This window comes from Dendropsophus ebraccatus, chromosome 2 (genome assembly GCF_027789765.1).
Source record: "Dendropsophus ebraccatus isolate aDenEbr1 chromosome 2, aDenEbr1.pat, whole genome shotgun sequence".
Taxonomy (NCBI): Eukaryota; Metazoa; Chordata; class Amphibia; order Anura; family Hylidae; genus Dendropsophus; species Dendropsophus ebraccatus.
In genome coordinates this window covers 147,301,829-148,454,927 of record NC_091455.1, presented here as the reverse complement: position 1 = coordinate 148,454,927, position 1,153,099 = coordinate 147,301,829, and the positions used below count along the sequence as shown (strand labels likewise).

General features: G+C 42.5%; 4 protein-coding genes, 1 non-coding gene and 1 pseudogene across 15 annotated transcripts; 2 read left to right on the top strand and 4 right to left on the bottom strand.

The window, feature by feature from the left end:
• Nucleotides 1-203,940: 203,940 nt before the first annotated feature.
• Nucleotides 203,941-204,954, bottom strand: NEUROD6 (neuronal differentiation 6). Its single transcript, XM_069960361.1, has one exon. It carries the CDS (start codon nucleotides 204,952-204,954, stop codon nucleotides 203,941-203,943), a length of 1,014 nt encoding a protein of 337 aa, XP_069816462.1.
• A 33,435-nt stretch (nucleotides 204,955-238,389) lies between these two features.
• Nucleotides 238,390-238,502, bottom strand: LOC138785028 (U6 spliceosomal RNA; annotated as a pseudogene).
• Nucleotides 238,503-335,213: 96,711 nt separating this feature from the next.
• Nucleotides 335,214-452,191, top strand: ITPRID1 (ITPR interacting domain containing 1). 2 transcript variants are annotated; one of them, XM_069958469.1, is made up of 16 exons: nucleotides 335,214-335,289; nucleotides 335,390-335,537; nucleotides 382,047-382,184; nucleotides 385,043-385,144; nucleotides 387,321-387,352; nucleotides 394,981-395,032; nucleotides 399,753-399,833; nucleotides 401,999-402,201; nucleotides 404,171-404,715; nucleotides 415,078-415,132; nucleotides 434,465-434,541; nucleotides 436,069-437,256; nucleotides 439,290-439,417; nucleotides 440,068-440,179; nucleotides 441,692-441,922; nucleotides 449,886-452,191. In XM_069958469.1, the coding sequence occupies exons 4-16, from the start codon at nucleotides 385,071-385,073 to the stop codon at nucleotides 449,919-449,921; spliced, it is 2,814 nt and encodes a 937-aa protein (XP_069814570.1). In that variant the 5' UTR covers nucleotides 335,214-335,289; nucleotides 335,390-335,537; nucleotides 382,047-382,184; nucleotides 385,043-385,070; the 3' UTR covers nucleotides 449,922-452,191. The 2 variants fall into 2 exon arrangements, with proteins under 2 accessions (XP_069814570.1, XP_069814571.1); XM_069958470.1 differs by lacking the exon at nucleotides 385,043-385,144.
• Nucleotides 452,192-479,543: 27,352 nt separating this feature from the next.
• PPP1R17 (protein phosphatase 1 regulatory subunit 17) lies at nucleotides 479,544-489,335 on the top strand. Its single transcript, XM_069960360.1, has 5 exons — nucleotides 479,544-479,651; nucleotides 480,559-480,659; nucleotides 482,032-482,184; nucleotides 482,632-482,781; nucleotides 489,125-489,335. Exons 2-5 carry the CDS (start codon nucleotides 480,581-480,583, stop codon nucleotides 489,187-489,189), a joined length of 447 nt encoding a protein of 148 aa, XP_069816461.1. The 5' UTR covers nucleotides 479,544-479,651; nucleotides 480,559-480,580; the 3' UTR covers nucleotides 489,190-489,335.
• Nucleotides 489,336-495,075: 5,740 nt separating this feature from the next.
• PDE1C (phosphodiesterase 1C) lies at nucleotides 495,076-1,048,120 on the bottom strand. Of its 10 annotated transcripts, none has more exons than XM_069958459.1 (20): nucleotides 1,047,918-1,048,120; nucleotides 933,110-933,160; nucleotides 915,402-915,567; nucleotides 760,267-760,293; nucleotides 659,073-659,186; nucleotides 655,561-655,623; nucleotides 650,916-651,098; nucleotides 647,906-647,972; nucleotides 637,912-638,028; nucleotides 597,909-598,049; nucleotides 581,752-581,852; nucleotides 555,916-556,044; nucleotides 553,203-553,304; nucleotides 550,970-551,090; nucleotides 542,868-542,949; nucleotides 538,373-538,493; nucleotides 537,586-537,761; nucleotides 534,772-535,062; nucleotides 502,331-502,396; nucleotides 495,076-497,264 (listed from the first exon to the last, which is right to left on the bottom strand). In XM_069958459.1, exons 1-20 carry the CDS (start codon nucleotides 1,048,000-1,048,002, stop codon nucleotides 497,095-497,097), a joined length of 2,373 nt encoding a protein of 790 aa, XP_069814560.1. In that variant the 5' UTR covers nucleotides 1,048,003-1,048,120; the 3' UTR covers nucleotides 495,076-497,094. The 10 variants fall into 10 exon arrangements, with proteins under 10 accessions (XP_069814560.1, XP_069814561.1, XP_069814563.1 ...); XM_069958460.1 differs by having other exon boundaries at nucleotides 534,772-535,056; XM_069958462.1 differs by lacking the exon at nucleotides 655,561-655,623.
• On the bottom strand, nucleotides 856,271-856,461 carry LOC138785086 (U2 spliceosomal RNA). The gene has a single exon (XR_011362060.1). It is a non-coding gene; the product is annotated as a U2 spliceosomal RNA (small nuclear RNA).
• Nucleotides 1,048,121-1,153,099: the final 104,979 nt, after the last annotated feature.

The window sequence follows — 1,153,099 nt, the reverse complement described above, 5'->3', positions numbered from 1 at the left end:
TAGTTTCACAATTTATAGGATCTGTTCTCCTCATTACAGGAAGAAACTCTTTCAATTTAGTAGCCAAAATAAACCAGAATTTAGAAGTTCATTTAAGAATTATACTTTAAAGTTCTTCCTCAAGCAATGAACCGTGGTTAGAAACAATATAAAAAAAAAGAAAAAAAAGAAAACTGTCCCTAACTTTCAGCAAAGGAACATAGATTTTATTTGTACTGTTCTTCATATTACCAACCTGTTTACCAGTGACATTTTCAAAAGAGATCACATATTACTGATACAGTGCTCTCTGCTGCCACCTATGTCCCTGACAGGAACTGTCCAGAGCAGGAGAGGTTTTCTATGGGGATTTTCTACTTGTCTGGACAGTTCTGTTACAGAAAGAGGAGGCACCACTTCCTGTAGGGCATACAGCAGATGATAGGTACTACAAGACTTGAATTTTTTTAAATGGAAGTAATTTAAAAATATTTTTTTTTCTCAGTTAACACCAGGGAACGATGCAGTTTGCCTTAATGATCTCCTTTAGTAGTTGATGTGACATTCAAATCATCATTCAACCCATTAGGCAATGTATAAGGCATCTGTACTTACTATGATCTCTTTTTGATTAAAAAAAAACTGATATTTTAAAGCTAATGTACCACCGGTACATCACTTTTCCATTTTTACCTTGAATAGACCGGCGCTGCCACGAGGATGCTGGTGCCGTGGTTCATTTTTTGAACCACGCCCAATTTCGGCGCATCTATTACTAGGCACGGGCTCGCCCTCAGTGGGAGAAAACCCCTTCCCTCTATGATGCAGCTCCATTGTTTCTAATAGAGCCGCATCAAAGAGGGGAGGGGGTTTCCTGCGACTGCGGGCGGGCCAACCCACCTCCAGTGCTTCAGGCCAGACAGGTGCTCAGGGCTCTATTCATGGAAAAAAAACAGAAAAGAGATGTACCACTGGTACATTTGCTTTAAATATGCTTTCATTAATCCCTTCCTGGACCCCCAGAATTTCATTGTGTGGCTTATGTTTTCGTACTTATCACCTTCTAAGGAACCTATTGGACAAAACGATTTTTCATTTTTGCCGATTAATGAAAAATGATTGCAAACAAGTGTTTTTGGGAATGACCTGAAATTGTTAGTTTTGATTGTTACTAAGATTGCTTACACCTTCTGCTCCCAACAAAAGAAGGAACAATGTGTACATACACATTTGCTAATCTTGTGTGTATGTGTCCATACACATAAGATTAGCAAATATTTAGTCAACGATTAGCAATGATTTTAGACCATTGCCTGCATACACACGGAACAATTATTGTTCAAATTCAATTGGTATAATGATTTTCTCCATGATAATCGTCCAGTGTAATAGGCCTTAGACCCATAATGAGCCATATGAGGCCTTTTTTGTGAAAGTTGCACATTTTACACCGAGACCCTTTTTTAAAATAAAAAATAGACATCCTGAGGACAGAAGAAAGTATAAGTAGGATGGAATTTATTAAATATGCAATTACACAAATTTGTTAATTAATTTTTTTCTGAATTCACTGCATGATAAAAATTTATTTTACAGTTAGAATCCAAACTTTAAAAAATTTACTTTGTTCCCCCAAAGTTCTGTGCATTGCCATGTTCTTGCCCTATAACTTTTTTTTTGCACCTGTGAAGCCATGTATCAGCTTTTCAGCTTAAATATGCAATTCTTTTTTTTCAAAATTTTACTTTTTGATCAGCAATAATGTTGCTGTTGCCAATACAATAATGTCCCAATAAACATGTCCCTGTGTGTTTTATAGGAGAGGAGGGGACTAATCTCCCTTTGGTGGTGAACTTTTTGGAAAGCACATAACTTATACCTATCTTATACCTAAGTGTGAAGTACCCGGCTCAAGGACTGTATAAACATAGTGGAAAACGAGACATAAGTGCAGTATTAACCCATTATACTGGCTTTAGCTGGGCTAAGTACATAAGAACAGTGAGGCACCAAGTGGTGAGATAGAAAAGTATAAGTTATATACTTTCCACTAACATACTGCAACAAAGAGGAATGCCCAGTAAGTTCTTTCTATGCCATGCCCTTTTGTGTATCCCATGTCTGTCTCATGATCAGAGGCACTTCTGCCACGGGGTAACTTGAAGTGCCTGCCTCAGGCGGAGCCATCCCCTGATTAATGGGGGCGGCAGGGCCAGTGTAAGCACCCTGGCCACACGGCTGCTCCTGGCCCTTTAACTGTGCACTTGTACAAGCAGGATACCTACATGGGGGAATGCCTACAGGGGAATATGTCAAATACGCCACATGCCAACTAAGCTTTGCTGGGAACTAACTACCAGGGGGATATTAACTACTGGTGAGTACTAACTACTGGTGGGGAAGAGGGAATTGCTACATGGAGGATACGATCTACTGGGGGCCTACCTCAACAGTGGAGCCAACTACTACCTAGAAGCGCAGAGGGGGCCTAACTACTATATGTTGGCACAGAGGGGACCTAACTACTATGTGGTGGTACAGAGGATGCCTAACTACTATAGAAATTATGTTGGATGAGAACCAATGGGTCTCAGTGCTGTTCACTGATGTGATGGCCACCAACAATATTGGGAGTACTATGAATCCTCCACTGTTGTCGCCAGATGAGCCTTTGGTGGGGGTTTGGGCAGGTCTGTCTTGTGGGCTATCGCTAGCTTAGAAATTGATGCCATCTACCAGACAATGTGCACTACTAAGACACATGTAAGTAAAGAAAAAAAAAATTATTGCATTAACCCCCTGAGACAACCTTGTTAACCATTTTATTAAGCACTATGAAGCAATCTCAGGAGCTCAGGCCCTCACTGATAATGACAGGCTGCTGAGATTGTCATTAACCATTTGAAGTGTTAGAGTGTTACAGGCCGGGGTCTGCGCCGTCACCCTCCTTTCCCCATTTTATAAATAAAAATAAATAAACATGTTTGGTATCGTTGCGTGCGTAATCACCTGAACTATTAATTTATTTAATTCCTGATCTCTCACGGTAAATGACGTAAGCGCCAAAATATCCAAAGTGCTAAATTGTGCATTTTTGGTCTGTAACTGTGCTCAGCCAATCACTGCTGAGCAGCTGATGACACGGAAGAGGGGGGCCAGCATGAGGGACGGCTGGAGCGGTTCGGCCGTCCTCCCAAAGCTGACGTCGTGCGACCCAAGATGGCGGCCGGGGTCAACAGTAATCTGGTGAGTATACTGCACCACACTTCTGGGGGTGGGGGGACGGGGAAGGGGGCCATTCGCTTACATAACACACATTACAAAGTTGTATAACTTTGTAATGTGTGTTATTTAGTGAATAATTTTTAAACGCCGCACTACCCCTTTAATAAAACAAGCCCTTACATGGTTCAGTAGATAGAAAAGTGTAAGCACTACAGCTCTTAGTAGGCGAGGAAGAAAAAACGAAAATGAAAATCGGAGTCATTTAGGTCATTTTGGGCTGTGTCATGAAGGGGTTAAAAGAAAAAAAAAAGTTAAAGAGAAAAAAAATAAAAACCAAACACTTACCTCTTCAGTATTTTCTCTGCTTACTGCCACAGGATTTCCTGGGCAGATGCAGAGGGATTTGGCAAAAACTTTTTACTTCTGCCTGGGAAACCCTGTGGCAGTAATCCACTGACAGCAAGTCAACACTCTATACGCAACGCACTTTGGCCCTGATAATTTTTATAGCGCCCCTAGGCTCACAGTGTAGGTTGCTGTGGAAACTACGTAAAGGGGAATGAATGGCTGACAAATACAGATGTTCCTACTCATATTACAGCTCTGTTTCTATGCAGCAAATCTGGCATATCAGGGTAATGTGCCAAAAAACTCTGCACCAGCAAGTTCAGCAAATGTGCCAGGCTAGGGATGTTCTTCAAACCATTTCCCCCCAAAACTGCTACCAGATTTCGTCTATAGTTGCACACCACCTTGCTAGGCTTCAGGTTCAGCGGCAGCAATCACTTGTGTGCCTGCTGCTCCTGCATGGTGTGGGGTGTGTCCCCCATGCAGATAACAGTCTGTTGTCACCTCCCTCTTGTGCTAAAATCAGTGGTGAATGCAGTACGCTGGCTGGATGAGCAGGTGGCAGGGGAGGAAGCAGAGTAGGAGGAGGAGGCAATCGGCGGCAAGGATTGCCATCCAGCAATCCTGCATGGTAGTAGGAAATGTGTCCAAGGTCGTCCCCACATCAGGCCCAGCCACCACAACATTCACTCAGTGGGCAGTTGGGGAGATGTAACATCCCTTGGTGCTTTAGCCAGTACCAGAAGAGGTACTGGCCACGGGCCATCCTCTGTCCTTTTGCCCCCTACTCCCTTTTTAACTCTGCTGCTGGGACTGGGTGACCATCCCCTCTTCCTCTGTCATGGACTTCAGTCCATGTGGGATCTAAAACGTCATCATCACCTTCTCACATTGTCTTCCCCTCACTCCTCACCGCCTCTCTAAGGGTGGTATTACACGGGCCTAGCAGGGCCCGATAATACCTGTAAACGAGCGCCGATCTGCTAGATCGTTGCTCGTTTACTGGCTTTATTACGCGGTCCGATAATCGTTTGACGAGGTGCAAGGACATCGTTACCGATTTCCTTGCAGCCCTTGCTAAACTGGCATACATTACCCATCCATGTTCCAGGGCTGCTCCTGCCGTCCGCTTCTCCCGGGGTCCCGTGCGCGCTCTAGCTTCACAGCGTCCTGTCAGCTGGAAGGCCGCTCAGGCAATCACAGGCCGGGACCGTTGCGGCCTGTGATTGGCTGAGTGGCTTATCAGCTGACAGGCCGCTGTGAAGCTAAAGCGCGCACGGGACCCCGGTAGAAGTGGACGGCAGGAGAAGCCCTGGAACGTGGATGGGTAATGTATATCGTTAGTCCCCGGCCACGCACCGCTATTACACGTAGCGGTGCGCGGTTGGCGCCTGACAAAAATAGGGTCTAAGGGTACTATTACACGGAACAATAATCGGCCGAATTGGCCCGATTCGGCCGATTATCGCTCCATGTAATAAATGCAACGATCAGCCGATGACAACGATCATCGGCTGATCGTTGATATAGGTTAGACCCTATTTTTGTCGGGCGCCGACCGCGCACCGCTACGGCGACTAACGATATACATTACCCATCCACGTTGCAGGGCTTCTCCTGCCGTCCGCTTCTCCCGGGGTCTCGTGCGCGCTCTAGCTTCACAGCGGCCTGTCAGCTGATAGGCCGCTCAGCCAATCACAGGCCGCAGCGGTCCCGGCCTGTGATTGGCTGAGCGGCCTACCAGCTGACAGGACGCTGTGAAGCTAGAGCGCGCACGGGACCCCGGGAGAAGTGGACGGCAGGAGCAGCCCTGGAACGTGGATGGGTAATGTATGCCAGTTTAGCAAGGGCTGCAAGGACATCGGTAACGATGTCCTTGCAGCTCTTGTCAAACGATTATCGGACCGTGTAATAAAGCCAGTAAACGAGCAACGATCTAGCAGATCGACGCTCGTTTACAGGTATTATCGGGCCCTGCTCGGCCCGTGTAATACCACCCTAACCTATATCAACGATCAGCCGATAATCGTTGTCATCGGCTGATCGTTGCATTTATTACATGGAGCGATAATCGGCCGAATCAGGCCAATTCGGCCCATTATCGTTCCGTGTAATAGTACCCTAACTCTGTAACCCCTGCCTCCTGCTTGCACAAGAGGAAGGTGTTATAGGTGTTATATTTTCTAGCATAGCAGGCACAGATCTCCCACATCGGCTCCCTGCAGCAGCCTTGAGCATGCTGGGATTGCTAGGCAATGCTGTCGCAGTAAAGTTTGCTGATTGGCTGCTGAGTTGCAGCTTACATTAGACATACTCCCCATGTTTTTTTTTTTTTTTTACCATATTATTGAGTTACATTTTTTAATACAATTTTTCGACTTTTTTTTAACACTTTTAAAGTACAAAAATGTAAAATGTTGAATGGATTCAGTGATATACAAAGAAAAGAGAATTGCATTTCAATTATCAAAATTTGATGTTTGAGTTTTGTTCACATTAGGACTGAAGGGTCCTGTGCATAATTCATTTTTCATAACTCACTAGTATAGAGGCTGCTTGTATGGTTTTTATGGCTTAAATAGATTTGACACACACACACACACACACACACACACAATGTACTGTACTTTCTCTATAGTGACCAAATTCTGGCACTTTTGCTTAGTAAATTCTCAGTTACCCTTTATAGTTGTTGGTAAGGGAAATCTGTCAGCTGTTTCATGCTGCCTAAACAGTATGAAACTGGCACCAGCACCCTCACTACAATAAACTATGATTTGCTGTGAGATTGCATAGAATGTGTAGTTTTAAAGATGAGCAGGGAACTGTGTTTGCAGTTAAGAGACAACTTCTGCCACTGCTCCTCTCCCCCCTTGGCTTTACTAAAAGGGACCCTATACCTTCAATAACTTTCAGCCGACAGTTACAGTGGGGAAAATAAGTATTTGATACACTGTTGGTTTTACAAGTTTAACCACGTACAAAGAATGGAGAGGTTTGTAATTTTATTGTAGGTATACACCACATATGACAGACAGAATGTATTTTTTCTTCTTTTTTTTTTTCTTTTTCTTCTTTTTTCTTCAAATCAGTATAATTACAACGATGGGCAACTTATATAACTTTTATTTTATTTGACTGCTTTTAAAAAACTATGGGGGAGTTTTATCAAACATGGTGTAAAGTGAAACTGGCTCAGTTGCCCCTAGCAACCAATTAGATTCCTCTATTGATTTTCCAAAGAGTCTGTGAGGAATGAAAAATGAAATGAAAAAACTGGCAACTGAGCCAGTTTTACTTTACACCATGTTTGATAAATCTCCCCCATAGTTTTTTAAAAGCAGTCAAATAAAATAAAAGTTATATAAGTTGCCCATCGTTGTAATTATACTGATTTGAAGAACATAGATAACATGTCAGTTTTACCATAGGGCAAACGGCATAAACATGAAATTCCCCCCCCCCCCCCCCCCCCGAAATGAATAATTAAATAAATTTCACAGCACTAATCATTTTTTCCAGTTTCGCAGCACCTTTTACGAAAAAAATTAGGCCTGTCGTTGCAAAGTGAAGTGGTGTAAAAAAAATAATAAAGGCTCATGTGGGTCTGTAGGTGAAAATATGCAAGAGCTAGTGCCTTTTAAACACGAGGAGGAAATAACAAAGTACAAAAGTACAAAACTGAAAATTGGCATGGTCATCAAAGGGTTAACTGCTGCAGGTTTTTCTGCTGTAGATATTAAAGTAGTACTCCGACGAAAATCTTTTTCTTTCACAAAAAAAACGTTTTCAGAAAGTGATATAGATTTGTAATTTACATAGTAAAACTTCTATTTACTTCTATTTAAAAATCTCCAGTACTTATCAGCTGCTGTATGTCCTGCAGGAAGTTTTCTTACCAGTCTGACACAGTGCTCTCTGCTGCCACCTCTGTCCGAGACAGGAACTGTCCAGAGCAGGAGAGGTTTTCTATGGGTTTCCCTACCCAGGTCCCGTTCCTCCCACGCTTCTTGAAACTTCAGTTTATCTTCCCTATTTGTGGTCAGGAGCAAGATGTAAAATAGCGAGACCATGTGATGGGACGCCTTAGATGTGACGCAGAATTGTTCGAAATCAGTTAGGTCTCTATGGAGATTGCATTGCGTCTTAAGAGAGTCATAAAAATGTTTCAGTTGTAGATACTGCAATATAGAAGATGAGGAGTGTGCCTGTTCAGGGATCAACGTACCAAGGGGATGATGGAAGATGAGATTTTTAAATATAAGGAAGTTACAAATCTAAATAACTTTCTGAAACCAGATGATTTGAAAGAAAAATACTTTTTCTATGTAACAGCCTAAAATCTGCAGCTTCAAATTTGCTGCAGATCCTGTATGTGTGAATGGACCCTAAAAGTAGTTCTTATGTAGTGCCAGAACTTAGAACGCATTAGTTTCTATTCAATATAAAGAACTGCCAGTAGAGGTCACTTTAACCAAATACTGTGCACAAACACATATATTCTTTTCTCCACAGCTTTGTAAAGCACACCAATTCTCTTCAATGAAAATTCCCTTAGAGTTTCATAAATACAGTTGTGTCCAGAAGTATTGGGACAGTGACATGACTTTTATATGTTATCTCCTGTACATCTCTATCCACCCATACCTACACATATACATACACATTATTTGAACCAAAACCATCTATATTGGATTGAAGTGTGGACTTTTAGCTTTAATGTAAGAGTTTAAAAATATTGTAATACTTGTGTAAATTACAACTATTTTTTACACTGCCTAATTTACCAGAAGCATATGTACAATAAATGACTGTTAAGCAGTTACTGGTCTGCTGTGGTCCAGGGGCATTGCTAGGATCTATGTAAACATGTAGCTACACTTCCTCATCTGGGTATTACTGAACCCATATGTCAACACTGCCTCTATAGTATATCTCCTGCACTCACAATGGCCAAATAACCTATACATGTCATCAGGGCCGGACTGGGACTTAAAATCAGCCCTGGCAATCAAACCCCAGCAGCCCTCAAACCATATCATGGATAGCCGTGTAAAATACGTGCTGTAGCAAATTTTGCTTCATTTAGCCGTGTCCCCACTACTCCCTTAAACATGTGAACCCCACCATCAGCACCTAAAAATAATGCTATAACATGATCTGCTGTGGATTTGATGCGGCATATTTATGCATTCATTTCAACTTATTAAATCAGAAGCTTCAAATCCGTATTGGATTAGGTATGAACGTGCCCTTAAAGGGAACCTGTGAGATCTATACCAGGTACACAGCTGTAGATCCCAGCGTACAGATCAGGGACTGGACCTTTAGTCCAGTGTAAACCTCTATAATCATTCTTTTCATTACCAGCTGAAGTGTCACAGAGGTGGAGTCACAGCAGCACCCCTGCCTGCTCTGACTGATGGACGTATAGGGTGCTGCTGCTGCTGCTGTTGTGAAACTTTAGTTGGTAATGAAAAGGACAATTATATAAGTTTACACTGGACTAAAGGTCAGTGATATCTGCCTCACACCTGTCTGCTGAGATCTACAGCCCTAGACCTGGTACGGACCTCACAGATTCCCTTTAAAGGAAAAAAAACATGGCCATCTTCTTCCAGAAACAACGCCACACTCTTCTTCAGTTTGTGTGAGGTATTGCAGCTCATCTATCTATCTATCTATCTATCTATCTATCTATCTATCTATCTATCTATCTATCTATCTCAGGTATAAGTAGGGCTTCAGGACAAATTTTAGGATATATAATGGTAGCATAGGTAAAAATTTTCTGCGCATAATACTGTCATAGTTAATAACACCTGTAAGCAAATATTATCCCCATACTGTACACGTTACTGCCATACTGTTACTAAGCAAACCCACCAATATTGCCAATACTACCAGTATATAAGTAACAAATAATATCACCCCACCATGAGCACGGCCATTACCACCACACTATGAGCACTGCCATTACCACCACACCATGAGCACGGCCATTACCACCACATAGTGACTAATACCGCTACACTGTGACTGAATACAATCCACTATATAAACCACTAATATTACCAATAAGACCAGAATACACAGGACGAGTAATAGCATCACACCATGGCCTCTACTCTCAGCATACGGTGACTGGATAATACCACTATACTGGCACCAAATAACAGCTATATAAAGATCATAATTCTCCCAAAGCAGTGACAATAGAAAACAGGTGTCACACTCCGTCCCTCCAGCTGTTACAACACTACAATCCCCATCATGACTGGACAGCTAAAGCATGATGGGAATTGTAGTTTTGCAACACATGGAGGGACGGGTTTGACACCCCTGATACAGAGGTAGATCCCAGCTGTATAAAGGTTCTGCAGACCTTATAAGTGATGATAGTGCAGTTACATCCTGTCACTCACAGTAGGTGTCGTCTCTGCATGACGAGACGTCCACTTTTCCTTTTCTTCTCCATCTGGCTCCGGCCATCATGAAGGCTTCTCTGGCCATGACTCCTCTCCACGGGATCTGTCAGACAGACATTTTAGGCTTCTTGCTCCAGCAACATCCTCATCTATCCTTCCCCTCATATAGAATAGCCCACCCTGCACATCCCCGCATATAGAATATCCCCCCCCTGCTGCACATCTCTCCATATAGAATAGCCCCCCCCCACTGTACTTCCCCACCATATAGAATAACCCCCTGCTGATGTACAACCCACCATAGAGAATAGCCCCATTGCTGTACATGTACATCCCTCCCATATAAAATAGCCCCCCCCCTGCTGTACATGTACATCCCCCATATATAATAGCCCCCAGTGCATTCCCCCATATAGAATAATCCCTCCCTATAAAATATTCCCCCATATAGAAAAGCCCCCCCTGTACAATCCCCCCATATAGAATAGCCCCCCTGTATAATAGCCCCCCTTTGCAATCCCCCATATAGAATAGCCCCCCCTGTGCAATCCCCCATATAGAATAGCCCCCCTGTGCAATCCCCCCACATATAGAATAGCCTTCCTGCATCCCTTCCCCCTCCCCTCATATAGAATAGCCCCCCTGTGCAATCCCCCCATATAGAATAGCCCCCCCTGTGCAATTCCCCCACATATAGAATAGTCCCCCTGTATAATAGCCCCCCCTGTGCAATCCCCCCATATAGAATAGCCCCCCTGTGCAATTCCCCCATATAGAATAGCCCCCCCTGTGCAATCCCCCCATATAGAATAGTTCCCCCCCTGTGCAATCCCCCCACATATAGAATAGCCCCCCCTGTGCAATCCCCCATATATAGAATAGTCCCCCTGTATAATAGCCCCCCCTGTGCAATCCCCCCACATAGAATAGCCCCCCTGTGCAGTCCCCCCCATATAGAATAGCCCCCCCCTGTGCAATCCCCCCCATATAGAATAGCCCCCACTGTGCAATCCCCCCCACATATAGAATAGCCCCCCCCCTGTGCAATCCCCCCCATATAGAATAGCCCCCACTGTGCAATCCCCCCCACATATAGAATAGCCCCCCCTGTGCAATCCCCCCACATATAGAATAGCCCCCCTGCATCCCTTCCCCCTCCCCTCATATAGAATAACCCCCCTGTCGCTGTGTGGCCATGTGAATTAAAAAAAAAACAAACCACACTCACCTCACCTCGTTCCCAGCAGCTTCTTTCTCCGGATCTCCGGTCCACAGCTGCTTTTTCCTCCTGCAGCGTGGCGGCGGCTCTCCTCGCTCTACTCCCAGGTCCTCAGCGGCGCATCAGGGAAGTGACGTCAGCCGCTGGGGGCCTGGTGTAGGTGCCCGCAGATGTGCCTGCGCGCGGCACATCTGCGGCCTCAGCACTTGGAGGGGGGGAATCAGGCGGCCCGGAAGGGTGAATAGCGCAGCGGCGGTCGTGCTATTCTCTCAGTCTCAACCACCGCAGAGGGCCAGCCGCAAGCAGCACATTGCCCCCAGCCCAGCCTACCCCTGAGCGCGCGGTCCCGGGGGCGAAGACACGCCACCTTAGCCCCCTCCCGTTACCGCAGCCCGCTCCTCTTGGCCCGGCTCGCCCTCTCCTGATATACTCCTCTAATCCAATCAACGAGGGGCCGCAGCGGCCCCACGCTCCTACTCGTTGATTAGATTGGATGAGTATGTTAGGAGCGGGTGGGCAGAGAGAAGCGGGCTGCGGTAACGGGAGCGGGGGCGCAGCGGTGATTTTTTTCTTTCTTATTATGCGGCCCAGGGACTGGTAATCTGGCCAGCCCAGCGGGCATTTGCCCGGCTTGCCAGATTACCAGTCCGGGCCTGCATGTCATGACCATTTAAAATGTATCTACAGCACATGCCTTGGCCCGAAGTGTTGTATGGTGTTTTTTTCTGGTTTACTTGTCACGGTGGCGAGGAGTGACGATACCCACCTATGACACATGGGCAATGGCACTTAAAAAGAGTAGCACAATGTGTCCAGTACTTAACCAGGTGTCAGGTACTTAAAGTGACACTGTCTTCCCCTTTTTGCATTCTGACTCCTCTACACAGGTGTAAAGGGTAAATTTAGCAGTTTTCATACATGTACCTTATTTTACATCATACGTCATGGTGCTTGTTCAAGTATAAAGTGATCTTTTATCATCTGCAGATTGTGCTAAATGCAACCGCGCCACCTTTTTTCTCTGTATTGCTCGCCCTTAAGGATTAGGAATATAGATTGTCACAGCGACTGGAATGGGAAGAGGCGACCCTGTAAATTGGTGACTGTCATTATGGTGAAAGTTATTTGCTAGTTTATGAAAACTGTATTTAGGAGGCTGGGGCAGTACCCAGATTGTATAAGATATCTTGTGGCCAAGATCACATGGGGTGTGATGGGCTTCAAAACGTGGTGCCCTCAGGCTAGGTGTCTGGGACTGAGGGTAAAGTTGAAGACCTTGTTGCTGATTGGAAGATTGCAGAGAATAGCGTCCTTTTAAGTAATAAAGTAATAAATGGCCCCTACAAGAATTATGGGGAAAAGATGTTTCAGGTAAAATTCCATCAAAAGACAAAGGGGCCTCTGCCTGGAGAAAAAGAAAGATTCACTCTCCAGAGGTGACAAGCCTTCTTTACCATAAGAACAGTGAATCGGTGGAACAGTCTACCTCAGGATCTGGTCACAGCAAAAACAGTGGAGGGTTTCACAACAGCCTTAGACAACATTCTAAACCAAAATAACATATATGCATATTTTTAGAATGTAGAATTTATTCACCCGTTCCCTTTACCCATCTCCTCCTTGGCTGAACTTGATGGACATGTGTGGCTATGTGCACACTTAGTATGAGACCAGCCGTTCCGTGACCCGACCGGGTCACAGTACGGCCAGTTTTAAAAAAGATCATCCCAGCTGGTACTGCAGTATTGGCCAGATGATCTTTAGTGCCACAGAGTTCTGATGCTGGCGCAACCGTGCGCCTGCATCAGAACTCCCCACTACACACAATGGAGTGTTCAGCTGGAGCCGCTCGCTTCACAGTGTGCACTGACAGGGTTTTCTGCAGCCGCTATTCAATGAATAGCGACCACAGAAAACTGCAATGTTAAGGGGAATAAATAGTGAGTTCCATTTCTCAGTTAGTATTTGCTTTGTTAGGAGAAAAAATGGATAAAATAGAACATCTGCCAAAAAAAAAGAAGACATTTTTAAACTTCCCCTCCAACTTGCTTAAACTTATTAAATGTTTTTTTGAATACTTTGAGGTGTTCGATTTTAACAGTGGATGGATTTATGGGGGTAACTAACATTCAAGCCCCACAAATCTACTTCAGAATTGAACCTTCAGTATTGGTCCCTAATAAAATCAGAATTTGAAATTTTCATTAAAATTTGAAAAATCGCTGCAAAATTTTGAGGTCCTCTAACATCCTAAAAAGTAAAAGGACAATCACCAAATGACGTCACCATGAAGTAGACATGTTGTAGATGTAGCATTAATAATTAGTTCATGTGTTATGATTATCTTTCTTAGGAAAAGAGAATTTTGAATATAAAGAAATGTAAATGTTTAAAATTTTTGCGCAAATGTGTTTTTTTTTTTTTTTTTACAAAAAACTACTGAGTGTATCAACCAAAGTATACCACAAACATAAAGAGGAATATGTCACGAAAAAAGAATCTCAGAATAACCATGATAGTTAAAAGCATCGCAGAGTTATCACTACATAAAGAGAGACTGGTCAGATTTGAAAAATAGGCCCTGGTCATTAAGGACAAAACAGGTTGCGGAGGCAAGGGATTAATAGCCCCTGCTGCCTCTCGAACCTTTACTTTGTAATACTACCACCAATATAGGCAGGGCCGGACTGGAACTGAAAATCAGCCCTGGCATTTCCGAGCACACAGGCCCACTCGCCGCGCGGTGATAAGTTATGGGACAATGTTGTGAGCGCAGCATGGCTACATGTTGTATCATCACGGCCATGACTGGAATTACAGATAATAACACAGTAAATGGGGTCAGAAGCTTCTGTCTCTGTACTGTGTAGCTGTGCTGCAGTAACTGGTCATCACCACTACACAGTGTACAGAGGCAGACTGCTTCCGGCCCCGGTCACCATGCTGAGTTTAACACCACCATCACATACCTCCACATACTGACTAATGTCACCACATACTGACTAATGCCACCGCATACTGACTAATGCCACCGCATACTGACTAATGCCACAGCATACTGACTAGTCAGTGTGTGGTGGCATTAGTCAGTGTGTGGTGGCATTAGTCAGTGTGTGGTGATATTAATGTCACCACAAACTGACTAATGTCACCACATACTGACTAATACCACCGCATACTGACTAACCCCACCGCTGCTACTGAATAAGATCCTCTGTACACAGATCACTATCACCTCATCCACTCATATAGAGGTGGACGCAGCTCTACACAGGTTCTGTACTCAATATATTACACTGCAGTTATATTAGGTGACTCACAGGGGACGTCTTCTGTGATCGGAGTTCTTCCCTTTTCATCTTCTTCTCCATCTGTCCTGGGCCGTTAGAACTTCTCCGAGCCACAAATCCACAGAATCTGCCAGACAGACATATTAGGCTCCTCACTCTGGCACCATCCTCATCTCTCTACACACTGCACACCTGTATTGTCCCCTTTACACTCTCCTTTAGTGGGTAGGCTGACTCTATGTGATCCCATTTTACATAGTAACATAGTAACATATCAAGTCCCGGCTTGTGTAGGGCGCAGGTGTCGAAGATACCATAGAATGAAGTGGTTATTTCATGGAAAGGATATTTATTTAAAAACGACGCGTTTCGGCCGCCAAATACAAGGTGGCCTTTCTCAAGTTTACACAGAGTGATAGTAAGTATGGGTTTAAATGATGTGTGGTCCGGTCAAATGGATCATCACTTCCGGGTCAATTACATAAATATGGGAAGTGCCCTGAGTATGGACAGATCTATCAATATATCAAGAAAAGTACAGATCACATTTTAAATAACATATATAAAAAGCAAAGTCCATAACTTACATTTCCCGGAGAGTCCGGAGGACAGCGTCTGCGTCCGGCTAGGTCACGTGAGCGGCCGAGCGTCATGACGTCAGTAAGGACGCACGCAGCGGCATCATGTGATTCCGGAGTTCCAAAGACGTGGCCTACGGAAACTGCGCAAGACAAATACAGAATAGTAAAACGGCGTAAATGCCGGGATTCAGGCACTGTAAATGTAAGAGATACAAGGAATACAATAAATACAATGAATACAATAAGTATACATGTAGCTAATAAATAAGTAAATAAATGATCTATTACAGAACAAATACCTGAAAAATATCTGAAAAATATGGAGAATAACTAAAAAATGTGAGGGATGTAATGATGGCTAGAATGTTCTCATCGCCATCTAGTGGTTGAAAACCAATAGGCAAGAAAGTTGGGAAATCCAATTAAAAGCGTGTATGAATATATATACATGTGAGTATAAAAATATGAGTGTATATAAATATGTAGATAGAAGGGTAATGTGTATAAAAATACATAAATAAGGTGTATGAAAAAATATATATATAAAATATATAAATAATATATATATATATATGTATATAATGGATCTTTTTTGGTGGATTATTAATATGTATATCTCAGACTCAATCTGTGAGTTCTATACATTCGTTAAGGCCATCGGGTGTTAGAGATTGTACCCGATAGATCCAGAAGGATTCACGTTTACATAAGGATGACCACCGATCAACATTGGTGGCAGGAATCTGTTCGATCGGATATATCTTTATATGAGAAAAGTTGCTATTATGATGCTCTGTGAGGTGTTTGGATACACTTTGTTTTAAAAAGCCTTTGGCAGTATTGTGACGATGGCCATTGATTTTTTTATGTAAAGGCTGCTTGGTGCGTCCGATATACTGGAGGCCGCAGTCACATGTGAGTAGGTAAATAACATAATTACTGGAGCAATCGAGTCTTTGCTTAATCGGATATGAAGCTCCAGTAACGTTTGAATTAAATGTCTTTTCACCATCGGCTATGTTGTGGCAACACAAACATAGGGGTTTTCTACATTTAAAAATCCCTTTTTCGTTTTTGTTATTACCATTTTTATTTTTATTTGTATCATTATTTTTCTCTATGGGTTGTATTGGGCGACCCATAGAGAAAAATAATGATACAAATAAAAATAAAAATGGAACTCCGGAATCACATGATGCCGCTGCGTGCGTCCTTACTGACGTCATGACGCTCGGCCACTCACGTGACCTAGCCGGACGCAGACGCTGTCCTCCGGACTCTCCGGGAAATGTAAGTTATGGACTTTGCTTTTTATATATGTTATTTAAAATGTGATCTGTACTTTTCTTGATATATTGATAGATCTGTCCATACTCAGGGCACTTCCCATATTTATGTAATTGACCCGGAAGTGATGATCCATTTGACCGGACCACACATCATTTAAACCCATACTTACTATCACTCTGTGTAAACTTGAGAAAGGCCACCTTGTATTTGGCGGCCGAAACGCGTCGTTTTTAAATAAATATCCTTTCCATGAAATAACCACTTCATTCTGTGGTATCTTGGACACCTGCGCCCTACACAAGCCGGGACTTGATATGGTCCCAAAGCCCGCAGCAGCTGGCAATCTATACGTTTTACTGTACGACTTCCTTGGAAGTACCCCGGCAGGAGCTGCGGTGTCCTACCTTCCATGCCTGCTATATAGTTGTGCCTATAATCCAGCACAACTCTCTTAGGTGAGTGCAACACCCCCTTTGTGTTTGACACCTTCTACCATCATTTATTGCACCAGGAGGCGCCCCCGTTTCTCCTTTTCTTTTCTTCCTACATTTTAGTATATGGCCCTCCTCTCTGTCGCCCTCCTTATAGATCTTGTATAGGAGGAAACCACGGCACTCGATGTTGCAAGAATAAGTGAAGATTTTTATTTAGCAAATAGATACAAGGTATTTACTCCGACCGTACATAAGAAATGCAAGAGATGAGACCAAATAACATATGGTGCGACGTTTCGGTCCGTTATGGTCCTTCCTTACGAGCTCGTAAGCGGTCATGTGATCTCGCCCGCCTCCATTTAGTCCGTCCGGCGGTGCCTTACACACACTCCACCGACCCTTCTCCCTGCATACAGCACATGAGAGACCGTATTGCCTGAGGAAGGTCTATAACGGACCGAAACGTCGCACCATATGTTATTTGGTCTCATCTCTTGCATTTCTTATGTACGGTCGGAGTAAATACCTTGTATCTATTTGCTAAATAAAAATCTTCACTTATTCTTGCAACATCGAGTGCCGTGGTTTCCTCCTATACAAGACTTATGGTTGAAGAAACTAGTTACCACTGAGCACCAGCTTTACAACTTAAGGTAGAGGTGTGCAGCACTGATCCTACACAGCCCTCCTTATAAATGGCCCCCTATGTTGCCCCCCCCCCCTATAGATGGCCCCTCCTATGTTGTCCTCTTATAGATGGCCCCCTCTCCCCCATTGTTGTCCCTTTATAATCCCCCTATGTTGTCCCCCTCTCCCCTATGTTGTCCCCTTATAGATGGCCCCCTCTCCCCCTATGTTGCCCCCCCCCTTATAGATGGCCCTCTTTCCCCCCATACCTTATAGATGGCCCCTTCTCCCTCCCTTATAGATGTCCCCCTCTACCCCCTTCCTTATAGATGGCCTCTTCTCCCCCCCTTATAGATGTCACCTTCTCCCTTCCTTATAGATGTCACCCTTGCCCCCCTTTCTTATAGATGGCCTCTTCTCCCCATCCCCCCCTTATAAATGCCTCCTTCTCCCTCCCTTATAGATGTCCCCCTCCCCCCCCCCTTCCTTAGAGATGGCCTCTTCTCCCCATCCCCCCCCCCTTATAGATGCCCCCTTCTCCCTCCCTTATAGATGCCCCCTTCTCCCTCCCTTATAGATGTCCCCCCTCTCCCCCCCTTCCTTATAGATGGCCTCTTCTCCCCACCCACCCCCTTCTTATAGATGCCGCCTTCTCCCCCCCTTCCTTAGAGATGGCCTCTTCCCCCCCCCCTTATAGATGCCACCTTCTCCCCCCCTTATAGATGCCATCTTCTCCACATCCCCCACCCCTTATAGATGCCATCTTCTCCCCCCCCTTCCTTATAGATGGCCTCTTCTCCCCATCCCCCCCTTATAGATGCCCCCTTCTCCCTCCCTTATAGATGTCCCCCTCTCCCCCCCTTCCTTATAGATGGCCCCATCCCCCCTTTATAGATGCCATCTTCTCCCCCCCTTATAGATGCCATCTTCTCCCCATCCTCCCCCCTTATAGATGCTATCTTCTCCCCATCCTCCCCCCCTTATAGATGCCACCTTCTCCCCATCCCCCCCTTATAAATGCCATCTTCTCCCCATCCCCCCCCCTTATAGATGCCATCTTCCCATCACCCCCCACCCCCCTTCCTTATCGATGGCCGCTTATCCCCAAACCCCCCCCCCCCCTTTTGTGGAAAGCAGGATTAAAAAACAAAAAAAAAATCACCTGACAACGCGCTCCCCCGTCGAGCCTTTGTCCTGCAGCCTCCGTCTGATGCACGGCTGCTGGGGGTGTCGCATCCTATCCCCGGCAGCGCGCGTATCATAGAGCTCTCTGTGGGCTTGTGCTGCGGCCGCGACTTCCGGCATACGTCTCTGTGCCGGAAGTCGTGGCCGCAGCACAAGCCCACAGAGAGATCTATGATACGTGCGCTGCCGGGGATAGGATGTGACACCCCCGGCAGCCGTGCATCAGATGGGGGCCGGACGGATCGCTGTGGGCCGGTCCCGTGCTCCTCGTGGCCCAGTGACTCCTTTTCCCTATGGTTGGGGAAAGGAGTCACCGGGTGAGGAGGAGCACGGTACCGGCCCCCGGAGGCCACCGGCCCTTCTGGCATTTGCCAGAAGTGCCCTATTGCCAGCCCGGCCCTGAATATAGGAATCTATCTCCTATTATAATGTGGTTCGTTTTCGTTCAGTTAACCGACCGAACCAGACTTTTCGCTCATCTCTAATATTCATCAGCACACGTCTGTGTAAAGCACACATTAAACCTTTCTCCTGAAAGGGACAGAATTGTAAAGTACCACTATGCCTATATACATACATATATACATACAATATATGCATTTAGGCTATGCCTACACAAACATCAAGACTAGAGATAAGCAATTACTAAAATTCTCAGGTGCTCGTTACTCGAGATGAATATTTCCAGATGCTCGGGTGCTCATTTTGAGTAACGAAGCCTATTGAAGTCAATGGGAAACTCGAGCATTTTTGCAGGGGACAAAAGTTCTGCAAAGGGAAGGTTGCGTGAAAACCTGGAAACCTCAGAAAATGATGGAAACAACATGTAAATGGACAGGAAAAAGCAGGGGCAGCAAGCATGGATGCCTCTGGGGCTGGCTAATCGCTACACTACGCCAAATTATGGGCTTCCGGCTTCCCCCCCATGTTCCTGTACCTCCTTCTTCGCTCCAACTTCTGTTCACTGTCGGGCCAGTAATCCCCGGAGTTGATTGATGTCTATCAGGGGTCAGAGTACAGCCTTGGACACACTGATGCAGTAGCTGTACTTCGCTGATCCCTGTCTCTCTCAACACGTGCACAGGACACAGCACAGTGAGGATAGTTATAGCTGAACTACAGATCCAAGTCAGCCTAGAGAATGTCAGCAACAGGACAAATTGACTACTGACAGCAGATTTGGGGGTAGTCGTTGTAACGCCCGGAGTAGTGGATCCACTGGACCGGCACCAGCGATGGCACAAACCTCACCAGGGAGCGGAGTCTAAGGGGCCGCTGGTTTTCACCAGAGCCCGCCGCAAGGCGGGATGGACTTGCTGCGGCAGGCGACCCCCAGGTCGCTACCCCTGGCTTGGTTGCTGGTGTCGGCAGGCGAGGCGTGGCAGGAGATGGCACAGGCAATAGTCTGCAGATGAGAGAGCACGTGACAGGCTGGACACAGGAACAGGTGGAGTGACAGGGGAACAGGAACCAGGAACAGGGACTAGGGACCAGGTAACGGACAGGACTCAGGAACAGGGACTAGGGACCAGGTAACGGACAGGACACAGGAACAACAGGGAGCTGGGCCAAACGCTATGGGAAGCATGTAGAGGCTCCAACACCTGTAGTGGGGCAGGGCTGGAATAAATAGGGAGTGATTGGTGCAACTGGCCAATTAGGTGCGGACTGGCCCTTTAAATCTGAGACAGCCGGCGCGCGCGCGCCCTAGGAGGCGGGGACGCGCGCGCCGGCCGGCACAGACGGAGGCAGGAGCGGGACCAGGTAAGGCGCCCCCCGGGGCCGAACATGTAGCAGCGCCGGGTCCCTGCACCGGGACCCCGGCAGCTGCATGAGATGGGGGGAGGTCGCGGCGGCGGCCCGGAGCATGGGACGCCGCCGCGGCCGTGACAGTACCCCCCCCCTTTGGCCTCCCCCTCTTTCTAACCTGCAGGAACCTTTTGATGAGATCTTGGTCCAGGATGTTAGCCTCGGGTTCCCAGGACCTCTCCTCAGGACCAAATCCTTTCCAGTCCACCAGGAAGAACCTTCTCCCTCTGACAGTTTTCATGGCCAGAATGTCCTTAACAGCGTAGACGTCGTCAGAGACGGCTTGAGGAGTAGAGAACGAAGATCTATCGGAGAACCGGTTCAGGACCACTGGTTTTAAGAGGGAAACATGGAAGGAGTTCGGAATCCGCATAGTGGGGGGTAGGCGGAGTTTGTAGGTGACAGGGTTGATGCGTCTTAGCACCGAGAAAGGACCGAGGAATCGAGGACCCAACTTGTAGCTGGGGATCTTGAGTCGGACATATTTGGCCGAGAGCCAGACTTTGTCACCTGGGAGAAAATTCGTGGCAGGTCTCCTCTTCTTATCAGCCTGGTCCTTCATGCGTTCAGAGGCTTTGAGTAAGGACTGTCGAGTTTGTTCCCAGATCGATTGCAGGTCAGATAACAACTCCTCCACGGCTGGGACTTCAGAGGATGGAGAGAGAGGCAGAGGAGGACGAGGATGATGCCCGTAGACCACATAGAAAGGGGACTTGCCTGTGGAAGTCGAGTCCAAATGGTTATATGAGAATTCTGCCCATGGGAGTAGATCGGACCAGTTGTCTTGGCGGCTTGAAACAAAATGGCGTAGGTAGTTGCCCAGAATCTGATTGACTCTCTCCACTTGCCCGTTAGTTTGAGGATGATAGGCCGATGAGAAGTCCAGCTTCACTTGGAGTTGCGAGCATAGGGCACGCCAAAATTTAGAGACAAATTGGGAGCCTCGGTCGGACACAATGTGAAGAGGAAGTCCATGCAGGCGAAAGATGTGTCGGAAGAACAACTGAGCCAGACGAGGAGCAGAGGGCAGACCAGGAAGGGCCACGAAGTGAGCCATTTTAGAAAAGCGGTCCGTCACCACCCAAATAACTGTATTGCCCGCAGATGGAGGTAGGTCAGTGATGAAATCCATCCCAATGTGGTGCCAGGGATGATCCGGGACTGGCAAGGGCAATAGTAGGCCGGCAGGTCTTAGACGGGGAGATTTATTCCTGGCACAGACTGCACAGGAAGCCACAAAATCCTTGACATCCTGGAGGAGATTGGGCCACCAGTAGTGACGGGAGATCAATTGCCCGGTCTTTTGGGCTCCTGGATGCCCGGCTACCAAAGAGGAATGCCCCCACTTCAAGATGCGTTTACGGAGTGCGGGGCGCACATAAGTCTTCCCGGGAGGCAGTCTCTGCAGAGCAGAAGTGGCAACTGGTACTAGGCGGTCGGGAGGTATTATGTGACGAGGAGATTCCTCTTGCCCCATGACATCGGATGCTCGGGATAATGCATCGGCCTTTAGGTTCTTCTCGGCTGGACGGAAGTGGATGGTATAGTTGAACCGAGAGAAGAAGAGGGACCACCGAGCCTGCCTGGGGTTGAGGCGTTGAGCCGATTGGAGGTAGAGGAGGTTCTTGTGGTCCGTGTAGATGTTAACCGGGTGTTTAGCCCCCTCTAATAGATGACGCCACTCCTCCAGTGCCAACTTAATGGCCAGGAGTTCACGGTCCCCAATGGTATAGTTCCTCTCGGCAGGGGAGAAAGTCTTAGAGAAGAACCCACAGGTTCTGGTCTTGCCTGATGTGTCCCTTTGCGAGAGAACGGCTCCTGCGCCCACAGAAGAAGCATCGACCTCGAGAGAAAACGGCCTGGAGACATCCGGGCGGACCAGAGCAGGAGCAGAGGCAAAGGCAGACTTGAGGCTATTGAAGGCTTGTTCGGCCTCTGGAGGCCAACGTCTGGGGTCCGCCTTCTTTTTAGTGAGGGCCACTATGGGTGCGACCAGGGTAGAGAAGTGAGGGATGAATTGCCGATAATAGTTGGCGAAGCCAAGGAAACGTTGGATGGCTCTAAGTCCCACAGGGCGTGGCCATTGAAGGACAGCTGCGAGCTTGGCTGGATCCATTTGTAGACCCTGGTCGGAAACGATATAGCCAAGAAATGGAAGACTGCGCTGATGAAAAACACACTTCTCTAGCTTGGCGTATAGATGGTTAGCCCGTAGTCTTCGTAGGACTTGACGCACTTGTGCCACATGAGTCTGCTGGTCCGGGGAGAAGACCAAAATATCGTCCAAATAGACAATGACGCAGACATAGAGGAGGTCTCGGAAGATATCGTTCACGAATTCCTGGAAGACCGCTGGGGCATTGCATAGGCCGAATGGCATGACCAGATATTCGTAGTGCCCATCTCTGGTGTTGAAAGCGGTCTTCCATTCGTCTCCTTTACGAATACGGACCAAGTTATACGCTCCCCTGAGATCCAGCTTGGAGAAGATCTTAGCACCACGAAGACGGTCGAATAGTTCAGGAATAAGCGGCAGAGGATAGCGGTTCTTAACGGTCACCTTATTCAGGCCCCGATAGTCTATACATGGGCGGAGGGAACCGTCCTTCTTCTGAACAAAGAAAAATCCAGCGCCAGCTGGAGACGTGGATTTACGGATGAAGCCCTTTTGTAAGTTCTCCTGGATGTAGGAGGACATGGCTTCAGTCTCGGGCACAGAGAGAGGGTATACTCGACCACGTGGAGGAGAAGCCCCTGGAAGAAGGTCTATAGGGCAATCATAGGCTCGATGAGGTGGTAGTGAGTCCGCCTCCTTGGCCGAGAAAACATCGACAAAGTCTTGATAGTCCTCTGGTAGCCCGGATAGAGGCTTGACATTAGCAGGTGACCTTGTAGAGCACTTGGATTGAGGGGATCTCAGACACCGGTTATGACAGTCCTGGCCCCAGCTGAGAACCTCCCCAGTTCTCCAGTCCAGCCTAGGGGTATGGAATTGCAGCCAAGGAAGACCCAGCAGGAGGTTGGAAGAGGAATGGCGCAAGACATAGAAGGAGATCTTCTCCTGATGTAAGGCTCCCACCTGGAGGACTAGGGGTGCCGTCTGGCTGTACACCGCTTCGGTAAGAACCTCCCCCGTAACCGAAGAGATAGACCGGGGTTGGGCTAGCTGGATCACGGGTAGCCGCCATCTTTGGACCAACGAAGCAGAGATGAAACTGCCAGCAGAGCCAGAGTCGATGAGGGCAGTAGTCTGGAAAACTTGCCCAGAGGGTGTCTGGATGGAGACGGGCATAGTCAACCTTGGAGAGGTGGCATTCACACCTAGGGAGGCCTCTCCCACCGGACCTAGGTGCGGGCGTTTCCCGGACGCTGAGGGCGTTGGGGACATCTCTGTCGATAGTGATCCGCGCCACCGCAATAGAGGCAGAGATTCTGGTCCAGTCGACGGTTCCTCTCATCAGTCGTCAGGCGAACACGTTCCACCTGCATAGGAACCTCTGGAAGCGACTGGGACATAGGAGCAACAGGATTCTGGAACACCGGTGCCAGCCGAGGATGGCGACGGGGCAGACTCAGACGCCGTCCTTGCCGGACCTCCTCCTCTCTCTCGGAAAACCTGGTGTAGACTCTGGTAGCCAGTAGAATAAGATCGTTCAAGGAGGTAGGCAGATCCCGGGCAGCGAGCACATCCTTCACTTGGCTGGACAGGCCCTTTTTAAAGGTGGCAATCAGAGCGGCCTCATTCCAGTCTAGTTCCGCAGCCAGGGTGCGGAACTGGATGGCGTAATCACCAACGGAGGAAGTCCCTTGGGATAAATTGAGGAGAGCAGTCTCAGCCGAAGACGCACGGGCAGGTTCCTCAAAGACAGAGCGGAACTCGTCCAGGAAGATTCGAAAATTGGCAGCAACCGGATCATTACGGTCCCATAGTGGCGTGGCCCAGGCCAGAGCTCTTCCCTCCAATAGGCTGATAATGAAAGCCACTTTAGAGCGCTCGGTGGCAAACTGACTGCTTAAAAGTTCGATGTACATAGTGCATTGGGTCAGGAACCCTCTGCACAACTTGGGGTCACCTCCATATTTACTTGGGAGAGCCAGTCGTAGTTTTGAAGAGGCTGCCGGAGGTGATGACTGCTGAGCTGTGGTATGCTGTTGAACGGCTGCAGTCAGTTGTTGAATCAGCTGTGACTGTTGTTGAATCTGTTGAGCCTGTAGGGCGACCACTCGGGCTACCTCGCGGATATCAGGCACCTCGCCGGGATCCATGGTTGGAGCCTACTGTAACGCCCGGAGTAGTGGATCCACTGGACCGGCACCAGCGATGGCACAAACCTCACCAGGGAGCGGAGTCTAAGGGGCCGCTGGTTTTCACCAGAGCCCGCCGCAAGGCGGGATGGACTTGCTGCGGCAGGCGACCCCCAGGTCGCTACCCCTGGCTTGGTTGCTGGTGTCGGCAGGCGAGGCGTGGCAGGAGATGGCACAGGCAATAGTCTGCAGATGAGAGAGCACGTGACAGGCTGGACACAGGAACAGGTGGAGTGACAGGGGAACAGGAACCAGGAACAGGGACTAGGGACCAGGTAACGGACAGGACTCAGGAACAGGGACTAGGGACCAGGTAACGGACAGGACACAGGAACAACAGGGAGCTGGGCCAAACGCTATGGGAAGCATGTAGAGGCTCCAACACCTGTAGTGGGGCAGGGCTGGAATAAATAGGGAGTGATTGGTGCAACTGGCCAATTAGGTGCGGACTGGCCCTTTAAATCTGAGACAGCCGGCGCGCGCGCGCCCTAGGAGGCGGGGACGCGCGCGCCGGCCGGCACAGACGGAGGCAGGAGCGGGACCAGGTAAGGCGCCCCCCGGGGCCGAACATGTAGCAGCGCCGGGTCCCTGCACCGGGACCCCGGCAGCTGCATGAGATGGGGGGAGGTCGCGGCGGCGGCCCGGAGCATGGGACGCCGCCGCGGCCGTGACAGTCGTATAGAGTATGTGTGTACCTGGTGCTTTTTTTTAAGGCACCACGTGCACAGGACACAGCACAGTGAGGATAGGTATAGCTGAACTACAGATCCCAGCCAGCCAAGAGAATAGTAGCAACAGGACAAGTTGATTACTGACAGCAGTTTTGGGGGTAGACGTATAGAGTATATGTGTAACTGGGGCTGGTTCTTTTTTTAAGGCACCTGTTGCACAGGACACTGCACAGTGAGGATAGGTATAGCTGAACTACAGATCCCAGCCAGCCAAGGTAATGTCAGCAACAGGACAAATTGATTACTGGCAGCGCAGTTCATCATTGATTTTGCATTAAGATACGCAGAAAACCTACTGCAGCTCTCAACTGGCGTAGGTTTTCTGCCGTGCGCACCGGCGTACGCCTCTACATAAATCTCCGTAGTGCCGGAGCTGCGGGGACATTTTTAAGTCGGCGCAGAAAACGTCGGACTTAATAAATGTCCCCCTATATGTGTAACTGGTGGTGTTTTTTTTAAGGCACCACGTGCACAGGACACAGCAATGTGAGAATAGGTATATCTGAACTATAGGTCTCAGCCAGCCAAGGTAATGTCAGCAACAGGACAAATTGACTACTGACAGCTGCACTACAAGTCCAGGCCAAGAGTAGCAAAAAAAAAAAAAAAATGTTTTGAAAATATTAAGCCCTGTTGGGTTCTTCATGTCGGATTCCTGCCTAACAGACACTAATTCCTTGCCTAACACTCTCCCTGTCAGACAGCAGCTCTCTAACTATGCTCATCCAGCCTGCGTCTGAAGTGAGCATCACGGGACCTGATTCTTATATGCCCAGGTCATCTGATCTGGCCAGCCAATCACTGCTATCGACATGTAGGGTTCTCATGTGATGCTAGGAGGTCCCAAAGACTCTCCTGCATAATGATTGGGTGAAAAAAAGCCGCCAAACATGCAGGGAGAGGAAGATGGCATTGTCTCGAGTATCGTGAGATGTTCGTCCGAGTGATGAGCACCATTGAGTACCCTAATACTCGAACGAGTACCAAGCTAGAACGAGCATGCTCTTTCATCTCTAATCAAGACTTATATTCATAATGATGTATGGCAGATGCAAGCAGTGACCAACAAACAGCCCCCACCCCGACATATAATGGTATCAAATTAGATACCATACATTGCACATAGAGAGAAGTGGCTTCTACTTGACTTCTGTTTCTCCATACACACCCTAGAAAGCAGCAGCAACATGGAGGATATAACATAGTAGTAGTAAACAATCTACAGTATGTTGTCAATCAATGACCTCTATTACCTACAGTTAGCTCTTGAACAGCTCTTGATGGAAATTGGCTTTTTTCAGAGTGCATGACAACTAGGGTGTAGGAGAAGCTTAATAACAGGAGACAGAGGCAGTTTTGTCTGAAAATATATACAGTATTACAAATGTTTGCTTGTCCTATTGGTTTATGCAAACTGTGGAAATTGTATGATCATTGAATTGTTCCTATCATTTGTAGGAGGTAACATTTAACATACATACAACACCATTGTGAAGTTGTTGGCCCTTATAAGCCTACATATTGCACAGCATAAATGCCCGTTTGTAGTCTACCTGGTGGAAGGCATATTTTTATTTCTAGTGACGAATTCTACCCTGTCTTTTTCTGTCAAGCAGCTGTCCCTTTTTAAGCCTAATGGTTGAAGTAAAGAGGATAGTATGAATAAGTAAGACTGTTTCTTTTTTTTGTGAACAAGGTCATTCCAGTTAATCAAGAAACACCAAATGTTCTTCCATTTTGCCTTCTGTCAGATTCTTTTCAGCTTATCATCAAGAAAGAGGCGTTCTATGCAAGATAGCATTTCAAATAACATTGTAACAGATTGGATTGCTATGAGATGAAACTAGCTTGTTGCCATGGTTGGATCCTAGAATTTACCTCCAAAACTTAAACCACATTTTTTTGGAAATATGCATAAATTTCAATGGAAACATTAACATTAAACATTTTTTACCCTTTATTTTAAAAGTATATGAAATATTATACATTGGTTGCACTACAGAATGACTGCCTCTCTTCCGGCAACGCCATCTGCTGCAGCGGAGACTTGAGGGAGTGTTAGCGGCTAACAGAAGTGAGCTGTCGGAAGATAATTTCTGTGCCTTCTGTTTCCTTCTTATTACTTCTGTCCTCAAACTTCCAATTATTAATTAACACATTTTTTAGTTAGAATAACAGGAAAATAAGCAGTTTTCTATTCCATTTAAAATTTCAGTAAGAAAATGGCATCATTAGCAGGGTTGCTAGTGATCAGGTAATGTGGCCTAAGAGATGATTTATTATAAATCAATCACATTCTCCTATACTAGTAAAGGACATTTAGAAAGCAAACATTCCAATGCTTGTGTTTTATACTTTCTATAGGGTAATAAGCATTAAAACTGCTTCCACTGCTGGTGAAAATTAGGCCAGCAAAAGAAACAAACACATTAGACTGGTATACACCCTTTTCAGCCAATCACAAGGCATTTAGTAGGCTATGATGTCATTAGTGAGGATGTGGCTGCTGGACACAAGATTGCCAAGTTACAGAATAAACATTCATTGATTCTGCAGTGGGAGAGAGAGATATTTTTTTTATGTCCTACATATGGCCTTGCCTCCTGAAGGTGATTCCATTCCAGCTATGTTGCTTCTTATGCCTATTACCACAATAACAGTATTATAATGCTTAATTATACCTACAAACTATATAATATTTACTGTGAAAGGCATGATACTAAAGCATTTTAAAATATTAATGGGAACAGCTTATGTTACAAAAAAAACCCCAAAACAAATAAAACCATATTGACACCCCTAAATGCTTCATGACACTGGTCTAGTGACCTCTATTGACTTAGCTTAAGTGATGACATGCTATACAGATGCATGACCCCAGCATTAAATCTGGTCTTAGATGTCACAAACTGTTCTGACATCACTGCTGCATCTACAGATGATCCCTTATTGCTTAGAAAAAGAAATCTCTTTAAGGCTGCGTTCACACTACATATATTTCAGTCAGTATATGTATATTTCAGTCAGTATATTTCAGTCAGTATTGCAACCAAAACCAGGAGTGGATTAAAAACACAGAAAGGATCTGTTCACACAATGTTGAAATTGAGTGGATGGCCGCCATATAACAGTAAATAACTGCCATTATTTTAATATAACAGCCGTTATTTTAAAATAACAGCAAATATTTGCCATTAAATGGCGGCCATCCACTCAATTTCAACATTGTGTGAACAGATCCTTTCTGTTTTTTTAATCCACTCCTGGTTTTGGTTGCAATATGAGGAACACAATACTGACTGAAATATACAGTGTGAACCCAGCCTTAAAGGGAACCTGTCACCCCCCGTGCCGGGGTGACAGGCTCCCGACCCCCCATTAGAGCCCCCTATACTCACCTAATCCCGCCGGGTCCCGCTTCTGGATGCGGTCGGGTGATGAAGATCTCAGCCGCTGCAGCCCGGAGTGTGCGCTGAGAGATGAGTCCAACACCCATAGAGCATGACGGAGAGTCCAGCGCAGTATAGGGGGCTCTAACGGGGGGTTGGGAGCCTGTCACCCCGGCACGGGGGGTGACAGGTTCCCTTTAAGGTGTGTTCACACGTACAGGATGCGCAGCAGATCTGCAGCAGATTTGATGGTGCAGATTTGATGCTGTGTTCAGTTATTTAAATCAAATCTGCTGCGGATCTGTTGCGGATCCGCAGCAGTAAATCCACAGTGTGTGTGAAGCTACACTTACCAAATATGCACATACTTTTATAACTTCTATTAGACTTAGATTCTAGTGTGCACTGTTAGGCTATTTTCACACTATGTATCTCTGCGGCTGTATTTTTTATGCGGCTGGAAATGTGCGGCCTTTTTTTTTTTTTTAAATAAATGAATAATTTAAAAAAAACGCATAGGGTCCCCCCTATTTTTATAACCAGCCAGGTTAAAAACCAAGCAACAGCAGCCTGGTAACACCAGGGTGGGAAGAGCCATTGGTTAGGCCCTCCCCAGCCTAAATCTTACCAGCCTGCAGCCGCCCCAGTCCAGGAGCGCCAATTTTGACGCTCCGGGACCACTGGCACCCGGCTCTTCCCAGTACCCTTGGTGGCATTGGGTACTGGAGTAATAATGGGGGGTTAGTGTTAGCCATTTTATACCGGTTAACACTAGGCCCCGACTTAGTAATGGATTCCATCTATTAGACGGCTTCCACTACTAAGTCTATAAAGTAAAGAAATAAAGACAACACACAAGTGAAATTTTTTTTTAATTCAAATAAAAACACCCCCACACCCCTCATTGACCATTTTATAAAAAAAAACACACCAAACAACCGCTGGTCATCGACGTAGTCCATGGAATCCGACGTAATCCACAGGATACCGATATCTGAAAAACAAAAAAGGAGAAACACACAAAAAACACACAAACAGGAGCACAACACCCATCATTGTGAGCGGTGTTGTGCACCTTACAGTATGCAGCATCTTTACAGATCGCTGCTTACAGTCTGGCCCCCAAGGGGTTAAGGGAGGATGTATTGCATCCCCCTTAACCCCTTGGGGGCCGGACTGATGTCAGACTGCACCCATCCCAGCAAGGAAGGGGTTAAGTGACCCCCCTTCCTTACTGGCATGGGTGCAGTGCTGGGGAGGGGGTTGGGAGAGCTTTATACTCACCCCGATGTGTCCTCTTCGCTGGTCTGCAGCACAATGAAGTGACTGTACTGCGGACCGGCTCTTTATATGTGCGCTCAGCACATATAATTCTAAATGTTTCTTCTAATAATGCTATTGTGATAACATAATTAGAAGAAACATTTGATGTTTTCATTAAAGTAGTGTTGATTAGTACAGAATGCTCTATTACCGGGAATATGAATTAACGGCTTAATGGAGCTTCCTGTACTAATTAATATTTAATTAATAAAACACATTTTTGTTGTAATAAAATCTGTTTCGTTGTTCAATAATTTTATTCTAACGAATCCATCATTGTGCAATTAAATATACTGTCAAAAAATAAATATATATATAAATATACATTTATTTATATATATATATTTATTTTAACAGTATATTTAATTGCACAATGATGGATTCATTAGAATTTAATTATTGAACAACGAAAGGGACTTTATTACAAAGAAAATGTGTTCTATTAATTTAATATATTAACTATTAGAGGCATCGGCATTCGGCATTATTGCCGGCTATTTTTGAAGTACTCCGTACGGACCGCCTGTCAATCCACGGCCGTGAATTTGCACAGTTCCAGCCGCAAACAATGGTCTTGTTCATTTTTTACGGGTCCGTTTACGATCGGGCCCTAGGCTCATACATAGTGTGCACTGTGCAGCCGTATATTGTATACTTTCCAGCATACGCATGAACCGGAAAAATACCGCTGATGATTTACAGCTCGCAATACAGCCGCACAGATACATAGTGTGAACATAGCCTTAAAGGTATTGTCCCATGATTATAAATTAATCTGAAACTATCATATACACCATATCTAATTTTTAACAAGTCATGCAAATAAAGGAGAATACTGGTGTCTCACAGGCACTTGGTGGGACTTTCAATTTCAGGCTCCTGTAGTGGGAATTCAGGTGTCTTATAAGAAAAAAAAATTTCAGTGCAGATTGTGTATCTGCTTTAAGTGCGAATTTGCTTAGGTTGTGGCACTAATGTAATCTTTATTTTTGCTGGCAGGCTTGGCTTAGCTGGTAAATGGCCTTCCAGCAATTGCTGGGATTCCGATCCCTGCAACACAAAAAGAAAACTTTAAAAGTTGACGCTATTCCTAGTAATGCTGGTGATAGTGATCAAACAATTGGTAAACATCTTATAATTCTTAACATAGATATAAGATTTCCAAAGAATAAATACAGTGGTGCTTATTGATGTCTTTTCATAGCATCTCATAACCACTTTTTTAAAATTCTAACATGAATCCTACCCAACCCATCCTATATTTATACTTACAAAAAGCTTTATTTATATATACTAATGTTACCTTTACAAATGAAAGATTTTGTAACACCTTTCTATTTTTTACACAGTGATACAAAAACATATTTTTTTTATAAGTTAATTTGAAAATATGTGTATATCTGATCCCTATTTGAGACCCAGTAGTCCCCATGCTTCTGTGGATCATAGATGTCTATTGTTTTTATAAATATTTATGTTGATCGTGCCCTTGTTCAGATTTTTTTTTATATATTGTAACCCTACACATTTTAACACTGTACTGTCTCCTCTTTGGATCTCATTTACATGTTTAACTGATCTTGGCCAACCTTTTCCAGTTGTTATACCTTTCGTGTTCAGAGAATCTTTGGCATAGGGGACATGTTCTTTTTCCAACGTAACATTGTCTAAATGTACAAAAGATATCATACGGTATCCAAAATACAGTGTTTTACAAGTAGTGTACAGTACTCATAAACTACAATATGTTTACTTCCCCAAAGTTATATTTCTACCACTCTGTAAACAATTACAATATCTACAGTGATCACATTTATGATTGATTTTATATTACGACTTTTTTTTAGCCAATTATTTTAATTTTTTTTCTCCTTTGGGGAGTCAACCTTTTACCAACACATGTAATTATCTACAGCTCTTTCCAAAGTCTTACCTACAAAACTAAATTTGAATGGCAAAATAAGTACACTTCATGGATTGTAAACTCTGCGAATTATAGTCATGGCCAAAAGTTTTGAGAATGACACAAATATTATATTGTCACATGATCTGCTGCCCTCTGGTTTTTATGTGTGTTTGTCAAATGTTTTTATCTCATACAGAAATATAATTGCAATCATATTATGAGTAACAAAAGCTTATATTGACAGTTAGAATTAGTTAATGCAGCAAGTCAATATTTGCAGTTGACCCTTCTTCAGGACCTCTGCAATTCTCCCTGGCATGCTCTTAATCAACTTCTGGACCAATCCTGACTGATAGCAGTCCATTCTTGCACAATCAATGCTTGCATTTTGTCAGAATTTGTTGGTTTTTGTTTGTCCACCCGTCTCTTGAAGATTGACCATAAGTTCTCAATGGGATTAAGATCTGGGGAGTTTCCAGGCCATGGACCCAAAATCTCTATGTTTTGTTCCCTGAGCCATTTAGTTATCACCTTTGCTTTATGGTAAGGTGCTCGCTTGTTGATCGCCAAACTGCTCTTGGACGGTTGGGAGAAGTTGCTCTTGGAGGACATTCTGGTACCATTCTTTATTCATGGCTGTGTTTTTAGGCAAGACTGTGAGAGAGCCGATTCCCTTGTCTAAGAAGCAACCCCACACATGAATGGTTTCAGGATGCTTTACAGTTGGCATGAGACAAGACTGGTGGTAGCGCTTACCTCCTCTTCTCCGAATAAGCTGTTTTCCAGATGTCCCAAACAATCGGAAAGGGGATTCATCAGAGAAAATGACTTTACCCCAGTCCTCAGCAGTCCACTCCCTTTACCTTTTGCAGAATATCAGTCTGTCCCTGATGTTTTTTTTCTGGAGAGAAGTGGCTTCTTTTCTGCCCTCCTTGAGATCAGGCCTTGCTCCAAGAGTCTCCGCCTCACAGTGTGTGCAGATGCACTCACACCTGCCTGCTGCCATTCCTGAGCAAGCTCTGCACTGCTAGTAGCCCGATCCCACAGCTGAAACACTTTTAAGAGATGGTCCTGGCGCTTGCTGGTCTTTCTTGGGCGCCCTGGAGCCTTTTTGGCAACAATGGAACCTCTCTCCTTGAAGTTCTCGATGATGCAATAGATGGTTGACTGAGGTGCAATCTTTCTAGCTGCGATACTCTTCCCCTCTATAATGGCAATAATGACTGCACGTGACTGGCAATAATGACTGCACGTGTTTCTTTAGAGATAACCATGGTTAACAGAAAAGAAACAATGATGCCAAGCAACAGCCTCCTTTTAAAGTGTCCAGTGGTGTCATTCTTACTTAATCATGACAGATTGATCTCCAGCTCCACCTGTGTTAATGGAGCAATCACTGAAACGATGTTAGCTGGTCCTTTTAAGGCAGGGCTGCAATGATGTTGAAATGTGTTTTGGGGGATAAAGTTAATTCTCTAGGCAAATATTGACTTTGCAAGTAATTGCTGTTAAGCTGATCACTCTTTATAACATTCTGGAGTACATGCAAATTGCCATTTTAAAAACTGAAGCAGTAGACTTTGTAAACATTAATATTTGTATCATTCTCAAAACTTTTGGCCATGACTGTATGTTTGCAAAATGTTGGAATATAAATTGACTTTTACAAATTGTACAAACTGCAAGTGGGTGTGTACATGGGAATGTCAATAGCCCTAACACTAGCTTAAAACCATTTTAACGGTCTTTGAAGAGAAAAAAGTATTTCATTACAACAATTGTTTTGCTAAACATGCCTGGGAAAAACCTATATCTATCCTAACATAATAGAAAAGGAAATACTAAAGGGCAGACTAGATGGACCAAGTGGTCTTTTTCTGCAGACAATCTACTATGTTTCTTAGCGACACCTCAGTCTGTACCTGCTTTTCATTGATAATAGTGTGGAATGGAACAAAAGGGCATTTTGTACAGTATCTTGTACAAAACAGATAATGTTATTTAATATCCATTATGGTGGCACAGCATTAGCTTTTTTGACATTCAATTAATAAAAGATGGGTCCCTTTTAAACATCAGGATACAGAAAACTGACATCAGTCAATTCATTACTTGTATTGAAAAGCTACCATCCTTGACATGAACATCAATCTTTCCCCATAGTCAATTTATCAATTTACGAATCATAAATAATGTAAATGCCCAATTTGAGGTATAAGAGTAGGAATTGAAGATTTACTCAAAGGGTACCAAAAAAAAGGCAGGGGAGGTGTTTTATTTATTTATTTATTTTCAAATTTTGTTCTCTGTAACTTATCATACATAATTCTATATGAAATAACTGGCTATTTTTGTAAGCAGTCAAGACATTGGGAGGAGCGGTAAATTAAAAAAAAGCATTTTGAAGAAAAAAAACTTGTGACTCCCCAAAAGAGAGAATAAAATTAATAGGCTAAAATAGGAATCATAATTGTGGTCACTGAAGATATTGTAATTGATTACAGAGTGTTAGAAATATAATTTTAGGGGTTAACATATTGTAGTTAATCCAACAGTACCACAAAGAGAAGCAGGGTGGGCACTCAGACACAGTGTACTGGCGGCTCACCGCCTCAATCATGGGTCCAGGCTAGGTCACTATTATGGTGGTGCTCTACTTCCAATGAGCAGTAATACAGTTCAGTAATGTAGATATGACAGTGGCACTCACCGAATCCATAAAAAACGATGCTTTATTTCAGGTCTGATACAGAGCAACAAACAAATGCATTCCACAGGATGGAGCGACAATCGTCTTGCGCTACTGCGCTTCGACTGGCTCACAGTCGATTGGGTGGGCCAGTCGAAGCGCAGTAATGCAAAACGATCATCACTCCATCCTGTGGAATGCACTTGTTTGTTGCTCTGTATCTGACCTAAAATAAAGCATTGATTTTTATGGAATCAATGATATTGTAGTTTATGAGTTTAAAATTTGTACTACACAGCATGTTGTATATGTTAGCTTTAGTACATGTGGACAATACTATATTTGAAAAACAATAAGTCACCTATACCAACGATTCTCTGAACACGTAAGATCTACAACAGGCATGTCAAAATCTGGATTTTTGGCCCACCAAGAAAGTCAATTGGTTTCCTTAAGCTGCCGCGCAGAACATCAAAGCAGATTATAATATGGGCGGTCCAGAACGCCCATTTTATAATATTCTAGGCCAAAGGCAGTATCAGTGCAGCATGGTGAAATCATCACACATTCTGCATTGGGCACTTTCTGCAGCCAGGGAAGCTGCATCGTGGGGAAGTCCAGCCCTTTCTCCCGGCATGCAGGGGGGTTAGGATGTGTAACAATGTGACACTTCTGGGGGAAATAACTATTTGTTGAGCACTATTGGGGGGATAAACTATTTGTAAAGCACTATTGTGGCACTATAGGAGGGAATTTAAGTTTTAGGGCACTATTTTGGCACTATGAGGGGAATAAACTATTTTTTTTATCTGTGGTATTAACTTTGTGGAACATTATTGTGGCACTATGAGGGGGTATTAGCTATTTTTGGAGCACTATTGGGGGAATTATCTGTTTGTGGGGTACCACTACTGTGACACTATAGGATGGAATTAATAATTGTGAGGCACTATTCTGGATTTATTGGGGGAATTAACTATTTGTGGAGCACTATTGGGGGAATTAAGTACTATATGGGGCACTATTGAGGAAATTAACTACTTTATAGGGCACTATTGGGGGAATTAAGTACTATATGGGGCACTATTATGGAATTACTGTTTTGGGGAAATAATGGGGTAACTACTGTTTGGGGGCAACTACTTTATGGGGTTTTATAACAATTTATTAAGGGAAATAATACTGCATGGGCTACAGAAGGGGGCATTATTACTTTTTTGGGCACTAAGGATGGGGAGCTTGTTTATAGGTGGGTAGGAGGGGCTATAAAACTTCAGAGCCTATGATGAATTATGGCATGTGGGGGCAAATTCTTTTAATAGCCTGGGGCCCATGGCACAGTTAATCTGTCACTGACGTCCACAACACTGCCATACATACCACTCATGATGCTGGATGCTTCCTGCTATAGAGAAACAAACATACTAGACTGCAGCCCAGCCATCCCCATAGGATGCCAGTACGTGTGTCATGGGTGGTACATGCAGCAATCATGTGGTCGCTTCCCCCCCTAAACTTTCCTTCACCCTGTCCTCTACATTCTTATCCTATACTTGTAATGTCACAGCAATTTATGATGTAATTGATCAGTGCTAAAAGGGAAAAGGGGCAGAGACCAAAGGACAGCTAGCCACACAGTTTGGCTTGTAATCAACAGTGTCATAGACAAGCCAGGGAGGCCAGGGTGGAAGAGGTAATATTGGTCTTGGTGATACTGGGTTTTATTCAGTATCAGTATATGGTGATATTACTTGGTCACCATACTAATATATGATATTGTAATATTTTTGTCCCTTACGAAGTGATTTTGTTCACAATGTTGTCATATTTGTATACTGCATGTGTTCAGTTACAATATGGTTTGAATATGTAAGGTGAGAAGTCTTGTTCCTTGTAGATATTTGGTAACTGTATGACACCTTTTTACAGATATACAGCGTATATATATATATATATATATATATGCAAAGAAGGGGTCAGTGGAGTTGTGACTTTCAAAACATGGGAATAGCTAGATATCCCTCTCTCCAGAGAAGGAAGCCTGTTGCCAAGGGGGGCCTCCTAGTGGGGAGAGCACCAAACCACCCTGATGCGTAGTCCCTCAGGTCCTCACTCTGTTGCGAGCTTTGGGACCTAAATAGGGAAACACCAGGGTGGCCCCACGGACCCCTTCTTTGCATATTAAAATTTTGTAGGGGGCAATCAGCGGAGACTCGTAAATGAGTACTCCATTGGATTTTTTTGCTGTTCTCCCTGAGTTCAGTGATTGTTGTGTTTTGTTGGTCTATTTTTCATTGCCCCCGGTAGCCAGAATCCTACTCCACACTGACGAGGGGCAAATACCCTGAAACTGCAGTCTGTGGATGGATGCCTAGCCTTGGTAACCCTTGTCTTATGTCATTATAATCGCCACAGAGTTAGACTTTGACTTACAGGGGCCAACCTGGTGTTTCCCTATTTAGGTCCCAAAGCTCGCAACCCCACTTTACTGGTACTATACTTCAAAAGTTTTTGATCGCAGAGGGTCTCACTGCTGATACCAAGTGCAATCCAGAGATACAGCAAGAGGAGTGTGTGGCAGTGCGTTCTACTCCCTTTCCAGCCATAGATCTGCCTTTATAGACTGTAATGAATTGAGTTGAATTTGATTGTCAGCCAGGGAGAGGTGCTCGCTGCCACACTTTCTCCCAGCTGTAGCTCAGGATCGTTGCCGGTATCATTAGGGGACCCACTGTGATCAATTATGTTTGACATGCCCGATGAATCTAACCTGCTGATAGCTCCCCATTGCGCACAGGACACTGAGGATGAAGTTATGTCTCCTATATTTATCCTCTGCACTGTTCTGTGCAGTTTGTAGTGTTAACCTGTGTCTGATAAGGCTGATCTGATCTGGCCCGCTCCTTCTAATGATTACAAGTGGAGTGGACTGGCTGTGGGTGGGTCAGATTGGTTCTTTGGGGTGGTAGCCCCACCCCCAGTGCACCAAATGCTCTTACCAGACACAGAATTACACTACAAACAGCACAAGACGGTGCCGAGGACAAAGGTAAGAGACATAACATATCCTCAGAGCCCCGTACACAACAGGGAGCTATCAGCAGGTTAGATTTGCCTAACCTGCTAATAGCTCCCCTTTAACTACACTTGAAAACAAAAACATCCCAAAAAAATTGTGTATACTCTAATTCTAGAATGGAAGGCAATGTATGATGTATTCCATTGTATGCCTTTATGTTGGAGGTTTCTTTCAGAAGGATACATTGGGGAACACTTCTGATGTATATCTTCAATTGAAACAAACAAAAAAAGTACAAAGTACAGATTCCAAAATGTACTAAAAAGTAATTAACAACAATATACTTAATATTCCAGGAACGTGTCATTAAAATCAAACGTGTTCAGATGTTCTGTTATTGCTACTTGTCTCTAATTATCAAATAAGGTGAAGGAAACAATATCTCGCGCAAACTAGTAATTTCTAGAAGCAAAACAATATTTATATGGGTCAAACTACATCATTAAATCTGGCCTTTTTTCTGCAATCCTTGGCAACATATGTACTGTTAAGTAGACATATTTATATACATATGTATTACTTATTCTCTGTCAAAATCATTTGCTAAGAGTTGCTATGACAACTGTTGTGTAGTTAATTAATTCTCTAAAATGCCAGTCATTTGGACATGCTGGAGAAAAAGCTATAAATACTGTACATTCATTTCAATATTTAATTAAAAAGCTTATTCGGTAACTTGTCACTTTGGTTTAAACTTTGTCAATTCCAGTTTGAAGTACGGCAGTCCACCTTATGTAATTAACCGGCTGACAATAATGATGTAAAGCCACGACTGCTGCAGTATGTTGCATGTTTCTATTTATAATGTTACTTTCCCAGAGTAGGAGGAATATGTTCTCACATAGAGGGAGATTTATCAAGTAGGAATGTTACCCATAGCAACCAATCACAGCTCACCTTTCAAATATTCATGAGCTCTGGTAAAAAGACAGCTGAGCTGTGATTGGTTGCTGTGGGCAACAGGGAAACTTCTCCCCTATAGTTTCTGAGCTGCAATTTGTGGTTGTTGACTGCCAAAAATATGTGCCCAAATGCAGCCTAGGCTACATTAATACATGTTGAAAAAAAAGGGCCCAACACTATTTTATGGAAGTAAAATTAATATGTGCTTAAATAAACAGATGGATTCAGCAAGATCCAATAGAAAACATAGGGCAGTTTTTGAGTCATGAAACCATCATTTTATGCTTGTTTTATTGTCTAAATCACTACTTAAAATGCTTATAGTGGTATGTCAGCTAATATTTTATTTGTAGGACTTTTTAAGACAAATATTTTGGAAAACAAAATACATTCATTTTTTCAAACTACCCTCCTTCTTCTGATTAGAGATGAGCGAACCTGCCGGATTTCTGGTTCGTACTCCCGTTGTCTGACGGCTCCGTGCAGCGGGTGGATACAGCCTTAGGAACGCCTAGAAAACTGGGATACAGCCTAAGCCATAGGCTGTATCCCAGTTTTCTAGGCATTCCTTACGCTGTATCCACCCGCTGCACGGAGCTGGCAGACAGCGGGAGTCAGATGCCGAGATTTCTGGTTCGTACGAACCAGAAATCCGGCAGGTTCGCTCATCTCTAATCAGAAGAAGGGGGAGATTTATTAAAAGTTGCAGATGGGCCGGATCGGTGTAAAAATATTTGCAAATGATCTACTTGTGAATATATTTTCTTTGCATCGGGCCCATCTGTGCCGCCTGCACCACTGGGGCGGGGAGGAGGCATTACATGGGGTGCGGCAGCATGCAGAGGGGGCGTGGCCTTAGCATGCGCCGCATTTATCTGAACTGGTGCAGGTTTCACTTTGTTCGCACGGACAGGCTCTGTGCCCATGGGATTTATGTAGAGGCAGTGCGCATGGGTTTATGTTGAGCTGCGTGCCATTACATAAATCTGGGTGAATCTGAGCTGCCCATGTTACAGTTTGGAGGTGGCATAGATTACAGCTACAGTGTACACCTTTATGCAGGCACAAATTGTAGTAAATTAGACCTAGGGGGAGGACAAGCACCTTTCATATCATGCTATGCCTCCTGCCCACCCACCAAGCGTGAGCAGTGCAGATCCCTGCAAAATGTCATAAATTGTGTGCAAATGTTTTACTTGTTTATAATTTCCTATTTTGTGACTTTTGCGGTCAAAATTAATTCACTCTTTTATTGAATATTGCGTAATGTTTGCATTTTAGACTGTTAGGTTATGTTTATCATTTATCGGAAAAGGCAGCCGTATATTGGTAATGCTGGCTGCAAATATTGATCATGATCACTATTTGCATCATTAACAATAGGCAGTGAGGTCTAATTTGTAAACAATAGGAAGATTTGGCTTTACCTGACTGCTCTTTTTACTATATTGCCTCAACATTTACTAGAATTCTGGATTGCTTACACCATGGCTTGCTTACTCCAAGCTTTGGGTACAACTTGAAAGATCTCTCTCTAATATAGACCCCACCACTATACCCTAAGCAGAAATTCAGTAAATGATGATGGGCAGCCACCTTCACAGAGTTGTTGTTAACAGCATTTAGAGACATTCTCTACAGGAGCTACATGGACCAGAGGAACCTGTGAACAGGGTATGATTATTGACTTCTTTTGGAGACATTCTCTGCATTTTCTGTATATATCTCTATTACTGCCTTGCCTTGCAAAGGTATGCACCCCTCTTGTGTTTTTGGTTTGCTGCATTACAACCTAAAATAAAAAATTAAAGCATTCCATTCTGGCGGCAAGTATGCTGTCTGTGTAAGCACCGTTGACTGCCTTGTAGGTTTATGCAGTTAATGGCACTTATGGAAGTATTCTATCTCCGGCAGGACCCTGCTGCAGCTTTTGGGAATGCAGAGCAATCTGTTCCCAGCAGTTAAAGGGATACTGTCATCCCCTTTCTGTATGAGGACTCTACACAGCTGTAAAGCCTAAATTCTGCCGTTTTCATACCTTATTTTATAATAGTTTTCTTGGTGCTTGGTCCAGTGAATAAAGCTTTTTATCATTGGTGGATTGTGCTTCACGACTGCTGTGTCACTTCACCCCACCCACACCATCACTGTAGGCCCCGCCCCTCCGTAATGTCATTGCCACATAGGCCCCAACCCCGCTGTGGCCATTGTGATGGGATGGCCTAGAGGGGGTGGAACCTAGACCTCTAGGCCAGCCCATTCCAATGGCTTTGGAGGGGATGGAGCTTAGATGACGTTACAGAGGGACGGGGCCTACGGTGCCAATGTAGGCGGGGTGAAGTGGCACAACAGAAGTGAATCTCTGCCCAAGTATACTCAGCCAGCTGGAACCACACCCGCCCTGAATATGCTCCTCCCTGTGCAAGGACAATGTGAGTCTCATCTACCAACAAGACCTTCAAAAGTAACCTGAAAACTAGGGATGGTCCGAACCCGAACCCTCGGTAACGGCCGCGCGGCCCCGCTCTGAACAAATGTAGGCGGCCCTTGACGTACGGGTACGTCCATGGTCGTCTAAGGGTTAAAATCCACAAAGTGGGGGAAAAAATCTCCATTTCCCATTTATTGCTTAAACATATGAACAATTAAAGTATACATAAATAGTATTGACTTTTCTTTAAAAATTTGATCTATTTAAATAACTTGTAGTTTATCCCAAGAAATACACTGCACCCCAACTGCAAGGTGCAAATACTCTACACCCATATAGAGACATGTAATGCTGCATTTACACAGAATGATAATTCGCCCGATCGAACGATTAACGATTTCGAAGTAACGATTTTTTTTTATAACGATCAGCGTTTACATGGAACGATATATCGTATGGAAAATTCGTTTTGCAATCGCTTAAGACTATCTAGCACATAGGTAAAATCGGTGAACGACTGTTTACACGGAACGATCTGCAAATTTTTTGCAAAGGAGGAACGACGATTTAAGAACATGTTCAAAGATCGAAATGAACGATTTCTCACTCGTCGTTTGATCGTTCGCTGCGTTTACACATACGATTATCGTTCGAATTCGATCGTTATCATGCAAATTCGAACGATAATCGTTCCGTGTAAACGCAGCATTATAAACATCAATTATCTCAGATTGTCTCAATTAACTGAAACTTTGTGCTATAATATTTTAATCCATTTTCCTTTTTTCACATTAATTTTTTGTCCCCAGGACCTGTATCCAAAATAAGATATTCTACCACTTGTTAACAGCCTTAATTATTTGCATCATCTCGTGTTCCAGAAAGCCATGTCACAGTGTCAGTCTGAAAAAAATGCACTTTCACAGGACTTGATTGAAATAGGCTTTGACAGGAGATAAAACACTCAGCCCATTTGTTAACTTATTAACCCACATAACCTAATTATCCATCCAAAAATGCAAATCAGAGCCAAGTAAACCTTTTAGCCTTGCAGTTTACAGTCACTGTTATTTTGCATTCTGAATGCCAGTGTGCTTGTGATAAAAATTTAAAGATCTTCGATATTTCATAGAAACAGATGCACACATTAAGCTGTGGTATTACTATAATTGGAAACCTCTGTCTTCTGCCACTTGTGCCCTCAGCAACATTCTCAGAAATTCTGCAGCTCAAAGCACCAGATGACACAAGAAGCAAACATAGCGGCATCTGATGTGTATGAAGTGTGTGCCTGTGTACATTGGGATATGTGCTTGTCTCTGTGATCATCACTGAAAGTATTTATTGTTAAATAGCATGGGCAGATGAATGGTAGAGTAGCAATTTTATTCAAATTCAGAGTACCAAGCATACACTGATCAGCCAAAACATTAAAGCGTAACGTGAATAACAGCAATTGGCATCTGCCATGGGGTGGAATATATTAGGCAGCAAGTGAACAGTCAGTTTTTAAAGATGTTTGTTGGAAGCAAGAAAAATGGCCAAGCATTGTTTGACTTTGACAACAATTAAACTAAGACTGCTAGATGACTATATCGTAACCCCTCCAGTCCAGTGCTCAGTAACTATGAAAAGTAGACTATGGAAAAAGAGCCAGTCAACCAGCAACAGAATTTTGGCATAATTTATCTGGCGTAGGTTATGTTGAATCCACTGAGGCACTGGAGGCTATATCCTCCGCAACATTGCAACTTTTTGCACAAAACATGGCTTGCACAAAAATCTGTGATTGGTGCACAACCCCCCTAGTGTATCACCAGTTAGAGTGGCCAGTGTTCTTACAATGGGCACAAAAGCTTCAGAACTGCATCACGGAGCAATGGTAGAAAGGGGCACTGTGTGAGTAGACATTACAAGGGTGGACATGGAATGTACATTGGAAACAAGGCAAGCTAAAAAGGTAATTCTGATGCTCATGGCAGTGTTCTGATTGGAAACATCCAGGAGGAGCTAAGATTTCTAAAAAGTATAGAGAAAAAAATGTGTTATGGTTATAGTAGCGCAAACTTCCGGTCACCAAGAGGGTGAGAGCCTCTATGGACTTGAGGATATAAGGAGCGTCGCGGCTGCGGCATAGAGACCGGCCTCCCGTCTACAACGCTGTGGTGATTTAATTCTGCTTATGGCATTGTATTTTGCATGAAGATTTTCAACAAAGAAACAATTTTGAGGCAACTTGTGTTTGTCCTGCTTTACTTAGGCTAGGTTCACACTGCGTTTTCTGCATCCGTTTAACGCATCCGTTTTTTGAAAAAAACGCATGAAAAACGGATTGCAAAAAACGGATTCATTTGTGTGCATCCGTTTTTCCATTGACTTCCATTATAAAAAAAAACGGATCCGTTTTTTTTGGCGGACCAAAACGGACCAAAAAACGTTGCTGACCCTATTTTTCTGGACGTTAAAAAAAACGGATCCGTTAAACGGATGCTAAAAACGCAGTGTGAACCTAGCCTTACTTGACACATTTGAGATACTGGGACTAGCGACCCAGAATAGGACATTGTTCACACAGTGTTGAATATGGCACAGGACAGTTTTTTCTAAATATAGTTGCCAAACTGTTCGGGTTCGGCAACGTTTTTTGAGCCAAAAGCTTGGAATTTGACTCCTGGCATCTGGACAACTTAGATGCCACCCTAGGGAGCCCTGAAAAACATAGATATATCTTTTTCTTGCAGCAACTGCTTTTTTGGTTAACAACTGAAGAGTCAAACTGGAGGTGCTGAGTTGCAGCAGCACATTTTCCTACTCCACCTCCTGCCCTACTTTAACTAATTAACATACAGGGCTAGAAGCTGAGCCAAGCTCATCAATTATGCAGGATGCAGATAAAGAGGGGGAGGTGTACTATATCTCAGCACCACCAGTTTGACTCCTTAGCTGCTAACAAAAAAAAACACTTTTATAACTTTTAACTTATAACTTTAGCAAAACTATAGGCAGAGTTCATTTTAACCCCCTAGTACCCATCTGCCAGGATTTGCAGTTCCATATCTTGTGCTTGTGATCCGGCATCAGGGTCTCCAGTCCTCTGGAACACAGAAAAAAAAGGAAAAAATTGGTCAGCTCTCCTAGAACACTGTTCACACTAGGCAGGAGCACGTTGCCATGGCTGAAATTGCAAACACACAAAAACACAGAAAAATGCAACAGCTCACCGCAACAGCAAGATACAGACCCACCATAGACATGAAAATAATTAAAAGCAGCCCCCCCCAACTGCCCAAAAAATTCCCACAAAAATAATGAGTCTCTTGGTTACTATTTGCAAACAGCGTAAACTGCCTCACCACGATAAGGTGGACTCATATCGAGCTGACCAATTTTTTCCTTTTTTTTCTGTGTTCCAGTTGGGGGAGTGGCTGCCTCTATTTGGTCGTGCACTCCACCTGTGTCACCCAGGTGATGCAATTATTTTTGCAGGTATTAGACGGATCTTGCATGCCCAGAGCATAGGCGTATTATACGCCATGGAGAGGCCATAGTGTACATACAGTGTAGGGTCTGCCTCGATATGAGTCCACCTTATCATGGTGAGGCAGTTTACGCTGTTTGCAAATAGTAACCAAGAGACTCATTATTTTTGTGGGAATTTTTTGGGCAGTTGGGGGGGCTGCTTTTAATTATTTTCATGTCTATGGTGGGTCTGTATCTTGCTGTTGCGGTGAGCTGTTGCATTTTTCTGTGTTTTTGTGTGTTTGCAATTTCAGCCATGGCAACGTGCTCCTGCCTAGTGTGAACAGTGTTCTAGGAGAGCTGACCAATTTTTTCCTTTTTTTTTCTGTGTTCCAGTTGGGGGAGTGGCTGCCTCTATTTGGTCGTGCACTCCACCTGTCTCACCCAGGTGGTGCAATTATTTTTGCAGGTATTAGACGGATCTTGCATGCCCAGAGCATAGGCGTATTATACGCCATGGAGAGGCCATAGTGTACATACAGTGTAGGGTCTGCCTCGATATGAGTCCACCTTATCGTGGTGAGGCAGTTTACGCTGTTTGCAAATAGTAACCAAGAGACTCATTATTTTTGTGGGAATTTTTTGGCCAGTTGGGGGGGGCTGCTTTTAATTATTTTCATGTCTATGGTGGGTCTGTATCTTGCTGTTGCGGTGAGCTGTTGCATTTTTCTGTGTCTCCAGTCCTCTGGCCGCCGGCTGTATCTTCAGGCCCTGCCTCCTCCAGAATAATTGACAGGCAGAGAAGGCAGGGCCTGAAGTAACAGCGAGTGGCTGGAAGAGTGAAGACCTGGATGCTGGTTTACAAGCAGTACACATGTTAAGTTAATAGTGATATCTCAATATTTTTGAGATATCACTATTACATGTCAGAAATATAAAAAAATTATAGGTATTTAAATTAGTCATATGCCCTCTCCTTACCTATTTTTGGAAATAGTTGCATTCGTCATAAAATATAATTTCTCAAAACTCTGTGTTGTGCTGATCCTTACTAAGGCTGTGTTCACACTTTAAGGGTGCGTTCACACCTACCGCATCCGCAGCTTATTTTTCCGCGGAAATCCGCAGGTCTGGTAGTGCAGATTTCAACCTGCGAGAAATCCGCGTATGTGTGCGTTTTGCGGTTTTTCCGCAGCAAGTTTATCGCAACTGAAATGTCAGTTTAAAATGTCTCTCATTCTAAACTGACATTTCAGTTGCGATAAACTTGCTGCGGAAAAACCGCAAAACGCACACATACGCGGATTTCTCGCAGGTTGAAATCTGCACTACCAGACCTGCGGATTTCCGCGGAAAAATAAGCTGCGGATGCGGTAGGTGTGAACGCACCCTAAAAAAGCAGTGTGTATAAATAGATTGAGGCAATGTCTTGGTCCCACACGTCAAGTAACATAAAGGGCAAAAACTAGTAAAGGCGACAAACGTGGTCGACACAGTTCGATAAAGTAAAAAATGCAATTAGGATTTATATATGAATAAATTATTTACAACATATTCATATTCCTGTTTGAAGTACACAGTAGATGAAATTTGGTCACAAGAGTTATTCATAGTCAGAGTTGTAGGCCTATTACACCCTATCTAACTAAATAGGAGTTATCCCTTCTACTTCCAATGTTTCAAGTCACAGTAAGAAGTCCGAAAGGAGAGGTAAGCAAAGTTTTCTTTTGGTGGATAGAGAGATAATTATGCTCGCCTAATAAAGGTCTCTATTGAAGGGTTAGCTCTAAAAGTCTAATAGATCATTGAATTACTATTCTAAATGACAAAAAATTGGTTGTCTTTTGTCCACTTCCTTTTTCTGCAGCTTCAGTCGGGATGTGGGGAGAGGGTAAAAGACTCTACACACAAGGGAAACTACAAGTCTGACAGCATCTGCATGCTGATTTAACCCTTTCTAGAATGCACTAGAGATGAGCGAACTTTTCAAAAGTTCGGTCCGACTGGACTTTCAGATTTTTTCGGAAAATTCAGTTCGACCAAATTTCGAATTTCTTCGGATTTCATAGTTTAAAGCATCTATATGATACAGGGGTAGTGTCTTTGGTTGAATTTAGGGCTCTACATGTCAGTAACATCATTATCTTTTTGATATCGCAAAGTAATTTTTTTTTTTTTTTTTTTTTAGACTTCAATACTCACTATTACAGGGTCTATGCAGGAAATTCACCATTACAGGGTCTATGCAGGAAAAAGGTCACAAATGCAGTGAAGGAGCAGCAGTAGTCATTGGAGGCCAGAGGAGGTCCAGCAATAGTCATTTAAAGCCAGTAAAGGAGCAGCAGTAGTCAACATGGAGGCCAGGCAGGAGCAGCAGTAGCCAGCATGGAGGCAAGGCAGGATCAGCAGTAGCCAATATGGAGGGCAGGCAGGACCAGCAGTAGCCAACATGGAGGGCAGGCAGGAGCAACAGCAGCCAACATGGAGGCCAGGCAGGAGCAGCAATAGCTAACATGGAGGCCAGGCAGGAGCAACAGTAGTCAACATGAAGGGCAGGCAGGATCAGCAGTAGCCAACATGGACGCCAGGCAGGAGCAGCAGTAGCCAACATAGAGGACAGGCAGGAGCAGCAGTAGTCAACATGGATGCCAGTAAAGTCCCAGCAGTAATCAACCTAGATGCCAGTTAAGGCCCAGCAGTAGCCAACATAGAGGCAAGGGCAGGCACACCAGTAGTCAACCTAGATGCCAGTTAAGGCCCAGCAGTAGCCAACATGGAGGCAAGGGAAGGCACACCAGTAGTCAACCTAGATACCAGTTAAGGCCCAGCAGCAGCCAACAAGGAGGGAAGAGCAGGCACACCAGTAGTCAACCTAGATGCCAGTTAAGGCCCAGCAGTAGCCAACAAGGAGGCAAGGGCAGGCACTCCAGTAGTCAACCTAGATGCAAGTTAAGGCCCAGCAGTAGCCAACATGGAGGCAAGGGCAGGCACACCAGGATTCAAACTAGATGCCAGTTAAGGCCCAGCAGTAGCCAACAAGGAGGCAAGGGCATGCACACCAGTAGTCAACCTAGATGCCATTTAAGGCCCAGCAGTAGCCAACAAGGAGGCAAGGGCAGGCACACCAGTAGTCAACCTAGATGCCAGTTAAGGCCCAGCAGTAGCCAACAAAGAGGCAAGGGCAGGCACACCAGTAATCAACCTGGATGCCAGTTAAGGCCCAGCAGTAGCCAACATGGAGGCAAGGGCAGGCACAGCAGTAGTCAACATGGAGGCCAGTTAAGGCCCAGCAGCAGCCAACATGGATGCCAGTTAAGGCCCAGCAGTAGCCAACATGGAGGCAAGGGCAGGCCCAGCAGTAGTCAACATGGATGCCAGTTAAGGCCCAGCAGTAGTCAACATGGATGCCAGTTAAGGCCCAGAAGTAGTCAACATGGATGCCAGTTAAGGCCCAGAAGTAGTCAACATGGATGCCAGTTAAGGCCCAGCAGTAGCAAACATGGAGGTGGGGGCAGACACAGCAGTAGTCAACATGGAAGGCAGTTAAGGCCCAGCAGTAGCCAAAATGGAGCAAAGGGCAGGAGCAACAGTAGTCTACATGGAGGCCAGGCAGGAGCAACAGTAGCCAACATGGAGGCCAGGCAGGAGCAGCAGTAGCCAACATGGAGGCCAGTACAGGAGCAGCAGTAGTCAACATGGAGGCAAGGGCAGGCACAGCAGTAGTCAAAATGAATGCCAGTTAAGGACCAGCAGTAGCCAATATGGAGGCCAGTGAAGGCACAATAGTAGTCAACATGGATGCCAGTTAAGGCACAGCAGTAGCCAACATGGAGGCCAGTACAGGAGCAGCAGTAGTCAACATGGATACCAGTTAAGGCCCAGCAGTAGTCAACATGGATGCCAGTTAAGGCCCAGCAGTAGCCAATTATGAGGCCAGTGAAGGCACAGCAGTAGTCAACATAGATGCCAGTTAAGGCACAGCAGTAGCCAACATGGAGGCCAGTACAAAAGCAGCAGTAGTCAACATGGATGCTAGTTAAGGCCCAGTAGTAGCCAATATGGAGGCCTTTGAAGGCCCAGTAGTAGTCAACATGGATGCCAGTTAAAGCCCAGCAGTAGTTAACATGGATGCCAGTTAAGGCCCAGCAGTAGCCAACATGGAGGCAAGGGCAGGCACACCAGTAGTCAACCTAGATGCCAGTTACGGCCCAGCAGTAGTCAACATGGATGTCAGTTAAGGCCCAGAAGTAGCCAACATGGAGGCAAGGGCAGGCTTAGCACTAGTCAACATGGATGCCAGTTAAGGCCCAGAAGTAGTCAACTTGGATGCCAGTTAAGGCCCAGCAGTAGCAAACATGGAGGTGGGGGCAGACACAGCAGTAGTCAACATGGAAGGCAGTTAAGGCCCAGCAGTAGCCAAAATGGAGCAAAGGGCAGGAGCAACAGTAGTCTACATGGAGGCCAGGCAGGAGCAACAGTAGCCAACATGGAGGCCAGGCAGGAGCAGCAGTAGCCAACATGGAGGCCAGTACAGGAGCAGCAGTAGTCAACATGGAGGCAAGGGCAGGCACAGCAGTAGTCAAAATGAATGCCAGTTAAGGACCAGCAGTAGCCAATATGGAGGCCAGTGAAGGCACAATAGTAGTCAACATGGATGCTAGTTAAGGCACAGCAGTAGCCAACATGGAGGCCAGTACAGGAGCAGCAGTAGTCAACATGGATACCAGTTAAGGCCCAGCAGTAGTCAACATGGATGCCAGTTAAGGCCCAGCAGTAGCCAATTATGAGGCCAGTGAAGGCACAGCAGTAGTCAACATAGATGCCAGTTAAGGCACAGCAGTAGCCAACATGGAGGCCAGTACAAAAGCAGCAGTAGTCAACATGGATGCTAGTTAAGGCCCAGTAGTAGCCAATATGGAGGCCTTTGAAGGCCCAGTAGTAGTCAACATGGATGCCAGTTAAAGCCCAGCAGTAGTCAACATGGATGCCAGTTAGGGCCCAGCAGTAGCCAACATGGAGGCAAGGGCAGGCACACCAGTAGTCAACCTAGATGCCAGTTACGGCCCAGCAGTAGTCAACATGGATGTCAGTTAAGGCCCAGAAGTAGCCAACATGGAGGCAAGGGCAGGCTTAGCAGTAGTCAACATGGATGCCAGTTAAGGCCCAGCAGTAGCCAACATGGATGCCAGTTATGGCCCAGCAGTAGCCAACATGGAGGCAAGGGCAGGCACACCAGAAGTCAACCTAGATGCCAGTTAAGGCCCAGCAGTAGTCAACATGTATGTCAGTTAAGGCCCAGCAGTAGCCAACATGGAGGCAAGGGCAGGCATAGCAGTAGTCAACATGGATGCCAGTTAAGGCCCAGCAGTAGCCAACATAGAACCAAGGGCAGGAGCAACAGTAGTCAACATGGAGGCCAGGCAGAAGCAACAGTAGCCAACATGGAGGCCAGGCAGGAGCAGCAGTTGCCAACATGGAGGCCAGTACAGGAGCAGCAGTAGTCAACATGGATACCAGTTAAGGCCCAGCAGTAGTCAACATGGATGCCAGTTAAGGCCCAGCAGTAGCCAATTATGAGGCCAGTGAAGGCACAGCAGTAGTCAACATAGATGCCAGTTAAGGCACAGCAGTAGCCAACATGGAGGCCAGTACAAAAGCAGCAGTAGTCAACATGGATGCTAGTTAAGGCCCAGTAGTAGCCAATATGGAGGCCTTTGAAGGCCCAGTAGTAGTCAACATGGATGCCAGTTAAAGCCCAGCAGTAGTCAACATGGATGCCAGTTAAGGCCCAGCAGTAGCCAACATGGAGGCAAGGGCAGCCACACCAGTAGTCAACCTAGATGCCAGTTAAGGCCCAGCAGTAGTCAACATGGATGCCAGTTAAGGCCCAGCAGTAGCCAACATGGTACCAAGGGCAGGAGCAACAGTAGTCAACATGGAGGCCAGGCAGGAGCAACAGTAGCCAACATGGAGGCCAGGCAGGAGCAGCAGTAGCCAACATGGAGGCCAGTACAGAAGCAGCAGTAGTCAACATGGAGGCAAGGGCAGGCACAGCAGTAGTCAACATGGATGCCAGTTAAGGGCCAGCAGTGGTGAACATGGATGCCAGTTAAGGCCCAGCAGTAGCCAACATGGAGGCAAGGGCAGGCACACCAGTAGTCAACCTAGATGCCAGTTAAGGCCCAGCAGTAGTCAACATGGATGACAGTTAAGCCCCAGCAGTAGCCAATATGGAGGCCAGTGAAGGCCCAGCAGTAGCCAATATGGAGGCCAGTGAAGGCCCAGCAGTAGCCAAGATGGAGGCCAGGGCAGGAGTAGCAGTTGTAATGGAGTGACATGAGCAGCAAAAGCAGAATAATAAGGTCAATGGACAGGCAAGAGGTAGCAGGGCAGCAGGAATGGTGGAATGACCAGTAAGGTCTAGTTCACATATAGGCCATAATAGATGCAGAAAAGGTCCTACATCTTGGTGACAACATGACCAAATCCTACTCTGTGGTATCAGGAGCAGGTGTCACAAAGTCCTTATCTATCCATGTGGTGTTTATTTTGATGAAAGTCAGACGTTCCACATTATCACAGGACAATCTGGTTCTCCTGGGACTGATAATATGACCTGCTGCGCTGAAAACTCGCTCAGATGACACACTGCTGGCCGGACAGGAGAGTATGCCCAAAGCAAATTCAACGAGTTGTGGCCAGACATCTAATTTTCCCACCCAGTAGTCCAGGGGTTCCGGCACATTAGGTGGCAACGTAGAGTCCAAAAACACCTGGACTTGCTGTTTGAGGTGTGCCGCCATGTCCTGTTGCTGTGCGAGTGCTCCTATTACCCCGGCCTGTGGCTGCATGAAAGCGTGCATCATGGACATTAGGCTCAGACTGGTTCCGCTGCTCATGCCCCCCCAAGCTGCTAAAGGAAGATGTGGAGGAGGCAGTGCTGCTGGTGTGGCCCTGGTGGGAATGGCGTGAATGAGTGCGCCATGTTCCAATGGCTGCCACTAAGTGTGCACCCAGCTCCTCTCTATAATAATTCATTTTTTCCTCCCATTGGTAAGGGTGAATGGGTTTACACAGCTTGTTGAGATACCTTGGGTCCAGTAGTGTGGCCAGCCAGAACTCGTCCCGTTGGCGAATCCTTTGCAAGCGTGGGTCAGCCCGAAAGCATATCAACATGCGCTTAGCCATTTCCACCAGGGAGTGGGAAGGAGTCCCCACCTCCATCTCCACAGCATACTGCCAATGGGTACTGCCTCTATGCTCCTCATCCTCCTCATAGCCCTGCATACACCCTCCTCTGGCCCCCCTCTGGTCTGGCAGGAAGTCTCATCTCCTTCTCCTCCACCCGTCTCCCCTAAGAGTTCCTGTGCGTTCAGGTCCTCCTCCTCCTCCACTTCCTCTCCCTTCTCTTCCGCCAAGCCTTCCTCCAGCGACCTAGGCTGCGACAGTGGCAAGACCTGTTCCCCCTCGCCACTGAGTCGCATCAGCATCAGCTCCAGTACATGAAGCATGGGTATGATGGCGCTCAGTCCTGTGTCCTGCCCACTGACCCGAAAGGTGGCCTCCTCAAAGGGTCGTAGCAAGCCGCAGGTGTCTCGCATGAGCTGACACTGGCCGCGCTCCAGGTTACACAGGGGAGTCAGTCAAGGCCTTTCTCTGCTCATAGATCCAGTCCACCACGTGGCTACATCGCCAATGAGATGATGGTTGGGAAGACCATTCCTCTGTTGCAGGTCAAGGAGGATGTGGTGAGAGCGACTTGAATAGCTGAAATGGTGATACAGCTTTCGAGCCAGCATAGTCTATAAATGGGATGAAGACTTTAGAAAGTGTGTAACTATTAGGTTTAAAACATGTGCCATACACGGATCGTGCCTCATACCTCCTTTACGCAGCGCCGAGAGAATGCTGCTCCCATTGCCACTCACCACCGTCCCAACTTTAAGATGGTGTGGAGTCAGCCATGAGAGGATTTCCATCTTGAGCAGGCAGTGCAGCTCTTCCACTATGTGTCTCCTTCCACCCAGGCAGGCTAGATGCAGCACAGCGTGACACCTCCGTGCTACACCCAAGTGGTACAAGGGAGGAACACTGGCGTTTGAGGAGGTTTTGGACTACTGAAGGAGGTGGAGGAGGACCGCGACACAGAAACCCTGCTGTGAAAACGGGGTGGTGTCATCGCCCTTCCCTGGTTAAGTTGCTGGGGGTCCGCCGGCCATATTACATTTACCCACTGAGCAGTAATGGACATATACTGCCCTTGCCCGTAATTACAGCTCCAGATGTCTGTGCTCAAATTTACATGTCTGCTCACTGAATGGCTCAGCGAGTCAGCAACCTTTTCGCAAACATAGCTATACACGGCCGGGATAGCTGTGTTGGAAAAGTAGTGTTGGCACCTTCCACCGTGGCTCCGCACACGACATCAGTTCACTGAAAGGTGCCGAGTCGACAACTTTAAATGGCACAGGGTATAGGGACTCCATGATGACACAGGGGCCTCCAGCTGAACGTGGTGCCAGGATGGCAACTCTTGCCTCTTTTAATGCGCCTGTCGCACAGGCGACAGATGACCACATAGGTATCCTCCGGGCACTTTTTAAAAAACTGCCACACAGGCGAGGTTTAGAGTCTACTACAGACAGGCTGAGAGGATGTGCGGGCGCTGCCGATACTAGGACCTGCAGTGGAGGAGGTTTCCCCAGTGGTCATCTGCTTGTCCCAGCTACGCTTTCAACTTGTTAGTTGACTACTGCTGCCTGTCTGCTTTTTAGTTGTGGTGGGCCTGCTGGCGGACGGATTTCCGGTTGACGAATCCGTCGAATAAGCCAAATCCTGCCGTGGATCCCAAGTAACATCCGATGTAGCATCATCCTGTTCCAGAATGATGCTATCATCCTTATTAGGCTCCTGCCTAGCCCTCTCTCGTCTACTGCCTACTGCTCTCCTGCCAGGCCTAACATGGTCCTGCTCTGATATCGCCTCCGACACAGCTATGCCCTGCACTTGATTGTCCCCTGTCTCTTCCCCCACGTGCTCATCGTCATCAAAGAGCAGTTCGCTGCTCATAGACGCCAACAGTTCCCTTGCAGGTGGCGAGTCAAAAGTTAGCGGGATGTTGCTGAGGATGTCAAATGGAGGACGTGGGGGAATTGCTGCGTTCCCGTGCCAAGTCAGGGTCGTGTCCGAGGTACCCACAGATACCTGGCTGGCTGTCTCACTACTCATCCTTGTGGATGTCGAAGTGTGAGCCAGCCACTCCAGGACTGTGGAATTAGACGTGTGGACACGACCCTGGTGTGACAAAGGAAGCTCAGGCCTGCCGCTGGACCCTCTATCTGCGCTGCTTCCTCTTCTGCCCCTTGAGCCAGACTCTCTGCCCTGCCCTCTGCCTAAAACGCTTTGTGAGGTTTCCTGCTGCCGCTGTGCCATGACTTTATATTCAAATTCTGATTGCTACACTTGGTAGATGAGAACAGTATTTTCTGTAATATATAGGACTTTTTTGTCTCTCAGGATAAGACGGATGTGATATACACACTATCAGAAGGGTCCAAGTATAGAAATTGTCTATATATAGCACTTTTTTAAAGATATTGGGGGACATGTATCATCCGGCGTACGGATGATTTTCGGCGGAAAGTGCCGATTTGCGCATTATTATATGCGCAAATGGCCGATTTGCGAATAAAATATTCGCTAGTGACGGTACAACCTCCATCATGTCCTGCTCTCATTTTATGATGGGAGTTTAAACAGTTATTAGAGAATGGCATATAGAAAACCAGTGGTACAGTACATAGGGAGATTTTTTTGGCCTCTGACTGCGCCTGATCAGGTGTGGGGGGGATGGGGGGGGGGCAAGCTAAAATTTTGCACCAGGGCCCATCAGCCTTTAGCTACGCCCCTGGCTGGAGGGCATGAGTTTGACACCTGTGATAGTATGTGTATAGGGATACCTCCCAACATTTTAGACGGCCAAAGAGGGACACATGGTTCATTCTGGGAAAATTTTACAGACATTTTTTTTTCATTCAAGGGTGCCCTTGCACATACAGGATCTGTTGCAGATTGATGCATTTAGTTACAATGATATCTGCAAATCTGCAGCAGATTCTGTATATGTGACTGCCTCCTCAGGTCCCAGTCACACATCAGTAACCTTGTGTGTAATTACGGACCCACAACTATGGACAGGATTACAAATGCGATTCAGTTACTGTCTGAATTTGCAGGGACCCACTGTCATATAGGTGACATGGACACACAATGGCTTTATCGTTTTGTTGTAGCATGGATCATGCCCCCAAATGGATCCAAAACACCTACAGATGTGCGTATAGGGCCAAAGGACTCAATGAGTCTGCATATGTTAAAGGGGCCACAATGTCACATGATTCATCTGAATATAACAATTTTTAGAATCCAACTTGCACCATATGATGGAATAATATGCAGGTTTGGGTCTATTACACAGTAAGAAGCCAGACACTTTCTAGAGCAACATAAAAAGTTAATTGATGCAAATGTAATTCCTAGGTCAAACATGTAAGGGGCAAAATGGGACAGAGGGACGTGGGTCAAAAGTAGGGACTGTCCCACAAAAAAAGGGACACTTGGGAGGTATGGTATAGGTAGTGGGTGGTTGTGCTACAGTGGCCTCCTCCGGTTGTCAGTCGCTCTGGAGGAGGTGATCGGCTTGAAGATACAGCAGTGGCCAGAGAGCAGGACGGAAGCTGATGGGGTCCCAGACCCACCTCTGTGACACAGTTAGCCCGGAATAAAGAATGTTTTTTAGGAACATGCCAGATCACACTACAAGCACTGTACTATTATGGGGGTCACCAGAGTAAATGAGGTACATAAGTCTCCAAACTGTTTGCTACTAAATAAATGGTAGGGTTCATATGACTTGCCGACTTCTGACTGTTATAACGGAAATTTGGCTATTATATTGCGTATGACCTGCACTGAGGTCAATCCTGGCAAAGTTGCATTTCACCTATAACCAAAAATCCATCAGATTTGGACTTTGGGTGGTTGTCATAGTCGTTAAATGTTGCATGTTTAAAGCAGTGGCGTAGCTATAGGGGGTTGCAGCGGTTGCCATAGCGACCGGTCCCGTCTTGTCACACTGCAGTTCTTCTGAATCATGTGTGATAATGGCAGCTGGTTCGGGAGGTTGCTGTCTCTCCCTACGCAATTGCTGATACAACAGAAAAGACTCCTGGGAGTCCTGCTCTGTGTAATACAGGCTGAGCAATTAGCTCCGCCATCATACAAAGCAGCCAGACCTGACCAGAGGAGCCCAGAGCCCCAAGAAAGAGCAGGAACCTGGACAGGTGAGATTATTATGCCTAGAACTACAACCCCTATCATGCCCTGCTAACAGTTTATGATAACAGTTGTAGTTTTGCAGCCTGGGGCTCAGAAGGTTGCAGAACTACAACCCCCATAATGCCCTGCTGGCTGTTCATGATGGGAGTTGTAGTTTTGCAGTCTGTGTCTCTCCATGTTGCAGAAGTACAACTCACATCATGCCCTACTGGCAGCCATGATGTGAGTTGTAGTTTTTCATCTGGAGAGTCAAAGATAGGAAAAGAATGATTAGAGAATGACACAGTACAGTCCATTCATTATAGGGGACAGTGGTGCAATACATGAGGGGACACAGTGACAGTTCCTTAGAATGATTGGAAATTATTATTTTTTTTGGCCTCTGACTGCGCCAAACTAAAATTTTCAACCAGGGCCCACCAGCCTTTAGATATGACCCTGGACCCGGTTGTAGAACCGCTAGTCACATATATTGGGCTATAAAAATCTGCAACATATCCTCCATCACTCATCCTACTTCATTCTGAGAGGCCATAAAAGCCTATTTCACATCTGATATTGTATAGTGGGTGACATGGCAAATAGGGCTGCAGTGCAATGTGCTCCAACCTGAAACAACAACTTCCATCATGACAACCTGACATGTCAGGACACACTCATTACATCACTAATACAAGCAGTGACATAACATAAGTGATTTAATTGGTGATGTCATCTCAGGGCCCTATAAAAGAGCTTCAGACTCTCTGTTTTTAGGGACTTACTAGCGATCCCACTGTCTGTACTACCTGTGCATTCTGCCTGCGTATACTGCCAGTTTTTTCTAGTGGTTCTGATTTTTGGCAGTCCATGGAGAGAGAGGAGAGGATTGACAGGGATCTTGCCATTTTTGGGAACCTCCTGTGCTATTTGATTCCAATCCTGCTGGGCTGTCTTTCCACCAGACAACCGCTCACCTTGATCAACCCGCTGAGCTGGGGCAATTCCATCAGCGACCCGCTGAGCTGGGACAACATCACAAGGGGCCTGCAGTGACTGAACAGTTCCATCAGAGAGCAGCCTGGTTCTCTGATGAAGAGTCCAAACAACATCAACTGGAAAAGATGACCAGTGACCTAATTTCCATCCAGAGCGCAGCAACTGTCTTCACTGGCCTGCTTAGGCTGGGTTCACACTACGTTTTTGCAATCCGTTTTTTTTTTTAAATGGATGCATGTGTGTGCATCCGTTTTGATCCGTTTTTCCATTGAATACCATTATTTAAAAAACGGATAAAAATGGATCTTTTTTTAACATAGACAAAAACTTACTTGACCTCATATTTGTGTCTGTTAAAAAAAAGGCAGTCTGTAAGTTCATAGATAGACTTAGGAAGAGATGAACATTGATAATAGGGACAGTGAGTTTAAGGTGATATTTATTTAAAGAGAAGCTATCACCTTAAACTCACTGTCCCTATTATCAAAGTTCATCTCTTCCTAAGTCTATCTATGAACATACAGACTGCCTTTGCAGTCTGTATCTTATACTTTACCTAATCCTCTTTTTCGGTGCAGGAAGGCCGTGCGCCGCCATCTTGATGACGTCACTTGTGTTCCACTGCTGGAACGCAAGTGACGTAATCAAGATGTCGGCGCCCGGCCTTTCTGCACCGAAAAAGAGGATTGGGTAAGATATAAGATACAGACTGCAAAGGCAGTCTGTATGTTCATAGATAGACTTAGGAAGAGACGAACTTTGACAATAGGGACAGTGAGTTTAAGGTGATAGGTTCTCTTTAAATAAATGTTTTTCTTTTTGCCAAAAATGTGTTCTTATTATAAGAAAATAGACATAGGGGGAATTTAATATATTGTCTTTTATTATTTTATATGTCTCTATACTTTGGAGTAAGGTGTCCATGGGTGTAAGTGTGTAAAAATGATAATGTGGGACACTATAAACACCATACAGCACCTCACTTACACTATACCTGTCAGCTCTGCTCCCCCAAAGATGGCCACTCTTCAGTACTCACCGTTATTGTGTGAGGTGAGGAGGAAATGTGGTGTCCCACTAGGGGTGTTACTGTTACATACACCCTTCACAAACGTCTGTACTTTTTGTGGTCTTACTATGATGAAAGTAGTATTAAGAGTTGGCTACTAGATGTCGCTGTATTGTGTATTGGTGTATGGAAGCTGCACAGCTGAAGGATCGCAAAAGATTATTTTGTTTATGAGTTACCAGAATCTGTACACCAGAAGGATTTCTGCTTTCCTCTTTCCTATCTTTCCTATCACCTCTCCTCTTTGTTCCTCTATTGCACTCTTTTCACCCAATCACAGCACACCCTACATGCTGTAGAGGAAGTTAGTCCCATGGGTGGGGTAGGAGCAAGAGTCTTCTGTTCGGGACGGTTTGGAGAAAGGACACAAACTAGACAGCTCTCCACAGCGGTCCTATCTGGGCCCTGGCCCTCTGCCAGGTCCCCAAGTCGTCAGTCTTAGCCATTACCCCACATGGGTAGGACGCAGGACAGTACACTGTTACCAACCTTCTCACAAGTACCTACACCAAGCACTATGCAGTTTTAAACATCTCAGGAGAGGACTAGTCAAAAGATAACCTCAACCCACGCTGTGGACAAGGGGAAAGTCACAGAGCAGGACAGTATTCACTATAGAGCCATAGAGCCAGGAACTGGTCCGGACAGTGCAAAGTTGCAGTAAGCCCATAAACTCTGTCTCGCAGCGCGAGTGTCAGCAGGGAACCCTCAGCATTCCGCTCAACCCAGGTAACAAGGTCTGGGGCCTGTGTCCCCTATTAGTACGGTTCGGCTAACGCTATTTGGCATAAGGTGGTGTGAAGACTGAAGTCAAAGGTTAATACACAGGCACAAGTGTTCTTCTTCTTCTACCTCATCCTCCATCATCCCGGCAGAGCACATTACTACATGGGTTAAGAATGTCACAGCATCCTCCTCTCTGCTACTCTACTTCAACACAACTCTATCTACACGACTATCTCCTACACTGCACTTCTACTACAGATCTGGTCATCTTATGTTCAAGTCTTTATTGGAACTTTATCAAGTGTATATCAGAGACCTTCTGTATTACCTGTTACACATTTACAGTAGTAAACCAACTCAACGTTACTCCAAGAGTCTGTAGTCATTCATCACAATCTACACAGCCAACACACTGCAACCTGGGGACACTTCCCCTTTTTGTGGGTGGCGGGTCATACTATCCGGGAGGGTCATTATACCGCTCTTGCCACCTGTGATTACATCATCTGTGACACTATCCCAAGGGACCCGGTAGCAACCCGACAGGACACTGACCACAGGGGAAAAGGGTATAACCGGCCTTACACACTAAAAGCAGACATGCCATCACACCTGTGTGCCCACCGGGCACTGGCGTCATGTGACAACCCATTAAGGTCCGGCTGTATCTCAGCTTCCCACCACGGGATTGGTGTCACACTATAACACCTAGAAAGTGACCGGCTGTGCCTTCGATATAACACCTCTGGGGGTACACCACAGAAAGGGGAACTACATCCAAGGTGGGTGGCACACAGGAGCTGCCCCTGCTGGTCACTCTCCTTTTCCAGCTCTTCTCTCTCCCACTGACTATAGGAGTATAGGCTGCCCAGACAAAAACACTCAGTGGGGTCTTGGTAGATTTATCACCTTGTTTCCAGATAGTAACCAATCACAGCTTAGTGTTCACATATTATTTGCTCTTTTAAAGTAAGCTGTTAAGGGGAGCTGTGATTGGTTGCTATGGGCTACTAAAGGAAATGTATTGTGCTGCTAAGAGGCCCATAGAAACCAATCACAGCTTAGCTTTCAACATATTATTTGCTGTGGTAAAGTTAAAGGGAACCATTCACCCCGTGGCCCCCGGCAGAAACTGACATACAGTGACATAAAGGTCAATATACTTACCACATCACTCCCAGTCCCGTCCCGGATCCCGTTGTTGACACAGAGAAATCGCCGATTCTTCTTCTCCCGCCCATTATGGTAATGAGCTGAGATGAGTCCAACGTCCATAGGAAACGACGGACGAGTCCAACCTATTCATGAGGTTCTCTTCTCGTCGCCGCCCATCCACGCCTCCTGGAACTTGATCGACGTCTTCAGTCTTCAGTCTTCTGACGAATTCCCGTGCAGGCGCCGTTGCGATGGTCTCGTCACCTCTTCTGCGCCTGTGCGGTAAACAGGATACGTGTTCGAGACAATCGGCGCACACGCAGTAAACAGTGAAGCTGCGGAGCGGCTTCAATTGTGAACTGCGCATGCGCCAAAAACGACTGTCACGGCGCCTGCGCGGGATCCGGCGAGAAGAAAGAAGACAAGGAGGAAGAGGACTTGGCGTCAATCAAGTGTCGGAGGCGGGGAGAAGGCTGGACTTCAGAGAAGAAGAATCGGCGATTTCTCTGTGTCAACAACGGGATCCGGGACGGGAGCGGGAGCGATGTGGTAAGTATTTTGACCTTTATGTCACTGTATGTCAGTTTCTGCTGGGGGCCACGGGGTGAATGGTTCCCTTTAAAGGGGAGCTCTGATTGGTTGCTATGGGCTGCTAAGGACACTAAGGAAAATTTATTGTGCTTCAGGGGCGCCTGGGGTGGGGGGACAAACAGGGCTATTGCCCATGGCCCCCTTCCCCGCAGGGGCCCCCTGTGGCTGTCATAGTGCCAGGAAATCTGAGACTTTAATACTTTAGGGGCTGTCTATAAACAGGAAACCTTACTGCAGCTTCACCATAGTGTGTGGCTAGGTCCACCTTAAAGTGACTGTACCATCAGGCCCAGGCTGAAGCACTGGAGGCGGGCCGACCCCCCCTTAGTGGGAAGAAACTCCATGACGTGACTCCATTAGAATCAATGGAACCCTATCATAGAATGGCTAGGGTTTCCTCCCACTAAGGGTGGTTTGGCCTGCCTCCAGTGCTTCAGCCTGGGCCTGGTGGTACAGTCACTTTAAAAGTTCTCCCTTAACATCCCTGGCCCCTTCACCTCAGCTGCCAGCCTCTGGCTTCTGGTCTCCTCACTGCTTAGTGTCTCAGGTCGGGAGGTGCAGGGAGGGCAGGAGACTCTGCAGACACCATGAGGCTCCATGACCCTTTCCTGCTACATGATGCTCCTTCCTGCTACAGAGATCATACATGTGTGATAATGTATGCTATATACATGGGGTATGTGTGATAATGTATGCTATATACATGGGGTATGTGTGATAATGTATGTTGTATACATGGTGTATGTGTGATAACGTATGCTATATGTTACATACATGGTTTATGTGTGATAATGTATGCTGTATGTTATATACATGGTGTATGTGTGATTATGTATGCTGTATACATGGTATATGTGTGATAATGTATGCTGTATAAATGGTGTATGTGTAATAAATGTATACTGTATGTTATATACATGGTGTATGTGTGATAATGTATGCTGTATACATGGTGTATGTGTGATAATGTATACTGTATAAATGGTGTATGTGTGATATATGTATACTGTATGTTACATACATGGTGTATGTGTGATAATGTATGCTGTATACATGGTGTATGTGTGATATATGTATGCTGTATGTTATATTCTTAGTGTACGTATGATATATGTATACTGTATGTTATATTCTGGGTGTACGTATGATATATGTATAGTGTATGTTATATGCTTGGTGTATGTATTTTACACACGTGTAAATGTGTAATGCTAAGTTCACATTTCCACCAGAGCTCTCTGTCGGAGAGTGTATTCGCTACAGAAAGGAGCTGGATAATCTGTTCAAGAACAAAATAATTTCTACCTTATGTCCCTTTATTTTGGATTACTATATATATATATATATATATATTTATATATATATATATATATTATACATTTTTTTTGGGGGGGGGCTTTACAAATCTTCAACAGAGCTCCCTAAACTAAAGTGTGAACCCTGGCATGCATACAGATTTTGCACAAAGTGGTTTACTTAAAAATGTGTGCTTTTTGCTAATGTACGTCCTGCTCACCTGGTGGACCGGCAGGGGGGCGCAGCAAGGGGGGGAGAGGCACAACGTTTTACCACTTTTTACCAATTTATTTTGATTTTTGCATATGTCCACTTGTAGAATATGGTCTTCCACCTTTGTGCATTCTGCTACCTGTCTGAGGCATTGCTACTGTGTGATGGCAGAATGGGGGATAATTTTTGTTATTTTGCTTAGTGGTTTTTATTCAGTAACAGTATGGTGCCCCTATCGATCAGCTGTTTGGTGCCTGCACTACAGTGAGCACCGAACCCAAACCAGTTGGTTCTGCTCCCTGTAGCAGCTACTGCAGTAACCAATGTCACCGCTACACAGAGAGCAGAGCCAAATGGTAATGGTTTCGTTATCACCGTATTGCGGGCGCTGAATAGCCGATCGATAGAATGTCTAGGGTCAGCACCCTACCAATCAATAATTGATAGCCTATTTTGTGGACTGGCTATCAATTGTAATCAAAGGTAACTGTTTGATTGGTATTGGTAGATTGGTGGTGCAGGTATCACATCACTTCCAACATACATGACATAATTTTATGAAGACATAGTTTGTTTATGATAAGAATAGGAAGTTGCCTGATGGTGACAGCGATATTCCTCCTTAAATGTGTATGACCAAATGACAAAGGTTCCCCTCGTTGTGGGGTTAGGTAAGGATAGGTGACCCGGTCCCTTATAAATGCACATTCAGGGGCAGTAACATAGGAAAGTAAGCCAGGAGAAAATGAGGTCCGGTCCAGGGTGTGTCTAATTTCCTTAATTACAATGGCAATGTAATTAGAACCTTATTCCTTCTAGAAATGTATAAAAAAAAAATGACATATGTGTGATTCCATTCCCTTGTCAAGGAGGCAAGGACTCTACCCGCTCTAGCACTGTTAGCACTACTTCCCAAATGGTAACACCCAAGTGTCAATGTATCCAAAAATTTCTAGGAGGAGGGATATCACAATGTAAAGTTCTAAGACTCATCCAGAGTACTTATTTTACGAAGAGCACAAATACAAACAAATGAAATGTGACAAGTCCTTTAAAAAAAAAAAAAGTAATTTTTCTTATTGCTCAAATCTTTTTCATTCTGCTCATGGAACTTCTAGCAAATCTTGTTGGCAGGCAGCTTTACGCATAAAGAGTAGTCAAATTAAAAGACTTTTAATAAGACCATAATGTGGAAATTAATAATACATCAACTAATTACATGCATCATATTTATGTAAACTTCCACAGACAAGCATTTAAATTAAATTAATCATATCTCGTTGTGTTTAAAATCCCTGGCAACAGAAGGGAGGGTTGGATTGGACCCCCACCGTGCCACATTCTTGTTGTGTCACACATTAAGATACTGATAGAATATCATCCATCATTTCTACAGTATGATGCTGTCATTCACTTGTGACTGCTAGGCCATCCGAGGCTCTCATTAACGCACAGATGCTGTGCAGAACAAATGCCACGATGAACAGAACATGGTAAAGAACTAATGGCTCAATTTGTTTCTAATATCCTTAAAATCAGATTATATTTCCCTTGAAATTAAGAGAGAAATTCTGTTTCCATCATATCAAAATTGGCATAACCTAGAACATTAAAGCACAGCATTGCCAGAACAGCAGAGTGTTAGGCAAGCAGGTTTCTTAGCCTTTTTGCAGACTTGGCAAGGTTTATTAATAAACACATGCACATTTCCATATTACACTTATGTTCTTCCAGAAATTAAAATATGAAAAAGGAATGCCTTTTGATTGAGAAACTGATGCAGAGATACCTGCGATCGGTGCTATTTGATAGTGGTGAAGCCCATTGTGTAAATACTGCTTGTTATATACTACCTTTGGACTGCACCATGCATACTGGAACTGCTTTCAAATTCCGCTAAACATTGGACAGTTTCCTTTCATTCATTTGCTGCCTGAGCCATGGGGTTTTGTCAGACACTGAGCCAGACTGGGCACTTGCCTCAGTTCTTTGGGCCAAACCACTATTTCTTGCTTAAACAAGCTTTTTCAATGTGACCAGGAAATATCAAATATAAGTGACCCAGAGGTAAATTTGTTTACAACAAAACGGATATATTATTACAGAACCCGACAATAATTATCTCCTTATGTTTGTAGTAAAAGGTAATTTTTATTATAGGCCCACAGTTATGCCTAGATTGTGTCACACTGAGGAGCTTACAATAACCAGCCAGTTCGGTACAGTATGCCAAGGAGATTCCTTGCTATATTTTATAGGTATATCTTACTGTATGATTCCTTTTATACATAGCCAAAACAAGGGACCCCTTTTACTCTGTAGAACACTGGTTTCAAATCTGCCTCCCCCTCTCAGTGTTTGCAAAACTACAATTCCCATCATGTCTGGAACAGCAAAATGTTTGGTTTTGGGTGTGGAGGTATGATGGGAATTTTAGTATTTTAGCAACTGGAGGGCTGCAGGTTGAAACCTGTGCTGTAGAGGGATTTATGTTTGATCCCCTGGGCAGTATGGTGGCTCAGTGGTTAGCACTGTTGCCTTACACTGAGCTCACTGCATACAGAATTTCATTATTTTCTCTTTGTTTCATTTTGGATGGATAATCCATGTGCAGTTAACATAATCCTATACAGGCAGCCAGAGATTTGTCATGTAACTCTGACCCCTATAAATATATGTTTTTAAATTATGATGAACAATAACGTTAAATGGGATCGGTCTAGCAAGTGATTGGACCGAGCTCACAGAACACAAACTGACAAGGCCAAGGATGAGTGAAAAGGCAGGATGCTAATTACATAGAAAAACAAAGATTAAAGGGGTTGTCCAGCGAAAAAAATTTTTTCTTTCAAATCAACTGGTGTCAGAAGGTTATATAGATTTGAAATTTACTTCTATTTAAAAATCTCAAGTCTTCCCATACTTATAAGCGACTATATATCATGCAGGAAGTGGTGTTTTATGTACATTCAGACACAATGCTCTCTGCTGACATCTCTGGTCAAGACAGGAACTTTCCAGAGTAGGAGAGGCTTTCTATAGGAATCCCCATGTATGCTAGATGTAGTCACTGCTATCTCTATATCTATATTATAAAAATCAAAGTCTGTCTGTCTGTCCTTCTGTCTGTCTGTCTGTCTGTCTGTCCTCTATGGACTTCCAAACGCCTAAACCGTTTGACCCCAAATTTGGCACACAGATACATGGGGTGTCCGGAAAGGTTATTGCGAAGGTCCCGTCCCCACCAGATGTACAGGAGGGGAGGGGGAGGGGAAAGAGAGGCGCCCCATAGAGATGAATGGGAAAATCTCCTCACTGCAAACACAGGTGATATAATTAGCTGCAGCAGACACGGCAGTTGGAGCCTTAGCAACCAATAGGATTACTGCTTTCATTTTCAAAGGGAGCAATGGTTGCTAGGGAAGCTGCCTCACAACATCCACAGTAATAACTGGTAGACCCCCTACTCCATCTATACAGGACATGTATATACAGGACCCCCTACTCCATCTATACAGGACATGTATATACAGGACCCCCTACTCCATCTATACAGTACATGTATATACAGGGCCCCCTACTCCATCTATACAGTACATGTATATACAGGACCCCCTACTCCATCTATACAGTACATGTATATACAGGACCCCCTACTCCATCTATACAGGACATGTATATACAGGACCCCCTACTCCATCTATACAGGACATGTATATACAGGACCCCCTACTCCATCTATACAGTACATGTATATACAGGGCCCCCTACTCCATCTATACAGTACATGTATATACAGGACCCCCTACTCCATCTATACAGTACATGTATATACAGGACCCCCTACTCCATCTATACAGTACATGTATATACAGGACCCCCTACTCCATCCATACAGTACATGTATATACAGGACCCCCTACTACATCTATACAGTACATGTATATACAGGGCCACCTACTCCATCTATACAGTACATGTATATACAGGGCCCCCTACTCCATCTATACAGTACATGTATATACAGGGCCCCCTACTCCATCTATACAGTACATGTATATACAGGACCCCCTACTCCATCTATGCAGTACATGTATATACAGGGCCCCCTACTCCAACTCCATCTATACAGAACATGTATACAGGACCCCCTACTCCATCTATACAGTACATGTATATACAGGACCCACTACTCCATCTATACAGGACATGTATATACAGGACCCCCTACTCCATCTATACAGGACATGTATATACAGGACCCCCTACTCCATCTATACAGTACATGTATATACAGGGCCCCCTACTCCATCTATACAGTACATGTATATACAGGACCCCCTACTCCATCTATACAGTACATGTATATACAGGACCCCCTACTCCATCTATACAGTACATGTATATACAGGACCCCCTACTCCATCCATACAGTACATGTATATACAGGACCCCCTACTACATCTATACAGTACATGTATATACAGGGCCACCTACTCCATCTATACAGTACATGTATATACAGGGCCCCCTACTCCATCTATACAGTACATGTATATACAGGGCCCCCTACTCCATCTATACAGTACATGTATATACAGGACCCCCTACTCCATCTATGCAGTACATGTATATACAGGGCCCCCTACTCCAACTCCATCTATACAGAACATGTATACAGGACCCCCTACTCCATCTATACAGTACATGTATATACAGGACCCACTACTCCATCTATACAGTACATGTATACAGGGCCCCCTACTCCATCTATACAGTACATGTATACAGGACCCACTACTCCATCCATACAGTACATGTATATACAGGACCCCCTACTTCATGTGTACAGTATATGTATATACAGGGCCCCCTACTCCATCCATACAGTACATGTATATACAGGGCACAACAGGTATACCAAACTGTGACTGGGTAACACTGCCACACCAGACATAACCAATACCGCCATACTGTGACTGGATAACACTGCCATACCAGACCTGACCAATACCGCCATACTGTGACTGGATAACACTGCCACACCAGACCTGACCAATACCGCCATACTGTGACTGGATAACACTGTCATACCAGACCTGACCAATACCGCCATACTGTGACTGGATACCACTGTCATATAAGACCTGACCAATACCGCCATACTGTGAATGGATAACACCGCCACACCAGACCTGACCAATACCGCTATACTGTGCTGGATAACACTGTCATACCAGGCCTGACCAATACCGCCATACTGTGACTGGATAACACTGCCATACCAGACCTGACCAATACCGCCATACTGTGCTGGATAACACTGTCATACCAGACCTGACCAATACCGCCATACTGTGACTGGATAACACTGCCATATCAGACCTGACCAATACCACCATACTGTGACTGAATAACACCGCTATACCAGACCTGACTAATACCACCATACCGTGACTGGATAACACCGCCACACCAGACCTGACCAATATCGCCATACTGTGACTGGATAACACCGCCATACCAGACATGACCAATACCAACACACTGTGACTGAATAACACTGCCATACGGGTAAATACAACCCTGCAGGTACACAGGACACTACAGGTATAAGGACCTCCACAAAAGGTATACAGTACCCCAAAACTATACACTACAGGTGCACAGGACCTCCACAAAACTATATACTACAGGTATACAGGACCCCAAAACTATATACTACAGGTATACAGGACCTCCACCAACTATATACTTCAGGTATACAGGACCTCCACCAACTATATACTACAGGTACACAGGACCCCAAACTATACACTACAGGTATACAGGACCCCAAAACTATACACTACAGGTATACAGGAACTCCACAAACTATATACTACAGGTATATAGGACCCCAAACTATACAATACAGGTATACAGGACCTCAAAACTATACACTACAGGTATACAGGACCTACACCAACTCTATAATACAGGTATACAGCACCTTCACCAACTCTATACTACAAGTATACAGGACCCCAAATATACTACAGGTATACAGGAACTCCACCAGCTATATACTACAGGTATATAGGACCCCAAACTATACACTACAGGTATACAGGACCTCCACCAACTCTGTACTATAGTTATTCAGGACCCTCAAACTATTTACTACAGGTATACAGGACCCCCGAACTATATACTACAGGTATACAAGACCTCCACCAATTATACACTACAGGTATACAGGACCCTCAAACTATAAACTACAGGTATACAAGACCTCCACCAACTATACATTACAGGTATACAGCACCAACTATTTACTACAGGTATACAGGACCCCGAACTATACAGTACAGGTATACAGGACCTTCACACTGCAGGTATACAGGACCTTCACACTGCAGGTATAGAGGACCTCCCTCAACTATACACTACAGGTATACAGCCCCCCCCAAATACACACTACAGGTATACAGGACCCCTCCCCCCAACTATACACTATAGGTATACAGCCCCCCCAACTATGCACTACTGATATGCGAGACCCCTAAAAACTATACATTGTGGGTATACAGAACCCCTCCAACTATGCACTACAGGTATACACTAATTCCACTGATTAACTCAGATGAAACAATACCTTTAGCTTGGCCTCCTGGGCACCTTAGAACAAATCTAATTAACACACTAACACTTTATACCCGGGCAGCGCCGGGTACATTTTCTAGTATAGTATATATATCCCCCTTTGTGACCTCATATAGTATATATACTCCTTCTTGTCCCCATATGTAGTGATGTGAAGTCTCTTTACACATGCATTTAGCATGAACATAGAAGGTGGCGTTAAATTTGTTCTAAAAAGGAAGATCTTTGACCCATATTTGAAGGACCTGATTTTCACTCTCTTGTCTTTTGTTTTTTGCAGGTATGTGAAGTAGATGTGTGAAGAATTTTGCGCCCTTATATGTCAACTTATATTTGTGATATTGGGAATGTGAGATTGTGGGAGATGGATCTCATCCAGGGGATTAGGGAATCATCTTCTGGATAAGATGCATACTATGAAATCTTATTTATTTAACAGGGGAGAAAAAAATGACTGAATAAGTTCCTGACTAACCTAAATATGAATATAAAGAACATACACATGACCTGGGAGATATCACATCATGCAAATTTTCTGTATCCACAGAACTGCGCCGGGCCTCAGCACCACACTGACACTGATCAGGGCTCGGCAATACATTGCTCTGGGCTGCAGCAGCCCAAAGCAATGTATCACTGATCTAATAGATCATATATACACAACATTGATCTCTATGAGAAATCATTGCTGTATGTATAAACATCCCCCAGGGGGACTTCTAGTTAATCTAAAAAAAAAAAAGTTTTTTTTTTTAATTAATGAAAAATCCCCTCACCTAATGAGAGTCCAAATCACCCCTTTTCCCCATTTTATAACTAAAAATATATAAATGAATTAATAAATTAACATATTTGATATTGCCACATGCGTAATCGCACAAACTATTAAATGATCACATTCCTGTTTGTGCACGGTAAACGTTGTAAGCGCAAAAAAATTACAAAGTGCAAAATCACACATTTTTTGTTGTATCAAATCCAGAAAAATTGTAATAAAAAATGATCAAAAAGTTTCATATATGCAAACAAGGTATCGAAGTAAACATCATGGCACAAAAAATTACACCTCACACAGCCCCATAGGCCAGTGATTTTCAACCAGTGTGCCGTTTGTCTTACTACACTACACAGCAGCAGAGGGGGCCCCTGATCGCGCTATCCGTGAAGTCCGCCGTGGCGCCGCCCCCACGGCGCACTTAGTTCTCTGACCCCTGCCGTGCGTACGTACGCTGCGGCTGTACGCTGCTCCAGGTGGGCGGGCCTTGAGGCACAGCGCAGCGTTGAGAACAAGTAGTCTGGCATCAGCTCAGCTGTACCGTGCACCGCCGTCTGCCGCCGTTGCCGAAGACGAGGTGAGCAGCCGAGAACAGCAAAGCAGAGGAGCTGCCTGTGCCTGTCTAACATGTAAGTTGAATTAGGCACTGGGGGGACCCGGACCAGGTCGGAAAATGGATGGACCGTTTAGGGCTGAGGGGAGGGGAGGCTGTCTGGCAGTAGGACTGGGCCCAGCGCACAATGAATTTTGGGGCAGGGCCAGGCTGCATAGGGGGGCCAGATGGCCATATGTTTATAAAGGGCAATAAGTAAAAAAAAAACAAGATGTTAATGGGGGAGGGGTTGTGACCTGACCTCCCCTATAAAATTAGCACCTTCCTCTCCTGACATCCTCTGTGCTGCTGTGACCTCCCCTATAAGATCAGCACCTTCCTCTCCTGACATCCTCTGTGCTGCTGTGATCCTGTGACCTCCCCTATAAGATCAGCACCCTCCTCTCCTGAAATCTTCTGTGCTGCGGTGACCTCCCCTATAAGATCAGCACCCTCCTCTCCTGACATCCTCTGTGCTGCTGTGACCTCCCCTATAAGATCAGCACCCTCCTCTCCTGACATCCTCTGTTGGAGTTCCCCATTCTGGCCAACAAAGCTATTTTGACATTGCTCCCATTTTCAACCACATATCTATGTGAGCTGGGCTTCTCAAGCTTGACTGCGATAAAAACTAAAAACAGGGAGAGACTGAGAACTGTTGAGGAAGAGCTTCATGTGTGTCTTTCCACCATTCCTGCCAGGATATCCCTTTTGTGTTTATCGAAACAGGCCCAGGCTTCACACTGAGTGAGTATAAATACATTTAGAATCTACTGCATATTATTAACTATATGTATAATATGTACTGTTTTAGTGTCATTTTGTGCCATTTTGGTTGGTGGTGTGCCCCGGGATTTTTTAAGTATAAAAAGTGTGCCGCGGCTCAAAAAAGGTTGAAAATCACTGCCATAGGCCAACAACTAAAAGCGTTATAAGCATGGGAATAGAGCAATTTTAAACACATTTAGTTTTTTTTTTAAGGTTTAAATTTTTTTAAAGCCATCAAATAAAATAAAAGTTATGCAAGTTACATATAGTTGTAATCGTACTGTTGTGAGGAATATAGAAAACATGTCAGTTCTAACATAGGGTAAAGGGCATAAACACAAAACTCCCTGAAATGAGAACAAATTCCTTTTTTTTCCAATTTGATTTGTGCAAAAGATTTTTTTTTTCCGGTTTTGATGCATATTTTATGGGGCCAAAATATTCAGCAATTTTTTTTAGTACACACATAGTGGTTCATAATTATTCGTGACTTTGTGAAATGAAGGTGTGAAGTTCTAGTTATCTGAGAGTGGCCTGCGCCCAAAAGGAATACGATATTGGTTTGATCCAGTCTACCTTCCTGTGCAGTTGTCTACGTTCCAGCAGCTGGCTGCAACGGTCCCAGGCAAGCAGCGGCGATTTGATCTTTATTTGAAGCCTGTCAGTAGTGTTGTGTCTAATTATGCACAACCGCCGAAGGTGAGTGTGTGTGTTTCATACACTGCACTGATGATCAGGACCCGAGGATACTGCACCCGCTTGTGCTCTCCCCCTCCCTCTTGTGTTTTGCTACATCTTTTATACAGTATATTTATTAGTTTCACACCTAGTAACCTATTTTCTTTACTTTAATCATGTCACACTTATATCATCCATTTGTTTCATCACACCTATAACAATTTCCAAATTGTTTTCTTTCTTTCAATTTTTTTAACATGCACTTAACACTTTGATTATAGTTGTCACAACATTTTCAGTATATGTTGATTCACTGTATTTTACCTAATCTATGTTTTGCACTTTTTCACCTTTGGGCACTGCAGCACTTTTTGTTTGGCACTATGGCATTTTGTCACAGTAGTTTTTGTATTTATTTTTCACATGCACTGGTCATTTTAAATGTTCTTCTGTAGGCTATGTTCACACAATGTTAAAAAACTCAGTTATTGCCGCGATTTAACTGACTGCAGTGCAATGCATTGAAGTCAATGGAGAGATTGATGTCCAATGCACACAATGTATTGAATAACGGACGTTATCGCCGCGGACGTCGAAACAATGATCATGACAATTTTTTTTTAGACGTCTTTAGCAAACAGAGGACGTTTTTTATTAATTGTTCACACACAGGTTTTCATTTGTTACAGTTCTTTCTGCATTTTTACTATTAAATTTAATGGACTTTTCAATTAAGCCACACCCAAAGGCCAATTAGTAACCCAAACTAGAATAATGTACCAGCAGCCAGTCATTGCACTAAGGGGAGGTCCGGCTACTAAATGATGTCGGTTTTTTTACTCAAAATGACAGACATAATTTTAGACGGAGGTGAAAAAGTGTTGTGTGAACATAGCCTTAGTGTGGATTTAGCAATTTGTACATACATAGGCTCTAGCATTCGTTTCCTGCAGCATAATTACCTCTTGGCATTCCTTCACACTTCTAAGATAGCATCAAGACTGTGTGCCTGTTTACTGACATTGCTTTTGGATTCTTATTTTGAATTATAATTCAATTATAATTGCTTTTTCTGCCCTTATTTTTTCATTCTGGCTTGTTTTTGTACACTCTTTTTGTGCTCTAATTTTGTCCCTGAAATTGTCTGTCTGGTTTGACCCAGTCTTTCTAACTCTTCACATAGTGTAAGTGCAGTTAGTCAGTGAAGGGACCATCATTCAGTTGGGGGCTGTTAGTTAGGGCTGATCATCCAAGTAGGTAGGGACAGTGGCTCATATGAGAGCAAGTCTGCACTGTCCCCTACCTATTGAAATGGATGCACCTTAAGAGTGCTGTCATATTAACTGTCTTTTCCAATATAACAGTAAAGACTATTATCTCATATGCATGAAGAATATTTCGAACACTCTGAAAAGGTTTCTGGTCAAAGTGAATCTCGTTTATTCAAAATTGGCAGGCAGTATAAATATATTTATGTCCTAGAGGTGGGTGTCCTTCTCGTAGAGCTTGTGTCAGTACTTCATTGGCTAAGGTACAAAAATAGTTTTGCATGCACTAGTGTTTACGTTTTCATACCCTACTTTACATCATACGTCATGGTGCTTGTTCAAGTAAAAAGTGATCTTTTAACAGCTACAGATTGTGCAAAGTGGGCGGGCAACTGTGTCACTTAGCCCCACCCACAGTGAAATCGTAGGCCCCGCCCCTATGCACATATTCGCAGACCATTGGAACAGGCCGGCCTAAGGTCTAGGGCCCTACCAGTCGGCATTGAGGGGCAGCCTAAGTGCCAATGACGTCACAGAGGGCGGGGCCTATGGTGGCGTGGCGGGTGGGGCTACATGGCACTGTTGCCGTAAAGCCCCGCCACTTAGCACAATCTGCAGATAAAAGAGCACTTTTTACTTGAACAAGCACCATGACGTATGATGTCAAATAAGGTATGAAAACTGGTAAATGTACCCTTTACACCTGTGAAGAGGAGTCTGAATGCAAAAAGGGGGTGACAGTGTCACTTTAAGGAATGTAAATACTTCTATGTGTTCAGAAGACCAGGCTGTACTAAATATACAAAATATAACATCCTTAACAGTCCTCCCCTTTGAAGCCATTTTAAAAGCAGATTACCTTTATTTCTATGACAAAAGAACAACAATCTGTTCCAGTGTGTGTATGTGTGTGTGTGTGTGTGTGTGTGTGTTCTGAGGTCTTCACTACTTTGGGGGACAATCTTTTAATGGGAATACACAAAGGAAGTTCAAAAGTAAGATTGTAGTCTATTCCTTTCTAATATGAAGGGTACGTGGTGGCTTCACTTTTTTTAATTCATTGGCTTCAGGCTTTTTGGTTCTTCTTAATTGTCTGAGAAGTGAAAATCAGCATACAAACTTGAAGTTTCTTTTTCAACATTTGGAATGGCTACTATAACATCTGTATGTTCTTCTGAGACGTGTTGTCCTTTCTCCTGGACAAATATCTATAAGAATCAAGTTAGTTTCAACCACTGATTCATCACCCTCAAATACAGGTCCTTATAAAGAGCTGATAGTTAGTGAAAATTGGGCTTCATTCCCGGTTCAGTGGTTGGCTGAAGAACATTTATCAGAGGGTCGCTGTTAATGGTGCATCTTCAGAGACTGGCTACACATGGTGGCTACAAGGATCTGTTCTTTTTAATATGTTTGTGACATATAAGAAGGTTTGTCTGTTTGCTGATGACACAAAATTTTCAAAACAATAGAAACTGCAGATTAATGTTTCCAAATATAAAATAATGCACTTTGGGAGGAGGAATCCTTTAAATCAAATTGGCAGTCCTGTGTAAGCAAAGACTTTAGAAGCGAAGGATGTAGGGTAGTGATTTCAGATAGCCTTAAAATGAGTCACCAGTGCAAGAACGCAACACAAGAAAATATTCTTTTATTGAAAGAGTAGTAGAGGCTTTTGTATGTAGTAGGTAAATCTTCAGTAAATGAAAGGAAATACTAATAGAGCAGAATAGATGGACCAAGTAGTTTACTGCAAATAATCTTCAACCTATTAAAAAAATGTGTAAATATATATTAATCAGCTTGAGGCTAGGTTCACACTACGTATATGTCCGGCCGCATATTTTTCGCGGCCGGACATATACGTATGAAACTCCGGCCGGGACTTTACGCAAGTTGCGGCCGGATACGTACGGACCGCGAACTTACGCCCGTAGCGTACTTACGCTTCCCGAGCGCTCTTCGTAGCGATCTAACAGCGGTCTTTTACTTGGAAATCTTCGCCTAGCCCCGGACACCCCACAGAACCTTTTGGATCGGAACAAAAAGCTGGCAAAATGAAGAAATCACCACTACGTACGGGACCGCATGTTACGCTACGGGCGTAAGTTATGGCATTTCCGTCCGGAAACAATGGTCTGGTTCATTTTTTACGGCGCCGCATACGATCCGGGCGTAAGTTCGTACGTAGTGCGAACTGTGCGTCCGTAGATCGTATACTTTCCATTGTACGCAAACTACGTAAGTTTCCGGCCGCTTATTCAGGGAACGCGCTACGGCCGGAAACTTACGTAGTGTGAACGTAGCCTAAAGGGGTATTCCCCCAAAGAGATGAAAAATGAAATGCTCCCAAACCTAGATACTCTTACTCACCAAGTCCCAGAGTATTTTGAGCTGCCTCTCGTCTTTCTAGCTACCACCATTCCTGAGTTCCAAGATTTTTTAAAAGCCCACCTATATACAAGATGGCGCAGGCCCAGAAATTACATTTTACAGCATGCAGTGCTTCTCCACTGCTGGTTACTACTATGTTGCACAGTAAACAAAGGATTGACACCCCATACAGCCCCATAGGTGAAAAACTAAAACCGTTATAAGAGTCACAATAGGGCCATTTAATTAATAATTAATTGCAAAAAAAAATGATTTCATAATAAAACAAAATTAGAAAATCTGCGTAAATCTGTATATATAGATAGATAACTAGACGAATAAGGCGGCACTCCAGTATAAAGTGAAGAAAAGTGACTTTATTCACCCATCAATGTGTAATGTTTCGATCTCTCATTGAGATCTTTTTTAAGCAACAGAAAAGAGATCTCAATGAGAGATCGAAACGTTGCACATTGATGGGTGAATAAAGTCACTTTTCTTCACTTTATACTGGAGTGCCGCCTCGTTCGACTAGTTGTGGATTTGGAAGCCTGGGTCCGGCTACCTGAGTTTGTGCACCCACCTGAGCCTTTGAGCCTACACAGTGCCGTCTTGCAACCCTCTTTTTCTATAGATAGATAGATAGATAGATCTTCCCAAAAGTTACAATATTGCATAATTTATTTCTAATTTCACCCATTTTAATTTTCATAAATAATATTTTGGGGGTTCCGTCATGCATGTCATGAAAGATTGAAAGGTGCCATTATCTTACATGGCCCTGTAGATAAACGAAAGTGCTAAGGGGAGGAGGAAATAAGGAAACAAAATGCAAAAATGAAAATTGGCGCAGTCATATGGGATGGGTCATGAAGGGGTTAACTAAAGGGTTTAATTGTGACATTGTTTATTTGTATATTTACCTGCTAAATGCACTTAGTTTTACATGAAGATCAGATAAAAAAACTGATCCAGCCCTAAAACCCATTGTCCAATTTCTGCAACAAACTTCTGACATCTTGGGGTATATCTGGTGTGTGGTGCTTGCATATACTGTACAATGATTAGAAATAAACAAACTTTTAGAAGTTTCCTTCAGCAGGGTTCACTGAACTGAACTGAAAAGCTTGGTTTTGTCCCAACCAAACCTTAAAGCTGAGGAGCATCTCCAACATTGATTTGACACGGAAGAGTGCATTTTATTTTCAGGAGTCCTATACCAGTGAGTCAGGATTTTATAGTTAAGTTCCTGAAGTCTACTGGAAACAGATAATTTATAAGTCAAAATAAAGGATTTTGACCATTCCACCTCAGTAAGATCTTTACCAAGCTCCCCATGCCAGGTAGTTTGGAACCCCAAGGGCAGGTCCTCTGTCCCCTCAGAGATGAGAATGCCATGAATCAATGAGATCGTATGCGTAGGGGCCTCAGAGGCCACACATAGTTGTTCAAACGACGTTAGGGGAGCTGTCAGCACTGATAGTAGAGCCAAGGACCTAGCCTGCCTTCAAAGCTGGAGAAATTGGAGCCACATGCCCGCCTGCATAGGCCTGTCTTCTCTAAGGTCGTTAAGAGTTCGCACCCCCGTATGCCCCATCACATCTCGGATCCTTGGAGTAAGTACCTCTGTGCTAGGAAATAGTGAGGAGCCACCAGAGAACTGGGGGAAGTGTGGGTTACCTAGCAATGGGGTAAGCGGCCCAGGGATAGTGGCAAGGCCCGAACAAGAACCATCAACATGGGTGATAGCCCCAGGCCCCAGACGGCAACCGTGTTAGGAAGCCAAAAGACTCCTCTATAACAGTGCGAATTTAAATGAGCCACACTAAGACAGCTAAAAGATTGCAGGCATTTAGCTGTTTTATTGCGGTTCAGCAAGTGGTGTCCCCCATTGATTGCAGCCATCTCCACTTCCTTACTAAGGAGAGAGTGACAGCCCGCGTAGCCAAGGCGCTGTTCCGTCTCAGTCAGTCAGTCTTGTCTCGGGAGTGACATTCTGCTAAGCCAATCACTGACAGAAACGGGACAACACCACCAATCACTGACTGATAAAGCACAGTGGCCAGTGATTAGCTGAGCGGGGTTTTACTCTCGTCCCATCTCTTGGCTAAGCAGGCTGGAGAAAGTTGTGATCAGCGGGGGACACCAGAGACCCATAGTAAGACATGGGGAATGCAAACATGTGAGCCTACCCTTTTTTGTTTTCTATGTGTATTAAATTGTCCCTATCTTGGACTAGGTTAGCTTCAAACGTTGCAAAAGGTTTGGATCGGTAGCAAACCAGCCTTTTTGCAAAGTTCATAACAAATCTCAGTTTGTGAAGCTTGGTTCGCTCATCTCTAACAGTGATCTATTTTGGCATGGCTTTACTACTAATAAGCTGCTTTTACCTTCACTGCTGATAATAAGGTGTGAGTCCAGCTCAGCTCGTAAGAGAGGGGAAATTGGCTATAGATACGACAAACAAACACACAACAGAAAAAAACGGGGCGCTATATAGTGTAGTAGGCCAATGTATAAAATCTAGATATCAATCGACTATGAGTCAAACTGGCCTAGTGGAGTTGTGCAATAAAATAGGCACCACTCTATGGAGAGCAGACTGAGATGAATGCAGCCAGACTATTGATCCTGGCGATCAGCAACTGTCATGATGTGATATTCCAAATGTGCACATAGAAATCTCTGAATCTGGATCATCCAGGTAGTCTTGGCGCAAACAAGTAGTGGGTACCAGCTTCTTATTAGCAAATACTTTTATTTTTCAGGTACACATAAAAAAGCACCATTGTGGTTGTGAATAGAGCAAAGCATTTCCTTGCCAGTTTGACGTCTTCCTCAAGCTATGAGGAAGACGGCATGCTATGAAAATGTTTTTTCTTGTACAAGCATTTAAAAAGTGTGTCTTAGGGGGTCTCCAGGATTAGAAAATTACTTTCTTGCAAAAACAGCACCACCACTGTCCTGAGGTTCAGTATGGCATTACAATTCAGCTCAATTCATGTCTATGGATTACCCCTTTAAGTAATGCCAGGAAACATAAGAGAAACCGTACAGAATGAATCTTGCTTCATCCTGCCAACATAGAGTAATTAATATTTTTTCCTGTGTGAGTTTATATATAAGTAGAATTGGTAATCACTCTGTGTGGGCAGAAGGTTTAGCTTGCGGCTGATTTCTAGGTAAATGAAAAGCTTTACTTTAGCAAAACAACAAAACGCAGAATATGGTGTCTTATGATAAAAAAAAAAAAAAATGTTTCCCTATATAATGCCCTGATAGGAAGGTTAACAAACAGGGACAACATTTTAAAAAATAAAGCTCTTCTAATAATTTATAAATGAATTCAGAAATAATGCAAATGGCCATCACTGTGTTTTCTTTCTTCTATGTATTTAATAACACATTAAAGCAGACTGATTTTTTTTTTTTTTAAGAATGAGAACATATAGCTTAAAAAAATAAATGAAATGAAAACTTATCATGTTATCTGTAAAGGTTTATATTTAAGTAATAAATAAAAATAAAAAGTGGACAAAAAGTAATGTTAAATAGCATGGAGCATGACTAATGGCACAAGCATGTTAAAATCATTGGGAAAATGTCCTTGGAAGACAAATGAATTTTCAGCAGAATAATTAACTTAATTAACAAATTTGCATGCATATTCATCAGGCTATTGAAGTCTTTCCAGCACAGCTTGATGAGCATTGGTGTAATAATTGTCTCATTTACATTCTGCAGTCTACTACAATTTAGGGCATGAAAAAAAGGAATGGAAGAAAAAAAAAAAAAGGCACCCCATCTCGTTGACTTTCCTTAGGACCTTGTTTTCAAATAAGCAATGTGAATGGCCATTACTAGCCACTGGAAGCCTGTGCTATATTTTCACGATACCTTTTATCCTGAGCTTCCGACTCCCAGTTTTCCTTTTTTTCCTTTGGCCCAGCCTTTCTGCTCTGCCTCTGCCTGCTCTCCTGGGTAAAACTTGGCACCAGTTCTGACTTTAAATCTCTAGGGCTGCCAGACTGCATCATGTAAAAATTGCCATTTTCCTCTATCTCTGCAGGGCAATCTTTAAAGGCAGTAAGGTGTGACGCCCCAGACTGGCAGCTTGGCAAGAAAAAGCCCGTAGATACCAGCACATAGAAATCTAGAGTGCTTACTTTGACAGCCAGTCAGCTTTAGAAACAAAAGAAATGAAACAATAAAATGTATTTATATATTCTACAGACATATATCCACCAGACCAGCAGAAATAAAAAAGTAATTACTACTCACTTGATGTTGTTCACTAAGGAAAGCTGGAAAAAAAAATATATAGAAAGCGTATACACAGCAGTATTTAGTCTCTTCTGATTAAACTTTTCACCTCACAGAAGACATTTAAATTAAGAGAGCTTCACGCAGCAGAAAGGATTGTTCTTCTATTGTTTGTGATAGAGGTGATTAGCTTTAGGTTTTCCCTGTCTGCTCTTTGGACTAGTATTAGGAGATAGTGTTTACATGCATTACCGTACATTTCTCCATAATATAATGGAGCTCAGCATGGTTAGTCCACAAGCGCCAGAATATTTCTCTTAAATCTGCAGCGATTTCACAGCAATATCTATATGCATTAGATGCAGATTGTGCTCTGATTTTCTCTCCTATACATTTCTGTGTTTTCATGGTTTTGGCTCCAAAATGACTGACAGAAATACTAGTTGTGAACATAGCCTTAAAGTGGAATACTGAGTTATCTTTATCGGACCTGCCGGTTTGCCACACATTCACTATGTTTCAGAAATGTGTGAACATAGCCTAACAGGTCATTTTCCTGGGTCATGGACTGAGTATAATTGACACTGAAATCAGACAGGGACTAAATTTTGGCTTCACTGTTCAAAATACATGCAAATGTGGTAATGACATGGATGATAAGAGTTACGTCGCCTGCACAGGAAATGGGAAATAATAGAATTACAAAATGAGTCTACAGCTCCCCGGTTCCTGCCTCTCTTAGTGGACAACAATCTTCTAAATTCCCAGAATGCATTGCTTTCTCTTAACTGTTCATCACAGTTCTCCCAACATGCCTACTCGCCTCCCCCAACACTCCAGCCAACTCCCCTCCCAAAGCTGTTGCAGACATCCCATTTCACTGCAGACTTTTGCACAGTGAGCTGGGTTCACACTACGTATATTTCTGTCAGTATCGTGGTCCTCACATTGCAGCTAAAACCAGGAGTGGATTAAAAACACAGAAAGCATGTGTTCACACAATGTTGAAAGTGAGTGGATGGCCGCCATATAACAGTAAATAACGGCCATTATTTCAATATAACAGCCGTTGTTTTAAAATACCAGCAAATATTTGCCATTAAATGGCGGCCATCCACTCAATTTCACCATTGTGTGAACAGATCCTTTCTGTGTTTTCAATCCACTCCTGGTTTTGGTTGCAATATGAGGACCACAATGCTGACTGAAATATACGTAGTGTGAACCCAGCCTGAGGTTGTAGCACCTGCTGCTACATTCAGCACAACAAGGCAGCTTGCTCTTATCACACCTCACTCTCCATAAGGCCATATTCACACATAGGGCCACATGTATCATCCGGCGAACGGATGATTTTCGGCGGAAAGTGCCGATTTGCGTATTTTTTTATACGCAAATGGCCGATTTGCGAATAAAATATTCGCAAATCGGCACTTTCCGCCGAGTACGCCAGGGGGCGGAAAGGGGGCGGAAGAGGGGCGGAAAGTGGGCGGAACGGAGGGCGCGGACTCAGAGTCCGCGCGATTTACCATCCGTTCCGCCAAAATGTACGCCGAAAACCTACTCCAGTCCTCAGCTGGCGTAGGTTTTCGGCGGTGCGCAACGGCGCGCACGGGATTTATGTAGAGGCAGTCCGCCTCTACATAAATCTCCGTAGCGCCGGAGCTGCGGGGGCATTTTTACGTCCGGCGTAAAAAACGCCAGACTTAATAAATGCCTCCCTCAGTGTTTTTGTTCTACCACTCAGTAGCGGATTATAACAGGTCCGTTTCGGGTGGTAGCCCGGGGCCCTGAGCTCCTGGGGAGCACATGGCCACCCAAACAGACTTATACTTTTAATGTCTCCTATAAAAAGGACATTTATCGTGTTCAATATCAATAAACTTTATTTGTCAAATTTCATAAAAACATGATTTATACATTCCTAAAAGAAGCCACATAGCCATGCACATAAGGACAAAAAATTCTTAATCCACAGGAAATCAATAAGTAGTATTGCACAAGAATCAATAAATACATTTAGTAGTAGTCTATTAATTAATGACTCATTGCACAATCCCCTTAATGTATAGTACTGCACTCAAGCCCAGTGGCCTAAAATAGTAAACATGGGGAGAAGACAAATCACATATAGATCATACTACCTATGGCTGGCAGTGTGTGCACGGATTATAACAGGTCCGTTTCGGGTGGTAGCCCGGGGCCCTGAGCTCCTGGGGGGCACATGGCCACCCAAACAGACTTATACTTTTAATGGTGCATTGTCCTATTACACAGAGTGATAATCTGGCTAATTAGGCAAATTCAGCAGATCATCACTCCATGTAATATAGACAATAATCGGTTGATGACACAGATTATCGACTGATCATGCCTTTACTCCTGACCTTAAATCATCAATGCTATATGTAATAGTGATGCGCGGCCAACAGCTGACGACTGTGTAAAAAAAAAATAAAAAAATACATAACTCTCTGCTCTCCCTGATGTCCTTCTAGCTTTGGCCCGCTTCAAGCAGTGTCTGAAGTGACAGGCTGGTGAGCCAATCACTGGTTGTGGCACTGTCCCAACGATTGGCTGAGCAGACACTGCGAGAAGTGGGTTGAAGCTAACCGGACATTAGGGAGAGAAGAGAGGTATGTATAATTTATTATTTTAGGGCTGCACAGATATTGGTAAAAATTTAAGTGCAGCCCTTGCTGCATGAATATTGGGCCGTATATATGGGCTCAGTAAGCAAGCACTGATCTAGCAGATGAGCTTATTTATTTACATAAAACATACATAAGAGTATGGGGGAAATATGTGAGGACAGCAAAAGTCCCAAGGGGGTTTTGTGTACGAATCTTTCCCACATGGGAGGTTACTCCAGAACTTAAAACCAATTGGGAATAAGGATTGTTGAGGTGTTCATCCATTATTCTAAATATACCTATAGTTCATGAACAACAGTTATTACCATAGATTAACCCCTTAAGGACCGGGCCTGAAATGGCCTTAAGGACCGGAGCAAATTTTATGAATTTGACCAGTGTCACTTTATTCATTAATAACTTCGGGATGCTTTTACCTATCCGGCTGATTCTGAGATTGTTTTCTCGTGACATATTGTACTTCACATTTCTTGTAAATTGGAGTCGATACCTATAACGAATCTTTATGAAAAAACCCAAAATAGCGTAAAAAATTGTGAAAAAATGCATTTTTTCAACTTTAAAACTTTTCTGCTTATACAGAAAATGGTTATACCACATAAATTATATATTAAATAGCATTAGCAACATGTCTACTTTATGTTGGTGGCATTTATTAAACTATATTTCATTTTTTATAGACAATAGAAAGCTTAAAACATTAGCAGCAAATTTCCAAATTTTCAGTAAAATTTCAAAAAAAGATATTTTTAGGGAACTGTTCAGGTTTAAAGTGTATTTGAGGGGACTGTGTGTTAGAAAGCCCCACGAAGCACCCCAATTCAGAAACTGCACCCCCTAAACTCTGCAAAAGCACATCCAGAAAGTTTTTTTAACCCTTTAGGGGAGTCACAGAAATAAAAGCTAAGTGTGTAAGAAATTTGAAAATTTTAATTTTCTGTGCAGAGATTTTATTGTAATCCAATATTTTTCATAATTATAAGCTTATTACCAGAGAAATGCACGCTAATATTGATTGCCCCGTTTCTGCAGTTTATAGAAATATCCCATATGTGGCCCTATTGCGCTATTTGACGCAACCACAAGCCTCAGATATAAAGGAGCGCCTAGTGAATTTCAATGGCTCCGTTATTTTTGGTCATTTTTGACTGTACCACTTCAGGTTGGCAGAGGCTCTGGGGTGCCAAAACCTAAAAAACACCCCTAAAGGGACACCATTTAGAAAACTACACCCCTCAATGAATGTAACAAGGGGTACGGTGAGCATTTGGACCCCACAGGTGCTTCACAGATTTTCCGAACAATATAGCTTGAAAAAAGACTAAAGTATTTTTTACACTAAAATGTTGTTCTAGCCTTCAATTTTTCATTTTCACAAAGGGATAAAAGGAAAAAAAAAACACAAAACATGTAGCGCAGTTTCTCCCGAGTACAGAAATACCCCACATGTGGACATAAAGTGCCAAGCGGGCGCAGGACGAGCCTCCAAAGGGAAGGAGCGCCAATTGGCTTTTGGAAGCTGGATTTGGATGGAATGGATTTCAAGGGCCATGTCGCATTTACAGAGCCCTCGTCCTGCCAAGACACTGGAAACCCCCCACAAGTGACCCCATTCTGGAAACTACACCCCTCAAGGAATCTAACAAGGGGTGCAGTGAGCATATGGACCCCACTGGTGACGGGCACAAATGTGGAAAAATGTGACGTGAAAGTGAAAATTTTCATTTTTTCACTTTCATGGCACAAATGTGCCCGTCATCCAGGGGTCCATATCCTCATTGCACCCCTTGTTAGATTCCTTGAGGGGTGTAGTTTTCAGAATGGGGTCACTTGTGGGGGGTTTACAGTGTTTTGGCAGCACAAGGGCTCTGTAAATGCGACATGGCGTTCATCATCCATTCTAGCCAAATCCAACCTCTAAAATCCAAATGGCGCTCCTTCCCTTCGGAGGCTTGCCCTGCGCCCACATGGCGCTTTATGTCCACATGTGGGGTATTTACGGACTCTGGGGAAATTGCTCTACACATTTTGTGTTTTTTTTTCTCTTTTAACCCCTTGTGAAAATGATAAATTCAAGGCTAGACCAACATTATAGTGTAAAAAATTTAATATTTCATTTTCACGCCACATTGTTCCACATTTGTGCCCATCACCAGTGGGGTCCATATGCTCACTACAACCCTTGTTACATTCCTTGAGGGGTGTAGTTTCCATAATAGGGTCACTTGTGGGGGGTTTTAACTGTCTTGGCAACACAGGGGCCTTTTGAATGCAACATAGCCCCTCGAAATCCATTCCATCCAAATCCAGCCTTCAAAAACCAAATGGCGCACCTTCCCTTTGGAGGCTTACCCTGCACCCGCATGGCGCTTTATGTCCACATGTGGGGTATTTCCGTACTCAGGGGAAATTGCTCTACACATTGTGTTTTTTTTATCTTTTAGCCCCTTGTGAAAATGAAAAAATCAAGACAAGATCAATGATTTAGAGTAAAAATTAAAAAAAAATTACACTAAATGTTGGTCTAGCCTTGATTTTTTTCCATTTCCACAAGGGGTTAAAAAAAATAAAATAAAAGCAAAACGTGTAGGGTAAATACCCCTACACGAAAATACCCCACATGTGGACATAATGTGCCATATGGGCACAGGGCAAGTCACCAAAAGGACAGAGCGCCATTTAGAGGCTGGAATGGAGGATGGAGGCCATGTCGCAATTACAAAGCTCCTGTGCTGCCAGGACAGTAGAAACCCCCCACAAGTGACACCGTTCTAGAAACTACATCCCCTAAAGGAATCTAACAAGGGGTGCAGTGAGCATATGGACCCCACTAGTGATGGGCACATGTGTAGAACATGTGCCGTGAAAATAAAAAATACCATTTTTTTCATTTTCACGTCCCAAATGTGGCCGTCACTTGGGGGCCATATACCCGCTGCCCCACTTGTTAGATTCCTTATTGGGTGTAGTTTCCAGAATGGGGTCACTTGTGGGGGGTTTCTACTGTCCTGGCCGCACAGAGGCTTTGTAATTACATCATGGCATCCTCTAATGGGAATGGCGGCCATACCTACTTAGCTGGGAAAAAGGGACAATTCTAATTTATTTGGGGGTATTAGGCCAATTATTAGTTTATAAGGTTGGAAATGACAGGTGTCCATCAAACTCAACCTGTGTTGATCCAGAGGAAGGCAAAAACCCCTCGTGAGGCAGACGACAGTAGCCTCATCACAGGGGAAAAATTCCTTCCCGACTCCATAATGGCGATCAGAATAATCCCTGGATCAGGGTGACCCCTGAAATAGGAATAAGGGACAGAATTTAGATAATGTAGAACCCCAATGACGTGTAGTACGCCTTGAAGCGATCCAGTATGCAGAGGCCGGGGTGATCAGGACAGGTGTCACCCTGGAAAATGGTGTCCTTCCTGATCCCCCTGTTACTCCACACTCTGCACTTCTTCTGGGGTCTCCCGTTCTCCAGTGTGGGGGACGTCACCTGGAAAATGTTGTCCTGGTGCGATACGGGTTCCTTCATATCCAGAAGCGCTGGGTCCGCTCCATGGCTGCTAAATATTAGGGCTCTATTACTACTTCTGATATGTTCGGATTGTGCCGCAAGCTACAGTAGCTCGGGCAGCGAGGGACCAGAAGAGGGGGTCGCTGGTATAAAAGTTATCCCCGTACAGGTGGTGACCTTTATCCAGCAGTGGGAAGATCAGTTCCCGGACGATCTTCCCACTAACTCCGAGGATGGGGGGGGGGAGTGGGCATCTGGGGGCTGGATTTGGGTGTCCCTCCCTTCATACACTCTAAGGGTACGTGCACACTGCGGAATCGCGAAGGATAACCCTTTGTGCATTCCACAGCTGGCACCCGCCGGTGGACTGATGCAGGCGCACGTCTCCGTCCGTGTCGTAGACTCCATTCTATGCACGGGCGGATTCCGCTCTCCGTCCAAAGTGTTGATGGAATGACGGATGATGGAATCCGCCCGTGCATAACATGGAGTCTATGACACGGGTGGAGACGCGCGCCTCCATAAGTCTGCCGGCGGGTGCCAGCTGCGGAATGCACAAAGGGTTATCTTTCGCCATTCCGCAGTGTGCAGGTACCCTGGATCTGTAAGTGTACCCTGAGGTACGCTCACAGAGTGTGTAGAATTTCACACCATACAGTCATCTCTTATTGGGACGGTACTGGCGGAAAAGACGTGTCTGGGGGGCAGCGTACGCTACGCTACCCCCAGACACGTCACTGGATGATGAGGATGAATGGAGGAAAGAAGGACCCCCCATTCATCCTCACTGGCTGTTTCAGTGTCGGAGGCAATAGTAACGTATGCGTCCGATACCGAAAACACGCGGGGGGCCACTTTTATATAGGGATTGGTATATGGGGTATGTAGTGGTGTAGTGTAAAACTTTATTCAATGTAGTGTAGTGTGGTGTAATGTAGTGTTTTTTTATGTGTTTTTTACAGTAAGTATAAAAAAAAACCTACGCCAAAAATGGTGTTGCTGATAAATGCCGCACTTATGTTCGGCACTTATCAGCAGACCGTGGCAGTAGGATATAAAAAAAACCCCACCCTACGCCAAAAAGGAGGAGTTGCTGATTAGCAGCGCACTTTCATGCGATGCTGATCAATACTCAGCGGCGATGGGGTGCGGAAAATAGAAAAAAAAAAATTGGGAAAAAAATTTTTTTTTTTTACTACATTCTGAACATCCCTGTAGTGGCTGATACGTGTATTACACTTATCAGCTGCTATGGGGCAGCAGAGCGCAAGACCTGAAAAAAGACGACGCTTGAGCCGGAAAAATACGAAAAAAGACGACGCTGGAGCCGAAAAAAGCCGATCGGGACTCACGGAAGAAGCCGAAGACCCGACAAGATGAAGAGGACGCCGGGAACCCGGAAGACGCCGATCAGGACCCCGGGACAGGTGAGTAATGTACAAATACCTGCTCTGGACCCCTCAGCTACCTAGCTGAGGGGTCCGGAGCAGGTATTTATTACTTGTGGGGACTTTGATCGCCGCGAGCAGCCGGCCGGCCGGCCCTTCACGGCGATCGGGACGGTGGTACCGTGACCACCATTACTTTTTACAGTAATGGCGGTCGGTGCCGTCCTCGGACAGCACCGACCGCCATTTTTTTCCGGGTCATCGGGCCACCGATGGCCCGGAAAGGTTCCGATCGCCGCTATGGGCTTATCAGCCAATATCGGCGATCGTCGGCATGGGGGGGGTTAACAACCCTCCATGCCGACAGGGAGAGATGGCCTGCTATGTATTATAGCAGGCTATCTCCCCCGATCGGGACCCGGCCGGCCGCGGCCCCCTCTTAAAGGACCCGCGTACCGGTACATCATGGGTCCTTAAGTGACAGTGATCCATGACGTACCGGTACGACATGGGTCCTTAAGAGGTTAAGGCGTGTGAAGGCCGACAGAGTGCTACAGTAAAACCATTTCAAAACAAACTTAAAGGGGTTATCCAGCGCTACAAAAACATGGCCACTTTTTCCCCTCTCTTGTCTTCACTTCAGGTGTGGTTTGCAATTAAGCTCCATTTACTTCAATGGAACTGAGTTTTAAACCCCACCCAATCTGGAAACAAAAAAGGGGGGAAAGTGGCCATGTTTTTGTAGCGCTGGATATCCCCTTTAAGGAGTTGGTTGAAGTGTATGAAAAGGAGGAAATTGCTGGTAAAAAGAAAATAATTCTTAAGAGATAAAAAATATTTTGAATCAGGGTACATTTTCAAATGGAAACATGTCAGGAATAGGCCTGATAGAGTCAAAACAAAGTCAGTGCAGGGTGACATCTCTGAAGTGACCGACACGCAATCAAATGATTTTTGGTTAATGGACAAAAGCGTCTTGGAAGGAGGAGGACACATCAGGGGAGACGTAAATCCAAACAAGATAGGACAACGTTACAGGGTCAACACACCTCCACAGAAACAGGCAAAGAACAGGACCGAGAAATATTAACGGGAATTGTAGAGAGATCTGGGGACACCAATTTACAGATTATTAATTTGTACACATAATTTTCAACTGATGCAGAGAGGTTGGTGCTACAGAAAGGTTTGACATTTGCACCCATGAAAAGATTGAATAAATATGAGGTAATTAAAGACCTTAACCTTTTCTGCAGACTCACCCCTAAAATACTACATCATCATTCACTATCTACTATGGATAGCTCATCTGAATTGGATCGATGTGTCCTACAGGACTTGATGGAATCACTGGGTGATAACGAGATTGGGGAGACTGTCAGGGATAAGGGAAAATTTAAACAAAGTCTTTCCTCCCAGGCCACTCCTTCTTTCAAATTATTTATCAGATTTTTTTTTTTTTTTAAACTTATCCAGATATTAAAAATCTGGTTTTGAACAAAAATCAGGGGAAAATCTATCTAGAGAGGAGAGAATGGCATTGGCAACACTGAACGACAATGATTCCTTTACATTACACTCTCTTACCCTCTGACCCCACAGATGTTTGGAAGGACAGGTTCATTGCGGCTGGAATTGGGAGTTTCTGTGAACATGTTTGTGTCCATATAATATTTTTTTTTTCTGCAGCCTCTGGTAACACAGTTAGATTCCTATGTCTGGGACTCAATGCATCTGATGGAAAAATCTGAGGATGTGCTAATGCCCCCAGGTGCCCTCTTGGTGACTCTAAATGTTGAGTCCTTAATATACGAACATTGGTCACGACCAGGCAATAATGGTATAATGGGAGCTGAGGCCTCCTTCCTACAAACATAGGTAGGGATAGAGAACACAATCAATTCCTGTAAGATTTGCTATACTTTGGTTTGAACCACAGTTACTTTATTTTTTTTTTTTTTAATAATTGTCTTTTTATTAAAGATTTTCAGTATAAGACAACACAACAGAGTTAAGCAAAATGAAGAAAAAGCTGGCATAGTCATGGGTAGTAAGCATAGTCAGGAAGTCCATGGGGAGAGTAAGGAAACATGACTAGTAAGCAAGCATAACAAAAACAATTTGCAAATTTAAACCAAACAGTTGCCCGGAGAAGGGCCCGTAGAAGGTGCCACCTAGGCTGATAGGCACTAAAAGAGTGCATGACCCGGTGGGCCGGGCGGGTGTGGGCCAGGGACGACCCAGTGATTGACAGCAGGGCATAAGGAGAACCCTAGGCTCCGCAGGCAATGCAGAGTGAGGATGGGCCCGAGTCCGGGGTAGGATTCGGATAAGAAGAGGATAGAAAAAGAGGGGACAGAGTAAGAGATGGGGTAGAAGGAAGATCAGAGGGAAGGGGGGAAAGAGAAGGGTAGAAGGGGAGGGTTATCTCGGACGTCTGTCCCAGAACGCATCCCATGGCGCCCAGACCTCACTGAACCTATCCACTGTGTTATTCAAGATGGCCGTAAGGGATTCCATACTGCGGACATCTCTAATCCTCGTCAGCAAATCCAGCGAGGACGGGGGGGAAGTACTCTTCCAATGCAGGGAAATAAGGCATTTCGCCGCCGTAAGAATGTGGAGGAGGACCTTGGCAGTGCGTGCCCCAATAGACCTCGGGGGGATATTAAAGAGGAAGTGTAGGGGGGTCAGTGGGACCTGTATCTCGAGGGCCTCTCGTATGGTGCTTTGCACCATCGCCCAATAAGGAGCGATCAGGGGGCAGTCCCAGAATATGTGGAGTAGTGTCCCAGGGGCGGACAAGCACCGCCAGCAAGTGTTGGGGAAAGCGGGGTTAAATTTATGGAGGAGGTGAGGGGTGTGGTACCATCTCATGAGTAGTTTGTACTGGGCCTCCTTGTATTGTGTGCATAAGGAAGAAGTGGCCGCTTTACGCCACACTACCTGCCACATAGATGGCGTGATCGTAAGGCCCAGGTCTCGCTCCCATTTGCGCATATAACCATGCCCCGAGGGGTCAGCCGGGAAGAGCAGACGGTAAAGGTCTGAAATCAGCCCCTTGGAGGATGCACCTCTCAAACAACAGAGCTCAAATTGGTTAGGGCGGGGGCAGGTCAATGAGCCCAAACGGGAGCGGAAGAGGTCACGGATCTGTAAGTAGGAAAAGTAAGTACGCTGTGTCAAACCATATTTCTCTTGCAAGGCTGAGAAGTCTGGGAATTTCCGGGAAACCGGATTGACTAGGTCATAGAACCTAAACAGGCCCGCAGAGTACCAGGGTTGAGTCATGGAGGAGGTGACACTGACAGGGAAGTCGGGGGTGAAGAGGAAGGGTTCGAGCGGGGAAGAGTGGGCAGAAAGATCATATTTGGAGCGACACTGGGACCAAATCGATACGAGAAAGGCCATGGTGGCTAGAAGCGCCGAGTCTGACAAGACACGGCGTGGTGCCCAAAGGAGGGCGCAAGGATGAATAGGGGCTATCCAGAGCTTCTCGATCTCCACAAATCTCTTGTAGGAACGGAGGGACGCCCAGGCGGGGACAGTGCGCAAATGTGCGGCCAAATAGTAGCGAGATATATCAGGTAGCGACAACCCGCCCCTATGAGGTGGCGAGGTGAGGACCGAGAGAGGAATTCTGTGGCGCCCCTCCTTCCAGAGAAACCTGAGGAAAAGAGCCTGGATACGTCGGAGGGCGGGGCGGGGTACCATAACAGGGAGAGTCTCAAAGAGGTACAGGAATTTGGGTAAGATCGCCATTTTTATCGTGTTAATGCGACCTATAAGGGAGATAGGTAAGTGCATCCACGAATTTAACAGCCGGGAGACCTCAGCGATTAAGGGAGTGAAATTGGCCTGGAACAGGAGGGAGTATGAGGGAGTTAGCTTGACCCCGAGGTACGAGATGGAAGAGGACTGCCAAGTATATGGGAAGGACTGTTGGAGGGAGGCCAGGAGAGGACTAGGGATGTTAATGGGGAGGGCATCGGTCTTGGAGGTGTTAATTTTATAGCCGGACAGCTTGCCAAAGGAGGAGATAAGGGCGTGTAGGGAGGGCAGGGAAATCAGTGGTTGAGTGATGGTAAGGAGGACGTCGTCTGCGTAGAGGGCGATTTTAAATTCCCTGTCGCGCAAGCGCACCCCATGGATGTCCGGATGAGCTCGGATAGCGGCCGCAAGGGGCTCTATACACAGAGCGAAGATCAGCGGGGACAACGGACATCCCTGGCGTGTGCCGTTGCACACAGGGAAGGAGGAGGATGTGGCGTGGGGGAGTCGGACTGCAGACATCGGGGTGGAATACAGACCATGAAGGGCAGTAATAAACTCACCCCGGAAGCCCAGGTGGTCCAAGGTGGTGAAAAGGAACGGCCAGAGAAGGCGATCAAAGGCCTTTTCGGCATCGAGACTCAGGAGGAGCATGGAGGAGTTTTGTCTATCGGCAACATCAATCAGGTCAATCGTCCGGCGGGTGTTGTCTCCTGCTTGGCGGCAAGGGACAAAGCCCACTTGATCATGATGAATGAGCTGCGGAAGCCAGACATTGAGGCGGTTGGCCAGAATTTTAGCAAAAATTTTTAAATCAGAATTGAGAAGAGTGATGGGCCGATAGCTAGCACATGCTGTGCCGTCCTTTCCCGGTTTAGGGATAACAACAATGTGTGAGTAGAGCATAGTGTTTGGGATGGGGTCCCCTTGGAGAAACGAAGCAAACAGTTTCAGGAGGTGTGGGTTGAGGACCTCTCCAAACGATTTGTAGTACAGGTAAGGGAACCCATCCGCACCGGGAGACTTGCCGTTGGGCAGAGCTTTAATAACCTCCTCCAGCTCCTCGGAGTCAATGGCTGAGTTCAGGTGGTCCCGGGCCTCCGAGGGGAGGCTAGGGAGGGGGAGAGTAGAGAGGAACGAGGAGATAAGTGACTGCCTTTCGAGAGGGTCTTCGGGCAGGGCGGAGGGGAGAGAATAGAGAGAGGTATAGTAGTCTCGGAAGAGGTCCGCGATCCCATCCGGGTCGTAGACCTGGTTGCCAGACGGGGAGCGGATACTAAAAGGAGTAGTCTGCGCCTGGCGGTCCCTAAGCTGTTTTGCAAGGAGTGTATGGGCCTTATTACCCCTCTCGTAGTAGAGGCGTCTAGAATAGTGCATGAGCTTTTCGACCTGCGACATGGCCAAGTCTTTGAGCTTTGCCCGAATTTCTACAATCTTTCGCAGGACCGGGAGCGTGGGGCGTAGAAGCATTCGAGTCTCCAAGGACTGAAGGCGGGCCCGCCAGTGGGCCTCCTGTTCTATCCTATTTTTCCTGAGATGGGACGCCAGGGAGATGCAGTGACCCCTCATGACCGCCTTGTGTGCCTCCCACAGTGAAGCAATGGAGGAGACAGAGTGATCATTAAGGGAGAAATAGGCAGACAAGTGTCGCTTCAGGACGTCTCTGTGTTCCGGGACCTTAAGAAGCCTCTCATTCAGTCGCCAATGGCATCTACGCGAGGCTCGGTGGGAGACAGCTAGGTTCAGGAGCACAGGTGCGTGGTCCGACCAGGTGATAGGTTCAATGTGGGAGGAGGTGAGGGTGCGTAGGGCGAGTACGTTACCAAAGAAGTGGTCCAGCCTGGTATGCGTCTTGTGGGGTAGCGAGTAGAAGGAGTATTGACGGGCAGAGGGGTTGTGGATTCGCCAGAGGTCGAAAAGCTGAAAGGCGCGGACGGCTTGACGGAAGCTTCGCGACTGCTGGGAGATCCGAGGGGGGAGGAGCGGGGAAAAGGGAGCGTGTCTGTCTGCAGTGGGAGAGAAAACAAGGTTAAAATCACCACCAATTATCAACATAGTGTCACGGAAAGGCTCAAGAAGTTTACACACCCTGCGGAAGAAAGCTACTTGTTTGACATTAGGAGCATACAGGTTACAGAGAGTGAGCTTGGTTCCGGAGAGTGAGCCGTGTAAGATAACGTATCGACCCTGTGGGTCGGTGATGTCTTTAAGGACTTGAAAAGGGCAAGAAGTCCCCAGCAATATGGCAACACCCGCCCTTTTTGTGGAAAGGTAGGCATGATAGGCGCGGGGGTACCAGCGCTTAGCGAAGGCAAAAGAGGAGCTAGCCTCAAAGTGCGTTTCTTGCAAAAAAGCGATGTCCGCTTTAAGGCGGCGCAGTTCCTGAAGGGCGAGTCTGCGTTTAGCCGGGGAGTTCAGGCCCTTAACATTGTGGGTGACTAGCTTAACCATTGTCAAAGGGGCGAAGGAATGGTGTCGTGTATGGGTGAGGTGGTCCCAGGGGGGGGGGTGTGGAGCAAGTGAGGACCCATAGGAGCCAGAGAGCCCTCCCATAGTGAAAGAGGCCAGCAGAGCGAGGAGAGACAGCGTCCGAGAGGGAAGTAGAGGAAAAGAGGGCGGGGGAAAGCAGAGAAGAAGAAAACATGGAAAAAAGAAAAACATAGAAAACAATTAAGTAACCATACGCCAGGCCAGGCGTGAGATACCAGACCATGGCTGAAAAAATGTCAATCAGCTACGAACACAATCCACAATAGTGGAAAATAAGTAATGAGAATGAACAGAGTGGTCCACTTGTATCCAGTGGGGAACGTGGGAAAAGCCGGGGAGCTCAACAACAGGTCAAGCCCCGGGCCGCCCGTTAGGGCATGCAATATTATGAGGAGGGGCAGCCACGGCGCCCGGCACCAAGTGACGGGGCGCCATGGGTACCCCCCAAGGCAAGGGTAGAAATAACCTGCAGCACCGCTATAACAGCAAAATGGAAAAAAAAAACAGTGCAATGTAAAAAAGCAAATAAACCCCTAAAGAGGTATCCAGATAGGGGTGGGGCAAAAAGGGAGAGGTGGGTAGGGTAGGAAGGGGGGATGGAAGCGGGGGAGCGGGGGGCTGGGTAGGGTTCAGCTTAAATAAGAAAAACTAACCATGATGCAGAAGAGGGGGGGAGGGGGTGGGGAGGAAGGTAGGGAGGAGGGAGTAGGGTAAGGCACAAACTAAAGGGAAAAAAAAAAAAAAAAAAAAAAAAAAAAAAAAAGGGGACAACATAGGACAACACAAGCAGCCCGGTAGGCAACCACAAATAATGTAACCGGAATAAGCAACAGTCATGGACCCAGAGAGACGGGTCTTGAGAAGGAAGGTGGGGACTCCTAAGGAGTCACCTCCCTACAGTTCCATCCAAGGTCTCCCATCAGTCAGGCTGGATCAAGGCGGGGGGGAGCAGAGCTGCGGGTCTTCTTCCCCCTGTGCCGAGCCGGAGTCCAGACACGCGGCAGCGGGGGGGGCGGAGCGAGCTGATCCCAATCTGGCAGTGATGGAGGTGAGATCTGGAGGGTATCGCAGAATTTAGGGAGGTCCTCAGGGGAGGAGAGGGTGGCAGAGCGTCCGTCCTTTCGGGCCGTGAGAGAAAAAGGGAAGCCCCAGCGATATAGAATCCCGCTGTTTCTCAGGGTGTCCAGAAGAGGGCGCAGGAGGCGCCGTTGCAGAAGAGTAATGCGGGAGAGGTCCGGGTAGAGCTGAACTTCACATCCCTCAAAGACAATGATGCGTGACAGTCGCGCTTTGCGCATTATGTCCTCCTTTGTAACGAAATCCGTAATACAGCAAATAATATCACGGGGAGTGGCAGAGCTTCCCTTTGGGCGCAGGGCCCTATGTGCACGATCCATTTTCAGGGGGGAGTCTGCTGGGAGACCCAGGATTTGGTTAAACAACTTTTGGAGGGTAACATGTAGGTCCTCGGTTCCGGACGCTTCGGGGTAACCCCGCACCCTGATGTTGTGGCGGCGGCCACGGTTGTCAAGGTCCTCCAACTGTCGGCGCATTTCTCTAATAGCTTGTGTCTGAGCCTCAGAGGTGTTGCGAAGGTTAGATGTCAGCGCCCTGGTTTGCTCGTGGTCAGTTTCAAGCAATTCCACACGGTCAGCAATGGCCTTAATATCATTCCTCACAGTAGCAATTTCAGCCCTACACGCAGAGCTGACCTCAGATATCAGAGCCTGGAAGTCCTGCTTAGTGGGCAGATTTTTTAGGTATTGTGCCCAAGGGGCAGAGGCATCAGGCGGGGGAGCAGGGAAATCTTCCATGGAGGAGTGAGAGGAGGGGGAAGACCAGGGGCCACCTGGAGTCTGCAAAATGGCGGGCGTCAGTGTAAAGTCAGCAGGGGACAGGTGAGGTGAGGATGCAGGGGCGACAGGTGGAGGGCCCGGCTGGTGCTGAGCTGTGGCACTGTGTATGGCAGCCCTCTCCTTGGATGCCTGCCTGCGGGTGAAGGGCCGTTGCTCCAGCGGCGGGTACTGCGCCTCATAGTCAGAGCACGTGGGGCCGGGGGAGAAGAAAATGGCGGACTCACCCCTGATGTCTTGCAGGCTGTCACCCTGCCGCCCGTGACCGGTGGAGGTAGCGGGAGCTGTGCGGTCCCGGGAGTCTGCGGGGTCTTGTTGCGGCTGCTGGCCGGCAGAAGCGTCCACCTCAGGCCTCGCCGACGTCACCGGCGGATCAGGCGCCATGTTGGAGCGCGGCGCGGCGGGTGAAGACTCCGGGGCCAGGAACCGGAGGAGCGTCGGTTGCGCCGAACGGCTTGCCCGGGAGGTAGGGAGGGTCTTGGGGGGCTTCTGGTGTCGCCTGTTCCCCATAAGAGAGCGGGGACCAGGGTGCTGCAGGCGTGTGAAGACAGGCGGCCCGGGAGCTCAGAGGAGACGCGTCTTCACTCCATGAGCTTCAGGCCACGCCCCCCCAGTTACTTTATTTTTGATGTCTGTTTTACAATGGTTCAGGTACAGAGATGAGTGAACTTTTGAAAAGTTCAGTTCGAATGGTTCATCATATTTTAATGCAAAGTTTGGGTTTGTTTTGAACTGAACCAAAATGAACCTCATTATTATATTAGGAGGATTGCAGCTATATTAGTGGTAGTATTACAGAGTATAGGTTTGAGAGGCAGGATTTGCTATTACAGTGGAAAAAAGTTTTACAGTGCCAAAAATGTTATTACTTAGGCAGGGTTCACTTAGATTTAAAGGACCAGTGCACCCTCGATTGCCTGCAGCTTTTCCTTATGTAAACCCTGGTTTCACCTGGCTATCCTTTCAGAGGCTTTAATATTGCAACCTTGCATAGTTTACTTGCAACCTTGCATAGTTTTACTGCCAGTGGTTCCTGCTCATGACTCCTATCCGTGGTTTCTGCCCATGGTTCCTGCCCTCTGTGATTGTTGCCCAAGGTCCAGCCGTGAGTTCTGCTACAATCCTTAATTATTTATTAAATAGGAGGGCTTTGGGATACCTTTTAAGTCTTCTATTAGGCACTTGTGCATAAGCATCCATATTAACACAGAGCATTCCGGCAAATAAAAATATAAATATGCCTACCTGTCTGGCCCATGAGGCCCTTTTTACTCCTGCTGGTGATGGGGATCAAAAGGCTATAGATGATGATAACTTAGGCCCAATAGGAGCCATTTCTCCCTCGGATCCTGCACGGTTTTCCTCAGCAGATGGGTGGTCTATGAGACATCATCCTGCACGGTAGGAAACGTCCAAGATAGAGTAGTAGATGGCGTCATCTCAGCAAATGTGCATAGGGCTGAGGTGCGAATATGTGTGATATCCGGGGCTGATGACTTCGAGGAGGTTGAAGCATGATAAGATGGATCCACTGAAATGGGCAACTGTCGAGGATTCTCTGGAATAGGTGTTAATGCCTGGGCTTGCTGTTTATAAATTCTCTTCCCACTTTTGAACCATCATGGCAGAGGGCGATGGGGGTGTACTCTCCATCATCTCATTGTATCAAGTTGTGAAGGTGTTCAGGGAGATGGTCTGACTTTACCAAGCTGCAGCTCACAAATAGGGTTCCCCAATGTTTTGTTTTTCTTTTTAAATCTTAGATGAAATAGTACCCCTCTCTCCACTCCAGGGGTGGCTCACTAGAACCGGGCATTCGGAGCAGCCTACTCATTTCCCATTCCTGCTCCTTACTAGTTTTCAACCAACCCTGATAGTTCTCGTGCGGCCCCGCACAATGGGATGCTGAGGTTCTCTTCCTCCCCAAATAACCATAAGTGAACAAGGGTGTCCTCCAGGCTTTGAGACCTCAACTTGCATCTGCGTGGCTCCAAAGGTTGCTCGGGGGAATTCTCTGGGTATTCACGACCTCAGTGGACTGTAATTGCTGAGCCTATGCATTGCGAGCGGAGCATATTGGCTGCACTGCTCACTGTTCATCACACTGGTGGAACTGAACACACTCCTACTCTCAAGACGAGGTCATGATCTCTCATGAGAGAGTAGGACTCCCTGAACATGGCGGCGGCCTTAGATCCGGAAGTTCGGGCAGTGAACTTCAGACCCTGGGTGGATGTAGGAGAGAAGTTTGGTTCCAGTCTTTGTAAACTTTTGTTTCCTTAAGGGTAGGCATGTCTTGGTCCTTCCCTTGCTTTGAACAAACCTTACATTATATTGAAGCGGAGTTGGAGACTTTGAGCTGTAATAGCACTGATAAAAGTAATTAGGGATAATCCCATGATCCCATTATTATTTGGACTGGTTCTGAGGTGGAGTGTATACAATTCATTGAGGAATGATAACATGTTCAATATTCACTTGACATTCCATATTTCACAGATAACTGCCGATTTTTGAGACCCCTCTATTTCGAAAACAAAGGGAGAGATTTATCAAACTGGTGTAAATTAGAATTCTTAGTTGCCCCTAGCAACCAATCGGATTTGCTTTTCATTCCTCACAGCTTCTTTGAAAAATTAAAGGTGGAATCTGATTGGTTGCTAGTTGCAACTAAGACAATTCTACTTTACACCAGTTCGATAAATCTCCCCCAAAGTTTTGTTACAGAAAGAATCCAGGTGGATTTATGCATTGAAAATCTTACTCCAAAAGGCTTGAATGAAAATTTGTTGCTTGTAGGATTTTATGAAATTTAAGAAGAAATTGATTGTTACACATTATTTCTTTAACCCCTTCCCCCAATATGACGTCCAGGGACGTCATGAAAAGCAGTGCCAGAATGCATCATGACGTCCCTGGACGTCATGCCTTTTCTGCCTCCCCCCGCTCTCCCTATCTGAGATCGGGCAGCGGGAGGAGGCTGTGTAACACAGTCTCCTCCCGCTGCCACTGCCCGGAGGGGAGCCGTGCTCCCCCCCGGGCAGTTAACCCCATAGACGCCGCGGTCGTTGCGACCGCTGCGTCTATGGGGAGATCTGATGCCTCCGGCTGATCAGGGCGGCATGAGGAGGCTACGGACATTGCCTCCTCCTGCCACCTCTGCTGATCTCCTCCCCCAGCCTCTATCCTTCCTGCTCTGACCCCGTGCTGCTCCCCCCGCCCCAGTCAAGCTCCCTCTCCAGCTTCCTCTCCGTGCTGCAGCTCCCCCCGCCTCGATCCTGCTCCCTCCTCTTGCGATCCGGCCCCCCTCCTCCACCTGCGATCCGGCCCCCCCCCCTCCTCCCCATGCGATCCGGCCCCCCCCCTCCTCCCCATGCGATACGGCCCCCCCCCCCTCCTCCCCATGCGATCCGGCCCCCTCCCCTCTCCATCCATGAGATCAGTCCCCCCCCCTGCCCCCACCTCCCCCGATCCGGCTTCCCATTCATCCACTTTTTCCTCCCCCCCTCCTGCTCCGGCTCCCCCGTTCCCCGTCCCCCCCAGCTCCCTCCCTCTCCCTCCCCTGGCTCACCCCTGCCCGGATCCGGCTCTGGCTCCCTCCCCGTACTCAGCTTTGAATGAGCTGTCAGCTGTAAAGCTGACAGCTCATTCACTATATCATGCATTACAGCACACACCATGTGCTGTAATGCATGATATATATATATCTGCAAAAGTAAACACACACAAATACATTAATTAATCAATTAATTACAAATTAATTAAATAAATACATAAATAGTTAAAATAAATAAATAAATAAATATACACATTCACCAACCCTACCTTTATAAACGACCCCCTATAAATAAGATACACATATTTGGTATCGCCGCGTCCGTAATGACCCCCTCTTTTAACCTGTACATTAAATATACCACCCGATGAACACCATTAACCCCTTCACGTCAGCAATCTGTATATATATGTTCTTATTGCACATGCCCCGTGCAGTAGGAATGTACATATACGTTCCTGTTACTGACGGGGGTTTGTGATGAGAACGGGATCACTGCAGGGACAGCGATCCCGCTCTCATCTGAGTGAAGCACCGGAGATAATGAGAATCAGCTGCGATCTCGCAGCTGACCCCCATTAACCCCTTAGTGACCGCCGAAACGGCGGTCACTAACGTGCCGATGCCGTCGCTGCATTTCATCTCCCCCCACCGTGAATCCACGGTGGGGGGAGATGAAATAAGTAAAATCAGACCCCAGATCAGCCCCCCTAGTGCCCCAATCACTAACCCCCCTCCCCGCGGCGGCCATCAGATCCAAGATGGCCGCCGCCATCACTGTGAACAGACTGTCTGTTCACAGTGATCTAAAGTAAAAATGAATGAAAGCCCCATGCTCTCCGCCACCGGAGGAAGCGGAGAGCATGGGGCAGTGATCGCTTGTACCATGTGCTCCAGGCACTTTTTATCCCCTGTCACCATGAATGATTGGTGACAGGGGATAAAAAGTGATAGCGTCTCCCACCACAACCAGCCAGCTCTGAAAATTTAAAGTGACAGAGACCAATTTGGTCTCTGTCACTAAACTATGATTACTGTGATAGAAAATATCACAGTAATCATAGTAATATAGTGAAAATGAATGTATAAAGTACAAAAAGTGACAAACATACCAAAAATAAAACACACTTTTTATTATAGTAATAATTGCAGTTTACTCCCAAATTACCCCTAACCCCCCCAGATTACCCGTACCCACCGCACGTTGCCCGTAACCACAGCACGTTGCCCGTAACCACCGCACGTTGCCAGTGACCCCCTCCAGATTGTCTGTAACCACAGCAGGTTGTCCGTATCCACCCCACGTTGCCCGTAACCACCCCAGGTTGCCTCTAACCACCCCAGGTTGCCTTAACCACAGCAGGTTGGCCGTGACCACCCCATGTTGACCATATCCACCCCAGATTACCCGTAACCACCCCAGATTAGCCGTAACCACCTCAGACTGTCCGTAACCACCTCCAGATTACCCGGAACCACCCCAGACTGTCCGTAACCACCCCACATTACCTGTAATCTAATTTTTTTATTTTATTTTAGTAACTGCGCTATTCTAATAACTATTACTAGCTGCGGTTTTGCTCCAGCAAATTGGCACTCCTTCCCTTCTGAGCCTTGCTGTGTGCCCATACAGTGGTTTATGCCCACATTATGGGGTACCGTTGTACTCAGGAGAACCTGCCTTACAGATTTTGGGGTACATTTTTTCTCCTGTTCCTTGTGAAATTTAGAAATTTCAAACTAAACCAACATATTATTGGAAAAATTAGAGTTTTTCATTTTTACTGTCTAAGTTTAAATACTTTCCTCTAATACCTGTGGGGTCAAAATGGTCACCACACCCCAAGATGAATTCTTTGAGGGGTGCACTTTCCAAAATGGGGTGACTTTTGGGGGGGTTCTCTTCTGCGGACACTACAGGGGCGCTGCAAATGCACCTGGCGCTCAGAAACTTCTTCAGCAAAATCTGCATTAAAAAAGCTAATTGGCGCTCCTTTCCTTCTGAGCCCGGCTGTGTGCCCATACAGTGATTTATGCCCACATATGGGGTACTGTTGTATTTAGGAGAACCTGCTTTACAGATTTTGCGGTACTTTTTTTCTCTTGTTCCTCGTGAAATTGAGAAATTTCAAACTAAACGAACATATTATTGGAAAAATTCGTGTTTTTCATTTTTACTGTCTAATTTTGAATACTTTCCTCTAATACCTGTGGGGTCAAAATGCTCATCCTACCAAAAGATGATTTCTTTGAGGGGTGTACTTTCGAAAATGGGGTGACTTTTGGGGGGATTCTGTTCTGAGGACACTACAGGGGCTCTGCAAACGCACCTGGCGCTCAGAAATTTCTTCAGCAAAATCTACATTAAAAAAGCTAATTGGCACTCCTTCCCTTCTGAGTCCGGCTGTGTGCCCATACAGTGGTTTACGCCCACATATGGGGTACTGTTCTACTCAGGAGAACCTGCGTTACAGATTTTGGCATGCTTTTTTTCTCATGTTCCTTTTGAAAATGAGAAACTTTAATCTAAACGTTTATATTATTTGAAAATTTTCATTTTCGATTTTTTACGGCCTAATTGTGAATACTTTCCTTCAGCCCCTGTAGGGTTAAAATGCTCATTATACCCCTAGATTAATTCTTTAAGGTGTCTATTTTCCTAAATGGGGTTACTTATGGGGGTTTTCAGGATACCAGACTTCTAAATCCATTTAAAAAAAGAACTGGTCCCTAAAAAAATCAGTTTTGGAAACTTTCACAAAATGTGATAATTTGCTAATAAATTTCTAAGCCTCATAACACCCTAAAAAAGTAAAATATGTTTTCCAAATTATGCCAGAATAAAGAGGACATATCGGTAATGTGATTTATTGACTAATGTATATGCTAGGACTTCCTTTTTTAGAAGCAGAGAATTTCAGAAGTTCATAAAATGCAATATTTACTAATTTTTCATGATATTTTGATGTTTTTCACAAAAAACACACAAAGTAGTGACCAAATTTTGCCACTAATATAAAGTGCCATATGTGACGAAAAAACAATCTCAGAATCGCTAGCATACATTAAAGCATCACTGAGCTATAAGCGCATAAAGTGAGACAGGTCAGATTTCGAAAAATGAGCTTGGTCATTAAGGACAAAACAGGCTGCGGAGGCAAGGGGTTAATGTTTGTTTTGTTTTTTTGTCACTTATATTCTTTAACTTCATGTTTGTGTCTTTCCTCTGTTGTGCGTGTGATGGGGAATCGGCAATCCAATAACTGGGCTTCCTTTCTACTTTGGTCATGTTCGTTCTTTTTTTCTTTTACCCTCATATATATTTTACTTTTTATGTTTATTTTATCTTTTCATATCAGGCTCTTGATGTCCTCTGTGTTTGTTAGATGAATTACACTGAAAGTTTGTGGGGTTTTTTTGGTCTATCAAGCTCTACCATGAATCACTTACGTTGAAGTGAGATTGGATGAAAGAAAGGAAAGAAAAATGGAAATGAATAGGAACAAACAAGCACATAGAGGAAGGAAAAAGGAATGCTAGAATAAATGAAAAGGAGAATAAGAAGAGCTCACTTACAATGTTGCCTCCTTATGGACTCCTTGGGGCAGTTAGCTCTAATGCGGTCCAATAAATGTAAAATTGTATGCATTCCCTGTAATATTTTTGACACTTGATTCACGAGTAGCCTGACTGCTCCCTACGGACTTATTTGCCTCCATGAATATATTAATTGATTTTATGGGTTTCTTCGCTTTGTATATATTCACATGTATTTTGTATATGTATTGTAAGTGACATCCTAACTAGCCTCATCCCCCCGAAAATAAGGCACCCCCCCCAAAAGTAAGAAGCCCCATGAAAGTAAGGCCGTCCACCACCACCCTGCCTGCACTTTTACTACGGCACTTTTTTGAGATGGCACTTTACACATTTCATGTGTTTTTTTTCTTACAAATTTTTCCACTTGTTTATGCCGTATAACTACTGTACATTTCAGCTTATTATTCAATGATCAGAGTTGGACTACTTGGGGGTTATATATTTATATTTATTGTGGGTTCTCACTATGTGGTTTTGTTTGTGGTTTTAATTGTTTTCAATTTATCTTGGTATGTCTTTGTTTGCATAATAAACGTATCATTTATATATTGTTGTGAACTGCAGCTTCTTTATATGTACACATCTCTTTGTCTTTTTTTTTTCTTTTGTTACATGTGTGCAACAGTGTACTTTATGGGTTTTTTTCTGCACCCACAGACATATATTTTTGTTTGTGGTGCCCACTCAGTGTTTACCAAAAAATGGACTTTACGGTCCTGAGACTTTTTTTTAAGAAGGTATGCATTGGTGTGTACAGAAAGGTAAGACAGTGCTGATCCTGTATGTAGAATCTTGTGTACTGGCCGTCCAACCAATTTATAGCTTCTTGAAAAAGATCTCCAAAACATCTGTTTTTGGTATACAGTGGGGCCTTGGATTACAAGCATAATTCGTTCAGGAACTGTGCTTGTAATCCAAATCCACTCTTAAACCAAAACACATTTTCCCATAAGAAATCATTGAAATGCAGACAATTGGTTCCATACCCCAAAAATATGATTTTTTTTTTTTTTTATTCTAAATAGCATATCAAAACAAACATTCTGAAACAGCTGAATATTTCATACTGTAAGTTACTGTACAGTATAGCAATCAGCATGTGGAGTATAATGTACAGTATAGTATGTAGATAAACCTCAAAACACAGCCTCAATTTGTCAGAGGTCTCTGTGGTCACATGACAGCAATGGGGAAAGAGCTGTGCAGGAGGACAGTAACAGAAACTTTTCTATACAGCAGTGTGAATGGTGTGAATGGATTGTAAGTGCAGGCACATTATAGCAGAAGTGTGTATAGCTGAGTGTGAGTGCATACACATTATAGCACGAATGGAGAGGATGGGAAACACAAGGACTGACAGAGACTGTCGGGAGCATGAAGGAATGAGCAGGGCATATGTGGTATAGTATATCAGCACTCTCTGTCCAGAGAGAGAGGGGTTACAGCTATGAGATTATGCTATGAGCTAAAAGATAACCTTCACATTCCACTTCCCTGATGCAAGCCCCAGCCTCAAGTGGATCTGCCATGATTTCGAGGGTGAGGGAGACTTCCTGGGTCAGAGTACAGTGCTACAGACCAGCTGTAGACAGGAAGCTCTTATACCAAAGCAATGCTCTTAAACCAAGTTACAATTTTGAAAAACTGTGAGCTCTTCTTGCAAAACGCTCTCAATCCAAGTTACTTTTAAAACAAGGTACCACTGTACTAACAAATGTATACAGCAATTTCTTTGTTATTAAGATTCATGGGATGTTATATACGGAAGTCTGAACTTTTTTGTTTAATGAAATGTATGTTTTACATAAAGAAAAATGTCTAGAGTGTAGTTGATATTTCTTTTATGAGATTTTTGACTGTATTACTGTATTACTGTATCTGTATTACTCAAAAATACCCCCAAACCTGCTGAACTGTCTGGAAGTTCTTCTTATATATCCTTGTTCCTGGGCTAGCCTTGTCTCCTGATGCCTATAAAAAACGTCCTTTATTCTGACGGTGTGGTGTCAAAGAGGCAGGGCCTAGAGTATCCGTGCCCTAGGTTTGCAGCGCCTCTCTTTCTTCCTTTCTTCTTTGTAAGAATGCCCCTGGGCTGGATCTTCAGCTTCGGCAGACCTAGGGCACAAATGCTAGGCACAGATCCCAGGTTTGACACTGTAAAGAAGTTTTTAACCCGAATACCGGCACCAGGAGGCAAGGAAAGCCCGGGACCAGGCATGGATAGAAAAGAGCACCACCAATAGACGTGTGCAGTCATGTTTTATACATAAATCACCCTCAACCATGGCCGGCGTTAGGGGGGGGCAAGCAGGGCAAATGCCCAGGGCCCCCATCCCCCAGGGGCCCCCTCCCGCAGTTCCAGTAGGAGAGGAGAGCACAGGCAGCGTCCTGCAGCGTCTGGCAGTGATCCCCGGCTGCTGCCATCAGGGGTCACGCAGAGGCTGCAGGACGCTGGGCTGGTGTCTGCTCCGTGTGTGTAGCTCCCCCTCCCCCTCCCTCTCCCTCCAGCTCCTCTCTGCACGTGACTTCCTGCTCTGGTGTGGAGCTGTCGGGACGATGGAGGAGAGGGCTGCCGGGTGAGGATGAGAGCCTGCTGCTGCTGCAAGGTACATGAGGGGGATGTACCACTACACCCAGCATGCTAGAGGGGGTAAGTATTCTGTACATGTAGTGTGTAATGTGTATGAATGTAGGTGTATAATGGATGAATGTAGTGTGTGTTACATGTCCTGTGTATAGTGTGTGGACTGGATGGTTTGTATCTGTATAATGTGTTTTCATGGATGTGTGTGTGTATATATATATATATATATATATATATATATATATATATATATATATATATATATATATATAATGGTGTGTGTGTGTGTATATATATATATATATATATAGCTGTGTGTATATATATATATATATATATATATATATATATATATATATATAGCTGTTTGTGATTGGGTGAATAAATCCTCACTATACACTACTGGAGTGCCGTCCTCGTGTTCAATTTTTTATATATATATATATATATATATATATAATGGTGTGTGTGTATATATATATATATATATATATATATTATATATATATATAATGGTGTGTGTGTATATATATATATATTATATATATATATATATATAAAATGGTGTGTGTGTGTGTGTATATATATATATATAATGGTGTGTATATATATATATATATATATATATATATATATATATATATATATATATATATATATAATGGTGTGTGTGTATTAGCACTGCTGACTCCAAGTGTTGAGGTGAATAGACTGTATATAGGAGCTGCAGCCATTCTCTGGCCTCATCAGTCCTATGTAATTGCTGCAGGTGATTGGCTGCAGCTCCTATGTATATAAGGCAATACGGTGAGAAAAAAAAATAAGGTGGTATTCAGTCCTTAGGTGGTGGTCACTGTATGGCGGTAATATTGGTCTGTATATAGAGTCATTATGTGGCGGTCACTCTTTGGCATTAATATTGCTCTGTATATAGTGTATATATAGTCATTACTGCCATAGATTGACTACCACATAATGACACTATATACAGACCAATATTACCGCCATACAGTGACCACCACATAATGACTATATACACTATATACAGACCAATAGTACAGCCATAGAGTGATCGCCACATAATATTGGTCTGGATACAGAGTCATTATGCAGTGGTCAATCTATGGCGGTAATATTGGTCTGTATATAGTGTGTATATAGAGTTATGTGGCGGTCACTCTATGGCGGTAATATTGGTCTGTATATAGTGTGTATATAGAGTTATGTGGCGGTCACTCTATGGCGGTAATATTGGTCTGTATATAGTGTGTATATAGAGTTATGTGGTGGTCACTGTATGGCAGTAATATTGGTCTGTATATAGAGTTATTATGTGGTGGTCAGTCTATGGCGGTAATATTGGTCTGTATATAGAGCCATTATGCGGTGGTCACTCTTTGGCAATAATATTGGTCTGTATAAAGTGTCATTATGCGGTGGTCACTCTTTGGCATTAATATTGGTCGGTATATAGTGTATATATAGTCATTACTGCCATAGATTGACCACCACATAATGATATTGCCAAATTGCCGCCATACAGTGACCACCACATAATGACTCTATATATAAACTATATACAGACCAAAAGTACAGCCATAGAGTTACAGACACATAATATTGGTCTGTATACAGTGTATATAGAGTCATTCATTATACAGTGGTCAGTCTATAGCGGTAATATTGGTCTGTATATAGTGTATATAAAGAGTCATGCGGTGGTCACTCTATGGCGGTAATATTGGTCTGTATATAGTGTATATAAAGTCATTATGGGGCGGTCACTTTATGGTGGTAATATTGGCCTATATATAGTGTGTTTTCTTCAATAACGGTATGGAGGTAATATTTGGTCCTGATTATAGTGATTTTTTTATTTTATTTTTTTAATGCAATTCATATAAATAGTTCTTGTGTTTACACCACTAGCGGCAGTCCTGGCATGTAGTGGCAGTCCCATAATGTAGCGGCAGTCCCAGAATGTAGCGGCAGTCCCAGAATGTAGCGGCAGTCCCAGAATGTAGCGGCAGTCCTGCCATGTAGGGGCAGTCCCATAATGTAGCGGCAGTCCCGGCATGTAGGGGCAGTCCCGGCATGTAGCGGCAGTCCCGACATGTAGCGGCAGTCCTGACATGTAGCGGCAGTCCTGACATGTAGCGGCAGTCCCGACATGTAGCGGCAGTCCCGACATGTAGCGGCAGTCCCGACATGTAGCGGCAGTCCCGACATGTAGCGGCAGACCCATAATGTAGCTGCAGTCCTGACATGTAGCGGCAGTCCTGGCATATAGCGGCAGTCCCGGCATGTAACCTTCTGAACTGAGTAAGGGCCCTAATACATGGAGCGAAAATTGTCCGAATCAGGACGCTATCGCTCTGAGAGGACACTGGGGAACATGATCAGGTAGTATATATCACAGACAAGGCCTGAGGACACTGGGGAACATGATCAGGTAGTATATATCTTTATTGTTTACTATATACAGCAAGGATTGCACACACATCACTAATGATATACTGTATATATACACATAGGGGGGGAAATTTATCAAACATGGTGTAAAATGAAACTTGCTCAGTTGCCCCTAGCAACCAATCAGATTCCACCTTTCATTACTCACATTCTAAGTAGGTGGAATCTGATTGGTTGCTAGGGGCAACTGAGCCAATTCTTCTTTACACCAGTTTGATAAATCTCCTCCATAGCTTTTGCTGTAGTAGGCTCTCTAAGCGAGCTCCATTCTACCAGATTGGCGCTCGCTTCTGCGGAATATCAGGCCGTGTAATACGGCCTTAAAAGTGGCCGTACACTTCCAATAACTGCTGGCTGAACAATCCTTCAGCTGACAATTATCTGTCCCATCCGGTCCCGTCCTCCCCATACAGAGAAATTTGGCACATCTGAGTGTTCCTGTGTTCTCTATGAGAGGGGAAAGCCATAGCCATACAGATCTGATGCCGGCTTATCTCTCTGAGAACAAAGAGGTTGGGCGTTGATTTTCCATCAAGCTCGACCCCCTATGTCCACTGATATCATCTGTCAGAGGACTGTCCAGAGAGCCCCATACACCTTACGCTGATGGCCGAACCCACCAGGAGCAACAGGTACCACCAACAAAAGAGTAACATGTATGGGGACCTTAAATTGTTGCTAAAATATTTCAGCATTTGGGGCCCCACCTTTAACTTCGCCCAGGGCCACATCTAGTCTAAAACCGGCCCTGCCCTCAACATGTCACAATCACTGTTGATTATGGCATCTAAAAAGTTAAACTGCTGGCAGTTGCAGTAATATACAGCCTGCACCTGCCACATATGGAGCAGGCTCAGCTCCTCAGTCATATGCCAAGCCACCATAAATAGGCATATTAGCAGTCACCAAGGGTTTAAAGAAAAAAACTATTAGTTATACCTATCCTACAGTATTTAAACTCTACTTGATCTAGATCTACTCAGTGGTGGGCCCTGAACATCATTATATCATCACATAGCTGGGTGAACATCATTAGTTGAGACTGCAGGTCATTTCATGTACACATATTAGGAAAGTGCAGTAGGAAATTTAACCAAATCATACCAAGGTTTGCAAAATTTCATTGGTTGTATGGCAGCCACAGTATTTATATATGCTTTTGGATGCTGTTGTATTGCTTATACAGACTTTGTTTACATGACATTTTTTTCTTTTTGTTTTAATATTTTTTTAAATTGGCATTTTTTTTATTTAAGTTCAAATTGACATCAGTCATTTTGTGTTTTGGAATTACAATGATGGCTGTTGGTACATTATTCTAGTTCAGGTGGACTGTTTGCCCTTTGGGCGTGTCTTTAATTGAAAAGTCCATTAAATTTAATAGTAAAGACAGAGGAATTTTTTTTTTTTTTAAGTGAACAAATAAAAAATATCTGTTGTATGTCATGTTGTCATGAACATTATTTTGCTGTCCACGCAAACAATGTCCATTATTAAATACACTGAACTCCCCATTCAGCCAATCAGTGACTGCAGCCGTGTCCCGCCTCAGCCACTTCCTGTAAGTTTGGACGCTATTTCTCTCAGCCAATAAACATGCAGGACACTCTTTGGTATATCCTGCGATCACGTGGGACACATACATGTCGATAGCAGCGTTTGGTTGGCCAAATCAGATGACCATGCCATATAAAAAGCACGGCCGGCAAGGCTCGGCTCACATGCATGCTGGAAGAGATTAGGGACAGAGCTGCTGCTGGTCAGGGAGAGCTTTAGGGAGGGAATTAGCGTTTCAGTAGGCAGGGAATAATAGCGAAACAACCAAACAGCCCTTGTAATGGCTTCAAATCGTTTTTAAATTGTATTACTACAGACTGCTGGCTGGGACATGCAGTGCAGCTATCACGATTTCAGCAGCACACTGTGGTGATCGGCTGCTGGCAGAAAGGGGACATTAGATGTTGCATACAGACCCCTAAGAAGTGCTCAGTACTATATTATTCACTCAACAATATTCATTTTTTAACCCTTTCACATCAGCAATATGTAAATATATACGTTCCTGCTGCACATACCCTGTGCAGCAGGAACGTATACAGTGGGCAAAAAAAGTATTTAGTCAGTCACCAATAGTGCAAGTTCCACCACTTAAAAAGATGAGGGAGGCCTGTAATTGACACCATATGTAGATCTCAACTATGGGAGACAAAATGAGAAAACAAATCCAGAAAATCACATTGTCTGATTTTGTAAGAATTTATTTGCAAATTATGGTGGAAAATAAGTATTTGGTCAGTAACAAAATTTCATCTCAATACTTTGTTATAAATCCTTTGTTGGCAATGACAGAAGTCAAGCGTTTTCTGTAAGTTTTCACAAGGTTGGCACACACTGTTTTTGGTATGTTGGCCCATTCCTCCATGCAGATCTCCTCTAGAGCAGTGATGTTTTGGGGCTGTCGCTTGGCAACACGGACTTTCAACTCCCTCCAAAGGTTTTCTATAAGGTTGAGATCTGGAGACTGGCTAGGCCACTCCAAGACCTTGAAATGCTTCTTACAAAGCCACTCCTTTGTTTCCCTGGCGGGGTGCTTTGGATCATTGTCATGTTGAAAGACCCAGCCACGTTTCATCTTCAATGCCCTTGTTGATGGAAGGAGGTTTGCACTCAAAATCTCACTATACATGGCCCCATTCATTCTTTCATGTACCCGGATCAGTCGTCCTGGCCCCTTTGCAGAGAAACAGCCCCAACGCATGATCCCCCATGCTTCACAGTAGGTATGGTGTTTGATGGATGCAACTCAGTATTCTTTTTCCTCCAAACACGACAAGTTGTGTTTCTACCAAACAGTTCCACTTTGGTTTCATCAGACCATAGGACATTCTCCCAATACTCTTCTGGATCATCCAAATGCTCTCTAGCAAACTTCAGACGGACCCGGACATGTACTGGCTTAAGCAGTGGGACACGTCTGGCACTGCAGGATCTGAGTCCCTGGTGGCGTAGTGTGTTACTGATGGTAGGCTTTGTTACATTGGTACCAGCTCTCTGCAGTTCATTCACTAGGTCCCCCCACGTGGTTTTGGGATTTTTGCTCACCATTCTTGTGATCATTTTGACCCCATGGGGTGAGATTTTGCCTGGAGCCCCAAATCGAGGGAGATTATCAGTGGTCTTATATGTCTTCCATTTTCTAATTATTGCTCCCACAGTTGATTTCTTCACTCCAAGCTGGTTGCCTATTGCAGATTCAGTCTTCCCAGCCTGGTGCAGGGCTAAAATTTTGTTTTTGGTGTCCTTTGACAGCTCTTTGGTCTTCACCATAGTGGAGTTTGGAGTCTGACTGTTTGAGGGTGTGCACAGGTGTCTTTTATACTGATAACAAGTTTAAACAGGTGCCATTACTACAGATAATGAGTGGAGGAAAGAGGAGACTCTTAAAGAAGAAGTTATAGGTCTGTGAGATCCAGAAATCTTGATTGTTTGTAGGTGACCAAATACTTATTTTCCAACATAATTTGCAAATAAATTCTTACAAATGTGATTTGACAATGTGATTTTCGGGATTTGTTTTCTCATTTTGTCTCTCATAGTTGAGGTCTACCTGTGATGTAAATTACAGATGCCTCTCATCTTTTTAAGTGGGAGAACTTGCACTATTGGTGACTGACTAAATACTTTTTTTCCCCAGTGTTTATACGTTCCTGACTGTCAGAGGGGTTTGATGTGTGCGGAACCTATGCAGTGAGAGAGGCTCTGAACTCATCAGTGTCCCGAGAGGTGAGAATAATTACAGGCATGCACAGCGATAATGGCGTTTAAGGTAGTCAGTGACAGGACATGCCCCTGTCACTGACTGATCAGGACCCCTGCAGTCAGGTAAGCCACTTACCTCTAATCTGTTGGATCGGCATTCTGTGCAGGCTGTATGCACAGATTGTGGATAACACTGGCATAGCATAGACTAGTATATGCAATCTAGGATTGCATGTTTTACTGTAAAATAAAAGTTTTTGGTAAATATAGTTTTATTAGAAAAATTAGCACAAAATAATCCAACAGACATCAATGGTCATCGTACAGAAAGAAAATTATTCACATCCACAACTAACAGTCTTATCTAGTCACAGATAAATAAAACACATGAGAGTTCTTTGGGAAAAGGTGGGTAGTAAATAAAACACTGTAGCACACCGAAGGCCAAGCAAACACGGAACAGACCTTATCGTATAGAGCAAAAACCAACTTCCAAAAGGGTCCTATCACTCGGCAAGACCACCAGATGTGTTCCATACTACCACTCTCTACACCACAATGCCAGCAATTAGAGTCAGCCATAGGGAACATTTTATGTAACCTCTCTGAATAATAGTACCAGTGCGAAAGAATTTTATAATTCTTCTCCTGGGTATAGCTCGACAGGGATGTTTTATGTACCAGCTAAAAGACGGTAGTCCAGTCTTCTGCTGACAGAGTCCGTCCTAGCACAGACTCCCACTTGGCAACAAACTGAAGTATATATGTTTCATCTCTAAGGTTGAGGAACAAGGTATACAACAAAGAGATGGTATGTTCAGAAAGCTTAGTTGTAGAATGTATGGAACCCCAACTGTCTTTTAGTGTAATTTCTCATAAAGCAGCCATTCAATAGATTGGAGGATACAACAAATTCTGCGAAGAGGTGAATGCCCTCTATGGTGCAAACATGTCTTAGATGAAGATCAGTAGCATTCGCAGCAGAGCGCATAAACCTAAAACTCAATTTGGGGTTCAAAATTCCTGTACCAAGAACTGGGGTTAAAGGGCCTGGTCTGACGAAAAGTCCATGCGCTGATGCGAACCTATCACTAAACCCTATAAGAGTTTTAACTAATGCTGGGAAATGACCCAACATAGGTCTATTTCCCGGTGCACACCACGTTAAAGTTAATGGAGGGCCCACAGAAAGGTCAGCCAACAACGAAACGTGGAAACGTGGAAAAAAATATAGTACTCGTGGAAGGATATCCATTTTCACAGCTGGCAATCTCCCAAACCATGAAACATTCAGTTGACGCCATTTACTCAGATCCTTCTCTAGATCATGGAGTAAAGGGAGAAAGTTGGCAGAGAACAGGGATGTGGGATCCTGAGTTATGTGTATTCCTAAATATTTTAGGGAGTGTACTTGCCATTTAAATGGGAACAAAGAACGTAAATGGGACACGGCAGGCTCGGTAGAGGGAGATATTAAGAAATTCAGATTTAGTAGTATTAATTTTAAAATTACACACTGCGCCATAAGCTCTTATTTCAGCAAGAATATTGAGGATACTAACTAATGGCTGTGAGACATACAACAGGACATCGTCAGCAAACATGGCCAATTTCTGTTCTTTCCCTCCCACTACAGGCCCATGAATATTATCATTGTCTCTAATAGTCACTGCTACATGATAAGAACTGTGAAATTGCTATTTCCTCTCCTGACACCTTACTTTTTAGCATTTTTCTTTTGTTAGCAATATTCGAACAGGTTTTACACACTATTTTTCCACATTTGTAGATCCCTGAATTTTTTTTTAAAAAAACTCCCATTTTCAGATTTTTGGGGTTTTAAATTGGGATAAGATGGAGCTATCAGTTGTCTGCTTATCATGTAGCAGTGACTTTGTTATATACGTACTGGAGTGCCCTTGTGGCCTACAATACGTAGGTAGGACGTGTCAGACTCTGAGGAAGCGAGTAAATACACACAGATTTAACATAGGACACAAATTTGCCAAGCATAGTGTATCACGGCATTTTGCTCAGTTCCACAATGCCGACGCCAGCCTGCTAAAAGTGTATCCAGTAGAAAGAATAGAAAGCCAGTTACATAGATTTGCGAAAATATGCAAACGAGAGAGTTATTGGATTTTTAGGCTAAACACACTAACACCAAATGGTCTAAATGAAATGTTGGAAAGAGTGTAACCACATTGATAAGAATAGAGATTTTTATTGTTTTTATGTATTTATACCTTTTTAACATTGTGCCTTTTTTTTTTGTAAAATGGTTCCAGTATGACGTCATGAGGGGGAGGAGCAAATGGAGGGCTTTTTAAGCTTGCATGTTTGTTTGTTGAACATTGTCTTTGAGAAAGAGATTTGATATCTCGATACGCGTTGGGCTATGAATAAAACCTAGTAAAGTGTATACAGAACCCTTAATTTATTTGAGAAATCGATACAGGAATCCCAGTGTTTCTCCCCAGATGCTGAAAGGTAGTTACAAGAAACAAAGACTGATCTGGATGCCTGCTAAGATCTTTCTGAAGGAGAACCTGGAGGTGGAGGGGAGCGTTCCAAAACTCCCCTCCTCAGCGTGAGTAACATCTGTGCTCCCTTTTTTAACGATACATATTTATCATTTTATCAGATGTAAAGTTCGCTCTCCTTTTTTTTTATATTTTTTTGTTTGGTACTTCGGAGAACGGGGAACTGTGAGTTCACACCGGGAGGATCGCAGCGAGCCTTACATAATTATCTTTGGGCATGTTACTTTTAGGAGTGGTGAAATCCTCACCACTCACCAAGTGTAAATTCACCATTTCTATGGACTAGTTCACACAGAAGACGTTACCGCTCCCAAAGTTTTTTTCTTTCTTTTCTATCATTGTCTCTAATGTATTAAATGTATTAGAGTGGAGATAAGGGACAACCCTGCTGTGTCCCGTTTAGGATTGGGAAAGGAGAAGATAATGTCCCATTTACCTTGACCTGAGCGGACGGGTTAGTGTATAAGGCAATGACCCCTCTCTGCATGATGGGGCCCAGGCCTACGAACTGTAGTACCGACTCTAAGAACCCCCAGCTTACCCTGTCGAAAGCCTTTTCGGCTTCTAGGGACAGGATGCACAGGGGGATCCCAGCCGCTCTGGTTCTTTCCACCAGAGTTAGCATACGGATTGTATTATCTCTTGCCTCTCTCTGCCTCACAAAGCCCACCTGATCATTAGAGATAAATAAGTGCATAAATGGACTCAATCATTGGGCTAATATTTTTGAATATAGTTTAATAAGGGATATGGGCCTGAAGTTACTACAAATATCCGGGGGCTTCCCAGGCTTAGGGAGAACTGTTATATGAGCCAAAAGGGCTGGGGAGAGGAATGTACCCCCATTAAGAACATCATTAAAGGCAGAGAGAAGCACAGGAGACAATAAGACACCAAGTGTCTTATAAAACCCTGCCGAGTAGCCATCTGGGCCCAGACTTTTCCCATTCTTAGATGCTTTAATACCCTCCTCCAACTCCACAGCAAATATTTTCTTTTCCATAGTCTCTCTAACTTAGGGAGGGAGAGTAGAAATCGGATGGGATGCCATGTAGGCCTGGATTTTGGTTTGCAAAGTGAAGCAAACTTGCCTTGTATAGAATAGAGGGCAGCATAATAATCCCTAAACATGCTGAGAATATCTTTTATAGCATGCACCTTATTGCCCAGTGGGTTGTGCAGAGAAGAAGCATGGGGAATACACAGCCTAGGATGAAGAGCCCTTGAAAGCAATCGACCACTCTTGTCTCCAAACACATAGTAATAGGCCTTCATCTTAGCCCTGAAACAAGCCGATTTCTGATCTAGAATTTGGACCAATTTAGCTATATGTACAGCTAATTCCGCATATGTGCCTAGAGACAAAGAGTGATTATGTCTTAAGTCGGCTATCTTCTCTAGGAGCTTACGGATATCTTCCACACGTTCCTTTTTGAGGCGTGAGCCATGAGAAACAAGGATTCCCCGCAAGACTGCCTTAAGAACATCGCATTTCATCGGAGAAGGAGTATCATCAGAACTATGCACTTCCCTAAAGTCTGCTATTGCTTTTTTAAAATTAGCTAGGCCTACATATTATGGTAGAATGAAAGACGCCATTACAAAGTACATATATTCTTGAAAAAAGCCCTTACATGTCTCTGTAAATAGAAAAATGAAAGTGCTAGAGCTCCTAGAAGAGAGGAAGTAAAGATGAAAACGCAAAAATGAATATTGGTGCGGTCCACTGGGTCATTTTGCGCTTGGTCCTCAAAGGATTAAGGACCGGGCCAATTTTCATTTTTGCACTTTCATTTTTTCCTCCTTGTGCTTAAAAGGCCATAGTGCTTGCTTTTTTTCACCTAGAGACCCAAATGAGCCCTTATTTTTTGCGGCACTAATTGTCCTTTGCAATAACAGGCTTAATTTTTGCATAAAGTATGCTACGAAACCAGAAAAAAATTAAATGTGTGGTGAAATTAAGATTTTTTTTTTTTATATTTGGGGAGGTTTCATGTTTACGCCATTCACCCAAGGGTTAAACTGGCTTGTTATACATGTTTCTTAAGTTAGTACAATTACAACCATATGTAACTTGTGTAATTTTTTTTTTATTGAATGGATTTTAAAAAATTAAAACCTTTTTTAAAAAATAAATGTTCCTTAAAATCTCTCTATTACCTGAATTTAGCGCTTTTATCCTTTGGTCTATGGGGCTGTGTGAGTTGCGCCATGATCTCTACTTTTTATCGGTACCTTGTTTGCGTATATGAGACTTTTTGATTACAATTTTATTACAATTTTTCTGGATTTGATGCAACCAAAAATGCGCAATTTGGCACTTAGGGCAATTAAGCGATAACAAATATGTATATTTATTTATTTTTATAAAATGGGGAAAGGGGGGTGATTCACACTTTTATTAGGGATGGGGATTTTAAATAATATATATTTTTTTACACACTTACTAGAAGAACACGCTATTGCCGTGATCCCGAGATTGCAACGGTTCAGAGCGGGGTCGTTGCGTGGCTCCCCTTAAGGACGCCAGGGCATACATTTACGCCCTGTATCCTTAAGGGATTAATCACATTAGCCAGCAGGATCTTGGCCCGGACATAATTTGATTCATCTGTGCCATTTAGTCTAGTCACTAAGCTTACAAAATAATTTAAAGCTCAAAAATGGTAATTCCTATTGCTTTTCGAATGTAGCGAAAAAAAGCAACTTACACAAAAGTTTTATGATTTTTTTTCCAAAACAAGAGCAGATGTTGTACTAAAGAAAGTGATCATAATGTTAGACCATGAAAAGTTTGTAAAAGCAGACTTTCTGTCACATTAAAGGACTTGGCACAGCTTCAAGTCTTTCTAATGCCATTAGAACTCCATCGGATTGTATTGGTAATAAACTCACTACAGCTTTTTTTGCTAGGCTTTTTTATTGTCACAAATGATTGCGAAAATACTTACCCCTGCTGATAATTGAAGAGCAAGGCAAAACTTAAACATCTATACCATTTTGCCTCCCCAAACATTTCAGTTGAATCAAGTAACAACCTTATTACGTATTCAGGATCGTGTTTCTCTCCATCTCTTCCTTTTTTGATTCAGCATTTTCTTCTTTTCCTTTATAAGAGCAGAAATTAACACGCTGCTGGGCTGCCACTGAGATTTCGACAGCTGGAAAGTATCTCATTCATTATATACATTCCAATCCATTATGAACACCCCACAATCTAGAGGAACACATGCTCCACTGTAAGCAGTGCTTAAATCAAATGGGTGTATGTATGGCTTGCCACCACAGGACAGTCTCATTGGGTGGTTGCTGCGGTATACTGTTAATAATTATTTATACATTTTGTAAGTTTAAGATGATAAACTTTGGTAACATTGATAAAGTGCCTGTAAATGAGAGGGAACCAGACGAGTTTAAAGATTTTGCAGTATCTAATGAAATGATAATTTTGTGCAAATCCAAGTTTATATTTGGAATTTTTTTGAAGGAATTTAAAAGGATAAAACAAGTAATAAAAATGCATTCCAGTTTGCAGTCAACATGTTACAGCAGATGGCTTAATGTATGCTTTTGTATAAATTCCCAGGATTACTTGCTATTTATTCATGTTATATATTAATATCTGTTAATTCTGGGAGAAGTAGCCAAGTGGGCAGCTCTCTCTCTCTATATGCACAGTTATACACAGATTGCTGTCAATCACTAAGCAGGACTGCCCACTTGACTACATAACAGAACGTAATCCTCCAAGAAGCACAAATGTATCAGGCGCAGGTCATACGCAGAAGAACAGTGTAGCAAAAAACAAATAAAATGTATTTTGAAACAAATTAGGTAATATGTGTTTCAAAGCCGAACCGGCTTCTTCCCCGAGTTCTCGGGTTCTCAGGTTCTTGCACGTAAGAAGAAGCTGGTTCAGTTTTGAAACGCGTATTGCTTTATGTGTTTTAAAATACATTTTATTAGTTTTATGCGGCACTGTGCTCCTGCATGTGACTTACGCCTGATACACCTGTGATTCTTGGAGTGGGGGATTATGTCTTGTTACTTACCCTGGCATGGGTTAACAGGAAGGCTGCGGTCTGTAGCATACTTCCTCTTTGCGGTCTTGAGAATTGTGCCTCACCATTACACAACAATATCAGATAAGGGAATTTTCTGAGATTTTCTCTTGTTTTTGGTGATATACCTAAGATGCACCATGGAGCGCTGTCTATTTGTATTTCATTAGATTATGTTAGAAAGACAGAGAGCACCGGCGGACGCACATAGCGTGATACTGTATTAAAACTGAATAATAAAAAGACACATAAGATGTCGCTCACCTACGGCGGACGAGCTTCGAGCCCGACACCGCCTTGCGCAGATTAGTAGAAGCCGTCTGCAGCCTGTTCTGGAGCTCTGGATAACCGGTAGAAGAATGCAGATTGGAGATCGCTGCGGGGAGTCCCGACAAGCAGAGTGACCAGGAATATCAGGCGCTGACCAGCTGTCCATTGGCTACTCCCCAATGGATGATAGGAGACGTAGTTAAGGATAAAATTATTTAATAGTAGATGGATTACGCGTTTACTGTTGTATCAAAGCAAGTGAACGCTAAACGATTTCTCATTTTGCTACTATTTTTGCTACTAAAAGTGGGCTGAAGCCTGATCTACTTTAGGACATAAACATCGGGGAGATATATATATATATATATATATATATATATATATATATATATTGTTAGGGACTTACCTGTCTGTACAGCACCTGTTGGAGTGATCATGTTCAGGTTCATGTTTAGGCTATGTTCACACAACGTATCAGACCGGCCGTTCCGTGACCCCAGCTGGGTCACGGAACGGCCGGTCTGTGCCCGGATCATTGAGGCCGGTACTTAGGTACCGGCCGGATGATCCATCCGGCCGCAGAGCTCTGATCCGGCCGGAGCCACTTGCTTCTCTGTGTGAACTGACAGGTCTTTCTGCGTCCGGAATTCACTAAATTCCGTCCGCAGAAAACGGAGTGTATACAATGTGTATATGCTCCGGCCGGGATCCCATATCAAATAAGGTTATGTTGCGCTCCGCAAACATACGGCTGTACTATTACGTAGTGTGAACATAGCCTTAGGCTGCATAACCCATAGATGAGCCAGGTCTGTTAGAGTAAGGAACCATTTCTCCTTTATCATAACAGAGGTTGGCCCAGCCTATGGCTGATAAGAGCATGTTATGTGTTAACATGTTTGAAGTGTCTGTAAATTACTATTAGATCCAGTTTTTTTTTAACTCCATATATACTATTTATTGGATATTGCTTTATTCCTTGATAATAGAAATCAAAAGGCTTGTCTAGTCTGAGAAAAACATGCATGCTGAGGAAAAGGTAAAAACATTTCCGTAAAATAAATAGCAAATTCAAATGCATCAAGTGCACTTTGCATTCCATTTGCCTCTTGGTCTTGAACAAATGAGCTTCTACATTATGTGTGTTTGTATTGCTGCTAATTTCTCTCCTCCCCTCCTGCCTGAAGGTTATTGAATACAGTGGGGGGCAAGGAAGGATAATATAATTTGTCTTCTAAAGCCACATTTAACAGTTTCCACAATTGCATTCCACCATGTTACATAGACATTATTATAACATTTTAAAACTAAGAACTTTAATTAGAAAAAAAAACAATTTTCCTGTTCCATACATTTCCTCCCAATCCTCCTTGAAAACATACGATTTATATGAGAAGAGCGTGAATACCATAACTATATTACAGTTCTGATATCTGCACAGGTGCATCAATAAATTGTCTGACTTATTGAAACACTTGTCACCAATAAAACAAATTAATTGGCATATTCCTCTTTAATTAAGTTTAGAAGGCAGTAAATTGGTTATTAAAGTATTTTAGTGGCATCCATAGAGACAGTCCTCTGCAAGATTACTAAACAGAGAAAGTCTTGACAGTGGATGTACAACACATTACACAAGCATCTCATGTTTATTCAAGCTCTTTACCTTGCAGCAAAACTGAGTTTTCTATTAAGTACACATGCACATAACAATATTACAGATCCATACATCCCCAAATTTTACTTAGTTGTAATAGGGAACCCACAAACTTCTATAGGGCCTCATTGTCCCATAGCAGAAGTTCTATTTTAGATACATATCTGTAAACATCCCTAAAACCACTGACTGAGCCTGGACTCTGGAAAAGGCGAACTGTGCATGTCACATGTGCTATGTATTTTCCTCTTTAACCCTTAGAGGACCGGGTCAATTAAAATTTTTGCATTTTCATTTTTTCCTCTTTGTACTTAAAAGGCCATAGCACTTGCATTTTTTCACCTGGAAACCCACATGAGCCCTTATTTTTTACGCCACTAATTGTACTGCATAAAGTACAATGCAAAACCAGAAAGAAATTCAATGTGTGGTGAAATTGAATTGTTTTTTTTGTTGTTGTTGTTTTTTTACGCTGTTCGCCCTGGGGTAAAACGGTCTTGTTTAATATGTTCCTCAAGTCGTTACATGTCGTTGTAATTGTATAACTTTTATTTTATTTGATGGCTTTTAAAAAAATCTATCTATTAAATATATGTTCCTTAAAATCGCTCTATTCCCAGGCTTATAGCGCTTTGTACTTTCTATCTGATGGCGCATATGCGACTTTTTGATTACTTTTTATTACAATTTTTCTGGCTTTGATGCGACCAAAAATGACCAATTTTGCACTTGGCTTACGCCATTTACTGCGCGAGATCAGGAATGTGATAAATTAATGTTTTGGCTGTTTACGTACGCGGCGATATGAAACATGTTTGTTTATTTATTTTTATAACATGGGAAAAGGGGGGTGATTCACACTTTTATTAGTGGAGGGGGATTTTTATTAATAATAACAGGGTTTTTTTTACATTTCTAGTATAAGTACACTGATCTCTCATTGAGATTTATGCAGTATAGTAATACTGCAAAGATCGATGAGATAGGCACTCTATTGTCGAAAAGCCGAAAGCAATAGAGTGCTGAGCTGGGATCAGTGCCATTACGGTGCAAACCCCGGCCCAGGTGAGAAGCAGGGATCACCCCTCCGCATCGCATCACGTGGGGGGGGGGGGGCATCCACCCACTAGACACCAGGGAATAGGCTGAAATTAGTATACAGATGCAGCTGTCAACTTTGACAGCTGCATCTGAATACTTAATTAGCAATCATGGCGATCGGACCATGCCCGCTAATAGCCGCGTTCCCGGGCTACAAGCGGCACCCGGGACCGTGGCGATTCAGGGATGTCATGATGCGTTCTGGCACTGCTTTTCATATTGGGGGATAGGGTTAATTTTTGATGACTTCGTATTCAGGCACACCTGTACACCTGTGTGCGCCCGCATCCCAATTCACCGCTGCACGCAATGGAGCGTGAGAATAGCGGTCGCAGAGAACTGACATGTCAGTTTTCTGTGCGGCCTCTAGCGATTCCAGGCGGAGCATATTCTATGTGTATACACTCCGGCCGGCATTCCCTCTAGCTAGTTAGGTATTAATCATGACCGTGTTGCAAATCAGCGACAACGGCCATAATTTATACTTAACTTACGTTGTGTGAACATGGCCTAACTTTGTATTTATTTATTTATTTTTTTTTACATACATCTGAAGTAGAGCAAAAACAAGATAAGACCAAGCCTTAGCTTTATTAATTAGATCCCATGGTTGTAACCATACAGTGCAATGGATATTCTCACAAAGATTTATTTTAGAGGTCTTGACAGGACATAAGCTACTTCTAACACTAGTAAATTCCAGTGGAGAAATGACTTTCATCTCTATTCCATCTGTGCTAATTGAATGCCATCTGTAATATCCTTTCACATTAATGTATGGTGTATTTTATTATTTTCTTATTTTGTTGTATATTGAATTATTGATTAAATATATGCCTGCTAGTCACCAGAGGTAACATCTTCTCATTCCTTATTTTTTGTCAGATACCAGAATCTGCTTTCTGGTAAACCTATTGCAGTCGCAGGTGACCCTCCATGTGAAAATGGTATCATGTACAAAATATGTACGGGTGTATATGAAGATTTCTTACAAATAATAGATTAATCTTTAGGCTATATTCACATATAGTATTTTGGTCAGTCTTTTGGTCAGTATTTTTCAACCAAAATCATGGGTGGAACCGAAAGGGCAAAATTATACTGGGAAGATTTGCAGTTTCTTTGTTTCTGTGTTTGTGTTTTTGGTTGTAAAAAATACTGACCACATTCCCTTTAGAGCACAGCCAATTTTGGGGGGTTTAACTTTTTAGATTTTTGCTCCCTTCCCTTTCAAATTCATCTACAGCCATACAAAAGCTTTTTAATAGGACAAACTGTACTTTGTATTTCCAGAAAATATATTGCAAATACTTGTATGTATAATTAGTAGGCTCTCTAGCAATACCCCTAAAATATTATCTCGAAGTATAATTAAATCACAAGTAAATATGTATATATAACACTTTATCTAAATCAAAATTAAAATTCATAAAAACATATAAACAAATGAACATGTAACTACACGCTTACAAAAAAAAAAAAAAAATCTCTATATAAATCTCATGCGGTTGCAAATGGTATAATACAGGATATAGGCTTGATTATTTGTAGGTTAAAATACATATAATGCGGTTAAAATTAATATAGTACGGTTAAGGCCGCATGTAGTTGTTGCATACGGTACGGTTAAAACCGCATGCGACTAGTGCAGGGCCCTTGCAAGTCGCCGTGGTTTATTACTACTATATTTGATCAAGTCAGTTATCACTGTTCTGTTTCAGTTCAATATAAATTGCAGCAGTTAGTGGCGCTTATTAGCGTTTTCACAGAAATATGTTAAAATAGATTCGGTGGAAATCCACCTCTCACCGGTCTGAAGACTCTGATTCTATGAGGTCTGCGGCCGCAGACTGGTGGGAGCAGACAGAGGGTTATTTACTTGAAGATGTCGTCAGGAGCTCTCCTCATGTTCAGTGTTCCTCGTGTCGTGTGCACGGGGTCTTGTTTAGAGTACTTTCCGGTTTGGAGCTGAATGCTCAGTGCTCGGTTGTCTCTCCTGACATCAGATGGGTGTTTACCCTTAAGAGCTGCTCCCTTGTTCTCTGTCAGCATAGGAGTATTTGTATGCATTCATTATGCTGTGAGCTAATAAATGGTGGGACCTGTGGTAGGTGGTTATGGCAGTATATTTCTGCAGTATATTCAATAGTAGTAGCAACTCTTTATACGCGTTTCAGAGCACTGCTCAGCTCTTTCCTCAGTAATGAGTTTTTTTTTTTGCAACTCATTACTGAGGAAAGAGCTGAGCAGTGCTCTGAAACGCGTATAAAGAGTTGCTACTACTATTGAATAGATTACAGAAATATACTGCCATAACCACCTACCACCGGTCCCACCATTTATTAGCTCACAGCATAGTGAATGCATACAAATACTCCTATGCCGACAGAGAACACGGGAGCAGCTCTTAAGGGTAAACACCCATCTGATGTCAGGAGAGACAACCGAGCACTGAGCATTCAGCTCCAAACCGGAAAGTACTCTAAACAAGACCCCGTGCACACGACACGAGGAACACTGAACATGAGGAGAGCTCCTGACGACATCTTCAAGTAAATAACCCTCTGTCTGCTCCCACCAGTCTGCGGCCGCAGACCTCATAGAATCAGAGTCTTCAGACCGGTGAGAGGTGGATTTCCACCGAATCTATTTTAACATATTTCTGTGAAAACGCTAATAAGCGCAACTAACTGTTGCAATTTATATTGAACTGAAACAGAACAGTGATAACTGACTTGATCAAATATAGTAGTAATAAACCACGGTGACTTGCAAGGGCACTAGTCGCATGCGGTTTTAACCGTACCGTATGCAACAACTACATGCGGACTTAACCGTACTATATTAATTTTAACCACATTATATGTATTTTAACCTACAAATAATCAAGTCTATATCCTGTATTATACCATTTGCAACCGCATGAGATTTATATACAGAGATTTTTTTTTATTTTTTTTTGTAAGCGTGTAGTTACATGTTCATTTGTTTATATGTTTTTATGAATTTTAATTTTGATTTAGATAAAGTGTTATATATACATATTTACTTGTGATTTAATTATACTTCGAGATAATATTTTAGGGGTATTGCTAGAGAGCCTACTAATTATACATACTAATTAGGTCATTTGGTGCCAGCCAAGTAGTGCACTCGCTATACACCCATTCCATAACTGCACTAGAGGTAGAGTTCTTACACCAGAGTTTTTCCATTCACATATTGCAAATACTATTGCTATGCGTGATTTTTGGCCAATTTGTATAGTTTTTCCCCCCATATAATTAGTAGTTTTAAAAAATTGTGCTGCTCTGCTTTTTGGGGGGGAAGGGGGGGAACTAATTGTTTGCAATGTGATCTCTCATTTAACTGGCACTGTTTTAATATATATATAAGACCCCTGTTAATTTCCTGCTGAACTGACCACTGTACCCCTAGTGCCATAGCTATAAGGGATGCAGTGGTCATAGCTGCGTTTGGTCTAATAAATCTGAGCAACCAGAGGCCCTCACCACCATGTTAAAGCTATGCTAGACCTGGTGAAACAGACAGAAGCAGATATGTCACATAGGTTAAACTAATGATGCCTATGGCCAGGGCAAGATTAAAATTACAGTTCCTGAACCTCCAGCTCAGGGCCCCTAGAGGAGAATGCATTTAGGCAGAATGGATGCACTTAACTTCCAGCTGAAGTGGGAAGCTAGGTATCAATTCCCTATAATTATCACTCAGAATTTTGGGTAAATTTTTAAACCATAAAATGCCCATAACAGAAAATATGTATTTAGGTAAGTATTTTGCACCATAAATTACTTAGATATGATCCAAATGAAATTGGCTGCAAAAATAATAAAAAAATGGGGAAAGAAGTAAAAAAACATGAATAATAAAAAGAAAACAGCTGTTTTTGAGCTGTTTAATGATGTGTGAATATTCTACCAGAAGAACTAATATAGAAATTTGAGGAATTAAAAATTGGGCAACCTTAAATTATAAAATAAATAGCCTTTATTGCTGACATAGTAATTCCCCTTTAAGGAAAAGACAAAAGGTCTATACATTCCAGCGCACAAAAATTATTTGATATACTTTAAATTCAGCACTCATAGCATGGCATATTGATGGAAATAATGATGGAGGGCATTGATGAAGACTCTAGAGACATGTAACGCCATTGTTGCTTTAAAAATCTTGGTGCTTTACTTTTACCAATAAAATCCAGAAATTTGCAGTCAGAAAACAACACATGCTGCAGATTGCTATTCCATAATGCTATGATGTCCCGAGGTCTTTTATATATCCCTAGTGCTGACTAGAAGGCAGGCATCAAGCAAGGGCAGCTGCTTTCAGGCCTCAGGAGACTTTTCCTTGACGTGATAAAAGAATCGCTGAAAAGTTAAATACACTGAAAAGAATACTTAACTGATCCCAGGTTTACAGTAAATCTCAGTTGACAACGAAGGACTGAATTAATTAAATTAGTTCATGTTTATTACAAGCTAGCAGTAAACACAGATTTTTCAAAATACAAATGCCACATTGTGACAGGCCTGTAGTTTTTCATCTGCAGAAAAGCAAGAAAAATCTGAGCAGTTCAACTGTTTATTCTGACAACTTTATATGTTTATTTTCCACTGAGAAAAAGTTCACAGTATTTATAAATTGTGAGAATAATAAAGGTTGCTTTTAGACCACATTCACAATTTTAAATGCTATGGTCATCCTTTGAAAAGTAATTCTTTTATTTCTTGCTTTGTACTTATGTCAAAATAATTTTCTGCAAAGGTCTTTATTAAAAGTTTGATTAGTTTTGTTTCTAGAGTCTATACAGCTTCTGTATGAGCACTAATTTCTCTCTAAACTTGTGCACAGTCTATACAATATTCTCCTGCAGACTGCCTTGTACCTGCTCTCCTCTAACCCGGTCTGTGTGAGCTGCCCTCCAAGGATTCTCTCCCCCTGTCCAGAAAGTCTGTTATTTGCATTTATGCAGGGCTGCATCTTTTACTTGGCCAAATGAGTTTAAAGTCTCAGCCTCCTACTTCTACACACCACTGGCTTGACCCCATGACCTGCAAATCACAGCTGGACACAGATGTTGGGGGGAAGCACCATTTTAGGTTTCCATGTCAGACAGCTGAAAAACGAGAACTTTCCTGCATTTATGTTATTTCTTTCTGCGTAGATTAAAGGAAATGCATCTGCAATTTTTTTTTGTACTGGTACAATTACAATAGTCAACTGTTACATAAGCTTGAATAAACTTTCATAAAATGTTGCACTTGAAAACCACAGCATGCTTTATACTTTGGGGAGTCTGCACTGTTTTTTCCTCATTGACCACCAAGTGAAAAAATTAGACTTCTGCCACTGTAAATCTGTTTAGGGTCCTTTGAATAACAAGCCCTTTGTTGTAGATAGGGGTCCTCTAGCACATAGCAGGTAGTCTCCATAAGAGTTTCCATATAAAATACATAAGAAGAGCATGTGGAGCCTCATTGAAGAGTATTGAAACACAGGACTAGCCAGATATCACTCTGAGAAGGACCCAGCCAAGGGGTGGCTCCTGTAAGGAAATCACCAAAACCACCATGTTAAGTTGCCCTATAAGTCAATGTAATGACAAGGGATAAACCAAGGCCAGGTAACCATCCACATACAGCTGTTTCGGGATGTTGCCCCTCATCAGTGTGGAACAGGATTCTGGCTAGGTGGAAGCAATGCCTAGTAGAGCCATAAGAGAAACAGATTGCTAATCTCCCTGGCTCCCACCTAGCCAGAATCCTGCTCTAACACCCCAAAACAGCTGTATATGGATGGTTACCTGGTCTTGGTTTTTCCCTTGTCATTACTTTAACTCATAGGGCCACTTAACATGGTGGTTTTGGTGGTTTCCTTACAGGAGCCACCCCTTGGGTGGGGTGGGTCCTTCCCAGAGGGATATCTGGCTAGTGTTGTGTTTCAAGACTCCACAGGCTCTTCTTTTGCATTTTCATGTTTCCCAGGGGGCAGCGATCTGTTTCCATATAGGATAGTCTTGAAACATGATCCTTTACTAAAAACAAAAACAGCAGTAGCAATCACAGTAGTAGTGTGTTCTTAACACACTAAACCCCAACAAAGCTACCCCCCCACACCATAATAGTAGGCAGTTTTGCTGCAACATACATGGTGTAAAGACTAGGTACATTTCTTAAATTGGACTTACATAACAGAAAGCTGTACGACCTAAAGGTTGCATAAAAAAGCTCTCTAACTGTCTCTACTGGATGCGTCACTTATGCAGGGAAAAGAGAGCTTGACCTGTGGACCCTGAGACATCTGGGCATCTAATTATTCCTGATTGCACACACACAGTTAAGAGTCTGTGGATGTAGATGTGGCAGCCAATATGGTTAAATATACCTCCTCTGGTCCTGAGGGAGAAACTGCCTCTATAAAGTATGGTGAGATGGTGTGTCTCAACTTAGGAACTTCTTATAAAGCGGAAGGCGAGATGATGTGATGGTGACTGCCACTTGAGAAGTTGAAATTGTGTCTGCCGACTTGGGCACTGTCACTAGAAGAGAAGATAAGATAGTGTCTTCTGACTTGGGGACTGCCGTAGAAAGAACTGGCAAGGTGGATTGGGACACTGGATGGATGGCTTCTGCTTCTGGTGAATGTGTTAAATGCAGACCGTCAAGCAGGGCTTGTGCAGGCTGTTGTGACCCTTCTTCCTCCCATACCTCAGGTTCTCTTGATAATGAAGGAGGTTTCCAAGGCAACACACTTGGCCGGGTGAAGGCAGCATCCCACAATCTGCATGGACCCTACATAGGGGTGTACTTCACCTCCTAATGAGGTTTAAGGTTATGCATGCAATCCTGGAGGTAGTCCCTTTAAACAAAGTGGCCACTCAAAAAACAGAACGCCCATTTTTTAGTTCCTTGACAAAGCCACATCCTTTCACTGTATCAAATTCCAGGGCCACAATTTCTCTCTGTTCTTCTGGGTTTGGCCGTTCCATTCATCTTTGGACTGCCTGCTTTTGCACTTTCTTTTCCTTGAGCCAGCTCCCATACTTCTGAGGTGGAACGTTTTGGGGAAGGAGTTCCCCTTGCTCGTGAGTAAGGGGGGTTCCTCCACTGAAAAGTCGTGTGGCAGATGGGACACATGCCTACTCTGTTGAATGCACACCATACAGCCCTATTAGTACAATAAAAAGACCATGAATATAATCAATAAAAAAGCATAAAGACAACATAACCGTGAGTCCTTCTCTGGTTGTTAGTGTATGGCATATTAAGATAGTTTGAGTGCTCCAGTTTAAATGTTGTGAAGGTAGTTACAGAGCAGCAAGCTGAAGTCATACAGATGTAGAGCATTTGAGCGTCATTAAGACTGTAATCCAATTCATATACTCACAGAGAAAACATTAAACTGTTTCCAAATACCTAAACACTTGGATTTGCTGCTATGTAATCTATAAAATTGATGTCCTATTACACTTCTTATATACTTTACAGAGTCTCCTCATTAGGGTCCCCTCAAAAGTTCATCTGGGCTGGTAAGCTTGTCAGAGTTGCCCATTTGTTACTCTATCTGCTTAAAGTGTACAGCTTTGCTTAACAGCATGATAAAAAAAAAAAGAATGTATATTGCAAACTTGCTTTATTTCATATCTACTGTTGATTTAGATTTTGAAAGTTATAATGACAGGTACACTTTAAGTCTCACGGGGCCTATAGGGCTACCAGACTTCCACAACTACTATATTTTTTTAATGCTCCAAAGGGTTCCCTATTGGCAACCCATACTTCCCACCTACTTAAACCACTTCTTTAAGCCTTTCATTTCTCCCTCTCGCTTGCCCCTTTTCCCAATACTGAAGAACCTGCAATACCACCAACATAGGCAGGAATAGAGCAAATGAAGGGGGAAGCAGACTTGGGTATGTCTTCTTTAAAACCCTGAATGGATACTGTTAGGACTAGGTTGCTGGGGGCGCGACGACGGCGTCCATAGCAGCCGGACTGCTGTGCATGGTTTTTCACTAACTCTGCTCTGCTACTCCTTGTTGAAGCAGTGGCCAGGGTGCTCTCCCCTGGCTGATCAGCATAAGCTGTAGTAGGTTTCACTGATTGTTGATTGACAGCTGACACACCAGTCAGCTGTCAGTACCTGGGCAGGACCTGGAGCCTCAGCCCCTATCACTCCTGGGGGCTGGGACTACAGGTTGCATAAGTATCCTCCTCTGTCTTCCACCCCCTGCCTGTGAAAGTGCCTATTTCGCTAGTGTATCTGGATCAAGTGTTTTCCCTGCTTTGTATTTCTGGTAACTTGACTTCTGGCTTCTGACTTATCGACTACCCCTTGGACACGTTTTGTACTGCTCTGCTCGACTGTTACTGACCCGGATTCCTGACCTTGCTCTCATTGTGTTTTGTCTGTCTTGTTTCGTTTAGTGTTGCACTTTAGTAGATCAGGGACTGCTGTCCAGTTGTCCGTTTGCCACCTAGGGCATCTGAGGCAAGCAGGTAGGGGCAGCGGGGCAGGTGCCAGCTTTAGGGCTCACCTGTCCTTGTGTCTCCCTGTCCCTATCCTAACAGATACGCCTTTTAAATTCACTCATATGTTTTCTTCAACACAGACAAAAAGACAAAGTCCACTATCGCAAGTTTCAGGAGGCAGGATACACATTGAGAGGTGGTATTACATCCCCTCCAAGCTGTATGAACTTTTTCCATAAGCCACAAGTCTATGTTGGAGATGAACTCCAGAGGTTTTGGGATGACACTATCTTTACCTTACCATAATGAAAAAAAATCCTGGGTTCAATTCTAAAAAAGGAAAACATCTACAACGAGTTGTATGTTCTCCCAGGGTTTCCTCCAGATACTCAATTTTTCTCCCACATACTGTGTACAAACATACAAAAGGTCAAATTGGAATTTAGTCGACCAGCAAGAATGTTCACTGACACTACAGCTGCCAGCAGACATAGATATCAGGTCCTAAATCCACATATGATCAATTGAGTGGTGATCAGCTTAGTTATAAGACAGTTCATGAATGAATAAGTAAATAAAGATAATGCCTAGCAACACTCACCATCAAATCTGATCTTTATTCAGTATACAAAAGCCATAAAAAACAGGAAAATGGAGACTCCTCTCCTTATGGCCTTAGCCAAATCAAATTGGAATTTAGATTGTGAGTCCCAATGGGGACCAATATGATTAATTTCTGTACAGCACTGTGGAATTAGTTGGTGCTTAATAAATAAAATAATTCTTATTTATTGTTATAAACAGATATTTATTTTCCCTTTTCTTAATTTACCTACATGATGCACATGGAATGCCTCACTGGATCGTAAAGTAGAGGAAATTTATCAGATGGAGGAAATGACCGCATCACTTTACAATGAGACAGACCGATTTATTTTCACTTGAACCTCTTGATTGCAGTGGTTTAGTTTTGAGGATGGGGGTGTGAAATTGCATGCCTTACTGGTTCTATCCTGCATTCAACTGTATCTGTGTCCACAACTCCCTTGTAAATAACAAGCTTTTATTTAAACCTCATCTCCCAGAATACACTAAACTTATTAAGATCTCAGGAAATGCTGGGAGTCGTATTTCCCCCTTACACATTCCCCCATCCTTTGACCCATATAGAGGTAGATACCAATGGTACACAGGCTCTGCACACTATATAAGTGATTAAAGTGCAGTTATATCCAGTGACTGACAAAGGGACAGCTTCTCTGATTAAAGTGGCTTAGTTTCCTTGTCTTCTCCATAAAGACTTTTCCTAGGGATGACTCATCTGTCAGGATGGTATCTTTGCGGAATGTTATGCGTCCCTCTGCTCGTGCTGTGCGGCCGAGAAGGCGCTGATATTCTCTTATTCTGTTCTGTGTTTTGTTTTGCTGTGTCTGAACACTGGTTTATTTGCTCTCTTTGGGAGACACACCCGACTTCACCTGCTGAGTTCTGTCTGGCCATGTCAGGGTTAATCTGTGTTTTGGTTCTGCTGTGACTGACAGGTCTTCCTGCCAGTGGATCCGTTTTGTTCTCAGGTGTCTGTGCTTGGAGATCAGGGGGATGGTCCAATTATGTTCTGGATCAGAACCCTGGCCTCCTATATAACTACCTCAGTCTTGGATATCATTGCTGGTTATTGAGCTTGTCTCTGCCTGGTTCTGTGTTTCTATTCTTGCTCTGTTGGTTCTGACCCTGCTTTGCCTTTCTGACCATTCTTGTTTGCTGCCTGCCCCTGACCATACTGCCTGTATATTGACTTTGCCTTCGGATTGTGATTTTGTACTTTTGCTGCCCGTTTGTTGTGACCCGGACTGTTGACCATTTGTTATTGTGTTTTGTCTGTCTGTCTTGTCCTTGTGTCCCACCTAGCCAGCGCAGGGACTGCCGCCCAGTTGCTCGCCGCCATTTTAGGGCGGATTGTGGCAAATAGGTAGAGGACAGTGGGCGGGGCTGAGCTTAGGGCTCACTGTTTGTCTTGTCCTGCTGTCCGGTTCCTAACATCATCTCTGCAGAATCTGTAGGAGAAATATTTTATACTCTTCACTCCAGCATCATTCTTACTTCTATAAATTCCCCATCCGTATAGTTTCATCTATACATCTAGAAGATAAACCCTCCATATAGTAGTTAGGCCCCTCTGTGCCTTCATATTATAGGCCTTCTCTGTTCCCCTATATAGTGGTTAGGCCCTGCTGTGCATCTAGATACTAGATGCCCCCCATAGGATGCCCTCTCCATGTGTAATCCCCCCAGTAGTATGCCCTTAGGGGCAGATCTATCAATGATGTACCCGTAGCATACGCCAGGGAGAAGGCACAGATTCATGCTTTCTCCATGGAGTATGCCAGCTGTAACCCCCACTCACTCGATGGGCGAGCCAGGGCATGGCAAGGTGGAGTGGAAGCATGGCCTCTTCCTGTACCAGAGTTATTGTAATTTATGCCCGCTCACGGGAGTAAATCATGATACTAATCTACACTTGCTCCCGAGCAAGTGTAGATTTGTGCCAGACGCAGGGTTGGCTGGCTTTACTAAGAGGCGTACCCCTCTTAGTAAATCCAGACATGGAAAAGAGGATGAGGCTCTATTTAAGGCTGGCATATGAGTATGCCACGCTTAAAAAGATATCCCCACAATAGTATCCCCATGTTCATGTCCCTGTAGGTAACCCCCCTGGTAGTTACCTCTAGTGGGTATTATCCTAGAATTGGCATCCCTTTGGTAGCTAGCACCTTTGCAGTATATAGTAATATGATTCTGAGGAGATGATTAGAAGAAGTATTCATGGGCATCTGGGATGGATAGACTCCAAGAACATTCCATGTGATGGATATAACTGCACTGTAATCACTGATATGGTCTGCAGATCCTGTGTAGAGCTTATCACTACAGTCACTATATGGGGTTGAATATTGGTCTATGTATAATGCTTTTTATGCAGGGTCAGTATTATTGTATTTTCCAGTCACTATTTGGGGGTAATGTGTGGTTATATTGTAGTGGAATAATTGTCCCCTGGTATTATTGGAGACATTGGCCTGCATATATGATTTTTATTTAACAACAATATTAACCCCTTCTCGTCAGTAATCTGCATATATACATTACTACTGCACATACCCCATGCAGTAGGAATGTATATATACGTTCCTGCACTGATGGGGCTTCCTGATGTGAGCGGGACTGCTGCAGTGAGAGCCAATCCCCCTCACATCAGTGTCCAGGGCCGGAGGTAATGAGAGACAGCTGCAATCCCGCAGCTGCATCTCATTAACCCCTTAAACGCAGTGATCTACATCGATCACGGTGTTTAAAGGGAACCTGTCACCCCCCGTGCCGGGGTGACAGGCTCCCGACCCCCCGTTAGAGACCCCTATACTCACCTAATCCCGCCGGGTCCCGCTTCTGGAGGTGGTCGGGTGACTGAGATCTCAGCCGCTGCAGCCCGGCGCGCGCGCTGAGAGATGAGTCCAACACCCATAGAGAATGACAGGAGAGTCCAGTGCTCCATCATTCTCTATGAGCGTTGGACTCATCTCTCAGTGCATGCGCCAGGCTGCAGCGGCTGAGATCTCCGTCACCCGACCACCTCCAGAAGCGGGACCCGGCGGGATTAGGTGAGTATAGGGGGCTCTAACGGGGGGTCGGGAGCCTGTCACCCCGGCACGGGGGTGACAGGTTCCCTTTAAGGTGCTCAGTGACAGATGAAGAATCTGTCACTGAGTGTTCGGGACCCCCGCAGCCATCTGTCCTGTTGGATGGGGGATCCATGTATAGAGTCTGCTCTCAGGCAGGCTCTATACATAGATCGCAGATAACAGTATATGCAATCTAATGATTGCATATTTTACAGTGAATAAAAGTGTAAAAAAAAAAGTGTAATAAAAAAGTTTTTAAAAGTATTAAAAAAAACCTTATATACCCCCTACCAATAAAAGTTTAAAAGACCCCCTTGCACATTATAAAAATAAAAATACTAAATAAATAAATAAACATATTACATATCGTAGCATGCGGAATTGTCCGATCTATTAAAATATAAAGTTATTGTTTCCGCATGGTGAACAGCGTAAATGGAAGGGGGAAAAACACACACACAAAAAAATAATAAAAAGCAATGAAAATTTTTCTGTTACACCAATATAAATATTAATAAAACTTAAAGATCATTGTGCAAAAAATGACACCCCAACCAGCCCTGTAGGTGGAAAAATAAAAGCACTATGGCTCTTAGAAGGCGGGGAGGAACATTGCATTAATCTGCTCCGGACTTTTCTGCATTAAAGGGCTCTTTCTTAAAGGGGTTAATTAATAAATAAATATTTAGTCAATGCAGTGTTAATATGTGGTCTGGTGTTGGGGTATTTTTTTACTATCATTTTTGGAAAAATCCTGCATAAGCCACTAGGCAGCAGTAATGCATAAAGTATATGCATTGCCCCTCATCCATCCTTTACATTCACAGGATGGGAGAGCACAATACCATGAATTGCCCTGGTCATTGGCAACTCACGCTACACACCATTGGTAAACAGCACCCTATGGAATGAACATTGGCAGGAAAAAGTTAGAGAATAACTAGATTGATATACCACGTAAATTTTATCCCATGGTGTCACATAAATAGTCATGTACTATATCATCATTTGTAAACCCTGACATCCTTGTTATGTCAAAACAAGAAAAGAAAAAAGATTTATATGAGGTATTTTGGTATTTTTCAACTATGTGCTGTTACATTAGAACTTTATAGAACTTAATGTTTTCACTGAAATGTGTCTATTGTTGTAACATGTCACATATACTAAAAAAAATTTAAACTAAATCCAAGTCAGAGTAACTTTGTCTTCTAAAATAATGTTTTAAACCTCCAGAGAGTGAAACGTAAGTCTTGCATGATAAATGATACAGCAGACGATCTTTCCGAAGCAAGCCCATATATACAAGGTAAGAAAATCATGATAAACTAAACATGAGTGGACATATGGTTGCTAAGACAGAAAATTAAAATATAGCATGTTATACACAATTGAAATGACGTTTTAGGCTTATTTTTCATGTAGCATCTCCTTTTACTGTCCTCCAGTGAAGGGCCTTTAAAACATTTCTGTAAGTATGTAAGTTATAAAACAGCAATATGGCTAAATGGCAGCTGTTTAAAGGGGCTTTTCAGTCTTAAAGACAAACTCTATTTTCTGATCTTAAAACAGAAAAAATGCAGCATATCGTTAGAAGGTTGCACAACATTTTAAAGTACAATAAATAAGCTATATTCACAAAAAAATGGAAAACTACCTCATGGTTTACCACATGAGATCAATATCTGAGAAAAATACTTGTTATGGGATGCATTAGTCTTTATGTATAATTCTTAAAGGACAAGTGCCATGAACAACGTTTTCTCAGTAATTGAAGCACATTACAAAGTTAAATAACTCTGTAATGTGCTTCAATCACCTATCTGCCTCCCTTCCCTGTCTTTTCCCCCCTCAACCCCCCAGCAGGAAGTGTAAGAAACTCACAGATACCTAATTACTGTCGTCACCAAGCTGTTCTCTTGGCTTCTTGTGACGATGAGTCATCAGCAGGAGGGCTGATCTAGCTCCTGTTACACCAGCCTCCCCCTCCCCTGCCTTGTCAGGTGACTCAGCTAGCTCAGCTCTGATTGGCTGAACAACTGCAAGCCATCTGAGTTATGTCACTTGCTTTTCTTCTCTCCGACTGACTCCCAGCACATAGGTAGCCTCCCCCCTCCCCTCATACTCTATTCTGCTGCCGAGTGGACTCAGTGAGTGAAGGAGTCATGTCACTAGGGAAGATAAGCAAGTGACATGGACTCAGATGGCTTGCAGTTGTTTAGCCAATGGGAGCTGAGCCAGCTGAGTCACCTGACAAGGCAGAGGAGGGGGAGGCTGGTGTAACAGGAGCTAGAGCAGCCCTCCTGCTGATGACTCATCGTCACAAGAAGAAGCTGAGAGAACAGCTTGGTGACGACAGTAATTAGGTATCTGTGAGTTTCTTACACTTCCTGCTGGGGGGTGGAGGGGGGAAAAGACAGGGAAGGGAGGCAGATAGGTGATTTAAGCACATTACAGAGTTATATAACTTTGTAATGTGCTTCAATTACTGGGAAAAAGTTTTTCATGGCACTTTTCCTTTAATTAAGCTAACAATGTTGTGTATTTTTAATCCAGGTTAACATTTTTTTGATGATATAGTGCTGTGATAGCGAACCTATGGCACACTGCCAGTGGTCACGCCCAGAGTTCACTCTGCTGGCATTGATCAAATGCTAATGGAGAATCCAGGACAGGACAGATTCCCTGTGAGCTAGTCATTTTTTTCAAGGTGTATATGCATTTGCACATACACCTGACGACTGTACATGTAGGCTGCAACCTCTGTCCCAATGCAGACGGGATGGTCACCCAGTGGCTGGAGGTCCAGGTATGTGTAACACGGTAAGTCTAGATGCCTAGCATCACCACTTACCTCCTGGGGCCCTGCTGGAAAGTTGGGGCTCCAGTCATAACCATCAATTACCTGCTTTATACAGGGTTTCCCACTTAGGGGGTAGAAAGATACATAAACTGAGCAGACCCTGGGCCATAGAGCTAAGCCTGCTTTGCTTCACACTCTACACCTGGCGCAAGAAGAAAGGGGTTAAGAACTGATGCATCACTAATTAACCTTTTTGGGGCCAAAAAGTAGAGCAGCAGATTACCTGTCAGAATGATGGGCATACTGTTCCTCTTTAACTCTCATCCTTCCTAGATCCGGATTTATCTCCATCTTCAGGAATTTACAACAGTAGGTACTAGCCACAACCACTAGCAAAGCAAATCCTTTATTTACTAATTTATTTTTTCAGATACCGGTATCCTAAGTACTATGTTAAATTAGTGCACTACATCGATGACCAGTGGATCAGCAGTGGACTACATTGATGACCAGCAGATTGCTTTTTTTTTACAGGCTTAGTAGTGGATGCTGTGTGGTGGGCTGTATTCATTACTAAGCTCGGGTTTATAGCCTGTAAAACAGCTATCATTAACCCTCGAGTTGTTACCAAAGTACCCACCACCACAGGGGTACTAGGAAGAGCCAGACCCTGGGTCTGAAGTGGTATCAGACTGGTATTATTAGGCTGGGAGGGACAAAATAAATAACAATTTCTATCCTAGTACTACTAAGCTGCTGCTGTTTGATTTTTTTACCTGGCTGGTTATGAACTAGAGGTGGGTTTTGGTTTGCAGCTTGGGCAGTCTGTCGCTAAAAGGTTTGCCATCACTGATATAGTGGGTCAGTTTGAAACTGTCTGCCAAACATAGAGTCCAGGTGTCTGCAAATGTATCACTTTGCAAGTGAATTTCCCAGCCAGACATCCATAAAAAAAAAAAAAAATCACGGGTTTACAGTTGTATTGGAAAGCATAATTGACTGGACTTTCAACACAGTTAAAGCATGGGGTTTGCAATGTATACCATCCACATGTATGCCCAAAGAGTGTTTCGTCTGTGAAAGTCTATAGGCACATGAAAAATATAAGAGGGGAAGGATAAATCTAATTTCTCTTTTAAGGTTGGTCACCTTTTTACAAGTTTGTGGCAAACCATTTTTATAATTATAATGACCCCACACTGATCACTCATCCATAACATGACTGCCTATGGAAAATAATGTGATATATTTGTTACTCTACCTCTACAATAGTGGAACACTGCATATAAGCAGTAGAGTTGATCGAACATCGGAAAATCCTACATTCGATTGAACTCGAACACTCCCGAACTTTCCGCATTAGATTGCTGATGCCTTCCCGGTCCGTGGGAAAGGAGAAGCTTGCCCGGGGAACGCCTGGAATTTCAGGATTCAGCCTCTTACCTAGGCTGAATCCCAGAATTCCAGGTGGTCCCTGGGCACTCTCCTCCATCCCCACGGACCGGGAAGGCATCAGCAATTTAGTGCGGAAGGTTCAGGAATGTTCGAGTTCAATCGAACCTAGGATTTTACGAGGTTCGATTAACTCTAATAGGCAGGTGCAGTGGAGGAGGCAGCGTGACCTGTATGACACATGCTCCTTAATAGGCAGACATTTTATGGATGGGGAAGCTATCCAGCTTAAACACACAGATTTGTATGTGGAGGTGGCGATCACTTAGTGACTACTGAACGTGTGCACATAAGGGGAAGGGCTTCTTTTCTGCACTTTGTGTCCTAAATATCAATGAGGATATAGAGAAAATAGCTGCATTACAATATGTAAGTGATAAATCATTGAGAACAGCATCAGAGTAGAGCGACCCTGTCTAATCGTTCGGGTTTGTCAACGTTATCTAAATCAGATTGCTCGGTGTTTGATTCCCCAGTCTGTGGCGATATCCATCTTTTCGAGGACTACCAGAAGAGTGGCATCCAACTTCTGCAACCATGGGGAATTAACCCCTTTGCGTCCCATGAGGAACCTCATACCAAGGAACCAAGGGAGGTTCCCTTTAGCACGTCCCTGGTGCCAGATAGCATGATAGAATGAAAACAAATTACTTTTTTTTTTTTTTCAATTTGACAGTACAAATTATTTTTTCCAGTGTCACAGTCTATTTTATGGGGAAATTAAGTCTCATTGCAAAGTACAATTGGTTTTACAAAAGATAAGGGCTCATAAAGGGCTGTCGGTGAAAAAATGCAAGCGCTTTGGCATTTTAAACAATTGGCAACTTCTGACAGCCATCAATCATATTGACCATTGCTGGCTACACAGTGAGGAGAGAACTCCGATGCAGGAAGAAGGAGGGGGGCAAAGCACAACTACTAACAGTGTATGCAGTGCTGTGAGTCTCCAACCTTGTGCAGACCTTTGGTTCCCTGCAAAAATGCTCGAGTTTCCCATTGACTTCAATGGGGCTCGTTACTGGAAACGAGCACCCGAGCATCAGGAAATATTCATCCCGAGTATCAAGCACCCGAGCATTGTAGTACTCGCTCATCTGTAATTAAGATCCTCTGAAGTCTCTAGCTCATAGATTGGTCAAGGCAAAGAATCATAAAACAGTGGCATGAGGCATACAATCAATAGAGACACCAGTTAACTAGAGATGAGCGAACATCGAGCATGCTCGAGTCCATCCGAATAGCTTATGCATATGGCGGTTTTTAGTGGCGCTTTTCAGGGAGAAAATGGGGTTAACTTATCCCTCTGTGGACCAGACTGTGGTCCAGGGGGTGACAGTAAGGTCCACAGGAGTTAATTTAACCCCCTGTTGACCGGCCTTTGCCATTCTGCATCCCCCCCCCCATGTCTGGCACCCGCTTTAGCAAGGGAGGGGTCAGTTAACCACTTCCTTTCTGGAGCGGGTGCATTCAGGTCGGCACGAACATGGACTTCAGCCTTGTGCATAAAAAACCCATCTCGCACCCTGATTGTTTGACAGAAGCACCATAGATATATGGCAAATGCCAAAAGGCGGGTAATAAAGGTCTACCTGTGTTTTGCAATGGGGCTCTATGTTTCCTGTGTGCTCCTAAAGCTAAGGAATAATTCTCATACACATATATGGAAATCTGTATAGATTTTTCATTCCTGAACAGTTGTGGAAGTATATTTGTGATCTGTGTCCTCTCAGCATTCCCCTACATAGGCTATATATAATAGCAATCTAATGTTTACAAGCTATAGATTACTGGTGTTCTGTATATTGAGGAATGCCGAAAGGGCCACCTAGCATCCATCTGGACCATGTGACAGTAAGTGTACCACAAGGGATTAAGGTCAACAATCCTAATTGAAGTATAAAAATGTTGTGCTTTTAGAAATTAAAATGAAACAATGTCTAGTGTTTTATTTTTTTAAGGCGCAGATTTCTTCACCATGAACGACCAGAGCTAAAAATCTAAAAACAAGTGTTTACAAAATAACCAGACCTATGAGATCTAAAGTCCCTCAAATATAAATGGTAAAATGTAATTTCAACAAGCATCTTTCCCAAGACATTTGATAAAGTTCTTGGTGCAGAGAAACACCGTAATGCACAGAGGGGTTTTATTACCTCTATCCATTATACACATACAGTGAGTGATCGTGCTACCAGCCATCTGTCATCAATTTCATTTGCATCATCAACACCTGCCATCCTTATTTTCTACCTTCTCCTGCAATCGAGATTTTTTACATTGATTTAATAAAATAATACTGGTATGTTATTGTTTAGAATCAATTCATTTACAATCCTCATAAGAGAATTTCATTCCTTAACATTCAGTTTGTTTTCTAATGATGTTCTATTTCACAAAATGGCTTAATTTCTATGTCAAAGGAGCTTTATTGTGCTGTAGGTGCTGCATCAAGTACTGCTGAGGTATGCAATGTGCCAGCGTCAGACATTAATCATGTTATGATGCATTTTTCTTTTTAACTCTTCAAAGAACCCAATAATCACTCAATTAATGAAATATGTGATGGGTTACTCAGCTATTTCATCTGTTAAAATCTCTGTGTTTTTTTAATTCATGGTCCACTGCTCAAAAACTGGTAAGAAAAGAAATGGAATCTCTTATTATTTTGCTATTTACATATACTGGACAGTGTACCCTCTACTAAGAATTGTAACAATATTTTAATAATAATAATAATAATAAAAAAAAGCATAGGGATAGAGACAAAATGGCTTTTTTAAATTTATGCCTGGTGCCTTTTTCTAGCCAATAACTAAGCGGGGGAGACAGGCCCTGGGAGCATGCTGGCATTGCGAGAACACCTTGAGATAGCTGCATTTATTCCAAGATCTGTCCTGGGGTCCATTCGGCAGGTCATGCAGTTATTGTCCAAAAAACAACTTTTAAACTTGCAACCCTGTGTCAAATTGGCGTGGCCTAGAATGTATGTACCCTAGGCCTGCAACACCCCTCCATCCCTCCTACCCGCCCTTCTCACCATTAGAAATGCCCCCAGAATTTTCCTATTCACCTATTTATCACCTGTCTGAACACTGCACATGAGCCCTAACGATCCAGCACATGTGCAGTGTTCAGACAGGTGATGAATAGGAGAAATTGTTCTAGGGGCATTCCTAATGATGAAGAGGGCGGAGAGTGTTGCAATCCAAGGGCATGGGTACTCTAGGCCATGCCAATTTGACACAGTGGCGCAAGTTTAAAAGTTATTTTTTAGGACAATAACTGCATCAACTACTGAACGGACCCCAGGACAGATCTTGGATTAAAAGCAGCTACCCGACGGTACAGGCGGTTAGGGGGTACATTATGGGTATAGAGTTGCTTTAAGTCCTTCACCCAATTACAGGGCTAGCATCAACATATTTGTTCAGGCTCACTTGGAGCTACCTGTTCCACTCCTGGAAAGCATTGCATCAACGTACACATGTCTGCAACGTTTTGATTGCCCTCTTTCTCATGCTTGAGAGGGTGGTCATCCTCGAAAACATCACAGGCGTTGATGCTAGCCCCCCGATGGTATATTGTATTGCGCACTGTGGTGATGTATATCTTTGTAACAGGACTTTAATGTGCAAAATTATAGTAAAGAATTTCGTAACAATATAAGTGGTGGTGTGTATTGTCTATCAGCTAAATTAAATGAAAGGAGAGAACTTAAAAATCATGAAGAGTTAATACAGAAAGTATATTGGGAAATAGCATAATTTTTGGTATACAAAAAATATCTTTAGTTTACTAAAACCATACAAATAAGAGTGAGCTTAGCTTAAACCTGCATGACTGTATATGATGTCCTAAAAAAAACTATTGAAAGCTACAGTACTAGGCTATGTTCCCACTGTGTAAGACACCGGCCATTCTGTGACCCGGCCGGGTCACAGAACGGTCGCTGTCAGAGAAGATCATCCCGGCCGGTACTGCAGTACTGGCCGGATTATCTTCACTTCTGATGAATTTGGATGTGGGCGCACCTGTGTGCGCCCGTGTCCCATTTCGTCGCTGCTCATAATAGAGTGTGCAATCCATTGTGTGAACTGACAGGTTCTCTGTGGCGGCTATTCAATGAAGACATGTCAGTTTTTTGCAGCGCCGCTAGCGATCCCAACCGGAGTGTATACTATGTGCATACAATCCAGCCGGGATTCCCTCAGCTGCAGCACAATGTAAGTTCTGTTGTAATCACAGCTGTTGTTGAAAATCGGCAACAACGGCCGTGATTACTACTGAACTTACGTTGTGTGAACATGTCACTAGGCTGCAAAAAATTGCAACTTTTTCAGTTGGTACCTTTTGGCTGTGATGGAAAAAGCAAGCATCACATTGGCATGTGTGACACAATAGGTACTGTATGTGTTTGGGCACTTTCCATTAGGGTGCTTTCACACGTACAGGATCTGCAGCAGATTTGATGGCACAGATTTGAATCTGCAGCAGATCCGCAGCCTATCTGATGGCCCAGAGTTACTTTGCATTGAATCTGCAACTTCAAATCTGCGCCATCAAATCTGCTGCAAATCCTGTACGTGTGAACGCACCCTCACTATGTAATATGGCTTTTCATAGTTGAATTATGTTCCTATTATATTTCGCTCTTAACTCTGTTCTTTATCACATTGCAAAAATTTATTAGGTGTAGTTTTACTTATTAAATATGCCACTGTGCTTATAATGGCTGTTCACAATAAATGAGTAATACCTGCATCTTGTATGTTTACCTCTTTATGATAGGAACTACAGTGTCTGTCAGTTTCTATATGTCCGTTTGACACAGTGACTCAGATTCTTTTTGCATATTTGTATTTCCCATGGGGCAATTTCAATGCACCTAGGTTTTCACTGTGTTGAGCAGTTTTACTAGCAACCTACAATGTCTTCTTCAGCTGTCTCCCTGAAATTAGTAAGCATTTTACCATGGTGGTCTACTAGGCATTGCTCCCACCTGGATAGAATCCTACTCCACACTAATGAGGGGCAACACCCTCAAACAGCTGTGGATGAATACCTGGCATCCACAGTCTGTGGATGGATGCCTGGCTTTGTCATATCCTTATGGTGTGTTTACACAGAACGATTATAGTTCGAATTTTCACGATAACGATAGCATTTGTGCAATAAACATCTCGTATAAACACAGCGAACGATCAATCTACGAGCGAGAAATCGTTCATTGTGATCTTTCAACATATTCTCAAATCGTCGTTGATTGTTTGCTAAAAATTTGCAGATCGCTTCATGTAAACAGTCTTTTACCGATTCACCCTATGCGTGAGATAGGCTTAATCGATGTTAAAGCGATCACAATAACGATTTTTTTAAACTATATATCGTTCCGTCTAAATGCTGATTGTAATAAAAAACACATTGTTGCTTCAAAATCGTTCATCGTTCGATTAGGCACATTATCACACCGTGTAAACGCAGCATTAGACTAGTAAATCGAGTTGGATATTAACTGAAAGCGTCACTTAAAGGGGTTGCCCAGTGAAAATTTTTTTCCTTCAAATCAACTGGTGTCAGAAAGTTATATAGACTTGTAATTTACTTCTATTAAAAAATCCCAAGTCTTCCAGCACCTATTAGCTACTATAATGTTCTGCAGGAAGTGTTTTGTTTTTTTCAGTCTCGCTGGACAGTCCCTTTAAAATGGTGGTTTTGGTGGTCTCCTTACAGGAACCACCCTTAAGCTCGGTCTTTCCCTGGAGGGATATCTGTGTAGTCCCGTGTTTTTAGACTCTCAAACGAGGCTCAGTAGACTCAGTGGACTCTGAAAGCAGTATATAGATATGCTCAGGGCCGATTCTGGGGTTTCTGCCGCCTGAGGCAAACCTCAGGCGGCCGCCCCGAGTGATGGCCGGCATCCCCCCCGCAACCCCCCCCCCGCAGCCAGCGGCTCACCTGTCCCACGCCGCAGCCGGCCGGCGCTCTCCGCTGTCTCCACATCCCGTCAGGTCCCGCGATGTCACCCTGCAGCTGTCACGGACCTCCAGGCTGTGGTGAGTGAGTGGGGTGATCGGGTCGCGCAGGGCGGCCCCGTGCGACCCGATCACCCCAGCGCGTCCCCCACCGACCCCGGGCACTCACCACAGCCTGGAGGTCCGTGACAGCTGCAGGGTGACATCGCGGGACCTGACGGGATGTGGAGAGCGCAGGCGACGGGACAGGTGAGAGGCCGCTGTCATTTTTGTTAAGTGATACTTAACAAAAATGACAGCAGGGGGGACATAATGCCGCCCCCTGCCGGACCGCAAAATCTGCCGCCTGAGGCGGAAGGCTCATTCCGCCTCATGGCAGAAGCGGGCCTGGATATGCTACTGTCATTTTAGAAAGCTTACAGTTCAATCCCTGAAGCATAGTGCCAGTACTATTTACTGTATGAGATGCTGGCTTACCCCGCCCACTCACTACTGATTGATAGCTCTCTCAATATGCAGTGATATTAATAAACTGTGAGTTCTCTAGGACTACTGAATATTTTACACATAAATGAGTATACTTTATGCTGCTCTCAGAGAAGGAAAATATATTTATTTTATATTCAATACTTATACTCAAGCTATTAGGCACTTGTACTTTTGAATATATGTTTCTGTTAACTCTTTATAACCAAATATAATAAGTCTGGCTTGTGACTTCCTTGTGTCTGGCACATTAGTATCTTTCTACTAGATTTACTTTCTTCCTTTTGGGTATTCTAAAGAACTGTGTATACAATCTATAAGGTTTACAGATACAGTTATTATTTCTTTTTTAAAGACAATAAAACTTTAAAAAAGGCTTTTTTTATGACTACACACTGTGCAATGGATTCTGCTAGGTTCTCATTTTAATTAAATTCTTTTTTTTTTTTTTTTTTTTTTACCATTGTACAATGTCTACTGTACCAGTAGAAAAGAATAGAATACAATGGAGGGAATGTTAACCATGACGATTTATGAATTCTGTGGTTTTTTATTTTTTTTACTGTCACTGTCTAGCTAGAATTCACTAATTCAACCAGGTCTTTAAGTAAGCCTGTTTTTATATTGAAGTGCTCTGTTTTTATATGTAGTGAGTATTTACCATAAGCATCAGGGAGCTCCCAGGCCAGCATACTGTACATATGGTATAGGTATACATTGACCTCAACTAAAAATGTGAAGTTTTGGTTTCTATTTGGTGGGGAAGGGGGTTACGTATTTTTTACTAAATGTTATAGCACAGCTGGCTCCACCATTCCATAGAGAGGCATGCAGTAAAAAATTAACACAGCACGGTATACTTTTTTTTAACATTGGGGCCTGTGGGTGCCAGAAGCCACGAAGTAGAATCCATCAAAGGTATTCATTCGATGTATGCATCAGGGGATCCTATCTATGGACTTTCCCAGACACAATATAGAAAAAGCCTAAAACAAGCCAAGGCATTAACTTGCATAGACATGCAAGGAACACAAAATTCCTCTCTCGCAAGTATTTCTGTAGTGGCAATGGGACATGAAAGCATAGTTTACATTACAAAAATAACATTTTGGGGAAATTAGCACAATTGGATCTTGTATAGAATGATAGGGCTGGGTGCAGTTTTGCTGTGGATTATGAGAAAGTGTATTATAACCATAGATCACAAGAGCCAGAAAAGCAGTTTGGCAAGATTGCACACCTCTAGCCACCTCTTTAGGAAGCTCAACAAAAGAAATCACTAAACATATGGCACAATCCAAGAAGTTGAAACAGCAGCTTGGCCCAGAGGCAGCCAGAAGAGTGTTGATGCTTGCAGTTTCCAAATGTGTATGTTTTAAATGTAAAATTAGCCAAATGGATTATTAGAAGCATGAGTATAGTGTTTCACTGTTTGAGGTTTTTATATATTATAGAGCCTTACTTGATTTTTTTTTTCTTTTCATACATTGTGTAGGCCTGTATTACACATATAACAGTAAGAGGTCTACACTTTTCCTAGCAGTCCCTTATTGTCTCATATTATTAAAAATGCATGCACCTTTTTTATAGTTCCATCAGTAACACTTACTTTTTGTGTTATCTTTATATGCGAAGTATGAGAATGGGCACAGTGGGAGTCTTTGTACGTCTGTAAAAGCATGGACATTTTAGGAGCATTCATGACCCTAAATATCTGGTAATGCTTTAATGCCATTTGCAACTGTTCAGAAACTTGTTTAACACTGGAAATTATGTTACAGCCTCAGATTTTTTTTCAGGGGATTGTTATAGTTAAATCAACCTTGTCTGTTAAGGGGGATGCCTGGACTTCTAAATAATATTTCTATGGTTCCAGGATTGCCAAGTGTTCACTCTCTGGCCACAGATGCATTTAATGCAATGCAGGGCATCTACATACTTCTTCAAAACAATGTTTTATATATATATATATATATATATATATATATAATGACAGAGGTGGGATCTGAGCGGACTTGAAACGGATCCCGCCTCTGTTACTGACAGGCTGAGTGGGCTTGAGACGTCACGTCTTGGGCCCGCGTTAGACACCAGGAAGCGGCCAGGATGCGGGGACCGGAGCGTCGCGATACGGGACCCGCCGCTGAAACCGGGGAGGTGAGTGGACGTCTTTTCTGCAGCTGGTGCATATAAAACAAAAAAACATTCTGGGAGTGATTTATCCGGCATTTTTTACGCTGGGCTTACAAATGTCTCCGCAGCTCTGGAGCTCAAAGGATTTATGCAGAAGAAAGTGCGAACAAAGTGAAACCTACACCAGCTCAGACCTAACATAGGTTTGACTATCATTTTTCCGGAGGAGAAAAATGCGGCGCTTGCAGAAATCGCGCCCTCTCCATGTGGTGCCACACCCCTCGTAATGCCCCCTCCCCACCATTATCTTTACCTGTCTGTGCTCCTCCTCTGGTGCCGCTGGGTCCCCTACTGACTGCAAAGCCTCCACTGGCTCTTGTTTTTTGTCATTAGGGTAAAGGTAACTCAGTTAAGTGTCACGCTAGAGGATGAAGCTGTCTTTTGCACTTTTACCACTTGGTGTCTCTCTTTCCCCTATCTGTAAGAGCGCAGCTGAAGGAAAAGGGTTAACTACTGTGTTTTCTATGTTCACTGTTCTGACCAGTCAACTACATTATTTCCATCTTCTTTCTTTACACAGCCCCACTAATGGCCTGGTCACCCCTATATGAGGATAGCTAGTTCCTGGTGGGAGTTTTGTTTGTCAGTGGTTGGTCGGAATGAGATTAAGACAAAGCATCTGTTTTCTTCTCCAAGATACTCTAGTTAAGATGCAGTACTGAAACCATCCTCTAGGGTAACCTTGTTTATGCCAGGGATTCTTTTTCTTCGTCATGACAGTCTACAAGTGTCGAGACTGATCCCTAGTAGTGATGAGCAAATAATATTCAATTGAACAGCTATTTGATCGAATAGCATGCTATTCATGCCATTTGATTGTGTTTGAATATTCGAACAATAACGCAGTAAAAATTCGCAGTAAAAATTTTCCAGCAAATAAACATGCAGGGAGTAGGGACAGGAACTAGGAATAGGCAGGACTTAAAAAAAAAACTCTAACTGTGATTGGCTGGCTAGACTATGTCTCCTGCCTGGCCATAGGCAAAAAAGCCCCTCAGCCCGGAGTACCCCTTTAACATATGAGGATCTTGTGCTTTGTTCCTGTACCCATATCCAAGCTAATGTACTTTAAGGCTGGGTTCACACTACGCATATTTCAGTCAGTATTGGGGTCCTCATATTGCAACCAAAACCAGGAGTGGATTAAAAACACAGAAAGGCTCTGTTCATACAATGTTGAAATTGAGTGGATGGACGCCATATAACAGTAAATAACTGCCATTATTTCAATACAACAGCCGTTGTTTTAAAATAACAGCAAATATTTGCCATTAAATGGCAGCCATCCACTCAATTTCAACATTGTGTGAACAGAGCCTTTCTGTGTTTTTAATCCACTCCTGGTTTTGGTTGCAATACTGACTGAAATATACTGACTGAAATATACATATACTGACTGAAATATACGTAGTGTGAACATAGTCTTAAGGTGTTAAGTGGCTGAAGAATCTTGGTATCATCTTTCATGTAATACCTTTCTTCTGTTATATGTTCTCTCTTATAGAGAAAGTTGATACCAGTACATAGATAGCAACAGTATATTAGCAGCTCCCTCTGAAATTAACTCTTCAAAGGTTACAGAGTATGCTAAGTAACATTCACATATCGCATTTATCTTAAGGGGACAGGTCTTGTCTACTGCATGTCCATGAGGCTTGCTGTAAATCATGTCACTAAATGCTCAGACACAGTGTCTGGTTTACAGTAGTAAAGATATAGAGATGTCAGGAAAACATGTGTGGGGGATGTAAGCAATGGAGTCCACTCCTCTAGCCTTGTTCAATGTAGGTAGGGTTGACACCATGACTGGACTGATAATCTGGTGGACCAGGCAAATGCCCTCTGGTCTGGTACCCTCCGGAACATACACTACTGGCCTCACTCCCCCCCCCCCCCCTCCGGAAAACCCAAGGGCGAGCTCTCCAAGGGTGGATCTCTTCAAGGCTGCTCTGCCTCAATTAGCTGATCTAAAGTCCACTGAGCTTTTGGGACAGGCCGGCTGATGCACAACGGCCCCGGTAGCTCACTGCTCCAGCCCCACATGCCTGCACCTCTCTCCTCTCCTGCAGACCCGTGACTTCGGCCGTTACATGTGCGCCGCTGAGCAGGAGAGAAGTGCAGGCGCGCGGGACTGGAGCAGTAAGCTTCCGGGGCCGTTGTGCATCAGAAGACCTGTGCCAGAGGCTCAGTGGACTTGGCAGAGGAGCTAATGGCACTGGAGCCCCAAGAAGAGAGATGCTGCTGTTTTTCGCAGGGGTAAGTATACTCCCCCCCCCCCCCCTTACCTGCAAGAATGCTGCTGCACAGCGCAAGCTAAACAGGGGACCTATGCTATGTTTGGGTTACAGAGGAGGGTCGATACTATATGGGAGCTAAACAGGGACCTATACTATATAGGGTTTATGCTATGTGGGAGCTACACAGTGGACTACAAAGGGGCCTATACTATGTGGGGGCTATACTATGTCAGGGCTGCAAGGGGCTCTATGCTATGTTGGGGATATACTACATGGGGGCCTATATTATGTGGGACTGCAAAGGGCATTCATATTATGGGGGGGCGATGGTTATATTATTTGGCAGCTGTAGGAAAGGCCTGTGCTATATAAGGACTGCTGAACAGGGGAGCCTACTATAGGGAGGCATAGAGAACATAAGCTGACCACACCTTGTAATGAGTAAAAGTTCAAGAGGGAAAAATAGTAGTTGCTATCTTCCAAAAACAGTGCCACCCTTCCTCTTAAGTTGTCTATGGCATTACAGCTTGGCTTCATTAACGCCAATAGAACTGAGCTGCGATATCACACAAGGACACAGTGTATTATGGTATGTGGGCTGGAGGGGCGTGAGTGCCAGGGCTAATTTTAGTTATATATATAAAGCTAGTGGGCACCACTAATAATCATGGAGTGCTAAACCAATGCATATAAGTAGTACATTATCCTCTCAAAAGAAAAAAAAAGCATATGCACAAAAAATGGTAGCACATCACAAAAATCTTTATTATAACACTGACATAGATACAAAAATACCACATAAATATATGAATGTACAGGAGTAGTAAAATGAGGGAGACAACACCCCAAATACTGCTCTACATTAAAAACACTAAAATGTCACCATAAGTCCTGCTGGTGTTCCAGCCAGGACTAATCTACCAATCTGACTCTGGACTGTATGAACAATAACAAAAATCCAACATCTCTACCTAGACAGAGACCCAGTAAAACTAAATATAACCACAAATAATGGAGCATAGGAAAATTGAAAAAGATCACCATATACAGTCCCACAGAATGAGAGTCAGATGGGATAAGAAATCACCCTAATTTTAGGACCCAGTCAGGCCCTGGTTGACAAATTCACAATATGCTTCGCTAAAGCAGTCTTCACTGGTTGCTTCCCAGTGGGTGGTATTAGGAAGATTAACACAGTGGCACCCAAGGCAAGGCAAAGTATTGCACCCCCCTCCATGTCCCATCAGTGTAGGTAACCCTAAGACCCAGAAACAAAAACAAGGCTGAGCAGAAAATTAAATCACTGACATCAAACATGATAAACTCTATGGGGGACATTTATGGTTTGGAGTGACCATTTGCTAGCGTAAAGGAGCCAGATGCAAATAAATTTATTTGCATCCGCTTGTTGTGCAAATAAGTTTTCGCATTGGCCCCTCTATGTCTGTTGCACCAGAGGGGTGCGGAGGGGGTGGAGAGAGGATGGCACAGGGGGCGTGGGCTCTGTGTCTGCTCAATTTAACATTTTTCTCACTGAAAAATGTTAAAGAAACCTATTCCAGCTCTGAGCTGGTGCAGGACTCACTCCGTGTGCGCACTGGTGCGCACGGGATTCATGTAGAGGCATTGCACCTCTACATAAATCCGCGGAGCATCTGTGCTGTGGGGACATTTTTAGCCTAGCGCAAAATACGTTGGACTAAATATGTATACTACATGCACCTGTGACCTGAGACTTTTTATTGAATTGCTCAAAATTATATATATAATATATATATATATATATATATATATATATATATATATATATATATTCTTGTACACATATATTAGCACAGGTACACCCAATGGTTGCACAACTTTGTATTTGGAGAACTCAGTTTTAGCAGGTTCTCTATATTGCTGTAAGGTAGTCAACAATGCTAGAGTAAGTGATGCTTTATATAGTGCTGAGGGGGGGGGGCTATCTACAGTTCCTGGGGGAGAAACACTATGTTCACACTATCAGAAACAACGGCCATACTCTATGCAGTGTTAAACACTGCCTATTCCTCTATGGGATCCCGGCCGGAGTGTATACACATCATATACGCTCCGGCCGGGATCCCGTGCGGACCCGAAAATAACTGACATCAAAACTGTGCGTCCAGAAAGATCATCCGGCCAGTACCGGACGGCATTATCCGGGCAGAGACCGGCCGTTCCGTGGCCAGTCTCATACGTAGTGTGAGCATAGCCTAAAACCTCAAAAATAAGATGGGATAATAGAATGAAATTAATTTACAGATACGAAGCACTGGGCATATAAACATTTCAGATGAAAGCCAGGAATCAATAACAAATCATACACTGGTCAAATACCATTAATACATACTACCCATGGATCATGTCCTCAGTGCAACGACCACCGCACCACTCACCCAACGCTCGTTTCGCGTTTTGATTTATCGAGGGTGATATGGAAGCTTAGGATACTAGGTGGTAACCGTAGCAGATACTTGCGGTCAACCACTCAGATCAGAGGTAACTCCAGTCTTAAAGGTAAAAGCTGTGGTCCTAATAAAATGACAGTAAACTGAAATACAGTATTTTCCTGCGTATAAGACTAATTTTTAACCCAGGAAAATCTTCTCAAAAGTCAGGGGTCATCTTAAAAGTCAGGTGGCGTCTTATAGGGCGGATGCTTAAAAATTTCGGAACTGGACTGAAGAATATGCAGTTACTGCATACAGTGGGGGAGCTAAAAAATGGCCACATCCCCACCATATGCATTGACCATATGAAGGGCAGAGCAATCTGCAGGTGTCCTGGGTATGGAAAAAGGAGATACGATAAAGTGGCACTGTGCCCAGAAAAACACACCTCTTTCACCTGTGTGGCCCACCTTTGTATACTACCAGTATTACTTTACCTCCTTCTCTGCCTCTCAGATCTCGCTGCTGTCTGATGCTTTTTATTAATTTTTATTTGCTGTGCGTTGAAAAAGGCGCAGTCTTATATGGCGAGTATATCCCTAACTGGAAAAGTTAATGGTCGTCTTATACACCCAGTCGTCTTTTACGCCAGAAAATACGGTACTCGTACATTAGTATTACATTAGTGTGCTGCACACGTGATCACACAGTCAAGCCCCCTAAGTAACCTAACAATATAATGTAAACATAAAAAAATATATATATACACACACATATCCCCATAAAAAAAAATATTAATCGTTATGAGAAATTTGAGGAAATGTCTAAACTATCATTATCATATATGATAGGAAAATCACTTGACATACCAAAACATGGTTTAAAAAGCAGTCAAAAAGCCACATCTATCCAAAAATGGCACCAGCAAAAAATAAAGCTCATCTCCAGAGACAAAGAAATAAAAAAGTTATAGCGATGAGAATTGTAGTTTTTTTAAGGTTTTTTTTTTTAAATGACTAAATATAACTGTAGACTGTGTTGATCTGTTATTGATGTAATTATACCGGCAAAATGTTAAATAAAAATCATTTATAGTACAACTTGTCCTTTGAAAAATATGCCATCAGAGAGCTCTATCAATGGGAAATTTAAGCAAATGTGTCGAGTTACGGCTCTTAAAATCTGAAGAGGAAAGAAAAGAAAGTATGAAAATCTCTGTGGCAGGAAAGAAGCTTTTGTGATCATTTATTCCAACGTCACCCATTGATGGTTAGTAGTTTTCCAGTTGTTGGGAAGTTGGCCACACAGCTGGAGTGAACTCAGCAATACCCCTAGTCAACTCAGCAGCAACTCAGCATGAGGCCATAGTGAACAACGAAAGGCAATGATAACTTGGCAAGCTATGTTCAAATAGAGGGCCTGAGTATCTCATCAAAACTAGACAAGGGTGAAGTGTTGAGCTGGCATGGAAATATTATGCAGGGAAGGGAGGCAGCACATTTACATTTGGCAGGAGCAGCGATATGGTATCACAACAGGGCCAGCATTGCATTGGAAATATGTATGACGCATAACAGTACATAAAACAGTACAAAAACTGTTACTCTTACTTTGAACTTACATTAAAAAAATCCATCATGCAGCAATTCCCGTATGTTGCGCATGGTTGACAAGTTTGACTTCTTGACAACAGAAGATGTAAAACACTTGAATGTTGTACATCCTATATTTGCAAGGAGAATATATCCATTTGCTTTTAGATGAGGGTTAAGCTCTCTAATCTTGCTACGCCTAAAATGTAATCCTGAACTAATCTTATTTTTATATGGCACAAAATTCCTGCTTACAGCTCTGACTGTGCATCATCATTAGATTCGGGAGATATGCCAAACCAACTCTAATCTAATATGGAAATGAGGTGTTGGCCTTGATATTGTGTCATTCTGCTGAATGGAATCACCTGCACCCATCTCTCTTTGGAGACATTTCAAACAGAGTTAGCTCCTTAAACCTTCTAATTAAAATGAGAAATCCCCAAGCTTCCATGACTGAGCTTAGAAAAAGATTATTAGGAATTTAATAGAGAAAATATCACAGCCCAGACCATCTGTGACCCTGTGTACGATGAGAATTTAAAGAAAACTGGAAGGAGGAAGCATACACTTCAACGAATGCTTCAGGAGAATGGCTATAGAGCAGCAATAAATCAACATACTTAGAGTACAACCTTTTTCAGATTTAATTACTGTTACATAATTATTAGCAAAGCATTTGCTTCTGAAACTGTAAAACTCATTACATCAAAAATCCCCAAGCTCCCTATGAATTTCATAAACTAGTTTTCTTTTTTCAGCTGTGGGAAAATTCACTAGAGTAGATTTCAATTGTAAGGCTGGCCTCAGAGAGTCATCTGTGCTCAGGCTGTGCTTTCTTTTCTCATTGGAACGACTTGACTAGGGCTCTTCAGCGGAAAACCAGGGACTTCAAGATTTAATAAAAGAAGCATTTCCTGAACATATGACACAAAGTCTGTTTTGCTAGTCTCAAGGTGAATGCAGATTGGAGTGAAGATCAAATAAATATTTAATTCAAAAGCACTTTTGGCTTTAAAGCTATGTGATAAACCAACCTACTGCATAGTATTGCTGTAAGCTGTGTGTAGCTTGTCAGAACACTCAATGATCTCAATGTAGTCTTCAGACAGAGTTTATGAATGCTAGTGTAACCCTGCAAGACTCTGAGGTTTACTGTTTACAGTGAGAAATGCTAAACTGTTTTCCCTGTAAGATATCCTATGTCAAAAGTTTTCATGGGGCAGCTCTCACTGCTGATGCCCAGACTGATCAGGAAAACAAGTCAGAAAAGAAGAATTGAGCAGTATTGTGCTTCATTTTTCTGCTGTCAGTCAACTCTGTCAAGCAGCCTCATAGACTTACAGTGGTTTGCAATAAATTAGAATATATTCTATAGAGTCATTACATTTAGAGTAAACTTTTTCAAGTGTTTATTTCTGTTAAAGTTGACGATTATGGATTACAGCCAAGAAAACCCCAAAAGTCAGTATTTCAGAAAATTAGAATAATTAACCCAAAACACCTGTAGTGGCTTCCTAAGTGTTATAAAAGGTCCCTTAGTCTGGTACAGTATGCAACACAATCATGGGGAAGATTGCTGACTTGAGAGATGTCCAGAAGGCAGTCATTCACACAGCCCCAACATTTCATTGCTAAAGAATCTGGCTGTTCTCAGAGTGCTGTATCAAAGCATATTAATGGAAAGTTGAGTGGAAGGGAAAAGAGTGGTAGAAAAAGGTGCACAAGCAACCAGGAGAACCACAGTCTTAACAGGATTGTAACAAAAATGCCATTCAAAAATTTAGGAGAGATTCACAAGGAGTGGACTGCTGCTGGAGTCAGTGCTTTAAAAGCCACCACATCCAGACGTCTGCAGGACATGGGCTACAAGTGTTGCATTCAATGTGTCAAGCCGCTCCTGACCAATAAACAACACCAGAAGCGTCTTATCTGGGCCAAGGAAAAGAAGAACTGGACTGTTGATCAGTGGTTCGAGGTGCTGTTTTCAGATGAAAGTAAATTTAGCATTTCATTTAGAAATCAAGGTCCCAGAGTCTGGAGGAAGAGTGGAGAGGCACACAATCCAAGCTGCTTGAGGTCTAGTGTAAAGTTTCCATAATCAGTAATGGTTTGGGGAGCCATGTCATCTGCTGGTGTAAGTTCACAGTGTTTCATCAACACCAAAGTCAACGCTGCCGTCAACGAGGAAATGTTAGAGCTATGGATGAGCAAACCGAACCATAACGAACCAGATTCGTTACGAACTTTGCAAAAAGTTCGGTTCATCACTGAATCGAACTTTGAGAAAGTTCGTAACGAATCTGGTTAAAATAACAATAACAAATAAAATCACAGAATAGACAAGGATACATGGGATTATTACTCCTATAATCCAGTGTATCCTGGTTTTCTGTGAATATCAAGATGTGTGACGTAACCCCTGTTAGGGTGAGACCCTAAAGTATTCTCCTCAGACATACCTGGGTGCTGCCTAATCAAAAATGTAATGTGACAGCTGTCTGTGAGTATCAACCAAGACACATGAAAGCAAATTCAGTGTTCAAGCTGATCTACTTTATTAAGTGAAAATTTCAGTTCATATCTTTACAATAAAGGTTAAAAAAAAATAGGAGAGCTCCGTTTAGCTGGAAAAAAAAAAAAAAAAAACTGTTAAAAAAAGTCCCATCATTGTCCCAGGGAAAAAAAGTCTGATCAGCTGTCACATCACTGCACAGTTGTAAAGAAAAATGTTGGCGACTCATTGGGATTTTTGGTGTCCAAGACCGTGCACCCCAGTGCTGATGTCTGGTCCTTTAATTATGGGCAAGGGCAGTACATGTCTGTTACTGCCCATTGGGTCAACATTCCCCCAGAAGACCATCAGAAAGTTAGCCCATTCTTGCCACTGTCACTTCCCCGGTGCTTTAGGGGGCCAGTTCTACAAAATTTCTGCGTTCACCAGCTTGCAACCATCCACCGCTCTGACTGAAGTCCAATCTGCCCCGGTGTCTTACCAACGATGTCAGGCCTGGCGGTCTCAGGCTGTCCTCCATTTTGTGAGCCTCGGTGAACAGAGCCACAGTGGGCAGGAGCTCCTCCAGACCATGAGGGAGGAGATATATGAATGGCTGACCCCACGTCAACTAACAGTGGGAAGTGTTGTAGCCCACAATGGGAGGAACATTGTCTCTGCATTGCAGCAGGGAGGGCTGAGTCATACACCTTCTACGGTACATGTGATAAACCTAATAGTGCACAGGTTTCTTCGAACATTTCCTGCCAATTGTTGATCCCTTTTGAGGACGCGACTCTGTGAGCAGGCATGACTATGGATTCAACGACATCATCCCACTCGTCTGTTTTCTGGAAACTGCGCTGAACATCAACAGCGAGGATTCCCAGGCCACCACTCCAAGGTTGAACATCTTCCTCCTACTCCTCTGCAATCAGGTACTGCCACCTCCTCCTTCTCAAATAGTCTGTTCTCAACCATACTGGGCTGGGTGCAATCAAGTGGTGCCAACTCCTCCAATAGTCTCTTCCCAACCATATTGGGCTGGGTGCAATCAAGTGCTGCGGCCTCCTCCTCCTCCATCAATTGTCTGTTCTCAACCATACTGGGTCCAATACAGTACTATTATTGGTTCTGGTTCCACTGTCAAATGTCTGTTTTCCACCCTACTGGGTCCAAGGAACTTTGTGTCCTATGTCCCGTGTAACCTTACACCTTGGCAAATTTTTTTTCACTGTTTTTGCACTTTGATTTTTTCCACTTTTTTCATTGTAATAGCAACTGCAACTAAACAAAACTATACCCTATCAGACTCCCACTATTGTAGCTGAGTAAAAAGAACAAAAAGAAGGCGCAGGCACCTCGTGCGTTACCCGAGGCACAGTGAAATAATGAGGGTGAAGTGGTGTGCTCACCTTGTAGCCACTTGGGCTTGATGCATATCACCCATTAGGGTACAGTGGATGAAGGGATCCTTGATTCTGGACTGGAAGAAAACAGGACTGCAAGCTGGTAATACCTTCATAGCGGATGCTTCCGGGAACGGGGGCCCGCAATGGTTACAGGCAAAGTAAAAAAGCAAAAAAGGAAAGGTATATGCAAGGACCAGCGCTGTCACTGAAGGAATTCAAGTCTTGTAGCCGATCTGAAGATAAAACTTCTCTTTAATGTAGGCACAGCGTTAACATGTTTCGGGAGATAGCTCTCCCTTCCTCAGAACAAATGTGCATGGTGAGCTATAGACAAGAAGGATTCTAAATACAAGAAAAACCCACCAAACACACCCCTTAGGGGGGGGGGAGGGAGGGCGGGAACAATGGAAAAAATCAGCATATATGTATAAACAATTTTTGCAAAAAATGATTACAGGTTACAATCAGGTAATGAGATCACAATGATTAATGATCAGCGGCTCTGAGACCTCCCAAATGATGACATAGTCAGACGGCCGATATGCGTTCCCCATATCGCCGTCACGGAGTTCAAAAGGGGCGGGCTGAACTCTAAAGCCGGAAAGCTGGCACACATTCTTACATGCTGTCAAAACGGAGTAGAAAAAGGGGCGGACTCGGCAAGATGCAGGGCCGCTCTGATAGGAAGTTGATGAACTGAGAGCTGACAGGAGCGATCGCTTACCCTGTAAATTAGCAGGAACGGAGCTGCTCATAAAGATAGAAACAATGTTGTGTGTCTTGTGAGCGATTGCTTAACCAGTAGCATAGTAGGAGCGGGGCCACTCATAGAAGTCGATAAAATGTTAATACCCCAATAAATGAATTTGTAAATAGATGATAAAAATAGATTAAGTGAGGTGGTGACTAAGATTATGTGGATACTAATAACGGTACACAAAACGGTATACGCAATATATTCATATGAAAAGTATTACCTACCATATATAATGGACCATAAATCCAATAAAAGGACCTTAAAAATTACGATGCATAAATGTTAAAGTGCTATATGGGAGACTGAAACAGTTTTTGATTAAAAATACAGTAATAGTAAAATTACATAAAAGATTTGGATAAATAGAAAAAATATAACTAAAAATATATAAATACAAGTTAATTTTGTATATTGTAATGAAATGAAAGAGGGTTTTAGGCTTATACCGACTACATGATAATACAGGGCACAAACGAGTGTGCGTGCACGCATGAAAAAATGCCTGACTGTACACATGTGTATGTACATGCCCATGCAAAGCCCACAATACGTGCGTACGCTCACCTATATGTAAGTGTAGATGACACGGGGACAATATGACTGATAGTCATATTATTTGTGGACATTTTCGATGTACTCGTTGAGGCCTTGAGGTGTAAGTGTCTTCATTTTAAAAATCCAGTAGTTTTCGCGTCTGCGCAATTTCTGGAACCTCTGTCCTCCCACTGTTATATATTCGATGGTAGTGATGGTGAAGGAGGAGAAGTCACAGCCTTTGGTGGTGGCATGTGGTGGCATGACGAGATACGCTATGAAGAGCAAAACCTCTCTCAACATTCGACCTATGTTGGTTCATCCTAGTGCGTAAGGTTTGTGTTGTGCGGCCGATGTATTGAATACCACAAAGGCAAGTAAGTAAATATACCACAAAGGTGGTGCTACAGAATAGAAAAGATTTGATGTCAAACGTGGCACCAGTAGTGAAGGATTGAAAAGCGGTGATCCTATGCGAGATATTGTTACAACATTTGCACTTACTGATACCACATTTAAAACTCCCAACAGGTATTACCAGCTTGCAGTCCGGTTTTCTTCCGGTCCAGAATCGAGGATCCCTTCATCCACTGTACCCTAATGGGTGATATGCATCAAGCCAAAGTGGCTACAAGGTGAGCACACCACTTCACCCTCATTATTTCACTGTGCCTCGGATAACGCACGAGGCGCCTGTGCCTTCTTTTTGTTCTTTTTACTCAGTTTACTTCGGGGACCCTATTGGTATCCCCCTATCTTTGGAGCTGCTCGACTGCTTCTGAAGGCTGATGGCGACACATGCATCCAAAAGCATGAACTTCAAGGATGAAAGACTATGCCAACGCAACCTCCTTTTCACCAGTAGAGTGGGGACTGCAACAACCACACAGCCATCAACCACTCACCAACGGTCCGAGGATATAGAGACACAGTTCTCTGAAATGAGAAGTTTTTTTTCAGTAAGTCTGAGATCATACTTCAACTTGACTGTTTTTTCTTAAAATCTGGTGGCCGTACTGATGGGGCGGGTGTCCAACCATCTGCTAGTAGTGCTTACACCTGCCAACAGTCCAACTCATCACAACCCACATCGACCACTCGGCGGTATACCAATAAACCTAACTTCACACCCGATCCCCATAAGGCCTGGACATTTGTTAAGAAACAGTCCTCATCTAAACGGTCGCCGTGGAGCACGTGGTCTGACTCGAGGTGCCCCCCCACAATAAACACATGACTGCTCATTTTTCAGAGACTCCAACCCAACCATTGCAACCACCCATACCTAAATCTCGTTTGGGGCGCTTGTCTGGACCTACACCCAAGCCCCGTTCCATACACATAAAGGATAATCATATTGAGGGGACTATTAATCCTGTCTCCTCTCGCACCTTACCCCTTATCTCGAATTCCACCTCGAATTCCATTCCTCAAAAATTATTGGATGTGCTTCCCCAGGGTTCACATCTCCCTCCACCTCTCCCTTCAGGACGTTTTGAGTAAGACTCTATTCTTGAAGATTCCTTACTCACGATACATCCTACAGCAAACATGTCAGTCGGTGAAGAGACTGAACCAATTTTCTATACCCCCCTGAATGAATCCAAAATGCCGGATTCCAACCATCACACCATTCTAGATTCTAATCTCACATTTCTTGATAATGTGTCTTTTTGTGCCTTCCTCAACTTCCACCGCCTCCATCACTAACACCAGCGGTAGAGATTGTACATAAAGCACCACCACTGAACGGAAAAAGAAAAGAAAGAGAGGATCCAGAGGAGGGGTGCCCAAGAGACACAAGAGACAAAAGAAACAAACAGGAGTTGTAGGTTCGTCTACATCGACCAATCCTATTGAAAAAGTTAAGATCTTCAACCTTTCGAAATATAGTCTGAATGCTATCGAACTTAATCTATTGAAAAGGGGCCTTAACTTCTGTCCAACATCCAGAAGTAATATTTACAGAAAGTGCACAAAAACATCACACGACCCCCAGGAAGACCCATCATATCAGCAATTAATTCACTAACCTCAAACTTGTCATGGTATGTCGACACCTTCCTTCAGAAATTCGTCCAGACTCTACCATCCTACACACGAGATTTATCCCATTTTATTGAGCAAATTACCATCCACTCCTGGGAGGAGAATTTCCTGTTCCTGACCATGGACATTTCGTCTTTATATACGGTTATAGATCATACCTTGGGAGGAAGAGCTGTAGGAGAATTTCTTAGCAAGGACTCCAGCATGCCGGAAACCCAAAAGGAGTTCATATTGGAGGCAATAAAATTCATACTACAGCATAATATATTTCATTTCAATCACAAAATATATAAGCAAAACAAAGGGACGGCCATGGGCAGCACGTTTGCTCCGAGTTTTGCCAACTTATTTGTTGGTTCTTTTGAAGACAAGATCATCTACCAACATCCGTTATTCGACAAGTGTAGACATTACTGCCGATATATATAGATGACATTTTCATCATTTGGGAAGGCACTGAGGTTGAACTAACATCATTTATCAAGAACATCAATAATAATACTTGGGGTCTAGAGTTCACCCATAATGTTTTCCAGAACTATGCTGAATTTCTGGATATCGTTTTATTTCATGAAGAAAAATGTATACTTACCAAAACCTTCTTTTAAAGCGTAGATAGTAATAGCTATCTTTATTACAGTAGTGGCCATTACCAAAAATGGCTGAATAACATCCCTTTCTGGCAATTTCGAAGAATACACAGAAATTGCACTCGAAATAGTGATTACCGAACTCAAAGCCAAGTCCTTGCAAAGTGCTTTATAGCAAAAAAATATCCAACCTCCCTGATACACAACTCTCGGAAAAAGGCAGGTTGTCTAAGCCAGACCCAGTGCCTTCAACCTGGAAAGACTAAACAAAAGAGTGAACAGAATAATTTAAACACCAACTTCATCACCACCTACTCCTCTGATCATAAGGAGGTTAGAAATATCCTGGGAAAACATTGGAAGATTCTTATGTCGGACCAATTTCTCAAAGACGTTTTACCAATTCGTCCAGGTGTAACTTTCCAAACAGCCCGATCTCTGAAAAGTATTCTAGCACCTAGTCGATTAATGGATGTTAAAAACACGGACGAAGCCTGGACCTCACAGTTCATACTAGCAAAACCTGTTGGGAGTTTTAAATGTGGTATCAGTAAGTGCAAATGCTGTAACAATATCGCATAGGATCACCGCTTTTCAATCCTTCACTACTGGTGCCACGTTTGACATCAAATCTTTTCTTTCCTGTAGCACCACCTATGTGGTATATTTACTTACTTGCCTTTGTGGTATTCAATACATCGGCCGCACAACACAAACCTTACGCACTAGGATGAACCAACATAGGTCGAATGTTGAGAGAGGTTTTGCTCTTCATAGCGTATCTCGTCATGCCACCACATGCAAAGGCTGTGACTTCTCCTCCTTCACCATCACTCCCATCAAATATATAACAGTTGGGAGGACAGAGGTTCCAGAAATTGCGCAGATGCGAAAACTACTGGATTTTTAAAATGAAGACACTTACACCTCAAGGCCTCAACGAGTACATCGAAAATGTCCACAAATAATCTGACTATCAGTCATATTGTCCCCGTGTCATCTACACTTATATATAGGTGAGCGTACGCACGTATTGTGGGCTTTGCATGGGCATGTACATACACATGTGTGCAGTCAGGCATTTTTTTCATGCGTGCACGCACACTCGTTTGTGCCCTGTATTATCCTGTAGTCCGTATAAGCCTAAAACCCTTTTTCATTTCATTACAATATACATAATTAACTTTTTTTTTTTACATTATTTTTGAATATTTTATTTGTTAAGTCTTATTATCTCTGGTCCCTATTGTATATATGTTCATCTATTTAGATCTACAATCACATTCATATATTTTTAGTTATATTTTTTCAGATTTATCCAGATGTAATTTTACTATTACTGTATTTTTAATCAAAAACTGTTTCAGTCTCCCATATAGCACTTTAACATTTATGCATCGTAATTTTTAAGGTCCTTTCATTGTACTTATGGTCCATTATATATGGTAGATAATACTTTTAATATGAATATATTGCGTATACTGTTTTGTGTACCGTTATTAGTATCCACATAATCTTAGTCGCCACCTCACTTAATCTGTTTTTATCATCTATTTACAAATTCATTTATGGGGGTATTAACATTTTATCGACTTCTATGAGTGGCCCCGCTCCTACTATGCTACTGGTTAAGCAATCGCTCACAAGACACACAACATTGTTTCTACCTTTATGAGCGGCTCCGTTCCTGCTAATTTACAGGGTAAATTAGGATCGCTCCTGTCAGCTCTCAGTTCATCAACTTCCTATCAGAGCGGCCCTGCATCTTTCCGAGTCCGCCCCTTTTTCTACTCCGTTTTGACAGCATGTAAGAATGTGTGCCGGCTGTCCGGCTTTAGAGTTCAGACCGCCCCTTTTGAACTCCGTGACGGCGATATGTCATCATTTGGGAGGTCTCCGAGCCGCTGATCATCAATCATTGTGATCTCATTACCTGATTGTAACCTGTAATCATTATTTGCAAAAATTGTTTATACATATATGCTGATTTTATGCTGAATGAATGGCAATGAATTTGTTTATTTTAAACCTTTTCCATTGTTCCCGCCCCCTCTCTCCCGCCCCCTAAGGGGTGTGTTTGGTGGGTTTTTCTTGTATTTAGAATCCTTCTTGTCTATAGCTCACCATGCACATTTGTTCTGAGGAAGGGAGAGCTATCTCCCGAAACATGTTAACGCTGTGCCTACATTAAAGAAGTTTAATCTTCAGATCGGCTACAAGACTTGAATTCCTTCAGTGACAGCGCTGGTCCTTGCATATACCTTTCCTTTTTTGCTTTTTTACTTTGCCTGTAACTATTGTAGCTGCAATTATTTAGCCATTATAGCAAGGTTAGTTTAAGGTTCGATTCATACGAATCCGAATTTCACGAAAGTTCGCCGGATCGAACCAAACCAAACTTTTCAAAAGTTCGCTCCTCCCTCATGCTTCCTTGTGCTGAAAAGATTTTTGGAGATGGAGTTTTCATCTTCCAGCAGGATTTGGCACCTGTCCACACTGCCAAAAGTACCAATACCTGGTTTACTAACCACAGAATCACTGTGCTTGATTGGCCAGAAACACGCCAGACCTTAAACCCGTAGAGAATTTATTGGGTATTGTCAAGAAGAAGATGAAAGACATCAGACCCAACAATGCAGACAAGCTGAAGGCCGCTATCAAAGCAACCTGGACTTCAATAACACCTCTGCAGTGCCATCAGCTGATCTCCTTCATGCCACACCGCATTCATGCAAAAGGTGCCCCGACCAAGTATTGAGGGCATTTACTGTACAGACTTTTCAATTGGTCTACATTTATGTGTTAAAAAAAAAAAATTCAGTTGGTTTTATATATTATTCTAATTTTCTGAAATACTGACTTTAGGTTTTTTTTGGCTGGAATCCATAATCATTTACTTTAACAGAAATAGACACTTGAAAAAGTTCACTCTGTATGTAATGACTCTATGGAATATATGAGGTCACTTTTTGAATTAAATTACTGAAAAAAGAATACATTTTTATTGACATTCTAATTTATTGCAAACCACCGTATAATTGGGCTAATGCTTGATTCACCCTGCTTGTTCTCCTGATCGCTGGGAGCCTCTGCAGAGAGACATTGACCCATCAAAACTTTTCACATGTCCTGTGACATCAGAAATAGAGATCTAACAGCATCCATAGCTGAGAAACTTCAGCTGTTTATTTGATCAACAAGTGTATACGTGCAACATTTTAACCACACATGGTCTTTGTCAAGCACTGCCTAATGGAATATGTTTTCAAGAAATACTGGAATAAATCCCCAAAACAGTTTTCCTGGAGTTCACTGCATTCATATCCAAAGTTCCACAATGTGCATAGACTCTAAAATTTGAGTAATAAATACAAAAAATTATTACATGTTAAAAAAAACAAACAAACAATATTCAATGTCAGGTCAGTGTATATGACTACATTTTTATCTACTTGCCTACTACACTGATGAAAAACGAAAAAGACACAACTTTATTTTATATTTCACTTAAAGTGTCTAAATCAACAGTAGATGTAATATAAAGAAAGTTTGCAATTTACATTTATTTTTATTTCTTTTACTGTTATCATGGAAAACACGACGCTTCGTGTTTTCTGATTTTTTTCTCAAAAAACTGGAAACAGAAAACACGAAGTCCTGTGTATCCCAGGCAATCTAAGCATTCACAGAGAGAAGGCAGTCATGTGACTGATGGACACATTGAACTGTGACTGTCTGAAAATCTGCCTTCAGGCGACTGGACCTGGATTTCTGGTAAGTTTAGCTTTGTTTTACAGCATGATAACAAAATAATAATAATAATAATAATAATAATAATAATTAATGTATATTGCAAACTTGCTTTATTTCACATCTACTGTTGATCTTTGATCAGTCAACAGTCAGCTGACAAATGTGGAGGGGGCAGGGGTGCCATTTAAATTTTCGCCTCAGTCACTAGAATCGTCCCTGGCTATAAGCACTAATGAGTGCTTATAGCTAACAGTGTACTGACCACAGCAGGGAACAATATGCTCCCTCTGTGACAGCATCTCTTGTGGCTGTAGGCAGTATCGGCCGGTGTTTGTGAAGATCATCCCAGCCACAATAACGCGTTTAACACAACTTTTTAATTGTTTTAACATAGTTCCCTGACAAAATTGTTGCCTGGCTACAACTCATGTTAAAGGGGTAGTGCGGTGCCTCACATATATTTACTAAATAACACACATTACAAAGTTATACAACTTTGTAATGTGTGTTATTTAAGTGAATGGCCCCCTTCCCCGTGTTCCCCCCACCCCCGGAAGTGTGGTGCATTATACTCAACGAATTACTGTCGACCCCGGCTGCCATCTTGGGACAATGACAAAATCTTTGAGAGGCCGGCCGGACCGCTCCTGCCATCCCTCATGCCGTCCCCCCTCCAGTGCATCATCCGCCGCGATTGGCTGCTTTTAATGGGCCTTCGTAAAAGGGCCTCAACACAGAAACCCCGGCTGATCTTATCTTTTGTGCCAAGGGTAAAATTTGTCAATATTGCCCACACATCTCACTGCAATATATTTCAATGGCCACATGAACAATACAATGATCGTTCGTGTGGCCCAGCTGCTCAATCGGACCTTGTGAGGGCACTTCAAATGAGCGTTGGGGGTATTGTATGTGGGCTGGTAGGGCTTTACTGCCAGGGCTGCTTTTTAGTCCCAGTCTGGTCCTGTAGTCACACATTCATGTCATGTCATGTACACACACAATCGACTGGGAAGTGAATCATCCTATATGGGGGGGAGGGGCTGACATCACAGTAGAGCATGCAGGTGATTGGATGAGGTGCAAGGGATTATGGAAAATCCCTTGTGCCTGCCAAATGACAGTACTGTAAACTAACAAGTGCGGTCACCATCTTGGTGCCATGTTTAGCAAATTCGGTAACTAATCTCTGTGAATTTGCTTTTCGCAAAGCAAATTGATAGCATGATTCAAAGGGAATCTTTCTTCACCAGATTCGCTTCGCTCATCTCTAATTACTGCATGAATGATGTCCCCTGGCCCCTATCCGAAATTGGGGGTGTCTCTTACACATCCACTTCTTGCCTTCTCTTCAATCATACCCAGCATGCCTAAAAGATAGGCTTTAGTCTACATTTAAAGAGCTATTCAGTATCGCATTATGCCTGCCCTTGACATATCTCAGTCCAAGTGGCGTAGCTACCATAGAGGCAGGTTAGGCAGCTGCTATGATGGGGGGCCCGGGGATGCACAGGGAAGATAAGAGCTGCCTGTGTCCTTCTGCTTAACCGCTAATGCATTGCAGTGACCCAAGGTTCATTTACAAGCTGCAACTCAAAAAAGGGGTTAAAAGCAGAAGAGAAGGAGATCTCTGCTTTACTGCTCTGATAAACCCTGACCTCTGTTCTCTGAGCTCCTGCAGAGGTCAGGGGTAATCAGTGCACTAACCATCTCTTTCTATTCTGCTTTTAACCCTTTTATGTGCTCCAGCATAGAATAAGGTTTGTGTCACTTACACACTGCAGTACATAAGGCGTTAGGCAAAAGGTAGTCTGCTCCTGCACCTATGTATTTAACCATAATTATTCCTAATGGGCCCTTATAGTTAAATACAGTGGACTGACAGAGCAAGCAGCCAATGGCTGCATGTATATATACAGTGCTTTGTGTTGTGCGCTGGGGGGAGGGGTGCTCAAACTTTTTTTTTGCTATGGGGCCCTATAAATCCTAGCTACGCTCCTGCTCAGAGACATGGTTAACACTGAAGCATAATTGGTGCTCTGAGGTCAAACCACCAAGGGCAACATCTGCATTGGCTATTTAACATGTGCATTTAGACTAGAATATGATTGGTGGAAACCACAAGGCAAAAAAAAAATCTGGTGAAGGCCTCCATAATTTTATACCAGGTGGTATCTGCAAACATATTAAGTACTGCATATTTTAGCTGTTGTAATCCTACATCCCACTACTATGTGCATGCTACAAGTTTTAATCCTGGAATACATACATGCAATACTGATCTCAGGAAACTTGCTAGTAAATTTTTTGCAATCACAACCCCTGTTGATGTCCTAAAAAACTTTTTCTTCACAACAGTGCCTCTTAAAAGCGAATATACCTTCTTCTGAATATACCTTCTAATGATTGTCAGTGGAGCACACCGGATTGGGGCTCTGTGGGGCAGTAGCCCCATCCCCAGTGCTCCAAACGGGTTTACTACACACGCCGCCGGACTTCCCGCATTGCTCCGCTCCGTGCCACACCTCCCAGGATGTGGGAAAAAGCAGGATTCAATCCTGGGAAACTTCTCTACAAACTGTCATCCATGGGCCCACTACCACAGGACACAATATTGGCCACCATGGATGTAGAATCTCTGTATTCAAACATCCCCCATGAGGATGGCATTGCTGCCTGCCAACACTTCCTTCAGAAACACATTAAAATCCATGGAACCAACAACACAACTCATCAGGTTTGTGCTTAACCATAACTATTTTTGTTTTGGGAAAGACATGTATCTGCAATGTATGGAAAGTGCTTTGGGAAGCAAAATGTCTCCTCAATATGCCAATCTCTTCATGGCCAAATTGGAGGAGGAGTTCCTAATGACTTGTATGGTCAAACCTCTAGCATATTTCCGGTATATAGATGATTTACTCATAATTTGGACAGCATCTGAAGAGGAACTGCTTACCTTCCACAGAAACTTTAATAACTTCCATCCCACCATCAAACTCACACTTAGCTACTCAAAATCCAAAATACATTTCCTGGACACAACTATATCTATAGAGAACAACACCATACAAACCTCGATCTACAAGAAACCTACAGGCCCCCCAGCAGTGGCGTAGCCACCGTGGTCGCGGGGGTCGCCGCCGCGACCGGGCCCGCCACAAAGGGGGGCCCGCGGGGCTCTCAGGGCCCCGCAAGGCCCTCCCTTTCAATGACTCTTGTGACCGCAAGCATTGTTTTGCTTGCGGTCACAAGAGTCCGATTCTGTCTTCCCCCGGCTGCTGCGCAGCTGCCGGGGATGTCGCGTCTTATCCCCGGCAGCGCACGCATCCCAGAGCTCCCTTGGGCCCTGACTTCCGGTTCCGGCGCGCAGGGAGCTCTGGGATGCACGTGCTGCCGGGGATAAGACGCGACACCCCCGGCAGCCGCGCAGCAGCCGGGGACAGACCGAAGGAGTGAGGATCAACGTGGAAGCGCGTTGTCAGGTGAGTTAAGTTTTGTTTTTTATCAGCCTGTACGGGTGGGGGGAAAGAGGGGGGCATCTATGAGGGTGGGGGGGAAAGGGGGGCATCTATGAGGGTGGGGGGGAAAGGGGACCATCTATAAGGGAGGGGGGGTGAAGGGGACCATCTATAAGGGAGGGGGGGTGAAGGGGACTATCTATAAGGGAGGGGGGAGAGGGGGCCATCTATAAGGGAGGGGGGGTGAAGGGGACCATCTATAAGGGAGGGGGGGGGGTGAAGGGGACCATCTATAAGGGAGGGGGGGGGGGTGAAGGGGACCATCTATAAGGGAGGGGGGAGAGGGGGCCATCTATAAGGGAGGGGGGTGAAGGGGACCATCTATAAGGCAGGGGGGTGAAGGGGACCATCTATAAGGGAGGGGGGGTGAAGGGGACCATCTATAAGGGAGGGGGGGGGTGAAGGGGACCATCTATAAGGGAGGGGGGGTGAAGGGGACCATCTATAAGGGAGGGGGGTGAAGGGGACCATCTATAAGGGAGGGGGGGAAGGGGACCATCTATAAGGGAGGGGGGGGAAGGGGACCATCTATAAGGGAGGGTGGGGGGAGAGGGGGCCATCCATAAGGGAGGGTGAGGAGAGAGGGGGCCATCTATAAGGGAGGGGGTAAAGGGGGCCATCTATATGGAGGGGGGAGAGGAGGCCATCTATAAGGGAGGGTGGGGGGAGAGGGGGCCATCTATAAGGAGGGCAACATGGGTGGAGAGGGGCCATCTATTTGGTGGGGGCAACATAGGGGGAGAGGGAATACACAGAGGGGGGCATATATTATTAGGGGGTCACATAGAGTCAGGCTACCCACTAAAGAAGTGTGTAAAGGGGACAATACAGATGTGCAGTGTGTATATAGATGAGGATGATGCCAGAGTGAGGAGACTAATATGTCTGTCTGGCAGATTCTGTGGATTCGTGGCTCGGAGAAGTTCTCATAACGGCCCAGGGCAAATGGAGAAGAAGATGAAAAGGGAAGAACTCCGATCAGAGAAGACGTCCCCCTGTGAGTCACCTGATATATCTGCACTGTAATGTATATGGTGTATAGAGCCTGTGTAGAGCTGGGACCACCTCTATATGACTGGATGAGGTGATTTAGTGTACTGGATTTGGTCAGTAACAATATGGTGGTGATGGTAGTGGTTGTGGTGTGGCAGTAATGTTCCCTTCCTATATACTGGTATTACTGGTAATATAGGTCTCAGTATACAGGATTTGGTCGGTAACAGTATGGCAATAATATGTACGGTGATAATACTTTCTCTTCCAATATGCTGGTGTTAGTGGTAATATCTGTCTTGGTGTGTGTGTGTGTATATATATATATATATATATATATATATATATGTATATATATATACACACACACCAATAGCATCACTTGGTCGTGAAAGGAGGGGGGGGGGGGGCCCAAGTTGGCCTCTCGCACCAGGGCCCAGGAGACATTAGCTACGCCCCTGCCCCCCAGCATACTTAAAATGGAACAGCTTTCATCCAAATCACACACAAAAAGTCCATCATCTATAGCCAGATACATCAGGATTTGCTCTAATCATAAAGATAGAGAACAATACCTATCATCTTTAAGAGAGACATTCTTTAAACAAGGCTACCATTCAATAACTATAGATGAACAGATCCGCAGAGCCAAAAGAATTCCAAGACAAAGCCTCCTGGAATATAAGCAAAAGGAGAAGAACAGCCGGGTACCTTTGGTGGTCATATGGAGATCCTAAAAAAGATTGCTGCTGAAATACAGCCAATATTCCAGAGGGACAACAGACTAAAAGAGATTTTCCCAGAATTACCTCTTTCATTGAAACAGCCCCCGAATTTAAGAAACCTCCTTGTAAAAAACGCTCTGACATCAACAACAGAGACTGGCACCTTCCCCTGCAACAACAGAAAATGCAGCACATGTCCCCACATACTACAATCAAATACAATCCGCACCCCCAATACACAGCGGGACTACATTGGGGAAACAAAACAGAAATTACAAACTAGAATGAATTTACATAGACATACAATAAAAAGAAGTCTCAACAGCCCTGTAGGCCAACACTTTTCAGGACTGGACCATAGAATAACAGATTTAAAGGTTATGGTCCTCAAAGGTCACTTCCAGAGTGACAGAGAGAGGAAAGTGTGGGAATTCAAATTGATAAAAACCTTCTAGTCATTAACACATGGACTAAACCTGGCACCTGAATTTATGACCCACTACATGGACACACTCCACAGATAAGACTGAACTGACCAGGAATCTTGGACTTCTACATAAGCTTTAATTTACAGCAAGTCCTTTTTATTGCCCTGGCTTATCTATGTGATGCATATGCCCCCTCACCCCACCCCCACCCCCAATTCACAGAGGTCTCTCCCTTCTTGTTTGTAACATGCCTAAAATGTTGTGCTGTTTCTGTAAGTCAGTCATTTGGGAACTTGTCTGATGAAGGCATCTTTTGAATCCCGAAAGCTCACAGCTCTAACAATTTTTTGTTGACCAATAAAGGTATCACTCCTAAAATACTTTGATCACAAGTATTTACCATGTTATATAATATTTTTCAAAGATTTTTTTTCACAGAGACATGAGCTTTATAGCATTGCCTAGATTAGCGAGATCATTGATCTGCTAATAGAGTCTACTTGAGACAGAAAGGTATGTATAGACTTCCGGCTGAAAACATTATCCGATCCATCACTACCCCACGGCACCTGTGAATTCAACCATTTTAATGCCACAATTGAGGGTTAACAGAAAAGCTGTATGGCTCACTTGAAAGGAGTTAGACAAATCTAACCTGCTGATAGCTCCCTATTGCGCATAGGGCTACTGCCCCCAGAGTGCTGATCCAACCCCAGCTGACCCATCCCTTATTATTATCAGAGGAGTGGGCTGGCCATATTGGTGCCAGATCCACCAGAAGACTGCTGTGTAGGCCATTTGACTGATTTCTTCTGCTCCTAAATGGTAGTAAATTTCCAATAACAACAAAATGACCAATACACCAGGGTACCAGGGGAAGTTTATAGTTAAGAAGAAGAATTGGAAAACCCCTTTAAGGTAGCCATACACGTTATAAAAGTTTGCTGATTGTTTATTGACAGCTGAACAATCGTCTGCTTATCATTTTGCAAACAGTTTATTATGTTCTTCACAAGCAACAAGAACAAGATGTCCATCATAGTGATCACAATGTACTCACGTATGCTGGCATTGAATAGGTTAACTCATGGACTCCAGGCATGGACAGGCACATATTACTATTAAGGAAGGAAAGATGCGCTAGGAGGTCTAAACAAGCAAAATTAGCTTATTGCATTTCTGTAACTGTTTGTTACCGTAATAACTTACTCTTTCTCTGTATCTTTCTATTCATAAACTGGCCTACTGCAGAGCCATGGAGTATCCATTGTAACACCACCTCTTAGTACTTGATTGAATAACAAGCCACTACTATGACACTACTCATTACTGTCAATCCACTTGTTACAAATGCCGTTTGTACACATTCATAAAATTCATGACCGTTACCGCTCATCTGAACTTTAGTTTAGTTATAGTTTAATTAACAGGACATTTCATTACTTTGTGCTTTTCTATTTGTTATGTTTTTTTTTTTTAATGTGGTAATGTTAGAACGTGGGTGCTGTATTGTAAATGACACCCGGTTTGAAGCTCTGTGGCCAGAGGAAGCAAAACAGTTTTAGCTGGAGTGCACAGCACCTAATGGACTTATCTCTTCCTGCCCCAAGCCCTACAGTAATAAAGAAAGCAACTTTTTGAACATTGGTGAGTGCCAATGGTTATTCATTCTTTTTCGCACTGGCTGGTGCTTAGTTTATTATGTTGCAGTTGTTTAAACTTACAAACTTTTGGTGAGGTTCAATGAACTTTGAAGGAATATTCTGGTTCATCCAAACCGAACCTTAAATGAACTGCACTAATGGTGCGTTTACACAAAGTGATAATTTGTCCAATCAATTGTTCTAAGCAACAATTTGGTTTTTATAACGATCAGCGTTTAGACGAATAAATCGTTAGAAAATTCGTGAGAAAAAAACGTTATTGCGATTGTTTTTAAGATCGCTTAAACCCATCTTTCACATAGGGTGAATCTTTAAAAGACTGTTTACACAAAGCGACCTGCGGATTTTTAGCAAACACCGATTTGAGAACATGTTGAAAGATCAAAATGAACGATTTCTCGCTCATCAAATGATCGTTTGCTGTGTTAACACGGAACGATTATCAATCAAATGCGATCGTTATTGCAAAAATTCGAACAATAATCGTTCTGTGTAAATGCAGCATTAAACAGCTTAAGGATTACAGGCGTTTAGTTGCTTTAGTGTGGTTCAGTAAGTTCGCTCATCACTACTACTTGTTCGTGTTTCCCCGGTGTCCCCTTCTGATCCAAGCCACCTCCACCTCTTGATTAAGACGAGAGTGACAGCCTGCTCAGCCAATCAATGGTCGTGGCACTTTCATTTTTTGATCTGATTTTTTAATGTATATATATATATATATATATATATATATATATATGTATATATATATATATTGTGGGGGAAAACAGGCAGTTCACAGTTCAAATCTTAGTGTTTATTCACACCATAAAAACAAATGTAACAAAAATCCAGCATTACCTTCATGCCGCCATAGCACATAACTGTACAGACCCAGCTTGGCCTTTCAGGCAGTAGCGGAGTCACCACACAAAGTTCAAGGAGTTTCTTCACACCTTATAGTAGCTGCTGCATGGTACATAGTACATGTGTCTGAACACGTTCCAACCAGTCCACCTAGACAGGTCACATATGTGTACTCCACACTCTTAGACTAGAGCACACACCAAATCTCCCTTGCCTCCACTCCCAGCTGAGCTTTGTATGCTGGGCAACGCCTAAAAATCTGGAATGGCCTATTAAAGGGGTATTCCCCCCAAGAGCTAAAAAAATGAAATGCTCCCAAACCTAGCTGGCCTTACTCACCAAGTCCCCCTGAGTATTTTGAGGCATCTCCCATCTTTCTAGCTGTTTCCATTCCTGAGTTACAAGTTTTTCAAAAAGATGTTCTATTATCAAGATAGGAAACTACATTTCCCATCATGCAATGCTTCTGCCTGATGATGGTGATGTAGCAGAACTGAGATGGCAATGTGGCAATGTAGCAGAGCTGAGATGACAATATAGCAGAGCTGAGATGGCAATGTAGCAGAGCTGAAATGGCAATGTGGCAATGTAGCAGAGCTGAGATGGCAATGTAGCAGAGCTGAGATGGCAATGTGGCAATGTAGCAGAGCTGAGATGGCAATGTAGCAGAGCTGAGATGACAATATAGCAGAGCTGAGATGGCAATGTAGCAGAGCTGAGATGGCAATGTGGCAATGTAGAAGAGCTGAGATGGCAATGTAGCAGAGCTGAAATGGCAATGTAGCAGAGCTGAGTGAAATATTGGACTTTCGAGAATTCAAATCAATTAGTCACCGAGATTTCTCTATTCGAATGAATATTTGATCCCATTATAGTCTATGGGGAAAAAAATCCAAATTCGACCTTTTGGAGGTCACCAAGTCCCCCATGAAATCTCCCTAGACAATGCCAACACCTCCAGAATGACACTAAGACATAAGGGGAGCATGCCTGGGTGCACCCAACACCCCAAAATCGCAGTATAATGCCACTCTCTGCAGTTGCGAAGGAAAAATATTTGCGAAAGCTTTACAAACGCTTACGGCAATGTTCACACATTTTGTTCATTTTTCTAGCGCAGTTTTAAACACGTGATTCCAATGTGCGTCCGGAGAGCGTCATGTTATTCGCGCATATCACGTCTCATGCTGTACGGACGTTAGGCTGCAGCAGAGCAGAGCATGGGAAAGGCTAAAAAATGTCAAGGAAATTGTCAGGATTCGAGCCGCGCGCCGCCGGCTTCCCTAGCAGCCAGCCTGCTGTGATGACTGAGCCACGCTCCTGGCTCTGAGTCATCAGGAGCGCGCGCCCGGGCTGGGAGAGACGCCTGCGGCGTCCTTGGTGCAGGACTGCTGTTAGTGCTCCGTGGCACTTTGATAGCCGCAGCTGGGCTCATTATGTGACTGACGGCTGATTGCCCCAGTCAAAACACCTTTCTGCACTGAGCCTGGAGTCTCAGCTCCAATCAGGGTGGGGGATGGAACTCCAGGCTGTATAAGTATTGTTCCCTGTCCTCATTTGAGCGCCTGCGATAGAGTCTAGTACTCCTTGTGTTTTCTTGCCCTTCCCATTTTTCCAGACTTTGCTATTCTTGTTTACCCGACCATTTTGGCTTGTATCTTGACTATCCCTTGGATCTCGATTTTGTACCTTGTTGACCGGCTGTTACCGACGGGGACCTCTGACCTCCCCTTTTTGTCTGTACGTCTTGTCTTCGTTTTTGTGTATTCACTTACATCAGGCTAGGGCACGGCTCCAAGTTGTCCTCAGTCATTTAGGGCTGTAGAGGCAAGCAGGTAGGGCCAGTGGGGACGGGTGTCAGTGTCAGGGCTGCGCTCGTCTGTTGTCGTTCCAGAGCCCCCTTCCTGACAGAAATTGTCCCCTTTTGGCCAAGAAGAGCTGAAGCTCATGGTCCAAATTATGGATGAAATGGATTATGCCCTGGAACATGTCCCTGTCACTAACCCCAACACACATAAAAGGTATATCCTAAGCCAAGTGATACGTGCCCTCTAGCAGGATCTGAACAGGTGAAGGACCAAAAAATCCCCCAAAAATGGGAAAAATACCTTAAGTACAAAAGTCCCCGCAAAATTGCTGAGATTTGTGCCGACATACATCACGGTGAGTAATATGCTGTGAACCTGATTGTGGGATGTGTAATATACTGGAGTCGTGATACGGGGATGTGTAATATACTGGAGTCATGATACGTGGATGTGTAATATACTGGAGTCGTGATATGTGGATATGTAATATACTGGAGTCATGATACAGGGATGTGTAATATACTGGAGTCGTGATACAGGGATGTGTAATATATTGGAGTTGTGATACGTGGATGTGTAATATACTGGAGTCATGATACGGGACGTGTAATATACTGGAGACGTGATACGGAGATGTGTATAATATACTGGAGTTGTGATACGTGGATGTGTAATATACTGGAGTGATACGGAAATGTGTAATATATTGGAGTCGTGATAGTGGGAACGTTACACATAGTGTTCCTATAGCCCACTGAGGGCACATGTGGGGATCTGAAACAACTATGAACAAGGGTAGCACAAAGAGAAGGGGCAGTGTGTAGGCACAAGCTGCGTTCAAGCACCCGGACAATCAATGGCTGCTGCTATGGGGCAGGCAGGTTTAGGTTAATGCAACATCCCTCAGTTCCTTTACCAGCAAGGCGGAGGGTGGAGTACACCACTGTTAAGGCCAGATCAGCAGGAACAAGTGGTCAAATGGATAGCCAATAATGTTTCCAACCATATATCCACCACCACCCATTCATCCACACAGTCCAGTCTCGACGGCAGCCAAGAGTCTGGACTGCAGAAACCTTGCTGTGACCTTCTTTCCTCCCAATCTGCCCAATGTTCCCAAGACATTTATCTCACCTTTGCCCACTCCAATTAGCTTAATTCTGGTCCTTTTCTAGCAATGGAACTGCAAGAATCCCAGGAGCAACCTGAGGATTGTATATGTAGTGATGTAGTGAAATCAGCAGAGATGATTATGATGATGATGAGACACAATTTCCATTAGAGGAGGCTATGGGTATGTCCATTGGAAAGGAGAAAAATCACAGTGTTGAAGTTGAGGATGAGTTAGTGACTGACCCTACCTGGCCTGGGGAGTCGTCCAGCGGGGAAAGTAGTGGAGTTGCGGAGGCCCGTGCAGCCCCCCGAGGAAGAGGGGTGTCCAGAGGCAGGGGACACTCAATAGAGAGAAGGCAGGCGAGAGGCAGCAGAGCGGAAGCCCGCATCAGCCCCCCTCGCAAAGCTTCCATCTCAAGGGGCCGTTTTTCTTTGGTTTGGATATTTTTTTATGTTTGCGCCGATGATAAATGGAGCGCGGTGCGCTCACTGTGCCATTTAAAAATCAGTCGGGGCTCTGAAAAAAGCAACCTCACCACTCCGGGAATGTGGCGTCATTTGGAAGGGAAGCACTGGGCTGAGTGGGAGAGAGAGAGAGCAACATCACCAATGCCTGCAATTCCACCTATTACATGTTGTCCTGGGTGTGTGCGCAACAGAGAGCTCTGATGGAGTACTAGCTCCAAAATCTGCGTGCCCACCTACCATTTAGCTACCTCAGTTTACCAGCCATGACTGGGCATTGATGGCAGAGATATTTGAAGTTTTGTGCATATACTAGGAATCCACCCAGAGGGTCAGCTACCATGATGTTATAGTGAGCGTAACCATGCCTCTCCTATGCGTCATCAAACAATCCCTGCTCTCCACAAAGCAGAGCGAGTTGTGTGGGGATGAGGAACGTATAGCAGGAGATGTTTTGGAGCGAAACACAGAGCACACTGTTGTCAGCTTCTAAGTGGCAATGTCAGGAGGAAGAAGAGGACGACGACATGGAGGAGGATGTGGAAGAGGAGGAGGGTGCACATACTTTTGAGGGTAGCACTCACAATGGGTGTGTACCATGGGTTAAGCGTGGATGTGGAAAGGAGGAGGCTGAGGAGGAAGAGGAGGAATGGGAGGGTTATGTTTCTGGAGGGGACAGCCCATTGTTGCTTGTTCAGAGTTTGGCACACATGGCAGACTTCATGTTGGGCTACTTTGTAAGAGATAAACGTATTGTCCGTATAACGGATAGTAGCCGATACTCGATATATGCACTCCTGGACCCCCGGTATAGAGAACAGGTTTCCTCTCTCATTCCCCGGAGGAGAGAACCCAGCGGATAAAACAATACAAGGGGGAACTCCTGCAGATGATAATGGAGATCTTTCTGCCCACCATCGATGGCGAAAGACAGGAGAGTTCCTGCGGGAATGTTACACCATCTGCGAGGTCCACAACCAAAAAGGGAACACTGTTCAAAGTGTGGGACAATTTAATGGCACCCCAGCTCCAATCATCCAGCAGTGAGGTGCCTACAACCAGCAGGAGGGAAAAGTACTGGCGGATGTTGCAAGAGTACATGGCAGACCGTAACCCTGTCCTCCCCGATCCCTCGGCTCCATACACTTATTAGGTGTCGAAGCTGGACACATGGCTTGAGCTTTCTTTGTACGCTTTGGAGGTGCTGGCCTGCCCTCCCGCCAGTGTGTTATCAGAGAGGGTGTTCAGCACAGCCGAGGGAATTATAATGGATAAGTGCAGCTGCCTATCGAGGGAAAGTGATGACCGCCTGACGCTGATAAAAATGAACAGCCACTGGACTGACCCACACTTCCAAACTTCTCCTTCACCAGAGCAAAGCAGACAAAAGTGAAGTGAAGTGCCTTGTGCCTGACCCGCTCACATTACCTCCTACTCTTCCTCCTCAACCACTGTACCACTGCACCTGTAGGGCCTACTAGACCCATTTTTTCCGGGGGCTCGCCTCAAGGGCCCCCAAGTAATTTTGAAAAGGCATCAAATGTAGGCCCTAATAAGGACTTTTTTTTTGGGGGGGGGGGGGGGGGTGGAGACACCTTTAGGGCCTCAAATCAAATTTTTGGAAGGCTCAACTCAATGGCCTGCCTGCTACCCTATTGTTGGAAGGCTCACTTCACGGGGCCTTCAAATCAATTTTTGGAAGGCTGAGCTGAAGTGCCTATAGGGACACTATGTATAACGTGCCCGCAGTGGGCTATAAGGACACTGTGTATAACGTGCCCGCAGTGGGCCACAAGAACACTTGCTATATTTTGTGCCCAGTGCCCACACTGTACAATACGGACACTATTAGTCTGGTGTACAGTGTACACACTGAGTACTGAAAACTACTGCTGCTGCTAAGTTCTATGTAGTAGCACTGAGAAGTGCTTTGGATTGAAAGATGATTTTTTCACTGTGTGGTATCACTTGCCCTCAGCAGGCTTCTGGAACAGTATTAATCACGTGCCCTTAGTGGACTTCTGGAACAGTATGTATCACTTGCCCTTAGTGGGCTACTGGAACAGTATGTATCACGTGCCCTTAGTGGGCTACTGGAACAGTATGTATCACGTGCCTTTAGTGGGCTACTGGAACAGTATGTATCATGTGCCTTTAATGGGCTACTGGAACAGTATGTATCACGTGCCCTTAGTGGCCTACTGGAACAATATGTATAACATGCCCTTAGTGGGCTACTGTAACATTATGTATCACGTGCCTTTACTGGGCTTCTGGAACAGTATTTATCACATGCCCTTAGTGGGCTACTGGAACAGTATGTATCACGTGCCTTAACTTGGCTACTGGAACAGTATGTATCACGTGCCCTTAGTGGCCTACTGGAACAGTATGTATAACGTGCCCTTAGTGGGCTACTGTAACAGTATGTATCACGTGCCTTTACTGGGCTTCTGGAACAGTATGTATCATGTGCCCTTAGTGGGCTACTGGAACAGTATGTATGATGTGCCTTTGCTGGGATACTGGAACAGTATTTATCACATGCCTTTAGTGGGCTATTGGAACAGTATGTATCACGTGCCCTTAGTGGGCTACTGGAACAGTATATATAATGTGTCCTTAGTGGGCTACACCAGGGACACTATAAGTTACTTGTACACACAAGGTACTGGAATGAATAAACCTGCTGCTGCTATTATCTATGTCTTAGCACTAAGAAGTGCTTTGGATTCAGAGATGACTTTTTCGCTGGATCTTAGCCCTTAAAAGGACTTTTGGGTTCTGTAGTAAGCCTGCCTGACCAAAACGCTACTAAAAAACCTTCTCTCTCCTTGCTCCAAGATCTTTCCCTGGTTAAGTTGAAAGCGCATGTGCGGTTGAGAAGCGGGAGCTAAGTATTTAAGATTTGAGGTCATGTGGTTCAGCCATCCAATGAGGGTAGACGCCGTTCTTGCGATGCGTGCATACTCCCAGGGTCGCTCACAGCCTCCCTGCTTGGTGATTGGATTAAAAAAAAGCGCCAAATGCGATGGGAGGGCTTTCGAATGTTACCCACGTATTCGCCACACTATTCAATTGAATTTGAGTCTTTCGAATACTGCAATATTGGATCGAATACCATCTCGATCAAATCATATTCGCTCATCTCTAATAGTTTCAAATATTAATGCACCAAATAGTACACAATAATCCAATCTAAAACAAAAATGGGGTGCCGATCCCCTTTGACATAATTAGACTTTTAGCTTGTTTACGCCTCTTTGTACTTTTATGGAATCAACCAGAGTATCTTTTACTTTATAATCTCCTTGATCTTTATTCCCTTTGTTTTCCAACCCCCCTATCTATTCTCTCCAGCTCTTTGAGACTTCCCCCTCCTCCGCATAGATGAATTCTTACTTCATCTTTAATACCACTCCCTATTACCATCATTAAATCAACCTGGGGTACATGGTATTCTAGTGGGGAGGAGTTCTAATTAGGGATGAGCGTACCGAACCGTTACAAACCAGATTCGTTACGAACTTTGCAAAAAGTTCAGTTCGGTACCGAACCGAACTTTCAAAAAGTTTGTGACAAAGTTCGTTAAAATCTCAACGACGTCGCAAAACTGTACTTTAATCAGAGAATAGAACAAGCTACAAGGGATTATTACTCCTATAATCCTTTGTATCCTGTTATTATGTGAATATCAAGGTGTGTGACGTCACTCCAGGAACAGGAAGTGCCTGAGCGTCCATGCTCTTTCTCATTGTGTGTCTAGACTGCAGAGAGAGAGAGGAGGTGTACGTTAGGCAGAGAGGGAAAACACATAGATTACATATAAAAACAACTGGATAAGTACAGGGAGAGATAGAGAAGGAGTATATATTGTTTGTGAGAGAAGCCGGAGAGAGGAAGATAAAAAAAAAAATCGCAAGATACAGGGAAAGCTTGTTAAGCTCATACATAGTGAAAGAGGCTGAGAAATCAAGAGTTAGGTAGAGAGAGGGAGAGATAGCCATCTAACTCAAAAATCGTGATATCTAGGAAGAGGTAGGGAGATAAAAAAAAGAAATAGGGAGAGAAAAGTGAGAAGAGTCACTCAGGAGTCAGGACACGTAGCATTGAACCAGCTACTGTTCCGTGACAGAGAGGAGACGCTATTTTTTTTTTTTTGGGGGGGATAATCTGTAAATTTCTGCTTTGCTGGGTGCCTCCAACCCACAAAGCAATAGTCACTGAAAATTTGTGCCTTCTGCCCAATAGATTATTTCCTTTTCAAAATTTACAGCAACCAAAGAACTATGTCCAAGCGTCCTACTTCCAGCATTTCCCAGGCAAGGACTGCAACGGCATGCGGTGAGGGTAGGAGAAGTGGCAGCACCAGGCCCGGCGGCATCCGGGGCAACAGGCGTGGCAGCAGGGTGCAGCTACCCCAGACACCCAGTGGTTCTGTAAGAACCACACAGCCAGCGGTTCTAGATTGGCTTACCCAATCCTCCACTTTCACCGCCCAAAGCTCCCAAACGAGGTCGGCTGGATCATCCGACACCACCCTTACATGGGAGGGTCAGCGACAGTCCTCTGCCCCGTCCCCTTTTATTACTATGCCACCCACCTCTGGGGCACCTTCTGCCAGGGAACTGTTGGCAAATCTTGATCTGCCTTTGGATTCTCTACCACTTTTTAGTGATGATGAAGAGGATTAGGTAGTCCACCAAAGGCAGCAGGTGGAACGTGCAGAGACTGCAGAGGAGGTGGTGGCTGTAAGCCAGGGAGGGGCATCCAGTGCCACACCTGAGATCCTGTCCCAGCCACTGGAGGACAGTAGCAGTGGTGGTGATGATGATGTCGCCGATCGGTTGTGGCGCCCCCAAGCACCATTATCCTCAGTGTCATCAGGGGAGGAAAGTGAGGTGCTACCGAAGCAGCAACATCCCACTGCTGCAAGGAAGCGAGGCACAAGAGGGAGGGGTAGAAGACAACCTACCAGGCAGAGTCACTTACCTCCAAGCCTTGGTCCTGAGAAGGAAATTGATCAACTGCTGCCTCCTCCAGCTGCTCAATTAGTCTTTTTTTAATTATACTGGGCTGGAATAGATCAACTGCTGCCTCCTCGTCCTCAATTAGCCTCTCCTCCATAATCCTGGCCTGGAATAGATAAACTGCTGCTGCCTCCTCCTTAAGTAGCCTCTCCTCGATAATACTGGCCTGGAATCAATCAACCGCTGCCTCCTCCTGCTGCTCAAGTAGTCTGTTTTTAATTATACTGGCCTGTAATCGATCAACTGCTGCCTCATCCTCCTCAAGTAGCCTCTCCTCAATAATACTGGCCTTTAATTGATAAACTGCTGCCTCAGAATCCTCAAGTAGCCTCTCCTCAATAATACTGGCCTATAATCGATCAACTGCTGCCTCATCCTCCTCAAGTAGGCTCTCCTCGATTATACTGGCCTGGAATCAATCAACTGCTACCTCCTCCTGCTCTTCTAGTAGTCTCTTTTTAATTATACTGGCCTGTAATCGATCAACTGCTGCCTCATCCTCCTCAAGTAGCCTCTCCTCGATTATACTGGCCTGGAATCAATCAACTGCTACCTCCTCCTGCTCTTCTAGTAGTCTCTTTTTAATTATACTGGCCTGTAATGGATCAACTGCGGCCTCATCCTCCTCAAGTAGCCTCTCCTCAATAACACTGGCCTGTAATCGATCAACTGCTGCCTCATCCTCCTCAAGTAGCCTCTCCTCGATTATACTGGCCTGGAATCAATCAACTGCTACCTCCTCCTGCTCTTCTAGTAGTGTCTTTTTAATTATACTGGCCTGTAATCGATCAACTGCTGCCTCATCCTCCTCAAGTAGCCTCTCCTCGATAATACTGGCCTGGAATCAATTAACTGCTGCCTCCTCCTGCTCTTCTAGTAGTCTCTTTTTAATTATACTGGCCTGTAATCGATCAACTGCTGCCTCATCCTCCTCAAGTAGCCTCTCCTCAATAATACTGGACTGGAATCAAACAACTGCTGCCTCCTCCTGCTGCTCAACTTGTCTCTTCTCAATAATACTGGACTGAGAGGCGAGCAATCTACTGCTGCCTCCTCCTGGTTCTCGACTTGTCTCTTCTCAACAATACTGGCTAGGGTGCAATCAAGTGCTGCCGCATCCTCCTTGTAAACTTTTTTTTCCAATATTTTTTTCACTATTTTGGCACTTTGATTCACTATATTTTATTAATTTTATTCTTCTTCTTATTATTTTTTTATTTTTTATTTTTGTTTCTCATTATTTTTGGAAAAATTTTTCCCCACTTTTTTTCATTGTAATGTCAACTGCAACTAAACGAAACTATACCCTATCACACTCCCACTATTGTAGCTGCAATTATTTAGCCGTTAGAGCAAGGTTCTTTTTCGGTTCGGTTCGGACCGATCCAAAATTCACGAAAGTTCGCCGGATCGAACAGAACCGAACTTTTCAAAAGTTCGCTCATCCCTAGTTCTAATGTGTCTTAAACACGACGTGGCAGAGTTAACGGAGTGTAGCAGAGTGGTGTTACACAGTATGGTTGGTTAGTACACAATATAGCCATGGAGTTGACAGCTTCAGCTTTGCCATTCTACTTCACCTGCATCCAGAGTGTCCCTTTCTTTCTTTTTTCTTGCAGCATTAAAGCCGGATGAACAGGATCTCTGCATTGGCCGAATAATCATCAATGTGTAAATGAATTTGTAACCTTATGAAATCCCAGGTCACAATTGCAGAATAATTCATCTGATAAGAATAGTCAGTAGATAAATACTTGATTAATGAGGTAATAATTTTTTTTATTATACGCACAGCTATGCTTTTGTGTAGTTTTTTTTTTTTTTTTAAACCCTGCTTAAGTTTTTTACAGCTGTCACTAATGGGCCTTTTTCCAATCCATAAATCTTTTTATGGTAGGCTCAGAATACGTTAATGCTGCTCTCCCACGTCGCATTACACTAGATTGGCTTTCAGTATGACAGCCAGGCTCCTGCTGTAACTGCCCAGAGCTGAGTATCCTGGTTAGTTTAACTCATTACATGCCGCTGTAAAATCATGCCAGTGGCATATAGACAATTATCAGTTGTTCACTTACCCACTGGCTGCTGATCAGTGTTCATGGCAGCCTGGGGCCTTCAGGGGGCTGCCATGTAATACCTCTAAACAGTCATAATGCTGACAGTAAGATAAAACCTAAACCCCAAAAAATATACATGTTTGGTATCATCCATACAAATTATACCATCATTTATACCTGCTTTGAAAAAACAATATGAAAAAGATAAAGAAAAGTAAAAAATAAAATAAAAAATAAATAAATAATATATATATATATATATATATATATATATATATATATATATATATCAATAAAAATGATATATCTATGAATTGTTGAATGTGGTGACAGTTTTTATAGTTTTTTCCCCCAGTAGGATTGTTTCTAAAGTGGTAATGTTAAAAAAAAGTATACAAATTTGGTATTGCTGTAATTGAAGTGGCCCGGAGAATATATGTATTATATTATTTGTACTGCATACTAAATAGTGTAAATTTAATATTTAAAAGTAGAAAAATAATAACAAAAAAAGGTTTAATTAAAGTTAATCTATAAGTTACAAAATCCCTCCAAAAAAGAATAAATGATGCCAATAAAAAGTAAAAAGTGTCCTGCAAAAAAACAAGCCTGTATATGACCAAGTTGGAAAACATAAATAAATAAATAAATAAATAAATAAAGGTATGGCTCCAAGAGGGCAAAAGAAACAAAAATGCTTGGTGACTGTGGCCCATCCATAAGATTACATAATATATACATTTTTGATCATTTTGTTTCTTTTCACTGTTCTTTTGACTATACTGTGTTACATGAAGCTGTTATTTATATTCATTCTATGGGCATGATATATTTTTTAATAACTCTGAAATAATTGAGCTGTTTTATATCAATATACTATGGTTTTTTTCTAGAACTGTAACCTGATAATTAGTTTACAAACACTGACCTTTTTGTGGGGACTTGTGCTCTATTACTGTTTTCATAGTTTGGGAACTTTAGGAATACATAGAGCAAAAGTGACCGTCTCTTTATATAGATGGCCGCTAATAAAAATCATGATCATTATTAGTGGCCGTCTGTATAATATAGCCATACTCTATAATTGATTGGTTTATTGGTTCTTTGAAAGCACTGAACAGGCTTGAATTGTACTGGGCTGATGATATTAATACAGTACACTACAAGCAGTGACATGTGAAAGGAGAAGGGGTTACAGTGGGTTTGCAAGGTGATATGTGAGCAGAAATGCAAAAAACAAAAACAGCAGCAACAAAGCAAGCAATGAACCCTAGAACTCTATCTTTCAACTCTAAATGAATACTTTAAGGGGGTCAGTTTCAAAATTGACTTATTTCTGAGGGGTTTCTATTATTCTGGCAAGTTCGGCAAACTTGGCTTGGTCAAAATAAATGTAAAGATTGCTGCCAAAATAAATACATCTGATTAACTATTTGTACAGTATATATGCACATATGTGACTTATTATAAAGAAGGAAAGGTTTTTTTTAATTATGTTGTACAACAGGAATAAAGATGATGCGGCACACGTCCAATACTTGCTGGTGATTATTTATTTATCACATGCTCGTGGATACAAACAAGTCATCAGGCTACGATCGTTCACGCTCTCACCGCGCTTCCTCTAGGCCCATGGTATTCCTGTTGTACAACATTCAGAGATCTTTTCTGAGCATGCAGAGCACCGTTCATATGTGTCCAGTGGAATGATAAGCCGACCAGCTACCCACAGAGGTGATTGAGCCGAATTTGGGCAGGTCGGAGGTACGTTCTGTTGGAGCTTTTTTTTGATTATACACCAATTTTTGTTTTATATAGAAATTATACTGGTCTGTTTTTATCACTTAAAAAAGTACAATAGGGGGATTTATCAATCCTGTGCCAGCACACATCTGCAAAAAGTCATATGCAAAAGTCTTTTTGATGATATATGCCATGCTCACCTGACAGGCTGTTTGATAAATCTGTTGTGTTCTTCAACTGTTTAAGTTTTAGTTTAGGTTTTTTAGTGTCCTGTTTTTTCATCTTTAAAAAATAAATGTTTGCATCCATTTTATTTAATTCCTGAATGCAAAAACCCCTTTAGGGTAGCTTCACATGTACCGAAAGTGAAAGTGATCTGCCAGGACTGCCAGGACCTAGGTCCTGGCAGATCACTTTCACTACATACACGCAGCGGTCTGAACGACCGCTGCGTGTATGTAATTCTGCCGGCCGCTTAATCCCTTCAGCTGCCGCCCGGCTCCCGCTCTGTACACATTACCTGTCCTCGTTGCACGGGGTCCCGGCGTACTGCTCTCCCGCCCGGCCAATCAGTTGCTGCGACAGGGAAACACACTGATTGGCCGGGCGGGAGAGCAGTACGCTGGGACCCCGTGTAGCGAGGACAGGTAATGTATGCAGAGCGGGAGCCGGAGCCGGGCGGCAACAAAAGGGGTTAAGCGGAAGGCAAAATTACATACACGCAGCAGTCGTTTATACACCGCTGCATGTTTGTAGTGAAAGTGATCTGCCAGGACCTAGCTGACTTGCAGCGTTATTAATGCTGCGAGTCGGTACGTGTGAAGCTACCCTAAAGGGGTTTTTGTATTCAAGAATTAAATAAAACGGATGCAAACATTTATTTTTTAAAGATGAAAAAACAGGACACTAAAATAGGATGCAAAATCATGATGTGGATGATTATGTAAAAATGACAGCCATCTTACATAATAAAGGGTATCACCACACAAATAAAGTCAGTTATTTTTTAAATTGAAGATGTTATTTGCACAATGATGTTAGCCATACTCTATCAATCTATCTATCTATCTATCTATCTATCTGTCTGTCTGTCTGTCTGTCTGTCTGTCTGTCTGTCTGTCTATCTATCTATCTATGCACTGCAATACTTTAACATTTAACAGTTCAGTAGTAACATTTGACTATGGAACAGCTTCCATCACATTATAATAAAACCTTGTCCCCAAAGTGGCTCTGATTACCGCTTTGGAATGGTTCTAATTATTCTACTCCTGGTTGGACACTGTCTATTACAACTATAACATATCAGCACTTCTGAAGTGGATCACCAGCTGCTGGGCCTTAATGTGCCATTATTTCCTTGACAGTTTACTAAAATTATTACAAATTAAATATAATATAAGTAAAGAGGTGGCCAGAGAGTATCACACATATCATAGGACATATGCTGACACTGTAAGATTGTCTCTAAATGCAAATTAAACCATATCAGGATTGCTGGCCATTCTGGTCTCACTTGCAACAGTGGAATGATACATAATGTACACACTGAAAATGAATGATTAAAAATAGGTGACAAGCTTACATATTAGCTAAACCCTCTTTGTTGATCAACATTTTGGGTGGTAGAGGGTTATAGTATATAGTTAGCAGATGCTTCTGGGAGACCTGACCCCCTAGATTTTTTGTCGCTACTAAGTTGTCATCTTAGGGGTTAAAAAAGCAAATTGAAGAAAGGGGAAAGTAGAAGGGTTACAAAGGGGAAACCCTATAACTGCTGCCCTTGGGGAATGAGCAGGTGCCTATTTACAGCATAATGACGTTTCTATTTGATTATTACTATGCATTGCTGTCATAGGAAGCTTTAAGCTAAGCATGAAATATAATTTTTTTTTTTGTGACAAGTGACAAATAAAAAACATATATTTCCTCAACTTTATGTTTCGTATCCAGAATTTATGGTATAAAAAATAAAAGTCAGCAGCAGGTTTTGCTCAATGAACCTGTTGATATGCCCCCAAAGCTCTTCATCCTATGGCTGGGTTCACACTATGTATATTTGAGGCTGTATTTGTGAGGCTGTATAGCAACCAAAACCAGGAGTGGATTGAAAACACAGAAAGGCTCTGTTCACATAATGTTGTAATTGAGTGGATGGCCGTCATTTAATGGCAAATATTTGCTGTTATTTTAAAACAACGGCTGTGGTATTGAAATAATGGCCGTTATTTACTGTTATATGGCGGCCATCCACTCAATTTCAACATTGTGTGAACAGAGCCTTTCTGTGTTTTCAATCCACTCCTGGTTTTGGTTGCTATGAGGACCTGACATGAGGACCAAATACAGCCTCAAATATACTGTGTGTGAACCCAGCCTATAACTGCAAGTCTATTAATGATTCTTCTTTTCTCATCTGCATTCTGTAGATATTCGCTAATTGCCCCATTATAATCAGGGGCTTTGGAGCATTTGGGGCGTTGCTGGACAGGCCGGAGCGCCATCTCGGCGCTCCCAGCCCAACCCCTCCCATGCTGCTCACTTGTGGGCGGCCGGGAGCAACCCGCTCGGCATGCCCAGCATGCCCCCTCCCGTGCTGCTCAGCCTGCCCCCTCCTGTTTCACTCACTTGCATAGCTGGTGCTCTTGGCCATCGACCGAAGCCCCCAAATACTCCTAAGCCCCGGATTAGCATAGGGGCAATTAGCAAATATCTACAGAAAAAAGAATCATTAACAGCCCTGCATTTATAAGGTGAAAAGCTTCTGGGGCATTAAGCAGATTCATTGGGCAGAACCTGCTGATAGTGCTGCTTTAAATTGTCACTTCAAACAACTACTATCTATGTGATCTGTAACTTAATAACTAAATAACTTCCTTTACAAAAAAAAAAATTCTTCCTAACAAGAAAAAAAAGCTCAAATGTTTTAGCCACTAGGGGGTACATTTACTAAGGAGTCTAATTTGTGTGACTCTTCTAATGGGGATTGGTGGATATTTTGTTCCTATATCTTGTAGATTTATCAAAATGTAGCACTGCCATAGTCAATGTATCTAAGTAAAAAGTCAGAGAAAAAGTCACAAAAATGCAAAAACTATGCAGTCATATTTACCTGGTACTGACCAGATGTAAGCCTGCACCTGTTTGTGCGACTTGTGCGATAAATTGGGCGCTAATCGCGGATTATGCAAACTTTTGGGTAAATACTCAAAACAGGCAGATTAAAAAAAAAGTTGAATCTAAAAATATTCCCATGGAATACTGGTTTATAAATAGAACTTTGATCAAAAATGGATGAAAAATCCAATTATTCACCTAAAAAAAAGTGCAAAGCCCTTGGTGTCTCATTTCTTTGCAATCGGCTGTCCACTGTCTGTTAGAGGAAATATATTTCTAGTAACAGCTAGATCAGAAAATAACACAAGACATATGGATGGGTTTAGCATGTGCTACCTGCAGGAGAGAAGGAAAGAGTCTGAGAAAGCCTGTATAGCTGCTAAACAAATCAAAGGAATGTTGGTATTGATACTAGCCAACCTCGCCATTAGATACATACATGAGCAAAAAATACCCATCACAGAGGCATATCACAATCTGAACTTTCACTTTAACAATCTAAAATGTCACTATGAACAGTTAAAAGTCTAAAAATGCCATAATACATTTTACACATATGGCCATCTATAATGGCCAGGTGTGATAGGGTCCAAAAGAAAGGAAAAATTATGGTCACATCACAATGAATTTATATGGACACTATTTACAATACATAATCCAAAAAAGCAATAATTATACGATGACCATATCCAGAAAGGAATAACCCAAAGTGTCTCCCCACATAAGTCCAATACAGTTCATCGGGAGATTATTGGTCAATTTTCTCTTACTGGGATATCAATAAGGTGCTACAATAACAATGTATACACTATTTCCAAAAATATTACAGTATCAATTCAAGAGGTGACAAGTTACGCTGATTAGCATGATATAATGCAGAGGGCTGAATAGCATGATAAAGTGATGTGGGCAGCTGCCCAAAACACCTAAACAGTCAGCACTCAACTTCTGATAGCGGGTCATTCAATTCATTGCACAAGCACCACCAAAAGCACCTTTCACTATTTCAAGACCATGCCGCCTAGTAAACTGACAGCATTTGTGTGGAATGCATGGGTATTCCTAAATTTTTAATTGATCAAACTACTAAAAAGACTGCTGAGTATGTTTACCCATTTTATTATATCACTATGAAGGCTAATCTCCAAAATATGCATAAAGACTAAGTATCTTATATTTAAAAAAAAAATCATAGTTAATGATTTGATAAACATTTAATAAGCTGCCTCTCTCTCAGTTCCTATGCTTACCTAGTTCTTGCGAATTATTTCTTGTCTTTTTACTATAGTCACCTTGTGAATGGTTTAATCTCAAATCCCAAAGCTATTGAAAACCTTCTCAAATTCCCTGTAACAAGAGCACAAAAGTATAGGAGAAGGCAATTCTTCGCATTTGATCACAGCATGGTAGATGGGACTTGGAGCAACAACAGATGGCTGTAAAAATCTGGATGCATTTTTAAAATGATAAAAGTTCTTAATTTAGGCTTTATTGATCACTTTTCTGGTGTACATACTTTAATATGCTGTGTATTCTGCAATTCTGCCCATAAAGTGTAAATCCATTCACTGGTCCTTCTGTTCTTGCTCTGCAAAAATATATCGTAAAACAAAGCAAGATAAATAAATGAAAATAATGTACTATAGGAAGTGTTATTCGTGGACAGATGTCTGGTAAACACACAGTGCATAGCCATACTTCCATCACTCAAATGTTCTTTTTTGAGCGCTTATAAGAAACATACAGCTGGTTTTAAAGTTGGTGTTGCATGTAATTTTTAAGGGAAACTATCAGCAGGTTAAAAGCATCTAGCCTGCTGATATCTCCCTATAGGGCACTGAGGATTAAGGTAAGTTTCTTAGGCTAGGTTCACACTGCGTTTTCAGCATCCGTTTAACGCATCCGTTTTTTGCAAAAAACGCATGAAAAACGGATTGCAAAAAACGGATTCATTTGTGTGCATCCGTTTTTCCATTGACTTCCATTATAAAAAAAAACGGATCCGTTTTTTTTGGCGGACCAAAACGGACCAAAAAACGTTGCTGACCCTATTTTTCTGGACGTTAAAAAAAACGGATCCGTTAAACGGATGCTGAAAACGCAGTGTGAGCCTAGCCTTACCTTCATCTTCGTCGCCATTTTCAGGATATTAGCCGTTTATTTATTATGCTAATGAGGAGTTTTGGTGCACTGGGGTACGGCTACTGCCCTAAGTGCACTGATCTACCCTGGCTGGCCTGATGCTCTTAAGCAATGATGGGGCACTGCTCTATGCTGCTTATCTAGTATCAATTAGGACGGGTTGGCAGGCCCGCCCCAGTGTGCGAAACACCTAATTAGCATGTTAACTGAGAACATATCAGCAGGTTAGGTGCTTCTTAACTGCTGATAGCATTCCTAAAGGTAACAATGGCTATATGTAAAATTATATTGCTCATTTTGCAAACTGCCCGTAGTAATAGCATAGCAACCACAGCTCAGCTATTATCTTACCATGGCTGAAAGCTGAGCTGTTATTGGTTGCTATGGGCGGTTTACACCAGTTTCTTATTTGTACACTTTGCCAAACCGGTCATGCTGAAGGATGTTGCAGGCAGCAGATCGTTTTCCATGGCATCCCCAAACTCAGCTTTCATCTGTGAAGAGCACAGGGTGCCAGTGGCGAATTTGCCAATCCTGGTGTTCTCTGGCAAATGGCAAGTATCCTGCATGGTGTTGGGCTGTGAGCACAACCCCCATCTGTGGACGTCGGGCCCTCATACCATCCTTATGGATTCAGTTTCTAACTGTTGCACACATTGATAAGTCGATGCCTATATCTTTTATGAGGGTTAATATCACATAATATATTTTACATCCAGATCCACTAAGCCGCAGCTATACCACCTAAATTCCGTCTTCCATTGAACACTATGTTATGTCTCTTAAATGGAATGTATTGCCTAGTTTTCCCTTTTTTACCAATGAGAGCCAGATACTAAAACATGTTTTTTTCCTATCTATTTCTATTTTCTGATTTTGATCTGATCTGTTTCATTTTTGTACGTTGGTTATGGGGGCAGCCATTTTGCCTCAGCAGTTATTAACAGCATTTATTGATATGTTTTACAGCAGGCCCAATGGACATAGACAGGATCTGTCCCAGTGCAGTGGGCTGATTATGAAACATTACTGAGTGTACTCAAGAAGTCTGAGCTTAGTTTTACACCTAGTGTTGGGAGGGAAAATTTCTAGATTTTAGGATTAATTTATAGTAAAGACAGTAAATTAGAAAAAAATTATTTATATATACACATATATATATATATATATATATATATATATATATATATAATACATATGAATGATACTGGCATATATACATATATATCTCTCAAAAAATAAGGGGAACACTGGAATAACACATCCTAGATTGGAATGAATAAAATATTCTCATTGAATATTTTGTTCTGTACAAAGTTGAATGTGCTGACAACAAAATCACACAACAATCAAATTTATTAACCAATGGACGCCTGGATTTGGAGTCACACAAAAAATTTAAGTGGAAAAACACACTTTGATGTAATGTCCTTAACCCTTAGAGGACCCGGCCAGTTTAAATTTTTACGTTTTCGTTTTTTGCTCCTTGTGCTTAAAAGTCCACAGCAATTGCATTTTTTCACCTAGAAACCCACATGAGCCCTTCTTTTTGCACTACTAATTGAACTTTGCAATGACAGGCTGAATTTTTTCATAAAGTACACAACGAAACCAGAAAAAAAAAATCAAAGTGTGGTGAAATTGGAAAAAAAAAATGCATTTCTTTTCTTTTTTTTTTTTTTTTCCGTTTATACGCCGTTTGCCCTAGGGTAAAACTGACTTGTTATACATGTTCCTCAAGTTGTTACGATTACAACGATATGTAACATGTATAACTTTCATTGTATCTGATGGCCTGTAAAAAATTCAAACCATTGTTAACAAATATATGTTCCTAAAAATCGCTCCATTCCCAGGCTTATAGCGCTTTTATCCTTTGGTCTATGGGGCTGTGTCAGGTGTAATTGTTTGCACCATGAAGTGTTCTTTCTATCGGTACCTTGATTGCGCATATGAGACTTTTTGATCGCTTTTATTACAATTTTTCTGGATTTGATGTGACAAAAAATGCGCAATTTTGCATTTTAGGATTTTTTGGCGCTTACGCCATTTACCGTGCGAGATCAGGAATGTGATAAAATAATAGTTTGGGCGATTACGCACGCGGCGATACCAAACATGTTTGTTTATTTATTTATTTATTTGTTTATTTTTATTTATAACATGGGAAAAGGGGGGTGATTCTGACTTTTAATAGAGGAGGGGGCTTTTTATTAATAATAACACTTTTATTTTTACTTTTACACTTATACTAGAAGCCCCCCTGGGGGACTTCTAGTATAAGTGCACTGATCTCTCATTGAGATCTATGCTGCATAGATATGCAGCATAGATCGATGAGATAGGCACATCGATTGCTTCCGGCTGCTGCAGCCGGAAGCAATCGAGTGCCGAGCAGGGATCAGCGCCATTACGGCACTGACCACGGACGGGGTAAGATGTGTGGATCACTCCTCCGGGACAACGTCCCAGAGGAGCGATCCTCCCCACTAGACACCAGGGAAGTGCTGCAGTAAGTAATCGCATCCGATTACTTTATTAGTGGGCACGGCGATCGGACTGTGCCCGCTAATAGCTGCTGTCCCGGGCTACAAGCGGCACCCAGGACCGCGGCGGTTCAGAGCACGGCCGCCGTGTGCCCCTGCTCTGAACGCGTGGAGGTGGCCCTGGACATACAGGTAAAATGGGGGCAGAAATCAATAGTACAGGCGATTTTAAGAAAACTTTGTAATTGGGTTTATCAGGCAAATATGCCATTATCTGCATTCCTCCCCTCCTCTTTCTCTCATTATCAGGAAATCTCGACTCTTTTACATCAGTCGAATCCTGTCTGTTCTATGAAGAGGGGAGGGGGGAGAAGGGAGATTAGTCGGCAGCAGAGAGCAGAGAACAAAGGATTACACAGCAGGGAGCTGTGAAGCTGGTATTCAGAGGTCAGAGAGGTCAGTGCTGATGTCAGAGGAGATAGCCCTGTGATGTAGCTGTAAATTAACTGTTTGTTGTCCTGTTTTGGTGCCTCATCTCCCTCAACCCCTCCCCTCTCCATAGACAATCATGAAGACAGGGGGGAGAGCTTCAAACTGCTTTTTCATGATAAAAATGCATTTGTCAGCTAATAAACCCAATTACAAAGTTTCTTAAAATCGCCTGGACTATTGATTTCTGCCTGTATGGTGGATGGAGCAAGACATGATGTCCCAGATGTGCTCAATCTGATTCAGGTCTGGGGAACGGACGGGCTATTCCATTGCTTCAATGCCTTCATCTTGCAGGAACTGCTTACACATTTAAGCCACATGAGGTCTAGCATTGTCCTGCATTAGGAGGGATCGAGGGCCAACCGCACCAGCTTATGGTCTCACAACGGGCTGAGAATCTCATCTCGGTACCTAATGGCAGTCAGGCTACCTCTCGCGAGCACACGGAGGGCTGTGCGACTCTATAAAGAAATGCCACCCCACACCATTACTGACCCACTGCCAAACCGGTCATGCTGAAGGATGTTGCAGGCAGCAGATCGCTCTCTATGGCGTCTACAGACTCTGTCACATGTGCTCAGTGTGAATCTGCTTTTATCTGTGAGGAACACAGGGCGCCAATGTCGAATCTGCCAATCTTGGTGTTCTCTGGTGTGAGGCTCCTGCTTTTCGTCAATCCCTATCAGCCAATCAGTGCATAGCAACGCAGTGAATGAAAATTCCACTAAGGGTATGTAACCCCATTGAGCTTCACACTACATGGATTCGCAGCGGATTTTGCTGCAAACTCGCATCGTGAAACCCGTTGCGAATCGTGTGAAGGCACCCTTATAGGGATTGTCCTTATTGTTCTGCTATTTGCCTATGATTTCTACCTGTTAATGGTTCTATTTGCACAAAAGCAGGAGAAATATACAGTAGTATAAAGTTTTGTAGAAATTTCGGATTCACACACCATCCCAATGCTTACTTAAAAGGTTTTTATCATACAGCGAGAGGAACAATCAAACTATGTTTTCGGGTACAAGCACAGGATGTGAAAAGCTTTAGATATATGTAAGACAACAGTGCATTAAGCGTTTCTTGCTGTATTTTTACTTTATTACCCTATATTTTGGTTATTGGTTTTCTTTAATGCCTGTTGTGAATGCTACTTTAACCTCTTAAGGATGGAGCCAATTTTTGTTTTTGCGTTTTCATTTTTACCTCTTTGTGTTTAAAAGGCCATAGCACTTGCATTTTTTGCATTTTGCATTATGCCACTAATTGTACTTTGCAATGGCAAACTTTTTTTTTGCATAAAATTTGCTGCAAAACCAGAAATGAATTATATGCGTGGTAAAATTGAAAAAAAATAAAAAATTCTTTTTCTTTGGGGGGTTTTCGTTTATACGCCTTTCGTCCTATGGAAAAACTTACATTTTATAAATGTTCCTCAAGTTGGTACGATTAAAAGGATATGCTACTTGCATAACTTTTATATTATTTGATGGCTTTTAAAAAATAAAACCTTCTACAGCAAAAAAATGTTTCCTAAAATTGCTCTATTTCCATGCTTATAACGCTTTTATCCTTTGGTCTATGGGGCTGATTGAGGTGTCATTTTTTGCGCCTAGGGGACTTATAATACAGCTACACTGATCTCTCACAGAGATCAGTGTAGCTGTATAATACAGCACCGATCCATCAGATCGGTGCTCTATTGCTTTGGTCTGGCATATTTGATGAGAAGAAAAGAGAACATAGTCATAGACAAGAAATATCCCTGTTTTCTTTATCTGTGTATATTATATTTCAAAATTGTGAAAGTTTTAAGTTTCAAAAATAATGAGAATATACGAATTGGAATTGGATCTGTTCAATTAGCTGAATCAAGAACAAAAGTTTGTAATAATTATGGGACAAAAAGAAAAAAAAAGGGTGTATAGATTTTATCGTAAGTCTGTAAGTCTATAAAATCTGTGCACTGCTCATGGTGCTCTCAGAAAAATACTGAGCAGAAGCAAATAGGCAATGCTTCTTTCCACTGCTTTTAACAATCTGAATGGGTCTCAGTACCTGGACAGCCAGTGATCAAAATCTCTGACATGTCATTATGAGTTAAAGTGATATTCATACCGTAGTTACTAGAAATGAGCGAACCGGGTTCGGGGTCGAGTCAATCCGAACCCGAAGGTTCGGTATTTGATTAGCTGGGGCTGCTGAACTTGGATAAAGCTCTACGGTTGTCTGGAAAACATGGATACAGCCGATTACTATAGCCATGTTTTCCACATAGCCTTAGGGCTTTATCCAAGTTCAGCAGCCACCGCTAATCAAATGCCGAACGTTCGGGTTCGGATCGACTCGAGCATGCTCAAGGTTCGCTCATCTCTAGTAGTTACCCTTTCATGTTCTCTAATATAAACAGTGTTTCCCTGAAAATAAGGCATCCTCCTAAAGTAAGACACCCAAACTTGTCTATTAAGTAGGCCAAAGTAAGGCATTCCCCCGAAAATAAGACACCCCCACCCAAAAGTCAGGTGTCCCGTAAGTCTGTCCACCACCACCTGCCGCCACTCACCCCTCCCTTCCAGTGATTGTCATGTGCCTCTGACATCAATCCCTCCCTCCCTGTGCTGCTCACATCAATCCCTCCTTGCTCACATCAATCCCTCTCTCCCTTTGCCACTCACATCATTCCCTTCTGGTGCCGCTCACATCAATACCTCCCGGTACCACTCACATCAATCTCTCCCTCCCTGTACCGCTCACATCAATCCCTGTGCCGCTCACCCCTCTCCCTCCCTCCCAGTGCCACTCACCAATCTCCCTACCATGTCCCGATGCACGCCACCGCCCATCCTGCTGCTTATGCCCTCTTGTGAGTATTCCGGGAAGGTCTGGGGTGGGGTGTCTTATTTTTTCCTCCAGCTGGGGGGAGAGAAATAAGACATACCCCAAAAATAAGACATAGTGCCTGTTTTTGAGAAAAAATAAATATAAGGCATTGTCATGGTAGTAATGTCCTTTCTTTTACCATGTATCAATACGGAACACTTTCCGTTATATCTTTCTGTTTTTCTCAGTATCAGCATGGAGTAAATGTAATCACTGTATGTTGGTACTATTTATCATCAACAATGTTATAAGATAACTATGTATGTATTGGAAGTAGAGATGAGTGAAGCAGCTGAGAATTTATTTTGCGAGGTTCACAAATTTTGGGTTGGATTTGTAAAAATTTGTGAATCGAATACAAAACGGCCAAACCATAGTAGCTACAACAGTGGGACTATTACAGAGTCATAGTGAGCCAATCATTCAATTTCCATCATGGACAGCAGTGGACCTTTGTGGATCAGCGGCATACAGTAAAATCAGAAAGCTTTCAAATAAACATTTAACACGTTCCAATAACCCTTCAAATACCTTTCACCTCTTCTTGTGTGACAACCTTTGTCTCCCCAGTCAATTTAAGTGACTTCTATTTAAGTGTAAATTTTATTTCAATTTCAATTAATTATTTCAATTTGAAGTTGTTTTTTTTAAATTAGTTTAAATTTAATTCAAAGTTTTACTGGACTTTAAATTTAATATTTATATAATTTTAATTTCAAGTTTTATTTCAATTCGATTTGAATTTATTATTTTTTATTAAATTCAATTTCAATTTAATTAAAAGTTTAAATTCAATTTAGTTCATATTAATTTAGTTAATTGTTATAAACATCCTGTGTACATTGGTTATGCCATCATCCCCTTTTTAGTGCTGCTGCAGAAATGCAGCACAGAAGTCACAACACTCTGGACTCCTAGGTTAAATTGGGGCAAGTATTCAGGTGGCTCATCATGTGCCTCCAGCACCTCACGCCCAGTTAGCACCCAGTGACTTGGTATAATGCACATCTAGAGAACTGGTATAATGGTATGCCAATACCCAGTGACTTGGTATAATGCACACCTAGAGAATTGGTATAATGCTACACCACCAACCAGTGACTTGGTTTAATGCACATACACTGTGACTTGGTATAATGCCACACCAGCACACAGTGACTTACTATAATGCCCAGACAGCACCCAATGACTTGGTATAATGCACACACAGTGGCTTAGTACAATGCCCTTAAAGCATCCAGTGACTTGGTGTCCAGCCAGCACCCGATCACTTACTATAATGCACAGAACCAGCACCCAGTAACTTGTTATGCCCCCCCAGCACCCAGTAACTTGTTATGCCCCGCCAGCACCCAGTGACTTGGTATAATGCCCAGTAAGCATCCAGTGACTTGGTATAATGTCAAGCCAGCACCCAGTGACTTGGTGTAATGCCCAGCCAACACCTAGCGACTTGCACACACAGTGACTTGGTATAATGCCCAGCCGGCACCTAGTGAGTTGGTATAATGCACACCTAGAGAATTTGTATAATGCCACACCAGCACCCAGTGACTTGGTATAATGCCAAGTCAGCACCCAATGATTTGGCATAACACCCAGCCAGCACCCAGTGACTTAGTATAATGCCCAGACACCACCCAATGACTTGGCATAATTCACACACACAGTGATTTAGTACAATACCCTTCAAGCATCCAGTGACTTGGTATAATGTCCAGCTAGCACCCAGTCACTTATAATGCACAGAAGCAGCACCCAGTAACTTGTTATGGCTAGCCAGCACCCAGTGACTTGGTATAATGCCCAGTAAGCACCCAGTGACTTGGTATAATGCCCAGCCAGCACCTAGTGACTTGGTATAATGCATAGACAGTGACTTGGTATACTGCCCAGCCAGCACCCAGTGACTTGGTATAATACACACCCATTGACTTGGTATAATGTCCAACCAGCACCCAGTGACTTGGTATAATGAGCAAAACCAGCACCCAGTTACTTTGAATACTGGCTTCAAACCTGCCATAGAAAATTGCCCACAATCCACCCTCTTGTCCTATGCTCTCTGTCCCTATCTCTCTGTATTTCTATCTCTGCTCTGCTCTAAAAGCCCTATTACAAGGGATGAATGTAATTGTAGGCAACAATCGAAAAATCATTCGTTTGTCATTGATCGTTGATTTAGATCTGAACCTAAAATTATCCTTAATCGTTCGATGTAATTCCGCATTTTTTCACTATTTGTTCAGTGTAATAGCACATTGCCCATTGTTTTCCTTAGATCAGAAGGAATAAACAATCACACGATCGTATCTAAAGACCACCGTTCTGTGTAATATGGTGAACGATCTCAGGTTAACGATAAACAATCTTGTTTGCGATCGTTTATCGTTAGTCGTTAATCATTAAAAATCGCTCTGTGTAATAGGACCCTAACTGCCTGCTGCAACCTACAGTACTCTCCACTACACACACAGCTGACTGCCGATCTCCAAGAAGCCAATCACCCTATATAGAGGGGGAGATGCTGACATCACAGTGGGGCCTGCAGGTGATAAGACAGGGTGCAAAGGATTATGGATAATCCCTAGTTTCCGTCAAATGACAGTACTGTAAGCTAACATGTGCATCTGCCATCTTGGCCACTATGTTTAGCAAATTTGGTAACAAATCGCTGTAAATTTGCTTTGCAGATCAACGAAAATTGATGGGGCAATTTTTAATTGGCACACTTGATATTGTGTGTGGGCACTTTGAGGGCATGCTATGTTAAGCACTAAAGGAGGCTATATACTGTGTGGGGTGAGTTAGAGTATGTCCTTAAAGTGGTTTATGTGGGCAATAAATATTAGTGGTGCACTCTCTACACAGTATATGAGCACATTCCCTGTATACATTGTGGTTTCATGTCCTGCTTATTCTTAGCATTGTGCCTCCGGTGAGGGGCTCCCAAAGCAAATTCCCTGCCATCGAGGGCAACATTTACCCTAAGTGAACTCCACTTACTTCTTCTGGTTTTCTCAGAATATATACTTCTGCATGCCTGCATGCAATGTCCAATAGCTGCCCGATATTGCTGAAACATCGGTAACATCAGGCAGCTACTGGACATTATGTTTATGTTTAGTTTCACCCTTACTTGATGCTGATAAAAAGCATCCTCTGCTCCAATAGTCTCAAAAGAGTGTGCAGGTACCCTTGAAGAAAAATATACCACTTTAAGCTTTAGCCTATGTTCATACTACGTGTACTTTCGTAAAACTACGGCTGTTGTTGCATATTGCAACAACGGCCATAATTATTACGAAAATATACGTTACCTTGCCGTCTATGCGATCCTGGCCAGAGCGTATACACATGGTATACGCTCTGTCCGGGATCCCTAGCGGCGCCGCAAAAAACTGACATGTCAGTTTTCTCCGGCTGCTATTCATTGAATAGTGGCCGCAGAAAACCCTGTCAGTGCACACATTGGAGCGAGTGGCTCCGGCTGCACACTCCCTAGAGTGCATTGAAGAGTTCTGATGCGGGCGTGCAAGGATGAGCTTATGTTGAGCCTACACAATGGGCATGCTCAGTGATCAGCAGGAAGCATATATCCATCTGCACAACACAGACAAGATGTTGTGATACTAGCGAGCATCAGAAGATTCCATATGTGCATTACAAAGTCATAATCCTGGTGTCAGGACCTTGTGAGTTAGTTTGGGTGTGTGGCTTGTATGCTTGGTCAGTCTGGGCCGGTTATAGTTCCTAGAATTAATGCTGTTTTAAAGGCAAAGAGTTGTCACACCAGATATTGATTTAATTTAGATTGCTCTTCTGTTTATTCACTCTTTATTTTGTTTATTGATAAAAAAGAGAAAAGAAAGCCTTTTTACTTGTGATGCATGTTTTCTTTATCTACCTAAACTTTTGCACAATACTGTATCTCCTACAGAGAAAATAGAAAATTGTCAAGACTTCTGGAGCAGGGGCATAACTTATAATGGCTGGGCCCCATAGCAAACTTTTGATTGGGCCCCCTCCTTGACTGAACACAAACCAGTCAAGTGTAGTCATAACCTTTAACATTTAACTGCAAGTGCTCATCAGGAGCGCTTACAGTTAAAGGGACATTTGCAGCCCCCTAAAGGCCTGCTTGGGCACCCGGTGCTGCAAATGATGATGGCTCAGGGGGCCCAGTGTATTACAGGAGTGGGCCACCAGGCCCCTTGATACAGTGGGCCCCCATAGCAGTCCGTATTGCTGAAAAAGTGGTAGTTACGCCCCTGTTCTAGAGGCATCAAGTAATATATCTCTTGTAAGCACTGATATGCATATCTTGACATTCACAGACACCTTGCTGCAGGGGGCACAGCCCGGTACAGGCAAATACCAAGCCATAAGTCAAATGAAGATTCAACACTAAAGCAGTGGCCAATACATTTCTAGGTATTATATATATATATATATATATATTTAAATGTTAGTTATTATGTAAATGTACTTCATTTCGATTTGTAAAGTGTCTTCCACTTAGAGAAAAAGAAAGTGAACTAAGTTCTTGAAGTCCTCATCTGCTACGGTAAAACAGTTGTTATGAGATGGAAACTTAAGTCAGAAAACTCCTTGGGAAAAGCACATTTCAACAAGGAAAATGATCTTACAGGAGAAGATATTCAAAACTGACAATTGCTGACATTTGAATATGTCGCGGTGAATGAAAAACACTGAAGCCATTTCCTTCTGGCAGGGAACATATGTGCAGAATTTGCTGATTAGCTGTTTATGTGGACGGAAAATAATGCTTACTTATAAATTATAATTCTTGGTGCATTTTGGGCAGCACAATTGTGATAAAATATCATAAGAACGATAATAAATGTTAAGGCAAAATTAAAACCAAAATTAATGTACTATATGTCCGCTGAATATAGCACAGCAATGTCTACAATTAACTTAATATTAAATTAATTTGATTGTTTCACCCTTCTTCATTTAATATAAATTAGTATTTTGTGAACAACAGTCCCAGTGCCTATGAAAGTAATAGGAGCATTAATGAGGCTGTATTCCAGTGTTACTGTCAGAGGTAGAGAACACAGCAGATGGAGTCAACCCAAATTAGCATTTTAACTTGTATAGGTATGCTTTACATGGGAATTCATTGCACTTGTACCAACTACCAAAACAATTCTTAAGCTGGTTGGACATACTATGGGGTTAATTGTTACCTTCCTCATGAAAATGCACATTTTTTGCAACATTTTTGACCATTTCTCTTTAAGCCCTTTAATAATGAAATTAAAACACAGTTATAATAATAATATAAGAAGCTAAAATATAGCATACAGCTAGGCATTCAGTTACATGTGCCCACCTCATGCCTGGAAAAAAAAGAAACAAACAGAAGCTTATTTAGAAGGTACAACTGCTATTTGTTTTTTGCCTAGTGAGTTCTATCAAACACCACCTTACTGTGGAGGAATCTTAATAATTTCCAAAACTGACCCATTATTTGATTGAAGTACAGAGCATAATATCTCTAACTACAGCTAGAATCATACACTATCTTATTATAGAGAGGCACATTATGTAGTATGTAATTTTATACATTTTGATATTTTACAAATTATTAGGAGATTCAATAAAATAATTTATTTCTCTCAATAAATTTTAATACTCCTTTACGTATTTGTGGAAATAATATATTATCAATCTAATGTATTCTATACCACAATTCATTCATGTCTATTTAATAAGGATATATGTTTTTGGACATTATCAGATTCAAATGCATACATTTAATGAAGGAAACAGTACTGGGGACACTTTTCATGTCTTGTTATTAAGGTGTACATGGAAAAAACTGTCAGAATAACTGGTGGGGATATGCATTATTGTTTATACAGAGATTTTTATATCGATATATTTATCTCCTCTATCCATCTATTCTATCTCTCTCCATCTATCTTCTATCTATCTCTTTTCTAACTAATCTTTCTATCTATTTTATCTATCTATCTATCTATCTATCTATCTATCTATCTATCTATCTATCTATCTATCTATCCGTCCCATTTTATGACTTACATTACGTCTGAAATTCAATAGTGTTCTCTCTCTCTAACTATTATTTTCTAATACAAAATAAAATATACAAAATAAGCTATGCAGAAATTTTCATATTTGGAATTACGATGTTAACGTTAAAATTCTTTACTAGATTAAGTAACTTAATATATTATGAAAATCCTGAGCAGGTTTCACGTCATTACTTACTATAAAAATATTGCCATTATATTATTGACTCTATTATAAACTGGTAAAAATGTAAATGTAGTTTGGTGTTTTATATTACACTGTAACTGTACACTGGGTACTGAGTGTGTAAATAGTTGATTAAGTTTCACAGGAATCAAAGGCAAACACTTGTTACTTTCTTAGGCTGATGTCCAAAGAGAAGTGCAAAAATACAAGTTATTTTCCAATATTATCTTCCTCAAGATGCATTGAGAAAGATCAATATACAAAATGTATTAGCATGTTATCACCTGTTAGCTACTAGCTTCTAGAACTGAAAAAGCTAAATCCATAAATGTTTATCCATAAAAGTCTAAATAAATATTGTTAGAAATAAAACTATACTCACTTGCCATTGGTCAACACTTTAGTTAAATATGTGAACATTTATTTTTATGGAATTTTCAGACTTTTTAAATTTATTTTTTATGTCATCCGCTATATACAACATATTTTATATTGTCTGCTCTATACAATATACAGTTGTAACCCATGTCATATATTGGGCTGCTGTTAATATCTAATATTGCTTGGATTCAAACTTGGCATCAAAAATGTTTTGATGAATTAGCAGCGAAACACATGACCTCTCTATGGTTTGTTGTAGCCTGTAGATTAGTGTTTTCAAACTTTTAGAGCCACAAATATTTCAACATTTAATGTATGTGCATTTACATATATCCTGATCTCCTTTCCTATTTTACTTACCTACTATCTTCTTTCAGTGTACTTCAATGCTATCAGTATGATTAACATATCACCTTCATATCTAATACTAAGTATACTTCCTGATATTATAACTTTAATGATACCTAGGTAAGATTGAACAATTTTATTTCCTAATTATTTCCAAACCAAAAATCTAATTCATATCTCACCCAACACACATATACACTTGTGCATCTACTGTATATATATATATATATATATATATATATATATATATATATATATGTATATATATATATACATAGAGAGAGAGAGAGATTTGCTCTAATTTCATGCACTTGTGTTGATAAACATAGTACATAAGCAATGTTAAATCTATTGCTTATGCCATCTAGAAGTGAATGCAAAGTTTAGTAAGAAGGTAAAACCCCTATGTAGAATGTTTGGCCTTCTATAATAGTATTGGCAGGGTTATGGCTATAAAAAGTTGCAGGGGTTATTACTATTCTCCTACAATTCAGACATAAGCCAAAACCAACATTTTTGATCAGAACAGTAAAAAGCAGAAGCAACAACTTTGTAAATGTAAAGATCTGCCAGTAATTTTATATTTTCAGTCATAGCAAAGCTGAATATGTTTTTTCTTTTTTTAGCAACAAATTGTTTATGCACTGTTATACTGTTATGTCAGAAAATAATGCAAGAAAGTTTGCCTGATAAAATGACCAGAAACTCACAATTAATTAGGAAAGAAAAACCCAGCTCTTCTATTTCTGTAATATTCCACTACTTTAAAATACATTACCTTAACAAACAAGAATCAGTTCAATCATTTCAGATATGAGAGCTTTTGGATACATAGCTGATATTTTTGTTTCAACTTTAAATTGTTTTAAAAATGGCAAAGAAATTACCAGTTAATAAGTTTAAGTAGTAAATGATTTTAGTAGAATTTTTGTGTATAATGGTCAGATTATAATATCAGATAGATATTGAATGCATTTTTATTCAGCTCTTCTTTTTTTTTTTTTTTACATTGGAATTACCATATGTTAAAGAGCTAATATGAGTAAAAAAAAATCCTTGTAGTTTACATGCACATATGTTGTGAGAGTGATGCCAAAGTAAACTCCTAGCGGTGTTTTATATTTCATTTAATCTATGCAGCGTAGTGATGCATTTTAGTGAGATGGTCTGTAACACCTATTAATTAAAAATTCAGAATCTTACACTTGATCCCCAGCCATCTGCGTCCACTGATTTACTATTCTGAGAATAACAGGTTTTTTCTTTTCTAGACCTTTTTTGTTTGCCGGGAACAATTCCTCTTTTTTCAGCTACTCTTAAAAATGTCGCAATTTTCAATGATTTTGAACTTTTCTTGTACATGGTCAACTTTCCCATTCAGGATCTAATGAGCTTGAATTGTGTATTGTTATGTAGTCACTAATCTGCTGACTGACAATAAGGCCTGCCTGCAAGGCATTTCTTTTCAATCGTTTACAGGCCCTTCTGGCAGCAAACGTCTTGCCTTGTGATCGCTTTGAATTGTCTGTGTGTAATTAATATAGACATAGGAATGGTGTAGTGTACATTTCTTTATTTTATCACGTAATCTTAACAGATCGCTTAACAAATAAACATAAAATACGGCTTTAGTGCAGGGCTGAATCACAGTTTTCAACTAATAAAAGGATCAGGTGTGATGGGTTTTTGTTTAAATATGGCAGAAAATGTGGCTTTTTACAAAGAGGGAAAGAAAAATCAGACAAACCAACGAACAAACTAGAGTACAGAAGTTTAAAACACACTTTTAGGACGGTGGTGATACCTTAATCGAGCCGTGTCAATTACTGTGTGAACAAGCATCTGCTTTATCTTAATTAGTTTGGGGGAGGGAGGTGAATGACCACTGTTTATATTCATTTTCCTCATTAATTATGAAAAACTGCATTTAATTCATCTTGCATGGCGAGAGACTGGCTGCGCAGATGGAAGTCATAAGGGAAGTGGCTGTCTGTAGACAACCTGAACATAGAGCTCTGCCCGAGGGGACCCCTGCCTGGCACTGCACAGTAATGCATGCCATAATTGTAATTTTTCCCATAGTCCAAGGCCTCTTCTTGCTTCAGGGAAAATATCCCATTATAGTTCATAGAGGGAGGGCTTAAGGGACCTTCAAACTGAGGGCTGGTGCACTCAGGGGAAGTGCTTTCATAAAAAGATTCATAAGCACTACAGTAATTATACGGCTTTCCTGTCTTGGAATTGTCAAGGCTCCCATGACCTGGTGGGGTGCTAAGCTCAGGGCTGTGATATGGAGGGTAAATAGAAGTATATGGGGATCTTGCATGATGGACTGCCTCACCACTCTGACCCATAAGAAAACTCCTGGCGTTGAGCTGCAGGCACCCAGCCACCAAGTTTGTGGTGGGCTGGGACAAACCTTTGCATAGGTTTTGCACAAAGGTGAGCAGATCTGGTCTCTTCCCAATACGCAAGATCTCAGACAGAGCCCAGATGTAGTTTTTGGCCAGCCTCAAAGTTTCTATTTTAGACAGTTTTTGTGTCTTAGAATAGCAGGGCACAACTTTCCTTAAGTTGTCCAGGGCATCATTTAGACCATGCATTCTCCCCCTTTCTCTTGCATTGGCCTCTACTCTTCTTAGTTTAATCCTTTCAATTCTAACTTTGGTCATCTTTTTTTTCCTTGGACCCCTCCTTCTTGGCAATCCATTTTCATCCTCTTCTTCCTTGTCCTCCTCCTCTTCTTCTTGCTCTGTTTCCTCTTCAGGTGTTCTTTTGATATTTTTCCCATGGGATACTATCTGTTTAGCACAGCCTTCTACTTTCTTTACAGGTTTTTGCTCCTCATTTTCCCGTACATATTTTCTACATAGCTGCGACTCCGTCATAACAACAGATTCGTCAAATGGAAGTGTTAACATTTCTGCTTAGGATTGAATCACCTGAAATGATAGAGCAATATTTACACACATTACTAATAAACCTAACTAATAAATCCTTCACACGTTTCATATAACCCCCTAATTTTTAGAACATTTCATTCAGTTAAATATCATCATACACACAATTTAGATATACATGTAGTTAGTAGCATAAAAACTGTTGTCAATTTTTTAAAATTGTCTAAAGTATGCCCATAAAAAATTGTAAGAAATCTATTTTTATAGTACATTTATAACTAGACACATACATTAACTTTGCCTTACCCACAGCAATCGGTACAACATTTTAAATATTGTTTTAATTTGCAATGAAATCTAAATATTTAGAACAAAATTTTGGGGGAAAAAACCAAACATTTGAGGAAAAAGACTAATTGTGAAAATCATACAAAAAAAAGAAAAAAGAAAAACTTTATTCTTATTTCGATCATTTGAAACATTACAGTAAAAGAGAAAGGAAATGACGAGTGGCTTATAACAAGCATTTATGGGATCTCTTGTTTGCTGCTTACCTAGATGCATTCTGGCACTGTTAGTCTAAATACTATATTGAAATATTGGCTAGGTGGAGAAGAGGATGAAAAGGAAATCTGTATATAAAGTCAGAGCATAAGGCAGCATGCAGTGAGAAGCACATGAATACCCCTCGTGCCTAAACGAACAAGCAATTAGTAACACAATCCCTTCATTATGCAATTAAGAAAGCATTCTATAATAGTGATGCAGATTAACCTACATGACTACCTTGTGTCATGATATGATGGAAAGAAAGGACATGATATTGAAGAAAGTAAATAAAGTAGAACAATGCATGCTAAGAAAAAAAACTGCAGTATATGTAAACATTACATCCATTAATTCATATAGCACAGCGTAAAAAGGTTTGTTACCTTAAGATTTCTTCAATCAACATCCAGATTTCATTTTTTCGCCTTCAGAGTAAGTCCGAATGTCGCATTGTCTCCAGGAGTCTAGATATGTGTGTATCTCATTGATCTCTAAAAAAGTGACATTGATGCCAACTGCCAGAGCTGGTACCCATGCCATCTGCTAGTGACGTCACAGGGCAGAGAACCACATGATGCGTTCCCTTGGGACCTTCATTCTGCACTGATCATCTGGCATCCCTGTAAGTGGGTACCAGCATTCATGTATCAACACAGAAGGTTAGACTGATAAAAAAAAAATCTGCACTAGCATCTCACATACAGGCTATGCAGTTCCATCAGAGCGACTCCTTTTTTTCCCAAGGAATCTTAAGGGACACATTAAATAGAAGGCAGTGGTGCCAATGCTAAGTTCTCATCTCCAAACGACACAGCATGGAATGAGGTGTATTCATTCCTCTGATGATATGTTCACTTGCTTACGTGAAATTAACCCATTATTGATTCAGTGTCTGATGTGTTACATAATAAGTGATGTGTGCTAAAAATGGTTTAGAACATGGCTATAGAACATTCTGAACAATATAGGAAAATGTAATTTATCACTGAGAAAATAATTATGTGCATTAAACAGCAGGGACATAAAAAGAAAGTACATGGAGATAGGTTTAAAAGTTCATTGTATTGATAATTTAGAAAACCTTGCCTCACCACTGACTATGTAAGAAGCACAACTACTATATACAGTTCATACTCACACTATAGAAAAGATTATGCTGATTTAGGCAATTGTTTCTGCTACACAGTATTCTAGATGCAAGCATTGTTGTAATGGAGCTATTATTATTTGTTTAGTGTTGCTGCTAATAAATATTCTTGGTATTATTAATACTAGTCTTTTATAATAATATCATGACTAGCTCTGCATTTATTGTTCCTTGCTATAACATACCCACATCTATATGGTGCACATAACATTTTCCGGTTATGTTTACATCAGTCTTTTAGTCAGTATTTTTTTCATCAAAATCCGGAGTGGAACTAACAGGGCAAAATTACAATGGAAAGAATTGCACAGTTTCTCTGTTTTCAACCCACTCCTGGTTTTGGTGAAAAAAGACTGACCAAAAGACGGACAGAAATACTATGTGTGAACATTGCCTCTATCTGAATTCCCCCTATCAAAATGACAGAAAGGAAACATTATATGAAAAAATAAAAAAATAAATTCATAATAACAGTGATCCCATAAGGTTTTTAGTCTTGCTAAATACACATCACATTTAGTGGACTACATCATTTGCACTATGAACGGTGATGTTCTCTAAAAGGTGTTGAGTTGCTCTCTATAGTTTGGTAATTATATTGACAACATGAACAAATTAATATTTTGTTTTTAGAATTTATTATGTTTCTATAATTCCACTTGCAGGTAATTTACCCACAGAGAAATGCACTGAAGTCATTAAAGAAGCAGCCAGGTATCCAGTATCACTAAGTGATGCTTGACCAGAGACAGGACTTCTTGGTTTGTGGTTGGGTGCCTAATTAGTTACACTTGATTCCAGGTAACCACTTTCCTGTTTGGCGCAAGTGACTTCCTGTCTGTCGGACTGACTGAACAAATACAGTGCAGACATATTGGTCTGTGCCAGAAAATGTTTTATTGTATAATTCTAAGCACAAAACTGAAATTACCCAACTTTAGTATCATAGGATTCATAATAACATGTAGAATAAATTTAGTACACTCATTTTACCACATGGTGAACATGCTGTCCCACAAATTTACGTAATTGCATTTAAAAAAGATTCCGGCTTTGTACTATATTTTATGGTAAAGTAAAGAAAGCCAGTAAAAAGTACAACTTGTCTCTCAAACAATAAAAATAGTATGTATCTTAGAAGGTGAGAAGGGAGTAAACATAAGCTAAAAATCTAAATTTAAGGGGTTGGAAAAGGTTTGATACATTTTTCATATCTTTGGCTGTTTGTGCACCACAAACCAAAATCTGTACCAATTGTATGATGGCATACATTTCATTATAATGTATGCAGATATTGTGGTTTAATTTTGGTAAAATTCTTGGTCTGTACTAAGTCCTGTCCGATTTTTAAAAGTGTCAGGAAATCGAACATAATCACACATTTCTTTTTGTGTAAAACAGGTGTCCATATTTGTTGACCTTTTTAACCAAATTGTCAAAAAGCCCACAGAGAACTTCCCTATTGAGTCCAATGATAACATTATTATTACACAATTATGTCCTAGGTATAATCAGGGAAGCCCTACCCCCAGCCAGCCTCCTATGGCTTTAACTATAAACACTCCTAATGAACGCTTATAGATAAATTTTAACCTGATATTGGGGTCTATAATATGATCAGGTCCTAATACTAGGGTCTATAATATGCTAGGGCCTGTTACTGGGGTGTGTAATATGCTGGGGCCAGATACTGGAGTCTTTAGTATACTGGGGGCCTGATACTGGGGTTTTTAATCTGATGAGGGCCTAATACTAGGGTCTATAATATGCTAGGGCCTGATACTGCAGTCTTTAATAAGCTAGCGGCCTTATACTGGGGTCTATAATATGCTGGGGGCCTGATACTGTAGTCTGCAATATACCGGGGGTCTGATACAGGGGTCTGTAATATGCCAGGGGCCTGACACTAGGTCATTTAATATGTTGGGGACCTGATACTGGAGTTTGTAATATACTGGGGGCCTGATGCTGGGGTCTGTAATATGCTAGAGGCCTACCACTAGGTCATGTAATATGCTGGGGACCTGTTACTGTTCCCATCACTTAATGGCAATTAACTGCTGTTGTTTTAAAATAAATAAAATTAAATGACGCCCATCAACTAAGTTTCAACAGTGTGTGAACATAGCCTTTCTGTGTTTTTAATCCACTTCTGGTTTTGGTTGCAAAATACTGAACAAAATACTGAGCAAAACTACTGTGTGGGAACATAGCCTAAAACTGTAAAAAAAAAAAAAAGATCAGAAAAATCTTCTAGTGGCAGCTGCAGACAGACAGAATTTTTTTTTAACTCAAAGTAAAAGTCCTAAGAGGCTCTGCACCATACTGCTAATGGTGTTTTATAGTTTAAAACGTTGTTAAAGGTGATTGTTGAAAGAAGAAAATGTAAACAAATCTGATTTTTGGTTTGCAGTTCAGTCAAAATATATGAATATAAACAATTCATTAACATGTGACCAAAATTGGTATGAAAAGACAGCATCACTAGTGTCTGTCTCACATCAAACCTTTGTTACCACCCATCACCTATGCACCACCTTTAGGCAATGTTCACACAACATTTTTCTCTCTCAGTTTTTTTAAAAGAAAAAATGACGTCTGTCATTTCGTTGTTTGGCTGCCCTTCAGTGCAATGGTGGCTGTTGGTACAATATTCTAGTTTAGGTGGACTAATTGGCTTTTGGGTATGTCTTTAATTGAAAAGTTCATTGAATTTAATAGTAAAAATGGTGAAAGGACGGTGAAAAAAAAACTGTTTGTAAACAACTAAAAATTAATGTCCAGTGTTTGCAAAAGACGTCCAAAAATAATTGTCATGATAATTATTTTGACGTCTGCACAAATGACATCTGTCATTTTATAGGCTGTGTGCATTGGTTGTCCGTCATTCCATTGACTTCAATACACTGCATCGCAGGAATAAGGGACATCTTTTTAAATAGAAGAAGCAGATGCCTTTTCTCTTTTATTGACGGGTGCACCCACATCCGAATTCAGCAGAAATGAAGATCATCTGGCCGGTACTGCAGTCCTTGCCAGGATAATCTTCTCAGACACCGACCATTCTGTTATCCGCCCAGATCACAGGATGGCCGGTGTTATACATAGTGTGAACATGGCCTTATCAGGTATTTGGTCTTTGCTAAGGTTGACTGACATCTACATTATCTACTATTTTATATAGTCTGTTCCTAGAACCTAAGAGATAAAATTAAAAAGGTGGACTACTTTATAGTAAAATAGGTCAGTGGGTCAATGTACAGTATTAGTAAGTGTACTCCCTGCACTTACTGACAGCAGCACCCTGTGTACCTCATAGAGCTAAAATCAGACTTCCCTCCTCCAGCAGGCTGCTCTGTGGTGATTCTGTCCATAAGATGGCCGACATGGAGGAGCACGTGACCATGTCCCACCCCCAGTATTCTCCATAGGCATATACAAGCTCAGTGTTAGACACTTGGGGGCGGTGCGGGGCATGGTCACATGCTCCTCCATGTCAGCCATCTTATGGACAGTCTCACCACAGAGCAGGGCAGTACAGCCTGGAGGAGGGGAATCTGATTTTAGCTCTATGAGGTACACAGGGAGCTGCAGTCAGTAAGTGCAGTGGGTACACTTATTAATACTGTACACTTAACAATTTTACTATAAAGTGGCTAGCTCCTTTAATAGTGATATGCATACATTCAATCCCATGGCAATAACACCACTGCATAAAATATTCCTATTATACACATTACTATCTAAAAGGCTTTCACCATTTTACTGAACATAGCATACAATCCAATAAATCCATTGTTTATTTGTATTTCCCCAATAATCTATTTGCCCTTAATCACCGTCAGGAGTAAAGGATATAGTTAAAATGTGATTCACATATATTTTTTTTATGTTATGGGCGCATTCTGTAGTGCTGTATAATACCCGCTTTGTTTTTCTTCCCCAGAAACACCCTGTCTTTGCTCTTTTCTCCCTCCCTTCAAGCATTTTTGCTCAAATTAATCTTTGTTGTTGTCTTCAGCTGTTTTTTCCTCACTTGCCATCTGTTTTTCTCTTTTTTCCAACTACATTATTTTTACTTTCCTGCTTATTCATTGTTCTTATTTCTATACTCCTTTACATGAAATCTCCAGCAACAAATGTACATTTCCCTTATGGCTGATATTTTAGGGTATATCCTCCTCTATATTCTACTGTAAGAATTATAGCTAATAATTAAAAATCTGAAAATAATGAACTAATTGTTTAGAATCCAGTAATAACCCCTTCATGACTACATAGCTATAGCATTTGTATTTCTCTATCTACAGGGCCATGTAATGGCTTGCTTTTTTCAGGAACAAGTGTACAGTACTTTGTTAGGCTATGTCCCCCCCCCCCCCCCACGTTTTTTCTTGTCCATTTATCATTTTTAAAATGACATCCGTTATTTTGAGGATTGGCTGCCCGTCAGTGCAATTACATCTGCTGGTACATTATACTAGTTTGGGTTTACTAATTGGCCTAGGGCATGAAGGGAGTTACAGTTTGAAAACAGCTGAAAAGTTGGGAAACTGTGATTTGGGGACAGTGTGTTTGTCCAGTGTTCTCTAACATGTGATTTCCCAGTTTCTGAAAAACTACAACTCCCATCATGCACTGCTTGTAGGGCATAATGTGAGTTGTAGTTTGGCAACAGCTGAAAAGCCAGTCATTGGGAAACAAAGATTTAGAACAGTTTATTTAGTCCAGTGTTCTCCAACAAGTGCCTCACTCTCAAGTTGCTGCAAAACTACAACTTCCACCATGCACTACTGTAAAATAACAAATAGAGGTAGTGCACATCCAAAGATCAGAGAAAAAGGAAAAAACTCCATTTACCGCGTGATAGGGGGTGTAAGAAGCCCCCACATCACCAATAAGCCAAGTCAACGTAAACTAGTAGTCCATTATACAAAGATATCTGTAACGCCTGGAGTAGTGGATCCACTGGACCGTCACCAGCGATGGCACTAACCTCACCAGGGAGCGGAGTCTAAGGGGCCGCTGGTTTTCACCAGAGCCCGCCGCAAGGCGGGATGGACTTGCTGCGGCAGGCGACCCCCAGGTCGCTACCCCTGGCTTGGTTGCTAGTGACGGCAGGCGAGGCGTGGCAGGAGCAGTAGGCAGGAGATGCAGGCAGAGAATAGTAGACGTGCTCGCAGGTGGCGGACAAGACTCAGGAACAATGGGAAGGCATCGGGCAAGGACTAGGGACAAGGACTGAAGACAGGAACAAGGGACAAGGACTAAGGTCAGGAACAACAGGGAGCTGGGCCAAACGCTATGGGAAGCATATAGAGGCTCCAACCCCTGTAGTGGGGCAGGGCTGGAACTTATAGGGAGTGATTGGTGCAACTAACCAATTAAGGGCGGACTGGCCCTTTAAATCTGAGACAGCCGGCGCGCGCGCGCCATAGGAGGCGGGGACGCGCGCGCCGGCCGGCACAGACGGAGACAGGAGCGGAGGAGAGTTGAGGCGCCCCCAGGGGCCGAACTAGCAGCCGCGCCGGGTCCCTGCACAAGGACCCCGGCGGCTGCATGGGGCAGGAGGAGGTCGCGGCGGCGGCCCGGAACACGGGACGCCGCCGCGGCCGTGACAGTACCCCCCCCCTTTGGCCTCCCCCTCTTTCTTGCCTGCAGATGGAGGCATCAGGCAAGTCTTGGTATTCCGCCGGTAGGCCGGACAAAGGCTTGGCGGGCTCGGGTGACAACATAGAGTATTTGGGCTGAGGTGACCTCAGACACTGGTTGGAACAGTCCTGACCCCAACTGAGAATCTTCCCGGTTCTCCAGTCCAGCGTAGGGGCATGTAATTGCAGCCAAGGGAGTCCCAGAAGGATGGTGGAAGAAGAATGGGGCAGGACGTAGAAGGAGATCTTTTCCAGATGTGAAGTGCCCACCTGGAGGACTAGAGGTGCGGTCTGGTAGTGCACATGATCGGTAAGAATCTCGCCCGTGACCGAGGAGATAGTCAGGGGTCTGGTTAGTGGGGTCACGGGTAGCCGCCATCTCTGGACCAATGTAGCTGCAATAAAATTGCCTGCTGACCCAGAATCGAGAAAGGCAGTAGTCTGGAGAGTTTGTCCTGAGGGTGTCTGGATGGAAACTGGCACTGACAACTTTGGAGAGGTGGCATTCACACTCAGGGAGACCTCTCCCACCGGACCTAGGTGCTGGAGTTTCCCGGACGCTTGAGGACGTTGGGGACATCTCAGCCGAAAGTGATCCGAACCACCGCAGTAGAGGCAGAGATTCAGCTCCAGACGACGAATTCTGGCGTCAGGTGAGCCCATTCCACCTGCATAGGAATCTCAGGAGTCGACTGGGACTCCGGAACGTCAGGATTCTGGAAGACCGGCGCCAGCTGGTGATGACGACGGGACAGGCCTAGTCGCCGTTCATGCCAGACCTCCTCCTCTCTCTCAGAAAAACGAGTATCGACCCTGGTGGCCAGTAGGATGAGTTCGTTCAGGGAGGTAGGTAGGTCTCGGGTGGAAAGCACGTCTCTCACCCGACTGGACAGGCCCTTCTTGAAGGTGGCTATTAGAGCGACCTCATTCCAGTCTAATTCTGTCGCCAGGGTGCGGAACTGGATGGCGTAGTCACCAACAGAGGAAGTTCCTTGGGATAGGTTGAGGAGAGCAGTCTCAGCCGAAGACGCACGGGCAGGTTCCTCAAAGACAGAGCGGAACTCGGCCAGGAAAATTCGGAGATTAGCAGCCACAGGATCATCACGGTCCCACAGTGGTGTTGCCCAGGCCAGAGCTCTACCTTCCAATAGGCTGATGATGAAAGCCACTTTAGAGCGCTCGGTGGCAAACTGACTGCTTAGAAGTTCGATATGCATGGTGCATTGGGTCAGGAATCCTCTGCACAACTTGGAGTCACCAGAGTATTTACAGTCGAAGTGTAGAAAAAGCAGCAGGAGGTGGTGAGCGCTGGGCTGTAGTATGCTGCTGTAAGGCGGCAGTGAGTTGCTGGATCTGCTGCGACTGTTGCTGGATTTGTTGCGCCTGTTGGGCGACCACTCGGGCTATGTCACGGATATCAGGCACCTCGCCGGGATCCATGGTTGGAGCCTACTGTAACGCCTGGAGTAGTGGATCCACTGGATCGTCACCAGCGATGGCACTAACCTCACCAGGGAGCGGAGTCTAAGGGGCCGCTGGTTTTCACCAGAGCCCGCCGCAAGGCGGGATGGACTTGCTGCGGCAGGCGACCCCCAGGTCGCTACCCCTGGCTTGGTTGCTAGTGACGGCAGGCGAGGCGTGGCAGGAGTGCAGGCAGAGAATAGTAGACGTGCTCGCAGGTGGTGAGGAACACGGGCCGCCACCGCGGACGTGACAATATCCTATAGTGTCCTATGCGTGACGCCAAGAAAAATTATCATGTCCCTTTGATGGTATTATGGTAATATACTGAGGGTATTGTGTTGCTGGGTGGTGTAGTGCAACCTTAGGGCTCACCTTCTGAAACCTTCCTGTCACGGTGGGGTCCGAGGGTGCTGGGGCCCTTGTCTTCTTCAGCATACAAGCAGTGACATATAATTTTTAATAAAAGTCTTCACACAATAGCGGTGAAAGTATATAGTATATAGTATTAGTCCTTATGGCTGACTGGAAACAGGTTTCCCTGAAGATGGAGTCTGACAGGATCACCGCGGTGTCGTAGGGAGGTTAGATGTGACTCTGGCAATGCCAGACTACCAACTGTCAACTGACAAGACCGCACAGCCCTTCTGGATAAAAGGTGGGCGGAGCTAGCTTTCCCCTAGCCAATCACTAGAATGTGATAGGTTGCAGGGGAGGAGCACTGATCAAGCTCAACACTTGTATCATTAGCAATTAATACATAACAACATAATAAATAAATACATAGCAGAAAACAATACCACTACAAGAGAGCTAAGGAAGAGCAGCAAATACATAGGCCCTAATACAGGCAGTCTAGGGTTGCCAATAGCAACAATACATTTCCAGACGCCTGACAATAAATACCGTTCTGGGCCATTACAATCCCATAGGGAGAGCAAGCAGGTTCATATCCCAACAGCAGAAGAGAAAAAAGTTAAGACAAAAAAGGGGACCCGCGCTCAGAACTACTAGGGTGAAGTAAGGGAAAAGGGGGTGAGCGTTTGAAGCTGCAGTTATACTCACTCCACATTGGGGGACAGATAGCAAATCATCTGAATCGCCTTCTAAGTTAGCCTTTAGAAAGTCGATCCACAGATAAAGTGGAAGCGGTTTATTCAGTTTTCAGGTAGTCACAGGCAACTGGGTGGTCAAAGAGCCACCTTTCTTAAAACACTTGTGTCTCTAAGTTGTTTCAGAAGCAGGACTAGAGGAAGTGACAAAGCCACCCCAGGTCCCCAGCTTCTGCCCCCCACAGAGTGGAGTGCAGAGCACAGGATAATGACATATAGCCTTCCACCCTGGAATTTTTATCATGTTTTTATTATGCACTACTGGTAGGTTATGATAAGAGTTGTTTTAGGCAACAGCTTAACAGCCACTAGTTGGAAAATAATGATTTAGGGGGCCAGTGGCACAAATTATAAAGGGGGCAGTAACACAGTGTATGGAGTGGGGCAATGGCCCACTTTATTAAGGAGGCATTGGCACAGTTATTAACCCCTCCACATCAGCAATCTGTATATATACGTTCATATTGCACATACCCCGTGCAGTAGGAATGTATATATACGTTCCTGACTGACAGGGGTTTCCTGATGAGAATGGGATCGCTGCAGAGAGAGCTATCCCACTCTCATGTATGTCCAGCACCGGAGGTAATGAGAGTCAGCTGCGATCCCGCAGCCGACCCTCATTAACCCCTTAGTGACCGCTGATACGGTGGTCACTAATAGGCTGGTGCCGCCACCGCATGTCACCTCTGACCACCGCTGGTTGCCTCTGACCATGGCACCTTGCCTCTGACCACCGCACCTTGCCACCGACAACTGCACCTTGCCACTGACAACCGCACCTTGCCTCTGACCATCACACCTTGCATCTGACAACCACACCTTGCCACTGACCACCGCACCTTGCCTTTGGCCACCGAACCTTGCCTCTGACCACCGCACATTGCCTCTGACCACCCCAAATTGCCAATGACCCCCTCCAGATTGCCCGTAACCACACCAGATTCCAGTTACCCACCTCAGATTACCTATAAGCACTTTAGTTTGTCCGTAACCACCCCAGATTGTCCGTAACCACCCCAGATTGTCTGTAACCACCCCAGATTGTCTGTAACCACCCCAGATTTTCCGTAACCACCCTATGTTTCCCGTAACCACAGCAGGTTGCCTGTAACCACCCTAGATTGTCTGTAACCACAGCAGGTTGTCCGTATCTACCCCACGTTGCCTGTAACCACCCCAGGTTGCCTCTAACAACCCCAGGTTGCCTGTAACTACCCCAGGTTGCCGTAACCACCCCACGTTGTTCGTGACCACCCCATGTTGACCGTATCCACCCCAGTTTACCCGTAACCACCCCAGGTTGCCCGTAACCACCTCCAGATTACCCAGAACCACCCCAGACTGTCCGTAACCACCTCCAGATTACCCGGAACCACCCCAGACTGTCCGTAACCACCCCACACTACCTGTAATCTCATTTTTTTAATTTTATTTTAGTAACTGCGCTATTCTTATAACTATCATTAGCTGCAGTTTTGCTCCAGCAAATTGGCACTCCTTCTCTTCTGAGCCCCGCTGTGTGCCCATACAGTGGTTTATGCAAACATATGGGGTACCGTTGTTCTCAGGAGAACCTGCGTTACAGATTTTGGGGTATATTTATTCTCCTGTTCCTTGTGAAATTTTGAAATTTCAAACTAAACCAACACATTATTGGAAAAATTTGAGTTTTTCATTTTTACTGGCCAATTTTGAATACTTTCCTCTAATACATGTGGGGTCAAAATGCTCCCCTCACCCCAAGATGAATTCTTTGAGGGGTGCACTTTCCAAAATGGGGTGACTTTTGGGGGTTTCTATTCTGCAGACAAAACAGGGGCACTGCAAACGCACCTGGCGCTCAGAAACTTCTTCAGAAAAATCTTCACGGAAAATGCTAATTAGCGCTCCTTCCCTTCTGAGCCCGGCTGTGTGCCCATACAGTGGTTTATGCCCACATATGAGGTACCGTTCTACTCAGGAGAACCCGCGTTACAGATTTTGGGGTGAATTTTCTCTCCTGTTCCTCGAGAAATAGAGAAATTTCAAACTAAACAAACATATTATTGAAAAAATTTGAGTTTTTAATTTTTACTGTCTACTTTTGAATACTTTCCTCTAAAACCTGTGGGGTCAAAATGCTCACCACACCCCAAAATGAATTCTTTGAGGGGTGCACTTTCCAAAATAGGGTGACTTATGGCGAGATTTTACTGCGCTGGCACTACAGGGGCACTGCAAACACACCTGGCGCTCAGAAACTTCTTCAGCAAAATCTGCATTGAAAAAGCTAATTGGCGCTCTTTTCCTTCTGAGCCCCACTGAATTCAAGATGAATTCTTTGAGGGGTGCACTTTCCAAAATGGGGTTACTTTTGGGGGGTTCTATTCTGCAGACACAACAGGGGCACTGCAAACGCACCTGGCGCTCAGAAACTTCTTCAGAAAAATCTTCACGGAAAATGCTAATTAGCGCTCCTTCCCTTCTGAGCCCGGCTGTGTGCCCATACAGTGGTTTATGCCCACATATGAGGTACCGTTCTACTAAGGAGAACCCGCGTTACAGATTTTGGGGTGAATTTTCTCTCCTGTTCCTCGAGAAATAGAGAAATTTCAAACTAAACAAACATATTATTGGAAAAATTAGAGTTTTTGAATTTTAATGTCTAATTTTGAATACTTTCCTCTAATACCTGTGGGGTCAAAATGCTCATCCTACCCCAAGATGAATTCTCTGCTGACACTACAGGGGCTCTGCAAACGCACCTGGCGCTCAGAAACTTCTACAGCAAAATCTGCAATGGAAAAGCTAATTGGCGCTCCGCTGTGTGCCCATACAGTGGTTTACGCCCACATATGGGGTACCGTAGTACTCAAGAGAACCTGCGTTACAAATTTTGGGGTGCTTTTTCTCTCATGTTCCTTTTAAAAATGAGAAACTTTAATCTTAACGTATATATTATTGGAAAATTTTAATTTTTCATTTTTTTACGGCCTAATGGTGAATACTTTTCTCCAGCCACTGTAGGGTTAAAATGCTCTTTATACCCCTAGATTAATTCTTTAAGGTGTGTAGTTTCCAAAATGCGGTCACTTATGGGGGTTTCTAGTATACAAACCTCCTAAATCAACTTAAATAAAGAACTGGTCCCTAAAAAAAATCAGTTTTGGAAACTTTCACGAAAATGTGGTAATTTGCTGATAAATTTTTAAGCCCCATAATACCCTAAAAAAGTAAAATATGTTTATGAAATGAAGCCAGAATAAAGAGGACATATCGGTAATGTGACTTAGTAACTAATTTATGTGATACGACTTTCTTTTTTTAGAAGCAGATAATTTCAAAGTTCATGATATTTTGATGTTTTTCACAAAAAACACAAAGTAGTGACCAAATTTTGCCACTAATATAAAGTGCCATATGTGACGAAAAAACAATCTCAGAATTGCTAGCATACGTTAAAGCATCACTGATCTATAAGCGCATAAAATGAGACAGGTCAGATTTTGAAAAATGAGCCTGGTCATTAAGGCGCAAATAGGCTTGGTCTTGAAGGGGTTAAGGGCAAAGTGGCAGAGTTTTTTTTTGCACAAAGAGATGGCCTAACAGATTAAAGCAGAAAGAGGGGCTCACCTACAGATGGGGGGAACAAAGGGGGCCTTACTATACATATGGGTACAACTACAGATAAGGATACAAAAAAGAAGGCCTGACTACAGATGGGATCCCAACTACAGAATAAGGCATAAAGAAGGGCCATAACTTTAGACACAGGCACAAAGAGGATCCTGTTACTGTTTGGGGGCACAATGATGGGAGTTTGTATAGAGGAGGGGAAGGTGCTGAAAGTGCCTAAGATGTTTGTCTAGAAGATCCCGTGGAGTTGAATTGTGACTGGAAGAAGTTTTCATTATAGAGATGAAAAGGTAGTCTATAATGGGGACTACACAAAAAGGGGCCATCCTTACGGGACTACACGGAGGAGGGCCATCAATAAAGGACATGCTGTTTTACTGTCTCCACATGATTTGCTCCACAAAGGAGCCCACTGAGTCTCTGTCATCCAAGGGGACACAAAAACCTTGAACCATAGTTACATAGTGAGGCTATGTTCACACTACGTATGAGACTGTCCGTTCCATGACCGGTACTTAAGTACCGGCAGGGTTCTGATGCGGGTGCATCAGCGCGCGCCCGCATCAGAACCTCCCACAGCACACTATGGAGCAAGTGGCCAGAGCCGCTCGCTTCATTGTGTGAACTGACAGGGTTTCCTACGGCCATAATTCATTGAATTGCGGCCGCAGAAAACTGACATGTCAGTTATTTGCGGGTTCGCCCGGCCGGGATCCCATAGAAATGTAGGCAATGTTCCACACTGCATAAAGAACGGACGTACTTTTATGTAGTGTGAACATAGCCTTAATACGGTTGAAGAAAGACAAATGTCCATCATGTTCAACCAAAGAGGGGATGGATGCAGGGAAGGGGGGTATACAAGAAGGGGAAGGATACAGGGAAAAGAACAGATGATGATAGATTTTATACATATGCATTTATGTTATTTTGGGCTAAGAACTTGTCTACACCTGTTTTGAAGCCCTCTACTGTTTGCTGTGACCAGATCCTGGGGTAGACTGTTCCACAAATTCACAGTTCTCATTGTAAAGAAGGCTTGTTGCCTCTGGAGATTGAACCTTTTTTTTCTCCAGACGGAGGCAGTGCCCCATTGTCCTTTAAAAGGTTTTACCTGGAACATCTTTTCCCCATATTTCTTGTAGGGGCCATTTATACATTTAAATAAACTAATCATATCTCCCCTTAAACGTCTCTTCTAAAGACTAAACAAATTTAATTATTTTAATATCTACTCATAACTAAGATGCTCCATTCCCTTTATTAGTTTAGTCTTTGTACCCTCTCCAGCTCTAGGACAACCTTTCTATGAATCGGATTCCAAAACTGGACAGCATACTCCAGATGAGGCCGCACCAAAGCTTTATTAGGCTGGGTTCACACTATGTATATTTGAGGCTGTATTTGTGAGGCTGTATAGCAACCAAAACCAGGAGTGGATTGAAAACACAGAAAGGATCTGTTCCCATAATGTTGTAATTGAGTGGATGGCCATCATTTAATGGCAAATTTTTGCTGTTATTTTAAAACAACGGCTGTTATATTGAAATGATGGCAGTTATTTACCGTTATATGACGGCCATCCACTCAATTTCAACATTGTGTGAACAGAGCCTTTCTGTGTTTTCAATCCACTCCTGGTTTTGGTTGCTATGAGGACCTGACTTGAGGACCAAATACTGCCTGAAGTATACAGTGTGTGAACCCAGCTTAAAGCGGTAATATTATATCCCTGTCCCAAGAGTCCATGCCTGTTTTAATGCATGACACTATCCTGCTGGCCTTAGAAGCAGCTGACTGACATTTTTTGTTACTGCTTTTAACTGAAGGTAGTCTGCAGCTTTTTTAATTAGTACTCTACTATAGGAGGCAGTTAGGAGATACCTAGTAGAGGAGCCTGTCTTGAGCTTTATCGCTCCTCTGCACATAAAGGTTGATAGATCGCAAGAGGTGCCCCCTCTGGTGACCCTTCCCCCCCTCCCTTCCTGTTCTGGTGATCTTTTTAGCTCCAGTGAGTTAATACTATTGTAACTGTATTGTAATCACTTTATTCACAATGCACACATTTTAACCAAATGAAAAAAGTAAAATGTTATACTATGTTAAGCCACTGGGGAAAGAGGGGTGTCGACTAAGGAGAAATCCTTATTGGTTGCAAAACTAACATATAGGAGGTGCTCCCTTGGAAGAAGAACCCCTGCTTGCTTCCAAGACACAAGTACATATACCCCTGCCAGATAATCCCCTTTCCACCCTGTGGGTGGTCCTAAATTCCTCCCCCTTGGACTGAAAGCAGAACCCATACAATCCTAAGAGGGGTCATAACCTTGCAATATGGAGTCATAGGAAGTTCTGGCACATCTTAATCCAGCTGGGCTTCCAGAAAGTTTGGCGACCAAATATGTCTTCTTTACCCAACTTTTACTACTAGTTCTGCATGTCTCCCTACCGCGGGGTGATAGAGAGGAGTGAGACTTCGGGGAGGCATTTGGCTAGGTCCAGTATTTTAGAAAATGTGACTGTTATGTGGCCAGAATGCATGGTACCTCCATAACCCATTATGGAATTACGGATCCTGGTCATCAACATGTGCTCTCTAATCCAGCACAAGTTTGCTCAATTGCCACTGTAAGGGACCTGACCATCTGAGCTGGCCCCCTTGAAGCCTGCATCCTGAGCAGAGGGCCTGAAGTGGTACAGCTAATAAATCACTATATATCTTAAAGAGACAATATTCCCTACTCCTCACAGCACAGTAATAATAACCTTTAGTGATTGCTGATTTCTCATATTTTGTAGGAGTGCATTTACAAAATATTTTTTTCCATTAACAGAGAACCATAAGATTTAACCTAGTAAAAGCGATACACCCACCCAACATGAAGCTCCTCTGAGTATTAGTCTATGGTGCCTTAATACCGCTGATATTTTCTCTTGGAAAAGAATTTGTATATAACAGATGTTTTCCTAGAAGCAACCACCTAAGAATGCCTATCAGTGCCCCAGGATAAAACAATACAAAAATATTCTTAATGAGCTCTTGAGCCTTATTTAATTTTTCATAGAAGTAGACCCATAGGCTGAAATTGCTCAAGCACCCTTGCAGAACGATTGGGCAAGCTTTAATGATATAGATGTTCTAGACGATTGCTGGTAAACTTGACAAAGCCATCTGTTGTGCCATTAGTACAGCTAAACATTTCCACAGCTTATAAGACCATACTTACCATCCTTCTACGGCAAAATATGATACTTAATATCATTTCAAAAGATATCCTAGGAAATTCATTTAATATTTGCTAGTAATGCAGTTATTATGCTAGAAAGAAAACCAACAAAATAATAAAACTAATCCTGCTCTGCCACTACAAAATTCTGGCTATTAAAAGTATGTATCAAAATACAGAAGTCATCTTTATTTATTTAGATTTGTCACAATATTTAATTATTTGTGTTACAAGCCAAAACTGGGGTTCATATGCTGATAATGTCTCTAAGGAGTGGTCTAGGGAGACATCATCAGGGCTATCAAAGACATTGCAAATTGAAGAACAATTTTAGCTTTTGAATTTTTTTTCTTTTGTTTTTTCTTTTCCTATGTTATGTGTCCATTATTAGTGAGATGGGGTTTGCAGATGATCGTGTAGTGCAGGCTTGGTAGATATTGCGTTACCACACTGTGGCTTCTCTCAGGGACACTTTATTCATCAGATTTTTAAATTGACTCTCTAACTACCAACCCACCCCACAAAACCGTAAGTACCATCTGTTTGATGAGAGTAAATCCATACTGGTGATTTCTTTTAAAATGCGCCTGGTGCCTTGGTTAGAGCAGAAATGGTCTTAAACTTGTTGCACTGTGTCATACTGATGTAGCCTAGAGTGTCTGTGCCCCAGGTCTGCGAGTGTTAAGTAAAGAAAAAACACCCGTAGTGGGATACTACACATAGAAATACAGCAAACCATGATATACATACATGAAATCCCCTCTAGAACTTAGTAATACAGTAACAAGTTTACTAGCATGTGAAATGGGATTCTGGGACACTGCATTTCTTTATTTCCCAGCATTGACAATCCCTGAGGGATATCTGGCTAGTCTTGGGTTTTGAGACTCTTAAATGAGGCTCCACGGGCTATCTTTGTTTGCAATAAAAATAAAATCACCCCCATCCCTTTATATAAATAAAACATATAAAAATAAATAAACAAATAAACAAATTATATACTGTGCGTGCATAATTGTCCGATCTATTAAAATATAACAATAGTGATCCTGTATGCACGGACGTATTTACCATTAAGCACCTGTGGTTAAGCACCTTGCAGGGGGGCAGCCCCAGGGAGCAGGGGGACTGAAAAAACATTTTTATTTGTTTTTATCTTTTTAGTTTCCTCCTCCCGTTCAGACTTGCCAGTAAATCTGGTGTCTTTTCCAGGGGGGTGGAGGGTATGGTGGTATTGGTCAGGTCTGGTATCGCCATTAGGTGCGTGAAGATGGGGCGTCTTCAGGTTTAGTGCCTAGGGCAGCAGCAGCTGTTATTACAGCCCTGCCTGTATGGTGAACAGTGTAAACGAAAAGAGGGGGAAAAATGCCAGTATTGCTGATTTTTTGTTACATTATATATAGAGATGAGCAAACCGGGTTCGGGTTCGAGTCGATCCGAGCCCGAACGTTCGGTATATGATTAGTGGCGGCTGCAGAACTTGGATAAAGCTGTAAGGTTGTCTAGAAAACATGGATACAGCCAATGACTATATGCATGTTTTCCCCATAGTCTTAGGGCTTTATCCAAGTTCAGCAGCCACCTCTAATCAAAAGCCGAAAGTTTGGGTTCGGATGGACTCGAGGTTCGCTCATCTCTAATTATATATAAAAATTTTATAAAAAGTGATCAAAACGTCTGATCTACACAAATATGATACAAGTAAAAACTTGAGAGCATTGAGCAAAAAATGACACCCCCATAGGTGAAAAAATAAAACAAATTCTACTAATAATTATTGGGAAAAAGAAAGAGAAGACAGGTGGCTAAGTTAACAATCCCTCCGCCCCCCCATTGTCTGGATCAGCCCCCCCCCCCCCGTGTCTGACATTCTGACGTGTCTGCATTCGGGTCAGCATTCTGACCGGAACATGGATTTTAGCATTAAAGTCCATGTTCAAGGGAAAAACACTGGGCCAAAAATAAAAATGCCCATAGGGCCAAAAACCCGGCTAAAGCGTCAGAAATAGGCCATGCACCGCATTAGCATTTTTTGTGCCACAAAAACACTATGACAGATGACATTTTGAGGCCAAATAATGAAATAATGCACGTTAGTTCATAATGACATTATGTCATTATGAAATAACGCAGGTTATTTGGACTCAAATGCCGGCTGTCCTAAAAGAAGGCCATCAAACAATCCATAAAAGAGGGTATGTGAATATAGCTTTAAAGTAACAAGAGAAAATAAATCAACCTTTTAAAATCACCTGGATTTCTGCTTTGATTACTAATACAGTGTAGTCTGATTGTTCTCACTAATACACAATTAGAAACAAACACAATCTAAACTTAGGACACACAAAAGTTGTACTGTTCATCTGTGCCATTATATAAGAACACACAAAGCTTGGATACTAACAAATCTGTTCTTTATAAGAAACATTGGCCTGTGAAAACTATGTAAAAACAATTTTAGATCCCAGAAGACATGTTATAAAGATGAAAAGGTTACAAAAGAATTGCTTAAACCTCTTTGTTCATCAATCTATGGCTAGACAAATTGTCTAATATGTTTCCACAATCTGATGCAGGAGATTCCTACCTAAAGGTTATTAAATTCATAGGTTTACTTACTTTTTAAATAAAGTATACATACCAAATCACTGTCAACCCTGTCCTCTTCTCCCGGTCGCCATCTTGGTTCGATGTCGTCACAGCAGGGGGCGGTCCTTGTCTCCTTCCTCTTTCACAGCAGTGAATGGGAGAAGAAAAGGCTGCTGGTGCACATGCGTACCAGCAGCCTTTTCATTGGCTGGAGCGCATTACATAGCTTCCAGCTTGCTCAGCCCTGATTGGCTAAGTTTGCTGCAAGCCATGTGATGTGCTCCAGCCAATGAAAAGGCTGCCAGTGCGCATGTGTACCAGCAGCCATTTCTCTGCCATTCAGTGCACCTGGACCTGGAAGCGAGGATGGCGGGGACGTGGCCGACGGGAAATTTGAACGGCGATCGTCACCAGTGGGATGGTAAGTATATTTTATGTGTGTGTCCCTTTAATAAATGTCCCCCAATGTGCTCAGTAACAAAAATGTTATGCACTGTATATAGTAGCAGTGAATCTACTTCATCACTTCTAGTCATTGACGAGGCTGTATGCAGGGTTAATGGGGATAAGGCAAACTTCTTCTTTGAACCCCTTCAGGGAGCCATGGACTTAACTGCAGGGAATTCCAAGGTTTGTACCATCCAGAATAGCATGGATTGGCCAGATGAGAGCAGAGAAAAAAATATAGTCAATAAGCATGGGTCCAGTGGCGTAGCTACTAGGGATGAGCGAACCGGCCGAGGTTTGTATGGGTTTGTATAAACCTGAACTATTGGCTTCTGATTCTGATTGCCACTCCGTGGAGAGGGTGGATACAACCTTGAGGACCGCCTGGAAAACTGGGATACAGCCAAAGACATAGGCTGTATCCCAGTTGTCTAGTTGGTCCTCAAGCTGTATCCACCCTCTCCACGGAGCGGGCAGACAGCGGGAACCAGAAGCCGATAGTTCAGGTTCATACGAACCCGAACCTCGGCCAGTTCGCTCATCCCTAGTAGCTACCATAGAGGCAGGTAAGGCAGCTAAGGTAAGCTCAGCCAGAGTACGGATCTCTAGGGGGGCGTGGCCAGCAGGGATGGACAAATAATGCAGAGGCTGACATAGGACAGAGAGCACATTCAGCCACATGTATTAGAAAAACGGTCCAATTTAGCTTATTATTGTATATTGCAAAAATTCTTAACATGGCCTTAACTAACTAAAACTAAATGGTCAAAATATTTTATAGTTACACTTTAAAGCCCATGGCATTGTGGCTAACCTCCCTAAATGTGGACGGAAAAGAAAAATTGACAAGAAATTTCAACAAAAGATTGTGCGGATGGTGGCTAAAGAACCTCGACTAACATCCAAACAAGTTCTAGCTGCCCTGCAGTCCGAGGGTACAACAGTGTTAGCCCATACTATCCACCGGTATCTGAATGAAAAGAGATTTTATGGTAGGATGCCCAGGAAGACCCCACTTCTGACCCAGAGACATAAAAAAGCCAACCTGGAGTTTGCCAAAACTTACCTGAGAAAACCAAAAACTTTTTGGAAGAATGTTCTGTGGTCAGATGAGACAAAAGTAGAGCTTTTTGCGAAAAGGCATCAACATAGAGTTTACAGGAAAAAAAAGAGGCCTTCAAAGAAAAGAACACGGTCCCTACAGTCAAACATGGCGGAGGTTTCCTGATGTTTTGAAGTAACTTTGCTGCCTGTGGCATTGGACTGCTTTACCGTGTGCATGGCATTATGAAGTCTGAAGACTACCAACAAATTTTGCAGCATAATGTAGGGCCCAGTGTGAGAAAGCTGGGTCTCCCTCAGAGGTCATGGGTCTACCAGCAGGACAATGACCCAAAACAAATTTCAAAAAGCACTAGAAAAGTATTTGAGAGAAAGCACTGGAGACTTCTAAAGTGGCCAGCAATGAGTCCAGACCTGAATCCCATAGAACACCTGTGGAGAAATCTCAAAATGGCAGTTTGAAGAAGGCGTCCTTCACATCTCAGGGACCTGGAGCAATTTGCCAAAGAAGAATGGTCTAAAATTCCAGCAGAGCATTGTACGAAACTCACTGATGGTTACCCGAAGTTGTACTATCAAGTATTAGGCTGAGGGTGCCAATACTTTTGTCCGGCCCATTTTGGGAGTTTTGTGTAAAATGATCAATGATTTGACCTTTTTTTTCATTCTCTTTTGTGTTTTTTCATTGCAGGCAAAAGAAATGAAGATATTATTACTAAAGCATTTGTGATTGCAATCATTTTCTGGAAGAAATTGAGTATTATCTGACAGAATTGCAGGGGTGCCAATACTTTTGGCCAGCACTGTACACACTACAGTACATAAGGGGTTATGGAAAAGGTAGTTTGCTCCTGCACCTTCGTATATAACCATGAGGCTCCTAATAGGCTGTTATAGTTAAATAAGAGTGGATGGACAGAATAAGCAGACCAGTCACTGTTGTGGCTGCACACAGGATTCTGCCTCTGGCCACAAGAGATTTATTTTTCACCACATCAATGAATATATATATATATATATATATATATATATATATATATATACAGTGGTGCCTTGGATTACGAGCATAATTCGTTCCAGGACCACGCTTGTAAACCAAATCCACTCTTAAACCAAAGCAAAGTTTCCCATAAGAAATCATAGAAATGCAGACAATTGGTTCCACACACCAAATATAATGATTTATTATTCTGAATAACATGTAAAACTGATGAAACAAATATTCAGAAACAGCAGAATATGTGATATTATAAGTCACTGTACAGTATAGCAATCAGCATGTGGTGTATAATGTAAAGTAAGTGCATAACCCTGATAACACAGCAGCAGTGTGTATAGCTGAGTGTAAGTGCCGACACATTATAGCAGTGTGTATAGCTGAGTGTAAGTGCAGGAGCATTATAGCAGGAATGAAGAAGATAGGAAACACAAGGGCGGACAGAGACTGCAGGGAGCATAAAGGAATGAGCAGGACATATGTGGGCACATACATGCAGCGCTCTCTGTTTGGGGACAGAGGGGTTACAGCTATGGAGAGATTATCTCTACAGTCCTGTCCCCTGATGGAAGCTCCAGCCTGAAGTGGATCTGCTATGATTTGGAAGGTGAGGGAGACTTCCTGGGTCAGATTACAGTGCTGAAGACCCCACTATGCAGACCATGCCCCTCCTCCACTTGCGCTCCCACCCAGTATAGGGAGCTCTTAAACCAAAACAATGCTCTTAAACCAAGTCATATTTTTTAAAAACTGTGAGCTCTTAAACCAAAACGCTCTTAAACCAAGTTACTCTTAAACCAAGGTACCACTGTATGTATATATATATATATATATATATATATATATATATATATATAAATATATATATATATATATATATATATATATATATATATAGTATGTAGGGGAGGAGGGCCCAATAGCCCCATACAGCTTTTTGCTATGGGGTCCCATGAATCTTACCATGGGTCGGCAACAAGAAGTCATCAAAGGAACCAAAAGAAGCGTGTAAAGGCCCTATTACACACCGAGATTTATCTGATTATTGAAGCCAAAGACAGAAATGAATTTGGAAAGAAGAGAAATCTCAGTCTTTACTTTATGACCCGTTCTCTGTTTACAGACACACAGGCATCAAACCCTTGTTTGGGACTAGTGTAAGGTGCCGGTGTAGATGCAGCAACAAGGATAGGCAAAGTCCTACTTAAACAGAAACTGAAACTTTACTCGGAGGCTTAAGTGCAGGACAAAGAATACAACAGTGCTTTACGTACTTAGTGCAAAAATGTATCAAAAAGTAGAATAGAGGTAACTTGAGGTAGAGCAGTTGAGGTGGAGTAGAGGAGTAGACAGTAGACAGGGGCTGGGTGGGAGCCCTCACCCAATTAGTATGAGCACTGTGCTCTTGCGATGTCCTGGCCCCTAGGGGCCACTCCGCAGTATAGATGTTGCTAACAGGCAGGAACCGGGGCAGCTGTAGGATATAGGGTTGTCACGGTGTAGGCACAAGGGTGATACAGCTGGAAACCGGGCTCCTGACCCTGCGGGAATACTGGGCATGCGATTCTTCGTTGTCCTTAGTCAGGGCACCAATTATCACACCAATGCCAAGGTTCAGAAACAACGGTAGCTGTATATTTATTGTAACGGTGGTAACTAGTAGCAACAGTCTCTCCGGATGCAACCGGGAATAAGTCAATCTTGAATAAGGCAGAGTAATGGGTGATGCTGCAATAGGCTGTGAGAGTAGCGTGCTGAATAATGGGAGTAGTAGTTAAACTAAAGTTGAGATGCTGGGTGGAATGAGACTTGAATGAAATACTTGCTGTTGATGATTTGAGAAGATGATGATGAGAGGAACTGAAGAATGACTAAAGAATCGACACCCAGATGAGAATCTTGAGACTTGAGACAGGAACACAGCCAGCGGACTGGAGCAGCAGAGCACACGCAGGTCTCTCTCTTAGCAGGGAGAGAGAACGGACACAACTTGTCTCCTGAAGGTGGAGGACAAGACTGAGGTAGCACAGGAAGTCACATGGTAACCCCAGCCAAAAGCTCAATGACCATTGGTGTTACCATAGAAGCAGGGCACAGTCACGTGACATCCAGCCATTGCATCATCACACCATTAGGCATATACAGAGAAATATACATGAGGAGTACCATCCTTGAACACTAGGAGGCGACATAATACCTTTAGACACTAACACCTGAATACACATGCAATAAATGAATGAAATAGCAGACCTGAATACTGAGAAGGGTGACACAATACACGCAGTTTGCAGTGGACCATAGCTTTCCAGAACAGAACCAGTTATAATAAAAATACGAGCATAAGAAGGGTTGTTCTGGGACACTGCATACCTCCCTACTAGAAATGAGCCGACCTCGGCGAACCACAAGCTGAGGTAGATGTGGCAGAAAGAACATAGAGGACCAGGACAACAAGACAAGAGAAAAGGAATGTTAGTGTGAGTGAATATGTAGATGTGTGTTTCCCACGCTCAAGGCACAGGTGACAAGACATATGAATAGAAAGAAAACCCTAGTGGCAGGACTTCACCTAGGGGTGCCTAACGTACTCTGGTTACAGGTAGTTAGTGCGTGGACCATCTGACATGGAAGCCAGGACAACTTAACTGCTGTCGGGGGACCCTCAATATTCCAGCCAGTTAGACAGTAGGTTTCCAATGAAATGAGTTACCCTACTGGAAAGAAAACTGTGAAGACCTGTGTACTACCTTGGGTGTCTGTGTGAAGTGACTTGGACACCTGAAAGAGAAAAGAACAAAATAATAAAAGCAAACATACATGGGGGCGCCTTACATACCGGTCAATCATACAACAGAATTATCCAATAGGCCAAACACACGAAAAGGTATCCAAGGTGCAATATGTATGGACAAGTGTGAATGTTAGGTAAGACTATTTGTAGCAACTACTATGTTGGGACAAGACAGAGGTGAACAAACACTGGAAACAAAAGGAAGGGAAACACAAAAGACAACAAATACTGCGAGGTCTGAAGGAGGATTGGCTCACATAACTCTGAAGACATCTGAAGAAAACTGGCTCCAATAATCTTTCCAGCTGTAGATATAATAGGTACAATAATATTATACATGGAGAAAATAGAAGATCCTTCTGAAAAATACACTCTTTATTAAATACTCCTTTAGAAAATATACTCTTTTAGAAAATAGACTTTCTCTGAGGCTATAGATATAAATATGTACACTGACTTCTTTCTCAGAGGAGGAGGAAACTTTCTGACTCTGACATGAAAATATACACTGTGAGAAGAAATACTTTTTCTAAAGACACACTTACTCTGAGACTATCTAAACAACTTTTCTGCTTACTCAGAGGTAGGAAAATATATATATATGTATATATATATATGACTCTGTCAAGAAAATAGACTTTTGACTACTGAAGTGCAATCATGAAATACAATAATAAACCTCTGACAATCACATAATCATGAAAAGTGCTTTAGGAAGAACTGGATAAGTGTCTCTGTTTGGTAGAGTCTCTTTAGGCAATGTAGACTATCGTCCATGTAAAGGCTCTGGGACAGGCACTAGAGAACAGTTTGGTCAATGAGTGTCCATCAGCACATAGCTGGGTGATAATAAGGAAACATGGTCAGGAGGACCAGGCACGAACCTTGAACGTTGCAAACTTCTATCACACAATGGAAAAAACAAGGAACAACAAACAGTTAACCCTCTAAGGGCTTAGCTCTTGTATGAGGCTTAATAGGAGGCAGCAGAATCTCCAGCACCCTTCCCCTTCTTCTCCCAGCGGTACCTATAGCGAGTAGGTGCGGGAGCCGGAACATCGCTGGAGGCGGTGGTGACCACAATACTTGGGGTCACAGTGGTGATCGGGGAAACAATGGGAGCTACGTGGTAGGTCACCGACGTGGTGGTGGTCTCAGCTCTAGCCACAGCAGTGGTGCGGTTTCTGGGAGTAGTTGATCCCGAGGGCTGTGATGAGGCCTGGATAGAGCCCAGGGGCTGAAAATCTTCCCAATCCTCCTCCCAGTCTTCAGAGGGAGTAGGAAGAAAAGGCCGTTGCACAGGGTTAATAGGCCGGGTGATGGCAGTGGCCCAGGGACCCTTCTTGGAGCCCACTAGGGTGTACTCCACGACTTCACCAGCCGAGAGTTTGTTCAACCATGCAGGGTTGTAGCCCCGACTGACGGCCCGTCGATTTATCAGGACCAGGAGGCCATTGAAGGCATCCATAATGAGACCGTATCCCCGCTTCTGATCGAACTTAGTGACTGTCCCCCTGCGCCGTTCCAGTGGTACCTCTCCAGGCCGGGGTCTTTCTAGCTTCCTAATGAAGACCCGCTCCGTCTCAGCACTGGACTCAGCATATGGGGTATAGGGATGGCCCCACAGGGAAGCATACTCAGGATACGGGACAGCAGGGGATCCCTCCGGCACTAGGCCAGACTTGGCAGGCATGCCCCCCTTAGTAGTGGGTGGCTGAGCCGTAGTGGAAGTGGAGGCGACGGTACTAGCCATAGCGGAGGCGGCCTTGGTCACCGGAGGCAGGCGGGAGAGGGCTTGCTGAATCTCGTCCGCTATTTTCTTTATAATGGGGTCATCACCAAACACCCACCCGGCAGGGAAGGTGTCTCTGGCCCGGGGAGTCGCCAGGGGCTGGAGAAACAGGAGGCCTTCGGGGCGATCCCTTTGCTAGGGCCGGGTAATGGGGTGTCCGGAGGTCCGGTACTCACTATCTCGTTGCCTTCAGGTGAAGTCGATCCTCCGGTGGAGAATGCGAGACTGGAACCGCTGGAGCGATCCTGCTCCGGTGACAAACTGCAGTCGGAGGATGCACCAGACGCCGGATGACCGGGCTCGGAACAGGCAGACCGGTCATACTCCGATATCACGGAACTCCAGCTATCGTCGTCCGACGGTAGTGGCACTAGCAGACAGGCCGGGTCCAGCTCGGGCAAGCAGGACGGAAATTCCGGTAGCACCGCAGCGGCAGCTGTACACATGTCTTCCGTACTCGCCGCCATCTTGCTTTCCAGTGCCCGGATCTTGTAGCCGGAAGGGGAGGGGTAGAGGGCTGGAGGATCAGGTTCCAGAGTCTGCCCGGTAACAGTGACGTCATCTGGCGCAGGCAGCCAATCAGGAGCAGTCAAGGCAAAGTCTATAGCGCCGGGCGATTCCCACGCTTTGGCAGCATGGCAATTAACCCCCTCCTCTCCGGGGTATGGCGCAGCCAGAAATTGAAGAAGACGGCGGCCATCTTGTGTACAGTCTAAGGCCCGAGGCACTTCAATTACACCCATGGTAATATGGCAAAGTCTCTTTGGGGTTACGGCAGAGTCTTGGGGGGCACACAATGTAAACGTAATCCTGTTCGTGACACCAAATGCGATGCCCTGGCCCCTAGGGGCCACTCCGCAGTTTAGATGTTGCTAACAGGCAGGAACCGGGGCAGCTGTAGGATATAGGGTTGTCACGGGGTAGGCACGAGGGTGATACAGCTGGAAACCGGGCTCCTGACCATGCGGGAATACTGGGCATGCGATTCTTCGTTGTCCTTAGTCAGGGCACCAATTATCACACCAATGCCAAGGTTCAGAAACAACGGTAGTTGTATATTTATTGTAACGGTGGTAACTAGTAGCAACAGTCTCTCCGGATGCAACCGGGAATAAGGCAATCTTGAATAAAGCAGAGTAATGGGTGATGCTGCAATAGGCTGTGAGAGTAGCGTGCTGAATGATGGGAGTAGAAGTGAAACTAAAGTTGAGATGCGTGGTGGAATGAGACTTGAATGAAATACTTGCTGTTGATGATTTGAGAAGATGATGATGAGAGGAACTGAAGAATGACTGAAGAATCGACACCCAGATGAAAATCTTGAGACTTGAGACAGGAACACAGCCAGCGGACTGGAGCAGCAGAGCACACGCAGGTCTCTCTCTTAGCAGGGAGAGAGAACAGACACAACTTGTCTCCAAAAGGTGGAGGACAAGACTGAGGTAGCACAGGAAGTCACATGGTAACCCCAGCCAAAAGCTCGATGACCATTGGTGTTACCATGGAAGCAGGGCACAGTCACGTGACATCCAGCCATTGCATCATCACACCATTAGGCATATACAGAGAAATATACATGAGGAGTACCATCCTTGAACACTAGGAGGCGACATAATACCTTTAGACACTGACACCTGAATACACATGCAATAAATGAATGAAATAGCAGACCTGAATACTGAGAAGGGTGACACAATACACGCAGTTTGCAGTGGACCATAGCTTTCCAGAACAGAACCAGTTATAATAAAAATACGAGCATAAGAAGGGCTGTTCTGGGACACTGCCCTCTACTGTGGCATAGTCCCTCTGCCTGTGATTCTAGGGGGTAACTGTCCTGACAGGAAATCCCTACCTTGTGGTGTGACAGGAGTTGCAGGAGGATAGAGGGAAGAAGTGTACAAAGTGTCAGATATTAAATAGAGTACACAACAATATAGATTGAAGGAGAATGTAGACTAAATTTTTTATTAAAGTATTGTATTGCACCCCAAAAGTTATACAAATTACCAATATACACTGATTACGGGAAACGCACATAAAGTGCTTTTTTTCCCTGCACTCACTACTGCATCAAGGTTTCAATTCCTGAATAAAATGTGATGTCACGACCCAACTCTCAGAGCTGTGCGGGCTGTGGCTGCTGGAGAGGATGATGGCAGAGGGATGCTCAGTGTCCCCTCCAGTGCCCTGTGCACTTAGTGTCCCTCTGCTATCATCCTCTCTAGCAGCCACAGCCCGCACAACTCTGGAAGTCAGGTTGTGACATCACCATTTTATCCAGGAAGTGAAGCCTTGATGCAGTATTAAGTGCAGGGAAAAAGCACTTTATAAGCATTTTCTGTAGTAAGTGTATATTGGTGATTTGTATAACTTTTGGGGGGCAATACAATACTTTAATAAAAATTTTCGCTGGACTTCTCCTTTAACCTTTGAATACACTGCAGCTGTGCCCAGGGGAAGTGAGATACCTAGTAGCTGCAATAGAGAATGCAGCAAAAATCACTGCAAGAATTACTTTACCTAGGTGTGAAGACAAGAAGAACCACCCGTAGCGAGACACTGAAGCAGTGGCGTAGCTACCGTGGTCGCCATGGTCGCCATGGCGACTACACCCGGGAGCTGGGGGGGCCTTGATAGGTAGTGATTCCCCCCCTCCCTTACCTACTCACTGTTCCTATGCTGGGGTGGCCAGTTCCCGCCCACTGTGTGTACAGATCTCCTCTCACCCAGGACGCTGTGCAGGGCCCAGGCCCCTCCCCCAGGCCGTACAGTAAGGTAGGAGGTTGTGTGTGTCCCTGGCTCCACACATGAGGGGAAGTGAGAGCTTTGCCACAGATGGCTCCTCCCAGCCTGCAGGGGGCACAGGCTGAGCATTTCTTCTGAAGCTGGAGAGTCAGCAGGGACAGCAGGTGAGTGTACTGTGTCACTGTGTGTGTGTGAGGTAGAGCAGGAGGGCAGGGCAGCTGTGATCAGTGTTATGTCCTGTTCTCCTGTGATCAGTCATGTTTGGTTACCCTCCCCCCCTCCCCTCATCTCCCCCTCCTCTCCCCCTCCTCTCCTCTCTCCTGTTATACATGGCTACTTTGGCCTGGGTAACATCAGTCTTATGTGGCTGAAGGTTCGGTCAGGGGAAGTGAGGATGGGGGAGGATCAGGGGAAGTGAGGATGGGGGAGGATCAGCGTGTACTCTGTTACAGTCTGTGTGAGTGCAGAAAGAGCAGGATCCGGGCAGTGCTGGCTCCATAGTCCTGTCCTGTACCCAGAGACCCCCAGCCCCCTCACTGCTCTCCTAAAGATGGATCCCAGAGCCCCTCAGCAGGGTGGTGGCTGTGCATCTGTACTGTGCCCTAGTGTACATGGGGAAATACATGTCATGTAGGTTATTACAGGTGTGCATGTATGTAATGCAGATGGCCCCAGTATGATGGTATATGTACAGTGAGGATAGATACCCCCGCTATGATGGTATATGTACAGTGAGGATAGTTACCCCCCGGTATGATGGTATATGTACAGTGAGGATAGTTAGCCCCGGTATGATGGTATATGTACAGTGAGGATAGATACCCCCGCTATGATGGTATATGTACAGTGAGGATAGTTACCCCCCGGTATGATGGTATATGTACAGTGAGGATAGTTAGCCCCGGTATGATGGTATATGTACAGTGAGGATAGATCCCCCCGGTATGATGATATATGTACAGTGAGGATAGTTACCCCCCGGTATGATGGTATATGTACAGTGAGGATAGATGGCCCCCTGGTATGATGGTATATATACAGTGAGGATAGATACCCCCTGTATGATGGTATATGGACAGTGAGGATAGATGCCCCCCGATATGATGGTATATGTACAGTGAGGATAGATCCCCCCGGTATGATGGTATATGTACAGTGAGGATAGTTACCCCCCGGTATGATGGTATATGTACAGTGAGGATAGGTAAATGCTTTATTCTTATTTGTTGTTATCCTGTTCCTCACCTTTCTGTTTTGTTTTATTTTCATATTTCCCACAATTGACCTGCAGGGGGACCTGTAGTGTACCAGTACGGGTGGTTCACCAAGTTTTATGTCACCCGGGTAAAGGTAACTTTGTAAGGTGTCGCACTAAGGGATGATAGATGCCTTTACCACTTTTACATGCTGTGTCTTACTCTCCTCTGTCTGTTTGTCAAGGCACAGCTATAGGGTAAGGGTTTACCTGCTATATTTCACTGTTCAGCCAATGACAGGTGCAGGTGCCTCACACACCATACAACCAACTACACTTTTTCCCTCTCTTTTCTTCACACTGCTCCACCAATAGGAGGTTAGACCCGGTCGCCCCCATATAAGGATAGTTAGTTCTTGGTGGGAGGTCTTTTGGTTGGTCTGAGTGTTGGAGATAGAGCTTCTTCTTCTGCAAGAGACTCTAGTTATAATGCAGTGCTAAACCCACCTCTAGGGAAACCTTGTCTATGCCAGGGATGCTTCTTACGTTTGTCAGTACATTCTTCAAGAGGCAAGAGACTGATTCCCATTAGAACAAAGACTTTAAGCTGTCATATCTTATTGATACACTCTCGACTACCTTGGCAAAGGCTCGAGGAGATAGCTATGCCCAGTTATATAGGCCTGGCACTCGTACTACCAAACCTGGGAGAGAAAAAGAAGAAAAAAGCGGGCACCGACGCCTCGTATGATACCTCAATACACCAAGGATAAGGATTATGTGAGAAGGTGCTCACCTAGATGCCACTTGGGCTTTGTGCATATCACCCCTCAACAGGGTACAAATGCGAATCCAGGAGAGAGTAAGTGAATAAAATAAAAAGGAATTAAGGTACTCACGGTCAGCGCTGTCCACATAGAGAAGTGGCCGAAAGCTTAAAGGGGTAGTCCACCCAAAAAATTTTTCTTTCAAATCAACTGCTGCCATGAAGTGACAGAGATTTGTAATTTACTTCTATTAAAAAATCTCAAGCCTTCCAGTACTTATCAGCTGCTGTATGCCCAATAGGAAGTTGTATTATTTCCAGTCTGGAGAGCAGGAGGGGTTTTCTATGGGGATTTGCTCCTGCTTTGGACAGTTCCTGACATGGACAGAGGAGGCAACAGAGAGCACTGGGTCAGACAGGAAAGAAAACACCACTTCCTGCTGGACATACAGCAGCTAATAAGTACTGGAAGACTTAAGATTTTTTAATAAAAGTGAATTACAAATCTCTGGCACTTTATGGCACCAGTTGATTTGAAAGAAATTTTTTTTGGGTGGACTACCCCTTTAAATAAATGAATTTAATATAGTAAAAAATATATTTAATATAGCACAAATATGATGCATTTTGAAGACATATGTCCTCTTCATCAGATAAAACAAAGTGCATAACATAGGATAGCAGGTGGGTAACTTAAATAGGCTCAGGTACAAAAAAGAAACACCCATTAGGGGCGTTTCCAATTGAATAAGAAAAGTGTATACAATATACATAAAATCATGATGCATAAAATCAATAATAAATAACAATACATAACATAACATATATCATATAACTGGTACCATCAGAGGACACGCATAAAAAAGTTTAAAATAATGACTGGGATATAGATCGCAACATTGCACAAGATGCTGGGCTAAATAAACCATATACAAAACATTACACAAGATGCTGGGCTTCAAAAACCATATACAAAACCAAAATAACATTGCCTCTATTGAAGCAAAGGTCTGTATATCTTTGCTTCAAAAGAGGCGATATTATTTTGGTTTTGTATATGGTTTTTGAAGCCCAGCATCTTGTGTAATGTTTTGTATATGGTTTATTTAGCCCAGCATCTTGTGCAATGTTGCAATTTTGCGATCTATATCCCAGTCATTATTTTAAACTTTTTTATGTGTGTGCTCTGATGGTACCAGTTATATGATATATGTTATGTAATGTTATTTATTATTGATTTTATGCATCATGATTTTATATATATATTATACACTTTTCTTATTCAATTGGAAATGCCCCTTAATGGGTGTTTCTTTTTTGTACCTGAGCCTAATTAAGTAACCCTCCTGCTATCCTATGTTATGCACTTTGTTTTATCTGATGAAGAGGACGTATGTCTATGAAACGCGTCATATTTGTGCTATATTAAATATACTTTTTACTATATTAAATTCCTTTATTTAAGCTTTCGGCCACTTCTCTATGTGGACAGCGCTGACCATGAGTACCTTAATTCCTTTTTATTTTATTCACGTACTACCAAACCTGGCACTCTCTGATCTGGTTTGGCAAAAGGCAGTCTTCTATGTATGGTGCCTCTGACCAGGGCCGTATTAACAGATGCTGCTGCCCTAGGCACTAAACCTGAAGACGCCCCATCTTGAGGAGCGTGGGGGAGCCTGCTTTCGGCCACATGCATTTCTCTACATGTATAAACATTGTCTGAATTGTGTTTTCATGGTTTTTAACTGCATAACACATAAATTTCCACATTGAATCAATGATAACAGCAGCCTGCACATTGTCTGAGGGAATTCTCACCACAGGATTGGTAGATTGGTAAGTAATAGCTCCAGGCGTCACAGCCATATCAGACCGGAACAACACCACCACACCAGACCTGATCATACCTACCCCCCAACCCCCCTCAAAAAGACATCAGATTTACTGGCAAGTCTGATGGGGAGGTGAGAGACTAAAAAAATAAAAACAAAAAAGAAGTTGTTACCTTCCTCCTGCTCACTGGTGCTGCCCCCCTGCAAGGTGCTGCCCTAGGCACCGGACCACGGGTGCCTTGTGGTAAATACGGCTCTGCCTCTGACCGTGAGTATGAGTATTCTTCACAAGTACTATGTATTTTCTCTTAACACAATCACGCTAGAGTACTTTCTACATTAGACAAGGCCTCTAATACAGTCCCCTGTGCCTAGTCCAAGTAAAGCTACAGTACACCTTCCTTAAGTCTTACTGCACTTCTTCTATCAACCCGCTGCTTGTTATACTTGTATTGCCTTAAAGATTTCCAGTAAAGTCTCCATTTGGTTAAGTACTAGACTCTGTTCTTGTGCAGGGGCCATGCTAATCTTCTCGGTATCGTTCCAATTTTAGTATATGTGCTGCCGAAGTGAATATAATACTGGACTCTGTTCTTATTTTTTCACTGCACTTGCACCCCTTACAGCTGTGCTACCCTTACAAGTGCCAGTGCCTGTGTGTTTGGGGGTGGGTAACACCACTTTTGGCCACCTGACCAGCCAAGAAACACCAAAAGCCCACATGCTGCATAACTTCTCAGCACCCCGGGCCATGGCAAATCTGAAGACAAAGCAACCTGTAAGTTGACTGCTGCAAATTTGACCTCTACCCTCTACCTAGTGCCTGTGTGCAAAAGAATATATACCACTGTGTGTTGCCATTTTGTTGGTGTCTGCACAGTAAGAAAGTACAGCTGGTGCACTTTAAAGGGGTTATCCAGTGCCACAAAAACATGGCCACTTTCCCCCTACTGTTGTCTCCAGTTTGGGTGGGGTTTTGAAACTCAGTTCCATTGAAGTAAATGGAGCTAAATTGCAAACCGCACCTGAACTGGAGGCAACAGTAGGGGGAAAAGTGGCCATGTTTTTGTAGCGCTGGATATCCCCTTTAAGGCCATGTTCACACATTGTCACAGAATGGCCGGAGTTACTGAAGATCATCCGGATGATCTTCATTTCTGATTAATTGAGATGCGGGCCTATCAGTGTGCGCCCACATCCCTATTCATCGCTGCACACAATGGAGCGTACGGCCAGTGTGAACTGACATGTTCTGTGCGGCCACTATTCAATTGATAGCAGACGCACAAAACTGACATGTCAGTTTTTTGTGCAGTTGGTTAGAATCCCTGCTGGAGCGTATACTTTGTGTATATGCTCCGGCCTGGATTCCATTCATGCACATAGAACATATGTTTTGTATAAATCATGGCTGTTGTTGCAATTTGCAACAACTGCCGTGATTTATACAAAACATTCGTTGTGTGAACATGGCCTAAAGGTTTATTCACACCAAGTTGTTCTGTTGTAGTTATTAAATGGTTATTTTGCAGACAGAAAATCCACAGTATATTCCAGAAGCAAAAATGTAACATTTTAACAAATGCTGCAGTAACATCTGCACCACAACTAACCTGCAATCTATATAATTTTTTCTTGTTTGTGCGTTATTTTCCCTCCTCACATTCTAAGGCCTCATACGTCTGAAAAATATGTCTGTAATTGTGGATCCACAATTAGTCTATGTTCAAACGTCAAAAATAATGAAAAGGTGTCCGATTTTGACATTTAAAAAAAACGTCCGTTATTGCCGCAATTTAACTGACTGCAATGGCATTGCATTAACCCCTTAACGACATCGGGCATAAATTTAAACTGCGCCGGTCCCGGGTGCCGCGTGTAGCCCGGGACCGTAGGTATTAGCGGGCACGGTCCGATCGCCGTGCCCGCTAATACAGTAATCAGATGCAGCTGTCAAACATGACAGCTGCATCTGATTACCGGACGCAGCGTCATCCCTGGTGTCTAGTGGGGAGATTGCTCCTCCGGGATGTTATCCCGGAGGAGCGATCTCCGTAAATGAAGCCGGCCGGGGACCGCTCCAAGATGGCGCCGTCCCCGGCTCGGCACTCGTTTACTTCCGGCTGCAGCAGCCGGAAGTAAACGAGTGCCTATCTCATGGATCTCTGCAGCATATCTATGCTGCAGAGATCTCAATGAGAGATCAAAGCACTTATACTAGAAGTCCCCCAGGGGGGCTTCTAGTATAAGTGTAAAAGTTAAAAAAAAATGTCATTATTAGTAAAAAGCCCCCTCCCCTAATAAAAGTCTGAATCACCCCCCTTTTCCCAGGTTATAAATAAAAGTAAATAAATAAATAAACATGTTTGCTATCGCCGCGTGCGTAATCGCCCGAACTATTAATTAATCACATTCCTGATCTCGCACGGTAAATGGCGTCAGCGCAAAAAAATCCCAAAGTGCAAAATTGCGCATTTTTGGTCGCATCAAATCTAGAAAAATTGTAATAAAAAGCAATCAAAAAGTCGTATATGCGCAATCAAGGTACCGATAGAAAGAACACATCATGGCGCATCATGACACCTGACACAGCCCCATAGACCAAAGGATAAAAGCGCTATAAGCCTGGGAATGGAGCGGTTTTAAGTGTCGTATATTTGTTGACAATGGTTTAAATTTTTTACAGGCCATCAGATACAATATAAGTTATACATGTTACATATCGTTTTAATCGTAACGACTTGAGGAACATATATAACAAGTCAGTTTTACCCCAGGGCGAATGGCGTAAAAACACATTTCCCCCAAATAAACAAAATGCATTTTTTTTTTCAATTTCACCACACTTTGAATTTTTTTCTGGTTTCGCAGTGTACTTTATGCAAAAATTCAGCCTGTCATTGCAAAGTACAATTAGTGATGCAAAAAATAAGGGCTCATGTGGGTCTCTAGGTGGAAAAATGCAAGTGCTATGGCCTTTTATGCACAAGGAGGAAAAACCGAAAACGCAAAAATCGAAATTTGCTCTGTCCTTAAAGGGTTAAAGTCAATAGAAAGATGGAGGTTCAATGCGCACAATGTATTGAATAACGTTTGTTTTTACCGCGGACGTCAAATTAATGAACATGATCATTATTTTCAGACGTCTTTTGCAAACAGCGGACGTTTTTTATTAGTTGTTCACACACAGTTTTTGTTTTGTCACCGTTCTTTCTTCTTTTTTACTATTAAAGGGGAACTCCATGTAGAGGTAAAAAAAAGAACCTTCTGCAGAAATATATAGCATTACTTACCCATTTATCCCAGTTTTGAAACTACCAAAAATACATTTGTTTGGGGTGGGGAGGGGGGGGGGGTTGCCTATGGCTGCCAGGAAAATGAGTATACAACCATATATACCTGTATCCATGTCTTCTAGGACTCCCTAGAATGCTGAGAGTATGGTTTTGGATAATGTTTTTGAGCCCAAACATTTTGACAATTGGCTAAACACTACCCATAGCATTATTTTGACATCTACAGAGCTATATGGGGGTTTATCGTTGCAGGGCAACCTGTACTTATTGCCATTCTTCATTGTACCATATGATATAATGCAAAATTAAAAAAAAAAAAATGTAAAAAATGTAATGAAATTGCCACAAAAAAAGCAATTGTGCATTTTTGTGTCATTAAAAAAAGAAGAAAAAACTACTTTTGACATGTCACAGGGATATGCCAACAGTTTTTATCAGTGGGAATGTCACTGCTGAGACCCCCACTGATCAGGACAAAGTGCCAGAAGTTTTATTACCTAGCGTGCAGTGTTCTTCTACCAGGCAGCTCCATTATAAGTCTAGTGCTACATACGCTCATTCTCCTAATAGAGGATGAGGGTGTCAGCATTGAGACCCTTACTGATCAAGACTTTTGAAATTTCCCTGTGACATGTGAACACTTTAAGGCCATGTTCCCACTGCGTAAGTTTCTTAATAATCATTAATTAATAATTGTAACAACGGCCGTGATTACTATGCAACTTACGTAGTGGTACCATCTAAGGAATCCCGGCCAGAGTGTATACACATAGTATTCACTTCGACCGGGATCCCTAACAGCGCCGCAAGAAACTGACATTCCAGTTTTCTGCGGCCTCTATTCATTCAATAGCGGCCATGGAAAACCCTGTCAGTGCACACTGTGGAGTGAGCGGCTCCGGTTGCATGTTCCATTGTGTGCAGTGGGGAATACAGAACGGCCAGTGTCTTACAGAGTGGGAACGTAGCCTAAGGGTGGACGCAGACTAGGTGTTTTTCAGAAAAATGGCGCATGATGTTTACATGGCAATGGGGGTAAATAAAATGCAATACCACTAGGACATTTTTTGTTATAGTGTTTTCCAAGGGTAGCTTGGTATATATATATATATATATATATATATATACACAGTGGTACCTTGGTTTAAGAGCTCACAGTTAAAGAGCATTGCTTTGGCTTAAGAGCTCCCTGTACTGGGTGGAAGCAGGAGCAGGGGAGGGGCATGATCTGCATAGCGGGGTATACAGCCCTGTATTCTGACCCAAGAAGTCTCCCTCACCTTCCAAATCAGAGCAGATACTGGGGCTTAGATCAGGGGACAGGACTGTGGGTGTAATCTCTCCATAGCTGTGACCCCTCTCTCCCCAGACAGAGAGTGCTGCATGTATGTGCCCACATATGTCCTGCTCATTCCTTCATGCTCCCTGCAGTCTCTGTCAGCCCTTGTGTTTCCCATCCTCTCCATTACTGTACAGGAACTTATAATATCACATATTCTGCTGTTTCTGAATGTTTGTTTCATTAGTTTTACATGTTATTCAGAAAATTAAATCATTATTTTTAGGGTGGGGAACCTTCGGTGAAAAAAAAAACCTTATTTTAGTCATTGCATATAAAAAAACGACGTTTCGGCTCTAACAATCCTGAGCATTTATTTATTTATTTTAAATTATTAATAAATAAGAGTAATGAACGAATAGTATTCAATCAAATAGCTTTTTGAACGAATAGTACGCTATTCACGCTATTCGATTGTGTTCGAATATTCGAACGATAACACAGTAAAAATTTGATTGGCCCTCGCACCTCCCTTGGCGCTTTTTTCCAGCCAATTAACATGCAGGGAGGAGGGACAGGCACTAGGAGTTAAAAAAAACCCTCTAACTGTGATTGGCTGGCTAAACTATGTCACTTCCTGAGTATACGAATAGGGGATTTCAGATTTGTGTCACTTGCTGGTTTGAGCTAGAGAGGGACAGACTGTATACCAGGGAGAGAAAGCTTTTAGGTGAAGTTAGGTAGGAAGGGACCCCCAAAAGCCCTTGTTAGGGCTAAAAGTATAAGAACCATATATGTAGAAGATGTTGTGAGACAGGCAGTTTGTTCAGACATCTACTGATAGTGTATACGGCTGTTTACTGTAACTGCGGGATAATACCTATTATTTTGCTACTACTGATGTTTGGCAAACACAAACTGATCACGACTATTTTTGTTGTTGTACGTGTTCAGGATCCAAACCAAACATTGGAATGTTCGCTCATCACTATTGTTAGGTCCCCCCAGGCATGCTTCCCCTGCTGTCCCATATGCATTCCAGAGATGTTGGCATCATTTTCAGGAGGTGACCTCCTGGTGGCCGAATATTGATTTCCAGGTCCCAAGTATTTTTCTCCCATAGACTTTAATGGGATTCGATATTTGTTCGAATTTCAGGAGCTATTCTAATTGAATTTCGAATTATCAAATATTTCACTATTCGCTCATCTCTAATTTGAAATGAAATTTTTTGCCATTAGACTTCTAAAGAGGGGTAAAAATGCTGGGAAAAAGTCATGCCTATATGCATGTTGGGGTTTATTTATAAAATTCCTCAATAGAAAACCTGGAGTCACATGACTTGTAAAGAAAAGCTGTTTTCAGCTTTTGGGGCACTTTTTCAGCCCCCAAAAAGCCTGTACCATACATACGCACATACAAGAAGGTTAAGTATCGAGACAGACTTAAAATAAGTCTGGAGTTAGAATGAAATCCTGACATGGCCATATGTAACACAGATCTATATAATACATTTATCCTTTGTCAGTGAATGTTATAAAAGAGGCAGTGCATATGCAGTGTACTAACATTTGGTAGGAATGGGTTAACACACTGACAGCTTTTATCTTTATTATTCCTGTCAGTTTCTTCCTCCATCCACTAACTGAGCTAGTATCCCCCTGTCCCAGCATGAACTATACTTATATACATAGACTCACATGTATAGGGGAGGGAGATTTTCACAGGTGCATCCCAGCAACAGCCTGTTTCTTACCAATAAGTACTTCTTAGGATGTTTATCCTTGACCTGAAGAAGTACTTATCTGTACAAAATAGGCTCTTTATTTTTTCTATGTGGGGATAACATGACTTTTATTAGCTTTAGCTCACCATAATCAGCAGTTCGATGGATATATCGTCTTGCTCTGCTCCTCCAAAGCTGCAGTGTCTGGATTATTACCATAAGTCATATGCTTTTCGTACAGCAGAGAATTTTGCTTCACTAGTTCATATTGCTAACCATTGGAATAAGTAAGCCATCAATCAGGACCATGAGGAAAATAAAAGTAAAATATTAAATACTAATCACAAGTTAGAGAATAATAAGTAGAGGTGGAGAAAGGTAGAGAGATGCATGCTACCTGTAAACAAGCACCAATGTAACCAATAATACCACTTTGCGGTGACTATATATTGGTCAGAGTATTATCATGCTGTAGATTATCCAAGCGAATGCAGCTCTGATCAGATGTAGTCACAGGCAGAATACAGAACAATTAAAGGGAATCTGTCAGTAAGTTTAAGCAGCATAAAATAGTCATGGAGACTTTGATTACAACAATGTGTTATATCTTTTCATGCAGATAAAATTGCTTATTTATTCAAAGTAAGCCAGGTGCTGTGCTGCTTCCCCACCCACCCACTGCTGACTGACAATTGCCTAGACACAGTACAGACAAGGCTGTCAATCAGCAGCTCATGGCAGGGGCTGCTCATGAATATCCAAGTTTTAGGTCCACTGTGTGACATAACTGTTTTAGTGAAAACTTCTATTCCCCATGAAATAACAATTCCAGAAAATATAGCTCCGCACCGTGCCATTCTTTGATTATTCCTCCTGGAAATTTATGAATAAGTGACAACTGGGTGTTTCCATTCCTACTGCAGAATCTGTTGGACAAACATCTTATGGTGTGTTTACACAGATAGATTTATTTGACAGATTTTTGAAGCCAAAGCCAGGGATAGATTTAAAAAGAGAAATCTCAGTCTTTCTTTTATTACCTGTTCTTTGTTTTTTGTCTGTTCCTGGCTTTGGCTTCAAAGATCTGTCAGATAAATCTCTCTGTGTAAACGCACTATTAGGCTCTGCTCTTTTTCCAACATCATCTTCGCCTTTCCCTCACCCAAAGTACCCTAAATGCCCCTCTTGGTAGATAGGTGCCCTATAAGATATCTACCCTTAATAGGTAGCTAACAAATAGAATTTTTATGGCAATTTTGCACAAATCAGGACATCATGAATTTATCTATCCTGTACTATGAACGCCAGGCTAGTGCTTCCATAGTTACAGTGGGGTGGGGGGGGGCCCAGGCTTGGTGAACAGCCCGGGGCCTATGGTAAAGTTAATCCGCCCCTGCATTGTAATGGCGTCTTTCATTCTACCATATCATGTACTGTATGATGGAACCCCAAAGTTATTATTTATGAAGATATAAATAAGTGAAATTGTAAAAAAGAATGCAATATGGTAACTTTTGGGGGGTTCCTGTGTCTACGTAATGGACTATACGGTAAAAGCGACATGATACCATTATCCTATACCATAATTATGTGCAGGCTCAGTGAGTAGATCGCCGATCGGACCACACAGAGGCAGGTATAAGAACTCCGGCAGTCCGTTTTAACGATCGGGACCCCGGCAGTCACGCTGCCGGGGTCCCGATCGGTAAATGACAGGGAACTCCCCCTGTCACTTACACTGAAACGCTGCGGCATTTAAGGAGTTAATGGCACGCTGCAGCGCGATCGCTGTAGCCTGTCATTAACGGTGAGGTGCCGGCTGCTCACTGGAACCGGCCCCCACCTCCTATGAAGCCCGCTCCGGAGTGCGCTTCATAGCTCAGGATGTACCGGTCCTTGGTCGTCTGGGCACAGAATTCTAGGACGTATCGGTACGTCCTAGGCAGGGACGTCTCTAGGACCGGGCGGGCCGACCCGACCCCCCGCACTCACCACATCAACAGTGCCTTCCTCACCACAACAGAGCGCCCTCTGCCAGGCCCCCTTCCCAATCCCCTCCCTGAGGCCGGACCCCAAAAACCTGTGAGTTGATGTTGTCATCAGCCGGCACGACATACTGCACGCTGGAGACACGCTTCTCCAGTGACGCCATCCGGCACTTCATTCATTGGACGCACGGACGCAGAGGCGCTTCTCTTCTGCCCTACATCACCAGTGTGTGTGCGGGGTCGCAGCCAGGGCGGGGGCATTGGTATTTTGTCTGTTGGGATAGCGACCGGGGGGGGGGGGGGGTTATATTGTGTGAAAGGGGCTTGGGTGGTATATACTGTGTAAAGGGGGAGGTCAGGTGGTATATACTGTGTGAAGGGGAAAGTCAGGTGGTATATAGTGTGTGAAGTGGGGAAGTCAGGTGGTATATAGTGTGTGAAGGGGGGAGGTCAGGTGGTATATAGTGTGTGAAGGGGGGAGGTCAGGTGGTATATAGTGTGTGAAGGGGGGAGGTCAGGTGGTATATAGTGTGTGAAGGGGGGAGGTCAGGTGGTATATAGTGTGTGAAGGGGGAGGTCAGGTGGTATATAGTGTGTGAAGGGGGGAGGTCAGGAGGTATATAGTGTGTGAAGGGGGAGGTCAGGTGGTATATAGTGTGTGAAGGGGAGGTCAGGTGGTATATAGTGTGTGAAGGGGGGAGGTCAGGTGGTATATAGTGTGTGTATGGGGGAGGTCAGGTGGAATAGTGTGTGTAGGGGGGAGGTCAGGTGGGATAGTGTGTGTAGGAGGGGAGGGCAGGTGGGATAGTGTGTGTAGGGGGGGAGGTCAGATCGCACATCGTATACGCTCCGGCCGGGATCCCAGGCGGCGCCGGAAAAAAACGACATGTCAGTTTTCTGCGGCTGGAATTCAGTGAATTATGGCCGCAGAAAGACCTGTCAGTTCACACGGTGAAGCAAGCGGCTCCGGCCGCTTGCTTCACTGTGGGCTATGGGAAGCTCTGATGCAGGCGCGCGCTGATGCGCCCGCATCAGAGCTATGTGGCCGGACGGATCATCCGGCCAGTACTTAAAGCGTAACTGTCATTTCAGGGTCATTTTTCTGAAAACATTAAATATCAACAGTACAAGCGATTTTAAGAAACTCTGTAATTGGTTTTATGTACTAAAAGAGTTTCCTTCTGGACTGAAAAAGCAATCTCCCAGCCTCCCCCCTGACTTCAGAAGAAGCAGGATTTCTGTCTCCATTATGTGGCTATGGAGAGGGGAGGGGCTGTTAGGAGTGACTGAGCACGGAGCAGTCTTGCAAAGCACAACACCCTGCAATCTTCTCTCAGTAAGTTCATAGATAAGCACTGACCTTTCTGACCCCTGAATCCAGCGTTTTAGGTGCCCAGAGAGTCTACAAACAGCTGACCTTCATGTCACCTCTTCCTGCTCCCTCATCTCCCTCAGCCCCTCCCCCCTTCATAGGCTTACAATGGAGAGAGCAGAGCCGTCTTCACTGGCTTCTCTGTAATGAAGACGTGTTTGCCTGATAATGCACAGATAAGAAGTCAGGGGGGGAGGCTGGGAGATTGCTTCTTGAGTATAGAAGGAGGCTTTTTTGGCTGATGAAACCTATTACAGAGTTTCTTAAAATCGCTTATACTACTGATTTCTGCAATAAAAAAAAATGACAGTTACGCGTACCGGCCGCGATGTGTGTTACGTAGTGTGAACATAGCCTTAAAATTTATCCACAAAGTGGGGACACAAACAGTTCCAACAACAGTCCTTTGTGATAGCAGATCATTGAAGGGGTCAGTTATAAAGTCAGGAAAAAGTCCATACACTGGATGTCTTATGAAGAGCTGGTTAGTAGCCAGTCCTGACTATACACAATCCTGGTTGAGACCAGGAAATTAGGAAAAACTGAGTATTTATAAACTTCCTAATCGAGTTACCCAACTAAAGATTTGCAGTGATTCTAGCAATAAGGTATAGCGGGTTAGACTACAACAATGCTCTCTGCTCTACTAGAGAGTTCTAGGGAAATTTGGCAAAATAACACAATAATGGCATACATCTGGGGTGGAAGTAGAAAGCAGAAAGTGTAAATGTGTGAATAAACTGCTTGATTACCATTTTCTTATAAATATAGTAGTTACATACTAAGTGCAATATAACAACTTTACAGTACATTTTACATACAGTCAGGTAGTACTTCAAACCATACAACTGGAGAGTCAAGGCACAGCACATCAGATGCGAATCTGATGAAGAGGCTGTGCCTTGAAACGCGTAATTCCTGCAATAAAACTTTAATTTTACATCAAGCTTTGATTTTACATCAAGTACTACTTCTCCCATCATTGAAGGAGTTGAAGGATGTTTATCATTGAAGGATGTTTATCTGATGCCGTCAGCGCCACTAAAAGTCCCGGATCTTCAAACCATACAAAATATACATTGAACTGCATACCCGGTTAAATACCCGGTCTGGCCCCCTTCCCCCACTTTCCGACCCCCGACCCCCCACCCCGGAAGTTAAAGAATGTATACATTACCTATTACGGTCGTCACGGTCCTCTTCTCCCGGGCGGCATCTGGTGACGGGTGATGTCAGAGCTCTTCTTCCTCTTCGGCGTCTTCATTGAGAGTGAATGGGAGAGAAAAGGCTGCTGGTGCACATGCGCACCAGCAGCCTTTTCATTGGCTGGAGCGCATCACATGGCTTCCAGCTTGCTCAGACCTGATTGGCTGAGCTTGCTGGAAGCCATGTGATGCGTTACAGCCAATGAAAAGGCTCATGGACCCGGAAGCAAGAGACATCGCTAAACGGCGGTTGCAGGTGACGGTGAGGCGGACGGCGGGCGAATGGAGTGGCGATCGTCACCGGAGGGATGGTGAGTATGGTGTCTGTGTGTGTCTGTGGTTTTTTTTTTTGGGGGGGGGGGTCCCGCCGGAGTTGTCCTTTAATAGCAATTATTTGTCGTTAAATGATGGCTGTCCGATCAAAATGACCATAGTTTCAACACTGTGGGAACATAGTATAAATAAAGGTGATGTGTGAACAAGCATTTTATAGTAATAGATGTGTATCCATTTTAAAGAGTATTTCAATCGGAAGGCTTTTATTCACTGGGAGAGGGCGGATGAAAACAATTACTTATCTTCCCAGCTGCAGCCTTGCGGCCCACATCCCACTTCTTCAGTCCCCTGGTCTGAAGGAGCTTCCTGGTCTGAGATGGGGCTTAAGGCAAGATGGTTAAGGCCCCCTCAGCCATTTGACAGAAGAGGTGAAACCCCGCTACAGCTGCTGCATGGCTGAGTGGGCCACAACATCAAATTTCAAGCCCCGCTTCCAACCAGGAAGTGGCAGGAGACTGGGTTATTGTGGCAGCTGGATTCGGCCAGAGTACCCTTTCAAGATTACAACAAGTATTACAGTTTTAGGAGACCTCATGCAATACAGGAAATAGACAAGCTAATGGGCATAACAGTGATCCAGCAAGACAGAAAGGACGTGTTAATCACGAAACCATTTCAATCATGTAGGAGGTTCAGAAAAAGACATACAAAATATTATTTGTGAGATAAAATTGAAAAAAGAAAACTAAATAAAATTTGGGGTGTTTTAGGGGGTTCTTCTTATACACTGTTTACTCTTCTGTAGATCTATTATTCTATCTTGGTTATTCAGGTCTGTACAGTTTTGCGATCACATATACCGATAACGACATTGAAAGGAATTGTCCTGTCAAATTAAAAAAAAAATGCTGGGCTGCAGGGGGTGCTGCAAACATAATATACGAGTGCCACTCTGGTCCAGCGCGGCCACTGGTCCACAGTTCTCTCACAGTCACCTGCTGGTCTCCTTGTTCCTGTGATGTTACTGGCCCACAAGAACTGACCACTTAGCCAATGAGTGACTGAGGCAGGACACTGCTACAGCTACTGATAGACTAAGATGTCAATTCCTGTGGAACTGTGCCATCACCGAACAGAGATAGGGAGACAGGGAGCAGCAACATGGCTAAAGTGCTGGACCGGAATGAGTGAGTGTCTACATTTATTATATTTGAAGCACCCCTTGCTGTCCAGAATTTCTTCATTATGCTCGGTGAACCCCTTTAAGTTGAACTTTAAGGTCTCCCTGTGCCCCCACTTAATAATTAGGTATGTTCTGTGCCCCAGTATAGTAGTAAGGTATATAGGCACCTCTGTGCAGTCCACATGTAATAAAGACCACTGTGTGCTGCCCTCAGTAGTATATACCCTTTGTGCGCTGCTGCCAGTAGTATATACCCATTGTGTGCTGCCCCCAGTATTATATACTCCTTGTGTGCTGCCCTCAGTAGTATATAGACCCCTGTGTGCTCCCCCAGTTATATATAGACCCCTGTGTGCTGCCCCAGTAGTATATACCCCTTGTGTTCTGCTCCAAGTAGTATAAAGACCACCCTGTGAGCTCCCCCAGTTATATATAGACCTCTGTGTGCTCTTTCAGTTATATATAGACCCCCTGTGTGCTGCCCAAGTTATACATAGCCCCACGTGTGCTCCCCCAGTATACTATATAGACCCCCTGTGTGCTGCCCCAAATTGTATATACCCCCTGTGTGCTCCCCCAGTTGTATATGCCCCCTGTGTGCTCCCCCACTAGTATATAGCCCTCCTGTGTGCTCCCCCACTTGTATGTAGCCCCCCTTGTGCGCTCCCACAGTAGTCTATAGCCCCCCTGTGTGCTCCCCTCGTTTATATAGACACCCTTGTGTGCTCCCCCCGTTTATATAGCCCCCTGTGTGCTCCCCTCCCATATAGTATATAACACAAAAAAACAAAACACTTATACTCACCTGGGTCCGGGCATCTCCTCTTCTCTTCACTCTTGCGGCCGCGGGAAGTGTTTTCCCTGCGGTCACAAGAGGCCGCTCTCCCGTCGTCATGGCACTGGCGCTCCAGTGACTCCTCTCGAGATCCGGCCCCAGGGACACAGAGCGGCCTCTTGTGACCGCAGGGAAAACACTTCCTGCGGCCACAAGAGTGACTGACAGGGAGGGAGCCAATGGCTCTCACCCTGTCAGTGCTGCTGCTGCCTGTAACTATGTGCGCTCGTTACGAGCGCACATGATTACAGTTGAGATCGCAGCAGCAGGGCAGCGGTCTTGGGCACCAGAGCGGGGCCCCTCTGGATGTCGGGGGCCCCACGCAATTGCGTGGGATGCTTGGTGCCCAAGACCGCTACTGCCTGTCTATCCCAGTTTTGAAACTACCAAAAATCCATTTGTTTAGGAGGGTTTTGTTCTGTATTGTGTTTTTGTCCTTCCTGGTACAGCAGTTCCCAGAATGCAATGCTTTCCCTCAGCTGATCATCACCATGCCCCACCCATCACAATCAGTAAAATTAGTGCTGCACCTGCTTCTGACCATTCAGAGATGGTGGATCACTCAGGGGATTGGGGGATCCAGCCAGAGGCATGGGATATTTGTCTCCTAAGGGGGGATAGCAGAAGGAGCAGGAGAGAATGTGAATTAGCACAGGGGCCATTTTTTTTCACTTCCTGGATTTCTATCAGCTACCAGTGTGGCAAAACTGCACTGCACAGATACGGTAATACATTATATAGACACATCTATACATCTACTTTTTATTCGGAGTTCCCCTTTAAGTCTTTTAGTACTTATCAGCTGCTGTATGTGCTACAGAAAAGTGGTGTGTTTTTTCCAGTCTGACACAGTGCTCTCTGCTGCCACCTCTGTCTGTGACAGGAACTATCCAGATCAGTAGCAAATCCTCATAGAAAATGTATCCTGCTTTGGACACTTTCTGTCATGGACAGAGATGGCAGAAGAGAGCACTGTGTCAGACTGGAAAGAATACAACACTTCCTGCAGGATATACAGTGCCTGATAAGTACTGGAAGACTTGAGATTTTTTTTTAAAAAAGTAGTCATTTACAAATCTGTATAACTTTCTGGCACCAATTGATTTAAAAAAAAAAATCTCCAGAGTTATCCTTTAAGAAAATAAAAAGCACCAATTTCTGATTTAGGTGGATGTTGAGTTGGATTTTTTGGGGGCTTGAAAATTCCACAAATTGCTCCTCGTGTTTGGTGTATATAATGAGCCTAGGCACTTAATCCATTGAACTATAATAACAATAATAGTAGACAGTAAACTGTGGTGGTAGCTGCATGCAGCAAGGATGTTAATGTTTTGCATATATGGCTAGGCAGGGAATTTTAAGCCCCATATCTGAAAAAAGCTCTTACTATTATTAAAATGTCTTAATCATCTCTAAATAGAGCAACATAGTATTCCGACATTCATTGAAATTATGAATGCTGCAAGACATGAAATAGATATAATAGATAGCCAGTATGAATGAAAAAACACATGGTTAGTTAACCAGAATTCTGTATCATAGCAGTGTGATTGTCAACTTAAAGTATTAATATCTGATTAAAAAAATTAGATGTGTTCTAAATAATGAGAAAACTTTGCATATTGCAATAACCAAAATCAAAGCAGGCAAAGCTAATATTTGCAAAAGAAACGCATCTTCAATCACAAGCCCAGAACTCTTTGAGACTAAACCGAGACTCTCTGCTTGCTCTTCTAACAAAAGACTCCTGAGCTCAGCATACACATGCTTATTCCACCCTTTTTCGCCTCATCTGGCAGCCGCTTTCCGGTCCAGCACACACTAACATTTAATGAGTCAAACTTCCCATTTTCAGACTAATCAGTTGACTGCACTAATTGCAAATGCAAATATGCAAATTTATATTAATTAATTACTCTGCTAATTAGTTCTACGGTCTCTTTTTTTTAGGGGGGTGTATGTGTGGAGGTAATAAATCACTTTGCAGTGAAAAGAAAACGTGTTTCATTCCCATCTCACTCCCCATAAAAATTTAATGTACTCATTGAAGTAAAAAAATGTATATAAGAGTATGTAAAAAATATATGTGTACATATAGTCTAATTGCTGCTCTTCCTGATGAGTCCCCTTTAGGAAGGTGCAATTCTGAGTCGACTTTCACGTCTTTGGCAAATGCCATCACTAAGTTGGCTGTTAGCGGTTTAATTATCACATTATGAGCTTCTACAAAAGCAACTTTCCTGTGCTTCAGGCTGTGACTTCAAGCACAGCAGTTCACACATACTGAAAAAACTTCTTATAAGTAGGATGCATCTCTAAAGGCATTTTAACCTTCTCAGTTTTAAGTTTTGTAGAAACAGGACAAAGAAAACAATGGAGGAGATTTTTAACAGTGTTGTAGCATGCATTAATTTATAAGATAGCAAATACAGCACAAATGTTGCCAAATTAAACAGAATGGGAGGGTAGACATGATATAGCTGGAAAAACCTGCAAATGATTGTACACACATTCTATTCTTTATACTATCTAATGTCTTCCATATACATACTCCATTATTTTGCATCACACTTACATCACATTGGCTCCTATGATTCTAGTCATCCTCTGGCTAGTAAAGAAGCCCTGGAGTAAAACTAACAACATTGTTTGCAGTTTTGTGTCCGGTAGTTATGATGTAGAATGTCCACCATTGGCTTGAGAAATATTGAATGCTTTCTTGGCATGCACTCCATAAGCAAAAAATAAAAATAAAAAATTCCAGTATGACAGCTGATTTCCCCCTGTAACTACCTGGAGTAGAGAATCCTCCGCTCTGCGTAGCTTAACCCATTAAATGCCACTGTCAAATAAAGACAACGGCATGCAACAGGTTCTGGTGGCCGCAGGGCATACTCACGTGATGTCCCGGAACACCTATAAAAGACCCCCGGGATTACCATGGATATGCCTCTGCTCAGCCATTCCATAGGCATAGTTGTGCAGAGGCAGTAGTAGTGCAATGTATTGTATCAGTGATCAAAGATCACAGTTTAGTATTACACTAGGGTACAGTAGTGTACACTAATGTAAAAGTAAAATAAAATAAAATTCCCCCCAGCCCTCCCAATAATAAAAGTGCATTACATTCCCTATATACAATAAACCATTACATAAAAATATAAAACATATACATGTTTGTTATCATCACGTCCATAACAACCCAGTCTATAAAATTATACAGGCAAAACAAGATTCTGTGGAGCCTCGGTTGCGAGTCTCAAAACACGTGTTTTTTAGACTCACAACCGAGGCTCCACGGACTTGTTTTGCATATTTTAATTTTTGGGGGCATCAGTGGAGACTCTTGACTGAGTACTTCATTGTAATTTTTTTCACTGATCTCCTTGAGTTCAGTGATTACTGTGTTTTGTTGGTTGATTTGTCATTGCCCCAACCAGCCAGAATCCTGCTCCACACTGACGAGGGGCAAAAACCCCGAAACGGCTGTCTGTGGATGGATGCCTGCCTTTGAAAGCCCTTGTCATGATCGCAATACTCGCACCTTGAGTTAGACGTTGACAAAAAAGTGGCACCCTGTTGTTTTTCTATTTATTTTCCAATACTCGCAACCGAGTGGGACTTAAGGGGCTATCAATCAATCTCCCCATCATGAAGGCACCCCGTGGTAACAAGCTAGAGATATTTGGCTATCCCGTGTTTTGAGACTCGCAACTGAGGCATATTTAAATTTTTGGGGCATCAGTGGAGACTCTTGATTGAGTACTTCATTGGAATTTTTTCTCTGATCTTCTTAAGTTCATTTGTTACTGTGTTTTGTTTATAAAAAAATATATATAATTACTTAGATTGCACAACATAAGCTGTAAAAAAAAAAAAATTTTTTAAAAAGCACCAGAATTGCTGTATTTTATCAATCCGCTTCAGAAAATACATCCTTAATGAGATCATAAAGTCATATATATGTAAAAACTTGTAATAATCAATAAAAACTACACATCGTCTTGCAAAAAATTAGCCCAAAACAAGTTCTGTCACGCAAAAAATAAGACCGCTATGGATGCAATGTGCGACAGTTTTTGTGGGGTTTTAGTAGAAGAAAGTCCAGTGATGGGTCAGCACACCTTAATAAATGTGGATATATGTATCTCCTTTGAGCAAATTGCCTGGGTGGAGCTCGACAGACCAGAAAAGTACCCCGGACCTTGGGGCGGTATATGTATGTATTGCAGAAAAAGAGGAAAGTCTCCGGCTCTCATAAAATAACCAATTCTTTATTATAAATTCATTTAAAAGGCCTTTTAAATGAATTTATAATAAAAAATTGGTTATTTTATGAGAGCCGGAGACTTTCCTCTTTTTCTGCAATACATTTGTGGGGTTTTGTTAGGAATATAGTTTCTATTGTGGTAATAGTTAAAAAAAAACTATACAAATTTGGTATCGCTGTAACCACAGTGACCCAGAGAATATTTATTATGTTATTATGTTATTTTTTACTGTACACTGGATAGTGTAAGTCAACTATTTAAAAAATATTTAAACATAAATTACTTTTTTCTATAATCCCTCTAAGAAAGGGTTAGTAAAAAGTAATCAATAGGTTTTATGAATCTGAAAGTGGCGGTATTAAAAAGTATAAGTTGCCCCGCAAAAACCAAGACCTCACATGGCTATGAGGGCAAAAATAAAACAACGCTTTGACTCCTGAAAGGCGGCAATGGAAAAAAGTATGAAAATGGCTTGGTCATTTAGGTCCAAAATAGGCAGGTCACTAAGGGGTTAAAATGACTTGGTAAGCACAAAAAGTTTGAACACGCATAGTGCATTTCTATTAAATTTCTGGTCCTTTTGTTAAAAGAGAAATTCTTCATATAGTATAATTTGAAATGGTAAATACTAGATAATACAAAGGACAAGCCTCTCTTATGTCGTTTTACTTTTTTTCATTATTACCCTGATATTCTGTTCTCCAGCTCCCAATGACCTGCCCCCTTCCTAGAGTATAATTTAGGCATTTTGAGAAGGACCAATGTATGTGTAACTTGGCTTGGCTGGTGAGTTATACCAGAGTCACAAATTAATTGCGGGGCCTTGTCTACTGTCAGACGAGGTGAGCACCTTTGTTGAAGCACATAGTTCTTTTGTAGAATGTAGCACAATCGTTTTGGAATGGTTATTTCATTTTTTTCCCTCCTATTTTCTTTTTATGACTTACATTGTGATACTGATGTGGATTCCTAAAATGGCTAAAGTTTATTAAAAAAGCTTTATTTAAATAAAAAAAAGATACTGACATATTTTCTGCTTTGTTGCAGTGAATATTGTTCAAAAATTATATTAGAAAATTCAGTCAAATTGGCCATAACTATTATATTATCTGTGTTTAAAACATACCAAAGTGACAGATTATTGTAGTTCCTACACCACTCCATACTATTATGGCATGGGGATGGTTGAGGACCAGAAACTGTGCCCAAGTCAGCAGCAGTGATTCTAAACTGTATTATACATTTGGGCAATTTCCAAAACATATACATTTGAGAAATAGATTAAACATAGTAACCAGTAGATTACATTTAATCCATTAAAGTTGCTACTTTCCTTTTTTTCTTCGAGTAAAAGAAAAAGAAAGAACTGAAGTGGATAGGAAGGCATCCAACCGAGGCTGCAATTGGCGTACTTTTACTTCTTCTTACACTGCAATTCACAATATTATTATTATTATTATTATTATTACAATTTTAATGGGTTGTCAGGGAAGCAGATTATGGCTGCTGCTTTTTGCTACCTGGTGCTCAATTCCACTCAATTTACACATCTTAGAAGTATACTTTCTTGGACATGAGGGGCAAATCTATATCCCGCTTATTGTGGTTATGCCTACAACCGAGAGCTGAATGACATAGTACAGTCATGTCAAACTCTGGCCCGTGTGCCATTATTTTTGGCCCGCCAGGCAATTCAGAGTTTTAATTACATCTGGCCCACCATGGCTACAATATAAGAGACTATGGGGGAGGGCTGACTACTATATGAGGCTACTTGGGGGGGGGGGGGGTGCTACTATATAAGACTATGGGGAAGGGCTGGCTACTATATGAGACCATGGGGGAGGCTGGCTACTATGTAAAACTGCTGGGAAAGGCTGGCTACTATATAAGAGACAATGTGGTGGGCTGGCATCTATATAAGAGACTATGGGGGAGTGCTAAATACTAAATAAGACTATGGGGGGAGGGCTGGCTACTATATGAGACTATTGGGGAGGGCTGGCTACTATATGAGACTATTGGGGGCTGGCTACTATTTGGACACTATTGGGAGGGCTGGCTAATATGTGGGGCAATTTTGGTTGTGTTGGCTTCTACATGGGGCAATATTGGGGTGGTTGGCTATTATATGGGTTGAATAATAATCATGTTATAGCAATTTATCATAGTGCACAGTGCTGGGAGTCGCATACCACTGATAGTGGCAGGAATGTTGCATGCTGGGCTGACAGTGCCAGGACGGCGGTATTCGTGCTTCAATAATTATCAAGATTGGCCCGCGACTTTGTCCAATTTTTTTGTAATTTTGGCCCACTGTGTATTTGAGATTGACACCCCTGACATAGTACATTTTGAATTAGAACCCAGTGTAGTTGATTTCTTTTGGATTTCTAACATGCAACTCTTCTGACTATCTTCGAGTGTTGAATAAACCTTCTTAGGTTTAACACTCTGAAAAAATAATATGTCTATATGACTGAGTGTGGTGGGACAATACTGCAGACAGCTACTCCTAGATGCTGAGAATAACTATAGAGGGTTTGCAGCAGGAGGAGCCCGACCACATGACCCAAATACTGTATGTGCATCAATACTGTTGCCCAGGAGACCATTTCTATTTTATTACTGTATGTGATCCTCAAGTATATTTGCCTTTCTTCTGCAAAAACAATTAAGTTGTTTGCACTCATAGGCTAGATTAACGCAATTTACAAATAATGGTTGTCTTTCATAATAACGGCAGTCCATTATTTTAAACTTGCCAGCCATTATTTCTGCAATGATGGCTGTTATTATGAAAGATGGCCATCATTTTTACATAGTGTGAACCTAGCCATACAGTAGTTGTAAAAGGGGGAAAGCCCCCCCACACACACACACACACACACTACATATGCAGGAAGTACAAATTGTTTGTCAGCAGATGGAGAGGGTGATTTATTAAATCAGATTATCTCTGACAACTTGCAAGTTCACCTTCACTTTTTTCAGCTGTTTTTGAGTGTTATTTTTTTATGCCCAGACAACTGACAATAGTGAGGGTTAATATATGCACACATTAATAAACTACACTACACTAATCTATGTAAGACACTATTTATTATATTTATAATGCATTGTAATAAAAATGTGGACAATCCCAGATAAGAAAAATACTTGCTGATAGTAAAGCTACAATGTAACCGTGAGTGGCCCAAAACACAGAACAAGGTGCAAGTATCTTCATCATTGCTTTTATCTTTTCCACTCATCATAATTTGAGATGATCGAACATCAGGATTTTGCAGGTTCGATTGAACTCGAACGTTCTCGAACCTGCAGTGGGGAAGGAGGAGACAGCCCGGGTACCACCTGGAATTCCGGCATTCAGCCTAGGTAATAGGAAGGCATCAGGAATCAAATGCTGCAGGTTCGAAAATATTCGAGTTCCATCAAACCAGCAACATTCTGATGTTCAATCATCTCTAATCATAATAAGGGCCGCAGTACTGTGTGTGAACCCCACGTGGATATACATAAGCAGGAGGTTTGTAATTGGGCAACTTGACACTGTTTTCACACATAGGAACTTTTTTTCTTATGATTATTAAAGTATTTACATTGCACACACTTTACCGTTCCATAGAATTCGTTGCGGTCAAAATTGACAAAACTACAGCCTCTCAAGTTGTTGAAAGCATGTTTGCACCAGTACCAGTGAAAGAGCACCAGTATTAGTGAAAACCATTAAGGGTACGTTCCCACTTTGGAAACATATCGAGCAAAGGCATCAGACATATAGACATCAGATAGAATAATCGGATGTTCTGTATTACACTTCGTGGGCCTAATTGGATAGTAACAGGAGTGTAGCTCCAGTCAATGACTTTAAGGGTACAAACCCACTTGACGTATTTGCTGCGTGAATCAGTCTTAAAAATAAGCAGGCAAAACGCAGGTTGGCTTTATACGATTGTTCTGCATTAAAATACGCAATTGCGTATTTTTGAAGCGTGAAGCTACATGCGTTTTTCACACAGGTTGTTAACAACTGATGCTTTGCTAACAACAAGCTTCACGCTTCAAAAATACGCAATTGCGTATTTTAATGCAGAACAATCGTATAAAGCCAACCTGCGTTTTGCCTGCTTATTTTTAAGACTGATTCACGCAGCAAATACGTCAAGTGGGTTTGTACCCTAAAATGCCTTTCAAAGAACAGGGTCAATTTTACCCCAAGGGAGTAGAGTTGTAGCACACATGCTAAAACACTGTTTTATTCATTCTCTGTAAGACCTCCCATGATTGCTGAGTGCTGTACTTGACTATGTTTCATAGACAATAAACCATGCAGTAACCAAGACTACATGCTGCTTATTCATTTACTGGGGGTGGTGTCTGGAGGGACAATTGATCTCTCTGTTCTTGCGTGTTGAAAGCAGTAAACCCAAACAGATCAGCTAGTTATCCCCTATCCTGTAGATATCCCCTTTTAAAACTTTATTCACACATGCCATCTGTGGAAGCCCTGTAGTCGAGCCCCCCACCCCCGCCCCCATCTACCAAAATGATGTGAATATTCAAAGACATTGGCCTGCTCCCAGCATCTTATTGGTGGATGATGCCATGGATCTCCACTACATGGCGTCCATAGACAGCATGTCCATTAATGACGGAACGTGTGCATAAGGTCTTATTCTGCTCTATATATGACATGAAATTGGAGTTTTGTACAGATTTATAATAGACCAGGACAAATATTACATAACAGAAGCAAAAAACAAAGTGGTGTACAAGAGTAGAAATCTGTTATTGTACCTTAGAAACCCTGGAGACATATACAGTACAATATTAGTATGATACATCTTTGCATTTACTTACCTTTCAAATTATTAGTATTTGGCTAATAACAAGGAATGTTAATTCTGCTTTCTAGAACCAAGTCCTGTAAAACAATGATATTTAAATGACCCCAGCAACTCAGTTGTATATTTATGCCAATTATATTTCTGGTAGAGAGACCTTACCCTGAAGCTTAGCATTTTTGCTGCCAATATCCTGCAACTATTCTATGTCTAAAAACAATCTGTTGCCAAAGACATGTCGCTCTAGTCCTTGGAGGCAAATCAGTTTGGAAATACAATTTTTATTTTTTAATACTTTTTATTATTCAAGTTCAAAGGTTAAATACTGTAATTCATAAAATTTGCAACTTTATCCTAAAATGACTCAACAAAGGAATATTTAAATAAGCATTAGAGTGGTCGTACAGTAATAAAATACCTGGCTGCCTGGCTGCTATCTACAAATAACAGTGCCACTGTTGTCTACAGGTGTGCAGTTCCAATCACCTTAAAGGGGTAGTGCGGCGGTAAAAAATTATTCACAGAATAACACACATTACAAAGTTATACAACTTTGTAATGTATGTTATGTCTGTGAATGGCCCCCTTCCCCATGTCCCACCACCCCCACCCATGTACCCGGAAGTGTAGTGCATTATACATACCTGATCCGTGCCGACACGCGTCCGCCATCTTGTGCCAAACGTCATCTTCGGCCGGCCGGCCCGAACACCTTTGATCTTCCCGAGTGCCGGCCACGTCATCAGCTGCTCAGCCGCGATTGGCTGAGCATAACTGTGCTCGGCCAATCGCGGCTCAGCGGCTGATGACGATGAAGAGCTGAGGGGGCCGGGGGGAGCCGCGGGGGAAGGGGTGTGTGTGTGTCTGGGGATCGCTAGATCGTCCGGGCAGCCCATAGACATGTTGACAGACAACGACAGACAAGGATCAGCCGACATCATTCATGTTGGCTGATCAATGTCTTCTTTTACACTAAGCGATTATCGGCCAAATACGGTCGATGCTCATTTCATGTAATAGGGCCTTTAGGCTATGTTCCCAATACGTACAGTTGAGAACAAACCACGGCCATTGTTGTAATACCACAGCTGGAATTAATGTTCGTGATCATTAATTCCGGCTGTAGTTTTACAACAACGGCTGTTGTTCAGTGTTAAACAACGGCTGTTCACTAAAGAAAGGCCATTGTTAGTACATAGTGGGAGCCTTAATTTTTTATCAATATCTTAAGAAATCATGTCTCTGGTAAAATGGGCCTGCAGCTGGGCCGTAATGGTGTCTTGTAAGGACAAAAAACAGCACCAGAGACAACAGACAAGAATGGATGAGTAAGCATGGCCCCCTGGTGCATGCCACCTGAAAAAAAGGGGGGTGGGGTTCATCCTCAAGTTAAAAAAGGCACCTGGAGAAACAGCAACAAGACAGCTGTGTTAGAGGGGTGTTTTTATCCTAATTGACATATGACATATCATTAGGAAATCACTTTATGATTTTTGAGCTGTAGGACCTCCAGCACTCCTGAGATTAAAGAAGCTGCAGTGCTGATTCAGTTCCACAGTCCTTTGTTCAGTTGGGTAGCCAAGAGCACCAATGAAGGGGCTGCAAAACTAAATTAGTTATGTAATTTATTTATTTTCAACATAGTTGGAGTCTACTTAGATGGCTAAGGGCCCTGTTACACAGAGCAATAATTGGCTGATTATCACTCCGTGTAATAGAGACAACGATCATCAGCTGATTGTTTCTTTTCACCCTGACCTTAAATCACCGGGCGCCCACAGCGCATCGATACGTGTAAAAGCGATGCGCGGCCAGCGACTGATGATTAAACAAACTGTTTTTACATTACCTATCAATCTTCCCGGTCTCCTCCTGCGTTCTGCATGCTTCCTCCCCGGTCCCGCACACTGCAGCTTTAGAGCAGCCTGTCTAACAATCTCCGTACAGCCCTTGCTAAGTGATTATTGGGCCGTGTAATAGGCCTACTAAAAGAGTGCCAATCTAGCAGATCGGCACTCATTTACAGTACTGATCTGGCCTTCATCTGCCTGTTTAATAGCACCCTAACAGTCTAGTCTATATGGGAAAACCCCTTACAGCACTGCTCCCCAAACTGTCGCTTCACAGCTCCTGCAAAACCTTCATGTCTGGCCATGATGGGAGTTATAACAGCAACAGCTGGAGAGCTATAGTTTTAGAAGCAATGCTGTGGAGTGGGGTTATGTTGCTGTAGAGACTTTGTTTGATTGCAGAAGTGAACAAAAACATCTTGTCAGTGATGTGCAGAGGTTATGCTGCGTTTACACGGAGCGATAATTTGCCCAACGTACGATTAACAATATCGAAAGAACAATGTTTTTTTTTAGAACAATCAGCGTTTAGACGGAACGATATATCGTACAGAAAAATCGTTTTGTGATCGCTCAAGCCTATCTCGCACTTGCACATAGGTAAAATTGGTTAACGACTGTTTACACGTAACGATCTGCAAATTTTTTGCAAACGATGATTTAAGAACATGTTGTAAGATCAAAATGAACGATTTCTCGCTTGTCGCTTGATCGTTCCCTCCGTTTACACGTACGATTATTGTTCAAATTTGATCATTATCGCGCAAATTCGCACAATAATAGTTCCATGTAAACGCAGCATTAGAACAGGTTATGTTAATCTAGGCAAGATGAAGACCAAAAAGAAAGAGAACAACTCCAGAGAGCATCTAATGTGTATTACAAAATTTCATAGTTATATATTCTGTCTGGGATTGCATCTGATCAGTGCTGTAGTCTTTAGTATATTCTGCAGGGTGAAAATATTTTGTGACTGGTTATATAGAACTGGTATACGGCCTATATATTCTTACATACAGTGGCACATTTATTTGCCATTATTTAGCATTTATTTTTATTTATCAAATGTGCAATTTTGGGTAAATTGTTTGGTACTAGCAAAATGGCAATCACTAATGGGGAGGCAGATTCTAAAGGGGTGTCTGCATCTGGGAGGAGTGATGTAAGTGTGAGACTGAAAAGGGAACAGGTAATATTTTCCAACAAAACTGTGCATGAGCCCTCTCTGCTTCTTCTCCTCTATAATAAGCTGCCCGCAGATTCGACTGCATGTTCAGTGTGACAGGTTACCTTTTATGCTAGTCCCCACCTGTTTAGCCCGGCACATGGGCTGGATCGTTAAGGACCTGTGCAGTGTTCAGCATGTATAAAATGTTCCAGTGGCATTCCTAATGATAAAGAGGGTGGGGAGGAGGGACGGAGGGGTGGTGCAAAGTTAGGGCACAGATACTCCACTTTGGCACGGGCTTCAAATTCAAGGCTGGGTTCACACACAGTATATTTCAGGCAGTATTTGGTAATTGCAACCAAAACAAGGAGTGGATTGAAAACACAGAAAGGCTATGATTACATAATGTTGAAATTGAGTGGATGGCCGTCATTTAATGGCAAATATTTGCTGTTATTTTAAAACAATGGCTGTTATAATGAAATAATGGCAGTTATTTACTGTTATATGGCGGCCATCCACTCAATTTCAACATTGTGTGAACAGATCCTTTCTGTGTTTTTAATCCACTACTGGTTTTGGTTGCAATGAGGACCTGACATGAGGACCAAATACTGCCTGAAATATACTGTGTGTGAACCCAGCCTAAAAGTATTTTTTTTAGGAGAATAACTGCATCACCTGCAAAACAAACCACAGGAGAGATCTTGGATTAAAAGCAGCTATCTGAAGCTACAAGTGGTTTGTGGGGGGGTCAGATTGTGAGTACAGAGTCGCTTTAAAGCAAGTCATGTGACTAAGGCTCAACTTCTCTGCAATTTGGCTATTCAGCTGAAATCAGCAGCATGCGGTAAAATCTGTGAGGATTTTGGTAACACTATTCTCTTAATTTGCATTGTAGTATACTGCAGATTAAACATCTCTATACTATGTAGATTACATGCATTTCATACCTTAAAATACTGGAAAATAATGAGAAAACAAAAGCTACAATTAAAGAATACAGTTAGAAACCATAAGAACTACAAGATGTAGGGAAGATAGAGCAACAGGTAGTAGTATCAGGAGTATCAGCTACCGTATACAGTACATGCACCAGGGGGGTTCCTTTACTTTGAGGTAGACCATGGAAGGTGAAGTTCAGAGAGATAAACCACTTAATTATTACCTATTCGCAAAAAGGGCTAAAGCTGAACAACCGTCAATCAGAAGGGTCCATTCCCCATATGGTAAAATATTTAAAGTGAGAATATGAGAAGAAGAGGGTTTGGGGTAGATAGTGTATACAAACACACAGACACACACATGTGCATTCAGTTCTAGTTTCTATAACATGTTTGTTCTTTTTTTCCCCTATTCTGGTAGTGGAAAGATGTTTTCATTATGTGACTCCATATTAGATGTGACCTATAAAAGAGGACACATTCTAACAAGTGGGATCCATTAGCATCTCGATATATATTACATTCTACAGGTCTTAGACATGTGATATATAGGCTATTTTCACACTAAGTAAAAAAAAAAAAAAAAGAGAGAGAGAGAGAAAAGGCATTTGCATTTTCTCTCTAAAATGACATCCATTGTCACTGCATTTGATTCACTTCAATGGGAATGCATTGAAGTCAATGTAATGATGGACATCCAATGCACACAGTGTGTGAAATGATGGACTTTGTTTGCTTCAAAATAATAATCATGTAAATTATTTGTGGACATCTTTAGCACACATTGGATGTTATTTTTTTACATAGTAACATAGTAAATAAGGTTGAAAGAAGACAAGAGTCCATCAGGTTCAACCTACGGAAACCCTACTTTGTTAATCCAGGGGAAGGCAAAACCCCCTATGAGGCAGATGACAACCGCCCCATCACAGGTAGAAAACACCCTCCTGACTCCAATGGCAACCAGAATAATCCCTGGATCAACGTATCACTGAAAATCTAATGCCCATAACTTGTAATATTATGTTTTTCAAGAAAAGCATCCAGGCCTCCCTTGAACTTATGTAATGAATCAGGCATGACAACATCATGTGGCAGAGAGTTCCACAGTACAGTAAAGAACCCGCGTCCATGCTGATGCTGAAATCTGCTTTTCTCTAAATGTAGAGGATGCCCCCTTGTCAGAGTTTCAGACCTAGGAGTAAAAAGATCACTATAAAGACCTCTGTACTGTCCATTCATATAGTTGTACATTGTGATTAGATCGCCCCTAAGACGTCTTTTTTCTAGCGTGAATAACCCCATGTAACACATAGTTTTCTTTTTTCATTGTCCTTTCTCCGTTTTTACTATTACATTCAGTGGACTTTACAATTAAAGACACACGCAAAGGGCAATCAGTCCACCTAATCTAGAATAATGTACCAACAGCTGTCATTGCACCGAGAGATGATGAAACATACTAAACCACAGACGTTATTTGATACTCAAAATAAAAGCCGTTATTTCAAGCATCAAACAAACCAAAAAAAAAGTCATGTAAAGCCATATTGTGACATCTGTAAATGAGCAGCCCTATATCCTGACTCTCGACGTTTATAAAGACGTGTCAAGATTGAGAAGCTGCCAATGAGTACAATATAATTTACTGACTCTTGTAGCACAGGATGTTTCATTCTCACCCAATATTTATTTTTTAGAACAAATTCTGCCAATTTGTATTTAATAACGTTAGATTTCCCACCCACCGTTAAATGGGGAAATTTGTAGGTTTTAATTTAAAGTAAAATAAACACTTAAACCTAAACCGAGATTAGTGCGGCAATTTCGCTTTCCTTCAGCCTCACTGCTGAATATTTTATACCTATTCTGTTCTATTTCACAATTATATTTTGGTTTATTTTGTTATTGCATTAACTTGGATGTAAATCAGTACCTATTGCGATAAGTGGAATGCAGCAAAATCTTTGCAGGGGAAGCAGCGGGGAAGAAATACACAGTATCTGCCATTGAAAGTACGGTTTTATTATACCATTTCTCAAAGAGAAAAAAATCTTACAGTTTCAATTTCTGTTTTCCAGTGTGCCAGATGGTTACAGACGCGCCATGTCTCTGCAAGGGAAACATTCTCATCTCCAGCCCTAGCTTGACATTTTCCTGTGCTCTATTGGAATTTTTCAGACCTGATAAATAGCTCTATTCAGTGCTGCCCCCAGGAGGATTGCGAACATTGTATCAAAAGTGCACACAATCTTAATTCTATGTCTGCTGAGCGACATTATCCCAGCCAATATTCACATGCTCATTGAAGTAAATGGAAATGGCCATATTATAAAAAAAAATCTATCTTTAGTTACCCATTCAACCAAAACAAGTATGCTCTTAATGTTTTTTTTTTTTTTTTTTAGAAAAGTCAGAGTGGGGAAATGTATACAATGATAAGAGGACAGAGCAAACCTACTACCAAACTATAGACATGCCACAAATCCCTGTACAGTTCCTGCATAATGCAATCTATTCATTTATGCGAGAAAACACCACTGCATTCATGTCAGTTTAGCAGCACGCAGGTAGAGCTGGATCTATAGCAGTCTGTATTACCCACCCGTAATATGGTTGGCTGCATTAGTCCTTATAGAATTATTAGCAGTAAAAAACATACAGTTCTGAAAATTTTAAAAAGATATTTGACACTTTCAATGCTTTAGATTTCCAAGTCAGCAAATTTTCAATTTGCAATATGTGAATGAGATTTTGATAAATGTGACATCTGGATATAGGAGAAAAATGCTAAAGTGTTAATTCGGCAGAAATTTGGAGCAGGAAATTTGTTTATAAGTTGCATGATAGCATAGGAAGAACCGCAGCCAATATGTGTTACAATGGATGTCGGCAAGGTAAGTGCTTAGCTTTCTATAGGGCCTTATAAAAGGGCAGCTTTAAACAAAAATATATATTAAAAGCCCATATGTACCACCAAAGTGCATGATAAAAAAAAGTGCAGTGGCAGTGTTATAAAGTTAATCTATTCCAAGCCCTCTCCAAGACAAGATTGGCACAACAAAACTTATCTTTCCCTTTTTGATAGAAAGGCTGAAATGGTCTCTGAGTATATGAATTGTCCCCAAAAAGACAAAAATGACCCCCAACAGCTCAAACTAAAGACTAAAAGCTTGCCTGTCTCTGTATTTTGCTCAGACCTTATATGTGGCTACCATTGGCCCCAGGTCAAAGGTTTATTTTAACTGTAGATACTCAATTTTAAAATATATTATATTAGTTGTGACACCCAAAGTGACAGTGACCCATACGCTGGATTATTGCTTCTAACTATTGGGTTACTGTCATGTAAAATATATGCCTATGTACATCAGCGCCGCATGTCACTTGTGGTTCATATAAATAGAATGGGCTTGTATAGTAATGTCACATATTATAAATTACTACTAGAGAACATAAAGGCGAGACCCACTTGTCTGTCAGATTGTGCAGAACATCACTGTCTCTAAACATTCTGTAAAACACTTGAGCAGGGTTAGTAAAATTTAAAGGCTCTGAAGGGCTGCCCCAAATCAGACAAAATCAGACAAGGTAACACTATAAAACCTCTATAAATATGGACGTTGATCACAGAGATTGGCACTCATTATCTGGAGCCTGATGCTCTGTGTAAAGGGGCCCTAAATAGCTTCTACAAAGGGCACTGCAGCTGCTTGATCAGTAGAACAAACAAGGAGAGATACACACTGCTGTGCACTCCCTACTCTGTATCTATTATTTTATATTACTTCTATAATATAAAATCAAGCTTAATTAAGCGTTATCAGCTGATGTATGTTCTGCAGGAAGTGGAGTTTTTCCAGTCTGACTAAGTACTCTCTGCTCTTGCCCCTACCCATGTACCCATGTAAGGAACAGTCCAAAGCAGGAAAGGTTTTCTATAAAATAGGATACTGCTCCGGACAGTTCCTTTTATGGACAGAGGTGGCACCACAGGACACTGTGTCAGACTAAAAAGAATACACCACTTCCTGCTGGACATACAGCAGCTGATAAGTACTGGAACCAATGAGATTTTTAGATAGAAGTAATTTACTAATCTGTATTTGTAAATTACTTCCTGACATCAGTTGATTTAAAAACAATTTATTATTATTATTATTATTATTATTATTATTATTATTATTATCATTATTTTCATGAGCTGTGTAACTTTTTTTTTTCTTTCCATCACCATAGCCATATGAGGGCTTTTTTTGTGGGACAGGTTGTATTTAAGCAAATTTTAGGTTCATATATTTTATTGGTTTATCTTTAACTCTTTAGGGGAGATTTGTTAAACTAGTGTAAAATAGAATTGTCTCAGTTGTCCCTAGCAACCAATAGATTCCACCTTTCATTCCTCACATAATCTTTGGAAAATTAAAGGGGGAATCTGATTGGTTGCTAGGGGCAACTAAGACAATTCTACTTTACACCTGTTTGATAAATCTCCCCCTTTGTTTTAATACTCTACATTTTAATAGTGCTGCTGACAGCTGAGCTCCCACGATCTCTGCATAGGACCTGTTTGAACAGAGCCTCAACATTACACAGGTTTCAGGGGTTGTGTGCCTAGTGGGTGGGGTCCAGGTTCCATATACAGGGCTTAGGTAGATCTTTTTGTATATGGTGTGGTTATACAAGGTTTTGAATTTTGGTTGAATATTGGTTTATATTTGTTCAAGGCAGAAGGCAGTTCTCAGTGCTTAATAGCTGTACCTTGTGTTTGTGGAATAAATAAAGAAATTAATTAGATGTGCAGTCTATTCATGCAGTTTTTTTTCTTGGTTTTATATGTCTGTACATCAATCTTAAGATAAAAATAAAAAGGACATATTATAGAGCATATTAGATGGACCATGTGGTCTTTTTCTGCCATTATTTTTTTCCCACAAAGTAAATATAGTAAAGTATGAAATAGAAAAGGTTATGTTCAATTCACCAGCTTATGAATAGTAATGATTTATGATTTATGTAGATGAGGGAACTGTAAAAGACATTTCCTGATACAAAGTCTTACAGGATGCTGTAAATAGAAGATGAATCCTCAATGGGCGAAGCAATGTTCTTAATTATTCTGGGTAACAGATATGGATCATGTTCATCTTTGTTTAAACTGCTGTCATTTTAGGCTCCTAATTGATAAGAAGAAAGAAAGAGAAGTCTGTTCTACATGGAGGGGATTTCTATTGATTTTATCAAGAAAAAAGCAAGTCTGCATAAAAAATGAACTCCATCTGCAGTTTGCTTTCATCAAAAGAGTCCTTACCTTACACATAACAGCTACTGTAGCATGCATCAATGCCCAAGGGGTATGTAAAGGCTGTCAGAAAACTAGATGTACTCCACTTCATTTGGGAAAGTAACTCTTTATTTTAGTCAAAAAGCAGGTGTTTTATGGAATAGATTTCTCTTTAAATACTACAAGTTCTATTATTCACAGCTTATATACTTCTTTCATTTAGCTTTCGTTAATACATTTGTAGTTGACTGCAGCTTTTATACCAAGAAGATAGTTAGATAGATAGATAGATAGATAGATAGATAGATAGATAGATCAGCATTTATATAATGCCAATATAATGCCTTCCTATTTACAATCATTCAAATCTGTCAATTAGGGAAAAGTATTTCATTCCTGTCTCTGTGCTTATTTATTTGTGGTATTTAACAGTCATTATTTAGTAACAAAACCTGTCTTTTTGTCTATCAGTAGAAAGTCATGCCAGTGTACACTATAGCATACACATATAAGGCCCAATGGACAGATATTGGCCTACTAGTGATTATGTATAGTCCATTTCCAAGCGTGCACTGATTAGCTGTTGAAGACTGACGGGAGCTGGGAGCCTCACATGCAGCCGCTGTGCTGAACAGGTAATGTATGCTCCGGGCTCGGGCTGCCGGTGGCGGGGGGTTAAAGGGGCCAGATTACATAGTCGCAGTGGAATGAAAATTCCGCTGCGGGTATGTAACCATATTGAACTTCACACTACCAGAATTTGCAGCGGATTTTGCTGTAAACTCACAGCATGAAATCCACTGCGAATTAGGTAAGTGTGAAGCCACCCTAAAGAAGCAGAAATGTAGGCAAACAGTGAATGTGGTGCTGGGCTATAAGAGAGAGCAGCGGATAAGGTAAAGTATGCTCCGGCCGGCAGGGGGTTAACGGGGCTGTCACTTACATACTCGCAGCAAGATATCAATCCCGCTGCGAGTATGTCTTCCCATTGAGAATGACTGGCAAGGGATCCGCAGCGAATTCGCAGCGTGAAATACACTGCAGATCCAGCGTGTGCTTGTAGCCTTAGGCTAAGGTCACACAACATAAATTTTCTATTAATCATGGCCGTTGTTGCCGATTTGCAACAACGACCGTGATTAATAGAAAATTTATGTTGCACTGCAGTCAACGGGATCCCAGTCGGAATGTATACACATAGTATACACTCCGGCCAGAATCCCTAGCTGACAGATCACACAATGGTAAGTGTAGCTCCGGACCCACTTTCCATTGTGTACTATGGTGAATTGGGAAGCAGGCGCACACGGATGGGATAGGATGGGATGGTCTTCACTGACACTGGCCGTTCTGTGACATGGCCGGGTCACAGAACGGCCTTGTGTCATAAGCTGTGTGAACTTGGCCTTAAGTGTATCTGTCATAGAGACATGTAACAAGTTTTATTCAATCAGGGTCTGGTTGTTCAGACTACCAGCGATCGCTAGGCTGTGTCACTCCCCATCTCACTGCAGGAGATGGGCTCCATATCCATAAACTTATAATAGAAGCAAGATAGGCATAGGCGATTTTTTGATTTCACTGATTAATGATAAACAATTGCAAATGAGAGCAATTCACCTGAAATCATTCACTATAATACATTGAACGATAGTTGTTAGTTATGATCACAATACGATCGCTCGTCTACTCTAGTCTATGAATGTTAGTAATTACGAATGAACAATGTGTGCATACAGCGAAAGATTAGCGAACGATTAATGATGAATTTATGGTCAGCACACAAAATGTGATCAACGACATACAAACAAATTTTTGTTAGTTGTTTAATTGTTGCCTGCATGCACACAGAAAGATTATCACTTAAATTCGATTAATTGAACATTTTTTCCCACAATAATCTTTCCTTGTAATAGGGCCCTTACAATAGATAAGGAGAACAAGATTAGGGGAGTAGCAAGCCATAGATAAAAGTGCTCAACCAAACTCTTCTCCCAGCATGTTCTAGCAATCAGTGGAAGTCTGAACATGTCAAAAGTTATAGTGACAGAGACACTTTTAAGTGTTTGTCCTCAGCATGAAAGAAGGCTATGTCTCCTCCCTGCCTGGTGAGCAGGGGTTACGGTAGATTGAGAAGGTAAGAATCTGTGCCTTCTCAATGGCATACACCAATAGTTCAACCAATGGGCTGTCAGAGAAAGTAAACACTAAAGACAAAAATAACACCTAAATAGGTGTAAATTAACAGTAGGAGACCCACCTTGCCATGCTGTTATTTTAGACATACTTAGCTGCTATTTCTGTTTTATAAAAGTCATAAATGCTTTGCTGGCTTAATAACTTTACAATTCTAAATTTCACCTTGTACTAAAAAGACTGCACAAACTGTGCACCTGGAGGTTCATGACGTGGGTTTCTATGGCTGAGCTGCTGCATGCAAGTCATCCTCAAGCACAATGCTGAGTGTCAGATGAAGTGCTGTCAGATGAGTCTGGCAAATGTCAGGAGAACATTACCTGTCTTTATGCATTGTGCCAACTGTAAAGTTTGTGGAGGAGTGATTGTGTAATAAGGTTATATTTCAGGGGTTGCTGTGTGTAACGCCTGGAGTAGTGGATCCACTGGACCGTCACCAGCGATGGCACTAACCTCACCAGGGAGCGGAGTCTAAGGGGCCGCTGTTTTTCACCAGAGCCCGCCGCAAGGCGGGATGGACTTGCTGCGGCAGGCGACCCCCAGGTCGCTACCCCTGGCTTGGTTGCTGGTGGCGGCAGGCGAGGCGTGGCAGGAGCAGTAGGCAGGAGATGGTACTGGCAGAGGTCTGTAGGCGTGACCGCAGGTGACCGGCTGAACACAGGAACTAAAGTGTAACGGGGAACCAGGAACAAGGAGTAGGGACCAGGTAGCGGACAGGAATCAGGAACAAGGACTAGGGAGCAGGTAGCGGACAGGAATCAGGAACAACAGGGAGCTGGGCCAAACGCTATGGGAAGCATGTAGAGGCTCCAACCCAAGGGACAGGGCATGCTGGGATTTATAGGGAGTGCTAGGTGCAATTAACCAATTAAGGGCGGATTGGCCCTTTAAATCTGAGACAGCCGGCGCGCGCGCCCTAGGAGGCGGGGACGCGCGCCGGCCGGCACAGACGGAGACAGGAGCGGAGGAGAGGTGAGGCGCCCCCAGGGGCCGAACTAGCAGCAGCGCCGGGTCCCTGCACAGGGACGCCGGCGGCTGCATGGGGCAGGAGGAGGTCGCGGCGGTGGCCCGGAACACGGGACGCCGCCGCGGCCGTGACACTGTGAGCCCCTTAGTTCCAATGAAAGGAAATCCTAAAGCTTAAGATACCAAGATATTTTAAACATTTTTCAGGAACCTTGTTGGAACAGTTTGGGTCTATGAAGGCAAGGCTGGAAGAACTTTGAACTGGCCAACAATGATTTTCTAGATTAATGAGCACAAATTAAAAGTAGAAAGTAGAAAATCTTCCCATAAAAGTGACATCTGTTATAACTGTAAAGTGGGCACCAACTGTACTTTAATGAGATGTCCTAGAGGCTTGTGTAGGTTTAAAGGGGTTGTCCAGCCAGAGGAAAGTTTTGCTATATAGCTGCGGTTATACAGAAAATAATAAACAACCTTTGCCTACTTCTCCCTGCTCCCCTAGTGTCCTTCTACATCATCTCTGGTGTCCCATGCTGACGGCAGCCTTGCCACTTCAAGACAAGACCAGTTGCTGTCTGTGTGACTGCCCTGTCTTAGTCACTGATTGGCCCCCCAGAAAGTTATTATTTTCTTTATAATAGCAGCTATATAGCAAAACTTTTCCCAGGCTGGATAACCCCTGGGGTCAATGTGTAGATGTCCCAGTACATATAGACCATATAGTGCATTTGAAGATCTATTATAACTTGCATTAAACTGCCACATGTGAACATACTTTTAATGTAAGGGCTCTATGCATTGTCATTGGTCTTAAAACTTGACTTAAATACTTTCCTTCGATCTTAGGCATCACCAATGTAATCTCTCCATATGCATCAATGACAAACCAAAATATTATTTTAGCTGAATTTCCTTTTCAAAAATAAGAATACTGTGACATGTATAATTTATTTCTATCTCCTATCTTTCACATCTACATTAGGGTTGAGCAAAACTACAGTAAATTCTATTTTTTGAAGTACCTAATGCTTGGCATTTGACTCCAGGTGGATGCAGCCCTAGAGTTGCCTGGAAAACATGAAAATATGACTGCACCATCTGGAGTCAAAGGCAAATCATTTAGCGTTTTACGAAACTGAACTTTATTTTTGCTCATCTCTAATCTCTAATGTTGCTTAAAGGAAATAATATATTATGCTGAAGAATACATGACAATTACAATCAAAGAGAGTCCTACATGTTTCATTATTTAAAGTTCTATGTAATCTGAGACAAGACAATGCCTTAACATGAATAAAGGATGCACCTTTCACTTCCTTTTTCTATTTTTGTTTCTGTTATAAAAAGCTGCAAATAATCAGAGAAGAATTTCAATGAAAAACTATATAAAATATTCTGTGATAAAACTGTTCTTTTTAATATTTCAAATGCTTAAAAGGCAAAACTTCAGAAGACAGAAAGCCATCAAAAACATTCAAATGATCTTGAATACTTCTAAGACTCAGCAATAAGCAGTGTTCCTGTACTGGGATCTTTTATGTTTGATATATGTTTTGCAAAAAAATATGCACTGCATGTCTTTGCTATTCATTGATCAAACTTTTATTGTGCCAGCTGTACTTCACAGACTTGAAAAAGAAACATGAGCAAAACAAAAGAGAATATAAAAACATGACTTGAATGGCTCCAATTCCCAGAGAGACGCTATTATTTAAGTTTGGTTCCAAGGAGATGGAGACTGGACTGTATGGATTACAATAAACACAATGTTCACGTATTAAAATTGATGGGGTTATCTTAGGCAAATATAATACCATGTATAATTAATGGCATCCTTAAATAAAACCAATGTTTAACTCTCTTTGCCGTAAAGCAATAGTACAAGCTGTGCTAAGAATATTTGAAGTATCTTGCTGCAGAAAAACACCTTACTCTTCCTTCCCACTCCACCCCAACACAACCTCAATCCCCTCAAACCCCCCTTCCCCCAAATACACTTCCTACACTGATTATTCTCTCCTAATTTACTGGTAAAGAAAAGGCCCTATTACACAAAGCAATTATTGGGACATGATTAAGCGCGCATGCGCAAAACGCGTCATCTAGCTGCTAGCACCTTTCAACATAGGTCTTATTTTTAACTAGATTATAGGAATAAAGTTAAATGTTTTAACAGTTAATATTTTTCTATTGAAAAGTGCTGGATCCACCAATTTTTTCGTTTGTGGAACTTTATAAAGCAATTATTGGACGATAATAGTTTTGTGTAATAGAAGACAACCATCAGCCAACATGCATGATGTTGGCTGATCTTTGTCTTCCAACAGGCTGAAACGGCAATGATTAACCTGTTAATGATCTGCCGACGTTGCCCCTTTGTGCTGCACGAATGAGCCACCCTGCAGCTTCCCGCGCCTCCCCCCCCCCCCCCGGCTCTTTCCCACTGCTCCTTGATCGCTGTCGGCACGTGTAATAGTGCTGGCAGCAGGCAGGGGGATGAGGAGCGGCACTATTACACGTGCTGACAGCAATCACGGAGGAGCGGGAAAGAGTTGGGGGGCGGGGAGCTGCAGGGTGGCTGTGCCAGATAAACCGGTCATTGCTTGCTTGCTCTCCACATTGCCCCGTGTAATAGAGCATTAAGTCTTTTGAGAGATGAGATGAGAATTACCAGCTTATCAGGGGATCAGGTTACAGCTGCCAAGATAATTCTATGATGAAAGTAGGAGGAGAAGTAGACAGTGGCAGACACACATGCAGAGGCACTGTGGCTTTTACTCATTCTAGCACTGCTATTTTCTGCTGTAATATGTCCTTCATTTTAAAGGTGCTTCTTTGACACAGTAAAATAAAATAAAAATATGACCATATTATTGAAAAAAAAATACAGGCATATTTTTAATATGTTAATGCACTTGATTGAAGTCAATGGAAAATTGGATAGCAGTACATGTAATTGATTATGACTGTACAAATAATAACCATTTAGCCTGTGTAATACTGAATCTAGCCTTAGGCTATATTCACACTACGTGAACATCCGCCCGTTCCGTAACCCCGGCCGGGTCACGGAACGGCCGGTCGTAGCCCGGATCATCACGGCCGGTACTTAAGTGCCGGCCGGATGATCTTTCCTCCGTGGAGCTCTGATGCGGGCGCATCAGCGCGCCCGCATCAGAGCTTCCCATAGCACAGAGTGAAAGGAGCGGCCGGAGCCGCTCGCTTCACTGTGTGAACTGACAGTGTGAATTCTTTGAATTCTGTCCGCAAATAATGGACCTGTCAGTTGTTTGCGGCGGCGTATGGGAACCGGCCGGAGCGTATACGATGTGTGTACGCTCCGGCCGGGATCCCATAGCAATTAATGCTATGTTCCCCCCCCCCGCGCAAATCTACGGCTGTAGTTCTGCGGCGAGAACTACGGACGTAGATTTACGTAGTGTGAACATAGCCTTAGAGTGCGATGCTGAGAGTTAGTAGATCAGGATCTCCTCTTCTCTGTGTACTGTGTCTAGGAGACATCATAGCCGCTAGTCTTCATCCACTAAGTCTTCACAATGTTACCTCTAAGGAAAACTGGCCAAGATAGATAATCCTGCAGAGGGTGAAAACTGATGATGATCAGAATACAAAGATATAAAATACATCTGTTTTCTTACTTTATGACAAAAAAAAATTATAGAACTTAAAGTGTCACTGTTGTTTAATTTTTTTTTTTTCCTGAAATCAATAGTACAGGCGATTTTAATAAACTTTGTAATTGGGTTCATGGTATGGGAGGGTACTGAAAAGGAGTTTGCTGATTTCCTCAGTACCTCAAATACCATGAACATGTCCTTTACTGGTGATTTTGGTGATCTCAGTCTTGAGTTCTTGGAGTAATGGTTAAAATTGAAGATGATGCAATCGTAATATCAGGGTATAGGAAACCTACAATCAGTAATATATTGTTACATTTCAAGAACTCACACCCTCTAGCAGTGAAAAAGCCATACCTTAAAAAAAAGCCAACTGCTGAGGTTAAAAAGACTAAATAGTACCATCGAAGGTTATCATATACAAGCAAAAGAATTTATGAACAGATTAGAAGAGAGGCAATATCCCGAAGAAATATTAAAGACAGCTTATAAAAGAGCAGAGAAGAAACAAAGAAACCAGCTGCTATACACCAATAGAAGACAGAATAAAAATAAAGAGAGTAGGTTCTGCTTTTCTTTTGATAATACACCAATGAACAACACTATCAGAAATGCTATAAATAAATACTAGTACATTATAGAGAGCGATATGACACTCAAAGAGAGAGCTAAAAGGAGACCCATAGTGACTTATTAAGCGTAATCAGACTTTGGCAGACAAACTAAGAAGTCAGAGTGGTGCAGATAGACAGGAAACCTGGTTGGGGAAATATGTGCCAAAAGGTAACAGAAAATGTCATAACTGCACACACTGTGAAAAAATAATAAATACTCATTATCTGAAGCTTGGAGGAAAGGAATGGAATGTTAAGGAATTAATTACCTGTAAGAGTGACTACATAGTATACGTTCTGTTATGCCCATGCCAGTGATTCTATATCGGGAAAACAAAAAGACAGTTAGCTACGCGATATAGAGAACATTGCCATTCAATAGTCACAGGGAAGGGGTTAGCAAGAATGATAGCTGATATGAGAGAAGTGCACCACGGTGATCGCAATGTGTTGCGCTTTGCAGGATTGGAAAGAATTGGTGTCAGCAAAGATGGTGGAGATAGACACCGTAAATTACTATAAAGCGAAGCCTATCTCATTTCTCATTTTGAAGCACTTGGTCCTCTTGGCCTAAATGATAAAAACGAGCTACACGTATTCCTTTAATGGTTTTAATATGTTGTATGTTGTATTCACTGTGTTTTTTACGTCACTTAGGGGAGGGGTATTTACCACAGGGAGTGCAGCTGGACGCTGTCAATCATCAGCTACAGGAAGTGTTTGTGTAACACAAAACGTGCGTCGCTGAGACCTGTTTGCCATGCTCCCTCTCCCTGCGTTTTTATGATTTATCGTTGGAAATAAAGAAGAAATTTACACGTTGATGGGTGAGTGCCTGTTTTTTTCCTTACTGGGTCTTTAGTAATTGGGTTTATTAGCCGAAAAATGCATTTTTATCATGAAAAACCAGTTTGAAGCTCTCCTCCCTGTCTTCATTGTTCTCTATGGAGAGGGAGGCACCAAAACAGGACAACAAAGAGTTAATTTACAGCTACATCACCAGGCTATCTCCTCTGAGGACAGCACTGACCTTTCTGATCTCTGAATAGCTGCTTTCACACAGTTGCTGCTGTGTAATCCTTTGTTCTTTGCTCTCTGCTGCCTATTAATATCCCTCCTTCCTTCTCCCCTCTTCATAAAACAGACAGGATCCAACTCATGTAAACCAGTCGAGATTTCCTGGTAATGAGCAGTGAATGAGAGAGAGGAGGGAGGGGGGGGACGTTTCTTAAAATCGCCTGGACTATTGATTTCTGCAAAATAAATAAATAAATAAATAAATAAACGACAGTGATACTTTAAGGCCAGAGACACCAGTGCAAATGTTTTTTCTTTTAAATTATTATCATTTTTCTTCCTTAAAGGGCTACTCCGGAGGGAAAAAAATATTTTCAAATCAACTGGTGTCAAAAAGTTATTTAAATGTGTACATAATTCTCTTTAAAAATCTAAAGCCTTCCCCATATTATCAGTTGTTATATGCCCTTAAGGAAGTGCTGCTTTCTTTTCAGTCTGACACAGTGCTTTCTGCTGCCACCTCTGTGACAGGAACTGTCCAGAGCAGGACAGATTTTCTGTTTCAATATATTTTATTGAATTTTTGTCAATAAGTTTTTTTTTTGCAAACAAAAGTAAAGTTTGGCAAACAAAAGTATAACAAGAGTACATCGAAAGTACAACAGATAAAACAGTTTTCACAAATGAAATAAGAAATAGAGCTGAGGTAAAGTTAACAATAACGTAACATGTTTAAGATAGCATGTCTATCAAAATATGCATGAGGATATAGTGAGTTTGTATGTGATATCATCGTATATGTAATTATAGCTTATTCAGAAGACAGATAAGAAAATAAACAGAAAACTTAAGGTGAAAAACGTGGACTAGATGTCCATAACGACCACATCTCTCTAAATTTTTTTATTGTATTGTTGCCATAGGCTATAGCCTCCTCGTATTTATAAGTTATATTTAACTCTTGTACCAGTTCCGTTTTAGTAGGGATGTTGGATGTTTTCCAACGTCTGGTGAGTAGTAATTTTGCTATTGTCGTAATCAGGCAGAATAATATCCTGTGTTGAGGCACAATGTGCTGTATTCCTAGACCAAGCAGTACTAATTGAGGTGTGATGGGAATTGGATATTTAAAGATCTCGAGAATCAAATCTGAAACCTCCGACCAATAATTCGTCACGAGAGGGCATCTCCACAGAATATGAGTCAAAGATCCCTCACTGCCGCAATTCCTCCAACACAACTGCGACACGGATGGGAACATACTATGTAATCTCAGAGGAGTATAATACCATTGTAGTCTAGATTTAATGTTGTTTTCAACATGTGAAACACAGTGGACAGCTTTGTCAGACCAGTAAAATGCTTGTTTCCAGTCGTTTTCAGTAGGTGAGATATTTAGGTCTGATATCCATTTTGCAAATGGACCTGTAGGTTCAAATGTTACCAAGTTGCCCAACAGATTGTAAATATGTTTTATACCTTTCGGTTGTAGTTTAAATAATTGCATAAGCTCAGTACTGTATTTTAGTGAGGTGTGTTTCTTTGACATGAGATATTGTCTCACTTTTAGAAATTTATAGAGATCTTCTTTAGGTAAGTTATAAGAGTTTTGTAAGTCTAGATATGTGTGGAGAATGCCCTCTCGGAACAGCTGGTTCACCTCTAACAACCCCTGGGTCATCCAATTAGATAAGTCAATTGTGGGAATAGCAATGTGAAGTATGTCCAATGGCAGGTGTGGCAAGATAATATTTTGCCTTGTCCCTATAGCAGTATGTGAAATGATCCATGTTTTTAGGCTTGCCATTGTAGTACACGAATAGATTTTTGGGGTGGGTAAGTGCCACAGATAGGCATACAGTAATGATTTGAGTGAGTGTGGCTTAACTAGATATTGCTCAATACTCATCCAAGGAGGGATTGTATGACTTTTAAACCAGGAGTATGTCTGGGATAGGATTATCGCTCTATGATATAGTTCAATATCAGGTAACCCAATACCACCTGCAATTCTATGTTTGTAGAGCAATTTATAAGAAATCCTGGGTCTTTTAGAACCCCATAAGTACGACAATAAAACAGTTCTAACTGAGGAGAAAAATTTCTTTGGCACACATATGGGGACAGTTCGGAATATGTACATCAATTTGGGAAGGAGGAACATTTTAAAAGAATTAAGTCTTCCTAGCCAGGACAATTCTACCTTATTAAACTGGGTTATGTCTGAACGTAATAAATTAAGGAGTGGCACATAATTTTCATTATAAAGATTGCTAATTGGGAATGTTAGGGAAATACCTAGGTATGATATTTTAGATTTTTGCCAATCTAGGGGATATAGGAGTTTCAGTCGGTTAGTTATCTCTATAGGTATGTTAATTGGGAGAGCCTGCGTTTTGTTAGTGTTTAATTTATAATAAGAGACCAAACCAAAATTTTCCAAAGTTAATAAGATATTAGGGAGAGAGACCAAGGGATCAGATACTGTCAAAATAATATCATCAGCATAGAGAGAAAGAGTATGCTTTTCTTCACCTATGGCAATTCCCCTAATATTTTCAGAAGATCTTAGCATAGCAGCCAGGGGTTCTAAAGTCAAAACAAAAAGGAGGGGTGACAGTGGGCATCCCTGTCGGGTACCGTTCAATATTTGGAAAGGGGATGATAAAGAGCCATTAGCAAAAACCTGAGCTGATGGAGCAGAGAAAATAGCACCAATAGCCCTGTCAATGGATCCAACAAAGCCCAATTTCCGAAGAACCGAGAAGGCATAAGACCAGTTAACCCTATCGAACGCCTTCTCGGCATCCAATGAGAGGATCAGAGATTCCTCCCCAGTTTTTTCTAAATAATGTATAATGTTAATTAGGCGTCTTGTATTTTCTGTGCCTTGACGGCCTTTAACGAAACCGGTTTGGTCGTGACATATTAGTTTAGACATTATGGGAGCCAATCGCAAGGCAAACAGCTTTGCATATATTTTCATATCGCTGTTTAATAATGATATCGGGCGGTAATTCTGAGGAATATCCTGGGCCTTGCCCGGCTTTGGAAGTGTGACTATTAATGCCCTTTGGTTTTCTACTGGGAATGATCCCTTACTCACCACATTTAGAAAAAAATTATGTAAGGCAGGAGATAAAATGTTGCTAAATGTTTTGTAATATAAGTTTGTAAGTCCATCGGGACCAGGGGATTTCCCCAACGGAAGTTGTCTTATGACATTTTGGATTTCCATCAGGGCAATAGGTGCGTTCAAAGTGTTTAATTGTTCACTGGACAGTTTTGGCAGGTCTATTTTCTCCAAAAAAGAATTAATTTCATCCTGGGAGGGGTGGTGTAGGGATGGATCTGAGTTGAGATTATAAAGTTTAGTATAATAATCTCTAAACAGGTTAGAGATCCCCTGTGGGTCTATAACTTTGCCCTTACCCGAACCATCTATCATGTAAGGGATTTTTGTTTTTCGGTGTTTTGCCTTTAGCTGATTGGCCATTAGTTTATTCGCCTTATTACCCTGAGAATAATATTTAATTTTCAATTTTTTCATCTGCTTTTCAAAGTCAGATAAGAGACAGTCAGCTAATTGTCTCCTTAAAGTGTTGAGTTTTTCAAGATGATGTAATTCTTGTTTCTTTTTATTTGAAGTTTCTAGTTGTTGAATTTCCTTTAGTATTGCATTAAATTTTTGTGTTCTTTCCTTTTTAATCTGATGTCCCAATTTAATGAATGTTCCTCTAATAAACGCCTTATGGGCGTTCCAAACATAATCTGGGCTAATGTCATCAGTGGAATTAATGGAAAAATAGTCAATCAGATCAGATTCTATTTTTTTCTTATAATGGGGGTGTGACAAAATAAATGAATTACATCTCCATAGATAGGTTGGGGCAGTATTGGTGAGTTCATGAATGGATAAAGTTATTGGGGCGTGGTCAGACCACGAAATATCTCCTATTGTGGTGTCCTTTATCTGATATAGTGTATTCCTATCAGTTAAAAATAGGTCTATACGTGTGTAACTATTGTGGGAGCTAGAAAAGAAAGTATAGTCTCTTTCGCTACTATGTTTAGCTCTCCATGGGTCAAATAGATCCTCTTTCCACAAGAATTTACCAAATTCATGTGAAGAGTGATGGGTTATAGAAGTGGAATCAAGATGAGGGTCAGGTATTAAATTAAAGTCCCCACAATATATAACTCTTCCCTTTTGGATTTTAGATACATGTTTATGGATTTTTTGAATGAATTTAAGTTGATGGCGGTTGGGGGCATATAGATTAACTAAGGTATATAATATATTATTAATGTTACATATTAAGATTAAAAATCTACCATCAGGGTCCTTTTCTATCAAAATCGGACTGAATGCTACCGTATTACGAACGGCTATGCATACTCCTCTCGACTTTGAGGAAAAATGAGATTGATAAATATACGGAAATTGGGAATTACGCAGCCTATAAGCATCTTCTTTCAATAGGTGAGACTCCTGTATACAAATTATATCACCTTTGAGAGTCTTAGCTTCCTTCCAAAGGTAATTTTGTTTTTGGGGGCTATTTAAGCCTCTGACGTTCAAGGATACAATCTTAAGTACCATAATAAAAATACCGTATGATTTCCATTGAGGCAACATTATCGGAGAGATGTGGTCGTAGCATGAAATGTAACCAATTCACCTTCATAAAAGAATGTAAGAACCTGTGAAAACAGAAATACAATAAACAGTTTAGAAAACATAAAAAAGTTAGAAAAGTTTTTCCCATATAACCTGGGATGGAAAAATACATGTTGTATATTAGCAAGAATACAACATCATTGGGGTCATAAAGTTCACTATGAAACCGAGAGTCAGTTAACATGAAATAAAGTCAAAGAACGCAGGTGATATTACTCCAGATTGTTTCAGTCGGGATCTCTACGTGGTCTAACTCTTTCCCAGGGACCCTCCATGCGAGACGGTCGTGATGAGGGTTTTTTGTTAGTGGCCAAAGGTATGTCCATGCTGTTGAGGAATTCCATCCCTTCTTCAACTGTTTTTATGACAGTGGTTTTATTGTCCCTTTGGATCAAGAGACGTACAGGGAATCCCCACCTATACAAAATATTGTGCTCTCTGAGTGTAGTGGTGATTGGTGATAGCTGTTTACGGAGTTGCAAAGTAGCTGCAGACAGATCGGCATAGATGGTAATCTTTTTAAATTTGTCCGGTAGTTTTGGTTTGTTTCTCATTGCTAGCATCACTGCTTCTTTGATGTGAAAAAAGTGGATTTTTGCTAGTATGTCCCTAGGGACTTCTGAAGGTAAGAAGCTGGGTTTCGGGATTCTGTGGGCTCTATCAACAATAAGGTCTCTGTTTGAGCAGGATGGAATCAGAGTCTTAATGAATTCTTGGATAAACCTAGTGATATCTTTAGGCATTATGGTTTCAGGTACTCCTCTGAATTTGATATTATTGCGGCGAGATCTGTCCTCCAGGTCTGCCACCTTCGCTTTCAGAGCAAGAAAGTCCTCCTCCAGTACCTCGTGTGAATCTATGAGGTCATTATGCGAAGAAGCAAAGTCACTCATATTGTTTTCTACTTTATCCATACGTTCTCCTAAGTCGTCCACGGATGATTGTACAGAGTTTATCATGTCAGCCATGTCCTTCTGCAAAGACTGTCTCAGGGCCAAAAGCATGTTTCTCATGGATCCTTCTGTTATGAGTTCGTTTGAAGATGGCATTTCTAATAATGAGTCTTTACATGTTGTATTTTCTGTCTTGTCACAATTATTTTGAGCAGATGTTGTTTCTGGCACATCCTCATTTAGTTGCATTCTTGGTCTTTGCTTTTGTGGACTCTTGGAATTAGGAGATGATAATGGAGAGGTATGATCAATTTGTTTTTGATAAGATGGATGAATAGTTGTTTCACTATCGCTGTATGCATCTGCAGCATTACTGTTTGTGTCTTCATCAGATTCATGTTGTGCAAAAGCAGATGATGGAACGGAATTACTCCTTCTTCTTGGAGATATTCCTGTATTATCAGATGTTCCTATTCCAACTGAGTTGGGGGAACCCGATGATTTGGATAAAGCATTATTGCAGGACAGATTTTCTATGGGAATTTTCTACTACTCTGGGCAATTCCTGTCATGGACAGAGGTGGCAGCAGAGTGCAATGTGTCAGACTGGAAAGAATACACCACTTCTTGCAGCACATACAGCATACAGCATGATAAGTACTGGAAGACTTGAGATTTTTTTTTTAATAGAAATAATTTACAAATCTGTATAACTATATACATATCTGTATAACTTTCTGACACCAGCTAATCTGAAAACAAATTTGTTTCACCAGAGGACCCCTTTAATGGGAATCTGTCATAAACATGAATGTTTCAACTAAACACATGGCCAAAAGGCCTTCCATGCAGGAAATGCATACAGTAATACATTTTCTGAGCCATATAAATACCATTGCAATCACTGACAAGGACCCATAGGAAAGTGAGAATGAGACTTCTGGACACTTGTGGCATTCAGGAACTTACTACAAATGTTTCCCCCTTAATTTGCACGTTAATAAACCAATTTATATATTCACACGAACGGGCTCGCAGCGAGATTCTCGCTGAGAGCCCGGCAGGTCCTGGCAGTTCCCATACACTACATACTTGCTGCGGTCTAAACGACCGCAGCGAGTATGTAATTATACCGCCCTTAACCCCTCCTGCTCCCGCCCGGCTCCCCCGCTGTAAGCATACTTTACCTGTCCTTGCTGCACGGGTCCGGCGTCCTGCTCTCCCAACCGGCCAATTAGTGTGTTGCCCAGCCGCAGCCACTGATTGGCCAGGCGGGAGAGCAGGACGCCGGACCCGTGCAGCGAGGACAGGTAATGTATGGTTACAGCGGGCGAGCCGGGAGGGAGCAGAAGGGGTTAAGGGCGGTATAATTACATACTCGCTGCGGTCGTTTAGACCGCAGCAAGTATGTAGTGTATGGGAACTGCCAGGACCTGCCGGGCTCGCAGCGAGAATCTCGCTGCGAGCCCGTTCGTGTGAATATACCCTAAAAGTTTAGCCATTGAAAGGTATGATAGTGACCCCGTTGTGCTTAGTTTAACTACATAAATGTGATGTGACAAATTCCCTTGAAAAAAAAAAATAAAATAAACTCTAACATACAATTTTTTAGTATTTTGTGTTTGCTTTTAAAATTCCCCCCCTAAGTTCTGTGGTTTTGTATCTGCTGCTTTAGATTTCCTAATGCTAAAATTATTGGACTCAATGTTGTTGACCTTGAAAAATAAACAGCTCAGTAAAGAATCTTGCAACTAAAGCTTTGTAATTTTTACCCAACAGTGAGAATGGATTTTCTACCTACGTGTTCAGGCTTCAAATTCATAAAGCTGCACTTGTCTTAATAGAACTGTCTTATCCTAATTTGTATGTCTAGATTTTCATTGATATTATTTCCTTTCTCTGATTTTAAATTCATGGATAATGGCAAGAAGTCTCTAAAACTGCTGGACTGAGAATGAAATATGTGGTAGCTGCAGGCTACATCCTCCTTTCTGTTGCTAGGAAGTGCTGTCAATATAATAGCTCTTATCTGGTAAAAGTACTGCACAGGCAAACATAAAAAGGAGGAAAACAAATGTGTATCTGTTTGTGTTTTCAATAAAATCATTTTTTCTATGCAAGCAATCAGGATATATAGATGCAGACATCTTATTTGATGTAATTGTCTTTTTATATGCCAATGGTTTAAAATTAATTGAAATCTTAAAGTGCTTGTGCAATTCTGTTAATTCTTTTTGGAATGTACCTTGCGCAGGCAAGTAGTTCATGTGTAGTTCACATACAGCACAACTAACAATTTTAGCTACACATAATTATTAATCTAAGGAATTTTAATGCAGAGATAACAATACATGTTATATTGAGTTTTGCAGCGGTTATATATTGTGGACACTTTGATTGGCATGAGCCAGAAGCATAAGCAGGAAAAGAGGAGGTAATACATTTATCAGTATGAACTACATTTCTCCTCAGATAATTTAGTTTTTTCTCCCCTTTCTTAAACCTGGCAGATTGGTATGTATAGAGGCTGTATGGGGGCACATGAAGTACCTACTGCAGAACTGTAGACAGCTAATGTAAACATCAAAAATATAATTCTCCTCCCACCAGGGATATTTTTGATATTTTTGATGTTTGTAACCCGTTCAGTCAGGGCATTGTTTGGTATGGCCGCTACATTGATGATGTCATCATTATATGGCGTTCCGATGTGTCGGCCATACCGAACTTCTTGTCCTACTGTAACAATAACCCTTTTGCTTTACGTTTTGCTTATGACTGGCATAAAAATGAAATACCTTTTTGGACATAAAATTGAATGCTTCTTCTGACAGAATTCACACTACAAACTACAGAAAACCCACAGCGGGAACACTCTCCTACGGGCAGACTCATGTCATCCCAGACATACTGTGAGACGTCTCCCCGTGGGAGAGTGTATTAGAATACGTAGAAACTGCTCATCTGAACAGGCGCATAAACAAGAAATGAATTCTTTGATGTTGCGTTTAAAAAATAGGGGCTATCATGATAGAGATATCAATAGGGCCATTCCTATAGCTGGCCAAAAGGACAGAAAGGATTTGTTATATGGCCCTGGCAAATCTGAAAAAAACATCTAAAAATAATGACAATTTACTTAGTTTTGTGACAACATACTCTAAACAATATCACAAAGTTCGTAATATTGTTGAAAACCACATACCTATCTTGACCCAGGATGTGCATCTGAGAACTTTGGTACGGAAAGGGTGCAGATTTTCCACCTGACGCCCACCCACACTTGGTTCCATGCTTTCTCCGTCATATGTGAAAAATGAGCAAATATCAGCCACTTGGCTGGATACTAAAGGTAACTTTAAATGTGGGGGTAGAAAGTACACTTACTGCAAGCACATAGAACAAACGCAACATCTGCACAGTAACATAGATCATCAAGATCATCAAGTCCGTAGCTCTATTAACTGCAACACCACTTGGATTGTATACTTCATTAGGGTGCATTCACACGTACAGGATCTGCAGCAGATCTGCAGAAGACTTGATGGCGCAGATTTGAAGCTGCAGATTCAAAGCAAATCAATTCAGGGCCAACAAATCTGCTGCAGATCCTGTACGTGTGAACGTACCCTTAAATGCCAGATATGTAACATTGGATATGTGGGCTTTACTAAACGAAAAATGAAAGATAGATTAAGAGAACACATTTATGGAGCAACCCACAATAATGTTAGAAATACTTTTAATGTTTCAAAACATTTTTCTTCCATTCATGCAGGTGATGTGTCTGCACTAAGTATCACTGGCATAGATAGAGCGTCCAGCCCTGACCATGGAGGAGATAGAAGACAAAAATTACTTAATCGGGAAGGGTATTGGATACTTATGCTAGCTACATCTTTTCCAAATGGCTTAAATCATAGAATGGATCTTTTACTAAACTATTAGATACTTGTATTTATGTGTATTTTATACTAGTTTCGTATAAGTGTTTATCTATGTAAAGCGTTTATTAGCCAGCAGGTGGGAGTGGGAGGGGAGGTTCCCATTCTCACATAAATTCCATGCTTGACCTTATACACACTATCTATGATTAAGGGTCGGTAAGGCAAGAAACGCGTCAGACTGTGTGTCCTGTATGCATTTTCATGGACTTTTATGGACGTTTGTGATGACTTTTTATCAAGAGTATAAATAAATGGAATTTTTTTTACCAGCAAGTGCCGACTCCTACAAGTTCCTTCATTAACGCTGTACTCTCTACCTGTAATGCCACACAGCACACTGTGTTCTCTACCTGTAACACCCTACAGCACGCTGTATTCTCTACCTGTAACACCACATAGTACGCTGTATTCTCTACCTGTAACACCCCACAGCACACTGTATTCTCCACCTGTAACACCTTACAGCACGCTGTATTCTCTACCTGTAACACCACATAGTACTCTGTATTCTCTACCTGTAACACCCCACAGCACGCTGTATTCTCTACCTGTAACACCACACAGCACACTGTTTTATCTACCTGTAACACCACACAGTGCGCTGTATTCTCTACCTGTAACACCACACAGCATGCTGTATTCTCTACCTGTAACACCACACAGCGCACTGTATTCTCTACCTATAACACCACACAGCACACTGTATTCTTTACCTGTAACACCACACAGCACACTGTATTCTTTACCTGTAACACCACACAGCTCGCTGTATTCTCTACCAGTATCACCACACAGCACTGTATTATCTTCCTGTAACACCATACAGGACACTGTATTCTCTACCTGTAATACCACACAGCATGCTGTATTCTCTACCTGTAACACCACACAGCACACTGTATTCTCTACCTGTAACACCACACAGCACACTGTATTCTCTACCTGTAACACCACACAGCACGCTGTATTCTCTACCTGTAACACCACACAGCACAGTGTATTCTCTACCTCTAACACCACACAGCACACTGTATTCTCTACCTGTAACACCACACAGAACGCTGTATTCTCTACCTGTAACACAACACAGCACACTGTATTCTCTACCTGTAACACCACACAGCACACTGTATTCTCTACCTGTAAACCACACAGCGCTGTATTCTCTACCTGTAAACCACACAGCACACTGTATTCTCTACCTGTAATACCACACAGCACACTGTATTCTCTACCTGTAACACCTTACAGCACGCTGTATTCTTTACCTGTAACACCACATAGTACTCTGTATTCTCTACCTGTAACACCCCACAGCACGCTGTATTCTCTACCTGTAACACCACACAGCACACTGTTTTATCTACCTGTAACACCACACAGTGCGCTGTATTCTCTACCTGTAACACCACACAGCATGCTGTATTCTCTACCTGTAACACCACACAGCGCACTGTATTCTCTACCTGTAACACCACACAGCACACTGTATTCTTTACCTGTAACACCACACAGCACACTGTATTCTTTACCTGTAACACCACACAGCTCGCTGTATTCTCTACCAGTATCACCACACAGCACTGTATTATCTTCCTGTAACACCATACAGGACACTGTATTCTCTACCTGTAATACCACACAGCACGCTGTATTCTCTACCTGTAACACCACACAGCACACTGTATTCTCTACCTGTAACACCACACAGCACACTGTATTCTCTACCTGTAACACCACACAGCACGCTGTATTCTCTACCTGTAACACCACACAGCACAATGTATTCTCTACCTCTAACACCACACAGCACACTGTATTCTCTACCTGTAACACCACACAGAACGCTGTATTCTCTACCTGTAACACAACACAGCACACTGTATTCTCTACCTGTAACACCACACAGCACACTGTATTCTCTACCTGTAAACCACACAGCGCTGTATTCTCTACCTGTAAACCACACAGCACACTGTATTCTCTACCTGTAATACCACACAGCACACTGTATTCTCTACCTGTAACACCACACAGCATGCTGTATTCTCTACCTGTAACACCACACAGCACGCTGTATTCTCTACCTGTAACACCACACAGCACACTGTATTCTCTACCTGTAACACCGCACAGCACACTGTTACTACCTGTAACACCACACAGCACGCTGTATTCTCTACCTGTAACACCACACAGCACACTGCATTCTCTACCTGTAACACCACACAGCACACTGTATTCTCTACCTGTAACACCACACAGCACGCTGTATTCTCTACCTGTAACACCACACAGCATGCTGTATTCTCTACCGGTAACACCACACAGCACTATGTATTCTCTACCTGTAACGCCACACAGCACACTGTATTCTCTACCTGTAACACCACACAGAACGCTGTATTCTCTACCTGTAACACCACAGAGCACGCTGTATTCTCTACCTGTAAACCACACAGCACACTGTATTCTCTACCTGTAAACCACACAGCACAATGTATTCTCTACCTGTAACACCACACAGCACACTGTATTCTCTACTTGTAACACCACACAGCACACTGTATTCTCTACCTGTAACACCACACAGCATGCTGTATTCTCTACCTGTAACACCACAGAGCACGCTGTATTCTCTACCTGTAACATCACACAGCACACTGTATTCTCTACCTGTAAACCACACAGCACACTTTATTCTCTACCTGTAAACCACACAGCACAATGTATTCTCTACCTGTAACACCACACAGCACGCTGTATTCTCTACCTGTAACACCACACAGCACACTGTATTCTCTACCTGTAATGCCGGTACTGAAATAAAGTTTTATTTGATCATTATGACTTTTTTTTCTTCTCATCTCCACACATGTATTAGGATCAAGCATCATTGTCTTTGTTTAGTACCACAATAGGGACTTTATCAGTGAAATTGCAACTGCATCTTTCACTCCTTGTCTGCTCTGGTGTAGGCTGAAGAGGCTGGTCACAGATGGTGAATCACTAAGGGGGATGGGAGAAAAGTTCCAGCCAAGCTTCCTTTGACATCAGATTATGATGTTTTGTCATTAAGAGAGGGAGAAGCTGGGATTAATACAAATTTTTTAGTCCTTTTATTTTCCATTTCCTCTTAGTGGTGAAGCACAGAAAAGCTACTGAAGCGAGTACTATTGGTAATAACATTATAATGAAAAGAACAATAAATAAAATTTTCTGATACTGGAGTACCCCTTTAATATACCTCTCTGATGCAATTGCATTAGGGATCATGGTAACCATGTCTTAATTTGTAGCTCCATTTTGCAACCTTCTTTCTTGTATGTCAACATTACAGAGCATAGAAAAATCTTTATACATCTTTTGGATATATAAGAATAAAATGTAAAATATTGTCTTTGGCCTCCAGCTCTTCTAGGAACCTGACAATGCTCCTGACATTCCTGGATGCTCACACAAAAATGTCATGTTCATTAGGAAAGTTAATTTGCAAAATCTTTCAGCCTTCCATGTTTTCCATGTTTGATTTTCTGTGGTTTATGATCCTCCTCATTTTAGAGAAAAAAAAAACAATAAGTATGAAGATTTAACTTCAAGAACATCTAATTGAGTTATACACCTTTTCAGAAAGGACACAAATAGCGGTAATGTTATACAATGAACAGAACAAATATCACTATAATGCAAATTTTACGGCATTTTTTAATTACCAAGCTTTGCTTCTAAAGGGTAATATTACCCTCTGGTAACCTGGGTATAGATAACTAAATTCCATTAAAGTCAATCTGCTTCACTATTAAGGTGTCTTTTAAGACTCTGCATTTATGTGTTTATGTGTAGCTGTATAACATAACGTACCATTCAGCGCATTCACATAATATGTTTACATACGTTTATAATTATTTTGTTTCTTTTTATAATAGTTGTTGCATAATAGTGATGGTCATAACTACACATATTAGTAATGTAAACATCCTCCTCTGCTACCCAATGAAGTGTATTTGTGGCATAATAACTTTCTACCTAATCAGAGCAGTAGAATTTATTGGTGGTGTGATAACTTTCTACCCAATCAAAGCAGCAGAAGCTGTATTGGTTATATGATAACTTCCGACCGAATCAGGGCAGCAGCAGTTGTATTGGTGGTAGGATAACTTCCTACCCAAATAAAACCAGTTGCAGATATTTATTATTTTGAGCATAAAGTAAAGCAAATTAAAGAATGATATTTTGAGAAGATACAAAATCTTCACTATCTTGTCCATTTTCAAGAACTCAGAAGTAAATACATATTCATATAGCTAATATGTGGGAAAAATTATACACACTATGGCCCCGTTCACACAGAGCAACAACATCGGAATTTCGTAGCGGAGCTCTCTGCTGCGGAATCCCGCTGCGCTCAGTGTGCTGCTTGGAGTGAGAGGGCGCACGCTCGTTCGCTGCCCCCGTTCTCCGCTCAAAGAAATGAAATGTCGTATTGTGTTACCTTAAAAACCCCAAGGTTAGTATCGTTCCAGTTACCGTGCGTGTCTTAAAAAATTAGATAAGAATGGTAAGATTCCTCGGCACAATTGCCAGGTTTGAAATCCCATGGCTATGTTTAACAAGAAGGGAAGTCATAAGGATGTGTGTCTGGATAATGCCGATCTTGGGGCATGGGTTGCACACTGGACTTGGAAAATGAAAGTTGGAAGCTGATTGGTTGCTAGGGGCAACTGAGACAATTCTACAATACACCTGTTTGATAAATCTCTCACCGGGTTTTTAAAATATATATTAATTATTAAAATATATATTAATTTACCAAAGGAAATTTGGTAAAAGACTATACTAATAATTTAACCCCTTCCCTCCCTGGTCAATTTTCGTTTTTGCATTTTTTTACCTCCTCGTGTTTAAAAGACCTCAACACTTGCATTTTTTTGCCTACAGACCCAAATGAGCCCTTATTTTTGGCGTCACTAATTGTACTTTGCAATGACAGACTTAAATTTATGCATAAAATATGCTGCAAAAATATATGCGTGGTGAAAAAAACTGATATGATAGTTATATTCCTCAAGTCTTTACGATAACAATGATATGCAACTTGTATAACTTTTATTTAACAGCTTAAAAAAATGTAAAACTTTTAAAAAACTAAATGTTCCTTAAAATTGCTTTTTTGCACCATGATGTGTACTTTCTATTGGTACCTTATTTGCATATATGCAACTTTTTGATTGGTTTTTTTTTTATCCCAATTTGATGCAACCAAAAATGTGCAATTTACACTTTGCAATTTTTTTTGCGCTTGGGCCGTGCAAGATCAGAAATGTGATAATTTAATAGTTTGGGCGATTACCCACACAGTGATACCAAATATGTTTTTTTTTTTTATGGAAACTTTTGTTAGGGGAGGGGATTTATTTTATTAATAAAACACTTTTTTTCCACATACAGTAATTAGAAGGTCTGGTCTATTGGTCAGGTCTGGTATCGCCAATAGGTGCGTGTAGATGGGGCGTCTTCAGATTTAGTGCCTAGGGCAGCAGCAGCTGTTAATACACCCCTGCATGCAGGGAAGAACTGCCACATCGCTGAGCGCAGTCTGTGGTTCTGAGGTGGCACACTACAGGGCTCCTCCTCATAGTCAGGGACAAACTTGTCCTCTCCTAACCCCTCATCAGCAGCCATCCAGTACAATATAATCCGAAAACAATTTAACCACCAAGACCGTATATGCAATATGCTATAAATAAAGATAATCAAAATTTGACATGTGTCTAAATCAATTCTTTATTGTTTAAAATAAGCAGTAGGAAATGCCAAAAATCCACACATGGAAAACGACACCCCAGGCAGAGCATAATAGGGCGACCTCATGATAAAGTGAGCGTGTGCGTTGTAAACCTTTAGTAAACAAATACACCAGTATTCACAATTAAAGGAATAACTATGTAAACCATAATATACTAAGCAAACCGCCTAATATACAATCATAAGTAAGGTGACTGGTGCACAGTATGATCGACAAACGCCAAGTGCTCTACATACCCATAGTCAGTACACTGCTCCCCTGGGATGCCGCCAAACCCCGACGTACGTTTCGTCTCCTTCATCAGGGGGTGACGTCATCCCAGCAGGACAAAGATTATATAGTGGATCCCCACCAATAGTATGATGGTAAACATACCTGTGGTCATTACATGGCGCATGTCGTGTGTAGTTCGGGTTGGTCCCTCCGGATGTGACGTCATAGGCGCGCGCCCGGCGAAGGAGGCGGACCGCAGCGAACACATCACCGCGCTACGCCGCCACCACCACAGCACACCTGTTGGAGACGCCCACCCGGTCAGTACATTCCCCCTTCTCACACCCCGCATGCGCACTGCCAACAGTCTGATCCTCAATAATAAACAATAGTATGCAGTACTGAATGGGATACTGGCAGAGAGAGAATAAATAACAAATTTGTTTATAATAATAAGATAATACAATCACATTTTAGGTGAAGTGCTACCCCATAAAAAGTCAAAGAGACACAATTCATTGCATGAAAACACATCAAAACATGAAAGAAACTCAAATATAAAAAATACATATATATTATAAAATACATGTAAAAAACTTGATGTGTAAAATGTCAAAAAAGTGCAAATGTAAAGTGCATCAAGGGCTATACATGTGCAAAAAAAAAAACCGCATCAAATGCAGAAAAAACGCATATCAATGTGAACATGGTTCAAGTGTTATTTAGCTAAAATGTAAATGACAATTAGTGATGAAGTGCATTACTGCTGTGCAAATTAAACAGAAGTGAACTGTAAATAAGATGTGATAAAAAATATTGGTGAGTGAGTACATAAAGTGATAAAAGTGTCCATTTCATAATATCGCTTCTTCGCTTTAAAAAGCACTCTCCTCTCCCCCAGTCTCTCCTCCTGCAATTTTTTTTCTTTTATTCTACAGCACTGGAAGCGATCGTTCATCCAGCATCTATTTTCAACGTAACGGACCACTGATATTACTATGAAAAAATAAAAAAAACTGTTAAAATCATGCATAAAAACAGCTGTTAAAAACAACCTGCTGAAAGGTTTTTAAGTGCTCAGAGAAATGGCGCAAAGCTCATTACTTCATTTAAACCTTGGGGGTGTAATGTCTTAAGTTTCCAAATCCATTTACTTTCGTATTGGCCCAATCTTTTGGCAATGTCGCCTCCTCGTATATCGCAGACAATCCGGTCAATACCCTTGACCCGAAATAAAGTGGGATCACAATTATGATGTAATTTAAAATGTCTTGCCATTGGTTTTAATACCTCCATATCATTTTCATTTTCGGATCTCAATATATCTCGTACATGTTCACGTACCCTTACTTTAAGTTCCCGTGTCGTCCTCCCAATGTAGATCATGGGGCATTGGCAACTTGCGTAATATATCACGCCTTTTGTGTTGCATGAGATCGTTTGTGTGATCCTAAAGACCTTCTCACCTGTGGAGTCAAAAAAGTTCTCTGCTTTAGTTATGTTGGGACAGGCCACGCATCTCCCACATGGGGTACACCCCCATCTTGGACCTTTAGTCCCGAATTTCTCACCTGGTTTCAATGGTCTGTAATGGCTATGGACCAGCATATCTTTCAAGTTTTTTCCTTTTCTTGCTGTTATGGCCGGTTTCTCAGTCAGATATTTTTCCAGTGTGGGATCTGTTATAAGGATTGGCCAATATTTGGTTAGTTTTTCTTTCATCATATTCCATCTAGAGTGATATTGGGTAATGAATCTCACCTTTTTATCATTCTGTCTCTGCCTTTTTGCATGTATTAATTCCTGATGACTTGTTTGCTGGGCTCGTTTGTACGCTCTTTTGAGGCATCTTTTCCCATATCCTCTTTCTTCAAATCTCTGTTTGAGATCCTGTGCTTGCTTATTAAAATCAGTGTCTGTGGAGCATATCTTCCTCATTCTTAAGTATTGACCAATAGGGATAGCTTGGATAGTTTGTTGTGGGTGTGCTGAACTTGCGTGCAGAAAAGAGTTAACCGAGGTCTCTTTACGGTAAACATCCGTCTGCAAATAACCAGATGTATCTTTTTTAATGATAATGTCCAAGAAGTCAACACTTTCCTTGCTGCTTTTATACGTAAGATGTATATTCATATCGTTACTATTCAGATCCATCAAAAAACTTTTGAGCTGTTCTTCTGTTCCCTGCCAGATCATAAAGATGTCATCGATGAACCGTGCCCAAAAAATGACACGGTCCATCGATGCCACACAATCTGACAGGAACAGGTCCCTCTCCCACAGCCCCAGGAATACTGTGGCTACAAGCTGCCCCCACCTCGCTCCCCTCACTGCTATCTGTTCTTTCATGGGCTAGCTCACCATCCTCTGCGTTCATGAGATCCTTAACATCTAACGTGCCTGGGTCCAGCCATTCTGACAAACTTTTGAGCAGTTGCTGTACAGATAGCTCTGGCACTGCAGTGCCAGGAAACTCTATTGGACCCACAGTTGCACCCTGGCTGCTGACACTGGCTGAAGGGTCTGATTTTTTTTAAAATCTTTTGACAAAGTGGTCAATCAGGTCACAATCTGGCCACAATCTACCTACAATCTGCCCTCCTATCCTCTACTCTACTCTTGATGCCTATATGTCTCTTTATTTCTTTCCCTGCTCTTTTCTCGCTGTCTGCTCCACTACACACACACACTGGCCTCCAGTAAATGAACCACCTTATAAAGACGGGGAGGTGCTGACATCACAGAGGGGCCTACAGCTGATTAAACGAGTGCTTCGCTCCAAATCTTGCTTTGCCAGATCTGCTTTGCTCATCAAAATATTTTTTATGGTGAATGATTTAAAAAAAATCTATTTGAAATTAATTTAACTTTGTTCTTCCTCTAAGACACTTGAAGCAGTGATCGCTTACATAATGTTTTGTTTCAGTTCACATTTCTCTGATCCTATTACAGTAAAATCCAGCTGTCAATCACTGCTAGCTTCAATGGTGATTGTACCAGCACAGCTTTTGTGCCCATGGGATCACTGTCACTTACATGTACAGCAGATTGACTAAACTGAATACTTTCTATTACATTAAAGAAACCAAGTATCTTGCTTTATGAAACTACTGTAAAGTCATCAATGTTCTCATTGCCTCTTACATTGAGTGTTCTATCTTGTAAATAACCTGATTATATTTGTGGCTCTATAACATGGCCATTAAGCAGAGAACTCATCAAATAATTTTGCCACCATTAGGCATGCATATCACTAAAGAACTACATTTAATTTAAATAAGATTGAATTTTGGATTCTCTGCTGAAAAGTAAATACAACTCTCATAAATTGCCTACATTTAACTGTACTCATTTCTCTCATGATACATCTTAAACCACATATTATAATCTCTTTATAAGACTTTAAAATGCTTCATTTTAGAGGATGATGATGTTTACATCTTTGGGATTTTTGTCTTTATTCATTAAAGTGTCAACTTTGTCAAGAATGAGGAGCCAAACAGCATCTATATGCAGCTAATTTATTAAAGGGTAACTATCTTCTGACATGTCATAGTGACACATCAGGAGTTTTGCTAAAATGAATAGGCAGAAGCGCTCAATTGATTGCTGCAAAGTTTTCTTTCTATTTGACACTGCTCATCTCTTAGAATGTAAACCATGTGGCGTTTCGATTTATAGAAAGACTTATAAGGTAGAATTTATATACCGCCTATGCAGGGGCGTAGCTAGGGGTTAAGCCTAGGGGGTGCGAGTGAGTCTCAATGGGCCCCCAACCAATTATGTTACCCATAGGGAACATCAGTAAATGGCAATGCTTTCCGAATAATTAAGGGTATTTTCTACCACATTATTCTTAGTGAACAGGGACTGAGAACAGTGGAAAAGACTTTCTACATTTCACATATATGACCATATAAAAATTAAAGGGGCTATCAAGCTCTCCAAAAAAAATAGCTGCCTTTTTCCAGAAACAGCACCACTCTCCTTCAAAGCTTGGATGTGGTAGTGCAGCTCAGTTCCACTAAAAGAGAATGGAACCAAGTTGTAATACCGCACACAACATAGAGGAAGCTACGGCGCTGTTTTTGTTTTCTAATTAGCCATCCATCCATTCTTCTGTCTCTTTATCTCATATCTATCTGTGTAATATCTATTGGGCAGCATGAGGACTACACCACAGCTGATGGTCAATGACCAAATTAGTAACATCCGAAGGGTTTTCCCGCAGTACCTATGGAGTAAATGTATAGTACAAATGCTGGGTAATAACAATAAATAGTCCCATGCAGTTCAAGGCAACTATACTAAATATTCTATATGCAAATAAAGCTACACTACTGCAACATAACTAAATGGAATAATTATTTTATTTATCCATAGAAACAATACATGACAATACATTATAATGTAGGAGAAATCAGCCCCGATAATCATGGTGTACAGGGTATATGAGAGCAGCCAATTTATGCCTCCATGTAGTATTTAGACCCAGTTTTAGCCCTCATATAGTTCGCAGGGTCCCTCTATGCTATCATATAGGAAAAAGGCCACCATCTGTACCCTAACATAGTAGATTATCCCTCCTTGTTGCTCCATATAGAAGGGCACCTGTGCACCCCCATATAGTAATCAGGCCTCTCTGTACCTTTATGTTGAAATTCAGTTTCTCTGTGCATTCATATGGTAGTTAGGCCTTTTGTGCCACAATATAGTAATAATTTCCAATTTCCCTCTGCTTCCATGTAGTAGTAGTTAGGGCCCTCTGTGCCCTCCTATAAAAGTCAAACTCCCCTCTGTGCATCTATCTAGCATTTAGACCTCTCTGTGCAGGCAATCCCCCCCAAAAAGGTAGTATCCTCCATGTAGGCATCCCCACTAGCACCATCTCATGTAGGTGATCCCCCCGGTATGTATTCCCCATGCAGCCACCCCCTCCCCCAGCAGTAATCTCCCTGGTAATCCTGGTGGTTAGACAAACCCCACCACCAATGTGAGTAGACTGTACCTCCAAATTAGTTACCCCCTTTTAAGCTAGCCAGCACATCCCATACCCCAACCCTCAAAGATAACATCCTTCCCAAGAGTTAGCCCCACCCACATAGGTCTCCTCCTCTATAACTAAGAAAAAAAAGCAATACTTACCTGGTGTGTGGTTACAGTACTGTAGTCTTCTCATGTCAACTCTCTCCTTGCTCTCTGAGTGTACAAGTGACATCACTCATGTTCCACAGCTCTAAGAGAGGGAACGGTCTCTTGTGGCCACAACAGCTCGAAAGCCAATGTCAATCATTCTGCTGCATTCAACTGTATGTTCTCCTCGCATACAAGCGCATACAGCTAAATGGTCAGACACAACATTCAGTAGCCTTGTGGGCCCCCCAAGAGCACTGGTTGTTGGCCAGGGGCCACCTAGAGCCCATAGACATTTGGTAAGTCTGTCTGCAAAAGCAATAGCTTTTGCAGACAGCATTAACTGGCCAAATCTTCAGTGAGCCCCCTGCCTGTGTGGCCCCGGAGCTGCCGCCCCCTCTACCCCTGCCAAATTACGCTACTGCATCTATGCATTCCGTTTGCAATGAAAAAGTCAATAAATTTTGCCCAAGCTTGCTATTACATTTACATTATGGGGCAGATTTATCATCTTCACCCCTGTGATTGACTCAGTGGCTTTTCAGGTCAGAGACCAGCTCTGAATCTACAGCTGCATCTCTGGGAAGCGAGTAGAGGACAGAAGAACATTGGGGACAGTCGACAGGTAATGTAAACATTTTAAGGGCAAGGGCTACACGGACATTGCTAAAGATGTCTGTGCAGCCCTTAAAAGATTATCAAGCAGTGTAATAGGCTCTGTAACTCACAATCCCCATCCCTTTTCTATGTTTGTCATACTCCCTCCCAGGGGCATCCTCCCCAGCCATAACCAGATGGCACTCATATGGTATTCAAAGTATCTCTGACCTCCTGGACAAGAATCACCTGAGATTGTTTCAGGACCTATCGCACTTATATAACATCCCTCAACGGGATTTTTTCCTCTACCTACAAATCAGGCATCTACTCTCTGAGCTGCTGCCAAAGAAGACTCACTAGTGTTCTCAACTTACCACTGTATTCCCCCTAAAAATCAAGGGCCTTAAGCCACTATGTGCGGTAGTGAGTGGCATTGATACACAGGGGAAGACACCATACATGGCCCTTGGGAGGAGGCCCTTGGGAAATCATTCTTATATAAGGAGTGGGAGAAGGCATGCCACGATTCTTTAAGATCGGTGATTAGTACTTCTCAACGAGAAGCCATATTAAAGACAAGACTGAGATGGTACTATACGCCACAGAAGCTACAATTTATGTACCCAAATGCAAGCCCGCTGTGTTGGAGGGGATGTGGACACGTAGGTTCTCTGCACCACATTTTAGTCCAAGTCCATTTAAGTCCAACATATTATCTCTACCATAACTGCCAATCAAATTACCTTGTCACCGGCAATGGCCTTGCTATACTTGGACATGGGGCAGATCCCCCATCCTCACCGCACACTAGTCTGCAAAATTATTACATTGGCCCGCCTTGCGATCACGAAGGCCTGTAAATCCACCACACCCCCCATAGCATATATGATAATCCCTGAAATCAAACGAATCCATACCTTGGAGAAATACATAGCATTTCGAAGGGGTACCATGTTCTCATTTGGCAAACAATGGGCTGGTTGGGAACAATCTCCATACCATTCGCCTGATGACCCATCAGTCCTCCCACTAAGTCGCACCAGACTTAACCAATCTCACTAGATGTACCTTTAGGCCTCACACCACATCTCTTGGCAAACTCCGGAGCAGGAGAATACACCTGGACCAACCTTGCCAGTTACTCTGAGCTTATTTCTCATACGGGTGCCTGCCCTACAACCCACTGCAATACACTGCATTCATTTCCCCCCTCCTCCTGTTAAGTTACTTCTTTGTTATTTGTTATTGAGGTAAGAGACAGATATATATTGAGCGAAAGCCCCAGTACGATCGGGACTAGCTTAGTCCAGCTGACTAATCCTCCTTTCCAACTGTCTCCTTTACTGTTATTCTTACTCTTTGTTGACACCTATGTTAAGGTTTATGTCTATACCAGTTTGCAACCTTGATATATGCTTATTGATCACATATATGCGTGACCTTGTTTACTTCTTGTTAACTTTTTGTTGAAAAATTGCAAAAACTTTCGCAATAAAAAATGATTGAACCGTAATATGCTCGGTAAGCACAGCCAATCTAGCTAATCGGCACTCGCTTTCAGGAGGCATCCGCTCTTAGACTCTGAAAGTTATAATGACAGTGTCCATTTAATGTAAAAAGCCAAGCAGTGGACACCTCCTCTTGGGAGAAAGATAAGAAAGTAGCAACATCAAGAGCTAAGAACACCTAAAACTGTGGATTACCCTGCTCCATTCTACCTACCAAGCCTACATGTATTTTCAAGTTCAATGACTATGCCTCCCTTGTGGGAGTCTGCTGCTACAAGTACATTTTTATTGCAACCCCTGTCACTGTGCCAGCCAGCCCCTGTGAAGACTACAAATCCCAGCAATCCCACATGCGACTATCATTAGAGGCTGCAGGACACATGAAGACATAACCAGAAACTTGGAATGTTAAGTTACATCTCCCCAAACGAGAGCAGAATACCCATTATTTTGACAGGTGTTCTGCTCCTCCAAGAGAGTAAAGTGAAGATGCTGTACATGTTTATCCACCTTCCAAGCTGAACTGAGTACATTGCACGCCAGGCCCAGTGCCATTAGGGTTAAGTGGGGAGAGCACAGCATCCCCACTTAACCCCTGCCTGACAAACTGAGCAGCAGCACTACTGAAACTAGCCTGTTTAGTTTTCCTGTTAATACTTTCTACTCCCCACTCCTCTAAACAATGGTACACTTTCAACAACTTCAGGCATCATCCTGGGGTTGTTCAGAAACAAAGACACAGTTGTATGTCCTTTCCATAAAAACAAAAAATAAATAAATGAAAAAGCTTGAAAAAAAGGTTCCAATGGCAGAAACATTTATGCAAGTTTGCCTGTTAAGTAGATATTTATTTTGAGACTTTTGAGATGTGGATATGCCATTGATTCTTCAAACAAATAGGAATGCTCCTTTAATAAAATGTATGTGTTGATAACATAATATACAATAGCTTATATTAACAATACTGACTGTGTTGACCTTGAACAGTAGAGGGTACCTCAAATTCTTCTGACTTACTGAAACTTCTGCATGAATTAAGTACATGCTGAGTAGGATATCAGCTTGCTTCCTAAAGCAGCTGAATTGGGAGGAATTATGAGTCCTGCAATTAAAAGCGCATGATAAATGACTTACTTAGAAGAAGATTCATTAGTGTATGCTTAATAGTTGTCTCATTCTGTAGCCTTTTAAAAAACAAACACTCCATGAACAGAACAATAGAAGTACTGAACAAAACATTTTATTAATCTGTCATACTGAAATAAAATTATCCGAGTCAGTCATTTAAGATGATTTATTTAACAAAGGTTTAAAAATTATTTTTTTATCATAGTTACACAATATCCGGACAGGTAATCCAAGATGTGAGAGATATTTGTTACGAAGAAAGTAAATGTCTTCATAGGGAATCATTACAATTTAAATTGTCACTATTAATTCTTCACTATGTAACATTATGAATAATGAAAAAAATCATACAGAGATACTTCAAATCAATTATCTGCTTTCGGTGCCATGTTACTGTTATTAAAAAAAAAACTTTTGACTTGTCATAGAGACAGTCTTCTCAGTGCAGAAGATTGCTTCTATAGAAAGTCTATGGGGGACATTTACTAAGGAGTTGAATGTATGCAACTATTCTAATGTGGGTTGGTGTGCATTTTCTTCTAATATATTTTGTGTGATTTATGGAAAAATTTAATAGGAAATGTGTCATCATGAAATCGTCATAGGAAATATGTCTAAGTAAAAAGGCTGCAAAAAAAGTCACAAACAAATTCATCTGGTATTGACTTTTTGGTAAATATTTAAAACAGGCAGATTAAAAAAAAAAGTAGCATCTATAAAATATTCCCCTGTTAAATACTCGTTCATAAATAGAACTTAAACCAAACGGTAAAAAATTAAATTATTCATCTAAAGGCTGTGTTCACACAAAGTAAAAAAAAGAGAAAAGGCATCCATTATTGCCACAATTTAAAGGGAACCTGTCACCCCCCGTGTCGGGGTGACAGGCTCCCGACCCCCCGTTAGAGCCCCCTATACTCACCTAATCCCGCCGGGTCCCGCTTCTGGAGGTGGTCGGGTGATGAAGATCTCAGCCGCTGCAGCCCGGCGCGCGCGCTGAGAGATGAGTCTAACGCTCATAGAGAATGACTCTCCTGTCATTCTCTATGAGCATTGGACTCATCTCTCAGCGTGCGCCCCGGCTGCAGCGGCCGAGATCTTCATCACCCGACCACCTCCAGAAGCGGGACCCGGCGGGATTAGGTGAGTATAGGGGGCTCTAACGGGGGGTCGGGAGCCTGTCACCCCGGCACGGGGGGGTGACAGGTTCCCTTTAATAGATTTCAATGCAATGCATTAAAGTCTATGGAATGACCGACGTCCACTACACACAATGGGGGACTTTTATCAAGTGTCCACCCGAGGCATACGCCAGGGAGAAGGTGCAGATTGCGTATGATGGGCTGGCTGGGGGAGCTTGGGGGGGCTTGACGAGGTGGAGAGGAGGCGTGGCCTCCTGCCGCACCTCATCTATCATGATCCAAATCTACACCTGCTTGGAAGCAGGTGTAGATTTAATATGCCGGGCGCAGGTTCGGGTGCCCGCAGGCCAGATTCACTAAGAGGCATGCACCCCTTAGTGACTCCTGACGTGAAAAAGGGGGCTGGGGCCTAATATAAGACCGGCATACTTGTACGCCGGTCTTCATAAATACCCCCAACGTATAAAATGACGGATGTTATCTGCACAGACGTCAAAATAATGATCTTGTCAATTATTTTCACACAGTTTTTGTCTTTTCACTGACCTTTCAATGTTTTTACTGTATAATTAAATGGGCTTTGTAATGAAAGACACACCTAAAGGACTAGAATAATAAACTAGAATAATGTACCAACAGCCGTCATTTGCACTGATGGGCAGCCAAAAAGCGAAATGACAAATGTCATTTTAAACTCAAAAAACATGAAAAGAAACATTGTGTGAACATAGCCTTATATAGACACAAAGGGGGGCATTTACTAAAAAGCCTGTACGGAGGAGCATTTGGTACGTGTGAACGCACCCTAAAAGTTCTATTAAAGACTGTAACACATAACATTTTGACTACAGATAGAAAGATTTGATGTTGGAACAAGGAATATTATAAAAATGTTTATAAGAACTGGTCAGGGGGTTGTTATCTCTAATATCAGATGCCACATATTGCAGCATAATGTATAGCCAAATTAGGCTATGTTCACACAATAAGAGAAACAGATTGCAGATCTCAGGGAGACCAGCCAAATGATAACCCTGCCAGCTGCTAGTGAAAGGGCTCAATGCAGTGAAATCCTAGGTGCATTGCCCTCTGGGAAACATGAATATGCAAAAGAAGAGCCCGTGAAGCCTTATTGAAGAGTCTCGAAACACAGAACTGGCCAGATATGCCTCAGGGTAGGACCCAGCCAGGGGGTGGCCCCTGTAAGGAAACCACCAAAACCATCATATTAAGTGGCCCTATAAGTCAATGTAATGACAAGGAAAAAACCAAGGGCAGGTATCCATCCACATACAGCTGTTTCGGGGTGTTGCCCCTCATCAGTGTGGAGCAGGATTCTGGCTAGGTGGGAGCAATGCCTAATAGAGCCATAAGAGAAACAGAATGCTGATCTCAGGGAGACCAGCCAAACAATAACACTGCCAGCTGCTAGTGAAAGCGCTCAACGCAGTGAAATCCTAGGTGCATTGCTCCCTGGGAAACATGAATATACACAAGAAGAGCCCGTGGAGCTTTGCTTATGTAATAACATATTAAAAAATAGATTTGTCAGTTTTCCTTTAATGTTTGGGACATTTTTTGGCAGCTATTATTTCGCGAACAATGGCCATTATTTTAAGTTCTTCACACACAGATTTTTTTTTGTTTGTTTGTTTTCCTTTCACTGTCTTTTCAACAAAATGTTGTGGACCTTCAAAATAGTGGCAATCATTCAATTTAAAGTTAAACAATCTACCAACAGCCATCAACGACGGCTGCCAAAGTATGTTAAAAAAAAGGCTGTTAAAATAACACCCATTATTTTGAGTACCAAAAAAAGTCTGTTGAAAATTGTTGTGTGAACATAGCCTTAGGCTTTGTTCATATTTGGTAAAATAAAAGCTGAATATGGCTGGAATTTTGGGTGAAAAAAACTATGTGTGAACAGGTGGAACTGTAAAAAATAAGCATGATCATTACGGTTGTAATAAATTAATATTATTTTACTGTTTTTGAACAAAGCCTTACCAATAAATTGTCTATTCACCACTGTATCTGGACACACTGATGTCCACATTAAGCAGCTACAGTGTAAGAACTGTATTTAAAAAGGGGGAATAAGCATGTAAAACTGCATGAAAACGGTTTTCTCCTCTTTGGATTTTGGTGCACATCTCAGTAAAAACCCTGTTTGATTATGAAGAGGAAAAAGTTTTCATGCATGAAGCCATGTTCCTTTTTTGTGAACCAGCCAGACTTGTCAGGAAAATTACATTTTACGGCTATGTTCACACATTGTTAAAATTACTGCTGTTTTTATTGGATGGCTGTCATTCAACAGCAAATAACAGGCGTTATTTTATAATAGTGTCCATTATTCTTAAAACGACGGCTGATATTATAAAATGATGGCCATTATTTGTTATTAAATGACGGCTGTTTAATGAAAACAGCTGTCATTTTGACAATGTGTTAACATAGCATTCACGTGAAAATGCTTCAATTTACTCATTTACTTTAATGGAACCAAGCTACAATACCATAAAAAAGCAAGGACAGATGTGGCGCTATTTCCAGAGAAAAACAGTTATATTTTTCACACAACGTCAAAAATAGAGAAAAGGCGGCCGCTTTTGCTATTTAAAAAAACATCCGTAATTGCCTCGATGTAACTGACTGCAGTGCAATGCATTGGAGTCAATGGAAAGACAGACATTCAATGTGCACAGTGTATTGAATGACGGACGTTATTGACACGGACATTAAAATAATGATCATAACACTTATTTTCAGATGTCCTTTGCAAACAGCGGACGTTTTTTATTAGTTGTTCACAAACAGTTCTTCTTTTGTCACCGTTCTTTCTTCTTTTTTGCTATTAAATTCAATAGACTTTTCAATTAAGCCACACCCAAAGAATAATGTACCAACAGCCATTACTGCCTGGAGGAGTGCCGCGCTCCGCCATGGACAGTTAACTCCATAGGTGCCGCCGTGTCTATGGGGAATCCGGAGGGAGATACGCTCCCTCTGACCCCCCCCTTCAGCCCCCCATCGGAGCTGTGTGAGCGATCTTTTGAATGAGGTGTCAGCTGTTACAGCACTGATTTTGGTGTGCCCCTGAGGTGTTATGTCGGAGGAGCAGTCAGTCACTTGCTAGGTGGTGAAGTGTGACGCCACTCCGGTGGTGGTTGGCCGAGATACAGCCGGGCCTTAAGATGCTATGTTGTGATGTATTGCCGGTTGGGCACACAGGTGTGATGGCACACCTGTTTTTAGTTTAGAAGGCCGGTTGTACCATATTCCCCTGTGGACAGTGTCCTGACAGGCTAGTATGGGGTCCCTTGGGATGATATAACGGTTGGCCAGAGTGGTGTAGTGACCCTACCGAACTGCCACCCATAGAAAGGGGAAATGTCCCAAGGCTGTAGGGTACACTGTGTCGGTGTGAGGTGAAGGATCACAGAGTCTCTTTATCATCAATAATCTCGGTTTATATAATACTTGTGTGCAGCAAGTTATACAGCTTTGCTTTGACAGGGTACGGTACACTTGATAGTTCCCTTGATAAAGCACTTGATAATACAACAACCAGATCTGTGATAGGAATACAGTGAAGAGTACAGTTGTGCTGACTGAGTAGTGTGTCCTGAGATACATTGATGCAGAGTAGCAGAGAGGAGGATGTCGTGAGAGTCCCAACCCAACTAGTACTGTGCTCTGCCGGGATGTTGGAGGATGAGGTAGAAGAATACTTAGAAGAAGAAGAGAATACTTGTGCCCGTGTATTGACCTTTGGGTCTTCGCACCACCTATTGCCTACCAGTGTTGGGGGACATTGTTACCTGGGATGAGTGGAATGCGGAGGATTTCCTGCTAACAACCACGCTGCGAGATAGAGTTCATAGGCTTTAGCAACTTTGCTCTATCCGGATCAGTTCCTAGCTTACTGCTGTCTGTGGATACTGTCATGCACTGTAACTCTCCTAGTACATGGCGTGGGTTGGGGTTGCCTCTGATTTGTAATCTCCTGTGAGGAGTTTAACACTGCATAGTGTTGTGTAGAATAGACTAAGAAGAAACAGTGAGCTGTGTCTTGTCTTGCTTCCTACCCATACAGGGATCTAAGACTGACCTACTCTGGTCTTAGAACGTGTTTTTCTGGGGGTAGTATTGTCGTGTGTGCACTGTAGAGTGGATTAGGGATGCACGATGCACCGAAATATCGATACTTCTATCGATATTTCGGGCAATAATATGGTTTGGTACCAGGATTTCCTGGTATTGATACTTTATGTTAAGATGCCTAATAACGCAGCTTATCATAAAGTATAGAGCAGAGAACACGGTGGGTGGCTGAGTGCCGGCCATGTTCTCTGGGTGCTGACCCCTGCCCCATAGTGTCACCTCTCTCCCGCCCCTCCCTCCGCTCACAGCAGTGATAAGTTATAGCTGACACAGCGATCGCTTGTGCCGGCTATGTAACTGTGCAGATGCCGCTGTCACAACTGAGATCAGCATCTGACCCCTCCTGAGCCGCTCCAGAAGCAGTGGGGGTCGGCTACTATGTGTAACAGACCCCCGCTGCTAATGACCCCAGCCCGTCACACCTCAGCCTCTTGTCCTTCCTGGTATGCAGCCGGTGTGAGGAGCTGCATCTGGGAAACTGACCTGCCTGGCGAGTAACCCTTTCCTGTCTGTCCCTCTTCCTCCCCAAGGCAGTCCACTCTTTTGCAGATCCTCCTATGGCCAGCTTTTCCCACCTGTGTGCTTTCAGACGGCCTTGCGTGCCTCTGTCTCCAGCTGCTACTCGAGTGTGAGCCGTGGCGTAGCTGGCAGAGTCGCATCGGTCGCCGCGATGGGGGGGCCACCGCACTGCGCCCCCTCCCCCGTTAATCACTCTTGTGGCCGCAAGCATTGTTTTGCTTGCGGTCAAAAGAGTAGGCTCGTCCGGGCCCCCGGCTGATGCGCGGCTGCCGGGGTGTCCCGTCCTATCCCCGGCAGCGCGAGCATCAGTGAACTCCCTGTGTTGCCTGGGGCCCTGACTTCCGGCACAAAAAGTGCACATCAGAGACGCTTTCTGAACCGGAAGTCCTAGCCCCACGGCACAGGGAGTTCACTGGTGTGCGGCGCTGCCGGGGATAGGACGGGACACCCCCTGCAGCCGTGCAGCAGCCGGGGGCCCGGGCGAGCCTTAAGAAGGAGAGGATCGCCGGGGAAGCGAGTTATTAGGTTTGTGTTTTTAAATTGAGTTGTTTTTTTTTTTATTCTGCTTTGCATAAAGGGAAGAGGGGGCCATCTATAAGGGGTGGGGGAGAAGAGGGGGCCACCTATAAGGGGTGGGGGAAGAGGGGGCCATCTATAATGGGGGAGAGAGGGGGAAATGTATAAGGGGGGCAACATGCAGTGGGGGCCATCTTTAAGAGGGGGAGAGGGGGCCATCTATAAGGGGCGGGAGAAGATGGGCCATCTATAAGGGATGGGGGGAGAGGGGGCCACCTATAAGGGGTGGGGGAAGAGGGGGCCATCTATAATGGGGGGAGAGAGGGGGCAATCTATAAGGGGGAGCAACATGCAGTGGGGGGGCATCTATAAAGGGGAGAGGGGGACATCTATGGGGGGGAGAAGAGGGGGGCCATCTATAAAGGATGGGGGGAGAGGGGGCCACCAATAAGGGGTGGGGGAAGAGGGGGCCATCTATAAGGGGGGGGGGCAACATGCAGAGGGGGCCATCTATAAGGGGGGAGAAGAGGGGGCCATCTATAAGGGGGGAATAGGGGGCCATCTATAAGAGGGGGAGAAGAGGGGGCCATCTTTAAGGGGAGGGGAGAGGGGGCCATCTATAAGGGGGGAGAAGAGGGGGCCATCTTTAAGGTGGGGAGAAGAGGGGGCCATCTAGAAGAGGGGGCCATCTATAAGGGGACGGGGAGAGGGGGCCATCTTTAAGGGGGGGGCAACATGCAGTGGGGGCCATCTTTAAGGGTGGAGAGGGGGCCATCTATAAGTGGTGGGGGGAAAGGAGGCCATCTATAAGGGGGGGCAACATGCAGTGGGGGCCATCTATATATACTATAAGGGGGGTCACATAGTGTCAGGGCTACCCACTAAACGAGGGTGTAAAGGGGCCAATACAGATGTGCAGTTTGTAGAGAGGTGACTATGGTGCCAGTGTGAGAAGCCTAGTATGTCTGTCTGGCAGATTCTGTGGATTCGTGGCTCGGAGAAGTTCTCATAATGGCCCAGGGCAGATGCAGAAGAAGAAAATGAAACGAGAAGAACTTTGATCAAAGAAGTTGTCCCCTGTGAGTAGAGATAAGCGAACCTGTTCGGCCGGTATGGGATCCGGGTCGGATTTCCCCAAAAGTCAGATTCCGGTCGTATTCGGATTTTTGGAAGTCCGCTCTGATTTTTTTTCTTGCTTTCTAAAATGACAGCCGCCATTTTAGAAAGCAGAAAGTGTTCCGGGCGGGAAAAGCGCTTTCCCATGATGCCTGAAACACAGCCAATCAGCAGGGATCTTGCACTAGCCCACCCCCTGTGTGACGTCGGTATTGCTTTAAGAGGAGCGGTCACATGACCGCACCACCCAGTCTGCAGAGAGGAAGGAGTCTGTTACTGCACACAGCTAGTCAGTGACAAAACGCTGCTGCTGCTGTACTGACTACCGAGAAGATATTTACAAAAGCAAAGACCACAAGATTGTTAGGAAAGCGGAGAGACATATACTGATTGAGAGAGAAAAATAGAGAGGGACAAAGATAGATAGATTAGGCATAGGAGAGCAAAGGGTGCACAGAAGAAAAACGTGCTCTACAGATATGTATAAGTACTATACTGTCACCCTTGTGAGAGTGTATATGACATAGGTGTTATCCTGAGGCACAAATATACCTTGTGCATTTGTGAAGAATAAAACTTTAAAAAAAGTGCTCTACAGATATTCCAAGTACAATAGTTGGCTCCTTGTGAGAGTATATATGACATATGTGTTCTCCTAAGACACAAATAGACTTTGACATATTGAAAAGATAATGATGTTACTGGCACGTAGAGCCCTAAATTCAACCAAATACACTACCCCCGTATCATATAGATGCTTTAAACTATGAAATCTGAAGAAATCCGAAATTCGGTCGAACCAAACTTTTTTTTAAAAAAACGGAAGTCCGGTCGGAACGAACTTTTGAAAAGTTCACTCATCACTACCTGTGAGTCACCTGATATAATTGCACTGTAATTTATATGGTGTATACAACCTGTGTGGAGCTGCGTACACCTCTATATATAACTGTATGAGGTGACAGTAATCTGTGTACAGTGGATCTTATTCAGTAGCAGCGGTGGTGTTAGTCAGTATGTGCTGGTATTAATCAGTATGTGGTGGTGTTAGTCATTATGTGGTGGTAATATTTGTTACTTGTTATCTGGTACTGTGTTTTATTGGTCTTAGTACACTGGATTTGGTCCATAACAATATGGTGGTGATGGTAGTGGTTGTGGTGTGGCAGTAATATTTTCCCCTTGTTTACTGGTATTATTGGCAATATTGGTCTCAGAATACAGGATTTGGTCTCAGAATACAGGATTTGGTCTCAGTATACAGGATTTGGTCAGTAACAGTATGGTGGTAATATATATGGTGATTTTATTTTCTTCTCCTATATGCTGGTGTTATTGGTAATATCTGTCTTGCGGTACATATATATATATATATATATATATATATATATATATATATATATATATATATATATGGCCTTACTTTGCTGTACATTGAATGGGGGGCCCTACATGTAAATCCTGTAGTGGCAGTTAGAGGTGTTCCCATGCAGCCATGTGTTGCATACCATCAGGATCTGCTATATATATCCAGTTATTGCCGGTGCCACCTGGGACCAGCACAAAACATCTGATCCCTGGACCCCTCCTGGGTACAGCATCCTCATCTGCTCCCTAATCACCTCTAGACACCACAACCAGGCCAGAGCTCTCTACCCATTTTCAGCCCCTCTTATCCCTAGAGATCCCCTGCCATTTTGTGCTCCCCTCCATGGAGCATCCTACTCCCTCCCCAAATGCTCCTCCACCCCTTATTTCTACCTTGTGTCTCTCTGTTTCAGACTCCCGTCACTTTGTGCCCCTTCTTTTTCAATATAGTTCCCAAACAGTCCCTGTCTTCTTTTCTTTTTCTGCTACTTTCCCAATCTGCTCCAACCATTTGTCTCCCCTCTGCTGTCTCCTACTCAATCCCTCAGACAAACCCCTACCACCTTGCGACTCCTACTTCCCCACCCACACAGTTTTCTCATACAATTTTATCACAAAGCTCACTTGCCATCTTGTGGACACACCTTGTCCCCTCTAAGCCTCCTCTCACTAATAAAGGGGGGGGGGGGGGGTCTAGGGCAGTGCTTCACAAACTGTGAGGCGGGCCACGCCAGTGAGGTGCCCCCTAGTTGTTGGTGAGGCCCAGCTCGGGAGCCAGTTTTCACAAAAGTAACTATGATCTGCACAGTCCTCCATAATCTCCATTTTAGCAACATTATTAATTTATTTCATACTTGCTTTATTAGTATATAGAGCTTGGAAAATTAGTGTAAGCTAGCCCTAGCATTATTTTCAGCTTTTAAATGGACTTCCACCACACATAGTGAGGCCCAGCATCCTCTTGGCCAGTCTGGTGAGGCCCATGCATTGCCTTGGTCTGTTGGGTGAGGCTCCAGTAGAAATAGTTTGAGAATCACTTTTCTAGGGAAAATGCCCATAACCTGCTATCACCGTAATAGTGCAGACCTGAAGACCTTAACGCCGTATAAACAGTTGGGGGGTGAAGCTTTTTCTCATACTTAGGCATGGAATTAGTATCGGGTATCCAAATAAAAAGTCGAGTATTGGTATCGAACTAAAAATTTTGGTATCGTGACATCACTAGAGTGGATATGAATAAATTTTATTGAATTCATCGTTTCCTGCAAGCTGGACTTTCTGCTCATTCATTCAAGTTTCCTGCACCTGTTGGAGTGTGAGCCTTTTTATTAATATCATATTGGTGTACCAGAAAAATTTTGATCTGAATTTTTTCTGATATATAATTTTAAAAAATCTGCAATTCTGGTGTGTTTTTTTTTTTTTTTTTTTTTACGCTAATCACCGTGCAGGAACAATAATTTAATATATTAGTCCAGGGAAAATTTTTAATAAAGTATTGTATTTCGCCCCAAAAGTTATACAAATCACCAATATACACTTATTACGGGAAATTCACATTAATGGTGCGTTCACACCTACAGGATCTGAAGCTGATTTTCTGCAGCAGATTTCATTTAAATAACTGAACACAGCATCAAATCTGCTGCAGATCTGCTGCAGATCCTGTAGGTGTGAACGCACCCTAAGTGTTTTTTGCCCTGCACTTACTACTGCATCAAGGCTTCATTTCCTGGATAAAATGGTGATGTCACGAACCGAGTCCCAGAGCTGTGCGGGCTGTGGCTGCTGGAGAGGATGATGGCAGAGGGATGCTCAGTGTTCCTCCAGTGCCCTGTATCCTTCAGTGTCCCTCTGCCATCATCCTCTCCAGCAGACACAACCTGCATATTTTATCCAGGAAGTGAAGCCTTGATGCAGTAGTAAGTGCAGGGAAAAAAACACTTTATGTGCATTTCCCGTAATAAATGTATATTGGTGATTTGTATAACTTTTGAGGGACAATACAATACTTTAATAAATCCTACAATATATAATATGTTTAGTTACTTTTTTTATATTTTTATTTTTATAATGGGCAAGGGAGTATATTTAACTTTTATTGTTTTTTTTTTTTTAAATAATTTAAAAAACTTTTTTACTATATTTTTTTTTAAACTTTTTTTTCACTGTAAAACATGCAATCATTAGATTACATGTACTGATCTATGCAATGCCAGAGCATAGCATAGATCAGTGTTATCGGTGATCTATGCATAGATCCTTAAACGCTGCGATCGCTATACATCGTGGTGTTTAAGGGGTTAATGAGATGCAGCTATCACTGCAGTGGTCCTGCAAACATCAAACCCCTTCAGTGTCAGGAACGTGCATATATGTTCCTGCTGCACTTGGTATGATGTGAAGGAGTTTAACATGTCTGGGATAAACACAGGGCCGTTTCTAGGTAATTTTGACTACAGGGTGAATATTGCTAAAGAAAAAATAAAATACAATTTTAAAGTCATTCAGCGACTCACAGGTCTGAGGCGTCATTTTCCTTTTTCTTTCCTTCTGATCCAGAAAACCATGATGATTTCTTTCAGCTGCAATTCATCTCTTCTGAACCTGCCAGACAAACGTCTTAGGCTCCGCATTTTTACAACTTCAAGTCAGTAGGTATGTAGGTTGCCCCCCGTATATAGGATCCCCTGCTGTGCCTCATATAGTAATAATGTCCCCTGTTGTGCCTCCATATAGTAATAATGTCCCCTGTGCTCTGTCCCCATAGTAATAATCCCCCCTGTGCTGTACCCATAGTAATAATCCCCATGTGCTCTGTCCCCTTAGTAGTAATCCCCCTTGTACAGTCCCCATAGTAATAATCCCTGCTGTGCTGTGCCCATCGTAATAATCCCCCTGTGCTCTGTCCCCATAGTAAGAATCCCCCCTGTGCTCTGCCCCATAATAATAACCCCCTCCCCCCTGGGCTGTCCCCATAGTAATAATCCCCCCACTGTGCTCTGCCCCATAGTAATAATCCTCCCCTGTGCTGTGCTCATAGTAATAATTCCCCATGTTCTTTGCCCCATAGTAATAATCCCCCTGTGCTGTCCCCATAGTAATAATACCCACCTGTTCTGTACCTATATTAATAATCCCCCCTCCCATGTTCTGCCCCATAGTAATAATCCCCCATGTTCTGCTCAATAGTAATAATCCCCCCACCCATGTTCTGCCGCATAGTAATAATCCCCCATGTTCTGCTCAATAGTAACAATCCCCCCTCCCATGTTCTGCCCCATAGTATTAACCCCCCCTCCCATGTTCTTCCCCATAGTATTAATCCCCACTCCTATGTTCTGCCCCACAGTTTAAATCCCCCTCCCATGTTCTGCCCCATAGTTTTAATCCCCCCTTTCATGTTCTGCTCCATAGAAACCCCCCCATGTTCTTCCCCATACTAATACTGCCCCCCCCCCCTTCATTGGCAATCACAACACACACACACAAAAAAACCTTTATACTCCTTCTTGCATACAGCGTGTCCCTCTCTGTCTCTTGATCTTCTCTGGCCAGCAGGCACAATGACATCATGTCAAGGCACCTGCTGGAAAGAAAACCGGGGGTGTGGGCGGTGGCCTGTCAGGAGATGGGCGGCTGAACGCTGTCCGGGGGGGGGGGGGGAGGAGAGCTGCGCTCTGGCAGGTGACGGGGGAAGGGGCAGGTGGTCAGAGCGTGCGAACGGAGAGGCAGATGATGCGGCGGGCAGAGGCGCGCACTGCTAAGTGAGGTGCCACAAGCGCCCCATAGCTGTTGATGCCAGCCTGCCGCTAGAAACGGCGCTGGATAAACATATATCTATCCTAAGTTAATAAGAAAGTATGAACGGTATTCCAGTTTCTGAAAATAAAAGATGTTCATTGTAAAATGAGACCTATGGTCATATTCAGATGACCAGGTCATATTTTAGTTCCCTATATAAAGGTACTAGTTGGTCTACATCTTTTTCAGCCTTAGTATGAATGAGGGATCGTTGTTTGCTTTGAGAGAAACAGAAAGTATATTAAAAAAAAATCTTATAAAATAATATTTTTATTATACAAATTATTTCATTTATTTTACTATCCTTATAGCTTTTTACCTTTCTTTTTGATAGTCTCTGAATATTATTATTATAATTATTATTATTATTATTATTATTATTATTATTATTATTATTATTATTATTATATAATAGCTGTTTCAATGTCACATTTTTATAGTCAAGCTTGAATAAGGAAATCAGTAACTATATACAATGGATGATAACAATAATAGTTCTAACAGGAACAACAAACTGCTTTAGTAACAGATAGTCTGCTGTGCTGGTTTTCTAGTTATACTGAGAAAATAAAGTATACTTACTGCTCCACCTTGTGGACAAAGCTAGGCTACTGCACATAATCAACATGCCAGAATAATCCATGGAGTAACATTTTCTAAGTCAGGTCACCAAAAGAGTAGCACCATTGTTTTGTTGGTCTTATTATCACTTTTGGGCAGTGTTTATATAACTATATTAAGGATCCATGAGTACAGATCAGGAATACAAATACAAATCCAAAGAATTCTGTGTGGATGCATGCCTGATTTTATACAAAGATACAGAGATTCTTTTCCCTCAAAGATAATGTACACAAATAAAGGGAGCACTCAAATAACACATCCTAGATCTGAATGAATGAAATATAAAAAATGAAATCCTTCATTTTTTTGAGCAGTGTATATATATATATATATATATATATATATATATATGTCTAATGCTCTGACCACTCCGACCACTAGATGTCACTGTGCCCTATGTACTGTTTAGCACAGCTGAGGAGAGGAACTTAGCGTGGTTCATCACTTTATAGTGAAATTGTTTAATGTACTGTATTAGTAAGTGTACTCACAGTTTTACTGACAGCAGCTCCCTGTGTGTCCAATAGAGCTAAAATCAGACTCCCCTCCTACAGCCTGTGCTGTCCTGCTCTTTGATGAGTCTGTCTATAAGATGGTCAACACGGAGAAGAATGTGACCATGCCCCACCCCCATTGTCCTTCATAGGCATATATAGGCTCAGTGTTAAACACTAGGGGACGGGCATGGTCACATACTCCTTCATGTCGGCTATCTTATAGACAGAATCACCACAGAGAAGGACAGCACAGCCTTGAGGAGGGGAGTCTGATTTTAGCTTTATGCAGGACGGTATTTACCACTAGGCACCCATGGTCCGGTGCCTAGGCAAGCACCTTTCAGGCTGGCAGCACCAGGGAGCAGGGGGAAGGACACAACCTTTTATTTTATTTTTTTAATTTTTAGCCTCCCACCTCCCATTCAGACTTTCCAGTAAGTCTGAAATCTTTTCAAGGGGGGGAAGGGGGGGGGGCGGTATGATGGTATTGGTCAGGTCTGGTATAGCGGTGTTATCCGGTCACATTATGGTGGTATTGGTCAGGTCTGGCAAAAACAAAACCGATTCCAAATGGGAACCTAATTTATAACAGGGAGTGCAAATAGTTTTAGTGGTGCTCACTCTTGTGAAGACAAAAATAAAGTCATGATCCAATACTTAATAGAAAAAATGTTAAGAGGGCACTCACCATTATAACCAAGAAGCTTTAGTTTATTATCTTAAAAACATCCATAAACCAGGAAATGAGGGCGTCAGCACCAGAATGATTGGGAAAAAAGCCTTACAGCTGTTTCACACGTGAGTCGTGCTTCGGCTGCATGTGGTGGCGTACAGTAAATGTGGGAACGCGGCCTAAGACTGATCAGATATCAATATGATGTTCAGAAACTAGAAAATCCTGAAGCTAATTGATGAGTGAAGATGGGGTGTCTTCAGGTTTAGTGCCCAGGGCAGTAGCAGCTGTTAATACGACCCTGGCTTTATGAGGTACACAGGGAATTGCTGTCAGTAACTGCAGTAAGTGGCCATTACCTTAAAGTGACACTGTCACCCCCATATATCATTTTTCAATCATCATAGACATTTACAAGCCTCAATTAGCCCTCTGCATACCTTATTTATTTATTTTTTTCCTCACGCTGGTTGATGAGAAATTGTTACTTTGATGAGGCGCTTCTAGCGCGACTGGGCGGGGCTTAGTCCCTGAAGCGCCACATAGCCCCGCCCATTACAGCGCCGTTGACCCCGCCCCCTTGGGCTCTGTGTTTGAGGCCTCCCTGACGTGCGCGTCCACATCTCCCGCCGTCTTCCGCGTGCGGGATTGTCATGTGGCGCGCAGGCGCAGAAGGTGACCGCCGGGTCACCCACAGCCGGGCTGTGCGTGCGATCGCACAGCCCGCCGATTACACCGGCCGCACCGTCCCTTGTTGCGTGGGACTCTCCGGATGCCTCGCTGCGGCTGTGAAACCCTCCTCACAGCCAGCAGCGAGGCGCAGACATAGAGCGCAGGCGCACTGCGGCGGTCCTTTTCGGCGCATGCGCAGTGCGCGGCGGACGCCGCGGTGCGCCTGCGCTCTATGTCTGCGCCTCGCTGCTGGCTGTGAGGAGGGTTTCACAGCCGCAGCGAGGCATCCGGAGAGTCCCACGCAACAAGGGACGGTGCGGCCGGTGTAATCGGCGGGCTGTGCGATCGCACGCACAGCCCGGCTGTGGGTGACCCGGCGGTCACCTTCTGCGCCTGCGCGCCACATGACAATCCCGCACGCGGAAGACGGCGGGAGATGTGGACGCGCACGTCAGGGAGGCCTCAAACACAGAGCCCAAGGGGGCGGGGTCAACGGCGCTGTAATGGGCGGGGCTATGTGGCGCTTCAGGGACTAAGCCCCGCCCAGTGGCGCTAGAAGCACCTCATCAAAGTAACAATTTCTCATCAACCAGCGTGAGGAAAAAAAAATAAAAATAAGGTATGCAGAGGGCTAATTGAGGCTTGTAAATGTCTATGATGATTGAAAAATGATATATGGGGGTGACAGTGTCACTTTAAAGGGGTTAATTGTCTATTTTTCTCCTTGTCTATGCCACTGTTGCATGGGGTGATTCGCTCCTAACCAATCCTTGAGCTGGGTACCTCACACTATCCCACCAATTACAGGCCAGAGTGAGGGCTTTCCAGTTTGTTCCTGCCCAATCACAGAACAGTATATACCCTGAGGGAAACTAGTTAGTCCAGTTCCAGTCAGGATTTCTCTGAGGAAAGGGTGTTCCAGAGAAAGCTCCTTCTTTATTTCTTTTCTGAATGGGACTGTGTCTCAAAAGATTTCCCTTTATATCTTCTCCCGTAACCCAATCTTGCCTAGGATTGAGGGTATATGCACACTAAAGAATCCTCGCAAATAATTCCGCCGCTCGTCACTGACCATTCTTTGGGTGGGCAATGGACTCTGTCTGAGTGGAGTCTATGGGATGGGTGGAAAGTGAAGCAGGGGTGCGTAGGGATGAACGTCGAAATCCTTGGTGAATCCCTTAGTGTGCACATACCCTAAGAACCTCTTAGAGAGTGAAGCTGAGGTGAAAAGGGCAAAAATGGGATAACTATAGGTTGGGCGGCTCAAGAATTCTTGTGAAGAGTGTATCTATGTCTATCTGTTTCTACTATTTGTCTACTACTACTACTACTGAGAAAACTGTAAAGAAGACTATCCTGTGACTTGGACTGTATTGGAGAAAAGACTCTGTATTATATACTGCACCAAAAAAAGATTCCTACAGTAAAAAGTTTTCCCTGTTTAAGTTTACCTGAGACTCTGTGGTTACCTGCACTACACCAGTTCTATTTAAAAAGTGTGTGTTGGTATATTCAGGGGTGGGCACATACCACTCCTGACCACCGTGACAAGTGCCTCCATGGCACACCACCATGCCTAAACACCACCTGGCCAGGGCCAGGACAAGGAGTTTTTGTGCCCTAGGCAGAGAAGGCTGATTGCGCGTTTCCCCTCCCCCAAACCCAGTGTTATCAGAATCGGTGCACCACAGACAGTATAATGCCCAGAAAGTGCCCCCACACTGTATTATGAGCCCCAATACATTCGGTAGTTATCTTATAACGTTCTTACCACCATAAGGTGATTACATATTACCTCTAAACAAAACCGAAAGATATCACCAATGATACCATTGAATAATACCGCCACACCATGACCACTGTCACTACAACTCTATAACAGAGTGTAGTTACATCCAGTAACTCACAGGTGGCCCTTTTGTGCTGCCCTCAGTAGTATATAGACCCCCTGTGTGCTCCCCCAGTAGTATATACACCCTTGTGTGCTGCCCATAGTGTTATATAGACCCCCTGTGTGCTCCCCCAGTAGTATATAGACCCTTGTGTTCTGCCCCCAGTAGTACAAAGACCCCTTGTGTGCTGCCCCCAGTTGTATATATATATACACAGATTCGACATTAGATGGGTTTATTCTGGCCTGGATGGATATAGTTTGACCTAGGCTATTTTACACCCCAGGGTATAGTTTGGCCTAAGCTATTTTACATCCTGGGATATAGTTTAGGCTAGGCTATTTTACAACCTGAGGTATTGTTTGGCCTAGGCTATCTTAAATACCAGGGTATAGTTTGGCCTAGGCTATTTCACACAAAAAATTAACTCATGACTACCTTCAGCTATGCATATAAAAAAGGACACAGAAAACACTAACACCTAGTGGGGAAACTTCTTTCATCCACCACTTAACCTGAGAGAAAAAAGGCTTTTTTGACGGGTGCACAGGCGAGAGAAAACCCCAGTGGTGAGACACAAACTACATCCAGTTATAATCTGTAAGGGGGTACTTTGGCCTACTACACTGGGAATATTCGACTAATGTGCATATTAGAGCCGTGCCTGAAGCATGACACATTTAGGTGAGCTGCTTCTGTATAATTTTACTGCCATAATTTCAACATATCAAATTATATCAATTTTATCGAGTTTGGCCTGGGCCAAACTATACCAAGGTTCGACATTAGATGGGTTTATTCTGGCCTGGATGGATATAGTTCGGCCGAGGCTGTTTTACACCCTGGGGTATAGTTTGGCCTAGACTATTTTATACTCCATGTATTTTCTGGCCTGGATGGGGTATAGTTTGGCGTAGGTTATTTTACACCCCACGGTATAGTTTGGTCTACACTGGGAATATTTGACTAACGTGCATATTGGAGCCATGCCTGCAGCATGTCACATTTGGGAGAGAGGCTCTTGTATAATATGTATTGCTATTTCTTCAATATATCAATTTATATTAGTGCTGCAGTGTAGTTAACCTGAATTCCCCCCCCCCCCCCCTCACCCCCACCCCACCTCCTTTTTAGTTTCTCCACAGCATGAATCTGACTGTGTAAATCTTCCCTTAGAACTGTGCACTATGTTATGTTATGGTATAGCTGAATGTGCCCTGTGCTGTGTTTGTCTAGAAAAATAAGGAACATTTAACTCTTTGTGTTAGTACTACTGGCAAATAGCCCAGATCTGCCCCTGCCCCTGAATAGAGAGAATGAGAAATAGCTGTGCATCACGAAGTGGATTCTCAGGGGCTCAGTAACAGTAGAGACTGCATTAAAATCACCTTATCACCAGTCTGAAGGGTTAATGTAACTAAATCATGCACGATTTTTAAAATCTTTTCAAATTACTGGCACACTTAAAATAAAATATTATATCAGAGAAAGTAGTATAAGATACTTTCCTGAAGTCAGATGTGCTGTTCAAACCTTACTGCTTTGAATAGTGTTCTAATAATAGCTTTGCTCTACGTATCATTGGCGGAGAATCATATATCAACATTTCCTCTCTGCTATTATTTGCATAGAAGGTGTAGGCCTCGCCACCCTTTGCATGTGTAGTAGCATTGGGAAAAGAAAGAAATATTTTAGTGAAGCAGACCGGAGATTAGGTAATATAGCAGTATGTTATTTGTCTCCTGCAATAAAAAGTTGAGTAGAAAGTCAGGTGATATACAACTTGGCAACACAGGGGGCCATGGGCCCAAACAAACCAGTATATCCCTGAATAACAAATAAAACGTAACTTTTATTAAATAATAAATAGAAATATTGACGTGAAAATATGTGATTAAAACTACTACCATACAGTCACAGATCAAGATATCTATGTTCACTATCAAGTGATACACGTAAGGCTCAAATTAGCTGCAGACTAAGCTAGATATGACTGTATAGGTAGACTTAAAATCAAAACACCGCCTCCACAACTAGTTTCACTCCACAACGGAGCGTCTTCAGGTGTAGGGCAAATGGCCCTACATCTCCATCCACCATTTACCAGTGTGACACCTATCCTGATCGCCCCGGCCTCTGCATAAAGGATTGCTTCAAGGCGTACCACAGGTCATTGGAGTTCTAAATTTTCTAAATTCTGTCCCTTATTCCTATTTCAGGGGTCACGTTGATCCAGGGATTATTCTGATTGCCATTATGGAGTCGGGAAGGAATTTTTCCCCTGTGATGAGGCTACTGTCGTCTGCTTCACAAGGCTTTTTTGCCTTCATCTGGATCAACACAGGTTGAATTTGATGGACTCTTGTCCTTTTCAACCTTATAAACTAATAATTGGCCTAATACCCCCAAATAAATTAAAATAGTCTCTTTTCCCCAGCTAAATAGGCATGGCCACCATTCCCATTAGAGACTTGCCATAATGCAATTACAAAGCCTCTGTGCAGCCAGGACAGTAGAAACGCCCACAAGTAACCCCATACTGGAAACTACACCCCATAAGGAATCTAACAAGGGGTGCAGCGGGGATATGGCCCCCTGGTGACGGGCACATTTGTGCCGTGAAAATGAAAAAAAAAATGTATTTTTCATCTTCAAGGCACATGTTCTACATAAGTGCCCTTCACCAGTGGGGTCCATATGCTCACTGCACCCCTTGTTAGATTCCTTATGGGGTGTAGTTTCCAAAATGGGGTCACTTGTGGGGGGTTTCCACTGTCCTGGTAGCACAGGAGCTTTGAAAATGTGACATGGCCTCCATCCTCCATTCCAGCCTCTAAATGGCGCTTTGTCCCTCTGGTGGCTTGCCCTGTGCCCATATGGCACATTATGCCCACATGTGGGGTATTTTCGTACTCAGGGGAAGTTACCCTACACGTTTTGCATTTATTTTCTCTTTTAACCCCTTGTGGAAATGAAAAAATTTAAGGCTAGACCAACATTTAGTGTAAAAAAAAAATAAAATTTTTACACTAAATCATTGATCTAGTCTTTATTTTATTTTTTTTTACAATGGGTTAAAAGATAAATAAAACACTAAATGTGTAGCGCAACTTCCCCCAAGTATGAAAATACCCCACATATGGACATAAAATGCCAGGCGAGTGCAGGGTAAGCCTCCGCAGGGAGGGAGCGCCATTTGGCTAGAATGGATGGTGAATGCCATGTCGCATTTACAAAGGCCCTGTGTTGCCAAGACAGTGGAGGCCCCCCAAAAGTGACCCATTCTGGAAACGTCACCCCTCAAGGAATCTAACAAGGGGTGCAATGAGGATATGGACCACTTGATGACGGGCACATTTGTGCTGTGAAAATGAAAAAACAAAATTTTTCACTTTCACGTCACATTGTTCCCCATTTGTGCCCGTCACCAGTGGGGTCCATATGCTCACTGCACCCCTTGTTTGATTTTTTGAGGGGTGTAGTTTTCAGAATGGGGTTAGAAAGGGGCTTTGTAAATGCAACATGGCCCTTGAAATTCATTCCAGCCAAATCCAGCATCCAAAAGCCAAATGGCGCTCCTTCCCTTTAGAGGCCCGTCTTGAGGCCGCATGGCGCTTTATGTCCACATGTGGGGTATTTTCGTACTTGGGACAAACTGCTCTACACGTTTTGTGTTTTTTTTTCTCTTTTCTCTTTTTTTCTTTTATTTTTACACAACATCATTGATCTAGTCTTGACATTTCTCATTTGCACAAGGGTTTAAAAGAGAAGAAACAGAACAAAACATGTAAAGAAATTTCCCCAGAGTACAGAAATACCCCACATGTGGACTTAAGGCGCTATGTGGGTGCAGGGTAAGCCTCCAATGGGAAGGAGCGCCATTTAGCTTTTTGGGGCTGGATTTGGGTAGAATGGATTTCGAGGGCCATGTTACATTTAAAAACTCCCTGTGTTGCAAAAGCAGTGAACCCCCCCCCCCCCACACAAGTGACCCCATTATGGAAACTACACCACTCAGGGAATGTAACAAGGGGTGTAGTGAGCATATGGACCCCACTGGTGACGGGCACAAATGTGGAACAATGTGGCGTGAAAATGAAATATTACATTTTTTACACTATAATGTTGGTTTAGCCTTGAATTTTTAATTTTCACAAGGGGTTAAAAGAGAAAAAAAAACACACAAAATGTGTAGAGCAATTTCCCCCGAGTCCGTAAATACCACACATGTGGACATAAAGCGCCATGTGGGCGCAGGGCAAGCCTCCAAAGGGAAGGAGCGCCAATTGGCTTTTGGAAGCTGGATTTCACTGGAATGGATTTCATGGGCCAGGTTGCATTTACAGAGCCGTCATGCTGCCAAAACACTGGAAACCCCCCACAAGTGACCCCATTCTGGAAACTACACCCCTCAAGGAACCTAAAAAGAGGTGCAGTGAGGATATAGACCCCTTGATAACAGGCACATTTGTGCCGTGAAAGTGAAAAAATGAATTTTTTCACTTTCACATCACATTGTTCCACATTTGTGCCCGTCACCAGTGGGGTCCATATGCTCACTGCACCCCTTGTTAGATTCCTTGAGGGATGTAGTTTCCAGAATGGGGTTTCCAGTATTTTGGCACCCTAGAGCCTCTGCCAACCTGAAGTGGTACGGTCAGAAATGACCAAATATAACGGAGGCGTTGAAATTCACTAGGCGCTCCTTTATATCTGAGGCTTGTGGTTGCGTCAAATAGCGCAATAGGGCCACATATGGGGTATTTCTATAAACTGCAGCAACGGGGCAATCAGTATTGGGGTGCATTTCTCTGGTAATGGGTTTATAATTATGAAAAATATTTGATTATAATAAAATCTCTGCACAGAAAATTTAAAATTTAAAATTTCTTACACACTTAGCTTTTATTTCTGTGACTCCTCTAAAGGGTTAAAAAACTTTCTGGATGTGCTTTTGCAGAGTGTGGGGGTATCAGTTTCTGAAATGGGGTGCTTTTTGGGGCTTTCTAACATACAGTCCCCTCAAATACACTTTGAACCCGAACAGGTCCCTAAAAAAATCTGATTTTGAAATTTTGCTGAAAATTTGGAAAATTGCTAATGTTTTAAGCTTTCTATTGTCTAAAAAAGATAGTTTACCAAATGCTGCCAACATAAAGTAGACATGTTGCTAATGCGATTTAATATATAATTTATGTGGCACACCATTTTCTGTATAAGCAGAAGAGTTTCAAAGTTGGAAAAATGCATTTTTTCACAATTTTTCACGTTATTTTGTTTTTTTCATAAAGATTTGTTATAAGTATCAACTCCAATTTACCAGAAATGTGAATTACAATATGTCATAAAAAAACTATCTCAGAATCAGCCAGATAGGTAAAGGCATCCCGAAGTTATTAATGAATAAAGTGACATAGGTCATATTCATAAAATTTGTCTCTGTCTTTAAGGCCATTTCAGGCTCTGTCCTTAAGGGGTTAAAGGAAAACTTTGTAGTTTATTAGAAATGCTAATGAGGTGGTTTGTTGCCCTGGTGGCGGGCCTAACACCCTCAGTGCACCTTTCTAATGAGTATTGGGGCGGTACTCTGCAGTGACATTACTCTGGAGTTTATCACTGCAGAGCGCCAAATGGAGCCGGCAGCAGGGGGGGATCAAAGTGTAGTAGTCCCACCCCCAGTGCACCAAACTGCCTCATTTTACATATCTAATAAATAAGAAAGTTCCGCAAAATGGCGCAGAGGATCAAGGTAAAAAAATACTCAGTACCCATACCTTATAAGGATATAACAGCAGGTTAGATGCTGCTAACTGATAGTTTCTCTTTGAAGCTGTACTGTTGTAAGCGCAGAGCTTGTTAGTGTGGTATCCCACCACTGGTGTTTTTTTCTTCTTTATATTGATATTGATATGCCTATTTGATACTATGTATATTGCCTTATTTTAACCCATGCTGTGCCTTAACTTTCCGTCTAACTTTACTCCAGGTGCTACGCTCTGGACGGCTTTTCTCAAGTGGGGTAGTATGTGATGTCCCACCACTGGTGTTTTTCTCTTCTGTTATGCACTTGTCAAAAAGTTCTCAGGTTCAGTGATGCATGAGGTATTTTATGGTTTCGCCAATAGGTGTCAGTGTTTCTTAGGTTTATATGTCTTCTAAAGACAATACTACTTACACGATGCAGTGCTAAGCACAAGTAAGAGAGAGTAGCCACCAATGAACACCCTAGCCCACACCACGAACACGTCTACAAAGTGCAGGACAGACTCCTGAAGAGATAAGAGCTGGTCTCAGTAGGACAAAGCATCCGTAAAAGTTAAGGTCTACATATTCTACTGCGCAGTGCAGGTAACTGGGACACCTTGGACACCTAACTACACGCAGGTAACCATGGCTGGGGCTTGTACTACCCTTACAGGACAAGTAGCTCACAACTATAGGGCAGAAGAAGGTCAGACAAAGTTTAAACGTGAGTACAAGTATCACTTCACTACTAAAGATATTTAACAAGGTTCCAGCAGAGTACAAGACTACACTGGGCAAAGGGCTCCTATGGCAAACTCCTATTCTCTCTCTACTTTCTACCAAGCACTACTACAACTACTTCTTCTGCTCCTCTCAAGCACCTACTTTTATCTGTGAAACGTGTATTGTAAACATGCCAAAGTTGTACAGTAAATTTGATTTATTTTTATACCAAACACATGGGACCCTGCCTTTCTCTACTTGCACCAGCACCCATACACACACCACCCCAGGCATTATGCTGCCTGCGGTCACAAGAGTGATTGACAGCATGGGGCGCCATTGGCTTCTTGTGCTGTTAATCAGGGTGACCTATTTCAGGGCTTCTCAAACGTTTTGAGTAATTCATGTGGATATCTGGGCCTCACCAACAAACACATACTACAGAACAGCTTCAAATACCGCCAGGTAGTGCACATAATATTCTCTTGTAGCACCAAACCAGCACCACAGTGCTGCAATATATACTTCTCTAAAAGAATTTGGCAATACTGCTCCACCTGTGGGAAACCATTACGGCAGTGTAGAAATAAATAATGCTCCACCTGTAGCAAACTAACATGGCAGTACAGAAATACATACTGCTACACCTGTAGGAAATCAACACCACAGTGCAGAAATAAACACCACTACACCAGTAGGAAACCAACACGACAGTGCAGAAATATACACTGCCACACCTGTAGGAAACCAACACCACAGTGCAGAAATACACACTACTGCACCTGTAGGAAACCAACACTGCAGTGCAGAAATACACACTGCTACACCTATAGGAAACCAACACCACAGTGCAGAAACACATATCACTACCCCTGTAGGAAACTAACACCGCAGTGCAGAAATACACACCGCTACACCTGTAGGAAACCAACACCACAGTGCAGAAATACACATCGCTACACCTGTAGGAAAACAACACCACAGTGCAGAAATACACACTGCTACACCTATGGGAAAGCAAACCCGCAGTGCAGAAATAAACATCACTACACCTGTAGGAAACCAACTCCGCAGTGCAGAAATACACACCGCTACGCCTGTAGGAAACCAACACCACAGTGCAGAAATACACACTACTGCACCTGTAGGAAACCAACACTGCAGTGCAGAAATACACACTGCTACATCTATAGGAGACCAACACCACAGTGCAGAAACACATATCATTACCCCTGTAGGAAACTAACACCGCAGTGCAGAAATACACACCGCTACACCTGTAGGAAACCAACACCACAGTGCAGAAACACATATCATTACCCCTGTAGGAAACTAACACCGCAGTGCAGAAATACATACCACTACCCCTGTAGGAAACCAACCCCGCAGTGCAGAAATACACACTGCTACACCTATAGGAAACCAACACCACAGTGCAGAAACACATATCACTACCCCTGTAGGAAACTAACACCGCAGTGCAGAAATACACACTGCTACACCTGTAGGAAACCAACACTGCAGTGCAGAAATACACACTGCTACACCTCTAGGAAACCAACTCCGCAGTGCAGATATACACACCGTTACACCTGTAGGAAACCAACACCACAGTGCAGCAGTCCTGTTCCCATTCCAACCCCTCTACCTATAAGATGGTTTGAACCCCTCTCTACCTCCCTCCACACTAATAGCAGCAGTGGCTGTTCCCACCTCTCCTTCCAGTGGAAGCTCCTGTTTCCTCTTTTCACCCCATTTCTCCCACAGCCACCCCCACCTCCACATCATTATCCCTATTCACAGACAGGGTTATCTCCCTGGTAATATGCTGTGCACTGAATCTCTTCTTGTCTTCACCAGCTCCCCTGTGCATTCCATGTTCTCCACTTTGTTATACTGCCTCCTATGTAAAGGACCTGGGAAATCATGAACATGTGACAATGATAAAGACATTATCGCACGTCCTTTACACATTGTGAGTATAGAGTCTACAGTGATTATTCGAAGCTGCCATTATCCATGTCTGGAGCCCCTGCTATGTGCTGATATCTTGAAGCTGGAGCATAACCTGGATACTGGCGCCCCCTTTTGAGTTATAAGGGGATGTGCTCTGTGCGATCACACATATTGTACACCCCTGGTGGGTCTTTATATTTAGATTTATAGGGGCATTTGGATTTGGATTGACACAGCTTATGTGTTGTCTCATCACATCGATTGGGGTTGGAGGGGTCTTGGAGTTGGAACAAGACTATGGGACTACTGGAAGGTAAGAGAGGGAACTAATGGCAGGCTCTAAACTTCCTAGTTGATTATCGGGTCTATGATGGTGGCCACAGAAACCCTATTTGGGGTGGGGGACTTAGTCCCTGGGTTACAAATGTATATACTTCGACCACAGGTGTTTATTCCAGGTGCCTCTGAGCCTGTGTGAACCATGGTGGTACATCCTGTAGCCATGGATAGTAAAATGTTATGATTTTATTAATAAACCGACTGCTGTGACAGATAAACATCCAATGCCGTGTAGGGTCTTCATTGGGAATACAGGGATTTACATTGACTCATAAATTAGATACCCTATGCCCTCACAAAATGCACTGCCGCAGTGTCAGATATGTTTCTGGTAAATAAATAATGTAAATGTGTTTCATTGGTTCCAGTACTCACCAATAATTGTAACATTTTTCCCAGACTCCTAACCTGGATATCCTGTCTTGTAGTCTGGTCTTGACATTCCATCGTTTTATTCAGAGACAAAGACTGGCCATTTAGTACTGTAGGTTCTTCCCAAAATGTAAGCAGTAGTACAACTAGTCACGGTGTCTATATGGTACACTTGTAGAACTTGTTTGTGATGCTTTATACAGTAATTCAGCCTAAAAAAAGTCCCTGTTAAGCAGACATGTGGCCTGGGATGTATTTTCTAGCAAATTACATGAACAGACCAAACTCTTTTACAGATAAATAGCTGTTCAGATTGTGAAACACTGTTGTTACTCCTTCTGGGCACATTGCAGGCTCAAAGCACTACAAATAACAGGTCAATGTTAGCAGACCGTGGTGATGTGGGTGCCGCAAGCCACTGGAAGGATTGCAGTTGTTGTACGGAGGGCCAAGTTCTTATGCTGCTTAGTGACCCAATAGATGACTAGGCCAATTTTTTATATTTTTTTCCATGTACAGCCCCATGTAAGCACTAAGTGTACTTTATAATGTCTTTCAACCTACCATACAATGTATGACTAAACCCCAAAATATTATTTATGGAGTGAAAAGGAAATTATTATTAAAATTGCTCTATTGTGACTGTTCTAATACTGTAGTTTGGCTTTTTTTTTTTTTTTTTTTTTTTTACCTATTGGGCTTTTGGAGCATAATTTTCTGCACCATGATCTCTAGTTTTTATTTTTTATTTGTGTAAATATGATATTTTGATCACTTTTTATTAATTTCAATTTAATAATTTTATATATAATGTAACAAAAAATCAGCAATCCTGGAACTTCTTCCCTCTTTTTATTTGCAGTGTTCACCATATGGTAATAATTGAATGATTAAGAGTCCCAAGAATCCAGGGATAGTGAGAGGTTTGTGTAGTCATTCCAGTGTGGCGTGACAAGAAAAGTGCTACGCACACTTGGCCATTTCCATTTCACCCAAAGATTATAATAGATATTGTCTGTGCATGCTCATTTGCACAGCAACCAGAAGTTTATGAGATCAGTGTCAGGTCTAATCCCATTATCGAGAATTTTTTAGCCTATTCCATGCATACAGTATGTGAAGGAGGTGGCATGATATTCTGCTAAGAAAAAATACATAATTTTAGCCACACCCCTTTTCGAGAAACAAACCTCTAAAAATGAAAGTGTTGCTCAGTGCACATTATTAGCATATGGCGTGTACCTGCCATGCACCAGACTTAAAGGACAACTCCCATGAAAAACTTTTTTTCCAGTAATTGAAGCACATTACAAAGTTATATAACTCAGTAATATGCTTCAATCACCTATCTGCCCCCCTTGCCTGTCTTTTCCCTCCTCCACCCCCCACCAGGAAGTGCACTAAACTCACACAAACATAATTACTGTCGTCACCAGTTTCTTCTCTCAGTTTCTTCTTGTGATGATGAGTCATCAGCAGGAGGGCTGGTCTAGCTCCTGTTACACCAGCCTCCCCCTCCCCTGCCTTGTCAGGTGACTCAGCTTGCTCAGCTCCCATTGGCTGAGTAACTGCAAGCCATCTGAGTCATGTCACTTGCTTATCTTCCCTCATGACAGACTCCCGGCACATAGGCAGCTCACCCCTCCCCTCATACTCTCTCCTGCTGCCGAGTGGACTCAGTGGGTGAATGAGTCATGTCACTAGGGAAGATAAGCAAGTGACATGGACTCAGATGGCTTGCAGTTGCTCAGCCAATGAGAGCTGAGCAAGCTGAGTCACCTGACAAGGCAGGGGAGGGGGAGGCTGGTGTAACAGGAGCTAGACCAGCCCTCCTGCTGATGACTCATTGTCACAAGAAGAAGCTGAGAGAAGAAACTGGTGACGACAGTAATTAGGTATGTGTGAGTTTCCTTCACTTCCTGGTAGGGAATTGAGGGGGGAAAAGACAGGGAAGGGAGGCAGATAGGTGACTGAAGCATATTACACAGTTATATAACTTTGTAATGTGCTTTAATTACTGGGAAAAAGTTTTTCATGGGAGTTGTCCTTTAAGCATTTGACAGGACAAAATGTGATGATTGGGCAATAGTAAATCCAACCCATTGTGGTTTCTTCATTACCTACTTAGCACAAAACTGTACATTGGATAGCTGATGTAATTCACACCATTGAAGTAAATGGGACAAGCTGTCACTCAGCGTAATGAGCCCATTCAATCAGCAAAAATCCAAAGCATTTTTGCATTAAAATCCGTAGAGAATTTAATGCTCACTTTTCGCTGTTGATTTTGGCACAGATTATGTAAAGAATGGAATTGGCTTTTGATCCAGGGTTTCCGTAGCAAAATCCACAACAATGGATTTACTACCTACTTTGACTTATACCAAAAGACAATAGGAGAAAATCTGCAATGAGTCTGGTGTTTTCTGACACCAACCAACTAATTTATAATCTGCGGATTTGAAATCCCCACTGCAGGTTATTTTCATGTGCATTTGTTTGTACTGTATATGCTGCAAATTTTCTACCGGAAATTCTGTGTAGAAAATATACAGCAAATATGATCCATATGACTTTACCCTACCACATATATCCCTAACATACATAGACAAAAACAGATAGGTACATACTATACATGTATAAACACCATTTACACACATAGATACATAAATATACCCACACTTACACTTACAGAACCTCATACAATTCCTCCGTCCCAGAATGGCAGTAAAAGGGGACAATTGCATGAAAAGAATGTAGCTTTGTGTATCATGGACTCTCTCAACTCTGAAAGAAGAAATCCTGTTTATTTTAGGCAAGTTTCAGACGGGTGAATTATGTGGCATGACAAAAGGTCTAAAGACACGAATGGACACCTGTCAGTTCTTACCATCAAGCCTGGTAAAAAAAATATTAATGCCGAAGAAAAACAACAAGTTTTACCAGCTTCTTCCAGTAGAGGGAAGCATTAGGTTCCAGAATTCTCCAGAAAACTTCAGAGGCGTTGCGGACTATGGAACGTCATCACTATTGATGTTCACAGGAGCGTAGCTATAGACTTGTGGGCCCCCTTGGGATGTTTTTTAACGTTATGCATCTCACTGTGCAACGTTATGTTTTCACAGCCTGCTCTGTGTGGTTAAGATAACACTGTTTTCAACACCTTTACAAAATAAAACCATTTTTTATGCACAGGTTTCTGTTTATTTTGATACACTGTTTCTCACTTAGGCTTGGTTCATTCTGCACTTTGGTTCAGTTGAATGTATGTTTTATACGCTTGGAAAGGAAAAAACGTACGCTAAAAAAGAATTCTGCTGTATGCTATAAAGCAAAATCTGATTTGCATTTTTTTTTTTTAATGGATTGCAGTGTATACAATTTTCTTCATATACAATAGCATTGCTAACTGCAGCAAAATGAAATGCACTGTAAGCCTTTGTCCCCACAATGTAAAAATAAAGGCAATAATGGCAAAAAATAAGGGATGTTACTACAAAATAACGGATGTTATTTGGCCTCAAAATTACATACGTTCAAAAAGACAGATGACAAATTGCCAAAAAATGATGGTGTGAACCTAGCTCAATTCAGTCAATAGCACAGAGGGCTTAAATTCTAGCTCTAATAAAATAGAGGATAAACTCTATGGGGGGCATTTATTAAGTCCGGCGTTTTTTACGCCGGACTTATAAATGCCCCCGCAGCTCCGGCGCTACGGGGATTTATGTAGAGGCGGACTGCCTCTACATAAATCCCGTGCGCGCCGGTGCGCACCGCCGAAAACCTACGCCAGCTGAGGACTGGAGTAGGTTTTCGGCGTACATTTGGGCGGAACGGATGGTATATCGTGCGGACTCTGAGTCCGTGCCCTCCGTTCCGCCCACTACACGCCCCCTTTCCGCCCCCCCTGGCGTACTCGGCGGAAAGTGCCGATTTGCAAATATTTTATTCGCAGATCGGCCATTTGCGTATAGAAAAATACGCAAATCGGCACTTTCCGCCGAAAATCATCCGCCGTAAATTTGTAAGTATTTTTTTTTCTTGTATCCGGAAATACTTTTAAGAGTATGTTCACGCAAATTTCAAAGGCCATTATTTGATACTCGAAATAACAGCCTTTATTTTGAGTGCCAAATGTGCATATATCCTTTGTTTAACATACTTTGTCAACCATCATAGCAATGACAGCCATAGGTACATTATTTAAATTTAGGTGAAATGATGGCTGCCATCAACACTCTTTTGGGTGTGGCCATTGGTGCATTGAATTTTGTTGAAAAGACAGAAAAAGGACGGCCCAAAAAAAAAGTCTGTGTGCGAACAACCTAAAATAACGGTCAATATTGGCTAAATAAAAGCCACCAATAAGTGTCCTGACATTAATTTGATGGCCACTACGAACAACAGCTGTAATTCTATAAATTGTGTGAACTAATGGTCGTTGTTTCCAAAGACTTCAATGAAAAAAACAAAATATTTCAATGTGTGAACATCACCATATACTAAGGCCTCCACGCAGTTTCTTTGTGTTTTTCTTGTGTTTTTCATTGTTGTAAATACAATGAATCTTGTGTTGTGCAGCAACATGTTCATTGCTCACATTCCTTCGTAATTATTCATAAATTGTTGCAAAATGTTGTTTTATTTTCAGTCTGACACAGTGCTCTCTGCTGACATCTCTGGCCGAGACAGGAACTCTCCAAAGTAGGAGAAGCTTTCTATGGGAATCCTCATAGAAAACTCTCCTACTCTGCACAGTTCCTGTCTCGGCCAGAGATGTCAGCAGAGAGCACTATGTCAGACTGAAAATAAGACAACATTCTGCATGACATATAGTAGCTAATAAGCATGTGAAGACTTGAGATTTTTTTATAGAAGTAAATTACAAATCTATATAACTTTCTGACACCAGTTGATTTGCCAGTTGATCAGCCAGTGAGTTAGTGGAGTGGCCACTAATATTGTGGGACTATAAAGGTCTGCCTAGAAAGCAAGTCCAGCAGCATCCAGAGTACAGGAAATCTTTAATTCTTTATTGAGCTCACAGGCAGATATGACGTTTAGACGAGTCGAAACGTTGTATATAATTGTGAACTCAATAAAGAATTGAAGATTCCCTGTACTCGGCATGACGTTGGACTTGTTTTCTTTACTGTTCATCTGTGCAGTCACTTACGCGCTTACAGAGGGATCAGCCAGTGATGCTGGACACCACATCATATAAAAGTCTGGCTGTCATTGTTCTATGTGGACTGTTGTGGACTGTTGAAATGGTTTACTGATAAGTGTAGTTAGTTTAGGAATGGACAGCACAGGTGAATCTGCTGGAGGCTGTAAAGATTGCTGAGCATAGTGGATGTGTTGTGCTCAAACCTACATTTTAAATTATTCCTTCTTAAGAACTGCTATTTTTGTTATGTAGTCCAATTTATTAGTAACAAATTAGCAATATTTTTAACCTGTTCATTTTTCTTGTTCAACAAATGGAACAAGTCTATGTGTGAATTTTGATTTGTACAGCATTGCGCTTCGCAAACACCTCTAAGCTTTTTCAAAGTCCCTAGCTCATGTGAAAGTAATTGGTAAACATTTTAGAACCTCTGTTTCTCTTAAATAGGTACACTCATACTGTACCTCTGTTCTCAAAGGGATTCCCCACTCCTGTAAACAGTGGTGCCCGAATACCTTCAATAACCATTGGCTGAACAACAGTTTAGCCGGCAGCTATGTCCCCCAATTTAGTTGGGATACCTAGCAAAGTTCTAGTACTGAACAAAACTGTGGTCTGAATAATAAATTATTCGAACACTGAAGTGTTCAAGAACTAAAATACCTCTTCCCTGCACCCACCCCCAAGATCTCACCCGTGTTCTGGTTTAGCAGCTGGATTCACAGCTTAAACAGGTCAGTACTGCTTTATAATGTTCTCCAGGTATCTTTTTATGGTGGGAAGACATAGAAGAGCAGTATCTTGTGTGCATGTTCATGTGTGTGTAGTGTTTGGGAGCAATTAAGGAAGCAGGTAGGCATTAACATTCGGGACAATGCCCCAGATAGGAAGGTCACTGCCCAAAATCTTTTGCTTAAGGACATGCTGCATACTGTAATGGTATGTGCCCGGGTCAGGACTGTTCACACACCACTCCTACTATATGGGAGCACAGAGAGGGCATATAAAGCACAGAGGGGGCAGAGAAGAGTTGTGAATTAATAAGAAAAAAGAAAGCGTGCAACTCTGATCAGAAAAAACATCAACTCTGAGTCACTATTTATAAGTCACTATTTCAAATACTAGCCTGCTTGACCATCTGTTAAAAATACTGTGTATATATATATATATATATATATATATATATATATATATATATATGGAGAGAGAGAGTGAAAAAGTAAATGCACATACATATAGATATATACTATTTACTTATATCAACCCAGAGGGCCCATGTACCGGATGTTTTAGGACCCTAGCAACACCCCTGCTTGCATTAACTGGCTCTTTGTTTGTAATCAACCCATGGGGTGGTCTTTTCAGATAAAATGGGCACTGTGGATGATGTATGGTGGACTGAAAATCTGCTACACAAGATCTGTTCTGGATATAAAAAATGTTAAAAGTTGACAAACAATAAAAAAAAACGTAAAGTAATTACATCAATTGCCGCGGCACAGCATCGTTCCGGTCCCGCGTCGCTGTTCAAATCCGGCGCGCACTCACATCATCCACTGCTGTCACCTCTCTTCTGTCTCTTGTGATTGAACACCGGAAGTCACACGCTGCCATAGAGAATGCATTGTAAAGCATGAATTCCGGCGTTAATAACAGGAGACAGAAGAGGGGTCACATCAGTGGAGGATGTGAGCTTCAAATCCGGCGCCGCAGGACCAGAACGAAGCCGCGCCGCCGGCTTATAGCTATGGGAATGTAGAAGACAAACATGGAAATAAAAAAAAAAATACAAAATCCACAAGGCTTATGTTATGGCCACAAATGGCTTTTTCTGTTGTGTGATAAGTCGGGTCCATGCTGGGCAATGTGAAGACGATTTGTGATGCTTAATACACGTTTGCTTGGAGATGACAGTATAATCTTACAGCTATGAACATTAAATGAAGCATTTAATAGCAGTTAAATATCTGTAGCTTCTGTTTCCCTTTATACAGACTGACAAGTGAACACATTGGAAGCTTTGTACAGTTCCCAGCAGACAGGCCATATTTTATCTACCTGCTCTGGTTCCAGTCATTTTGTCAGACTACTGTAAACTACAGTCATCTTCTTTTCTGCCCCTCCAGCATGTTCTGGTTTCAGCTGCTGGCTATGTTGCCTTTGTCTGTCTCGTAAATGGAATACCCACTGTTTACCTTGAAAAACAGGTTTGCCTTATGTCCAGTGGGCGGGAATATGGAAATACACTCTAAGGTTAAGCAAATTGATTTTTTCTTTTTCTTTTCCCTGTTTCGTGCAAACCACTAGTGCTACGCAATGACCTGGGAAAACATTACAGCTCTGTGGTGTCAGACATGAGCTGAGCAGAATTCAATGGCTTCCATCAAAAGTTTTCCTCAGCAATCATATTTTTTCATGGTTAACCAACATGGGGCAAATCATCATACATCACAAGGTAAGAAAAGTTTACAGTTCTTTTTTCAGGGTGTAAAACACAAATAAGACAGTTCCATGGTGGTAACATCCCTACTAACTACGGTTAGAAACTGCAATACACATCTTTATGAATAATTGTTACTATTATTGTTACTATTAACATCTGGCTGAAATCTGTTCTATTACTAGGCACATAACTTTTGGGCAAGTCTGTAGTTCAATCTCTACATATTTGCCTTAAGCAGAACATATATTTATATAATTAATAATACATGTGCTACATACACTATCATCTATAGATACCCTAACAACCCAATTCTTTAAGATGGACAATTTACCTGGTTATGGAAAATACTCATCTTTTTGTAAATCGACAGAAATATTTAAAGATCGTCCACTTAACCACAGGGTATGCATAGTACAAATACCAGTTTGACACTTGAAGGGGAAATGGTTTTAAGCCATCTCCTCAGCTGTAATACATAGTGAACCTATCTGCAGTAATGCAGTAATCTGATGAATTTTAATCACTTATGATTCACCTGCCAACCTGGTTGTAGACTGGTTTACAAGTAAACAATTCAATTTATGGAGGATAAGCTAGCACTCTATTATGGAATTGCTATTCATGCGAATGCACTGTTCATGCACACTGTTAGGCTGGGTTCACACTACGTATATTTCAGTCAGTATTGTGGTCCTCATATTGTAACCAAAACCAGGAATGGATTAAAAACACAGAAAGGCTCTGTCCATACAATGTTGAAATTGAGTGGATGGCCGCCATATAACGGTAAATAACTGCCATTATTTCAATACAACAGCCGTTGTTTTAAAATAACAGCAAATATTTGCCATTAAATGTCATCCACTCAATTTCAACATTGTGTGGACAGAGCCTTTCTGTGTTTTTAATCCATTCCTGGTTTTGGTTGCAATATGAGGACCACAATACTGACTGAAATATACGTGGTGTGAACCCAGCCTCAAGCGGTTCATCTGTGGTCAGAAAGTTATTAAAATTTGTAAACTGCTACTTAAAGGGGTTATCCAGTGAAATTTTTTTTTTTCTTTCAATCAACTGATATCAGAAAGTTATATAGATTTGCAAACTTCTCACATTAAAAAACTCAAGTCTTCCCATACTTATTAGCTGCTGTATGTCATGCAGGAAATGTTTTATTTTCAGTCTGACACAGCGCTCTCTGCTGACATCTTTGGCAGAGACAGTAACTTTGTCTCGGTTTTCTATCAATTCCTATAGAAAATCTCTCCTGCTATGGACAGTTCCTGTCTCGGCCAGAGATGTCAGCAGAGAGCACTGTGTCAGACTGAAAATAAAACAATATTTCCTGCATTGCATATAGTAGATAATAAGTATGGGAAGACTTAAGATTTTTTAATAGAAGTAAATTACAAATCTATATAACTTTCTGAAGCTAGTTGAGTGGAAAGAAAATTTTTTCGTTAGACAACCTCTTTAATCTCAATTCTTCAAGTATTTATAAGCTGCTGTATGTCCTGCAGGAAGTGTTATATTCTTTCCAGTCTGTGCAGAGCAATACAGGTTTTCTTTGGGGATTTGCTACTGCTCTGGACATTTCCTGTCACAGACAGAGGTGGCAGCACAGAGAGCACCGTGTCAGACTGAAAAGAATACAGGATTGAGATGTTTTAATAGAAGTAATTTACAAATTTAATTAACTTTCTGACACCAGTCGATTAGAATAAATTTTTTTCCCACCAAAGTACCCGTTAAGGGTGCTGCTTCTGCTACTTTAGACACTTTTCCCTTTCGAGCGCTTATCTCATGGATTTGGGCATTTCCACATGAGAGATTGCTGGATTGTTTGCACGGCTCTTAATTTCCATCATTTGTTGGTTACACTTCACCCAGGGATGTGTTCGGCTGAGAAACGAAGATTTTTAGTGCACTAAACTAATGTGATTAACTGACAAATAACCTTTTGCTTGTTTGTTAGGTGATTGGTGGGCTTATAACTAATGGAAGTATCAGTCTGTTCGGTCAATAACCTTATGCCGGCCTTGGACAACCCCTTTAATACAGTTTTTACTTATCTTGAAAGGAGAAGTCTGGCCAATTATAAATTCTCACAGCCAGCAGGGGCAGGGGGAATTGAGCAGTGAGCAGTAGGACCGGCCTTGGGACCCACAGCGGAAGGCATGATGATGTCATGATTCCGAGGAAAATGTCTGTTCCAGCTGATGGACTCGCCGCTCAGCCAATCAGTGACTGGAACGGTGTCCCACCCCAGTCACTGACTGGTTGAGTGGGCATTCCATCAGCCGGGTCGTGACGCAGAGATACACCATAACACACCATCCTTTTTCCTTTTGGGGAATATTTTTTGGTATAAAATGAACAAGATATGGCACACACTCTCCACATGATGGTTAACTATTCAAATAAAAAAGAAACAAACTGTTTTATGCACAAATGATAATTCAGTAAGTAATGGAATGCTGGGTTTCTATGTTAGTCCCATTTGTAATGGTGAAAAGTTTATCTAAAATTGAATTTTGCCCATCCTGCTGTTTTTTTTCCTTACTGTAGTGGAATTCCATGATGAGAGGACACATGTACACTGAACTTACTAATGCAATAAACCTTTCAACAGGCACTCAAAGGTGGCCATATACAGCTAAATGCTAATTGTTCATTTGGCCAACAACAATTTCTTCTAATCTTTCCACAACTGTGAACGTTTACCATGGCTAAATATTAGGGCTGCACAATTAAAAACCAACACGCTGACCCTTCTCTCTCCCAACATCATCTGATAGGCTATGTTCACACTGCGTAAAAGTACGGCCGTCGTTGCCATCGGCAACAACGGCTGTACTTTACACGTGCGTGCGCATTGCCTCTGCTGCTATCAGATCCCGGCCGGAGCGTATACACATCGTATACGCTCTGGCCGGGATCCTGCACGGGGCCGCAAAGAACTAACATGTCAGTTTTCTGCGGCCGCAATTCAGTGAATTGCGGCCGTAGGAAACCCATGTCGGTTCACACACAGAAACGAGCGGCTCCAACCGCTCTCTTCACTGTGTGGTATGGGAGGTTCTGATGCTGGCGCCCGCTGATGCGCCCGCATCAGAACCCTGCAGCCAAAAGATCATCCGGCTGGTACTGCAGTACCAGCCGGGATGATCCGTGCAGAGACCGGCCGTTCCGTGACCCGACCGGGTCACGGAACGGCCGGTCTCTATACGTTGTGTGAACGTAGCCTTAAGGGGTGAATCAAGAGGCCACCATTTGCTTTAAACATCCAGCCAGTTTGGCCAACATTTGCCCGTAGTTTGTGGGGACCTTAATTTATTTTTTTTTCCTTAGAAGACTACAATAGTCTTTAGTTCACTAACCGACTGTTTCTAATATGGCTATTCCCTTTAATGTCCAATCAATGTGGGTCTCACCTTTGTGTTGCCCCTACTGAAGCTGGCCTGGGAACTGAAAAGTAGCTGTTTTAAGCAGTTTGCATAACTCCAATTGACATTAATAGAAGTTGTGTAAACACAATAGCATCGTAATATGCTGTTGTATTAACCTCAGAGTTATGAAAGACGCTTTGCTAACCTAAACTGCATAAAAAAAGCCCAATTAGTTATTTTTTATTTCTCGACCACCTCCCATGGTGACAAGCAGAGAGAGGGGGATTGGCAAACCACAGATTTTGAGATAGGTGTAAGTATCAGAGATCAGAGGTAAAACCAAACATCATAGCATAGCTTTTATGGCATAACCTGAAATATGTAAATTGCCTCTAAAATTACTGATATCTCAGTATAGACTTTACCTGGTCTAGTTAATATGTATATATATATATATATATATATATATATATATATATATATATATATATATATATATATTATATATATATATATATATTTTTTTTTTTTTTTTTTTTTTTTTTTTCTCTCAACCTAAAGACACCTGGCTAGATAATTACTGTACTTACTGGGGCAGTAAACAGCTACACTCCTTACCCCATGTCAATTGTAAATTATCTTGTGTTTCTATTATATTCCTTGATATGCCAGGTGTACATATGTGTAACACTAACATAAAATATTGGTATAAGGGCACTGTAACGCTGGGAGTAGTGGTTGCTCTGTGCCATCACTATCGAAGACATAAGCCGCACCAGGGAGCGGAGTCTAAGGGGCCGCTGGTCTTCACCAGAGCCCGCTGCAAGGCAGGAAGGATTTGCTACGGCAGTCGACCTCCAGGTCATTACCCCTGGCTTGGCTTGCTAGAGGCGGTGGCGAGGTGCAGCTGGAGACTAGACAGCAGTCAGATGGCAGGAACCAGGAATGGCTCGAACCGCTGGGCAGGATACACAGGCAGGAGTATACGACAGGATACACAGACAGGATACACAGGCTGGATACAGGAGAGCTGGGCCACACACTAATGTGAAGCATGTAGAGGCTCCAACACCTGTGGCAGGGCAGGGCTGCAATTTATAGGAGAGCTGCAGAGCAGCAGCCAATTAAAGGCACACTGACCCTTTAAATAATAGCAGAGCCTGTGTGCGCTCTCCCTAGGAGACAGGGACGCGCCTGTCGAGCTGACAGGGAGCCGGAGGGGGAGGAGCCCAAGCACAGAGCAGGAGATGGGGCAGCAGCGGCGCGGCGAGAGGTATGTGCCGCGGCCGCGGATGTGACAGTACTCCCGTCCCCCTTGGGCCTCCCCCGCTTTCTTGCCTGCAAGAAGTTCTTAATGAGATCCCGATCTAAGATTTTGGCTTTGGGTTCCCAGGATCTCTCCTCTGGGCCACAACCTCTCCAGTGAACCAAACAGAAGCATCTTCCTCTAACAGTCTTCATTTCCAGGATGTCCTTAACAGAACAGATGTCATCGGAGACTGCTTGTGGAGGAGAAGAGGAGAGTTTACTAGAAAAACGGTTGAGGACCACTGGTTTTAAAAATGAGACATGGAAAGAGTTCGATATTCGCATGGTAGGAGGCAAGCGTAGTTTATAGGCGACCGGATTAATTGCCTCAGAACCGTGAATAGACCAAGGAACCGTGGACCCAACCTGTAACAGGATCTTCAATTGAATGTGCTTGGGCGACAACCAGACTTTATCACCTGGAGTGAAAGTCATGGCAGGTCCCCTCTTTTTGTCTGCCTGTACTTTCATCCGATTGGTAGCATGTAACAAGGATTGACGTGTCTGCTCCCAGGTGGACTTAAAGTCTTTTACCAATTCATTTACAGCTGGTACCTCTGAGGAAGTGGGGAGAGGCAACGGAGGCACAAGTTGTGGTCCATAGATGATGAAGAACGGGGAATTGCCTGTGGAAGAAGAGTCTAGGTGATTGTAAGAGAACTCAGCCCATGGGAGTAGACTCAACCAATTGTCCTGGCGGGCAGAAACAAATTGACGAAGATAGTCCTCAGAACCTGGTTGACTCTTTCTACTTGTCTGTTGGTCTCTGGATGATAATCTGAAGAGAAGTCTAGCTTGACCTTGAGCTGTGAACAAAGGGCACGCCAAAAACTCGAGACAAACTGAGGACCCCTGTCAGAGACAATATGCGGGGGCAGGCCATGCAAACGGAAAACATGTTGGAAGAAGAGGCTGGCCAGACGGGGAGCAGAGGGCAATCCGGGAAGAGGTATGAAGTAAGACATTTTGGAGAACTGATCCGTGACCACCCAGATGATGGTGTTATCCTGAGAGGGAGCAAGATCGGTAATAAAGTCCTTGGCTATATGTGTCCAAGGAAGATATGGGATTGGCAAAGGCTGAGGTAGACTGGCTGGTCTCTGACGAGGAGACTTGTTTTGAGCACAGGTGGAACTGAAAGCCACAAAGTCCTTGACATCCTTGGATAGTTTGGGCCACAAGTAGTGACGAGAGATTAGCTGTCTGGTCTTATGGGTACAAGGATGTCCAGCGACCAAGGAAAAATGCCCTCATTTTAGGATTTTCCTACGGAGTGCAGGGCGAACATAGATCTTCCCGGCAGGAACATTTTGAAGAAAAAAAGTGGCAACAGACATCAGACGTTTAGGTGGTATAATGTGACGAGGAGCGTCCTCATGTCCCAGGACATCTGATGCCCTCAAGAGAGCATCAGCTTTCACATTCTTCTCTGCTGGACGGAAAATTACCTGGCTAAATCTGGACGGGAGAGAACTGGAGCAGAAGCGAAGGCTGCCTTCAATTTAGAAAATGCTTGTTCAACCTCAGGTGGCCACTGCTTAGGGTCAGCTTTCTTCTTAGTAAGGGTCCCGATTGGCACAACCAAGGTGTAGAAATGTGGAATGAATTGTCTATAATAATTGGCGAACCCCAGGAAACATTGTATGGCTTTGAGCCCAATGGGGCGTGGGCACTGAAGGACTGCCAAGAGTTTTGCTGGATCCATCTGTAGACCATGGTCTGAGATTATGTACGCAAGAAAGGGAAGGCTGGACTGATGGAACATGCACTTCTCCAATTTGGCATACAGACGATTAGCCCTTAGCCGTCGCAGTACTTGGCGTACTTGAATCACATGGGTCTGCATATCAGAGAAGTAGATCAGGATGTCATCCAAGTACACAATGACACAAACGTAGAGGAGATCTTGGAACATGTAATTGATGAACTCCTGGAAGACCGCTGGAGCGTTGCAGAGATCAAAAGGCATGACCAGATACTCGTAGTGCCCATCCCTGGTGTTGAAGGCGGTCTTCCATTCATCGCCATTTTGGATTCTAATTAAATTGTAGGCCCCCCTGAGGTCCAGCTTAGTGCAGACTCGAGCTCCTCGGAGGCAATCGAATAACTCCAAAATCAGAGACAAGGGGTAGCGATTTTGCACAGTAACTTTGTTGAGTCCCCTGTAATCAATACAAAGACGGATCGATCCATCCCTCTTCTGGACAAAGAAGAACCCGGCACCGGCAGGAGAGGTGGACTTATGGATGAAGCCCCTCTGCTGGTTCTCCTCCTTAATATAAGCAGCCATGGCCTTAGTCTCTGGAACCAAAAGGGGATGCCCGGAAGAAGATCAACAGGACAGTCATATGGGTGATGAGGCGGTAGAGTGTCAGCCTCCTTCTTGGAAAATACATCTGCCTGGTTTTGGCAGGCCAGGCAGAAGCTTGGATGGATCTGATGAAGAAGACACTGGCTATGGCAATCCAGGCCCCAAGACAAAATTTCGCCAGTCTTCCAGTAAAGGTTGGGGGTGTGAAGCTGCAGCCAGGGTAGACCCAACAAGATGGATGAGGAAGAATGGGGCAAGACATAGAATGACATCTTCTCTGTGTGTAGCTCTTCCACCTGCAAGGTCATGGAATTGGTCTGGTACCGGACGACATCGCTGAGGGTCTCGCCAGTGACGGAGGATATAGTCAGTGGTTTGGCCATGGGAACCACAGACAGCTGCCCCCCTTTTACCAGCAACGCAGCAATGAAACTGCCTGCAGAGCCAGAGTCCAGGAAAGCAGTGGACAGAAATGGCTGACCAGCTGTAGAGAAGACCGTTACTGGGAAGCATATTCATGGAGAGGAAGTGCACACACCTAGGGAGGCCTCTCCTACTGGACCTAGGTGCTAGAGTTTCCCGGCCATTGAGGACGCTTAGGGCAGTTTAGAGTAGACGGAAATGGTCAGGGCTGGCATAATAAAGGCACAGCTTTTGCTCCCGATTGCGACTTTTTTCCTCTGAAGACAAACTGACTTTCTCCACCTGCATAGGTTCCTTAGGCTGTGGCAGGGGCTCAGAAGCGGATGGCCTCTGGAAAACTGGTGCTAGATGACAGGTGCGGCGAGGACGATGTGACTCGCGTTCTTGTCGAACCTCCTCCTCTCGCTCGGAGAATCGGACGTCTATCCGGGTGGCGAGATGAATGAGGTCATTCAGAGAGGTTGGGAGGTCGCTGCAGGATAGCACATCCTTCACCCAGGAAGATAGACCCTTTTTGAAAGTGGCCACCAGGGCGGCATTGTTCCAGTCCAATTCAGCTGCCAATGTGTGGAATTGTACCGCGTACTTCCCAACAGAGGAGTTCCCCTGGCATAGATTGAGGAGGGCGGTCTTAGCAGATGAGACTCAAGCTGGCTCCTCGAAGACACACCGGAACTCTGACAGGAATGCCTGGAGATTTGCAGTAATGGGGTCATCTTGGTCCCACAATGGTGTTGCTCAGGCCAAGGCTTTCCCCTCCAAGAGGCTAATGACAAAAGCCACCTTTGAGGGCTCAGTGGTAAATTGGTTTGCCAGGAACTCAATGTGCGTAGCGCACTGGGTGACGAACCCCCTGCACATCTTGGGGTCTCCAGCAGACTCGGACGGCTGCGCAAGACGTAAGGTCAGACCAAGAGAAGAAGTCACTTGCATCAGAGGTGGAGACACTTGTGGAACCTGTTGATGCTGCTGTAAGGCGGCTGACAATTGCTGAATCTGCTGTGACTGCTGTTGAATCTGCTGTGACTGCTGAGTGAGTACTTTCACGATGTCGCGGACATCAGGCACCTTGCCGGGATCCATGGTTGGAGCCTACTGTAACTCTGGGAGTAGTATTTCCCCTATGCCACCACTAGCGATGACGTAAGCCGCATCAGGGAACGGAGTCTAAGGGGCCGCTGGTCTTCACCAGAGCCCGCTGCAAGGCAGGATGGATTTGCTGCGGCAGGCGACCCCATAGGTCGCTACCCCTGGCTTTGCTGGTGGCGAGGTGCAGCTGGAGACTAGTAGGCAGGCTAAAACTCAGCAGGAGGCTCGGTTGGAACTGAGACAACAGTAAGATGGCAGGAACCAGGATTGACTGGAACCGCTGGGCAGGATACACAGGCAGGAGTATACGGACAGGCTACACAGACAGGATACACAGGCTGGATACAGGAGAGCTGGGCCACATACTAATGAGAAGCATGTAGGGGCTCTAACACCTGTGGTGGGGCAGGGCTGCAATTTATAGGAGAGCTGCAGAGCAGCAGCCAATTAAAGTCACACTGACCCTTTAAATAATAGCAGAGCCGGAGCACGCTCCCTAGGAGACAGGGGCATGCCCGTCGAGCTGACAGGGAGCCGGAGGAGGAGGAGCCCCGGCACAGAGCAGGAGATGGGGCAGCAACTGTATTCAAATGTTTGCTCACGTCACTTGCTTAATCCTTCACCTTTAACTCAGTACAGCACAATGTATTACTAAGACAACATCAAATACTTCCTTACATTAAACACTTTACATTTTAGATTTTGTTAAGAATATTTCATGGATTTAAAAGCATTGGAGTGTGGTAGTCTTAACCATAAACAAGAAAATTACAGGTGGTGAATATGAAAACAGAGACATCTAAACTATTGAGATCTATAGATCTGGTTGAACAGCTAATGCTCATTAAAAGGGTTAATGGTCTTGAAGGAAAGATGTATATCCTGTACAAGAATATAAGTGCTCTGAAGTCTGCATTTAGATTTTGCCATTACTACTTGAGTACATTCATGCTGTTAGGTACGTCAAAAAACATCAGCAGTATGTACTGTACATTCAGTAAATTCTAAAGTTAGTTTATCCATGTGTCTCTTCCATTGTTGACTGCTTGATGCCTTAAAGGGGTACTCCCAAATTTTTATTTTATTTTTTTCAAATATTGCTGCCCTTATATACAACATAATGAACAGCCTATTCTTACCTCAACATGCTCCCCCCGGGGTACTTCTAAGGCTTGTTAAGGTCCCGCCACCTTCTCCTTGCTAAAACAAGTAAATGGTGAGGGTCTCAGCACTGACTTCCCTACCAAATAAGACTTTTGACAGGACATGTTAAAAGGTTTTTCAGCAACAGCAATGCTTTAAACTAGCTTTAAAAAAAGTCTTTATTTGGATTGTTGATTTTTTACACATTTGAGGCTGTCGCTAGTGCTGCTACAAGTTACTAAGAAAACTTTACATAAACAGGTAACTTAAAACTGCCCCCTCTTCCATCCATAGATATCAATAATGACAGGTGCAGTATCCCTGAGGTGTGCACTGATTATAGAAGCCTTAGCCTGCCTGAAGACCTCAGTAAGGTCAGAGGTCAAATACCATGTAGTTTAATGGAACTGTGACATGATTGTTGCAATTTCCTGGTCCCATACTGTAAAAGGCTACTTGACTCCTTCATTCTTTCAGCCTCTAATCGCTTCATTCGCCACACTATAACGTATGTAAAAGATCATTCCGGCTGTAACTAGTAATGTAATGTGCAATGTTTGACAACCAATGAGAAGACAGGTAAAACAGCGGTAAAGAGCCTAATTTACAGCAAAAAAGATGGAGATGCAGGCCTTTTGAGATAACTTTATGATGCCATGTGTCCTTAAGAAAAGAAACAAAGGGGGAGATTTATCATCATTATAGACCTTTTTTTTGAGTGAAAATGTCGCAAAATTTTGCACACCCGCATAGCTGCGCAAAATTTTGCGACATTTCACCTACTTAGACTGATCATGCCTACTTCAGCTTAAGCTGAAAGTAAGCATGATTTATCATGTGCGACTATCTAAAATAGTCGCACATGTGTCGCAAACTCACTCCACACTAGAGGTGGTCTATTTCACCACCTATACTGTGGAGCGAGTTTGCTCCGTGGGTCGGGTGCAGTGCACCCGGTCCACGCAGTGTAAAGGGTTAATTAGTGATGCAGCAGCATCACTACTAACCCCCTGGGGCTGTACAGTAAGGAGGGGTGCTTAGCGCACCCCTCCTTACAGTACAGGAGCAGGGAATCCCCTTAATTAAGCCGGGATTCCCTGCCTACAGGGTTTCCCACCCAAAAGCAGAAAGCAGTCTGCTTCTGGGCGGGAAATTTTAAATCCCCGCACATAAGTTACAGTCTGGCTCCCAGGGGCTTAAGCCCTTGGGATCCAGACTGTAACTGCCATGCCCATGCTGGAGGTCACCCAGCTTTCCAAGCATCCTGTAAGGTTAAAGGACAAGTGCCATGAAAAACTTTTTCCCAGTAATTGAAGCACATTACAAAGTTATATAACTCTGTAATGTGCTTCAATCACCTATCTGCCTCCCTTCCCTGTCTTTTCCCCCCTCCACCCCCCACCAGGAAGTGTCCTGACTCACACAGACCTGATTACTGTCGTCACCGTCACCAAGCTCTTCTCTCAGCTACTTCTCCTGTTACACCAGCCTCCCCCCTCCCCTGCCTTGTCAGGTGACTCTGCTTGCTCAGCTCCCATTGGGTGAACAACTGCAAGCCATCACTTGTCACATGTCATGCTTATCTTCCCTCAGACTGACTCCGGCACATAGGCAGCTCCCCCCTCCCCTCATACCCTCTCTCCTGCTGCCGTGGACTCAGTGAAGAAGTCATGTCACTAGAGAAGATAAGCTGAGCAAGCAGAGTCACCTGACAAGGCAGGGGAGGGGGGAGGCTGGTGTAACAGGACCTAGAGCAGCCCTCCTGCTGATGACTCATCCTCACAAGAAGGAGCTGCCTGGTGACGGTGACGACAGTAATCAGGTCTGTGTGAGTCAGGACACTTCCTGGTGGGGGGTGGAGGGGGGAAAAGACAGGGAAGGGAGGCAGATAGGTGATTGAAGCATATTACACAGTTATATAACTTTGTAATGTGCTTCAATTACTGGGGAAAAGATTTTCATGGCACTTGTCCTTTAACCCTTACAGGATGCTGGAAAAGTTGGGTGACCTCCAGCATGGGCGTTACATTCTGGCTCCCAGGGACTTAACCCCCTAGGAGTCAGACTGTTCTGGCAGTGCCCCCTTCCTTCCTGGGGCAGATGCAGTGCGATATCCAAGGAGGGGGGGGATAGGAGCTGGGGGTTACCTGTTCCTGCTTCCTCGCTGTCCCGGTAGGCTCCGCCTCCATGACAGTATGCCCCGCCCCCATCACGGGTCGGTACAGGGGCTGGGCTTACTGGGACTGCCGAGGAAGCAGCAACAGGTAACTCCCAGCCCCTACCATCACCCCCCCCCCCTCGGATAGTGCACTGCACCAGCAAGGAAGGGGGTGATGGTAGGGGCTGGGAGTTACCTGTTGCTGCTTCCTCGGCAGTCCCGGTAAGCTCCGCCCCCGTACAGATGGGGGTGGGGCTTACTGTCATGGAGGCAGAGCCTACCGGGACAGCGAGGAAGCAGGAACAAGTAACCCCCAGCCCCTTTCACCCCCCCCCCTCATTGGGGAGCGCACTACATCTGCTCTAGCAAGGAAGAGGGCACTTAACCCCCTTCCTTGCTGGTGCAGGTGCAGTGCCAGAACAGTCTGGTCTCCAGGGGGTTAAGTCCCTGGGAGCCAGACTGTAACTCCCATGCCCATGCTAAAGATCACCCAGCTTTCCCAGGATCCTGTAAGGGTTAACCTTACAGGATGCTGGGAAAGCTGCGTGATCTCCGGCATGGGAGTTACAGTCTGGTTCCCAGGGGGTTAACTACTTCCTTTTTTTCCCCCAGATACCGACATGCAGAGGATTACCTTTGGACTACGTCGATGACCGGCGGAGTTTAATGTTGAATAAAATGGTCAAAGAGGGGTGTGGGGGTGTTTTTATTTGAATAAAAAAAAATTCTAGGTGTATTTGTGTTTTCTTTCATTACTTTACAGACTTAATAGTGGAAGCTGTCTGATAGACGGAATCCATTACTAAGTCAGGGCTTTGTGTAAGCCGGTATAAAATGGCTAACACTAACCCCCCCCCCCCCCATTATTACCCCAGTACCCAATGCCACCAGGGGTACTGGGAAGAGCCGGGTGCCAGTAGTCCCAGAGCATCAGAATTGGCTCTCCTGGACTGGGCAGCAGCAGGCTGGGGAGGGCCTAAACCAATGGCTCTTCCCACCCTGGTGTTACCAGGCTGCTGTTGCTTGGTTTTTAACTCGGCTGGTTATGGAAAAGGGGGGAATCCTATGCGTTTTTATTTAAAAAAAAAAACTGCAAAGGATCCCCCCCTTTCTCCGGGACTACTGGCACCCGGCCCTGACTTAGTAATGGATTCCGTCTATCAGACAGCTTCCACTACTAAGCCTGTAAAGTAATGAAAGAAAACACAAATACACCTAGAAATTTTTTTTTTATTCAAATAAAAACACCCCCACACCCCTCGTTGACCATTTTATTGCACATTAAAGTCCGCCGGTCATTGATGTAGTTCAAACGAATCCGACGTAATCCTCTGCATGCCGGTATCTGAAAAAGAAAGGGAGAAGAAAATGCTCATTACCTAGGAGGCAAATGCTCCTGTACACGAAAATCACATTAAACAGCTTGTTCCTTCTCAGCTGTAGTTTGCAGTTGGTGCGCTGCCCATGCTTTGACCTTGTCTGTCCTTGTCATGGAGGCATTTAACAACAGGAAAAACTGGCCCTTCTGCTCATGGCGACCAATCACAAATGTTTAAATATTTTTCAGAGTAATTGGAGAAATGAAACTAGATCTCTGATAGGTTGTTTAATGCAAGTCATCCCACAGCAGGGGAGCCTTCGGCCCTTCAGTTGTTGCAATTCTACAACTTCCATAATGCCTGGACAGCTAAAGCATTGGCTGTCCAGACTTGATGGCAATTGTAGTTTTGCAAGAGTTGTTTTCAATGAAAATTGCATTGATTTCAAAGCAGAACAGCTAGAAATAATTGACATGTCAAACAACCAAACAATGGCCGTTGTTCAATACACTGTGTGAACAACAGCCATTGTCTGAATTGACTTTAATGCAACACATTTTTCTATGACAAGAATGGCTGTGGTTTTACTTGCAAACAACGGCTGTTCTTGTCATAAAAAAATGTGAACATAGCCTAAAGGACGGTATGTATACCAGTTCTGGTTGCATATCTTCCTAATTAACCCCTTCCCTTCACAGGACGTACCAACACATCTTGCGCGGGGGGGGAGTTTCAGAGAGGGGCCGCGCCGCAACCCCACTCTGAACCACCGCAATCCTGGCTTCTTTCTGCAGCACTCTATGTATCTAGTCTAATCCAGACCAGTATAATAGAACACTGATCTGATGGATCAGTGCTCTATTATATACACAGCATTGATCTCAACGGGAGATTAGTGCAGTTTATATAGAAGTCCCCCAGGGGGCTTCAAATTACTGTAAATGGAAATTTAAAAAAATGTGTTTTTATTAATCAAAAATCCCCTCCCCTATTAAAAGTGAGAATCACCCCCTTTTCCCATTTTATAAATAAAAATAAATAAATAAATAAAAACATATTTGGTATCCCATTATCCCATTTCTGATCTTGCAGAGTAAATGGCATAAGCGCAAAAAATTTCCAAAGTGTAAAATTGCGCATTTTTGGTCACATCAAATCCAGAAAAATTGTGAAAAAAGCGATCAAAAAGTCGCATATATGCAAGTAAGAAACCGATAGAAAGTACACATCATGGCGCAAAAAATGACACCTCACATAGCCCCATAGACCAAAGGATAAAAGGGTTATAAGGATAGGAATAGAGCAATTTTAAGGAACATTTACTTTTTATAAAAGGTTTTAATTTTTTAAAAGCCGGCAAATAAAAGAAAAGTTTATAAAAGCAGGTCCTAAGCATGAAACAGAGATATCTGGACTATGTAGTTGACCATTTTAAAATACTGTACGTTCATTCCCAATAACTGACTGTGAAATAGATGGCAATCAACTGTCAGCTGATTGTATCATTTATGCAGGCCTTAAAATCATTTCTAGCCCGCATATCACTGTGTATAATCAGGGATGTGTGGCCGGCAATAATAAAAGTGAAGGGATTGTGATGTGTCCCTGTCAGGGCTGGGTAAAAGGCTGTGATTGGCATGCATTACAGTCTTGCATTGGCCTTAAAGGACTTGTCTGGTTCAGAAACCCAATTTTAAACACATTAATGGGGCATTCTGAGTTAGTAGAGCAGTGTCTCTTATTCATAGCCTACACTGAATATCCAGAGCAGCGTGCATCTACACAGTCTCCTTCTTTCTGTAGAACCTGAAAGGTTCATGCGTCATACAATAAAAGTACCATGTAATGTTGATTTATTCCGTAGCTGAGTTGAAGGGCAACTGACACTTGCTGCTGGATTCTTTTGCACTAGAACATCCTGTCATCACTACTATATACTTTTTTTCTAACAACTCCTTTTAAATGGGGATTTAGAAAAAATTCTAGGTAGCAAGTTGATAGCACAAGTAAACAATCAAGAGTCTCCACTGATGCCCCCAAAAATTTAAATATGCAAAACAAGAGTCCGTGGAGCCTCAGTTACGAGTCTCAAAACACGGGATAGCCAGATATCTCTAGCCTGTTGCCAACGGGGTGCCTCCATGATGGGGAGAGCACCACACCACCCTGATAAATAACCCCTTAAGTCCCACTCGGTTGCGAGTATTGGAACATAGACAGGGAAACAACAGGGTGGCCCCTTTTGTCAATGTCTAACTCAAGGTGCGAGTATTGTGATCATGACAAGGGCTTGCAAAGGCAGGCTTCCACCCACAGACAGCCGTTTCGGGGTTTTTGCCCCTCGTCAGTGTGGGGTAGGATTCTGGCTAGTTGGGGCAATGAAAAATCAACCAACAAAACACAGTAATCACTGAACTCAAGGAGAACAGCGAAAAAAATTCCAATGAAGTACTCAATCAAGAGTCTCCACTGATGCCCCCAAAAATTTAAATATGCAAAACAAGAGTCCGTGGAGCCTCAGTTACGAGTCTCAAAACACTAGATAGCCAGATATCTCTAGCCTGTTGCCAACGGGGTGCCTCCATGATGGGGAGAGCACCACACCACCCTGATAAATAACCCCTTAAGTCCCACTCGGTTGCGAGTATTGGAACATAGACAGGGAAACAACAGGGTGGCCCCTTTTGTCAATGTCTAACTCAAGGTGCGAGTATTGCGATCATGACAAGGGCTTGCAAAGGCAGGCTTCCACCCACAGACAGCCGTTTCGGGGTTTTTGCCCCTCGTCAGTGTGGGGTAGGATTCTGGCTAGTTGGGGCAATGAAAAATCAACCAACAAAACACAGTAATCACTGAACTCGAGGAGAACAGCGAAAAAAATTCCAATGAAGTACTCAATCAAGAGTCTCCACTGATGCCCCCAAAAATTTAAATATGCAAAACAAGAGTCCGTGGAGCCTCAGTTACGAGTCTCAAAACACGGGATAGCCAGATATCTCTAGCCTGTTGCCAATGGGGTGCCTCCATGATGGGGAGAGCACCACACCACCCTGATAAATAACCCCTTAAGTCCCACTCGGTTGCGAGTATTGGAACATAGACAGGGAAACAACAGGGTGGCCCCTTTTGTCAATGTCTAACTCAAGGTGCGAGTATTGCGATCATGACAAGGGCTTGCAAAGGCAGGCTTCCACCCACAGACAGCCATTTCGGGGTTTTTGCCCCTCGTCAGTGTGGGGTAGGATTCTGGCTAGTTGGGGCAATGAAAAATCAACCAACAAAACACAGTAATCACTGAACTCAAGGAGAACAGCGAAAAAAATTCCAATGAAGTACTCAATCAAGAGTCTCCACTGATGCCCCCAAAAATTTAAATATGCAAAACAAGAGTCCGTGGAGCCTCAGTTACGAGTCTCAAAACACGGGATAGCCAGATATCTCTAGCCTGTTGCCAACGGGGTGCCTCCATGATGGGGAGAGCACCACACCACCCTGATAAATAACCCCTTAAGTCCCACTCGGTTGCGAGTATTGGAACATAGACAGGGAAACAACAGGGTGGCCCCTTTTGTCAATGTCTAACTCAAGGTGCGAGTATTGCGATCATGACAAGGGCTTGCAAAGGCAGGCTTCCACCCACAGACAGCCGTTTCGGGGTTTTTGCCCCTCGTCAGTGTGGGGTAGGATTCTGGCTAGTTGGGGCAATGAAAAATCAACCAACAAAACACAGTAATCACTGAACTCAAGGAGAACAGCGAAAAAAATTCCAATGAAGTACTCAATCAAGAGTCTCCACTGATGCCCCCAAAAATTTAAATATGCAAAACAAGAGTCCGTGGAGCCTCAGTTACGAGTCTCAAAACACGGGATAGCCAGATATCTCTAGCCTGTTGCCAACGGGGTGCCTCCATGATGGGGAGAGCACCACACCACCCTGATAAATAACCCCTTAAGTCCCACTCGGTTGCGAGTATTGGAACATAGACAGGGAAACAACAGGGTGGCCCCTTTTGTCAATGTCTAACTCAAGGTGCGAGTATTGCGATCATGACAAGGGCTTGCAAAGGCAGGCTTCCACCCACAGACAGCCGTTTCGGGGTTTTTGCCCCTCGTCAGTGTGGGGTAGGATTCTGGCTAGTTGGGGCAATGAAAAATCAACCAACAAAACACAGTAATCACTGAACTCAAGGAGAACAGCGAAAAAAATTCCAATGAAGTACTCAATCAAGAGTCTCCACTGATGCCCCCAAAAATTTAAATATGCAAAACAAGAGTCCGTGGAGCCTCAGTTACGAGTCTCAAAACACGGGATAGCCAGATATCTCTAGCCTGTTGCCAACGGGGTGCCTCCATGATGGGGAGAGCACCACACCACCCTGATAAATAACCCCTTAAGTCCCACTCGGTTGCGAGTATTGGAACATAGACAGGGAAACAACAGGGTGGCCCCTTTTGTCAATGTCTAACTCAAGGTGCGAGTATTGCGATCATGACAAGGGCTTGCAAAGGCAGGCTTCCACCCACAGACAGCCATTTCGGGGTTTTTGCCCCTCGTCAGTGTGGGGTAGGATTCTGGCTAGTTTTTTTTTTCGCTGTTCTCCGTGAGTTCAGTGATTACTGTGTTTTGTTGGTTGATTTTTCATTGCCCCAACTAGCCAGAATCCTACCCCACACTGACGAGGGGCAAAAACCCCGAAACGGCTGTCTGTGGGTGGAAGCCTGCCTTTGCAAGCCCTTGTCATGATCGCAATACTTGCACCTTGAGTTAGACATTGACAAAAGGGGCCACCCTGTTGTTTCCCTGTCTATGTTCCAATACTCGCAACCGAGTGGGACTTAAGGGGTTATTTATCAGGGTGGTGTGGTGCTCTCCCCATCATGGAGGCACCCCCTTGGCAACAGGCTAGAGATATCTGGCTATCCCGTGTTTTGAGACTCGTAACTGAGGCTCCACGGACTCTTGTTTTGCATATTAAAATTTTTGGGGGCATCAGTGGAGACTCTTGATTGAGTACTTCATTGGAATTTTTTTCGCTGTTCTCCTTGAGTTCAGTGATTACTGTGTTTTGTTAGCACAAGTAAAGGAATGAAGAACCTGTGGAGGTCTGATTATTGATTCCTTCTCTTGAAGCTTTCTTTATATATTTAAGAAGCTAAGATTATTGAAATATACCAGAACTGTTGTTTTCAGTATAATTGTGTTTACCTAGTTTTACCCATTCATATTAATTGCACTTCTTTATTAGCTCATTCAAATGATGTCATCGCTTTGTGTATAATAGCTACAATTCAGTATATATTCTTGTGTAGTTATAAAGTAGTTGATAATAGTTTGTTAGTTAATGAGGCTGGACACCGACCAAGGTCCAACAATATCCACCTGTAATAAATGTAAGAGTGTAATATTGATCCGTCACCCAGTGAACCATCTGTTATTTTAACATTAAGAGGGGAAATTTCAGGCTGAAATGCAGTAATGATGATTGCACTGAATAAGATCATATGGTCCCAATACCCATATTTACTAGCATAATCCTTGTAATCCAAATCCACTCTTAAACCAAAGCAAATTTTCCAATAAGAAATCATTGAAATGCAGACAATTGGTTCCACACCACAAAATAATGATTTTATATTCTGAATAACATGTAAAACAAATGAAACAAAGATTTAGAAAATGCTGAATATGTCATATGTCATTATAAGCTACTGTGCAGTATAGCCACCAGCATGTGGAGTATAATGTATAGTAAGTGCATAAGCCTGAAAAAAAGCCGCAGTTTGTAGATACAGGATGGAGCTACAGATCCCCATAATGCAGTAGCGTAGTACAACAGGCTAAAACAGAGAAGCATGGCTGCTATCAGAGGTCTGTGTGGTCGAATGACAGCAATGGAGAAGGGGGTATTTTCAGCATGGACCAATCAGGACTGACAGAGACTGCAGGGAGCATGAAGGAATGAGCAGGACATATATGGGCACATACATGCAGCGCTCTCTTCCTGGGGAGAGAGGGGCTACAGCTATGGAGACATTACCTCCACCGTCCTGTCCCCTGATGTAAGCCCCAGAATAAGTAGATCTGTAATGATTTGGAAGATGAGGGAGACTTCCTGAGTCAGAGTACAGTGCTGTAGACCCCGCTATGCAGACCATGCCCCTCAACAACTCGCCCTCTCCTTTTGGCAGGACATACAGCATCTGATAAATACTAGAAGACTTGAGATTTTTAAATAGAAGTAAATTACAAAGATACTGTATAAAACTTTCTGAAACCAGCTGATTTGAAAGAAAAATATTTAAATTTCACTACATGAACAAGGTTGCTTAATCAGATTTTCATTCGTAACATGGATTCAGAACAGAGCATTTACTATGCTGGATTCACTTGGAGAACCTTAACCCCCAATTTTTGTGTTTTTGTTTTTTCCTCCTTGTGCCACAGCACTTGCATTTTTCCACCTAGAGACCCACATGAGCCCTTATTTTTTGCACCACTAATTGTACTTTGCAATGACAGCCTGAATTTGTTCGTAAAGTACACTGCAAAAGCAGGAAAAAATTCAATGTGTGGTGAAATTGAAAAAAAAAAAAGCATTTCTTTTATTTGGAGGGTATTTGTTTTTAAGGCCGTTCGCCCTGGGGTGAAACTGTCTTGTTATATATGTTCATCAAGTCGTTACGATTACAACGATATATAACATGTATAACTTTTCTTGTATCTGATGGCTTTTAAAAAATTCAAACCATTGTTAACAAATATATGTTCCTTAAAATCGCTCTATTCCAAGGCTTATAGCGCTTTTATCCTTTGGTCTATGGGGCTGTGTGAGGTGTCATTTTTTTGCGCCATGATGTGTACTTTCTATCGGTACCTTGACTACGTATATGCGACTTTTTGATCGCTTTTTATTACATTTTTTCTGGATTTGATGCAACCAAAAATGCGCAATTTTGCACTTTGGGATTTTTTGCGCTTACGCCGTTTACCGTGCGAAATCAGGAATGTGATACGTTTAATTTTTTATTATTTTTTTTTATAACACGGGAAAAGGGGGATGATTCAAACTTTTATTAGGGGAGGGGGCTTTTTATTAATAAAACCCCTTTTTTTTTGTTCACATATATAAGAAGCCCCCCTGGGGGACTTCTAGTATAAGCACACTGATCTCTCATTGATCTCTCATTGTATAGTATAACTATACTGCATAGATCAATGAGATCGGCACTCGACTGCTTTCGGCTGCTGCAGCTGAAAACAACCGGGTGCCAAGCCGGGATCAGCGCCATTTTGGCGCAGACCCTGGCAGGTAAAAGACACGGGGATCGCAGACAGCGGGAATCAGACGCCGAGAGTTCTGGTTCATACGAACCAGAAATCCGGCGGGTTGGCTCATCTCTAGTGACCACATGACCTTCTCCTATGCCTCCTATGGATCATCCAGACGATTATTGGTGAACTTCAAACAGGCCTGGACATGTGCTGGGTGAGCAGGGACACCTTGCATGACCTGCAGAATCCATGACAGCATAGCATGTTACTGGTAATCTTAAAAACTGTGGTCCCAGCTCTCTTCAGGTCATTGACAAGGTTCTCTCATGTAGTTCTGGGCCGCTTTCTAACTTTTTTTAGAATCATCCTTATCCCACAAGACAAGATCTTGCATGGAGCCCCAGACTGAGCAAGACTGATAGTCATCCTGTGTTTCTTATGTCTTCTAATCATTGTGCCAAGAGTTATTGCCTTCTCAACAAGTTGCTTGCTTATTGTCCTGTAGTCCATTCCAGCCATTTTGTCCCTGGTTTCCCCAGATACCTATTTGGTCTTAACCATGGTGGAGAGGTTGCAGTGTGAATGAGCATTTAATATGGATATTGAGAGTGCAAAGTAGGTGGAGATTCATTTAAAAATCATACAATTAATTTTCTAGAATAATTTTTTATATATTCAGTCACTCACAATTGAAGTAAGTGTACCCACGATAAAACCTCTCCATTCTTTGTAGCTGGTAAAACTCATTCATATATATATATATATCATTTTTGGCTTGTTCAGACAGATCATATAACAGCGCACACAATATCTTTAGCAAGGAAGGCAGAGATTGTTTATAAGAGACGTCTCCTGAATATTAACTTTCCATTGCCATTCCTTTGGTTTAGTTATTTTGCAAAGTAAATAGGAGAGTGTTAATCCAAATGTACCATAACCATGGAAACGCCAAAAGGAAGTTTTGCTACTTCCTTGGGTAAGTCCAATGTTTTTTTTCTTTTCTTTAAGGCTGTGCCAATTTGTGAAAAAGGAGCAATACAAGGCTAGAGAGTAAATGAAGTATATGACCCTAGTAATCTGGCCTTCCTCCCTGTTATGCCTTTTTTGTGTAATTCAGCAATGCACTATACTATTTCACTCTTTCTTTGCTACTTGTCTCGTGACATTCTGACTGTGAGAATCTCTGATGTGGTTATATAAATGAAACATTAAGACAGCTTGAGGATCTGTAATGTTACAAGGAGAGCTAAGAGTAGCATCTCGTGAGTCTGTTCCACTGGCCTTGTGAAGAAAAGAACTTTTCTTCTAAGAAATTGCTTGGAATTACTGTCCTGCCGTGGTTCACTAGCAGGTAAGACTGTATGAAGTATTAATCATGCCACTTATCTTTTATTGTTTTTATAAAAATGTGTGTGTAGTAATATTTAACTTTCTTGCAACATAATTGCGAATAAGATCGGGTTTTTCCAAAAATTATTTGTGACTGGAAATCAGGAAGTTGTTATGTGAGGTGTATGGTACAGTGAATATGTCGACTTGTTTCCTGTTTAAAGAGATATCATCCCCCTCCCCCTAACTTGTGACATTCTAAAATAAACTCACATTACCATGGGTTTTTATTTCCTTTTGGGAATTCTGGATAACCACCCATATAACTTCCTTTAAAATTGATTATGAAACTTGACAAACTTACAAAATCCCTTTAACTGTAGTATTAATACATCTTATAACAATAGAATTAATTTATCGCTGCTGCTTTGGGCCCATATCCAGTATTGTTTATCATTATTTGTGTAAGGGGATAACTTTATTTGTGGAGTGAAGCGTCTTCTTTTTGTTCAGTGCAAGTTAGGATAAAAGTGACGTTATCCATTATCTGTACTCTCAGAACAATTACAGTCCTACCCAACATATTTAGATTTTGTTTTATTTGACTACTTAAAAAAAAAAAATATATATATATATATATATATATATAATGCAAACAAAAATTAGCAATTTTGTTACATAGTTAATAAGGTTGAAAAAAAGACAAGATTCCATCAGGTTCAACCTATAACCCTGCGGTGTTGATGCGGAGGAAGACAAAAACCCTCATGAAGCAGACGCCAATTGCCCTATAAAAGGGTGAAAAATTCCTTCCTGACTCCAATAAGGCAAACAGAAAAATCCCTGGATCAACATCCTATCACATGAAATCTAATGCCCAAACTTGTAATATATTTATCACGAAAAGCATCCCGACCTCCCTTGAACTTATTCAATGAATCAGCCATGACAACATCATGTGGCAGAGAATTCTATAGTCTTACCACTCTTACAGTAAAGAATCCGCATTTGTGCAGATGGTGAAACTTTCCTCTAGACGTAGAGGATGCCCCCTTGTCATGGTTACAGACCTAGGAGTAAAAAGATCACTATAAAGATCTCTGTACTGTCCATTCATATATTTGTACATTGTAATCAGATCGCCCCTAAGACGTTTTTTTCTAAATTAAATAGCCCCAAGCTTGATAACCTGTCTTGATACTGTAGCCCTTTCCCTTAATAACCCATCCCCTTAATGACCTTGGTTGCCCTCCTCCGCACCCGCTCCAGTTCAGCCAGGTCCTTCTTATATACGAAGAATTATATATAGAGAAAATACAGCAAATTTTATTCCTCTTCACTGCACTTTGCTGCTGCTGAATAAAATAAGGAGTCTGTAATCCTTATGTTTAGTCTAGAAATAAATAGATAATTAAATTCAGCACCTGCACTTGTCAGGGCATTGTCACAAACTATATAGTCCTCGCTTATTGAAAGTGCATTATGGCTTCTCTACACAGGTGTAATGGGTAAATCTAGCAGTTTTTATACCTTATTTTATATCATACGTCATGGTGCTTGTTCCAGTAAACAGTGATCTTTTATCAACTGCAGATTATGATAAGTGGCCGGGGCTTTACAGGAACAACGCTACTTAGCCTTGCTCACAGCACCACTGTTAGCCCCGCCCATCCGTGACGTCATCTGCCCATAGGCCCCACCCCCTCGATGCCCATTAGGCCAGCCTGTTCCAATGGTCGCCGAGGGGGCAGGGCCTATGTGCCTATGACGTCATGGAGGGGCGGGAGTGTTACTGTGGACGGGGCTAAGTGGCACTGTTGCTGTGAAGCCCCGTCCACTTAGCACAATCTTCAGTTGATAAAAGATCACTTTTTACTGGAACGAGCACCATGAAATATAATATAAAATAAGGTATAAAAATTGCTAATCTTACCTTTTACACCTGTGTAGAGAAGTCAGAATACAAAAAGGGGAAGACAGTGTCATTTTAATGAAAGTTTCCCGAAGTTTAATGGTTTTGTTGCCTCCCTTTTGGCATTTAAATAGAATGATCTGCAAATTTTTTGCGAACGACGAACAACGATTTAAAAACATGTTGTAAGATCAAAATGAACGATTTCTCGATCGTCGTTTGATCATTCGCTGCCTTTACACGTACAATATCGTTCGAATTTGATCGTTAACGTGTAAATTCGCACGATAATCATTCCGTGTAAACGCAGCATTAGCGTGCTCTCTGATATCAATTACAGCAGTTGTTAGTTGGATACAGCAGCTGGCCCCACCTATTGAGCCCACTTCATACACCCCTTTATGAACGCCAAAAAAAACACACACATGAAAGGGTTAATAAAGAAGATATTTCTGGTTAGGGCCATGTTCAGACCTTGTAAGAGACTGACTGTTCCTTGAGCCAGGCGGGTCACGGAACGGCCGGTCTCAGAAAAGATCATCCTGGCTGGTACTGCAGTACCAGATGAATGATCTTTAGTGCTGCAGATTTCTGATGCTTGCGGCCAGAGCCGTTCGCTTCATTGTGTGCACTGACAGGGTTTTCTGCGGCCGCTATTCAATAAATAGTGGCCGCAGAAAACTAATATGTCAGTTTCTCACGGCGTCGCTAGGAATCCCGGACAGAGTGTATACTAAAATATACCTAGTGTGAACATAGTCTAATAATGGATGCAAGTACATTTTAGTGCTCATAGTCAGCATATAGTCACATTCCCCCCCCCCCCCTTTTTTTTTGTTTTAGCTAAAAATCCTTTATTATGCATGCTGGGTTATTAAATGGGTTATTAAATTCTCTTTTATTCTAGAATCCAATACACTATACATTAGAGCATTGGACTCCAAACTGTGGCCATCCAACTGTTGCAAAATCACAATTTCCATCATGCAGGGACAGCTATAGCTTTGTATTTGGCTGTCCAGGCATAATGGGAAATGTAGTATTGCAACAGGTGGAGGGCGCAGTTTGGAGACTCGTGCATTAGAGACACCATGAAGCAATACACTAAGAATGATTTATTTAATCAAATGCTGTGGATATTTAGATTAAATGGGTTTCTTCATTTTAAAATCTTGTGTTTATTACTGTTTTTAACCATATGTAAAAAAAAAAAAAAAAGTACCTATAATATGACTCAGTTAGTTGTTAACTAAAGAGTACTTGTCATGAACAAAAACTTTTGACATGTCAGAGAGGCAAATTAAAGGAGTTATCTAATGAAAATCTTTTTCTTTTTTAAATCAACTGGTGTCAGAAAGTTATATAGATTTGTAATTTACTTGTATTAAAAAAATCTCCAGTCTTCCAGTACTTATCATCTGCTGTATGTCATGCAGGAAATATTGTTTTATTCTCAGTCTGACACAGTGCTGTATGCTTACATCTCTGGCCGAGACAGGAACCGTCCAGAGCAGGAGAGGTTTTCTATAAGGATTCCCATAGAAAACCTTTCCTACTCTGGAGTTCCGGTCTTGGCCAGAGATGTAAGCATAAAGCACTGTGTCAGACTGAAAATAAAACAACATTTCCTGCAGGACAAACAGCAGCTGATAAGTGAGGGAAGACTGGAGATTTTTAAATAGAAGTAAATTACAAATCTATATAACTTTGTGACACCAGTTGATTTGAAAGAAAAAGATTTTCGCTGGATAACTCCTTTAAAGGTTTTTATCATCAGGGTCTAAGCATTCAAACCTTGAATAATCAACAGGATGAGCAGGGAGAGATTTGTGCTCCTCTCCCTGCTGCTAGTCTGAGACCTAGGTGGCTGTATAGACTTGCATTGGGATTGCATCCAGTCATGTAGTGCTGCCAATAATCCTAACAACATTGCACAGCGATTGGTGAAACCTCTGCTTGTGAGAATAAAATCCTTGAGCTAAAACAGTGCTCCAGTCTGTGTTAGGAACTGTCTAAGGCAGAAGAGGTTTTGTATGATTTTCTACAGTTATGGAGAATGCCTGACACAGACAGAGATGGCAGCAATGAGCACTGTGTCAGACTGGAAAGAATATACCACTTTCTTCAGGAAATACAGCAGCTAATAAGTACTGGAAGGCTTGAGAGTATTTAAATAGAAGTAACTTATAAATCTGTATAAGTTTCTGACACCAGTTAATTTGAAACCATTTTTTGTCTCTGTAGTACCCCTTTAATATCACCACATTTGCGTTTGGTACAGAATTACAGTACAGCATGTATTGTTGGTCCTACCACACTGCAGACACTACAATAGTTCATATGACATACTCCTAATGATTATATAACTATGAACTTAAAGCGTAATAGGTTTCATTAGCCAAAAAAGCCTCTTTCTGTACTCAAGAAGCAATCTCCCAGCCTCCCCCCCCCCCCAGCCAGACTTCTTATCTGGGCATTATCAGGCAAACATGTCTTCATTACAGAGAAGCCAGTGAAGACGGGTTCTGCTCTCTCCATTGTAAGCCTATGAAGGGGGGAGGGGCCGAGGGAGATGAGGGAGCAGGAAGAGGTGACATGAAGGTCAGCTGTTTGTAGACTGTCTGGGCACCTAAAACGCTGGATTCAGGGGTCAGAAAGGTCAGTGCTTATCTAGGAACTTACAGAGAGAAGATTGCAGGGTGTTGTGCTGTGCAGGACTGCTCCGTGCTCAGTCACTCCTAACAGCCCCTCCCCTCTCCATAGCCACATAATGGACACAGAAATCCTGCTTCTTCTGAAGTCAGGGGGGAGGCTGGGAGATTGCTTTTTCAGTCCAGAAGGAAACTCTTTTGGTTTATAAAACCTATTACAGAGTTACTTAAAATTGCTTGTACTGTTGATATTTAATGTTTAAAAAAAAATGACCCTGAAATGACAGTTACGCTTTGGATATAAATTCAGCATTAAGAAGAGATGAATTCTTTCCACACAACTCCTCTCTGTCAGAATCGGAACTCATTTTACTAGTGACGTCACTACTGTACTTTGAAGTTGCTTTATTTGAATTAAGCAAATAGTCTGTAAATTAACCCAGTAAAGACTATAGGGGGAATTTACTAAAGAGTTTGCACCTGCTTTTAGCATTTTTTTCCCTGGATTTTACTCTTTATATATTTTTAAAACCAATTGCTGCATTTTTTTGCAAAATGCTGGTCATTTTTCTCTTGTAAATCTGCATTTTCATGAAAGTCCTTGCTGCAACGTATGCATTAGAGCAGTGTTTCTCAACCTGCGGTACGCGTACCCCAGGGGGTACGCGCCGCAGGCTGAGGGGGTACGCCGGGAGGTGGGGGAAAAAAATATTTTGGGTGCCGGGACACTGCTATCACCCAGCAATGTCCTGACACCTGTCCCCGCCGCTGCTCTCACATCCTTCCCCCAGCAGCCTCACCAGCTTTCTGTACAGGACATGGTGAGGCTGCTGGGGGAAGGATGAAGTCCGAGGGTACAAACCAGCAGCCTCTCAACTCACTGTCTCTGAGGCCCTGCTGGTCCGGCCGCCTGCGGGGACATCAGCCTGCTGCCGCCGCATCTCCTCTCCTCTCCGCCGGGTCACCTCAGGCAGCCTGTTCGGGATTCGTCCCCAGGCTGCCGCATATCCTCCTGGAGCCCTCGGCTGGACGCTTCAACCCCTGCAGCCTCACGCTCTTCCCCCGCGGCTCCCGGATCGGGTTGCAGCGTCCAGCCGGGGGCTCCAGGAGGATATGCGGCAGCCTGGGGACGAATCCCGAACAGGCTGCCTGAGGTGACCTGACGGAGAGGAGAGGAGATGCGGCGGTGGCAGGCTGATGTCCCCGCAGGTGGCCGGACCAGCAGGGCCTCAGAGACAGTGAGTTGCGAGGGGGTAGTGGTGCAGTAGATTGTGGACCAGGATATGGGGCGCCCCCCATGATCACCTGCCGCCGCTTCTCCCCGGTCTCCCCTACGGCTGACGCTGCTTCTCTCCGGTCAATCAGTGGTTTGTAGACCGGGAGATGGGGCCTCTATCGTCCTACGGTTGCCTGTGGAAGTGGGGTGCCCCATCTCCCGGTCCACAATCCACTGCAGCAGAAGCCCCCGGCGCACCACTACATCATCACCTCTCTCCCCCCTCCACCTCCTCTCTACCCCCATCATCACCTCTCTCCCCCCTCCACCTCCTTTCTACCCCCATCATCACCTCTCTCCCCCCTCCACCTCCTCTCTACCCCCATCATCACCTCTCTACCCCCATAATCACCTCTCTCCCCCCTCCACCTCTTTTCCCTCCATAATCACCTCTCTCCCCCCTCCACCTCCTTTCTACCCCCATCATCACCTCTCTCCCCCCTCCACCTTCTCTCTCCCCCCATCATCACCTCTCTACCCCCATCATCACCTCTGTACCCCCATCATCACCTCTGTACCCCCATAATCACCTCTCTCCCCCTCCACCTCCTCTCTACCCCATCATCACCTCTCTACCCCATCATCACCTCTCTACCCCCTCCACCTCCTCTGTACCCCCATCATCACCTCTCTACCCCCATCATCACCTCTCTACCCCATCATCACCTCTCTACCCCCATCATCACCACTCTACCCCCATAATCACCTCTCTCCCCCCTCCACCTCCTCTCTACCCTCATCATCACCTCTGTACCCCCTCCACCTCCTCTCTACCCCCATCATCACCTCTCTACCCCCATCATCACCTCTCTACCCCATCTTAACCTCTGTACCCCCATCATCACCTCTCTCCCCCTCCACCTCCTCTGTACCCCCATCATCACCTCTTACCCCCCCCTCCACCTCCTCTCTACCCCCATCATCACCTCTCTACCCCCATCATCACCTCTGTCCCCCCTCCACTTCCTCTCTACCCCCATCATTACCTCTGTACCCCCATCATCACCTCTCTACCCCCATCATCACCTCCCTACCCCCATCATCTCCTCTGTACCCCCATCATCTCCTCTGTACCCCCATCATCTCCTCTGTACCCCCTCCACCTCCTCCCTACCCCCACCACCTCCTCTCACCCCTCATCACCCATCACCTTCTCTCACCACCATCACCACTCTCCTCCTCTGTCCTCCTCTCTCCCCTGTCTTCCTCTCCCCCCTTCACCTCCTCTCTCTTCCTCTCCCTTCTTAACCTCCTCTCTCCCCTATCTTCCTCTCCCCCATCACCTCCTCTCTCCCCTGTCTTCCTCTCCCCCATCACCTCCTCTCTCCCCTGTCTTCCTCTCCCCCATCACCTCCTCTCTCCCCTGTCTTCCTCTTCCCCATCACCTCCTCTCTCCCCTGTCTTCCTCTCCCCCATTCACCTCGTCTCTCTTCCTCTCTCCCCTTCACCTCCTCTCTCTTCCTCTCCCTTCTTCACCTCCTCTCTCTTCCTCTCCCTTCTTCGCCTCCTCTCTCTTCCTCTCCCATTTCACCTCCTCTCTCTTCCTCTCCCCCCTTCACCTTCTCTCTCTTCCACTCCCCCTTCACCTCCTCTATCCTCCTCTTTCCTTCTTTTCCCCCTCAGACCTTACTCTCCCCTTAATCTCCTTGTGGCTCAGAGGCTGGAGAAGAGAGGAAGACCCCCCCCATGGGCGGATATTGTGAGTATGAATTTTTTTTGTTTGTTGGGGCAGGAGGGGGAGGGAGTAGAATGGTGGGCATTACTATGGGGGCAGGGCAGGAGGCATTATTACTATATGGAGGGTCATGGAAGGGGATAATATTTTTAAATGAGGGATCCTAAATACAGGGATAACCCACACACCTACTCACTTTACAGCGCATTACACCAAACAGTGGAATTATTACTGTATGGGAGCCTATAGGTAGGAAAAAGGGAGGGAAGTTAAAGGAAAACTGTGACGCCTAAGATGTTTGGCAGGTTCTCTGGCAAGAGGTAAATTGTAGCTGCAAGAAATCATCATGGTGGTCTGGGCCAGATGGAGAGGAAAAGGAAAAGTGATATATGGCTACATGGGGAGGTATCTGGCTATAGAAGGAGGTATCTTAACTACATGGGGAGATGTCTGGCTGCAAGGGGGTAGGTATCTGGCTACATAGGGGAGTTATCTGACTACATAGGGGGAGGTATCTGACTACATGGGGAGATATCTGACTACATGGGGGAGGTATCTGGCTACATGGGGGAGGTGTCTGACTACATGGGGAGATATCTGACTACATGGGGAGGTATCTGACTACGTAGGGGGAGGTATCTGACTACAAGGGGAGATATCTGACTACATGGGGGAGGTATCTGGCTACATGGGGGAGGTGTCTGACTACATGGGGAGATATCTGACTACATGGGGAGGTATCTGACTACATGGGGGAGATATCTGGCTACATGGGGGAGAGATATCTGGCTACATGGGGGAGAGGTATCTGGCTACATGGGGGAGAGGTATCTGGCTACATGGGGGAGGTATCTGGCTACATGGGGGAGGTATCTGACTACATTGAAGAGGTATCTGGCTACATAGGGAGGTATCTGACTACATGGGAGGAAGTATTTGGCTACATGGGGGAGGTATCTGACTACATGGGGAGGAGGTATCTGGCTACATGGGGAGATATCTTGCTACATATAAGGGGTATCTGGCTACATAGGGGAGATATCTGGCTACATAGAAGAAGGTCTCTTGACTACATGGGGGAGGTATCTGACTACATGGGGGAGATATCTGGCTACATAGAAGAAGGCCTCTTGACTACATGGGGGGAGGTATCTGGCTCCAGGGGGACATATCCATCTCTGTGGGATATATCCCACCTGCTTCTCTGGCACCCGGTTTACTGACGGCCTGCTCAGCCAATCAGTGCACAGTCCCACCGTAGCCACTGATTGGATGAGCGGGCTGTCAGTGAGCTGGGAGCCAGAGAAGCAGGTGGGAGTACAGGGAGGTAAGTATGATCTGTTAAGGGCCGGCAGCTAATTAGGTAAATAGGCAGCGGCTACATTCTCGCAGCAGATTGAAAATCCTCTGTGAGAATGCAGAGCCATAGGCCATAACAGTACAGAGTATCGCAGTGGATTTTGCTGTGAAACGTACATGTAAATCTACCCTGGGCAATGTTATTAATGGATGGCATCCTTGGGGGTACTCGGCTGGAGCATCTTGTCGCATGGGGGTACTTGGCCTAAAAAGGTTGAGAAACACTGCATTAGAGCACTTAACTTTTCAAGGGTGGGATGAAGCCAAAAACAGAATGCCCCAAAAAACATTTATTGACTTGCAGGATGTAGATCCACAAGAAGTGCTGTTGGGGTCAGTACTGTTAAGGCCCTATTCCACGGAACGATTATCATTCATAATCTCGCTCCAAGATCACTAAACAATTTTTTCAGCGAACGATAAAACATAACACACATGGGAACGTGAACGATATATGTAGTGTAACGATTATTTTGCGGTTGTTACATGGTCGTTTAAAAAATTCGCTGGGGTGATCATGACCATACGACACAGCTACTTTTTTTAAAACCTTTTTACGAACGACTGAAAGATTTCCAATTTTCCGAACCGATTAGCGAATTATCTTTCAAAGGCCAACGATTTTTTTTCGACATGCTGAAAAACCATTTTGAACGACAATATAACGATTTTTGGTACATACTGAATATAACGATTTTGCCTTTGTTGTTCGCTCGTTTACACCAATTCCACAAAGCGATTATCATTAACGAGCGGTCGTTGGAGCGAGTTTATGATTGTTAATCGTTCTGTGGAAAAGGGCCTTTACGAGTAGGGAAAGTGTGGTAAGGGTGCACTGGTGATATTTCGTTGGACACCTTTGTAATCATTTTGTTTCTGAGTGCTATTTAACTCTTCACAGTTGTATCTAAGGTTCCAGCTTCAGGCTATGTTCACACTACGTAAAACTACGGCCGTAGTTCTCGCTGCAGAACTACGGCTGTAGTTTTGCGGGGTGGAACATAGTCCTATTTTCAATGGGATCCCGGCCGGGGCGTACACACATCGTATACGCTCTGACCGGATCCCATGCGGCGCCGGAAAAAAACTGACAGGTCAGTTTTTATGTAGCCGGAATTCAGTGAATTCTGGCTGCAGAAAGGCCTGTCAGTTCACACAGTGAAGCGAGCAGCTCCGCTTGCTTCACTGTGGGCTATGGGGAGCTCTGATGCGGGCGAGCGCTGATGCGCCTGCATCAGAGCACGGCGGCCGGAAAAATCATCTGGCCGGTACTTAAGTAACGGCCGAGATGATCCGGCCAGAGACCGGCCGGGTCACAAAACGGCCGGTCTCTTACCTAGTGTGAACATAGCCTCAACATGGATTGTCTTTTGAGGTCCAAGTAGAAAACATTTAAGAAGTCCTGAGCTAGCTAACAACCCGTCCATGTGCGCAGCAGCCGAGCAGAGCCAACTAGCAAGCTATGTCACTGATAACAAAGATAGTGAATGGTACTGTCCTTTAATATACATAAATTACAACCTCCACCCTGCACAAATTCAATGCATCATGTTGGGGATTGTAGTCCATGTAAGTCTGTCCAAAAGGAACAATGTTTATGCAGCATTTGGACGGTCTAGATCAGGGGTACTTAACAACTTTTAGAGAAGGTCCACTGACCGGGGTCTTTTGTCAGGTGAAGGTCCGAGCTGAACATAAGAAGTAAACCTGTTTTGTTAACATTTCACAAACGTCGTACTTACATACAGAATTGATGCTTATTAGTGGGAAAACTAGCATTTTTTTTTCTCTATCACCAGCCCTTATATAGTCCCCCAGTAGTATATAGCCCCATGTGCGCTCCCCAAGTTGTAAATAGCCCCCGTGGGCTCTATCAGTAGTATATAGCCCCTCTGTGCGCTCCCCCAGGAGTGTATAGTCCCCCTGTGTGCTCCCCCAGTAGTATATAGCTCCCCTGTGTGCTCGCTCAGTAGTATATAGCCCCCCTGTGCGCTCGCTCAGTAGTATATAGCCCCCTGTGCACGCGGCCAGTTGTATATAGCCCCCTGTGGGTTCCCCCAGTAGAATATAGCCCCCATGTGGGCTCCCTCAGTAATATATAGCCCTATGTGCGCTCATTCAGTTTTATATAGCCCCCCTGTGCGCTCTCTCTATAGTAAATAGCCCCTCTGTGCGCTCTCCCAGAAGTATAAAGTCCCCTTATGCACTCCCCCAGTAGTATATAGCCCCCCATGCGCTCCCTCAGTAGGATATAGCCCCCTGTGCACTCCCCCGGTTGTAAATAGCCCCCCTGTGTGCTCCCACAGTAGTATATAGTCCCAATGTGCCCTCCCTCAGTAGTATATAGCCCCATGTGCGTTACGCAAGTTGTATATAGCTCCCCTGTGCGCTCCCTCAGTAGTATATATACTCTTTGTGCGCTCCCCCAGTAGTATATAGTCCCCCTGTGCACTCCCCAAGTAGTATATAGCCCCCTGTGTGTTCCCTCAGTAGTATATAGCCCCTCTGTGCGCTCCCCCAGTAGTATATAGCCCCCCCTGTGTGCTCCCTCAGTAGTATATAGCCCCCTGTGCACTCCTCCAGTTGTATATAGCACCCTGTGCGCTCCCCAGTGGTATATTGCTCCATGCCCGCTCCCTCAGTAGTATATAGCCCCATGTGAAGTCCCCCAGTATTATATAGCCCCCCTGTGTGCTCCCTCTATAGTATATAGCCCCTCTGTGCGCTCCATCAGTAGTATATAGTCCCCTTATGCGCTCTCCCAGTAGAATATAGCCCTGTGCACTCCCTCAGTAGTATATAGCCCCCTGTACACTCCCCTAGTTGTATCTAGCCCCCTGTGCATTCCCTCAGTAGTAAATAGCCCTTCTTTGTGCTTGTCCAGTAGTATATAGCCCCCCTGTGCACTCACCCAGTAGTATATAGCCCCCTGTGCACCCCCTCAGTAGTTTATAGCCCCCTGTGTGCTCCCCCAGTAGTATATAGCTCCCATGTGTGCTTCCCCAGTAGTATAGAGACATCCTTTGTGCACCCCCATTTGTATAGAGACCCCCTGTGTTCTCCCCCTGTTTATAAAGACCCCCGCTGTGTGCCCCCCAGTAGTATATAGCCCTCCTGTGTTCCCCCTCCCATATAGCATATAACATAAAAAAAACAACCACTTATACTCACCTGGGTCTGGGCGTCTCCTCTTCTCTTTACTCTTGCGGCCGCACCGCAACTGTCGGCCACAAGAGTGACTGACAGGGAGGGAGCCAATAGCTTTTCTCTCTGTCAGTGCTACTGCTCATAGTTACTGTGCAAAGGGGAGCAGCGCAGCTCAGTTTACAGGTATACTGAGATGCAGCGGGGGTCCACTAGTTGAGGACCCCTGGTCTAGATTAAAACCTAATTTTTAAGAGAATAATTTTGTACTGTATTTTTTTTTTATTTCATATTTCAATGATCCTCAGCAGAAACAAGGTTACCCAATCCTGCATATAAGGTGAGACTATCCTGAAGTAGTTTTAGATTACGTAAGTAAGATTCCAGCATTGGTAGCCTTTTTCTTACATAGATTGCAGACACATTAATTTAACATTTTGTGAAACTGGATGTAAGTAAGTGAATAAGTAACTGCAAAGAAAATATATCTTCCATCAAACCCCACAAAAAAGCTTGTGCTTTAAGAACTATGTGGGTGTTGGGTGCGGGGTATAGTGGCAGCACCATCAGGGGCAATGTTGTAGATCTAGAAAGACCTAAAACAGACACCTGGAAGTGGCAGCTTCAGTAGTAGCACTTTTATAGACCCAGAGAGGCCTACAACATCTACCTGTAGGTGGCAGAGGCCGCACTCAGACACTCAGCACAAGTTGGAGAAGATCTTCCCAATGTAGTGAAACTTCCTTAAAAAAATATGCTGCAAATATTGGGGGGGATTTACGAAGACCGGCGTACAAGTACACCACTCTTATACAGTATTAGGCTTCGCTCTCTTTTCCCTGACAGGATTCAGCATGCCTCCTAGTGAATCCAGACGGCTGGGCCCCCGAATCTGTACGAAGTCTACACCTGCTTCTATGATAAATCCTGATAAATATACAAAAGAGGAGCCCGTGGAGCCTCATTGAAGAGTCTCAAAACACAGGACTAGCCAGATATCCCTCCGGGATCCTGAATCCTGATAAATGAGGCGCGAGAGGAGGGCATGCCTCCTCCCCACCTTATCACACACCCGCAAGCTTTGCCAGTCTGCCCATCAGGTGAGCAAGGGCGTAAGGGAGGCGTACGTCAGGAAGAAGGGGCGAATCTGCACCTTCTCCCTGGCATGCACCTCTGGCATACATTTCATATATCCCCCAATGTGTTCAAAAACCTTGCTGAATCTAGGCCACTGGCTTTTTCCAAAACATGCATACATATCAACACCAGGTTAACAATTCAATAAAGTGCATGCATCTATTGGGGGATTTAGGCTGTCTGTAGCTCAAGTGAACAGGAAAGGGTGATTCCCCTAAAGGGGTCTGGGAGTGACCCTCCCACCCTTGCCTTGGTCACTCCCAAAAAAACCTCATGGAATGGTGCATTCACCTGTCGCTCCTGGGCTCCTGTCGCTCCTGGGCTCCTGCCGCTGCGTAAAACCATCAGCGGATTTTTATGTTGGCCAGTACTATGTAGAGTTTTGAAAATACGCAGTTTAAGGCTACGTTCCCACTACGTAAAACTACGGCCGTAGTTTTGAGGAGTTGAACATAGCCTTATGTGCAATGGGATCCCAGCCGGAGCGTACACACATCGTATGCGCTCCGGCCGGGATCCCATGCGGCGCTGGAAAAAACTGACACGTCAGTTTTCTGCGGCCGGAATTCAGTGAATTCCGGCCGCAGAAAGCCCTGTCAGTGCACACTGTGGGCTATGGGAAGCTCTGATGCATCAGAGCTCTGCGGCCGGACGGATGATCCGGGCACAGAACGGCCGGTCTGATACGATGTGTGAACATAGCCTATATGTTGAGCTAGGTAGTTCTGCAATGAACTTTGTATTATCCCGCCCCATAGTACTGATGGTGACTGAAAAACTGCTCACATCCACTACAGGTTTTAGTCAGCAGTCACCAAAAAACAACCATTCACGGATGAATGCACTATAAAAAAGGCAAGGCAATCTGCCTATTTAAACAACGGATAGCTGCTGGTAGTAGCTTTAGAAGTTTCTTATATAACATTTACTGTGCATCATCCTCCATGACAGATACCTCATCAAGAACCCTTCCTATAGCTTTAATAAACCACAAGAGCCATTACAACGTCACACAACCCTATTAGGAATCATCTAAGTACCCTTGTGATATCTTAAAATCCCCAAGAAGAGTTACTGTATTGTCCAGTTACCATGCGTGTCCGGAAAAATAGGACACCAATGGTAAGATTCCTTGGCACAAATGGAAGGGTTGAAACCCCATGGCTATGGTCAACAACAAGAAATGTCCTCTCTGCGAACCAGTCATGGGGTTCATGTCTGCATAATCCTGTTCTTCGGGCTTGGGTTAGACATTGTCTTTTGGTGAGGCATTAAGCTGGTGTGGATAATATGCCTGTTTTAGAAATGTTTTTATTGTTATACAGCATGGGCACTAAATTTAATGATGGGGTTGTACACCTTCACGACCTAGGACATAACTGTACGTCCTGGGTCGGGTAGGGGAGTTCAGAAGGGGGCAGCGCGGCGACCCCGCTCTGAACTGCTGCGATCCCGGCTGCTGTTAATATGATAGCTGCATCTAAATACCTCAGCGGGCGTGGCGATGGGACTGTGCCTGCTGAGCCATTTAGATGCAGCTGTCAAAGGCATTTCTATTTCTCCCCCTTTGTGGTGGTCTAGTGGATGGATTGAATTTTTGGCATAAGGGGTAAGATAACTTTATACTGTATTTAAAAAAAAATTAAAAGATTACTTAGGGTGGGTGAATATTTTATTGGGGACTTAACTTTGGCAGAGACTGGCACATGCCAAAATGCTGGCTTCAAGCTGTTTCAATTGTCAACATTAGGTACGAGAGGGGTGAAATACATTCCTATCCAGGCTTGATTCATCTTGAGGAATGTAAGTCTCTCCACACTAAGGCAAGACAGCCTGGGATTCTGTGGGTAACAATGGCCCCTGCTGCACTGAACACCCTCTTTAATGCAACACTGCTGGTTGGACGTGACAACAGGGTGAGAAAGAACTCTTCCAGCTGAGGAAAGATGTCCAGCTTTTCTGCCCACAATTGCACCGGGTTAGAAATATTCTGGGGCAAGGGTGATTCCAAGTAGGATTTTACATGAAACTTCAGGTGCTGCCTGATGGACACTTCAGTGTGGGGTTGGCAGGTTTCTTCCTCAGTTGGCTTGAGGAAGTCACTCATCATTGACCTGAGGTTCAACCGGCTACCGTGGCTACGGCTCTACCTCACGACCCCACTACCAGCCATTGCTGTAGAGCGACCAAGGTCCTCATGAATTTTTGGCATTGCATTGTGGTGTTGCTGATAAGCCTTAAGCAAATGACGGTGCAGTGTCTCTGGAGTTTGAGTTTGGTATCCCTGTCCATCGGTTTAAAAAATCTGGCATTTATCTATTAGAATGGCCAGCCAATATTTGTCCCTCTTACGCATTTCCTTTGCATGTGTGTCATAGCGCAAACACTCCAACAAACGTGTGGCCATATGGATGAGGTTCACTGAGATTCTTCCTTCTGCTGTGGTGTTTCCTCAAACGGTGCCAGCAATCGGCAGACATCATGCATCATCTGTACTGGTGACGAGGAAGTTAAAGTTCTGCGTGAAGCTGCCAGAATGCGTGACGAGGAAGTCAAAGACTGTCAATCTCTGTTGGTACAACCGATCCAACATGTTAAGGGACTAGTTCCACTACGTCAGCACATCACAGATCAGCTGATGTTCTTGCAATCCACATTGGCATTGTATCTTGCGGAGCCAGGTATGAGTGGCTAGAGTGGTTACATGGTTTCCTTGCTATCTTTGGGAGATCCTTCAGTCCTAAGAAGGATGAGGTTCAGTATGTGAGCCATGCATGGAATGTGCGGGAGCCCTCTGACACAATATTCCTGTGCCCACATGATATTCCCGCCATTGTCAACTTCTACGGTGGCCACCTGTATATGCTTAGGGGTCAGCCACTTGGATATGTTGTCCTCAATGGCCCGAAGAAGTTCCTTCCCTGTGTGGTTCTGTTCACCCAGGCTGCGCATGTGAAGGACATGGACAGGAACGTGTAGTGGCATCATGACCAGTCGAGGTAGTGGAGGCAGATGATGTGGTCTCAGGATAATTGACACACTAAAACCCAGAGGAGGTAATGGTGTGACCTCCATTGCTTTTTGTTGCCACTGCAGCTCTCCCGGAAGGACATTTATTTAGTAGGCAGTCACGGATAAATTATGCCTCTGGCCATAGCTCAAATTCCATACATCCGCGCCTAGGTGGACCCGATGAGAGAAATGCCAACCTTCTTCTGCAGATATACATGCAAGGGAATAGCCTTGTTGGCAAAAGAATGGCGATTTAGCACTCTCCCTCTTGATTGTGCACAATCCATCAGGCAGTGTCAAAATGGGGTACCTTGGACCCACCAAAGAATTTGATTCTAGGGGCCCACCCTACATACGCCAGATACAGTATAACCAGCGCAAAACCTTTCACATTAATATAGCTACTTTTCACAGAGCTGTGTATGTGACTAGTGATGCTATCTTACTACTAGTAACTAGTCAGTCTCTCTATGCAAACAGCACAGCGTGTCTCTTAAGTCTCTTGGAAGAAGGAGATCCATGAAACTAACAAATCTCAGGCAGGAAGGGGAAGCAGGAACATAATAAAAAAATATACATACTGTCCCTGCGCCCCCATGGTGCAATATCCGATGGTGCAATAACAATATCCGACAGCTGCTGGCCTCCTGCAGCTTCTCCAGCTGCAATGTCACGGACCGGCTGATGGATTGCCCGCTTCGCCAATCAGTGAATAGAGCAGGAGACCGCTTCAGTCACTGAATAGCAGAGCGGGCAATCCATCAGCCAATCCATGACATTGCAGCTGGAGCTGGGGCTGTGACATACACAGAACCGGCCGAAAATTACTTCCAGTACCTGTGAGTGAGACCTGAGAGCGACGCTACAGGGACTGGTAAGTCTGCTTTCTTTATTATGTCCCCACTTTCCCCCCGAATACATCTCTTAGGCTACAAACGCACGCTGGATCTGCACAGGATTTCACACTGCAAATTCCCAACAAAATTTGCTGTGGATCTATGGCCGGTCATTCTCAATGAGAAGACAGTATATAAGGAGACAAGCCTGTTAACCCCCGCCGGCCAGAGCATATACTATATATACTATACCTGCTCCAGGATCCGTCTTGCTTTGGGGGTTCCTGGCTGGATGTCCCGCTCAGCCAATCAGTCTGCTGCGGCGGAGCAGTACACTGATTGGCTGAGCAGGACGTCCAGTCAGGAACCCCCGAAGCAAGCCAAAGCGTGGAGTAGAAAATGTATGATCAGGCCAGCGGGGGGGGGGGGGGTGTTAAGGGGGCCGTCACTTACATACTCACAGCGGGATGTCTTCTCATTGAGAATGACCGGCCATAGATCCGCAGCGGATTTCTCTGCGAATTTCTATTATGAAATCCGCTGCGGATCCGACGTGTGTGTTTGTAGCCTTACAGGGAATCTAACAGCTGTAATTCATGTTCCAAACTTGACACTGTGAGATGCTGTTAGGTCAAGAAGGGCGTACAATCTTGGCTTGCAACGATGGGCTGTGTGGTGGTAGCTGCAGCCGTTTGTTGTTCTCGCCAAAAAGTGGCATCGATGTCCTGATTCTTACAGGCAGTGGGGTGATGGCACTCCATATGTTAACGCACAGAAGTGATGCCTAGGTTTAAACATAACCTGGATCCACTTTATCGTCACAGATGCTGCAGATGGCTACATTGTCTTTGCCGCCACTGACACACTGATCGCAGTGAGCAATTCTTTGTAGCAGGCGCACTGCTAGTCTGTTGTGGAGTGCCGCTGCTACAGTTGAGAGCCAGCAGACGTCATCAAGGCCCCGGCAGACGCTTTACACCTACCCCTTTTTCCTCCGGACCCACAAGGTGTAAATGGGACCTGACACTGGTTCCTTGGAAGAAATACATCATCCCATGGTAATGACGCCGAAGATGACATCTGTGGACTGAGATTCCACATGCCCCTCATGCTGCTCCCCGCAGTCTTTTCCACTGTTCTCTGCTCTGTGGATGTAATAGCACAGGCAGCAAGCGGGGAATGTGGGGAAAGCAAGCGCTGACCTGTCAGGTAGGCGCTCGCTTCCCCCTTATATTGTGACATGTAATAAGGAGCTGTACTTGCCCCAAGTTATCTAGAGACTTTTGCTGTTCTCTACTAGGCCAAAGCTGAAGCTTGAGATATCCTGATCATGGTTTGAGCTTTCTTTTATTGTTATTAGATAAAAGAATAGTGGTTTAGCAAATGGAAAAAAATCTTATCTTAGGAAGAAATACAGAACGTACAGTTTTTTAAAAGTGAACAAATAAGCATGTTACCTGTTAATGGCCTCTCCTGCCAATCATCCCCGCAAAGCGCAGTGACAGGCAGAGAGCAGTTACTAGTCACAGATAGATCTTCGTCCAGGTAACTAGTTGCCGCCCCCTCCCAGCCTCACAAGCCCAAATAAAAAATGTTTTTCTCTGATATAAAGATAATGTTGTACACATGGCTGGTATGGTATGGGAGCTGCTATAGAGATCTATTGTTTGCAGCTGGGAGCTATATCAGCACATTTGTGCTGATTGGTTGCCTTTAAGTAGAACGGGACAGTGACAGAAGAGTTATTATATCATTTCATGAGATAATTCAGATGACTTTAACAAAGAAGGCTTAACAGCAAAATGAATGTGTTTAACAAATTTCTAAGGGTTTTAAGTATTCACTTTCTGTTTATCTATTAAAATCAGTAGTCCTGCGAGACTTAACCTCAAATGGGAAGGCATGTTATGCACGCAGCATTGTACATGGCACTGCATACTAGAATGTGCTTTCTAAACAAATCACAGTGGTTGTAATGATCTATCTCTAACCACTCTTATGTTTGCATGCCCACTGAACCACAAGATTTTTTTAACAGCTGACATTTTTTCTAAAGGAAAAAAAAATCTAGTATTTTAAGTGTGAAATTTCCTACCGGTTTCGCTAAACTAACATAAAAGTCTCTTGCTGAGAAAAAATGTGAAACTTTTCAGCTTGTAATCACAGATTTAGCACCCATTAAATGAACGTTCAGGGCAATAACACTATTGGCGTCACACGCTTAATGTTTGATCAGCACTCAACAACATTTATATGGTGCGCCAGTTTCTGTATCTGTATTTGTTTAACATAAGTGCTATACCACATTTCAGCTACAAGCTCCTTTAACCCCTTAAGGACGGAGCCAGTTTTTATTTTTGCGCTTTCGTTTTTTCCTCCTAATGTTTAAAAAGCCACTGTGCTTGCATATTACCCCCTACAGACCCACATGAGCCCTAATTTTTTGAGACACCAATTATACTTTGCACATACAGACTTTTTTCTATAAAATATGCTGAAAAGCCAGAAAAAAATTATATGTGCAGTGAAATTTGAAAAAAAGGTGCAATTCCTTTTATTTCGAGGGGTTTCGTATTTACGCTGTTCACCCTATGGTAAAACTGACATGTTATCTATGTTCCACAAGTCAGTACGATTACAACGATATGTAACTTGTATAACTTTTATATTATTTGATGGCTTTTAAAAAATTTAAACCTTTTAAGAAAAACTAAATGTGTTTAAAATCGCTCTATTCCCATCCTTATAACGCTTTAATTGTTTGGTCTATGGGGCTGTGTGAGAAGTCATTTTTTGCGCTGCGATCTGTTCTTTCGTTTGGTACCTTGTTTGCGTATATGTGACTTTTTGATCACTTTTTATACATTTTTTACACAGCACTGATCTCCCATTGAGATCAATGCTGTGTATATAACAGAGCACCGATCCATCAGATCATTGCTCTATTATAATGGTCTGCAGCAGACCATCTAAATGGATTGCCGAGCCGGGATCAGCGTCATTCCGATGCTGAGCCCTGGCCGGCTTATTACAACGGACCTCTCCTCCGCGATAGCATTGCGGGGGGGGGGGGGAGATCCCCCACTAGACACCAGGGACAGGGGCCACCACCACTATACAAATGCAGCTGTCAGCTTTGACAGCTGCATTTTAATAGTTATTTAGCCCGCTTATATCCGCGGTCCCTGGCTGCACATAGCAACTGGTGACCGCGAGCTACAGAGAGGGCTGACACCGGGAGCCCTCTCTCACCTCCCTTAAAGGCCGCATGACGGGTTAAGTAACTTTTTATTTAACTGCTGTGTTTCCCCCAAAATAAGACAGTGTCTTATATTAATTTTTGATCCCTAAGATGCACTATGTCTCATTTTCAGGGGATGTCTTATTTTTCCATGAAGAAGAATGAAGAATCAACACTTGTTGTTGAACAAGAATTAAGAACATTTATTGTATACTTTATAGAAGTTGTCATCACAAATGAGTATAACCAGACAAAACCAACACCACCTCCGCCCTACCTGCACCCCCCCCCCCTTTAGGGCGTGACGGTAGGGGGGGTCTTACTTTTGGGTAGATGCCTTATTTCCAAATGTAAAATAATGGGGGAATCCTCTATCCGAGTATCACATCGGCAGTACTGTGTTGGAAAAGACTTCAGAAGAGAAGGATTTAGGGGTAGTGATTTCTGACAGCCTTAAAATGAGTTACCAGTGCAACCAGGTGGTGGGGAAAGCAAATTGTATGCTGGGCTGTATAGCAAGAGGTATAACCAGTAGAAAGAAGAAGATTGTATAGAGCTCTAGTGAGACCACATCTGGAATACTGTGTCCAGTTCTTGAAACCTCAGCTAAAAAAGATATTGATAAAATACAGCGGGTCCAAAGACAGGCTACAAAAATGGTGGAGGGTATCAGGCATAAACCATATCAGGAAAGATTTAAGCATTTGAATCTGTATAGTCTGGAGGAAAGAAGGGAAAGGAGGAATGATTGAAACCTTTAAGTATGTAACCTTTAAAACTGAACTCAAGAACTCCTAAGATAATAAGAATGGAAATACTAAAAGGGCAGACTAAATGGACTCAGTGGTCTTTTTCTGCTGACAATCTTATATGTTTCTATGTAAGCTATCCTGTAAATCCTGCACTATGCCCAGAGCATGTCTAAAGCCCCTATTCCACAGGTCAACTGTGAGGAGCAAACGAGCGCTGTTAGCTCCTTGTTCCCCTCGCTCGCTGCCACTGCTATTACACAAGGCAGCAGTGAGCGGGTGAGTGTGGGAGGGGCCGCGGGGGCTGGGGGGGGGCTGCCTGGGGGATCACTGGATCGTCCATCCTGGGCAGTCCATAGGGGACAGTGGCGGTCTGCTGCCACCGCTCCACAGAGCCACTGCAGCAGATCGCTGCTATCACAATCTTTCGTTTTTCAACATGGTTGAAAAACAAACGACTGCAATGATCAGCCGACATGAACAATGTCGGCTGATCGTTGCCTCCTATCTCATGGGATGATTATCGGCCGATAATCGTTCCATGGAATAGGGCCTTTAATTACAGGGAAACAGGGTATATTTATATTTAAATAAGCCCCTAATTATTTATATTAAACCAGTTCCCCCAGCATACATTCTGAGCCTTAATGGCCAAGTATTTGTCCAACTTGCTGCACAGGGTCCCAGCTTCCTGCTCTCCCACCCAGCCAATCAGTGGCTGTGGCTGGGCAATGCACTGATGGCTAGGCAGGAGGGCATGAAGCCTGGGCCCTGTGCAGCAAGTCGGATTGAGAATTTCCGCTGTGATCTGTCCTATGTGAAGCTGCCTTTATAGAGAATTTCTAGTGTTACACATTCATAGCATATGTTACAAGTTTTATACTTGTGTTTGACATCTAAGAGTTTTCACGTTATACGGAAAACATTGGTCTCCCAGCAGTTTTAGCAACTTCCATAGGCTATATTCATATGACATTTTTTTCTTTCCAAATTTTTATTTTAACTACGTCTGTCATTTCGAGTTCCAAATTACATTTCACGTTTTGGTATCCGTCATTACAATGACGGCTGTTGGCACATTATTCTAGTTTAGGCCCTTTTGGGAAAGTCCATTGAATTTAAGAGTAAAGACGTTAAAGGAATAGTCAACATAAAAATATGTGTCGACAGCTAAAAATTGTTATTTACAAAAAACGTCTGCAAATAATTGCCATGAACATTAATTTGACTTCTGCACAAAAAACGTCTGTTATTCAATATTCTATGTGTATTGGGCGGCTATCACTCCATTGACTTTAATGCATTCCATTGATCTCGATTATAATTTATTTATTTATTTATGTTAAGCAAACACCTTTTTGCCTTTTCACTTAGTGTGAACATAGCCATAGACTGTAATGGAGTGGAACACAAATGCGTCTGCATTGAATCTCCATCTAGATAAAGCTGCTGCCAGCTTCCTCTCCTTAAAAGATGAGGCCAGGGGATTTTGGAGATCGTTCACATTGCTTTTTGTAACGCCTGGAGTCGTGGATCCACTGAACCGTCACTAGCGATGGAACTGACCTCACCAGGGAGCGGAGTCTAAGGGGCCGCTGGTTTTCACCAGAGCCCGCCGCAAGGCGGGATGGACTTGCTGCGGCAGGCGACCCCCAGGTCGCTACCCCTGGCTTGGTTGCTTGTGACGGCTGGCGAGGCGTGGCAGGACCAGTAGGCAGGAGATAGTGCAGGCAGAGGTCTGTAGGCGTAATCGCAGGTGGCAGACAGTACTCAGGAACAATAGGAAGGCAGCGGACAGGGACTAGGGACCGGGAACAGCGGACAGGAACAATGAACAAGGACTGAGGTCAGGAACAACAGGGAGCTGGGCCAAACGCTATGGGAAGCATGTAGAGGCTCCAACACCTGTGGTGGGGCAGGGCTGGGATTTATAGGAGAGTGTGTGAGCAGTAACCAATTAGGGGCGGACTGCCCCTTTAACTCTGAGACAGCCGGCACGCGCGCGCCCTAGGAGGCTGCGACGCGCGCACCGGCCGGCACAGCGACGGACAGTAGCGGGGCTAGGTGAGGCGCCCCCAGGGGCCGAAGTGGCAGCAGCGCTGGGTCCCTGCATGTGGACACCGGCGGCTGCAGGACAGTGTAAGGGGGTGCGGCGGCGGTCTGGAGCGCGGGACGCCGCCGCAGTCCTGACACTTTTGTAGATTATAGATTGATTATATTGCCTTTTTGGATTTCTTTGTTTTTCTCAGTAACAATATACAGTTTGTAAGCCAAGTCTGGCAACTGGTATCAGTGCTTATCATGGACTTAATCTCTAGACATATGCCCTGGGCAAACAACTCATGATTTAAAGCAGAATAAATACAAAGTACCCAACCACAACCTTTATAAATAGCTGGTGTATGACATCAGAGAGAGCTAGACATAATCCTTTATTTATTCAGTGTTTACAACATCATATAACAACAAGTAACAGGCAAGGAAAAAAGGTCACACTGCTTTTATTTCTCATTAGTACTATAAAAGGTAAGTGTCACAAGTACCTCTATCAGTTGTGAATGTGATACTCAGCTTTAATGAACAAACTTTCACAAGCTAAGACACCATTGACACAATAGCTTTGTTTGCATGTCAACATAGCCTAGACTTCCTTTTGTAACTCACACTTGTTGGACATGTATAACGTAGTGGGGATTATTTTGTTAGAAGAACCTAACCTGCTTCAGAGTGGTTTCCATGTTATTAAGAGTTTAATCCCTATGCTAATTAGATGTTTTGGGGCATAGGGGGTGGGTCTACTGCCCCTAGTGCACTGATCCACCCCAGCTGTCCCGTTCTGCTTATAGTCATTAGAAGGGGTGGGCCAGCCAGGGGTAGATTTGTGCACTGAGGGATGTAGTACCAAAATGCCTAATAAGCCCAGGGACATAGGGACATATCAGCAGTTAAGAGTCTTGCTAATAGTTTACCTTTGAAGAGGTTGTCCGACCGTTAAGAGGTATCTCTTTCCTTAAAATAGGGAATAAGTATAAAAAGTGGGAGGAAGGGAAGTGACTACTAAAACCACCTGCAATCTCAAGTATGAGGCCACAAGACTCCAGTCGGATAGGCCTGTCAGTCCATCTTGTGCACCACTACCCCATTCATTATTTCTGGGAGCTGCTGGAGTGTTTCATTAGTGTGATAGAGGGCGATTGTCAGTTAGTGTTTCAGTTTCCCTGTTTGGATTCCTAATGAAAGCATGTTTTTTTCTCCATAGAAATTATTAAGAGGTTCAGAATTAAGTGCACTCAACTTTTTCTTAGGATAGGTTGACTGGAGTAGTAGAATCACATCTATGATACTTTATTGTGTATCAGATTTATAGGTTGTAGAGATGAAATGTTTTGAGTGGTAAAAAAAATGTTAACCCATTCAAAGGGAACCAATCAGCCCAATTGGGCTGATTTGGTTCCCTGGAGCACAGTATAAAGCTCCTGTGCAGCTCGCGGGGAAGTTTAATCCCCCCATGCGGCAGGGAGAGACGTGGCAGGTAGTCATCTGGATGGCTCCCTACTCATGTCTAGTCATCGCCCTTTGCCTGTCAGTGAGCTTGGCGAGGATGAGTGACAGGCAGAGAGGTCTGCTACTGGCGCAATTACCCAATTAATTTGAGAGAATATCGTCAAAAATGTCTTGACTTTTCATTAGAGATTTTTTCCACTGCTGAACAGGATTATCATATCTGTAATGCTAATTTTAAGTGTACATCATAATGCTATCAATCTTGAATCCTTTTTTTTCCCAGAGCTATAGAGTGACATGGCTGCAGAGCTTTCTTGTCATGAGATAAAAGAACTTTCAATATTCGGCCATAAAGAACTTTTGATATACTGTGAACCACGATGGAAGATCCTGAACTTGGCTGCCCAAATGGGACAGAAAGGTAAGAGTATTATATATATATATATATATATATATATATATATATATATATATATACATATATTTTATGCCATGACACAAATTTATTAATGCTTTCATCAGAAAACCAGTGTAAAATAATTGCAATTGCAATAATTTTTTGTGCAACATTGAAAGTTTTTGCACATTGTTCTCACAGGAAAAGATACAATTTTTTGAGCAAATTACCAATGAGCATTGTATCATAAGTGTAAAATCTACACAAATGCTACATTCTGTTTTTTAATTTAACAATATTAGATTGGTGGGGGTCCCAACCTAGCCACAGCTATCAATTAGCCATAGGTGCCATTCTTGAACAAGCTTTACAACCATATTATTATTTACAACTGCTTGTTCCAGGGCACAGGCAGAGGTCAATCGGCAGAGAAATAGGCTTTTATAGTCTTTATAGACCAGCATTATGGTACGTTTACACAGGCAGATTTATCTGACAGATTTTTGAAGCCAAAGCCAGGAACAGACCATAAACAGGGAACGGGTCATAAAGGAAAGACTGAGATTTCTGCTTTTTTTTTCAAATCCATTGCTGGCTTTGGCTTTCAAAATCTGTCAGATAAATCTGCCTTTGTAAACGCACCATTAGGAGACAAGATTAGGGAGATGTGGAACGCTGGCAGCGGATCAGACTAAACTGGTGCTTTAGTCTGCAGAAAGTTCACATATGAAATACAGAACTGTGTCTCCTCACACTTGTTTCCCTGTGGGAAAGAATCCCCAGGTCACAGGAAACTGTTGGAAGTATCACATGTGTATATTATTTCCGATTTAGCGATAAGTGAGAGAGGACCTATCAATAGTACAAAGAAAAACCTAGCAACCTAGCAACCTGGGAGGTTCTAGAGCAAGTCTGTGGAGTTCAACTCCTGCAACAAGCCTAAACAACAGGACTCCAGCTGATCAAAACGTTTGACATGTCTGAGTTAGGCTATGTTCACACAACGTCAAAAATAGAGACAAGGCGGACGATTTTCTTATTTAAAATAACGTCCGTTTTTGTCGCGATTTAATTGACTGCAATGGCAATGCATTGGAGTCAATGGGAAGACGGACGTCCAATGAACACTATGCATTGAAAAACGGACGTTTTTGCCTCGGACGTCAAAATAATGAACATGAACATTATTTTCGGACGTCTTTTGCAAACAGCGGACGTTTTTTATTAGTTGTTCACACACAGTTCTTCTTTTGTAACCGTTCTTTCTCCGTTTTTTCTATTAAATTCAATGGACTTTTAAATTAACCCATAGCTGCACCAGGACGTTACTGAACGTCTTCGTGCCGCTATGGGAGTTCAGAGGGGGGTCGCGCGGCGACCCCCCTCTGAACTGCCGCGATCCCGGGTGCCGCATGTAGCCGGGGATCGCGGCTATTAGCGGGCACGGTCCGATCGCCGTGCCCGCTAATTAAGTACTTAGAAGCAGCTGTCAAAGTTGACAGCTGCTTCTAAATACTTGCTCATCTCCATCCCTGGTGGTCTAGTGGGGGGATCGCCCCCCTGCGGCGTGATTGCGGGGGGCGATCCCTGCATCCTTCCCAGGCCGGGATCTGCGCCGTAATGGATCTCATGGATTCATGCAGTATAACTATACTGCATGGATCTCTATGAGAGATCAGAGTGCATATACTAGAAGTCCCCCAGGGGGGCTTCTAGTATATGTGTAAAGTAAGAGAAAAATGTATTTTTAATAACACAAAATCCCCTCCCCTAATAAAAGTCTGAATCACCCCCCTTTCCCCATTTTATAAATAAAAATAAATAAATAAATAAACAAACATGTTTGGTATCGCCGCGTGCGTAATCGCCTGAACTATTAATTAATCACATTCCTGATCTCACACGGTAAATGGCGTAAGCACAAAAAAATCCCAAAGTGCAAAATTGCGCATTTTTGGTCGCATCAAATCCAAAATAATTGTAATAAAAGCGATCAAAAAGCCGTATATGCGCAATCAAGGTACCGATAGAAAGATCACATCATGGCGCAAAAAATGACACCTGACACAGCCCCATAGACCAAAGGATAAAAGCGCTATAAGCCTGGGAATGGAGCGATTTTAAGGAACATATATTTTTTTTAAAAGGTTTTAATTTTTTACAAGCCATCAAATCAAATAAAAGTTATACATGTTACATATTGTTGTAATCGAAACAACTTAAGGAACATATATAACAAGTCAGTTTTACGCTAGGGCGAACAGAGTAAAAACAAACCCCCCCAATAAAAAATAAAAAAAAAACATTTTTTTTTTTCAATTTCACCACACATATAATCTTTTTTCTGGTTTCCCAGCACATTTTAGGCAAAAATTACATCTGCCATAGCAAAGAACAATTAGTTGCGCAAAAAATAAGGGCTCATTTGGGTCTCTAGGTGGAAAAATGCAGGCGCTATGGCCGTATATACACGAGGAGGGAAAAACGAAAGCGCAAAAATGAAAACTGGCTGTGTCCCCTAAGGTTTAAGACACACTCAAAGGGCAATCAGTAATCCCAAACTAAAATAATGTGCAAACATCAGTCATTGCACTAAGGGAAAGAAGGCTGCTAAAAACGTCCGTTATTTTAGACTCAAAATAACGGACGTCATTTTAAACGGAGCTAAAAAAAACGTTGTGTGAACATAGCCATACATGTCAAAAGTTACTATAAACTGACAGTATCACTTTAGGTATAAGTTCAACAGAAAAATGTGTGTACACAGAAGTGTGTACTGTACCTGTTTTTTCTCTGGTAATAGAAAAAAATGAACAATGACTGTTTTGGTACAATGATACTTTTAGTCTGTTTTGATGTTATTTCTGTTCATTTACTTGAAGGAAATCCGTTTCTTCATGAAAAGTTAACATGGCCTCCTTACTACCCTATCTGAAGATTCTGAAGGCCACCAGATACATTTCAAAACCTTTGTGTTACCTAATGTATGTAGAAATTGATTCTGATTACAAACAATTGCTTCTTTTTTTAAATTCACTTTAATTCCACTTTAAATAAAACATACAACCTTAAGAAAACGGAAGAATAGTAGTATAATTATAATATAATAATTAGTGTTAAAAAACAAACGTGAAACAAAAAAAGGGTTACAATCGTTTAACTCAGTTCAACTAATCCAAACACCATTTATTAAATATATGAAACATATGGTGCGTTTACACAGGCAGATTTATCTGACAGATTTTGGAAGCCAAAGCCAGGAATGGATTTGAAAATAGGAGAAATCTCAATATTTCCTTTATGACCGGTTCCCTGTTTATACTCGGTTCCTGGCTTTGGCTTCACAAATCTGTCAGATAAATCTCTCAGTGTAAACGCACCCATAAGAAATACAATTGTGTCTGTTAGGTAACCATCCAGAATCCTACAATGCTCTGTTTTTGCTGCCTGACACCCTCACATTACTGCAGCAAGCTTACTCCTGGTCCTTTTCTAAAAATATCATTAGCTTCTGCTTTTTAAAGGGGTAGTGCGGCGCTCAGAAATTATTCACAGAATAACACACATTACAAAGTTATACAACTTTGTAATGTATGTTATGTCTGTGAATCGCCCCGTTCCCCGTGTCCCCCCACCCGTGTACTTGGAAGTGTGGTGCATTATACATACCTGATCCGTGTCGGGTACACGGGTGGGGGTGGTGGGACACGGGGAAGGGGGCCATTCACAGACATAACATACATTACAAAGTTGTATAACTTTGGAATGTGTGTTATTCTGTGAATAATTTCTGAGTGCCGCACTACCCCTTTAAACTCAGCCAGGTCTCTTACTTAGTGACTGAAGGTCAATTTACAGACTTAACCTCTAGCATGATGTATACCTATACTGAACTGTATATGAACCTGCTTCTCCCACATTTTAGCTATTGTCCTAGTCTTTGGAGTACCACTGCACCAATATTTGCTGTTTTTTGTTCCTGGCCTGAACTTTTAGGGTTTGTTTACACAGACAGATATTTCAAGCCAAAGCCAGGAACAGACTATGAACTGAGAACAGGTCATAAAGGAAAGACTGACATTTATCCTCTTTTAAATTCATTCCTGGCTTTGGCTTCAAAAATCTGTCAGATAAATCTCTCTGTGTAAACGCACCATAACTCTCTTTGTTTCTCCTTTTGGATTGTCTAGTTGATCTTCTTGTTCTGACTGACGGTTCTTTCGGAACACTCTCCAGTTATGTCATTGCTGCCTTGTCTTACTATTAACCAGTTATTATGTGACCGGGGGAACTGACTCTGGATCTGGTCCCAATTTTAAGTTACGTTTACTAAACGTCTTAGGCTACATTCACATCAGCGTTTGACCATCTGGCACCATTCCGTCTTCCTTTTCCGTTTTAGAGTAAGCAAAACGGAAACTGTCGGATCCGTTAAAATCCCCATAGATTCCCATGATATTTTATTGTGCTCCGTTTTCCCTAATTGTGCTCCGTCTGCATGCAATCCGTTCAAGATCCGTTTTTTTGAACGGAAGAAAAAATTGTGTTTGCAGTATTTTTCTTTCCGCTTAAAAAAACGGATCACGAACGGAAAGTGCACTTCGTTTTTTTTTTTTACATTGTAGTCAATGAGGACGGATCTAAAACGGAAGGTATTATTGTTCACATCCGTTTTTTTAATCCGTTTTTGCACTGAGCATGCGCAGAAGCAGCAAGAAATTAAAGAAGAAAAATAAACTGATAGAAAAACGGATGCTGACTGATGCAAACTGATGTACAAAAGTCAGTTTTTTTAAGCCAAAATACAAACGGACCATTAAAAAAACATGAACATTTTGCAATCAGTTTGCATCAGTCTGCTCATCAGCTTATGCTCATCCGTTTAATTAATATGGACGGATCCGTTAGAAACAAAAAAAACGCTAGTGTCGCTGAGCCCTTACCTTTATACCACATTGTAACAATCTTTGTGCACAGGAAAGTCTGGTGATAAACACTTTGCAACCCTATTACAGAGGGCAATATCTTACATTTTCAGCTCTGCTAGTATAACACTTGAGAAAACTATAGTCACAAAAAACTTTTGTTTACATTAACACAGTGAATTGTACAACAGACTGTAACAAAAGTCTTATCAAACCAAACTTTTTTTGTTTGCAGTACACCAGGGCTGGAAAGCAAGAAACACGCAGGTAAGATAAAAATAAAAGAAAGATTACTGATGATGTGCAAACAGAAATCTAGATCAATTTCTTTACTTGTGATTGGAAGCTATAGAAAAAAATAATATGTACATAATATAGACACTTACATAGATAAAAATGTTTCCGGATAAAAAAAAAAAAATCATAGCCACCTGTTACTGGTTATTACTGTGTGTGCTGGAACCCATGGAAACCAATCAGATAACAAAGTTAAGTGTAGTCAGAGACCAATTTTTACTAATGGAAAAACAGAACACAAGCAGAGATTGTTCAAAGTGTTGTGTCCCTTATAATGGCTGTAAGCACCTTAAGTCTTGGCTTCTGCTTTGCCTGTGTTGTGGTCTTGGTGTAGTGTGAGAAAGGGCCTATGTGTGCAGTGGATAGCAGCTAGTCTCCACCAACTATGGAGCTGAGCTCAGAGAAATCTTAGATGTACCTGACAGAGGAAAGCTAAGAAATGCTAAATCCTAGTAATATAATGCTCAGAAATGCTGCTAGTCCTCAGGTAAACATATCAGCTTATTTGGAAAAGTCATGTAAAAGTTTAGTTGTCAACAGAAAAAGACCATATGATCCATCTAGTCCGACCTTTTTTTTTAATCTTAGGATAGTTATGTTTATCCCAAGCATGTTAAAATTCAGTTATTGTAAATTTCCCCGTTTCTTCAAGTATCTACTACTCTTTCAGTTAATATTTTCTTATGTTACTTCTAAACTTTTCCCTAACTAACCTCAGATTGTGTCCTCTTCTTCTTGTGTTCACTTTCTTATAAAAAACAACACTTCCCTCCTGGACCCTATTTAGACCTTTAACAAGATTAACAGGGACACATTTAACACTTTGGACATTAAAGGGCTACTCAAGCCAAAGCTCGCTTACTGTGTAGCTCTGGCCGTCGGTAGTGTTGACTTGTGAAAATGCTGCCCATCTGGCCCGACTGCATTTCAGCGCCGTCATATTTTGCTGTTACATCATCTTGGGTGTCTTACAGTGGGCGTCTCTTCTTACAAGATGAGCTGCCCTCCTTTTCACAGACAGTGCTTGTATGCCGTACTCTTGAAAGTACAGCTGACAGGGCAGAGCCACTGGCCTCACCTTCCCCACCTACCTCTGAACGTCACTGGGGAGCAGGGGCCAATGGCTCTGCCCTGTCGGCTGTACTCTTGCTTATCGTGAGAGTATGACATACCAGTGCTGTCTGTGAAGCGAAGGGCGGCACATCCTGCAAGACACCCAAACTGACATGATAGCGCAATATTGCGGCGCTGGTACACAGCTGGACTGTGATGTGAGCATTTTCACAAAAGTTAACACTTCTGCCGGTCAGAGCTGCACAGTAAGTGAGATTTGGCCGGAGTATTCCTTTAAGTATTACTCCTGTCACTCATTTTCCTTCAGACTATACAGATTGTGTTGCTGAAAGGGGCATTCCCATAGCAACTAACATAGTTTAAAGCGTTGTCTGGTGTAAAATTGATAATTTATCATACTGCAGGAGCTACAGGGAACATAACAGATGTGTATCCTTACCCATCACGCTCCTCTGCAGCTGCTGCTTCCGAGACAGCCCAGTGTCTGTGTGGTGCCCCACTATGGGTGTCGCTATTGGTTACACCCTTCATAAAAGCCTGTGCTTATTGTACTTGAGTGGTGATGAGTAGTGAGAAAGTTTGCCACTAGAAGTCTCTGTATTAGGTATGTGTACTCAGATGCTGCACGGCTGAAGTATGTAAAGGGTTATTGTTTATTTGTGTGTTACATGGATCTGTGGACCTATGGGAATCTTTTCTTCTTCTATCCTATAATCTCTCACTTTACTTCTCCTACTGCACTCTTTACCCACTCAAAGCGCACCTTAGATACGCTGAGGAAGGAAGTCACAAGGGTGACAGGAAGTTTAGTTCAGTGCAGTGTTAGATTCCTCACTGGAGAGGACAAGTCAGAGACAAACCCAACCCATGCCGTAGAGTAGGAGAGTCACAGTGCAGGACAGTATCCACAGGCCGAAATAAGCTGGGAACTGATACGGATAGAGCAAAGTTGCCAAGGCCTATGAACTCTATCTCGCAGCGCAGTTGTCAGCAGGAAATCCTTAACATTCCGCTCATCCCAGGTAACAAGGTCTGGGGCCTTGTGTCACCCTTATAGGATGGTTCAGCCGACACTGGTGGACATTTGGTGGTGCGAAGACCCAAAGGTCAATACACGGGGACAAGTATTCTCTTCTTTTGCTAAGTATTCTTCTACTTCATCCTCCAACATACTGGCAGAGCACAGTACTACTTGGTTTGGGACTCTCACTACATCCTTCTCTCTGCTACTTTGCTTCTCTGTATCTCTTGACACGCTACTCAGTCAGCACGACTGTAATCTTCACTGTATTCCTATCACAGATATGGTTGTTGTATTATCAAGTGTCTTATAAAGTGGTTTATGAAGGGAACTCTCAAGTTCCCTGTGAAAGCAAAGCTGTATACCTTGCTGCACACAAGTATTTCTCAAGTAAATAAAAAGATTATTTATGATAAAGAGACTCTGTGATTCTTCTCCTCACACCGACACAGTGTACCCTACAGCCTTCGGACATTTCCCCTTTCTGTTAGTGGCAGTTCCAAAAGTCCGGGAGGTTCACTACACCACTCCGGCGAACCGTGACTACACTATTCCAAGGGACCCCGTAGCAGCCCGGCAGGACACTGTCCACAGGGGAACAAAGTACAACCGGCCTTCTAAACTAAAAGCAGGCATGCCATCACACCTGTGTGCCCAACTGCCACTGGTGTCAGGACATAACATCCTAAGGCCTGGCTGTATCTCGGCCAACCACCACCGGAGTGGCATCACACCACCACCAAGTGACCGGCCTTTCCTCCGACATAACACCTTGGGGGTACACCAAATCTGCCCCTGTCCTCTTCTTCAAAACTTCCTCAGTCGTGCTGTGCAGATAGTTATTGACCGCTCAGCATAAACAGCATAGAGATCAGATCTAGTGCAGATTTGTTGCTGCAAATTTTATGTAACTAAATGAACACAGAATAAAATCTGCAGTTTTGATTTTTCTGCAGATCTTGTACATGTGAATGTATCCTTAAACAGTAGGTTACTCAGCTATATTCTTCCTCCTTTGATATCACCCCCTGCACTCCTGCAAAACACCAGTACCTGTCTTTATGCCATCTCTAACATTATGTCCTTACTATTCCTAAAACTCAATCTCGCTAAAACTAAACTTCTTCCCTCTGCTAACTGTGTGCGCTATACAAATAAAAGCATTATTATTATTATTATTATTATTATTATTATTATTATTATTATTATTATTATAAGGTACAGGTGCAGAGTTTGGACATGTGCAGGACACATGTAATACTCACATCTATAATCACAGATATGTGTATATATCTGACCGCCTTCTGCCTACACAAGTTCAGAGACCACCATATGAGGTAGTACGAGTCCCAGGTCTCTTTCTCTGGATTAATCTGCCACTGAAGATTTCCCCAGGTAGACGAGCGTGTGTCAATAAGATGTTTCGGCCCTTAGCAACTGTGCCTTACTGGGGATCAGTCCCTCTGCCTTTCCTTAAGAGGTCACTATCCTAACTTGGTGTGAATCCTCAGTGTAGGTAAAGCTTGGTCCTATTCCTCTTGTTACCCCACTTCTGTAGCTTAGAACTACATAGCGGGTGCAAGTCTAGCCTAGACTGGGCACTTCTCTCCCTTCTCTGGCTAGATCACAACTAACTTCTCACAGGAAACCCCAATCTGTGCCACATAAACTAAGGGTAAGAGAGTGCAACAAGGGAAGCACCTGCGATTGGTTAGACAACATAACATAGCTAAAACCTGGTGAAGTACTGCAGCTGTGCACAGGGGAGAGTGAGACACCTAGTGGCTGGAGTCGAAAAATCACAGCTGCCAGCACTTGGTGTGACACCTAACATATATACAGTACATTCAGATAGGTGGAAAAAACTTAGTGACCCCTGTACCGGGACACTACATAATCATAATGTTTGGCTCTGATCTATCCTTATCCTTATCCCCATATTCAATGACTTTCACATTCTTGTCACCTCCATCTAAAAATCATAACTAAAATCAGTCCCTTCCTTACTGTTAAATCAGCTAAAACTCTCGTTGTCACTGTAATTCATTCCCGTCTTGACTAATATAATTCCTTATTGATCGGCCTTCCCTTCGCTTAACTCCCCTCCTCCAGTCTATTCTTAATGCAGCAGCCAGGCTCATCTCCCTATCCAGCCACCATACCAATGCATCCCTCTTGTAGCAGTCACTACTTTGACTCCCTATTAAGCAAAGAATTCATTATAAACTGATTCTGCTCTCCCACAAAGCTCTCTACATGCCTTTATATCTCCTCCCTCATGTCTACCCTACCTGTGCTTAACGCTCCTCTTACAACCTACATTTAACATCGTCCTCATTTCGCATCTTGTGAGCAGGGCCCTCACTCGTGTATGGTTTGATAATTATATGTGTATCTCTGTAATGTCTGATTTTTTTATGTATGTACCCCCAGAATTATAAAGTGCTGTGGTATCTGTTGGCATTAATAATTATCATTATTAGATTGTTTTCTGAGAAAACATTCCCTTTAAGCCATAATTCAAGGCAAAAAAAATAAAATAAAATAAAAACTAATTTGAATCCTGGCAAAAAGTTTTATTGCTGCAGATGTCAGTTATTGATGTACCACATACGCTGTTTATCTAATCTTCTGTTAGTTTAGTTAGAGGCACAATGACAAGGCGTATGATCATGTGAAAACTCTTTGCTCACAGTCATAGTAGTGCAGGAAGTGGAGAAGTCTGGCCATGGTGAAATTCTGAGAGCCGACAAGGGCAAGGGACAAAATAACATTCAAGGATTGCTCACCTCTCCCTGTGCCTGTGATGGGCCGCCTGACCGGCTTCCGGACCCCCACCATGTCTTCACTTGGGGGAAAATGCCTGTCTCAGCTGATGGATTGTGTGTTCAGCCAATCAGTGACTGCAGCTGTATCCTGTCCCAGTCACTAAGCGACCAGACCATCAGCCGAGTCATGACATCGGCTCTGCTGAATATCCCGGAGTCCAGGGGGGATCCCGGAACGGCAATCCAGCATTGGAGAGCCACAGAGGGAAGGGAGTTAATATTGTTTGTTATGTTCCCCCGTGTCCAGCCTTTTGAAAAATTGCTGTGGCAATTTTCCTTTAAACAACTTCAACTTCACAGATTAAAAATCTAAATAAAATAACGCTAAAAATCCTTGTAATAGGAAAACCATATACTCTGGATCCTTTTAGCATAGAGTAGTTGTGTTATCACTTTCATGTTGGATGATGATGATGATCATGATGATTATTATTATTTGTATTATGATAATTTGTCTTCATATTGTTATTAAATAATATACTAGTGCTGTGCCTGGAAAGTCCAAGGGAAGCCCAGATGAACCCAATGCACACATTGTACAATGACATAAAAAAACCTACTCTCCACATAAAAATGAGAGATTGTAGATGAGGAAAATGCTACTGTATATACAAATTATATAATGATCAGAAACAGTGCTACTCCTCATGTGTCCTAAAAAGTCTACTGAAAAAGCAACTATGGTTTAACAGATCTGCTGGTTATGTCTTGGATTCAGGTACAGTATAAGGGAACACTTATTTGTTCTTTTTTGGCCATTCAAAAACTGCAGTAGCGGCCAGATGATCTTTTCGGCCACAGTGTTCTAATGCGGGCGCATCCGCGCATGCCGACAATCAGAACTCCCCACAGCACAATGTGCAGTGACTTGGTTTTCTACGGCCGCCATTCACTGAATAGCGGCCGCAGAAAACGGACATGTAATTTGTTTTTGTGGCGCCGCAAGAGATCCTAGGATTCCTAGGCAGCAATGGACGCATATTTCCATATAAATCACGGCCGTTGTACAACGGCAGTGGTTTTACAAAAATATACGGTGTGTGAACATAAGCCTAAGTAGGGTTGGCAGGAAAGCCACCACTAATTTGCATATATATATATATATATATATATATATATATATATATATATATACATATATGCACAGTGGTGCCTTGGATAACAAGCATAATTTGTTCCGGAACCGAATTATGCTCCGGGAATCCAAATCCACTCTTAAACCAAAGCAAATTTTCCCATAGGAAATCGCTGAAATGCAGACAATTGGTTCTACACCCCAAAAATGATGATTATTTATTCTGAATAACATGTAGAACAGATGAAACAAACAATGAGAAACAGCGACTGTAAATAAGTCGTATAAGTTACTGTACAGTATAGCAATCCGTATGTGGAGTATAATGTATAATAAGTGCATAAACCTGAAAATACAGAAGCAGTTTATAGATACTGGATGAAACTGCAGATCCCCATAATGCAGTAGCCTAGTACAACAGGCTAGAATAGAGAAGCAAGGCTGCTGTCAGAGGTCTGTGTGGCCACATAACAGCAATGGGGAAGGGGGTGTGTTCAGGATGGACCAATCAGGAAGTGAGAATCACATAGCTGTGCAGGAGGACAGTGACAGAGACTTTTCTGTACAGCAGTGTAAATGGCTGAGTGTAAGTGAAGGCACATTATAGCAGCAGTGTGTATAGCTGAGTGAGTGCAGGCAGATTATAGCAGAAATGGAGAGGATGGGAAACACAAGGACTGACAGAGACTGCCGGAAGGAATGAGCAGGGCAGATGTGGGCACATACATGGAGCACTCTCTGTCCAGGGAGAGAGGGGTTACTGCTATGAAGAGATTACCTCCACAGTCCTGTCTCCTGATGCAAGCCCCAGCCTGAAGTGGATCTGCTATGATTTGGAAGGTGAGGGAGACTTCCTGGGTCAGAGTTCAGTGTTGTAGACCACTCTATGCAGATCATGCCCCTCCCCCGCTCCCCCTCCCACACAGTACAGGGAGCTATTAAACCAAAGCAATGCCTTAAACCAAGTTAAGTTTTGAAAAACTGTGAGCTCTTCTTGCAAAATGCTGTTAATCCAAGTTACTCTTAAACCAAGGTACCACTATATATATATATATATATATATATATATATATATATGGTTCTGGAAGGCTTGGATTCCTAATTTGTAGAGATTCAACATGTTAATCACTGCAATGTTTTTCAGCTATACCTGATTTGAAGCCTACTGTAACAGTAGCCACACAGATGAGATATTAGATTATTATAGGGATAGTGTTGGTGGAATGTATCAATGCTTTTACCGGATAGATTGTATTAAAAAAAAAATCACTCACTTTTGCACATTGCTGTCAATTTTTGTTCAATGCTCTAAATTTTTTGTGCAAAACATGGGAAAAGTAGCAAATTTTTCCCAAGTAAAGCAATTGCTCAAAATTTCTTACATGTTTACACCAAAACCTACACAAAACCATTGATAAATTCTCCCATTTTTTCTTATTTCTATTCTATGAACCTGGGTGCATGCTGTAGTCCAACAATACAATAGTATAATAACAACAATAGAGTTGGAGAATATTCTAGTGAAAATTTGTAATGTACCTATAGTAATAACATACAGCTCTTGATTAATATTTGTTAATTTTCCTGCCTCACTATACAGGTTCCATGTGCAGAATGGGGATTATTAATTTATCTGTGAAAGACTATATGAGGTAAGGAATATTTTTTAGAGTTAAGACACAACACATAAATGTGTTGTCTTGCATTTAGTTTTTTTTTTTTTTTTTAATTCTGAAAAATAAAACAAAAAAAAACAAAATCACCTTAGTTCCCTTATGCTCCTATTCCAACTCATAGTGGGCCCCCTACCAGTCTCTACTCCCTGGTCCTTCTCAACATGGAACATTTAACAGCTGCAGCTGATCATTGGCATTAGTGGGTCATTTCCATGGCTGGTGATTTGCTGCAATAGTCACATGCCTGCTGAAAAATCTATTTCTATCTGGGGTAGTTATGCCCTATCCACAGCATAAACTTAGAGATTGAATGTGGGCTGTGTGTACTGCATTCGGCTTTCTTTGGCAGCTCTGTAGAAAATGAATGGAGCTGCAGCACTGTAGTGGGAATTTACGATCCCGTTCTTGAACTCAAGGGGGTTCTAATGGTCAGACTCTCTGCGGTATTATAGTTATTCCCTATCCTGTTATCCTGTGCATATCCCTTTAATATATCTGTAATATGTCTATAGCAAAATTATTTATAAACACATTACTTAAATGGCAAAAAGGAAATATGCGAGTCCTACACTGACAGATGTAAAAGGCCCATACAGGAACTGCTGACACTTCAGATTAGAAATATCTGTTGATGCTATACAAATTATTATTATTATTATTATTATTATTATTATTATTATTATTATTATTATTATTATTATTATTATTATTATTATTATCCCAGCATTGGAGTCAGAATGTTTAGATTTTTGGTATTATGAACATGTTTTCTTGCTTCTATTATATCATATTATAGGACTAATGTAAAAAAGAGGTCATACAGGCTCCCTGTTATCTCTCAAACTGAGCTCTATTGGGGAGATTTCTCAAACATGGTGTAAAGTAAAACTGGCTCAGTTGCCCCTAGCAACCAGATTCCAGCTTTCATTCCTCACAGACTCTTTGGAAAATGAAAGGTGGAATCTTATTGGTTGCTAGGGGCAACTGAGCCAGTTTCACTTTACACATGTTTGAGAAATCTCCCCCTATGTGTTTCCTTCGCCATTTTTTTCCCCATCCAATTTAATGGCTTTCTGTCTGTAGCCCAACCACATATAACATCTTCCAGTTATAACATTTTTCCCTCACAATCTATTTAGCAAACATGTAGCCCCTATCTGATATCTGCACCCACCTCACCTACATCAGGCCCTAATCATTTTTCACCTAGACTACTGTAATGTGCTGCCCATTGGCTTTCCACTAAACAGACTTTTTCCTCTTGTTCAGTCCATTGAGAACATAGCAGCCAGATGAATCTTTCTGTCTAGTGGCTATGCTAACCTCTCCGCTCTTGCTCAGTCATTATGCTGGTTAGCAGTTTCTTCAAGGATTACATTTAGGATTCTTATATTTCATTGTAAGGCAATGTTTAAACAACATCTTTATTAGGTGAAAAAATACCAGTTTTTTTAAATGACGGCCATAATAATGTATATGGACATTATTTGTGGACGTCATTATAATACTAGAGCAGTTATTTTGAAAACAATGGCTGTTATTTTGAATAAAAAGACGTTGTGTAAACATAACCTTACTTTGTTTTACTGTCTTGCAAGATTTCTTGATTCTTAATTCTTTTGCTAACTTATATGTAAACTGAGAACAAGCATAACACCAAATAAACTTTGATTAATGTTATTTTGTTAGAGTAAGGGGAAATTTCCCACTGCATGCTTCATTTTACCCTACATGTACTGTTTTGTAACCGGTAGCTACAGTAGATTGTATTATATTATAATACATTTACTAATAGTTTAAATAATCTAAAACTAAACAGTGTTTTATAGACTGTAATTAAGTTTCCCTTTGATAATAATACAAAATGTTATTACAGCATCCTCTTCCACAGCAACATATTATATTACAGTATTGCATTGCCAAGTATTCACTCCTTAACAGTGTACTTTGCTATCCATAAAGCCACAATATTTCCCTATTAGGATATTTTCCATAAAGAATGACTTTGGTAGCTGACAGTCACAAGTCACATCTGCGTAAGTGCCTTCTATTTACATCTTGTACAGCTTAGGTAGCCCAGGAGATTTGGAATTTTCTGTGTCTAATTCTTCTTAGTGTTTGTTTCAAGTACAAGCATTCATCACTAAATTATTTTCCTTCCATTCTCTGAATAGAAGCATCATGAATGCTATGCTAAGCCCTAAAAGAATATTTTTTACTTACATGGTGAGAAATTTCCAAATCGGTAGACTAGTAAGTAAAATATATAGCCAGAGCTCACAAGGTCTGCTTTTGCTTTTGTAGGAATTACACCCCGTTATTTTGGTCTTCAATATTTCCCCTGACTTTGAGTGTGTATATCTTCTTATTTAATACTAGTAAATTATTCAGCCATTAAAACCATCCACATCACTCAAACTCTGCTGTATCTGTACAATTTTTGTGTAGATTAAGTATGCCCCCGTTTAGAGAGTGGCTAACCTACACTTTGGGTGCTGGCGCGAAGTTCCAATAAAAAAAATGATACATAGAAACCAATCTGCTTACTTCTTTTATTTCTAACCCTGAGCTGGAACAAGATAAGAGTGCTCTGCCACCGTCACTAGTGGTCTGCTATCCTCCTGGTTTTGACCCTTTGCCTGCCTCCTCCTGACTTCTGTTTCTGAATTAGTAATTGGGATACTGTATGATCTCTTGCCTGTTTTCTGGTACCATCTCTGTTCTTGTATTGCTACTCCAGGTTTGACCTCTGGCATGTTTTGCAGCTTTGCTTTGGTGTTTTGGTTAGGCCTATGGCATTACTGTCTGCTTTTTGACTAGTATTATTTACCTTTTTCTTTTCCCTGACTGGCCACTGTACTTAGTAGTGTAGAGACGAGAATGCACTTGGTAGCTGCTTTTGTGGGGCAGATAATACAAGTAGGCAGAGACAGTGGATTGGGTTCAGTTCAGGGCTTACTGTTCCCCTCAGATGTTCAATTCCAAGGTTTCTTATTAAAATGGTTGTCCAGGATGACAAAAAAAAAAAAAAAAGCAGATAATTTCTTGCAAAGTGATGCTGTTTCTGGAAGAAAGCAGCAATGTTTTTCCAACATTAGACAGCCCCTTTGATAAATTTCACAGAAAAAGCACTTCAATAGCACTTGTTTCTTTTAAAATGTATTTGTTTACATATTTGAAACTTTTAGCTTAGATTTGTTGCAAGGCGTCATTTGCATTATTATTGAAACAGTTTAAAACAAATTGGCAAAATATTTAATTTCTCTTAGATTTTGTAAACCAAAACAGTTTTTGAATTGGAATTATTAAAATATGTTCCTGTGTCTGTTCCTGCTCTTAGAATATCTTCCTGCCTTGACCTTCTTGTACAAAGGGACAGATTTATTCTTGCAATTTTTTTTAGGTCAGCCAATACAAATCTTTTTTAATCCCCCTGGAGGACTTGTACATGTACTTGTTATAATGCTTGTACAGTACACTGCAATGATGATTATTTGCAATGTACTTTTGTTTTCACAATCTCTTTAAAGGAGCACACACATGACAACCATAGGGGGGCCCCACAGGAAGGCAACTAGAAGCTTGACAAGTCAATCTAGGGGCTTAAATGGCTAGCATCAATGGCTTATCATTGATGACCCATGACCGTGGCTGTCAGTATCAAATATCAGCCGGTACCGCTGGGTAGGAGCCTGCTCCATACCGCTTTAACCTACATTTGACTTATTGTATATGTTTGTCAAATGTTGGGATTTTAATATTTGTTAAAAAAAACTGCAATGATTTGTGTTAACTAACAAAGAAAGGCAATATTTAATTGTGGGACAAAACCTTAACCAAAACCAAAACATGGACCTCACATTTATATCCAGGTGAGGTTTACTTTTCCAAAAACATCTTATTGTTCATGCTCGAGACTGGATGAAAAATCTCAACATGGACTACAATAGTAGCAATACCTAAGAATAAATTGAGGAAATAGGATATTGATTCCTTTGGAATTCCTTTGACATGCAAACACTTAGCAAAGGGCTGGGATATGTTAGTAAAGGCTTATTTACAGGTATGTTGCTTGTATTACAATGCTTACCCTTGTAGTTGGCCAAAGACTAGAAACTTTAGATAGCTCATTAAAAACACACAAGTTACATTTTAACAGTTTTGCTTTAACTTATTAAATATATTAAAAATAAATAATATTAAATATTTTTAAAGCATTTTATTTCCTTAGTTTCATTAAATTATTAATGGAAGCATGTTAAGAGTATCTGATCTTGTAGGCAATTTGATCTTTGTCATTCATATAGCAAAAAAGAACACAATTTCAGAAAAAATATATTTTGAAAGTCATGGCTAAAGAAGCTGTGTTCCCTGAAGGTTAGCAGCTGATTCACCATCTGTCATAAAGCAGGATACCTTCTGTCTCATTTACAGTATAATTAGCATTTGCTAACACCTAACACCTTTATTCTCACACCTACAATATGCTACCATATTTTGTTTTCCAACGTAAGATGCTGAGACTTGAATTAGACACATCTTATTTTATTTTCTCATTCTATTTCTATTTTTTCCTTATAATATGCTTAATTTAAGAGTAAATTAAAAAAAGAAAAAAAAGAAAAATGTTTGATCATGAGAACCATTGTGACATATAATTAAAATGAATTAAGTTATTTGTATTTGTCTTTTCTAGCTCTCTACATAATTATATAGAAACATTTTCAACAGCAAAGAGTGATGGATCCACCAAATCTGCTCGAAGTCTTCCAACAAGGTTCATTCCTTGCTAATTTTAGAAATATTTCTTTAAATTACTAACACTAATGACAAGTATTAAGGTTGTGCAATAGTGTGTTCAATAAAAGACCCTTTGTGCATTTAAACATTAGGCTGGTTTATGACACTGTATCAGATGCCCTTCCTGCTTTATATGTGATAACATCTAGCACTTACAAGAATCTAACCTGCTGTTATGTTTCTATAAGATCGAAGATATTGAGAAACAAGTAGGGATGGTCCGACCTGCCGAGAAAAGGGAGGACCGCCTGGAAAACCGGGATACAGCCACAGCCATAGACTGTATCCCAGTTTTCTAGGCTGTCCGCCCGCTTTATCCACCCTCTCCACAGAGGTGGAAGACAGCGGGAATCATTGCAGAGAGTCCGGGTTCGTCGGCAGGTTCGGACCATCCCTAGAAACATTGTAATTTTCTTACCTTCACCCTGAGCACCATTTTCCTGCACCCCTTATTAATATGTTTATTGGATGGTTTGGTGCACTGGGGGTGCTACTACAGTCCTTGATGCACCAATCCACCTGCCCCTACTACAATCTATGGTGTACTTATCCACTGCAATGATGATCAGCTAGGGTGAAGTCAACGCAGAGCTGCTTGAATATGTAGGCTGTAGATCCTTTGTAGCCTCACTAGACACACAGTACTTTACTAGTTTCTGCCAGAATCTGGTTGCAAGAGTTTTGTTTATATCTTCTACTTGCTAAATGCTTGACCACAGGAAACACTGACAACCTGTGTGTAATGTTGTATCCACTGACCTATAGACCAATAGTGACCCAAAGCAGGAAGTCACTATCTCTGCACTCTTCAGTGGCTGCTCAATATTGACTTAATCTTGACTGACTTTTGCTGTGCACATAGTGGGACACTGCACAGACAGAGTTCAAAAGGGCTCCCGAATGCCTGTCAAAGATAGAAAATAACCTATGGGCAAAACATTAATAAATGTATTAAATGGGTTAAAAACAGAAATCACTAATGACAAAAATCATGGGTACGTTGGGGGAGTAGGTAGGATGAAATGAAGTAGACTGCATAGGGCTGCCTAAATCAGTGCTAGGTTTTGGTTCTTTGGCTTTGTGCACTCAATAATTATGCAGGAAAACAGTGGCACATAAGCCTCATAGAAACATCAGACAAGGGATAATATTTTGGACTGAACGTATATTAAATTAGATAGACACTGATTATATATCCTATGATATAATAAGAAATGAAAAATATTTTTTGTAAGTGATGTCAAGTACAGTTAAATCTTGCTGTCAACTGTGTCTTCTGTGACCTTTGCTGACTTCTGTAAAGCAGCAGGGAAGCTCCTCCTAGACCTAGCTGTGCATCCTCCTGATAGGAGGCATTAGACTGCCAGTGTATGTTTCTACATTGGCCTATACACTAGTACTAGACATGGGGGTACTTAGCTTGGGTACATCTCTGTACTAAATTTGTCAGTATTTGGGTATGTCAACACAGGCAAGGCAAGATATAGTGTATTTCCCACACCAAATCGTGCAGATTTTGTTACTGATGTTTGCCACTGTTCATTGTGGTGTAGAATCATTTTTAGGGTACATTCACACGTACTGGATCCGCAGCAGATTTTCTGCTGCGGATCCTTAGCAGATTTTATCTAAATAACTGAACACAGCATCAAATCTGCACCATCAAATCTGTTGCGGATCTGCTGCGGATCCTGTATGTGTGAACGCACCTTTAGTAAATGTGTATTTAAAAATTTGCCAATTTTGTTGCAAAACAAAAGTTTTATTTGCAATAAATGCAATGTGTATCCAGAACATAAATAGTGATGCTACACATTTAAAATCCACATCAAAGGTCAAATTCTGATGAAACAATATCTACAAATCTCATCAAGTTTGCTGCTACTTTAATATGCTGATGGTCTTCTACACACATATGTATATCAGAAAATGCTCAGTGTATCGATCCCATGTAAACATACCCTTACAGTGTAGATTAAAGCCTGCTGAGGTGGTAATCCACTATAATGGCCTATTGGGTTTAGGGCATGTGGGACCCTAGATGCAAGGATCTACTACTATTAGAAGTCTACAGACTTAGTACTATGACCCAGAAAGAGTACTGTATGTCATGTATAATATGAACATGTTTTTTTCTTACAGCATCTCAGAAATGTTGAAGCTATGTGAGGCAGACCCAGTGGATCTTCTTATTGACCTTGGATTTGGCATTGATGAACCGGATATCTGCAATAAAATTCCTTCCCGTTTCATCATGACACCTTCTGAAGCTAGAGGAATTAACACTCAAGTATTTTTAGAAGCACAGAGGAAAAGGTTGGAAATTGAGAATCCTAATTTGTGTGGTAAGTACAATATATAGTGAAAAACAAACTGAGGATATTTATTAAAGCTAGTGACCTTCCTGTTTACTTTGGGCACTCTCTGATGTTTTTTCCCTATGCCATTTCTTTAGAATTATTCGGGACATTGGGTTCCATAGCAAAACTTTGTATGGAATCCTGCCTAGTGCTTCAGCAATATTTGCTAATTTTTATTTAAAACAAAGGAATTCTTCACTTTGGACATTGATTACTTGTTAGAATGTATGATGCCAGTAGTTGGCACCTGTGTGGATTGTCCTGGCACTCACTGCCTCAAGATGTCAGTTGTTGCTCTTCTTCCCTGCCACCAGGCCCACACACTTTCCATCCTCTTTGTACTATGGCTCCTAGTCTAGCCCATTAGGTGCATGGCCATGCTCTTACTGCAAGATCAGTTGCATGCACTTCTAATCACTGCTTCACCTCTCTATGTCTGCTCTACCAGTCACCTGTGCCTGAAGAATTTTGTGATTTTTCCATAGAAAATGTTAGTGTGTTCTCATTGGACAAGCTTCCCCAATCTCTCATTTAATATAAACTGCAGATGCTAGGCATAGCTAGAGATGAGTGAAACTAGAGTTAGTTCAGATTTGCAAAACCTCTTAATAGGGCTGGGCGATATTGGCCTAAATCAATATCGCAGTTTATCATATATGTAGCTGCGGTAACGATAATTGGACGATAACTATGACACGCCCCCTTTGTAATACAGTTAGTGGGCTACTGGAACAGTATGTATCACTTGCCTTTACTGGGCTACTGGAACAGTATGTATCATGTGCCCTTAGTGGGCTACTGGAACAGTATGTATAATGTGCCCTTAGTAGGCTACTGGAACAGTATTTATAATGTGCCCTTAGTAGGCTACTGGAACAGTATGTATCATGTGCCCTTAATGGACTACTGGAACAGTATGTATCACGTGCCTTTTACTGGGCTACTGGAACAGTATGTATCATGTGCCCTTAGCGGGCTACTGGAACAGTATGTATAACGTGCCTTTTACTTGGCTACTGGAACAGTATGTATCACGTGCCTTTACTGGGCTACTGGAACAGTATGTATCACGTGCCTTTACTGGGCTACTGGAACAGAATGTATTAATGTACCTTTACTGGGCTACTGGAACAGTGTGCATCACGTGCCCTTAGTGGGCTACTGGAACAGTATGTATCACTTGCCTTTACTGGGCTACTGGAACAGTATGTATCATGTGCCCTAAGTGGGCTACTGGAACAGTATGTATAACGTCCCCTTAGTGGGCTACTAGAACAGTATGTATCACGTGCCTTTTACTGGGCTACTGGAACAGTCTGTATCAAGTGCCCTTAGTGGGCTACTGGAACAGTCTGTATAACGTGCCCTTAGTGGGCTACACCAGGGACACTATGAGTCACTTGAACACACAGGGTACTGGAACAAATACACCTGCTGTTGCTGCTGCTATCTTTGTCTTAGCACTAAGAAGTGCTTTGGATTCAGAGATGACTTTTTTTGCTGGATCTTAGCCCTTAAAGGACTTTTGGGTTCAGTAGTAAGCCTGCCTGACCAATAATACTATAAACCTATCTCTCCCTGCTCCAAGTTCTTTCACTGGCTAGGTTGAAAGTGCATCTGCGGTCAAGAAGCGGGAGCCAAATATTTAAGATTCGAGGTCATGTGGTTCAGCCATCCAATAAGGGTAGACGCGGTTCTCGTGATGCAAGCGTACTCCTTGGGTCCCTCACAGCCTCCCTGAATGGTGATTGGATTAAAAAAAGCGCCAACTGCGATGGGAGGGATTTTAGACGTTTCCCGCGTATTCGCCACACTATTCGATTTAATTCGAATCTTTAGAATACCGCAATATTTGATCGAATACTCGATCGAATCGTATTCACTCATCTCTAGTCCAAACATGTTCATGTTTTAACAATTAAACCAAACTAAAATATATTTTCTTATCTTCTAGGCCGTTTTCGCCAGTTAGAAGTCTTGGAACAAGTGACAAGTGCATTTTCCTCATTGTTGAATAATATTCATACTATTAAAAGTAATGACAGTCAAAATTCAAGTTCTGAGAGAAAATCAGCACTTACTCCGGAAAAGAGAAGACGAATACGACAGCTTCTTTGGAAATTCTCTAAGCAAGTGAAAATAGTGGATGAGAACATAAGCCCAACTATCATTAAAGCAGAAACAGAAATACCTAAGGAAGACCAAGAGCCTCCAGGGCCATTAAAAGATTCCAGTAGCTTAAATGTCTTCAGAAAGCGGAAACATAGTATTGACGACAGCCATTTGGTAACTTTGTCAGCTGAGGGCTATGAAAACACACCATCTGATGGGCAACAAGCTGAAGCCAGTTCACTTTCTGTACCGAAACAATGCAGTCATAGTGACATGGCCGTCAAAATCAGAACTCTTAAGGGTTCCAAAGTGCTTTCCAAAACATTGAAAAAAACTGTTCAACAAAGACTTCAGTCTCCAGATCCAGAGTCATTTGAAATGGAAGAGGTAAGTTCAGCACAATATGCAAGTTGATGATAATATTCAGGCTCCTTTTTTCATCCACTTTAGCATAACACTGGGGAGTTTAGGTCCTCATTGAGGAAAACCTACTGGATTATGGAGACTTACTCCATTGAGAAGAGTGTGCAAATTAGCACACCTCCAGATGGAAGAAAACCCAGTATTGGACTGAGGTGTCTAGGGCACTTCAGAGAAATTAACCCCTTCCCCCAATATGACGTCCAGGGACGTCATGAAAAGCAGTGGCAGAATGCATCATGACGTCCCTGGACGTCATGCTTTCCCTGCCTCCCCCCTCTGTCCCTGGGTGAGATCGGGCAGCAGGAGGAGGCTGTGTCACACAGCATCCTCCTGCTGCCACTGCCCGGAGGGGAGCCGCGCTCCCCCCCGGGCAGTTAACCCCATAAACGCCGCGGTCAATGCGACCGCAGCGTCTATGGGGAGATTCAGTGTCCCCCGCCGATCGGGCGGCGGGGGGAGGCTGCAGAACGCTGCCTCCCCCCACCGCCACTAACAGTGTGTCCCCCGGCCCACCTCCCCTCGTCCTCCGATACCGGCGGATCGCCGCTACTACCTCTTTAGCGGCGATCCGCCGGTACCGGGCATTACCGGCGCCGCCGATAGCTTTCATCTCCCCCCACCGTGAATCCACGGTGGGGGGAGATGAAAAATGTCCCCTCAGACCCCAGATCAGCCCCCCGATCAGACCCCAGATCCCCGTACCCGGGCGGCCATCAGATCCAAGATGGCCGCCCCCATCCCTGCGATGTTTGTTCGCAGGGATGGATATAAAATAATGATCAAAGCCCCATGGTCTCCGCCACCGGAGGTAGCGGAGAGCATGGGGCAGTGATCGGGGACCCCCCCGTGTGGTCCCGGAGCAGGCGATCGGCGGTATATACTATATACCGCCGATCGCCTGTTCCCAGTGCTGCCGGCACTTTTTATCCCCTGTCACCATAAATCATTGGTGACAGGGGATAAAAAGTGTCACTGTGCCCCCCCCCCAAGTCGCCCCCCACCCCCCCAGTCACCCCCGTCCCCCAGTCAACCCCCCTTCCCCACATACGTTACCTGATCCACGGAGCTCCGTCCTCCTCGACGTCCAGGCTGATTCTGAAGTGCGCATGCGCTCCAGAAGCAGTTAGCTCTGAAAATTTAAAGTGACAGAGACCAATTTGGTCTCTGTCACTGAACTATGATTACTGTGATAGAAAATATCACAGTAACCATAGTAATACAGTGATAATTAATGTATAAAGTACAAAAAGTGAAAAACATACAAAAAAATAAAACACACACTTTTTATTATAGTAATAATTGCAGTTTACTCCCAGATTACCCCTAACCACCGCACGTTGCCCATAACCACCGCACATTGCCCATAACCACCGCACATTGCCCATAACCACCGCACGTTGCCACTAACCACCGCACGTTGCCACTAACCACCGCACGTTGCCACTAACCACCGCACGTTGCCACTAACCACCGCACGTTGCCCATAACCACCGCACGTTGCCACTAACCACCGCACGTTGCCACTAACCCCCGCACGTTGCCCATAACCACCGCACGTTGCCACTAACCACCGCACATTGCCACTAACCACCGCACGTTGCCCATAACCACCGCACGTTGCCTGTAACCACTGCACGTTGCCTCTAACTCACACACGTTGCCAGTGACCCCCTCCAGATTGCCGTAACCACCCAAAATTACATGTACCCACCCCTGATTACCTATAAGCACTTCCGTTTATCCGTAACCACCCCAGATTGTCTGTAACCACTCCATGTTGCCCGTAACCACCGCCGATTGTCTGTAACCCCCCCAGGTTGCCCCTAATCACATGTAATTCCCCCCAGATTGCCTCTGACCACCGCACGTTGCCTCTGACCACCGCACGTTGCCTCTGACCACCGCACGTTGCCTCTGACCACCGCACGTTGCCTCTGACCACCGCACGTTGCCACTAACCACCGCACGTTGCCACTAACCACCGCACGTTGCCCATAACCACCGCACGTTGCCACTAACCACCGCATGTTGCCACTAACCACCGCACGTTGCCCATAACCACCGCACGTTGCCTGTAACCACTGCATGTTGCCTCTAACTCACACACGTTGCCAGTGACCCCCTCCAGATTGCCGTAACCACCCAAAATTACATGTACCCACCCCTGATTTCCTATAAGCACTTCCGTTTATCCGTAACCACCCCAGATTGTCTGTAACCACCCCATGTTGCCCGTAACCACCGCAGATTGTCTGTAACCCCCCCAGGTTGCCCCTAATCACATGTAATTCCCCCCAGATTGCCTCTGACCACCGCACGTTGCCTCTGACCACCGCACGTTGCCCCCGACCACCACACGTTGCCCCCGACCACCGCACGTTGCCCCCGACCACCGCACGTTGCCTCCGACCACCGCACGTTGCCCCCGACCACCGCACGTTGCCCCCGACCACCGCACGTTGCCCCCGACCACCGCACGTTACAGGTTCCCATCCCAGATTACCTATAAGCACTTCAGTTTATCCGTAACCACCCCACGTTGCCCGTAACCACCCCACGTTGTCCGTAACCACCCCAGATTACCTGTAACCACCTCAGGTTGCCCGTAACCACCGCAGATTATCCGTAACCACCCCACATTACCTGTAATCTCATTTTTTTTTTGTATTTTAGTAACTGCGCTATTCTAATAACCATTACTAGCTGCGGTTTTGCTCCAGCAAATTGGCGCTCCCTTCCTTCAGAGCCCTGCTGTGTGCCCATACAGTGGTTTATGCCCACATATGGGGTACCGTTGTACTCAGGAGAACCTGCGTTACAGATTTTGGGGTACATTTTTTCTCCCATTCCTCGTGAAATTGAGAAATTTTAAACTAAACGAACATATATTGGAAAAATTCGAGTTTTTCATTTTTACTGTCTTATGTTGAATACTTTCCTCTAATACCTGTGCGGTCAAACCGCTCACTGCACCCCAAGATGAATTCTTTGAGGGGTGTACTTTCCTAAATGGGGTGACTTTTGGGGGGGTTCTCTTCTGCGGACACTACAGGGGCTCAGCAAACGCACCTGGCGCTCAGAAACTTCTTCGGAAAAATCTGCACTGAAAATGCTAATTGGCGCTCCTTCCCTTCTGAGCCCGGCTGGGTGCCCATACAGTGGTTTATGCCCACATATGGGGTACCGTTCTACTCAGGGGAACCTGCGTTACAGATTTGGGCATGCAGCTTCTCCCCTGTTCCTAGTGAAATTGAGAAATTTCAAACTAAACAAACATATTATTGGAAAAATTCAAGTTTTTCAATTTTACTGTCTTATTTTGAATACTTTCCTCTAATACCTGTGGGGTCAAAATGGTCACCACACCCCAAGATGAATTCTTTGAGGGGTGCAATTTCCAAAATGGGGTGACTTATGGGGGGGTTCTCTTCTGCGGACACTACAGGGACACTGCAAACGCACCTGGGGCTCAGAAACTTCTTCAGCAAAATCTGAACTGAAAATGCTAATTGGCGCTCCCTTCCTTCTGAGCCCTCCTGTGTGCCCATACAGTGGTTTATGCCCCCATATGGGGTACCGTTGTACTCAGGAGAACCTGCGTTACAAATTTTGGGGTGCGGATTCTCTCATGTTGCTTGTGAAATTAAGAAATTTTAAACTAAACGAACATATTATTGGAAAAATTAGAGTTTTTCATTTTTACTGTCTAATTTTAAATACTTTCCTCTAATACCTGTGGGGTCAAAATGGTCACCACACCCCAAGATGAATTCTTTGAGGGGTGCACTTTCCAAAATGGGGTGACTTATGGGGGGGTTCTCTTCTGCGGACACTACAGGGGCACTACAAACGCACCTGGCGCTCAGAAACTTCTTCAGCAAAATCTGAACTGAAAATGCTAATTGGCGCTCCTTCCCTTCTGAGCCCCGCTGTGTGCCCATACAGTGGTTTACGCCCACATATGAGGTACCGTTGTACTCAAGAGAACCTGTGTTACAAATTGTGGGGTGCAGATTCTCTCATGTTCCTTTTGGAAAGGAGAAACTTTAATCTAAACATATATATTATTGGAAAATTAAAATTTTCGATTTCTTTAAGGCCTAATTGTGAATACTTTCCTCCAGCCCCTGTAGGGTTAAAATGCTCATTATACCCCTAGATTAATTCTTTAAGGTGTCTAGTTTCCAAAATGGGGTCACTTATGGGGTTTTACAGCATACAAGCCTCCTAAATCAACTTAAAAAAAGAACTGGTCCCTAAAAAAAAATCAGTTTTGGAAACTTTCACAAAATGTGATAATTTGCTAATAAATTTCTAAGTCCCATAACAGCCTAAAAAAGTAAAATATGTTTCCCAAATTATGCCAGAATAAAGAGGACATATTGGTAATGTGATTTAGTAACTAATTTATGTGCTATGACTTCCTTTTTTAGAAGCAGAGAATTTCAGAAGTTCATAAAATGCAAAATTTTCAAATTTTTCATGATATTTTGATGTTTTTCACAAAAAACACACAAAGTAGTGACCAAATTTTGCCACTAATATAAAGTGCCATATGTGACAAAAAAACAATCTCAGAATCGCTAGCATACGTTAAAGCATCACTGAGCTATAAGAGCATAAAGTGAGACAGGTCAGATTTTGAAAAATGAGCCTGGTCATTAAGGCCAAAACAGGCTGCGGAGGCAAGGGGTTAATCCTGGGAGCCCAAGCTACATCAATATAGAAACAGTACTTATATTCAAAGCGTTACTGTCATTTGTAAAGCTGAGAAATCACCAAAGCGGACACCACCAATCCACAAATAATGCTAATACTCAAGTGCTAGCCCCTAGATCCAAAATAAACAAGTCATAGAAGAAGAGGAAAAGGGAACTAGAAAGGGGACTGCACCTCAAAGGATTATGTAGAAAAGTTGCAACAATACTTTATTAAATGCAACCAAAAAAACAAACAGACAATATAAAAACATTTAAAAACACAAGACAAAAACGACACGGAGCCTTGTAAGGTTCAATGTGTACCATATAACCTCCTAGAAAAATAATATTACCAGGGAGCCCAAATCAATCAATGCCACAGATGGTCTCAAATCAAATAGTTTGTGTAAATTAAAGCCGACAAGCAGGTGCAAGTGCAAGTGCTCTAAAACAACAATAAAGTGTAATATATCTAAATATATGATATATAAATAGAATACAAATGTATGTATGGCCTGTTTGTATGGCCTTTAGCAATGTATAGGGTATATAACATGACAGTGGCTCCCAGGATGCGTTCCGTCCATCAGGGCCTACATATATCTTCTCTATATTCTTTTTTTTTCCCCTATATTTATTGCACTGGTCACTTTATTTTTGTTTTATAGCACTTGCACTTTTGCTTGCTGCTTGTCAGCTTTGATTTACACAAACTCTTTATTTGATTTGATATAATCTGTGGCATTGTTTGATTTGGGCTCCCTGGTAATATTATTTTTCTAAAAGGTCATGTGGTACACATTGAACCTTACAAGGCTCTGTGTAGTTTTTGTTTTTGGTTGTGTTTAATAAAGTATTGTTATAACTTTTCTACAAAATCCTTGAGGTGCCGTCCACTTTCTAGTTCCATTTTCCTCTTCTATGACTGTCATTTGTAAAGACATTTCACATGTCATACAGATGTGTCAAAAACTTTTGATCAGTTAGTTTCCTAGCGCTGAGATCCGCTCCGATTTCTACACATAGCCAGGAGAAGTGTGCAGCAGTCTGCTTCCCTCAGCATTTGCTGTCAATCAGTACAGGATATATGCTCTATTATAAGCCCATAAAGCCCATCTCCTGCAATGAGATAGATTGTGCACCAACATAGAAGTGAAGCACACTGCCTCGCATCTCCTGGCAATTTCTAGTGATCATGAAGGTGTCAGCAAGACCACGGCCAATCAAAACAGTTAACATGTCTGTATGAAATAACTTGCTCTTTAAGACTCATGCACATCAACTTTGGCATCTTAACACACAATACAGTGATCTAAATCAGGCTATCTTGTAAACTGCAGCGTATCAATGTGATTTCTTAAAGGGATTATCTCAAAATTGGAACTTATCTCCTATCCACGATAAGTGTCTAATCATTGAGGGTATGACTGCTGGGACATGGCCCAGTGACATGTCCTTTTGATTTTATTAAAGAGGGGTATGCTTTTTAAAGATAATCTATAAGGTACTGCAGTTCTTTTATCATTCTTCATCATTTCAAAAACCCAAAATTGTATTTTTCTATTGTTTGATGTGTTCTTTATTTATTTATTTTTTTTGTTAAGTTTGTTCATTTAGCTTGTACTTTCCATCTGTAGTTTTCACTTTTTTAAACCCGAGGTGTCAGCAAGTGCTTGCAGCTATGTGCTTATATAGCCAAGTAAAATTAGATGACCTAGTGGCTTTATATTTGCATTACTTGCAGCTGACAAACTCACTCAGCTTAAACAAATGACAAACATGTAATTCACAGTTTAGCCTAATTCTGGTGTCTTACATTCTCATTAATTTTCTGCATTAATTACTTCATGAAACTATACAGGATTGCATTACTAATTCATTGATCTATTCACCTTGTATGTCAAACCTAAAAGGGATTCTCCTAAAAACATAAACAAAAATGTCTTCTATATCAAATGCAAAAAATGTAAGGAAGCGTAATGCACAGCCAGCCCCAAAACTGGAGAACCAATGCTACTAGTTCCTATTGCCACTTATCATTTTATATTAAATTTACTTATAAAATGTAGTCCAACTGAACTTCTTTCAGCGACGACTTATGACTGATGAATCAGCTATACAATCATTTCTGACTCCTTATTTTACCAGCATCCTACTGAAGACACAGATGTAGTTCAAAATTGGTGCTCCAGTATCTGAGGCTTGTGCCTTGGATTTTCTTAACATATGGCAGAGCTTACAGGAGAGCTCAATAGTTTACATTATCTGCCACCCACTTAGTGAATGTAGCAGAGATCAGTAAAAAGTCACAAAATGTTGTGCAAACCACATGGTTCATTGTGTATGGAGAGGAAAAGGGGAGTTGTGACCACCACCTATCGTGAATGCTCTGATCTTGCCATACTTCTGTCACCTTTCATTGTAAGGCTATATTCCCAATGCAAAATAATTTTGTATAATAAGTGTATAAATAGTAATAAGTTTCAGCTTATTGTTAGACCTAGTGGCTAGAGTAAAAACAACAATATTTCAGTATAATTTCAAAATATGGTTATTAAAAAAATGTGTAAACATATCACAAAAACATAAAATCATAAAAACTTGTTGACACATTTCCTATAAAGTTGAAAGTCTATCCTGCAGGCCAGCTGAGGTAATGTAAAAATCTTTGCAGCTTCCCTATTAGCAGAACATAAACTGGTTTACAACATGTAGTCTGTATCATAGTATAGACTTTCCCTGCCACTATAGATACTTTGGCATTAGAATATAGAAGAAGAGGCAACAAGGATGTTTACATAAGAAAGCTTCTTTGAAAAGGTAATTCATGAAGAATAATAGAATGATATCATGTGACATACACAAGGTTAACTATTAACGCTCAACCACATGATGTAATATTTGTTTTACCTTACCACAGGTATCATAAATTGGATTACATCTTCGCTGACTAAACAAAGAAATATCAATGACTCACTTTCTATCTTCTATCTGAGAACAGTTTAAAAGGAAGAGCAAAATGAAAATGAATTTTAACTTGATTTACTAGTAAACCCATATAAACAGCAATATTACTGAGTTAGAACCTGTATATAATTGGGGAACGTTTAACAAGACAAGACTAATATTAGTATGCTAGTCTAGATAAAGCTTTGCCCACTTTTCCCAACTGGATTAACAAAGAGGTGCACGCCTCTTATTAGATGGTTGGTGCAAGCATTGCGCAGCAGATCTACCCCTGCTTGGAAGGAGGTGTAGATATGTGCCATGTGCCATGTGCCATTCATCATGATAAATCAGGCGCCAGGGATACAGATGGCATGCTCTACAGAAAAGAGAGATCTATCATTAATGCACCTCAAACATACACCATGGAGAAGGTGCAGATTGTGGCCTTCTCCCTGGCGTATGCCTGCCATAACCCCCGCTTGCCTAATGGGCGGGCTGGGTGGTGCTAAAGGCAAGAAGCATGCACGGCCTCCTCCCAGCCTCATTTATCAAAGTTTACACCTAGAAAAAGGTGGAGACCAGGAAAAAATTTACACCTGTTCAAGAGCATACATTCCTCCTCAGCGTCCCCAGTGCTATAAAGCGGTTAGATGGTTAGATTTGTCTAACCTGCTGATAATTCCCCTTTAAATAAAGCCAACCTAATAATTAGCTAATCACCTCAACAGGGAAGACAGTGGCCAACTATACATTTTCTTTGATTCCTCAAGTGACTGACTGCCCACGTTACATGAAAAGTTGGGTCTAGAAATAAGAGTCACCATCTCCACTCAAGCTTACAGAGGGAACCAAGCAATGTCCATTACAGGACATAAGGAATAGATCTGTGCTGTTTAAGCATAAAGTGGATATTAATGTATTAGAATGCTTTAGGCTGGGTTCACATACAGTATATTTCAGGCAGTATTTGGTCCTCATGTCAGGTCCTCCAAAACCAGAAGAGGATTGAAAACACAGAAAGGCTATGATCACATAATGTTGAAATTGAGTGGATGACCGCCATTTAATGGCAAATATTTGCTGTTATTTTAAAACAACAGCTGTTGTTTTGAAATAATGGCAGTTATTTAACCGTTATACAGTATGGTGGCCATCCACTCAATTTCAACATTGTGTGAACACAGCCTGTCTGTGTTTTCAATCCACTCCTGGTTTTGGTTGCAATGAGTACCTGACATGAGGACCAAATACTGCCTGAAATATACTGTGTTTGAACCCAGCCTTATAAGGCTGCGTTCACACAACGTTTATTTCAGTCAGTATATGTATATTTCAGTCAGTATTGCAACCAAAACCAGGAGTGGATTAAAAACACAGAAAGGATCTGTTCACACAATGTTGAAATTAAGTGGATGGCCGCCATTTAATGGCAAATATTTGCTGTTATTTTAAAACAACGGCTGTTATATTGAAATAATGGCAGTTATTTACTGTTATATGGTGGCCATCCACTCAATTTCATCATTGTGTGGACAGAGCCTGTGTTTTTAATCCACTCCTGGTTTTGGTTTCAATACTGACTGAAATATACCGACTGAAATATACGTAGTGTGAACGCAGCCCCCGGGTGCGTTCACACCTACAGGATCCGCAGCAGATCTGCAGCAGATCCGCAGCAGATTTGATGGTGCAGATTTGATGCTGTGTTCAGTTATTTAAATGAAATCTGCTGCGGATCTGCTGCAGATCCGTAGCAGAAAACCAGCTGTGAATCCGGTAAGTGTGAACGTACCCTAAGGCTATATTCACACTGCCTATGAATCCGTCCGTAGATCGTATATCGTAGATCGTACATGTGCGGCTGAAACTATGGGCGTGGGAAAAATAGACATGTGGCCGGATGCGTACGAACCGCGAACATACGCCCTTAGTACAGTTATGCTTCCCTAGCTTGTTTCGAAGCGATCTGAGGCAGGTCATTTACTTGGAAATCTTCGCCCAGCCCCGTAAACCACATAGAACCTTTTGGATCGAAAAATCAAGTTCAATTTGGCTGAAATAAGAACTTCGTACGGGACCGCATGGAAATCCACGGCCGTGAGTTTCAACATTTCCGTCCTCAAACAATGGTCTTGTTCATTTTTAACGGCACCGTATACGATCCGGCCATAAACTCATACGTAGTGTGCACTGTGCGGGCGTATATCGTATGCTTTAAAGCGAATGCATCAACCTTAAAAACTACGTGCGTATATTCGCGGTTCGCACTACGGAGGGATTCATACGCAGTGTGAACATAGCCTTAAGGTGTATTCCCATTTCAATTATAGTTATAATTTATCATTGATTTACCAATTATGTCTCCTTCTCCTGATATGCTGCACTTTCCCTTTCATTGTAAATAACTCATTGTCTAGGTTACTGACCACCGCTCTGCTCTAAAAGCAATGGTCTCAGTGGTGTATATATAGCTATAATGTAGATGTATAGAGAGAGTGTGTGTGTGGGTGGGTGTGTGGGTGTGGGTGTGGGTGTATAAAAATCTTACAAGAATAACTATATTATTTAAGGAAATACCCCTTTAAATACATTTTCAGATGGAAATGATCTTAAGATTTTTAACTTAAACACACAAAGAAAAAATATGATTGATCTAAACCACTTTTGTGTATTGTAGGTACTGAGTTTTGAAGAAGATTGCCCTAGGACAGTAAATCAGGACAGCATATCTGGTCAGTACATTTTTTTTTATATTTAAATTGAACAGACAAATAAAAAGTAGTCTGCAATAAGATGCCCAAAATTCTAAGGTAGGCAGACATCAAGAGACAAATGGTGTAAATATCAAGAGAGAGATCTTGAATTGAAAGCAGCTATTCGACAATCTAAGTGGTTGGGGGGGGGGGTAGATTGTGGGTGCAATCGCTTTAAGCTCAAGCTTGATGCAGTAGCAGAATCTGTCTATCTATGTAACATCTATCTCTATCTATCTCTATCTATCTATCTATCTATCTATCTATCTATCTATCTATCTGTATCTGAGATACAGTAGCCAATGGCAGCACAATTTTGCCTCTTGTGGCTTCACCCATATAGATTTGCAGCATTTGAGTTGTGTGTTCTGTTATTTTGCTGCAGCTAGAACAGATACAGTACTAACAACTACATGTCAGCCAGTCTGTGAGCTGTTGCTGTGATGGATACTGCCAGACACAAGCTGTGGGGCCCTTTGGTATTTTCTGTAGACTGCCACAATGTAGTGATGATCAAAGTTGCCAAACATTTCCCGTGGCTGAAGAAGTTAGATGCAGTCCTAGTGAATCCTGGAAAACATGGACATAGCTGCATTCTTCAGCAGGTGGGAGTCAAATGCTGAGCATTTCGGTTCAGACTAACCCGAGCATTTGGAAAGTTTGTTCATTACTAGTCACAATATAAACAACAAGCAGGCTTAAGATCTTCCAAGACAGGAGGCACGCATTTGAAGATCTTTGCGCTCTTGTTTTTCTCTCCTCCCCTTCTAAGAGCTCTAGCACTTTCAGTTTTCTATCTACAGGCCATGTAAGTGCTTGTTTGTTACAGGAATAGTTGTACTTTGTAATGGCGTCTTTCATTTTACTATAACATGTATGACGGAATCCCAAATATATTATTTATGAAGATATAAATAGGTGAAATCGTAAAAAAGAATGCAATATGGTAACATTTGGGGGGTTCCTGTGTCTACGTAATGCACTATATGGTAAAAGCGACATGATACCATTATTCTATAGGTCAGTCCGAACACAACTATATGCAGGTTACACAGATTCTCTAATGTTATATATTTTTTTTAATCCTTTTTTTGGGCAATTAATTATTAATAAAATGGGCCTCTTTTGACGCTTATAACGGTTTTATTTTTTCACCTATGGGGCTGTATGGGGTATAATTTTTTCCGCAATGATCTCTAGTTTTTATTAATACCATATTTGTAAAGATTGGATGTTTTGATCACTTTTTATAATTATTTTTTTATATATAATGTAACATAAATTCTGTAATCCGCACACTTTTTTCCTTCTTCTCGTGAACGCTGTTCACCATTCGCAATGACGCTTGCTATATTTTAATAGATCAGACAATTACGCACGCTACGGTATATTATATGTTTATTTATTTATTTTTATATGTTTTATTTATATAATGGGAAAGGGGGTGTGATTTAAGCTTTTATTGGGGGAGGGGTTTTGGGGTAGTGTGTTAGTGATTTTAACTTTTTTTTATACATTTTAAGTCCCTTTAGTACATACATTAATTTCATTTTATACACTGATCATTGCTATTCCATAGGCATAGCATTGATCAGTGTTATCGGTGCTCTGCTCATTGAGCCTGCCTGTGCAGGCTCAGTGAACAGATCGCCGATCGGACCGCACGGAGGAAGGTGAGAGACCTCCGGCGGTCCGTTTTAATGATCGGGAAAAAAAAAACATTTAATTATACAAATATGTGTTTATCTGTTTAACATTATATAAATATGTATATATGTGTTTAACATTAAGGCTGGGTTCACACAGCGTAAGACACTGGACATTCTGTGACCCGTGACTGTGACTACAGTACCGGCCAGATAAACTTCATTTATGTTGAATTGGGATCTGGCCGCACCCGTGTGTGCACGCATCCCAATTCACCGTTGCACACAATGGAAAGTGCAGCCAGAGCCGCACTTTCCATTGTCTAAACTGACAGTTCTGTCATGTCAGTTTTCTTGCGGCCACTAGGGAACCTGGCCAGAGTGTATACTATGTGTCCGTCCAGGATTCCATTGATTTCAGCGCAATGCATATTTCGAATTAATCAAATTGCAACAGCAGCCGTGACTAATTGAAAATAAACATTATGTGAACGTGGCCTAAAACTGCACTTGGCATAGATTTGACAAGTCTATAATTGTATAATTCCACAAAATAAACATATAAACAGTGAACATAGTAAAAACAAATCTCAAAAATACATCAAAAGCGAATTTTTTTTTCATCTTTCCTTAATAATAATTTAAAAAAAAAGTAAAACTAAAATGATTTTGCATCTTCCAAAAAGCATAAATAACTTCTACAAGCTTCAAATCATGCTTTGTCCTTAAGAGATTAGGATCAATATAATGCGACTGATATGAAACCGAAGAAATAATAAAGATGTCAAAACTTTTAAAAATATTGTAAAATATTGACCAACCAAAACTAGACAGCATCTTAATTGTTAGTCACTGTAATGAAAAATAACTTTTAAAGTATTATCAGGCATGTCAAATGTTATTGATCACAATGGGTCTCTCTTACTGCTGAGAGCTGCTGTGATTAGGAGATATAGTTGGGGGGTGAGCACAGCAGTAGGGTAATCCATTTCCCAGCTGGCCACAAATTCCGACAACGTAGCCTCATAGACTTACATTGGTTGGAATAAGCCATTGTCTCAGCAGTGAGGCAGTGTGCTCAATAACCTTTGACATGCTTGTCAAATGTTATTATTCATGACGTAAATAACAATAACATTTGTTATTTATTTGGGATATTATGTATTTTTGGTTTGTTTTCATGGCTCACTCATAACCTTTAAAAGCCTTTGTGCAATGTAGTTTTTCTCTGTCATGGGAGACAAAACTTTTCTGTAACAAGTGTTACAGTTCTTGTTTAGGTTGGGGCAGGGGTATTTACCTTATAATGATGGATGAGGTGGAGAGCAAATAACATGTTTTACCTCCCAATTTACTTGTAATCTTAAGATCTGTTTCCAGTATAAATGCAGCAGTAAACATGGCAATTTTATGACCTCTTAAAGGTAACATTTTGAAAGAATTGCTTAAGCGGGTTGTTTCATCAAGGCAATCCCATCTTAAATAAAGCTATCATCACCACAGTAGTTTCTTTCTAAAATCATGCGTATTGCCTTCTAAATAAACTTGGTTGCCACCCACTGGAACAGTATGAAGAACTGACGCCCATAGCCTGTGGCTCCAGGATGACGCAGGAGGACATGAGTACTATGACAACCAGATGTAAGCCTGGATAGCAGTATACCACAGAAAAATGTACAGTATAATACACTGTATAAAGGCAAGTTATAAAGTCACAAGTATAATAATGCAAGGAAAAAAGGCACAGCCATGAGGTATTAAAAAAGAACCTTAACTTCACCATAACTTCCCTCATACTACAATGGTTAGTACAGAAGAAGTAACTTGTAAAACCTTTTATGACAGACTATTTCTGCAGGAAGATAAGTATATATCATCTATATAAACCCACTAATCTTTTTATACATGTTCTATTCTGATGTCTGAAACTAAAAATACTTCTCTGCTTGTGCCTGATACTGGGTGTGTATAACACCTGGACCAGGACCTGGACAGGTGTCATCAGCCCAGGGATTTTAATGACCTTTAATGGCCTTCTACCTTTTACCTATTTTCTGTTCTGTGCTACTTTATTATGCCCTTATGGGCTGTAATTGACTGTTTCTCAATACGGCTCTGTTTCTAGGAATATACACTACTGTTCAAAAGTTTGGGGTCACCCAAACAATTTTGTGTTTTCCATGAAAAGTCACACTTATTCACCACAATAGATTGTGAAATGAATAGAAAATAGAGTCAAGACATTGACAAGGTTAGAAATAATGATTTGTATTTGAAATAACATTGTTTTTACATCAAACTTTGCTTTCGGCAAAGAATCCTCCTTTTGCAGCAATTACAGTATTGCACACCTTTGGCATTCTAGCTATTAATCTGTTGAGGTAAGCTGGAGAAATTGCACCCCACGCTTCTAGAAGCAGCTCCCACAAGTTGGATTGGTTGGATGGGCACTTCTGGCGTACCATACGGTCAAGCTGCTCCCACAACAGCTCAATGGGGTTCAGATCTGGTGACTGCGCTGGCCACTCCATTACTGATAGAATACCAGCTGCCTGCTTCTGCTGTAAATAGTTCTTGCACAATTTGGAGGTGTGTTTAGGCTCATTGTCCTGTTGTAGGATGAAATTGGCTCCAATCAAGCGCTGTCCATTGGGTATGGCATGGCATTGCAAAATTGAGTGATAGCCTTCCTTATTCAGAATCCCTTTTTACCCTGTACAAATCTCCCACCTTACCAGCACCAAAGTAACCCCAGACCATCACATTACCTCCACCATGCTTAACAGATAGCGTCAGGCATTCTTCCAGCATCTTTTCATTTGTTCTGCGTCTCACAAACGTTCTTCTTTGTGATCCAAACACCTCAAACTTGGATTCATCCGTCCACAACACTTTTTTCCAGTCTTCCTCTGTCCAATGTCTGTGTTCTTTTGCCCATCTTAATCCTTTTCTTTTATTGGCCAGTCTCAGATATGGCGTTTTCTTTGCCACTCTGCCCTAAAGGCCAAAATCCCGAAGCCGGTGTTTTGCGGGTACTGTTTAATGAAGATGCCAGTTGGGGACCTGTGAGGCGTCTGTTTCTCAAACTAGAGACTCTAATGTGCTTATCTTCTTGCTTAGTTGTGCAACGCGGCCTTCCACTTCTTTTTCTACTCTGGTTAGAGCCTGTTTGTGCTGTTCTCTAAAGGGAGTAGTACACACCGTTGTAGGAAATCTTCAATATTTCTTAGCAATTTCTCGCATGGAATAGCCTTCATTTCTAAGAACAAGAATAGACTGTCGAGTTTCAGATGAAAGTTCTCTTTTTCTGGTCATTTTGAGCGTTTAATTGACCCCACAAATGTGATGCTCCAGAAACACAATCTGCTCAAAGGAAGGTCAGTTTTGTAACTTCTGTAACGATCTAGACTGTTTTCAGATGTGTGAACATGATTGCACAAGGGTTTTCTAATCATCAATTAGCCTTCTGAGCCAATGAGCAAACACATTGTACCATTAGAACACTGGAGCGATAGTTGCTGGAAATGGGCCTCTATACACCTATGTAGATATTGCACCAAAAACCAGACATTTGCAGCTAGAATAGTCATTTACCACATTAGCAATGTATAGAGTGTATTTGTTTAAAGTTAGGACTAGTTTAAAGTTATCTTCATTGAAAAGTACAGTGCTTTTACTTCAAAAATAGGGACATTTCAATGTGACCCCAAACTTTTGAACGGTAGTGTATACTGAAGACCTTCTTGGTTACGCCTAATCAGCAATAATTCTTTGGCTCCTGGCTTCATCTGACCACATACTACTATTGAAGCTAGACACAGTGGCCCAGGTTTATCAATCTGCCTGAAACCAAAAATGAAAAATGCATACCACAAGAGCTCTACTAGGAAGGGGGGGGGGGGGTAGAGGGATAGTGTGTGGAGGAGGGGGTGGGGGGGTCCGGGGGATTGTGTGTGGAGAAGGGGGGCAGGGGGGATAGTGTGTGGAGGAGGGGGGGTTAGGGGGGATAGTGTGTGGAGAAGGGGGTCAGGGGGATAGTGTGTGGAGGAGGGGGGGTTAGGGGGGACAGTGTGTGGAGGAGGGGGGTTAGGGGGGATAGTGTGTGGAGAAGGGGGTCAGGGGGATAGTGTGTGGAGGAGGGGGGGTTAGGGGGGATAGTGTGTGGAGGAGGGTGGGTTAGGGGGATAGTGTGTGGAGGAGGGTGGGTTAGTGGGATAGTGTGTGGAGGAGGGGGGTTAGGGGGGATAGTGTGTGGAGGAGGGGGGGGTCAGGGGGATAGTGTGTGGAGGAGGGAGGGTCAGGGGGATAGTGTGTGGAGGAGGGGGGGTTAGCAGAGATAGTGTGTGGAGGAGGGGGGGTTAGGGGGATAGTGTGTGGAGGAGGGGGGGTTAGGGGGGACAGTGTGTGGAGGAGGGGGGGTTAGGGGGGACAGTGTGTGGAGGAGGGGGGTTAGGGGGGATAGTGTGTGGAGGAGGGGGGGTTAGGGGGATAGTGTGTGGAGGAGGGGGGTTAGGGGGATAGTGTGTGCAGGAGGGGGGGTCAGGGGGATAGTGTGTGGAGGAGGGGGGGTTAGCGGAGATAGTGTGTGGAGGAGGGGGGGTTAGGGTGGATAGTGTGTGGAGGAGGGGGGGTTAGGGGGGACAGTGTGTGGAGGAGGGGGGTTAGGGGGGATAGTGTGTGGAGGAGGGGGGTTAGGGGGATAGTGTGTGGAGGAGGGAGGGTCAGGGGGATAGTGTGTGGAGGAGGGGGGGTTAGCGGAGATAGTGTGTGGAGAAGGGGGGGTTAGGGTGGATAGTGTGTGGAGGAGGGGGGTTAGGGTGGATAGTGTGTGGAGGAGGGGGGGTTAGGGGGGACAGTGTGTGGAGGAGGGGGGTTAGGGGGGATAGTGTGTGGAGGAGGGGGGGTTAGGGGGATAGTGTGTGGAGGAGGGGGGGTTAGGGGGGATAGTGTGCGGAGGAGGGGGGTTAGGGGGATAGTGTGTGGAGGAGGGGGGTTAGGGGGGATAGTGTGTGGAGGAGGGGGGTCAGGGGGATAGTGTGTGGAGGAGGGGGGGGTCAGGGGGATAGTGCGTGGAGGAGGGGGGGTTAGGGGGGATAGTGTGTGGAGAAGGGGGTCAGGGGGGATAGTGTGTGGAGGAGGGGGGTCAGGGGGCATAGTGTGTGTGGGGGAGGTTAGGTGTGTGTTGATAGTGTGTGTGTTGGGGGGGCGAATGGCGTAGTGTGTATGCGGGGGGGGGGCGCTTTTATCAAGATTCACTCTGTAGTCAAAATTACCTAGAAACTGCCCTGTTCTAGGGCCATAGTACACGGCCATATCACCATCTGCCAGATCAATGCTTGTTTACTAAGCCTATTACACAGCTTGACCATCGTGCAGGAAGGACTGCATGGACAATAAAGTATATACTTAACTCTCCACACTCCCTGATGCTTTTACACGCTCCCCGGTGTTTTCCTGGCCCCTGCCCACTGTCTGCAGCGGCCAGGGAAAGTTCAGAGGTGGTCTCTGAATTGATAGGCTGCTCAGCCAATTGCTGGCTGCGATTGCATTTTTTTAACCATATCCACTGCGCATAAATATAAGCCTTTACATCAAATATACATTGTATATTTTAAATGCGGTTTACTAAGTTGGCTGAACCTGCCAATTTTGGTGGGACCAGATGGCCATCTAATAAATATAGAAGCCTCTTGACTCTCCCCCTAATAAATAATGCTGGGGGTTGAGAAGAATCTGGTATATTGGATTTCACTTGCCTGACTCTTTTGTTTTTTTAAGGGGAGATAAGCCAGGTCTGTCTAATGTCCCCTCTCACTATTCAAAACACCTGAACGCTGGTCAAGTAAAACATACAGTACATGTGTATGGAGTAACAGGAGAGCTTGTTGTCAAAAGAATGTTCATCTGACAGCTATTAAAGTGTATACGCACCTTAAGGAGAATATTTCAGTTCACCTGGATAGAGAAGTATCTAATCTGCTGATATCTCCCTATAGCCCATGAGGCACTGAGGGCATCCTCTCTGCCACTTTTGTGCTATTGGCAGTTTAATTCTTATGATGATAGGTTGTTTTGGCACTGGGGTAGAGGGGGGGTGGGGGGAGATACTGCCCTCAGTGCACCAATCTGCCCCAGCTCAGGTTTGCACGAACCTGAATGGTCGGCATTTGAATCCAGCTGCCTGGAGAAAATGAATGCAGCCCTAGGTCTCCTATGGCTGTATCCATGTTTTCCAGGCAGTTCTGGGGCTCCATCCAGTTTATATAGTCAGTAGAATTTAATTGCCAAGCCTTTGGGTTCGTGCAAACCTAACTTACTGTAAGAGCCCTTTTACACAGACCAATTATCAGCTAGAAACGCTGTCAGTAAGCAGATGAGGAGCGGAAAACGCCTACTCGTTGGATGATCCTATCTTTTCTATGTGTGGTAAAATTTATAGTTATTGGCCACATATCTTCCTGTGTAAATAGGGTGTGTGTGGCCAATAGCAATATAGTTAAATGGCCACATGAACCATACAGTGATTATCATTATTAGTAAAAGGACCCGAAGTTTGCTCATCACTAAAAATAACCTAGTTCCAGGAGCAGGAAATTTCCAGACACAATGAGAGATCACTAGGCATTGCTCCCACCTAGCCAGAATCCTGCTCTACACTGATGATAGACAACACCCCGAAACAGCTGTATGCGGATACCTGGCCTTGGTTTTTCCCTTGTTATTACATTGACATTTAAGGCCACTTAATATGGTGGTTTTGGTTGTTTCCGTACAGGAGCCACCCCTTGGCTGGGTCCTTCCCGGAGGGAAATCTGGCTAGTCCTGTGTTTAAAGACTCTTAAATGAGGCTCCACGGGCTCTTTCTTGGCATATTCATGTTTCCCAGGGAGCAATGCACCTAGGATCTCACTGCATTGAGTGCTTTAACCATCAGCCAACAGTTGGTCTCCCTGAGATCAATGATCTGTCTCTCTTACAGATCACAATAAAGCAGTGTTGTCCTCCTTGCTTTCTAAGAACTATAACACTTTTATTTTTTTCACCTACAGAGCTGGTTGGGGGCTTTTTGCACAATGATGTATAGTTTTTATTGGTGATATGGGATTTTTTTAATTGCTTTTATTAATTTTATTTCTGGTATATAATAAAAAAAATCAGCAATCCTGATGGTTTTTTTCTCCCATTTTTTGTTTACGCTGTTCACTGTGCAGGAACAATGTTGTTGTATTTTAATAGATTAGATAATTCTGCATGCAACAATATAGAATTTGTTTATTTTCTTATATATATATATCATTTGTAGTGATGAGCGAATACTGTTCGATCGAATAGTGAGATATTCGAATATTCGATATTCGTACGAATATCCCGCTAATATTCGATAAATATTCGATATGCGGTTTTACCCTGCAAATGGTCAAATAGATGTTTTTCACTAATCGAATATTTGTTCCCATAGACCTTAATGGGATCGAATATTCGAACATTCACAGTATATTCGTACGAATATCCAATATTTGAATATCTCACTATTCGCTCATCACTAATCATTTGATTGCATATAATCATTTTAACAGTGTGAAAGATGCCTAATTCTGCCTAAAAAGTTCTAACCTGTCAAAGTATGGACTCCATAAGACTCCTGAGGGGGTCCTGACAACAAGACATTATCAGTAAATCCTGTAAATTGCAAGCTAGGTCCTTACATTTGCAGCACATTAAATACATACTCAATACAGATTAAGATTTATGTACCTTAAACAATTCCTGAACAATTTTTGTAGTTAGTAAGACCGATTATTCTGAAAGAGGTCTCTGCCATTAGGGAATATCATGACGGTCGAGTTTTGTGCTTACACTGCAATCATTTTTAGGAAGGTGGTACATATGAAAGTAGCATCAAGATGAATGTCAATCAACATCTTTTCCAAAAGCAAACATTTCATAAAAATTTTAATGATTTATCAGACCACCAGACAGGAATTGCTGTTTAGAAATACACTGACCTAGCTGCCTAGCCATGACAGTAAGTAAGCACAGAAAAATTGGCCCTGAAGTACTAACATTATTGGTTTTTCAAAGTCCCTACACAATAAGGTTTTAGTTTCTCACCCTGTTATATTTATTATGTATTTGGTTTCCCTTTGTATATTTGGATGGTGTTTGGAATGTAATGTGCGCAATATTGCACCAAACTGCATCAATAATGCCATTAATATCAAAACCAACCACTTTAAAGTTAGTCAGTTAAAGGAGTTATCCAGCCCTAGTGAAAGGAGCTTAATTGCAAACCACACCTGAACTGGAGACAAGAGCGGTGCTGTCTCTAGAAGAAAGTGGCCATGGTTTTTGTAGCTCTGGATAATCCCTTTAAGTGTAAAGTAGGTGCACCCAAAAAATTCAAAAGCCACTGAAAAAGGAAAAAAAAACTACAGTGTTGGCTCTCTATTTAGTAAATCTGGGGCATTGTATCCTTGCAGGATTACTGTTATGATGTTATGGTGTATCTGTTGCATTGCCGATAGTTCTGGCATTATGGCCATGCCATGACCCAAGATAAACAAAGCTACAGTATATCCTTACCAGATGGTGAAGTTTTGTAGTGCATATGATTCAGGAAAGTCGTAGAATAAATAAAAAATAGAAATAAGACATCTGACCTATATAACTAGTAAATAGACATGCCATAGACTGTATCCATGTTTTTAGGCAGTCCTTTCAACAGGTTTGCTCATCTCTCTCTTTAACTGTAATAGTGTCTCTGTGGCTAACATGTCAATGGCCCATATGATCACTAAACACACTGTTGTGAAACCTCAATATCCTCTCATTGGTAAGCCCTACCATTGCCTGCGTGTCTGGTTGATTAGGGGACATTTTAAGTTGTGTTCTGGGTCCCCCATGAATACTATTCATGTAGATAAAAACCATTTAGGGGAAGATTTATCAAAGGGTGTAAAATTTAGACTGATGCAAACTTGCCACAGCAACCAATCACAGCTCCTCTTTCCTTTCACCAGAGCTGGAAGCTGAGCTGTGATTGGTTGCTGTGGCCAGTTTGCACCAGTCTAAATTTTACACCCTTTGATAAATCTCCCCCTTAGTATTACATTTTTAAAAAAGGCAGTTTGACATGGATCTGCACAGCACTGTAGTAAATCTATACTGAGAAGCCGCTTAATTCATCTCTCCCTGAGGAATATTGCCTTACACTAATACGTTGGCTACAATTTTTCTCTCAATGGTTAATTTCCTTTGCTCCCTATGAATGTCAGGTTTCAGACTGCTTTGTGTCTTTTTTATGCGATGCCGTCATGCTGATCCTGGCTGATTCTTTATAACAGGCATTATGATGATGGGAGCTGGAGAAATAGCAGAACACAAAACTTGATTATAAAGATACCTCAATGCACGCATTGCTCTGGGTGATTAGCAATAGAACCGCGGTGTTTTCTTGCTCGGTGTGTGATGTATGACCACATTATTATCAGTCATTTGTACCATTGTTATAAATAAGTAATTGGGTTGGGGAGAAGGGATAATCCTTATTTAATTAAATTCAACCATACTCCCAGGTTGGCAGCAACAAGACATATGTGAGACTAATACCCTCAGTCTGCCTGCATGCATGTGCAATTAAAAATTCACTCTACAGTTGCACTGGCAGTTTAGTGTTGCTTTTGGCATTTACAAATTCTTTTATTTTGTGATTTTTTTCACCAAACACATATGCTGGAGCAGATGTTGCTTATTTGTTGTTTATTCAGTTCTGTAGGCACTGGCAGCCAACATCATTGTTCTGCAAAGAAGCTCTCTTCACAGCCTCGCTTTAGGACCCAGCAACTGTGAAGCTGCCTAAGCTGGCAGTGTACACACTAGTGCTATACCTCCTAACTGGCTGTTTATATCATAGACGTGTTATTTTCAGTACAAGAACTAACAAGAAATATTAACCTCTCAAGCACTTCCATGTCGCCCATAATATCGTAGGTGTAAATGTACAGTAGTAAATGATTAGATGTCAGAAGCCATTGTACTGGGCTATTCAGATATAGATAATATATTATAAAGAAATATTGTACCAGATGAAAATAGTCTACATAGTGTATATGCACATGTGTCTGTGATAGTCACCAGTCACTGATGGTGGCATCTATTGGCGACCATCTCGAGACATTTACATTCAACCCTTTAGGAAATAATGAAAATGAATACCATTGTGCTTTACCATATGATGGCCGCCTGTAAGTTTGTTATTCAAGTACATCTGTGCTGTGAAAAATCCCCATATGTGACAAAAGTTACACTTAACTTGCTCATTGCATATGCAACTTTATGCGATTTTGGTGTTGTGATTTCATATTACAGTTGCCACATACTGACTATCACTATGTAACCATTGCACAAAAAGTTTAATTTAAGTCTATGATTAAATTGTGCATATGCCCAATATGCCCCCCTGATAAATCTAAATATTCTGTAGATGATATTTCTACCTGCTATGATTAGGTGTATTATGCATCTGAGACATGTGAGACAAAACTTGTTTTCTATTAAAAGTACATTAAAAGTTATATAGATGTGTTTATGTAATGTATTACCGTATCTGTATGGTTCTCCCACACTGGTAGCTGATAGAAATCCAAGAAGTGAAAAAAATGGCCTCTGTGCCAATTCACATTGTCTCCTGCTCCTTCTGCTCTCCCCCCTTAGAAGACAAATCTTCCATGCCTTTGTCTCACATTGTATGTGTTTGCTGAGATCAGGGTGATGATGCAGACAGGGGGCAGGGCGTGATGTCTAGAGATGAGTGAACTTTTCAAAAGTTCGTTCCGAGCGGACTTCTGGATTTTTTTGAAAAGTTCAGTTCGGCCAAATTTCGGATTTCTTCGGATTTCATAGTTTAAAGCATCTATATGATACAGGGGTAGGGTATTTGGTTGAATTTAGGGCTCTACATGTCAGTTACATCATTATCTTTTCAATATCTCAAAGTCAATTTTTTTTTTAGACTTCAATATTTACCATTACAGGGTCTATGCAGGAAATTCACCATTACAGGGTCTATGCAGGTATGCACAAGGTATACATTTGTGCCTCAGGAAAACACTTATGTCATATACACTCACGCAAGGGTCCAACTATAGTACTAGGATATCTGTATAGCACTTTTTTTTAGAGTTTTATTCTACACACATGCACGAGGTATATATTTGTGCCTCAGGAAAACAACTATGTCATATACACTCTCGCAAGGGTCCAACTATAGTACTTGGATATCTGTATAGCACTTTTTTTTAGAGTTTTATTCTACACACATGCACGAGGTATATATTTGTGCCTCAGGAAAACAACTATGTCATATACACTCTGTATATGTATAGCACGTTTTTGTTCTGTGCACCCTTTGCTCTCCTACGCCTAATCTATCTACCTATCTATCTTTCACCCTCTCTATTTTTCTCTCTCAATCACTATATGTTTCTCCTCTCCACTTTCCTAATAATCTTTTTGTCTTTGCTTTTGTACAATATCTTCTCAGTACAGCAGCGTGCAGCAGCAGTGTTTTGTCACTGACAAGCTCTGTGCACTGCTAACAGTCTCCTTCATCTCTCTGTGCAGACTGCCTCATGCGGTCATGTGACCGCTCCTCTTAAAGCAATAGCAACGTCACACAGGGGGTGGGCTAGTGCAATATCCCTGCTGATTCCCCCCAGAACACTTCCTGCTTTCTAAAATGGCGGCTGCCATTTTAGAAAGCAAGAGAAAAAAATTCGGAATGGACTTCCAAAAATCCGAATCCGACCGGACTCAGACTTTTGGAAAGATCAGAATCGGATCCCATACCGCTCGAACCAGTTCGCTCATCTCTAGTGATGTCCAAGGAGGCTTGGTTATATCCCCCAATCCCCTGAGTGATTCACCATCTCTGACCAGCCAGAAGCAGGTGTTGCACTGATTTCTCTGATTGTGCAGAAGTCTGCAGTGAAATTAGGGCTGTGTTCACACATGTTGGAGTTTCATTGCAGTACTGTAGCGTATTCACAAAAATGATGCAGTAACACAAGTAAATGATGCTAAGAGGATCAGAGCCTTATTGTGGGGCTCCACTTCAAAGATAAAAGATGCTTGATCATAATATGTGCGTGGAGACGAAAAGAAAAAAAATTCTAAAAGTTCTTTACTTTTTTCCGATATCATTGTTACAGGTATCAAATACAGCGTGCTGTATGGGTGGAACAACAACGAAATTATAAAGTACTGCAAATAATTCAGTAACACAATGAGACTGCAATGTGTGAACACAGCCTAGATGTTCTGCGATAGATTTGGGCAGGGAAAGTACAGGGTGGGGGACTGTGATGAACAGCTGAGGGAAAGCATTGCATTCTGGAATCTGTAGTACTTTGTACAACTGCTCAATCAGGAAGTGCAGAAACACAAAACAGAACGAAATCCCCCAAAACAAATGGATTTTTGGTAGTTTCAAAACTGGAATAGATAGGTAAGTAATGCTTTATGCTTTTGCAGAAGTTTAATTTTTTTAACCTTTACCTGGAGTTCCCCTTTAAGGCTACATTCACACATAATTTTGGGGTCTTTTGGCATTAAATGACGCCGTAACAAACAAACAAATAAATGAAATCATTTGTCATTTCAAAATTGTGTGAACATAGTCATATAAGTCATCAGTTAGGCTAGGTTCACATCACGATTTTGCAATCCGTCTCACTGTATCTGTTTTAGAAAACGTACAGAAAAAGATGGTCAACCACGTTGTGTATGTGACAAAATGTTAAAAAGAATGGATCCCTTTACTTTATATTTGTAAGTCAATGGAAAATGGATCAAAAGGGAAGGCATACAACAGCATCTGTTTTTACCATCCGTCCCCCCCCCCCCCCCCCCCCATAGAATAGATGCATTAGACGGATAGCAAAGTTGTCATGTGAACCTAGCCTTACAGCAACTTTCTTTCTATTGGACTTATGTAAAATGCAGCCTGGCAGAAGTACAATAGAGCACTATATTCTTTTATCTTGAAGGTTGTATAGTAATGTAATGAGGTTTGCATGAGGCCTTATAGGCTATAGGGATCATTACCACCTTGAATGGTGATGACATACTATTAGTATATGCCATCAGTGGGATCTGAGCACCTGATACCCCAGTCGATCTTGAGAATGAAGATAAACCACAGCTGATTTTATGCTATGTGCTATTTTAAAAATGAGCATACAGTGGTACCTTGGTTCTCAAACTGCTTGGAACTCAAACTGTATTTTCAAGGAAAGTTTGATTTAGCTCTCAAACACATTTCGGGCACCCAGTCTTGAAGTACTTGGTATCTGAATGTTTTTGCCAGCGTGGATGTTGGGTTGTACCTGTTAATTTTAGCACTGGAGAGGCTAAAGATACAGCACAGTAGTAGTACAGTCAGTGCACCACCATCTCCCATCATGTACAGTACTGTATAAGACTGCTGGAGTGCATATACAGTACATTAGTAATACAGTCAGTGCACCATTTCCCATCTATTACAGTGCCTGGATTGGGGGGGCTCTATACAGTAAAGGATGAGTGAGAAGTTAGTGACTACTGTACTAAAATTGCTGGTTTTGTTGAATGTTTCTTGTCTATAGTGTCCTGTACAGTATAGTGCTGTTCTGTAATGTACTGTACGGTATAGTCCTGCTCTGTACTGTAGTGATTATACTGGGCACTATACAATGTAATATATGGGTACTGTAGGTAATTATTGGTGGCTGCTGGAACCAATTGAACATATTTACAGTATTTCCAATGGAAAGACACTGCTCAGTTCTCAAACTGCCTTCTGGAACCAACTAAGTTCGAGAACCGAGTTACCACTGTATTTTAAAAATGCAGCATGTGCTACTTTTATGCAGATTAAATCTACCCTTTGAAGTTTACAGAGGGAGATTTAAATTTTCTTCTATCTATATTTGATCTATATTTCATAGGTTTTTTTTTTTCCATTTATGTTTTCATCTGTTTTCAAATTGTAATTCAATTTCCTAAGTAGAAGAGAGCCCATCAGTATTTAGTCGTGTAAAGCCGGCCTCACACAGCACCTCTTCCTGCAGCTGGCTCCAGTCCCCGGGAGGGGACCATTACTTTATAAGATGTGAAGAACAAGGGGCAATCTAAGTATATACATACAGGGCTGAAAGATATGTCACATTCCATAGCATTGTATACAAAGGCCATCAGCGAACACAGGGGAAGTAAAGAACATATCAGCTAATGCCACACATAACACTTCATTAGGAAATAGCTATTTGCGCGATTCCCTGATATTTTTTGTGCAGCTTTCCTAACAAATATCCTGCATTTTATAAGTGAAACCCTACAGATTTCCAGACTCATAGTGTATTACATTTATAGGCCCTATTCCACGGAACGATTATCGTTCGTATTCGGCCGATATCGGCCGCTACGGACGATAATCGTCCGGTGGAATAGAGTGCAACGATCAGCCGACATCGTTCATGTCGGCTGATCGTTGCAGTCGCTTGTTTTTCAACATGTTGAAAAACAAGCGACTGATATAGCAGCGATCTGCTGCCGTCGCTCCGTTGAATAGGAGCATCGGCAGCAGACGCTGCTGTATCCTATGGGCTGCCCGGACGATCAGCGATCCCCCGGGCAGCCCCCCCGCAGCTCCCCGCCGCCCCTCCCGCACTCACCCGCTCACTGCAGCCGCGTTGAATAGCGGCGGCAGCGAGCGGGGAACGAGGAGCAAACGAGCGCTGAGAGCGCTCGTTTGCTCCTCTAAACGACCTGTATGGTGACGCTGAGCAAAACTTTAAAGTGTCACTGTCGTTAAAATTTTTATTGCAGAAATCAATAATCCAGGCAATTTTAAGAAACTTTGTAATTGGGTATATTAGCCGAAAAATGCATTTTTATCATGAAAAAGTAGTTTGAAGCTCTCCCCCCTGTCTTCATGGTTTTCCTATGGAGAGAGAAAGTAAAGGCAGCAAAAACAGGACAACAAAGAGTTAATTTACATTCACATCCCGGGCTCTCTCTTCTGACAGGCATAAGCTATCTGACCACTAATTAGGGCTCTGAATAGCTCCCCTGCTGTGCAATCCTTTGCAATCTAGCTCCTTCTCCCTCCCCTCTTCATAGACCAGACAGGATCCGACTGATGAAAGAGATGAAAAAACAGTCAAGATTTCCTGATTCTGAGGAGTGGACAGCAGAAAGGAGAGGAGGGGGGACCTGGGAAAAGGCTTTTTACATGCAGATAATGGCATATTTGGCTAATAAACCCAATTACAAAGTTTCTTAAAATCGCCTGGACTATTGATTTCTGCAAAAAAAAAATTAACAACAGTGACACTTTAATATTGTGTTTACTGTGTTTACTGTTTATTGTGTCAGATTTATAAGGATAGAAGACGTTTGGCATCTCCCTGGGCTTTGCAAGAAGTACATAAGACTGTAAGAGTGCCAGAAGCCTTAGGCACAAATGAGTATAAAAACGAAGTTTGCCTTATTGTTATAAAGAGCCAGAGTAACAGTTGTTGGCTGAAATGCTAGTATAACGTGTAACTGTTAGTGGTATGGTTTATATGGTTACATGGCAAAATAGATTGAAAAAGCGGAAAGATGTAACTAAAAATAAAACAAAATGAGAAATGATCTTTATTATAAGGTATATAATACAGTTGTGTGGTCTTCTCTCTATACATCTGCCTTACTTTGACACGAAGAGAACACCATAGACATTGATGATTTTGTATACGTGATAAGACAGAGCTACATAAAGTTAGGGAGTAAAATATAGGTTTTATTTTTATTTGCAAGGTTATTATTTTTCAGGTAAAACTTCCAGTAATCTCTGTGCGCCTTCCATGTTATGGAGGCTAAAGTAGTTCACTGTCTGATACAATGTATAAGAGCAGGATAAATGTCCAGTGTCTGAACAGGCTATATCATACACAGTTAGTATGAAAATCATCAAGACAATATAATGAAAATGAACAGTGCTAAATGTAAATGTCACAGTTGTTATACTAGTAACTACTGCAGCAATACCTACAGCAGTCAACTCTGTATATATTGTCATGCTATCAAATGTATTAGAAATATGGTCTCTTACCGCCACCAAGTGGACATTATGTAGTATGACATGCCTTGTCCATTATTATGTTAGCAATAATTTACAATAAAAAGTGAGGCAATGTTGTGGCGTACTCTAAAGATAAGGCACATTCATTTTCCCTCTGTAGATGAGTGATCAGAGTTTACATATACTATGGCTACAGATCAATTCTAACACAATCATATATTCAATCTGAACTCCAGTTTTTTGACTATTTGGGAGTTCTGTTCCAGGCATGGGACTTGTGTAAAAGGCACTGAAAATGGTATGCCTTGCTGCTCAGTCAGTGTATGTATCTGTAAGCACTGCCTACATTCATTACATTCAAGGGCCTTGCAACCAGCGTATGTGAATTGAACAGCGAGATACACATTATGTAGTTTGCCCTTCAGTAAATAGGAACAGAAACTTCTACCTTTGACAAATCCTAAACTGCTATCAACTTTGAACCAGAACCAATGTCTGATACTAAGCAAATCTACCCAAAACTAATTTCTAGAGACTATATCTGGTTCATTTGAATAACTACCATAAGCACATGAAACACAACATCTAATTTAGGCATAAAAAATAAACAATACAAATATTCTATATAATATTTAGTATAGTGTGGGCAAAGAACTAAGTTTAGCACATATTAAAATAATATTTACATATGATGTTAAAGGAGACCTGTCACCCCCCGCGCCGGGGTGACAGGCTCCCGACCCCCAGATAGATCCCCTTATACTTACCTCATGTCGCTGAGTCCCGCTGCCGGAGCCGGTCCCGGGACGGAGATATCCCGGTGAGAAGCCGGCGCGCGCGCTGTGGAGATGGGTCCAGCGTCCATAGAGAATGAATGGAGCCGTGCGCGCGCAGCAGAGATGAGTCCGGGACTCGGCGACATGAGGTAAGTATAAGGGGATCTGTCTGGGGGTGGGGAGCCTGGCGCGGGGGGTGACAGGTCCTCTTTAAGTGCATGCCTGGAACATAATTGCCCCCACATAATCATAAATAATAAGAAAAGAAAAAAAATTACAAAAAGCTACAAAAAGAAAACAAAAAACAGATAAAGAATTAAATGTTATTTAATATATATTTTTAATAATTAGGTGATACCTCCCCTTTACATCATTAGGCTGCGTTCACACTACGTATATTTCAGTCAGTATATGTATATTTCAGTCAGTATATTTCAGTCAGTATTGCAACCAAAACCAGGAGTGGATTAAAAACACAGAAAGGATCTGTTCACACAATGTTGAAATTGAGTGGATGGCCGCCATTTAATGGCAAATATTTGCTGTTATTTTAAAACAACGGCTGTTGTATTGAAATAATGGTCGTTATTTACTGTTATATGGCGGCCATCCACTCAATTTCACCATTGTGTGAACAGATCCTTTCTGTGTTTTTAATCCACTCCTGGTTTTGGTTGCAATACTGACTGAAATATACGTAGTGTGAACGCAGCCTCACCCTACTATTGCTCTGTTATTGCTCTGTAATCGTTAAATACCAGTAACGTTTGACTTTGCTTCACAGAAATGACAAGAACAAACAGCTGCCAGTCTGACAGTAGTGGATTTCTAGAAGAACCTTCAGAGCCCCTACCTTTACAGGTAAATAATGTATAATAACAGCAACAACAACAATAATAACACTATTAATGATAATACATTCGTAAAGGCCAACATATTGCATAGTAAATGGGTAATCCAAACTACTGTATATTCCAAATGAGCCTGTCAGTATATTTTTTTGAAAAAAAAAGAAGAAAAAAAAACATCCACACTTAATCCACAGTTAATAACTGGCAAAGCTTAAAGCAAATGTACCATTAGGTACATTGCTTTTAGATTTTTACATGAGTAGATCAGTGCCAGCGCAGGGATCCCACGGCGCCCGGTTCCTGCATACGTCGTGGGTATGAAGCACTGGGGGCAGATCTGCTGACCCCCGATGTGCCGATCTCCCCTTCTGCTGGTTAAAAAAAAAAGAGAGACTAAACACTTGAAATATGACCTGTACAGAGAGTCATGGATCAATGTGTCCATCAATCACATGACTGCCTTCTCTGTGAGCGCTCAGATGGCCTCGGAAACACTGGACTTCCTGTTTTTAGACTCTAGAGTTTAAACATAGGAAGTGGCATGTTTTCCATGATAACTAAAAAAATAAATTGCAAACTTGCTTTATTTTACATTTACTGTTGATTAGATTTACTAATTAATTGATTGTTTACTGTTGATTGACTGATTTACTGATGATTTACATTTTAAAAGTTATGACGACAGGTACACTTTAACATTTGCATTAAAATCAGTGGAGAAAATGTGCAAAGTCCACAAAGACCACAACATTATCACAGTATAATCTACAGGGCGAGTAAATTTATGCATAGATTTTGTGTAGATTTTTTATGTAGCATGTAGCTAAGATTTTTTTAGTAATGCGTACTGTAGATTTTCAGCAGACAAATCTGCACTGTGCAAATATTCTATTAATATACCATAGTGATACCGGCTGGTGGTGAGGAGATGCGTGGTGACTAGAGATGAGCGAATCTCGAGCATGCTCGAGTCCATCCGAACCCGAACTTTTGGCATTTGATTAGCGGTGGCTGCTGAAGTTGGATAAAGCCCTAAGGCTATGTGGAAATCATGGATATAGTCATTGGCTGTATCCATGTTTTCCAGACAACCTTAGAGTTTTATCCAAGTTCAGCAGCCCCAGCTAATCAAATACCGAACGTTCGGGTTCAGATGGACTTGAACCCGAACCCGGTTAGCTCATCTCTAGTGGCGACATTGAATTCAGAGAAGATAGATCTGGTATTAGCTGATCACTGAGGAGTTTTTTATTCTATGCAGGTGACACAACCCTACAATGTTGCATTGTCCTTGTATTGTATTGCATTGTCCTTGTATTGATGGGAATACTGAGTTGGAGACCCAAACAATGGCATTGTCGATCTCAGCATTATTAACTTAATTTGCAACTAATATGTTTGGTTAGATAGAAATGTACTTCCAAAGTTATTAAAGTAATCATCCTGGTGGGTCAGCAGACAGACGCACAGTCTTCTCATACACTATCGCAATAACTTGAAAAAGATTATCTAGGTTTGTCTATTTTTCTTTCCACAGAATCTGCATTTAAGTTCGGACAGTAACGATAGCCAGACAACCCTTAGGGGGAAAGCAGATTTGCCTGTCTTTCATGATAAAAGTGAAGAATATGATGATGTCAGTCACATCACCGAACCTTTGGAGCCATGTTCAAACACAGCCATAAGTGGATTTAAGACATTTAAGTCATTGTCAATGAACACGGAAAACAGTGATGATGTGTTTCAGAGTTTTGATAGTCAAACATTTAATATTAATGAAGATAATATACCAGAAACACAAAGTCAAGAGCCAGCAGTAGAAGATACTGGAAACGAAGCACAAGCAGATAGTGTCGGCTATCTACTGCAATGTGAAATGGATGTGTCAGTCCATGAAGATGAAGTACAGTCCCCGAAGGTTCCTTCAGAAGTCGCCTTCCCAATTTATGTCACACATTACTTAAGTGATATTAGGCAAAGTACCCCTGATTCCCCTGGTGAGATAAATCATAGTCTAATGCCAGACTTCTCTGAAGACTGTGTAAGCGAGCTTCATAGAATTGATAGTGACAGAGATTCATTTGCAGATGATGAGTGTTCTGTGGAGTTGTCCAACTTGAAATGGACACCATCGCCCACCAGTGACTTACATAGCTTCAGTTTCCAAGCTCATACCCCAGAAGGTTCTGTAGATAACTCAGATGGAGAGCTAAATACTGACTTCCTAGAAGACCAAAAGAGCAAGTTTCAGACAGAAATAAATACTAACATTTACAAGTCAGTGACCATTCAAATGTCTTCAAACTCTTTACAAGACACACATGATGGATTAAACAGACCTAATACTATTACCACAAATACTAACAGAAGTGAAGTGCATGCTTTGCTACAGCGCTATACAGAGCAAAAGGAAGCCTATAGTCAGACTGATATGGGGTGGTGGAATGAATGCTGTACTAACAATCACTGTTCACATCAACGTCGCTGCTATCTCAGGGGATCATTGTCATTTGACACTGCTTTCTGGAGCCCACACCGTTCACCATTTTCACCACAGAGCGCCCATTGTTGCCATTGCTGTCACTGCCATCACTGCTGTACCCCAAGAAGCCTTACAAAATGCACGCACAATGTACCTTTGAGGCCTTCTGCACACAGCAATCTAGAGAGAGAGTTATCCGAAACTCTGAAGTTATTAAGAGAGTCGTTATTCTCTATATCATTGGTATGTATAGCTCACACCTTATATCCACCAATGTTTCAAGCAAAATGCTATATATTTCATCTGTGAATAATCAATAATGACAAACATTTATTACCCATCCACAGCTGAGACTACTACCTCCTGATTATTGGTTTTAAGTACCCCTTTCCTCCTAACTACCAGCCTCCTTCACACTAAATGGTGGAGCAGGATATATGGTTGACTGTTTCTCAGTCATATGATGTAGAGGAACCCAAGACTCTCTTCTGTGAGTCAACTCAGTGACCAGTGAGCAGACATTTATTAACCATTCTATGAATAGGTAATGGATGTTGAGAAAAAACAGCATCATGTTTCACTGACACAACGAAACATACATAAGGCTAATTTCACATTGCATTCACAGTTTACATATGGTGGCATGTAGAATTCTCAGGAGCCCAATGTAAACTGGCTACACAAATATCAAAAGGACACTTTTCTAGCACACATTAACTAAAAAAGTTTAAAGTGCATCAGGGTGCTAAAAAAGAAGAAGAAAAAATACTCACTTTCCCTGATTCCCCTGCAGACGCTTAGCTTGGGCCTTACCCCATCAATGGTTTTATGCTAATTTTGCCCTAGCCATAGCTATAATTAGTAAAACCAGTCTATATAATAGAGTTTATTTTTGTTTTTAACCATTGTGGATGAACAGCATAGGCAGATACTAAATTGAGAGGAAGGGTTAACACACAGTTATCTCCTCTGCTTCTGTCAGGGCAGTCTCTTGTTTAAGACTTCTCTGATTTCTAACCTGTGTGATGCCATTGCCCTGTCAGTGCATCTTCATAGACCTCCATATACTGCTGACCACAGGAGCAGAATTTTAGTAGACATAAGTAGACATGAGCTGTCAACCCTAAGGCTATGTTCACACTACATAAAACTACGGCCATAGTTCTCACTGCGGAACTACGGCCGTAGTTTTGCTGTGTGTAACATAGCCTTATGTTCAATGGGATCCCGGACGGAGCGTACACACATTGTATGCGCTCCGGCCGGGATCCCATGTGGCGCCGGATAAAACTGACATGTCAGTTTTCTGCGGCTGGAATTCACGGAATTCATCTGTCAGTTCACACACCTGTCAGTGGCGCAGGGGGCTGCGGTTGACCGTGGGGCCGGGCTGTGGATGAGCGGAGGGCCGGGCTGCGGGCGCAAAACGATTTTTCCGTACGATATCGTACCGTCTAAACGCTGGTGAAAAAAAAATTGTTACTCCGACATTGTTTATCGTACGATCGGGCCAATTATCGTTTCTTGTAAACGCAGCATTATCCTCACCACTCAGTGCTGAAGCAACTGCTTATTAAAGGGAACCAATCAGCACAATTGTGCTAATGTGGTTCCCAGCTGCACAGTATAGATCTACTGTGCAGCTCCCTGAGGTTAAAAGCCACAGAGCCCTCTCACAGGAAGAAAGTCATGACTACTCACGGTGCTGATTGGCTCCCTTTTAGCCTTGACCACAGTAGTCAGCTACTTTGGCCAGTGACTGGTTGAGTGGGCAGTTCCTTCAAGGTCAACGTGTCAAAGTAATCAGTGTTTAATAGAGGGGACCCATCAGCAAGGACTTACAGTACCCATCATCAGAGCCCAGTGCATCTCTGGTTATTCAGGAGCCAGGCATACAGCACAGTGTGGCTTCCTTGACGCTATCCTGGCTGCAATAATAACATTTTTATGGATATATAGTCACAGGCTACACATGAATAATTTGATTGCTTTTATTGACATCTATTCAGCAGTGATGCTGCCTCAGTTTGTATTCAGGGGGTGACAAATTCACTTTAAAGCTATGGACATGTGGGCATTTATGTTGGGAGATTTTCCTGCCAACAGTATACTGTACCATAGGCATGTTAATTTAGCATAACATGTTTTAGGTTGTACAACTCACAGAGAAATGTATAGCCTACATATTTTCAGTGACCACTTAGCTTTGATAAGAATTAGATTTAGAGGGTTTAACATTTTATTTAGATTTTTAAAAATATTTTTATCCTTAACAGAATGCAGACCAGGATGTGGAAAACATGAAAAAAGCATGTCAGAAATATCGGGAGAAACTCATTGAAATTGAGCAACGTCTGACAGAACAGCAAGCTGGATGCTATCATATTATTTCAGGGGAAGAAAGGTAAAGTCAAAATGACTAAAATTTCTTTAAAAACATATGCTATAATATGTTGTATTTTATCAATATACTTGTGGCAGTTTTCTACCATAAATATATTAAAATATACTGTATGGCAGTTCTTATACCACTTTTTTCAACACCTGCTATTGTGTCCAGTGCTGGTAAAAGTGTACTGGACTGGCTGGCACTGTGCTGAGGAATGATTTAAAGTACACTACTATAGATGTCATGTGGAGGGAGATGAAACAGCAGTAACATAGTAGGGAAGGGGTTACACTAAGCATTTTGCTGCTTCTGAGGCAAGAGGGAAGCCCAGATTTACCTTTCAGGGACAGTGTGGATCCTAAATAGACTAGACATAAAGATAGGCAGTGAACAGGAATTGAGACACTTAGTGGCCTAAACTTGAGAGCTTTTTCCTGGGGTAAGGATTCATATTTGGTAAATGAAATATTAGAAATCTTAAAGGCATTCCTGTATGTTTACTTTTTTAGTTTTTATATTCTTTGTATTATATGTAAATTCATAATGCATTTTTTCACATTGTACTTTTTGTGTATTTTTGCATTTATGATGGTACAAGTGTAATCATTTTTTGCTATTAATATTATAACAAAAGTTACAATGTTAAATATTTTTTCCTGTTTTAGAGAAAATATGAGAAGAATGCATTTGTTACGTCAAAATGTTCTGAAAGAAGCATTAGAATTGGAATTTAATTTGGATGCACGAGCACGTCAGGTGAAAGAGTCTATTTCATTGGTATGTTCAAAGTGGAAATGCTCTCATGTTAGCACTTTTTATTCTTTGTTGGTATAATTCTGCTGTATTGTTTTATAAATTTAGTTTAGGCAGATGTTTTATTCTATTGGATTTTATTAAACGTTCCATAAAAACCTGCAACCAATTTCTGTCTATAGCTACTATGGTAAGCTATGTGCTTCCATAGTAACACACTAAACAAACCCTTTCTAACCTGATTTTCTACTCATTTCCAGCTTTTGCATATTTCTTAGCAATATACATTTAATAAGTTAGCAAGATAGGTGATGGATGCCAAAATTATTTCCTGTAATTATGGAGAAATGCATCGGCTGTAGACATAAATTAATAGTAAATTGAGCAAATTGGTTATATATGGTGCACTGTAATACTGGTAAATCTTAGTGCTGCATTGCTATTTTTAATATGAATACATTGCTTTTAATGGCTCTACCATTCATTGCAAACAAACTTACCTGTTTCCATGACTTTCATGGATGTTAATGGAGAAATCAATACACATGCACAGCCTTTGACCCATTCATATTTAGGTCAGGAATTGCATCTTTTAGACATTTATGTCATATGGAGTGTGTACAGCATGCTATACATGCCAAGATTACAACTACCGTATTTTCCGGCTTATAAGGCAATTGGGCGTATAAGACGACCCCTGATTTTCAAGAAGATTGTCAGGGGTTCGTCTTATACGCTGGAAAATGTTGCTGTGGTCAGGCAGGGGTTAACTGCAGCTAAATTAAAACAAACAGTTAACTCACCTGGGGCTTGTTCCCGGCCTCCGCATGCCTCCTGTCCCGTTCCCAGCGCAGGCAATGTGACGTACACTGACTGCGCCGGGGATCCCCAAAGATCTCCCGAGCAGCCAAGCATCTCCTCGGAAAAGTACCCAAAGCCTCTGTCATTCTTCCAAAGCTCTCCCGGCAGCCGAGCGTCTCTGAGCTTCTCCGACGAGATGCTCGGCTGCTCGGGAGAGCTTCGCAGATCCCCGGCACAGTCAGTGTACATCACACTGCCTGCACCGGGAACGGGCCAGAAGGCGCACGGAGGTCGGGAACAGGCCACAGTTGAGTTAACTGTTTATTTTTTTTTCAGTGGTCGCCCCATACGGTGGGGATGTGGCCATCTTTGAGCTCCCTCACTGTGTGGGGCTGCTATACCCAGCATATAAGGGGACCCTCAACTTCTGAGAAGATTTTTCGGGGTTAAAAAGTTGTCTTATACGGAAAATACGGTACCTCATTAATGGATCGAAGGTGCTCTTTTCTAGGAACAAAGACACTCAAAGATCATGAATCATAGTTGGGCACCAGATAAATTTCCTAGTATACATAATCTGTGTATTTATCAAATATAGCATCTTCATCTCCCTTCAGAGCAAAATTTGACTCTGTTCAGTATATTTGTTACATGCTTAGAGGAATTATATTGTAAAGTCATTTTACAGTAAATTATCTTGTTTATAGATCGTACATATTTCTTTTCTGCTTTCAGCAACTTGATGAAATTTTGGAAGAGCAATCACGGTTGTATTCAGACCTTGAGTTTTATAACTGGGAACAAGATAGGAATTCTTTGGAACACTATGAACGTCTACAAAGGACCCACAGTTTACCATCTACTTCATCTTGTACAGTTCACAAAGAAGATCAGGGAATTTCAATAAATCAGGATGAGACCAGGGCTCTGTCTCAAAAGATTGACCTAAGCACTATTTTACAAAATGTAAGTTTTAAACTAACATGTAGTAGCTATCCCCAGATATTCCTCAGATCTATGTAAAAGGGCCTTTAGAAGGAGACATCTCTATGTTATATGGACTTTGTGGATAGCAAATGCTAATACATTAATTGCTGTAAACACAGCTTCAATAATGCTACCAAAGAATGGCTAGTGATTGACTGTTTTGTAGGGTTACATAATTACCCCTGTAAGTTGCCTAAGCTCTCTTACTGCCTAATGTAAGTCTTCAGTGCTTAATAGTTCTGACTTTCCATAACATAGCAATGTCAGGAATAACACAATGAAAGTATATTAGTTTCGGCTTAATCTGATTTGGGCTCCGGTCTGGATGTTGAAACCTAGAACTCTTGAAACCTGATTTCACATAGAGTGATATATAAAGAATCAAAAGCATGGTCGGTTTACAAAGGACTGGTTATTACCTTGTACAGTACAGTATAACAAGCTTAACTCCACTTTTCTGTTTGTTCTATTGCCCCTTCTCCCTACGTGTTTCCCTATCCAATACCATACTGTGTCACATGGCACCACTGCTTGGCCATTATACAGTATGACACAGTAGTATCATGACTCCCTAGTGGCATCTCTTTACTGTCATGACCAGCCCAGGCTTTGGCTCTGGCTTAGTAGTGGATCTCCATAATTTTCTCTTTTAAGTAAATGAAACTATGAAGGCAAGTGAAGCTCAAAAAGAGTGAGAAGTTTTTTTGTTTTCTAGATCAATAAACCTCAACATTTAGCAAGAAGCTAAGTATTAACCTGAATTAGAAATCCTGTTTAGTGTTGGGTGAACCCATTGAAATACAGGTTTGCTGGGTTCACCCGAACTTGGGGGAAAAAATGTGGGGACCAGAAACCGAACCTGAACTTTATTTAAATTAGTGTGGACCCAATTTTTTTAAAATGAGTATAAGAAGGGGTAGAAGGCTGAAAAAAAGGGAAATGGAGATAAAAAAAAAACAAAAACTGAAAATTACCCTGCAATAAATGGGGCAGGGAAAGTACTAAATAAAATCACATAAAATAAAAAGAAAAGAAAAAAAGAAATTAAATAAAAGAACAATTTGGAAAGAGGATGCAGGGTCTAAATGGAGGAGGAGGAGGTGGAGGTGGAAGAGGCAGAAGGAGGTAGCCTAAACTGTACATTTGCATATTGAGTCCTCAATCAGGCACCTGTTGTCCTCATAAGCTGTGGATAGGCGGATTCACTTGTTAGTGATGACACTACCTGCTGTGCTAAACACCCATTTAGAGGGCACACTTGCTGCAGGGCAGGGCAGCACCTCCAAGGCATAAAGGGCAAGCTGTAGCCAGGTGTCCAACGTAAAAACCCATAAGTTAAATGGGGAAGACATGTCGCTCAATACCAAGAGACGTGTTGACACATACCCATCCTCCATGTAGCTAAAATCCTGCCTCCTGCCTATACATGCCGTATCAGATGGTGGTGGTAGATGTGGAATTCTAAAGAAGGTGTTCCACATTACAGCCATGCTCACCCCAGCTGGCACCCTACCTTCCAGAGTGGTACTGGTAACCAAGCTGCATTGGCAACTTCCTCCTTCTCCTTTGCCTTGTGCTCCCACAAGCCCTAACAGATGGAACACTAGTGCATCTACCAGCTTACGCTTATATTCCATTCCTTCTACTGACAGAATTAAGTAGGCAGTGTTGTCGTATGGTAATCCAGCGGGGTGGCCACCATCTAATTAGCACTAATGAGAATCCTTATAAGTCAGTGATCATTGCACAAGCACTGCAGCATGTAGTTGCTCATGTGAGGCAGGCTGCCCAGAGGCAAGGACAAGCTGTCCTTGATAGGAGGTGTCTCCTCCTCTGCATCCGCCTAGCTGTGCTCCGGTGATGCCCATTAGCTGCTTTGGGTGAGAATACTGTGAGAATAAATCCTCTTCCTCCTCCAAAACTGTCCCCTAACTGGACAGAGTTGTGGACAACTTGACTGACAACTGTGAGAATTGGCCTTCTTCCTGATCCTCTGCTTCCTCCTATGCCAGCGTCTCATCATACATCATAGCCTGAAGGTTTTATCAGTTGCGGATTCAAAGTAGCACAACTACGCACACACATCCCGCATGGTTGTTCCTTCACTGGTGGTGAAATGCTGTTGGTCCAAACTGCAACTTATCCCTGCGTTCTGCAGCTGGAACTCCATTATAGCTTCCAGGCTCTCTACAGTATATGTAACATGGACTGCCAATGTGTGGGTATGTCACATATGAGGCGGTGGGTGGAAAGGCCAGAGTTCTGCTGCAGCGCAGACAGGCAAACTTCATCAGGGTAAGAACATTGTGCGCACACATGGACCGCACTTTCTGCAGCAGATATGCCATGCTAGGGTAATGTTCCAGGAAACTCTGCAACACCTAGTTCAGCACATACGCCAGGCACGGGATGTGCATCAAACTGGCTTTCCCCAAAGCTGCTACCAGATTTAGCCCCATATCACACACCACCTAGACAGGTTTGAGGTTCAGAAGCAGTAACCACTCATCTGTCTGCTATTTGGTCCTCATCCACAGCAATGTTGGTCCTCATCCACAACACCGTACTGTGTGTGGTTTTGTCTCCCAGAGAAGGAAGCAGAGTAGGATAAGAAGGCAACTGGAGGCAAGGAATGCCGTCCAGCAATTCTGGGTGGTGGTAGGACATGTACCAAAACAGTTCCCGCATCATGCCCAGCCACCACTACATTAACCCAGTGGAAAGTTAGGGAGATGTAATGTCCCTGACCGTGCTTAATGGTCTATGTATAAGTGGTAATGTGAACCATGGCACTGATGGCATTGCACAGCGCAAACCTTATCTTCTCCCCAAGTTGTTGGTGCAGGTGAGTAATGGCCCACCTAGAAAAGTAGTGGCGGCTGGAAATGTTCAGAGCCAGAGATCATGGGTGTGAAGGGAGGATATGCTCTTCCTCTCCAGGATTTGGTGGATTGAAAGCTGCACGCTTCCCTAGGATGGATTGGTAAAGGCTGGTGCTGCTGCTGGGACATCCTCACTTTGTGGGGAGACAGAAGGCCCTGTCACTGAGGAGGGTGATGAAAAGGCAAAGAGAAAAGATGTAGAAGAGGGAACAGATGTTTAAAAGCTTTTCTGGTGTCTGATCCACTAAAGGTCATGCTTTGCATTTAGACGCCTTATCATGGAGGTTGCGCTTAAGTCAGGGGTGGACACAGACTGCATAGAGCCCCTGTACAAAAAATTTGCCTGGGGCCCCCCATAAGCAAACCATGCCACCACATTTTTGGCTGTCCCCCATCCCCACACACTACCCATCCTGGCTGCCCCCCATCCCTACACACTACCTATTCTGGCTGACCCCCATCCCCACACACTAACCATTGTAGCTGTCCCCCACCTTTATACACAATACCCCACCTGCCCCCCATCCTCACACACTACCCATCCTGGCTTCTCCCCATCTTCACACACACTACCCATCCTGGCTGCCCCCCATCCCCACACAAATTACCCAACCTGGCTGCCCCCAAACTCCACACACAATACCCAACCTGTCCCCCCAGTGGTCATCAGAATGTTTGATGTCAACCGCCAGGTGATATCCCTAGTTTGCACGTCCCGGGGCAGGGCAGGAGTGTGACGCAGCTGCGGCTCATGGCTCACGTATCCAATAGAGGAGTTCGGTATGCGCGGTGGGCAATGCGTAGGGAGGGCGGTGACCACTGGCATCTCGGGGCTGGCGGGCCATGAGGGGCAAGAAAATACATATGACCTATGCGGCGAGGCCTGGGAAAGTGGATAGGCCCGCTAGGCTGAGGTTTAGAGTCCGAGCCTGGCGGGCCCCCCAGCTGAACCGGCTGCACAAGTGATATGTCCACCCCGGCTCAAGTTATTGATATTTATGGGTTAATATTTATGGCTTGCTTGAGGCCTGAGTGGCACAGTGTGCTAACCACCCATGTCTTATTATCAGCTGACATAATGGTCAAATGCTATCTATTGTGTTTTTGCACCCTGCTCCCTCTTTTTCTCTATTGTTGGGGCTGGGTGACCACCACCTCTTTTTCCAGAGTCTCATGGCCTTTAGTCAATGTAGAGTCTAGGGCCTCATCAATATGCCGCCCATCGTCTTCCACTCACTCCTCTCCACTGCCCTCCATGACTCCACAACAGTCTCGACACTGCAGAAAGTCCCAGCAATTGGCACTTGGGTTTCATCATTGTCAGAGATGTCCTGTGATGGTCCCCTGGCCATTTGCACTAGCCTTACCTCATACTCTATCAGAAGTGGTTGGGCATCAGTGCATTCTGATGGAATTAAACTGGGGGAGGTGGATGAGCCACTAAATCAATGGCAGCAGAGTTGTCAAAGAGTAATTTGACTGCTCCATGATTTGGGGCTCACACTGTTTTGCTAATTTTCACTAAACTGACCATTCGGTGAGTGATATTGGGGACTAGTAAATGATACTGCAAACCCTAGCACCTGTTTGCACCAGAGGGATGTGTTATATTTCCTGGTACAGCAGGTGCAAATCTACCAGGTCCGCTGCCTACAGCAGCAGCTCCACAGTCACGTCCCTTCTTGCCGACCTGGTAGATCCCCTTTTTTTAGGGGAAAAAAACTCTGTCTTTTTGCAAACAGTGATTCCCTAACTGTAGCAGCACTCGGCTTTATTGGCCACAGCACTGATTGCCTAACTCTAGCAACACTGTAATATGTTAACCATGCACTGATGGCCTAGCTGTGGCAACACCTGTATGTACAGTAATAGCCTTGCAATGATGGCCTAACTCTAGCAAAACTTAGATATATAAGCTACGCGCTTATTGCCTAGCTGCGACACAGCTTGAATATATTAACATGCACTAAGGAAATGTGTTGTTTTTTTTTTTACTGTGGCAACCCTTTTTTTTAGTAGCCACACACTGATAGCCTAACTGCGGCAATACTTGGATATATTAGACATGTACTGATTGTTTAATGGCGGCAATCTTTGGATATATTAGCAACATCAGGTAGTGCCTAACTCACAGATGTACTGACCACACAGCTCCTAACTCACAGATGTACTGGCCACACAGCCCATGACACACAGATGTACTGACCACAAAACTCCTAACTCACAGATGTACTGACCACGCAGCTCCTAACTCACAGATGTACTCACCACGCAGCTCCTAACTCACAGATGTACTGGCCACACAGCCCATGACACACAGATGTACTGACCACAAAACTCCTAACTCACAGATGTACTGACCACGCAGCTCCTAACTCACAGATGTACTCACCACGCAGCTCCTAACTCACAGATGTACTGACCACACAGCTCCTAACTCACAGATGTACTGACCACACAGCTCATAACTCACAGATGTACTGACCACACAGCTCCTAACTCACAGATGTACTGACCACACAGCTCCTAACTCACAGATGTACTGACCACACAGCTCCTAACTCACGGATGTACTGACCACAAAGATCCTAACTCACAGATGTACTGGCCACACAGCTCCTAACTCACAGATGTACTGGCCACACAGCCCATGACACACAGATGTACTGACCACAAAACTCCTAACTCACAGATGTACTGACCACGCAGCTCCTAACTCACAGATGTACTCACCACGCAGCTCCTAACTCACAGATGTACTGGCCACACAGCCCATGACACACAGATGTACTGACCACAAAACTCCTAACTCACAGATGTACTGACCACGCAGCTCCTAACTCACAGATGTACTCACCACGCAGCTCCTAACTCACAGATGTACTGACCACACAGCTCCTAACTCACAGATGTACTGACCACACAGCTCCTAACTCACAGATGTACTGACCACACAGCTCCTAACTCACAGATGTACTGACCACACAGCTCCTAACTCACAGATGTATTGACCACACAGCTCCTAACTCACAGATGTACTGACCACACAGCTCCTAACTCACAGATGTACTGACCACACAGCTCCTAACTCACGGATGTACTGACCACAAAGATCCTAACTCACGGATGTACTGGCCACACAGCTCCTAACTCACAGATGTACTGGCCACACAGCTCCTAACTCACAGATGTACTGACCACACAGCTCCTAACTCACAGATGTACTGACCACAAAGCTCCTAACTCACGGATGTACTGACCACAAAGATCCTAACTCACAGATGTACTGGCCACACAGATCCTAACTCACAGATGTACTCGCCACACAGCTCCTAACTCACAGATGTACTGACCACACAGCTCCTAACTCACAGATGTACTGACCACACAGCTCCTAACTCACAGATATACTGACCACACAGCTCCTAACTCACAGATGTACTGACCACAAAGATCCTAACTCACGGATGTACTGACCACAAAGATCCTAACTCACAGATGTACTGACCACACAGCTCCTAACTCACAGATGTACTGACCACACAGCTCCTAACTCACAGATATACTGACCACACAGCTCCTAACTCACAGATGTACTGACCACACAGCTCCTAACTCACAGATGTACTGACCACACAGCTCCTAACTCACAGATGTACTGACCACACAGCTCCTAACTCACAGATGTACTGGCCACACAGCTCCTAACTCACAGATATACTGACCACAAAGATCCTAACTCACAGATGTACTGGCCACACAGATCCTAACTCACAGATGTTTTGACCACACAGATCCTAACTCACAGATGTACTGGCCACACAGCTCCTAACTCACGGATGTACTGGCTACAAAGCTCCTAACTCACAGATATACTGACCACACAGCTCCTAACTCACAGATGTACTGACCACACAGCTCCTAACTCACAGATGTACTGACCACACAGCTCCTAACTCACAGATATACTGACCACACAGCTCCTAACTCACAGATGTACTGACCACCCAGCTCCTAACTCACAGATGTACTGACCACACAGCTCCTAACTCACAGATGTACTGGCCACACAGCTCCTAACTCACAGATATACTGACCACACAGCTTCTAACTCACAGATGTACTGACCACACAGCTCCTAACTCACGGATTTACTGACCACACAGCTGCTAACTCACAGATGTACTGACCACACAGCTCCTAACTCACAGATGTACTGACCACACAGCTCCTAACTCACAGATGTACTGACCACACAGCTCCTAACTCACAGATGTACTGGCCACACAGCTCCTAACTCACAGATGTACTGACCCCACAGCTCCTAACTCACAGATATACTGACCACACAGCTCCTAACTCACAGATGTACTGGCCACACAGCTCCTAACTCACAGATATACTGACCACACAGCTCCTAACTCACGGATGTACTGGCCACACAGCTCCTAACTCACAGATGTACTGACCACACAGCTCCTAACTCACGGATGTACTGGCCACACAGCTCCTAACTCACAGATGTACTGGCCACACAGCTCCTAACTCACAGATGTACTGACCACACAGCTCCTAACTCACAGATATACTGACCACACAGCTCCTAACTCACAGATGTACTGACCACACAGCTCCTAACTCACGGATGTACTGGCCACACAGCTCCTAACTCACGGATGTACTGACCACACAGCTCCTAACTCACGGACATGTGACTGCCGTTGTTATAAAGTGGGGTTACGTGTCGTGCCTGTCCAATCCCAGCCATACCCATACTGGGCATAATTGTGATTGCTCTGTAATATCAACAGCAATAAAGTTTGCAGCAGCCTTTCAACAAAGTTTATTGTTATTATGAACGACGACACAAACACAGATTTTGTCACTGAAATCTATGTTCGGGTTTGGGTACCCGAATGTGTGGATTCGGGCACAGACCTGGTATACATATACTGTATATAATTATTATTATTATTATTATTATTATTATTATTATTATATATATTTTTTAAATGCTTTATGTTTCTGTTTCCCCCTAATATTTTCCTTTCTATTTTTAGATCAAGAAAACCTTCCGAAACTTTAACAACTCCTAGAAAGTTAGGCAAAAACTAAGAACATGGCATCCAAGTCTTCTGGATATTGAACACCAACATATCAAGACACAAAATATGTGGTTTACTTACACTATGATTATCAGCTCAAAAAGGGTACTGTAATGACTGAAGTATTAACCCTCATTGCTGAGTTTCTGATATGTTACTGATATGCATATCAAGCAGTCCCAGATCCTTACATAATGCCAAGCAGTACATTGTACTTATTTGTAGATATTGATGTAGAGGAAAGCATTCATCTTGCACAGCAAAGGAGGAGGTTTCCATGTTTCACTGTACCTTCCAGTTACAGACTTGAGATTAATACAGAAATTTGATATTCTCATTTTTCTCATACTGTTTGTCTGCTAAGAAAAGGGGAAAAAAGCCTTGTGTTTTTCCTAAATGTCATGTAGAAGCATCAATAATAGACCCACTTGCAATGCAATGGGGCATATACACATTGCCTCCATGACATGAAGGGGACCTAACATATCAAATTGAATAGCTAGAGTGATAGATCTTAACTAGCTTAAATGATATCTTTAATATTGGAATAAATAAGTGAAAATTATGTAGAAGAACATGCGTAGCTGCTATTAGGCACATAGTAGAGTGGCCTGGCACAGGTAACTCTCTCTACCTACCCTGCTGATTGTGTGATGCTGATGCTTAGCTTATTACTATTGCAGTATCAGTAGCAAACAAGTGAGAAGGAAGCAGCCACAACCATGCTACCAATCTCTCCTCTAAGGCATCAGGAAAAGGGGAAGGCAGCAACCAGCATCCTGGGAGGTGGGGTGGTATGATAGATCATCCCTATATTTATTTAGCTATGGAGCCTACTCTGCTCCTTGTACAAAATTGTATAGAGATACAGAAATATGACCTATAGCCATGATGCATTGGTTTCTTGTAATGTTCGCCTATAGCATTAAAATAAATTTGACTTTATGTGTACAAGATGGCAAAAATAAATATAATAAAATATTAAAGTATTTAATATATTTAAAGTAAAACTATAATCAGGATAAAGTATGGTTAAACTCACACCACTCATATAAAGAGTGTTACCTCTGGGCTGCAGAGCTATATTTTAACATAAGACATACCTTGTGGTTCCTGTCTTCATATTCTGTATCAGGATGTATTTAAATTTTATTATGTAACACCACTTGAGCTGATGCATACAATATTTTTTGGAAATGAGTCCTACTATAGCACTGTTAAATAGTAGTTACAAATCACTATAAACTATTAAGTATCCATTGCTGCATTGATCCTGATGGTTCCTGGTCCCAGCTATGGCACTGGCTTGCCATATGACATGAAATAAGCTACATGCAGATTATTGCTGTAATTTTCAGTAATTAAAATGCTGCTCCAAGTTTCTATTTTTCTCCCTTTAAGATCAGTTCCTTGTTTAATTTAGTTTTTTTTTTTTTTTTTTTTTGTATCTAAAGATACAGATACAAAGACAGCACCTGAACTGCACTGTGTACACACACAATCTCCCTGAAACTGAATTGCAAAACTCTCAAAATTACACCGCTATTACAAACTCTGAGATTGACTAAAAAACTACTGTAATATGTCAGGATCTGACACTGGAATAGACATTCAGAAATTAATTTGCTGGGACCTTAGTATTGTAAAGTGTAGGCATACTGTATACCTATGGGTGGCCTTGGTACAAGGGCTCCTGCTTGAATAAATTTTCCATTTAAAAACAGTGTAAGTCATGGTTGAGTAATGCAGGACTTAATGAGGACTACTTGAGGTATAAAACCTAAGATGTAAGACATGTTATTCCTACAGACTGCAGAGAAATCGGAGCAAACTTGGTAAAAGGTCATCTTAATCTAGAGGGATTTTTCTTAATGTTTTTAATTGAACAGGGATTGAATCCAAAAAGATGAGAAGCAAAATACCACTCTGTGTGAACCTGGTCTACTGTATGAGAAATTGCTAATGCACAAGTAAACATTAATACAGTGTGGCACTATATTTAACATGTACATTCTGACTGCCTTTTAGTTATACTGAATATTTAAGCTAAAATGTACGAGATACTGAACTAGTCTAAATCACTGTTTTTATTTTTTCTGTTTGCACTTGTTTGCTGTTTTGCTGTAACATTTACTGATTTGTACGTAAATGTAAAAGAAAACCTTAGTAATGGATAACTACTGCAGCACAATCTTGCAATATAATGTTTAAGAATGGAAATGTTCTTTATATTAAACTAATAAATCAATTTGTTAATGCAATGGGATAATGTTCTTACTATGTATTTGGGGAATGTCATATCTTTGTTTAAATTATTTTCAAAGGGGTCACAAAGAGTTCAGGACCAAATGAAGTTGAATATGACTTTGGAAGGGGTGAATGGCCAAATTTATAATTAATTGTTTCCTTTACTTGTACCATATAGCAGCAGATTTCACATGGCACATGCTGCCTCTAATCTACAGTGGATTAGCTACCCATTTACCTCAACTGGCAGCAAAACTTGTAGCAAACCTGTGAGTATTACACTCCATGAGTTGGGTACAGGGTGCCTAGCCCATGGTGCGTAAAGAGTTAGCATCACCACCACTCCTTCGGCCATGCAGTAAGCAATGGTCCATTTAAAAAAAATGGTCAAGAAGGGTGTGCTTTTATTTTAATATAAAAAAAAAATTGTATATAGGCTTAGTAATGGAAGCGATCTGATCGCATCCGTTACTAAGCTAAGGCTTAGTGTTAGCTCATAAAACAGTTGAAGAGGATGTACCACCAGGTACATCCTCTTTAATCTGAACCGACGGATCAAACTGCGCCGTCATGTGGAATCCGGTGCCATGGTCCGTTTTTCGGACCGCGGCCCGGTTCCCGCCCCCAGTAGGAGGGAATTCCCTCTCCTCTATGAAGTGGCTCCATTAGAATGAATGGAGCCGTTCGATTCGTCGGTTCAGGTTAAAGAGGATGTACCTGGTGGTACATCCTCTTTAACACCAACCCCGACATTATTACCCCAGTACCCGGTGGTACTGGGAGGAGCAAGGCACCATCAGTAGAGATGAGCGAACCGGGTTCGGGTTCGAGTCCATCCAAACCCGAACGTTCGGCATTTGATTAGCGGTGACTGCTGAACTTGGATAAAGCTCTAAGGTTATCTGGAAAACATGGATACAGCCAATGACTATATCCATGTTTTCCACATAGCCTTAGGGCTTTATCCAACTTCAGCAGCCACCGCTAATTAAATGCCAAACGTTCAGGTTCGGATGGACTCGAGCATGCTCAAGGTTCGCTCATCACTAACCATCAGTCCCAGGGCATAAAAAATGGTACTAGAGCTCTGGGGTTGTAGCAGGCTATTTTTATTGGGCTCTGAAAGGCCAAAATAAATGAACCTTCCTACCCTGTTATTAATAGGCTGCTCCTTCCTTTATTATTATTATTATTATTATTATTATTATTATTATTATTTACAAAAGAGTGAGAGGAGTAACCGATCAGGTGTAAAACCAAACAGCATCAGCTTAGTAACAATATGGTGTTAAGGGCTATTTATTTGTTAAAAAAAAAAAAGCAATGGCCCTTCCCAACCTAATAATACTATCCTGCTACTGCCATAGATGAGAAGCACCATTTTTCATGGTACCCAGCTCTTCCCAGTACCCCTGTGGCGGTTAGTAGAGTGGTGGAAATGAATTGTTTAGTGATAGCCATTTTATAGGCTAACTTTTAGCCCCAGTTTAGCAATGGATTTTATCTATCAGATAGCTTCTGCTGCTAAGCCTGTAAAGTAAGTAAAAAAAAAACACGTGTGGAAAAAAATTTTGGAATAAAAACGCCCGGACACCCTCTTGTCTACCACCTCATTAAAAGCGAATGTACCATCAGGTACATTAGCTTTAAGTGTCACAAATAAATAGAACGGCGATGGTGCAGGGAAGCTGGTGGTCCCTTTTTTGAACCGTGGCCCAGTTGCTACGCACGGCGCCACTCTGTTACCAATCACCTGCCGGACTGAAGCACTGAAGGTGGGCCCGTAGATTCTTACTGCACAGGAGGTAAGCAAGGGTTGCAATAGCTTAGACTGACTGCAACAATAAGGAGTATCACCCTCTAGAATAGAATGACACAGTCTGTATAGAGATCTAAGGAATTGCTCATGCCATACACGTCATGCAGGTGTCCTTGCTAGCCTTGTGTTTTTATAAGATTTCCACTGTCATTGCTCTAATTTATATGACTCATATTGGCTGTTCTATGGCTGTTATGACTCACACTGGCACTGCTCTGGCTAATGCAGCTCACTCCAACACCGCTCAAGAAGTTGGAATCCAAGCCTTCTTTCTTTTACCAGAATGCAGGCTTTTACTTGGAGGTGTGTTGCCTTTGGAGCTTCCACTCAGCATGTGTGTTCCAGTCTCTCTCTTCTTCAGTGTAAGTGCAAGCATCTACAGAAGAGAAACAGGTTCTGAACTCAAATCCTTCTACTTCTTTCTCCAAATAGGCTTGTTACCTTGCCTGCATCCGGACCATGTGACAGTTGGTTACAACACTTCTTATAGTGAGCAGAGTGTGGGTAGGTACTACATGTCCATGCCACTCATTTATTTCCTTTTTGTGGATTATAAATTGATTTAGTCCACTTTGCCCAAAAACTGCACCACACATATGAATTCTAATATGGGATTATAGTAAACTGCTATAGTCTGCTTTTACCAGATTTGTGATGCTTTACATCTACCCCAAATGATACCTTTATCACTGGGTAAAATAGATTTATATTACCAGGTGCAGAGCAGAATAGCAGAAGCTGATACTGACTGTATTTGCCACTGAACGGGAATACCCTGAATGTAAACTCAGACCAGATGCTCTGTTTAATTGTATAACATCTGTTTTTATAATATGATTTGTTACCAACTTGCCAAGGAGAGGGACAACATTGTTTTTAGGCAGAAGAGCTAAACACACAGAGCCAAACACAATGTCCCATTGTGTGATCGTGCCCAGTGTGACAGAAGGCTGGTCACAGTTCACTGAATCTTACTGTCAATTAGAATTTTGTTAGATGTCAATAAAAGCAAAAGTCATTTCCGAGAACAATGTTTGGATACACTCAACTAAACATTTCACATTGTTTTAAATCTTCATGAACAGTTTAAAAATCTTTAATCATATTTAAAGACACTTTCAATCTTTGTATATTTTAAGGTTTTACGGTTATGATTGAATCTACCCCCCCCCCCCCCTCCCCCCAGTAGTCAGGCTAGAAAGCCACCAAAGCCAAAGAGCTGACCTAGTTTAGTGCATGACCAGTGCATCCTGATTTCCAAGTAGGAAACCCTACCACATGGTACTTTCTCAGTATCACATATATTTGGATCCATAGTTAATAGCATCATGCATTTCTTACTGTTTCCTATTTCTGATATAAAAACAGTGATCAGTAAAGAAATTGATTATGAAATGACAGCCTATAGCTGCTTAAAGTAAATTGACTTTACCAAAAAAACTTTTGTAATTTTTATCAGAGTGAGGAGTACTCGATCAAGTAGCTATTCGATTCAATACTACACTATTCTAAATACTTGTTTTTGATCGAGCATCCATCACAGTTTTTTTTTTTTTGTGCTCTGCGCCTCATTGAAAGCAGTAAAACACCTGTCACCTGTCACCATTTATTGTGTTTGTAATGTATAGTTGATAGGCTTTAATAGTAGAGTAATTATGCGATTTAGGTGTGTTAGATACACCCAGGCATGCTTCCCCTGCTGTCCCAGTTGCATTCCAGAGGTGTTTGCATCATTTTCTGAGGTGTCATTGAAAACTGAGGTGACTTGGAAACCTGAATTCGACCACTTGGAGGTCACCAAGAAACAAACATTTTTGTCCCATAAACTTAAATGGGCTTCGATATTCTATTAAATAGTTGAACATTGCGGTCTGTTAGTACTGAATTTCGAGCTTTCGGATATTTCACTACTCGCTCATCTCTACATATGACCACTGTGTTTTAGACTCTTTTTTAGACAGGCTGGCTAGCACACAATTTTTAGAGTAAAAGTAAACCAACCCAACATCACACAACAGTTCCGGATCTGGAATCATGTAACCCATCGTGTGAGAACGTGCAGTCACACGTTGAAAGCCACCCACAGAACTCCTGGTCGTGTCCCTGTGCATGCACGCTAAAAAACTGTCAGAAGACTGCACATTCTCACGTGGTGGGTCACATGATTCCATACCCGAAACGGTGGACATGCTCATGACGCTGGAACACTTTCTCAAGTATTATGGGTTTCACTCATAGCTAATGCTACACACATGAAGGTTTCCTCTGTTTTTCTTGATGATTGGCTGATTGGCTGGATGGGATGCCATAAATATCTTGACCCAATGCTCTAGTCATACCCCTCGATGAAGGCATTCTGCCGAAATAAACGTCGGGGCTGTGTGTGGACCCTACCATAACGCTTTACAGGTATAGCTTATTCATTGATTATCTATATTACTGGCACTTGCACTGTGATATATGTTTTTCCTATATTTGAGAATTAATATGTTTAATGAGAATATATTTGAGAATTAATATGTATCTTTGCTGCTCCACTATTGCACATTAAAGAATACTTATACTTGAGCAGTGCTTTTTCCACCTCAAGCCCCCTTTGTGTGTTAGCAATTGCAGACGATCATTCATAACATTTGGACATTTATATTTTTATGTGTTTGGTATTTATTGAGTGGTCCAGCTCTTTATTATTTGTGGTGTAGATGCTTCTTCAAGCCCCTTAATAGTTTAGTTGTGCAGGTTTGTATCTTTTCCAGCTCCAGAGCATACTTTCTATGAATCAGGGCCCAGAACAGCATACTTTAGAGGGGGCCACACATTGCATTTAAAAAATTAATAAAATTATGTCCATGTCTTCCTGTTCCATGCGTCCATGCCTTATTTAATACATGAAAATATCCTAATGGCCTTAGAAGCTGATTGACATTACATGTTATTGTGGTGCCCCACTAAGGGTGTTACTGTTACATATACCCTTCGCAAAGGTATGTACTTTTTGTGGTCTAATTAAGATGAAAGTAGCATTAAGAGTTTACCACTAGATGTCGCTGTATTATGTATGTATGTATGGAAGCTGCACAGCTGAAGGATCGCAGAGGGTTATTGTGTTCATGTATTACTGTAGACAAGTAGGATTTCTGCTTTCTTCTTTCCGATCACCTCTCCTCTTTGTTCTTCTATTGCACGCTTTTCACCCAATCACAGGGCACCCTATACGCTGGAGAAGAAGTGAGTCACACAGGAGACAGGAAGAGTAGTCAGTCTTAACCATTACCCCACATGGGTAGGACTCAAGACAGTACACTGTTACCAACCTTCTCACAAGTATCTACACCAAGCACTATGCAGTGTTAAACCTCTCAGGAGAGGACTAGCCAAAAGATAACCTCAACCCCCGCCATGGACAAGGAGAAGTCCCAGAGCAGGACAGTATCCACTATAGAGCCACAGAGCCAGTAACTGATCCGGGCAAAGCAAAGTTGCAGTAAGCCTATGAACCCTCAGCATTCCGCTCAACTAAGGTAACAAGGTCTGGGGCCTGTGTCATCCATTAGTACGGCATAAGGTGGGGTGATGACTGAAGTCAAAGGTCAATACACAGGCACAGGTGTTCTTCTAAGTATTCTACCTCATTCTCCAACATCCCGGCAGAACACATTACTACATGGGTTGAGACTCTCAAGGCATCCTCCTCTCTGCTACTCTACCTCAACACAACTCTACCGACATGACTATATCTACACTGCACTACACTGCACTTTTACTACAGATCTGGTCGTCTTATGTTCAAGTGTTTTTTTGAACCTTGTCAGGTGTGTTTCAGAGACTTTTAGCTAAAGAAACCTTATTCTGCCACTTCTGTATTACCCGTTGCACATTTGCAAGTAGTAAACTAACTCAACGTTACTCCAAGAGTCTGTGGTCATTCACCACCACCTACACAGCAAACAAACTGCAACCTGGGGACACTTCCCCTTTCTGTGGGTGGCGGGTCATACTATCCGGGAGGGTCATTATACCGTTCTGGTCACCTGTGACTACATCATCTGTGACACTATCCCAAGGGACCTGGTAGCAACCCAGCAGGACACTGACCACAGGGGAAAAGGGTACAACCGGCCTTACACACTAAAAGCAGGTCTGCCATTACACCTATGTGCCCACCTGGCACTGGCGAGACGTGACAACCCATTAAGGTCCAGCTGTATCTTGGCCATCCACCACAGGAGTGATGTCACACTACAACACTTAGCAAGTGACGGTCTGTCCCTCCGATATAACACCTCCGGAGGGTATACCACATTATTCTGCAGTCTATGGTATACAAGATCCCTGTATACAAGTGGCTTCATAGACAGTACTGTACTACAAAGCTTGGTATCATCAGCAAAAATAGTTGTTAATTCCATTATCTAAATCATTGATAAATAAGTTTTCCAAAACAGGACCAAGTATTGAACCTTGGGTTATACCACTTCTAACCGGGGACCTTTCATTGATCACCACCCTCTGGGTATGGTCCTTGCCTGTTTTTTATCCAGTTATGAATTAAACTTTCTAAACTCATAGACCTTAGCCATCAGGCATCTATGAGGGACACATGGGCACATATTTCCACAGAAAAATTACCCTTTATTGTTTGCAATTAAAAACAAAACAATCAAAGATGTAACTTGTGTTCAACGACAACCCAATACGGAACATACACCTCCTCAGCAGAATACATGGGATTACATAGACATATAATGATTGCACTATGCCCTTTCTTGTTGTAAACAACAATAATCGTGTTTCTTAATGGACACAACAGTAATAAGCCCTTTAATATCTGGCCCTGCACATCAGAAAGCAGTATAAGCCCATTAGTAGTCAGCCCTGCATAAAATTATGTACATATCGCCACTATTATTGGAGTACCCGCATAAATACAGTGCTAGCCAAAAGTATTGGCACCCCTGCAATTCTGTCAGATAATACTCAATTTCTTCCAGAAAATGATTGCAATCACAAATGCTTTAGTAATAATATCTTGATTTATTTTGCTTGCAATGAAAAAACACAAAAGAGAATGAAAAATAAAGTCAAATCATTAATCATTTTACACAAAACTCCAAAAATGGGCCGGACAAAAGTATAGTCACCCTCAGCCTAATACTTGGTAACACAACCTTTTAGACAAAATAACTGCAAACAACTGCTTCTGATAACCATCAATGAGTTTCGTACAATGCTCTGCTGGAATTTTAGACCATTCTTCTTTGGCAAATTGCTCCAGGTCCCTGAGATGTGAAGGGTGTCTTCTCCAAACTGCCATTTTGAGATCTCTCCACAGGTTTTCTATGGGATTCAGGTCTGGACTCATTGCTGGCCACTTTAGAAGTCTTCAGTGCTTTCTCTCAAACTATTTTCTAGTGCTTTTTGAAGTGTATTTTGGGTCATTGTCCTTCTGGAAGACCCATGACCTCTAAGGGAGACCCAGCTTTCTCACACTGGGCCCAACATTATGCTGCAGAATTTATTGGTAGTCTTCAGACTTCATAATGCCATGCACATGGTCAAGAAGTCCAGTGCCAGAGGCAGCAAAGCAACTTTAAAACATCAGGGAACCTCCGCCATGTTTGACTGTAGGGATCGTGTTCTTTTCTTTGAAGGCCTCTTTTTTTCCCCTGTAAACTCGATGTTGATGCTCTACTTTTGTCTCATCTGAACAGAGAACATTCTTCCAAAAAGTTTTAGGCTTTCTCAGGTAAGTTTTGGCAAACTCCAGGCTGTCTTTTTTATGTCTCTGGGTCAGAAGTGGAGTCTTCCTGGGTATCCTACCATAGAGTCCCTATTCATTCAGACGCCAGTGGATAGTACGGGTGGACACTGTTATACCCTCAGACTGCAGGGCAGCTAGAACTTGTTTGGATGCTAGTCGAGGTTTTTAAGCCACCATCCACACAATCTTTCGTTGAAATCTCTCTTCAATTTTTCTTTTCCGTCCACATCTAGGGAGGTTTGACACAGTGCCATGGGCTTTAAACTTCTTGATGACACTGCGCACGGTAGACACAGCCTTGAGATTGCTCATGGTTCCTCACAATTTTGCTTCTCAGTTCTTTGGTCTTCTTTCTTTTCTCCATGCTCAATGTGTTACACACAAGGACACAGGACAGAGGTTGAACCAACTGTAATCCATTTTAACTGGCTGCAAGTGTGATTTAGTTATTGCCACCACCTATTATGTGCTGTAGGTAAGTAACAGGTGCTGTTAATTATACAAATTAGAAACCCTTTCATAACTTCAACTGTGCAATACATACAGTAAGAGCATACATATAAAACACAGAGTCTAGTCGCAAAACTTTAAAGTGCCCTACATCACCACCTAACCTGGAGTAAGGAGATTTTGCAACAGGTGTAAAAGACAAAAGAACACCCAGGGTGGGACACCACACAGACAGCAGACAGCACCTACCAAGTATGATGCAAGCCCGGCACCTCATGTTAAACCTTCAGAGTAGGTTAAATATAGGGCATGGAAAATTGCTCCCTGAACCCTTCTATTCATACTGCTATCTGATTCCTCCCCTTTTGTACATCGCTCCAGCTCTATGGGGATCCGCATCCCAGCCGGAGCACTCTGCAGCCCTCTCCAGCCTAATGTTCTGCAATGCACAAGGCTCTATGCACATGCTCTATTCTGTGTTCCCACTAGAGATGTGTTCATAGGTAGAGATGAGCGAACTTTTCAAAAGTTCGGTCCGACCGAGCTTTCGGATTTTTTCGGTAAGTTCGGTTCGACCAAATTTCAGATTTCTTCGGATTTCATAGTTTAAAGCATCTATATGATACAGGGGTAGTGTATTTGGTTGAATTTAGGGCTCTACATGTCAGTAACATTGTTATCTTTTCAATATCTCAAAGTCATTTTTTTTTTTTAGACTTTAATATTCACCATTACAGGGTCTATGCAGGAAACTCACCATTACAGGGTCTATGCAGGGAATTCACCATTACAGGGTCTGCAGGAAAAAGGTCACAAATGCAGTGAAGGAGCAGCAGTAGCCATTGGAGGCCAGTGGAGGTCCAGCAATAGTCATTTGAGGCCAGTACAGGAGCAGCAGTAGCCAACATGGAGGGCAGGCAGGATCAGCAGTAGCCAACATGGAGGGAAGGCAGGATCAGCAGTAGCCAACATGAAGGACAGGCAGGAGCAACAGTAGTCAACATGGAGGGCAGGCAGGATCAGCAGTAGCCAACATGGAGGCCAGGCAGGAGCAGCAGTAGCCAACATGGAGGACAGGCAGGATCAGCAGTAGCCAACATGGAGGGCAGGCAGGATCAGCAGTAGCCAACATGGAGGCCAGGCAGGAGCAACAGTAGCCAACATGGAGGGCAGGAAGGAGCAACAGTAGCCAACATGGAGGGCAGGCAGGATCAGCAGTAGCCAACATGGAGGCCAGGCAGAAGCAACAGTAGTCAAAATGGAGGGCAGGCAGGATCAGCAGTAGCCAACATGGAGGCCAGGCAGGAGCAGCAGTAGTCAACATGGATGCCAGTTAAGTCCCAGCAGTAGTCAACATGGAGGCAAGGGCAGGCACAGCAGTAGTCAACATGGATGCCAGTTAAGGCCCAGCAGTAGACAACATGGATGCCAGTTAAGGCCCAGCAGTAGCCGACATGGAGGCAAGGGCAGGCACACTAGTAGTCAAGCTAGATGCCAGGTAAGGCTCAGCAGTAGTCAACATGGATGCCAGTTAAGGCCCAGCTGTAGCCCACATGGAGGAAAGGGCAGGCACAGCAGTAGTCAACATGGATGGCATTTAAGGCCCAGCAGTAGCCAACATGGAGCCAAGGGCAGGAGCAACAGTAGTCAACAGGGAGGCCAGGCAGGAGCAACAGTAGCCAACATGGAGGCCAGGCAGGAACAGCAGTAGCCAACATGGAGGCCAGTACAGGAGCAGCAGTAGCCAACATGGAAGCAAGGGCAGGCACAGCAGTAGTCAACATGGATGCCAGTTAAGGCCCAGCAGTAGCCAACATGGAGCCAAGGGCAGGAGCAACAGTAGTCAACATGGAGGCCACGTAGGAGCAACAGCAGCCAACATGGAGGCCAGGCAGGAGTAGGAGTAGCAAACATGGAGGCCAGTACAGGAGCAGCAGTAGCCAACATGGAGGCAAGGGCTGGCACAGCAGTAGTCAACATGGATGACAGTTAAGGCCCAGCAGTAGCCAACATGGAGCCAAGGGCAGGAGCAACAGTAGTCAACATGGAGGCCAGGCAGGAGCAACAGTAGCCAACATGGAGGCCAGGCAGGAGCAGCAGTAGTCAACATGGATGCCAGTTAAGTCCCAGCAGTAGTCAACATGGAGGCCAGCCAGGAGCAGCAGTAGTGAACATGGAGGCCAGTTAAGTCCCAGCAGTAGTCAACATGAAGGCCAATTAAGGCCCAGCAGTAGCCAACAAGGAGGCAAGGGCAGGCACACCAGTAGTCAACCTAGATGCCAGTTAAGGCCCAGCAGTAGCCAACATGGAGGCAAGGGCAAGCACACCAGTAGTCAACCTAGATGCCAGTTAAGGCCAAGCAGTAGCAAAAATGGAGGCAAGGGCAGGCACACCAGTAGTCAACCTAGATGCCAGTTAAGGCCCAGCAGTACCAACAAGGAGGCAAGGGCAGGCACACCAGTAGTCAACCTAGATGCCAGTTAAGGCCCAGCAGTAGCCAACATGGAGGCAAGAGCAGGCACACCAGTAGTCAACCTAGATGCCAGTTAAGGCCCAGCAGTAGCCAACACGGAGGCAAGAGCAGGCACACCAGTAGTCAACCTGGATGCCAGTTAAGGCCCAGCAGTAGCCAACATGGAGGCAAGGGCACGCACAGCAGTAGTCAACATGGAGGCAAGGGCAGGCACAGCAGTGGTCAACATGGATGCCAGTTAAGGCCCAGCAGTAGACAACATGGATGCCAGTTAAGGCCCAGCAGTAGCCAACATAGAGGCAAGGGCAGGCACACTAGTAGTCAACCTAGATGCCAGTTAAGGCCCAGCAGTAGTCAACATAGATGCCAGTTAAGGCCCAGCAGTAGCCAACATGGAGGCAAGGGCAGGCACACCAGTAGTCAACCTAGATGCCAGTTAAGGCTCAGCAGTAGTCAACATGGATGCCAGTTGAGGCCCAGCAGAAGCCAACATGGAGGAAAGGGCAGGCACAGCAGTAGTCAACATGGATGGCATTTAAGGCCCAGCAGTAGCCAACATGGAGCCAAGGGCAGGAGCAACAGTAGTCAACAGGGAGGCCAAGCAGGAGCAACAGTAGCCAACATGGAGGCCAGGCAGGAACAGCAGTAGCCAACATGGAGGCCAGTACAGGAGCAGCAGTAGCCAACATGGAGGCAAGGGCAGGCACAGCAGTAGTCAACATGGATGCCTGTTAAGGCCCAGCAGTAGCCAACATGGAGCCAAGAGCAGGAGCAACAGTAGTCAACATGGAGGCCAGGCAGGAGCAACAGTAGCCAACATGGAGGCCAAGCAGGAGCAGCAGTAGCCAACATGGAGGCCAGTACAGGAGCAGCAGTAGTCAACATGGAGGCCAGTACAGGAGCAGCAGTAGTCAACATGGAGGTAAGGGCAGGCACACCAGTAGTCAACATGGATGCCAGTTAAGGCCCACCAGTAGCCAATATGGAGACCAGTGAAGACACAGCAGTTGTCAACATAGATGCCTGTTAAGGCACAGCAGTAGCCAACAGGGAGGAAAGGGCAGGCACAGCAGTAGTCAACATGGAGACAAGAGCAGGCACAGCAGTAGCCAATATAGAGGCCAGTGAAGGCACAGCAGTAGTCAACATGGATGCCAGTTAAGGCCCAGCAGTAGCCAATATGGAGGCCAGTGAAGACACAGCAGTAGTCAACATAGATGCCCGTTAAGGCACACCAGTAGCCAACATGGAGACAAGGGCAGGCACAGCAGTAGTCAACATGGAGACAAGAGCAGGCACATCAGTAGTCAAGATCGATGCCAGTTAAGGCACAGCAGTAGCCAATATAGAGGCCAGTGAAGGCACAGCAGTAGTCAACATGGATGCCAGTTAAAGCCCAGCAGTAGCCAACATGGAGGCCAGTGAACGCACAGCAGTAGTCAACATGGATGCCAGTTAAGGCACAGCAGTAGCCAACATGGAGGCAAGGGCAGGCACAGCAGTAGTCAACATGGAGGCCAGTACAGGACCAGCAGTAGTCAACATGGATGCCAGTTAAGGCCCAGCAGTAGCCAATTATGAGGCCAGTGAAGGTACAGCAGTAGCCAACATGGATGCCAGTGAAGGCACAGCAGTAGCCAACATAGAGGCCAGTACAGGAGCAGCAGTAGTCAACATGGATGCCAGTTAAGACTCAGCAGTAGTCAACATGGATGCCAGTGAAGGCACAGCAGTAGCCAACATGGAGGCCAATACAGGAGCAGCAGTAGTTAACATGGAGGCAAGGGCAGGCACAGCAGTAGTCAACATGGAGGCCAGTTAAGGCACAGCAGTAGCCAACATGGAGGCCAGTACAGGAGCAGCAGTAGTCAACATGGATGCCAGTTAAGGCCCAGCATTAGCCAATTATGAGGCCCGTGAAGGCACAGCAGTAGCCAACATGGATGCCAGTTAAGGCACAGCAGTAGCCAACATGGAGATCAGTACCGGAGCAGCAGTAGTCAACATGGAGCCAAGGGCAGGCACACCAGTAGTCAACATGGATGCCAGTTAAGGCCCAGCAGTAGCCAATTTGGAGGCCAGTGAAGGCACAGCAGTAGTGAACATGGATGCCATTTAAGGCACAGCAGTAGCCAACATGGAGAAAAGGGCAGGCCCAGCAGTAGTCAAGATGGAGGCGAGAGGTAGCAGGGCAGCAGGAATGGTGGAATGACCAGTAAGGTCTAGTTCACATATAGGCCATAATAGATGCAGAAAAGGTCCTACATCTTGGTTACAACAGGACCAAATCCTACTCTGTGGTATCAGTAGCAGGTGTCACAAAGTCCTTATCTATCCATGTGGCATTCATTTTGATGAAAGTCAGATGTTCTACACCATCACAGGACAACCTGGTTCTCCTGGGACTGATAATATGACCTGCTGCGCTGAAAACTCGCTCAGATGACACACTGCTGGCCGGACAGGAGAGTATGTCCAAAGCAAATTCAGTGAGTTGTGTGGCCAGACATCTAATTTTCCCACCGAGTAGTCCAGGGGTTCCGGCACGTTAGGTGGCAACATAGAGTCCTAAAACACCTGGACTTGCTGTTTGAGGTGTGCCGCCATGTCCTGCTGCTCTGCGGGTGCTCCTGTTACCCAGGCCTGTGGCTGCATGAAAGTGTGCATCATGGACATCAGGCTCAGACTGATGCCGCTGCTCATGCCACCCAAGCTGCTAGAGGAGAATGTGGAGGAGGCAGCGCTGCTGGTGTGGCCCTGATGGGAATGGTGTGAATGAGAGTGCCATGTTCCAAAGGCTGCCACTAACTGTGCTCCCAGCTCCTCTCTATAATAATTAATTTTTTTCCTTCCGTTGGGAAGGGTGAATGAATTCACACAGCTTGTTGCGATACCTTGGGTCCAGTAGTGTGGCCAGCCAGAACTCATCCCGTTGACGAATCCTTTGCAAGCGTGGGTCAGCCCGAAAGCATATCAACATGCGCTTAGCCATTTCCACCAGGGAGTGGGAAGGAGTCCCCGACTTCATCTCCACAGCATACTGCCCAAGGGTACTGTTTCCATCCTCCTCATAGCCCTGCATATCCTTTTCTGGCCCCCCTCTGGTCTGGCAGGAAGGCTCATCTCCTTCTCCTCCACTCGTCTCCCCTAAGAGTTCCTGTGCGCTCAGGTCCTCCTCCTCCTCAACTTCCTCTCCCTCCTCTTCCGCCAAGCCTTCCTCCAGCGACCCAGGCTGCGACAGTGGCAAGACCTCTTCCCCCTCGCCACTGAGTCGCATCAGCATCAGCTCCAGTACATGAAGCATGGGTATAATGGCGCTCAGTCCTGTGTCTTGCCCACTGACCAGAAAGGTGGCCTCCTCAAAGGGTCGTAGCAAGCGGCAGGTGTCACACATGAGCTGCCACTGGCTGAGCTCCAGGTTACACAGGGGAGTCGCCGTGTCCCCCTGCATCAAGAGGAAATCAGTCAAGGCCTTCCTCTACTCATAGAGCTGGTCCAGCATGTGGAGGGTGGAGTTCCACCGTGTGGCTACATCGCAAATGAGATGATGGTTGGGAAGACAATTTCTCCGCTGCAGGTCGAGGAGGATGGGGTGGGAGCGACTTGAATGGCTGAAATGGTTACACAGCTTTTGAGCCATTGACAGCACAGTCTGTAAATGGGATGAAGACTTTAGAAAGTGTGTAACTATTAGGTTTAAAACATGTGCCATACACGGGGCGTGCCTCATACCTCCTCGATGCATCGTGGAGAGAATGTTGCTCTTATTGTCACTCACCACCGTCCCAACTTTATGATGGCGTGGAGCCAGCCATGAGGGGATTTCCGTCTCGAGCAGGCGGTGCAGCTCTTCCCCTGTGTGTCTCCTTTCACCCAGGCAGGCTAGATGCAGCACAGCGTGACACCTCTGTGCTACACCCAAGTGGTACAAGGGAGGAACACTGGCAGTTGAGGAGGTTTTGGACCTACTGGAGGAGGTGGAGGAGGACCGCGACACAGGAACCCTGCTGTGACTACGGGGTGGTGTCATCGCCCTTCCCTGGCCAAGTTGCTGGGGTCCGCCGGCCATATTACATTTACCCACTGAGCAGTAATGGACATATACTGCTCTTGCCAGTAATTACAGCTCCAGATGTCTGTGGTTAAATGTAAATGTCTGCTTACTGAATGGCTCAGCGAGTCAGCAACCTTTTCATGAACATAGCTATACATGGGAAGGATAGCTGTGTTGGAAAAGTAGTGTTGATTCGGCACCTTCCACCGTGGCTCCGCACACGACATCAGTTCACGGAAAGGTGACGAGTCAACAACTTTAAGCGGCAGAGCCTGGAGCACCAGCAACATGGCCAGGTGGGCGTTCAGCTTGACTGCTGCAGGATTGCTCGGGTCTGCCTCCGGTATAGGGACTCCATGATGCCAGGCTGCCTACTGCTAGGAACACAGGGGCCACCAGCCGAAGAAGGGAGTAAAGCCACACCGTTTCACCCCGTTTCTCCAACGCGGAAAGGTGGTGGTGCTTCATATGGGCAGCCATGGCGCTGGCTCTTGCCTCTTTTAATGTGCCTGTCGCACAGGCGACAGATGACCACATAGGTATCCTCTGGGAACTTTTTTAAAAACTGCCACACAGGCGAGGTGTAGAGTCTAGTACCGACAGGCTGCGAGGATGGGCGGGCACTGCCGATACTAGGACCTGCAGTGGAGGAGGTTTCCCCAGTGGTAATCTGCTTGTCCCGGCTATGCTTCCGACTTGTTAGTTGACTACTGCTGCCTGTCTGCTTTTTAGTTGTGGCGGGCCTGCTGGCGGACGGATTCCCAGTTGTCGAATCCGTCGAATAAACCAAATCCTGCCGTGGATCCCATGTAACATCCGATGTAGCATCATCCTGTTCCAGAATGATGCTATCATCCTCATCAGGCTCCTGCCCAGCCCTATCTCATCTACTGCCTACTGCTCTCCTGTCAGGCCTAAAATAGGCCTGCTCTGATATCGCCTCTGACACAGCTATGCCCTGCACTTGATTGTCCCCTGTCTCTTCCCCCACATGCTCATCATCATCAAAGAGCAGTTCCCTTGCAGGCGGTGGGTCAAAAGTTACCGGGATGTTGCTGAGGATGTCAGATGGAGGACGTGGGGGAATTGCTGCGTGCCGGTGCCAAGTCAGGGTCGTGTCCGAGGTACCCACAGATACCTGGCTGTCTGTCTCACTACTCATCCTTGTGGACGTCGAAGTGTGAGGCAGCCACTCCAAGACTGTGGAATTAGACGTGTGGACACGACCCTGGTGTGACAAAGAAAACTCAGGTCTGCCACTGGACCCTCTTCCTGCGCTACTTCCTCTTCTGCCCCTTGAGCCAGACTCTCTGCCCTGCCCTCTGCCTGAAACGCTTTGTGAGGTTTCCAGCTGCCGCTGTGCCATGACTTTATATTCAAATTCTGATTGCTACACTTGGTAGATGAGAACAGTATTTTCTGTAATATATAGGACTTGTGTATATATATATATATATATATATATATATATATATATATATCTTGTAATATATAGGACAAGTATTCAAGTTGTCTATATATATAAAGCCCTTTCTTAAAGATATAATGCTATACACCTGTTCCAGGTATTTTGGTCTCTCAGGATAAGACAGATGTGATATACACACTATCAGAAGTGTAGGACTTCTATCTGCACAGTACGTTTTGGTTCCGTGCTCCCTTTGCCGTCCTATGCCTAATCTATCTATCTTTCGCCCTCTCTATATTTCTCTCTCAATCACTAGATGTTTCTCCTCTCCGCTTTCCTAATCTTTCCTTTCCTTTCCCACAATATCTTCTCAGTAGTCTGTAGTACACAATAGTAGCAGCAGCACCAGCAGCTTGCTTCCTCTCTCTCTCTCTACACACTGCGTGGTGCGGTCATGTGACCGCTCCTCTTAAAGCAATACCGACGTCACACAGGGGTTGGGCTAGTGCAAGAACAGTTCTTGCTTTCTAGAATGGTGGCTGCCATTTTAGAAAGCAAGAAAAAAAAAATAGGAGCGGATTTCCAAAAAAACGAATCCGATTGGACTCGGATTTTTGGAAAAATCCGAATCGGATCCCATACCGGCCGAACCGGTTTGCTCATCTCTAGTCATAGGGATATTTAGAAAAATATTTTTACCTGTTATACCTATTTGTTTACACGCAAACAAGCCCTTCCCCTTTGGGGATGTGGCCTATTTTCTGGCACTTTTTCTTGTGTTTTTAAATCTGTACTTACTACCTATTTATGCACTATTGTCTGAAATGTGATACCTTTGTGCAGAGCTACAATAAATCTACAGATTTTTACTCTGTATCTTGTGGATTATCCTTTCAGATACTGCTGGTACCTGGTACAGAACCTTTATGTTTCTTTTTTTTGCTTTTAATTTTTAGGACATGGTATGGTATTACATGGTAATAAATTAAAAATAGCCCCCAATTTCAGTGCTAGGTTTTTCGAGGCTCCTTTTTTGAGCCCGGGGCCATTTTTTCATTACTAGTTGCAAAGAATGCGGTTTAGCTATAAGGTGGTATCTCACAGATGTTATAATTGTCCATAGACAAAGATAATTTGATAAATCCAATGATTGAATGGTGTCTGCCTGGTTTGCTTCTACAGTACGTATATCCTGAAAATTAGCTCCAAAGAATTGTTTCTGGTCATTTTTTCAGCTCAAGACCAGGAAGGATTACACGTAGCTATAGCTGGGTAGTTATAAAGATAAACATGAAGAAATTACATAGTTATGAATGCAAAAAAAACTTCTTTACATGTCCATCAGTGAAGATTCCCGGAAATCAAGAGAATGTAATGTGAAAAACTAAATTAATCAATAGAAAGATCAATACCACAGCTCCACTGAGAGCAGTTTACAATAGACAGGAAGTCTCTGGCTCAAATAACACAATCTGCTCTTCCAGATGTGGTACGCATTATTTTATTTAGTACTCACAACAAAGGTTTGTATTGAGGCTCATACATATGTCAGGTGATTGTAACATTCATGAGGTTTTCTTAGTAACACAATACAGTAATACTTAAAGATTGGCAACACCTCATGGCAACATCTCTAGCGGCACCTCATGGAAACATCTCTAGCGGCACCACAAGAAACTGGCATGTCAGTTTTCTGCAGCCGTTATTCAATGAATAGCAGCGCAGAAAACACTGTCAGTTCAAACAATGGAGTGTGCAGCTCCGGCCGCACGCTATATTGTGAGTAGAGGGGAATTGGATGGCATGGATGCGCCCACATCAAATTCAGTGGCAGCAAAGATCATCTGGCTGGTACTGCAGTAACGTCCGGGATGATCTTTCCTGACACTGGCCATTGGGTCACAGAACGGCCGGTCTCTTATACCATGTGAACATGGCCTAAGTCTCTAAGCTTTTCAAACCTCATAGCTAGCTACAGTATATTGCTCACTAGTACTCTATTATGTCCATGGCAATATATTTAAAGGAAAAGCCCTGCCATGGAAAAATATATTTCAAACAGCAGGGGCACCTCTTCCTGTGTCTCTCCAGCACTGGATCGCCGCTTCGGGATATCCTGCAGAGCTGACGTCATGATCTAGTGGATGGACTTTGCAATTCATCAGCCAGGACAGGCATTTTTCCCCGAGTCGTGACATCACACTTCGGGGGAAAGTGCCTTCCAGTGGGGGACCTGGAGCCGGATGCATGGGAGAGGTAAGCAATGAATGATTGTTATTTTCTCCCCTGCCCCTGCCAGTTGTCAGATTTTTGCTATGGCCAGACTTCTCCTTTAATACTTACCCAATCAGCCTTACTTAATAGAACAACTGGTTCCTCTTTCCCTTTGTGATAAAAAATGTAATGCTATAAAAAAATAGTTCTATTCAAGTTCGAAAGTGAACCCCAAATTTCCTCATAGTGAAGTGCAATATAAAGTATATTATACTGTAAGTTTGACCTGTAAAGTACAAGTTGAGCAATTTTATATTCATGTTTCATTCTAACACACTTCCTACCATCGACTTATTAAGGCTCAACATGGTTGCTCTAAACCAGACCCGGGCAATGTACAGACTGCGGGCCACATCCAGTCTGCTGACCATTTCTGCCTGACCCGCGCCTCCCTTTTAGGACCCCTAAAAGCTAGGGCTGTGCAGCTTCTAGGAATGCTCCACTTAACACGTTCACTGCAGTGTGAGGAGGCTGAACATAAAGAGGGGAATAGAGCAGCAGGACCTTTCAGGGTCCTGCTGCTTTATTCATTGTCATAAGCTGTGGACACTTTGTGCCCGTAACCTATGAGCAGCAGTGATCTCTGCAGCAGGTGCAATGACATCATCCATCACGCCTGATGGAGGATCCGTACCGCGGCTCACAGACTGGAGCCAGAAAATGGAGGGTCCTGCTGCTTTCCTACAGTGTTATGTAATTTTTTTTATGTTAGAGCACAACAAGGGGCATTATTATTGTGGGTGGGTGGATGTAAAAGGCAGGGGGCATTATTACTATGGGTGGGGGGATGTATACAGCAGGGGGCAATATGACTGTGGGGGGCAGTGCAAAACAGGGGGCATTATTACTGTGAGTGGGGGCTGTATACAACAGGGGGCATTATTACTGTGTGTGGGGGTGCATAGCAAGGGACATTATTACAATGGGGCACAACAGGAGCATTATAACTGTGTAGAGGTGCACAGTGGGGGGCATTACTATATGGGGGTAAGTGGGATATAATTACTATACGAGGGATCCTACATACAGGGAATTTGACGGAATTCCATGGTGGAGAGCCTGCCGCAGCATCTCTATTGACATGTCAATTCTTTGAGCCCCTCCCATAGAGACGTTGTTTTACGTTATGTGCGCGGACAAAAAAAAAAAAAAAGGAAAAAATGGCTAAAGTACAGACAAAAATACAGAAAGTGTAACAGCAACCCACAGGTGCAAGCTCTTAACGTATATACTCCTCCCCGGTGTACACACAATAAAAACCTGCTCTGTAGATATTGAAAAATGAGGATCTTAGCAAACTATTTGATCAGAGTGTACCATGTCACCACATGGTGCGCGGACATCTAAATAATGATCATATCAATTATTTCCAGACGTCTTTTGCAAACAGTGAATGCTATTTTTTTTTCACACAGTTTTTCTTTTTTCACCGTCTTTTCTCCATTTTTACTATTTAATTCACTAGACTTTTCAGTTAAAGACACATCCAATTAGTCCAACTAAACTAGTATAATGTACCAACAGCCGTCATTGTACTGACGGGCGGCTATAGACAGCTAAATTATGTCCGTCATTTTAAACTCAAAATGATGGACGTCATTTTAAACAAAGCTAAAAAAATGTTGAGTGAACATAGCCTTAAGGCCCTTATACACAAGCCGATTATCAGCTGTATTATCGGCTATTATACAGCCGATAATTGATTTGTGTAATAAATCAGCCTACATGCACGGCGCCCAAGAAGAGCGGCGGCAGCAGACCGCTGCTATCCTCTATGGGCTTCCCGGATGATTTAATGATCGCTTGGGCAGACCGTGCCCCCCCTCGCAGCTCCCTGCACCAGCACCCCCCTTCCATGCTCTTACCTGCTCGCTGTACTGGCAGTGAGCGGGACACAAGGAGCACTTGCTTGCTCCTGCTGATCACCCCATAGAATAATGGCTTTACAGGGCTGCACAAAAGTTGTTTATCAGAAACCATAGACGTACACGTTTAACTAAATATTTGAAATGTTAACAGGCTGCTTAGTTGTAAAAAATTAACTTCACAAAAGGCATCAGATCAGTTTTGGTCATGGATCTTGGGCAAGCAATGTAGTCTGCATACACTCTCTCAATTAGCATATATTGTATTACTTATTTAGCAGAGTTTTCAAGGCAGTTAAAATGCGTATTTTAGTGTAAAATAAAATACAATTTTCATTATATGTATATGTTCATTATATATATATATATATATATATATATATATATATATATTGTAGACATGTCACTGGAGAAGTATTTGAGGGGAGGTACATCTCACCCAGGCTAAGGCATATGGTGAGATGGTGAATCCAGGTGAGATCTGTCACTCAGCAGTGTTATGCTGCTGAGGGTTTTTTCCATGCTCCGGGCCTGGATTTACTGGAATGGTGGGTAGGTTGGTAGTGGGACCTGCCATTCCCCTCCCCAGGTCCAGTTCGGGTGTTGCAGGCAGGTGTGCCTTGTTAAGCCTGCAGCAGGGTAAAAGCTCCACAGAGCTAGAGGAGATTGCTCTCAGCCAGGGTGAACAGCTTGCATGCTGTGTTTCCTGGGAGCAAGGAGTTCTATCACTGCTGGGGCCTATTCACACTCCACGATACCGCCTATGGAAGTGACAGATAGGTGACCTGTGTTAGTAAGTGCCCAGACGGGCAAGACCTTTTTGTTTTGTTTTATTATCAATGCATGGTGTTGCTGTATTTATGTTGCTGGACCGTTTATGCTACAAATAAACACCAAAGCTGTTTTTAAGTCCAAGTTTGCTGCCTGAACTGTGTCCTAACACACCATCCTCCGGGAAGATCCCTACAATTGGTGCTGCGGAGCGGGCAAAACGGTTGCTAGGGGCAACGGTGTGCATCAACTTGGCTACAGCTACTTATGTCCTGGGTGAAGGCTGCTGCTTCACTCCAAAAACAGCCAAGCAACATGGAGGAGATGATGAAGCAGTTAATGCAAGTGAGTTTGCAGCAACAACAGGCTCTGACAGACGCTAACCTGCGCCATGAACAGACAATGGCTGCACAACAGAGACTTATTGAGCACCTAATAGCAAAGCAGGAGGCGTCTGCAGGTGCTAATCCCCAGCTGGTGGCAGTAGCCGCGCCAGAGACTTTGTCTGTGAAAAGAGCCGTGCAGCGTGCGCTGCAAAAGATGACTGCGGATGATGATATTGAGGCCTACTTAACTGTCTTTGAGCGGGTGGCTGAGAGAGAGAAGTTACCCTCCACTGAGTGGGCAGAAGTGATTGCGCCTTATTTAACAGGCGAACCTCAAAAGGCCTATTATGACCTCAGTGAGCAAGAGGTCAAAGACTATCCTCGGCTAAAAGCAGAGATACTCGCCCGACTAGGAGTTACTGCTGCTGTCCGTGCCCGAAGGGTCCGCAACTGGAGCTACAGTCTGGACAAGTCAGCGAGGTCCCAGATGTACGACCTGATCCATTTGGCAAGAAAGTGGTTGGAGCCAGACACCTCTACTCCTGCCCAGATCCTAGAGAGGGTCGTGATGGATCGCTACCTCCGTGCCCTTCCTGCTGATCTACAACGCTGGGTGGGAAAAGGCGACCCTAGGAGTGCCGACGAACTCGTCAGCCTTGTGGAGAGGTTCCAGGCGACCGAGGACTACCTCCGTGATGTTCCTGCAGCACCGTCACCTCCCCGGAGTGCCAGATCTGTGCCATCATCTGGTAAGAGACTTCCATCTATTGGGGGAGTGTGGAGGGGTGCTGATAGAGGGAAGAGCGCTCAGGAGGTAACTCAGGGGCAAAAGACTGGTGAGGGTCCCCGGTGGCTAAGTGGCCCTAAAAAGGACTCCCTGCCAAGGTGACCAGGCCCTATCCAGTGCTGGAGATGCCATGAGACGGGACATGTGTCTGCCCATTGCCCTCTTACCACTGAGCCCATGGAGTGTGACGCTAGCCGGCGTCAGTCGCTATTTGCGGAACCGTCTCTTGTTGCGGTCACTGGACTAGAGACTGAACCGCAAGTCTGCCACATTACTGTCAATAACTTCCCTGTTAAGGCGTTGCTGGACTCAGGAAGCCTTGTCATCTTGGTGCATGCCAGCCTGGTGACTGGGGACTTTGTGCCAAAAAGACATATGAGTGTGGTGTGCATACATGGCGATACAAAGGTTTACCCTATAGTACTGGCTAATGTCGGGACTGAACTAGGCGCTGTACAGTATGAAGTGGGTGTGGTTAAAAACCTTATGCATAATGTGATATTGGGGCGTGATTTTCCATTGTTCTGGGCTCTATGGGGAAAACAACAATCCCCTGAAAGGAGTAAGGATACCCCTAAGTCTACTGCATTACCCATGGTAAAAGATAAAAATGTACAGGATGAAAATGCTTTTCCTTTGCAGGTCCTGGCTGGTGAGGAAGAGGCTCCTCCCACTGACCAGAATGTTCCCGACTTAGAGGTGTCTAGGGATAATTTTGGTACTGCACAATTACAGGACCCCACTCTCAAAAATGCGAGAGAGCAGGTCACTGTTATGAATGGGGTACCTCAGGAACCAGAAGCTGAGAAAAAGTTTCCACATTTTTCTGTGACTAATGATCTCTACTATAGAGTCACTAAGATTAATGATGAGGTTGTGGAACAGCTTCTGGTGCCTAAGTCGTACCGGCGTCAGGTACTCGACATGGCCCATAATCATGTCCTTGGGGGCCACTTGGGGACAGATAAAACGCAGGAGAGAGTCCTCCAGAGGTTTTATTGGCCTGCGATTTATGCTGACATAAAAAAATACTGTGAGTCGTGCCCCACTTGTCAGCTTAGCGCCCCAGTGTCGCATTTCCGCAGCCCGTTGGTTTCGCTCCCCATCATAGAGGTACCTTTTGACCGGATCGCAATGGACTTGGTCCCATTGTAAAGTCGGCTAGGGGTCACCAGTACATTCTAGTTGTATTAGACTACGCGACCCGCTATCCTGAGGCTGTACCCCTAAGAAACACTGCCTCTAAAACAATTGCACGGGAATTGTTTTATATGTTTTCCAGGGTGGGGATCCCCAAGGAAATCTTGACCGACCAAGGTACTCCGTTTATGTAAAAGGTAATGAAGGACCTGTGCAAACTGTTTAAAATCTCACACCTTCGTACCTCTGTATATCACCCACAGACGGACGGGTTAGTGGAGAGGTTTAATAAAACCCTGAAACATATGTTAAAGAAAGTAGTGGAAAAAGATGGTCGGGATTGGGATCACTTACTACCTTACCTAATGTTTGCTATTAGGGGAGTGCCCCAATCATCCACAGGGTTCTCTCCCTTCGAATTAGTCTATGGTCGTCACCCTAGGGGTTTGTTGGATATAGCGAAAGAGACATGGGAAAGTGAGTCCACCCCATACAAGAGTGTTATAGAGCATGTAGCACAAATGCAGGACCGTATAGCCACTGTAATGCCCCTAGTAAGGGAACACCTCCAGAGGGCGCAAGAGGGCCAAAGTAGAATTTACAAAATCGTTCTGCGAGAATCAGGACATTTAGCCCTGGTGACCGGGTACTCATACTTGTTCCCACAGTAGAAAGCAAATTCTTAGCAAAGTGGCAGGGTCCCTATGAAATTGTAGAGAAGATCAGTGAGGTCAACTACAAGGTACACCAACCAGGTAGAAGGAAGCCTTTCCAAGTTTATCACATAAACTTGATCAAGCCCTGGAAAGACAGGGAATCCTTGGTGGCGACAAAGCCTGTTGGTCATCTGTCCCCACCAATCCCTCCGGTCAGGATTGGTGACACCCTGTCAGTATCCCAGAAGCAGGAAGCTAAGGAATTCCTGCAGAAAAATAAAGACAAGTTTTCTGACCTCCCAGGGCGTACGCATCTCATTAGTCATCATATTGAAACTGAGCCTAGAAGCAGAGTAAACCTTAAGCCCTATAGGATACCAGAAGCACGGAGGGAGGCGGTATCATCTGAGGTAAAACGTATGCTTGACCTAGGAGTCATTGAGGTGTCCCAGAGCGAGTGGTCCAGCCCGATTGTGTTAATCCCAAAGCCCAATGGAACTTGGAGGTTCTGTAATGATTTTAGAAAGTTAAATGAGATCTCCAAGTTCGATGCCTACCCCATGCCCAGGGTAGATGAGTTGATCGAAAGGATGGGTAATGCTAGGTACATAACTACCCTCGATCTCACTAAGGGCTACTGGCAGATCCCACTCACTCCTAAGGCTAGAGAGAAGACCGCATTCTCCACCCCTGATGGGCTCTTCCAATATGTAGTAATGCCATTCGGGTTACATGGAGCCCCTGCCACTTTTCAGAGGTTGATGGACTTGATCCTGCGACCACATCGGGACTACTCTGCTGCCTACCTCGATGATGTGGTCATTTTTAGCCCTGATTGGGAAAGTCACCTCTGTAAGGTCCAGGCGGTGTTAGATGCCATAAGTGATGCGGGGTTAACCATCAATGCAGAGAAGTGTGCACTAGCCTTAGAGGAGGCCAAATACCTGGGATACATTATTGGGAGGGGGTTAGTGAAACCACAACTGAATAAAATTGAGGCAATACAGAATTGGCCCAAACCCCTCACAAAGAAACAGGTCAGAGCTTTCCTGGGTATTACGGGCTATTACCGTAGGTTTGTGCCAAACTTTGCCACAGTTGCAGCCCCGCTAACTGACCTGACAAAGGGTGCGAAGTCCGCAATGGTGACATGGACTCCAGAGGCCGAGAAGGCTTTTCAAAGCCTTAAATCTGCCTTGTGTCAACAACCTGTACTAGTTACCCCTGACTTTAGGCAAGAATTTCTGGTCCAGACAGATGCCTCCAACACAGGGTTAGGTGCCGTCCTCTCACAGGTCGTGAATTGCGAGGAGCACCCAGTGATGTACTTAAGCAGGAAGCTATCCCCGGCCGAGAAAAACTACGCCATTGTTGAGCGAGAGTGTCTGGCAGTGAAATGGGCCCTAGAGTCCCTGAGGTACTACTTGCTAGGCAGAAAATTTAAGCTAGTGACCGACCATGCCCCCCTAACATGGATGAAGGTTAACAAGGAGAAAAATGCGAGGGTAACTAGATGGTTTCTGTCCCTCCAAAACTTTAATTTCACGGTGGAACACAGGCCAGGAAAGTTACAGGCAAATGCTGATGCCCTATCAAGGGTACACTGTCTGTGGGGACAGAATGCTCAGCCCTCCGGTCTGAAAAAGAGGGGGGGGGATATGTAGACATGTCACTGGAGAAGTATTTGAGGGGAGGTACATCTCACCCAGGCTAAGGCATATGGTGAGATGGTGAATCCAGGTGAGATCTGTCACTCAGCAGTGTTATGCTGCTGAGGGTTTTTTCCATGCTCCGGGCCTGGATTTACTGGAATGGTGGGTAGGTTGGTAGTGGGACCTGCCATTCCCCTCCCCCGGTCCAGTTCGGGTGTTGCAGGCAGGTGTGCCTTGTTAAGCCTGCAGCAGGGTAAAAGCTCCACAGAGCTAGAGGAGATTGCTCTCAGCCAGGGTGAACAGCTTGCATGCTGTGTTTCCTGGGAGCAAGGAGTTCTATCACTGCTGGGGCCTATTCACACTCCACGATACCGCCTATGGAAGTGACAGATAGGTGACCTGTGTTAGTAAGTGCCCAGACGGGCAAGACCTTTTTGTTTTGTTTTATTATCAATGCACGGTGTTGCTGTATTTATGTTGCTGGACCGTTTATGCTACAAATAAACGCCAAAGCTGTTTTTAAGTCCAAGTTTGCTGCCTGAACTGTGTCCTAACACACCATCCCCCGGGAAGATCCCTACAATATATATATATATAACCCAGCTCTTCCCAATGACTTCTATAGACATCACTGAAGAGAGAATTGCACATGACAATTTACTGGGAGTCTGTCAGGAGATAGAAAAGCTTGCTTTATTCTGAAATGCTGATGCTTTTCAGAGAAAACATACTGTAGGTTAAAACAAAGCTGTGCCACTTGTTAAAGTGTCTGGGAAGTGGTCAAACCAGTTCTCACTGCCTGGTTTGACTTACAGTAATTGACAGATCCTTTTAATTGGCAAATAGACAGCAACCTATCAATAAAGCTATCCTGGGCAAGGGAAAGCCAGGGAGACTGTGCCACAGACACTTCACCCAGTGCCACAGCTTGGTTTTAAAGCGTATCTGCCAGCACGGCCGTTGTGGAAGAGGCAAAGTCCACTCTTAATCTGGAAGTTTGGGTATCCATAGTTAAAAACCACAAATAATGGAAATGCACACAACCTCCATTCTGATCCAATGGAGGTTGGGCGCATTTTTCTCAGGCATAATTTGTAATCATGGATACCCAAACTTTCAGATTAAGAATTAACTTCAGCAGTGGCCATACTGGCAGGTATGTTGTAAACTACATTTTCTTTGCTGCGTTTAGGAGTAAAACATAGTTGTTAGTAACAAGGGGACCCTGTCTGGACTCCATGCTGCCCGTAGTTTGAGCAGCATAAATTTCTTGACAGACTCCTGCAAGTTATATCCTGTGGATGTGCCACAAATGTGTAAGTATTCCTAAATGGCTAGGTCCTGTATAGTGGCAGATGGACTATGAGATCTTGGGGTTCGTTTTTTCTTTATACCCCTTTATGGCATTAGATTGATGTTGTAGTTATGTTCCTTTAAAGGACTTATTGGGTATGTGCCTGGATTATCACAAAACACCCCAATAAAACATAAGGTTTTTGTTTTTTTTCGTTGCAACCAATATCTTGAAATGATAAATCACATGTACGGTATGGCCAGCCAGAAATGTGAGCGCTGTTATTTTGGGCTATGTATTAAACCTCTACAGCTTTTATTCTGATCTGTATTCTATTACGTGCTTCAATGTACTTTATCCCACAATGTTCTGCCATACTACTTCTTATATAATACAGAAACTAAAACTATTGTACTATTCTACCACTGCTGTATTATTGTCAGTATTCATGCAACTCATTGAATCCTTGCATCATCTCTGTGATCTCATGGTATAATGGTCTTCTAAGTGTTTGCTTTTATGCTTCCCTCTTATCCTTTTTAGCTGATTAATTGTGTTGTTAGAATTACATAAGAAAACCATCACAACATAGCTGCAAGTGGGGCACTACTGTAGCGCTCTTGGTCTAATGTTTCCATGGTAACACCTCTTACACTTATTTAAATGGAAGTGGTGAACAGAAGGCAACATCAGCTGGACCAGGACCTCCAGCTGCACACAGCTCCCGGCAGCACTCTTACGCTGGTGAGTACTGAATACTATTTCTTGCAACCATATATGCATTTATTGTATAGAATATACAGTTCCTGTTTTGTACTATGTTACTTATACATACATATTTATCTTTATACAATTTTGTATGATGAGCTCAGTGGTAGAATTGCCAATATAAAACTTAATACAAACACAGTATAGTGTAGAAGTACACAGCACAGCTTTGCAGTGTACATTTTATGTGCACATGGAATTTTTGGGGGTTGTGAGAAAGCTTTGATTCTTTGATATGTTGTGGTGACATTAACATATTTACTACTGTAGCAGTTAAATTGCTTTCCACTGGTTTTATCCCACTACAATATGTTACAGCATATGTTTAATTACAATTAATTTAGTATTACTTTTAGTTATATTATTTAGGCCAGCTAGTTTACATATACATTTACCATACAAAAACTGTTCCATTTTATTTCCTTTGTCTAATTATCTATCTTAGTATAGAATCTCACATGCAGTATAACCATCATAATATAAATTATTCACGGATACTAAATAGACCTTCACATAGTTGCACAAATATAAATGCAGAAATTTTATGACACCACTAAATGTGCTTTTCAGTTTGTACCATATATCTCTATCCAACTAATTTCCAAACAAATATAACCAAAAAAGGTAGAAAAGCACTGAACACAGTAAATATTCATATACTTAGATCTTTACACAAAATAATAGTAAAAGTAATGGGAACTATTAGTCAAATCTGTCTCATCTATCTATCTATCTATCTATCTATCTATCTATTGCCTGTTTTTAAAAGTGTTAGACTATTTAACATTTGGTGTTGTGGTGTCTTAGCAAAATTATTAAAAAAACGATAATCATTTGACCATATCTCTCAATATTTTCCATCATTGTATTTTTATACATATAGAAAGAACAAAAAACTTTTAATCATGTCAACAGAATTTGTGTCGCCACTGGATCTTACTGAAGACATATTGGATAAGCAGGAACAACACTGTAAGCTTTTAGGTAAATGACATTATTGCTTTTATTCATTAAATACAAGGATGAGTCATCCCGAGTCACCATATTCACAGAAGACAATGATTCATTCTGCTGAAACATAGAAACCTGATATGACTTGTCTTCTGTTAATAGACCTGCTGCCAGATGGGAAGATAAGGGCTAAGATTTCTCCCCATGGGATATGGAAGTGTGTGACTGGCAGACATATGCAAGAAGAAATATCATTTGTTTACAAATGATTTAGTTATTTTATTATTAAGCAATCATAGATATAGAACTGTAAGTTTAATATGGGACAAGAAAGTGATCAGTCAAGGCATATGAAGCTTGTATTCCTTATCTGAAGGAGTCATATTTACTCAAGGGGTACTGAGATTAATCATGTCCATTGCCAATTTAAGGCATACACTATATAATATTCTTCATAGACTCTGTTCATGTTATCATATTTGATGCTGTTCCTATTGGCATCATGACTAATATGTAGTATCCATTATTAAATAATTGTAAATTCTACTGACTTATAATTAGGTCTGTCAGGTTTTTATTGGGGTTTAGTGTTGTAGTATCAAAAACACAGTCCTATGTAACAGAACATAAAGACAAGGTAAACATTGCTACATTACATATGAAGTGTTGATATGATGTGTAGAACAGCTAGAGCAGGGCTTCTCAAACTTTTTTCACTGGAGCATCACCCAACAGAATAAAGTGATGCCTGGGCCCAGGGCTGGCATCAGCACAGGGCTTACCCGGGAAAGTGCTATTGGCCCACAGCACCTCTAGAGGCCCCGAGAGGGACAGGGGCCCAGTTTTCTAATGTTCAGCCTGCTCACTGTAGTGCAGGGTTAGCGCTGAACATGAGAAAACATGACCCAAAGTTTTCCAACCTTAACATGTGGAGAGCAGCCCACACAGAGAGGAAGAGAGAAAAGACTGAGCTGTAAGTGCTGTGTCAGTATTAGCAAGTGTTTCAGTCAGTCACTGTCTGTGTCAGTCAGTCAGTCTCAATCACTTTCTGTGTCAGTTGGTCAGTTTCAGTCAGTCAATGTGTCAGTCAGTCAGTGTCTGGGTCAGTCATTGTCAGTCAGAGTAAGTCAGTCAATAATGTGTTTTTGTGTATGTTAGTGGGGTGGTGTGCATAGTGTGTGGATAATTGGTGCATAGTGGATGGATGAGGGGCCAGCTGAGGCTCTGCTGCCCAAGGGCCCGCAAAAAATGGAGCCTGCCTTGGCCTCACCAGACTGACCAAGGGGATGCTATGGCCTTACCTAACTGACCAAAATGATGCTGGGGCCTTACCATCTGTGATGGAAGTTCACTTAAAAAAAACAAAAAAAAAAAAAACTTTTTTTTTTCTTCCAAATATTTCCAGACAGCCTCTCTGAGCAACTGATGAGGAGCTGTGACTTTCAGATGAACGTGAGAAAAGGAAAAACTGTTCCTGCTCCCCAGAACAATGAAATGGATATAAAACAACCTCGAAGGAAAGATACACCAGCCCTACACAAGCCACCATTTATTCCAGGCAAGGACAAAACCTCTAAGAAAAAAAAAGAAAGCAAAGTCTAGATGAGAATAGCAAAAGTAATAAGTGAAAGTAAACAGCAAAAGATGTCCCCCACTGTTAGTCTGGATGATTTTTGGGTGTATTTATAAAATTTTAACCTTGTAGATTTTCTGTGTATATTTTTAAAAACTTACTCTTGGGCTAGGTTCACACAACGTTATTTTTAAGAAAAGAATGGATGCTGATCTGCAGCGGCGACATTGCATTAAATTTAATGCAATGTCGCCCGCTGTGTTCCAACATCGTTATTTTAATGTCGGTTCTTAGAGCAGGTCTTAAAATAACGACGAACATGCCTATTATTTGTGGAAGCTGTATACCATCTTCCCTGCTGATTTAACGTTATTTATTGGTAATGACATTGCCAATATAACTACTATATGGTAACTGAAAAATGTGTTTTAGATTTTTCAGAACTACTATTAAAAAGATTTGATGATGTGGAAAAACAACAAAAGAATATGCAAATTCCATCTGTCTTAATTAAAGATCCAGACTTGAAGAAACCAAGAAGAAAAGACACCCCTGCCTTGTACACTTCACCACTGCTCCCAGGTACAAATATTATGATCAGTAACTGTATAAATGTTGTTATAAACCTGCACAGCGTTTTATGTGTATAATCTATGGGAGACAGGACCATCCCTGAGCAAATAAGATTTCAGTTACAAAAAGGTAACTTTGTGCTTTCTGTACCTCCCCTCTCTGAATGATTGTTTGCTGGCTTTTGAATCCTTGAGACTATATGCACTGGTGTTCCTAAGTTCTAGCTCTCCTGGTTGATATTGATGCAATATAAAATGCATTTTGAAGAAATTACGTGTTACACAACCTGTTGCAATTATTAGATTCTAATAGATTTGATTCTTAATAATTATAAAGTAGAGCAAGGAATGCTATATTTCAACCACCTAACATCAAAAAAAGACTAGCTGAACTCCCTTCAGAACATATAAATCATGTTAATAAATGGTTAAAGGATAATTTTGTTAAAAATATCCTCAAGTCAACTGTTGTCAGAATGTTATTTAGGTTTTCAAATAACTTTTTTTTTTTTTAGAAAACACAAGAATTTCAGTACTTATCAGTAAAGATAAGTGAATCTTGAGCACGCTCGGGTTGGTCTGAACCCGAACACTCAGCATTTGATGGCTAAAGAATGGATGCAGCCCTAGGGTGTCCTGGTAAACAGGCATACAGCCTTTTTCCTGGATGAAACCACTTAGTTCTTTGCAATCTGACAAGGTGCTCCCTGGTGTCACCTCTATGTCAGGAACTAACTAGAAATATTCATTGGATTCCCACTTCTATGAGAGAAAATCTGTGTCAATATGGCATCCAATATGTCACTATATCAGTGTCAATATAGCATCCAAAATGCCACTAATCTTTTTTTTCTCACACAAAGTCAGAGTGTTACTATAATTTTTAATAGATAGAATATAGAATGATAATACACAGCACTCCAGCATCCAATGAAAAAAGTTTTGTTTATTGCAAAAAGCTGCAGGAACAAAAACATACAACGTTTCAGTTCTCTCACAGAACCATTATCAAGCATAGTGGGTGGGTCATTAACACAGGTTTATATAGTCCGTTCATTACGACATCCAACCCCTCGCGTGGTGATTGGCAGAGTCGATAAGCACATGTATACATTATAAAAAACATATTATAATAAAGTGTATCATCATATATTAAAGTAATAAAGTAAAGTGCATCATGTACAATCATGAATATTCTTAGCAGAGAGTGCAAGGGCACGGAAAACATTCAGACTTTTCCCTGTTCTTCATATTTGTTACCGCACCGGAGACGGGGCAACGGGATGAGCGGTGCCGCTGACCTTAGGATGATGAGCGCAGCTTATGCGCTACTAATAGTTCCATTAGGTCTGCTATCTGCTTAATATAGATGGCCCATCGTTCCTATATCCCTTCATTTTTATACCGTCACTACGGTATTTGTTTAAACTCTCGCCGATAGTGAACCAGGATCTCCCCCACACCGAACTTACATGGTGTCCTCCATTATTGACCTGAGCGCCACCACCCGTGTCTCTCTTTCATCATACGTGGTGAGTGTTTTCCGCGCCCTCGCACTCCCTGCTATGCATATTTATGATTGCATATGACAGGACTTTTGATTTTAATAGCACCTAGCACTTTATTGTACACTAAGTACACTTATACTGTACTTTCTATATAATGCAATTTACTTTATTACTTTAATATATGATGATGCACTTTATTATAATGTTTTCAATAATATGTTTTTCATAATGTTTACATCTGTTTATTCACTATGCTAATCACCACACAAGGGCTTGCATGTAGTAATGAATGGACTATATATAAACCTGTGTTAATGACCCACCCACTATGCTTGATAATGGTTCTATAAGAGAAATAAAATGTTGCATCTTTTTGTTCCTGCACCTTTTTGCAACAAACAATCCTTTTTTATCGGATGCTGGGGTGCTGTGGATTATCGTTCTATATTTGGGGATCCTTTTTGCCAAGGAACTTGCATCTTACAGCACCCACTACATGTACTAAGAAGTGCAGCTTCTTCTCTACTTCTAGATAGATAGATAGATAGATAGATAGATAGATAGATAGATAGATGTTATTTGTTTTTATTGAAAGCAATACAAATATAATCACTGGGAACCAAACAGCGATCTGCATAAATAAAACCTGCATAACAATCAATAAGGTACATAGTACATATGCACAGTGTTGTCTGTTCAGTATCAGTATCAAAAACACTGTAATTGTATGTCTAAGTAACCGATGCACATTTACTATGTTGTAGTTATAGAAATTATAAAGGGGAGGGGGGTCTCTTCACACTGAAAGAGACCAGCTTCATAGAAATAGAATCCATCTTCTGTAACAAAGAAAGAGACAGAGAGAGAAATGATGAGCTGAGTGTTTCTCCCCACTCACCATCCACCACTGAGAAATCATAACTTTTTACAAGTTTATTTATTTTATATATAATATTATAACAAAAAATCCATGCATATACCAGCTTCATAAAGGAATAGGTACTTCCATGATATAACATTAAAGTTCTAGTACAGTTCTGTAGCACTGGATCTGGCATAAATCTGAAATATGGTCCTCTGAAACATAAATCTGAAATAAGCCTCATCAAGAGGATGCACCAGTACAAGAAGTGGTTTGTAATTCTATCTTACATGTGGTCTCTTACCTATATTACTGACCCTATTGCTTGTTTGTCATTAAGGTTAGAAAGACATAAAAACAATTATAATATAATATATATTGTTATGCCTAATGTTCACCTACATTATGTACCACATATACATTACACATCAATCCATACAGATGGCGGCAAACAGTGGAAAAAAATATAATAGCAGTGACATAATGTCAGGAATAGAACGTTAAGATCAAATATTCATAGACATAGTAAACAGGAAATGAGAGCGATGTGCCATAATTATAGTATAACAAGATTCAATGAATTCTTTTAACGGGAATCCTGTGGAGAGCCACTTGAGACCTGGGCTCTTAGAACCATAGTTAAATGGCTTATTAATGAAACACTTACTGGAGATGCACCGCTAACCAGTTATTAAAGGCTCAACAGCTACAACGATATGTCATAACAACAGTCTATTAGAAATGAAAGCTATACTAGCAAAACTATATATACTATTGACATATACAGAGTTCTTATAGGTCCATGGACCTAGAGGCACTTTGTAAGCCATTATATGGTTCCTTTGTGTATAATACATGATGGATATGATGGAGTCTACCAGTATTTTCTTTTCCTTGTAAATTAAAATAGAAGAAGCATTTTATTCTAGGAAAATATATTGATAAACAAATAGAATAGGGTAGTTGTTAATGCTACCAGGAGACAGGTACATTTTACTTACACACTATATACAGTAAAACCTCTATGAGCTGACAACCCAATTTTGCACAAAAAAGTCTGTCTTTTATGGGGCTGGTATGGTCAAAGAACAAAGTATAGAAAATGCTAAATTAAGTGTCTATTTGAAGCAGGAGCACCTACAGCAAACATTTACAGATAAATAATGATGAAAGAGCACCCTATCATGTCTTTTATCATGTGTTTAACAAGACAGCATTCATACAGCAAACAGTACTGCATTACGAACATTTTTCATTTATCCCTACATATGGGAAGTATTGCCCAGCCCTAAAACTATTCCAGGAACTGAATACAGTGTAACATAAGTACAGTATTAGCTCTATACACTATTCTATTACATCACTGGTATCAGCTCCCTACACCATTCTATTTCATCATTGGTATCAGCCCTATACACCATTCTTTTCACTGGTATCACTGGTATCGGCTATATGCATTATTCTATTACACCACTGGTATCAGGATCTATACACCATTCTATTACATCACTGGTACCAGCTCTGTACACCATTATATTCCATCACTGGTATCAGCTGTATACACCATTCTATTCTATCACTGGTATATGGATCTATGCAACATTCTATTCCATCACAGGCAGGGGCGTAGCTAATGTCTTATGGGCCCTGGTGCAAGAGGTCAACTTGGGCCCCTCAAAAAGTCCCCTCTACCCTAAAATAGTACCGATAAGTCAGATGAGCACACAACAAATGTGCCTCAGGCTAAATTCACACTTGATGTATCCTCAGCGGATTTCACTCTGCGAGTTTGCAGTGAAATCCACTGCGCATACCTCCTCTGCCACTTCCAATGTGATTACATAGTTGCAGCGGGATTGTCATCCCACTGTATGTAAGTCCCGACCACATTAACCCCTTCCCTGCCGCCAGGATAATACATTACCTGTTTCACAATACAGCCACATCTGAGGCTCCTGGCTCCCAGAGGTCCCGTGCAGCCAATCAGTGCATGGCCCTGCTGCAGTCATTGATTGGCTGCATGGGACTTATGGGAGCCAGGAGCCTCAGATGTGGCTGTATTGTGAAACAAGTAATGTATTATCCCGGCGGCAGGGAAGGGGTTAATGGGGTCGGGACTTACATACTCACAGTGGGATGACAATCCTGCTGCCAGTAAGAAATCACATTGGAAGTGACAGAGGAGGTATGTGCAGCGGATTTCGCTGCAAATTGTAATGAAAGACACAGATTACTATGATAGGAAGGAATTTCTGTAATGTGTATGACGGCTACACTGTGCAGTGTCAGTATATACTGCTGTCCTTTCCTTATATTCATCACCCAGGTTGAAGTACTGAGTCCCTGTGTGCAGCAGTAGGGAGGGAACTGGAGGGGACAGGGGAAAGGGGGTTCATTCTGTGTGCTGACTCAGTAGCAGCAGGATAGTAGTTGTAGTTGCTGCTAAGAGAACTTATAATGCTCTGGAGCTGTGACCTCCTGGCCCTGTGTGTGTCTGCTCTAGCCAGGGGGAGGAAGCCTGATAAGGACAGTGTGCAGGTGCCCGGACAGACCTGACAGGCTGACACTGCCGATACACAGTCCCCCAACCCCCGAGCCACTCACGTTCATAATGCTTTCTCCGTACCTACAGCTTCTTGTGAGGAGGTGAGTCCTGCATATATGGCCAGCCCCCTGGATTCAGGCTTCTGTGGAGGAGAGGAGGGGGATCTCTGACTGGACTGGTGAGGGTCCTCAGCCCTGCAGACTGAGGCTGGAGCGTCCTGGCAGAGTGTCAGACACACCAGGGGCGGGGACCTCAGGCCCCCACGCGGCTCCAGTGCTTTCCGTATAGCAGCAGTTTGGATCCATAGGTCTGTGAATCAAGCTGCTGCACAAACCAAGTTAGTAAGATAATGAAGTGACAGGGGGGGGGGGGGCGGCCGGGCCCCTCTGACTGGCGGGCCGGGTCGCAAGTGCGACCTTTGCGACCACTGTAGCTACGCCACTGATCACAGGTATCTGAATCTATACACCATTCTATTAATCACTTTTATCAGCTCTATAGACCATTCTATTACAGTACATCCTTGGCATCAGCTGCCAGTAAAAGGGGAGAGAGGGCTGAGATCTTTTCCACTACAGCCACTACACCCCTCCCCGGGACTCTGTAATCACATCATAGAGCCTGTTAGTGAACAAAGGGAGAATTCTCCCTCCATACAAGGAAAATCCCTTCTCTGCAGCCCTAGTGGCTCTAGTGCTGACAGTTGTGGCAAACCCTGGCTATCATTGTCAGCTGGGACCCACTACGGATGACACAGGCACAGCTTCTATGTGCCTGTGTCATCCAGAGGATACTAGTTACCAGGGAAGGAGGTGGGTCAATCTGGGGAGGTCCTGGTGGCTGCTGGAGCTGCTTCCCACACCACAGGACCACTGTGGGTGCTGTGTTCTGCTTCTGGTCTTTGGTCGGATTGGGGGGTGGTTTTCTAAACAGAGACAGTTTCCATACAAAATAATGGTTAAAAAAATTAATAAAAAACAGCCCCAGATGTTTCACCCGGTGCCTAGGTCTCTGTGCGATTGCCATCCCTCACTGCATCTGTGTCCTCTGGATGCAGTTGCACATAACTGGAGCAGTTTTTTGCTCCCCCATTCACTCCCTATGAGCCACCAGGACGTCATATCATTGCACTGAGTAGGGATCCTGTACCTGTGACTTAAAGGCTGCAGGACTGCTATAAAACAGCTATAATAAGAAAAACACTGTGTTATCTGAGATGATGGGGTCTGATCCCCTGGACAAAGTTAGCACCATGCACTTAATGTGTCTCTATTACCATTCCATTTATATAGTAAGCTCTTTTATGCAGGAACTTCTCTGGTCACATTCTTTGTACTGTATGTCTTCAGTACTTATCATTTTATTCATAGTCATATTGATATTATTAAATGTTTTATTGCAGCTTACATTTGCCTGTTTTTCTTTTTTCTTCAAACAGCTGTAAAACCCATGAAAGAAGACAAGGGAGCCATTATTGCAGAAAGTGAAGAAAGTGATGGTTAGAAGAAAACTTAAAATACAGTTTTTCCCGGATGGAAATTCTTTGTTCAGTACTGAAGCCTAGAGAATATGTGTTCCATCCAGCATCTTGGAACTTTTTGTAATTTTTTTGTATCTGATTTGTATACTATGTATGTATATCTATGTATGATATAAATACATTACTAAGTGTCATTTAAAATATTTTTGCATATTTATTTAAACAATATCTATCTATCTATCTATCTATCTATCTATCTATCTATCTATCTATCTATCTATCCATCCATCTTTGTGTGTATCCTAGTGACATATGTAACACCCAAATCTGTGCACATATTTTGCTTACAGTCTATTTAAAGCCACTGACATACAGTATATAGTATGTTGCTCTGTTTGCTACGTGTGTATAACACATCCATTGGTTTAGTTAGAAGAATTATCTAGGAATAGAAAATTTATGGAATATTCTTGGCATATTTCATCAATGTTTCTGAAAGTGCTGTGTCCACATTAACTGTTTACTAGGCACAAGTGAATAGAACTGAACTACAATGCCAGGCCCAGCCACAGTCAAAAGTACAGTGCTGGGCCTTGTAAACAATGAAGGGGACAGGCACCTTTCATCAGCTGATCGTCAGAGATTCGCATCCCAGCTGATCTAGTCTTAAAGGAGAAGTCCGGCCAAAATTTATTTTTTATATGTTATTACTTATGGCAAGTTATACAATTTTCTAAAGTACATTAATTATGGGAAATGCTCATATACTGCTATTTCCCTTAATTTAGTGTATCAGGAAGTGTTAGAATTCTCTCAGAAGCAGTGAAGTCACGACTAACGGTGTAATTCCTATGGAGTGTCCAGCAGGGGGCGCTCTCTATATAGAAGTCAATGAGTACCATTGACTTCTATATATAGTGCGCCCCTGCTGGACACTCCATGGAATTACAATGGATGTGTGTATGTAATGTAATGTAATGTACTGTACTTTGTGATTGAATACATTTATAGAATACTTTGGGGAGCAAGTAATCAATAAAGACATTTGCTGGGCACCGAGCAGGGAGGGAGAGAGGTGCCATCTACCTCCCCCCTACTTGCTCGGTGCTGGGAACATATACAAAGTACTACTCCCCCATTATCTGCAGATAATGGGGGAGTAGTACCTGTGCTATCTTATCGCCGCCCACGCCGCCGCTCTCACAAGTGCCACCCGTTCCGCCGCCGCCGCTCACAGTAGTGCCCCCTCCTCCTACGCTCCCCCTCCTCCTCGAAACACTATGGCCCCGCTGACTCCCCGCCGCCCGCGCCACTGACTCCCCGCCGCCTGCCCGTGCCGCTCCTCACACTATCCGGCCGGCCACCGCTCTCTGCTCCTGCAGGCCAGCCGCGTCAGCCCCCACCCACCCCGGCCTGGGACACCAGGAAGCACCAGGAGCGCCGTGCTGCCGGCCGTGGTGGGTGAGGGCTGACACGGCCGGCCTGCAAGAGCAGAGAGCGGTGGCCGGCCGGATAGTGTGAGGAGCGGCACGGGCAGGCGGCGGGGAGTCAGCGGGGCCATAGTGTTTCGAGGAGGAGGGGGAGCGTAGGAGGAGGGGGAGCGTAGGAGGAGGGGGCACTACTGTGAGCGGCGGTGGAGCGGGCGGCACTTGTGTGAGCAGCGGCGGCGGAGTGGGCGGCACTTATGTGAGCGGCGGAGCGGGCGGCACTTGTGTGAGCGGCGGCGGCGGAGCGGGCGGCACTTGTGTGAGCGGCGGCGGAGTGGGCGGCACTTATGTGAGCGGCGGCGCGGGCGGCGATAAGATAGCACAGGTACTACTCCCCCATTATCTGCAGATAATGGGGGAGTAGTACTTTGTATATGTTCCCAGCACCGAGCAAGGAGGGGGGAGGTAGATGGCACCTCTCTCCCTCCCTGCTCGGTGCCCAGCAAATGTATTTATTGATTACATTTATGGAATACTTTTGGGAACAAGGAGACTTGCTCCCCAAAGTATTCCATAAATGTATTCAATTGCAAAGTACAGTACATTACATACACATATCCATTGTAATTCCAATGGAGTGTCCAGCAGGGGCGCACTATATATAGAAGTCAATGGTACTCATTGACTTCTATATAGAGAGAGCCCCCTGCTGGACATTCCATAGGAATTACACCGTTGGTCGTGACGTCACTGCTTCTGAGAGAATTCTAACACTTCCTGATACACTAAATTAAGGGAAATAGCAGTATATGAGCATTTCCCATAATTAATGTACATTAGAAAATTGTATAACTTTCTATAAGTAATAACATATAAAAAATAAATTTTGGCCGGAATTCTCCTTTAATGGCCTCCATAAAAATGTAATTCTCTCTACTACCACTACTACTAATCACTTACAATACACGCTCATGCAGGAAAACAGTAATAGGTCCTGTATGGAGATAAAATATTTGTCTTTTAAAATCTAGTAAGATGTGCTTAAGATTTAGCAGGACACCTATAACGACATGGCATAGTCAGGTTTAATGAGAAGACGGTTTGGGCTGGTGGGTTGTATACAATGACTAGGGGTGACATTTTGTCCTCTGTTGTCCCATACAGTATGTCTGTATCTCTTCCCATTCTTTTACCTGTCACACTTTGCCCTGCATATTAGCAAAGATTGCATCAGGTGACAAAATGGAATGGAAGGTTATTCAGATTGTGTGTTTTACGGAAATAAATTTGAAAGCACTGCACAAAAATGTTTGACTTTTTTACAATTGTTTTCTGGTGACATTTTTTCATTGGTGAATTTCCCCAGTGTTTAAAGCACTTGTCATATACAAGTTGCCAGAGGCGTCGTTAGGCATAATAATTCGGGGCCTGCGCACCAAATGAATTATGCCTAGCCCCGAAAGTCATTTGCTGACGCCAGCGCCGAATTAACAGCAGCTGCAGCCTCTGACCCCTGGCTGGAACGCACCTCGGATGCACCTCGGACCTACACCTGATCTGCTCAGACGCATCTTCAGTGCTGACCCAGGTGAGGTAATATGTATGTGTGTGGAGGTGGGGGGTCAGGAGGTGTAATATGTGTATGTTGGGGGGGCTAAGATGGGTTCCAGGTGGGGTAATATGTATGTGTGTGGAGGTGGGGGGGTCAGGTGGTGTAATATGTGTATGTTGGGGGGGCTAAGATGGGTCCCAGGTGGGGTAATATGTATGTGTGTGGAGGTGGGGGGTCAGGTGGTGTAGTATATGTGTTTTGGGGGGGGGCTAAGATGGGGCCCAGGTGGGATAGTGTGTGTGTGTTGGGGGGGGGTTAAGATGGGGTCCAGGTGGGGTAATATGTATGTGTGTGGAAGTGGGGGGTCAGGTGGTGTATTATGTGTGTGTTGGGGGGGGGCTAAGATGGGGCCCAGGTGGGGTAATATGTATGTGTGTGGAGGTAGGGGGTCAGGTGGTGTAGTATGTGTGTGGAGGGGGTCAGGTGAGGTTGTGTGGGTATGTGTGTGTGTTGGGGGGTTAAGATGGGGCCCAGGTGGGCTAGTGTGTGTGTGTTGGGGGGTTAAGATGGGGTCCAGGTAAGGTAATATGTATGTGTGTGGAGGTGGGGGGTCAGGTGGTGTATTATGTGTGTGTTGGGGGGGGGGGGGGCTAAGATGGGGCCCAGGTGGGGTAATATGTATGTGTGTGGAGGTGGGGGGTCAGGTGGTGTAGTATGTGTTTGGAGGGGGTCAGGTGAGGTTGCGTGTGTATGTGTGTGTTTTGGGGGGTTAAGATGGGGCCCAGGTGGGCTAGTGTGTGTGTGTGTTTGCGTGTGTGCGCGGGGGGAGGGGGGGTCAGGTGCGGTAGTATGCGTGTGTGTAGAGGGGGTCTGGTGAGATTGTGTGTTTGTGGGGTAGTGTGTGGGTGGGATGAGGGTCAGGTGGGGTAGTGTGTATGTGTGTGTGGGGGGGTTAGATGGGGTAGTGTGTGTGGGGATGGCAGATAGGTTAATTGCAGGCAGGAGGGGAACTTAATTACTATGGTGGGTGCAGCAGGGGCATTATTACTATATAGAAGGCACAGCAGGAGGAATTATTACTATATAGGCATAGCAGGAGGTATTACTATGGGGCAAAACACTAGACATTATTACTATATGGGGGCGCAGCATTGGATCCTACATACAGAGGGTAACACACTTACCTACCTACTTACTGACACCAAGCAGTGTAATTATTACTGTATAGGAGCCTATTGGTGGGAGAAGGGAAGGAAGATGATAGAAAAATACAGATCCTAAGATGTTTGTCTGGCAGGTTCTAAAGACATGAATTGCAGCTGAAAGAAATCATTATGGAGGCCAGGGCGAGATGGAGAGGAAAAGGGAACGAGAACAACTCAGATGAAAGAAGACGTCACCTGTGAGTCACTGAATGAGGTTTTTGCATTTTGTAGAACGTTATCTGTTAGGAGTTCCCCGAGGTAGAAAAGGTTGGGAAACACTGGCCTAGAGGATAGGGGTTAGGGCAGACCTCCCAGAGGCTGTGTGTACAGGTAGAGCTGTGAAGGAGCTGCCTTAGCACTGTTGTGCACCACTACCAAGGGCGGGTGGCTGCCTGTTTCTGCTTAGTCACAGTTATTATGAGTGGCGGCAATAGAGCTGGGCTAATAAAGCAGTCATCAGGGTTACTAGCCTCTGCACTGGGCTCCTTCGCTAACCGCTTACAACGGCACTCAGGGGGCCCGTGCTCCGGATGTGTTGGGAATCTAGCAACACCCCTGCAAAATACTATTAGAGATGGGGTTCGTCCTGACTGAAGCATGCAGCATTTGGTTACCAGTGGCTGAAGAAGTTGGATGCAGCCCTAGGGAATCCTGGGAAACATGCATCCATGTTTATCAGGCAGCCTTGGAGCTGCATTCAACTTCTTCAGCCACTGATAATCAAAAGCCGCATGTTCAGGTCCAGACCAACCCAAGTGTGCTGAGGATTCGCTCATCTCTAGTTACTATAAGTAATAGAATTACTATAAATAATAGGATTGTCTTTGCCTGCGTCCATAGAGAATGAATGGAGCCGTGCACGCGATGCAGAGAGTCCTGCTCCATTCATTTTCTATGGACGCCGGACCTATCTCCACAGTGCGCGCGCCGGCTTCTGACCAAGATATCTCCGTCCCGGGAACGGCAGAATGAGGTCAGTATAAGGGGATCTAGCTGGGGGTCGGGAGCCTGACACCCCAGCACGGGGGGTGACAGGTCTCCTTTAACTAAATTGTCACTAAATAGTCTGTCTGGTTTAGACAACTAAATCTTAAATATTAATAAAGAAAGGGCCCCTACCTTCATCTATTAATCACAGTGAAGAGGTGTTACAAAGAGTCCATCTCCCTTTGGGGTATCCAGCATGTCCGTGCATTACATGGATGGCCCATTGATTTAAACATGAACTGCGTTATACTTATTTTTCCTTGTATTGCCAGTGAGTAAAGCCAATAACTGCAGCCTTCTGCTGGTGTGTTTTAGACATCCACCACTGATCAAAACTTTTAACATGTCTCTGCAACCTGTGAAATGTTATTTCTTAAAACAAGGACAATTAAAGGAATTATTCAGGATAAAAAAAAAACAAAAAAACAAAACAAAACATAGCTGCTTTCTTTCAAGACCAGCAGCACATGTGTCTCCAGGTTGTGTGCAGTATTGTAGCTCTGCTTTATTCACTAACTTAGGACATAACCTGGAACTGAGAACTCTGTTTTTCTAATTCTTGATAACCCTTTTAATTAAAGGTATTAAATGTACAAGTACTGTAAATTTCTTATTTGTAGGACATGAATATTATATGTCTGCTTCTTAATTTGATCATTTGCTGATATCAAGCAGCTGGTTGATTTAAGTATATTCTGTATTTATTACAACTGAGTAAATAATACTTAACAGAAGATGTCTGAAAAACATTTTTTATTTACTACAGATGAAAGCAGAAGTAAAATCATAACATTCTCAATAACTCATCTTGTGGCCCGGCATTCAGTTGTAATATAAATACACAGATGTAGCAAAGCAAAGTTTAAGGGCATTGCTTTTTCACAGGACTGTAGGTAAATCCAATGCAATTTAACTTAATAATCATAATACATAGACAATGCAGCTAGCTGTTACTGAAGCTATTAGTGAAGAAATAGGGGTGTGGATTTGGGCGCATTCAGGATCTCAAATGAGGGAACCAACATAGCCACAAACATATTATTTAGCTCATCATGTGAGCCACAGCTTTCAGTCTTGTGCACAAATCAGATATCAGAGTGCAACAGCTTCAAGGGATTTTAAAAGAAAATGTGACTCTAGCACATTCAGTTTTTAGTCTATGTTCACACAACGTATGTGTTGTAAAAATTTATACAGCTTTCTATGTAAAAGCATAGAATCCTGGTTGGAGTATTCACACATGGTATGCACTCCGTCCAGGATCCCTAGCAGCACCGCAAGAAACTGACATGCCAGTTTTCTGCGGCCACTATTCATTAAATAGCTGCCGCAGAAAACCTGTCAGTGCTCACAATGGAGCGCCCGCATCCAAATTCAGCAGCACTAAAGATCATCTGGCCGGTACTGTAATGATCTTATCAGACACCGGCCATTCCGATCACGGAATGGCCGGTGTCTCATGTTGTGTGAACATAGCCTAAAGCTTCACTTATTCAATCCTCATAAATGCATACATCACAATGTGCAGGAACAGGACAGGCATAGCTCTGACTACCCCCTTGGTCTAAGATCTAAGGTGTAAAAGTAAGGTGATAACCCTGATCACAATTGGTGTTTCCTCATGATGTTCTGTCATCACTTCTTTATATCTGACAACCATATATGTTTACATTAAAGAGACTCAGGTTCATACTGTCCTGATCCAGAGATATCCCCCTGAATAACATGGACAATAAGTAGTCTTCTCCATTATAAGCATGAGCCCCGTAATCGTGCATATTCATGAGAAGCAGAATACTCCCCCCACTAGCTGTTGATTGGCAGTTATCTATCCATGCTGTGTATAGGCAGTCAACTGTCAATCAGCAGCTAGAGGGCGGGGGCAGGGGTGTGTCGAGAATCCTATTCTCCTGCATATTAGGAGAATGGCTGAACGAAATGATAGAAATAATACACCAATCTGTTTAGCATTTCTGTCACTAGTTTATGCTGCCCTCATGAAAGGTGAAATAAGCCTAGTGAAAGATTCCCTTCAATGAGTGTAAAAAGCAAAGCAATGACTGCCAGCTAATAAAGCCTTTGCCTTTTGCATAGATATGAGCATTCATATATACTTGGCTTAGCTGTAAATAAGTCTATGGTTGTTGGATATTCAGAGTGTGGTTGGATAATCACTGTATACTCAGAGATTTCTGAACATCTGAAACTCCAATGGGATCTAGGCAATACACATGGGAATGGCAACGGCATGGGCATAGACTGTACTATAGACTGTACTACACATACTCTTCTCTTGAAGCATTTCTTTTAAGGAAGAATTTATCTGGAACAATGTCCTTCATAAATGCAAAAAGAAATAAATCTGAGGTACACAGAGTTATACTGTTGCCCCATGGACTTGTATGGGCACTATATTTGGAATCCATGGGACACAAACCCTATACTATAGCTTTTGTTCTTACTTGTAGAAGGAATGATTCAGATAATGAAAGTGGATTAGAGAATAGTCCTATAATGTAGCTTAACAGTGGTTATTGTCCATGCTGTAATATAACGGCAGAGATTGTGCATAGAAAATATTATCTCACTATGACAAAAGTAAATCATGTGTGGCAGCTCTCTAGAAGTGATGTGTATCAACCATGTATTAAGTGCTATGTTGTTTGATCCAGCATTGTTTGTCCTATTATGCAATTCTATGCTAACGGAAAAGAGTCCTTAATAATAACATTCAAAATGGATTCATATTAATCCTTATCATTTTTTGTTCCAATGGAGGGAAATATGCTGGATTTTCTTCATCCTTCCCCTCTGATCTACTGGTCTGTATTTTGTCACATTTTCATCAGTTCTCTTGTGGAAGCTGGGTAGGCGGGTTGTTGTACAGTAGGTGGGTCTCTTAAAGTATCTGAGTTGCGGTTTTAGTACTGAAAAACAAACAGACATACATTTCTGTTATGACATGATCATTCAGATGGCACTTGGCAAGCAGAGGGATTTCCACGTAACACCAAGCTGCCCCAAAACTCAAGCAAAAAAACAAAAAAAAAACCCATTTTAAATGGCTACTCCGACATTGGTTAAAAAAGGAAACATGCTGCAGAAGCATATACAGTAGCATTGGTTACCTGCCTGCCCCAGTTCTAGACCTATCAAAAATCTATGTGTTTTGGGGTCTTAGTTCTGTATTTCATGGTTGAACTTCCCAATTGAGCAGTTGCTCAGTACTACAATTTCCAGAATGTACTGCTTTCCCTCAGATGTTCATCACAGTCCTCCCACCCTGCCTACTCACCTCTTCTAGCACTCCTGCACATAAATGGATCACTTAACACCTTTATGACCAAATGCCATTGATGCGCAGATGTCCAGGTCACAATGAGGCAGTGCTCTCCACTCCGCCTTCTAAGAGCCATAATGCTTTTATTTTTCCACCTACAGGGCTGGTTTGGGTGTAATTTTTTGCTCCATGATCTCTAGTTTTTATTGGTATCATATTGGTAAACAAAGAAAAAATTTGACCACTTTTATAAATTTTTTTCTGATATATGCCATTCATCTTGCTTGAACAATATTTTTATATGCAATAGATCGTACAATTGTACAATGATATATAATATGTTAATTTTTTTTTTTTTTTTAGAGATTTTTATTTTTATAATGGGAGGTAATTTAAACTTTTATTGGGGTTTATTTTATAAATTTATTTATATTTTTTAAAACTTTTTTATGCACTTTTTTTTACAGTTAGATATGCAATCATTAGATTGCATATAATGATCAATGCTATGCCATAGCATAGCACTGATCAGTACTATCGGCAATCTGTGCACAGAGTCTGCACAGATTGCTGATCCAACAGGATGAAGGTAAGTGTTTTACTCCCACCTGTCGGTGTAAGTGATCAGGGGTCCTATGCTGTAGGGGTCCTGATCAGTAAGTGACAGGTGCTTATCCTGTCACTGACTTCCTTAAAATGTATAGATTTTATTATGTTTACTTAAATAACATTATAAATATGTATTGAGATTGTTTTACACCTCAATTGGAGTCACATGTGGTAAATTCAGTTGGTTGAACATAATTTAAAAAGACACCCACTGTCTACATAAGGTCTTGCAGCTGTGCATATCAGAGCAAAGAAACAAACAATGATGGGAAAAGAACTGCCTGTGGCACATAGAAGCAGGATTGCATGGAGGCACAGATTTGGAAAAGGATACAAAAGAGTTCCCAAAAGAGCACAGTGGCCTCCATAATCCTAAACATCTACCTGTCATCATCATTAAAAAAAACTTTTGACATGTCATAGAGACATAACAGAGAAGTTTGGATCCAACAGCACCCAGGAATCAGATCTGTCTAGTGGTGAGTAGAGATGTGGGTGTACACTGTATGGTTGGTATTCCCAATTTACTAACAAGTAGACATAAAAACAGGGAAAATTTAACAGCATCCAGTGGAGAGATAAATCTTCAAATGAGCTTTAGTGTATATCCAGGACAAACTGCAATGTTTTGACCAACAGTTGGTCTTTGTCAAGCATACAGTATGTGCTTAGGTGAAGATAAGTAACCAATCACCTAAACAAGGGGGAAAGGGGAAGAGAAGCAACACAGTTCCAAGCAAAAAATTGGAGCATGGAACACTAGTATCATGTCTATGTAAATGACTGTATACATTGATTCTCTGTCGCATACAGGAAGGCACTATATATGCTCTATTAGATATGTTATAATGTGATCTATGTAACAGTATTAGTTTAATATCAAGGTCTCATAATGCAATGGTTAACATATCTAGATGACAGATTATTGTACTAGAAGAGAACACATGTACCTAAGCTCCAGGATTTACATTTAGCCAAGAGGAGAAGGAGAACTGAAGCCACGTAGAGTAGCCTAGGTGTGGGAGGCAGCACTGGGGGCGGATGTGTCGTCACTACTCTGCAAACAAGCATCAGAGGAAAGAGAGCAGCCTCTGTGTGTTGTCATAGTGACCTAGTGGTTGAAAAGTTGCTGTTTGTTTTTAATATGCAATAAGCTCCTTTGAATATTTTTCTCTCTACTGGATGCTGTTGAATTTCCCCTATTTTTTATGTCATAGAGACATTTTAACAATTTTTATTCACTATGGGTCTGAGTTTTTAGACCCATACCGATCGTGTGAACGAGCCGAAAGAAAACTGTGTTTTAAGTAATCTCCCGACTCTATGTCACGTAATGAGTCAAGCTCCTAATGTAAGTTTATGGAGCCCGACCCTTTTCACACACTCAGACCAGGACCAATCAAAGCTTTGGATATTTCTCTATGACATGTCAAAAGTTTTTTTATGATAACAAGTACACTTTAAATGGCAGAAGTTTTAAATAAACAGGACTCCTAGAACTGGCCACTTCACCAAACAATTGGGGAGAATAGCCTAAGTAAGAGAGGTGAGAAAGAACCCAATGGTCAATCTGGCTGAGCTCCAAAGATCCTGTGTGCAGATAGGAATAACTTTCAAAAGGTCAACTATCACAAAAGCACCAATCTGGGCTTTATGGTAGCATGGCCAGGAAGAAGCTTCAACTCAGTAAAAGACACATGAAAGCCAATCTGGAATTTGCAAAAAAACACTCAAAGGACTCTCAGACTGTGTAAAACAAGATTCTCTGGTCTCTTGAAACCAGGATGAAACTTTTTGGCCTCAATTCTAAGCATTATGTCTGGAGAAAAACAGGCACTGCTTATCCCCTGCCCTACAGTGAAGAATAGTGGTGGCAGCATCATGCTGTGGGAGAGTTTTTTTTAGCAGCTAAAACACAAAGACTGGTCAAGGTTGAGGGAAAGCTGAGGGGAGCAAAGAAATGATTAATGTAAACCTAATCTAGAATGCTTTGTACATCAGACTGGGCCAAAGGTCAAATACCAAAAAGTCCACACAGCAGTGGCTTAGGGACAAGGCTGTGAATGTCCTTGAGTGGTACAGTTAGAGCCCTGCTTTGAACCTAACTGAACATTTATGAAGGGACCTGCAAATGGCTGGCCACCGCTGGTCCCCATCCAACCTGACAGAGCTTAAAGGGGTACTCCAGCCATTTATATTTTTTTAGATATTGCTGGGGTTGCATATAAAATAATAAACCCAGTTTTCTCACCTACCATGCTCACTTGGGGCCCTTCTGTCACATCTTTGGGTCCCACGCTGAGCACTTTAGCCGCTACATCCAATTTCAAGAACGGTTTGTCTTAGCAGTGACAACCTGCTCAGCCAATCACTGACTGAAGCGGGACAGCGCCTTGGCCAATCATCAGCTGAGAGGGCTGTCATTGCTTTGATGAGCCTGTTTCAGAAGGGGACCAGAAGATGTGACAGGAGGAACCCAGTGAAAGAGTGGTAGGTGAAAATAGGCTGTTCATTGTTTCCTATGCAACCTCAGCAATATCTTTAACCCCTTAACGACATAGGGCGTATATTTACGCCCTGATGCCGTTAGGGACGTTCAAAGCGGGGCCACGCGGCGGCCGCACTCTGAACCGCGGCGGTCCGGGACCGCAGGTATTAGCGGGCACGGTCCGATCGCCGTGCCTGCTAATACAGTAATCAGATGCAGCTGTCAAAGTTGACAGCTGCATCCGATTACCGGACGCAGCGTCATCCCTGGTGTCTATTGGGGACATCGCTCCTCCCGGCCGGGGACCGCTCCAAGATGGCGCCGTCCCCGACTCGGCACTCGTTTACTTCCGGCTGCAGCAGCCGGAAGTAAACGAGTGCCTATCTCATGGATCTCTGCAGCATATCTATGCTGCAGAGATCTCTATGAGAGATCAAAGTGTATATACTAGAAGTCCCCCAGGGGGGCTTCTAGTATATGTGTAAAAAAAAAAAAAGTGTTGTTAATAGTAAAAAGCCCCCTCCCCTAATAAAAGTCTGAATCACCCCCCTTTTCCCAGGTTATTAATAAAAGTAAATAAATAAATAAACATGTTTGGTATTGCCGCGTGCGTAATCGCCCGAAATATTAATTAATCACATTCCTGATCTTGCATGGTAAACGGTGTCAGTGCAAAAAAATCCCAAAGTGCAAAATTGCGCATTTTTGGTCGCATTAAATCCAGAAAAATTTTAATAAAAAGCGATCAAAAGTCGTATATGCGCAATCAAGGTACCGATAGAAAGAACACATCATGGCGCAAAAAAATGACACCTGACACAGCCCCATAGACTAAAGGATAAAAGCGCTATAAGCCTGGGAACGGAGCGGTTTTAAGTGACGTATATTTGTTGACAATGGTTTGAATTTTTTACAGGCCATCAGATACAATATAAGTTATAGATGTTACACATCGTTTTAATCCTAACGAATTGAGGAACATGCATAACAAGTCAGTTTTACCCCAGGGCGAATGGCGTAAAAACACATTTCCCCCAAATAAACAAAATGTGTTTTTTTTTTCAATTTCACCACACTTTGAATTTTTTTCTGGTTTCGCAGTGTACTTTATGCAAAAATTTAGCCTGTCATTGCAAAGTACAATTAGTGACGCAAAAAATAAGGGCTCATGCGGGTTTCTAGGTGGAAAAATGCAAGTGCTATGGCCTTTTAAGCACAAGGAGGAAAAAACGAAAACGTAAAAATCGAAATTGGTTCTGTCCTTAAGGGGGTTAAAAAAAAAAAAATTAGCCTTTAAGAGGATCTTCAGAAAAAACACAGAAAAGCCCCAAATTCAGGTGTGCAAAACTTGTGGCATCATATAAGAAGACTGGAGGCTGTAATCACTACCAAAGATGCTCCAACTTAGCATTACTTAGTATTACTATAAATGACATAATGTTTTCACTTTGTCATTATAGGGTGACCAGCCCAGAAAGATGGAGGAAAACATGTTTGTTTGTTTGTTTTTTAAATCTTTTTATTTTAGCACAAGGATGCCATATAACAACATGTGAAAACTTCCTGAATGCACTGTGTATTACACCATTTTAACTTCACATAAATGAAAAACTTACCAGGTAATTTTAGCAGATATGGAGAATCAACAGTGCAGGAGGAATCATTAATTCGAGAGCCCAACCCTGTGGAAAAAATGCAAAAATATTCAGTTAAATAATATTCTGGTTTCTTTAAGTAATCAATTGTTTTTCTGGAAATAGTTATCTGAAACAATCTGAAAAACTACTATACTGCACTTTTTTATGACCTATCATTTGGGCACTGTACTGGAATGGGCACTCATAGTGATCTTATAGTCTAACTGTTGGCCTATGAAGCAAGGAGCCATTATTCCCCAGAGTAAGCCCCCTTCCTGCCATAACACCCTAGAAATATAGTACCTGTTATCTTAATGGAGAAAAAAACCCAGTCCACTTCACCAGACATGTAAAATATGTAAATGGAATATGATCAGTTCACCCTCACTAGCATTACATTTTATTCATTCATATGTACATAGTCTACTGCAATATGAAATTGGAATTATACAAAAGAAAGAGATTTGAATTAGAATCTTAAATATATAAAACACATACATAATTTACATTAGTTTGTAAGCAGCTTTATTTTGTGCTGTAAAGGCCAAAATGTGATGCGTTACTAAACCAAGCACATTCCAAATCAATGTTATGGCACAGGTCAAGAAACAGATCTGTCATCATTCCATTATACTTACCTTATCCTACAGATTGACTACTTACCAAGCTCTCATGAAGTTAATGCAGACCAGTACATGTCATAGGAAATCAAAGCTACTGCCTCATCATTCCTATCAGACAGTAGGTGTACATAACGGAAACTTCTTCAATTGCTGCAGATTTCACATACAATATCCTTATAGAGATATCCAAGCTTAGAAAAACATGTCTGCTTTCTTACAGTTTGGGTGTGGTTTGGTTTTGCAGGTGATTTTCATTGAAGTGAAATGAGCTGAATTTTAATATGGCACACATCCTGAGGACAGGGGTGGTGCCATTTTTCCAAGGAAGTAGCTGTGCTTTTTCTAATCCTAGTTAATCCCTTTTGTGTGATATGGATATAACCCCATGTGCAGTATTTATCAGTTCTAGTGTGAGCCTATCTTTACATTATGGAACCCTAATATTGTGCTTTCTGATGAGATATACAGTAATATAATAGCTTACTGTATATTAATATATATATATATATATATATATATATATATATTAACAATCTATCTAGAACACATTCATAACCTATAAAAATGCTTGTGCTAGCCGTATCCATATTCTGTACACTACTATACATGTGTGCAGTAAGTTGCAATATACCTTATACAAATTCTGTACTGGGCCACTTGGTGCCATAAGGTACAATTTTCCCCAAAAGGTTTCTCCAATGTCACAATGTTGCTACCTGCAGGGTTGGTTTAAGGGAAGTCACTTGGCAGTAATGGCATTCACCAGAACAACCTCTTATAAAGACTGGAAGGGAAATTTCAATCTTTCACAGGCATCGGTGACACTGCCACAAGATACTTACAAGATCTGCTCCCAGCTCTGTGTTGGCCTGCAGAGATGACGAAATGGCTTTATAACACTAGTGATGAGTTACATGCAGGTAATCCTTAGGGGGCTGAAAGAGAAACTATGGTATTGGTAAGTCCCTGGAAGGTGAGCTACCATTATCTATACCAAACTGAAGTAGATGGCATTACCTCAGTAGCATGGACCTGATGTGGGTCCTGTGGGGGGCTAGGGTCCTTCTACCTCGGGGCTAAGCTCTGTAAGCTCAGCTGGGACTTCAAGACACTCTACAAGGATTGCAAAGGTGAACTAACCTAATAATAAAGTTGTGCCTCGTGTAGTGGGCCTCATAATTTGATGTGAATGGTAAGGGGTGTTTTTCTTTCTTTTAAATATCACTGACACAAGAACACGTCAATACCGTTCTTATTTTTAGTCTGATTTCCTTTTGGTTCTAGCATCTGTTTGTCACAAAAGCTACTGGAGACCTCAGTCTCACCTCAAGATCTCACTTCGGCCCCAGCACAGATGCTGACAAACTCGCTTATCTGTTGCCTAGACCTTATCATGATATCTGCAAAAGTGCACTTTTCCTTAAAGGTGTTGTTCAGCGTTGGAAGAATATGGCCACTTCCTTCCAAAAAGATCATGACTCTTGTCTCCATTTCAGGTGTGGTTTCCAATTAAGCTCCATTCACTTTAATGGAGTTGCAAAACCCCACCCAAACAAGAGTGGTGCTGTCTCTGGATGAAAGGGCTCATGTTTTTTTTTAATGTTGGATAACTCCTTTAAGCACTCCTGGCACTTAACACACTAATTATGTGTAATTCTGTAATGTCTGATTGTTCAATTATTTCCCCCCTGAATTTGTTGGTGCTAAAGAAAACGCCAACAATTATTATTAGTATAATTATTATTGTTAATATTATTAGTGCAAAGTCCTACAGCATTTCCCAATTAACTTGAATAGAACTACAAGCACCATGGCCCTTTAAACAGCTGATTTGCAGGAGTGCCTAGAGTTGAGCTCCATCGATCTATTAGTGTTGAGCATCAGTTTTACAAATCTACATAACTGCTTTGACACAAATGAAAAATCCACCTCTTACAACTTAATCACCTCAATGTTATTGGAGGTGCATAACGCCAATAAACATTCTGGATTCTGTTTCTCTCTAAAAAAAAAAATTTATTTAGTCTATAAACAGATAAACATGTGAGTCTGGCATACATCACTAAATAATTTTTTCTGTGTTTTAATAGTTATAGACTTGATATCCACATTATTATAAATAGTTTTAGCTTAGACAGCCAGCTAGAAAAATATGTATTTACTTGTGTATGATCAGTGTAGTCATTGCTGACATTCAGTGGAGCCCGTACGTGGAAATATGCAAAGAATTTTTTAAATCAAGATTGATAGAACATTATGACACCTGCAGAAATCTTGGTGTTTTCTTTTAAAGGGGTAGTGCGGCGCTAAAAAAATATTCACAGAATAACACACATTACAAGGTTATACAACTTTGGGCTGGGTTCACACACTGTATATTTCAGGCAGTATTTGGTCCTCAAGTCAGGTCCTCATAGCAACCAAAACCAGGAGTGGATTGAAAACACAGAAAGGCTCTGTTCACACAATGTTGAAATTGAGTGGATGGCCGTCATATAACGGTAAATAACTGCCATTATTTCAATATAACAGCCGTTGTTTTAAAATAACAGCAAAAATTTGCCATTAAATGACGGCCATCCACTCAATTACAACATTATGTGAACATAGCCTTTCTGTGTTTTCAATCCACTCCTGGTTTTGGTTGCTATACAGCCTCACAAATACAGCCTCAAATATACATAGTGTGAACCCAGCCTTGTAATGTATGTTATGTCTGTGAATCACCCCCTTCCCGTGTCCCACCACCCCCGCCCGTGTACCCGGAAGTGTGTGGTTCATTGTAACATTACCTGATCCGTGTCAAGGACCATCCGCCATTTTGTGCCAAACATGCTGTGCATAACTGTGCTCAGCCAATCGCGGCTGAGCACAGTTGTGACGTGGCGGAGGGGGGGGGGCGGCGGTAGGGATTCAGCCGTGTGTCCGAAGATGACGTTTGGCACAAAATGGCGGACGGCCCTCGACTCAGATCAGGTAATGTATAATGCACTACACACTTCCGGGTACACGGGCGGGGGGGTGGGACACGGGAAGGGGACGATTTAACAGACATAACATACATTACAAAGTTGTATAACTTTGTAATCTGTGTTATTCTGTGAATAATTTTTTAGCGCCGCACTACCCCTTTAACATTACCCAGTCCAAGTACTGGAACCCAAACCAACACCTCATGGATCAGGAGTAATCATGATTCATCAGGTTTTTATTAGATCCAGCTGGATCTAGCTTAATGGTGATGACTCACCTGTGCAAGGTACCTGTGCAAGGTACTGTCCAAAAGTTTATTGAGGCTTCCCTGAACTGTTGGCATGTCCTCGGGATAGGACATCAATATCTGATTGGCAGCAGCAAATAACATACAATAACAAATACAAAAACAAACAGTACTCAACTAGTAATCCTCCTTGTCAATGTGTTTTGTCCAGGCTGTAACTGCTGATACCAGTCATTGGCTGTGGCAATCACATTGATTTACAGCATGTCATTGTTGCTTTATGTACTATAACATTTCCTGCTGCCAATTTAACGTTTTAAAGTCTTAAACAACTCTCAAGCCATGGGAAGTTAGGCAAGTAAAGAGAACAGGGCTTTAGTGATACTTGGCATGCGTAAACACAAAATAAATGAATAAATCAAATTTTCTAGCCTAATATAACAAAATATTTTGTAATATCCAACTCACATAACCATCCCTTAATAATTCTCTAATAAGGATTAAAATCATAATATGTCTAAGTTGTCTAATGTATTTTGTAAGCTTACAAATTACTCTTAACAAGTCACCTGGTTATGTAGTGAGTACAATTAAAGGGCTGTTCCAGGGAGCTCTCCACACTTCGACCACACACAATGTTGAATAGCTTCAAAATGTCTCCGCTATTTGACGTGATGATTGTGACTTAACCCCCACCACTACATCTCTGAAGGTTTACTTCGGAGAAATGGAATCTCAGGAAATGAGCGTCAGAGAGCAGAAGGCTTCAGCTTTACTCTGCTTGCCCAACACCCCATGTAAGATCCCATAGCACACTAACAAAATATTAGTATAAGAATGAAGCATATCTGTGCATCTGATTATAGATACAAATTTTTTTTTTTCCTTTGATTTTCTTTGATGGGGCTATCAGGTGTAGCTGGGTGGAGGCAATATTCCATGTTTTTTTTAAACAATAAATCTATCTATAATTCTAAAAAAATCTAAAACTAAATGCTAAGGGAGGAAATTATCAAAGTATGTGTGGCACTTTATCGTACAAAAGTTTTAAATTTACACACAAGCCTTGTTCTGTGCAAAAAATGTATCAATCTGCCTTAAACCAAAACTGTGTTATTTGCCCATAGCCAATCGAGGCTCAGCTTTCATGTTTTACGAGCTCTAGTATAAAGAAAGCTTAACTGTGTTTAGTTGCTGTGCGCAAATCAGACAGTTTTGGTTTCAGGCAGACTGATAAATCCAGGTCAATGGGTGTCTTTTTCTAATCCTCTAATCATTCATGCCATATTTACAATAAGTGGAGGAATATGGCTTCTAGCAAACTGACAAATTTACTACAGTGTCCACCAGAAATCACAAATGTTACCTAGAGTAGATTTCAATTAAGGCTATGTTTACACACACTAAAAATAAAAAAAAAGAAAGAAAAGAAAAATACATATTTTTACCTAAAAATTACAGCAGTACTTTAATAATGTGCACTCCTGAAGTAAATGGGAACTTGGGCAACAGTGCATACACCGTATAGAATAATGGTTTTGCAAGGCAAATGTAAACATGCTCTCACACAAGCCTTATTTTGCACTAAAACATATTAGTCTGCCTTAAACTAAAACTGTTATTTGCCCTTAGGCAATAGCAGGTGTAAATTTTTATCATGATTTACGCCTGCAAGCAGGTGTAAATAATGATAAAACTGGTGTGAGATGAGGCCATGCTTCCCGCCCGCCTTGCCGTCCCCCCAACCCTCACCCAGTAAAGCTAGTGTACGCCAGGCAGAAGGCAAGAATCTATGTCTTCTCCCTGGCATACGACAGAAACACAGCTTTGCTAAATCTATCCTTATAGAGTACAGGTATATGGACAGTCAAATATATTAAGAAGTGTGCCCCTCCTTAGTAGATCGTAGCCCAAAATAGTTTTTCTTACTCCACTCTGGTCGTTTAGTTAATTTTTGAGTTTTCAGCTACATAATAAGTAGATCTACGACTGAAAAGCTTCCTGAGGCTTGTAGTCAAACAATAGCTGAAAGGCCAGATTTTGCCTATACCTATGTTGATTGCTCATCTGCACCATTTACCAAATAGGCCCCACTGAAGGTCAGAGAACAGCAGCAGCAATTCTACATGCAGCAATGCCATTGAGTTACAACTTAATAAGTTTTCCACGCATATGCAAAAAATTTTTTCATAAATATTATTGTGCAATAAGGGCTACCCTCTTTATATTATTTCAAAGGAAAACAATTGTCATTCTTTGTAAGGAAGTGGTACAGCAAATTATGATAAATAGTAGAAGAAAATGTATAAAAATAATAAGCGCTAAAGCTAAGAACAGGTTTAGTCCATTTGATAACAGCTTTCTTATTCCAGCCATTTCTACAGTGCATTGGCGAAAGTATAAAGATGAGATGCAGGAAACAGCTTTTTCCCAGCATGCTGTGCCTTTAGTTATGAGACCAATATTTATGGAAGACTCTGAAATGTTAATCTGTAAATGATTAAATGAGACATTACATGGGCTGTTACTGAGTTGTTGTTTTTTTTTCCTTAGTTTTTTTTTTTTTTACTAAATACACATTATGAAAAAATAATAAATATAAGCCGTTGTTGATAAAATCAACTCCAACATATCTCTTGTACATTACTAATAAAACACTCAAATAGACAGTGTTGAAAGCTGTGAAGCACGTGTGAAGCCGTGGTGCAGAGCCTTGTATCTGTGAAGATCTTCTTTAAGTGCAAGATGATCATCCTTTCGTTTGGCTTAAACAAGCACATGCGCAAACACACTTTAGACTTCTTGGGCACATAAATTTACGCTTCCAAAATGAGGATGGTAGTGCAGGTTTCCAAATGTGTGAATATTCATTAAGTTCATCGAAGGGTTTCTGTGCCCCTACATATTGTAACGATCAATGCTTTACAATTCCCCCCATTAATTTTGCCTGTTGTGTAAAAAGCCAAGTCAGTTTATATTTCAAGAAAAAGGGAAAGCATAAAAAAATACACAAAAAACTAGTCTTCAACTGTAAAGGAGCCAGTGGATGCCTTGCTTATAAAGCTAATGCCTTGTATTTCCAAGAGATGTGTCTTTGTGGAAGTAGGAATAGAATGAAGAAGCACAGCTAAAATGATGCAATTTAATGGCATTTTCTTTTACTCTTCTTTATCTGGAAAATAAGAAGAAAAAAGGAGAGTCACTCGTGAGTCCTTTTCCCTAATGATCTTCATTCAGAAAGAAAGCTGCTGAAAAAAGAAACCATCATGGATATGAAAAAGCATTGATGTGTTTGGCTCTTTAGATTACCATGTAAAATACTGTTTATGATGATGATGATGATGGTGATAATGATGAGGTTAGTCCACAATAAGCATAGCAGCTTCTTGCTCGGGGATGTAATAAGCTCTCTTGGGGCCCATGGCAAAGGTATCAGATTACACTTTCTCCACACTTGGTCCTCGTCGTTCAGGATGATAGATGCCGGTTCAACAATGCAATCAGTTGGCAGTTATGAATCTTGACTCCCAATATAATTAAAGTAAACTTTATAATTGTGTGTATTATATAGAAATATCAATTCACATTATTGTATTACAGAACGGAGAATTTAAAGGGTCTCTAAATCACTATATGCTCTCCAGAGTACCTTCTAGCAGCAAAACCCAGCACTCAGGGTGACATTCAATACTGAATGGCTAGGGGAGGGTGGGGACAATGTGAATATATGCCACTGCAGCTTCACACAATGCCCACTGACCCAAACCAGCATGGTTCTACTGAGAGAAAATTGTGTAAAAATTATCTAATTGATCTCTTTGACTGTAGTGCTGGATGACGGTGGCGATGTGGATATTGCCTATCTGGACTGTAGTCTTCTATACAGTTCTATCTAAAGAGCTGATAGAAAAGTTAGCGAAAATTGGACTTATTTCCTGGATTAGCATTTCACTAAGACTAGATTTTAGAGGGATGTTGTTAATAGTGTATTCAGACCGGTTACAAGTGGTGGAAACAAGGTTCTGTTCTGTTTAACATGTTGACGTAGGAGAATTTTTGGTAGGTAAGATTTGTCTACACAATGGTGAAAGGTCTTAAAGGAGTATTACCATTCTCAAATAATATAGTTAAACTTATAGGGCTTGTCAAGTAAAATATTTTTGCAAGTACTTTAATGGGAAACGTTAATGAGCAGGAACGCACTGCAAAAATTGAAGTACAGTCATAAAGAGGTTAAATCACAAAATCACTTGGCTAGCTCATCTAGCCTCTCATGGAAACATGGCTGCAAGAGTCGGAAAGAGCCTCACCCACTGCTCTGACTTACACCTTACACCTTTCCCAGTCCCCTAGACCAAAATTAATCATGGTGGAGGAGTGGGTGTACTTCTCTCCCTAGACTGCTCTTTACAGGTCATTCCCCCTGTACCCTCCCTCTCATTTTCCTATGCACACCATATGACTCTTCCGGCCATGTTCCCTGAGAGTCGCAATTATCTATCGGACTCCTGGCTCTTCTCATAACTTTATTGATCACTACTCTACCTGGTTTTCTTACTTTCTATCTTCAAATATTCCTATTCTCATCATAGGCTATTTCAACATCCCCATTGACAACCCAATTTCCCTACCAGCTGCTCAGTTTCTTGCCCTAACCTCCTCCCTTGGCCACTCTCAGAATTCTAACTCTTCAACCCACAAGGGTGGGAATACCTTGGATCTGGTGTTCTCCAGACTTTTCCCAGACCTTACTAACACTTCCACCGTGCTCTCAGATCCCAACTTTGTCTCTTGTGCTCTAGATGTGCTGAAAGTCTGTGGAGGAAATCCAAGACAACGGCTGACCTCTTACATTACAAGTGTGTGCTCAGAAGCTACTACTCTGCTTTTCACTCTGCTAAGCAATCCTACTTCACCTCTCTCATATTTTCTCTATCCCATAACACAAACACCTATTTGATATCCTTAACTTTCTCAAACCCAAAGTGCAAGCACCCATTACTGGCCTCCCATTTCCTCCTCTTCCCTCTCAGCCTTTGAATCAGTGACAAAGGAAGAAGTCTCCAGACTCCTCTCCTCCTCTTGTCCCACCACCTGCCCTTGTGACCCTATTCCCTCACACCTTGTCCAGTCTCTCTCTCCTGCTCTCACTTCATACCTAACTAAAATCTTCAACCTCTCTCTTTCCTTTGGCATCTTTCCCTCAACTTTCAAACACTCTGTCATCACTTCATTACTGAAAAAACCTTCACTAGACCCATCCTGTAAATCGAACTATGGACCAGTCTCTAATCTCCCTTTTATCTCTAAACTTATCTCTAAAGTCTGGTCTATTCCCGCCTAACCCCCTATCTCTCTGAAAACTCTCTTCTTCATCCCCTTCTGCCTGGTTTCTGTTCTCTCCATTCTACAGAAATTGCCCTAACTAAAGTCTCCAATGATCTCCTCACCGCCAAATCTAAAGGTGACCACTCTCTGGTATCTGCAGCTTTTGACACTGTAGACCACCAGCTCCTCCTCTCCATGCTCCTCCTACCTCTCTGACCGTCCTTTTAGTGTATCATTTGCTGGCTCAAGCTAATCTTCTCATTCCCTTACAGTTCGGGTTCCCCAGGGATTAGTCCTGGACCCTCTCCTTTTCTCTCTTTATACTTTACTCGTTGAACAAATTATCAGCAAGTTTGGTTTTCAGTACCATCTCTATGCTGATGATACCCAGCTCTGTCTGTCAGCTGTCTCTAACATAATGTCCTCCCTTTATCTAAAACTTAATCTTACTTAAACTGAGCTTCTTGTATTCCCTTCCTCTGCTAACCATCCTCCACCTGCCATTCCCATCTCTGTCTATGGTGCCACCATAACCCCTACTGCCTTGGGGTTATGTTTAACTCTGATCTAGCCTTCACTCCCCATATCCAATATATTGTTCTTGTTACCTGCATCTAAAAAACATCTCTAAAATCCATCCCATCCTTACTGTTGAATCGGTTAAAACTCTCTGATTTATTCCCGTCTGGACTATTGCAATCCCTTACTAATCAGCCTTCCTGCCTCTAAACTCTCCCCTCTCCAGTCTATTCTTAATGCAGCAGCCAGGCTGGTATCTCTATCCAGCCGCTATACGGATGCATCCCCCCCTATGCCAGTCATTTTTTTGGCTCCCTATTAAGCAAAGGATACAATACAAACTCCTCCTACTCACCCACAAAGATCTCCAGAGTTCTGCAACTCCCTACATCTCCTCCTTCATCTCTTTTTACCGCCCTACCTGTGCTTTACGCTCTGCTAATGACCTATGCCTAATATCCTCCTTAATCCGTACCACTCACTCCTGTCTTCAGGGCTTTACCCGAGCTGCAGTAGTTCTATGGAATGCATTGCCTAATGCCCCTATTCCACAGGTTGTTTAAAGGAGCAAACGAGCTCTCTCAGCGCTCGTTTGCTCCTCGTTCCCCGCTCGCTGCCGCCGCTATTCAACGCGGCTGCAGCGAGCGGGTCAGTGCGGGAGGGGCGGCGGGGAGCTGCGGGGGGGCTGCCCGGGGGATCGCTGATCGTCCGGGCAGCCCATAGGATATAGCAGCGTCTGCTGCCGATGCTCCTATTCAACGGAGCGACGGCAGCAGATCGCTGCTATATCAGTCGCTTGTTTTTCAACATGTTGAAAAACAAGCGACTGCAACGATCAGCCGACATGAACGATGTCGGCTGATCGTTGCACTCTATTCCACCGGACAATTATCGTCCGTGGCGGCCGATATCGTCCGAATACGAACGATAATCGTTCCGTGGAATAGGGCCTTAAGAATGTCAGACTTACCACAAATTCCCAAAGCTTTAAAGATGCCCTCAAAACTCATCTTTTCAAGCAGACTTATCAGGTTCCCTAAACTGTCTCCCACACACACATATACACATACAAACACAAACATACACACGTGTACACACACGCCAAGCATTAAGCACTTACATCTGTAGCATGCAGGCATTGGTTGGTGACTGGTTCACCCACCTCTACCTGCACTGCCTTATTTATACAGATGTTCGGACCATAGTAACAAGAAAGCACTTTTACCCCTCTGCCTTCCGTCTCCAACCCTTTCCTCATAGTTTGTCAGCTCTTGCAAGCAGGGCCCTCATTTATCATGTATGGTTTGATAATTACATGTGTATCTCAATCAATTGAACATTTGTGTTTTGGAATAACATTGCTTAAACACCATTGTCTAAAAATGTGTTAAAATATACAGTAACAGCAAATCTATACAAAATTAAATAAAAGTGCAAAATAGCACACAGATATCTACTACAAAGCACTTACTAACACTTTAGTCTTATGTTTTCCATTAATAGTTCCTTTTTTGTTTGCCTAGCTATTCTCATCAGGTGCCTTTTTTTACCCAGCCTTCTAAAAATATGGTTCCCCTTCTAGTGTGCGTGCAGTACACTTGTTCTTGTGATTGGTGGGGGTCCCAGCACTTGGATCCACATGATGACTTATCGTTAGACAGGTGAAGTATTTATTTTGTGGAAAAACCCTTTAACTAAATTCAAGGAAGGTTAACCTATCTTTATAGATGGATAAACAAAATATTAATTATATACACATATTTAATAAAACTAGACCCATATGTGTTTATGTAGTATATGCAGATCTCCTCCCATTTAAAGGCTCTACATCGTGCTGTAACAGGCCTTTTACACGGGCCGATTAGCTTAAAAATGTCCGCCCATATGAACACTTGTTACCAATCAACAAAAATAAAATTGGAAAGCTCTCTAATAAAACATTTCACACGTTCCAATCGCCCTTTAAGAACCCTTTCGCCTCCCCTTGTATAGCAACCTTTGTCTCCCCAGTCAATTTAAGTGTCAATTTTATTTCAATTTAATTAAATTCAATTTAATTTTATTTATTTCAATTTGAATTCAATTTGAAGTTTATTTTTTATTTAATTGATTTCGAAATTTTAACCCCTTAAGGTCAATTTTCTTTTATGCTCTTTTGCTTTTTCCACTTTATGTTTAAAAGGCCATAGTGCATTTTTTCACCTAGAGACCCACATTAGCCCTTATTTTTTATGACACCAATTGTACTTTGCAATGACAGACTTTATTACAATACAATGTATTGCCGAGCCGGGATCAGCGCCATTGCAACGCTGAGGCCCGGCCCGGCCAGAAGAACGGATCTTCCCCCGATCAGGGGGAAGTCCGTCCAACTAGACTCCAGGGATGCGCTGAGCAGAGCATCTAAATGCAGCTGCCAGATGCTACAGCTGCATTTAGATGCTTAATTAGCCGACGCGGCAACGGGACCCGCATCGGCTAATAGAGCTGTAGCCGGGGGCGGCGCCGTTCAGGGAAAATTCAATTTAATTCAAAGTTTTACATTTTTTTTAATTCAATGTCTATTCAATTTGATTTTAATTTTTAAATTCTATATCAATTAGATTTCAAGTTTATTTATTCACTAAGCATTAGCAAAGCCATCATACCCCATATGATGCTGCGGCAGCAACGCTGAATAGAGGCCCTATCACTCTGGACTCCTAGGTTAAATTGGAGCCGGTTTTCAGGCAGCTCATCGTATGCCTCCAGCACTTCGTGCCCAACCAGGACCCAGTGACTTGGTATGATGGGCACCCAGTGACTTGGTATAATGTACAAAACCATCACCCAGTGACTTGTTATGCCCAGCCAGCACCCAATGGTTTAGTATAACGCACACACAGTCACTTAGTATAATGCCCAGCCAGCACCTAGTGACTTGGTATAATGCACAAAACCAGCACCCAGTAACTTGCTATAATGCACAGAACCAGCACCTAGTGACTTGTTATGCCCATTCAGCACCCATTGACCTGGTACAATGCCCAGCCAGCACCCAATGACTTGCTATAATGCACAAAATCAAGCACCCAATGACTTGGTATAATGCACACCCACTGATTTGGTATAATGCCCAGCCAGCACCCAGTGACTTGCTATAAGTCACAAAAGTAAGCACCCAGTGACTCGGTATAATGAACAAAACCAGCACCCAGTTACTTGGTATACTGGACACTGGCTTCCTAATTGCAACTGAAAACCACCCACAATCCACCCTGCTATCCTCTCTTCTCTGTCCCTATCTCTCTGTATTTCTGCACTGCTCTGCTCTAACTGCCTGCTGCAACCTACTCTCCACTATACCCAGCCAACTGCTCGTCTCAAGAAGAAAATCACCCTATATATAGGGGGAGACGCTGACATCACAGTGGGCATTGCAGGTGATTGGACAGGGCGCAAGGGATTATGTCACTTGCTCCCAAGTGACAGTAATGAAAACCAGTGCTTCTCAATTCCAGTCCTCAGGCCTCACCAACAGGTCATGGTTTGACAAAATCCCATACAGAGAACACCTGTGAAAATACCTGGTGCACTGAGTATAATTATATTACCTGTGAAATACTAAGGAAATCCTCAAAACATGGCCTGTTGGTGAGGCCTGAGGACTGGAATTGAGAAGCACTGATGTAAACTAACATTTGCGTCCAGCATTTTGGCCACAAATATGGTAACGAATCACTGTGAATTTGCTTTGCAGAACAAAGCTGATTCGTCAGATTTGCTTTGCTCATCTCTAGTCCCTGGTATTGTCTAGAGTGGAGTCAGTTAAATAACTACCTGTTCCTGGATGCCATGCTCGTGCTCCCTGAACGCTGACCTCTCTTCCAGTCCCATAGTGACTTCTTTCCAGAGTGCCAAGCGTGTTTATTGGGTGGTGGCAGTAATTGTCAAGGGGATGTAGGACGTCAACGTCTCAAACTCCATCAAACTACTTCCAACCCCTGAATAACAAAGTATTCAACCCCTTCCATTCCCAGTGACCCCCTATCCCCCCAATTAGGTTACATCCATGGCCTGTCCCATTTATCGAGGCACCAGTAGTGGCACGATCCTCCACATAAATGATTTATTCCAGTCTCCTTCCCTCCCACAGGTTCGTTCATGTTGATCCCAACCGGATTAAAGGAAGGTTGCAGCTCCCTGCAACACCTACTGGGCACTAGCCCTGAATACAAGCCAGGTGGGGATTGTTGACTGCATCCTGCAAAGTTCCAGCTCCACGGCAGCTAGTAGCCAATCTTGTAGTCATTATAAGCGTTGTTTCTGAGTAGTACCACTACTGTTCCATGGCAAGGGCAGAATGTGTCTTCATCCCCGTCTCTTGTGTTGTCTCAGATACATATACAGGGGAGCTACTAGGCACAGCATGTTTCTGTTATTTACACATAGCAGGAGCTGTATACAGGAGACAAGCAGAAGGCTCAGCATGCTGACGGTGGAAGAAAATCAGCTGCTTCTCTGCAGCCAGGTTTAGGCAGCAAAAACAATAAGCAAGCATTTTCGTGTGAATGCACACTAAATAAGGAGGGGTAACCTGCCTGTCAGCAACAGATTGCTGCTGGTAGTAGCTTTAGAAGGACAACTATCACAGGTTATATATCTGAGATATATACCCTATCATGAACCCTTCCTATAGCCTTACACCACTCAGAAACCATGAGAGCTGTGTGACAGAGTGTCTGGAGAAATTGTAGATGGGGTGTATATATGCCCAAGATTTATCATGTCTGTGATATAAAAAAGCAACCAGGAAAATAGTGTCCAGAGATCTGTGGCTTCTGCAGATCAGGTTTGAACAAAACTAATTATCAGGGCCTGTGTTGCTGGAGTGGGGAGTGAGGGTGGGCCCCACTCCATACAGACAGTCCGGGTCTTGGGCTGTCTGGTTAATCAGTCAGTCCTCAGGTGTGCAAGTCTTATAAAAGGCCAGGAGTGCAGACACACCTTGGCTCTCAGCCTGGGAACAGGTCATCTGCTAAGAACCTGTGAGAGCCATACAAGTGGTACGTACAACTTCTGTTATGTGTGGTGACTGGTATTAGGCTGGCACCTTGTTAGTGAGGTATCCTGCTGTTTAGTTAGTGCCGGACAGGCATAGGATTTTGTTTGTGTTGATTTATTTCTGTACCACTATCTCTAAATAAAACTGGCTGAGGTCAGTTGTACGAACTCCAGTGTTCTATCTGTGCCTGCCAGAGTGTGCCCCGTCTACTCAGGAGACGACTACCCCGCTACCTAATCCCTTACAGCTGTTAAAACCTCTCACAATTATTCTTTCATGAACCATTGTGTGACATCTAACTACCATCCTGATATCACAAAAAACAAAGAACAGTTATCAGTCACCATTTGTTTAGGTCATAGGGCATGAATGTTACTATTCACTGCAACAAGTGGCAGTGAATAAAAACCCCACTGCTATGGTAACAAAGAGGGACATCTCCTCTTTGAGAAACATAGTCATGGGGATTTGTTCCTGAACAGTGGCGTCGCTAGGCTTAATTATTCGGGGCCCAAGCCCCGAATGATTTTAGCCTAGTCCCGAAAGTCCTTTTGATCCCGCCAGCGCCAAAATAACAGAGGCCCCAGGCTGCTGTTACTTCAGCGCTGGCGGGCCACGGGAGCGGGATCGGACGGCACCACTTCTAGATGCCTCGTGACATCACCCCGCTTTTTATTGGATGGAGGGCCACAGTGGATGCTGCACGCTCTGGCCCGCCTTTCTCCTGCGCTCCAGGGACGTCACAGCCAGCTGTAGCGGCGCCAAGCTTCTCCTCCACCTCAGGCTGCAGCACGGGGGTTAGTATTGTAACCCTCGGGGGAGGGGGGGGTTACTGTGTGTGTTTGGGGTGGGGGGATTGCGGTCTGCTAGAATATTGTGTGTGTGATATCAGGTGAGGGAGTGTGTGGGGAATAGTATTGGCGCCCGGGGGGCTGGCAGTGTGTGGGGATGGTGACCAGATAGTACTCTGTGTGTGTATGGGGGGCTTAGATGGGGGTAGTAGTGCGTGTATGGGGGGCTCAGATGGGGGTAGTAGTGTGTGTATGGGGGGCTTAGATGGGGGTAGTAGTGTGTGTGTATGGGGGCTCAGATGGGGGTAGTAGTGTGTATGGGGGGCTCAGATGGGGGTAGTAGTGTGTGTATGGGGGCTTAGATGGGGTAGTAGTGTGTGTGTATGGGGGGCTCAGATGGGGGTAGTAGTGTGTGTATGAGGGGCTCAGATGGAGGTATTAGTGTGTGTGTGTGTATGGGGGCTCAGATGGGGGTAGTAGTGTGTGTATGGGGGGGCAGATGGAGGTAGTAGTGTGTATGGGGGGGTCAGGTGGGGGTGGTAGTGTGTGTATGGGGGGGTCAGGTAGGGGTAGTAGTGTGTGTATGGGGGTCAGGTGGGGGTAGTAGTGTGTGTATGGGGGTCAGGTGGGGGTAGTAGTGTGTGTATGGGGGGTCAGGTGGGGGTAGTAGTGTGTGTATGGAGGGGTAAGGTGGGGGAAGTAGTGTGTGTATGGGGGGTCAGGTGGGGGCAGTAGTGTGTGTATGGGGGGGACAGGTGGGGGTAGTAGTGTGTGTATGGGGGGTCAGGTGGGGGTAGTGTGTGTGTGTGTGTGTGTGTGTGTAGGGGGGGGGGTCAGGTGGAATAGTGTGTGTAGGGGGCAGGTTTATTGTAGGCAGAGGGGGGAACTTTATTACTATTGTGGGTACAGTAGGTGCTATATTACTATATAGGGGGCACAGCAGTGGGGGCATTTTTACTATGGGGTACACAGCAGGGGGCATTATTACTATATTTGGGTGCACAGCAGGGACATTATTACTATATGGAAGCACAGCAGGAGACATTAATACTATATGAGGGGCACAGCAGGAGGCATTATTACTATATGAGGGGCACAGCAGGAGGCATTATTACTATATGAGGGGCACAGCAAGAGGCATTATTACTATATGAGGGACACAGCAGGAGGCATTATTACTATATGAGGGGCACAGCAGGAGACATTACTACTATATGAGGGGCACAGCAGAAGGCATTATTACTATATGAGGGGCACAGCAGGAGGCATTAATACTATATGAGGGGCAAAGCAGGAGGCATTATTACTATATGGGAGCATAGAAGGGGCATTATTACTATATGGAGGGCACAGTAGGAGACATTATTACTATATGGGGGGCACAGCAGGCGACATTATTACTATATGAGAGCACAGCAGGGGACATTATTACTATATGTGGGTACAGCAGGAGACATTATTACTATATGGGAGCATAGCAGGGGACATTATTACTATATGGAGGCACAGTAGGGGCATTTAACAATGTGGGATGGCACAGCAGGGACATTATTACTATATGGAGGCACAGCAGGAGACATTAATACTATATGAGGGGCACAGCAGGAGGCATTATTATTATATGAGGGGCACAGCAGAAGGCATTATTACTATATGAGGGGCACAGCAGGAGGCATTATTACTATATGAGGGGCACAGCAGGAGGCATTATTACTATATGAGGGGCACAGCAGGAGACATTACTACTATATGAGGGGCACAGCAGAAGGCATTATTACTATATGAGGGGCATAGCAGGAGGCATTATTACTATATGAGGTGCACAGCAGGAGGCATTATTACTACATGGGAGCATAGCAGGGGACATTATTACTATATGGAGGGCACAGTAGGAGACATTATTACTATATGGAGGCACAGTAGGGGCATTTAACAATGTGGGATGGCACAGCAGGGAGCATTATTACTATATTTGGTGCACAGCAGGGGATATTCTATACGGGAATAATGCACAGCGGGGGTATTCTATATGGGGATGCTGCACAGCAGGGGGGGGTATTCTATATGGGAATGCTGCACATCAGGGGTGTTATTCTATATGGGAATGCTGCACAGCAGGGGGGTATTCTATACAGGGAGGATGCTGAGAAGGGGGGCTATACTATTTGGAGGCACAGTTGAGGCTTATAATTTATGCAGACACAGAGGGAAGGGGGGGGCTAAAACTATGTGGGGGTAGAGAGAAGGCCTATACTATATGAGCACAGATAGGGTATATTGCACAGAGAAGACCTAATTACTGTGTGTGCTGGAGCAAGGAGCCTAAAATGTTTTCCTGGCAGATTCTTAAGAGAAGGGGGCTATGGCTTGGGCTAAATGGAGAAGAAAGAGAAAAGTGAGTGAATCTGATCAGAGAAGACGTCAACTGTAAGTCACAATTTCAAATACTAGCCTATGTGATCATATGTTTAAAAAAATAATAATACACACACACATTTTTATATATATATATATATATATATATATATATATATATATATATATATAGTGTGTGTGACGTCACTGCAGAAGTCAGTCAGGGGGGCCCGTGCCCCAGATGTTTTAAGACCCTAGCAACGCCCCTGTTCCTGAATAATACTGTTTATGAGGGTAATAGGTTGCATGGTGCACTTTGTTGAGGCATTGAGTTGCTGTGGATAATCTATGCCTGTGTTGGAAATGGTTTAATTGGTCTACACCAGGGGTACTCAACAACTTTTAGTGAAGGTCCACTTAACGGGGTCTATTGTCAGGTGAAGGTCCGAGCTGAACATCAGTAGGAAACGTGTTTTGTTACTTTGTCACAAACGTTCAACTATTTATATACAGAATTGCTGCTTATTAGCGGGAAAATTGGCATTTTTTTCTCTCTCACCAGGCCTTTGATATTAGGTACAAAGAGGGTGACTGCCCTGGTAGTATATAGCCCCCCTGTTGCTCCCCCAGTAGTGTATAGCCCCCCCTGTGCGCTCTCCTTCAGTAGTATATAGCCCCCTGTTGCTTCCCCAGTAGTATATAGCCCCCCTGTGCGCTCTCCCCCTGTAGTATATAGCCCCCTGTGAGCTCCCCCCAGTAGTATATAGCCTCCCCGTGCGCTCGCCCCCTGTGAGCTCCCCCCAGTAGTATATAGCCCCCCTGTGCGCTATCCCCCTGTAGTATATAGCCCCCTGTGCGCTGTCCCCCAGTAGTATATAGCCCCCTGTGCGCACCCCCCAGTAGTATATAGTCCCCTGTGAGGTCCCCCCTGTAGTATATAGTCCACCTGTGCGCTCCCCCCAGTAGTATATAGCCCCCTCAGTAGTATATAGCCCCCTGTGAGGTCCCCCCTGTAGTATATAGCCCCCTGTGCGCTCCCCCCAGTAGTATATAGCCCCCTCAGTAGTATATAGCCCCCTGTGAGTTCCCCCCTGTAGTATATAGCCCCCTGTGTGCTCCCCCCAGTAGTATATAGCCCCCTCAGTAGTATATAGCCCCCTGTGAGGTCCCCCCTGTAGTATATAGTCCACCTGTGCGCTCCCCCCAGTAGTATATAGCCCCCTCAGTAGTATATAGCCCCCTGTGAGGTCCCCCCTGTAGTATATAGCCCCCTGTGCGCTCCCCCCAGTAGTATATAGCCCCCTCAGTAGTATATAGCCCCCTGTGAGGTCCCCCCTGTAGTATATAGCCCCCTGTGCGCTCCCCCCAGTAGTATATAGCCCCCTCAGTAGTATATAGCCCCCTGTGAGGTCCCCCCTGTAGTATATAGTCCACCTGTGCGCTCTCCCCTTGTAGATGCCCCCCAGACAGAAAAAAAAAAATAACAAAAACAACTCACCTAGCACCTCGTTCCCCGCTGCGGCTGTCTTCGTCTCTTCCCGTCGGTCCGGCCCCCGGCTGATACGCGCTCTGTAGGGATGTCCCGGGGATTCCCCAGCAGAGCGCGCATCAGTAACGTCAGCGTACGCCGCCGGCCTGCACTTCCGGGAAGGACAGGCCGGCAGCGTACACTGAGGTCTGTGGTGCGCGCTCTGCTGGGGAATCCCCGGGACATCCCTACAGAGCGCGTATCAGACGGGGGCCGGACCGACACTGCCCCCAGCCCCACAGGCGTACTGACATCTAAGGACAGTACACCTATGGGGCAGGAGGCAGTGCGGTGGGGAGCGGGACGGACCGGATCCGGGGCGGTAAGGAGGTCTGACCAGGGGTCCGGACAGCTGGCCTCCGCGGTCCGGGTTCGGACCGCGGTCCGCCAGTTGAGGACCTCTGGTCTACACTATGGGCACTAAATCTGAAGATGGGGATTTTTAAATATATGCAAATTTACTGTTTATTTCCTAGAGGATTTTCATAATATTGGGGGTGTAAAGGGAGGACATTGCTATTGTTTAAAAAATAAATAAATACTTATGTTGGGCAGATTTTTTTTTTATGAGGACTTGGACTTTTCTTACAGAGATACATACACATGCCCCTGTTTGCTGACTGTTGGCTGATGCCTCAGTCCTTAACCTCTTAAGGACATAGGACGTACCGGTACGTCCTATGTCCTCACTTGCACTTCAAAGCGGGGCCGCGCGGCGGCCCCGCTTTGAAGTGCCGCGATCCCGGGTGCCGCGTGTAGCCCGGGACCGCCGCTATTAGCGGGCACGGTCTGATCGCCGTGCCCGCTAATTAGCTAATCGGAGGCAGCTGTCAAAGTTGACAGCTGCCTCCGATTACCGGAGGCAACGTTTCCCTGGTGTCTAGTGGGGGAGATCGCTCCTCCGGGACCTTGTCCCGGAGGAGCGATCTCCGTTACTGATGCCGGCCGGGGACGCGTCCAAGATGGCGCCGTCCTCGGCTCGGCACTCGTTTACTTCCGGCTGCAGCAGCCGAAAGCAAACGAGTGCCGATCTCATGGATCTCTGCAGCATATCTATGCTGCAGAGATCTCAATGAGAGATCCAAGTGTATATACTAGAAGTCCCCCAGGGGGGCTTCTAGTATATGTGTAAAAAAAAAAAAAAAAGTGTTGTTAATAGTAAAAAGCCCCCTCCCCTAATAAAAGTCTGAATCACCCCCCTTTTCCCAGGTTTTAAATAAAAGTAAACAAATAAATAAATAAATAAACATGTTTGGTATCGCCGCGTGCGTAATCGCCCGAACTATCAATTAATCACATTCCTGATCTCGTACGGTAAACGGCGTCAGCGCAAAAAAATCCCAAAGTGCAAAATTGCGCATTTTTGGTCGCATCAAATCCAGAAAAAATGTAATAAAAAGCGATCAAAAAGACGTATATGGGCAATCAAGGTACCGATAGAAAGATCACATCATGGCGCAAAAAATGACACCTCGCACAGCCCCATAGACCAAAGGATAAAAGCGCTATAAGCCTGGGAATGGAGCGATTTTAAGGAACGTATATTGGTTAACAACGGTTTGAATTTTTTACAGGCCATCAGATACAATATAAGTTATACATGTTATATATCGTTTTAATCGTAACGACTTGAGGAACATGCATAACAAGTCAGTTTTACCCCAGGGTGAATGGCGTAAAAACACATTTCCCCCAAATAAAAGAAATGCGTTTTTTTTTTTTCAATTTCACCACACTTCGAATTTTTTTCTGGTTTCGCAGTGTACTTTATGCAAAAATTCAGCCTGTAATTGCAAAGTACAATTAGTGACGCAAAAAATAAGGGGTCATGTGGGTTTCTAGGTGGAAAAATGCAAGTGCTATGACCTTTTAAACACAAGGAGGAAAAACCGAAAACGTAAAAACGAAAATGGGCCATGTCCTTAAAGGGTTAAAGAAGCAGTTCAGTTTTTTTTTTTGGGCCCCCCCCCGGGTAGCCGCTGTCATGTATACTTACAGAAGATGATCGGTATCCCGCGGCGTAGCTCCGGTCCTTTCCCGCGGTGCTGTTCAAATCGGGCGCGCGCTCACTTCCGCCGGCGCTGTGACTCCTCTTCTCGGCATTGTAATTTGAACGCCGGAAGTCACGTACTTCCGTAGCGAATGCATGGAAGCGAGTGACTTCCGGCGTATAATCACTAGTCAGAGAAGAGGACTCGCAGCAGCCGGCGGAAGTGAGCGCACCCGATTTGAACGGCACCGTGGGACGGGAACTGACCTACGGGAACGGGACACCGATCATCTTCTGTAAGTATACATGACAGCAGCTACCCGGGGGGCCGGAAAACAAAAAAAAACTGAACTCTTTCTTTAACAACCGACACGAGGGTGGTGAAATACGGTCCTATCTAGGCTTTTTTCAATTTGATTTTTCAATTTGTCACTCTCTCAACACTTTTCCCAATGTTTCGCAATAGCCCTGCTGCATTAAAAAAAACCTCTCAGATGCCACACTGCTGTCTTGGCAGAACAGAACGGTCAAAATGAATTCTGCCAACTGTGGCCAGATGTCTACCTTCTCTGGCCAGAACTGCACCGGGTGAAAAATTAAAAAAAATATTTAAGGGCAAGTTTGACTTGACCTGTAATTTCAGCTGCTGCTGGAGAGAGACTTGTGTGTGGAGCTGACTGGCTTCCTTTACCTTTTGGCTCTTTTGCCCCCAGCTTTTGCACCCCAACTATCCATGTTATCTGGCTACCCTGACCTTTGGCTAGTGACCTAATTTTTCTGTGGATTGTGACTTGGTATCTCTCCTGGCCGGTTTGAGTGACCTCGGCCAGAGTTACCACCTATTGGTGTTTGGAACCTCTGCCCATAAAACTCCTCCTCCTCTTCCTCCTCCACCACCATTTCGCCCCTCTCCAGGCTAAGGTTCACATGGTAGACCGTAGCACTGCTCAGGGTGATGATGTTCCTCAATGACGTGAAAGAGGTGGATGATGTCATTTATACTGTAATCATTGTGGACGACCAACAGGGTGTTTTCCTTAATGGTACCAGAAATCAGCATCACGCATCATCTGCCAATGGGTGACCTGATAATTGAAGTTCAGTGTGAAGCTGCCAAAATGCATCAAGAGGAATTTGTAGATCGCTGATTTCTGCTCATAGAGCCGATCCAACATGTGGAGGGGCGAGTTCTACTGTGTTGTTAAATTGCAAATGAGTCAATGTTCCTGAAGTCTACAATGGCATTGAATCTGGTGAAGGGCGTTTCATGCCACGGAGGAGTGGTTTAAGTGGGTACAAAGTTTCCTGGACTTCTTCAGCAGCTAGTTCAAGTCCAGGGAAGGAGCGTAGGAACCTTTGCACTGGTAGGTTCAGCGCGTGAGCCATGCATGGAGCGTGTGTCAGCCCTCCCTGATCCAATGCCGACACAATGTTACTCCAGTCGTTTATCATTACAGTGCCCGCCTGCAGATGTGGAGGGGTAAGCCAGTTTGATACTTCATCTTCCATGGACCGAATCAGTTCCTGCCCAATGTGTCTGTGTTCACCCAGGCTGCGCATGTGCAGGACAGCTTGACAGCAGTCGGCTTGGCAGTATTGGTAGGGATAGGTTGTATTTCGTCACAATGACCGGATGAGGTGATGGAGGCAGACAATAAGGTTTCTAAAAAACGGCACCAAATAAGCCTAAGAGGATGTGTTGTTGCTGCTACTGTGCTTCTCCTGGAAGAATGTTTATCCAATGAGCAGTAATTTACATTTGATTCTATATGTTTGCTGGATTTTGGTGTAAAATTAGGGTTTGTCCAACAATATGCACACAAAATTAAAAGGCAAAATGAGTACCAGAAAAGCCTGCTAAACACCCTTAGAAAGCTGCATATCTGCCCCAGTGTTTCCGCCCCCATGGAGCTGCATTTCTGCCCTTGCAGGTGGTCATGAGCAATACCCAGGGTCTGGCCATCCACAAGTCCTTATGGGGAAGCCTGATGAAGATGCAGCGCTGTGGTGACCACAAGTGATTTGGGGATGGCCTGAGGATCCTCACATCCACCAGTTCTTCATTGATGGCCTGAGAAAGATGAGAGGCCCAGGTATCCACCAGTCTCTATGGGGTAGCCTGTGGAGGAGGAGGAGGATATGCCATGTCTGGATCGGATAAAGAGACACTTTGAAAGTCTACCACCATCATACTGGGAGGCCGAACTGGGCACGAATGCTCGCAATGAAGTCTAGAGGTCTCAGAGAGGCTGTAAAGCTTTCCTGAGTGTGCAGCTGTCCCAGAGAGGCTGTCAAGTTGTGAGTGTGAAGCAGTCCCAGAAAGGCCATCCAGCATGCCTGATTATGCAGCAGCCCCAGAAGGGCCACCCACCCTGCCAAGATAGGCCATCCTGCTATGCACATGCAGCAGTCTCACACAGGCTGCCCACAATGCCTGAGAATGCAGCAGTCCCAGAGCACCAAGCTGTGAGTGTGCAGCAGTCCTGGTAAGGCCATCAAGCTGTGAACTTGCAGCAGTTCCTTTGAGGCCGTCACCCTTCCCCATACCATTGACCATCTGGTCACTGTGCTGAGTGGGCCAGTCTTCTCTTCCCCTGCACAGCGCTTCCTGCATTTTACAGCCCAGTAAATCACTGGGTATAGAAGGCTGTGTAGGGCAGACAAGATGGTGCAGGGAAAAGGCTGCTATACACTTTTTCCAGCCAGCCCAATAGTATTTCTTTAGTGGTCCCCAGCAGGCCCCTACCTCCTTACCGGTGTAAAGGGTGCTGGGCTTAATCAAGGAGCGGGGCTAAGATGGGGCAGGAAGCTTAGGTGCAGGGTGCTGCCAATTTCTGTTCTTCAACTACAAGATCCACCAATCAAGAAATAAAGAAAGCAGGTGAGTATTAGTATTTGTATGTGTGCCCTGATGACTAATATGTGTAGTGTGTGTGCCCTCCTGACTGAAATTAAAGGGGTACTCTGGCACTTAAAAACTTTTGACTTTGTGGTTCCTCACTATGTTCCTCCTATGTCATCCTGCTGCTGCATCTCCGGGTCCTGCACTGAATGCTACTTTCCTCACTTCCAGGACAAGCTTGTTTCAGCAGTAACAGCCAGCTCAGCCACTCACTGGCCACGATGCTGTCATATCTCTGTCACTGCTGTCAGTGATTAGCTGAGCCAGTTGTCACTGCTGAGATGAGCTTGTATAGGAATTGGCAGTGGCTGTGGTAGGTGGGGGAACTGGAGACACCACAGGAGGACACAGAAAGAATGTGGTGAGGTAAGAATCATGGGGAAGATTTATCAAACATGGAGTAAAGTGAAACTGGCTCAGTTGCCCCTAGCAACCAATCAGATTCCACCTTTCATTCCTCACAGACTCTTTGGAAAATAAAAGTTTGAGGGTAGCTTCACACGTATCGACTTGCAGCGTTAATAACGCTGCGAGTCGGCTAGGTCCTGGCAGATCACTTTCACTACATACACGCAGCAGTCTGAACGACCGCTGCGTGTATGTAATTCTGCCGGCCGCTTAACCCCTTCAGCTGCCGCCCGGCTCCCGCTCTGCATACATTACCTGTCCTCGCTGCACGGGGTCCCGGCGTACTGCTCTCCCGCCCAGCCAATCAAAATTACATACACGCAGCGGTCGTTCAGACCGCTGTGTGTATGTAATGAAAGTGATCTGCCAGGACCTAGCCGACTTGCAGCGACTCGTTGTCCCAGTCTGGCCCTGAAGCTGTGGATGGTGGTGGATTACTAGTGTACAATGACTCGTGTCAACAAGGTCTACAGCTCTAATGGGTGAAGTTAAATCTGTCAGTCACCTGTCGGGTTACTTCAGGTGGCCTGTTGTAGAACTGTGTATGGTAGCAGAATAAGTGTCATTGTCAATCACATAGTCAATTAGTTTTTCTGCTGCCAGAGACAGGCCACCTGATTAACTTCACTAAGTAAACTTCACACAGGACAGCTGTGGACAGGGTATACTGACACATAAATTGACAGGACAGGATCCATTTCACAGCTACACAGCTTACACTACTATCCTCACACTACTCCTTCATCTAATCAACTTTCTATAACCCTCTGTAACCCTGCCTCAAGCTATCTTTCTCTAGCTACTGTAAATGTATGTGTTCAGTCCACTGTACAGGAGCTGACTTGCATATACAATATAAGGCTATGTTCCCACTATGTAAGTTTTATATTAATCACGTAACTTACAATGTAACTTACATTGTGCTGCCGTCTATGGAATCACGACCATATACACTCCGGCTGGGATCGCTAGTGTCCTCTAAAAAAAGTGACATATCAGTTTTCTGGACCGCTATCTGTTAAATAGTGGCCGCAGAGAACCTGTCAAGTGAAGATCATCCGGCCGATACATGAACATGGTTTATTGTGTGTGTGTGTGTGTGTATACATATATATATATATATATACAGTAATACCTCGGTTTTCGAACGGTTTGGAACTCGAACTGCTTGCTATTCGAACGAAAATTTACCCAGAAATAGTGTTTGGAATTCGAACTTTGCTTGGTTTTCGAACGTTTTTGCGAGCGTGGATGGTGGGTACCTGGCGAGTTAAGCAGTGGTGAAGCTTCACATACAGTACAGTGCTGTATAAGACTGCTGGAGTGCATATACAGTACAGTAGTAGTACAGGCAGTGCACCACCATCTCCCATACATTACAGTGTTTGGATGGGGGGGACGCTATACAGTAAAGGATGGGTGAGGAGTTGGTGACTACTGTACTATAATTGCTGGTTCTGATGAACATTTCTTATGTTTAATGTCCTGTACAGTATAGTGCTGTTCTGTACTGTACTGTAGTGATTATACTGAGCACTTATCAGTGTAATAAATGATTATTATAATTATGGTATGGTAATTATTGGTGGCTGCTGGAACCAATTAATCACATTTACATTATTTCCTATGGGAAGACACTGCTCGGTTTTCAAACTGCCTTCCGGAACCAATTAAGTTCGAGAACCGAGGTACCACTGTATATATATATATATATATATATATATATATATATATATATATATATAAAATTTTTTACTGTAATGAAATGTACTATGTGCAGCATTGGAATAATTTGGTTTATTTCCAAAATTAATCAATTTTTTGGCAAAATTCAGAACAACCTCCCGGTTGGGAAGTGCGGTTCACTTATCTCAAACTAGGTATTTGAATAGGACAATTTTATTTAGCAAAAAGGCATTTTAAAGTAGTAATAATGTAAAAGCTATGTAAACATGGATATCATTGTAATTGGACTGACCCCACAGAATTAAGATAGCATTTCAGTGTTAACCATAAATTGTGAAAAAATGAAACCCCTGAAATATTGCATTATTCCATTTCCTTTTTCAATTTCACCCAACATTTAATATTTTTTCTTGTTTTGCCTTATATTTTTATGGTGAAATTAAAGTTGTCATTATAAAATACAATTGATTCGGCAAAAAATTACACCCTCATACATGCAAAATTAAAAGAGATATGTCTATTCATTTTTTTAATCCACGCCCATACACGAATAACTTAAAAGTGTCACTGTCGTTAAAACTTTCAAAACCTACAGCAAGCTTGCAATTAACATTCATTATATTTTTTTTTTTTAGTTATCATGGAAAACAAGGCACTTCCTGTTTTCTGACTCTTTTTTTTCCTCAGAAAACAGGAAACATTCAGAAAATATGAAGTCCTGTGTATCCCAGGCTATCTAAATGTTCACAGAGAGAAGGCAGTCATGTGATTGATGGACACATTTATCCATGACTCACTGAACCTGGATTTCTGGTAATTTCAGCTTTGTTTTACAGCAAAAAATAATAATGAATGTGTATTGCAAACTTGCTTTATATTACACCTGCTGTTGAATTAGATTTTGAATGTTATATTTAAATTAATTTTTAAGTTAATTTACTGTGTAAAAAATTGTAATTAAAATCTAAACTGAATAATATTTACATGCAATAATAATACTGATCTGTACTAATACACAGTAGTAGTAGTAGTAGTTTATCAGTTTCTTATCTTTTGTCACTGAATTTACTACCTATCATATAGTGCTAATAGAGTTGTAGCACTGCATGGATAAGGGGAGACATTTATGAAGGCTGTGCCACTAGCTTAAGCCAGGAAGAAATTGCAGATTTGCCCCTTGCACAATATCACAGGTGTCAATGTCAAAAATCTACTACCAATAACTTGTAATATTATGCATCTTTTAATGCATACAATTGTTTTACATATAGTTTTTATGCATATAAACAATAAAATGTACAAATTCAGCTATTATAACAAACTAAAGTATCTGACTGTATTCCTATAGAGAAATTAATGGAAATTTGGCACCTAAATTTTGTTTTACTGATTAGAGCAGGGGTGGGGAACCTTTTCCATGTCGAGGGCCGGTCGGGCATTAATAAAATCATTCGAGGGCCGCATACCATGTGCGGCAATTAGTAGTGTGGGTTTGCAGCACCCGGGGCAAAGTATTGTTCGCCTAGTGCCCCTGCTATTGTAGTTAACCCCCAGTGATGCCCCTGCTATTGTAGTTAACCCCCAGTGATGCCCCTGCTATTGTAGTTAACCCCCAGTGATGCCCCTTGTAGTCTAGTTAACCCCCAAGTCATGTCCCTGGTAGCCTAAATAACCCCCTATCAGTCATGTCCCTGGTGGACTAGTTAACCCCCATCAGTCATGTCCCTGGTGGACTAGTTAACCCCCATCAGTCATGTCCCTGGTGGACTAGTTAACCCCCATCTGTCATGTCCCTGGTAGCCTATTTAACCCCCAAATAAAAAAAATAAACATCCCACTCACCTTACCTCCGTTCCCACGCTGTCCAGGTCCTCTTCTCTCCCACGTCCTCTTATGTCCCAGGTCCTCTGTGCCGGTCTTCTCCTGCAGGCGGCGCATGATGAAATGACGTAATCGTGCACGGCCCACAGGAGACTGAAGACGCGCTGCTCTGCTGGGGAAGAAGCCGGCACAGACACAGGAGGATGCTGTGTGCGCCGGCTCCTTCCTCCTCCAGAGCAGCGCGCATTACAGGGGAGCTGCGGGCCGCGGGTCGCATCGGGAGGTCTCAGGGGCCGGATGCGGCCCGCGGGCCGGAGGTTCCCCACCCCTGGATTAGAGTCAGATACAAAAATTGGTCTTTTATTCTAATCTGTTTCTATTTTCTGACTGGGATATTTTTTCTTTCACTTGGTATACATTTTTATGGGAGCTGCCATATTGCCTAGGCTTTTCTTAACAGCATTTAGTGACATGCTTTACAGCAAGCCTCGTGGACATGCACAAAGATCTTCCCTCTCTAATCCAAACCATTGATTGGACTAAATGAATTGGATTCTTCACAAGCTGCAGTGTATATTGACCTAGATTTATCAATCAGATACATTTTTGTCTAAGACAAATAGCAACCAATTACAACCCAGCTTTCCTTTATCAGACTGAACTGTGATTGGTTGCTATCAGAGAAATAAAAATGTCCAGTTTCTGTCTCAAACATTGATATATCTGGGCCATTGTGCTCTCTTCACTTTACATATAGGGTATAAAGATAGGGTAAGGACATTGGTAAAGACCCCAGTAGTTACAACTTGAGTTAGAATTCTTTAATTAACTGTACCCCAGCTTTTGCTAATCCCCATTCACCCAGGGCCATATTAACAACTGCTGCTGCCCTAGGCACTAAACCTAAAGACGCCCCATCTTGGGGAGCATAGAGGAGTGTGGTTTCCGCCTCATGCATTTCTCTACAAGTAGAAACATTGTCTATATCACATTTTTCATGGTTTTTAACTGCTTAAACATAAACAAATTTCCCAATTGAATCATTGATTGGAGCAGTCTGCATATTGTCTGAAGGAATTCTCACCACAGGATTGGTAGATTGGTAGGTAATAGCTCCAGGCACCACATTTAACACAGCCACACCAGACCTGAACAAATCCACCATAACCCCCCACCCCCTCGAAAAGACACCAGATTTACTGGCAAGTTTGAATAGGAGGTGGGAGACTAAATAAATTAAAAAGAAAAAAAGTTGTTTCTTTTCCCGTGCTCCCTGGTGCTGCCCCCCTGAAAGGTGCTTCTGTAGGCACCGGACCACAGGTGCCTAGTGGTAAATACGTCCCTGCATTCACCCTTTACTATTGATAAAAGGAATAGATTTATATGGGGACAGTAGTCATTTATTAGAAGAAAACAATGTGGAACAAATAAAACTATTACAACTTACATCATTACCAGATATATTTCCAATTTTGATATCACCAAAGAGAAATACAGCTCAAAGGCACCAGAGAACCACCTGCAGATGTATAATACGGCCACTAAATCGTAATAATACATAACACAAGCTCCCCAGGGACCCCTTAAAGTGGTGGCAGGTTCTGGGGGTGACTTCAGAGCTTGGTTTGGTAGATGAGTGGGAGCGTCGGAAGAGTCATGAAGGGCCTCCAAGGTGGACATGACCCAGCAGTAAGAGAGAGCAGCAGGGGGGCACAGAAGATGGTGCTCTTGTTGCTGCTATGCTGCTGAATAACAACCACATCCAGATAGGGATCTGTCCTTAACAGCTGACCCACTTCTTCCCACCCCTTCTTTCCTATTTGCGTGTCTGCCCCTCTCTCTTAGCTCTATATTGCCAACCTCCCCCTATCTTCCAGCATGGTCCAGCTGTTAATAACATCAGAACAGTAGCAGTAGTGAAGGTAGGAAGGAATCAGGTAGGAATCAGTGCAGCCATGCTCTCACCCACACTGTCCCTATCTGCTACGATGATCTACTCTTAATGATTGACACCAACTGACTCTGGTTGCCTACACTAAATCCTTTATTACAAGGGGTGACGGAGAGGAGCAAACGGGCACTGCTCCTCGTTCCCAGCTCGCTGCCGTCGCTATTATACACGTTGGCAGAGAGTGGGTGAGTACAGCGGGGGCTGCGTGGAGCTGTGGGGGGGTGGGGTGCGGGGGGACTATAACATCTACTGCTGATTTAGATTTTGAAAGTTATAACAACAGGGACACTTTAAAGGCCATGTTCAAACACAGTGAAATAAAAGAACAGTACGGCTGCAATTTTTAGGTAGAAACACAGCCATATATTCAATGTAATAATGTGTTCTATTAAAGTCAATGAGAAATTGGCCAACAATGCACATATCTGCAAACACTGATATACAGCGGGGCATCAGGATCAGCAGGTGGTGTTTTAATGAGGCAACAGTGGTTTCATGCTAGAGTGTTTCTTCCGGCCTAGTGGTACGTACTGGCCTAGGTTAAATACCACTTCATACCAATTATACACAAGAACAACACTGCATGTGCGACATTTAAAGTTACAGTACACCAATAATATATAACAATGTAACACAATTATAAAATACACTGCGATTCATTGCGAATATTAAAGCCGAGTGGACCAAGTGCTTCACTATGTAGAATCTAATGGCCTTCTTTTTGTAACAACAGCTGTTGTTTGGGAATCCCACCATTTCAGGCCTGCAAATCATAGTACACCAGGGTAACCATTGTGAGCATGTCTGAGCAAGTGTGAGCATGTCTGACATGTTCTATAAGTTTAGGAGAGCCTTCACCTGTGTCTACAAATCGATAATGCTCCCTGAAACAAACATCCATGCATCTTATGGTCTTAGCCACATAAAGAAGCGGCATGGGCAGCAAATTATATAAACTACATACTTGCTTTTGTAATGAACTTTTTGGCCCTATGTTCCACACATCCCAAAGTTACAAACTCAAAATTTGGGTGGTATGCTAGTTAGGCTATGCATCGTTCAGCCAAATGCCCAAAATGGGGCTGTATGCCATGTCACTATTGACCTGCTTGTCAATACATATTTCTGGAGGGGGAAAGAGGGAATGGCAGGCTGATGGAAGGCAAGGAAGACCACTTTCCTAGAAGGTATATGATAATGCTACATATGTACTTAGGCTTTTTACTGATTAGAGATAGTAAAATGTTATTTTTTCCTAATCTGTTTCTATTTTCTAATTGTAAATCCTTAAGGAACAGACAGAAATATCTTTCACAGTAACCCCCATGGACATCAAGATTGTATTATACAATAGGTCAAATTCTGATGATCTGATGACATATTCCCTTTATTTCCAACCAGCTGTCTCACCCTGCTTCCTTACTATGCTTACGGCATGCTGACTCTCACACATGTTAGTTCTGAGAGAATATTAACGTATGCCTTTCTCCTTCATATTATATGCAGACTTAAAGGGAATGTGTCAGGTCTGTACAAGGTAGAGATGAGCTAATCTACAGTAGTATCGAAGTGAAGTTTCACCTTTCAGGCTGCTGCTTTTGAACTCCGCTCCGGGTGTCTGGAAAAGCTGGATGCAGTCCTGGGGAAAATCTTCTAAGACTGCGTCCAGATTTTCCAGTCACCTGGAGCAGAGCAGAGTTTAAAAGCAGCAGTCTGAAAGCTGACAGCCCAGCATAACAAAGCGTTTCACTTCGTTACTACTGTAGATTTGCTCATCTCTAGTACGAGGTATAGAACTACAGACAGAGACAGATAGGTAATAAGGAGATATAAGTGGCACAATGGACTTTTCTCCACAGTTACTATGTATTTTGTACACTTTTCCGCCGAAACGTTTTCACCTGCTATGAAAAAGGGGCGTGGTTTAAGCAACAAAAGGGCCTACTGGTCTACTTTGCACCAAAGATGCACCTGAATCTGGCCGAAAATTCTGTTGGACTTCAAGCCAAGTAATAGGTGAAGAAAACTTTGCGTCAAAAAGCTAGACAGCATGATTTAAAGACTGTCTGATTTGAAGACTGTAAGTTTGCACAAGTTGCCACTGACTAATAGATTAAATGTAGTTTACTCCTATTTTTTTTTCCTTATAAAGTTTCTTCACTGTAGTCAGAGTACAAATCCTACAACACAAAAACACATAAAAAAAATTTAAATAAAAAAAAATCAGAAACTAGGACAGGACACCTTCACTCACCATTTTGCACTTGCTGCTTCCCATCACTTTCACCAGACTTCTCTTGCTTACTTTGACTTTGTCCTGAGGAATCATCTCGTCTGTTTACATTTGGTAATCGAGTCCCATTAATATTTCCCTGACTAGATTCAGTGTGTTTGCCATCACTGGAGTTTGTTTCTTTATTTACTTCATGTTTGGACTGTGAGGACTTTTCATTTTCATTTTTGTCTTCTCTCTCATCAATCTTTTTCTCATCTTTTTCTAGCTGCTTGTTTTCTTCTGCTTCTTTTTTTGCTCTTTCTTCTGCATCTAGGGAGAATTACAAGTTAAACAATCACTGGGTATAAGCACCAAGAAACATATAAAATACTTTGTATGTAGCCAAAGAACATGTCCACATGAGAAGGGTACATATCAACAGGGTATGTTATCAATGCACTGATAAAGTGATGATGTTTACTAATGTCTTAAAGGAGTTTTTACATCTAACTAAAGATTCCAACCTTAAAACATGGCATCCTGGCCGCCCTCCCTAGCCTGTTTGCAGTCATTAGGGGTGGTCAGAAAGATAAATACAGCCAACTAGCTGTCCTATGCAATTTGCTTAAAGGGGCAGTGCGGTCGAAAGGATTTTTTTACTAAATAACACAGATTACAAAGTTATACAACATTGTAATGTGTATTATTTAAGTGAATGGCCCCTTCCCCATGTCCCCCCCCCGACCGTGGACCCGAAAGTGTGATGCACTATACTTACTGAATCACTGTCAACCACGGCCGTAATCTTGTGACAATCACATCATCTTCAGAAGGCCAGCCGGACCGCTCCACCCTTCAGCGCGTCATCAGCTGCTCAGCCGCGATTGGGTCTGCGGTCGGTGGGGGGGGGGAAACATGGGGGAAGGGGGCCATCCACTTAAATAACACACATTACAATATTGTATAACTTTGTAATGTGTGTTATTTAGTGAAAAAATCCTTTAGACCGCACTACCGCCCACAGGCGTACAGAGCAGGGCCGCGCGGCGGCCGCGCTCTGGACCACCGCGGTCCCGGGTGCTGCATGTAGCCCAGGACCACGGCTATTAGCGGGCACGGTCCGATCGCCAGCAGCCGGAAGCAATTGAGTGCTTACTTACATTCCTGATCTCGCATGGTAAATGGCGTAAGCGTAAAAAAATCCCAAAGTGCAAATTGCGCAAATTTTTGGTCGCATCAAATCCAGGAAAATTGTAATAAAAAGCGATCAAAAAGTCGCATATGCGCAATCAAGGTACCGATAGAAAGAACACATTATGGTGCAGAAAATGACACCTCACACAGCCCAACAGAACCAAAGGATAAAAGTGCTATAAGCCTGGGAATGGAGCGATTTTAAGGAACATATATTTGTTAACAATGGTTTGAATTTTTTACAGGCCATCAGATACAATGAAAGTTATACATGTTACATATCGTTGTAATCGTAACGACTTAAAGGGAACCAATCACCGGAAAAACGCATATAGAGCTTTTGAAATGTGCCACACACTTGCCACACGTGTTTCCATAGCCTCCGTGCCTTCCCCGTGTAAGCCGCAAAGTAACTTTATAAAACTGGCGCCCTGTATGCTAATTACCTGAGGTAGTCACCTGGGCGGTGTTTGGCTAGCAGGTAGTCACGGTCCCCTGGGCGTTCTACCGCTGTAATCACGCCACTCTGGGCGTGATTCAAATGGCCGAGTAGCTGTGACATTCTGATGCCGGATGCCGCCGCACATGCGCAGTGCAGCCGCTTCCATTCCTGCGGTACTGCGCCTTTGCAGAATAGCCTCGAATAGCCTGTTAGCCGGAGTTCGAGGCTATTCTGCACAGGCGCAGTCCAACCGGAATGGAAGCGGCTGCACTGCGCATGTGCGGCGGCGTCCGGCATCAGTACGTAAGCGCGCCGACGTTGGGCACGGCGCGCTCCCGAGTGATGCCACAGCCACTCTGCCATTTGAATCACGCCCAGAGGGGCGTGATTACAGCGGAAGAACGCCCAGGGGACCGTGACTACCTGCTAGCCGAACACCGCCCAGGTGACTACCTCAGGTAATTAGCATACAGGGTGCCAGTTTTATAAAGTTACTTTGCGGCTTACACGGGGAAGGCACGGAGGCTATGGAAACACGTGTGGCAAGTGTGCTGTGTGCTCTAACAGCACATTTCAAAAGCTCTATATGCTTTTTTCCAGTGATTGGTTCCCTTTAAGGAACATGCATAACAAGTAATTTTTACCATAGGGCGAATGGCGTAAAAACGAAAACGCAAAAATTTAAATTGGCCCGGTCCTCTAAGGGTTAAACAGAACTGACAGAGTTTATCCAGGCTTAAGGTCCCTGTACACTTTGGACTTTAGACGGCCGAACCTGCCGCTTAAGGTGGATTTGACTGTCGATCGAAGGTAAACAGGGCTCTGCTGATCAACCACCAACAGATAATGTCAGAGGTGATACGGGTCAGGCGAAATGGAAGAGATAAGCCGCAGCAAGAGCTCTCTCACTGTGGTTTACCCCTCTCCATAGAGAACACAGGAACCCTCAGCCTTGCTGAACCTTCCTGTGTATTGGCTGAAAGCCAGTGGCTTAAAAAAGGTCTGAATTGAAGGACTGAAATGCCGCTCATTTTTCTGTGTCTTTAGTATGGAATAAACCATTACAATAGTTTTTTCCACTAAGTCTGGAGTGCTGCAGTTATCTTTTAAATCTATCTATCTATCTATCTATCTATCTATCTATCTAACATCTATTCATCTACACAATGATAGTATTAAATATTAATCACTTCTATATATAAATTCTTCTTAATCACCTTTGGTCGCCTGTGTTTTCCACTTTTCTCTGTTCTGCAGAACCACTTCATACCAGGTATTTTTAAAACTTTTGAAGTCCACAGTGAGGATGGAACAGTTCAAAGAGGCACTTCCTTCTGATCCAGTGCTCTTCACACTCGATCTTTTAACTTCTGAGGGTACTATGCTGTTCAAGCTGAAACAGTAATTTAATAAGAGTGAGAATGTAGCATATATATATATATATATATATATAAACAGCACCAGTCATGCATGATTTTTTTTTTTATGAAAGCAGTCATGTTTTGCTAATCCTGTACAACTCTTTTAAGTACACCTGTTCCTAAAAAAAAACAAGCCCTTACATGGCCCTATGGATATGAAAGTAAAAGTTATATAGCTATTAAAAGACGAGGAAAAAAGACTAAAATGCAAAAATGAAAATGAGCCTGCCCATTTTGGGGTCATGAAGGGCTTAATTACATATATATATATAAATATATATATATATATATATATATATATATATATATATTTTTTTTTATTTTTTTTTTATTTGTTGAACAGACTAGAATAAAAAAGAACAACAAAACTACAGTCTTCATTTATCACACACTGAAATACACCAGGGCTGAGCACTTGGACAGTACCTCCAGGCACTCTCAGTGGACCCTTCCCCTCCCTAACTTGATATTAAATCACAACTCCCCTTTTGCCCCACAAATTCGCACTTTGGTGGTCCACGGTTTATCTTTTAACTATTTACTTTTCCTTTAAATTAAAAAAGAAAAAAACTAAAAAACTTACCTAGATCTCCTAAATCCTGTGAGTCCAGATCGTGATGCCTCATCAATGAGTGGAATTACAATCTTTTCTGTCATGTCTGTTAACACGGTAAATGTAGGCTCCACGATGAAGTCAATGAAACCTAAATAACAGATTATTATCAATATTTATCATGTGCAAAAATGTTTTATTTTATATAATTAATTGTCTATAAATCAACAGCATTGCTCGTTATGAGTAAACTACTCACCTGTGTTCTGTGATGTAAGCATGTAATTGTAATAGTGCCCACCAGATGGTGCTATTGTATAGCTAACACTATTACATAACTCGCTTATGGTACTTTTAAAGTGTAAAGAAATATTGATAGGAGAATTTATTTTTTTTATTTTTTTTAGTGCTCTTTCCACAGTAAAGGAAATAACACAAATGGAACCTGATAGGATGTTGGTTTTATAGGAAATTTTAATTAGAGGAAAATCACATTTTTCTGTGTCAACAATAATTATTTACAGACTGTGACCAGAGAAGAGAACTTTCTCTGAAATGTCACTGTGCAAAAAGGTACAAAGTAACACTTGCTGTACTTCAAGGGCCACAGGGCAGATGGTCTGAAGGGGAAATCATAAGGCACTAGCCTGCAATAAATAATGTGCTTGTGATATATAAGACTTTTTTTTAAACTGACATGCCATAACATAAAAATCACCTGTCTAATATTCTGTAGGTCCCCTTTGTGCCACCAAAATAGATTTGACTCTTCTAGGTTTGGCCTCCACGAGGCATCTAAAGGTGTCCAGGGGTATTTGGCACCAAGACTTTATTAGCAGATTCCTTTAAGAGATTATCCAGGCCTAGAAAAACATGGCAGATTTCGTGCAGAAACAGCACCTCTCTTAGCTTATGTTCACCAGCACCAAATTCCCATAAAAATCCTCTCCTGCTCTGGGCAGTTCCTGTCTCGGACAGAGATGTCAGCAGAGAGCACTGTGTCAGACTGAAAAGAAAGCATTTCCTGCAGGACATTCAGCAGCTGATAAGTATGGGAAGACTTTTAAATAGAAGTAAATTACAAATCTGAATAACTTTCTGAAACCAGTTGATAAAAAGAAAAGAAAAGATTTTTGCTGGATAACCCCTTTAATAGTTAGGTAGGTACAGTAACTAGCTAACATACGCCCAAAAGTCCTTTTTCAGTAGTAGAACTGGTGTATAGCTAATATATGCAGTTGTGCACTGTGCTACAGATTGTGTTATTGAAGTATGCAGTAAGAGTACTAGCATTACTCTGAGCAGCTGACGCAGCTGACGACATGTGCCGCGTCATCAACTGCTCAGCCGCGATTGGCTGAGCATAACTGTGCTCAGCCAATCACGGCTGAGCACAGTTATGACGCGGCAGAGGGGGGCCGGCAAGAGGGACGGCAGGAGCGGGTCGGCCGGCCTCCCGAAGATTACATCATTGTCAGAAGAAATGCAGACGGGAGTCGGCATGAATCAGGTATGTATAATGCACTACACTTCTAGGTCCACGGACGGAGGTCGGGGAACATAGGAAAGGGGGCCATTCACATACATAACATACATTACAAAGTTGTGTTTGTGCCGCACTCTGGCACACCTCATCACTCCTTCTTCCTCCCTCTTCTTCATGGATAATCAATGCTGCTCGGCCTCCTGCTCTCTCAGCTGTCAGAGGAGGAATACAACAGGACTAATGACGGGGTCCAAAACCCAGCTGAATAGAGAAGGTCCCAGTGGTATATATTTTAAGCAAATTACAGTAGGGATACCACAGTTAGAATGTATCTTTTTTAGCTTAAATAATAAAAAAGAATTTTTAATATTCCCCAGGAATTTTTAATATCCCCCTAACGGTGGTATCCCCTACTGTGATTTTCTCCCAGCTGTCAGTCAGTATCTGCCAAACAGAGGACTGATTTGCAATCAGATATAGTTGAACCTGTGTAGAAGCTGTGGTCTAGGTGTAAATCACCTGTCTAGAGGCCAGCACCAGACCAGCACCATGCATAGATTTTGCATCTTTTATCCTGGATGCTATTAGCTCCACTGACTGGGGCCAGGGCTGTATTTGCCACTAGGTACTGGAGGGCAGCGCCTATGGCAGTGACAGGCCAAAAATAGCCTTACATTTGCTATTTTTTCATGCTTCCAATACATCAACTTTTAAAACCCTCTGTTCTCTTGCTGCCTAACTCTTGACAGGTGCCTCTATAATGTCATTCACTTCACCTGTCAGTGGTTTTATTGTTATGGCTGGTGGGTGTATATTGTCAATCAATTGCAAATGCTTTATCATTTTTAAGCATGTCTGAAGCACAGGATGATGAAGAGTAATGTTTCCCTTGGTCTTACAGCTCTCATAAATAATTGAAGTGTCCTTCAGCTATGATTTTTAAGTAGAAGCTGCTAAACTTTTCAAATAGGTAATAGTAAAGTATATATGAATGACGTACAGTGCTATCTATCTATGTCTCATAACATCTCATGCATCTTCTTAAGTGTGGTTTATAAACTCTTCATACATATTAATAGGGGTTTATGCTGGCCTTGGCACTTCTCACACCCCCATCAAACATAATTTTTTTTACCTGTTTGTTACTCTATAAGGCTATGTTCACACTACGTAAAACTACGGCTGTAGTTCTCGCTGCAGAACTACGACTGTAGTTTTGCGGGGTGGAACATAGTCTTATTTTCAATGGGATCCCGGCCGGAGCGTACACACATCGTAAACACTCCGGCCAGGATCCCACGCGGCGCCGGAAAAAACTGACAGGTCCCGCATCAGAGCTCCGGGGCCTGAAAGATCATCCGGCCGGTACTTAAGTACCGGCCGAGATGATCCAGCCAGAGACCGGCCGTTTCGTGACCCGGCCTAAGGCTATGTTCACATTAGGTATCAGACTGGCCGTTCCCTGACCTCAGCCGGTAGTACTGTCCGGATGATCTGTCCGGCCGCAGAGCTCTCATGCGGGTGCATCAGCGCGCGCCCGCCCGCATCAGAGCTTCCAATAGCCCACAGTGAAGCGAGCGGCCAGAGCCGCCCGCTTCACTGTGTGAACTGACAGGTCTTTCTGCAGCCCGAATTCAGCCGGAGGTTATACGATGTGTGTACGCTCCGGCCAGGATCCCATTACAAATTAGGCTATGTTACACACCGCAAAACTACGGCCGTAGTTCTGCGGCTAGAACTACGGCCGTACTTTTACATAGTGTGAACATAGCCTAAAACTACATTTTTACTGCTAAAAAAAATCAGTTTTATATTGGCCTCAGCAGTTAAATGGCCATCAGTGCACACACACACAAAAAAAGTTGTCAGATACATTTATTTGCATGCACTTTAATTTAAGCCGATTTAGGGTTTACCTTACTATGATTCCTAGATTGAGCTGCAGAGTTTTCATTATTATTGTCCACATAGCTTTACGGCTAAGTTTGGTCTTACCTAAGGCATTACCAGTTGAGGCTACTGGAGACGGCACTTGGATTTGCCACTTTGGACAGCACAAATCCAGACGTAGCCAGTAGCACTTGCCTTTTTACTGATAATTGCAGACAGGTCCTTGACAAGCCAAGGTTTAAAGTGATGAAGCCAGGTGCTGCTGGGAATTTAGAAATACTTGCAGTAGCCATGGCTGGTAGCACTATGTATCAGAGCACCCTAAACAGGAGTTTACCACATGCTTGTGTATAGAAGTGTATGCACTCAATATGAAAACTTTACCAACTTGCATGTAGTGCAGTCAGGCCCGCTTCTGCCATGAGGCGGAATGAGCCTTCCACCTCAGGCGGCAGATTTTGCGGTCCGGCAGGTGGGCAGCATTATGTCCCCCCTGCTGTCATTTTTGTTAAGTATCACTTAACAAAAATGACAGTGGCCGCTCACCTGTCCCGTCGCCCGCGCTCTTCACATCCCGTCAGGTCCCGCAACGTCACCCTGCAGCTGTCACGGACCTCCAGGCTGTGGTGAGTGCCCGGCGTCGGTGGGGGACGCGCTGGGGTGATCGGCCCCGCGCGACCCGATCACCCCACTCACTCACCACAGCCTGGAGGTCCGTGACAGCTGCAGGGTGAAGTCGCGGGACCTAACGGGATGTGGAGACAGCGGAGAGCGCGGGCCGGCTGCGGCGTGGGACAGGTGAGCGGCTGGCTGCGGGGGGGGGGGGGGGGGGGGGGGGGGCGGGGGGGGGGGTGCATGCCGGCCATCACTCGGGGCGGCCGCCTGAGGTTTGCCTCAGGTGGCAGAAACCCCAGAATCGGCCCTGAGTGCAGTATATTATGCTTTTCTGCATAATGCTTGTAGGCAAACTATACAGCCATGCCTCTTGCTCATACATGGCAGCCTTAGGGCCTTCAGAAAGCTATTGTTACCCGGACATTGTGTTGTCAGGGTGCTGATGGGGGTCACAGAGCACAGCAGATCGACTTTAAAATACATCCTAGTTTATTCATATATATGACACATATATAGTAAAATTATGAAACCTACCTATTTGGGATTGGGCAACCATTGTAGAGTTGCGATCGCACAGTGGAGAAAATGGAAGGCCAAGTTCTGCTTCTTTGTCACCCTGCAAATAGATTTCAATGAGTTTTATATTTTTCTGAACACCAACCATTCAGAGTATTAATACACAGATAAGTGAGATGTAGAATGTATAGAGGCAGCTGCATGAGACATGTCTAAGGGACCAGAGCTATTGAAATGGAAATGATTTCTGGATGCCATTCTCTGTCTGTACTCTGTCTTTATCAGGCAGGTAGATTAGCATCTGCACAATAACATCCATGCTGAACGCCAGTGAGAACTCTCAGTGTGAAATGAAGTCTTATTTGATGCGAGTAAAGAAACTGTATAATAAAGTGATCAAAATTTTCTCTGCTCTCTTCTATTTCTGTGCCACATATAGTAGCTTACTTACTGGGTAACACTGAACATCAGCAGGTGTCACAGTCATGTATATGATGCACATTATGAGTACTGATGGTGAATAACAAATAGGGTTTAAATGTTGACATATGGTTTTCCTTTAAATTGGCTAAAAAGTGAAAAGCTTTTCCAACCCACATGAGCTATAGTGTATGGGAACCCTCATTTCTGAACAAAGGTGGCAGGAAGTGGGCACCATGGGCTAAATTGGGCCCTAAGTTTTTACAGAATCAGAACCTGGGAGAGAGATTTGGATAAGAACGGGGAAAATGCTAGATCCTGAAGATGGCTGTCTGCCATCTGCAGAAATCAGCTCACCAAGCTTTTAGAGAATAAAATCCCACTAACTAGCTAAACACCATATGCAGTAACTACATATTAATAGTTGTAGAGTAAGTATATGTTCAGGACATTTCTGAGGCTCCCAGCAAGACAAATATTTCCCCCCTCCCTTTCCTTTCATAGATTGGGAGTAGGGATGGTCCGAACCTGCCGAGGTTCGGGTTCATATGAACCCAAACGCACGGCAGCAGATTCCCGCTGTCTGCCCGCTCCGTGGAGCGGTCGGATCCAGCGGGAGGACCGCCTGGAAAACTGGGATACAGCCTATGGCTATGGCTGTATCCCAGTTTTCCAGGCGGTCCTCCCGCTGGATCCGACCGCTCCACGGAGCGGGCAGACAGCGGGAATCATTACCGAGGGTTCGGGTTCGTACGAACCCGAACAGAACTCGGTTCGGACCATCCCTAATTGGGAGGCATCCAAAAATGGGAAAAACACAAGAGGCTTATGTAGCTCACTGCAGAAAATACAACCACCATTTGTAACACCAGTGTCTCTCTTGATGAAGGGTAGTGAAAGGGTTGATGAATGACCAGCAGATTACTGGACCTCACCAAGGCTGCAGGGAGAGGGCTGAATGCGATGTACTTGTTGTATTTGGCTTGATTTTACTGCAATAAACTGAAAATAGTGATGGCTGTGATTGAACATTTGCACTCATATCTATATAACAATATATAATCAGAGCATAACTCTTCACTAATGTCCCAAGGCTTCCTCTGCCTGCTTGGACCCCTTAGGGCCCATTTAAACTGAGTAAAGTTGGCAGAATTCAGCAGCAAAGTTCTCCGCCATGGAATCTTGCCTACCTCAGTGTTCAACAGTGTCTCTATGGGAGGGCATACGCCCCTCCTTTTCCGTCGCTCTCCGATCAAAGAATTGACATGTCATGAGAGCATACTCTAATGATGTTAGATCTGCTCTATGAAATGTCAGCCCTTGGTACATTAGCTGCTGTAACAAATATAAGGTATTTGCGTACAGCTATTGTGTTAAAAGGAGTAGGTCATCTTTCTTTTATAACCCTTAGCCACTATATAAGGGCTAGAGAGATGTATTAGGACATACAATGCATTTAATTATTTGTTGCAGCAAAAAAAATAAAAAAAAAACCTGAATAAAATCATGCTTCCTTTTCTCATTCTGCACACAATAGAAATATTTGCTAATTTATTAAAGGAATAAACCAAAATATTGCATTAAGTTTAATATTCAGACCCGTTGCTCAGTACTTAGTTGAAGCACTTTTGGCAGTGATTTTAGCCCCCACTTTTCTTGGGTATGATGCCAACAGGTTTCCACACCTGGATTTGGTGATTTTCTGCCATTCGTCCCTGCAGAACCTCTTAAGCTCTGTAAGGTTGTATGGAGACTGTTGGTGGCCAGTTTTTTTCCAGTCTCTCCAGAGATGTACCAATGGGTTTAAGCAGGGCTCTGGCCGGGCCACGCAGAGATATTCCCAAAGTTGCCCCTAAGCCACTTCCTGACTTAGTGCTTAGGGCAGTGTCCTGTTGGAAGAAGAACCTTTGGCCTAATCTGAGACTCAGAGCACTCTGAATAATATTTTCATTAAGAATTTCTCTGAGCTTTCCCTGAGCTCAGGGATATGTTTTTCCAAATCATGTCCGATCAACTGACTTTACCACAAGTGACTCCATAGAAACATCTCAAAGATGCTCAAGAGAAATAGCAAGCTCCTAGAACCAAATTTCAAGTATGATAGCAAAAGCTGAATACTTAGAATATAGAAATTTTAGCATTTTAACAGATTTGCAAATTGTTAAAAAGTCAAAGGACCTGAAGAGTTTCCAAAATGCATTGGATCTGGAATGGTAGGGGACAAGAAACCCTAATCTCTAACTGCATCCTCGTCCCTGCTGTTAAAATAAGAGGACACTTTTTTAAAACCAATGAAATATCCAGTGGAGACTTCTTGGGTACTCTCTATTACTCTAGATGCACATAGATGTTTTAGTCTATAAACTATAATCTTTAACATTATTACACTCCAGAAATGCATCTAGACTTGAGATGAGCGAACCTAGAGCATGCTCAAGTCCATTTGAACCTGAACGTTCAGTATTTGATTAGCTGGGGCTGCTGAAGTTGGATAAAGCTCTATGGTTGTCTGGAAAACATGGATACAGCCAATGACTATATCCATGTTTTCCAGACAACCTTAGGGCTTTATCCAACTTCAGCAGCCACCGCTAATAAAATGCAGAACAATCAGGTTCAAATGGACTCGAGCATGCTCTAGGTTCGCTCATCTCTAATCTAGACCCTTTTCGAATTCTTTTAGTAAGTTCTCGATGACCACTTTTTCTAACAGAGAGTTGCATGGTTGTCCTTCATTTTCAGAGAAGAATCTCCTTCTGTGTTGGCATAGAAACTTTTTTTTCTCTAAGCTTAGAAGATGTCTCCTTTTACATATATAGGTATAAATAGATTATGTAGATCTCTGCTTTGCTGTAGTTATTAGGTCACCCCCTCAGACATGCTCATTTTTAAATAACCCCAGTTTTCATCATTTTTCTTCTGGGTACTGTAGTCCCCTCATTCAAATTAATACTTTGGTTGCCCTTCTTTCTGCTCCTCCAAACTGTACACAATATTCCATTTGTGGTCTGACTAGTGATTTGTAGAATGGTAGAACTATTTCTTGTGCGTCTATGATCCCTAATACTTCTAAGTCCTTGTTCATGTTAGTTTCACCCAGTGTTTTCCCATGAGGTAAGTCATTTTCCATTCCCACATGTACAGTATAGTATAACCATACACTTTCAGATTCTGTCACTTCTTAGCCCAAGCGAGCAACTTATGGCATTCTATTTTTAACAGTGTAATATCTTCTTTTGTGTTAACTGCTTTACAGTTTAGTATAATATTCAAAAAGTTATATTTTACTGTGTAGGCCCTTTTCAAGGCCATTAGAAAGTATATTAAAGAGAGAAGAACCTAACACTGACCCATGTGGTATGCCCCACTAGTAACAGTGAGCCAATCAGAGTATGTACATGTAATATTTTTTTTTTTTTAAATCACTAAGCCAGTTACCTAGCCCAAGTATTCTAATTGTATATACCAATCTTTTATGTGGCACAGTATCCAATCATGATATGACACCCAGGAATTTGCCCTGATCCATTTTAAGCTTACCATTTCCTCAACACCCATGCTAATATTAAGTTATATGTTCATTTTAATTGATATCGGCGCATTGAGCCGATATCAGCCGTTACGACCGATAATTGCTTAGTGCAACAGAAGACCACGATCAGCTGACATGCATGATGTTGGGTGATCGTCATCTTTCTACATGTTGAAATGGCAACGATCAGAATAGCAGCGATATGCTGCTGTCGCTCTGTGTAATAAGAGCGGCAGCAGCAGACCATGCGAAGATTTAAACAGTTTTGTAGCACATCATCCATTTTTCTAGAACATACATGGAACGTGTGAATGCCCCCTTACTATGCACCAGCCCTTTAGATAAACATATTTCTCCACTTCCTCTTCTGTAACCCTTCCCTTATATTTTATATAGTATAATTATCTTTTAGTTTAGTAGTTTTTTCAGGTAAATTATTTTTTATATACTGTTTATATGTCACCCTCCCTTAGTGACTTAGCTATGTATACTGACGTCTTCAGTATTGTAAATTCGGCACACCTCTAGTTAATACTAAGGCATGCTTTTTATATAAGCAATTCACTTGAGTCATTTGACCTTGAAGGTTACACATTCATTCACACCTTGTTCTTATTTTGCATAGCTTGACTATTTACATGTCACCATTCATTGTAGAAAGATAAATTTCACTGCCTGCCCCAGTGTAGCGTACCCTTCTTACAAAACACCCAAGGGAACTTGTAAAATAGATCCATATCACCTGAAAGTTCAGGCAACTCTGGGTTTATTTTTCAGTAAGCTATTTAGTTGTAGAATCAAGAATCAAACCCAAACGAAATTTTGCTTTTTATTAAACGATAAAATACCTAAACATGGTGTTTTCATTAGGGAAATCAATATACATAATATACAAAATAAACACAGATAAAATACATTCATTATATTTCAAGCATGGCCTTACAAGTGCTTAGAGGAAGTCTCTAAAAAAACAGTCCATGTTAAAACATGGCAACAGTAAACGTGAATGTGGACTGGAGCAACTAAGGTCCTTAAGGGAATAGGTGGGTTACAGTACCAAGCCAAATTATCAAGCTTGGGGCTATTTAGTTTAGAAACAGACACCTTAGGGACAATCTGATCCCAATGTACAAATATATGAATGGACAGTACTGAAATCTTTTTACTCCTAGGTCTGTAACCATGACAAGAAGGCATCCTCTACGTCTAGAGGAAAGAAGGTTTCACCATCAGCACAGATGCAGATTCTTCACTGTAAGAGCAGTGAGATTATGGAACTCTCTGCCACATGATGTTGTCATGGCTGATTCATTAAATAAGTTCAAGGGAGGTCGGGATGCTTGAAAAATATTACAAATTATGAGCACTAGATGTTGAGGGGTTTATTCTGATATATTTGAGCTCAGGAATTGGTATGGGGCAATTAGCATCTGCCTCATAAGGGTTTTCTTTGCTTTTCTCTGTTTCAACACAGTATGGTTATAGGCTGAACTTGATGTATTCTTGTCTTTTTTCTACCTTAACTATGCAACTATGAATCTGTCACCCCTAGTTGCTTCAGTGAATTGCTGACACTGTAGTATAAATTCCGACAAACTAATGCCTATGATTCCTTGTGCATTTGTGTTAACAGAGAAGTTGTGGGTCTAGTTCACAGTATACTATAGGCTATGCATCTTTGACATGAATATGGCTCATAAAATGGTGAATTTAGGAAACATAATTTGTTGACAACATATATACAGATGTCATTGGTATCAGTTTGTTGTAATTTATGCAACAGTGCCAGTTTTATATCACTGCTGTTAGGGGTCACAGAGTAGCTTTAAGGAGTTAATATAGGTACTAGCTAGATACTACTGGGGGAGAGCGCACAGGGGCTATATACTACAAAGGGAGAGCACACAGGGGGGCTATATACTTCAGGGGGGCTATATGGGAGGGGGAGAGCACACAGGGGCTTTATACTACAAGGAAGCTATATGGGAGGGGGAGAGCACACAGGGGGGCTATATACTACAGTGGGGCTATATGGGAGGGGGATAGCACACAGGGGGGCTATATACTACAAGGGGAGAGCACACAGGGGGGCTATATAATACAGGGGGGGCTATATGGGATGGGTAGAGCACACGGGGGCTATATGGGAGGGGAGAGCACACAGGGGGGCCGTATAATACAGGGGGAGAGCACACAGGGGGGCTATATGGGAGGGGGAGAGCACAGGGGGGGGCTATATACTACAGGGAGAGAGCACACAGGGGGGCTATATACTTCAGGGGGAGAGCACACAGGGGGCTATATACTACAGGGGGAGAGCACACAGGAAGGCTATACACTACAAGGGGAGAGAACACAGGGGGCTATATAATACAGGGGGCTATATGGGAGGGGGAGAGCACAGGGGGACTATATACTACAGGGGGAGAGCACACAGGGGGGCTATATACTACAGTGGGGCTATATGGGAGGGGGAGAGCACACAGGGGGCTATATACTACAAGGGGAGAGCACACAGGGGGGCTATATAATAAAGGGGGGCTATATGGGATGGGTAGAGCACATGGGGGGCTATATAATACAGGGGGGCTTTATGGGAGGGGAAAGCACACAGGGGGGCCGTATAATACAGGGGGAGAGCACACAGGGGGGCTATATGGGAGGGGGAGAGCACAGGGGGGGCTATATACTACAGGGAGAGAGCACACAGGGGGGCTATATACTTCAGGGGGAGAGCACACAGGGGGGATATATATACTACAGGGGGAGAGCGCACAGGAAGGCTATATACTACAAGGGGATAGAACACAGGGGGCTATACAATACAGGGGGCTATATGGAAGGGGGAGAGCACAGGGGGACTATATACTACAGGGGGAGAGCACACAGGGGGGCTATATACTACAAGGGGAGAGCACACAGGGGGGCTATATGGGAGGGGGAGTGCACAGTGGGGCTATATACTACAGGGGGAGAGCACACGGGGTGCTATATACTACTGGGGGAGTGCGCACAGGGGGGCTATATACCACAAGGGAGAGCACACAAGGGGCTATATACTACAGGGGGGCTATATGGGAGTGGGAGAGCACACAGGGGCTTTATACTACAAGGGGGCTATATGGGAGGGGAGAGCACACATGGGGCTATATACTACAGGGGAGAGCACACAGGGGGGCTATATAATATAGGGGGCTATATGGGAGTGGGATAGCACACAGGGGGGCTGTATACTACAGGGGGGCTATATGGGAGGGGGAGAGCACACGGGGGGCTATATACTACAGGGGGCTATATGGGAGGGGTAGAGCGCACAGGGGGGCAGTCACCCCCTTTGTACCTAATTTGGAAGGGCTGGTGAGAGAGAGAAAATGCCAGTTTTCCCACTAATTAGCATCAATTCTGTATGTAAATAGTTGAACAACATTTGTGAAAAGTAACAAAACACGTTTTCTACTGATGTTCAGCTCGGACCTTCACCTGACAATAGACCCTGGTAAGTGGACCTTCACTAAAAATTGTTGAGTACCCCTGAATTAGAGGATAAGTTAGCATTGCTCAGTAGATGTTTTAATAGGGTTCTCTACTATATTTTTGTTCAAGGAAGTGAGATGAGTAAATACATGGAATAAAAAAACTGTTTTAACCCAGCTAGGTATGCATAGGGATGAAGAATGAGCCTTGTCTATCTGTGAATGACAGGCAAAGAAGCCGCTATGTCCAAGCAGTTTGTGACATTGAAGCTTCTTTGCCTATCAATCCCACCCACAGAGTTTCATCACAAGCAGAGAGCCTAACTAGTCACAGTTTGGTCCCCATTGTCCTCTAATAATTTATTTGCATAATCTGCTGGATTAAAACTGTATTTCCTACACATACATGTCCCACTACCCAGAACAAAGATATGGTAGATCCCTTTAAATCCCTTTGAAGAAAGTTGGGTATCTTATATGTTATACTAAGAACATAAGCTATGCAAACTAAGAATTGCAATGTTCCATTACAGTGACAAAAATTTACTTCACAATAAGAACTTATCCGAAATGATAAAACTTTGGCTTTTAACTTTTTGTTGAATGTAACCATAAGAAATATATGCAATTTCATAAGTATCATGTCTGCCACATACTAAATATGGTATTCAAGTAACTCACAAACATATTCCCACCTGTCTGAAGAATTCTTCTAGTAAGGACATTGTCCACCGATGATGTAGGTCCCAGTTTTTAGCTGGATGGCTTATGTCTGCTGTATGCAATAGCAGGGATAAGGCTTTGGGCTTGTCAATCCTACAAATTAAAGTATCATGTTAAAATCATGGGAAATATCTAGTAAGATTACCACATGGCACTGATAAGCATCAGTGCACAAGTAGGATTCCACTACAAATACTGGCAAACTTCAATAAAGTTGTCACTCCTGCATTAATAATAATATGAATTGAAATACTTTATTGATACATGATACTCATGAAAAAGGAATGAACATTACAAAAACATATATGTATAACCTTTCAAACACTAATTGCAGTGGGTGGATCAAAATGAACCATGGAGGATATATGAAATAAAAAGATGACATACTGGTGGGAAAGGAAGTAAAAATATCACCACCTGGTAACCCCCTGACAGCATGGCAGTACTACAGTCCTATGGCCATATGTTATGCACTTAACTATAGTAAACTAGTGCAATATACACTGGTGGAGGTAATGCTCCACAAAAATGCTCACGGTTTCTAACTCTTACCCAAGTACTTGAAAGGAATCTGTCACTAGGTTTATTCCACCTTAAATTAAAGCAGCATAAACTAGTGATATAAATGTTGAACAGATCAGTGTATTACTTACATCATTTTGTTAAGCTGTTCTCCTAATATGCAGAAGAATAGGATTCTTGCCACACCGCTCCCCCCCCCCCCCCCACACACACACACACCCTCCAGCTGCTGATTGACAGTTGACTGCCTATACACAGCCTGGATAGATAACTGCCAATCAGCAGCTGGTGGGTGGAGTTTTCCACTTCTCATGAATAATGAGGACTAATGGACTCATGCACATAATGGAGAGGACTACTTATTGTCCATGTTATTCAGAAGGATATTTCTGAATCAGCTGCACAGAACAAGTGATACATCATTCTGTTCAGCTTCTCTGTCACTAGTTTATGCTACCCTTAGATAAGACAGCATAAACCTGTTGACAGTCTCTTTAATACCTAGCTGCACCAGAACGTCCGGGTGCCACTATGGGAGCTAGGAGGAGGGTCACATAGCGACCCCGCTCTGAACTGCCGCAATCGCGGGTGCTATATGCAGTCCGGGACCGCGGCTAATCGCCGTGCCTGCTAATTAAGTATTTAGATGCAGCGCGCATAATCACCTGAACTAATTAATTATCACATTCCCGATCTCGCACGGTAAGCGGCGTAAGCGTAAAAAAAATCCAAAGTGCAAAATTGTGCATTTTTGGTTGCACCAAATCTCAAAAAATTGTAATTTGGCATACAGTATACGCAAACTAGGTATCAATAGAAAGAACACATCATAGCGCAAAAAAATGACACCTCACATAGCCCCATAGCCCAAAGGATAAAACCACTATAAGCATGGTAAAAGAGCAATTTTAAGGAACATATATTTTTTTAAAAAGGAAAAGTTATACGTGACATATCATCATATTTGTAACAACTTGAGGAACATGTATAACAAGTCAGTTTTACCCTAGGATGAACGGTGTAAAAACAACCGCCCCCCCCCCCCCCCCCCCAAAAAAAAAAAAAAAAGAAAAGAAAAAAAAAGTGTTGTGGCCTTATATACACAGGGCGGAAAAAACAAAACCGCAAAAATGAAAACTGACCGTGTCCCCTAAGGGTTAAAGACAAAAATAGCATTTGGCCTTGGTGCACAATAATAGAAAAAACGCCAAAGAAAAAACTGCCATAGATAAAATTTACTTAGAGTAGAAGTCTTTACATACCAAACCAGTGCCGACCTCAGGAGAACACACGTCCGATGCACATTTCACACCTGCTTAATCAGGAAGCACCGTGTGTCGACGCCCCATTAGTGACTGATTATCTGTCCAGTGAATAGCTTATCAGTCTGTTTTGCCTTCTTTATTACTTAAATTCACATGACTTATATGACTTATATGTAAACATGTATTCTAACAAACTATGTTGGCTGCCAGTTTTTTTTAAAGAAAGTGCACCTTGCTGAATGTGAATGATCTTTAATTCATTTTTTTTTTTTTTTTTTTATAAAAAAGCATGAAAAGGCATCAGAAAGTCACACATTGACGGTTCCATAAGATAATGCCTTTGAAGTGCAAAATAATAACAGCCTACCAGTATTGGCTGTAACCTTTAACCATAGGACATCACAACAAGGTTACTCACCCTTCCGGCTGCTGCAAAGCATTCTTCATTGCTTTGATTTGTTGGAAGTGACAGGACATGTCTGTGGCCAACACCATCTCAATCACCAAAGCCCGAAATTCCCTTCAGGGTTGTCATAAGGCAGAAAGAAAAAGAATGTGTAAGACATTAGTTTCCTTGTGCATCTGCTAATTGTATGTGACATTTCCACTGCAAACCATATGTGTCGCAAATCCCTTGCAGATATCTTTATTCTTAGGGAGGTAAGCTCACATCTCTTTTTAAATATCAAACCAGTGTGAGCAAGTTAGTCAGAACATTAACTCTGCTGAAAATTAATCTGAAAACAGATTTTGAGCTTTTTTTGCACATGAAATGATAAAAGATATTTGTTTTCAGCTATGTTTTAAGGAGACTGTATCTTCAGATAATGATAGATTATTTAAACCTGCTTAGTATATGAATTTTCAATTTATTTTTTTATTTTTTTTATGAGACGCGTATTAATTGGGAAAAAAAGGAAATATTTCAGTTTTCATACTGGCCCTAGGGCATACAGAAAGCAACAGAAAAAAATGGTGTTCTTAGTTTTCTACTTGTCAGCTTTGCTCTATAGACTAGGGCAGGTCAGTAGTGGGCTGTGATTTAATAATAGATGACTGCTCTCTAATGCTGGAAGCCTGGATAAGCAAAGCAATACTATGCTCACATTTGAGGCACTGTATGCATCTACTCTTGCACTCCCTGGTGTCAGGATTCACTGTGGAATTCTATAGTCTATGGATGAGTCCCATGCAGAGCATTTCAAGATGAATTAAACCAAACTAGACACATAGGGCTGCACCTAGCTTTTCTGCTGCCTAAGGCAAAATTAGAGTGCTCCCCCTCGGCATTACAAAAAAAAATGCATTCTATTACATAAAGATAAACATATTGTACATACCTACCTGCACTTACTAAAATATGTCTATGCATTATAGATCTATAGATTCAGCATCATGAACCTACACAATCTACAGATATAGTAGTGGAACCAAGCTCCTTATGGGAATACAGTGCTTGAACAAAACTTGTTACATCAGTATATAAAATATATGTGAAAGTATTTATACATATGCATTAAAGAGGTTTTCCAATTTAAAAATACTGGTCCCCTATCCACAGGATAAGGCTAGGTTCACACTGCGTTTTCAGCATCCGTTTAACGCATCCGTTTTTTGCAAAAAACGCATGAAAAACGGATTGCAAAAAACGGATTCATTTGTGTGCATTCGTTTTTCCATTGACTTCCATTATAAAAAAAAACGGATCCGTTTTTTTTGGCGGACCAAAACGGACCAAAAAACGTTGCTGACCCTATTTTTCTGGACGTTAAAAAAAACGGATCCGTTAAACGGATGCTGAAAACGCAGTGTGAACCTAGCCTAAGGGACAAGTATGATATTGTGGAAGGTCTGACCTCCATGCCCCCAGGGATCTATCTTTTAGTGACCTGGCACCTTTCTTATCAACTGAGTTGTGGGTCAGCACGTGACCCACAGCTCCATAGAGAATACATTGAGCAGTGGGTCATGTGCCGACCCACAGCTCGATTAATAACAAAAGAGCCAGGTTGCCAATAGAGAGATCACCCGGGGGGGGCATGGAGGTTGGACCCTCTGACTCTTTGCAATCTGATACTTAGATAGGAGACAAGTGTTTTTAAATCGTAAAACCTTGATTGGATGTAGTTATGCATGCTCTTGCAACATAAATGGTATGCTAAAAAACTGCATGGATGCACTTATTGTACATATACACTACCGGGGGGATTTAATAAGAGTACGCCAGGTGCACATCAGCAAAAATGCAAAGATTTTTGTGCAAACTAAGCAGGCCTCCTACACCTGATTTATCATGAGTTATGCCTGCCTGATGCTAGGTGATTGGATGGGGCTTTTCTAAAGACTGGCAACCGTGTTCAGAATGGCCTAGATGACAGTTAACTTGTTGAAACATTCTGCTCCTCTTTGTCTGCTGTTGCACCGCTCTGTCAACTGGTCAAGTGTGTCATAGGGCAGTATATCAAGAGGTATACTACCTAAATGTACCCTCAAAGCCTTTTATACAGCAGTAGTGAAGCACTTGTACCTCCTCTTGTGGCAAGATTCACTGTCTAATTAGACTCCACCTGTAGTCATTTACATATCTGTCTGAGACTTAAAGGGGTACTCCAGCGGAAATCTTTTTTCTTCGAAACAACTGGTGTCAAAAATATATATAGATTTGTAATCTCAAAGTCTTCTAGTAGGAACTGTCCAGAGCAGTAGCAAATCCCCATAGAAAACCTGTTCTGCTCTGGACAGTTCCTTTCTCAGACAGAAGTGTCAGCAGAGAGCACTGTGTTTCACTTCAGAGATTACACCATTTCCTGCAGGACATACAGCAGCTGATAAGCACTAGAAGACTTGAGATGTAACTTTCTGACACCAGTTGATTTTTTTTAAAAAAGCTTTTCGCTGGATAAACCCCTTAACTACAGGCCAAAGTTTGTAGCAACCCAGCATGTAGAATGGTAGAACTTTTCTGTGCTGAGATGTGAATAGATCATTAAATGGATTCGGGTAAAAGATTTAAATGAATTTTAGATTAGTAAGATGTACAAATAGAAGTTTATTCACAAAACACATGACAAATTCAAACATCTGATAACTATAATTAGAGCTAAGAATCATATATTGCCTACACATCTCACCTCCAGTCATCCTTGGATAGGTTATACAGTATATTCATTTCCTCATCATCCTGAAGCAGGCGATATGCTGCGCTTACATGGTGATTTTCAAGTACAGACCGGTCATTGTATAAAATAGCTGAATCTGATCTAAAAAAAAAAAAAGAAAAAAAAGAAATGATTTCATCACACTCATCATGACTGAAGAGAACGATGAAACGGCATACCTTACAGCAGATCTAGCATTAGTTCTTACACAGCATATTCAGTCATTCATTTATCAACCTTGTTTCCTTTTATAAAGATATCATCAAATAAAGATCTAGGGAATTTATCCCACAGATTAGTGATCAGCAGCTAGCATGAGGCTCTATATAGTGCTTGTTATGATTCAAATCTACTTCAAGCTTGCTTATGGAGCCTGATGATCACTTGCCCCTTTTTCTCAACTGCTGTGTGCCATTTTACATTGCTGCACAAGCCTGGAGAGACAGAAATGGCTGCACATCTCACCCATAGTTCATGAGAAAGCTTGTTCAGCTACATATAAAACCAACATCAGTTAGTATATAATTTGATCACACTAGAGATGAGCAAACCTTGAGCATGCTCGAGTCCATCCGAACCTGATTGTTCGGCATTTAATTAGCGGTGGCTGCTTTAGTTGGATAAAGCTCTAAGGTTGTCTGGAAAACATGAATACAGCCAATGACTATATCCGTGTTTTCCACATAGCCTTAGGGCTTTATAAAACTTCAGCAGCCCCAGCTAATCAAATGCCGAACGATCAGGTTCGGATGGACTCGAGCATGCTCGAGGTTCGCTCATCTCTAGATCACACCATATTGCCTCATGTACCACGTGCAGGTCTCTGATACACGAGTCCCTAACCAAACAACACTGTGCCGGTCAGTGGGCACAAACCCCGCAAAGCGTGCGCAAGCTGCGTTGTGTCATCACTATATGCATTATACGTACTATGAAATCATATGTGCTGTAAAGTCACTAAGTGCATGGTGACAATTTTGTGCCAATTATACCTGTACCCTTATATCATTATATGCCTAATCCCTACAGTGGAAGACGAGTTTATGCATTTCATTAAACTTTTACAGTAACATCACTGTGTACATTATCTCTATGCTGTGACTTCACTGTTGTTATTATTATCCTCATACTGAGACATCATAGTCAGTTATTTCTAGAAGCCAACATAATTTTTTATCTTTTAAACATATGGTATAGCTGCATATTATGGGCCACAGTCAATGATCTTAAGGTACACAAACAGTACAGGGCATAATACCAGATATATTAATAGGTAAATCCAGGTGTCCTCACTCATAGCAGTTCTTCTGCAGTAGAATGTCCTCCAGTAGTAACAGCAAGTCTTCACCATTCCTTTAAAGCAAATTTGTACCCACAATCCACCCCCACCCCAAACCACTTGTACTGTTGCATAGCCACCTTTAATCCAAGATCTGTCCTGGGGTCCATTTGGTTAATGATGGAGTTATCCTCCTAAAAAGTATCTTTTGAAATAGCAGCACCATGTCGAAGAGGTGCTCAAGACATTGGACCTGTCAGTTCTCTAGGCCATGCGTCTTTGACACTGCACTTCTGGATTAAAAGTTATTTTATTAGGAAAATAACTCCATTAACAGCCAAAGGGACTACAGGACAGATCTTGGGTTAAAGGCGGCTATCAATAGTTACATAGTTATATAGTCACATAGTTAATAAGGTTGAAAAAAGAGACCATCAAGTTCAACCTACAGAAACCCAACAGTGCTGAAGGCAAAAACCCCTGAGGCAAATGCCAATTTCCCCATCACAGGGAGAAAATTCCTTCCTGACTCCAATGACAATCAGAATAATCACTGGATCAGCTTCCTATCACATGAAATCTAGTGTCTATAACTTGTAATATTATATTTTTCAAGAAAAGCATCCAGGCCTCCCATGAACTTATTTACTGAATTAGCCACGACAACCTCATGTGGCAGAGAGTTTAACAGTCTCACTGCTCTTACAGTAAAGAATCCGTATCTGTGCTGATGGTAAAACCTTCTTTCCTGTGGAGGGGTGTCATGGTTACAGGCCTAGGGGTAAAAAGATCACTACAAAGATCTCTGTACTGTCCGTTCATATATTTGCACATTGTGATCAGATCAGTCTTTTTTCTAAACTAGCTGCAACCTGTGTTTGTACTGTGACCCACCCATTCCCTTAACGACCTTGCTCTCCCTCCTCTGCACCCGCTCCAGTTTAGCAGACGGTACAAATGGTTTGAAGGGGGTAGGTTGTGGGTACAGATTCACTTTAAAAAGTGTCTGGACGGGGCGGAGCCTGACCGCAGACCGAGACGGCAGCACTGTAGCTTAGCTCCTCTCAGCCACGGCCTCTCGACTCCAATATAAACGCCACCAAGCCCTATAAATGGGTAACCATCGACAGGATAGCAGCAGAGAACGCCCGAGCACACCTAGAGCGACTAAACGAGCGGGTGAGATGGATAAATTCTTTAAAAAGAAGAACGTGGGAAGCCCGGCTCGCGCGCCCAAGATGGCGCCGGCTGCCCTGAGAGAAGCAGATCCGGACCCAGACTCAGACCGAGAAAGCACGCACAGTGCATTAACAGATATCGACGAGCCTGATGCCACACAGATCTCCAGATCGTACCTGAAAAAGACGATCCACAATGCTCTGAAATCAGCCATCACCCCTGTACTACAGGAACTTGTGGAGCTGAAAAGGGAAGTGCGCCATGTTGGAGGACAGGTGGAATACCTTGAGACTGCGACCACCGAAATCGTGAGTTTTTGTGATGCAATGTCCCATACCATGAGGCAACATGAGACGCACCTGAATAAAGCATACCTCCTCCTGGAAGACCAGGAGAATAGAAGTAGGAGGAAGAATGTACGTTTTAAAGGCATCTCAGAGACTTATGCTGCTGAAGCTCTGCCTGCTGCAGCGAAGCAAATCTTTTCCTCCCTGCTGGGAGAAGAAAGGGCTGAAAGTATAGTCATTGAGAGAATTCATCGCGCTCTTCGCCCTAAGCCAAAACCAAACGAACCCCCCAGGGATGTGGTATGTGGCCTGTTGAGCTTTGTAGACACGGCAGCCATCTTACGCGCTAACAGAGAACACCCCGACCTCACTTTCGAGGGAGCACCTGTTTCACTATTCCAAGATGTGGCCGCATCTACGCTATACAAGAGACGGCTCCTCAAACCGCTACTGCAGCAACTAAGAGAGGCCAAAATCCAGTACTCCTGGCTATACCCTTTCGGCCTAGCGATAATCAAAGATGGCCGACGGCTAACGATTCAGTCCCCGGAAGACTTACAGTCTGTGTGGGACGCGCTAGACCTGACACCAGTCGAGATACCCTCCTGGCTCCCAGTACAAGCGGGACCGCGCCTTCCCGACCTCCCGAGAATGCAACAATGGACCAAAGTAGGCCGCCCGAAATCACCAAGAAACAAGAAGTCTCAGCACAAACTTCTTGGCGGCCCAGATACCTGAACTATCAGACTTCATGAAAGCCCTCGATGGTCGGTCCGACTCGACTAACAGGTCAACCGGGCGACCTGTTCCTGCTGTTCCTACTGTGACTGCTTGAACCCACATCATAGCTACTTCTATACAGATTCAATGTGGAGAGTATATATTTGACTCTTTGATATCTGTACCTTTAAGTTTCTTACTAGCTCATCGATCAGATTTAATGCATATCCTGTCTACAACCCTCCCCCCTCCCCTCTCTCCCTCTCCCCCTCTCTCCCTCTCTCCCTCTCCCCCTCCCTCTCCCCCCTACCCTCCTCTCCTCCCCCCCCACCCCCCCCTCCTCCCTCCTCCCCTCCCCCCCCCCACCCCCCCACCCCCCCTTATCTACTTGTACACTCGCAAACGGTGGCATCCTCACCCTCATATACCTCTAGAATGGAGTTGAGAGGCCGATGCGCGCATCGGATCAGGAACCTCTCTATGTCACTTCCCCCCCCGACATCTACCTTGTATTACTTTAATTGCTTTAGTAATATCTAAGTTTCTTGTAGTTATTCTGTTGAGGACCGTTGTCCTCCCCCTCTATTGTGGTTGTTACAGTGCATTCTACTTATTTGCTTTACTGTACCCCATACCTGCATACCTATGGCGTCCCTCAATTTGATTTCATATAACACTAAAGGCCTCAACTCGCCACAAAAGAGGAGACATATTATATCACTGCTGAAGAGGGATAAGGCAGCAATTGTCTTTTTTCAAGAGACACATTTTAAATCACAAAAAATCCCTAAACTATCCACTAACTATTTTTCTTCCTGGTTTCATAGCACAGGTGACAGCAAAGCCTCCAGAGGAGTCTCCATAGCGATACAGAAGGATGTTCCATTTTATCATCTGGCAACTCACAGCTCTGGAGATGGCAGATTCTTATTTATTAAAGGTAAAATAGGACACCTGACATACACACTGGCGTGCCTATACGCCCCCAACACTAAACAAGTGCCATGGCTTTGTCGCACGCTAGAGGAACTGAAGGCCTTCGCTGAAGGTCCTATAATTTTGGGTGGTGATTTGAACATCACCATGGATCCAAACAAAGATTCCACCTCAAAGCGCTCCACTCTGCCCATCTCTGCACTTGGTAGGGTATCAAATAAATTTAGAGAACTGGGCTTAGTGGACACGTGGAGACTTATGAACCCCACTTCCTCCAACTATACCTTTTTCTCAGCCCCTCATAGATCTCACCAAAGACTGGATTATGTCTTCATTCATGAAAGCCTAGTCCCCTCCCTGACTACCTCAGACATAGGCCCCCGCACTTTATCAGATCACTCGCCAGTGCTCACCTCAGTCCAACTGTCCCATATTCCTGCAAAAGACTGGACATGGAGACTTAACGAAACTCTATTGGATAATCCCACACACGTAGAGTATCTCTCCTCACATTTACAATCATATTTTATCATTAACACCTCACCGGAGGTCTCCACCACCGTCACCTGGGAAGCCCATAAAGCATTCATGAGAGGTCTATTTATATCTCTGGGTACCAAAGTTAAGAAAGAGAGAAATAAAGAGATTAGCTCACTTCTCTCGGCCATCACCCATCTGGAATCACGCCACAAACGTTCATCAGATAGAGAGGACGATAAAGAACTTTTGAGTTTGAGAGAAAAGCTGAGAGATCACCTTAACGTTAAATTAGCTAAAAACCTTCTATATTTCAAGCAAAAAATATACGCACACGGAGATAAGGGAGGTAAACTTATGTCTTCTCTCATAAAGAAAAAGAGAGAAAAATCGTTTATCCATACCATAAAAACCCCTGATGGCAAGATCTTGAACTCTTCTAAAGACATAGCTCTTGCTTTCAGGGATTTTTACAAAGCCCTATACTGCTTACCCACTCCGGGAGATGCCCCCCAGGCCAAAGAGGCAGCTATCCTCTCTTTCCTTGACACCCTTCAACTCCCCCACCTGACAGACTCTGAAATACAGAAACTGGTGGAACCATGCACGCTCGCAGAACTGAAGGAGATCCTTCACTCCTTTCCTAATCGAAAAAGCCCTGGCCCAGATGGTCTCCCTATAGCTTACTACAGGAAATTCTGCGATCTGTTATTGCCACAGTTGACAGCCACATGTAATTCACTCCTGAGAGGGGAAGCTCTTCCACCTCAAACACTGGAAGCGCATATAGTAGTTCTCCCGAAGGATGGTAAAGACACCACGTCCTGTGCGAATTACCGCCCAATTTCGCTTTTGAATCAAGACGTAAAAATTTGGGCGAAACTGCTGGCAAACAGACTCAGAGAGATGTTGCCTCGCCTCCTACACACGGATCAGACGGGGTTTGTCAAGGGAAGAGAGGGCAGACACAATGCCCACAGAGTCTTGCAGGCGGTCAACTATGCTCACTGTACTAAAACCCCCCTGGTGTTACTAGGGACGGATGCTGAAAAAGCGTTCGACAGAGTAGCCTGGGACTTCATGACAGCCACCCTCAGTAAATTCGGCCTCCCTCCCAAATTTATAACCGCAATATTATCCCTTTACTCCAAACCTACCGCCAAAGTGAAAATCAACGGAATATTATCCCCTCCCTTTCCCATAAAAAATGGCACGCGGCAAGGTTGCCCACTATCCCCCACCTTATACGTCCTTGTTATGGAAACGCTTTTACAGAGCCTACGACAAGATCCACGCATCGAAGGGATACATGTCGGCTCCCACACACACCTCGCCGCTGCCTTTGCCGACGATCTATTACTGTTTGTTACTAACCCAGCTCAATCTCTATCCCACATACAGGAAAAATTCGCTAAATTTGGTACCCTTTCTAATTTTAAAGTCAATTACAGCAAATCTGAAATCTTAAACATCACCCTCACCGAGTCCCAGGCTACCTGTCTCAAACAGACATCACCGTTTCAGTGGCCTACCCACTCTATAAAGTACTTAGGCATCAACATCCCTCCATCCCTAAACTCATTATATGACTTAAATTTTAAACCTCTCCTGTCCAAGATCTCTCAGCTCCTCTCTTCGTATAAGATACCCTTCCTCTCCTGGATGGGCCGAAAAAGCCTTCTCCAGACCTACATAATGCCTATCGTCTTATATATTATAACAATGGTACCCATGGACCTACCTAGATCCTTTTTTAAAGACATTAAGCGCCTATTCCACAACTTCCTTTGGAATCAGCGCAAACCGAGAGTCTCTCATTCGGTCCTTATACAACACAAGGCGAAAGGCGGTATGGGCCTCCCGGATGTAGAAATGTATTATAGAGCAACCCACCTTCAAAGATGGGTAGACCTAGTGACGGTGGGGGGACTTCTACGAGGTCCAGACTTGGAGACATCAACATTAGGGGATGATAAATATGGGACCTTATGGTCTCCCCCTAATCGTGTGGTAGACTCCATTGCTAGCCCCCTCCTAAAAGGTACTCTACGGGTCTGGAACAAATTTTGTCAAACATCACTCCCCACTCCTTCTCCCCTGGCCCCCGCCTCCCTTTTGCCACAACTTATCGAGCCGCCTCACTCTCATAAAGACCCCCTATGGAACATATTAGATAGAACTCCACTTTCCACCCTAATGTGTGACAACAAAGTCCCTACTGACCAACACATCCAGTCTTTGGTGTCACCGCATACTCTGAATTTTCTACAACTACTCCAGATAAAACAAGTGTGCAACGCATTCTTACAATCCCATAAAGCCAGTAGAGAACTACATTGGATAGAGAAAGCCTGCCTCTCCAGAGCTGCGACCAAACTTCGCCTATCCTATTTCCACTCGCAACTTTTATCGGAGATCACCCCACAATCCCCTCCGTATCTTGTTGCGTGGGAAAAGGAACTGCAGCTTTGTCTAACAGAAACAGAAAAGAATCAGATCTTGAGACATGCCCATGGCTTCTCTAGGTGTGTAAAGCTGCAAGAAAACCATTATAAACTTCTTACTAGATGGTACAAAACACCAGAACTTCTGTATCGCATGGGACTCTCTCCTACAAATACTTGCTGGCGCTGTCATCAGGAGGTAGGTTCACTGTCCCACATTTGGTGGACATGCCCACGTATTACCTCTTATTGGCGTGAAATAGAGTCCACCATAAATGAGGTATGCTCTACCTCCCTGACGCTTACCGCCCAAAACATCTTACTTGCCTTACCATCTGCTGATTTTAAGATCTCCAAAATGTCTCTTGCCACACACTTAGTGGCGGCAGCTAAGCTCCTTATCCCCCTTCAGTGGCTTAGCGAGTCCCCTCCAACCCTGCACCAATGGATTGATAAAGCTAACCAGATCTGCAGAATGGAGGATCTGACTTGCCGAACAGAAGGCAATTATGACTCGTTTCTGAAAATATGGACACCCTGGTTATCCTATAAATATAAACCCTCGACAGCATCTGTCACCCATTCCTCTCCTCCTTCAGCAGCAACCTGAACACCCCCCCCCCTCCCCACTACTCAGTCTATATGTCCTTAAACCTAAGCTTTAAGTACCACCACCCACCAACGTACAACGAGGGAACCTCTAATCACCATCCCCCTCCCCTTCTCTTTTTCTAACACTTTGGCTCACGCCACGCCACTGCAGGTATACCCCCCCCCCCACCTCACTCCCAGCCCAATAATCCTACACTGTTACGCCTATGCTGTTCATATATGTACCGACAACCTGTTCGTCATTAACTGTTAACTGTTTACCTCTGTTAAACCGACTCTCCCTCTAACCCTGTGCAGGGCTACTGTACATTTTTCTATGTTATTGTCTACAGCTTCCTTTTAAATAAAAAGAGATTTGGTAAAAAAAAAAAAGTGTCTGGACACCATCCTTTCTACAGAACGTAGCACAGAATTGCTACCCTCTTTATCCAGCTTTCACTAAGGGGCAACATTTTTCCAGTACCCATAGAGATTCTTCCTTTCCTCCCAGTACTCACAGCATGATCACCTTCCAGTACTCAGAGTATGGCTCCGCTGTATACTCTTAGTATTCAAAGCATGGTTACCCTCTAGTACTAAATAAAAGAGCTCCCCACTTTCCCCCCAGTATTCACAGCAGGATTCTTTCCCATAAATTCAATTCCAGAACACTTCCACAATGCACCCCCTACTGTTAGGATGCTTTATGCACCTTCCTCAAAGCACAAGTCTTCAAATATTTCTATTTTTCATTTTAAATGTTTCCATTCAAAGTACTTGAGATGTATGCAGTGTGAACCAATCAAAATAATAACAATAATTATAGAGATAATAATAGTCCTAGTTCAGATTCCTTTTAGCCCATGGAGATGGTGATGACAGTAGACATTTCTCATCTGAAAGGCTAGACTTATCCAGACTGCAAATTGCTTACTGACATTTAAAAAATGCATGCAAAACTGTAAGATTTAGGACACCATCTGCAAAACTATTATGTCACAAGTCTGAAAAATTCTAACAGTTTAGCAATACAACTCTAGGATATGAATAGTTATATATGCTCACTGTAAAAATTCTGTAAGGCTATGATCATAATCTTTATTAGAGGCCGTATATATAACAAGACAATCACATTCCCCTGATATGTTCCCGAAAACTGTAAATACATTACATAAAGGGCATATGGTCAAGAAAGGCCTATTTTCAAGTACCCTTTCAATGCTTTATTCACATTGGATTTCAATATCTAAGCAATGTTATAATTTGTATAATATAAATTATTTAATATATTATTTCATTTATCCCCTTACTCGTATGTGAAACTATTGAATTCTTAGATCACTTGGGCCATTTTTGCACACAGTTTTTTTTAAAATGGCCATATTTTCATAAGAACAACCATAAATAAAGATCATGATCATTTTTACGCCCATTATTATTAAAAGGTGCTAATTTTTCACTTAAAAAAACATAGCTTAAAGTGTCACTGTCGTGATTTTTTTTTTGCAGAAATCAATAGTCCAGGCGATTTTAAGAAACTTTGTAATTGGGTTTATTATCCGAAAAATGCATTTTTATCATGAAAAAGCAGTTTGAAGCTCTCCCCCCTGTCTTCATTGTTCTCCTATGGAGAGAGCTAAAGAAAAGACCAAAACAGGACAACAAAGAGTTAATCTACAAATCCCTCACGGGATATCTCCTGTGACAGTCACCAGTGACCTGTCTGAGCTCAGATTACAGCTGTCACCCAGCTCCGTGCCTGTAATCCTCTGTTATCTGCTTTCTGCTGCCGGCTAACTCCCTCCTTCCTCCTCCCCCCTCCCCTCTCCCTAGAGCAGACAGGGTACGACTCCTGCAACAAGTCACAATTTTCAGATTTTTCAGAGTGGATGAAAAAGAGGAAGGAGGGGGCGACCTGGGAAAAGGCTTTTTACATGCAGATAATGGCAGATTTGGCTAATAAACTCAATTACAAAGTTTCTTAAAATCGCCTGGACTATTGATTTCTGCAAAAAAAAAAAAATACGACAGTGACTCTTTAAGTTGAGGTTTTACCTTTCTGTCTAATAAGTACATGACAAATGCAGTGTAAGGCTATGTTCACACAACTGTTTTTCAGCTCCGTTTGAAATGATGTTCAACATTTTAATTCTAAAATAACGGACGTCATTTAGCAGCCTGGCCTCCCCTTAGATGTTGGTACATTATTTTACTTTGGGGTTACTAATTGGCCTTTGGGTGTGGCTTAATTGAAAGGTCCATTGAATTTAATAGTAAAAACGGAGAAAGAATATCGACAAAAGAAAAACTGTGAGTGAACAACTATTAAAAAAACGTCTTTTTGCAAAAGACATCCAAAAATAATGATCATGTTTATTATTTTGACATCAGCGGTAAAAACGTCCATTATTTAATACATTGTGTGCATTGGACGTCTGTCTTTCCATTGACTTCAATGCATTGCTATTGCAGTCAGTTAAATCGCGACAATAATGGACATTATTTTAAATTTCAAAATCGGTCGCCTTTTCTCTATTTTTGACGTTGTGTGAACATAGCCTAGGGCTGTGTTCGCACACTATTTTTGGTCAGTATTTTGCAACCAAAACCAGGAGTGGATTGAAAACTCAGATAGGCTATGTTCACACACTGTTGAAATTTAGTGGATGGCCGCAATTTAATGGCAAATAATAAATAAATAAATTTAAAACAATGGTCAATGTTTTGAAATAACTGACGTTATTTGCCTTTAAATGGCGTAAAAGTCCCAGTATTGTAGCTATTATAGTTTGGGCAATTTTAATGAAGTTCGTGAAATTCAAGTTTAACCAAAAATTTGCCAACCTCACAAAACGAATTTCCGGCTGCTTCGCTTATCTCTTGTGGCAGTGTTATATGTAGAGATGTTAGCAGGAGGCAGTAGTTGACACACACCGAAAAAAAGTATAGTGCCTATATATTCATATAGGTCTGGGTCAATAGAAGAATGGAAAGAAAAGTAAAAAAAAGAGCAGTGATGTGTTTATTCTTTCACTGTCAGTGTCTGATGAGAACTGCAGTCTGTGTAAAGTACAGTAAATAGATGTTTCCCAGGGAGAGGGGGCCCAAGCTGAACATCTGCACCAGGGTCCATAAGCCTTTAGCTATGCCCTTGAGAATAGCCCATGACTTTGAGAATAGCCCTTGAGAATATCCCATGATAAAAGGCTCGATATATGTGACAAAGTAAAGTTATGTTCACAAAAGGTCTTTTTTGGTCAAAAAAACATTGGTCGCAAATAATATTTATGATCAATATTTGAAGCCATTATTATGAAATAATGGCTGCTGATCTGCTTTACAGACTTTGAGGGAACATAGCCTAAGAGTGTTTCTTCCTCAACAGTTGTTTCCTTGCAATATTGTTGCAGCTATTTATATTTCTAAGTGCTTTAAATCTAGGAGAAGCAAATAACTGTTATTACTGCTATATCATCAGCATGGAAACTCTAATGAAAATACACATCAATCAAGGGGAAGGCGTGGTGGGAATCCATGGAAAAGGATTAAATTATAGATCCAAAATAAAGGCAATCCTTTAGAAATCAATCAAATTACGTGTTGCTCAGCCTTAAAGAATTGATGATGTGTTTGAGTATAGTTTCTGTGTACTCTAGAGAACACAATACTGGACCTAAATAATGTAGACCAGCAACATCAGAAAAAGAAACATATATTAGTTCCAATGCCAACTCGATTTAAAGGTCTATTTATGTTCTCATTGAATCTGATGACAGATCTACAATTTATACAATAAGTATCCTTCACAAATCCCAGTAACTGCATTGATGCTGCTGGCCTTGGGCTTGGTTAATGACCCAATGTAATGCAGTTTTATGCCAAAATTTATGTGGCTGACAGTATGATGCTCAGATAAGATATATGGTGGTGCTAGGAAGTCTGTGAAACACATAACATTTTATGAGGATATGCATAAACAATGATTACAGTGAGCCGGGAGTACAATGCAATGATAACAGGGCACCAGGACTACAATGCAATGATTACAGTGAGCTGGGAGTCAAATGCAATGATTACAGTGAGCTGGGAGTACAATGCAATGATTACAGTGAGCTGGGAGTACAATGCAATGATAACAGGGCACCAGGACTACAATGCAATGTTTACAGTGAGCTGGGAGTACAATGCAATGTTTACAGTGAGCTGGGAGTACGATGCAATGATTACAGTGAGCTGGGAGTACAATGCAATGATTACAGTGAGCTGGGAGTACAATGCAATGATTACAGGGAACTGGGAGTACAATGCAATGATAACAGGGCACCAGGACTACAATGCAATGATTACAGTGAACTGGGAGTACAATGCAATGATTACAGTGAGCTGGGAGTACAATGCAATGATTACAGTGAGCTGGGAGTACAATGCAATGATTACAGTGAACTGGGAGTACAATGCAATGATTACAGTGAGCTGGGAGTACAATGCAATGATTACAGTGAACTGGGAGTACAATGCAATGATAACAGGGCACCAGGACTACAATGCAATGATTACAGTGAGCTGTGAGTAGAATGCAATGATTACAGTGAGCTGGGAGTACAATGCAATGATTACAGTGAACTGGGAGTACAATGCAATGATTACAGTGAACTGGGAGTACAATGCAATGATTACAGTGAGATGTGACTACAATACAATGATTACAGTGAGCTGGGAGTACAATGCAATGATTACAGTGAACTGGGAGGACAATGCAATGATTACAGTGAACTAGGAGTACAATGCAATGATACCAGGGCACCAGGACTACAATGCCATGATTACGTGAGCTGTGAGTAGAATGCAATGATTACAATGAGCTGGGAGTGCAATGCAATGATTACAGTGAGCTGTGAGTAGAACGCAATGATTACAGTGAGCTGGGAGTACAATGCACTAATTACAGTGAACTGGGAGTACAATGCAATGATTACAGTGAGCTGGGACTACAATGCAATGATTACAGTGAGCTGGGAGTACAATGCACTAATTACAGTGAACTGGGAGTACAATGCAATGATTACAGTGAACTGGGAGTACAATGCAATGATTACAGTGAGCTGTGACTACAATGCAATGATTACAGTGAGCTGGGACTACAATGCAATGATTACAGTGAGCTGGGACTACAATGCAATGATTACAGTGAGCTGGGACTACAATGCAATGTTTACAGTGAGCTGGGAGTACAATGCACTAATTACAGGAACTGGGAGTACAATGCAATGATTACAGTGAACTGGGAGTACAATGCAATGATTACAGTGAACTGGGAGTACAATGCAATGATTACAGTGAACTAGGAGTACAATGCAATGATTACAGTGAACTGGTAGTACAATGCAATGATAACAGGGCACCAGGACTACAATGCAATGTTTACAGTGAGCTGGGAGTACAATGCAATGATTACAGTGAGCTGGGAGTACAATGCAATGATTACAGTGAGCTGGGAGTACAATGCAATGATTACAGTGAACTGGGAGTACAATGCAATGATTACAGTGAGCTGTGACTACAATGCAATGATTACAGTGAACTGTGAGTACAATGCAATGATTACAGTGAGCTGTGAGTACAATGTAATTATTACAGTGAACTGGGAGTACAATGCAATGATTACAGTGAACTGGGAGTACAATGCAATGATTACAGTGAACTGGGAGTACAATGCAATGATTACAGTGAACTGGGAGTACAATGCAATGATTACAGTGAGCTGGGAGTACAATGCAATGATTACAGTGAGCTGGGAGTACAATGCAATGATTACAGTGAACTGGGAGTACAATGCAATGATTACAGTGAGCTGGGACTACAATGCAATGATTACAGTGAGCTGGGAGTACAATGCAATGATTACAGTGAACTAGGAGTACAATGCAATGATTACAGTGAGCTGGGACTACAATGCAATGATTTCAGTGAGCTGGGACTACAATGCTATGTTTACAGTGAGCTGTGAGTACAATGCAATGATTACAGTGAACTAGGAGTACAATGCAATGATTACAGTGAGCTGGGAGTACAATGCAATAATTACAGTAAACTGGGAGTACAATGCAATGATTACAGTGAGCTGGGAGTACAATGCAATGATTACAGTGAACTGGGAGTACAATGCAATGATTACAGTGAACTGGGAGTACAATGCAATGATTACAGTGAACTGGGAGTACAATGCAATGATTACAGTGAACTGGTTCTACAATTCTTTAGTGTTTAAAAAATCCTTACAGATGTGTCCTTTCAAAAGGTTCACTGGTTTCATTAATTACAAACTGCTGCTTGTTAGGGATCAATAATAGATAGATGGTAAATCCTATTAGAGCCAATACATGTGAAGCATATTGTCACTAGCATAATATAACTATTATCTTATAATAGTTGTATTAAAACTATAATAACTATAATAATACCTATTACTGTCAGTCTGTCATACTGGTCAGCATAGTTGCTAAAAACGGCACTCAGAGTGAACTGGAGTGCTAGTACTACAGTGTGCAAGGTAAGGAGTAGTTTTGCTGTTTTTAAAGGGGTAGCGCTAACTAGAGTGTACTGCCCATGTAAAGGAACAATCCAGAGTATAATCTCCTCTCCCAGTGACGCATCAGTGCTCCACTGCAGCCTCAGTGATAGGCAGGACCTGGTTCAGAAAGTCATAAAGATAGCAGGGAGAGTGCCATAGTATGTAAAGATGTACTGTTTGTACAATAGTAGTTATATAGTGCAATAGTTTGTATGACAGCAAAAACAAAAGAAAAAAAATTTAATTATTTGCCCATTTATAGCAAAAGTGTGTTTAAATAGAATATATTGTAAATGTACTGTATTAATCTATATCATTTACTGTATTAGACTTTAGAAATCCCAATGGATACAAAGAACTGACTACAGATTAAATTTAAATGTATATTGTAATAAAATGTAAATGTATATGGTAAAAGGTGTATAACATGCTGGCACCACTGGCAATAGCCCATCACTCTGCTGAATAAATATATGCCACTGACACTTCAATTACTGAAACAGCAACTGTAATAAGTATGAGTCTCAGAAGGAATATCCAATACACTGGCACAGTCATTTCTTTCTTTTATGAGTTGGTATACAAGTTACAAAAGGGCAACTTAAGGCAGAATAATATCTGAAAAAGATAAATGAATTATATTGTGGAAAATAAGTAATTGTTCCTGTCTAAGCACTTTGCATTTTGGAGCAAAGCCCTAGAAATGTCTGTACTAGTATATCTGTATTCATAATTTATTAAACCCTAGTAGCATAATAAATACAGTATTAGCTAGGAGCTAATTCATACATGTAAAATTGCTCTACTATATCATGGAACCAGGGATTCAGACTCATATTTTGTCTATCTAGCATTTCCAGGCTCACCTTGAAGTTTCTTGTTCACATTTTGATTTCCAGTGACAGAGTGATGGAGGACGTATCAGAAACACATCATAGGGGAATTGACACATGGCTGGGTTTTCCTTTGCAATTACTAAAACCAAAGCCAGGAACAGACTATAAACTGAGAATAGGTCATAAACGAAAGACTGAGATTTTTATTCTTTTCAGATCCATTCCTGGTTTTGTTTTTACTAACTGTAACCAAAAATCGGTACGTGTCAACATAGAATAAGGCTATGTTCCCACAATGTAAAAACAAGGGTAAATAACGGCTGTTGCAAAACAATGGCCATAATTTAAGGGGAACTATCAGCTGGTTAGACAACTCTAACCTGCTGATATCTGCCTATTGCATAGGAGGCACCGAGGATGAAGGTATGTCTCTTACCTTCATCCTCGGTGCACTTACTGTACACTTAGTTGTTCACTCCACAATCCGGTAAGACTGTTTGGAGCACTGGGGCGCTGTTAGGAACACTGCCCAGTCCCTAAAGCACTGATCCATCCCGGTTGGCCCGCCCTTTCTTATAATTATCAATGGGTTAGGGCCGGATCATTGCTGGGGGGCAGGAAAGGAGTGGCGTGGGGTGGGGAAATTACTGCAGGTATGGGGTGGCGGGAACATAATGAAGAAAGTATAGAAAGTATGTTTAACAAACTTCAAGACCATGCTGTGTCACATCACCACGATCCTCATGCTCTACCCCGGCAAATGTTATTTCTCCCAGCTTCGGGGTAAGTTACGACTCGGATGAAACTTCATAAAAGGGTGGAATTTAGCCTGCTCAGCCAATCAGTGACTGCAGTAGTCTACCCCTCCAGTGACTGATTGGCTGTACGGGGCATCCATCAGCAGGATTGTGACATAGCAGGAGAGAAGATATGAAGACTGTAGGCAGGGGTCCAGGGGTTGGATGTGGAGCTGGGCGGACACTGGGACAGGTAAATATACGTTCTTTATTATATTCAAATAAAGACTTTCAAATGCCTAAAATGCCTAGGATAGCTGGATAGTTGGATGAGCTGTGAATACAGCCTTGACTGTGTCTAGTTGTAATATGGTGGGGTTGTTTTGGAGAGAAGAACAATATTCAACTGTGCACCAGAATAGATATAAGACACACAGACACACAGATTTCTTTCCCTTACTTCTCTGGCCAAAGCACATGCTCTTCACTGTATGCCATGATATAGTGCTGGTGAAAGTGCACTGAACATGCTGACACTGGACTAATGATTTACACAATAAACTATTAGGCTATGTTAACACAACTTATATTTTCAATCGGCAACAATGGCCTTACTTTTTACATACATTGCCTTATCTTCTATGGGATCCCGGGCGGAGCATATACACATAGTATGCGCTCTGGCCGGGATCCCTCAAGGCACCGTAAAGAACTGTCATGTCAGTTTTCTGCGGCCGCTATTCAGTGAACACTGCGGCCCGAAAGATCATCCGGCCAGTACTGCAGTACTGGCCGTGATGTTCCATTCAGAGACCCTGAATTATGATGGATAGAAGGATGACTTCTGATTCACTGGTTTTGAAAGGTGTGATATAAGCAGAAATGAAAACTCGGAAACACAGCAAGGAAGGGGTTACTTTAAGTACTGTGGACAAATGGTAAAAAGTAAAGCATTTTTTTTTTACAATGTGTACCCCAGATGTCTGTTTTTCCAAAGACTTTAAAGGGAAAGTAACAGCAGGTTAGAAGACTCAAACCTGCTGTTATGTTCTTATAGCGCACAGAACACTGAAGATGAAGGTAGTTTTCTTACCTTTATTCTGTAATTCAATAAAATGTAAGTTAGGCGGTTTGGTGCAAGCTGAGTATGAACCTCAGAGTCCTAACTTTTCCATCTACTGAGCCATCTGAGATTATTTTTTTGCAGGAACAAATCGTTTATTCATAAAATGTACTGCAAAAAAATATTTTTCGTGCTAGGGTTTGTTTGTACACCATTCAGTGATAATATAAAACTGACATGGTTTCTGTATTCTACAGGTCAGTTCAATTACAATAATACCGAACCATATATATTTTTTTAATAGTTTCAAAAATGAAAACATAAAATTGCACTTGTTATTTCTATAGACCTGAATGGAAATCATTGAAGACTGGCTATTTTACAAAAAAAAAAAAAAAAAAAGTGTGTAAACATAACCTATTATTGTAAGAGCATATTATTGATGGTAGCCACAGGAGCCCTTGGATCGGTTCGCTGTGATTATGTTGTAGGAACCCAATCCAAACTCTTGGGCCACCAATGGTTATGCAAACAAACTGTTTTAATGTGGTTGACAATGATATTCAAACAATTAGCTGGCATCACAGATCACTATGTGCCAACTTATGACTGTAAACAGCCAGTGGTAGCTAAGTATGGAGCAGACTTGGCTCCCAAGCCCACTCCATACATTATTAGCACCATCATTGGCAGCTACAGACAGCATGGAAAAATGATGCATATGATTACAGGATTTCTGGTCACAGCACAGGGTGGGCAAAAGGAACTGTTCAGAAACTCAGAATCAACTCTATTAGTAAGTTATAAAACAGCACAGTACCTAATAAGTGAAAGATACTTCTGTAGCACTGGTTAAAATAATTAAAATCCATCCGTATAGTGCAAGATTAGTAGATCTTTCTTTCCTAAGTAGTGTTACTTATATCTAATAATGGATCTTTGAATAAAACTCCTTCCTACTGTATAAACAAATGAAGAAAGTATTTGAGCTCCTCCTTCTAGGAAGTAGGTCAAACCTATATTCACAAATTCACTTATTCTACCTATTGTTCTCATGGACAATATACCCTGTAAAACATTATATACAGTTTAATTATATGGCTTCAAAAGAAGGAGGAGTTGCATGTTATCGGCTAAGAGAGTAAAAGCATATTAATCCTATTCCCAGAAAGAAGGAGGATGTATGCAACTTAATCTGATGCTTCATGTTCTATGAAAATGACACAAAAGAAATACTGCATTACTTAGCAGATGGTACATTGTAAAACATCTATGGGAGAAGAACTCCAGGAAATAAAGTGTACTTTTCTATGAAAATATAGACATACCTTTTATGGCTCCACATAAAAACAGACATAGGCTACGACCAGACAACTTTTTTGGCCATTTGTCAGACATTTTTTGGACAGTCGTCATTTCACAGCCAAACAACAGCCATTATTTTAAAACAAAGGCTATTATTCCAACAATAACGGGAAAAATTGATTTGGGATTGAACCGAAATTCTCAAAGGTTCGTCCAAAATGGACACCGCACATTGTACATTACATTACATCAAAAGTGAGTTTGTAAGGGATTATCCAAAAACCCTTGCAGTATATCAGTATATATGCAGGAGCATGCCATCAGCTTGCCGGTCAGCTGCTAATCAGTAAGCGGGACACATGCACATTGTAGAGAAAGATAGGTAGAGGAAGAGAGAGGCAGAAAAAGGCAGAGTAATGGCAGGGAGAAGGAAGGTTGATTAGGTAGAGATAGAAGAAAGGTTGAGGAAAGTATTGGGTAATCTTAAATTGCTCCTGTTACTAAAAGTGTCACTGTCGTTATAACTTTCAAAATCTAAATCAACAGTAGATGTGATATAAAGCAAGTTTGCAGTATACATTCATTATTTTTTTTTTATGTATCATGGAAAACATGGCACTTCCTGTCTGAGTCTTTTTTTTCCTCAAAAAACAGGAAACAGTCAGAAAACAGGAAGTCCTGTGTATTCCAGGCCATCTGAGCGCTCACAGAGAAGGCAGTCATGTGATTGACAGACATATTGAGCTGTGACTCTCTGTACTGGCCAGAATTCTTGTGTTTAGTCACTTTTTTCAACCAGCACAAGTCAGAAAATCTGTCTTCAGGAGACTGGACCTGGATTTCTGGTAAGTTCAGCTTTGTTTTACAGCATGATAATAACAACAAAAAAATAATGAGTGTATATTGCAAACTTGCTTTATATTACATCTACTGTTGATTTAGATTTTGAAAGTTATAACGACATTGACACTTTAATGTGTCACTACACAGTGTCTAAAGCTCTCCCGGGTGATTTTAATCCATTTGTCTGATCAAATTTTCTGACACAACCATGGAAACATAGAGAAGATGGGGATCAAATAGGGGACAGTGGACTCTTTAACCTGATGGAGTTGCGCAAGAATGAGGCACAACTCTCCAAGGGGGTATGTGGAAAACACCAATGCACAGCCTTTTCTGTATACCTACACCAGGGCAAACAGACACATGCAGACCTTAACTGCTCGAGAAAGACAGGTTTAACAAGTGCAGCAAACTCCAGATCAATATATGTATATAACTAGTAAAAAATTTACTAATAAGAATTTCTTAAAACACTAAAACAAGGATACAGCACATTGTGTTTCCAGGCCCGACTGGCCTCTTCATCAGGAGTATAATTAGAGATGTTCAATGTCAAATTTAAATATAGAAATAGGAAATGTGAAAACAGCAAAAACTGACCACTCAATCACCTTGACCAATCACCTTAACCCTTTAAGGACAGATTTTCTTTTTTGCTCTTTCATTTTCTCCTCCTTGTATTTAATTCTTTTTATTTGGGGGGAGGGGGGGGGGGGGTTGACACCGTTCACCCCATGGTAAAACTAAAATGTTATTTATTTTCCTCAAATCGGTATGATTACAACGATATGTAACTTGTACAATTTTTATTTTATTTGATGGCTTTTAAAAAATTTAAACCTTTTAAAAAAAATAAAAGTTATTCAAATTGCTTTATTCCCACACTAAGACTATGTTCACACAAGGTCAAAAATATTAAGAAAGTCGGACGATTTCCGAATTAAAAGTAACGTCTGTTTCTGCCGAGATTTAACAGTGCATCGAAGTCAATGGGAAGACAGACGTCTAAAGCAGTGCTGCTCAAACTTTTTGTTCACAGGCCTCACCTGGGGATCCATATTGATGCTCGGGCCTCACCAACAAACACATACTACTATGCAATGCCTAATACTGCCATGTAGTGCACATTATATCCCACAGCCCTGCCAAATAAGCACCAAAGTGCAGAAATAAATACTGCTCCATCGGCAAAAACCCAACACCACATACTGCTCCACCTGTAAACTAGCACCACAGTGCAGCACTCCTTTCTCCGTAACCCACCCCTCTGCAATTTACACACACACCAGCATGGTTCCATCCTTAACCTCCTATTTCTGTGTCAGCTTCCTCTCTCCTCCTTACCCCATTTCTGTGCATGCGGTGCTCCTGGCACTGTCAGAGTGCCCCACTAATAATTTACAACCCCATTAGTGCCCCACAAATAACCCAAATAGTGCTACACAAATAGTTAATAACCCCAATAGTAACACATCAGTGCCCCACAAATAGTTAATAACCCAAATAGTTCCCCTGCTGTGCCACCCCATTTAGTAATAATGTCCCTGCTGTGCCACCCATAGTAGTAATGTTACCCCTCTGCCTGCAATTAACCCCCTCCACCCCCAATGCCTGCAATTAAACCTCTCTGACCCACCACCACCAGCAATTAACACAGAGCACATCCATATACATACAGGACACACAGAGCACATCCATATACATACAGGACACACAGAGCACATCCATATACATACAGTACACACAGAGCACACACACAGAGCACATCCATATACATACAGTACACACAGAGCACACACACAGAGCACATCCATATACATACAGTACAAACAGCACACACACAGAGCACATCCATATACATACAGTTATACATACAGTACACACAGAGCACATCCATATACATACAGTACAAACAGAGCACACACACAGAGCACATCCATATACATACAGTACACAGAGCACACACACAGAGCACATCCATATACTGTACATACAGTACACAGAGCACACACACAGAGCACATCCATATACATACAGCACACACAGAGCACACACACAGAGCACATCCATATACATACAGTTATACATACAGTACACACAGGGCACACACACAGAGCACATCCATATACATACAGTACAAACAGAGCACACACACAGAGCACATCCATATACATACAGTTATACATACAGTACACACAGAGCACACAGAGAGCACATCCATATACATACAGTACAAAGAGAGCACACACACAGAGCACATCCATATACATACAGTACACACAGAGCACACACACAGAGCACATCCATATACATACAGCACACACACAGAGCACATCCATATACATACAGTACACACAGAGCACATCCATATATACATACAGTACACACAGAGCACATACACAGAGCACATCCATATACATACAGTACACACAGAGCACATCCATATACATACAGTTATACATACAGTACACACAGGGCACACACACAGAGCACATCCATATACATACAGTACAAACAGAGCACACACACAGAGCACATCCATATACATACAGTTATACATACAGTACACACAGAGCACACACACAGAGCACATCCATATACATACAGTACAAAGAGAGCACACACACAGAGCACATCCATATACATACAGTACACACAGCACACACACAGAGCACATCCATATACATACAGTACACACAGAGCGCACACACAGAGCACATCCATATACATACAGTACACACAGAGCACATCCATATACATACAGTACACACAGAGCACATCCATATATACATACAGTACACACAGAGCACATCCATATATACATACAGTAATCCATATATACATACAGTACACACAGAGCACATACACAGAGCACATCCATATACATACAGTACACACAGAGCGCACACACAGAGCACATCCATATACATACAGTACACACAGAGCACACACACAGAGCACATCCATATACATACAGTACACACAGAGCACATCCATATACATACAGTACACACAGAGCACATCCATATATACATACAGTACACACAGAGCACATACACAGAGCACATCCATATACATACAGTACACACAGAGCACATCCATATATACATACAGTACACAGACATCACATGGACAATACATCCATACACACTTTTTTATACCTTTTCTGGTGTCCACATAATGAAGTCTTCAGCTCCAGGAACTACCCATGGCCCACAGCTGCAGACATTCTCCCCTCCTCCTGGGTCCCGACACAGAGCTGGGATACAGTGGAGGGGGCTGTGTGTGAGGAGGATCACGAGGAGGGGGAGGGGCGCTTCTGGTCTGCACTGTACAGTCTCCTGTCTGTCATTGCGACAGGGACGTAATCTGGAGCAATGACTCCATATCAACCCCCTCCCTTCCCCAAGTGCCCCTGCTCCTGCCCAGCACCTTCTGGTGCTCCCTGGCCTCCAGAAGCTCTGCCACGTCCCGATGAAGCCCGATGTCTGCCTGCAGCTAACAATGTTCCTGTCATCAGCCACGCTGCATCCACCACTAATCCACAAGTTTGGGTCTCCATGGATACGTTTCCACGAAGGCCCGAACTTTTGGATAAGCAGAGGACTTCACATCTGGGAGCGCAGCAAGTAACAGTAGCAGCGTCTCCTCGGCACCCTTCCCCCCCAGCCCGGGCACTGCAGCACACAGCAGCAGCTTCAGCTGGAACAGTGCCGTCCTGGTGCCGGAACAGACAGAGACCCTGCGCCTCACCAGACTGTGAGCTGCGCCTCACCAGTGAGGCGCGCCTCACAGTTTGAGAAGCGCTGGTCTAAAGCACAGTGAATAACAGACGTTTCCGCGGCTGTCAAAATAATGAACATGATCATTATTTTCGGACGTCTTTTGTAAAGTCCGTCTTTTGCAGACGTTTTTTATTTGTAGTTCACACACAGTTTTTCATTTCTCTCCGTTCGTTCTCCTTTTTTGCTATTAAATTCAATAGACCTTTCAATTAAAGGACAACTCCAGCAAAAAAAAATTTTTGGGTTATTTAACACACATTACAAAGTTATATAACTTTGTAATGTGGTTAAATACCCGGTCTGGCCCCCTTCCCCCACTTTCCGACTCCCGACCCCCCACCCCGGAAGTTAAAGAATGTATACATTACCTATTACGGTCGTCACGGTCCTCTTCTCCCAGGCGGCATCTGGTGACGGGTGACGTCAGAGCTGGGGGGTGGTCCGGGTCTTCTTCCTGTTCGGCGTCTTCATTGAGAGTGAATGGGAGAGAAAAGGCTGCTGGTGCACATGCGCACCAGCAGCCTTTTCATTGGCTGGAGCGCATCACATGGCTTCCAGCTTGCTCAGCCCTGATTGGCTGAGCTTGCTGGAAGCCATGTGATGCACTCCAGCCAATGAAAAGGCTGCCGGTGCGCAAGCGCGCTGGCAGCCTTTTCTCTCTCATGGACCCGGAAGAAGGAGACATCGCTGGACGGCGGACGCAGGTGACGGTGAGATGGATGGCGGGCGAATGGAGTGGCGATCGTCACCGGAGGGATGGTGAGTATGGTGTCTGTGTGTGTCTGTGTTTTTTTTTGGGGGGGGGGGTCCCACCAGAGTTGTCCTTTAAGACACACCCAAAGTCCCATTAGTAACTCAAACTAGAATAATGTACCAGCAGCTATCATTACACTAAGGGGAGGCCAGCCTGCTAAATGACGTCCGGTATTTTAGACTCAAAATGACGGACGGCATTTTAAACGGAGCTGAGAAAACGTTGGGTGAACATAGCCTTATAATGCTTTTATTTTTTGGACTATGGGGCTGTGTGAGGTGTAATTTTTTGTGCCATGATCTGTACTTTCTATCGGTACCTTATGCTGTTTATCGTGCGAGATCAGAAATATGATACGCACGCGACGATACCAAATATGCATGTTTGTTTATTTATTTATATTTATAAAATAGGAAAAGGGGGTGATTATGACTTTAATTAGGGGGAGGGGATTTTTTACTGAAGGAAAAAAAAAACTTTTTTTACATTTTTTTACTTTAACTTTTATTCCCCCTGGGGGACTTTTATTATTACTGCAGTGATCTCTCATGAATATATCTAATTATGCACCTGATAAAGATGCCAGTCCGGCCTGGAAACACATTGTGCTGTATACTTGTTTTAGTGTTTTAAGAAGTTTTTATTAGTTAAAAATGTATTAGTTACATACTTACGTATCCATCTGGAGTTGACTGCGCTTGTTGAACCTTTCTTTCTCGAGAAGTGGAGGTCTGCATTAGGGATGGTCCGAACCCTCTGAGGTTCGGGTTCGTATGAACCCGAACGCTCGGCATCAGATTCCCGCTGTCTGCCCGCTCCGTGGAGCGGGTGGATAGAGCGGGAGGACCGCCTGGAAAACTGGGATATAGCCATAGGCTGTATCCCAGTTTTCCAGGCGGTCCTCCCGCTGGATCCGCCCGCTGCACGGAGCGGGCAGATAGCGGGAATCATTACCGAGAGTTCGGGTTCGAGAGTTTTTAGTGCTTTCTTAAAGGGTACCTATAATGTTTAGTGGGTGGCAAGATACACTGTGAAAAAACTGCCGCACTGCTCCTGTTGCGCTCCTGCTGTGCTGCGAATACAGACACGCACGCACCAGGTATTGATTTCCTCCAGCAGTGCTTTTGATTGCATTGGCTATTCTAGGCCCTACTGGCTGTCACCACCTCCAACTTTCTGTCCTAGGCCCTGTGGGGTCACTTACACTGCGGCTACTGCGGTTCAACCTGTTATGGGGCAAGTAAGGTCTAAATAAATTGTATGCCTGTCAGTCTTTGGCCCTGTGAGGTCACAGAGACCACTGTTACTGCTTACAAATTCTTGCAGTAATATCCTTTGAGGGTTTTTTAAGCATTTTTCAGTGCGGTTTTGCCATGAAAGTGCTTGAAACAAGTACAAAGGCTCCTAAGAAGTAACATGTCACTTCATTTTAAGCATGGCTTAAACTTGCATTTTAGACATTTCTCTAATTGAAATCGATGGGACATTAAAACTTGCTCTTCTGCACCAAAAATACGCCAAACATGCAGTTTTTATGACAATGGAGCTCCTATAGTCCTACTATTGTAGAAGGTTCGGAGGAACCCAAAGTTTGCTAAACCTGCCAAACCAAAATTTTGCCCCAAAATGTGCTTATTTCTAATGCTGAATCCTCTGTGAGTTTAGGCTTAGTATAGTGTGGACTGGCACTGATTGGAACTTAAGGATATGAAAATAGAAAAAAAGGTCCCAGAGACATGCTGATATAACCATTTGAGAAAGAAGACCAGGCAAAATCTATGTAAGATAAAGTTTAACATAAACCTACTAGTCTTCTACTATACTTTGTAGAAAATGGTTTGTTACACCTAATATATATATATATATAGAATCATAGATGAGATAAAAAAAAAACCTGTACATGCATGTGTAGCAAGACAGTACAGAAAGTATATAGACAATATAGAGTAGAATAAAATTAGAAATGGTATAAGAGAAAGATGTAAACCAATGTTTTCTGTACCTTGTTTGGATGTGGAAGTTGTTTGTAGTGCCGGTGTGTTCATAGTCATGGACAGCAGCAGCAAAAATCATTGCAAATATCTCCAGTTCTGTAAGCCAGTGCTAAAATGTAAGAAGAGATGGCTGAAATTTATGATGAATGAACTGGTTGTAAACCATAATTATTATTGTTACATTATTATTATTATTATTATTATTATTATTATTATTTATCCAGACATACAATTCAATTCAGTCACATACACATATAAAATATATCTTAATTATAAAAACAAAACAAAAAACTGTGTTTACCTAATATGTTGGAGGTAAACATGTCAAAAAGATATGCTGAGGTATTCCAAAGTGTACTGGCATCGGGTATATTCAGTTTAATGGCTTGAAGGAAGTTACCTAATGACTGTATTCTCACGCATATTGGTACCTTGATTGCGCATATGCAACTTTTTGATTGCTTTTTATAACAATTTTTCTGGATTTGATGCGACCAAAAATGCGCAATTTAGCACTTTGAAATTTTTTTGCGCTTACGCCGTTTACCGTGGAGGGATCATGAATTAAATAAATTAATATTTCAGGCGATTACGCACGCAGCGATACCAAACATGTTTGTTTATTTATTTATTTATATTCATAAAATAGGAAAAGGGGGGTGATTTGGACTTTTATTAGGGGAGGGGGTTAATTATTAATAAAAACACTTTATTCTTTTTTCACCAACAGTAATTAGAAGCCCCCTGTGGGACTTCTATATACACAGCACTGATCTCCTATTGAGATCAATGCTGTGTATATAATAGAGCACCGATCCATCAGAACGGTGCTCTATTATAATGGTCTGCTGCAGACCATGTAAATGGATTGCTGAGTCGGGATCAGCGTCATTCCGACGCTGAGCCCTGGCAGGCTCATTAGAATGGATCTAGTGGGGGGAGATCCCCCACTAGACACCAGGGACAGCGGGCACATATACTATCCCAATGCAGCTGTCAGCTTTGACAGCTGCATTTGAATAGTTAATTAGCCAGCCGCGGGAGGCTAAGACCTGCGGTGCCTGGCTGCACATAGCAACCAGGGACCGCGGGCTGCAGAGAGGGCTCACGCCGGGAGCCCTCTCTAATCCCCCTTAACGGCCGCATGATGGGTATACCCATCTTAGATTAAGAATTACCACCTTTTCTAATAGAAGTGCCCCTTAAAAGATATCATGTATGAAATGTTCAAACATTGTGTATATTACTGGCAAAGCTGTAATTTTCTATACAATGAAAATCCATCAAGAATACAATATAGGAGAATCAAAATGCGGTTCAGGGAAGAAACAGAGTGCTGCACCTCACACCTATGGCTGATACTAGTGCCGCTAGGCTAAATAAAAAACACATCAGAATTTTGTGTATGAATTGATCAAGCCATACTGCCCCATGTACCTCGTGCCGGTATCTGATACACATGGGTCCCTACACTAAGTCCACACCGTGCTAGTCAGTGGCCACCAACCCCACAGGCGTGCACAGCCAGGGAACGGGGGCCATGGGACGGCCCTGCGACCCCCATGCCACAGGACCAGACCCAAAAACACCACACCAGAACCCGGCCAGCACCGCCGGCGGAGAAGGTCGCCCCCAAGCAACACAAGTCTGGATAAGGTATTACACTCACCATAGCTGCAGCAAACAGAATGGGAAAAAAACAGGAGGGATTAAAACCATGTGCACTCAGGTGTCTCCTGCTAATTGCGGTCATGTGGGTCTCACCAGGAGGAGTGCACCAGGAGGAGTGTTTTTGAGTGTTTTTAGCCACTGACTAGCACGGTGTGGACTTAGTGTAGGGACCCATGTGTATCAGATACCGGCACGAGGTACATGGGGCAGTATGGCTTGATCAATTCATACACAAAATTCTGATGTTTTTTATTTAGCCTAGCGGCACTAGTATCAGCCATAGGTGTGAGGTGCAGCACTCTTTTTCTTCCCTGAACCGCATTTTGTTTCTCTATTTTCTCCGTGTATTGCACTCCTCCTGGTGAGACCCACATGACCGCAATTAGCAGGAGACACCTGAGTGCACATGGTTTTAATCCCTCCTGTTTTTTTCCCATTCTGTTTGCTGCAGCTATGGTGAGTGCAACACCTCATCCAGACTTGTGCTGTTTGGGGGCGACCTTCTCCGCCGGCGGTGCTGGCCGGGTTCTGGTGTGGTGTTTTTGGGTCTGGTCCTGTGAAATGGGGGTCGCAGGGCCGTCCCATGGCCCCCGTTCCCTGACTGTGCGTGCCTGCGGGGTTGGTGGCCACTGACTAGCACGGTGTGGACTTAGTGTAGGGACCCATGTGTATCAGATACCGGCACGAGGTACATGGGGCAGTATGGCTTGATTCATACACAAAATTCTGATGTGTTTTTTATTTAGCCTAGGGGCACTAGTATCAGCCATAGGTGTGAGGTGCAGCACTCTGTTTCTTCCCTGAACCGAATATAGGAGAATGGTAAATCACAATGTGATCTATTATGAACGATTTTCCAGTAGGAGTCACCAATATGTTATGTAAATAGCAATTTATCAAAAACATCATAAAACATTTAGCTCCAAAATAGCAGGACTTTGCTGAATGGTTGTTTACGCTAATAAACTTTAAGATTATTAATGGATTTACGGAACTCTCCTGAGTGTTTCAAAGGAGAAGCAATTCTTGCAGACAGGCCTCTGGGTCCCGGGGGTTTCTGTACATTTAATTAGGAAGTACTCATCTCACATGAGTTTCATTAGGATGGTAGAAGTGGCCAACCTAATCTACAGTAATAATTCACACTGCTTAATTTGAAAATACCTTCATTCATATTAAAGAATATTGTCTGGAAAAGAGGTCTTGTAATAGCATAAAACAACACACTTATTTTTTGTATTCAGTTTTATCTCTAGTAAAACACAAGAAATATAATTGATTCCTAAAATATAGGGCTCACTTATGGCACTATTAATATTTGCCAGCCATCAGTGATACAGCCACTTATAGAAAACCTGTAATCTTTATTATTCTCAGAGACATCATTATATCACAGAGAATAAGGGTATATTCACACGGACGGGCTCGCAGCGAGATTCTCGCTGCGAGCCCGGCAGGTCCTGGCAGTTCCCATACATTACATACTTGCTGCGGTCTAAACGACCGCAGCGAGTATGTAATTATACCGCCCTTAACCCCTTCTGCTCCCCCGCTGTGTATATACTTTACCTGTCCTCGCTGCACGGGTCCGGCGTCCTGCTCTTGGCCCGGCCAATCAGTGGCTGCGGCTGGGCAACACACTAATTGGCCGGACAGGAGAGCAGGACGCCGGACCCGTGCAGCGAGGACAGGTAAAGTATATACACAGCGGGGGAGCAGAAGGGGTTAAGGGCGGTACAATTACATACTCGCTGCGGTCGTTTAGACCGCAGCAAGTATGTAGTGTAGGGAACTTCCAGGACCTGCCGGGCTCGCAGCGAGAATCTCGCTGCGAGCCCGTCCGTGTGAATATACCCTAACAGAGATTACAGGTTATCTGCAGAAGGGGGAAAGCTTTTACTTCTTGGATCATAGGAAAGTTAGATGCACTTTGAAATCTTGCACAAAACTGTGAGCTACTATAAATGATTACTCAAATATTTCAGAGAAAAAAGTCCTACCAAGCAATAACTCATGGGAGGAGGTTCAGAAACAGGCAAAACATGACAGTAAAAAAAAGACAAAAGAAACATAAAAAACATGCATTTTATATTGGTTTATAAAGATCATATACTGGCAGAGAAGAACACCTCACCCCATGAATAAATATTCAGTTCATTTACAACTTTGGCTCTGTTCACTTGCCAATTTTCTTCTATGTTTAGCATCTATATAAAGACAATTTTGTCACTGAAGCTCTCTAAGCAGAAATGTAAAACAGCCATAGCCCTCAAATAAAGATGAGCTTGGCACTTGGCTTTATGCCAGCTTCCTTTTATCTCCGTGCCACCCCTCCACCCCAGGTGTTTGGAAAAGCTGGATCCAGTCCTGGGAAACTGATCCCAGTAAAGCCAGACCTCAGAGAGGAAAATCCTGGCTACCCCAAATCCTTTCTAGTGTTAACCCCCCACCCCATGGCAACAAATGGACAGCATGTATAATAATGAGGTACAGGCAGAATATCAGATGCAAAAGCAATGGAATATGTCTGTACCTATAGCTGGTAGTTGGTACAACCCAATCTTCTGTATATTATCCTACTAAATGCTTGTATCACATGGGGGGAGATTTATCAAAGGGTGTAAAATTTAGACTGGTGCAAACTGCCCGAAGCAACCAATCAAAGCTCAGGTTTCAGCTCTGGCAGTAATGAGATTACCAGTGAAGACACATAGCAGGTAAGTTCTGCCTAAAGGTAAAGGCTTCCATATCATTAATAAACCCACCACAGGACCCTTTGTGGCCTCCTAATGTCATAATTTGGGGCATAATCTAATTATCGCTTGAATCTGAAGCAAAGATCACAGTCTTTTCTCTCTAAAAATAATGTTTTAGTTTTGAAGTCATGGTTTGTGAGCCAAAGTGAATGTTACTGTGGCTTGTCAAAGCAACTGCACACACCATCTGTTTATTTTGGAGTCAGCTAAGCAGACTCGAGATTCTCATTAAAGTCATTTTATTTTTCATTTGTAGCTTTGACTATACCAGATATGTTACTGTAAGTGTTTGGAGCAGAACGATGTTACACTCACACACTAAGATCTTAATTGAAAATGTTGGCGGGCATTTTAATTGTTTAACCAAATGCAGACTTGTTGCAACTTTTTACAACTGTTTTTCATAAGGGATAATAAGGGATATCATCATCTTCAACATTTATGACATATTCACAAATGCCACAAAAATCGGGGGCATAAAAGCAAATATTTCATTTATGTTTTTTTGGAGTAATGGCAGGGGGTTAAACAGTACCAAGAAGTAAACCAGTAAGTAAGATTTTGTGTCCTGAGGTAAAATAATGATGTTGTAGAGCATTATGCAGCTAATTGATTGTCTCTGTCTCCCTGAAAGCTGAGTTTTACACCTCCCTGTGCTGTATGCAAATCATCGCTGACTAGTCATGTGGGTGGAGTTAGGCAGTAATCATTCCCTAATGCGATATAATCCTGCCTCTCTGGGCGTTCTCTGAATGAAGTAGTAGGCTCCTGGCCTGTGAATTATGCCCAGAGAGGTGGCATTACAGAGGGGAGCGACGAAAGCCCAGGAGCCACCACTAGTTCAGAGACAGACACTGCCCACATGACTGGTTAGCGATGATTTGCATACAGGAGGAAAAACCTGTTTTCAGAGCGACAGAGACAATGGCAAATGATCAGCTTATATGGTGAGGAACACATGATTATTTGTACTACAATCATAGGCTATGTTCAGACTGCGTATGAGACCGGCCGTTCTCAGGAAAGATCATCTCCGCCGGTACTGCAGTAGGATGTTTTTGACTGTGAATGAAAAGGGTTTTTTTCACAAAGGTATCCAGCATTTTTATTTTAAAATGTTACTTATTTATTTTTAGGGAGCCAGGAGTTGTACTCATGCCCAATCCCCCATCATTGTTATTTAGTAAGGGTACTATTACATGGAACGATAATCGGCAGAATCGGCCCTATCTGGCCGATTATCGTTCCGTGTAATAAAGACAACGATTAGCCGATGACCTAAATTCGTTAGGTCAGTTTCTGACCTAAATTCGTCAGGCGCCGACCGTGCACCGCTAAGTGTAATAGCGGTGCGCGGCCGACGCTGACGATATGCAAAGAGGAATACATACTTATGCAGGTTGCAGGGCTCCTCTTCCTCTGAGCTTCTCACCGGGTCCTGCGCGCTCCGGCTTAACAGTGGCCTGTCTCAGCTGACAGGCCGCTCGGCCAATCACAGGCCAGGACCGCCACGGCCAGTGATTGGCTGAGCGGCCTGTCAGCTGAGACAAGCCACTGTGAAGCTGGAGCGCGCGGGACCCGGGGAGAAGCACAGAGGAAGAGGAGCCCTGCAACCTGGATAGGTATGTATGCAGTTTAAACAAAGGCTGCAAGGACATCTGTAACATTGTCCCTGCAGCCCTTGTTAAACAATTATCGGCCTGTGTAATAGGCCCAGTAAACGAGCACCGATCTAGCAGATTGGCGCTGCTTTACAAGTATTATCGGGCCCCTATCGGTCCGTGTAATACCACCCTTAGTGTCAGGTCTCTGCTGCTCAGTACTTCCTGGGTCCCTGATTGTTTTTTTTATTCTAATCTGACCTCCATACAAACCCTAGACAAAGCCTGAAACAAACCCCTTTTATTCACATACAAAATATTTCTCGTATTCTAGGCAAGCCACGAATCAGCAGTATACCCGATCTGCTGAGGAAATGGATTTCATTCACTGAATTCTCAGGACATATTTGTTTCCAAATCTACAATGGAATCCATCATAATTTTATCTTAGACTTTTGGCGCAGGTTTTAGGTCTGTCCATTATATGGATGGCCGCCATATAACAGTAAATAACAGCCATTATTTCAATATAACAGCCGTTGTTTTAAAATAACAGCAAAACTTTGCCATTAAATGGCGGTCATCCACTCAATTTCAACATTGTGTGAACAGAGCCTTTCTGTGTTTTCAATCCACTCCTGGTTTTGGTTGCTATATGAGGACCACAATACTGACTGAAATATACGTAGTGTGAACCCAGCCTCAAGCTGACCACTTTTATAACAAATGTTGTAAATGTTTTGCACAGATTTTCCGCAATTTAAATTTAACAGTATAATCCTTTTTACAACCCTAGGCTATGTTCCCTCAATAAGAAAATTATGTTCATGTTCATTATTTGTGGCTGTCTTTTGCCGGAAAATTATGGCTGCCCGAAAAAGTCGAACATCTTTTGACAACGAAGTTTACAAATAATGAACATGAACATGAACAGGTCGTTGTTATCAGTGGCCGTCATTATCAGTATATCCCAAGAAGTAAGGGTAAACTTGTCTGCCAGGGGTTATACAGTGCTACAAAAACATGGCCACTTTCTTCCAGAGACAGCCTGACTCTTGTCTCCAGTTCAGGTGTGGTTTGCAATTAAGCTCCACTTCAATGGAAATAAGTTACAAAACCCCACCTAAACTGGAGACAAGAAAGGGACTGTCTCTGGAAGAAAGTGGCCATTTTTGTGTAGCGCTGGATAACTACTTTAAGGTCACCAGCTCTTTCAGCAGAGCCTGCTTATGAACACTGAGCAGCCCCTCTGCTGTGAAGTTTACTGCAGGCCAATCTGAAACCATGCACTTCCACAAACAAAATCCAGGCCCAATGCCAGAGCTAGGGTGCATTCACACATACAGCAACCACAGCAGATCCGCAGTAGATGTGCAGCAGATTTGATGGTGCAGATTTGATGCTGTGTTCAGTTATTTGGACAAAATCCGCTGTGATACCGTGCGTGTAAAGCTACCCTTAGGGTGCATTCACACGTACAGGGTCTGCAGCAGATTTGATGCTGTGTTCAGTTATTTAGATCAAATCTGCTGCGGATCCACAGCATAAAATCCACTGCGATACGGTGTGTGTGAGCTACCCTTAATGAACTTTTCCCCACTCATTAGACTGATAGGGGTCTGGGCACCCACACTCTAACCGATAAAAACATTTGGCATGTCTCTACATCATATCGAAAGCTTTAAAAAAAATAGTAACAGTAATAGTAACACTTGAAGTATTTTCTTTCGTTTGGGTCTGTGTAGAAGTTACATCTTTGTATCTCATTTCTTTTTAATAAGTGCCTGTCTGTCTTTGTGCACTGGAACCTAGGGAAAGTAAATTTGGAACCAAATGTGTGGTAAAATGTCGTATTTTATTAATGCTTGATAAAAGCATATCTCGTACTCTGACATTTGTGAATTGTAAATTGATGATGAAGTAATCCCCACAGACAGCGGAATCAGGGAAAGTCTTGATACTGCACAAGTCAGTAGCTGCTTCCAAATGACAGAAGTGGATTGAATTCACTGGGCTTTGGAAGCCCAAGGGTATAATGTCACAGACTACAGTCCAAAATGCCGAAACCCTAAAAGCTGCAATCTAGTACCACCTACTGTGAAAACATTATTTTACATGACACTTAAGGGGGGAGGATTCTAAGCACCAAGCATCTTATGATGGTAAAAGACAGCCAATATGCTGAAGTTGAAAGACCCTGCCCTGTTATATGAAGTTAGCAATATCTGTATGTTATTGCTTTCTGTACCATGTACACTATTGAAGTGTGGGTAATAACAATTTTTAGGATGTACTTATAGTGTAATGTTCTGCAGCTCTATAACTACACACATGCAATAAAAATGGATAATGAAACAGGAATAAAGGTGTTCATACACCTTAGAACAAACATGTCTAAATCTGCTAGTTTAGTATTTACTGATAATGCACGTCTGTGGGGGACGCCCTCTTCCTCTACAGCAGATTGCAGTGGATATACACTCACCGGCCACTTTATTAGGTACACCATGCTAGTAACGGGTGGTCTTCTGCTGCTGTAGCCCATCTGCCTCAAAGTTCGACATACTGTGCGTTCAGAGATGCTCTTCTGCCTACCTTGGTTGTAACGGTTGGCTATTTGAGTCACTGTTGCCTTTCTATCAGCTCGAACCAGTCTGCCCATTCTCCTCTGACCTCTGGCATCAACAAGGCATTTCCGCCCACAGAACTGCCGCTCACTGGATGTTTTTTCTTTTTCTGACCATTCTCTGTAAACCCTAGAGATGGTTGTGCGTGAAAATCCCAGTAGATCAGCAGTTTCTGAAATACTCAGACCAGCCCTTCTGGCACCAACAACCATGCCACGTTCAAAGGCACTCAAATCACCTTTCTTCCCCATACTGATGCTCGGTTTGAACTGCAGGAGATTGTCTTGACCATGTCTACAACCCTAAATGCACTGAGTTGCCGCCATGTGATTGGCTGATTAGAAATTAAGTGGTAACGTGCAGTTGGACAGGTGTACCTAATAAAGTGGCCGTTGAGTGTAGAAATCAACATGTTGTGTTTCTTCATGCCTAGTCCTTCATTTCCACAGGACATAAACTGCTACTAGAGAGCTCTGGCAGAGGTTTACGCTACTGAAATAAACATGCATCTTAGAGAGAGGTTGGGAAAAAACACTGTCTACTATTTAATTTGTATGACGAACTTGAATGGGGAATAGGTGTATTCGTGGAACCAAGACATCAAATAGCATACAGCAGCACACAACTAAGACAAATATCAAGTTATACACAAAATATAGAAGCTCACCTAATAACAATAGGGGAATAAAGGACATTAAATTAAACATAGGGAGAAGGCTTTGGTGTTCCTTATGCATCTCTAATAAGCAATTTAACATGTTGTCACTGATAATGCATCAGGTTAGCGCTCTATCAGCATATGGGGTTCACAGCCTCGCATTGTACCTGCTGGTAAGCTGCTGGGAAGACTCCCCTAGAGCACTAAGCAAAGGGGGATATGACTTTGCCCCTGCATTGGCCGCGGCTGCAGCAATAGCTGTATACCTGAAAAAAAGCAGTTTAATCCCCCGGGCGCATAGGATGCAGCGGCAGGGAAGATGCAGCGGCTCCCTGCCCATATCTAGTCACCGCTCTCTGCCTGTCAGCACACTCCGAGGGGATGAATGACAGGCAGAGAGGTCCTTTACTGGCCTCTCTGCCTGTCAATCATCCCCTCCGAACGCGCTGACAGGCAGAGAGTGGTGACTGGATACAGGGCAGGGAGCCGCCCAGATGACTACTTCCCCACCACTAGCAGTCACGCGCCCAGGGGATTTAAGTCCTTTTTATTTTTGGTTATACAGCTACTGCTGCAGCCGCGGCCGGTACGTGCCGCGGCCGCTGCAGGAGCTGTATACAGCAGTTCAGGGAACCATATCAGCCCGATTGGGCTGATTGGTTCCCTTTAAGCACAAGTGGTTCTGCTTTAAGAGGGATGAGTATATGCCTAGTGTATTGCTATGAAGAGGGTGGGGTTAGGTCTAGATATAACTTTCTGTCTTGTCTCTCCTTTCCTCTTTCTCATAAGAAGATCTGGAGAAAAACTGGGGTTTGGGGTTTATCATGTTACATCACAAATATGTTATCGCATTCACCTCAGCTATCATATAGTAGTGTAGTATAGGCTTATCTATCATGATAGGGATAAGTATTACTTCAGGGATCCTTGCATCACCATATCCCCCCATGACTCTCTCACACTTACCTCACACACTGTAGCTGGGGCTGTGTACACTTCCTGCAGGCATGGCTGATAGATCACTACTTGTACAGATACCTGCCATTACTATGCTCTATGAGGAACCTGGGGGATCAAACGTTGTGGAGACCCTGACGAGAGAGGAGCAGTCTGAACCAGGGGAGGGGGATACATACATTAGGAGGATGATTATTCAGTATGGAGACTGCTCCCATAATCTCTACATGTCAGTGCAGTGTACACTGTCCATGCTGTGTTTAACGACTGTGCTGTATACTCTGGCAATGTTGTGTATTCTATATCCAGGCTGTGTATAGTGAATATGCTGTGTAGGCAGTAGCGGATTATAATAGGTTCGTTTCGGGCGGTAGCCCGGGGCCCTGAGCTCCTGGGGGGCCCATGGCCACCCAAACAGACTTGTACTTTAGGGGTGTATTGTCTCCTGGCTACAATTCTGCTATGATTTGCAAAAACAATTGCAGCTTTTTTATTGGGATTTTGCACAAATTAGGGTATTATGACATAATTTATCCTGTAGTATGAACACCACGTTTCTGCTGCCATAGTTACAGTAGGGTTGGGGGTCCTGGCTTGGTGAACAGCCCGGGGCCTATGGTAAAACTAATCCGCCCCTGTGTGCAGGACAGGTTTATGTTTCAGTGACCTGTATATAACCTACAGCTATGTCCTGTTCCTGTTGTATACACATTATTAGTTACCTCATATGTGTTGTACATGGGTTCCCCTGATCTGTATATACTGACTGCTGTATACACATTGTTAGTTACCTCAGCTGTATTTCACATGGATTCCCTTGACGGGTATATACTGATGATCTGTATATATACTACCTGCTGTATACACATTATTAGTTGCCTCACATACTGTATGTTGTACATGAATTTCCCTGATCTGTATATACTGACTGCTGAATATACATTAATAGTTACCCCACATATGTTGTACATGGATTCCCCTGATATGTATATATTGACTTCTGTATACACAATATTATTTACCTCATATGTTCCATACATGGGTTCTCCTGAGCTGTATACATATATAGTGATCAGGGGCGGATTAACTTTACCATAGGCCCCGGGCTGTTCACCAAGCCTGGGCCCCCCACCCCACTGTAACTATGGCGGCATTAGCCTTGCGTTCGTAGTAGAGTATAGATAATGTCATGATGTCCTGATTTGTGCAAAATTGCCATAAAAAAACTGTGATTTTTTTGCAAATTATGGCGGAAGTGTAACCAGGAGACAGTACACCACTGAAAGTATAAATCTTTTTGGGTGGTCATGGGCCCCCCAGGAGCTCAGGGCCCTGGGCTGCCGCCCAAAACGCCCCTATTATAATCAACTAATGATAGTGATTGCTGTGTACAGATTTAGTTTCCTCACATGTACTCTACATGAAGTCCTCAGTGATGTATACCCCTTCTATCTTAGCCATATGTGGAGTAGCAGAGTCCTGCCCAGGCTCCCTGTTCTCAGTCATTCAGAGAAATTGGTTTAGTATTTTTGTCATAGCAGCATGTGCCGAGTTTGGGGGTCCTTGGGGTTGGTGCAAATTGATGGAAGGAGTGCACGAGGAGAGGTGAAAATCCCTCCCTTTACTTAATGGTTCATCCGGTGAAGTTGGGTTATTAAGTGGTTCATAGTGGGAGTGGTTCTGTATTACAGGCTCCTGACTGGGTGGCGTTGTGGTGTCCCACCACGGGTGTTGCTATTGGTTACACCCTTCACAAAAGCCTGTACTTATTATGTGTAAGTGGTGATAACGTTTTGCCACTAGATGTCGCTGTTATAGGTATGTGTACTCAGATTCTGCATGGCTGAAGTATGGAAAGGGTTATTGTTTATTTGTGTGTCACATGGATCTGTGAACCTATGGGAGTCTCTTCTTCTATCCTATAATCTCTCTCTTTACTTCTTCTATCTGCACTCTTCACCCATTCACAGTGCACCTTACACTAGCTATAGATAGGAAATCACGTGGGTGACAGGAAGCCGGGCAATAGGGAGGGGGGGGGAGGCAGCTGCCCCGGGCGCAGAGACCAGGGGGGGTGCCATCAACGGGAGCAGAGAGAGAAGGATCACAGTGGATGAGGCAGCCTGGGAGCCTCCTGCCCTCTGTCAGTGTGGGGAGACAGGAGCCAATTTAACTTGATCAAAAGATGTATTTCCCATACTGTCCTGTTTCCTGGCTGCTGTTTAGCTATAATTTGCGCAAAACCGCTGCGTTTTACTGGGATTTTGCGCAAATCAGGGCTAAACAGCAGCCAGGAGACAATACAGTAAAGTTACTGTGTAGATGGTGAAATGAAATGAAGTCATCGCGCGCAGCATCGTTCTGCTTCACAGGAACTGTCAGGCACCTGTGTCTAGCGGCTACTGGACACAGGAGAGCGCTGTGCGAGCGGGCCGCATCAGGGGATGTCGAAGGCCTGATGCGGCTTGTGGGATGGAGTTTCCCCACCCCCTGCCATAGTTGCACCAGCCTAAACTCGGATCCCTGCTTCTGGGTTTTAGCTGATGGGGGCCTCTAAGTGGTGGAGGCCCTGAGGTACGTGCCCTGGATGTCCTCCCTTTAATTCAGCCCTGCCTGCCAAGACTATTCCAGTAAATGGTCAGTAGGTTTTTTCACATTGAATTATGTCATTTTTTATATCTGTTATTGAATGACTTGTTAACCCCTTCAAGTAAGCAATCTGTATATATACTTTCCTACAGCACATACCCTGTGCAGTACGAATGTATATATACATTCCTGACTGAGGCGCTGTAGATGTGTGCAGGACTGCTGCAGTGAGAGCGGCCGCGCACACATCAGTGTACCAGGAGCCCAGCATAATGACAGGCAGTTGTGATCTCCATTATACTGACTACCATACAAGATGTCAGGAAATCTGCTTGACCTCCATTACATTGACTACTATACAAGATGCCAGAATTGATAAACAACCTTCATTATACTGACTACTATACGAGATGCTATGAAAGCTGGGGACCGCCATTATACTGACTACTATACAAGATGTTAGGAAAGCTGGGTGACCACCATTATACTGACTGCTATACAAGATGCTGGAAAAGCTGGGTGACCTCCATTATACAAGATGCTAGGAAAGCTGGGTGACCTCTATTATACAGGATACTGGGAAAGTATACTAAAAAAGACAATGAGGCTAGTTACCATTAAAAACCATATACTATATAATAAAGCATACACAAACAACACTTTTTGAAGACCATGCTCATCCATGTAAATGTAAACAATTGCCACTGCCACCGGGTCCCCCTCAATGCACATTTCGCATCTATTGCTTCCTCAGGAGGGTATGCAAAAGGTACTGGGAAAGCTGAGTGACCTCCATCATACTGACTACTATACAAGATGCTAGGAGGGAAACTACCTCAACTCTGCTACTTTACTATCTAAACTCTGCTAAGTCACTACCTCAACTCTAAGTATTTTAGAGTAAAAAAAAAAATTCTGTAATTCTTAGAGCCAAATTTTCTTCATTAAAGTGTTCCATGTATCCAGTTTACTCTTCTGAATGTTGATTAAAGCTTCTCCTCACCTGTATAGGTATTAAAATTAACCCGAACATCTCCCATTGACTTTAATGGGGTTCAAGTTCGAGTCTGAATCGAACCTCGAACTGACCACTACTACTGTTATAAGTTCGACTTGAACTCAACATTTTACTGTTCGCTGAACCAGTCATAATGGTAATGTCATCCAGGGGTGGGCACAGTAGTTAAGCACAGGAGTATGGATCTTCAGTAGGGTCATTAGGGCCCTTAAAGTAGACTGGCTATGCTAGACTGGTGGGCCAGAACGTGCCCCCCCCCCCTTTATTGCTCTCTGGCCAGGTGCTGTATGTCAAACAGCTGGGGATCTCACAGTATTGTGAATCCCAGTGACCTAGCACTTCACCTGACTTCTGTGATTAAGTCCTGTGATTTAAATAAAGCTGTGGCCATCTTAACACCAAAAAGTGTGTTTTGTGCATTTATTTCATAGTCTGTGTTTATTGTTGTTGGAGTTGTTTCAAAGTGAAGCAAGGGTCCATCCCATATCGAAAAGTCAAGTGAGTACAGATAATACCTTTTCAGGTTCCAGCATACCCCTTTTTGTTGGTGGATTTCCTTGTGCCTATATCCATGTAGAGTCACTATAACTTCATATTGCTGGGCAATTACTATTTGCTGTTGTACAGTGTGTTGTACATTTAGGCTATGTCCACTCCTTGTAAGAGACCGGCCGTTCCATGGCCGGATGATCTTTAGTGCCGGTGAATTCCGATGCGGGCACATCCGTGCGCGCCCGCATCAGTATCCCCCACTGCTCACCATGGAGCGTGCGGCTGGAGCCGCACACTCGATTGTGAGCACTGACATGGTTTTCTGTGGCCGCTAATCAGTGAATAGCGGCCGCACAAAACTGACATGTCAGTTTCTTGCGGCACTACTAGGGATCCTATGCTTTCAAAAGAACATGTGTGCTGTATAAATCATGGTCGTTGTTGCAACGGCCGTGATTTCTACTACATATCCGTTGTGTGCACATAGCCTTATACTGTGTTTTATGTGGAGACTTAACAATTCATTCCATACTTGTTATTATCCATTTTGTCTCCTTCTCCCAGGTCTCAGCTGTATGTGGGGTTTTCTCTTTGCCCCCATCCTCCCCCTCCCTTCTGAGACAGCTGATGTAGAGACTTTAGATTAACCCCTTAAAGCGACTCTGTACCCACAATCTGACCCCCCCCCAAACCACTTGTACCTTCGGATAGCTGCTTTTAATCCAAGATCTGTCCTGGGGTCCGTTCAGCAGGGGATGCAGTTATTGTCATAAAAACAACTTTTAATCCAGCAGCGCTGTGTCTAACGGCCGGGGCTTACATTTGTATATGCATTAGGCTGGCACAACCTCTCTGTCCTTTCTCCCCACCCTCCTCATCATTAGGAATGCTAATTCCTAGTTCCTAGTTGACACTGTCCAACGATTAAATGAAGTGATTTTAGAGCAGAAATAAGATGCAAACAAGTTCTATACGGTAATGATTATGATGATGGAATTGTGCAGTGTGTGAGTCCTTGGCCTCTTGTCACAGGGATTTGTGAAGCACAGTCTCTAGTAATTGCGGCAGGAGGAGGGTCCGTGGCCTTGTTCTTACAAGGAAGAATGACAGATAGAGGAATGAATTGACAAACAGAGGCGCGAGTTGCTCATCGCTCCTTTGTCAGACTCAGTGTGTTATGGTCAGTTCAGAGCACAGAGGCACCCCGGGCAGCCGCCTATCCTTCGGCTTTCCAATAGAAAAGACAACTCTGTCTCCACCACTGTACTCCTACGGACCTATGGTTCCCCGTTCGGGGGAACATGGTCATCTCATTAGACAGATGGCTGCTAATAAAGAACATTGCTTAAATTCCTGTGAGCAACTTAAGGCTAAGATACATAGCAGGTATTAACAGAAAAATTATTTCCATAATTCAGCAATGTGAAGGCCAATCCCTCCCTCTGATTCTGTTGCCCCCCACCTCGATGACCAACTAAAATGTAAAGAGTCACTGTTGTTACAAAAAAGACATGTCAAAAGTTTACTTCAGTCCGGGTCTGAGTGTTCAGACCTGTACCGATCGGGAGAAGGAGCCAGGAGAGGACCGCGCTGCAGATAGGGGTTCCTTAGAGCTCCATTATAAAACCCAACTCTTTTTTTCTAACTCAGAGCGGAGAATGGACACTATGACATGTCAAAAGTTTTTTGTAACAGTGACACTTCAACAGTGACACTGAATATCCCTTTAAATGTCACCATACTTTTAAAATGAGTACAAATGCCTATAAAAAGAAGTATATAAATGCATTACTTACCGCTAACCCTGACTTAAAGAGAAAGTAATGAACAGTTTGTGTAACATCTGCTGCATGAATCAGGTTGTGATATGGATTTTTATGTTTGGTATATCCCACTTCCAGCGCCTCCACAAAAGATACAAGTGCAGAGATTGGTATCTAAAATAGAAAGCACTATTATTATGTTGTTTCCCTAATATAACATTATCAGGAAACCCAATTTTATCATAATGACACAATCTGGCAATTATTATACTTAAAGTGAACATTAGCGTAAAGAGTCAAAAGGAGAATGAAGGTATTTGGTGTATACCATATGTTCATATAAGATTGAAAACTTTACCACATCCTGTTGAATAATTGTATAATTACTGGCAGCTGAAATGCTTACTGTCAGGATTCCCTCTATAAATAGAAATCTAGGCTCCAGGCCGCATAGCTAGATGGTTTTAGGTGAATAAATCCATAGTAAAATGCACAGAAAAGTCCATATGCTTTTTCACGCAAGCTAGAAGAAAAGCAAGTGAATAGAAATCTAAAGGCCTGAAATATTTAAATGTATAAGCAAATACGATAAATATATTAGTCGTCATATTATGTACAGATACATTATACAGTACCTACCTGTCTTATGTTAACCTCCATTTGCTATTGTAGATGTACATCTGTATACTCAGAAGCATAAACTTTTGTACACAAACATCTGGGGCTATGTTCACACATTGTAAAATAAAAGTAAAATGAGAGGGAAAAATGTATCTCTTCACCAAAATTATGGCCATATTTTGGCTTTATTTTACTATGTATGAACAATGCCTGAAATATATAGATGTCAACCCATATAGTTCCCTCAACCTTGAATGTATACATACATTTCTAAGAAATACATCAAATATGCATGCATCTTCACTTACTTAGAAAAACCTCATCATTTATTGTAACTGAAACATGCTAAATTAGACAATCATTGTGAGTGGCACATAAAGAGAATACATTAATTCATCGATGTATGAGCTATTGGAACCAGAGACATCCATCCAGCAGAAATGTCTTTTTTTCAAGTAGATGTATGTTACAAGCAAATGTGAAAGAAGTATATATATATTTACAATCGTATAAAAATAATAAAAAAACAAGAAGGAAAACTCAGTTGTACATCAACTAGGTAATATGTAGGTCAATGAGATGAGCTCCTTACTTCTGCACCTCTTCATGTGCCACAAAGAGAAACACCTACCCCGGTGTTCTCGATATAAGCCTATATAATATGGTTGTCTACTGATTTTGGTGCTATAAATGCCTGATTACGTTACAAACTTAAACACTGCTTGGTTAGGTCTAGAGATAAGCGAACCGGGTTCGGGTTCAAGTCGTTCCAAACCCGAACGTTCTGTATTTGATTGGCTGGGGCTGCAGAACTTGGATAAAGCTCTAAGGTTGTCTGGAAAACACGAATACAGCCAATGACTATATCCATGATTTCCACATAGCCTTAGGGCTTTATCCAAGTTCAGCAGCCAACGCTAATCAAATGCCGAAAGTTCGGGTTCGGATTGACTCGAGCATGCTCGAGGTTCGCTCATCTCTAGTTAGGTCACCTACTACTGTGTTGCAAAGATCAGTCATATGAGGTCACTGTCATCTTGCTCTCAGTGTTTGGATAATCATAGTTGTGATGACATCACTGTCATATTCCTGACTATGATGTACAGTACAGTTATTGCTTAAAGACACCAAAATAACAAGGTAGACACTATATAGATAGATGCACAGTCCACCAATTTTTTGGAAATAGTATGACAATCTTTATTTCATATACAAAAACACCACAAAAAGTTTAAAGAAAATTAAAAAACCACAAGAGTTGTCATTAACAAGGGAGGAAAAGCATGATACAGAAACTAGCCTCCCACCGGGGAATTCATCTATAAAATAAGGTTCTTCATGATCCAAATAAATTAGCAAACACACTGTAATAATGCTGCTGAAGCTGACAATCTGTGCAATCAGGATGTGTGTCATTTTCTCATTTTTTGTGTGCACTTAGCACTATAAATTGTATTGCACTGTGTTTTACTATTACTATTTACTATTAATTCACAGTTCCCCTCCAGTATATTGATTACTTATAGGTTTTCCTGACATATTTATTTGTCAGGTTCAGCTGCATTATTAGGGCATGTTCACACAACGTATGTTGTGTATTAATCAAGACCGTTGTTGCCAATGCGCAACAACGGCCTTGATTAATACACATCTTACATGCAGTGCAGTTAGAGGGAATCCCGGCCAGAGTTTATACACTCTCTGGCAACCAAGCAACCAATCAGATTCCAATTTTCATTCCTCACAGACTCTTTGGAAAATGAAAGGTGGAATCTGATTGGTTGCTAGGGGCAACTTAGCCAGTTTCACTTTACAACATGTTTGATAAATCTCCCCCATTGTATACACTCTGGCCGGGATTAACAGCAGCGTACAAAAAACTGACATGTCAGTTTTGTGCGTCCGCTATTCATTGAATAGTGGCCACACAAACCTGACAGGTCACACAAAGGAGAGTGCGGCTCTTGATGTACTCTCCATTGTGTTCAATGGTGAATTAAGATGTGGGCGCACATGGATGCACGAATGATCTTCACTAACACCGGCTATTCTGTGACCCTGCCAGGTCACAGAACAGCCAGTGTTTTATGTTGTGTGAACATGGCCTTACAGTGTGTTTGCTAATTTATTTGGATCATGTAGAACACACATGTCAAACTCAGGCCCTCCAGTTGTTTCAAAACTACATTTCTAATCATGCCTGGCCAGCAAAAGTTATAACTTTGGCTGTCCAGGCATGATGGGAATTGTAGTTTTGCAGCAGCTGGAGGGCCTGAGTTTGATATCCCTGATGTAGAACCTTATATTATAGATGAATTCTCTGTTGGGAGGCTAGTTATCATGCCTTTCCTCCCTTTTTTTCATTGTTTTTTAAACTTTTTGTGGTGCTTTTGTATATGAAATAAAGATTGTCATACTATTTCCAAATAATTGGTGAAGTGTGCATCTATTTATATAGTGTCTACCTCAGTCTTTTGGTGTATTTGATTGTTTGTTTTGACCTTAGGCTACACCCCAACATGTGAATTGTTTAAAGCGCTCCCCTTTCTTGTTTGTAGTACAGTACAGTCATTGCTGTTATATCATAATAAATTCAGTTTTAATTATTTGTATTGCGTTTTATTGTCAGCGTTAAAATGTCAATATTTCTCACATATATTCACATTATTATATACACATTTTATTAGTTGTTGCCTGATAATCGGGGCTTAAATTTTGGGGTAACAGGCACAGCAGCTGTTAAGTGGGTCCTCTAGCCAAAGGGTATATGTACTGAAGTACATATACTGAAGTACTGCAGAGTAGCAAAATTGTACTAAATGTTTTGTACAAGCTCTGTTTTTTCACAAAGACAGGGCTTGCATAAAAAAAAAAATACACTCTACGCTGGTGCATGTAATGATAAATATCCCCAATGGGAAAGGGTTAATGAACTATATAAACTACTATATACAATATACTTACTATACTTTATAATAATAACCTATATAACTAACTGATCAATGTGAACTGTGCAAATACAGATGTTTTTCAACAGATCACAGGGAAAAATAGTGTGTGGATTTGTAGACCAGAAAAATTACTGAACGTGTGAATGAGGCAAGTTTGGAAGGTAGACACTGTCTTCACTGATGAAAGCGAAATGGTATAAGTTAGGAAGGCGGACTGTGCCCAGTGAGTCAATAATATTAACTTTGCCTTAACTGGTCCCAGTAACTTTGTATAATGCACAAGAGGCACCCAGTTAGTTGGTATACTGGATACTGGCTTAACAGCTCCCACAGAAAATCACTCACAATTCACCCCCCTATCCTCTTCTTTCTGTCCCTATTTGTCTCTGTTAGTCTCTCCCTGCTCTAACTGCCTGCTGCATTATGGTGCATTGCTCCCACCCAATGAGAGTACTGCAAGCTAGCATGTATGGCTACTATTGTGGCCGTCATGTTTAGCGAATTTAGTTAAGGAATTGCTGTGAATTCGCTTTGCTCATCTCTAGTCACAACCTAATAAAAGTCACCTTCTAAAGAGACTTTGAACCCAGACCTTATCTAAACTCAGTCTACCTGCAGTGATTTTTAAAACATCCAAAAAGGGATTTAACTGACAAGCCTAATACTCAAGCTAAGCATACCTTGTGAACAAGGAACTCTGTATTATCTGTACCCATTCTAAAGTTATCCCTGAATCCCTGTGCTTGTGTCACACTATAGGAGAGGGTAACTGGAACACCTAACTGGAGTATGTTGGTACACAGTGAGAGCTAGCCACCACTCCTTGCTCCGTGAGAAGTACCGGAGTATGTTGGTACCCGGGGAGAGCAAGCCACTACTCCTAGCTCCGTGAGAAGTACCGCAGCGGTAACACTACCATTAGCTCCTGCAATAATACCAGCAGCCCCTGGGTCACAACATTTACAAAAATATTAGCAAATTACAAGTTAAACTATGTTAGTGTTGATGGGAATACCACTTTATTTAATCAGAAAATATGTAATAACAACGGACAAGTTTGTACTGATCATATGACTAGAAAATGTAACTTTCATTAAACAATTTTTAGGATAATAACCTCCGAAAGACCCTTTGGATAACTGCAACATAATGAATTGTGTAATGAAATTACTATACCTAATCTTCATGGGTAACATCACATGATCAGGTTGCATTGCAATTTTACTGCAGTTTCCATTAAAGTTTAAAGAGGACCTGTCACCCCCCGTGCCAGGGTGACAAGCTCCCGACCCTCCGTTACAGCCCCCTATACTCACCTGATCCTGTCGGGTCCCGCTTCGTGATCCGGTCGGGTCACGGAGATATGATCGCCCGATGCCGATACGCGCGCTCACAGGAGAGTCCAATGCCCATAGAGAATGACGGAGCATCGGACTCCCCATTCATTCTCTATGAGCGTCGGACTCTCCTGTGAGCGCGCGCGCCGGGCTTCGGGCGCTCATATCTCCGTGACCCGACCGGATCAGGAAGCGGGACCCGACAGGATCAGGTAAGTATAGGGGGCTGTAATGGGGGGTCGGGACCCTGTCACCCCGGAAACTTTCATTGCGCAACACAAAAATCACATGAAGTCGAACCTAATGTCATTGTATGGTGATGCACTGCGACTGTGACATAGTGCAACTGTAATGCAACAGTAACAGAAAATCCATCCTTGATGGATTTGTAGTCACATGATGTCAGTCGCTCATGGCTTTGCTTTATAGACCTCAATGCATGCAGCGTGCAACTGTGACTTGCTTGCGACTTCTCTGTAACTTGGCTATTTTGCAACTATACTAAAGTCATGCCAAAGCAAGTCGTACTGAATATTTTGGATAGGATTAGGCTTGCTGTGACCACCATTGTTGTGTAGCCTTAGCCTTACTTCTATCTTAAACAGACAAAATCATAGGTGCTGTATATCACTGTTCAATGCAGCTGATATGTTGCAGACAATTTTGCAACTGAAAGTCCATATCATATGTCTGAATGAGGCAGTATATGTAGCAAGCACATTGATTTCTTAGAACCCTCTATTTGTGAATGTACCCTCAATACTATTTAGAATCTTTTATTCAAATTTTGTTTGCTGAAAGAACAGTAATTTTGTCAAGTTCTGTTACGGGAACCTTCAACCTCTCTTTTGCTGCAACTTAGTGTTGTGCAGCTTAGTTGCCCTGTCCTTAAAATGAACTCAAACTAACCAGATGGTAAAGTACTTGCCGTCCCTAATGAAGGCAAATCCTAGAATAAATCCCAGAAGAAATGAGGGCACAAAGCCCTTTTCTTAAATCTCAAGAACTGATATTATTTGGGTATTTAGAACTGTATTTCTGCCTGATGAGACCATCAAGTCCATGGCTACATGACTGTGTTCCTTCTGTAGGCACATAGGAAATTATCATACATATACTAAGACTAAGGATGTCAAATAGAGATTATAAAATATTTTATTATGTATGAATATTGGGCATCTTGCCTTTCCATGTCACATAAACTATGTTACATGATAAAGTATGAAATCCAAAAGATGAACAGCAGCTAAGAGAAGAACTCCTTGGTTTTCTATACCTTGGATAGTAATCTGCATTTTTCATTCATTTATTATCAGTACCCAATATTGTTTTTCCTTTTTGTTACTGATTATATTTTTTGTGTTGGCAGGTGGTTAGTGATGTGGTTTAAGGGGGCTAGTTGTGTAGCTCAGTATAATAGCTAAAGGGAACCTGTCACCCCCATGCTGGGACAAAGCCTAGCCGACCCCGCGGTGCAGACCCATATACTCACCGCTTTCAAGAAGTCCCGCTTCTGGACCCGTTCCCACCGCTGAGATATCTCCGTCCGAAGCCATGTGCACGCTCCCAGAGATGAGTCCGATGCCCATAGAGAATGACGGCTCCAGGGGTGGGCGGCCTACTCTGTCCCGGCACGGGGGGTGACAGGTCTCCTTTAAACTCTTCTCCATTATGCTGATGCGGATTCAGAGACAGAGAAAGGCACGGACCCTGTAGCGAAATTTGGGTAGGGGCAGGGGGGGGGGGCGCCGCTCCCGGGCCTACCAAGGCTGGGGGCCCACTAGGGCTGGGCAAAAAATAATTTCCGGCTGCGCGCTGACTCAGGCGCGCGAGCAGTCCTGAGAAGCCAAGCCTGGGGGGAAGGGGGGTTGCGGTGTTGGGCCGGCGGGTAAGGCGGTGTAGGGCGAGACACAAGCTGGACAGAGGGGAGTGGAGACTAGATGTTGGGTGAGCAGGCTGCAGAGGTGCATTGCCGGCGGCCTCCAGCTGCTTAACAGCGCCATCGCTGACCTGCCCCCGCTCCTTCCGCTGAGCGTCCGGCTCGCCTCCCGGCCAGACATGGAGCTCCCCCGTCTCTGGAGAAGGTGATCACGTCGCTGCGGGTCATGGAGCTGTACAGCGGGATCGGGGGGGTTAGTCGATCCCGCTGTACAGCTCCAGGATCCTCAGCAACGTGATCACCTTCTCCTGTAGTCCCTGCGGCTGCCTCCAGAGACCGAGGAGCTGCATGCCTGGCCGGGAGGAGAACGTGTGTGCGGAGGTGAGAGGAGAAGGAGGTGTATGTGCCCTCCTGCTCCATTTACCCCCAGCTGCCCCAGTTCCCCTCAGCGTTTCCCCAGTCCCCCTCAGTGTCTCCCCAGTCACCTCAGTGTCCCCCCAGTCACCTCAGTGTCCCCTCAGTGCCACCCAGACCCCTCAGTGTCTCCCCAGTCCCCTCAGTGTCACCTTCTCCTGTAGTCCCTGCGGCTGCCTCCAGAGACCGAGGAGCTGCATGCCTGGCCAGGAGGAGAACGTGTGTGCGGAGGTGAGAGGAGAAGGAGGTGTATGTGCCCTCCTGCTCCATTTACCCCCAGCTGCCCCAGTTCCCCTCAGTGTAACCCCAGTCCCCTTAGCCCCCCTCAGTGTCTCCCCAGTCCCCCTCAGCGTCACCCCACTCCTCCTCAGTGTCTCCCCAGTCCCCCTCAGTGTCTCCCCAGTCACCTTAGTATCCCCCCAGTTCCCCTCAGCGCAGTGTCCCCCTCAGTGTCTCCCAAGTCCCCCTCAGCATCACCCCAGTCCCTCTCAGTGTCCCCCCAGTCCCCCTCAGTCTCCCCAGTCCCCCTCAGTGTCTCCCCAGTCACCTTAGTGTCTCCCCAGTCCCCCTCAGTGCAATGTCCCCCTCAGTGTCTCTCCAGCACCACTCAGTGTCTCTCCAGCCCCCCTCAGTGTCTCTCCAGCCCCCCTCAGTGTCTCCCCAGCCGCCCTCTGTCTCCGCAGTCCCCCTCAGTGTCTCCCCAGTCCCCCTCAGTGTCTCCCCACTCACCTGAGTGTCCCCCCAGTCACTTTAGTGTCCCCCCAGTCACCTCAGTGTCCCCTCAGTGTCTCTCCAGTCCCCCTCAGTGTCCCCCCAGTCCCCCTCAGTGTCCCCCCAGTCCCCCTCAGTGTCCCCCCAGTCCCCTCAGTGCCACCCAGTCCCCTCAGTGCCACCCAGTCCCCTCAGTGTCTCCCCAGTCACCTTAGTGTCCCCCCAGTCCCCCTCAGCGCAGTGTCCCCCTCAGTGTCTCCCCAGCCCCCCTTAGTGTCTCCCCACTCACCTGAGTGTCCCCCCAGTCACTTTAGTGTCCCCCCAGTCACCTCAGTGTCTCCTCAGTGTCTCCCCAGTCCCCCTCAGTGTCCCCCCAAGTGTCCCCCCAGTCCCCTAAGTGCCACCCAGTCCCTTCAGTGCCACCCAGTCCCCGCAGTGTCTCCCCAGTCACCTTAGTGTCCCCCCAGTCCCCCTCAGCGCAGTGTCCCCCTCAGTGTCTCCCCAGTCCCCCTCAGTGTCCCCCCCAGTCCCCCTCAGTCTCCCCAGTCCCCCTCAGTGTCTCCCCACTCACCTGAGTGTCCCCCCAGTCACTTTAGTGTCCCCCCAGTCACCTCAGTGTCCCCTCAGTGTCTCTCCAGTCCCCCTCAGTGTCCCCCCAGTCCCCCTCAGTGTCCCCCCAGTCCCCCTCAGTGTCCCCCCAGTCCCCTCAGTGCCACCCAGTCCCCTCAGTGCCACCCAGTCCCCTCAGTGTCTCCCCAGTCACCTTAGTGTCCCCCCAGTCCCCCTCAGCGCAGTGTCCCCCTCAGTGTCTCCCCAGCCCCCCTTAGTGTCTCCCCACTCACCTGAGTGTCCCCCCAGTCACTTTAGTGTCCCCCCAGTCACCTCAGTGTCTCCTCAGTGTCTCCCCAGTCCCCCTCAGTGTCCCCCCAAGTGTCCCCCCAGTCCCCTAAGTGCCACCCAGTCCCTTCAGTGCCACCCAGTCCCCGCAGTGTCTCCCCAGTCACCTTAGTGTCCCCCCAGTCCCCCTCAGCGCAGTGTCCCCCTCAGTGTCTCCCCAGTCCCCCTCAGTGTCCCCCCCAGTCCCCCTCAGTCTCCCCAGTCCCCCTCAGTGTCTCCCCAGTCACCTTAGTGTCCCCCAGTCCCCCTCAGCGCAATGTCCCCCTCAGTGTCTCCCCAGCCCCCCTCAGTGTCTCTCCAGCCCCCCTCAGTGTCTCTCCAGCCCCCTCAGCATTTCCCCAGTCCCCCTCAGTGTCTCCCCAGTCACCTCAGTGTCCCCCCAGTCACCTCAGTGTCCCCTCAGTGCCACCCAGACCCCTCAGTGTCTCCCCAGTCCCCTCAGTGTCACCTTCTCCTGTAGTCCCTGCGGCTGCCTCCAGAGACCGAGGAGCTGCATGCCTGGCCGGGAGGAGAACGTGTATGCGGAGGTGAGAGGAGAAGGAGGTGTATGTGCCCTCCTGCTCCATTTACCCCCAGCTGCCCCAGTTCCCCTCAGTGTAACCCCAGTCCCCTTAGCCCCCCTCAGTGTCTCCCCAGTCCCCCTCAGCGACACCCCAGTCCTCCTCAGTGTCCCCCCAGTCCCCCTCAGTGTCTCCCCAGTTCCCCTCAGCGCAGTGTCCCCCTCAGTGTCTCCCAAGTCCCCCTCAGCATCACCCCAGTCCCCCTCAGTGTCCCCCCAGTCCCCCTCAGTCTCCCCAGTCCCCCTCAGGGTCTCCCCAGTCACCTTAGTGTCCCCCCAGTCCCCCTCAGTTTCTCCCCAGCCGCCCTCTGTCTCCCCAGTCCCCCTCAGTGTCTCCCCAGTCCCCCTCAGTGTCTCCCCACTCACCTAAGTGTCCCCCCAGTAACTTTAGTGTCCCCCCAGTCACCTCAGTGTCCCCTCAGTGTCTCCCCAGTCCCCCTTAGTGTCCCCCCAGTCCCCCTCTGTTTCCCCCTAGTCCCCTCAGTGCCACCCAGTCCCCTCAGTGCCACCCAGTCCCCTCAGTGTCTCCCCAGTCACCTTAGTGTCCCCCCAGTCCCCCTCAGCGCAGTGTCCCCCTCAGTGTCTCCCCAGTCCCCCTCAGTGTCTCCCCACTCACCTGAGTGTCCCCCCAGTCACCTCAGTGTCTCCTCAGTGTCTCCCCAGTCCCCCTCAGTGTCCCCCCAGTCCCCCTCAGTGTCCCCCCAGTCCCCTTCAGTGTCCCCCCAGTCCCCTCAGTGCCACCCAGTCCCCTCAGTGCCACCCAGTCCCCTCAGTGTCTCCCCAGTCACCTTAGTGTCCCCCCAGTCCCCCTCAGCACAGTGTCCCCCTCAGTGTCTCCCCAGTCCCCCTCAGTGCCCCCCCAGTCCCCCTCAGTCTCCCCAGTCCCCCTCAGTGTCTCCCCAGTCACCTTAGTGTCCCCCAGTCCCCCTCAGCGCAATGTCCTCCTCAGTGTCTCCCCAGCCCCCCTCAGTGTCTCTCCAGCCCCCCTCAGTGTCTCTCCAGCCCCCCTCAGCGTTTCCCCAGTCCCCCTCAGTGTCTCCCCAGTCACCTCAGTGTCCCCCCAGTCACCTCAGTGTCCCCTCAGTGCCACCAAGACCCCTCAGTGTCTCCCCAGTCCCCTCAGTGTCACCTTCTCCTGTAGTCCCTGCGGCTGCCTCCAGAGACCGAGGAGCTGCATGCCTGGCCGGGAGGAGAACGTGTATGCGGAGGTGAGAGGAGAAGGAGGTGTATGTGCCCTCCTGCTCCATTTACCCCCAGCTGCCCCAGTTCCCTTCAGTGTAACCCCAGTCCCCTTAGCCCCCCTCAGTGTCTCCCCAGTCCCCCTCAGCGACACCCCAGTCCTCCTCAGTGTCCCCCCAGTCCCCCTCAGTGTCTCCCCAGTTCCCCTCATTGCAGTGTCCCCCTCAGTGTCTCCCAAGTCCCCCTCAGCATCACCCCAGTCCCCCTCAGTGTCCCCCTCAGTCTCCCCAGTCCCCCTCAGGGTCTCCCCAGTCACCTTAGTGTCCCCCCAGTCCCCCTCAGTGTCTCCCCAGCCGCCCTCTGTCTCCCCAGTCCCCCTCAGTGTCTCCCCAGTCCCCCTCAGTGTCTCCTCACTCACCTAAGTGTCCCCCCAGTCACTTTAGTGTCCCCCCAGTCACCTCAGTGTCCCCTCAGTGTCCCCCCAGTCCCCCTCAGTGTCCCCCCAGTCCCCCTCAGTGTCCCCCCAGTCCCCTCAGTGCCACCCAGTCCCCTCAGTGCCACCCAGTCCCCTCAGTGTCTCCCCAGTCACCTTAGTGTCCCCCCAGTCCCCCTCAGCGCAGTGTCCCCCTCAGTGTCTCCCCAGTCCCCCTCAGTGTCTCCCCACTCACCTGAGTGTCCCCCCAGTCACCTCAGTGTCTCCTCAGTGTCTCCCCAGTCCCCCTCAGTGTCCCCCCAGTCCCCCTCAGTGTCCCCCCAGTCCCCCTCAGTGTCCCCCCAGTCCCCTAAGTGCCACCCAGTCCCCTCAGTGCCACCCAGTCCCCTCAGTGTCTCCCCAGTCACCCTCAGTGTCTCTCCAGTCACCCTCAGTGTCTCCCCAGTATCCCTCAGTGTCTCCCCACTCACCTGAGTGTCCCCCCAGTCCCTTTAGTGTCCCCCCAGTCACCTTAGTGTCCCCTCAGTGTCTCCCCAGTCCCCCTCAGTGTCCCCCAGTCACCTCAGTGTCCCCCCAGTGCCACCCAGTCCCCTCAGTGCCACCCAGTCCCCTCAGTGTCTCCCCAGTCCCCCTTAGTGTCTCCCCAGTCCCCCTTAGTGTCTCCCTAGTCCCCCTCAGTGTCCCCTCAGTGCCACCCAGTCCCCCTCAGTGTCTCCCCAGTCCCCCTTAGTGTCCCCTCAGTGTCCCCCCAGTCCCCCTCAGTGTCTCCCCAGTCACCTCAGTGTCTCCCCAGTCACCTGTGTCCCCCCAGTCTCCTCAGTGTCTCCCCAGTCCCCCTCAGTGTCTCCCCAGTCCCCCTCAGTGTCTCCCCAGTCACCCTCATTGTCTCCCCATTCCCCCTCAGTGTCCCCCCAGTCTCCTCAGTGCAACCCCAGTCCCCTTCAGTTTTTCCCCAGTCCCCCTCAGTGTCCTCCCAGTCACCTCAGTGTCTCCCCAGTCCCCCTCAGTGTCTCCTCAGTCCCCCTTAGTAACCCCTCTTCTACACCTCTACTACTACACCCCTTATCCACTACACCTTCACTACTAAACCCATTATATCTACCTGTACTACTACTAAACCCCTTATCCACTAGACCTCCACTACTACACCCCCTTATCCACTAGACCTCCACTACTACACCCCTTATCCACTAGACCTCCACTACTACACCCCTTATCCACTAGACCGTATATGCACACAGAGTAATTCTGTCAGAAAATTATGTGTGGCATCTGCCACTCATCCCCGTGCACTCCTGCTTCACTCCCCACCGGCTCCATAGGCTCTATTATATGCTCCGGCAGATTCCGCTGTCCGCCCAAAGAATTGACATGTGTGGTATTACAATTTGGCCCCGTTCTCGCCAGTGGAAGTGAGTTGCAATACCACACAAAAACTGAGGACGGGGGGTGCTGTTTCTGGAACAAATCAACTATGGTTCTCTAATCTTGCATAACCCCTTTAAATTTTACATGGCCATATATGTGAAAAGTAGAAAGCCTTTTACACTGCTCTCAATTCCTATTCTCTATGAGTAATGTAGTAGAATATTCCCTTTATTATTTGGAAAGCAGTGTCGTCTGCTGAGGTTCCCTATGGGTAACTAAATCGGTTGGGGGCCCACTCAGACTTGTTCGCCCCCTCTAGACTGAACCCCTTGCTACGCCCCTGCATGGACCACATAGTCTCCCCCCTTAAAATATTTCAAAAGTCACATGTTGGCACAAAAGAAAGTGGAAGCATCTCTCTTTCTAAATTTAAAGTGGAAGGGAATTGTCACTGATATCAGATGATCAGGGCATTGATCATGCTAAATATATATTAATAACTGTATTCAATTCTAATAGCATATATTAAAGGGGTACTCCGACAAAATTTTATATTTCAAATGATCTGGTTTAAAAATTTTATATAAATTTGCAATTTACTTCTATTTAAAAATCTCCAGTCTTTCCATACTTATCAGCTGCTGTATGTCCTGCAGGAAATGTTGTTTTCTTTTAAGTCTTACACTGTGCTCTCTACTGACATCTCTGTCCGAGACAGGAACTGTCCAGAGCAGCATCATATCCCCGTTTAGAACCTCTCCTTCTCTGGAAGTTCCTATCTTGGACAGAGATGGCAATGTGTCAGACTGAAAAGAATACACCACTTCCTGCAGGACAAACAGTAGCTGATAAGTATGGGAAGACTTTTAACTTGATATTTAAATAGAAGTACATTACAAGTCTATATAACTTTCTGAAACCAGTTGATTTGAAAGAAAAAGATTTTTGCCGCAGTACTCATTTAAGACAATTTTGGCTGTGTAAATTGTGTTTTTATTTGTTTAGTGTTTAACTCCTGACAAAACTTAATTTTTGTATACATATTTTTTTTTTCTTTAGAATGCATGACACATTTTTTAATATGCAGTATGTTACATCAGCTGTATACAGATTTTTAGTCATAGAAATCAATGGAACCAAAAAAATAAAAAAAATAACAGATCTACAATATACAAGTTTATATATGCAGTGTGATAATCTAGATCTGTAAGACTGAGGCCACATTGAGACTTTTTGTAGCGCATTCTATATTTATATTCTATATATTTCTATATTCTATAACTACTGACCTAAAATCTAATTAGATCCTTTTTTGCAAACCTGTTAAATAATTGATCGTCGATTCACTAAGGTCCAAAAACAATTTGACCACAACAATCTGTAAAAATCCAGTAGTACAATTTAATCACAGTATGTGTTGTCCAGATGCTCTATAATTGTTAATTTGTTAAGCGATAAAACTTTTATGTGCTATTCTCAGTTCTGGACTAGTAATTTCACATATTAATTATTGTGGATCATCTGTCATGCGGATATTGCGTTTCAAAGCATCACATGCAGATTGTCACAATGAGTGGTTCACTGGGTTGCAGACTGTACAATAGTGCTCTATGTTACTTGTTAAGATGCCATCAAATGATAACACGCAGTTTTTACAGGCAATGTTAAAGATCACTGACATTACAATTTTGATGATTTTTAGTTACAATACACACTTACTATATCTGAAAGGTATGTGACTAAGGTATTTTGACTTAGTCTATAGGCTGTCAAAATCAGAACGATTAATTATGGTAGTCACTAGCCTGATATTACAGGAATCAAGAAAGTAGTATAATATCACCTACTAAATTCCCTTTAAACCCTAACACGGTCGGCACTACAAACTGGACTCACATCAGGTGTCGTCAATAATAGCTGAGGGAGGGTAGAAGGTGCTCGCTAATGCTGCGTTTACATGGAACGATTATCGTGCAAATTCGCACTGTAACGTTTCAATTCGAACAATAATCGGACGTGTAAACACAGCGAACGATCAACTATTGATCTTTCAAAAGGTTCTCAAATCATCGTTGATCGCTCGCAAAAAATTTGCAGATCGTTCCATGTGAACATTCATTCGCCGATTTAACCAATGTGTAAGATAGGCTTTAAGCGATCGCAAAACAAATTTCCGTACGATATATCGTACCGTCTAAACGCTGATCGTTATGAAAAAAAACGTTATTAACGAATTATCGTTCCGTGTAAACGTAGCATAAGTAGAACTTCTTATGGATTTCCAACCAAAGAAGAAAAAGAGAGAGTGCACTCACCATTAATTGCCTTGTGATTCTTTCCACACCACTTCTGTGTATGTATCCATCGTTTGGAAAATAAAGAATCACAAGGCAATTGTTGATGAATGTGGCTCTCTCTTTTCCTTCTCTAGTTGGCTAACTTTTATTAAGATTTGTTCAGACAGACAAACCACACAAGTGCACTTTACAAAACAGAACGAAAATTAGGATGGATAATTAGGCATTTCAAGCATACTTGGGAACACAAAATTGGGGTCAGAGGGGATGTAACAAAAGGTTAATCAGCCAGCAGAAAGAGAACTCGCCCTATACTGCCTCTAGACGCAATATGGCCCTGCATAGTGGAACATCTGCCCTGTTAACCCCTTCCCGTCAGTAATACATATACAGATGTAGCCAGGGTTAACATGATCCCTGACGCAACAATTGTGTCAGGGAGCTGTCAGGATTGGGCGTTACAGACAGGACAAGACAGTGGGCCCTAGGTCTGAACCCACCCACTGCCACCTGCCTACTTGCCTCGATGGGCCCTAGGCGGCCGTGGACAACCACGAAGACGTTCCCTACACTGATAAAGTGCACACAGAACGAGACAGACGAACAAACATAAAAGAATGGTGAACAAGCCGGGTCAAATCCACACATGCAGCGCAGTACAAAATCAGCAGGCAAAGGGATCGTCAAATAGTCAGGCAGAAGGTCAGATAACCAGTAACACAGAGGGATTAGGAGAGGGGTTTGCAGGAATAGACGGGGGAGCTGGGACCAGGAGTTAACCTAATTAGCCAGCGCTGGGACTTAGTCTCAGCTTTGCTTTTTACTGACCAAGATCCCCATTCCGGATCCTCATTGGACCGGCGCTCTGATCTTCCAGGTACAGACAGGCAGAGAAGCCTGTCAATCACAGCAACAACACAGGTGTAAAATCAAGTCCAGGAGCTTCTCAGCTTAACTGCTGCATAGCCAGAAGCTGAGAAGCAATTGGGTGTGGCACACAAAAGCAAAACACCAGGTTAAGTTCACACAGGCTACTGCAGATTCCTGACAGTACCCCTCCTCTTATGAGGGGTTTAGGACCCTTATTGAACAGACCTGGCTTAGACGGATTACGTGCATGAAATTGTCGAACCAGACGTGGGGCATGCATGTCTTTCCCAGAAACCCATGTCTGTTCTTCTGGGCCAAAACCTTTCCAGTGGACCAGGTACTGCAAAGACCCTTGTACCCAGCGAGAATTTAGAATTTTTTCTACCTCATACTCCAACTCCCCCTGGGTGACCAGGGGAGCAGGAGGAGAAGACGATGCAACCGCAGGAACATACTTTTTCAGAAGTGCTTTATGGAACACATTATGTATGCGAAATGATGCAGGCAGTTTTAATCTAAAGGTAACAGGGTTAATCACTTCCACAATAGTGTATGGTCCAACATATTTAGGTGCCAGTTTACCGCATTGTACCCTTAACCTCAGATTTCTCGTAGACAACCAGACCTTTTTCCCTACCATGTATTGATGGCCAGGTATGCGTCTTTTATTAGCATGTTTTTGTATTGCTCTTGGGCTTTAACCAAGCTCTGATGAGCTTGGGCCCAAACTGTGTACAGTTTAGAGAATATGGCTTCAGCTGAAGGGTTAACTGATTCAGCGGCATGAGTAGAGAAATACCTAGGATTAAAACCAAAATTACAAAAGAATGGCGACATCCCAAGTGAGCGCTGTTTATGATTATTTAAAGCAAATTCAGCTAGAGATATAAAGTCTCTCCATTTGTCCTGGGCATCAGCCACGAAACACCTCAGAAATTGATCTAGGGACTGGTTAATTCTCTTGGTCTGACCATTCGTCTGCGGATGGAAGGCAGACGAGAAAGATAACGAGATACCCAACTTTTCACAAAATTCTCTCCAAAACTTTGCCACAAACTGAACACCCCTATTGGAAACAACATTCTCAGGGATGCCATGCAAATGTAGAATATGATTAATAAATAGTGTAGCTAAAGTACGAGCATTTTGTAGTTTAGACAGAGGAATAAGATGGCACATCTTTGAAAATCTATCCACAACTACCCAAATGACAGTTTTTCCCCTGGATAGGGGCAGGTCAGTAATGAAGTCCATCGATATATGTGTCCATGGTCTCGTAGGCACCGGTAGCGGATGTAATAATCCTTCAGGTGGCCTTCGAGGGACCTTGGACCTGGCACAGGTCTCACAAGCCTCAACAAAAGCTTTCACATCTCGGGCCCAGGAAGGCCACCAGTATTGGCGCGAGAGCAAGAGCCTGGTTCCTGCCACCCCTGGGTGTCCAGTCAACACAGAGCTATGAATTTCCTCCAAGACCCGGAGACGAAGATCCGGAGGAACAAACAAGCAGGACTCCGGAGTATTTCGGGGTGCCAAGGACTGAGACTCAGCGATCTGGGTCACCAGGTCCTGTTGTAGGACAGAGACCACCACACCGGGGTTTAAAATTGTATCGGGCTGGTTCCTGGGAGAATTTTCGATGTCAAAACTACGAGACAGGGCGTTAGCCTTGACATTTTTGGAACCAGGCCGGTACGTGATCTCAAAGTTAAACCTTGAGAAAAACAGGGCCCTCCTAGCTTGACGTGGGGTGAGACGTTGAGCACTGTCTAAGTACACCAGGTTCTTATGGTCAGTAAGCACGACCACCTTATTTTTGGCACCCTCCAGGAAGTGCCTCCACTCATCAAACGCCAACTTGATAGCCAATAATTCTCTATTGCCAATATCATAATTACATTCGGCCTGGGAGAACTTCCTGGAGAAGTAGGCAACAGGACGAAGGTTGGTAAAAGTGCTAGATCCCTGGGATAACACTGCTCCCACCCCCACCTCAAACATGTCCACCTCCACTATGAAGGGGCGCTCAAAATCAGGCTGAGCCAGCACTGGAGCTTCTGTAAAACATCGCCGAAGTTTATCAAATGCCATGATCGCTTCTGGGGACCAGTTAACTAAGTACGCCCCCTTCCTAGTCAAATCCGTAAGGGGTTTGGCTACCAGTGAGAAGTCTTTAATACATTTTCGATAGTAATTTGCAAATCCCAAGAACCTTTGCAGGGCCTTCAGATTATTGGGTCGCTCCCAGTTTTCAATGGCAGTAACTTTAAGGGGGTCCATACCAAACGAATTAGGGGTAATGTAGTTACCAAGAAACAAGACTTCCTGGATACCGAACTGGCATTTCGATAACTTGGCATACAGATTATTCTGCCTCAGAAGCTCCATTACTGTACGTACATGTAATATGTGAGAAGCGCAATCAGGTGAAAAAATCAAAATATCATCCAAATAGACAAGGAATCGACCCAAATGTTCACGAAATACATCGTTCACAAAGTGTTGGAAGACCGCCGGAGCATTACATAACCCAAAGGGCATAACAAGATCCTCGAAATGGCCCTCTGGGGTATAAAAGGCAGTCTTCCACTCATCCTCCTGCCGCATCCTTATAAGATTATAAGCTCCACGTAGATCCACCTTAGAAAACCATTTGGCACCAACGATTTGGTTAAACAAATCCGGAATAAGGGGTAACGGGTGTTGATTTTTAACCGTAATTTTGTTCAACTCCCGGTAGTCAATGCAAGGCCGAAGCCCACCGTCTTTTTTGCCAACAAAAAAGAACCCTGCCCCCAACGGAGAGGATGAGGGGTGAATATGTCCTTTACGCAGACTATCCTTAACATATTCTCTCATGGCCTCCCTTTCAGGACAGGACAAGTTAAATATTCGACCCCTGGGGAACTTAGCACCGGGAGTTAACTCAATGGCACAGTCATATGGTCTGTGAGGCGGTCACCCGTCCACAGCTTTTTCGTCAAAGACATCAGAGTAATCAGATAAAAATTCTGGAATTTCTCCCTCCCCAGGAGAACATTTCATGAGACACAGCAATACAGTGAGAGTCCCATTTAGGCCCCCACCGCACCAGTTCCCAGCTGGACCAATTAAAAACAGGGTTATGAGCCTCCAGCCAGGGTAACCCCAGGATGACGTCTGACGACAAGTTATGCATCACAAGAAAATCCATCTTTTCAATATGGACGGACCCCACCTTAACTTCCAGGCAGGGAGTTATGTATCGTACGTCCCCTTGAGTAAAGGGGGCGGAGTCTGCTCCAGTGACATTGACTGGACAAGGGACAAACCTCTAAACCTGAAAAGAACTTGGCGTTAACAAAATTAGCTGAGGACCCAGAATCAATCTGACATACTCTTCTCCCCCAACATAAGAGAAATTGGCAACAACAATTTATTTTGTTGGGTGAAGGTTACCTGTGCGCCTGAGAGACTCCCTCGATAGTCTCTCAGGCGCTAAAGTTTTTCCGGCAGTGGTCCCGGTTTGGAAGGACATTGCCATACCCGATATCCTGCTTTCCCACAATATAAGCATAGGTTGTTCAGCAGACGGTGTGCCCGTCGGGCCTTGGCAGGAGGGGAAGGTTTAGGGTAGGAGACAGGAGACAAAGAGGTTCTGGGATGGTCTGGGGTACCCCTCTCCCGCTATCTGTCCCTCAGTCGTCGGTCGACTCTGATGGCCAGTGTCATACTCTCCTCAAGAGAGTCAGGAGTGGGACACGCCACCAACATGTCCTTTAACCGGTCACTAAGTCCTGCATGGAACTGAAAACGGAGGGCAGAGTCATTTCAGGTGGAGAGGCCACTCCATTGCCTGAACTCTGAACAGTATTCTTCAACTGGACGTCTGCCCTGCCGCAACCCCGTCAGCTGACGCTTAGCATTGGCTGCACTATCAGGGTCATCGTACAGCAATCCCAACGCTACAAAAAACTGATCTGTAGTCAATAACTCAGGAGAGTCAGGTGGTAAGGAGAAGGCCCAATTCTGTGGTGGACAGGACAAGACAGTGGGCCCTAGGTCTGAACCCACCCACTGTCACCTGCCTACTTGCCTCAATCGGCCCGAAGACGTTCCCTACACTGATAAAGTGTACACAGAACGAGACGGACGAACAAACATAAAAGAATGGTGAACAAGCCGGGTCAAATCCACACAGGCAGCGCAGTACAAAATCAGCAGGCAAAGGAATCGTCAAATAGTCAGGCAGAAGGTCAGATAACCAGTCGAGTAACACAGAGGGATTAGGAGAGGGGTTCGCAGGAATAGACGGGGGAGCTGGGACCAGGAGTTAACCTAATTAGCCAGCACTGGGACTTAGTCTCAGCTTTGCTTTATACTGACCAAGATCCCCATTCCGGATCCTCATTGGACCGGCGCTCTGATCTTCCAGGTACAGACAGGCAGAGAAGCCTGTCAATCACAGCAACAACACAGGTGTAAAAGCAAGTCCAAGAGCTTCTCAGCTTAACTCCTGCATAGCCAGATACTGAGAAGCAATCGGGTGTGGCACACAAAAGCAAAACACCAGGTCCAGTTCACACAGGCTACTGCAGATTCCTGACAGGAGCTGTGTTAAGTCAATTAGAGTGTCGAGTTAAATGCGTCATTGTGATCAAGTTAACACAGGCTACATCTGTATATACATTCCTACTGCACATACCCCGTGCAGTAGGAATGTACATATACATTCCTGACTGAGGGGTTTACTGATGTGTGTGGGACCGCTGCAGTGAGAGTGGTCCTGCAAACATCAGTGTGTCCGGGACCAGAGGTGATGAGAGGCAGTTTTGATCCTGAAGCTGCATCTCACTAAACCCTTAAACGGCGTGATCTATAGCGATCCCGGCGTTTAAGGTACTAACTGACAAAACAAGCTTCTGTCACTGAGTAATCGGGACCCCCGCAGCATGGGTAATCCACTTACCTCCGTCCTGTTAGATCGGGGATCTATTAATAGAGTCTGCTCTCTGGCAGGCTCTATGCACAGATCGCGGATAACACTGATCTATGCTATGCTATGGCATAGCATAGATCAGTACATGCAATTTATTGGTTGCATGTTTTACTGTGAAAAAAAAAAGCTTAAAAAAAGTGTAATAAAAAAGTTTTAAAAAGTATTTAAAAAGCCCTTATAAACCCCCTTCCAATAAAAGTTTAAAATACCCCCCTTTCCCTTATAAAAAAATTAAATAAATAAACATATTATATATCGTAGCGTGCAGAATTGTCCGATCTATTAAAATATAACATTTTTGTTCCCGTAAGGTGAACAGCGTAGACGGGGGGGGACAGGATTGCTAATATGCTATATTTTCTGTTACACCAATATATTGATAAAAACTAGAGATCACGGCGCAAAAAGTGATACCCCAACCAGCCCTGTAGGTGGAAAAATAAAAGTGCTATGGCTCTTAGAAGGTGGGGAGGAACATTGCATTAAAGTAACTCTGTACCCACAATCTGAACCCCCCCCCAAACCGACTGTACCTTCGAGTAGCGGCTTTTAATCCAAGATCTGTCCTGCAGTCCGTTCGGCAGGTGATGCAGTTATTGTTCTAAAAAACAACTTTTAAACTGGCAGCCCCGTGCCCTATGGGAGTGGCCTGGATTGTGTATGCATTAGGCTGGCACAACCTCTCTGTCCCTCCTCCCCGCCCTCCTCATCATTAGGAATGCCCCAGGCAGATTGCCTACTATTCGGCAGCTGTATCAGCTGCAAATGTTCAGCATGGAGAAAATGTTCCAGTGGCATTCCTAATGATTAAGAGGGTGGGGAGGAGGGACGGAGGGGTGGTGCAAAGTTAGGGCACAGATATTCTAAGCCCCGGCCATAGGGCACGGGGCTGTAAGTTTAAAAGTTGTTTTTTTAAGACAATAACTGCATCACCTGCCAAACAGACCACAGGACAGATCTTGGATTAAAAGCAGCTATCCGAAGGTACAACTGGTTTGGGGGGTCAGATTGTGGGTACAGAGTCGCTTTAATTTGACCCGGACATCCATGCATCAAAGGGCTTGGTCTTGAAGGGGTTAAGGGCGATCCTTCAGGCATACCTCCTAAAGGCCCTTCTTTTACCCTTTACAGAGTGAATTGGGATATAGATAAAGGTGTGTGGATGATAATGTACAATGATAGGTCTAAAGCTGAAGCAAAATTAGAGGGGGGCAAGGAGGGCGGTGGCCCCTGGGCCCACACTGGCAGGGGCCCACTGAGGTCCCAGACGGTTAATGCTGTCTGCAGAAGTTATTGCTTTTGCAGACAGCCTTAACATGTCTGTAAGTGCCCCCAGACGTCATCATCGCCCTGCAGGTGCCAGCCCCCTGCTCCTGGGGGCCCCACTCATTCACCTGATGCTGCCCCTGGCCGGGGATGTTCTGCTCTCTCCTCTCTTCCTGTTTTCTCACATGTTGCACGGCACGCTGTAGCTCCGCCCCCTCAGCTACACACTGCTCTGCATAGGAGGAGGGGCAGCCATGTGAGGAGAGGAGCCGAGGATCCTGCTACTGGATACCTGCCAGGGATTGTGAAGAGGAGCAGCAACAGCTAACTGACAGTGAGTGATCATCATCATCTGTGTGTCTGTCAGGCGGCTGCTGTGTGCTGTAAGTTATAGAGGGCAGACTGAGTGAGGGGTAGTACAGAGAGCCCCTCCTGATGCTGGAGCCTGGACATCTCTGTACAGGCAGCAGCTTCACTGAACTAGTTTTAAGTTTATTCATTTTCTGCCAATAACTTTTGCCCCCCTCCCCTGTGCAGAGCTCAGTGCAGCATGGTTGTTCCTTTTATTATCTACCCCCTAAACAGCAACAGACAATGTGTCTCATCTGTGCCCCAACAATGTCACCCAGGGGCGCCGCAATGATGAGGCGACCTGAATCGTCTGCCTCAGGCGGCGCCACCAGCTATCTTCATGGGGGCGGCATTCAGTGGCAGATTATAATATGAGCGGTTCGGGCGGCCGCCCACATTATAATCCGCCACTGACTGTACCCAGGGCCGCTTTAACCAGAGGGCACATGGTGCACGTGCACCGGGCCCACTGGTTAAAGGGGCCCCCCCCGAGCAGGCCGGCCGTTGCTATGTGCGACCAGTGCGGTCGCACAGGGCTCCGGCCACCAGCCTGTCATGGGGGAGCGCCATGGATGGGTAATCTACTTACCCCTCCATGGCGCCCCCTGCAGGGCCCCCCCGTCCGCGGCTGCTGCGGCGCTTCCGCGCTGCAGCAGCAGCGACACTGACAGAGAGAGAGCCATTGGCTCCCTCCCTGTCAGTCACTCACTCTTGTGGCCGCACTTCCTGCGGTCACAAGAGGCCGCGCTCTCCCTCTAGCGCCCGACGTCACTGGAGCGTCGGCGCGAGGGTAAGGGGAGTGCAGCCTCTTGTGACCACAGGAAGTGCGGCCACAGGAGGGAAGAGAAGAGGAACGCGTGGACCCAGGTGAGTAAAAGTGTTTGTTTTTTTCAATGTTATATGGGAGGGGGAGCTATATACTATTGGGGAGCACAGGGGGCTATATACTATGGGGGAGAACAGGGGGCTATATACTATGGGGGAGAACGGGGGCTATATACTATTGGGGAGCACAGGGGAGCTATATACTATGGGGGAGAACGGGGGCTATATACTATTGGGGAGCACAGGGGGGCTATATACTATGGGGGAGAACGGGGGCTATATACTATTGGGGAGCACAGGGGGCTATATACTATGGGGGAGCACAGGGGGCTATACACTATGGGGGAGCACAGGGGAGCTATATACTATTGGGGAGCACAGGGGAGCTATATACTATTGGGAAGCACAGGGGGCTATATACTATTGGGGAGCACAGGGGAGCTATATACTATGGGGGAGCACAGGGGAGCTATATACTTTGGGGAGCACAGGGGGCTATATACTATGGGGGAGCACAGGGGGCTATATACTATGGGGGAGCACAGGGGGCTATATACTATGGGGGAGCACAGGGGAGCTATATACTATGGGGGAGCACAGGGGGCTATACACTATGGGGGAGAACGGGGGGCTATATACTATTGGGGAGCACAGGGGGCTATATACTATGGGGGAGCACAGGGGACTATATACTATGGGGGAGCACAGGGGAGCTATATACTATGGGGGAGCACAGGGGGCTATACACTATGGGGGAGCACAGGGGAGCTATATACTATTGGGGAGCACAGGGGAGCTATATACTATGGGGGAGCACAGGGGAGCTATATACTTTGGGGGAGCACAGGGGGCTATATACTATGGGGGAGCACAGGGGAGCTATATACTATGGGGGAGCACAGGGGAGCTATATACTATGGGGAGCACAGGGGGCTATATACTACTGGGGAGCACAGGGGGCTATATACTATGGGGGAGCACAGGGGGCTATATACTATGGGGGAGCACAGGGGGTTATATACTATTGGGGAGCACAGGTTAGCTATATACTATTGGGGAGCACAGGGGCTATATACTATTGGGGAGCACAGGGGAGCTATATACTATTGGGGAGCACAGGGGTCTATATACTATGGGGAGAGCACAGGGGGCTATATATTATGGAGAGCACAGGGGGGCTATATACTATTGAGGGGGAGCACAGGGGGGCTATATACTATTGGGGGAGAGCACAGGGGGGCTATATACTATTGTGGGAGAGCACAGGGGGGCTATATACTATTGGGGGAGAGCACAGGGGGCTATATACTATTGTGGGAGAGCACAGGGGGGCTATATACTATTGTGGGAGAGCACAGGGGGGCTATATAATATTGTGGGAGAGCATAGGGGGGCTATATACTATTGGGGGAGAGCACAGGGGGGCTATATACTATTGTGGGTGAGCACAGGGGGCTATATACTACTGGGGAGAGTGCACAGGGGGGCTATATACTAATGGGGGAGCGCACAGGAGGGCTGTATATAACTGGAGGAGCACATGAGGGTCTATATACTACAGGGACACCTTAAAACTATGGAGGCACAGAGGGGTGTAACTATGTAGGGGTACAGAGGGGTGTAACTACTGTATAGGGGTATAAGGGACCTAACTACTGTATGTGTTGGAGCCTAAAATATTTGTCTGGCAGATTCTGGAGAGAAGATTCACAGCCAGGAGAAGACTTCAAGGTGGCCCACGCTGGATGGAGAGAAAAAGAAAAGGTGACAGACTCTGATCGGAGAAGACGCCTCCGGTGAGTCACTGGATGTAACTTCACTCTGTTATAGGCTTGTACTGATAGGGGTCATGGTATGGCGGTATTATGTAATGGTATCAATGGTGATATCTTTCTGTTTTGTTTAGTGCAGTTTTTATGTAATATGTAATCACTGAATGGTGGAAATAGTGTTATAAGGTAACTACTGTATGTATTGGGGCTCTTGATACAGTGTGGGGGCAAATTCAGTACATTATACAATGTGCAGAAAGGTAAGGGGGGGCCCACTCTTGAGGGCTGTGCACTGGGCCCACCAATGTATTAAAACGGCCCTGACTGTACCATGTACTGGAGCCCCCCCGCCCCCGGGCAGTATCTGTAATGAGATGCTGTGAGCGGGGGAGACTGTATTCATAAGCGCCGCGCTGTACTAAATCAGCCGCGCGGTGCTGATACTACAGCGCGGCGCTTATGAATACAGTCCCCCCCGCTCACAGCATCTCATTACAGATACTTCCCGGGGGCGGGGGGGCTCCAGTACATGCATTCCACGTCCGTGATCCGTCAGGATCACGGAACGTGGGAATGCAGCCTTAGTCCCCCGGCTGATGTGCGGCTGCCCGGGGTGTCCCGTCCTGTCCCCGGCAGCGCGCGCATCAGAGAGCTCCCCGGGCCCCGGAAGTCACAGGCACAGGCGCACGGGGAGCTCTGTGATGCGCGCGCTGCCGGGGACAGGACGGGACACCCAGGGCAGCCGCACATCAGCCGGGACCAGACCAGAGAGGCTCAACGGGGGAACGGAGGGCAGGTGAGTTGTGTGCTGCTTTTTGTTTTTGTTTTATCTGCTGTGCAGGGGGGGGGGGGGAGAGGGGGACCATCTATAAGGTAGGGGGGGGGAAGGGGGCCATCTATAAGGGAGGGGGGAAAGAGGGGGACGATCTATAAGGGAGGGGGGAAAGAGCGGGACGATCTATAAGGGGGGGACCATCTATAAGGGAGGGGGAGAGGGAAGAGGGGGACCATCTATAGGGGGGGGCCATCTATAAGGGAGGGGGGAAAGAGGGGGACCATCTATAAGGGGGGGCCATCTATAAGGGAGGGGGGAAAGAGGGGGACCATCTATAAGGGGGGGACCATCTATAAGGGAGGGGCGGGAGGGGGACCGTCTATAAGGGGGGGAAGAGGGGGACCATGTATAAGGGGGAGAGGGGGACCATCTATAAGGGAGGGGGAAAGAGGGGGACCATCTATAAGGGGGCATCTATAAGGGAGGGGGGAGAGGGGGACCATGTATAAGGGGGGGAGGGGGACCATCTATAAGGGAAAGGGGACCATCTATAAGGGAGGGGGAGAGAGGGAAGAGGGGGACCATCTATAAGGGGGGGGAAAGAGGGGGACCATCTATAAGGGGGGGGGAGAGGGGGACCATCTATAAGGGGGGGAGAGAGGGAAGAGGGGGACCAACTATAAGGGGGGGGGAAGAGGGGGACCAACTATAAGGGGGGGGGGGAGAGGGGGACCATCTATAAGGGGGGAAGAGGGGGACCATCTATAAGGGAGGGGAAAGAGGGGGACCATCTATAAGGGAGGGGGGGAGAGGGGGACCATCTATAAGGGAGGGGGGAGAGGGGGACCATCTATAAGGGGGGGAGAGGGGGACCATCTATAAGGGAGAGGGGACCATCTATCAGGGGAGGAAGAGGGGGACCATCTATAAGGGGGGGGAAGAGGGGGACCATCTATAAGGGGGGAAGAGGGGGACCATCTATAAGGGGGGAAGAGGGGGACCATCTCCTAAAAGATCAGCACCCTCCTCTCCTGACATCCTCTGTGCTGCTGGGACTTCTCCTATAGGATTAGCACCCTCCTCTCCTGACATCCTCTGTGCTGCTGGGACCTCTCCTATAGGATTAGCATCCTCATCTCCTGACATCCTCTGTGCTGCTGGGACCTCTCCTATAGGATTAGCCCCCTCCTCTCGTGACATCCTCTGTGCTGCTGGGACCTCTCCTATAAAGTCAGCCTCCTCCTCTCCTGACATCCTCTGTGCAGCAAGGGACCAAACATTATGTTTATTGGGGACAGCAGTGGGGGGGGGGGGGCAGTAGTGGATTATAATGTGGGCGGATTGACGGGGGGGGCGTCATTCTATAGTTCGCCTCGGGCAGCAGAGAGGCTAGAATCACCCCTGATGTCACCTCCAGTGTGTTATCTCCCCTCCCCCACCCAGAGTGCCTGCAGTCTTTTACCTCCCCTTAGGCTATGTTCACACTACGTAAGTTCCATGGAAATCACGGCTGTTGTTTCAACGGCCGTGATTTCCACGGAACTTACGCAGTGCTGCAGGCTGAAGGGATCCCGGCCAGAGTGTATACACATTGTATACACCCCGGCCAGAGTGTATACACATGATATACGCTCCGGCCAGGATCCCTAGCGGCGCCTTAAAAAACTGACATTGTCAGAAAACCATGTCAGTGCACACTATGGAGCGTGCAGTGCTGGCCGCAAGCTCCATAGTGTGTAGTGAGGAGTTCTGATGCAGGCGCGCACAGATGCGCCCACATCAGAACTCTGCGGCGCTGAAGATCATCTGGCAGGTACTGCACTACCGGCCGGGATGATCTTTTGAGAGACCAATTGTTCTGTGACCCGGCGGGTCATGGAACGGCCGGTCTTTTACATAATATGAACATAGCCTTAGGCTACATTCACATGTCCCGTAAAATTGACCGGATCAGCAACCACAGACAAGTTTAGGGACCATTGAAGTGAATGCAGCTATGCACATGATCCATGCCGCGCCCCACACTGTGAAAAAATAGGACATGTCCTAGTGCGGATCGCAGCATGGATAGGAGATAGATAGATAGATAGATAGATAGAAATACCATACTTTTACACATATTAATGTATAAAACACTGAGTGTATTATATGTAATCACATCTCATAATAATTTGTTCAGTATACAGAACCTTATTTATCACTATTTTTTGCACCGGATTTGTATCACTCCTCATCACTTCTAATCACTTGTTAATCATGATTTGCTACACACTATAAAAGGATATGATTTACTGTTTGTATTTGCTTGAGAAAGGTCTCGAGATGAGACTGAAACGTTGCACTTGCTTTTTGATGTACCAATAAATACCACAACTTTTTTCACTATATGGATGTGCCGCAAAATTCTTGAATTTAATTCAGTAGCGTAATTGGGTGGGGGCAGAGGGGGCGGCTGCTCCTGGGCCCACACAGACAGGGGGCCCACTGAAGATTTCGCTAGTTAATGCTGTCTGCAAATGCTATCGCTTTTGCAGACAGATTTAACAAATGTCTATTGGCTGTAGGTGGCCCCTGGGCCAGCAACCTGTGCTCCTGAAGGGCCCACACAGCTATCGAATGTTGTGTCTGACCATTAAGCTGTATTTCGGCGGCGTCTCACGATTGCTGTATATGATGAAACACTGAAATAAACACCAGTTTGAGTTTTTTTCACAAATCTAGGAGTGCTGTGGATTTTCCTTTGCATATGTGAATACGGTCCTAGAATCAGACTTGGATCTGCTGGCACCCCTTACTACCTGAAGCGAGTGCTGCTTTCTGTATACTTTACTATAGATAGATAGATAGATAGATAGATAGATAGATAGATAGATAGATAGATAGATAGATAAACAGCAGAAAGGAGTGCACTCACAGGAACAAGTGCTCGGAGTGCCAGCAATGGAGACTGGATCTACGTCTCCTCTTCAAATAGTAGCAAGGAATTGCAGCACTTCCAAAATAGTGAAAACAACTGGTGGTTTATTTGGTGTATCAAATAACAAAAATCAGCAACGTTTCTGTCTCATCTCGAGACCTTTCTCAAACACAAAAATCAGTGACTCATATCCTTTTATATACTTAGTGAAATACAGAACAGGTGAGTAATCACAGTGAAATTATGTGACTCAAAATACACAAGTGTTGTGAAAAAATTACAAAATAGGGTTCCGATCAGGAACAATGTGTAGTTACAAATTATGTATAAAGTACATTCCATACAGTGATGTATATACAGCGTGTTACCAATGTTAAAATATATTAAATCGGCGGGGTTAGCTTCCACTCACCACTGCTCAGAGAAGAAAAAGGTAAAATGTAGTTGTCTCCATGCTTGTTCGCCCTCGTTGTGAATGGTTTGTAAACAACATCATCCCGCATGCACGGGTCCGTGGGTGTGTGTCAACTAGCTTACGTCATTCGTCACAGGTATTCGATTAGAATGAAAAGGGAAGACTTGCCAGTTTCCAAACATTTTTTGGACCTGGGACATAGGGAAAGTGATCTAAAATTTAAAATCTTGGATCATATACCACCCCTCAAAAGAGGAGGTGACCGAACCACATTGCTCAAAAAACGTGAACTTATGTGGATCCACAGACTTGATACATTGCAACCTAAAGGGTTAAATGCGGATTTTGTAATTACAACTAAAATGTACAGATGAATTTTGCAGGGTAGTAGCTTGTCCGAAAGCTCATTTAGATTTTTTGTCTTGTTCTACTCTGTATTTTGTTGTTACTTATATCCTTTCTCCTTTCTTTCTTTTTTTGTAGATTTCTTGTTGGGACGGCGAGGGAAGCTGTCCACCAATCACTGCTCTGATTGATTGCTGTTTTTTTGTTCTCTATACACTGCCCGGATTTTGATGACTGCACAGTCTTCAATGGACATGTCTAATTATCCATCCTGTTTTTGTTCTGTTTTGTATAGTGTACTAGTGGGGTTTGTATATTTTAACAAATCTTATTAAAAGTTAGATTTTAAGGGGAATTTATTTAGCAATGTTATGTTTCTACAGGCTGATTGCAGTCTTTCAACAAGTCTAAAACTCATCAGCCGCTAGTCGCATGTCTCTCTGTGTAATAGGTGATGTGTGGCCAATGGCTTATTAAGCTAAAGGTTATACAAGCATTGCTAGCGATGTGCAGCTCTGTCCATATGATTATTGAAACATAGGTTCTAGGCTCAGGCCATCTAAAATATCCTTCACACTTTTTATGTATCTCAGGGAGTTACCCAAATAGTGTAGCTTGTGGGGCTATGCTGTTTGCACAACTACATTAAAATTGCTGGTTTTGCCATTTTTTATGGCTTCCTGACCATTATCGGCAACTGTAAATAAGCCAAAGGGGGTACAGGAAGATCTCGATCTGAAGACAGATGAGGTTCCTGAGGTGGGACCCACATTTAGGGGCCACATACTGTATTTATGGCATGTTTTGTGGATATGCCAAATGGTTTTTAATCTATTGCTCTTTAGCCATTAAAAACCATTGCTATAAGGGGCTGCTAAAATGTTTTGCATAATTTCTGGATTTTGTTAAGTATATGAGCGTGTGCACAAGGGTCGTGTTCGAACACAAAAATATAAACCCTCTTTTTTGTCCCCTTAAAAAAATCTCACTTGACACACTTGAGTGGTACAAGATCTGTTTTTTATTCATTGCTTTGGAAGCCTGAAGCTCCATCAACACCATTGCGCTGTGAACATAATTTCAAGTATTTGTTGACAATCTCCTATTTTCACAGAAATAGCATCCTGCTGCATATATCACCTCCAGCAAACATTAAGACACTGCTTGCAATGCAAAATCCAAGACATTTAAATATCTTTCATATGTTTATCACACATTTCGAAGGTTAATGTTAAATCAACCCAACAGATCTAAGTGATTAAAATAGAGTTTATTTTTATGTAATTTGTGGTGCATATGTAATACATTAGAGTTGGCTCTTCTATGAGTTTATTTAAATAGTCACCCAATTATTATTCCCAATATTAATTATACCTTCACACAGAAATAGAAATTGTAAAAAGGCAGCAAAACAGCCAAATGGATCTATTTCAGTATTTTTCTGACTAAGACTAGGCACATCTCTTTCTGTTTATTCCCTCTTACACATGTATGGCATATTCACTGCTATACAGGTGGGGGTTCAGGGACATTAGAAACCCAAACTTGAGTCAATGGTTCCTCAACCCTAGTCCCATCAATGAAATAATCCATAATACAACACTATGCACCAGCAAATGGAAATCCTGTGGTTCTATAGTAAAGAATCAATGGGACATTGTGTGCTACCACAAAGGCCTGGTGAGTTGTGGTTAGCCATGCCATAATATGATATATGTCCTGCCTATATGACTATATGAAAAATTTGTAGTGACATGGGCTGCAAAATCTGCATTTTGTAAGTTCATTTGAAATGCAATGTCATTGTACCCAGAAGAAGAGAAGGTATGGGACCTTACAGAAAAAAGATCACGGTACAAGATCACATGGCCAGAACGGCAATCTTCTGCTTTGTAAGTAAAAAAGCAGAAGAAAATGCAAACAAATAGTGTAAGATGTGAACAAAGCTGTAACATGGGAGGAGAAGTAAATAGAGGAGGAAAAAGTTTATGGGTTTATCTAGGCTTTGGGGTAGGGTTAGTTGGATGTTTTTTAGACAATGTTAATAACCTTGGAAAAACCCATTTAACCCCCTAAGGGCATGAGCCCTCTCTGCAGCCGGGCACTGCGGGTATCGCCGCTCCCAGCTTATTAACTATTTAAATGCAGCTGTCAAAGCTTTAACAGCTGCATTTAAATAGTATCTGTGGCCCTCTCCCTGGTGTCTAGTGGTGATCGCAGTGGGGAGATCCCTTGTACTCTTGGCTCAGCAATCAGTGTATGTGGTCTGCTGTAGACCAGTATAATAGAGCACTGATCTGATGAATCATTGCTCTATTATATACACAGCATTGATCTCAATGGGAGATTAGTGCTGTGTTTATAGAAGTCCCCCAGGGGACTTCTAATTGCTAATAAAAGTTTAAATCACCCCCCTTTTCCCATTTTATAAATAAAAAAAATAATAACCATATTTGATATCACCGTATGCGTAATCGCCCAAACTATTAAATTATCACATTCCTGATCTTGCATGGTAAATGGCGTAAGCGTAAAAACTCGCTAAAGGGATGGGAATAAAGCAATTTTAAACACATTTTGTTTTTGTTTTAATTTTTTAAAAGCCATCAAATAAAATAAAAGTTATGCAAGTTACAAATCGTTGTAATCTTACTGACTTGAGGAAAATAGATAACATGTCAGTTTTACCAAAGGGCGAATGGCGTAAACACAAAACCCCTTAAAATAAAAGCAATTGCACCTTTTTTTCCAATTTTTTTCACTGCACATATAATTTTTTCTGGTTTTGCAGCATATTTTATAGAAAAATTAAGTCTGTATTTGTAAAGTATAATTGGTGTCGCAAAAACTAAGGGCTCAAGTGGGTCTGTAGAGGAAAATATGCAAGCGCAGTGGCCTTTTAAACACGAGGAGGAAAAAACAAAAGCACAAAAATGAAAACTGGCTCCGTCCTTAAAGGGTTAAGGGAGAAGACTGTCACAATAGAGTCCCAGCAATACAAATAATTGGAACTGATGGTTTTATGAGAAAATACTAGGCCGAACAAAGGCTCCCAGGGCTGTTCTAAGGTAATAACTTTTAGTACATACCAGATCGCTTCCTGATCATATTCAATGTGCAGACAATAATTTATTGGACTACACAAATTAGCACAGACTTTAATTTGTTGGACTAAACAGGCTTTAAAATGCTTTACAAAATAAGTATTTATAAGTAATGAAAGGGATTTATGAACATCTTTATTGTAATGCATTTTTTAATTATTTAATTTACTTGACTTCCCAGAGACCCGCTGTAACTGGTTAACACCCCTATATAATGAAAACGCTGAGAGAATTATGTTACATTATGTACATTAGTGTATTATTTTTACCTTATATAGTTCAAGCTCTTACCAAGAAAACATATTTTACCTGATGTCACTGAATGTAATGATTTTCCATGCTTGTTTGTAAGCCCTGTGTGTAACTCATAAGTGAAACAGCTGCATAGAATCTATATTTACGAGTGCCAAGAAAAACTCACAAAAGAAGGATCTTTTAGTCATACTTATCATGTTATAAACATTCTGTTTATGAACTAACCCATTAACACTGGAGCTATTTTGGGCTAAGCTTAGCTATTTTAAAGAGGTATACCTATTTTAGGCATGCATGACATATTATATAGACAGATAGAGATCCAGGTGTGAATGGCTACTAAAGGTAACATTCCTCTGTAAGCTGGTTGCTTGCTATCTGTGTGTGTGCATAAAAGCTGAGTGAGTTTGTGGGATCCAGACAGACTCTTGCCTCTTTCATCCAGCCACTGACACTCTGGGGAAATATCACGTGCGCAGTTCATGCAAGACAGCCTAGGAATTACAGGAATTTACCATCTGAGAAAATAAAGAGCCTCCTCCACAACTACCACAAAAGACTTCAAGATGTCATTCATGTTAGAGGGGGCAATACATGGTACTAAGACCTGAGGTATGTAAACTTTTGATCAGGGTCATTTGGATGTTTTTGGTTGTCATTATGATTTAAAAAGAGAAATCACAATAGTTTGACAATAAATGGCCTTACCCAACCACTAACCATGAGTAGAAAAAAGTTTTTGTGTTATCATTCATATTCTCTGAAAAAAGGACAAGAAAGCAAAAATTCTGCTGGGGTATGTAAACTTTTGCGCACAACTGTAAGGCCAGTGGACTATGTTCGTGGCATAAATGTTAGACATTTTCTTAAATTAGTGTTCTAAAAAAACAAAAAAAAACCCATAAGTTATGTAAATATGATGGTATCTGAGTGTATGGCCAGGATAACATATATGGCCACCTTGATCTTTTTGTACTTAAAGCGACTCTGTACCCACTGTCCCCCCCCCCCCCCCCAACCACTTATACCTGTTTGTAAGGTATGTGAAGTCCTTTCTCCTGGTATGTTTTGCCACACTGGTTGGGCTCTCTTTCAGCTGAAAAACAAACTTTACTTGAGTAGTTGTTCATGCCCAGGTGAAGCGCCGCCTGTGTGGTCTTGGTCTCGTCTCCCCCTGCCTTTCATTCATTCATTCATTCCAGCGTGGCAACACATACCAGGAGAAAGGACTTTACATACCCTACAAACAGGTATAAGTAGTTTGGAGGGGGGGGGGGGACAGTGGGTACAGAGTCGCTTTAATATAATTGATGTCATTATGACATAGTCAATTTATAATTGTAAGGTCTGGGTTCGTCCGTCATTTATCGTTGACAGCTGAGTGCATTACAATTTCATGTATGAATTCTATTCTGAGATGTAAAGATTGAGCTTCAGAATTAGGAAGTCCCTTGACATTTGTCTTAAAAACTAGTAAAGATAGTAAAGCAGTAAAAAGTCAAACATTTTAAATTCTAGCAATATATTTTAATATCTGTAACCATTCAAATGTTTTAGAAAAAAATCTAGTAGTTAAAATTTATCATGAATAGAACACAAAAGAATTTTTGTGATCAAAAATACTTAGCTAAAGTGAATTGTTAAAAGGCATATAATGCCAGGAGTGGGTTGCAAACACAGAAAATGTGCAAATCTTCCCAGTATAATTTTGCCCTGTCAGCTCCACTCCTGATTTTGGTTGAAAAAATACCGACCAAAAGACTGACAGAAATATTATGTGTGACCATAGCCTTACACGAAAAAATGGAGTATAATTTAAAACATTACAACATTAAAGGCTACATCTGTAATTGTCTTCCCATTAAGGTAAAGTATGAATTATTTAGATGAGATAGCATATGAAAAGTGGCTTTATCTAGAATACAAGCTTGATTATATGCCATTTAAAGTGAATCTATCAGCTATTTACCAGGTATTGAGCTGCACATCCCCGCAGATAGGCGAAAAGGGAATAATAATAAACCATACCTTTAGTTTTACTGATCTCTGTTTATAAACAATAAAAGTGTATTTTTTGTTAGCAGCTGAAGAGTCAAACTGGTGATGCTGAGCTGCAGTAGCACGCATCTCCTCTCTCCCACCCACCCTGCTTTGATATTACAAACAATGATCAGGGAAACTAAAGCTGTGATCTGCAGCTCTGTACCTGGTATGTAGCTGACAGATTCACTTTAAGTACAAATTTCAGTGATGTATTTGTAAGGGCAGGTGGAGAAGCATGTGAAAAAGAAGTAACTGTAAAAGAATTAAGATGCTTCCTCTTTTCTGTGTGATTCTGCACATTGAACTTATAGGGGACTGGCCCTACTTATCCTTACCACAGCTAGCGCTACACACAGGTGGACCATTTGCATGTGTGAACATACATTATATATGTAAGGTAACCATCCAGAGGTTCATTATTAGTATCACTTAGTTAAATAGATTGGTCTCCTCTCCATTGCTCCCTGTCTACTGCTCCTACCACCATCTAGAATGACTATTAGGCTGGGTTCACACTATGTATATTTCATTCAGTATTGTGGTCCTCATATTGCAACCAAAACCAGGAGTGGATTAAAAACACAGAGAGGCTCTGTCCACACAATGTTGAAATTGAGTGGATGGCCGTCATATAACGGTAAATAACTGCCATTATTTCAATAGAACAGCCGTTGTTTTAAAATAACAGCAAATATTTGCCATTAAATGGCGGCCATCCACTCAATTACAACATTGTGTGAACAGATCCTTTCTGTGTTTTTAATCCACTCCTGGTTTTGGTTGCAATATGAGGACCACAATACTGACTGAAATATACGTAGTGTGAACCCAGCCTCAAATAGTAGATTTGAGTACTAAAATACTCGAATGTTCATTTCTTGAGTCAAGTGTTTTTTAATACTCAGGTGCTTAACTCAAGTAGTGAACCCTCATGTTGTACTTGAGTCAAGGTGCTTGACTTAAGTAATAAAGTCAATAGGTGACTCAAGCATTTTATTAGGTGTCCCGAATTTGGCAGATGGGAGAGTGTCTGGTGCACCTGAAAACCTCAGAAAGTGATGGAAACACCACAGAAATGGAACTGGCACAGCAAGGGAAGCATGCATGGATGCAGTAAAGACTCCTAGGCTGCTGTATTACGCCAGACAGACTGTCAGAAATGCAAGAGAAAGTCAAGAGAAAGTCCAGAGACTTTCTATTTTACTCAATTACCATGAGATACTCGTTCAAGTATCGAGTACTTTACAACATTCCGATACTCAGTAAATATTGTATTCAAAAGAGCATGCTCGCTCATCTCTATTAAATAGATCTCTGCTACAGTGTACAGGTGCCCCTTGGCTGCTGGACCCCATAGCTGCTGCCATGCCACTCACCTTGGAAGTTTAGACCATGTGTGGGTGATACACTAGCTGGTAAATACTTAAGACTTTTATGCTTTGTGTTTTTATTAAACATATTTATGTAGCATGTTGCCCCTTGCCAAGCAAAAAACTAATATATTCTATCTACAAATTGTTAAACATTGTTTTAAAGTATTCAAATAAAATGAAGCAAGTGATACAAATAGAGAAAGGCACAGAACAACAATTTCATGCAAGCATTGTGTGTCAGTATATAAGAAACAGATGCTACCAATAGTAATCTGAACTACACACTGCTAAATAATCCTATCATCTGCTTCTGCAGTATAAGTGAGTGTAACTAAGACAAGGAGACTATTAGTACATCTCTCTATATAGGTTCTCCAGGAAACAAGATTTCTGAAGCTTAGGGGCAGCTGTGTTGAGAGTTGCGCTGTCCAGGGTTCTGATCTGAACTACTGTAAAAGGGTTACATGGGTAGCCGGGTCATGAGAGCAGGCTACACAGATAGCCTCAATTAAGTAATTCAGGCTTTCAGAGACGTAGACTGGAAGAAGGGTGGTTCATCAAGATTTCTTCTAGTCAAATGAAGGAATGGACATGTGCATCTCTCCTGCAGGGACCTAATAACCTACAGCTAACATTAACTGCAAATTGTTTGCAAGATGGGACACCTTTTAATGAAACAAAAAGACACAGATGATGCTGCACACAGATTGGCAGGACCACATTGCCCAAACTCCTGTGAACCATATGTGCAGCTGCATCCATGCAAATGTTAGTTTGATCAGTAAAAGGTATCACTTCTTGCAAGCAATAGAGCCTCAAGTAAAACATAAATGCATATAACATACTGGAAAATAATTGATACAAAATCCATTGTTACCAGGTACATACCTTTCTTGAAATTGTTCTTCATTGTTCCTGCTCATTGAGCTTACAATCTTTTTAGGTTAATGAATAAGTTAGCAAATGCCAAGCTGTTAATGAAACATTATGGACAGATCTTACAGGCAGAAGAAAGACAATGGATGGACTCTCATATTGCTTTTTTGGATAATGGTGCTTTATGAATAGACACTCAGCTCATTAGGCTATACATTTGTTAGGTATGGCATGTCTGAGATTGGGCAGAGTTACACTGGTTTCTGTCTAATAATAATAATAAAAAAATTATACATACATATTAGGGATGGTCCGAACCTGCCGAGGTTCGGGTTCGTACGAACCCGAACTCTCGGCAATGATTCCTGCTGTCTGGCCGCTCCATGCAGCGGGTGGACACAGTGGGAGGACCACCTGGAAAACTGGGATACAGCCATAGCCATAGGCTGTATCCCAATTTTCCAGGCGGTCCTCCCGCTGTATCCACCCGCTGCACGGAGCGGACAGACAGCAGGAATCTGATGCCGAACATTTGGGTTCATATGAACCCGAACCTCGGCAGGTTCGGACCATCCTTATTATATATTTGTCTGCATGCATGACATATTTGTGGGTTATAAAAAAAGAACATAATTTATTGATAATGGTTAAATTTTATCAAATAAAGTTGCTAAAATTGGATATGCTGAAAAAAGAATGGCATTTTACCATAGATTAGTACGTTATTAGAATAATATAAAGCATTTTTATTTAAAAAAAATATAATCACATTTTTTTCAATATTAAATTCTATCTTTTATTATACATAGAACTTTTGTAGTGCTTTACAGTACTCTGGCCATCTTTCATACATAGGGTAGATCGCATAAAGGTGAGTGAACCCATCACTAGCCCGTCTCTGAATAACCAGTGCATCTGGGCCTGTATGTCTCAATTCCAATAGTCCGTCCTTAGCATTAGGGGCCATGCTTCATGGCAACTGTATTGTGTCTATTCTGTGTCTATTGCCAGAAAACATGGGTATGAGTGTCCTGACTCTAACCAGGTGGTCTTATTTTAACTATAATCTGACACTATATACATTATGATATTATTTATCTTATATATGTTATGTTTCAGCTGTTTGTCTATCTGTTTTTTTTTTTATTTATTCGTTTATAATGGTATTCTGTCTGTAAGGAAGTCAACATGATCTGCAAAGCAAAAGTATATAAGACTACACTATATCATACAGATTCTGATATACTTGTGTGTTTCCTGGTGTGATCCAGGTCTATTGTATAAATTGTATCACAAAATTTAACAGACTGATGTCTCTTGAGAAAACCATTTTGTTTTGCCATACCAAGAGAGACTATTTATACCCTTTATCAGAATAATCTGTTTACTTAACATAAATGCATTTTCCTCTAATAACCAATAACCAGTTATCATGATTAATTAAAGTGTCAATGTCTTTATAACTTTCAAAATCTAAATCAGCAGGGGATGTGAAATAAAGTAAGTTTGCAATTGACATTGTGTGTTTTTTTTAATTGATAAGTATTCATAACCACATAAAAGACAGCCCTCCAGGTCTCTGACTTTATTGTTTATTTTACATGAATTAGAAATTCTAACATATTAAAGGGGTTATTTGGCAAGGGAAAAGTTTTTATATTCTGTTGTGAGCATATAGAAAACAATAAAGAAGCTATGCTTACCTCTCCGAGCTCCCCTACGGCTCTCTAGGTCTCTCGCTGAATGATTCAGTGTCCACTTCCAAGTTGTGACAATCGGTGCAGACGATTATTGGCCATGACACTGTCCCGTGATTGGATAAGCGAGCTTTTACCAGTGAGATGACTCCATTCAGCTAGGGACCCAGAGATCCATAGGAGGATACAGAGAGAATGGAGAGGTAAGTATAGTTCCTTTATTGTATGCTATATATTCGCAATAATATATAAAACCTTTTTCCTTGTCGGATAACCACTTTAAGATTATAACTTTTCTCATATAAAAGTTCCAGATTTCAAAATGTTATTTGGTTTATACAGGGAGAAGTGAAGTTTACTGCCTTATTTATACTATTTACCAACTTTTCCTGAAAAATGTGTAACAGAAGCAAATACTGTACAAGTTGTTTCATAGCTCATACTATAGTATGCTTCACATACTATGATATTAAGTTAGGAATTAAATCTTTATTAACATTTTTAATAAAAATAAGATAAAGTGAAGAAAAAATGAGGAACAAAAAGGAACACAAGTTAAATTAGAGCAAATAAGCTCGTCAACTAGAAAGTAAAGTATAATGTCACTTATGAGAACACTGCAGTAGAATTAAGCAGGAGCTTAGTCACTGACAAGAATATAGATCCATGGGGGCAAGAGAGTGCACTGATTTCATCTCTACTTATAGTTGTAGTTGTTTGTACAGGCTGCATGAAAACTTTTTTGTGTAAGATTTGGGGAATTTGGGAAACTGTGGTCTTTGATCATCTAGGTATTAAAGTGTTAGTTACTGTTAATGTTAAACTGTTAACTTAAACCATAAAGTGCACTTAAGCCATCATTTATCAAACCAACCTGCATAATGCCCATACCAGCCAATCATTGAAACCATTTTTATGTTTTCAGGACATTTTTATTTTGTTGTGGATCCACACAAGATGGGCCATTGTGTTGGAGTTGCAGGTGAAGGGATGAACACATAGATACTAGAAAGGATACTAAAAGAGTAAACTTCCTCCTAGCATGGCATCCTGCTGCCACACTCCTCCTACAATAATCCTTTCCATACAAATTAATGAGTCTGATTAAATTATTTTGACTGAAATGTTACTCATACATCTGTATGTGCTTACTACTTGTAAATAAATGTTAAAAAACATCTAATTTAATCTTTTTTTTAATTTCTACTATTCAGCACATTTTTAAAGATAACAGCTAAGCTTTAATTGGTTACTATGGGCAATAAGGCCACATTTAGCTATTGTATTTACCATGAAGTACAGAAGAAAAATTTTCAAAATATTTTTTTTTCTTAAAACAAAGGAATATTATCACCCATAGTATATTAAAGTTAAGACTCAGAATCATATTCCAAGCATTTGACATGAAATTGCAAGATGACTAAGAAATATGTTTATTCTGTCATTATAATATCGCTAGATATATAATGTTGATTCAGTGGTTTGTTAACACGAGTTTAGAAATAAAAGTATGCTGGAGGCCACCCACCTTGAAGCGGTTGATCAGATCATATCGTGTGAGTAATTCATAAAAGATGAATTTAAGTGCATGATCGCCACTAGCATCATTTAGTGCAAATACATCAAAGGACCACTTGTCAACATTCTGCAAGAGAGTAGCATACAGTCGTTAATATTATCTACCCAATACCAATACTGTAACATTAACATATAGATTAAACTTCATTCTTCCCCCCGCCAGCACTAATTTAAAATATAACACCTCTTAAAGGAGTCTATTATTCATTTATTTCTAAACCTTTGATCAGGCTCCATCATCAGAAAGGCAGTTGTGTCCCAGGATACTGAGACATTCTTTTTCTAATAAACAAACAGTATTTGTAAACAAAATATAGAACAAACGGTATTTATACATGAAATGTTAATTCACACCTTGAAATATAATTCTTTCAAACCCTCAGGCTATGTTCACTCAACGGGACGGCCATCTCTTAATAAACAATGGCCACAAATAATGTTCATGATTTTTTTTATTCAAATCACCATAGCCAACAATGGAGCCGGGGGCTGGACTTCACAGTTTCTGCTCTGTCAGTCTTGTGTGGCCATTATTCAATGAATAGTGGCCGCACAAAACTGACATGTCAGTTTTTTGTGCGGCCACTTGAAATCCAGGCCGAAGTGTATACAGTGTGTATACACTTCAGCCAGGATTCCCTAACAATTAAAGCAAGTGGCAATTTCAGCCAGCCAGGGGCAGCACCATACCAAAGAAACTTTCAGATTGCTAAGAGAGCCTGCTAGATCTTACAGGCAATACCAATCTGTATATTTGAACGTATTCATCAATGAATGTCTAACATAATCCAGAAGAAACACTTGAATAATCTTGTTCTTAGTTTAGGTGTGGTTTTACAGCTCAGTTCCACTGAAGTTAAGTGAGCAGACCTATAATGCCACACACAACCTGAGGACAGGGGTGGTGATGTGTTTGCAAGAAAGTAGCTGTGCTTTTTCTAATCCTGGATAACACCTTTAATGAATTGCAGGGATATTTACTTTAGAAAGTGTATGCAACTAAAATAAGATGTTACTAGAATGTTCTCGAAGTTAAAATTACTTCCTGGTGTGATATGTAGCCTGATTTTTCACAAAGTTAACACTTATACTATAGCCTAAGTAAAGAAGGAAATAGTGATTGAGTGTGACCTGCAGATATACTCCAACTATTATGCATGGCATCTGGATTCAGAACATTATATTTCTGTACAGCCCAGAAAGTTCATTTATCACATACATACTGAAGTAACAGAAGTGTCCACTAGATAGAGGAGTGTGGCTGCAAAATTGAAAGAAATAGATGGGAAGACCATCTTCTTTATTGAAAGTGAAGAACAAATTAGATTCTATATGTAAATGCACCCAGAAGGTAGTGGAATGATCTAGTAATTGCTTTTTTGAAGGATAGTTGTAACTTTCTTTAGTCTAAAGACTGATTGTAATTGTGGCTCTATTATGTTTTTAGCTCAGATTTGCAGCCATTAATATTAAGCAGTTATGTCTCCATTTTTTATTTTTTTTTGCAAAGATTTACGAGACCTGTTTTAATGGTGAATGGATTAAGTCTGTGTATGACTTACTCATATGAATGTATAACTACTGAGGCGTATGCTGACTTTTTTTTAAAGAGCTTTACAGCAATAGTCAGGTCAAATCAGTCCAAGCTTAGGGAACTATGGAGCCAGCTGTTTCACTATTTGGTTCTCATCTGTTTGAAACTGGTAGCTGGCCATGTATTATAAGGTTGAGCAACACTGTGATCATTGGAGAACAAATTATTAAAACATTATTGCTGGCTCCATAGTTAACAAACGGAGCAGAAATAATGCAGAAGAGCATATCTCAAGATGCAGCATTTGAAAATCAGTCATTCAATACATTTTCAGACACCAAAATTGAAGATATATACAGTCTGGCTTTTAACTATTTACTGTGTTGAATATTCTGCTTATTTAAAAATCTACAGTGTGTGACACTACTCATGCAAGATTACAATATTGATCTATAAGTAGTGGTGCATACCAATTCAGCATATATGTTTCTTTTTATGACATTTCTCTTAATTCAGTCCATATAAAGTGTCACTGTCATTTATTTATTTATTTTCAGAAATCAATAGAACAAGCAATATTAAGAAATTCTGTAACAATTTTTATTTATCAAAAGAGTTTTCATCTGTATTTAAAAAAGCTCTTTTGCAGCTACCTCCTCACGTATCTGCATCCATTATTGAGAAGGGAGGGTCGAGGGGGGTGAGGGAGCAGGGAGAGGAGACAAACAGCTTGTGTATGGCAGTGAGCACAACACATCTTCCTGCAATCCTATTTCACCAAGTTCCCAGATAAGCACTGATCAATCTGGCCTGTGAATCTAGCATTTTATGTGCCCAGCAGGGGCTGACTTTGTCCTTTTCCTGCTCACTCATCTCCCTCGCCCCCCCCCCCCATAGGTTATAATGGATACAACAAAACCCGTCTTTACTTTGCTCCTCTTTAATGAAGACGAATTTGACTGATAATGAGCAGAGAAGAAGTATGGAAGGGCGTCTGCAAAACAGAATTAGTAAAATGATTTTCAATGTGCTGCATATGGAGTTGATTTCCATTTATCTGACAGTGCTTTGTTAATTCATGTTTTACTATAATATTAAAAGGAGAACTTGATAACCCTGCAGTGAGATGAAGCACATGTGATCCAGTGCACAACCCTGTACAACCCTGCCCACTATGCAGATGCTGCACCTTCAATGTGTATTCTTTTCTTACCCCTGACCTCTCTAACATCCAATGTTCTGCCCCCAGTGACCACAAACAACCCCCCACACCTTGGGATGTTCTGTGTGTCCTCACCCCGATCTCTGTCCTCTCTGACACCTGATGCCCTGCCCCTGATCACCAAACTGATCACTCTGATCCTACCTTGAAGGAAATACGGAAAGAGGGCTGCAATTTTATAGCCAAAACGAGTAACTTGGTAATAGTATTGATCCCACTATGTATGTACCCTGCAGTCCAAACATTTAAGTTACCTAAAGACTACTGACTTTTACAAATGCAGAAAAAAACAGGTGAGTACTATGTAGACTGATTTGTCCCACCCCACACTTTACAATTATAATATTAATTAATATTAGGAAGTACCAATATGCACAAGTTGTGTACAGGATGCAATGCCAATGCAACAAGGGTAAACTAAACTAAAAAAATACATATTGGAGACAGGAATGAAGCTATGTTTCTACAAGGTAAAAATAAAGGCAAATAAAGGCCGTTGGTAAAAAACAACAATCATTATTAATAATCATGATCATTAATAACAATCGTTATTTGCCTTTATTTTTACATTGTGAGAACATTGCCTGAATCTTTCTGGCTTGTCCCGTCATTTTGTCCATTGTCATTATTGTGATGTATCAAGCAAGAAATATTTAGCTTTGGAATGGGTGGATAAACCTGTCTGTGGAGGTAACTGGGAACAGAAGGTTAAAATAGGGAAGCCTGCTGGATTCTAGCTCTATGTCCCCTTAGGGCTTAGTTATAATTCTGATGTTTGGTTGATATATATATATATATATATATATATATATATATATGTACTGTAAATGTATATACAAGCTCTTCATCTCCCCTTTCATGTCACAGTCTTTATTGCTACACAGTCTTTATTGTCACAGTTTTTTATTGCTATGCCCCTATTAGGGAATTTCCAGCTACAGATTGCTCACAGCACATAGTAGTGGAATGTGTTTGGGAATGCCGGGAACTGCACAATTATTGGGGGGGACGTACGAGATATTATCCAACGGGTCTTTGGTATTTCTAAGACACTGTCACCACAACTCTATGTACTGGGACTGCTGAGCGATGTGCACCTGGATGATTATACTGAGCTGGGGGTGCAAAGAGTACTTTTCCAAGAACGGAACTGCATAGATTCTAGGTGGATTCAACGAGACCCACCCACCATACCTGAATTCTTGAATGGAATTAGGATTTAGAATGGAATGAGGTGGGTATGTCAAAATGAAATGTCTCCGTAAGTTTGAACAGATATGGGGAAGGTGGCTAGATACACCAGGTGTCCCAACCCAAGTACTGTTGTAAATATGCAGAAATCCCTTTCAGCAATTTCAATTGCCAGGTAATAAGGGTAGAGAACGGATGTTATAGTACAAAATCTTCCTCACTATTGAAGTTGCTGGCTGTACCATGGGAGCATATCAATTGTGCATGAGTGTGTGATACTCTTATGATTGGAATATTGGGAGATATGGAAAGGCACAGTGGGGGAGGCATAGTTAGGCTGCATTCACACTACGTATATTTCAGTCAGTATATTTCAGTCAGTATTGCAACCAAAACCTGGAGTGGATTAAAAACACAGAAAGGATCTGTTCACACAATGTTGAAATTGAGTGGATGGCCGCCATTTAATGGCAAATATTTGCTGTTATTTTAAAACAACGGCTGTTATATTGAAATAATGGCAGTTATTTACCATTATATGGCGGCCATCCACTCAATTTCAACATTGTGTGAACAGATCCTTTCTGTGTTTTTAATCCACTCCTGGTTTTGGTTGCAATACTGACTGAACTATACTGACTGAAATATTTTTAGTGTGAACGCAGCCTTATTGTAGTTTTTTAGAGTTTAGAGTTATGTAGTATTATAATACATACAACATTTTGTTATAGCTATGCTGTCTTTGAGATCCCTTTACAGTTTACAATGTCTTATAAACATAATGAACAAATTCCTATAATGTTAAACTATAAAATTGGAAAGTTTCTTGTGGCTTGCACTATATCTAGGGTACATGACTGTGTAAGTAACCAGAAGGGGTTAAAAAAGAAGTTTTGGTTTGGAGATGATGTGAAGCATAGTATAGTCTATGGCCTGCGGCCAGACTTAATTCATTTTTAAGTAAAATAATGGCGTATGTTCAGTTTGTATAAATTCATGCATAGCTAATGCTCATTGTTCTACCCATGCATTAAAGATTAAAATCTTTATTTTAGAACTTTGGTTTCATGCTCAATATCTGTCAAGGGTTATTTCCCCAATTCCCTCTAGTCACTTCAATAAAGAAAGAGAATAATGCTACTATTTCCCTGTATATATACTGTACATGCATGACTCACAGCTGACAAATGACTTATGGAAAAGGCTCAGGCCTTATGATGGTTGTCATAAAAGTTTTATAAAGAATAATTGCACATTCACTGATCATATCCTGACGTTTAACCCAAGCATATAAAACCTTTCATATTGCAGTCAGATTTACTGTATTTACGAATGTTATGGGCATGTTTGGTATTTCACTTGCAGAAGATTCTTTTAATACATAGTAACATACTTAACCCCTTTCCTGTGACATATTCTGGACCTTAAAGGGGGACTCCCAAGAAAATCTTTTTCTTTTAAATCAAATGGTTTCAGAAAGTTATATAGATGTGTAATTTACTTCTATTTAAAAATCTCAAGTCTTCCAGTACTTGTCTGCTGCTGTATGTTTTCGTGTGCTCTGCTGACATCTCTGGCCGGGACAGAAACTGTCCAGAGAAATAGAAAATCCCCATAGAAAACTAACCTGCTGATAATTCCCAATTGCACACAGGATGCTAAGGATGAAGGTATGTCTCTTCTTACCTTCATCCTTAACACCATTCCCATGCATGGTCACACATCATACTTTTTATGAAAAGAGCGGCAATTGTTTTCAATTAAAACGATGCCCATTCTTTTCATATTGCGATGATTTGCATTGAAGTCGATGCAAACAGCCATTGTTTTACACAAAGGGGGACATTTACTCATATTCTCGTCTTAGATTAGGCCCGCCTCCTTTTCCTGTCCAGATTTTCAAAGAGGCACACAACCATCTGGCTCTGCACCTGGCACAACAAATCTGCACCTCCTTCCAGGCGTAAATCATTATAAACCTTACCGTGCCCCCCTGCGGGCCCATCAGGTGAATGGAAGATATGGCTGGCTTACGTCAGGGAAAAGGAGTGAATCTGCGCCTTCTCACTGGCATGCACCAGTGGCACAGCCCATGTAGATGTCCCTCAATGTATTGAACAATGCCCGTCAAGGTAATGTCATTTATTTATGGCCATTGTCCATAGACTTTAATGCAATTTTTATTTAAAGCAACGTTGTTTTGAGTCCCAAATAAAGGCCACTGTTTATACATTGTGGGGACATAGCCTTAATGTAATCCTGTGTCCGATAGGACCTTTTGGAGCTCTGCCCTGCCCCCCCCCCCAGGACCAATTATTCCTGGCCCTATAAAGTACTGGGGGAAGACCAACACTGCTGACTGAGGTTGGGGTGGAAGGCGAGCAGTGGCACAGGGCACTGGCACAAACACTACAACTCCCAGCATTTACTCACAGTCTGCAGCCTTCAGGATATGTGGGAAATTGTAGTACATATGAACAGAAAATCCTCTGATAACAGCTGGCGCTGTAGAAATTTAGTGCCGGACCTTTAGGGCTAATGGTTGTAACAGGATAAGTGATCCATAGGAGTGATTTGAATGATACAGTAATTAAAGCACTGGTATCAGGGTCACCAGGTGCACAGCATGATACCTTAAGTTACCATGCTGCGCATGTTGTTGTGATGCCATGACCCAGGATGGCTCTGATGTAGGGTTCGGGTGCCCGATGGGACTTAATTAAAGTATTGGGGCTGGCCTTTACAACCACAACCAATCACAAGGGCTGTCCGTGTCTAGGAACACTGGCCCCAATACTCTTTCTGTGGTGCGTGTGGCATTTTACTTTACTGCACTGATGTGGGGAGGCAGGGGTGTAACTACTACTGTAGGGCCTGTCACATCAGGGGGCCCCATGGACGCCTTCTGCGATACACTGGGGGCCCTGAGCTATCATCATTTGCAGCACCAGGTGGCTGAGTGGGCCTCCCTAGTTCTGCAAATGTCCCTTTAACTGCAAGCACTCCTGACAAGCGCTTGCAGTTATACAGTTATGACTACACTTGAAAGCCTAATGGTCGGTCGGGAAGCAGGGGCCCAATGAAAAGTTTCCTATGGGGCCCAGTAATTTCTGATTACGCCCCTGTGGGGAGGATAATAATAGGTGAGGGACAGAGTGGCCCTTAAAGGATGCTATTCATGGGTCAGTGCTGTGTGCTTGCCTTCAGGCTAAAATTTGCCAGCTCCTGAAAGTATATCTACAAAAAAAAAAAAAAAAAAAAAAGCTACATCAACGGACAGGACTATCCCCTTCTGTCCACAGTCCATTGGCACAATAACCGTCAGAATTACATTTCAATTTCACAGGCTTCAAGATATATTAATAGTCCAGTGACAGCACCATATTGATCTAGATATATAAATGTTTAATGTAATTAATTTTACGCACATCCCTGATAAACCGGAAAGTGGCCAAATAAATGTTTAGAATCTTTTTCCACCCATTTTGTTATGGTGTTAAAGATGATACATGGCCATATTCAAGTCCTATTAAGATAATGACTGAAGCAGCCATTGACTACCCTAAGAAGTATGAAGATTTTACTATAGTATTATTATCTTTTTCATCCTATAGTTATCTACACTTTTACAGACTGCAACCCCTGTCAGACCCTTAAAGTTAAGGGATTACAGGTTAATTTTTCCACAAGACACATGTACGACTTCAGTTGTATCAGTGCATTTAATATTGATTTCCTATCAATTACTGAAGGTCATTTCCATTGGTTGTCTGCTACAGAAGGATAGCAGATCACAGAAACTGGTATCTGACAAAAGTTGTGTCATGATTTTACCAAGCTGTTGCCTTAGTCTGAATAATAGATTTTGAGATGGATTTTCCACTGCTGGTTTTGGTGCAAATATGTCTCAAGTAGGATTAAAAATCACAGGTGTGAACTCTGGAGCATTGAACAGGTATTCCAAGCTTTTACATTTTTTATGTATTGCTCAGGCTGCTGTAAAAAAAAAAAAAAAAAAAGTTATACTTACCGTCCCTGGTTTCCCACAGGTCCCACTGCAGCTCCTTCTGACACATGAGAATAGGACCTGCACTTGCAGCCAATTACTGGCCAAAACAGGACATCACTGTGGCCAAAGTTCAGCTTGGCTGTCCTGCTCCAAGACAACGTGCAGAGGGTGAAGAGAGGGCCCTATTACAAGGACCAATTATTTGCCGAATCAGGGCGACTTGGGCAGATATTGTTCCATGTAAGAAAGGCCATGATCAGTAGAAGAGTTGATCATTGGCTGACCGTTGTCTTTCAACATGCTTAGAAATCATTGGTGTATCACTACGTGTACTAGCGATGTGCTGCCAATGGCTGATAACAGGGTAAAGTAAAATAATAAAGTCCTCCTGGCTTCTCCACACTTACTGGGGCCATTGCTGAAGCTTCTGAAGCTGTCTGTGAAGTGACAGAGTGCTCTGCGAATCACTGGCCGCAACACTATCCTATCTCGGCCAGTGATTGGCTGAGCGGCCTGTCACTTAAGAGATGCTCAGGCAGAAGGAAACCAGGCGAACCTGGAGAGGTAAGTATATTGTTTATTATTTTACATTTATACATTTTCATCAGCAAGGGATGAAAGGATATCGCTAACTATGTTTATGTAGCCCTTGCTGCAAAATCATCGTTGTATAATAGGCTTACACACCAGCACTGTGTTATTCAGCCCTAAGACAAGGGGACATCCTTTAAGTTCTTTTAGCACCGATGTGGATTCTTTACTGTAAGAGCAGTAAGAGGATGGAACATGATGATGACTGACCTGTTTAACTAGCTTAAGAGGGTCTTGATGTCTTCATTGCAAAAATATAATATTACAAGGTACAGTAGGTACACTAGATCAGTGATTTTCAACCAGTGTGCCGTGGCATACTAGTGTGCCGCGACACATGGTCGGGTGTGCCGCGGGGAAAGTTCCCCAAACTATGGTGCCCCTGTGAAACAGGAGAAAACAATAGGGGAGAGAAACCTGGGGATGGGGGAGAAACAGGGGAGAGAAGCAGGGGGGAGAGAAACATGGGGATGGGGGAGAGAAACAGCGGAGAGAAGCAGGGGGGAGAGAAGTTTGGTGGAGAGAAGCAGGGGGGAGAGAAGTAGGGTGGAGAGAAGCACAAGAGAGAAGCACGGGGGAGAGAAGCACAGGAGAGAAGCACGGGGGAGAGAAGCACAGGAGAGAAGCAGGTGGGAGAAGTATGGTGGAGAGAAGCACAGGAGAGAAGCAGGGGGAGAAGTATGGTGGAGAGAAGCACAGGAGAGAAGTAGGGGGGAGAAGTATGGTGGAGAGAAGCACAGGAGAGAAGCACAGGGGGGAGAAGAAAACAGGCCCAGGTTTCACACTGAGTGAGTATAAATACATTTAGAATCTATATTATTAACTATATGTATAATATGTACTGTTTTAGTGTCATTTTGTGCCATTTTGGTTGGTGGTGTGCCCCAGGATTTTTTAAGTATAAAAAGTGTGCCGCGGCTCATAAAAGGTTGAAAATCACTGCACTAGATTAATGAAAGTGAAAAGGAATTTTTTCCCCAAGTATGAGGCAGGTAGCAATTTTTATGCATCTGAAAAGGGTGGGCTACAGCTTAAACTAGATGGACTATTCTATTTATTTAATTTTCATCAATTATGAATCTATGTAATGTGTGACCTTACTCTAAGATTAGAGTAGAGAATTAGAGAATTCTGTTAGCTTCCTGTTCCCAAAATGCAAAGTGAATTTTGGGAGAAAACATGAAATAACTAAAATCCTATTAAAATAGTAAAGAAAACTATGAACAGATTTATATTAGGAAACTGATGTTTATCATAACCATCTTTTAAATATAAAAAATTTATAATAGTATTTAAACCTTTTTTTTAATAATTTCACGAAGATTTGTGCCTATCCAAACTCCAGTTATCTAAAAAGCTTTGACTGTACATGAACATGTGTTAAAATTGTTACTTACCTTTAAAACGGCAATGACGGCAGAGGGATAACTGAGCCCGACCATGTTCGATGTCCGTCTGTACATCCTATACAAATATATAATTGCTTTATTATTTTCTTTTCAAATGGGCCACAAAAACTAACAATAATGAGTCAGGAGACCATGAAAAGATTAACAGTATATACAATATAGGTAATTTACTGGTAATTTCAAATGTACAAAATGAGACGTTTGTATGACACGGGAGTAATAAGTCTCTACAGTGATTAACTGATTCTATATTTCTGATATAATGATATTATTCATATTTTAATGATATTTTGATTAATAAGTGATGTCCTTAATGTGTGTCCTGAAAGTTTTATTAACTCATATACTACATAGGGTACACTTCCGTGTTGACACTACATGATCATAGTAGAACATGCTGACAAGTAATACCTCGATACCATCATTCAAGAAGTCAAAATGGTTTATTACTATTACACCCCATGGAATACCACAGTATCAGGTAGGTAATAAAGTGTAGATTTAATTTATCCAGATCTAAAATTACATAAATTTTTATTTTCTCTGCTTCATTCATATTTTGTAGCTTCTGTATTTTAAATGCTGAAGCATGGCTCACTAAATAAAAATATTTACGTATTAACACAAATGGAGGAATCTTTCATAAAGATGTCCAGGAAAGGCAAGCATCCAGGAGTATATATATATATATATATATATATATATATATACATATATATATATTTTTTTTTTTTTGCATGTGTGTGTACTGTAGTGTATGTGTATAAAATGCATAATGTGAATGTTGAATGTTTATATGTTTTGTGTATTAACTATTAAACTATAGTATAGTATATTTAATTACTACCACAAATTTCTTTGGGTTAAATCTATACAGTGTACTGTATAGATTAAAATGGTGTTGATGTGTGACTCTGAAATATCAGGAAGAGAGCAGCAGTTTTGACATCTTTTGGCCATGTTCACTCAACGTAAGTTGTGTTAATCACGGCCATTGTTGTACATCGGCAACACCGGCTGTGATTAATACACTTACGTGCAGTGCAGTTAAAGGGAATCCCGGACAGAAAGTATACACATAGTATACACTCCATCCGGACTCCCCATTGTGTTCAATAGTAATTTGGAATGCGGGCACACACGGATGTGCCCGCATCCTAATTCAATAGAAATGAAGTTTATCCGGCCAGATGATCTCCTCTAACACCAGTCGTTCTGTCACAGAACGGCTAGGGTTATACGCCGTGTGAACAAGGCCTTTAGTAGTATTGATGTTAGCCAGGTGGGATCTGTGCTGTCTTTAATAATACTTTACAGACACTCAGAGGCGTAGCTAGGATTCACGGGGCCCCATAGCAAAAAATTGTAAGGGCCCATTAGGAGCCCTTATGGTTAAATACATAGGTGCAGGAGCAGACTACCTTCTGCTTAACCCCTTATTTACTGCAGTGTGTAAGGCCGGGTTCACACTGAGCAAAACTAGCAGAATTCTGCGGCGGAAATGCCGTTAGCCTCCGTCTCATAATGTGAGGCTATGCGAGGCGCGCGCTGCTGTTCTCACAGCGTCTCTCTGCACTGAAGAATGAACAAGTTCATTCTTCAGCGCGGACAGAGCAGGAGCGCGCACCTCCCAAAGACTCCCATTATGAGAGGGAGGCTAACGGCATTCCGTGGTGGACAATTCCGCAGCGGAATTCCGCTAGTTTTGCTCAGTGTGAACCCGGCCTAAGTGACCCAATGTTCAGAAGACAAGGAGATCTCTGCTTAACAGCCAGAACAGAGGTCAGGGTTTATCAGTGCAGTAAAGCAGAGATCTCTTTGTCTTCTGCTTGGTAACCCTTTTTTGTGTTGCAGCATGTAAGTAAACGTTGGGTCACTTACACACTGCGGTACATAAGTGGTTAAGCAGAAAGACACAGGACAGCTCTTACCTTCTCCCCCGGACCCCCTCCTGCACGGTCCCCATAGCAATTGACTATACTGCCTCTATCGTAGATACGCCACTGCATACACTTTGTGGTTCAGATCACAGAGTAAGAATTTTATTTCTCTGTTAGGCTATGTTCCCACAACGTTTTTTCATGTCCATTTATAAATTTTGGATGTCCGTCATTTTGAGTTAAAAATGACATCTGTTATTTTGAGGATTGGCTGTTAGTACATTATTCAAGTTTGGGTTATTTTATTGGCCTTTGGATAGGTCTTTAATTGAAAAGTCCATTGAATTTAATAGTAAAAAGGGAGAAAGGACAATGAAACAAGAAAAACAGTGTGTGAACAACTAAAAAAATAACATCCGCTGTTTGCAAAAGACGTCCGGAAATAATTGACATGATCATTATTTTGACGTCCGCACAGATAACGTCACTCATTTTAAACACTGTGGGGGATATTTACTAACAAATTTAAAAACAAGATTTTGTCAAAGATGTTTTGGCATGATTTCCAATCTAATGTGTTTAGTCACATTTATGTAAATTGTCTAATAGCATAGTAAATGTGCCTTAAAAATAATGGTCTTTTAATTAGTCTAATAAATTCACCTTGTGCGATGCGCCAATCTATGCGACTTTTCAAAAAATTGCGCAGTTGATAAATTTAGCTAAAAAAGAATTCTGGCGCACTTTCGATCTAATTAACAACAAAAAATCTAATTCAAAAAGTCGCATCTAATTTAGATAGTCTTGTCTAAAAAAGCTTCATAAATTCATATTAGATTTATTTTGAGCGCAAACTAGATATATTAGACTAAAAACAGGCGCAATTAGTTTGATAAATGTCCCCCTGTGTGCTTTGGACGTCCGTCATTCTATTGACTTCAATGCATTGCATTGCAGTCAGTTAAATCGTGGAAATAACAGACTTTTTACATTAAAAAATGGCACTGCCTTTTCTCTTTTTTTTGGCATTGTGTGAACATAGCCTAATAAAGATATTGTAATGCTGATGCTATAAAAAAGAAAACACATTATATAACACATTTGCAATCCTTCCTTACCGCTCCACAAATATCCCAGCCTGCACTGCATGAACAATGCTTCGAAACCGTGGCTTCTCCTCTGTTCTCTTTAACATCATCCCCATTTGTCGGGTAAATGTAGAAGCAAGCCAGTCCCGGACTTCTGAGGGGACGGAGTCTGACTGGATGTCGCTGAGTTCATCTTCTGTATCCAGTAAACGTCTAAAGAACAAAACACAGTATGTTATTTAACAGCAGTGCCCAACTAGACATTACTACAGAATATTAAATAAAATCAAATAAAAATAGGATATCAAAAAAAGTTCTAGAAATGTCGCAATGGGAAACTTTTTACACTAAATGATTACCACTGGACTAGATTGTATATCCCTGTGAATAAAATCCCACCTTTGCCAACCATAAAAAGCCAAATACAGGCATTAGGTGGTCATTTCTTGTAAAACTATGTTTGTCTAATTGGCACTGCATTAGTGAGTGCCGATACATTGACTCGTGTCACTATTACACACTAAACAGGAAACTTATCAAAAGGTTTTCCCATTTTACCAAGGCTATGTTCCCATCTTTTTAGACAAAACAGCCATTGTTTTTAGAATAATGGACATTATTTTATGAGATGACCAGAAATAATCATCATTTTCAACGCCCATCTTTATTTAAAAAAAACAACAAAAGGCTGTTCTTTACCTACTAAAATTGGTGTGTGAACATATCCTTAAAGTCTTACAAATTGGTAAAGCTATGGTGGGGTATGCCCATTTGACCTCTTTTTTATATGGTTAACAGGGTAAATGTTAAGTAGGCAGCAACCGGTTTGTTGTTTTTACAAACACACAAACATATCTAAAAATGCATAATAAAATTTGTTTGTGTTTGTAAATCTTGCCTATCTGGGGGCGTGGCTTGGTGCTGGCGCGAAATGGCTGCTTGATCACAGAGCTCCATGCAGCTATAGCGAACTAGCAGCTCACAGCATCTCAGGACACCCTAAATCTATCCTACCACGTGTCGGAACCTTCTCTCCTCCGGTCAGATTTCGAAAAAGACTAAAATCTTCAGTCAGAGGTCGGAAACTCCCAGTCTGAGGCGGAGGGATCATAAGGTGGCGGCTGTCCTCTTGCAGTGCGGGAGACTAGCAGCCAGGGAGAGTGGGGCAGAGTATGGCAGCCTACAGACTGCCCCAGACGGAGCTCCTCAGTGCCCGGAACATCTCCTTCACTGCAAGGAGACGCCCAGAATCGGAGGGGCTCTCCAGATCGGGTGTCAGACCCGGGAAGTGACCACAGCCCCGCACTCTCACTCCATTCCACTCCTCCTACTCCATCACAGAGGAGCCCTAACAAGCAGAGGCAGAGCATGAATGACATAGCAGGAGCATTTTAGACAGAGGTGAGCAACACATACGCAGTATCTAGTAGCCCACAGTCTGATTCTCATGACCTGTTTCTGGAGGACATTCCCCTTCAGAATCTCCTGTTACAGTTAATACTCTAAAAGCAATGATGATACCTTAATAGCAATCTGCACAAAAGAGCATACAGTCAACTCTATGCCCTATAAATACAGCTGTGCAGGAAGTAGAAGAGAGAGTGAATCATGTGGAAAACAAAATGGGGGAACTGACTTGTTCCCATAATGAACTTACAGACGCCCACTACGTTTTGGAAGCAGAAGTAGAGGCTTTTAGAGGAAAAGTAGACGACCTAGAGGATAGGTCACGCAAAAATAATATTAAGTTCAGAAGCGTTCCACCTATTGAGCTAATCCAGTTCCTGAAGGATCTTTTTACTGCCATGCTACTGGATTGTCCTGCGGACTTGGTGATTCATAGGGCACACAGGGTCCCTAAGTCCAAACACCTAACGGTTGACATACCATGTGATGTCTTAGCGTGTATTCATTTTTGCCATGTAAAAGAGGCCCTGGTGACAGCATCAAGAAGAAAAAACCGCACTGATTCCATAGAGACATAATGGTAATACAAATTCTTTCCCTTGATGTAAAAGGATTGAATAGCCCATATAAGAGATCAACATTATGGAAGTAAGCACTTTTGTCTATATGTGATATTTTGTCAGCACAGGAGACTCATCTGCTCAATGATGATGCTACCCGTAATCGTCACCACTTGTTCCCTTATATCTTTCGTGCCCATCACTCCGCTAAGGTTAGGGGTGTCTTTTTAGAGTTCAAGAATTCCCTATCGTTTCAACTAGTTGAATGCATACCAGACCCCTTAGGTAGATACTTGATTGTAATAGCTTATGTAAATAATTTTTTAGATTCTTCTGAAATAATTTAACACTATTTTAGACACGGGATGGGACACAACTACACCTCGCAGAACTGCTCCTACTGATTTAGCTAAAATATTGCACTCTGTATGATGCATGAAGATCCTTACACCTGTCGGAAAAAAGATTTCTCTTACTTCTCACCTAATGGTAACAGTTACTCATGCATAGACATACTTTTATTTGATAGAGAAACCCTGTTCAGAACGGGGGCTTTTATGAGGCGTATAATTTGAGAGATGATCCCTCTATTGTCCAACCCCCCTAGATGGATATTTATGCCTTTTTGTGAAGCCTGTCCTTCCCTTGATTGTCCCAACCTCAGTCCCAAATGTTAAATGCCCCTATTGAAGAAAAAGAAGACCTACAAGCTATTAAGTCCCCAGGCCTGGACGGCCTCACTAATGAATATTACCGGAAAATTTGCCATAATCCTTGCCCCTAATGTGACTCCATTTTTCCAAACAACCATGACTACATGACGAAATGATCGCAGAGCCGCGATGGTAGTCATAGAAACTGGAAGCCTCAGGCTTCCGGTTTCTATGTACGGAGGCCGGCGGGGGACAGGAGGGACGGCAGGACGCGCACCAGGCGCACGGCCGTGCGCTCTGCCTCCTCCCCTTTCTCCCCTGTCGCTGTCACGCGATTATGACAGCGACAGGGGACATCGGAGAGGTGGCAGAGCTAGGGGGACATCAGCTATGGGATCATTATGATCCCATAAGCTGATGTCTAATCACGACCTGGGCATTGAGGCATCAATGATCCCAGGTCGTGAAAGGGTTAAAATTCTTGGGACTAGATTAGCCCTGATCCTCCCTAATCTTATAGCAACTGATCAATCCGGCTTCGTGAAGGGGTGTTTATCATCGGACAATACTAGGCTGATACTCAATATCATCCATCTCTTTGAGAGGGATATGAAGGAGGCGGTTTTGGTAGCCTTGGATGCCGTGTGGGCATTCGACCGTATCTACTGGTAATTTGTCTTCTCAGTTCTTGGTGAGATCTAATTTGGTGTTTAAATTATATCAGCCATTAATGCTTTATATTCACCAATGGTATGTTAACAGACCCATTCAGGATATCAAATGGCACCCATCAAGGGTGTCCACTTTCTCCACTGGTATTCATTCTATCACTGGAACCACTAGCCCAAGAATTAGCGAGATCCATGGGGTTCCTGTGAAGGAAGGACTCTCATGTGTTATCATTGTATGCAGATGATATCATTCTATCATTAACAAACCCCAAACAGTCTTTACCGGCAGTCACCTTATCACCCAGTTAAGCTCCCTGTCATATTATAATCTCAATACACAGAAAACACTAGCAACACTAAAAATGACCTACCCATTTGATTGGCAGCCAAAAGGAAACAAATACCTGGGCATTACTCTAACATAATCACATACACAGCTGTATCAGGCAAATTATGCCTAATTTCTTAAATCTATGCAAGTAGAATTAGATAAAATGGGAAAAGTGCAATCGTCCTGGCTAGGATGTTCACATTAAACTATTATATCTGTATAGGACATTAATGATTCACATTCCTAACAGATTCTTTAAAGAAGCAAGATTACTTCTTTCTCGCTTTGCTTGGCTTAAGTCCGGGCCGAAGCAGGTTACCTTTTACTCTCATGACAAAACATAAGCTAGCGGGTGGACTAGGCCTTCCAGGTTTGCACGCTACTATAGGGCAGCTCTGATCTCACTTTTGTCACCCTGGTGGCATAGACAAATGGAAATACCATGGGTTTCCATAGAATGCCATTTGGCGCAAAATACAGATCTTAGAGCCTTACTCTACACCCTGATATGGTGCAACAGCAATCCCAGACAATAAATCTCCGCTCTCTAGAGCAGGTCTGATACTCTGGTCAAAGTAATTAAAGGGATGGGGAGGTCTGGTGAACTAGCTAAGAAAACGCCAATTCCGGTACTGAATTGTGCTATTCCGAATATTGACCTCTCCCCCTGGGTTGTAGGGGGGCTTACAGAGATATCTCAATTATATGAGGATGATTATGCAAAAGAAGAGCCCGTGGAGCCTCATTAAAGAGTCTCAAAACACAGGACAATGCACCTAGGACTTCACTGAATTGAGCGCTTTCACTAGCAGCCGGCAGTGTTGTTTTTTGGCTGGTCTCCCTGAGATCAGCAATCTGTTTCAATTATATAAGGATAACATACCCATCCCATTTGCAGACCTACAAACTAAATTTGATCTAATGTCACGTGATGTCTTTCTGCACATCCAGGTGAGTCACTTTCTTCAGAGTGCTATTAAGAACGTACCTGTTTGCAACAGAGAAGCTTTTAGATATTTTACGTTGAAATGTTAAGGCTTAAAGCCGTTATACCTGGATGTGGATAGCTGTTCTGAGCTCGAAGTACTAGGCCCCTTAGAAGCGTGGAATCGAGAACTGGGTAAAACAATAGTGGCAAAAGAATGGTCACTAGCACTGAAAGTTATGCATAAATCTCTACTTAATGTATCACACGTAGAAACAGCGACTAAGAATATAATAAGATGGTATTATACCCCTGTAAAGTTGCAGTTGCACCAGATGTATTCAAATTGCTCTAGTCTGTATTGGAGGGCATGCGGCTCTAGAGGGACCTTATCACATATTATTTAGGATTGTCAATTGCTTAGGGGGCTTTGGGTAGAAATATCAGTGTTTCTTGAAAGCTTAATGGATATACAATTTCACCTGACCCCCCCAACTAGCTATATTGCTGGTAGGGATGGATTCACTTGCTCCCAGGTATAGGGAATTAATGAGCATATTTCTTACAATAGCTAAGAATGTGATCTAGAGCTAGATACTGGAAAAGACAAGAGGTCCCTTCCTTAGATAAGGTGTTCATAGCAGTACACCAAGCATACAAATGTGAGTATTTAATTGCTATTGGTAGCAGCACCATACCTCACTTTTTGGCTAAATGGCTAAACTGGAACGTAACGTATCTTAAAGTAGAAATTTGGCATAACTCATTCTGGTCCGTCTTACCCCGCAACTTGCTATGGGAAATCTTTAGGCAACGGTGTGGCAATGCGTTGTGCAACCTAGTGCGCCGATGCTGTACATGATCTGTACGATTCTGTATCCAACATGCCTGCATGTTCTATTGCCGAGAGGATAACAGTTCTATGTGAGTTTTATATATTTCTTTGCATAATTTTACTTCAGAATACCCCGTTTGATTTGAATCATATAATCTAGTATTGTATCTATATTGTTTATAGATAATGTCATACTCTGCGTATCATATGCATACTTATTTTTCTGAAAAACTCAATAAAAACTGATTTAAACATAAATCTTGCCTATCTAGTCTAATTTATTCCATACTTTTTATTTGTTATATTAAAGGGGTTTTCCGGCCAAAATAGACTGATGAGCTATACACAGAATCACACCTGTGCCCATAAGCTATTTGGAGCCTGCACTAAACAGTGAACTGCGTTTGTCTCTGCTCACTGTGTAGCGGTGGGGACCTTTAAAGGGGTAGTGCGGCGCTCAGAAATTATTCACAGAATAACACACATTACAAAGTTATACAACTTTGTAATGTATGTTATGTCTGTGAATCGCCCCGTTCCCCGTGTCCCCCCACCCGTGTACGTGGAAGTGTGGTGCATTATACATTACCTGATCCGTGTCGAGGGCCGTCCGCCATCTTGTGCCAAACGTCATCTTCGGACGGACGGCCGAGTCGCTGCCTCCCGCCCCCCCTCCGCCGCGTCACAACTGTGCTCAGCCGCGATTGGCTGAGCACAGTTATGCTCAGCCAATCGTGGCTGAGCACAGTTATGCTCAGCCAATCGTGGCTGAGCGGCTGATGACGCGGCCGCATCATCAGCTGCTCAGCCGCGATTGGCTGAGCACAGTTATGCTCAGCCAATCGCGGCTGAGCATCGGATGACGCTGCAGAGGGCGGCCGGCATTCGGAACAGTCGGAGCTGTTCGCCGTCCGCCCAAAGAAGACGTCGCTGAATGAAGATCGAAGACTGGTGTCGGCACGTGACAGGTGAGTATAGCGCACCACACTTCCGGGTACACAGGTGGGGGTGGTGGGACACGGGGAAGGGGGCCATTCACAGACATAACATACATTACAAAGTTGTATAACTTTGTAATGTGTGTAAGTCTGTGAATAATTTTTTACTGCCGCACTACCCCTTTAACTGCAGCTGTGTTGCTATTCATTTGAATGGTTGAGCTGCAGTTACAAGTCTCCACTAATACAGTGAACGGAAACAAACTCTTTCTGGCCCTGTTTACAGTGTTGTGCAGTCACTGAACAGCTGATCGTCGGAAGTGCGGGTGTTAGCAGCCCGCTGATTAGCAACTGATGAGCTATCCTGTGGACAGTCAGTCTATTTTGAGCAGAAAACCCCTTTATATAGTTTTAAAATATAAGGCACAAAATAAAGTTTTTGTTGTTTCCACAGCATGCTGTGCTATTACTGCTGTAAGGGCTATAGCTCTGTATGGCAATGTAATTAGTCTTGCAATAAATGTTTTATTGGTCTTTCAGTCATATAAAAGTCCCCATACCCTTATACTGTTGTAAAAAGGACTTGTGGCAGGTTTGGCCACTGGGGTAAGGTGTGCAAGGCCCTCCTGACCGACCACCTACAGATGATGTCAGTGGAGATAGGGGTCAGGCGTGATGGAAAATCACTGCTCATCCTCCTTTTAGAAGAGATAAGCTGCAGAACAGAACCCTTCCAGAAGTGGACAGGGGAGGTTTGTCCCCCAGTTATTGAAGGTGTATGGGGACTTTTAAGTGGCACTGTCATTACAACTTTCAAAATCTAAATCAACAGTAGAACAGGTGAACAGTAGAAGTGAGGTAAAGAAAGTTTGCAATTTACATTCATTATTATTATTTTTTTAGTTATCATGGAAAACATGTCTCTTCCTGTTTTCTGACTCTTTTTTTCTCAAAGAACAGGAAACAGTCAGAAAACAGGAAGTCCTGTGTTTCCCCGGCCATCTGAGCACTCACAGAGAAGGCAGTCATGTGATTGATGGACACATTGAGCTGTGAGTCTCTGAACTGGCCAGAATTCCTGTGTTTAGTCTGTTTTTTTCAACCAGCACAAGTCAGAAAATCTGCCTTCAGGAGACTGGACCTGGATTTCTGGTAAGTTCAGCTTTGAGTTCAGCTTTACAGCATGATAACAACAACAAAAAATGAATGTAAATTTCTAACTTGCTGTATATCACATCTACTGTTGATTTAGATTTTAAAATTTATAACAACAGGTACACTTTAAGGCCATGTTCACATGGCGTATAACACCAGCCGTTCTGTGACCCGGCCGGGTCACAGAATGGCCGGTGTTACTGAAGATCATCCCGGTAGGTTGATCTTCATTTCTGATTAATTTTGATGCAGGCGCACCCGCGTGCATCCGCATCCCAATTCACCGCTGCACACAATGGAACATGCGGCCAGAGCTGCAAGCTCCATTGTGTGAACTGACAGGTTCTCTGCAGCCGCTATTCAATGAATAGCGGCTGCAGAAAACTGACATGTCAGGTATTCGTGTGGCCGGATGCAGCAACAACGGCTGGGATTTATGCTAAACATACTTTGGGTGAACATGGCCTAAACAAGCAAGGGTTAGAAAGACCAAACTAGCCCTTCAAACAGTTCACCGCAGGAACAGAGACTTGCACATAACTTTATTATAGAATGTTGCTTCTCTTAGTTTTTTTGCAGTTTTATTTTGCATTTCTTTTCATTATGATACAAGAATTACACTAATTATCATATTCAGTAGCTAGAGCATAAAGCTAGGATACATAACTTCATGATAAGTGGCCACACATAATAACTTCTGAGCATTGCCCACCTTGTCTCATCGATATAAACGGACTCAAGCACAGTAGCTGCATATTCCAGGTTCTTTTTCAGGTCTACTACAGAAGCTTCTCCTCTTTCCAGCTGTTTTACCAGACATCGTAACCTGCAGGTCATATAAAAAGAAAATATATCAGACCATTTAAAAATGTAAAAGCTTATTAGACTTTAAATATTAAAACTCTGCTTCACATCTACATTCATTCAATGGCAAATGGATTAAGAAGAATATTCTGAGAAAATTGTTCTAATTACAAATGAATTATTGGAGTAATTAAAACATTCAGCTTGATGTGTAATTACCTCATAATGTTATTACAAGGGAATATTATGTTAGATTAGCATTCCCTGTTGTGTCATGGAGGCAATCTAGAGTGCTTTACAGTCTTAAATAACAAGTGATCTAAACCATACTAAATGTGATAGTTCCTGGGTGCTTGTGCCCACATCATTCAGTTTTATGGTTGATGTTGCTATACTCGTAAACAACTCAAATAGGACATCAAGTTTGTTGTTTTGTAGACCAACAATATTGTGGAAACTATATACAGTACAGTAAAACCTCAGTTCCCGAACACCTCGGTATTCGAACAATTCGGTTTTCGAACTAAATTTCCCCCTGATGTTTTGCTCGGTATCCGAACCTTGCTTGGTATCCGAACAAAACCAGGGGGATAACTGTCAGCTGAATTGATGTTCAGCTGACAGTTAGAGGTGTTCGGGAACAGTGAGAGGCAGGAGCGGGCGGCTATTTAAACTTGCCGCCGCGCTCCTGCTCCTCTCAGCTGCGGGGGACACCCTGTAAAGAAGCGGGGAATCCCATTATGAGGGGAATCCCCGCTTCTTTACAGGGTGTCCCTAGCAGCTGAGTGGAGCAGGAGCGCGGCGGCAAGTTTAAATAGCTGCCCGCTCCTGCCTCTCACTGTTCCTGTGAACATGGAGCGTTTTTAAGCTCCTTGGGCCGGGTGCTCTGCACCTGATCCACGGAGTGTAAGAACCAATTAATCAGTTTAACATTGTTCCCTATGGGAATTTACTGCTCGGTTCTCGAACTGCTCGGTTTTGGAACAGCCTTCCAGAACCAATTATGTTCGAGAACCGAGGTACCACTGTACATTTAGACCCACTCTTGAGATGTGTGTTGATGTAAATGCATTTTTCCCATTTTAGTAGTAATGGGTTCTTGTTATAGTTGTGCTGTGCCCCTAAAGCATCACTGCCATTTAACGAAACCTTGGAAGCACTTGGCTGACTGTGTCTCTTCATGGCTCCTTACTTTCCCTGTCTCACTGCAAGAGACAGGCTCCATAGACTTAGGGCCAGTTCACATGGAGTAAAAGCAGAGGAATTCCACAGCAGAACTCGCGCCTGCCTTGGTGTGATATAGTCTGTCTATGGGAGGGCTTGTGCGCCTCCACTCTACGTGCCTCCGCTTTTCGCACCTCTCCACTCAAAGAGTTGACAAATCAATTCTTTGATTGAAGAGGCGCGGAAAGCGGAGGTGCACGAGCCCTCCCATAGACAATTCTTTGAGTGGAGAGGCGCGAAGAGCAGAGACATGCAAGCCCTCCCATAGACAGACTGTATTTCCGCTGCTTTTACTCTATGGTTTAATGGATATTACATCCAATTGGGCCAAGAACTTTTTAGTGCATTCCCATCTGGAAATACATTTCAAAGAGGGTTACTGAAGGCACAAGATATATGCAACAAGATTAAGATGCAACAGGTATATGGAACAAAACATAAAGCGGTACCCTGAAGAGACGCTGCTTTGGTCAGTATTAGACAGTTTTCTCCTTTACCTTTGTCTTATGGAGCATTCCCTAAAAACAAGTCTACATACACCACTGCATCTCCTAAATGAAAATCAGTACCCCCCCCCCCCCCCCGATTTATGTCTAATGCATCTCTCCAGCCAACCAATGGCCTGCTTTGTCTGCAGAGGGGTGCTTCTTCATAAGGGAGGAAACTCTGGTTTAGCTAGCAGCCGGCAGTGTTATCGTTTGGCTGGTCTCCCTGAGATCAGGGATCTGTTTCTGCCTCTACTAGGCATTGCTCCCACCTAGCCAGAATCCTGATCCACACTGATGAGGGGCAACACCCTGAAACAGCTGTATGTGGATGGATAGCTGGCCTTGGTTTCTCCCTTGTCATTACACTTATAGGACCACCTAATATGGTGGTTTTAGTGGTTTCCCTACAGGAGCCACCCCATGGCTGGGTCCTTTCCAGAGGGATATCTGGCTAGTCCTGTGTTTCAAAACTCTTAAATGAGGCTCCACGGGCTCTTCTTTTGGCTACTATGAGGCAGCTTTATTCCCTTAGACGGACAGCTAATTTGCATTCTCTCTTGCCCAGCGGAATTCTGTCCTGCAATATGCTCATTACTTAAATCCACCTTCATAAGACTGAAACTACCCACATGAAACACACCTCATTTTATATTCAATTTCAGATCTGTATATAAATTCAATTTAACTTCTACACAATGAAAGTAGATCACAATATGAAGCATATGATTGTAGTTTGATGGATACTATCGTAATTACAGCTCTAAAACATGCAATTTTCTAAGGGATCAGTGAAAAAAATGTATTCAAATAAAATAGAAGCTTATAAAACACATTTAGTGTCTGGTATAAATGCTATATTAGGACATGTGAGGTACAATTGACGCCTTCCAATGCCTCCAGGGGAGCCATAATCTCCACGCCAGGCAACCCCTTTGAGAGACATAAAATTCTGCTATTTTTAATAGTATACAGTAGTTAAGATTTAAAGGAGAGCAGCCAGCTCTCCTGACACACCTAATGTTACCACTTGGCATTAGTCCCTACACATTCTTTCTCAAGAGTCTTGTAAAGTCTCGTGACAGAGACGGAACGCGTGGGACTTCCTGGACCCCAGCATTGACTCCCTCCTATGGTGATATTGATTCATTGATTTGGCTCTTACTTTATTTTATTATTTTTTATTAATTTTATTTGTTTTCTATTTCCTTTTTGTTTTGTGTCCATAGGTCACAGGCATATAAACATATATATTTTGTTTTTGTATTTATTCTGTTTTATTCATTGTGAGTCATTATTACCAGCTATAGGAGGGGTCATAATATGTACACATGTCGGTATGTTCTGGTACCATGTTTATTAGACACGGTCCCTTGTTAGCTGTGTTTTTAAATGACTTTATTGTGTATGTCTTGCACTTGTAGTTCTATGCACTAATAAAATTCTATGGTTTACACTTGAGCATACAATTTATTATCAATTTTTTGTGCATGTGCCACCCATCTATGTATGACATGGGTTTTTGCTTTTCTTCTTGGGTCATAGGAAAACTGTAAACCTTAGATGCATTGAGCTTTTCATGCATAATATGGCAAAATTAAATGACTCCTGTATAGCATTACTTATTGATAGTTTCACTGTTACTATTTATTGCTATACCATTGCTTTTTACAAGCATGCACTCATTTATATATAAATACAGTACAATAGTTATATGGAACATGACTCTGCTATTTCCATGAAACATTTCCAATGAACCACGGTGCACAAGATGAAATAGATATGAAGAACAATTTTCTGGAAAGATGAAGTCTACCACAACCAATAAAGAAAGTGTCACCCTTAGGCCAATAGTTTTGTCTTGGTGCGTTGGGAAGCCAACAAGGGCATGAGACACAAATTACTGATCTTAAAACTGTAAATTGTTCTTTTAAATTACAACCCGACTCTATAACCAATAATCTAGTAGAAGAAACCCTATTAACCTCAGCACTAAGCAAAGAATGGCCTATTGGATCTATCACATTTTACTTAAGAGTAAATATACCTAGCCTCTGACATTCTGTACAGTATAAATTTACTTTAGATGCCTATGGTATAAGGTAAAATGGCCATGGCAGTAAGAATTATAGGGGCAAGTGAAACAATGCTGCTACCTGTCTTTTCTATTAAAGACATACTTTCTCCTAGATCTTCTCCATTACCTTCTTCCAATTGTCGATACATTAAATGTATGTGCTCCTTTGTGCTCTGTACTGCTAAGATTACTGAAGATATAATGGGGAGAAATTGCCCTGTTCAAAACTCCTCCACTGGTTCACTTCCTTAAGGCCTTGCTGCTTGTTTACTCCTATCTTTTGCCCTTTTTTGCTGCACCATTTTAAGCAGTCTGCCACCCCTCCATAACATATAAAGGAACTGCAGTGGCCATCTTTATGGCATGCAGATCCAGACCCTATTACTTTAGTTTTAGTAATGTGTTTTAAAGGCTAAGGCTAAGTTCATAAAACTTATTATTTGAATTAATCATAGCCGTTGTTGCAATTTGCAACAACGGCTGTGATTAATTCAAGAGATACTTTGCATTGAAAATGAATGGAATCCTGGCCGGAGTGTATATACATAGTATACGCTCTGGCCCGAATTGTACGCTGCTATTCATTAATATTAATAGCGGCCACACAACATTGACAGCTCACACAATGGAAAGTGCCCAATTCAATAGAAATTGAGTTTATCTATAGTACCGGCAGGGTTGATCTTCACTGACACTAGCCGTTCTGTGTCACAGGAAGGCCGGTGTCATACAACGTGTGAACCCGGCCTAAATATGCTTGCTTTTTTATATATGTGGAATGTCGACACAGCATAACACAGCACACACCAAAATACTACAGTGTACCAGTGACAACCCCTTCATCATATGTACCCACATCTTAATACAGAGTATGAAATTTAATAGGTTCTCTTCTAAAGGGGTACTCCAGAGCAAAACAGCTGAAAGGGGCACTCCAGAGAAAGTGATACAGCTGTGTAAATAAAAAAGAAAAAAAAAAAAGAAAACTCAAATCTTCCAGTACTTTTCAGCTACTGTATGCCAACAGTTGTTCATTCTTTCACTACATTCTGACACAGCGCTGCCTTCTGCCACCTCTGTCCATGACAGGAATTGTCCAGAGCAGTAGCAAATCCCCATAGATAACCTCTCTTGCTCTGGACAGTACCTGACATTGACAAAGGGGGCAGCGGGAACACCAAGTTAGACTGAAAAGAAAACATCACTTCCTGCAGGACATACAGCATCTGATAAGTACTGAAAGGCTTCAGTTTTTTAAATGGAAGTAATATACAAATTGGTATAACTTTTTGACACCTGTTGATATAAAACTATTTTTTTTCTCAAGAGTACCTGTTTAAGGCTAGTAAACTATAGCTTAGCCTCATAAACCAATGGTAGCATGCTGTGCAATTGCCGAGTTGGGTTTATGAGGGCCCATAGTTCTACTCGATAGGAACATTACACAGTGGATATTACTAAATATAGTAAGTGAAACTTAAAGCGCAACTATAAAATATTTTGACCATTCAGTTTTAGTTAGCTTAGGTCATGATAAGAATTTTTCCAATATACATTAATAACCTAAAATGAAGTTTTTAAAATACATAAGGCTGATTAAGCCCTTATAGCCCTCTCTGGCTCTGACTTATTTCTGCATTCCTGCTGGACACGCCCCCTCCCTGCAGATCCGTCCTGAGTGTATGGACTCTGACAGGAGGATCAGATAACAGCCCTGACACAGAGAGAAACATAAACAAATCCTTCTCCCCCACCTCCTAGCAGCACGTTCTCCCCTCACAGAGGTGACTAAGCAGAGCTGAGGGGGTTGTGTGTGAGGAGCAGCGCAGGGGAAGAGCTGGAGCTGACATTATCCTACAGTGTTATGAGAGCAGATGACTGTATCTAATCCCACTGTGTGTGATACCATCGGCTGGGGCTCTGAATCTAATCTTACATTGTGATACTGTATGCTGGGGCTGTATCTAATCCCACTTTGTGTGATACATCTGCTAAGGTGCTGGTCAGTGAATGGAGGCACCCAGCCAGGGAGATGAGGGATAGGCCACGCCCACTTTGTCTCAGCCAGGAGAAAAATTCATTTATTCCTCTGAGCCAAACAACTGGGGATATCTCAGCAAGCGTACACGCTATCAACGCAGTTTAGGACTCTTTTTAAAGGGTAACACGTGGGCTTTTTATTTGAGGAATTTAATTTTTTGGCTACTGAAATTATAGTTACGCTTTAAGGTGAATCTGTCAGTAGTGTTTGTTGCTAAGAGCCACTGTTTTATAGCCGCCAGGGTATAAAAGCAATTTGCAAAATGTATAAAATCTCAATTTCATTTATCAGCCAGGTGTCAAGAAAGTGGAGCCACGATGCTTAATTGTCACAGCCTGACATCTCCTGACTTGCTTTTTGCTTGCCCTCACCTCTCAGCTCTTCCTGACAGGAATAGCCCTATACATCAATCAAAAAGTGGCTGGGAGGTGAGGGCAAGCAAAGAGGCATGCCATGCTGTGACACTTGATCATCTTGGCTCCACCTACTTGACAGTTGGCTGAGAAATAACAAAGCAATTGTTTAATCCTGACAACCATCATCAGGTCCAGCAAAGGAACAGTTTACTTGTATACCCTAATAGCTATCTAACAGTCTCTGTTGTTTTAATATTGGCTTCAGATTGACAGATTCAGATTGACAGATTCAATTTAAATCTCTGGTATCCCTGAAAACTGCTTTTACAGGACCCTTTACTTACCATGTTAAATTTATAATACTGATGACGTCGGATGTAGCAAAGAGGCTTTTGGGCTCCTACAGGCATCAGAGTTTAGGTGTGACTGCTACCTCTGAGCTCAGTATAGCCATGTCCCTACATAAATGCCTTATTCTCCCCATTTACTTTATACTTATGTCAGACAAACCCACCACTAGGAGCAGGTTCAGCCATTAGTATGAAGTTCATGACAGCCTCCCAAACCTGCAGAAACAGATGATGTCAGGGAAAATATGGGTCAGGTGTGATGGAATTTCACTCCCCGACCCTTTGTTCTTTAAGACAGAGCCAGTGGCGGAACTACCGCCGTAGCAGCCGTAGCGTAGCGGCCCCCGGAGCTCACATAGCCTGTAGCACCCGGCGGCCGAGCAGGCCTCCCGGGTGCTACAGCTGTTTGGGGTCCAGGCAGTGGCCACGAAGGGGGGCCCGCGGGGCCCTCCCGATCAATTACTCTTGTGACCGCAAGCATTGTTTTGCTTGCGGTCACAAGAGTCCTGCTCCCCCGGCTGCTGCGCGGCTGCCGGGGGTGTCGCATCTTATCCCCGGCAGCGCACGCATCCCAGAACTCCCTGCGCGCCCAGGCCCTGACTTCCGGTTCTGGCGCACAGGGAGCTCTGGGATGCGCGCTGCCGGGGATAAGACGCGACACCCCCAGCAGCCGCGCAGCAGCCGGGGACAGACCAGGAGGAGAATTAACGTGGGAGCGCGTTGTCAGGTGAGTTAATTTTTTTTTATTTTTATCAGCCTGCAGGGTGGGGGGAAGGAGGGGGGGCATCTATGAGGGTGGGGGGAAGGAGGGGGGCATCTATGAGGGTGGGGGGAAGGAGGGGGGCATCTATGAGGGTGGCGGGGAAGAGGGGGCATCTATGAGGGTGGGGGGGAAGAGGGGGCTTCTATGAGGGTGGGGGGAAAGGGGACCATCTATGAGGGTGGGGGGGAAGAGGGGGCTTCTATGAGGGTGGGGGGAAAGGGGACCATCTATGAGGGTGGGGGGGAAGAGGGGGCATCTATATGGAGGGGGGGAAGAGGGGGCATCTATGAGGGTGGGGGGGAAGAGGGGGCATCTATGAGGGTGGGGGGGAAGAGGGGGCATCTATGAGGGTGGGGGGGAAGAGGGGGCATCAATGAGGGTGGGGGGAAAAGGGGCATCTATGAGGGTGGGGGGGGAAGAGGGGGCATCTATGAGGATGGGGGGAAGAGGAAGCATCTATGAGGGTGGGGGGGAAGAGGGGGCATCTATGAGGGTGGGGGGGGAAGAGGGGGCATCTATGAGGGTGGGGGGGGAGAGGGGGCATCTATGAGGGTGGGGGGGAAGAGGGGGCATCTATGAGGATGGGGGGGAAGAGGGGGCATCTATGAGGGTGGGGGGGGGAGAGGAGGCCATCTATAAAGGAGGGTGGGGGGAGAGGGGGCCATCTATAAGGAGGGCAACATGGGGGGAGAGGGGCCATCTATTTGGGGGGGGGGGGCAACATAGGGAGAGAGGGAATACACAGAGAGGGGCATATATTATTAGGGGGTCACATAGAGTCAGGGCTACCCACTAAATGAGGGTGTAAAGGGGACAGTACAGATGTGCAGTGTGTATAGAGATAAGGATGGTGCCAGAGTGAGGAGACTAATATGTCTGTCTGGCAGATTCTGTGGATTCGTGGCTCGGAGAAGTTCTCATAATGGCCCAGGACGGATGGAGAAGATGAAAAGGAAATAACTCCGATCAGAAAAGACTTCCCCTGTGAGTCACCTGATATAACTGCACTGTAATGTATATGGTGTATAGAACCTGTGTAGAGCTGGGGCCACCTCTATATGACTGGATGAGGTGATTTAGTGTACTGGATTTGGTCAGTAACAATATGGTGGTGATGGTAGTGGTTGTGGTGTGGCAGTAATGTTTCCTTCCTATATACTGGTATTACTGGTAATATTGGTCTCAGTATACAGGATTTGGTCGGTAACAGTATGGCAGTAATATGTACGGTGATAATACTTTCTCTTCCAATATGCTGGTGTTATTGGTAATATCTGTCTTGGTGTATATATATATATATATATATATATATATATATATATATATATATAATATTTATACACACACACACCAATAGCATCACTTGGTCGTGAAAGGAGGTGGGGGGCAAGTTGGCCTCTCGCACCAGGGCCCAGGAGACATTAGCTACGCCCCTGGGTCCAGGGGTGTCCCGGGGATTCCCAGGCAGCACAGGTGACAGGCTCGGAGTGGCTTGGCGTCCGCCGGGGGCCAGGGTAAGTACTTCTGGCGCAGGGACTTCAAGCACTAACAGCGTTCCTGTGTACAGGCTAGGGGCGGACTCTGAGCTCACTGGTACCGGTGCTCCCGGGGATGCTGCCCCCCCCCCTTGCCACCGTATTGCTGTCCCGGCAGCACAGGTACCGGTTAGCTCAGCGTCCGCCCCCAGCCTGTACTTCCGGCACAGGAGCACTTGTTAGAGATGCACCCTGCGCCGGAAGTACTTGCCCCGGCGGACACTGAGCCACTCTGAGCCCGACACCTGTGCTGCCTGGGAATCCCCAGGACGCCCCCCCGGGAGAAGAGGAGAAGACAGCCGACGGGGGAGTTAGGTGAGTTGTGTTTTTTTTAATTTTCTATCTGCTTTGCAAAGGGGGATAATACAGGGTGGGGCCATCTATGGGGTATATACAGGGGGCCATCTATGAGGGATATACAGGGGGCCATCTATGGGGGATATACAGGGGGGCCATCTATGGGGGATATACAGGGGGCCCATCTATGGGGGATATACAGGGGGGACATCTATGGGGATATACAGGGGGCCATCTATGGGGGATATACAGGGGGCCATCTATGAAGAATATACAGGGGGGACATCTATGGGGGATATACAGGGGGGACATCTATGGGGGATATACAGGGGGCCATCTATGGGGGATATACAGGGGGGACATCTATGGGGGATATACAGGGGGGAAATCTATGGGGGACATACAGGGGGGAAATCTATGGGGGATATACAGGGGGGCCATCTATGGGGGATATACAGGGGGGTATATATAGGGGGATAATACAGGGGGCCATCTATGGGGGATATAGAGGGGGCCATCTATGGGGATATACAGGGGGCCATCTATGGGGGATAATACAGGGGTGCCAATCTATGGTGGATTATACAGGGAGGTATACATAGGGGGATAATACAGGGGGCCATCTATAGGGCGACACCATTAGGGGGCATTTATAAGGGGACCAAATGAGAGTTCATCTATAGGGGGACAACATGGGGGACCATCTTTAAGGGGGATGGAAAACACGGGGGGTAATTTATAAGGGGCCAACAAGGGTGGCATGGGTAAGGGGGAATACACAGAGGGGCATATACTATAAGCGGATCACATAGTGTCAGGGCTATCCACTAAACAAGGGGGTAAAGGGGCCAATACAGATGTGCAGTTTGTATAGAGATGAGGATGGTGCCATAGTGAGGAGCCTAATATGTTTCTCTGGCAGATTCTGTGGATTCGTGGCTCGGAGAAGTTCTAATGGCCCAGGAAGGATGAAGAAGAAAATGAAGGAAACAACTCCGATCAGAGAAGACGTCCCCTGTGAGTCACTTAATATAACTGTACTGTAATTTATATGGTGTACAGAACCTGTGTAGAGCTGAGTGTGTTGATGGCGTAGTGGTCAATTGATTGGGTGATTGGGTGGGGGCCCCAATCAAAAGTTTGCTATGGGGCCCAGCCATTTCTAGTTGCGCCCCTGGACAGCGCTTCTCAAATTTTTTCTACTGGAGCCTCACCCAACAGACCAAGGCAATGCCTGGGCCTCATCAGACTGACCAAGAGGGTGCCTGGGCCTCTCTATCTGTAGTGAAAGTCCATTTAAAAGGTAAAAATAATGCTAGGGCTACCTTTCACGTTCTATATACTAATAAAGCAAGTACAAAATAAATTAATAGTATGGCTAAAATGGAGATTTTTGCAAACCGCAAAAGAACTGTGCAGATCATAGTTACTTTGTGAAAACTGGCTCCTCAGCTGGGCCTCACCAACAACTAGGGGGCGCCTCACAGTTTGAGAAGCACTGCTCTAAGAGATAAGCCACTGCCAGAGGTGTCAGGTTGCAGCTTACCCCTTCCCATAGAAAGCACAGAAATGTTCATATGTATGGAGATATAACGGGAGAGATTACTGAAAGTGCAGAGGCAACTTATGGGTGCATACTATTCACCATATCTTTGACCTATATCACACACACAGGTAATGCCTTAAATGTGACCTGCCCAAATATAACATTGACCAACTAATGAATGAGCCCTACAAGATAAAACCTCAGTGCCAACTGTAAGCTTTATTACTAATTGAGATGATTGGGTACTGACAAAACAGCAGCTGTCCTCAATGGTGCTACAGCAATTAGAGAGCCATGGATAGAGATAGCATTGATGGTATAAATACGCAGACCTAGGCCGACAGATACCATCTGACTTATCGAGTTTGTTTCCTTCATATTATAAGAATCCTTTGTTTCAATTAAGCAAAGTCTTCCTCACCACACCTGTTACTGTTTATATTGGAATAATCACTGAGTAAAGGAAAACTCCATCACTGGTCCCCATGAGAAATTACACTCTTCTAAAATAAGCTTTCATGTGACAGGCAATTGTTACAGCAGTGATTGATTCTATTTCTTAAATACTAATTCAAGAGCAGCAGGCGGCTATGAGAGTCAATATCTCCAGCGTGAGCATAGCTTCATATAAATATAACTAACGTCACTATCAGCGCTTTCTTTTACAATAAGTTTTTTGCTGTTTCATTTCAAGCCCGAGCAGGAGTGATTAATATCACACGTCTTTAATAATCAAAGTAATGAAATGTACAAAAACTTCCCAGAGATCCTGGAGGTGAAATGCATATATCAGTGTGCACACCACCAAGGTACACTCCACCAATGCAAAGTTCTCCTAGGGGCATGTGAAAATAAGTTAGCTGAATGCCCTGTTTTACCAAGTAAATGAACTAGGATGTGCCCGGACTAAAGCTGCCGGCTGTAATCTAGAACTTCTCTTCTGCAGCATGTAATCTTATGCCACTTGTATTACATATGAGGCGACAGAGAGACACCAAGGAGCCTTATTAAATATGACAAAGCCATTGCCAAACAAATACCCACAACTATAAAGTGCATCCCATTTTTTAGAACTTTTCAATAGAATAGTACAAGATAATAGGCATACTGCAATAAAATGCAGTATAAACAAATAGTATAGATGGGAAAATGCTGACACTTTTTTAACAAAGTAAATCTGTAGTGAGGGTTAAATTAAAAAGGCGTACTTGGATTATGTGTAAAAAAAAAGTTCAAAGGAACATAACATGCTTAGTAATGACCAAGGCCGGAGATGCACACCTCTGAACCTCATTATACTGCTTCCATATATAATTAATAGAGCTGAGCTAGCAAGCTCAGCCAAGCACCTCATGGGACTCTGGGTGCTGTTTAAATATTTTCTGCTACTGTACTGAGACAGAGGGGGAGATTTATCAAACTGGTGTAAAGCAGAATTGTGTCTATTGCCCCTAGCAACCAATCAGATTCCACCTTTCATTCCTCTCAGATTCTATGAAAAATGAAAGGTGGAATCTGATTGGTTGCTAGGGGCAACTAAGACAATTCGACTTTACACCAGTTTGATAAATCTCCCCCAGTGTGTTGTGCATATTTAAACAGTTACAGAGGTCCTAGCACCATTATATACTATGATGCTGGAAGCTCAGAAACTTGCCACACAATGGTCAAGTCAAGATCGGTGCTCAGTGCTGTCTAATACGGCCCTTAGCTTAATTCACAATCTGCACCCTTCAGAGCTAAAATCTCCCTCTATACATGTGCATGACTAGGATAGGGGCAAGACAGAGTAGGCAATCTACTAGAGCACTTATAACATTCTATTCTTTTCTGCATTTATATGGCTTTGTTTTTGTGGATTCTTGCCATTTGTCATTTGTATTGTTTTATTCATTTTTTTTTTCTATTTTAGAGTAGCTTCACACGTACCGGATTCGCAGCTGATTTCACTTTACGAGTTTGCAGCGAAATCCGTTGCGAATCCTGGTACAGTAAAGTTGAATGGGTCACATACCCGCAGCGGAATTTTCATTTCGCTGCCAGTATGTGACCCGGCCCCTTTAACCCCCGCAGCACTCGCCCGAAGCATACATTACCTGCTCAGCGGCGCAGCTGCAGGTGAGGCTCCCATTGGTCCCCATCAGACAATCAGTGCCGGGAGCCAGTGACGGGAGCCAGGAGCCTCACATGCAGCTGTGGCGCTGAGCAGGTAATGTATGCTCCGGGCCAGGGCTGCCGGTTGCGGGGGGTCAAAAGGGCTGGGTCACATACTGGCAGCGAAATTAAAATTCCGCTGCGGGTATGTGACCCATTAAATGTCACTGTACCCGCTGCGAATCCGGTACGTGTGAAGCTACCCCTATTCAATGTTATGGGAAAAACTATTTAATAAAAACTACAGCTTGAAAAAAGACAATCACCCCTCAAGCATGTGTATTTAGAAAATGGTCAATATAATAAAATTGAAGAAAAAAAATTATGTAAATTGAAGTGTCTGGACCCCAGAGTAAACTCTATAACAGGGTGCTTTCTTATTTATCAAAGGGCCTCTTAGGCACCCTCAGGCACCATCTCTTTGGTATGACCTTTACTGCCGCTCCCCTTGTTGAGATTGTAGCGGTGATTGCTGCGCTGTGCAACTCCACTTTGTTAAAATTTTCACAAAACTAATCAGCAAGAAGTCATAATCTTTTATGAACAATTGTAGGCAAAATATTTTATGATATCAGGAATACATTCTCAGGCCACGTTCACATGCTGTAAGACAGCGGCCGTTCTGTGACATGGCCATTTCACAGAACGGCCGCTGTCTGTGTGAAGTTCACCCTAACTGATGCTGCAGTACAAGCTGGATAAACATCACTTCTTTGGAATTAGACTGTGGGCACATTCGGGTTTTCATGAATTCTAATTAACCATATGTAACAATATAAAGTGCAGCCGGAAGAGCACTTTACATTGTCTGCACTGTAAATTTTGTGCGGCTGCTATTGAGTGGCCGGAAAAAATTGACAAGTCATTTTTTTTGTGTGGCCACATGGAATCCCGTCCAGGATTCAATTGAGTTCAATGCCATCGGCCGCTGTCATTAAATAACGGCCGTTGTTTTATGAAAATATGCGTTATGTGAACATGGCCTTATACTGCCATGATGACCACAAGTAATATATCAGTAAATTTCAGCATGCTGTGATTTTATGATGTATGCTTCAGAGAGGCAAAATGACTTGTTCCCGAAAGACATGGGAGAATTATGGCTGACAATTATACACAATTATGCAGATTCCATCTTAAGTCATTTTCTGACCGGTGGTATGGTAACCGCTTCATTAAAATCAGATTAAATTATGTGTCACTTGAAAAGTTTAATTAAATCATCACTGCATATGGCAGAATATAATAAAAAGAGGCTATGTAATTTCCCCATCTAATTAAGCAAATGTCATTATTGTTTTTCTATATAAGATATACTGAGTTATCCCATATGAAAATGACATGGCAGAATATGATTCATACATTACTGGAGTGAAGTAAAGGAAGGAAAATATAAGCAACTTTAATGAAACAAATGCAGTAAAGAAATGATACCATATCCTTAATAATATACCGTAATCCAGGCCCTGACAACTCTGGGGGTTTTTTCAGCAGAATCGGCATTATTTAAGAAAACATGCACCCAAAATCTCTTTACCTTGCTTCTTCCTATCTTTTTAACTACTCGATTGCTCTCCGATATTTCCTAATATTAGAATGGCGTAACATACTACAATGTTTTCCTTAATGTGTGTCTACAATGGTGGCTGCACTTAATAGAGCTGTTCCATAGCAGCTACTTCAACTATAATCTCTTTCTATGTATAGTATATGAGTTTTTAAATGTATCCTTTAAAGAAAGTTCGGAACAATTTTGTTTTTGTACAGGGATATTTTAGATATGTAATTGAAAGGATAACCAGAGCTTGAAGCGTACCAGCCAGCTCCTCAGCTCCAGCAATGGTGTTGGGCAGCCTAATAAAAGGGTACCAGGTATAGATTTTTTCAGCAATGCCTGCCCCAGGGGTATGCCTCTTTGTAAATTTGGAAGGGGATTAAGGGGTACGAGTCTTAAATAAGTGCACCGGCGTCCGAGTCTTAAATAAGTGCACAACCCCCCCCCCTAAATATCCAGATAAGTTACCGCTGCAGTAACTAAAAACTTCACATCTGAAGACTTTTTGACAATTTTGAAGCACTATGATGAGTGCTAAAGACCTTATACATTTTACAGAGTAAGAGGTCGGAATGATCTGCCTGCCAACCCAAAGACAATTTCATTACTGAATGTTTAAATTTGATCAAAAGCTGAATACGTTAAAAAAAGGCAATTTGTAGAGTTTGATTTCACGTTTCCGGCCAAATGAAGCTTTTTAGTATGGGTTCTGGCTCTCAGTGAACTGGCTAAAGGGAGGCTTCTGCTTAATGAGATTGTCTGCTTGGATCAGTTACCTTCTGATCCTTTAATTAAATAAAAATCAAGGGAGCTGAACAGAACAAACAGCTCTATCGCTTTCTCCTTCACCTGCACAGGCAGATAAAGTCATATACTGTCTAGAATATGCTTATCCAATGAGAGAGATCTACTAGATCTCTTAGATCTTAGTTTATTATGTTAATGATATAATAATATGCTGTATTTAATTCTTTAACTGCCAAAAATATTTAGTATTTTTGCTATTATTTCCTGCAAGGTTACAAGTTACATCTTGATTTTGGGGGAACATAGAGTAATAACCAGAGAACATCTTATTAGAGCACACACACGCTCACATATACAGTAGTGGTCACAGGAATCCTCCCCCATATAACAACATACAGCATCTCTCTGAAAGCTGTAACATAAAGTTTGTAACACATGCTCCAAACACCAACCACATGCCAACTCATATACAGCATAGCCACATGCTTCCCATAAGCCCATTACAAGCCTCTCATACACAATGAAGCCACATGCCCGTGTTTAATATACAGTGCCTTTCCAATGCTATACATATCAGTGCCTGTCACATCCTTCTTGTATACAGTGCCTGCGCTATGCTACCCATATTTAGTGCCTGAAACGTGCCCTCCGTATACATTTGACACATGCCAGTTTTACAGTATACAGTATAATAATTGCATCATGCCTCCCATATACAGTTCCTGACACTTGCCCTCCATATACATTTGACACATGCCGGTTATACAGTATACAGTATACAGTATAATAATTGCATCATGCCTCCCATATACAGTTCCTGACCTTTGCCCTCCATATACATTTGACATATACCCGTTATACAGTATACAGGATAATAATTGCATCATGCCTCCCATATACAGTTCCTGACCTTTGCCCTCCATATACATTTGACACATGCCGGTTATACAGTATACAGTATACAGTATAATAATTGCATCATGCCTCCCATATACAGTTCCTGACCTTTGCCTTCCATATACATTTGACATATACCCGTTATACAGTATACAGGATAATAATTGCATCATGCCTCCCATATACAGTTCCTGACATTTGCCCTCCATATACATTTGACACATGCCGGTTATACAGTATACAGTATACAGTATAATAATTGCATCATGCCTCCCATATACAGTTCCTGACATTTGCCCTCCATATACATTTGACACATGCCGGTTATACAGTATACAGTATAATAATTGCATCATGCCTCCCATATACAGTTCCTGACACTTGCCCTCCATATACATTTGACACATGCCGGTTATACAGTATACAGTATAATAATTGCATCATGCCTCCCATATACAGTTCCTGACACTTGCCCTCCATATACATTTGACACATGCCGGTTATACAGTATACAGTATAATAATTGCATCATGCCTCCCATATACAGTTCCTGACATTTGCCCTCCATATACATTTGACACATGCCGGTTATACAGTATACAGTATAATAATTGCATCATGCCTCCCATATACAGTTCCTGACACTTGCCCTCCATATACATTTGACACATGCCGGTTATACAGTATACAGTATAATAATTGCATCAAGCCTCCCATATACAGTTCCTGACCTTTGCCCTCCATATACATTTGACACATGCCGGTTATACAGTATACAGTATAATAATTGCATCATGCCTCCAATATACAGTTCCTGACACTTGCCCTCCATATACATTTGACACATGCCGGTTATACAGTATACAGTATAATAATTGCATCAAGCCTCCCATATACAGTTCCTGACCTTTGCCCTCCATATACATTTGACACATGCCGGTTATACAGTATACAGTATAATAATTGCATCAAGCCTCCCATATACAGTTCCTGACCTTTGCCCTCCATATACATTTGACACATGCCGGTTATACAGTATACAGTATAATAATTGCATCATGCCTCCCATATACAGTTCCTGACACTTGGCCTTCCATGAAAAATATCAGCCAAATGCCCTCATTATGCAGTTTACACCCCATATACAGTCCCTGTCACATGCCTCCAATTCAATAGACTCGCTATATTACCCGATAAGTGGCAGAAACATACATTGTGTATACAATGACTACATATATACACCTAGATATGATTGCTGTTCAATGTATTTAGTGATGAAATGGATCATATAGATCACATCCGGATGCAATTTATAATAGTGTTTTTAGGGTTTTTGTTTTTGTGTTATAAACATACTGTATCAAACACATATCTAGTAGTAGAACAAAAGCCTTTCTAGTGCTTATATTACTGCAGTTCTGCATGCGGTAGAATGTACCATAGGTTTGTACTTTTTATTAGCAGTATTGCATAATGTTCACAGCATAGTTACTGCAAATTATTTTAACCTTGTAAATGTCAAGAAATATTACTCAGAATATTGCCTTAAATCTGGGTCTCTAGTTCAGGTCACATATCTGTAAGGTCCTGGGTTACCAGCTGAGAACGCAGCTGTTCTTGTCTAATGTAAAGGATCATGGGTTATATGCCATACTTCTGCTTCTGGAACAAGGATGACACACATCCCCTCTCACCCTTTACATTTTTGACATAATAAAAAATTATATACATTTTTTTTTTTTAAAGTTGGATAAAGCGTCAACAATCTTATGGCAGGAAATGTTTGCATACACTGTATATTTACAGCAATATCATAATATACCTCTATTACCCAGATTGCACTCCTTAGGCCGGGTTAACACTAAGCAAAACTAGTGGAATTCCGCGGCGGAATTGTCCGCCGCGGAATGCCGTTAGCCTCCCTCTCATAATGTGAGTCTATGGGAGGCGCACGCTCCTGCTCTGTCCACGCTGAAGAATGAACATGTTCATTCTTCAGCGCGGAGAGACGCTTTGAGAACAGCAGCGCGCGCCTACCATAGACTCACATTATAAGAGGGAGGCTAACGGCATTCCGCGACGGACAATTTCGCCATGGAATTCCTCTAGTTTTGCTCAGTGTGAACCCGGCCTTACAGATGAAGTTATTAGGTTAATAAAGGGAAAATCATGCTCTCTGAACTGAAATCAAGAGAAAAGAATTCATGGGACAGAAAGACTATGACCACCAGCTCATCACATCAGCCATGGGCTATATTCACATGCCGTTTTTTTCTTTTTTTCTTTTCTTTTTTTAAAATGACATCCGTCATTTTAAGGTCATTACAATGACTGCTGTTGGTACATTTTTCTAGTTTGGGTTACTAATTGCACTTTGGGTGTGTTTTTAATTGAAAATTTCATTGAATTTAATAGTAAAAACAGTAAAAGGACGGTAAAAAAAGAAGAACTGTGTGAACAACTAAAAAATAATGTCTGCTGTTTGCAAAAGACCTAATTGTCATGATCATTATTTTGACATCCATGCAAACAACGTCTGTTATTTAATACACTGTGTGCTTAGGGTGAAGGCATTCCATTGACTTCAATGCATTCCTTTGAGGTCAATTAAAATGCGGTAATAATGGATGTCATTTTAAAAACAAAGAGGGACACTTATTAAGTCCGCTGTTTTTTATGCCGCACGTAAAAATGTCCCTGCAGCTTCGGAGCTCAGGGGACTTAAGTAGAGGCGCATTGCCATGCGAAATGCAAAAATATTGAAACCTACACCAGTGCAGAGCTGGCGTAGGTTTCCGTATTATTTTTCATCGCAAGAAATGATAAATGCAGTGGACCCAGAGTCCGTGCCCCCCCCCTGTTCCGCCCCTCCACACCCCCTCCCCGCTCCACAGGCGAAGGTGGCGTAAAATGGCCAGATGCGAATATTTTATTCGCAAAATGGCTATTTGCGAATAAATTAATTTGCATGTGGCTGTTTTACGCCAACAAATACAACTTTTTTGCTTGATAACTTTCCCCCAAAAAGCTTTTTTATGTGGCTGTGTTCCCACAATGTCTTTTTTAGCATTTTTTTTTTCATCACGGCAGTCATTTTGGCACCAAAAGCAACCGGTTTATGCTTATTATGGCTATAACTTCCATGGTGTATGCCTGGGGTGCATTTTGATAAATGTCCCCTAGTGAATGGAGTACTGACTTCTGTTTCCTCTGAGCACATGATCGGTGGGGGTTCCAGCTGTTGGACCTCCACTGATCAGCTTGTTATTCCTTAAAGGGGAACTCCACATAAGGAAAATTGTTTTCTATTAAAATTAGCGACCCACAATCTGACAACCCCCCCCCCCCCCCCAAACCACTTGTACCTTCGGATAGCTGCTTTTAATCCAAAATCTGTCCTACGGTATGTTCGGCAGCTGATGCAGTTATTGTCATAAAAAATTACTTTTAAAATTGCAGCCCTGTGCCCTACGGGCGTATCTGTGCCCTAACTTTGCACCACCCCCTCTGTTCCTCCTCCCCACCCTCTCTTAAGCATTAGGAATGCCACTGGAACATTTATTCCTGTTTGAACATTGCACAGGTGTCTTAATGATCCAGCCCATGTGCTGTGGTAACAGAGGTGGTGAATAGGAGGCAATCTGCCTGGAGCATTCCAAATGATGAAGAGGGCGGGGAGGAGGGCCGGAGGGGTGGTGCAAAGTTAGGGCTCAGATACGCCCGTAGGGCACGGAGCTGCAATTTTTTATGACAATAACTGCATCACCTGCCAAACGGACCGCAGGACAGATCTTGGATTAAAAGCAGCTAAAAGCGGTTTGAGGGGGGGGGGGGGGCAGATTGTGGTTACAGAGTCGCTTTAAAAGTTATATAGATGTGTCTCTACAATGTATTACCATATCTATACGTTTCTGCCACACTGGTAGCTGATAAAAATCCAGGAATTGAAAAAAAATGGCCTCTGTGCCAATCCACTTTGTGTCCTGCTCCTTCTGCTATCCCCCTTAGAAGACAAATCTTCCATGCCTTTGTCCAGTGTCGGACTGGAGTGCCTTGGCCCACCAGGGGAAATCATTCTTAGGGCCCACCCTTCAGCCACCATACTTATCTATGGTAACATTAATAAGGGTCCAGTTACACGGCGTGATTTGGGGCAGTATGGGGCTGCAAACTATTGCTAATCAGCAGGGCAGGAATACACAGAGATGTGCGGCCGACAGCAATGATTTTTACAGCCGCACAAAAGATCAAATCAGCCGACTATGGGGCATTTGCTTGTCAGCTGATCTCTGACACTTTTACATGGGGCTTCCTAGGAGCGCTTGTTACCTATAATTGGCCGGTGTAATTGGGCTATAAGACAATTTCCTTTGTATGATAACGCTGTATACTTAGATACAAAAGTCATACAGCTACCAATGACACCAGTATATAAAGAGCAAATATCCCCACACATATTACCGCCATACTATTACTGACCAGATCCTGTATACTGAGACTGATTTTACCAATAATACCATTATATAGGCGGGAAATATTATCACCATACATATTACCGCCACAATTACCGCCATACTGTTACTGACCAGATCCTGTATACTGAGAGTGATATTACTAATAATACCAGTATATCAGAGGGAAATATTATCACCATACATATTACCGCCATACTGTTACTGACCAAATCCTGTATAATACCAGTATACAAGGGCAAAATATTACCGCCACACCACAACCAATACCATCCCTATATTGTTACTGACCAAATCTAGTATACTAAGACCAATAAAACACAGTACCGGATTACAAGCAACAAATACCACCACATACTGACTAATACCACCACATACTGACTAACACCACCACTGCTACTGAATAAGATTCACTGTACACAGATCACCATCACCTCATCCAGTCATATAGAGGTAGACACAGCTCTACACAGGCTCTATACACCATATACATTACAGTGCAAATATATCAGGTGACTCACAGGGGACGTCTTCTCTGATCGGAGTTCTTCCCTTTTCATCTTCTCCATCCGTCCTGGGCCATAATGAGAACTTCTATGAGCCACGAATCCACAGAATCTGCCAGACAGACATATTAGGCTCCTCACTATGTCACCATCCTCATCTCTCTACAAACTGCACATCTGTATTGGCCCTTGTACGCCCTCATATATATATTCCTTACAGTATATGGTCCCCCCTCTGTTGTCCCCCTTATAAATGGCACCCCATATTGTCCATCCCCCATATAGGTACCCCCCTTATGCTGTCCATCCCCATATATATAGCACCCTCAAGTTGTCCTTCTTCAATATAGATATCCTCATGTCCATTCACCCCATATGGCCCCCTCATGTTGTCGATTCCTCAGTAATAGCCCCCTCATGTTGTCCATTGCCCCCTATAGCCCCCTCATGTTGTCCAACCCCCCATAGCCCCCTCATGTTTTCCATCTCCCCATAGCCCCCTCATGTTGTCCATCCCCCCCATAGCCTTCTCATGTTTTCCATTCCCACTATAGCCCTCTCATGTTGTCCATCCCCCCCTATAGCCCCCTCATGTTGTCCACCCCCCCTATAGCCCCCTCATGTTGTCCATCCCCCCATATAGCCCCCTCATGTTGTCCATTTCCCCCCTATAGCCCCCTCATGTTGTCCATTTCCCCCCTATAGCCCCCTCATGTTGTCCATTTCCCCCCTATAGCCCCCTCATGTTGTCCATCTCCCCCCTATAGCCCCCTCATGTTGTCCATCTCCCCCCCTATAGCCCCCTCATGTTGTCCATCTCCCCCCTATAGCCCTCTCATGTTGTCCATCTCCCCCTATAGCCCTCTCATGTTGTCCATCCCCCCTATAGCCCCTCATGTTGTCCATCTCCCCCTATAGCCCTCTCATGTTGTCCATCCCCCCTATAGCCCCTCATGTTGGCCATCCCCCCTATAGCCCCCTCATGTTGTCCATCTCTCCCCCACCCCCCTCATGTTGTCCATCTCTCCCCCACCCCCCTCATGTTGTCCATCTCTCCCCCACCCCCCTCATGTTGTCCATCTCTCCCCCATGTTGTCCATCTCTCCCCCATGTTGTCCATCTCCCCTTCATGTTGTCCATCTCCCCTTCATGTTGTCCATCTCCCCCCCCCCATGTTGTCCATCTCCCCCCCCCATGTTGTCCATCTCTCCCCTCCCCATGTTGTCCATCTCCCCCCCCCCATGTTGTCTATCTCTGCCCCCTCATGTTGTCCATCCCCCCCCCCCCCATGTTGTCTATCTCTGCCCCCTCATGTTGTCCATCTCTCCCCCCCCCCATGTTGTTCATCTCTCCCCCTGGTCCCCCATGTTGTCTATCTCTCCCCCTGGTCCCCCATGTTGTCCATCTCTCCCCCTGGTCCCCCATGTTGTCCATCTCTCCCCCTGGTCCCCCATGTTGTCCATCTCTGCCCCCTCATGTTGTCCATCTCTCCCCCTGGTCCCCCATGTTGTCCATCTCTCCCCCTGGTCCCCCATGTTGTCCATCTCTACCCCTGGTCCCCCATGTTGTCCATCTCTCCCCCTGGTCCCCCATGTTGTCCATCTCTCCCCCTGGTCCCCCATGTTGTCCATCTCTCCCCCTGGTCCCCCATGTTGTCCATCTCTTCCCCCTCATGTTGTCCATCTCTCCTCCCCATGTTGTCCATCTCTCCCTCACCCACCTCATGTTGTCCATCTCTCCCCCACCCCCCTCATGTTGTCCATCTCTCCCCTCCCCTCATGTTGTCCATCTCTCCCCCACCCCCCTCATGTTGTCCATCTCCCCCCCACCCCCCTCATGTTGTCCATCTCCCCCCCACCCCCCTCATGTTGTCCATCTCCCCCCTATGATAAAAAAAAACAAAACCGAAACTCAACTCACCTGTCAACACGCTCCCCCGTCGTTGGTCTCTTCTTCTCTGTTCCCCGACAGACGAGCAGCTCCTGGTCCCGGACAGCGCCATCAACACTGAGCTCCGTGCGCGCCGCAGCGGCTGGGACTTCCGGTATGCGCTACGTGAACCGGAAGTCCTAGCAGCCGCACCGCGCACAGAGCTCAGTGGTGATGACGCTGCCGGGACCAGCAGCTGCTCATTTGTCGGGGCGGCGGCGGCGGCAGCACCCTTGTGATCGCAAGCTTGCGATCACAAGGAAGGGAAGGTGCCGGCGGCTGAGTGGGCCCCCCAGGAGCACGGGGGCCCCCGATGCGGGGGGACCGTGCTCCCTGAGGGGCCTACTCCTGCTTGGGGCCCACCGGGGGTTTCCCCGGTCCCCCGGTGGCCCAGTCCGCCCCTGCCTTTGTCTTACATTGTGTGTGTTTGCTGAGCACAGGCTGATGGTGCAGACAGGGGGCAGGGTGTGATGTCACAGGAGGCTTGGCTAGATCCCCCAATCCATTGAGTGATTCCCCATCTCTCACTAGCCAGAAGCAGGTGCTGCAACTTCTCTGGGACTGTGAGGGAAAGCATTGCAATCTGGAACCAGTACTGCATTCTGAGAAGTGCTTAACCAGGAAATACAGAAACACAGTACAGAACATCCCCCCCCCAACCTTCAGAAAAGCTACAGTAGGTGAGCTACAAGAACTGAAGACATAGAAAGAAATACCTAAACTAGTTTTTCATGTCACTTTTAAAAAGACTTCTGACTTTTATAACAAAGGCAGAAAAAGAAATGTTTTCCTACTGTTTGCAAGCTCATTAAGTCATGTTTTTCTGTAACATGCCCTGCGGTCACTTAATACTTACGTTACCTACCAAAAACAAATGCTCGCTGCTCACTGTGTGTATTGTGCTTTTACAACTACAAATGAATGTCCCATGTATGACTTGTAGGACATGAAATGAAATTATTTTCCTTATTCCTTCTACATATGCTGGCATAGTATATTAACTAGGAGTTTTCTTCAGAATATAATAGAGGAAGTTTCAAGGGTTTTTACATTTGTTTTTATTTTCCAAAAAAGAGAGGATTAGGGCAGGCATACATACTAAATGTCTATGTATGCCATATAGCACAATACATTTCCTATTGACATACAACGTTAAAAAAAATGGATGCAACATACTGTACAGTATAAGCTATTTTTTAATACATAAGAGCATGGCTGACCACATTTTCGTATATATGAAAATTAAAGGGGAACTATCAGCAGGTTTGATTATTCTAACCTGCTGATAGCCCCCTATAGAGTGAATGCTGAGGAGGGAGGTACTGTATGTGTCTTACCTTCCTTCTAGCCACTAGTCCCGCGCTATTAGTCCACCAGTCTTTGGCCAAGAGCAATGTTAGGGACATTAAGCAGAGGCATTCCCAAGATCCTTTAATGCTGCATGCTGAAATGCCCCCTCACTTCCACTCCCAATACCTTTTCCTGCTTGACTGAAATTAGCTGGAAGCTAAGTCCTAAGCAGGGACTTAAAGGGGTAGTTCACCAAAAAAAAAAATATATTTTAAATCAACTGGTGGCAGAAAGTGCCAGAGATTTGTAATTTACTCAAGTCTTTCAGTACTTTTGGCTACTGTATGTCCTTCTGAAAGTTGTGTTTTATTACCTGTATGGAGAGCAGGAGAGGTTTTCTATGGGGATTTGCTACTGCTTTGGACAGTTCCTGACATGAACAGACATGGCAGCATTGAGAGCATTGTGTCAGACTGGAAAGAATACACCACTTCCTGCAGGACATACAGCATCTGATAAGTATTGGACTTGAGATTTATTTATTTTTTTTAATAGAAGTAAATTACAAATCTCTGGCACTTTCTGGCACCAGTTAATTTGAAAGAAAAACATTTTGGTGAACAACCCCTTCAAATTCTCAAGGCAAACTTCTATTTCAGAACGTGCAAAGGAAATGCACAAATGATCTTATAAGCAGGTCACAAGGCCTACTTAGAGGAAGATGTACTGTGTATCCCCCCCCTCCCCATTGCTTCCCCTTGTTAAACTGAGGAAGATGATCTAGGGAGTCACCTAGCCTCTAAGGCTTTTCTCACACCATTCCAGCATTTATGCAGACTAAACAGTGGGGACAACATGGCGCGGAGAGAATATGTCAAATTTCTTTTGACTATTGATTAATTTATATAGAATAATAGAACTGTGGAAGTATAAATGTGTATTGCCAATTTTATTTGTGCTTGTTCTATTAGTATTCCCATTTTACATAAACAAAGTGCGTATACCCATTAATAAACACTTTCATCTTAAAAAAAATTGAACTTTTTGACTTGGCACCCTGGTACTGCTCAATAGGTGCCAGCCCTAACATATTTTAGTAGTGACTTTGCTAATGTAAATCAATGCCAGCCTCAGGCTGGGTGACATTAGTAAAGTGCTTTACACACGACACAACATGAATATGACTTTCAACAATGCCATGTCCCAGCTGCTATGATTTCCATTCACAGCAATCCTTTCAAAATACATCAAGATGTGACATTTAAAAGTATGGGCCTCCTGTCACCAAAAAGCATAGGTACTAAAGCAGTTTGTCATGCCATATATCTGGGAAAAGAAGAATGATGCACTTTTTGTAGAAGTCTAAAGAGAGTAGAAATATATCATATTAGTGCTGTAAGAACAGTTGTTCAAATTACATCTATTTCAGAAATATAAACAGAGCCCCCTGCGTCCTGCATCTCCATATCAATTTACGACCGATATCTATTAGGGCCCATGTACGTGAGACCAGCACATGTTTTTTCAGCCTTTACAAGGCTCAGTCAATCAAGCAGTCTATGAACTTCATTATAGTTTGCCGCACATTTCTATTTGCATGGGAAGATGTGCCGACAACTGGCAGTGATTTAAATGGCTGCACAAAGGATTCTGTCAGCCAAAAAACAAGCAATTTCTCATCCATCGGCTTATTGCTGATGGGTTAATTATTGAAGGGTTCCTGCCTGCCGATAATCAGCTTGTGCAAAAGGACCTTTAGTCAGACACAGGGCAGCTACAGATCACCTTTCTCTGAACGACTACCATGTCCTTTATCCATGCATAGACAATGTACTGATTTTAATACAAAGAGTGTACTGCTTTAATTCTCCAGTGGTGGTGCTGCAGAGGTACCCGTCTAACAAAAGGTGATTGGTCCATTGTTATGGACTGTGACTTTAAGCCTCTAGCTAAATCCGTTATCCATTAAAAACATCCATGATTGCATCCATTTTTCAGTGTCCGTTTGATTCACTGATGTGCATCACATCACCCCAGCATGTATTCTATTAAGTGTAAGCATCCCACCCACCCCCAGTATGTATTCGACATTCAGGCATCCGCGCATGACATCACTCATGCGCAAGGGAGCTGGGAGAAGGAAACAACGGGAGATGGCACCAGTTCAGGTGAATATGTGTATGCTGGCCTCAGGAGGTTGGGGATGCGCTGGGGAGTGTGGCTGTGGGGATGAGCTGCAAGGTTTCCCTACACCCCCAGGAGCAACTGCTCACCCCCATTATAATACAGGTGACATGGGATCCCCTTTTTCACAGATTGCCGCATCCATGGAGTGTGTGAAAACCATGGATCCACCCTTCCACCCTATGGGGGAATTTGTGCTGTGTTCACGTCTTGAACTATGACGTCCTATTTTTTCACAGAACAGATTACGGATATGGGAAAAAGCAGAAAGCAATGGGCTATAAAATTGTCCATGATCATATATATATATAATGACGGACAACTTGACATGTGAAAAAGGCCTAAGATTCAGCTGTCCTGTTTTTAACTTGAAGGCATTATCCCAAGATTACAATTTATTAGCTAAAGCCTATGTTCCCACACCATCTCTTTTTGGCCGTTTAAAGTGTAGCTGCAGACTTTGCAAGGACATTCAGGAACATCCTTAAAGAGAAATTTGCAGACTGCCCGGAAATGGGTGGTTTGTATGTAATGTATGAAGTACATTGAGCAACTGGCAGATGTACCAATAGTACCTACTAAAAATAAATTATACGAAGCAAAAATGAAAAACATGGTAAAACAGGTAGTAAAAAAATCTAAACAATAAAATCCCTAAAAATACTAACCCGCCGATGATTGCTGGGAGTAAATCTTTTTTGTTCAGCAAATTTAACTATGGTGCATACTGAGCCCAAACATGAACAATGCCTTTAGGATTGTGTAATCTAACATAAACATGTTCTGAGGGAAATCCTCTGTTAATCTTCTGCTTTGTATGCTCTGTGAGGATTGACTCACTGGAATGAAATGAAAAACTAGGGCAATGATATTTCACACAGCTTACAGTTCTCAGTGCTGCTTTTAAATATTTTACAATTTGAACAATAAATCAAAAGGCCTTGAATGATTCACTAACTACTTGTGTCACTATTGGTGACAAAACATTCAGGACTATATTTCCTACTGCAGTTTGGATGCTACCACATAATCTTCAGTGTGGCCTAACATCACAGTTTACTGGTCCTCACGATCTACTATTGACCACCACAACCCGGTTGTCTATTTGTCAGTAATGTAAATCCAAGGGTGGTATTACATGGGTGCATGTCAATCAAGTAGATCTGTGTTAGTATTACATGATTCTAATAATAATAACAACAATATTATTTATTTGTATAGCAGCAACAGATTCCACAGCGCTTTTTTGCACAATACAAAGGTAACATACACGCATACCCACATACACATATTACATAGTTAAATAATTAAAACAGACAAAAATACAAATGGAGTGAGGGGTCTGCTCACAAGAGCTTACAGACTAGGAGGACTGGGGGTGCAACAAGTGCTTTATTTGCCAATGGTCCAACCATTGTACATAGAATCAAAAAGTGCCTATAGGTGTTGGGTGAGACAGTAAAGGTACAAAGTGCATTGAACCGGAGATAGATGGGACAAGTTTAGGAAATGTTTCCCCTTGTTTGAAGAGACGTGTCTTTAGGGCACGCTTGAAACTATGAGTGTTGGGATTGACTGTAAAGTTTTTGGGTAAAGCATCCCAAAGAACTGGTGCAGCACAAGAGAAGTCTTGGTGACAAGAGTGAGAGGTTCTGATTGTGGAAGATGTTATGTAAGATCATTAGCAGAGAGTGGAGCACAGGCAGGATGATAGGTGGAGATGAGGGAGGTATAGAGGGATGTATTGAGGAGAGCTTTATGGGTGAGGGTGAGGAGATTGAACTGAATGCAGCACTTAACCCTTTAAGGACGGAGCCAGTTTTCATTTTTGCGCTTTTGTTTATTCCTCTTCATGTTTAAAAGGCCACTGCGCTTGCATATTTCCCCCTACAGACCCACATGAGCCCTAATTTTTTGTGACACCAATTATACTTTGCAAATACATACAGATTTAATTTTTCTATAAAATATGCTGGAAAAACAGAAAAAAATTATATGTGCAGTGAAATTTTAAAAAAAAGGTGCAATTCCTTTTATTTCGAGGGGTTTCGTATTTACGCTGTTCGCCCTATGGTAAAACTGACAAGTTATGTTCCTCAAGTCAGTACAATTACAACGATATGTAACTTGTGAAACTTAAGAAAAACTAAATGGGGGACATTTATCAAACTAATTGCGTCTGTTTTTAGTCTAAAATATCAAGTTTGCGCTCAAAATAAATCTAATATAAATTTATAAAGCTGTTTTAGACAAGACTATCCAAATTAGATGCGACTTTTTAAATTAGATATTTTTTCTGTTAATTAGATCGAAAGTGCGCCAGAATTCTTTTGTAGCTAAATTTATTAATTGTGCAATTTTTTTTAAAAGTCGCATATATTGGTGCATCGCTACGTCTGCTCCGAACCAGGTGAATTTATTAGACTTATTAAAAGAATATTATTTTTAAGACACATTTACTATGCTATTAGACAATTTACATAAATTTGACTAAACACATTAGATTGGAAATTATGCCAAAACATCTTTGACAAAATCGTGTTTTTAGATTTGTTAGTAAATATCCCCCAATGTGTTTAAAATCGCTCTATTCCCATCCTTATAACGCTTTAATTGTTTGGTCTATGGGGCTGTGTTTTTGCGCCGAAAACTTTTCTTTCTTTTGATACCTTGTTTGCGTATATGCGACATTTTCATCACTTTTTATTAAATTTTTTCTGCATTTAATGTAAACAAAAATGCTCAATTTTGCACTTTGGCGGGGTTTTGCGCTTACGCTGTCTACCGTGCGAGATCAGGAATGTAGTCATTTAATAGTTTGGGCGATTACACACGTGGCTATACCAAATATATTTATTTATTTTTATTTATAAAATGGGAAAAGGGGGGTGATTCAAACTTTTATTAGGGGAGGTTTTTTTTTATTAATTAACATCAGCATTCAACATAGCATTCAACTACCATATGGAAAACATGGGTTACAAAGGCTTATAAAACGTAAAGGGAACCAATCACCAAAAATTGTGTCTGCAGCTATAAACACAACTGTAACAGGGCCAGTAGCACTGTCTGCAAACATATAAGTATTCGGTATCAGCGTAACACAAATCCCCTGAAAATGAAGTTTGTACATCTCCCGCTCTTTATGTAAATCATATTTAACTTGGTATATGGGCGGTCACCACGTACAGGAAAGATCCTTTGTAATCATGCCTTTCTAGGTGAGTCCATGCACAGGGACCCAAAGAGGTGGGATTACAGAGGACTTTTCCCACCAGCGGTAACTACTACAGATTGCTATGCACATATTTGCACAGACAATGCATGCTTTGTGTGCATTTATGGCAAAGTTACAGTTTTTACAAGAATCAGTATGTTGTAGTTTACTACCACCAAGGAGAGAAACACACAATATTGCATACAAAAATGTATTTTCATCTTGAAAATCATCTGTGCAAAGGCTCCAATTATTTTCTTTTCTTAAATGAATAGGAGGATGTGTTTTTCCCTCTCACTATATGAGATTTCCCCCCTGCCTTGTTGCAGACAGAGAATTTGGGATTTAAAGAAAGTAATGCTTTTTACCTGTGGTACAGCAGTAGAATGTAATTGGTGAAGACAGGAGGCTCACACAAACACCCAGAGCTAAAGTGGAAAATAATTTCCCTCTAATTTCACATATTCCGGGTTATTTAACTGCCATTTAAATCTGACTGGGTATGTTAGAACAATTGGACAGGAAAGGTTCAAGTCTCTAAGGGTACAAGGGATGTTTCACTGTTACTTATTCTCCATCAATTTGTGCATTTAGCTGAAAATAATGGTAGATAATAACAGCTAAATCATGAATAAGAAAAGATTTAGAAAGTACATTTAGAGAACACAGCCTTCTGCCCTCTCTGTTTAGTTCAGAACCTCCTGTATTTCATAAGACATGCACTTATTAGTGTCAAACATCTTCAGCAATGTACAGAGAACATGTAATAGACTAACAGTGGCTGCAAAAATATGATTTATATTCTAGAGAAATAAAAACTATGACAGTCAGCAGCTACTGCCCCAAACTCAAAAGACAAGGGAGGAAAATCACAAGGGACATGTTCTGTAATCTATATGGGCTTGTAAAAGGGTCTGTATTTCTTTCCAGAAACAGCACCATCTTGCCCATGACTGTGTCTGGTGTTGTATCTCAGGACCCACTTCCATGGGCCTGAACTGCAATACAAAATGTAATGGGAGGTCTGCCCATAACAAGTCAGTACCAAGTTTCCAATTTTCAAAGGCTTCAAGGAATATGGAAAAATTTACTTATTAGCCAATTCACTACATAGAATCCTATACTTGAGTAGGGGGTAATGTGCTCTAAACCCCTGTCTCCTTCTTCAGAGAGAAGAAGTTTAGCAGTGTAAAAAGAGAGAGTAGTGCCCTATCTCCCTCCACAAAGTTAGGGGAAAAAAACAGAACCTCTTGGGGCTAAGTGGCTCCTGTGAATCATCTGCTGGTTAACATAAAGTGTAACAATCATAGAAGATTTGTCTGCTCACCCTCTTACTGTAATGTCCATTATTAACATGGCTCTCCAGTAATGAAGCCTGTGGGGAAAAGGTACTAAGGGACATAACCCGTGAAGATCCAAGACAAGATTGGTGTCCACAGCTTCTTTAAATTCAGTGTTACAAAGATGAAAAAACACAAAGGCAGAAGCGGGGCGCCTGCAGTAATTAGGTCAGCTTAAAATAAGCAGAAGAGGTGAACAGATTGTATGCTCACCTGTACAGGTTGTGCATATGTAGGCACAACACTATCAGTAGCTCAATATAACACTGCAGCCGGCTACAGGTGCCTCACGGTCAAACCGAGAGGTGAAGACAGTAGCAGTAGAGCAAATTCCCAGCAGCAACCAACTGGGACAGGAAAGAACCTTCCAAACGAGCCTGGCGCAGGTGTAGGGAAATTCAGTATATCATACACCACCAAGGAGAATCTTCAAGCGGACGCGTTTCGGCTCACAGATAAGATAGAGCCTTCCTCAGGCATCTAAGGCTCTATCTTATTTGTGAGCCGAAACGCGTTGCGTCTGTTAATAAACACCGCTTGTTATGATATTATACTGCTTGGAGATTCTCCTTGGTGGTGTATGATATACTCAATTTCCCCACACCTGCGCCAGGCTCATTTGGAAGGTTCTTTCCTGTCCCAGTTGGTTGCTGCTGGGAATTCGCTCTACTGCTAGTGCTGGTGGTGTATGATATACTCAATTTCCCCACACCTGCGCCAGGCTCATTTGGAAGGTTCTTTCCTGTCCCAGTTGGTTGCTGCTGGGAATTCACTCTACTGCTAGTGCTAGCAAAGATGAAATAATATACTGCAAAAAAAAAACATGCTGACGTGTTATAGTCAAAAGTTGGGGGTCAGGTTGCCGAGACCCCCACTGATTGCTAGAATGACCTGCCCCTTTATCTCCATGCTCATTACTAGAGGATTAATGGTTCGAATTATAATTGGAACTTTCAGCAACTGCGTTTACCGTACGTTCTATAGGCTGCCATTATAATTCCATCCACTGCTACTTTAGCTATAATATGTCAGAAGTTTGTTGAAATGACAGGTACACTTTAACTAGCCTCTTCCCGAGGAAGACAGAGAGAAAGTAGACAGAGGATTACAGAGAGAGACTCTGGAGAGTCGTTGAACACATGCTTATGGCTTACGCAAGGACCATCCAGGGTTTTAGGCCAGGCCAAGGAATTATACCTTAAACAGGAAGTGTCCAGGGAAACCATTGACACACCATATGGTATTACTGAGCTTGGTTCTGGCGCCATTTATAGATAATGAGCTTATTTCTACTTATTGTTATATGGGCGGTCATAAACGGGGATATTATACAAACAGGGGCAACCCACATACCTGCTCGCTACTATTGGGTCCCATACTACTGTATGGGAACCTATAGATAGGAAAAAGGGAAGGAAATTAAAGGAAAAGTGCGGAGCCTAAGATGTTTGACAGATTCTGAAGAGATGAATTGTAGCTGCAAGAAATCATCATGGAGGCCTGGGCCAGATGGAGAGGAAAAGGGAAAGTGATGCCTCAGAACAAGGCAGATGGCACCTGTGAATTTCCTTTACCCCCTCCCCCCCACACACCCACGGACACACACACCCGCCTCACTGACGCCCCCATGTACCAGTCTGGCCCTCGAGAACCATTTCAATTTCTCATGTGGCCCCATGGGAAAATTGATTGCCCACCCCTGGAATAGAGAATAAAATCAAACAAAATCCTGGTTGTGATTTTAATTATAAAAATATTACTACTTAGATCACTATTATCATTGTTATGGTGACAAAATAGCACCATCTCTTTTCCCCTACTGCAAGATTTAACAGCACATACTGTTTAATATCTTTCGTGTGGAGTTTAATGAAATAGACCTTAATGTGCTTTCTAATCTCATCAACACTGTCGCCAACAGAGCTAAAATCATGATGACCTCAAAAGACTGCTGCTAAAGAGAAGCAAGCACTCAGTCTGGTAATGGCTCCATTCTTTTGTGTGCACTGACTATGGCTGACAGCAGTTTCTGATTCTCCAACATACTATCTGTCATTTAGAAGACACTGCCCCAGGCTTCACTATCTCATGAGCTAAATATGTGCACATATAATAAATCCCTATTTTAGGCCTTTATATTTGAAAATAAATAATAACTTAGTGACCGGCTATTCAAGTCATATCTAAAATGCAGTTACCAGAGCTATAAAAGCTGTTAGGGATATTTATTCTTTCTTCATATCTGTGACTGATTCTATGGTTAAATCTTATGTAAATCTGTGACGCCTGATCACAAAACATGAAGATCCCACATTTAAAGGGTTTCACACTGTATGTTCAAATTAATGTCTGAAAATATGATCAATTTAAAGGGTCACTATAGGGTATCTGATTGTTGTTGTTTTAACTCAACTGTGCAGTTAAATTCAATATTTAAAAGCCATATTAACCCCCTTACTGACACAAAATTATTTATTTATTTTTTCCTCCTCTCCTTCTAAGGCTATGTTCACAAAGCGTTTAACAGCATCTGTATCGGCAGCAGAAATGTTCTTCTTTTACAATTGACTTGCGGGCATTAAATATTCACTTCAATGTTAAGTGCGGCTGTCAGCCGACTTTACATTGTGTGAACAGCTATTATTTCCGGACACTGTTCACTGAAGCTGGGGGGTAGTAGATTTTGCACTGTGTACTGTGTTTACATTGGTATCTATATTTCTCAGATTGGCACAATGATGACAATACCAGTTTTTGTGATGTTATACTAAAGATTAAAACTTTTATTAAGCTATGCTCACACAACACTTTTTTTTGGCCTTTTTATGGACGGTCATCATTTTGAAGTGAAAATACAGCCCTATTATGTAAATTGCGACTGTAACTTGTATAATACGGCTTTGTTCACACTACGTAAAAGTACGGCCGTTAATGCCTTCGGCAACAACGGCTGAACTTTGTATGGTGTGGAACACTGCCTTATCTGCTATGGGATCCCGGCGTGAGTGTATACATATAGTATACGCATCGGCCGGGATCCCATATGGCGCCGCAAAGAACTGTCATGTCTGTTTTCTGCAGCCGTAATTCAGTGAATTGCAGCTGCAGAAAGACCTGTCAGTTCACACAATGAAGCGAGCGTCTCCAGCCACTTGCTTCATTGTGTGCTGTGTAAAGTTCTGATGCGGGCGCGAGCTGATGTGCCCGCATCAGAACACTGCGGCCGGAAAGATCATCTGGCCGGTACTGCAGTACCGGCCGGGATGATCTTTGCAGAGACCGGCCATTCCGTGACTCGCCGGGTCATGCAACGGCCGGTCTCTCACGTAGTGTGAACATAGCCTACAGGCGTATTTGCCCTTCAAAATGGTCGTGGTCCAAAAAAGCGGTAAAAATAAATAAATAAATTGAAACGCTGTGTGGTTATTTTTACAATATATTTTAATAGTTGGACATTTGTGTACATGGCTATACCAAATATGATTATTGATTTTTTATGTTTACAATTTTATATGAAAAAGGGAGGCGATTTAAAATTTTATTATGGAGGAATTTTGTTTATATTTTTAATAACATTTTTAAACTTTTTTTTTCACATGTTTTAAGTCCCACTAGGTGACTTCTGCAAATAATAGAATACATTCAAATACTGTAAATGTTCAAAGCCATGCATTGCTATTGTAGTGCACTGAATAAATTTATTGGCGATCTGCTGGCTCAGTCTGCCATAGGCAGTTCACATCATCAGGACGAGTATACTCATCCTGTTTTGTGAACTGGTTACAGTGTCCCTCCAGGTATTTTCTCCCTCCCAATGTGACAGCAGGAATGGAGAAATGTGACCGCATACAGGGGCGGATTAACTTCACCATAGGCCCCAGGCTGTTCACCAAGCCTGGGCCCCCCCCCACCCCACTATAACTATGGAAGCACTAGCCTGGCGTTCATACTACAGGATAGATAATGTCATGATGTCCTGATTTGTGCAAAATTGCCATAAAAAAAACTGATTTTTTGCAAATCATGGCAGAAGTGTAGCCAGGAGACAGTACACCATTGAAAGTATAAGTTTTTTGGGTGGTCATGGGCCCCCCAGGAGCTCAGGGCCCCGGGCTGCCGCCCGGAACGCCCCTATTATAATCCACTACTGACCGCATAGGCCAACGTGTGACACCCAGCGAATGTTGTGCATAAGTCAATTACCGTAGAAAAGGACCCATGGTTGCCTTGGTAATTGTACTTCCCAACATACAGCTGTGCTACTCTGTGACCAATGTCCGACCAGGCAGAAGGATATGCCTAAAGGAACACTGAACTGAGAGATGCTGGCTGCTGTGTCTCTTTGTAATTCCATAAACCTTACTAGGCCCAGAACTCCTAGGCCTCTTTACTACACAAAACTGAAACTCAATTATTTTTTTTTTATATTAAACTTTATTTTATTTATTTTTTTACTATTTTCCATCAATTAGTAGCAAAAAGAAAACAGAACACATATCAACATCCAAATATAAATTAGAAATCACAACTAATAAAACAACCTTATATCCCCTCCCCCCCCACCCCCACCCCGTCCGCTGAGAGAAAAATAAAGAAAAATAGACGAAAGGGAGAAAAAACAAAACAAAAAAAAAACAACCCTTTCAACAGAAGTGTTTTTCATACAAAGTGACACATCTTTCCCAGTCCCACACTTTTGGCGCTTCTTTTGCTGCCAGTTCCTTACCAACACCAGCCTAGCATAGAACATGAGTCTCACTATGATCTTTCTATGATCTTTTCGCAATTTAATGCTACCCTTGTCCCCCAAGACAACGAACTGGACCGTCCTCGGGATTTTCACCCCTACCTCACTCTCCACTCTCTATAGAACAGGGGACCAGAATTGAAAAATCTTTTCACAGACCCACATCCTATGTATATAATCTACTCCGCTCACTCCACATCTCGAACACTGGTCGTGGGGTTTACAACCAATCTTGTAAAGAAAAACCGGGGTATAGTACAGGCAATGGACCAGGTTAAACTGTACAAGTTGGTGATTACCTGACCTGGAGACCCTTTTTATATTCTTAAAGATTAAGGACCAATTCCAGTTCACCTCTTCCCCAACTTCTTTTTCCCATTTGTGACAACTTCTAAGCCTAAGAGCTGAGTCCATTACTTCCTTACTCAAGTGTTTATACAGGAAGGATATTTCCTTTTTCCTAATATTTTGACCCATTAGTTTTCCCACTAGCCAATCTTGCCCTACGACTTGCCTCGACCTCTGTTTTAAGTCTGCCATCAATGCTGATTTCAAACCCACGTATTCTAACCATAAGCCCTGGTCAATATTGAATTCCTCCCTTACCCTTACCCTTACCCTTACTGAAACTCAATTATTGACAGCAAAGTCAACAGCTAAAGGGGTTATCCAGCAAAAATCTCTTTCTTTTAAATTAACTGGTTTCAGAAAGTTATACAGAGATCCTTCTGCTTACAATGGCCTCAGGATACCATATTTTTAACATACAATGTTCCTTTTTGGACCATCATAACTTGAAACCAGACTCAACATACAATGCAACATACAGACAGTCAAGATCTGGGGAACAGATATAAAAAAACTAGCTCATCGACCAATGAAAGTGGCCATTTTACTGGTACAATCCCAGTATTAGTGAAGTGCCTGCACTGGTGCAGTACAGTGTGCTACTACATGTCCTGCACTGGATGGCTGTCTGGTATCTCCTCTCTGCAGTACAGTGTGATACTACATGTCCTGCACTGGTTGGCTGTCTGGTATCTCCTCTCTGCAGTACAGTGTGCTACTACATGTCCTGCACTGGTTGGCTGTCTGGTATCTCCTCTCTGCAGTACAGTGTGATACTACATGTCCTGCACTGGTTGGCTGTCTGGTATCTCCTCTCTGCAGTACAGTGTGATACTACATATCCTGCACTGGTTGGCTGTCTGGTATCTCCTCTCTGCAGTACAGTGTGCTACTACATGTCCTGCACTGGTTGGCTGTCTGGTATCTCTTTTCTATAGTACAGTGTGATACTACATGTCCTGTACTGCTCTTTATCTATGTCAGCATGAGTTGCGCCTTTGGGCACCAGGTGGAGGCGGCTTTATTTTAGCTTTTTTGAACCCTGTGTGATCTGTAGAAAACCCTGAAAGCACTCCAGTCCTCTACATAGAAAATAATTTACAGTTTCTTGTAGCTCTTTCAGACTGTTGTACGTAAGGACTTCCTGTATACTTATAAGTTAGCTGCTTATTTTCCTTTAAATTTTCATTTTTTTCTCATTCCAATTACCATTTTTCCATAGAGTGTTGGTCTCAACATACAATGGTTTCAACATACAATGGTCGTCCTGGAACCAATTAATATTGTATGTATACCACTGTATAGTTTTGTAAATTACTTCTATTTAAAAATCTCGTCTTTCAGTACTTATCAGCTGTCCTCTGGGCGGGAACTGTCCAGAGCAGGAGAGATTTTGCTACTGCTCTGGATAGTTCCTGCAGAGACAGGTCAGCAGAGAAAAGAAAACACCACTTCCTGCAGGACATACAGCAGCTGATAAGTATGGAAAGAATTGACATTTTAAAATAGAAGTAAATTACAAATCCATATAACCTTCTGAAATCAGTTGATTTAAAAGAAAAAGACATTCACTGTATGAACCTTTTAAGGAAGGCAGCAACTGGTATTCTTGGTCTTGGCAGAACAAGTGGGAAGGCCTCCATATACTTTATATACAGTAGTTAGCTGGTCCCACCAAAGTCTTTTGACCAAAGTGCATGGGGAACTTTAAAAGATGTATTATAAAAACAACTCTGTCTGTTTACTCTGATTGGGGTGAAATCTTACACTGGTAAAAAAGGGCTCCAGATGACAATCATCGGGGCTTATTTGCATAGTCTTTACAGAGCTCAATTAACTGAATGGCTGGGCCGCATGAATGAACTCTTGATTGTAATAAAGATTTCAAAATCAGAATGTGTCAATGCTAATAATAACACTGAGCTTGCAGCAAATTCTGACCCGCATTGTTTATTATTCAGAAATAATGGCTTTTCTTTATAAAAAATACCCCTGTAAATGTTGATAGCATATTACTAGGGTATGTCCTACCGGTGGAAGTCTGAGCATTGGACTAAAGTTGTAGCGGTACAAAGAAAGTGCCAAACAGGTGTGACCTCTTTGCCATGTAACCTACAAAAATTGTCTAAGCTAAAAGGACACAGGGCTTTTCTAGTGCTGCTACCATTTCAATCTGGCATTTACTGTGGGTGACAGTGGCCAGTGCACCTAAAACAAAGTATACTATGAGGATATTTCAACAATTTCTTAAAGTGTCTTTATCAACTGGACAAAAAAAAACGAAAAACTTTTCACATGTCGCATGTACATGTTGGGGCTGGGTTTACACTACGTATATTTCAGTCAGTATTGTGGTCCTCATATTGCAACCAAAACCAGGAGTGGATTGAAAACACAGAAAGGCTCTGTTCACACAATGTTGTAATTGAGTGGATGGCCGCCATTTAATGGCAAATATTTGCTATTATTTTAGAACAACGGCTGTTATATTGAAATAATGGCCGTTATTTACTGTTATATGGCGGCCAGCCACTAAATTTCACCATTGTGTGAACAGATCCTTTCTGTGTTTTTAATCCACTCCTGGTTGCAATATGAGGACCACAATACTGACTGAAATATACGTAGTGTGAACCCAGCCTTAAAAATGTTAATCAGTCCGGCTCTGTGCTTTACTCCCAGGTTTGCTGCCTTTTCTCAATAGCTGCAGGAGACTTACAATGGAGCCTATCTCCTGTGGCGAGAAGGGGAGAGCATGGAAGAAATTACTCAAATGCATGCTTCTCCAAGCTCTAAGGATCTGTGGGGGTCTGAACAATCATATAATAATAGAATCCTCTGAGAGATCTGTGCAGAGACACACATGCTAACAAGAGCTCAGTTATGCCCATTTGTCATTGAAAGCACAATACCATATTTCCTAAAATTTTGGATTTTCAAAAAGACAAACTTAGACCAGGTTCTTATACCATGTATTAACATGTGAATTAAAGAGAAATTGAATTAACTATAGAGACAATCCTTTCAAAGAGACACTAGGCAGCATGCTAAAAGAAATTTTACTCTATATATAATGTACAATGTATAATGTTCAGTTCTTTGTGTGCTGTTCTGGAAGGGAGGTTCACACAAGCTTTTTGTCTTATTTATTTATTTATTTATTTTGAGCCAGAAGTGGATGAAGCAGAAAAGAGAAGTATGAGTTTTCCTTCATGTTTCTCTTTCCTAACATGTTCACTGAATTAGAATATTGGCAAGTGTTGGCATAGCATGTTGGCATATAATGTAAGCTTAGAATGAAGATGCTGCTGCCATACTGTTGCATATAGAACAAAAAATATTTTCCCCCTTTGGCTTAATCTACATTACATGGATCAGAACATAGAATAACATTTACTTCCAGCATGCTCAATACGTTGTAGATTTATGATTGATTTTACTACTTTCTGTGTACAGAGGTGAGATCCACAGTGAATGTAACGCATGCATGTTTTGCTGCAGATTTGTGACAGCCCTGCATGAAAAAAAACACCCTATGTGAAATCACTCTAATCAGGTATATTCAGTCCAAATGCCTAGGGCAGCACAAGCTGTAAATACTGACCAGAGTGGAAGTCATCATAAAGAAAATAGCTGCTAAAATCTAAACCTTCTACCCAGGGGCGAACTATGGCGGTTTGGGTTGCCTCCCGGGGTCACGTATGCTTATTTTAGGCTATGTTCATACAGAGTAAAATAGAAGGGAAATGTGACAGTAAAATATATATAAAACGTGTCCGCAATAATGTTCTGCATTTAAATCTAAGGAAAAACAGTCATCTCTGCACACATTGCAAAAAAATATTTTCTTCTACATTGTGTGCACAGACACGCTCGCACGCTCCATTGTGTGAACTGACAGGTTCTCTGCGGCTGCTATTCAATGAATGACAATTTTTGCAGTGCTGCTAGGGATCGCGGCCCAAGTGTATACTATGAGTATACACTCCGGCCGGGATTCCCTTAGCCTGCAGCACAACGTAGGTTCAGTAGTAATCTGTACAAGAATTAAAGGTAATACATGGAGCAGCAATTTAAAGAAACAAGGCAAACAGAGATGACATCATCAGAGGTATCAATGAAAATGATCGCCAAACAGCTGATCATTAACCCTTGATGTACTTTGTCACATGAAAACAATGAAATTATAGAACAAGGAAGCAAAAAACACTCTCAATAGAATCAACATTAATGAAACGTAATCATGTCTGCAGTAAATGACTGTATGCAGTTTAAGTTGTTGTATCTGTCAAAATAAAGCAAAATAAACTATATATAAAATCATGTCAGGTGAGCAATCTCGTAGTCTCTGTTCAAACCATGAAAATGGGCAATAACGGCCGTGATTACTACTGAAGGTTGTGTGAATATAGCCTTACAAAGGTTTTTTTTTCTCATGGGTTCCTTGGATTTATTCTCATTGATAATTCGTTTTATGCATTCATTTAGAGTCATGTTGTTTTTATTGAATTCTCTTCTCTAGCAATCAAAGAATGCATTAAGCATATGATCAAGCATCTAAAGTATGTATGTATGTATGTATGCATGTACGTACGTATGAAATGTGTTTGTGAATAAAGTAAATATAATGCAGTAAATGGATTAGAGATTAGGACATCTGTACTATACACCTATAGTTTCATAATTCCCAGTGTTTCACTTCCGCACACAACAATCTTCGGTGGCAAGAAGTGAATGGCTGAACTCAAGAGCTTTAGGGCCTGAGAACTCTTAAGACCATGGTGACTCACTCTTTAATACAATCCTCAAGAAAACAATGTAAGACAAAAAAATAATGTATAGAAATAGCACAGCATTACAATATTTGCAGTGGGTCTCACCGAGATGATAATTGTACTTGGCAGCGCTGTAGAGAATCTGCTCACATGGGATAATGCAAAGAATAGTTCTAGAGCTTGGACATTCATATAATTTCTTCATTTCTATATAAATTATTTAGTCAGAATTGATTGAAACCAACTGAGAATGACAAAAATCATAAATGCTGCATTTGATTTACTAGTAACTTGCTGTAGATTGAACCAATTACCATGTTTCTCCAAAAATGACTTGAAATATAAGCCCTACTCCAAAAATAATCCCTAGTTACAGTCTAGATGTTCTAGAATACACGGACGTTGAGACACGTGATGGTGTCTCTGCAGTGTTTCGGTTGATCTCCCTGAGGTCAACCAGCATCCTTTTGCATGAACTTTCTAGTCATTGCTCCCACTAGCCAGAAACCTACTCCACACTGATGAGGGGCAATAACCCAGAAACAGCTGTCTGTGGATGGATACCTTGCTTAGGTGGTTTCCTTAACTGGAGACCTGGCTAGTTCACTGACGTCGAGACACGTGATGGTGTCTCTGCAGTGTTCTTTTGCATATTTGATTTGAGGTCAGCCAGTGCCCTTTTATAAGTCACTAAATGACTGTATGACTGTATTCTTTTCTCGAGTATCCTGCCAAAAGGACATACCTTATCTAAGGAGCATGTTTCAAGAATACTTCCTAACATATACACCATGTGAAGCCCAAATATGTCATAAGCCAAGGACCCCCCCCCCTTTCTTAGCTTATGTGTCTGTAGCTAAGACTATTTGCTGTAAAACAGAATGCCTCTCTCCACCCTCAGATACTCTGCATTTTTTAAGTCAAAGAAAAAACCTCTGAAGACTTTCAGCACTTGTGACAGGCCTCCACTGTCACTGTATATATTATTTATCACCTACAGACATTGCCCTATTTCTTATCTTTTAGAAAACATTTCTCTGCTGTGATTATTTTAATAGTTTTTAGTAATCCTATATGCCATGTTTGTAGACTACATGAAGATAATTCAGCTGTCGTACATTATTGAAAAGCTGTCTTTAGGTAACTTTATTATACTATTAAAATAATATTTAAATTGCCATCTGTGCCCGTGGTTTGAACAAATACAACCCTGGTAGGCATATCAACATTATTCAGTAAGTCTATAAGAAAATATTGATGGACTGAGGGGCCGGGGAGTGGTTTGCCCTGCTACAATTTCTCCTTGGCTATATCTTCCGATCAGTGCAAGTCTTAGCAGTGAGACCTGCTGTGATCAATAATTTATGACATGTCAAAAGTTATTTTTAGTGACGATGCTCATTAAAGCAAGAGTAAAATTATGGGGGAAATTTATCAAACTGGTGTAAAGTAGAATTGTCTAAGTTGCCCCTAGCAACCAATGAAATTCCACTTTCCATTCCTCACAGAGTCTTTGAAAAATAAAAGGCGGAATCTGATTGGTTGCTAGGGGCAACTAAGACAATTCTACTTTACACCAGTTAGATAAATCTCCCCCTATATTTTTAGAAGCTGGCTCATGCCTTTTTTTGGGTCAACAATGGTACGGCAAGATGTTATCTGAGAAATAAATAGGTAAAAAATTAAATATCATGTCTATGCAAATTGGCATTTCTTTCCACAGCCTCTCAATAAAAATCCTGGAATCAAAAAAATGCAGAATCACATGATCACTGAAAAAATGCAAGGGAAAAACACAAGAGTTAAAAAAAAAAAGCCTATAGTAATCTACACAAAAATGAGAAGAAAAAAAAAGTTAAAATGTTAAACTACTGGCAGTTTTGTTTGGTATTTTTCCAGCTAAAAAAATACACTGTGCAAGTGTATATGCAAAAATATTACCCTTGTGCTTGTGCTGAGTCGTGGTCAGCGTGGCGGTGTCCTGTTATGCGCTCAGAGCCAGTCTTTGGATTGTGCAACCGTTGCAGGGCATTGTGCCCTCCCAGCAGGAAGGGGGCAGTACTTGGCCAATCCTTCCATGGTTGCAATAAGAGTGCAAAACATATTTTCAATGATCAATCTTTTAAGGCACCTGTTCATACACAGAGGAAACAGTAGCAGATGAGGCTGCAAAAGGACACTCCACCCACAAGCTGCCCCGGCAAGAGGAGGGCTTTCTGTAAGTGCCTTTGTGTGTGTTTCAGTTTGTCTGTAGGGTATATATTTGCCTGTCTGTATGTGTATATGTGACAGTATGTGTGTCTGTGCAAGTAGTATATACAGTATGGGCCTGTATGTGTGTCTGTGCATGGTCCACCCAAAAGCTGCCCCGGCAAGAGGAGGGCTTTCTGTAAGTTCCTTTGTGTGTGTTTCTGTTTGTCTGTAGGGTATATATTTGCCTGTCTGTATATGTATATGTGACAGTATGTGTGTCTTTGCAAGTAGTATATACAGTATGGGCCTGTATGTGTGTCTGTGCATGGGTGTAGATACAGTATGTTACTGTATGTGTATATGTGCCTGATGAATGTGTGTGCTTGTGTTTATATATGTGCCTGTATGTATATATGTGACTGTATGTATGTGTCTGTGTGCCTATACTGTATGTTACTGCGTGAATGTGTATGGGTGTATATACATGTTCCTTTATGTGTTTATGTATGTGTGTGCTTGTTTGTGTGTTATTTCCTCTCTCTGCACTGTTAATTCTAGGGTGCATTAGTAATACTTTAAGGCTATGTTCACACTACGTAAAAGTACGGCCGTTGTTGCCATCGGGATCCCACATCCTATACGCTCACGGAACAGCCGGTCTCATACGTAGTGTGAACATAGTCTAATACTTCAATAAAGTATTATTGGAAAAGCTGTGTACATCTTTGTTATGTGACACATACTAATAAGAAGTGGCTTGCAGTCTGAGGAGATTAGGATCCTCTAAATGACATAGCTGGCGTGTCCACTTGAATTGACAGTGTAGAGAGAAGAGATAACAGATCTAGCAAGGTGAGACACACAGGTTGCTATGGCATGTAGAGGCATATGGGCTGCAAGAGGTAGGCTGGGGGCAGGCTGAGCAGTATGAAAACGTCACAGAGGCATTACATAATGGTGCAGGCTGGTGTCTCTGACACATCCTTGGCTCAGTGTGGGCAAAGAAAGCAAAGGTACAAATGTAAAACGATTGCCAGATTGCTTGACTTTTTTGGCATTTTCATTGTGACAAGTTTCCAATAAAGTCTGGTTTGTAACCACAGCCAGTAGCGGATAACAATAGGTCCGTTTTGGGCCCCAGGGCCAACGTTGTTGCTATCATAGTTTATTGAACAGCCTGGGGCCTATGGTAAAGTTAATCGGCCCTTGACCACAGTGCTGGGTTGAGGTTAAAGCTATATGCACTGATATCTTTATTGGTCTTAAGTTCAGCCTCTGATCACAGTAATTACATCTTTTACATGGACTAGGCAGAAAAAGGCCCTATAACACAGTGAGACTATTTGTCAAATCAAGAAGATATTGCCCTGTGTAATAAAGCAAAAGATCAGCTAGTGAATGTAAAAACGCCCATTCGTTGGCTGATTCCTCATTTTAAGGCTATGTTCACATGCTGTATAAACAGCAGCCGTTGTTTGGCACTGAAAAACAACGTTTGTTGTTGCACTGAAAATTGCATTGATTTCAAAGCACAATGGCAAGAAATAATTGAGATGTAAATTATTATCACAATGGCCATTGTCTGCCTTGACTTCAATGCAACACTTTTTTCTATGACAAGAACGTCCATTGTTTTAATTGCAAACAACAGCCATTCTTGTAAGAAAAAATACATTGTGTGAACCTAGCCAACAGCAGTTATGTTAAATGCAAATTGCACTGAAGTCTATGGACAATGGACGTAGCAAACAACAGCCATTGTTCAATACATTGTACGAACAACCTTTGTTTGCATTGACTTCAATGCAAACCATTTTGATATGAAAAGAATGTCCGTTTAATTGAAAACAATGGCCATTCTTTTCATTAAAAGGATGTTGTGTGAACATAGCCTCAATATTCTGCTAGCTGATTAAAGCCAAGGGAAGCAAAACAATATACTGTAGCAGCCCTAGTCACACAATCATTGAGCCATGTAATACTATTAGTAGATCAGCACTCTTGCGGCTTGGGCCATGTAAGGTGGACATTGAAGAACTGATCAGCCATGGGGCTAAGATAGGGGAGGAAGGTTTATGGCACTTGCCATTTATTACCATAAAACTATGGAATTAGACCAATAGTGGGTATGCTTACTATGATAAAAAAAAATATCTGCATGCCTTTGTTGTATTACTTTTCTGATATAGGGGGAGGGTGGGCACCAAAAGAAAACTCTGCACAGGACACCATCTAATCTAAATCCAGTCCTGCATGTGCTTCAGAGCAGCATTGTGAGAAAAACATTGACATGCTTCTTTTTCTGAACATTGAAAGCCACATGGTTTTTCCCCCCTGTGAACATGTCCTAAGACTGTATCCCACATATTAGTACAAACCTGATACCTGATATAGCGCAAGTCTAAAGACTTAAAGATAAAGAAATGCGGAGGATTAATGCTTCCAGGGATATATACTGAAGTTACAGTAGTTGCAAATATTTGAGTAGTGCTAGTACTTCGTGGAAATGCCAGAAAGGCCGGTAGCCTCCGTGGGCTGGTCCCGTGGTCCCCCTGACCCAGGGACTCCCTCCCCCTACCGTAGGGGGAGGGAATCATCGGGCTAGGAGGAAGACGGGACCAGCCCACAGGAGTGCTCCATGGCCATTCCAGTAATCACAGAAACATATAAGATTGTCGGCAGAAAAAGACCACTGGGTCCATCTAGTCTGCCCTTTTAGTATTTACATTCTTATTATCTTAGGATAGATATATGTTTATCCCAGGCATGTTTAAATTCTGTTATTGTAGATTTACCAACCACATCTGCTGGACGTTTGTTCCAAGTATCTACTACTCTTTCAGTATTATTATTGAGAAAAGTATTATTTTCTCACGTTGCTTCTGATCTTTCCACCAACTAACCTCTTACTGTCCTCTTGTTCTTGAGTTCAATTTTTTACTAAAATCACTTCCCTCCTTAACCTTATTTAGTCCTTTAACATACTTAAAGGTTTCAATCATGTCCCCCCTTTCTCTTCTTTCCTTCTTCCCTTTTTCTTCTATCCCTATTCCTACTGGTGTTACCTCTAGCTATACAACCCAGCATACAATTTACTTTCCCCACCGCCTGGTTGCACTGGTGACTCATTTTAAAAATCACTACCCCTAAATCCTTCTCTTCTGAAGTGTTTTCCAACACATTCCCGGATTCCCTTCTCTTCCTAAGTCTTTTCCAACACCAGTCCCGGATTCCTAGGTGAGCCCCGCACTCAATTGTGCATGCGTCTTTAAGACTCGCAAATGATCAGGCGCAGGCGACCAGGAATTCTGGCATAGGCAGTGTCTTTGACACGCACTGCCTGTGCTGGAAAAGAGGATAGAAGCGAGGAGATGAGAGCAGGTCGGCAGCTTTGGGGGTGCGTGTGACAGGTTAGTTGTTTCTTTCTTTCTTTCTTTCTTTTTTTTTTCAGTTTTCATCCATGAACTGCAAGAGGGTGTTTGGGTGAAAAACTAAAGATACCATATTCGCTATAGGGGACTGCAAAGGGAGCTTATGTGGTATAGGGGACTGCATCAACTGTATTATCAACTGTGGGGAACTGTGTGGAGGGTTATCTACTATAATGCACTGCATGGGGGGTTATTTTCTATAGTGGACTTCATGGAGGGTGTATCTACTATAGGGGACTTCATGGAGGGCGTATCTACTATAGGGGACTTTATATGGGCTTATCTACAATAGGGGACTTCATAGGGGCTTATCTTCTATAGGGAACTGCATGGAGGCTTATCTACTATAGGAGACTCCATGGGGGTTTATCTCTTATTGGGAACTGCACAGAGGGGGGCCTCTACTATTAGGGGCTGCTCGTTGGAGGTGGTGGTGGGGTCATTATCTACTGTAAGGAAATTTCACAAAGGATTGCCCTTTTCTATAAGGCATGCACAGCAAAGACGGGTCAAATCAGGACTGCACAATAAAGGCTAGTACTATATTGGAGCTTAACAGAGGTTCTTTCTACTCTTAGGGTTATGCACAGAAGGGCCTATTACTATATAAGCACTGCACAGAGGGACCTAATACTAATTGAGGGCTACACAGCGGGACCTAATACTATATGGGGCCATAAAAGGAGGCCTAATACAGTATGGGGGCCTACCCATTATGCAAGCATATAGGGACTAGTACAGATGTAAGGTTTGTAAATAAATAAGGATGGTGTGAGAGTGAACAGCTCTGCGAGAGTGAGAGGCTCTGATCAAATAAGACATACCCTGCAAGCCACTGGATATAACTGTACTGTAATCACATATGATGTATAGAGCCTGTGTAAAACCAATATCTACTGCAATATGGTGACGGTATGAGGTCAAATTGGTCTTTTTTACACTGAATTTTATTCAGTAGCAGAGGTGTAAGTTGATCAGTAGAGTCATTATGTGATGGTATTATTTATCCCTTTTTAATCTGGTACTGTTGGTATTACTGGTCTTAGTATGCTGGATTTGGTATTTGCCCATTTTATACTGGTATTATTGGAAATATTGGTCTTGGTATACTGGATTTGGTCAGTAACAGTATGATGGTAATATGTATGGTGACAATATTTGCTCTTTATATACTGGTGTTATTTGGCAGCTGTATGACTATTGTATTTAAGTATACATTGTTATCATGCATGGAGAATTGTCTTACCTATGTTAACATAAAACACTTTGGGTAGGCTCCAAGGTACTCCAGTCTGACACTGTCTCTGCCTACATGTCACTGGAGCCGCAAATCCTCCTCAGTGTCCGGGCTACAGAGTTAACGGGACTGGAAGGAGTTTGTCTCTGTACACTGTGTTGTGGTAGTGACCTGTAACTGCAGCTCAGACTCCATACAAGCGAATTAGATTGCAGTTACAGGTCACCTACAGCTACACAGTGTACAAACTACTTCCAGCCTCAATCACTGTGTAATTCTGTAATTCCAGGCATGGCTGTGACTATACAATATCTAGCCATGCTGCACTCACAACATCATCTTGTAACCTTTTCACCCTACGGTAAGTGGGCCTGTGTGCTCTTACATGCCAGGGCTGATTTTAAGTCCTAGTCCGGCCCAGCATACAGCCATGGCACAACTGTATTCACTGCTGTCAGGCACAATACACTTCACAGAAATAGTAGTGCAGTGTATTTTACGGCCAATCAAAAGATCAGTGCCGAAAGTCCCCTTATGAGACTATGGAGGATAAATGTTGATTCTTTTTGTTCACGCATAAATGTGTGATTGTGGGAAAAAATAACCCCCACCCCGAATATATGCCTTAGCCCTTTTTTGGGGAAAAAAATAATATTAAAACTCTTATTTTCTGAGAAACACAGTAGGACTAGCATGTAAGTATCAACAACCCTATATAATTTTATAATTTTTCTGATACATAATACATAGTTTAATGTCTATAAATGCTCAAATTATAATATACATCAAATTTACAGATTTGAGAATGAATTTCAAAGCTACTTCTGCTGTATCTAAAGCTCTTACGTGTTTCATAGTAATAGATAGCAAACACAAACTTTATGTAGTCTCATGCTGCAGTCATATTCTCTCCTGTGTGTCCCTAGGGACTAATGGGGAAGAGTGTGACTGCACGATCAGATCACAATATATCTAGTTGTAAAGATGCAGCATCTTTTTAGTTTAGATTAATAGAAGCGGTAAAACAAAAATATGTATATTGTGGTTGAGGGACTTGTCTGATTGCAGACATATACAGTATAGAAGTCATGAAGCTTTTGAGACCCCCTTGGCAGGCAGATGATTTTGCTAGGAGCCAGCCAGCCATACATTTCTGTTATTTGTATAATGTAATAAACAATTGATGCTCTGAGCCAGTGTGAGAGCCCCTATCTGTTAGGGGATCTGTCACATAGAGGGCAGCCATGAGCTGGGGACCCCCTTTATTACATCCTAGTGTAGTACACAGTATGTAATAAGTAAACACTGCTGCCCATGGTAGACACACAGTAAATATTAGGGCAGTGACCACCATCAATTTCCAGAATCCACTATGGGTACAATCAAACACTCAGGAGGTGTTGACTAAGCAATATATTTCTGATGGATGTGTTGTTTGCCCGACCTCATATAACTCAGAGAACAAATCATTTACCCATAAACATGACAGCTGTTCTTAAGCTTTCTACTTGTTCAGGAAAGATATTAAGTGATGCTTTAGTAATTCATTTTATAATATGCTAGTGCCATAAATGAAATGAATTACACCAAACAACTTCATCTGAGTTGATATGTGACCTGTAGATTCAATGGCAACTACCAGAACATCTTCATTTGGAGCCATAAGTCAGTACGATTAGTAGGTTATTATAAGAGATAAGCCTTCGCCTGACAAACCTTAGAATCCAATGGTGCAAATCTCACTACGAGTCATTTAGCATATGAACTAATTTCCATTACTGTTCTAATCAGACAACGTCCATGATTTCCTTATTGACTATGACTTTGTCAACTTGATTTACATGGTTTTCCCTGGCATGCTGACAGCCGGACTGAATCATTTAGTGTTGTTGCAGAAGCAAGAGTCTGTCCTGTGTTCCTTACTGTGAGTTCAGGTAGAGGTCAAGTTAATTTAGGAAGCCTTGGCTATGTTACCATCTTTTATAATACACTTCAATAAGAAGTAAAAAATAAAAGTTGCACAACACTTGAAATGTAAACTTGACAAGAAGATTCTTGAAAGAATCATGATAAATGATAAGAGAAATGATTTCCAATCTATCTACCACAGAAGAAAATTAATTTTGCTAGACTATGCTGAAAGCCATATCTGTTTAATTAGTTCTAATAGTTAATCCTAAGGGCCCTATTCCACGGGACGATTATCTTTCGCATAGTCGTTAACGATAAACAATTTCAAACGACCGCTATTGCGAAAGACCAGAAATCGTTCACCCATTTACATATAACGATAATCGTTACTTATGATAACGGTCTGCGGTCATCTTGTCGTTGCTATTGCGTTCGTTGCTACTGCTAACGATCGAATGACATCTTATTCAATGCGAATGATTTGCAAACGAGCAACGATAAAAATAGGTCCAGGTCTTATTAAACAATCAACGATTTATTGTTTGTCGTTTATTCATTAACTGCTATTCAACCAAATGGTTTTAGTTTAGATGCAAACGATGTAACGATAATTCGAAGGATAATCGTCCCGTTGAATAGGGCCCTAAGATCTTGGAGCAATTTTACCTTGACTCTTGGAAGGGCAGCATCCATTCACTGTTTACAGAGACACATCTCCTTATCTATACTGATACGTAACCCCGGTACTGCTTGACCCTGGCCCCTTTATGGTACTGATTGGAGGGAGCCCAAGGGTCAGACCTCAGCCTATCCCTTGAAGAGCTCTTTTAATGTTGTGCCCTAATAAGTTTCTTACCAAGTATTTCTGTAAATATTTCCAGTATTATGTACTTTGTTGTCATTTATTTTATATTATATGGAAATGAAACAGGAAAGTAATGTATATACTACATTGCACTGTTTGAGATTTGGAACTACATTCATTCTTTTTATCATTTATTATAGTTGTATTTCCTACCTACACAATGTCTGGGTTTTATCTCCACTCAACATAATCTTGTCTGAAAAGGAGGGAAAAAGTTTGATTGATTTAGAAAGAAATTGTCTTTTCATTTAGATTCAAAAAGTATCAAAATAGTGTAGAAATGAGAAGATTATATAGACAGTACAAGGTTGTTAACGGCATAGATAGCAGTAAGGCAATGTTATATGCAATGTTTTGTTCCTCTAGATGGTAAGCCCTGCAGGTAGGGTCTGTGATATACTTTATTTAGGTTGTTTTTTTTAAATTTTATGTGAAATTCTGTATGTGTACATTCTGTATGATAACCCATAATAATACAGTGGCACCTTGGTTTAAGAGTAACTTGAACAATAAGCTTTCGACGTTGGAAGGAAAAGAGCAGCATAGCAGGAGAAGGAGGCAAGTTGCTAAATGAATATAATTGCATAAATATTTAACTTTATAAGCCCACAAATATAAGTATTAGAGATGCCTGCAACTTCAGTATGCTCAAGTCTTATTGTTCTGCATTTGAATACCAGTAGCTGAAGAAGTATGATGCAGCCCTAAGGAGTCCTGGTGTCTGGAAAAGCTGTATCCATTCCTGGCAAACTTCTTCCAGTTCCACAAGACTGGATACAGTTTTCCACGGACCCAGAGCGCAGCGGTTCAGAACGGCATGGAGTCCAAAGGCAGCAAGCTCATAGGCCAACCGCCGGGCTTAGCGTAATGCTACTGCTATAAATTCCCTCATACCTAAGTATCTAGGCATCAGTACATAGATATTTGACTGAGGGTGATTTGCATCTTTTGTTTTAATCCTGTGTGTCATATATCTCAAAGGCTTTTCACAGCAGCATAATGAAATCCAATCTATAAGACTAACAGCAAGCCCGACATGATTCTTCTAAGAGTAATTTTTACTACCAGCAGAGGTGAGCAAGCTAACAAGGATTAGTCAAGCCTCATGCCTGCATGCCAACTTCAAACTCATCTCAACACACTATAAATATTTTAATCACTGAGAGAAAGGATTTAGTTGATTAAAAAAAGTCATCAGAGTTTGGCAAAAGAGGCAATGTGCTGAGAATGTGTAAGCGCTCAACAGTCAGCCCTGCGGGGATATTATTGATGTTTTGCCCAACTGCATTAAAGCATTGATTAATCTTTCATGAGATATGTATTGGAGTAGCTTTTTGTAACTGGACCTGACGGAACATGGTCACTTATCAGACTTCTGCACAGTGTTAGAAACACACCCTGAGAAGGAAACAAACACATGGATTTACCCAATGCGACAGAACTTTACAAGGACATCCAACATGTTTTTTTTACTAATTCTTTTTTTAAGTTGAAGTAAAAAGGAGCCTAGATAAAAGAGGTCTTTCTTATAAAGGCATGCCTGTCCATATGTCCTAGTGGAACATAACAACATCATAGAGTGTGGCCCTTGCTCAGCACACACTACCAACGACACAATGTATGTGTGTGTGTGTGTGTGTGTTTAATAGGGATGAGCGAACCGAACTGTAATGAACCAGATTCGTTACAAACTTCGCAAAAAGTTCGGTTCATCACCGAACAGAACTTTGAGAAAATTCGTAACGAATCTGGAATATTCGATATTCATACGCATATCTCCTGGTATTCGAATATTTGATCGAATTTTCGATCCCATTAAAATCTATGGGAGCAAGTATTCGATTATTGAAAAACATCTATTGGACCACTTGGAGGTCTCCAAGTCCACAATGACACCTCAGGAAATGATGCCAACACCACTGGAATGCAACTGGGACAGCAGGGGAAGCATCTGACAGCCCAAAATCGCCGGTAATAAAGTCAATGTTATACAGGTGAATTACCTGGTTATTAAAGGGTGTATGAATATTTTATAGGTACAGCTGGATGGCTGTATTATGTAGCACGTAGCACTTGGTAAACAGAGTGCCTTATAGCAGCAGTAACCTTGTTTGCTGTCAATGAATGGAAACCCCCAGCCAGTAACCTTGTTTGCTGTCAATGAATGGAAACCCCCAGCCAGTAGCCTTGTTTGCTGTCATTGAATGGAAACACCCAGTAACCTTGTTTGCTGTCAATGAATGGAAACACCCAGTACTCTTGTTTGCTGTCAATGAATGGAAAATACCGTGTCCGTGTTTGCTGCAATGAATGTAAACACCCAGTACTCTTGTTTACTGTCAATGAATGGAAACACCCAGTAGCCTTGTTTGCTGTCACTTAATGGAAACACACAGTAACCTTGCTTGCTGTCACCAATTTTGGAATGGTTTATATGCTACCTCGGTTTTAATGGTTCACTGTGTGATCACTGCCAGGCTGTTGCCCAGAATTTGACGTAATGGTTCCCCTCCTGCATGCTTCCCCTCCTGTCCCATATGCATCCAGAGGTGTTGGCATCATTTCCTGAGGTTTCATTGGGCATTTGGTGACCTCCAATTCGTCGAATATTGATTTCCAGGTCCCAAGGATTTTTCTCCCATAGACTATAATGGGATTCGATATTCATTCAGTCGAATACCGGGAGCTATTCGAATCTAATCCAATCAAATAGAATATTTCACTATTCACTCATCTCTAATAACCAGGTAATTCACCTGTATAACATCGACTTGAGACTTTATTACCGGTGATTTTGGGGTGTCAGATGCTTCCCCTGCTGTCCCAGTTGCATTCCAGTGGTTTTGGCATCATTTCCTGAGGTGTCATTGTGGACTCCAAGTGGTCGAATAGATGTTTTTCAAAAATCGAATACTTGTTCCCATAGACTTAAATGGGATTGAATATCTGATCGAATATTCGAATACCAGGAGATATGCGTACGCATGTCGAATATTCGAATATTTCACTATTCGCTCATCACTATTAGCAAGGTCCGTTTTAGGTTCGGTTCGTATGAATCTGAACTTCACGAAAGTTCGCCGAATCGAACCGAACTTTTCAAAAGTTTGCTCATTCCTAGTGTTTACAATATGTAAGATGTACCCAGGGTGTTGCAGATAAATGGGTTTGCAGAAGGTGGAAATCCTATGTTGTTTGAAGTGAATTACACTTTAACTTCAAAATATGGTTGAAGTGTCATGTATTTTGGTCACAAGTTGTTTCCAAATTTTGACACAAGTCAGCCTGTCATAGAGCTTACTGATGCAGGAAAAAAGGTCAAGAGAAGTGTGGATAGTAAGGATAGAGAAACATCAAAGAGGTGGGAAAAGGTTTAGGTGGCAGGGCATGAGCTGCCATCAATGCCACCAGGAAAGTGCAATGGAGACTGTGGCATAGGAGGCATATTGCTATTCTAAGTAACATTTATAAGTGCATGATGTTGCAGCAACAGGAGTTGTTTTACCCACATGCAATGATCAAGATATAAACCTATAAACCTACCCCTACTTGTCTCGGAAGGTATATATCCGAGATGTGGAAATACAGGAATTTAGCACCAGGGAACAGACAATTTAAGCTGTCTTCTGCTCCCCTAGATATAAAGAATCTGAGTCAAATTGTACACCTATATGGTCAAATCCAATATATTGATGCATCATAAATTATGCATGCTACCATGTTCTTATGTATTTTACATCATTATAACTTTACAAATTGATATTCAATAGAAACTCATTAGCCCCCAGGACAAAACCAATGTGTAAATGACTTACTACTACAGAAAACTACTACCTAATAAAATAACTTGTCAGACAAAATCTGTCTATAGCATAAAAAAATAAACTTTGTACATATACTGTAGCTAATTTTTACAGGGGTTTACATGGTGGTTTCAATGTAAAATTTTATGGCTGTTTCCAGGAAACCCCAAATATATCCCTATACAACGACCTCCTGTAGCTGTGACATCGCCGGTCCAGTGTTTTTCCTAAGTCTTCTAATGATTTTCTGCTCTCCCACTCTGCTCTGATTGGCTAAGTATGGAGTGGGATGTTGTCATTGTCATTAGTAAGATCGTCAAGCGTACATTTTCCTTTAAAGAGGAAAGAGGAAAATCGGTATGTTCATGCAAACAAACCTGCTAATATCCCCCTGCAGCTTGGGACTTGATGTTTGTGTGGCTGTGCTTCTTGTCTCAGTTGGCCTGCTGTTTTTGTGCTGTTTTTATAAGAGTAAATATTTACATTTGCTTGTTAGGAACACTTGGGGTGTTTCTTAGTCCCACAGAGTACCCCCCTTCTCCCATAGCCCTTCTGCTGCCTCCTTCAGAGATGCCTTCCCTATGCATATTATGTATACCTAACTATGACCGAAATGATTATTCATACATGAATGAGGCAGCGGGCAAAGGGGGTGCTCTGTTGTGCCAAGAAACGCCCCCAGTGCTCCCAACGAGCATTTGCACATTTTTTCTAATCAAACAGCACAAAAACGGTGGAGCTGACTGACAAAAGAAGCACAGCCCTACAAACATCAAGTACGGAGCTGCACGGGGATATTAGCATCAACCTACTGATCTTTTTACCTCTACCTGTGTCAGACATATTTCCTCATAGATTGCATAGATTTCGTCATAGATTGCCAGTGTGGGCAGTTACTATGCCTCAGGATGGAGAACAGGAAGCTCTGTTTAGTGGGACCAGCACTGTGACAACTGTACCAGCAGGGTAGATTGAGGACAGGAAGCTGCATTTTAACAATGTTTTACAACTACCCTGAACACTTCTAAATGTCATAATAACCCCATTTAACCCTATGTGGTGAAGTCATTCTATGACATAATCCCATGAGCTGGGCTTGCCTCAAAGACAGTGAAAGACAGCCGCTATCAGCAGCTGGCACTCAGACAATGAGAGACAGTGATCATACTGATGTTGGTAATTTATCCCCATAAATCCCATGATCAATAGAAAATGTGGCATTTAAACATTCACTCATTCACATTTGTACCACAATTGTACCATAAAATAGCTGGTATAAGCATATACAACAGTGTATAATATATGGTTATGTCAGTCACTATTTGCTTTTTGATAAGTGAATAAACTGAAGTTGCCTGAAGACAAAGGTGTGCTCTTTATGAAGGTTCAGTACTTTTTAAATACGTAGACTTATTTCTAAAGAACCATTTGATCATATGATGTTGAACTTTTTCGCCTCAGAGTGAAAGAAAAATAAATTTGCAATATAAATTTTTAATATAAAATTCAACGATTGTAAACCACCAGAGACTCAATGAGAACTGCAGTGCAAACATTTTAAAGGTGAGACATAAAACTGTCCTTTCCAGAAATTGTATCGGCTTGCAAAATATAAACATTTAATCAAAAGATTTTCTTTTTCATAATAATAAAATAATAATAAAACGTCTTTAGGAAAGTTTTGCTTAAAGGAGTATAAAATGTGAAACTGATCATTAATATGGCTACAAAGTAAATAGAACATATCTTCTGCATGGACTACCAGGAAAGAGTAAAAGTATAGGAAATGAAAAAAAAAAAATTAAAGTGTACCTGTCATGACGTATAATAAAGAAAATAAAAAAGCAAATACTTAGTTAATGCTTGCATTATGTATGCTTTATAAGGCAAAGTGGGAGGAAATAGGGCATCTTATAAAGTGAAGATCTGAAGATGATTACTGGTGGTCAGTGGGTTTGTGGCCGTTCATCATCATCCTGCCGCCCACCAGATACCCCCATCTCCCTGGCTGTTGTACCTTTTGAAAATGTATAATCATTAATGGTCGTTCATCATTCCGCCGCCCATCTAAGGTCACCCATTCTGCCTTCCCTACGGCCCCTGTACAATAATTGGTGGTCACTGAATTCCTGTTTAACCTTTTCCCTGTCATTCAGACTGCAATCCATTCCTTGTGTGACAATACCAGGGCTGGGGGGCAGATCCAGATGAACCGCAAGCATTGTTCTCTGTTCTCAGTGACGCAGGCGTGGTGAGGCAGTGAAGTCGCCGTCCCTGTATCTGCTCTCAACATGTCAGAGAGGACAGTGCTTGCAATTCCTCTGGATCTCCCCTCCAGCCCCAGCAATGTCACAAGATGGTTGGATTGCAGCTTGAATGACTGGGAGAAAGTTAAATGGGAACCCACTGAGCACTAAAAGGTGTACAGTGGGAGTGACCACCAAGTGTTATAAGTGTATCATCAGGTGCCTCTTATAAAGCAAAAAAATTACTGTGGTATATCAGTATATATGTAGTACCTCCCCTGATGAGTTAACATTATTTATTGTTAGATAGAGAAACATTAGTTAGTAACCCTTTGACCCACGCCGATAGACTTCTCACTAGCCAGACAATACCCTGCTGTACACTGAAGAGGGGCAACAACCCCAAAACAGCTGTCTGCAGATGGGAAATCTTTCCTTTTTAAGAGATTGTGTGGCTTGGCATAAAATCCCCAGTCAATGTTCTAAGACACCTAGATTGAGTAAGACTTGACTTTCTCTTTGCTCAAGAGGTGTGAGAGCTATTTTGCATATCCTTTCTTCCCAGAATTCTCAGTGGAGCAGCAATGGTCTGTAAGTTTCCACACATATTTATGATGAACTCTCCTTAAGGAGAGTCACTACCCCTTTGACCCTAATAAAATACATGGAACACATGCCACCATAATGCCCATTGTGACCTTAGGGAAACCTTTAGAGGAAACCTCAGCATGGTCCCTTCCTCTAGTGGCAGTTACAGATACATGTGGAAGTGTATGTGTGTGGAACTAGGATGACAGTACCCTGTCCATAAATATCCTGTAAATCAGGACTGTACAAAGAGACATACTGTAATGAAGACCTAATATAAAAAGATGTGATATAAAGGCACATTTAATCGATATCTTACTGTGGCACCCAGGTGTTATCTTTTTCCGCCACTGTACAAGAATTAGTAATGAATATATAAGGTGTGTTTTTTTTGCCATAATGAATAACATGTTAACTAATAATAGGATATTATTAACTTTAAGCATGCAGTAAATGTGCTCTTAGCAGGAGCTAAGAATAAGTTGATTCTTCTATTACACAGTACAGCTTATAATCTGCTTTATCACTGAAACTATCATGTATAATTATGAGGCCTTCTTGTCTGTACTAGATTATTAGTTTTCTTAAAGAAGGTCATTAGCTTTACAAGGAACAGTTAATTTATACAAGTCATGCTGCTCCTAAAGTAAGGATTTCTTACAATATATGCTCATTTTTCCAACAATAGGCCATTCTGCCAATGACATAATAACCATGGTTTCTGGCAGTAGGTGGGATACTTTTTTTCTAAAGAGATGCAAATAATGAAGCAGATTAGAAATTAAGAAGAGAAAGGAAAAAGTAACCCCTTAAAAACATAAATCATGGAGTCATTAATAATTTGGTTGCAGAAAATCTCAGGGCAATAATATTACCAATAATATTACCATTCATTGATTGTAAAGTTGCTCAGTACTATTTGTTAACATATATTACTTATCTTATTCCCTTTAACCCCATTTCTGCCTTGTGTATACATTAACTTCCAGGATGTGAGGGGTGGGTATCATAAAAAAAATTATTATAAAAGTACAACTTGTATAAGCCCCAATACGGTTTTGTCAGCGGAATAATAAAAACATTATGAGTCTTAGGTAGGGAGGAAAAAAAATCTATATGCATTGGGTTAAGAAAGGGTTAAAGCTATCCACTGGTGTAACTGACTTACAGAATGGAGCTAACATTTTATTTGTACAACATAGTAAACCATGTGGAAAAATTCCTAATAAACTGTGGTGGAATTACTGTTTCTTTCCATTTCCTCTCAAAGAAGAAATAAAAGATAAACAATAAATTAGATGTTCCTATAAAATTGTGCTAATAAAACTACAACTGGCCCTGCAAAAAAGTCTTATAATGGCTAAAAATATATCTCTGATTTAAAAAAAGCCCCAAACCCCATTAGAAGGTCAAAGATCATTATAATAAGGGTTTTCAGTGGACATTAAGGGGTTAAATACCTGTTCAGGAATAACCCTTAGGCTGGGTTCACACTGCGTTTTTAGCATACGTTTAACTGATCCGTTTTTTTTTTTTTTTAACGGACAAAAAAAACAGTGTCAGCAATGTTTTGTGTTCATAAAAAAAACGGATCCGTTGGAAAAACGTAAGTCAATGGAAAAACGAATCAAAACGTATGCACACAAATGCATCCGTTTTTGCAATTGGTTTTTCATCCGTTTTTTTCAAAAAACGGATGAAAAAACGGATTGAAAAAACGCAGTGTGAACCCAGCCTTAGGGCAAGTTCACACTGAGCAAAAACACCGGAATTGACATGTCAATTCTTTGAGCGGAAAGTGGAGGAAACGGAGGCACGCACGCCCTCCCATACACATACTGCAGAACACTGAGCATGGCGGGATTCCGTATTTGCTCAGTGTGAACTGGCCCTAAGAGTGGGTTCACACGCAACGGAATCACAGCGGATTTCACACTGCGAGTTCACAGCTTAATCTGCTGCAATTCTCATACTGCCAGTTTGAATAGGATTACATACTTGCAGCTGAATTTTCATCCTGCTATAAACACCAGTCCCCTTAACCCACGGCGGCCCGATGCACACATTACTAGTCCACGCTCCAGCCTGCTTATGGTGCTTCCGCCATCCTGATGTCCCACTATGGCAAATTGGTGGCAGGGAGCCCCAGAAGCAGGCCAAAGCGTGGACCAGTAATGTATGCACTGGGCCGCCATGGGTTAAGGGGGCTGCTGGAAATTCCACTGCAAGTATGTTATCCTATTCAAACTGGCATTTACGTGTCTAAGGGCCCTATGACACGGAGCGATAATTGGCTGAATCGGGCAGTTTGATAGAGACAACAATCAGCCAATAAAACGATCATCGGCTTATCGATGCTTTAGGAGCAAACCTAAAATCATTGGTGGCCGACTGCGCAGTGCTACGTGTAATAGCGATGCACGTCCAGCGGCTGACGATTCTGCAAACAGTATACATTAGCCATCCGGTCTTACGTGCTGCAGCTTCAAAGAGGCCTGTCTGAGCTGACAGGATTGGTAATGTATACTGCTTAAGCAAGGGCTGCAAGGACATTGATAATGGTCGGGCCCCCATCGGCACGTGTAATAGGACCCTAATGGCTAGTGAACAATGACAGGAATCACACCCCTGCCTGTGAACAGGAGGATATCAGAAGTGGGATTCCTAAGCCTTCGTGACGACTCCTGAAATGCGTTATGTTGTGTTTTTTGGGTGAAACAAAAGTAGTAATAGTTGTTTATGGGACAACCCTTTTACATATAAACTTATAATCAAATAAATTAGGAGAATTGTGCTAATCATTCCAGAATAAACAGCTGTTGGGACATGTGATAGTCTATGTATCTGTATTGTTATTTATTTTCCTATAATCCTCTACAAATATTTCCATCTGCTTTACTTTATTCTCAAGGACCTGATGAAAGTGCCAGGAATAAGCACTGACATTTGGAATCCTGATAAGCCTGATACAGGGATTACATGGTCATGTGACTGACTCACTGTCCACTATACTTCTATCTAACTATTGGTATTATGTATAGAGGGTAAAAATGGTGTCCGCAAAGAGCTGTACTGTACAGACATTGTCTCACCCTCTTCCAATTCATCAGGAGGAGTACGAGACTGAAAACATGTACAATGTGTTTGACCCTACCCAAACGTCAGTCGGTCCCTGAATGTGAACCTGCTCTTTTGTTGGTATAGGGCTAATGATGCAGCTTGTAATGGTACCTGGTTTTCTCATGCTCTGGGGCATTTTAAGATAACGCAAATACAAATGAGATTGTTTGGAGCTCTGGGGGTGTTCCCAGGCCACCAAGTGCAACGGTCCACCAGCCCAGTAAGCCACAGCTCATAATGAATCCTGTCAGCTGTACGGTGGCCTGGCAGTATAAGGCACATGCACCAGTCTATCAAGGTACCCGTAAGTGGAGACGTGAGAGTGGCATCTGAACCACAGGTGGCTGTGACATTGTAAGTCCCTGCAGTTGTCATAGGGACAGACTGGTGCATGTCCGGTAACACGGCCCAGCTGTCATACAAGTGATATTACTGCGCTTGCGCAGAATGTTAGAACGGGATTCCTTACATCAAAATGAATATTCATTATGAGGAGAGGCTTGCTAGGCAGATGGGAAGAAGGACTGGTGAATTTGAGGACCGGAGAATGCCCCTAGGACTCCAAACGGTCTTATTGGAATATAACTGTATAACTTTATTCGAAAAATGACACAGAGCATCAGAAAACTAAAGGTACCGTTCCAATCTGCATAATTAGCCCTATAGCAGGCTCTTGTGTGTTTCCATTTAATAGAGATATTAAACTGCATTGTTTGTGTAAAATTTGAACATTAGCCTTTATTTATAAATAAGACTCTGACCAATCAAAGCGTTTGACGGAGAGAAAGTCCAACAGCATCCAGTCATAAGCAAGAATCCAGAGGTTTTATTACATATCCATATCCATACAGCAGTGACATTTTGACCAGAGTAGGTAGCATAATGAATGCTCGATAAAGACCAACTCTGTCGCTGCTCTATGTATATAGATTTGCAATAAAACCTCTGGATTCTTGCCTATAACTGGATGCTGTTGGACTTCCTTGCTCTTATACTGTACATCTACATGTGGTGATTGTTGGCTCTACAGCATGCATCTACCATACTAATTCTCTAATGGACTAAGTCCTGCAGTGCTGTTGTACTTCGCTTTTGGGTTGTTATGTCTACATGACATGTCAAAAGTTTTTTTTCACGACAGGTATTTTTTTAAAGGCTAGTTCTAAAAAAAAAAAAAAAATCTTTTAAATCAACTGGTGCCAGAAAGTGCAAGAGATTTGTAATTTACTTGTATTGAAAAAATCTCAAGCCTTCCAGTACTTATATGCTGCTGTATGTCCTGCAGGAAGTGGTATGTTTTCCAGTCTGAGAATTTGCTTCTGTTTTGGACAGTTCCTGCCACAGACAGAGATGGCAGCAGAGAGCACTGTGTCAGACTAGAAAGAATGCTACGCTTCCTGCAGAACATACAGTAACTGATAAGTACTGGAAGACTTTTTTTTAAAAGTAGTTAATTACAAATCTCTGGCACTTTCTAGCACCACTCAATTTGAAGAATTTTTTTTGTGAACTACACCTTTAAATTACCACACATACTGTAAGTGTCCCAAGTGAAATACTCCTGTGTTCTGCAACTTATTGCCCCAATTGCACATGCTCTTACCATAATAGATACTCTGGAGCAGGTTTAAAGGGGTAATCCAGTGCTACAAAAACATGGACACTTTTCCCCCTCTCTTGTCTCCAGTTCAGGTGTAGTTTGCAATTAAGCTCCATTTACTTCAATGGAGTTTGAAACCCTACCCAATCTGGAGACAAGAGAGGGGTAAAAGTGGTCATGTTTTGTAGCACTGGATAACCCCTTTTATGACAGGGTTGAATTTAACCTCTTCCTTACCAAAAGGTTTATTGTAGTTCTCATACTGAGGACCCTACCAAGCATTTTTAGGTTTTGGGGCTACATACAGTAGACTTTGTTCACATACAGTATTTCACTTTTACAGTTTTTTTTTTAAACCAAAACCAGGAGTGGGTTAAAATTGTGCACATTTTTCCATTATAATTTTTCCTGTCGGTTCCACTCCCGATTTTGGCTACAAATACTGGCCAGAAAACTGACAAAAACACTGACCAAAATGCTATGTGTAAACCTAGCCTGTAACTGTTTTGTTCTTAATCCAGAGTTCTGGTTATACTGCAAAGCCACTCATAACCAGCTGTAAACTGCTTGTGTGCCAATACTACCTCAATTTACGCCCTCACTTGTCTGCCTTCTTTTTCTCATTAGACAGAAGTGGCTTACTGCCAGGGCTAAAATGTGTTATGCGTCTTATTATCTATTACTAAAAGCAGAGCAAAGCTTTATAAGGCGAAAAATGCGACTGCAAATGAATGTTTCTGGATGATTTATGGGCACAAACAGGCATGTCTATAACCTGCCCCCCCCCTTGGAGTAATAAAGTGTGTATGTGCCTAGATAGTCAAATACTGACAAATGTTATGAGTCCATACAATCTGCAAGCTTATGCAGGAGAAGGAGAAGCTACTGTACAGGTACCATAGTGAATATTCCCCATAAAAAAAGCTATCAGGAATATAACTAGATATGGGGTTCACTTTTGCATCCCCTTTTATTAGTTAGCAGTTAAAGGGGTAGTGCGGCGTTCAACATTTATTCACTAAATAACACACATTACAAAGTTTTATATAAGTGAATGGCCCCCTTCCCCGTGTTCCCCCCACCCCGGAAATGTGGTGCATTATACTCACCGCATTCGTGTCAACCCCGGGCGCCATCTTGGGACAATGACGTAATCTTCAGGAGGCCAGCCGGACATCACCATACAATTCCACCAGGCAATACCACATGTGCATGGGATGAGGGGTACGCAGAGGGGTTAGAGTGTTTATTTGTCCTACTTCTTCCCTGCTAGCTACAACACCTGTCAAAAACCCATAAAACTCATGTAATGGTTGCAAGGTGGAATAGCACTTATACATTTATTATACTACTCTAGTCAGATACCCCTCTGACAAGGTTATCTCCTATCCACAGCTGTGTGGCCCCCCTGCAATGTTGAGATTTTGGACCAGTCACCTGTTAGAATGGAGCAGTGATTAAACACACAGACATCGAGTGAGTGGGTGGGAGGGCATTGGGGCGCAGGGAGGCTACGGTAGAGGCTGCCCAGATGATCTTTAGATCCTATTTTTAAGAACACAACCAGGTTTTTCTAATGAAGGAAAACCTCCTTTAAGTTTTGTTGCTTTTTTGATGTTCGTTTGTTATTTATTTATTTACATCTGAGAAGTATAACATTTTAAGCTTATTCTGAATGTCTTGCAAAGATTCTGTAGACAGATCTACATGGCTTTCAGCGATGTAAGCACCACAAATTATTCCTGTGACCTTCACCAGCACACTACTGATCATATATATCCCACAGCAGCTATAATTACAAGGACAGCAGCTGCTTCGCTGAGAGCCTGACCATCAGGAAACTGGAACTTAGTTGCAGTCTTACTTTATTCAAAGGTAACGTCTAACTCCAGGCAAAACAAATCAGCTTTTGGCCAGAGTTCTGGAACCTTATATCACCATACAGTTGCACATGGTTGTTCTTGAGATACCATTCTGTCTTGTTCTAGGACAATACTGTCCATGACAACATGACAATCCACAAGTGTACTTGAGAGTTTAATTGTCATTGGTAACAGGAAGGTAGTTGTGCAAGTGGACTTAGGGCCCTTTTACACAGAAAGATTATCTGACAGATTATCAGCCAAAGATTTGAAGCCAAGGCCAGGACTGGATTTGAAAAGAGGAGAAATCTCAGGCTTTCCTGTATGACCTGATCTCTGTTTATAGTCTGTTCCTGGTTTTGGCTTCAAATCTTTGGCAGATAATCTGTCAGATAATCTTTTTGTGTAAAAGGGCCCTAAGAGGGTCCCACAGAGAGAGTACAGACTGCTGCTGGTTGCAGGCATCTACTAAGTTAGTGCAGGAATATTTGGGTTGTCTTTCTCTTAGGCTCAGTCTTTTAGGGCAACTACTGGCAATCTCCATCATTGCTAACCAGGTCAAGAGTTCCAGTAATCCTTACGGCACAGCTCAGCAGTGTCACTGCTTTGCCACTACTCCACTGCAACCCTACTGCTCACTGCTCCAAAAATAGCATGAAAACAGGGCATTTATGGGCCTCTCTACCTAAGTGGCTATTGTGGCACACAGCTAGAAGTTTGTGATGCCCTATATGATTTCAGCAGGGCTTCCAGAATACTAGCTATAAAAAAACAGCATAAAGACTCCAAGTTTGAACAGAACTAAACAAATAAAATGTATTTGAAACATTTTAAGTTTGACCATAACATAACAATTAGACATCAACGAGCATGAGTATGGGCTTAAAGTTTGCCCGAGTTTGCCTGAGGCTTTCAGCCAGCTTTAAGGCTGTGGAAATGCATAATGCTGTTTCCGCTGAGGTGGGACACTGCTGCAGCCACTGACTTGCTGAGCAGCAATAGTGAAGCTAGAAGACCGAAGCAGTAAGTATGATTTTAACACCCCTCGCCTAATCAGAACAAAGTCTGACAGTTAACTTAAAGGGTTTGATCACTTTATAGTAAAATAGGTCAGTGTACAATATTAGTAACTGTACTCACTGTATATACTGACAGCAGCTCCCTGTGTATCTCATACAGATAAATCAGACTCCCCCCCCCCTCCCCTACAGGCTGTACTGCCCTGCTCTGTTTTGTTTCTGATAATAAGATAGCCGACATGTAGGAGCATGTGACCATGCCCAGACCCCTGTGTCCTCCATATACATATACAGGCTCAGTGGTGGACACAGGGGGAGGGCCTAGTCTTATGGTCCTCCATTCAGCCATTTTATGGACAGGAACAACACAGAGCAGGACACTACAGCCTGGAGGAGGGGAGTCTGATTTTAGCTGTATGAGGTACACAGGGAGCTGCTGTTCACACAACGTATGTTTAGCATAAATCTATTTGTTGCCATTTGTTATACGTAATGGGAACATGGCCTAATACTGTGTACTGAACTATTTTACTATGAAGTGGCCAACCCCTTTAACATTCTGGCGGCCAGCCTGTCACTTCAGGTTCACCAGATACCCTCTGCTGAGTAGGGGGCACCTGGTTAAATGTTAGAGCATTGTTTTCAATGGGGCTTGTCACTTAAAGTGACTCTGTACCCACAATCTGTCCCCCCCCAAACCACATGTACCTTCAGATAGCTGCTTTTAATCCTAGATCTGTCCTGGGGTCCGTTCGGCAGTTGATGCAGTTATTGTTTTAAAAACTACTTTTAATCTGGCAGCGCTGTGTCTAACGGCCGGGGCTTACATTAGTATATGCATTAGGCTGGCACCACCTCTCTTTCCTTCCTCCCCACCCACCCCATGATTAGGAATGCTCCAGGCAGATTGCTTCCGATTCCCCTTCTGTTTGCATAATGAACATGGGCTGGATTGTTAAGACACCTGTGCAAAGCTCAAACAGCAGTAAATGTTCCTGGATCATTCCTAATGATGAGGAGGGTGGGGAGGAAGGACAGAGAGGGTGTGCCAGCCTAATGCATATACAAATGTAAGCCCCGGCCGTTAGACACAGCGCTTTAGGATTAAAAGTTGTTTTTAGGACAATAACTACATCACCTGCCGAACGGACCACAGGACAGATCTTGGATTAAAGCAGCTATCTGAAGGTACAAGTGGTTTGGGGGGGGGGGGGGGGGGTCAGATTGTGGGTACAGAGTGGCTTTAAGTCAAGCTCTTGAGAATTGAAAAATGCTCCACTCAAGCATTCAAGTGCCTGCACAACTCTAATAACAATGAATTAACACATTTAAACATATATTTAACAAAAAAGCTGCTCACGAGTATTTATAGTGGAAGAAATCTTTATGCAACCAGTTAGGCTATCAGGGAAAGGAATAGGCTAACATGCCTATTGAACAGCAGAAAAGAAGAACTCTGACTAATCTAATTCTGATGGCCTATCCTAAAGATCAGCCTCAATTTAAACAATCTGCATTTCCACCTTTAGCTCAGGGGAGAGATGGGCAGTAGTGGTGACAGGAGACAGCTCTTGATAGGAATTGTTAATTCTTGAAGCAGTTAGGCCCCCTTCACACGTCCGAAAAAAATCATCCGGACCCATACACTTTAATTAGTCACAGACACCCTTCCGGATTTTTCCGGTCCGGACGCCCCCACAGAAGTCTATGGGAGCGCCGGAATCACGGCCACTTTCCTGATGTACATCAGGAAAGTGCCCATGATCCTGGATGATTGAGAGCCCGCCGGCCCCCGCAACCACTGACACCCCTGACCCCCCGCACGGACATCCGCACAGGGCTGTCCGATGCCCAGCCGCACCTCCCTCCCGACAACCCCCCCCCCCGAACTGGACATCAGCTGCCCGCTGCACAGCCACCCCCCCCCCCCCCCCTGGACAAGACAAAACATCAGCTACCCGCTGCCCGATCTACCCCCCCGGAACTAACTCGCCATCTTCTCTGCACCCCCGCCCGCCTAGGACTAACCACCCAGAACTAAAACTCCAATCATGCAGGCCATAATGGGAGTTGTAGTTCTGCAGCCTGTGGCCATCCAGGTTGCAGAAGTACAACTCCCATCATGCCCTACTGACAGGTCATGATGGGAGTTGTAGTTCTGCAGCCTGTGGCCATCCAGGTTGCAGAAGTACAACTCCCATCATGTCCTACTGACAGGTCATGATGGGAGTTGTAGTTCTGCATCCTGTGGCCATCCAGGTACACTAGGGGCTGTGTGGGTACGTGTGATGTATGTTGGCATACTAGACCATATTAAGAACTATTTTTTTTTTCTCATCAGAAAATCCTGAAGGTTTTTCCTGATGGTTTCCTGATGGTAAAAACGGATTACTGTCAGGAAATCCTGATACTTTCCTGATGACATTTGAGGTCTCCTAATCAGGATTTCCTGACAGTAAAAACTGACATGGATGTGTGAAGGGGGCCTTACTGACTGCATATCATGGACGGAATCATTAAATATTATGGTGCAAAATCATTAATCGTTCGATTGGGCGAATTATTGCTCCGTGTAAACGCACCATTAGGCCTACCTTGGGCCTGGAGCCTGCTGTTGTTTAGTTCCTCAATAATGAAGGTGGCCAGTGTTCAGCAGGGGCTTGTGATGAAAACCACAGCCCCACCTGATGTGGATATTAATGAAACTATAATGAAAAATCCTCTATGTTAATGGTGCGTTTACACTTACCGTTCGAATTTTCGTGATAACGATTGCATTTGAGCGATAATCGGCTTGTGTAAACACAGTGAACAATCAAGCGAAGAGCAATAAATCGTTCATCGTGATATTTCAAGTTCTCAAATCGTCGTTGGTCGTTCACGTAAAATTCACAGATCACTTTGTCTCTAAACAGTCTTTCACCGATTCACCCTGTGTTTCAGATTGGCTTAAAGTGACACTGTCACCCCCCTTTGTGCATTCTGACATCTCTACACAGGTGTAAAGGGTAAATTTAGCGGTTTTCATACCTTATTTTATATCATGCTTGTTCAAGTAAAAAGTCATCTTTTATCAACTGCAGATTGTCTTAAGTAGGCGGGGCCTAGCGGCATTAGTGCCACTTAGCCCCGCCCACAACGCCACAGTTGGCCCCACCCCCTTGCTGGCCATTGAAACAGGCTGGCCGAAAGGTCTAGACCCACCCCCTTTACATCGGCCATCCAATGGGCGTTAGGGGGTTGGACCAACGGGGCTATTGTGGGCGGGGCTAAGTGACACTAATGCAGCGAGACCACGCCCACTTAACACAATCTGCAGTTGATAAAAGGACACTTTTTACTTGAACAAGCACCATGACGTATGATATGAAATAAGGTATGAAAAACGCTAAATTTACCCTTTACACCTGTGTAGAGATGTCAGAATTCACAAAGGGGGTGACAGTGTCACTTTAAGCAATCTTAAAATGATCACAATAATGATTTTTTCAAACGATATATTATTCCGTCTAAACGATGATTGTTATAAAAAAAAACACATTGCTACTTCGAAATCGTTAATCGTTCGATTGGGCGAATTATCGCTCCTTGTAAACGCACCATTAGACTGTTGTATATCTACAAGAGCAAGAGAAACAATAAGAATAGAGATGAGCGAACCTCGAGCATGCTCGAGTCGATCCGAACCCGAACTTTCGGCATTCGATTAGCATTGGCTGCTGAACTTGGATAAAGCCCTAAGGCTATGTGGAAAACATGGATATAGTCATTGGCTGTATCCATGTTTTCCAGACAGCCTTAGAGCTTTATCCAAGTTCAGCAGCTGCCACTAATCAAATGCCGAACGTTCGGGTTCGGATGGACTCGACCCCGAAACCTGTTCGCTTATCTCTAAATAAAAAGCCATGTCTGCAGCATACATATAAAGAGAACAGTCTCTATTTCTGCAGCATACATATAAAGAGAACAGTCTCTATTTCTGCAGCATACATATAATGAAAACAGTCTCTATTTCTGCAGCATACATATAAAGAGAACAGTCTCTATTTCTGCAGCATACATATAAAGAGAACAGTCTCTATTTCTGCAGCATACATATAAAGAGAACAGTCTCTATTTCTGCAGCATACATATAAAGAGAACAGTCTCTATTTCTGCAGCATACATATAAAGAGAACAGTCTCTATTTCTGCAGCATACATATAAAGAGAACAGTCTCTATTTCTGCAGCATTCATATAAAGAGAACAGTCTCTATTTCTGCAGCATACATATAAAGAGAACAGTCTCTATTTCTGCAGCATACATATAAAGAGAACAGTCTCTATTTCTGCAGCATACATATAAAGAGAACAGTCTCTATTTCTGCAGCATACATATAAAGAGAACAGTCTCTATTTCTGCAGCATACATATAAAGAGAACAGTCTCTATTTCTGCAGCATACATATAAAGAGAACAGTCTCTATTTCTGCAGCATACATATAAAGAGAACAGTCTCTATTTCTGCAGCATACATATAAAGAGAACAGTCTCTATTTCTGCAGCATACATATAAAGAGAACAGTCTCTATTTCTGCAGCATCCATATTAAGAGAACAGTCTCTATTTCTGCAGCATCCATATTAAGAGAAGAGTCTCTATTTCTGCAGCATACATATAAAGAGAACAGTCTCTATTTCTGCAGCATACATATAAAGAGAACAGTCTCTATTTCTCCAGCATACATATAAAGAGAACAGTCTCTATTTCTGCAGCATACATATAAAGAGAATAGTCTCTATTTTGGCCCTTTCTGTAGCTTGCAGTAAGGAGCTTGATGAATTCCTCTCCATTATGGCTATTACACCAGCTCCCTTCCTATCATATAAGAACTGGAAATACAAATAATAAAGTTGCTCTGGAGGACTTTAAAGGCCTCAAAATTTCTTTGTACAATGGGTGCATATAAATATGAAATGATATCATTTCCTTATCAAGCAATAATTCCTGTAATATGTTTAATTTAAAAACTTATCACTGCATATAATTCTGGGAACATTTGTCCATGATAACAGTTATTACAAAATGAACTGTTATTCTCAGTGCAAATTAAGTGCGATCTATGGTTAGCAATAGAAATTTGCCTTGGTATACAGAACCATGTGTCCTTTTCCATCATGTGCTGTCTAGCGGGGAGAAGTAAATGTGTGAAATATCATTAGAAGAAAATTGAGATCAGATCTTAAAATGATAGCTTCAATATAAGCAGCAGAATTACAGAAAGCTGTAAAAGTAAAACCATCAATTTTCACAGCAAAGATATTTTTTTCTATAGACGAGCCAACATTTTTAGGTTGCACACTCTGTACCCTTTACACCTGTGTAGAGATGTCAGAATTCACAAAGGGGGTGACAGTGAGTGTCACTTTAAGCAATCTTAAAATGATCGCAATAATGATTTTTTTCAAACGATATATTTTAGGTTGCACACTCTGTACTGTACTCTCAAAGGAGATGTCCAGTATTGGTAGTATACCATGGAAATGAAACTCTGTAAGAGGAAATCTGACCTACATAAAGAAATGCCATTTTAGAAATACAATATCTGTACGGCTACATTTGTAAGGTGTTTCTCTGCATTACAGTGGTTGGTGGGATGCCCGCCCTACTTGTTTAATTGGTTTCTGTCTGCCAGCACAGGAGCAGGAGTCTGGCAACAGTGTGGGCCCAGGCAAGTTTTGATTCTGACATAGGGTGATATAGACCAACAGTATCTATGGTGTAACCTGACTTGATGGTTCGTCCAACGAGATCAGGCTCTTGAGCCCCACTATACGGACTACTCCGAAAAGTCACAGTACTTGGTAATAAATCTGTTTTGCTGTAACATCTCTGGGGAGCATCTCTTACACATTCACACTCCAAAGCAATGGAATGCAAGTCAATGAAAATCCACAGCACTCTAAAACTGTCGCATTCAAATGGGTCTGATAAGAAGTTGTAACATGTTGCATGTAGGCAGTCAGTAAACAGCAGCACAATGTCAATACAAGCAATGTCAGCTGAAGGCTTTATATAATGGTTGGGTATGACAGGTGTATAACTGGTGTTGAACGCTGCTTAAGGAGAATCTACCTTTGCTTTGCTGATGCTAGACACAAAATCTATATTCCCTGTAGTGATGCACAGCAGGGAACCTGACAACCTGTCTCTATTACAGAGAAGACCTTCACAGTGCTTCACATTTTAGACAGAGAGAACTTTATGATTTTTTACTAGTACAAAGGTAGGTGGGATTTGTTGGAATTTGAACTCTAATACCTTTTGGGAATACATGCTAAGAAATAATAAAGTCAGTTTCAGATAATATCTTCCTATTATGGAAAACGCTCAGCCCTCAGCAAAAAGGATAAAGCAGTTGGCTTTCTATGAAATTAACTATTTAATGATTGTGAGCTTCAGTAGACAGATACAAGCTAAAGAGACATAAATGGCCCCTGATGGCAGTACTGTCAGTACACATACCCCTTGACACAACGACTGGACAACACTGTGGAATATGTAAGTGCTATAGAAATAATGTAGAATAAGTGGAACAGTCTGACAACAGTGAGATGCAGAGATGCCCTGGCATATATCATCTGATTCCCCAGCAGAAGGACTGTAGCTAGAGCTCGTTTTAATATGGAGTTTGTTATGCTTCAGAAAGCATTAAAGCACATTAAATTTTGAATAAAAAATAAACCTCATTTACTGCCAACCAGAAAATCATAATTTGACATCTTTGTCCTAGAGGAATTCATACCCATATGTATGTTGCTGTCAGTTAGCTCAATGTCTATTTTTACTTTGATTTAATTTGTAAATGTACTTCAGGCTCGGGTAAGTCGGCTGTGTCAGAATCACCTGGCTTTTAGACCAGCAGTCCAACAGAAATAAAGCTCATGATTATTTTTAAATACATGTCAATCATGCTTCTAGAAAGGTAGGTTTTTAGGCTATGTTCCCACAACGTACTAAAGAGCAGAAAGCCCAGAAATAATGATCATGAACATTAATTCCAGCTGTTGTTTAGCAACAACAGCCATTCTCTACAATGACAAGTACGTTGTGGGAACATAGCCCTAATGTTATTTAATAATGTTATCACATATTTTGCCGCTATGTACAGTGATTATCATTACTGACATTGATCTATGTCCCTAATAGAGGCCTCAATGTAAATTCCAAAATAACCTCAGTGTGTTTTTGCCACGGCCGTATTAACATCTGCTGCTGCCCTAGGCACTAAACCTAAAGACGCCCCATCTTCACTGACTAATTAGCATCTTAAGTTTCTAATTTCTTAACATCATATTGATATCTGATCAGTCTTAGGCTATGTTCACGAGCTGTGAACATCCGGCCGCTCTGTGACCCCGGCCGCGGAGCTGGAGTCGCTTGCTTCACTGTGTGAACAGACAGGTCTTTCTGCGGCCGGAATTCACTGAATTCCGGCCGCAGAAAACTGACATGTCAGTTTTTCCGGCTCCGGACGGGATCCCGGCCGGAGCGCATACGATGTGTGTACGCTGCGGCCGGGATCCCATTAAAAATAAAGCTATGTTCCACCCCGCAAAACTACGGCCGTACTTTTTACGGCCGAGTTTTACGTAGTGTGAACATAGCCTTAGGCTGCATTTCCGCATTTACTGTATGACACCACACACAGCCGAAACCAGACCCTCATGTGGTAACCAATAGGTGTATGGCCAATAATATTGGTAACAGCACATGACTACTAGGGAATACCACAATACTGTGACTGGATAACACCATACCAGACCTGACCACTACCACCATACCACCCCCCACCCCCCATTCAAAAAGACACTAGATTTACTGGCAAGTCTAAATGGGAGGTGGGTGACTAAAAAAAATAAAACCAAAAAAAATGTTGTTTCCTTCCCCCTGGTCCCTGGTGCTGCCCCCTGCAAGATGCTGCCCTAAGCACTGGACCACGGATGCCTAGTGGTAAATACGGCCCTGGTTCTTGCACTATGGTAAGAAAGTACTCAGAAGAAAACCTCAAACATTCAGGGTGAACATACAAACTCCATGTGGGTGCTTAGTTAGATTCAAACCCAGGACCCCAGCACTGCAAGGCAACAATGCTACCACTCAACTTTTCGACGCCACGTCTCGAGCCCGCTTCAGACACCAGGAAGTGGCGGGGAATCGGGGACTGGAGCGCCGTGATACGGGACTCGCCGCTGGAACCGGGGAGGTGAGTGGATGTCTTTTCTCTCAGCCACCTCCTCCCAGATCCCAAAATAGCCCCCCCCCCCCCCCCCCGCTGGAGTACCCCTTTAATAAAATAGTAAGCTTTTTGCGACCACCATTTATCCATATGCATATATTCCTAAAACATCAGTGTGACAGAAAAACACATAAAATATAGGTTTCTGAAAAGAATGATTTACTATGTTAATGTCAAAGTAGCACATCGCAAAGTGTATTTGAAAATAATATCTATAAAGTAATAAAAGGTTATTATATTGTAATAAAAGTCTATTATATCATGTAAAAGACTTTTGTCAGCTACAGTATGCTTATCTTTTTATCCATTCCTTTAAAGCCACTAAAAAAATTGAAGCTGATGTAGCTAGTGATTATATGCCAACTGTCTGTCAACTGATATGACATAAAATCAGTAGTTTTTCCTGTGTGACTTGTCGTAAAAGATTGGAGATCAGAAGTTCTCAGCTGAATACAAATACTGAAATACAGTATCAGCCAAGTATCAGCCAAGTGTACAAACAATTATTTTACCATGCAGCAGACGTAGTGAAGAGAATGAAGGGAAGGTTTACAACAGTTAATATGGATAACAGACAAAGGGATATTGGGAAGAACACATAGAATCCATGTACTGTATACTAATGCCAGAAGCCTCACTAACAAGATTAGAACTGATAATGTTGGAAGAGAAAATGATATAGTTGGAATAAGGGAGACATGGTTGGATGATAGCTTATATTTGCCTGGTGGCAATCTGTTTAAAAATGATCACACAAATAAGGAAGAGGAAAGGATCTTTTATGTAAAACCATGTCTAAAGCCAATCCAGAGCAATGACATCTGTGGGGAAATGAATACATGAAGTCTTAATGGGTGAGAGGAAGAAAGAACAATATAATTCTGTCTTTTTGGCTTGTGCATACAATATAATTGTAATATTGCGTTCAAAGATGCAGACCACTTCTTTTTATTTCACCCTCGTCAGCAAACTTGCCCAAATATTTGTCAGGACTGAACCCGTTGCTATGGCACAGCATCATTTCTGTGCCCCTGTTTGGGTCCTGCTGGAGCCCATGTGACTGCCCAAAGTCTACAACATATTCAAAGACCCAGAAATCACTGTCTCATTGGCATCATTATGATAGTGCTCTCATAAAGATGCATATAAGGAGAAACAGGTGGGTGGCAGTGGGACCTGAAAGGCGTCAGAATATGGAAATATTGTTGCATTGCGGGAATCTGATCAGCCTTGGTTAGTGTACAGGCAAGTAAAGAAAGACAACTAATGCTTTTGATGAGGCAGTGAAACAGAGCAAAGTAATAAGTATGGAGGTCTTATACTACCCCAATATAATCTAGGAAGTTAAACAAGCAGAAACAACATGTGAAGCAGATACAAAAAACATTGACAAGTACTGTATGACCCAACAAATGTGGTTTTAGGGATATTATGGCATTTAAACTACAGGGGTTTAAAGATTATAAGGGAAAAAATAAGTTGCATAAAAAATGTAAAAGAACAGCAGACTAAAATAGAGAGAAACCAATAATCAAACCCAAAAGTATTTATTATTATATATTAGGGCTGATTGGTGCCTCCAAGGCGAGGATACAGTGGGAAATTGTCAAAATGACATGGTTATTATTTCTGTGTAGCCAGATAGTGGCACAATATAGGTAATATTCAGAGCATACCTGAATTTTTAGCACCTTTTTTAGTCCAAGAAAAAACATGAATAGGCTCAGAAAATAATCTGAACATAGTCACTACTTGACAATTGTTAGACTAATGGGACATGTGCCGATCCAAGAAGGAATACACTGGCATGTAATTTTTCACAGTTACCTGACATATCCATGCCTTAGAGGCACAAATCCTGGTGTTAAATATTAAAACTACACTTGAAATAACCTTGAAAAATGTTGTCTTTCTCAAAAATAATCCTAGCGGCTGCCAGAGGTGATTCAGATGCTAAAAGTTGTTTTACACAATTTATTTAACCCCCATTAACTTGAGTTGTATGAACAGCTCAGAACTACAAGGCGTGTCTTCCTTAGATATCAAAAGTTTTTTGAAACTTTAACCCTTAGCGACCCATGACGTATCTGATACGTCATGGTGCCGCGGGGGAGTTCAGTTGCCGCGTCGGCTAATTAAGCCTCTTAATGCAGCTGTCAAAGCTGACAGCTGCATTTAGCTGCTTAGCTCCGTGCATCCCTGGTGTCTAGTGGGACGGATCGCATTGCGGGGGGGGAGATCCGTTCTTCTGCCCGTGCCGGGCCTCAGCGTCGCAATGACGCTGATCCCGGCACGGCAACAGATTGCTGTGGCCTGCGGCAGGCCAAAGCAATCTATCACCGATCTAATGGATCTTTGCTGTGTATATACACAGCATTGATCTCTATGAGAGAAAGAGAGCAAAGTAATAAGTATGGAGTCCAAGTCTGTTTAAACATAAAGTGGAAAAAGCAAAAGCGCAAAAACGAAAATTGGCTTTGACCTTAAGGGGTTAATATTAACTGTAGTTAAGAAATTATTGTATATAAATATTACAGCTCTACCTTAAACAATTGTTAGGCTATGTTTACACAACGTTTTCTATGCTCCATTTAAAATTACATCTGTCATTTTGAGTCTAAAATAACAGATGTTATTTAGCAGCCTGGCCTTCCCTTAGTGTAATGACTGGTGTTTGTACATTATTGTAGTTTGTGTTACTAATTGGCCTTTTGGTGTGTCTTAATCAAAAACTCCGCTGAATTTAATAGTCAAAACAAAGAGAGAACGATGACAAAAGAAAAACTGTGTGTAAACAACTAATAAAAAAGTCTGCTGTTTGCAAAAGACGTCCGAAAATAATGATCATGTTCATTTATTTTGACGTCCGCGGCAAAAACGTCCGTTATTCAATATATTGTATGCCTAGGGTGTCCGTCTTTCCATTGACTTCGATGCCTTGCCATTGCAGTCAGTTAAATCGTGGCAAAAACAGACGTTATTTTAAATTTCAAAATCAGCCGCCTTTTGTCTATTTTTGACGATGTGTGAACATAGCCTTATATACTTTTGTTATAGTAGACACGCAGGTAAATAGGAAATAAAAAGGGAGAAGTCCTTGCAGCATTAAAACAAATGAGCAAAAGAGATCTGTACAAAATAAGAAAGATAAAAAAAACTTATGAGCTATGCTGACATCACTGGGTGAGAACATTGGGTGACAAACTAAGCACAGGACAGGTTATCAAACTGGTAGACACTGGTGCTTTGAGAGAAGTGAGACTACGGGATGTTGTTTTTGAAAAATATATTACAAGTTACGGATAATACGGATTTCTGGTGATGGGACACTGGTCCAGGATTTTATTCTAAATGCCAGATTTTTCCCTCTACTACAAGGCAACACACACCTTCTTTATGTTTTTTGCCTTCCTCTTGATTAGATGGTGGAATTATAGGTTGTTGTCCTTGATGGTTCTATGTCTTTTATATCCTTCTTCCCTTATTCATTCAGAGGACAAATTTACTTTATTCTCTGGATCAGTGGGGGTCCAGCAGTTAAACCCCCACGATCAGCTATTAATCCACTATCCTGTGAATAGCAGATACTTTTACAGCTTGGAACAAGTCCTCCAAATTTATGTAATATACATATACATATTTATAATATGTAGTATAGTAAAATACATAAGCTTAATTCTATAATATACTTTAGGCACACTACTGAATAGGCACACTACAAATAGTCTATTACCAGCAGACGCAGAAGAGTTGACGGTTTAGTGAATAATGCTGCATGGGCTATAATTTTCTTCAATTCACAAAACCTGTAATTTCCCTAGAATGAATTGCAGAGAGGCCAGAACATGCTATACTGAAAGAAAATCATTTGATCACAACATCATAAATATTATGACTCTGGTCAGCGTTTATGGAAATGATCTGTAATGATCTTTTTTCTTTACGGATTTATTCTCACATAGTAATTGTATGCACCTATAAAAAGCACTCAAAAGGTTTACTAGTGTAAAATGTGACTATATACTCTGATGGTTGCAAAAAAAGGCTCACTAGCATTCAACCTAATACAAAGCTCCTGTGCCAATATTATACTCATCCCATGTATTGTTTCCAAGTTTGGAGATGTGACATCACAGGGCTGCTAATCCAACTAACTAGCTAAATCAGCTACCAAATTACTGAGTGGGCCTGTGATGTCACATTCCCAAAACCAGAGGGACTGAAGCCGCATACCATCAGCAACAACACAGGACTGAGCAAGGTAATTTTAGGTTCCTTTTTGTTATGCCATTGCTGAGCATATATCTACACAGTGTCCTATCCAGACAACCTCTAATATATCTTTCTAGCAATTTTTGTGAAAAACTGTTTTAAAGGTGCCCATACACCATACTGATGATGTTGAAAGAGAGTATGGTCAGCCATGCTGGATTTTTGTTGCCTGACCCCTATGTTCAGAGATAGATAAGCTGGCACCAGAGCTGTCGGGCTGTGGCCTACCCCTCTCTATAAGGAACACATGAATTCTCAATCGTGCTGAATATTTACGTGTATGGAGAAGTTAAACAAGATACAGTAACTGTTGGCTGAATGAAAGTTTGGTTTCCTACATAGACATAGATTTCAGAGAGAACTAACTCTTGAGAAAGATAGCTGACATTAAAAAGACTATGGTTGTTTACAGCACACTGTTTAATGAAGTCCACAGATGAGCTATGTTCTCACAACTTCTTTTTTTTGCCGTTTACTGGCCTTTTTTTTTTTGACGGAAGTCATTTATGCGCTGAAATGCATCCGGTTTATGCAAATGACAGACGTTATTTGCATAAACAGACGCGTTTTGCACCAAAATGACAGTTGTAAAAAAAAAAACACGGTCGCAAAACAGCAACAAAAAAAAGTGTGTGGACATAGCATGGAACTTTGTTTACATGCCAGGTTGTAAAAGCTGTATTACAGATTCATACAACACATCCATAATAAGGTGGTGTGTATAAAGCTATACAAACCTTTGGTATTGAATCACTTGTGTGTGTGTTTTAACACCATTATGACACTCCATATATATACACTCCTTATATCCTTTAGTGTACATCTTACTTCAGAGATGTTTGGCAGTGTATTTCTGCCCTCTTGCTTCCTCTGCCCTTGCTCTAATATGTTTTGAAAGACTTGCTTTACTACAAATTAAACCAGTCCTATAGATAACCTTCATGCGTCGTCATGGGATTTCACATGCTCTAAGCCTGTATTCTTAGGTGTTAATAACACTGAGATTGCTTAAGATAAATTTAACTCTTCTGGGATAACTGGAGTATTATCTATTAGCAACAATCTAAGTCTCATTCTGTCCTTATAATGCATTGGTGTCGTGAACCAATAAGTAAAAAGAATATTAAAATCGCTTGATTATTTTCTTCCACAAAATGTCAAAAATGCCTTGTGAAACAGTATACAGTATATATCGATTGCCACCAGCTTGAAAGCACTCTCATTCATAATTTTATAGCATTTTTTTTTTTTACTCCACTATTACGCTAAGACATTTCAAATATGTTTCCATCTGACTGAGTGCTTCCTACATTTATATGCCTAATGTCCATAAGCCATAAGCACAAGCCATTTGTCCTTTCCCCTTAAGTTCAGACAGTATGTGGTGATATACATTGTCTCAACTGTATTAAGAAGCAGAGCCCCTGCAGAAAAGCATATACCCTGTACATTCTATGTTCTGGCAGATGTATACACACATAGGACAAATGTTAGCATGATATAAAACTACGCTGACTATCCATGTTACAGGGAATCTGCCCTGTGGAAGTTGGAGTTTTTTAGGAGGTTTTTTTTTTTTTCAGATTTTTATTTCAGCTTGCATAGACTTCAGTGAGGCTCAAAGCAGAATTTCTGTGGGATCAGTGAAGCCATTGTCCAGCATACCAAGTAACTGGGTGACTGTTGTTCACTATACCAAGTCACTGGGTGCTGGGTGTGCATTATAGGAAGTCACAGTGAACACAGTGTCCATAGTGTCCTTAATACCTCACTGGGTGATCATTTACCAATGTCCAATGCTGTCCTGGGAGAACATTGATATTATGCTGCTGATCCACCAACATCCACTACTGTCCATGGCAGAAACTGAATATTGACAGGCTGATTGACATTTTTTTTAAAAACATTTCCAATTTTGAGGCTACTATGTAATAATGCCACTATTGTAGCTACTATCCCTCATCCCTCATCTCTTTTGGTCAATGAGAGTACTTTTTAGTCTAGAAAAGTAAGGTGATAATATTTTGTCACTATATGGTGGTAATATGTGGTCATGGTATGGCTGTGTTATTTGGTCTTTCTATATTGTTGTTCTCAATACAGTGGGTTTTGTTTAGTAACAGTATAGTAGAATTACGTTTTCCTTGTATAGTAGTGTTATTTGGTAACTGTGTGGCTATTACATGGATATGAGTAGTGTACAGAGGAATGCCTCCTAGTGTGAGGGGAGGGAAGTGTATTATATGCCATTAAGGGAAGTGTACAGTGCATTAAAGGGGCACAGTATATACAGGGGGGATACAGTGCATACATATAACTAAAAAGTGATCAAAAAGTCGCATATAGGCAAGCAAAGTACCGCAAGAAAAAGCGCAGATGGTGCAAAAAATGACACCTCAAATAGCCCCATAGACCAAAAAATAAAAGCAATATAAGGATGGTAATAGTGCAATTGTAAACACATATTTTTTAAAGGTTTTAATTTTTAAAAAGCAGTCAATTAGGAGTCATTTAAGTTACCCAGCCTTGTAATCTTATTGACTTGAGGAAGAAAGAAAACATGTCAGTTTTACCATAGGGCAAACTACATAAACATGAAACCCCCCAAAATTTAAAACAAATTGCTTTCTTTTTTTTTAATTTCACTGTGCAAATATTTTTTTTTCTTTCATTGCAAATTACAATAGGTGTCACAAAAAAATAAGGGCTCATGTTGGTCTGTAGGAGAAAAATGCAAGCGTTATAGCCTTTTAAACATGAGGAGGACAAAACAAAAGTGCAAAAATAAAAAGTGGCTCAGGAGGAAAGGGTTAATAAGATTTCTAACGGGTGTGCCTTCAGTCCCGGGTGCAGTTACAGCTCCCAAGAAGTGTGGAAGAGGGCTGGGCATGGAGACAAAAAACTGAATCTTTGCCCCAGGTGCAGACAAATGTAGCTACACCTCTGGATTACAGAGGAAGATGACACCAGTTAAGAAAGTGCCATGCCATTTACAATAGGTGATACGTAGAGCTCAGCCTTTCCCTCCCTACATGCATAATGACCTCTGCACAGGCCACTGAGCATGCCTAGAAAACTCCCATACAAGTGAAAGCAGTTAGCTTCAATCTTTCTTGCCTATGTCTATGTGGTTTGCTGTAAAGCATATTTTTAAATGCTATTAAAAGAAGTCTAGGATATCCATTTAATTAAAAGGAACTTAAAGAAAAACTTTTCTTTTTTGTTGCTAAATAACAACATGGCTCTTTTCATGCTATCAAAACTTTTTTTAAATGTTTTTATTCATAATTATTCCACAATTCTCACATTTCATTTTAATTTTCACCCAGATTCATGTTATTACAATGTGCTATGTAACTGTAAAATGTGGATAAAAGAAACATTACTATAAATGAGTCTGTCTCTATAAGATAAAATCTGCAACTTTAGGTCTGGTAAGCAATAAGATACAGGGAAGAACCTGGTAAAATGATTAGTCATCTCATCTGCTAACAGTAGACATGGAGATTTGTCTTCTATCAGGCATATGTATGATTATGATGTCAATCAGGTAGGAGCTTATAATATTCACCTAAAGTTGTGAAGTTATCAAACTTGCCCCTGGCATACTTCAGAAGAAGGTGCAGATTCTTGAGCAAATCAAGCTGTTTGTGCAAAAATTGGAGACTTTTCCCCAAAGTACTGTCTGCTCGCCTGATGGGAAGACGGGGGAGGAGTGGCTGCTAGCAGGTGTAAATGATGACAGAAATATACATAAGCTCCAGAGCTGGAGTAGATTTGTGTGCTTGCCATGCAGCAGCCTCAGATGCGCCAGAATTGTGCCCCACTTAGTAAATTTTGAGTGGGGTATAGGGGTGGGGCTTTATGTAAGACCAGGGTACTTGTAATACTGGTCCAATCTGTTCCACTTTGAACAAGTTCATATGTGGCTGCATTAACCTTAATGCAAAAATGCAATAGGGAAGAGTTACTGTGCAAATTGCAGCAATTATTATATCTTGTAGACATTTTGACACTTATCTCTAGTTATATATACTATACTAGTTAACCTGTCTAAAGTGAAGAGTCATGGATTTGAAAACTGAAGGTTTCTATGATACTAGTGATAAATCCCCCAATGTTTAATACTTGTAAATATTTAAATAGACAAAAAGCTAGTCTATTCCTTTTGCTTAGCATCTGACTGCACAACATACCTAATGTTTTTAAAAACATAAAGTTTATTGTTCACCTGCTGCATCATTTATAATAATAGTCTGGGCTTTAGAAGGGACTGACTAATTTACAGGTTAACATATGTGTAAGTTATGCATATAAGGCATATGTAAGGTATAAAGTAGGTGAAGATTATTACTTTACTACCTCAGATGTCAAGTACTACTATGTATGCGCAAGATGAACCCATCATCAATATCAAAGTGAGACCTGTGAGCTACTTAGCAGTCTGCATGGGATGTCTACTCAGAGGGACATATCCATAACATGATAAAATGCATTTTCTTTGTGGCAGGTCACATCAATCAAACAATCTTTACATGTATACTCTCAGCACTGTACAGAAAAAAAAATCAACTAGTAATAAAAATAGGAAAATTCAACTAGGTCCATCTAGGCCAGACCCGGGCATTGTACGGCCCATTTCCCCTTTCTTCACCCTAAAAGCTGCAGCCACTTAGCCTCTAGGGATGCACCACCACTGTAATGTGAAGCCCGCTCACTGCAATGTGTGCGGGCTGAACATAAGGAACAGAATAGAACAGCAGAACCTCTTGGCGTCCTGCTGCTCTATTCACTGTCACAGACTGTGAGTGAATGGGGGCTGTAGGGCACAACAGTGGGGCCTTATTACTATGTGGGGCACAGCATGGGGCATTATTACTATATGGGGATGCAGCAGGAGGTATTATTAATATGTCGATGGGGACACAGCAGGGGATATTATTACTATATGGGGGGCACAGCAGGGGACATTATTACTATAGGGGAGGGTTAAAGAAGGGGATATTATTACTATAAGGGGGAACCTACATAAGAGCAACCCACACACCTACTTACTTTACTGTGTATGACACTAAACACTGCAATTACTACTGTATGGGAGCCTATAGGTTGGAAACAGGGATAGAAGTTGGAGGAAAAGTGCGGAGCCTAAGATGTTTGTATGGCAATTTCTGAAGAAATTAATTGTTTTTGAAAGAAATCTGTGGGAAAGTGACGTCTCAGATCAAAGAAGACATCACCTGTGAGTCACTGAATGAAGTCTTTTGTATTTTGTAGAACATTATTTGGTAGGGGTGCCCTAAAGTGGGAAAGGTTGGAAAACACTTCCACCTCATCGCCGTCCCTACCAGAACTAAGTTACGCATATTAGTCTGGCCCTCGAAAACAATTTCAATTTGTCATGTGCCCTAAGGGGAAATTAATTGCCCACCCCTGATCTATGCTGCACATGGTGTCTTCTGTAATAAAGGTAATTTGCATCCAGTAGTGTAGCTTGCAGGGGCCAAAGGTGGTGTCAGGGCAGGATAATTAATGTAACGGTGTAATAAACTGGGTCATTACGGACACGGCAATACCAAATATGTGTATTTTATTCATAGGGGATCATTTATAAAGGGGGGTGGGTGGGGAATGTGTATATATTTTAATATATATTTATTTATTTAACTTATTTGTTTATGTGTGTGTGTGTTTCACTTTACAGGTACATCTATAATACATTACAGCATTACATTACAGCTGACAGCTCATTCATACGATCAGGTCCCTGCCTCAGTGCAGGGGTCTGATCGTTCTCATCCATAGCAGCCCAGACGCATAAAGCAGCGTCTGGGTTGCTATGGTAACCCCCCGGCGCGAGGGAAGGGGCGGGGTCGGAGGGAGCTAATCTCAGTCCGGCCGCCCCATAGACGCTGCAGTGGTTAACTGCCCGGGGGGGGAAGCGCTGTGACACAGCCTCCTCCTGCTGCCCGATCGATGCTAGGGACAGCGGGGGGAGGCAGGGACAGCATGACGTTCCTGAAACGTCATGTTGCAGGATCTACCTGCTTTACATGACGGTCCTGGAACGTCATTTTGTGGCATTGGGTTAATAGAAGTAAATTACAAATCTATATAACTTTCTGACAGCAGTTGATTTGAAAGAAAAAGATTTTCGCTGGACAACCCTTTTAACTACAAGAGAAATAAAGGGTTAACCAGGTATAGAAAAACACTGCTGTTTTCTTTCAAAAAGCAACATAACACCTGTTTCCAGGCTGTGTGTGGTATTACAACTTAGCTTCAATCACATCAATGGAACAGAACTGCAATAGCACGCACAGCTTGTAGGCAAGAGTGGTGATGTTTCTGGAAAAAAGCAGCCACGTTTTTCTAAACCTAGAAAACTGTTTTAAGTTCATGAGGACCCACTCTGGACTCAGGGGTCACCCCCCCCCCCCACACACACACACACTCCACCCCACTCTACCCAGTGTTAAACGTCTACCTATGTCTCTGTTTGTATCAAAGCACATATGTCATATATGCACAGTGTCAAAAACTTTTTGTATCCCTATCTAGTCTTAGTATCTAACCAACAGTCTGTCTGAGAACAAAACGTAGAGAGCAATATAATATATTACTGCAGAAACACGGGACTGTGAAGAAGAGGTTTCATTACTTTGCCTGTTTAGTCGACTCTAAGAATAATGGTAGATTTAAAAAGCTATGTGATGGTAAATGTTATATAGTGAGCCCTCTACTCATAACTTATCCTTCAAGTGTTCAAGTCTTTAAGTCTTCATTCACTGTGGTATTTGGTTTGATTCCCATTGTTATCTGAAAATAGTTCCTTTATGTGCTTGTCACCTTTGTGTTCGGATTGGCAAGGTCAATGTCAAACATTCTCTTATGTCAAATACTTGAAAAAGCTGTCATGTAGTGTGATGGAATGTCAGGGGCCTGGAAAAAAACATCTAAGCGCCATTCTCTATAAGGTCATTTAACCCAGTGACCTCCATGCCATAAAACAGATATATCACACAGAGATTGTAGATATTTTATTTTACAGTACAATAAAGAGAAATAAGTACTGCAAGCAGATCTTTAGCCCAATATGCTGCCTTATGTAAGCTATATACAGGTCAGAAGGCTGCAATGTGTGAGTAACCTTGCAGCATGCATTTATATACCCTACCGCACTACCACCGGCATAATGGTGCATTACATCATCCATTTTGCAGTCCATGAGCCATCTGTACAAAGCATGGATATACTCCAAAACTAACAACACTCTTTGTTTAGTTACCAGATGTGGGTTTGGTCAAAATTCCCAAGCTGGTCATATGAAAATACATTTTCTGATGCAGACAACCAATTTTATAGATGGCCTCTACTATGTTAGCAACAGATGTTCACTGTGATGTACTGGGTGAGGGATAAGGGTATGTACTGTGATTCATTTAAAAAAAGACAGGGATTACTCAGTTAGACTTATTTCCTATAAATCTGTGGAAGACTCTGAGGCAGATTTATCATCCTCTACCGTAGCATATAGCAACAAAAAGGAGTGAAAGGGAAAAGGGGGTAGGGTTTTAAGACTGGCGTACGGATACGCAAGTCTTGATAAATGTACCCCAGTATTCTTACCCATTCCTGTGCTCCATAGAGCCGCTTCCATTGACAGCTGCCGGACATCTGCAGCTCTTCCAGCTGCAATGTCACGTCATCAGGTGGCGGCTGCATCGGGATGGGTAAGTTTACTTTGTTTATTATTTTACCCCACCTCCTTGCCTTGCTTTTTTTTTCACTGGACTTCTCCTTTAAGTTAAGTGGCCTGTGGTAGACATATGAACTACAAAATGTATTTAGGTGCTTCCTAGTAGATAGTTTATTCAAAGTAAGTACTAAGGTGCCCCTGTTAGTCAGTGAGGCCCAGTGCCAGGCTGGTTGATATAAGTGGCACAGTGGCATCTGATAACAAGGTCAATGCATAATACTTGAGATTTCAGGGGTATTAGGGATACGCAGCATTACAGAAGCACTGCAGCACCCTCTTCTTGCCTGTGTGAGATGGCATGCTAGGCAGTCAGGTACACTTGCCTACCCTTTACCCCAACCCTGTGTCTCAGTATTATTATATAATGTAGTTCTACTGTATGGAGAGAAAAAAAGACATGGTAGCATATCCATAAACTTATGACTGACTATCTGCTTCTCAGCACTGTACACTACTTTCTTCGGGAGTTAATTACAATTTGATCAAAGTGCATAAGCCCACACACCACTTCAAGGTTTCTAATTTGCGTGGGTCCCTAACTTAAAAATGGTGGAGCCTCATATATACACCAGGGTCTACATCTATCTTTCCTCATTCTTTTTTTTTTTTTTTTTTTGCTGCTGTTCTGTGAGGTGTGGTCCTTTGCTAGGACCATTGTTGTGGCGGCATGGGGTCTCGGGGTGCTTTGGCCCAGAGTCCAGGGGGGCTATGTCTAGAAGCATTGGGGTTCCTCCTCCGTCTGGGGCTGTTGTTGCGAAGGTGGTTGCCTCATGGGGCTGCGCCATTTTTTAGTTAGGGATCAACACAAATCAGGAACCTTGAAACCGTGTGGGCTTATGCGCTTTGATCAAAATGTAACAAACTACTGATGTTAGTAGTACAGAGTGTTCAGAAGCCAAAGGATCAGTGATAAGTATTTGGATGTGCTACCACGTCTGTTTTGTTCTCCCTAGAGTATCATCAGTATTATGATATAATAAGCAATAGGATTATTTGAAAGGGTCAGAAGAGAATATAGCTTCTCTTTGCTTGTGGAACAATCTTTTTACAGTATTGAAGATTAGAAAAGAATTCTTGTTTTCTTTTTCCAGTATGCACATTTTGGCCATGACCACACATCTTTTTTTGGCAGTTTGACAGACTTTTTTTGGACAGCCAACATTTCATGGCCAAATAACGTCCATTATTTTGAAATAACAAACAATATTTGGCTGCAAAATTACGGCCTTCAAAAAAAGAAAAAGTCACACAGCTAAAAAAAGACATTGTGTGGTCGTGGCCTTAATATGGCATTTTAGTGTTACGGTTTTCAGTATTCTGTGGGAGCAAAGCAGCTGAAAACTCATTTTGTGAGGTTGGATATTGGGCCGGATTCGATAAAATTTAAAGATCGAACTCAAATGAATCTCATTAGAACTGCCAAACTATAGTCGCTACCATACTGGGACTATTACAGAGTAGTGATTTTTTTTTTTTTTTCAACCGATGTTGTTGTTACAGTGTCACAAATTGGAAACTGACAATTTAAAAAAAAAGTCAATCAGCCAGTCAATTATTCAATTTCTGCCATGGACAGCAGTGGCCCTTGATGGATTATCTGCATAATATCAATTTTCTCCCAGGACAGCAGTGGACATTGGTGAATCAGAGGCAGAAAATCAGAAATGTTTCTAATAAAAAACTTCACATGTTCAAATTCCCCTTAAAGTACTCCTTCATCTCCCCTTGTGGGGCAACTTTTGTCTCCCAAGTTAGTTTAAGTGCTGTCAATTTAAGTTTGGTAAATGAGCGACGTAAAATTACACTTTCTCCAGGGACAGCAGTCCACATTGGTGGATCAGTGGCGTAATATGAATTTTCTCCCAGGACAGCAATGGATATTGGAGGACCAAAGGCATCAAATCAGAGACTCTGGCGGGAGTGCTAGGCTCAATATGAGCTCTCTTGCGCATGGCCCTGGCAAGCAGAATTGGTTCTGAGACACCACGGGAGACAGGGCAGAGAAAACTTCCTGACCTTGCATTGGAATTGGGGACTCTGAGTCCGCTGAATTCATCATTTTTCCATAGGAAAAGTGATAAGGAAACCTATGCCAGCTCTGAGCTGGCGTAGGTTTCCCTCCATGCGTACACTGGTGTACACAGGATTTATGTAGAGATAGTGCGCTTCTACATAAATCTGCGAACTGCCGGTGATGTAGGGACATTTTTAAGCCCAACGTAAAAAATGACGGACTTAATAAATGTCCCCCTATGAGTTGACTGTGCCCACTATGTTTGGAAGGCGGGCGATGTGTTCACTGATGTAAGCGAATTGGTATTACACACAATAAGTTGACTGCGCCCACTAAGTTTGGAAGACTGACGCTGTCTATACTCATGTTCCTGAATTGGTATAACACACTATGAGTTGAGTGCACCCACTAAGTTTGGAAGGCATGCGCTCAATTCACTGATGTAAGTAAATTGGTATAATACACTATGAGTTTGTTACTTGCCAAACCGAATACTGGTTTGATAGCTCCCACAGAAAATCACCCACAATCTACCCAAAATCAACCCACAATCTACCTTCCTACCCTGTCCTCTCTGTCTCTATCTGTATGTTGTTCTTTCCCTGCTCTGCTCTGTCTGCTATGATCCTGCTCTCTGCTACACACACAGCCTACTGGCCATCTGCGGAAAGCCAATCACCCTATATTGGGGGGGGGGGTGAGGCAAGTTGCTGACATCACAGAGGGGCTCGGTGTGTATTTCATTCATTTGCAGTGAATTGGATTTCGCTCATCTCTATTTGAGATCATAGGAGTAGTATACAAATAATTATTGCCACGCCATGTGCAATCTTTCCAGTATATCTTTAGCCTATTTGCCTTTTGTATTCTCGTATATTAGCTAAGAAGGCTTTCATGCTCTGATGCATTATTTATAACCTTATTAACAGACACTGTTGAATGATATAACATCTCACACCCACAGCTGCTTACTTGGTAATATGGATGAGGTCAGGAGAGTTCAGTATAGGCTGAGTGGTTGTTTTGAAGCATTGGCACTTCTATTTGCAATTTAATTGGCAGTATGTGTCATAAGCATTCTACATTTACAGATTGAGAAGTGCTGCGAATGGATAAAAGGGGAAAGAAACCACAAGTATCACAAATCAAGTGACAGTACTGTTAAATACAGCACAAAGATTAACACGTGTATTTAGAAGTGTCATTCCTTACATTGTAAGCAAAGTGTAAATCCCTTCTGGATTATTCTGCCCCAACATTATCTTGCCAGTTATTTCTCCTTAATGAGCATCTGGAGTTTTATGTTAAACTCCATGTTCTGCTAACAACGAAACAGAAATGGTATAAATTACCATCAGAGAATCAGATCAGAGATATCATCTTTAAACACATTCACATATTGCGAGGTGACCCAATACTTAATCACATCTTACAGTCAGGATGTAGGGTAGTGTCCAGCCGAGCCTCTACCTTGGGGGACATTCTCTCCCCTTCCATCACTAAACAGCAGAGGTCCCTCACGTGGCTTAGCTGCAAGGGTTTCTATAGGTGTGGACAGGTTCCTTGCCGCACTTGCACAGTAGCACTGCCCAAAAAAACATTTGTCAGTAGTTCTGGCAGGGAGTTCCAAATAGGCTGCTTTCTGAACTGTAATAGTACACATGTAGTGTACATCATTGTGTGCACTCTTTGCAATCTTACTTACGTTGGCTGTACCACACGTAAATTTAAAACTCGTATCGTGGAGCACATCTACGACATAGGACATTCTACCACACGAAGCCTATCTGGAGCCTCCCATCACTTCGTGCACACCCATCAGGGCAAATTGGATTCTTTCAGGGCCTTTGCTATTGATCGTGTACAACTGCCACCTAGAGGGGGCGATATTAGACATGCCTTAGCCAGAAAAGAAGCCTATTGGATTTTCCATTTAAATACTATTGCACCGTATGGTCTAAATCTTCGCAGAGAACTGCAACTGTATTATTAGAAGCTCAGAATTAGCTGTCTCATGTTGCGTTATTTAATCTATTATTCTCATCTCTTATACACGATGTACTTGGATTGTCTTGACACAGTTCACAACTGGCAACAAGAACGTAAAAATTGGTTTTAGTCTGCACTTTGTTTATTATGGGTGTGTGCATATGTAAAGTTCTGACGCCATCACGCTTCTGGGCGGAGTCGGACCACCTATTTATACTCACCTGTATGGCTCTAACCTTAGCCATGATTAAGGGTATGTGACGTACCAGAAACATGTTGGCGTGAGACTGTGAGAGCCGATGTATTGTCTCCGTTGCTTTCAAAGGATCACAGAATAAAGCTATCATTGAGCACTGCATCGCTGAGCCCAGGTGATTTTCTTCCACTAATTGTTACACGCTGTTGGAGCGGGGGCTCGTGCGGAGCAGCTAGACTTTCTTCAAGCACTTACAAATATATACCACATGTTTTCTAGGACCATTTAATGATCATTTCTGTTCCATTACTACTAACTAGATGATTAGCTTTATGGCTATTATTTCTCTTCCTACAATCCACAGGGTGACAATCATACCTCTGCACAACTAGATATGGTGCCTCCTATAAGATGAAAGTCATTTGGTGCATATGTGTCAATTTGTTAAGTGTACAATATTCAGTCTGCTAGGTTAAAGTGATGATATTTAAAAAAAACAAAAAAAACAACAACAAATATATACAATGCCAGGGCATAGCTGCTGGTCAATCAGCATTCATCTTTACTGGGCCAATCTGTAGAAAGGAGAGGGACAGCTGACATCACTTCCTGCATTTGGTCTCTTTTTTGCTGTTGCTAAAGACCAAATGGCCTTAGTGATGGAGCCTTGACAGCTGGCAGTTTTCTAGTAAGTGAGACACCTAGTGGCCAGTTTTATAGTATTGTATTTCATATAGAAAATGGGCAAAAAAAGGAAATGAAGTAAATTGCAAAAATCTAGTATATCACTTCCCCTGCTGATTTAACATAATTTATTGGTACCAATTGTACCAACTTTAAAGCAAATGTACCATCTGGTACATTCGCTTTAAGTCTTGGCCATGGATAGAACGGTGCCGTGTTTGGGAAACTTGTGCCGCGGTCCTTTTTTTAGAACCTAAAAAAGGACTGCGGCACCGGCCGGTGCCGTTCTATCCATGGTCAAGGCTTAAAGCAATGTACTACATGGACACAGGGACATTTACCAATGGCCTTGGTTTCCATGGACAACAATGGCCTTGGTTTCCATGGCACCAGGATGTTCCATAGTTAACTGATAGAGCAATTTTTCAGTTGCTTTTCTAATGTTCCTCTTAGTGGAGAGAAAATCAGTGCATGGGTTGTCACAAATCCTTAAAAAAAAAAAAAAAAACTTCATGTGTTACTCCTTTGTCTTTATGTGTCATTGGTCACTGTGCAATGGTTCAACAGTGGTTTGAAAAATAAATAATTTATCAAGGAAGAAGCTTATTAGTAATTTCATCGTACTTATATGCAGAAAATGAATTTCTGAAGAACAGTATTAAAGACTTGAACAAGAAAAGGCAGAGAATAGTATATGCATAAGTCATCCCCAAAGCTGTGATTTCCTCATCTAACATTAAAAAGGAGAGGTTTAAGCACCTAAAATCATTGGCTTGTAAAAACGAGTAGACCTACATCTAAATCTACAATTGGTTTTAGAAACTATATATAAGTCAATCATTTTGGGTAATGCTTGCCTGGTTCTTATTTTCTTGAATGTTGGCTGCTTCTAAGCTTCTCTCTTGGCTTCTGCTTAGGCTGGGTTCACACTATGTGTTTACAATGTTTTACAATCCGTTTTTTTTTATCATTTTTTTGCAAAAAAAAACGGATTAAAAATGTATGGAAACATGGATGTATGTGTGTGCATCCGTTTGGATCCGTTTTTCCATTGAGTTCCATTATTATAAAAAAAAGGATCCGTTTTTTTAAATGGACACAAAAATGAGGTTGACTACATTTTTGTGTACGTTAAAAAAATGGATCTGTTTTGATCATTTTTTTCTAATAATGGAATTCAATGAAAAAACGGATCAAAATGGATGCACACACATGCATCTTTTTTCCATCCGTTTTTTGCAAAAAAAACCAACAAAAAAACAGATAAAAACAACGGATTGCAAAAACGTAGCGTGAACCCACCCTTAGCTGCTTTGTTCCTGAAGTGTGAACTTGGTTCATATCTACTTGGTGTTAGCCCGCTTCCTGTGGAGTGCTGTCTGGAGATACTTTCTGGATACTTTCCAGGGATATAGTGGGACTCAACACTGTCCCCATTTGGAGCAGGTTTTTACTAGACTTGTAAGAGTCTAACTGCAGGAACTAGAGAAATAGGAATAAATTCTGGTCAAGTGCAGCAATCTCAGCACCCCTGTATGACCTAAGGCTTCATATATGAGCAGTTAGTTCCATCAGCTTAGATGCAACTATCTTGCCCTTATTAATTCTTTTTCTTACATACTCTACCTTGCCCGCAGTACTTTTTGATTGAAGGCACACACAGATTTGTCTTTTATATTCCATAATAATACATTAGAAAAGATTGTGCTCTGCAGCATATAAAACCCCCTGAAAACCTGTCTAAATCCCAAGTGTCACCATATTAAGCCTGGGCACATTGCATTGCCGAATACATGAGCACTACATTTTCAGCATGCTGACCATGTGTTTACTCATGTGCTCTATGTCTAATATTACATTTTGTTTTAATGTCTTGTTTTACTCTACTTTATGAAAGCAACATTCTAATGATTTTTAGTGCTGTAGATCACAAGCCTATAAACAGGTCTTTAGAGTTATATAAGCCATAGTCCTGAAATAACACACAGGGTTATTTTTAAATGTTTGCAAAGTGTATTCTAGAAAAGGATGGCATTTAAATGTAAATGGTCTTGATTTGAAAAAAGAACTTAAAATCAAATTCCTTCAGGTTTGCATGAGAAATTGTGCCTGCTTATATCTAGTGCATGGCTTCTAGCAGGAAATAGTCCTATTTTGATGTGTGTTTTCTAAAGGAAATTGAAGATTGCTCTTAAATAAAGTAGGGACATTGGGAGTGAAATGTGTTTTCTTAAACAAAATATTCCTGGAGGGTTCGTCGGGCAGCAAAGTTGTTTAAACCCGGTGTACAGACAAACACTAGACTAATCAATGAAGTTAATGTGTACATCTAAAGGTTACATTGTTATAATGAACCTTCCTTAGTGCAAAATGATTAGTTCATGATGCAGAAACATGTAAATGTAATATGATTAGCATTATCCTAATCAGAATATGTAATTAATTATTAATTCTGCATAATGTGAATGAACAATCAAGCAAGTTCAATTGGTTCATTAGGGATCAAGACATTAGATCAGGCTATTTTAAGATTTATTCTGTTCAGTATTGCTGCACTATATAGACTGACTCAACTTATTGACATTGTGTCAAACTTTGGAGAAAAGAACACATGAGTCAACTAATGGTTAAAGGTTCATTCATTATACTCACATTAAGGGGCCTTCATACTGTATATTGTTTTCTGGGTATAAATCCTAATACTATCAAAAAGGTATACCAATATATGGTACGTCTTCAGCGCATACCCAAAAGTTGATGTGAATTTCCAGCTCTGTCAAAATATGTATTTCAATTACAATGCAAAAAGGAGCAGGTTTTCTTTAGTATAACAGAATATAAACATGTCTGGGATAAACAAATATCTATCCTAAGACAATAAGAAAGAAAATACTAAAAGGGCAGACTAGACTATTTTTTTTTTACAATCTTCTATGTTTTTATGTTTCTAAAACAAAAGGATTAACCCAATATGGATGCCTTAAAGGGAACCTGTAAGGCGTTTCATACTGCTGAAGCTACGGGCAACATAAAAAAGAGATAGGATCCCCTATTAAAATGAACTAAAATACTGCAGCATTTTTAAAACCAGTTGGGTATGAGGGGGATCCCCACCACCTAGTCCCCATCCCAGTAAGTTTGATTAATAGATCCCTCCCTATTTATGTAAAAGAAAGCTCTAGCAATAAAATGCAGTGGGGAAGTGTTTCAATGACTTGAATGGGGGAAGAAGGGGGGGTATCAAGAACGGTATGTCTGCACGCTGGTCTTAAAGCGCGACGATAATTTGAAATTTCTCGAATAAAAAGTCCACATGTTACCCTTTAAAAAGAGCCCTAAACTGTTTGCAAAAGAAGAGCCTGTGGAGTCTCATCAAAGAGTCTCAAAACACAGTACTAGCCAGATATCCCTCCGGGAAGGACCCAGCCAGGGGGTGGCTTCTCTAAGGAAACCACCATATTAAATGGCCCTATAAGTCAATGTAATGACAAGGGAAAAAACCAAGGCCATTGACTTATAGGGACACTTAATATGGTGGTTTTGATGGTTTCCTTACATGAGCCACCCCTATCTGGCTAGTCCTGTGTTTTGAGACTCTTTGATAAGACTCCACAGGCTCTTCTTTTGCATATTCATGTTTCCCAGGGGGCAATGCACCTAGGACTTCACTGCTTTGAGCGCTTTCACTAGCAGCCGGCGTTGTTGTCGTTTGGCTGGTCTCCCTGAGATCAGCAATGTGTTTCTCTTATAAACTGTTGCTCAGAAGAATAAATGAATTTTTCTTCTGGCTGACAGAAAGTGGGCGTGGCCTCCTTTCTCTCATCTCCCTGACTGCGTCCCTCCATTCACTGACCAGCACCTTAGCAGATGGTATCACACACAGTGGGATCAGATTCAGAGCCCCAACATACAGTATCACACAGTAAGATTAGATACAGAGCCCCAGCAGATGGTATCACACACAGTGAGATCAGATAGAGCCCTAGCATACAGTATCACACAGTAAGATTAGATACAGAGCCCCAGCAGATGGTATCACACACAGTGGAATTAGATACAGTCATCTGCTCTCATAACACTGTAGGATAATGTCAGCCATTGAAGTGGGGGCACCTGCTGCAGACATCTGATAGTGAATGTTATATGTACTATGGAAGGACTACAGCAGTGTTGCGCTGGAACTTGTAGTCCTCCCCTCAGTGACTCACCCACTCTCCCTTATGCAGTACATCGGAGTCATGGCTGGCATGTCCCCCCTGGTTGAAGAACTGGGTACTTGGCCCTCCATCCAGCTCCTTCACTGCGCTGCTCCTCACACAACAGCTGGGACATCAGCTCTGCTAAGTGACCTCTGTGAGGGGAGGGGGGAGAGTGAAGGAGGTGGGGAGGAGGTTTTGTTTCTGTCTGTGTCAGGGTTGTTATCTGATGCTCCTGACAGAGTCCATACACTCAGGACTGATTTCCAGGGAGGGGCGTGTCCAGCAGGATTGCACAAATAACACAGAAGCAGACACAGAGCTCAGAGCACTTTCAGCTTCATGTATTAAAAAAACTGTTCATTTTAGCTTATTAATGTATACTGCAAAAATTCTTATCATGCCCTAAGCTAACTAAAACTAAATGGTCAAAATATTTTATAGTTACGCTGTAACTAAACTTACTCTCATTTACCTCACCTCATTAAGGGTATCTAGAAACCCATATACAGAACAGTTTAACTTGGTGGATACTAGAAGGGATGAGCAAACTTTGAGTCAGATTGGGTTCATCCTTACCCAGAATCCCAGCATTTGGTTACTGGTGGCTGTTGAATCCATAAAGTTGGATGCAGCCATAGGGAGTTTGGGAAAACAAGGATACAGCCTATGGCTTTGTCCATGCTTTCTAGGCAACCTCAGGGCTGCATGCAACTTTTTTAGCCACTTGTAATCAAATGCTGAAAGTTCAGGTTCAGACAAACCCCAATGTACATAAAGTGTGCTCATTTCTATATACCAGTGAAAGCACAGGGATCCACTTTAAGGAGTCTGAAATATTATCCAAAAGAAAACTTAGTTTTAACCTTGCAGTTTTCATGGCCACTGCTAATAATTGGCTACTATGGTCACTTTTCAACTGAAAGGGTCTATAAATATTTTAAAGCTTAGGTAGAATATCTTAGCCTTATGGAAAGCTTTGCACAAAGTATCATGTACCCATCCTTGTAATGCTGTTCACATTGGGACAGGACAAGTTATGAAAATACTGTACTTAGAGAGATACAGGGAGATTCGTTGCAGCATATTCCTTTTGTGGAGGTAAAATTAAAGAGATTCAGACCAAGAAGATTTAATTTGATCATGCAATTGTGTTACAGGAAATTGACTCTTGGCCATGAGTAAATATTCAGTAAGGTCTTTGTATCTCAAGGGGTCAGAGAAAAAGCTTGATCTCTTAATAATACAGGTATAAAAACAGGTATGTTTATGCTTATGAATTATACACTAATAGTTCTTTGGAAAAAATAGCCAAGTGTGAAAATGGAGAAAGTCATGTCAGCCAGTAGAGAATTCGCAGCCACCGCATTCCGTAATTGGGAGCCATAACTCAGCCCTAATTTACTTTATCATTACACACAAATGACATCTCCAATTCATTACCATGACCTCTTTTAGATTATACTGTGATTTATAATGTAACCAGAAAGCAAAATGACAAAGCGTAATTATGTCTAGTGCACATGCAGTCAATAGATAGCACAAAACCATTACAGAGATAGAAGCACAACAGAGGTTGGCTCCAACTAATCCTTGTCTGAAAGAGCTTACAGTCTAAGATTAACCCCATTTTTCATATGTTGCAATGACAAACAAATTATTTAATTCTATTTCAAGACTAGCAGCCCAGGGGGAATGCAGACTGGCCTGGCATCTGGAAAAACACCAGTGGCATGGCTGGGACTAGTAGTTCCACAGCCAGTCAATGTCATTGTAGCTTCTGTCACATGGCACAAGGGCTTTACAGGGTAATCCTCTGGTCCTTAGGCTTGCCCAGTGGAAGGGGGCTGCACATGTGATACTGTAGATGGCACATGGTTAGACAGAAAGTGAGGTGTCTTTGGTGTTATTAGTACAGGTAACAAGTCAACAGAGATGTAGATAGAATATACAATGTCTTATAACACAGTATTCCAATGAGTAGCTGGAGTACAAGGTTTGTCCCTGAGAAAGTGAGATAGGAATTAGGGGTTTCAGTGACCTAGCTCTTGACAATGTACTGTATTAGTCCAACTAATATCACATGCATAATATCGTATCTTCCTATTGTAATGCAGTACAGCAGGGGTATCAAACTCAAATGCACAGTGGGCCAAAATTAAAAAAATGGACTAAATGGCGGACTAATTTTGATATTTATTGAAGCATGTGTGTGCCATTCCTGGAACTGTCAGAGCACCAGGTGTCTCCTGTCACTGTGCACCAATGAAATTATATAATGAATTGCTATGGTATGACAAGGATAGGATGGTAGAGGGCGGGGTAGAGGACAGCTGCCTACCAGCAGTAGGAAGAAGAAAGCGCTCCCATCGTTGTGTCAGTGCGACATGCAGCGTTCCCAGCCCTGTCAGAGAACATTAAGACATCTGTATTTTCTATCTGCAATTATGGACAGATTACAGACCCATTCATTTCTATGGACCCATACACACAGCCATAGATGCTACGGGTGTGTGCTGGAGCTGTGATCTGTGCAGCTGTGCAATTGGGTCTGTGCAATTGTTGAAGGTTTTATGGACGTGTAAATGTAGCCTTAGACTGAGAAGTTCCAGCAGCCTGTGCAAGATAAGGATGTAATAATTTATCAGTTTAGGCATTTTTTTTTACATTTCTTATTTGAGAATTGGAAAAGGTGGGTGGTTATTTTATTTTTATTTTTTTTAAACCCCCATTGGGGACTTCTATGAGACATAACCTAATTGCTCATAGGGATCAATGCATTGATCCATTATTACAGCCCTCGATTAGTACAGTCTGCTATAGGCAGCCTGTACCAATCGCTAAGTAAGGCAGCCATTAGAGGCCTAGTAGAGGCCTCACGATGCTCTGACAATGGATTGGCTACCTGCAGTCTGGTTGCAGGGAACCGATCCAAACCACTGGACCACCAATGCTGGGTGGCAGTGCCATTTAAGTGCCACTGTCAATTTTACAGTAGCATCTAAATGGTTAAAAGGGTATACTCACTGGGACACCTTTGGCAGATCCACAGGATATGTCATAGGTGTCCCCCTAGATGTGGGGCCCACCCCTGGGACTTGCATCTACAGATGTAGCCAGGGTTAACATGATCCCTGACTCAACAATTGTGTCAGGGAGCTATGCTAAGTCAATTGGAGTGTCAAGTTAAATGCGTCATTGTGATCAAGTTAACCCTGGCTACATCTGTATGTTAGGATCAGAGGCTTCCCAGCCCCCTCCAGGTTGTGTGCACTGCAGGTAATCAATTGTGTGCACCACTGCAGTATTCTGATTTCTGAGCACGTCCAGCAGTGGCACACACAGTGCAGTGGGGACGTTATTTATAAAAGACTACATACTGAACCCTAAAAAATAACTGTCATGAAGACACATGCCACCCACAGTAAAAGACTACCCCTAAAATGGCGGGATTGTGCAATTCAGTAACATGACTATACATTCAAGTAAAGTGAGAGGTGGGATCAGGACAATCCATTCATGGCATAGGAGAAGGGCAAACCATCTACTGTATGTGAACATACCCTATAGTGCTAGTCGTAATAATTGCTTAGCAAGATGCCTATGATTATTGACATCTTGTATTATGTTTGTCAGAGTTCCTTTTTATCATAGGTCTAAAGGCTATAAGAAAAATGGATGGGTCATATTGGACAATATTCACCACATATATTATACAACATGAACACATACTTCTATCTATCTATCTGAATTTCATGCTGAATATTGCTAGTTTTCTATAACTACATGTACTGGGGCTTGCATGGAAAACTATTACAGTTGCCTTTGAGCTTCCTCCTGCTTTGAGCGCTACTATGACTGTGTTGTGCTGCCAACTCCCCAACATACAGTAACTGCAGGGAAAGCCTTCTCTTCTTACTTGGTTGATTTCACTGACATTTGTTTATGACCTTGCTTTTAAATCTCTTTAGAAAACATAAATTATTAGGGCATGTCAGGTCAAGAGAGACCTAACTCTATTAGATAATGACTGCTACATCTAGCTGGTGTCATTGGTCGTGGCAGACATCTGGGTGTCTACTAAAGACTAAAAACACCAAAACACCAAAACACCAAGTTTTGCACAACAAGCAACAAGTAACACATTGTTATGCAAAACCTGTGATGGATTTGTCTATGGTGGACCTGCACTTGGAAGCTTTATGATGTTATTATGGTAGTGTATGTTAAATACTTTTTCTATAATTGACAAAATCATCTCCACATACAGATGTGTCTCTTCTATACGCCATGGCCTAGATTTCTCAATATGCCTGTAAACAAAACTGTCGACAGCCAAAACAACCAATTTTTTTGCATTTTAAATTTTTGCTGAAAATGCTGTGAAAAGTATCATTTATTCCCCCCATTTTGTTGTATCGGTTTCATGAGAAACTGAGATCCTTAACTAATAGAAAGGTAAGGGTATACACAACTATATACCTAAGACACAGTTTAGCATAGAAGTCTATGAATATAGTACAGTATACAGTATGTTTGAATTTATGTGAAAATAGTGCTTTATCCAACCAATAATCTTCCCAGAGTGTGACATAAAATATTATAATAGAAAATGGAATGCCTGCTTTTCCAGCTGATTGGTTGCTGTCTTTTCTAATGATCATATAAGAGCTTGAGTATAGAGAGGGCAAAAGAGGTGATTCACAGCAGCAAAGATAATTCATGTTGCTTGGAAATATAAAGTGTCCTATTTCCCACATAAATGTTCCATTGCTTGTGGACAAGATATGTTACATTTGATATGTTCAGAAGAAGCAACAACATTTGCATCATTGACACAGAATTAATTCAATAATTACAGTTCACGACTGCACATTCCAAAACCAAGCAGCTTTGTTGCACAGGGAATACAGGGAAAAATTAGTCCAGAAACTTCTGCACAACACAGTTCAATCACAAAAATCTATAGCAATGCCAATAACCATAATGTCAAATGAAATCATTATAAATAAATTCAGAAATAATTGCAGAGAAAAATGATTTTCCTCATTATTCAGAATTTATGACTCAAATAAATTCAACAAAATGCCGAATGTGAATGTTTGTAAAAAAAAGTCTTGTCATCATGAAAACATTTTCAGACTCAAATGTGCATATTAAACATATTGCATTGTAATATAGAGAGCTGTTATAAACCTGATGAAATATGAGTATGCTGTTAGGGGGCATTTACACATTCTGTGCATGGTCCATATATACGGATGATGTGCTGTGGAATGGAATTCGGATCTCCCAGCATTATGATTTGCACAGCTGTGTCAGTACTGTAGCGCAAAGACTTAAACTGATTCAGAGCTCTCGGCATCATAATAAATCATACCAGGAGTTCTGTGATTCCGGTCTGTAGAATATCTCCCATGCATGGACCGTAATCACAGAACATGTAAATGCCCCCTAACACTGTACTTCTATAGAACTACGACAAAAGGCCGGGTTCACACTACGTAGGACACCGGCCATTCTGTGACCCGGCCATGTCACAAAATGGCCGGTGTCAGTAAAGTTTATCCTGGCCGGTACTGCAGTTCAGCCCGGGATAAACTTCAATATTCTTCTATTTGAATTGGGATGCGAACGCATCCGTGTGTCAGAGCCACGCTCTCCATTGTGTGAACTAAATGAATAGTGGCCGCACAAAACGGACAAGTTGGTTATCGCTGCGGCCGCTAGAGATCCCGCCCGGAGTGTATACTATGGGGGACATTTATGAAGTCCGGAAAAATGATAAATGCCGTGCCCCCTCTGCCTGCAGCCGCACCCCCTGTAACGCCCCCTCTCCGCCCCACTGGGGAAGGTGGCGCAGGTGGGACAGATGCGAAAAAAATATTCACAAAAACACCATTTGTGAATATTTTTACGCCGATTTGCCCCATCTACGCCTAAAAAAGGCATTTACACCTTTTCATACATGTCCCCCTATGTGTATACACTCCAGCCAGGAACCCATTCTTCATTTTTCATTGAAAGTATTTTTTGAATTAATCACGGCCGTTGTTGCAAATTGCAACAACGGACTTGATTAATTAAAAAAAATATATTGTGTGAACCTTAGGATTCATTTAGCCTTCACTTCCCTGTAGTGACCAGCCGACCATCATAGACCATCCTGTCTATTATGTTCACAATGTATTTGAGTTCTCCAAGGCCAAAGGGAGAGATTCACTGGGACATCTTGACTTGCTGAGCTGACTGTACGCTGCGACCAAGCATTCCTTGCACATATTCCATGATACATGTGTGCACAGACAAATAAAAGATACGCTAATGCTACGCAACTTGTAATTGGCAAACACAATGTTCGGCAAACACAAACCAAACCAATCACAATCATTTTCTTTTAATGATTGTGTTCGGGATCCGAAACCAACATCGGGATGTTCATTAATTACTTGTAGTTATACTGATGCTGTACCAACGCTGCATTAGTGAACAAATAGTATATAAGTACAGCATGTTTAACAGATCCATAGTGTATTGCGTTGAGCAAACTTTAACCGTGCTTGGGTTCATCCGAACCTGAGCATGCAGCATTTGATTAGCAGTGGCTGCTAAAGTTGGATGTATCTCTAACTTGTATACAGCCTATGGCTTTAGACATGCTCCCTGGGGCTTTGGCTGTTAGACTCCCTAGAGCTTAGGCTACATCGCTTGCATAACTCCCGAGAAAGGTGCTTGCCAAAACATCTGGCAGGGTGTGTTATACATTTTATGTGCTATGTATGATAATCATGTTTCTGCTGTCCTAGGGGCCAATGTCATCAGTTGATCTGATTCATCCCTTTTCTGTATTGTTTTATCTATTTTTCTTCTATATGGAAAATATACTTTGCACTGTACAGATCGGAGGCTTCCACAAAAACACATTTATTAAATGATGTAAACAAAGGTTTAAAAGAAAAATTCACGATTTGAACTACACATCCTCTTGAAAAATAAGTCCTACCTTTGTGATGTTTTCTTGTATTTTCTCCTGGAAGAAAAAAAATCAAAACATGAAGTCTGAGAGAATCTTTTAATAATAGATGTTGTCTCTCACGCTCATGATAAAGCGATTGTTCTTAGGGTGGAGGATGGGTGGTGATTAACAGCCAGCTATGGAATCAGCTGGATTTACAGCTACAAAACTGTGAACAGGTAAAGATTTAGATGAATTGCTAATGCTAAGAGCACATTGTGCTGCTCGGGCAGGAGATGAAACCAATTAACACTTTTGGAATGAAATGAATGAGCTATAGTGAAGAGTAAGGACTTGTTGAGGCGAGCGTTGGAAAGAAATATTTTCTCATACTGGATCTCAGCTACACAGAGGAAATGGACGTGCTGTTAACTTGTTTTATCTACCTTGCCATTAGTTTGAATACATGCACTTAATTGGTCACCAATGTGCATTGGTATGAGACAAGGCCGACTTATTGGCACCATCGATTTGAATGACCTGCCTGTTATGTTACATGGTCACTGAATATTTTTATGATACAATGAAAGGTTAGCAAAAAAGCAAGCCCTTTTAACCCTTTAAGGACATGGCCCATTTTCGTTTTTACGTTTTCGGTTTTTCCTCCTTGTGTTTAAAAGGTCATAGCACTTGCATTTTTCCACCTAGAAACCCACATGAGCCCTTATTTTTTGCGTCACTAATTGTACTTTGCAATTACAGGCTGAATTTTTGCATAAAGTACACTGCGAAACCATAAAAAAATTCAAAGTGTGGTGAAATTGAAAAGAAAAACGCATTTCTTTTATTTGGGGGAACTGTGTTTTTACGCCATTCGCCCTGGGGTAAAACTGACTTGTTATGCATGTTCCTCAAGTCGTTACGATTAAAACAATATATAACATGTATAACTTATATTGTATCTGATGGCCTGTAAAAAATTCAAACCGTTGTTAACCAATATACGTTCCTTAAAATCGCTCCATTCCCAGGCTTATAGCGCTTTTATCCTTTGGTCTATGGGGCTGTGCGAGGTGTCATTTTTTGCGCCATGATGTGATCTTTCTATCGGTACCTTGATTGCCCATATACGTCTTTTTGATCGCTTTTTATTAAATTTTTTCTGGATTTGATGCGACCAAAAATGCGCAATTTTGCACTTTGGGATTTTTTTGCGCTGACGCCGTTTACCGTACGAGATCAGGAATGTGATTAATTAATAGTTCGGGCGATTACGCACGCGGCGATAGCAAACATGTTTATTTATTTATTTATTTGTTTACTTTTATTTAAAACCTGGGAAAAGGGGGGTGATTCAGACTTTTATTAGGGGAGGGGGCTTTTTACTATTAACAACACTTTTTTTTTTTTTTTTACACATATACTAGAAGCCTCCCTGGGGGACTTCTAGTATATACACTGTGATCTCTCATTGAGATCCATGAGATCGGCACTCGTTTGCTTTCGGCTGCTGCAGCCGAAAACGAACGAGTGCCGAGCCGAGGACGGCGCCATCTTGGACGCGTCCCCGGCCGGCATCAGTAACGGAGATCGCTCCTCCGGGACAAGGTCCCGGAGGAGCGATCTCCCCCACTAGACACCAGGGAAACGTTGCCTCCGGTAATCGGAGGCAGCTGTCAACTTTGACAGCTGCCTCCGATTAGCTAATTAGCGGGCACGGCGATCAGACCGTGCCCGCTAATAGCGGCGGTCCCGGGTTACACGCGGCACCCGGGATCGCGGCACTTCAAAGCGGGGCCGCCGCGCGGCCCCGCTTTGAAGTGCAAGTGAGGACATAGGACGTACCGGTACGTCCTATGTCCTTAAGAGGTTAAAGCTCTATACATGAAAAAATAAAAGTCATGGCTATTAGAAGGCAAGGAGGGAAATGCAGAAATTCAAACATAAAAATTGTCTGTGTCCACAAGACAAAACTAGGCAGTGTCGTTAAGGGGTTAATAAAGATCTATGGAAAACTGCATTGAACAGTATGAACAGTATCCATAGCGTTTAACTGCCTCTACTTTATGTCGGATCCTCAACTGGACTCCTGGATTTGTATATTTCAGAGAATCCACATCCACAAACTTCTTTCAAAGCTAGCAGTCCCCATGCTGTGCACCAGCTTATGGGGGGAGATTTATCAAACACGGTGTAAAGTGAAACTGGCTTAGTTGCCCTTAGCAACCAATCAGATTCCACCTTTCATTCCTCACAGACTCTTTGGAAAATGAAAGGTGGGATCTGATTGGTTGCTAGGGGCAACTGAGCCAGTTTCACTTTACACCATGTTTGATAAATCTCCCCCCATGATGGTTCGTCTGTATGGCACCAAATTATGAGATCATTTGCATACAGTGATAAAGTATAGCTTTTTAGACTCTCTAAGACTCTGAGCTTATAAGGAGCTTTAATACATTTGTGTACATAAGGCTTTTAACCTTATATGACTCTAGGATAGAAAGCTGGTTAATTGTATATTGTAGACCATTAATATATGCCAGAACAAGATTAATTTATAGTATTTTTGCATTTTCAGTTTGCATCATTTTGTTGTCATTCTGTTCCGTGAACAGGGGCAAAATTTACCAAAATTGTCGTGCAGAAAAAAATAAGATTTTGTCAAATCAATCAAATAAAAGAGTCATTAGTCAGTGCTCAGCTTTCTCTTCCACTGCTTGGGAAAATGATAGCAGCATTGTCATTTGTTGCTATAGTCGTAGGGGAAGGTTTTCTCTTATTCTAGAGATCTGGGTAGTTGGTGCTAATTTCAGACAAACTTTTATGAACTTCAAGCTGTGCTTTCAGCACCAGAATCTCTCTGATGATCCCTGTAAGGAATCTCTATACACAGTTCCTGGGTGCCAGAAACATGATGAGATGATTATAAATAAACACTTTATTCCAGAAGTTGTACAATGGGTTACAATCCCGGTCCTCATTGGCTAGGAATAGAGATCAGCGAACCTTGAGCATGCTCGAGTTCAGCCGAACCAGAGCATTTGGCATTTTATTACCAGTGGCTGCTGAACTTGGATAAAGCTCTTAGGTTATCTGGAAAACATGGATACAGCCAATGACTATATCCATGTTTTCCACATAGCCAGGGGCGGGCTGGGCCGGGGGGCAGGGTGGCATCTGCCCCCCGGGCCGATCTTCCTCAAGACAGTATGGGGCCGCACAGCTGTCACTCACTGACAGCTCGTTGATGGTCTCAGGGCCGCCCTGCAGCTTGTAACCGCCCCAGCGCTCTTTTCTCTGACACCTAAGAGTGCTGGAGGGCCGGTCTGTGCTGCGGGCCGCCGCTGAAGCTCCGCCCCCCACCACCCCGTCAAGCCCCGCCCCCTCAGCAGATCCCTATGCTTTTAACTAAAGCCTATGAGGCTTATAGTTAAATTCAAACTGCTGCTCTTTCTCCCTCCGGCCACTAGAGGCCGCTCTGTCCCCCCAGCTGTCACTCCTACAGCCTGGATAGAGGAGCCGGAAGACGGAGAAGATGGTGGTCTGCACTCTGCAGGGAGCCAGGTAACATCTGTACAGGGGAGACCTACACAGCATCTCCTGCAGCCCCCCATACACAGCATCCCCTGCAGCCCCCCCTATCCCCCCACACACAGCATCCCCTGCAGCCCCCACACACACAGCAGCCCCCCCATGCCGCCACACACAGCATCCCCTGCAGCCCCCCCACACACAGCAGCCCCCCCATGCCCCCACACACAGCATCCCCTGCAGCCCCCCATCCCCCCACACAGCATCCCCTGCAGCCCCCCAGACACAGCAGCCCCCCATCCCCCACACACAGCATCCCCTGCAGCCCCCCATCCCCACACACACAGCATTTCCTGCAGCCCCCCCTATCCCCCCATACACAGCATCCCCTGCAGCCCCCCCACACACACAGCAGCCCCCCCATCCCCCCACACACAGCATCCCCTGCAGCCCCCCACACACAGCATCCCCTGCAGCCCCCATCCCCCCCACACAGCATCCCCTGCAGCCTCCCCATTCCCCCACACACAGCATCCCCTGTAGCCCTCCATCCCCCCACACACAGCATCCCCTGCAGCCCCCCATGCCCCCACACACAGCATCCCCTGCAGCCCCCCCATACACACTATCCCCTGCAGCCCCCCCATACACAGTATCCCCTGCAGCCCCCCATACACAGTATCCCCTGCAGCCCCCCATACACAGTATCCCCTGCAGCCCCCCAACCCCCCCGCACAGTATCCCCTGCAGCCCCCCTAACCCCCCATCCCCAGTATCCCCTGCAGCCCCCCATACACAGTATCCCCTGCAGCCCCCTAACCCCCCGCACAGTATCCCCTGCAGCCCCCCCAACCCCCCCACACAGCATCCCCTGCAGCCCCCATACACAGTATCCCCTGCAGCCCCCCATCCCCCCATACACAGCATCCCCTGCAGCCCCCCCATACACAGTATCCCCTGAAACTCCCCCATCCCCCATACACAGCATCCCCTGCAGCCCCCCCATACACAGTATCCCCTGCAGCCCCCCATCCCCCCATACACAGCATCCCCTGAACCCCCCCATACACAGTATCCCCTGAAACTCCCCCATCCCCCCATACACAGTATCCCCTGCAGCCCCCCCATACACAGTATCCCCTGCAGCCCCCCAACCTCCCCACACAGTATCCCCTGCAGCCCCCCATCCCCAGTATCCCCTGCAGCCCCCCCAACCCCCCCGCACAGTTTCCCCTGCAGCCCCCCCATACACAGTATCCCCTGAAACCCCCCCATCCCCCCATACACAGCATCCCCTGCAGCCCCCCATACACAGTATCCCCTGAAACTCCCCCATCCCCCATACACACCATCCCCTGCAGCCCCCCCATACACAGTATCCCCTGCAGCCCCCCCATACACAGTATCCCCTGCAGCCCCCCATCCCCTCCATACACAGTATCCCCTGCAGCCCCCCATACACAGTATCCCCTGCAGCCCCCCATCCCCTCACACACAGCCTCCTCCCCCATTCCCCCCCACAGACAGCCTCTCCTGCATCCCCCCTATATCCGCACACACAGCATCCCCTGCAGCCCCCCATCCCCCCACAGCATCCCCTGCAGCCCCCATCCCCCCACACACAGCATCCCCTGCAGCTTCCCCATTCCCCACCCTCCACAGCATCCCCTGCAGCCCCCCATCCCCACACACAGCATCCCCTGCAGCCCCCCATCCCCCCACACACAGCAGCCCCCCCATCCCCACACACAGTATCCCCTGCAGCCCCCCATTCCCCCACACACAGCATCCCCTGCAGCCTCCCCATCCCCTCCACACACAGCATCCCCTGCTGACCCCCATCCCCTCACAGCATCCCCTGCAGCCCCCATTCCCCCCACACACAGTATCCCCTGCAGCCCCCCCATCCCCACACACAGCATCCCCTGCAGCCTCCCCATCCCCCCCCACACAGCATCCCCTGCTGACCCCCATCCCCACACACACAGCACCCCCTGCAGCCACCTATCCCCCACAGCACCCCCTGCAGCCCCCCCCCCCGATCCCACACACACAAATAGCAGCCCCCATATCCCCCCACACACAGAGCATCCCCTGCAGCTCGCCCATTCCCCCCACACACAGCATGCCCTGCAGCCCCCCATTCCCCCCACACACAACATCCCCTGCAGCCTCCCCCCTTCCACACAGCCTCCCCTGCTGACCCCCATCCCCACACACACAGCATCCCCTGCAGCCCCCCATCCGCCCCACATCATCACCTGCAGCCCCCCATTCCCACACACAAATAGCAGCCCCCATATCCCCCCCACACACAGAGCATCCCCTGCAGCTCCCCCATTCCCCCCACAGCATCCCCTGCAGCCCCACCCCCCATCCCCACTCCACAGTATCCCAGGGCCATCCACTCCCTTCCCCCCACCAACCAAGGGCAGCAGCCACACAGGATCAGAGGAGGACAAAGCAGGAACCAGGACAGATGAGAACTACAACCCCCACCATGTCCTCCTAACAGTTCATGGTGGGAGTTGTAGTTTTGCAGTCTGTGGACATTCAGATGCAGGACTACAACCCCCATCAAACCCTATTGGCAAATCATAATGGGAGTTGAAGTTCTGCAACAGATTAGAGGTTGACACAGTATAGGAGGGGGGAGCAGTGGTACAGTAGTACTACAGCCCCCAGCATGGTGTATAGCAGTGCTTCTCAATTCCAGTCCTCAGGCCTCACCAACAGGTCATGTTTTGCGGCTATCCCATACAAAGGACACCTGTACTAATGCACTGAGTATAATTATATCACCTGTGATATACTAAGGAAATCCTCAAAACATGACCTGTTGGTGAGGTCTGAGGACTGTAATTGAGAAGCAGTGGTGTATAGGGTAGGCTGTACAACTACATCTCCCAGCAGCATGATCCTGTGTGGCTGTGGTAGAACAACAACTCCCAGCATGATCCTCTGGTGCTTTGGTAGAACTACAGTATGTGTGTATGTTGCTTTGATTACTATGATTTTTACTAATAGGGGGTGCGCACATGAGGGAAAGGAGAATTGAACTATGGCCCAGTAGAAATTGCCAATACCCACAGGGGTATTGCTTGAGGGGGAGGCATTTTAACAGAAAAGGTGATCATGTGGAGGGAAAAGTGAACTATGGTGAAAATACAGAAACCCCAGTTTCTCAGCATCTTGTATTGTAATCAGTATGATGGAGGTCACCCAGCTTTCTCACCATCTTATACTCAGTATGATGGAGGTCACCCAGCTTTCCCAGCATCTAGTACTTAGTATAATGAAGGTCACCCAGCTTTCCCACCACCTTATACTCAGTATGATGTGGTCACCCAGCTTTCTACCCTTCTTATACTCAGTATTATGTGGTCACCCAGCTTTCCCAGCATCTTATACTCAGTATTATGTGGTCACCCAGCTTTCTACCCTTCTTATACTTAATATGATGTGGTCACCTAGCTTTCCCACCATCTTATACTCAGTATTATGTGGTCACCCAGCTTTCCCACCATCTTATACTCAGTATTATGGAGGTTGCCCAGCTTTCCCAGCATCTTATACTTAATATGATGTGGTCACCCAGCTTTCCCACCATCTTATACTCAGTATGATGTGGTCACCCAGCTTTCCCAGCATCTTATACTCAGTATGATGTGGTCACCCAGCTTTCCCAGCATCCTATATTCAGCATGATGGAGGTCACCCAGCTTTCCCTGGATCCTATACTCAGTATGATGGAGGTCACCCAGCTTTCCCAGCATCTTATACTCAGTATGATGAAGGTCACTCAGCTTTCTGCCCATCTTATACTCAGTATGATGTGGTCACCCAGATTTCCCAGCATCTTGTACTCAGTATGATGTGGTCACCCAGCTTTCCCACCATCCCACCATGCCTCAGGGAGCTGCACAGTAAATCTATACTGTGCAGCTGAAAACCATATTAGCACAATTGTGCTAATTGGTTCCCTTTAAAGAAGCACTCCGGCCATTACCTATTATTGCGCTCCCCACATCAGTGCACGGATGGTAGATGGTACCCCGGACCTGTACTTTTGCCAGCGGCGATGTTCCAAAAGTTCGGATAATGTCTCCAGCCCTTCTGGTCATTTGTGACCAGGGAATTCCTACTGCTCTGTGTGAAGGGGCCAAAAGTCACTTTCTCAATGTAAGTCTATGGGACTATGGTTCAGTGTCAGTGCTGAGCCGTCCCATATACTTTTACAGGAAAGTGACTTCCGACCCCTTCACAGGGAGTAGTAGGAATTCCCTGGTCACAAATGACTGGAAGGGACGAATGTGTTATCCGAACTGTCAGAACAATTCCGCTGGAGGAAGTACAGGTCCGAGTGGCATCTACCTTCCTCGCACTGATGTGGGGAGCGTAATAATAGGTAAGGGCCAGAGTGGTACTTGAAGGATGGGCCGCTAGCTGGCTACTCATGGGCCACTGCTGTGTGCTTGCCCCCCAGGCTAAAATTTGCCAGCCAGCCCCTGCACATAGCCTTAGGGCTTTATCCAACTTCAGCAGCCACTGCTAATCAAATGCCAAACGCTCGGGTTCGCTCATCTCTAGCTAGGAAGAACATTTGTATGAAAGACACATACAATAGCAGAACAAATTACATTATAAAATAATACCAAAATATTAATATAAAGAATGTGCTACATGCAATAACTAGGTGTGTTGGGTGAATTTTTTATTTGTATAACTTCTACTAGCGGCTGTGTCACTATAGCAAAAAAAAAAACACTTTTACCAGTTTCAAGTTTCAAGCTATTTTTATATACTTTTTGTGAATTATAATATATACTAGGGTAATCACTGATATTTACTGATTCACTGGTAATTCACTGATATATATTTATTAGAAAATATGTTAGAGAGGTCTTAGTATTTTTATTAGCTGTAAACTAAGATTATCGCCACCAGTTTGTTACACTTTTTTTTCTTGATGTGCTTTTTGTATATTTATAATTTTTTTATGCATTTTACCATCAATTCTGTATATATTTATAACATTTTATTAACAATTTGATTATTAAGTTTAGTCAGACAATTTACGTCCTGTTCACTCTATTTTAACATTATTTATATGTGTTATTTGATAATACACTGTACTCTTTGTACCTGACAAAGGCCTCATTCCATAGATATAACATGTTATACAGCTTTTGGAATAAAATATCTATTCCTTTTATCTGGTCATGAGCCTTGGACACAGGAGCACAGTAAGAGCCAGCATTGCTTCTAAATGATCCCAGTTATTCTGCTGGACAGTTCTGATAACTGAGTCCACATGTTTACGATGAGCCAAATCTTAGTTGTCAAATCATAACATATATGCTATTGATAATGTCTGTGTTTTGGTATCTACTGTCAAGGCAACAATAAGCTGTTTATAAGGATTGCTTCTAAAGTTGAGGGAGTTTTGCCAAGGGTTAAAGGGGCCCTCTTACTTTGTTTTCACTAGATTCTCTGGTTAGGAGGTTGGCATGGGCTTCTCTGATGCAGGCTGTTACTGCAGGAATGAAGTTGTCAATCACAGTCTTTCCAATGTGGGTGGTCTCATGGGCACGGCATCTACAGGCAGCTTAGTTTTTTTCCCCTAGCTAGCAAAACACTTATCCCTCTCTGTCTTTTGCCAATACACACTATAGATCAAATGCAACAAGCTGACAACAAAACAAAATCAGAACAAAAAACAAATCAAACAAGAGACAAAAGAAGGGTCTGCAGGATGACTGACACTGTAGAAGTGATCTAGATGACAAATAGGATTGCTATATTGTTTATGTCTGTAGTAAAAAGTTAAATATTTTTGTTTCTTTTTCTAAAATATTTCCTTTTGTTTTAGTATACAATGTTCCTGACATAGAAAAGGAAACTGTGTATAATAAACAACTGCAATGAAGGTCTGGGTTTGCCTGCTGTTAGCCAAAACAGATGTTGTATTGAAACAATGGCAGTTATTTACCGTTATATGTCGGCCATCCACTCAATTTCAATTGTGTGAACAGAGCCTTTCTGTGTTTTCAATCCACTCCTTGTTGAGGTTGCAAAATACTGACCAAATACTGACTGAAATATACTGTGTGTGAACCCAGCCAAAGGCTGTTATTTTATGATGGCGGCCACATAAAAAAAAGATCATTATTATGCGCTGTCATTATCAAACAACAACCTTTTTTTTTAGTCTAAGAAAGAAATTATGGGATCATAGCCTTAGAAAGAATACCCATGATTTGAATTGCTTTGGTCTCCATCTGAAACAAAAATATAACTCCACAACACTAGATGCATTTTAGGCTCTGTTTAGATTTGCTTTCATGATTTCTATCAAGCCTTCTGGTGTAGTACTGTTCACACCATGTAAAATATAGGAGTCTTAATAAAACCAAAGGTATCTGTGTGTGTTTCATTTGCCAACGTGTATAAATCGAATTACTTTAGAACCAATTGTTATATTTTAGTGCAGTGATGGTTAATATGTTTTCTTCTATAATACAATATAACAAGGCAATAGTGTCATTGGGTGTCTTGGGGACGTAGGTTGTACTTCATTATTTGTGTAATGCCTGGACAACTATTGGTAATGCCACCTTACCCCTAGATGGTTTGGGGTTTTATAAGACCACTAGGTTGATTTTTTTTTTTTACTATTTCTATAAAAGCAGAACAAATTCCTTCTATGCAAGTTCTTAATATCTGTTGATTTTATAAGAATGAAAGATGCATTGTTTTCTGATTTGGAAGCCTCCAGTGGGGATTCTTTCTCTATAAAAGTATTTGATCACCCAACTTGTCCAATGGACTTTTAACTACATACAATGGATCTGAAACTATTACCCCTGAATAGTAACTTTAAAACACACATACACATACACACAAGGGAGCTGTAAATGTAAATGACACAATATGCAACAATCTTTTATTTTGCATATTTTGCATCTTTTTCCTTACCCTTGCTGGTTTCTTTAAATGTGTATTATCTCTCTCTAATTCACAATTACTTCCCATTCCCATGATCCTAATATCATTTTACTAAAAGATTAAATGAAAAATTAAGTTATTTCATTTCCTTCCCCACCTTGCTTTCATCTAGTTATTAAAATAAACTAGACATGGTTTTCGATGACTAAAAAAACACTGAAAATCTACTAAAAGCCTGTGGGCAGAGAAAAGAGCACTACAGGCTTCAAGATGGGGGGGAAATACCACATTCTCCTAAAATTATATTGCAGAGTTTCATGTAGTTTTTATAGTATATAAAAATATAACAATAGGTACACAATAGGCTTTGCTTACTTTACGTTTTTCCCTCCCTATATGCCAATAAATAATCTCAATTTAGTGCTCTATCACTTGTACAAGTTTATCAGCAAAGCTTTATAAAGCCCCTTAGACGGGACATAATTGATAATAGGGCCACCAAAACAATCACTTGATCAATCAGACAGACATTTACTTTCATCATTCTTGGGAGCAATCCCCATGTGCTGGCAAAGAACAATGATTTGTATATTTACAGCAATTAGCATACTGCCAGCATTCTAATGTATCTTGCATTAGATTTTTCTTTCTAATTTTTGTATATTTTTATTTCAACATCGCTTCAAGGGACGAAATATACAAAAATTAGAACAAAAAAATTGGTGGTAGGCTGTTAGCAAGGCGCACCATGAAATATGCGTAAAGGAGCAGAGACATGGGTCTAATGGTGATGAACTGCTGGCAGGACTCTAGAAAAGTGTGTTACCCTTAGACCACAGCTCCAACACATCTGGGCTCAGAGAATCAACTATACCTGGAGTATTTCTTTCAGACATAACTGCCTACAAAGGACTGATCTGCAATCAGAGACACTGGCTGACAGCTGAGTGAGCAGGAGGCCGGGCAGTATTGATTATTCATGAAGAAGCAGGAGGAAGGAGTGGTGAGGTGTGCCAGAGTGTGGCATAAACAACTCCTCTTTGACAGTTCATTACAGTAGGATTGTGCATAAACCACTGCACAGACAAATTACCAAAAGGAACCATGCTCACTAGAAGACTGCCACACTGTCAGCACCATAGGTAGCGCCCAGGTGCTGACAGATTCCCTTTAAATGACGGCCATCCACTAAATTTCAATAGTGTGTGAACATAGCCTTTCTGTGTTTTCAATCCACTCCTGGTTTTGTTTAAAAAATACTGACAAAAAACTGAGCAAAAATACTGTGTGGGAACATAATCTTGGCATTTCCTGATGTACACACTCACCAGACATCACAAATATGAAAATAGCCTTACAGAAAGGAATTCAAAAGTAAAGAATTTTATATAAAATGTATATGAATTAAACTTCTTCTTCAAGATGTAATTTCATAAGTAGATAAGTAGAAATAATTCACCGATGAATACAAACGTACTAAATTTAGCTGCCAATTGACACCATCACTAAATAGACAGTTTAGAAGAAGCAGTGTACACATCCACATAAATGTACTTCTATTGATCTAGGGTCATAATGAAGTAAATGATGTAAATGGACCATGGGAAATTGTTTGGCAGATGAATTCCCAGGAATCCAATGTGCTACTGGTGTCATTAGTCCCACACCTGCGATTTCCTTACATGACTGCTGATGAGGCTCATGCCACATTACTAATTCTGCGTATGGTTTCGCCTTATTTAACCCTCCGGTTACGGTGTAGCAAGTAAATAGACACAGCTGTTATAAATTATACTTCATTGTACATACCCTACAGATGGTAACTTTAAGTATGCAGAAGTAAATTAAAAAAATCTTATTCGTAAGTATAGTTCAATGTGGAGAAAAAATTATTTCTTTTCTTCCAGCAATTTCTTTTTCATTTTGAGCAGGATATGTGATATAAAATGTTCAAGACAGTTTAAAGCTCAGCTGTGCTGATGCAAACCACAAACTTGCTTTACAAGGTATTTTGTGTGTCTCTAAATACATGACAAAACTATAAAGGTGTGATCTAAAAGCCGAACATTGCCCATTTAGTGTGGGCTTCATGTTTTATTAGCATAAAAAAATGTGTTTCTTGAATAGAAACAGACTATTGGGGTAAGTTCACACTGAGTAAATCAGGCAGAATTCTGCGGCGGACATGTTCGCAGTGAACTCGTCACAGAGAGCGATAGCAGCGGAGGAGTGCGTGCTCTCCCATAGACAAGCTATGACACACTGAGACAGGGAGGATTCCGTGGCGGAAAGATTGGCTGTGGAATTCCACCTGATATATTCAGTGTGAACATACCCTTAGTGTGCAAAATATGACTACAAAAGATAAACAACAGTACTAGACCTAGATCTAGACCTGATGAAGCATGTGGGTGTATTATGAGCTAAAAATTTTACTCATCCCTTAAAAAAAAAAAAAAAAAAAAATTGTATGCTATATTATTAAACTATAATCACAGCCTCTACAACTAGAGCTGCATGACAGTGTATTTAATAAAGACAGTACCCATCTGTCTATCATAAGCTACAGCATAAAATGCAGGTATTCTTCTCATAGATCACTTCAGCTGAATGGAAAATCTGGGCCCCAAGGATGTATGGTACATAAAGGTTGGCCATGCAGCATTTAATCGCATCCGTGGAGAGCGAAGCCCATGGTTGTTCTATGCCATTTGCGCCCCTTTCACTTCATAGTTAGTGAACAGGGTTTGGGGGAATTAACTCACGGAAAGGGAGTAAAGGTGAAACAATACAGCTTTTTGATTTAGATAGCAAAAACCCATAATGTGGGTGTAAATCATAATGGGTGTATCTATATGAAAGTTGTACAAAGGTTGGTCAGGAAAAGTGTTGATGTCTTTGACCATTGGTGTCAGAAAACAAAATTAGAACAGTAGAATGCTAAGAACACCACAATAGGTTCCAAAACCATTTGCATACAAAGTTATGGCACTAAAAGGCTTGAAGAAGCAAATTTAGTCTATAGAATGAGCAAGGATGTAGTCTATACTGTTATTACATATAATAAAAGCAATCCTCCAGTCCAGGGTCTGAGAACTGAAATCCAGCACAATGTTCTCCCACGGTGGTCACAGTACAGTAAAGCTTGCATAAAAATTGGTGTGCTCTGGTTTTATGATTATGATGATATATCATCTTCACATGTTAGAAATATCAGGACCTGATTGGTGCTAGTTTACAGACTAAAAAGTCTCAAAAAAGTCTCTAGAGAACGTTCTAAGAGTGACTGTTACAAAATGTTACACCAAAGGGATAGGAGACAGGAATTATATAATTGGTTCTGTTCAGTTTCTGCTTATAACCTTGTAAAAATTCCACAAGAAATGGCAATTCCAAGCTAGAAACATGTGCCAGATGATCAACTTTTCTGAAATGCCACATGCCTTAATAAAGGAATTGATATATAAAAAATATAACATTTTTATATTGAATACGTATGAAAAAGCAAGTTAACTCTTCATTAGTGATGAGCGAATAGTGAGATATTCGAATATTTGATATCCCGCGAATATTCGAATATTCGATTCCATTAAAGTCTATGGGAACAAGTATTCGATTAGTGAAAAACATCTATTTGACCATTTGGAGGGTAAAACCGGAAGCTGGGGGACTTAAACGCTTATCGAATATATATCGAATATCTATTCGATCGAACAGTATTCGCTCATCACTACTCTTCATACCATGTAAGACACTTAATAAAACTTGCTAGTTACAGTGAACTGTATTATACTTTTAAAAAAATGTGCACTAACGACGTAGCTCAAGATTCTGCATGACTTAAGGCCCTATTCCACGGAACGATTATCGTTCATAAACTCGCTCCAACGACCGCTCGTTAACGATAATCACTTCGTGGAATTGGTGTAAACGAGCGAACGACAAAGGTGAAATCGTTATACTGTCGTTCAAAATTGTTTTTCAGCATGTCGAAAAAAAGTCGTTGGTCTTTGAAAGATAATTCGCTAATCGGTTTGTAAAATTAGAAATCTTTCAGTCGTTCGTAAAAAGGTTTAAAAAAAGTAGGTGTGTCGTATGGTCATGATCACCCCGGCGAACGTTTTAGACGACCATGTAACGACCGCAAAATAATCATTACACTACATATATTGTTCACGTTATGTGTTATCGTTCGCTAAAAAAAATCGTTTAGTGAACGTTAACGAGCGGTTGTTGGAGCGAGTTTATGAACGATAATCGATCAGTGGAATAGGGGTATTACAGGCAATCTGTTTATGATTACCTTTATGTCTTTCTTTTGAAACAATAGAGATAATCGCCTAAAAGCAAACACTGAAAAAACACTGCTTTACAAATTGACGTTTATTCTGCAGTAATCCACTCATCAACTCTGGTGTACTAAAAGCAATAACCATGATTAACAGTCATGCTTGGGATAGCCTTTAATTTGCTTGTACTCTGGTAGAATGATCATTCCATCATAGAATGGGATACTGAGACAGCTACACTTTCCCATCCAAAAACCTTACAGACATTTTGGTTTAGGTTTGGGAAAGTATAGAGAAAGTTCTGAAAAACTACATATGGTCTGCCAAATAACTATATATATAACCAGAAATAATGCTCAATCTACTGTATATGGCAAACCAAGAACAGTAATGAACATGAATAATTACTGCTTGCAGCATACCTATGATTACAGCAGCTTCAATTTCTCCAAGAGGTACTTCCAGCAAAGATAGAAAATACAGCGTCCGCTCTCCTGAATCTCCCAAGTTCATGTTTCTTGTGGCCCCACAGGAACTACCCGCTCAGCCAGTCAGTGACTGCTGAGATGTCCCGCCTCAGTCGTGGACTGGCTGAGCGGTCACTTCAGGGACCATATTGTGACAGGATGGGGAGCTTTAGTCTGCAATCTGCAAAAATGCATCCCTAATGTGTGCTTATTTTTTAGTTTAAAAAACATAGAATGGTCAAAATTATGTCGCTAAAATAACAGATCCTTATGTACAATCATAAAGTCCACAAATCTTAATCTCATAGACTTCTATTGCTGTGGGTGTGTCCCATAGATTTCTATTGGTTGCACAGATCCATAAAATTATAGACATGTGAATAGGGCCATAGAAACCTATGGGACCGTGCTTTGCCTGTAATTGCAGATCTGCAATTAAGGACAAAAATATGGATGTGTGAATAAGGCCTCAGAGCCCTACTATATGGGGTGATTGTTGACCGAACAAGACTAGTGTAGTAGCCCAAATGATCAACCAATGAACAAGCACTTGTTTGTCAGTTAATTGCCTTTTCTAAGCTGATTTCTATAAAGTATGTAATAGGAGATATAAGACTGACTATTAGGGAAAAAAAGGAGCCAAGCAAATGAGCCAATGATTGCCCATAAGTCTCTGCCTACACAATAGACAAGTCATGTAATAGACTCCTTTAAATGAGAGCTGATCTAGTAGATCAGCACTTGTATCAGGATCAGGTCTTCCCCTGTAATACAGCCCTTAGCCTCACTTTTGGGGCTAAAAAGTTAGAATATTCTGTTAAGGCATTAATTTTCACTATTAAGTTTTGAACCTCAGGTCCTTTTACCATGACAATGGTCAATGTGATTAGAAACATGTTATTTCGGTAAAATGTTATTACTTTAACACATGGAATGGATCTTTTCATTCTTTGAACTGCATCAGACAGTGTTCTAAAGTGATAATTGTGAGATTTTATGCCTCTTCCTGATGGGAATTACTTGCAAATGTTTTCACAGGGAATAAAATTATAATACATCACAGTATACAACCCCCTCCACCCTCCCCCCAAAAAAACAGTAATAGATGTGAGGCCACAAGAGACATCTCAATTGCACTGAGAGACAAGATGTAATATTTCTAGGTACAAGATTGAGTAAAAAGGAGAAAGGATTTCTCATATTCTATTAAATGAAGCTTTCTCACATTATGCAAACGTTACAAATCAATAAATCCTAACAGATATTTCACAAATTGGCAGGATATTTAAAGCGTTGTGAAAGGCAGTCAGAATGTTAAGAAGATGACTATAAGATCATCAGTACATAAATACATACCCAGTAGGGATGAGCAAATCAAACTTCACATACCGAGATTCCTTACAAACTTTGCAAAAAGTTTGTTAAGTTACAAAACCGAACATTTTACAAAATTTGTAAAGATGGCAGTCACACATTTTGATACACATAAAAAAATAAAATAAAATAAAAGAGCCTGTGCCTACCTCTGGTGTCCTCCTACAGGTCTCTGGTGTCCCCCACAGATCCCAATCCCTGACTGAGATGGGACAGCACTGCAGCCATTGACTGACTCAGCAGGCTCTCATTCTCATCTTAGTCAGGAAGGGGAGGGGGTTGCAATCAGCGAGAGACACTAAAGGAGCATGGACAGGAAAGTATTGATGAGTGATCTTGTTGAACCGCACGAAAATAACAAACTCAAACTATCCATTAAAGTTTGTTGACCCCTACCAAAGTGAACTCTTTTAAAGTTCACTCAACTCTAATATCCAGAGATACCATGCTAGTAATATTGTAATATCAAATGAGAGGGTCTGACTCCATTATACCAAAGATCGTATCTCTGATATTGTTCATGGTTATCTGCTTAATTGCATTGTGTCCTTCAGTTGTATTGTCAGGAATATCGGAGCAGCTGACAAGATGACTCCACCAACTGTAACCAACATTCAACCCTTGAAAGAACTGGAAATCTGATGTCAACAACTGCATTGTACAATTCTTATTTCATGTAAGTGAATGAAGTAGAATTCTAAAAAGTGATTTAAACCGCAGATGGGTCATTGTAACTCACAAACGGAAGATTTTAGGATTTTCTTTTGTTAAAAAAAAAAGAGTCATTTTTATTTATAATCAGCTATTTTATTAGAGCGTCATTTGAGAATACAGTCTATGCAAGCTTTCTTTCAAGTGGGAGGAACTACTCAGTGATTGACACCTACAGTATCTGGGTACAAGTGTACATAAAGAGAAAGCTCTAATAATAAATTACTAGTTTTCCCAGAACTTTCCCCTCATAAATATATGAATTTTCTCAGCTCCGTCTGCTCTACACTTTAGTGCCCACAGATTGGGCTGCATTTTTAATTAGCCTGGTTTCCTTTTACCTCCAAAATCCCACTAACTTGGTTTATGGGTGATAGAATATGGGAATTTATTTGGCAGGATCAGTAAGAGAACTGGGATTAATAGTTGGCTGTACTGTGTTTTATGGTATTACCATAATATAGGCTGTGTTGGGTCAAGGCACCAAAAATGACTTCTTCACTTTTATTGCTCTTCAATATCTACAAATATTTTACAAATATGTCAAATCCTTACACCCAGGCATGCTAGGTACTTGTAAGTGTCATGTATGTGTGAAGAGGAGTAAATAGGGGTTTAATGAATTACCATCAAAATCTCCCAGTTTTGAATAAAAAAAAGGGGTAGTAACTCCTATCATAAATTAAATTTTTTAAGAGCAGTATGCAAATGTGAATTGAAAAAAAAGAAGCTATAATGTTTTCACCCTATATGTTCAAGAGTTAGGAGTCATTCACACGTTCTTCTGTCAGTACAGTAGCTCAAAGATTTAGATTTAAACAATTTTGGAGATCTAGGTTGGGAGTTTTGAGGTCCATTCTGTATATACGGACCGTGCACAGAATGTGTGAATAACCCCTCACTGTTTATATAAACTTTTGACATGTTGTCCAGACCTGTTAGAAGTTTAGGTCACACAGGGTCTCTGTACTGAGACTGTGAGATTGTGAGTTATAGCCAAGGAAAGCAAGCAGAAATTTTTCCCTAGCCAGCCAAATCAGCACCTGAACATCCCACTCAGCCAATCAGTGCACTGCCCGGTCGCAGCTACTGATTGGCTTAGCGGGACGTCCAGAACCCCTGAAGCAAGCGCGGACCCGGTAAAGTATGTGTGGTTTCCCACCACAGGTGGTTTTTCTCTCTCTCCTGTGCACCTCTCAAAAAGCTTCCTCTTTCAGGTTAACAGTGGTGATGAAGTAGTCTGCAGTTTCGCCACTAGATGTCAGTGTTTTGTATTTGTATGTATTGCACAGCCGTAGGAAGGTAGTGGGTTAATGTTTTATGCCATGTGTTATTATTGACCAAAAGGAGGTGTTCTCTACTTTAACAAGTCTTTTCTCTCCTTTCTTATGCACACTCTCATCCCCACCACTCACAGGGAAGTTCACTTTAGGCCCCTGTAGGAGGAGTTACATGGTGTAGGAATTGCATGTGGAGTCCTTATCAGATTCTCAGAGAGAGAAGATGCAAAAACCTACTGTTCCTGCTGCAGGGACAAGGTCAGTTTAGTCTAGACACTCACATGTGTAGATGCAGCTAGAGACAACCAGTTCTTGAAGTACTTTAACTATACCTACTAGGCAGTAGTAAGCACTTTAAAGGGAGAGGAGTCCAGGAATACCCTAACCCACGCGTTAACACACGAGAACACGACAAAAAAGCACAGGGCAGTATCCTGAACACAAGAGGAACTAGCCTGGATAGGACAAAGCTACTATAAAGAAGGTCTACATATCCTATCTCTCAATGCAGGTAACTGGGACACCCCTGGACACTTAGCTATGCCCAGATAACCACGGTTGGGGCTTGAAGTTCCCTGACAGGATGTGTAACTCGACACTGTAGGGCACAAGGTGGTCAGACACAGTCTAAACACAACTACAGGTAAAAGTATATCTCTTCAAGTTCCGGAAGTGTACACAGCTACACTGGGTTGGGGCTCCTCCGACAAACTCCTCTACTCTACCCTCCAAGCACCGCTACAACTACCTCTCTTCTACTCTACTTCTCCAAGCACCTCCTTAAGCACGTGTTTCAATATTAAGAATCTGTGTCAAAGATATATCTATTCTGCCAAAGTCTATTGTACTGCTGAAAGAATTTACTGCAAAACTGTTCTATTATTACAACACTGGGACTCTGTCATACTTTGTACGCACCAGCATCCATGCACAAACCGAACACCTTGGGTTATTTTTCTCCTTTCTGTGCATGGTGGTTCTATAGTTCAGGTGGGTCAAGGGACCCACACAAACCCAGCAGGTCACCGACCATTTGGGGAACACAGCTAGCCACATAAACAAAGCAGGTACCAACATCACACCTGTGTGCCGGACAAGCACTGGCGTAACGACAATACCATCTTTGGCTGAGCTGACACAACACCAGTCCTCCTGACACCAACCACATATCTACTGGGGGGGGGGGGGGTGGCTTAGGGTCATGTTAAACATGGGTCATGTTAAAGCGAATGTACCTGATGGTACATTCGCTTTAAACGTCTGAAATGTGTCTTTTTTATCCACAACTGTATTGTATTTTTGGAATATTTTCAGTTTTTTATTCTTCTCAATGGCTTTTAGTATCATTTTATTATTAATAACTCTTTTTAAAAGCCACTTTAATCCTAACAAACCTATTGAGTTGATGACCCTAATGATATTTCACTGACCTCTAAATAAAACTGTCTTGGATAAGGCTATATGTCTTGTAAATATCAGTAGACACCTTTACATTTCCTTATTGAGGGGTGAAATCTAGCCTGGCAGCTAAGCTATCCTCAGCTCCTATGTAATAGCATGGATAAAAAGGGTTCACATTGGAATCTCTGAACCAAGACATATGAAATGAAATGTGAAATGCATTTAGTGTGTCATCTGACCCCTGAGAGTCAGAATCTGAACATCATCTTTACATCTGATTTCTTCCGTGTAAGATAAAAAGGACATTCTAGTATTCTTACTCAATATCTAGCAACAAAGCACATGACATTTGAAAGATTATCTGACTAAATCAGGGTTTCTCTGCAGACTAATTTTAAAGTTGTGCAGTACTATAGAAACTAAAAATGAAGTCTCTTTCACAAACCTAAAGCTGGGTGGTCTGAGCAAGACATAGGGGGACATTTATCAAACTAATTGCGCCTGTTTTTAGTCTAATATATCTAGCTTGCACTCAAAATAAATCTAATATGAATTTATGAAGCTTTTTTAGACAAGACTTTTTGAATTAGAGTTTTTGTTGTTAATTAGATCGAAATTAGATTCTCTGAAATATGGTGACGTCACGAACCAGGGTGCAATTCCAATGGAGTGTCCAGCAAGGGGCACACTATATATAGAAGTCAATGAGTACCATTGACTTCTATATATAGTGCACCCCTGCTGGACACTCTATGGAATCAATTGATGTGTATGTAAATGTAATATACAGTATGTTTTTGATTGAATACATTTATGGAATACTTTGGGGAGCAAGTGTCCTGGCTCCCCAAAGTATTCCATAAATGTATTCAATCAGTACATTTGGAGGGCACCGAGCAGGGAGGGAGAGAGGTGCCTATGCATCTACCTCCCCCCTCCCTCCCTGCTCGGTGCTGGACATAAATACACAGTACTACTCCTCCCATCCTCTGCTCATAGTAAGAGCAGAGGATAGGGGAGTAGTACCTGTGCTATCCCCATTACGTCGTCGCCGCCGCCGCACAGCTACTCATCACAAGGGCTTCATCATGGACACTTGCTCCCCAAAGTATTCCATAAATGTATTCAATCAAAAACATAGTGTATATTCCATTTACATACACATCAATTGATTCCATAGAGTGTCCAGCAGGGGCGCACTATGTGGTACTTATTGACTTCAATACATAGTGAACCATTGGAATTACACCCTTGTTCGTGACGTCACAGTATTTCAGAGAATTTTAAGATTCGATGATCTACTAAATTAAAGGAAATAGCCTTATATGTGCTGTAACAGACAATGTGGAGAGGTTGTAGATGGAGTCTATATTTCCCCAAGTTTTATCAGAATGTATGTAGTAGGTCTGGTGTAAAGCCTGGTAATGGGTGCTGATGTCCAGGCCACAGCTAGACAGTCCGGGTCTTAGAGTTCTGAGGCAGAGTAATCAGGACTCAGGTGTGATGGCCTTATAACAGTCTGCTAGGTGCTCAGATGTCTCTCTCTCTCCCTGGGGAAAAGAGCTAAGGCCAAGTGTCTGTGAGAGCCCTGCACTAAAACTGCATCAGGTTGTATGGACTGTGCTATATTGTGTTTTGTTGGTGCCAGGTACTAGGCCTGCACTGGGTTAGCCAGGAGCATTTATGTTTAGTTAGAGCCGGACAGGCATAGGCTTTTATTTTGCTGTTTTATTTTGTTTTGCTACAACCTGAGAAATAAAACTGGCTGCGGTCAGTTAAACCAAACCTTGGTGTGGACTGACTCCTACATGTGTGCCTGCCAGAGTGCCTGTCTACCCCAGGAGACCCTTTCCTGCTACCTAATCCCTTACAGTGCATTTACCATAATTAATGTACATTACAAATTTGTTACTTTCCATAAGTAATAACATATTAAAAAATAGTTTTGGCCGAACTTCTCCTTTAAAACAAAGTTAAAATTAAGACAGCCCCTCACAGGTCTACATCAACTTCAACAGTTGGATACAGCCATAGGGAGTCCTGGATAACTCCATTTTCCTGGCAGCCCTAGGGCAGCATCCAACTTCTGAAGCTTTCGGGGAATCAAACACCCAGCATTCGGGTTTGAATAACATTGCCAAACCTGAACATTTTGCCAATAGCTACAGCCTCTATTGGGTTCCAATATTAGCATCAGGTTAAAATCAATGTGAAATTTCACCCAGCCCATGGGTGCCCCCAAACACCTGCTGACTTCACTTGTGATCATGTTCACTGGAAAGATAAGGAAATAGATATTGAATGTGACAACAGTAAAGACAATCACAGGAAGAGTGGTCATGTGACTGAGCCTGAGAACACAAGAAGAGCTGGAAATAAATAATGAACATACAACACCCACAGAAGCCAATGCACTGCTACTTTATAAAAATTTGCTGGACAATCCCTTTAGGTCCCCTTAAGGGAAATTATACTTTGCTAATTTTATCACTTACATAATGCTTTTGAATACTGATTCTGCTGCTGCACTAAAATTTGTTCCAAGCTTCTTAAACTTTTTCTACTCTGGCCTCAGCAGCAAAATTGATAGTGATGCCAGGGCCTTAAGTGCAAACAACTATAACTACTACTATCTAACCACCTATATAACCTCTATAGCAGTGCCAAAGCGCAAAATACCATCAGCAGCACCAACCATAGAACCACATGTAGCTCAAATAAGCACTAACAGCACCAAATATTACATTGCAGCAAAACATACATTGCCGGCAGCACAAAACACAGCAGTGTAGCATCAAATACTTTGTTGTGTCCTAGCACAGGTGTGCCACTTAATCTTTTATGCAGCTGGGCAGAGTAACTCATTCAGGTTGCCACAGTGGGATATGGTCAAAGTGTATTCCGTGTTTTCCCCACTAGGTGTCACTACTGTGTTTTCTGTATGCCTTATAGTGTGCACAGCTGAAGGAAGAATTGGGTTAATTGTATTTGTCACATGAGTGTTTTCCTCTAATCACAGGTGCAGGCCTGTTTCCCTTCTTTGTCTGTCCTATGTCCTTTGCTTTCTCTTATGCACCACACAGCCCCACCAATTACTAGGAGGTTTAGTTTTGCCCCTTTAAAAGGGAGGTTAGTTCCTGGTGGGAGGGTCTTCTAGTTTTATTCACAAGAGAGAGCAACACAGAGACATTTGCTGCTGCAGTGAAGACAGGGCCTTGCTCAGGCAAGGACCCTTGTCAGGGACCAAAAGACTTTTTCTATCTTTGTACAAGAAACTACCGCTAGCATGCAGTGCTAGACGCCTCAGGAGAAAAGGATGTCCTCTAAGGATCCATGACAGGGATACTCCCTACAATACACAGGGCAGCATAGTTAGGTACTGACCCCAGTAGGACAAAGCTGCCGGCGCGCAATAGAAAATAGCTTGGGCAAATGTTTCAGGAAAGTAACTGTCAAATTGCTGCCCTCATGAAGTCTCAGTGAACTCTGTTGAAGGCCTTCTCAGTGTCAGTGCTGTCAATGTTTTTAAAACAGAAAACACAGCAGCAGACAGCACTTGAAATCAATGGAGTGCAACGTTTCGGCTCAACAATAGCAGCCTTTCTCAGCTATTGTTGAGCCGAAACGTCGCACACAGGTGAATAAACACTCCATTGATTTCAAGTGCTGTCTGCTGCTGCGTTTTCTGGATTTATACAAACGTGGGTCCGGTTTGGTGAGGAGTGCACTTTAGCATCACTACTTACCTGTGCTGCTGTTGCTGCTGTGTTTGGAATGTTTTCCCTTATGTACAATGTGGACAGCTTGAAAGAGCTTGGTAGTGTTTTTATGCCCTTTCCTCCCAAACACAAATCCAGCCTTGTCCTCTCCAATCAGGAAAGGAACAAGGTGTTGCAGACGTGTGACTAAAAGCTAGGCCCAAAGGTTGAGATTTAAAAGCAAGATGGGCCTATAGCTCCCACATAATAATAAAAGATGAGCGAACTGTTCGGACTTTTGGTCCGAAAGCAGTTCGCTTGATCGTGATGTCTGTGATCCCAGGTGCATAGTTGCGATCCCAGGAATATGTGGCCAGGATATTCCAGGCAATCGATCTGTAATTCCCTGGAATACCCTGGCCGCATATTCACGGGATTGCAACTATGCACCCGGGATCACAGGCATCACGATCGAGCGCAGATGCCAGTGGACCAAAAGTCCGACGGTCCGCGCAACTGTAATAATAATGAGTCTTTCCCAAGTAAGGTGACATGTGCTTCCTAATTCTTTTGAGGCCATGGGGTACCTCCTAGGAGGGCGTTACACGTAGAGGTGAGGTGGGGAAGTAGAGTGCCTTAGAAACGTTTATAGTATAGTAATGTCAGGCCATCAGGGCCAGGGCTTTTCCCAGGTTAGCAGCTAATAACCCCTTCACAACAGCAATACGTAGATATACGTTCCTGCTGCACATACCAAGTGCAGCAGGAATGTATATGCATGTTCCTGACACTGAAGGGGTTTGATGTGTGTGGGACGGCTGCAGTGAGAGCGGTCCCACACACATCAGAGTCCAGGGAGCTCAGGGTAATAAGAGGCAGCTGCGCTCGTTAACCCCTTTCAATCTATAGCGATCATGGCATTTAAGGTACTCCGTGACAGAACAAGCATCTGTCACTGAGTGATCGGCTGTGGGGGTCCCGATTGCATTTACCGACGGGCGGGGGTGAGCCTCTTACCTCAGTCCTGTTGGTTTGGTGTTCTATGCATAGAGTCTGCTCTTGGGCAGGATCTATGCATAGACCGATAACACTGAAGTGTAGTAAAAAAAAGTTTTTAAAAGTATTTAAAAAAAACCTTATACCCCCTCCCTCAATAAAAGTTATACCCCCTGTTGTGCATCAAAGGGCTCTGTCTTGAAGGGGTTAATGACAGACAAGATTTCAGGTGGATTTGGAGGTGATTGATGCAAGTAGTTTGTCCACAGCTATTGCGTCAATTTAAGGGCGGTTTAAACCTCACAGAAATTTATCAATCAGGGACTTTTTAGCCTCCGTGTTGGGCAGATTCTCTGACATTTGTAAGTTATAGAGAGAGGAGTAGAATTGTTTGAAGGCTTCTGCTATTTGTTGTGTAGTGGTGAATGTGTAGTATTTCTGTGCTTGGCAGTAGTTATTATTAGAATCACACTGGTCTGTTGAACCTAACATATGTTTTAGTGGTTACTAGAAGTTATAATCTATTCATATTGTTTTTAGATTTTCTGTAATTATGCTTTGAGCAACCAGTATTTTAAAAAAAACTTAGTTCAAGAGGAAATTTAAAAAAAAAACAAAAACAAAAAAAAACATTTTAAATGCCAAAAATAAAGATATCTGACTTCAAAGGCATCATACAAAGACCTATAGTATGTCAGTAAAGAATATACAGTAGGATTAAGAGATGCAAAGATTAGAAGTATTAAAATAGAATATTTGAGGTATAGAATATTTTTACAGGTCCAGGTCACTTGCTGAAGATACCCTGATAGTACAAATAGCAATGATAGCACAATCAAACTATATGATTGCTCCTTTAAATGTCCTTGTTGTTACCCATTGCTCTACCTACATCACAAGATGCCTTATTATCTCCTGGAAAATCCATGTGCTGCAGTCAATATCATACACTGGTTGAATACAGCCAGACATATTGGTATTGAACTCCTGCAAAGATGTATCTTATCATACTTCACCAGTTCCCAGGACTATGATTAGTTCTAAGATAATCATAATATGTCACTCTGATGTGTTAAGATGTACCCAGGATTTGAAGTCAGGATTTCTTAGTGAAGTTATTTACCTTTTTGCTGCCTGTTTTGAAGATTTCACATATCGACTATATAATCTTCTGCTCAAAAATGTTATAGTGTTATAGAACACAACAACTAAATATCCGTTCAAACAAGATCTATTTTTAGCTATGAGCTAAGTTATGAACTACTGTAAGTACTTTACATTATTTTATTAGATGTTTTTCTACAACGTAGAAAAGATTAAATCTCAATACTGTCACTGGTGATGTGCTATGCATTAAAGGCGTTGGACACTTTATAGTACAATTATTCAGTTTACAGTATTAGTAGGTGTCCTCACAGCACTTACTGACAGCAACTCCCTGTGTATCCGATAGAGCTAAAATCAGACTCCCCTCCTCCAGGCTGTGCTGCCCTGCTCTGTGGTGATTCTGTCCATAATATTACTAATCATTGAGGACACACAGCTCAGCCATCTTATGGACAGAATCACCACAGAGCAGGACAGCACAGCCTTGAAGAGAGGAGTATAAGTAAGCTTTATGAAGTACATATGAAGCTGCTGGCAGTAAGTACTTTTTAAGGCTGGGTTCACACGACGTATATTTCAGTCAGTATTGTGGTCCTCATATTGCAACCAAAACCAGGAGTGGATTAAAAACACAGAAAGGATCTGTTCACACAATGTTGAAATTGAGTGGATGGCCGCCATATAACAGTAAATAACTGCCATTATTTCAATACAACAGCCGTTGTTTTAAAATAACAGCAAATATTTGCCATTAAATGGTGGCCATCCACTCAATTTCAACATTGTGTGGACAGATCCTTTCTGTTTTTTTTAATCCACTCCTGGTTTTGGTTGCAATATGAGGACCACAATAGTGACTGAAATATACGTAGTGTGAACCCAGCTGGGGGCTCGGTTCACACGTTGTAAGAGTGCGGCTGTATGTGCGGCTGTAATTGTGCGGCGGTATTTTTGATGGTTCGTGTGTATGCTGGGAAGTATAGGATATGCGGCTGCACAGTGCACACTATCTCTGAATCTACGGCCCTATCGTAAACGGACCCGTAAAAAATGAACAAGACCATTGTTTGCGGCTGAATATGCGGCCGTGGATTGACAGGCGGTCCGTACGGAGTACTTCAAAAATAGCCGGCAATGATGCCGAATGCCGATGCCTCTAATAGTTAATATATTAAATTAATCAAACACATTTTCTTTGTAATCAAGACACTTTCGTTGATCAATAATTTATTTCTAACGAATCCATCATTTTGCAATTAAATATACTGTTAAAAAAAAAATATATATAAATAAATGTATATTTATCTATATATTTATTTTTTGACAGTATATTGAATTGCACAATGATGGATTCGTTAGAAATAAATTATTGACCAACGAAACTGAATTTATTTCAACGAAAATGTGTTTTCTTAATTAAATATTAATTAGTACAGGAAACTCCATAAGCCGGTAATTCATATGCCGGCAATAGAGCATTCTGTACTAATCATCACTTTACTTTAATGAAAACATCAAATGTTTCTTCTAATTATGTTATGACAATAGCATTATTAGAAGAAACATTTAGAATTATATGTGCGCTCAGCTGATTGGCTGTTCGGCTGAGTGCACATATAATAAGTCGGTCCGCAGTACAGTGACTTCATTGTGCTGCGGACCAGCGAAGAGGACACATCGGGGTGAGTATAGAGCTCTCCCCACCCGCTCCCCGGCACTGCACCCCTCCCAGCAAGGAAGGGGGGTCACTTAACCCCTTCCTTGCTGGGATGGGTGCAGTCTGACATCAGTCTGGCCCCCAGGGGGTTAAGGGGGATGCAATACGTCCTCCCTTAACCCCTTGGGGGCCAGACTGTAAGCAGCGATCTGTAAAGATGCTGCATACTGTAAGGAGCACAACACCGCTCACAATGATGGGTATTGTGCTCCTGTTTGTGTGTTTTTTGTGTGTTTCTCCCTTTTTGTTTTTCAGATATCGGTATCCTGGGGATTACGTCGGATTCCATGGACTACGTCGATGACCAGCGTTTTTTTACTGTTTTTTTTAATAAAATGGTCAATGAGGGGTGTGGGGGTGTTTTTATTTGAATAAAAAAATTTGTAAACTTGTGTCTTGTCTTTATTTCTTTACTTTATAGACTTAGTAGTGGAAGCCGTCTAATAGACGGAATCCATTACTAAGTCGGGGCCTAGTGTTAGCCGGTATAAAATGGCTAACACTAACCCCCTATTATTACCCCAGTACCCAATGCCACCAGGGGTACTGGGAAGAGCCGGGTGCCAGTGGTCCCGGAGCGTCAAAATTGGCGCTCCTGGACCGGGCGGCAGCAGGCTGGTAAGATTTAGGCTGGGGAGGGCCTAAACTAATGGCTCTTCCCACCCTGGTGTTACCAGGCTGCTGTTGCTTGGTTTTTAACCCGTCTGGTTATAAAAATAGGGGGGACCCTAAGCGTTTTTTTTTAATTATTTATTTATTTAAAAAAAAAAAACGCATAGGGTCCCCCCTATTTTTATAACCAGCCGGGTTAAAAACCAAACGACAGCAGCCTGGTAACACCAGGGTGGGAAGAGCCATTGGTTTAGGCCCTCCCCAGCCTAAATCTTACCAGCCTGCTGCCGCCCGGTCCAGGAGCGCCAATTTTGACGCTCCGGGACCACTGGCACCCGGCTCTTCCCAGTACCCCTGGTGGCATTGGGTACTGGGGTAATAATAGGGGGTTAGTGTTAGCCATTTTATACCGGCTAACACTAGGCCCCGACTTAGTAATGGATTCCGTCTATTAGACGGCTTCCACTACTAAGTCTATAAAGTAAAGAAATAAAGACAAGACACAAGTTTACAAATTTTTTTATTCAAATAAAAACACCCCCACACCCCTCATTGACCATTTTATTAAAAAAAACAGTAAAAAAACGCTGGTCATCGACGTAGTCCATGGAATCCGACGTAATCCCCAGGATACCGATATCTGAAAAACAAAAAGGGAGAAACACACAAAAAACACACAAACAGGAGCACAACACCCATCATTGTGAGCGGTGTTGTGCTCCTTACAGTATGCAGCATCTTTACAGATCGCTGCTTACAGTCTGGCCCCCAAGGGGTTAAGGGAGGATGTATTGCATCCCCCTTAACCCCCTGGGGGCCAGACTGATGTCAGACTGCACCCATCCCAGCAAGGAAGGGGTTAAGTGACCCCCCTTCCTTGCTGGGAGGGGTGCAGTGCCGGGGAGCGGGTGGGGAGAGCTCTATACTCACCCCGATGTGTCCTCTTCGCTGGTCCGGAGCACAATGAAGTCACTGTACTGCGGACCGGCTTATTATATGTGCGCTCAGCCGAACAGCCAATCAGCTGAGCGCACATATAATTCTAAATGTTTCTTCTAATAATGCTATTGTCATAACATAATTAGAAGAAACATTTGATGTTTTCATTAAAGTAAAGTGATGATTAGTACAGAAAGCTCTATTGCCGGCATATGAATTACCGGCTTATGGAGTTTCCTGTACTAATTAATATTTAATTAAGAAAACACATTTTCGTTTAAATAAATTCAGTTTCGTTGGTCAATAATTTAATTCTAACGAATCCATCATTGTGCAATTAAATATACTGTCAAAAAATAAATATATATATAAATATACATTTATTTATATATATATTTATTTTAACAGTATATTTAATTGCAAAATGATGGAATCGTTTACATTTAATTATTGAACAATAAAAGGGACTTTATTACAAAGAAAATGTGTTTTATTAATTCAATATATTAACCATGAGAGACATCGGCTATAGTGCAGAGGATCGCAAACCCCGGTAATAGCGATTCATGTAAACTGTGTTCCCTGCTTTCCCAGATGCATCCAGAGGTGTTTGCATCACTTTCTTAACATTTTATTTGTTATTTTTAGTTGAACCAGATTTCCAAGTAAATGACCGTATGTTTTGAGCCGCATGTCTATTTTTTCCCACGGCAGTAGTTTCACCCGCACATTTACAGCCGCATAAAAAATACAGCCGCACAGTTACAGCGTGTGAACCCAGCCTTAGGCTGCGTTCACACTACGTATATTTCAGTCAGTATTGAAACCAAAACCAGGAGTGGATTAAAAACACAGAAAGGCTCTGTTCACACAATGTTGAAATTGAGTGGATGGCCGCCATATAACGGTAAATAACGGCCATTATTTCAATATAACAGCCGTTGTTCTAAAATAAGAGCAAATATTTGCCATTAAATGGCGGCCATCCACTCAATTTCAACATTGTGTGAACAGATCCTTTCTGTGTTTTTAATCCACTCCTGGTTTTGGTTGCAATACTGACTGAAATATACTGACTGAAAGATACATATACTGACTGAAATATACGTAGTGTGAACCCAGCCTTATACTGTATACTGAACAATTCAGCTATTAAAATGTGTTCCAATTTGGACCTGTTTTATATGTGCCTCACTAAACTAAAGTTTTCCAATCACCTGTTACAAATAGCAGGAATTACCCTTTTAAATCTGCCTTGTTCTATCAATGTGGTATGAAGCAACCTTATAACTGATATGACTTTTATAAACTATAAGCTATATGACAATACATTAGAAAACACACATGAAATGCTGAAAACAAAAGCACACAGCATAGACTATAATATGCACCATACTGCAAAAGTCAGTAGATTAAACAGTTAAGAACTCCACTCTAAAGTAGCCCCTGAGCTGAGCAGCCACGATCCACTAATCTAGAGTAATAAATCTGTTTTGAGACAGTTGCAGACCATCTATACCAAACAAACTAATAAAGAATATCAGGGTGATTCCTATTTTTGTTATCTTAGCAATTGACTAAACAGGAGTGACAATATGCTATGGCAAACCAGGACAACACTTTCTCTTGTACTTTCCCTTGACACTTTCCCTAGTATCCACATGCTCAGGGCACTAATACTGTGGAGATGATTGCTATTGTCCAGCACAGAACAGTTGTTATCCTGTCCCAGCATTCGTAGGCAAAGGGCACTTTAGGCCTGCCACTTACAAAGTGCTAGGCCCTGTTCACAGGCTAGATTGACAGTGCAAGCAACAGGCTCTCCATGGCAGTAATAGAGAGTAAATTCCCTGTGCTGCCCCATGTGCAGGTCACATCTTTTCCTGCCATATAACCCAATCCCTATCACATCCCCCTTCTCTCTATTTCTCTTCTTACATTTTTCCTTATTTTACTCCTTAGTCAGATGGCAGAGGTGTAAAGTGGTACTGTCACCCCCCCCTTATACTATATGCGGTTCTCCGCACCATCCACTAGCTTAGCCGCTGCACATTTGATACTGTATCTACCTGTATAAAACTTGTCTGTCTTCTTTTTACTCTAAAATCACCTTATTTCCCTGGTTTACAGTGTCACCTAGGCAGGGCATAAGAGCAGTTTGGCCCCTAGAGAGAGAGCCTAAATCCCTATCTTGATGCTACTGTACACTGATGAAATGAAGCGATTTTAAAGCAGAGAAAAAGGCATAGGCAAGTTTTATACATGTATATATGAAATGTGCAGCATCTAAGCTTTATACAGGTATATAGTTGTGGATGGTGCAGAGAACAGCACATAAAATAAAGGGGAGACAGTATCACTATAACTTCTATTTCCCCTTCTCCCCAGTGTAATCTCTATGTGGCCCTGTCATATACATACTGTAGGTTTCTTTTTAAGTAAGCTAATAGATTCTAGAAAGGATCTAGCACCTAACCACAGTACCAATTTGCAGAACACACTCACACAAAGTGGGTAAAGCAGGAAAAAACATTTTTTCATAATGCTACCCCTGAATTCTAATGTGCAAGGATCTCCCAAATGTCTCTGACAGCAGATCTCATCAGACACATGACAGATCAGACAGCAAAATAAGGACTAGCTTGGTTGGATTGAAATTGGATTGAAACAAGGAGAAAAGCTGGTGACCATGGCATGCTGCCATGTATGTGAGGGAGGATGGGGGGACATAAACGTTGGCAAAATAAATGTCCATGTAACACACATGTGTGTTCTGGTACTAAATAGTTGTTGGAAGCAATCAGATTTCAGCAATCATTTTTCACAGGCCTTTTTAATAATGAAAGCTAGAATCTGATTGGTTGCTAAGAGCAACTGCTCGTTGGCTCCTTTGCACAAGATTTGATAAATGTCCCCCAGTAGGTCAGACAGATACAACCCCAGGGCATGACCCTTTTAAAAGGCATAAAGCAAAGTTACTGTGTGAAGTGTCATACAGAGGCTTGAAAAACAATCTGAAACTATTATTAAAGAGAAACTATCAGCAGGTTAGACATATCTAACCTGCTGATATGTTTCGTTTGTGCACAGGGCGCTGATGATAAAGGTAAGTCTCTTTCCTCAGTGCCCCATGTACAAAAGGATCATCTAACCTGCTGATAGATTCCCTATATATATATATATATATATATATATATATATATATATATATAAAATTCTTTTTTTCCCTTGACTGGCATGCTTTGTTTTGGCTACGTTTTATATAGAAATCTGAAAAATGCTGATCCCCTTCCTTAGCTAAGCAAAACTTCATCATGCACGTCTTTAGAATTCTGGTGAACTATTTATAATATACATAGCTTTTCTTGTGCTATATATTTCTGTATGAGCAACACAAACTGTGCTTCACAGAAATAGATGTGCTCACATAAGAAATAATATTCAACACAATGGTGCAGATAGGGAATAAACACAAAATAAATTTGAGATATTTGACAATTATATCAAATGTATAATGCATGAGCAAAAAAGAGTTCACTTTATACAACACATATACATTATTCAGCTTTTTACTCTCAACAGAAAAAAAAACTTTTTTGCACTAAGGAAGCAAAATGGTAAAGTGGTTTGATTTAGGGTATGTATAAGCTATAAATGTATATGATGCTGAGAGATGCATGCTAGCAACATTGAATCAAAACTCAGATGAAGGAGTTTGAATGAGCGCTGCAGAATCTGCAGAATAAATATTATTATTTATCATTATTATTACAAATGCTGGAACAGTGTTCTGCAGAATTTGCAGCATACCTATGACCAATGCTTTCCTACAGGGGCTGAAATGTAAAATGTGAAGGGACATTGATGAAGACTGGAATATCTGCACACCAGTCTGAAATAAATCTGCGTCCTTATACCCCATTTTAGATTTATTGAGAGGCGAATGTCTCTCAGTAATGCTGGGTTTACACAAAACGATTATTTGCACAATAACGATCGAATTCGAGTGATAATCGTAAGTGTAATCGCAACGAACGATAGAACGACGAGCGAGAAATCGTTCATTTTGATCTTTGAACATGTTCTTAAATTGTCGTTCGCAAAAAAATCGCAGATCGTTCCATGTAAACAGTTGCTCACCTATTTTACCTATGTGCGAGATAGGCAAAATGATCGCTAAATGAATTTTCCGTACGATATATCGTTCTGTCTAAACGCAGATCGTTATGAAAAAAAAATCGTTACTTCGAAGTTGTTAATCGTACGATCGGGCGAATTATCGCTCCGTGTAAACCTAGCATAAGTCTCATAAAACTGAAGCGTAAATCATGATAAATCAGGTGCAGTGGTAGGCCACGCTCCTACTCGCCCATTAAGTGAGCAAGGCATACGTCAGGTAAAAGACACAGATTTTTGCCAAAAAAACAGCTGGTTTGCGCAAAAATATGCAGCTTAACCCCTTAGCGTCCCATGACGTACCTGGTACGTCATGGTGCCGCAGGGGGTGTTCAGAGCGGGGTCCTGTTTTAATTAATAAAAAATCCCCTCCCCTAATAAAAGTCCAAATCATCCCCCTTTTCCCATTTTATAAATATAAATTAATAAATAAACAAATAAATAAACATGTTTGGTATCGCTGCGCACGTAATCGCCCGAACTATTAATTAATCACATTCCTGATCTCGCACGGTAAACGGCGTCAGCGCAAAAAAATTCCAAAGTGCAAAATTGCACATTTTTGGTCGCATCAAATCCAGAATTTTTTTTTATAAAAAGCGATCAAAAAGTCGTATTTGCGCAATTAAGGTACCAATAGAAAGAACGTATCATGACGCAAAAAATGACACCTGACACAGCCCCATAGACCAAAGGATAAAAGCGCTATAAGCCTGGGAATGGAGCGATTTTAAGGAACATATATTTGTTAACAATGGTTTGAATTTTTTACAAGCCATCACATAATATAAAAGTTATTCATGTTATATATCATAGTAATCGTAACAACTTGAGGAACATGCATAACAAGTCAGTTTTACCATAGGGCGAACAGCGTAAATGCAAAACTCCCCGAAATCAAAACAAATTCGTTTTTTTTTTCAATTTGACAGCGCAAATGATTTTTTTCCGGTTTCGCAGCATATTTTATGGAAAAATAATGCCTGTGATTACAAAGTACAATTGGTTTCGCAAAAAATAAGGGCTCATGTAAGTCTCTAGGTGAAAAAAAGCAAGCGCTATGGACTTTTAAACATAAAATGGAAAAAGCAAAAGCGCAAAAACGAAAATTGGCTTTGACCTTAAAGGGTTAAGGACGTACACCAGGCACAGAGCATAATAAATCCCCCAATGTCTTTCCCTATCATAGTATAGCAGAAATCGTATAGCAGTATATGCAATCTAATGCAGAATAGGCAGTTCAAAATGGTTTAAAAGGGTTTCCAGAGTAAAGGTTAGGGTGTATAGCTTGTCTTATTTCTTGAAACTCCTGCAGTACATGAACTCCAGTAGTTGGGATCAGATTGTGTGGTCTAAGCCAGCCATGTAGCTACAGGGCCACTTGTTACATAGACACTGAATACTTTTGATATCATGCAGCTCTGTTTATCTACTATGGTTAACACAGAGCTGCTGCCTATATAAACGCCAAGTAGAACTGGGTGATACTGGAAGAACACAAACTGTTCCCGGGCACTCGACAGCTGCTTAGAGCAGGAGGAGCAGAGGACTGTCTGGATGGCTATTTATCAGACTGGCTGGCTGCTAAAATACAGATACTTCTCAATATAAATGAAGCAGCTCTGTGGTAAGCATTGTATCTGAGCTACAGTACTACTCTACACGCGTGCACACTCACACACATATATGTGTGTGTGTTTGTAAAATAGGAAGTAAACTGTAGAAGAATAAAAAGTGCATGGTAAAAACAGCATGTGTTTTATAAGACCCATAGAAGTTTGCAACACATCCTAAAGTGAATTTATAAGCCCCATACCACATACTAAGCTCTAGGTATGGTGTAAAAGTAGTTGCCACCCTAAACACAATGGTGCATTTGATATTGCAATCCGCCACTCCATTGCATTCGTGTCCACTCTTGGAGCACCAAACTTATTTGCTGAAAAGATTCTTTTATGCATTTCTCTGGAACAGAGCAACGTATTAAAATAACAAAAAGCATCAATGTGTCACAGCAGCTTTAACACCATACCTAAAGGTCAGCATGTGATATAGTGCTAATACATACCCTTTATTCACAACCCTAGTTTGTTTGATTCATTTTAAGGATATGTTCACAATTGTAAAAAAAAAAAAAAAAAAAAAGCTCTAAAAAGAAAAGCTCTAAAGTTCTGAAAAAAGAAGCACAAAAGCATAAATATTTTTTTGCTACCATTTACTTCAATAAAAAATTGTCACCTCTACTGCAGCTTTTTCAGCCCTGCTTTTGAACATTTCCTGTTTCCCTGACAGGGCCAGTGTTTGGGGTGTGCGACCAGGTGCATTACTCCCAGCCAGCGGGAGGGGGGGGGGGGGGGGGGGGTTTGGTTGCTCTGGCAGACGAACGGCACAAAACTTAGTAATAGAGATTTCTAAGTTAGATGTGCTGTAGTAGCTGGGGGCTACTATGAAAGTAAAAAAAAAAAAGCATAATCATCTACCTGGGTCTCTCGCAGCACCTACTGTGGTGTCATCTAGTCCTCTGCTTATGCCTTGGGTGCCACTGTAGACATGAGTCTCAGAAGTACAGTAGGTAGCAGAATGGTGAGCAGGGGACCAGATGACATGATAGTGGGAGCAGTAGAGAACACAGGTAGGTTAGTAAGTAGTTTTGTTTTTTTTGTTTTGTTTTTTTTAATAGCTGCCACAGTAACATTTAAAAAGTTGTATGCCTAGTATACTCCTTTAAAGTTTGGTGCATTTTACAGCTATGTTCAGACAATGTAAGAGACTGGCCGTTCCGTGACCCAGCCGGTCTCAGAAAAGATCATCCCACTGCTTTTGCGCCGCTGAGTTCTAATGCGGGTGCGTCAGTGAGTGCCCGCATCAGAACTCCCCACAGCACACAATGGAGTGTGCGGCCGCAGCCACTCGCTCCATTGTGTGAACTGACAGGGTTTTCTGCAGCCACTTTTTACTAAATAGCAGCCGCAGAAAACTGACATGTCAGTTTTCTACGGCGCCGCTAGGGATCCCGGTCGGAGTGTAAACCATGTGTATACACTCCAGCCGGGATTCCCTCAGCCTGCATCACTACGTAAGTACCGCAGAAATCACGCCCGTTGTAACAACGGCTGTGATTTCTGCGGAACGTACGTAGTGTGAACATAGCCTGTGTGAGCATACTACTGTGAATCCGACTCATGAAGCACAAATCATTGAGCCTGTATCCACCCCATCCACCACCCCTCACCCTCTCCTACTACTTCTATCTTTCCCCCGCCTTTTTCTTATCATGACTGAAGGCCTCCTTAGGTCATTTCCCACACAACTTACATTCCTTTTAATGTGCCCTAGCGGGCGTTATGCAGCCCCCTGTTAATGGGGCTACCACCTCTGTTGTTATGTTAGTTGTTTCCTTTCAGTTGGAGCTATTCAGTTCTCCCGCAATAAGATGATTTACTAGCTATGCTATACCTAGTCATTTTACCAGTACACTGTCTACCATCTTGTAAACTCTTATATTTTTACCTTACTATGAGAACCTATAAGCCTGTTCTTCATGTTTACGACAGTTTGTCATATTTCTGTGTAAAAAATCAATAAAAAGACAGTTGATAAAATTTTTTTAAAAAAAAATCATTGATCTGTATGTCAGGAAGTTGAGCATTAATCATATGTATGTAAGTAAATGCTTTGTGACAAGGTGACTGCTATTACAGCTCCCAAACTGCTTGTTAGCAGCTTGTCACCCAGCCTTGCTAGGGTAGATCCAACTGTGGCAGATTTGTTACAGAAATGTCTGCAACTGACTCTGTTTCATTCATCTCAATAGGGTTTTGTCTGCAGCATGGACATGACTATTCAGATGACTGGAGGGATAGAAGAAAAGTCTGCTGCATACAAATATACTCAGGGCTAGCTTAAGGGTAGTTGGCATCCTCCCCCAATAGGGTAGATACCCCCTCATAGATAGGTACATAGAGGTGCCTTGTAGATAGCCCCCTAATTAGGATGTAATCCCCCTATAGAATAGATGCCCCCAGTAGGTAGTTAACTCCCTTCCCTAAGTCTTTAACATAATATTGTTCTGCCTTAGCTGTAAAAACAAAAATCTTGTATGTCATATAAAATGGTGTAACAAGTTTCTTGCATACTAAAACAAATGTCATATCCTCTTACCTCTGATTCTACAAAAAGAGCACTCCAGCACAATAATGTATTCTGATGGGAACAAGAGAAGAGAGTCTCAAACATTAAGACCAGAGCTGTCTGGCAGCAGCTCCTCTCCCCCTCTCACAACACAGAAAACTGACATCTATGAAAGGTGTGTGGGCACCTTAAAGTGGACCTGTCAGTCGCTCTAGTACTGAGATATAAGTTTTAGAATGTTATATGTAAATTAGGACATAAAGCCTGTGGGGCATTCCCCAGGCCCTGTCGGGTTCATCCCCCAATGTGCATAAAGCTTCTAAAGTTTATTAGTGCAGGATAAGAATCCCTATTGTAAACTGCATTTACTTTAGTCAGCAAAAAGCTGCTGACAGATACACTTTATAGTGTATCTCTAATGATTTTTGAAAAATGCTATTCTATGGCAGGGTTTTCCTGTGGTCAGGGGAATTATTCAAAGACAGGAAAAAGCATATGCAAACAAGAGCTGAACATCCAAATGATATTTTATTTAGTCAAACTACTCAAAATTAATAAAAGAAGCAGACAAAAGAAGACAAGCCTCCTCACAAGACCATGACAGGGTTAAAAACACAAAAAATGAACACTCAATACCCCGCTTGCGTCCAAGATAGAATACACTAATAACTGACCCCTAAACACAACATGGATTAGATTACTGAAAAAATAAGTATAATGGTGGAAAATAATGGGTAATAATATCAACCAATAAATAACTATGAAAAAAATGCAATGAAGAGTCACCATGTGTGAAAGATAAAAGGCGTCAGGTAGGAGAAGCACCCCACGCAACAGGCCATATCAGGAAATGGGAATTATGCATGACGAATGTATAGTTATAGGTGGCGGTGAGAGCGGAAAAATATTCTAGCGTTAAATTCAAAACTGATGCATGTTGGAAAAATTAATATTGTACACAGTGTCACAGAGTCAAAGGCCGCATCTACTCATTGGTCAAATACATTGGATTGATGTATCATAATATAGTATTGTGTCAAAGTTTTTAATACTGTAATAAACTGTAGCAGACCTTTACAAATGGCTAAGTACAGTGACTGTCCTCACATTAGATATTATATTGTTGTCTTGTTCAGCGTTGTAAGCCATTTTGAGCCCCAATAATGATTTCCATGATATCTATAAGGATCTATGTATTTAGTGTAAAATTTCCATGATGTCTATAAGGATCTATGTATTTAGTGTAAAATTCACATACTGTACTTGTTTGTTCTGTAATGCATTACCATTTTTTCCCAAAATCCATGAATTGTGGAAAATAAAAAGTAATACACAGCATATGATCATAGAAGCATGCAACCTGATTATACATAGTTATGAAAACTCTAGGGCAAATAAGATTTGTAGGTTTTTCCCTCCAAATGTCAGATTCTGTTAACCTTACATGTCCCCATAGAGATCATTAATTAATGCAGTCTGGAGACAAATTACGAGAAGCCGTCTTGTCCTCATTATCATTTGCTTCAGTTTGTCTTAGTACTTTTCCATGTGGCACATGCAGTATATATTGTAAGATGGGAAATTAAGACTGCAGAAACAAAGTTGGAAAGCTGAACAGTGCTACAATAACCAATAAAGATGTTGGTATTATATAATTTGTGTTAGGTGATCACATGGTCATGTGAAGTATCCTTTGCAGAAGGAATGCCTTACAGAGGCACTCCAAAACCATAGCAATAGTGTTTTCATGGACCCATAGGCATACTCACACACACACACACACACTTAGCCCTTTGTACTGTGATCGGTCAGGGTGAAAACTATTGTGTGTCAATTGGCTGACGCATTTCAGCCACATGAGGCTGAAAGCTTGTGTACTTTTAGACACCGGCAATTCCGTGACCCAGCCAAGTCACGGAACGGCCGGTGTAAAGAAGATCATTCTGGCCGGTACTGCAGTATCAGCCGGATGATCTTCACTCCTGCTGAATTCGGATGGGGCGCATCCGTGCGTGCCCGCATCCGATTTCCCCGCTGCACATAATGGAGTGTGCGGTTGGAGCCGCATGCTCCATTGTGTGCACTGACATGTCAGTTTCTTGCGGTGCCGCTAGGCATCACGGTCGGATATTTTATGAAACTTGTGTAGTGTGAACATAGCCTAAGGTGGAATAAGCCCAGACATATGGACTGTATAATATGGATTCATAAATTCCCGTTACATGAGTGTAATTTTGGCCTCAATACAGGTGTTATCCATTTGCTAAATGGATCATTGGACTTCCATGCTATTCCATTAAGCTGGACCCTAAAAAAATTAAGTCACTGTAACTCTAGGATAGTCAGAGAAGACCAAGGAGATTGAATTGCCAACATGGGGCTTCACTCCACAACAGAAAGATTCCAGAAACAAAGTGCAACCGAGGCAAGGAACCAAAGAGAGTGTGAACATATTCTTGTTCTGAGTTAGCTGATATCCCTTGTCATGGGTCTGGCATTTATTTTCTAAATATAGGTGGCACGAGTGACACAGTTTTCTGACTGAGGAAGAAAAGCTAATTTGTATGTTTTTCCCAGGGAGCATTTCCTGTAAGGGGCCTATTCCACGGAGCGGTAATCGGACCGATTCGGCCGATTATCGCTCCGTGGAATAGAGCCAAGGATCAGCCGATGATCACGTCATCGGCTGATCGTTTATTTAGGATCAAACCTAAAATCATCGGGCACTGACCGCGCATCGCTGCATTGAATAGCGATGCGCAACGGCCTTCTCCTGCGCTCCTTCTTCCTCCCAGTCCCGCGTTCAGCAGCAGCTTCGGTGCGGCCTGTCTTAGCTGACAGACGGCTCAGCCAATCACTGGCCAGGACCGCTGCGGCAAGTAATTGGCTAATACAGGCCGCACCAAAGCCGCTGCTGCGCGCGGGACCGGAAGGAAGAAGGAGCGCAGGAGAAGACCTGCAACAGGGTGAGTTAAAGTATGGTGTTTAAGCAAGGGCTGCAAGGACATTGGTAACAATGTCCCTGCAGCCCACGCTGAACAATTATCGGGCCGTTTAATGGGCCCAGTAAATGTTTACATTATTGATTGGGTCCCCCATCGGCCCGTGGAATAGGACCCTAAGGCTAAGGTTATGTTCACACACGTAAGAATGAACAGTAACGATTCTCTCCAGCTCACTAAAATTCAATTCTTTATTTTGCAATTAAAAAGCTGACGTGTTTCAGGCTTACTCGCCCTTAATCATGGCTCTGTTCTGCTGGGTCATATGGGACTCCACAGATGAGAAGCCATCACCTTTCTTAGGGTGGAAAACAATCACTTGCCGTTGCCCACAGTTCTAAACATAATGGCAGTGTGTGATATGCGGCGTGGATGCACACGCTGCCATTATGTTTAGAACTGCATATTTTACAGTGTGGATTTTATTTCACTACATTGCAGTGAATGAATGCTGTGGTGAAAATATGCAGCACCTCCACAAGAGTCTGGATTTGTCGCTAAATAATATACAGTTGTAGTTTTTGGCAGTCTACATTTCTTGTTCACAACCAGTGGAGTAAGTTTTCAGACATCAATGGAAGCACACTTTAATCTTGCCTTTGACACACTGCCCCAACCAGTAGGGGTGATCTGGGGAGACACTGCATGCAACAGTTGGTCACTTCCAACTGGGCTTCCAGATAGCATTTTTAAGCAGGATAATGCTTGCCTACCTACATCAAAACTTTAAAAGTGATATCTTGCCAGATTGTAATGTTTCATTCACCAGATGCCAGATTTTTTGCCATTCTATAATTTATGATAAGCCAGCTTTGGCAACCTATGAGTGTGCAGGATCTACAGGCCCAGTTAAAATATTTGGGCAAATGTGCTGCATGAAGCCATATGGAACCTGTATACCTCCATGGCCAACAGTATCTACTCTTGTTTCCTCCTTTCAGTTATCCCTAACAATGTTATCTTTTCGCACAGAGCAAAAGTGGCGGAATTCCGAGGTGGAATTCTACGGTGGAATTGTCCGCCGCGAAATGCTGCCAACTTCCCTGTCATAATGACACTCTATGGGAGGCTCGAGCACTGCATCTCTCAGGGTCTCTCCACCCTGAAGAAGACACTCCCATAGAGTGTCATTATTACACGGAGGCTGGCGGCATTCCACGGCAGACAATTCCGCCGCGGAATTCCACCACTTTTGCTCCGTGTGCACGGGCCCCTAGGCTGGGTTCACACAGTATATTTCAGTCAGTATTGTGGTCCTCATATTGCAACCAAAACCAGGAGTGGATTGAAAACACAGAAAGGCTATGTTCACACAATGTTGAAATTGAAAGGATAGCTGCTATTTATTGGCAAAAAATTATTGCTATTTTAAAACAACGGCTGTTGTATTGAAATAATGGCAGTTATTTTCTGTTATATGGCGGCCATCCACTCAATTTCAACATTGTGTGGACAGATCCTTTCTGTGTTTTCAATCCACTCCTGGTTGCAAAATACTGACCAAATACTGACTGAAATATATTGTGTGTGAGTCAAGCCTTAAAGCGTAACTGTCATATTTTTTTTATTGCAGAAATCAGTAGTATAAGCGATTTTAAGAAACTCTGTAATAGGTTTTATCAGCCAAAAAAGCCTCCTTCTGTACTCAAGAAGCAATCTCCCAGCCTCCCCCCCCGATTTCTCATCTGTGCATTATCAGGCAAACACGTCTTCATTACAGAGAAGCCAGTGAAGATGGGTTCTGCTCTCTCCATTCTATCCTTATGGAGGGGGGAGGGGCTGAGGGAGATAAGGGAGCAGGAAGAGGTGACATGAAGGTCAGCTGTTTGTACACTGTCTGGGCACCTAAAACGCTGGATTCAGGGGTCAGAAAGGTCATTGCTTATCTATGAACTTACTGAGAGAAGATTGAAGGGTGTTGTGCTGTGCAAGACTCCTCTGTGCTCAGTCACTCCTAACAGCCCCTCCCCTCTCCATAGCCACATAATGGACACAGAAATCCTGCTTCTTCTGAAGTGAGGGGGGAGGCTGGGAGATTGCTTTTTCAGTCCAGAAGGAAACTCTTTTGGTTTATAAAACCTATTACAGAGTTTCTTAAAATCGCTTGTACTATTGATATTTAATGTTTTCAAAAAAATGACCCTGAAATGACAGTTACGCTTTAAAGTTTATTCAATTCCAACAACTCTGTCTTGGTAAGCTTTTTTTTTTTCCTTTTCTTAGTAAAAGGGTGTACATCACTTTACTTTATAATGAAAGACTTTTATTATGCAAATGTTCAAAACTCAAAAATGTGTTGAGCAGTGAGCAATCCAAAGGAATGGCAATTTTAATGTACAATGTACAACTGTTAAGTAAAAAAACTAAACGTATTACAAAAGCGTGGGCAAAACTAAAGCATGTAGTATAGTTACATTATGGTTGTGGGAGTATATGTAAATGGAGAGGTGCTCGGCTGACGTTCTACAAACCCTTAAGAGCATATCATCATCCACTGTATTACTTTAAGGTATAATCATAATCTACTCCCTGGAAACAAGTTTTAGCTTCTTCTTTTTTTTCCTATGGATGATTTTATTTCAGTTGACAAAAAGTAATTCCCACCTAGAACATTCATATAATCTGCTCTTATAAGGACAATCAGCAAGGAGGAAAGCCTGCTTAACACAAAGAACATTTTGTTTATTCTTTTATAGATCTGCAAGAAAAATATAGACATAGCTATCAGTACGACTAAAATATATAAGGTAGTTTACATGTGGAAAATATGGGATATGAACTGAAGGTCACACAAAGCCATTCCAGTGGTGAATGTGGCATGTGTGTAATGAGCCTAAAAATGAAAAATACTGATTTTGAAGAGTCTACTATTGCTAAAATTAGTTTAGTTAAAATGACAATAATAGCTTGCAGATGTTCTTAACTGGTTTATTATATAGTCAATAAAATGTGTAAGCTGGCACCGAGAAAATAATATGCATGCCCATGTGTGTCAAAGAACAATACCCACAAGGGAAAGAAAAGCATACACATACAAAAGGGGTGAATTAGAAAAAAGGCAAAAGATAATAGGTGTTATTGTCAACAAACTGTAACACCATCAAAGACTGAAAAAACTGTCAGAAATGCTCAAAAATAAGCAGTTAATCAGACTTTTCCACATGGGCAAATACAATGTAAAAAATAAGATAAATCATAAATAAAAATCATAATAAAATGAGAGAAAAAAAATAAAACTGAATGATCAAAGAGTAAAGATATAAATATCTGGCACTGGTGATTTAAATACCAGGTGATTGGCTGAGCAAGTTGTTACTGAGTGGAGGACCCAGAAACACTGCAGGAGGGCAATGAGGGAGCATGGGTGGGTAAGAATGGCTTCTTTATTACTTTTTAATATAACAAGAGCAGAATATCTGGCGTTTTACAACGCTATGGCACCAATAGCGGATTACAATGGGTCCACTTTGGGTGGTAGGGGGTCAATCAGTGGTGAGGGGGGTACAGGGTGGTCAATCTAGGCTGGGGGCAGGAGGATTAAGGGTGAACAGTCTAGGTTAGGGGTAGGAGGATACAGGATGTCCAGTCTAGGGTGGGAGCAGGGGGATACAGGGTGACCAGTCTGCGATGGGGGGCAAGAGGACACAGGGTGACAAGTCTGTGGTGAGGGCAGGAATATATATATATATATATATATATATATATATATATATATAATTTTTATGACAGCCCTTTGTAAAGTTATTAAATGTTTTTTTGGTAAGTACAGCTTTGTTTTACAGCATGATAACAACAAAAAATAATGAATGTAAATTGCAAACTTGCTTTATATTACATCTACTGTAGATTTAGATTTTGAAAGTTGTAACAACAGTGACACTGTAATTTCTTTGACTCGTTAAGATGTACGAATAAATCTTTAAATGAAATGGCATACATGTATTTAAGAACCTTGGTCAGATTTGAAGAACAGCATTAACATGTTTTTCTCTTTATTTCATGGCAATGCACAATCAAATGAAAAACAGCTGTAAGTTACTTGTGCACTGTGCCTGCTCTGTCACTATATTTATCATCAACCTAGTTCTGAAAATCTGTGCATGTCTTTGTTCCAATGTAATATCATCATAACCTTTTAAAGGTTTAAGTTCTTTTCATAAAAGAAAATGAGTTATGTGTCCTTGGGGTCTGACATACTTATATAATGCATCCTGTCTCCTGTGCAGCTCAAATTGAGGACATACAGTGACGTGGGTACAGCAAGCCACGCAGCCTGAGTAAGATGTGCACTGGAGCAGAACAGTATATGCTCCAAAAAAGCTTTTTGGCTTTATTCAGTTTTCTGTAAAAAGCCTAAACCCATCATCATTACACCGGGGCTAAGGAAAAGTTAATGTGGATGAGGCAAAAGGCAGAGACTTTGATTTAAGTGATTTTGATTAAAGCAAATAAACTATAGTGATTTGCCACATTTATTAGGTGTATCCGTCTTTTTTAGTCCCTGTACCAAACGAGTATTCCCTAGTATGATGGAATGATACGTATGATTTTCTGAAGTTTCGTCAGTACTAATACCCTTGGCTCCTTCTAATAATCAGTGGAAGTCTGAACACCCAGATTCCAACCGATTAAAACTTTTTACGAGCCACATTAACCTCCAGTGATGTTACTGTAACTGTGACTTTCCTGTGTGATCATCACATGGACAAGGGACAGATAAGACTCACTTACTTAGTGAGCATTTGCAGAGATTGGGCAACCAAAGAGACACTGATGAAACATTTTATTGCTTAAACAAAGTATGTATTGAGTAAACCAGACAGACAGACACCCAACAAATTACCACATAGTATTCAAGGTCACATGTGGTAGATCCATGTGGTAAGCAGGGACAACATACCACAGTGCCCTAGCTGAGCCAGCAGTACAATAGTGATCAAATAAGACAAATGTCAACAATAACCATGAGGTGAGGCTGGGGTTCAATGGGTGAAGACTAATAAAGGGTATCCCGAAAACCCTACATAATAACAAACAATGGGTGAGATTTATCAAACTGGTGTAAAGTAGAATTGTCTTAGTTGCCCCTAGCAACCAATCAGATTCCACTTTTCATTCCTCACAGACTCTTTAAAAAATGAAAGGTGGAAGCTGATTGGTTGCTAGGGGCAACTGAGCCAGTTCTACTTTTCACCAGTTTGATAAATCTCCCCTTAAATCTTCATGGGCCAAAGACATGAATGGACCTTGAACGCATAGTAGAAGGTTATCTAGATTAATGAGTGTTTTTTGCTGAATCATATTGATGGCTGGGTCCCCATCTGGTGTAAACAGCAAAAAGCTGTGATGGTGATTTCATGGTCTGGGAAGCATTTTATTGGGATGCCCCAGGACTGTTGGTCATTATTAGATACACCATAGGCTGTATCCATGTTTTCTGGGACTCCCTAGGGCTGCATCCAACTTCTTCAGCCACCGGTAATCAAATGACATACGCTTGGGTGGCAAGCACAAGGTTAGCTCATCTTTCACAGTTCACTCATCTCTCCATGTTTAGAATATGTCGGAATGAGATTTGCTTCCACTACAAAACATATGCACATCATACTGAACTGCTGCAGCAAACATGGGTCAAGTTGAGTATTGAGCATGTTAACACCTTGTGGAATATGTTCCCTGATGTTTGCTAGCTGTGGTCAACCAAAATAGTGAACCAATCTGTTATTGAGTCTATATTCATAATACAGTGATCATTCAGTGTGCAGCTTGAATTATTGAATTATTGAATTATTCCTTATGAGAGTATAGCAGTGTTTGACTATAAGCAGCATGGAGTGCCCCATCCCCCACCCCACACACTACTAGTATGTGGACAGCTTTACTTCAGTTGAAGAATTTCATTAATTCAAGATAAATGTATAAGCAAATGAATGAAAGTATCCCCGATTAAAGGGTCATGAATGTTTCATTATTAACACTCCTTATTTTAATGCAGAAAAATTACTTTTATGTTTCCTTTATTTCTAAATTTGTTAATTTTGAAAGCCCTTACTAATATGTATTTAATACCTGAAACAACAAGTAACATAGTTAGCAAACTACTACCTGAAACTCTCCTCATCATGTCCAGCACAGTCAAGCTAGTTCATCCAGGGGGGTGCAGCTGCGACCAAGCCCATAAATAAGGGGGACCCAAGACCCAGCTCATCTCTTTTACGTTGACTGTTTATGCCTGACCTGCTAAAATTCAGCTTCAATGCTCAGCAGTATATATCGGGTTGTGTACAATAGCACTGGCAAGGACAGGTACCACATAGGTTAGAGAGGTAAAGTTATAAAACAGAGAATGCACTGACAGGAGCAGAGGAGATACAACCTGTGTGTAAACCGTTTCTCTCATTTACCTCTACCTAGGTTATTCATCAACAAGAGTTAAAAATAAAAAAAAATTAACTCTATGGCTAGAACAAGATAAGCATTACAGTTCCAGTATGTGCAAGGTTCCACATTTAGCCCCTACTGATTCACATTTAGCCCCTACTGAGCCTCACCCTATCTATCTATCTAGACAATAGCAAAAATCCGCAGCACTCGTGAAAGAAATGAAAAAGTGGGTGCACACCGCGTACCCTGATCCAGGTGTACTCCAATATAAGTTCAAAAATCCAATGAATGTGAACGTTTATTTACACTCCATGCACATACAGCTATCTATCAATCAATCAATCAAATAACACACACATATATATTATCAGGACTGTATCCTTGCGGAGCTTGATGCGTCCCTCGGCTGGTGCTGTGCGGCCGAGAAGGCGCTGATTTTTTTTAATTTGTTCTGTTTCTGTGTTTTTCTTTTGAATTAGCCTGAACACTGGTTTATTTTGTCTGCTCAATTGATTTCATGGACACACCCGACTTCACCTGCTGAGTTCTGTCTGACCATGTCATGGTTAATCTTTGTTTTGGTTCTTTCTGTGACTTACAGGTCTTCCTGCCAGTAGATGTGTTTTGTGGTCAGGTGCCTGTGGTTGGAGATCAGGGGAAATATCCAATTGTGTTTTGGAGCAGACCCGTGGCCTCCTATATAACACCCTCACTGGGTTCACACTACGTATATTTCAATCAGTATTGTGGTCCTCATATTGCAACCAAAACCAGGAGTGGATTGAAAACACAGAAAGGATCTGTTCACACAATGTTGAAATTGAGTGGATGGCCGCCATATAACAGTAAATAACAGCCATTACTTCAATATAACAGCCATTGTTCTAAAATAACAGCAAATATTTGCCATTAAATAGCAGCCATCCACTCAATTTCAACATTGTGCGAACAGAGCCTTTCTGTGTTTTTAATCCACTCTTGGTTTTGGTTGCAATACTGACTGAAACATACTGACTGAAATATACATATACTGACTGAAATATACGTAGTTTGAACACAGCCTCAGTGAGGCTACGTTCACACTATGTATATTTCAGTCAGTATATGTATATTTCAGTCAGTATATTTCAGTCAGTATTGCAACCAAAACCAGGAGTGGATTAAAAACACAGAAAGGCTCTGTTCACACAATGTTGAAATTGAGTGGATGGCTGCCATTTAATGGCAAATATTTGCTGTTATTTTAAAACAACGGCTGTTATATTAAAGTAATGGCAGTAATAGCATATTTCTGTTTGCCTTTTGTCTGGGAGCACCACTAGTACAAGCACTTCAGGTCGGTCCATCCTATCATACGTCCTTTATTGCTAGCGTTGCCGGCAGTGCCGACTGCACTCTCCAGCTCTATTAATGGCAGTTATTTACTGTTATATGGCGGCCATCCACTCAATTTCAACATTGTGTGAACAGATCCTTTCTGTGTTTTTAATCCACTCCTGGTTTTGGTTGCAATACTGACTGAAATCAACTGACTGAAATATACGTAGTGTGAACGCAGCCCCCATCTGTATACTCCTGGCTGGTTTTTGAGCTTGTCTCTGCCTGCTTCTGTATCTGCTATTCTGTATTAATTCTGACCCTTCTTTGTATCTCTGACCTCCCTTGCTTGCTGCCTGCCCCTGACCATATTGCCTGTTTTTTGGCTATGCCTATTGGTTCCTGATTTTGTACTTTTGCCACCTCACCATTGTGCCCTGGATTGCTGACTATTCTTATTGTGTTTGTTTGTCTTGTCTTTTTGTTTCACGTATCCAGGCCAGGGACACTGGGCAGGGCTGAGCTTAGGGTATACTGTCTGTGTTCACCTTGAACTCAAGTGGAAACAGCAACTAAATATGGAAAATAGCACAACCAATAGCTAGTCAAACGTAGTGTACAAAGTAGTGAGCAAAAGCCGTGTAAAATACACCTGTACCTGGGTACTTCAGGGCCATAGTCCTCTGTGTCCGGATCACCCAAAAAAGAAAGGAATCCAAACTTCATTTTTAATCCATATTGAATTTATTTCTTAGTATCGGGTACAACAACTTCGCTCACAGGCTGTTCCAAACACCCAAGTGTCCACCTGGTGTCCTGCGGACATTTCGGAGGATAGACTCCTCCTTCCTCATGCACAAGGACGTACTAGGTGGCTGGTCTGATATACGTGATATGTATACGTGATATACCAGCCACCCAGTACATCCTTGCACATGAGGAGGAGGAGTCTATCCGGTACTAAGAAATAAATTCTATATGGATTAAGTGTGAAGTTTTTGTATACCTTTCTTTTTTGGGTGATCCGGACACAGACGACTACGGCCCTGAAGTACTTAGGTACAGGTGTATTTTACACGTTTTTTCCTCACTACTTTGTACACTACGTTACACTGTCTGTGTCTCTCCTGCATCTCTCTGTGACCCAAGTCGTAATATCTATCTATCTATCTATCTATCTATCTATGTGTGTTTATTGGAGACAGCATGACTATAAGCCTGTACATGGGACCCAAGCCAAGTATTTGCATCACGGCCTGTGAATCTTTAGCTATACCCCTACTCATATATTAGGGTGATTTATTAGTTGTTCTATTATTCATGGTCTGTGATAAGATCAGTATCTGTGGATACTCAGTATACAGTATACACATGAGAAATTAGAGCATGAATTATGTAAAATTTTTCAGCTACACAATGTGCCCCCAAATAATTAGTTAAGAGATTTTATTGTTTAAGGCACTGTTCGCACTAGTGTCACAGCTTCCGTTCATATCAACTATGACACCTATGTGTTGACTTTTAAGCAACATATCCTGACAGCACTCACTGACAGCAGTGACTTATGATAGACACTGTTAGGTTCCTGTCAAGGTATTGAAATTTTAGACAGCAAGAATATCGCTGAAGACTTTGCTAATCTTGCAGTCAAAAATATCAGAATGACAGAAGGCAAAAAATGTAAACGTCAGCAAAGCCACAAAGGTTCTTACACATTTTCCCTGTCTACAAAGGAAATATGTCACCTAGATTTCTTTATACTGATTAGAGCCAGATACTGAAACACGTTCTTTTTCTTCTGTTTCTACTTTCTGATCATAATTGTTTATTTCATTTTATTCAGTAAATTAAATAACTACCTAAGTACATTTTTATAAAAGCTAACATTCAACGTTAGGAAGGCAGATCACTGACATGTTTCAGGTTACTGCTCTCATGTTTTTTCCTCCTTGTGTATATAAGGCCATAGCACTTGCATTTTTACACCTACAGACCCACATGAGCCCTTATTTTTTGTGTCAATAATTGTACTTTGCAATGACAGGCTGAATTTTTGCATAAAATATGCTGAGAAAAAAATTATATGCGCAGTGAAATTGAAAAAAAAAAAAAACCCCGCAATTCTTTTTCTTTGGGGGGACTTAATTTTTATGCCGTGTGTCCTATGGAAAAACTGGCATGTTATATGTAGGTACGATTAAAACGATATGCAACTTATATAACTTTTATATTAATTGATGTCTCGTAAAAAAATAAAACCTTTTATAGAAAATAAACCTGCCTTAAAATCGCTCTATTCCCAGGCTTATAGCGCTTTTATCCTTTGGTCTATGGGGCTGTGTGAGGTGTAATTTTTTGCGCCATGATCTGTCCTTTCTATCGGTACCTTGATTGCGCCTATGCGACTTTTTGGTCGCTTTTTATTACAATTTTTTCTGAATTTGATGTGATCAAAAAATGCGCAATTCTGCACTTTGGAATTTTTTGCGCTTACGCCGTTCACTGTAAGGGACCATGAATTAAATTAATTAATATTTCGGGCAATTACGAATGCAGCGATACCAAACATGTTTATTTATTTTTATTTATAAAATGGGAAAAGGGGGGTGATTTGGACTTTTATTAGGGGAGGGGGCTACTTATTAATAAAAACACTTTATTCTTTTTTCACATACAGTAATTAGAAGCCCCCTGGGGGACTTCTATATACACAGCACTGATCTCCCATCTGTGTATCTGTGTGATCCGTGTATATAATAGAGCAATGATCCATCAGATCGGTGCTCTATTATAATGGTCTGCTGCAGACCATCTGAATGGATTGCCGAGCCGGGATCAGCGTCATTTCGAAGCTAAGCCCGGCCGGCTCATTACAACGGATCTCCCCTCTGCGATCGCATCGCGGGGGGGGGGGGAGATTCCCCACTAGACACCAGGGACAGGGGGAACAGCCACTATTCAAAGCAGCTGTCAGCATTTCAATAGTTAACTAGCCGTCCGCGGCGATAGGACATAGCAACCGGGGACCGCGGGCTGCAGAGAGGGCTCACGCCGGGAGCCCTCTCTGATCCCCCTTAACGGTCGCATTAAAAGTTAAAAGTGTGTGCTTTTCTCTAGAGAAGAGATAGTGTCAGCTTATTATTGGGCCTAGTGGTCAGACTTCGATTATTATTAGATTATTTTTTTATATATAGAAATTTAAAAAAATTTACGTAGAATTTACTTAAAAATGCTCAAAAATATATTTTCTTGTGGCACGTTCCTTTTACCCATCAGATATAAAGAGTATAGGGTCGGCAATGAATTAGTGTGTAAAAGGTCTGAATCAAATAGCCTAGAGGGCTGCAGGGTGGTGCTTGCTCCAATTTCAGTGATACCATACAAAAAAAAAATATGGATGTGCCACCCATATTTATATGACATACTTTTACTTTTTGTTTGGTTTGGCTGCAATTTCAGTGATACAACAGAAAGTACAATAAGAGACAGTGGCTTACCCTTTGATGCCTTACAGCCATTGTCTCTAAATGTCATTCTTTTTAAGCTGTTAGACATCCACTTATAAAGTGTGCTTAAGATTTAACCTAATACTTGTACAATCTTACAGTAAATTAATTTATTTTAACCATTATAATGTCTATTGTAGCTGCCATTTACAATGATTTTAAGATTTATAATACTCACAGTAGTCCTTAACAATAGCAGTGTAACTGGCTGTTTGTGTTTTACAGATATCAGAGTTAAAGACTCCACAGTATTGACAGCCACCTAGACCTGCCCTTTAAATAATTTATATTTATGTGCCTCAAGTGTTCTTGTAGGATCACGAAAAACAAATTGCTCAATACCTATACATAATCAAAGAGAGGAGAGAGTGTGAATTGGAAAGACTGCAGAGTCAGCGACTGAAGGCAATAAATATATATTTGTACAGAATTACAGCATAGTATCTCAGTACCTTCATTCTGTAATACATCAATAAGTAAATATAAAGAAATACAGGACCGATGAGCCATGATATTCCTCTCTCTTTTATAGTGCAGGTAGGGAATTTCAGTATTCCAGTATCCTCAATTGACAGGTGAGTGACAAAAGATTATGAAGATTTGACACATCATAAGTTATCTGCAGACTGTTACTAAGCTGTGGCCAAAATATATTCTGGCTGCAAACACTGAAAGCTGCCTCTCTAATGGCTGAATACCTTCACCTGATTTTTGCTTTCAAACTATTTTCTTTCTGACAACAAATGAAGCAACTTTGAAAACATCCTATGTGTCAGGATCGTGCAGTAACCTGGTGTAAACTGGGCCTGGTTTTTGCATTTATGTGAAACACCCGACTGCTTCTTCATCTGGCAATGCAGGAGTTAACCAGAGCTCTGCAAAGATCTGATTACTGCAGCTGAGCGGGCTTTTTGATTGACTTGTTCCTCTGCCTGTCAGGAGCCTGGGAGATCAGAGCGCCGGTCCAATGAGAATCCGGAGTGGGCTCTTGGTTAGCATATAACTAAGCTGAAGGAGTTTCTCAGAGCTGGCTATTAGGTTAATACCCTGGTGCCAGCTCCCCCGTGTCTATTCCCGCAATTCCCTTCCTAACTCCCTCTGCTTGATATCAGACCTTCCGTCTGACCTTTGACTATCGGATTGTTTGTTGACTTTGTACATTGTTGCTTGTTTGGTTCTGCCATGTTTACTATCCAATATTGTGTTTTGTTAATGTGGGCCGTTGAGAAAAGTAGGTCGGGACAGTGGGTGGGTTCAGACCTAGGGCCCACTGTCTTGTCCTGTCCGTACCTCCCTGTCCTGACACTATGCCTTTACGCATATATAGATACCAAAGAGACATATGCAACCATTGATGCAGCTGCCGAAACAAGGTTACTACTCTATCTGCAAGCATATTAGAGAACAGACACTAAGAATAAAAGAAGCATCCCAACACAGTGCAACTAGAACCTTTCTAGGAACAGACAGGATGTCATAACAGAGTTACTTTTATGTCCACACTTCTTGCTGGGCCTCCCACTGCCAGCCTAGCATGTTAGGCCTACCGCTGCTGTGCCCTGGTCTGCTTATAGGGTGCATGCACTGTCTTGGTCTTTTCAAGGGCCAATACACACCCACACTCTGTTCCCTACCAACCACCTTTAACCTAAAGGGTACTTACATTCCACTACTAAATCATGCCCAAAGTTGTTCCTCAGCATAACTTTAAAAAATCCTTTTTTTTTTTTTTTTTTTACCCCATGATATTGGTTTACTTATTGAGATATGGCTCTCCATGCTGCCGTTTTCTCAGTCTTTATTTCCAGATATCTATAGTATAATAAACATACTGAATTGTATTTTTACCTCTCTGAGTTTTATTCAAGTAACTGCAAAAATGTCACTTTGCAAAAATTGTATTTTAACCCCTTCGTGCTGCAGCTAGTTTGGGCCTTAATGACCAGGCTAATTTTTCAAAATCTGACCTGTCTCACTTTATGCTCTTATAGCTCAGTGATGCTTTAACGTATGCTAGCGATTCTGAGATTGTTTTTGACATATGGCACTTTATGTTAGTGGCAAAATTTGGTCACTACTTTGTGTGTTTTTTGTGAAAAACATCAAAATATCATGAAAAATTAAAAAAATTAGCATTTTATGAACTTTGAAATTCTCTGCTTCTAAAAAAAGAAAGTCGTAGCACATAAATTAGTTACTAAGTCACATTACCAATATGTCTTCTTTATTCTGCCATAATTTGGTAAACATATTTTACTTTTTTAGGGTGTTATGGGGCTTAGAAATTTATCAGCAAATTATCACATTTTCGTGAAACTGATTTTTTTAGGGACCAGTTCTTTTTTTTAAATGGATTTAGAAGTCTGGTATCCTGAAAACCCCCATAAGTGACCCCATTTTGGAAACTACACACCTTAAAGAATTAATCTAGGGGTATAATGAGCATTTTAACCCTACAGGGGCTGGAGGAAAGTATTCACAATTAGGCAGTAAAAAAAATTGAAAATTTTAATTTTCCAATAATATATACGTTTAGATTAAAGTTTCTCATTTTCAAAAGTAATATGAGACAAAAAGCACCCCAAAATTTGTAATGCAGGTTCTCTTGAGGACAACGGTACCCCATATGTGGGCGTAAACCACTGTATGGGCACACAGCAGGGCTCAGAAGGAAGGGAGCGCCAATTAGCTTTTCCAATGCAAATTTTGCTGAAGAAGTTTCTGAGCGCCAGGTGCGTTTGCAGTGCCCCTGTAGTGTCAACAGAGAGAACCCCCCCCCCATAAGTCACCCCATTTTGGAAAGTAAACCCCTCAAAGAATTCATCTTGGTGTGTGGTGACCATTTTGACCCCACAGGTATTACAGGAAAGTATTCAAAAGAAGACAGTAAAAATGAAAAACTCGAATTCTTCCAATAATATGTTCGTTTAGTTTGAAATTTCTCAATTTCACGAGGAACAAGAGGAAAAAAGTACCCCAAAATTTGTAACGCAGGTTCTCCTGAGTACAATGGTACCCCATATGTGGGCATAAACCACTGCATGGGCACACAGGAGGGCTCAGAAGGGAAGGAGCGCCAATTAGCTTTTTCAATGCAGATTTTGCTGCAGAAGTTTCCGAGCGCCAGGTGCGTTTGCAGTGCCCCTGTAGTGCCAGCGGAGTAAAATCTCGCCATAAGTCACTCCATTTTGGAAAGTACACCCCTCAAAGTATTCATCTTGGTGTGTGGTGACCATTTTGACCCCACAGGTATTAGAGGAAAGTATTCAAAAGTAGACAGTAAAAATGAAAAACTCAAATTTTTCCAATATTATGTTATTTTAGTTTGAAATTTCTCAATTTTATGAGTAACAAGAGGAAAAAAGTACCCCAAAATTTGTAACGCAGGTTCTCCTAAGTGAAAAGGTACCTCATATGTGGGCATAAACCACTGCATGGGCACACAGGAGGGCTCAGAAGGAAAGGAGCGCCAATTAGCTTTTTCAATGCAGATTTTGCTGAAGAAGTTTCCGAGCGCCAGGTGCGTTTGCAGAGCCCCTGTAGTGTCCGCAGAGTAAAATCTCCCAATAAGTCACCCCATTTTAGAAAGTGCACCCCTCAAAGAATTTATTTTGGGGTGTGGTGAGCATTTTGACCCCACAGGTATTTGAGGAAAGTATTCAAAAGTAGACAGTAAAAATGAAAAACTCGATTTTTTCCAATAATATGTTCCTTTAGTTTGAAATTTCTCAATTTCTCGAGGAACAGGAGAGAAATGTCACCCCAATATATGTAAAGCAGGTTCTCCTGAGTAGAACGGTACCCCATATGTGGGCATAAACCACTGCATGGGCACACAGCCGGGCTCAGAAGGGAAGGAGCGCCAATTAGCATTTTCAGTGCAGATTTTTCTGAAGAAGTTTCTGAGCGCCAGGTGCGTTTGCAGAGCCCCTGTAGTGTCAGCAGAATAGATTCCCCCCAAAAGTCACCCCATTTTGGAAAGTGCACCCCTCAAAGAATTCATCTTGGGGTGTGGTGACCATTTTTACCCCACAGGTATTAGAGGAAAGTATTCAAAATTGGCCAGTAAAAATGAAAAACTCGAATTTTTCCAATAATATGTTGGTTTAGTTTGAAATTTCTCAATTTGACGAGGAACAGGAGAGAAAACGTACCCCAAAATCTGTAACGCAGGTTCTCCTGAGTACAACGGTACCCCATATGTGGGCATAAACCACTGTATGGGCACACAGCAGGGCTCATAAGGGAAGGAGCGCCAATTTACAGGAGCAAAACCGCAGCTAGTAATGGTTATTAGAATAGCGCAGTTACTAAAATAAAATAAAAAAAATTAGATTACAGGTAATGTGGGGTGGTTACGGGCAACCAGGGGTGGTTATGGGCAACCTGAGGTGGTTACAGGTAATCTGGGGTGGTTACGGACAACATGGGGTGGTCACGGGCAACCTGCTGTGGTTACGGCAACCTGGGGTGGTTACAGGCAACGTGGGGTGGTTAAGGGCAACGAGGGGTGGTTATGGGCAACGTGTGGTGGTCACGGGCAACCTGCTGTGGTTATGGCAACGTGGGGTGGTTACAGGCAACGTGGGCTGGTTACAGGCAACGTGAGCTGGTTACGGGCAATCTGCTGTGCTTACAGACAATCTGGGATGGTTATGGGAAATGTGGGGTGGTTACGAGCAACCTGCAGTGCTTACAGACAATCTGGGGTGGATACGGGCAACGTGGGGTGGTTACGGGCAACCTGCAGTGCTTACAGACAATCTGGGGTGGTTACGGGCAACGTGGGGTGGTTACGGGCAACCTGCAGTGCTTACAGACAATCTGGGGTGGTTACGGCCAACGTGGGGTGGTTACGGGCAACCTGCAGTGCTTACTGACAATCTGGGGTGGTTACGGGCAACGTGGGGTGGTTACGGGCAATGTGGGGTGGTTACGGATAAACTGAAGTTCTTATAGGCAATCTGGGGTGGATACCTGTAATCTGGCATGGGAAACGCAATCTGGAGGGGGTCATTGGCAATTGGGGGTGGTCAGAGGCGCCGTGGCGTGGTCAGAGGCGACGTGCGGTGGTCAGAGGCGACGTGCGGTGGTCAGAGGCGACGTGCGGTGGTCAGAGGCGACGTGCGGTGGTCAGAGGCATCGTGGCGTGGTCAGAGGCAACGCGCGTTGGTTACGTGCAATCTAGGGGGGGTTACATGTAATCTGGCATGATTACGGGGAACCTGGGGGGGTTATGTGCAACCTGGAAGGGTTACAGACAATCTGGGATTGTTACTGATAAACTGAAGTGCTTATAGGTAATCTGGGGTGGGTACATGTAATTTGGGGTGGTTACGGGCAATCGGGAGGGGGTCACTGGCAATTTGGGGTGGTTACGGGCAACGTGCGGTGGTTACGGGCAACGTGCGGTGGTTACGGGCAACGTGCGTTGGTTACGGGCAACGTGCGGTGGTTACGGGCAACGTGCGGTGGTTACGGGCAACGTGCGGTGGTTACGGGCATTGTGCGGTGGTTACGGGTAATCTGGGGAGGGGTTAGGGGTAATTTGGGAGTAAACTGCAATTATTACTATAATAAAAAGTGTGTGTTTTATTTTTTTGTATGTTTGTCACTTTTTGTACTTTACACATTCATTTTCACTGTATTACTATGATTACTGTGATATTTTCTATCTCAGTAATCATAGTTCAGTGACAGAGACCAAATTGGTCTCTGTCACTTTAAATTTTTAGAGTTGGCTGGTTGTGAAGCGCATGCGCACTTCATAACCAGCCAGGACGTCGAGGAGGAAGGAGCTCCAGGAGCAGGTGAGTATATGGGGAAGGGGGGGTGACTGGGGGACGGGGGTGACAGGGGGGGTGGGGGGCGACTTGGGGGGTGGGGGGACATCACTTTTTATCCACTGTCACCAATCATTCATGGTGACAGGGGATAAAAAGTGCCTGGATGCACATGGTACAAGCGATCAGCGGTATATAGTATATACCGCTGATCGCTTGTATCGGGACCCAACAGGGGGGTCCCCGATGACTGCCCCATGCTCTCCGCTACCTCCGGTGGCGGAGGGCATGGGGCTTTCATTCATTTTAACTTTTCCATCGTTGTGAACCGACATTAGTCGGTTCACAGCGATGGCGGCGGCCATCTTGGAAATGATGGCCGCCGGGGGAGGGGGGTTAGTGATCGCCCTACTAGGGGGGGCTGATCTGAGGTCTGGGGGACACTTATTTCATCTCCCCCCGCCGTAGATTCACGGCGGGGGGAGATGAAAGGCGGCGGCAGCAACGGTAATCTTCTTTACCGACGGTCGCCGCTATAACGTTAATAGCGGCGATCGTCGGTAAGAGGGGGGGGGCGGGACGGACCCCACACACTGCCCCAACCCCTCAGCTACCTCCGGTAGCCGGGGGGATGGGGTGGGGGCCGTCCCGGCCCCGTAGCCTTATTCTCTGCCATCGCCGTAAAAAGCTGATGGCAGCAGAATAAGGACCCTTAGTGACCGCCGTAAAAAGCCGTATCGGCGGTCACTAAGGGGTTAAATATCCTACAATGAAGATTTCTGTTCTGTCATTATACTGCACATGCTTTTCAGTTTAACTCTTGAAGGCTTAATTTCAAGAATGGTGTCTGCTATATTATAGTTCACACATGGTCATCGATATATACTGTAATATGTGGAACAATGAAATTGCAGCTGTACAGTTGGTACAGGGGATTACAGCAGTGTACTGGGAATTTAGAGGAAGAAGGATTTATCACTACCAGCTGCAGCAGGGAAGAGAGATTAGAATCACATCAAACTGGCCAGCACTTTATTAAGAGAAACTGAATAAATCAACATCTAGCCATAAGCTGCAGTGAATCACTTGGACTGTGTCTTGGGTTGTCGGTTGTTTTTACATACTCTCAGTATGAACATCTGTAATGATACAGACCATTTGCATCCCAGGGGTACAGAACCCTAACTGTAAGCCATGATGGCACAGTTTGGGTTTTTTCAGAAATATTGGATTAAAATTATTTGGATTCTGCACCAGTGGGAGACAGCCATTTCTTTATTGAGGATCCTAACTACGCACACATGGGAAGAATACTATAAATAATTCCTTAGTAAACTGTTAGTGTTTAAGAAATATAAAAGTAATGACACTTTTTTATAGGCACCCATTACGTTAAGTGAGTAATAACCTAACTATGAGACAAGGGGGAAAAAAGCCAGAGTTAATGTTTTGTTAGCGCTCCCTTTCTTTATGGCATACCATATCATATCCAAATAATTCAGCCATAGAGTGCATGGAGGTTAGTTCTTTAGGTCCTGGGTTACTTAGTGACCAAGGGCAGCATCTGCTCATGTTTGTGTGGGTTTCCATTTTGTCCACAAATTCTAAAGTATTAACAACTATCTATAAAACTGACACAAGTGTGTGTGTGTGCGTGTGTGTGTGTGTGTGTGTGTGTATGTGTGTGTCTTAGAAGTTAGTTTGACCCCATTGTACCCAAGTGTATAACTCTTGTGGTACTCAGTAGTGTGATCCCACCTTTGCTGAAACGCACGTTGGGTGCACACTACTGGGTACCACAGCCCACAGAAGGGCACCAATATTGCAGTGTATATTGTGGATATAATGGCAAAACCTGATGTTAATGGTGCCTAATAAAGACTAAATTACAAATACATTAGATCAACAAATTGAAAAACCACAAAATTCTAATTGGGTTTCTTCCAAATGAGCAGCCCTAATTTTCTTTTATCAGATTACTCAGATTTGTTGCAGATTTTTCTAAATAAGATCCCCCGTTTAAAGGATTTTTTTTTCTAGATATCAGACCTTGATTTTCAAAGTAGTGTAAAAATAACTCCAAGTCAATACAAATACAATTTGTTTAACCCTTTCACATCAGCAATGCGTACATATAAATTTTTGCTGTGCATACCCCGTGTTTTGATGTGTGCGTAACTGCTGCAGTGAGAGCAGTCCCACACACATCAGTGTCCCGAGAACTGAGGATAATGACAGGCAGCTGTGATCCTGCAGCTGCCTGTCATTAACCTCTTAAACACCACGATGTACTGCGATCATGGCTTATAAGGTGGTCAGTGACAGGTGCGAAATTGTCTAATATATTAAAATATAACATTATTGTTCCCTCACAGTGAACAACATAAACATAAAAAAAATTAAAAACACATGGATTGCTGATTAGAAAAAAAATAATAAAAAGCAATCAAAAATTTTCTCTTACACCAATATGATACCAATAAAAACTAGAGATCATGGCGCAAAAAATGACTTCCCAACCAGCCCTGTATGTGGAAAAATAAAAGCGCCATGGCTCTTAGAAGGCGGAGAGGAACATTGCCCTAATTTGACCTGGACATCCGGGCATTAATGGGCTCGGTCATGAAGGGGTTAATTTATCAAAGAGAAATTACTCAAATCACCCAGTAATAGTAATAGTGACAGCCGGAAGAGGGCACTTACCCATATCATATATGTAGCTATTTACAGGCCCCAGACTAGAAGTCAAGTGGATTTATCTGTCTTCCAGGTCTATTTCAGCATTTCTCCTTTATGTTTTTTTTTTTTTACTCAGATACAATACTAGCTGACACCTTTAAGTTCATAAATCTGAGAACCTTTGTCAGTGTACATATATAAATGTAATTTTTTTAAACAATGTTCCTGCTCTGTAGAATTAACCTTGTTCCATTGCTAGAACTTGTAACACAGAGGGGTTTAACAAATACAGTCCTACTACCTCTGTTTAATATAGATAGTGATTTTCTGGTGACTGGTATTGTTCTGAGGAACTGGCGCATGAGAAATTTGGTGTCAATCTTTAAAGATGGCTTTACATCATCCATAAACAGTCTTGATACATACAACATATAACTTTTAGTAGCACCTTAAAATCGTCAGACCTGAGCTGACTTTATTAATGTGCTAGGCTATGTTCACATACAGTAAAATAAAAGCAAAATACTAATAACATAAGTCTAAAGAAAAACATTAAAGTGTATCGGTGGAGGTCAGGGTGCTAAGACCTCCACCAATCACTAAAATGAAGTGACAGATGCACTCAACAGTACACGCTCTGCTCCTTCATCTGTGCTCTAAACAGCTAATACGAGCAGTCTATGGAATTATAAAAGAAGCTTATGAAACTTCTGGCAATTTTGTTACCGGAAGTCTCGTAGGCTTCACCACTGATATTAAAAAGTTCAGTTATATTGCAGCAATAATGGACAGATTTTTTTGCTTTTGTGTGAACATAGCCTTGGTGTGTGTGTTACTTATAATGTCACATTGCTGGCTACTTAAACTCCTTGGCGTTTCATTCGTCTCTTGTTTAGCCTTCTAAAAGCTGACCAGTCAGTCACGTCACCTGATGGAAATCTCGTAGGTTTCACCTCTGATATTAGCAGTTTAGAGCGGAGAAGAAGGGGCACTGCTAAGAGCATCATCAGCTTTGTTTTAGTGATTGGCAAAGGTCTCAATACCCAGACCCCCACGATACAAACTTCTGACATGTTGCTATCACATCAGAAATTTGTTGAAATTATAGTTCTACTTTAAATTAAAAAAATGACTTTTTTACAATGTGTGCACAGACTGTTCACAATGCATCTTTTAATCATGATCATTATAGATGGCCGTTATCAGCAAACATCAGGGGTCTTTTTAACACCTGTCGGCAATGGAGGATGGGAGATCATGTAGTGTGAGCTTAGCCTTGGCCTATGTTCACACATTGTCAAAAAAAAGTGAAATGGCCTCTGTCTTTTCTATTCAAAAAGATGTCCATTATTGCCATGATGTAGCTAACTTCAATGCAATGCACTGAAGACAATGTAAAGATGGACGTCCACTGCACAGAGGGAATAAAATGACATTGTCTGAGTCCATCATTTTGAGTTTAAATTGACAACCGCCATTTCGATGCTTGGCTGCCTGTCAGTACAATGACGGCTGTTGGTACATTATTCTAGTTTGGGTGGACTAATTTCCCTTTGTCTGTGTCTTAATTTGAGAAATCCTTTGAGTTTAATAGTAAAAACAGTGTAAGGACAGTGAAAAAAGAAAAACTTTGCATGAACAATAAAAATTAACATCCTAAGTTTGCAAAATACGTCCAAAAATAATTGTTCATGATCATTATTTTGATGTCTACGTAGAAAACGTCCGTCTTTTTAGACATTGTGTGAATTAGACGTCCCTCATCCCTTTGACTTCAATGCATTGCTATGAAGTCAATTATATTGCGGCAATAATGGACAGATTTTTTTTTTTTAAGAAAAGGCAATGCCTTTTCTCTTTTTTTGATTTTGTGTAAACATAGCCTTTGTCACATTTCTGGCTGCTAAAACTCCTTGGTGTTTCATTCTGCTCTTGTTTAGCCTTCTAAAAGCTGACCAGTCAGTCACGTCACCTGACATACTAAGCTTAAAGGGAACCTGTCACCCCCCGTGCCGGGGTGACAGGCTCCCGACCCCCCGTTAGAGCCCCCTATACTCACCTAATCCCGCCGGGTCCCGCTTCTGGAGGTGGTCGGGTGATGAAGATTTCAGCCGCTGCAGCCCGGCGCGCGCGCTGAGAGATGAGTCCAACGCTCATAGAGAATGACGGAGCGCTGGACTCTCCTGTCATTCTCTATGGGTGTTGGACTCATCTCTCTGCAGCGGCTGAGATCTTCATCACCCGACCACCTCCAGAAGCGGGACCCGGCGGGATTAGGTGAGTATAGGGGGCTCTAACGGGGGGTCGGGAGCCTGTCACCCCGGCACGGGGGGTGACAGGTTCCCTTTAATGTGACTGGTTAGAGCCTTCACTAGAACTTCCAACCAACTCTTCAGCCTAATTTACTACAAAGTGAAACAAACTAAAAAAATGACTAAAATAGCATTACAAGAGACATCATTGTCTGTTTTTAAATAGCATCAAAACCTGAAGCCTACTGATGTCATTGAATTTCTGTCTATTCAATCTGTGCATCCATTCTGGAAAAATCTGCATTAATCTCACTAATCAATGTCCCAAATGTGGACCGTTACGCTTTCCAGTGCTCTATTATTTATATCAGGCAGGGTAAATAAACACGTCTATAAAGACGTAATAAATGTAACACTACACAAGGTCAATAAACATAGTAATTATGTATGGTAGTTTTATGTTGGATGGTTTTATGTTATGTGTGTGGTGGTATTAACTGTTTTATGAAATTATTTCAAATTTGTATGTTGGTATTTTTATAACCTGCTTTAGACACAGAATGGTGTTATCATTTGGGTAATGCTTGGTATTGTTGGTGCACGCTATGGTGGTGACATTTGAGCAGTGCCAAGCCAGTTTCTGAAGCAAACTTGTCAAGTCCATTTGCCTAACCTATAGGCTCTGCCTATTATGTAACAAGCATCATTGGCAGGATGACGGACAGTAGGTGATTAAAGTCGGACTGGTGTACACTAGTACATGCTGGAGGCAACATTACAGGAAGGCAATTCCAGAACACAATTAGGTTATCTTCACACTATGCATAAAATACAGAAAAGGCGCCCGCTTTTCCTATTTAAAAAGACATCTGTTATTGCTTTGATTTAATTGGCTTACATTCGATGGACTTTATAAAGACGCACCCAAAGGCCAATTAGTCCACCTAAACTAGAATAATGTATCAATAGCCTTTAGTGCACTGAAGGGCAGCCAAACAGCAAAATGATGATGTCATTTTTAACTCAAAATAAGGGACGTCATTTTTTTTTTTTTTTTAACAGGTGAGGAAAAAACTTAGGGGGAGATTTATCACACATGGTGTAAAGTGAAACTGGCTCAGTTGCCCCTAGCAACCAATCAGATGCCACCTTTCATTCCTCACAGACTCTTTGAAAAATGAAAGGTGGAATCTGATTGGTTGCTAGGGGCAACTAAAACATTTCTGCTTTACACCATGTTTGATAAATCTCCCCCTTAGAGCCTATTTTTAATCATTGGATTGGACACACCAGTGCTACTAACGGTGCTCCAGGGCGAAGTTTACCACGACTAACAGCGCAGGACCGGCACCGAGGAGGAAAGTAAGACACGTACCTTTCTCCTCAGTGTCCCAGGCGCTATAGGGGGCTATCCGCAGGTTAGATTCGTCTAGCCTACTGATAGTTTCCCATAAACCACAACTGAATTTGGATGGGTTCAAACAGCATTAATGCTACATATCAGCATCCCATCAAAAAAAGAAGGTTATATATAGTTATATAGTCATAGATATAAAGTTTTATGGCGGAGCCATCAACTTTAATGACGAGTCTTGTTCAAGCTACTTCCTGTCCCTACATGTTTATTGTACTGTACTCAATATCAGGGCCAACTAGGCTATTTAACAAAGAAAAAGCAATGAATTCAATGGGAAGTGAACCACATGAAGTAACTGCCTAAGTTATTAATGTGCAGCTGGCACTCACCAATCTATTAAAACTTCCTATTACTTTAGAAACATAGAAGATTGTCGGCAGAAAAAGACCACTGGGTCCATCTAATCTGCCCTTTTAGTATTTCCTTTCTTATTATCTTATGATAGATATATGTTTATCCCAGGCAGGTTTACATTCAGTTATTGTAGATTTACCAGCCACATCTGCTGGAAGTTTGTTCCAAGCATCTACTACTCTTTCAGTAAAGTAATACATAGTAAATATAAAGTATATTTTTGTGTGTTGTTTTTAACCTTTCCCCTAACTAATCTCACATTGTGTTCCCCTGTTCTTGTGTTCAGTTTTTTTTAACCCCTTGCCTCTGCAGCCGGTTTTGGATTTAATGTCCAGGGCCTATTTTTCAAATCTCTATGTAGTGAGAACTATGCAATGCTTTTAATTATTGCGGTTATTCTGAGATTGTTTTTGCACAAAAACTTGAAAAATGTATGTTTCTTTATATTCAAAATTCTCTTGTTCTAAGAAAAATAGTCATGTTACATTTATTATTACTGCAACATTCTCAACATGTCTACTTTATGGTGACGTCATTTGGTGAACATACTTTTACCATGTTAGAGGGCTTCGAAATTTTGCAGGAAAATGTCAAATTCTGATTTTATTAGGGACCAGTTCAGTTCAGTTCTGAAGTGGATTTGTGGGGCCTGTATGTTAGTTACCCCCATAAATCCCTCCACTGTAAAAACGGCACCCCTCAAAGTATTCAAAGTAACATTTCATAAGTTTATCAACCCTTTTGGTTTTGTAGACAGTTAAGCAGTTTGGAAATGAAATTTAAATTTTTTTGGGGGGCAGATATTCCATTTTAATCAGTTTTTTTCTCTAACACAGCAAATACTAACTGAGAAACACCACTCACTATTTATTCTGCTTACTCCAATGTTTCTAGAAATCCCCTATATGTGGCCGCAGTGCGTCACCTGACTCAATCACAGGCCGCAGACATGACAAAGGCCTGGTGAATTTTTGGGCCTTTTTTTATTTTTATTTTTTTTAGCCATTATACCGGGTGACAGGCCTTGCGGTGCCAAAATATTTGTGTAAGACAAGTTGACGTTTTTATCTGTACCATTCTGGGAGACATGTGACACCCTGATAATTTTTTATTTAATATTTTATGAAGTGGTACAAATAAAAAACACAATTTTGCAGCTGTTTTTAATCATTTTTTTGTACACTGTTTACTATACGTTACATATAGAGATGAGCGAACCAGGTTCAGGTTCGAGTCGATCCGAAACCAAACTTTCGTCATTTGATTAGCTGGGGCTGCTGAACTTGGATAAATTTTTTATTACGGTGTTAATCGGGCAGGATAATTAATGCAACACGTTAATAGACGGGGTCATTACGGATGTGGCGATACCAAACGTGTATATACAAACGTCATTCATAGGGGATCATTTATAAAGAAGGGGGTGGGGAATGTGTATATTTATTTATTTAACTAATTAATTAATTTATTTAACTTATTTGTTTGTTTATTTATTTATGTATTTGTGTGTGTGTTTAACTGTTACTTTTGCAGGTACCTCTATAATACATTACAGCGCATGATCAGTGCTGTAATGTACTATAGAATAAATGAGCTGTCAGAACACTGACAGGGGCCTGAAAGTTATAATCCATGACACCCCAACAGTTGGCACTCAGTTGGGTGGAGGTGCACCATGGATTAAGTCCAATTCTCTACCAGTTTTTTATGAGGAATGATATCAAAGGCCAGATAGGCGATATCCACAGCACCACCTCCATCCAGCACTTTTGTGACATAATCAAAGAAATCAATGAAATTAGTCTGATATGATCTGGGCCATACTAGTTTGGATCCAATAATATGTTGATTTTTAGGTGTTCCATTATCTTTTTTTTCCCATAATTTTTACTGCTACAGATGTTAAGCTAACTGCCTTGTAGTTAGTGGGCTCTTCTCTACTACCCTTCTTGCAGATGGGCATAACATTGCTGGGTGGGTATAACACTGTTCTCCAATCATCATGCAACTGGAGCCAATGCTGTGTCTGGCCATATTGTGATTGTGAAGGCCTCCTTCTGAAAACACTGAGCAGAAGTAGCTATTTGAATGGTCATCTCAATCAATAAATGTATTCTGCTCATTATATATTGTTGTAATGCCACAATATTTTTTCTTCCTCCTGTTACTTATATATCTGAAAGTTTTATTGTCCTCTATAACAGGTTTTGCCATTTTTTCCTCTTTTGAGGCTTAAAGCGTAACTGTCATGTTTTTTTTTTATTGCAGAAATCAGTAGTATAAGCGATTTTAAGAAACTCTGTAATAGGTTTTATTAGCCAAAAAAGCCTCTTTCTGTACTCAGAAAGCAATCTCCCAGCCTCCCAACCCCCCCCCCCGACTTCTTATCTGTGCATTATCAGGCAAACACGTCTTCATTACAGATAAGCCAGTGAAGACGGGTTCTGCTCTCTCCATTATCTCCTGTGAAGGGGGGAGGGGCCGAGGGAGATGAGGGAGCAGGAAGAAGTGACATGAAGGTGAGCTGTTTGTACACTGTCTGGGCACCTAAACTGCTGGATTCAGGGGTCAGAAAGGTCAGTGCTTATCTATGAACTTACTGAGAGAAGATTGCAGGGTGTTGTGCTGTGCAGGACTACTCTGTGCTCACTCACTTCTCTGCCACTCCCCTCTCTATAGAGCATAATGGAGACAGAAATCCTGCTTAATCTGAAGTCAGGGGGGACCTAGGAAAACAGCTTTTTCAGTAAAGAAGAAAACTCTTTTAGTAAATAAAACAGAGTTTCTTAAAATCGCTTGAACTATTGATATTTATTGTTTTCAGAAAAATTACCCTGAAATGACAGTTACGCTTTAAGCAGCATTTATAATCTGCTTTTCCTCCTTTTGTCTAATTTTATACACCTATCTATCAGCTACACTTCAATTCTCTTTCTACCTCCTATAGGATAACTTTTTTTTCCTTTTATCACAGCCTTAACATCTCTAGTAAACCATACAGGTTTTTTTTCTTACTTTTGCTAACTTCATATACATATAATCTAGTTGCTCTGATTGGGGGTGGTCTGTGTGACCATCCTCTTGCAGATAAGCTTTTTTAACTTGTGTGCTAAGTAAGCCCGCCTGCACAACTAAGCCTGCAAACACTTCTGATGTTTTCTCATGTATCTATTTAAGTTACTGACAAAATTTCCAGCAGAAAGTAGACTCAACCAAGATTTAGACATGAGACACCTAGTGGTGAGTTTTATAGAGTTTTTTTCTAGACCAAACTACGAAAAAGTTTTAATATATCTATATTTGCCTTTCCAAAATCCAATAGTGCAGTGTAGGTTTTCACACAGGTTGTCAAACATATAAACACCAGTGGTCACTGGAACCTAAATTTTCTTCCACTGTAACTTCAGACACCCGATTTCCGAGTCAATACTAAATCTAGAATGTTCCTTCCTCTGGTTGGTGACCTCACAAGCTGTCTTAGAGATGCCCCTGTAAGGGTCTCTATTCTTGCTTTTACATGTAAGCGCACAAGGGATATTCCAATCCACATCTGGCATGTTGAAGTCACCTATAACTACAATGTCCCTGTCAGGATGGTATCTTTGCAGAGCATTATGCACCCCTCGGCTTGTGCTGTGTGGCCGAGAAGGCGCTGATATTCTTGTATTCTGTTTTTGTTTACAGTGTGTGAACACTGGTTTATATGCTCACCTTTGTTGGGAGACATACCCGAATTCACCTGCTGAGTTCTGTCTGGCCATGTCAGGGTTAATCTGTGTTTTGGTTCTGCTGTGACTGACAGGTCTTCCTGCCAGTGGATCTGTTTTGTTCTCAGGTGTCTGTGCTTGGAGATCAGGGGGATGGTCCAATTACGTTCTGGACCAGAACCCTGGCCTCCTATATAACTAACCCCAGTCTGTGTTCCCATTGCTGGTTATTCAGTATAGCTTCCCTGTCCTGCATTCCAGCTCTGCCTGCATCTATCTGCATCACCTCTGGTTTTCTGTCCCTTGCCTTGTTTTCTGACTACCCTTGCTTGCTGCCTGCCCCTGACCATATTGCCTGTTATTCGACTACTCTTTTGGATCCTGATTTTGTACTTTTGCTGCCAGACTGTTGTTACCCGGATTGCTGACTATTCTTCATTGTGTTTGTCTGTCTTGTATTTGTCTTCCACCTAGCCAGTGCAAAAATAGAAAAGAAAGAAAAAAAAAACTTAGCCAGTGCAGGGACTGCCGCCCAGTTGCTGCCCTAGGGTTTAGCCTAGGGGGGCAAGTAGGTAGGGGCAATGGGCGGGGCTGAGCTTAGGGCTCACTGTCTTGTCTTGTCCTGCTTTCCGGTTCCTAACAGTCCCCCTTTAATGACATTTTAGTAATTTTATCCATCAACATGTAATCATAGTTCTCCGTTTTCCCCGGAGGCCTATAGATTACACCTATCCTAATAACAGATCCCTAATTGGACTGCATGAAAACCCAGAGAATCTCCAGCTCTTTCTATGTATTTTGCTCTCTACTTCATCGGGAGCATCTAAAGTGTCACTGTCACCATAAAAAAACTTTTCACATGTCATAGAAACATAAAGTGTTGATCGATCCGGTTCTGAGTGTTCAGACCCGTACCAATCATGAGAACGAGTCAGGAGAAGACCGCGCTAAGCACTCTCATCTCCCAGCTTCGTGTCACATGATCAGTCAGACTCATAATGTAAGTCTATGGAACCCGACTGATTATGCTGACACAGAGCGCTCGTTCTGATGATTGGTATGGGTCTGAACACTCAGACCTAGACTGATCAAAACATGATCAGTCAACATTACATGTCACAAGTTTTCTAAGGTGACAGTGACACTTTAAGATTCCATTGTGAAGTCACATGCAGCAGACAGAAAGACAATGGTACAGCAGCCTAAAAGGGTTGAAATAATGCGTTTTGGGCTGATGGCATATGAATTCATGGTTATCATGACCATCTTTCTGATCCCAAGATTTAGCCAGGGGAAATGCATGGCAGCATTAAAAGTTACTACAAATAATAGTAATGCTTCATGCACCATGTTGCAGTACTCTTGGGATTCTTATTTGGGCAATATATGATGTTATATAGGCACAATGTTATTGTTTTATCTGATATCTGTAATGGTTTGTAAGGCACTCTTTGAAGTCTATGTCAATGTGGTCTTTAGTGTAATTATTAATGTAGTTCATGATAATATTATTTAACAGTAATTCAGGCACTGTTGGGTGAATGTGACATTATCATTTACCCCTTATATGAAGCTATTACTGAGGCACTGTATAATGGGAGGAGGGCCCAAAAAAGTTTCACATAGCGTTTAATCTGGCCATTCACCAGCAAGATGCACAGACTAGAATTTATTGTTTTTCTTGGTTGCTGAAACTGAATCTGTAGCATCATCGCTTTTACTTAAAGGGTATTTGCATATTCATATTTCTCAATTGAAATCTAATTTACACTTCTGCCACCAAGGTGTTAATTCTGGAGAGTGCAAAAATAGCTGATAATGGAAATAGATACATCAAAGCCTTGTATAAAGGCCACATAAAGAAAAGAGAAGCTTTATCTTTCACTATGTGGAAATAACAAAAAGGTGACCTATGATGAGGTGAGAGTGCATTCTGTTTAGCAAGTGACATTCTAATTCAGTGAGTTCTGCAGAAATCCTGTGCTTTTTTCTGACATGTAGAGGCCACTGCATCAAGTGTATTTGTGAAATTACTGCTGCGTCGAATGATAGAATTTTCTTATGTTTTTTCACTTGTCATCTCAATTTAAGAAATTCTTTTCACTATTTTGTCATTTTTTTTTTACAAAGTTTGTCCTCATTTCTGTTTTATTAAATGAAGAACAAGGAAAATATGATTTAAGACAAAAAGTCTATTGGCTTGCCATGGTTGCATCTTACTTAAGACTCTAATGCCTATAAGCTGTGCTATAGTGCACATACAGTATTGCTCAAAGGGTATGCTATTTCATCTAAAGACAGTCCAAGTGCAGCTGAGCACAATTCATTTGAAAAAGGTTGAACCCAACCCGATACTGTACTGACCGGAATTAAACCAGCACAAGTCAGGAAATCTGCCTTAAGGAGACTAGACCTGGATTTCTGGTAAGTTCAGCTTTGTTTTACAGCATGATAACAACAACAAGAATATTAATGTATATTGCAAACTTGCTTTATTACACATCTACTGTTGATTTAGATTTTAAAGTTATAATGAAAGTGACACTTCAAAGAACCAACTTTTATGCGTTTAGTAGCTATGATGTATCCAGAAAAAGAAAAAAAAACAAAAACATAAAACAGGAGGGCGACACCTTTTGTAATAATGCCTATAGGTCTGAGCTGTGCATTAAACCAGTACTAGATTAGCGCTCCTAGATCAACACTCCTTTACAAGCCGATTACACAGCTTGATGATTGCGTGCCCAGTGCTGCAAGAGCAATGACTAGTTTGTGTGCCACTTTGCTTTAATAAGCCTTCGGCCTCACATCTCCTATAACATATGGAGATATACCACTGACAGCAAATTATCTTTAGACATGTAACAATTGAGAGACCAGCCAACGAGCACTCGTTGATTGCTGGCCCTATTACATGGCGTGATATCTGCCTGATTTGGCTTTTAAGCCACCCATTTAAAGGGCGGTGTCACAAAACAAAGAAGGTAAAATCACATACATATCGCTAAAGGAAAACAAATATGCTGTTTTTAGTAAATTAGCTTACATCATTGTACCATTCCCCTCCCCCATGCATCTGATTTCTTCCTGGTTTCCTCTCTGAACTGTGACCCTGTTATTGACGTGCAACAGGGCAATTTACCACAACCTCCTTGCTTGCATGTGAAATGGAAACCAACTGCCAGTACTAATAGGACAGATCATGTGTCTTCAATTGAACTGAGCATAAGTGACCTAAGCCAGTGGATGCCTGGCAGGCCTTAACTAAGGGCATCAAGCAATGAAACAAAGCAGTCTATATCTCTCAAACAATACATTTTAAGAAATGCTTGTAAGATTGAAATATGTTTTATTTTACATAATGTATCAATATAGACCCACTAGAGAAAGGCTGCTATTCTGGCACATGCGCAGTAAAGAGACCAGTCTGCTTATGTACACCTGAATATGCATAAGTAGGCCTGAACATAGAAGTCAGTGAGCAAGTGGAACAGTGCACTGGGGAGCCAAGGAATGCCCCCTGTGCAAAAATGGTGCTGTTTTACTCTTGACTCTTAATACCTTGAGTGTGAGCATTATAAAAGATTTACTATGTGAGCATGATAGAAGATTTACTAAAATTAAAATTTTACCCATTGAATAGATTTTGCAGTTGATAGATGGGCTCTCCCTAACAAAGTTGAATCCTACTGGATTTATCAGATGCAAAGCCGGATGCCAGAGGGCTTAAATGAAGTAATGAGCATGTTTTTAGATAGTTATAGTGCTGGCTGAGCTGTGTGACATGAGATGGTCTTGGGGGCTTGGCAGTTTGCCTGCATTACACCACTAGCGTAGCTGGTACCTTGAGATTATGTACTAATCGTAGCAGTGATCGCTTGCCTATATTTGGACTTTTGGGATCAGTATGGAAGAACACACACTTGGTTTGTTCTAGTCAGGATGGACATGCAATCCATCAGCCCATATATGTAATGTTTGTGTGGAGAGGTCATGACCTTGAAGGAATTGGCCCCCAATGATTAGATACTATATTTAAAGGAAGTCATTGTTTGTGTGGTTATGCTTGAGTAACAAGGCATGTAACATTATAGATTCGAAAAACACATTGCTTTTAATACATTTTATTTTTTGTGCTAAAACGTACCTCAGTTAAACTGTTGCTGCAGAGAGACTAGTTGGCTTTATCCCATTTACAACTACACCAGCACTTGTGTGTCTATGAGGAGTTCTATGTTGTTGGGTTGGTCTGGTCCCGCTACCTTGTTTAATGGTATTTGTCCATACTGCAGTGATCCTGGTATGTGCGCTTGTTGGTCAAGAGGATATCTGTCTGCTAGTTTGATCTCTGCTAGCTTCTCCTGCCTTCTATTCTGCACCTGAGTTTCCAGCGTGATCCTCGACGAGCAGCGGTGACAACTTGATATAAGCCTTCAGTAGTGTTGTGCCTACTAGCACAATCTAATCAGGTGAATTTGCAAGTACACTGACTTTGTCTAGACCCTGGGCACACTAAAATACTACACCAGAAGTCGCCCTTCTATCTTTTTCCTAAATCAATTCAATAGCACACTGATAAAATAACACAAAACTAGTTATTAAAAGCTTTTACATGCTAATATATTATACTCATATAGAGAGAGACTAACAGATGTACTGTGCATAAACAGACACATATCTATATATCTTTGCTATAGCTGATTATTTTAGGTGTCTGTAAGATGACAGGGCTGAGAATATTTCCTGCAGTCAAGACATCTGTTCCACTCAACCTCCAGACAATGTATTATGTAGTGTGCACCAGTGTAGAAGCTTGTTTTCACCTAATTATCACATCAGAAAACGCAGAGAATTACCCCGCCACCACAACCTCATCCATTTTAGCATATGAAATATCACCTGCCTGTTTCACCTAGAACAGCAGAGTCTCTGCTGTACTTTACAAGATACTGGGAATACTCCCTGCTACTGTGGCCAGCCTATGACCCAAACTTGTATATCAAGGCCTGCTACATGTTAGCATATGGCAATGGTCCATGACAGATCAAAACCACAGCTTTATTATGGATGAAATGTCATCAGTATACCATTAGCATTTCATTAGTTTTGCTTAAGTACTGAATCTGTATTTCTTTACAATACTGTTGGGCTTCTTCTAGAGAGGAAATTGTACTACAGATGATAAAACAGATGAAAATACTGATAAAATATGGATACATATGTATTTTAATCCCTCTCCATAGACTTTAACAAGAGTTTTATCAGGAAACAGATGAAAGTAGCACATGTTGCATTTTTCAAAATATGTAGGGAAGAAAGGATATGCAGTGCTATTTTGCATATCCTTTCTTCCCAGAATTCTCAGTAGAGCAGCAATGGTCTATCTCCACACATCTTTATGACGTCCCCTCTTTAAGGAGAGTCACTTCTCCTTTAACCCATGTCGATAGACCTCTCACTAGCCAGCCAACACCCTGCTCTGCACTGATGAGGGGCAAAAACCCTGAAACAGCTGTCTGCAGAGGGGAAATCTTTCCTTTTGGAGAGATTGTGTGGCTTGGCATAAAATCCCCAGTCAACATTAAAAGACTCCTTGACTGAGAGAGACTTGACTTAAAGGGACATCTCTTTGCTCATGAGGTGTGAGAGCTATTTTGCATATCTTTTCTTCCCAGAATTCTCAGTGGAGCAGCAATGGTCTGTCTTCACATGTCTTTATGACGAGCTCTTCTTAAGGAGAGTCACTACTCCTTTAACTCTCATCAAAATATGTAAATATTGTATACACCCATGTGAATAGCCCTTAAGATTAACATTAGCTCTGTATTACAGCCTGCAAAATATAGAATACGGATGTACAACACACACAACCTAAGGCCTAAGCTTTCTCAAAATACAAAAAGGTAAATCTGGCCAAGCTTGAGCCAGTGCTTTAGGCCGATGCCCCAAACAGGTGATCTCAATGTGCGTGTGCCACCGCTGGTTTAAACGGCACACGTGCAGGATTTCCAAACAGTTCATTGGGAACAATCATGTGAGGACGTGCACCAAGTTGCAGCACTTCAGCACTCCTTTGATTCTTCAATTGGGAAATTAGAGTTCTTTTATGTTTTTGACCCACCATCAGCTACATCAAAGGTAAGAGAAGTACCAGCTATCTGACAATGTATGCTCTATACCTCATATACAGCAGACAGATGCACTGATAGTTTTAAGTCAGGAAAGGCATATCAGTATAATAACATATCCAGCAAACAGGCCGCATCTCAAATTGACTGGGAACTTTTAATAGCTTGGTACATGACAATACTCCATCCTCCAATGCTGATCTGTCAGCTGCTCTTTAAGAAAGATAGAGGCAGCTTGATACAGAATATTAATATTAGCTTGAGTGAAATTCATACCTCAAAGATTTCAGGCCATCATAAAAGCCTAAGGAGTTGAAATAAAATACTTTGCTAAGTGGGATTTTTGGTTGGGGGGGGGGGCATGCAATGATTCTATCACTTATTATTCTGCTTGATCTGTTATTAATAATGTAATCTTTTCCTTACATGTATTTAACGTATGTTTCATGAATGCTAAGCTAATAAACAAGCATTGTGTTGTGTAATACTTTTTTTTTTATTTGCTACCTAATAAAAGGGCTGGGTGCATTCATTCTATATGTATTGAGTACTTTTTTCAAGGGTTGTAAATTTGTTAACTGAGTAAAGGGATTACTGCTCTTGTCAATATGTTCCCAATGAGCATTTTCTCTTAATGTATGTCTTATATAATTGATTAGAATACATTAAGGGTGCCTTACTCTAGAATTAGCCCTGTGCACAGGAAGCAGAGACAATGTGTAGAGCCGTCGTCACACAGCGAGCGCAGAACATGAAGTCTGCGTTCTGTCAGCTACAGCTGTTAAACAACAGTAAACAGTCAAAGGCTCGGAGATTTACACAGTGTTGAAGTCTTATGTAATTTCATGCAGGCGCTCAATGCAGGTTGCATACAATTGAGCAAATGAGAAGCTTTTTTCATCTTGATGCTGGAAAAGAAATAACACAGCACTTATTGTCAATTAAACATTCAAGCAGTAAATGGAGCTGCTATCCTTCAGCTTTATGTACTGCCTTACAGTTGGAAGTTGTTTAAAAAGGTTCTTTTGAAAAGATACACAGTATATGTTGTGATTTCTATTAGAATAAATGTGTTATTTCAAAAATGATCTAAATGCTAATTGTATATGGGGGATGCATATCTTATCCTGAAAGTCCTGAATTATAAGGGGACAAGTAAGTGATTACGGGGGTCCGACCTCCGTTCCCCCTCTGATCTCCATATCAGTTCCCCGGCTTCTTTGTTCTGAATAGAGCCATGGGTACAGCCAGATAATTTTCTCCAACTCCAGAAGAAACCAAAAAAATTACAGCTCACATATTTAGATGCCCTTTGGTCTCACCCTGCAGGTTTTGGTTAGGTTAGATTTGGTGCTTCTCCTCTAAAGGATTGGGTCTGTATGGATTTACTTACAAAATATCTTTCAACTCTATTTAGTCATTATTAAAAGGAGTCTTCTACTCAACCATAGCTTTAAATAGTTGGCTTGAGCACAGAGGACGATGATGGAACTCTGGATTCGCAAATGGTCAGTATCAGCCTATGCTGTCTTGAAACGTTGGTATGTTTTTGAATATGCTAGGACCCTGGCCCTATATCCAATCCTCTCCAATTCTGAATGAAAGTTCATGCATTTATCTAACATGGTGGGCTTACCTAGAATTCAGTATGTTAATACTTGATAAACTGATCCACCCTGTACGATCTGGAACCTGAATGTATAGATTTTATGCTGGCTATAGGTTTGTAAATTCCATGTTACTAATGTGTAAACTTAATTATGAAGTGCTTGGCTGTCCAGAGGAATTTAACACAATCTGGAGCATTTAGGTCACCAGTCCTCGCACATCAACTGAGCCCATTGTTTCCTCTGTTCCCTCTATCAAACCCCCCTCCCCCATTTTGTTAGTATTATTGTTTATTTTTAAAGTGGCCTTGATTCCAGATTGCCATACATACAGTATGATAAAGTGTTAACAAACAAATCGTATTGTAAAATCAAGCACAAACATAATTTAACTCCAAAGACATGAATAAAGTTAATGAAAGACTGGTACGTAGGGAGGGAGGACCCTTCCTGTGAGGGCTTACAAGCTATGCTTTGCTCCTGCTATTCACTGTTTTCCTTTGTTTTACAGATGCATTAAAATGCTTTATGCATCTACTGCTTGATTTTATACATTTTATGTAAAGGCGTATTCAGTGATAAATCGTCTATAAAAACCAATGTGTATTCCAAAGGGGAATGCTGCTTCTGCAGAAATCATATATCCTGCAGGGTGTGAATATTGAAAAGGAGTAGTGGTGATCCATTCATAAACACCACCATCGCTTCTATTCATAGTCCATAGTCCAAGGCTAGATTTTTTTTATTTGTGTAAGTGGGTGAGAGGCAAAGTCGTCGCTTGGTTCCTCCACCTGAGACAAAAGTTCAGTTTATTGCCCTAGCACTGTATCTAAATATCCTGAGCAAGGCAAAGGTTGTTGTTTTTTTTTTTTTTTTTTTTGGGGGGAGGGGGGGTGTAGGTGGAGCTCATTTACAATCAAGGTCTTGTTGGGGTATGGTCGTATTGCTCAGGTCTGGTATGGCAGTGTTACACAGTCACAGTTTATGTTTTAAGTTAAAAACCATGAAAAAACACAATTCAGACAACGCTTCTTCTACATGTAGAGAAATGCATGCAGCCGAAAGCAGGCTCCCCAAGATGGGGCATCTTTAGGTTTAGTGCCCAGGGCAGCAGCAGCAGCTGTATACCTGCCTATGCCTATGTATACAATAATGGCATCAGAGAGCTGGGGCACAACATGTGAATTCAATGTAATAGACAAATTGACTGACAAATGCTGACAAATAGACAAATCGACAAATGCTGCTTAAGATGGTTACAACATCACAACATAAAATATAGCAAGCCCTACCTGTAGACAAAGCCCTGCCTGACAAAGGGTTACAGAAAGCGTGTTGGGGTGTTCCTGGGAGCGTGGGTCCACAGACATTTCATATACAAGTATCTAAGTTACCCTATTAGAGGTTCTGAGTTGTTATGATTTATGAGACTAGTTGTACTATTAGGCACATATTATTTTTAATGCTCTAGCTGTCAGGATAGAAGAAGAGGAAGGAGGGGAGGCTTCCTAACACATGTCTCAGCATAGCATACTCTGAATCAGACGCAATTAATAGGTTTTCCACAATAAAACTCTCATGATTAGAAAAATAAAAGGGCGGCAGCTCATATTGGAGAATTCCTCCTGTCCCTTCACTGCCCCCCTTCTCAATGATACATACATTGCCTTTGCTAATGCTACGTTTACACGGAGCGATAATTCGCCCAATCGATCGTTTAACGATTTTGAAGCAACGATTTGGTTTTTATAATAATCAGCATTTAGACAAATAAATCGTTAGAAAAATGGTTTGAAAATTCCTAAGAAAAATCGTTACTGCGGTGGTTTTTAAGATCGCTTAAGCCCATTTTTTACATAGGGTAAATCGGTGAAAGACTGTTTACACAAAGCGATCTGCGAATTTTCAGCGAACAACGATTAAAGAACATGTTGAAAGATCAAAATGAACGATTTCTTGCTCGTCGTTTGACCATTTGCTGTGTTTACACGGGACGATTATCACTCAAATCCGATTTTTTTATGCGAAAATTCGAGCAATAACCGTTCCGTGTAAACGCAGCATAAGAGTAAGTCATCAGTATGTAACCTAAAACAAATGGAGAACATCACATTCATCATCCTTAGGCCCCTTCACACATCTGAGGCCATTTTTATAGTCAGGAAACACTGATCAGGAAGTCTTTCAGGTGGTTTCATAAAAATTGGGGAGAAAGAAGAGAAGAAAAGAAGATAATCCCGTCCGGTTTCTCTCCTGTCTTCCAGCTTTGCGAGCACACAAGTGGATATCACTCGCTCACTGCAATGCTAGGGAGGAGCAGCAGCCCCTTCTGGCCAGAGGCATAATGCTGATTGATGATGACCAATGGCTTCCAATCCTGTCATACCTAGAGCTGCATTTAACTGTATCAGCTCCTGATTAGGAGTGCATACAGTTAAAGAGCCAACATCAGCACCTGGAAGCACTCACACAGCTGCTGACACTAGCCCAGGCTGCCAAGCAGTGCATCTGGAATTCTGGATGCCCCATTGGGTTCTATAGGGCATCCATGGTTGGATTCTGGACAATTATAGAACATAAGAAAATTCCTGAAGGGTATCCATACCCAATAGAACACCATGGATCAGGAGATCTATCCAGATTTCCTGATACGAAATCCAAACAGATTTTCTTGATGTGTGAAGGGGCCTTACACAACACTTTGGCAGCAACATATTATTTTGTAACAGGTTAAAAAATTGCAGGGTTTTTTTTGCAAAAAAAGGATATTCAATATTTTTACACCCATTGGCTATGTCTACGCACGGTAGTTTGGTCAGTATTTGTTCAACTAAAACCAGAAGTGGGTTGAAAACACAAAAAGTCTAGGTTCACACTAAGTAAAAATGATCGTGGTCTTTCATAACGCCATTCATTGCACAAATATTTTTTATTATTTTAAAAATTTCCCTACTGTGAAAATCTTTCCATTGAACATACTGGCTTGTGTGTGCAGTGTGTGTACTGATGGTCAATTCCCCATAGACTTCAACAGAGCACATTATTATATTAAAAATATGGCAGTATTTTCTCAAAATTATGGCAATATTTTGACCCGTAGAGTCATTACGTACTATTAAGAACAGCTACATTATCCTGTGGATCCTGATGTATACTTCTGTACTACTGTATACTACTATATTGTGTTTTTTGTGGTAAAAATACTATATATCTATCAGTAACCTCTGGTTCAACACCCCTATTGGGTGAGCTACACTACCACTCTTCTCGATTGATATTAAAGATAAAAGACACAAAGCACATACCGTATAATCTCACACACAGTTTAGCTTACAGTGAGCTTTTTTAAGTCCAATAAAACAGGAAGGTGCCTTGACCACTACTGTATAGATTTAGCTGCAGCAAAAATTAATACACTGGAATATGTAAACTTAATTACGAAAAAGCTCCTATTTTTAAAATAGAAAGCATGTCCTAAGCCCATGTCCATGTCTGCTTTTGAGGTTCCATTAGGCACCTTTGGGAAAGTTTTTTTTGTTTCTGACAACTCTATTTTTCCGGCATGATGTGGGTAGAATTTTACAGTTACCATTTTAGATCAGTGGGGTCCTTTGGGTGGTGCTGATCTTTAAGAATATTGTGGCTTTCATATAAAACAGAAGCCAGCATGCAGATTTGTAGAGTCTTTAATCATTTAAGTTAAAACCATACATTTCTTGCTCTTAAGCCTGGAAGTGACGTCTATGAAGCCCCCCCTGCATGAGTCAGTGGTAAGGCTATATACAGAACTCTTTACTATTGGTTGTTTGCATTCTGTTGTGGAGGTGGTTAAACAAGCAGTAGATTACAACGTAATCCAGTCACTCAGCCCTCAACTATCATACATAATACCATAGAATGAACCTTTCCTGACTTGGCTAGAATAAGCACAAGATTAGATGTGTAAACATGCAGAAGAGCTTGATGAAGCTGTACACATATTCCCTAAGGAGTTCAGGCTGAAGGATTAAGAAGGAAATGGATTAAAACACACAAAATATTAATGTCACATTTTTCACAAAACTGCAATCAATGTAAATAGTTGATAGAAAAAAAGTTGATTTAAAAGTAATTGTTTGGAGCGCACATACAAAATGGTTTTGTGAACATGGCCTAAAGAATACAAGCAAATGATATGGTAGCTGGTCTATAAGTTCACACAAGTCTCTCTCAAGCAGCACAGTATATAGACAAAAATGCGAGTGCACGCCTCACCAAACCAGACCAAGGTTGGCTTCAGAAAATCTAAAAAAAGCAATGGAGACAGCACTTGCAATAGTGATCCTCTAGGGGTTTATTCACACACCAATGCGACGCATAGTAGCCTTTTTCAAGCAGTTAAAAAGGCTACTATGCCGAAACGTCGCATTGGTGTGTGAATAAACCCCTAGGGGATCACCATTGCATTTTTTGGTCTGTAAGTTCAAGATCCAGATTTCCTATAAAGGAGCATATAGTAAAGTATAAAGTATTATTAGTGAAGGTAAAACAAGATAGTGCTGTTCATCGCTCACTAATTTAGTAGAATCACAGCTTGTGTGACCGAGAAAAAACGTTGCTGCCAGCAGGGCTGTGCAATAATGGCCCCTAGTGAAGTCGCTGCTTCACCTGGTTAGAGCGTGCATTGTGGTATTAAAAGGGTACTCCAGTCGGGGGTTATTTTTAGGGTATGGCAGGGGTGGGACCGGGGAGGTAAGTTACCGGCGGCCTCTATTTCCACCCCTTCCCGGCCATACCCTAAAAATAAACCACCGCCCAGAGTACCCCTTTAAGAGTGCCTTTACACAGACAGATTTATCTAACAGATTTTTGAAGCTAAAGCCAGGAACAGACTATAAACAGAGAACAGGTTATAAAGGAAAGACTGAGATTTCTCCATAAATCCATTCCTGGCTTTGGCTTCAAAAATCTGTCACCAGCGAACACTAGCTCCAAGTGGTTACTTGGAGATTGCACTTTAAAGCTGGGTTCACTCTACGTATATTTCAGGCTGTATTTGGTCAACCAAAACCAGGAGTGGATTGAAAACACAGAAAGGATCTGTTCACATAATGTTGTAATTGAGTGGATGGCCGTCATTTAATGGCAAATATTTGCAGTTATTTTAGAACAAGAGCTGTTATATTGAAATAATGGCAGTTATTTACCGTTATATGGCGGCCATCCACTCAATTACAACATTATGTGAACAGAGCCTTTCTGTGTTTTCAATCCACTCCTGGTTTTGGTTGACCAAATACTGCCTGAAATATACATAGTGTGAACCCAGCTCAGGGCTATGTTCACACTGCGTACGAATCCGTACGCAGGTCTTACGCTGCTGTAAATGTGCGGCTGAAACTACGGGCGTGCGAAAAATCGACATGTGGCCGCATGCGTGCGCACCGCGAACATACGCACGTAGTACAGTTATGCCTCCCTAGCTTGATTCGAAGCGATCTGAAGCAGGTCATTTACTTGGAAATCTTCGCCCAGCCCCGTAAACCACACAGAACCTTTTGGATCGAAAAATCAAGTTCAATTTGGCTGAAATAAGTACTTCGTACGGGACCGCATGGAAATCCACGGCCGTGAGTTTCAACATTTCCATCCTCAAACAATGGTCTTGTTCATTTTTCACGGCGCCGTATACCATCCGGGGGGGTCGTGACCTACTTTGCACAAAAAAAAAATACAATTGAATCCAGCTATAAATTCTGCCTGACTCCAAGCCTAGTTATAGCTGGTGTTAACTATGCACCAAGAAACTAGACAGTCTTTAAGTGTGATAAAACAGCCTACTCTTGCACATTTAAAGATTGCCTAGAAAGTTTGAGTAAATGTGGGCCATTGTGTGTTTTCCAACAGTATGTTCCAGGGCTTAATTTCTTTTCATTTTGCAGGATGACTTTTTTAAGGTGCCCAACAGCTATCTACTACCGATATCCCGAACATTTATGCATACTGTATGGCTATAAAAGGATTTATGTCTCTTAAGAACAAAGGGGTCGGGTGGTCACCATACCCTTTTCATAGTTGTTGGTCAGTTCAGCCAACTTTTAACTAAAGTGCATGAGAGCATTTAGCATCCTTTCCACTGCAAAGAAGGGTGAAAAGAAGAGCCATGTCTGGACCCAGCAAGACCACAGCTGATTAGGACAGGAGGAGAAGGAGGAGGAAGTATCCAGTTGCTTAACAACCAGATATTTCCATCAACTGAAGATGTGACTGGTTGCCTGGAACAATCTAAAGTCAAAAATAATTTTGGAATCCACCATCTGATGCTATATTACAGCCATTGTCTCCCCTAGCTTTGCATTAATGTAAGAATATCTCTGTAGTACGAGGCCATATGGAGGCACCATATGACAGCACATTGAGTGCTTACTGTTCTGTAATACAGAACCATACTGGTAGTGTCTGCTTGCAGATTCTGGTACAAGGTTCTGCCCACAGAGACAATGTTCCTCTTGTTCTATAGAGCCAATGCATTTTAAGATGAGTTAAATTATTTAGGCAAGACATAATAAATATAGACTATACCATCTACAGCTTTGATGCTTAGTATGTACTTGGTTATGTAAAATCACAACCACATCACAAGCTTTCAGACCTCACAGGGTCCTTTGTCAGGTGTAGCATGTAAGGGGGTGACACCCCACTGGAATGCTGCAGACATCTTTTGGTGTGAACAGCTAGTATTTATTTCTGTCACACACAGAAGCACAGAATCTTAACATTAACAAAAGGCATGTACTGATACAGCTACTCAAACATCTTATTTTCTAATTACTTTTTATTTTCTGGTTGTCATGTTTTTAATTTCATATTTTGTACAGTATTATGGGGGCATGAGTTGTTTTTAACAGCATTAAAGATATGATTTACAGCTTAAGGCTATGTTCACACAATGTATTTTTTCGTAAAAGTACAGCCATTGTTGGAATCGCAACTACAGCCGTACTCTTTACGGAAATATACGTTGCCTTGTCTTGTATGGGATCCCGGCGTACAGTATACGCTCCGGCCGGGACCCCTAGCAGGGCCGCAAACTACTGACATGTCAGTTTTCTGCGGCCGCTATTCATTGAATAGCGGCTGCAGAAAACGATGTCAGTGCACACTATGAAGCAAGCGGCTCCGGCCGCAAGCTCTATAGTGTGCAGTGGAGAGTTCTGATGCGGGCGCGCACAGATGCACCCGCATCAGAACTCTGCGGCCATAAAGATCATTCGGCCGATACTGCAGTACTGGCCGGGATGATCTTTTCAGAGACCCAGCCGGGTCACGGAATGGCCGGTCCTTTACGTAATGTGAACATAGCTTTAAACAGGGAAACATTATTGAGAATATTCTGTGACCTTTAAAGAGGTCATTACACATGGAGGTGAGGCTGAGCTGTGAGCTTCAGGTATTGTCACCTCTATCTATTAGTGCCACTTTTTTATTGTAAGGCTAGTTTCACACTGTGTTAAAAAAAAAAAAAAAAAGAAAAGGCATCTGCTGGATGGTATGGAATTTGTCTAAGTCAATGGAATGATGGAAACCCAATACACATGGGGGGCATTTATTTAGTCTGGCATTTTTTGAGCCAGGTTTAAAAATGTCCTCACAGTGCAGATGCTCCCTGGATTTATGAAGTGGCGAAATGCCTCTTCATAAATCCTGTGCACACCAGTGTGTGCATGTACCGAAGCTCTGAGCTGGGACAAGTTTAGTTAACATTTTTCCTCTGAGAAAAAATTTTTTATTTGGCGGACGCAGAGGCTGTGCCCATCCCATTTTGTCCCCTCTCTACCCTCTCCCAACCCCTCTTGTACGACGGGCGTAGAGGGGCAAGAGGTCTAAATTTATTTGCAAAACAGACATGTGCAAATTTATTCTCATCTGGCCCCTTTGCGCCAAAAAATGCCTGCTGTGTGTCTTATTAAATGTCCCCCATAGTGTATTAAATAACAAACTCAGGATGGGTCTTGTCCCCACCAACAGTGCTGCTGTGGGTCTCTAGGCTACCCTTTTCACCAGCCACCTACATGTTGTTTACAGGGTTACATTAGTCACTTGTCTATGTTTGCCCACAACCTGTGCAAGACCCTTCCACTTTTAAAGGAATTTCCTACTGACCACCCAGGTTATGGACATACAAATGTGTATGCTGCCCAACACATGCACAACTAGAGCGCAGTCCTTAGCTCCTTCACATCAGGAATCTGTAAATATACGTTCCTACTGCTGATGCTATGTGCAGGGCCACTTTAATAGTGATGGGACCAGTGCAAAGACCTCAAAAGTGCCCCCCCTCCCCCAATACACACAGACTACCGCACCTGATCTGGGAGTAGTACTAGCAGTAGGGCAGAGAGTAGTAGTAGCAGCAGTAGGGCTGAGAATAGCAGTAGCAGTAGGGCTGCCAGTATTAGTAGCAGTAACATTGGGAGTAGTAGTAGCAGTAAGTGCCTGTCATTGACTGATCAGGACCCCCACTCAGTCCCGATCACTTTCCCTGACAGGCGGAGTAGAAATATTTTCCTCTGTCCTGTCAGTGATCTTCTCAAAGAGTCTTACTTAAGGCAGACTATATGTGGAGAGCACCCATAATACTGATCAATGCTATGGAATGGCATAGCATTGTTCAGTATATGCAATATGTAAGTCCCTTGGGGGGGGGGCATCCATGCATAAATGTCCTCCCATGGAAATGTCTTCCCAAAATACAAATTAGAATAATTTTAATGCAACATTTAATATGGCACAGGTACACTATTTATACTATATGAAACCTGTGTCACATTACACACAATAACATCAGTAAACTATTTCTTAAAGGCATACACACATAACATTATATTGTAAGCAGGAGGTAAATATGGGTTACCAGTAGTTCGTCACCTTACACATTAGGGTTATGCTCACACATAGTATTTCCATCAGTCTTTTGGCCAGTACTTTTTCAACCAAAACCAGGAGTGGGTTGAAAACACTGAAGCTGTGCAAATAACTCCATTATAATTTTGCACTGTTAGTTCCACTCCTAATTTTGGCTACAAATACTGACCAAAAGACTGACAGAAATACTGACTAAAATATCAAGTGTGAATATTGCCTAGATCCGAAAACTAGAAATGTAATATAAAATGTTTTAAGCACATAGTATGCACAGGTTCTAAGGAATTGTGTGTATATGTGTATAATGTGTGTGTGTTTGTGTGTTAGTGTGTGTGTGTGTGTCTGTGTGTGTGTGTGTGTGTGTTTGTGTTTTTAAACATTATATATGTTTTACAGAAGTAAAAGGGTTAAACCAAATATATATAGTGCCACCTGACAGATCTCATAACACACAGCATTAAAAGAATAAAGGTTGATCCAACCTTGCTGTGTGCAATAAGCTAATAGCACATAAACCATTAGTGCCCTATGTGTCATTCTGCGTTTTAATCATCAGATAAAGAACTAAGTCAGTGTTATTCTCCAGTGTGGCCAGGACAAGGCTGCCTTATGAAGCCTGACTTTAATCCAAGCTGACAGCTTTTTGCAGCAGTTCATACCTTGGAGTTTTCTGTCTGCGGGCTGACAGTGGCTGTTGTTTGGGAATTTCGGCTCCATTTAGCAGTACATTCCTAAACAAATGTGCAGTAAACTATTTCTAAATAAACTGCACTGTATTTGGATAAAACTGCAAATTATTATGGGTTTATTTATCTTCCATAAATCCAGATACTACAATTTTCTACAGATGTCGCCATGAAGCTTCTGAACTACTACTGGTAACAAAGGGAGATTTCAATGGAAAAACATTAGTCTGAGCATCACATCCGTTCCCTGCTAAACTCAACGGAATAGGTTCCAGGACCACTTCACCTCATGGCTGCATTACTCTATCAGTGTGCATGAAAGTCTTATAACCAGCTAAACACTATGCATTGTTTGTTGTCTCTATGCAGAGCATCTGGATATTTCCAGAAGTGGAGACAGAGAAACCTGGTGGGAGGATTTATCAAAACCTATGTAGAGGAACAGTGGAGCATTTGCCATAGCAGCCAATCAAATCACTTCTTTCATATTTAAAATGACCTCTGAAAAATTAAATGTGGAATTTCACTGGTTGCTATGCGCGACTACTATATTGTTACTCTACACACATTTTGACAATTTCACAAGATAGATAGACAGACAGACAGACAGACAGACAGACAGACAGATAGATAGATAGATAGATAGATAGATAGATAGATAGATAGATATGCATACTGCATTGGCTGGTGTGGTGCTCTTCATTAAACAGTGCTTTAAGTTATGTCCATATTATGAAGAATGAAAAAGAGTATAATCATATTATATAGATGATTATAAAATAGATAAGATAGATAATAGAAAAATAAGGACAGATGTGATGGTGCCAAGCAGTATACACCTATACAACCAAAGGTGTGATAGCTAGTAACCACAAAGAACAACAACGGCACTCTTCAGGGACAACTTCTGTGTGAAATAAACATGTTTGTTTGAAGTTGAAGTCAAGAGTGCTGTGGTTGTTCTTAGTGGTTACTAGATATCTCTTATAAATATGAGATAGATAGATAGATAGATAGATAGATAGATGGATGTGTGGGTGCTAGGGGTAGTAAGCAGTGGCGGTCTTTGGCACCAAGCACCCCAAGCGATTGCTTGGGGCCCCCAACATCCAGGGGGGCCCCCACGCCCTGCTCTTGTGCTCAAGACCCCTGGACAGGGCCGCTGCCCCGCTCGCTGCTGCCATCTGAACTGTAACTATGAGCACTCGTAATGAGCGCTCACAGTTACATGCAGCAGCACTGACAGGGCGGGAGACATTGTCCCCCTTCCTGTCAGTCACTCTTGTGGCCGCAGGAAGGGTTTTCCCTGCGGTCACAAGTGGCAGCTTTGTCCTTGTGGTGCCGGCGCTCCAGTGACATCACTGGAGCATCGGCGCCAGGACAAGGGGAGTGCGGCCTCTTGTGATCGTAGGGAAAACCCTTCCTGCGGCCACAAGAGTGAAGAGAAGAGGAGACGCCCGGACCCAGGTGAGTATAAGTGTTTGTTTTATTGTGTTATATACTATATGGGAGGGGGAGCACACAGGGGTCTGTTTAACTGGGGGAGTGCACATCGGGGGTCTATATAAATGGGGGGAGCACACAGGGGGGCTATATAACAGGGGGAGCACACATGGGGGCTATAGACTACTGGGGCTTCACAGAGGGGTCTATATACTATTGGGGGCAGCACACAGGGGGTCTATATACTACTTGTGAGGCACACAGGTGGTCTATATATAACTGGGGGAGCACACAGGGGTCTGTATACTACTGGAGCAGCACACAAGGGGTCTATATAATACTGGTGGGGCACACAGGGGGTCTATATACTACTGGGGGAACCACACAGGGGGTTTATATACTACTGGAGGAGCACACAGGGGTCTAAATCCAAGTGGGGGAGCACACAGGAGGTCTATATCCAAGTGGGGGAGCACACAGGGGGGCTAAATACCCCTGAGGGAGCACACAGGGGGCCTATATACTAGTGGGGCACACAGGGGGTCTATATACAACTGGGGCAGCACACAGGAGGTCTATATACTTCTGGGGGAGCACACAGGGGGGCTATATATAATGGGGGGGACACACAGGGGTCTATATACTACTGGGGGAAGCAAACAAGGGGTATATACTACTGGGGGCAGGACACAAGGGGTATATACTACTGGGGGCAACACACAGCGGTCTATTGTTTTGGAACGCGTGTCGAGGGGGGCCCCAGACATAGCTTCGCTTGGGGCCCCAGAAATGCCAAGACCGCCCCTGGTAGTAAGTCCCTTGGCCGGGGCACAGACCATAAACAGGGAACGGGTCATGAAGGAAAGTCTGAGATTTCTCCACTTTTTAAATCCATTCCTGGTTTTGGCTTCCAAAATCTGTCAGATAAATCTGCCTGTGTAAACGCACCATTCTGGTGCGTTTACACGGACAGATTTATCTGACAGATCTTTGAAGCCAAAACCAGGAGCAAACTATAAACAGGGATCAGGTCATAAAGGAAACACTTGGATCTAACCTCTATTTAAATCCATTCCTGGCTTTGGCTTCCAAAATCTGTCAGATAAATCTTTCTGTGTAAACGCACCCTGATACTATATAATTATAGTTGATTCTAATGAAATGACCTTATACACCTGTTGGGTTAATCACTTTGATGATTGATGCACAAGCTTTAGCACCTGTCACTGTGTTGTGTTAATGATATTCACATGTATAAAAGGAAGAAGTTGTATACACTAGGGTATGCTTGAAAAAGGCGGTAATGACTGCTGAAACATTGCGACAACCCTCAATTTTGTTTGCAGTGCTGCACTTTTGTGATATGCGTGCAAATCAATAAATCACCGATATTTTGAAATTTCAAGACGTGCTGTGGAAAATTCCTTCAATTTCGATAAATAGACAGACCTCTTTCTATTCTCTGGACTGCAATAATCGTTTGACAGTCGGACCTGGAATGTCATTCTTTAAAAACTTCTATAGGCACCCTGTCAAATAGGTTGGGAAAGGGACAAAAAATTGTGCATGTATTATAGGTGCTGATGCTTGGGAGCATTCCCAAAAACATATCGGGGAATGTATCATCTGTGCAAAAAAACACACTGCATATTCTTGTATTTACTATGAGGTAGACATACATTGATCATTTTTGCACATTTTTTGTGCGTAATGTTTGCCTAGAACCTACGCTTGGGTAGCAGTGGAGCACTGCCGCACAATTTTTTTGCACAAAAATTAAAAATCGCACATGATGAATCACAAAAAATATAGCTAATCTGAATCCACATCCCCCTCCTGGTGCAATAACGATTAAAAACATCAACATGGCGTAAACAGAGGAAAATTTGTTAATTTGCATTAAAAAAAATGTGCGCTAGGAAATAAACATGGCGCAAAAATCTATTAGCCAAAAAAAAACATAGCGCAAACACATTGATCATTGTCCCCCATAGTTTCCCTATATTTTCTGTATATAGCCCATTATATCCCATATATTTCCATGTATCCCTACAAAGAGTTACCCTCAAGCAGAAAACAAAAGCAGGAGATATAAAGTATATTAGCCTTGCACCAGCATGGAGCATTGATCATCCCAGCACATTTTCACAATACATCCTTTGCTTCCAATAAACACTTTTACAGGTTATTAATAGAGATGAGCGAACCGGGTTCGGGTCCAAGTCCATCTGAACCCGAACGCGCGGCATTCGATTAGCTGGGGCTGCTGAACTTGGATAAAGCTCTAAGGTTGTCTGGAAAACATGGATACAGCCAATGACTATATCCATGATTTCCACATAGCCTTAGGGCTTTATCCAAGTTCAGCAGCCACCGCTAATCAAATGCCGAACGTTCGGGTTCGGATGGACTCGAGTATGCTGGAGGTACGCTCATCTCTAGTTATTAACCTATGTTTTTCTTCAAAGTGCATATCAACAGCTAACAGGATCAACTACAACTGAGTTGCTGCAGATACCAGCAAGAAACAAAAGGTAGGACTCACAAGCTGAACCCTAACCCCATGTACTCAGCGGCATGAGACCTGCTGAGATCTGTGGTGCCCAATCAACAGGACTGAATTCCTGGGCAGTCTGAATTTGTGGCAACAGGTAGTAAAAATGGCTGCACTGAACCTCTTTAATAAAGATCTGTGCAGTTTGTTCCCACAACCAGATATAATACATTTAGCTGTCTATCCACAAAAGAAAATGTACCTATAATAACTTAACAAGGGAAAAATATCCTACAAAATCATCAGCAATGATGCCAGTGTGAACATGTTGAGTGCAGTCAGCTGATGTTCTGATCATGTAGGAATGTAGCATCAAAAATTATTTATGAGAAAAAGGCAAAAACTGCTGGTTACATATTATCATTAAGCTTAATACATACACACACACCTCCATCCATAATACAGAACACCTCACATATGCCTCTATCATCTACTGGCACATCCTACCAACAGGTATTCTTGTGCTAGAATTTGATAAGTATATAATACAGTGAACTCAAATACTGAGACTCAGCTTTTAAGTGTTTAAGCAAAACTATTTGTGTCAGATATCCACATCTATGATTTGTTCCAGGACCCTTATGTTTGAGTGTTCAGTGTTTATTGGTGTCCCCATGACATGCTTGGAATAGTATATATCAGAATTTCAGCTATGCAATGTATAGTGTGATATACATATAACCATCACTGCACTGATAAGGTCCAGAAAAGACATACTGCTGGACAGATTTATTATGAGATTGAACCAAATTTTTATTGAAACTTTTCTATTATTTAGAATGAATCTTTCCCTGTTGGCCAATTCACAGAGCAGGGTTAGGAACATGTTTGAAAGGACAGATGAAGTTGTCAGGAGGAAGAGGCAACATATTTGTATGGGTTACTAAATACATATATATAAAAAGACTAGTACTTACAGTCCTCTGAGACGCAGCCAGATTTTCTCAATCTGTTCCGGCTGCAGATACTTCAGTGAATTGCTCTCAAATTCTTCAATTTCCTTAGTAGGTGACTCCATGGCTATAGGTTTGTGACTTTGGTTGAAGCTCATGAAGGATGGTTACTCTGAACAAACAAGTACCAATACATGCACAGACAGACACTACAAACTTCACCTTTAACAGTGACGGAGAGCATCAAACATTTTCTAATTGTTTCTTCTTATATTTTTTTTCCTTTGTGTTGTCTTTAATTTAGTTTCCAGATTATTAGAGAAAGTGTGCGCTGTCAACAGAAGCTCCAGGTGTATACTGGAAGTAGCTGTGGCAGAATGCCATGATCCTGAGTCTGATTTAGGGGATTAGGCTGATCTCTAGATTGAAATCACTACAGATTTTTTTTTGTTGTTGTTTAAAACGATAAGCCAGACATACAATCGGTAATACCAGCTGAAGACTCTTTATCAGCGGGAAAAAAAACTGTGACAACAAGCTGGGAAGTGCAGAGCGGAGGCATCTGCACAGCTTCTAATGTGTCTATTGCTCCCATTTGATGGACCTTACGTGTTCTTTACTCCAGGATGCTCTGAATGCCAGCCCTTGTCCCCTCCAGCTCCGCTTCTCCCTCCTCTTATTCCTTGCCTCTCTCCTCCCTTCTATAGCTTTTCTACTACCAGCAGCTCCGCTGACAGGCAAGGGAATTGACAAGTGAGGGAAAAGTCATCCCATAGCCAGCCAGGGATATGCCTCTAACACATGCATACACACATACACTCTTCTCCTCTCATGCACAGATGCACTAAGCAGGCTGCAGGAAAAATTGGCTGCTACTTGAAAGAAATGGGGGTGGGTTGAAGGAAAGTAATAATAAAACTGGCTCTCATTAGCACAGTGATACATGGGAGGAGATACTGGCAAGGTGCTGCTTGGAGCACATTCATAACAGCATTCCAGCTTGTAAGGTTTAAAGTTGGCTGGGGGAGGCAAATCTGTAGTATAGCACGCTGCTACACAACAGCAAATGTAGAATTCTCACATAAGATGTTGTCTGTAATATTCCATTGAGACAAGTTGTCCTGTGTCGCCTATAAGATATACAGCTGCCAAAACTGAAACACTGAGAGATTTCCTTTCTTGCATGCCAGTCTCTCCTCTTTATTAGTGGGAAAATCTGTATTCTATGAAGTATTCTCCATCCGACATAACAATAAAGTCCCACAACACATTTGTTTACTCTTGTAAGATGTAGGCTCTTTCCATGTTTTTTTTATGTTGGCAAATAAGAATAGAAACAATCATTTTGTCAGATTGGGACTCTGTTTTAAAGGTGTATTCTAGTCAAACATAACTTTTGCTGTGTTGCTGCCCATAGTGAGACTCATGCCCCTATTACACAGCCCGATCTTCACAGCCAACAAGTGCCAACCTGTCAGATCAGCGCTTGCTTGCTCCTCATTTCAATGCCAGCGTTATTCCACGTGCCGACGTTGAGCGGGGAGGAGGGGTGCGGGGAGCTGCCCATAGAAGATAGCAACTGTCCTATTACACAGAGTGATGGCAGCAGATTGTTGCTATCCTGGTCTTTTGTCTTCCAAGACCATGTGCATGTCAGGTTTCCCCCTGTATGTAGGATCCCCTGCTGTGCCCCCTTATAATAATAATGCCCCCCCGCGCTATACCCCCATAGTAATAATGCCTTCCCTGCTGTACCCCATAATAAATGTCCCCTGCTGTGCCCCAACACAAAAAAAAACTAAACTTTATACTCACCTAATCCTGGCATGGAGTAGATCTTCCTCTCTTCTGGCTCTCTTTATTCTTCTCCAGCTTGTGAGTGCAGGACGGATCCTCCAGTAGACGCAATGATGTCATCACTTCCCCTGCTGGTGAGATCCTACACTGTAGAATGAGGGAGGACCAGCGCTGAGAGGTCCAAGGAGAGGGGGTGAAAAGGGAGGAGTGTGGGACAGCGACTGAGCCAAAACACCTTTCTATCCCCAGAGAGCACCCTGGAGCCTAACTAAGCAGCTGGGTGCCCTGACATTGCCACCTTCAAGCACCTCCCACACATTCTTCTATCTTGCCGTCGATCTCCTAGCCTGTACTCTGAACACTGCTGTCTTGCATAGCAAAGCCGAGTGCAGACCAGGGGCTAGGCAGTAGGAGAGTAAAGGCAGGATAGTAAAGTGTGTGGGAGGTGCATGGAGGTGGTAATGTCAGGACACCGAGCTCCAGCTGCTTAGTTAGGCTCCAGGGTGCTCTCTGGGGGGGAAGAAGGTGTTGGGGGGGGGGGGTAGAATGCAGGCAGGGCAGTGTGTGTCAGCACCATGGATGCAGACCACCCTTTCCCAGCAGGGGCCCGGGCCCCCCCCCCCTGCAGCATGGGCTCCATAGCAGTGGCATACCCTGCCTCCATGGTAGCTACGCCACTTCCACCAACTGTAAATACCGCAGGCAGATGGGGGTGGGTGAGAAAAAAACAAACCCTTCCCCATGCCTCTGTTGCACCGCTCTGGGGTCCAGTTCATTGCCGCCAGCTGTCATCTTCCACAGGAAACCAGGTACAACATCAGGGCCTGGCGGAGCGGTTGCCCACTTAGTCGGCGACTGGGGCGGTGTCTTGCCCCAGTCACTGATTGGCTGGGCAGGCAATCACTCATCCGGGGTGATAAAGTTGCAGCTAGCAGAGCTGCAGGACGCTGGCTGATGTGATTGGGACTACAGAGGGGCTCAGAACTGGGGGAAGGAGACTGAATAGATACTAACAAGTATGGAATGTATTGTTAGTCTCACCATGGGCAGTAACATATTAAAAGTTATGTTTAAGTGTAATACCCCTTTAAAAATTTTTACTGTTTTAGCAAAGTAGAAATTGTTCAGTAAAAGGCTGAAGCTAAACTGCAGTTTGTCCAATGCGCTTAATAAACTGTAATTCTACATACGTAGCTATACAACAGCACAGGAGACATGCAAATGAACATACTAGTACTGGGATAGTTGTTTTGGGTTCCCCCTCCTCTAGCCAGGAACTCCTAGAGATCCTAGAGCCTATTAGGGGATTAGACATTAACTACAGCTACCAATTCAGGTTGTCTGCTTCCACTACTCAGTATATGTATTTAGTAATCTGTTTCAACTACCGCCCGCTACTGAGTTAGTCCATTATAAATAATTTTTTTTAAAATCACCTACTAAACTCCCCAACTCTCATGCTTCTGCCCGCGTACCACTGCTCTGGTCTCCGGTGTCCCTCCGCTTCCTAAACTGAGATGGGACTAGGGACATAATGTGTAAGCCAGTTCAGCCATTCAGTGGCAGTAGGGGTGTCCCGTCTTTGCTGCTGAGTGGCACAGCAAGCCGGACACATCACATCTCTAGTCCTGTCTGAGACCAGAAAGTGGACTGACACTGGAGAAGCAGAATGCGGGAGCTAGGGAGGTAAGTGGATGTTATTCTTTTCACAAACACACGCACACCCTCCGGCCATTCTGAAAAAAGGTGTCCTAGCCGGAGTAGCCCTTTAACCCCCTGAGGGCCAGAAAAGTAACCCCTTCCCCCAACCCTTCATTTACTAACTTTTTTGTTTTGTTTTGCTTTTAGAGATCGGTATCTCAAGGACTATGCTGGATTTGTTGGACTACGTTGATGATCAGTGGATTTTTTTTTATAAAATAGTCAACAAGGGGTGTAGAGGTGGTTTTTTTTGTTTGTTTTTTTAAAATAAAAAAATGTGTCTTCAAATGTGCCTTGTGTTTTTTTTTCTTCTTTGCTTTACAGGCTTAGTAGTGGAAGCCTTTAATTGCTGGATTGCTGATTTTTTTGTCACATTATATACCAGAAAAAAAAATAATAAAGAGTAATCAAAACATCTAAACCAATATGGTAAAATTTTAAACTAAAGGACATGGTGCAAAAAAATAAAATAAAATAAAATAGCTCCAAAACAGCCCCATAGGTTATTCGTTATAGGAGTAACAATAGGGCAATTTTAATCATAATTGTAAAAAGATTAATAAAATTACTGTTTTAAAAATAGTTAAATATTAGAAAGGTATAATAGAGATAGCTTGTCAGTTTTACTGTACAGTGCATTGGGTAAACACGCAACCCCTAAAAGTTCTAATATTACCACATAAATAATATTTGGAAGATGGTTTTGCAGGCTGGAGGTACAGCTCTTAGAAGGTGAGGAAGAAAAAAAACTAAAATGTTGTTTGTGAAGTAGAGTTGGATCCACTACATGTACAGTATTTGAGGCAGATGAGTTACTATACAGTATTTATTGCTGCCCCTACTGTTTAATGACTACCCCACCACTATAGCCCTTACATAGCAACAGTTTGTAAGGTTACAAAAAACAACCTATGTTTATCTAGTTCAGCCTGTTACTCTGTAATGTTGATTGCAGGGAAAAAAAACGACCCATGATATTGAAGCCAAATTTCCTCACCTTAGACTAAAACAAAAAAAAGCTTGCTTGCTTCAAATCTGGCAATCAAAATAAATCTCTTGATCAATGTTCCATCAGAATCAAGTAACAGTATTACTATGCTCCAGAACAGCATTCAAGATTTTTTTTTAACTCTGAATTAGTTCAGGTTCATCTCGACAACCTCCTTTGGAAAGAGTTTCATAGTCTCATTGCTTTTACAGTAAAGAATTTCCTTCTTTGTTCATGTACAAACCTTCCGTTCTTTAGATGTATAGCATTATCAGCAAATATGCTGCATCTTCCTAACAGTAGTGCAAGTGTACACCAATGAGCAAGCCGGTCTCAATAACAGCTGTAAATCTGCCATATTATTAAACCTTTGTGCCCTGTTGTATTAATGGAGCTGAGAAATAATTCAGCATCAAGACAGCAATATGTAGTGGACTCATCCAAGAATCCATATTCATTATAAGAGCTAATTATAGTTGGCAAACTATTAACATTAGTCAATTCTTAAATCACTGAGCCCTTTTTTTTTAGAGATTTATTTCATTGCTATAAACAAATGACATTAAAAAACAATTATGACATTAGTTGTTACAATAACTCCTAATTCAAAACACAACACACTGATATCTCTTGTTTAATTTCCTTTCTATCATACCACTTCCACACATCGTATCTATGGGGCGACCCCCCCTAGGAAGTTCATTCGTCAGAATCCACCCTATAGGAGGTACAACCCCAACAAGGTCTCCATATCCCTATTTAAGGATTCAAAATCATTCTCTCCGATGACTGCATTTATTATGCCGCCTTTTACCATCTTACTAAAACCCCCAAAAGGCCAAAGTCTCCCACTAGGGGGGAGAAATCACTGGATCCTCACAGTGAATAAAACTTTTCACAAAAGGAAAGAGACAGACTCTAAAGATTTAGGCCTCCTGAATGTAACTGTGTGCAATATGGCCTCAATATGTTGCAAAACTACAATTCCCAAGCTTGGCTTTGGTTGCCAAGGGATTATGGGAAATGTGGTGTTGCAAGAACTGAAGGGTGGAATGTTCTCCACCTCTGTTCCTGGAGAATTTAAGATATAATTGTATTATGCACAATGTTTCAATGCAGACATTATGCATAAAGCTCCATAACCTAACATAAGCAACATAGGCCCACTGGCTCTGCTCTCCTAGAAACATATGCTCCTAAAAAAGAATACAAGTATTACAGAATTTGGGTTGGTGTGCTACAAAAAGTCTGTGTGTAGTCCAAAAGTGGTGCTGTAATGCTGAAGGATCTGCTCGAAACAATGTATAATAAGAGATTTATGATGTATATCTGTGACAACTAACCCTCAACTATATGTAACTATACATAATAGAAATTAACAAGAGCGTGACAAGAGCTGTGTTGATACCCTCCTTGTTCTTTTGTCATCTGGCAAATCACAGGCAGCACTAAAGGTGGACATACACCTTAGACTTGTGTCAGTCAAACTTGCCGCTTGCGGCAGATTCAGCCATCAGTCTATGATGTATGGCCCACTCCCAATCAACCACTGCCAGATGTTTTTTTTTTTTTTTTTTGGTGCACTGAACCTGGAGGCACTGCAATACCAGGTCAATGCCTGGAGAGGACAGAACAAGGTCTTTTTCCATCTCCCTGTTCTAAAAATCCATTTAATATATGGTCCCCAGATAGGGGACGTATCAGATATTAAACTGATAAGAACAGATACTACACTTGATCTTAGCCAAAAGGCCGAGAAGCAATACACTGACAGATGTTGTTGGTGTACTGTATGACCACATGATAGAAAATCCTGGCCAACCTCATTGTTAAAGGACAAGTGCCATAAAAAACTTTTTCCCAGTAATTGAAGCACATTACAAAGTTATATAACTGTAATATGCTTCAATCACCTATCAGCCTCCCTTCCCTGTATTTTCCCCCCTCCACCCCCACCAGGAAGTGTCCTAACTCACACAGACCTAATGACTGTTGTCACCGTCATCAAGCTCTTCTCTTAGCTCCTTCTCCTGTTACAGCAGCCCCCCCCCTCCCCTGCCTTGTCAGGTGACTCAGCTTGCTCAGCTCCCATTGGCTGAACTGCAAGCCATCACTTGGACTGGGGAGGGGGGGCTGGTGTAACAGGACCTAGAGCAGCCCTCCTGTTGATGACTCATCCTCACAAGAAGGAGCTGCCTGGTGATGGTGACGGCAGTCATTAGGTCTGTGTGAGTTAGGACACTTCCTGGTGGGGGGTGGAGGGGGGAAAAGACAGGGAAGGGAGGCAGATAGGTGATTGAAGCATATTACAGAGTTATATAACTTTGTAATGTGCTTCAATTACTGGGAAAAAGTTTTTCATGGCACTTGTCCTTTAAGGAAGAGATAAGTCGCAGAAACAGCGCTCTTGATGCTGCTTACCCTTCCCCTTTCTATAGAAAAAACAGGAACATTCGGGTGTGACGAATATTCCTGTGTATCAGAAGGGAGGGCAGTGAGCTGGAGACAAAACTGGCAGCTGAACAATCATTGGGCTCTCAGCTATTGAAGGGGTATTGGGGCTCTAACTCGTTTCTGCTATTTCATGACACAATGCCAATGAAAGTGCACTGGACTGAAAAGAATGGCACTGGTCTGGCAGATGATTTCCAGTTCACTACTAGGGATGACATATGGGTCAAGAGGTGTTGATGCAATGAGCTTGCAAAGTGTTATGTGGGCAGAAGGGAAACAAAACAGCAGAAGCACAGCATGGAAGGGCTTTCACTAAGCATTACATTTCTGCTGATCATAATAATGATGATGACAAGCATAAAAACTTAAGGTGAGGGGTTGGGGGAGAATTTCCATACAGTAGGCAGCAACCCAGACCTTTATTGGTGGTCAGAGATAAGACAGACGCTTTGATTTATCTTCCTTTCATAGCATGTTTCACCCTGCCCCCACTTCCTGTGTTTTTTTCTTGCTATGTCTGTTACTCGATACAGATTTTCTTTAAAACAGGGAGTGGACAGCAGATTATGGTATAATTTTTGGTAAATAAAGTGGTTTACAGATATGTTAGGAATCTTAGGAAAGGAATCACATAGGAATCATAGGCTATTACAGTTGTTTGAAATAACATCAGCTATTTGAAGGGGTTATCCCATGAGGGTACAAAACACACGCAACTAATCCTCAGCGGACAGAAGAAAAATACAGGGATGTACAGTACATTATTTTACTTTAAAAAAGTACATCTGCACTCCTTTACATATATGTATGTGGTACATATGTGGTACAAACACACACAACTGATCCGCAGCAGATTTCTCGCTACGAATTTGCAGCAAGATCCATTGCGGATCCCTGCCCTTTAATCTCTATGGGCAGACTTGGGCGAGTCTGTTGGGCGTTAACCCCCCGCCGGCCGGAGGTTATAAATTACCTGCTTTGAGATCCGGCTTGCTTCGGGATGTCAACCCTGCTGCGAGTATGTCTGCCCATAGAGATTACAGGGCAGGTATCCGCAGCGGATCTCGTTGCAAATTCGTTGCGAGGAATCCACTGCGGATCAGTCGTGTGTGTTTGTACCCTGAAGCAAAGTTGTTAAAATTAGATATGTACCACATACATATATGTAAAGGAGTGCAGATGTACTTTTTTAAGTAAAATAATGTACATGCCTGTATTGTTCTTCTGTCCCATGGATCGGATCCCTTCCTGGTTTCTTGTCTAAACTATGACCCTACAATAAACTATGAAACTATGACCCTACAATTTCCCTTGCTTGAATGTGCAATGAAGACCAACATCAATATACATATTTAACTATGAGACTATAATCAAGTATATTACTGCTACACATCATAACTATTTCCATTACAATCTGATGAAGTTATTTGGTTTTGTAGCTATAATGGGTCCAAATATGTATTTATTTGAAATATACAAATCCATCTTGAAAAACTATACAAAATATATCTGCAAGTATAAAAGGACAAATGTCATTGGAAGCATGGAGCTTTCCTATAAAGCCTGCATAATTCATAGTCAAATAAATTGTCACAGGTCATTGTGTAACAGAGATAACATCAAGACTAGAGATACAGAACTATTCTCTATCCTAAAGCTCATGCTGTTCTATAGAAAGTACAGATAATAACAACATAAATTAGTAACAAATTAGTCACAGGGACAGACAATTTCTGTATACTCCACAGTTATTCAATGTCTTGAAAGCTAAACCGAGTGAATGAGGAACTCATTGTTTTATAAACAGTATAAAGACAAAAAATATTTTCATTCATCACAATTTTCAGAGGATGTGATAATAACATTTTAGAAGGATGCAAGACACAACCAGCAGATAACAACATAGACACAACATAATGAAATGTGATTCACTCATAGCTCAGCTTGTGTGCAGGCCCGTTCTTGGCTATGGGCAGTACATACCACACTTCAAGGACACTGTAAGGTTGCATACTTCTGGAGGGAAGAGTGACTGATACCAGCAAGTAATGAAAAATTGTTTACAGCCCAGTCTTTTATTGCTACATTGATTGGTGATCGATAATTGGGTGACTTATGAGCAATTAGCAATCACCTGAACACTACTGTAATATTTTACGCATGGTTTGGCGATTGGGGAAACACTGTAGTCAGAGTTACAATATTGAGCATTGGATTGCACATAATTACCTCATACAAGCACAGCGTGTCCTATGCATGTCAGTTTTGTTCAGATACACTTCATGTTAAAAATGTTAAAACTCATTGTAATCGTGTGATCAGTTTTCCTGTTCAGTCATTCTAGAAACCTTTCTCTAGGATGTTTAATTAAAAAAAAAAAAGGCAGTTGCACAATCATGGCAAAACCAAGGCAGCATAATACCAGTACAATATCTGGCATTAGCCCTCTATATATGGCAACTTAAATATGGCTAGGCTACTGGGTGGAATAAATCACTGATTATAGCACATTTCCTATGTTGGTTACTTGAAACTGATCTCCTCTGTTATTAGCATCTTTATCAAACAGCAAGTTGACATCTTTGAAACATCCTTCTATGAAGCTAAGCAGAGAGTCCTCTTACATATGTTAAAATCAACCAGATCAGTCCTCGCTTGCAGCGCCTTAATAAATTGTGCGGCCGGGTTAAACAAACTATTTCACGGGCTGTAGGAACGATTATTTTCCCACTCATCGGCTAATCGCTAACACTTTTACACAGGTTGATTATCGGCTGAATGCTAGTTGCCAATCAGCCAGTGTAAAACGGCCTTAACTTGGTTACCCCTTCCTCTCAATGGGAGACATGTTTCTGTGCTAGTAGCTGATAACCTAGAATTGGCCAAATTCAGTCCATACTGATCAGCTGACTGTCAAGGGTGACTTGATAGATAAGGCTATGTTCACACTACGTATATTTTCGTAAAAATACGGCTGTTGTAACATTGCCGCCTATGGGATCCCGGCTGGAGCGTATACAGATAGTATACACTCCGGCCGAGATCTCTTGCTGCACCGTGAGAAACTGACATGTCAGTTTTCTGCGGCCGCTATTCAATAAAAAACTCTGTCAGTGTACACTATGGAGCAAGCGGCTCCGGTGGCACACTCCATAGTATGCAGTGGGGAGTTCTGATGTGGGCTCGCACGGATGCACCCGCATCAGAACTCTGCAAAGATCATCCGGCCGGTGCTGCAGTACCAGCTGGGATGATCTTTTCAGAGACCGGCCGATCCGTGACCTGGCCGGGTCACGGAACGGCCAGTCTCATACGAGGTCTGAACATAGCCTAAAGGGGTAGTGCACAAAAAAAAAAATTCTTTCAAATCAACTGCTGCCATGAAGTGCCAGAGATTTGTAATTTACTTCTATTAAAAAATCTCAAGCCTTCCAGTACTTATCAGCTGCTGTGTGTCCAGCAGGAAGTGGTATTATTTCCAGTCTGGAGAGCAGGAGAGGTTTTCTATGGGGATTTGCTCCTTCTCTGGACAGTTCCTGACATGGACAGAGGAGGCAACAGAGAGCGCTGTGTCAGACAGGAAAGAAAACACCACTTCTTGCTGGACACACAGCAGCTGATAAGTACTGGAAGGCTTGAGATTTTTTAATAGAAGTAAATTGCAAATCTCTGGCACTTCATGGCAGCAGTTAATTTGAAAGAAAATTTTTTTTGGTGCACTACCCCTTAAGGGTAATAGATACTCCTACTATTAAAAACCACCTGTGACTGCCATAATTTTAAAACAACGGCCGTTATTTGCCGTCAAATGACGACCATCCACTCAATTTCAATAATGTGTGAAAATAGCCTTTCTGTGTTTTCAATTCACTTCTGGTTTTAGTTGCAAAATACTGACAAAAACACTGAGCAAGAATACTGTGTGGGAACATAGCCTAAGACTGGTAATTGAACATAAATGTATATGTTTTATACCAGAAGTTTGAACAAAAGCAGATCTAAAGCTAGTGACTCAATATTTCTACAGATTTTGTAGTTAATTCAATTTCATTTTTAGCTTTGCCAAATATTATTTCCTAAAATGTAATCTTTTCGATATTACGTTTCCAGAAAACCATTATCTTAATGACTGTGAAGAGGTTGCAGAACTCAGCTCACATTATGACTATGTCAAGTGGTAGCAAGGACACTTCACTCTTATCTTGATACCTGGATCCCATGTGGAATTCTTCCCAAATGACAGAATGAATGTTCTGAAGGGTCTAGAAATCTTAGGCACAAATATTTCACAGTTAGTTTTTTTAAATGTGTTATGTTTTTAGCATTCATAGTCAATAACCACCAATGTGACCACTGTAATAACTTGTGATAATCTGATAACCAGTCAATGTGACCTCCTGGGAAAGCATCTAACCTACCTATGGCGGAAAGGGCTCTAAGGATGAAGGTCATTTTCTTACCTCCATCCTCAGCACCATTTCTGTGATGGCCTGAGGATGAAGGTAAGAAAGGCCACGGAGCTCTGATGCGTCCGGAGCCGCTCGCTTCACTGTGTGAACTGACAGGTCTTTCTGCGGCTGGAATTCAGTGAATTCCGGACGCAGAAAACTGACATGTCAGTTTTTTGCGGCGGCGTATGGGATCCCGGCCGGAGCGCACACGATGCGTGTACGCTCCGGCCGGGATCCCATGGAACAACAGGCATTGTTCCACCGCAGTAAAAGTACGGCCGTTGTTGCCATCGGCAACAACGGCCGTACTTTTACGTAGTGTGAACATAGCCTAATGCTGTACATACCAGCTATACTTTGGCATTACATCAAAAAGGGGGATGCTGACCTCTAACGTGGTGCACAACACCAGGCCCATTCATTTTGGTGACCCAAATGTGACTAAATTTTGGGCACTTCTTGTGAATTCAATAAAGCAGAATAACACATTGTTGAGTTCGGCTAAATAAACATGTAGAATCAGGAAGTGGCCCAAACATAATCAATAGCATAACATTTGTGGCCAATAAAGTACGTAAATGCTGAACTGCACAATATTACGAGGGAGATTGTGATCCCGCTGTATGAGGGAGATTGTGATCCCACTGTATAGAGCTCTGGTGAGGCCACATCTGGAATACTGTGTCCAGTTCTGGAGACCTCACCTAAAAAAGGACATTGATAAAATAGAACGGGTCCAAAGACGAGCTACAAAAATGGTGGAAGGTGTGAGGCATAAACCATATCAGGAAAGACTTAAGGATTTGAATCTGTATAGTCTGGAGGAAAGACGGGAAAGGGGGGACATGATTGAAACCTTTAAGTATGTTAAGGGACTAAATAAGGTTCAAGAGGGGAGTGTTTTTAGTAAAAAACTGAGCTCAAGAACAAGAGGACATAGTGAGAGGTTAGTTGGGGGAAAGATCAGAAGCAATGTAAGAAAATATTATTTTACTGAAAGAGTGGTAGATACCTGGAACAAACTTCCAGCAGAGGTGGTTGGTAAATCTACAATAACAGAATTTAAACACGCCTGGGATAGACATATATCTATCCTAAGATAATAAGGAAGAAAATACTAAAAGGGCGGACTAGATGGACCCAGTGGTCTTTTTCTGCCGACAATCTTCTATGTTTCTATGTTTAATATACATTGAGATACATTTTTTGACAGGATATAGCAATGACGTACAGCATTAATGCTATGTGAACCTATGTGAGCCTAACTGTAGATAACATGAGATAAAGTGGCACAGCTACTTTATTGACATATTCTATGTTATGTCCTAGCCATTGGACTTTGCCTTGGGCCAGACTTGCCTGACCAATAACATTACATCTAGAATATGCATAATCCCTACTTTATAATGTTGCATGGTCTATGCATTATTCACTAATTTAGTGGCTGTAATGGCACTTAGCACGAGCACATTAGTTCTTCATGATAGTTTGGGTGATTCAGAACTGCACTTGGCTTGCAATAGCTACAGTACTTGGACCAGAATTAATATTACAGTTGTTTGATGGTATTGACATAATTCAGGTGACTGTTCTGACACACGTCTGTATTTTATTTACTCGAGGCTTTCAGGACTGTTTATGCAAAGTGATTTTTCAAGTAGAATAATTTCTTACAATCAGATACTGTTATTACCCCAGAATATTGATTACTGCAGTTAAAAATTGCTCAGTATAATTTACTCAGAAGTACAGAGGTACTCAGGCATTCAGGTACAATATTTGTGATGAATTATATTCATTGAACACTCTTTAATATGTTTACAGTTTTCAAACCAAGAAAGTTTTCATTACAAATTCTATATTCATAATGGTTACGACATTTACCATGAACACAAAGGGGTGTACATTGGCTACACCAATTATAAGGCAGGTGGTAAGTGTCAGAGCAACATTCATAATGCCAGGACCCAAGATTTCCCAGAAGAACATAGCCAGAGAATAACATTGCCTTTGCTTATAATAATAATAATAATAATAATAATAATAATAATAATAACAACAACAATGCTTTTCTTCCTATATGACATCCTTTTCTCATCTCTGGTAATTGACACATAGCTGTCCCCATGATGAAGGAAATGTAATTCACTAGACACATCTACCTTATTCCTTTTGTTCATGGTCAAGTACTGATGCTCATGCGCCCATGGTAACTATTTTCCTGGTGGACAGGGTCAGTATTGGCACACTGGCTGATCTAAAAGCAATACAAGCAAGCTTCAATGTACTGTGTGTTCTAACATATCATAGAGAGTATTTTCAGCAACTTGTGCTAGAGTTGCTTTTATGGGCTCAACCCAGGGAAACTAGCCTTTACTTCTCATGCACATCGATGAGCATCCAAGACCTAGTTGCACCTTCCCCAGGTGGCCTTCCTTGGACTAGTCCTTTGGTAGGTACAAACCACTGCATACTGGGAGCAACCTGAAAGATATTATGGAGAAGCCCTAACTCAGTCATGTATCCACCACAATTAGATGTTGCTCAGTTGCTGTCTAATATTTCTTACCTCTTCATAAACATCATTGCAACAAGATTACCAATGTTATTCACTCCATCTGTATCACTGTTTGTTATGGCTGATCAGTGTAGTCAAGTTTCCACCTTAATCACCTCTATGTGTTGCTTTCCCACATCACAGAAGTTATCATTTTTGTCTTCAGTACAATAACATGCCATCTATTAGATAAAACATGGGCATGTAGTAAACTAAAATATATGTTTTCCTATTCATCCAGTACAGACCATTTTCTGTAAGATTTTACGATGACACTGTCACACCCTTTTTTCAATATGACTTCTCTACTCAGGTGTTAAGGGTAAATGTTGAAGTTTTCATACCTATTTTATATCATACGTCATGGTGCTTGTTCCAGTAAAAAGTGATCTTTTATCATCTGCGGATTGTGCTGCCAGGGCAGGGCTTCAAGACCGAAGCGCCACTTAGCCCCGCCCACATCGCCACCGTAGGCCTGCCCCAATGACGTCATCAGTGGATAGGCTCCACCTGTCGACGCCCATTCGAACAATGTGGGTGGGGCTAAGTGGTGCTGTGGCCGTGAAGCCCTGCCCAGCCTTACAGCAATTATACTAGCAAGCAAACAATAAAATAAATTCAATAGCAGACCTAAGAGTATCAATGCAGCAGAACATTCCCATTTCAGAATGTGCCCTATAAGGCTATGTTCACACACCCTTGAAATGACTGCCATTTTTATTAGACAGCTGACGTCAAATAACAGTGTTATTTTTTAACAACTGTCATTATTATACAAAGATTTGAGGGTGTTGGAACAAAGCCTAATGTGTTATCTGTGGATTTCTGTAGAACTGCAGGTAAAGTTAAGGTCTTGGCCATGGATAGAACAGTATTGGCGCAGGGAAGCTTCACCCCCAGCCTGGTGCCCATAAATAGAACGGCACCATACACGGGAACCGGCCCACGGTTCTAAAGGTTCTAAAAGAGGGTTGCGGCACCTGTTTCCCTGCACCATTGCCGTTTATCCATGGCCGAGGCTTTAAACTGGAGTGCACTGTTTATGTTTGGTGAGACTGCATAAAATAATCTCACCGAACGAATGGCTAATCATTTACAATTATATGTCTATGTAGCTATTAATGTGTACTGCCTAAAAAAAAAAAAACTTACTGCATTATTTCATACAGTTAAATTGAAAACTTTAGCTGACTGTGCTTTCAAATCTTTCAAATACAGTTAGATGATTAGGACCCTTAAGGTCCTGTTACACTGAGCGATTTTTAACGATTAATGACTAACGATAAAAGATCGCAAACGAGATTGTTTATCATTAACCTGAAATAGTTCACCATATTAGACAGAATGATAATCATTAGTTACAATCGTTACTACAATCGTTAGTTACAATCGTTACTACGTTCGTTACTATGGTCAGTACCTTCTGATCCCAGAAAAAGAATAGGCAATGTGCTATTACACTGAACGATTAGTGAAAAAATGCGGAACTTGAGCGAACGAACGTAGAATTACAGCGAATGATTAGCGAATGACTAACAATTGATTAACAATAATTTTAGGTTCAGATCTATATCAACAATTAACGACATACGAACGATTTTCCGATAACTGCCTGCAATTACACAGAGCGACTATCATTTAAATTTGAACGATTTAACGATTTTTTGCACGATAATCGTCCCATGTAATAGGGCCCTAACATTCTTTTTGTCATCTTTTTGGCTATTAAAGTCTGTGGGCACTTTTATTAGGACACATATGTTGGGGACCAGTTATTTTCTACAGTTTATGGCAATAAATCACAGTGAACAGTAAACATTTCCCAAAATAATCCTGGCAGTCTGGCATCTGACATAGAGCTTCCCTAGCTGTCACGAACACGAACCACTACACATACCATGCGTCATGATAGCCTCGGGTCTTCCATGACTTCCACAGGCTGGACACATCATGGATCTTTCCTTGAATTAACATTGATTTCCATGTACAGTACTGATGCACAGACTGCGGGAAAAGGCAGTCCATGTGTGCATGGAAACTTAATTATGGCCGCTGTTAGTGCAACAGCGGCCGTTATTAATTGACATGACGATTATTCTCACGGCTGTACCAAACGACGGCCATTGTTCGGTACAGTGTGAGAATGGAACGGACGGCATTGCAATAATTGCAATGCAATAGAGACCAGACTGAAAAGAACAGCCACTGTTTTCATTGCGTCTGTTCTTTTGAAGGAGAAGTCCAATGAAAATTTTCATTAAATTATTGTATTGCCCCCCAAAAGTTATACAAATTACCAATATACACTTATTACGGGAAATGCTTATAAAGTGCTTTTTTCCCTGCACTTACTACTGCATCAAGGCTTCACTTACTGGATAAAATGGTGATGTCACGACCTGACTCCCAGAGCTGTGCGGGCTGTGGCTGCTGGAGAGGATGATGGCAGAGGGACACTGAGGGACACAGGGCACTGGAGGGACACTGAACATCTCTCTACCATCATCCTTTCCAGCAGCCACAGCCCGCACAGCTCTGGGAGTCGGGTCGTGACATCATCATTTTATCCAGGAAGTGTAGCCTTGATGCAGTAGTACGTGCAGGGAAAAAAACACTTTATAGGCATTTTCCTTACTAAGTGTATATTGGGGATTTGGGGGGACAATACAATACTTTAATAAAATCTTTTGCTGGACTTCTCCTTTTAAAAAATAGCACAGTGTGAACATACCCTAAATTTCTATTCTACCCTACCTCTCTGCATTTTTATGTTCTGCCATTCTTTATTTAATATACAGTTTCAAAATTGTAAAATCCTCATTGGAGGATTTGTTGCCAAAAACACTACATGATAAAATGAATGTGGCTTTTGGGAGACAGAACCACTAAAATGCTCCGGTCACGTAACAGTTAATGTAACATTCATGAATAGATACTGTGCTTTGTTGGTTTACAAAATGAGCTCTAAAATCAATAGCACTTACCTTAATGGAATATCTTTAGTTAAATTAATACAGACCTCAAACAAAATCCCATGAGTAAAAAAACCATTTCACAATTAAAGTGTCAGAAGTAAACAGTAATTGGAAGAGTATTAATGAAGTGGTGTCTGCAAAATTCTGATCCTCAAATAATCATCACTCTAAATGTAATTTACTCAATGAAATAAATGCTAGAATTATGACTGGGGCTGATACATTCTAACTATTCCCAAAGCAAATGCTGGAGACAAATATGCAGCCACTTGCGTAGCTTCTTTATGAATGACAAGAAATTATTATTATTTAACTATTTTTGGTACATAGAGCTTCATGTCACTTGGCTTTATTTCTGAATTCTAGCCAGTCATTCAATCCCAAGAATTACTCTACATGCCACACATTAGATAGATGTTAGATGAATGCTTGTTCAGCCTATTACTATTCCTTCCAACTTCCCTATATGCAAGACAACTCAACAATAAGCTGCTCCCAGACACCTCTGTCAACAGCTTAATTTAAACAGGAACAAGGGATCAGGCAAGTTGAAATACAAGATGCCCGATCCCTCTTTCCCTTGACATCTGAAGGCCCCTATACAGATATCAACAACAAAGCAGTTGTGAAACTCGTTGGAGTGTGGAGAGGTAGGAAGTGGTACATATGGCCACCGGGTCAGTATGTGGTCACGGGGTTCTAGTTCTGGGGAGACCATTACTGGACTATGGGCAATGGTGTTTCCATTTACTTTGCTGTTTGCTGCTATTAGACTCTTTATTTGAGGTGTTGCAACAACACTGGAGCTATAGTTGTCCTGATATTAGGCCGCTATTAGGCCATATATTATTAAAATTGTGCAATATTTTTGGTGCTACAGATTCACTCCGTTGGTCTTTTGTGTATATATTTACCCATTTGCGTGCAATGATATATATATATATATATATATATATATATATATATATATATTTTATTCATATTTTATTCTGAGACTTGTAGTCCCTGTGATATCTAAAATATTTCCTATTCATTTCTATGTACCAGATTTTTCCCAATGGTTTCAACATGTCTAATGTGTTTTTTTTTTTTTTTTATGGGTAAAAATGAAATAAATGTAAAATAATTTAAAAATAAAATAAATTTAGTTATCAAATTTATGAGTTGTCAATGTCGAGATTTTTGTAGGTTTATAAGATTATAGATGAAATCTCATACGGGTATACAAACTCTTTTGATTTTGATGTTCTAATGTAGGTTCTATCTCCCCCTACAGAAAGGCTCATCTACTGGTCCTGCCACAGTGGGTTTAGTAAACCTATATTTTAGCCTGTAAAGCTATATTTCAGTCTTTTGCTGGCTTTAGTAACATCTATTCTACTCCTTTTTTTTTTTAAGCCCACTTCGTGTTCCAATTAAGAAATTATTTATATGGGTCCCTTTCAGCTCTTTTAGCACTTTTCAGCAATGCCCCCTTTATCATCACAGGTCACATTACAGTAAAAGGTGACACAATTATACACATAAGACGTTCACAATAGTTGAGGCTCTACTATCTGCTCTAATTAGTGAGGAAAAGTAATATAGGCAACACATTTAAAAAAAAAAAATATATATATATATATATATATATATAGTAAAAGTACATTATGTGGAACTAATACTGGTTCTACTTTGTGCTGATGGATACAATTTTTCCTGTTACAAATACATGATTATAACAATTCTTATAATTTGTTTTGCCACAGTAATTCCCTGCTGATGAGAATGTTTCCAATTACAATTCTCATTTTCAGCTGAAAGGTTCGATTGTAGAACACTACATAACATACTATAATCTGACCTTATACTTAGTAATAATTATTCTTAGCACCATAGGGAGAGGTGCAATATAAATATTGCATTTGTAATGGCATATAATGAAAATAATATAATGGTGCTCGGTTAGGAAAGTCCCAGCATCTTGTGGGAAAGATTTTTTTCAGTCAGTGCTTAAAGGGGTTGTCCAAGGAGCAGAATACAGCTGATGCATGGTTAATATACACCTCCCCCCCACCCCATTTTTTGCCAAACGTGGGAAGGGAGGAAGGGAGCCCCAGTTGAAGAAGACATCAGCTGTACTTTGCTCCTCATACAATCCCTTTAAACACAGATAGTTACACCGATAGTTATATATTTATTTATTGCAAATAGTCATAATTAAAAGAACCTTTTCATTTTGTTCATACAGTTTCTATGCAGCACAGTAAGTCTCCATGGATACAGACTACAATGAAACCCTGTGTAGTCTGATCCTGCAGTCAGCACACAGAATGACTATGGATCCTCAGCATGGAGCCCATGGACTTCATATGGGAGATTTATCAAACAGTCTTGTAGTAACAACATCATCTGTTGCCCATAGCTACCATCACCGCTTATTTTTAAATATTAATGAGTCCTGGTAAAATAAAAACTGAGCTGTTTTTTATTATTAAGACTTACTGCAAGAAAATGATAAATCGCCCAGGTTCATCTTCAAATTTTTTTTAAAAAAAGTTCCTTTACTTTCATGTGTATTTAAGCTACAGTTTTTGTTTTGTCTTAGGCAATGTTCAAACCTCGTAAGAGACTGGCCATTCAGTGATCCAGCCGGGTTACAGAATGGCCCGTCTCTGAAAAGATCATCCCGGCCGGTACTGCAGTACCTGCCGGATGACCTCTAGCGCTACTGAGTGCTGATGCGGGCGCATTCGCGCGAGCCCGCATCAGAACTCTCTATTGCACACAATGCAATATGTTCTATGCACTATTTATAGTTGCTGTGTTACACCTTTGAATCACACAACATAAGCTTAACCACCTTTGTTCTTATAATACAACGCTTTCAGAAGACCCAGTATGATGGAGGGTCAAATTAGCATTTTTCCTTTCTAGAGCAATAATAAAGCATGTAATCTGTATAGTTACAAAAGCCTGTATCCGTGATGACATTGAAGTCATCTGATATGGAAAGTAGGCCAATCCAAACATAAAGTAATTTGTTCCTAATCACTCTTTAAAGGAATCAATATACTGATAGCTGACTTTCAGGTCACACTTTCATGTCGCTTCATGTCTCATTTCCTTTTTAACTTAAAGAAGTGTTACCCAAGGGATTTCTTTTTTAAGTGACCTTGGATTTAGTACAAAAAAAAAGACTTCTGTCTTGTTTGAAGCCACTTCCATGGTTACTAGTAAGAAAATTGCAAGTGTAAAAAATAATAATGCTTATTGGCACACAAGATGTTTGTATGATAGCTTTTATCATCATCTTTTATCGAACATTAAGCTATGTTCACACAACGTGAAATGAAGGTAAATATATAACAATATATTTTTTTTAAATGCACTCCATAGAAGTCAATGGGAAATTGGCCAGCAGTGTACACACCGTAAAGAATAACGGCAGGAAATAATTATGACCTCGGTAAAGAAAATAGTGGCTCCCAGCTCCGTAAAAAATGTATATAACTTTATTGAACGTGCATCTTAAAATGGCAAACAGGTTAAAAACATCAGCTCCGACGCGTTGCGAGGTTACACCTTTTAATCAATCATGATTAAGAGGTGTAACCTCGCAACGCGTCAGCGCTGATGTTTTTAACCTGTTTGCCATTTGAAGATGCACGTTCAATAAAGTTATATACATTTTTTACGAAGCTGGGAGCCACTATTTTCTTTACCGAAGTCTATACGGGAGACGGCCCGCAATATTGCTCCACGCGCTCTTGATCTGGGGAATTACAGCGGCACACATATACTGCATCCTGGTGAGCTGACCTTCCTTTTTGCTCATTAATAATTATGACCGTTTAAACAAAGAACATGCTCAATATTTATGACCTGTGTTTGCAAAACACTGCCATTTGCTTTTTCATCTGTTCGTGCATACCAAATAGCTGGGAAATCGCAGAAAAAAACACAAAAAAATGCCATGTCTGAACACATCCTAATTCCTGTTTATAATCTGTTCCTGGTTTTAGCTTTAATAATTGCAATTGTAGGCTGGAAGGGCTACAAAAGTGACTTCTCACCAGCAGTGAGCTCATGAGGTAGACATACTGAGAGAGAATTATAACAATACCAGGGGGCCAAGTATTTATTTAAACACTAAGTATACTTTAACCCTTAAAAGACAGAGCCAATTTCGATTTTTGCACTTCTGTTTTTTTTCCTCCTTTTGCTTAAAAGGCCATAGCAGTTGCATTTTTTCACCTAGAAACCCACATGATCCCTTATTTTGTGCCCCACTAATTGTACTTTGCAATGACAGGCTGAATTTTTTCATAAAGTACTGTGTTAAATGCAAGAATGAGACTTGCTTGTGTCAGATATTAACTGGAAACTGGAATCTGACAAGGCCAAAAAGGCTTTGTACAAGACCTAGATAACAGGAGGAGACAGTCACAGGAACAAATGCGCTCAATTCCCTTTTCAAGCCAGGACTGGCTAGAAAGTTCCAGATCTCTGGGGAGAGGGTTTGCAGGGACTGGTTCTAACTGAGAAAGGGGTTAAACCTTGGAGACTTCTTTTTCAGAGAAGACTTTAGAATAAAGCTGCCTGGGATTAGGTCATGTGACCAAGTTTCTTACATCCTTAGCATGTGACTGCTAGGAGTGACAAACACAAAGCACATCCATAATACCTCAGCATATGCAATATGAGCAGTGTTTAGTAGTCTGACAAGCAAAATGACAGTGTATACAAGACAAAGAATGAGAGATATTCCTTAAAGGGAACCTGTCACCCCCCGTGCCGGGGTGACAGGCTCCCGGCCCCCCTGTTAGAGCCCACTATACTCACCTAATACCCGCCGGGTCCCGCTTCTGGATCCGGTCGGGTGACGGAGATCTCAGCCGCTGCAGCCCGGCGCGCGCGCTGAGAGATGAGTCCAACGCTCATAGAGAATGACAGGAGAGTCCAGTGCTCCGTCATTCTCTATGAGCGTTGGACTCATCTCTCAGCGCGCGCGCCGGGCTGCAGCGGCTGAGATCTCCGTCACCCGACCGGGTCCAGAAGCGGGACCCGGCGGGATCAGGTGAGTATAGGGGGCTCTAACGGGGGGTCGGGAGCCTGTCACCCAGGCACGGGGGGTGACAGGTTCCCTTTAACCATACCCTAACTTTATACTGATAGAGATACCCGCACACTATATAACAACAGGACAGTAAATAGCAGATTGCATTGAAGTGAGACACCTACTTGCCAAGGTGTTACAGCTGTTTTTCTACAGGAAGTCATTTTTCAAACAGAGCTATAAAAATGGGTGAAAATTATTTGAAACGACAGTGACCATTTAACTGCGCTGGTACTTTATGAATATGACATGAAAAGATTTATCAGCAATCAATGAATATGTGCCATGCTGCCTCAAAAGGCATATTTTAGAGTAACAGAGATTGAATGCCTCATTGATTTTAAAGTATGCTTTTATGTCTGTTGCGCAAAAATGGCACCTGACCTATTCCGAATCCTTTTATTGATTTTCTTTGTAAGGTTATGACCTTTGTTATAACTAAGTCAAAGCAGCATAAATTCATGCATAAATTATACGCAACTACTGTCCATATGCTATACTGTACACTCCATCAGTATCTTTTCTATTGCGATCATTAACTGTCTTTATGATTTGATTTGATTTAATATAATGTCATTTGAAACATTTTTTACTGTATGACTAAGAATTCTTATTCTGACATTAATGTGATTCTGTTTCTACCTAACATAGCCTAAAGAAATATACCAAGTGTATTACCTCTATATAAAATTGTCTAATTTTTCCACAAATGTGAAAATCTATGGGACAATTCATCAAAATGTCTAAAGAATCCTTAGCTTAATAAATCAGCTACATAAAAGAACAAAACAAGGAAAAAAACTTCCTTAGTAGAAACAAAATTACAAATTTACAAATCTAGGCCATGGTGTACGTTTATTTCAGCACAATGTATTAAATGGAATAATGTATTCAAACAGCAATTTACATTTTCTTTTCCTCAAGGCCTTTTATTTCTGCCAGCCCTCAACTGTGTAACTTTCTCTGGTCTCTGGACCTTACTGCATCATATTTAATGGCTCTGGCTTTAATCACCATTAGTGCATTCAACTGTAGGACTAATTTAGCATAATCCTGTTGTTGGTTGGCGTATTGAAAGAGTGCAGAAAAAGTAAATCATCATTTGACATCAGTAATTGAGCATCATCCAGCAAACTTGTGGTTTCTAACCAGTGGCTCTCCTGCAGACGATCCTCTTAGCATGGAGAGATTGTCATTGCAGCTAAGTACTAAGAGCTGTAGGTTCTTGTAATTCTAGTGTATATGCATAAATCCTGGTGTACAATGATCTACAAAGATTATACATTAGATTATAGGTTATACACGTCCCTCATTGTGTCATTCCTCAGAATCATGCACAGTGTGGACAGTGACTCTATTTGTGCAGTCAGAGTATTTTGAAGGAATGACCTGATGTATTTGCATGTATCCTGAAATAAGGGGGGAATGAGGTTTGCATTGTAGTGTGTCTTTTCTTTACTATATAAGAGGAAGCAAAGACAGTTCACTAAAACACGCTCCTACTATGTTAACAAAAAGATGTATATCCTACACCAGGGCCGGATTATAATGTCATCACTGTCAGGGCCGCTCCATCTATGATGAATATTGAAGGCCATAGAAAGGGGGGGGCTATCTACTATAGGGGATTATAGCACAGGGGGCCATCTAGTATCGGGGGCAGCATCACAGGTGTTATCTATTATAAGGGGCAGAAGCACAGGGGTCCATTTACTATCGGGGGCAGAAGCACAGGGGACCATCTACTATAGGGTAAGAAGCACAGGGCCATCTACTTTAGGGGGAACAAGCACATGGCCCCACTCACAGGGGGCCATCAATTATATTAGGACCAAGGGCCCTCTATTATATGGGGCAGCAGCACAAGAGACCATCTTCTATAGTTGCAGCAAAGGTTTATACAGGACTACAAAGGAGGAGACCTTCTTGTCACTCTAGGGTCCCACTGGGATGGGGGGGGTCTTGGGCAGATAGGGGTGGCCCAGGTTGGGTGGACAGGCTGATGGCCCTACTGTGCTGTTGACGCTCTCTATATTAGATGGTCCCCTGTGCTGCTGCCTCATAGTAGATGGCCCCCCTGTGTGTTGTCTGGTATGTGGCTATATTCTACTGACTTCTGGCATAGGTGGTGTGGGTTACAGACATTGTCTGTGCTAGACGTCACTGCTACCTCAATAGAGCATAAATTGCATATACAATTACATTATACAAATGTAATTGAATAGTGCAATCACCCAGTCCCGAATTCCAGAGACGGCGCTGTAGTCCAACACATCACTTAGGAGCCCATAGGAGGATCCTCTAGTGGGCCCCTGAGTGATATGTAGTGCCACTAGTAACTTTGATAATGTGGAAGGTTTGGACAGCCATGGGCCCCCCAGGAGATTCGTGTCCATAGAGGCCAAAATAGATTAGGAATCTTTACGAATAGATAAAAAATAATGAAATGTTTTAAAAAAATATATATTTTTTTTAAAAATCTAATTCAGTATTATTGTGATATGTTTTCACATATAAAACATGAACAACAGAAAAATGAAACATCTACTGTTGGTGTTGAATTATATTTTGGTTTAAAGCCAGAAACAATGCTGGATGTGTATGAGATTGAAGCTATGCATTTCAATGAGGTATACAACAATTCATCAACAGCAGCTAATACAGGGTCTTGATATTACAGAGATTTTAGGCATGATTGATGAGCCTTAAGAAATGAGCTATTGCTTCCTCAATTATATGTGACCAAACTTAGTTGAACTTTTCTAATTGACACAGTTTGTTGTGAATGGATCTATGTTCCTGGAAACTTGATTCTTCATATAATTTCATATTTATGTTAAAATATTTATACGGTGATTGCCGCCTTTTGGCTATTGCCCTATTTTTTGATGGTATAATCCAGCCCTGTTAAGGTGTTTCTACTTAACAAAACATGACTGAATAGCAAGCAAGAATAGCCAGTCAGAAAATCTGCCTGCTGTGGATCTGCAGTGAACCAATATGTCCACCAAACACATAGGGGGAGATTTATCAAGATCAAAGAATCTGTGAGGAATAAAAAGAGGAATCCGATTGGTTGCTAGGGATAACTAAGAAAATTCTACTTTACACCAATCTAATAAATCTCCCCCATAGTCTGTTTATTGTACAACATGTTAAAATGTATAGTTAAAATCCCAGCTGGCCTTAGGGGTGTGCAACCTATGTGACTGCACAGGGTGCATGACCCCATCAATCAAAAGGGGGCTTCAGCTCCCGGCAAACCCCAGGATGTGTCAGGAGGTGCTGCACCCCCTCCTTTTGATGACAAGCTTAGGCCCCCTTCACACGTCCGGAAAAACCACCCGGATTTCCTATCAGGAAATCCGGACGGATTTCCGGACACATAGACTTTCATTGGGCACGGACACCCTTCGGGAATTTTCCGAAAGGGTGTCCGTTCCGGAAAATAGGACCGGATTTTTTAGAACCGGTTCTATTTTCGTCCGGAAATCCGGCCCGGACGCCCCCATAGGAGTCTATGGGAGCGCCCGGGCCCCGGACGCTTTCATAATGCACATCGGGAAAGCGTCCGGAGTTCCACTCACCCGGACCACCTTCTGCCTTTGCCCTGGCCTCCTGCTGCCTCTTTGTCCGCCGCCTCTTCTGCAGGTACCGCATCGGACCACATCACCCGCACTGCCCCTCCCCCGGCCACTCGCGGCACCCCCAGCCACTCGCTGCACCCCCGCACCCACCAACCCCCCGTGGCCAGGAGACCAGGACAGGTGAGATTAAAACACCCATCATGATCATGATGGGAGTTGTACTTCTGCAGCCTGTGGCCATCCAGGTTGCAGAAGTACAACTCCCACCATGTCCTACTGACAAGTCATGATGGGAGTTGTACTTCTGCAGCCTGTGGCCATCCAGGTTGCAGAAGTACAACTCCCATCATGTCCTGCAACCTGGGTGACCACAGACTGCAGAAGTACAACTTCCATCATGACCTGTCAGCCGGGCATGATGGGAGTTGTACTTCTGCAAGCTGTGACCATCCAGTTTGCAGAAATACATGTCCTATTTTTCTTCTCATCAGGAAATCCTGAAGGTTTTTCCTGATGGTTTCCTGAAGGTAAAACGGATTACTGTCAGGAAATCCTGATACTTTCCTGATGACATTTAAGGCCTCCTGATCAGGATTTCCTGACAGTAAAAACTGACACGGACGTGTGAATGGGGCCTTATAGTTTAATACGTCACCCTGACTGACAGCCCTGAACTTTACTCATCTTCAGAGAAGAGAGATGCAGAGCGGGAAAGAAGACAGAACACTGGAGAAGCCAGGAGTCAGTGGGTGTCCAATACTACATGGCGCTCCAGGGGAGGGTAAGAGACTGATTCTAAATGAGGACTGCAAGAGAGGGCTGATACTAAATGGGGGCTGCAGGGTGAAATAGATACTATATGTGGGCTACAGGGTGGATGGGGGGACTGATAGTATATTATGGCCGTAGGGGGGATCTGATGGTATATTAGGGCTGCAGGGCGGAACTGATTTGATACTATATGGGAGTTCCAGGGGGGAACCTGATACTGTATGCAGCCTGCAATGAAAGGGAGACTGATAACATATGGGGGCTTCCGTGGGGGACTGATGTTATATGGAGATGCAAGAGGGGAAAATATACTGTATTGGGATTGCACAAAGGGGCTAATACCATATGTGGGGGTTGCACAGGGTGGAAGGGCTGATATCATATAGGGGCTGCATGGGTGGAGGGGGCTAACACCAAATGGGGATGAGCTGGAGGGAGCCTGCTACTATATGAGTACTGCAGAGGGGGGAGCCTAAAACTATATAGGGGCTGCAGCAGGGGGGGGGGTTCTATACTATCTGGAGGCTGCATAGAGATGCCTAATACTATATGGCAACTGCAGAAAGGGGCCTATACTATATACAGTGGAACCTTGGTTTAAGAGTAACTTGGTTTAAGAGCGTTTTGGTTTAAGAGCTCACAGTTTTTCAAAATTATGACTTGGTTTAAGAGCATTGCTTTGGTTTAAGAGCTCCCTGTACTGGGTGGGAGAGCGAGTGGAGGAGGGACATGGTCTGCATAGCGGGGTCTACAGCCCTGTACTCTGACCCAGAAAGACTCCCTCACCTTCCAAATCATAGCAGATCCACTTCAGGCTAGGGCTTACATCAGGGGACAGGACTGTGGAGGTAATCTCCATAGCTGTAACCCCTCTCTCCCCAGACAGAGAGTGCTGCATGTATTTGCCCACATCTTCCCTGTTCATTCCTTTATGCTCCCTGCAGTCTCTGTCAGTCCTTGTGTTTCCCATCCTCTCCATTACTGTACAGTAACTTATAATATCACATATTCTGATGTTTCTGAATGTTTGTTTCATCTATTTTACATGTTATTCAGAATAATAAATCATTATTTTTGGGGTGTGCAACCAATTGTTTGAATATCAATGATTTCTTATGGGAAAATTTGCTTTGGTTTAAGAGTGGATTTGGATTACAAGCATTGTCCCGGAACAAATTATGCTCGTAATCCAAGGCACCACTGTATATGCAAAGATCTAACCTAACTATTATGTGGGGCACATGGAGGCCCTAACCCTATATGGGTGCACAGATGAGCCTAACTATTATATAGGGGCACAGGAAACCTAACTACTACATGCTCTGGAGCAAGAAGCCTAAAATGTTTCTCTGGCAGATTCTGGAGAGAGGATTTGTGGCAAGGAGAAGACTTCAAGAAGGCTCAAGTTGAATGGAGAGAAAAATTATTCTGTTTTCAGAAGATGCCTGATGCGAGTCACTTTATGTAACTGTACTCTTTTATAGGGTCTGTAGCAATAGTGGATATTGTGGCAGTATTATTTAGGTATTCTGTTGTGGTATCATTGGTGATATCTTTCTGTTTTGTTCAGTAGCGGTATGGAGGTAATATGTAATCACTGTATGGTGATAACATTTATCAACAACAATGTTATAAGATAACTATGTATGTATTGGGGCACTTGATACCGTATTGAAGCACTTTGAGGGTATTAAACTGTGTATGGAGCACTAGGAGGCATTTTACAATGTGGAGAGAGCATGTGTCCTTAAAGGGGAACTATCCCCTTGCAGCTGTGTATCTCATGTTAGCTTCTTTTTTAGTCAGTCCCACTGTTTTGGAGTAACAGTATATGAGCACACGACCTGTATATATTCTGGTCTCATATCCTGCAGACTCTGCACTGTGTCCAGGATTAAGGATGGGGGGTCACCAAAAGCAAATTCTGCACAGAACGCCCTATATCCTAAGGCAGGCCCTGGTTAAAATAATTGTTTCAGATTATCATCACTGGAATGGACTTTTAAAGGGAACCAATCACGTCAAAAACGACCCTAAAGCTAAGGAAATGTGCTGGTACATCACCCAGCACGCTTCACAAAAATACCCCTGTACCCTGCGTGCCCTGCAATTTTACTTTTATAAAGTGCTGTATGCTAATTGCTGCCAAGTAGTCATCTGGGTGTATGTAGTCATGGTCCTGGACAGGTTCCAGCGCTGTAATCACGCCCCTCTGGGCGTGACTGAAAGCGCTCTTGTCCTGTGAGGTCACCTGGGGGCCGGCATTGCACAGCGGCATGCTGACCTTTGTACAGTGCTGGAACCCGCCCAGGACCGTGACTACAGGACCAAGACCGTACGGACCGTAAGATTTCAGGTTAATCAAGCAGGGCACTCAGGGTACAGGGGTATGTGTGGGAAGCATGCTGTGATGTACCAGCACATTTCCTTAGCTTTAGGGAAATTTTTGACGTGATAAGTTCCCTTTAACCTTTGTATCTGTGTATTTATCTATCTGTCTGTGCTGGTATGTAACCCCACCAATCCAAAATAAATATAAGAGAACAGAAAGTCCATATGACAGTTTTATCTTATCTTTAAGCAGCAGATAGGTGTTAGGAAATTTTTGGTAAAGACATTTCAGTTATTTAATTTCGCATTTGGTGAGTGAGTCAACAATAAAAAAAAAACTGTGCAGAGATATCCATAGCCTTTAAGCCTGTGACATCATAAATGATAAGACTGGAGGTGGATTTCTATATTCATACTTTATAGTGTACTCCAGGGAACATTCACCTAAAGAATTGTTTCATCCAGAAGCAAGTATCTCCCATTCATTGAATAGATTATAAATGCTTGATTAGTGGGGGTACAGTGCTTTGACTAATAGATCTAGCATTTGTCAGTTATTCAGTGAAAAGGTAAGACATTAACATAAATAGTATATAGATAGTGTATAGCAATGTGCATATCCACCTACAGAGATGAGTTCTGGTGGACAAACATATACACTTTCCCTCAATGTCATTTAACTGTGTAGAGATCTATTCTTTTCCTGGAAGCTAGTAGTAATAGTTTTGTACCTTGCTTGTCAGGGAAGGACCACAGCCCTTCAGTAACATGGCAGCATAGCTCCTTCAGATGCCTGTCTTTTGCCACATGGACTGAAATAGAAGTCGTCCTTCGTCTGAAGGATTGGTTGGGTGAGTGCCACTATGTTCTCTCTCTGGTGGATTCATCTGTGATATGGACTTATGCTTACACTTGAGCCATTATCTTATGTGGTAAATTATTATTCTTTGATATGAACTTGCTGTATGCTTGACCATTTCAGCAAAGGTGTATCAATCAAATTGCAATAAGAAAGGCAAGAGCGCACTCACCCAGTAAAATGTCTTCTTTTATTGAATCATCATAGATTAAAAGCCATCCATGTATAATCAGGTGGTAGGAACGCCAGTACACTTAAATCACAGGAGACGTGACAGCTGCTTCGCACCCTGCCGGCGCTCTTGCCTTTCTTATTGCATATGTTGTATCACAAACTTTTGCTATAGAGAGTAGCACCACGACTCCCAGATCCACCACGCTACACCCTTCGTGTACTCCATTACTCCACTTCATTCACCAGTGTTCTTAGTGCAGGCGCTGTGACTGTTTATATTGGTATCAATCAAATTGGTTGTCAGGATTTAAGACCTCTTTCCTCTTGTTGAGGATTCTTTTAAAGCAAGCAGACCAGAGAAGTTTTGTTTTCAGGAACCCCACATGATCTGGCTGGTTTCACACACACTTTTTAGTGGGGTTTTTATAGCCCCCACAAAAACACCTGAAAAAATGCCAATGCCGATCCTGTTTTTTTTTCTTTTCATGCATTTGTGTTTTTCTTGCGTTTTTTAGTTTTATGTGTGTATTATGTTTTGTGTAACTTTGGCATTTTTTGGCTCAGCACTCGAACACATAATGTCAACCCAAGCGCACTTGCACCAGAATAGAAGAGGCACCATTTTTTGCTTATCAGCGGCTGGGAGGTTTGCCAAAGAAGATGTCTGATGGTGAATATGACCCCCCCCACACACACACACACACACATGCACACAGTGTCTGTCCCAGCAAGGTAGGGGTCACTTAACCCCCTTCCTTGCTGGCATGAGTGCAGTACAAGATCAGTCTTGCCGCCAGGGGGCAAAGTGAGAATGCAGTGCATCCTCACTTAAAGGGGTAGGTAAGCAATTATCCACTAAATAACACACATTACAAAGTTATACAACTTTGTAATGTATGTTATGTTAATGAATGGCCCCCTTCCCTGTGTTCCCCCAACCCCGAAAGTGTACTGCTCTATACTCACCTGATTCGTGTCAACCCCCGTCGGCCATCTTGTAACAATGATGTCATCTTCAGGCCGCATTATCAGCTGCTCTGCCGCGATTGGCTGCGCATAACTGAGAATAAGATACTGAAACAAAAATATGAAAAAAAACCTGAAAAATATTTTTATTCAAATAAAAACACCTCCTCCACAAAAAAAAAACCTGCTGGTCAGTGACATAGTCCACTGAATCCTGAATCCTCAGGTTGCCAAAAGAAGAAAAGGCAGGAGAAAAACACCCATCATTTTGACAGGTGTTCTGTTCCTTACAGTATGCATAATCTGTACAGATATCTGCCTACAGTCTGGCCCCCAGGGGGTTAAGTAAGAACACATTGCATCCTCACTTAACACCCTGGCAACCAGACTGATCTTGCATTGCACCCATGCCAGCAGAGAAGGGGGTTAAGTGACCAGTGTGCTGGGAGGTGTCATACTCACCATCAGACATCATCTTACTTCACCAGACCTAGCACACTGAGCTTGATGTGTGCCAGGCTCTGGCTTCTGCAATGGTCGCCCAAAACTGCAGGTGTCTCTGCTCAGCCAATCAGCAGATGCAGCAGTGTCCCACCTCAGCTGCTGATTGACAGACTGTAACTTTTTACCCCCCCAACGGAGCACAGTTTGGTCTTCAGGGGGTTAACTTAAACCCCTGGCAGCCAGATTCTTTTGCAGAATTATTGCAGAGCCCATTGACTGCACATTTAATACCTGCGTGAATGAAATATAGAAACATACAAGATAAAAAAAAATAACTTATAGTAGATAGAACTGTCAAATATTACAGAGTACATTTAACTATGATGACAGATTGCTTAGTGACAAACTCGAAGGTACATGGCTGTCATACACTTAAAATGCTTTAATTCTATAACTAATTAGCTTCCTGCTATAGAAAATACCATAAACAGTGAATGTATCAGGACAAACTGTTTTAACTATCCATCAAATCCAAGTGCTCATCTAGGCGTGAATATTCATGAATTGCTGGGAACGCATTTAGTGGAATTTACATTTCATGTCTCTTTCCTTTCAGCTAGAGGTTTATTGTTTAAATAAATAAGTCTAATCAATGAAAACAGTGGTAAGATGATGAAAAGCTGCTGCCTTGCCTTACTCTCATTCTACCACTGATTGCAGTTTTGTTTATGTAGCTGAATGGCTACTGTTGCTTACTTAAAGGGATACTATGTTAATGTGTGCATTGCACAGCAATGTATTTTATTTTTATCTTCTAGTGTTAAACCAAATTGCTATGATATCCCGCTGTAATCAGTGGGGTCTGATGTCTGGGACCCTACCAACACAAGAGTATAAAGGGACGGAGGTTACTTGGTGGTTGGCCAAGCAAACATCAATTGGAAAGTAATTGTGATTTCTGCGATCAGATCCTACAGGTTGGAGATTATGGGTATGGAGAAAAATATGTTCATTTAAGGCAGATTTGTAGTGAAAATGTCTCCTAATTAGGCTCAGTTATTTCTGAAGCCTGTGCATGGATTCCCCCCCCCCTTACACACACACACACACTTTAGATGAAAGTCAGGCAAACTTGCTAATTTTGGTGGGACTTGCCAGGTGGCTAGCATAATCTTAGTGGCAGACATCAGTGGAAAGAGCAATTGGACATGTTGGAGCTCGTTTTTGTCTGATCCATTGATCACATGGCCTGACTGCTGGGGGGTCCCTTACCTTCCTCCGTGCAGGCAGGTCTTCAGTCTATTGCCACAGGCAGGCTCTATCAGAAGATCGCCGATAACACTGATTCCTGCTATGCTATGGCAAAGCAGTGATCAGTAAATGTAATTCAATGCATCCATGTAAAAACTATAAAAAGTGATCAATATGTATCATCTACACAAATGTGATACTAACAAAAACTAGAGATCATGACGCAAAAAATTACACCCCATAGGTGATAAAATAAAAGGGCTATATGAGTCACAATAGGGCCATTGTAATTACACCTATTTGCAAAAAAAGTTTTAATGTTAAGAACAATAGTAAAACATTCGAAAAACTATGTAAACATGCATATCCCTGTGTTCAGACTGACCTATAGAATAAAGATAAAATGTCAGTTTTACCATAAAGTGCATTACGTAAACACGGAAGCTCCCCAAAATTTGCAGAATTTTTTTTTTTATCAAAATTATTTTTATTAAAAAATATGCATTTTTTTTATAGTAACAACAAACAAAACCTTCCCAGAGGGCATACCCTCCGACCCATACCCTCCCTAACCCTCCCTGTCAGTTCCACAGTCCTCATGAACATATGTAGAATGCTGCAGTCCACAAATCTTGACATCATTAAACCGCATGAATGTTTCCGGATATTAAACTGAACTCAGAAAACCATTAAATGCAAAGCACAAATAAGGAGCCTGGCTAAGCCAAGCCCTGCACACCGTCCGCCGATCAGCGGGAATAAGATACAAGCAATGACAATATAGCTCTTCCCTCCTACCCGTACATCCTACATCCCAACCTACTGTATGTGCGAGAACCTGGAGACACTAGTTCAGGGATAGCCAACCATTTTCCCCAGAGTTTCTCAAATTTCTTGGGTGCTTTTCGTTGCTCATACGCATACCTTTCTATGCCAATCAACCAATTAACCTTTCCCACAAATTCCGATACCGAAGGAGGGGTCTCGCCTAGCCAGTGCTGTGCAATGAGCTTACGCGCCATGAACAAAATACGGGCTACTGCAGTTTGTTCTACAACAGGTAGTGCTAAGTCTTCTACATATCCTAATACATAAACCAGTGGAGATTGTTGCAATTCCACTGAGTATGCTTTTCGTATGGCCGACGCCACCCCTCTCAAATAGCGGAACAGCTTGGGACATCGCCAGAACATGTGCAATAACCCCCCTTCATGTACATGACATCGCGGCACATGGGTGTGTCCCGGACCTTTATGCGGAAAAGGAATTGTGGTGTGCGATATACATGGTGTAACAGGTAGAGGTGTGAGATGTTGTTCCCCTAAGGACAGTTTAGGTGTCACAAAATTTGCAGAATTGCATTTTTTTTTTGCAATAAATAAATGATATTTTGGGGGTTCTTTCATTAATTTTATGCTAGATTAAATTTCGCTATTACAAAATACACCTGCTCCTAAAAAAAAAACAAAAAAACTCACATGGCCCTGTAGCTGGAAAAATAAAAGGGTTATAGCTCTTAGAAAGCGAAGAAAAAAAACTGAAAATTGGTGCAGTCCTAAAGGCCATTTTAGGCTCTGTCCTTGAGGGGTTAAAGGGGTACTCCAGCGAAAATCTTTTTTTTTTTTTTCAAATCAACTAGTTTCAGAAAGTTATATAGATTTGTGATATACTTCTATTTAAATATTTAAGTCTTCCCATACTTATCAGCTGCTTTATGTCCTGCAGGAAATGTTTTCTTTTCAGTCTGGCACAGTGCTGTCTGAGACAGGAACTGTCCAGAGCAGCAGCAAATCTCCATAGAAAATCTCTCCTGCTCCGGACAGTTCCTGTCAGCAGAGAGCAGTGAAAGGAAAACAACATTTCCTGCAGGACATACAGCAGGTGATCAGTGTGGGAAGACTGGAGATTTTAAAATAGAAGTAAATTACAACTCTATATAACTTTCTGAAACCAGATGATTTGAAAGAAAAAGATTTTCATTGTATAACCCCTTTAACCTCTTTGTGTTCTATGAAATGATCTGATAAGCAATAGTTGCTTATGAAATGATATGCTGACATTCCTCTTCAGCGTCAAACTAACATGATGCAAATGTTTTTACCTCCCCCTCAAAAGTATATCGCCACAACAAGATATCCCCCCCCCTCATATTATCTGAGTCACACTGAATATTTTGGAATTAATTTCTGTCAGAACAGATCCAAAGTACAAATTTCAGATGTGGTAAGATTATATCCTTCAACTGCTGCAGTGTATGTGAAGAAAAAAGCTATTTGATGAATCTAACATCAGAAATACACCAAAAGGCCATAATAACATAAACCCCTTCATGACACAGCCTATTTTGGCCTTGAGGATGAAGCCATTTTTAACTTTTGCCTTTTTCCCCCCTTGTCTTGTAAGAGTCATGCTCTTTTAATTTTCAATGTACAGAGCTGTATGATGGCTTATTTTTTGCGAAATTAACTCTACTTTTTTATGACATCCTTCATTTAACAATAAACATAACAAGCGCAACAAAAAAAATATTTGTTGGGTGAAATTAAACAAAAAACAGTAATTCAATATTCTATAGGTCAGCCCGATTACAAAAACACATAGCTTTTATATTGTTTTGATACTTTAAGGCTAAGTTCACACATTGTACAAACAACGGCGGTTGTTTGGCAATCAAAAACAATGGTCGTTGTAGTTAATGTCAAATAATGGCTGTTGTTGCACTGAAAATGCATTGATTTCAATGCACAACAGCTGGAATAATTGACGGCCGTTGTTCAAAACACTGTGTGAACCACGGCCGTTGTTTGCATTGACTTCAATGCAACACATTTTTCTATGAAAAGAATGATCGTTGTTTTAACTGTAAACAGCTATTCTTTTAATAAAAAATCAGTTGTGTGAATATAACCTAAAACTGCTTATTTTTTTTTTTTCAAAATAAAGATGCTCAAAATTGTCCTATTCTAATTCTTATAGCCTTTTTTTTTTTCGCTAGCAATGGGGCCATTTGAGCATTCTTTATTTGCACCATGACCTGTAGTTTTAAACAATGTGACTTTGTTGTAAATTTACTTAGAAAAAAAAAATTATACATTTTTTTCTGATGATGTGACAAAAAAATCTGCAATTTTACTCTTCACTTTTACCATTTACTGTACACGATAAATAACTACATTTTAGATTGGACAATTTTGCACACAGCCATATGTTAAATATGAAAAGGGCGGTGATTTTTGTTAAGGGGGAGTTATCTATAAAAAAAGTTTACGTTTTTTAGAAATTTTAAAGAAAAACAACACGATTTTTGTGTACAGTTCAGGTGTGGTTTGTGTGAGTTGTGTGAGATTGTGTAAGTTGTGTGAGTTGCAAAACCCTATTCAAACTGGATACAAGAGTCGTGCCTCTCTTTGGAAGAAAGTGGCCATATTTTCCTAATGCTGGATAACCCCTTTAAGTTCCTCTATGGCACTATAACATGCAATCATTAGATTGCTTATACTGGTTATTGCTATGCCAGTCATATTTCAGGGGTCCTGATCTGTCAGTGACAGGTACCACTCCTGTCACTGACATTTAAGGAGTTAATGGTGGGCGACAACGCGATTGTTGCTACAAGTTATTAACTGTGAGGACCTAGCTGATGATAGCAGCCAGACCTCACACTCTATGAAGTGAACTCAGCTCACTAAAAAGATGCCCTGTGCATTTTGGCATATTAGTACATCATAAGGGCTTACCGGTGGCATAATGGCGGTACGTCATTTGTCAGGAAGGGGTTAAAATCTAATCTGGTGTAGGTCTCTTTTGAACCATGAAAACAACTCTAAACCATCCAAGCATGGAAACCACATAACCTTCAAATATATTCTGTGGTATCTGGTATTTAGACATTAGCAGTATATCCTTTAAGTCTTGTAAGTTGTGAGATGAAGCCTCCATTGTCAGGGGACTTTGGGAACCAAATCACCACCTTGACTTGTCATATCCCTCATTAGAGAATACAATTATTATGATCAAATTTATTTTGTCTCCAACAAAGATAGATACCTCCAGCCCCTTACTAATGACTGAGAATTGTGTTTGTACCAGTACTATGTGCATGGCAATAGAATGATTTGCCTATCAGTCTATTCAAAGAAGAAAGAAATAAGTTCAGGGCAAAGTCCATGCACAGGATGTCTTATATAGAACTGCCTAGTAGACAGTCCTAGAAACACACACTTTTGTGACTCCAACATCATATACTGTAGCTACTGGAGACTTTAGACTAAAGCTGTAGCTTTAGAAGTGATAAGACTCTTACTGTACATAATTCTCTGGAGAAAAAAACAGACATGGTAGCACATCCATATATTAGTAGCAGGGCCGGCCTTTGGGGTGTGCGACCTGTGCACTTGCACAGGGCGCCTCGCTCCCGGCCAGCTAGGGGGCGCTCTGGCAGATAGAGAGCTGCACTGCACATCTATGGACGTTAGATGTGCTGCCTGTCTGCTGGAGCGCCCTTCCTGCTGGCCGCCCGCCCTCTTTTATGCCTGGTGGGCTTGCTGAGGGCCCCTACTGGATTGAGAAGGCTCCAGCAGCTGCCAGACATAGGGAAGAGACCGGCTCCATCCCCTCCTGCACTCTCCGTGGATGCCCCCCCTCCCTCTCAGCAGCTCCCAGGCTGGACATACCACAGAAGATCCAGTGAAGAGCTGTGGCCCCCTCTTCTCTGTCCTGGTCCCCCTCCCCCTGCAGTGATGTCTGCCCCCTCCTTTATACAGCTCTGCAGTCGGTGCAGAAGGTAAGGGGGAAGGCCTGCAGGCTGCAAAGTCATGAGGAGAGGAAGATGGAGATAAGTGCACTGGCGTGTGTGTGTGTGTGTGTGTGTGTGTGTGTGTGTACATAGCTCTGTCATGTATCTGTGTGTGTGTGTACATAGCTCTGTCATGTGTGTGTGTGTGTACATAGCTCTGTCATGTGTGTGTGTACATAGCTCTGTCATGTGTCTGTGTGTGTCTGTGTGTGTACATAGCTCTGTCATGTGTCTGTGTGTGTGTGTACATAGCTCTGTCATGTATCTGTGTGTGTGTGTACATAGCTCTGTCGTGTGTGTGTGTGTACATAGCTCTGTCATGTGTCTGTGTGTGTCTGTGTGTGTACATAGCTCTGTCATGTGTCTGTGTGTGTGTGTACATAGCTCTGGCGTGTGTGTGTGTGTGTGTGTACATAGCTCTGTCATGTGTGTGTGTGTACATAGCTCTGGCGTGTGTGTGTGTGTGTACATAGTTCTGTCATGTCTGTGTGTGTGTGTGTACATAGCTCTGTCATGTGTCTGTGTGTGTGTGTGTACATAGCTCTGTCGTGTGTGTGTGTGTACATAGCTCTGTCGTGTGTGTCTGTGTGTATATAGCTCTGTCATGTGTGTGTGTATACATAGCTCTGTCGTGTGTGTCTCTGTGTGTGTATATAGCTCTGTCATGTGTGTGTGTACATAGCTCTGTCATGTGTGTGTGTGTATACATAGCTCTGTCGTGTCTGTGTGTGTGTATACATAGCTCTGTCATGTGTGTGTGTGTGTGTACATAGCTCTGGCGTGTGTGTGTGTGTGTATACATAGCTCTGTCATGTGTGTGTGTACATAGCTCTGGCGTGTGTGTGTACATAGCTCTGGCGTGTGTGTGTGTGTACATAGCTCTGGCGTGTGTGTGTGTGTGTATACATAGCTCTGTCGTGTGTGTGTGTGTGTGTGTACATAGCTCTGGCGTGTGTGTGTGTGTACATAGTTCTGTCATGTCTGTGTGTGTGTGTGTGTACATAGCTCTGTCATGTGTCTGTGTGTGTGTGTGTGTACATAGCTCTGTCGTGTGTGTGTGTGTACATAGCTCTGTCGTGTGTGTGTGTGTACATAGCTCTGTCGTGTGTGTGTGTGTACATAGCTCTGTCATGTGTGTGTGTGTACATAGCTCCGGCGTGTCTGTGTGTGTGTATACATAGCTCTGTCGTGTGTGTCTCTGTGTGTGTATATAGCTCTGTCATGTGTGTGTGTACATAGCTCTGTCATGTGCGTGTGTGTATACATAGCTCTGTCGTGTCTGTGTGTGTGTATACATAGCTCTGTCATGTGTGTGTGTACATAGCTCTGTCATGTGTGTGTGTGTGTGTACATAGCTCTGGCGTGTGTGTGTGTGTATACATAGCTCTGTCATGTGTGTGTGTACATAGCTCTGGCGTGTGTGTGTACATAGCTCTGGCGTGTGTGTGTGTGTACATAGCTCTGGCGTGTGTGTGTACATAGCTCTGGCGTGTGTGTGTGTGTACATAGCTCTGGCGTGTGTGTGTGTGTGTATACATAGCTCTGTCATGTGTGTGTGTGTGTGTACATAGCTCTGGCGTGTATGTGTGTGTGTGTACATAGCTCTGGCGTGTATGTGTGTGTATACATAGCTCTGTCGTGTGTGTGTGTGTGTGTGTACATAGCTCTGTCATGTGTCTGTGTGTGTACATAACTCTGGCGTGTGTGTGTGTGTGTGTGTACATAGCTCCGGCGTGTCTGTGTGTGTGTATACATAGCTCTGTCATGTGTGTGTGTACATAGCTCTGTCATGTGTGTGTGTGTGTACATAGCTCTGGCGTGTATGTGTGTGTGTACATAGCTCTGTCATGTGTGTGTGTGTACATAGCTCTGGTGTGTATGTGTGTGTGTACATAGCTCTGTCATGTGTGTGTGTGTGTACATAGCTCTGTCATGTGTGTGTGTGTACATAGCTCTGTCATGTGTGTGTGTACATAGCTCTGGCGTGTGTGTGTACATAGCTCTGGCGTGTGTGTGTGTGTGTACATAGCTCTGGCGTGTGTGTGTGTGTATACATAGCTCTGTCATGTGTGTGTGTGTGTGTGTACATAGCTCTGGCGTGTATGTGTGTGTATACATAGCTCTGTCGTGTGTGTGTACATAGCTCTGTCGTGTGTGTGTACATAGCTCTCATGTGTCTGTGTGTGTGTACATAGCTCTGTCATGTGTGTGTGTGTGTACATAGCTCTGTCATGTGTGTGTGTGTGTGTGTGTGTGTGTGTGTACATTTCTCTGTCATGTGTCTGTGTGTGTGTGTGTGTGTACATTTCTCTGTCATGTGTCTGTGTGTACATAGAAAAAGACATTTAAAGGGAACCAATCAGCCCAATTGAGCTGATATGGTTCCCAGGAGCGCTGTATGAAGCTCCTGCAGCAGCCGCAGGACATACCGGCCGCAGTTGCTGCAATATATTTATACTGGAGAAAAATGAGTTATATTCCCCAGGCGCACAACAGGCAGAAGCGGGAAGGTAGTCATCTGGGCGGAGGCCATAGAGGCCAGTAACATACCTCTCTTCCTGTCAATCATCCCTCTGAGCGGGCAGAGAGTGGTGACTAGACACAGACGGTGAGCCACCCAGGTGACTACCTCCCTGCCTCTGCCTGTCACGCACCAAGAGAATAAAACGTGTTTTTCTCTGGTATAAAGCTTTTGCAGCAGCGGCGGCTGGTACGTGCCGCGGCTGCTGCAGGAGCTTTATACAGAGCTCTTGGGAACCATATCAGCCCAATTGGGCTGATTGTTTCCCTTTAGTTTCATTTCCACTTTGCTGATAGACTGCAGATTTTCTGCACTCAAACCTGCAGAAAATCCTTAGTGTACCTGCCCTTGTATGAATAGACCCTTGGCGTGGAGGCTTATGTGTGTGTCTGCATGTACTGTGTGTGTCTGTGTGTATTTGTGGGTAGCTGTGTGGGGGCTGGGGTGGTAGTTTGGGGAGCTGAGGGTGGTAGTTGTTTGGGGGCTGGGGGTGGTGATTGTGTATATGGCTGGAGGGGGTAGATGTGTGAATGGCGGAGGGGTAGTTGCATTTATGGCTGGGGGGCAGAGTAGTTGTGTGTATGGCTGAGGGGTAAGGTAGTTGTGTGTTTGGCGTGGGTAGTTGTGTGCATGGCAGGGGGGTCGGGTGATGGGTGTTGTCTGGAGGGCAGGAAGCTTTATGTTACTTTAAAGGTGTCGGGGGGGGGGGGGGGGGGGGGGGGCGCCGAAAGAAAGGTTTCGCACAGGGCGCCATTTACCCTAAGGCCGGCCCTGATTAGTAGTATATAGAGCTGAGATACAGATCGATCAGTGATAAGTATATGGATGTGCATCCATGTCTGTTTTTTCTCCTAAGAATAATTTGATATAATCTTTCCCCCCTTTTTTGCCTTGGTCTAGCACTCCTCCCCCACCCAGGTGGCCTTAATTAGTAAACCATTATAGGGTCTATACCTGGCTCCCTTCAGTCTCTTGGCTGAAGGCACAGGGTAAAGTTTCTTCCACTCTGCTTTTGCTCTGTGTGGTGTGATTCCATTGGCGTCCATTGCTGTGGTAGCACAGTGGCGGTGGGTGGTGTGACCCAAAGCCCAGGGGTGCTATGCACAGCAGCAATGGGATTGCTTGCGGGGTGACTGGGTCTTTCCCCCCCTCTGGTGCCGTTGTTGTTGTGTTGGTGGTCGCTTCAAGGGGGTGCACCATAGCACTATGTATCAGGAACCTTGATGTGGTGTGTGGGCTCATGCACTTTGATCAATGTAACTAATTTCCTCCACTCTGTTTTTGCTCTGTGTGGTGAGGTTTCATTGGTGGCCATTGCTGTGGGTGGTGTGGCCCAGGGGGGCTTTGTCCAGTAGCATTGGGGCTATTAAGTAACTGGGTTGCTCCCCCCTGGCACTGTTGTTGTGATGGTGGTCAGTTGAACAAACTGTAACTAACTCCTGATGTTAGTAGTATATAGTGCTGAGAAGCAGAGTGAAAAGTGATAAGTATATAGATGTGCGGATGTGCGACCATGTCTGTTTTTTGTCCAAAGAATTAGACTCTTACTTACGATACAAGTTGCCAGGGAGTACTCCTGCCTTGTTAGAGCACTGGGTGCTGATGTATTCACAAGGAATTTTCAGAAGAGATCATTTCAGATACATAGCAGAAACTGCAAAGAGAAGACATGCCTACTCTGGGTAATGCTTAGTTTAATCCCAGTCACATGATCTGTCCCATTAGCACCGGCAGTTGATTTTCATTTCACATGCAAGCAAGGGGGAATGTAGGAAAGTGTCTGCACTGTTGCATGGCAATACCATGGTCACATAAATAACATGGTCAAAATGAAACCAGGAAGAAATCAGATGCATGGGAAAAATGGTACAGTGATGTAAGCTACTTTACTAAACACAGCATATTTGTTCTTCTTTACATACAGAATATGTACGTGGTACACATCTGATTTGCCGTTAAAGCATCTGTTAGAGTCACTGTGCACTGAGTCGGCTGAGTCGGCTCTCTCAATGGTAACAGGCAGAGGCCTAAGCCTGCATTTTCTCTCATCAAAGAACTTATGGGCCTGCTGCCTGTTCAGCACAGGATGCTTCCACACTCATGTACTCATGTGTTTCCTACAGGTAGGCAATATGTGTGAAAATAACATTAACATGAATACCAGGACTTAAAGTTTGCTACATTACACTACCTCCTCTCTCATGCCATTTTCTCAGGTAAGCAATGCACCTTGACATCCACATGATAAAAAAGAAAACATGACAGATCATACTAGTGTTCATGCTCACATTCCCATTGTAGGTGCTTTTTGTGATAGACAGGCATCAATACATAACACTTTGCGAACAATAAAAAACAAAACAAAAATAATGAAGTAAAAAAAAAAAAAAAACACTTGTCTGCCGGCGTTATACGTCCACTTTTCTACCTATACTGTATAGGCCAATGTTTGCTCAGCTGCTGTTAGCTACAAATTGTCGCAGTGCAGTACATAGCGCTCTGCGAACAATAAAAAAAACAAACCCCCGATAAATATTGCTACACTACAGAACTCACAAAGTTGCAATACATAAAACTTCTGTCAAATCTGTGATAAAAGTGCCATAAAAATGTAATATGGTGTATGACAGGGCCGGGCTAGTGATATGGTGTGTGACAGGGCCGGGCTAGTGATATGGTGTGTGACAGGGTCGAGCTAGTGATATGGTGTGTGACAGGGACGAGCTAGTGATATGGTGTGTGACAGGGTCGAGCTAGTGATATGACGGTGACAGGGCCCGGCTACTGTTATGGTGTATGACAGGGCCGGGCTAGTGATATGGTATGTGACAGGGCCGGGCTATTGATATGGTGTGTGACAGGGACGAGCTAGTGATATGAAATTGACAGGGCCCGGCTAGTGTTATGGTGTATGACAGGGCCCGGCTAGTGTTATGGTGTATGACAGGGCCGGGCTAGTGATATGGTGTGTGACAGGGCCGGGCTAGTGATATGGTGTGTGACAGGGCCCAGCTAGTGATATGGTGTGTGACAGGGCCGGGCTAGTGATATGGTGTGTGACAGGGCCCGGCTAGTGATATGGTGTGTGACAGGGCTGGGAATTCACATGGGGCAGATTACATGCAGAAATTTCAAGGGAAAGGGGAAAAAAATTATTGTGGGTACTGTATCCAAGTTAATCAACTTCATACACTTTTTTGGGTTGATAGGGGTACACTGAAATTGTCTGCCATATGGCACATAAGGCACTTCATGTTTTGGTGCTTTCCACCCTTACAGATACAAAGTCTGGGTTAATTCAGTGGCTGTTCATTTTGATAAACATCAGCTCAATCAGTTTACAGGCGGCTGAGCTTATCCGTGATAATGCCTCCGGCTGCGCTGAATACCCCCTCAGAGAGAACACTGGCGGCAGGGCAGGCCAGCACCTCCTAGGTGTAGAGGTACAGTTTCAACCATGTGTCCCCCACCAGAAAGATGACTCTCCATCTCCTCCTGCTCCTCTTCGCTCTATCCAGGCTGAACCAATTCAATGGACCCAACTTGAGTGCTACCCTCAATAGTTTTAGATTATAAGTTCAGGCCATTTTTTTTTTTTCAACTTGTTTGTGCAGGAGCCTGCTACAGGGAAGAGCTGCGGCCCTGCTGGTTCTAGCCTGCCTTTTCACTATGGACTGTACTCTGCCTCTGGACACCCCACTGCCTCTTCCTGCCTTTCTACGCATGCCTCAATATCCCCACAGCTTTAAGCGCTAGACATGACACCGGGCCAGGTGGGGTCATTCACTTTGTCACAAGACAATTTTAAAGAGGACGTGTCTAACCACATAACACACACTAACACACAATGATGGTTAGGTGTGGGTGCGGTTTAATTTCCTCCTTGCCTACGCCATCTGCGGTTGTCATAGGCAACTTGATTTAAAGGGGTGCATGTTATAGTGGCATTATGATGTAACTTTGGCGTGTTAGATGCACCCAGGCATACTTCCCCTGCTGTCCCAGATGCATTCCAGAGGTGTTGGCATCATTTCCTGAGGTGTCATTGAGGACTTGGTGACCTCCAAGTGGTCGAATTTTGATTTTTAAGTGTTGAGCATTTTTCTTCCTTAGACTTTTTAACGGGATTCGATATTCGATCGAATAGTTGAGAATCGGGGTCTACTCGACTCGATATTTGAAAATTCAAATATTTCACTACTTGCTCATCTCTAATAAGGATCTATACTTAGGCTGGGTTCACACTACGTTTTTGCAATCAACCAAATTTTTGTCCTTTTGTCCTATGGAAAAACGGATGCACACAAATGCATATGTTTTTTTCATCCATTTTTCACCACCCCCCTTTTTTTTTTTTTTTTTTTTTTAAACGGATTGCAAAAAGGAAGTGTGAACCCAGTCTTAGTGGGTTCACACTTCTCCTTTATAAACATCTCCTTTATACCTGAATTGCCACGGCTTTAGTACCAAGTTATAAAACTGTACTTAAAATTGATTACTAATCATTACCGCCTGAGGGACTGGGAAGCTGGTTGACCTATAGACAGTAGTAGTTTAAGGCTGGTTTCACACGCTGTAACTGTGCGGCTGTATTTTTTATGCGGCTGTAAATGTGCGGGTGAAACTACGGCCGTGGGAAAAAATAGACATGCGGCTCAAAACATACGGTCATTTACTTGGAAATCTGGTTCAACTAAAAATAACAAATAAAATGTTAAGAAAGTGATGGAAACACCTCTGGATGCATCTGGGAAAGCAGGGAACACAGTTTACATGACTCGCTATTACCGGGGTTTGCGATCCTCTGCACTATAGCCGATGTCTCTCATGGTTAATATATTGAATTAATAAAACACATTTTCTGTCTAATAAAGTCCCTTTTATTGTTCAATAATTAAATGTAAACGATTCCATCATTTTGCAATTAAATATACTGTTAAAATAAATATATATATAAATAAATGTATATTGTATATATATTTATTTTTTGACAGTATATTTAATTGCACAATGATGGATTCGTTAGAATTAAATTATTGAACAAAGAAACTGTATTTATTTAAACGAAAATGTGTTTTATTCATTAAATATTAATTAGTACAGGAAGCACTATAAGCCGGTAATTCATATGCCGGCAATAGAGCATTCTGTACTAATCATCACTTTACTTTAATGAAAACATCAAATGTTTCTTCTAATTATGTTATGACAATAGCATTATTAGAAGAAACATTTAGAATTATATGTGCGCTCAGCTGATTGGCTGATCGGCTGAGCGCACATATAAAGAGCCGGTCCGCAGTACAGTCACTTCATTGTGCTGCGGACCAGCAAAGAGGACACATCGGGGTGAGTATAGAGCTCTCCCCACCCCCTCCCCGGCACTGCACCCCTCCCAGCAAGGAAGGGGGGTCACTTAACCCCTTCCTTGCTGGGATGGGTGCAGTCTGACATCAGTCTGGCCCCCCGGGGGTTAAGGGGGATGCAGTACATCCTCCCTTAACCCCTTGGGGGTCAGACTGTAAGCAGCGATCTGTAAAGATGCTGCATACTGTAAGGAGCACAACACCGCTCACAATGATGGGTGTTGTGCTCCTGTTTGTGTGTTTTTTGTGTGTTTCTCCCTTTTTGTTTTTCAGATATCGGTATCCTGGGGATTACGTCGGATTCCATGGACTACGTCGATGACCAGCGGTTGTTCTTTGAATTTTTTTTAATAAAATGGTCAATGAGGGTTGTGGGGGTGTTTTTATTTGAATAAAAAATTTGTAAACTTGTGTCTTGTCTTTATTTCTTTACTTTATAGACTTAGTAGTGGAAGCCGTCTAATAGACGGAATCCATTACTAAGTTGGGGCCTAGTGTTAGCCGGTATAAAATGGCTAACACTAACCCCCCATTATTACCCCAGTACCCAATGCCACCAGGGGTACTGGGAAGAGCCGGGTGCCAGTGGTCCAGGAGCGCCAATATTGACGCTCCGGGACCGGGCGGCAGCAGGCTGGTAAGATTTAGGCTGGGGAGGGCCTAAACCAATGGCTCTTCCCACCCTGGTGTTACCAGGCTGCTGTCGTTTGGTTTTAACCCGGCTGGTTATAAAAATAGGGGGGACCCTATGCGGTTTTTTTTTAAATAAATAAATAATTAAAAAAAAACGCATAGGGTCCCCCCTATTTTTATAACCAGCCGGGTTAAAAACCAAACGACAGCAGCCTGGTAACACCAGGGTGGGAAGAGCCATTGGTTTAGGCCCTCCCCAGCCTAAATCTTACCAGCCTGCTGCCGCCCGGTCCAGGAGCGCCAATATTGACGCTCCGGGACCACTGGCACCCGGCTCTTCCCAGTACCCCTGGTGGCATTGGGTACTGGGGTAATAATGGGGGGTTAGTGTTAGCCATTTTATACCGGCTAACACTAGGCCCCAACTTAGTAATGGATTCCGTCTATTAGACGGCTTCCACTACTAAGTCTATAAAGTAAAGAAATAAAGACAAGACACAAGTTTACAAATTTTTTTATTCAAATAAAAACACCCCCACAACCCTCATTGACCATTTTATTAAAAAAAAATTCAAAGAACAACCGCTGGTCATCGACGTAGTCCATGGAATCCGACGTAATCCCCAGGATACCGATATCTGAAAAACAAAAAGGGAGAAACACACAAAACACACAAACAGGAGCACAACACCCATCATTGTGAGCGGTGTTGTGCTCCTTACAGTATGCAGCATCTTTACAGATCGCTGCTTACAGTCTGACCCCCAAGGGGTTAAGGGAGGATGTACTGCATCCCCCTTAACCCCCGGGGGGCCAGACTGATGTCAGACTGCACCCATCCCAGCAAGGAAGGGGTTAACTGACCCCCCCTTCCTTGCTGGGAGGGGTGCAGTGCTGGGGAGGGGGTGGGGAGAGCTCTATACTCACCCCGATGTGTCCTCTTCGCTGGTCCGCAGCACAATGAAGTGACTGTACTGCGGACCGGCTCATTATATGTGCGCTCAGCCGAACAGCCAATCAGCTGAGCGCACATATAATTCTAAATGTTTCTTCTAATAATGTTATTGTCATAACATAATTAGAAGAAACATTTGATGTTTTCATTAAAGTAAAGTGATGATTAGTACAGAAAGCTCTATTACCGGGAATATGAATTACCGGCTTATAGTGCTTCCTGTACTAATTAATATTTAATGAATAAAACACATTTTCTTGGAAATAAATTCAGTTTCGTTTGTCAATAATTTAATTCTAACGAATCCATCATTGTGCAATTAAATATAATGTCAAAAAATAAATATATAGATAAATATACATTTATTTATATATCTATTTTTTTTAACAGTATATTTAATTGCAAAATGATGGATTCGTTAGAAATAAATTATTGATCAACGAAAGTGTCTTGATTACAAATAAAATGTCTTTGATTAATTTAATATAGTAACTATTAGAGGCATCGGCATTCGGCATCATTCCCGGCTATTTTTGAAGTACTTTGTACGGACCGCCTGTCAATCCTCGGCCGCATATTCAGCCGCAAATAATGGTCTTGTTCATTTTTTACGGGTCCGTTTACGATAGGGCCGTAGATTCATACATAGTGTGCACTGTGCAGCCGCATATCCTATACTTCACAGCATACACACGAACCCTCAAATATACGGGCGCACTATTACATCCGTACATACGGCCGCACTATTACTACGTGTGAAACAAGGGTAATACAGAAAAGAGTCATAGTTCTCTTTCTATTCTTGAATAATACTGTTATAGGTGAGGTAATAAATCGCAAAGCATGAAATATTCATTGTGCTGGATGGTAATAGAATTATCCTGGAGGTACTATAGTGTGTTACTGTAATGTTAAAAAAAAAACTGTTGTTTGTTGTTCCTTTACATGGATAGAGTTCCCTTATAAATTATATGAAGATATTCTCATTTATTAGTAACATGTAGTATGCTGCATAAAGGCTGCAAAAGTGATAGCCTTGCCATGGTTCTCTGTGCAATGTTCCCTGGTGGTATATACTTCCTACTGTATGGTGCAGAGCATTATTGATGTAAAGACACACATAGGCTTTACACTTTATGCTCTTTCATGTGCTGCTTTTCTGAGTCAAGTATACAGTGCTCTTTATAAAATGGATTAAATGATGAAAATGTTCCGTTTGGCAGCTTTGTTTCTCTTTGTGGGAATGCATCGGTAATGAGCTAATTCTAGCAGCAAGATACACAGTCTGGTTATTCTGAAGTAAGAGTAGGAGGCCTGCTATACAACGTTTGTGTATGTCTCTGTTCTTGCTTTCTTCTATCCTGTGTGTTAGTTTCCTCCTGCATTTATCCTAAAGCTAATGGCAATACTTGTTTCTTGTAGTACCTTATACGGTAACTGTACGAAAGTCATGACACATAAATGAGTTAATAATGCACATTTTTACAGTGGAAACCTTTAAAGCAAAATAGTTTTTTGTTTTTTTTTAGGGAAGTTTTTGACATTAGGCCATAAATGATTTTTTTTGTTGGAATTTGTACATTTAGTTCTAAATTACTCTTTCTCAAAGGGACCATGGGGGACTTTATACCCCATAATGTGTTACACAATTTCTGCTAAGTACCGCAGTACCCCACATATAACCAAAAATTTATGTTTGAGCACACAGCAGAGGGGAACACCTCATGTTGGTGGGTAAAATTATAGTAATATGTAATGTTTTCTTTACTTTTGCTACTTTTTATTTTTTTATTTTTTACTACTTTTGCACAATAACAAGACTTAATGGGGCTATCCCACAACTACAACTTACTACCCATCCACTGGATAGGTTATAAACTGATCTGTGAAAACACTGAACATGAGAATAGCCCAATACAAAGCAATTGGCTATTAATTTGAACGTGTGCATGGAAAGTGTGAATGCAGCCTTAGGCTATTTTCACACAAGGTATGTTTTATATAAATCACGGCCGTTGTTGCAATTTTCAACAACAGCCGTGATTTATACAACTCACATGTTCTATTGGAATGAATGGAACTATATGTATACGCTCCGGCCGGGATTCCATCCAGCCACTCGAAAAACTAACATGTCAGTTTTCTGTGGCCAATATTCATTGAATAGCAGCCGCAGAGAACCTGTGTGCAGTGGTGAATTCGGATGTGGGCGCACACGGGTGCACCTGCATCCGAATTCACCAGAAGTAAAGATCATCCAGCCGGTACTGCAGTACCGGCGGGGATGATCTTCAGTAACACCGACCGTTCTATGACCCGGCTGGGTCACAAAACGGCCGGTGTTATATGTAGTGTGAACACGGCATTAAGGGGGATCATTTTCGGCTAATCTCATTGACTTTGACTCTGAGATATCGCCCCTCTGAACTCCAGCAAAGCCTTTGATAGAGTTCCCTCTTAAGAACTGATGGAAAGGTCATTAAGGATCGAACCTTATCCCTGGATAGTTCAGTGGATTTGTGGTTGGCTGAAGGATAGATATGAGAGGGTTTTTGGTAATGGTGTATCTTCTGAGCAGAGACTGGTTACAAGTGGTGTGCCACAAGGGTCTGTTCTGAGTCTGTTTCTTTTTGTTTGTTTTTTTAACTTAGGAGAAAGTTTGGTAGACACGGTTTGCTGATGACAGAAAAGTGTGCAATAGGGTTGATACTCCTGGATGTGTCTAATAGGGGAAAAATTTAGCTTTGCTAGATTAGTGGTCATAAACTGCAGTTTAATTTTTCCAAATGTAAAATAATGCACTAGGGGAGAAGGAATGCTCTATCTGAGTAACATATCGGCAGTTCTATATTAGCAAAAACTTCAGAAGAGAAAGATTTAGGGGTAGTGATTTCTGACAGCCTCACCAGTGCAGTCAGTTGGTAGGGAAAAAGTAATCAAATGCTGGGCTGTATAGCTGGAGGTATAGCCAGTAGGAAGAGGGAGATTGTGATCCTGCTGTATAGAGCTCTAGTGAGACCACATCTGGAATACTGTGTCTAGTTCTGGAGACCTCACCTACAAAAAGATATTAATGACATTGACTGGGTTCAATGGCAACAAAAATTGTGGACTGTATAAAACTTATTAGGAGACACTTAAGGATCTAAATCTGTATAATGTAGAAAAAAGAAGGGAAAGGGGGAACATGATTGAAACCTTTAAAGAGGTTAGAAGCCTAAATAAGGTTCAGGAAGGAAAAGTTTTTAACCCCTTAACGTTTTCAGTCTGTATACTGTATATACGTTTCTACTGCCGATACCCTGTGCAATAAAAATGTATCTATAAGTTCCTGACTATGAAGGGGTTTTAATGTGCATGAGTATACTTCAGTGCGAGCAGCTCCACACATATTACTGTCTCATTAGCTGGGCATAATGGCGTGATCGCGCTGCTGCCTGTCATTAATCCCTTAACCGCTTCAATCTATAGTGATTGCAACATTTAAGGGAACCAGACAGAAGTACCTGTCACTGACTGATTTGAACCCCACAGCCTGACTGCGGCATCTCGACCACTTACACAGACAAATGGAATTTTAATACTTACCTCTGTCCTGTTGGATCGGGTAGATTTTATGGGTCTCAGGCAGATTTTATGGGATGATAAATAATAATACTGGTCAATGTTATGGCTATAGCAATGGTCAGTATAAGCAATCTAATGATATATAAGTCCCCTAGCGATCGAAAACTCTCATTTGCATCAATATGTTACCAATAAAAACTATAAATCATGGTGCAAATAACAAGCCCCCAACCAGCCCCATAGGTGAAAAATAAAAGTTTTATGACTATGTTAGAAGACCACTGCTTCATTGTGACCTGCACATACATGCATCAATGACCTTTGCTCATGAAGGGGTTAATAGGAAATGTAACACAAGAACAAGGGGCCAAAATCTGAGGCTAGTTGGAGGAAAGATCAGAAGAAAAACGAGAAAATATTACTTTATTAAAGCGTAGTAAATGCTTAGAACAAATGTCCAGCAGATGTAGTAGATAAATCTACAATAATTGAATTTAAAATGTGCCTGGGATAAACATATATCTATCCTAAGATAAAATAAAAAAAATATAATGTAAGGGTAGACAAAATGGATCAGGTGATCTTTTTCTGTTGACAATCTGTGTTTCTGCTTTTGGATGCAATGTGACCAAAAACAGCAAGACTTTTTTTTTATGGTCTTCACTGTGCAGGAAAAATAATATTAAAGTTCTACAGTATAGGTATAGGAAAGGGGAAATATCTAATATGTAAGTTTTTATGTTTATAATTTTCTGTACTAAAGTTTTATGTTTTTGAATTTGATGCTGCAATGTCCTGATCGCCAGTAAAGCAAACTGCAGTACATCTGTACTGCCATGTTCTATACCCGTCAGTTACTCCCTGACAGTTACAGCCTGCGGTTGGGCCTCACAGGCTTTAATAGGTGGCATGCTGGAGGCCATGATCTGAATTACGGCTGCCATGGCAACCATCAGAGTCACTGATAAGCTACAGGAGAAGTACCCTACCTCATCAACTACTGACCATGGCATCTACAGGGTTAACCTGCCATCACTGTAGTGTACTCCAATGACGGTAAATGCGGCTGTCTATGACAGCTGAGCTCCTGCCACTTTAGTGTGTATACACTGGCCAGTACCCACACAGTGGTCATTATATCATTATAGTTTGGATATATCTGTCATGGTGCAGGAACATGCACCTGCTCATGACGGACATATCCGTCATCAGTTGTTATGGGGTTAAATAAAGCCAATCATACAGAGTGTGGATGATCCTGTAAAGCGTGATGCAGAGCTGTGTTGATAATGACGTACTTGCCTAGCGGACACCTTCAGGGTTTAATAAAAAGCTTCAATTCCACAATGTGTATTTCTCCCCAGTCAGTTATAAGGCTTGAGTTTTGGAATGTATTTAGGAAGCTTGCAGCATCTGCTTTCATTTTATTCTATGGTTAATTTCTCCAGCCAGCTTTGTTATTTTTAAAAACAACTCGATGCTACTAAGGTTTATTACTTTATCCCCTTTGTCAGATGAAATAAAATATAATCTGAAGGGAAACTTTTCACCGTGAAAACGCTATATAATCTACTCACATTATGTAACAACAACAAGTGAAAAGAAGCAGATTGGTTAAACCGCTAACAACAGAGAGTGTACATTTATGTCCTCGGCACCTGGCTTTTCACGCATTTGAGTGTAAATGTACGCCACCCGAGGTACAGAACTATGAAACGAGCTCAGGAGCTGAGCTTGCTTAATAGCAGCTGAGGACCGGCTGCGCTCGTGTCACTGATCACACAGCCTATTACCTAGGCTGTGTGCCTGTTTTCCAGGCGGTACTTGGGCTGTCTCCACCTTCCCCACGGAACGGGAAGGCAGGGGTAGTAAAATGCCGATAGTTCGAACGAACCTGAAAATCAGTGCTGTTCAATCATCTCGAATCACACTGCGAGGGTCCCGATCATTTTAACTGACTGACGGAGGTCTAACACAGGCAGGCTCTATGTGAACCTTGCAGTTAACACTGATTAATGCTATGCAATGGGAGGGGGGGGCTTAAAAAAAAGGAGACTTTTATTTTTAAGTTTTTAAATATGACATAGCCCCTCCTGCAATAAAAGAAAAATTACTCCCTCTACCACTTTATATAAAAAACACATAATAATAAATAAATGAACATATTATATATTGAAGTGTGCGCAGTTGTCCATTTTTTTAAGCTATAACAACAATATTTTTGTCACATTATTTATCAGAAAAATTGTAAAAAGAAAAATATTGTAAAAATATTTTAAAATTTGATACTAATAAAAACTAGAGATTGTGTAGCAAATAATTGATGCTCCAACCAGCCGTGTAGGTGATGAAATCAAAGCCCGATGGTTTTTAGAAGGCGAGCAGGAAAAAGCAAAAATGTCCTTAAAGTGTCACTGTCGTTATAACTTTTAAAATCTAAATCAATAGTAGATGTGATATAAAGCAAGTTTTTTTTATACTTCTCATGCTTTAAAAGAAAGCTATACTTACTTGTATTCAGGTCCAGTCTCCTGAAGGCAGCTTTATAATTTTGTGCTGGTTAAAAAAAAATAAAACACATGAAGTCTGGCCAGTACATAGTCACCGCTAAATGTATTCATCAATCACGTGACTGCCTTCTCTGTGAGTGCAAAAAACCTGAAAAACATGGGACTTCCTGTGTTTAGACTTTGGGAAAAAAAGGAGTCAGAACACAAGTAGTGCTGAAGTGCCCTGTTTTCCATTAAAAAAAAAATTAATTAATGTAAATTGCAAACTTGCTTTATATCACATCTACTGTTGATTTTGATCTTAAAAGGTATAACGACAGAGACACTAAGACCTTAATCCAGTGTCCTAAAATTTATAATGATAGGTACAATTCACACTGTAGTCCTGTAGAAAAAGTTGTGCTCTTACCCCTAACAATGACTAGAACTATTGGGAAGAAAGGCTTGCTTCTCACTAGAGATGAGCGAATCAGCCAGATTTCTGGTTCATATGAATCAGAAATCTCGGCGTCTGACTCCCGCTGCCTGCTCCCTCCGTGCAGCGGGTGGATACATCGTAAGGAACGCCTGGAAAACTATGCCAATGCCTATGCCAATGGCTGTATCCCAGTTTTCCAGGCGTTCGTTACACTGTATCCACCCGCTGCACGGAGGGAGCAGGCAGCGGGAGTCAGACGCCGAGATTTCTGATTCATACGAACCAGAAATCCGGCTGATTCGCTCATCTCTACTTCTCACACTGCTCGGCCTTTGCGGCAGGAGGCAGGTTTCTATAGAAAGTGAATCAATTAGTCAAGAATTGAATTTGTATGAAATTTACCCAAAATTTGGTGGTTCTGGATGAATTTCAGTTGGGGGACTTTCAGTTAGGGCCAAATCAAATTACTTTGTCAATTTTGGAAAGTTTGTTCATCTCCAGTCTTTAGATTTCACTAACACAGACGTAAGACGTAAGTAACTACAACCCCTAAACTACTAAGCTCTAATATATTTTTTGTTTTATGTTCAGTTGTCTGCTAAAAATAAGAAAAATTAGGCAAACATTTTAAGAGATGTAAAAGCCATACATATTCATGTTAATATCCTAACCCAGTGTTCATGAAATATAAAACCCTATAAGAATTGCTTTGCAAGAATCAGTCAGGTAACTGTGCTTTAGTTGTGAGGTTATGTGTGAGAAAAGACAATGACATGTTTAGGTGATAGTCTGTAATAAAATACCTTTCCGCTGGCCTTTTTGACTGGCAAAACTACATAGCGTTATCCTAATCCGACAAACAAATTTAACAGAACAAGTCTTTAGTTGGTGCCAAGGTCTAACAAAACCAGTCTTGGAACATAGTCACAACAACCTAATTTGGCAGTAAAGGATTCTGATCTTGTTACAGTTCAAAGAGTGATTGGCATAAGCTCTTGTTCTGGGAAATAATGGAATTTGGATGCCCGGAGTGTAATGCAATAAAAATAATATCATGGTCTAGATATCCAGACCAGCGTAAAGCCATACTTAGGCCTGTAAGCTATTTCCTCTAGACTGTATACTGTATGCACTGAATACATTGATACATGTATTAAATGGATAATGGTGAAGATTGATTGCTCTGTCTTATAGCAAGATTCTCTTTGTTACCTACAGCAACCAATCAGAGTTACATATTTCCCTGGTAAAATAAAGGTGATCTGTGATTGGTTGTTATGGGCAACAATCTTACTATAAGGCAGCTTAATAAATTTCCCACAGCATTTTTAAGCACATAAAGCACTCAAAATAATGTGTAAGTCAGTTTCTATAGAGGATGATTAAAATCTATATTCCCCAGTGCCTACTCCTTGGCTGATTTTAAGCTGCGCTCCAGTGGTGGGTGTTGTGATCACTGACTACAGCTTAGCTACAGTGCCTGCAGGGAGTCTGAGGTAGTCAGAGACACACCCCTTCTGTCTTCTCATTGGTCCAGGATGCTGCTCTATTCCTCCCTCTGCTGCTCTTTCTCCTCAGATTGATCAATTACATGATCAACAAGTTGGCAGTACATTGAGAGCTGATCTCCAGTAAGACAAAGGTAGCATTATTATCAAATAAAGTCAACTAAAATACTGGTAAGACAAACATGATTATGAGATAGGTGCCCCACATATACAGAGGGATATAAGTCTAGTAAGTGAGAGCCTGGAGAGTCGCTTTAGTTACTGAGCAATGCCTCTGCCGTATTGGCAAAACATGATGCGAATGGGAACTAACAACAAACCCTCAATGCTATAAGTGCAGTTACTTCTGAATAACATGCACATTAAATGACTGCACTGTATGATTCTCATTGGGGTGGCCATTTTCTAACCTGCTCATTCTGAAGGGATTTTTTTCCTTGTCTTGTAACTAATACTTGCACTAATGTTTTGTGCTATCATCTGTTGTACAGTACCCGGGAGGAAGGTTGCCCTTCACTGGAGCGTGGCAGCCTCTGCACTCACTGTGCAATAAGATTTTAGTGTGTGGGGTGGGGGGTGTTAAGACGGTGGGCCTGCTCCGTATCAAAAGCACTGTTCTTGATCAGGGTTAGGGACTGGGAAGTGCAGGGCTTAGACAACCCCACATTGCACAACACAAATGTTGGTGGCAGCAGAGGGGTCCCCTTACTGCTGACATTCAATGGTGGAAGTGGATACATAAAAAGTATTAATTTTAATGAAATTATGTTAGGGTACGTTCACACTAAGTAAATCAGGCAGAACTGACATGTCACAATCTCTCCTATAGACGGGCTATAACACACTGAGGTAGGCAGGATTGCATGGCGGAGAGTTCCGCCGCAAAATTTCACCTGATTTACTCAGTGTAAACATACCCTTACAGAGTAATATATCCTAATATTAAAATTGCTTCACTTTAAATGCCATATACCAAAAAGTATACATATGAATGATCATTTTCAGACTAGTTTAGTGCAGTCTTCATGATAAATGTGCGGCAACTATTATTTTTACACAAAGTACTGTACTGTACTGTAGATTTCATACAAATTAGGTATTACGTAAAAGATGATGGAAACAGAATAAGATTATGAGAATCTGTCAGGTTTCCTTAAGACTTTTTTATGAAGGTACCTATGGTGAAAAAAATACACAATAAGGGAGATTTATCAAAGGGGGTAAAATATACCCTGTGTAATCTGCCCAAAACAACCAGCTCTGGTAAAATGAAAGCTGAGCTGTGATTGGTTGCTGTGGCCAGTTTATACCAGTCTATATTTCACACCCTTTGGTAAATCTGGGCCAATGTTTTCAGCTGTAAACAATGTGTGTCCTGGATTTGTTTTAAGACTGGAACCTAAGAATAAATGCCCAATTGCACTGGCCAATTATTATCAATCAAATCTGGCAATCTGGTGTAATAGGACTAGTGATCAGCTGAAGAACAAGCAGATGCTTATTGGCTGATCGCTCACTTTTGACCTTATAAAAAAATCTGCAGTCGGCCGCACGGTTCCTGTGTAAAAGGAGATGTGTGGTCGATGGCTGAGTAAAGGAAACCACTGCACGAATAATCTAGGTATGCTGTAAAGTAGCCTGTCCAGCATAGCCATGAAAGGTGACACAATTTGATAGAGAACACAATAGATGGGGCTCATATCCCAGCTGCCCCTCCCTGTGAAGTGACCTCTGCAAAAGTCACAGAGCATACCCAAACATTTTTCCTATTCATGTCCAGGTCCTGTCCATTGTTGCTTGCATGCTGATGTCCATAAGGCTTGCTGTAAAACATGTCTCTAAATTCTGCCAAAACAGCTCAAATTTACAAAGAACATTACACAATTCACATAATAATAATAATAATCAGAAATTCAATCTTTATTAATTCATGCCCCCCCCCAAAAAAAATAAATAAATAAATGACCACAAAGATATCCAAACCAGAGGGGTAGGAACCGGTAAAGGCATATAATTTAGACGTGTATGATACAATTAATGTCAAAGCTAGACAAGCACACTATTGCAATGAATACATAAAGCGCACTTTTAGCACCATCTGGTGGCCACTATGTGGATGGCAAATAATTAGAGCTATATTCCAATAACCTATAAGCACTGCGTAAGACTTTGGGACCTTGCAAAGAAGAGAGCAATCATATTTGGTATAAAAGAACATAAGCCATGCACAAACAATGCAATATTGTATCAATGGTCACCACAACCCCAACGTTATAACATTTCATGACACTGGTAACTGACTTTGTCCTTTTTCAACTCATGATCTTCTGCTACTTGGCAGGAGAGTTTTACTAGCACACACTTATTCTTAAAGAGGTACTCTGGGCAAGCTTACTTTGTACGGCGCTCCGCCACCGGAAGTCTGACATCATAACACAGCTGCGTTTAATCACCGCCATTCTGTGCCATGACATCAGCTGCAGAGGGCGTCTATTGCTTCAGGCTGATCCACCCTCCTGTTCAGACACAGCACTGTGCCATACTCTCCACAGAGAGACATCAGACTTCCGGTGGCTGAGCTCTGTACAAAGTACCAATGTGCTTTCAGAAGAAAAATGGAAAGCACTCACCATTGTGCAGAAAATCTCTATTTCCTCACTGAAGCATTCAGTACATGTTCATGTCATGTATGCAGGTGGTGCAGACGCCAATCACCAAAGATGTGTAAAAAGTAAACTTGCCCAGAGCACACCTTTAGGGTATGTTTACACTATGTATGTGTGCGGCTGTATTTTTTATGCGGCTGTAAATGTGCGGATGAAACTACGGCCGTGGGAAAAAATAGACATGCGGCTCAAAACATACGGTCATTTACTTGGGAATCTGGTTCAACTAAAAATAACAAATAAAATCTTTAGAAAGTGATGCAAACACCTCTGGATGCATCTGGGAAAGCAGGGAAACAGTTTACATGAATTGCTATTACCGGGGTTTGCGATCCTCTGCAGTATGCCGATGCCGATGCCTCTCATGGTTAATATATTTAATTAATAAAACACATTTTCGTTGTAATAAAGTCCCTTTCGTTGTTCAATAATTAAATTTAAACGAATCCATCATTTTGCAATTAAATATACTGTTAAAATAAATATATATATATATATAAATAAATGTATATTTATATATATATTTATTTTTTGACAGTATATTTAATTGCACAATGAAGGATTCGTTTAAATTAAATTATTGAACAACGAAAGGGACTTTATTACAAAGAAAATGTGTTTTATTAATTTAATATATTAACTATTAGAGGCATCGGCATTCGGTATTATTGCCGGCTATTTTTTTAAGTACTCCGTCAATCCACGGCCGTGAATTTGCACAGTTCCAGCCGCAAACAATGGTCTTGTTCATTTTTTACGGGTCCGTTTACGATCGGGCCGTAGATTCATACATAGTGTGCACTGTGCAGCCATATATCGTATACTTTCCAGCGTACGCATGAACCGGAAAAATACCGCCGATGATTTACAGCCCGCAATACAGCCGCACAGATACATAGTGTGAACATAGCCTTAATGGTATTCGTCTAGCAAAGTTGAAGCTAATCAAGTGACATGCATTCTGGAACAAACCAAATAGCCATTATTAAAGTCAATTAGAACAGAATATTATGGAAGGGTCCTTTTACCTGGGCAGACAACTACATACCATGAGCATCAATTAAGTATGTTCGGACAGCACGTGTTAAATGCCTTTATGCTGGTTTCACAAATGACAGCTTCTTGGAAAACTGCCAGTGCAGTTTTTTGCCAAAACCAGAAGGGGATTCAAGAGAAAAGAGAAATACAAGATTTCCCTTTATATTTCCATCCCACTTAAAACCGCTTCTGGCTTTTGTACATAACCTGCCATGTGTGAAACCAGCATTACCTGTACAATAATTTGGAGTGAATGTCCAGGAATATTACCAGTAAAAAGTAATGGAAAATTTTCACTGCCAGATTAGAAAATGCAATTTTATTGTTTGTTTTCACCTTTTCTGATTCATCACTTTGCATTTGTATCTATATCCTGGATCATGCAGTATTTCTATGTCATCACAGTGGTCCATTTACAGTATATGAGCAACAGCACTAAACTTCAGGGCCCAGATGTAATAATAAGTCTATGCCAGAATTCTGTCCTAAATCCGGTGCATGCTTATTATGTGATTTAGACATTTCAGAAACACTTTATGCTGGGTGTGAAAAGGCGCATGTCCTTGGTTTAAAAGGGGCCTGACCTAAGCTGAGACACTGTGTGCTAAAAAATACACCAATACTAGGTACTTTAAGCAAACTAAAAGTTGGTCTAAACTTAGTGTGACACATTTATCCAATAGCCTGCTCCACAATGATAAGACATTTGAAGACTGTCTACTCTAAGGCCATGTTCACATGGCGTAAGACACCGGCCGTTCTGTGAGCCACCCAGGTCATGGAACGGCCGGTGTCAGAGAAGATCATCCCAGTACTGGCCAGATGATCTTGACTGCTGCAAAATTCGAATGCGGGCACATAAGTGCGCTCCTGCATCTGAATTCCCTGCTGCACACAATGGAGCGTGCGGCGCTGGCTTATTGGAATTAGCGGGCCTTGTAGTACGCATATAGAAAGTTTTTGTATATGTGGGCCAATGTGCCCCTGTATAGATTTCTTTCAGATAGTTCTGTTAAATGTATTAAGTTATATTGTAGGTATATGACTATATGATATAGGTAGAAATGAGTAAAGCAGGTGAAAATTCGTTTTGCAAGGTTAGCGAATATTGGGTTTGGATTTGATAAAATTCACAAATTGAATACAAATCCAGTGGACATTGGTGGACTAGTGGCGTAATATCAATTTTCTCCCAGGACAGCAGTGGATATTAGTAAATTAGAGCAGCATAAAAGTATACTTTCTCTCAAGACAGCAGTGGACATTGGTGGACCAGAGGCATCAAATCAGAGACTCTGGGAGGTGTCCTAGGCTCACCAGGAGCTCTCTTGCTGATGGCGCTAACAAGCAGAATTTTGTGCCATATTGCTTGTATTTGGATTTTTGAAAGGAACAAATAAATGTCTTAGATTGCAAATAGTGCCAGTAATTTTTTTCCCAGCGCCCACAAACTTATAAAGGCGGATGCTGTGTTCAATAATCCCAGTGAATTGGTATAATACACTATGAATGCACCCACTAAATTTGAAAGGCAGACGCTGTGTTCACTAATGAAAGCTAATTGGGATAACACACTATGAGTTGAGTGCACCCACTTAGTTTGGAAGGCAGATGCTCAATTCAATGATCCAAGTAAACTGGTATAACACACTCTGAGTTTATTGTGCCCAGTGGGTCAATAATATGAATTTTGTCTTCACGGTTCCCAGTGACTTTGTATAATGTACAACAGGCACCCAGTTACTTGGTAAACTAGATACTGGCTTGACCGCTCCGACAGAAAATCACCCACTGTTGCTAAGCCCTCCCCCTAGAGGGGACTGGCGTCTTTTTCCATCTCATAGAAACAAGCTGTTTGGCATGCATGCAATCTGATGAAGGGAGATGGAAGTCCAGAAACACATAATTGCTTATTTTATGAACATTTTTACTTATTTTATCCAATAAATCAGCCATTTGATGTTTTATGCAAGTCCATACACTTGGCAGTACCTAATGCACTGGCCCTTTACGACTTCTCTGTATTACAGTTTTAGAAACAATTCATCCAGAGGAAAATACTTTCATAAAATCACATATGACAATAGAACATATTTTTTTACTCATGGATTTTCAAGGAACACTTGAAATGAAAAATACCTTCATGGTCATCAAACTAAAGAAGTCACTGTATATTGCAAGACAAGTTCCCCGCCTTGGAGCCACTTGAAGAGATACAATGGCCATCTGACTGATTAGCAATTCCCTAATATGTTATCATTTACCGGTTGGAAGAACATGTGGCTTTAGAGCCCTGCTGGGGATTATTGCCCAGAACTATCAAAGATGTAAACTAGAAAGTGGTGTAAACTGCCAATAGCAACCAATGATAGCCAAATTTCTATTTTACACCCTTAATAAACGTGGGCAATATTTAATGCGCATAAATACAGTTGGGCTCCAAAGTTTACATACCCGGAAGAATATATGCTTTCTTGTTTGGGTAAAGCCATTTATTGTCAAACTACTGTGTTTTCACTTTTCAAATCATAATGAAAACCAAAACCATCCAAATGACCCTGATCAAAAGTTTACATATCCCAGTTCTTAATACCGTGTATTGTCCCCTCTAACAGCAATGATAGCTTCAAGTCTTTTGTGGTAGTTGTGGATGAGGCTCTTTATTTTCTCAGGCAGGTAAAGCTGCCCATTCTTCTTGGCAAAAAGCCTCCAGTTCCTGTAAAGTCCTGGGCTGTCTTGCATGAACTGTGCACTTGAGATCTCCCCAGAATGGCTCAATGATATTGAGGTCAAAGACTGAGATGGCCACTCCAGAACCTTAATTATAGTGCTTGAAAAGCACTATATTGTAATCCGTATTCTTCTTCTTCTTCCGTTTCTTCTTCCAGCCATTTTTCTGCGCGTAATACAGCCCGAACCGCTTTGCGCACAGACTCCGTTCAAACTGCGTTTCTAAGCCCTCGGCGGTGTGTGGTGTGCTATCTATTTTTTGTTTCGATTGGATTTGTCGTTTCTAAGAAATATACGTTTAAAGACCCCAAATTTCCCATAGAAAATAATGGCCCATTGCAAATAATGGCCCCACTCTAACTGCTGACAGCCAATCACAGCACATATGCAAATAGCTGAAATATAGCAGCCAATAGGAACTCTAAGGTCTCGTCATGCATTGTATCACACCATCCACAGTCACATATCCACTATTGGCCAATAGAAGATGTAATTTATGGAAGGTCCTTAACCATTTTGTCTCCCTGACATGAGTAAGATTGTCATGGTAACCGAGCAATGGTCTTTACCATTATAAGTAGCAGAGGTCAGTCAGTAAAATAGCAGAGCTGAGGCAGCCATGTAGCAGGTACGGGATCCAAGCTGCTCTTAAAGGGACGGTACCCAAGCCGCTCTTAAAGGAACGGTACCCAAGTCACTCTTAAAGGGACCCAAGCCGCTCTAAATGGGTCCCTTTAAGAGCGAACTAAGTACCTGTAAGAGCGACCCGGGTCCCTTTAAGAGCGACCTGGGTCCCTTGAGGGGGTAAATGGGTCCCTTTAAGAGCGAAATATGTCCCTTTAAGAGCGACCTGGGTCGCTTTAAGAGCGAAATGGGTCCCTTTAAGAGTGATCTGGGTCCCTTTAAAGGAAATATTTCGCTCTTAAAGAGACCCGTTTCGCTCGAACTGGGTCCCTTTAAGAGTGAAATATGTCCCTTTAAGAGCGACCTGGGTCCCTTTAAGAGCGACCTGGGTCCCTATAAGAGCGAAATATGTCCCTTTAAGAGCGACCTTTGTCCCTTTAAGAGCAAAATATGTCCCTTTAAGAGCTAAATGGGTTCCTTTAAGACCGACCTGGGTCCCTTTAATAGCGAAATATGTCCCTTTAAGAGCAAAATGTGTCCCTTTAAGAGATAAATTGGTCCCTTTAAGAGCAACCTTGGTCCCTTTAAGAGCGACCTGGGTCCCTTGAGGGGGGAAATGGGTCCCTTTAAGAGCGAAATATGTCCCTTTAAGAGCGACCTGGGTCCCTTTAAGAGCGAAATGGGTCCCTTTAAGAGTGATCTGGGTCCCTTTAAAGGAAATATTTCACTCTTAAAGAGACCCATTTCGCTCGAACTGAAGAGTTCGAAGAGTGAAAAATGTCCCTTTAGGAGCAACCTTGGTCCCTTTAAGAGCGACCTGGGTCCCTATAAGAGCTAAATATGTCCCTTTAAGAGCGACCTTGGTCCCTTTAAGAGCGAAATATGTCCCTTTAAGAGCAAAATCGGTCCCTTTAAGAGCGACCTGGGTCCCTTTAAGAGAGAAATATGTCCCTTTAAGGGCAAAATGGGTCCCTTTAAGAGCAAAATGGGTCCCTTTAAGAGCGAAATATGTCCCTTTAAGAGCAAAATCGGTCCCTTTAAGAGCGACCTGGGTCCCTTTAAGAGCAAAATATGTCCCTTTAAGAGCAAAATGGGTCCCTTTAAGAGCGAAATATGTCCCTTTAAGAGCAACCTGTGTCCCTTTAAGAGCAAAATGGGTCCCTTTAAGAGCGACCTGGGTCCCTTTAAGTGCGAAATATGTCCCTTTAAGAGCAAAATCGGTCCCTTTAAGAGCGACCTTGGTCCCTTTAAGAGCAAAATATGTCCCTTTAAGAGCGACCTGGGTCCCTTTAAGAGCGACCTGGGTCCCTTTAAGAGCAAAATCGGTCCCTTTAAGAGGGACCTTGGTCCCTTTAATAGCGAAATATGTCCCTTTAAGAGCGAAATGTGTCCCTTTAAGAGCAAAATGGGTCCCTTTAAGAGCGAAATATGTCCCTTTAAGAGCGACCTTGGTCCCTTTAAGAGCGAAATATGTCCCTTTAAGAGCAAAATGGGTCCCTTTAAGACCGACCTGGGTCCATTTAAGAGCGAAATATGTCCCTTTAAGAGCGACCTTGGTCCCTTTAAGAGCGAAATATGTCCCTTTAAGGGCAAAATGGGTCCCTTTAAGAGCGAAATATGTCCCTTTAAGAGCGAACTGGGTCCCTTTAAGAGCAACCTGGGTCCCTTTAAGAGAGAAATATGTCCCTTTAAGAGCAAAAATCGGCTCCTTTAAGAGCGACCTTGGTCCCTTTAAGAGCAAAATATGTCCCTTTAAGAGCTAAATATGTCCCTTTAAGAGCAAAATGGGTCCCTTTAAGAGCGACCTTGGTCCCTTCAAGAGCGGCCTAGGTCCCTTTAAGAGCGAAATATGTCCCTTTAAGAGAAAAATGGGTCCCTTTAAGAGCAACCTCGGTCCCTTTAAGAGCGAAATATGTCCCTTTAAGAGCAAAATCGGTAACTTTAAGAGCCACTTCGGTCTACTTGACTGTGGTTTGGTTTTTTTACAGAGCCCCCGATTTTCCAGTTGTTAATCATAGTTTTTAAACTGCTGAGTGGCATTATCAATTCCATATTAGAACAAAGTGAAGGTTCTGGATGGCCATCTAAGTGGCCATCTCAGTCTCCTGACCTCAATATCAGGAATTTACAGGAACTGGAGGCTTTTTGCCAAAAAGAATGGGCAGCTTTACCATCTGAAAAAATAAAGAACCTCCTCCATAACTATCACTAAATACTTCAAGTTGTCATTGAAGGGGGCAATACATGGTATTTGGATGTTTTTGGTTGTCATTATGATTTCAAAAGAGAAAAAACAGTAGTTTGGCAATAAATGGCTTCACCCAACCACTAAAGTGTGGGGGGAAAGTTTTTGTGTTATCATTCATTTAAAAAAAAAAAAAAAGGACAAGAAAGAGTGGGGAAAAAAAGTTTTTGTGTTATCATTCATACTCTCTGAAAATAGGACAAGAAAGCAAAAATTCTGCTGGGGTAAGAAAATTTTTAACACAACTGTATTGAATTAATTCTCGCTACATATGACTGGTATAATATAACAGAGAACCATTTAGTACAAACATTAAAACATGAACAATCCTATCAAGGAGAAATTGCGATTCTCAATGTTTTGTTCTTTTTTAAACCTTAGCATCATTAACCTTTTTTTCCAATTTTAAAGATTGATTAACATCAGGTCATTAGTCTGTGAAACACTGTTACAAGCAACATCAACCACAAAATCCATGAAAAGCAAAATGTCTACCGTGACAAATGTTCTCACTGTGTCACAAACTTCTCTTCCTATTAAAAGGGGATTTATCAGCAGGTTAGACAAATCTAACCAGCGTTCCAGACGGCACGGTACAGGGCAGAAAACTACATTAAGACTATGTTCATACTATGTATTAGCAATAACCATTGTTTGACACGGCCCTTGTTTGCTGTGTCAAACAACAGCCACAGTTTGACATGTTCTTGCGGCCAATATTGCCTTATCAGCCGCAGGAACATCATTTTATTTTATTTGGATTGCAGGCACATCTGCAATCCAATAAACTATTGAAGTCCATGCAATGTATGGCCGTCAGACCAGCCATACATTGTGTGAACCGAGCTGAAACAGCAGCCGCTGTTCCTGTATAAGCAGCCACAAATAACTGACAAGGTAATTATTTGTGCAGGCGTTGTTCAATACAGCGTGTGAACGGCCATTGTTCCCATAGAGTTCACTACAGTGCATTATTTTAAGGCAAAAACCGCTCTTGTTTTAAATCGCCAACAACGGCCATTATTGTCTTAAAAAATACACTGTGTGAACATAGCCTAAAACTGAATGGGAATAGCGCCAAGGATGAAGATACTGACATGCTTAATCCTCAGCGCCCTGTGTGCAATAGGGAGCTATCGGCATGTTTCAATCATTCTCAGCAGAAAGACACAACAAGTAAAAATATAAAAGAGTGCTGTATCCGGCAAACCTGATCGATGCCTTAGGAATTGCATCTGGGCTTTCAACCTGAGGCAGCTCATCTGCTAAAATCTCTTCAGGACTGCGAGGATCGGTGGCGATTGTCGGCTTCTGTTTCTCCTTGAGATTCAGTCCACTAATAATGCTATTCCATAAACTGTTCTGAGACTTGGACCCTAAAACAGAGATTAAATGTTTTCAAAATGTTTAGGAATTGCTTTTTATTCTAAAACATTTTAAGTTATACTTATTCTATAACACATTGGGCTTCATGCTGTACATAACATCTGCTTATGTGGTTAAAAGGTAGAATCTGGATGATTGCTATGGATGACCAAGCATTAGTTTTATATAGGTCCATCCACTTAGGTAACCTGATACAGTACTTGCACACAAGACATCTTATAATAAATATAGTATATAAAAACCTCAAAGCAGTGACAATAGTGGCAATCGCATGCATTAACATTTATAGTCATTCCTGGTGATGTGTCTGCCTAAAGTGATCATATGTCAGTATAAAAGAGACATCCCTGAGACCCAGTCATCACAAGTGTTTATATCTGTTACAAATTCCATAGGGTATATCCCCATCCAAAGTGGATAGCTACCAATTTATTTTTATTCTTAAAAGCTGGGTTAAGAAAAGTTGTACTCACCTGCCATGTTCCCCACCTCTGCTATTCTGATGTTGCCCAGTCCCTGCTACTAACCCTTTTCTTGCTCTTTACTTAACATAAGCAGTGCCAACTACTGCCAAGGTAGGATACCACCGCAGCCAGTGATTGGGCACTTTATCTTAAGAGGAAAGCAGAAGGTGGTAAGCAGCAAAAATTGGGAACTATCAGAAAGGCAGAGGGAGGGGAACATGGCAGGTCAGTACACCCTTTTTTGTTCTCCCAGCGTGGCCACTTTTAGGAATAAAAATAAATGCAAAACTCTTTTAACATCAATTTGGCTGCGTAATCTGAACCACTCCCCATGACAGCAATTTGTCTGTATGTTATAGAGCTCTCTATAACAGCAGTTGAGCTGGATAGTTCTTGATGCTCCTGGCTGTGTAGTTTGTAGTTCAGTGATATTGCAGTGCTCTTGCTGTGTAGTCTATGTAGACTTCACTTCCCCTATAAGGGCAGTCTGGCTGTCAACACATTCTGTAGGTTAGCAAGAAGTGAGCAGCCCTATCATACGACTGTTAAGAAGGTTTTAACAGAATAATGGCAGCAAAATTAATAAAAAACTAATAATATCTGGATGTAATATCAATAACATATCAAATATGGATGCATCAATATTTGAATCCTTCTCCATAGGCTTTAAATTTTCCTTCTGCAAAACAGATAAAAAGTCACACATGCTGTGTTACTAAAATATGCATATTGTATAGACCCTTGTAAATATCCCTATAAATTATTCCCTAGTATGGTCCACAAAAAAAATGCAAAATCCACTCATTTAAAAACAACCTTAGGCTATGTTCACACAATGTTTTTTAATCTCTATTTAAAATGACTTCCGCCATTTTGAGTCTAAAATAACGGCCGCTATTTAGCAGCCTGACCTCCCCATAGTGCACTGACGGGTGTTTGTACATTATTCTAGTTTGGAATTACTAATTGGACTTTGGGTGCGGCTTAATTAAAAAGTCCATTGAATTTAATAGTAAAAACGGAGGCAGAACGGTGACAAAAGGAAAACTGTGTGTGAACTACAAATAAAAAACGTCCGCTGTTTGCATGTTCATTATTTTGACGCCCGTGGCAAAAACGTCCGTTATTCAATACGCTGGACGTCCGTCTTCCCATTGACTTCAGTGCACTGTATTGCAGTTAGTTAAATCTCGGCAAAAACGGACGTTATTTTAAATATGAAAATCAGCCGCCTTTTTAATATTTTTGACGTTGTGGGAACATAGCCATACAGTGGGTAAAGAATAATATTTTTTGGTTAAGGTCCTGGTTTACGTTCCTGCCAAAAAGCAGGAATAACTTCTACTTCACTACTTTAGGGTCCCATATTGATACACAATGGGTTGGTCTGGAAGGGTTGTTGCCTTAGATAAAACAAAGCCATCAATTAAACTGACACATAACTGATCAGTTTCTGCTTTGATCTGTCGCCTGGTTAGTGCTTAAAAAGAGGCAGATTGGTTTTCTGTAATAAACATCCTTTTAAGAAAAGCACAGGACAACAACTGATAATCATTTGTGCAGCTGAAATGATAGAAAACCTGAATATTATAACTATTATTTAATGCAAGATAAAATAAGTCATTCAGTAAACGTCATGAAAGAACTGTGGTCCTCACGGTCACTTCTTCCCATAGATGTAATGTGTAGCTAGTACTTTTCTTACCTGAGGTCTTCTACTGCCACCTAGTGACTACTTTTGATAAATATGGTCAAATGAAGTACAGTAAAATTGTTAGGCTATGTTCCCACACAGTATTTTGCAACCAAAAATAGAAGTGAATTGAAAACACAGCAAGGCTCTGTTCACACATTGTTGAAATTGAGTGGATGGCCGCCATTTAATGGCAAATAATGTCCGTTATTTCAAAGCAACGGCTGCTGTTTTAAAATAACAGCAATAATTTCCCATTAAATGGTGACCATCCACTGAATTTCAACAGTATGTGACCATAGCCTTTCTGTGTTTTTAATCCACTCCTGACCAAAATACTGAGCAAAAATACTGTGTGAAAACAACTGCAGGGTATTTTCACACTATGTATCTGTGCGGCTGTATTGCAGGCTGTAAATAATCGGCCGTTTTTCCGGTTCATGCATACGCTGGAAAGTATACGATATACGGCTGCACAGTGCACACTATGTATGAGCCTACGGCCCGATCGTAAACGGACCCGTAAAAAATGAACAAGATCATTGTTTGCGGCTGGAACTGTGCAAATTCACGGCCGTGGATTGACAGGCGGTCCGTACGGAGTACTTAAAAAATAGCCGGCAATAATGCTGAATGCCGATGCCTCTAATAGTTAATATATTAAATTAATAAAACACATATTATTTGTAATAAAGTCCCTTTCGTTGTTAAATAATTTAATTCTAACGAATCCATCATTGTGCAATTAAATATACTGTTAAAATAAATATATATATATATATATATATATATATATATATATAAATGTATATTTATATATTTATTTTTTGACAGTATATTTAATTGCACAATGATGGATTCGTTAGAATTCAATTATTGAACAATGAAACTGATTTTATTACAACAAAAATGTGTTTTATTAATTAAATATTAATTAGTACAGGAAGCTCCATTAAGCCGTTAATTCATATTCCCAGTAAATAGAGCATTCTGTACTAATCAACACTCTCCCCACCCCCTCCCCAGCACTGCACCCATCCCAGTAAGGAAGGGGGGTCACTTAACCCCTTTCTTGTTGGGATGGGTGCAGTCTGACATCAGTCTGGCCCCCAAGGGGTTAAGGGGGATGCAATACATCCTCCCTTAACCCCTTGGGGGCCAGACTGTAAGCAGCAATCTGTAAAGATGCTGCATACTGTAAGGAGCACAACACCGCTCACAATGATGGGTGTTGTGCTCCTGTTTGTGTGTTTTTTGTGTGTTTCTCCCTTTTTGTTTTTCAGATATCGGTATCCTGTGGATTACGTCGGACTACGACGATGACCAGCGGTTGTTTGGTGTTTTTTTTTTATAAAATGGTCAATGAGGGGTGTGGGGGTGTTTTTATTTGAATTAAAAAAAATTTTTTACTTGTGTTTTGTCTTTATTTCTTTACTTTATAGACTTAGTAGTGGAAGCCGTCTAATAGACGGAATCCATTACTAAGTCAGGGCTCAGTGTTAGCTGGTATAAAATGGCTAACACTAACCCCCCCATTATTACCCCAGTACCCAATGCCACCAGGGGTACTGGGAAGAGCCGGGTGCCAGTGGTCCCGGAGTGTCAAAATTGGCGCTCCTGGACTGGGGCGGCAGCAGGCTGGTAAGATTTAGGCTGGGGAGGGCCTAAACCAATGGCTCTTCCCACCCTGGTGTTACCAGGCTGCTGTTGCTTGGTTTTTAACCCGGCTCGTTATAAAAATAGGGGGCACCCTATGCGTTTTTTTTTATTATTTATTTTTAAAAAAACGCATAGGGTCCCCCCTATTTTTATAACCAGCCGGGTTAAAAACCAAGCGACAGCAGCCTGGTAACACCAGGGTTGGAAGAGCCATTGGTTTAGGCCCTCCCCAGCCTAAATCTTACCAGCCTGCTGCCGCCCCAGTCCAGGAGCGCCAATTTTGACGCTCCGGGACCACTGGCACCCGGCTCTTCCCAGTACCCCTGGTGGCATTGGGTACTGGGGTAATAATGGGGGGTTAGTGTTAGCCATTTTATACCGGCTAACACTAGGCCCCGACTTAGTAGTGGATTCTGTCTATTAGACGGCTTCCACTACTAAGTCTATAAACTAAAGAAATAAAGACAAGACACAAGTGAAAAAAAATTTTTATTCAAATAAAAACACCCCCACACCCCTCATTGACCATTTTATTAAAAAAAACACCAAACAACCGCTGGTCATAGTCGTACTCCATTGAATCCGACGTAATCCACAGGATACCGATATCTGAAAAACAAAAAGGGAGAAACACACAAAAAACACACAAACAGGAGCACAACACCCATCATTGTGAGCGGTGTTGTCCACCTTACAGTATGCAGCATCTTTACAGATCGCTGCTTACAGTCTGGCCCCCAAGGGGTTAAGGGAGGATGTATTGCATCCCCCTTAACCCCTTGGGGGCCAGACTGACTGCACCCATCCCAGCAAGGAAGGGGTTAAGTGACCCCCCTTCCTTACTGGGATGGGTGCAGTGCTGGGGAGGGGGTGGGGAGAGCTTTATACTCACCATCCGATGTCCTCTTCGCTGGTCCGCAGCACAATGAAGTCACTGTACTGCGGACCGGCTCTTTTTATGTGCGCTGAGCCGATCAGCCAATCAGCTGAGCGCACATATAGTTCAAAATGTTTCTTCTAATAATACTATTGTGATAACATAATTAGAAGAAACATTAGATATTTTAATTAAAGTAAAGTGTTGATTAGTACAGAATGCTCTATTACCGGGAATATGAATTAACGGCTTAATGGAGCTTCCTGTACTAATTAATATTTAATTAATAAAACACATTTTTGTTGTAATAAAATCGGTTTCGTTGTTCAATAATTACATTTAAACGAATCCATCATTGTGCAATTAAATATACTGTCAAAAAATAAATATATATATAAATATACATTTATTTATATATATTTATTTTAACAGTATATTTAATTGCAAAATGATGGATTCGTTTAAATTTAATTATTGAACAACGAAAGGGACTTTATTACAACGAAAATGTGTTTTATTAATTAAATATATTAACCATGAGAGGCATCGGCATTACTGCAGAGGATCGCAAACCCCGGTAATAGCAATTCATGTAAACTGTTTTCCTGCTTTCCCAGATGCATTCCAGAGGTGTTTGCATCACTTTCTAAAGATTTTATTTGTTATTTTTAGTTGAACCAGATTTCCAAGTAAATGACCGTATGTTTTCAGCCGCATGTCTATTTTTTCCCACGGCCGTAGTTTCAGCCGCACATTTCCAGCCGCGTAAAAACTAAGGCCGGAAACATACATAGTGTGAACATAGCCCAAGGGTACAAACACACACACCGTATACGCAGCAGATAAGCAGCAGACTTGGTGGTTCAGATTTGATGCTGTGTTCAGTTATTTAGATCTAATCTGCTGCCTATCTGCTGCGTATCGCAGCAGTAAATAAGCTGCGTATACGGTGTGTGTGTTTGTACCCTAAGGGTAGCTTCACACGTACCGTATCGCTGCGTTTTTAACGGTGCGTTTTTAAAGGTGCGTCTTTAACGCTGTGTTTTTGCTGCATTTTTTACATGCACGTTTTGATTTTCACATGATTTTCATGTAAAAATCAAAACTCGCATGTAAAAATCGCACCAAAAACGCAGCGTTAACGACGCACCGTTAAAAACGCTGCGATACGGTACGTGTGAAGCTACCCTAAGGCCGGGTTCACACTATGTTCTGTTCTGTGACAGAATGTCCAGCGTTACTGAAAATCATCCCAGTACAGGCTGGATGATCTTCACTTCTGGTGAATTCGGATGCGGGCGCACCTATGTGCGCCCGCATCCGAATTCACCACTGCACACAATGGAGCGTGCGGCCACAATGGAGCAGCACGCTCCATTGTGTGAACTGACATGTTCTCTGCGGTCGCTATTCAATGAATAGCGGCCACAGAAAACTGATATGTCAGTTTTTCGTGTGGCTGGATGGAATCCCGGCCAGGTATACTATGTGTATACGCTCCGGACGGGATTCCATTAATTCTAATATAACGTGTGTTTTGTATAAATCACGGCCGTTGTTGCAAATTGCAACAATGGCCGTGATTTATACAAAACATACGTTGTGTAAACATAGCCTAAAAGTCGTTGCTTTTTAGTATATGAGGACAACCTACTTCCAAAAATATCTTTAATAGCGCCATTGCTACTTCGGCAGCTCTCTTTGGAGTAAACGGAAGAAAAAAATCTAAATTTCGTGGCGTGGTCCTGGTAGTGTAATAGCCATTTGTAAATTCTATCTGGGATCGAAAGTCAACTAAATCAACTTGTCAGCGATGATTGAATTTGCTAGATAAAATTAAATACAATTGAACGAAGTGCAACTAAGCCGAAGTACTTCATTGACCTTCGCTCGGCCATCTCGGTGAACGTTGAGTGGCTAGCTTCGCTACTGGGTGCAATCCAGGGGCTCGTGCTACCAGACCTGGCAGTCTGTGATCCCTTCTGGCAGAAGGTGGTACCTCCTAAACCATCAGTATCTTCTATCTAGATTTCTATCAAGCCAAGTCATCCAGACAGAGTACTGCTACTAATTAGAACAGGCCCTTGGTAGCCCCTTAGTCAAGACTGAACCAAACCCTCAACCTAACTACAAATAAGCCAAAGTACACCGAAGTTACCTGATATGTATCTGTAGACCTCAAGTACCCAGTCTTAGCATTCTGTGTTGTCCATCACAAAAAAAGATTATCTTTTTGTTATATTTTTGCGCCTAAGATGATGGCAGGGGGACACTGAGGGACACAGGGCACTGGAGGGACACTGAGCATCCCTGTGCCATCATCCTCTCCAGCAGCCACAGCCGGCACAGCTCTGGGAGTCGGGTTGTGACATCACCATTTCATCCAGGAAGTGAAGCCTTGATGCAGTAGTAAGTGCAGGGAAAAAGCACTTTATAAGCATTTCCCGTAATAAGTGTATATTGGTGATTTGTATAACATTTGGGAGACAATACAATACTTAAAGGAGATTTCCAGCAAAAATGTTTATTTAACATTGTGGTAGTGAGGTAGACTAATTCTACGGTGGGGATCCTGCTTGGAATTTCCCGTTTTCTGCAATGGGAGCGGACCCAGTGTCGGGTCATGGAGAGGGAGGGGACTCAGCACTGCAGCTTGCAGAGGTCAAACAACATGAAGACCAGGAAACTGACACTACAGAGCTGTGTGTTTGGTGTGTTCTGTGATACAAACAAAACATAATGTGCCCATAAAGAAGGTGATCTGGATGGTATTAAACATTTGCCAAAAAAAGAGGGGCCAAAACTTCAATTCACATCCAGCAGGACCTTCTCACTATAAAACGTAACCCTTATTAGGCTTTTTACTAAAAAGTGCTGTATATTAGTTGTGTGAACTAAAAACACACTACTCCATAGCCATATCAAGTGAGCTCTCAGTTGTACTCATATAATCCCTCCTTAAATGTGTGGGTGAAACTAGTTGAGGGACTATGCCGCTGGCATTTTAAATTTACTAAACCAATAGCCTAGCTTAGATAGAGTCTACACTATAGTCAGTAGACTGCAGCTACGTTACGACTATATTATCTACTAGAGTATAACTGAAAGCTCACTTGATATGGCTATGGAGTAGTGTGTTTTTAGTTCACACAACTATTATACAGCACTTTTTAGTAGAAAGCCTAATAAGGGTTACGTTTTAAAGTGAGAAGGTCCTACTAGATGTGAATTGGGCTTTTGGCCCCTCTTTTTTGGCAATTGGTGTGTCCTGTGTCCCCTCCCTCCTCTGCATCCTTATCAGTGCTGTCTCCTGAGGCCTGACCCCTTTACAGCCTCCCAGGACCTTTGTAATAATCTGCCCAGCCAGAAGACAGATTTAATGCCCTATTACACAAAACGATTATCAGCCGTATTTTGCCATTATGGCTGATAATCGCCCCGTGTAATAGAAGACAACGATCAGCCAACATGAACGGTGTCGTCGGCTGATCGTTGTCTTTCAACATGTTGAAAGACAAATGACTAAAGCCCCTATTACACGGGGGGATATTGAGGAGCAAACGAGCGCACTTAGCGCTCGTTTTCTCCTCGGCAGCAGCGGGCCAGTGAGAGGGGGGGGGGGGCGGGCTCCCCAGGCGATCACTTGATTGCCCGGGCAGCCAATAGAAGATAACAGTGGTCTGCTACTGACACTCCAAATCCACGGAGAGACGGCAGCATATCGCTGCTATCCCAGTCGTTTGTCTTTCAACATGTTGAAAGAAAAACCATAGCAACGATCAGCTGACATTGTTCATGTCAGCTGATCATTGCCTTCTATTACACAAGAAAATTATCAGCATAACGGTTGATATCGATTGAACGCGGCTGATAAGTGTTTAGTGTAATTGGGCCTTAAGATAGCAACAATTTGCTGTTGTCGTCCCATGGAATAGGAGCAGCGGCAGCAGACCGGCTCTTACCTGCTCACTGCTGATGCGTGTAATAGCGCTGGCAGCGAGCAGGAAATGAGGAGTAAGCCAGCACTCACAGCACTCGTTTGTTCCTCTCCATCGCCTTGTGTAATCGGCGCTTTAATGTGTGTGTATTATACAGATGTGTGTTGGGGTGAGTATAAGAGTCGGTTTTGCTGTGCCCCCTCCAAACATGGCAAGTGATGACTACAGTTACCCCTCTGCCAGGGATCTCTCTCTTCTCCACTCTGCTGTCCTCAGGTGGTAGAGTAGGGACTATAAGTAATCATAAAGATGAGATTATTAACTATGACAGGAGGATGGGGCAATGCTGGTAACTTCTGGTATATATTTATACACAGCTAGTACATATATGTATGTGGAATATACTGTACACTGCTGGTAAATATGTATATGTGCGATATAATCACTGTTGGTATATACTGTATGTGTGGTATATTCACTGCTAGTATATATTTATATATGTATACTGTAGATCTGTTTATGCAGTTGGCTACATGAATTTCTTAACCCCTTAAAGAACAGACCAATTTCCATTTTGGCGCTTTTGTGTTTTCCTCCTTGTGCTTAAAAGGCCACAGCAGTTGCATTTTTCTACCTTTAAACCCGCATGAGCCCTTTTCTTGCACCACTAATTGTACTTTGCAATGACAGGCTGAATTTTTGCATAAAGTACACTGCAAAAGCAGAAAAAAAGTAAACGTGTGGTGAAATTGAAAATCTTAATTTTGGGAGGTTTTTTGTTTTACGCCTTTTGCCCTACGGTAAAACTGACTTGTTATACATGTTCCTCAAGTTGTTACAATTACAACGATATATAACTTTTATGTTATTTGATGGCGTTTTAAAAAATTTAAACTTTAAAAAAAATATATATACATGTTCCTTAAAATCGCTCTATTCTATAATGAGGTGTCATTTTTTGCGCCATGATCTGTACTTTCTATCATTACCTTGACTGCGCAATTTTTCTGGATTTGATGCGACCAAAAATTTTGCACTTTGGGATTTTTTTGTGATTACGCTGTTTACCGTGAGGGATCAGGAATGAAATAAGTTAATATTATGGGCGATTACGCACGCTGCAATGAAACCAAACCAAACATATTTATTTATTCATTTATTTTTATTTATAAAATGGGGAAAGGCAGGTGATTCAAACTTTTATTAGGGGAGGGGATTTTTTATAAAAATTTTTTTTTTTTTTTTTTTTTTACACACATACTAGAAGTCCCCCTGGTAGTATAACTACACTGATCTCTCATTGAGATCTATGCAGTATAGATATACTTTATACTGTAGATCAATAAGATCCGTGCTCTAATGCTTTCGGCTGCTGCAGCAATAGAATGCCGAGCCATTACCGAGCAGACCCCGGCCCGCCACAGATGCGGGGATTGCTCCTCTGCAATCACGTCACGGGGGGCGATTCCCCCCCCCCACTAGACCAGGACCAGGAAAGGCAGCATTTAAAAAGATAATTAGCGGGCACAGCGATTGGCCCGTGCCCGCTAATAGCTGCTGTCCCGGGCTGCAGATAGCACCCTTGGTCGTTAAGGGGTTAAAGGAGAAGTCCGGCAAATTTTTTTTATTAAAGTATAACCATCATCCTCTCCAGCATCCACAGCCTGCACAGCTCTGGGAGTCGGGTCGTGACATCATCATTTTATCCAGGAAGTGAAGCCTTGATGCAGTAGTAAGTGCAGGGAAAAAGCACTTCCTGTAATAAGTGTATATTGCTTAGTTGTATAACTTTTGGGGGGCAATACAATACTTTAAAAAAAAAATTGTGACAGACTTCTACTTTAAGTACTGAATATTAATTGGGGGAGAAGCCATTTCAATTTCAACTTCAGGCAGCAGAAACGCTGGAATGGGATATATATATAAATATATATATATATATATATATATATATATATATATATATTTACCTCGGTACAGCCTTACACCCCTCCCCCCCCCCGTGCCTTCCCCCACTCTAAAGTGTAGGACCTCTCAGAGGCCACCCCCCTGCTGTGCAGCTTCCATGTAGAAAACAGAAAACATAAGCATACACCATGGCTCCCCAGCAAAGTATCTCTGGTCCAGGAGCTCCAGTACCCAGCAGCTGCTCAGATAACTTCTGATGCTGACAGCTCCCTGCCCCAGAAGTCCATAGTTGCCAGCAGTCCCGATTTTCCCAGGACCATTCCCGTTTTGAGAAGACAGTCCTGGCAAAATCATGTCCCAGGTATGTTCCGAGAAGTCTCGCCCCTGGCCGCCCCTATGCCTCAGCACCACCACTAGGGCCATGAGGCGGGGTGAGCACTTTGAGCAACTGGGCACTGTTATGTAAGTGAAGGACTTCCCTGAAATGACTGAGCCTACCAACTCACTGGATGTTGCTGTACTTGCTCCTGTTGTGTGCAATGGGGCGGCCGCCTTCCTATCTACTGTACTTTTTGTGCTCTCCTGTCTCCTATGAGCTTGGAGTAATCAAGTTCAGGACCTGATTTGTTGTTGCAAGCAGGGGAGCTGTGTTTGCTGATCTGGCTCCAGAAGCTTCAGAGCAGAGCAGAGTTCTGGTGTCCCCTCCCCCTTACTAACCAAGTCGCTGCTGCTGTCCTCCTCTGGTTGGTGCTGGCTCCAGAGACTGTGGTCTGGTGAGTGCTGAGTGATGGGGTCAGGTAGGTCACAATGACTGCATGTGTAACAGATCTGCTGCCCCTATCCATCTTATAGTCATATATTATAGTGTATAATCCTGTAGTGTCCCTTATCCGTCCTATAGTCATCTATTATCCCTGCACAACCCTATAGGGTCCCTTATCCATCCTATAGTCATATATTATCCCTGTATCATCCTATAGTGTCCCTTATCCATCCTATAGTCATATATTATCCAGTATAATCCTATAGTGTCCCTTATCCATCCTGTAGTCATGTGTTATCCCTGCACTACCCTGTAGTGTCCCTTATCCATCCTATAGTCATATATTATTTCTGTATCATCCTATAGTGTCCCTTATCCATCCTATAGTCATATATTATTTCTGTATCATCCTATAGTGTCCCTTATCCATCCTATAGTCATATATTATCCAGTATAATCATATAGTGTCCCTTATCCATCCTGTAGTCATGTGTTATCCCTGTATCATCCTATAGTGCCCCATAGCCATCCTATAGTCATCTATTATCCCTGTAAAATCCTATAGTGTCCCATATCCATCCTGTAGTCATATATTATCCCTGTATCATCCTATAGTGTCCCTTATCCATCCTATAGTCATATATTATCCAGTATAATCCTATAGTGTCCATTATCCATCGTATAGTCATATATTATCCCTGTATAATCCTATAGTGGAAAGTGTTTAATCTGAGGGCACAGTATGTGGCAGCATTATATTTAGGGGGCACAGCATGTGACACTGTTATATTCAGGGGATGTGGTGTGTGACTCTAATCGGGGGGCCCAACATATGGTCATATTTAGGGGACAAGTTGTATGTGGCACTATTAAAATAAGGTGGCACAATATGTGGTTGCAATGTATTCAGGGGTTTCAGTCTATGGCAGTGTTATATTCAGTGGAAACGATGTGTGGCACTATTATTTTCTGGGAGCTCAGTATTTGGCGGTATTCAATGGCACACTGTATGGCAGTATTATATTCACAGGGCAGAGTGTGTGATGCTATGAGGATTTTCTCCAAGGATCCTTTTACATGTGTCGACGCACTGCCCCAAGCCGTACAAGGCTTACAAACCTTACAAAGCTCAATCAGACGTGTGGCTTATTAACTTTATGATAGTTGCCCACACATTCCTATTTACATGGAGAAATGTGCAAGCGACTACTGATTATGTCCGCATAGAAGCTGCTGTCGGATGATAAACAAGGGGGTGGGGAGCATTTCCACTTTTTGTCCCAGGCAGGAAATATGCTAGAATCGGCCCTGGGGACCACATTCTGTTCCTTCCTCTTCCTTTTGCATCAGCCGGGGTTTATGAGGTTCTGCAGCAGCTGGGATGTATGAGGTTCTGCAGTAGCTGGGGTGTATGAGGTTCTGCAGCAGTTGGGGTGTATGAGGTTCTGTAGCAGCTAGGGTGTGTTATGAGGTTCTGCAGCAGCTGGGGTGTATGAGGTTTTGCAGAAGCTGGTGTGTGTTATGAGGCTCTGCAGCAGCTGGGGTGTTCGATGATGTTCTATAGTAGCTGGAGTGTATGATAAGGTTCTGCAGAAACTTAGATGTGTGTTATGAGGTTCTGCAGCAGCTGGGGTGTATGATGAGGTTCTGTAGCAGCTGGGGTGTATTATGAGGTTCTGCAGCAGCTGATGTGTGCATTACGATGTGCAGCAGCAGCAGCTGACGTGTACTGTATATTATGAGGTTCCATGTGTATTATGATGTCGGTGTAGCACCACTCATCTTTATATGTACAGCCTCTTCAACATGTGGGTGATCTCCTTCCCATTCAGGTTCCTCTTTGACTGTGGCTGTGACCTCAGGGTATATATTAGCAGTAGAGATGAGCGAACCTTGAGCATGCTCGAGTCGATCCGAACCCAAACTTTCGGCATTTGATTAGCGGGGGCTGCTAAAGTTGGATAAAGCCCTAAGGCTATGTGGAAAACATGGATATAGTCATTGGCTGTATCCATGTTTTCCAGACAACCTTAGAGCTTTATCCAACTTTAGCAGCCCCAGCTAATCAAATGCAGATCGTTCCGGTTCGGATCGACTCGAACCGGAAGCCGGGAAGGGAAGAGGCCACAACCCTTATGTGTACTAGGGGGGAAAGGCCTGGGATATGCCCAGCCCACCCAAAATGCAATTTGTGCATCCATATATTATGTTAATTGGTAGATATTGGGAGATCTCGCCGTCGGAAGCTCTGCGCATGCTCATCAGAGATGAGTCCGATTACTGCTCCAGTCATTTTCTATAGATGTCGGACTCATCTCTGGTAATTAGCATACAGCTTGCGTTCACCTTCTGATGGCGATATCTCCATCCCGGGACCGGGTCCAGGAGCAGGACTTCCAGGAAAGAGTAAGTATCCAGGGCTCCACCAGGGGGTTGGGCGGGCTCTTGGAGGTCATCTACATCCATGTAAATATTGTACCTGACCCATATTTTTGGGCAGTGATCAATATTGTTAGTTGATTTGTGCATAATCCTGATTTGTTTGTCCCTATGTAAATCATCAGAGGACAAAACATGGGAAATGGTAGATCACAGATAGACCATAGCCAGATAGGGTGATAGATACCAAAGAAAGAATGGCTGTGTTATGTTCACCCACTCAGGCCTGCACTGGGCATACCTTAGTCTATTTATTTTGTCTGAAATATAATGCTCTTTTTAACCCTAATAATACATTTATGTAGCTATTTATGTTCATCTATAAAGAAAAAAAAAAGTTTTGGTAATTTCAACCAAAAAAAGATGTTTTTGTTTGAAACTAACAAAACTATGTGGCACTAGTGGGGGAGTTAAAGCGACTCTGTACCCACAATCTGAACCCCACCCCCCAAACCACTTGTACCTTCGGATAGCTGCTTTTAATCCAAGATCTGTCCTGGGGTCCATTCGGCAGGTGATGCAGTTATTGTCCTAAAAAACAACTTTTAAACTGGCAGCCCCGTGCCCAACGACCAGGGCTTAGATTGTGTATGCATTAGGCTGGCACACCCATTCTGTCCCTCCTCCCCGCCCTCCTCATCATGAGGAATGCTGCAGGCAGATTGTCTCCTATTCATCACCTGTGTCAGCACGGCACATGGGCTGGATCGTTAGGGCACCTGTGCAATGTTCAGACAGGAGAAAATTTTCCAGTGGCATTCCTAATGATGAAGAGGGTGGGGAGGAGGGACGGAGAGGTGGTGCAAAGTTAGGGCACAGATTCTCTAAGCCCCGGCCATTGGGCACGGGCTGCAAGTTTAAAAGTTGTTTTTTAGAACAATAACTGCATCACCTGCCGAACGGACCCCAGAACAGATCTTGGATTAAAAGCAGCTATCTGAACGGTAAAAGTGGTTGAAGGGGGGTCAGATTGTGGGTACAGAGTCGCTTTAAAGGGGTTATCCAGCGCTACAAAACATGGCCACTTTCTTCCAGAGACAGACCCACCCTTGTCTCCAGTTTGGGCGGGGTTTTGCTGCTTAGTTCCATTGAAGTGAATGGAGCTTGATTGCAAACCACACCTGAACTGGAGACAAGAATGTTGTCTCTGAAAGTAAGTGGCCATGTTTTTGTAGCACTGGATAACCCCTTTAAAGGGAACCTGTCATCCAGGAGACCGGGGGTGAACCCACCCTCCTCCTTAATAGAGCGCCAGATACTTACCCTCTCTTCCCGGTGACGCTGTGGACGCTGTTGTTGTGAAATCGCTGCTGCTCTTCTCTGCACTCATTATGGTAATGAGCAGAGATGAGTTTGATGTTTATAGGAAATTACTGGGCAACAATATATGTTGCTGCACTGTGGGGTTAGTTTACTACCGGTAGACCTTTTTTTTTCTGACCTGTGGTGTTGGGTAACTACAGGTGAACCAGAATTTACTTCTACTTTGGTGCTGATTTGGCACTGCTCTGAAACATTATGTGCACTAGATGGTGTTAGTTGGCGATGCATAGCAGTATGTGTTTGTTGATGAGGCCCCAGCACCAACAAGGATCACTCAGTGAGGCCAGAGAATTAAAAGTTTGAGAAGCACAAAATGTCACATATAGGCTATGCTGACACTGCCAGAACATAATGGGAAAGGCGTAATATAAACATCCGCTAATAATGACGGCTGCCTTTTCCCACTATGTTCGCAAAGAGGAAGCATAGGCCTACACAAACGTGTTACAGATCAAGGCCATGTTCACACGTTGTAAAACACCGGCCGTTCTGTTACCCGGCCGGGTCACAAGACGGCCAGTGTTACTGAAGATCATCCCGGATGATCTTCATTTCTGATGACTTGGGATGTGGGCACATCAGTGTGAGCCTGCATCCCAATTCACAGCTGCACACAATGGAGCATGCGGATAAAGCAGCACGCTCCATTGTGTGGACTGGCATGTTCTGTGCGGCTGCTATTCATTGAATAGCGGCCGCACAAAACTGACATGTCAGTTTTTCGTGCGGCAGGTTAGAGTCCTGGCCGGAGCATATACTATGAGGGAGATTTATTAAAGGGTGTAAAATTTAGACTGGTGCAAACTGCCCACAGCAACCAATCACAGCTCAGCTTTCAGCTCTGGTGAAAGGAAAGAAGAGCTGTGATTGGCTGCTGTGGGCAGTTTGCACCAGTCTAAATTTTACACCCTTTGATAAATCTCCCCCCCATGTGTATTTTCTCCGGCCGGGATTCCATTCATGCACATACAACATATGTTTTGTATAAATCACGGCTTTAGTTGCAAATTGCAACAACGGCCGTGATTTATACAAAACATACGTTGTGTGAACATGGCCCAAAACTACAAATCACAGCACAAGAAATTACCCTAACACCACAGCCTATCTAGTCTATATCCTTTTTTATTATCTTAGAATAGATATATGTTTATCACAGGCATGTTTACATTCATTTATTGTGAACTTACCTACAACATCTGCTGAAAGTTTGTTCCAAGCATCTAGAACAGGGGTGTTAAACTCAATTTACCTGGGGGTTGCTGGAGACAGAGTCTGAGTGAGGCTGGGCCGCATCAGGTTTTTCACAAGAAAAGGTCTTACACACACATGCACATGGGGACAGGTGTGTATGACTATAGAAGGGGTCACATAGAGATAGGGGTGTATGACTATACAAGGGATCACATAGGGATAGAGGTGTATGACTATACAAGGGGCACATAGGAATAGGGGTGTATGACAATAAAGGGGGCACAGGCTCTGGCACATAGGGATGGGGGTGTATGACTATACAGGGGGGAGGGGGCACCTATACAAGTGCAGACACACTGCATGCTGGGATCTGTAGTCCCCTCAGTAACAATGAGTGGAGGGGGGGAGGAGCACTGACAGGCCAATTATTCTCATTCTCCAGGCACTACCAGCGGTAACGCAGTCATGTACCTAAAGTCCAGCTCTAGAATGCTCCAGTGAAGAGAGTGAATCCTCTGTCTACAGGATAGCGGTTCTGGCACTGACCGCTGAGGAACAGCCACCCGGAGATCTTCACCCTCGGTGTGGAGTCTGTGACCCCTGTGAAGCCCCAGCACAGGGGGAGACCCCACAGAGCATTCTACCCAGCCAAGGTGCAGTGATACCTGCCTGTGCCCTTTACCAATTACAGCGCACTGACAGGCCGGGCTGGGTGACAGGGGGCGCACTGACGAACGGGTGGGGGTGAAGCACACTGATGGGACGGGTGCGGGGGAAAGCCCACTAACGGGACAGGTGAGGGGGGAATTGCACTGACGGGACAGGCCGGGTCGGGTGGGAGGAAGTGCACTGTCGGGCCGGGTGAGGGAGGGCACTGACAGGCCAGGCGGGGGGTGCTCTGACACATACAGCGCTGCACCAACCTGTGCAGCGCTCACAGCCCAGACCTCAGGCAGGGAGATGCAAATACCGTCCTGGCAAAGTTGAGGTCGGTTAACCGATGCCAGAGACGGTTTTGGTATTTTCACGTATATCGCCCAGCCCAGTGGGCTCCACTCAAGCCCAGCTTGAGTGGAGTGTTACAGAGTTCAAAGGCAGCCAACTGATAAATCGACCACCGAGGTAACAAATCACTTTGCTTTGTTATTACTGCAAATACGCTCATCTCTAATTGTGACATCACCAGCCTAAAGTACCCAAAATGTTTTATATAAATAAATACATTAGAATTTGTGTATCTGAACATTTTGTTATAGTGGTTCTTATTCACTTACTTGCAAATCTCGCCAGAGGTCTTGCATTTTTGTCACCAGCTTCATTTGCAACTGAAAACAATAAAGGAGAAACATTTTATTTTTTTTAGCAAATGTGCACCAGACGCAGATATAACTATTACTAATGAAAGAATAATACCAAGGGCACAAAGATATAGTTAACCTCTTGATGCCAAAAGTCATTGATGCATTGATGTCCAGGTCAAATTGAAGCAATGTTCCTCCGCACCTTCTAGAAACCATAATGTTTTTAATTTTACCACCTACAAGGCTGGTCGAGGTGTAATTTTTTGCACCATCATCTCTAGTTTTTATTAATATCATATTGGTTTCAAAGAAAAATTTAGATTGCTTTTTATTAATTTGTTCCTGGTATTTTTTTTCTCCTTTACTTTACGGGGTTCACCATGCGGGAACAATACTGCTATATTTTAGTAGATCAGACAATTCCGCGAGCTACAATACATAATATGTTTATTTTTATATATATATTTATTTGTATAATGGGAAAGAAGGTAATTTAAACATTTATTGGGACTTTATTTTATAAGGTTTTTAGATGTTTTAAAACTTTTTTATTCATTTTTTTTACACATTTTATATTGCACATATAAGTCCCTTAGGGCAGGGTTTCTCAACCTGCAGTGTGTGTATCCCAGGGGATACGCACCATAGATTGAGGGGGCAAGTAGGAGGTGGGGGGGAAAAATAAACTTTTCCTTTGGGTGCCAGGACACTATCACTCAGTAATATCCAGGCACCAATCAACGTCGCTGCTCTCACCTTCCTTCCCCCAAAAGCAGCTCACCAACATTGTGTGGGAGACAGGGTTTGGTGATGCTAATGGGGAAACGAAGGAGTCATTGTGTGACTGCATGGGGTTAGGCAGCAGCATCTCCACGCTTTCCTCCTGCGGCTGCATAAACAGCGTTCATCCGGGGCTTGGTGCAGGTCTGTGTCATAGGTACCAGCCAGTGGTGTCCGTCGGGGGGGTGGAAGAAGGTCAATGGCAGCCTAACGGATGTTTACCTCATCTCTCCCCCTTCACCTCCTATCTCTTCCCCTTTACCTCCTCTTCCTATCACCTCCTCTTTCCCTCCTCCTCGTTCCCCCTCACCCTTCTTTACCTCCTCTTTCCCCCCTTACATGCTCTCTCCTCCTCTTCCCCTTTACGTCCTCTCTCCCCCCTTACCTCCTCTCTCTTCCTCTCTCTTTCAAAATGGCCTAGGCTAGATTATACCCTAGGAATATTTTGGCCTAGGCCAATTCATACCCCCTCAGGCCATATTATACCCCCATGAAATCAGCAGCAGTGAGTGGTAGACACAAGAATGTTTTTCAACATTTTATTGGGGATTCAGCTTTGTCTGCTAAGTTAAGTGAAAAACTGACTGACATAAATCCTTTTTTTGTTTTTGTTTTGTTAATAAGGAGATTTAGTGCACTTCATAAAAATCTGCACAAGATGAATTAAAGGGGTAGTCCACCCAAAAAAATTTTCTTTCAAATCAACTGCTGCCATGAAGTGCCAGAGATTTGTAATTTACTTCTATTAAAAAATCTCAAGCCTTCCAGTACTTATCAGCTGCTGTATGCCCAACAGGAAGTTTTATTATTTCCAGTCTGGAGAGCAGGAGAGGTTTTCTATGGGGATTTGCTCCTGCTTTGGACAGTTCCTGACATGGACAGAGGAGGCAACAGAGAGCACTGGGTCAGACAGGAAAGAAAACACCACTTCCTTCTGGACACACAGCAGCTGATAAGTACTGGAAGACTTAAGATTTTTTAATAGAAGTGAATTACAAATCTCTGGCACTTTATGGCACCAGTTGATTTGAAAGAAATTTTTTTTTGGTGGACTACCCCTTTAAGGGTTTTATGCTATTTTCCATCTGTTTCAACTGCCTGCACCTTTTTTCAATGTTTGCACTGGGAGGGGGCTTGGTTTCTATTAACTACTTTTATTATTAGATTTATCAAGTGCAAATTTTAATTTTTTTCATCAAAATTAAATGAAAAAAAAAAAAATGCATTTGTGAGCCTCGGATCAAAACGGAGTATACTGTAGCCTGGGCTAGACTAGACCCAGGATTATAATATGGCCTAGGCTATTTTACACCCTCTAGACATAGAGTTTATCCCCCAGGGTATACTGTGGCCTAGTTTAACATAAGATGGATATATTCTAGCCTGGATGGGTATAGTTTGCCCTGTGCTATTTTACACCCCGGGGTATAGTTTGGTCTAGGTTATTTTACACACCGGGGTATAGTTTGGCTTAGGCTATTTTATACGGCGGGGTATACTCTGGCCTAGGCCAATTTATACCCCAGGGTATACTCTGGCCTAGGGCAGAGTTTACCCCAGATAAAATGGAGGAGTATAGTTTGACCTAGGCTATTTTATACCTTGGGGTATACTCTGGCTTAGGCTATATTATACCCTGGGATATACTCTTGCCTAGGCTAAACTATACTCAGGTATAATCTGGATGGGGGTTACACTAGTGTGCTATACCAGGCCTGGATGTGATTTCCCCAAGCCTGGAGCAGAAAAGAAGACCAGCTCTGTGCCAGGATTAGGTGAATATGAATACACCTAAAAATACAAGTGCTATGGCCTTTTAAGCACAAGGAAGAAAAGAGGAAAACGCAAAAATTTAAATTGGCCCGGTCCTCTAAGGGTTTGGGAAAATGACGTCTGGGAAACATCATGTAAAGCAGGTAGTTCCTGCAACATGAGAGGGAGATCTGCTTACTCTGCTTACGGCTCCAGGGGGGGGGGGGGGGTTACCATAGCAACCCAGCTGCTTCCTGCATCTGGGCTGCTATGGTATATGACGATCAGTCAGTCAGCACTGAGGCAGGGGTCTGATCGTATAAATGAGCTGTCAGTGTTCTGACAGTTCATTCATTCTATAATACATCATGTCCTGTAATGTATTATAGATGTACCTGAAAAAGTTAAAACACACACACATTTACACAATTACATACATACATAAATTTATAAATGCACAAATAAATTAATTAAATAAATAAATATAAATTAATTAATAAATAAATATACACATTCCCCATCCCCCTTTCTAAATGATCCCCTATAAATAAAATACACATATTTGGTATCGCCGCCTCCATAATTACCCCATCTACTAAGCCATTACATTAATTATCCAGCCCAATTACCACCACAAAAAAATAAATAACTAATTAAAATGACAATTTTTGGTTAATCCCACCCCCTAAAGAATATAGAAATAAGCTATCAAAAAGTCCTCTCATAACTCTATTGGCGAAAAAATCTAAATATTACTGCTCTTACAATATGCAAAACATAAACAGTATTTATAGTATAAATGCCATAAACTATAACAAAAGCTATATAAAATGGATATCACTGTAATTGTACCGACCTGACGAATAACGATAACATGTCATATGTGACGTATAGTAAACGGCGTACAAAAAAAATGGTGAAAAACAACTACTAAATTGTGTTTTTTATTTATACCACCTCATAAAAATTTTAATAAAAAATGTTTAGATTGTCTCATGTCCCTCAGAATGGTACAGATGGAAACGTCAACTTGTCTTACACAAATATTTTGGCATCGCAAGGGCTCTGTGACATGGCTAAAAAAAACTGAAATAAAAAAAGGCCCCGAAATTCACCATGTCTCTGTCATGTCTGCGGCCTGTGGTCAGGTGACGCACTGCGGACACATATGGGGGATTTCTTGAAACACTGGAATCAGGGGAATAAATAGTGAGTGGTATTTCTCAGTTAGTATTTGCTGTGTTAGAGGACAAAAAATTATTAAAATAGAATATCTGCCAAAAAAAGGAAAATTTTAAATTTCCCCTCCAACTTGCTTAAATTTCTGCGAAACACCTAAAGGGTTAATAAACTTATGAAATGTTACTTTGAATACTTTGACAGGTGCAGTTTTTACAGTGGAGGAATTTATGGGGGTAACTAACATACAGGCCCCACGAATACAGTTCAAAACTGAACTGGTCCCTAATAAAATAAGAATTGAAATCTTCATGAAAATTTGAAAAATCGCTGCAAAATTTCAAAGTCCTCTAACATCCTAACAAGTAAAAGGACGTTCACCAAATGAAGTCACCATAAAGCGGACATGCTTTGCAGTAATAATTAGTTCATGTGGCATGACTATCTTTCTTAGGAAAAGCAAAATCCAAATGACCTTGCAACAATGGTGGATTCCTTGGCGCTCAAACCTCCAGGCACAGTCACTCCACTTCACTCAAGAGGCAGAGATTTCCAGTATTCTTGCCAACCAGATGTGTTCTTTATTGCTACGCGTTTCAAGAGTTAACCACCCTCTTCATCAGGCATGCCATACCATGGGATTTCGGTCCCGATCCCACATCCAGGGATATCGGGAGGGGGAAGGCAGCAGCCCTCCTTATATACCTACAAGCCTACATTAGAGTCGTGCCTAATACGTACGACCTAACCAAGGTGAGTGTGCATTTGTGTGAATTTACACATACACATCTCACAGGGTTAATCCGCCTGCACATGGATGAAGCTATGTTTCTTACCTTTTGGAACAGAGGACTACATTAAAGGGAACCAATCAAGTTGAAAATGGCAATAAAGCTAAGGGAACATGCACGACGTAGTACAGCAGTGGCTTCTCCTGCTGTACTGCGCATGCACTGCGTATAAAGACATCGGACTGCTGCCGACATGCAATGCTGGCCCCTAGGTGAATCTTAAAAGTAAGATTCCGGATTAATTAAGCAGGGAACACAGGGTACAGGGGTATGCTTGGGAAGCGTGCTGGGTGATGTACCAGCACGTTTCCTTAGCTTTATTGCCATTTTCGGCTTGATTGGTCCCCTTTAAAACATGCACAGGAACAGCGCCAAGGATGATGGTAAGAGACGCACCTCCATCCTCAGTGCTCCTTGTGCAATAGGGAGCTACAGTATAACAAAATTTAAAGGCGTATAAAAATAGATGGAAGTGGCAGAGCTGCTCATAGCAACCTAACTGATTTATTTCACATTCTAGCCTGAACAGGAAGATTACAGCAGAAGCCAGATAGGTTTCCATTGCCAACACCTGGCAGTTATCCTGCTCCAGTAAAAAATTATTTTACAATTTCTTGGAGTGACTTTACTTTTTGGGGGCTTTCATAGGGGGCAATATTAATATGTGGGAGGCTGCGATAGTACAGGAACATTTTTACTGTGTTATCACCTATATGCTATATTATTTATAATGCTAGGAGGGGCAATAAGGAGCTATTGCAAACTCTTCACTTCAGGGCCACCATCAGGGCAGTATTGCCACTGTCAGTACAGTGCATCCCTTGGTAAGAAGAACAGACTCTTGCAGACCTGTTCTTCTCACCAAGCTGAAGTCTGGGGAGCCTGCTGCTTCTCTTTGTGTAAAAGGACTGTCCTGTCCTATGTCGTAAATGTCCCAGATCCTGCCTTACTGATACACAGGCTTTTTGTGTAGGGTTGCTGGGAAATCTCCTGGTGAGTCAGAGGTCAGCAAGTCTTCCTGTTCCGTTGTTCCTGACACTAACTGCCAGTGCCCCACACTGCACACTCAGCCACTACTTACTATAGAGAAACAGTGCCCTAACAGGGAGGAAGAAATAGTGTGTCACAGAATCAGCCCCACTCTCACTGTCCTGGGCCCCCTCCTCATCCTCTGGGCAGTGAGTGCCAGAGCTGGGCTGTCGGAACAGAGAAGGAGGGGTGGAATGGGATAGTCCACAAGTGCAGGGGTGTAAGGAGGAAGCTGGTGCTACTGCCTGCACATACAGGAACATTCTGGAAAAAAGGTAAGTGTATGTGTAGGAATACAGTTTATGTGTATGTATGTGCCTGTGTGTGGTGTGCAGATCTGTTTGTGTAAGTAATGTATGAATGTAACATGCATTTGTTTATATCTGTTTCATTAGAGTTTAGGGAGTTCGATACCAATACCAGCAATGCAAATATAATGCATCCCCCCCCCCCCCCAGACTGCGGATATGATGCTGGGAGTTGTGCATTGTGCATAAGAAGGTATGCTGGCAGTTGTTGTATCGGGAGGCTACTGCTGCACAGTGCACAACGACTCCCAGCATACCTCCTTGTGCACAGTGCACAATGACTCCCAGCATACCTCCTTGTGCACAGTGCACAATGACTCCCAGCATACCTCCTTGTGCACAGTGCACAACAACTCCCAGCATACCTCCTTGTGCACAGTGCAAAACAACTCCAGGCATACCTCCTTGTGCAGAACAACTCCCAGCATACCTCCTTGTGCACAGTGCAGAACAACTCCAGGCATACCTCCTTGTGCACAGTGCAGAACAACTCCCAGCATACCTCCTTGTGCAGAACAACTCCCAGCATACCTCCTTGTGCAGAACAACTCCCAGCATACCTCCTTGTGCAGAACAACTCCCAGCATACCTCCTTGTGCAGAACAACTCCCAGCATACCTCCTTGTGCAGAACAACTCCCAGCATACCTCCTTGTGCAGAACAACTCCCAGCATACCTCCTTGTGCACAGTGCACAACTCCCAGCATACCTCCTTGTGCACAGTGCACAACAACTCCAAGCATACCTCCTTGTGCACAGTGCACAACAACACCCAGCATACCTCCTTGTGCACAGTTCACAACTCCCAGCATACCTCCTTGTGCACAGTGCAAAACAACTCCAGGCATACCTCCTTGTGCACAGTGCAGAACAACTCCAGGCATACCTACTTGTGCACAGTGCACAACAACTCCCAGCATACCTCCTTGTGCACAGTGCACAACAACTCCAAGCATACCTCCTTGTGCACAGTGCACAACAACACCCAGCATACCTCCTTGTGCACAGTGCAAAACAACTCCAGGCATACCTCCTTGTGCACAGTGCAGAACAACTCCAGGCATACCTACTTGTGCACAGTGTACAACAACACCCAGCATACTTCCTTATGCACAGTTCACAACAACTTATGAACAAGGAGGTATGCTGGGAGTTATAGTGCACAACAAGGTATGCTGGGAGTTCTAGTGCACTAGGAGGTATGTTGGGAGTTCTAGTGCACAAGGAGGTATGCTGGGAGTCGCAGTTTTGCAGCAGTAGCCTCCAGACACTACAACTCCCAACATACCTCCTTGAGCACTACAACTTCCAGCATACCTTCTTGTGCACATGATACCTCCTTGTGCACATGCTGGGAGTTGTATTGCACAAGGAGGTATGCTGGGAGTTGTAGTGCACAAGGTAGTGTGTTGGGAGGCGGCTGCTGCACAACTGCAACTTCCAGCATATCTCCTTGTGCACTACAACTCCCAGCATACCTCTTGTGCACAGCTCCAAGAATGTGCACAAGGAGGGGGTTGAAGAAGCAGCTGTTGTAGGTAAGAATATGATTTTCTGTGCAGCCCCAGCACTAAATCAAAAAGTTGAAATGGCTGAAGTTTCCCTTTTAATGGCTGGGCTTAGCGATAACAGCCTAAGGCTATGTTCACACTACGTAAAATAACGGCCGTTATTTTCAACGGACGTTATTTTGAGGCCAAAACAACGGCCGTAGAATTCCTACCGTACGGGCTAGTCGTGAAACTACGGACGTTGTTTAATTTTGATTCCTAGCATGTTTATAAACGGGATGAAACAGGTCATTTACTTTAAATACTGCGCCCAGCCCGAGAAACCACTCCGAAATTTTTTTACATCAAAATCAAGTTTAATTCGGCAGATTTGCAGTATTACCGGCCGAAAAAGATTGACATGTTCATTTTTCACGGGGCCGTATAAACAACGGCCGTAATCTTATACTTAGTGTGAATTCAACGCCTGTAGTTACATTGCATTGCAGTCATTATAGGGAATCTCAAAACAACGGCCGTAGTTTTGCAGCGCGGACAACGGCCGTTATTTTACGTAGTGTGAACATAGCCTAAATCAGTATCACGGTTAATGGTACATGTAGCCACAGTAACGATAATTGAACGATAATTATGACACTCCGTTTATAAGCCTCACCCCTTTTGAAAGCCACACCCATTTGGTCAGGCCAAACAGCAGCATTTTTGTTTTTGTTTCATTTTTTTTTCTTATTAAGGATGCCTTCACACGTACCGGATCCGCAGCGGATTTCACACTGCGAATTTGCTGCGAAATCCGCTGCGGATCCAGTGTCATTCAACCCTATGACAATACATACTCGCAGCTAAATTAACCCCCACGTCGGCCGTAGCGTAACTTACACTGACAGAGGCACCCATCCTCTCGCAGCACAGACCTCTGTTAGATTGTGCAGGATTTTTGCAGCATATGCGGCCGACCACTCCAAATGATAGGTACCCTTTAAGTGCACTAATACTAATTCTCCGTCGCAGAATCCCACCAGCCTCCGTGTCATACTGTCAGGCTCGCGCGCCTTATCTCTCCGCGCTGAAGAGTGGACATGTCCAACAAGTTGAACAGTGGTTATGGAAAAGCGGCTGGCGATAGAGGCTTGCAGCTGCAGCCTTAATTAGCATTCCACAGACTCCCTGAAGGCTGGCTGGTATGTCCCCCGCAGCAGCTGTTAAAAGGAAGTAACGTGTATTGGGTGGCGCACAATGTTTTCTCCAAGGCGCGGCAGGCTGAGTTCTCTGCAGCGGTTATTTAAAGTTGGCTTCCCATTGCGTGGTGGGCAATGGGGCAGGTAGCGGCTGTGCAGGTACAGGGCACAGAATTTTTATTTTTGAAAGAAGACCTGTAGCCTGTGCTGTGTAATTGTGTGGACGGCAGGCATGGAGAGCATGTGGGCAGAGCAGGAGGGTGCGTTACCCTGCAGCGTCAGTGGAGGATAAAAAACGTTCGGGGCTAGCCTTTATTCCTCAAGACAATTATGCCTAGCGACACCAATGGGATCAACTCCCCCTTTCCAGGCGGCGGAGTAGTTTATCCCAGGGAAGGCAGGGTAGGAGCAGCAATCCGAGACAGCTGTGCTGATGGGACAGCTGCATCTGATTACTTATGCTGCCCAGTCGGTGGTGGTATAGAGGCGGAGATCGCCCCCCGGGACGTTGTCCCGGAGGAGCGATCTACGTGTCTGCTGCCAGCCGGGGTCTGTACCGTAATAGCGCTGATCCCGGCTCGGCACTCTAATGCTTTCGGCTGCAGCAGTTGAGTGCCGAAAGCAATCGAGTGCAATTGAGTTGCAGTAAGAGCTTTCTGGCTGCAGCTTACCTCTCTCCTTCTCATAGAGAACAAAGGAAACCACGACAATGCTGAATGTTCTAGTGTATAGGGGCCAGATGGGAGAGATAATGGACTGAATGATCATTTAGCCATCAGTTATTGAAGTTTTACAGTCAGCTTTTTGTAAATGTATGATGATATTTTAATTTATGCTGGTCCTGGAATATAATGGTATTATTTGTTTGTTCAGTTTGTCACTTAGTAAAGTACACAATTCAGAAATATCCAGAACTATCAAACAAATCATACAAAACAACCTGAATATTTTACAAACAGATGCAATATTAACCCCTTAAGGACCGGGCCTAAAATGGCCTTTAAATAGCCCTAAGAAATTTTATGAATATGACCTGTGTCACTTTATTCATTAATAACTTGGGAGTGCTTTTACCTATCCGGCTGATTCTGAGATAGTTTACTCGTGACATATGGTACTTATAACGAATGTTTATGAAAAAAAATTAATAACATGAAAAATTGCATTTTTCCAACTTTGAAACTTTTCTGCTTGTACAGAAAATGGTTATGCCACATAAATTATATATAAAAAGCATTAGCAACATGTCTACTTTATATTGGCAGCATTTATTAAACTATCTTTCATTAGCAGCAATTTTCCAAATTTTCAGTAAAATTTCAAATTGCGGCTGAAAGTACGGCCGTGGGAAAAATAGACATGCGGCCGGATTGCGAACATGCGGGCAAACCGCGAACATACGCCCGTAGTACAGTTATGCTTCCTAGCTTGTTTCGAAGCGATCTGAAACAGGTCATTTACTTGGAAATCTTCGCACAGCCCAATAAAACACACAGAACCTTTTGGATCTAAAAATCAAGTTCAATTTGGCTGAAATAAGTACTCCGTACGGGACCGCATGGAAATCCACGGCCGTGAGTTGGAACATTTCCGTCCTCAAACAATGGTCTTGTTCATTTTTCACTGCCTTGATTTTTTCCATTTCCACAAGGGGGTAAAAAAGAAAATGATCGTAAAACGTGTGCGGTAATTTCCCTTGAGTACGAAAATACCCCACATGTGGACATAATGTGCCATATGGGCACAGGGCAAGCCACCAAAGATGCAGAGCGCCATTTAGAGTCTGGGATGCAGGATGGAGGCCATGTTGCAATTACAAAGCCCCTGTGCTTCCAGGACAGTAGAAACCCCCCCACAAGTGACCCCATTCTGGAAAGTACACCCCTCAAGGAATCTACCAAGGGGTGCAGTGAGCAAATGAACCCCACTGGTGACGGGCACATATGTAGAACATGTGGTGTGAAAATAAAAATGAATTTTATTTTCATTTTCACGGCACCAATGTGCCCATCACCAGGGGGCCATATCCCTGCTGCACCCCTTGTTAGATTCCTTATGGGGTGTAGTTTCCAGAATGTGGTCACTTGTGGGGGGTTTCTACTGTCCTGGCCGCACAGAGGCTTTGTAATTGCATCATGGCAAGCCTCTTATAGGAATGGGTGCCATGCCTATTTTGTTGAGGAAAAGGTAAAATTTTTATTTATTTGGGGGTATTAGGCTAATTATTAGTTTATAAGGTTGAAAAGGACCGGAGTCCATCAAATTCAATCTGTGTTGATCTAGAGGAAGGCAAAAAACCCTTGTGAGGCAGACGACAATAGCCTCATCACAGGGAAAAAATTCCACCCTGACTCCAAAATGGCAATCAGAATAATCCCTGGATCAACGTGACACCTGAAATAGGAATAACAAAAAGAATTTAGAAAATGTAGAACTCCAATGACGTGTGGTACGCCTTGAAGCGATCCTGTATGCAGAGGCTGGGGTGATCAGGACAGGTGTCACATTGGAAAATGGTGTCCTTCCAGATCCTCCTGTTACGCCACACTCTGCACTTCTTCTGAGATCTCCCATTTTCCCGTCACCTGAAAAAAGTTGCCCTGGTGCGATACAGGGTCCTTCATATCCATAAGCGCTGGGTCCGCTCCATGGCTGCTAAATATTAGGGCTTTATTACTGCTTCTGATATTTTCGAATCGTGCCGCAAGCTACAGTAGCTCAGGCAGTGAGGGACCGGAAGAGGGCGGTGCTGGTATGAAAGTTATCCCTGTACAGGTAGTAACCTTTATCCAGCAGTGGTAAGATCAGTTCCCAAACAATCTTCCCACTAACTCGGAGGATGGGGGGTATCTGGGGGCTGGATTCGGGTGTCCCTTCCTTCATACACTCTAAGGGTACCTGCACACTGCGGAATGGAGAAGGATAACCCGTCGCGAATTCCGCAGCTGGAACCCGATGACGGACTGACACGTCATTGGATTAGGATGATGAGGATGAATGGAGTCAAAAAGGATGACCCCCACACACACTCATCCTCACTGGCTGTTTCGGTGTCAGAGGCAAATCCTCCGCCGAAAACACCCTGGGGGCCATCTTTATACATGGATTAGTATATGGGGTATGTAAATGTGTAATGTAGTGTAGTGTAAAACTTTATTTCATGTAGTGTAGTGTACTGTAGTGTTTTTTACGTTTTTTTTTTTAACAGTAACAAAAAAAATACCTACGCCAAGAAAGGAGTTGCTGATAAATGCCGCACTTATGTGTGGTACTTATCAGTAAACAGTGACGGTAGGATATAGAAAAAAGGGGAGGAAAAACCCATACGGCAAAAAGGAGGAGTTGCTGATCAGCGGCGCACTTACGTGCGATGCTGATCAGCACTCAGCGGCGTTAGGGTGCATAAAAAGAAAAAAAAATTGGGAAAAAAAACCACTCTTTTTATCCCAAAGCAACTGATCAGTGTATAATTACACTGGCTGGTACTGTCCGGCCCATCATGGTGATCGTGGGGGTGGCACCGGCGGAATCTTTCCCCAGGTCACTAATGGCGATTGGTGCTGTCCGCGTCCGCGTCATTAAGGGGTTAAATGAAATATTGAAAAACGGCTGCAATATTGGAGCAAAACGGGCTTTAGATGTTTATTTCCTTCTGTCCCCTAAAAACACACTGCTTTGGCGGACATGGCTTTCATGCAAAGGGTTCCACAAATGCAGTGGAGCCTGTAGCATCTACCAACATGCCATACAAAGTAAACAGCCAAAAGTTTGAGATATGGGGCTTCCTCAATTGCAATAGTACCTTTGTTGTATAAACTATTCATTGCAGATAGTAAATACAGTGGTACCTTGGTTTAAGAGTAACTTGGATTGAGAGCATTTTGCAAGAAGAGCTCACAGTTTTCCAAAATTGTAACTTGCTTTAAGAGCATTGCTTTGGTTTAAGAGCTCCCCGTACTGGGTGGGAGCAAGAGTGGGGGAGGGGCATGGTCTGCATAGCGTGGTTCACAGCACTGTACTCTGACCCAGGAAGTCTCCCTCACCTTCCAAATCATAGCAGATCCACTTCAGGCTGGGGCTTGCATCAGGGGACAGGACTGTGGAGGTAATTTCTTCATAGCTGTAACCCCTCTCTCCCCGGACAGAGAGTGCTGCATGTATGTGCCCACATCTGCCCCGTTCATTCCTTCATGCTCCTTGCAGCCCTTGTGTTTCACATCCTTTCCATTCCTGCTATAATGTGCCTGCACTTACTCTCAGCAACTCACACTTCTGTATAGAATAGTTTCTGTCACTGTCCTCCTGCACAGCTCTGTGATTCTAACTTCCTAAATTGGTCCATGCTGAACACACGCTTCTTCCCCATTGCTGTCATGTGACCACAAAAATCTCTGAAAGCAGCCCTGCTTCTCTATTCTAGCCTGTTGTACTACGCTACTGCATTATGGGGATCTGCAGCTCCATTCAGTATCTACAAATTGCTGCTCTTTTTTCATTCTTACGTACTTACTATACATTATACTCCACATGCTGATTGCTATACTCTACAGTAACTTATAATATGACATATGCAGCATTCTAAATGATTGTTTCATTTGTTTTACCTGTAAACTTTGCTTTATCCCATCAAATGGCTAAAATCCATCAGTACGAAGAAACATACATAGCTTTTTCACGCAATCAAGCACTGCATCAGACTCTACCTTGTTTCCATGTCAGAGGTTAAAACTGAACTCCAGATGATGTGTAAAACACAACTTTAGGTTTTCCTTGTACTACAATATCTAGGCTATTAGCAATTCTGCTATTATCCTTGTTCTTATTTTTATCTTTGTTCAGGAGGGATTTTCAGTTAATTTCTTGGATAGCCTAATCTGGCAATTTCTCCGCTTATTGCAATTATGCAATTTCTAAATTGTTTATTCTAGAAAAATAGCTAGAAGAACGTAAAACTGTGTCCGGTATCCTAAATGTGTTAGGTATCCTGCATATGAACTCTCAACTTCAACTATCCCTAATAAAACTCCTTTATGGTAGTTGACGTAATTAAGTGTCACAAAAATTAATTGGTGTCCCTAAAGAGGACCTGTCACCCCCCGTGCCGGGTTGACAGGCTCCCTACCCCCAGCTAGATCCCCTTATACAGACCTCATCTGGCCGAGTCCCGCTCCCGCGCACTGTGGAGATAGGTCCGGCGTCCATAGAGAATGAATGGAGCCGTGCGCGCGCTGCAGAGATGAGTCCAGCTCCATTCATTCTCTATGGACGCCGGACCTCTCCCCACAGCGCGCGTGCCGGCTTCTGACCAGGATATCTCCGTCCCGGGACCGCCTCCGTGAGTGGGACTCGGCCAGATGAGGTCTGCGCGCCGGTTTCTGACCGGGATAGCTCCCTTGTTTGGACAAGGGCTCAGTATTTGATCTCTGGCCCGACACAATCAGATGACCAGTGGGGGAACACGACATCTTGTAGATTTTGGGAAGAAAATACCAAATGGGAAATTGTGGAATAAGCTTTTCCACCATTCTTTTAGATATAACACCTTTTTCCACATTACCACACAACAAAGTCTGCAACAACTTTTAAATTTTCTCTGTTAGACCACTAGATAATGTTTTATCTACTTTTTTTCATTTAATTGTCTAATGGCTTCTGCTACGTAGTAATCCCTCCACATAATGATAATGCCCCCCCCCCCTCCAACGGCCTTATTTATGATTATGTCGTCTCTCTGTCTTAACTACTACTACTAGGTACTGGGGAAGTAAAACTAGATTTAATTGAAGAAGAGAAATATGTAGTCGCACTCACCCTTTTTCTTTCAGCTTAGCGGCTTTATTACAGTTCACAAGTAGCGGGGAGGGAAAGGGCTCAGGTGTGTTCGCGTCCAGGACGCGAACACACCTGAGCCCTTTCCCTCCCCGCTACTTGTGAACTGTAATAAAGCCGCTAAGCTGAAAGAAAAAGGGTGAGTGCGACTACATATTTCTCTTCTTCAACTACAGTATCTCTTACCTCGGTAGTGTGCACCCCCTTCCAGCAGCCACGTTCACATCCATTGTCCGGTTTAAGAACCTATCCTTGGCCCCCATCTACACAGTGCGCATTCTGGAGCGGTGCAGGCTTCTGTATCTCACTACCCACAAAACTAGATTTAATACCTCAAGTACAGATGCATATCCCTAGTAAGATCAATACTTGTGAGATTGACAATAGTAGGGGTATAAACATCAGCTGATTTATATCCCCTATTGTTTCCACTCCACTTATTTTTGCTTTATGCTCTCCTTTCTTAGATTTCTTCCCACGTCTCCACCTGGAGGATATCATTTTTTGTTCTTTCTTGCAGTATTTCAGCTCCTGTGGCACCTCTTGGTAAGTCTTTTGTTTTTATATTTTTATCTTCTTCAGATAATGTCCACTAAGATTCAGTTGTCCAAAAAATTTTTTTTTTTTTTATAATTTTTTTCTTTTTTATGCGTTTTTTAATCAGATTTTTTATCCCATGATTTTTCCTTATTATAGATGCATTCAGACTGAGGAATCCATGTGATAAAGTACTCACGGATACCGCTACTCACCCCTGCACGCATCTCCACTAGGGATGAGCGAACCGGCCAAGGTTCGCGTTCGTATGAACCTGAATTATCGGCTTCTAATTCCCGCTGTCTGCCCGCTCCGTGGAGAGGGTGGATACAACCTTGAGGACCGCCTGGAAAACTCAGATACAGCCATAGCCATAGGTTGTTTCCCAGTTTTCTAGGCGGTCCCCAGGCTGTATCCACCCTCTCCACGGAGCGGGCAGACAGCGGGAATCAGAAGCCGATAGTTCAGATTCATAGAATGGAGTCTATGGCATGGGCAGAGATGCAAACGGGGGCAAATGACGGAATGCACTTCGGGTTATCCGCCCGGATTACTCAGTCTGAATACACCCTATCTTTATAAACAGTGTTTTATTTCACTCTGTAATTTAGCTAATTTCACATTCATTTTTTTCTGAAAATCTTAATATTGTGTATCTTTGGCTCTTGTACGCAATTGATTCTTTGCTGTACATAATTCACTCACTATTAATTTATATTTCTTGTCATTCCGTTCTACCATTAAAAACATTAGATTCATAGCATAAATTTGATGTAGATTTTCCCATGTTTTCACTGATCCTGATCCTCTGTGTATTGAGATGGTTCTATAACTTCTCAGACCTCTTGGAGCCTGTTTACACTGAACACAAGATCTCAACTAATTGTTTGTCCAACAGAGTCGCAATTCTCACATGAAATAAAGTATGTTCTGGCAGTATGAACAGGCAGGATCTAAGCATCTTTACAGAATGATGCTTAGATCTATACGATCATTTAGTCCCCCCAGACCTTGTGCATTAGTTTGGATAATCCACTTAGCTTCTCTTTGCATTGGGATTTTATTTTTATTGAGTTCGCTAATAGTCTTAATGCTTTTCAGTCCCAGAAACCTGTAGTGATACATTTTGACAATATGGGGTTGTTTTGTATCAAAAAACTGTTTTTATGTACAGTTTTTTAAATTCTTTCCCCAAGCGGACTATAACTGAAGGAAAACGTAAAACTGTGTCCGGTATCCTAACTGTCCCTAATAAAACTCCTTTATGGCAGTTGACGTCATTGAGTGTCAATAAAAATTAATTGGTGTCCTTAACGGAGCAGGCACGTTCTCTTAAGAATGGTCTCAAAAGGCAATGAATTGGTTTGGACAAGGGCTCAGTATTTGATCTCTGGCCCGACACAATCGGATGACCAGTGGGGGAACATGGCATCTTGTGGATTTTGGGAAGAAAATACCAAATGGGAAATTGTGGAAAAAGCTTTTCTCCATTCTCTTAAATATAACACCTTTTTCCACATTACCACACAGAAACAATTTGCAACAATTTTAAAATTTTCTTTGTTGGTCCACGAGTTAATCTTTTATATACCTTTTTTCATGTAATTGTCGCATGGCTTCTGCTACGTAGTAATCCCTCCACATAAAAATGGTGCCCCCAAACCCTCCCCCCCAACGGCTTTATTTATGATTATGTCGTCTCTCTGTCTTAATTGTTCAAGAGCTGCCCGTTCACCTGTTGTAAGGTTAGCAGGAGCTGCAGGACAGGTCACTTGTCAATTCTTTCTGCAGACTGCCAAATTCGCCCAACCATAGAATGGAGTCTATGGCATGGGCAGAGATGCAAGCGGAGGCAAATGACGGAATGCACTTGGGGTTATCCGCCCTGATTACTTAGTCTGAATACACCCTATCTTTATAAATGCTTTCCCGTTATCATAGTCTATTTTATCACTGATAAATTTGGTGTTTTATTTCACTCTGTAATTTAGCTAATTTCATTTTCATTTTTTTCTGAAAATCTTGATATTGTGTATCTTTGGCTTTTGTACGCAATTGTTTCTTTGCTGTACATAATTCACTCACTATTAATTTATATTTCTTTTACTATTAAAAACATTAGATTCATAGCATAAATTTGATGTAGATTTTCCCATCTTTTCACTGATCCTGATCCTCTGTGTATTGAGATGGCTCTTTATAATTTTATTGGCATTTGGTTTTTTTTTTTATTGTGTCTGCTAATAGTCTGAACCCTTTTCAGTCCCAGAAACCTATAGCGATACATTTTGACAATACGGGGTCGTGTTGTATCAAAAAACAGTTTTTATGTACAGTCTTTTAAATTATTTCCCCAAGCGGACTATAACTGAAGGAAAACATAAAACAGTGCCCGGTATCCTAACTGTGTTAAGTATCCTGCATATAAACTCTCAATGTGGGTAGGATGATAACTAGAAATACGTAAAACTGTGTTAGATGCAACGGACTAGTAGTTTTTGATTTCCCATCATCCACTGACAATAGTATATCCAGGAATTTAACCCCTGTTTGGCCTTAAAGGGAACCAATCACACACAAATTGGCCATAAAGATAAGGAAACGTGCTGGTACATCAGCCAGCACGCTTCCTAACCATCCCCCTGTCCCCTCCGTCCCATGAACATTCAGCCCGCAAAGTTAGTTTAATAGTGTCCCGCGCTGTATGCAAATTACCATGTAAGTAGTCAAGGTGGGCGGGCGGCTGGTCAAGTAGTCCCGGTGGGCGGGGGCTTCGTCATGTAGTCACAGGCTCCTGGGCCGCCTCCGGTGCTGTAATCACGCCCCTCCGGGCGTGTTGTAAAGCGGCTCCTGGTGACGTCACTCGGGGGGGCCGGCATTGCACGTCGGCCGCGCCGACGTCTTTACTAAGCTGCGCGTGCGCAGTACAGTGGGTGAAGCCGCTGTTGTACTACGCCGCGCAAGCGCAGTACAGCAGCGTCTTCTCAGGCTGCACTGCGCATGCGCAGCTTAGTAAAGACGTCGGCGTGGCCGACGTGCAATGCCGGCCCCCCGAGTGACGTCACCAGGAGCCGCTTTACAACACGCCCGGAGGGGCGTGATTACAGCACCGGAGGCGGCCCAGGAGCCTGTGACTACATGACGAAGCCCCCGCCCACCGGGACTACTTGACCAGCCGCCCGCCCACCTTGACTACTTACATGGTAATTTGCATACAGCGCGGGACACTATTAAACTAACTTTGCGGGCTGAATGTTCATGGGACGGAGGGTACAGGGGGATGGTTAGGAAGCGTGCTGGCTGATGTACCAGCACGTTTCCTTATCTTTATGGCCAATTTGTGTGTGATTGGTTCCCTTTAATGACCAGGGCCATATTTTGCAAATCTGACCTGTCTCTCTTTATGTAGTTAAACCTCTGCAATGCTTTTAACTATCGCAGTTATTCTGAGACTGTTTTTTAGTGACATATTTATGTTGTAGTATACTTTGGTTGATACACTCAGTAGTTTTTTGTAAAAAAAAAAAAAAAAAAACATTCGCGCAAAACACATTTTAAACATTTACAATCCTTTATATTCAAAATTCTCTTGTTCTAAGTAAAATAGTCATGCCACATGAACTAATTATTACTGCAACATCTGCAACATGTCTACTTTATGGTGACGTCATTTGGTCAAAGTCCTTTTACTTTTTGGGATGTTAGAGGGCTTGCAAATTTTTCAGCGATTTTTCAAATTTTCTGTAAAATTTCAAATTCTGATTTTTTTTAGGGACCAGTTTAGTTCTGAAGTGGATTTGTGGGCCCTGTATGTTAGTAACCCCTATAAATCCCTCCACTGTAAAAACTGCACCCCTCAAAGTTATCAAAGTAATATTTAAGTGTATTAGCCCTTTGGCTAGGTTCACACAACGTTTAACAGCGTCCATTGCATAGCAACGGACGCTGTTAAACAGTCGGCCATCGGCTGAAGGCACGTTCCTCTTTCACAATTGATTTGCGGGCACCGGCGGCTGTGCCCGCAAATCAATTAGCTATTCACTCCAATGCAATGTGCGCCCACGCTGCACATTGCGTTATGTGAACAGCTGATGCTTCCGGACGCTGTTCAGTGAACAGCGTCCGGAAACAAATTGACAGGCACATTATTCTAACGCCCGTTCTAAAGATTGGGCGTTAGAATAACGATGTGAGAACACAGCGGGCGGCATTGCATTGACTTTAATTTAAAAATTAATTGGTGTCCTTAACGGAGCAGGCACGTTCTCTTAAGAATGGTCTCAAAAGGCAATGAATTGGTTTGGACAAGGGCTCAGTATTTGATCTCTGGCCCGACACAATCGGATGACCAGTGGGGGAACATGGCATCTTGTGGATTTTGGGAAGAAAATACCAAATGGGAAATTGTGGAAAAAGCTTTTCGCCATTCTCTTAAATATAACACCTTTTTCCACATTACCACACAGAAACAATTAGCAACAATTTTAAAATTTTCTTTGTTGGTCCACGAGTTAATCTTTTATATACCTTTTTTCATGTAATTGTCGCATGGCTTCTGCTACGTAGTAATCCCTCCACATAAAAATGGTGCCCCCAAACCCTCCCCCCCAACGGCTTTATTTATGATTATGTCGTCTCTCTGTCTTAATTGTTCAAGAGCTGCCCGTTCACCTGTTGTAAGGTTAGCAGGAGCTGCAGGACAGGTCAAAGCTCTGACATCTAACACTTTTAGGGTAAATTCACACGGGCGAATCCACAGGAGTTTCAAGCTGCGAGTATTCCCACACAAGATTCAGCTGTGATAATGATTCCATTAGGTTTAGTGCGTTTTTAGCAGCATGTTTTGTTAGTGCGTATTAGCTGCGGGTTAGCTGTGAGTTAGCTGCGGATTAGCTGCGGATCCGCCCGTGTGAATTTACCCTTAGTTGGAACAGATCTAAACTACTACTGCTAGGTACTGGGAAGTAAAACTAAATTTAATACCTCAAGTACAGATGCATATCCCTAGTAAGATCAATACTTGTTTTATATCCCCTATTGTTTCCACTACACTTATTTTTGCTTTATGCTCGCCTTTCGTAGATTTCTTCCCGCGTCTCCGTTGGAGGATATCTTTTTTTGTTCTTGGTTGCGGTACTTCAGCTCCTGTGGCACTTCTTGGTAAGTCTTTTGTTTTTATATTTTTATCTTCTTCGGATAATGTCCACTAAGATTCAGTTGTCCAAAAATTACAGTTTTTTTATTTATTTTTTTCTTGTTCATGCATTTTTTAATTAGATTTTTTATCCCTTGATTTTTCCTTATTAAAGGTGCATTCATACTGAGGAATCCGAGAGAAAGAGTACCCCCGGATTCCGCTACTTTCCGCCACTTTCTTGCAGTATTTCAGCTCCTGTGGCACCATTTGGTAAGTCTTTTGTTTTTATATTTTTATCTTCTTCGAATAATGTCCACTAAGATTCCGTTGTCCAAAAATTAAAGGGTTTTTTTTTTATATTTTTTTTTTCTTGTTTTTATCCCTTGATTTTTCCTTATTAGAGGTGTATTTAGACTGAGGAATCTGTGTGAAATATTCCCCTCGGATTCCACCACTTGCCCCTGCACACATCTCTGCCTGTGCCATAGACTCCATTCTATGGTCGGGCGGATTCCCCAGTCTCCGAAAGAATTGACTTGTCAATTCTTTCTGCAGACTGCGGAATTCGCCCAACCATAGAATGGAGTCTATGGCATGGGCAGAGATGCAAGCGGAGGCAAATGACGGAATGCACTTGGGGTTATCCGCCCTGATTACTTAGTCTGAATACACCCTATCTTTATAAATGCTTTCCCGTTATCATAGTCTATTTTATCACTGATAAATTTGGTGTTTTATTTCACTCTGTAATTTAGCTAATTTCATTTTTTTCTGAAAATCTTGATATTGTGTATCTTTGGCTTTTGTACGCAATTGTTTCTTTGCTGTACATAATTCAATCACTATTAATTTATATTTCTTTTACTATTAAAAACATTAGATTCATAGCATAAATTTGATGTAGATTTTCCCATCTTTTCACTGATCCTGATCCTCTGTGTATTGAGATGGCTCTTTATAAATTTATTGGCATTTGGGTTTTTTTTTTATTGTGTCTGCTAATAGTCTGAACCCTTTTCAGTCCCAGAAACCTATAGCTATACATTTTGACAATACGGGGTCGTGTTGTATCAAAAAACAGTCTTTATGTACAGTCTTTTAAATTATTTCCCCAAGCGGACTATAACTGAAGGAAAACATAAAACAGTGCCCGGTATCCTAACTGTGTTAAGTATCCTGCATATAAACTCTCAATGTGGGTAGGATGATAACTAGAAATACGTAAAACTGTGTTAGATGCAACGGACTAGTAGTTTTTGATTTCCCATCATCCACTGACAATAGTATATCCAGGAATTTAACCCCTGTTTGGCCTTAATGACGAAGGCCTATTTTGCAAATCTGACCTGTCTCTCTTTATGTAGTTAAACCTCTGCAATGCTTTTAACTATCGCAGTTATTCTGAGACTGTTTTTTAGTGACATATTTATGTTGTAGTATACTTTGGTTGATACACTCAGCAGTTTTTTGTAAAAAAAAAAAAAAACATTCGCGCAAAAATTTTAAACATTTACAATCCTTTATATTCAAAATTCTCTTGTTCTAAGTAAAATAGTCATGCCACATGAACTAATTATTACTGCAACATCTGCAACATGTCTACTTTATGGTGACGTCATTTGGTCAAAGTCCTTTTACTTTTTGGGATGTTAGAGGGCTTGCAAATTTTTCAGCGATTTTTCAAATTTTCTGTAAAATTTCAAATTCTGATTTTTTTAGGGACCAGTATAGTTCTGAAGTGGATTTGTGGGACCTGTATGTTAGTAACCCCTATAAATCCCTCCACTGTAAAAACTGCACCCCTCAAAGTTATCAAAGTAACATTTAAGTGTATTAGCCCTTTGGCTAGGTTCACACAACGTTTAACAACGCTGTTAAACAGTCGGCCATTGGCTGAAGGCACGTTCCTCTTTCACAATTGATTTGCGGGCACCGGCAAATCAATTAGCTATTCACTCTAATGCAATGTGCGCCCACGCTGCACATTGCGTTGTGTGAACAGCTGATGCTTCCGGACGCTGTTCAGTGAACAGCGTCCGGAAACAAATTGACAGGCACATTATTCTAACGCCCGTTCTAAAGATCGGGCGTTAGAATAACGATGTGAGAACACAGCGGGCGGCATTGCATTGACTTTAATGCAATGCTGCCCCTGCAGTAAAGAACGGACGCTGAGGCAATTGCAATCAGCCTCCATTCTTTACTAAAAAAAAAGATGTGTGAACATAGCCTTTAGGTGTTTCGTAGAAATTTAAACAAGTTTGAGGGCATATTTTAAATTTTCATTTTTTTGGAAGATATTCCATTTAATCCATTCTTTCCCTCTAACACACCAAATACTAACTGAGAAATACCACTCACTATTGATTCCCCTTATTACAATGTTTATAGAAATGTCACACTTCAATGCAATGCCACCCCTGCAGTAAAGAACGGACGTTGATTCCATTGCATTCAGCAGTACTCAAAAATACTTTGTGTGAACATAGCCATGCCATGTATGCAAGTTAAAATAGCAAGTTTTGGAGGAAATAGAACTCTGTGGCACACAGACTGATGTCAGGAGAAAACTATTACTAAGAGTGTGTTTTTGGATTAGAACACCTGACAGCGTTGAGCCAAAAGAGCTCAATGAAATTTTAAACTTCCAATCATTCTTATTAAGGGGGTTAGGTAACAAGCTACACTTACCTTTAGACCATTGGCTTGTTAATAATTAGAGATGAGCGAACCGGGTTCGGGTTCGAGTCCATCCGAACCCGAACGATCAGTATTTGATTAGCTGGGGCTGCTGAACTTGGATAAAGCTCTAAGGTTGTCTGGAAAACATGGATACAGCCAATGACTATATCCATGATTTCCACATAGCCTTAGGGCTTTATCCAACTTCAGCAGCCACCGCTAATCAAATGCCGAAAGTTCGGGTTCGGATCGACTCGAGCATGCTCGAGGTTCGCTCATCTCTATTAATAATATATTTCAATATGAAAACTAGTATTAGTGATTGTGTGTATATATTAATATAATGAAATATAGAAAATATGTCGGTAATCATGTGATGTGTTAAGTTAATGCAGAGGTCCAGGCCAGAATGGACAAAAAGGGAGAAATGTTAACCCCAACAGCATGCATGAGTAAGGGGGTCCCACCCCCGATATGTTGTGCGGCAGATGGGAGGAACACCAACTTTATTGTACTGAATGTGTGCTTATAAGGAGTGTAAATGTGTCCATGTCTTTTTAAGAAACACTTTGATTCCTTTACTGAATTATCCCCTTCACTGTCTTACACCATCAGAGAAGTTTATTAACATGATTTTTTTTTGTAATTACTACACAGCTACCATGAAGGAAAGAAGAAATAGAAAGCGCTTTTTGAAATCCAAAATTATCAAAAGTCAACAAAATTGCTAATTGGGCGGGCAGCATTTGCCAGATTACTCCGTGAATTACTCGCTAAATGCACTCACGTTCCTCACCAGTGGCAAGCTTCTGCAATCATAGCTTTACAGGAGGCAGCCGAGGCCTTCCTCCTAGATCTCCTTCAAATTTCGTATTTATGCAGCATCCATGCTGGAAGAGTGACATTACAAAAAGAGGACATTTTATTGGCCAAACATATTTGCAGATTCCCAGACTGACTGCCATGACACATAAATAAGTTTCTTTTTTATTATTTTACAATGGTTTACCGTTTGTAATAAACCATCTGAGTTCAGTGCCTTTTTTCCGATCCAAGTTTTTCTTCTCATACCTAATTTTATTTTATTTAATTTTAAGTTTTGAAACAGTTACAGCACATACCCTGGATGACAAATTGGTGATCCTACTCTAAAAAACATAAGTATTTAAAGTACTCTGGCCAAAATGTATTTTTTAATATGTTATTACATAAGCAAAGTTAGACAAATTCATAATGTACACTAATTATGGGAAATGAACATATAGTGTTATTTCCCTCAATTTAGTAGTTCAGACAGGCTTCAATTTCTCTATAAAAAAAAGAAAAAAAATACTTGGGTGTATTTACATGAAGTGTCCAGTATATTTAGACAGTACAGGGTAAAAATAGCTGGGGCCTTTCCTGTGCTTTACTCACAAAATTCAGCTACTGTGCCCCCCCCCCCCAACCTGACAGGAGGTGGGACTATTACAGAGTAGGGATTTTTTTTTTCAACAGTTGTTGTTGTTGTTGTTACAGTGTCAAAAATTGGAAAATGAAAATGTTTAAAAATGTCAATTAGTCAATCATTCAGTTTCCACCATGGACAGTAATTGACCTTGGTGGATCAGCAGCATTGTGTGGCAACCTCTGTCTCCCCAGTCAATTTATGTTGCAACAATTTAAGTATCAATTTGGTGTCTAAGCTGTCTCCAGCTTAAATGAACAGGGAAGAGGGATACCCCAGATGGGGTATGGGAGTGACCCTCCCAACCTTGCTTTGGTCAAAAAAACACACCCTAATGGTGCATTCACATGTCGCTCCAGGGCTGCTGCATAAAACCTTTTGGAAATACCCAGTTTCAGTGTTGAACTAGGTAGTTCCACACTGAACTGTCTATTATCTGCCAGCCCCATAGTACTGAAAGGTGAGGATTTTAGGCAGCAGAAACCAAAAAGCAACCATTCCCAGATGAACGCACGATTTCAGCAACAGATAACTGCTGGGAGTAGCTTTAGAGGTTTCTTATATCATGTTAAGAGGACATTATCCTCTGTGATATATATGTGGTGGACCACCCCCGGTGCAGTAGTATGGAGGTGGTACGGCCAGTCACTTGCTGGGTGGTGAAGTGTGACGTCTATGGTGGTTAGTTGAGATGCAGCCGGACCCTAAGATGTTATGTCATGGCACCAGTGCCGGTTGGGCACACAGGTATGGTGGCACACCTGGTTTTATTTTAAAGGGCCAGTTACACCTTGTTCCCCTGTGATCAGTGACCTGCTACGGGGTAAATCAGGCTGGTATTACAGTGGTCCGGAGTGGAGTAGTGACCCATCCGGACTATTGGTAGTGCCACCTATAGGGGAAAGGTCCCAAGGTTTTGGTGTGTACTGTGTTGGTGCAGGACGAAGAATCACAGAGTCTCTTTACCATAAATAAAATCTCGTTTACTCTAAGGATACTTGTGTGCAGCAGAATATACAGCTTTGCATTGACTACATTAAGTACTTTAGACTTGATAAGACACTCAACAGTTCAGGATCCAGATCTGGGATGAGAGTATAGCGAGTAGTACAGTCGTGCTGAATGGTTTGAGTGTTGAGAGATACAAAGAATCAGAGGAGCAGAGAGGAGGATGTTGTGAGAGCCCCAACCCTAGTAGTACTGTGCTCTGCTGGAATGTTGGAGGATTAGGTAGAAATTAAAGAATACTTGAGAGAGAATACTTGTGCCCGTGCATCGACTCTTGTCGGAATGAACCACCTATTGCCCTACCAGTGTTGGGAGACCCGTCCTAGAGGGTGACACAAGCCCCAGATTGTGTTACCTGGCATGAGCGGAATGCTGAGGGTTCCCTGCTGAAAACCACGCTGCGAGATAGAGTTCATAGACTTCTAGCAATTTTGCTCTATCTGGATCTGTTCCTAGCTTTCTGCTGTTGTGGAGACTGTACTGCACTGGGACTCTCCTAGTCCACGGCGTGGACTTGTCCTCTCCTGTGAAGAACTTAACACTGCATAGTGTTGTGTAGAGTTACTTGAAGAGAAACTGTTAGCTGCGTCTTGTCTTGCTTCCTCACTGTACAGGAACCTGACTAAGACTGACTTCTAAGGCTGGGGACCTGGAAGAGGGCCAGAACCCAATTGAACCACTGTAGGGAGCGCTCTAGCTTGCGTCCTTCCTCTACGAAGTCCAACATCAAAAGACTCATACACTTCTTTCTATCCACGTGATTTCCTATCTACAGCCCCTGTAAGGTGTGCTGTGAATGGGTGAAGAGTGTGTATAGTAAAGAAGATGATAGGATAGAAGAAGATACTCTCATTGGTTCACAGATCCATGTGACACATAAACAAACGATAACCCTTTCCATACTTCAGCTGTGCAGCAACTAATTACATATACCTACAGTAGCGATATCTTGTAGCGAAACTCTAACACTACTACTTCTCCACTTACATACAATAGGTACAGGCTTTTGCGAAGGGTGTAACCAATAGCAACACCCGTGGTAGGTCACCACATATACCCCATCAGGAACTCTTTCTATAGCTTTAAGGCACTGAAGAAATGAGCTATTAAAATGTGACACTTCCGGTTCCGGCGCGTATGGGATGGCAGCAGTGTGAGTGAGCTCCTCCACCCTCCGCTCATAATATCGCTCCCCGCTCTGACTCCTGACATTACCGGCCCTGCCGGATCACATCTCTGACTTCTCTAAGTGCCGAGGAGTCGGAGGCACCACTTCATTAAGCGGGGAACCAGTTATACACCTCCCCATAAGCCCTCATTCATTTACCTCACAGCTCTGCCACAGGGACATCTAAGATGGCGCCGACACGGGGTGCAGCTGCTGAGGCACACACAGAGGAAACACATACCTCACAAACCCCAGTGCCGGACCTCTGTGACACCATAATACCAGGACTAAATATGTCTTGCAAGGCACTGGCAATTCAAGTGTCCAAAATGATATTAAATGACATAAAATCCTCTCTTGAGGCCACCATAGTTTCCTCCCTAGCAACCATACAGGGAGATATAGCAACGCATACCTCACAGATTACTGAACTTCAGGAGAGAGTCAGCTTGTTAGAAGATGAAATACATTCTACAAAAATAAAACTACAACAGAATATGAATGTCACAGCTTCATTGCAAACAAAGACTGATGATCTAGAGAACCGCTCTAGGCGCAACAATTTACGTATTATAGGTTTACCTGAATCCATTCCAGCCATGCAATTACATGCTATATGTTCTCTAGAAATTCCCCAAGCCTTGGGTATCCCAGGTCACATTACTGTGGAAAGAGCACACCGTGTGGGACCCCCACCAGCGAAACAAAAGCAAGATGCAAATCAAAAGGAACAGAAACCCAGACAAGTGATTGTCAAGTATCTGAATTATAATGATAAAAACAACATTTTACAAAGCTTTAAAAAATCTACAGTTGATGTTGCAATTCGTGGCCACAAAATCCTCATGTTTAATGACTACTCCGCAGAAGTGGTTCAAAAACGTAAAGCTTTTGCACACATTTGCTCGACATTGGTAAAAAATCAAATACGATTTGCTCTTCTTTATCCTGCCATACTGAAAGTTTTCAAATCGGATGGTTCAGCCTCTCTTTACAGTTCTCCTGAGGAAGCCATTTCTTCCCTTAAAGATGTAAAGGGTCTCACTCCACCTATTCAAGACAAGCACAAGAGACGACGTTTGGATAGTCCTACTGACACGGTAGAAAAAATGGAATGATTATGAAGTCCATCTCTATTCTGTTGGATGCTATGCTGCTCATTAAAACTGAGTATTTTTTCTCTATTTAGTTTTATATATGTTGACGAAATACTATATTAGGGACACCTTGTTACTACATTATTATTTTCTTTAGTCTAGGTAGTAATGCATTTGGTGGTGTATGTGTCTATGTGTAAGTATGTATTTATGTATGTATATATGTGTGTGTGTGTGTGTGTGTGTGTGTGTGTGCATGTATATGTATGTATATGTATAATTCCACCTTGTATGGTATTAGGTTTAAGTACAACTTCTTTAAGTACTAATCATTATATACTGGCTCTCCCTTTTATTTTATTTATTTGCTTCCCTGTGACAACTCACACATTTCTCAGGAGGGTAGGGATGTGTATGTCTTTAATTTTAATATATACTCATTTAGTGGAGCGGAGGTTGATGGGACCTCTCCACCAGTTATTTCTTTCTCTTTATTTCTTCTCCATAATGCAGAGTTTGCGAATATTGGACAATACGAAAAAAGTGAAGTCCACATCTCACTTTATTCGCTTAGTTTATATTGTTAACTGTTTTATTCTTAGGTATATCACCTTTAGTTTGTCTGAAAATGCTACATGCTATCCTCTTTTTCTGCCTGAAAGGGTTACCCACTATGTTATTGTGCTTCCAGGGTCTCTTCTTAACACCTCCTCTTCTATTAATATTGTATGAAATTAATCACTTGGAATGTTAAGGGACTACGTTCCCCATCTAAGAGGACTTCTATACTGAAACACCTTATGCTGGGTTCACACACTGTATACTTCAGGCAGTATTTGGTCCTCAAGTCAGGTCCTCATAGCAACCAAAACCAGGAGTGGATTGAAAACACAGAAAGGCTCTGTTCACACAATGTTGAAATTGAGTGGATGGCCGTCATATAACGGTAAATAACTGCCATTATTTCAATATAACAGCCGTTGTTTTAAAATAACAGCAAAAATTTGCCATTAAATGACGGCCATCCACTCAATTACAACATTATGTGAACATAGCCTTTCTGTGTTTTCAATCCACTCCTGTTTTTGGTTGCTATACAGCCTCACAAATACAGCCTCAAATATACATAGTGTGAACCCAGCCTTTAATGGTGCGTTCACACCTACAGGATCTGCAGCTGATTTTCTGCAGCAGATTTCAGTTAAATAACTGAACACAGCATCAGATTTGATGCTGTGTTCAGTTATTTAACTGAAATCTGCTGCAGAAAATCAGCTGCAGATCCTGTAGGTGTGAACGCACCCTAAGAGACTTAGGGCCGATATAGTATTATTGCAAGAAACACATTTAACTGAATCAGATTATTTCAGACTCAAATGTTTTTGGGTGGGTGCAGTTTATGGTTCACCAGCTATTAACCGTAAAGGCGGGGTAGTTATTCTTACACATAAAAATTTAGCCTGTACGGTATTATCTCAATATCAAGATGATGAAGGCAGGATATGTCATCTTCTTATTGACACTCCAGCGGGCAAATATAGCATATATAACGTCTATGGTCCCAACACTCAGAGACCTGAATTTTTAAAAAAATTGGAAAACCTCATTCTGCAAGATGACAATAATCTTAAAATAGTTGGTGGAGACCTAAATACTGTTCTTAATACAACTAAAGATAGAAAAAGAACTAAGACCCCTACTGTATATACTTCATCAGATAATATTTTATCCAACTTCCTTAATTCTACCTCCCTATCTGATTCCCAGATGGTAGAGAATACTCTTTTTACTCTCACTCCCAAACGGCCTGGTCAAGAATAGACTACTGTTTAGTGTCACCGGACTCTCTTGGCAGAGTAGAAGACTCTGAAATTCATGATATAGTAATTTCGGATCACTCCCCTGTTAGTTTACAATTAAGAGATATTTTTCAGAAGGGATCCGATATTATTTGGAGATTTCCTTCTCATTTAGCTAATGATGAATCATTTATCAAACTATTAAAAAAATGGTGGTCAGACTTCTATTCTAACAATGCTGAACATACACAATCCCCAATACTTTTCTGGGAGACTGCAAAAGCAGTTCTAAGGGGCCAAATAATTTCTTATGTGGCTGCCCAGAAACGTGAAGCACGTAAAAACTATCTTCAACTTTCCCAAGATCTGCGCTCTACATACACTCTTTTCCTGTCTTCCCCTACACATGACAATAAATCTAAATGGACAGCAGCTAGACAAGCTTTCGAAATTGCACAGGAAAAACTCAATGCTATATATAGAGATCAATACATATCCCGTTTATTCCGCTATGGTAATAAATCAGGGAAAATGTTAGCTAACCTTGCTAAAGGACGTAGACCTACTACACATATCCTAAAGTCATATCACAACTTTTACAACAATTTTACCGCTCACTATATTCCAAAGATAGGCTTGATCTAGTTGCTGGTAAGAACTTTTTAGAGTCATTAACTCTACCTTCTCTTGATACCCCTTCTCTTGATTCTCTCAACGCCCCAGTCACATTGGAGGAAATTACTGCCACTATCTCTACACTTAAAAATAACAAAGCTCCAGGCCCTGATGGCTATAGTGCGGAATTTTATAAATCTATGTCTTCTGTCATCTCCCCTACCCTTCTTTCTACTTTCCAAACTATTCTGACTGACCATCACATGCTTCCCTCGGGAGATACTGCATATATCAAAATACTACACAAACAGGGGAAGGATCTGACATCTCCTAATTCTTACAGGCCAATTTCTTTAATAAATGTAGACCTAAAATTGTTGGCAAAGATTATGACCAATAGATTGGCAGACATCCTACCATCACTAATAGGCAGCCATCAAGTTGGCTTTATAAAAGGGCGTTCTGGTGTCACTAATATAAGAACGATACTAGCGGCCCAGTCTGGTGTCCAATCTGGGGGTCGTTCCAGCCACTCTCCAGGTCTGTTGGCAATTGACGCCGAAAAGGCTTTTGATAATATCAGCTGGGAGTGGCTGGACATGACCTTAACAAAATTTGGTATCACAGGTCAATTCAAAGATTTTATTTCCACAATATACACATCTCCGAAAGCTAGAATTCATACCCCGGGTTTCCTTTCAGATAGCTTTCCCTTACAAAAAGGTACCAGACAGGGTTGCCCCCTATCCCCTCTATTGTTCAATTTGGCGATGGAGCCTCTGGCTAGATATCTTATTTCTTCTGACTTTTTCTCAGGCATACGGGTTGGTTCCCAAGTCATCAAAGTTACATGCTTTGCTGATGATACTTTAACCCCTTCGTGCTGCAGCTAGTTTGGGCCTTAATGACCAGGCTAATTTTTCAAAATCTGACCTGTCTCACTTTATGCTCTTATAGCTCAGTGATGCTTTAACGTATGCTAGCGATTCTGAGATTGTTTTTTCGTGACATATGGCACTTTATGTTAGTGGCAAAATTTGGTCACTACTTTGTGTGTTTTTTGTAAAAAACATCAAAATATCATTGAAAATTTTATGAACTTTGAAATTCTCTGCTTCTAAAAAAAGAAAGTCGTAGCACATAAATTAGTTACTAAGTCACATTACCAATATGTCTTCTTTATTCTGGCATAATTTGGTAAACATATTTTACTTTTTAAGGGTGTTATGGGGCTTAGAAATTTATCAGCAAATTATCACATTTTCGTGAAACTGATTTTTTTAGGGACCAGTTCTTTTTTTAAATGGATTTAGAAGTCTGGTATCCTGAAAACCCCCATAAGTGACCCCATTTTGGAAACTACACACCTTAAAGAATTAATCTAGGGGTATAATGAGCATTTTAACCCTACAGGGGCTGGAGGAAAGTATTCACAATTAGGCAGTAAAAAAATGGAAAATTTAAATTTTCCAATAATATATACGTTTAGATTAAAGTTTCTCATTTTCAAAAGGAATATGAGACAAAAAGCACCCCAAAATTTGTAATGCAGGTTCTCTTGAGTACAACGGTACCCCATATGTGGGCGTAAACCACTGTATGGGCACACAGCCGGGCTCAGAAGGGAAGGAGCGCCAATTAGCTTTTCCAATGCAAATTTTGCTGAAGAAGTTTCTGAGCGCCAGGTGCGTTTGCAGTGCCCCTGTAGTGTCAGCAGAGAGAAAACCCCCCATAAGTCACCTCATTTTGGAAAGTGCACCCCTCAAAGAATTCATCTTGGTGTGTGGTGACCATTTTGACCCCACAGGTATTACAGGAAAGTATTCAAAAGAAGACAGTAAAAATGAAAAACTCGAATTCTTCCAATAATATGTTCGTTTAGTTTGAAATTTCTCAATTTCACGAGGAACAAGAGACAAAAAGCACCCCTAAATTTGTAATGCAGGTTCTCTTGAGTACAACGGTACCCCATATGTGGGCGTAAACCACTGTATGGGCACACAGCCGGGCTCAGAAGGGAAGGAGCGCCAATTAGCTTTTCCAATGCAAATTTTGCTGAAGAAGTTTCTGAGCGCCAGGTGCGTTTGCAGTGCCCCTGTAGTGTCAGCAGAGAGAAAACCCCCCATAAGTCACCTCATTTTGGAAAGTGCACCCCTCAAAGAATTCATCTTGGTGTGTGGTGACCATTTTGACCCCACAGGTATTACAGGAAAGTATTCAAAAGAAGACAGTAAAAATGAAAAACTCGAATTCTTCCAATAATATGTTCGTTTAGTTTGAAATTTCTCAATTTCACGAGGAACAAGAGGAAAAAAGTACCGCAAAATTTGTAACGCAGGTTCTCCTGAGTACAATGGTACCCGATATGTGGGCGTAAACCACTGTATGGGCACACAGGAGGGCTCAGAAGGGAAGGAGCGCCAATTAGCTTTTTCAATGCAGATTTTGCTGCAGAAGTTTCTGAGCGACAGGTGCGTTTGCAGTGCCCCTGTAGTGCCAGCGGAGTAAAATCTCGCCATAAGTCACTCCATTTTGGAAAGTGCACCCCTCAAAGTATTCATCTTGGTGTGTGGTGACCATTTTGACCCCACAGGTATTAGAGGAAAGTATTCAAAAGTAGACAGTAAAAATGAAAAACTCATATTTTTGCAATATTATGTTCTTTTAGTTTGAAATTTCTCAATTTTATGAGGAACAAGAGGAAAAAAGTACCCCGAAATTTGTAACGCAGGTTCTCCTGAGTACAATGGTACCCCATATGTGGGCATAAACCACTGCATGGGCACACAGGAGGGCTCAGAAGGAAAGGAGCGCCAATTAGCATTTCCAATGCAGATTTTGCTGAAGAAGTTTCTGAGCGCCAGGTGCGTTTGCAGAGCCCCTGTAGTGTCCGCAGAGTAAAATCTCCCAATAAGTCACCCCATTTTGGAAAGTGCACCCCTCAAAGAATTTATTTTGGGGTGTGGTGAGCATTTTGACCCCACAGGTATTTGAGGAAAGTATTCAAAAGTAGACAGTAAAAATGAAAAACTCGATTTTTTCCAATAATATGTTCCTTTAGTTCGAAATTTCTCAATTTCACGAGGAACAGGAGAGAAATGTCACCCCAATATATGTAAAGCAGGTTCTCCTGAGTAGAACGGTACCCCATATGTGGGCATAAACTACTGCATGGGCACACAGCCGGGCTCAGAAGGGAAGGAGCTCCAATTAGCATTTTCAGTGCAGATTTTTCTGAAGAAGTTTCTGAGCGCCAGGTGCGTTTGCAGAGCCCCTGTAGTGTCAGCAGAATAGATTCCCCCCAAAAGTCACCCCATTTTGGAAAGTGCACCCCTCAAAGAATTCATCTTGGGGTGTGGTGACCATTTTTACCCCACAGGTATTTGAGGAAAGTATTCAAAATTGGCCAGTAAAAATGAAAAACTCGAATTTTTCCAATAATATGTTGGTTTAGTTTGAAATTTCTCAATTTGACGAGGAACAGGAGAGAAAATGTACCCCAAAATCTGTAACGCAGGTTCTCCTAAGTACAACGGTACCCCATATGTGGGCATAAACCACTGTATGCGCACACAGCAGGGCTCAGAAGGGAAGGAGCGCCAATTTGCTGGAGCAAAACCGCAGCTAGTAATAGTTATTAGAATAGCGCAGTTACTAAAATAAAATAAAAAAAATGAGATTACAGGTAATGTGGGGTGGTTACGGGCAACCAGGGGTGGTTATGGGCAACCTGAGGTGGTTACAGGTAATCTGGGGTGGTTACGGACAACATGGGGTGGTCACTGGCAACCTGCTGTGGTTACGGCAACCTGGGGTGGTTATGGGCAACGTGGGGTGGTTACGGGCAACGTGGGGTGGTTATGGGCAACGTGTGGTGGTCAAGGGCAACCTGCTGTGGTTACGGCAACGTGGGGTGGTTACAGGCAATGTGGGCTGGTTACAGGCAACGTGGGCTGGTTACGGGCAACCTGCTGTGCTTACAGACAATCTGGGATGGTTACGGGAAACATGGGGTGGTTACGGGCAACCTGCAGTGCTTACAGACAATCTGGGGTGGATACGGGCAACGTGGGGTGGTTACGGGCAACCTGCAGTGCTTACAGACAATCTGGGGTGGTGACGGGCAACGTGGGGTGGTTACGGGCAACCTGCAGTGCTTACAGACAATCTAGGGTGGATACGGGCAACGTGGGGTGGTTACGGGCAACCTGCAGTGCTTACTGACAATCTGGGGTGGTTACGGGCAACGTGGGGTGGTTACGGGCAATGTGGGGTGGTTACGGATAAACTGAAGTTCTTATAGGCAATCTGGGGTGGATACCTGTAATCTGGCATGGGCACCGCAATCTGGAGGGGGTCATTGGCAATTTGGGGTGGTCAGAGGCGCCGTGGCGTGGTCAGAGGCGACGTGTGGTGGTCAGAGGCGACGTGTGGTGGTCAGAGGCGACGTGCGGTGGTCAGAGGCGACGTGCGGTGGTCAGAGGCGACGTGCGGTGGTCAGAGGCATTGTGGCGTGGTCAGAGGCATCGTGGTGTGGTCAGAGGCAACGTGCGGTGGTTACGTGCAATCTGGGGGGGTTACATGTAATCTGTCATGATTGCGGGGAACCTGGGGGGGTTATGTGCAACCTGGAAGGGTTACAGACAATCTGGGATTGTTACTGATAAACTGAAGTGCTTATAGGTAATCTGGGGTGGGTACATGTAATTTGGGGGGGTTACGGGCAATCGGGAGGGGGTCACTGGCAATTTGCGGTGGTTACGGGCAACGTGCGGTGGTTACGGGCAACGTGCGGTGGTTACGGGCAACGTGCAGTGGTTACGGGTAATCTGGGGAGGGGTTAGGGGTAATTTGGGAGTAAACTGCAATTATTACTATAATAAAAAGTGTGTGTTTTATTTTTTGTATGTTTGTCACTTTTTGTACTTTACATATTCATTTTCACTGTATTACTATGATTACTGTGATATTTTCTATCTCCGTAATCATAGTTCAGTGACAGAGACCAAATTGGTCTCTGTCACTTTAAATTTTGAGAGTTGGCTGGTTGTGAAGCCCATGCGCACTTCATAACCAGCCAGGACGTCGAGGAGGAAGGAGCTCCAGGATCAGGTGACTATATGGGGAAGGGGGGGTGACTGGGGGACGGGGGTGACAGGGGGGGTGGGGGGGCGACTTGGGGGGTGGGGGGACATCACTTTTTATCCCCTGTCACCAATCATTCATGGTGACAGGGGATAAAAAGTGCCAGGAGCACATGGTACAAGCGATCAGCGGTATATAGTATATACCGCTGATCGCTTGTACCGGGACCCAACAGGGGGGTCCCCGATGACTGCCCCATGCTCTCCGCTACCTCCGGTGGCGGAGAGCATGGGGCTTTCATTCATTTTAACTTTTCCATCGCTGTGAACCGACATTAGTCGGTTCACAGCGATGGCGGCGGCCATCTTGGAAATGATGGCCGCCGGGGGAGGGTGGTTAGTGATCGCCCTACTAGGGGGGCTGATCTGAGGTCTGGGGGACACTTATTTCATCTCCCCCCGCCGTAGATTCACGGCGGGGGGAGATGAAAGGCGGCGGCAGCACCGGTAATCCCCTTTACCGACGGCCGCCGCTATAACGTTAATAGCGGCGATCGTCGGTTAGGGGGGGGGGGCGGGACGGACCCCATACACTGCCCCAACCCCTCAGCTACCTCCGGTAGCCGGGGGGATGGGGTGGGGGCCGTCCCGGCCCTGCAGCCTTATTCTCTGCCATCGCCGTAAAAAGCTGATGGCAGCAGAATAAGGACCCTTAGTGACCGCCGTAAAAAGCCGTATCGGCGGTCACTAGGGGGTTAATATATTTAGATAACCCAGATCTACATGTTCCGGCAGTATTAGATGCCTTAAAATTTTTTGGTTCCTTCTCTGGGTATAGAATCAATATACATAAAAGTCAACTTCTTTACCTAACTCCACATAAGAGGTCTACTTCGGGTCCTGCGGGGGTCTCCATTGCTAAATCCTATATTACTTATCTTGGAATCCATATTGGCAGAACTCCCTCCTCACTATATTCCCTGAACTATCGCCCTATAATTAAGAGAATAAAACAAGATCTCCAGAGATGGGAATCTCTACCATTGTCAATTCTAGGCCGTACCCACTTAATCAAAATGGTGTGTTTTGGAAAACTGTTATATCCAATGCAAACAATACCCCTTTTACTCAAACATTCTGACGTTTCCCTACTCCAATCATATTTCACTAAATTTATTTGGCAATCAAAGAGACCTCGTATTGCCTATTCCACTCTCTGTCTCCCAACTTCTAAATGTGGCGCTCAATGCCCAGATATTAGATTATATAATTTAGCCGCTCTCTTTCGCCATGCTAAAGATTGGATTATGGACACGTCATATTTTTCCAATATTTTAATTGAGAAAGCTTTAGCAGCACCTTGGCCTTTACCCACCCTGCTACATGCTAAATTACCAGAACTACCCCCAGAAATTAAGAGAAGTGTTATCTTTAAAGACACCATTGCCACATGGAAGGCGATACTAAATTATATGGTTTACCCTTTTGCCTATCAAAAAGATTTCCTCTGTGGCATTCACCACTTTACCCACCTGACTAATTGGACTACTCAGAGTGTTTCTTCTGTTGGGGATCTGCTGGATACTAATTCCAACACTTTCTTATCATGGGATATCGTCAGAACACGATTTAAATTGTCTTCATTTAATTTACCTCAATACGATTCTATAATTGAATTGAAAGTGATATAGAATTTGATAATCTATTCCCAACACCACCAGTTCATAATTCTTTATCACATACATATGGAGAACTTAGATCATGCTCTCAAAAGAATTTATCTAGACAATTTTTTTTTTTAAAATGGTCCTCCGTAATTTTTTCAGAGGATTTGACCCAACAAATATTGAGAGAATCTCAACTAGTGCATTCTGCCACTCCTAATGTGGTTCTACGTGAAATACATTTCCGCTTTATACACAAGGCTATATATGCCTTTAATATTCCTTTTTCCAACTCCCACACTGCTCACATAAACAGTTGCCCGAAATGTTCACTTCCTAAAGCAGACTTGTTTCACTGTGCCTGGGCCTGCACGCGAGTGCAGGAAGTTTGGGACTCTGTGCGGCTCTATCTTTTATCCACTTGGAGCCATGCCATACCACTTCTCCCTCTTAGTTATCTTTTTCATTTTATTGATATAGACTCTACTACTCCCTCTCCTAAATTACTTACCTCTAAAGGAATTCATTTAACTCTATTAGTTTCCCTGAAATGTTAATTAAGACACTGGATACTGGATACTCTACCAGACATTTCTGAGGTAATCTCCGCTCTGAAGGAGATCTTTCATTGGGAACTTTTGGATGTATTGCGCACCAAAGAAAAATCAACAAAAACATTTATGTCCAAATGGACACAATTTCTAATTCATGATTTTACTATAGAAGAGAGAGACTCTGTCATTAATCAATTTAAGGACACTGATTGGTATTGCATGGCCGCCCAAAAGGGAACTCTGGGAGCACTCCAAATATCTTAAGCTTTTCCCTTTCTCTGTTAAAGACAATTCTCTCCATTCTATTGGTAGCATATTTGAATATCTGACATCTATACCATGTTTTAAGGTGATATTATAGGTTACTGTTTTTCTACCTATGTTTTTGGTAAGACTATGTTGTATTGTATATGATAATATGTCTTTTAAGGTTATTACAAAGGCTCATAGTATCTGTATGATATTGTAAACATACAATCCTTTGTTGCCTGTGAGCGACTTTCTTTTTGAATATGTAATGAATTTTCAATATGTATGTTCAAATATTACATAAGCCACTTAATAAATATCGTTTAAAAAAATAAATAAATAAAATGTGACTCAACAAGTACCCTATCAGAAACCATTGCATGAGTTCTAAGTACCCCTATAATAGCTTTAGGACTTCAAGAAAAATTATTGTTACATTACCATTCTTGTCCTTAGAAATCTGACACGAACATGGTAAGATTCCTTGGTACAAGTGCCAGTGTTGAAACCCCATTGCTATGGTTAACAAGAAGAGAAATTTCCTCTTTGTGAACCTTATTCACGGGGATTTGTGTCTGAACAGTCATGTTCTTGGTGCATGGGTTGCACATTGTACTTTGGCGACTCATTAAGTCAAGCACAAAGGTAGTGAAATCAGGTCCTAATCATGCTTTATTCATTTTGAGGAATGTAAGCCTCTCCATACTAAGGCAAGGCAGCCTGTCCTCCTGGGGGACACGATGAACCCTGCCGCACTGAACATCCTTTTCGATGCAATGCTGGCTGGACATGACAGCAGGGTGAGAGCAAACTTTGCCAGTTGCAGCCAGATGTCCTGCTTTACTGCTTAGAATTGCACCAGGTCTGAAATATTTAGGGACAAAGGTTGATTCCAAGTAGGATTTGACCTGGAACTTAAGCTGCTGCCTGATGGACATTTGCTAGCGTAGAAATGGTGACTGGACGCGCTCCATTGCAGTTGCGCACAAGCCATAAGGTCCCTAAATGGCAGTCCACTAACTGTAACAGGAGAGACAGCAGGGCAGTAAGCTTAGCCAGGTGGACGTTCGGCTTCTGTGCTGTCGGGTGTTTGTTCGAGTACTGCTGCCTCCTTGTGATGGCAGTGACCGCTGTTTTACCAGTGGCAGTGTTTGCACACTGTGAGCCATTGAGGAGGTAGAAACCTGGGACCGACTGCTTGTAACCGAGAACGCAGATTCCTGGCTTGCAACGATGGGCTGCTTAGTGGTAGCTGCAGATCTTCCTTCTTCCCAGTATGGGGTGTGGGGGTCCCGTTTCTTCCAGGCAGTGGGGTGGTGTCGCTCCATATGCTGACGCATAGAACTGGTGCCCGGGTTTGATCCCCAACCACGACCCACATTATGGTCGCAAATGCTGCAAATGGCCAAGTTGTCTTTTCCTCCACGAACACGGAAGAACTTCCAGACAGCAGGTGCATTGGTAGCCTGTTGCAGAGTACCACTACTGCATTCGGGTACCCGTTGAGTGCCTACTTGCCGACATCTACAGGCTGGCTCAGTTTGCAAAAAACATTAATGATCATTATTTGCCACTAACGGGTAGAGAGCCGTGACTGGTCAAAGACGGTTGCCCGCCAAGATGACTAGTTGCCACCCCTTCACTGGCCTCGCACGGCATAATAAAACTTCTTTTCACCTTGAGGGTGCCTTCACAAGTATCTGCCCTGTACACTCTATGGGCAGATAAACTCACAGCGGGATGGACATCCCGCTGTAAGTATGTCCGCAGCCTGCCCCATTAACGCTGCTGGGGCGTATACTTTACCTGTTCCCAGCTCTGGCTTGCTTTGGGGCTCCTGCCGTTTTTACGTCCCGCTCAGCCAATTATTGCGCTGATTGGTGCGGGGCAGCACACTGATTGGCCCAGCGGTACGCGTCGGGAACCCTCGAAGCAAGCCGGAGCATGGAGAGGGTGATGTATACATTCCGGCAGCGGGGATTTAACAGGGCCGGCTGCTGACATACTCACAGCTGGAGGTCCATAGAGTGTTTGTCTGCCCATAGAGTGTACAGGGCACCCTTAATAAGCTACCGCTGCAGACGTGGGTGGTATGCTCAGCAAGCTGCACAGTAGGTCTATGCTGTGCTGCTGGGAACCATATCAGCACAATCCTGCTGATTAGTTCCCTTTAATGCCAGCAAGAATGTAATGATAGAAATGTAGGAGCACTGACCAATCCCTTTTTTAATATTTCTAATCCATGCATATAAAATGTCATACTTAGCAAATATAAAGGAGATTTCTTTTAGGAATCAAATATTCTATTCTAAGTGAAATTATAGTTGTGAACTATAAAATACTGAGACCGTTTCATTAAGAGCCAGTAGCAGCCGTAACATTTCTTCTCATGTTTATTTCATTATAATTGCTAACAACCGTCTTTTTGAATTTTTTACTGCTAAGTTTACATACATTTAAAAGCTTATTTATGAATATGCAAAGTAACCACAGGCAATTTTAAATATTTTAAAGAATTTATTTGGACTTGCCAAGATTTTAGAAATAATTCGTTTAATGAACATATTCTACAGTCATCTGCATGTCCTCTATAAGTATTCCAATGCCTTAACCGACTGACCCTAGCTAATGTAGGTACATTAGGTATCCAGGAAGGTTTGTTTGTCCTTGTTGTTTGTTATTATCTATCATTACAGTCTCTTCTCTAAAGGTAACCAAATGCTTGAACTATTGGACTCCAAATTTGGCGTGTAAATGCACTGGATGGCCGGGAAGGTTTTCATGACGGTCCCTACTGCTAAACATACTGTATACAGCACTCACTCAGTTTCCTGTTATTATTACAGTCTTTTCTTTATTGGCATATAAACGCCTTTAGGGTACAAACCCACACACCGTATATGCAGCTTATTTACTGCTGCGATACGCAGCAAATACGCAACAAACACGCAACAAACACGCAACAAATACGCAGCAGTTTAGATCTAAATAACTGGACACAGCATCAAATCTGCACCACCAAATCTGCTGCGTTTTTTCTGCGTATCTGCTGTGTATACGGTGTGTGGGTTTGTACCCTAAAGGGAACCTGTTAGATGGGATGACAGCGCCAAGCCCGCCCGACCGCCACTGGAGCCCCGGATACTTACCCTTTCCTGCAAGTCGCACTCCTGGACCCGGGACGGAGATCTCGCCGTCGGAAGCCCTGCGCACACTCAGCAGAGATGAGTCCGATGCCCATAGAGAATGACTGCTCCAGTCATTCACTATGGGCATCGGACTCATCTCAGGTAATTAGCATACAGCGCACACTCACCCTCCAGCGCCGATATCTCTGTCCGGGGACCGGGTCCAGGAGTGGGACTTGCAGGAAAGGGGAGGTATCTGGGACTCCACTGGGGGGTCGGGCGGGCTTGGTGCCATCCTCCCGGGTGACAGGTCCTCTTTAACCATTTGTCCATGTTTTATTTTACTAAAGAAACATGCTCCAGATTTTTTCAGGTGATTTCTTATAGGCTTGAATACATTACTAGAAAAAAATCCTAAAACAAGGGGCATAGATAATAAACAGAAGGATAGTGATCTCAAGAACTAAGATGCAAGTTGTTTCATAACTTATTTAATTCAGATGCTGAAGTTTTGTAAGAATTATAGTCACACTTAAAATGCAACTGCACAATGTTACCTTTCAAAGAATTTTACATTATTGTTAGCATTTATTTATTAATTTATTTATGGATAGAATAAAATCAAAGATATGGAGTGGGAAATTTATACAATAGAAAAGTGGAGCAAGTGTCTTTAGCAAATAATCACATTGAAGTTAATTTTTTTTTTTTTTAAATGGTTGACTAAGGTTAGTTGGTTAATTAAAAGGGATGTCAGAACAAAGCCACATCTAGTCATATGCATTTTCATAACTACTAAGATGGCAAACATAGCAGGTGCTATGAACAAGGTAGCTATGGAATTTCATGCTGCCCTTTCCACCACAGGTTCTATTGCACTCCAATATTAGGCCTACCTTTAGGGGAAAAGCTTAAAGGGGTTATCCAGCGCTACAAAAACATGGCCACTTTCCCCCTACTGTTGTCTCCAGTTTGGGTGGGGTTTTGAAATTCAGTTCCATTGAAGTAAATGGAGCTTAATTGCAAACCACACCTGAACTGGAGACAACAGTAGGGGGAAAAGTGGGCATGTTTTTGTAGCGCTGGATAACCCCTTTAAATCAATGTGGAATACCAGACAGCCAATGGGACAGACACCTGCCCTACCCACCTGATGACTCCACCTGTGATCATGTTGAGTAGAAGGAATAGAAAACACAGAGTGATCATGTGACTGAACCTGAGAACACCAGAAGAGCTAGATATAAATAATTTGTAAACTATATAGACAAATCTAACCTGCTATGTCCCTATTGCACAGGAGATGCCAAGGAGAAAGGTATGTCTCTGTTCCAGCGCAGTTAGGCTAGGTTCACACTACGTTTTTGCAATCCATTTAAAAAAAAAAAACGGATGAAAAACGGATGCAACTGTGTGCATCTGTTTTTCCTTTGACTTTCATTATAAAAAAAATGACGGATCAAAACGGATCCATTTTTTTTTTACCAACACAAAACGTGGTCGACCTCATTTTTCTGTCTGTCAAAAAAACGGATCCGTTAACCCTTAGAGGACTGGGCCAATTTCAATTTTTGCGTTTTCGTTTTTTCCTCCTTGTGCTTAAAAGGCCATAGTAGTTGCATTTTTTCACCTAGAAACCCTGAGGGACTTCTAGTATAAGTACACTGATCTTTCATTGAGATCTATGCAGTATAGTTATGCTGCATAGATCAATGAGATTGGCACTCGATTGCTTTCCCCCACTAGACACCAGGGAACGGGCTATAATAAGTAATCAGATGCAGCTGTACACTTTGACAGCTGCATCTGATTACATAATTAGCGGGCACGGCGATCGGACCGTGCCCGCTAATAGCCGCTGTCCTGGGCTACAAGCGGCACCCAGGACCACGGTGGTTCAGAGCGGGGCCAGCGCGCGGTCCCGCTCTGAACACCCCTTGGCGGCCCAGGACCTGTACACCCAGGGTCGTCTTGGGGTTAAACGTAAATGTAAAAACGTAATGTGAACCCAGCCTTAGTCTTTCCTCCGTGGTCCAGTGAGACTGTTAGAAGCACAGTGGGATCTGTTAGGAGCACTGCCCACCTCCATAGCGCCGATCTGCCCCTAACTGGCCCGGCCCTTTGTAATGATAATGAATGGAGTGGGTGGAGTGGGCCAGATTGGGGCAGGCAGTGCTCCTAACAGTCTTACGGTGGGTTCATACTGAGGAATTCTCGCGGATAATGTCCACGGAATTCTGCTGTCTGTCCGCGCACACGGCCGCGCGCATTTCCACCGGCTCCATAGACACCATTCTATGGCAGTGGAGAGTTCTGATGCGGGCGCACGCGGATGTGCCCGCAACAGAACGCAGTGGCGCTAAAGATCATCGAGCTGGTACTGCAGTAGCGGGTGGGATGATCTTTTCTGAGACCGGTCTCTTACAAAATGTGAACATAGCCTAAGCCTATTAGGACAGTATTGTACGTCATGGCATAAGGTTACTTGTATTTAGCGGTAAGAAAATCCTTTGTTTCACTTAAGGGTTATTCATTGACAATGCAAAGTTGCCTAAATAGATTAAAGTGAAGTTTTGAGCTTTAATTTAACTATATTACATTTAATCCTAATATAAATGTTCCAGAAAATGAACTGGTGATTAGGCCGCTTTGAGACATCTAGTAGGGACCAATTAAGCCCTTGTAACTTGAAGAGCTGGTCTAAGTATACATATAAAATACAGTCACACACTGTAGATGAAAAGCAATTACTGGGACGTCATAGGCAATTATCATGTAGAACATGTTAACAGTGATAACTTACTGGACTGAAACAGAAAGGCTGCTTCACATTATGAACTAAAAGTCATAGTCTGTGTACAGTGTACAGTTGGTTTCCTTAGGATAAGGCAGCTTTCTCCGCCATTAATGAGCTGAGTGTTTGATACCAGTCTTACCACTTGACATTTTAAATATAATGAAGCCCAGGCCATAATTGTTCAAAGTAGTAGTAAATAGTAGTTTCCCTTAAAGCAACAAGTGCAAATATATTTTTTTGTGTGAATGTGCTTGTAAAGACAAAATAAAATACCTTGGTCTGCAAAATGGATGGTGTTTTTTTTTTCACACCATATTTTCTTTGTGGGAAATCCCCTAGTTTACATGGTTAACGCATCCATAGACCCCCCATTACTGAATATAGGTAATTTTGGTCCTCATTTACAGGGTTTACATTGGGGTATACATTGATTCACTGTATAAATTGCACATATACTTTTTTATAAATAGTATTGTACTTTTTTTTTGTAACATGGGAGCCTAGATGCCTCTAAATCATAGGTATACAGTATATGGCAGAGTCACACCTTAGAAATACCTTCAGCATATACCTCCGATGTACACTAAGAAACACAGAAAAGAGCCCAAGAAGACAGCTGTCATGTACTATAGCCTGCAGTGCGACTTGCTGTATTCTCTACTCATTACAAATTGGTGATGCTAATAGTAAACATAGTAACATAGTTAATTAGGTTGAAAGGAGACAAGAGTCCATCAGGTTCAACCCAGGGAAACCCTACTTTGTAGATCCAGAGCAGAGCTGGACTGGGACTGAAAATCAGCCCTGGCATTTCAGAGCACACAGGCCCACTCGCCTTGCGGTGATAAGTTATGAGACGATGTTGTGAGTGCAGCACGACTACATGTTGTATCATCATGGCCATGACTGGAATTACAGATAATAACACAGTAAATGGGGTCAGAAGCTTCTGTCTCTGTACTGTGTAGCTGAGCTGCAGTTACAGGTCGTCACTACTACACAGTGTACAGAGGCAGACTGCTTCCGGCCCCGGTCACCATGCTGAGTTTAACACCACCACTGCATACTGACTAATACCACCACATACTGACTAATACCACCACATACTGACTTATGCCACCGCATACTGACTAATGTCACCGCATACTGACTAATGTCACCGCATACTGACTAATGTCACAGCATACTGACTAGTCAGTGTGTGGTGGCATTAGTCAGTGTGTGGTGGCATTAGTCAGTGTGTGGTGACATTAGTCAGTGTGTGGTGGCATTAGTCAGTGTGTAGTGACATTAGTCAGTGTGTGGTGGTATTAATGTCACCACATACTGACTAATGTCACCACATACTGACTAATACCACCGCATACTGACTAATGTCACCGCATACTGACTAATGTCACCGCATACTGACTAGTCAGTGTGTGGTGGCAATAGTCAGTGTGTGGTGGCATTAGTCAGTGTGTGGTGGCATTAGTCAGTGTGTGGTGGCATTAGTCAGTGTGTGGTGACATTAGTCAGTGTGTGGTGGTATTAATGTCACCACATACTGACTAATGTCACCACATACTGACTAATACCACCGCATACTGACTAATGTCACCGCATACTGACTAATGTCACCGCATACTGACTAGTCAGTGTGTGGTGGCATTAGTCATTGTGTGGTGACATTAGTCAGTGTGTGGTGACATTAGTCAGTGTGTGGTGGCATTAGTCAGTGTGTAGTGACATTAGTCAGTGTGTGGTGGTATTAATGTCACCACATACTGACTAATGTCACCACATACTGACTAATACCACCGTATAGTGACTAACCCCACCGCTGCTACTGAATAAGATCCTCTGTACACAGATCACCTCATCCAGTCATATAGAGGTGGACGCAGCTCTACACAGGTTCTGTACTCCATATACATTACAGTGCAGTTATATTAGGTGACTCACAGGGGACGTATTCTCTGATCAGAGTTCTTCCCTTTTCATTTTCTTCTACATCTTCCCTGGGCCATTAGAACTTCTCCAAGCCACGAATCCACAGAATTTGCCAGACAGACATAATAGGCTCCTCACTCTATCACCATCCTCATCTCTATACACACTGCACACCTGTATTGTCCCCTTTACACCCTCCTTAAGTGGGTAGGCTGACTCTATGGGATCCCATTTTAGTATATGGCCCTCCTCTCTGTCGCCCCTCCTTATAGATAGCCCCCTTATGTTGCCCCTCTTATAGAAGCCCCCCATGCTATCCCCCTTACAGATGCCTCCCATGTTGTCCCCTTATAGATGGCCCCCTATGTTGCCCTCCCTATAGATAGCCCCTCCTATGTTGTCCTCTTATAGATGGCCCCCTCTCCCCCTATATTGTCCCCTTATAGATGTTCCCCTCTCCCCCAATGTTGTCCCTTTATAATCCCCCTCTCCCCCTATGTTGTCCCCCTCACCCCTATGTTGTGCCCTTATAGGCCCCCTCTCCCCCTATGTTGTCCCCTTATAGATGGCACCTTCTCCCCCTACGTTGTTCCCCCCCTATAGATAGCCCTCTCTCCCCCCTCCCTTATAGATGGCCCCTTCTCCCTCCCTTATAGATGTCCCCCTCCCCGCCCCTTCCTTATAGATGGCCTCTTCTCCCCATCCCCCCTATAGATTCCACCTTCTCCCTTCCTTATAGACGTCCCCCTCCCCCCCCCCCTTCCTTATAGATGGCCTCTTCTCCCCATCCCCCCTTATAGATGCCACCTTCTCCCTCCCTTATAGATGTCCCCCTCTCCCCCCCTTCCTTATAGATGGCCTCTTCTCCCCATCCCCCCTTATAAATGCCCCCTTCTCCCTCCCTTATGAATGTCCCCCTCTCCCCCCCTTCCTTATAGATGGCCTCTTCTCCCCACCAATCCCCCTTTTAGATGTCACCTTTTCCCTTATAGATGTCCCCCTCTCCCCCCTTCCTTATAGATGGCCTCTTCTCCCCATCCCCCCTCCCTTATAGATGCCACCTTCTCCCTCCCTTATAGATGTCCCCCTCTCCCCCCTTCCTTATAGATGGCCTCTTCTCCCCATCCCCCCTCCCTTATAGATGCCACCTTCTCCCTCCCTTATAGATGTCCCCCTCTCCCCCCTTCCTTATAGATGGCCTCTTCTCCCCATCCCCCCTCCCTTATAGATGCCCCCTTCTTCCTCCCTTATAGATGCCCCCCTCTTCCCCCCTTTCTTATAGATGGCCTCTTCTCCCTATCCCCCCTTATAGATGCCACCTTCTCCCCCCCCCCTTCCTGATAGATGGCCTCTTCTCCCCATCCTTCCCCCTATAGATGCCACCTTCTCCCCTCCCTTCCTTATAGATGGCCTCTTATCCCCATCCCCCCAAACCACCTTATTGATGGCCCCTTCTCTTCTCCTCCCTCCCCCCCCCCTTCGTGGAAAGCAGGTTTTAAAAAAAACCTCACCTAACAACGCGCTCCCCGGTCTAGCCTTTTTCCTGCAGCCTCTGCCTGATGCGCGGCTGCCGGGGGTGTCGCATCCTATCCACGACAGCGCATGTATCATACAGCACTCTGTGGGCCTGTGGCCGCGACTTCCGGCACACGTTTCTGTGCCAGAAGTCGCGCCCGCAGCACAAGCCCACAGAGAGCTCTATGATATGCGCGCTGCCGGGGATAGGATGCGACACCCCTGGCATTTGCCAGAAGTGCCCTATGGCCAGTCCGGCCCTGATCCAGAGTAAGGCAAAAACCCTTATGAGGCAGATGACAATTGCCCCATCACAGGGAGAAAATTCCTTCCCGACTCCAATGGCAATCAGAATAATCCCTGGATCAACATATCACCGGAAATCTAATGCCCATAACTTTATATTATATTATATTTTTCAAGAAAAGCATCCAGGCCTCCCTTAAACTTATTTAATTCAATGGCAACATGTGGCAGAGCAGTCTCACTGCTCTTACAGTAAAGAATCTGTGTCTGTACTGATGGTGAAATCTTTCCTCTAGACGTAGAGGATGCCCCCTTGTCATGGTTACAGACCTAGGAGTAAAAAGATTACTACAAAGACCTCTGTACTGTCCATTCATATATTTGTACATTGTGATCAGATCGCCTCTAAGACGTCTTTTTTCTAGTGTAAATAACCCCAAGCTTGATAACCTGTCCTGGTACTGTAACCCACCCATTCCCTTAATGACCTTTGTTGCCCTTCTCTGCACCCGCTCTAGTTCAGCTGTGTCCTTCTTATATACCGGTGCCCAAAACTGTACACAGTATTCCATATGTTGTCTGAACTATGTTCTCATCTTTAGTATATATGCCTCTTTTGATGCATCCCAATATTTTATTAGCCTTGGCAGCTGCTGCCTGGCACTGATAACTAAAGTTGAGTTTACTGTTTACCAATACCCCCAGGTCCTTTTCGGAAGCAGTTTTACCCAGTGTTTTATTATTTAGCACATCCCTTGTAGTACTAAGTGCAGGACAAAAAGCCCTTTACAGTATAAGCATTTCCCGTAAACAGTGTATATTGGTGATTTGTATAAAAAATGGCACCGGACTCCTCCCTAAAACATGCAGACAGGAGGCAACAGTGTGCTATGCAATTCTGCTCCCATCTTATCCTATAGGCTTTAGTTCATGTTACCCAGCCTCCCACCTTGGTTACTCTACTTTTCTGTGCCTAACCTGGCATTTTATTGACTCACACTAAACACTACCACAATACACAAACAAATATTAATAAAGCTTATACATATAATGCTGTCCCTTTTGTGTCCTTACCTAATTTTAAGATTAGGGATAGATTTAGGGATATTTGATTACTGATTAAAGTTTCTAATAGATACTGTATAAGGAAAATTAAATAATTATGCAATCCGAAATTTACTTTTCATGCAAATATTTGGATATTACTTCAGTTTTGGTGTGTGTTTTTTTTTTCCGTTTTTTTTCTAACACACAACTGTCCCAAGTTGGCGGATGGGGGTCGACACGAATCAGGTGAGTATAGTGCATCACACTTCCGGGAGGGCGTGGGTGGGGGGAAACACGGTGAAGGGGGCCATTCACATACATAACATACATTACAAAGTTGTATAACTTTGTAATGTGTGTTATTTTGTGAATAATTGTTCAGCGCCGCACTACCCCTTTAACTGTATTGCTTCATCATGAAAACAGAATAAATAAAACTGAACATCTAAAGATATGAACTTTATTCATTACTAACACACCACGACATTGCTAAGTCTAGATCTCTTTTTTCCCATGAGAAAGTCATGTTTTTGTAGAAAATAACAACTGTAAAGGAAATAGATTTCATGCCACACAGTACAGAGCAGACAGGTTATATTATTATATTAGTGGAATTATTCAGTTTGACATGCAGATTTTATCAGGACAGTGTCTGCTGAGGGACTGCAGGAATCATTCTCTATGTTTCAGAGCAGTTCTCACTACATTTTCCAGATTTAAAAATATATTTACAACAGAGGGTATATGCACTTTTCCACCATATGATTATGTATGGTAGAACACTATATATATATATATATATATATACTGTATATATATATATATATATATATATATATATATATATATATACACACACACAGTGGTGCCTTGGCTTACGAGCACTATTGGTTCCGGGACCGTGCTTGTACTTCAAATCACTCTTAATCCAAATCAAATTTTCTCATAAGAAATTATTGAAATGCAGACAATTGGTTCCATACCTCAAAAATAATGTTTTTTTTTATTTTGAATAACGTAAATAAAATTAAACAAACATTCAGAAACAGTTGAATATGTGATATTATGAGTTACTGTACAGTATAGCAATCAGCATATGGAGTATAATGTGTAGTAAGTGCAGTTTGTAGATACAGGATGGAACTGCAGATCCCCATAATGCAGTAGGACAATAGGCTAGAATAGAGAAGCAGGGCTGTTGTCAGAGGTGTGTGTGGTCACATGATGGGAAGGACTGTGTGTGTGTGTGTGTGTGTGTGTGTCCAGAATGGAGCAATCAGGAAGTGAGAATCACAGAGCTGTGCAGGAGGACAGTAACAGAAACCTTTCTATACAGTAGTGTGAATGGCTGAGTGTAAGTGCAGGCACATTTAGGAGCAGTGTGTATAGCTGAGTGTAAGTGCAGGCACATTATAGCAGGAATGGAGAGCATGTGAAACACAAGGGTCGACAGACTGCAGGGAGGAATGAGCAGGGCAGTATAGCAAAACTCTCTGTCCGGGGAGAGAGAGGTTACAGCTATGAAGAGATTACCTCCACAGTCCTGTCTCCTGATGCAAGCCCCAGCCTAAAGTGGATCTGCTATGATTTGGAAGGTGAGGGAGACTTCCTGGGTTAGAGTACAGTGCTGATTGGCAATCAGTTTCACATGCTGTTGAGCAAATGGAATAGATAACAGGTGGAAATTATTACTGGCAGTTAGCCAAATTCACTAAATAAAGGAGTGGTTCTGCAGGTGGGGATCACAGACCACTTCTCAGTACCTATGCTTTCTGGCTGATATTTTGGTCACTTTTGAATGTTGGTGGTGGTTACACTCTCGTGGTAGCATGAGACGGACTCTACAACTCACACAACTGATTCAGGTAGTGCAGCTCATCCAGGATGGCACATCAATGCAAGCTGTTGCAAGAAGGTTTTCTGTGTCTGTCAGCGTAGTGTCCAGAGGCTGAAGGCACTACCAGGAGACAGGCCCACACACCAGGGGATGTGGAGAAGGCTGTAGGGTGGCAACAACCCAGCAGCAGAGCCGCCACCTCTGCCTTTGTGCAAGAAGGAACAGGAGAAGCACTGCCAGAAACCTGCAAAATGATCTCCAGCAGGCCACAAATGTGCATGTGTCTGCACAAACGGTTAGAAACCGACTCCATGAAGATGATATGAGAGCTCAACATCTACAGATGGGGGTAGTGCTCACACCCCAACACCTTGAAGGACGCTTGGCATTTGCCAGAGAACACCAGGATTGAATTCACCACTGGTGCCCTGTGTTTTTCACAGATGAAAGCAGGTTCACACTGAGCACATGTGACAGATGTGACAGAGTATGGAGACGCCGTGGAGAGCCATCTGCTGCCTGCAACATCCTTAAGCCTGACCGGTTTGGCAGTGGGTCAGTAATGGTGTGGGGTAGCATTTCTTTGGAGGGCCACACAGCCCTCAATGTGCTCACCAGAGGTAGCGTGACTGCCATTAGGTACCGAGATGAGATTCTCAGACTCCTTTGTGAGACCATATGCTGGTGCGGTTGGCCCTGGGTTCCTCCTAATGCAGGACATTGCTTGACCTCATGTGGCCGGAGTGTGTCAGCAGTTCCTGCAAGACGAAGGCATTGAAGCTATGGACTGGCCTGTCTGTTCCCCAGACCTGAATCCGATTGAGCACATCTGGGAAATCATGTCTGACTCCATTCACCAACATCACGCTGGACCACAGACTGTCCAGGAGTTGGTAGATGCTTTAGTCCAGGTCTGGGAGGAGATCCCTTAGGAGACCATCCGCCACCTCATCAGGAGCATTCCCAGGCGTTATAGGTGGCTCATACAGGCACGTGGAGGCAACACACAATAGTCTCATTTTGACTTGTTTTAAGGACATTACATTGAAGTTGGATCAGCCTGGAGTGATCCAGCCGCATCTGAGGCTCCCTGCTCCTGGAGGTCCCACGCACCCAATCAGTGAATGTGGCGGGGCCGTGCACTGATTGGTTGTGCGGGACCTCCGGGAGCCTCAGATGCTGCCAGATCATGGTGCCGGTAATGTATGATCCCAGGCGTCGGGGTTAATGCGGCCGGCACTTACATACTGGCAGCGGGATGACAATCCTGCTGCGAGTTTGTAATCGCATTGAAATTCACAGGGGATCGATCCGCTGCCGATTTTGCTGCGAATTTGCAGCGTTAAATCCGCTGTGGATCCGACCGTGTGAATTTACCCTAAAGGACAAAGAGAAATTGGTTCTTTTTATTCATGAGTATAATTTTACTCTTAGATTGGGCTACAGGTTTTGTTGATCTATAATAAATGTACATGTGCATCAGCATTTCAGAACGTCCCCCGAGTGTTTCAGCAGAGTATATTCAAATTAACTAATCGTGTTTGTTTTCCTCTGGGGTGGATGGAATATTCTACAGCTAAAATTCTTATAGCATAATCTGCATAAATACAAACAATTCCTCTGAGACTTTATACCAAACGTAACAAACCATTTTCATTACCATTTCTAATGGGTGGTTGTATATTTCACTGTTAATAACGATACCAATGACCAATATCTGTGTAACTTAAACAGCCTACAAGGATATTAGTTATAGTCTTTAATAAGTATATTGCCAGCAGGCCTGATATAACACACTATATTGATTATTGTTTTTACCTGCTTAACCCCTTAAGGTCTGAGCCAATTTTCAGTTTTGCGCTTTAATTTCCTCCCTGTGTTTAAAAGGCCATAGCTCTTGTATTTTTCGCCTACAGACCCACATGAGTCTTCGCCACTAATTTTACTTTGCAATAGCAGACTTAATTTTTGCATAAAATATTCTGTGAAACCAGAAAAATGTATATGTATGGTGCAATTTAAAATATATATATATATATTTATTTATTTTTTTTGGGGGGGGTTACGCAGTTCACCCTATGGTAAAACTGACATGCTATACATGTACCTCAAGATGTTATGATTACAATGATATGCAACTTTCATAACTTTTAGTTTATCTGACTGCTTTTAAAAACTTTAAATCTTTAAAAAACAATTAAATGTTCTTTAAATTAGCTCTATTACCATCATTATAACGCTGTTATCCTTTAGTCTATGGGGCTGTGTTAGGTGTCATTTTTTGCGCCATGATGTGTACTTTCTATCGGTACCTTGATTGCGTATACGTTTTTTTATTACAATTTTCCTGGATTCGATGCGACCACAAATGCACAATTTTGAACTTTGGCATTTTTTTGCGCTTACTGCGTTTACCGTGCATGATCAGGAATGGTATAATTTAATAGTTCAGGTGATTACCAAATATGTTTATTTATTTATTTTTATTTATTAAATGGGAAAAGGTGGGTGATTCAGACTTTTTTTAGGGGAGGGGATTTTTTTATTAATAAAAACACTTTTGTTTTTTAACATACACATTAATTAGAAGTCCCAGAGATCAATGTAGTATACTTAATACAGCAATGATCCATCATATCGGTGCTGTATTGCTCTGGTCTGCAGTAGACCAGATACATGAATTGCCGAGCCGGGATCAGCATCAGTACCTTGGCTGTATCCCTGTTTTCCAGGCTGTCTCCACCTTCCCCATGGAACGGGAAGGCAGCGGGAGTCAAATGCCGATGTTTCGGGTTTGTACGAACCTGAACCTTGGCCCTGTTCGATCATCTCTAATGTTGGGTGCTCCATAGTAATGCCAGTTTCAGACTTGCATAATATGCCCATTTTGGCTGTAAGTCCTGAGCCAACCTTGAGTCTAATGACCCAGACTAAAAGCATCATATACTGTCATCCCAAAACATAAAAAATGATCTAATAACCCCGAACTGCCTCATTAAACCACCTGCTGATTATAAAACAGGACATTCCCAATCACCAAAGCTTAGCAGTCTATGGGGTATACTTGTATGTAGTTCTGAATCCTACACACTGCCTGTGCCCACTGTTACATATGTAACAATAATAATAGTACTATAATTTTTACTGACATAGTGTTAACATAGTCCTTAGCACAAATCTGATGGTACATGTACAAGCAAAATCAAACATGAAATAGTAATTAACTAATCAAACAGTAGGAATGATCACTGCTCACCAGAACTTACAATCTATGGTATAGGGTTGCACTAGAGGTAAAAGATCATCCAACCAATGTCTACAGATATGTACAGATAAGTACATATGAGCATGTGAAGTATCGAGGATACCATTGAATGAAGAAAATTGGGTAAAAGGAAATTGCTGTTTAATTACCTTTAAAGCAATCACTTAATGACTGGATGTGAAAGAAAATGATCAGTTTCAGAATACTCTGAAATCTCATAGCTTTTACTAGAATAATTCAGTCACCATCATGTAGTGAATTTAACTGTGTGGGAGTTATGTCTGGTGAATTGAGCTTCATAAATGCAAGGAAATGTAGGGTCAAATCTAATTACAAACCTTTCCTTCTAATGTGTCTATCATTTAATGGTTCAATCATCCATGTACTTTGCAGAGCCAGTAATGACTATTTTTCAATTCTAATAATTTTCCAATATTGCAAATGGAGAAAATTATATGATACACAGTGTAAGAATATACACTTAAAAATAAAAGTCATCCTCTCGTGAATATGATAAAAACTTGGAGAGGGAAGAATAGAGACAAAAATATAAGGTTTTATTTTCTTTTTACAAGTCAAGATACAAAAGTAATAAATAAGTTAAATTAAATTTATTAAGATAAAGTGATTAATTCATACATAAACTAATCTGTGTTTTAAATTTGACCACAATTTGGTTTTTTAGTTCTGTAAATAATATATAATCAGTAGATTGTCTGATCAAATGCTTTCTTCACATGGGGCAAATAGTTTGACCTGACACAAAATAGTAGTCCACAAAATCACATCAAAAAACAGTGGAGAGGATCTATTATTCTAAAAATTTTAGAATTATTCAAGCCAAATGACTATTATGCAATTTAAATACTAAATGTATGGCCTTAAGAAAACGGTTGTGGCTTAACATGAGACAAAAAAAACAGAATTCTGGAGCAAGATTCTGCCGCAGTTTAAGCATACTAATAGTTAGTGTAAATTTATACTAGACAGTCTAAGAATAGTAATACTAGATACCAATCAACTAATCAGGAGCTTTCAATGTGGAATTAATAAACTCAGTTGCTGCAGAAACATGGTCCATAGCATGAAATAATAGAGGGTAATACAGGGTTAGCCTTCAATCTGAAACATAAAATATAACTGAGATTTTTGAGGGTTCTCCATTATCAGTATTGGCCATATTTCCATCAAACTCATAGGAGATTTATGCTCTGAGACAGAGAAATGTATTTTGTTTATAGATTGAACCCAAGTAATCAGTTAAGTTAATATTTCCGGTATACAAAGGCTATGGGGGAGATTTATCAAACATGGTGTAAAGTGAAACTGTCTCAGTTGCCCATAGCAAACAATCAGATTCCACTTTTAATTTCTCATAGACTCTTTGGAAAATGAAAGTTGGAATCTTATTGGTTGTTAGGAGCAACTGAGTCAGTTTCACTTTTTTTAACCATGTTTGATAAATCCCCCCTATGTGTTTATGCTGTTAGTCAGGGTTGTAACTAGAAATGGCAAACTTTTGATTGGGCTCTCCAGAGTGACCACAAACCCATGCAGTCATAACCTTTAACATTTAACTGCAAATGCTTATAAGGAGTACTTGTAGTTAAAAGGACATTTGTACCACCAAGGAGGCCCACTCAACCACCGGGTGCTGAAAATGATGATGGCTCAGGGGGCCCAGTGTATCGCAGAAATAGGCTACTGGGCTCCTGATGCAGCAAGCCCCATTGAAACCGCTATGGCTGCTATGGTGGTAGTTGAGCCCCTGCTGTTAATGTACACTCCCAATTCCAAAATAGGTTGGGCACTATTGTAAAATGTAAATAAAATCACAGTACACTGATTTGGAAATCCCATAGAAATGTTTACACATCAGACTTTGAAGTGGCTTTTTGAAAAGTGTTAAAAGGTCCCGGAGTGGCCTAGCCAGTGTCTAGTCCTAAACCCCATGAAAAATCTTTAGAGAGAGCTGAAACACAATGTTGCCCAACGACAGTTGCCCAGTATTACAAAGAAGCTATAAAGTTGCAGATAAAGCCAACAAGGGACTTGTTTACATCAGCCGTCTCAGAAGGGAGGGGGAGGAGAGGGAGAAAGAGAGAAAAAGTTTTCAGCAGAATTGGGGGAAGGAGACTGAATAGATAATAAGTATGGAATAAATTGTTAGGAATGAACCCTGGGCAGAAACATATCAAAAGATATGTTTAAGTGGAATACCCCTTTAAAGCGAATGTACCATCAGATACATCTCTTTGGGATTTTTACCCTAATGGATCGGCCAGTGACGCGGTCCTTTTTTAGAACCACAACCCGTTCCCGTGCAAGACATCAGTCTGTTCCCAAGCACCTGCCTGGAGCACTGGGGGCAGGCCCGCCAGGCCCCAGTGTGACAAAACCCTCTCTGTGACGCGGCTCCATTAATTCTAATGAAGCTGCATCAGTAAGGGGAGAGCATCAAACTGAAGACTGGGAAGCGGTGACCTGCACTGAGTGTGGGAATAGGGCAATGGTTCAAAAAAAGGACACCGGCATCCTTGTGCCATCGCCTATCCATTAAAGAGGTTGCCAGCGACAAATCAACTGGTGTCAGAAAGTTATAAAGATTTGTAATTTACTTCTATTAAAAAATCTCAAGTCTTCCCATACTTTCAGCTACTATATGTATCTCTGGCCGAGACAGGAACTGTCCAGAGCAGGAGAGGTTTTCTATGGGGATTCATAGAAAACTGAGACAATGTTCCTGTCTCGGCTAAAGATTTGAGCAGAGAACTCTGTGTCAGACTGAAAATAAAACAACATTTCCTATATGACATATAGGAGCTTGAGATTTTTTAATAGAAGTAAATTACCAATCTATAAAACTTTGTGACACCAGTTGATTTGTCGCTGGCCAACCTCATTAATGGATAGGGGCTGGCTCTGGGATGCCGATGGCGCTGTCGTTTTTTTGAACCATTGGCCAATTCCCGATTGAAATATAGTAGCACATTCATATAGTAGTACATTCATATTAAATTCTGCTTTTCTATTGTATCAAATACTTAGTTCATGCAATAAAATGCAACATAACAATTTAAAAGTCAAACAATGTCATTTTCTGGAATTGTTTTACAGATTCTGTCTCTCACAGTTGAGGTGTCCCAACGATAAAAATTACATTTTTATTGTATGTAGGAAAACATCCTACATCTGCAAGTGTATCAAATAGTTATTATCCCCTAATTTTTTAAAACTGATCTATAAGATAGCACAAAAAGTTGGTTGTGAAACATAACCCCACCAAGGGCAAGCTCAATTTTACAATTGATGGCACAGACTGGGAGTCAACAGTTTTAAATATATATGTGTAATGGCCCAGAACGGTATTTATTGTCAGGCGTCTGGAGATGTATTGTTGCTATTGGCAACCTTAGACAGTCTGTATTAGGGCCTATGTATTTGCTGCTCTTCCTTAGCTCTCTTGTAGTGGTATTGTTTTATGCTATGTATTTATTTAATATGTTGTTATGTATTAATTGCTAATGATACAAGTGTTGAGCTTGATCAGTGCTCCTCCCCTGCAACTTATCACACTCTAGTGATTGGCCAGGGGAAAGCTAGCTCCGCCCACCTTTTACCCAGAAGAGCTGTGCGGTCTTGTCAGTGACAGTTGGTAGTCTGGCATTGCCAGAGTCACATCTAACCTCCCTACGTCACCTCAGTAATCCTGTCAGACTCCATCTTCAACCCCCTAACCTGTTTCCAGTCAGCCATAAGGACTAATACGTGTCTTTAAAGTCTCAGCAGGACATCCTCTGTATTTATAAGTGCCTGCTGTCGGATTGGTGAAGTGATAGAGGGTCTCCCATTCACCGTCCACATCTTCCTGGCTTCCAAGTCAGTGTGTCCATGCATCTTCCTCCTACATGATAGTGAGCGTCGACAGCGTCAAGTCTCTTCAGTAACTTCAAGTACACATTCACACGTACCTTATAAAGGCGGAAAACTATAAAGTCTCTGGAACAGGTCTGTCTCTTTGAAATCCTATTTATCCACCAAGTCTAAGCTATAGTAACCAAGGTAACCCCTTCCCCTGAAACAAAGGACTCTGATCAAGCCAACAGTTTGCCATCATCAGATGCCCCTGTAATGGATTGTATATAGTTATCCTTCAAGTAAAGTCTTGATATACTTTCACCGCTATTTTGTGAAGACTTTTATTAAAAATTATATGTCCCTGCTTGTATGCTGAAGAAGACAAGGGCCCCAGCACCCTTGGACCCCACCGTGACAGGAAGGTTTAAGAAGGTGAGCCCTAAGGTTGCACTACACCACCCAGCAACACAATACCCTCAGTATATTACCATAATACCACCAAAGGGACATGATCATTTTTCTTGGCATCACGCATAGGACACTATATATGTATATCATATAGATAAATAAATACAATCACAGAACAACCGCAGCACTCCGCAGTATACTTCAGCACCTATGGTCAGAGGGGTGCATACCCCTTAGCACCAACACAGGAGCCAGGAGAAAAAGGAGTGCTGCTTTTCATTTTTGGTATGATTGATAGATAGATAGATAGATAGATAGATAGATAGATAGATAGATAGATAGATCCACAATGGAGTGCACTCTGTGTAGATGATGTTGCAGGGTGCCAGCAGCTGGAGACCGAATCCACGTCTTCCCACTGTATACAAAAGGAAATCTGCAGCACGTCCTTCAGTGAAAAATCCAAGTGTTTTATTCAGGCAAAATTCGTATGCAACGTTTCAATCTCATCACGAGACCTTGAGAAACGTCTCGTGATGAGATTGAAACGTTGCATATGAATTTTGCCTGAATAAAACACTTGGATTTTTCACTGAAGGACGTGCTTCAGATTTCCTTTTGTAGATAGATAGATAGATAAATAGATAGATATTAAGACAAACGATTAAAAGGAAACAATACAGTTATTAGTGTGCATCCAAAGACACAAATCTGGATGAAATTTAGAACTAATAACTGGACATTAAGCAGTCCTGTCCTATTATACTATAACATTCACATTTAATTTGTAATACATTAATAAAATAGTTGTCTTATGAGTGCACAGAAAATAGCATGTAGGAACTAGCACCCATTTTCATGCCACATAAATAATATGTTTGGATAACAGAGTGTTGTGTAGGTGTCACAGTAATTGTTGCACATAATACATTATATATTGTTTATATACTACAGTTAATGTAATTTTGTCATTTCATTCTAAATATGTTATCTTTAATATACAATATCATGATTAAGACCTTCTCTGAGCCACATTGAACAGCCATGGGCTATTATTCTTCATCTTGGGTTTGCTTTATTTCCTTAGTAATTAGGTTTCACTTGCAGCCTCCAGGGGAGAGATACAGAGGCTTGATATTGCACAAAAAGCTGTTTACACATCTCATTCTCTAAGGAGGGTAATCCTGGTAAATACACATCTCATTATCAAGTTGTGTAGAGCTCAACCATGTAATAGCATGTACTGTGCTAGGTGCCGGAACCACTGCAGGATGTAATATCATAACTTTCAAACACAAACTAGAAACAGCATAGCAATTAACCCATGAGAAGAAATTTCTGTGTATAGACAGGTTTAATGTAAAGGAGAACTCTGGAGAAAAGTAAAAATTCAGGGTGGGCGGGCTATGCCACCACTTACAGTCCCCCACTGGCTTCCTGCAGCTCCCAGTCCTGCGATGTCACAACCCAGCTCAGAGCTGCCTACTCAGCCAGTCAGTGACTAAGGTGGGGAAGCTTGTTCCTGCCAGGTCGTGTGATGACACAGGAACTGGGAGAAAATTGGAGACTGAGTGAACTGACAGTAAACTGTTTATTATGTTCACACATAGTTGAAATGATGGTCGTCTTTATTTGATGGATGTAATTTAACAAGAAATAATGGCCATTATTTTATAACAATGTCAGTTATTATACAAATAATGGCCATAGTTATAAAATATTGGTCGTGTTAGGATCAGCGGATGTGAGCCCACGGTTCCACGCGACTGTCTATCCCTAAGGGCGTTGTCTAAGCGTATCCTCTGTTCTTCACACTTCTGATGGTGAAGATAGGCTTTCCTGAAGGACATGCTGGGTCCTCTTGAGACAAATGGTACACATGGCAGCTGGTCTGGAAGCAGGCCCCGTAGCAGCCGCTGTGGTTACTATGGTGGTAGTTCCGCCACTGGGTACAGGTGATTCTTGCAACAACAGCGCAGAACAGACCTTGCCCCTGCTGAGGCAGGGCACATGTGCAGGATAATTAGGGCACTGAACCTTTAAAACTGGGAAGGTCAGATCCATACTACGTGAAAGGAGGAAGAGAGAGGACACATGATACTCCATGCAGCTAGGCCAGAAGGCCTAAAGGATCCAGGCTGCAACGGAGAGCAGGGTGGCAGTGGATTGCGGGGATACTGCCTGCTGCAAATGGAAAAGACGGTCATGGTGTTGAGTAAGAGGGCAGCGGCAGGGACGCCTGACCACCATTAAAGGCCGTCATCTGTCTTAGAATGATGACCGTCCAATAAAAATAGCCATTATTTCAACTATATGTGAACATAATAAACAACTCACTGTGAACTCGCTCTTCTCTTTCATTCTTCAGTTTTCTCCCAGTTCCTGTGTCGACATGACCTGGCAGGAACTAGCCGCTCAGCCAGTCCGGTAGCAAATAATGAGCATGTTCATTATTTGGACAGTCATAATCAGTTTTGGCCACCAAAATACAGCCTAAGAACAAGTTCATACTTTTTTTTTTTTTTACAAAAAATGCCTGAAAAAAACTTTAGTTTTGGTCCCCTTTGGTCCTTTTTTTAGAGGCAAGCGAGGCTTACGACTGGTATACATCATGGAAAAGGTAAAGGCAAAGAGAGAGGTGTATGTGGCAGCATAAATGACTTCCTATTTGTTCTCCTGTTTGGTTGTAGTCCAAACACTCAGACCTGATAAAAACTTTGATATGCCTTTGTGGCATGTGAAAAGGTTTTTTTTGTTGTTGTTGACAGATATGCTTAAGTTATGTGCTATGTTTCCACATTGTCTTTTTTTGGCCATTCTTATGGAGTACTACCCATTATTTGGTACTGTCATGAATTTTTTTTTTAAGAAACCAAAAGGGGTTGTAATGGCAGGAAACTTTGCAATACTCTTTATTTTTTTATGTTTTATACATTTAAATCAATGTTATTCATACGGCCAAACTGTGGTCCATTCTTTCTCTGTGCCAATATTTGGTCTTATATTAATGAGAGGTATGCATTTTGAGCAGGAGACAATTCTCTTTGTTATGCATCAATTCAGTGAGTATAATGTTAATGCGTGCTTACTAGAGATGAGCGAACCTTGAGCATGCTCGAGTCGATCCGAACCCGAACTTTCGGTATTTGATTAGCGGTGGCTGCTGAACTTGGATAATGCCCTAAGGCTACGTGGAAAACATAGATATAGTCATTGGCTGTATCCATGTTTTCCAGACAACCTTAGAGCTTTATCCAAGCAGCCCCAGCTAATCAAATACCGAACGTTCGGGTTCGGATCAACTCGAACCCGAACCCGGTTCGCTCATCTCTAGTGCTTACAGAGGTTTTGGTGCTGTAACAAGAGCTGACGTTACAATGCGAGTACCCCCAGCATTCCCTTCTACTGAAAGGGATGTGCAGCAGTGAAGACTTGTCCTGCTCCATGTGTTCTCAGGAATGGTTGTCAGTTAATACCAAGCCATGTCTTTAAGCACGCAAAGGACAAGGATTAGGATATATTGCAAAACTTCTTGTGATCACAGACCTTTTCGATTTCTTTAAAAAAAAATTGCAACATTGCCTCTTAATTTTGCTCAATGGCTCACACACACACGATTGTATAGTTCTATATTTAGTGTCAAGGATATCAAAATGGATCAGAAAACCCCTTCCTAAAGCCATGGATATGAGCATTGTGATTGTCACCCCTTTAACATAGCATTGGCCAAGCATTGCTGGAACTAGGCATCAGGCTTCTACACTAAAGCCCCTATTACACGGGAGGATTCTGAGTAGCAAAGGAGTGCCGACCTGTCAGGTCAGCGCTTGCTTGCTCCTTGTTCCCCGCTTGCTGCCAGCACTATTACACATGTCAGCAGCAAGCAGGTAAGTGCAGGGGGGGGGGGGGCGCGGGGAGCTGCGGGGGTCTGCATGAGTGATGTCAGCATATTTCTCATATATATCCTCATCATTGTTGTTTCAACATGTTGAAAGACAACAATTGACTGTTCGTTGCCTTCTATTGAACTAAGTGATTATCGCCCGTAATGGTCGGTTGTTGATAGGGCCTTAACACCATGGACTAAACATAAACTAAAAATAACATAAAAACATACATGGCAACACTGAAATGAATATAAACATGTCTGTTATGCATTATGTTATGTCTGTTATGCAGTATGATGGGCACACTAATGCATAAATGAAATAATACCATCATCCTGGTAGATTAGAATTATTGTAGGTATAACCTGAATATATACTAGTATACATTAATAGCCTGTTTACTTTAGCACTCGGTGCAGTCCCTTATAAGTACAAGTGTAACACATATAGATTAACAGCATATCATACCAATATAACATCTCTGGAGTCCCCAGAGGTAATTCCACACCTGCCCCTTCAACAAAACAAAATCACAAGAATCTTGAGCTTAGTGACAAGATCTGTTAAAGGTCAAGTTGTAAGTAAATAATAATTCTAGAAACAGAGTATTTTTAAAGCCTGCTGTTCTATACAGCTGCGTATTCCATTTTTATTAAATGTTTTTAAACCATATATACCATATAAATTATGATTTCCAACAATCCCACTGAACCAGACGAATCATAAATTACAGAGAGCCTGACACTTGATAGACTCCTTCAAGAAAGAATATCATTTAGGTTATTTATTAACCCATTGGGGGTATGTTCACACACAGTAAAATAAAAACAAAATACGGCTGTATTTTACCAATGTAATAATGTCTGTGGGGAATTGGCCCTCAGATCACACACAGTAGAAAAAACTGCTTTAATTAAGTATGGGCGACCCAGTGTGATTGCCCTCATTATAATAACAATGCCGCTGCCCACCCCTGTCCCCCGGGCCGGCCCCCCAGCGCACTGAAGGGCCGCGGCAGCCGCATCTAGTTCAGGCGGTTTTGCTCCTTTAGGCTATGTTCAACATTACGTAAGAGACCGTCCGTTCTGTGACCCGGCCAGTCTCTGCAAAGATCATCCTGGCCTGTACAGCAGTACCGGCCGCATGATCTTTCCGGCCGCAGTGTTCTGATGCGGGCGCATCAGCGCGCGCCCGCATCAGAGCTCTCATAGCACACAATGAAGCAAGCGGCCAGAGCCGCTCGCTTCATTGTGTGAACTGGCAGGTCTGACATGTCAGTTGTTTGCGACGCAGCATGGGATCCTGGCCAGAGCATATACTATGTGTATGCGCTCCGGCCGGGATCCCATAGAAGAATAGGCAGTGTTCCACATCGTACAAAGTACGAGCATTGTTGTCGATGGCAACAACGACCCTACTTTTACGCTGTATGAACATATCCTTAAGATGTCCTTCTTTAGCAGCAGACGTGCTGCGTGTAGGAACGTCCGACACAGCGTCCTCTGACCTAGCTGACGTCACTTCCTGGACGCCAGCCACGGCAGAGGAGAGCGGAGCACAGGCCAGAAGAGGACACTGACGTCACTCTGGGAGGAAAGAGACACTGCTGGGGAGTGATGTGACAGGTGATTTAACTTTTATTATTTTGTTTTTCACATGGGGGCTGCCTATTATACACGGAGAGGAAGCTACAGAAAGTGGGTCATTCTGTATAGAAGGAAACTATCTACAGAGAGGGGGCCAGTCTATATAGGAGGAAACTATCTACAGAGAGGGGGCTATTCTATATAGAAGGAAACTATCTACAGAGAGGGGGCCAGTCTATATAGGAGGAAGCTGTCTACACAGAGGGGGCCAGTCTGTATAGGAGGAAGCTACAGAAAGGGGCTATTCTAAATAGGAGGAAGCTATCTACACAGAGAAGGCCAGTCTATATAGGGGGAAGCTATCTACAGAGAGCGGGCTATTCTATATAGGAGGAAGCTATCTACAGAGAGGGGACTATTCTATAAAGGAGGAAGCTATCTATAGAGAGGGGGCTATTCTATATAGGAGGAAGCTATCTACACAGAGAAGTTCAGTCTATATAGGAGGAAGCTATCTACAGAGAGGGGGCCAGTCTATATAGGAGGAAGCTGTCTACACAGAGGGGGCCAGTCTGTATAGGAGGAAGCTACAGAAAGGGGCTATTCTAAATAGGAGGAAGCTATCTACACAGAGAAGGCCAGTCTATATAGGGGGAAGCTATCTACAGAGAGCGGGCTATTCTATATAGGAGGAAGCTATCTACAGAGAGGGGACTATTCTATAAAGGAGGAAGCTATCTATAGAGAGGGGGCTATTCTATATAGGAGGAAGCTATCTACACAGAGAAGTTCAGTCTATATAGGAGGAAGCTATCTACAGAGAGGGGGCCATTCTATATAGGAGGAAGCTATCTACAGAGAGGGGACTATTCTATATGGGAGGAAGCTATCTACAGAGAGGGGGCTATTTTATAAAGAAGGAAGCTACAGAAAGGGGGCTATTCTATATAGGAGGAAGCTACAGAGAGGGGGGGTATTCTATGTAGGAGGAAGCTATCTACAGAGGGGGCTATTCTATAAAGAAGGAAGCTACAGACAGGGGGCTATTCTATATAGGAGGAAGCTACAGAGTGGGGGCCATTCTGTATAGGAGGAAGCTACAGAAAGGGGGCTATTCTATATAGGAGGAAGCTATCTACAGATAGGGGGCTATTCTTTACAGGAGGAAGCTACAGAGGGGGCTATTCTATATAGGAGGAAGCTATCTGCAGATAGGGGGCTATTCTATACAGGAGGAAGCTACAGGGGGCTATTCTATATAGGAGGAAGCTACAGAGGGGGCTTTTCTATATAGGAGGAAGCTACAGAGAGAGGGCCAGTCTATATAGGAGCAAGCAATCTACAGAGAGGGGGCTATTCTATATATGAGGAAAAAATCTACAGAGAGGGGGACATTCTATATAGGAGAAAACTACAGAGAGTGGGCCATTCTATATCGGAGGAAGCTATCTACAGAAAGGGGGCCATTCTTTATAGGAGGAAGCTATCTACAGAGAGGGGGCCATTCTATATCGGAGGAAGCTATCTATACAGAGGGGGCCATTGTATATAGGAGGAAGCGACCTATAGAGAGGGGGCCATTGTACAGTATATAGGAGGAAGCTATCTATAGAGAGGGGGGTATTCTATATAGAAGGAAGCTACAGAGAGGGGGCTATTTTATATAGGAGGAAGCTATCTATAAAGAGGGGGGTATTCTATATAGAAGGAAGCTACAGAGAGGGGTTTATTCTATATAGGAGGAAGCTACCTATAGAGAGGGGGCCATTGTATATAGGAGGAAGCTATCTACAGAGAGAGGGTATTCTATATAGGAGGAAGCTACAGAGAGGGCTATTCTTTATAGGAGGAAGCTTTCTATAGAGAGGGGGCTATTCTATATAGGAGGAAGCTACAGAGAGGGGGCCAGTCTATATAGGAGGAAACTATCTACAGAGAGGGGGCTATTCTATATAGGAGGAAGCTATGTACAGAGTTGGGGTGATTTAATACAGGCGGAAGCTAAAGAAAGGGGGTTATTCTATCTAGGAGGAAGCTACAGAGAGGTGGCTATTTTATATAGGAGAAAGCTATCTATAGAGAGGGGGATATTTTATATAGGAGAAAGCTATCTACAGAGAGGGGGCCGACAATTTTCAATCAGCCCGGGGCCCATGGTACCCTTAATCCGCCCCTGCCCCTCCAAAAATCTAAAACACTACATGCTTATGTTCACACATCTTTTTTTGGCCATTCTGCAGAGTTTTTTTTTTATGGGTGTCACTTTGGTGTTAAAACGCAGTAGTTTTATGCGAATTACGTCCGTAATTGCCATAAAACGGACATGTTTGGCTCCAAAATGACGTTCGTTCAAAAGAAAAAAACTGCCTCAGAATTACCAAAAATAAGACAAAAATATGTCTGTAATTTAAAACCATCTGTAATTGAAAAAAAATGTATTATATATTTAAAGGGGTTGGCAAGTTTATATTTTTAATCCTTTAATAAACGTATCCTGCCTAGGCCTTCTAAACTGCAATTCTGTCTAGTTGGTCATATGACGCAGTAATGTCACTGAACTGGCGCTCTGCTTGCATACTAGTTCAAAAGACATTCCATGCATGGGGCATGTCTCAGTGCAGCAGGGAAGCCCTGATCAGTGACATCCAGCTCAATATGCATATGCACCTGCTGTCCTCTGCCCAGCTGTCCCGCTCCTGCAGCTATAGACCACGCTGTCACTGCTGCCTGGGGCTGCTGTGAATCTGCTTTTTTATGTGCTTTAGGGCCATGTTCATATAGTGTATGAACATCGAATGTTGTTGATGTTCGACATGTTCACCCCGCCAATACTGCAGGATGAACATCACTTTATTTTAATTGGAATGCAGGCACATACAGGTGTGCCCGCACTCCAATTAGCCATAGAACACAATGTAAAGTAGGGCTGGGTGCTGTACTTTTGTACTGTTTTGTACGGCCACTGAAAAGCAAAAAATAGACCTGCCAATTATTTTGTTCAGCCACAGAGAACACCAGCCATAGTGTATACAGAGTGTATACACTACGGCCATTGCTCCATACACTGCAGTGGAATCGATCGTTGTCATTAAACAATGACCGTTGTTGCAAGCTGCTACAATAGCCATTGTTTAATGCTAAAATACAGCTTGTAAACATAGCCTATGGCTGTTTTTTTTACAGTTGCATAATACTGTTAAAAAACGTACTGAACCAACACAAAGATTTTTAGTGCGATTCATTTAAGGTTTGGTTCAACCTGAACTTTGCTTCAAACTGAACTGAATGTTTAATGTTCGCTCATCTCTAGTGATGAGCCCTCTTTTTGATTCATATGGTTCATAGCACCCAAGATGCTCTCTGAATATAGCGTGCTGCCTTAAGTAGTTACTTGTATTGTACAGGATGTTACAGAATATATAATGTTATTAATATACAGTATTTTAGTGATATGAAAAATAAATAGTGAAGTTTTTAGCTAAAATTCTCTCATACACAACAGCGCAGTCCGCCATTCATTGTTGCAGTTTATTTGGTATCAGGTATCAGGTTTAGTGACTAGTATCAGGTTAGTGATTAGTTCAAATTTTAAAACAAAATTCATAATTCCCTTGTTAATTATTGTCAGCTATACAGTATGTTAGTACAGTAGTTCTTAAAGAGGTAGTGCGGCGTTTGACTTTTATTTACGAAATAACACACATTACAAAGTTATACAACTTTGTAATGTGTGTTATTTAAGTGAATGGCCCCCTTCCCCGTGTTCCCCCTCACCCCGGAAGTGTTGGTGCAGCTGATGACGCGGCAGAGGGGGGGGGCGGCATGAGGGACGGCTGGAGTGGTTCGGCCGGCCTCCCGAAGATGATGTCGTCGACACAAGATGGCGTCCAGGGTCGACAGTGAACACGTAAGGATAATGCACCAACATTTCTGGGGTGGGGGAAACACGGGGAAGGGGGCCATTCACTTAAATGGGAAGTCTGGATAAGAAAAACTTGTTTTCTATTAAAAGTACATTAAAAGTTATATAGATGTGTCTATACAATGTATTACCGTTTGTGTGAGGTTCTGCCACACTGGTAGCTGATAGAAATCCAGGAAGTAAAGAAAAATGGCCTCTGTGTCAATCCACATTGTCTCCTGCTCCTTCTGCTATCCCTCCTTAGGAGACAAATCTTTCATGCCTCTGTCTCACATTGTGTGTGTTTGCTGAGATCATGCTGATGATGCAGACAGGGGGCAGGGCGTGATCTCCCAGGAGGCTTGGCTGGATCCCCCAATCCCCTGAGTGATTCACAATCTCTGGCCAGCCAGAAGCAGGTGTGCAGAAGTGTGCAGTGAAATTAGGGCTGTGTTCACACATGTTGGAGTGTCAATGCAGTACTGCAACGTATTCACAAAAATGATGCAGTAACACAAGTAAATGAGGCTAAACGGCAGAGAGGATCAGAGCCTTATTGTGGGGCTCAACTTCAAAGATAAAAGATGCTTGATCATAATATGTGCTTGGAAATGAAAGAAAAAAAATTCTAAAAGTTCTTTACTTTATTCCAATATCACAATATCAGCGTTACAGGTAGAGAATACAGTGTGCTGTGTGGTGTTACAGGTAGAGAATACAGTGTGCTGTGTGGTGTTACAGGTAGAGAATACAGCGTGCTGTGTGGGTGTTACAGGTAGAGAATACAGTGTGCTTTGTGGTGTTACAGGTAGGGAATACAGTGTGCTGTGTGGTGTTACAGGTAGAGAATACAGCATGCTGTGTGGTGTTACAGGTAGAGAATACAGTGTGCTGTGTGGTGTTACAGGTAGAGAATACAGTGTGCTGTGTGGTGTTACAGGTAGAGAATACAGCGTGCTGTGTGGTGTTACAGGTAGAGAATACAGCGTGCTGTGTGGGTGTTACAGGTAGAGAATACAGCGTGCTTTGTGGTGTTACAGGTAGGGAATACAGTGTGCTGTGTGGTGTTACAGGTAGAGAATACAGCATGCTGTGTGGTGTTACAGGTAGAGAATACAGTGTGCTGTGTGGTGTTACAGGTAGAGAATACAGCGTGCTGTGTGGTGTTACAGGTAGAGAATACAGTGTGCTGTGTGGTGTTACAGGTAGAGAATACAGCGTGCTGTGTGGTGTTACAGGTAGAGAATACAGTGTGCTGTGTGGTGTTACAGGTAGAGAATACAGAGTGCTGTGTGGTGTTACAGGTAGAGAATACAGCGTGCTGTGTGGTGTTACAGGTAGAGAATACAGTGTGCTGTGTGGAGTTACAGCTAGAGAATACAGTGTGCTGTGTGGCGTTACAGGTGGAGAATACAGCGTGCTGTGTGGTGTTACAGGTAGAGAATACAGTGTGCTGAGTGGTGTTACAGGTAGAGAATACAGCGTGCTGTGTAGTGTTACAGGTAAAGAATACAGTGTGCTGTGTGGTGTTACAGGTAGAGAATACAGTGCTGTGTGGTGTTACAGGTAGAGAATACAGCATGCTGTTTGGTAGTACAGGTAGAGAATACAGCGTGCTGTGTGGTGTTACAGGTGGAGAATACAGTGTGCTGTGTGGTGTTACAGGTAGAGAATACAGTGTGATGTGTGATGTTACAGGTAAAGAATACAGTGTGCTGTGTGGTGTTACAGGTAGAGAATACAGTGTGCTGTGTGGTGTTACAGGTAGAGAATACAGCCTACTGTGTGGTGTTACAGGTAGAGAATACAGTGTGCTGTGTGGTGTTACAGGTAGAGAATACAGCGTGCTGTGTGGTGTTACAGGTAGAGAATACAGTGTGCTGTGTGGGTGGGACACCAATGAAATGATTAAGTACTGCAAATAATTTAGTAACACAATGAACCAACAATGTGTGAACACAGCCTAGATGTTCTGCAACAGCTTTGGGCAGGGAATAGGCAGGATGGAGGACTGTGATGAACAGCTGGGGGAAAGCATTGCATTCTGGAACCTGTAGTACTGTGTACAACTGATAAACCAGGAAATGCAGAAACACAGAACAGAACAAAACCCCCCAAAACAAATGGATTTTTGGTAGTTTCAAAACTGGGATAGATAGATAAGTAATGCTTTATACTTCTGCAGAAGTTAAATTTTTTTTAACCTCTACCTGGAGTTCCCCTTTAAATAACACACATTACAAAATTGTATAACTTTGTAATGTGTGTTATTTAGTGAATAAAAGTTAATTGCCGCACTACCCCTTTAAAAAAGGCTGAAATGTCTGACACAGTAGAGTATTAAAGGCAGCCTATGGTCTTTCCCTTTTTATATTTGTAATGCAATGCATATGATTTTGTTTTGTAGCGCTATTGTAATTAAATACAGCACTATTTAACCATCTCTTAAATGACCTGAAAGTTAGCGCTTTAAATTAGAACATCTTCTTAATATCCCTTGAATTCTTGGTCTTCTTGCTAAAATAAAAAGCTGAACTTTCTCTTAACAAGGATATGGTTGTGGAGCGTCACAACGTGTTTAATGCTGTCCATTTATTTTAGGTTATTTTAGGTCATTCCGCTTTTGTTCATGTACAAAAAGAGCTGGCGAGCTCCCTCAGGGTTGTTTTTGCTCACACACTTAAATGCTGTAACTTGTTTTATTTAATGCTATTGCTGTATAGCTTCAGTTCTTACAATATTATTCACCACAATACAACAATTCTATACTATGAACAAAGACAACCTGTAAATAGATGAAATAGAAAACAATCCTTGACCCCGTAAAAAGACCTGCTTATCATATGTCTTTACTCTGCTATTATGAAGGACATAAAGCATAGCAGTTAGTGCCTTATTTTGTGATGTTTACATCTATTTAATTTACCATTTCTTAATAGATCCAACACTCAGTGCTTATTCATTATCCAATACATCTTTAGGGCGCCTTCACATGCGAGTTTCTCGCACATAAATCCACAGTGATACTGATTGCTATCAAGTAGGGCTGGGCGATATGGCCTAAAATTTATATCACGATATAATTTGATGCATGCACGATATAACGATATATCACGATATATAAATTTTTTTTTGTGTGTATACTCACCCCCCCCCCCTTGCCAGTCATCAGCCTTCCCCTGTGCCAGTGATCAGCCTTCCCCTGTGCCAGTGATCAGCCTTCCCCTGTGCCAGTGATCAGCCTTCCCCTGTGCCAGTAATCAGCCTTCCCCTGTGCCAGTAATCAGCCTTCCCCTGTGCCAGTCATCAGCCTTCCCCTGTGCCAGTCATCAGCCTTCCCCTGTGCCAGTGATCAGCCTTCCCCTATGCCTTCAGCCCCCTTTGTGCCAGTTATCACCCCCCTTGCCAGTCATCAGCCTTCCCCTGTGCCATCACCCCTCCCTTGTGCCAGTCATCAGCCCTCCCTTGTGCCAGTCATCAGCCCTCCCTTGTGCCAGTCATCAGCCCCCCCTTGTGCCAGTCATCAGCCCCCCCTTGTGCCAGCCATCAGCCCCCCCTTGTGCCAGTCATCAGCCCCCCCTTGTGCCAGTCATCAGCCCCCCCTTGTGCCAGTCATCAGCCCCCCCTTGTGCCAGTCATCAGCCCCCCTTGTGCCAGTCATCAGCCCCCCCTTGTGCCAGTCATCAGCCCCCCGTTGCCAGTCATCAGCCCCCCGTTGCCAGTCATCAGCCCCCCGTTGCCAGTCATCAGCCCCCCCTTGCCAGTCATCAGCCCCCCCCCCCCACAGTGCCAGTCATCAGCCCCCCCCCCCACAGTGCCAGTCATCTCCCCTCTCAGTTTTCCAGCCATTTCATGTGCCAGCCAGCCAGGGCCATCATCAGCCCCATGCCAAGCCATCTGCCGCCCCCGACCCCTCTGCTACTTACCTTTCCTGCAGGGCTGGCTGATGGAGTCCGCGAGGCGAGACGGGCCGCGTCTTCTTCCCAGCATGCACTGGGAGACCTGGCTGACGTCACACGCATCAGCGCGCTAGCGCGCTGACGATGCGTGAACGGAAGGCCCTGCAGCGCGGTACCACGGAGCGGTAAGTGAGAAGCTTATTCACTACCGCTCCGTGGTATATCGCGATATGACGATATGCCAAAAATCTATATCGTCAACCGAATTGATGACGATATTTTGGCATATCGTTTATATCGCCCAGCCCTACTATCAAGTCAATGTATGTGTATTCTCACTGTGTGTTTGGTGCGATTTTTACATGTGAGTTTTGATCTTCATAAGATTTTTACAGGCGAGTTCAACTCCACAAAAAATGCAGCTAAATTCATGCGAGTTTGATGCGAGTTTTGTGCAAAAAATAAGCAGCCATACAGTACGTGTGAAGGCACCCAAAGGCTATGTTCACACAACGTATGTTTTCGTTAAAGTACGGCTGTTGTTGCAATTGGCAACAACAGACGTACTTTGTTCGAAAACATACATTGCCTTGCTTTCTATGGGACACATAGTATACGTTCCAGCCGGGATCCCTCACGGCACCGTAAATAACTGACATGTCAGTTTTCTGCGGCCGCTATTCAGTGAATAGCGGCCGCAGAAACCTATGTCAGTGCACACTATGGAGCGAGCGGCTGCGGCCGCACGCTCTATAGTGTGCAGTGGAGAGTTCTGATGCGGGAGCGCACGGATGCGCCAGCATCAGAACTCTGCGGCAGAAAAGATCAGTACCGGCCGGGAAGATCATTTCAGAGACCGGCTGTTCCGGTCTCTCACGTTGTGTGAATATAGCCTTACAGTGGTCACACATCAAGTTATAGGGTTCAAATAGAAAACAAACATGGCTCGAAGGTGATTTTACAGGAATGAAAATGTATAACCAGCCATAGCCAATTCCAGGGGTTTCAGAAGCTAAATCTATAGATCTTTCAATTGAGAGAGGTGTTCTTGAGACATCTAAAAACTGCCCACTGTGGAAGAGGGTTTCTAAGTAGACAATTGGAAGCCCTCATAGACCCCCCACCACCACCTAGATCAGGCTGATTGATGAGTATCTCCCTATACCCAAAGCCTGGAAAGACCTTTCAATAAAGCACTGTCAGATGATGGGAGGTTGAAGCCATTGGACCACCTCCATGACTTCACCAGTTGTCAGTCATAAAGGAGTCTGTAGTTCAGCCAGCATGTACCTACTTACAGACTCTTTAACCCTTTAAGGACAGAGCCATTTTTCATTTTTGCACTTCTATTTTGTGCTCCTTGTGTTTAAAAGGCCATAGTGCTTGCATTTTTACACCTAGAGACCCATATGGGCTCTTACTTTTTTGCAACACCAATTGTACTTTGCAAGGACATACTTAATTTGTTCATAAAATATGCTGTGAAACCAGAAACAAATATATGCATAGTAAAATTGAAAAAGAAAGCTATTTTTTTCATTGTGGTGGGGTCACCTCTATGTCATTATGTAGATCGTGAGCCCTCTATGTACCCTTTTTTAACGGCAGCATGACCTCTCATGTGTTGTTAACCTCTTAGGGATATATGACGTACCGGTACGTCATTTGTCCGCAAGAGGTGTTCAGAGCGGGACTGCGCGGCGACCCCGCTCTGAACCGCCACGGTCGCAGGTGCCGCGTGTAGCCCGGGGCCGCGGCTATTAGCGGGCACGGCCCGATCGCCGTACCCGCTAATACAGTAATCAGATACAGCAAAGATCTTAATGAGAGATCAGTATACTTATACTAGAAGTCCCCCAGGGGGGCTTCTAGTATAAGTGTAAAAAAAAAAAAAAGTGTTGTTATTAGTAAAAAGCCCCCTCCCCCTAATAAAAGTCAGAATCACCCCCCTTTTCCCATGTTTAAATTAAAAGTAAATAAATAAATAAACATGTTTGGTATCGCTGCGTGCGTAATTGCCCGAAATATTAATTAATCACATTACTGATCTCGCACGGTAAACGGCGTAAGCGCAAAAAAATCCCAAAGTGCAAAATTGCGCATTTTTGGTCACATCAAATCCAGAAAAAATTTAATAAAAAGCGATCAAAAAGTCGTATATGCGCAATCAAGGTACCGATAGAAAGTAAATATCATGGCGTAAAAAATGACACCTCACACAGCCCCATAGACCAAAGGATAAAAGCGTTATAAGCCTGGGAATGGAGCGATTTTAAGGAACATTTATTTGTTAACAATGGTTTGAATTTTTTTACAAGCCATCAGATAAAAGAAAAGTTATACATGTTATATATCGTTGTAATCGTAACAACTTGAGGAACATGCATAACAAGTCAGTTTTACCCCAAGACGAATGGTGTACAAAGAAATACCCCCCAAATAAAAGAAATGCCTTTTTTTTGTTTAATTTTACCACACTTTGAATTTTTTCCTGGTTTCGCAGTGTACTTTATGCAAAAATTCAGCCTGTCATTGCAAAGAACAATTAGTGATGCAAAAAATAAGGGCTCATGTGGGTTTCTAGGTGGAAAAATGCAAGTGCTATGGCCTTTTAAACACAAAACGAAACGAAAACGCAAAAACGAAAAGTGGCTCCATCCTTAAGAGGTTCAAGGGTTAATCATGGTCTTATTTATAAAGTGTTAGTATGTAAAAAAAAATTTTTTATATGTTGCAGCTGTTTAATTTTTATGAAGCACACCGATAGGGGGTATTTGTATAATTGTCTAATAGTAAGATCCTCTTTGTTGCCCATAGCAACTTAATACAGCTCAGCTTTCATTACTCCCTTTGTTGTGATAAAATAAAAGCTGAGCTATGATTGGTTGCTATGGGCAATAAAGAGAATCTCACTATAAGCCATAAATCTCTATAACGTTCTAATTTCCTTAAAAATACAAAAATATATATTTTTTTAAATACTAACAGCCTCACTTGCATTAAATAAGTCATGAAATCTATGTTTCATGCACTAAGTAAAGTAAAAGAATTTAATGTGTATGAACATAAAAGAATGAGAACACTTAGTAGCGGTTTTCAAAAAGTAACAGCAGCTTTGAGCCATGAAATAGGTAGCAGATAGAGCGTTGCTAGGTAACAGAATGCTCTTTGAGCCTCTGGCAACAGGGCTTGGGGTTGCTAGGCAATAATAGTTCTGAGTTTTTGAACACCCAATGTTTCCTTTTACAAACCTAGCATAAGTAATTGATACATAGAGTTTCAATGCAGCAGGGTTAGAGGTGATGGTGTCTTTAGCTAGCTATGTCGTTTTCAGCATACTATGAGTTATTTAGCGATAGCTAGAATGAAAACGGTGATGCTAGATAACATAAGTGCAACCCATATGGTGTATTTCTAAGCAATTCAATAGAAATCAATGAATTGTAAATTTGTTATTCACAGCAGCACTTTGCATTACATAAGTATACGGATATTACAAAACATAGAGATAACATATCATAAATCAATCATTTTTAGCTACATGTAAAACATAATAATTTCCTTGTAGCAAATTACTTTAACATGCTTGTACATAGGGATAAAGCCTCTACAAACCATTGAGGTCACAGCTGGAACATAGGTTTTGTTGTTGTTGTTGTTTGTTTGTTTTTTGCATATTTATAAGATCTTTTATGTTCGGCTTTGCTACAACATGGTTTCCTCTTTAAAAAAAAAATGTTCCTAGAGCTGCAAGACAGCATGTAAAACCTATTATGATGACATTTACATTCAATTTCCCGGAATATGGCTTTTTCTTATTTACGTCAGTAGCTAAATTATGAAAGCAATATGCCAATAGAACATTGTGTGCTATGTGAAGACCCCAATATCCCTGCACATGTTTAACCACAATGTAAATTTAATTTGATTACTGTATTTTCCGGCGTATAAGACGACTGGCCGTATAAGACGACCCCCAACTTTACCAGTTAAAATATAGAGTTTGGGATATACTCGCCGTGTAAGACTACCCTTCTTCCTACGCAACCAAACAAAAATTAATAAAAAATATTACTCGGCAGCGAGATCTGAGAAGAGAAGCAGAGAAGGAGGTACAGTAATACCGGTAGGTTACAAAGGCGTGAAAAAGGTGTGTTTTTCAGGGCACAGTCCCACTCAACTGTATCTGTTTTTTCCATACCCTGGGCCTGTAGCTTGCTCTGCCCTTTACACGGTCTCCGCATACGGCAGGGATGCAGACATTTTCAGCTCCTCCCACCGTATGTGGCGACTTCAGATTCTCCAGTCCCGTTCCAAAGTTTTTCAGCACCCGCCCTATAAGACGACCCCTGACTTTTGTGAAGATTTTCCTGGGTTAAAAAGTAATCCTACTATATGCAGGAAAATACTGTACAATAATAAACTGCAGCCTGAAACCTCCAAATAAATGCAGTACCTGAAAAGTTGGAATGCCGCCCTAAGGAGTCCTGGAACATATGGACACAGCAATAGGCTATATCCATGTTTTCCTGGCAGCCCTTAGGCGGCATCCAACTTCTCCAGATGCCGGAAGTCAAATGCAGAGTGTTCAGGTTCGGAGAATGTTGCCAGATCCAAACAGTTTGGTAAGTTCGCTCATTGTGCCTCTACATAAATCCTGCAAACCTCTGAGCTGCTTGGACACTTTTAAGCCGGGGACAATACACTCACTAAAAACTAAGGCAGTCACGGTAAGGACACATCCCTGGTTGGTAACATCCAGTAAGATTTTTAGCCATGCATTTCTAGTAAGAGAAACAGTACAACACATATTGTACTATACTATTCAACTAAACATCTATGCCGTACAGAAATACATTACCATTCTGCAAGCCATTAGATATTGTTATCTATTAATAATTCTTTCTGAACAGGTATATCAGTATAATGTGTATGCCCACAGGTACACAAACAAATGAAATTGCCCTTTGAATCATATGTACAGTTTTATTGATGCAATCATTTACCTAGCATGACATTTTTAGGACTGGTTTATGACATGGGGGACTTTATAAAATAGGCTGTATTGTTAATTACAGTTACAATATTATTATTTCCTCTTAGGCACTTTTAAATGACTTTATATTTTAAGTTTTTTTCATATTTATAACCTATGTGGACACATGAACATTTTATCTTCAGCAGTGTAAAAAGTAATGTAATGAAAATAAAATTACAAGCTAGAAAAGTACATTCTACTCTCCAGCAAGAATTCTAACCTCCAGCAAGAATTTCATAAAACTGTCACACATTTACACATTGACTCTGAGAACTATTTTGCAAGTCTTCCATAGTGTTTATAGCAGCACATGTCTGAGGGGATTTTTGCAAGCAAAGTCCAATTATTGTTCCAACAACATGTCAATGGAATTTAGATCAAAGCAAATCTGATCATTCAAGAACTCCTCCTTTTTTGCTTCTTCAAATCTTTGGCGAGTTTACTGGTATGTTTTGGATCAATGTGGTTTTTCATGGGGAAGATTAAAGGGGTTATCCAGCGCTACAAAAACATGGCGACTTTTTCCCCTACTGTTGTCTCCAGTTCAGTTTGCAATTAAGCTCCATTTACTTCAATGGAACTGAGTTTCAAAACCCCACCCAAACTGGAGACAACAGTAGGGGGAAAGTGGCCATGTTTTTGTAGCGCTGGATAACCCCTTTAAGGAAATAACAGTGCCTTCATTTTGAAATGAAAAGCTTTGTCCCCCTCATGTACACTTTATTCTGACCTCATCCTTTGTGTTACACTTGGCAGGATAGATGCTTTTTCGCCTGCTGTGACCTCCTGTAAAACATTCTAAGATAACTTAAAGGGGAAGTCAGGGCAAAATAATTTTAAGATATGTTATTGCCCAACAAAAGTTATGAAAATTACTAATAGACACTTATTATGGGAAACACACCTATAGTGCATTTTCCCTGCACTTACTACAGCATAGCGTGTTCATTTCTCTGCAAAGTGGGTGATGTCATGTCACATAAACTGCTGACACCTGCTGCAGCGGTGGGACAGACAGGCGCAGCAAGAGTTGGCAGTTTATGTGATGTGACGTCACCAACTTTACAGAGACCTGGATACGCCATGCTGTAGTAAGTGCAGGGAAAATGCACTATAGGTGCGTTTCCCATAATAAGTGTCTATTAGTAATTTTAATAACTTTTATTGGGCAATAACATATCATAAAATAGTTTTGCCCAGACATTCCCTTTAAAGAAGGATTCTAGTAGTGGCGTTGCTGGATGCCAGGCATGGGGTGGTCTTGCCTCTCCCCCTCCTTTTCTAGTTATGAAGGGCCCCCCTCCTCTCCTGAACATTTTATCTGGGATAAATGAACTGCATAAATGGACTTCCCAGACCATAAAGCAAACTTTGGATTTTGAGGACACTGTCTTTTCCTTACACATTTAAACTGATCATCTAAACTCTCAGAACTCTCTGTCCATTGTACAATTGATGACATGGAGAACTGGGCATTGGATGGATCACAGCTGGAGACTTTGATTATATTGATTCTCCCATCTCAATTTTAGCATTGCCAGCAGGTGATCTTCCAACTTATTCATCCCGCCTTGTCAGGGTCAATGCCAGGGAAGGTTATGGATATTAAATGTAAGCCTTTTACTAACCTTCCAACACCAAATTATAACCCCGCTATTGGATATAAGCTGCACTGGACTTCCAAAAGCTAATATATGTCTCCTGCTGGTTCACACATAACTCACTAATCCACCACTGCTTTGGAGGGGTTTATCCTGGGCTCCTATATTGTGCTCATTAACTCTTCATATTGACAGCCAGCGGAGCCCACCAGAGGAACCTCTGGTCCTCTAGAAGGCTAGTCTGATGCTTTACCCATGTTAAATGTCGGTATTTCCAATTAAGACATTTATTATGGTCCCAATTTTCAGGGTTTGCAGCTGTGTACCTCTCCATAAGAGAACTGGGTTACTTTGGAGAGGGGTTCGGGAGTTTGTAGAACAAATAATTGGTTTTGCATGAGTTGTTGGTGTCACTGCTGTTACTGTTGGATGATTTAGTAAATTCTGGTGCTATGTGCTCTTTAAAAAAAGCTACTGTTATACTAAAAAAAAACTGGAAACACTCTAAAGCTCCCACCTTGCCCTTCTCAATTCTTCTCTTCCTTTTTATAAATTGACAAATGGCACTTAGATATCCAGATAATTTTGATAAGAGAGTTTGGGTAACTAACCCATGTGCTGCTGGAGGATTGGTCTCCTTCTATCTTTCACAACTCTCTGCCTGCACTATTTTCATGATGCTCTCACTTTTTTGTTGGTTATTTTCTGCTGATATTAGTATATATGAAAGAAAAGTTCTAGCTTCATCTATTGCATACTGTCCTTTTTAGAAAAAGGTTTTACAGGTCCTGTTTCTAAGATGACCTGTGGGATAGGGTGGCAAGACAGAAACCTTTTTTTTTTTTATAAAGAAAAACACTCAAACCCAGCAATGTTTTGCCAAAACCTACATTAAACCTTTCTAAAAGCATGTGGAAAAATGGGCTATGATCTGATGAGACCAATGCTGAACTTTTTGGCCATAAGACACTGCACATTACCAATAGGAAAACATACCTACAGAAAAGCATTGTAGAGTTAGCATTATGCTTTGAGACTGTTTTTCTGCAGCTGGAAGCGGGGTGTTAGTTAAGGTGGAGCAAATGATGAACATTTTTAAATATCAGTCATTTTTACTCAAAAGCTTTAGGCCTCTGCTAAAAATCCGGAAAAAAAATCAAATTTTTTAACTCAACGACGCAAAGCATACCCCTACAAAACAAAAGAACGGCTTTGCCAGAAGAAGATCATGGTTTTGGAATGGCATAGCCTCTGGCTCTGCTCAGACCTAAATCCAATTAAAAATCTCTGGGTTTGCCTGAATAGAGCAGTGTACACAGGAGATGGCCTCACAATCTAACTTTTTTTTACTGAGTGTTTTTGCAAGGAAGAGATGGCGAAGATTGCAAAAGTTTAGATGTGCCATGCTGATAGACTCGTACCCAAAAACACTGAATGCCGTTGAAAATCTGAAGGGTAGTACAATAAAGTATAAGTTTAAGGATGTGCATATGAATGCAATCATGTTATTTTAGTACTTTATTTTCCATCCTTAAAGATTTTTTTAAATGAATTGTAAAGATTAAGGCTATGTTCACACATAGGGGGACATTTATTATGTCCAGCTTTTTTTGCGCCGGGCTTAAAAATGTCACCCTAGCTCCGACAGTATGGAGATTTATAAAGAGGCGCACTGCCTCTACATAAATCCCGTGCGCACCAGTGTGTGCATGGAGGAAACCAATGCCAGCTCAACGCTGGCGTAAGTTTCTGTCACGGCCGCGGCGGCGGCCCGTGCTCCGGGCCGCCGCCGCAACCTCTCTATGCAGCTGCCGGGGTCCATGTGCAGGGACCCGGTGCTGCTACGAGTTCGGCCCCGGGGGGCGCCTTACCTCGCCCCGCTCCTGTCACCCGCTGTGCCGGGCGGCGCGCACGTCCCCGCCTCCTAGGGCGCGCGCGCGCCGGCTGTCTCAGATTTAAAGGGCCAGTCCGCCCCTAATTGGAAGTTGCACTAATCACTTCCTATAAATTCCAGCCCTGCCCCACTACAGGTGTTGGAGCCTCTACATGCTTACCATAGCGTTTGGCCCAGCTCCCTGTTGTTCCTGATTCCTGTCCGCTACCTGGTCCCTAGTCCTTGTTCCTGATTCCTGTCCGCTACCTGGTCCCTAGTCCTCGTTCCTGGTTCCTGCTCCTCTGTTACACTATTGCTCCTGTGTTCAGCCTGTCACCTGCGGTTACGCCTACAGACCTCTGCTTGCTCCATCTCCTGCCTACTGCTCCTGCCACGCCTCGCCTGCCGTCACTAGCAACCAAACCAGGGGTAGCGACCTGGGGGTCGCCTGCCGCAGCAAGTCCATCCCGCCTTGCGGCGGGCTCTGGTGAAAACCAGCGGCCCCTTAGACTCCGCTCCCTGGTGAGGTTAGTGCCATCGCTAGTGACGGTACAGTGGATCCACTACTCCAGGCGTTACAGTTTCCTCATCATTTTTCAGCGTGAAAAATGATAAATTAAGCGGACCCTGAGTCCGCGACGCAGTTTCGCCCCCTCCACAACCCCTCCCCGCCCCCCTGGCGAAGCTTGCGGAAAATGGCCTGATGCTAAAATTTATTAGCAAAATGCCCATTTGCAAATAAATTTATTCGCATATGGCCACTTTCCATTAGAAAATACCCCTTTTTCCATTGATAAATGACCCCCATAGTGTTTTCTTCATTCTTTTTTTCAACCAAAACCAGGGGTGGGTTGAAAACACAGAAACTGTGCAAATCTTTCCATTATTCCAGTTTTTTCCTTTTAAATATATTTTTCTATCATTTTACAAAAGTTTACATATTTTAATGCAGCAAGGAATGTTTATGTTCCCATATAGCCCTGATTTATGGTCCCATATAACAAATTTAGTTTGCAGCATAATTGAATTTGTTGCATAGATATAGATTTAAAAAAAATAATAGAAAATATATTATTTGCATAAATATATATATATATATATATATATATATATATGTATATATATATATATATATATATATATATATATATATATATATAACTTACAATATCAGACAAGGCAAAAGGAAACATGCCTGGAATAAAGTTGATGCGTTCAAGCCTTAGAATGTTCTAATTTACAATTTAAATAGTGATTCTGTATATATTTACAGTATGACCTTTTAATCTAGAAGAGTCTTTGCTCTCTAGCATACTCTCTAGTGATATCTCCCATAGTATAATGCATACATTATTCAGCATGTGTGGGTTAAATTTTTTCAGATAAAATTAGTAATCCTATTCTAGCAATACTTTAAAGCGTAACTGTCATTTAAGTGTCACTTTTCAGGAATCAATAAGTATCAATAGTACAAGTGATTTTAAGAAACCCTGTAATAGGTTTCATTAAGCAAAAGAGTTTCCTTCTGTATTCAAAACATGTTTTCACTTTGCTTCTCTGTAATGAAGACGACTTTGCCTGATAATGAGCAGATACGATAGGGGAAGGGGGAGCTGTAAAACACCTGTTTGAGTACAGAAAGGGGCTTTTGTGCTTAATAAAACCTATTACAGAGTTTCTTAAAATCACTTGAACTAATGATCCATGAAAAAATTGTACTGATTACAGAAATTAATTTTACAGTATGGAAAATAAATTATGGTATAATACAATAATCCAGCATTTTAAACATCTATATCTTGCTATGAACCTATGTCCATCTACTGTTCACCAGTGTACTATTCATACACATTGTTAAAGGTCAGATTATACTGTACAACATATTAATAATGTCATGATACATTGCGTTAGTAGCTACAAATACATAACAAGCAGACAAAATTTAAGTACCATATTTCATATGTGACATACAAATGATGAAGTCCTGACAATCGTCTAGATGTTACTTGGACACAAACCATTTGCCTTAACATTACCGCAGACCAAGTATTACTACAGATCATGACAATGGTATTCCACAAACACAGTGATTTCTTAAACAGGATGATGTATGCTGAAAAATTGTTTAGGATTGATTTGACAAAAGGAACATGACAAAAGTCCATGTACTTTCTGGGTCATGCTTGGGGCATGATACCACAACAGCCATTAAATATAGCAAGTTAACAGGGTGCACAGGCACTGCCTGAAGTATCGATTAGTTCCCGAAGTTGCGATAAAGCAAATCTCATTCCCCAGTGTCTGAGGAGAACAAGGGTGCTTTATTGACCCTGTTCTGGTACTGACTTGTCCTCTGAATTTACCAGATCAAAATCTGGTTAAGCATCTGCGATATGTGCAAGAAATAAAGGCTGTATTACATGGCACGATTTCCAGGGGATGCAATTGCCTACCTGTCAGTTCAGCGCTCTTTGTATCTTCTTTATATAATGTATTTCAACTGAGTTACGTATAAATTATTTTTATTCTCATAAAAGTTGTAGTTCTGCACACTTTCACAAAACATTTATTTATTTATTTTTATAGTAACTGATTTACACTTTTTTTCAGAACCAATATATCTGTTTACAAGAGTGTTTCTTGATCAGTGGTATAAAGAGTCTGGTCTGAGGTTGCTCGGAGGTCAGAAGCATGAAGAAATGTCATTTCGCATTAGAGTTGGGTTGTAGAGGCCCAGTAAGAAGACAATTCCTTTGTAGCAAAAAGGAATACTTATTTATTAATATGTCCCTTTTGTGGTGTGTACTAACTTTGTGTACATGTCTGCTTCTGTTTGTGTGTTGTTAGTGACACATTACAACTTGGCTTATGGGAGCTGTAACTCTTGAAAAGTCCTGCTCAGAGATACCAGGAGAGAAGGAATGGGACAGTGTGGTCTCAACTGCTAAAGCTTTATGTCAGTTGGACAGGAGTTGAATGGGCAATGTCACTTGAACCTACCTACTGATGACCTATCTACAGGGGGAACCTACCTACTGGTGTCCTAATCTACAGAGAGAACATACCTTCTGGTTTCCTATCTACTGGGGACCCTACCTACTGGGGGCCTATTCACATGGGGCACCTACCTACTTGTGTCCTATGTACAGGGGGAGCCTACCTACTGGTGTCCTATCTACAGAAGGAACCTAATGGGGACCTATTTACAGGGAGAACCTACCTACTGATGACCTATCTACAGGGGGAACATACCTACTGGTGCCCTAATCTACAGAGAGAACATACCTTCTGGTTTCCTATCTACTGGAGACCCTACCTACTGGGGGCCTATCCACATGGGGAACCTATCTACTTCTGTCCTATGTACAGGGGGAGCCTACCTACTGGTGTCCTATCTACAGGAGGAACCTAATGGGGACCTATTTACAGGGAGAACCTAACTACTGGTGTCCTATCTACAGAGAGAACCTACCTACTAATGTCCTAATCTACAGGGAGAAACTACCTTCTGGTTTCCTATCTACTGGGGACCCTACCTACTGGGAGCCTATCCACATAGGGAACCTAACTACTTGTGTCCTATGTACAGGGGGAGCCTACCTACTGGTGTCCTATCTACAGGAGGAACCTAATGGGGACCTATTTACAGGGAGAACCTACCTACTGGGGACCTATATACAGGGAGAACCTATCTACTGGTGTCCTATCTATGGTGAGAACCAACCTACTGGTGTCCTATCTACCGGGGACACTACCTACTGGGGACCTATGTACAGGAAGAACCTACATACTGGGGACCTATATACAGGGAGAACCTACCTACTGGTGTCCTATCTACAAGAGGAACCTGCCTACTGGGGACCTATGTACAGGGAGAACCTACCTACTGGGGACCTATATACAGGGAGAACCTACCTACTGGTGTCCTATCTACAGGAGGAACCTAATGGGGACCTATTTACAGGGAGAACCTACCTACTGGGGACCTATATACAGGGAGAATCTATCTACTGGTGTCCTATCTACGGTGAAAACCAACCTACTAGTGTCCTATCTACCGGGGACACTACCTACTGGGGACCTATGTACAGGAAGAACCTACATACTGGGGACCTATATACAGGGAGAACCTACCTACTGGTGTCCTATCTACAAGAGGAACCTACCTACTGGGGACCTATGTACAGGGAGAACCTACCTACTGGGGACCTATATACAAGGAGAACCTACCTACTGGTGTCCTATCTACAGGGGGTTAAAAAAAAACCTTTTTAGGTTAAAAAATTTTTTTAGATATCATAGAGACATGTGAAAAGTTTTGATCGGCTTAGAAACTAATTGATTGCTAGAACAAGCTAGGAGAATTGCCATTGAATTGCATTCTCTCACACTTATCCCTGCAGAACACTGGGTGAATATTCATGAGGTGGGTGGATTGATGCACCACAGGTTGTTGTCCCATCCCCAGTGCTCCAAACCACTTAATTAGCATATCACTGGAATACCCTGGAGAACGAAGAAGGTAAAAAAATCACCCTGTTTCTCAGCATCTCCTACACTATGGGAATATAACAGCAGATTAGATGCATCTAACCTGCTGTTGGTTTCCATTTGATATAAAGCTGCAAGCACAGAAATGTCTTTCTTTTAAGTGCAGCTGATTTTGGGCTTTCTTTTAGGCCTTGTCCGCACCTCAGTATTCACTTTCTGCCTGATTTACAGACAGAAAAAGGACCCATGGATTAGTATAGGGTTGTCCACACATCTGCAGTTTAGCCGCTAATCTGTGATGCAAAAAAATAGGACCTGCACTTATACGGGCAATCACAGAAGCTCCCATAAAAGTCATTTTAACATGGACGACATACAGATGCACCATCCATGTGCCGTCCATACTTACTGGTGCATTGCCTGGCAACCACTAGGCAGTCTCCACATTGTGGCCATTTATTGCCCTCCTATCCAGTGCATCTCCAAGAAATCTTGGTTTCTGAGGTCAGAAAAGTAATACTAAAGCCTTAGTGAAACTTATCCTATACTGCTCAAGAAATTGATGCACACTAGTGATATCCTCCTTGTGTCATACAGCTACCGCCGTGTCTTTAAATGTGCCATCTATTCTGTTTCATCACTGTAAAAAAGCAACAACATAGCAGCACTGACAAGCCCTATAGTTTTTACACAGTTGTTCTCTTCTTCCAACAAGACAGCGAATAAAAGAGCTGTCAGATTCTGATTTCAGAAAAGCTGAGGCTCACAGGAGAAGCAGCGACACAGCACCCAGCCTCTGTACTTCCTAGGGAATGGGGTTGTACATTCTCCATAGATGTGCTGTGCTGGTGACGCTGACCTGATGAATGACCTCTCAGTTCTGAAGCAAGGAAAGCAGAAAACCGATAGAAAGCACAGAGAATAGGTAGGATTTTAGGTTAGAAAAAAATTAACAGGTTCTAAATGCTGTTTGCAAATGTTGAGAGTTTTTCTTTGTATCAAACTTCCCCCACATGAGACATGCAGCATGTAATACTAAACTTATTTGAATCTATATCTATTCAGCAAAGTAAAGCATCCCTTTGTACACTTTAACAATAGGACTAATTTTAGAGTGGTTTCCATGTCAACCTGGTCCCCGTGACAACATATCTGGGCCTCCTTGTATGGTCATACATGTTTTGTACATGTCTACATTGATACCAAGATTATGGATACATGCACTTCAAGACCCTGCCTTTTCACTTTAAGGTGAAATACTATTCTGCTTGCCAGTATTTGACATACATGTCATCATGATGTTGAGAAGGTTGTGTGATGCAAGCCAGAAGTTGCGGCTGCTCTGTACAGATTGTACACATGGTGCTGACTGTGTATAACAGCTGTTACCCGCCAGCTGCCAGGATTGGGGTTATTATAATGAGAAAACCCTCCTTCTATTAACATTCCTAATAAAAAAAATTATAAAGAGATTAATAAACTGGACTAGATTATGATAGGATCCTATAGTGATTTAACTCATGTAGCATGTTGCAGCCTTTATTGCTGAAAATAAAAAAAATAAAAAACATTTGTATGACGGCTGGTGACAATCAGGTACACCAACAGAAAAAACAATTAGGAAAAGTAACAGAGGTGAAGATCAAGTATGCCAATCGGCAATCGGTCCCAATAGGGCCCTGGCTAGCGTAAAGTGACACTGTCACCCCCTATTTGCATTTTGACTGCTCTCCACAGGTGTAAAGGGTAAATGTTACAGCTTTCATTACTTATTTTATATCACACCTCATGGTGCTCGTTCTGGTAAAAAAAAGTTTTTATCACGTGTGGGTTGGTATATGTGGGCGGGGCCACGCAGCCTTTGTGCCACATCGCTCTGCCCCTAGCGCCACTTAGCCCTGCCTGCATCTGTGACGCCATCGCCACATAGGCCCTGCACCCTCGGCAGCCATTGGTGTGGAACAATCTGGGGGGGGGCCTAGAGCTTTAGGCTGGCCCTTCCAATGGCTGCTGAGGGGGCGGGGCCTATGCAGCGATGACGGCACGGATGGGGGCAGGGCTAAGTGGCACTAGGGGCGGAGCGATGTGGCACAAAGGCCGCGAGGCCCCGTCCACATATACCAATCCACAGGTGATAAAAACGACTTTTTACCAGAACAAGCACCATGAGGTGTGGTATAAAATAAGTAATGAAAGCTGTAACATTTACCCTTTACACCTGTGGAGAGCATTCAAAATGCAAATAGGGGGTGACAGTGCCACTTTAAGTTAAACTGCAAAGTGACTGTGCATGTGGTAGAGCAGCGTTTCCCAACCGGGGTGCCGCGGCACACTGGTGTGCCGGGAGAACCTGCCAGGGGTGCCGCGGGATCCCGGTGGGAAATGTGCGCTGTCTCTTTAAGCATCCCGAGAAGCTGCGGCCGCGCAGCTTCTCGGGATGCACAGAACACTTTGATGTTCCGCCCGCACTGTGAGCGGGCGGAACATTAAAGTAAGCAGAATATAGGAGCAGGAAGTGTCAGCGTCCTGCTCCTATATTCACTCTCATAGGCCGCTGGCACTTCATGCCAGCAGCCAATGGGAGGCCGGGACGTGACCTCTCCGGCATGCATGATGATGTGACGTCATCACGCCTGCTGGACGTCCCGACCCCGCGGCTCGCAAGATGGAGCCAGAAGTGGAGGAGGAGAGCTGCTTCCTGCAGCCACAGTGCGCATTAGGTGAGTAGGATGTTTTGGGTTTTTTTTAGGGGCAGAGCAGGGGGCATTATTAGCTCATGGGGGGCACCTCTGGGGGCATTATTAGTATATGGGGGCACCTCTGGGGGCATTATTAGCTCATGGGGGAACCTCTGGGGGCATTATTAGTATATGGGGGCACCTCTGGGGGCATTATTAGCTCATGGGGGAACCTCTGGGGGCATTATTAGTATATGGGGGCACCTCTGGGGCCATTATTAGTTCATGGGGGGCACCTCTGGGGGCATTATTAGCTGATGGGGCACCTCTAGGGGCATTATTAGTTCATGGGGGCACCTCTGGGGGCATTATTAGTTCATGGAGGCACCTCTGGGGGCATTATTAGTTCATGGGGGCACCTCTGGGGGCATTATTAGTAAATGGGGGCACCTCTGGGGGCATTATTAGCTCATGGGGGGCACCTCTGGGGGCATTATTAGTATATGGGGGCACCTCTGGGGGCATTATTAGTATATGGGGGCACCTCTGGGGGCATTATTAGTTCAAGGGGGCACCTCTGGGGGCATTATTAGTTCAAGGGGGCACCTCTGGGGGCATTATTAGTTCATGGGGGCACCTCTGGGGGCATTATTAGTATATGGGGGCACCTCGGGGGCCATTATTAGTTCATGGGGGGCACCTCTGGGGGCATTATTAGCTCATGGGGGCACCTCTGGGGGCATTATTAGTTATGGGGGCACCTCTGGGGGCATTATTAGTTCATGGGGGGCACCTCTGGGGGCATTATTAGTTCATGGGGGCACCTCTGGGGGCATTATTAGTTCATGGGGGCACCTCTGGGGGCATTATTAGTTCATGGAGGCACCTCTGGGGGCATTATTAGTTCATGGGGGCACCTCTGGGGGCATTATTAGTATATGGGGGCACCTCTGGGGGCATTATTAGCTCATGGGGGGCACCTCTGGGGGTATTATTAGTATATGGGGGCACCTCTGGGGGCATTATTAGTATATGGGGGCACCTCTGGGGGCATTATTAGTTCAAGGGGGCACCTCTGGGGGCATTATTAGTTCAAGGGGGCACCTCTGGGGGCATTATTAGTTCATGGGGGCACCTCTGGGGGCATTATTAGTATATGGGGGCACCTCGGGGGCCATTATTAGTTCATGGGGGGCACCTCTGGGGGCATTATTAGCTCATGGGGGCACCTCTGGGGGCATTATTAGTTATGGGGGCACCTCTGGGGGCATTATTAGTTCATGGGGGGCACCTCTGGGGGCATTATTAGTTCATGGGGGCACCTCTGGGGGCATTATTAGTTCATGGGGGGCACCTCTGGGGGCATTATTAGTTCATGGGGCACCTCTGGGGGGATTATTAGTTCATGGGGGGCACCTCTGGGGGCATTATTAGTTCATGGGGGCACCTCTGGGGGCATTATTAGTTCATGGGGGGCACCTCTAGGGGCATTATTAGTTCATGGGGGCAGCTCCTGGGTCATTATTAGTTCATGGGGAGCACCTCTGGGGGCATTATTAGTTCATGGGGGCACCTCTGGGGGCATTATTAGTTCATGGGGGCACCTCTGGGGGCATTATTAGTTCATGGGGGCACCTCTGGGGGCATTATTAGTTCATGGGGGGCACCTCTGGGGGCATTATTAGTTCATGGGGGCACCTCTGGGGGCATTATTAGTTCATGGGGGGCACCTCTGGGGGCATTATTAGCTCATGGGGGCACAGCAGGGGAACCTACATACAGGGGGCATCCCACATTCCTACTCACTTTACTGCACATAACACCAAACAGCACAGTTACTTTGGGAGCCTACAGGAGGAAGAAAGGAAAGGAAGTTGCTAGAAATGTGTGGAGCCTAAATTGTTTGTCTTGCAGGTTCTGAGGGGATGAAAAGTAGCTGGAAGAAATCATCATGGCAGATGGAGAGGAAAAGGGAAAGTGACTCCTCAGATCAAAAAAGACGTCACCTGTGAGTCACTGTATGACGGTCTTCTTATTTTGTAGAACATTAATTAGTAGGGGTGCCCCGAGGAAAAAATTTTTTCCAAGGTGTGCCCCGAGGTGGAAAAGGTGGAGTAGCAACCAGTTGTACATGTATGTGTAATTCCACTATTAGTTACTATATATATGGATGTGTATATATATATATATATATATATATATATAAATATATATATATAAATATATATATATATATATATATATATATATATATATATATATATATATATATATATATCCCTCCCTACCAATGTACCTTTAAAATCAATTTACAATCATTGGTGGTCAGTGGGTCACAAGGTTTTCAGCTGTTAAACATTACTGAACACCCCCCCCCCCCCCCTCCCGGCAGCACTGTACCTTATAAAAACTGTTATAATCATTGGTGGTCAGTGGTCAGTGATATAGACAATAGTTAGTAAACCTTTATTCAATTCATGAGCAATGTAAAATTAGATCTGCAGGCCGAAAAAATGGCAAGTAAAATCAGGACATACAGAAAACCCTGCTCTCAGCAGATAAAAATGTTAGGCTACTTTAAAGACATTGCTGGTTGCTTTAAGAATTAATATCAAATACATAAGTCCAGGTTTTGAAAAAGAAAGCAAAATATAAATACAATATCAGGCTATGTTCACACTGCGTATGAATCCGTCCGTAGTGCAAACCGCGAATATACGCACGTAGTTTTGAGGTTGATGCGTTCGCTTGAAAGTATACGATATACGCCCACACAGTGCACACTACGTATGAGCTTACGGCCAGATCGTATACGGTGCCGTGAAAAATGAACAAGACCATTGTTTGAGGACGGAAATGTTGAAACTCACGGCCGTGGATTTCCATGCGGTCCCGTACGAAGTAGTTATTTCAGCCAAATTGAACTTGATTTTTCAATCCAAAAGGTTCTGTGTGGTTTACGGGGCTGGGCGAAGATTTCCAAGTAAATGACCTGCCTCAGATCGCTTTGAAACAAGCTAGGAAAGCATAGCTGTACTACAGGCGTATGTTCGCGGTGTGTACGCATCCGGCCACATGTCAATTTTTCGCACGCCCGTAGTTTCAGCCGCACATGTACGGCAGCGTAAGACCTGCGTATGGATTCATACGCAGTGTGAACATAGCCTCAAGATGTAATAGCTGATAAAATAAAAGTGAAAATAAAGTAACCCAGCCAACCCAACAAGTGTAATGTTCACAGTAGTGTTAAAGCTCTTTAAGATCTTTACATCAATAGACTGGTGCAGGTGTGGGGATGCCAGTGCTGCATCCTTTTTTTGAATCGCAGTTTGGTTCCTGTGCATGGCGCCAATCTATTTCTGCTTTTCAGCCCATCCTAAGGACTGCTTTCTGGCCCATCCTGAGTGTGATGAAACCCTCATTGATTCTAATGGAGCCGTGCCACAGAGGGGAGGGCAGAATGTCACATTGGGGGTGGGTGGGCCTGCCTCCAGTGCTTCAGGCCGGGCCAGTGGCCGGGAAAAGATTGGCACTATGCGTGGGAACTGGCGTCAGTCTATTTACAGATCAATAGATCTTAAAGTACCTGATGGTATATTCACTTTAAGCTTTATAGCAATCCACCTTTGGGAATTCAGGGCATTGAAACGGAAAAGAAATTTAGGGTTACCAATTACTAGATTGCATTGGAAATGGTTGAACCTGGAGTTTGTACTTAAAATGGACACTTGTCCAAAGTAAAAGAGAGTGGTGGCTAAGATGAGCAGCGAGATAGGGAGCTCCATTTTTTAAGCCAAAGTCCGGAATGGATTTGAAAAGAGGAGAAATGTCAGTCTTTTCTTTATGACCTGTCCTCTGTTTATAGTCTGTTCCTGGTTTTGGCTTCAAAAATTTGTCAGATAAACTGGTTAGATATATCTTGGTGTAATAGGGCCCTTATGTCTCAGAATTAATCCCAACACATTCTGATTTGGGTGACTTTGTAATAACAAATAACAAAATAACATAATTAGAGCCCCGCTTTAATAAAAATCCAAATAATCTAAATGTTTGTGCTTAAAAATGTCTGCTATCGGTAATTGGAAGTATAAATATAAAATTCTAGGCAAAATAATCAAGAACAGAGTAAGGGCATGCCAGTGAAGGAGGTCCAAAGCTAGATTGTGGAGTAAAGTTGGGGAAAAATTATGTAGGTAAAAGGTGTCAAGAGAGGGATTCATTCTAGCCCCGTGGTAAGGCACATACGGGAATTAATTTTCAAATTAAAGTTATAGTTAAGCATTCTGACTATGGTTAATATGGAGGCTGGAATCACCTGCAAAGTAATCAAGAGACACTATCAAACTGGGCATGGAAGTAAAAGGCCTTGTGAATCTGTGAGTCCACTCAGTTTGTAGTCCCTGGATTCCAAGGCAAGCTGTCCAAAGGAACCTTGTTCCTGCAAGACAACACCTCCGCTCACACTGCACAAGCAGCCACAGAAAACTGGTGGAGCTAGGCTTCCAGCTGGTAACCAACCATCTTATTCACCAGATCTAGCTACCTCCAACTATAATCTGTTTCCAAACCTGAAGAAACACCTTCATCTTTCTATCTTCATCTTCCTATCCTTCCTATCTCGTTTCTTTCTATGTAAAGCAAAAAACTTATCAGCAGCCCCTCGCAGCAAATTTGTATTAGTAATGCTCTAATTTTCATGACTCTTGGCTATTGTTGCTGGGAGATCCAAAGTCATGCTACAAAAAAGATTATTATTTATACCTAAAGGTTTTCCAGGGTAAAATAACAAGGGAAGGATAAGCATCACTATAGCTTCTACAGAATTTATGTCTTGGCAGATGGAGCTGTCATAATGGTTTAGCAGGTGATTTTTTTTTCTTAAGTTTACAGCCTGACATTATTCACTGGTTTGAACCAAGAAAGCGAGCTCCTAATAAAGGAAATTAGGCTCGATGGTTAACATTTGCAGAGATTGACCTTTTCCCTTCTAGAATGTGGTTTTATAATCTCAAATTTTTAATGAGAAGCTGTCTCAACTCCTTGGAGCAAATAAAGCCCATGACATGCAGATGTGTTCACAAAAAACAACATGAATGACAGATTTAACACGACACACGCAACAAATTCTTAGGGCACATCAACTATTAATTCAATGACCTGACAAATCGGAAAACAGAACCTGAACAAAGAGTCAAATTGTGCCTCATTTTTGCAATGCAGGCTAAAAAGTCAATGTAGTAATTTAGTGGATATGAGTTCCACTTTTTATCTAAACATTTGCATGTGTAAATGAGATTCAGAATGTTGGAGGTAAACTATAAAACAAAGTGTCCCTAAAGATGAATCTACAGTGGTTCTGCAGGCCTCAAACCTCTGCTAAGCTATACCTATCACACCAGTAGGTATGGTGTCTTCATACTAAAGAAGCACAGAATAAAGTTGTAGAGACTCTAAGAAAGCACTATGCCGCCTTGTCTTCTGTAGGATATGCTTTTCTCACCATAGTGGTTTGAACAGCTTTGGGGGCAGACAATGCCTGTCACCATCAACACAGACGCAGATTCTTTACTGTACTAGCAGTGAGACTGTGGAACTCTCTACCACATGATGTTGTCATGTTGTCATGATTCATTAAATAAGTTCAAGGGAGGCCTGGATGCTATTCTTAAAAAATATAAAATTACGTATTATAATATTAAGGGCCCTATTCCACAGTAATGAAAATCGGCTGGATCGGCCCCATTTGGCCAGATTCGGCCGATAATCGTTCGGTGAAATAAAGAGAACGATCAGCCGATGATCGTGTCATCGGCTGATCGTTCATTTAGGGCCAGACCTAAAATCATCGTTCCCCCACCGCGCATCGCTACGGTTGAATAAAGGTGCGCGGTAGGCGACCGACGATTTGACAGCAGCAGCAGCAGTAATACATTATCTGTCCAGGCTTCTCCGCGCTGTCTTCATCCCAGGGTCCCGCACGCTCTATCTTCTGAATTGCCGGTCAGCTGACGGAGCGCTCAGCCAATCACAGGCCGGGACCGCCGCGGCCTTTGATTAGCTGAGTGTGGCCTGTCAGCTGACCGGCCATTGAGAAGATAGAGCGCGCGGGACCCTGGGATGAAGACAGCGCGGGGAAGCCTGGACAGGTAATGTATTACTGCTGCTGCAAGGGCTGCAAGGACATCGGTAACGATGTCCTTGCAGACCTCGCTCAATGATCATCGGGCCGTGGAATAGGCCCAGTAAACGAGCGTCGATCTAGCAGATCGCCGCTCGTTTACATCGTTGATCGGGCCCTCCTCGGCCCGTGGAATAGGACCCTTAGTTATGGACATTAGATTTTCGGTGATACGTTAATCCAGAGATTTATTATGATTGCCATTGAAGTTAGGAAGCAATTTTCTCCCTGTGATGGGGCAATTGTCATCTGCCTCATAGGGGTTTTCGCCTCCCTCTGGATCAACACAGTAGGGTTTTCCTAGGTTGAACCTGATGGACTCTTGCTTTCTTTCAACCTTATTAACTATGTTAGTATACACATACACATATCAAACCTTTAAATCTAAGAAATGCAACAGAAAATACAAAATAAAAAACAAAGAGACCTTTCTGTCCAGGGGGCGAAATCAGACACCATGATAGAGGCCTGTTTTCAACTGTGCTATGCAAGCCCTCTCTCTTTTGTATACCATTGAGATGTACACCATGTACAACTATGTACTCCGATGTGTACACCAGGTCTTTGATGAAACCTAAGAAGACCTGACAGGTGTTGCATATAGGAGGAATCCTCCAACTTTTTCTTCTTCTCCTGTGTCCCAAGCACTGTTGCTAGGCAATAGTCTCTTTGATTCCAGAGTAATGGATCTGCTATCTTGACTGCTCAGTTCTTGCTGTTTCTGTGGAGTTCCATTTGTTAGCCTTTAAAAGACGCTACAAAACTACAAAATAGGTTTTAGTCCAGACTTGTCCAAGTGTTGTTTTCTGTTTATTCAATGTTCTTGTATTGAGTCCCCCAACTGGGGCAGATTTATCAACTTGTGCCCCTGGCCTACACTATGGATAAGGCACAATTTTTTGCCTTTTCCATGGCATACAATAAGCATAAGTCCCACTTGCCTGATGGGCGGTAAAGCAGGGAGAAGGCATGGCCCTCTTCTGAGCCTAATTTATAATGGTTTGCACCTAAACAGGTAAATTTCCCTGGAGCACTACTGTGTTTCTCTGGTGACTTTCATTGTTTTGCTTTAATTGTGTATTTCTGGGTCTAAGTTTCTTCGGTTTGTTTTTTGTAAGTCTAGGTTTAATGCAGAGAGTAGAGACGAAGGAGTATACTCATTCGAGCTTACTATTCGATCGAATATCATGGTACTCGAAAGTACTCAATACGTGAAAAAGTACTACATGGTGCTCGAATTAATAGTCTCCTCTTCGCATGTTTGGCGGCTTTAACAAGCAAATAAACATGCAGGGAAGGGACTGGGAGGTCCTGCTATGCTACCTAGCAGCTATGTGGGCTGCTGTCATAGTAGTGATTGGATGGCTGCATCAGGTGACCTGATCTATAGTCCTTTTAAGGACTAGTAGTAATGCTTCTTTCTTTCTTTTTTTTTTTGTGTAGCCACAAAGATTCCGCAGCACTTCACATAGGCCAATTATTACTCCCTGTCCCCAATAGGGCTCACAATCTAAATTCACCTATCTGTATGTTTTGGGTGTGGGAGGAAACCGGAGTACCCGGAGAAAACCCACACAAGCTCAGAAAGAACATACAAACTCTATTCAGATGTTACGCTGCAAGGCTACAGTGCTAACCACTGAGACAATAGAAGGAATATACCATACAACATACCAATAATCGAAGGAATAAAAACAAAAACAGACCTAGAAACCATATGACTCTACATCCCATGAAAGGAATTCTATTAAATCCAGTACACATCAATACACAACATACTGTAGCTTACCTTGAAAAAATCATATGGAATGAACAAATATGTAACAGGCTGCAAGTGTACACATACAGTACATATCAGATTTATCAGCTAAATATCAAAGAGATGAAGAAATCTATGCCCTAGGACCCACTGACAAATATCTAAACTTAAACTTTATAAACATTTCACAACATGAACTGGAAAGAGGCCTAGACAACAGGTGTAGTTATGCATGTCTGACATTTTTTTGGAGTACATACAACGCTGAGATTACATTTGTAACAGGATTCCTACACAGCTAACAAATGAATGCTTACCGGGTATAAAGCTTGTCACAGTAAATTATTCCTACTCGAATCCGTGATATAAAATAAATACAATATTCCAAAGAATACCATTTAGTACCGTATATAGATGGGAAACCTATTATTTATTATTATACATATTATTTTCATGTAATGGTAGTTTTGTAAAAATGTGTGTAATACCGCTGGGTCTGTGGGGTAGTACTGTGCATTTTCTGAACCAAAAACAGGAGGCTGCTTACTTGGAGTAGAAAAGAAATGTCACCCACACATTAGGATACTAGAGGGGAAGGTGGCTGCGTGGCCAGGGTGTTGTCAACCAGATTGATCATGGATATGTGATGAATATATTAGGTAGAAAGTAGTATTGCTGTATGCTCAGGACTGCCACGCAGATATCTACAGCAGGTGTTGTTTAATGAAAACTTTTTAATAAAATCAAATAAAATACATGGAAATACATGCATTTTTAGGGGCCTTTCTCCCGAATTGATGGCTACTGATGGGGAGAAGAGAGCAGGCCCCTGAAACATGAAGTGGCGCTCTATGAAACAGGGCAGATATACTTCTGCCATCTTCAAAGTAACATCATTGATAATGTCATTTAATCGTGTAAGGCTCCATTCACTTGTCTGTGTCAGTTTTTGCTATCAGGAGGCCTCAAAAAGCTTCAGAAAATCATCAGGATTTCCTGACAGTAATCAGTTTTACCTTCAGGAAACCATCTGAAAACCATCAGGAATTGCCTTCAGGATTTCCTGATCAGGAAAAAAAAGAAGTTTTTTCAATATGGTCTAGTATGCCAACATACATCACAAGTACCCACATCGCCCCTCGTGTACAGTGCTACCACCTTTCCCTTGTGTATCATGCCACGGTCTCCTGCACGTGTACCCTGTACAATGCCACCATCTTTCCCTCATGTACTGTTCCACCATGTCCCCCTCGTGTTCCGTGCCACTGTCTCCTCCTCATGTACTGTGCCACTGTGTCCCCCTCGTGTACCGTGCCCCTTTCCCCCCTTGCGTACTGTGTGACCATTTCCCCCTCATGCCAAGTGTCATCCTCTTATCTGTTGCAGAATTAAAACTCCCATTATGTGATGTAGTCCTGCATATTACCACACATCATACTGGGAGATGTATGGGCCACTGCCTCCCCCCTCCTATACTGTGTCATCCTCTGTTGCAGAACTACAACTCCCATTATGAACTGAAAATAGGACATGATGGGAATTGTAGTTCTGCAACCTGGAAGGCCACACGTTGCAAAACTACAACTCCTATCATGAACTGTTAGCAGGGCATGATGGGAGTAGTAGTTCTAGGAGGTAATCTCACCTGTCTTGGACCCTGCTCTGGCCGCCCTTGTTCTCTTCTCCTTCCTTCACGGTCATTGCAGGAGAGGTCTGGGAGATGACAGGATGCCAAGATGAGATGGAAAGGGGGGGGGGGGTCGGTCAGCCGTTGGCAGGGGATTGGGGGAGAAGGGGGGGTCGGGCAGCGGTCTGGGCAGCACCGCTGTTGTCCCGGGGGGCCGGGATCCAGCACTTTCAAGGTCTGGGGAGGGTCAGTTGGCAGGCCTGGCAGCAATGCTGATTTCCCATGGGAGGGGGGGGTGCTTGGCTTGCTATCAGCCAGCCTTTGGCAGGGGATTGGGGGGAAAGGGGGGAATGGGGGGGTCGGGCAGCGGTCTGGGCAGCACCGCTGTTGTCCCAGGGGGGCCAGGATCCAGCACTTTCAAGGTCTGGGGGGAGGGCAGTTGGCAGGCCTGGCAGCACCACTGAGGTCCCACAGGAGGGGGGGGGTGCTTGGCTTGCTATCAGCCAATCCAGAACTCTGGACGTTTTCCTGATGTGCATCAGGAAAACTAACTGTTTTCCGGCACTCCCATAGAGTTCTATGGGGACTTTTTTGATGGAATTCCGGTAGAAAATAAAACAGGATTTAAGAAATCCTGACCTATTCAGGAAAAATCCTGATTAATGTAACTCTATGGGGGCGGATTTTGCGGAGGTGTGAAGGGGGCCTTACAGACAGTAGTAATATTAATAGTTATACATAGTGGCAATATGAACAGTGCTAAACCAATACTGACCACAAAAATGGTGTTATATTCTTCACTATAAAAAGTGGCATATATTGCATTTAGAAATAGAGCCATGCAGTGCTCCTAAAAATAATACCATAAGGTGCCCTCAGAAATTCTATATTCTATAAAATAGACAGGGCCCACAGAAAGTCTCCCACACAGAGTCCCAGAAATAATGCCATAAGAATTCACTTTGCCCTTGCTTCCACAATGAGTGCATTGGGTGAGTCTAAAGTGTGACATCCAACCTGTGGCCTGAAGGTGTTGTTGTGCCACATAAGTATAATCTCTCTTTCACCCACCAAAGAGAGAACAGGAAAAATTCTGGACTCTGTGGACCAGAAGTAAGGCTACATTTCATTCACACATCCGCAATGCTGTCCCGAATCCCGGACCCGTGATTGGGGACCCTCAATTTGTGCCTCCGTAGTGGTCCACAGTTCACGGACCACTACATTCTAGAAAGTAACCCGTGTCAAAATTGAAGATCTGCACTAGAGCATGTCCTATTTTTTTGCAACACTGATCACTGCCTATTCACTTATCCAAAAAAATTGAGAACTGCGGACAAATTTTGTGGACATGTGAATGAAACCTAACTGCGACCACCGTGACCCCTACAGCAACACAACAGTGACAATGAAATCATTCGGTGATTGATTATGAAATAAGTCTCTGACTAAATGCAACTAATCTCAAAGTGCATCAATCCCAAAGTCAATCCAATTTTTGATAATTGATGTTTCCATAACAACGTGGAAAACGTTAATGATCCAACTAAATTCAGTCATATCCTCTCCTTATAGAGGCAGGGCTGCAACATTGAATGACAACCCAATACTGATGTAAGTCTTCCCTTCACTATAATCTCATATTATTTTAGTGAAATTTTTAGAAACACCATACATCCATAACTGATAATGAACATGACTAGGGAATTTTTTTACATATTCTATTGGTTTTTATATTATTTTAGATTAAAACCAAAATCACGAAGAGATTAAAGGGGTATTTCAGATCTTTAGCAGCGACGGCCTGTTGTCAATCATTTAATGAGGCGGGACACCATTGCAGCTGGTGATTGGCTGAGCAGGCTGTCACTGCTGAGGTGATTCTGTCTCAGAAGAAGAAGACAGAGAAGACAAGTATATTTTTATCACCAAATTATTATTTTTTGAATTATTCCCAAATATAAAAAGTGAAGAAAGATGGGAGTTTGGGGAAATAATTAACAATGTAAACTCTCCCATTCTCACGCCTCCATAGCGCCAATGACAGCCGCTGGATGGCAATTTCTGCTTGACAACCACTTTATGTACCCGCCTCTTTCACCTGCAACTTCATGGCCACACCCTTTTTTCCATTAAGTAACATCCTATCTGATGCCCTTTACAGGCTAAAATGTAAGTCCTGTAAATGATGTCAGAATTTGGTGCCTTTGCAATAGTACCTCTGACCTGGCTTTATCAAACAGATTCTCTTGCTCCTTATCCTTCTCCTCTATTACACCTCCATGACCTTCTCCCCATCCAAGTTTTTTATCTAAGCAAAATTTTAGGACATGCCCCATAATTGTGGCATGTGATCTGAAAGGGAAGTATTTTCTGCAAACACTATATTAGGGATTATTTGTAATATATTAGGATGTTTTGGATCTGAATTTCATCGACTACACAACAGGACTGTATGTAACAGAAAATATAGTCATTGTAACAAACATAAAATGTTATGTAACGTATACAGTAGATAAAGTAGACCCTTTATCTTAAGCTCTCTAACATGGTTTTGAACCTAAAAACAAAGACGTTTTCTATAGACTGACAGTAATTACTCATAAATATTGATCTTACTTTGGTCTAGGATCAGCTAATAAAGTTTCGCCAGCAGGATACATTGTGCTAATTTTGCTAGTCATTGAAAAGACTGCAGGGAGCTTGAAAAACATCTATACTTGTTGTTTCCAATATGGATAGTCAGAGCACTTAATATCTTCCAGCCTAGTCTAAACCAGAGTAAATCGAACATTTACCCACTTGTCAGACGTTTCTTATTATCTCTGGTTGAAGGAGATGCTGCACATGTTTTCCAATAAAACTTCCTATCACAATTTACTAATAAAATTTGAAAAAGATAATGGTAATTACTCTGCTGTGAACCATTGATACCCCGTAGCTGAACATAGTATCCCAGTGTAATGTATTGTAATAGTGAAAATAATTTCAGAAGTAGCAGAGCATTCATCCAAGTGACTACAACGAAGTTCAATGCTAATGATGGTCATCAGGGTACAATAAAGAGACAACTTTTTGTTACATTTCAGTAAGCCAATGCTTTAATGTGGTCCATTATGGCAGAACTGAGACGTTAGGCTCTTGTTACCATAGTTATTTCAGAGAGAGAATGGAATAAAACAGATAAATATTTTTGTCACAACATAGGCTTTACTTTCTGGCTGCAAAGAAAAATACATTGTTGTGAGTTAGTGTTAAAAGTAAAAATGTGAATATTAAAGGAGAAGTCCGGTAATTGTCTGATCGCCGTGCCCGCTAATTAGCTAATCGGAGGCAGCTGTCAAAGTTGACAGCTGCCTCCGATTACCGGAGGCAACCTTTCCCTGGGGTCTAGTGGGGGAGATCGCTCCTCCGGGACGTTGTCTGATGCCGGCCGGGGACTCATCCAAGATGGCGCCGTCCCCGGCTCGGCATTCGTTTGTTTCCGGCTGCAGCAGCCGAAAGCAAACGAGTGCCGATCTCATTGATCTTTGCTGTATATCTATACAGCCAGGGGCGTAGCTAATGTCTCCTGGGCCCTGGTGCGAGAGGCCAACTTGGGCCCCCCCCCTCCTTTCACGACCCCCCCGTCCCCCCCCCCCCCCTCCTTTCACGACCAAGTGATGCTATTGTTGTGTGTGTATATATATATATATATATACACATATATATATACACAGTGGTGCCTTGGATTATGAGCATAATTCGTTCCAGGACCGTGCTTGTAATCCAAATCCACTCTTAAACCAAAGCAAATTTTCCTATAAGAAATCATGTAAATGCAGACAATTGGTTCCACACCCCAAATATATTTATTATTCTGTACTGTACAGTAATGGAGAGGATGGGAAACACAAGGGCTGACAGAGACTGCAGGGAGCAGGAAGGAATGAGCAGGGCAGATGTGGGCACATACATGCAGCACTCTCTGTCCGGGGAGAGAGGGGTTACAGCTATGGAGAGATTACCCCCCCCACACAGTCCTGTCCCCTGATGTAAGCCCCAGCCTGAAGGGGATCTGCTATGATTTGGAAGGTGTTTAGAGTACAGTGCTGTAGACCCCGCTATGCAGGCCATGCCCCTTCTCCACTCGCGCTCCCACCCAATACAGGAAGTTCTTAAACCAAAGCAATGCTCTTAAACCAAGTCACAATTTTGAAAAACTGTGAGCTCTTAAACCAAAACGCTCTTAAACGAAGTTACTCTTAAACCAAGGTACCACTGTATATATATATATATATATATATATATATATATACACACACACACACACACACACACACACACCAAGACAGATATTACCTATTACCGCCATACTGTTACCGACCAAATCCTGTATACTGAGACCAATATTACCAGTAATACCAGTATATAGGGAGGAAACATTACCGCCACACCACAACCACTACCATCACCACCATATTGTTACTGACCAAATCCAGTATACTAAATCACCTCATCCAGTCATATAGAGGTGGCCCCAGCTCTACACAGGCTCTATACACCATATACATTACTGTGCAGTTATATCAGGTGACTCACAGGAGACGTCTTTTCTGATCGGAGTTCTTTCCTTTTCATCTTCTTCTCCATCTGCCCTGGGCCGTTATGAGAACTTCTCCGAGCCACGAATCCACAGAATCTGCCAGACAGACATATTAGGCTCCACACTCTGACACCATCCTCATCTCTCTACACACTGCACATCTGTACTGTCCCCTTTACACCCTCATTTAGTGGGTAGCCCTGACTCTATGTGACCTCCTAATATATGCCCCCCTCTGTGTATTCCCTCTCCCCCTATGTTGCCCCCCCAAATAGATGGCCCCCTCTACCCCCTCCCTTATAGATGGCCCCCTCTACCCCCTCCCTTATAGATGGCCCCCTCTCTCCTCACCCTCCCTTATGGATGGTCCCCTCTCCCCCCACCCTCCCTTATGAATGGCCCCCTCTCCCCCCACCCTCCCTTATAGATGGTCCCCTTCCCCCCCCCTCCCTTATAGATGGTCCCCTTTCCCCCCCTCCCTTATAGATGGTCCCCTTTCCCCCCCTCCCTTATAGATGGTCCCCTTTCCCCCCCTTTATAGATGGTCCCCTTCCTCCCTCCCTTTATAGATGGTCCCCTTCCTCCCTCCCTTTATAGATGGTCCCCTTCCTCCCTCCCTTATAGATGGTCCCCTTTCCCCCCACCCACCCTCATAGATGCCCCCCTCCTTTCCCCCCACCCTCATAGATGGCCCCTCTTTCCCCCCCACCCTCATAGATGGCCCCCTCCTTTCCCCCCACCCTCATAGATGGCCCCCCTCTTTCCCCCCACCCTCATAAATGCCCCCCTCCTTCCCCCCCACCCTCATAGATGCCCCCCTCCTTCCCCCCCACCCTCATAGATGGCCCCCCTCCTTTCCCCCCACCCTCATAGATGGCCCCCTCCTTTCCCCCCACCCTCATAGATGGCCCCCTCCTTTCCCCCCACCCTCATAGATGGCCCCCTCCTTTCCCCCCACCCTCATAGATGGCCCCCTCCTTTCCCCCCACCCTCATAGATGGCCCCCTCCTTTCCCCCCACCCTCATAGATGGCCCCCTCCTTTCCCCCCACCCTCATAGATGGCCCCCTCCTTTCCCCCCACCCTCATAGATGGCCCCCTCCTTTCCCCCCACCCTCATAGATGCCCCCCTCCTTCCCCCCCACCCTCATAGATGCCCCCCTCCTTCCCCCCCACCCTCATAGATGCCCCCCTGTTTCCCCCCACCCTCATAGATGCCCCCCTCCTTTCCCCCCACCCTCATAGATGCCCCCCTCCTTTCCCCCCATCCTCATAGATGCCCCCCTCCTTTCCCCCCATCCTCATAGATGCCCCCCTCCTTTCCCCCCACCCGTACAGGCTGAAAAAAAACAAAACTTAACTCACCTGACATCGCGCTCCCACGTTGATCCTCACTCCTTCGCCTTCGGTCTGTCCCCGGCTGCTGCGCGGCTGCCGGGGGTGTCGCGTCTTATCCCCGGCAGCGCGCGCATCCCAGAACTCCCTGCGCGCCGGAAACCGGAAGTCAGGGCCCAAGGCGCGCAGGGAGTTCTGGGATGCGCGCGCTGCCGGGGGTAAGACGCGACACCCCCAGCAGCCGCGCAGCAGCCGGGGGAAGACGGAGCCAGTCTCTTGTGACCGCAAGCAAAACAATGCTTGCGGTCACAAGAGTGATTGATCGGGGGGCCCCGCGGGCCCCCCTTGTGGCGGGCCCGGTCGCGGCGGCGACCCCCGCGACCATGGTGGCTACGCCACTGTATACAGCAACGATCTCAATGAGAGATCAAAGTATATATACTAGAAGTCCCCTAGTTGTTAATTGTAAAAAGCCCCCTCCCCTAATAAAAGTCTGAATCACCCCCCTTTTCCCAGGTTTTAAATAAAAGTAAACAAATAAATAAATAAACATGTTTTCTATCGCCGCGTGCGTAACTATTAATTAATCACATTCCTGATCTCGCACGGTAAACGGCGTCAGCACAAAAATATCCCAAAGTGCAAAATTGCGCATTTTTAGTCGCATCAAATCAAGAAAAAATGTAATAAAAAGCGATCAAAAAGTCATATATGCGCAATCAAGGTACCGATAGAAAGTAAACATCATGGCGCAAAAAGTGACACCTGACACAGCCCCATAGACCCAAGAATAAAAGCGCTATAAGCCTGGGAATGGAGCAATTTTAAGGAACGTATATTTGTTAACAATGGTTTGAATTTTTTATAAGCCATCAGATACAATATAAGTTATACATCGTTTTAATCGTAACGACTTGAGGAACATGCATAACAAGTCAGTTTTACCCCAGGGCGAATGGCGTAAAAACACAGTTCCCTCAAATAAAAGAAATGCGGTTTTTTTTTTCAATTTCACCACACATTGAATTTTTTTCTGGTTTCGTAGTGTACCAAATGCAAAAATTCAGCCTGTCATTGCAAAGTACAATTAGTGACGCAAAAAATAAGGGCTCATGTGGGTTTCTAGGTGGAAAAATGCAAGTGCTATGGCCTTTTAAACACAAGGAGGAAAAACCGAAAACGCAAAAACGAAAATGGGCCCTGTCCTTAAAGGGTTAATATGTAGATTATTTACATGTAGGAGTATTCACTACCCTTGTTATTACTGACTGGCCAAAACTGCTTAGTTCTGATGTATTGATAAATCTTGGTGGGGCAAGGGCCATGTTCTGTTTCCAAAACTGTAAATCCTGTTTAGATGGTAATTTGTCCACCTTTGTTTACGCTGTAAACTTATTTATACAAAATAAATCATTAGTACTAGGAATATTTCATAATAGCTATTAATATAAGGCTCTTTTCACACTGATTTTCATTTTTATAATAACCATGATGAATAGGAAGGATCCCTCATGGTGGCCTAAGAACTATGGTGGTCTATGAGAGATTGCAAAAGGTTTTACTAGATAAAATATTTCAGCATAACTCAGCATAATGTGTTTTTGCAGAACATGATAAATACACACACACACACACACACACACACACACACACACACACACACACACACACATATATATATATATATATATATATATATATATTTATATTAGGGTTATGTTCACACTGTACATTTTTTGATACATTTTTAGGACACATATTTTTACAATAAATAACGGCCACAGTTTATTTACAGTGTGGCATTACATTAGATTATATGGAACAACAGCCATAGTGTATAAACACTGTATGCACTACGGCTGTTGTTCCCTTAGGCAGCAAAGAATAACTGACAGGTCTATTTTGTGTGGCCTCTATTCAGTGAACATTGGCCATACAAGATAGCTGGTGCACACAATCTAAAGTACGGCTCCCGCCAGTGCTTAACATTGTGCTCTATGGCTAACTGGAGTGCGGGCACACCCAAATGTGCATCTGAGACATCGGTCATTCCGTCAAACAATGGCCAATGTTCATACAGCGTCTGAACATGGCCTTTAGCTGCAAGCAAAACAGAAAACACATGTTAAGGCTTGTTCACACTATAGAACTATAGTGGGGAAAGTCAGCCATCTTGTTATAATTATGCCCCCGAATTATGACCATGACAAGACAGACATCTTTCCCAGCTATCTTCCCATATTCGGACCATAGCCCAAAAATGCAACAAATATGCACAACTGTAAAATACTTAGCTATAGAAATCCAAAAGCATACAATAAATGGAATTCAATTAATTTATAGTTGTAAGAACATGTAGATTTCAAGCACCTTTAAACATAAAGCGGCACATGTATCAACTTGTTTGCGCTCTTCGCTAATACTACATTTTAGCGCAGTGTATTTTTTTCTTCAACATTGCACCACGTTCCCCATTACTCATTTTTTTTGCGCCAGGAGGAGGCATGGTTTTTGGATGATTTATCATGTACAAGTTTTAAATTTTGGTGTTAAAATTGTGCAGTAGTACTGCACAGTACTATTAGTGTAGTTTGTTTTACAATCTACAGTATATTGGTATGTTATAGAGCACCCGCCAAAATGGGCTGTAAAATTCCCACTCTGTTGTTAGTTCTAGTAAAGTATTTTTAGCCAAACTATTTTAGGCAAAAGTTGCACAAAAATTATCAAGGCACTAACGCCCTATTCACACATCCTATTCCTGTCCGCAATTGCGGATCTGCAGAAAAATAGGACCAATGTATTTCAATGGACCCATACACACATACGTGTTGTGTACTGGGCTGCAATCCGTTCCGCAAAAAAAAAAAAGGACAGGCCCTAGTACGGACAGTAACTGACACACCCAATACAACTCTATGGGGTCCGTATTTTTTTACGGATGCAATACAGATGCAATACGGACTGAATTTGCGGATTGTTACTGACTGAAATTTGCAGATTGGAAAAATATACTGACGTGTGAATAAGGCATTACACCTAATGCAACCATAAAATTCTGCACAGCTCAAAAAAACTGATACATTCCCCCAAAGAGCTTTCACATTGTAAACTCTTCTTTTATGTTATATATAGAATTAAAGGGCAAATCATTAAAGGGCAAATAAGACTTTTTTTTTAGCTAATTTACCACACATTACAAAGTTATATAACTTTGTAATGTGTCTGAATAACCTATGTGGCTCTGATCCCCCCCTTTCCGACCCCCGACTCCCACCCCCACCCCTAAAATATACATACTCGATTACGGTCACTGCCTGGCATCATGTATCAATATGATGCGGGGAGCACGAAAAGTCTTTAAATCTTTGCACAGCTGTGTTGTTACAGTGCCGCGAAGATTCAAACACTTTCCCTGCTCCTGGCAATATATTGATAAGTGAAGCTGGGCAATGATTGATTCTACTACACAGCTTACCCGTTCGTAGATTCTGTATGTTTGAATACCCCCATACTAAATCTTTTATGTAGATAAATTCTAAATTCTGTAGATAATTCTAAACTTAGGCTATTTTCCCACAATGGATCGGGATTTATGAAGACCGGTGTACTAGTAGACCCCGCCCTCTTTCCCCCGCTGAATTCACTAAGAGACGCACGCCTCTTAGTGAATCCATTGCGTGAGCAAGGGATACGGCCTCCGTATGCCAGGGAGAAGGGGCGAATCTGTGCCTTCTCCCTGGCATACACCTTAGCCGGACATTTGATAAATGTCCCCCAATGTCTTATTTTGTCCGTTTGAGGCTAAATAACACCCGTTGCTGTATATATGATGGCTGTTATTTTATAATATTTCATTTGGCCACAAGACATTGTAGGAACATAGCCTCAAACTGGAAAATTGATTCCAAATGTGAAGACTCTTTTAGGTCTTAATCGTGGGATAGGCACATTTGAATATAGAAAATGTAAGTGAATTACAGAGATTACCAATGAAGAGAATGGTGCGTTTTTACACCAAATATTGTATCCAATAACCTATTTCCTCCCAGGATTTGGGATGGTGTTCCAACTGTACTAAAACATTTTCTATTTTTACTTTCATCACTGACTAATCCTTAGGAAGGTCTCAGAGCCATGTTATACAACAGATAATGCTATATGTAACACTTTTTTTCACTGAAGTGTCATTCAGATTCTTTAAATTCTGTTGACAGCGGTCACGGGTTCAAACCCAAGTTCTCTTCTGCTATTCATTTCTCTGATTCAGAATAATCACTGGCAAATAATAAGAGCTGTGATGCATTCAACTCTTCTGATGAGAAAAGCCTTGACATCTCATGATGTTGGGATTTCTGTAGCCATGCTGCATTGTTTTTTCAAATGTGTTACACAATATGTTACTATGGAGATGTATGGCTTGTTTCTTCCACACTTCCCAAAAGCCAAGTTTACTCTCTAAGGTGGAAAGAGATATGCCATGCACATAATCACTGCTCAGATATTCCCAATGGTAATACCTGCTTACAAGTTGCTCTCCTAATGTAACCAGGACAGTGCATAAACTAAATCGACGACTATAGTTAAACACAGCTGACTTAATGCCAAACATTGATTTGTTTTCAAAAAGTAGTTATCTTCAAGCAGCATAAAACAGCATAACCCCCACTTGCCTGGCCTCCTCCCGTACCTCATTTTTCAAGGTTTGCGTCTGGAAACCGGTATAAACCAGGAAAAATTCGACATCTGCTTCAGAGCAAGCAGACTTTTGCACAATGCCTGCACCAGGGACGCGTGCGCCTCATGGTAAAACTAGCCTGAAAAAGGGTGCGGGCTTTATCTAAGACTGGCGCACACCAATCTTGATAAATGTCCTACTTAGTTTTTAGCTTTTTTAGTTTACTTAGCTGCGCAGCGCATGGCTGCTGGCCAATCAGCATTCATTTTCACTGGGCCAATTGTCATCATTTTCTGCATTTGCTGTTACTAAAGACCAAATCACTAAATCACCTTTTCTGCTAATTTAACATTATTTATTGCTAATGATTACATGTGAATCTGTTATTTGCATTTCAGGCTTGTAACTGCTGACATTGACAGATAACTGTTATATCAAGGACACACATGGCGGGGGGGGGTTGTTATCAAAAGTGTTCTAATGGCATAATATAGACCGCTTTCGATTTAGAACACTTTTGATAACAACCCCCCCCCCCCCCGCCATGTGTGTTCTTGATATAACAGGTATCTGTCAATGTCAGCAGTTACAAGCCTGAAATGCAAATGACAGATTCACTTTTCTACCCACACTAAATTTATCAAAATGGAACAGGCCCCATTCATTTTTTTGTACAAAGAGTCAAAGAGTTTTTTCCAAACTCCTGAAGTTCAAGTGCTAAGAGCTGTTATGCCTCACTGCTCCCCCTCCCTCTTCCTACTTGATTGTTAATCAGCTGGAAATGACACCCTGACAGACAATCAAGTAGGGATGGGACGTAACAAGGAGGTGTTACAGCTTGTAGCAGATTAGGGGCTTGGAAACGCCTCTTTGACTCTTTGTACTGAAGAATAAAAACTTTTTTTCTATGTTCTGGAGGCACAGCTGGATATATAAAAGGTACCATGTGTCTCCTTGACCTAAAAGTTATCTAGTAGTTTTAGCAGTTTGGAAATTGAATTGCAGCTGACAGATTCCCCTTAATGTGTTTCAGTGTAGATTGCTGTCGTACTTGGTACAATGCTAAATCCCTTACCATTCAATACACTTGAAGCAATTCCCCTTGTGTAGATATCTATAAGTTGCTAAATAATTTAAAGATAAAGAGGTACATAAGGGATCATAACCATGAATATGATTTCCTGACAACCCCATGGGCTTATGTGTCAGCTGAAATATGGCTGCGTTTGTGTCCTATGATGATAAAGGCCAGCAAACCTGGATTCCATCCATAATACTTTATTTGGTCTTCACATAAAATACAGATTTAACAGCTTAGCTCGCGTGTTTTGGCCGGACAAAACGCTTCAGCAAAAGCTGCTAAATCTGTATTTTATGTGAAGACCAAATAAAGTATTATGGATGGAATCCAGGCTTACTGGCCTTTATTGTCCAATACATGGTGAAGCTTGCACCACCATGCATCGGACAGGTGGATACCTTGCAGGTGTGGTGAGCTGAATACTTCTCCTTACTACATTTGTATCTTATAGCTACAAAACTGGTACACGCCTACAGTACACCTACGGATTCCGCTAAGATCTCGGTATTGCCACTGTTATACAAACTCTACATTGTGGCTGTATTGTGACCATCTAAAATGGACCTTTTGCATATTCTCTGGATTGCTTCACAGTACTCCCAAACCACAACTTCACTTAAAGCATAAATTTCATTTAAATGTCCCTTTTCAGAAAGTATCAATAGTACAAGCGATTTTAAGAAACCCTGTAATAGGTTTTATTAAGCAAAAGAGTTTCCTTCTGTACTGAAAAAGCTGTTTTCCTACCTTCCCCCTCACTTCAAAAGAAGCAGGATTTCTGTGTCCAATATGCTCTATGGAGGGGGAGGGGTCAAGGAGGAGGAGTGAACACGGAGAGGAGAAAAGGCAGCCCTGCAAAACACTACATTCTGCAATCTTCGCTCACAGAGTTGACCTCTGACCTCTGAATCCAGTATTTTATGTGCTCAGACAATCTCCAAACCGCTGGGCTGCTTATCTGTTCTCCCTTTTCACTCATCCCCTGTATCCTCTGTATTTAGGTGGCAAAATGCGATAAAAATGTTAAGTAAAGGGGTTGATGTGGTGGCAAATTCCATAAACATTACCAAGAAGAAGGTGTTAGTCTATAAGGTACAACTATCTAATTGTTTGTCGTGTCTATTTAACAGTGTCTATTTGTGAATTTGTATTGTTACTTTAATATAATTTTTTACTGTGAAATGAAGACACGTTCTGTACATAATGCTGCAGTACATGTCTCTTGGTGGCCTTGAGTGTTTACATCACAACAGCTGCTTCAAATAGCCCTGCACATATTTACATGTATATACACCTATGTGTTTCTAGGTTGCCATGGCTTGCTTAACTACTTCTTGCAAAGTAGGACTAATACTTTGTTGCAATAATGTTGTTATTACCATATTTTGCAATAAATAAAACACAGAGACTGAAATCAATATATATACTGTACATAAATTCTGCACCAAGCTAGTAATTAAAGAAATAACAACAAACTGTATCTTATGATGTAGTCTGTGAGATGTTTTCACTAGCTGGCTGTTCTAGATTACGCTGCTCCGCTTCCTGCAGCCTGCAATATTACAGGGTTCCTGGCAGGGATCTCATTGTGCTAACAAGTGGCTCACTTTTCCTGCACAGAGTTTAATATGGAAATAAAAGAACAGATTGAACTAGTAATCATTTGATAAATATTTGCCAGGAAAATCACAGCTATGACTTTGTGATTAAAAGCCATATCACACATTGTTGTATCATGCCAGTATTTTTGGAGCACATGTACTGAGCACACACAAGGCCTCCAGCTCTCATTATTGTTACTTAGCATCGAAGATGACGTCTCCTATGCCCTCTGGCACAGCTACAGAATCTCCTTTAGAGATAACATTTAATTTGTAGGTCTATTTTATCATTCACCTGTCACATAAAGACAGCAGTAACATGAAGTACATGGAGCACATCAAGCTCAAAGAGCTCAAAGAGGCTTACACACAGTCACCCTATGAGCTTCGGAGAAATGCTTGTAAAGGATATCAGTGGCATTTAATGTTAAGTTGTCATAACAAAATTCCACATTCTTGTAAAGATTTATATCTATTTCTATGAGTGGCTGCAGAACAAGAAGCCTCATTAAATAAGAATTAAAGGACACTAGAGCTGTCTAAAGGGCCAGATCTAACCAAAGCCAAAATACTCTGAATATTGAATAATGCATGCCTCTAGTAATCTCTGCCTAGGCTGTGTACTGTACGTGCAGTCACTTAAACCCTTCTGCTAATAACAATAATGGTTTATTTGATGAAGATCTTTACATAATGTTGAATAACTATCTGATAGCAGTCATACAGCCTGGGAAGCAGCAGGCAGCTGTGCCTCGGAGTAGTCAGGGTGCCACCTCTACAAAAGTATAATGAGACCTTAGAAATCAGAACAAGCAGGCAATTTAAATAGAGATTTGACACCCTAATTAATCCAACATGAATAGCTCAGTGGCTGCAAGGCAGGTGGAAAGGCTCGCTAGAGAATCAAACTTTGGCTTATCCCGAAGAATGTTTAATCCAGGAGTGACTGCCAGTCAATGTGGAACACAGTGGCAATTATGTGTTTACCTAATGTCAAAAAGACATTTTAATGGCCCAGAAAACATTTTGGAGTTCAAACTAAGCAACATGCAAAACATATGGTTGTTGCCAGAGGCGATACATATATATATATATATATATATATATATATATATATATACACTGTATAAATATTTACCCCAAATAGCCATAACCTTAAAACCACCTGCCCAATGTTGTATAGGCTAACATCAAGTTGCCAAAACAGCTCTGATCCATCAAGAAAAAAGGTGTCCTCTTGTATCTCGCACTAAGCAGATCCTTTAAGCTAGAAGTCTTTATGTTCCTCATACCATTCCTGAAGAATTTTTGCAGTGTGGCATATGCCGGTCCAGAAAGGACAAAGACACCATTTTCACCATTAGCCTCTGTATACCACCACAATAGGCCAGAATCAAAGGCAAATCTTCAGTTTGGGTGCGGTTTTGTACCTCAGTTCCATTGAAGTGAATTAAGTCAATGGAGCTTAATTGCCAAGCACACCCTAACTGGAGACAAGAGTGGAGTAGTTGTCTCTTGAACAAAGTTGGCATGTTATTCTAATGCTAAATCACCCCTTTAAAGCATAACTGTCATTTAATTAAAAGTCACTTTTCAGAAATCAATAAGTATCAATAGTAGTCAAAAAGCTGTTTTGAAGCCCCCCCCCCCCCCAACTTCAGAAAAAACTTGTTTTCTGTGTCCATTATGGTCTATGGAGGGGAGAGTGACCGAGGGGGATGAGTGAGCATGAAGAGGAGAAAAGGCAGCCATGCACAGAGCATATCATCCTGCAAAGTTATCTCATCAAGTTAACCGACCACACTGACCTTTCTCACCTGTGAATTCAGCATTTTATGTGCTCTGACAATCTCCAAACAGCAGAGCTGTTTGTCTCCTCTTTCTGCTCGCTCATCCCCCTTGGCCCCTCCTCCTTCCATAGATTAAGCCTTAAGCCTGGAATGCATGGACATCACCAATGCCCGGTTTACTCTCTTCAGGAAGTAATAAGCATCCTTAATCTGGTTGAGGTCAGGAGGATGACTTATTAATTCATTGGAGAATATTTTATCTCTGTGCTGTAAGAAATTCTTAGGTTTCTATGCTGGGAGGCTCCACCCTATTATCATTGCAGAAAGTATAGCCGTGTATATGTCAGAATTCATCCCAATACATCTATCCTTAGTCATATTATAATAAATATCAGTTACCCACTACCAATAACATCCATATACTATATGTCTATGTCATAACACCACCATACCTCCACTATGTGTGAGAAATAATGTAAGAAGCTTCAGATCATGAATCCTACTGTAATCCTACTGTGCTCTTCCCATTATTCTGGTACAAATAAGGGCTGTATTACACAGCCCCATGACCTTATGTAAGTGAACGTCGATCTGCTGGATCGGCGCTCGCTTACTGAGCCCATACACGGCTCCAAAATCGTACAGCAAGGGCTGCACAGACATCATTAAAGATGTTCATGCAGCCCTTGGCGTAATAAGTGCCTTAATAAGTGAAAATAATAAAGTTATACATACCTCACTGATGTCCTGCTAGCTTCGTCCCTTACTCCGCAGTGTCATATCAGACACTTCCAGGAGCTGGCTGAAGTTAGCGGAACATCAGGGAAGACCTAAAGACACGATCAGCTGATTTGGAAAAGGTCCAACAGCATCCGCAGTAAAACTTCAATGCTTTATTGTAGGAGTCAGCTTACATGATTACGACGTTTCGACTCTATCCGGAGTCTTTGTCAAGTATACTGTGGATGCTGTTGGACCTTTTCCATATCATACTATCCTTACCCACTTGAGGGATTGTGGGTTTACCAGCGTGCATCCCATGAAAAGGCAAGTTTGGTGTCCATTGGTGCTGCTGCTTCTACCTGGTTATACGATCAGCTGATGATCATTGTCATCGGCTGATTGTTGCCTTTATTACACGGAGTGATGATCTGCCGAATTGACCTGATATAGCAGATTATCGCTCTGTGAAATAGGGTCCTATATGCTGGTTTCACTTGTATGAAGAATCTTGTTCCAGAACTGAGCAGGTTTTTTAGATGTTTTCTAGCAAAGTTTTTCTCTGGGCCTTCTGTTGTTTAGTCTTACAGGTGGTTTGCATTTAGGTGGTTTGCATGGTGATAAACTCTGATTTTAGAGACTGGCTGTGATTGATCTACCTACTCAAGATGGTGCTGGACTTGCACAGATCAAGGGAGTTTTCTTTACAGAGAAGAAAGTTTCGCAATCTCCCTCTTTAGTTTTCTTCTTTGCTTTTTACCTTTATATCTCTGTCTGTGCTTCCAGAACATAGAAAAATGCTTTAATTATACAGAATAAAGAGTCAAAGAGGCCTTCCCAAGCTCCTGAAGCTTGGGACTCAACTTTCAGGTGTCAATCAAGGGAGGAGGGAGAGAGAGTAGGCATTCAACTTGCAGCTATTATGGAGCCTGTAAAACCCTATTTGACTATTTAGACCAGAGAATAAAAGCGCTTTTCTTCATCCTAGAAGCACAGACAGATATATGAAAGGCACCATGTGTCTCCATCAGTTTTCTAGCAGTGTCAGCATCTTTAAACATAAGTTCTTTTTAACACTTAGACAGTTTCGACATATTGTTTTTATCCAAAAATGGCTGGTAAATTTCAGCCATTTTTTTAGTATAAAAAAAACTGATTTGTTTAATTTTTAAGGCTGCAATCACTTTTACCAGTAAATGAATGTCAATTACAGTTGCAACTGATGCTGGAAGATCAGGTTGCCGTGGATAGGTACCAAGCCAGGTGCACAAGCTCTATTATATAAAATGAGGCAACACAATTTTTCATTGTCAGCTGCAACTGCACAACTGCAAATTCATCATGGTTGTAAAAAGAAACAAAAACTTTAAGGGTATATTCACACGGTCGGGCTCGCAGCGAGATTCTCGCTGCGAGCCCGGCAGGTCCTGGCAGTTCCCATACACTACATACTTGCTGCGGTCTAAACGACCGCAGCGAGTATGTAATTATACCGCCCTTAACCCCTTCTGCTCCCCCGCTGTGTATATACTTTACCTGTCCTCGCTGCACGGGTCCGGCGTCCTGCTCTCCTGTCCAGCCAATCAGTGTGTTGCCCAGCCGCAGCCACTGATTGGCCGGGCGGGAGAGCAGGACGCCGGACCCGTGCAGCGAGGACAGGTAAAGTATATACACAGCGGGGGAGCAGAAGGGGTTAAGGGCGGTATAATTACATATTCGCTGCAGTCGTTTAGACCGCAGCAAGTATGTAGTGTATGGGAACTGCCAGGACCTGCCGGGCTCGCAGCGAGAATCTCACTGCGAGCCCGTCCGTGTGAATATACCCTTAAGGGGTTATGCAGTGCTACAAAAACATGGCCACTTTCTTTCAGAGACAACACTACTCTTGTCTCCAGTTCAGGTGCAGTTTGCAATTAAGCTCCACTCACTTCAATAGAACTGAGCAGCATAACTCCACCCAAACTGGAGACAAGAGTGGTGCTGTCTCTGGAAGAAAGTGGCCATGTTTTTGTAGCGCTGGATAACCCCTTTAAAGTTGTGTCACTTCTTTATCTAACTGTATATTACACCCTTGACAGGTACCTTTGTAGATAATAGTGATGAGCAAACATGTTCCTAAATGTTCATATGTTCGTAAAAACATGACACTAATTGTTCGTGCTCTCCGATCACAAACAAATTTGTTTGATGATCAGAATGGTTATAACAATAATTTTTGAACATATTTGAACTTGCAAACGTAATTTACGCTTTGTGCCTGATGATCTGTACACATGTGTGCAATTCTACACCAAAACGTATACAATCTGTACACAACTGTGTACGCAAATGAATGCAAATTAAATGCGTACGCAAATGCGTAATTTACGCTTTGCACCTGATAATCTGTACACATGTGTCAATGTTGTACACTTCTTCAGTCGGACATTTTAATGGTATTGCTTATAGGAGAATGTCTATATATTCTGTATTTTTTAACCAACATTATACATTATACATAGGACACTTATCTAAACTGACAAGTAATTGACAGTAGACCTTCTCAATTGCTGATGCATTGTTACACACAAACACAGGTATTGTACTGTATATAGATGTAACCAAACAAAACACACTGGAGGGAGTATAGATGGAGCTGACAAGTACTGTACCTGGCATTTATCGGCATACACACAGAACAAGCTGTTCCGCAACAAGTGCATTGTACACAAGCACCTGATAAACCAAAGCACTCTTCAGGAAAACTTCACAAACTTTCACATCCTATTATTGTACAACACACCAAGGATCAGCTATTTACAATGCAGTAGCTAAGGATACAAAATGCCAATATGATAAAAGATTATTCTTGTTCTCGATTTTCTCTGGTTTATCACATGAGCCTCTTGTTCTGCTCCTGGCAGCAATATTATAAAAGAGTTAACAATAGAAAGCATTATCTATTTTTACACCGGAATTGTTAAAAAAAAAAAACACATACGAAGAACTGAGCATCAGTCGTAAGAATGTAAGGCAGAACATCATAATAAAATGAAGTTCTTACCTATGGTAAAGCTGAAGCCATCAATGCTGAAAGTGGCGCTCCTGCATTTTTTAAATCCCTCTTTCCTGCTGCTGGGCTCGGTCATTGTCCCCACTTAGTAGTTGCAATGGCTCTTCTTTAGTGACAGCAGAGATTCAGTGCTGGCTATTAGTAGTCCTGCCTGTATGTCTGCCTGTGGCAGCACTTACACCCCACTTCACACATCTCCTAATGCAGAGACAGCAGTGACTGGGAGAAAAGCACCCAACACTATCTCCTCCCACTGAGACTGTCACTGCTATGCTACTGACATGTAACAAGTGCTGAGGGACACAGTGCATTATAGTAATAACACCTAATGAGTCCAGAGTGGGTACATAGTGTGGCGTGTATTCTCTCCGCTCCTGCATTTGTTGAGGATTTTAGGGGCACTGTTGCTGCTAGCAAACTTGTAGCTTTACTTGATATTACAGTTGTTGGATCAACAGCATCTATTATTTATCTGCTGGTTGTCATGGGTGCACGAATTAGAGGAAAGATAATGGTTAACCCAAAGCGTTGCATAAAATGTTGACTGTAAAACAGCTGCAAACAGAAGCTTCTAACCTGAAGTAAACCCATTCATGTTATCACCTAAAGAAAAGAGAAGACGGTAGAGGTCAGAGGGGAAGATGCACAAAAGACTGAAAGCCTTCATTTAGACAGAAACTTAAAAGAGTATTCCTATAAATATAACCTACTTTTACTGACTATGGGCAGGTACAAACTGTCTAGATATAACACTCCTATCAAGAGACGTATTAGCAGTCATCTACTCAGAAACACCTACTTGAATGGAATGTCTCACAGAGATTCTTTTTTTGCTAAGCAGAACCTCATACTGAACATGTTCTTTTTTATAATCTATATTTTGGCTAAGATTAAAAGTGATCCCAAAAAAATTACAATTATCAATTACAATGCTTGGTATAGGCAAAATATGCCCATATAATTTACTTTTATATATATATATATATACAGTACAGAAATAATGCATAAAACTAAGTTACTAATATTTCTGCTCAATCACATCAAATGTTGCATTGCAAATATTGTATTTAAAGGGGTTTCCCACTATTACGAAGGATTGTGTGTCTCTTTAGGATATGCAATCACTTGGTGATGGATGTAAATCCAATGTCCATGGACCCCGGGCTGTTTAGAAATTGTGGGCCCCTGCTACCCATGCCCCTTCTAGCCCTGCCCCCACGCAATATTTAGGGAACATACAAGCTCCGTGCAGATGTTGTCCTTGTTCAAAATTGAACCCAGGACTGCGCCACAGTTATGCACGTTGTGCTGGCAGGAGAGGATTAAGGGTACCATGGGCCATGGGCTGTTCAGGAATTGTGGGCCCCCTGCTAACCATGCCCCTTCTAACCCAGTGGTACTCCACACAATGTTTAAGCATGGAGCTGGTGCAAAGCACGAAAAGGGAAATTATCAGCAGGTTTGTACATATGAACCTGCTGATATGTAAGTGCTGCGGCTGAGGCGCTAATTGCCTTTCTCCTTATTCTTCTATGTGGTGCTGTTTACAAGTTATTTCTTCTGAAATAAATAAGCTAGTCAGTTCTTTTGGTGCACTGGGGCATTCCTCAGCCCCTCCCGCACTGCCCCACCCGCCCACAGGCTTGTACGTCCCCTCCTACTCTCTCCGAGGAGACGTGCCTACTTATGCTTATATGAATATCCATAAGTAGGTAAGGACTTACCAGCCAGTGGGCTGGACAGTGCACGGCGGGGCCAAGGAATGCCCCAAGTGCACCAAAAAAGTAATTAGCATATTCATTTTAGAAGAAATAACTCCCACAGACTAAGAAGACCAGTGCTAGATGGAGCATCACAGCTGCAACAGACACATTTCAACAAGTTGTATGAACCTACTGATAGTTTCCTTGTAAATGTTGTAGCTGTGATCTCATACCCCTGCTGATCTTATTGTTAGGGCATATATTATTAGAAAGATAGATAGATAGATAGATAGATAGATAGATAGATCGATAGATAGATATCCCAAACAAATGTTTTACTTTGGGGCCTTAATTTTTAATGCAGTCATGCAATTGAACAGCATAAGGCAATATATATACATATTCCACTTTGGGGAGCCTTTCAAGTTTAGCTGTGTCAGTTGAGATTGAAATAACCCTTTAAGTCTACTGGGTATAGAGAGGGCTCAGCTCCTCAGCCCTCTTTATACCTCCCAATTTTGCATTGGAGTCCCGGAGTTTTAGGTTATGTAACTGTTCAGGGGCATGCCTGTTTCTTAAAGTGATATTGTCAACCCCCTTTCCACATAAGGAGTTCTCAGCACCATTATTAAGCTTATATTCAGGACATTTCATATCATACAGCATAAAGGATTTCTTAGTCCTCTCTCCCCTCAAAAATGTATCTTATTGTTAGTGGACGGTGCCTTGGGGGCAGGGCTTAATGGCCATTGTGTCCCATATCTCCACCCACATCTGCACCGTAGGCCCCTCCCCTCCGTGTTGTTATCAGCCTCTAGGCTCTGCCCCTACACAGCCATTGGAATGGGCTGACCTAGAGGCCTAGGCTGGCCCTCTCTAGATCAGCCGATTCCAATAACATCATGTTGGGGGAGGGGCCAATGCAGCTAATCTGGGTCGGAGATATGTGGTTACATGACCCTTAGGCCCCACCCCCAAGGCACTGTCCATCAACAATAACATTAATTTTTGGGGGAAAGACCACAAAGAAATCCTTTATACAGTAAGATATGAAATGTCCAGACTATAAGCTTAAGCTTATGGGAAGGAGGTGACAATATTACTTTAAAGGGGTTATCCAGAATTAGAAATATCAGTTACTTTTATGCAAAAACCGGGCCACCAATGTCCTCAGGTTGAGGTATTATTGTGAGCTAAAAAAACAAAGTTAACTAAGACCATTACCAATAATAGCATTATATAAGAAACATATATTTTATCACCACACCGTGACCACTACCTTTATCACCACATAGCAACTAATTCCACCATACTATTACTAATATCCAGTAAACCAAGACCAGCATTACAGGCAATCACAATAATAGTACCATATAAGAATCCAATGTCACTACACTGAGACTACCACCATTATCACCACAGTTACAAATACCATCATACCTTGCTAAATAAAATACACTATATGACCAGTAATCCCCTCATACACTGACCCATATAGCGGTAGATACAACTTTGTAGATACGACTCTCCTACACCATCCTCACCTCTACCCAAAGTTCCCATCTCTACAATGTAACACTGCCCAATTAGTGCACCATATAGTATTTAAGCCCAGTTTGAGCCCTCAAATAGTACTTAGGTCACCGATATGTCCTCACATAGTAGAAAGACCCCATCTGTACCCTGTACTCTCATTTAGTAGATGAACCCCCTCGTGCCTCCATATCATAGTCAGGTCTCCCCTCTGCTTTTTATATAGTAGTTCAGTCTCCCTGTGCAGGCAGGCCCCCCAGTAGGTAGTATGGCCCATGTAGCCAATCCCCAACCCCTCATAGGTAGTCATCCTGATAGGTAGATGTAGTACCCCCATGTAGCTAAACCCTCCCATGTAGATAACCTCACTAGTAGTTAGGCATCCCAAGAGTTGGTACCCCCATGTAGCTAATCCCCCCCCCCCATAAAGATAGAGTCTTTCTGGTAGGTAGGCATCCCCCTGATGTCACTCGAGCGCCAGGAGAGGGAACAAACTCTTATAGGCAAAAAGCTGCCTATGGCCACAAGAGAGACTGGCAAAGCAGGGAGCCTATGGCTCCTCGCTGTGTCAATCATAGCTTCATTATTAACTGTGAGTGCTCATCAGGAACGCTCACAGTTAAAAGGCTCAGTGCACAGGGTCCCGGGCTCAAGAGGGGCCCTGGATGACAGTTCAGGGGTCGCAGTGAATATGGGCGGTTCCCATGGGCCCTCCGGAATCCCATGGAAACTGCCTATATTAAAGTCCTGGAGACATCTGTGATATGAAGCTGTAGATCATACTCACTAATGCTCCCCCGGGTCCCAGCAACTGAATGATATCACAGCCCAGCCACCACTGACAGATCAGAGGGCAGTGGTCAGTAATCTAGGCAAAGAGCTGTCAACTATAGGGACTTAGGTAGTACAGGGCAAAATTCCAAAAGTAAGCAATTTTTCTAATTTACCACAAAATTACTTAGGGTGTGTTTACATGGATTTATTTCACAGATTATTGAAGCCAAAGCCAGGAACAAACTATAAACTGAGAACAGGTCAAAAAGAAAAGACTGAGACTCCTCTTTTCAAATTCATTCCTGGCTTTGGCTTCAAAAATCTGTCAGGTACATCTCTTTAAGTCATTATAATCTGTCAGGCACACAACCCTTTATTTGTAACCAAAACTATATATATAAATATATATATATATATATATATATATATATATATATATATATATATATAGTATATATACAGTATATATATATATATATATATATATATATATAATTTCTATATTCTTCTTCAAGCTTTCTGAGCAAAATCATGTTTGAAAAGTAGAGATGTGTTCATGCTGTAATCGGAGGTGAACTTTTTAAATACAGAGAAAAAGTTTTACAATTTTTTCTTATACAAAAACATTTTTTGATCTTTCTTTGTGAGTCTATTTACATCAAGAGGATTCAGTTCAGGCATTTTATCACAGTGGCCCTCCAAGTCTGCCTGCGGAAACATTGCCAGCTGCAGAAATTGCCTAATGAGGTCACGGACATGAGAACAAACAAGAAGTAAGCAATAATTGAGAAGATTAGGAAACAATTACAAGTCATAAAGCATGATGTTGTAATATAATGTAATATATTTTCAGAGACTGGCAATATGGACACATGAAAGCCTGTTTTAGCTTCTCCAAATGTATTTATATAGCCGCACAAATGTTATCTATCATTCTTACCACTGAGATAATACATTTAATATTTTCTTTGAAGCACATTGCAGGAGAAAGCTATATTTCATTTAGAGACCAAGTTTTATAGGGTGACTGACTAAGGACTCTATATGTAGTTAAAGGGGTTGTCCAGCAATTTTTTTTTCTTTCAAATCAACTAGTGTCAGGAAGTTATATAGATTTGTAATTTACTTCTATTTAAAAATCTCAAGTCTTCCCATACTTATAAGCTACTTTATGTCCTGCAGGAAGTGGTGTTTTTTTTACATTCAGACACAGTGCTCTCTGCTGACATCTCTGGCTGAGACAGGAACTGTACAGAACAGGAGAGGTTTTCTATGGGGATTTGCTCCTGCTCTGGACAGTTCCTGTCTCAACCAGAGATGTCAGCAGAGAGCACTGTGTCTGAATGTAAATAAAACAACATTTCCTGCAGGACATATAGTAGCTTCTACTGTAAGTTTGGGAAGACTTTAGATGTTTAAATAAAAGTAAATTATAAATCTATTAAACTTTCTGACACCAGTTGATTTGAATAAAAAAAATTTCCCGCTGGACAACCCCTGTAACCCCTTAACCACACAGGGCGTATATTTACGCCCTGTGGTCGCCTCGGGGAAATCAGAGGGGGGCCGCGCGGCGACCCCACATGTTCATTCTTCAGCGCGGACAGAGCAGGAGCGCGCACCTTCCATAGACTCCCATTATGAACGGGAGGCTAACGGCATTCAGTTGCGGACAATTCCGCCACGGAATTCCGCTAGTTTTGCTCAGTGGGAACGGGGCCTTAACACTTAGACCTTGGCTTAGTGTAACAGCCAGGTAGTAGAGTCTTCTATGTGCCCTTTTCCCTTTTACCAGGATGCGAAAGCTGGACTTCTGCTGCTAGAGGACACCAGGTTGCATCACAAGTGTGGTTAAGGTATGGGTAGCAGCCAGACTTGAAAACTAGAAAGTGCCGATGCAAAGCACTGGAGAAGCAAGGTGTGTGTATATAGTCAGTAAGCCAGGTCATCAACAAGAGAATCTGATCAATACAAGGTATGAGGCATTGGCATAGCCATCCAGTCAAAGAATCAGGGCAGGCGGTTCAGATGCAGGTCAGACAGTCCCAGTCAGCAAGGGAGAGACAAACAACACAGAAACGGGGCAGGCAGTGCAGTGTAATCTGAGAAAAAAACATGGGTCAGGATGCATGAAATAGCAGACATAGGAACACACCTTCGGTCAGTCACACCAGGAACCAACAATGATCAGGCAAGTAGGAACAGGTACAGCAGCTTTAAATAGGCGCAGGAGAAACAGGGTAGCTGGAGGAAATAAAATAAGGGGCATACTGGCCTTTCCAGTTTAGAAAGTGTGTGCACACCCACCATAGAGGCCAGTAGAAGAACTGCAGTGGTGCGAGAAGCATTGATGCAAGGCTGGGAGAAGCGAGTACACTTGTTGCCATGGACCACATGAAGAGGGCAGTGGAGGAGCCGGCAGGACAGGCACAAGCAGTGAGCTGCAGCAGAAGTATACGCAGAACCAGCACCACTCCGCAAGCCGTGAGTATAGGGATGCCCCCTGGTGGCTTTACACTTGGCATGCTATCATTTTTTTGTAGAACCTTTGTGACTTTTCTGGCCATTGGCATCAAGGTCAAATTAATTAGTTTAACTAGCAGGCACAAAAATTGCATGACTGTACTTTTGAATAAAAAGAGTTTTGAAAGAAAAGGAATTGCATGTTTAGCTCGACATTGATGCCTGAGAAGACCCAATAGCGCTTCTGCTCATGACAGCAAATTTTTACTTTGGGGCACTTGAGACTCTAGTCGAATTCTTTGTTCATAGTCTTATGTTTGCCAATAAAAAAGCTACGTCTTATTGTATAGCCACAAATGTTGGCTAGACCCGGGTTTGATCACACATCCTTATGAATCAGTTAGTTTGGGTGATCAGATATTTGATCAGGATGAAACTTACAGCCTTACGGCCTTAGCCTTGGTTCAGGAACAGGAAACTGATGGGAACATTGACAACACCATACATGGGACCTTATGGCCTTCAAGACCTGCAACAACGCTTGCCACACAATTCTATGAAGGGTACACCAGCTTGTACTTATATATACTGTTTCAATGAGAGAGAGAGCAGGGCCAATTATTTTTATGACACTGCAAGATGTCTTTAAGTTTCCTTGTCCTCATTAATCTCATTTATATGTATGACATTTTACTAAAGAATAGCTGTCATTAGATTGCTTCACTTTTACATGTCATTAATTAAAGAAATAAATAAAATGTTGCATAAAGTATGTTATGGTTCGTTTCATCCAAGATGTAGTGCCTTTTTCCACTCTTCAAATCCTAAGACAGGATCCAAGACATAGTGAATCAGTACACAGATACACTAATTGGTGTCAAGGGAACACAACGGTATAGGAACACATAGAAAAACAGAACAAAACACACTCATTTCCTTCAGTGTGTTCCTTCTGTGACTAATTAACCTTCATCATACATAAAGCAGTCCTCGTCCATTACTGATTAAGGTTAACAGTATTTAAAGTGCACCTACTATTAAAAAAAAACTTTCTTTCCTAGCATTAACTATAATTGTTCATGCGAGATGTATAATAAAGCTATGTTCACACTACGTAAAACTACGGCCGTAGTTCTCGCCGCAGAACTATGGCCATAGTTTTGAGGTGTGTAACATAGCCTTATGTGCAATGGGATCCCGGCCGGAGCGTACACACATCGTATGCGCTCCGGCTGGGATCCCATGCAGCGCCGGAAAAAACTGCCAGGTCAGAAAGCACTGTCAGTTCACACAGTGAAGCGAGCGGCTCCGGCTGCTCGCTTCACTGTGGGCTATGGGAAGCTCTGATGCGGGCGCGCGCTGATGCGCCCGCATCAGAGCTCTGCGGCCAGACGGATCGCGATGATTGCGGCCGCGATGATCCGGCACAGACCGGCCGTTCCGTGACCCGGCCGGGGTCACGGAACGGCTGGTCTGATACCTAATGTGAACATAGCTTAAGGCTGGGTTCACACACAGTATATTTCAGGCAGTATTTGGTCCTCATGTCAGGTCCACATAGCAACCAAAACCAGGAGTGGATTGAAAACACAGAAAGGCTCTGTTCACATAATGTTGTTATTAAGTGGATGGCCGCCATTTAATGGCAAATATTTGCTGTTATCTTTAAACAACGGCTGTTGTATTGAAATAATGGCAGTTATTTACCATTATATGGCGGCCATCCACTCAATTTCAACATTGTGTGAACAGATCCTTTCTGTGTTTTTAATTCACTCCTGGTTTTGGTTGCTATGAGGACCACAATACTGACTGAAATATACTGTGTGTGAACCTAGCCTAATGGGCCTATTACACGGGTCGTCAGAGGAGCAAACGAGCGCCGCCGCTATTCAACGCGGCTGCAGCGAGCGGGTGAGTGCGGGAGGGGGCAGCGGGGAGCTGCGGGGGGGCTGCCCGGGTGATCGCTGATCGTCCGGGCAGCCCATAGGATATAGCAGCGTCTGCTGCCGACGCTCCTATTCAACGAGCGACGGCAGCAGCTCGCTACCATATCAGTCGCTTGTTTTTCAACATGTTGAAAAACAAGCGACTGCAACGATCAGCCGACATGAACGATGTCGGCTGATCGTTGCACTCTATTCCACGGGACGATTATTGTTTCCTCATACAGATGTAAACTAATGTAATCATTCCTGCTTCTTTCTGGAAATGACACATTTATAAAGGGAGGTGTTCTTTACAGTCTCAGAGCAAGAGACCACAGAGACTATAAAAGGGGAAATAGACAAAAAACTGCCTGGGCCAAAAATCTGGTGTAATTTCTGGCTTAGAATGACTTCTGTCATATTTTCAATGTATTTTAGACACTTTTGTGCCACACTCAACAAGGAGGCATGGCTTATCATAAAGAGGGAATGGCTTTAGAGAAAAAACGACAAGGTGTAAATGTGCCAAAAATTTACCACATTTTGGAGCACATTTTTGGTACAAGTAAATGCTATACTACACGGGCCGATCATTTAAGTAAACCAGCTCAGATTTTTTTAGATCAGTGTTTGTTTACAGAGCCTCTTATGGTGCATTTACACAGAGAGATTTATCTGACAGATTTTGGAAGCCAAGGAATGGATTTGAAAAGACGGGAAATCTCAGTCTGTTCTTTATAATCTGTTCTCTGTTTATAGTCTGTTCCTGGCTTTGGCTTCAAAAATCTGTCAGAGAAGTAAATGCACCATTAAACGGCACGATTATCGTGCAGCAAAGACGGCACGTAGATCGTTGTTGATGTTTGTGCAGCGCTTGCTGTATGCAGTAAATCATAAACTGTATTCATTACCACTCCGTGCTCCTCTGTGTCCTCCTGGTTTCTACACACTCCCGATACAACTTTAGAGCCAGTCGCTGAAGTGACAGGCCACTCAACCAATCACCGACCCCAGCCATGTGATAGGCTGAGTGTCCAGTCACTGAGTGACTGCTCTGAAGTTGAACCGGCATCTGCGGGGAGCATGGAGAAGACAGGAAGACACCAGGGATTTTTTAACACAGGCCATTATTATTCGAATGACGCCCATTGTTATAAAATAATGGTTTTCTTTGTCATTAAATGATGGACGTCCAATAAAAATGGACATCATTTTGACAGTGTATGAACATAGCCTAAACATGTGTTTGATTCACTACTTACAGAGTCACTATTAAAAAGTGCATAGTTCTATTGTTTAGTCATTATGGTAATTATAGTCTTTGTTTAGGCATCATGGGCAATAAAAAAAATATTAATGTATTATAAAATAATAGGGTATTTCCATCCGAGCTAACATAGTTATACTTATAGGGCCCAATTAAGTATTTTTGCAGACATATTAATTTAATAAACAAGTCTCCTTCTCTTTATATGCTGCTCTTTCCCTCCCATTGATGACAGCTCATTACAGACCATCACTCTCCTCTAAAAGCAGTGGTCTGGCTGGTATGTATATATAGATATACCCGACCACTGCTCAAAGAGTGGAGAGCAGTGTTCAATAACTTAGGCTACATGCCTAGGTCAACATATATCTCTTCTTTATAGTGTACTACCACCCCTCACAAGTGATAAAACATATACAGCGTATAAGTATTAAAGGAAATTTTTCAGTAATAAAGCCCAGCTCCCATAAAACACAGCAGGCAGAGAAACCTTCATCTGCCCTGGAGCCATGATTCAAGTCTGCTAGCAGGCGTAAACCATGATAAATCAGGCATGGGAGGGGGCCACGCCTCCTCTCCACCTTGCCACTCCCACATCGGGCAAGTAGGGCGTACTTTGTAAAAAGGTGCAGATATTTCATGACGCATGTCCAGCACAGGTTGATAAATTTCTTCCATTGAACAAATCACCAATTTTCTAAGTAAAAATATTTTTAAAGCTGCTATTGACATAAAACGTTCACCATTTGTCAGTAACAAACCATCTAATCCATATAGGCAAAGAAATTAAACCATACACATCCATAAATTATGTTTAATAATGAGAAATGACACAAGGAAAAAGTATTGAACACATGAAGAAAGAGAGGTGCAGAAAGCAGCGGAAAGTAATGACACCAGCTAAAATCTATCAGCGATTAGAATGCAATTCTGCCACTTAGTGACAAATAATATCAGCTGGTTCAACTAATGGTCTATAAAAATGTGTCTCATTTCCAAGATGCCTCCCAAGAAACATCTCATGATGGGTGAAACCTGTGAGCTGTCAAAACGTACTGATGGCATTGATTACAGAAGAGCTTCTAAACTACTGAAAGTTCCAGTGAGAACTTTTGGGGTGTAACTCATACTTAAACTTTGTGGTCCTCATACTCACCACTGCAGCCTGAATGCTGTAGCATCGGTCAGTCATCCTGGTCACCATCTGCTCACCACCCACTGCTCTCCATCCATCCTTTTCACTGCCGTCTGTGTCCCACAAGCTGCCCGACGCTTCTCCTGCACCCCACCGCCATGCCTACCTGCCTGGTGACGTCTGTAGTTACCTTTCTGCTATCATGTCAGGAAAATCACCAAAATAAATGTTAAAAAATATTCTTAATAAGGGTCAAAAAACGTCCAAAATGCTAAATAAGGGATGGTTTTGGTTGCAATATGAGGATCACAATACGTAGGATCACAATATACGTAGTGTGAACCCAGCCTACAACTGGAAAAAACATCTTACATTGTTATATATGTTCCTCAAGTTAGTACGATTACAACGATATGTAACATGTATAACTTTTATTTTATTTGATGGCTTGTAAAAAATTCAAACCATTGTTAACAAATATATGTTCCTTAAAATTGCTCCATTCCCAGGCTTATAGCGCTTTTATCCTTTGGTCTATGGGGCTGTGTGAGGTGTCATTTTTTGCGCCTTGATGTGTCCTTTCTATCGATACCTTGATTGTGCATATGTGACTTTTTGATCGCTTTTTATTAACATTTTTCTGGATTTGATGCAACCAAAAATGCGCAATTTTGCACTTTGGGATTTTTCTGCGCTTACGCCGTTTACCTTGTGAGATCACGAATGTGATTAATTAATAGTTTGGGTGGTTACGCGTGCGGCGATAACAAACATGTTTATTTATTTATTTTTATCTATAAAATAGGAAAAGGGGAGTGATTCACGCTTTTAGTAGGGGAGGGGGCTTTTTATTAATAATAACACTTTTTTTTTTTACACATATACTAAAAGCCCCCCTGGGGGACTTCTAGTATATTCACACTGATCTCTCATAGAGATCTATGCTGTATATGATATACAGCATAGATCAATGAGATCAGTGTTCTATTGCTTTTGGTTGCTGCAGCCAAAAGCAATAGAATGCCGAGCCGGGATCAGCGATCTCCCCACTAGACTACCAGGGAACAGCTGCAGTAAGTCTTCAAATGCAGCTGCTAACTTTGACAGCTGCATCTGAAGACTTAATTAGCGGGCACGGCGATAGGACCGTGCCCGCTAATAGCCGTGGTCCCGGGCTACATGCCGCACCCGAGGACGTGGCGGTTCAGAGCGGAGTCGTCATGCGGCCCCGCTCTGAACTCCCCCACCCAGGGATGCACAGTTACGTCCTTGTGCGGGAAGGGGTTAAAGAAGACTTGTCACCAGACAAATCAGTCTCATAAGTAGCAATTGGAACCCGAAGACACCAAAGGGCCCTGGGGCATTGTGGTTAGGTAAGAATAGCATGCCTGCGATTTTGTATGCAGCCCCAGCACTATAGCAATGACTTTAATTGGCCGGAGTACCCATTTAGCATTTATATTTAAAGTGAACGTACCATCAGGTACATTGCTTTAGATTTTTACATCAATAGATCGGTGCCAGCGTGGGGATGCTGGTGGCGCCTGTGGGTATGCTGACGGCGCAGTTCCCGCGCAAGCCATCAGTCTATTCCCGGTCCCAGTACAGGAAGGTTCTATATATTATAGTGTGAAGGTGACCATGAAGGGTTAATACTTTTGGGAAAAAACATTGTATTCCTTGAAATGCCTTCAGCTTTGGAACCACTTCTAGCTGGACTAGACTGCTCTACGAGACATGTTGGAATGTTGGCAGCCCCCCGAGAGGACACCACCCTGAACTCACAAAAGAAGAAGATGATGTCTAATAAATAACCACTAACCAGCTCACTGCGCCGAACAGGATATAGCTAACCATTTATGGAATAACCAATCACAGTATTACATGTATACTCTTTGTGACTTGAAACTCCGCCTTTAATGAAGGAACATATAATCAATGTGAAACTAAATAAAGGAAAGTATACTTCTATCTCAGCTGAGAGAGAAGGCAATACCGACTATTTGTGTCTGGTGTTTTCTCCTCGTCGCTAGCACTCAGCTTTATTCAATTTGGACAGGGATAGTCATTCGGGAATAAGGTGGATGAAAAGGTAAAATTCACCTTATCAATAGTACTGGAAAGAGTTAATGGCTACTGCAAAAAGCTCAGCTTATGTTGTGCCCCCCAGTGTTCAAGTTTGGTATTATTCTCTGTGTTCCTCATATTCTCTTATGTACATTGATTTGCATATGTGTCCGTGTCACATGGTGTGGTGATGCAAACGGCCTAGTGTCACGTGACTTTCCCTGGCTGCCATAGTAACCCCAATAGCCATCGAGCTTTTGGCTGGGGTCAGTTAGTCACTTCCCTTCCTGTTTTCAGTTTTCCTCTCTGCTCTCAAGAGAGAAGGTTGTGTCAGGTTGTTCTCCCTCTACCTTCAAGAGGGAAGGACGTGTTCTCTGCTGCTCCTCAGCAAGGCCGTAACTTAGTGTGATCCTCTCCACTACCTCAGATACAGATTCCGGTCCAGTCCTGACCAGTCTCATCCTCAAGATTCTCCCTTCTATTCAAGATGGGAATAGGTACCGTTCTCCAGTCACTATCTTCTTCTCATCCTTAACAGCAAGTATTCTGTTCAGTATCATTCCACCCAACATCATTCGTAGGGAACATCATCCTCTGTTAAGATTCCTCTCACCCAAAGTGACACTATCACACTACGGCCTGTTGCAACCTCACCCATCTTCTCAGTTATACTCAAGTCTGCCTATCACTGGTTGCATCCAGAGACTGTTGTTATTGACAACCACCATGTTAATAAACACACAACTCCCGTTGTTTCTGGACCCTGGCATTGGTCTAGTTATTGGTGCCTTGACTAAGGGCAACGAAGAATTGTCCTGGGGTCCTGCTTGCTCAAGTTCCCGTGGTCTAGCCCTGCACCCTTGTGCCAATACCGTGACCATCACATTTGACAGTGGCAGCCCGGGTACCGCCAACATCTACCTCCCCAGCGGGTTACTCCAAACAAGCCACCAATCTTGCTGATCGGTGCTCCTTTGCGCCCCCCGTGTGAGTGCTATTCTGCACTCACATTTCTAGGTTATATCTTTATCACAAGGCTTTTAAGCTATGGAAGTAAACAACAATTGCTTGTGCTGGGTTTGCTAGCAATAAACAGGATAGAAACCAGATAGAAGACAGCTGTGGATGTAAGCTGGGCATTTTGTTAGCTTAAAAAGGTAAACAGTTGTAATCTTAGCAGAGCAATGATTCCGCCAACACACTGTTTGCATTCATATCTATTGTGTTCATTGCTGTAATTACTTTGTAACCTAGTATTAATATTGTAAATCAGAGGATACAATAAACTACAGTCTAATGCCAGTATGACTGATGGTTGGCATACAGAATACTACAAGCTTTGTATGAACTAGAGCTTAAATGTTACAAGCGTATCTTCACAGCAGACATGACAATTATAAAACATGATAATATAAGGGTCATTTCAATAGCTAATTTAACATGAAGGGTAAGCATTCTTAAAGTGTCACTGCCATCATAAAAAGACATTTGACATGTCAGAGAGACCTTCAAGGTGCAAAATGGTAAAACACTTTTAATGTCAAGCTTTATGTGGAGAAGACTTTTTTAAATTTGTTTCTAATTCCTAGCCAACCGACAAGCCATGTGCACTTTTCACTCCACTTTTAGAAACTGACATGCAGCCGTGCTCCGATGCTGACAGTTAACCCTATAGATCAATGCAATCGCAGCACCTATAGTGCAGTATAGAGCAATATAGAGCCATGTATACATGGCGTGAGACACCATCCGTTCCGTGACCCGGCCGGGTCACGGAATGGCCGGTGTTAGAGAAGATCATCCCGGGCCAGGTACTGCAGTACCGGCCGGATGATCTTCACTGCCACTGAATTCGGATGCAGGCTGCACACAATGGAGAGTGCGGCCGGAGCCGCACACTACATTGTGTGCACTGACAGGTTTTCTGTGGACGCTATTCAATGAATAGCGGCCACAGAAAACTGACATGTCAGTTTTTTGCGGCGCCGCTAGGATTCCGGATGGAGTGTATACTATGGGGGGGATTTATCAAAGGGTGTAAAATTTAGACTAGTGCAAACTGCCCACAGCAACCAATCACAGCTCAGCTTCCAGCTCTGGTGAAAGGAAAGCTGAGCTCTGATTGGTTGCTGTGACCAGTTTGCACCAGTCTAAATTTTACACCCTTTGATAAATCTCCCCCTATGTGTATACACTCCAGACAGGATTCCATAGAAGGTAGCACTACCTAAGTTCCGTAGTAATCACCGCCATTGTTGACAATTATTGCGTAACTTTCGTAATGTGAAAATAGCCTTATAATGCATGTTCTCCTTTATTGTTCCAAACTTAAACAAAAATTTTTTTGAAAAATATGCAAATGGCTGAAATAGTCCTTTAAACTTTTTAATTTTGTCTCATCTGAGAACTGTTGTGTTACTGTATATGGACAGTTTAGTAAACTTGATCAATTTGAAATACATTGCTGTGTTATTGTCCTCTCTTTAAGGGAACAATGTAAAAGAGAAAACTCCATGTTACAGTAATATGGAATGACATGATTTCTTGCAAAGTCTATTTTATCATTCTAAGCCTGAGTTAGGTTCATGTTCAGTGTATTTCAGTCTTGGAAGCTATCATTAGAGCTAATGACCTAGTTTTACATGAACCCAGAGACCTAAATCAGATATTTAGGCAGGCCCATTACCACCACAAAACACATAAATATAGAGGGACAGTTTGATCTAGCTGTAAAAATAAGTGAAAAGCTTTCAAAGTAACCAAATGTCATACAGCTCAGCTGGAGGAGGAGAACAAACTGAAGATCAAACAAAATCACTCTGCAAAGAGTATGTGAAAGAACATTATACCTTCACATCTGCCCAGAAAATACAGAAAGACAGTCTATGTATTTAGTCCAAGTAAAAGCTGATGAAAATATATAATATATGTATATATTGTGTAGTTTGGTCTATTCAATTAAATTTAAACCTCTTAAGGACACAATATATTAACCTCTTAGTTTATTGGTTTTAGTAATATTCCGTTCTTTTACAATATAACATCCTATGAATAGAAGGGTAATAGGGAATAAGTACTTAGTAATGCTAACTTTTGTTCAACTCCAGCTGCCATAGAAATCCTTATGGAATGAGTAACACCAGTCAACAACATTCTATCATAGCATACAACAGGAAGGTAAAGGTAATGGGGCAGATTTATCAAAGGGTGTAAAATTTAGACTGGTGCAAACTGCCCACAGCAACCAATCACAGCTCAGCTTTAGGCAGTGCTGAAAGGAAAGCTGAGCTGTGATTGGTTGCTGTGGGCAGTTTGCACCAGTCTAAATTTTACACCCTTTGATAAATCTCCCCCAATGTGTTGCCTAGATATTATTTTACTGATTAAAGTAAAATAATAAAACATGTCCTTTTTTCTAATCTGTTAAAATTTTTGGCTATAGTCTTATTTTATGTAATTTTTGGACACTCCTATGGGGGCTGAAACCTTGTCTATGCTGCTTTTAGCAGCATTTAGTGACATGCTTTACAGCAAGCCTCATGGACATAGACGACAATAGACGAACTCTGTCCCCATGAAATGAATGTGCAATATTACTGAGGCTATGCTCACACAATGTTTTCTGTTTAAAATTACGTCCGTTATTTTGAGTCTAAATTAACAGACATTATTTAGCTGTCTGGCCTCCCCTCAATGACTGGTGTTTGCACTTTATTTTAGTTTGGGAATAATAATTGGCCTTTGGGTGTGTCTTAATTGAAAAGTCCATTGAATTTAATAGTAAAAAAAAGAGAAAGAACGGTGGGAAAAAAAGACTATGTGTGAACTACTTATAAAAAACGTCCGCTGTTTGCAAAAGACACCTGAAAATAATGATCATGTTCATTATTTTGACGTCTGCGGCAAAAATATCCGTTATTCAATACACTGTGTGCATTGGACATCCGTCTTCCCATTGACTTCAATGCATTGCCATTGCAGTCAGTTAAAGGACAGCTCCGGCGGGACGGAAAAAAAAAAGAAACACAGACACACACACAGATCATACTCACCATCCCTCCGGTGACGATCGGCACTTGAATCCCCTGCCACCCGCAACTCCGTTACCTCCGGCCCCGGTCATTAGAACTCCCTCACTTCCGGGTCTGTGTGAAGTGAATGGGAGAGAAAAGGCTGCCGGTGCACATGCGCACCGGCACCCTTTTCATTAGCTGAAGCGCATCACATGGCTTCCAGCAAGCTCAGCCAATCAGGGCTGAGCAAGCTCGGAGCCATGTGATGCGGTCCAGCCAATAAAAAGGCTGCTGGTTCGCAAGTGCACCAGCAGCCTTTTCATGTTCCATTGACTTCAGAAGAAGACGCCGAAGAGGATGAAGACCTAGCCTGCCCCCTGCTGTGATGTCATCGTCACAAAATGGCGCCCGGGAGAAGAGGACGGGGTCGACCGTAATCAGATATGTATACTTTATTTAGCTTCCGGGAGGGGGGTCGGGGGTCGGAAAGGGGGGGATCGGAGCCAGATAGGTTATTTAGACACCTTACAAAGTACTATAACTTTGTAATGTGTGTTAAATAAGCTATAAAAAAATGCCAGGGTTGTCCTTTAAATCACTGCAAAAACGGCCGTTATTTTAAATATGAAAATCGTCCGCCTTTTCTCGATTTTTTATATTTTGTGAACATAGCCTGAGTGTGTTTTGTGACCTTTGAAGAGGTCATTTCACAGGGAGCTGCTATTGTCTCCTCTATTTACTGGTGTCACATGTCGCTGTAAATGCTGTCCTTAACACATTACAGCAGCCTCCTTTTATAACCACAGATAGAACAGGAAATTTCAGCTTAGTTTAAGTCAAAGTGATGAAAACTGGAAGATTTAGGCTTTGTTCACACAACTTAAATTACCAATTAATCACAGCCGTTGTTGCACTTTGCAACAACGGCCATGATTAATTGATCATTTACATTATGCTTGCAGCTAACAGCATCACAGATGGAGTGTAAACACATAGTATATGCTCAAGCCGGGATTGCAAGTGGTCGCAACAAAGACTGACGTGTCAGTTTTGTGCGGCCACTATTCATTGAATAGCGGCCACACAAGCCTGACAGGTCACACAATGGTGAATTGGGATGCGGGCAGAACCAGCCAGGATAAACTTTACTGACCACAGCCGTTCTGTGACACAATTGGGTCACAGAACGTCCGGTGTCAAAAGTAATGTGAACCCAGCCTTAAAGTGTACCTGTTGTTACAGCTTTAAAAACCTAAATGTGATATTAAGCAAGTTTATATTATATATGAAGACTATATTATAATATGAATAGTATATTAGGAAATTGAAAAAAAAAACACCAAAAGTTTAACGTAAAAACATTATTTAAACAATAGGTCATTTTCTGATGACATATCTACTTTAATAGCATGCATAACTATTTATTTTTTGTAAAAACACAGCAGATTTTAATTTCTGGTGTATTTGTACCAAATTTCTCACAATACTCCTATAGGATATGTTTACATAATGTAATTTTTCGGAAGTATTTCTGGACAGACGTCACTTTGAGGGTAAAATATGACCATATTTTGATAATTAATTATGGCCTTAAAACTATGGCCCTCTGAAAATATGTTTGAAAAATAGTATTGTGTGAACAACATAATCTTCCTGAGGATGGATAGATAGATAGATAGATAGATAGATAGATAGATAGATAGATAGATAGATAGTATCAAATATGGCGGTAGCACCCCAATAGATCAAGGCAAATGTGGATTTATTAACTCATGGAAGGTAGCAACGTTTCAAACTTGTCAATGGATTCCTATCTCAAGCAAGGACTCCACTGGCGAGTTTAAAACATTGCTACTTTCCATGAGTTAATAAATCCACGTTTTCCTTGATCTATTGGAGTGCTGCTGTCATATTTGGGACTAATATATTCCACCAGTGGACCAAAGTGGGACAGCTGGCACATGTTTTCTTATTTGAGTGCTGCGAGTTTTATAATTTAGATAGATAGAGATGAAAGATAGAGCTTGAAAAAGGTAGCGCGAGGCTACTGAAACATCGCGTCATTGAAATGCTGTAATATGAATTTGCTGTGAATAAACACTGAAGTTTTCACCGTTAACCTGGTGTGCCGTGGGCTGCTACTACTTACCTTCGGTCTCAGTCAAGACTTAGGACCGCTGGCACCCACCGTTTAAAGAGCAGTGCTGCTTACCCTGTCTTGCTTCTAGATAGAGATTGATATAAAGCACTGCTGAATCTGTTGGCGCTATACAAATAAATTATATATATATATATATATATTTGCTGGGGACACTATAAAAATATGTCCAGGTCCCCACTTGTCAAAGCTGCTTTCTTGTTCCTGTGAACCTGTGAAACGTCACCCCCACATGACCCACTTAACAATCACTGACTAAGGTGGGACACCACTGGATAGTGCACCTGCCACCAGTACAGGGTTTGAAGTAATTTTTTTAATCCTTATTAATGTCAATAATAACCCGCTAAATATTTGGCAAGTAGATAGGAATATATCTATAAATAACTCTACCTTTTTTATCATACATCATTCTAACAATGGACTGCCAAGCTGTGTAAGACATGTTCTACAAAGGAATTGGGAAAAGTTTTTTCTTTTATAAAATTGGAACGAAAGGTATCTGAATCTTACAGTATGTATTATGCCATATATGCAGTGTAATTCTTACTTTAAAAATCATCCCGACTGGTACTGCAGTACCAGCCAGATGATCTTTACTGCCGCTGAATTCGGATGCGAGCGAATCCGTGCCCGCCCACATCCAAATTCCCTGCTGCTCAAAATGGAGCGTGCGGTCAGAGCCACGCGCTCTATTGTGTTAACTGACAGGTTAGTTTCTTGCTGCGTTTCTAGGAATTCCAGACGGAGGGTATACCATGTGTATGCACTCCAGCCGGGATTCCTTAGAAGGCAGCACTATGTAAGTTCCGTAGTAATCACGGCTGTTGTTACAACGGCAATGATTGCTACGGAACGTACATAGTGGGAACATGGCACTATTCTATCAATCTAAATGGAACTTGCAAGAATCTGTCAACATTTTATTTAGTTGGGAAATTTTCTGCAACAATTGATATGTGTGAATTTACCTTTAGGCTATGTTCACACACGTTGTGGACAAATGGCCATTATTTAGCCCTAAGAGACAACGGCTATTTTAGTGACTAAAGGTGGCATTATTATTACTGACTGCAGGCAGTATTATTACTTACTACAGGTGGCATTATTATTACCGACTGCAAGCAGCATTATTACTGACTACAGGTGGCATTATTATTACTGACTGCAGGTAGCATTGTTACTGGCTACAGGGGGCATTATTATTTCTGACTGCAGGCAGCATTATTACTTACTACAGGTGGCATTATTATTACTAACTACAGGTGGCATTATTATTACTGACTGCAGGCAACATTATTATTACTGACTACAGGCAGCGATATTACTGACTACAGACAGCATAATTACTGACTACAGATGACATTATTATTACTGACTACAGGCTGCATTTTTACTGACTACAGACAGCATTACTATTACCGACTACAGGTGGCATTACTATTATTGACTACAGGCAGCATTATTACTGACTATAGGTGGCATTATTTATGACTACAGGTGGCATTATTACTGACTACAAGCAGCATGATTATTACTGACTACAGATGACATTATTACTGACTACAGGCAGCTTTATTATTACTGACTACAGGTGGCATTATTATCACTTTTTACAGACAGCATTATTATTACTGACTACAGGTCACATGATTACTTACTACAGGTGGTATTATTACTGACTACTGGCAGCATGATTATTATTGACTACAGTTGGTATTATTTCTGACTACAGGTGGCATTATTATTACTGACTACAGGGGACATTATTACTGACTACAGGCAGAATTATTAATACTGACTACAGGTGGCATTATTATCACTGATTACAGACAGCATTATTATTACTAACTACAGGCAGCATTATTATTACTGACTACAGATGGCATTATTACTGACTACATGCAGCATGATTATTCCTGACCAAAAGTTGGCAATATTATCACTGACTATAGGTGGCATTATTACTACTGACTACAGGTGGCATTATTATTACTGACTACAGATGGCATTATTATTACTGACCTCAGGCAGCATTATTACTGACTACAGGAGGCATTATTACCTACTACAGATGGCATTATTATTACTGACTACAGGAGGCATTATTGCCTACTACAAGGGGCATTATTACTGTCTACAGGCAGCATGATTATTACTGACTACAGGTGGCATTATTACTGAATACAGGAGGCATTATTACCTACTTTAGGTGGCATTATTACTGACTACAGGTGGCATTATTATTACTGACTACAGATGGCATTATTACTGACTACATGCAGCATGATTATTCCTGACCAAAAGTTGGCAATATTATCACTGACTATAGGTGGCATTATTACTACTGACTACAGGTGGCATTATTATTACTGACTACAGATGGCATTATTATTACTGACCTCAGGCAGCATTATTACTGACTACAGGAGGCATTATTACCTACTACAGATGGCATTATTATTACTGACTACAGGAGGCATTATTGCCTACTACAAGGGGCATTATTACTGTCTACAGGCAGCATGATTATTACTGACTACAGGTGGCATTATTACTGAATACAGGAGGCATTATTACCTACTTTAGGTGGCATTATTACTGACTACAGGGGGCATTATTATTGACTACAGATGGCATTATTATTACTGACTACAGGCAGCATAATTACTGTCTACAGATGGCATTATTACTGACTACAGGCAGCATGATCATTACTGACTACAGGTGGCATTATTACTGACTACAGGTGGCATTATTATTACAGGTGGCATTATTACTGACTACAGGTGGCTTGATTATTACTGATTACAAACGGCATAATTATTACTGACAGCAGGTGGCATTATTATTACTGACTACAGGAGGCATTATTATTGACTACAGGTGACATTATATTTACTGACTACAGGTGACATTATTATTACTGACTGCAGGTGGCATTATTATTACTGACTGCAGGTGGCATTATTACTGACTACAGGTGGCATTATTACTACTGACTACAGGTGGCATTGTTATTACTGACTACAGGCAGAATTATTACTGACTACAGGTGGCATTATTATTGACTATAGGTGGCATTATAATTACTGACTACAGGTCACATTATTATTACTGACTACAGGCAGCATTATTATTACTGATTACAGGCAGCATTATTATTACTGACTACAGGCAGCATTATTATTACTGACTACAGGCAGCATTATTATTTCTGACTACAGGCAGTATTATTATTACTGACTACAGACAGCATTATTTCTGACTACAGACAGCATTATTATTACTGAAGACAAATGGAATTAATATAACTGACTACAGATGTCATTATTACTGACTACAGGTGTCATTATTAACATTGACTTGGGTGGCATTATTATTACTGACTACAGGTGACATTATTACTACTGACTATAGGTGGCATTATTTCTGACTACAGACAGCATTATTATTACTGAAGACAAATGGAATTAATATAACTGACTACAGATGTCATTATTACTGACTACAGGTGTCATTATTAACATTGACTTGGGTGGAATTATTGTTACTGACTACAGGTGGCATTATTACTACTGACTACAGGTGGCATTATTACTACTGACTACAGGTGGCATTGTATTAATGACTACAGGCAGAATTATTACTGACTACAGACAGCATTATTATTGACTATAGGTGCCATTATTATTACTGACTACAGGTGGCATTATAATTACTGACTACAGGTCACATTATTATTACTGACTACAGGCAGCATTATTATTACTGACTACAGGCAGCATTATTATTACTGACTACAGGCAGCGATATTACTGACTACAGGCAGCATTATTATTACTGACTACAGGTGACATTATTACTACTGACTATAGGTGGCATTATTTCTGACTACAGACAGCATTATTATTACTGACGACAGGTGGAATTACTGTTACTCACTATAGGTGGCATTATTATTACTGACTGCAGGTGGCATTTTTATTACTGACTGCAGGTGGCATTGTTATTACTGACGACAGGTGGCATTATTACTACAGACTACAGGTGGTATTATGCCACCCGAATTTCCACAATCAGATTTACAATATGCCTTGTGGTTCAAAAGTTATTAACACTGAAAGTTTTCATGTGGGTTCATAACTATTGGATCCAACGCCTTCAGCTTTGGGCTTAGCACAATGGGCAGCATGTCAAATAACTTTGCATTACAGAGAGTACTCCTAATGTTGCACATTTTGTGTTTTTAACATTTGAACCACAAAAAAATGTCCCAGCTAGAGGCCTGGCTTTAACACCATGGGACATATCTGGATAGACCTAAAAATATCTTTCCTATTCGCCATCCGGCAGCACAGAAGGGTTTATAGCTCCTCCTACTTTATCTCCTAGGATCGCCCACCTAAAAAAAACTCAAGACAATTGATTAGCCAATAGCCATGGAGTAACCCCTATAATAAGGCATCAACACCAACAGACACTGTGTTTTTTTTTTCTATCCTCCTTTCTCTGCAAGCTTGGACATAGTCCTTGCTTGTGGTTGCCCACCATTGTATTTTAATATATATATCTTTATTTTCCAGGATGGCCAGTTTTACTTGGCCACAGCACCGTTACCTTTGGGTAATTCATAGGGATACAGGCCCCATTGGTGCTGTCGGGACAAGAAGCCTGTATTCCTTAGGACATTGGCCTGTGGGGGACCCAGGTTATATTGTCTGTTCCCAGTAATGGGGATATTACAAGAAAGCACAGGTCTTGGGGGACCGGACCGAACTGCTGTGGATGTTACCCAGGTATGAGTCTACATATTCCTCATTAGATACTCACTGTCTGTGTGGACCGCCGTAAGACGGTAATCGTTACCGGATGTAGTGTCTAGCGTCCTGGCTACTACCGCGCGGCGTTTGAGCCGCAAACCGGATGTGACGTTCGCGGTGTTGAACCGCAAACCGGATATGACGTTCGCGGGTTGAACCGCAAACCGGATGTGACGTTCGTTGCGTTGAACCGCAAACCGGATGTGACGTTCGTTGCGGTGAACCGCAAAACCGGATGTGACGTCGCGGCAGTCACCCGCGAACCGGAAGTGATGCCTCATTGCGGCCGGAAGTTCGGCAAGCGTGCGTCCCGCACGCCACAGGTGGCGTAGAGTCAGGTGTCCTGGGTTATGGGGTATTTAAGCAGGAGAGGTCCGGCGCTCTGCACCTTCTGAGCTGGGCAGCCGGACACCTTGTTTATTAAGGTATTCTTTAAAGGGCTTCTGGCGGGGCCTATTGGTTCAATTACCTATGCATATGTCTATATGGCTAGTAGTCATATATATATTACTTGTTGGCGCTGGCACTAATTTTTCTACACATCTTTTCAGATGTCAAGCCATTCTTCATCTGCACGAAAGAGAAGGGCCAAGACAAGGCATCGTATTTGTCCCTTATGTGAACAACCTATCCCTGAGGATATGGCAGGATCTATCTGTGAAACATGTATAAAACATGAGATTGCTAAGAAAAGAAAGAGAAGAAGAAATGCATGTGCGGAATGCTTTGAAACATTACCAGCTGATGCAGTAAGCAATCTATGTGAAGACTGTGATTCTCCTGCTAAAGAGGAACAATCTGGATTTATGAAAGATGCAAAGAAATTCTTTTCTTGGTTTAAAAACCAAACTAAGTCTTCAAAGGGGAAGCGTAAGAAACATAATAAAGGTCATAGACATGATGTCGCTTCTGATTCTTCAACTTCCAGTTCAGATTCGTTTTCTGATTCTTCTGATTCCGATGAGCCAATTTCAGAGGATTATTACCTGTTTAAAAAAGAACAAGCTGATAAGCTTATCAAGGCAGTAAAGGACATTATGGAAGTCAAGAAAGATAAATCATCCGCACAAGATAAAGGAAGTTTATATTACTTTCCCAAGAAGAAATCAAGAGTACTTCCAGGTCACCAAGTCCTAAGAGCAGTGATGGATAAAGAATGGAAAAGACCAGATAAGCGTATTGAGTTGGGATCTCGATTTAAGGCAGTTTATAAATTGGATCCTACAGAAGCAGAAGACTGGGAAAACCCCGGTGTAGTAGACCCAGCAGTTGCAAAATTGTCCAAAGATATGCTTCTTCCTTCAGATGATTCTTCATTATTAAAAGATGCAATGGACAGGAAGGCGGACATATTGCTCAAAAGAGCTTACAGTCATTCGGCAGATCTATCTAAGGCATCAATGTCTACTGTTCCAGTAGCCAGAGCATTGAGAGTTTGGCTCAGTCAACTGAGCAGGGACATTCAGGATAAAGTGCCTCGGGAAGAATTACTTGATCAAGTGTCAAACCTTAAACTTGCCTCTGACTACTTATGTGATTTTCCTGTGGACGCTTTGAAAATATCTGCGAAAAACCTGGCATTGGTGAACTCTATCCGTAGGTCTATCTGGTTAAAACCTTGGTCAGGAGACTCAGCTTCCAAAGGTAATTTCTGTGCTCTACCCTTTGAACCAGGACATCTTATAGGATCCAGATTGGACAAGATCCTGGAAGCCAGCAAGACTGGGAAAGGTCATAATTTTCCTCAATCGTTCAGACGGAAAGCATTCAAGTCCTTTCGAGGAAGAGGAAGAAATAATTTTCGAAGAAAAACATTTCAGGACAGATCTGAAAAGAATTTTCAAAAGAGAGGCCAAAACCGCAACAAGCCTAAACAGCCAGAGTCAAGTCACAATAAAACAGAATTCTGACGCCAGATGTTTTCCAGTTGGAGGAAGGCTGCAATTTTTTCTTCCCTTATGGCAGGAAGTCACAGGAGATTCATGGGTGTTAGACATCATAAAAGCAGGTTACAAGCTGAATTTTTTGAAAAGACCTCCTCAGAGGTTTCTTCTCAATCATCCGAACAGCCCTGTTGTTCCTCGTCTTCTACAAGAATTCGTAGAGAAAAAGGTACTAGAAGAAGTACCAAGAAGTCAACAAAGAAAAGGTGTTTACTCCCGTGTTTTTCCGGTGCCAAAGCCAGAGGGAAAATGGCGTCTTATAATCGATCTGAGATTTCTCAATCATCATTTGAGGAAAGAGAAATTCAAAATGGAGACCATCCGTTCGGCCATAAATCTGGTACAGTCAGAAGACTATATGATTACAATCGACCTCATGGACGCTTACTTACACATTCCAATTCACGAAGAGTCAAGGAAGTATCTAAGGGTGGCGGTGCAGTTGGGAGCCAAAGTAAAGCATTATCAGTTTCGCAGCCTGCCGTTTGGCCTGTCCCCGGCTCCAAGAATATTCACAAAAGTCACTGTAGTCTTGGTAGCTCATCTTCGTCTCCAAGGTATTCAGATCGTACCATACTTAGACGACTGGCTGCTAATCGCCTCATCTCGAGATCTCCTTCTACACCAGTTGGCCATAACCTGTTCACTTCTTCAGAATGCAGGATTCCTGATAAACAGAAAGAAGTCAGATCTGAAACCATCCAACCAAAAGAGATTTCTGGGGTTATTAATAGATTCCAAGCGACAGTCAGTATTCCTGCCAGAAGACAAGATCAAGACACTCTTGGGTCAAGTGAGTCATCTGATAAAGACACCTCGAGTTTCAATTCGTCAGGCGATGAGTACCCTGGGGTTATTGACCGCCACGATAGACGCAATACCTTGGGCCAAGGCGCATTTCAGAGATCTGCAAGACGACATTCTTACAGCTTGGGACAGGAAACCAAGTTCACTAAGCAATCATGTGACAATTTCACAGATGACCAGGAAGTCTCTTCATTGGTGGCTTCAGAGAGAGAACTTATCCAGAGGGAAGAGTTTTCAGTTGACGGAGTCGGTTGTTCTGACAACAGACGCATCCAAAACAGGTTGGGGAGCCCATATTCGGGATATGTGGGTTCAAGGAAGATGGTCACCTTCAGAGTCCAAGATGTCCTCGAACCACAGAGAATTGAGAGCAGTCCGTCTAGCGTTGACGCATTTTTCACAGATTCTGAGGAACAAGTCAGTATTGGTCCAGTCCGACAATGCTGTCACAGTGTACTACCTGAACAAACAGGGAGGCACAAGAAGTCCAAGTCTGCAACAGGAATGCAAGATACTCATGAAATGGGCGGAAGAAACAGTTTCCAACATCTCAGCATTGCATATAAAAGGTTGCTTGAATACCAAAGCGGATCTGCTGAGTCGGAAGAAGTTGAGCCCGAACGAATGGAGCCTGAACGACCAAGTGTTCCAACAGATATTGAGCAAGTGGGGTTGTCCCACCTGGGACATGATGGCCACTCGAGCCAACAGGAAATTAGAGAAATTCGCATCACTGAACCCAGCAGATCACCCAACCATACTGGATGCGTTCGCAACAACGTGGAGGGATCGTTACATTTACATCTTTCCCCCTCCAGTGATTCTTCCAAGAGTGCTAAGGAAGATAATGCTGGACAGGCCAAAAGTAATCTTAATAGCGCCTTACTGGCCACGCCGAGTGTGGTTCCCGCTATTGTTGCGGCTTTCGAAGGGCGAATATTGGAAACTGCCACAACGTCCAGATCTTCTGAACCAGAACGGGTTCTTCCATCCACATCTAGACCACATGCACTTGACTGCATGGAATTTGAAAGATCTAAATATAGAGCAAATGGACTCTCGGATGATGTAATAGATACCCTTATGTCTGCCCGCAAAGAATCTACTAATTTACTATATGCCAAGCTATGGAGAAAATTTACTTCCTGGAGGGAGCAAAACAATCATCCGGAAATTGAGCTTCCTGTTATACTTCAATTTCTTCAGGACGGTTTCAAAAAAGGCCTGAAAGCCAATACTCTCCGGGTACATATGACCGCTATAAATGCGTTCACGGACGGCAAGTTTGCGGGTCAGTCTATTATCACAAGATTTTTCAAAGCCTTAAAAAATTTGAGACCTGTAATCAAACCTCCAGTTTCGGCCTGGGATCTGGTCACAGTACTAAGAGGTCTTACAATACCACCCTTTGAACCTCTTTCAGAAGTGGACTTGAGATGGTTGTCCTATAAAGTGGCATTCTTAGTGGCCATTACAACAGCCAAGCGTTTAGGAGAATTACAGGCCCTGTCTTCCAGAGATCCGTATATTAAATTCGTGCCGAATGGTGTTCTGTTAAGGACTGTACCATCCTTTCTTCCAAAAGTGGCTTCTGTGACTAATATTAATAAGGAAGTGTTACTTACCACGTTTTTGCCAGATCCTGAAACTGATGAACAGCGGTCCTTACATACTCTGGATGTGACAAGGGCTTTGCGCTGTTATTTAGACAGAGTCAAAGACTTCAGACAAGATGAAAATCTGTTTGTACAGTTTGCAGGAGCCTCCAAAGGTAAAAGAGCATCTAAAGACACTCTGGCCAGATGGTTGAAATCAACAATCTGTGAAGCATATAAAGTTGCTGGTAAAGAACCACCTTTTTCCATCAAAGCGCATTCCACGCGATCGACTGCCACCTCATGGGCAGAAAGAGCTCAGGTTCCTCTACAAGATATCTGCAACGCTGCCTCCTGGACCTCCAGTTCCACGTTTATTCACCATTACAGGCTTGATATCCAAAACAAGGATCCAGCCTTTTGCTCAGGAGTCTTGAGTGCTGCAGTTTAATCCCCCCCTTATGTTGCTATTCAAATCCCTTCTGTGCTGCCGGATGGCGAATAGGAAAGCAAAAAATTTTTTACTTACGTAATTTTGCTTTCCTTGAGACAGAAGGCAGCACATATATACCCTCCCAATAAACTGTTTTTGTTAAGCATCAAAGGAGTCTAGTTATTACACAGTGTCTGTTGGTGTTGATGCCTTATTATAGGGGTTACTCCATGGCTATTGGCTAATCAATTGTCTTGAGTTTTTTTTAGGTGGGCGATCCTAGGAGATAAAGTAGGAGGAGCTATAAACCCTTCTGTGCTGCCTTCTGTCTCAAGGAAAGCAAAATTACGTAAGTAAAAAAATTTTTGCTGTTTATCGACAGTCCACATCCAACATGAGCTTAAGTAAATCTGCTGAAAAAATGGTGGGAAATCCGCAAACCCTGGGGTGTAAGCCATGTGGCATCTTAACCAAAAGGCTGTAAACCCTGTCAAAGGTACCTCAACTAGGTACTAAGTAAAGGGTCTGAATACCTATGTCAATATGCAGTATTTCCTTTTCAATAAATGAACAAAGATTTATAACATTCTCTTTTCATTTTGGCATTATGGGTACTGATTGCAGAATGATGGGGAATTGATATTTTTAGCGCAAGGTCGAAACATAAAATGCAAAAAAGCAAAAAGGTGCATTGCATACAAAAAGCCAATTACTCTACCAATATGACTGTGATGTGTTGCCATCATTTTTCTGGATCATGCCCTTACTGTAGAGAATTACAGTTATTTTAAGAAGAGATTTTACTGAAAACAAGTTTCTAACTCTCACTGCCCAATAATACACTCTGCTGATATCCATCTGCAATGAAGTTCTCCAGCTTCAGATAAGTGTGAAAGCTGTAGTACAAATCAAATAATGTAACAGCCTTCAAAATCTCTGTCAATTATTTCTGGGGAACTATATATAGCTGCTTCCACTAGAGTATTTGCACAGTAGTTTCTTGCTTGTAAGTAACATGCATACAAAAATCATAAAGTATAAACAGCAAAAATAATATTCATAGATTGTACCATGTACAGGCTAAGTACAGTAAATATAGAAGACACACAAATGCAGTTTGTAGCTTTTTTTTTTTTGCTTTATCTTGTTCACATAGGCATAACATACAATTCAACCTTATCCTTCAAAATATATTACAAGTGCTCCGGATACATTTAGGACCTTTTCTTCACACCCAGCATGGACACTCTAAAGGTCATTCAAGCAGAGTTCTCTGTTCAGAGCGAGGAGGCTGGTTGGAGGGTGAGCCATGCTACATTTCGGGGGCATATCCCCCCTTTCTCATTTAACCTAATGAGCCCTACGAGTAAAACTATATTAGTTGAGATGGGAATACCCCTTTTTGATTCAGCAGACAATTTAGGAAAGTAATATTTATCAAGACATGGATATTAAGTTACACTACTAAAGTTCTAGACAGAAGCATAGCTAGGATTCATGAGGCCCCATAGCAAAAAATGAATCGTGTATGCCACCCCCCACCACCGCCAGCCGCTGGCCTGCACCCCCCACCCGACAGCTACTGGCCTGCACCAACAGACATATATACTCACCCAGCACAAGAGCCCCCAGCGTTATGTTGCTCTCCCAGATCCTCAACGCACAGGACCTGGAGGGAACCAACGCAGGGCGACAGGCTCACAGGGCTGAGTGTGTTTGCTTGTCCAGGAAGGGTGTTGGGGGGGATGAGTGGTTCGGTGGCTGTGGGGGGGAGCGATGCCCTGCCAAAGGCTGTCAGGGGGAGGTGAGATGTGCTGCGCTGCTAGAGGCTGGTGTGAGCTGTACCATTGAGGACACTAGAACACACGGGCCCCGTAGCAGCCTGTGTGGTCTGCCACCATGGTTGTCTGTAAAAGCCTTGGCTAAAGGCCCTATTCCACGGAACGATTATCGGCCGTATTCGGCCGATACCGGCCGCTACGGACGATAATCGTCCTGTGGAATAGAGTGCAACAATCAGCCGACATCGTTCATGTCGGCTGATCGTTGCAGTCGCTTGTTTTTCAACATGTTGAAAAACAAGCGACTAATATAGCAGCGATCTGCTGCCGTCGCTCCGTTGAATAGGAGCGTCAGCAGCAGACGCTGCTATATCCTATGGGCTGCCCGGACGATCAGAGATCACCCGGGCAGCCCCCCGCAGGTCTCCGCCGCCCCCTCCCGCACTCACCCGCTCGCTGCAGCCGCGTTGAATAGGACGCGGAGCGCTGAGAGCGCTCATTTGCTCCTCTGAGGACCCGTGTAATAGGCCCTTTACCCTTTGCTTTCTTATTTGTTATGCAACATACAGTACTGTAAAACATTGTTTTAGGTGTGAAATGTGAATGGGAGAATGTATAAGTTATATATGTCTATTATGTCTTTGTATTGAAATATTCTCTTTGTAATAGTAAAAAAAAAGAACAACTATCATTTTAAAATAAAAGAATAAAACTTTTTTTTATGTTTTTTGACAGCAGCAAATTAGTAATCCCGTCTGGCTATACCAACTCCTACAAGTTACCAGATTTCAACAACATTACTGTATTTTCCAAGCAATGATTTCCTAAGGAAAAACATCTTAAACCTACACTATAGTTCTCACGTTTAAAAGAGAACAGCAGCGCATTAAAGGCATATCTGAGCTACATGAATATATACAGGAAATACATCAGTGCAAGCCATTTCCCCAATGAAGTATTTGATAAAAATATCTAAAACAAATAAAGTTGAGAGCAACAAACATGTCGCTTGTTATTTCAGAAAATATATGCCTAAGTGTTATGAGTTTGGGAGGTGCAGTTATTTGAAAAAGAAGCTGTGCTGTCTGCTAAGAATAAAATAATCATAAATTTTGTCACGTACCCCACACCAGGAACATGCTCACTATTTCCTGAAAGACAATAACAATCTCACAGTCACATTGCCAGCAACCATTGTTGGTTAACCCCCTAACAGTCATATCAAAATTAAACACAGTCACATTGCCAGCAACCATTGTTGGTTAACCCCCTAACAGTCATATCAAAATTAAACAAATTCTCCTAAAAACTTCACTTTATTTGTCACTTCATTGAATTTTGTCCTAAGTAAATATAGTTGATAAATAACTTAGGTGGCTTATGTTCATTATTGACCCATTAGTGGAATCACTAAATTTAGCCTGAAGAATCAGTAAAAAAGTTTCACCTCTCTGTTCAAACGGTCATTACTTTTTTTATTTTTTCTGCAGTGTACATGTGTGGCTTTGTGACGCAATTATACTTTTTAAAAATTATATATATTTTGGGGTACATGTAACTAATTGAATACCTTTACTCTACAAGTTATAACAATTATGGCACTACCATATTTAAGCTATGTTTGCCCAGTCTTTTTTCAACCAAAACCAGGAGTGGGTTGAAAACACAGAAACTGTGCAAATGTTTCCATTATAATTTTGCCCTGTCAGTTCCACTCCTGATTTTGGCTACAAATACCGACCAAAATACTGACAGAAATACTGACAAAAAAAAACAGTTTTTATTATGTTTTACTACTTTTAGTTTACTAGATGGTTTTTGAGTTTTTGGCAGTTTTAAGACTATTTTTTTCCTGCCATTTACAGTTCAATAATGACCCAAAATACTTTATGTAAGTAGAGAAGTGAACTGAACCTCCTGAACTGACATTTGTTCCAAACTTTTTACATTACATTACATCAAAAGCCCAGGTGCCAGGGGTTATCCATGGGCATGGGCTGCAAGACATTATCCTTCCCCCCACAACTTCACATTTTCTCCTTCAATATATACACTCACCGGCCACTTTATTAGGTACACCATGCTAGTAACGGGTTGGACCCCCTTTTGCCTTCAGAACTGCCTCAATTCTTGGTGGCATAGATACAACAAGGTGCTGGAAGCATTCCTCAGAGATTTTGGTCCATATTGACATGATGGCATCACACAGTTGCCGCAGATTTGTCGGCTGCACATCCATGATGCGAATCTCCCGTTCCACCACATCCCAAAGATGCTCTATTGGATTGAGATCTGGTGACTGTGGAGGCCATTGGAGTACAGTGAAATCATTGTCATGTTCAAGAAACCAGTCTGAGATGATTCTAGCTTTATGACATGGTGCATTATCCTGCTGAAAGTAGCCATCAGATGTTGGGTACATTGTGGTCATAAAGGGATGGACATGGCCAGCAACAATACTCAGGTAGGCTGTGGCGTTGCAACGATGCTCAATTGGTACCAAGGGGCCCAAAGAGTGCCAAGAAAATATTCCCCACACCATGACACCACCACCACCAGCCTGAACCGTTGATACAAGACAGGATGGATCCATGCTTTCATGTTGTTGACGCCAAATTCTGACCCTACCATCCGAATGTCGCAGCAGAAATCGAAACTCATCAGACCAGGCAACGTTTTTCCAATCTTCTACTGTCCAATTTTGATGAGCTTGTGCAAATTGCAGCCTCAGTTTCCTGTTCTTAGCTGAAAGGAGTGGCACCCGGTGTGGTCTTCTGCTGCTGTAGCCCATCTGCCTCAAAGTTGGTCGTACTGTGCGTTCAGAGATGCTCTTCTGCCTACCTTGGTTGTAATGGTTGGCTATTTGAGTCACTGTTGCCTTTCTATCAGCTCGAACCAGTCTGCCCATTCTCCTCTGACCTCTGGCATCAACAAGGCATTTCCGCCCACAGAACTGCCGCTTACTGGATGTTTTTTCTTTTTCGGACCATTCTCTGTAAACCCTAGAGATGGTTGTGCGTGAAAATCCCAGTAGATCAGCAGTTTCTGAAATACTCAAACCAGCCCTTCTGGCACCAACAACCATGCCACGTTCAAAGGCACTCAAATCACCTTTCTTCCCCATACTGATGCTCGTTTTGAACTGCAGGAGATTGTCTTGACCATGTCTACATGCCTAAATGCACTGAGTTGCCGCCATGTGATTGGCTGATTAGAAATTAAGTGGTAACGTGCAGTTGGACAGGTGTACCTAATAAAGTGGCCGGTGAGTGTATATTGGTGCAAGTCAGCTCCTGTACAGTGAACTCAACACATACATTTACACTAGCTAGAGGCAGGGTTAGAGAGGATTGTAGAAGGTTGATTACCCTGATTGGGTGAAATGGCTCCTGTCCTGTCACTTTGTGTGTTAGAACATGCTGTCCACAGTTCTCCTGGGTGAAGTTAATCCTGTGAAGCAACTGTCAGATTACTTCAGATGGTCCGTTCTGAAACTGTGTCTGGCAGAAGAATAAGATTCATTGTCAATGACATTTAGTCTGCTGCCAGACACAGTGTTAGAACAGGCCACCTGACATAACCTGACAGGTGACTCACTGGGTTAACTTCATCGAGGAGAGCTGTGGACAACGTGTAGATCACTATGGTCTATGGTTGTTATATGGTCACCATTCCTTCCTTCAGCCAGCACACACAGCATGTTTTATATTAGACAAACAGATATGGGAACAATCGATGAACTACCAGCAATAATTTTTCGACATGCTGAAAGACAACAATTTAATCATTGGGTGTTATTACACGCGCATATAATCACTCATTTTTGGTCATTATAGCAAATTTTTAAACAATAATCACTCCATGTGATAGGACCTTAAGATCACAATGGCAAGTGTCAACTAGAGTGGTGTCAGGTGCGTAGCTAGGATTTATGGGGCCCAATAGCAAAAATTTTTAAGGGAGCTCCCACCCCTACGCTCAACACAAAGCACTGTATATATATTATATATCTACTTTACTGCTGGTGCACTGATAATTCCTGACCTCTGCATAGAGCTCTGCACATTTTCCTTTCCTACTTGATTGCCAGCTGGAGAACAGAGGTCAGAGGTTATCAGTGCAGTGAAGCAGAGATCTCTTCCTTCTGCTTGTTAACCCTTTCTTTGTGTTGCAGCATGCAAGTAAACATTGGGTCACTTACACACTGCAGTACATGAGGGGTTAAGCAGAAGGACACACACTGTTACCTTCTCCCCTGGGCCCCCCTCCTGCACGGGCCAATAGCAACTGCCTACCCTGCCTCTATGGTAGCTACGCGCGGTGTAAAGCACACTGCTACTTGACTCCGGAGCAGGGAAAACATTCTCTTGACTAGTATTTCAATATCTGTCAGTCTTTTAGTTCTGGCTGATTATCGGAGAATGTTTCCTTTCAGAATGCATTGTGTTATAAAATACAAGGTTTGGACTAGGCCACTTCTAGTGAAGGGTAATGCTAATACTACAGCAAACAAAAATTTTAGACAATTGTATGATGCAAACTTTGTGTCAACAATTTCGCATATGTTGCCACATGATCATGTTTCTGTGTGGTGAACAATTTTAAAAGCCAGGGACAGACTATAAACAGAGAACAGGTCATAAAAGAAAGACTGAGATTTCTCCTCTTTTCAAATGCATTACAGGCTTTGGCTTCAAAAATATGTTAGATAATCTGTCAGATATCTAAGAGTGTGTAAATGGACCCTAAAGTATAATAAATTAAGCACATGTGGAAGCCACACAAACCTTTCATGCAATGCTGTTCCCGTTCACTGTTTGTTTTATAAATCAGATTGTTAGTCTTAGTCTTTGATCTTTCTTTCATTCCTCTTTTTTTTTAAGAAATATTTTGTAAAGGTATGTTCACACTTACCGGATCCGCAGCAGATTTCATTTAAATAACTGAACACAGCATCAAATCTGCGCCATCAAATCTTCTGCGGATCTGCGCACCCTTAATGGTTTACCATTTTAAATCATACCCTATCACACATTTATTCTGCTTGTACTTTTTGAGCTTCCACATTTTTATATACAGCATTACAATAGGGAATGAATACAGAAGACCCATCAGAACTGATCAAAGAGAATGTTGGTTATATCCCTATGGTAACAGATACCTAACATTTAAAAAAAACTTTTAATATGTCATAGCCATATGTCAGAACGTTGTATTGGTGGGGGTCTAGGTACCGAGATCTGCACCGATTGCTAGAACAAGGGGGCAGGCATAATCAGCAGCATGCTTTCTCCTTTTCATCTCCACTTGATAGAAATATAATGGAAGCCTATGGCATTTCCACAATTCTGTCTTTTGCATTAGCAGTTACAGTGGACATGCTGAGCTGTCTGCCCCTTCTAACATCGTCCTAGAACAGGTGTTCCATTGCTGTTTTGCTGAAGATCGGTACAAAACGTATATATTCTGGGCTGAAGGTAAAGTATTGTACTCCCATCAAAGAAAAGTGTAAAATGTATATGTGACCAAACTCAAGTATTTTCTTGTGTTCTGCCACTAGCTGAAGGCCCTATTACATGGGCCGATGTTGAGGAGGAAGCACGCACCGACCTGTTAGATCAGCACTCGCTTCCTCCTCGTACCAGGCTCACTGACTGTGCTATTACACACACAGACATCGAGTGGGAAGGAGCGGGGGACTACGGGAGGCAGCAGGGACTGCCTGGATGATGTGCTGCTGCTCCTATTATTACACGGAGCGGCGTGCAGCAGACCATCGCTGTGCTGATTGTTTTGTTTCAGCATTTCGAAAGATCACGATAAGCTGACATGAAAGATTATGTCAGCTGATCGTGACCTTTTAACAAGCGATTATCGTCTGGAATGTTCATAATGGGCCGAGTATGGGCAATAATCGCTTTGTGTAATAGGGCCTTAAGAGCTGTCTGAGACCTAATCCCTGTCGAAGATGCCTCACAGTTATCCCTCCTAAATTGTTAGTCATCCAATCACAGATTTGACTCTCATGGTGGTTTTACACGGAACGATTTATCGTTCGAATCTGCACGATAACGGTCGAATTCGAACGATAATCGTACGTGTAAACGCAGCGAACGATCAAGCTATGAGCGAGAAATCGTTCATTTTGATCTTTCAACAACTTCTCAAATCGTTGTTGATCGTTCACAAAGAATTCGCAGATCGTTCCATGTAAACAGTCTTTCAACAATTTCACCTATGTATGAGATAGGCTTAAGCGATCGCAAAACGATTTTTCCGTACGATGTATCACTCCGTGTAAACGCTGATCGTTATGAAAAAAACATTGTTCATTCTAAATCGTTAATCGTGCGATCAGGCGAATTATCGCTCCGTGTAAAAGTACCATCAGTCTCCTGATGTTTTTCCCAGAAGCCTTTATATAAGTAGAGTAGATGATCTTGGTCTTTATCAGTCAAAGCAAGAAAGTTTGGTTCCTACTGAGAGACTTTCCAGGTCCTGGCCACACTTGTGGGATATTACACTGAGTCAGAGTATGCATGCAGATCCTTAATTCGAAGCACTCATGCAGCCTAGCTGTGTCAGGCTAGGCTGAAACTTGCAATAAGGTTACTGTAGATGGGTAACAAGGAGAGAGCCAACTGAGGGGCTAATCTTCTTTTCTTCTCAAGTGCCCTGATTACTTAGCCTGGAGGGGAGCAAGGGTGTTAGATGGAACGCCAGAGAGGAGGATGTTACAGTAGTGCAAGCGGGAAATAATAAAGCTATGTACTAGCAGTTTTGTTGAGTCAGAGTTGAGAAAAGAAGGCATACGGGAAATATTCATCACAGGATGCATTGAATGACCTGACAGGTACCCGACCTGTCAGGAGCCCAATCGGCACCCCTGCAACAAAAAATGGGGTTGTGATGGCTGTTGGAGGGCTATACAGCCATAGTGTCCATGCTGATTTACACAGATAGAGCGGCGCCAACACCGGGATACCAGTGCCCCGGTACTTTTTTTGAACTGTGGCCTGGTTCCCACATCCAGTGCCACTCTATACTTTGGCACCAGCCAGGGGTTAAGCACTGAAGGCGGGCTTCCCCCTCCCAGTGGGAGGAAACCCCCGCCCCTCTATGACGCAGATCCATTGATTATAAAGGAGCCACGTCATAGAGGGGAGAGGCTTCCTCCCACTGGGGGCGGGCAAAACTGACTGTGCAGACAATGTAAAGTACGGCTCTGGATGAACTTTAAATTGTCTGCAATGGCTAATTGGAACGCGGGCACACCCGGATGTGCCCGCATTCCTATTTCAAAGAAATGATGATCATCCAGCCGGTACTGCAGTATCGCAGGGCTAAACTACACAGAACAGCCCCTGTCTTACAAAGTATGAACGTGCCCTTAAAAGGAAAAAAGACAAAGAAAAAACGTATTTTATCCTTGAATGTTCTTTCCATTCCATTGTCACTCTTGTTTACACACACAGGTTCAAAGTCTTTCTAATTATATTTTAATTAAACTTTAGTAGTTAAAACATTTTAAACGCTTACAGTTAGATATTTTATTCTTTATTAGATATGTATTATTATTATTATTATTATATGAATAATAATAAAGTGAAAAGCCTTTTATAGCGTGGCCCATGCAGTCGTTATAACAGTTGTCTGGATGTTTGGAGATAACAACTATACCTAGCAGGGTCTGTGCTTCATATAGAATTGAGGCTATGTGTTCTTACATTCTATAATCAGCATGGGCAGCCATATAACATATCATACTCTTACTGAATATAAGAGCTACTGTACACATCACTAAGTAAACAAAATATCGAAATAATGATAAGGCTATCCACCGATAGCACAATTAATTAAATGGGTTTTCCCAAGGAAATGAAGCTTGCAAGGCAATCAGCCATATGCCAGCATCTGGAACCTCTGGTGATCAGCTGTAATTGCAGAGAGAAATATTAAGCCGAACATACATTTCCTCTGTAGGGCTAAAGCCGAGAAACTGTGGCTGAATGGATTCCATGCAGTGTCCCTGAACCTGTGTGCCACTGCTTGGTATCTATACATTTAGGTTGGCACTAATGTGTATTAAAGGGTTATCTTTAAATGGAGCTGTTATTCTGTATGTCATTAATTGTTTTCTTCTATGGCGAGCATATGCTGAAGGATGCTGCAGGGGTTAAGATTATATGTGACAGACTGCAAGTGCTTGAGAAAAAGTTCAGAAACCAAATCCAAAAATGGGGTATCCATTGTCTTGCACCAGTGAAGTGCTGTTGTATAAAATTTATGCCTGTCTTGGCCCTATATCACGCTGTGAATAAATTTTAAATCACTTTGAATATTACAAGTGTTCTATAGACTTTTTGTTTCTTGATTTACGGGTCAATATTCTTCCGGAATAGCACCTACCAAACCATGCCTATAGTGCACATATCTTCTATTATGCTTGAGAAAAAGTTTGGTAGCCACCTCCCTACCTCTGGGCCTATCACAGCCCTGCAAAAATTTCCCTCCAGTTCTGCCCTACCAGGTGCCAAGGAACCGCAGAGCCTGATCCACAAATAGTAAAGTCCTGACCCTAGCTTATAAGTCTGGTGGAGACTATGAGCTTGAGTTTTTAGTTCTAGTTTAGGTCTGGTTACAGATAAGAAGTGTATGCTGCTGAACTGCACCTCTATTTCTCTACAAGTTCCTGAAAGCCAGGCTATGACCTGCTAAAGCAGAAAGGGGTAGCTTCTAGAGATGAGTGAACCTCGAGCATGCTCGAGTTCATCCGAACCCGATCGTTCGGCATTTGATTAGCGGAGGCTGCTGAAGTTGGATAAAGCCCTAAGGTTGTCTGGAAAACATGGATACAGCCAATGACTATATCCATGTTTTCCACATGGCCTTAGGGCTTTATCCAACTTAAGCAGCTAATGAAATGCTGAACGCTCGGGTTTGGATGAACTCGAGCATGCTCGAGGTTCGCTCATCTCTAGTAACTTCCACTGGCGTAACAACCATGGAGGCAGACCACGCTACTGCTAAGAAGGCCCCCTTTGGCAAAACACGTGGCCTGCCATTATGCAAAACCAGTAATTAAAGTTCTCTTATGAGGCACAGTTCCTTTAGGACCCCATTAGGCTGTAAGGGTAAGAGACTCCTTTAAATAGTGCTGCTCTTCGATTCATGTGCCCCACCCCTACCCTGCCAACTAGTCTGTGCCATCCATGTACCTGTATATTGACCATACAAACTAATCAATTGTATGGTAGGTCCTGTGTAGAAGAATTTTGGGTAATCAGGCCAAATGACCAGCTTCACAACTAAATATTCTTATAAAATGTGTAAACTATAAAACAATAGTGTTGTCCCACAGCAGTAAAAAAATAAAGAAGGACATGACTTGTGTATTAATTTCTGGAACAGCACAGGTAATAGTTGTCTGCCTGTTGACATTAAGTGAGAACATACCAACGCTAAAATTGATATAATACAAGTCCAGTTAAACCAGATAATTATAATAAATAAAGATAATCTCTGAAACAACCACTAGATGGAGACAAAGCTGCTTGGATCCTAAACCAAATTGGCTGTACATGATACTGAAAGCCCAGACTCATGTTTTCTTAATACACAATGTCTGATCAGTAGCCAGACTATTATGTATAGTATGGGACAAGTCAGGCATCATATTATCCAAAATGCCACTAAAAATATTGTGCCATTTGGCTAACAGGGAATGATCAGAGAACAAATACGACATAGTGTGAATTTACCATGAGTGTTGGATGTACTATTAGTCTATGTCAGTTTTGGTGTAGCACCTGTATCATTTGCAAAAAGGCATATAACGCAGCATGATAAATTCACGAATATCCACACTGAAAACTTACAAATAAGACTGCTTAGTGCTTCTGTAGATTTGTGCGAAAATTTGCTCAAAAAGTCACTTATAATAAATAAACTTTGCCTACAAGACTAGCCCTTAATATAAGATTACATGCTGCAGCTAAGCATAGAAACTTATTTACGTTTCGGCCCAGTCTAGTGCCACAGAGTGTAAGAGTCCTAACTCTAAAATATTAATACTAGTCTCCCTGATCCTTATATAGTTATAATATACATTATTCTATTTATATTATTATTATTATTATTAGTAGTAGTAGTAACAACAAAAAAATTACCAATGCAGAGCTGCCGAACCCAAACAGTTTGACATGTCCGCTGAACACTATTCAAGAGGCTTCCCAGAACAGTGGGACAGATTGATTGGTAAATGTATGCAATACCAAAAATGATGAACTTACAACTAAAAGGCTGGAAGAAGACAGCACATTCTAAAGCAACACTTTCTAGAAATGAACATGGAATTTCCAATGTATGCACCATTGAGACCATTTCCTGGTTTTGTAGACATGCTGAAATTACTGGGTTACAAAGCTCAGTGTGAAATATCCATCACCATATGTTGGCATGGTTACTACTTTCAAGGGCGCTAATGAAGACACAGCTGCTTCTTCTTTTCTAATTTCCTATATTCTAACAGCAAGTAAATTTATTTACTTCAATATTCACCTTCAAATGCATGGGCCATGTTTTTCGTATTTGAGTAAAATATACAAAAAGGGATATACTTGTACCTCACAGTGTAGTAGCAGGCTGAAGCATTTGGCCTTATTCACACGGTCAGTATTTGGATACGCATTGTAGCAGAGGGCCGCCCGGTATAATAAGAGGTCGGCTCTCGATCACCCGTTATACCAGCAGTGTCACACCGAGACATACAATAACACCTTAGTGTGGCTAAGGATTAAGCTGGTTATGTAACAGAGATATACAGTATATGAAAAACAGGTGCAGGGCCCTTGCAGTATACCTGTGCCTTCTGATGTACCAGAATATATAAAAAAGTTAATATATTGCCACTTGTTGGGCATAAAATAGTGAAGTCCAGTGTCCTTGGACCAAATTTGTCTTGAAATACTAAAAACTTATCCACATATATCATGTACAGGTCTACTGCAACAATGAGTACTGGATTCTCAATACTGTAATTTCACTGTTTTTCCAATTAAAGTTTAATACACCAGCAATGTGGTATAAAGTCAATCTGCTAGCAACAATAGCAATAATCATTTCTTTGTTTTAGGCTGGGTTCACACATAGTATATTTCAGGCAGTATTTGGTCCTCATGGCAACCAAAACCAGGAGTGAATTGAAAACACAGAAAGGCTCTGTTCACACAATGTTGTAATTGAGTGGATGGCCGCCATATAACGGTAAATAACTGCCATTTTTTTTATATAACAGCCATTGTTTTAAAATAACAGCAAATATTTGCCATTAAATGACGGCCATCCACTCAATTTCACCATTGTGTGAACAGAGCCTTTCTGTGTTTTCAATTCACTCCTGGTTTTGGTTGCTATGAGGACCTGACATGAGGACCAAATACTGCCTGAAATATACTATGTGTGAACCCAGCCTTAGGCTGGGTTCACACTACGTATATTGCAGTCAGTATTGTGGTCCTCATATTGCAACCAAAACCAGGAGTGGATGTAAAACACAGAAAGGATCTGTTCACACAATGTTGAAATTGAGTGGATGGCCGCCATTTAATGGCAAATATTTGCTGTTATTTTAACCCCTTAAGGACAGAGCCTGAAATGGCCTTCAGGACAGAGACAAATTTTATGAATATGACCATTGTCACTTTATTCATTAATAACTTCGGGATGCTTTTACCTATCCGGCTGATTCTGAGATTGTCGTGACATATTGTACTTTACATTTCTGGTAAAAAGGAGTCGATACTCATAAAAAATCTTTATAAAAAACACCAAAATAACGTGAAAAATTGTGAAAAAATGAATTTTTCCAACTTTGAAACCTTTCTGCTTATACAGAAAATGGTTACGCCACATAAATTATATATTAAATAGCATTAGCAACATGTCTACTTTATGTTGGCGGCATTTATTAAACTATATTTCATTTTTTTAGACAATAGGAAGCTTAAAACATTAGCAGCAATTTTCCAAATTTTCAGTAAAATTTAAAAATCAGATATTTTTAGGGACCTGTTCAGGTTTAAGTGTATTTGAGGGGCTTGTATGTTAGAAAGCCCCACAAAGCACCCCATTTCAGAAACTGTACCCCCCCCCCCCCCAAAAAAAAAACTCTGCAAAAGCACATCCAGAAAGTTTTTTAACCCTTTAGGGGAGTCACAGAAATAAAAGCGAAGTGTGTAAGAAATTTGAAAATTTTTATTTTCTGTGCAGAGATTTTATTGTAATCCAATATCTTTCATAATGATAAACCTATTACCAGAGAAATGCACCCCAATATTTATTGCCCCGTTTCTGCAGTTTATAGAAATACCCCATATGTGGCCCTATTGCGCTATTTGACGCAACCACAAGCCTCGGATACAAAGGAGCATCTAGTGAGTTTCAACGCCTCCGTTATATTTGGTCATTTTTGACTGTACCACTTCAGGTTGGCAGAGGCTATGGGGTGCCAAAACCTAAAAAACACCCCTAAAGGGACACCATTTAGAAAACTGCACCCCTCAAGGAATGTAACAAGGGGTGCGGTGAGCATTTGGACCCCACAGGTGCTTCACAGATTTTCAGAACAATGTGGTGTAAAAAAGGAAAAATTCTATTTTTTACACTAAAATGTTGTTCTAGCCTTCATTTTTCATTTTTACAAGGGGATAAAAGAAAAACAAAAACACCAAACATGTAGCGCAGTTTCTCCCGAGTACAGAAATACCCCACATGTGGACATATAGTGCCAAGTGGGCGCAGGACGAGCCTCCAAAGGGAAGGCGCGCCAATTGGCCTTTGCAAGCTGGATTTTACTGGAATGGATTTCAAAGGTCATGTCACATTTACAGAGTCCTCGTGCTGCCAAAACACTGGAAACCCCCCACAAGTGACCCCATTCTGGAAACAACACCCCTCAAGGAATCTAACAAGGGGTTCAGTAAGCATATGGACCCCACTGGTGATGGGCACAAATGTGGAACAATGTGATGTGAAAGGAAAAAAGTTCATTTTTTCACTTTCACGGCACAAATGTGGCCGTCATCAAGGGGTCCATATCCTCATTGCACCACTTGTTAGATTCCTTGAGGGGTGCAGTTTCCAGAATGGGGTCACTTGTGGGGGGTTTCCAGTGTTTTGGCAGCACAAGGGCTCTGTAAATGCGACATGGCGTTCATCATCCATTCTGGCCACATCCAGCCTGCAAAATCCAAATGGCGCTCTTTCCCTTCGGAGGCTTGCCCTGCGCCCACATGGCGCTTTATGTCCACATGTGGGGTATTAACGGACTCAGGGGGAATTGCTCTACACATTTTGTGTGTTTTTTTCTCTTTTAACCCCTTTTTAAGGCTAAACCAACATTATAGTGTAAAAAATATTTCATTTTCACGCCATATTGTTCCACATTTGTGCCCGTCACCAGTGCGGTCTATATGCTCACTACACCCCTTGTTACATTCCCTGAGGGGTGTAGTTTCCATAATGGGGTCACTTGTGGGGGGGTTCAACTGTCTTGGCAACACAGGGGCCTTTTAAATGCAACATGGCCCCTCGAAATCCATTCCAGACAAATCCAGCCTCAAAAAGCCAAATGGCGCTCCTTCCCTTTGCAGGCTTACCCTGCAACCGCATGGCGCTTTATGTCCACATGTGGGGTATTTCCGTACTCAGGGGAAATTGCTCTACACATTTAGTGTTTTTTTTTATCTTTTAACCCCTTGTGAAAATGAAAAAATCAAGACAAGATCAATGATTTAGTGTAAAAATTAAACATTTTTTACACTAAATGTTGGTCTAGCCTTGATTTTTTCCTTTTCCACAAGGAGTTAAAAAAGAAACTGAACACAAAACGTGTAGGGTTATTTCCCCTGAGTACGAAAATACCCCACATGTGGATATAATGTGCCATATGCCCAGAGGGCAAGCCACCAAAGGGACAGAGCGCCATTTAGAGGCTGGAATGGAGGATGGAGGCCATGTCGCAATTAAAAAGCTCCTGTGCTGCCAGGTCAGTAGAAACCCCCCACAAGTGACCCCATTATGAAAACTACACCCCATAAGGAATCCAACAAGGGGTACAGTGAGCATATGGACCCCACTGGTGACGGGCACATAAGTGGAACATGTGCCATGAAAATAAAAAATACAATTTTTTCATTTTCACGGCCCAAATGTGGCCGTTACCAGGGGGCCATATCCCCTCGTTAGATTCCTTATGGGGTGTAGTTTAAAGAATGGGGTCACTTTCTACTCTCCTGGCCGCACAGAGGCTTTGTAATTGCATCATGGTATCCTCTAATGGGAATGGCGGCCATACCTATTTAGCTGGGGAAAAGGGACAATTATTAATTTATTTGGGGGTATTAGGCCAATTATTAGTTTATAAGGTTGGAAATGACAGGTGTCCATCAAATTCAACCTGTGTTGATCCAAAAGAAGGCAAAAAAGCCTCGTGAGGCAGACGACAGTAGCATCATCACAGGGGAAAAATTCCTTCCTGACTCCATAATGGCAATTAGAATAATCCCCGGATCAACGTGACCCCTGAAATAGGAATAAGGGACAGAATTTAGATAATGTAGAACTCGGATGACGTGTGGTGCGCCTTGAAGTGATCCTGTATGCCGAGGCCGGGGTGATCAGGACAGGCGTCACACTGGAAAATGGTGTCCTTCCTGATCCTCCTGTTACACCACACTCTGCAATTCTTCTGGGGTATCCCTTTCTCCAGTGTGGGGGACGTCACCTGGAAAATGTTGTCCTGGTGCGATACGGGGTCCTTCATATCCAGAAGCGCTGGGTCCGCTCCATGGCTGCTAAATATTAAAGTATTACTGCTTCTGATATTTTCGGACCGTGCCGCAAGCTACAGTAGCTCGGGCAGCGAGGGACCGGAAGAGGGGGTGCTGGTATAAAAGTTATCCCCGTACAGGTGGTAACCTTTATCCAGCAGTGGGAAGATCAGTTCCCGAACGATCTCCCCACTAACTCGGAGGATGGGGGGTGGGCATCTGGGGGCTGGATTTGGGTGTCCCTTCCTTCAAACACTCTAAGGCTGGGTTCACACTATGTATATTTCAGGCTGTATTTGGTCCTCATGTCAGGTCCTCATAGCAACCAAAACCAGGAGTGGGTTGAAAACCCAGAAAGGATCTGTTCACACAATGTTGAAATTGAGTGGATGGCCGCCATATAACAGTAAATAACGTCCATTATTTCAATATAACAGCCGTTGTTTTAAAATAACAGCAAATATTTGCCATTAAATGACGGCCATCCACTCAATTACAACATTATGTGAACAGAGCCTTTCTGTGTTTTCAATCCACTCCTGGTTTTGGTTGCTATACAGCCTCAAATATACAGCCTCAAATATACGTAGTGTGAACCCAGCCTAAGGATACGTGCACACTGCGGAATGGCGAAGGATAACCCTTTGTGCATTCCGCAGCTGGCACCCGCCGGCGGACTGATGGAGGTGCACGTCTCTGCTTGTGTCACACTCCATTATATGCACGGGCGGATTCCGCCCTCTCTCCAAAGAATGAATGTGTTCATTCTTTGGACGGACGACGGAATCTGCCCGTGCATAGAATGGAGTCTATGACACGGGTGGAGACGCACGCCTGCATCAGTCCGCCGGCGGGTGCTAGCTGCGGAATGCACAAAGGGTTATCCTTCGCCATTCCGCAGTGTGCACGTACCCTAAATCTGTAAGTGCACCCTGAGGTACGCTCACAGAGTTTGTAGAATTTCACGCCATACCGTGATCTCTTATTGGGACGGTACTGGCGGAAAAGACGTGTCTGGGGGGCAGCGTACGCTACCCCCAGACACGTCACTGGATGATGAGGAGGATGAGGATGAATGGAGGAACGAAGGATCCCCCCATTCATCCTCACTGGCTGTTTCGGTGTCGGAGGCAATAATAGCGTATGCGTCCGACGCCGAAAACACCCTGGGGGCCATCTTTATACGGTGATTAGTATATGGGGTATGTAAATGTGTAGTGGTGTAGTGTAAAACTTTATTCCATGTAGTGTGGTGTAGTGTAGTGTTTTTTACGTGTTTTTTTGACAGTAAGAAAAAATATCCCTACGCCAAGAAAGGAGCTGCTGATAAATGCCGCACTTATGTGCGGCACTTATCAGCAGACAGTGGCGGATATAGGGGGAAAAAATGCCCCTACGCCAAAAAGGAGGAGTGGCTGATCAGCGGCGCACTTACGTGCGATGCTGATCAGCACTCAGCGGCGTTAGGGCGCAAAAAAAGAATAAAAAAATTGGAAAAAAAAAAAAATCTTTTTAACCCAAAGCAACTGATCAGTGAATGATATTCACTGATCAGCCGCTAGGGGGCAGTAGAGAGACGCTGCCGGAGATTGCCGAGACCCGCCGAACCCGAGGACACGAACGTTTCCAAAGATTTCCGACGCTGGACGACCGAACCCGGAAGTGAAGCGAAGAAGACGCGAGGACGGCGCGGACCGCAGATCTTCGCTCCAGACGCCCAGATCAGGTGAGTATGGTACACCTGCACCACACACACCTGGTCTGCACCCCTCAGCTACCTAGCTGAGGGGTGCAGAATCCGATAAAACTGTTTTTTTACAGTTTGATTGCCATGATGGGCCGGCCGGTACTGGCCGGCCTATCACGGCGATCGCGGCACCCCCCCCCCCCCGACCCACAACCCACGGCAAGCTCCGCCCCCGCGATCGCCCGCGACAAGCTCCGCCCCCATCGCCTGCAACAAGCTCCGCCCCCAACCGTCCTCGGCTCTGCTACGCCGTCCCCCTCAACTCAGCTCTGCTACGCCGTCCCCCCCAACTCAGCTCTGCTACGCCGTCCCCCCCAACTCAGCTCTGCTACGCCGTCCCCCCCAACTCAGCTCTGCTACGCCGTCCCCCCCAACTCAGCTCTGCTACGCTGTCACCGCCAACTCAGCTCTGCTACGCCGTCACCGCCAACTCAGCTCTGCTACGCCGTCACCGCCATCTCAGCTCTGCTACACCGTCATCATCTCCTTCATTGTCTCAGCTCTGCTACTTCACCATCATCAGGCTCTGCTACACCGTCACGTCCAACTTAGCTTTGGTACCCCAACACCGCCATCTCAGCTCTGCTACACCATCATCATCTTCTTCATTGTCTCAGCTCTGCTACTTCACCATCATCAGGCTCTGGTACGCCGTCACCGCCAACTCAGCTCTGCTATGCCATCACCGCCAACTCAGCTCTGCTACGCTGTCACCACCAACTCAGCTCTGCTACAACGTCTCTTCCAACTCAGCTTTGCTACCCCGACACTGCCATCTCAGCTCTGCTACACCGTCATCATCTCCTTCATTGTCTCAGCTCTGCTACTTCACCATCATCAGGCAGAAGCTTTGCATGATGGGAAATGTAGTTTCCTATCTTGGATATAGATTGGCTTTTAGAAAAACTTGTAACTCAGGAACGGCAGCAGCTAGAAAGATGGGAGATGGCTCAAAATACTCAGGGGGACTTGGTGAGTAAGACCAGCTAGGTTTGGGAGCATTTCATTTTTTTAGCTCTTGGGGGGGTACCCCTTTAAGACTCGGTATGGATTTGCACAAGAGGGCATAGAAGATTCTACCAACCTGGCGATGAAGGCACGGATCGAGCTGTTAAACTGGGTTATGGAGGATATAGATACCAGGGAATGGAAGATAAAAGGTATTAGCTCAATACAACAGTTGTATATAGAGAATAAACCTCACTTTTCAGTATTACAATCTAAATATAACCTCACTAGTAGAGGGATGTTTCAACACCTACAAATCTGGCATGTTTTGAAGGAACAAATGAAGTTGCTGAAACCTTGCAAGAAACTACCGTTCCATTATTTTTGTACAAAAAAGAAAGGTTTAAAATACTTATACAATGAAATAGATGGGTGTACAACCTTCCAAAAATCCAAACCCTTTTATACATGGGAGAAAGATCTAAATGTGATCATATCAGAAGAGGAATGGAATTCAGCCCTAACTTACATACATACCACAATGCCCTGTGTATTACACTTGGAAACTGCAGTCAAGATGGTATACAGGTGGTACTATACACCAACCAAGTTACACAGAATATTAATAGGTAACACAGATCGGTGCTGGAGGAAATGTGGACAGGAAGGCACGTTAACACATTTGTTCTGGAGCTGCCCTCACGTAAGAGAATAGAAGGTATAAGGGCGATTATAGATAGACTTATGCCCGTGGAGGGAATAACTAAGTCTCCCCAATTAGGGTTACTATTAATAGGGATCAATGAGATACCCCAAGCATATCGCGGATTAATAAGCATAATACTAACAATTGCTAAAAATCTACTGGCAAAAAATTGGAGAAGTATGGCACCTAGGGTGAAAGAAGTATTGGTGGCAGTACAACACGCGTACAAATGTGAAAAAATTATAGCAATAGAGAGAGACCAGGTAATTAAAGATGAGCACAGACTAATTATGAAATAGTGAGTCAGAATGGGAGAGAGGAATAAGGAAATAGCGGAGAAGAAGACAGCTATTTGCGGGTTTTTTTGTTGTTTTTTTGTATGTTTTGGTGTTTGTGTTGTCACCATGGCCGGTTAGGTTATAAATAAGGCAATAAGTTGGTTGAGAAGTGAAGGATCAAAAGAAGTTGGACTCCTTTATTTATTTAAGCATTTGTGTAATGCATTCTGTACCTGTCTATGGTTGTATGTCTTGGAAAATAAATAAAGATAATTATATTAAAAAAAAAATTAATAGAGATAAAGAAGCAACTCCCTTGTCTACGCCTTGGATTTGTTCTTGAGGACAGTCAACCCCCTTAAAAAGGAGAGGACAGAAAGGCTGATCCGTAGTAGAGCACAGTGAAAGTAAGCCACTCTCCACTGAACTTTGTAGGAAGGAAACTACCAGTTAGCTACCCCAAGAGACAGAGGCCTGGGACTCGTACTACCTATCAGGGCGGTCACCGATACTGAAAGGCAGAAGGCGGTCAGCTAAGAAAACTAGGACTTATCTATACGTGAGTCTAATGAGTCCTTTAAGATATTTTACCCACTTCACAACATCCCCCCACAGTACTTACTAATTATGCAAGAGCCCTACTATCCGGCCCCTATCTCATGTCACACCTTTTTCTTACTCTATTCTACTTTAAGCTATTATTGTTACCATTGATTTTGCAATGTACCTAAGCACTGTTACTATTTGTATTGTACTGAAGATAAGTTCCTGTAAAGTTGAGCATTGTTTAAAGTGGTCATCTCTGCCACTGCACTGATACCTACACTATGTACCTTACATCAATTCTACCTAAGATCTGGTTGTCTGTGTGTCCAGAGTGAGTGTTACCACTCCTGGCTTCATGACAAGTAGCCCCAAAACACCAAAGCCCACAGTGTACATTCAACACAAAAGACCACTTTAGATACTGGTGCAGGATATATATGAACTCAACAGCCCAAGTACATGAGCAATAAATGGATGAAGCCCTTTGGAGTCTGGAAAAAACATGGATACAGCCTATGGCATCTCTATTAAGCAATGTTTATTGCTAATAAGATTTCAAAAAATCAAATAATGTCTAACCAACAACGTGCCAGTGACTTCCTCAAGTTATAAATACATTTGCTGAAAGACCACTTTATACAGCATCTCTAATACAAGCATCAATAGCAGAAAAGGTGGTACAATGCTGGTGCAATACATGAACTTTGCAATAACATTCCGGTGTACATCACCAGACAGAAGAAAACGTAAGAATGGAAGACACAGCTTGCTTGTGTATTTGGGCCATTTGTATCCTACTCAGAAATGTCTAAAGTGTAATTTTTGTATCTGGATTATGAAATTCGGTGTAGTACTATTTTCCCTGTTTACACATATAGGCCTAAAGCGTACCTGTCACAAAGTCAGCTGATTTAATCAGTGGTGAATTCCTCTCTGTTGCTGGAAGTTCAGGTATCCACGGATATGTACATGCCCAAACTGTAATATGTGCATTCTGATCCAATGTGGGCCGCACACATTACCTTCTCTACATGTTTAAATCCATGGAGACCGGAACTTCCATCCAATGAGAAGATTGAGGGAGGTGCTAGGACAGTGCCGGGACGCATTGCTCATGTGTGCTTTTTTGGCTGATTGTTGCTCTACTACCAGTGGTAGTAGGTAATAAACACTATAAAGGATTTTCTTGGAGTGTCCTGTAAGTCCACATTTTTACTTGCGCCAAGGCATCTAGAGTGGTTCTTTTGTCTCTTTGGATTTTTCCGGACACAGAGAGTAACACGCCGCCGACTGGGTCAACAGACTTTGTGACAGGTACACTTGAAGAGATTGCATAAAAAAAGCATATGAGATATAAACTATATATAATATAGTTTATATAATATAATTTCTGTGAGTAACTGCTCCACTCTTTTTTTACAGACAGTTTTATAATTCTCCCTACAGACACTTTGTTATATGTACACAGTGTCTCAGTATTTGGATTGTCTAGTGGACATTCTATAATGAAGAACACAGGAACACACAGATAATAACAAATATGTATCATTACTTTTGTTGCTATGTGAATGTTTGCTTTAATAATATGGAAGTGACATCTATTGTCCTGCCACCTGCAAAATCTTTGCCTAATAACAGAGCAAAGAAAGCTTCCTGCAGATCTGCATTCCCCCACCAGAAGAATAATACTGAATAATTGTAGTCTATGAAGCTGGCAACTGTAATGATTGTGCTACTTCCTAGAATATAAGTCATTTAGGTTTAAGGTTACAGCCACAACCATGCCACATATTCAAACATGTTACATCAAATTTTTCTATGGATTCGGTGGTAGTGTAAATGTGGCTTTTACCTTGCCACATCAACAGCAATGAAATCCACTGTAAAAATCCACTGCAAATCAATTAAATTTAAAGGGATTGTCCAGCAAAAATCCTTTTCTTTCCAATCAGCTGGTGTCAGAAAGTTATATAGATTTACGTCTATTTAAAAATATCAAGTCTTCAAAAACTCATAAGCTACTATACATCCTGCAGGAAGTGTTGTTATATTTTCATTCAGACACAGAACTCTCTGCTGACATCTCTGGCCGAGACAGGAACTGTCAAGAGTAGGAGAGGTTTTCCCTGGGAATTCCCATAAAAAAACCTCTCCTGCTCTGGACAGTTCCTGTCTCGGCCAGAGATGTCAGCAGAGAGCACTGTGTGAGACTGAAAATAAAATAACATTTCCTGCAGGACATACAGCAGCTGATAAGTATGGGAAGACTTGAGATTTTTAAATAGAAGTAAATAATCTTTTCTGTAGGACATACAGCAGCTGATAAGTATGGGAATACTTGAGATTTTGAAATAGAAGTAAATAACCTTTCCTGCAGGACATACATCAGCTGATGTAGATGTTACATTAAATTGGCATTACATTATCACTTCTACAAAGTATCACTGTTGTGTGCAGGAGTCCTTATAGTTGTACTGAAACCTTTACTATCCCCTTTAGTTCAATTTAAAAATAAAAAAAACATAAGCACTAAAATGTTCAGCTAAAGAAAACCCATAGAAAGTCTGCACAGTGTTTTCTTTTTCATTATCGGGGTTATCCAGAATTAGAAAAACATGGCCCCTCTCTTCCAAAGACAGCGCCACTCTTGTCCTCAGTTTGTGTGTGATTTTGCAGCTCAGTTCTATTAAAGTGAATGGTGCCAAATTGTAATACCAGACGCAGCCTGAGGACAGGTATGGCTCTGTTTTTGTTTTTGCCACATCAAGGTAAACAAATAGCTACAAAATTTGTATTACCATTAATGGGGTTGTATGGTGAGCAGAAGATGGCTAAGGCCTTCTACTCGCCAGCGATTACTTCTCAGATGTGAGGTGGGCGGGGCTAAGTAGCGATCATCGCATGCAGGAAAAATCACACGTTGTCAAATAACTGCACAGTATCTCTGATATTGTGGAAACACTGTGCAGCTATTGTACATGATTGTGACTTAGCCCCACTCCCCTCCCCATGTCTCAGAAAGGAGAAGGGGAGAAGGGAGGAAAGCTTTAGTGCTGGAGAGCAGATGACTTTAGCCATCTTCTGCTTGCTGGACAACCCCTTTAAAGTGAATGTCCAGGTCACAATGAGGCAGCGCTCTACTCCTTGCTTGCTAACAGCCATACCACCTTTTTCCCCCTACAGGGCTGGTTGGGGCGTTATTTTTCGAGCCATGATCTCTAGATTTTATTGGTATCATATTGATGTAAAAGAAAAATTTGGATCACTTTTTTTTCCCCGAATATAATTTTTTAAAAATCAGCAATCCTGGTGTTTTTTTCCTCTTTTGATTTACGCCGATCACTGTGGGGAAACAATATTGTTATATCTTAATAGGCAGTTTAGCATGCTAATATATATATATATATATATATATATATATATATATTATATTTTATTTTTTTTTGCATATTTTTATTTTTAGAATGGGAAAGGAGGTAATTTAAACTTTTTTACACTTGTTTTTACCCTTTTTTTTACAGTCAGATGCTTTAAATGACTGCCTTTAAGAGAACCAATCACCTAAATATAACTGTCCCTATTATGAAGTACATCTCTCCCTAAGTCTATCTATGAAGATACAGACTGCCTTTGCAGTCTGTATCTGTATACTTTACCTGATCCTCTGTTCCCTGGCTGTTCCGGTGGGCGCCGCCATCTTGATGACGTCAGCGGTTCCAGCGGTGCGTTCCAGCGTGACGTCATCAAGATGGCGGCGCCGCCGGAGCAGCCAGGGAGCAGAGGATCTGGTAAAGTATAAAGATACAGACTGCAAAGGCAGTCTGTATCTTCATAGATAGACTTCAAGAGGATACAGACTGCATTTGCAGTCTGTAGCTTTATACTTTACCTACCCTCTGCTTCAATGCCGCAAGGCCGGGCGCCGCCATCTTGATTACGCGCCTTGCGTTCCACCGCAAGTGACGTAATCAAGATGGCGGCGCCGGCCTTGCTGCACCAAAGAAGAGGATTAGGTAAAGTATAAAGCTACAGACTGCAGAGGCAGTCTGTATCTTCATAAATAGATTAGAGAAGAGGGACTTTAGATAATACTCAGTGATCTTGCGCTGTATAGCGCGAGATCACTGTGTATTAACAGAGTGGCAGGCAAAGGATCATGGGAACCTTTCCTGCCACTCTGCATGACATCAATAAAATGCAAATGTAAATAAAATTATGATTTGCATCTAATTAGGGAATAAAAAATTTTTAACTTTCGTCCATGATTGGTTCTCTTTAAGTGCAGCAATCGCTATAGATCGCTGTGTTAAAGGTGTTAACCCCAACAAATAAATCCAGCTTTTCCCCAGCACAGGGGTGGAGCAGCAGGGAGCGGAGCAGTGCGGAAAGGCCGACAGCTTCATGAGTGGAGCGCAGAACAAACAAAGCGTTTTGCTTCGTTTAGATTAGCGATTCACTCATCTCTAGTTCCCAGTCTCCTGGTTAAGCTTATTAGTGAAGCTTAGAGCTCTAGTGCTGTGACGGAAAATATAAAGTGCTCTCTATAGATTTCTCTATTTGTGTTTATGACTGTTTGTTGTACGATTATAACAATTTTCTTCGCTGTCAGCTAAGCACTATGACTATCCTTGTAACATAATTATTGCTTGTGTCCATGATTACACTGAATACTATGGAAATGAGAGGTGCTGCTAAGTAGTAATTAAACACATGCTACTACTGAAGATGTTTCTCTCTCTCTTTCTCACTCACCAATATAAGATTCTTATTTTTCATTGACTCGCTGAACTTGGATAAAGCTCTAAGGTTGTCTGGAAAACATGAATACAGCCAATGGCTATATCCATGTTTTCCACATAGCCTTAGGGCTTTACCCAACTTCAGTTCGGGTTCGGATGGACTCGAGCATGCTCTAGCTTCGCTCATCTCTAGTTGTAGCGTATAAGTGGCTCTGCAATGCTGGGACTGCTGTCACATCCAGGAAAGAGTATTCTTAGAAGAAAGCCTGCATTGGCCAAAATTTTGTGACTTTACCTGCAAAGTGGATAGGGAGGGTTGCAGTATTGCAAGTGCAATTTTTTACAACCTGTACACAGGTGTTAATTGTAGTTAAAATGAATTGGAAGAATTAGTAGAAATCTTAAGCTATGTTCACACATAGAATTTAATTAGCGTTAATTATTTCTATTTTGCTGTGTATTGCACAATTTGTTGTAAAATTGAAGGGGTTATTTATGGTTAAAACACATAGCTGCTTTCTCTCTACTTTTTTTTGTGTGTGCCCCAAAAAAAAATCAGATGCAATTTGATCCGTTTTTTTTTATCATAGAAGTCAATGGAAAAACAGATCAAAACAGATGCACACAAATGCATCAATTTTTTTCCTATTAAATGGCTCTATTAGATGGATGACAAAATTTTTCAACAATTAAATTTTTTTATTAACAACCTGAAAACCTGTTTAATAGGCTGATTTTTTTTGGTGTGTTCAGCTCAATGCATCAGGTGCTTGATCGAGCTTGTGTTAGGGAGTGAGGACTGGAGGAGCAGTCGGTTTCTCACCGTTAAGGTAAATGCACACCGAATAATTCTCAAAGATAACGTGCCTATGGCTGCCTGGAAAACATGGATACAGCCATAGGCTATGTTTACACAATGTTTTTCAATGGCCAATGGATTGTGTGAACTAACATCCGTTGTTTCCTAAGACCTCCATGGAAATCATTAACCCTCTTCAAGACAGAGCCCATTGATGTCCGGGTCAAATTAATGCAAGATTTCTAAGAGCCATAGCGCTTTTATTTTCCACCTACAGGGCTGGTTGGGTGTCATTTTTGTGCCATGATCTCTAGTTACTATTAATATTATATTGGTGTAACAGAAAAATTTTGATCTTTTAAAAAAAAAATCAGAAAAAATCAGATATATAATTTAAAAAAATCTGCAATCCTGGTGTTCTTTTCCTGTTTACACCGTTCACCGTGCAGGAAAAACAATGTTAAATTTTATGTTATATTATGTTTTTTTTTATATATATATATTTTTATATTTATAATAGGCAAGGAGGTATTTTAAACTTTTTTGGGTGGGGGTTTATAAGGTTTTTTTTATACTTTAAAAACTTTTTTTATTACACTTTTTTTAACACTTGTTTTCACTGTAAATCATACAATCAATATACTGATATATACTGATACTTTATATACTATACATATATATATATATATATATATATATATATACAGTGAGAGAGAGGAAGAGATGATATATAAATATACTGATCTATGCTATGCCATAGCATAGCATAGATCAGTGTTATCGGCGATCTATGCACAGAGCCTAACTAAGAGCAGACTCTCACTGCAGTGACATCACACATCAAACCCCTCACAGTCAGGAACGTATATAGTATGTACATTTCTAGTGCCCGGGCTATGTTCAGTAGGAATGTAGGGGTTAAAGACTAAAGACTTAAAAAAAAGTCTTAAAGACTAAAAGACTGAGCATGCTCGAGGTTCGTTCATCTCTACTAATGATCTGAAAGACGTTGGCCCAGATTTACTAAAAGTGCAAACTTGGTACCAGATTTATCAGGCTGTTTGATATATCAGTCCAACTTAAAGTGACACTGTCACCCCCTTTTTTGCATTATGACTTGTCTACACAGATGTAAAGGGTAAATTTTAATACCTTATTTTATATCATACATCATGGTGCTTGTTCCAGTAAAAAGTGATCTTTCATCATCTGCAGTTTGTGCTACCTGGGTGGGGATTCACGGGCTAAGCGCCACTTGGCCCCGCCTCCATTGCCACCGTAGGTCGTGCCCCCCGTAGCGGCCATTTGTATGGGACGATCTAGAGGCGGTGGGGCCTAGATCTTTAGGCTATGCAGTGATGACGTCACAGGGTGGGGCCTATGGTGGGGATGTGAGTGGGGCTAAGTGGCGAAGCAGCTGTGAATATTTTGGTGCAATTTCCCGCTTCTTACCTAAACCCCAACACTTTTTCATACCTGGCAGAAAAGTGTCTAAAAGTGGTAGAAAAGCATAATAAAAGTGGAGAAAGGTCTTGTGCTGCTACTTTTTCAGCCAGAAGTCTGGCGGAGACACATTAGTAAATCTGGGCTATTGTGTCTGGCTTAGGCCCTTGTGTGACGTTGGACACAGACAGTGATACAGTTTATTATAGTACACTGCTCAAAACAGATAAATATTAATTTAACTTCCTTACAATTTTATCTGCTATCATTCTTTTATTATTTCTATTATGTAGACTGTTAACCCCTTAAAGGGAACCAATCAGCCCAAAGCTGATATGGTTCCCTTGAGCATTGTATAAAGCACCTGGAGCGGCCCCGGACCGTACCGGCCGCGGCCGCAGCAGGTGCCTTATAACGGAGAAAATTACTTTTATTTCCCGGCTCTTGACTAGATACGAGCGGGGAAGTAGTCATGGTGGGCGGCTCCCCGCTCGTATCTAGTCACTGCGCTCTGCTTGTCAGCGCGCTCGGCGGGATGATTTACAGGCAGAGAGGCCAGTAACGGACCTCTCTGCCTGCTAATCATCCCGCCGAGCGCGCTGACAGGCAGAGCGCAGTGACTAGATATGAGCGGGGAGCCGCCCACCATGACTACTTCCCCGCTCGTATCTAGTCACGAGCCGGGGAATAAAAGTCATTTTTTCCGTTATAAAGCACCTGTTGCGGCCGCGGCCGGTACGTGCCGGGGCCGCTCCAGGTGCTTTATACAATGCTCAAGGGAACCATATCAGCCCAAACAAGCTGATTGGCTCCCTTTAAGGACACAATGGATTCTGTCCTTAATTGACCAGGCCAATTTTCATTCTTCCTCACCTTCTAACAGCCATAGCGCTTTTATCTCACCATCTACAGGGCCATGTAAGAGCTTGTTTTTTTAAGGAACAGGTGTACTTTGTAATGTTGCCTTTTAATCTACCATAAAATGTATAACGAAACCCCAAACATATTATCTATGGGGTGAAATTGGGGAAAAATTAGATTTTGCTTATTTGTTATTGTAATGCTACGTTTACACGGAACGATAATTCGCCCGATCGTACGATTAACGATGTCGAAGTTACGATGTGTTTTTTATAACGATCAGCATTTAGACGGTATGATATATCGTACGGAAAATTCATTTTGCAATCGTTTTGCGATCGCTTAAGCCCATCTCACACATAGGGTAAATCGGTGAACGACTGTTCACACGGAACGATCTGCGAATTTTTTGCTAACGATCAACAACGATTTGAGAACTTGTTGAAAGATCAAAATGAACGATTTATCACTCGTCGCTTGATCGTTTGCAGCGTTTACATGTACGATAATCGTTCGAATTTGATCGTTATCGTGCGAATTCACACGATAATCGTTCAGTGTAAACGCAGCATTAGTCTATATGTCATTCTGAATACAACTATATGCATGTTTACATAGATGTTCTAATGTTTTACTCTTGAACAGTAAAACTTTTTATAATGGTTTTATTTTTCACCTATGGGGCTGTTTGGGACATCATTTTTTGCGCTATGATCTTTTGTTTTTTATTATATTTGTGTAGCGCATACAATTTTTTTATTACTTTATTTACTTATCTTTTATTAATAAAAAATTAGCAATTCTGGCTTTTTTCCCTTTTTTTATTTACGCTGTTTGCTGTCCGGGACTAATATTAGTATGTTAGTATGACAATTTCGCACACAACAATATCAAATATGTTTATTTATTTTTATATGTTATATTTGTAAAATGGAAAAGAGGGATGAGTTAAATTTTATTGGGAGAGAGTCATGTTCCTAAAAACATTTTTTTTTTTACACTTTTTAGGTCCCCCTAGGAGAATACTATATGCAATTATTAGGTTGCTTACACTGGTCAATGCCTTGCAGTTATCAGTGCTATCTGCGATTTTCCCAGTCTCTATGGAAAGATCGAGGATCAGACTGCATGGAGGTAAGTAAGAGATCTTCAGCGGTCAGAATAAAACAGTCACACTACGGAGGTCCTGATCTTGCTGTGATTGCTGTGTTTATGCGGGTAATGGCAGGCTGGAGCTGCAATGCTACTGCCCATTATAGTTAAAAGTTACATAGCAGATGGCGATGAACCAGTACAGCATGGGTCATCAACGGGTTAAGGAACCTTTTTTTTTTCAAAAGATCTCGGAGCTCTGACCTAATTTGTTACAGTGCATCCCTAGTTGCAGCCAAAGTTTTTGTGTTCCCCTAGTCTGAGTGTCACCTTTTGTACCTCATACAGTAATAGTGTTCACATACATTATACCAGTGTTTATATTAGTCCCAACAATCATTAATAGTCTTCTAGACCTCACACAATAATAGCTCTCCTCTTAATATCCCACACTTTATCAATAATGCTCAGCTTTTAATATTTAATACCCTTTACATCTGACACTCTTTAAGACTGTAGTCATATTAGTGAACTATTGTCAGCTGCATACTTCATATAGAAAACTGTAAACCCATTAGGGGTAAGAAACTTTTCCGAAAAGTCCTTCCATTGAGGACAATTCACCTGGTTTGCTCTTAAGGTATCTGTTTTTTAATATACAATATAGAGTGCTCAGTTACTGATCATACACCATGTGAATAAGGCCCAAGATCCCATAGAAAAGAAAAGCAGGGTTCATATATAAGTTTTAAAGCAAATGTTTTCTTTGTTAAACAGTATGAAATAGATTAAAGGGGTACACCAGCAAAAATTATTTTCTTTCAAATCAACTGGTGCCAGAAAGTGCCTGAGATTGTAATTTACTTCTATTAAAAATATCCAGTCTTCCAGTACTTATCAGCTGCTGTATGTCCTGCAGGAAATGGTGTATTCTTTCAAGTCTGGAGAGCGGTTTTCTTTGGGCATTTGCTAATGCTCTGGACAGTTTGTCCATGCCAGGGCACGACACAGGGCAGCATACATGAGTTAGGTACTGACGCCAGTAGGACAAAGCTGCAGTCCAAGCCTACGTATCCTACTGTAACACACGGCTATTCTGGGAAATCCTGGAAAAGTCTGTTCAACCCTGTGACCTTGTAGTACCCTTACAGGACGGGTATCCCGACACCATAGGGCATAAGGCGGTCAGATCAAAGATATCTAAACTTGGGTACAAGTATCTTCTCCTTCTGTTCTTCACTACACTATCCAGGCAGAATACAAAGCTACATTGGACTTGGTCTTCAAGATGCTCCTCTACTCCACTTTATTCTTGTCTACCAACTACTACCTCTTGCCTGCACGTATAGTTGCCAAAGTATTATTGTATTGCACTCAAGATCTTGAAACGGACGTTATTCTGGTTAAGCTATTGGACTCTGGTCTATTTTACCTGCACTCGCACCTACACACCAGGTTTACAGTTAGGTTACCTGAAATCTCGGAAGCTGTGCCCCTTTGTACGGGGGTGGGTTCCAATGCCACTCCGGGCTACCGTGTTTCAAAGAAACTGTTTCAAAGAAAGCAACCTCCATGGCTTATATACATGCTCGCCACGCAAGACTCCATTGCTGAAAAAAAAGGATGTTCAAGTGTGTTGAAAGTTTGCTCATCAGAATTTAGACAGGCCGGTGAAATACTGAAAGAATACAGTCAGATGAGATCAAAATAGAATTCTTTGGATGAAAAGGCACTGCATATCACCCCCAAAACACCATACCAACAGTGATGTTTGGAGAAGGTAACATTATAGTGTGGGTGTGTTTCTCAGCATACGGCACTGGCAAGCTTCATGTGACTGAAAGAATGATTAACGGACAAATGTGCCAAGACATTCTTGATAAGAATCTGCTGCCATCTTCCAGGATAATGAAGATGAAACAAGGGTTAATAATTCAGAAATACAAGTGCAAACTAGACTAGACATTCATTAAATGTGGCAGATTTATCAGGCTGTTTGATAAATCAGTTGCATTTGAAGAATGTCTAGTTTTTGGTGCAAAGTTTACACCAACTAGTAATTGGTTTGAAGTCCACCAGAATTTTTTTGCCATATTCAGGCGCATTTTTTGGTGCAGAATTGGCTATGCACTATTTTTGCATAAACTCCGCCCCTTCTCCATTCCAGAAGGTAGGAAAAGTGCCTGAAAATGGAGGAAAAGTGTCTAAAATAAATAATAAATGTGGAAAAAGGTCCTGTGCTCCACTTTTTCAGCCAAAATTCTGACGAAGGCACATTAGTAAATCTGGGCCAATGTTACACATAGCCAAGGAAAGTTGATTTCAGAGGAAGAAAACAAAGCTGCTATAATGGCCCAGCCAATCAACTGACCTGAATCCAATAGAAAATCTATAGAAGCAACTAGAGCTCATAGAATGAGTCCTTCAGGTTTTCAAGAGTATTTGTGTGAAAGAATGGGTCAAAATAACACCTGGGCAATACAAGTTTCTCCATGCAGGAGGCATCATAACCCCTTAACGACATCGGGCGTAAATTTACACCCTGATGCCGGTAAGGACGTTCAGAGCGGGGCCGCGCGGCGACCCCGCTCTGAACCGCGGCAGTCCCGGGTGCCGCTTGTAGCCCGGGACCGTAGGTATTAGTGGGCACGGTCCGATCGCCGTGCCCGCTAATACAGTAATCAGATGCAGCTGTCAAACATTACAGCTGCATCCGATTACCGGATTCAGCCGTTCCCTGGTGTCTAGTGGCGGAGATCGCTCCCCTGGGATGTTATCCCGGAGGAGCGATCTCCGTTTCTGAAGCAGGCCGGGGACCGCTCCAAGATGGCGCCGTCCCCGGCTCGGCACTCGTTTACTTCCGGCTGCAGCAGCCGAAAGCAAACGAGTGCCGATCTCATGGATCTCTGCAGCATATCTATGCTGCAGAGATCTCTATGAGAGATCAAAGCACTTATACTAGAAGTCCCCTAGGGGGGCTTCTAGTATAAGTGTTAAAGTAAAAAAAAAAGTGTTGTTAATAGTAAAAAGCCCCCTCCCCTAATAAAAGTCTGAATCACCCCCCTTTTCCGAGGTTATAAATAAAAGTAAATAAATAAATAAATAAACAAACATGTTTGCTATCGCCGCGTGCGTAATCGCCCAAACTATTAATTAATCACATTCCTGATCTCGCACGGTAAACGGCGTCAGCGCAAAAAAATCCCGCATTTTTGGTCGCATCAAATCCAGAAAAATTGTAATAAAAAGCGATCAAAAAGTCATATATGCGCAATCAAGGTACTGATAGAAATAACACATCATGGCGCAAAAAATGACACCTCACACAGCCCCATAGACCAAAGGATAAAAGCGCTATAAGCCTGGGAATGGAGCGATTTTAAATGACGTATATTTGTTGACAATGGTTTAAATTTTTTACAGGCCATCAGATACAATATAAGTTATACATGTTACATATCGTTTTAATCGTAACGACGAGGAACATATATAACAAGTCAGTTTTACCCCAGGGCGAATGGCGTAAAAACACATTTCCCCCAAATAAACAAAATGCTTTTTTTTTTCAATTTCACCACACTTTGAATTTTTTTCTGGTTTCGCAGTGTACTTTATGCAAAAATTCAGCCTGTCATTGCAAAGTACAATTAGTGACGCAAAAAATAAGGGCTCATGTGGGTTTCTAGGTGGAAAAATGCAAGTGCTATGGCTTTTGATGCACAAGGAGGAAAAAACAAAAACGCAAAAATCGAAATTGGCTCTGTCCTTAAGGGGTTAAAGCTGTCATTACCAATCAAAGCTTATGTACAAGTATTAAATGAATTATAAATTTCAGAAAGCGTGTTCAATACTTTTTCATCATTACACGTAACTTTATAAGGAATTTATGGACATCTTTGGTTTCATTTATTTGCCTGTATGGATCAGATGGGTTATTACCAACATCTGGTAAGAATTTTATGTCAATAGCACCTTTGGAAATATATTTATTTATAAAATGTGTGACATGTTTAAAGCAATTATCCAGCGCTATAAAAACATGGCCACTTTTGCCATGATTGGTTGGGGTTTGAAACTCTGTTTCATTGAAGTAAATGGAGCGTAATTGCAAACCACACCTGAACTGGAGACATGAGTGGGGCAAAAGTAACCATGTTTTTGTAGCGCTGGATAACCCCTTCAATACTTATTTCACCTGCTTATTTATTTTTTTAATATATTGAACAGTTTGGCCAACACCATACTTGGCTGTTTCCGCAGCTCCTATAAAGTATGAATAATGAAGCACCACACTCAAGGCCACCATTTTAATAGGTGAATCAGGTCCAAGATCAGATAGTTATAACTTTGAAAAGGGAAGACTCCTTTACAGTACAGTACAGCGTTCTGCTATTTTCGGCTCCCATAGAGAGTGAACAGAGCACACAACCGCCACTCCATTCTCAGGGGAGACTGCTCCATTCTCAGAGGAGACTCTGTTCCCCGCTCTCAGGGGAGATTCTGTTTTCTGGGTGTGGGGTTCCCAGGAGACAGAGGATACCGTATAACTTGTATTCATGGGCAAACCCCTTATGGTTTTTTAATGGTGTATCATGACTAAAGAGATAGATTGAATTCATCACACTTAAAGTAGTGTGCTGTCAGGCTTTTAGAAATACTTATAATGAAATCCTTTTACTGTATCTGTTCATATTGCTTGAAATGTTATGCATGATATCATTGGGGGCATTCTGTCCTCAACCAATCAAATAGAAAAAACAGAGGACTGAGCAGCAATGTATAATCCAGTAGCCAAACAGATATTTTAACATATGTTAGGAGCTTGATTTTAGATATGGGTGGCATGTAGACCAGAAGAAGGACTAAAGGGAGTTCAGGAAAGTTGTGTTTAACACAGTACATATTAAAGGAGAAGTCTGGCGAAAACTTTTAGTAAATTATTGTATTGCCCCAGAAAAGTTACAAATCACGAATATACACTTATTACGGAAAATGCACATAAAGTGCTATTTTCCCTGCACTTACTACTGCATCAAGGCCTCACTTCCTGGATAAAATGGTGATGCCATGACCTGACTCCCAGAGCTGTGCGGGCTGTGGCTGCTGGAGAGGATGATGGCAGGGGGACACTGAGGTACACAGGGTACTGGAGGGACACTGAGCATTCCTCTGCCATCATCCTCTCCAGCAGCCACAGCCCGCACAGCTCTGGGAGTCGGGTCGTGACATCACCATTTTATCCAAGAAGTGAAGCCTTGATACAGTAGTAAGTGCAGGGAAAAAAGCACTTTATGTGCATTTCCCGTAATAAGTGTATATTGATGTTTTGTATAACTTTTGGGGGGCAGTACAATACATTAATGAAATTTTTTACCAGACTTCTCCTTTAAGCCAACCACCTATTTCCTAAATTGTATTACTAACAAGTACACTCACCATATACAGTATGTAAAAGAGAACTGATAGATTGGCAACATCTGTTTATACCAATTGCAGTGAAAGAAAGTGGGGCTGGTCATTGCACTGGGCTTCATTTTTGTTTAGTGATTCATCCTGACTTCTTCCTGTGTAGAATTTGGCCGAGGGTAGATGATCACATACGTCGCACAGCTAAGGTTGGGTTCACACTAGTGTTTTTTTGTTTGTTTTTTAAATGGATCCGTCTATATTTATTGAACGCATAAGCATAAACTGATGAGCAGACTGATGCAAACTGATTGCAAAATGTAAATTTTTTATTGGTCTGTTTGCGTTTTGGCTTAAAAAAAAAAAGACTATGGAACATCAGTTTGCATCAGTCAGCATCCGTTTGCATAATAGTTTTATTTTTTCCTGTGGCTTCTCATTTCTTCTATGCATGCTCAATGAAAAAAAACTGATAAAAACTGATTACTTGAAAACGGGTGTAAACAAGACACCTTCTGTTTAAATTCATCCTTACTGACTATAATGTAAAAAAAAATGTATGTGCACTTTCCGTTTGTGTTCCGTTTTTTTTAACAGAGAAAAAAAGGTACTTGAAAAACAGAATATATAATAATATTATACATTTTCCAGAGTATGGAAAATGTCTGTTTTTTACTTGATGTGTATGGAGAACAAATTCTGTAAGTCCCTGTTTATAGTTGACGGTATTTCTATTTCAACATATTGCTATTTTGTACTTTTTTTTTATTTTTTTAAAGATTTTATTTAAACTTTTGCAGTAATAAAGTACAGAAAAATGTAAACATGACCGGGCACAATCCACCCTGCATATATACAACCGGTATGCACCAAGAAGGAACATCATATTTTAAAATAGACCATTCTGACGGATAACAAAGTGAAACGGGCAACAACAGGTGCATATCTCCCAAAAATCACACGCCGCTTGAGCAAGTGTCTGCAAGGCTGAAGGCGGACAGAACACATAAACAACACACGCATTCACACTACCACACTCAGAAACCCTGCAGACCCCCCCCCCTCGAGCCACCAGTAGGTTTTACACATCTACTGTCTCATCTAACATGAGCCAATGTATCCAAATCTTCTTAAATTTCTTAGGGCATTTACGATGTTTGTAGAGGACCTCGTATAATGGGACATATTTGTTAACCAGCTGTTTCCAATGAGCCAAGGAAGGAACGTCGGTGCACTTCCATTCTGTTGCTATAATTTTTTTGGCACAAAATAAAAGAAACCTTATGAACACCCTATAATATTTGTTTTGTGTGATCCCATTAATAATGCCCAGCAGGCAAACCGATGGGGTACAAACGGAAAATCAAAGTGGTCGGACAGGAACTGCAGAACCGAGCGCCTGTATCTTAGGACATGACCACACTGCATGCATAAAGGTACCAACCTCCCACTGACATTTGAAGCAAGTGTCCGACGGGGACACCCCCATCCTCCTGAGTCTCTCCAGGGTGTAATAAGTTCTCATCAGAAAACGGAACTGGATCAACCGGTCCCTGGCACTGACTACAGTAGGATAGTAGGTACTATCGCCCCTGGTCGACAAAGGGGGCGTATCCCCGAAACGGCCGTCCCAGGACGCGTACACACCTGAACCCTTTCCCTCCCCGCAACTTGTGAAATGTAATAAAGCCGCTTAGCTGAAGATATAAAGGGTGAGTGCTACTACGTGTTTCTTTCCTTCAACTTCTAGGATAGTAGGTACGCTCCACCTCCTTCCACTGCCGATCATCCAGGGAAGGAACATCTATCATCCATCTCACGTAGGCTTTCTGAAATGGGGAGGAATCCTCCCGGCATAACATTAAGTAACTGTGCCTCAGGGGTTTGTTAAGATCTGGTGACCCCAACAGCTTCTCTGCCTGTGTGAACTCCAGGGGGACCGTGAGGCTGCCGAACTGAGATTGAACAGCGTGCCGCAGCTGCAGATAATGAAAGAAGGCTGTACGAGGGACCCCATACAACTCACACACAGCAGAGAAGGAGCGAAACACATTGTCCGAGGAAAATAAGTGAGACAGGTAGCAAATCCCATGTTTGCCCCACAGGGCAGCGCCTGGGAGGCCAATGAGTTCTGGCAGATGGGGATTCAGCCATAAAGGCGTACGTAGGGAGAAAGGGGGTGAAGACATTTGTTTATGCACAGCTGACCACACCCTCTGAACTGTAGCCAGAGGAGGAGGCCAAGATGCCGAAGGGGTATACCTATATAGGGTATTAGTTAGGCCTTCATAGGAACCAACCAATGCCCCCGCCAGTGCCACCGCTGCATTGCTGAGGTCCAGATCCAACCACCAATTAGCATAGACCAACTGAGAGGCCAGAAAATAATAATACATGTTAGGGGCTGCAAGACCCCCCTGATGGAGCGAGGAGGTATGCATAACCGATTCTAGGAGACCTGCCCTGCCAGTAGAAGAATCTCAGGATCCTGTCCAGATCCGTGAAGAACTGTTTATGGGGGAAAACGGGAGGCGTGGAACAGATAGAGGAATTTAGGTAAAAAGATCATTTTAAAGATGTTAATTCTTCCCAGCAGTGACAACGGGAGCGATCCCCATTTTTGTAGACGGAGGTCAGTTGCTACCAAGAGAGGCTTTAGGTTTAGGGGTATATAGCTGTCTATAGATGCTGTGACCTCCACACCCAGGTAGCGGAACTGGCTGGCCACTATCAGCCTGTCCTGGAGACTAGCGGGCAGAGGGAGAGAGAGCGCTAGGGGCATTAAAACAGACTTAGACCAGTTCACAACCAACCCGGATAAACTTCCAAAGTCTTGTATAAGTGACATCAGGGCTAGGAGGGAGGGACCCACATCGGCTAGATACACAAGTGTATCACCTGCATATAGCGACACCCTTTCCACGATTGATCCCCGCTGGAGGCCATAGATGTATGGTGAGGCATGGATGGCCGCCACTAAGGGCTCAATGGCAATGGCAAAGAGCAAAGGCGACAGCGGACACCCCTGCCGCGTACCCCGTCCTAGGGAAAAAGAAGAGGAGACCTCCAGGTTGGTGCAAATCCTAGCCGTAGGCTCTACATACAACAAACGGACCCAGGCAAGGAACCTCGGACCAAACCGCATTCTACCAAGAAGAGACCACAGATACGGCCACTCGACCGAGTCGAATGCTTTGTGTATGTCTAAGCTTAGTACGTAGCCAGGAGCTGCATCTGATGTACTGGCAGCGATATTCATATGTAGGCGGGAGATGTTAATATCAGTGGCTCTTACCGGCATGAACCCGGTTTGATCAGGATGGATCACTGAATGGATGACTCCATTCAGCCGCACCGCCAGCACCTTAGCTAGGATTTTAACATCTATTGTAAGGAGCGAGATAGGCCTGTATGAGGAGGGGGATAACGGATCCTTGTCCGGTTTCAAAAGCAGAACGATCAGGGCCTCTCGAAGGGATTGTGGGAGATGACCCACCTCCAGAGAGTCATTGTACATTGCTAGAAGGTGTGGAGACACAGCCTCAGCATTATTTTTATACCAGTCTATGACTATACCATCCGTACCCGGTGTTTTCCCCAGGGGCATAGATTTGATCGCCTCCATTATCTCCTCGACTGTGAAGGGGGCATCAAGAGTTTCTGACTGCTAGGAAGTCAGATACGTTAAGGGGATCTGTTCAAAGAAAGTCTCTCTGGCGGAGGGATTATCCGGACAGTGGGGAGAGTAGAGGTCGTGATAGAAAGCCCTGAAGACCGAGTTAATGTGAGTAGTCGGTCACCATGACCCCATGGTCATTTAGGACACCGGGGATGGAAACCGGAGGGCGCTCTGCTCTCGCCAGGAAGGCCAGCAGTTTACCATTTTTATCACCGAACTCAAATACCGCTGCCTCCGTGGCAAAGAGTTTTTCCCTGGTGCTTTCTTTTTGCAGGATCAAGAGATCCCTCTGAGCCTTAGCCCACTCCTTTCTTTTGTCCTCTGCCCCAGTGTTTGCCACTACCTTTCCAGGGAATCTATGAGTGAAGCTTCCTTTTGTCTGTGTATAGATTTTTGGCTAGTCACCCCAGTGATGTATGCTCCCCTGATGGTTGCCTTATAGGCATCCCACTTAATCAGTGCTATTTTGTACTTCTTTATTATAGGTTAAAAAAACAGACAGAAATAATTTCATATAGCTTTCTTTAAAAGCTTGATGTGTTTTTATTTATTTATACTTTAAAACATTTTAATTAAATTTGACAGAAAACTTAAAGCAACTCTGTACCCACAATCTGACCCCCCCAAACCGCTTGTACCTTCAGATAGCTGCTTTTAATCCAAGATCTGTCCTGGGGTCCGTTCGGCAAAGGATGCAGTTATTGTCATAAAAACAACTTTTAATCCGGCAGCGCTGTGTCTAACGGCCGGGGCTTACATTTGTATATGCATTAGGCTGGCACACCCTCTCTGTCCTTCCTCCCCACCCTCCTTATCATTAGGAATGCTCCAGGCAGATTGTCTCCTATTCCCCACCTGTGTGTATAATGAACATGGGCTGGATCGTTAAGACACCTGTGCAAAGCTCAAACAGCAGTAAATGTTCCTGGATCATTCCTAATGATGAGGAGGGTGGGGAGGAAGGACAGAGAGGTGGTGCCAGCCTAATGCATATACAAATGTAAGCCCCGGCCGTTAGACACAGCGCTGCCGGATTAAAAGTTGTTTTTATGACAATAACTGCATCCCCTGCCGAATGGACCCTAGGACAGATCTTGGATTAAAAGCAGCTATCCGAAGGTACAAGTGGTTTGGGGGGGTCAGATTGTGAATACAGTCTCTTTAAGCATATGCTGCAAAACTGACATAAGCTACTTGTTTGAAAGAGTTTTTATACAATAGTATTTATCACTGATCAATAGAATATAGTTAAAGGGGTTATCCAGCGTGGGGGCACTTTTTGGGGGGGACCGGGGAGGAGGTGGCTGAAATAAAAGACGTCCACTCACCTCCCCGGTTCCAGCGGCGGGTCACTCATTGCGGCACTCCGATCCCCGGCCGCTTCCTAGTGTCTGACGCCGCCCGAGTCGCTACGTCTCAGGGCCACTCAGCCACTCAGTGAAGGAGGCGGGATCTGTTTGAAGTCCGCTCGGATCTCGCCTCCTTTACTGAGTGGCTGAGCAACCCTGAGACGTAGCGGCCCCCAAAAAGTGCCCCCACGCTGGATAACCCCTTTAAGAAACATTACATCTCTCGGGACAATACCACTGCAACCACCATCAATCACAAGCATGGGGGTCACAAGTTCCATGTTCATCCTCACCTAAATGAGATGTGATGAAGAGGAGTTTGTGTGAGAGAGTGGTCAAGCTTTATACTTCTGCCTACAGAATATAATGGAAACTGATACCTGAAAGAACTCAAGACCTCCTGTCTATCAAATGTAACACTCGTCACCTATCCTGGCTAATTGTGGAAAATCCTCGTTTACAGAAAAAGAGCACCTGCATTATATAAGTCCAATAAAATATAAAATAAAATATAAACATGTCATCCACATACAATGTGCTTATAAATTGTGAAAAAAACACATATATCATACCAAAAATTGATTCATGTTCAATGTACAATAAACAGAAATGCATAAAATCATATATACTGGCATGTTCTACACGTATACTGCTTCAGATTGTTGCCATTGGTGCAATATATAAAAGGAAAACACAAAAACAATTACCTGCTGCCAATACCCCAGATATCAAAGCCTCTCTTGACTTCTTAGTTGCCATTGTAAATCCTTGAGTAATAATAGCTAAGGAATCCCTTTATGCTGCCTTGTTCTGTACTTTCAAATTATCTCCAGAAGCAGGCGTAAATTAAAATGTTCAAAGCAAACAAAAGGCATGAGCATTAAGCCAGTCTGTTCAAGAAACGCTTAGCAAAAAAGATGAAAGTTTTTCTAAATATAGTAGCCTGGCTACAAAACAATGTTAGGAAGGCTGCGTATTGCAGTTATCCCATAAATGAGATGTCCTCCAAGGATCATGGAAAGTCTGACAATGCAACAACACAGCTTGGGAAGAGATCAGCAAGATGTAGTGGATTTGTAACTCCCAATGGGAAGGCTTAAAGTCACATGGAAGTGGGATCATTGTCATCTAAAATCTCTATTGTTTGCATGTTAATAAAACAATGTATGCAAAAAATTTAATTTTGCTGCAAAATGTTCTAATAATAAATTATGTAAAACTTAATGTCAAAGTATTATTAAAGTAATCTTCTCTTGCATTTAGGATTGATTGTACTGTCAATTTAAATCAATTCCCTAAATTCCTTGGCAGTATGATGATGATCAGGTTAGATAGCAAACTAGCAAATTATTTTTTATGCTAAATCATTATAGGTAGACAACACACATAGTATTACATAGGTGTTCTTTAGCATTGATTTAGGTACTGACTGTCATTTTTTCAAGTTTAAGAATACACTATTTTCCTAGGAATATAGGTGTTTTCAGTATAGGTAGAGTTTAGACGTGAACAAATCTTGAGAAGGCCCTCCCAGGCCCCCCGTACCCAGCCCCAGGGCCCCCAAAATGTGAAAGAGGCCCTGTAAGACACCCAACTAGAGAACCTGCCCAGGCCCTAAGATACATTTATTATGGGCCCTATAACCCAGCCAGGGACCCAGTATATCCACTCATCGGCTTCTCTAAATTACTATTTATGAAATATTAAATAGTTACACAACATTAGGCCTGTTCTTCTTGATTTGTGTGAACCAGGTGTTAAAATCAAAAGTGGTCCGTTGAACCACAGAGAAACAAGATCCTAAACCACTGTTACAAGCCGAAAGTGCCTGGCATTTCCTACTGTTCGCTTTATTCGTTGGCCAGCTATAATAATACATTTGACTAGTAATAAAAAAAAAAAAAACATTTACATAATACAATAAGAATATATTTTTAGCTGAAGTATAAAATTTCTGTATGTACAGTTTAAGTGCTTGGAGTATAGGGAAATGGTCATAGTAGGGGGGACCAAATTAGAAAACCCAAAAACCTCTAAAGATGTGGTTTCAGGGCTAGTAAAGCTTTGGGTTTTAGGATTAATGGTATTAGGCCAGTATTTGCATGCTAATCCAATGTGAGAGGGGCCTGCATTGTAATGTCAAAAGTTACTAGTGCAGCTGCTCCTACATTTATCAAGGGCTTTGCACTTATTTTTTTGGTGAATATATATTTCTTGCGCCCTTTTTTGGACCAAGTTCTATTTATGAACCAGTATTCTACAGGCGAAAAATTTTTAGATGCAATTTTTTAAATCTGCCTGTTTTGTGTAGTCACGCAAAAATGTGCATAATCAGGAATTTGCGCAAAATTTTTCATGCGCAATTAAAAAAAAAAAACAACAACACACCACAACACTACATCACATTTACATACCCCCATATACCAATCCCTGTATAATAATGTCCCAGAGAGTGTTTTCGGTGGAGAAGGCATATGTGCTTCCTCCATTCATCCTCATCATCATCATCATCCAGTGATGATGACTATCGACCTAAGCGTCCAAGGAGGACGCCTCGGGCTGCCCGCCAGACAAGTCGCCCATGGCGTGGACCTGTTGATGCAGTCGAAATGACAAAATTTTGGGGGCTCCTGCTGCACATGGGCCTAGTAAAAAAAAAACACAATTCGGCATTACTGGAGTGGGGATATTATATATAATACCCCACTTTACAGTATGGCCATGGCACGGTTTCGATTTGAAGCCCTCCTAAAATTCTTGCATTAAAATGACAATGCAAGGTGCCCCCCGCGAGATGATCCCTCATATGACCGACTGTACAAAGTACGTCCGGTCATAGAGCACTTCTCAGCCAAATTTACTGAGATGTATATCCCAGAGAAATACATCTCAGTAGATGAGTCCCTCCTGAGCTTCAAAGGAAGACTCCATTTCCGCCAGTACCTTCCCAATAAAAGATCACGGTATAGCATGAAACTATACAAACTCTGTGAGAGTACCTCAGGGTACACTTACAGATTTATAGTATATGAGGGTAGGGACACCCAAATCCAGCCCCCAGAATGCCCCCCCATCCTCAAAGTTAGTGGGAAGATTGTTTGGGAACTGATCTTCCCACTGCTGGATAAAGGTTATCACCTGTACGTTGATAACTTTTATACCAGCATCCCCCTGTTTCAGTCCCTCGCTGCCCGAGCTACTGTAGCTTGCGGCACGATCCGAAAAAATCAAAGGGGCCTCCCAAGTCACCCTGTTAGACAAGTAATGCCAAGGGGGGAGAGCAAGGCCTATGCCTGTGACAATATGTTGTTGGTCAAATATAAGGACAAACGCGATGTCCTTATTTTGACCACAATTCACAGGAATAGCACCACTCCTGTCACTGTACTTGGTACCACAAACGTGGTGAACAAACCTGATTGTGTTCTTGACTACAATCAGTATATGGGAGGAGTTGATCTCTCAGATCAAGTCCTCAAACCATATAACGCCACGAGAAAAACCAGAACGTGGTATAAAAAGGTGGCCGTATATCTGGTACAGACAGCGATGTACAACACTTTTGTGCTGTACCGATATGCCGGCCACCCGGGGAAATTCCTTGATTTCCAGGAAGCAGTAATCAAAGCCCTGATATTCGGCAGCCATAGAGAGGGCCCCAGCGCTTCTGGATGTGAAGGACCCCATATCATACAGGGACAACATTTTCCAGGTGAAGTCCCACACACTGGAAAAAAGGGGAGATCCCAAAAGAAGTGCAGAGTGTGCCACAAAAGGAGGATCAGGAAGGACACCATTTACCAGTGTGACACCTGTCCTGATCACCCCGGCCTCTGCATAAAGGATTGCTTCAAGGCGTACCACACGTCATTGGAGATCTAAATTTTCTAAATTCTGTCCCTTATTCTTATTTCAGGGGTCACGTTGATCCAGGGATTATTCTGATTGCCATAATGGAGTCGTGAAGGAATTTTTCCCCTGTGATGAGGCTACTGTCGTCTGCCTCACGAGGGTTTTTTGCCTTCCTCTGGATCAACACAGGTTGAATTTGATGGACACCTGTCCTTTTCAACCTTATAAACTAATAATTGGCCTAATACCCCCAAATAAATTAAAATTGTCCCTTTTCCCCAACTAAATAGGCATGGCCACCATTCCCATTAGAGACTTGCCATGTTGCATTTTCAAAGCTTCTGTGCTTCCAGGACAGTAGAAACCCCCCACAAGTGACCCCATTCTGGAAACTGCACCCCATAAGGAATCTAACAAGGGGGGCAGCGGGGATATGGCCCCCTGGTGATGGGCACATTAGTGCTGTGAAAGTGAAATAAGTTGTATTTTTCATCTTCACAGCACATGTTCAACATATGTGCCTGTCACCAGTGGGGTCCATATGCTCACTGCACCCCTTGGCAGCACAGGAGCTTTGTTAATGTGACATGGCCTCCATCCTCCATTCCAGCCTCTAAATGGCGCTCTGTCCCTTTGGTGGCTTGCCCTGTGCCCATATGGCACATTATATCCACATGTGGGGTATTTTCGTACTCAGGGGAAAGTACCCTACATGTTTTGTGTTTATTTTCTCTTTTAACCCCTTGTGGAAATGAAAAAAAATCAAGGCTAGACCAACATTAAGTGTAAAAAAAATTAAAATTTTTACACTAAATCATTGATCTAGTCTTTATTTTTCCATTTTCACAAGGGGTTAAAAGATAAAAAAGACACGAATTGTGTAGCGCAATTTCCCCCAAGCACGGAAATACCCCACATGTGGACATAAAGCACCATGCGGGTGCAGGGTAAGCCTCCGAAGGGAAGGAGCACCATTTGGCTAGAATGGATGGTGAATGCCATGTCACATTTACAAAGGCCCTGTGTTGCCAAGACACTGTAAATCTCCCACAAGTGACCCCATTCTGAAAACTGCACCTCTCAAGAAATCTAACAAGGGGTGCAGTGAGGATATGGACCCCTTAATGACGGGCACATTTGTGCTGTGAAAATGAAAAAATGAAATTTTTCACTTTCACGTCACATTGTTCCCATTTGTTCCCATTTGTGCCCATCACCAGTGGGGTCCATATGCTCACTGCACCCCTTGTTAGATTCTTTGAGGGGTGTAGTTTCCAGAATGGGACCACTTGTACTGGCAGCATAGGGTCCTTGTAAATACAACATGGCCCTCGAAATCCATTCCAAAAGCAAAATAGCGCACCTTTCCTTCGGAGGCTCGTCTTGCGGCCGCATAGCGCTTTATGTCCACGTGTGGGGTATTTCCGTACTCGGGACAAACTGCTCTACCGCATTCTGAAAACTACACCCCTCAAGGAACCTAACAAGGGGTGCAGTGAGGATATGGACCCCTTGATGACGGCAACATTTGTGCCGTGAAAGTGATAAAATGAAAATTTTCCCTTTCACGTCACATTGTTCCATATTTGTGCCCGTCACCAGTGGGGTTCATATGCTCACTGCACCCCTTGTTAGATTTCTTGAGGGGTGTAGTTTCCAGAATGGGGTCACTTGTGGGGGGTTTCCAGTGTTTTGGCAGCACAGGGGCTCTGTAAATGCGACGTGGCCCTTGAAATCCATTCCAGTGAAATCCAGCTTCCAAAAGCCAATTGGCGCTCCTTCCCTTCGGAGGCTTGTCCTGCGCCCGCTTGCCACTTTATGTCCACATGTGGGGTATTCTGGAGAAACTGCGCTACACATTTTTTGGTTTGTTATTCCTTTTATCCCTTTGTGAAAATGAAAAATTGAAGGCTAGAACGTTTTAGTGTAAAAAACATTTTTTTTCTTTTTTCACGCCACATTGCTCTGAAAATCTGTGAAGCACCTGTGGGGTCCAGATCCTCACCGCACCCCTTGTTACATTCCTCGAGGGGTGTAGTTTTGTAAATGGTGTCCCTTTAGGGGTGTTTTTTTAGGTTTTGGCACCCCAGAGCCTCTGCCAACCTGAAGTGGTACAGTCAAAAATGACCAAATATAACGGAGGCATTGAAATTCACCAGGCGCTCCTTTATATCTGAGGCTTGTGGTTGCGTCAAATAGCGCAATAGGGCCACATATGGGGTATTTCTATAAAATGCAGAAATGGGGCAATCAATATTGGGGTGCATTTCTCTGGTAATAGGTTTATAATTATGAAAAATATTGGATTACAATAAAATCTCTGCACAGAAAATTTAAATTTTCAAATTTCTTACACACTTAGCTTTTATTTCTGTGACTCCCCTAAAGAGTTAAAAAACTTTCTGTATGTGCTTTTGCAGAGTTTGTGGGGTGCAGTTTCAGAAATTGGGTGCTTTGTGGGGCTTTATAACATACAGTCCCCTCAAATACACTTTTAACCTGAACAGATCCCTAAAAATATCTGATTTTGAAATTTTACTGAAAATTTTGAAATTTGCTGCTAATGTTTTAAGCTTCCTATTGTCTAAAAAAAAAGAAAGATCGTTTAATAAATGCTGCCAACATAAAGTTAACATGTTGCTAATGCTATTTAATATATAATTTATGTGACATAACCATTTTCTGTATAAGCAGAAGAGTTTTAAAGTTGGAAAAATGCATTTTTTCACAATTTTTCATGTTATTTTGTTTTTTTTCATAAAGATTTGTTATAAGTATCGACTCCAATTTACCAGAAATGTAAAGTACAATATGTCACGAGAAAACATTCTCAGAATCAGCCGGATAGGTAAAAGCACTGCCAAGTTATTAATGAATAAAGTGACACAGGTCATATTCATAAAATTTGGCTCGGTCCTTAAGGCCATTTTAGGCCCAGTCCTTAAGGGGTTAAAAAAGCTCTGTGAAATCTGTTGGCTCTATACAAATAAATATTATTATTATTATTATTATTAAATAGTAAATGTCCCACTATGTTCGAAATACATTTTTATTACAAATTAATGCTTAATTAAAGGAGAATTCTGGGCAGGGAAGGGGAGAATCGAAGAAATGTCCCAGGCCCTCTCTCTAAGCAGGAAGTTGCCAGGGACCAGAGCTGCGGTGTATGGCCACCAGTGCTGCCAGTTAGGTAAGTGTTTCTTTCATCCTCCCCCTCCCTGGCTCTTTGGCAAAAAAAAGTCCACTGTGAGGTCTGCTCAGTCAGTCAGCAACTGAGGCGGGACCCCATTACGACTATTATGACTGACTGAGCAGACTTTACACATCAAGAACCAGGTCCCTGCTTAGACCAGGAAGCTGCCAGGGACCCAGGGACTGGAGTGGTGGTATGCGGCCACCAGCACTGGAGCAAGGGAGGTAAGAGCATGTTATTTTTTATCTTCCCCCTTTCCAGCACTTGTTAAAAAATGGGTCTGGCTGGACTTCTCCTTTAAGGAACTTCAAACCCCAATGGCACTTGTGATGGGGTGTTTTCGATTCTATTACAGTATCTGTTTAATGTATACATGGTCATTGCTGGATTAAATAAAGTAAATGCGAGCAAGGTTCCTGGACCAGATGGATTACACCAATTAGACACTGATGTACTACTTGAGAAAAATTATAACTTTACTGAAAGCTGGCTGAAGTTGTCAAGGTTACACAGGACAGTTCTGTACAATTCCAATCCCAAAGGCAGCCACCTTGGGAATAATGCCCCCCTTATTGGGATCCAGCTAAAATATAAGTTTTAACCAGTGAGAAAAAGATGAAAGGAAAATGAAAAGAAACCCTGCCATGGTCAAGATAATCTCCTAGGTAAGTTTAAAAGTAATGAGTGGTAAATGGGCAGGTGGGAGTCAAAAATCTAACAGAAAGGTTACACAAGGAGGCATGGCCAGGGGTCCAAAAGAAAAAAATATCTACCAAGTATATTAATAGATGTATAACTAGATTCTAGAGAAAGGCAGAAAAGGAGAAACCTTCATTAAGGCCGTTAAGATCCACTATCTCCACTCCACTCTACTATACAGTAAGGGCCCTATTCCATGGAGCAATAATTTGCCGAATTGGCCCAATTCGGCCGATTATCGCTCCGTGGTCTAGAGACAACGATCAGCCGATGATCGTTGTCATCGTCTGATCGTTGATATAGGTCCGGACCTATATTTGACGGGCGCCGACCGCGTACGGCTACGTGGAATAGCGGTGCGCGGCCGGCGACTGACGATATACATTACCTATTCATGGTGCAGGGCTCCTTTTCTCCTGCTTCTTCCCGGGTCCCGCGCGCTCCTCCAGTGTCAGGGCGACCTGTGTCAGCTGACAGGCCGCTCAGCCAATCACAGGCAGCGGCGGTCCCGGCCAGTGATTGGCTGAGCAGCTTGTCAGCTGACAAAGGCCGCCCTGAAGCTGGAGGAGCCCACAGGACCCGGGAGAAGCAGGAGAAGAAGAGCCCTCCACCATGAATAGGTATGTATACTAGTTAAGCAAGAGCTGCAAGGACATCAGTAACGATGTCCTTGCAGCCCTTGTTTAACGATAATCGGGGCCATGGAATAGGCCCAGTAAACAAGCGCCGATCTAGCAGATCGGAGCTCGTTTATCGGCCTCCATCGGCCTGTGGAATACCACCCTAAGACTTAGGCTTTTATGGATATCTAGGCCGGGCTGAAGCCAATAGGGAAAGATCCTAGAAATAGCAAAAAATGACACCACACACAGCCCCATAGAACAAAGGATAAAAGCGCTATAAGTATGGGAATGGAGCGATTTTAAGGGACGTATATTTGTTAACAATGGTTTGAATTTTTTACAGGCCATCAGATAAAAGAAACGTTATACATGTTACTTATCGTTTTAATCGTAACGACTTGAGGAACATATAAAACATGTCCGTTATTCCATAGGACACATGACGTAAAAACACAATCCCCCCAAAGAAAAAGAATTGTGTTTTTTTTTTCTATTTCACTGCACATATAATTTTTTTCTGGTTTTGCAGCATATTTTATGCAAAAGTTCAGCCTGTCATTGCAAAGTACAATTAGTGACGCAAAAAATAAGGGCTCATCTGGGTCTGTAGGTGTAAAAATGCAAGTGCCTTTTAAGCACAAGGAGAAAAAAAAGGAAAACGCAAAAACGAAAATTAGCCTGGTCCCGAAGGGGTTAAACTGCGACCTACTCATCAAGCCATTGCCCTTTCAGCGTTGCTACGCTCCCTGCCGCTCCGATCCGGGGGATGGAAATCCTGGGAAACTGGAAAAGGAAACTGGATCCAGCTTTTCCCGGGATCCTGGGAGGAGTGGCAGGGAGCAGAGCAGCGCTGAAAGGCCGGAGCTTGATGAGCAGAGCCCAGATCAAGCGAAGCGCATCTCTTTGTTTAAATGAGCGGTTTGCTCTTCTCTACTGTTCAGTTTTGGGCACCAGTTCATAGAAAAGATGTCCTAGAGCTGAAAAAGGTACAAAAACATGCACAGGGACAGGGAGCATCTCAGTTATGTGGAAAGTTAAAAACAATTAAGTAAGTTTAGAATTGAGAATAGGGCTAGGTTCACACACAGTAAAATAAAGCTAAATACAACTGTAATTTTGAATAAAAATAAAACAATGTGTTAACAAAAGCATCTGCGTTTGCAAAAGCGGGTTGTGAATGAGCATAGTCATTATTTGGAGAGCTATAATTAAATTTGTTCCTTAAAATTACAGCCATATTTTTTATTTATTTTACTTTTTTTTTTCTTTCTTTTTTTTTAGTGTAAGTTTTAGTTTAACAAGAGACATTGTCAACTTATTTACGTCTATAAACAGACTATACAAAAAATATAGTGAAAAATTGAAAAACAAAACAAAAAGATAAAGGGGCATAGGAAGGAGGCTCTCCCTTTGTCTGAAGGAAAAAAGATTCGGTCTCCAGAGGCAACAAGCCTTTTTTTTTTTTACCATGAAAACTGTAAATCTGTGGTCTACCTAAGGAGCTGATCACAGCACAGTCAATGGCTTCAAAACAGGCTAATGTATATAATTATACAATTGTTATACAAGGCCGGTGCCCGGGAATAGACCAGAGCCTTGCGCAGGAAACTGGCAGAGGTTCAAAAAAGGGAATGCTGCACCGGCATCCCCATGACAGCGCCAATACATTCCCTTTAAGGACATTTGTCTTTTTTTCAAATATACTATGTCAGTAATAGAGGTAGAATATGACCAGAGAAGGGGCCGGTCATATTAACAGGTTTACATCGTATACTAACACAAACATGTATATAAATATATATGGCAGTCTAAGACATAAGGCATTCCCACCATCTTATATAATATATTTAGAAATTATTAAAGAATTAAAAGTATTTGTGTTACAGACGTAACACTTGTCTAGACATGTCACTACCTTACAGATAGAAGTAAAATTGGCAACTGTACACTCTTTTGCAAGCATTTTAAAGGCCTCAAGTGACTTTTATATTTTTCAGAGCTGACAGCCTAGAAATATGGGATACCATGGGAATTATACACAAAGGAGAATGTCAGAAATAGCTAAAACAGTTTTTGAAAATAGTTTTGCTATACAGCTAGGGGTTCAGCGGGGGGATGCCCCCTACCGTTTAGGTTACCTATAGGAAACTTTAGCAGAGAACAATGTTTTCTGAATAATAAAGGGTATATTCTGCAGCATTAGAGGCTTGTACATTTCACATGTAGAACCATGTAAAAATGAAAGGAGTTATCTAAGATTAGAAAAACATAGCTGCCTTCTTCCAGAAACAGCTCACCCCTGTCCTGAGGTTGTGTGTTGTGGAACTCAGTTCCACTGAAGTGAATAAAGCCAAGGTATAATGCCTCACACTGCCTAGTATCAGGGGTAGCACTGTTTTTGCACACTAAGGAACTATGTTTTTTTTTATCCTGGAGAACCCCTTTCACCAGACTACATTTGCACGACTAGAAATAGAAATAGAGTAACCAACTAGTAAATCAAAAATTTGTCTCCACAAGTCTAAACAAACAAACAAGTAAAAAATCTAGAAATAACTGATGTGGTAAACCCAAAGGATACTGCAAAAATAGGTTTATTGGGTGCACAAAGAATATATACAGGTATTACAAATCCATACAGTAGAAGGTCTAGGTAGGATAGCAGGCTAAGGTTCTGTTGGGAAGGTAGGCCTGTATGACCCTGCCTAGAGTAGATGAGAACCGCTGGGTCAGGCGTCCCTTTGCCAGACGGAGGATGCCCTTACACTAAAGACCCGTCATCAGACTGTCGAGATATGTCACAGTCAGATGAATGTGTAGGGGGAATTCGGTGTTGTCGTCTGGTAAGGTAGATTAAATCAGAATGTGCGTAAAAAGGAGGACATGTTGTCTACATAAATTTTTTCATGGAAACAGTAATTCACACTTGTTCCACTTCCAACGCGTTTCCCCTATGTAGTCTGCATAGGTTCATTAGGGAATAATGTGGAGATAGTGTGCATATTGTCCTCAAATGGAGCTCTGTCATATCTGGGTAAATAAAGAAAACAATGGGGGTGGAGGGATTAGTACTTGGTGACTTAACCCCTGGATATGATGTATGTATGGTACGAGAAATACCTCTAATAAGACGCTGTCTTGGCGTTGAGAACAAAGATGGCGGCTGTGTAACCCACCTGAGGAGTAAAGTGCATGTAATAAGGTAAGGCAGGTGCACCTTAGGATTGTAAGTCATATGGGGAACCTAATTACTGACGGAGTTATATGTCTTGACTGTCCTAGCCCGACTGTCCTAGCAGGCCTACTGACCCATGCTCCCAGCATCTTAGTGATCAAAACATGCAAGATCCAACACAAAGTCCTATATGTACTAACCATGGTCCACCAAATTTTTGTCCCCTGATGTGCTAAAATTTGTCACTTGGTCTTTTTGCCAAGATTTATAAGGTGTGTGCACCTGTTTTGTAACACTTGAAGTATTTGGGGTTTTGTTTAGTTTTTTTTCTGAAAAGGGGGTGTGACTTGGATGATGCATGACAGCAGGGGCCTTGTTCTAACTATCAAGAGCAGAGAAACTTTCAACCCTTTTAGTTTAACCCCTTAAATGATATGATTGTGGCATTTAAAGCGACTCTGTACCCACAATCTGCCCCCCCCCCCCCCCCGTACCTTTGGATAGCTGTTTTTAATCCAAGATCTGTCCTGGGGTCTGTTCGGCAGGTGATGCAGTTATTGTCCTAAAAGACAACTTTTAAACTTGCAGCCCTGTGCCAAACTGCCATGGCCTAGAGTATCTGTGCCCTAACTTTGCACCACCCCTCCGTCCCTCCTTCCTACCCTCCTCATCATTAGGAATGCCAATGGCAGGATTTTTCCTATTCCTCTGAGTGAAAACTGCACAGGTGCCGTGTTCCCACAGCTGATAAATAGGAGACAATCTGCCTGGAGCATTCCTAATGATGAAGAGGGCAGGGAGGAGGGACGGAGAGGGTGTGCCAGCCTAATACATAGTTACTCTAGGCCACGCCAGTTTGGCACAGGGCTGCAACTTTAAAAGTTGTTTTTTAGGACAATAACTGCATCAGCTGCTGAACGGACCCCAGGACAGATCTGAAGGTACAAGCAGTTTGGGGTGGGCAGATTGTGGGTACAGAGTCACTTTAAGTGGTTTCTGCACTTTTGTTACTCTATCAGCACCAAGACTACCTAATTGCTGGGATGCAGATGAATTTCTGTAGCAGCAAAGGGCCTACTGAAGGCACCCAGGTATGCTATATATTTGCCCCTACTTGGTTTTGCCATCGGCAAGGCCAGTTAGGTCACCAGTCAACATTATACTGACAGGATAATACACAGCACTATACTAGTAGTACAGTGTATTGTATTGGCTATTAGAAGATTGCATTTCAAAGTCCCTTTGTGGGACTAATAAAAAGTAAAAATGAAAGTTTTTGAAAATATTTTTTATTAAATTAAATATTTAAAAAATCCCCCACCCCCTCTCCCAAAAAAGTACTACATATTTTCCCTTACAAAAGAATAAAAAATAAAAACACATTTTTTATATCACTACATCTGTAAGGATCTGAACGATAATTATTTATCATTATTTATCCCACATGGTGAACACAAAAGGAATAAAAATTAAAAAACTACAACAGACTGTATTTTTTTTCATTTGGCAATGAAGAAAAGAAAAAGAAAGCAATTAAAAAGTTCTTAAGAACCTAAAGTACCTAAAGATAGCGCCAATAGAAAGTCCTAACTTGATAAAAGTTAAAACCAACGAAGATGACAGTTGCTACCTCAAAAATTAATGCAAACATTTACATTTTTGGTCACTTTTCCTAATCCACCAGTAGACAATTTATTGATGATGAACTGATTTTTTATGATGATATTGCATCAAACTAGGCAGCAAAGAATGTTTGTCACTGTTGTTTTGAACCCCTTTTCTCTATTTGTTAGCCTATAACAATACTAACAATTTTGTAAATCACCAAAAATAACATCTAACCCCAGAAAAAAGTCTTGGCCATTACCTGTCTCCCTTCTCTGCAATCTGTTGTCCATCTCTTGTTGTTAAAGGAAATCCATTTTTAGTAATCAACACGGCAAGACAAAATGCAGGCAGTGGGGCTAAGCTACTGCTCTGTGTTGGAGAAAGGGAGGGAGAGGAGGATTGTGTATCTAAAAGTTGTGAGTTTCATTGGCCCTAAAAGGTAAATCAATGCTTCCTTCTCATCTCAGCAGCAGTAGTTCAATGCTTAGTCTAACTCCTTACTTGTTGCACTGCGTTGCTTCCTGTGTCTAATCTCAACCTTCTCTTCCCTTTAGTGTGCAGGCTTGTCTTCAGCAGCAGTTCAGTGTTTAGTGTAACCCCTTCCTTACTGTGATGCTGTTGACTCTTCTCCTTCTGTACACATCACACTTGGCTTCTTCTACATATCTATAGTAATGTACAGCTTAGGAGCAGATGTACAAATCATGATAAATCACGCCAGGCACAGTAATGATAAATACCCCCTAGGCCCTTTGCTGTCATTGACCAGAGAACTAAAAGAGGGAGTAACTGTTGGGTAATACTGGCAAACAGCCCCGTTCCAGTCCCACCCCCTGAAATTGAAATAATGAGAAATAACTGTCCACCATGAAAGGGACTGACAGGGGCTCAATAACAGCAGTGAGAACACTAATGGGTTAACATAAGAAAAGATGTTTAAATGACAGGTACACTTTAAAGTTCCCCTCTGTTTAACCCATAGCTGCACCAGGACGTTATTGAACGTCCTCGTGCCGCTATGGGAGTTCAGAGGGGGGTCGCGCGGCGACCACCCTCTGAACTGCCGCGATCCCGGGTGCCGCGTGTAGCCCGGGCTCGCGGCTATTAGCGGGCACGGTCCGATCGCCGTGCCCGCTAATTAAGTACTTAGAAGCAGCTGTCAAAGTTGACAGCTGCTTCTAAATACTTGCTTTTATTCATACCTGGTGGTCTAGTGGGGGGATCGCCCCCCTGCGGCGCGATTGCGGGGGGGCGATCCCCGCATCCATCCCGGGCCGGGGTCTGCTCCGTAATGGCGCTGATCCCGGCTCGGCATTCTATTGCTTTTGGCTGCAGCAGCCAAAAGTAATAGAACACCGATCTCATGGATTCATGCAGTATAACTATACTGCATGGATCTCTATGAGAGATCAGAGTACATATACTAGAAGTCCCCCAGGGGGGCTTCTAGTATATGTGTAAAGTAAAAGAAAAATGTATTTTTAATAACACAAAACCCCCTCCCCTAATAAAAGTCTGAATCACCCCCTTTTCCCCATTTTATAAATAAAAATAAATTAATTAATTAATAAACAAACATGTTTGCTATCGCCGCGTACGTAATCGCCCAAACTATTAATTAATCACATTCCTGATCTCACACGGTAAACGGCGTCAGCGCAAAAAAATCCCAAAGTGCAAAATTGCGCAATTTCTGTCGCATCAAATCCAGAATAATTGTAATAAAAAGCGATCAAAAAGTCATATATGCGCAATCAAGGTACCGATAGAAAGATCACATCATGGCGCAAAAAATGACACCTCACACAGACCCATAGACCAAAGGATAAAAGCGCTATAAGCCTGGGAATGGAGCCATCAATAACGTCCTGGTGCAGCTATGGGTTAAACAGAGGGGAACTTTAAAGTGTACCTGTCATTTAAACATCTTTTCTTATGTTAACCCATTAGTGTTCTCACACAGACCCATAGACCAAAGGATAAAAGCGCTATAAGCCTGGGAATGGAGCCATTTTAAGTGACGTATATTTGTTAACAACGGTTTGAATTTTTTACAGGCCATCAGATACAATATAAGTTATACATGTTACATATCGTTTTAATCGTAACAACTTGAGGAACATGCATAACAAGTCAGTTTTACCCCAGGGTGAATGGCGTAAAAACACATTTCCCCCAAATAAAAGAAATGCGTTTTTTTTTTTCAATTTCACCACACTTTGAATTTTTTTCTGGTTTCCCGGCACATTTTAGGCAAAAATTACATCTGCCATAGCAAAGTACAATTAGTTGCGCAAAAAATAAGGGCTCACTTGGGTCTCTAGGTGGAAAAATGCAGGCGCTATGGCCTTATATACACGAGGAGGGAAAAACGAAAACGCAAAAATGAAAACTGGCTGTGTCCCCTAAGGGTTAAGCACCTTTAATCAGATAAATGTATTTTGGGGGAGTCTCAGAACTCGTGGATGGCTAGAAGTCCAAATTCACTGTGCAGAGTGTGGGCAGATTCTGTATTGGACAGATGGTTATTCTCCACCCTCTTCACCTTTCGTGAGCCCCATGTAGGGAAACTCGCAAGAGCACTCTAACATTTAAATCCCACAATTACAGGCCATCCTACATTTTATTTTGAAGACCTCATTGGCTATAGTAGTAAAAATGGATTCCATTCCATAACATAAACAGATACAGATGACACACAAAAAGAGGGGGATTTATGAAGACCAGCGTATTCGTACCTTTGTCCTAAATTAGGCCCTGCCCCCTTTTCCCTGGGCGGATTTACTAAGAGGCACTCAACCATTCCTCAACCATTTTTAATGATCACAATACGTCTTTGGTCTGCGCGTCAGAAGTAGCCTGGCACTGGTCTTCTGAGCATAAAATCACAGGAACGTGGATGTTGTATGAATGCAGGGCCCCTGCTCAAGAGCAGAGAAACCTTCAATCGTTTAACTCCTTAAATGCTGTGGTCAAACTGATTGTAGCATTTAAGTGGTTCCTAAACTTTTGTCACCCCATCAACACCATGGTGATGCAATCACTAGGATGCAGATTATTTTCTATGGTCGTAGGGGGTCTACTGAAGTTCCCCAGTTATGCTATATATTTCTGCCTACTCAGTTTTATCTCAGTTTTATGATAGGTCACCTATCATTGTTGAATTAACAGGTCAATAAACTACACTATATTAGTGATCAGAAGATTGCATTTCAAAATCCCTTTGTGGGACTAAGAAAAAGTAAAAATTAAAGTTTTGGGAAATATTAGAATTAAAGCCGCCATCCCTTCTCCCAAAAGTACAACTACACAATTTCCACTTACAAAATAATTTTTATATAAAACATAAAAAAAGAAAACATACGCACATTTTGTATCACCACAACAACCTGAACTATTCTATTATCTGATTATTTATCCCACACGATGAATGCAATAAAAAAATTTAAAAAGAGAGAGAGAGTGAGAGACCGACACTGCTTTTAGAGCACAGTGGTGGTTGGTGACCTAGACAACGAGCAGTTAAAAATAGGAGGGAAGGAGTAGGCATATCAGAAAAAGAAGGCAAGTTTGTTAAATGCATTAGTGTAACTTTGTTAGTTGAAATGGGAATTTCTGAGTTGTCCAACTCTGTATTGTCCCTACCTGCCCCGATCACTGTCTGCAAAAGTTTTGAGACATTTATGGGCAGGCCATGCCTATAGCTGTAAATGGAACAGAATTTCTACTATCATCACTTAACATGCCCTGCTATTTCTAATCATGTTTTTTTTTTTTGTTACAATCATAATTTTCATAACACAACAATGTTTATCAGAATTAAAACTTTCTTAGCAGGACAGATCTTTTTTTTAAGTGAGATGCAATAACATTTACCAATAATACTTAGCAATAAGCACCTGACTTGTTTAGTTTAATTCACAGTGAATAGGACTTTTAATATTATTAGCACAGTGGTTTTTAAAACAAAAAGTCAAAATACATATAGCTGGCATAATAAAATAAATACAACCATAAAAAGCACATGATTTTACACAGCCAAATATTTTCACGATATGTTGGTTTTTATAGTTTAAATGTCAATAAGTGTGAACAATGTGTGTTTTTCTTGGATTCTGTAATCTTTCCAAATATAAACACAGTTTGTAATAATAAACCAACAGTTAGCTAAAACTTTTCTATGGAACTTGTGAGAACAGTGTAAAGAGGACTTACAGGTTGATCTGCTGCTGCTGTACAGTGGAGAGTTGCTAGGTGCTGAATCGTCCGTTGCATGAGCCGTGTTTAGCACCACGGACAGCTCCCCTGGTTCCACCACACCCGGGTCCGCTCTCTCCCAAGCTGGATGAGGAAGTGTTTGCGCCAAGCAGTCTGTCCTGCCCTTCTTTGCTTTGCCAGGCTTCCACTCATTGTCTGCTCCAGGCACTTTGCTTAGCTGAACCACTGTGTTTTTTGATCTAGTCAGAGCTGATGTTACTGACCCCATGATTTTGTGCTGCTGGTCAAGTAGATAATAATATCCAAATATAGCCGATAGGTAGCAGTTCCGTTATACGATTCAGTAATAAACCTTTTTCTGCAGTAGTTTCCAGCAATATATACCAATGATGCAAATGGGTGATTCTATTTCAAATGATCATTTTCACATTAGTAAACTCCCTATTTAAATAAGAGCTGTCAGTAAGAGTAGATTGACAAATCTCAAAGGTTTTCTGCATTTGATTTAGTAGTCCTCAGCAGTCCTCATCACATTCATCCCAGAGCTGTTCTTGTTGCAAGTTTGAAAAGTAAAGATGTTGCTGTATCTTTCAGTCTCACTGCATGCTTGTTGTTGCTCTTGTTAGTTCAGACTTCCTCTAGAGATCTGATGAATGAAATCAGGCCCCTCCTCTTGCCTGTCTCTTGTGTACTACTGTATGCTCAGTTCTGATGTCCTTTGCCAACTGTATCCACAATAATAAAGAAGATATATATATATATATATATATATATATATATATATATATATATATATATGAGATTTAACGCAGCCAAGGCGTAGTCAAACACACTAGCACACTAGACAAATCTTAGGTTAGATTACTATTGAGAAAAGATATTAAGAGCCTATATAGACTTTTCTTTTTATTTTACTGTGTGCGAACCTGGACTTGAAAAAAAATCTGTAAAAAAGGAATGTGACGACAATATATTTTAGGTACTTTTTTGTGATATCTGGGAGGAAAGGAATGCAAGGGTTAATTGTTTATCCAATGTGGCAATCATACAATTACTGAAGATTTGTCTGGTTTAGAGAACCCTTATATTCTTTTATGCATTACAGTTCAGAATTTGATCTATTATACAAAGTTAATGAACACTTTTCTAAGGATCGCCCGGTCTTAATTCTAATAAAAGCCATGTAGTGGTGCATTGCATATACCTAATGACTCATACTGTTGAACTGGGCTCATATGTGCAAGTCATGGGAAAACTGTGACACTATTAGGCAGAGAGGAGTTATCACTAATCCCATGAGCCCTGTGCAGCATAGAAACAGATGGATTATTACTTCAATACACAAACTATGAACAATTTGATTCGGAATAATAATTATCATAGTAGCATCTAATAACTATAAAAATTGGTTGTGGATACATACAGTCAAATAATCTGCAAAGAATTTGGAAACAAATTTTAGTTGTGGCAATGGAAGAAGGAGATTAGTGGGAGATAACAAAGATGTAGTGTATATTTGCACTTGAGGATAACCAGTCAGCGTTCCCAAAATAATTTAAGGGTGTAGTGAGCATTTTCCCTCCAAAACCACTGGTGTTTTCCAGAACCTAATGCAAATCAGATGGTTACAAATAAGAATTGCAATTCTACCTCAGGTATGCCATTTCAGTGTGATGTGTTGTGTCCTGTTTGTGCCCCCAGAGACACACACCTCATGAATTTAGTTTGCCTAGGCAAACTTGGGGCTCAATTCATCAGTCGTTGGCCAGATTCTGCCTTCTGGAAGCAGCAAGGCATTAAACCAAAACTGCAAGTGATTGATCTGTGCCTGATTGCTGGATACTCACCAATGACAGGAATAGTGATTCTGAGAACCCCTGTTAAAGAGAAACAATCAGCAAATTTGTGCTGCGTTGGCTCCCAGAACGGCTACAAGCACCTCACAGCCGGCAGTAGTGGATTGTAATAGGTCCGTTTCAGGCGTTAGCCCTGGGCCCTGAACTCCTGGGGGGCCCATGGCCACCCAAAAAGACTTATACTTTCAGTTGTGTATTGTCTTCTGGCTACATTTCTGCCATTATTTCAGAAAATCGCTGCTTTTTTACCGCAATTTTGCACAGATGAAGGCATCATGACATTATCTGTCCTGTACTATGAACACCACACTAGTGCTGCCATAGTTACAGTAGAGGGGGAGGGCGCCAGGCTTGGTGAACAGCCTGGGGCCTATGGTGAGGTTAATCTGCCCCTGGCAGCCGGGTCTTCAATTGTGTCAGCGGGCATTCTATTGTGTCATTGTTGTTCCGGGCTCCATAGCTTGAGGTCCTTGTAAATAGCTTTTTAATAACATGCGCAAGGCACGTGGAGAGCCATGACTAGTCATATGTGCGGTGTCCTAGTCACAGCTCTCTGCCCATCAACTGTGCTGATTGGTTCCCTTTAAGTGAAGCAGGCATCAACATTGTATATGTACACTGCCAAAGATAGCAAAACACACAGAGTTCCTCTTCAGATGCATAAGTGTCCTGTCACTCTATTCATTCTTAATGGGAGCTGTGGAGATACACCAAATGCTGTAATAAGGGGGAGTTCATCTGTTGAGGCCCTCTGTGATCAGATGTAGGATGTAGGACAGATGTAGGACAACTCCTTTATCAAACCAAACACAATTAGAATTAGCATGTGCAGCAGGTGCAAATAAAAATACACTCAGCAAATCTGCCCCATTGTTTTTACTGGCTTGTGAAAACTGCATTGGAACATTTAATTATGAACAGATGTAATCAGTTAGACATAATGACATCTCCTTATTAATACAATATGAAATGGCATTATTTTACATTGTCCCTTGATTCTGTATTTTTCCATTCTTTTTGCACCATTTGTTTTTAATGATAACAAATTTAAACCTAAACCTACAAATGAACTTTACAGCACCACCTTAACTTCATAGCAACATCTGTCACCTCAACATCATAGCAGTATTTCCTCCCATCTACATCGTACACCAAGCACTGTGCGACTGAATGGCAAATAAATAAGAAAAGAAACTGAAAAACAAGGGTCTGATATACTGTTCTTGTCTTGCTTTGCTGTCTGTACTATAATGTAATATTTTCAAATAGATTTAATGAGGGTCTTCATTTACAAAGAGGAGCACATGTTAGTTTAATGTCAACATCAAAAAGAACAGTTGAAAAGATAAAGCATAAAACTGCCATGCTAAAGCTTTGTAGTTGTCCACAATTTCATTTTAATAGACATCATAAGCTTTTATCAGTCGCAGGATATGTTTGCAAAGCTCACGTAACATCTGATTGTTGGAACAGCACTTTGTAATGGCTTCATATTGGTAAATTTAGAATATTTGTTAAAAATGAACATCGGAAAAGTATAGAATTGTCACGGCCGCGGCGGCTTCCCGCGTTCCGGGTTCCGGGTTCCGCGTTCCTAGGAGGCGGGGACGCGCGCGCCGGCTGTCTCAGATTTAAAGGGCCAGTCCGCCCTTAATTGGTTAGTTGCACCAATTACTCCCCTATAAATCCCAGCATGCCCTGTCCCTTGGGTTGGAGCCTCTACATGCTTCCTATAGCGTTTGGCCCAGCTCCCTGTTGTTCCTGACCTTAGTCCTTGTCCCTAGTTCCTGTCCTTAGTCCTTGTCCCTATCCTTGCCCGCTGCTTTCCCATTGTTCCTGAGTCCTGTCCGCCACCTGCGAGCATGCCTTCTGTCCTCTGCCTGCACGATCTCCTGCCTACTGCTCCTGCCACGCCTCGCCTGCCGTCACCAGCAACCAAGCCAGGGGTAGCGACCTGGGGGTCGCCTGCCGCAGCAAGTCCATCCCGCCTTGCGGCGGGCTCTGGTGAAAACCAGCGGCCCCTTAGACTCCGCTCCCTGGTGAGGTTAGTGCCATCGCTGGTGACGGTCCAGTGGATCCACTACTCCAGGCGTTACAGTAGGCTCCAACCATGGATCCCGGCGAGGTGCCTGATCTCCGTGACGTCGCCAGAGTGGTCGCTCAACAGGTTCAGCAAATCCAGCAATTGACTGCCGCCCTACAGCAGCATACTACAGCCCAGCGCCTATCACCACCTGCAGCTACCTCGAGACTTCTACTGGCTCTCCCAAGCAACTCCAAGTTGTGCAGAGGATTCCTGACTCAATGCACTATGTATATCGAACTTCTAAGCAATCAGTTTCCCACTGAGCGCTCTAAAGTGGCTTTCATCATCAGCCTATTAGAGGGTAGAGCTCTGGCCTGGCCCACGCCGCTGTGGGAACGAGATGACCCTGCTGCTGCCAATCTCCGAACCTTCTTATTCGAGTTTCGCTCCGTCTTTGAGGAACCTGCCCGTGCTTCTTCAGCTGAAACTGCTCTCCTCAATCTCTCTCAAGGGAGCTCCTCTGTTGGCGATTACGCCATCCAGTTCCGTACCCTGGCGGCTGAATTGGACTGGAATGAAGCCGCTCTAATAGCCACCTTCAAGAAGGGCCTGTCTAGTCGGGTGAGAGACGTGCTTTCCGCCCGAGACCTACCCACCTCCCTGAACGAACTCATCCTACTGGCCACCAGAGTTGATACTCGTTTTTCGGAGAGGGAGGAGGAGGTTCAGCATGAACATCTACTAGGCTTGCCCCGTCGCCATCTCCAGCTGGCGCCGGTTTTCCAGAATCCTGACTTTCCGGTGCCCCAGCCCTCTCCTGAGATTCCCATACAGGTGGAACGGGCTCACCTGACGCCTGATGAAAGAATTCGTCGTCTGGAGCTGAATCTCTGCCTCTACTGCGGTGGTTCGGATCACTTTCGGCTGAGATGTCCCCTACGTCCCCAAACGTCCGGGAAATGCTCGCACCTAGGTCCGGTGGGACAGGTGTCCCTAGGCGTGAACGCTACCTTTCCAAGTTTGTCTATGCCGGTTTCCATCCAGACACCCTCAGGACAAAATCACCAGACTACTGCCTTTCTCGATTATGGGTCAGCAGGCAGTTTTATTGCGGCAACATTGGTCCAAAGATGGCGGCTACCCGTGATCCAACTAGCCAGGCCCTTGACTATCTCCTCGGTCACGGGCGAGATTCTTACCGACCAGATATATTTCCAGACCGCACCTCTAGTCCTCCAGGTGGGTCCTTTACATCAGGAAAAGATATCCTTCTACGTCCTGCCCCATTCATCCCCCGCCATCCTCCTGGGACTCCCTTGGCTGCAATTACATGCTCCTAAGCTGGACTGGAGAACCGGGGAGATTATCAGTTGGGGTCAGGACTGTTCCAACCAGTGTCTCAAGTCACCTCAGACCAAGTACTCGGTGTCGTCACCTGACCCCGCCAAGCCTCTATCCGGCCTACCGGCAGAAGACCAAGACTTGGCGGATGCCTTCTCTGCCGAGAAGGATCTCATCCACAAACCCACATCCCCTCGCCACAGTATACCTCCTGATCGCCTAGTACCAGTCGTCACCTCTACTCTTCAGAGAATACCCCCCGGAAAGACCCATGTTCACCCTGCGCTTCGAAGAGGGATTTTGAAGTGGGGACATTCCTCATTGGAGGCCGGGCACCCTGGAGTCCGAAAGACCGGGCAACGGATCTCCCGCCACTACTGGTGGCCCAGTTTGTTCCAAGATGTCAAAGACTTTGTGGCTTCCTGTGCCATTTGCAGGCAAGAAAGAGGGGGAGGCCAAAGGGGGGGGGGGGTACTGTCACGGCCGCGGCGGCTTCCCGCGTTCCGGGTCGCCGCCGCGACTCTTCTGTCCCATGCAGCCGCCGGAGTCCTTGTGTAGGGACCCGGCGCTGCTGCTAGTTCGGCCCCTGGGGCGCCTCACCTCTCCTCCGTTCCTGTCTCGGTCTGTGCCGGCCGGCGCGCGCGTACCCGCCTCCTAGGGCGCGCGCGCGCCGGCTGTCTCAGATTTAAAGGGCCAGTCTGCCCTTAATTGGTTAGTTGCACCAATCACTCCCCTATAAATCCCAGCATGCCCTGTCCCTTGGGTTGGAGCCTCTACATGCTTCCCATAGCGTTTGGCCCAGCTCCCTGTTGTTCCTGACCTTAGTCCTTGTCCCTGGTTCCTGTCCTTAGTCCTTGTCCCTATCCTTGCCCGCTGCCTTCCCATTGTTCCTGAGTCCTGTCCGCCACCTGCGAGCACGCCTTCTGTCCTCTGCCTGCACGATCTCCTGCCTACTGCTCCTGCCGCGCCTCGCCTGCCGTCACCAGCAACCAAGCCAGGGGTAGCGACCTGGGGGTCGCCTGCCGCAGCAAGTCCATCCCGCCTTGCGGCGGGCTCTGGTGAAAACCAGCGGCCCCTTAGACTCCGCTCCCTGGTGATGTTAGTGCCATCACTGGTGACGGTCCAGTGGATCCACTACTCCAGGCGTTACAAGAATAGAATAGTAAGTATAAAGTATTTGAAGTTATAAAGCATCTAAATATATATTTACAGCACTTTGCATTACTGTGTTACAAGAATGTCAATGCCAGTTAGCAAAGTATTCACACTCCTTTAGGTTTGGTTGACATGCATTGACAATGCAACTTGTGAGCACACTCTACAATGATGTAGCTGGTTATTGGTATTGGATATTAGAGATAAGCGTGCACACTTGTTCGAGTATAGAATTCACTCAAATATCGGGCTACTTGAAAGTACATACTTGAGCGAGTACTGCGTGCTGTTCGGGTGCTCAGTAAAAAAAAAGCTTATTGAAAGGCTGCTGAGAACCCTTAAGCCTTTCGATAAGCTTAAAGGTCCTCCCACCCTTGAGTATTTAACCAGGTGCCCCCCACATGGCAGAGCAGAGGATACCTGTTTAGGCTGCGTTCATACTACGTATATTTCAGTCAGTATATTTCAGTCAGTATTGCAACCAAAACCAGGAGTGGATTAAAAACACAGAAAGAATCTGTTCACACAATGTTGAAGTTGAGTGGATGGCTGCCATTCAATGGCAAATATTTGCTGTTATTTTAGAACAACGGCTGTTATTTTGAAATAATAGCAGTTATTTACTGTTATATGGCGGCCATCCACTCAATTTCAACATTGTGTGAACAGATCCTTTCTGTGTTTTTAATCCACTCCTGGTTTTGGTTGCAATACTGACTGAAATATACGTAGTGTGAACGCAGCCTTAATCTGAAAGTGATCATCATTGTGTCCAATGCATTATACAGTATATTTTTATTTCAGTTTAGCTTTTGTAAACGAAAAATAGCAAAATTAGAATGAAAATATTAAGTAAATATATAGTAAAGAAGTGGGTGGCTATAATGTAATAGATAAGAAGAGGTGTGCATCTATTGCATTATAGCTGCAAGCTTCTTTACAGCATATTACGTTAATACTGGATATTCCCGTTCTAATTTTTTTTTGTTTACAAAAGCAAAACTGAAATGAAAATACTGTATGCTGCTTTAAGTTAAAGGAGTACTCCGGCGATTTACTTTTTAAGCTTAATTAGCACACATTACAAAGTTACATGACTTTGTAATGTGTGTTCATAAGCTATCTGGCCCAGTAAGCCCCCCCCCCCCAGAGGTTGAATAAAATATACATACCAAATGACTGTCGACCCCGTCCTCTTCTCCCGGGGGCCATCTTGGGTCAATGTCATCAGAGCAGGGGGCGGACCTGGTCTTCATCCTCTTCGGCGTCTTCCAAAGCAGTGAATGGGAGAGGAAAAGACTGCTGGTTCACTTGCCCACCGGCAGCCTTTTCATTGGCTGGGGTGCATCACATGGTTTCCAGCTTGCTCAGCTCTAATTGGTTGAGCAAGCTGGAAACCATGTCATGCACTCCAACCAATGAAAAGGCTGCCGGTGCGCATGCACTTTTCTCTCCCATTTACTGCTCCGCAACCCAGAAGTGAAGGAGATCTGAGGATGGTGGCCAAAGATGATAGGGACGTGGCCAGCGATCCGCCAGAGTACTCCTTTAAAACTTTTAAGAAGCTGGTGGCTATAATGCAATAGACACGATCCTGGAGCCTTACAAACTCCTTTCAACAGAGCACAGTTTCTCCGGTTAACTTACAAAAGGAGCCCTAGCTTAACCCTTTCCCGCACGAGGACGTAACTGTACGTCCTCGTGCGGTGCAGGCGTTCAGAGCGGGGCCGCACGGCAACCCCGCTCTGAACCGCGGCGGTCCCGGGTGCCGCTTGTAGCCCGGGACCATAGGTATTAGCGGGCACGGTCCGATCGCCGTGCCCGCTAATACAGTAATCAGATGCAGCTGTCAAACATGACAGCTGCATCCGATTATCAGATACAGCATTTCCATGGTGTCTAGTGGCGGAGATCGCTCCCCCGGGACGTTATCCCGGAGGAGCGATCTCCGTGTGTGCTGCCGGCTGGGGACCGCTCCAAGATGGCGCCATCCCCGGCTCGGCACTCGTTTACTTCCGGCTGCAGCCTATCTCATGGATCTCTGCAGCATATCTATGCTGCAGAGATCTCTATGAGAGATCAGTGCACTTATACTAGAAGTCCCCCAGGGGGGCTTCTAGTATAAGTGTAAAAGTAAAAAAAAAAGTGTTGTTGTCAATAAAAAGCCCCCTCCCCTAATAAAAGTCAGAATCACCCCCCTTTTCCCAGGTTATAAATAAAAGTAAATAAATAAATAAATAAACAAACATGTTTGCTATCGCCGCGTGCGTAATCGCCCGAACTATTAATTAATCACATTTCTAATCTCGCACGGTAAACTGCGTCAGCGGCAAAAAATCCCAAAGTGCAAAATTGCGCATTTTTGGTCGCATCAAATTCAGAAAAAAATTAATAAAAAGCGATCAAAAAGTCGTATATGCGCAATCAAGGTACCGATAGAAAGTAAACATCATGGCGCAAAAAATGACACCTCATACAGCCCCATAGACCAAAGGATAAAAGTGTTATAAGCCTGGGAATGGAGCGATTTTAAGGAACGTATATTTGTTAACAATGGTTTGAATTTTTTACAGGCCATTTACAGTGGAAAAATTTACAGTGGAAGCTGATTGGTTGCTAGGGGCAACTAAGACAATTCTACTTTACACCAGTTTGTGAATACAACCTTAAACTAGTGAAAATCTGCAAATCAATGCTGATATGTAAGAAAGCAATAAGAATACAGATTGATCACTGCTTCTATAATCTGTAATCCAGAGTCTTTTCCTTTTGGATATATCCTTATAGCATAGTTGAAATTAATGCAGAATGTGACAACAAAAGTTCACTAGAAACTATTAGAGTATTTGTATTCATGGCAAATTATGTTTAACCCCTTAAGGACAGAGCCTGAAATGGCCTTAATGACAGAGACAAATTTTATGAATATGACCAGTGTCACTTTATTCATTAATAACTTCGGGATGCTTTTACCTATCCGGCTGATTCTGAGACTGTTTTCTCGTGACATATTGTACTTTACATTTCTGGTAAATTGGAGTCGATACTCATAACAAATCTTTATGAAAAAAACCCAAATAATGTGAAAAAATTTGAAAAAATGCATTTTTCCAACTTTGAAACTTTTTTGCGAATACAGAAAGTGGTTATACCACATAAATTATATATTAAATAGCATTAGCAACATGTCTACTTTATGTTGGCAGCATTTATTAAACTATCTTTCATTTTTTTTAGACGATAGGAAGCTTAAAACATTAGCAGCAAATTTCCAAATTTTCAGTAAAATTTCAAAATCAGATATTTTTAGGGACCTGTTCAGGTTTAAAGTGTATTTGAGGGGCCTGTATGTTAGAAAGCCCCACAAAGCACCCCATTTCAGAAACAGCACCCCCCCCAAACTCTGCAAAAGCATATCCAGAAAGTGTTTTAACCCTTTAGGGGAGTCACAGAAATAAAAGCTAAGTGTGTAAGGAATTTGAAAATTGTAATTTTCTGTGCAGAGATTTTATTGTAATCCAATATTTTTCATAATTATAAACCTATTACCAGAGAAATGCACCCCAATAATTATTGTCCCGTTTCTGCAGTTTATAGAAATACCCCATATGTGACCCTATTGCGCTATTTGACGCAACCACAAGCCTCAGATATAAAGCAGCGCCCAGTGAATTTCAATGCCTCCGTTATATTTGGTCATTTTTGACTGTACCACTTCAGGTTGGCAGAGGCTCTGGGGTGCCAAAACCTAAAAAACACCCCTAAAGGGACACCATTTAGAAAACTACACCCCTCAAGGAATGTAACAAGGGGTGCGGTGAGCATCTGGACCCCACAGGTGCTTCACAGATATTCCGAACAATATGGCGTGAAAAAAGAAAAAAAATTTTTTAACACTAAAATGTTGTTCTAGCCTTCAATTTTTCATTTTCTTAAAGGGATAAGAGGGAAAAAAAGACAAAAAATGTGTAGCGTAGTTTCTCCCGAGTACGGAAATACCCCACATGTGGCGATAAAGTGCCAAGTGGGCGCAGGACGAGCCTCCAAAGGGAAGGAGCGCCAATTGGCTTTTGGAAGCTGAATTTCACTGAAAAGGATTTCAAAGGCCATGTCGCATTTACAGAGCCCTCGTGCTGCCAAAACACTGGAAACCCCCCACGAGTGACCCCATTCTGGAAACTACACCCCTCAAGGAATCTAACAAGGGGTGCAGTGAGCATATGGACCCCACTGGTGACGGGCAAAAATGTGGAACAATGTGACGTGAAAGGGAAAAATTTCATTTTTTCACTTTCATGGCACAAATGTGCCCGTCATCAAGGGGTCCATATCCTCACTGCACCCCTTGTTAGATTCCCTGAGGGGTGCAGTTTCCAGAATGGGGTCACTTGTGGGGGGTTTCCAGTATTTTGGCAGCACGAGGGCTCTGTAAATGCGACATGGCGTTCATCATCCATTCTAGCCAAATCCAACCTCCAAAATCCAAATGGCGCTCCTTCCCTTCGGAGGCTTGCCCTGCGCCCACATGGCGCTTTATGTCCACATGTGGGGTATTTACGGACTCGGGGGAAATTGCTCTACACATTTTGTTTTTTTTTCCTCTTTTAACCCCTTGTGAAAATGATAAATTCAAGGCTAAACCAACATTATAGTGTAAAAAATGTAATATTTCATTTTCACGCCACATTGTTCCACATTTGTGTTCGTCACCAGTGGGGTCCATATGCTCACTACACCCCTTGTTACATTCCTTGAGGGGTGCAGTTTCCATAATGGGGTCACTTGTGGGGGGTTTCAACTGTCTTGGCAACACAGGAGCCTTTTGAATGCAACATGGCCCTCGAAATCCATTCCATCCAAATCCAGCCTTCAAAAACCAAATGGCGCTCCTTCCCTTCGGAGGCTTACCCTGCACCCGCATGGCGTGGGGTATTTCCGTACTCAGGGGAAATTGCGCTACACATTAAATGTTTTTTTTTATCTTTTAACCCCTTGTGAAAATGAAAAAATCATGACAAGATTAATGATTTAGAGTAAAAATTTTACAAAAATTACACTAAATGTTGGTCTAGCCTTGATTTTTTTCCATTTCCACAAGGGGTTAAAAAAGAAAATGAACACAAAACGTGTAGGGTAGTGTCCCCTGAGTACGAAAATACCCCACATGTGGGCATAATGTGCCATATGGGCACAGGGCAAGCCACCAAAGGGACAGAGCGCCATTTAGAGGCTGGAATGGAGGATAGAGGTCATGTCGCAATTACAAAGCTCCTGTGCTGCCAGGACAGTAGAAATCCCCCACAAGTGACCCCATTCTGGAAACTACACCCCATAAGGAATCTAACAAGGGGTGCAGTAAGCATATGGACCCCACTGGTGACGGGCACTTACGTAGAACATGTGCCGAGAAAAAAAAAAATACAATTTTTTTCATTTTCACGTCCCAAATGTGGCCGTCACCAGGGGGCCATATCCCCGCTGCCCCACTTGTTAGATTCCTTATCGGGTGTAGTTTCCAGAATGGGGTCACTTGTGGGGGGTTTCTACTGTCCTGGCCGCACAGAGGCTTTATAATTGCATCATGGCATCCTCTAATGGGAATAGCGGCCATACCTACTTAGCTGGGGAAAAAGGGACAATTCTAATTTATTTGGGGGTATTAGGGCAATTATTAGTTTATAAGGTTGAAAATGACAGGGGTCCATCAAAATCAACCTGTGTTGATCCAGAGGAAGGCAAAAACCCCTCGTGAGGCAGACGACAGTAGCCTCATCACAGGGGAAAATTTCCTTCCCGACTCCATAATGGCGATCAGAATAATCCCTGGATCAACGTGACCCCTGAAATAGGAATAAGGGACAGAATTTAGATAATGTAGAACCCCAATGACGTGTGGTGCGCCTTGGAGCGATCCAGTATGCAGAGGCCGGGGTGATCAGGACAGGCGTCACACTGGAAAATGGCGTCCTTCCTGATCCCCCTGTTACGCCACACTCTGCACTTCTTCTGGGGTCTCCCTTTCTCCAGTGTGGGGGACGTCACCTGGAAAATGTTGTCCTGGTGCGATACGGGGTCCTTCATATCCAGAAGCGCTGGGTCCGCTATATGGCTGCTAATTATTAGGGCTTTATTACTGCTTCTGATATTTTTGGATCGTGCCGCAAGCTACAGGGCAGCGAGGGACCGGAAGAGGGGGTGCTGGTATAAAAGTTATCCCCGTACAGGTGGTGACCTTTATCCAGCAGTGGGAAGATCAGTTCCCGGACGATCTTCCCACTAACTCCGAGGATGGGGGGGGAGGAGGCATCTGGGGCTGGATTCGGGTGTCCCTTCCTACATACACTCTAAGGGTACATGCACACTGCGGAATCGCGACAGATAACCCTTCGTGCATTCCGCAGTTGGCACCTGCCGGCTGACTGATGCAGGCGCACGTCTCCATCCGTGTCATAGACTCCATTCTATGCACGGGCGGATTCTGCCCTCTGTCCAACGTATTCATTCTTTGGATGGACGACGGAATCCGCCCGTGCATAGAATGGAGTCTATGACACGGATGGAGACATGCGCCCGCATCAGTCCGCTGGTGGGTGCCAGCTGCGGAATGCACAAAGGGTTATCCTTCGCCATTCCGCAGTGTGCACGTACCCTAAATCTGTAAGTATACCCTGAGGTACGCTCACAGAGTTTATAGAATTTCACTCCATACCGTGATCTCTTATTGGGACGGTACTGGCAGAAAAGACGTGTCTGGGGGGCAGCGTACGCTACGCTACCCCCAGACACGTCACTGGATGATGAGGACGATGAGGATGAATGGAGGAACGAAGGATCCCCCCATTCATCCTCACTGGCTGTTTCGGTGTCGGAGGCAATAATAACATATTCCTCTGACACCGAAAACACCCTGGGGGCCATCTTTATACGGGGACTAGTATATGGGGTATGTAGTGGTGTAGTGTCAAACTTTATTCAATGTAGTGTGGTGTAATGTAGTGTTTTTTACGTGTTTTTTTACAGTAAGTATAAAAAAAAAACCTACGCCAACAAAGGAGTTGCTGATAAATGCCGCACTTATGTGCGGCACTTATAAGCAGACCGTGGCAGTAGAATATAGAATAAAAACACCCTACACCAAAAAGGAGGAGTTGCTGATTAGCAGCGCACTTAGCAGGGTGCGGAAAATAGAAAAAAAAAAATTTGAAAAAAAAAAAAAAACTTTTTCTACATTCTGAACATCCCTGTAGCTGCTGATAAGTGTATTACACATATCAGCCGCTAGAGGGCAGCAGAGCGCAAAATACGGAAAAAGCCGACGCTGGAGCCGAAAATAGCCGAGAGAAGCCGAACGTGACGTCACGGAGGAAGCCGAAGACCCGAACGAAGACGAGGACGCCGCGAACCCGGAAGACGCCGATCAGGAGCCCGGGACAGGTGAGTAATGTACAAATACCTGCTCTGGACCCCTCGGCTACCTAGCTGAGGGGTCCAGGGCAGGTATTTACTATTTTGTGGGACTCTGATCGCCGTGCCACCGGCCCGATCGCCGTGAACGGCCGGCCAGCCGTTCACGGCGATCGGGCCGGTGGCACGGCGATCACCATTACTTTTTACAGTAATGGCTGTCGGTGCCGTCCTCGGACAGCACCGACCGCCATTTTTTTCCGGGTCATCGGGTCGCCGATGACCCGGAAAGGTTCTGATCGCCGCTATTGGCTGATCTGAATTGATCAGCCTATAGCGGCGATCGTAAGCACGGGGGTTGTTAACCACCCCCCGTGCCGTGAAGCTAAGATGGCCTGCTATGATTTATAGCAGGCCATCTTCCCCGATCGCTGTGTGCGAACACGCAGCGATCGGGGAAACATCGGGCGTAAATTTACGCCCTGATGCGCCAAGGGGTTAAAGGAGAAGTCCAACCAAAACATAAATTTAGGTACGTTATGGCCCAACAAAAATTATACATATTCTCAATATAAACTAATTATGGGAAATGCACATATAGTACTTTATTTCTTCATTTACTACAGATCGAAGTCTTCTATTCCTGGCAAAATGCTAGGGGACAGAGCATCACGGAAGATCTGGACAGCGGACAGCTACAGATAATGACAGCTCTGGCGCAGGGTGGGGAGAGAGACCACCGGGATGATGATGATGACGATTCACATGTCGCATTGTCCCGGCAATTCCCATAATTAGTGTACAGTATATTGAGAATTTGTTGAATTTTTGTTTGGCAATAACATAGTTAAATATATGTTTTGGCCGGACTTCTCCTTTAAGGTTTCCTTTACATGTCTTTATACAATCAAAGAAGAGTATCAGAGCTGCATGACTGGAAATGGTTGTTGACTTGCATAGCTTTTGATAATACAGCAAGTTATGAAATGTTAGAGGTGTAGTCAGGCTAAATGTTAGGCACTATGCAATCATATATAATCATATTGTGACTACGGTTTGTTTATGCAATTCTGTAATTAATGCCCCAGCTCCTCACTCCTCTTCTCAGGAGAATTCCCTTCAGCAGTAATAGTGTTTCCATGTAAAGCATCTGGCTAATCAGGAAGAGGAAACCCATGTGGGGTCTAAACGCATTCTCTCATCTCCCAGCGCCTGAAAGTGAACACATAACCATTAAAAATAATTTTCATGGCTCATACCCTCTTTGTGTCAACTAATCTGTAAGGCCTTAGTCACACGTCCTGTGAAATTTTAGGACCCATTCAATCCAATTCATGTATTTACACGATCTGTGCCGCAACCCAAACTGCGAAAAAATAGAACATGTCCTAGTGCGGAGGAGGATCCCCCAATAGAAGTCTATAATATCCGTGTTTTTCACTTATTTCATGGATGCAACATCCGTTAAATGCAAGAAAAAGAGAGATCCCAGCAGCCCCCCTGCCGCCCGGCAGCAGAGATGGCAGCAGCGCATAATCCGGCAACTACTTGCCTAAACGGCCCCACCCTTCATGCCAGCCAGCTTACACATGTTCACCGGAAGTGTTGCGGTCCCCCCATTGCCTTCTTTTCCCGGCGCATGAAACAGCGTAGTCCTCACTGCTTCCGGCAGCTCCTGGGACCAGTGACGTCACTTATGCTCTGGGAGCAACAGGGGACTACGTGCTTGCGCTGGGAGAAGAAGGCAACGGGGGACCACTTCTGGTAAACATGTGTAAGCATGGGGGTAGTTGTCGGATTAAGCACTGCTGACAGCTCCGATGTCAGGGGGGGGGGGACTGGTGTGTTGGGGGCTTAGGGATGGGCTGCTAGCTCTGCCCTGGGGAGGGGGGGGGATTAGGGGAATTTGGTGCTGAGAATGCGCTGGCGGGTGGGAGGGTGGGGTTGGAGGGGACTAGAAGGAGGGGACTACAAGACTACCTTCCCTGCACTGATGTGGGGAAGTTAATAATAAGTAAGGGACAAAGTGGTCCTTGAAGGATGGGCCGCTAGCCGGCTACTCATGGGCCAGTGCTGTCTGCTTGCCCCCCAGGCTAAAATTTGCCAGCCAGCCCCTGGTTTCACACCCCAAAAATAATGATTAATTATTCTGAATAAAATATAAAACAAATGAAACAAACATTCAGAAACAGCAGAATATGTGATATTATAAGTTACTGTACAGTAATGGAGAGGATGGGAAACACAAGGGCTGACAGAGACTGCAGGGAGCATAAAGGAATGAGCAGGACATATGTGGGCACATACATGCAGCACTCTCTGTCTGAGGAGAGAGGGGTTATAGCTATGAAGAGATTACCTCCACAGTCCTGTCCCCTAATGCAAGCCCCAGCCTGAAGTGGATCTGCTATGATTTAGAAGGTGAGGAAGACTTCCTAAGTAAGAGTACAGTGCTGTAGACCCCTCTATGCAGGCCATGCTCCCCCTTTACTTGCACTCCCACCCAGCACAGGGAGCTCTTAAACCAAAGCAATGCTCTTAAACCAAGCCACAATTTTGAAAAACTGTGAGCTCTTAAACCAAAACGCTCTTAAACCAAGTTACTCTTAAACCAAGGTACCACTGTATACTATTTACACTCATAACCACTCTACTTGCCTTTCTACGTACTCAAGCTATTAAAAAAAAATAGATATGTATTTTGTGTTGTTACATTAAAAAGGTTACTTAAGGCTCCGTTCACACTGAGTAAAGCTGGCGGAATTCTGCGGCGGAATCCCACCAGCCTCCATGTCATAATGACAGTCTATGGGAGGCTCGCGCACCGTGCAGGATCTATAAAGTGCTTTGTATCACACCATACTTAACAGCACGACCCAGGTTTCGACCAACAGGTCCAGGCAGAGGACGGGTAGCAGAATAGTCATGGTACTCAGCAAAGGTTAAGGGTCAACTGTCCAGGCCATGCTCAGTCAGGTAAACACAGCACACAAGAGTCAGACAGAGATAATGGAGATAGATAGCTACAGATTAGTGGGTCAGGAACAACAAACCTACAATGGAGAAAATACACTATTGCACAGGTTGGAGTGCTGAGCAGCCTTAAACGCGTAATGTCGGGCAAGAATAATTAAAGGATACATTAGAGATGCATGCACTGGCACATTAGGTTGCAGTCATAGCTTGATCATGGCCCCTATGGTGCATACCAAGAACTGTAGCAATGAAAGAAGGAGAAGAAAGACTGGAAAATGAAGTACAGTGTTTTTTATTATTATTTTTTCAAATATATAATTTGAAAAATTTAGCAGTCATGGTTTTTTTTTGCCTTTCATTTATGCTGTTTACTGTGTAACAGGTATGTTTTTTTTATATATTTTCATTTGTATAATGGAAAAGGGGGTAGTATAAATCTTCATTGGGGCATTTTTATTAGTTTTTGTAATATGTTTTAAAACTTTTTTTTATAATTTTTTTTACACATTTTGTATTGCATATATATATTGCATATCATTCACATGTTATATTGCATAGCAAATAATATTGCATAGCATTCATCAGTATTATCAGAGATCTGTACATAGAATCTGCCTGAGAGCATGGGAGTCCTGTCACTGACTACCCTAAACGCTGCAATCGCTGTGCATGGAGGCGTAATGACAGGCAGCTGCAGGACCACGGCTGCCTGTCATGCCGAGTCCGTGGACAGTAATGTATGCAGGGGCGATCGCCTTGAATTGGCCCTGCACACATTAAAACCCTGTTTATATATGTTCCTGCTGCACAGGGTGTGTGCAGCAGGAACGTATATAGTGGTATGGCTGACTTGAAGTTGCAGAAGTGCGTGTTCCAGCCTTTCATTCTTTGGCTTCATTGTTTCTGATCGTGGCTGCAGATGGATCCAGCGAAGCTGCCGGCAGTTCTTTAGTGGCCACGCCCCATTGGACTTCGAGCCATACAACGGTTTCTGCGGTTTGCTAATTATTACAAACAGTTTACTGCCTGTGGTTCCAGCCGCAGCAAGTCCAACTCACCTTGCAGTGGGCACTGGTGGACGCCAACGGCCCCTCAGACTCCGCTCCCTGGTGCGGCTTAGTCATCGCTAGCGGTGGTATGGCAGATCCAGAACTCCTGTCGTCACACATACAGTAGAGTACCAGGATAATTGTGTTGCACGCTACTAATTCTGTTTTGCTTCCATTTGGCTAATTAAAGCAGGGATTTATTGCCATCTCATTATCTGCGAATGCCCTATGACATAGTTGCAAACTGGGATAAATAACAGAATGTAAGGTTCTCAAGGGATGAGGAAAGAGCAAAACACAGGTGATTCCAGAAACATGATGGTGCTGACTGCTAGTATAAGGCTTATGCAAGTTAATCCATCTAGACAATATGTACAGTGGGGCAACAATTAGGCGGCAACTGCAATATATTTAACATATATAAATATAACATATTTTTATGATCATTATTAAAATTACAAGTATTAAAGATGCTTTTGGAAAGGTTTTGATTGATCAATCACCATCTTCCTTCTTTCTTTATTTTTCCTTTCTACAGGTGAAATATCAGCAATCTTTTTTTATTGCTCAGTAAAATGTATGTAACTTTAGTTTCCACAAAAATGTAGTAAAGGTTATAGGAAATCTTTTATTGTAAGAAACTCAAGAAAACAAGTTCCTCTAGGCAGAAAAAGTCTTGATTATCTTGTTGATGCCGCATATCAGTTATGTTGTTGCCGTAGAGGGAGTAAAATACTTGTAGCTGTAGGTAATAAGGTGTTTTAAAATCCTAAGGTGTTCTAAAATCATATAAATACTTAAAAATGTAAGTCAAGAATTATGTCTTCAAATTACCTGATAAAGTCAATAAAAGGTATGTTTTATTATTTTATAAAAACTGCAGAAAACATTTAGGGCTATGTTCCCATACAGTATTTTTGCTCAGTATCTTGCAACCAACTCAGTATTTTGGTTGCAAAATACTGAGCAAAAAAACTATGTGAAAACATAGCCTAGATATGTAAAGAGACATTTTTGGATATCATTGTTCACAGCACCATTTACATATATTACATGGTGTAAAGATAGTAAGGATATGTACTCATGCTCAAAGCGCATCAGTATCCATCCAACTCCCCCCCAAACTGCATGGACAGCTTGCCTCAATTCAT

Excerpts from the sequence above, each read along its gene's own strand:
- NEUROD6 (XM_069960361.1), bottom strand. The coding sequence starts at position 204,954 with ATGTTAACACTTCCATTTGACGAATCTGTTGTTATGACGGAGTCGCAG.
- ITPRID1 (XM_069958469.1), top strand. The coding sequence starts at position 385,071 with ATGGCCTCCTTACTACCCTATCTGAAGATTCTGAAGGCCACCAGATAC. Across the intron at positions 415,133-434,464 it reads AAATCAGGACAGCATATCTG|AAATGACAAGAACAAACAGC; the intron begins GTCAGTACATTT and ends TTTGCTTCACAG. Across the intron at positions 440,180-441,691 it reads TGAAAGAGTCTATTTCATTG|CAACTTGATGAAATTTTGGA; the intron begins GTATGTTCAAAG and ends TTCTGCTTTCAG.
- PPP1R17 (XM_069960360.1), top strand. The coding sequence starts at position 480,581 with ATGTCAACAGAATTTGTGTCGCCACTGGATCTTACTGAAGACATATTG. Across the intron at positions 482,185-482,631 it reads CAAGCCACCATTTATTCCAG|ATTTTTCAGAACTACTATTA; the intron begins GCAAGGACAAAA and ends AATGTGTTTTAG. Across the intron at positions 482,782-489,124 it reads CACTTCACCACTGCTCCCAG|CTGTAAAACCCATGAAAGAA; the intron begins GTACAAATATTA and ends TTCTTCAAACAG.
- PDE1C (XM_069958459.1), bottom strand. The coding sequence starts at position 1,048,002 with ATGACCGAGCCCAGCAGCAGGAAAGAGGGATTTAAAAAATGCAGGAGC. Across the intron at positions 556,045-581,751 it reads AACTTCCACATCCAAACAAG|ATCAGATTCAGCTATTTTAT; the intron begins GTACAGAAAACA and ends TTTTTTTTTTAG. Across the intron at positions 502,397-534,771 it reads GAAGCAGCAAGTGCAAAATG|GGTTGGGCTCTCGAATTAAT; the intron begins GTGAGTGAAGGT and ends TTTTTTCCACAG.